The sequence below is a fragment of the Macaca mulatta genome, chromosome 9 (assembly GCF_049350105.2).
Source record: "Macaca mulatta isolate MMU2019108-1 chromosome 9, T2T-MMU8v2.0, whole genome shotgun sequence".
NCBI lineage: Eukaryota > Metazoa > Chordata > Mammalia > Primates > Cercopithecidae > Macaca > Macaca mulatta.
Window position 1 is genome coordinate 74805411 of NC_133414.1, and position 1117871 is coordinate 75923281.

The 1117871-nt window shown below is 41.6% G+C and overlaps 12 protein-coding genes, 2 long non-coding RNA genes and 5 pseudogenes across 97 annotated transcripts; 9 read left to right on the forward strand and 10 right to left on the reverse strand.

Moving 5' to 3' along the window:
• Positions 1-103430: 103430 nt before the first annotated feature.
• Positions 103431-667995, reverse strand: ADK (adenosine kinase). 6 transcript variants are annotated; one of them, XM_028853391.2, is made up of 11 exons: positions 667829-667995; positions 619554-619628; positions 605085-605138; positions 511310-511388; positions 424344-424516; positions 420027-420135; positions 281922-282092; positions 227769-227804; positions 216577-216691; positions 139582-139668; positions 103431-104136 (listed from the first exon to the last, which is right to left on the reverse strand). In XM_028853391.2, the coding sequence occupies exons 1-11, from the start codon at positions 667891-667893 to the stop codon at positions 104012-104014; spliced, it is 1089 nt and encodes a 362-aa protein (XP_028709224.1). In that variant the 5' UTR covers positions 667894-667995; the 3' UTR covers positions 103431-104011.
• LOC107000149 (DNA-directed RNA polymerase III subunit RPC4 pseudogene) lies at positions 153936-157105 on the reverse strand (annotated as a pseudogene).
• LOC705494 (large ribosomal subunit protein bL35m pseudogene) lies at positions 279139-279923 on the reverse strand (annotated as a pseudogene).
• On the forward strand, positions 392593-393188 carry LOC107000150 (ras-related protein Rab-5C pseudogene; annotated as a pseudogene).
• On the reverse strand, positions 446796-448554 carry LOC107000151 (small ribosomal subunit protein uS2 pseudogene; annotated as a pseudogene). The gene has a single exon (XR_013398073.1). The product of XR_013398073.1 is annotated as a small ribosomal subunit protein uS2 pseudogene (transcript).
• LOC114669970 (mitochondrial import inner membrane translocase subunit Tim9 pseudogene) lies at positions 476895-477347 on the forward strand (annotated as a pseudogene).
• A 63-nt stretch (positions 667996-668058) lies between the features above and the next one.
• Positions 668059-698265, forward strand: AP3M1 (adaptor related protein complex 3 subunit mu 1). 7 transcript variants are annotated; one of them, XR_013398071.1, is made up of 10 exons: positions 668325-668421; positions 676510-676603; positions 681687-681962; positions 683259-683430; positions 685900-686037; positions 689721-689806; positions 690477-690610; positions 693348-693577; positions 695172-695316; positions 696105-698265. XR_013398071.1 is itself a non-coding variant. In XM_077946543.1 (10 exons), the coding sequence occupies exons 3-10, from the start codon at positions 681690-681692 to the stop codon at positions 696203-696205; spliced, it is 1257 nt and encodes a 418-aa protein (XP_077802669.1). In that variant the 5' UTR covers positions 668325-668421; positions 676510-676603; positions 681687-681689; the 3' UTR covers positions 696206-698265. The 7 variants fall into 7 exon arrangements, 4 of the variants coding, with proteins under 4 accessions (XP_015002759.1, XP_077802669.1, XP_028682285.1 ...); XM_077946543.1 differs by having other exon boundaries at positions 693348-693555; XM_015147273.3 differs by lacking the exons at positions 668325-668421; positions 676510-676603 and adding an exon at positions 668059-668159 and having other exon boundaries at positions 693348-693555.
• A 1637-nt stretch (positions 698266-699902) lies between these two features.
• On the reverse strand, positions 699903-826409 carry VCL (vinculin). 2 transcript variants are annotated; one of them, XM_015147270.3, is made up of 22 exons: positions 826148-826409; positions 777692-777762; positions 750257-750407; positions 749994-750102; positions 748203-748325; positions 746148-746308; positions 738070-738160; positions 737087-737234; positions 731186-731339; positions 730302-730477; positions 725490-725680; positions 724078-724277; positions 722622-722750; positions 718875-719024; positions 716268-716376; positions 714826-715128; positions 712874-712998; positions 711069-711254; positions 708116-708319; positions 705702-705905; positions 705132-705236; positions 699903-702034 (listed from the first exon to the last, which is right to left on the reverse strand). In XM_015147270.3, exons 1-22 carry the CDS (start codon positions 826313-826315, stop codon positions 701888-701890), a joined length of 3405 nt encoding a protein of 1134 aa, XP_015002756.1. In that variant the 5' UTR covers positions 826316-826409; the 3' UTR covers positions 699903-701887. The 2 variants fall into 2 exon arrangements, with proteins under 2 accessions (XP_015002756.1, XP_015002758.1); XM_015147272.3 differs by lacking the exon at positions 708116-708319.
• An 80134-nt stretch (positions 826410-906543) lies between these two features.
• Positions 906544-913018, reverse strand: PLAU (plasminogen activator, urokinase). Of its 3 annotated transcripts, none has more exons than XM_015147276.3 (11): positions 912824-913018; positions 912432-912519; positions 911981-912005; positions 911728-911832; positions 910948-911122; positions 910665-910756; positions 910288-910507; positions 909916-910064; positions 909125-909265; positions 908642-908790; positions 906544-907652 (listed from the first exon to the last, which is right to left on the reverse strand). In XM_015147276.3, the coding sequence occupies exons 2-11, from the start codon at positions 912486-912488 to the stop codon at positions 907476-907478; spliced, it is 1290 nt and encodes a 429-aa protein (XP_015002762.1). In that variant the 5' UTR covers positions 912489-912519; positions 912824-913018; the 3' UTR covers positions 906544-907475. The 3 variants fall into 3 exon arrangements, with proteins under 3 accessions (XP_015002762.1, XP_015002761.1, XP_077802670.1); XM_015147275.3 differs by having other exon boundaries at positions 911728-911835; XM_077946544.1 differs by having other exon boundaries at positions 911728-911835; positions 912119-912519; positions 912824-912905.
• A 39802-nt stretch (positions 913019-952820) lies between these two features.
• Positions 952821-1015734, forward strand: CAMK2G (calcium/calmodulin dependent protein kinase II gamma). Of its 45 annotated transcripts, none has more exons than XR_001447137.3 (23): positions 952827-953012; positions 954321-954415; positions 966457-966516; positions 974052-974106; positions 974972-975037; positions 977960-978032; positions 978178-978280; positions 979030-979113; positions 979567-979661; positions 980305-980427; positions 985127-985210; positions 985457-985499; positions 988070-988132; positions 990159-990202; positions 999216-999248; positions 1001985-1002053; positions 1003237-1003281; positions 1005572-1005620; positions 1007965-1008078; positions 1010053-1010128; positions 1010493-1010595; positions 1012985-1013229; positions 1013725-1015734. XR_001447137.3 is itself a non-coding variant. In XM_015147247.3 (23 exons), the coding sequence occupies exons 1-22, from the start codon at positions 952948-952950 to the stop codon at positions 1013215-1013217; spliced, it is 1767 nt and encodes a 588-aa protein (XP_015002733.1). In that variant the 5' UTR covers positions 952827-952947; the 3' UTR covers positions 1013218-1013229; positions 1013725-1015734.
• A 702-nt stretch (positions 1015735-1016436) lies between these two features.
• Positions 1016437-1032382, forward strand: NDST2 (N-deacetylase and N-sulfotransferase 2). Of its 5 annotated transcripts, none has more exons than XM_015147292.3 (15): positions 1016437-1016736; positions 1017293-1017448; positions 1019457-1020803; positions 1020992-1021079; positions 1021394-1021548; positions 1021731-1021916; positions 1022496-1022624; positions 1022754-1022936; positions 1023636-1023732; positions 1024803-1024926; positions 1025071-1025245; positions 1025467-1025637; positions 1025745-1025854; positions 1026048-1026150; positions 1030810-1032382. In XM_015147292.3, exons 3-15 carry the CDS (start codon positions 1019799-1019801, stop codon positions 1030846-1030848), a joined length of 2565 nt encoding a protein of 854 aa, XP_015002778.1. In that variant the 5' UTR covers positions 1016437-1016736; positions 1017293-1017448; positions 1019457-1019798; the 3' UTR covers positions 1030849-1032382. The 5 variants fall into 5 exon arrangements, with proteins under 5 accessions (XP_015002778.1, XP_077802683.1, XP_077802682.1 ...); XM_077946557.1 differs by having other exon boundaries at positions 1017293-1017396; positions 1019461-1020803; XM_077946556.1 differs by lacking the exon at positions 1030810-1032382 and adding an exon at positions 1026259-1026910.
• ZSWIM8 (zinc finger SWIM-type containing 8) lies at positions 1027021-1043282 on the reverse strand. Of its 18 annotated transcripts, none has more exons than XM_077946548.1 (26): positions 1042802-1043282; positions 1040074-1040227; positions 1039722-1039816; positions 1039373-1039545; positions 1039088-1039195; positions 1038875-1038956; positions 1038620-1038740; positions 1037733-1037934; positions 1037410-1037585; positions 1036059-1037052; positions 1035214-1035324; positions 1034867-1035046; positions 1034581-1034764; positions 1034271-1034354; positions 1033244-1033368; positions 1031885-1032125; positions 1031628-1031786; positions 1031294-1031522; positions 1030829-1031118; positions 1030444-1030667; positions 1029417-1029905; positions 1028709-1028868; positions 1028409-1028585; positions 1028126-1028245; positions 1027691-1027801; positions 1027021-1027498 (listed from the first exon to the last, which is right to left on the reverse strand). In XM_077946548.1, the coding sequence occupies exons 1-26, from the start codon at positions 1043007-1043009 to the stop codon at positions 1027038-1027040; spliced, it is 5658 nt and encodes a 1885-aa protein (XP_077802674.1). In that variant the 5' UTR covers positions 1043010-1043282; the 3' UTR covers positions 1027021-1027037. The 18 variants fall into 18 exon arrangements, with proteins under 18 accessions (XP_077802674.1, XP_077802677.1, XP_077802672.1 ...); XM_077946551.1 differs by having other exon boundaries at positions 1027691-1027869; XM_077946546.1 differs by having other exon boundaries at positions 1028685-1028868.
• Positions 1043283-1045669: 2387 nt separating this feature from the next.
• On the reverse strand, positions 1045670-1047076 carry CHCHD1 (coiled-coil-helix-coiled-coil-helix domain containing 1). Its single transcript, NM_001258084.1, has 3 exons — positions 1046937-1047076; positions 1046695-1046813; positions 1045670-1046063 (listed from the first exon to the last, which is right to left on the reverse strand). Exons 1-3 carry the CDS (start codon positions 1047058-1047060, stop codon positions 1045962-1045964), a joined length of 345 nt encoding a protein of 114 aa, NP_001245013.1. The 5' UTR covers positions 1047061-1047076; the 3' UTR covers positions 1045670-1045961.
• A 49-nt stretch (positions 1047077-1047125) lies between these two features.
• On the forward strand, positions 1047126-1048386 carry LOC107000155 (uncharacterized). The gene is made up of 2 exons (XR_001447140.3): positions 1047126-1047359; positions 1047531-1048386. It is a non-coding gene; the product is annotated as an uncharacterized LOC107000155 (long non-coding RNA).
• An 805-nt stretch (positions 1048387-1049191) lies between these two features.
• FUT11 (fucosyltransferase 11) lies at positions 1049192-1057398 on the reverse strand. 2 transcript variants are annotated; one of them, XM_015147295.3, is made up of 3 exons: positions 1056682-1057398; positions 1055937-1056562; positions 1049192-1050606 (listed from the first exon to the last, which is right to left on the reverse strand). In XM_015147295.3, the coding sequence occupies exons 1-3, from the start codon at positions 1057387-1057389 to the stop codon at positions 1050567-1050569; spliced, it is 1374 nt and encodes a 457-aa protein (XP_015002781.1). In that variant the 5' UTR covers positions 1057390-1057398; the 3' UTR covers positions 1049192-1050566. The 2 variants fall into 2 exon arrangements, with proteins under 2 accessions (XP_015002781.1, XP_001100876.1); XM_001100876.4 differs by lacking the exon at positions 1049192-1050606 and adding an exon at positions 1053635-1054244.
• A 162-nt stretch (positions 1057399-1057560) lies between these two features.
• SEC24C (SEC24 homolog C, COPII coat complex component) lies at positions 1057561-1085093 on the reverse strand. 2 transcript variants are annotated; one of them, XM_015147286.3, is made up of 24 exons: positions 1085028-1085093; positions 1082452-1082651; positions 1078879-1079014; positions 1069884-1070056; positions 1069288-1069659; positions 1068834-1068967; positions 1067515-1067583; positions 1066077-1066188; positions 1065732-1065859; positions 1064129-1064267; positions 1063805-1063920; positions 1063510-1063634; positions 1063179-1063370; positions 1062867-1062960; positions 1062553-1062669; positions 1061722-1061892; positions 1060829-1060925; positions 1060580-1060725; positions 1060247-1060385; positions 1059999-1060117; positions 1059717-1059896; positions 1059264-1059455; positions 1058937-1059026; positions 1057561-1058780 (listed from the first exon to the last, which is right to left on the reverse strand). In XM_015147286.3, exons 2-24 carry the CDS (start codon positions 1082621-1082623, stop codon positions 1058640-1058642), a joined length of 3354 nt encoding a protein of 1117 aa, XP_015002772.1. In that variant the 5' UTR covers positions 1082624-1082651; positions 1085028-1085093; the 3' UTR covers positions 1057561-1058639. The 2 variants fall into 2 exon arrangements, with proteins under 2 accessions (XP_015002772.1, XP_015002773.1); XM_015147287.3 differs by lacking the exon at positions 1067515-1067583.
• A 100-nt stretch (positions 1085094-1085193) lies between these two features.
• Positions 1085194-1086507, forward strand: LOC114669971 (uncharacterized). The gene is made up of 2 exons (XR_003719354.2): positions 1085194-1085241; positions 1086260-1086507. It is a non-coding gene; the product is annotated as an uncharacterized LOC114669971 (long non-coding RNA).
• Positions 1086508-1092062: 5555 nt separating this feature from the next.
• On the forward strand, positions 1092063-1102973 carry SYNPO2L (synaptopodin 2 like). 2 transcript variants are annotated; one of them, XM_015147288.3, is made up of 4 exons: positions 1092063-1092413; positions 1093941-1094092; positions 1094547-1095061; positions 1099294-1102973. In XM_015147288.3, the coding sequence occupies exons 1-4, from the start codon at positions 1092309-1092311 to the stop codon at positions 1101459-1101461; spliced, it is 2940 nt and encodes a 979-aa protein (XP_015002774.1). In that variant the 5' UTR covers positions 1092063-1092308; the 3' UTR covers positions 1101462-1102973. The 2 variants fall into 2 exon arrangements, with proteins under 2 accessions (XP_015002774.1, XP_001104641.2); XM_001104641.5 differs by lacking the exons at positions 1092063-1092413; positions 1093941-1094092; positions 1094547-1095061 and adding an exon at positions 1097030-1097291.
• A 3060-nt stretch (positions 1102974-1106033) lies between these two features.
• On the forward strand, positions 1106034-1116297 carry MYOZ1 (myozenin 1). The gene is made up of 6 exons (XM_001100978.4): positions 1106034-1106392; positions 1107836-1107926; positions 1109916-1110094; positions 1113100-1113349; positions 1113764-1113929; positions 1115790-1116297. The coding sequence occupies exons 2-6, from the start codon at positions 1107854-1107856 to the stop codon at positions 1116019-1116021; spliced, it is 900 nt and encodes a 299-aa protein (XP_001100978.1). The 5' UTR covers positions 1106034-1106392; positions 1107836-1107853; the 3' UTR covers positions 1116022-1116297.
• The last annotated feature ends 1574 nt before the right edge of the window (positions 1116298-1117871 follow it).

Consider the following 1117871-nt stretch of genomic DNA (forward strand, 5'->3'; position numbering starts at 1 on the left):
ATATGTTCTCATATGTTGCTTGCTGTTTAGGGGCAAATTTGGGACAAAGTATAAGGTGAACCCTTGTCCCCCAAACTGATTTCATTTTGGAGCCCAGCCATTGGTATCATCTATTTTTTTTTTTTTTTTTTTGAGACAGAGTTTCGATCTTGTTGCCCAGGCTGGAGTGCAATAGAGATCTTGGTTCACTACAGCCTCCCGCTCCTGGGTTCAAGCCATTCTGTCTCAGCCTCCCGAGTAGCTGGGACTACAGGTGTGCACCACCATGCCCAGCTAATTTTGTATTTTTAGTAGAAACAAGGTTTCTCCAAGTTGGTCAGGCTGGTCTTGAACTCCCGACCTCAGGTGATCCGCCTGCCTCAGCCTCCCAAAATGCTGGGATTACAGGAGGGAGCCACTGCGCCTGGTCCAGTATCATCTTCGAAAGAGGCCCTTTCTAGGAGTGAGGGACATCAGTGTGGCACTGGAGGGACATCAGTGTGGCTGTGTTCTGGCATACAGTAACACTCTACCGGCATGGTTAGTCCTCGATGGAGCCCCTTTCAACAATCACCCTTACCCTTCCTTTACATATCTTAACGGGCTTTCTTAATTTTAAATTTTTATTTTGAAAAACACGTCAAATTTACAGAAAAGTTGCAAAAACAGCTTAAGGAACTCCCATACGCGCCTCACCTAGGTTCACCATTTCATATTTTTGCTGCATTTACTTTAGCATTCTGTATACAATATATATCGCTATTATCTTTTTTTTTTATCAACCTGCTTACCAAATTATTTTTTATTTTTTACTCTTTTTTTGAAACGGAGTTTCACTCTTGTTGCCCAGGCTAGAATGCAATGGCACGATCTCTGCTCACTGCAACCTCCACCTCCTGGGTTCAAGCAATTCTCCTGCCTCAGCCTCCTGAGTAGCTGGGATTACAGGTGCCTGTCACCATGCTCGGGTAATTTTTGGGTTTTTTTTTTTTTTTTTTTTTGAGACAGAGTCTTACTGTCTCCCAGGCTGGAGTGCAGTGGCGGGATCTCGGCTCTCTGCAACCTCTGCCTCCCGGGTTCAAGCTATTCTCCTACCTCAGCCTCCCAAGTAGCTGGGATTACAGGCGCGTGCCACTACACCCGGCTAATTTTTGTATTTTTAGTAGAGACATGGTTTCACCATGTTGGCCAGGCTGGTCTCGAACTCCTTACCCCATGATCCACCCGCCTCAGCCTCCCAAAGTGCTGGGATTACAGGTGTGAGCCACTGCACCTGGCCAATTTTTGTAGTTTTTAGTAGAGACAGGGTTTCACCATGTTGGCTAGGCTGGTCTCAAACTCCTGATCTCAGGTGATCTGCCCACCTCGGCCTCCCAAAGTGTTGGGATTGCAGGCATGAACCACTGTGCCCAGCCTAAAATTATAGTTTAAATGAACATTTGAGAGCAAATCATAGATTTTTACCCTTAAATATTTCCATCTTCACTGCTAAAATGAAGGACATCCTCTTAAATAATCACTGTACAATTATCAAATGCAGAAAATTTAACATTGTTAAATTGCTGTTATCTAAGCTGAAATTCATATTCAAATTTCGCTAATTGTCCAATTAAAGTCCTTTATAGCTTTCTCTTTTCCAGACCAGGAGCTGGTCCAGGATCACATGGTGCATTTATTTGTCCTGTTTGCTTATTTTCCTTCTTAATCTGGAAGAATTCCTCAGCCTTTCCTAGTCTTTATGAACTTGATGTTTTTAAAGATTTCAGGCGAGTCATTTTGTAGAATTCCCTTTAGTTTGGGTTTGTCCGATGTTTTCTTATGATTTGATTTAGGTTATGCAATTTTTTTTTTTTTTTTGAGACAGGGTCTCCCTCTATCACCCAGCACCCAGGCTGGAGTGTAGTGGCGTGATCTCAGCTCACTGCACCCTCTGACTCCCAGATTCAAGTGATTCTGGTGCCTCAGCCTCCCAAGTAGCTGGGATTACAGGCATACACCACAATGCCTGGCTAATTTTTGTATTTTTAGTAGAGACGGGGTTTTGCCACGTTGGCCAGGGTGGTCTCAAACTCCTGGCCTCAAGTGATCTGCCTGTCTCATCTTCCCAAAGTGCTAGGATTACAGGCTCACGTGAGCCACTATACCTGGTCATGCTTTTGTGTTTTTTTTGGAGATAGAGTCTCGCCCTGTTGCCCAGGCTGGAGTGCAGTGGTGTGATTTCGGCTCACTACAACTTCCGCTTCCCAGGTTCAAGCAGTTCTCGTGCCTCAGCCTCCCGAATAGCTGGGATTACAGGTGAACGCCATCCCGCCTAGCTAATTTTTGCGTTTTAGTAGAGACAGGGTTTCACCATGTTAGCCAGGCTGGTCTTGAACTCCTGGCCTCAGGTGATCACCCTGCCTCGGCTTCCCAAAGTGCTGGGATTACAGGCGTGAGCAACAGCGCCCAGCCACATTTTTGATAAAATACTTTTTTTTGAGACAGGATCTCCCTCTGTTGCCCAGGCTGGAGTGCAGTGGTGCAGTCATGGCTCACTGCAGCCTCAACCTCCCAGGTTCAGGTGATCCTCCCACCTCAGCCTCCTGAGTAGCTGGGACTACAGACATGCGCCACTATGCCCAGCTAATTTTTTGAAAGTGAAACTCTGTATCTACAAAAAAAATCCAAAAACTAGGCAGGTGTGGTGTTGCACACCTGTATGCATGAATACACCTGTATGACTGAATGAATATAGCAGCCAAAAACACCCTGAATTTTCTGAATTGAGGTCTTATTCATGGAATAATTTAGGTTAATATTACTGTACATACTGAGAAGTACAGGAATTCAGGTATTACTTTTTTTTCTTTTTTTTGAGATGGTCTCACCCTGTTGCCCAGGATGGAGTGCAGTGGCGTGATCTTGGCTCACTGCAACCTCCTCCTCCTGGGTTTAAGCCATTCTCCTGCCTCAGCCTCCTGAGTAGCTGGGATTACAGGCGCGCGCCACCATGCCCGGCTAATTTTTGTATTTTTAGTAGAGACGGAGTTTCACCGTGTTGGTCAGACTGGTCTCGAACTGCTGACCTCATGATCTGCCCGCCTCGGCCTCCCGAAGTGCTGGGATTACAGGTGTGAGCCTCTGCACCAGGCCACGTTATTTATTTATTTATTTATTTATTTATTTATTTATTTATTCATTCATTCATTTTTTGAGATGGAGTTTCACTTTCATTGCCCAGGCTGGAATACAATAGTGCAATCTCGGCTCACCGCAACCTCCACCTCCCTGGTTCAAGTGATTCTCCCGTCTCAGCCTCCCGAGTAAACTGGGATTACAGGGATATGCCACCACACCTGTCTAAATTTTATATTTTTAGTAGAGACGGGGTTTCTCCATGTTGGTCAGGCTGATCTTGAACTCCGGACCTTAGGTGATCCCTCTGCCTCTGCCTCCCAAAGTGCTGGGATTACAGGCGTGAGCCACTGCGCCTGGCCATTTTTTATTTATTTTTTTGAGACAGAGTCTCACTCTGTCAGTCAGGCTGGAGAGCAGTGGTGTGATCTCGGCTCACTGCAACCTCTGCTTACTGCAACCTCTGCCACCCGGGTTCAAGTGATTCTCCTACTCCAGCCTCCCAAGTACCTGGGATTACAGACACCCGCCACCACGCCCGGCTAAGTTTTGTATTTTTAGTACAGAGGGGGTTTCACCATGTTGGCCAGGCTGGTCTCAAACTCCTGGCCTTAAGTGATCTGCCCACCTTGGCCTCCCAAAGTGCTGGGATTACAGACGTGAATCACTGTGCCCGGCCCAGGTATTACATTTTTACAAAAAGAAAATTTTTTTTTTTTTTTTTTTTTTTTTTTTTTTTTTTTTTAGGCAGGGTTTCGCGTTATCACTCGGGCTGGAGTGCTGGAGTGCAGTGGCATGATCACAGCTCGTGGCAGCCTCAACCTCCCTGCCTCAAGTGATCCTCCCACCTCAGCCTCCCAAGTATGTGAGACCACAGGCACGCGCCACTACACCCAGCTAATTTTATTTTTTTTTTTTGAGACGGATTCTCGCTCTGTCGCCCAGGCTGGAGTGCAGTGGCCGGATCTCAGCTCACTGCAAGCTCCGCCTCCCGGGTTCGGGCCATTCTCCTATCTCAGCCTCCTGAGTAGCTGGGACTACAGGCGCCCGCCACCTCGCCCGGCTAGTTTTTTTTGTATTTTTTAGTAGAGACGGGGTTTCACCGTGTTAGCCAGGATGGTCTCGATTTCCTGACCTTGTGATCCGCCCGTCTCGGCCTCCCAAAGTGCTGGGATTACAGGCTTGAGCCACCGCGCCCGGCCCACCCAGCTAATTTTTATTCTTTTTTTTTCAAGTTTTTCTTTTAAAAAAAAAATATATAAGGCCAGGCGCGGTGGCTCAAGCCTGTAATCCCAGCACTTTGGGAGGCCGAGACGGGCGGATCACAAGGTCAGGAGATCGAGACCATCCTGGCTAACACGGCGAAACCCCGTCTCTACTAAAAACACAAAAAATTAGCCGGGCGAGGTGGCGGCGCCTGTGGTCCCAGCTACTCGGGAGGCTGAGGCAGGAGAATGGCGGGAACCCGGGAGGCGGAGCTTGCAGTGAGCTGAGATCTGGCCACTGCACTCCAGCCTGGGCGACAGAGCGAGACTCCGTCTCAAAAAAAAAAAAAAAAAAATATATATATATATATATACACACACACACATATATATACACATATATATACATATATATACACACACATATATACATATATATACATATATATACACATATATATATTTATTTATTTATAGATTTTTAAATTGAGACAGGGCCTGGCCCTGTTGCCCAGGCTGGTCTTGAACTCTTGGTCTCAAGCGATTCTCCTGCATCTGCAGGAGAGCCACCACGCCCAGCCCTGTTTTTATTTTTTTGATTGTAACCATCCAAATGGGGATGCTGTGGTAGGATCGTTTTAAAATACAAAAGTTACAACTAATATTGCTCAGTTTGAATTGACTTTCAATTTCAAAGGTTCCCCCCATCTGAAACAGAAAGCATCCGGAAGAACCAGGGTTTGAATTACCTTCTTCCCAGGGGTCTTGTTCCACCATCCTGAATGTAACACACCCAGAGGGTTCAGTTCACACAGTCCAGGGCTGTTCCTCATCTCAGTTCTTCATCTGTAAAATGATAATAATAATAGTGTCTACCTCGTAGAGTTGTTATGAAGATTAAATGAGTTAATATAAAGCACTTACAGTAGGGCCTGACCTACTGTAAGCCCAGTATAAACACCTGTTAAATAAAATGATCAAAAATATTTTTCCAGTTTTGTAGGTTCTTTGGAGACACTGATGGATTATGAAAATTGTGTCCTGCAATGGAAAGAACATGGATTTACCAAACCTTTACAGAATGTCCAATACTGTTCTAGGCATTGGGAAGAAACATGGGAGATGCCCCAGGAATCTTTCAGATTCTCCAGAATTAAAAACACAACTGCTCAGCTTCCACAGTCTCTTGTAGTGATACTGCATTCTGGTACTGTCCTGGGCATTTATATGCCACTTCAATCCTTACAACAACCTTGTAATGCAATGACTATTGTTTTTTTGTTTGTTTGTTTTGCGACAGGGTCTCACTCTGTCACCTAGGCTGGACTGCAGTGGCGCAGTCATGGCTCATTGCAGCCTTGACCTCCTGGGTTCAAGTGATCCTTCCACTTCACCCTCTGTGGTGGCTGGGACTACAGATGTGCACCACCACACTTTCTAATTTTTTTAAAGTTTTTTGTAGAGATAGCATCTCACTGTGTTGCCCAGGCTGGTCTCAAACCCCTGGGCTCAAGCAATCCTCCAGCCTCAGCCTCCCAAAGTGCTGGGATTATAGATGTGAGCCACTGTGCCCAGCCAGCAAATTAATGAGTTTACAGATGATGACACTGAGGCTGTGAGGGGTTATGGGACTTGCCCAAGTTCAGGGCACAGTGAGAGACGGTCTAGGAGGGAGGCAGGGCTGGCTCAACCCAGAGCTTGGGACCTCAGGGGTTAAGGAAGGTCCACCATTTACTGAGTGCCTGACGCATGCAAGGCAGGCTAAACTTTTACATGTGAGAGTCATCCCACTCATCATGGGACTCCCCATTTCCCAGGAGGGACTTTGGCCATCCACTTTTACCAAAGAGGAACCAAGGCAGAGCGAGGCTCAATCACCAGCCAACAAAGAGTAGGTTCATTTCCACGTTGCCGGACACCTGAGAAGATGGCTTCAGCACTATCAATAATTTAAAAGGAAACTTCTTTCACCTGGGTTTCAAATAAAGCCGCAAGTGCTTGGGTCCTACCACAGGTCCATTAAATAAAAATCTGCCTAGGATTTGGACATTTCAATAAAGCTTTCCTTGCAACCTGTAAATAAGGAGAATAGGACTATCTACAGAGTTAAGCCATGAAGTCAACACCAAAGAATCCCAGTAAGATATGCAAAGCCACCTCTAAAGGGACAGATCAGACTTCCCCTTCCCTCTCGACATAATCCAGATTGATCGTATTAACAAATTTAAAGGAAGAATGAATATGAGAAAATGTTATGACCTTGGTGTAGAGGAACATTTCTTAAACAAAACGCAAAAATCACAAGCCTTGAAAGAAAAAGATTCAGATATTCAACGGCATAAAAAAATGGAAGGGTTCTGTGCAATAAAATATGTCAGTTTTAAAAAATGAAGACGGCCAGGCACGGTGGCTCACGCTTGCAATCCCAGCGCTTTGGGAGACCAAGGCAGGTGGATCATTTGAGGCCAGGAGTTGAAGACCAGCCTGGCCAACATGGTGAAACCCCATACCTGTTAAAAATACAAAAATTAGCCAGGCGTGGTGATGCACGCCTGTAGTCCCAGCCACTCGGGAGGCTGAGACAGAATTGCTTGAACCCGGGAAGCAGAGGTTGCAGTGAACCGAGATCGTGCCATTGCACTCGAGCCTGGGCAATAGGGCGAGATTCAGTCTCAAAAAAAAAAAAAAGAGAGACAAGCCAGAGAAGGGGAGAAGATGTTTGTATTACGTATAATTAACAACAGATTATTGTATAATTAACAAAATATCAGTATCTAGAATATATACAGAACATCTAAAAATCAACTTTTAGGCTGAGTGAGGTGGCTCATGCCTGAAATCCCAGCACTTTGGGAGGCCGAGGGGAGTGGATCACTTGAGGCCAGCAGTTCAAGTCTAGCCTGGCCAACTTGGTGAAACCCTGCCTCTACTAAAAATACAAAAATTAGTCAGGCGTGGTGGTGCACACTTGTAATCCCAGCTACTCAAGAGGCTAAGGTGGGAGGATCGCTTGAACCAGGGAAGGGGAGGTTGCAGTGAGCTGAGATCGTGCCATTGCACTCCAGCCTGGGCAACAGAGTGCCCATTTAAAAAAAAAATTTTTTTTTTAAAGTGAGAAATAGTTCAAGACCAGCTTGGCCAACATGACAAAACCCTGTCTCTACTAAAAATACAAAAATTAGCCAGGCTTAGTCAGGCGTGGTAGCACAGGCTTGTAATCCCAACTACTAGGGAGGATGAGACATTAGAACTGCTTGAACCTGGGAGACGGAGGTTGCCGTGAGCAGAGATTACACCATTGCACTCTAGCCTGTGAGACAGAGGGGGACTCTGTCTCAAAAAAAAGAGGGATGGTGGAGAAATAGCTCCATAGAATAATGATAAAGAACATCAAGAGGCAATCAGAGAAGAAAAGACCAAACCACAAATACACATGAAAAAGGTGCTCAACTTTACCAGGGATGGGGAAATGCAAATTAAAACCACAAAGAGCTATTTCAAGGTCTGGTGAGGGGCCGGCCGGTGGCTGAAGCCTGTAATCCCAGCACTTTGGTTTGTTTTATTTATTTATTTATTTATTTTGAGACGGAATCTCGCTCTGTCGGCCAGGCTGGAGTGCAGTGGCGCGATCTCCGCTCACTGCAAGCTCCGCCTCTCGGCTTCACGCCATTCTCCTGCCTCAGCTTCCCGAGTAGCTGGGACTACAGGTGCCTGCCAACACGCCCAGCTAATTTTTTGTATTTTCAGTAGAGACAGGGTTTCACCGTGTTAGCCAGGATGGTCTCGATCTCCTGACCTCGTGATCCACCTGCGTCGGCCTCCCAAAGTGCTGGGATTATAGGCGTAAGCCACCACGCCCGGCCTTTTGTTTGTTTTTTATTGAGAAGGAGCCTCCATGCCCTATCACCTAGGCTGGAGTGCAGTGACACGATCTTGGCTCACTGCAACTTCTGCCTCCTGGTTCAAGCAATTCTCCTGCCTCAGCCTCCCGAGCAGTTGGAATTACAGGTGCCTGCCACAACACGTAATTTTTTTGTTGTTGTTGTTGTTGGATTTTTAGTAGAGATAGGGTTTCACCATGTTGGTCAGGCTGATCTTGAACTCTTGACCGCAAGTGATCTGCCCACCTTGGCCTCCCAAAGTGCTGGGATTGGAATCACTTGAGGTCATGAGTTCGAGACCAGCCTGGCCAACATGGCAAAACCCCGTTTCTACTAAAAATATAAAAATTAGCCGGGCATGGTGGTGCGAGCCTGTAATTCCAGCTACTTGGGAGATTGAGACAGGAGAATTACTTGAACCTGGGAGGTGGAGGTTGCAGTGAGCTGAGATCATGCCACTACACTCCAGCCTGGGTGACAGAACGAGACCCTGTCTCAAAAAAAAAAAAAAGAGCTGGTGAGGCTAGGCAGCAAATGAAACTTCTATAAATGCTGGTGCCAGTGCAAAGTGGGACATCCTCTTTCTAGAGCAGTTTGGCAATTATCAGTTATTACTAATAATATTATTAACAATTAGTAATAATAGTCATTACAAATAATATTAAAAAGGCACATACCCTCCAATCCAAAGATTCCCTTCTTAAGAAAATTCTCCCACAAGTGCCCTAAAGGACAAATACAAAAGTGTCCACTGCAGCATTATATATAATGAATATGGAAATAATTGACCACTAATAGGAGAATGAATCAATACTTCAATGTATGATCCTACAATAGAACACTAAGCAAAAGTTAAAATTAATGAACCAGAGCTACATGTATCAGCATTTCAAAAATGTAAGTCAGGTCATATCTCTACTCTGCTCAAAACTCTGCATTTGATTTCAGTGAGAGCAAAATCCTCACAATGGCCTACAACCCTCTCTGTGGTCAACATCCCCCAACCCACCCCGACCAACCCAATTATTTTTCTGACATTTCCTGACACACACTTTGATTACAGTTGCGAAGGCTCCTTCTCTTGACGGTCACTAGCTCACCTACCCGGTCCTATTTTTCTTTTTTCTAGCCTGATCTCCTTTCAATGAAGGTAGGGATCTTTGTCAGCTTTGTTTATTGTTGCATTCCAGATGCTCAGAGTGAACAAACATGATTAAATCTCAAAATCATAATGTTAACCAGATAAATAATGTTGCAGAAGGATGTTTATGGCATGATATCATCTATGTAAAGTTTTAAGATGTAAAACAATAATATATGTATGTATATAACCATTCCCTTATTTTTATTTATTTATTTACTTATTTATTTTTGAAATGGAGTCTTAGTCTGTTGTCCAAGCTGGAGTGCAGTGGTACCTTCTCAGCTCACTGCAACCTCCACCTCCTGGGTTCAAGCTATTCTCCTGCCTCAGCCTCCCAAGTAGCTGGGACTACAGGCGCCCGCCACCACGCCCAGCTTATTTTTTGTATTTTTTAGTAGAGACGGGGTTTCACCATGTTAGCCAGGATGGTCTCGATCTCCTGACCTCATGATCCACCCGTCTCGGCCTCCCAAAGTGCTGGGATTACAGACTTGAGCCACCGTGCCTGGCACTTTTGTAGTTTTAGTAGAGACAGGGTTTCACCATGTTGACCAGGCTGGTCTCGAACTCTTAACCTCAGGTAATCCACCCACCTTGGCCTCGCAAAGTGCTGGGATTACAGGTGTGAGCCATTGTGCCCGGCACCCTTATGTTTCTATACTTTTACTACATATAAAGTATAAAAAACTTTTACAATATGTAAGATATATATACTATATATTTTATATAGTATAATTACAAATATTTAATATATATATATGTATTTTTCTTGAGATGGAGTCTCACTTTGTCTTCCAGGCTGGAGTACAGTGGTGCGATCTCGGCTCACTGCAACCTCTGCCTCCCAGGTCCAAGCAATTCTCTGCCTCAGCCTCCCAAGTAGCTGGAACTACGGGCACCTGCTACCACATCCAGCTAATTTTTGTATTTTTAGTAGAGACAGAGTTTCACCATGTTGGCCAGGCTGGTCTTAAACTCCTGACCTCGTGATACACCCGCCTTGGCCTTCCAAAGTCTGGGATTACAGGCGTGAGCCACCGCATCCGGCCCACAAATATAATATATTTTATAATATAATATATAATATAAAGTATAATTACAAATACAATATATAGTATTATATATTATATATAGTAAAAAATATATATTATATATATAGTAAAAGTATAAAAACATAAGGGAATGGCCAACACCAAATTATCTCTGGCTATTGGGAGTGAGTGGGATAGATTACGATAAATTTTTCATGTTTCGTTTTAAAAAACTGATCTGAGACAAATGAAAAAATCATGAGACTTGGCAAAGCTGAAAGGTTCAATTCTATTGTCTTCAATTCTTTTTTTTTTTAGAGATGGAATCTCGCTCTGTCACCCAGACTGGAGTGCAGTGATGTAATCAGAGCTCACTGCAGCCTCCAACTCCTGGGCTCAATCAATCCTCCTGCCTCAGCCTCTTGAGTAGCTAAGACTACAGGCGCACACCATCTTGCCTGTCCAATTTTTGTATTTTTTGTAGAGACAGGGTTTCATCATGTTGCCCAGGCTGGTCTTGAACTCCTGGGCTCAAACAACCTGCCTGTCTTGGCCTCCCAAAGTGCTGGGATTACAGGTATGAACCACCACACCTGGACCATCTCTAGTCTTTTAACTCTATTTGTGTCTTTGAATCTGAATTTTGTCTCTTGTAAATAGCATGTAGTTTTATTTTTTAAAATCCATTCTGGCCAGGTGCGGTGGCTCATGCCTGTAATCCCAGCACTCTGGGAGGCTGAGGCGGGCGGATCATGAGGTCAGGAGATCGAGACCATCCTGGCTAACACAGTGAAACCCCGTCTCTACTAAAAAATACAAAAAATTAGCTGGGCGTGGTGGTGGGCACCTGTAGTCCCAGCTAATCGGGAGGCTGAGGCAGGAGAATGGTGTGAACTCGGGAGGTGGAGCTTGCAGTGAGCCGAGATCGCGCCACTGCACTCCAGCCTGGGCGACAGAGAGAGACTCTGTCTCAAAAAAAAAAAAAAAAAAAAATCCATTCTGAAAATCTCTGCCTATTGGTTGAAGTGCTTAGTCCATTTATGTTTAATTACTGATAACATAGGATATATTCTGCCATTTTGCTATTTTAAAATATATTTTAAGTCTTATTTAATACTCCATTACTGCCTTCTTTTCTGTTAAGTAGATATTTTCTAGCATACTATAGTTATTGCCTTGTCATTCTTTTACTATATATTTTTAGTTATTTTCTTAGTGGTTCCCTGGGGATTGCAATTACCATCTTAACTTAAAACAACAGTTTGGAACCATGCCAATTTAGTTTCAATAGTGTACAAAACTTGCTCCTATAAAGGACCATTCCCTCAACCTTCCTTTGTACTATTATTGACAAGTAAATGCAGGTTTATAGAATATATGACCCTCAATATATATTTCGTGTTTTATATTAGTGCTTTATGCAGTTGTCTGAAGTAAGACAGGAAAAAAGAGTCACAAACAAAACATACATGTATACCATCTTTTATATTTGCCTTTATTTAGTTACCTTTTCCAATGCTCTTCACTTCATGTGGATTTGAGTTAGTGTCACCTGTTCTTTCATTTCAGCCTGAAAGATGGATGTACTAGAGATAAATTATCTTCAGTTGCTGTTTTTATTTAACATTTTATCTTTTCTTGTTGTGGTAAAATATACATAATAGAACGTTTACCATTTTAACCTTTAAAAATGTCTTTTTTTTTTTTTTTGAGCAGAGTCTCACTGTGTCATTCAGGCTGGAGTACAGTGACATGATCTTGGCTCACTGCAACCTCTGCCTCCCAGGTTCAAGCAATTCTTGTGCCTTAGCCTCCTAAGTAGCTGGGACTACAGGTGCATGCCACCATACTTGGCTAATTTTTTGTATTTTTAGTAGAGATGGGGTTTCGCCATGTTGGCTAAGCTGGTATTGAACTAGCCTCAAGTGATTCACCTGCCTTGGCTTCTCAAAGTGCTGGGATTACAAGCATGAGCCACCGTGCCTGGCCTATCTACTTCTTTATTGATACGTATTACATGTACATATTTTGGGGGTATATATGATAATTTGATACATTTATGTAATCAGATCAGGGTAATTGAGATATCCATTGCATTAACTACTTATTTTTATTTATTTATTTATTTATTTTTTGAGATGGAGTCTTACTCTGTTTCCCAGGCTGGAGTGCAGTGTCATGATCTTGGCTCACCACAACCTCTGCCTCAAACGATTGTCCTGCCTCAGCCTCCGAAGTAATTGGGACTAGAGGCATGCACCACTATGCCTGGCTAATTTTTGTATTTTTAGTAGAGATGGGGTTTCACTATGTTGGCCAGGCTGGTCTTGAACTCCTGACCTCATGATCTGCCCGCCTTGGCCTCCCAAAGTGGTGGGATTACAGGTGTGAGCCACGGTGCCTGGCCTTTTTTTTTTTTTTTTGAGACCGAGTTTTGCTCTTATTGCCCAGGGTGGAGCGCAATGGTTTGATCTTGGCGTACCACAACTTCCGCCTCCCAGGTTCAAGCGATTCTCCTGCCTCAGCCTCCCAAGTAAATGGGATTACAGGCATGCGCCACCACGCCCTGCTAATTATGTATTTTTAGTAGAGACCGGGTTTCTCCATGTTGGTCAGGCTGGTCTCGAACTCCTTCAAGTGATCCACCCGCCTCCACCTCCTAAAGTGCTGGAATTACAGGCATTGGTCATCATGCCCAGTAGTCTTGTGTCTTCGTGTGTGTGTGTGTGTGTGTGTGTGTGTGTGTGTGTGTGTGTGTGTGTGTTTTAGTAGAGACAGGGTTTCACCATGTTGGCCAGGCTGATCTTGAACTTCATGATCTGCTGGCCTCTGCCTCCCAAAGTGCTGGGATAACAGGCGTGAGCCACCAGGCCCGGCCAGGTCTTATGTCTTCTCTAAGTGCATATTTGTATGACTCATTTCAACCAGTTTTAAATGTACAGGCATTGAGTACATTCACATTGTTGTGCTATCATCACTACCTTCCATCCGTAGAAATTTTTCATCTTCTCTAATCAAAAACCCCATACCCATCAAAGATTAGCTTCCTAGTTCTCTCTCCCCTGAGCCCTGGCAATCCCATTCTACTTTCTATCTCTATGAATTTAACTACTCTAGGTACCCCATATAAGTGGACAGTATTTGTCTTTTTGTGACAGGCTTATTTCACTTAGCATAATGTTCTCAAGGTTCGTTCGTGTTGTAGCATGTCTCAGAATTTCATTCATTTTTACAGCTGAATAATATTCCAGTATATTAATATATCACATTTTGTTTGTCCATTCGTCTGTGGATAGACACTCTGGTTGTTTCCACCTTTTGGCTATTGTAAATAATGCTGCTATGAATATTGGTGTGCAAATATGTTTAGTTCTCGTGATCATGGTTCGCTGCAGCCCCAACCTCTTGGGTTCAAATATCTTCCCACCTCAGCCTACCATGATGCTGGGACTACAGATACATGCCACCATGCCCAGCTAATTTTTAAGCTGTTTGTAGAGATAGGGTCTCATCTATGTTAACCAGACTAGTCTTGAACTCCTGGGCTTAAACAAACCTCCTGCCTTGGCCTTCCAAAGTGCTGGGATTACAGGTGTCAGCCACCACATCTAACCCTTATTTATTTATTTTTTTAAATAAAATAAGATGGGGCTTCACCCATGTTGCCCAGGCTGGTCTCAAACTCCTGAGCTCAAGAAATCTGCCCACCTCAGCCTCCCAAAGTGCTTGGTTTACAGGCCTGAGCCATCATGCCTGGCTCCTGCCCTTAATTTTTAAAGAATTGCTTTGCTGGATGTAGAAATTTTGGTCGTCAGTTTTTGCCCCACTGCCTTTTGAGCCTCTATAATTTCTTTTCTTTCTTTCTTTTTTTTTTTTTTTTTTTTGAGATAGAGTCTCACTCTGTCACCTAGGCTGGAGTGCAGTGGCATAATCTCGGCTCACTGCAACCGCTGCCTCCCAGGTTCAAGCGATTCTCCTACCTCAGCCTCCCAAGTAGCCGGGATTACAGGCATGCACCACCATGCCCCGCTAATCTTTGTATGTTTAGTAGAGACGGGGTTTCACCATGTTGGCCAGGCTGGTCTCAAACTCCTGACCTCAGGTGATCTGTAAGTCTCAGCCTCCCAAAGTGCTGGGATTACAGGCATGAGCCACCATGCCGGCCTGTTTTTTGTTTTGTTTTGTTTTGTTTTGTTTTTGTTTTGCTTTCCTTTTGAGACAGAGTCTCACTGTGTCATCCAAGCTGGAGTGCAGTGGTGTAATCTCAGTTCACTGGAGCCTTGACCTCCCAGGCTCAAGCAATCCTCCCAGCTCAGCCTCCTGAGTAGCTGGGACTACAGGTGCATGCTAATTTTTAAAAATTATTTTTTGTAGAGACAAGGTCTCACTATGTTGCCCAGGCTGGTCTCGAACCCCTGGACTCAGGCAATCCTCCTGCCTTGGCCTCCCAAAGTGCTGGGATTACCAGCATGAGGCACTGTGCCTGGCTGCCTCTGTGATTTCTGATAAATTAGCTGTTAATTTTATTGAGGATCTCTTGCATGTGATGAGTTGCTTCTGTCTTACTGCTTTCCAGTTTTTCTTTTCTTTTTTCTTTCTTTCTTTTTTTTGAAGCGTAGTTTCGCTCTTGTTGCCCTGGCTGTAATGCAATGACACGATCTTGGCTCACCACAACCTCCGTCTCCCGGGTTCAAGCGATTCTCCTGCCTCAGCCTCCTGAGTAGCTGGGATTACAGGTATGTACCACCACGCCTGGCTAATTTTGCATTTTTAGTAGAGACGGAGGTTTCTCCATGTTGATCAGGCTGGTCTCGAACTCCTGACCTCAGGTGATCTGCCCACCTTGGCCTCCCAAAGTGCTGGGATTACAGGTGTTAGCCACCACGCCCGGCCCAGATTTTCTTTTTGTCTTTGACTTCCAGCAGTTTGATTATGATATGTTTACATTTTGGATCCTTTTGAATTTACCTTACTGTTAGTTTTCAAGCTTCCTGGATATGTAGATTGGTTTCTCTTCCAAATTTTGGAAACTTTTGGCCATTATGGATTCAAATTTCTTTCTCTATTTTTCTCTCTCCTCTCCTTCTTGTTTTGCATCGTTGGTATGTTTGAAGGTTTCCCACAGGTCTCTGAGATTCTGTTCCTTATTTTCACCTTTTTTCTTTTTGTTCTGGAAAGAGAGATTGGATAATCTCAATTGACCTATCTTCAAATTCAGTGATTAAAAAAAAATTTTTTTTTTTTTTTTGGCTGGGTGCCGTGGCTGGGACTACAGACACATGCCACCATGCCCAGCTAATTTTTAAATTTTTTGTAGAGATAGGGTCTCGCTATGTTGCCCAACTAGTCTTGGCATACATAGATTGCAGGCATGCAATCCCAGCACTTTGGGAGGCCAGGGCAGGTGGATCACTTGAGGCCAAGAGTTCAAGACCAACCTGGCCAACATGGCAAAACCTTGTCTCTACTAAAAATACAGAACAATTAGCCAGCTGTAGCACTCCAGCCTGGGTAACACAGTAAGACTCTGTCTCAAAAAAAAAAAAAAATTTATATTGACACATAATGATTGTAATATGTATGGGGTGCACAGTGATGTTACAACACATAGAACGTATAGTGAGCAAATTAGGTAATTAGTATATTCATCATCTGAAACATTTATCATTTCTTTGTATTGGAAACAATCAATATCCCCTTGGTTTTTAAATTAACAACTTTATTAAGATATAATTTACATATGTACAATTAATCCACTCCAATTATGCAATTCAGTGGTTTTTAGTATATTCACAAAGTTGTGGAACACTTACATTTGATTATAAAATATTTTCATCACTGAAAAATAAACCCTGTACCCATTAGCAGTCACTACACATTTACTTCTAAATCCCCAGTTGTGGACAATCACAAATCTATTCCCTTTCTTGCTATATTTTTCTATTGTTAACACTCCATGTTTTCTTTATTTTTTTAGACAGGGTCTTGCTCTGTCACTCAGGCTGGAGTGCAGTGGTGTAATCATAGCTCACTGCAGCCTCAGCCTCCTGGGTTCAAGTTATTCTCCTGCCTCAGCCTCCAGAGTAGCCAGAACTACAGGCGCACACCATCATGCCCAGCTAAATATTTACATTTTTTAACAGAAATGGGATTGCACTATGTTGCCCAGGCTGGTCTGGAACTCCTGGCCTCAAGTGATCCTTCCACCATAGCTTTCGAAAGTGCTGGGATTACAGGTGTGAGCCACCATGCTCAACCCCATGTTTTCAATTTAAGGGTTTCTAAGGAATAGATTTATCCTAATCACCAAACCCAGATCATCTGCTGCTCAAACAGAACCAGTTAGCCCACTTTGTGACACTATCTGAAAGACACAGGCTTCTTTTCCCTTCCTTGTTCTCCTTCCTCACCTGCTTCCCTATTAATCTTATCTGTCCCCTCACTTTTTCCTCCTCTCTCTCCCTTCTCTTCACACTTTGCTCCACTTCTCTTTTCTCCCCTTCTCTTCCCGCATCTGCTTCAGTGACACATACTCAGGCCTTGGCACCAGGAGATCTCAGTTTGAATCCCAGAACTGTTATGTGCAGTTGAGCATGTCTTTATGTTTGCTCACCTGTAAAATGGATTTAATAACAATTAGCTTTAGTATTGTAGTGAGGATTAAATGAAATAATATACACAGGCCAGGTATGGTGGCTCACACCTGTAATCCCAGCACTTTGGGAGGCCAAGGCTGGTGGATCACTTGAGGTCAGGAGTTTGAGACCAGCCTGGCCAACATGGAGAAACCCTGTCTCTACTAAAAACACAAAAATAATTAGACGGGCATGGTGGCACCCGCCTGTAATCCAAGTTACTCAGGAGGCTGAGGCAGGAGAATTGCTGGAACCCGGGAGATGGAGGATGCAATGAGCCGAGATCATGCCACTGTACTCCAGCCTGGGCGACAGAGCAAGACTCTGCCTCAAAAAAAAAAAAAAAAAGAAAGAAAGAAACAAGAAAAGAAACAAGAAATAACATAAGCAAAGATCAACACATGGTAAATGCTTGATCATTGAAAATTATTATTAATAAAGATATTATACAACATTATTTCTGCAGACTATGTTGTTAGATTTTGTTTGTTTTAAAAATATGTGTATAATTTGCTATCCTGTGGGGGGGCAGTGGGGGAGGGGGTGTGTTTTGTTTGTTTGTTCGTTGAGACAGAGTCTCGCTCTGTCCCCCAGGCTGGAGTGCAGTGGCATAATCTTGGCTCACTGCAACCTCCACCTTCCAGGCTCAAGCCATCCTTTCATATCAGCCTCCCGCGTAGCTGGAACTACATGCATGTGCCACCATGCCCTAATTTTTGTATTTTTAGTAGAGATGGGGTTTCACTGTGTTGGCCAGGCTGGTCTCGAACTCCTGACCTCATGTGATCTGCTCGCCTCGGCCTCCCAAAGTGTTGGGATTACATGCATGAGCCACTGCACCCAACCCATCTATTGTTTTTAGCCATCTATTTCTTCTGTTGCTTCATGTCTTCGTTTACCATGGTATACTTTTCTTCGTTTACCATGGTATATTGCCTTGTTTCTTGAGTTGTCTGCATCCCTAGGGCCTTGGACAGTGTCTTGCATAAGACAGGGACCCAATTGAACAGTGGCTAAAAATCAAATAAATGAATGGTTAAATTAAGTTTAGCTTAAAGATGCCTCCTTAGATATTTTAAGTTCAGCCTAAAGGTTTCTTCGTACATAGTGATCTGTAACCTAACTGGTTGTGTAAACAGGCTGTAACTTACTCTTCTACCAAGCATTCAGTTCCAGCCAATCAAAGGTGGCCACTGTTCAAACTGTGTTTAAATAAGGCAAACACTCAGCTGTAACCAATCCAGCTATTTCTGCACCTTTCTTCCTTCCATTTTCTATACATCACTCAGCTTTTTCTGTTCCTAAATCTCTGGCCACGTGGCAGCACCAGAGTCTCTCTGAACCTATTCTTGTTTCAGGGGCTGTCCAATTTGTGAACTGCTCTTTGGTTAACTAAACTCTTTAAATTCAATTTGTCTAAGGTTTTACCACTAACAGAATGAACTTCTTCGCATCCTGGGACAGAAGGAAGCGCCCAGAAGGTTTAGAACACCCACCACTGTTTATTCTTTCCTCAACTTCACGGCAAAGCATCAGCTTCACTATGTTACCATTAGCTGAAGTTCAACAGTGCTAGTAGCAGTAGTAGTAGTAGTAGTAGTAGTAGTAGTAGTAGTAGTAGCAGCAGCAGCAGCAGTAGTAGTAGCAGTAGCAGTAATAGTAGTAGTAGTAGCAGTAGTAGTAGTAGTAGTAGTAGTAGTAGTAGTAGTAGTAGTGTTTTGAGATGGCATCTCACTCTGTCACCTAGGCTGAAGTGCAGTGACGCTATCTCAGCACATCACAACCTCTGCCTCCTGGGTTCAAGCGATTCTCCCGCCTCAGCTTCCTGAGTAGCTGGGATTACAGGCGTGCGTCACTACACCCGGCTAATTTTTTTGTATTTTTAGTAGAGACGGGGTTTCACCATGTTGGCCCGGCTGGTCACAAACTCTCCACCTCAGGTGATCTGCCTGCCTCCGTCTCCAAAAGTCCTGGGATTGCAGGAGTGAGCCACTGCACCTGGCCTGTGCTATTATTTTTTAAAAATATGTGGTTAGGTAGGATGAATAAGTGTAGAAATGTAAAGTATAGCGTGAGGACTATAGTTAATAATGTTGTATACTAAATATTTGCAAAGATAGGAGATTTTAGATGCTGTTATCACATGCACACATATACACAAAAAGTAACTATGGAAGGTGATTGTTTGGAAGAACTCGAGCTATGCTTTCCCTCTGCTCTCACACGACCATGAGAACAACAAACATCAACACGAAAGAAGACTTTTGTGACCAAATGTGTATGGGGGGGTCTCCCCACCACCAAGTGAGCAATTAGTTCTGCAGGGAACACCAGTGGAATGTCCTCCAATTCGATTCTGACATCATGTACCTGGAGATAGTGTCAGATCCCACAGGCTGGGGGCTCAGTCTTCAAAATTGCCCCCCTTCAGACACTAGTGGCAAGTCCAGGCCTCTGCAATTTCTGACTTACTGGCTTCGAGTTGGGGCTCCCATGACCCCATCTTTGGGTTCAATTAATTTGCTAAAGTGGCTGACAGAACTCAGGGAAACACATTTACTGGTTTATTATATAGTATATTACAAATAATGCAGATGAAGACATGTGTACATTGAGGTGTGAGGGAAGGAGCTTGGAGCCTCCATGCCCTGTCCAGGAACCTCCATGTGTTCAGCTATCCAGAAGTTCTCTGAAACCTGTCCTCTTGGGGTTTTACGGAGGCTTCATTACATAGGCATGACTGATTAAACCATTGGCCATTGATGATTAACTTGAGCTTCAGCCCCTCTCCTCTTCCTGGGGCTGAGGGTAGAGCTGAAAGTCCCACCTCTCTAATTATGCTTTGGTCTTCCATCCTGAAACTATCAGTCAACATTAGCATACAGAAAGACAGCACTTCATAGCTGAGCATGGTGGCTGCCACTTGCAGTCCCAGCTATCAGGGAGGCTAAGGCAGGAGGATCCCTTGAGCCCAGGAATTGGAGGCTGCAGTGAGCTATAATCACACCCCTGCACTCTAGCCTGGGCAACAGACTAAGAGCCCATCTTTAAAAAAAAAAAAAAAAAAAAAAAGCACTTTGGGGATTTCTTTTTTTTTCTGAGACGGAGTTTCACTCTTGTTGCCCAGGCTGGAGTGCAATGGCGTGATCTCGGCTCACTGCAACCTCCGCCTCCCGGGTTCAAGCAATTCTCCTGCCTCAGCCTCTCCTGCCTCAGCCTCCCAAGTAGCTGGGATTACAGGCAAGCACCACCATGCCCGGCTGATTTTGTATTTTTAGTAGAGACGGGGTTTCAGCATGTTGGTCAGGCTGGTCTCAAACTCCTGACCTCATGTGATTCGCCCTCCTCAGGCTCCCAAAGTGCTGGGATTACAGGTGTGAGCCACTGCGCCCAGCCCACTCACTTTGGGGATTTCAAGGATTGTAAGAGTTGTATGCCAGGAAATGGGGATGAAGACTGTGAAAGGAAAATAAATCGTAGGGCCCCCAAATTACTAAACTAAAGAGAAAAGTCAAACTGGGAACTGCTTAAGGCCAACCTGCCTCCCATTCTATTCAAAGTCACCCCTCTGCTCATGGAGAGAAATGCATATCTCATTGCTTCCTTTGGAGAGGCTAATCAGAAACTCAAAAGAATGCAGCCATTTGTCACTTATCTACCTACGGCTTGGAAGCCCCTCCTCTCCTTACTTTACATCTTCCCACCTTTGCTTCTAGTTGCCCTGCCTTTCCAGATCAAACCAATGTTCATCTTACATATATTTGACTGATGTCTCAGGTCTCCCTAAAATGTGTAAAACCAAACTGTGTTCTAACCACCTTGGGCACATGTCATCAGAACCTCCTGAGGCTGTGTCATGGGCACACATCTTCCACGCTGGGAAAATAACCTTTCTAAATTAACCGAGACCTGTCTCAGATTTTCAGGGTTCACATTTTGGTAATCACAAAGGTATTCTGAGTGGAGATGTCCCTGACGTTTGACAAATCTCCTATCGGTGCTTGATACCAGCACAAGCTAATTTTATGACTCAAACCGATAGGACAATTTGCTGAGGTGTGGGAGCATTCCCTCCAGATAATTCCCTTATATCCCAAAATTTGGTCAAGATCTAAAGTTTATTTTGCTATACAACTCCTCTTTTTTTTCTTTTTTTTCAGTTTTACTTGCTTCCAACAAGAAAGGCAAGATTTCCTGTTTCCATGACGATGGAAGGCTGGTAACTTCTTTATGGAGTTTGAGCTCGCTCCCAGCAGGGAAGACGAGTTCGGGTTTTGTTTTTTTTTTCCTGCTTCTAGGATGGCAGAGTGCAGTCTTCAGCCTGACACCCATCCCTAAGTAAATATGTGAATTGGGGTTTTGTCTTGGCTAAAGTTTAACAATCAGCTGATCTTAATTTCTCCTTACATTGGAGCGCTCAGTAATCATGTAAGTTACGCAACTAGTTTCTTTTGCTTAACTGTTTTTTTGTTGTTGTTTCTGTTTTTGTTGTTGTTTCTGTCTCTTTTTTTGAGACAGAGTCTCGTTCTGTCTCCCAGGCTAGAGTGCAATTGTAGCGGGACGAGCGGCAGACAAAACTCCTCAGACACCGAGTTAAAGAAGGAAGGGGTTAATTTGGCCGGGGGCATTGGCAAGACTCCTGTCTCAAGAGCTGAGCTCCCCAAGTGAGCAATTCCTGTCCCTTTTTAAGGGCTCACAACGCTAAGGGATGCGTGTGAGAGGGCCCTGATTGATTGAGCAAGCAGAGGGTACGTGACTGGGGGCTGCATGCACCGGTAATTAGATCGGAACAAAACAAGATAGGGATTTTCACAGTGCGTTTCTATACAATGTCTGTAATCTATAGATAAGATAACTGATTAGATTAGGGGTCAGTCTTTAACTACCAGGCCCAGGGTGCGGCGCCGGGCTGTCTGCCTGTGGATTTCATTTCTGCCTTTTAGTTTTTACTTCTTTCTTTGGAGGCAGAAATTGGGCATAAGATGATATGAGGGTTGGTCTCCTCCCTTACAATGTGCGATCTTGGCTCACTGCAACCTCTGCTTCCCGAAGTCAAGCAGTTTTCCTGCCTCGGCCTCCCAAGTAGCTGGTATTATAGGTGCCCACCACCACACCCAGCTAATTTTTGTATTTTTAGTAGAGACGGGGTTTCACCGTGTTGGCCAGACTGGTCTTGAACTCCTGACCTCAGGCGATCCACCTGCCTCGGCCTCCCAAAGTGCTGGGATTACAGGCATAAGCCACCTCGCCCGGCTGTTTGGGTCTTTTTCCCACTGGGTTTAACCAACTCTATCCAACTTGATCAAATCAGAAGGAAAGTTCCAAATTATTGTTACAGGAAGTGGGTCCCAATCCAGATCCCAAGAGGGGGTTCTTGGATCTCGCGCAAGAAAAAATTCAGGGCGAGTCCACAGTGCAAAGCAAAAGCAAGTTTATTAAGAAAGTGGGCCGGGCGCGGTGGCTCATGCCTGTAATCCCAGCACTTTGGGAGGCCCAGGTGGGTGGATCACAGGTCAGGAGATCAAGACCATCCTGGCTAATATGGTGAAACCCCATCTCTACTTAAAATACAAAAAATTAGCCGAGCGTGCTGGCAGGCGCCTGTAGTCCCAGCTGCTCGGGAGGCTGAGGCAGGAGAATGGCGTGAACCTGGGAGGTGGAGCTTGCAGTGAGCCGAGATCACACCACTGTACTCCAGCCTGGGCCACGGAGGGAGACTCTGTCTCAAAAAAAAAAAAAAAAAAAAGAAAGTTAAGTGGTGAAAGGACAGTTACTCCATAGACAGAGCAGGACGTTCTGAAAGTAAGAGAAGGAACGCATCCACCCCAGGTGCAAAGCCTGTATATGTGGGGAGATGTGCTCTGCTACAAGGGTTTGTGATAAAGGATTACTTTTCTTAATTACTAGATTTTGCAAGAATCAATATTATGATCCTTAAATCAAAATTAGGAATGCCTTTGTTTTCCAGATATTGGGTATCTGGACATCTCCAAGTCTGGGTCTGTTTAGTAAACATTATTAATTTGTTCCCTTAACCGTAAACATCTAGAGGCTAGGAAGGCCTAATTTTCTGGGAATGCAGCCCAGCAAGTCTCAGCCTTATTTTCTTAGCCCTCACTCAAAATGGAGTCACTCTGGTTCAAATGCCTCCGACATATCTCCCCCTCCCTTTACAAGAGGACCCTTAATCCTAAGGGTTGCACAGCGATGAAGATCCATTTTCTGTAACTTCTTCAGGTTGAATGGGGTGATGTCACTCCTAACTATTAGGATCTCTTGCATTCAGGGTAGAGCGAAGCTCAGGCAGAGAACATTGGTATGGTGAAGGTTGTTTATAACTCCGAGTTCTGACAAAAGGTGATATCTATCCCTTTCATTTCTTCTGAACAGGAGTCGGAGGTCACTGATTGGCTCACAGGAATAAATGGGATCAGTCTCTTGTGTTCCATCGGCCTGTTTAATTTGAGATAAGTGGACCCAGCTGTTTATTCCCAGCAGTTTAACTGCAGTTGGGGTACTAAGGAGAACTTGATAGGGTCCCTTCCATTTGGGGGAAAGTTGATCTGCTGGGGACCCTTCCTTCCAAGTTTTTGTTTTTTTTTTTTTTGAGACGGAGTCTCGCTCTGTCGCCCAGGCTGGAGTGCAGTGGCCGGATCTCAGCTCACTGCAAGCTCCGTTCCAAGTTTTTAATAGGACCCAGTCTCCTGCTGGGTTGTAACAAGATTCTCTTCCTTAAAAGGGGAAGGGAGTCTTAGATTTCCATATTCAAGGAGTGTGTTTTGCATTTGTCCTAAGTTAATCACATAATTCTTTTTTTTTTTTAGATGGAGTGTCACTCTTTTTTTTTTTTTTTTTTTGAGACAGAGTCTCGCTCTGTCACCCAGGCTGGAGTGCGGTGGCCGGATCTCTGCTCACTGCAAGCTCCGCCTCCCGGGTTTACGCCATTCTCCTGGCTCAGCCTCCCGAGTAGCTGGGACTACAGGCGCTCGCCACCTCGCCCGGCTAGTTTTTTGTACTTTTTAGTAGAGACGGGGTTTCACCGTGTTAGCCAGGATGGTCTCGATCTCCTGACCTCGTGATCCGCCCATCTCGGCCTCCCAAAGTGCTGGGATTACAGGCTTGAGCCACCGCTCCCGGCCCTGGAGTGTCACTCTTATTGTCCAGGCTGGAGTGCAATGATGCGATCTTGGCTCACTGCAACCTCCACCTCCTGGGTTCAAGGGATTTTCCTGCCTCATCCTCCCAAGTAGCTGGGGTTACAGGTGCCCACCACCACGCCTGGCTAATTTTTGTATTTTTAGTAGAGAAGGGGTTTCGCCATGTTGGCCAGGCTGGTCTCGAACTCCTGACCTTAGGCGATCCACCTGCCTCAGCCTCCCAAAGTGCTGGGATTACGGGTGTGAACCACTGCGTCCAGCCTGATTACGTAATTCTGTAGGTTGAGAGTATCTATCTCTATTAGGAGGTCTGTAGTTAAGAAAGGCCTTCCACACATTATTTCAAAAGGGCTGAGCTGCACATTTCTCTCAGGGGCCACTTGAACCCGTAATAAGGCTACAGGTAATAAAGGCAGCCAGGTTTCTGAAGTCTCTTGGTATAGTTCAGCAAGGGTCCTCTTTAGAATTTGATTAACTCTTTCTATTTTCCCTGAAGACTGTGGCCTCCATGCCAAGTTCAGCGGTACTGAATTCCTAGGTTGAAGATGCGTTTTGGTTTGGTCATTGTCGCTGTGGAAGATGGGCCATTATTGCTCTGTAAACTCTTAGGCAACCCAAATCTAGGAGTTATTTCCTTTAGTAGGAGTTTAGAAACTTCAGTCGCCTTTTCAGACTGGGTAGGAAAAGCCTCAATCCAACCCGTAAAGGTGTCAACGAATACTAATAAATATTTAAACCCTTTACATGGGGGGGGCATCTGAGTATAATCTATTAACCAGGGTACGTTCCCCTACGCTGAACAGGCCTTACTAGAGGAGGAGATAAAGATTGGTTATTTGGGTTATTCCGGGCACGTAGTTCACAGGCTCGAGTTACCTGGTTTACTGTTTTAAGTAAGCCGTTTCCATTAAAAAAGCCAAGACTAATTGAAACAGGGAATCTCTTCCCCAGTGAGTAGAGTCATGCAAATGCTTAACTATTTCCCACTGATTAGCACCTGGTAGTAACAGTTTGTTGTCCTGCTTCCCTGGTGCACAAAGCTACTTCCATCTGTAATTCATAGACCTCAGGATTATCTAGAGGCTCATCCTTTAAATCTAGATGGTTGGAGTAAACTCGCTCCATAACTTGGATACAAGAATAATCTGGGTTGCCTGTGGGTTCAGGCAAATGGGTTGCTGGATTCCAAGTCTGGAATACTTTAAGTATTTTTTATTTCAATTAATTAATTAATTAATTGAGACTGAGTTTCACTCTTGTATCCCAGGCTGCAGTGCAATGGCATGATCTCGGCTCACCACAACCTCTGCCTCCTGGGTTCAAGTAATTCTTCTGCCTCAGCCTCCCAAGTAGCTGGGATTACAGGTGCCCACTACCACATCCAGCTAATTATTGTATTTTTAGTAGAGATGGGGTTTCACCATGTTGGCCAGGCTGGTTTTGAACTCCCGATATCAGGTGATCCACCTGCCTCAGCCTCCCAAAGTACTGGGATTATAGGCGTGAGCCACCGTGCCCAGCCATACTTTAAGTATTATATCAGGATGTTTAGCAACAAAGCCTGATAGTGATTCACAGGAGAAGGAGCAATTTCTGTCTGCCTTGTGATTTCCAAAAGATACTACTGTTTGCAGCTGAGTTAACAAATCCCTTCCCAACAGGAGTGGGGCATTCAGGAGAAAACCAAAGTCCCTGAAGAGCTCTTAGAGGATAGGTAAAATGTCTATGGGCTTGTCCATCTGTCCCTTTGAGCATACATTTTTGGGGTGACAGAAGCCCATTATAATGAGCCAAAACAGAGCATTCAAGAAAGAAGTTTATATATATATATATATATATATATATATATATTTTTTTTTTTTTGAGACAGAGTCTTTCTCTGTCGCCAGTCTGGAGTGCAGTGGCATGATCTCAGCTCACTGCAACCTCTGCCTCCAGGGTTCAAGCGATTCTACTGCCTCAGCCTTCCGAGTAGCTGGGATTATAGGCATGCGCCACCTCGCCCAGCTAATTTTTTTGTATTTTTGGTAGAGATGGGGTTTCACCATGTTGGCCAGGATGATCTCGATCTCTTGACCTTGTGATCCGCCCACCTCGGCCACCCAAAGAATTGGGATTACAGGCGTGAGCCATTGCACCCGGCCCAGAAGTTAATATTCTTACCTGCCACGTCATGTTTAGCCGAGGCTTCCCTGGAGATACAACTAGTTGTTTGATGGGAGTGTGGTAGAAGGTCTTGAGCCCTGTCACTCTTGGGCTCACCTGGCTATTTTGGCCATCGTTGGTTCAGGTGCTGGTGGACCCCTTTGGAACACTGGACAATCCCTCTTCCAATGGCCAGTTTTCTTACAGTGTTCACACTGATTGATGCCCAAGGCATATTGACTCAGATGCCCAGCTTTGGGCTTCCCACCTTTCAGCTTCCCTTGTTCAGGTCAAGAGCCAGGAGGGCAGCCCCACGTGGGAGGTGAGCTTAAGGCTGCAGCCAAGAGCTGCACCTTGTGGGAGGTCCTTCTTGCTCTTTTTGCTTCCTCTGCTTTGTCCCTGTTATTAAAACCTAAAAATGCCATATCCAAAAGCTGTTCCTTAGGAGTCTGGGGACCCATAGCTGCTATTTGTAGTTTGCTGCAGATATCAGGGGCAGACTGGGTTACAAAATGTACTCCCAAAAGGGTTCGTCCTTCCCTTGAGGCAGAATCAGTGTTAGTATACTTCCTGATTGCCTCAACAAAAGCTGGATTCTCATCTCTTTGCCCTGAGAAACTTCCTTAACCTTTTCATAGTTAACCGGCTTTTTCATACATGTCTTCATCCCTTCCAACAAACAAGTGACCATATGATCTCTCCTTCCCAAGTCCTCACTACCCCTTTGATCATTGTTAGGTTCACGACAATGCCAAATGTCATGTCCAGGGCCAGGTTCCAGACCCATCTGAGGTCTGAGGGGAGTGAGTGGACAGGGGATAGAGAGCTGAAAGAACATTTGAAGGGCCATAAGCAGGTAAAATGTAGTTTTATTCAGCAACTCTCTCATGAGCAGCTTTCTCAGACTAGCTCTCACACTGTTCTCTCATCAGCAGCTTACTTACACTGTCCGCCCTGTCTCGGCTGCTTTAGCTGGCCGCTCCCCCAAACAGCTGTGTGGCCAGCCCTCCCTTGCCTTCAGGGTCAGCAGCTTAACTCTTTCTCTCTTTGGGCATGAGCATGAGCCGTGGTGTGCCATGCCGAGCTGTGCCCTGGCTCCCCTCTGTCTTCAAGATGGACAGCTCCGGTTCTTTCTCTGTCTCTCTGGGTGCCAGCACGCCTGCATGACAGCCATGTCAAGTCATGCCCAAGAGTGCCTGTACAGTGTTAACAGGGCAGTTACAACTTTCACAGACAATAGTGGCTCCAAGGCAAGTATGAATTTACACAAACAGGTTATATAACAAGTGGAGTATGCGCCTGCACCCTAAACTTGCTGAGTTACTTTGACCCGGATGTCTGCCTCAGCCTATTGCTGACCAAAGCACATCCAGGTACCTTACAGTAGTTCCACTCTGGATCTTGATCTGGAACTGCTATACCTCCTGCCTGATATATATATTATGGTTTGGGTTGCGAGCCAATACCACATCTCCATGGGTCCTAGCTGTCCCTAGAATGCGTTGTTTCTCTTCCACTGTACAACACAGAGACAACAAAACATGAAGATCCTGCCAAGTTAAACTATTGGTCAGAGTTAACTTCTCAAACTCATCTGTGAATTTTCCTGGATCTTCAGAGAAATGACCAAACTTCTCTTTACATAGAACCAAATCAGACATAGAAAAGGGGACATGTACTCTCACAGTGCCTTCTTCCCCATTTGCCACCTCTCTAAGTGGACAAAGATTTCCCTTTGGAAGTTGATGGGAGGCTCCACTGTGAGTAGTCCTCACTGGGCTAAGTTCCTCAGGGAGTGGTGGGTATAGAATGGGACTAGACTGGTAAGGAGGAGGGGACAAAGGGTTCTCAATAGATCTTTCAGGTGGACTGAAGGGAGAAAGGACTGACACATCTGAACCTTCAGAGCTGATTGAAGGAGGTTCTGCTCCACCCAAAACTCCCCGCTGAACCGGGGCGGGGAGGGGGGGGTCTTGCATTAAAGGATCATCTAGTGTGACTAGCTCTTTTTCCTCTTTTCCTCTCATCAAACATGCACATGCCTGCTGCAGGGTTTTATCCTGACTAAGCTGCAAAAATGCTTGAACATGTGGTATTTCATACCATTTTCCTCCCGTTTACAAAAAAAATAAATTGAAGTATAGTATTAAAGGCCGTAGTTCCAGTAGGAGGCAACTTCTCTTCTTTTTCCAAACAGTACTGAGGCTAAACAGTATTCCATAGAAACAACAGTTTTCACTGGGCGTGGTGGCTCACGCCTGTAATCCCAGCACTTTGGGAGGCCGAGGCAGGCAGACCACCTGAGGTCAGGAGTTTGAGACCAGCCTGACTAACATGGTGAAACCCCATCTCTACTAAAAATACAAAAATTAGCTGGGTGTGGTGGTGCATGCCTATAATCCCAGCTATTCAGGAGACTGAGGCAGGAGAATTGTTTGAATCTGGAAGTTGGAGTTTGCGGTGAGCCGAGATTGCGCCATTGTACTCCAGCCTCGGCAACAAGAACAAAACTCCGTCTCAAAACAAACAAACAAACAAACAAAACCCACCAGTTTTCTCTTCTTAAGCCCATTCAATTTAAACTGGTCCCAGTGTTCAAGAATACATCCTAGTGGTAAGTTCTTTGGAATCAATGCCATGGTTCCCAAGAAGGAGGCAGGTGATGTTGAAAGAAAAGTTCCAAGCCTGCGAGATTGTATTGCCACTGGCAGAGTTCCACTAAAAAGAGGTTATTAAGGCCAGCTGCATTAATGAGGGGATCCCTGCCGAAAATTGAATTCTCTTATTCACATTTTCCAAATAACATATGTGAGCCGAGCCATGAATCTTAGATAAACCACAACATGGACTTAGGCAAAAGTGTCAAATAAGGAAAAGGAAATGAAGAAGATTTAGATGGGAATGACCAGAGCAAACAGGTTCTGGGCAATAGCAGCAGTGTGGATTGGACAAGCAAAGCCAGTTTGCCCAAATCCAAGAAAGGAAAGAAGATTTTTTAGTGTGAAATGAAACAGCAAGGATAAAATTCCCTTGATTTTCATCCTAGTGCTTCTCAATCACAAGCAGACGGATGGAAATTGGGAGGCACTTAGGAAAAGAGTAAGTTAAAATCCCTAAGACTAGTTAAATAAAGTCTGCTGAAAATGACAGTGAAACAGAGACAGCAATTAAGGAATTGATTTATGCAGCAAAGAGGACAAGGCAGATTGATACAAAGAGCATAGCCTGTGGTGCCAAACACATTTTTAGCCAAGAGGGACTTTACTGAGTGGGGCCTCTAACCCCCAAATCATAGAAGGGACTCTAACCCTCCTAAGTCAGGCCTCTAACTTGAGGTTGGTCAAGCATCCTTGCCTTTTATTAAGAAGGGTTTCTAACCCACTCTTACGAGAGACTCTAACTCCCCTAAGTTGGGCCTCTAACCCAATCCCATTCTTTACCCAGGTACTCCACCACTTACTCAAAGTCCCCCAATCAGTCTATTCCTTTGGATTGGAGGGTTTCTTCAGTATCGTCCCTTCAGGGTTCACCAGAAAGATGTTACAGGACCCCAACACTTACCCAAAGGTAGCCACTGGGTCAGGGTTTCTGCACTACAGTCCCTTCTGTGGTCGCCAGAAATATGTTACAGGAAAGGGGTCCCAATCCAGACCCCAAGAGAGGGTTATTGGATCTCATGCAAGAAAAAATTCAGGGCAAGCCTGCTGTACAAAGCAAAAGCAAGTTTATTAAGAAAGTGAAGTGGTGAAAGAACAGCTACTCTATAGCTATAGTTACTTGAGGACATTCCTGAAAGTAAGAGGAGGAATGCACCCACCCTAGGTACAATGCTGGTATATGTGGGGAGATGTGCTCTGCTACAAGTGTTTGTGATAAAAGATTATTTTCTGTTTTCTTTTTTGAGATGGAGTCTCACTCTGTCACCCAGGTTCGAGTGCAGTGACGTGATCTTGGCTCACTGCAACCTCTGCCTCCTGGGTTCAAGTGGTTCCATTGCCTCAGCTTCCTGAGTAGCTGAGATTACAGGCATATGCCACCATACCTGGCTAATTTTTTTGTATTTTTAGTAGAGACAGGATTTCTCCATGTTGGTCAGACTGGTCTCGAACTCCTCACCTTGTGATCCACCCGCCTTGGCCTCCCAAAGTGCTGGGATTACAGGCGTGAGCCACTATGCCCAGCCAATTTTCTTAATTACTGTATTTTGCAAGAATCAATATTATTATCTTTAAAACTTTTGTCATCCATGGACAATTGTTGTTTTGGTCCTCTTTAGATGGTGGTTTTATAATCAGCTATGAAACTAACAGGTGCTCTTGAATGCAGGTTTCTGATAACTCTGGAGATTGTGACATCAGAATAGAGGAAAAACTGTAGGACTCATGGAGAGCTGAAATGTTCATGAATATCAAGCAGAATAGGAATTAACTGTATGGACTGAGGTAATAGAAAACTGAAGTAATTTTTTGACTTTTTGCTTAAAATGTTGCTAATCCTTATTTTTTTCAGAGTCAAGAAAACTGCTTTGGAGCCATTGATGGCTTTTAACAATTTAGTATACTCCTATAAACAAAATTTGGAGCATATTTTTTTTTCTCTCTACCTGATTTCGACAGAATTTCTAAACTATTTGTGAGTATTCTTAACTTACAGCAATGCAGCTATTTGCATAAGTGCCGTAAGAATCTGTTTTCATTTGTAACAGGACACAACTGAAGAAACTGGTTATTTTACCAAAGCTTTGATCGGAATGGTGTGCTTGCCTTTAAGGAACCAAACTTGACTTATGGAGCCAATAAAAGCCCCTTGAGAAAACTGGCCTCATACCTTGTCTCCACAGTCCCTGTACAGGGTTCCTGACCTGTGCTAAGTAAAGAATGTCACTTTCTGACAGGCCCAGGAGCCCCAAGTTTGTCTTAGAACCTCTAGAGGAGAGGAATTCACCCAACTCATAGGTATTTGATGATACAAATCCATCGCTGGGCTCGGCTTTAAAAGTCTTATCTAAGATTCTTTCTATGGAACAAAGTTCCACTAAAGCCCATTTAAAAGCCTACATAAAAGAAAACAATTATTCTCGCTGCACTGTTATACAAATAATCAGACCAAGTACAATAAAGCAAGTTAGTCCTAGCATGATTTATCTTTAGTAAAAATGAGAAACTGGAGAAAGAAAAATTATGTTTAAAAAACTATAGTATACTTGTTAGATTCTGGTCTTGCCTAATGTTTTTCAATTTTTATTATTTTCTACAGTTTGGACCAAATTCTAATTTTTTTTCTTGGCTACAAGTCTGCAAAATAATGCTTTCAATTTTTTTTCCTTCTTTTTTTTCCATTTTTCCTAATTTGGAGTCACCGAAAACTAAGCTCTGCTTTTGTAAAGCCCTGTGAACCAAAGCCGGATAACTTAAACTTCAGAAGAAAATAACAGCAACAAATTTTATATATATACATAAGCCACTTTCATACCTGCCTACTGATGTATGGACTTCAGAGTAATGTGGCCTATATTGATTTTCCAGGATTGTTCTTTTGTTTGTTGTTGTTTTTCTCTCTTCCTCCCCCTATTTTCTCTTCATAGGACGTGAGACTTCACAACCTGCTGAAAAATGAGCTTTCTTAACCCATTTAACTGGGGACCTACCCATCTAGGAATAAACCATCCTAGCCATGAGAAATCAGACAAAACCTGAGATCAGAGACTCATTTTCTTCTAAAATGCTTCAAAAGAGTTTTGAAAAGAAAAGGGGGGAAATGTGAAAGGAAAATAAATATTGGGGCTTCTAAATCACTAAGCTAAAGGGAAAAGTCAAGCTGGGAACTGCCTAGGGCCAACCTGCCTCCCATTTTATACAAAGTCACCCTTCTGCTCACTGAGATAAATGCATATCTGATTACCCACCTTGGAGAGGCTAATCAGAAACTCAAAAGAATGCAACCATTTGTTTCTTATGTACCTATGACCTGGAAGCCCTCTCTCTCACCTTTGCTGTAAGTTGTGCTGCCTTTCCAGACTGAACCAATGTTCATTTTACATATGTTGATTGATGTCTCATGTCTCCCTAAAATGTATAAAACCAAACTGTGCTCTAACCACCTTGGGCACATGTCATCAGAACCTCCTGAGGCTGTGTTATGGGTGCGTGTCCTCAATCTTGGCAAAATAAACTTTCTAAATTAACTGCGACCTGTCTCAGATTTCTGGGGTTCACAAGACAAAATATATATGTTTTTCACAGCATCACAGTGATGGATATGTTAACTTTTTTGACTGTAGTAGCCATTTCACTATGTCTATGTATATCAAAATGTAATTGCCCAATGAGTTCTTCCTGCCTGCTGCACAGACAAAAATCAATACACTGAGACCATGGCCTTGCAGTAAAGAAAGAGTTTAATTGAAGCAAGGCCAACCACACTACATTACTCAAGGCAATCTCTTCAAAAATTTGAAGGCTAGGGTTTTTGAAGGATAGCAGGTAAGGGGGCTACGGAGTAGGGGCATGCTGACTGGTTGGGGATGCAGTCATACGGGTGTGGACAATGTTCCTTCTGTGCTGAGCCTGCTTCTAAGTGGGAGCCACCAAAGAGGCCGCTGGTCCTGGTCATGCAGTCTGGTGGGGCCATCTAATCATCAGAAATGCAAAAGACATCTCAAAAGATTCTACAATAGCAATGTTAATTACAAGAGTCATTGGGGAAGTTGATCTCTGGAACAATAAAAAGTAATCTGGCCGGGTGCAGTGGATCACGCCTGTAATCCCAGCACTTTGCAAGGCTGAGGAACGTAGATCACTTGAGGTCAGGAGTTTGAGACCAGCCTGGCCAACATGGCAAAACCCTGTTTCTACCAAAAATATGAAAACTAGCCGGGTGTGTTGGTGGACCTGTAATCCCAGCTACTCAGGAGGCTGAGGCAGGAGAACCGCTTGAACTTGGGAGGCAGAGATTGCAGTGAGCTGAGATTGTGCCACTGCAGTCCAGCCTGGGCAACAGAGCAAGACTCTGTCTCAAAAAAAAAATAAAATAAAATCATTTGGCCTGGCTCAGTGTCTCACACCTGTAATGCCACCACTTTGGGAAGCTGAGGGGGTGGGCAGATGGCTTATCTCAGGAGTTCAAGACCAGCTTGGGCAACATAAGAAGACCCTATCTCTACTAAAAGTACAAAGGTTAGCCAGGTGTGGTGGCATGTGTCTGTAGTCCCTCTTCTCAGGAGGCTGTGGTGGGAGAATTGCTTGAGCCTGGGGAGCTCAAGGCTGCAGTGAGCCATGATTAAGCCACTGCACTCCAGCCTGGGCAGCAGAGTGAGATCCCGACTTAAAAAAAAAAAAAAAAAATTCAGCCAGGCTTGGTGGCTCACACCTGTAATCCCAGCAGTTTCGGAGGCCGAGGTGGGTGGATCATGAGGTCAGGAGTTCAAGACCAGCCTGGTCAATGGAGTGAAACCACATCTCTACTAAAAATACAAAAAATAGCCAGGTGTGGTGGCAGGCGCCTGTAGTCCCAGCTACTTGGAAGGCTGAGGCAGGAGAATTGCTTGAACCCAGAAGGCAGAGGTTGCAGTGAGCCGAGATCATGCCACTGCACTCCAGCCTGGGTGACACAGAAAGATTCTGTCTCAAAAAAAAAAAAAAAAAAAAATTATTTATGCCTACATCTTAGCAGAATTCAGGCCCCTCTTACTCTCCTAACCTGGTGGCCTTTCATTAGTTTTATGAAGGCAGCCTAGTTTTTGGGAAGGGTTATTAATTATCATTAAACTAGAAACTAAATTTCAAGGCCTGGCAAGGTGGCTCATGCCTGTAATCCCAACGCATTTGGTTGGCAGGCTGAGGTGGGTGTATCACATGAGGCCAGGAGTTCGAGACCAGCTTGGGAAACATGGTGAAACCCCATCTCTATAAAACAGACAGAAATTAACTGAATGTGGTGACGGTGCATGCCTGTAGTCCCAGTTACTCAGGAGGCTGAAGTGGGAAGATGGCTTGAGCCCCAGAGACAGAGGCTGTAGTGAGCCACAGTCAAACCACTGCAATCCAGCCTGGGCAACTAAGCCAGACCCAGTCTCAAAAAACAAAACAAAACAAAACAAAACAAAAAATGGCCAGGCATGGTGGCTCATGTCTGTAATCCAAGGCATGGGGCAGGTGGATCACTTCAGCCTTGGGAGGCTGGGGCAGGTGGGTCACTTGAGCTCAGGTGTTCGAGACCAACCTAGCCAACAAGGTCAGATGTCTACTGAAAATACAAAAATTAGCCAGGACTGGTGGCATGTGCCTGTGGTCCCAGCTACTCAGCAGGCTGAGGTGGGAAGATCACCTGGGCCTGGGGAGGTCAAGGCCACAGTGAACCACGATCACACCACTGCATTCTAGCCTGGGTGACAGAGTGAGACCTCCTTCTCAAAAAAAAAAAAAAAAAAGGCTGGGTGCAGTGGCCCATGCTTGTAATCCCAGCATTTTTTGATTGCTTGTGTCCAGGAGTTCAAGACCAGCCTGGGCAACATAGCAAGACTCTCATCACTCCACAAAAGAAAATTAGCTGGGTGTGGTGGAACATGACTGTAGTTCCAGCTACTCAGGGAGCAGAGGTGAGAGGATCTCTTGAGCTTGCCAGTAGAGGCTTCAGTGAGTCATAATTGCACTAATGCACTCTGCCTAGGCAACAGAGAAAGACCCTATCTCATTTTAAAAAATAAAAAATAAAAATAAATAAATAATATATATATAGTTTTTAAAATGGCTGGATGCAGTGGTTCACACCTATAATCCCAACACTTTGGGAGGATCACTTGATCCCAGCAGTTCAGGACCAGCCTGGGTAAAATAGCGAGGCCCTGTCTTGAAATTGCCTTTGCAAAAGAATTATAACTGAGGAAGTTATGACAGTGAAAGGGATCTGACCTAACCAACTCCACCTTGTCTCTGGCCTCACTGGTTGGCTGGCTGCTCATTCCTGGGCATGGGCCAAGCTCACTTTGGGAGAAATTTAGTTTATAGTTTAAATAATAGCCCTTTCCTAAAACTAAACTGTTCTGGTAAAACTAATGAAAGGCCACCAAATTAGGATGAGAAAGGCTTGAATTCTAAATAATTACCAGCCATTATTCCAGATGTCATAAGATTTGCAACTTCTCCAATTACTCTTGAAGATAACATGGTAGAACCTAGGATTGGCCTTTTAAAATGTCTCTTTACGTTTTTGCATTTCTGACAGCCTGATGGCCCCACCTGGACCTGCCAATCAGTCCTGTGACCCCCACTCAGGAACTGACTCAGCGTAAGAGGACAGCTTCGACTCCCTGTGATTTCATCTGTGAGCCAACCAGTCAGTGCTCCCAACTCACTGGTCCCCTACCCACCAAATTATTAAAAATTTGAATCCCCGAATTCTCGGGGACACTTATTTGAGTAATAATAAAACTCCAGTCTTTCATACAGCTGGCTCTGCGTGAATTAAACTCTTTCTCTGTTGCAATTAACCTGTCTTAATAAATTGGCTCTGTCTAGGCAGTGGGCAAGGAGAATTTGATGGACAGTTACAGTCTCTACAAATTTTTTTTTTTTAAATTAGCCGGGTATGGTGGCATGTGGCTGTAGTCCCAGGTCCTCAGGAAGGTAAGGTGGGAGGATCACTTGGGCCCAGGAGTTCTAGGCTGCAGTGAGTTATGATGGTGCTATTGGACTCTAGCCTAGGACAGAGCAAGACTCTATCTCTAAAAAAATATGTTTTACTTAAATTTAATTTAAAAAATTAAAAATTTTATTTAGGCTGGACATGGTGGTTTACCCCTGTAATCCCAGCACTTTGGAAGGCTGAGGCAGGCAGATTGCCTGAGGTCAGGAGTTCGAGACCAGTCTGACCAACATGGAGAAACCCCGTCTTTACTAAAAATACAAAAAAAAAAAAAAAAGTTAGCCAGGCATGGTGGCGGCGCATGCCTGTAATCCCATCTACTTGGGAGGCTGAGGCAGGAGAATCACTTGAACCCAGTAGGAGGAGGTTGCGGTGAGTCAAGATTGTGCCATTGTACTCCTGCCTGGGCAACAAGAGTGAAACTCCGTCTCAAAAAAAAAAAAAAAAAAATTAAAGAAACTTGCTGTTTTACTTAAATGTAATCAAAAGGGAAATTTTTATTATTTATTTATTTATTTATTTTTTGAGATGGAATTTCACTCTTGTTGCGCAGGCTGGAGTACAATGGCTCCATCTCAGTTCACAGCAACTTCCGCCTCCCAGGTTCAAGAAATTCTCCTGCCTCAGCCTCCCACATAGCTGGGATTACAGGCATGTGCCACTATGCCCAGTTGATTTTGTATTTTTAGTAGAGACAGGGTTTCTCCATGTTGGTCAAGCTGGTCTCCAACTCCTGACCTCAGTTGATCGGTCTGCCTCAGCCTCCAAAAGTGCTGGGATTACAGGCGTGAGCCACTATGCCTGGCCCAAAAGGGAAATTTTATATCCATATTATAAATAGAAAAACCATTGTCACTTGCCTTTATTGACTGAACTAAGCATATTAATATTCCAAACACAAAATATTGTTTTGTGTATCCTTTAGTATGATCTTGGGAACCATATTTTGGGAAACATTACTTCTCATTCAGTACTTTCTTCACCTAATACACTGGCCATTTGCTTGGCATACAAGAATTTCTGATTCTCCCTGTCCTTCCCTTTCTCAAGGGCTGAGATGCTGTGTCCTGTGGAAAATGAAATTCCTCCAGTTCTGTTTTTTTTTTTTTTTTTTGGACTGTGTCTCGCTCTGTCGCCCAGGCTGGAGTGCAGTGGCGCGATCTCGGCTCACTGCAAGCTCCACCTCCTGGGTTCACACCATTCTCCTGCCTCAGCCTCCCCAGCGGCTGGGACCACAGGCGCCCGCCACCACGCCCGGCTAATTTTTTTTTTTGTATTTTTAGTAGAGGACGGGGTTTCACCATATTAGGCAGGATGGTCTCAATCTCCTGACTTCGTGATCCGCCTGCTTTGGCCTCCCAAAGTGCTGGGATTATAGGTGTGAGCCACCGCGCCCGGCCCCTTCAGTTCTGTTAAAGCAAATGAAATATGGCCTGAGAAGGACTCCATACTTCTATATGTAAGTCCTTGTGGATGAACGGCAACCTAATAGGTAGACAAGATTGAAAACCTAACTTAGGAGTATGCCCCTGTAACAATCACTGAATCTTGTCCAGTCCCAGTGGCCATACTTTAACCAGTCATACACTGATGACTGCTCAAACTGTGTTCAAATAAGGCAAACGCTGAGCTGTAACCAATCCAGCTGTTTCTGCACCTCACTTCCGATTTCTGTCTGTCTCTTTACTTTTTCTATCTGTAAATTTGTTCTGACCATGAGGCACCCCTAGAGTCACCCTGAATCTGCTGTGATTCTGGGGGCTGCCCAATACACCAGTCGTTCATTGTTCAATTAAACTCCTTTAATTCTGCTGAAGTTTTTCTTTTAACAGTCCTGGTTAATGTGAATTCACCTTGGGTCAGCTCAGAACGCTCCAGCAGAGCCCATCAGGTTTGGGTGCCCAGGTGTGCCCTGGGCTGCTCTTGGGGTGGGGCCTGTGATGGTTCTTATTCCATTGCATTGCTTGGGTGCCCACCCCAGGGCGAGTCCATCATAACCTACCTCTGAGCACAGGCATTCAATTGTTTTCTTTTTTCTTTTAAGATGGAGTCTCGCTCTGTCACACAGGCTGGAGTGCAATGGCTTGATCTTGGCTCACTGCAACCTCTGCCTCCCAGATTCAAGTGATTCTCCCACTTCAGCTTCCTGAGTAGCTGGGACTACAGGTGTTCACCACCATGCCTGGCTAATTTTTGTATTTTTTGGTAGAGACAGGGTTTCACCGTGCTGGCCAGGCTGGTCTCAAACTCCTGACCGCTAGTGATTTGCCCACCTCGGCCTCCCAAAGTGCTAGGATTACAGATGTGAGCCATTGCAACCGGCCAGCATTCAATTTTTATGATTTGTAAATTTAACTACCCAGAATACCAGGATAATGACTCAGGTGAATACTCAGACCCATCGGTAAAATAAAAACACACTGAAACATTTTGTTATTATATACCATGCAATTGTTTCCAATTAGTCCAGGATTCATGTTGCATGTTATAGAACACAAAGTATCTCTAAACAGTCTAGAAAGACTTTTCGTACAATATACTGCATAATTACATCATTGCTGCTGATTTGTAATTTTCATTATAAACAAGTTTGCTGAGAGGTTCACAACTCTGCTTTAGCTTCCATAAAGCGTCTTTTTGGCAGGTACGAGTGGAATTGGATGCAAATCCTCACTCTAAATTAAGTGAGAACTTGTTAAGTCACTTTATTTAGATCAAGGAGGGATTTTGATGAGTTTTTGGAGAGAGTACAGACGCTTTTTGGTCCTGCCACTTCCCATAACTATAGACAGCTATTTTATCAGGAGAAACTGGTTCCCAGGGGTAAGCCCTGTTGAAAACTGGAGGGTGCCTCTCCTCTGGGATGCTGAGGGCAGAGCTGCCAGGTGACTGGGAACCTGCTATTCTGCACTCTGCCTGGGGAGAGCTGAAGCCAAGATGTGCCTCTGGCTCTTCCCTGCTCCCTGGCGAGCTCACTGCCGTTCGGCGCTAACATGGGGTGGTCTGAAATGTCAGCAGGCCTGGGTCTCTTGGCCACACACCCTCCAGACTTCCACATCTTTTGTCCTTGACTCCTGCAGAGTTTGGCTAGAAGGATTTTAGGGGCTCTTGTGAGAGGGACACAACATCCTGTCCTGGATCCCCCGCAAGGGGCTGAGTTTATCATTTGTGAATTAAACCAAATTGCATCCACTTTTGCTTACTTATTGTTTCCCCATTTGAACCTTCATTTTGATCGTCACCACTCTGGACTTTCTATTCATTCATTTCTTCATTCATGAAACATGTATTGAATGCTTTCCAAGGGTCAGGCACCGGTCTAGGCACTGGGGAGTTTCCAGTGAACGAAACTCCCAGGTGCCAAGCAGACCCCAGTGCAAGGGGAGCGCCAGGCAGGAGTACAGGGCCCACTGTGGGAGGGGCTGCAGACCCACTGGGAGAGGGCGGGAGGCTTTCCAGGGCGGGCAGTGTCCATGCCGGGACTCCTGGAAGCTGGAGTCTGGTCCCCGAGAGGTCCTGTGCCCTCCTGCTCTCCTCTCTCACCCTCCTGCTCTTCTTGGTCTTTTTCAGTGTCAATGACATTGGCAAGGTTTTGTCCTGGACCTTGTCTTCCTCCCCAGCTGGACTCTCACCTCGACGCAGGTGACTTCTCGCTGTGTCTCTAAGCCCCAGGCTTCTCCTGTAAGGGCCAGGGGTACATTCTAACAGCAGGCTGGATCCAGCCGCCTCCAGACGTTCTGCTGTTTCCTCAGAATTCAGCACATCTGAAACAGACTGTGGCATTTCTCTTCTGAGTTCTTGCTCCTGAGACATTCAGGTAACCGTGGTTACGTTCTGGAGCCTGGGTCTGGAATCAGGTAGAAGGCACTGCCACTGGCTTCTGTCTTTTTACACAACCCAGTACAAAGTCTACCTGAGCCATATTCTCTCTATTCACAGACATTCCTTGGTAATAAACATAACCATAGTGTTTGATTATTTGTCTCTGTTTTTCTTGTTTGTTTGTTTTGTTTTTAGGGACAGGGTCTTGCTCTGTCACCCAAGCTGGAGTACAGTGGCGCCACTGTAGCTCACTGTATCCTCCAACCCATGAGCTCAAGCCATTCTCCCATCTCAGCCTCCTGAGCAGCTGGGATCACAGGTGCATGCCACTACACCTGGCTAACATTTTAATTTTTTGTGGAGGTGAGAATCTCACTATGTTGCCCAGGCTGGTCTCAAACTCCTGGTGTCAGGTAATCCTCCCGCCTCGTCATCCCAAAGTGCTGGGATTATAGGCTGAGCCACCACACCTGGCCTATTTGTCTCTGTTCTTAGGTAACGGTTTCCATCACGTTATATCAAGAAGTAACCTACTTCTCAGAGATGGTCTGACAACTGCATGGGGGTGCTGTGGCTGAGCCCTGTTGTCTGGACACCAGTTGCCTATGGCAGTTTAGGAGAGTTGTTCAGATTATTTACCAAGTACTTCCAGCCCCCCGCATCTCCTGGGACATGGTAGAATTGCATTTTCGACCCTCTTATGGTTGGGTGGGGCGCGTCACTTGTTCTGGCCAATGAGTCCCGCGTGGAAGGAAGTACTGTGTGTCCCTGGGCTGTGGCATTTAATTTGCATGCAAGAGCTTTCCAAGACTCCCTTTTCCATGGCGACTGGCAGTGTTTGAGATGACAGCTGCTTCCCCAGCCTGGGTCCCAGAATGAGGAGACGTGACACCGTGGCCCCAGCCAACCAGGATACACACAGAGCTCGAGTGAGAAGCAAACCTTTGTTGTTACAAACCACTGAGGCTGGGGCTGTTCGCACCTGACTCCTGCGAAGTGAAGCTCTATTTAGCACCTTTTATATTTCAAGTAGGCGTGAGTTTTTATAAGTAAATAGCTGACATACCCATTTCCATAAACATTGTAAATGAAATGCCTGAAAGCAATAGGTTTCTCTTCAAACAATGGTTGAAAATATATGCACATCGATAGCATATTTTACACAAACCTAACCTGGGTGAAAGCAATGTGTGTTCCATACTTAATGAGTAAATAAGTTAGGTTTATTTAAGGGACCACACTGATTGTTCAGTTCGCCTTAAGCCCAAGCTGCCTCTGCTGAGACACTGCACTGACTTGACCTACTGAGCCAGCGGGGGGTGGCTGCCCCCAGCCCCATCGTCCCATGGTCACTCACTCTGATAATTCAGCAGCCTGTTTCAACTGGTGTCACCTCTCTGATCTTTCATCTTTCTCTTCCCCGTGCCAATGTGCCACTGGAGTTTCCAGTTAGAAGGGCCCCTTGCTGTCACACACCCAGAACAGAGGAAGGGAAACTTGTGTGGCCATCATTTAGGGGCAGAGGACAGATGCCTGGAATCGGGGCAAGGAGAGTCTTTGCAGATATTAACATGGACCAGGCCTCATCCCCTCAGCCTGGAGTGTGGCCCCGGCTGCCTGGGCTTCCCCCACCCTCGGGGCTTTGCTCAAATGCAGCCCTTTCTCCCAGCGAGGCCTCCCCTGACCCCCAGATTTAAAACTGCAACTGCTCCCTCACACTGCTTAACGCTCTGCATCCCCTGCTTTGTGTCTCCTACACAGCACTGTCTCCTGAGCACACACCGTCTCATTTCCTAATTTATTATGATTATTGTTTCTTTCCCTCCCTCCTAGAACATGAGCACTACAAAAGCAAAAGGAAATTTTGTGGTTTTGTGTCTTGGACCCCAACAGCCTGTGCAGGCTGTTGTCCAAAACAGTGCCTGACACAAAAGAGACACTTAACAAATATTTGTTGAGGCCGGGCACAGTGGCTCATGCCTGTAATCCCAGCATTTTGGGAGGCTGAGGCAGGTGGATCACCTGAAGTCAGGAGTTCAAGACCAGCTTGGCCAACATGGTGAAACCTCATCTCTACTAAAAATACAAAAATTAGCCAGGTATTGTGGCAGGTGCCTGTAATCCCAGCTACTTGGGAGGCTGAGGCAGAAAAAGTGCTTGAACCTGGGAGGCAGAGGTTGTGGTGAGCCAAGATCGCGCCATTGCACTCTAACCTGGGTAATGAGAGCGAAACTCCATCCCAAAAATAAATAAATAAATAAATACATACATAAATAAATAATAAATATTTATTGAATGAATAAATAGGGTGGAGCCCAGGCACTGGTGATTTTGATGGGCTCCCCAGGTGGTTCCAGGCAGAGCAGGGTGGAGAGCCACTGCCCCACAGTCCCTTGTTCACCTGCAGTGTGCGGAGTGCTTGCTCTTTTCTCGATTTGATCTAAGTGGCCAAGCATTTTCTGGTTTATTCCTGCCAAGCAGGGACAATATCCCTGCCACAGCCTTAGTAGAGCAAGAAGATGGAGTCTTTGGGAGGCCCTGAGGGCTTCTGTCTATGTGCTCATACTTTAAATGGACATACACCAAAAAGAAACACAAATTGTGGTGATACGAAACAATTTTTAGTGACTATTATTTGGCATTGGAAGTGGAGGACACTTTTCTTTCTTTTTTCTTTTCTTTTCTTTTTTTTTTTTTTTTTTTGTGGCCCAGGCTGGAGTGCAGTGGTGCGATCTTGGCTCACTGCAACCTCAGCCTCCTGGGTTCAAGTGATTCTCCTGCCTCAGCCTCCCAAGTAGCTGGGACTACAGGCACGTGCCACCATGCCCGGCTAATTTTTGTATTTTTAGTAGAGATGGGGTTTCACCATATTGGCCAGTCTGGTTTCAATCTCCTGACATCCTGATCCACCCACTTCACCTCCCAAAGTGCTGGGATTATAGGTGTGAGCCACCGTGCTCAGCTGTGGACACATTTTTTCTCTATTATTGCATCTCCAGAGTAGAGGTCTCCCTGGCTGCCCATGGTTGTCAGGACAGCATCGGATGCCTGGTCTTGTTCTGAACCTTGGAGTAGCAACAGGGAGACAGCGTCATGACACAGTTTGTCCTTTGCAAGAAAGAACAAACACATCACTCTTGGCAATCACACAGACTCTTTGCTAAATTTTTATTTTAAAATTTCTTTTATTTAAAGAGTACCATTTACTGCAGGGCACAGTGGCTCACACCTGTAATCTCAGTACTTTGGGAGGCTGAGGCAAGCAGATCACCTGAGGTCAGGAGTTCGAGACCAGCCTGATCAACATGGTGAACCCTCATCTCTACTAAAAATACAGAATTAGCCAGGCGTGTTGGTGGAAGCTGTAATCCCAGCTACCTGGGAGGCTGAGGCAGGAGAATTACTTGAACCCAGGAGGCAGAGGTTGCAGTGAGCCGAGATCGCACCACTGCACTCCAGCCTGAATAACAGAGTGAGACTCTGTCTCTAAATAAATAAATAAATAAATAGTACCATTTGCTAATAATTTTTTGCCTGATTATGTCACAGTGTTTTATACATATATATATATATATGATTTTTTTGTTTTTGGTTTTTTTTAGACAGAGTCTTGCTCTGTCACCCAGGCTGGAATTTAGTGGTGTGATCTCAGATCACCTGCAACCTCCGGCTCCTGGGTTCAAGCAATTCTCGTGCCTCAGCCTCCCTGAGTATCTGGGATTACAGGTGTTAGCCACCATGCCCAGGCTGAATCTCATTACTTTCTAAGTAATGTATTTGATTAGTGGATGGCTTGGTAATAATAATAATAACAATAGTAACCACTATATTTTGAGCCCTTATATTGTGGTAAGATATATCATCTTCTCCTGACTCTTAACAACTATCAGAGGGAGTCATTGTTACTCTATTTTGCAGAGAAGCACAGATAAGTTTTTTGCTGAAATTCACACAGTTATTTTAACCATGGGATCTAGGTTCAAACTACGTCTTCTGACTTCAAAATCTGTGTTACTAATTGCTATACACTTTCCAGAGATGCTGTTGTCAATAGAGAACAGATTTGGGGCCGGGTGCGGTGACTCATGCCTGTAATCCAAGCACTTTGGGAGGCCAAGGCTGGCAGATCACCTGAAGTCAGGAGTTCAAGAGCAGCCTGACCATCATGGAAAAACCCCATCTCTACTAAATACAAAATTAGCCGGGCGTGGTGGCACATGCCTGTAATCCCAGCTACTTGGGAGGCTGAGGTAGGAGAATTGCTTGAACCTGGCAGGCAGAGGTTGCGGTGAGCCAAGATCGCACCATTGCACTCTAGCCTGGGCAACAAGAGTGAAACTCCATACTCAAAACCAAACCAAACCAAACCAAACAAAAAAACAAACAAACAAAAAACAGATTTCGTTCTCTTTTTTTTCCTGGTCACAGAGGAGGAACTGCCCTTGTGGGACTATGTTACTATTTCTGGGACTATGTTACCATTTGTAACCAATGGGCTGTGAGTAGAACTTCCAGGCTGAGGCATTTAAAAGCAAGTATGAGTTCTCTACTCTCTTTTTCCCTGTTGTAGTAGTTTGGAAGCAGTGAACAGAGATGGTGAAGTTATAAGATGAAAGGTGAATTGGGTGCGGTGGCTCACGCCTGTAATCCCAGCACTTTGGGAGGCTGAGGTGGGCTGATCACCTGAGGTCAGGAGTTCAAGACCAGCCTGGCCAACATGGTGAAACCCCGTCTCTACCAAAAATACAAAAAAATTAGTTGGGCGTGGTGGTGGGCACCTGTAATCCCAGCTACTTGGGAGGCTGAGGCAGGAGAATCACTTGAACCTAGGAAGCAGAGGTTGCAGTGAACTGAGATCCCGCCATTGCACTTCAGCCTGGGTGACAGAGTGAGACTCCGTCTCAAAAAAAAAAAAAAAAAAAAAAAAAAAAAAAAAAGATGAAAGGTGCCTGAATCCCTGAGTCACCATATGGCAAATAGCTGTCCTGGCCTGCATTGAAATTTGAATGAACAAGATACACACTTTTATGTGTTAAGCTGCTGAGAGTTTAAGCTCTGTTTGTTCTTGTGGTGTAGACTACCCCATCCTATGAAAGCTGAATATCAGTGCTTCCCCATTTATTATTACTATTTTTTTCATGTTTATATAGTTTTATTTATTTATTTTTTCTTTAACTTTTAAGTTCAGGGGTATGTGTGCAGGATATGCAGGGTTGTTACCTAGGTAAATGTGCGCCATGGTGGTTTGCTGCACAGATCAACCCATCACCTAGGTATTAAGCCCAGCCTCCATTAGCTATTCTTCCTGATGCTCTCCCTCTTCCCAGCCCCCATAGGTGCCCAGTGTGTGTCGTTCCCCCCATGTGTCCATGTGTTCTCATCATTCAGCTCCCACTTATAAGTGAGAACATGCGGTGTTTGGTTTTCTTCTTCCTGTGTTAGTTTGCTGCAGATAATGTCTTCCAACTCCATCCATGTCCCTGCAAAGGACATTATCTCATTCCTTTTTATGGCTGCAGTGCCTTCATTTATTTTCCTCTGGATTGGAGTTCTGCCCTCTAGGGCTATGCATAAGGATATGCCACATTGTCTTACTGTCAGACCCTTGCCAGATTGTTTTATTTGCTGTTATCTTCCATGTGTTAGTCTTGTGGCATCGATTAGTTATGATCTCCTTAGCTAGTCAGATATTTCCTTCCTTCCTTCCTTCGTTCCTTCCTTCCTTCCTTCCTTCCTTCCTTCCTTCCTTCCTTTCTTTCTTTCCTTTCTTTCTTGATAGAGTTTTGCTCTTGTTGCCCAGACTGGAGTACAATGGCGTGATCTCGGCTCTCTGCAACCTCCACCTCCTGAGTTCAAGAAATTCTCCTGCCTCAGCCTCCTGAATAGCTGTGATTACAGGCATTCCCCACCACACCCAGCTAATTTTGTATTTTTAGTAGAGACAGGGTTTCTCCATGTTGGTCAGGCTGGTCTTGAACTCCCGACCTCAGGTGATCCGCCTGCCTCAGCCTCCCAAAGTGCTGGGATTACAGGCATGAGCCACTGCACCTGGCTGTGTTTTATATTTCTTTGTTGTTGTTGTATTTACTTACTTACTTATTTATTTATTTTGAGACAGAGTCTCATCTGCCGCCCAGTCTGGAGTGCAGTGGTGTGATCTTAGCTCACTTCAATCTCTGTCTCCCAGGCTCAAGAGATCCTCCCACTTCAGCCTTTAGAGTAGCTGGGACTAGACTGCAGAGGCACGCCACCACACTTGGCTAATTTTTTTTTAGAGATGGGGTCTCACTATGTTGCCCAGGCTGGTCGTTAGCCCCTGGCCTCAAGCAATCCTCCTGCCTCAGCCTCTCAAAAATCTGGGATTATAGGCATGAGCCACCATGCCTGGCCTATATTTGTTCTTTATCCTAGAAGCTCTAAGCACAAAGTTAGTGCTATAGCAGTACTGGTGAATTATTGAATCTATATTATCCAGAAAAAAACTCCAGCCTGGTGCAGTGGCTTATGCCTGTAATTCCAGCACTTTGGGAGGCCGAGGTGGGTGGATCACCTGCGGTCAGGAATTTGAGACTATCCTGGCCAAAATTATGAAACCCTGTCTCTGCTAAAATAAAAAAAATTAGCTGGGCATGGTGGCATGTGCCTGTAATCCCAGCTACTCAGGAGGCTGAGGCAGGAGAATCACTTGAACCCGGGAGGCTGGGGTTGCAGTGAGCCCAGATCGCGCCACTGCACCTTGGTCTGGGCAACAAGAGCAAAACCCCGTCTCAAAAAAACAAAACAAAACAAAAAAACAAAAAACCCCACAAAACTATTTGCACTTACTCTGGTTTTAAAATGTTAATATTCAGTAGACTTTTAGGTTCAGTTGAAAACCATACTCTATTTATAAGTCTAGGTAATTTTAGCAATTACTTTTAAAATAATAATTTTATCCCATTTACACATTCAGTTAAATGCCTTCAATCATTTAAAACTTCATTTATAAATGTAATATATTCTATTTCCTTTTACAAGTACATACTTCAATACAAAAATTAGCCAGGTGTGGTGGCGCATGTCTGTAATCCCAGCTACTCAGGAGGCTGAGGCAGGAGAATCACTTGAACCAGCGAATCAGAGGTTGCAGTGAGCCGAGATTGCACCACTGCACTCCAGCCTGGGCGACAGAGCGAGACTCTGTCTTAAAAAAAATAAAATAAAAGGACAAACTTCAGTTGTCTAACTGACAAATGCTCCCAAGTACCTAATTTTTATAAATCCAATAAATTAAACATATAGCAGTGTGGTGAACCTAATTTCCCTGAAATGTTTCACTACTGTATATGAATTTAGTAAGGTTTTTACTTAAAAACTACAAATCAATTACTTGGTGACATGTTTTTGTTAAAAACACAAACTCATAGAAAAGTTGAAAGTACAGTACAAATAACTTTTTTTTTTTGAGACAGAATCTCGCTTTGGGCAGTGCATCTTGGCCCATTGCAGCCTCTACTTCCCGAGTTCAAGCAATTCTCCTGCCTCAGCCTCCTGAGTAGCTATGATTACAGGTGCCCGCCATCACACTCAGCTCATTTTTGTATTTTTAGTAGAGATGGGGGTTTCACCATGTTGCCTGGGCTGGTCTCGGACTCCTGGATTCAAGTGATCCTCCCACCTCGGCCTCCCAAAATGCTGGGATTACAGGTATGAGCCACCACGCCCAACCTAGAAAGAACTTTTTATCTGAACCATTTGAGAGGATTGCTTACCTAATACTCCATCACCTGTGAATATATAGTGTGTGTTTTCCTGGAAACAAGGACATTCTCCTGTATAACCACAACACAACCATTAAAATCAGGAGATTAACATGATACGTTACTATCATTAGATCCTAATACCACATCCAAGTTTTACCAGTAGTCCTAACAACGCCCTGTATAGCAGGCAGGTCCAGCTCAGAATCCTGTGTAGCATTTAGTTGTCACGTCTCTCTCTTCTCTTTCAGTCTGGAATAGTTCCTCAGCCTCCTGTCCTTGATATTTTTGAAAGTTACAGGCCAATTATTTTGCAGAATATTTCTCGCTTTGGGTATGTCTGATCCTCATGATCAGATTCAGGTTATTCATCGGGCAGAAAAATGACAGAAATGATGCTGTATTCTTTATTGCATCTTATCAACTGGTGCATGATTTCAGTTTTTCTCATTATTAATGATGTTGACTTAGATCATTTAAGATGGTGTCTGTCAGTTCTTTCTGCTGTAAACTTAGCTTTTTATTCTCTTTGTAACTAATCAGTATTTTGCAAAGATGTATTTTGAAGTCATGCAAATATCCCATTTTTACTAAAAATTCGAATGAAACTTTCAATTAATTAATCTATGTTTGAGTTATAATCTGCTACTATCATTATTTTGAATCTCATATTGTCTCTCATCAAGCTGGCTTGTTCCTTTTTTCTGAGACGAAGTCTTGCTCTCTCATCCGGGGTGAAGTGCGCTGACGTGATCTCGGCTCACTGCAACCTCCGCCTCCCGGTTCCAGCGATTCTTGTGCTTCAGCTTCCTGAGTAGCTGGGATTACAGATGCATGCCACTAAGCCCGGCTAGTTTTTGTATTTTCAGTAGAGACCATGTTGGCCAGGCTGGTCTTCAACTCCTGACCTCAAGTGATTTACCCGCCTCGGCCTCTCAAAGTGCTGGGATTACAGGTGTGAGCCACCAAACCCAGCTTAGATTGTTCCTTTTGACATGCCCCCATAATTTTTTCTTTTTTAGTAATTGTGTGCTTTCTGGAAAAATAAGATATTTCAGGTTTATATTGCACTTTGCCTGCCTTAACCCTGGAAGCATCAATTTCTCCAAGGAGCTGTGGAAAATAGTATTTAAAGCCAAGACCTGTGCTCTACCGGGGCCTATTGTTGTTGGAGTGACAGAAACAGAGAGCACCCTGGCTTCCATTGCCCTCAATATGTTTACTTATTTCTTTTTTTCTTTCCTTTTCTTTTTTCTTTTCTTTGCAGGGGATGGAGTTTTGCCATTGTTGCCCAGGCTGAAGTGCAATGGCATGATCTCGGCTTACCACAACCTCTGCCTCCCGGGTTCAAGCGATTCTCCTGCCTTAGCCTCCTGAGTAGCTGGGATTACAGGCACACCCCACCATGCCCAGCTAATTTTTGTATTTTTAGTAGAGATGGGGTTTCACCATGTTGGCCAGGCTGGTCTCGAACTCCTGACCTCAGGTGATCCGCCAGCCTTGACTTCCCAAAGTGCTGGAGTTACAGGCGTGAGCCACCGTGCTGGGCCATGTTTACTACTTATTTCATCACCACCTATGCCTGTGATGAATCTCCCACCTGGGCTGCCACTGGCTTTTCCCTGTGTGCACTCTGACTCCGTACTCTGAACCACTGCTGCATGGATTCCGTCCTCCGCTCTTTACCCTGCTTGGGTCCTGACACTCTGGGCTGGGCCGTGGCAGTTCCTCACTCCCCTTCTGCAGATACAATAGATTTCCATTACTCATAGCAACTGCATTTGATAAGGTCACCATGGACACTGAATTAGTGAATACTGAACCATTGCGCCTAGGGGAGATACAGGGCTAGTTTCCCGAGAGCCTCTGGTCACAAGAGTTTTGTCAACTGATTAATATATAACTTTATTTTATGTGTATTTATGATTTTTTTTGGTTTTGTTTTACTTTGTGTTTTATTTTTGGAGAAGCGGGGTCTTGCTCTGCCCAGGCTAGAATGCAGTGGTGGCACAATTATGTTCCACTGCCACCTCAACCGCCCACCTCAAATGATTCTCCCACCTCAGCCTCCTGAGTCACTGGGACCACAGGTGTGCACCACCATACTCAGCTAATTTTTTTATTTTTTATTTTGTAGTGATGGGGACTTTATGTTGCCCAGGCTGGTCCCAAACTCCTGGGCTCAAGTAATCCTCTTGCCTTGGCCTCCTAAAGTGCTGGCATTACCGGCATAAGCCATTGCTCCCAGCTGTGTATTTCTGTTTAAAGATGCCTTTGAATAAATATTGTGGATTCATTAACATTGAATTAAGTCAACCGCACGATAGCTCTTGCCGAACAAAGTTCATCTAACACATGAATTTTCTCCAGAAGGTACATCACAGTCTTTCTGCACTTAAGATCACTAGACAGCACTTCAGCTGTGTGTGTGGGGACCATTTTAAACAGCACGATCACCAAGAAAAAGGACAAAAATATGAAAAACCTGGCACTAAATGGACTGTGAAAAGGACATTTCTTCATCAAATGACAGTCGAAACAGGAAGTCAGCGTGTTGCCTTGTTCAGCCTTTGCTGGAAATGTGCTTGTTGGTTGACTCAAATTTTTTGCCACTCTGTGCATGTTGGTGAACATCAGCAAAAGCAGTGTGGGTCGGGCGCAGTGATTCATGCCTATAATCTCAGTACTCGGAGAGGCTGAGGCGAGAGGATTGATTGAGGCCAGGAGTTCAAGACCAGCCTGGTCAACATAGTAAGATTACATCTCTACAAAAAATAAAAAGCTAGCTGGGCATGTTGGCATGAGCCTGTAATCCCTGCTTCCCGGGAGGCTGATGAGGTAGAAACGCTTGAGCCCAGGAGTTTGAGGCTGCAGTGAGCTATGACTGCACCACTGCACTCCAGCCTGGGACAGAGCAAGACCCTGTCTCAAAAAATTAAAATAAATAAATAAATAGGGCATGGTGGCTTATGCCTGTAATCCCAACACCGTGGGAGGCTGAGGCAGGAGGATTGTTTAAGCCCGGGAGTCTGAGACCAGCTTGGATAATGTAGTGAGACCTGTTCTCTATAAAACATAAAAATAAAAAATAAAATAAATAGTAGCAAGTTTGAAAAATGCTTACCCAGTAAGGGAATTATTATATTATCTCACACCATTTTTGGGGTTATTGTCTCATATTATCTTTGAGGTTGCCTCATTGACTTGCACTGCTTGAGGTTGCAAAACTACCAAAGAAGTGGGCTACTGGTAGGATTCTTGCTGGTGACGCTGACAGGCTGCTGGGAATCAGCGTGTACGGGAGCTGGCTTGCCCAGGCTCACAAGAGCTGACTGTGCTATCTCTTCCCAGCTCTACATTCTGGGCCTACCTTCTGGGTAGTTTGAAATTGGCCATGGTGGGTGTATTTACACCACAGAAATGTGCACATGCCGCAAGACAGGGCTTTTTCTTGGAAGAACTGGTGGTTAAACCATAACCAGCACGCCATTGCCGTGAACTCTAGTATAGATGCTGCACCAGTGACTTCGAAACCCAAGAAGGGAACGCTCATATAGCCAGAGACCCTTCCAGCCTCTCCTCACACGAGTCTTCACGCCTTATATCACTTGTTTGGATACTGCATTTCTTTGGCTCTTAAGATATGTAACCCCAGCTCTAAAAGCTTAAATTTGATGGCTTCCTGCATGCTTCCTAGGACCACACAACTCTTACAGCTATAGAAATAAAATCTGACTGAATCTAGGCCCTCTAAGCTTTGTTCAGTTGAATCATGACCCTGAAGGTCACTCTATGTTCCACAGCCCCTACCCCCAACCTCCAAGCCGGCACGCATCCCCCTGCAGCACCCAGCGCCGGATCCTCATGCTATAAACTTTCATCACCTCTTTTTTTTCTGTTTAGGGTCCAGACAAGGGCTTCTTTTCCAGACAAGTCCCCTGGCCTCCCAGCCTGGGGTGCAGGCACCCCTCTCCCCTGCCTGCAGGTCTCCTTGAGCCGGGTAAGTCACTGTAGCCCGTTCCTTCAACACCTGGCAGCAGCGTGCGGACAGAGAACTCACGCTGTTGTGCTGAGCCTGGTGATTCAGGCTGTAAAACTGCAGGCCAAGTTGTTAAACCCAGATTCAGGTAGACGGCCAAGCAGGGCCAAGGCTGTCTTGCATCTGGGTTTTGGCAGACAGAGCAGTTTCCCCATCTGTGGGGGCCTTGGTGTGGCCTTTCCCTCCAGGAGGCAATGTCGGTATAATTTATTGGGCCATAATTGTTGAAAGGAGCAGTCCTTCAGGCCATTCATTCAGGCCAAAAATATTTCTTTATTGAGCGTTCCCAGTGTTCTCAGCCTTGTGCTATGCGGTGGGGGTGGGGTGGGTGTGTGTTGGGGAAGTCACGAAAGAGACCAAGTCCCACTCATTCTGCAGCAACAGAGTGGCAATGGCAGGCAGCGCTTGCTACATGCCCCATGCAGAGGTGGCAAGTCCTGCTGGAGAGTCTCAAAGGAAGAGCTCCTCCAGTGGCCTTGAATTTCGCCAGGTTTTGCAGGATGAGTGGGATTTAGTCAGTGAAGAGTCCGGCAAGGGCGCCTCCCCTGGGGAATCAAAGCACGGGATGGGTGGGGAAGGGCCCAGGCTGGCCCAGGGAATGGTGAGTCCTATGTGTGGACAGGCAGGGCCCTGGAGAGGGTCTCCTGAGAGACAAGCTGGAGATGTGGCACGGCCACCTGGGAGAGGACTCTTCAATGACAGGAGAGAGTTTGGACTTCGTTCTGTAAGATACAAGGGACCTCACTGAACGTTTTTGAGGAGAGGAGTGGCGTGACACGCTCCATGTCACGCGAAGGCAGGCTGGTGTTTCCACTCTCAGCGCGGGAGGAGTGTTCTCCAAGAGGATCGCAGCGATGTGCTGACGATATCAGGCTGGGGGCCGTGAATGAAGGAAGAGGGTGGGGTGTGTGTTCAGGAGCACATCTTTTGTACTCACTGGGCTGTTTCCATTGTCCTGCTGCCACCATCTGTAGATGTCAGAGATAACAGTGTGATTCCTAATAATCACTGTAGCAATGTAATAGTAACCACAAAAACCATCAGTATAGGTGAATTGTATTAAGTAATCCCTATGTGCTAGGCCCTGAGCTAAACACACTACATGAATGATTTTGTAAAATACTTACATTAACCCTATGAAGTAGACATTATTGTTTTCCCCATTTTACAGATGAGAAAAACCAGAAAACAGAGAAGTAAATGCACTTGTGCAATGTCACACAGCCAGGGAATGGAAAAGAGAGAACCCAGCACTGTCTGACTCCAGAGCCTGAGCTCTGTTCCCCTCCACTATAGCCCTTTCTGAGATGTAGCCCTTCCTCTAGAAAGCACTCCCCAGTGTATCTGGGCAGGATGGGCAGTGAGAGGCTGGAGGTCAACCCGGGGAGGTGGTTTAGTAAGGAGTTGGAGGACTGTGTCCAGAGGGTGCTGGAGAAGCCCTCGGGCTTGTCCACCCAGCCCTGGGGGTCTACTTATGTTACTTCCATGGTTTCTACAGGTATTTGATTTTGAGACCCCATCAACACCTGCTTCCCTGGCTGGGCGTGGTGGCTCACACCTGTAATCCCAGCACTTTGGGAGGCCAAAGTGGGCGGATCACCTGAGGTCAGAAGTTCGAGACCAGCCTGGCCAAAATGGTGAAACCCTTATCTCTACTAAAACTATAAAAATTAGCCGGGCGTGGTTCCGGGTGCCTGTAATCCCAGCTACTTGGGAGGCTGTGGTGGGAGAATTGCTTGAGCCTGGAGATGGAGGTTGCAGTGAGCTGAGATTGCACCATTGCACTCCACCTGGGTGACAGAGCGAGACTCTGTCTCGAAACAAAAATAAAGTAAAACACATGCTTCCCTGACTACTCACAGGTAAAGTGAAGGTGGGAGGGATAAAGCAGATGGATCACAGCAACAAGATCTAGGAAGATCCAGTCAACTGATGAGCATCTAGTGGAAGTTTAATAGGAATAATGTGAAATCTTGTAATGGTCCATGAAATCACCACACTATAGTAGTGTGGACACAGGGGTATGGCTTAATACTAATGTGACACCAAAAAAAAAAAAAAAAAAGAAAAGAAAAGGAAACAAACTCTTAAGTTTTGGTTGATGAAAATCTCAATATGAATCAACAGTGTTATATGAGTATCAAAAAAAAGCTGTGATTGGCACTTTGGGAGGCCGAGGCGGGCAGACACATGAGGTCAGGAGTTTGAGGCCAGCCTGGCCAACATGGTGAAACCTCATCTCTATTAAAAATACAAAAATTAGCCAGGTGTGGTGGCACGTGCCTGTAATCCCAGCTACTCAGGAGGCCAAGGCAGGAGAATCACTTGAACCCAGGAGGTGGAGGTTGCCGTGAGCCAAGATGGCACCACTGTACTCCAGCCTGGGCAACAGAGCAAGACTCCATTTAAAAAAAAAAAAAAAAAAAAGCTGTGACTGCAGGCTATATTAATAGAATTATAAAGCAATTGTTTGGCTTCCACACAGAAGGTATTCGAGGTGTGCTATGCAGCCTCCCACTGTACTCACACGACTCTCACAGAGTAGAGGCGAAGGGAAGACAGACTTTGGCACAGGGCAGAGAAGCTGCTCGGAGCTGCCCAGATGAAATAGCAGAAAGAATAGCTGGTGGGAGCCGGTGTGTTCCCTGGAAACTGGAGTGTTCAGGCTCGAACAGGATGGCTCTTGGCAGAAAGATGGAGTAGTGAGGGAACCATCGGAAGACGACTGGGCTCAAAGAACTTCACGTCCATTTTGACCGTCACGTTCCATGATTCCATGTACTAGGAGTCTTTTTGGGGAAAGGAAAGTGATAACCTCTGTGTGTCGTTTCAGGTGTGAGAGCTACACCTCCAGTGCTAGTGGAGAAGGGAAGCCTCTGGAGAGAAAGCATTGGTTGATGGTGAAAGCACACGGGGGTATCTCTGAAAGCTGTGGAGCCCCACCTCGGTCTCACCGTCTGAGTGCCCACCGTGGCATTTCAGACATGGAGAGGGCTGAGGGTGAGGCAGCGAGCCACCCCCTAGGTTTGTGGTTCCACCAAACTTGTAACAGAGACATGGAGATGTAGGCTTTACCGAATTAAGTGACAGCCACTCTGTATAAACAAATTGCCAGCTATGGGGAGTCCCCATGCAGCCACAAACCAAGGCTGGTAGTCTGCTCCCAGACAGGGCTCTGTAAGCTGGGTTAGCAACGGTTCCGTGGTACTGGATGCACATCTTCATGATGCACAGGGGCGATGCTCTGCCATGGAAAGAATACAGGCTCCAGAATCAGGCAGCCTGGGTTCAAATCTCAATTCACCTTTTTTTTTTTTTTTTTTTTTTTTGAGACAGGTTCTCTCTCACTTTGTCCCCCAGGCTGGAGTGCAGTGGCATGATCTGGGCTCACTGCAGACTCAACCTCCTGGGCTCAAGCAATCCTCCTGCTTCAGTTCCCAAAGTAGCTGGGGCGATTCACAGCTTCTTAGCACCATGTGGCCTAGAGCCATTTGCCTCCTCTCTTTGAGGCTCAGGTGACTCCTGTGTAAAGTGAGGATAATCACATCTACATAAAAGCTAATATACATGAAGTGTTCATGATGGTAGGTGATCGACACAGAAAGCAATCAAAGACCTATTTTTCTTCACAAATATTTTAAAGACCAGACCTTTATATATATATAAAAAATTTTACATTGCCCAGGCTGGCCTTGAACTCCAGGCTCAAGTGATCCTCCCTCCTCAGCTTCCTGAGTAGCTGGGACTACAGGTGCGCACTGCTGTGCCTGGCTCAGACATTTATTTATTTTTTTTTTTTTGAGACGGAGTTTTGCTCTTGCTGCCCAGGCTGCAGTGCAATGGCGCGATCTCGGCTCACCACAACCTCCGCTTCCCAGGTTCAAGTGATTCTCCTGCCTCAGCCTCCCGACTAGCTGGGATTACAGGCATGTGCCACCACGCTCGGCTAGTTCTGTATTTTAATAGAGATGGGGTTTCTCCATGTTGGTCAGGCTGGTCTCGAACTCCTGACCTCAGGTGATCTGCCTGCCTCAGCCTCCCAAAGTGCTGGGATTACAGGCGTGAGCCGCCGCGCCGGGCCCATTTCTTCCTTTCATCCTGTTGTGGCTTTGCCTGTGGGGCTGCTTAGATTTCAGCAGCTTTGGCCTCTAAGAAAACGCATGTGAGCAGGCCCCGGGGGAGGGCTTAGAAGACACGAGCTCTAATTATGGGCAGGATCAACAAGTTGTTCACATGGAATGATCATCCCTGGCAGGTTTGTTTTGTTTTGTGTGTTTGTTTTTGGAGACAGGGTTTCATTCTGTTGTCCAGGCTGGAGTGCGGTGGTAGGATCACAGCTCACTGCAATCTTGAACTCCTGGGCTGAAGCGATCCTCCTGGTTGGCCTCCCAAAGTACTGGGATTACAGGCATGAGCCACCATGTGTGGCCTTCACTAGCAGTTTTACTAGAAAAGCCTCTCATTTGCCATCTCACTCAGTGTCTCCTGGAAGAGGCTCCCTGGGAGGAATTGCTGTCACCAGCTCCTTAAAATGCCACCTGGAGGTCCTTCAAGATGCCAGGCACACCCCAAACCAGGGCCTTTGCATTGCTGTTTCTCCTGCCTGAAGCCCTCCTGCCTCAGGTATTTGTGGGACTCAATCTCTTTCTTCATTCAAATATGGCCTCATCGGAGGAACTGTCCTGAGCGGCCCGTCTAGAACAGCATCTCTCCCTGCCCTGATCACTTCTTCCTCCTTGCCACCTGACATTCCAGGTATTTATCTGCGTGTTATCATCATGCCTCGGGGACAGCGAGCTCCAGGAGAGCAGGGACTTGGCTATAAGCAGAGCTCTTTCCTCAGGGCCTAGAATATGCCGGCGCGTGGTGGGTCTCAATAAACCTTTTTAGATCATGTGGTTCACAATGCCTTCCTGGATGGCTCTACTGCTTCCCAGGAAAACTATATCCCAAACATCCCAAGTTCATTCTGAGGAATGGGTCTGTGGCCAGTGGACAACTTCTAGAGAGGTAACGCCACCCCACCAGGCACTGAGATGGGCAGGTTTTGTGGCTGACTCCCTCTGCCTCTGGCTTCTCTCCTGCCAATAAGGTTAAACAATAACAGCAAGAGACTGAGAGCAGGAATGGGGGCTCCTAGAATAAAAAGACATTTACTCACACAAAGGGGAAGCAGGACAAAGCACCCTACTTCTACTGAGACACAGAGAATAATCCCTGGAAGTGGGGAGCACTTACCAGTCCTGTCTTTCAATGGTGCAATTGTCTGGCACCACAGAGCTGTGAAAGCTGTTTATAGATGGGCTTTCACACTTGAGCAAGGAAAGAGTCTGCTATTGACTGGTGCTGCCCAAGGTAAACCTTTCATACGTCTCCTCTCTGCACAACCATTGCATTTTACTCACATGGAAGATCATGTTTACTCCTTGGGCCCTTAAAGGGCTGATGCTGTTGAAGCAATTATTCACTGTCTCATGCTGTCTAAACCTGTATTTCAAAGCTGTGTCTGGCGTTAGAAATAAACTCCATTGGCTTGTGGGGTTTTTTTCGTGTTGGCATTTGGCCTTGTTGGGCAGTGGGAATTTTCGAGCTGACAATTCAAACAGTATCTTGTGATGGAAAGTGACCAAATGGATATGGCCATGGATCTGAAATGAGGAATTGGAATACTAGGAATATAATTATGTTTTGCATGACATCAATTTTTAAAAATTTAACTGATAAAATTAAACAACTCACAGGGGTGGAGAGCGAGGGCTGAAAAACATTTAGACTTGAGTAAGATAATTAACACAGCAGTTAGCTATATTTTGTATTCTGCATTTGTCCTTTGTCACATGCACTGTTTGGCCCTATTGCCAGAGCTTGCCCTATGCAGAGTCTGGCCACGTAGGATGACCAGACACTCCCCCTTGAAACGAATCCCTTAGGGTTGGGGTGGAAATATGGTGGAAATACGTGTTTGATGATACCTAGTATATTCATTGCCCATTTAAAGTCTACAAAAATGGCGTAGGCCCAAATGAGAGCCAGGTGGAGATCATGGCCTCAGTAAAGGGTCTTCAGGCACGTCCAGCTCTGGAACAAGCCCACACATACCCATCTCCATCTCTGTGCGTCCCGTGCTGGCTCACTCAGTAAGATGGCGGGTCCTTCAATGGTGGGGTCTGTGAGTCATTCCCCTTTGCAGCCCCTGGGCCTAGAAAGTGCCTGGCACACGTGCTCAATATAGGACCATTGAATGGAATGGAATGATTATAAAACAGAATTTTAGCAATGGAGGGACTTCAGAGATCATTAGGCCAGAAGCCTGACATTACAGCAAAGGGCCTACAGAGGTGATGCAATTTGCCTGAGATCCCGTAAGCCTGGCAGCCACCAACAACCAGGGCCTTTGCTTCCTCATCAGACCTTTTTCCACTAGAAAAACAGGTGTTTCAGGCCGGGCGCAGTGGCTCACCCCTGTCATCCCAGCACTTTGGGAGGCCAGTGCAGGAGCATCACTTGAGCCCAGGAGTTTGAGAGCAGCCTGGGCAACATGGTAGACCTTGTCTCTACTTAAAAGAAATCAAAAGTTAGCTGAGAGCATAGCGTCCTGTGCCTGTGGTCCCAGCTATTTGGGAGGCTGAGGTGGGAGAACTCTTGATCCTAGGAGATCAAGGTTGCAGTGAGCTGTGATTGAGCCACTGCACTCCAGCCTGGGTGACAGAGCAAGAATTTGTCTCAAAAAAAAAAAAAAAAAGACAAAACAACCAAAATCTCCCACGTGTTTCGGAGTGGGAGTGGCCTTGGCATTCGTGAGCAAGTTTTCCAGTTGTGTCCATGTGCGTGTGTTCGTGTGTGTGTGTGTGTGTTTGGTCACAGTGAATTTCTTTCTGGTCACAGGATTAAAAAAAACAAAACCCTGAAGTCATCTGTGTAATGCTCTCATTTCGTAGACGAAGAGTTGAGGCCCAGAACCTCAGCGTAGCTGCCCAGGCTTCACAATTGGGTATGCAGTAGGCAGAGCCCGAAGATGCCTCCTTTTCTGGGAGCTGAACTCAGGGCTGTCCTGGGTGTTTCAGACCATTAGAAACCTCCCGAGTCGTCCACAGTAGGTGAGACTGCATCACTGTCCCCCATCACAGCCCAGCACAGTCCACAGCGGCAGCTCCGTGGAAGTGCTTAGCCCACCCTAGGGGCTCAGAGAGCCTTTGCTGAATAAAGGAAAGGCTGCTCCCAGGGCTGTTTTGAAGTGGGCCACGTAGAGAATGGCTATAAAGTTACCACATAGAAAACAACATACATTTTGGCTGGGCACGGTGGCTCACACCTGTAATCCCAGCACTTTGGGAGGCTGAGGCGGGTGGATCACCTGAGGTCAGGAGTTCAAGACCAGCCTGGCCAACCTGGTGAAACCCCATCTCTACTAAAAATAAAAAAATAAAAAAAATAGCTGGGCGTGGTGGTGGGTGCTTGTAACCCCAGCTACTCGGGAGGCTGAGGCAGGAGAATCACTTGAACTCAGGAGGCAGAGGTTGCAGTGAGACGAGATTGTGCCATTGCACTCCAGCCTGGGTGACAGAGTGAGACTCCATCTAAAAAAAAGAAAAAAGAAAGAAAGAAAAAAAGAAAACAACATACATACTAATAGAACAATTACATCTATATGCATTTTGTCTTCCAAAGAATTCACCTTGTGAGGCTATGTATGTTTATTTCAGTTTGCTGCTACTGTTCAAAACACTTTTAAAAGATATCCTTTGGCATTCCCTCCTGAGTTCATTAATCAGTCATAGAAAACCAAAGTCTCTTTACTTAATGGTCAAATTTTCTTTTTGACCTAAACACAATTTTCTCAGTGTAATCTCCTATCATATTCATCGTATATTTTTTTATTAAAAGATGTTTATTAAATGTCTTTTGCATGCCAGCATCACTGACTTTGAGATTTAGTATTCAATCATTATATATATATATGCAGTGAATATTTATTGAATGCCAGGCACTGTGTTTATAAGCACACCATAGAAACTGATTTATTTAATCCCACAACTTTAAAAGGTAGCTGGGCAAGGTGGTGCGAGCTGGTGGTCCCCGCCACTCAGAAGGCTGAGGTGGAGAACCGTCAAGGGCAATGTAGCAAACCTTGCCTCTGAAAAAAATAAATAAATAAAGTAGGTAGGTATGGAAACTGAGGCTTAGAGGGTTAAACGGATTGTTTCACAATACACAGCTAAGAAGAGATGGGTTTAAATCCAGCTCTGACTTCATAGCCTAATAGCTTAAATATTCTAATATTTACCAAGTTAGAACACACTTTTTTTTTTCTTTAGAGACAAGGTCTTGGCATGTTACCCAGGCTGGAGTGCAGTGGCACAATCATGGCTCACTGTGGCCTCAACCTTGTGGGCTCCAGTAATCCTCCCACCTCAGCCTCCCGAGTAGGTGGGACTACAAGTGCATACCATCATTCCTTGCTAATTTTCGAATTTTCCATTTTTTGTAGAGATGGGATCTCATTATATTGCCCAGGCTGGTCTTGAACTCCTGGGCTCAAGCGATCCTCCCAACCTCGGCCTCCAAAAGTGCTGGGATGACATATGGACTATAACCTACCAAAGTGGTCTTCTATTGCCAAACATTTATATATATGTATGCATTGTTTTGAGACAGAGTCTTGCTCTGTCACCCAGCCTTGAGCTCAGTGGTGCAATCTGGACTCACAGCAACCTCTGCCTTCAGGGTTAAAGTGATTCTCATGCCTCAGCCTCCCAAGTAGTTAGGATTACAGGCATATGCCACCATGCCCGCTAATTTTAGCATTTTTAGGAGAGATGGGGTTTCGCCATGTTGGATAACATTTAAGTATTTCCATTAAAAATATTTCAAGTAAAAAAAATAAAAAATAAAAAACAATCAGCAGATACATGTAATAAAAAACATAAAAATTTAAAAATGTATTTTAAGGGACAGGTGCTGTGGCTCATGCCTGTAATTCCAGAGTTTTGGGAGGTCAAAGCAGGATGATTGCTTGAGGCCAGGAGTTTGAGATCAGCCTGGCTAACATAGTAAGGCCTCATCTCTCTACAAAAAAATTAAAAACTTAGCCGGGGATGGTAGTACACACCTATACTCTCAGCTACTTAGGAGGCTGAAGCACGAGAATTGCTTGAGCCCAGGAGTTTGGGCCTGCACTCCAGCCTGGGCAACATAGTGGGATTCTGCCTCTCTCTCTCTCTCTCTCTCTCTCTCTCTATATATATATATATATATATTTTTTTTTTTTTCAGGAATTCTATGATGCACATCCTTGGACATAAATCTTCACATACGTTGCTTGATCTTTTCTCCAGAAAAAATTCTGCTGCCTACCGAACTGCAGGCTAGTGACCTGGGGGCCCACAAGCAGGTCCAGAAGGGACCCCTGAAGCCAAAGGGCATCGCAGAGCTTGGAGTGACCAAGCAGAAGAAGAAAAAGAAGCACAAAGACAAGGCACAACTCAGGAAGCGATGGGAACAAGCAAAAAGAATGAGGAGGAGAAGTGGTGCGACCTGGACAGGCTGACCCCAGCCCAGGAGAAAGTGCAGGAGAAGCGACAAATGGAAAGGATCCTGAAGAAACATCCCAGACCCACCAGCAGAGAGAGGAAGACCTCAGCAGACGCCTGGACGCACACACGGAGCATCGCGACACCCCCAGAGTCAGCTGGACCCCGCAACCACCCACCGCTGGGACAGAGCAGCATCCAGGGGACGCAAAGGCCAAGTCGGGTCGTGTCTGTTTCCTCTGGTGTATTCTAGAAACTTTGCTTTACACACACCCCTGCATCTTCTGCTACAAAGTGCTTTTCAAAGCCATGCACCCCATTCTGGAACTTGATTAAAGTAAGCCTGTTCTTTTACTTTGTTTAGGTTTCCTGGTAACACCTCGAAGATACATCCTTTTGGTTTGGATTGAAAGTTTCTGAAAGTCTCTCCAGAGGTACCGCCCATTTCTGCGTCCGGGCCATGTAAAAATATTTTACCTGCTAGTGGCACCTATAATAACGCTCTGAGGCCAACCAGCTGTCTTTGCCTGGATGAGACGGACCCCAAAGGATTGGAGCTAATGCCAGCGTGGCCTGCAGTGTGCAGACCCCCACGGGGCCTAGCGTGGGCACCTTTCCAAGCTCCATCCAGCTTGGGGCTTATGCTGTTCCCTGCAGGCCACAGGGAAGCCACTTGCAACTTTGTCGCCTTGACTTCCTCCTCAGCCACCTGGCCGGTGGGACGGCACAATCTGGGTAGCAGAACAACCACCTAAGGCAAGGATGGGTCACACACCTTGTCCCTTTCTGAGCCCATTCCCCCCAAACGCCACACCCTTCCAGGCGCCTCTAATGCGTATTGTCAAGGCAGGCATCACTGCATCACTCATGGGTCACGGCATTCTTTGCATTGGAAGCCAGACGCAGACTGTCTCTGAATCCTCAGCCCGGGGCTCCAGGCAGCCTCTTGTATTTACCCAGAGTTGGTACATCACATGGAGCCCGTTTGGCATTCCTGCCCTAAGGACACCTCAGGGTGACAGGACCAGGGCAGAGCCCCAGCACAAACAGGCATGGGTGTGGCCACCTGGGAGGCCCAGGTGGCAGTGCTAGAGGGCTAGGATCTTTGAGGGCCTGTGTGTCCTGGATGAGGCTGCATATGCTATTGGGAGAAACGGTCTCTGTTGACATAGATATTGAAAAAAATAACAAAGACAGAAGAGAAAAACCAAGTGTGGAATTTGGGGTTGTCCTATGTGAACTACAGAATAAAGCAAAAACCAGTTATTGAAAAGAAAAAAAAAAGACAAAAGAAAAAAAGAAAAAATTATACACACAGTATTTCCAGGTCATATTTTTAAAGCCTTGACTGTCTTCTACATATATGAAGTCCTTGTTTACAGTGCTTATGTTACCATTATTTAAAGTGCTGATAATCTGACCAGGCACAGTGGCTCTCGCCTGTAATCCCAGCACTTAGGGAGGCAGAGGCAGGAGGCTACTTTGAGTCCAGGAGTTTGAGACCTGCCTGGGCAACATGGCGAGACCCCATTCTCCACAAAAAGGAAAAAAAAAGACACACAAAAAAGTAAATTGTTGGTAACCCAGGAGATATTAAAAGGTATTTAATTTTTTTCTTATTTTATCTGCATCTCTAGGTTTATTATTGAAAGTAAACCTTTCGGCCAGGCGTGGTGGCTCATGCCTGTAATCCCAGCAGTTTGGGAGGCCAAGACAGGTGGATCACCGGAGGTCAGGGGTTCAAAACCAGCCTGGCCAACATGGTGAAACCCAGTCTCTACTAAAAATACAAAAATTAGCCAGGTGTGATGGCACATGCCTGTAATCCCAGCTACTCGGGAGGCCGAGGCAGGAGAATCGCTTGAACTCAGGAGGCAGAAGTTGCAGTAAGCTGAGATCATGCCACTGCACTCTAGCCTGGGCAACAGGAAAAAGATTCCATCTCAAAAAAATAAAAAATAAAAAATAAAATTAAGGCTATTAATCTTTTGTCAGGCATTTACACTGCCAACATCTTGTCCCTGTTTGTGGTTCGCCTTGTTATTTTTAAAAAAATCAAATTTAAGTTACTATGCATCTCTTATAATTTTTCTTTAGGTATTATGCTTTGAAAAATCTTTACCACTCAAGATTATAGAAACACTTTCTATATTTTCTCGTTATTTTGTTTATAGTATTTCTAAAAAATAACTGATCTATTTGGAACTTTACCTTGATGATTGGCATGCAGTGGGGACTCCAGCTTAATTTTCCCCAACAGAGACCAATATTCCAGCACGATTTGCTTGCATAATATTTCCCCTCTCTGATTTTAAATTCTAACTTTATCATATGCAAAATACTGGTGTATATGTGAGTCTGCTTCCAGGTTTTAAATTTTATTTTACTGATCTGTCTATTCTATGCCAAATCTGTTTTAATTACTGTGGTTTTATAACAGATTTTAATAATTAGGCAAAATCCCCTCATATTTATTTTCTTTCCCAACAATTTACTGACTCGTCTCTCCCAAAATCGCTTCAAGATTTTAATGGACACTGCACTTCATTTATTAATTAGTTTGAAAAGAACTGACATCTTTTATTATTGCCTTTTCTCACACGGGTATGTGACATGTTTCCCATTTATTTATCTTCTTTTATGTACCTTGGCAAAGTTTTGCTCTATTCTTCATTCAGATCTTATATACATTTTTAGAAGTTTATTCCTGGGTGAAATATGTGTGTGCATGCATACATACACATATAAACATATGTGTGCATACATGTATATATGTATATGTACGCACACATGTGTGCACACACATATGCATATGTACATATATGCACCTATGTATGCATGAACACATTTATATGCACACATGTGTATATGCACATATGTATGCATATACACATGCATATACGTATTTATGTATATGTGCATGCATGTGCATATATACATATATACATGAATACATATGTGTATATGTATGGAATATATATGATGTGTGTATATATACATAGCACACAAACACGTGTATATTTGCTATAATTTCTACTTGCATCAGATCTTTTTCTTCCTATTTTCTTTTTTTTTTTTATTTTTTTTTTATTTTTTTTTTGAGACGGAGTCTCGCTCTGTCGCCCAGGCCGGAGTGCAGTGGCCAGATCTCAGCTCACTGCAAGCTCCGCCTCCCGGGTTCACGCCATTCTCCTGCCTCAGCCTCCCAAGTAGCTGGGACTACAGGCGCCCGCCACCTCGCCCGGCTAGTTTTTTGTACTTTTCAGTAGAGACGGGGTTTCACCGTATTAACCAGGATGGTCTCGATCTCCTGACCTCCTGATTCGCCCGTCTCGGCCTCCCAAAGTGCTGGGATTACAGGCTTGAGCCACCGCGCCCGGCCTTTCTTCCTATTTTCAAACTGATTATTAACAGTAATATTCAGTCACTCAACAAATACTTACATGCTACTGTGTGCCAGGCACTGTGCCAGACACAAGGACCATGCTAGTGTACAAAACAGAGACGGTCTATATATAGTATTGATCATTTATAAAATATTGATCATCTTTGCATTTCTGGAACAGGATCTGCTTGGGTATAAAATATTATTTTAATATATTGTACTAATGAATTAAATTTGCTAGTATTCCATTTAGGACGTGTGTTTATAAATTCCATATAAATAGCCTAAGTGAGACTAACATGTTCTAGCTTGAGTGTGTGTGTGTGTATGTGTGCGTGTGTGCGTGCGTGTGTGCACGCATGTGGTTGGTTTTGGTAGAAGGGTTATGTTAGCTTGTGAAATAAACTGGAAACTTGCCGTTATTTCTGTATTTTATGTAGCATTGGAATTGTTTCATTCTTACTCCTTAACAATCACATTAAATTATAATGTTCAAACTAGAAGACTCAAACTGAGAAAAGGCCCCAATTGTCCTACATCTCAAACCTTTGAAAGAATTTACGGAAATGGGATAGAATGGAGGTTTACACAACAAGACACCAGATGACAAGACATGTCTTTCTTGTTTTGGTCCTGTCCCCTCAAAGGGGACCAGCGGCCTTCTATGTTCACTTCTTGAAAGGACTGACTTTTTTCCCAGGGAGGAAAAGTGTGCCCTTGTCTTCCAGCTGTTTGATACTCCTGGCGAATGCAGGACGGGACTGATGCTGCGAGACAGGGGATAACGGATTGGCTTTGTACAAGGTAGGTAGGAAACTCCAGTGACAGCAAGCTGAGGGCAAAACACAGCACCATTACTGTTCCCGTCTCATAGAACCTGCAGATAGCTGACACAAATGAGAGTCCCATATCTCCCACTTGTCTTCAGCCTTTGAGTCTTTCTGAATTTCTGTAACTACAGCTGAATCCGTCAGGCCAGTTCCATGTCCACGGCAAGGTGCAACGTCAGGGCCAACGTGTGAGCCCCAAAGTCCTGATTCTGTGATCTAATATAATACCTCCCATAATGTTTTTATTTATGTCCCTAAATGTGTCTTCCAATTTTTTTTTTTTTTTTTTCCAAAACCAGTTCTTACTCTGTCGCCCAGGCTGGAGTGCAGTGGTGCAATCTCGGCTCACTGCGACCTCTGCCTCTGGGGTTCAAGCAATCCTCTTGTCTCAGCCCCCAGAGTAGCTGAGGTTACAGGTGTACACACCACCAATCCTGGCTAATTTTTGTATTTTTTGCAGAGATGGGGTTTAGCCATGTTGGCCAGGCTGGTCTTGAACCCCTGGGCTCAAGTGATCTGTCTGCCTCAGCCTTCCAAAGTGCTGGGATTACAGATGTGAGCCACTGTGCCCAGCCCTAATTTTAAAATTTAAGAACCATCCCTCTTACTTCTCTAAGAACCTTTTAAGTATATGGGGTTCCTAGATCTCTACTTGCAAGCAGCTCATATATTAGTTTTCTACTGCTGTGTAACAGATTGCCACAAACTTAGTAGCTTAAAACAGCACCCATTATTATCTCACAATTCTACACGCAAAAATGATTTTTATAAATAGAGACAGGTTGTCCAAGCTGGTTTCAAACCCCTGACCTCAAGTGATTCCCCCACTTTGTCCTCCGAAAATGCGGGGGTTACAGGCGTGAGCCACCGCGACTGGCCTCTCACATTTCTGTAGTCAGAAGTCTAGTGGGTGGGCTTGGCAAGGTACTGCCTTAGGGTCTCTAAATGCTGAAATCAAGGTGGCAGCAGGGCTTTGTTACTTCCTGGAGGCTCTGGGAAGGAAGCTTATTCAGGCTGTTGGTCAAATTCAGCTCCTTGTGGTGCTAGGGCTGAGGTCCCGTTTCCTTTCTGTTGGCCTCGAGCCTCTTGAGGTTTCCTGTGCGCCTCGTCACATTGCCCCTGCACCTTCAAAGCCAGCAATGGCTCGCTGACTCCTCAAGCGTCGAATCTCTCTGACTTCGCCTCCTGCAGGAGAAAGTTCTCTGCTTTTAAAGGCTCATGTGATTAGACTGGACTCACCAGATCACCCAGAACAATATCTGTATTTTAAGAACTGTCACCTTAATTACATCTGCAATGGCCCTTTTGCATGTTACATAATGTACTTACAGGTTGCAGGGATTGGGACATGGATATCTTTGTGGGACCATCATGCCTATCAGACCTTTTATTTCTTTGTTTTCCATATAGAATATTTTAGGATAATTTTTTTCCCTTTATGTTTTTATTTTATTTTTGAAACAGGATTTCCCTCTGTCACCCATCTGGAGTGCAGTGGTGCAATCACGGCTCACTGTAACCTCTTCCTTCCAGGCTCAAGAGACCCTCCCACCTCAGCCTCCCAAGTAGCTAGGACTAATACAGGTACATGACACCATGCCTGGCTAATTTTTGTATTTTTTGTAGAGACGGGGTCTCCCTACGTTGCCCAGGCTAGTCTTGAACTCCTGGGCTCAAGGAATCTGCCAGCCGAAGTGTTGGGATTACTGGCATGAGCCATCGTGCCTGGCCAATTTTTTCCGTTTAAGAGGAAGTAGGGCCGGGCGCGGTGGCTCAAGCCTGTAATCCCAGCACTTTGGGAGGCCGAGACGGGCGGATCACGAGGTCAGGAGATCGAGATCATCCTGGCTAACATGGTGAAACCCCGTCTCTACTAAAAATACAAAAAACTAGCCGGGTGTGGTGGTGGGCGCCTGTAGTCCCAGCTACTCGGAGGCTGAGGCGGGAGAATGGCGTGAACCCGGGAGGTGGAGCTTGCAGTGAGCCGAGATGGCGCCACTGCACTCCAGCCTGGGCGACACAGCGAGACTCCGTCTCAAAAAAAAAAAAAAAAAAAAAAAGAGGAAGTAGAAGACAGCTCCATCCTTTTGGGAAAAATGAACTGCCAGACACCATCAGGCCCCAAATTCACACAGCCATCATGCATTCAGCTTACGACCGTAAGTCCTTGATTCTGGCCTCAAACTCAGTAAAATTCATTTGTGCATTTAAGACTTGAGGCAGCCAAATTTTGACACACCATTAGGTGGCACTTGATTAGAAAGCTTGATGCTGTCTGAACTTTCTCAAGGCAGCAATCCGACAAGAGGGCAAGGAAACTGTGAGGTCAAGGGGCAGAGTAGGGCTGGGGTTCTTAGTGATTATGGGGAAGTCCTCACAGGCAAAAACTGTCCAAGACTTGAAAGTAATTTGTACTTTCAAGTTAACTTTAGAGAACTTAAATATTACTTAGCAACTGTAAATAGAGCATTTAAAAGCTTTTACACATGATAGTTTAAGAAAGCATGGCATCAGCCTGGTGTGGTGGCTCACACCTGTAATCCCAGGACTTTGGGAGGCTGAGGTGGGTTGATTGCCCGAGGTCAGGAGTTCAAGACCAGCTTGGCCAACATGGTGAAACCCCATCTGTACTAAAAACACAAAAAATTAGCTGGGCATGGTGGTGGGCACCTGTAATCCCAGCTACTAGGGAGGCTGAGGCAGGACAATCACTTGAACCTAGGAGGCAGGGGTTGCAGTGAGCTGAGGTCTCCAGCCTGGGCAACAAGAGCGAAACTCCGTCTCAAAAAATAAAATAATAAAAGCATGGCATAAAAATATCACCATATATATATGTGTGTGTGTTTGTGTGCGTGTGTGTGTGTATTTTTTTTTTTTTTTTTTGAGACAGAGTCTTGATCTGTTGCCCAGTCTGGAGGGCACTGGTGTAATCACAGTTCACTGCAGCCTCAACCTCCTGGGCTCAGGTGATCCTCCCACTTCAGTCTCCTCAGTAGCTGGGACTACAGGCACACACCACCACATCTGGCTAATTTTTGTATTTTTTGTAGAGACGGTGTTTCACCATGTTGCCTGGGCTAGTTTTGAACTCCTGTGCTCAAGTAATTTACCTGTCTCAGCCTCCCACAGTGCTGTGATTACAGGTGTGAGCCACCATGCCAAGCCACAGCATTTCTCCTGTGTTTAAAATGAGCAAATATTCAGGCTGGACGCGGTGGGTCATGCCTGTAATCCCAGCACTTTGGGAGGCCGAAGCGGGCAGATTACCTGAGGTCGGAAGTTTGAGACCAGCCTGGCCAACATAGAGAAACCCTGTCTCTACTAAGAATACAAAATTAGCCTGGTGTGGTGGCTCATGCCTGTAATCTCAGTTACTCAGGAGGCTGAGGCAGGAGAATTGCTTGAACCTGGGAGACAGAGATGGAGACAGAGGTTGCAATGAGCTGAGATCGCAACACTGTACTCCAGCCTGGGTGACAGAGCGAGACTCCGTCTCAAAAAAAAAAAAAAAAAAAAAAAAGCTGTTATGGAGATTCATGCATGAGTTTATTTCTGTGTGTGCACATATGTTTTTATTTCTTCTGAGCCAATATGGAAAGGTGGAATTTCTGGGTTAGATGGCAACTCCACATTTAGCTTTTTGAGGAACCGCTCAACCGTTTGCCAAAGTGGCTGCACCATTTTACATGATCAACACATGTGTAATTTTAAAAATGGCTTCATTAGCTTGTAATTGACATACAATAAAATGCATATATACTCAGTATATGATTTGGTAAGTTTTGGTTTATGAATACACCCATAAAACCATCACCACAATCACTTCAAAGTCATCTATCACTCCAAAATTTTCCTTGTACTGATACAAGTTCCTTGTATTGATACAAGTTTTTAAATCAAATATGTGCTTTGCAAAAATGTTCTCCTATTCTGTGGCTTACATTTTCATATTCTTAACAGTTTCTTTTGAATAGCAGAGATTTTTAATTTTTATGAAGTCCAAAATATCAATTCATCCTTTTTAGGATTGCATTTTGGTGTCATATCTAAATTTTTTTTTTTTTTTTTTTTGCCTAATAGACGACCAAAATTTTCTCCTGTTTTTGTTTTTGTAGTTTTATAGTTTTAGATTTTTAACAATCAATTGCCACATAATTAAAATTTCAGAAATAAACCCATATATTTACGATCAATTGTTTTTCAAACAGGTGCCAGGAAATAACCTTTTCAACAAATAATGATGAAAACTTGGATATTCACATATGAAAGGAATGTGGACCTCTAACTCATACCATACACAAAAACGAACTCAAAATTACTTATAGATCTAAATTTAAGAGCTAAAACTATAAAACACTTAGAAGAAAATGCAGAATATTTGCAACCTTGGGCTAGGCAAGGTTTCTTAGATATGACAAAAGCACAAATAACAAAAGAAAATAAAGTTTATAGCTAAATTAGAAACTTTTGTGCTACAAATGACACCATCAAAAAACTGAAAAGGCAACTTACAGAACTGGAGAAAACATTTGCAGATCATATGAAGGAATTGCATCTAGAACGTACAAAAATACAATTCAACAATTAAAAGACAAAAAACCCAATTTAAAAATGAGCAAAGGATTTGAAAGTACCTCTGAAGAAGTTATATTAATGGTGAATAACACATGAAATGATGCTCAACACCATTAGTCATTAGGGAAATGCAAATTATAACCACAATGAGTTACCACTTCATATCCACTATGATGGCTATAGTAATTTTTAAAACACAGAAAATTACAAGTGTTTGTTAATGAGGATGTGGAGAAACTGGAAACTTCGTACATTGCCGGGAATGTAAAATGGTGCAGCCATTGTGGAAAACCATTTGGTAGTTTCTCAAAAAGTTACACATAAAATTATAAGATGACTCTTCAACTCTACTCCTAGACATGTAATCAAAAGAATTGAAAAGAGACTCAAGCAGATATTTATATGCTAACAGTCACTGTAGCACTGTTCACAATAGCCAAACAGTGGAAACAACCCAGTGTCCATCAGCTGATAAATAAACAAAATATAGTGCATGCATACAGTGGAATAGTATTCAGCCATAAAAAAGGAGTGGCATTCTGATACATGCTACACCATGGGTGAATCTTGAAAACATTATGCTAAGTGAAATAAGCTAGACAATATTGTATTATTCCACTTATAATATCTATAATAGGCAATTATAGCAACAGAGAGTAAATAATAGGTTATCAGGGGTTGGGAGTGAGGACAGATGGGTAGTTAACAGGCACAGAGTTTCTGTTTGGGGTGTTGGAAAAGTCTTGGAAATAGAAATAGTGATGATGATTGCAAAACATTGTGAATGTAATTAGTGCCACTGAGTTGTGCTCTTAAAATGGTTAAAATGATGGCCGGGCACAGTAGCTCACGCCTGTAATCCCAGCACTTTGGGAGGCTGAGGTGGGCAGATCACGAGGTCAGGAGATCGAGACCATCCTGACTAACACGGTGAAATCCCATCTATACTAAAAATACAAAAATTTAGCCGGGTGGCTGAGGCAGGAAAATGGCGTGAACCCAGGAAGTGGAGCTTGCAGTGAGCCAAGATGGCTCCACTAGATTGCGCCCAGGCACTCTAGCCTGGGCGACAGAGTGAGACTCCATCTCACAAAAAAAAAAAAAAAAAAAGAAAAAAGAAAAAAGAGGTTAAAATGATATATTTTATGTAACATTTATTTTACCACAATAAGCAAATTGACAAATGCATGATGAGATACCATTTCATGTTCACTAGCATGGCTATAATAAAAAAGATAGGCAATAATGAGTGTTGGCAAGGATTTGGAGAAATTGAAACCTTAGTGCACTTCTGGCGGGAATGTAGCCTTTGTAGCTGTTTTGAAAAACAGTTTTGCAGTTTCTTAAAAAGTTAAACATGTCATTTTCATACAATCCAGCAATTCCACTCCTACTTATTAACCCAAGAGAAATGAAAACCTGTGCTCACACAAAAACTTGTACACAAATGTCCCTAGCAGCATTATTGTAATAGACCCAAAGTGGAAATAACCCCAGTATTTATCGACCAATGAATGAATAAACAAAATGTGATATATCCTTACAAAGGAATATTATTTGGCAAGTGAAAGGAATGAAGCACTGATGCACACTACAACATAGATGAACCTTGAACAAATTATGCTAAGAGAAAGAAGCCAGATACAGAAGACTAAATATTGGATGCTTTCATTTTATAAAATATCCATAAGAACCAAATCTGTAAAGACAGAAAGATTGGCTGTTGCTCAGGGCTGAGGAGGAGATAGTAGGGGAAATGAGGAGTTATTGTTAATAAGTATAAGGTTTCTTTCTGGGTGGACAAAAATTTTCTATAGATTGTGGTGATGTTTGTCCAACCCAGGGAACTTATTTAAAAAATTTGACTTAGGTTGGGCGAGGTGGCTCATGCTACCTGTATTCCCAGCACTATGGGAGGCGGAGGAGGGAGAATCACTACAAGTCAAGAGTTGGAGACCAGCCTGGCCAACATAGTGAGACCCTGTCTCTATTGAAAAATTCAAAAACTAGCTGGGCATGATGGTGCACATGTGTAGTCCTAGCTATGTGGGAGGCTGAAGCAAGAGGATCCCTTAAGCCCAGGAGTTTGAGGTTGCAGCAAACTATGATCATGCCACTGCACTCCATTCTGGGCAACAGAGTAAGACCCTGTCTCTAAGAAAAAAAATAAATTAAATTAAATTAAAAATGTAAAAAGTGTACATTTTAAATGGGTGAATAGTTTGGTTTGTAAATTATATCTCATAAAGCTCTTGAAGAGTCACTTGTGCATATTTATGTGGGTCTATTTCTGAACTCTCTATTCTGTTCCACTTCTCTGTTTCTAACTTTATGCTAATGCCACACTGTTTTGATTACTGTGGCTTTATATGTCTTGAATCAAGTAATGTAAATCCTCTGACTTTGCTCTTCTTTTTCAAAGCTGTTTTGGTTATTCTAGGTCCTATGTATTTTCATATGAATTTGAGAATCAGTAGCTTGTCAGTTTTCACAAAAATGCCAGCTAGAATTTTAATTGTGATTGCATAGCATCTGTATTAGTCCATTTTGTGTTGCTACAAAGGAATATTCAAGGCTGGGTAATTTACAGACAGAAGAGGTTTATTTGGCTCACAGTTCTGCAGGCTGTCCAAGCATGGCACCAGCATCCACTTGGCTTCTGGTGAGACCTCAGGAAGCTTTCATTCATGGTGGAAGGTGAAGGGGGAGCAGGTGTGTTACACAGCAGAAAAAAGGAAGCAAATGAGAGAGGCCAGACTCCTATAAACAACCAGCTCTCACATGAACGAGAACTCACTCATTACCATAGGAGGACGCCAAGCCATTCATGCAGGGTCTGCCCCATGACCCAAACACCTCCCACCAGGCCCCACCTCCAACAGTGGAAATCACATTTCAACACATGATATGGAGGGACAGATATCCAAACCGGATAATTCCACCCCTGGCCCCCCAGATCTCATGTTCGTCTCATACTGCAAAATATATCACTCCTCCTTAATAGTCCCCCAAAGTCTTAAGTCATTCTAGCATCAACTCAAAAGTCCAAAGTCCAAAGTCTTATCTGAGACTCAAGACAAGTCCCTTCCACCTATGAGCCTGTAAGACCAATAACACACTATTTACTTCCAAGGTACAATGATAGGCATCAGGCAAACATTCCCATTCCAAAAGGGAGAAATCGGCCAAAAGAAGTGGGCAACAGGCCACATGTGGGTCTGAAACCCAGCAGGGCAAACGTTAAATGTTAAAGCTCCAAAATAATCTCCTTTGGCTCCATGTCTCACATTCTGGGCACACTGGTGTGAAGAATGAACTCCCAAGGCCTCGGGTGGCCCTGGCCCTGGCCCTGGCCCTGTGGCTTTGCTGGGCACAGCCCAAGTGGCTGCTCTCACAGGCTTGAGTTGAGTGCCTGCAGCTTTTCCAGGCTGAGGGTGCAAGCTGCAAGTGACTCTACCATTCTTGGGCCTGGAGGGTGGTAGTTCCATTCCCACAGCTCTACTGTGCAGTGCCTCACTGGGGACTCTCCATGGGGGCTCCAACCCCACATTTTCCCTCAGCACTGCCCTAGTTGTGGCTCTCTGTGGGGGGCTCTGCCCCTGTGGCAGGCTTCCGTCTGGGCACCCAGGCTTTCCCATACATCTTCTGAAATCTGGGTGGAAGCTGCCAAGCCTGCTTCACTCTTGCATTCTGTGTGCCTACAGACTTAACACCATGTGGAAGTTGCCAAGGTTTACAGCTTGTGCCCTCTGGAGCTGCAGCCCAAGCTGTCCCTGAACCCCTCTGAACCAAGGCTAGAGCTGGAGTGGCCAGAATTAGGGGAGCAGTGTCTTGAGGCCGTACAGGGCAGCAGCGCCCTAGCCTGATCTCTAAAACCAGTTTGCCTGTCTAGGCCTCCAGGGCTGTGATGGGAGAAGTGTCCTGGAAGATTTCCGAAATGCCTTCTGAGCCTTTTTCCCATTGTCTTGAATATTAGCACCTGGCTCCCTTTTAGACGTGCTAATTGCTTTAGCAAGCAGCCTGCTTGGATTCCCCTCCTGGAAACTCCCTTTCCTCCTCTACCTCATGGCCAGGCTGTGGATTATCCAAACTTTTATGCTCTGCTTCCCTTTTAATTGTAAGTTGCAACCTTAGGTCATTCCTCTGCTCCCATATCTGATTACAGGCTGTTAAAAGCAGCCATGGCACTTCTTGAATGCTTAGAAATTTCTTCTGCCAGTTACCCTAAGTCATCACTCTCAAGTTCAGCCCTCCACAAAGCTCTAGGACATGGACACAATGCAGCCAAGTTCTTTGCTAAGGTGTAACAAGGGTGACTTTTACTCCAGTTCCCACTAAGTTCTTCATTTCTTTTCTTTTTTTGAGACGGAGTCTCACCCTGTTGCCCAGGCTGGAGTGCAGTGGCGCCATCTCAGCTCACGACAACCTCCGCCTCTCAGGTTCAAGCAATTCTCCTGCCTCAGCCTCCCAGGTAGCTGGGGTTACAGGCACCCGCCACCGTGCCTGGCTAATTTTTGTATTTTTAGTAGAGGCGGGGTTTCACCATGTTGGTCAGGCTGGTCTTGAGCTCCTGACCTCAGGTGATCTGCCCATCTTGGCCTCCCAAAGTGCTGGGATTACAGGCGTGAGCCTGTTATGCCCAGACCGTTTGTTCCCCAAAGAAGACCACCAGAGTCCAGAGTCAAAGCCAAGCGGCAAAGATCTTTACTACAAGTTCGAACTTGGTCCCTCCATTCCACAGCATACAGGAGGGCCTTGAACAATGCGAGTGCTTGCTTTTTATAGCCCGATGTAAACAGGATATGTAAAGTTATAGGGAACAAGGTAATCCTCTCGGTTACTGCATTACAATTGGTTAACATTCTACATTTAGCATTCCTTATCGGAGATCTCCCAGGTGATGTTTTTCTGAAGTTTGAAAGAAATATGGAGGAATGTGTTTGTGCTGGGCTCAGGAAGTTGGGAGATATATGGGGGATGTGCCTCATTCCTTTCATTCCCCCCTTCTTTTCAGGTAACTCTAGAGCCAATCTTGGGTCTTATAAGTCTGACTCTGTTTCAGCGTCTACAGGTTGGTATTGGGCTCTGAGGACCATGAGCTGAACAGTGTCAAGCCTTTTTCTGACAAACTGCAAAATTCTGTTAACAACACAAGGTCCTACGGTTAGCAGAAATAGTAGACTTAGCAGGGGTCCAAGGAAGGGGGCCGACAGAGAAAACATAGAGGAATTCCACCATTGGTCTGCAGCTGAAGCAAACTGCCGTGTTTTTACTTCAGTGCTTAACTTGCGTAACTGTTGGACCCGGTCTTCTACAAGCCCTGATTCATTTATGTAGAAATAACAGTCTTCTTTTAGAAACATACATGTACCACCTTTTTCAGCAGTGAGTAGGTCTAGGGCCCTCCGGTTCTGCAAGGTTACCTGGGCTAGGGACGTGAGCTGCCCCTGAAGGGGGGCAAGGGACTCAGCCGACTCCTCCATAGCAACGGCAAATTGTTGGTACAACTTGTTGCTTTCTATGAGGGTGTGACTTAGGGCTTCCCCTGCCATCCCGGCCGCAATGAGGGATGCGGTGAGGGAGATTCCTGCAATGAGGGGGAGAAATATGGCTCGTGCAGGTCTCGGTCTAGGGACTGGGTGAATAGCAGTACTAGTCCAGTTACCGGTGTACCCTAGGAACTCGCCAGCAGTTAGTAGAGTCAACCAGGGAACTAATGTGACAGGAAGACACAGTAGGTTGGTAACAGAGGGACTAGATAGGTCCTTAGATAACGTCCCATTACACCAGAAGAATATGCCTGGCGGAGCCCTTAGGGTGATATTAGGGGGCATTGCAGTGATGCTGCAGAGGCTGGAATTGGTTCCTGAGAAACAGTAGGGAAACTTTTCCTGACTGGGGTTTAGGTGCTGGTTTGGTGTTTTCCCCAGCGGCCACTAGGGCGGCTAATGTTAGGGCTAGACTACCTAACTGCATGTTTGCAGTGAGCTATATTGCCAGCGCAGGGTGAGTTTTAAGGGGTTGTTCTTAGCTCTGTCCACAGTCCATGTGGCCGGTGCTTTAGCCTCTGCCATGATTGGTCCTAGAAGGTCGGAGGTTGGGTCCACTGGCTTGATGTGGGTGTAGTGGATCCACGACGTGATGCCTTTTACCTTCAGGGCGGTGGGTGTGGTCAGGAGTACCTGGAGTGGTCCCTTTCACCTGGGTTCTAGGGTCTCTTGTCGGTGTCGCTTAACCAGGACCTAGTCTCCCGGGTGGTACGGGTGGGGTGTCGGTGGGGGACCGGTCTCATATAGTTCCTTCAGCTTGGGCCAGATTTCTTGATGAATTTTCTGCAAGGCTTGTAGGGAAAATGAGTTCAGAGACATTTTCTGTTTCAGATTTGAGCAGATCATCTTTTAGACTGGGAACCAGGGGTGGGGGTCTGCCATACATGATTTCGTAAGGGGTAAGGCCCAGTCTGTAAGGGGTATTATGGGCCCGGAACAGAGCGTAGGGGAGAAGGACCACCCAATTAGCGCCAGTCTCCATAGTCAATTTAGTTAAGGTCTCTTTTAAGGTCCGATTCATTCTCTCTACCTATCCTGAACTCTGGGGCCTGTAAGCGCAATGTAGTTTCCAATTTGCCCCAAGGATGGAAGCCAAATCCTGACTTACCTTAGCGACGAAGGCCGGCCCATTATCTGACCCTATCTGGATGGGGAAGCCATACCTGGGGAGGATATCTTCCAGAATTTTCTTTGCTACAACCTGAGCAGTTTCTCTTTTGGTTGGAAATGCTTCAGTCCACCCTGAAAAAGTATCTACAAAGACAAGTAAGTACTGATACTCGTACTTTCCTGGCTTTATTTCAGTAAAATCTACTTCCCAGTAGATACCAGGCCTGGTTCCTCTAAGCCTTGTTCCCGCTGCAGCCTGGGACTGGGAGTAGGCGTTGTTAAGCTGGCAGACTTTGCAACTTGCCACGATGCTGCTGGCCATCTCGGCTGTATGTCTGAATTTGAGCTTAGAGCGTCTGATCAGGTCTATTATCTGCCGAGCACCCAGGTGGGTGGTTCGGTGGATGTGTTCTAACACTTGTTGTCCTAATTTTTCTGGTAGGATGGTTTGGTCATTAGTATCAGTCCACCACCTATTCTGGATCTGTTTTAGGGGAAGCTTGTCAATCCACTGGAGATCTTGTTCTGAATAATCAGGGAAATGTGGCAAGTCCCCGGTGGCCCGGGTCAGGGAGCTGGAGTGCAAGGAGTTGGCTGGGAGCCTTTGCCACATTTCTTGCAGTTTGGTCTGCCAGAAAGTTGCCTTGAGCAGTTGGAGTGGTTGGTTTCTGGTGCCCTGGGCGATGCACAATGGCTAACTTTTCTGGCTTCCATAGCGCTGTTAACAGGGCTAGGATTTTTTGCTTGTTTTTTTATCTCTTTTCCTTCAGCCGTTAGTAACCCTTGCTCCCTGTAGATGGCCCCGTGTATGTGCGCCGTAGCAAAAGCATATCAGCTGTCTGTATATACTGTCAGCTTTTTTCCTGCCCCTAAGGTAAGAGCTTGGGTGAGCGCTATCAGTTCGGCCTTCTGGGCCGATGTCCTCGGGGGCAGGGGTCCCGCCCAGATTACCTCAGTCTCTGAAGTCACTGCCGCTCCAGTGTACCTCTGGCCTTGATGCATGAAGCTGCTCCCATCAGTGAACCAGACGAGGTTAGCGTCAGGGAGTGGGCGGTCCTGCAGGTCCTCTCCAACTCCGTGCACCTGAGCTAGTATCTTGGTGCAATCATGGAGCGGCGTGTCCAGGTCCGGGTTGGGCAGCAGTGAGGCAGGGTTTAAGGTCGTTGGGGGCAGGAAGGTTATCCTGATAGGATTTAGTAGTAGTCCTTGGCAGTGGGTGAACCAGGCGTTACTTATCCATCGATTAGGTGGCTGTTTGAGTACACCTTCGATGGCATGTGGGGTAACGACCCGCAATTATTGACCCATGACAAGTTTATCAGCATCTTGTACCATCAGAGCCGTGGCCGCAATCATTCGGAGACAAGGGGGCCACCTGGCAGCCACTGGGTCTAACTTCTTTGACAGGTAGGCAACTGGCCTCCGCCAGGGGCCTAAATTCTGAGTTATTACCGCCTTGGCGACACCTTTATTCTCGTCCATGTATAAGTGGAAGGGCTTGGTGACATCAGGTAGTCCCAGTGCAGGCGCAGAGAGTAGGGCGGTTTTGATCTGTTGGAAAGCCGACTCGGCTTCGTCTGTCCAATTAAATGGCTGCTGCCCCCATGTTGCCTGATACAAGGGTTTAGCCAGTTCTGCGAACCCAGGTATCCATAGTCTATAAAATCCCACCGACCCCAGGAATTCCCTCACTTGTTGGGTGGATTGTGGCCTGGGAATCTGCAGAACAGTCTGCTTCCAGGCGTCTGTTAACCAGCGCTGCCCTCTTTTTAGCAGGTACCCCAGATATGTTACTTCTGGCTTACAGATTTGAGCTTTCTTTGCCGAGGCTTGGTAGCCTAGATTTCCCAGAGCTTGTAAGAGACTCTTGGTCCCTTGAATACAAGCTTCTTGGGTCTCAGCAGCAATCAGGAGGTCATCAACATTTTGTAGTAAAGTTACCTCAGGGTGTTTACGTCGGTACTCACCCAGGTCTTCATGGAGGGCCTCATCGAACAGGGTAGGAGACTTTTTGAATCCCTGCGGCAGTCTGGTCCATGTCAGTTGGCCACTTATGCCCCTTCCAGGGTCATTTCACTCAAAGGCGAAGAGCTTTTGGCTCTGAGGGGCTAAAGGCAAACTGAAGAAAGCATCTTTCAAATCTAAAACAGTGTACCATTGATGTTTAGGGTTTGGGGTACTCAGGAGGGTATACGGGTTTGGCACAGTTGGGTATATGTCCACAATCCTCTAAGTCTTCTAATTTCTGGAGTTTCCTTTTAATGTCTGGGGCTGCCTGATTTCCGAAAGACATTACAACAGCTGCCTGACTTCCTGGAGCCTCCGGGTCTATGGGGGTGTACTGTCTAAAAGCTTCCATTAACCTTTCTAAGTAGGTAGCTGGGCTCTCTGTCTTTCCCTGCAGAACAGAGTATACTTTAGCCAAATTAGTGGGCTTGCGAGCAGCTGCCCAGAGACCCGCCATTAGAGTCTGGCGATAAAGGCGTAGCCATCCCCTACCTTCTGCCGTGTTGTAGTCCCACGCCGGCCTGTATTCTTTCTCGCTCTTCCGTTGTGAACAAGATTCGGAGGAGCTGCTAACAATCATCCCAAATGGGCTGGTGGGTGAACATGACACTATCCAGTAAAGCCATTAAATCTTTGGGGTTGTCTGAAAACCGAGCACTCTGGGTCTTCCAGTTATACAGATCACTGGTAGAGAATGGCCAGTACTGGAGCCTGGGGATTCCCGTGTCATCTGGGGGTCCTATTTCCCGAAGGGGTAGAGCCACTGTGGAGTCAGGCAGCTGGAGGGGGCTAGCCCGCGAAGTGCGCCCTTGCGTCCGCTCCGCCGGCCCTTCAAAGTTACTTTTACTCTTAGCGGGTCCTTGTGTGCTGGCTGCCTCCCATCTGCCTGCTCTTTCCCCCGGCTTAGCCCGGGGGGCTGGGGCCTGGGGCCCGGAGGGGTACGGAGGGGGGTTCTGTGAACAGTGGGTCCCCGCTGTCAGGTAGAACAGGATGGGGTTTCCCCGCACAGGTAGAACAGGATGGGGAGGGGCAGTTGGTTGCTTGGATTTTAGTGGTCGAGCAACCAGTGCCTTACAGGGTTCAGAGTCTAATTGGAAAGGGGACAGCCAAGAAGGCGGGTTCTCAACAAGGTCCTGCCATATGAGGATATATGGGATTTGATCTAAGTGGCCCGCACGCCCAGGTAGGAAAATCTTGGACTTTACCCTAGTGATGACAGCAAGTCGGAAGGTCCCTTCGGGTGGCCACTCCACATTAAAGGCAGGCCATTCAGAGCGGCATAGGGTAATGAGCTTTCCCCTCCTGATTTCCAAACTAAGATCATGGCCCCTTGCTCTTACATCTTTGAAATTACTTGTAAGGAGAGATAGGGGAGCGCTCTGGGTATTACCCATCCTGTACTAATTTGTAGTCTTTTCCTGTAAAGGAATATGGGTTAGAATCCCTTTAACGGAAATCTGGCTTATTAATAATATTTAGTCGCAAGCGCGCCCCTGCAGTCCGGGGTCAGAGACAGCTGCTGCCCAATCGCAAACGCGCTCCGGCAGCTCAGATCGCGAGCGCCCCCGGCAGTCTGGGTCTCCGGCAGCTCAGATCACGAGCGCGCCCCGGCAGTCCGGGTCAGAGTTAGCCGCTCGGATCACGATTGCGCTCCGGCAGCTCGGATGGCAAGCGCGCACCGGAAGCCTGGGTCAGAGTTAGCCGCTCGGATCGCAATTGTGCTCTGGCAGCTCAGATCGCAATCTAGATCAGACGAGAGCCAGGGGACGTCTCCCACCGGTCTCCGCTGGCCGTCCTATAGCGCGTCCACCAGGACTGAGCCAGCTCCAGTTTCAGACCTCGCGAGTCACAGATTCAGATTCAGAACAGACACAGACAGACAAACGGAGACGAGCCGGCTCACCTATCAGTAGATCGATCCTAGTAGATCCCTTGACCAGGGGTCTGGTGGGCTTGGGGAATCCCAGACGAGCCCCCAGATGTTATGCCCAGACCGTTTGTTCCCCAAAGAAGACCACCAGAGTCCAGAGTCAAAGCCAAGCGGCAAGGATCTTTACTACAAGTTCGAACTTGGTCCCTCCATTCCACAGCATACAGGAGGGCCTCGAACAATGCGAGTGCTTGCTTTTTATAGCCCGATGTAAACAGGATATGTAAAGTTATAGGGAACAAGGTAATCCTCTCGGTTACAGCATTACAATTGGTTAACATTCTACATTTAGCATTCCTTATCGGAGATCTCCCAGGTGATGTTTTTCTGAAGTTTGAAAGAAATATGGAGGAATGTGTTTGTGCTGGGCTCAGGAAGTTGGGAGATATATGGGGGATGTGCCTCATTCCTTTCAAGCCACTGCTCCCAGACAAGTTCTTCATTTCTATCTGATACCTCCTCAGCCTGGCCTTCACAGTCTGCATTTCTGTCAGCATTTTGGACACAATCATTTCACCAATCTCTAATAAGTTCCAAACTTTCCCTTGTCTTCCTGTCTTCTTCTGAGCCCTCTAAATTCTTCCAACTTCTGCTCATTACCCAGTTCTAAAGCCACTTCCACATCTTCAGGTATCTTTATAGCAACATCCCACTCCTGGTATCAATGTTCTGTGTTAGTCTGTTTTGCATTGCTAGGGAGGAAATGCCTTCAGAGTCTTTTCCCTATTATCTTGAATATTAGCACTGGGCTCCCTTTATTATAAATTTATAAAGACTGGGTAATTTGGCCAGGTGTGGTGGCTCACGCCTGTAATCCCAGCACTTTGGGAGGCTGAGGTGGGTGGATCACTTGAGGTCAGGAGTTCGAGGCCACCCTGGCCAATATGGCGAAACTCCTTCTCTACTAAAAATACAAAAATTAGCCAGGCATGGTGGCTCACACCTGTAGCCCCAACTACTCAAGAGGTTGAGAGGCAGGAGAATTGCTTGAACCCACTGGGTGCAGTGGTGCTGAGATCACGCAGAATGGTGAGATGGCTCACAGTTCTGTAGGCTGTACAAACATGGCACCATCATCTGCTCAGCTTGTGGTGAAGCCTCTGGAAAGTTTTTTTTTTTTTTTTTTTTTTTGAAACAGAGTCTCACTGTGTCACCCAGGCTGGAGTGCAGTGGCACAATCTTGGCTCACTGCAACCTCTGCCTCCTGGATTCAAGCAATTCTCCTGCCTCAGCTTCCCAAGTAGCTGATACTACCCATGCATGCCACAATGCCTAGCTAATTTTCGTACGGGTCTCACCATGTTGGCCAGGCTGGTCTCAAACTCCTGACCTCAAGTGATCTGCCCACTGTGGCTTCCCAAAGTGCTGGGATTAAAGGTGTGAACCACCATGCCTGGCCACCCTCAGGAAGATTTTACTCATGGCAGAAGGCAAAGAGGGAGTAGGTGGTTCACGTAGTGACACAGAGAGCAAGAGAGAGATGGCAAGCTCTTTTAAACAACCAGCTCTTGTGTGACCTAATACAGCAAAAACTCACTCATTACTGCAGAAGGGCGCCAAACCACTCAGGAGGGATCCACCCCTGTGACCCAAACACCTTTCACTAGGCCCCACCTCCAACACTGGGGATCACATTTCAACATGAGACTGAGAGGGAATAAATATCCAAACCATATCAGCATCTACAGATCAATTCAGGGACAACTGATATCTTAACATTGCTGAGTCTTCTGACCCATGAACAAGGAGTATCTATTTTTTTTTTTTTTAATACCGGATTTCACTCTGTCACCCAAGCTGGAGTGCAGTGGCATCATCATGGCTCACTGCAGTCTCGACCTCCCACACGCCTGTAGTCCCAGCTACTTGGGAGGCTGAGATGGGCTCAGGTGATCCTCCCATCTCAGTAGCTGGGGCTACAGGTGTGTGTCACTGTCAGGCCTCTGAGCCCAAGCCAAGCCATCTCATCCCCTGTGACTTGCAAGTATAGGCCCAGATGGCCTGAAGTAACTGGAGAATCACAAAAGAAGTGCAAATGTCCTGCCCCGCCTTAACTGATGACATTCCACCACAAAAGAAGTGAAAATGGCTGGTCCTTGCCTTAAGCGATGACATTATCTTGTGCCTGGCTTATCCCGGCTCAAAAAGCTCCCCCACTGAGCACCTTGTGACCCTCACTCCTGCCCGCCAGAGAACAACCCCCCTTTGACTGTAATTTTCCTTTACCTACCCAAATCCTATAAAACGGTCCCACCCTTATCTCCCTTCGCTGACCCTCTTTTTGGACTCAGCCCGCCTGCCCCCAGGTGAAATGAACAGCCATGTTGCTCACACAAAGCCTGTTTGGTGGTCTCTTCACACGGATGCGCATGACAGTCACCATACCTGGCTAATTAAAAAAATTTTTTTTTCTGTAGAGACGGGGTTTGCCATGTTGCCCAGGCTGGTCTTGAACTCCTGAGCTCAAGAGATCTGCCCACCTCAGCCTCCTAAGGTGTGGGATTATAGGCATGAGCCACTGTGCCCAGACTATTTATTTATTTAGATATTATTTAATTTCTTTTAGCAATATTCTATAGTTTCCAGTTACAGGACTTTACGTATTTTGTCAGATTTATTCCTAAGTATTTTATATTTTTGATGCTATTACAAATGGGATTTTACTAATTGATAAGTGAGTAAATTTTTGACTTTTCACTGTTAGCATATAGAAATACAATTAATTTTTGTGTATTATCTTGTATCCTTCAACCTTGCTAAACTTGCCTATTAGTTCTAGTTGCTTTTTTCTGGGTTCCATTAGATTTCTACATAGACAGTCATGTTGTCTGAAAATTGAGACAATTTTACTTCTTCAATTTGGCTGGTTTTTTTTTTTTCCCTTTCTTTTCCTGCCTGATTGAGTGGCCAGGACTTCCAGCACAATGTTGAATAGAAAAGGGGAGAGAAGGTGTCTTGTTCCTGATCTTAGGGGAAACTATTCAATCTTTCACCACTAAGTGTGATGGTAGCTGTGGGGCTTTTGTAGATGTCCATGATTATGTTGAGGATATCCCTTTCTATTCCAGATTTATTTAGTTTTTATCAGGAATGAATATTGGATTTTGTCAAATGCTTTTCTGTGTTTATCAAGATAATCATATGGTTTTCTTTTTTTACTTTGTTAATATGGTAAATTATAATGAACGATTTTTCCTTTAGAGATGGTATCTTGTGTTGTTGCCCAGGCTGGCCTTAGACTCCTGGGCTCAAATGATCCTCCCACCTTAGCCTCCTGAGTAGCTTGGACTACAGGCATAAATGACTGCAACTTGCTCAATTATTGATTTTGAATATTTTATTTATTTAGAAATGGGATCTTGCTACATTGCTTAGGCTGGTCTTAAACTCTCAGCCTCAAGAGATCCTCCCAGCTCGGCCTCCCAGTGTTGGGATTACAAGTGAGAGCTGCCACATCTGGCCTGATTTTGAAGATTAAACTAGCCCTGTATTCCTGGGATAAACTCCACTTGATCATGATATATTAACTTCTTTTTTTTGAAACAGGGTCTTGCTCTGTTGTTCAGGCTGGAGTGCAGTAGCACGATCATGGATCACTGCAGCCTTGACCTCCTGGGCTCAAGTGATCTTCCCATCTCAGCCTCCTAAGTAGCCATGACTACAGGCACGCACTACCATGCCCGGTTATTTTTCATATATATTTAATTTAATATTTTTTTTGAGATGGAGTCTCATTCTGTCACCCAGGCTGGAGTGCAGTGGAGCAATCTTTGCTCACTGCAACCTCCACATCCTGGGCTCAAGCAATTCTTGTGCCTCAGATTCCCGAGTAGCTGGGATTACAGGCGCCTGCCATCACAGCCAGCCAATTCTTGTATTTGCAATAAAGATGGGATTTCACCACGTTGGCCAGGCTGTTCTCAAACTCCTGACCTCAGATGATCCACCTACCTTGGCCTCCCAAAGTGCTGGAATTACAGGTGTGAATCACAGTGCTTAGCCAACTTTTTAATATATTGTTGGATTTGATTTGCTGAGAATTATTTTGAATTTTTAATCTATGTTTGCGAGAGATAATGATTTATTTTCTTCTAATTTTTTTTTTTTTTTTTTTTTTGAGACAGTCTGCTTTGTAACCCAAGCTGGAGTGCAGTGGTGAGATCTCCACTCATTACAAACTCCGCCTCCTGGGTTCAAGCAATTCTCCTGCCTCAGCCTCCTGAGTAGCTGGGATTACAGGTGTGTGCCACCATACCTGGCTAATTTTTGTATTTTTAGTAGAGACAGGGTTTTGCCATGTTGGCCAGGCTGGTCTGGAACTCCTGACCTCAGGTGATCCACCCGCCTCGACTCCCAAAGTGCTGGGATTCCAGGGTATTTTCTCCTAATGTTTTAATCCGGTTTTGGTTCTAGCCTCAAGTAATGAGTTGGAAAGATTTATGTTTTCTTTAATTTATTTTGGAAGAGTGTATGTAGAATTGGATTCTTTCTTCTTTAAATGTTTGGTAGACTTCATGACTACAGCCATATGGGCCTGAAGGTGTTTTTGTAGGAATGTTTTCAACTTTACAAATTCAATTTCTTTAATACATACAGGGCAACTCCTGCCATCTTTTTATTTGTTTCAAAGTAATTGTTATTGAGATATAATTCACATACCATAAAACTCAACTTTTAAAGTGTACAGTTTAGTTGTTTTTAATATATTCAGGTTGTACAACCACCACCACTAATTCCAGAATATTTCACTACTATCAACTTACCAAGAAGAAACTCCATAACCATTAATAGTCCTCATTTCTCCCATTCTCCCAGTTCCTGGTAATCACTCTTCTGCACTTTCTCTGTGATTCAGATTAATACCAATGTAGTTCCAATAGTATATAAAATATTTGCTCCTATATTGCTTCACCTCCCTCTTTATGCTTTTATTGTCACAAATTATATATTTATAGGTTATATGCAAATATTTATAATTATTGCTTTATGCAGTTGCCTTTTAAACCAGATAAGAAGAATTACAATAATAATATGTTAACATTGTCTTCTATATTTACTTATGTAGTTACCCTGACTAGTGTTCTTTTCTATTTTTTTTTTTTTGAGACAGAGTTTCGTTCTTTCGCCCAGGCTGGAGTGCAGTGGTGTGATCTCAGCTCGCTGCAACCTCGCCGCCCCCGCAACCTCCGCTCCGCGGGTTCAAGCGATTCTCCTGCCTCCGCCTCCTGAGTAGCTGGGATTACAGGCCTGCACCACCACGTCCAGCTGATTTTTGTATTTTTAGTAGAGATGGGGTTTCGCCATGTTGGCCAGGCTCCTCTCAAACTCGTGGCCTCAGGTATCTGCCTGCCTCGGCCTCCCAAAGTGCTAGGATTACAGGTGTGAGCCATCGCGCCCCACCTGACTAGTGTTCTTTATTTCTCTGTGTGGATTTGAATTAGTGTCTAACGTCCTTTCCTTTCAGCCCAGAGGATGCCACTTAGCATATCTTTTAGAGAAGTTTCTTCAGTAAACTTCCTCGGCTTTTATTTATCTAGGAATATCTCAATTTCTTCATTTTTGAAGGATATTTTAGTTGGAATCTTGGTTAACTTTTTTTCTGTCAGAGCTTTAAATATGACACCCCACAGCCTTCTTTTAAAATAGACTTGATTTTTTAGAGCAGTTTTACAATTTTTTTTTTTTTCACACGGAGTCTTGCTCTGTCGCCCGGGCTGGAGTGCAGTGGCCGGATCTCAGCTCACTGCAAGCTCTGCCTCCCGGGTTTACGCCATTCTCCTGCCTCAGCCTCCCGAGTAGCTGGGACTGCAGGCACCCGCCACCTCGCCCGGCTAGTTTTTTTGTATTTTTTAGTAGAGACGGGGTTTCACTGTGTTAGCCAGGATGGTCTCGAGCTCCTGACCTTGTGATCTGCTCGTCTCGGCCTCCCAAAGTGCTGGGATTACAGGCTTGAGCCACCGTGCCCGGCCCAGTTTTACAATTTTCACAGCAAAATTGAGCAGAACATTTCAGGAGTTCCCATATACCTCTGGACTCCCAAAGGGCACAGCCTCCTCCACTACCAACGTCCTACACAAAAGTGGAATATTTGTTACAGTCAATGAACCTACAATGACACATCATTATTCCTCCGAATCTATTGTTTACATTAGGGTCCACTTGGTATTTTATATTCTACAGGTTTTGACTAATGTGTAATGACATGTATCTACAACATAACATCAACAGGGAAGTGTCACTGCCGTAAGTATCCTCTGTGCTCTACCTCATCATCCCTCCCTCTCCCCAGTCCCTGGCAACCACTGATATTTTTACTGTCTCTATATATAGTTTTGCATTTTCTGGAATGTCAAAGAGTTGAAATCGTATAGTATGTAGCCTTTTCAGATTGGGTTCTTTTGCTTCACAATATGCATTTAAGATCCCTGCATGTCTTTTCATAGCTTGATAGCTTCTTTTTTTTTTTTTTTTTTTTTTGAGACGGAGTTTCCCTGTGTCTCCCAGGCTGGAGTGCAGTGGCGCGATCTCGGCTCACTGCAAGCTCCGCCCCGGGTTCACGCCATTCTCCTGCCTCAGCCTCCCCAGTAGCTGGGACTACAGGCACCCGCCACCACGCCTGGCTAATTTTTTGTATTTTTAATAGAGACTGGGTTTCACCGTGTTGGCCAGGATAGTCTCGATCTCCTGACCTCGTGATCTGCCCGCCTCGGCCTCCCAAAGTGCTGGGATTACAGTCGTGAGCCACCACGCCCGGCCTCTTTTTTTTTTTTTTTTCTTATTTTAAAAAATAGAGATGAGGTTTCACCATGTTGCCCAGGCTGTCTCAAACTTCTGGCCTCAAGCAATCTTCCTGCCTCAGCCTCCCAAAGTGCTGGGATTACAGGCGTGAGTCACTGTGCCTCACCAGTAGTATATTTCTTTTTAGTGTTGAATAATATTCCATTATCTGATGTACCACAGTTTACTTATCCATTAACTTACTGAAGGACAAGTTTTGGCAATTATGAATAAAGCAGCTAAGCTGCAGTACTCCTCCATGTGCAGGTTTTTGTGTGAATGTAAGTTTCAACTCCTTTGGATAAATACCAAAGAATATAAATATGGTAGGAGTATGTTTAGTTTTGTAAGAAACCACCAAACTGTCTTTCAGAATGGCTGTACCATTTTGGATTCCCACCAGCAATGAATGAGAGTTCCTGTCATTCTGGTATTTGATGTTTGTTAGTATTCTAAATTTTGGCCATTCTAATAAGTGTGTAATGGTATCTCATTGTCTTTTTATTTTTTATCTCATTGTTTTAATTTGCAGTTCCCTAATGACATATGAGATTGAGCATCTTTCCATATGCTTTTTTTTTTTTTTTTTTTTTTTTTTTTGAGACAGAGTCTCGCTCTGTTGCCCAGGCTGGAGTGCAGTGGTACAATCTTGGCTCATTGCAACCTCCATGTCCTGGGTTCAAATGATTCTTATGCCTCAGTCTCTAAAGTAGCTGGGACTACAGGTGCACGCTGGCATGCCTGGCTAATTTTTGTATTTTTAGTAGAAATGGAGTTTCACCATGTTGACCAGGCTGGTCTCGAACTCCTGGCCTCATGTGATTCACCTGCCTCAGCCTCCCAGAGTGGTGGAATTACAGGCGTGAGCCACCATGCTCGGCCTCATATGCTTGTCATTTGTATAATTTCTTCGGTGATGTGTCTGTTCAGCTCTTTGGCCCATTTTTAAGTCAGGTTGTTCCTTTTCTTATTGTTGAGTTTTAGGAGTTCTTTGTATATTAAGGATAACAGTCCTTTGTCAAATACATCTTTTGCAAATATTTTCTCCCAGTCTGTGGCTTGTTCTCTCACTCTCTTGATCACACTTCCTGTTGGCTTCCATGATCTCTAATCAGAAGTCAACTGTTAATCTTATTGTGGGTCTCTTGTTTATGATGAGTTGCTTCTCTTGCTACTTTCAGGATTCTTTGTTTTTGGCAGTTTGATTTAATGTGCTTCAATGTAGATCTCTTTAAGTTTATCCTACTTGGAATTTGTTATCTTTTTTATTTTTATTTTTATTTTTTTGAGACGGAGTCTCGCTCTGTCGCCCAGGCTGGAGTGCAGTGGCCGGATCTCAGCTCACTGCAAGCTCCACCTCCCGGGTTCACGCCATTCTCCTGCCTCAGCCTCCCAAGTAGCTGCGACTACAGGCGCCCGCCACCTCGCTCAGCTAGTTTTTTGTATTTTTTAGTAGAGACGGGGTTTCACCGTGTTAGCCAGGATGGTCTCGATCTACTGACCTCGTGATCCACCCGTCTTGGCCTCCCAAAGTGCTGGGATTACAGGCTTGAGCCGCCGCGCCCGGCGGAATTTGTTATCTTATGGAATGTGTCAAATTAATATTTGCCATCAAGTTTCGGGAGTTTTCAGCCATTATTTCTTCAAATATTCTTTTGCCCCTTTCTCTCTCTTCTCTCCTTCTGGGATTTTCATTGTGTGTAATAAGTGTTATGTTGGTTATATGTTGGTCTGCCCATTTGTCTCCATTCTTATTTTTTTTCTTCCTCAGATTGGATAATCTCAATCTTCAAGGCCACCGATTCTTTCTTTTTCTTGTTCAAATCTGCTGTTAAGCCCCTCTTGTGAAATTTTCACTTGAGCTATTATAATTTTGTTTTTTTGAGTTAGAGTCTCACTCTGTGCCCAGGCTGGAATGCAGTGGTGTGATCTCAGCTTCCTGGGTTCAAGAGATTCTCGAGCCTCAGCCTGCCAAGTAGCTGGGATTACAGGTGCTGGCCACCACACCCTGCTAATTTTTATATTTTTGTAGAGATGGGGTTTCACCTCCCCAAGTTGGTCTTGAACTTCTGACCTCAAGTTATCCGCCCACCTCAGCCTCCCAAAGTGTCGGGATTATAGTCATGAGCCACTGTACCTGGCCTGAGTATAATTTTAAACTGCAGAATTTCTATTTGGTTCCTTTTTAATATTTTCTATCTCCTCATTAATATTCTCTCTTTGGTGAGACATTAAGCTTTTTTAGTTGTTGTTGTTCTTTATTTTATTTTATTTTTTTGAGATGGAGTCTCGCTCTGTTGCCCAGGCTGGAGTGCAATGGCACCATCTTTGCTCACTGCAATCTCTGTCTCCCGGGTTTAAGCAATTCTCCTGCCTCAGCCTCCCAAGCAGCTGGTACTACAGGTGTGCACCACCATGCCTGGCTAATTTTTGCATATTTAGTAGAGATGGGGTTTCACCATGTTGGTCAGGCTGGTCTTGACCTCCTGACCTCAGGTGATCTGCCCACCTCAGCCTCTCAAAGTGCTGGGATTACAGGCATGAGCCATCGCACCCGGCCTTTTAGTTGTTGTTCTTTAGACATGTTTTATTTAGCTGTTTAAACATACTTAAAATAGCTGATTTAACGTCTTTGTCTAGTAAGTCTAATGTCTGAGCTACCCCAGGGACAATTTTTTTGTTGATTTTTTCCCCCCACATATAGGCCATACTTTCTTGTTTCTTGCATTTCTTGGAAAGTGAGGCATGAAACTAGGGCAGGTTAAAATGCCACAATGCCACTGCACCTGGCTAAGGGACAGACTTCTAAGAATGAAGCAAAATTGAGAAGAAGGAAGAGTTTCAGTGCAGAGGATGTGAGCAGAAGTAAAGCAAGATAATACAAAGAGCTAGTTTTTCTGACAGCCAAAATCCCTGGTGACTCTGCCTTTCTTAAGTCTCTAACTCACTACAGAAATCTGGAGAAGTGAGAAAGGTCTTCATTGAGCAAACATTTATTTAGCATTTACTATGTGACAGCAGACAGTTCTGCCTTAGAAGAAGACATATACATTAACAAAAATTATATGATACAATACAATTGCATAAACTATGATAAGGAAATATGCAATGTACTATGAGAGAAAAACAGATGAAGCAGCAACTAACTGCCTGGGTATTATAGAATAAAACATTACAGACGACCTGACTTTTGAACAGCATCTTTAAATATGAGTAGTTGTAGAGGAAAAATGGTAATCCAGTTAGAAGTATGAGTGTAGTTATAAGGTATGTTTAGGCTGAAGGAGGGATGGCTGTAGGAAAGCTGTTAAAGTGGTTAAGGGGTGGATGGTCAAGGGATTTCAACAGATCAGTGGATGTGACTGAGTTTCCTCTTTAACAAGGCATCCCCATGGTGAGGGAGGACTTACTGGTGATGGGGAAGAACGAGAGTTGGGGAAATATATATGATAATGCTCTAAATTACACCAAAGGAGATGGAGACATGAGGAAGACATTTAAGAGAGGTATTGTTGACCGAACTTGGTGATCAATTAGATATATAGGAATGAATGATGTCAGCAACATGGTGGAATAGGAATTTCCAGACTCTCCTCCACTCACAGATACACGAAATCAACATCTATTTACAGATCAATTCCCTTTGAGAGAAAGTCAGGGACCAGTTGAGAGACACCCACTGGGCAACTGAGAAAACATCCACATTGAGTGGGTAGGAGAAGCCAAGCCATACTCAGGCACGGATACCATTCTGGGCACTGTGCTATAAAACTGGGAAGGGAATCTCCAACATGTATCTTCTCCATGGTTGGTTTCTTAATCCACCAACTCTGAGAGTAGAGGGAATCAGGCATACACAAGTCTCTCTAGACCACAGGAGAAAAGTGGCAGTTTTATAGATGCACAAGCACTTCTAGAGGCTGCATCTCCCCGGAAGAACACAGAGAAGGGGCTTAAAAAATGCATCCCTCTTTCTCCCCAGAAGGGGTTTATGACACAGTCTTTCAGTGGCTACTTGAGCCTTACTTTTAACTAACTTGCATCAGGGAGTTAAAGAGGCAGACAAAATAGAAGCCTGCTGGCAGCCTGATAAGCAGATTGGCACTTCCCAAGCCTTCTTTCCTGGTTCACTCCAGCAATAACTCCAGGTCTATTAATCCTTTCTGGAAGGAGACTGTCCACACAAGCACCCCAGCGTTTAGTTTCCATCTGAGGAATTGCATCCTAAATCTTCTAGCTCTAGTAACAGAGGGGATCTAAGCATATTTGAATCTCTCTAGTCCACAGAAAAAAGTAGTGGTTTCATAAGCAAGCATTACCAGGGGCTTTATCCCCTGGAAGCCGTGCAGAGAAGGGGCTATAGAAATGCAGCTACCTGTTTCTCCCCAGAAGAGGCTTATGCCAAGCATCAAGTGCTCCAGTTTTTTACAGTTATCTCCCAAAGGATTCCATCCTAAACCTCTTAGACCTGGGAGCAGAAGGGACTAGGCATATGTGAGTCTCTGTAGATCACAGAACAAAGAGATGGTTTTAAACAGGTGCACAAACACTTCCAGGGGTTAGACCTGCTTTCGGTAGTGCACAAAATGGGTTGGAATGTACAGCTTCCATTTTCTTTCCAGAGGAGGTTTATGGCACACACTTCCTGTGGCTAATTGATGGCCTGGCTTCTAATGAACTTGACTGGAGAGTTAACGGGGCAGAGAAACAGTAGCTCTACAGCAACCTGAGCCAGAGCTTGGCACTTCCTGAGCCTTTCTTTTTTTTTTTTTTTTTGAGACAGAGTCTCGCTCTGTCGCCCAGGCTGGAGTGCAGTGGCCGGATCTCAGCTCACTGCAAGCTCCGCCTCCCAGGTTTACGCCATTCTCCTGCCTCAGCCTCCCGAGTAGCTGGGACTACAGGCGCCCGCCACCTCGCCCGGCTAGTTTTTTGTATTTTTTAGTAGAGACGGGGTTTCACTGGGTTAGCCAGGATGGTCTCGATCTGCTGACCTCGTGATCCGCCCGTCTCGGCCTCCCAAAGTGCTGGGATTACAGGCTTGAGCCTTCCTGAGCCTTTCTTTTGGCTCACCCCAGTGATAAATCCAGGCCTATCCATTCTTCTTGGGAAGGAGTTTTTACATGCACTGAGTGTCACAAATTCTACATCTCCTACCAAAGGGACTATCTCCTTAAGAACCTCACTCTAGGCTGGGCACAGTGGCTCGTGGCTGTAATCCCAGCACTTTGGGAGGTTGAGGCGGGTGAATCACCTGAGGTTACGAATTCAAGACCTGGCCAATATGGTGAAAACCTGTCTCTACTAAAAATCCAAAAATTAGCCAGGCATGGTGGCAGGTGCCTGTAATCCCAGCTACTCAGAAGGTTGAGGCAGGAGAATCACTTGAACCTGGGAGGTGGAGGTTGCAGTGAGCTGAGATGGCACCATTGCACTTCAGCCTGGGCAGCAAGAGCGAAACTGTCTCTGAAAAAACAAAACAACAACAACAACAACAACAACAACAACAACAAATCCTTACTCTAGGAATTGATGGGACTTTGCATTCCTGAGTGGCCTAGACCACAAAAAACAAAGAGGCAGATATACAACGGGCCCACTTCCAGCAGCTATTTCCCTAGGAACAGAAGGGTGCTGCCTGAATGTGAAGACAGACATTTACCACAGATTCTCTCCCCAGTTTTGTGCAGAGAGGGTAGGAGAAAATGCTTGCACTAAGCTTCACTGTGAAGAGAGAAGGAACTGGAACACATATGCAACACCTCAACCTTTCCAGGTATATCAAGAGAGTCTGCTTCTACCTTACCAATCCTGGGGTATGGAGAGGACATAGCATATTCTTTTTTTCTCTCTTTATTTTTATGTAATATATTAATATAGAGATAGAGCCTTATTATGTTGTCCAGGCTGGTCTCAAACTCTTGGGCTCAAGCGATCCTCCTGTCTTGGCCTCCTAAAGTACTGGGATTACAGGCTTAAGCTACTGTGCCTGGCCAGGACATGGCACATTCTAATCTCCAAGGGGCCACCAAAACCAGAAAGAGCCATTTGGATGAACATAAAGATTTCAGAGAAAATTTAAAGTCTCTGGCCAGATGGATTGGTGAGATTCTCTATATGAGGCCAGTCTGACAAGACTAGGAAAGGCTGTTCCTATCTAATGTACAGAAAAAAAGGCAAGGTAAATGGAAAAAATAGGAAAGTATATTTCCAAAAAAAGAACAAGATAAATCTCTAGAATTGATGTGAAGTGGAGATGCAATTTACCCAACAGGGAATAGAAAATAATGGTTATAAAGATGCTCACTGAGGTCAGGAGAGCAATGTAAGAACTGAGAATTTCAACAAAGAGACAGTATTAAAAAGTACCAATCAGGGTGTGGGAGCAGTGGCTCATGCCTGTAATCCCAGCACTTTTGGAGGCTAAGGTGGCAGGATTGCTTGAGCCCAGGAGTTTGAGACCAGCCTGGGCAACACAGGGAGATGTATCTCCATAAAAACTTTTATTAAAAAATTAGCTAGGTGTGGTGGTGCATGCCTTTGTTTCCAGCTACTCAAGGGGCTGAGGTGGGAAGATTGCTTGAACTTAAGAGGTCAAAGCTCCAGTGAGCCATGATTGTGCCACTACACTTCAGCCTGGGCAAAAGAGCAAGAGCCTATCTCAAAAACAAAACAAAACAAAAACCAAAAGAAAACAAAGTACCAAACAGAAATCATAGAGCTGAATAATACTATGACTGAACTGAAAAATTAAATAGAGGGATTCAACAGCCATCTAGATAAAGCAGAAGAAAGGATATTTAACTTAAAGACGGATCATTAGAAATCATCCAATCTGAGGAACAAAAACAAAAAGAGCTTAAAAGAGTAATGATAGCTTAAAAGACTTACGGAACACCACCAAATGTAACAACATAAACATTATTGGTATACCTGAAGGAGAAGGGAGAGAGAAAAGGACAGAAAACATTTTCAAAGTAATAATGGCAGAAAACTTCCTAAGCCTGGGTGAAAAACATAGAAATCCAGATTCAGGAAGCCCAAAAGAAACCAAATAGGATGTATCAAAAGAGAGCCATGTTGAGACATATCATAATCAAATTGGTAAAAGTTAAAACAAAGACAGAGTTTGGGAAGCAGCAAAGGCAGGCTAGAAGGAAGCAGTATGACACATTCAAAAACCTCAAAGAAAAAAAACTGTCAACCCATGATACTATACCCAGCAATCTTGTCTTTCAATAAAGAAGGAGTTATAAAGATGTTTTCAGACAAATAAAAGCTGAGAGAGTTTATCACCACTAGACCTGGCTTACAAGAAATGCTAAAGGAACTTCTTCAAGCTGAAGGAAAAGGATGTATTTAGTAACATTAAAACATATAAAAGCATAAAAGTCATTGGTTAAAGTAAGTATGTTGTGAAATCCAAAACACTCTAATATGGTAAGGGCAGTGAGTAAATCAACTATATCTGTAGTATAAAAGTTAAGAAGCAAAAGTATGAACAACTACATACATATGAAGAGCTACAATAATTTGTTAAGATTCAAATAATAAAAGATGTAAATTTTGACAAAAACATAAAACATGGGAGGGGGGAGTACAAGTATAGAGTTTGTATAAATAATCAAAGTTAAATAGTCAGTAGCTTAAAGTAGCCAGTTATAAGATGTTTTATGTAAGCTTCAGGGTAACTACACAGCAAAAACTTAGATAGAAAAGAGATAAAAGGAAAAGACTCAGCATACCACTACAGAAAGCCATCAAACCAAAAAGGAAGAAAGCAACAGAGGAAGAAAGGAACAAAGCATCTACAAAGCAATAAGAAAAAAATGATCAAGATGGTGCTGGTAAATTCCTACCTAGTAATAGTTATGTTGAATATAAATGGATTAAATTATCCAATCAAAGGTACAGAGTGGCTGAATGGATTTTAAAAAACAAAAAACCAAGACCCAACTATATGCAGCCTGTGAGAGATTCATATCACCTTAAAGGACACTCACAGATGAAAAGTGAAGATATGGGAAAAATATTCTATGCACATGGAAACCAAAAGAAAGCAGGGGTAGCTACACTTATTTCAGATAAAATATGCTTTTTTTTTTTTTTTTTTTTGAGATGGAGTCTTGCTCTGTCATTCAGGCTGGAGTGTACTGGCATGATCTTGGCTCACTACAACCTCCACCTCCCAAGTTCAGGCAATTCTCCCGCCTCAGCCTCCTGAGTAGCTGGGACTACAGGCATACACCACCATGCCTGGCTAATTTTTGTATTTTAGTAGAGCTGGGGTTTTACTATGTTGGCCAGGTTGGTCTCGAATTCCTGACTCAGATGATTCGCCTGCCTTGGCCTCCCAAAGTGCTGGGATTATAGACGTGAGCCACCATGCTCAGCCCTGATAAAACAGACTTCAGATAAAAAACTGTAAATAGAGACAAAGAAGGTCATTATATGGTAATAAGGGGTCAATTAATCAAGAGAATATTACAATTGTAAATACATATACACCCAACATCATAGCATCTAAATATATAAAGCAAACATTAAGAGATCTGAAGGAACACATAGACTGGAGGAACGCCATAATAGTAGGGGATTTTAATATCTCAATTCCAACAACAGACAGATCATTCAGACAGATAATCAATAAGGAAGCATTGTACTTGAACTATACTTCAGACCAAATAAACCTAACTGACACAAAAAGAACATTCTACATATTCTTTAAGTCAAATAATAAATTAGAGGGGAAATTTTAAAAAGTCTTGAGACAAAAATGAAAACAAAACATACCAAATTTGTGCAATACAGTTCTAAGAGTAAAGTTTATAGCAAAAAATGCCTACCTTCAAAATGAGAAAAGTTATCAAATAAACAAATGTAACACCTCAAGGAACTAGAAGAAGAACAAACTAAGCCCAAAGTTAGCAGAAGGAAGGAAGAAATAAATGATTAGAGACTAGACAATCAATAGAAAAGATCAACAAAATTGGTTTTTGAAAAGCTAAATGAAATGGACTCTTTTTTTTTTCTTTTGAGATGGATTCTCGCTCTGTCACCCAGGCTGGAGTGCAATGGCACGATCTCAGCTCACTGCAACCTCTGCCTCCCAGGCTCAAGCCATTCTCCTTCCTCAGCCCAAGTAGCTGGGATTACAGTGTCCGCCACCACACCTGGCTAATTTTTGTATTTTTAGTAGAGATGGGGTTTCACCATGTTGGCCAGGCTGGTCTCAAACTCCTAACCTCAGTTGATCCACCCATCTTGGCCTCCCAGAGTGCTGGGATTATAGGCGTGAGCCACCATGCCCAGCCATGAAAGGGACTCTTGGCTAGAATAAGAAATAAAAGAGAAAAGACTCAAATAAATAAAATGGGACCAGGCATGGTGGCTCATACCTGTTATTACAGCACTTTGGGAGGTCAAGGTGGGAAGATGACTTTGAGCTCAGCCTGGGAAACATAGCAGGACCCTGCCTCTTAAAAAAAAAAAAAAAGTTAGAAAAAAAAGTTAGCTGGGTGTGGTAGTGAACACCTGTAGTCCTAGCTGACTGGGAAGCTAATGAAGGGCAGAGGATCACTTGAGCCTAGGAGTTTGAGGTTACAGTGAGTTGTGTCACATCACTCCACTCCAGTCTGGGTGACAAAAAGGAAAATAAAAGTGGAAGAGGAGGCATTACAACTGATAACACACACAGAAATACGAAAGATCATAAAAGAGTACTACGAAACCAAAAAAACTGAACAACCTGGAAGAAATGGTACATTCCTGGAAACATATAACCTGCCAAGACCGAATCATGAAGAAATTGGAAATCTGAACAGACCAATAATGAGTAAGTAGATTAAGTCTGTAATTAAAAGTCTCCCATAAAAAAAAGCCCAGGATCAGAAGACTTCGTGGCTGAATTCTACCATTTACAGAAGAACTAATACCAATCCTTCTCAAATTCTTCCACCAAATTGAAGAGGAGGGAATACTTCTAAACAAGGTCATTATTAACCTAATACCAATGCCAGTCAAAGACACTACAAGTAAATAAAACTACCAGCCAATATCAATGATGAATATAAATGTAAAAAATCCTCAACAAAATACTAGCAAAGCCTATTCAATAGTATATTCAAGGATTATTTACCATGATCAAATGGGATTTATCCCTGGGATGTAAGGCTGATTAAACATATTCAAATCAATAAATGTGATTCATCATATTAATAGAATGAAAGATAAAAATCATGTGATCATCTCAATAGATGCAGAAAAAACATTTGACAAAATTCAAGATCTATTTATGATAAAAACTCTCAGCAAGTTAGGTATAGAAAGAATGTTCCTCAATACAATTAAGGCCATATATGACAGGGCCACAGCTAATATTATACTCAGTGACGAAAAGTTGAAGGATCTTTCTCTAAGATCAAGAATAAGACAAAGATGCCCATTCCCACCACTTTGGCTCAAAATATTACTAGAAGTGTCAGCCAGAGTAATTAGGCAAGAAAAGAAAATAAAAGGCATCCAAATAGGAAAAGAAAAAGTGAAATTGTCTGTGTGGATGATAGAATTTTATATACACAAAATCCAAAAGATTCCACCAAAAAAATATTAGAACTGACAAATGAATGAACTACAGTTGCAGGATACAAAATCAACATACAAAAGAGTAGTGCTTTCATACACTAACAATGATCTATCTGGAAAAAAAAAAAAAAAAGAAAACAATCCCATTTACAATAGCAGCAAAAGAACAAATTATTTAGGAGTAAATTTAACCAAGGAAGTAAAAGATTTGTATACTAAAAACTATAAACATTGATGAAAGAAATTTAAGAATCAGTTGGATACATTAAATATATTAAAAAAGAAACTAAAGAGGACAAAATAAGTGGAAAGATATCCTTTGTTCATGCATTGAAGAATTAATATTTTAAAAATGTCCAACTACCCAAAGTGATGCAACCCCTATCAAAAGTCCAAAAGTCCAGTGGCATTCTTTTTTTTTTTTGGAGACAGGGTCTGGCTCTGTTGCCCAGGCAGGAGTGCTCACTGCAATTTCTCCCTCCCAAGCTCAAGCCATTCTCCCACCTCCACCTCCTGACTAGCTGGGACTACAGGTACATGCCACTATATCTGGCTAATTTTTGTATGTTTTATAGACACGGGGTCTTACTTTGTTGCCCAGGCTGGTCTCAAACTCCTGAGCTCAAGTAATCTGCCTGCCTCAGCTTCCCAAAGTGCTGAGATTACAGGTGTGAATCACTACACCTGGCCTCAAATACCATTCTTCACAGAGAGAGAAAAAAAAAGTCCTAAAATTTATATAGAAGCACTTAAGACTTGAATAACCAAAGCAATCTTGACTACCAAGAACAAAGGAGGAGGCATCACACTACTGGATTTCAAAATCTATTAGAAAGCTATAGTAACCAAACTGTATGGTACTGGCATTAAAAACAGACATATTGACCAATGGAATAGGATAGATTCCAGAAGTAAATCCATATATCTATGGTCAATTGATTTATGACAAAGGTGCCAAGAACACACAAAGGGGAAAGGACAGTCTTTTCAATAAATGGTGCTGAAAAAAATTCCATTCTTCCACATGTGGATATCCATAAATGGAAGAATGAAAATAGCTCCTTATCTCACCTCATACAATAAACAACTTTGCCAGGTGCTGTGTAATGCCAGCACTTTGGGGGGCTGAGGTGGGAGGATCACTTGAGCCAGGAGTTTGAGACCAGCCTGGGAAACATAGGGCGACCCTATCTATACAAAAAAAAAAAAGTAAATTAGCTGGATGTGGTAGTGCATGCCTGCGGTCTCAGCTACTTGGGAGGCTAAGGTGGGAGGATTGTTTGAGCTTGGGAGGTTGGGGTTGCAGTGAGCCGTGATTGCACTATTGCCCTTCAATCTAGGCAACAGAGTGTAAAGAGTTAAATGTAACATCTGAAACTATAAAACTACTAGAAGAAAACAGGAGAAAAACTTCATGACATTGATCTGGACAACAGTTTCCTGAATATGACTCCAAAAGCACAGGCAATGAAAACAAAAATAGGATTACATCGAACTAAAAAGCTTCTGCATAGTAAAGAATTAATAAATGAAAATACATCCCACGGATTGGAAGAAAATATTTGTAAATCATACATTGCATAAGGGGCTAATATTCAAAATATATAAGGAGCTCAAACTACTCGGTAATAAGAAAACAAATAACCCTATTTAAAATGTGAAAAAGACATGAATAGACATTTCACAAAAGAAGACATATGAATGGCCAACAAATATGGGAAAAAATGCTCAAGATCTCTAGTCATCAGAGAAGTGCAAATTAAAACCACAATGAGGTATCACCTCTCACCTGTTGGATTGGCTATTATCAAAAACACGAAAGATAAGAAATGCTGGTGAGGATGTGGAGAAAAGGGAACCCTTGCATACTGTTGGTGATATTGTAAATTAGTACAGTCATTTTGGAAAACAGCATGGAGGTTCCTCAAAAAACTAAAAATATAATTACCACATGATCCAACAATCCCACTTCTTGGGCATATACCCAAAGGAAATGGAATTGGTATGTCACAGACATGTCTGTTCTCTCATGCTCCCAGCAGCATTATTCACAATAGCCAAGATATGGAAACAACCAAAGTGCCCATCAATGGATAAATGCATTTTTAGAATGTGATCTATATACACAATCAAATACTATTCAGCCCTTTAAAAAATAGGAAATTGGCTCTTATCTTTAATCCCGGCACTTTGGGAGGCTGAGGCAGGAGGATCGCTTGAGGCCAGGAGTGAGACCAGCCTGGCCAGCATGGCAAAACCCCATCTCTACTAAAAATACAAAAATTAGCCAGGCGTGGTGACACATGCCTATAATTCCAGCTACTAGGGTGGCTGAGGCATGAGAATTGCTTGAGCCCAGGAGGTGGAAGTTGTGTAGTGAGCTGAGATGGTGCCATTGCACTCCAGCCTGGGCAACAGAGTAAGCCCCCATCTCAAAAAAATTTTTGTTATATTTACCTTATCTTTCATCTACTCATCTCCCTCTTTATGTTTCTTATTTCTTGATGCACTTTAGCATAGGTTGAAAACCTCAGTACACTTTATCTCTATCAGTATGTATTTTATTTAACTAGAATTCATTATTTGCATATAATTCTTTTTTTTTTTTTTGAGGCAGACTTTCCCTCAGGCTGGAATACAGTTGTGCAATCAAGGCTCACTGCATCCTCAGCCTCCGGGGATCAAGTGATCCTCCCATCTCAGCCTCCTGAGTAGCTGGGATCATAGGCATGCACAACCATGCCCAGTTAATTTTTGTATTTTTTTTTTGTAGAGATGGGGTTCCACCATGTTGCCCGAAGTGATCCACCCACCTTGGCCTCCCAAAGTGCTGGGGTAACAGGTGTGAGTCACCACGGCCAGCCTATAATTCTTTCTGTGTGTGTGAGGTAAAACCTAAATATAATGAAATCACAACTTAAGTGGGCTATTTCCTGAGCATTGACAAATGTATATACCTGTGTAATCCTATTATGATGCAGCACATCAGCAGCAGTTCACAAAGTCCCCTCATGACCCTTTCTAGTCAGTTTCCACTTTCCTTCTCCCCTGCAAAAGCAACCACTGCTCTTTTTCACTATAGGTTGGTTTTGGTTGTTCTAGACTTTCAAATACATGGAATCTCAGTTTGTATGCTTTTGTATCTGGTTTCCTCAGTAAGGGTTTTTTTAAATTTATTTTATTTTATTGTTGAACTGATTCATGTTGTTTTATCAGCAGTTAATTTCTTCCTTTTGCTATTTTTTCTTTTTGAGAGAGGGTCTCCCTCTGTCACCCAGGTTAGAGTGCAGTGACCCAATCATGGCTCACTGCAGTCTTGACCTTCTGGGCTCAAGCAACTCCTACCTCAGCCTCCTGGGTAGCAAATACAGGTGTGCACCACCATACCCAGCTAATTTTGCTTTTCTCTGTAGAGATGGGGGCCTCACTATATTGTCCAGGCTGGTCTTAACTCCTGGGTTCAGGTGATCCTCCCACATCAGCCTCCCAAATTGCTGGGATTATAGGCATGGGCCACCACACTCAGTCCTCTTTTGCTAAGTATTATTCCACTGTTTGAATGTATCAGTTTATCTGCTCTCCTGCTGATGGACAACTATCCCTTTCCAGTTTTTGGGAATGATGAATAAAACTGCTACAATTCCTTTGGTGGACATATACTTTCACTTCTGTAGGTAAATACCCAGAAGTGAAACAACTGGATGAAAGAATAGGTGTATGTTTACTTTTTTATAAAAAACTTAAGGGCCTTTTCCCAAAGTGGTGGTTCAAGTTTACTTCGGCAATGTTCAGTGGTTGTTCAGTCCATCAGCAATGTTGCTGCATGTCCTCTCCAACATTTGGTGTTGTCATTTTAATTTTAGTCATTCTAGTGTAGTAGTATTCTCAATGAGGTCTTAAAATTCATTTCTCCCATGATAACAATGTTGACACTTTATCATGTACTTATTAGTGACTCATATATCTTCTTTTGTAAAGTATCTGTATTTTTGAGTATAAGAGTATTAAGATACATTCTGCATATAAATTCAGATATATGTGTTGTGATTATTGTATCCTGGCCTGTGGGGTATCTTAAGGGTGTCTTTTGATGAACATAAAGTTTTAATTTTTTGAAATCTAATTTATTAATATTTTTGTTATATAGTTAGTGCTCTCATGCTCTCATGGTTCCTTCCAAGAACTTTTGCTTACCCCAACTTGTGAAAATATTCTCCTGTTTTCTTCTATAAGTCTAATAGTTTTAGCTTTTCTGTTGTGACCATGATTTATCTCTAATTTTTTGTATGGTATGAGGTCAGGGTCAAAGATTCATTTTTTTTCCTTATGCATATCAAGTTTTTATAGCATCATCTATTGAAAAGATTTTCCTTTCCCCATTGGATCGCTTTGGCACCACTGTAAAATATCAAACTACTTTACATTTAAATTAATTGCACTATAGATAGTCCTCAACTTTCTATAGTTCAACATACAAGTTTTTGACTTTATATATTTATTTATTTGAGACAAGGTCTTGCTCTGTTGCCCAGGCTGTAGTACAGTGGTGTGATCATGGCTCACTATAGCCTCAGACTCCTGGGCTCAAGCGATCCTCCCAACTCAGCCTCCTGAGTAGCTGAGCCTACAGGTGCAAACCACCACAGCTAATTTTTTTTTTTTTTTTTTTTTGAGATGGAGTCTCACTCTGTTGCCCAGGCTGGAGTGCAGTGGTGTGATCTTGGCTCACTGCAACCTCCGCCTCCTGGGTTCAAGCAATTCTCCTGTGTCAGCCTCCCAAGTAGTTGGAATTACAGGCACCCACCACCATGCCTGGCTAATTTTTGTGTTTTTAATAGAGATAGAGTTTTACCAACATGGTGGCCGGGTTGGTCTTGAACTCTTGACCTCAAGTGATACCTGCCTCATCCCAAAGTGGTGGAATTACAGGTGTAAGCCACTGTGCCCAGCCTGTGGCTGGATAATTTAAAAACTTTTTGTAGAGGTGGGGCCTCACTTTGTTACCCAGGCTGGTCTTGAACTCCTGGGCTCAAGTGATTCTCCCACCTTGGCCTCCCAAAGTGTTGGAATTACAGGCGTGAGCCACAGCGCCTGGCCAAATCCTTTCCTATGATTTGAATTCAGTTTTACAAACATTATCTTTTTTTCTTAAAAAAGAAAAAATCATAATGATAATAAGAGCAGCTACTTATTAAGCATTTACAAGGCATTAAAACAAATATCTTATACTTGGTAATCTCTCTCAAATCATCTCAATGACCTGCTATGTAAGGGTTATTATCCCATTTTACAAAAAGGAAACTGAGGTCACATATAAAGGTAACTAAGTCTGACTCCAGAAGTCCAATTATACCATTTTGTCTTCCTTAAAAAAAGGATTTATTGGTCTCTGATACTAAGTTATTCTTCAGTGTATTTGTTGCTGTTCTTCATAATTCCATTAACAAACTGGGTAACATTTCAGGGCCCAGTATTAAATAATGATCTTTCTTCCTCAGTTTGCCGTATACAGGGAAAAGACAGAAAAAAATTCCTATATGACAAGTTTTTGTTTGTATCAAATTACAGAGTTCCAAAAGACTATGACTTGAATATTGTAATACAACTTAAATTTGGCACATTATTTAATTATCCAAAGTTTATTACATGTTTGAGTGCACATTAAAGAGATTATTTGGCATAATTTGACAAGATAAAATTTCTGTACCTTATTTGACTATCAGGTATATATGTGGTATATTTATGTATGTGTGTGTATAGACACACATATACTCCTAAATTAAATATATTTGTATAAAAAGCTAAAGATTACTATGTTAAGATTAATTCATTAAAAAATCTATTATATTAAATTGCATCTGCATTCAAAGCAGAAATGTAAAAAAAGAATCAGTGTACTAAATACACATGAATTTACAAAGTAATTGAAAATGAAATAAAAATTTATATTGAAATGTTATAGTTTTGTTTAATTGGCATTTAAGTGGCACTATCAAACTATGGAAATAAACATCATTTTTTAGATTGTTGAGATAATAAAGATTCTACAAGCATTACCGTACCCTTGTACCCTCTAAATTAAGATTCAGCATTATTATAGTAGGAAAAAATGGCAGATAATTTTCTTCTTTATTAATATGGGAATTCTCAGGAAGCAATCAGGGCAGTGTCTGCACTCCTGGGCTTGTGCTTTTGGCTCTTCCATCAGTGGAAATCTGGCTTCTCAGGAAAGGTGCAGCCAGTCCGTCTAATTATGACGCTTGCTGCATAGTGGCCAGCACGGATACATTCAGTCAGAGGCTTGTCAGAGACCAGTTGAGACAGAAAACCTAGAACACAGGCAAAAAAGAACGTGAGTGTTGTGTGACAGCAGCAGAAATGTTATACTGGGTCAGACCAATATATGATCTAAGCACCTATCTCATTCTTCAGCCTTGACAGTAAGAGAAAGTCTTGAGCGTTGCTATTAGGGAGGTCTTTTTTTTTTTTTTTTTTTTTTTTTCCCCCGAGATAGAATCTTGCTCTGTCACCCAGGCTGGAGTGCAGTGGTATCATCTTGGCCACTGCAACCTCCGCCTCCCAGGTTCAAGCAATTCTCCTGCCTCAGCCTCCTGAGTAGCTGGGACTACAGGCATATACCACCACTCCCAGCTAATTTTTGTAGTTTTAGTAGAGATGGGGTTTCACCATGCTGACCAGGCTTGTCTTAAACTCCTGACCTCGTGATCTGCCTGCCTTGGCCCGGGATTACAGGCGTGAGCCACTGTGCCTGGCCGCGAGGCCTCTTCCCAAACATCATAAGCGTCCCCTAATATTTATTCTAAAGAGCTCAAGTTGCGACACAACAACTTGCCATCAAGTCAATCTGGTCTTTTTTTTTTTTTTGAGATGGAGTTTCACTCTTGTTGCCCAGGCTAAAGTGCAATGGCATGACCTCGGCTCACTGCAATCTCTGCCTCCCAGGTTCAAGCGATTCTTCTGCCTCAGCCTCCCGAGTAGCTGGGATTACAGGTGCCTGCCACCACGCCCAGGTAATTTTTGTATTTTTAGTAGAGATGGGGGGTTTCACCATGTTGGTCAGGCTGGTCTCAAACTCCTGACCTCAGGTGATCCACCTGCCTTGGCCTCCCAAAGTGCTGGGATTACAGGCGTGAACCACTGCACCTGGACAGAGAAGCATGTGTTGACAGGGTCTCAAAATCAACACGGTGAAACCCCGTCTCCACTAAAAATACAAAAATAAATTATCTATACTAGTAATGTGTATATATAATTATACATACGAGCAATGAACAATTAGAAGTTACTAAGAATAAGCCAGGCATTGTGGCTCACGCCTATAATCCCAGCACTTTGAGAGGCCAAGACGGGTGAGTTGCTTGAGCTCAGGAGTTTGAGACCAATATGGGCAACATGGCGAAATCCTGTCTCTACAAAAAATACAAAAATTAGCCAGGTGTTGTGGTGCATGCCTGTAAACCTAGCTACTCAGGACGCTGAGGTGAGAGGATTGCTTAAGCCAGGAAGGTTGAGGCTGTGGTCAGCTATGATTACATCACTGCACCCCAACCTGGGCAACAGAGTAGGACCCTGTCTCAACAATGAAAAAATTAAAAATTAATATTAAGAATATTTATCCATATTTATTCTAAGGTACTTCACATACTTCAAATATTTGAAGTACCTTAAAATAAATCTGACAGAAGTTGTATAGGGCCTGCACATTGAAAATGACAATGCTGAGAAATATAAAAGAAGCCTAAATAAATAGAGAGACATAAAGTATTCAAAGGTCAGAAGATTCAATATTATCAGTTCTGCAGGATTTTTTCTATTAATTCATTGGAATACCAATAACAATTCTAGCAGGTTTTTCTTATAGAAACTGACCAGCTGCTTCTAAAATTTGTATGAAAATTCAAAGGACCTAGGTTAGTGAAAACTCAACTTTGAAAAAGAAGAATCAGGCCAGAGGATTTATACTATCTGATTTCAAAATTTATTATAGAATGATAATAACCAAGACACTATGGTATTAGCATATAGACAAATAGATCAATGGAACTGAACAGAGTCCAGAAATAAACCTACTTCTGTATGGCCAACTGATTTTTGACACAGGTGCCCAAACAATCCCATGGAGAAAGGATACTCTAACAAATTGTGTTAGAACAATGGATACCATGTGTGAAAAAAAAGCATTTCAACCTTTACCTTACACTATCTACAAAAATTCACCTGAAATGAATCACAGACATAAATGTAAGGAGTAACATTCTAAAACTCTTGAGGAGAAAACATAGGAAAAAATCTTAGTGATCTTGAGTTTGCTAAAGATCACTTAGTAAGATGTAAAAAGTACAAACTTTTCTTTTTTAAAAATTTATTTATTTTTGAGACTGTGTCTCACTATCATTCAGGCTGGAGTACAGTGGCACAGTCATGGCTCACTGTAGCCTCAACCTTCTGGGCTGAAAGCTCTTCTCCCACCTCAGCTTTCCCAGTAGCTGGGACTACAGGCGTGTGCCACCATGCCTGGCTAATTCTTGCATTTTTTGTAGAGATGGGGTTTTGCCTAGTTGCTCAGGCTGGTCTTGAACTCCTGGGCTCAAGTAATCTGCCTGCCTTGGCCTCCTAAAGCTCTGAGATTACAGGTGTGAGCTACCACACCTGGCTAAGAATACAACTTTTATAGAAGAAAAAATAATTTGAATTTTGTCACAATTAAATACTTGGTACCTCAATAACAAGAAACAACTCAATACAAAGTAGGCAAAAGTCTTTAACATTTTAGCAAAGAAGATAGATGCCAAATAAGCATATGAAATGTTCAATATCATTATTTCTTTAAAAATGCAAATTAAAATCACAATTAGATACCACTGCACACCCACAGAATGGCTAAAAGTGAAAAGACTGACTATAACAAGTGTTAGCAAGGGTGCGATCAACTCTCATACACTAATTGTGGGAATGTAGAATGGTGAGACCACTTTGCAAAACCACTTGTCAGTCTTAAAAAGCTAAACATACGCATATCATATGACCCATTCTATTTCTAGGTATTTACCCAAGGTAGATGAAAGTACACATCCACACAAAGACTTGTAAATGAATGTTCACAGCAGCTTTATTTGTAATAGCCCCAAACTGGAAACAATCCAAAAGGGGATGAGAAGGAGCAGGAAGGCATGATTAGAAAAGGCCATGGGAGCAGTGGATATGTCCATAGTGATGGTTTCATGGGTGTACACATATGTCCAAAGTTATACAATTGTACACTTTAGATATGCACAGTTTATTGTATGTCTATTATGCCACAATAAAACTGTGAAAGAAGAAAAAAAGGATAATTGCAAATAAGGCAGGTCAAGAGCAGAAGAATCTGGGCTACCTTCCCCTTAGGGGAAACCTGAGCTGTTGCAGTAACACTCAAATGCTCAGAAGAGCAGATGATAATGAGCAACTGTGCTGCAGCTAGGCTTCTGGGCCTTCCCTGAGGCCCTGGGCAGCCTGAGGGGAATGAAGGTTAATTGAGAAGCTGTGGTATAATGACCTGTAGAGAACATTATAAGTGATTTATGTCCTTCTTCTTCTACCATTCTGACCACACAGACTTTTCCCAGTCAGATTTAGGGAATGCTCTGTATTAGATGAAATAAATAAGTATTCCCAACCAAAGAATAAAATTAATATGGTTAATGGAATGATGTATTTTAAAGACATTTGCTGACACTGTAAAAATCACTCTCTCGAGAGGTTTAGTAAGAGTATTTTATCACTGAGTTTTCAGGTAACAGTCAAAAGTCAATATTAACTTTTCTGCCAAACTGTGAGGCTAAAATGCTCAGTCCACACAGTGAATGGAGCAGATGCCAAATTCAGAGTCAGATCAGCTTACAATGCAAACATGTCTATTAGACGCCTTATAAGCAACATCTGTTTTCTTCATTCCCCCTGGTATGATCATTGTGAGAAAAAGAAAAAGCTTATGTTTATGAAATATTTTTGTGAAGCAAAACCACCAGCATCCTTCTTCTAAGAAAACTAGATGATGAATGAAGTAAGTATTCTGAAGAGTGTTTTGCTTTGACAAGTGGAGAACCTGGATGCTGAAAAAAGCTAAGATCTTTGCCCAAGGTGAATGTCAGTTTTTCAATAATCTATTTTAAAAACCAACTAAAATGAAATACAGATACTACATAATCAGTTATAAGCAGAGTCTTCAAAAAGGAGCTGATGTGAATCTTGAAAGTTGTATAAAATTGTTTAAATAAACAAATGGAGCTTATATTTAAAGAATTGTAGGGAATCCTTTTATAATGTAAGTAAACATCCCCAAGATACTTTTATTGTGGAAAAGATACATAACATAAAATTTACTATTTTAACAAATTTTGAATGCACAATTCAGTGACATTAAGTACATTCACAATGTGCAACTATTACCTCTATGCATTTTTAGAACTTTTTCATCACCCCAAAAGAAACTCTGTACCCATTAAACAATAACTCCCCACTCCTCTTTACCTCCAACCCCTGGTAAGTGCTACTCTACTTTTTGTCTCTATAAATTTGCCTATTCTAACAATATTTGTCTTTTTGTGTCTAGCTTATTTCACTTAGCATAATGTTTCCCAATATAATTTTAGTTTAGATTTTTAATTATTAGCCTGCTTAAAGTGTATTTTATTTGAAAATAATTCCAAATTCAGAAAAAAGTTTGCAGGAATAAAAATAGTACAAAAAGCATCTGTACATCCTTTACCCAGGTGCACAATATTGTTAACATTTTGCATCATTTGCATGTACTCTTTCTCTTTATACAATTTTATTTCCCTGAACTATTTGAGAGCAAGTTACATTTATCATATCTTTTTACTTCTAAAAACTTCAGTGTATCTTTTCTGAGAATAAGGATATTCTCTTACATAGCTACAGTGTGGACATCAACATCAACGTCAGTAACACTGTTATCTAATCTACTGTCCATATTTCAATTTAGTCAATTACCCAATAATGTCCTATATAGAAATTTTCTCCTCTAGAACAGAATCTAGTTTAGGATTTAACTGATGTACCTTTATAGTTTTTAAAAATCTGAAACATTTCCTCAGATTTTGACTTTTGAGATATGGACACTTTTGAAGAATACAGTCATCCCCTACCTAATTTTTAATTTATTTGTTCATTTATTTGAGACAGGGTCTTACTCCAATTGCCTAGGCTGGAGTGCAGTGGCGTAATTTTTTTTTGGCTCACTGCAGCCTCAACCTCCCTAGGCTCAGGTGATTCTCCCACTTCTGCCTCCTGAGTAGCTGGGACCACAGGTGCACACCACAATGCCTGGCTAATTTTTTTTGTACTTTTAGTAGATGGAGTTTTGCCATGTTGCCCAGGCTGGTCTCGAACTCCTGGACTCAAGCAATCCACCTGCGTCAGTCTCCTAAAGTGCTGGGATTACAAGTGTGAGCCACTGTGTCCGACGCATTTATCCCATTATTTATTTATTTATTTTCCCATTTTTAATAGACTGATTCTGATTTTGGGTTTGTCTAACATTTTCTCATGATCATGCATTCCCAGGCAGACTACTACACATATTATGATGGATCCTTCTCAAAGTGTCCCATTTAGAGGTACATCATGTCCATCTGCTGTTCACTAGTGACAGGAATTTTGATCACCGGATCAAGGTGTTGTCCTACTTCTCCATTGTATAGTACCTATTTTTTCCCTTGCATCTAACAAGCAGTTTGTGAATAGACAATTTAAGATCACATAGGCCAGGCGCGGTGGCTCACACGTGTAATCCCAACACTTTGGGAGGCTGAGGCAGGCAGATCATGAGGTCAGGAGTTTGAGACCAGCCTGGCCAACATGGTGAAACCCTGTCTCTACTAAAAATATAAAAATTAGCCAGGTGTGATGTCACGTGCCTGCAATCCCAGCTACTTGGGAGGCTGAGGCAGGAGAATTGCTTGAACCCAGGAGGCGGAGGTCGCAGTGAGCCGAGATCATGTCACTGCACACCAGCCTGGGCAACAAATGTGAAACTCCATCTCAAAAAAGGAAGGGAGGGAGGGAGGGAGGCAGGGAGGGAGGAAGGAAGGAAGGAAGGAGGGAAGGAAGGAAGGAAGGAACCAGAGAGAGAAAGGAAGAAAGAAAGAAAGACTGAGCAAATCCTCAAATCAAATTTGGCTGGGCATGGTGGCTCATGCCTGTAATCCCAGCACTTTGGGAGGCCAAGTGTGGTGGATCACAAGGTCAGGAATTCGAGACCAGCCTGGCCAATATGGTGAAACCTCGTCTCTACTAAAAATACAAAAGTTAGCCAGGCGGCAGGCGCCTGTAGTCTCAGCTACTTGGGAGGCTGAGGCAGGAGAATCGCTTGAATCTGGGAGGCAGAGTTTGCAGTGAGCCAAGTATCACGCCACTGCACTCCAGCCTGGGCGACAGAGTGAGACTCCATCTCAAAAAAAAAAAACAAAAGTCACATAAATATTCTGTTCTTTATCAGAAGTTCCAACCCCCCTCCCACTCCAGGTGTGAAATGATTTTCACATTTACCAGTCAGCCCTCACCATTCTACCATAAACAAGAGCTTACCTCTTCTCCCATTTATTATTTTAAATCTATTTATTATCAGTAAGAATGCACAATTATTTTTATTTTATTTGTTTGGTGGAGTCTGGAGCTCCGTCACCAAGGCTAGAGTGCAGTGGTATGATCTCGGTTCACTGCAACCTCCACCTCCCAGGATCAAGCGACTCTCCTGCCTCAGTCTCCCAAGTAGCAGCTGGGACTACATGAGCCACCATGTCTGGCTAATTTTTGTATTTTGAGTAGAGATGGGGTTTCACCATGTTGGACAGGCTGGTCTCAAACTCTCAACCTAAGGTGGTCTGCCCACCTCAGCCTCCCAAAGTGCTGGGATTACAGGCGCAAGCCACCACGCTCGGTCCACAATTCTTTTTAAATTAATGGTTCAATTCTTTTTAAATCAATGGTTTATAATCCCTTACAGCCCTTAATTAATTTGGTCCTTAAAATATTCCAGTTTTTGCCAGTGGGAGCCATTCAGGCTGGTGGCTCCTGTGTCCTTGAATATGCCATCACATTATTTTTGATCACTTCTTTATGTTCTGCCATAATGTTCTGGGCTCCACTATGCCCTGGAATCAGTCATTTATCTGAGGATAACTGGTTCTTTTTAGCATAGAATGGTATTAGGGACTAAGATCTGCGAGGCAGGTGTGCTCTTTGCTTCTAGACTCTGTAAATGAACAGAGCTAGGAAGTATGCATGTACACATAGTCATGTACACACACACTTATATCCCTAACTGTATATATATATGTGTGTGTACAGAGACCTAGTTTAGAAATTGAGCTGACACCAGTACTCCCAATTCTAGTCCATCTCCACAGGGTTCTTTCTTGCCTTTCCTTATCCCATTATTTGTATGTTCCTTCTTCTATAGTGAGAACCTATTTCCCAACAATATCAACAAATTTATTTATTTACTGACTTTTGTAATACATCTCAAATAGTTTCAAAGTCACTTCATCCCTAACTTTAAAAGAAAAAAAATCCAAATCTACTAAAAAGAGTTTAGGGTTAATTTTCTGTTCTCTGATGTAGTCAAATACTGTGTTCAGCATGTTACTCAGATTGGTTCTCTTTTTTACCCCCTTTGGGGAGCTCATTTTACCTAAGAAAAGATGGGAAAAAGTTGGGTTCATGTTTTTCAGTTTGCTTTCAGTTTTAGTCCCATTTCTTACATTCTATCCTTATTGATTTAATATTTAAAAAATATGTAGAACATTAACATGTTTCTAAAAGTAAAAGTAAAAATTCTATAAAAGATATGCTCAAAGAAGTGTCACTTTCTTTACCATGTCCTCCTCCCCATCCTTTGTAAGTAACCACTTTCATTGTTTTCTGGTTTATCTTCCTGTATTCTTTTAGTAAAGGTAAGCAGATGTATGCATGTTTTCTTCCTTTTTTTCTTTTCTCTTTTTTTTTTAAACACAAAAGGAGGTAATACAGTTACCCTTTGCTTTTTTTTTTTCACTTAAAAGTATCTCTTGGAGGCTGGGTGCCATGGATCAAGCCTGTAATCCCAGCACTTTGGGAGGCTGAGGCGGGTGGATCACCTGAGGCTGGGAGTTTGAGACCTGCCTGGCCAACATGGTGAAACCCCATCTCTACTAAAAATACAAAAATTAGCTGGGTGTGGGGGCAGGTGCCTGTAATCCCAGCCACTTGGGAGGCTGAGGCAGAAGAATCGCCTGAATCCAGGAAGCAGAGGTTGCAGTGAGCTAAGATCGTGCCACTGCACTCCAGCCTGGGCGACAGAGCGAGACTCCATCTCAAATAAACAAACAAAGCAAAACAAAAACAAAATCTCCTGGAAATCATTCTACATCAATTGGTAGAGATTTTTTTTCATTCTTTTTTACTGCTACATAGTACCTCCATGTATAAATACACTGTAGTTTAATCTATCTCCTATGTGTGGACATTTACATGGTTTCCAATATCTTAAAAATATAAACAATGCTGCAATGAATAACCTTTCACATATGTATTTCTGTGTTGTTAGGGGCGTATCTTCAGGATAAATTTTAGAAGTAGAACTGCTAGGTTAATGAGTAACTATATGCATATATAGTTTTATTGGTGATTCTTCTTCATAGAGGTTTAAGGATTTTGTATTTCTACTAGTAATGTAAGAGTGCCCGTTTCCCCACAACTTCACCAATATAGTATACTGTCCAGCTTTTGAATTTTTGCCAGTCTGATGGGTTAGAAATAGTTCAGCATAATTTTAATCTGGATTTCTCTTATTAAGTGAAGCTGAACATCTTTTTATATATCTTTAAATAACAAATCTCTCTGTGAATTAATTTTTATCTTTTGCTTATTTTTCTATAGGATGTTTGGTCCTTCACCCTCTATTTTATTATTATTATTTTTGAGACAGAGTCTCCTCTGTCACCCAGGCTGGAGTACAGTGGTGTGATCTTGGCTCACTGCAACCTCCACCTCCAGCATTCAAGTGATTCTCCTGCTTCAGCCTCCTGAGTAGCTGGGATTACAGATGTGTGCCACTATACCTGGCTAGTTTTTGTATTTTCAGTAGAGACGGGTTTCACCATGTTGGCAAGGCTGGTCTTGAACTCCTGACTGCAGGTGATCCGCCTGCCTCGGCCTCCCAAAGTGCTGGGATTACAGGTGTGAGCCACCATGCCTGGCCTCAATCTCTATTTTTAAAAGTTCCCTGCATTTTAGGTATATTATTCAAATAAAGTGTTTTTCAAAAAAAAAAAAAAAAATACCAACAATAACAATATGCTATTAATAGATACAAATACTGTACTGTATCAGCAAGTAAAGAAAGTCCTTTTTCATATTTCATTCACTGAAACACAGCCTCAGGCCCCAGAGTGTGGTTGGTAAACACAATAGCAGATAAATGTGGCTTGCAGGTATTAAAAAAAAAAAAAAAAAAAGGCTAGGTGGGGTGGCTCATGCCTCACCTCTAATCTGAGCACTTTGGGAGGCTGAGATGGGAGAATCATCTGAGCTCAGGAAACCAGCCTGGGCAACATAGGGAGACTCATCTCTATAGAAAAAAAAAAAATTAGTTGGGTGTGGTGGCATGCACCTGTAATCCCAGCTACCTGAGCTTGAGCTGGGAGGTTGAGGCTGCAGTGAGCTGTGATTGAGCCTACTGTACTCTAGTTTGGGCAACAACAACAACAACAACAAAAACAAAAACAGGTCAAGCATGGTACTTAGTGGGGCTGAGGCACACACATCATTTGAGGCCAGGAGTTTGAGACCAGCCTGGGCAATGTGGCAAAATTCCATCTCTACAGAAAAATTCAAAAATTTAGCCAGGCATGGTGGTGCATGCCTGTAGTCTCAGCTACTTACTCAGGAGGCTGAGGTGGGAGGATCACCCAAGCCTGGGAGGTTGTGGCTGCAGTGAGCCGTATTGTACCACTGCACTCCAGCATGGGAGACAGAGTGAGACAGTATCTAAAACAAAACAAAACAAAACAAAAACAAAAATATCTGCTCTTTTTAGAACAAGATTTGGGCTTACCAAGAGTCCAAAAAGCAAAATCTTAAAAAACTGACTTTGAATGTGTGTTCAATATGAAAAAGTCTCCAACAACTCATATGCTGAGGCCGTTGTTGTTGACTTTTTACTTTGGTTCCTTCTCTCTATCCTTTTACAGATAGGCGTATCAAGCTGGACCTCTCAGGCTTTTCCAGCTTTAGGAGACATTATAGACTTCAGGTCCTCTAGCTGTTGAGGCATAAGGTGAGAATCTCTCATCGACAATAAATTGGGTTCTTAGGGTTATTGTTAGCCGGCTCTGAATCTTGGAACAATCTTTCCAAATAAACCTCTGTTCATTAACAATTGGTGCACCTATTATCTTCTGGTTGATTTTATTTAGACTTTTACTGATGTTACGAAGTGTGATCAATAAATTGACAAATTATATCTAGTATTTGACATGAGACCTGAAACATATGTTTAAGTTGTGCAAAAAGAGGAGATGCTACACTAGTTTCCTCAAAGCACACAGAGGTGGGATTGCTGGTGTGGTCAAAAGGCAATGTAACTTAAGCTGTCTATTCCATGTAGTTGCTGTAGAAGAGATATAACATCTAGAATTTTCTTAGTGTCGTTTATAGAGAACCGAGAAATATTGTTAGTGGGTATGGAGGCCTTAATGGAGACACTTAATAAGAGCTAGGGATATTTTAGAAGGAAATGAACAAAGTCTTTATGAGTCCATTTTCTCTTTTCCATCTATAGTTCCTTAACAGTTTTTCATGGTAGCTGGAACTTAAAACTCAGTAGACTGTGTACTGTTCATTCTACATTCAGCAGCTTGTCAACAAGTAAGCAAGCTGCACTTTATAAACTTGGAAGAATAAAGTTTTGTTTTTGTTTTTGTTTGTACTCCTGGGCTCAAGCAATCCTCCCACTTCAGCCTCCTGAGTAGCTAGAACTACAGGTGTGTGCCATTATGCCTGGCTAACTTTTCTATTTTTTGTAGAAATGGAGGAGTCTCACTATGTGGCCCAGGCTGGTCTGAACTCCTGGGCTCAAGCAATCCTTCTACTTCAGCCTCCCAAAGTGCTGGGATTACAGGTGTGAGCCTCTGTGCCTATTCAGAATACAGTTTTACTAATTCACTTTTTACAAGTATGTATTATGCTGAAATTGTTTTCCCAAAGATACAGTACAAATACATGTCAGTGGCTCTATCTTTATCTTCTTAAATAGTTCCCAGAAACCTTTTATATATAGTAGACCACCATATGCCTATGTAGAGTTTAAACATTTTAAAGTTTTTGGATATATATATATATATACACACACACACACACACACACATATATATAATTTGTTCTAAAAAAACTCATTTTACACTAAATTTAAGTTATTATACATCGAGGTAGTACACTGTTCACCTGGAAAAATATACAAATGTTTATGTGTTGAAAATATATTTTAAGCCACATAAATTTAAAGGTCAGAGAATACCGTGAATAGATAGCAATACCTCATATATATAAAGTCTGAAGCCATAGCAGTTCCATGGTCATCCATATTACACCTATAAGGACCCCTCAGGCCTTCACTAAGATATTATTTATTTTTAAGAAAGCAAGTAAAAAATTGTTTTTCTGATTATAAAAGTCATACCCAATAACTGTAGAAAATGTGGAAAAAGTGAAACAGTAAAATTAGGAATAAATAGAAAACATACACAATCCCATTAAAAATAATAATCAGGGCCGGGCGCAGTGGCTCACGTCTGTAATCCCAGCACTTTGGGAGGCCGAGGCAGGCAGATCACAAGGTCAGGAGATTGAGACCATCCTGGCTAACACGGTGAAACCCCATCTCTACTAAAAATACAAAACCAAAATTAGTCTGGTGTGGTGGCTGGCGCCTGTAGTCCCAACTACTTGGGAGGCTGAGGCAGGAGAATGGCGTGAACCCGGGAAGTGGAGCTTGCAGTGAGCTGAGATTGGCCACTGCACTCCAGCCTGGGCGACAGAGACTCTGTTTCAAAAAAAATAAATACATAATAAACAAAACATAAAATAATAATAATCAGGCCAGGCGTGATGGCTTGCACCTGTAATCCCAGCACTTTGGGAGGCCGAGATAGGTGGATCACTTGAGGTCAGGAGTTCCAGACCAGCCTGGCCAACATGGTGGAACCCCATCTCTACTAAAAATACAAAAATCAGCCAGGTATGGTGGTGTGCGCCCATAATCCTAGCTATTTGGTTGGCCGAGGGATGAGAATTGCTTGAACCTGGGAGGTGGAGGTTGTGTTGAGCTGAGATTGTGCCACTGTATTCCAGCCTGGATGACAGAGTGAGACTCTGTCTCAAAAATAAAATAAAATAAAAAATCAATACTATTTAACATAGTATTGGGGAAGTCCTAACAAGAGTAATAAGACTAAAATAATTTAAGAATTGTAAAGGGAGGCTGGGTGCAGTAGTTTGTGCCTGTAATTCCAGCACTTTGGGAGGCTGAGGTGGGCAGATCGCTTGAGCCCAAGAGTTCAAGACCAGCCTGGGTAAGAAGGTGAAACCTCGGCTCTAGAAAAAATACAGAAATTATCTGGGCGTGGTGGCACGTGACTGTAGTGCCAGTTACTTGGGAGGCTGAGGTGGGAGGATTGCTTGAGCCCAGAAGGTCGAGGCTATAGTGAGCTGTGAACATGCCATTACCTCACTCTAAAAAAAAGAATTCCAGATGTATCAATGAGTTAAATGTAAATGGCAAAACAGTAAGACTTTTAGAAGAAAATAAAAACTATCTTTATGTCCTAGAGGTAGAAAACATTTCTTAAATAAGTCACAAAAAAAGCAGAAAGCAGAAAGTGAAAGGTTGATTAAACTGTGCTAAAATGAAAACTTCTGGCCGGGCACAGCAGCTCATGCCTGTAATCCCAGCACTTTGTGAGGCTGAGGCAGGAGAATTGCCTGAGCCCAGGAGTTTGAGACCAACCCTGGCAATATAGCAAGACCCTGTCTCTACAAAAAATAGGAAAATTAGCTGGGCATGGTGGTGCAAAGCTTTAGTCCTAGCTACTTGGGAGGGTAAGGTAGCGGGGACTGCTTGCGCCCAGGAGTTTGAGGTTGCAATGAGCTATGACTGTGCCACTGTACTCTAACCTGGACTACAGAGTGAGAACCTGTCTCAAAAAAACAAACAAAAAACCCCAAACCCCCAAACCTTCTGCTTTGCATATGATACCTTTAAAGGGAGGAAATTTAAACAAGTAAGTTTCTTTTTTTTTGGTACAGATGGGGCCTCACTAGGTTGCCCAAGCTGGTCTCCAACTCCTGGTCTCAAGTGATTCTCCCACCTCAGCCTCCCAAGGTTTTTGAATTACAGGCATGAGCTACCACACTGGCCTGATCCTGATTTTATAATTTCTACTTGTGTTTCCTTCCATTTTTAGTCTTTAGTCAGATTCATGCAGTACATTTAGAAATATGTTTAGTCAAAATAGTAAAAAAAAAAAAAAAAAAAAAAAAAAAAAAGTGTGTTGAAAAAAGTTGTTTTCTAGAGTTGGGATGACTTTTTTCTTGTTTTCCTTATGTATTAAACATTATATAAAAAGCTACATTACACTTTTAAAATCAGATCTAAGTCAATACACCTTTAAAAAAAACCATGGGAACTTTATTCAGAAAAAATGGTTATTAAGAGCAACCATTCAAGAGTTTCAGCTAAATGATGTTTTATTTTAATAGTTTCCCACTCATGCCTTTGGATTTAGTTAGTAATTGCAGCCACTGGATGAGTTTTCCACAAGGTAAATCAGTACAAGTATCAGTATAAGTAGAATGAAATTGGTCACTCTTCTTAGGAGATTCCTCAAGCACATAAAAATCATCACTATTTCCTGTATTTTACTCTTAGGCTTAAGGAAACACAGGCAATTTTAGAGAAGGCAATTTAGAAAGTTTCTGAGGGAACCTTAGCACAATCTTTCTTTCCCAAATGAAACTTCCTCTTACAGAAGCTATATACCAAGTAAATCAGTACGCATCTTTTGAAACGGAAATTCAAGGACTAATACTTCCCTCACAGGGAATGCCGGGGGGATTTCTAACAGAATTAAGAAGGATAATCACACTTAGAATGGCTATCACATGATAGTAATGAAAACAAGTATTTTGGTAAAAACTGTGAGGTCACTGGCCATCGGACACATGTCTAAGCCATAGCACCTTAAGGCAGTGAAATTGATGACACTGGGAAACACAGACCACGCATACACACCCAAGATGTTGGTAGAATAAGATGGATGGAAGAAAGGTTTTTCCACCTGGGTTTTTTAAAAAAAAAATTATAGACTTTATATTTTTGGGCAGTTTTAGGTTTACAAAACAATTAAGCAGAAAATACAGAGAGTTCCCAAATCTTCCCTCATCCCCTTACTCCCCAGTTCCCCCTATGATTACAATTTTGCATTAGTTAGTGGGTATATTTGTTGCAACTGATGAGCCATTATTGACATATTATCATTAAATAATGTCTATAGTTTACATTAGGGCTTACTCTTTGTGTAGTATATTCTGTGGGATTTGACAAATATAATAATATACACCATTAGAGTATCACACAAAACAGTTTTGCTACTCTAAAAATCCTCAGTGCTCTCTACCTATTCTTCTCTCTCTCCTTGCACCACAGCTCCAGTCCACGGTAGCTACTTACTTTTTTACAGTCTCCATAGTTTTGCCTTTTCCAGAATGTGATATACAGTCATGAGTTGCTTAACAACGGGTATATGTTCTGAGAAATGGATCACTAGGTGATTCTGTCATTGTGCAAACATCAGAGTGTACTTACACAAACCTAGACGGTATAGCCTATTGTTCCTAGGTTACAATCCTGTATAGCCTGTTACTCTACTGAATACTGTAGGTAATTGTAACAAAATGTTAAGTACTTGCGTATCTATACATATCTAAACATAGAAAAGGTACAGTAAAAATAAGGTATTATAATCTTATGAGAGCACTGCCATACATGTGGTCTGTCAATGACCAAAATGTTATGTGGTGCATGACTGTAGTTAGAATCACACAGTATGTAGCCTTTCAGACTGCCTACTGCCTTCTTTCATTTAGCAACATGCATTTAAGGTTCCTTCATGTCTTTTCTTGGCTTAATAGCTCATTTCTTTCTTTCTTTCTTTCTTTCTTTTTTTTTTTTTGAGACATAGTTTTGCTCTTGTTGCCCAGGCTGGAGTACAATGGTACAATCTCAGCTCACTGCAACCTCCGCCTCCTGGGTTCAAGCAATTCTCCTGCCTCAGCCTGCTGAGTAGCTGGGACTATAGGCGCCTGCCACCACGCCCAGCTAATTTTTGTACTTTTAGTAGAGACAGGGTTTCACCATGTTGGCCAGGATGGTCTTGAACTCCTGGCCTCAAGTGATCTGCCTGCCTTGGCTGCCTAAAGTGCTGGTGATTACAGGTGTGAGCCACCATGCCCAGCTAATAGCTCATTACTTTTTGTTGGCTGAATCATATTTTATTGTATGGATAATGTTTATTCATTCACCTAGTGAAAGATATCTAGCTGCTTCCAAGTTTTGTCAATTATGAATAAAACTGCTATCAACATATGCGTGCAGGTTTTTGTGAAGACATAAGTTTTTAAATCATTTGGGCAACCAAGGAGCTGATTCCTAGATCATATGGTAAGAGTATGTTTAGTTTTGTAAGAGATTGCCAAATTGTCTTCCAAAGTGGTTGTTTACCATTTTGCTTTTTTTTTTTTTTTTTTTTTTTTACCAGCAATGAATGAGAGTTCCCGGTGCTACACATCCTCGCCACATAGGTTGCACAGATAACCTCAGGATGTTGGAAAATAAGATGAGTGAAATATTTTTCAATTAAAAATTTCTTAATATTTACTTAAAAGAAAAACCTCCCCAAATAAAAGGAACTGTTTAAAATTACATGCATTATATCCCAAACTCATTGATCTATTCCAGTGCTTTATCAACTTACTCACTTTGTTGTGTGTTTATGGTCTTCAGAAGGCACTGTGACAAGCCATGGAGAATTCACCTCAGACTTGTTTGGTATTCTCCATGGCTTTGGCTCAGATCCCTAAGGACTGGGTGCAATGATCTAATTAACCATTTGCATTCCTGATTGCAATAATCCTATGATTTCCCTGCTGCCTCTATCCCTCATCCCACCCTCGCTCATTCACTTAAATTACCAATGTTCTTTATCCATGAGTAATATCAAACTTCACACTGTATAGTAGTGACAAGCTAATTACACAGTTATTAAGAGATAATATGGGAGTAGTAACATAAGTTATCATGTAATTACCTTTGTTTTTAGAAGCATTACCGTGTAATTAAAGCAAACCTGATATATTTTAGAGCAACTAACAGTACTAAACTCAATTCTCCCTGCACAAACTTTGTTCTTAGTCATTTCTGGGTCAATCTGGTTTTTCAATTCTTTGTTTATTTTCCATCTTTCTTAGCTATCTGTCCTTTAGTGATGATTTATATGCTGTCTTAAACCGGCCTGTTCAACTTACTTCCTATACCAGTGATTACCAGATATATGCTGCCACATTATATACGAGGCAGTCAACTTAAAGGTGCTACATTCTTTTTAAAGGTTTTATTTTCATTATCTCTAGCTGATTTAGGAAAGGAAATAAGATACAAATTATAACTTTGACTAATTTGAATCCTCAATTTACTAGACTCATGCCATGACTGCTTCGATACTACGTTTTTATTATAAGAAACAAAAGAAAGTAAAAACCTGGAATCTATCAGAAGTACCTGGATTCATTCCATCAACCAACAGCTATTGAATGTCTAGGTACTGGGCTTTGGGTGCACCAGAGGAGTCAAAGATGGATAAAACACAGTGTTTGTCCTTGAGGGTTTTATAGCTTTAGGAGAGAAAGCCACATATGCACTTTAAAAATAACATAACACCTCAATTTGGGGACATTTACAAACGCATCTTGGAGAAGGTGACATGAGCTGGGTGTTGAAGGAATAACATTTTGCAGAGATAGACATTATAAGCAGAAAAAAAAAGCCGTGCTGTTGACAGGACAAAGTTTATTTTGCAATATAGTCAAAGGTCAGCTGAGTTGGGAAAGACAAAACCAGGAAAGACAAAATGGGGACATATTGTCAAGGATCTTGTATGATGTGATACGGACTTTTTTTGAGACGGGGTCTCATTCTATCACCCAGGTTGGAGAATAGTGGCGTGATCTCAGCTCACTGCAACCTCTGCCTTCCAGGCTCAAGCAATCCTCCCACCTCAGCCTCCTGAGTAGCTCGGACCACAGGTGTGTGCCACCATGCCTGGCTAATTTTTTGTATTCTTGGTAGAGATGGGGTTTTCCCATGTTGCCCAGGCTGGTCACAAACTCCTGAGTTCAAGCGATCCACCAATCTCAGCTTCCCAAAGTGCTGGGATTACAGGTGTGAGCCACCACACCCGGCCTGATTTGGATTTTATACTATAATAAATAGAGAGCCAACAAAACTCTGATACAGGGGAGGCATATTACATTGCTTTTGGGCAGCTAACCCTGGTAGAAGTGTGGAATATGAACTTACTAGGAAAGAGACTGCTTGCAGAGAGATCAAATGGGAATCTACTGCAAAATTCTTTCCAGAAATGGTTCTCAAAGTGTGTTCCCCGAACCAGCTGCTTCAGTATCACTTAAGTCCCATCACGGACCTACTAAATCAGAAACCCTGGGAGAGGGTCCAGCAATAGATCTTTTAACAAGTGTTCCAGATGATTCTGATGCACACTCAAGTTTGAGAACCACTATTCTGGGTGATAGATAGTAAGGGAAGAAGAAAAATAAGCAAGTTTGTTGATTTGATGTGGGTGTTGACAAAAGTTAAACAGCTAAGAACGATTGTGTGGCTTGAGGTAAACAAGCTGTGGAAAATGAAACATAGGTTATGTCCCAGGCTCAGTGCCTTCACTAGAGATTTTCACTGCCTCCTTTGTGGAGGAGCTACTTTTATCCCACTCACACCTATAAATGAAGGAATGGCAGCAAAGATCCTAGGTAGGACAGGGCAAGGTTCTATTATCTGCTGAATTAAACCCTTCCTACTGGACATTTTGGTGAACCAAATCCGTAAGTTTGAGAGTATGATGTGTGTATTAGGGGACTTGAGAGTGATGTCAGCCATCAACTTGGAGATCTACTAGATAACTTTAATATATCTTATGAAATCTTGACTGGAGCCTCTGACCTGTATGTTATTGCCTATTACAGCAGGAACCGTTGTTCAGGATTATGATCCTGAGAATAAATTTTTCATATCTGTACTATAACTACTTAGTGCAATTGTTATTAAATACCACCTTCTTTCCTAACACATGTATTCTCTCCATAGCATGCTTTATTTTAAGTGACACTAAATGTAGTATGATCAGTCTCTCTGTTTCTGGATTAGTCACGTACACACCCAGGCTGGAATGCAGTGGCACGATTGTGGCTCACTGTTGCCTTGACCTCCTGGGATCAACAGATCCTCCCATCTCACCATCCTGAGTAACTGGGACTATGGATGTTTGCCACCAGTCTGGCTAATTTTTAATTTTTGATAGAGATAGGGGTCTCACTATATTGCTCTGGTTGGTCTTGAACTCCTGGGCTCAAGTTATTGTCTCACCTCAGCCTCCCAAAGTGCTGGGATTATAGGCGTAAGCCACTGCACCTGGCCTAGCATGGGTTACTCTTAAACCAAGTTGACCTGATCCTCAAGTATGGCCTACTCTATTTCCTGACTCATTCTAACCCCTTCTTATAATATAACTCAATAACCAAATTCCTAGAAATATTGACTAAATGGTCTTTGCTTGATGGTAGGGGCAAATCGGTTTGCAGCTGTACATGTGATTGATATATTCATTTATTTAACTAATATTTGCTAAGTGCTCTATGCCAGGCACTGTGCTGGGTCCTGGGGATATGCTGGTGAATAAGACACATAAAGTTCCTGTTCTCCTGAAACATACATTGTAATGGGGGAGATAAACAAAAACAAGTAAACAAATAAATAAGACAATTCCAGAGTGTTAAGTGCTACTATGAAAAAGAACTGGGTAACAGGAGAGAATAATAGTCAAGGGACCCATTTTAGATAGGATGATTAGAGAAGAGTTGACTTTTAGTGAGTAGGGGAGGAACATTCTAGGCAAAGTAAACTCCACTGTACAAAGTGTCTAAGGCCTGAAAGAAGACTGACAGTATAGCTACAGCATGCAGGCAAAGGTGAAAATGGAATGAAATAAAGATACAAGCATAGCAGATCGTATAGATTCTTTTACATCACCATAGGAGCTTGGATTTTTAGGCTAAGTGTAGTGAGAAGCAACAGCAAGGTTGTAAGCAGGGGAGTGAAATAATTCAACTTATTCCTAAAGTGATTATTTTGGCTGCTGTATAGAAAATGGAATGAAGTTCCAGAAAGAGTGAAGGCACAGACATCAGTTAGGAAACTACTACAGTAAGTGGAAAACAGGCCTAAGCTAAAGTCATGACAAAGAAATACAAGTGGACAAATTTGAGATACATCCTTAAAATGGAATCAAAAGAACTCACTGATGGTTTGGAGAAAGGGAATGGAAGGACTCAGGAAGGACGTCTAGGTTTCTAGCTTGAGATACAAGCTGTTTGATGTTCCGTGTATTGTATGATAGATGGATCACGTTGTAGGGAACATTTTCAGAACTATAAATATGGGAAGAAGGTAGTAGACAAGGCATGCTAGCACAATGTTTACAGAGCCCATCCACGTATTACCCTTTTAAGAAAAATCACTTCCAGCACTGTGGAATGTTTTGTGCACATAAATTCAACCCTTACTATTAAATGGACCAAAGGGTAGGCATCTCGTTCAAGGGCAAACAACTTATGGTTCTCCTAGTGTCCTACTTATGACATTGTATAAAAAGTGAATTGAGTTAATAACCCCATGTTCTCTTTTAGGAGCCAGAATGGAAAACAAAGGCTGGGAAGCTGACTGTGACACAGGAAGATGCAGATACGTAATGCAGCTCAGTAGCATTAATTAGTGAAGCACTGGAGTGAAGATCCAGTATCCGCTGCTGAGGTCTCTAGAACTGACTTGAACCTACAATCACCATCTGGCTATACTCTCAGTGAAAACTTGTCATTCTGGCTCTTGCTTCAGACTTCTTTGAGACCCCTCTTATAATACGTAACACTTAATGAATCCTTATTATGTATCAGGTGTTGTGCTTTATATATATTACTTCATTTAACTTTCATAATAACCCAAATGAGATAGGTACTCATTATCTTCATTTTTATAAATGAGGAAACTGAGGCTTAGAGATACTAAGTAACGACCGGGCGGGGTGGCTGACGCTTGTAATCCCAGCACTTTGGGAGGATGATGCGGGAGGATCATGAGGTCAGGATATAGAGACCATCCTGGCCAACATGGCAAAACCCTGTCTCTACTAAAATACAAAAAATTAGTTGGGTGTGGTGTCCCATGCCTGTAGTCACCAGCTACTTGGGAGGCTGAGGCAGGGGAATCGCTTGAACCCAGGAGGTGGAGGTTGCAGTGAGCCAAGATCGTGCCACTGCACTCCAGCCTGGTGACAGAGCAAGAGTCCATCTAAAAAAACCCCCCAAAACCAAAAAAAATCAACAAACAAACAAAAAAGAGAAGTAACTTGTCCATAGTCTCTCTCATAGTCTGTGCTGCTATAACAGAATACTTGAGACTGGGTAATATATAAAGAGCAGAAATTTATTGTCTCACAATTATGGCAGCTTTGAAATTCAAGATCAAGCTGTTGGCATTTGGTAACTTGTGAGGGTGGAAGGGTAAACCAGAGTGGAAGAGCAAGCTAGCCAAATGCTGCATGAAGCCTCTTTTATAAGGGCCTTAATCCCATTAATGAGAGAGGAGCCATCATGGCCTAATCACCTCTTAAAGTCCCCACCTCTTAATGCTATTACATTGACAATGCTAGAATTTTACAGGGGACACATTCAAACCACACCAGTCCCACAACTAGTTAATGGTGTTACCAGACTTAAAACCACATCTTTTGATCCAATGTCTTAACCACTATGTTATAATATCTTCCTTACAAAAAAAAAATTCTTTAACCTGAACTAGGTGAAACGGGTTTATGCTCCTTTTGACTGAAGAAATCAGAGGAAACAGTGCCTTGAAGTTCAAATATGGCTGCCCTACTATATCCTGTCCCTCCCCATCCAACAAGCTGTCTCACATGCTGTCATTCTCAAGAAAATTGCAGAATAAAATAAATTATGGTACTATGGGCATTTTGAGATGCACATAAAAATGATATAATCAGAAATCCATATTCTTTATGTTTTCTATTTTTGAATACCTTAATATGGAAGAATGATCTAAATACAACTGTGAAAAGTCAATTTCTTCTACCTTTTGAAAAATTAGAAGAGCAAGTTCTAGAGGTGCCCTCTTATGGAACAATGTTTTACAACCTGCTACTTTGTGGCTTAAAGATTCAATTCAGGGTAGAATTTGGCTTAGAACTACATGCACAGATAAACATGTGACATAGCATTTCAAAGACAAATAAAACCCAACATCTTTTGCTGTTCTTTCAGACAGAGTCTGTTACCCTTAGGCTTTAGAACTGGTTATTCCAGAGGTATCATAATTTTTATTAGTCATTTAGACAGGCCAAGGCAGTAGTGCAAGAAGACATAAAAAGTTTACCATAAAGCACTAAATGAATTATTACAGATATGGGAAGATGTACTTCAAATATGATGGTCAAACTTATTTTTCATTTTTGTTTGACTGCAGCATCATGAGAGAAGGTCAAACTTATTTTTAATAAATTTCCAGTTTTCTGTTCATTATTCTAGGTGGGAGATTTTTTTCAATTGTGATTTGTTTTTCTAGACATTTGCAAGAGGTCAGGTAGTGTTCATATGAATGCTTTTCATGAAACTCAGTAGCTAATGCAGTTCCTACGGAAGGTAAGCAACTCCTTACTCTGATGTTTGCCTTTTGCACAATGTGCATCAACTTTTATTGTTAAGACAATGACTAACTTAAAGCAAGCTAGAATACTTTAGAATCTGCTTTAATCAAGGTATTTAGAAATAAGGGTGGCATTGACAGTTTTATGTGTTTAGATCACGTTGTGTTACAAAAACATTTAAGTGTAATAAAGATGCAAACTTGATTTTTCTACAAAGACATGTTTTATTTTTATTTTTTGAAATGGGGCTTCGTTTTGTCACTCAGACTGGAGTGCAGTGGTGTGATCACGGCTCACTGCAGCCTTGACCTCCTGAGCTCAAGCGATCCTCCCACTTTGGCCTCCTGAGTAGCTGGAACTACAGGTGTGCACAACCATGCCCGGCTAATTTTTTAATTTTTTTTTTTTTTTGAGGCGGAGTCTGGCTCTGTCACCCAGGCTGGAGTGCAGTGGCCGGATCTCAGCTCACTGCAAGCTCCACCTCCTGGGTTCACGCCATTCTCCTGCCTCAGCCTCCCGAGTACCTGGGACTACAGGCGCCCGCCACCTCGCCCAGCTAGTTTTTTGTATTTTTTAGTAGAGACGGGGTTTCACTATGTTGCCCAGGCTCATTTTGAACTCTTAGGCTCACGTGATCTTCCCGCCTTGGCCTCCCAAAGTGCTGAGCTTACAGGTATGAACCACTGCGCTTGGCTTAAATTATTTTATAATTGCCTTACTACTTCTTTTGATTTTTTAGAAAAAAACATCATGCATTTATTCTGCTGGTATAAGTATATATCACTGTATCTTTACATTGGTTTTGGTTCTAATTGTGTTCTAGTGGTAGCCTAATTATCAGAGTGAGAAAAAGTCTGAAAAACCCTTAGCCATTAAATTCATATATTTAACAAGTCACAACCTTGATATCTTGATCTACCTGGAAATACCATTAAAAGTGCTTGGCTATTAATACTAGGGAAAGTTTTAATAAAAGCTAATTAAGCTACAAAACTCCCAAGTGGTTAACTGATTTTAGGGGCTAAATTTCTGGTACTTCTAATTATCCTCTGATGGCTTTACTTAGTGTTTCACAACCATGACAGATGACAATGAAAAACTGCAGTGAAATTCATCCACCCTGACACTGTGCTAAGAACTGGCTTCTCCCTCTCCAAGTAAAATCAATACTCTGTTTGAGTAAACACGTTTACAGCTTTATTAGGATGTCTTGCTTGTTCTGTAACAGCTACTTGAAGCTGTGGTAACAAATCGACTCAACTCAGTTAAATCTAGAGAGCTGGGTAAGAGGCTCATCGATAAGGTTGTTATAAAAATAAACTGCAGGAGATCAGAAAGCTGGAGCAAACAGTCTGGTAAATGTCAATATTTTCCCTTACAGAGGACGACAAAACCAGTGAGATCATGTAGAAAGTCTTTTATCCCCCTTAAAAATGTTACTTGTTTCAATTGAATAATGCATTTCCACTTTTTGTGCACAGCTCTTCTGAACGAAATTTTCACTTCCTAATTCCCATGTGCATCTAGAACAGCAGGTTGATAGAAATACTTGGTCTTTTTCATGTCATTTCAGATTCTTTATTTCCCTCATATTTAGAGACATATTTTGGTCTACACTGACTTTACAAAACGACCCTATCCAAGTTATCTGGAATACCTGTGGTGGTTCAGTCTTACCTTCTTTCTATTAATGAAACAAAATTTTTGTCATCTACATTTGGGAGGACATTTCAATGCAATGTTCACCCTGGATATAATATCTGTAAGACTGATGTTGTACATTCAAAATGAGGCCTTCAATGTTTTTACATTGAACAAGAGCACATCGTATTGACTTCAAATAGGTTGCACAACCTCCTGACTGGTGGTGGTACATATAAAATGTCTGCTGCCTGTTAGGAGCAAGCCTTCAGAGTGGGTATAGCTCTACCAAACAAGGACTCATAACCCCTCACTTACTTAGATGTTCACAGGTTGCTCAAAGAACTTACATCTGGCAGGAAATTCCCACTTCAATTTGGCTAGCTTAAAATATCCAGATGTGACAAAGTAATGGTTTCCCCTTGCTGAAAAGTGCTCAGATGTAAACTTTTTGTATTTTCTACATAGTCTAGTTAGTAAAATTTTGTTTTGACTTCATATTGCCTACCAATTAGTCCTGAACTCAAACAACAACTTGTGACCCAAATTTTAGAAAACTGATTTTTCAGGGAAAATAATAAACATTAAATTTTGAAATAACTGAAAAAGCTACTGTGCCTGCCAGGGTAAGGTCTGACCTAGCAGATATTTGCATAATGAAAACCAGGCTGGGCGCAGTGGCTCATGCCTGTAATCTCAGCACTTTGGGAGGCCAAGGCGGGTGGATCATCTGAGGTCAGGAGTTCGAGACCATTCTGGCCAATATGACAAAACCCTGTCTCTACTAAAAATACAAAAATTGGCCAGGTATGGTGGTGCACACCTGTAGTCCCAGCTACTCGGGAGGCTGAGGCTGGAGAATCGCTCGAACCTGGGAGGCAGAGGTTGCAGTGAGCTGAGATTACACCACTACACTCCATCCTGGGCGACACAGCAAGACTCCGTCTCAAAAAAAAAAAAAGAAAACCAAAGCTTAAGTGGTGTCAGATGGTGTTAATTGTTGACATGTATAGGAAGTCAATTTAGAGCAAAGTTTCCTTTCGGATAGTTCAGCACAACACACCCTCCCACATAAAGTGAGCAACTGAAAAGCAATGTGTAATATACAGGCAAGTGGTCAGTACAGTAGCTATAAGAAAGAATAACTTTATTGTCCTATAGCTACAGCTATGAGAATAACTTCTTACTCCTTCTTTGTGGTGGCTAAAAATGGAAACTTACTGAGTGCTGTTAACATGGTATGGGACACTGTATTTGAATTAAAAACAAAACCAAAAGTCCTTCAATTAAAAAATGACCTTAATTTCGGAAGAAAGCTCTTGAAGAGTACTGCTAAAAGGTATTTTGTACTCATATAGGTAAGATGCCCTTTCACCCCAATCTCTTTCAAAACACTGCTTTAAAAGTCATTCTTCTTCATGGAACATAGATGTACAACACTGAGTCAGAATTTGATTTTAAAGCTAATGTGTGATCTTTTGACGTGGTTCCCAAAATAAAAGTTTAGCATATACTTCTGTTTAAAGTCAAACATCAAGACAAAAAAAGAAAACAAAACAAAAAACCCCTCCTTCTATGCATTTGGGATATTGACTCTTGACCTATGTATTTCCAAGAGGACTAAATAACAGACGGCTTAACTGACAACTTTTTTTTTTGAGATGGGAGTCTCACTCTGTTGCCCAGGCTGGAGTGCAGCGGCACGATCCTGGGTCACTGCAACCTCTGCCTCCCAGGTTCAAGCAATTCTCCCGTCTCAGCCTCTCGAGTAGCTGGGATTACAGGTGTCTACCATCATGCTCGGCTAATTTTTTTGTATTTTTAGTAGAGGTGGGGTTTCACCATGTTGTGTTGGCCGGGCTGGTCTCGAACTCCTGACCTCAAGTGATTTGCCCACCTCGGCCTCTTAAAGTGCTGGGATTACAGGCATGAGCCACTGTGTCTGGCCTACACTCGTCTTCTTTATATGAAGAAATGGGCCAGATATTAGAAGAACCCAACATGAACAGCATTCAAGTCATCACTAATCTTTTAGTGGCATAAAGAAAAAAAACTGGCCAAATAATTTTGTAGAATTTATGAAAAAATATGGTTGATCAGTGAATCCCAGACTTTGGGATTTCACAGAACATTGAAACTTGTCCAAAAGATTTTAGGGATAAACACAGAGCTGGCAGACTTTAATTCTGCTAGATAAGAACATTTTTTAAAAATCCAGGCCGGACACAGTGGCTCACGCCTGTAATCTCAGCACTTTGGGAGGCCAAGGTGGGTGGATCACGAGGTCAGGAGTCCAAGACCAGCCTGGCCTACATGGTGAAACCCTGTCTCTACTAAAAAAAAAAGCCGGGCGTGATGGCAGGCGCCTATAATCCCAGCTACTTGGGAGGCTGAGGCAGGAGAATTGCTTGAACCCGGGAGGTGGAGGTTGCAGTGAGCTGAGATTGCACCACTGCACTCCAGCCTGAGTGACACAGCAGAGACTCAGTCTCAAAAAAAATAAAAAATAAAAAAAAAAAAATAAATCCACTATTACCAACATTATTCATAAAAAAAGAAAATATAACTCCCTCAAAGTAGGAAGGGCAAGATTTAAAACTGAATATATTTAGCTTTACAGAAGTTTACTTTCTTGCCCCTGCCTTTTTACATTTTGATATTGACTGATGAAAACTCTTATGTCATAGGCTGGTACCAGTCTACAGACCAGTGTTTATAAACCCACTTTGGCTATTTCTCCTCCTTTAGAGAGGAAGGTAAGATGATGTAGTAATAAAAGGGAGTATAGCAAAATGGCTAGGGCTAAGAACTTTGAGGCCAAATTTTGAGTTTGAATCTTAGCTTTCAATATGACCTTGGGCAAATTACTTAATCTCTCAACACTCTAAGGCCAGAGGAACTGTCCAGGTAAGCACAGGCCCAGCTGTCAACCCACAGATTTGTGGAGCTAAATAAATGAGTTGTTATTTTAGGTAACTAGGTTTTGAAAGTTGTTAGTTATACAGTAAAAGCTAACTGATACATGTTGGATGTGTCAGACAGATATGAGAGGTAAAACTGACCAGATTCATGTAATAGCAGCTGAGAGAATTATACGATTCAAATTACTTCTAATTGGCTCACCAATATTCTAGGTCAGGGAACTAACACACATATATTTTGTTATGTCACAATTCTGTTTAAGAAAATGAATTTCAGAAATTTTACTTATGACATTTCCTGTGGACCTCTGCAACTAAATAAAAATTTCCATATCAACATCATTTTCTTAGAATAAATATTTCTCAAAAATCATCAAATATAAGAAACCTAAGGTTCACATCTGAGCTTTAGAGTCTGATAGCCTACATGGTTCAGACTGTTTGTGTCTTATCCACATTCCCAGAAGATAAAGTCCTTTCAATTCCATTATCTATTTACAATTGCTTCTAGATGGAAGTCATTCAGGATATTAGGTCTTTGAGGGAACATTTATGTTGATGAGAAATTACAGGCTTCACTCTAAAATCATCCTGTATTTCACATGAACTAAAGTGATTTCTCTCTCTCTTTTTTAAAATCATGGCTGGAGAGGATAATCTTTACATTTTTTAACTAACGAAGGCCCAAATAATCATAGACAGTGTTTATGAAATTTGGTGCTGGTCTAGCTTCAGCTTGACTAAGACTCTGGAGGTATAACACTAGTGTAGCATGTAATAAAGCATCCTATCACTGTGCAAGGGCATAGCTCTCTGTTCCTTTCTCTTGCATGAACTTGAACTACTATCTGTGGTGAATGTTTCATATCTTTTTTCTTTTTCTTTTTTTTTTGTAGAGACAGGGTCTCCCCCTGTTGCCCAGACTGTAGTGCAGTGGCGTGACCTCAGCTCACTGTAGCCTCAACTTTCTGGGCTCAAGTGATCCTCTCACCTCAGCCTCTTTTGAGTAGTTGGGACTACAGGCACATGCCACCCTGCTTGGCTATTTATTTATTTATTTATTTATTTATTTATTTATTTTTGTAGAGACTGGGGTCTCACTGTACTGTCCAGGCTGGTCTTGAAATCCTAGCCTCATGTGATCCTCCTGCTTTTGTCTCCCAAAGTGTTGGGATTACAGGTGTGAGCCACCACGCCTGGCCTGTTTCATATTCCTAATGACCAAGCCAATTCCACAGTTCATTTGATGGTTTTAAGAAAAATTTCTGCTCAAGAAATAAAACAGAGAAGATGTCCCATTAGAGCAGAAAGACAAGAAAAAGAGTTGTTGACATCGGGTTGTTTAGCAGTGGGGAGCTGTCATCTTGGTCACCATCAAGTAAATCCTCAGCAGACGTGGGTCATATGAAGGCTTTGGTTTTTGAGTGAAGAAGTGTGAGAAACGATATATTCAACAGTTACCAAGTTGTCTTCTAGTCTTGCTGAGATGGAGAGCAAAGGAAGCGTGTAGTGAAAAAAAAAAAAAAAAAATCCCAAGAATTCTGCACCACTTCTATGCATAACACAATGAAGCAGCAATTAAGAATGGGGGAGGAAGCTATAAATGTTTGGGACCAAAAAACAAGGTGAGGATAGAAAATATGAAGATAATTAGGGAGTCTTTATGGTCCTCAGAAGTATAGATAGGTGCCACATGAAGAGGAAGTGGCATCCTTGTTCTGAAAACAACTCTTTAAAAATTTTTTTAAACCAATGTTCTTTTCTAAACATGAATTAGAGAATGAAATTGTTTTTTGTTTGTTTTTGAGACAAGGTCTCACTCTGTCACCCAGTCTGGAGTGCAGGGGTGCAATCACAGTGCACTGCAGCCTCGACTTCCCAGGCTCCAGCAATCCTCCCACCTCAGCCTCCTGAGTAGCTGGAACCACAGGCTCATGCCACCATGCCCAGCTAATTTTTTTATTTTTGGTAGAAATGGGGTCTTGCCACGTTGTCCAGGCTCGTCTTGAACTGCTGAGCTCAAGCTATTCACCTGTCTTGGCCTCCCAAAATGCTGAAATTACAGGTGTGAGCCACTGCTCCCAGCCTAAAGAATATAATTAGTGTTCCTTTTTATTAGATGGGAAACAGGACAATTATTTGCATTGTGATTGCTAAGTGGTTTTCAGAGTCGTTTGCATATTATAGGTAATATTTTTAAGGGTAATACATTTTCCCTGCTGAAGCTGGTGTGAGGATTTTTAAAATAAAGAGTATTCTGGCTGGGGGTGGTGGCTCATGTCTGTAATCCCAAATGAACTGTCATTTTAATGAAATGTAATCCAGCACTTTGGGAGTCCTAGGCAGGAGGACTGCTTGAGGCCAAGAGTTCAACCAGACTAGGTAACAGAGTGAGACTCTGTCTCTACAAAAAATTAAAAAAAAAACCCTGTAGTCCCAGCTACTCGGGAGACTGAGGTGGGAGGATGGCTTGAGCCCAGGAGTTTGAGGCTGCAGTGAGCTATGATTGTGCTATTGCACTCCAGCCTAGGTGACAGAGTGAGACCCCATCTCCCCCACCAAAAAATGTATTATGAGGCAGCACAATTACTTTATTATCATTCCAAATAAAATATTCTGGCTAGGTGCAGTGGCTCATGCCTGTAAATCCCAGGACTTTGGGAGGCTGAGGCAGGTAGATCACCTTAGGTCAGGAGTTCGAGACCAGCCTGGTTAACATGGCAAAACTCCATCTTTACTAAACATACAAAAATTAGCCAAGTGTGGTGGCAGATGCCTGTAATTCTAGTTATTTGGGAGGATGAGGTAGGAGAATTGCTTGAACCTGGGAGGCAGAGGTTGCAGTGAGTCAAGATTGTGTCACTGCACTCCAGCCTGGGTGGCAGAGCAAGACTCCATCTCAAAACAAAAACAAAAACAAAACAAAAAACCCAACAAAATAAAGTTCTCTAATCTATATGTGGCTCTTAACCATATTTAATGAAGGTTTTTTTTTTTTTAAATTCTAAGAATGTTGGTTCTTGGGTGAAGTCTAGTCTTTTATCTGAGAGTTGTATGTAAGTGTCTACACATCATCTGTCAAAGGTGTACTCACTTTCAGTCTAAAGATGATTTGTAGGTCCTGTCCATATTCCTACAGCTGCCATAAAACATACGACTAAATCATATTAGATTAACACAGGCTGGTATTGACAGCCCAGTGGGAACATATTGATTAGGTCCTTTTTCATGTTATTTGTTATGATTTTTCTTCTCAGTTTCATTTACCGGGAAGGCACAGGGGAAGAGATTTCACTGGGAACAACGACAGTGCCTGTCACAAAATGTTCTCAATGTTTCCATTTGTTACTATGGCAGTGACAAAGAGGGTTCCAAATGAAAAGGCAGACCTGCTGTGACAAAGCACAGCAGGACAACAGGAAGAAATTTTCTCCTGACCTAGGAAATTAGGAAATCATCCTTAGAGATTATAGAATTGTCTCCATTTCCAAGAGTACAATCCTAGTACTTGGGCTTTTGAGGAAGAATGTGAAAAGATTAGTTCTATCAGGGCTGGCCGGTGACAAATAAAGAGCAAATATCACAAAGCGCTTAAGACCTCCAAATAGAACAAGGAGTGATGCTTGTAGAGGCTGGAGGGATTTGTTACTGTCACTAAACTCGTGAGATGGAACTATGAATTTAATTTAATTTAATTTATGTACATTTGGGTTACTCATTTTTAAATTATACATGAAAATCCATGATGTAGTCATATATCTTTTTAGCTGGCTAAAGGAACACATGGCACTCTGCTACTGATATAGATAATTAGCACATGGTAGCTGGAGTGATACTTTATCCAAAATCTGAAATTTATGCAAAGAAAATTATTGTCCTTCAGAGAGTTAAATTACCACAAAGTGGACTAAAATATAGATATGCAAAGTCACAAAAGACAGAAATACTCTTAGGCCAGCAAAACTTGAAAGTTACAGGATGAATATATTAACCATCCAAAGATAGAATGTGTCAATCAGAAAGAAGATATGTTAATTGGGCAACGAAGCAAAGAAAAATAAACTACATAGTAAATGTAAAAGTTGCCACTGCCTGAGATTCATTTCCAAGGTGGAAGTAGTCAGCGCCTATTATTTAATTAATTAATTAATTAATTTTTTTGAGACAAAGTCTCACTCTGTCACCCAGACTGGAGTGCAGTAGTAAGATCTTGGCTCACTGTAACCTCTGCCTCCTGGGTTCAAGTGATTCTCCTGCCTCAGCCACCCAAGTTGCTAGGACTTCAGGCATGCAACGCCAAGCCCGGCTAATTTTTCTATTTTTAGTAGAGATGGGGTTTCGCCGTGTTGGCCAGGCTGGTCTCAAACTCCTGGCCTCAAGTGATCCACCTGCTTCGGCCTCCCAAAGTGCTGGGATTACAGGCATGAGCCACCACACCTGGCTGATTTAGTACTTACATTTAAGTCTTTGATCTATTTTGTTAATTTTTCCATATGGGCAGGGCCTCAGCCTCCCAAGTAGCTGGGACTACAAGTGCATGTTACCTTGCCTGGCTAATTTTTTGTATTTTTAGTAGAGACAGAGTTTCGCCATGTTGGCCAGGCTGGCCTCAAATTCCTGGCCTCAAGTGACCCACCTGCCTTGGCCTCTCAAAGTGCTAGGATTTCAGGTGTGAGTCACTGTGTGGAGCCAACAGCTGTTGTTTCTAATCCCAGTAGAAAGGCTCTTGCTGATGTGAAGAGGGAGCAGGGAGTTTTAACCAATGGATCTTTTAGTATTTCCAACTAACAAGACCATTTCTGTTGTAAGATGGATGCATCAGGTTTTTGATGGGTGCTATTGATAGGGACAGGAGGCAGGCAAATTCTGGGCAGAAGAGGGTGGGTCTCTGGTGAGGGCCCCACCCTAAAGCCAAAAAGCCTAATACCACAGCCCAAAGTGAGAACTTACATCCTTGTTTTCCTGCTCAAATGTTGCCTTTTTCAAAACTACCCACGGCCACCCCACCCACAATCCTGTGCCCATAAAAAACCCAGGCTCAGCCGACAGAGAAAGGAGAAGAGGAGAAGCAGCTAGATGTTGGAGACCACGATTGGACACTGGAGAGAAGCGGCTTGACTTCAGAGGGACAGCTTGATGGCATAGCTTTGTAGAGGAGTCTGGCTGGGGACGACCGGACTCCAGGGGATTATCTTCCTACTCCATCCCCCTTTCAGCTCCCCTTCCTGCTGAGAGCCACTTTCATCGGCAATAAAATCCCCTGCATTTACCATCTCCAATTCGTTTGTGTGACCCCATTTATCCTGGACGCCAGACAAGAACTCAGGTGCCAAGAACTCAGCCCTTTGTGGGTGCAAAGGGCTGTCACACTGGTGACAAAGGAGGGTCACTCCACTGAGCTGTTAACGCTTAAGCTGTCTACGGACAGCAAAGCTAAAAGGGCACTGTAGCGCTTCCTCTGGGGAACCAGAGGTCAAGGGCACCTTCCCTTAGACGCTGCCACTGGGCTGGTATGGCGTTCGCTCTTACCAGTGCCCAGAAGTGCTTGGCCCAGCTCCTGCACCTGCTCACCTGTGCTCCCCCTCCTGTGAGGGGTGGAGCAGTGAGTGAGTGAAGTTCCCTCCTGCTGGCATCAAAGTGGCCAGCTAGTTCCAGTGCCCACACACCGCAGTTACTGCCTGAGAAGGGCTTAGGGAAATATCTTGCTTCACTATTAAACAGCTGATTCATATAACTCTCTTATTTGGAGTCCATGCTAACCAAGCAAGTTTATCATCTGGCTTTCTGTATCTCTGTAGCGCAATCGATGCTACAGCTTAGCAACAAGCTCTTGGTTCAAACTCACCAGGGACTACAGTTCTTGGATTCTCTTCCCTTTCAGTTTTTCTTTCTTTTCCTCAACAATCTTACCTTAGAGTCCTCAGAACCCTGTCAGATTACAAAAGATCCTCTTTAATAAGTGAAGTCATCTACTCAGATAACAGGAAGATTCTCTGGCAAAACCAGCTTTTGTCAGGAAGGCTGGTCTGCGATTCTCAGTTATAATGGTGAGATTTACATAAATGTTTAGAGAAGCAGTATTAGTGTGGTCAGTAAAAGCCCTGACTTTGGAGACAGACTTTCTGGGTTTGAATCCTGGCTCTGCTACTCTCTAGCCATGAGACTATGGGCACATTATCTCACCTTTCTTTGTCTCTGTTTTTTTTCATCAGTAAAATAGGGGTAAAAATAATCTACTCCAAGAAGCTTTTATGAACACTAAATTAGTTAATATATATAAAGTATTTAAGATATTGGTTGGTTAGTAGGTACTGTATAAAGGTTATCTATTGCTGTTACTTTGTAGCTTGACTCACATTTGACAGAATGTGCTAAAGATGGCAACATAAGTATTCCATTAATAAACTGACATTAGGATTTTCATCTCATTGCATGACCCAGTGTTTTGGGATCTGATTACCCTGGGAACTGAGTAGGTTCAAAGTGAGAAAATTGGCTATCTAATTGTATTACCAGTAAAGTCCTGCCTAGTTTCTACCTGCCTTCCACTTTCTCTATTCTGATTTCAACAATGTGTAGTGAAATCTAGTGTCTGGAGCTTTGAAATGCTAGAAATGAATAAAGTGAGGAAGCTGCCCATGAGTAAAAAAGGGTTTGGCAAACTATAGTCTGTAGGCCAACACTGGCCTATGGCATGGTTTTGTACAGCTAGAGAGCTAGGAAAGGTTTTTACATATTAAAAGTGCTATTAAAAAAAACAAAAAACAAAAAACAAAGCAAAACACAAGCAAGCAAACAAAGATATGCAATACAGCCTGTATATGACTTGCAAAGCCTAAAATAGTCACCATTTGGCCTTTTACAAAAAAAAAAAAAAAAAGATTGTGGATCCTTGTTCTATACTCTTTTTCTGTTTTATGTACCTAACTATACCCCAACAATAAATATAATGAAGTAGGATAAAAAGAGGCTGAAAAATCCTCTAACAAAAAATCCCAATTGCTTTGATGAAGTAGTTTATTTATCACTCTAACGACAATACAAATGGTAGCTAGCTGTTCCTACCTGAGTATCCTAAGAATGGCCTCTCCCTCCTCCAAAAAGTCTATATATTCTCACCTCGGTAGCATTACAGATAGGTGACTGTAACAGAATCTGCTGTTGTAGGGCTAGGAAGCCTAGTAACTCAAGGCCAGAGGTAGTGGCTATTTAGGTCACCATCAAATCTATGATGGCCTCATTATGTGTCCTACTGAATGTCAAAGAAATACAAGACTTCATGTTTTAAAGATTTTAAAGTACTTAAGTAATGTACATACAGTGTATAAGTTTAAAAGTTTCTAGACTAAGATTCCTGGTTTGACCAATTTCTAACCAAGAAATCACTAGGGTTTTCTTAATGTATTACAGCTGAATTACAGCTAAATTCAGAATAAAATATTTTTAGCCTACATACATCTATAGCTCTAAAGAGTAAAAAATAGGAAAATTGGCTGCTAAGTACTCTAATATTACCAATAATGAAGACTTTCCGAGCAAGAAAATAAAAAACACAATCATAACAGTGAAGTAGAATGTTGTCTGTGGTACAGCCTCTTTCCAAAGAATACAGGGCATAGGGCATCCTAATGGTTAATAGTTCATTTAAGACTGGGCATGACCAGCCTGCCCAACATGGCAAAACCCCATCTCCACTAAAAGTACAAAAATTAGCCAGGTGTGGTGGCGTGCGCCTGTGGTCCCAGCTGCTCAGGAGGCTGAGGCAGGAGAATCATTTGAACCGGGAGGCAGAGGTTGCAGTGAGCTGAGATTGCAACACTGCACACCAGCCTGGGAGACAGAGTGAGACTCCGTATCAAAAACAAACAAAAAACTGGGCATGAATAGTTTTAGAGAAAGAAAAAAAAAATTTATGTTGGTAAAAGACCATTAAAATAAAATATTAAGTTAAAACCATCACACAAACTTAAATAGAGAAAAAGGGACAATGATCAGCTCCACTTGCTTGCTTTTTTTTTTTTTTAAATTAACCTGGTCTGACTGGGAAAGACCCCTTTGGGGTATCTTTGAGGAAGCTAAAGCTTTCTAGAGACTATAAACTAGCCTAATTAACTACACTTAACTAGAAGGAATTTAGACTTATCAAAAGAATTTTTGAATCAGATTTTAGATCAATCTAAGTCACTGAGCCAAAAATCTTCTATTGTCTTGATTTTATTTTTGAGTATTCATTACCAAAATCATTAGTTCATATAAAATTTGCCAGTTCTTACAGAGTCTAAAATAGGCAAAAATTGAACCCTTCCTAGTATAACAAACAACCACTATTGTGTTTGAAACAGATGTTTTAACCAAAGGATATCATCCAAAGACATCATCCTTAGTTATTAGCATACTGTTTAATATTCATCACAACTTGTTTTAAAGAACAAAAATGTGTTAACATTTAAGCCTGAAGGGCTACGAATATACTATATACTGTACTTGATGCAGCTTGTTTATGCAATTTTCTGACAGATACAATTAATCTTGTGAAAATGACTAGGGTATAGCACAGTAGCAAATTATCTTTTCCAAACACAATTTTTCCTGTGGTAAAACCCCTCTATAATACTGACAATGATAGAAGTATATAGAAAGAACTTCATAAGTGAATTACTTAAAAGAAGAAATTAAAAGTTATTAAATGAATAAATCGGCCGGGCGCGGTGGCTCATGCCTGTAATCCCAGCACTTTGGGAGGCCAAGACGGGTGGATCACGAGGTCAGGAGATCGAGACCATCCTGGCTAACACGGTGAAACCCCGTCTCTACTAAAAATACCAAAAATTAGCCGGGCGCAGTGGCGGGCGCCTGTAGTCCCAACTACTCGGGAGGCTGAGGCAGGAGAATGGCGTGAACCCGGGAGGCGGAGCTTGCAGTGAGCTGAGATCCGGCCACTGCACTCCAGCCTGGGCGACAGAGCGAGGCTTCGTCTTAAAAAAAAAAAAAAAAAATAATAATAATAATAAATAAATAAATCTTGGTTATATGGTAGAAACAAGGGTTAAAATGTTTAACTTGTAAGTAAATGAAATAAATTAGTCTGTACCTCCAACAAATGCATCTCCAGCTCCATTGGTATCAATAATTTCTTTCTGGTCTTGATCCAAGACAGCAAAAGCAGTGACTTCACTTTCTGCAATTAGAGTCAAAGAAAGGCAGACTGACTTCTCTTTGTAACACTCAATACAAGCTTGCCCAGTAATGTCTGAAGCTCTTTCATCACTCATCATTCAAAGAGAGACAGGACATAAGCTCCATATTCTGTACAGGGGCACTTGGGAACTACGGTGTAAAATCATATGCAAGTAACACTTTTTTTGGTAACTTTCAGCATACAGATGCTGCTGTATATGTCTTATGACAGTTATACCTAGGTAGTTCACATTTTTTTTTTTTTTTGGAATGACTACAAACAGTAGCAGTACATTTTTGGACAGTGCAAATGAACAGAAGCCATAAACTAAAAGAAGTGTTGGTATGGATTGGATCATGCGTTTCTAATAAAGCTTCAAGCCTGACTATATTCCTAGCAGTGAAATGTTGGGTACAGTTAAAGAGTTGTAAATTAAAAAAAAAAAAAATGAATATTGGGTGTTTCTTTACAGAAAATCACAATGGCACAATAAAAACATTACTATTATTCTGTTAAAATACTTCATCCCAATGTCAATAATTTTTTTATCTTAGTTGGTTTATTAAAAACAACCTAATCTGGTTATGTTTTGTAAAGAAGTCACTATCTGTCAACTGGCAAAAGGGAAAGCTACTACCGAATGCATGGGCAGAACAAAAGGGACAGTGCAATGGGGTCTTGTCCTAGAGCAGTCTGGACCAGGGCTTGTTTTGACTACAGAGTAACCTAATTTAGTACTTTAAATGTGGCACATGACAGTGGAATGAACTTATCTGTGATGAAATCTGGCTTACAAGACACATCTGCACATGATTGGACAGTGCTTCTTACTGGGGACTGGAACTTCTGAAATCATAAATTTGCATCCCTATGGGGACAGACATGGCTAAAGACTTGTAAACTTCAGTCTCATTTAAGACCAAGAGGGAGGCAAAAGGAGATCTTGAGAAACTTAAGAAAGGTATTAATAAAGAACATAGAGAATCTTCAAAAGCATATTCTGTCTAGCTTTTGCTACCTGCTCTTAATGGAAACTTTCAACAAGAGACATAAATATGTTAATGAAAAAACTCTCCTGGAAAGATTGATATTCAAGAAGAGGACTCATTTACTTAGTCAATCTTTTTAAAAATCTTTTTTTTTTTAGGTCTTGCTCTGTCATCCAGGCTGGAGTGCAGTTGTGTAATCATAACACACTCCAGCCTTGCCCTCAAGGGATCAAGGCATCCTCCTGTCTCAGCCTCCCGTGTAGTTGGGACCACAGACACACAGCGCCACAGCTGGTTAACTTTTTGCTTTTTTGTGGGGTGGGGGGGGGCAGGGGGGTGGGTGGGTAGATACATGGTCTCGCTTTGCTGCCCAGGCTAGTTTCAAACTCCTGGGCTCAAGCAATCCCCTGCCTTGGTCTCCCAAAGTGCTAGGATTACAGGCATGAGCCACTGCATCTCGCTTAAACTTTTTTTTCTTTTGAGACAGAGTCTCATTCTGTTGTCCCGGCTGGAGTGCAGTGGCGTGATCTCAGCTCATTGCAACCTCCGCCTCCTGGTTCAAGTTATTCTCATGATTTAAGCCTCCCAAGTAGCTGGGATTATAGTCGTGCGCCACCACGCCTGGCTAATTTTTGTATTTTTAGTAGAGACAGGATTTCGCCATATTGGCCAGGCTGGTCTCGAACCCCTGACCTCAAGTGATCTGACTGCCTCAGCCTCCCAAAGTGCTGGGATTAGGCGTGAGCCACCACGCCCAGCCAAACTCTTTAAGTAACTGAACTTTCCACTTTTTGTAACATGAGGGCCTACATGGCAGTTGACAAGATTTTGATTAATTGAAAGTTATGGCACAAATATCCAGACTTACATTTTCTAGAGAGTATATATAGTACATACTACTACACAGGCCAAAAAAAAAGTAAGCAGATTTTATTAGAAATACTTGGGAAAGGTCTGCAGTCTGATTTAGGAAAAGGTCTGTACCATAAATACTTACAAAGAAATCTGGTTTTACTACTTCCAAGTACAAGCTACACTATACAGGGAAATAACAACTATAAACTAAAACCAAACAGGTACTAAAATAAGTAAAATGAGTAAGTTAATGACACCATTACTATTTATAATACATTTACATTATGTAATAATCTAACATGTCTATAAAACATTTTAGGTAATATAAGAATTAATTACTAGATTTATAGGTTGGAAAATAATTATATATAAATGGTAAGTAAACCAAAATTATACAGAATTCCTTGAGCTCCTTGTTTGAAAACAATTATTTATTTTTGACTGCATAAATCTTTATTTATGAACAGAATCTAATCGACAATGGAAGAGATTATTTTGAATTTTATTCTTAAGAATGATGACTTCTGGCCGGGCATGGTGGCTCACACCTGTAATCCCAGCACTTTGGGAGGTGGAGGTGGATGGATCATGAGGTCAGGAGTTCAACCAGCCTGGGCAACATGGTAAAATCCCGGCTCCACTAAAAATACAAAAAAAAAATTAGCTGGGCATGGTGGTATGTGCCTGAAATCCCAGCTACTCTGGAGGCTGAGGCAGGAGAATTGCTTAAACCCAGGAAGTGGAGGTTGCAGTGAGCCGAGATTGCACCACTGCACTCCTGCCTGGGGACAGAGTGAGACTCCCTCTCGGGAAAAAAGAAAAAAAAAAAAAAAAGAATCATGACTTCTTGATCTAAATTGCTGAAAATTCTACATAAATACAGCTTTATAATGCTTTTTCTAGATATATATATATACACACACACACATCATTGAGATACTTTATCCTTAGTTATCATATGAAGTTCAATTTCCTGAAATACAAAGTATAATCATTTTCTACCTTTTTATACTTATCAGTATAGATAAGTATATGAGAATATCACATATGCAAAAGATGTGTCATAAACTCAGTTTTCATTATTTTCTATTATCTAAAGAACTACAAGAACTCCTTTCAAAATGATGACACTGAAAAATCTTTAAGATCCCAAAATGTGCTCCTTGTCATAGAAGACTAAAAAATATTTAATAATATTTATGTTTTATTACATTTTTAGTATGCTCTGATTTTCAAATGACTTAAGCTGGTTTACAGAGCTATTATGAAAAGTCATGGCCAGGCACAGTGGCTCACGCCTGTAATCCCAGCACTTTGGGAGGCGGAGGCGGGTGGATCACTTGAGGTCAGGAATTCAAGACCAGCCTCAGCAACATGGTAAAACCGTGTGTCTATTAAAAATACAAAAATTAGTCGGGCATGGTGGCATGTGCCTGTAATTCTAGCTACTTGGGAGGCTGAGGCACGAGAATCGCTGGAATCTGGGAGGCGGAGGTTGCAGTGAGCAGAGATCATGCCACTGCACTCCAGCCTGGGCGACAGTGAAACTCAGTCTCAAAAAAAAAAAAAGTCACAAAACTAACAATTTTCACCAGCATGACCTATTCCATGGCTATTCTAGGAAATTTATTATATGAACACAGAAGTACATTCACTAAATCTAAATATACACTTACAGGTATGGATGTTATTCAACCAATGAAGCCTAAGACATTTACATGACTCTCACTGGGACCTAGTTTTCTTAGGCATGAAATGAGCCTGGAGTAGCTGTTGGAACAATTAGCAAAAACTAACTTTCTGCCCTAATTGTAAAAAAAACGACCCGGTTAGTTTTGATCAAGTACTTCTACCTAAGAGCTTAAGATTACTCATAGCATTTATTTCTCAATTCTTCACAAACTTTTTGTAAAGTGAGAAGGAAAAGGGTTGGGAATAATTATTATTCCTACTTTCTGGATTTCTAAAAAACCACTAAATCATAAGCTTCCCCAAGCAGACAGGAAACAAACACTAACAATTCAGTTGATAATAGATTTGTTTTGTGTCATTTATTAGATAAGACTGCAGCATGCCTTCATTCAAAACAATAAAATTTAGCTTACCTAGAACACAAAATAATCAATTTTAGGCATTCTCTAGACACTTCATACAAATAATTTATTCTTCACTTAAATATGAGACAAGCTTCACTATCCAATCACTTAAGAGGCCAATCTAGTTAGAATAAAAACATCTTCATGCATCTATACTGAAAGTCAACTATAGTAGAGATGGTTAAGTTTCTAAAAATGCCACAATATCTAACTGAACAATAATAAAAATCCAGTCATTCAAGTCCAAACAATTAAATGTTTCTTCAGGTTTACCTCCACCAAATTAACTATATATTTCACACAACCTCACAATATCCTTAGAAAATTTTGTTCAAAGTATTTTTAAAATGCCACATTGTTACTGTTTTGTTAATGTCCTAAACTGTTGAGAAGATACAACTGAAGCTGATCCAGCAGGTTGAAAGGCAGGTAGGCAGGTGTTTTTCTTTCTTTTCTCTCTCTCTTGCTTTTCCTTCCTTTCTTCATTTTTTTTTTCTCTCTCTCTCTCTCTCCCTCACTCCCTCCCTCTCTCTCTCTCTCTCTCTCTCTCTCTCTCTCTCTCTCTCTTTTCTCCAGTTTTTCAAGAGCTAAGGTCTTGCTCTGCCTCCCAGGCTGGAGTGCAGTGGTGTGATCATGGCTCACTGCAGCCTCAAACTCCTGGGCTACAAGGATCCTCCTGTCTCAGCCTCCTGAGCAGCTAGGACTACAAGTGCAAGCCAACATGCCTGGCTAATTAAAAATTTTTTTTTGGTAGAGATGGGGTCTTGCTTTGCTCTCCGGGCTGGTCTTGAGCCCTTGGCTTCAAGTGATCCTCCTGCCTCAGCCTCCTGAACACCAGACATGAGTCACCACACTTGGCCTGGTGTTTTTCAACCTCAAGGTAAAATGCAGTCACTACCCCTGCCACTGCCTCTGACCCAGCATCAATAGGCATGGAAGAAACAGAAAACTGATGGTAAAAACTTCTCCAGAAAGTGAAAAGTATGACTATGTAAAAACCAGAACACTTCACATTCTTTTAAGAGGCTCCTGTATCTTGGCCATTGTTTATAATAAGGTAATCTCCATAGTATTAAAATGTTTTTGTTTGCTTGTTTTTAAAAACTATTTAGAAATAATTTTACATTAACAGAAAAGTTCCCAGAAAAATACAGACAACATCTATGCAACATTTATCCAGATTTACCGTTTTTTAACATTTTGCCACATTTAGTTGATCATTCCTCCCATATATATACACATATATATAACATTATTTATTCTTTCAAACTTTTTTAGCATTTGTGGTATATATTATGCCTTTTACCCCTTAATACTTCAGTGTGTATTTCCTAAGAGTAATGATATTCTGTTAGCCAGGTTATAGTTGATAAACACAGAAAACAACATTTTAATCTATAGTCCAGTCCAATTTTCTTAATTGTCCTAATGTATTTTATAGCAATATTTTTAATCTGGTAGAGAATTCAGTACAGAATCACATATTACTTTTTTTTTTTGAGATGGAGTTTTGCTGTGTTGCCCAGGCTGGAGTGCAGTGGCGCGACCCTGGCTCACTGCAACCTTCACCTCCCAGGTTCGAGTGATATCTTTCCTCAGACTCCTGAGTAGCTGGGACTACAGGTGCGTGCCACCATGCCCGGCTAATTTTTGTATTTTTAGTAGAGACTGGGTTTCACCAAGTTGGCCAGGCTGGTCTCGAACTCCTGACCTCAAGTGATCTGCCCATCTTGGCCTCCCAAAGTGCTGGGATTACAGGGCTGAGGTACCACACCTGGCCACATATTACTTTTAGTTGTACTTGTTTTTAATTTAACTTTTTGAGTAGGTAATGCATTCATATGATTCAAAAATATAAAACGTATGAAAAGCTATGCTATAAAATCTCTCTCTGCTCATCTCTCCCATTCAGCTGGTTTCTGCTCCTCTACTTCCCAATCTGTTTATCACTGTTATTGCTTTCTTATATATCCTTCCAGAATTTTTCTATGCATATACAATCAACTACATTCTTATTTTTTTCCTCCCCTCACCTACACACAAAAAGGTATCATACTATCCAGGCTACTCTGGATTATATTTTAAAATACTGGATATCTTTCAATTTTGGTAAACAGAGAATGTCCTCATTATTTTTTATTGCTGCATAATAGTCCACTACATGGATATACTATAATTTATTTAACCAATCCTTTACTAATGGACTTTTAGGCTATTTTCAATCTTCTGTTATCATAAACAATGTCACAAAACATTAATGCTTTTAAACAGACCTTAAATTTAATTATTTTGCTTACTAGCCAGGTCAATAATATCATTCCAGCTTTATATAGAGAACGGATAGAAGGAAACTAAATTGTTATACTAACAGCATGAATTATGCCTATATCAAGGAATAGGGAAAAAATGAGAATCCGGAAATGCTTTTCTTTTCACTAGGACACACATATCAGGATATGAGCAAAGACACCCTGCTCAGGCTGCCCTAATAAACAGGGCAATAAAACAGATGATGAACTCTGCTAATAATAGAGATTTATAGAACAATCCTAATTAACAAGGACTTTTGGGGAATAAAGAGCTCTGAGTTAATTTAATTTTCTAGTTAACTAAAGAAAAAGCAGAAAGTCTTTTTATTTGGAAATCTTTCTAAATGTATTAATATAATAATATGCCATGATATCCCTGCTTTAATTAGTTTAGCTTTTTGAACTGAATAAAATTTTTCTTTGATAATAGAGAATCCTCCTGCACATCTTAATGTCATTGTTCTGAACATCAATTCTTACTGTAGTTCCAAACGTATAAGTACTTTCACAAAAAGTAGGAAAAATTAAATGTTCATGGGAAGTACACTGGATTAGGAACAAAAAAGCCATAGTTTTAGTCTAGTTTGGGTTTAGCTATTTTATTTAATAAATATTTATTAAGACTACCATGTGTCAGGTACTTTATTAGGGACTGGGAATACAGATGTGAATAGGATAAAAACTCTGGTTGTATGAGGCCAACATTCTACTGGGGATAGACAATACACAAGTAACAAATATATAAACAAGCTAATTTGATATATATATATATATTTTTTGAGATAGAATCTTGCTCTGTTGCACAGGCTGGGGTACAGTGGTGCGATCTTGGCTCACTTCAAACTCCGCCTCCTGGGTTCAAGCTATTCTTGTGCCTCAGCCTCCAAAGTAGCTGGGATTACAGGCGTGCACCACTACGCCCAGCTAACTTTTTGTTCTTTTAGCAGAGATAGTGTTTCATCATGTTGGCCAGGCTTACCTTAAAATTGTGAGCTCAAGTGATCCATGATCCACCCGCCTTGGCCTCCCAAAGTGCTGGGATTACAGGCATGCGCTACCATAGTCCGGCCTAACTTGAGATATTAATAGGTGCCAAAGAAAAAATAAAGCAGGATGATATGATGAAGTGTGACAAGGGAGGAGAGTTAATTTACATAGGTGTTACTTTCTCACTGAGGAGGTGATATTTGAGTTGAGATTTCAAGGGCAAGACGGAGCAAGCCATGTAAAGTTCCAGGGGTAGAACATTCAAGTGCAGAGGCCCCAGACTAGCAACAAGCTTGGCAAACTAAGACTGCTGAAGCTAAAGAAGGCCACTGTACCTGGAGTATAGTGAATGTGGGGGTTTTGCAGGATTTCATTCTATGTAAAATGGGAAAGTGTTGGAAGGTTTTAAAAAAGGGAGTGATGCAATCTCATCTTTGATTTGAAAATATTACTGGCACACTGGCTCATGTCTGTAATTCCAGCACTTTGGGAGGCTGAGGCGGGAGGACTGGTTGAGCCCAGGAGTTTGAGACCAGACTGGGAACATGGCGAAACTTCGTCTCTACTCAAAATGTAAAAATTAGCTGGGTGTGGTGGTGCATATCTATATTCCTAGCTACTCAGTAGGCTGAGGTGGGCTTGAGCCCAGGTGGTCGAGGCTGCAGTGAGCTATGATTGTGCCACTGCTCTACAGCCTGCGTGACAGAGCAACGCCCTGTCTCAAAAGGAAAAAAAAATATTTTGGCAGCCTGATAGAGAATGCACAATGGACTGGAATGGCAGGGGTTGGGGGTGGGGTCAATAATGCTGCTTATCAAGAATCCTTGGGCAAGCCACAATGTAATTTAAACTCAGTGTTATTACCTAAAAAATGAAGATAATATCTGTTCTACCTATTTTCTGTGACTATTATATGGATTAAGTATTAACAGTGTTATAAAAACACACTGACAATATGAAGACCTATATAATATTATAAGGTATTTTTAGGAGCTTATTTTCTTCAATCAGGTAATAAGTATTTGTTGAACAATAGCTATGAGCTCATTAGATCTCATAGAACAATAGTTATGATACTCTGTTAGATCCTCTGGGGGAGATACAGAAAAATATTAAGACATGATCTGTCTTCTCAAGGAGCTTAGAATCTAGATGGAAAGAGAAACCTAGCATATATCAAAGAATCTGTGAAATGTCACACAATGTAATATCTATTATAACTTCAACAGGAGTTCAAAAAAGGGAAGAAACAATATGAGTTTAACTGGAGATGCTTTCACGGAGAAGACTGAACTTAAACTAGGTCTTAAAGATGTGGATAATGAAGAAGAGAGGAAAAGAAAGGTGTGTATGTCCCAAGAGGAACAGAGACAGAAGAAAGTTTATATATCAAGTAAGGCAAGAAATAAATCAAGATGAGTGGGATCTAGCCATTTCTAGGGAGAATTTGAAAGCTAGGCAAAAGTTTGGATTTGATACATCAGGCAATGGAATGCAACAGTAGTTATCTGAGTGAAAAAGCACTGCACCAAATGCTTTGTATACTTTATCTCATCTAATTCTCAAATGAGTAAGGTATCACTAATCTTATTTTATAAATGATGACACTGAGGCTCACAGAGTTTGTCAACTGCCTAGGGTCCCATGGCAAAGGCAGGAATTTGGGACAAATGAATGAAAGAGAAGTAGTAAAATGTGATCCCAAAGTTGTCATTCAAGTAATGTTACAACTACTTTTCTGAAAAAAAGGTGATCATGGAATAAATAGATTTTGATTCATCGTTATACAGCAGTTAACTGACATTTAAATTCCCGTAAGCCTGGTACTGATAACCAAATTTGACTAAATTAAGTTGATAAATTCTCCATAGAGAATAGAGGGAGTATAATCGTGGTTAAGAATATAAGTCAGAATGCTTGGGTTCACATTCCAGATTTGCCATTTACAATCTGGTAATCAAATTAAATTCTCCTTTTTTTTGCTTTTATTTTTTTCTTTGAGATGGAGTCTCACTCTGTCACCCAGGCTGGAGTGCAGTGGCACGATCTCGGCTCACTGCAACCTCTGCCTCCTGAGTTGAAGCGATTCTTCTGCCTTAGCCTCTTGAGCAGCTGGGATTATAGGTGTGCACCACCACACCTGGCTAATTTTTGTATTTTTAGTAGGGATGGGGTTTCACCATAGTGGCCAGGCTGGTCTCGAACTTCTGACCTCATGATCCACCCGCCTCGGCCTCCCAAAGTGCTGGGATTACAGGCATGAGCCACCGTGCCCGGCCCCCTTTTTTTTTTGAGACAGGGTCTCACTTTGTCACTCTGGCTGGAGTGCAGTGGTGCGATCTCGGCTCACCACTACAGCCTCAACTTCCCTGGCTCAAGTGATCCTCCTACCTCAGCCTCCCAGGTAGTTGGGATTACAGGTGCATGCCACCATGCCCAGCTAATTTTTTGTAGAGATGAGTTTTCGCCATGTTGCCCAGGCTGGTCTCAAACTCCTAAGCTCAAGTAATCTTCCTACCTCGGCCTCCCAAAGTGTTGGGATTACAGGCACGAGCCACTGTGCCAGGCCAATTTTCTCATATTTAAAATAGGAGGCTAGACATGGTGGCACATGTCTGTAATCCCAGCATTCTGGGAGGCTGAGATGGGCGGATCGTTTGAGCTAACAAGTTCGAGACCAGCCTGGGTAGCATGGCAAAACCCCATTTCTACAAAAAATACAAAAACACTAGCCGGATGTGGTAGTGCATTCCTGTAGTCCCAGCTACTCGGGAGGCTGAGGTGGGAGGATGGTTAGAGTCCAGGAGCAGGAAATTGCAGTGAGTCAAGATCATGCCGCTGTACTCCGGCCTGGGTGACAGAGCCAGACGTTGTCTCAGAAAGAAAGAAAAAAGGAACAATAATAGCATTTATAGGTACTTATAGGATTTTTGTGAGGAGTAAATTAGTTAATACATATAAAGCACTTAGAGTAAAAGTTGACAGATAATAAGCATTCTTTTTAATGGTTAAATGGACAAGGATATTATTAATCTTGAAATGAAACTTGTGATGGTTAATACTGAGTATCAACTTGATTGGATTGAAGGATGCAAAATATTGATCCTGGGTGTGTCTGTGAGGGTGTTGCCAAAGGAGATTAACATTTGAGTCAGTGGGCTGGGGAAGGCAGACCCACCCTTAATCTTGGTGGGCACCATCTAATCAGCTGCCAGAGAGTATAAAGAAGGCAGAAAAACATGAGAAGTCCAGACTGGCTTAGCCTCCCAGCCTGTATTTTTCTCCTGTGCTGGATGCTTCCTGCCCTCGAACATTGGACTCCAAGTTCTTCAGCTTTGAGACTCGGACTGGCTTCCTTGCTCCTAGCTTGTAGATGGTCTATTGTGGGACCTTGCGATCGTGTGAGTTAACACTAGTTAATAAACTCATATATATATATATGTATGTATGTGTGTGTGTATATGTATGTATGTATATGTGTATATATGTATGTATATGTATATATACTATTAGTTCTATCCCTCTAGAGAATGCTGACTAATGCGAGACCTTTGAGTATAGGAGATTCAGGTCTCACTTAAAATTGCTGCTTCTGAAGGCATGGTTCTGACCTTGCAGACTACCTGCCTCTACATCATTATTTGTGGTAAAATCTCTTAGTTTGTTCATGTTTGCATCTAATTTTCCATAAATGTTTCAAGTTAATTCCAGTTAAGGTCTTCACTTTTGAATGTAAATATATAAGTGAATGAGTGTTGACTTTGAATACAAAAATAGTTTTCCATGGAAAAATGACCAAGAAAACCATGATAGATGGAATTACTGCTCTAAAACCTTATTTCCCCTTGGGTTAGTGTATGTGAGTGCATTTAAGAAATTTTTTAGAGACAGGATCTCTCTCTGTCACCCAGGCTCCGGTGCAGTGGTGCCATCACAGCTCACAGCAGCCTTGAGCTCCGGGTTCAAATGATCTTCCTGCCTCAACTTCCTACGTAGCTGGGACCACAGGCATGCGCCACCATGCCCAGTTAATCTTTTTTTTTTTTAATAGAGATAGGGCCTCCCTATGTTGCCTAGGCTGGTTTCAAACTCCTAGACTCAAGTGATCCTCCCACCTTGGCTTCCTGAAGTACTGGGATTATAGGTGTGGGCCACTGCACCTGACTCTCTCTTTCTCTGTCTCTCTCTAGCTTAGTTTAGTAAACCATGTAAGTAAATAAACTCAAGTTTCTAGTTGTCAATGATCCTGCCATTGGGATTTAATAATTTAGCATTTCAGATGCTCTCTCTCTTTCTCTCTCTATATATACACACACACACAATATGAATTAATGAGGTTTCTGTTATCTTTAATAAGTTCACTAAATGAAGCATATCACTTTAATCTTACTATAAAGCTGTTCATTTCAACCTGGTCTCTACTTCTTTAAATGTTATCTGCTGCACTCTCTTATCTGAAGAACTGGTTTCCAGTCAGGCATGGTGGTTCATGCCTGTAATCCCAGAGCCTTGGGAGGCTGAAATAGGAGAATCACTTGAGCCCAGGAGTTTGAGACCAGCCTGCACAACAGGCTGTATCTACAAAAAAAAAAAAGTCAGCTGGGCATGGTGGTGCGTGCCTATAGTCCCAGTTACTTGGGAGGCTAACTAAGGTGGGTGGATTGCTTTAACCCAGGAGGTTGGGGCTGTAGTGAGCCATGATAGCACCACTGTACTCCAGCCTGGGTGACAGAGGGAGATCCTATCTCAAAAACAGACAAACAAAAAACTAGTTTCCTCTGCTGTATTAGCTCATAGTTCACTGATCATCTATGGACTGTCTACCTTTGGTGAGGTTTCTAACCCTGATTCACTCAGTTGAGCACAGGAAAGGAGCTAGGGCTCAGGGCACAAAACTTGGCTGCCTAGGTAAGAGGAGTTATAGAAAAGGCAGTATTTTTTTCTGATGATCGCTAGCATCCAGAACTATGCCTGGTATATTATAGGGGCTCAATAAATATATGATGAATAAATGGAGTAATTTTTCATGAATACAAATCTGATGTTATTCCCCTGTTAAAAACTCTTCAATGGTTCTATATTGAATGAACTCTTAACTCTAGGATATGAATCCAGCCTTTGTTCAAACTTAACCTTTCCCTGACCAAAAGAGTAACTTTAGTCAAACAGTTACTCTTTGGTCATACTCATGATTTCCCAAATGTGCCATGATCTTTTATTCTTATGTATATATCAAGTCTACATTTCAAATTGTTTTTCACTCTTAGTTCCAAATAAGGCATGTCTTCTTGGCTATAGTCCTTGGCCTCCAAGCAGAACTGATCATTCTCTTTTATGCCATCACTTATAACCTTCACATACTTTCAGGAAAGTATCTATCATAGTTATAATTACTTCTTTACAAATGTCTTCTCAACTAAACTTTGAGCTCCTTATGGGTAGGAATTATGACTTAATCTTATTCCCAGCTCTTAGTACTGTATCTGGTAGAGAGTAGGTGCTCAATTAACATTTATTGTTAAATATAATGATTCTTCCTACTAGATTTTAAGTTCCTTGAGACTGGTGTATGTTTTACATTTGATTCTCTCCCAGAATCTAGTATAGTATGAACTCACTATACATTTTCTGGCTGATATTAAGTAGTAAATAACTGTACTATGTTTCTCTAGCTTAGTTTAGTAAACCACGTAAGCAAATAAACTCAAGTTTCTAGTTGTCAATGATCCTGCCACTGGGATTTAATAATTTAGCATTTCAGATGCTTATATAAAAGTAAATCATACAATTGCTTGAAATTTAGAAGGAATGAATAAATTCAACCTTGCACAACCTTTCCCAAAAACCTTTCCAGACCTAACTGTGCTGAACACATTCTGGAAATAATGAAAATATTATTTGATTGGTGCTTTCACTTTCTATCATTCCATCATTTTAAAATGAGGACATATTTATGAGTTGATGAATCTAGATTCAGATCCTGTTTAAAGATAGAAGGCTGACTAGGTGCAGTGGCTCACACCTGTCGTCTCAGCCAAGGTGGGAGGAACACTTTAGGCCAGGAACTCAAGACCAGCCTGGGCAACAAAGCATGATCCCGTTTTGACAAAAAATTTAAAAAACTGTCCACAGAGGCAGTCTACAGATTAAAAAAAGTTAGCTAGGTATGGTAGCACATGCTCATAGTTCCAGCTACTCAGGAAGCTGAGGCAGGAGGATCCTTTTGAGTCCAGGAATTCGAGGATGCAGTGAGTTGTGATTGTGCCACTGCACTTCAGCCTAGGTGAAATAATGAGACCCTGTCTCTAAAACAAAACAAAACGAAAACCCCAAAACATAGAATGCTCTCGTGGGACTTTGAATTAACACTTGATTATTTATTTATTTACTTAAAAGGAAATTAACATTTATTGAGTGGCTACTGGTTCTGGCCTTGTGCAAGGAGTTTTCATCTATAATATCCCATGTAATCCTCACGTCAACCCTGCGAAGTAGGTATCATCCCCATTTTTGTTAGATGAGGAACAGGAGGCTCAGAAAAGTTAGGTAGTTTTTTTCATCAGCCAGGAACTGATGAGCTGGGACCCCATGCTTAAGTCTCAGACTCAATCCTTGCTCTCTCTCCTACGCTGCCTCTGGGAGGAAGAAGGGAGCACCTGCAAAAGCTGCAGTCCTCACACTTCCTGCCTGATGCCCCAACAGCCACCAAAAGCCTGCACCTTCCCACAGATCCTCCCCCCTCCCTTGGGAGGATGCAGTCAGTTGAAGAGATTAAGACACAAATACAAAAATAAATAGCATGGACAAGTCCCCAGCAGCAAGGATGTGCCATCTCCACACTGTGGGAAAGTCACTGTGCCATTCACAGTTGCTGTGGAGGAAGCCCCGTGGGCTCTGGGGGAAACTGGGACAATGGCTGCCAAAGGTTGGAGTGGGTGGGCTCAACTGGCCTCTCCTGGGTTGCAGAGATCCGAGAACAATATGTCTGGAGCAGACAGCAGCTGCCCGCCATCCTCCTCCATCTGATCATTTTACCAGTGTTTGTGATCTAAGAGGGATTCAAAATTGGGGGAACACACAAGTTTGTGCTTCACATGTCTCCCTGGTCCTACCTCCAAGGCCCACAGACACCCTCTCCTGCAGGAAAGAGCAGGCGGTTCCCATGGTCACATCCAGAGTAACCTTGCCCAGGAGGGGTTGCACCCTTTTGGATTTGTGGATGGGCAGCTTGCCAACCTGACCCTCTGTCAGGTCAGCTAGGATAGAAGCATTCTCTGCCAGCCTGGCTTCCTGGTCTTTCTCCTGCTTGATGAGTACCACCTGTCTATCCTCGCCCTGCACCTCTGCCTTGATGAGCTGGGTGGTGGGTGGCCAGGGAGAGTTGTCTGGCAGCTGGAGGAACAGCAGTTCCTCCTTGGTGAGGCTCAGCTCCCTGAGCAGCTCTGCCACAGGTATGTCCTTCGGGAGGCCAGGGAGCCTTCCTGGCTGCTCTGGGAGGAGCCTTCATCTTGGCCTCCTCCTCCTCATCTTGTGGCTCCTCTTTCAATTTCACAGTAGGTACACCTACCTCTTCCTTGGGGCCAGCCAGCCAAGGTTTAACAACTGGTTCATCATTTTCTTCCTTAAAAAGCCACCCTGAGTGAGCCAATGACAGCTGCACAGGCATGTTTCGAGTGTCATTCCTCAGCCTGGGGTCATCGATGAAATCGTCCTTTTCCAGCATGGTGAGATGTTTCGTGTCTTCATCCATCTCTTTCTTCTCTTTTTTGATGTTGATGATGAGAAGGTCCCATGTCTGACACATCCACTATCTTATCCCAGTTCCCTTTTTTCTTCATTATTTCAGCTGGGCCTGCTCAAAGATGGAGTGGGACTGGATCACTTCTGGGCGGCCTCATCCCTGTCCATGAACCTCTCTCTGTCCATCTCTCTCCCTTTCACGTTTCTCCTTCTTGACAGCTACTTCTTCCTTGGGTTCTTCTGACTGATGATATTTGGGGTGAAGGTTTTCTTCTTGACTCCCAACTGTAACCCCCAGAGTAAGGTTCCCAGAGTTGATGAAGGGAAGGCGGCCCAGGGTGAAGGGGTTGCCGGTCACTGCCTGTTGAGCTCCTGGGCCCCAGTCAGGAGGGGTCAGGGCCCTCGCAGAGTGCTGGGTTCGCTCACCCCATTTTCTTCACCTGTGACTAACCTGCCGCCAGCCCTTGGTCTCCACAACAAGCAGAAGTCTGAATGGCAGGCCCTGGGCCCATATTGGCCCCCCGCCTTTTTTTTTTCTATTGAGACAGGGTCTCGCTCTTGTCACCCAGGCTGGAGTGCAGTGGTGCAATCTTGGCTTACTCACTGCAACCTCTGCCTCCTGGGTTCCAGTAATCCTCCTGCCTCGGCCTCCCAAGTTGCTGGAAATACAGGTGCCTGCCATCACACCTGGCTAATTTTTGTATTTTTAGTAGAGATGGGGGTTTCCCCATGTTGGCTAGGCTGGCCTCAAACTCCTGAACTCAGGTGATCCACCCACCTCAGCCTCCCAAAGTGCTGGGATTATAGGCATGTGCCATTGCACCTGGCCTGAATTAATATTTGAATTGGATCAAACCAGGGCAAGCAAATGAATCCTAGTGACATATGCGGGATTCACCTCATGAGGATGCCATATAAATTCAGGTAATATCTGTATGTATATGATTCTTCTTTATAAAGAGACCATGGACTCTTAGGGCTGGGAGAATAGGAAGAAGCATTTATTAAATAATTTGGACCAAGGCATTATAGTTATAGAAAATACTGAAAGGCCAAACATCAGTTGCTGTCTTTTTAGTGGCCTGGTTCCAATTATTGCAGGAGTAGGACATTATTGGTATTCTAAATGTGACCCTTCTTAAAATCATGTATCTTCTTCTGACAATGGTCAAGATTTTCAAAATGGATATGTACATACAAAGTTCTTTATTTTTGAAGAAGCAGCTATTTCTAATCATGGACTTTCCCTCAGTAAGATTGTTATTTGAATTGTTGATGGTGGCAATGGAAAATATTTAGAGTTTACAAAAAACAAAACAAAACAAAACAAAAAAACCCAAAACTGCATTAGATAGGAGGGAACCAAAAGTTCCTTTTTTCTCTATGGCATAGAAGAAATCTTAGAGCAAGAAAGCATTTCAGGGATAATAATGCCACAAGGCAATGTCATAGGTTTATACTGAAAGACAAAGATTTTTTTTTTAACAGTGTATACTGTACAATAAAATTAAAGTTCCCTAAAGTATGAAGTCAATTTCAATGGGCACCCTGACAATCAAACACTGATAAAAGTTTTGAGTACTATTTATTGTCCAATAAACTAAACTAGATTCACAGATTACTTGTCTACTTGGAATACAGCAATAAACACCAGTAAACAACCATTTTATCCAATTTAAGCAGAAGTCTTTTCTTTATTGAGTCATTTGCCAATCTCTCTTGCACTTAAAAGCAGATTAAAATGTGTAACATATGGTTAATTACCTGTAAAAACAACAACAACAAAACCTCTCAAGTACACTGATTTTAAAGCTTGGTTGTATTCCTCACCATTCTTTATGAATAGAAGCTGCAGCACCAGGGGGAAAAAAAAGTTGCAGAAATACTTGAAGGATAATACTCATGTTATTCCTTTTCTTTTTTTTGGAGACAGAGTCTAGATCTGTTACTCAGGCTGGAGAGCAGTGGCATAATCTCGGCTCACTACAACCTCTGCCTCCTGGGTTCAAGCAATTCTCCTGCCTTACCCTCCCATGTAGCTGGGATTACAGGTGCCCACCACCATGCCCAACTAATTTTTGTATTTTTAGTAGAGATAGGGTTTCATCCTGTGGTCCAGGCTGGTCTTGAACTCCTGACCTCAAGTGATCTGCCAACCTCAGCCTCCCAAAGTGCTAGGATTACAGGCGTGAGCCACTGCACTCAGGTCCTCATGTTCTTCCTTCTGTTAAAGGATCTAAAGTTGAGTTACAGCTTAGTCAGACATCTGAGGTTCAATAAAGTCTCTGGGCAAAGACACAGCTCTGGGAAAGATTGAATAATCTAAAGAATTAAACTAAAACCAAGAAAATTTAGTCCCTCAATAATAGTGATCGGTAGAAGCAGTTCAGAAATTGAGTTCACACCGGCTTACGAATTGATTGTACATTTCTCTTCCCAACTCACCATTCAATGCCTTCATCTTGGTAGTTTGAACGGTGAGTCATGGTGGGAGTATTTACACCATGGAAATTAGAAAACACAACAAACTAGGGCTTGGTTTGCTATGAACTGACTGTTAAAAATATATACTAGCATACTGGGTTCCATCTTACAATTAGGCTTTTTTTTTTTTTTTGAGACTAAGTCTCACTCTATCACCCAAGCTGCAGTGCAGTGGCGTTGATCTCAGCTCACTGCAACCTCTGCCACCCAGGTTCAAGTGATTCTCCTGCCTCAGCCTCCCAAGTAGCCTAGGTTGTAAGCGCCTGCCACTACAGCTGGCTAATTTTTGTATTTTTAATAGAGATGGGGTTTCACCATGCTGGCCAGGCTGGTCTCGAACTCCTGACCTCAAGTGATCTGCCTGCCTCGGCCTCCCAAAATGCTAGGATTACAGGTGTGAGCCACCACACCTAGCCTACTAGGCTATCTTTAAATTGCTGTTTGGTTTTTTATTTTTCCCAAGCAAGGACTGAAAATACAATTGTTACGCTGATAGTTCTGTAGAAAGTTCTATTGGGTAATGCTGCTATGAATATTTTTATCTAAGAAAGTTCGCAGCCAGGTGCGCCGTCTCATACCTGTTATCTCAGCACCTTGGGAGGCCAAGGTGGGTGGATCATCTGAGGTCCTGAGTTCGAGACCAGCCTGGCCAACATGGTGAAACCCTGTCTCCATTAAAAATACAAAAAGATTAGTTGGGCGTGGTGGTGGGCACCTGTAATCCCAGGTACTTGGGAGGCTAAGGCAGGAGAATTGCTTGAACCCGGAGGCAGAGGTTGCAGTGAGCCGAGATGGCACTATTGCACTCCAGCCTGGGTGACAAGACCGAGACTCTGTCTCAAAAAAAAAAAAAAAAAAAAAGAAGAAAGTTCCTTCATATCCCTTCATAGCCAAATTCTTTCTCAATAAAACAAAAACCAAAAAGCTACTGATCCGATTTCTATCACTGTAAATTAATATTGCCTGTTCTAAATTCAAATAAATGTAAACATACAGTATATGTTCTTTTATATCTGGCTTCTTATCTCAGCACTTTTTTTTAGCATAATGTTTTTGACATTCATTCACGTGGTTGCTCACATCAGTCATCCACCTCTTTTAACTGTCAGTGGTGTGCTGGAGCCAGAGTAGCTAATGAGAATTAATTCTGCATATAAAAAGCTCTTCTCAAATCTGCATTCAGTGACCTCACATTGATGGTGGGAGTATTTAAAGCATGACACAATTGCTACTAATCTACGTTACTTTTTCCTGAAAGCCAGTCATAAAACATTTGCTACCATACCACTGATTCTCTTTTAAATAACCTGCATCAACAGTGATAAAAACAGAAAGAAATGTTGGTTTGCAGCATCAGGATCTGTTTAGGCAGGAAAGGACAGGGAAGGCTAACTGTTATCAGTTAAAAAATGTAGCTGCATAATAAAATCCCTTAAGTTTTCTCCTTTGGCTTACAACTAGCTGAAAGGGACAATTTTCCAAACAAGAGAGCAGAATGTCCTTTCTGAAATTTTTCATCTGGGATTTCTTCATTTGACTCAAGTGTCTATCAAAAAATTTTAAAGAAGGAAACATTCTTCCTATAACATACGGGATGTCACTAGACAAACCAGTTCTCCATAATTCAGGATAGGCAATGCCTATTAGATTAAGAAGAATGTCACAAGCCTATAAAAAAAATTCAAGATCCTGTGTCAAAATAGGCCATATTTTCTAATACTATACCTAATTTTGGCAATTCCATTCAGAACTGGTTCTAAACTATCCCTAGCTGATGCCTCCATTTCCCCTTCACTGCCCCAAACATCATTCTAAATGCCTACAGCTCTTCTTAAGCTACATACTAATTCTAACTCTCAGAGAAAAAAGAAGTCATTAGGTGTCAAGTCTTTATACTTTGCTAGTTATGTTGAACAATTAATAGTTTTCCATCAAACAATACAAGAATCAGTATTTTTGTTTCTGAGAATGAAAGAAGATGGGAGATAATTCATTTTAGGGACATTACATCATATAGCTTTAGAGGATACTATTTATACTCTAGTCTATGCAAATGGCACCTGCTAGACTTGGCCTGTTCACAGATCACAATACTATTTTTACTTCCTCAGATGACCCAGACACCATATACAAACTGGGCATAATATCGCTGTCAGTACTACAAGGTTGGTGTCTTTAATTGTGCGTGGTATGTGAAGTCTCAACACTGGTTATACCTAGGCACAAGAAATTTGTGCTGTGCTAGTTAATCTTGTAAAAAACAAAGTAATGCCAAAAAGTCTCTATTTTTAATGTACTGACAAGCTGTGCTAGTGGTACCCCAAAGAAATAAAAGAAGGAACAACTCCCTCCCAGCCCAGATATCAGTTTGTTCATCTATTTTAATACCTCATTTTAGATAATACAAAATGTTCTATGTGAGCTGTAAGGTGCAACATTAGGCATTAGCAATTACTTTTTTTCTTTTTTTTGAGACAGAGTCTCATTCTGTCGCCCAGACGGGAGTGCAGTGGCGAGATCTTGGCAGCCTCCACCTCCTGGGTTCAAGTGATTCTCCTGTCTCAGCTTCCTGAGTAGCTGGGACCATAGATGCCGGCCACCACACCCGGCTAGTTTTTGTATTTTTAGTAGAAGCAGGGTTTCACCATGTTGGCCAGGGTGGTCTCGAACTCCTCACCTCAAACGATCTGCCCGCCTCAGCCTCCCAAAGTGTTGGGACTACAGGCATGAGCCACTGTGCCTGGCCAACAATTACTTTCTATAATATTTTACCACAGTGGCCTCTGATAAGGAAGGGGGAAAGCCTAAATTCTGATTCGCTCAATCTGAAAATCTAGGATTTGAGGGGCAAGTTCACATTTCTGATAGCAATGGCAATACTCTAAACATGCTTTGAGATTGAAGACAACATACTCTGGACCATATAGGAGTTTTCTCCTCCTCACAATCAGGTATCTTGGTTTTGAAGGGATGGAGACAGAAATATCTTTTAGACCGTCAGGAAAGTCACGGGGACAAGTTTTCACATTTTTTGAGTTTAAATGTGGCTGGGGAATCTGAAAATGTGAACATTTTATCCAGCATTTCCCAACACTAGAATGTCACTCTAGACTTCAGATAGCTCTTCTTTCTTGACTATACATTAAAAAATTTAGTGGGAAGAAATGGAGACAATTGTTGAAACTTAGCAGGAAGTCTACCATATTAAATATTTAAGTATTAGCTGATTGACTGACAGATTTTTTTTCTTTTTCTTTTAATAGAATCTCACTCTGTCGCCCAGGTTGGAGTACAGTGGTGTAATCAGGACTCACTGCAGCCTCAATCTTTCAGTCTCAAGCGGTCTTCCCACCTCAGCCTCCTGAGTACCTAGGACAATAGGTGAATGCCATCATACCTGGATAATTGTTTTAATTTTTTCTAGACAAGGTCTCCCTATGTTACAGAGGCTGGTCTTGAACTCCAGGGCCCAAGTGATCCTCCTGCCTTGTGCTTCCAAAGTGTTGGAAATATAGGTGTGAGACACTGCGCCCAGCAGACAGTAGAATTTAAAAGACTTCTAAGCTAGCAATTAAGTATATTTTCTAATAATCTAATTTTTATATACTACTTTAACAAAAATAGAGAAAACTTTATTATTTCTTATTTTCTTTCTTTTTTTTTTATTTTTTGAGACGGAGTCTCGGTCTGTCACCCAGGCTGGAGTGCAGTAGTGCGATCTTGACTCACTGCAACCTCTGCCTCCTGGGTTCAAGTGATTCTCTTGCCTCAGCCTCCCAAGTAGCTGGGACTACAGGCAGCGCGCCACCATGCCCAGCTAATTTTTGTATTCTTAGTAGAGATGGGGTTTCACCATGTTGGCCAGGATGGTCTTGATCTCCTGACCTTGTGATCTGCCTGCCTTGGCCTCCCAAAGTGCTGGGATTATAGGCGTGAGCCACCGTGCCTGACCTATTTCTTATTTTCTTAGTGGTTACTATGGGAATTACAATTAAAATCCTAAATTCATAACAATCTAGTTTGAATTAATACCAACTTAGCCTGGAGAGTATTAAAAGCCTTGCTCTTATACAGCTCTGTTCCCCTCTTTATGTTGTTGTCATAAATTACATATTTTACATGTCTTTCCATTAACATATAATTTGTTTTTAGGCATTTTTCTTCTTTTTTTTTGAGATGGAGTCTTGCTTTGTCACCAGGCTGGAGTGCAGTGGTGCCATCTCGGCTCACTGCAACCTCCACCTCCCAGGTTCAAGTGATTCTCCCGCCTCAGCCTCCCAAGTAGCTGGGACTACAGGCGCGTGCCACCATGCCCAGCTAATTTTTGTATTTTTAGTAGAGATAGGGTTTCACCATGTTGGCCAGGATGGTTTTGATCTCTTGACCTCATGATCTGCCTGCCTCGGCCTCCCAAAGTGCTGGGATTACAAGAGTGAACCACTGCGCCCGGCCTAGGCATTTTCCTTTCATGAATGAAAGAAGAGTTACAAACCAGCAATACTGGTTTTTATATTTACTTATGTAGATACCTTTACAGGAGTTCTTTATTTCTTCATATGGCTTTGAGTTACTGTCTAGCATTCTTTCATTTAATCCTGAAACATTCCCTTTTAGCATTTCTTGTAGGACAGGTCTATTAGCAATAAACCTCTTTATCTTTTATCTGGAAATGTCTTAATTTCTCCTTCACTTCTTAAGGACAGTTTTGCCAGATTATAGAATTTCTGTATTCTTAAGCCTGTTTTTTCACATGGCAAGACACATACATACATACATACATATATGTATGTGTATATATACATATATGTATTTTTTAAACAAAGAAGCTAACTTACCTAGTAGATTCTCCACAATTCACAATGCATTTTAATCTACTGAAGATGCAAGAAGATAAATTGTAGTGTGGGCTGAGATCAGTGTTGAACTGAAGATAGGAAAGCTTTTCAAGAAATTAGTTGCTGATTGTACCTTGATAATTAAATACACAAACCTATGATCCTTTTAGGCTTACTTAATTAGTATCAAATGAGCTTACTTAATTACAGCTGTAAATTAAATGCACAGCGTTTGCCTCATCTCAAAATAATTATATGTGCATTATAATGTGAATTATAGAACATTAATTTGTAGTTTATCGATTACTCCCTAAACAGAGACTGAAACTCATTAGGACAAAGTTATTATCATAGCAGTTTTGATAAATAGCTCCTAGAAGAGGTTCCTGAATAACGTTTGCATACAAGTTCTTTAAAGGAGAACTATACATGTGTCAGAGTTAGTAGTACACACATTTATTGCAAAGCCCTGGTTCAGAAAAGTGTGCTCCCTGAGGTATTCAGATAAGAGGCATATATGCTTATATGTATGTATACAGTAATATCTCCCCGCTCATTCTGCACAGAGTTAGAACAACTTTTTCAAGTTTATAGTAGAGGCTACAATTACCTTTTAAAAAAATCTTTTAACATAAATAACTACAGATCAAACTATTACCTCTAGTAAACCAGTTCTTAGCATCCCCCAATAGAAAAAATAATAGATTATCATATTAAGAAAGCTTCTGTTATGTCTATTATACTCAAGAACCACACAAAGAGGGACATAACTCTATATCATCTGTGGATAGTATACTGTGGGTAGCTATCTTTTTTTTTCTTCCTTCTGCAATTTAATCTGAGAACAAATATTTGCTGCTAGAAAATGAACAGATAATTATTAAAGGCATAAATACAGACTAATTAGGGAGAGAAAACATTCTAACTCTAGAGGTTTGTTGTTTTTTTTTTTTTTAAAGGAAATGACTATGTTTATCAATTGGGAAGAGCTGAGTACAAATGGAGCTCACTCAAAATGCAATTTAATACCTTTTAATTTGGGAAGGAGATTCTAACTGTAAATTAAAATATTTCAAGTGCAATTTCATGAACAGGCCTTAGATTTTTCCTTAAACATAATGGATTTAAGTCAAAATGTGAGATTTTCATGATTAAAATAGACAAACTTTTCAGACTAGCCGGCCCTTGTCTTACATGCTTTAAATGTACCCATTGTTTTTCACATTTTCCTTTTCCTGCTCTCTTGTGAGACAACTCCCACTGACCACACCAATAACCGTGGCTGAGCTTATATTGTTTTCCTTCGTTTTTTCTTCAATATTTTGCACTGTGAAACTGCTGCCACAAAGCCTGAAGACTGCACTTGATTGCTTACTGTAATACTAACATTTGCTAATTAGGAGTAGCGGCATTATCAGGCTTAAAAAGCAACAGCAGTGAAGGCTGAGCAGCTATGTCAAGGCTTTCCTCAGCATGTGGTATTTTTAACTTTGGCCACCATAGCTTTTTCCTCACTATATTTGTAGTTTTCTGCCATTTTCTCTTTAACTACAGAGACTGAAGGGAAGACCTAAGCATAATAATCCTGTTTTAATTCAGCTCAATTTGGGCCTAAAGCAAACATTGAATTACTCATGATTAATTCTAAGGAACATAACCTACTCTCATGTTCAATGGGTCTATGTTTGAATCTAACTAGTGGCTTCCCCTCATCTTTCACTGCCTTTCAGTCTTTCATTTCCCTGTGTTAATCCCCAAAGTAAAAGAAAAATCATAACTTGTCATTCTCCTACTACACAAAATTTTTGTATTCTGCAACTCACATTTCAAGGAACTTATATTATTATCCTTGTATCATGTGTTCAAATTCAAATTAAATTCAGACCACTCTATAATAAGTGACAAGATGCATGAGGGCACTGTGATCTAGGCAACCATAATTATACAATTATTGATAAAGTTGCTGTTGATAAACAATGCAAAAATTAGGAAATACTATTTTGCAATTAAGTGATGAAGAAAGCTGTTTACTGCCTTCCATTCTATCCTCTGTTAATAAGATTGAAGTTGCAGATGTTCATGTATGCTGCATTGATGTTAAATGGTGCATGATGCTCTAGGTGGTTCCCATAACCTTGCTTTGTCTACTCTGAACTGACTCAATTGATATGATAATATAGAAAAATGCGGGGCTGAACTGGCACAGTTTCCATAGCCTTGAAATCTGCCATTGGACAGCCAACTGCTTCTAAAAGTTCTTGTTCAGTTGTCACTGACAACAATGTATTAGACAAACAATATTTTGAAATTAACCACACAGGTGGTGATATCACTTACTGAAGCTTTTATCTCATCAAACAAAGTACACATCAATGTATTTACAAAGCTAGCAATTGGGGACTTTGTGATCTTTTTGGGAGTTCAATTACTATTAGAGTAAGTATTAACATAAAGAAAGCAGAAATCATTCAGGGGTCATAAACAGTGGTAGTAGCACTTGCAGCTTTTCGACACAGGTATAATATTTAGAGAAACACCTTTCTCCCTTTCACAAAACCTGTATTTTCATCTCATTATTAAATAAATGTTTTAGATTAATAAATAAAATCTTCAATGTTGCTCAATATTGCACTTTACTCATAAAAAAATCATCATGTAAGAGACTCCATATAAGACTGGTAGGAATCACTCTGATGCATGAAAATGAAATGACACACTAGAGAACCTTGAACACTGAAGAAAACTGAAACACTTGCAAAAATATACTGAACAGAGAAGAAGTAGAAAAATACCATAAATATAAGGGACAACCAGAAATCTTTGAGTTTAGAATTTATGGGCACATATGGATTAAAGACAGTACATTTGCCTTGGTGCAGGGGGTAGGGGATGGACAATTAAACAATTAGAAGAGAAAGAGAAAAACTGCAAATAAACTAGAGGAATACAATTTTGAAACAAAAATTCTAGAAAAGCTGATATTGAAAACTTAGTGCTAATGAAGGTAGAATACAAAAGTGAAACACACTGGGCTGCTCTGTACTACCTAGAAGTTAACATTCAATATTTAACTCCCCAAAGAGCAAATTCCCACATGACTAGTTAGATAAGACATGGGCTAAAGGAATTTAGAGAAGCACCAGATAAAAAAAAATGTGCATACATATAATTAATGTTTTAAAGAAGGGCAGCACAAGTGTTTTTTAAAATAAAACCAGGCTAGGTATGGTGGCCCATGCCTGCAATTCCAGCACTTTTGGGAGGCCAAGGCAAGAGGATCATTTGAGGCCAGAAGGTGAGACCAGCTTGGGCAACATACAAAGCCCCATCTCTACAAAAATTTTTAAAAATTAGCTGGGTATGGTGGCGCTTGTTCTCCTAGCTACTCAGCAGCCTTAGGTGGGAGCATTGCTCGAGCCCAGGAGTTCGAGGTTACAGTGATCTATGATTGCACCCCTACACTCCAGCCTGAGCGGCAGAGCAAGACCCTATCCCAAAAATAAACACATAAAAAAACCAATTCTTTCACTTAAGTCAAAGTTGGAACAGTAAGCTTGTTTTAACTTTTTGTTTATACTTGGCTTAAATCCTAAATTGAGACCTTTCATTCTGAGCATTAGTTTTATTACAAGACTAGAATATAAACATAAAGGAAAATGGGGCCACTGTACACTGTATCCATCGCCCCTCTGAACTGCACTCATCTCTGTGGGAAGACTGAATCTGTTCATAAGGACTGTACTTCCTATCTGATTAATATCAGATTAAACCTTCAAGAGGAGCTCTTAAAGAACATCTGGTTGAATGTGGTACAGATGCCCCAGTCAGGGTTATCCCTGCTCTCTAACAGTTTCCCAAGCAATCCAGAAGGACAGAAAAATATTAATATGGATTTAAGTAGGTTGCAGGGACTAATGGCAGCCTAGGTAATTCAGACCAAGTGTCTTATCAAGAATTAGAACATCTGGACATATTTAAAAAAAATTTGTTTGAAGGCATTGAAGTCCTAACAAAAGAATGAAGAATTACCAGGCTATAATACAGAGGACGACAGAAACCTAGAGAAGTGAGTCTGGTGTTTGATACTATGAAGACAAAGTCTGGAACCCAGAGTCTGTCAAGAGAAATGGACCTAGTTAAAATCTCCTTATCTCAGGGTGGGAATCAAAAGGATTAAGGGTGTGTGAACAGGCAGTAGAAAGACCTAGACAAGGGATTGTAGCTTAGCCTCTAATAATCTAAATCCTTAAACTTAAGATTAAGATAAATACAGTGTGCCAATGTCCCCATGCCTGCCAAAAGCAAACATGAATCATCCTATACCTCAAATTATTTCTATAAGCAATTTAGCAAATATAACATATCACCCACAATAAAAAATAAACAGTAATATAAAGAGGCAAGCAGGAAGTTAAAACCAGCAGAAATTACAGCTTAATAAAGCAGTTCCAGATATTGAACTTAACAAACAGAAACTTTGAAATAACTATGCTTACTGATCAAGAGTTAAAGATAAAATCGAGAATTTTAACAGAGTACTGGAATACAACAGACAGGTTTAAATGGAAATTGAAAATAAAAATTTTTAGTGGATAGTTTTAATAGAAGCTTAGACGCAACTTAAAAAAGAAGTAGTGAACTGGAAGACAGAACAGAAGAAAATACCAACAATGAAGCCCAGTGAAGACAGATAAGATGCATTCTATATAGTTTCCCAAAGTAGAACTACAACCTGTGGGTAAAAGTGATCAAGAAGGCAAATTTATATCCAAGAGAAGGAAAAAGTTTCTAACAATTTAGGGTTTATAAAACCAAATGAAATGGACCTCTCTGGTTATGAATGTTTTAGAGAGGGTTTCTGACTTGAGTTGGGAATGGGATAAGATGATCCCTCTGTCCCTTTCAATTTTAAGACCTTAGGATTTAGGTTAAGCATGGTGACTCATGCCTGTAATCCCAGCACCTTAGGAGGCTGAGGTGGGTGGATTGCTTGAGGCTAGGAATTTGAGACCAGCCTGAGCAACACAGTGACATAGTGAGACGCCTGTCTCTACTAAAAATAAAAAAATTAGCCAGGTATGGTGGCACATACGTGTAGTCCTAGCTACTTAGGAGGCTGAGGTGAGAGGATCCTTTGAACCCAGGAGTTTGAGGCTGCAGTGAGCTATGATCATGCTACTGTACTACAGCCTGGGTGATAGTGACAGAGTGAGACCCTGTCTTTTTTAAAAAAAAAAAAAAAGAACTTAAGATTTTATAAGAATTCAGAGAGTGATCAGGTAGAAAAATTAAACTCAGGAGAATAAGTTTTTAAAGACCATAGTATGATCCAATGAATGTAAAATTATATAATATGTGTGAATGTAAGCACTCAGTAGAGATGTCCAGAAGTAATCACTAAATTGTTAACAAGTATTATCTCTGGGGAGAATTTTAGTAAATATTTTATAAGAGGGAATATGGTGAAGATGATAGCAGTAACCATGAGATCAGAATATTGCAACTAAGGGTATTACATTAGAGGAGGGGTTCTCAAACTTTTTCTCTTAAAAAATTATTGAGGCCAAGTGCCGTGGCTCACACCTGTAATACCAGTACTTTGGAAGGCCAAGGCAGGAGGATTGCTTGAACCCAGAAGTTTGAAACCAGCCTGGGCAACATAGTGAGACCCTGTCTCTTTTTAAGTTAAAAAAAAAAAAAAAATTGAGTCCATCAAAAAATGTAAGCCAGGAAAAAAAAAAAGAAAAAAAAAAAGAAAAAAAAATTGAAGACTCCAAATAGATTTTGTGTGAGTCAGGTTTATTAATATTTACTTTATTAGAAATTAAAATGATCTTAAAAAATTTCTGAATAAACCTACATTTTACATATTTTAATAATTATATATTCCAAACAAAAATGTTAGTAAAAAGTATGGCATTTAAGTTTTTGCTTATCTCTTTAATATCCAGTTAACAGAAGTCAGCTAGATTCCTATGTCTTTTTCAGCATTCAATCTGTTGTGATATCATACATTATGTAGTCTCTGGAAAACTCTACTGCCATTGAGAGTCAAAAAGGCAAATAATATATTTGAATTACTGTGAAGTAGTTTTGACTTCATAGAAGAGATTCTGTGAAAAAGCCTCAGAGAGGGCACCCCCAATGAGTCTATACTTTGAGAATCACTGCATTAGATTAAGGGCTGTAGTTGTCACTATGCTGGGAAGGTGGCCTTGTTCACTCTAGATAAGGTATAATTACTAGGAATGTGTCGGTTCTGTTGTGCTCACAGCTGTGGCTAGTGGGATAGGCCAATAAGGAATTCACGTTCTGCAACTTAGAAAAGATCCCAAACAGGCCGGGCATGGTGGCTCACACCTGTAATCCCAGCACTTTGGGAGGCTGAGGTGGGCGGATCACGAGGTCAGGAGATCAAGACCATCCTGGCTAACACAGTAAAACCCTGTTTCTACTAAAAAAAAAAAAAATACAAAAAATTAGCTGGGCGTGGTGGTGGGTGCCTGTAGTCCCAGCTACTTGGGAGGCTGAGGCAGGAGAATGGCGTGAACCTGGGAGGTGGAGCTTGCAGTGAGCTGAGATAGTGCCACTGCAGTCCAGCCTGGGCGAAAGAGCGAGACTCCGTCTCGGGGAAAAAAAAAAGTGAAAGCAAGCTGGCCAACAAAGAATATTTTAGACTTCCCTACTCAGATAAAGTACCACTGTGCTGATCCTTTTATGTAATAATGGGCCTGAATTACATACATATCCCAACCTGTAATTTCTTTTTCATTGTTAGAAACAAGTTTTATGTAAATGCATTAGACAAACTATACTAGCTGAAGCCTGACATAGAAGAACCAACAAAGGTCTCCAAAGTGAAGACAGACTTATCTCCATATTAGAATACTAATAACTTAAGACCAAGATAGAAACCCAACCCAAGATAGATGGGGATCTGAAACCTGCAGAGCATGGCAGCTGCCCCTTTCTGGACCACCAAAAAATTATTTATTTTTAATTTTTTAAAAAGTTATTTTTTTAAGTAGAGATGGAGTCTTGCTATGTTGCCCAGTGTGGTCTCAAACTCCTGGGCTCAAGGGATCCTTCTGCCTCAGCCTGGGATTTTAGGCATGGGCCATTACGCCTAGCCAACAGAAATTTAAAAAAATAAAATAGTAAAGGGTCCACAGCCTACCTTCTACTATGAAAGGCATGATTTAGCCCATTTGATCAGAAAGAAAATTAACAGGCCCTTGAGACTCTCTCCCTAACTTTTGAAGACTTAAAAGAACCCAGTCACAGGTGTTGCAGACACCATTTTCTTCCTTAATTGGGAAGTCAAAGGCTCTATTTCAGATAATTTACTACAACAGTTTGGTGCCAGAGTATTTTTAATCTTTTTCCCATGGTATTACATCCTAGCAGTGAAATAATATTTTATATTTGCCTAGTCTTTAAAAATAAAAAGTCTGAGAGAATGGTCTCTATGAAATAAGAATTATATCCTATTCATCCAATAATTCTTTTAATACGACATTCCTATTACATTAACATCTAGACCTGGGCTTGTTAAAATATGGCCTGTGGGCTACATCTGGCTAGCTGCCTATTTTTATAAATAGAGTTTTATTGGAATACAGCCACACCCATTTGTTTACATAGGGCTGTTTTCACGCTACAGAGGGAGAGTTGAGCACTTGCAACAGAGGTAGTATGCCCTGCAAAGCAGACAATAATTACTATTTGACCCTTTACAAAAAGTTTGCCGATTCTTGATTTAAACATGTAGTCTATTAGAACTGAAAGATACATTAGAGATTTTTTAGCTACTCCTTTCACTTTACAGTTGAATAAAATGAGGCCCAGAGAATTGAAAAACGGAGCACACAGAAGACAAGTGGAAGCTTCCTAGCACATGGGATTCCCTCTTTGTTATTTTCCAGCTTACTCATTCCACACGAGGAATGCTCTGCCTAAAGCAAGAGTCCTGCCGAGTCTCTTAAAAGCCACATATGGTGTTGGCACAGAAATTGTTTTTTCAACACCTGGGTAACCAGGCTGTGTGGGTCCCAGGAGTGCACCAGTGCCCTCAGCTTCAGCTTTAGCCAGTCCCTGAGGAGTTAGATCTGAGAGAGAGCCACTTTCAAGGCCCTGCCTCATTAGTTCCTGCTGCTACCGATCTAACTCAGAGAAAACTGGTCCTTCCCTCATGCCTACTGCACCAAGGCCAGTCTTGGGTAAAGAGGCTTTGTTCATAGAGGATTTGTTAATTAAGTCATCACTGTACTAATAAACCCCCAGAGCTTCAGCCAGTAGTAGTCTATGCTACTTAAGGGTTGCTGAATTTGTATGTTTGTAACTAAAAGGAATATATTATTTTAGAAACAACTGATACGTTTTTTAAAGTATGAAAATAAGATATGGAAAATACAAGAGTATCTAATACCTTACCCCCAGCACACTGGCATACCCACTCTTGCTACTTTGTTTTTTTTGTTTGTTTGTTTCTCCTTGCTTGCTTGCTCGCTTGCTCGCTCTGTGGCACAGGCTGGAGTGTAGTAGCAAGATCTCGGCTCACTGCAACCTCTGCCTCCCAGGTTCAAGCTATTGTCCTGCCTCAGTCTCCCATGTAGCTGGGATTACAGGCACATGCCACTACGCCTGGCTAATTTTTGTAATTTTAGTGGAGATGGGTTTTACTGTGTTGGCCAGGCTGGTCTTGAACTCCTGACCCCTCAAGTGATCCGCCCACCTTGGCCTCCCAAAGTGTTGGATTACAGGTGTGAGCCACCGTGCCCAGACTCTCTTGCTACTTTGTAATAGCAGGTAATTTTATATTCTGATTTGTTTATACTTAAAGTCCTCAAATCCTAAGTGATGAAGTTTCACAAAGTGAATGAACCCACCGTGTTGGTTTATTTTTCATGTAACGTAATATATACAGTTTCAAGTTGCTACATTATTTTTAATGATGGCTTGAGTAAACAACACACTTTACCTATTATTTTTAGTTTGCTTTCATTTTTTTCACTATTGTACATAAAAGTGACATGAATGTCTTCATATGTAGATGCTCCTAGATTTTTGATTATTTAGATTAAATTCCAAGAGCTGAAACTGCTGTATAAAAGGATATGAAAAGTTTTACCAATTTATACTGTAGCAATATTAAGAGTATATGTCTATACCCTAAGCATCAAATAACAATTCTTTTAAAAGATTCTCCTATCTCACATATTCCAATTTGAACTTCTTTATGAAAGTCCCCTATGTCTTCTAACATATCCAGGTTCAACCTATAGAGTAATCTTCAGTATCTAGAGCTCTGCTGAGCGTGGTGGTTCACGCCTATAATCCCAGCACTTTGGGAGGCTGAGGTGAGTGGATCACTTGAGTCCAGTAGTTCAAGACCAGCTTGGGCAACACGGTGAAACCCTGTTGCTACAAAAAAATAAAAAAATTAGCCAGGTGTGGTGGCATGCAACTGTAGTCCCAGCTACTCAGAAGGCTGAGGTGGGAGGATCGCTTGAGTCTGGGAGGAAGAAGGGGTTGCAGTGAGCCGTGACTGTGCCACTGTACTCCAGCCTTGGCAACAGAGAGAGACCCTGTCTCAAAAAAACAAACAAAAACAATAACAAAAAAACACAAACTAGAGCTCATATTAGTCTCACCCACAAGCAGGATGACACTGCCAGAAAGCCATTAAAAGTCTGATTTTAAAAGAAAAGCTCATTAATAAAAGCAAAAATGTACAAAGGTTCAAATAAGTTTGATTGATTGAGACATGGTTTCACTCTATTGCCCAGGCTACAGTGCAAGTGGTATGATCATAGCTCACTGTAACCTCGAGCTCCTCGCCTCATGTGATCAACTGCCTCAGCCTCCTGGGTAGCCAAGACTACAGGCGTGTGCTACCATGCCTGGCTAATTCCCATATTTTTTTTTTTGCAGGGTCTCACTATGTTCCCAGGCTGGTCTTGAACTCCTGGTCTCAAGTGATTCTCCAGCCTCAGCCTCTCAAAGTGTTGAGGTTACAGGTGTGAGTCACCCTACCAGGCCAAAAAAGCTTTATTGAAAGTATTTATTAATGATATGGAGCATGTAAGATATTGATCTTTCTGCATCTCTCGCAAAAAAAAAAAAAAAATCAAGCTTACGTGGTATTGATACATTATATAAAACCTGCTTAAAACCCACTTTAACATTCAGTCCATAGAAATCAACTCAAGAAAAAAAAATCATTCAGAATTAGCATAAATTTACAAATCTATATCTTAATACAGTGTTTAACGTCAAGACTCTACTTTAAACATCATGACACTCAATTTATTATACCTCAGGTAACCTACATTGCTTCAAGTCCTGTATACATATTTTTAAATGGCCATCTCTTCTTTATATGAATAATGGTGTAGGACTTAAAATAGTATATCTGACCATTCCAAGATGAAAGTCATCTCTTTTGCTAACATCTTTATTGAAGCATGATTGACATAAAATAAACTGTACTATTTAAATGTACAATTGGAAAAGTTTGAATAGGTATTACTCATGAAGCCATCACCACAATCAAAATAACAAACATACACATCAATTCTAAAAGTTTCTTCATGTGTCTTTGTAGGGTCTCAGCCCTTCCTGCCCTCTATCCCTAGGCAGTCACTCATCTAGATTCAGCAGTCTCAAGGTTTGATTTGGATTTCGAATCAATTATCCTTTAGTGATTCAGGTAACACTGCCTATACCCAGTGGGTTTTGTCTTCACAAATGACCATCTAATTTGAACAAGAGAGGCTACTTTCTAGGAAAATTTCTGAGCTACAGATTTCCTAAACCAAAAGCAGCCTCAACTATTCTGCTAAGCACTGCACCAGTCTTCTGTAGAGACTGACAGCCTTCTCATATATCAATGCATAATTATAGACTTCCAGCATAGCTGATGGTTGGTGGTTCTTGGATCAACAATATTTTAAAACAAATGAAAGAGGAATTAACTTGATTATTTAGAACCAGGTCTTTAGAACATTCACAGCAATTCTGTTTCTTCTTCAGTTATGCTATACATATTTAAAGATTTTTCTTTTCTTCTGAGTTAAGAAAAACATTCGTTCAAGTAATTTTTTTTCTTTTAAAGTTTGTCATTTTTGAAAAAAACTGTGCCAATGGTCAGTATCAATTCTTGGTTGTTGACTGGCTTTAAGAAGCTATCATGATTATTTTATATTCAGAATTTCATTGATGAAACACATCTAGTGCTATTCTTCACACACATACAAAAAGACCTCCTAGGTATTTTATGTCCACTCAGATGAAAAGTGTCTATAAGTTATATAATTCTTAATATTGGGTTTATCATTATTCTTCTAGTCACTTAAATTCAAAATATTAAGGTCATCCTTGTCTTCTTATAAAGTCACTAAATCCTGTTTCATCTCATATAGTCACCATATCTTTCATGTCTTTTGCCCTTAATGATGTGATCCTTATCTTTCTAACTTCTGTACCTATGCTTATCTTGCACATACAGACATACTGAACTATGTCCCCCAACTCACCATGCTCTACTCTTCTCTGCCTATGACTTTATATGTGCTGTTTCTTCTGGCTAGAATGTTGCTCTTTCCCTTCTTTGTTTGGTAAACTGTAATTACTCATGTAAGATTAAATCTTATCTAAAGCATGTCTTAGACTCCTCTATATTATTGGCTGCTTCCACTTCTTGTGTCCTTAACACCCTAAACATTCATCTATTATAGTTCTTATTACAACAAATAGTCATTATTTTTTCACACTTCTATATTTCATATATTGTGAGTTCCTTGAATACAAAGACAAAAATGTATAGTCCTTTACTAAGTACATAGAACACAGTAGGCCCTCAATATCTGTTGATGTAGAATCAACAAATTTTATTACCTTTTTTTTTCCATGAGCTTGCTATCATTTGAATTCAATTCCTATTGGTGCTTATCTAAATTGTTTCCAAATTGATCCATTTGATAACAGTCTCTACCTCCTCTAGTCTAATTTGTACACTAGCATGGGATGATATTCCTAAACCACTGTGTTGAATATATCATTTCTCTGCTCAAAACCTTTCAATAGTTTCCCACTTCCCTTCAAATAAGACCCAGCTCTGTAGCCAAGCACTCAAATCTCACTGTAATCTAACCCTAAGTTATCTTTTTTACTTTAGAAATACTTACTTTTCTGGAACATTTTATAGTTTCTATTATTATTATTCTATTTTTGTTGGATTTTAACTAAAAAATAATTATCTATTGCCCTTTGAAAGTAGACTTTTCTTTTTTTTTTGAAACACGGTCTCACTCTGTTGCCCAGGCTGGAGTGTAATGGTGTGATCATGGTTGACTGTTGCTGCGTTGAACTCCTGGACTCCACAAACCCCCTTGCCTCAGCCTTCTGAGTAGCTAGGACCACAGGCATGTGCCACTGTGCCCAGCATTTTTTTTTTTTTTTGTAGAGATGGGGTCTTGCTGTGTTGCCCAGGTTGGTCTCAAACCCCTGGCCTCATACAGTTCTTCTGCCTTGGCCACCCAAAGTATTGGGATTACAGGTGTGAACCACTGCACCTGGTCTGAAAGCAGACTTTTAATTGAGGTATGACATATACAGAGAAAAGTACAAATTGGAAGTCTGACCCTGGAAGTGTTGGCCTTTAGACTAAATAGAGAGTTCTAGACATCCCTAATGAGTCTAGCTTGCAGCCAACTTACTACCTTAATGTAGCCAAAAAGTGACCACTGTCAAGACCAGTAGAACTACTCAGCTGAGCCTAGCCTTGATTGGAGAATCATGAGAAAATAAACTGCTGTTTTTTATGTTACAAATTTATGGAGTGGTTCGTTATGGTGAAAAAGGCCCTCCTTGCAATTACTAATCACCATCAAAAGTCACTTGAGGCCTATTTCCATTGACTTTATACAAATGGAATCACATAGTACATACTCTTATGTTTATATAAAATGTTTTAATGTCACCTTCATCACTGAAGGAAAATATTGCTGGAGATAGAATTCTGGGTTGGCAGTTTCCTTTCAGCACTTCAAAGATGTTCCACTTTCTTTTGATCTCCACTGTTACTGATAAGGAATCTGTAGTTGCTCATATAATTTCCCATTCTATGCAATGTGCTATTTTGCTCTTCAATATCTTCTCTTTATCTTTTGGTTTCAGTAGTAGTCTAACTATATGTTTAGGTGTGGTTCTCTTTGTATTTATTCTGCCTGTGGTTCACAGGGCTTCCCAAATCTGTAAGTTCATGTCTTTCACCAGAAGAGGGAAACCTTACAGCCATTATTTATCAAATATTTATCTTGCCTCATTCTCTAGCTCCTTTCCTTTTGAGACTCCAATTACGGACATGTTAGGCCCTTTGTTACTGTCCTAAAGGTTACAGAAGCTCTGTTCACTGTTTTTTTTTTTCTTTTTTTTTCTTTTTTTTTCTGAGATGGAGTCTTGCTCTGTTGTTTAGTCTGGAGTGCAGTGGCACTATCTCGGCTCACTGCAACCTCAGCCTGCCAGGTTCAAGTGATTTTCCTGCCTCAGCGTACCAAGTAGCTGGGACTACAGGCATGTGCCACCATGCCCAGCTAATTTTTGTATTTTTAGTAGAGACGGCATTTCACCATGTTGGCCAAACTGGTCTTGAACTCCTGACTTCAGGAGATCCACCCACCCTGACCTCCAAAAGTGCTGGGATTACAGGTGTGAGCCACTGCATCCCGCCATGTTCATTGTTTTTTCCTCTTCATTTTCCACACTTGATAATTTCTACATACCTTTATTCAAGTTTGCTCCTTGTCATATTTAAATTACTGAAAGAGTACCTAGTTAATCTTTTATTTCAAAAATACTTTCAGTTCTACAATTTTCATTTTTTAAAGTTTCTATTTGTCTGATGAGATTTTTCTAATTGTTTATCCATTATGAGCATACTTTCCTCTACATCTCGGAGTATAGTTAAAATAACTATACAGAATTGCTTTAAAGTCCTTGTCTGCTAATTCATACATGAGCATCATTTCGGAGTTAATCTCTATTGATTGCTTTTGTTCTTCAGTATGTATATTTGTTTGTCTCATAATTTTTTATTGTACCTTAGATACTGTAATTGAGATGCTATAGAGCAGGAACTGTCAAACTATAGCCTGTGGGCTAATCACTTGTTTTTCTAAATAAAGTTTTAATGCTATGCAGCTAACCCCATTTGTTTACATATTGCCTGTGGATGTTTTTACACTACAACTGCATTGTTGAGTAGTTAGAACAGAGACCACATGCCCTGTGAACCTAAACTATTTATTCTCTGGTCCTTTAAGAAAAAAATGCCGGCCGGGCACGGTGGCTCACGCCTGTAATCCCAGCATTTTGGGAGGCCGAGGCGGGCGGATCACGAGGTCAGGAAATGGAGACCATCCTGGCTAACACGGTGAAACCCTGCCTCTACTAAAAATACAAAACCAAAATTAGTCTGGCGTGGTGGCGGGTGCCTGTAGTCCCAGCTACTCGGGAGGCTGAGGCGGGAGAATGGCGTGAACCCGGGAGGCAGAGCTTGCAGTGAACCGAGATCGCGTCACTGCACTCCAACCTGGGCCACAGAGGGAGACTCGGTCTCAAAAAACAAAACAAACAAAAAAACAAACAAAAAATGCTGACTCTGTTGTAGAGTCTAGTCAAATATGTTTCTAAAGAGAGATTATTATTTTTTTAAGTAGACAAGTGAACTTGGCTAGAATTAAATTGCAAACTCTGCACCCCAGCAATGGACAATGAGACATCTTTACTAAGTTCTTTAAGTCTTAGCTGGGCTGCTAGGAATCCACTCTGCATATGCATAATTCAGGGGTCATCCAGAGATTTGGACAAGGTCTGTATGTAGAATTTAGGGCTACCTCTGTATGGTTTTTCTCCTTTCTGAAATTTCCTTACTCACTTTTTACCTAAACTCTTCCTCTGGATCTTCAAGTCAGTAAGACCGCATATTTTCTACCAAATTTTAGGCATGCTACTTGGTGCCAACTTGGGCTGTCCCTAGAGAAAGAGTCATAAAAATAGGAAATCTACTCAAAGCCATTCACCTCCAAGTATAGACTCTCCTTCAGTTTCTGCCCGATTTTCATTCTTCTCCAGTGTCTCCAGGTAGTTGGTTTTGTAATATTTTGTTAAGAGTTATAATTGCTACCTGAAGAAGGACTGGTCTGACATGAGCTATTCCTACCTTATTTAGTTTGGAATTCTGTATATACTCTTTTGGGTCTGACTTTGTTCCACATTATGTTTGTTATATTCATTCATATTGTTGAGTTGAGTGGTAATCCATTCATTCTCTCTTCATTATGAATGCTATCACATAAATATATAATATATTCAGTTTACTCTTTATGGACCTTTGGAGTTGTTTCCAATTATTTTGGTCATTGCAAATAGTGCTGATATATTTGTTGTAACAAAAGACTAGAAATACCAAGATGTATATCAAAAGAAGGTTAGTAAAATAAAGTATGATATGACAAGAAAATGAAATACTATGCAGCTATAAAAAATGGAACCATCTCTAAGATATATTAAGCAAAAAGGCAAGGCATGGAACAATATGTATAGCTGACATTCAGTGGAAGCATTGGTTCACTCTGGGAAAGGGCTGATTAGATGGGGAACATCTAGAAGGAGGAATTTCATACTGTGTGAATATAATGCCTTGAAAACATAGATTAAAAAACCTATAGACGAAAACATTCCCAATATATTGTGTACATCATTCCATGTTCATAAAAATTAAAATACTAAATCAATTTCCATCTTATGTATATATTAATAAATTCTCTATCACTGAACATTTAGATTAGAATGAACTAGAGCTCTGTGAAGTGATATGAAAAAACTTCCAGAATATATTATAAAGTGAAAAAAGGAAAAAACATATCAACAGTATGTCACTTTTCAAATAAAAAGGAAGGAGAAATAAGAAAATGCTCATGTATCTACTCATTTGGGCATAAATAAATACAGGAATGAAATTCCATTAACTGAAGAATAGGTAAATAAAATGTTATATGTCTATATGTAGAGAGCTGAATAGTGTTGCCCCTGAATTCATGTCCATCTGGAACCTCAGAATGTGACCTTATTTGGAAATAAAGCCTTTGCAGATTAATTAGTTAAGATGAGGTCACACTGGATTAGATTAGGCCCTATATCCAATTATTGGTGTCTTTAAAATAAAAGGAGTTGGCACAGAAAGATACACACGGGGAAGAAGGCCATGTGAAGACAGAGGCAAATACTGAAGTGATACAGCTACAAGCCAAGGAATGCCAAGGATTGATTGCCAGGAGCCCAGTAGCTAGTAAGAGACAAGGAACAATTTCCTAGAGTTTTCAGAGGGTGCAAGGCCCTGCTGATACCTTTTATTTTGAACTTCTAGCCTTCAGAACTGTGACATAATACATTTCTGTTCTTTTAAGCCACTTACTTTGTGGTAATTTGTTATGGCAGCCCTAGGAAATGAATAAACATGCAATAGAATGTTATATGGCAATAGAAGGAAGTAAAAAACTGACACATGCTATAATATGGATAAACCTTGAAAACATTATGGTAAGTGAAAGAAGCCTAACACAGAAAACCGTATATTGTAAGAGTCCATTTATATGCAATTTCCAGAAAAGGCAAATGCATAGAGGCAGAAAGTAGATTAATGGTTGCTTAAGGTTGGGAGAAAAGATGGGTGAAGCTGGAGAGAGACAGTTTCTGGGATGATGAAAATGTTCTAAAATTGATTGTGGTGATGGTTGCACAACCTATGAATATACAAAAAAAATGAACTGTATACTTTAAATAAGGAAATTATATGGTGTCTGAATTGTATCTCAGTGAAGCTGTTAGGAAAAAAAAAAAAAAAGAAGAAGAAATACAGAAAAGCCAAAAACTGAGATTGGTTACCTATAAGAGGTAGGTGGGAACAGGGTGGGAAGAACATTAAAACAAGAACGGCGAAAAAGTAATGTCAGGGAAGTGACACTTCCTTTACTGTATCTTTGTGGATAGTTCTTGACTTTTAGAACCATGGTAATTTTCTATATACTTAAAAAACTTAATTAAAATTAACCATGATGTGTGGTTGTGTGAGTTCCTCATTTTGCTCTGCTTGTATCTTTCCCTGGTCTTGATGGTTCAGACTGCACATACAGAGTTGGGGTAACAGTTCTAAGCCAGTCCTGAACTCTGTGGTGTTGGATTGCAATAGGTGATACTACTGTGTACTCATGTTTTAAAAATATATACACAGGGCCAGGTGCAGTGGCTCACACCTGTAATCCCAGCACTTTGGGAGGCCGAGACAGGTGGATCACCTGAGGTCAGGAGTTTGAGACCAGCCTGATCAACATGGAGAAACCCTGTCTCTACCAAAAAAAAAAAAAAAAAAAAAAAGAAAAAAGAAAAAAAAAATTAGCCAGGCATGGGTGGCTGAGGCATGACAATCACTTGAACCTGGGAGGCAGAGGTTGCAGTGAGCTGAGGTTGCGCCATTGCACTCCAGCCTGGGCAACAAGAGTGAAACTCCTAAAAAAAAAAAAAAAAAATTATACATATACACACACACACACACACACACACACACGTTAAATATAGACATAGATATAGATAGATATAGATATATGTATAAATTCTTAGTATACAATAAAAGAAACCAGGGCTTCTTGGAGAAATTCCTATTTCATAGCTGGGGCAAGGAAAACACAATATGAACCTGGAGATCTTATGGTGTCAGAATGTAAGGAAGTCAGAAAATAACTGTAGTACATTGGAAGTTCATAAGAACCAATTTGAAGGCACTTCCAATGGTCAAATCTAGGACAATCTGAGGAACACAATAAATAGTTATAGTAATATATTTTAAATAATAGAATAAAATATTCATGAGTCCATATGATATAAATAAGTAAATGAATAAACAAAAAAATGGGGAAGAAAAAGCTCTTCTCTATTAATAAGTGTATAATTTTGAATTAAGAAGTTTATAAGGAATGATAAAAGTAACATAATTCTTTGGCTAATAGCACAGGAATAATTATTTCAGGCAAGATTAATCAATATATGTATGGAAGACATATCTTGAAGTACCTCCTCGTGAGGTATTTATTCATTAAGAAGGGAAAAATACTAACTTTACAATGGAGAAAACGGGCAGGCATCACTTTAACCAAGTAAAGTGAGTCAATGTCAACATCACTACTATCGAGGCTAATTGGTAATCACGTATCTTTGAATATGATTCACTGAGAAGAGCATTATTTCTATTATTTCTGTGGTATTCTTGTCAAAAATGCATAATGTGAATTTTATCACAGGAAAACATTAGTCAAACAAAAATTGAGAGACATTCTATAAAATAACTGGCCAGTACCCTTCAAAAGTGTTAATGTTAAGGAGGAGAAAAAAGGACTGAAGAATTATGCCAGATAGCAACAGAATAAAAGAATATGATTACCTACTAAGCACAGAGTAGAATCCTAGACTGTATCCTGGACCAAAAAAAAAAAAAAAAAAAAAGTGGGATAATTGGGAACATCTGAAAAAGGTCTGTAGCTTCAATAACAGTATCACATCTATAGTAGTTTGCTGGTTTAAAAATTTTATTATTTATTTATTTGAAAAAAATTCTACCTATTTATTAACTCCTTGGTTTTGATAAATGTACTCTGGTTATATAAAATGCTAATGTTTGGGAAAGCTGGATGAAGGATATATGGAAAATATCTACTATTTTTACAACTTTTTTTTTTGCTGCAAAATGAGAAGTTAAAAAAATTAAAAAATTTAAGACCAATGCTATGAAGAACATTCTTGCATGTAAATCTTTGTGCATATGTTAAATTATTCCATAGGATTAATTTGTAAGTAAAGTTACTGAGTCAAAGGATATGCATATTTTAAGGCTTTTGATATGTATTCTCAAGCTGTCACCAAGAAAAACTGTACACCAACATTTATCCCACTAGTAGTGGGTCTTAATGTTTCTCAAATTTCTAAGATGTACCAGCTGATATCTAAGGTCATTTCTAGTTATATTTTGCATCAAAATCTCATTTGTGTTTCACAAACCAGTTTACATGTCACTTTTAAAATATATTGTTTCTCTGATCACCAGTGTGATGTGAAGTCATGCATTATTTCTATAGTACATTTTTTGGTAAAATTCACATAATCCTTTCTACATACTGTCTTCTAGTGTACACTTCACAAGTATCAGCTCTTTGAAGTAAGGGCCATATATCTTTGTATCCAATTATTACTTCAAATATGGTATGCATAGCAGTGGTTTAATTTAGCACTGCAGTAGTTAAGTTGCAACTGGTTTCCTATCATAGACATGTTCAGATACCTTATCTGCTGACATTTCAAGTCTTAATTTTGCTTGCGTGAGCTCCTTATTTTGCTTTGCTCATATCTTTCTTGGGTCTTGATAGTTAAGGCTGCACTTACTTACAGAATTGGGGTAACAGCTCTAAGCTAGTCCTGACAAGGGAAGAATACAAATCAAGCAGAGGGTGCCCTGTAATCCCAGTGACTCAGGAGGTCAAAGCAGGAGAATCACTTGAGGTCAGGAGTTTGAGACCAGTCTGGACAACACAGCAAGACCTTGTCTCTAAAAGAATTTTTAAAAATTAGACAATATGGTGGCATGTGCCTGTAGTCCTAGCTATATGGGAGGCTGAGGCAGGAGCATTGTTTCAGCCCAAGTGTTCCAGGGTGAAGTGAGCTAAGATCACTCCACTCTACTCCAGCCTGGGAGACAGAGTCTCTTTAACTTAAAAACAAAACAAAACAAAAAAAAGTGTAGGGTGCAGAATTATTTCTGACATCCAGATGTAAGTTGTGATGATCCAATTGTGACTGCAAAGCTTCTGTTCTAGCTTAATAAATTGTATTCTGCATTAATCCTAGGAACTGGGATGAGCTTTGGTCTAGATTCCCTGTCTTTAGCTATGATTGATTATCTCTCCTAGTGTCTGCCTTCTAAAACTAGACTGCTCTAACTCCGAGGTGTTGGTTAGGCATTTTAATGCTTGCCAGTTCCTGACAACCTTTCTTCTCAGAAGACCAATATAACTCCTTTTATATAAGAATAGACTTCTCCAAGTGACACTGGTTGTCTAAGAAAGAGCTTTTTCTAGTTTTCTTCTGCCACTCTCAGCTCACACAATATCTTGGTTGTATTCATACTAGAAGTGATGAGGTTGTTGTATGCCTTTGGAGTTAGATTAGTGCTCCAAAAAGGATGCATAGTGGTTTGGTTGAATAGCAAAGTCAGCAAAGTGGAGCCAGCAGGACCTGATAAAAACTTAATCTAGGTGAGACGGGTGAGATACAGAACATCTGCCTCACCTGGATTAAGTTTTTTTCGGGTCCTACTGGCTCCACTTTACAGACTTTCCTATTCAACCAAAGCACTATGCCTCATTCCTGGACCATTAATCTAATTTCCATAATCCTATTTAGTGCAGCTTTGGCTTGTGAACTACTAAAACAGCACAAGAGGTCAACATCCAAGAACCATGACTGGCATGACTCATCTGAAGAGAAATGATCACCTCAATAGAAAACAGGTATTTCTATTTTCCCTTGTTAGGTAAAATCTAGAAAAACTAGAAGAAAAAAGCTGATGCTTTGAGCCTGAATTGAGACTATCAAATACATAGTAACACATGGAAAGCTGAGTTGCAAATAGATCCCAGATTAAATGTCAGAACTGTCAATGGTGACAAATGTCTCTATGTATAGACAGTTTACAAGTGGTATGCTGGGTTGGGTTCTTAATATCACCTGTCAAAGAAACCTAATGATCCCCATTATGATCCACCTCATATGCTCAAATACCAACACGTAGGCTTCTAAAAGCTTACTGCAGCCAACTGTTCAGTTAAAAAACATTGTGGTAGGCTGGGTGTGGTGGCTTACGCCTGTAATCTGAGCACTTTGGGAGGCTGAGGCAGGGTGGATCACTTGAAGTCAGGAGTTTGGGACCAGCCTGGCCAACATGGTGAAACCCCACCTCTGCTAACAATAGAAAAAAAAATTAGCCAGGTGAGGTGGTGTATGCCTGTAATCCTAGCTTCTTGGGAGGCTGAGGTGGGAAGACTGCTTGAACCCGGCAGGGCAGAGGTTGCAGTGAGATGAGATTGCGCCACTGCACACTCCAGCCTGGGTGACAGAGCAAGACTCCGCCTCAAAAAACAAAACACAACAAAAAAAAAATTGTGAATTTCTTTCCCCTGCCGAAAACACTCTGTACTTAAAAAAAAAAAAAAAAAAAAAAGTCAACAAAATAAATCTGAATATGTAGAGCAATGTTAAAGTAAAAATCGATAAACCTGAGGCCATTTCAAAAGAAAGCTTTTTTTCTTTAGATAGGGTCTCACTCTATCACCCAGGCTGGAGTGCAGTGGCACAATCATAGCTCACTGCAGCCTCAAACTCCCTGGCTCAAGTGATCCTCCCACCTCAGCCTCCTGAGTAGCTGGGACTACAGGTGCGCATCACTATGCTGGGCTAATTTTTTACTATTAGTACAGATGAGGTCTCGCTATGTTGCTCAGGCTGGTCTCGAACGCCTGAGCTCAAGGGATCCTTCTGCCTTAGCCTCCCAAAATGCTGGGATTACAGGCATGAGCCAAGAAAGCTTTTTTTTGATTACCCTGTGTGCCAAATTCTCAAAGTAGTGAGAGCCAAGTCTCCAAAAAGCTTATATATATATATGCTATAACGGCCTAAGGTCTAAATGCTTTAACAGATCCCTGAATAGTCAACTGCAAAAATACTGTTTATTTGATCATAACAAATAGCAATGTTGATCCTTCATAGTAATCATGTAATGATCTCTAATTTATGGTAGAAATAAAATGATAAATCTTACTACAAGACACAGAAAATCGAGGCCATGGATTATGTTCCACAATTTATGGGAATATTCAGATTAACCAGCAGTACAGACAGAAATATGAACCTCGCTAGGGATCCATATAACTGTTGCAGGAAACTACCCTTGTTCTCTAGGCCTCCACTCATTTTCCACATGCAATCTTCCTTAAGCCCTATATACCCTCTAGATATTTAAACAACATCCAGAGGGAATAAGATAATTTTAAAATAATTCCTTCATTAAAATGCAAGCCACTGAAGCAAAAATGTTCCATAGAAAATTCAATCACAAAGATTTATTTAAATGTTCACAGAAGTCACTTTCAATCATATACATCCTATAAATTTAGACTCTTGGGCCAGGCGCAGTGGCTCATGCTTATAATCCCAGCACTTTGGGAGGCTGAGGCAGGTGGATCACTTGAGGTTAAGAGTGAAGACCAGCTTGGTAAACATGGTAAAACCCCATCTCTACTAAAAATACAAAAAATTAGCCAGACGTGGTGGCACACACCTGTAGTCCCAGCTACTTGGAAGAGATTGAGACAGGAGAATTGCTTGAACCCAGGAGGTGGAGGTTGCAGTGGGCCGAGATTGTGCCACTGCATTCCAAACTGGGCACAGAGCAAGACTCCTCCAAAAAAAAAAAAAAAAAAAAATTTAGACTCTTTAGTGAAGACATATTTCTACTGCTTTAAATTTCAGGTGATTCTACCATTGATTTCTGAACCCTTAAACCATGACTACCTCCTGGAAGAGGACACAAGTTTTTAATGTTAACTGCTGCTTCTATGTGGATTTAAAATGGGGTGAATATGATTTTCTTTAAAATATTATTTTAAACATCTATTTCAAACATCTATTTCTAGAGTCTATTATCAGAATTTCTAGAATGTAGTATCAGCTACAGTATCTCCTAATTTAGAATCAACTACACATTTTATTAATGAGTTACCCTTTTTCGTTAAATAAAAAAATGCTTAATAAAAATCCCATCTAGTAGTAATTCTTTTAGCAAACACTATAGTATAAACTTTCTCCATGACTGAATTCATTAGCCTTTTGCATTAGTCTTTATTTACCATCTTTAAACCAAGCCAATCTTTATTAATTTTCTAAGACATCTCCCTAGTGCTTTTATCATAATTTTTCTCTACAATTTTTCTAACCCTATCACATTTGTCTCACTATAACCCCATGGGATTGTTCATCACTAATACTTTTTAGAGGGATTATTGCAGCTTTTATTCTTTAGCATTTAATTAAAAAAAGGATTTTCATCTTTAGTATTTGTTGATCCCTTGAAATAGGACTTTATAAACAAATAGAAGTGTGATTCCTTTCTTTTTATGGGATTATGGTAAACTGACCACAAAATGTTTCTCAGTCCAAAGGATGTCTTCTCTCTCTATATATATTTTAAGCACTTAATAATGTATTGCCCAGCATAGCATTTAAATCCCATCACAATTACCATTTCAGAGATGCTTGCCCCATATCTCCCTTCTGCCATTCCTTGTAACAAATCATAGGAAAGACTCTGCCTTTTGCTCTTATTACCTCATTAACTTTGAATACCTTTGTAATCTCAACTTGCCAAAATTGTAAGGATTCCTCAAGGCCTAGTTCACACATCACTTGCTTTGAAAATCTTTCCCCAACTTCTTGTTCCTTTTGTTCTATAAAAGTTAGTTCATGAAAGTAATACCATTTTTTCACATCATATTATTTAAGTATATGTCTCTTCTTCTAGATTTCAAGAAATGGAGTTTTTGTTTTGTTCGTCTTTATAACCACAATTCTTGACATACAGTAGCACTCGATAAAACCGTAATGAATTGAATTTATTTGTGCTGTTACATTACTGCATTATCTATAAGTGTCTTGCCTCTCCAACTTGTCCTGCTTGAGATTAGAGATTCTCACTTTTTTTTAAGTTCTATATTACCTGGTATATACTTAGCACATGATCACGAATCTTTTCACTGGAAGAAATGTTAGAAATAAACACAGCCCAAAACCTCAACCAATACACAAATTCATTTTACCAAATATTTTTGTTTAAATATCTGTAATGATTAGTGTGACCATATGGGCTGGTTTGCCCAGAACTGTCCTAGTATTATTAATAGCACCCCTGTCTTTCACTCTCAAAAGCATCTGAGTTTTTCTAATAAGTTATATGGTCATTCCAGTAACGAAAAAATTGCTTACTTCCTCACAAGTACTGACAGCTGAACAGCTCTGATAATTGTACTTTTTGCATACTAAACCACGTGAATTACTTACAAAACACCTGTTTTTTAAACTGCCCCTTCATTATGGTAAGGGGTGGAGTTCTAGGACTAGAGGAAATAATTGAGTATAAGCAAAATTTACCATGATAAATAAATTGAGTAGATGGCTAAGTGCCAAATTATTAACAAAAGAATTTGGATATTTTCTTGAGATTTTAGAATTGTTTATTAAACCAGAAAGGCTTTAAAAACACAGAAAGGTTTAAAAACACAAAAATTTAAAATTCAAAATACCTTAACAACAGCAGAGAAAAGCTAAACAAATCTTCTGGGCCAAGACTCAGCAAAGTTGGGGTGGAACCTTAGAAATGATGGCTTCTATTGGGATACTTAAAAAAAAAATAAGTGAATCAAAAATGATATGAGTTCTATCTAAAGCAGTTGAAATAGGATAAGCCAGCTTGGTTAAGACTTAAAAGAAATAAGGCAATAGTTAACTATCCTTTTAAATACAGTTTTTAATATTTCACGTGTAACCAGTTTATTCCTATTAAACAAGGAAAATTTTAGCCATTCAGTTATCTGAATCAGAGTTTTCGGCTATATTTCCACAGATTTTTATCTGAGCCAAAAGCTTGCACGCAGTGTTTCAGCCAAAAGAAAATTTTGCCGCCAAGTTGTAATGCTTTGAAAAACGAATTTTAGAGTCTAATTGAATTTCTGAAAGAAATACTCACTGGTACAAACAACAATTATTCTGAAAAACATTTGGTAATATACCTCTTTAATTAAATATCTATTTGTATTATATTTTCAAGAGCTTTTGATTATAGAAATTGATCAGAGTTAGAAACCAAAATGAATACATTTCTCTAAGAACCATTAAGACTAACGTGCATATATATACACATACATATACATGCCTAGAATACATATATATTATGTATATGTGTATATATATAAATAAAATCTATAAATGTGTAGGTAAATGTCACTATCATCTAGATATCCATTCATGCATACAAAATGCATTTATAAGATATGCATGCACAATTCTATACCAGAAAGTTTTCCAGCTCTAACAAATTCTAACTAAAGAGAAGTCTTAGAATTGGAGCTTATTTGGCAAAAGTTTTGAGAAACACAGTTAACCAAGTATGGACTAGATCATATATGGACATTTTCTTGGGTCAAAGGGCCTCTGGATGTATTTCTGCAAGAAGCTTTATCCTACTAAAGCCTATTGGTGTTGACCTTATGATTAAGTGTAAAGAGGAATCAGCCAGTGATCCTGTAAATATATACATTTTGAGAGATACTGTAAGACAGGGCTTTTCTAACCTTGATGCAAAATTAATAATTTGGGCCAGATAATTCTTTGTTGTTAATTGGCTGTCTTGTGCATTATAGGATATATAGCAGAATCCCTGGCTTTTACCCACAAAATGCCACTGGAAGACCCAACTCTTCCACACCAGCCAGTTGTCATAACTGAAAGGAAGGGGGAAAGTTGTTTCTGGTTGGAAACCACAGATGTAAGCAAATGAGTTAACATGGTATAGAACAGATTGGACTAGTCTGAGATTAAGAAGCTGGGTTCTTTTTTTTTTTTTTATAGATGGAGTTTCACTCTTGTTGTCCAGGCTTGGCACGATCTCGGCTCACCGCAACCTCTGCCTCCCGGGTTCAAGCGATTCTCCTGCCTCAGCCTCCTGAGTAGCTGGGATTACAGGCATATGACACCACACCCAGGTTATTTTGTATTTTTAGTAGAGACAGGGTTTCTCCATGTTGGTCAGGCTGGTCTCGAATTCCTGACCTCAGGTGATCCTCCTGCCTTGGTCTCCCAAAGTGCTGGGATTACAGGCATGAGCCACTGCACCCGGCCAAGGCTGGGTTGTAATCTAGCTGCTTTTGTTTCTAATTTTGAGACCTTGGGAAAGTGACCTAATCCAGCAGTTCCCAAAGTGTAGTATGAAGAACAGTATTCCTAAATCACCTAAGTACCTTACATAATACACATATAAGCCCACTTAACTTTCTCGGGCTATGTATCCATTTAATTAAAAAAAAAATGTATTCAATAGGGAATTTTTGGTTAGGCTCTAATGACATAGCTTGTAGTAAACCAATTCCCAGACCATAAAAAGGCAAAAAAGCTTAATTTTTTTTTTTTTTTTAAAGAAGGGATAAGAGAGTTGACAACGTAGTCAAAATTTGACAGGAGAAGGTCTCAGAGAGAAGAGAATCTTAAAGAGCTAAACTGACATTCAAAAAGTCGTTTTCCCCCTAGGGCATTTACAAATTCCTGTGTTGGGTAAGAGGCTGAGAATCTGGGCAATGGACTACTACTAAGAGGCAGAGAAGCCAACATAACTTTTTGTAATCTCTAGTGGGTGGTGAGACAAAAATTCGAGTTTGGGACTGTCAAGACAGACAGAACTGAGGGTTATGTTCCTGAAGAGGAGGGGAAAACAATAAAGTAGGCCTGAAACTCAGGAAATACTCTACTCAAGGTATTTGCAAAATTTGTCAGGAAGCAGGACAAGAGGCAAAGACACCAAGTATAAGGCATCCATAAGGCAGAGTGGTGATTTTACTAGTTGTATGGTACACAAAACAGATAAAATTTGGAATTCAGAACCCAATAATGAGTAGGGATCTCGTACACACATTAGGATTTCAGTTGAGATTCCAGGAGGGCCACGGTATAGAAGTGGAAGCAAATGAGAGGTAGACTGGGTCTACCAAAAATTATAACCCAACCTTGAGTTAGCTTAGTCCTAGATCTAATTTTACTCTACACTAACAGAAGCTCTATAATTTATTATGGACAATGTTTAACATTTGATAAAAAATTATCAGGCAAACCAAGAAAGAAGCCCCAAAAGGAAACACAAATCAAACGAAACAAAAACAAAAAAACAGACCTATATACTACACAAAGTGATGTGCCAATTCAGTACAATCCTTATCAAAATATAAAAGACATTCTTCACAGAAATAGAAAAAAAAAATCCTAAAATTTGTATGGAATCAGAAAAGATCCTAAATGGTATCATACTATCAGACTTCAAAATATATGACAAAGCTATAGTAACCAAAACTGCACATTACTGGTATAAAAACAGACACAAAGACCAATGGAACAGAATAGAGAACCCAGAAATTAATCCATATATCTACAGTCAACTGATTTTTGACAAAAGCGCCAAGAATAGTCACTGGAGAAAGCACAGTTTCTTCAATAAATGGTGCTGGGAAAACTAAATATGCATCTAGCCATATGCATAAGAATGGAACTAGGCTCCTAGCTCTAACCCTCTGCAAAAATCAACTCAAAATCGATTAAATGTAAGACCCAAAACAATAAAACTACTTGAAGAAAACATAAGGGAAATGTTTCGAAACATTGGTCTGGGAAAATGTTTTACGAGTACAACCTTTAGGAGTACAACCTTTAGGAGCACAGGAAACAAAAGCAAAAGTAAACAAATGGGATTATGTTAAACTGAAAAGCTTCTGCATAGCAAAGGAAACAATCAACAGAGTGAAAAGACAACCTATGGAATAGAAAAAAAAAATTTACAACCTACTCATCTAATCAGACAGGGAATTAATATCCATAATATACAAGGAACTTAAACATCTCAACAGTAAAAACAAACAAACAAACAAAAACAAACAAAAAACTACTCTGTTTAAAAAATGGGCAAATGACCTGAACAGGCATTTCTCAAAAGAAGATATACAAATGGCCAAAAAAATGGGGAAAAAAGCTCATTATCACTAATCATCAGGAAAATGCAAATCAAAACCAGTGAGGTATCATCTCACCCCAATAAGAATGGCTATCATTTAAAAAAAAAAAAAAAAGCAAATGCTGGTGAGGATGCAGAGAAAAGAAACAAACAGAACTACCATATGATCCAGCAATCCCACTACTGGGTATTTCTCCAAAGGAAAGGAAATAAGTATATTAAAGAGACATTTGCACCCCCATGTTTACTGCAGCATTATTCACTATAGTCAAGACATGAAATCAATCCAAATGTCCAACAACAGATAAATGGATAAAGAAAATATGGTATATATACATGATCGAATACTACCTATCCATAAAGAAGAATGAAATCCTGTCATTCACCATAACATAGGTGGAACTGTAAGACACTATGTTACACGAAATAAGCCAGGAACAGAAAGTTAAACACAATGTGTTCTCACTCGAATTTGGAAGCTAAAAAAAGTTGATCTCACAGAAGTGAAAAGGAGAACAGAGGATATTAGAGGCTGGGAAGGGTAAGAAGAAGGAGAAATTAGGGAGAGATTTTTAAAAGTATTCAAAATTAGAGCTAGATAGGAGGAATAAATTCTAGTGTTCTACAGCACTGCGGGATAACTACAGTTAACAATAATACATTACATAGTTTCAAATAGTGAGAAGGAGGATATTGAATGTTCCCAATACAAAGAAATGATAAATGTTTGAGATGATGGATATGCTAATCGCTCTGCTCTGATCACCATACATTATATATATCAAAACATCATGAGGGGCAGGGTGTGGGGGTTCATGCCCTAATCCCAGCAATTTGGGAGGCCAAGGTGAGAAGACCGTTTAAGCTCAGGAGTTTGAGACCAGCCTGGGCAACACAGCGAGACCTCACCTTTAATAAAAATAAAAAAAATTACCCGGGTGTGGTGGCACATGCCTGTAGTCCCAGCTACTTAGGAGGCTGAGGTGGGAAAATCGCCTGAGCCTGGAAGATACAGGTTGCAGTGAGCTGTGATCATGACACTGGACTCTGGCCCTCTGGCCTGGGTGACAGAGCAAGACCCTATCTCTTAAAACACCAAACCCATCACTATGTACCCCATAAATATTTGCAATTATTATGTGGAAATTAAAAAAGTCTTTAAAAGCCAGATCTACAAATGACTGAGATATTGTAGTTTTCAGACACAGAATTTATTACTACCATGATTAATATGCTAGATAAAAACAGATGACAAAGTAGAGGATTATACTATAGAACTAGGATGAATAAGAAATAATCAGATACTTTAGAAAATAAACAAAGGGACTATTGAAATAAAGTATCCACTAGATTTTTTTTTTTTTTTTTTTTTTTTTTTGAGACAGACTTGCTCTGTCTCCCAGACCGGAGTGCAGTGGCGCGATCCTGGCTCACTGCAACCTCTGCCTCCTGGGCTCAAGCAAATCCTGCCTCAGCCTCCCAAGTAGCTGGGAGTACAGGCACCTGCCACCATGCCCAGGTAATTTTTCTACTTTTGGTAGAGACAGGATTTCACCACGTTGGCCAGGCTGGTCTTGAACTCCTGGCCTCAAGTGATCTGCCCACCTTGGCCTCCCAAAGTGCTGGGATTACAGGCATGAGCCACTGCACCCAGCCACACTGGATGTTTTGAAACGCAGATGGGACAAAGCAGAAGAGAGAATCAGGGAACTAAATGCTAGGTCAGTGCAAAATATACAGCCTGAAGCTTGGAGAGGAAAAGGGGTAAAAATACAAAAAAAAAAAAAAAAAAAAAAAAAGAGCATAAAAGGCATACGAGATACAATGAAAAGACCTAGTATATATATAACTTATAACTAGATCCCCAAGTATAAACAATTCTAGTATCTAAAGAGATAATGGCTGAGCATTTTTCAAATCTGATTAAAGTCATCAATCACAGATTCAAGAAGCACTAAAAATCCTAGCAGGATAAATAAAAGGAAAACCAGAACTAAGGATAAAGTTAAAGTTTGACAAATTCTAAAAAGCAGCTAGAGCAAATACAAATATTATATACAAAAGAGCAGGTTAGGAGTAATAGATAACTTCTCAACAAAAATAAGAGAATCCAAAAGATAATGGAAGGCCATTTATAAAGAGCTCAAAAAAAATAACTCCCAACATAGAGAATTATACTCATTGAAAGGCAAAAGGAAACATTTTCAGACAAACAAAAACTGAGAATTCAGGATGGGCACAGTGGCTCGCACCTGTAATCCCAGTACTTTGGGAGGCCGAGGTGGGCAGATCACTTGAAGCTGGGAGTTAGTGACCAGCCTGGCCAACATAGCAAAAATGTCTCTACTAAAAACACAAAAACTAGCTGGGTGTGATGGCGCATGCCTGTAATCCCAGCTACTCAGGAGGCTGAGGCATGAGAATTACTTGAAACTGGAAGGTGGAGGCTGCAGTGAGCTGAGATCACACCACTGCACTCCAGCCTGGGCAACAGGGAGAGACAGACAAGCTAAAAGAGAAGAAAAAGAAAAAAATACTTGATTAATCCAAAAACAGCAGGAAAGGAGAGAAAAAAGAAGGTACGCATGTGAGACAGAACAAAAAGAGTAAGATGTAAGATATGAACACAAATACAATAGTAACTTATATTAAGTATAAACAGGCCAATTAAAATATGAAGATTGTCAGAATGAATTAAAAAACACAGAAAGGATGAAAATAAAGGAATGAAAAAAGATACATCATGTAAACACTAACCAACAGAAAGCTGGCATAAGATATTAAAGCAAGATGCATCATTAGAGATTAAGAAGGACATTTCATAAGGTAAAAGGTTCAATGCATCAGGAAGACATGAGAATTCTAAATTGATATACACTTAGTAAGATAGCTTTAAAATACATAAAGCGAGGCTGGCATGGTGGCTCACGCCTGTAATCCCAGCACTATGGGAGCCCAAGGTGGGTGAATTGTTTGAGCCCAGGAGTTTGAGACCAGTCTGGGCAAGACAGTGAGACCTCATCTCTTCAAAAAATTTTAAAAATTAGTGTGGTGGTAATCCTAGCTACTTGGGAGGCTGAAGTGGGAGGATTGCTTGAGCCCAGGAGGTGGAGGCTACAGTGAGCCTGGATAGTACCTCTGCAATCCAGCCTGGGTGACAGGACGAGACACTCTCTCTCAAAAAAAAAAAAAAAAAAAAAAAAAAACAAAAAACCAGAAAACAAAATAGCATCAGATCAAATACAGTAAGACATTAAAAAGATATGTCAATGTGGGCATTATTCCAAGAATGCAAAGGTGAATTATCTTTCCATAATCAATCTGTAAGTCACGCATTAAAAGAAAAAAGGGAAAAAATCATATAGTAATTTTACATGCAAAAACATCTGATGAATTCAACAACAATTCATGATTTTAAAAAAATCTCTTAACAAAACAAAAACTCTTAGCAAACTATTAATGGAAAGAAATTTCCTTCATCTGATAGAGTATCTACAAAGAGACTATAGCAAACATTATCCTTTTTGATAAAATACTGAAGGTTTTTCAACTGATATTGGGAATAAGACAAAGGTGCTCACTATAACCATTTCAATTTACTTGTATTCTACATGTCTTACTGTGCTAACTAGTGTAGCAAGAAAAAAAAGTGCTGTACGAGAATTGGAAAAGTAGAAATGCAACTATCTTTACTCACAGATGGTGTAATTCTATGTATAGAAAATCCAAAATAATTATCTGATATGTTATTACAGTTAATATGTGAAAAAAGGTCATTATTTAAAAATCTATATACCAGTAAAAAACAAATAGAAACCTAAAAGGATGCCATTTAAAAATAGATAGCATTGAAAACCTAAGAATCTTACAAAAGATATACAAGACCTGGGGGGCGGAGCAAGATGGCCAAATAGGAACAGCTCCCAGAGCGAGCAACACAGAAGACGGGTGATTTCTGCATTTTCAACTGAGGTAACGGGTTCATCTCACTAGGGAGTGCTGGACAATCGGTGCTGGTCAACTGCTGCAGCCCGACGAGAGCTGAAGCAGGGTGAGGCACCGCCTCACCCGGGGAGCACAAGGGGCAAGGGGCAAGGGAATCCCTTTTCCTAGCCAAGGGAACTGAGACACACAACACCTGGAAAATCGGGTAACTCCCACTCCAATACTGTGCTTTACCAAGGGTCTTAGCAAACGGCACACCAGGAGATTATATCCCACACCTGGCTGGGAGGGTCCCACGCCCATGGAGCCTCCCTCATTGCTAGCACAGCAGTCTGAGATCTAACTGTAAGGCAGCAGCAAGGCTGGGGGAGGGGCGCCTGCCATTGCTGAGGCTTAAGTAGGTAAACAAAGCTGCTGGGAAGCTCGAACTGGGTGGAGCCCACAGCAGCTCAAGACTGTCTCTGTAGATTCCACCTCTGGGGACAGGGCACAGCTAAACAACAACAACAAAAAGCAGCAGAAACCTCTGCAGACGCAGACGACCCTGTCTGACAGCTTTGAAGAGAGCAGTGGATCTCCCAACACAGAGGTTGAGATCTGAGAATGGACAGACTGCCTGCTCAAGTGGGTCCCTGACCTCTGAGTAGCCTAACTGGGAGACATCCCCCACTAGGGGCAGACCGACACCTCACACCTCACATGGCGGGGTACACCCCTGAGACGAAGCTTCCAAAGAAAGAATCAAACAGGTACACTTGCTGTTCAGCAATATTCTATCTTCTGCAGCCTCTGCTGCTGATACCCAGGCAAAAAGGGTCTGGAGTGGACCTCAAGCAATCTCCAATAGACCTACAGCTGAGGGTCCTGACTGTTAGAAGGAAAACTAACAAACAGGAAGGACACCCACACCAAAACCCCATCAGTACATCACCATCATCAAAGACCAAAGGCAGATAAAACCACAAAGATGGGGAAAAAGCAGGGCAGAAAAGCTGGAAATTAAAAAAATAAGAGCGCATCTCCCCCTCCAAAGGAACGTAGCTCATCACCAGCAACGGATCAAAGCTGGATGGAGAATGACTTTGACGAGTTGAGAGAAGAAGGCTTCAGTCCATCAAACTTCTCAGAGCTAAAGGAGGAATTACGTACCCAGAGCAAAGAAACTAAAAATCTTGAAAAAATAATGGAAGAAAGAATGGATAACTAGAATAATCAATGCAGAGAAGGCCATAAACGAACGGACAGAGATAAAAACCATGACATGAGAAATACGTGACAAATGCACAAGCTTCAGTAACTGACTTGATCGACTGGAAGAAAGAGTATTAGCGATTGAGGATCAAATGAATGAAATGAAGCAAGAAGAGAAGTCTAAAGAAAAAAGAGGAAAAAGAAATGAACAAAGCCTTCAAGAAGTATGGGATTATGTGAAAAGATCAAATATACGTCTGATTGGGGTGCTTGAAAGTGAGGGGGAAAATGGAACCAAGTTGGAAAACACTCTTCAGGGTATCATCCAGGAGAACTTCCCTAAATTAGTAAGGCAGGCCAACATTCAAATTCAGGAAATACAGAGAACGCCACAAAGACACTCCACAGAAGAGCGACTCCAAGACACATAATTGTCAGATTCACCAAAGTTGAAATGAAGGAAAAACTGTTAAGGGCAGCCAGAGAGAAAGGTCGGGTTACCCACAAAGAAGCCCATCAAACTAACAGCAGATCTCTCAGCAGAAACTCTACAAGCCAGAAGAGAGTGGGGGCCAATATTTAACATTCTTAAAGAAAAGAATTTTAAACCCAGAATTTCATATCCAGCCAAATTAAGTTTCATAAGTGAAGGAGAAATAAAATCCTTTACAGATAAGCAAATGCTTAGAGATTTTGTCACCACCAGGCCTGCCTTACAAGAGACCCTGAAGGAAGCACTAAACATGGAAAGGAACAACCAGTACCAGCCATTGCAAAAACATGCCAAAATGTAAAGACCATTTAGGCTAGGAAGAAACTGCATCAACTAACGAGCAAAATAATCAGTTAATATCATAATGACAGGATCAAGTTCACACATAACAATATTAACCTTAAATGTAAATGGACTAAATGGTCCAATTAAAAGACACAGACTGGCAAATTGGATAAAGAGTCAAGACCCATCAGTCTGCTGTATTCAGGAGACCCATCTCACATGCAGAGACACACATAGGCTCAAAATAAAGGGATGGAGGAAGATCTACCAAGCAAATGGAGAACAAAAAAAAGCAGGGGTTGCAATCCTAGTCTCTGATAAAACAGACTTTAAACCATCAAAGATCAAAAGAGACAAAGAAGGCCATTACATAATGGTAAAGGGATCAATTCAACAGGAAGAGCTAACTATCCTAAACATATATGCACCCAATACAGGAGCACCCAGATTCATAAAGCAAGTCCTTAGAGACTTACAAAGGGACTTAGACTCCCATACAATAATAACGGGAGACTTCAACACCCCACTGTCAACATTAGATAGATCAACGAGACAGAAAGTTAACAAGGATATCCAGGAATTGAACTCACCTCTGCACCAAGCAGACCTAATAGACATCTACAGAACTCTCCACCCCAAATCAACAGAATATACATTCTTCTCAGCACCACATCGCACTTATTCCAAAATTGACCACATAATTGGAAGTAAAGCACTCCTCAGCAAATGTAAAAGAACAGAAATTACAACAAACTGTCTCTCAGACCACAGTGCAATCAAACTAGAACTCAGGACTAAGAAACTCAATCAAAACCACTCAACTATATGGAAACTGAACAACCTGCTCCTGAATGACTACTGGGTACATAACGAAATGAAGGCAGAAATAAAGATGTTCTTTGAAACCAATGAGAACAAAGATATAACATACCAAAATCTCTGGGACACATTTAAAGCAGTGTGTAGAGGGAAATTTATAGCACTAAATGCCCACAAGAGAAAGCTGGAAAGATCTAAAATTGACACTCTAACATCGCAATTAAAAGAACTAGAGAAGCAAGAGCAAACACATTCAAAAGCTAGCAGAAGGCAAGAAATTACAAGATCAGAGCAGAACTGAAGGAGATAGAGACACAAAAAACCCTCTAAAAAAATCAATGAATCCAGGAGTTGGTTTTTTGAAAAAATCAACAAAATTGATAGACCGCTAGCAAGACTAATAAAGAAGAAAAGAGAAAAGAATCAAATAGATGCAATAAAAAATGATAAAGGGGATATCATCACTGACCCCACAGAAATACACACTACCATCAGAGAATACTATAAACACCTCTATGCAAATAAACTAGAAAATCTAGAGGAAATGGATAATTTCCTGGACACTTACACTCTCCCAAGACTAAACTAGGAAGAAGCTGAATCCCTGAATAGACCAATACCAGGCTCTGAAATTGAGGCAATAATTAATAGCCTACCAACCAAAAAAAGTCCAAGACCAGATGGATTCACAGCTCAATTCTACCAGAGGTACAAGGAGGAGCTGGTACCATTCCTTCTGAAACTATTCCAATCAACAGAAAAAGAGGGAATCCTCCCTAACTCATTTTATGAGGCCAACATCATCCCAATACCAAAAGCCTGGCAGAGACGCAACAAAAAAAGAGAATTTTAGACCAATATCCCTGATGAACATCGATGCAAAAATCCTCAATAAAATACTGGCAAACTGAATCCAGCAGCACATCAAAGAGCTTATCCACCATGATCAAGTGGGCTTCATCCCTTGATGCAGGCTGGTTCAACATACACAAATCAATAAACGTAATCCAGCATATAAACAGAACCAAAGACAAAAACCACATGATTATCTCAATAAATGCAGAAAAGGCCTTTGACAAAATTCAACAGCCCTTCATGCTAAAAACTCTCAATAAATTCGGTATTGATGGAACATATCTCAAAATAATAAGAGCTATTTATGACAAACCCACAGCCAATATCATATTGAATGGGCAAAAGCTGGAAGCATTCCCTTTGAAAACTGGCACAAGACAGGGATGCCCTCTCTCACCACTCCTATTCAACATAGTGTTGGAAGTTCTGGCTAGGGCAATCAGGCAAGAGAAAGAAATCAAGGGTATTCAGTTAGGAAAAGAAGTCAAATTGTCCCTGTTTGTAGATGACATGATTGTATATTTAGAAAACCCCATTGTCTCAGCCCAAAATCTCCTTAAGCTGATAAGCAACTTCAGCAAAGACTCAGGATACAAAATTAATGTGCAAAAATCACAAGCATTCTTATACATCAGTAACAAACAGAGAGCCAAATCATGAATGAACTTCCATTCACAATTGCTTCAAAGAGAATAAAATACCTAGGAATCCAACTTACAAGGGATGTAAAGGACCTCTTCAAGGAGAACTACAAACCACTGCTCAGTGAAATAAAAGAGGACACAAACAAATGGAAGAACATACCATGCTCATGGATAGGAAAAATCAATATCATGAAAATGGCCATACTGCCCAAGGTAATTTATAGATTCAGTGCTATCCCCATCAAGCTACCAATGAGTTTCTTCACAGAATTGGAAAAAACTGCTTTAAAGTTCATATGGAACCAAAAAAGACCCCACATTGCCAAGACAATCCTTAGTCAAAAGAACAAAGCTGGAGGCATCATGCTACCTGACTTCAAACTATACTACAAGGCTACAGTAACCAAAACAGCATGATACTGTTACCAAAACAGATATATAGACCAATGGAACAGAACAGAGTCCTCAGAAATAATATCACACATCTACAGCCATCTGATCTTTGACAAACCTGAGAGAAACAAGAAATGGGGAAAGGATTCCCTATTTAATAAATGGTGCTGGGAAAAGTGGCTAGCCATAAGTAGAAAGCTGAAACTGGGTCCTTTCCTTACTCCTTATACAAAAATTAATTCAAGATGGATTAGAGACTTAAATGTTAGACCTAATACCATAAAAACCCTAGAAGAAAACCTAGGCAATACCATTCAGGACATGGGCATGGGCAAGGACTTCATGTCTAAAACACCAAAAGCAAAGCCAAAATTGACAAATGGGATCTAATTAAACTACAGAGCTTCTGCACAGCAAAAGAAACTACCATCAGAGTGAACAGGCAACCTACAGAATGGGAGAACATTTTTGCAATCTACTCATCTGACAAAGGGCTAATATCCAGAACCTACAAAGAACTCAAACAAATTTACAAGAAAAAAACAAACAACCCCATCAAAAAGTGGGCAAAGGATATGAACAGACATTTCTCAAAAGAAGACATGCATACAGCCAACAGATACATGAAAAAATGCTCGTCATCACTGGCCATCAGAGAAATGCAAATCAAAACCACAATGAGATACCATCTCACACCAGTTAGAATGGCAATCGTTAAAAAGTCAGGAAACAACAGGTGCTGGAGAGGATGTGGAGAAATAGGAACACTTTTACACTGTTGGTGAGATTGTAAACTAGTTCAACCATTATGGAAAACAGTATGGCGATTCCTCAAGTATCTAGAACTAGAAGTATCATATGACCCAGCCATCCCATTACTGGATATATATCCAAAAGATTATAAATCATGCTGCTATAAAGACACATGCACACGTATGCCCATTGCGGCACTATTCCCAATAGCAAAGACTTGGAATCAACCCAAATGTCCATCAGTGACAGACTGGATTAAGAAAATGTGGCACATATACACCATGGAATACTATGCAGCCATAAAAAAGGATGAGTTCGTGTCCTTTGTAGGGACATGGATGCAGCTGGAAACCATCATTCTCAGCAAACTATCGCTAGAACAGAAAACCAAACACCGCATGTTCTCACTCATAGGTGGGAACTGAACAGTGAGATCACTTGGACTCGGGAAGGGGAACATCACACACTGGGGCCTATTATGGGGAGGGGGGAGGGGGAAGGGATTGCATTGGGAGTTATACCTGATGTAAATGATGAGTTGATGGGTGCTGAAGAGTTGATGGGTGCAGCACACCAACATGGCACAAGTATACTTATGTAACAAACCTGCACGTTATGCACATGTACCCTAGAACTTAAAGTATAATAATAATAAATAAATAAATAAATAAAGGTATGATGATAAAAAAAAGATATACAAGACCTTTACACTGAAAAGAAAAAAAAATCCTGAGAAAAATTAAAGACTGCATAAATAGAGGAAAATATGGATTGGAAGACAAAATACTGTAAAGAAATAAGTTCTCTCCAAATTGACTTGGAAAAATTCTAGAAAGGAATTTAAAAAAAAATTTCTTTGGTGACAATTAACAGGCCAGTTCTAGAATTTAAGTAGAAATGCAAAGAGCCAAGAAAAGCCAGGATAATCTTGAATAATAAAAAACTCAGAAGACTGACATTGCCAGATAAAAAGACTGATTATAAACCTAAGCTATCAGGAGAGTGTGCAATTGGTAAAGGATAGAGAATGAGGACAATGAAATAGCCTAGAAAAAGACTCACTGATATAAGGTCATCTGAAACACGACAAAGGTGTCAATGTAATGCAGTTAGGGAAAGGATATTCCTGTCCATGAATGATGTTGGGTCAATCGGTTATTCATATGGGCAAAATAAATGAATCATTCTCCCTATCCTATACCTTATATATATATAAATTAATCTTAGTTGAATTGTGCTAGTTGAAAAAAGTAAAAGAAAAGAAGTTTTAGAAAAAAAACAACAGAAGAATATCTTCACAAGTTTGAGATATGCTATGATTTTCTTTAAAGGGATATGAGAAGCACTAATCATAAGGGGAAAACATTATGAATTGTACTATATTAAAATCAAGAACTTTTGTTTATCAGAAGATACCATGAAGAGTGAAAAGGCAAGTCACAGAGTAGCAGGATATATCTACAATACATTTATCTAACAAAAGACTTGCATACAGGCTGTAAAAAGAATTCTAAATCAATAAGACAACTCAATATGGGCAAAAGACTCCAACAGCAATACCATCAAAGAAGATATCCAAATGCCAGTAAGCAAGTCCGGGCACAGTGGCTCATGCCTGTTATCCCAGCACTTTGGGAGGCCGAGGCGGGTGGATCACTTGCGGTCAGGGGTTCAAGACTAGTGTGGCCAACATGGTGGAACCCCTGTCTCTACTAAAAATAAAAAAAAAGAGCCGGGCGTGATGGCAGGTGCCTGTAGTCCCAACTACTCGGGAGGCCGAGGCAAGGGAATCGCTTGAACCCAGGAGGTGGAGATTGCAGTGAGCCAAGATCGTGCCACTGCATTCCAGCCTGGGTGACAGAGTGAGGCTCCATCTCAAAAAACAAAACAACACAAAACAAAACTACCCACAAAAAACCAAATGCCAGTAAGCAAATGAAAAGGAGCTCCATCTCACTACAAATCAGAAAAATTCCAATCAAAATCATTATGAGGTCTATTATATACTCATCAGAATGGCTAAAATTAAAAAGATGGATAGTAGCAAATACTGGTAGAGATGTGGAACAATTAGCGCTGTCTCATAAAATTGGGGGAGTGTATATTGGTACCAACCTTGCAAATCTGGAACTAAAAAATGTAACTCTTTGGTATCATGACTATGGTGGTGGTACATGATCTTCTGCATTTGTCAAAACCCACAGAACTTGACACTACAAAAAGTGAATTTTATTTATTGAGAAAATAAAACCCCAATCAGGATGTGAAAAGAAACCAAAATGGAATACTCTTAACAAATGACCCTACCTCTATTACAAATGAATAATGTAACCACAATGAGTGGATGAAGTAAAAGAGCTAATTTATTTTGGATAACTATATATTGACTGGACACTACTGGGCTACAGAAAAAAAGAACTGTAAGCAAATACTATATTCTAAAGGGTAAATCTCTTTCTCATACAAGGGTATGGGTGAGCAATTCAAAACTGCTTTAGGATAAAACAAATAAGTAAATACATTTTAGATAATGAGAGCCAGAATTTTCAATGTCAAAGGAAGAAGTAAAAAAGGAAGAATGAAGGCTAGAATGAACCTTGTGTTGCTGGACTGAAATAAAATTTATCAGTATGACTCCACGTTTTAAAAATATATAAATATACAGATATAGACATAAATATAGATGAGTGAGTATACATAGGTTATTGCCAAGTTTTGTTTGCTAAGAGGGCCTAGAAGGAAAGACACTCAGGGAACAAAGAGCATATCTAGAGCACAGTTACAGGTTTCTAAAAACCATTCTTCAATAAAGGGAATCAGGGTTCTGTGGAGAAATCGTTGATTATAGGACTGAAGTGGAGAAAATACAACATGAGCCTGGGGGATCTTATGTTGTCAAAAAGTAAGAAGGTGCACAAAAATGGATGGAGACAGAGCAGATAAAGTCTACATACTGCGTGGTTCCATTTCAAAAACAGGCAAAGCTAATTGTCAGTAGTAGAAGCTAAGACAATGGTTACCTTCGGTGGGGATAATGATTAGGAGGGGGCACAAGGAGAAGCTTCTAAAGTGCTATAAGTATTGTATTTCCTGATGTGGTTATAGCTACACAGGTCCATCCACTTAATGAAAAGTTGTATCAATTTTGTATGCATATTATACTTCAATACAAACTGTACAAGGTGGTCTACAGTCTGTGGTGGTTGTTATGTGTTACTTAGTAACATATTTGTGGATTTTACTATATGTAATCTGTATCTCAACAAATCTGACTTAAACATCCCTCCCGAAATCAGTGCTATAATAGGGTTTTTATCTGTTTAGGATAGGCTGCCTCTTATTTTGCCTTCTAGCAGGGTCCTTTTCAATAAAAAGGTGGGAGTTGAAAGAAGTCTCATTTCTTCAGGCCTGAGATCACTGAACAAAATGAACCACATCTCAAAGATACTACTTTGTGAAAAATGTGACAGTTCCACATGTTATTCTAAATTATTTTTAATCTATTAATTAAAGAAATTTATCTTTTGTGATTACAATAATCTAAAAATGGAACATGAGCTAATAACTTAGTAACTTACATTCATAGGTAAGAAATATATTTTCTCTATTAAGTCTTACCTGGTAAGAACTTTTTTCTATGAATGCCATACAAGACATTTTAAAAGAATGCCACTTCATTTATTCTATCCTTACCATCACCAACCTATGCCAACAAGATTATCATTTAAAATTGATTTGGCTGTAGTAGAGACATTTCAAAAATGATTTATACTAATATTTTGAGTTGGGATCATGTGCTGACATTATTCTTCTGTGCTGAGATTGTTTTCCTTTAGAGTTTGCATTTTCTAATGCACATTTTCTGAACTTTATGTCTACCAGAATTGCAAATCACACTGACCTTTTCTTGCAGAGTAATGGGCAGCATACAGTGTTTTCATAGAACATGAAAACTTAACTAGCAGATGAGGTAACACGTTTCTTTAAGGACTCAGGAACAGGAAGACAAGTAACATCAATACCCCCATTTACTTAAAATAAAATGACAAAGAGCATTGGGATATAACTATGTTAAATTATAAGCACCTCAAAGGTAGGAGACTATTTAAAGTAAACTGTATATTGCCTGTAAGTGTAGATAGATTTTGAGGGATCGAAAAAAGAAGCATTTCCCAAGGCCTGAGTTATTGAAGAACTAGACTCTTAGCTGTTAAAAGGTTCTGTTTTCGTTATTCCACCAGATCACGGAACTTGCAGCATTATTAAATCATCTAATCCAGTGATTCTCAAAGTGACAGGTGGAGGATAGACAGCATTGCTGTATCACCGAAGGGAACATTTTCAACCATACACAATCCTACACTCCCCTTGCCCCAGACTGTACTGCCCGCATTCTCAAACATCTCCTTGAAGATGTATTTTCTAATACTCCTCACAGGGTTGCATCAGATTGAGGGAAAGGTGCTTTTAAGAAGGCAGGGCAGCTGAATAGCCAAAGCCATCCTAAGCAAAAAACGAAGCCAGAGGCATCACATTACCTGACTTCAAAGTATACTACTAGGGTATAGTAACCAAAATAGCATGGTATTGGCACAAAAATAGACACATAGATCAATGGAACAAAATAGAGAACCAACCCAGAAATAAAGCCACATACCTACAACCAACTGATCTTAAACAAAGTCAACAAAAATAAACAGTGAGGAAAGGACACTCAATTCAATAAATGATGTTGGGAAAACTGGCTAGCCATATGCAGAATAATGAAACTGGACTCCTACACCTCTCACCATATACAAAAATTAACTCAAGATAGATTAAAGAACTTACACATAAAACCTCAAACTATAAAAATCCTAGAAAGAACCTAGGAGAAACTATTCTGCACATAGGCCTAGGCAAATAATTTACGACTAAGATCTCAAAAGCAAATGCAACAAAAATAAAATTGACGATTGTAACTTAAGAGTTTCTGCACAACAAAAGAAACTATCAACAAAGTAAACAGACAACCTACAGAATGGGAGAAAATATTTGCAAACTATGCAACCAACAAAGGACTAATATCCAGAATCTATAAGGAACCTAAACAAATTAACAAGAAAAACCCAAATAACTCCATTTAAAAAGTAAGCAAGGGGCCGGGCGCGGTGGCTCAAGCCTGTAATCCCAGCACTTTGGGAGGCCGAGACGGGCGGATCCCGAGGTCAGGAGATCGAGACCATCCTGGCTAACCCAGTGAAACCCCGTCTCTACTAAAAAATACAAAAAACTAGCTGGGCGAGGTGGCGGGCGCCTGTAGTCCCAGCTACTCGGGAGGCTGAGGCAGGAGAATGGCATGAACCCGGGAGGCGAAGCTTGCAGTGAGCCGAGATCGCACCACTGCACTCCAGCCCGGGCCACAGAGTGAGACTCCGTCTCAAAAAAAAAAAAAAAAAAAAAGGTAAGCAAGGGACATGAACAAACACTTCTCAAAGTAAGACATACAGCTGGGCATGGTGGCTCACGTCTGTAATCTCAGCACTTTGGATGGCTGAGGCAGGAGGAAGAAGTATGAGATCAGCCTGAGCAATATAGCAAGACCCTTTCTCTATAAAACACAAATAAATAAATAAAAATTTTAAAAATGGGACATACAAGCAGCCAACAAACATATGAAAAATGTTCCACATCACTAATAATCAGAGAAATGCAAATTAAAACCACAATGAGATATCATCACATTAGTTAGCACAGCTATTATTAAAAAGTTAAAAAATTACATGTTGGCGAGGATACAGAGAAAAGGAAACACATACTGTTGGTGGGAATGTAAGTTAGTTCGGCCCCTGTGGAAAGCAGTTTGGAACTTCCTTAAAGAACTAAAAACAGGATTACCATTCAATCCAACAACCCCACTACTGGGTATCTACCCAAAGGAAAAGAAATTGTTCTGCCAAAAAGATACCGGCACTCTTATGTTTATTACATCACTACTCATAATGCCAAAGTCATGGAATCAACCTAAGTGTCCATCAACAGTGGACTGGATAAAGAAAGTGTGGTACATATACATCATGGGATACTATGCAGCCATAACAAAGAAGGAAATAATGTCCTCTGCAGCAGCATGGATGCAGCCAGAGGACATTATCCAAAGTGAATTAACACAGAAACAGAAAACCAAATGCTCCACACTCTCACGTATAAGTGGGAGGTAAACAATGGGTATACATGGACATAAAGGGGGAGGCAGGAAGTGGGTGGGGGTGAGTTGAAAAACTACCTATTGGGTACTGTATTCACTATTTGGGTGATGGGTTCAGTAGAAGCCCAAACCCCAGCCTTATGTAATATATCCATGTAACAACCCTGAAAAAGTATCGCACCCTCCCCTAATTCTAAAATTAAAAAAAAAAAAAAAAAAAAGAAGAAGAAGGTAGGACTGTATTTACCAAAAACTCACTAGGTGATTTTGATGTGATAGCACCAGTCTTCCAGTTGAAAATATCTGACTTAGTACATTTTCTCCCTTTGTGAAAAATTACAATTCAAACAAGAATTCTGAGTGTTCAGAAAAGTCTACAATTTAGGTCGGGTGTGGTGGCTCACGCCTATAATCCTAGCATTTTAGGAGGGAGGCCTAGGAAGGCAGATTACTTGAGCTCAAGAGTTTGAGACTAGCCTGGGCAACATGGCAAAACCCATTCTCCACCAAAGAAAAAATACAAAAAAAATTAGCTGGGCAGGGTGGTATGCGCCTGTAGACCCGGCTACTTAGGAGGTTGGGAAGAGAGGATTGCTTGAGCCTGGCTGAGGTTGTAGTGAGCCATGATTGTACTCCAGCTTGGGCGACAGAGCGAGGCCCTGTCTTAAAACAAACAAACAAAATAGAAAAATCTACAATTTATTTTTCAGAGAACCTATTTAATTGGAAACACATTATTTCCAGTTCAGAACAAAAGTCGTATTGCTTTCTCCAATTTTTGGTGATTTATTTAGTATAGAAACTTGGGGAAGTTTAAACTTTCTGTAAAGCACTATCTATGTATTTACATGCGTATAAATATATATTTACTTTTTTACTACAATGCTTAATATAATAAGGTGTTATTGTATGAAGATCTCATTAGTAGTTGCTCTCCGACAGATAAAGAACATTGTTAGTTTTTCCAGTTTATAAATGCAGAAATGATTTCCTTCACCTGACCGCCATGTAATTCAACAAATTCATTCAACATTTATAAAGAGGATCAAAATGAACAGTCATCTTTTCTACCTTCATCACCAGCATCTTACTCTTTAGGTTATGTTTAATTTTGTAAAATTGAAAAATAAGCTTAAAAAATAAAAATATACATAAAATTTACCATTTTAAGCATTGTTGAATATACAGCTCAGTGCCATTGTACGTTCATATTATTGTGCAATTATCACTACCCATCTTTACAACTTTTTCATCCTGCAAAACTGAAACTTTTTATCCATTAAACAATAACTTCCCATTCACCCCTCCCTAAGCCCCTGGCTACCATTATTCTACTTTGTCTATAAAGCTAACTACTCTAGGTATGTCACATAAATGGAATCACACAGTAATTATGCCATTGTGTCTGGCTTATTTCACTTAGCGTAAGGTCTTCAAGGTTCATTCATGTTGCAGTACATGTTAGGATTTCCTTCTTTTTTTAAAGCTGAATAATATTCCTTTGTATGTATATATCAATTTTTATTTATCTGTTCATCTGTTGATGGATACTTGGATTGCTTCTACGTTTTGGTTATTGTGAATAATGCTGCTATGAAGATGGGTGGACATATATCTGTTTAGGTTCCTGCTTCAATTATTTTGGACATATACTCAGCTGTGGAATTGCCCAGCCTGTTACTCTTAATATTCTTCAGTGTCCAGCACTCCCTTGAAAATTTTTTTGGAACTCAATTAACCTGCAAGGACTGAAACAATGATTGGTATGTGACAGAACCTCTAGGGTAGATGGAAACTCAATCTGAAAGAGGTATGACCCATAAAACAGGTGAGTGGAAAATACTTTAGATTCACTGGCAATTTAAAGAATTAAATTTATAAAATAAGAGAAAGTAGTTTATAGATATCATATCTCAAAAGGAGATAGGTCTGTAGAATAAAATTCCAAGGAAATATTTTGATACATTATCGCTAAGTACTGCAAACTTAACAGTGTGATCATTTAAAAATAGGTTTGGGTAGCTGGCAAGATGGCTGAATAGGAACAGCTTTGGTCTGCACCTCCCAGCAAGATCAACGTAGAAGGCGTGTAATTTCTACATTTCCAACTGAGAGACTTGGCTCATCTCATTGGGACTGATTAGACAGTGGATGCAGCCCATGGAGGGCGAGCGGAAGCAGGGTGGGGCGTCACCTTACCAGGGAAGTGCAAGGGGTCGGGGATCTCCCTCCCCTAGTCAAGGGAAGCCATGAGGGACTGTGCCGTGAGAAATGGTGCACTCCGGCCCACATACTATGCTTTTCCCATGTTCTTCACAACTCACAGACCAGGAGATTCCCTCTGGTGCCTACACCACCAGGGCCCTGGGTTTCAAGCACAAAACTGGGCGGCTCTTTGGGCAGACACCGAGCTAGCTGCAGGAGAGCTTGTTCATACCATAGTGGCGCGTGGAACGCCAGTGAGACGCAACTGTTCACTGCCCTGGAAAGGGGGCTAAAGCCAGGGAGCCAAGTGGTCTAGATCAGCAGAGCCCACTCCCACGAGCCCAGCAAGCTAAGATCCACTGGCTTGAAATTCTTGCTGCCAGTACAGCAGCCTGAAGTTGACCTGGGACACTCAAGCTTGGTGGTGGTGGGGAGCGACCACCATTACTGAGGCTTGAGTAGGTGGTTTTCCCCTCACAGTGTAAACAAAGACACAAAAGCTGCTGTAGCCAGACTGCCTCTCTAGATTCCTCCTCTCTGGGCAGGGCATCTCTGAAAGAAAGGCAGCAGCCCCAGTCAGGGGCTTACAGATAAAACTCCCATCTCCCTGGGACAGAGCACCTGGGGGAAGGGGCGGCTGTGGGCGCAGCTTCAGCAGACTTAAACTTTCCTGCCTACCGGCTCTGAAGAGAGCAGCGAATCTCCCAGCACAGTGCTCGAGCTCTGATAAGCGATAGACTGTCTCCTCAAGTGTGTCCCTGACCCTAATGCCTCCTGACTGGGAGATACCTCCTAACAAGGGTCGACAGACCCTTCATAATGGAGAGCTCTGGTTGGCATCTGGCAGGTGCCTCTCTGGGACGAAGCTTCCAGAGGAAGGAACAGGCAGCAATCTTTGCTGTTCTGCAGCCTCTGCTGGTGATACCCAGGCAAACAGGATCTGGAGTGGACATCCAGCAAACTCCAGCAGAGCTGCAGCAGAGGGGCCTGACCGTTAGAAGGAAAACTAACAAACGGAAAGGAATAGCACCAACAAGAACAAAAAGGATGTCCACACAAAAACCCATCCGAAGGTCACCAGTATCAAAGACCAAAGGTAGATAAATCCACGAAGATGAGGAAAAACTAGTGCAAAAAGGCTGAAAATCCCAAAAGCCAGGATGACTTTTCTCCTCCAAAGGATCACAACTCCTCGCCAGCAAGGGAACAAAACTGGACAGAGAATGAGTTTGAAAAATTGACAAAAGTAGACTTCAGAAGGTGGGTAATAACAAACTCCGCCGAGCTAAAGGAGCATGTTCTAACCCAATGCAAGGAAGCTAAGAACCTTGATAGAAGGTTAGAGAAATTGCTAACTAGAATAACCAGTTTAGAGAAGAACATAAATGACCTGATGGAGCTGAAAAACACAGCACGAACACTTTGTGAAGCATACACAAGTATCAATAGCCAAAGCGATCAAGCAGAAGAAAGAATATCAGAGATTGAAGATCAACTAAACGAAATAAAGCATGAAGACAAGATTAGAGAAAAAAGAATGGAAAGGAATGAACAAACCTCCAAGAAATATGGGACTACATGAAAAGACCAAACCTACATTTGATTGGTGTACCTGAAAGTGATGGGGAGAATGGAACCAAGTTGGAAAACACTCTTCAGAATATTATCCAAGAGAGCTTCCCCAACCTAGCAAGACAGGCCAACATTCACATTCAGGAAATACACAGAACACCACAAAGATACTCCTTGAGAAGAACGACCCCAAAACACATAATCCTCAGATTCACCAATATTGAAATGAAAGAAAAAACGTTAAGGGCAGCCAGAGAGAAAGGTCGGGTTACCCACAAAGGGAAGCCCATCAGACTAACAGTGGATCCCTCTGCAGAAACCCTATGAGCCAGAAGAGAGTGGGGGCCAATATTTAACATTCTTAAAGAAAAGAATTTTCAACCCAGAATTTAATATCCAGCCAAAGAAACTATATAAGCAAAGGAGAAATAAAATCCTTTACAGACAAGCAAATGCTGAGATTTTGTTACCACCAGGCCTGCCTTACAAGAGCTCCTGAATGAAGCACTAAATATGGAAAGGAAAAACTGGTACCAGCCACTGCAAAAACATACCAAATTGTAAAGACCATCAAGACTATGAAGAAACTGCATCAACTAATGGGCAAAATAACCAGCTAGCATCATAATGACAGGATCAAATTCACAAATAATATAGTCACCTTAAATGTAAATGGGCTAAATGCCCCAATTAAAAGACACAGACTGGCAAATTGGATAGAGTCAAGACCCATTGGTGTGCTGTATTCAGGAGCGCCATCTCACGTGCAAAGACGCACATAGGCTCAAAATAAAGGGATGGAGGAATATTAACAAAGCAAGTGGAAAGCAAAAAAAAAGCAGGGGTTGTAATCTTAGTCTCTGATAAAACAGACTTTAAACCAACAAAGATCAAAAAAGACAAAGAAGGGCATTACATAAGGGTGAAGGGATCAATGCAACAAGAAGAGCGAACTATCCTAAATACATATGCACCCAATACAGGAGCACCCAGATTCATAAAGCAAGTTCTTAGAGATCTACAAAGAGACCTAGACTTCCACACAATAATAGTGGGAGATTTTAACACCCCACTGTCAATATTAGATCAATGAGACTGAAAATTAACAATGATATTCAGGACTTGAACTCAGCTCTGGCCAAGCAGACCTAACAGACATCTACAGAACTCTCCACCCCAAATCAACAGAATATACATTCTTCTCAGCACCACATCACACTTATTCTAAAATTGACCACATAATTGGAAGTAAACACTCCTCAGCACATGCAAAATAATGGAAATCATAACAAACAGTCTCTCAGACCACAGTGCAATCATATTAGAACTCAGGACTAAGAAATTCACTCAAAACCACACAACTGCATGGAAACTGAACAATCTGCCCCTGAATGACTACTGGGTAAATAATGAAATTAAGGCAGAAATAAATACGTTCTTTAAAACCAATGAGAACAGAGACACAATGTACCAGAATCTCTGGGACACAGCTAAAGCAGTGTTAAGAGGGACATTTATAGCACTAAATGTCCACAGGAGAAAGCAGGAAAGATCTAAAATCAACATCCTAATATCACAATTAAAAGAACTAGAGAAGCAAGAGCAAACAAATTCAAAACCTAGCAGAAGGCAAGAAATAACTAAGATCAGAGCAGAACTGAAGGAGATAGACACAAAAAACCCTTCCAAAACTCAATGAGTCCAGGAGTTGGTTTTTTGAAAAGGTTAACAAAATAGATAGACTGCTAGCCAGACTAATAAAGAAGAAAAGAGAGAAGAATCAAATAGACATAATAAAAAGTGATAAAGTGAGATCACCACTGATCCCACAGAAATATAAACTACCATCAGAGGATACTATAAATATCTCTACACAAATAAACTAGAAAATCTAGAAGAAATGGATAAATTCCTGGACACATACACTCTCCCAAGACTAAACCAGGAAGGAGTTGAATCCCTGAATAGACCAATAACAGGCTCTGAAATAATAAAAAGCCCAGGAGCAGATGGATTCACAGCTGAATTCTACCAGAGGTACAAAGAGGAGCTGGTACCATTCCTTCTGAAACTATTCCAAACAATAGAAAAAGAGGGACTCATCTCTAACTTATTTTATGAGGCCAGCATCATCCTGATACCAAAACCTGGCAGAGACAACAAAAAAAGAAAATTTCAGGCCAATATCCCTGATGAACATTGACGGAAAAGTCTTCAATAAAATTCTGGCAAACTGAATCCAGCAGCACATCAAAAAGCTTATCCATCACGATCAAGTCGGCTTCATCCCTGGGATGCAAGGCTGGTTCAACATACACAAATTAACAAACGCAATCCATCATATAAACAGAACCAATGACAAAAGCCACATGAGTATCTCAATAGATGCAGAAAAGGGCTTCGATAAAATTCAACATTCCCTCACGCTAAAAACTCTCAAAAAAATAGGTATTGATGGAACATATCTCAAAATAATAAGAACTATTTATGACAAACCCACAGCCAATATCACGCTGAATGGGCAAAAGCTGGAAGGATTGCCTCTGAAAACCAGCACAAGACAAGGGTGCCTTATCTCACCACTCCTATTCAAGACAGTATTGGAAGTTCTGACCAGGGCAATCAGGCAAGAGAAAGAAATCAAGGGTATTCAAATAAGAAGAGAGGAAGTCAAATTGTCTCTGTCTGCAGATGACATGACTGCATATTTAGAAAACCCCATCGTCTCAGCCCAAAATCTCCTTAAGCTGATAAGCAACTTCAGCAAAGTCTCAGGACACAAAATCAATGTGCGAAAATCACAAGCATTCCTATACACCAGTAATAGACAGAGAGCCAAATCATGAGTGAACTCCCATTCACAATTGCTTCAAAGAGAATAAAATAACTAAGCATACAACTTACAAGGGATGTGAAGGACCTCTTCAAGGAGAACTACAAACCACTGCTCAAGGAAATAAGAGAGGACACAAACAAATGGAAAAACATTCCATGCTCACGGATAGGAAGAATCAATATTGTGAAAATAGCCATAATACCCAAAGTAATTTACGGATTCAATGCTATCCCCATCAACCTACCGCTGACTTTCTTCACAGGATTAGAAAAAAATAAATTTCATATGGAACCAAAAAAGAGCCTGTATAGCCAAGACAATCCTAAGCAAAAAGAACAAAGCTGGAGGCATCATGCTTCCTGACTTCAAACTATACTACAAAGCAACAGTAACCAAAAGAGCATGGTACTGGTACAAAAACAGACATATAGATCAATGGAACAGAACAGAGGCCTCAGAAATAATGCCGCACATTTACAACCATCTGATCTTTGAGAAACCTGACAAAAACAAACAATGGGGAAAGGACTCCCTATTTAATAAATGGTTTTGGGAAGACTGACTAGCCATAGGCAGAAAACTGAAACTGGACCCCTTCTTTACACCTTATACAAAAATTAACTCAAGATGGATTAAAGACTTAAATGTAAGACCAACAATCATAAAAACCCTAGAAGAAAACCTAGGAAATACCATTCAGGACATAGGCATGGGCAAAGACTTCATGACTAAAACACCAAAAGCAATGGCAACAAAAACCAATACTGACAAGTGCGATCTAATTAAACTAAAGAGCTTCTACACAGCAAATGAAACTATCATCAGAGTGAACAGGCAACCTACAGAATGGGAGAAAATTTTTGCAATCTATCCATCTGACAAATGGCTAATATCCAGAATCTACAAAGAACTTAAACAAACTTACAAGAAACAACCCCATCAAAAAGTCGGCAAAGGATATGAACAGACACTTCTCAAAAGAAGATATTTATGCAGCCAACAAACATGAAAAAAAGCTCATCATCCCTGGTCATTAGAGAAATGAAAATCAAAACCACAATGAGATACCATCTCACGTCAGTTAGAATGGCGATCATTAAAAAGTCAGGAAACAACAGATGCTGGCGAGGATGTGGAGAAACAGGAATGCTTTTACACTGTTGGTGGGATGTAAATTAGTTCAACCATTGTGGAAAACATTGTGGCGATTCCTCAAGGATCTAGAACCAGAAATACCATTTGACCCAGCAATCCCATTACTGGGTATATACCCAAAGGATTATAAATCATTCTGCTATAAAGACACATACACACGTATATTCACAATAGCAAAGACTTGGAAACAACCCAAATGCCCATCAATGATAGACTGGATAAAGAAAATGTGGCACATATACACCATGGAATACTACGCAGGCATAAAAAGGATGAGTTCATGTCCTTTGCAGGGACATGGATGAAGCTGGAAACCATCATTCTCAGCAAACTAATACAGGAACAGAAAACCAAACACCGCATGTTCTCACTCATAAGTAGGAGTTGAACAATGAGAACACACGGACACAGGGAGGGCAACATCACACACCAGGGCCTGTCGGGAGGTGGGGGGTGGTGGTTGGGGAGGGATAGCATTAGGAGAAATAGCTAATGTGGATGATGGGTTGATAGATGCAGGAAATCACCATGGCACGTGTATACCTATGTAACAAACATGCACATTCTGCACATGTATCCCAGAACTTAAAATATAATTAAAAAAATAGGTTTAAGGCACAATGATTCCTAATTAGTCTTTTAATATGTGTGTTAGCACTGCCTTGTGCCATTCTGGAATGTCACTTATGGTAAATTAAAGGACACTTTCCCTCTCTATCTTCCATTAGTATTTTAATGCTAGGAGGTGGGAAAAAGCTGATCCATATTCAAGAGGAAAGGAGGGAAAACAATAACAAATTGGCATCTCTTTTGTGAATTGCCCCACAGGCCAAGCATTTTTATGTTCTTAATCATTATTAAATGGCTTAACATGACACCCAGAGCCTGGCGAATGATTGCATCCTGACATGAGAACGAATTACAAATGAAATGAAAGATCAAGCCGTATTAGAGGACTGCCTCTGGGAAATGAAAATCTTTAATTCTCTTTTATTATTGACATTTATTTGGCTGCAATGAATAACAACATAGCAAAGAGATTCAGCTACGCTTGTGCACTGAATAGCTTATCCCAGGGCTCAAAACTGCATTAACATTTATCATGTTTGCTTTTGTAGCTGACACCACTGAACAGATTCTCTATCCATCTTGTATTTATCATGCATTGCAGATATAGTGCATCCTCTAATTTAAGTTCATTTTCATATGGTAGGAACAGCAAAGATTAGCCAGTGTCTTTCCTCAAATAAATTCCAGCTTGCAAGCATTCCTAAGAATGGCTTAATAGATTTAATAAAGAATAAAATGAGTTCACAAGGAAATACAGTCACAAGATGGGGAGGTTAATTTTCAATTTTGGGAGAACTGCAAATTCACAATGAGGAAGACACTTGTACAGTATGTATATCTAGAATATACAAAGACTTAAAATGAATGTCTCCACAGAGAGCAACCAAAGAATATTTTGTAAATCTGAAGGTAGTACTACAATTCCCACAAGAAGCCTGCATGTTTTTCACTTTTCTAAACTGTTTACTGCTAAGACAGGAATAATCCTTATACTATAGGAAGAAAGCAATTCAGATAGTTTGTATCAATGCAGGGATACCTTTTCATGGTTTCTTTTCTCTCTTGTACAAATTAACAACCTGGTTCTTTCTGCCACCACAATAAAATATTGCTAGTACTTGTGCCTTTGCTTACTTGATCCTCTTTGACTCCATTGCTCTCCGTCCTTTTTTTTTTTTTTTTTTTTGGAGACAGGGTCTTGATCTGTCACCCATGCCGGGGTGCAGTGGAGAGACCATAGCTCAACACAGCCTCGAACTTCTGGGCTCAAGTGATCTTCTTACATCAGCCTCCCAAGTAGCCAGGACTATGGTATGTGTCACTACTCCCTCAGCTAATTTTTTTTAAAATTATTTTTTCTAGAGATTAGGTCTTGCTGTTACCAAGGCTGCTCTCCAACTCCTGGGATCAAGCAATCCTCCCACCTTGACTTCCAAAAGTGCTAGGGTTACAGGTGTGAACCACTGTGCCCACTTTCTTTAAATCCTCCTTTCTTTAAATCCTTCCTAGAATTTAAGGATTAGCAAGGATATCAATGTATCTTGGGAAAGCCATTCAACATTTCTGAATCTTGTTTGAAATTTTTTTAAAAAAACTTTTCTTTCTTTTTTTAAAGTTTTAATTATGGATAATTTAAAACATATCCACAAGTGGAGATAATAGCATAATGATGCCCCCATATATCCACTGTCTAGCTTCAACAATTCATTCATTACCAGTCTCATTTCATTTATACCCTCACTTTAACACTCACTGAATTACTTTGAAGCAAGTATTTTTTGAAACAAATCTCTGAATCTTGCTTTTGACTATTCTGAAATAAGAAAGTTGATCTATATGTATCTATTTATCCTATAACATCATGTTATAAACCTCAAATATAAACAATAAAATTTATTTTAAAAAAGAGAGAAAATATCTTTGACCTGTTTCAGGCTTTATATTTAATTCAACACAAATGTACTTCATATTCACTATAACATCTTTTTTCAAGATTTACTGATCTCCTGAGTCAATACAATCCATATAGTTTGCACCAATAGATAAGAACTATAATTATATTTTACTTTGTACTTATATTTTATGAATATTATTTTAATTCCCAATTAGGTCTTTAAGATTCCTATTTTATATTTCAGTGTTCAGCAGAGTACTGAACAAACACATAGGTAATACTAAATTGCTCTGGTTTACAATAATAACTAATCAACTGATTGGTTTTAATCTGAATGGTACAGACAGAATTAAAACATTTATATTTTGGTTTTAATAGTGAGTAGCTCCACATTAACACTATTAATCATTTTAATCAATAACATGTTTGCTTACTAAATGAAATTCCTGTTTTACGAGTGCTATAAAATAGATGGTAAAATAAAACAAAAAATGAGATTTTCTTCTTGAAGGAAAAATGGAAAATGTAACTTAGTTCTGGATTGTTTTTGTTCATAATTGAGTAAATTTATTTTACTCTAGTGCAGGTATTTTATAAATGAAATGTATCCTTTTTTTTAGGAAAGATATTTCTTGATTGACAAAATCCCCAAAATAACTAAGTAAATTATATCCAAGTGGTTTATTTAACTAAATTTTAATAAATTATCTTCTTGAACATGAAATCTTTTCTACTGAGATACAGGGTAGAAATATTTATTAAAGTAAAATATTTTATTTTATATATATTGTACATGTATATTGTATATATTATAATAGAAAGAAAACAGAATTCTTTTGTAAATGATTAATCTCTGTAATACTAGATTCATCACAAATTTCCCACATGTACCTGTAGCCATTATAGTGTCATCTCTCCCTTGGGTGAAGATCACGATTCGCTGCCTCTTTGAGTTCATCTTTGGCAGGGCTTGTGTCTTTTTGGCTATCTCTTTAATGTCTTTAGTCTATTAACAGAAGGAAGGAAAAAATTCTCATGACCAATAAAATAAAACAAAACTTTATTAGTAGTTTAACAATTTAGCTTCTGTTGATCAAAATAAGAGATCTGCATATCTATTAAGAGACATTAAATTTTTTTTAAGCCATATACAAAAGTAAATAGAATAGCACAGTGACTTCCAAGGAACCCATCAATGATCTACACAAATTTAACATGTATGATGAATCTTATTTCACCTATATCCTTATCCACTTGCTTTTCAGAGTATTCTAAAGTAAACCCCAAGAACTATATATAATTTCATCTATAAATGTTTTAGTATATATCTTTGAAAGGTAATGATAAACATAACCATAAAACTATTACCATACTTCAAAAATTATTAATAATGACTAAATATCAGCAAATATCCAGGCAGTTTTCAAATTCCCAATTAAAGAGAGGTTTTTATAAAGAGGAAAATTTAATAATTTTAGAGGGTTAAAGAACAAAATTATGCTGACTTTGGAAAAAATACAGTTCTTATAATGCCAATTTTTCAAAGGACTGATTTGAGAGAAAGAAATGCTAATCCTTTCCTACAAAGACTTAATTTTCTTTAAAAAATATAAAGTTTAAAAAATGACAAACTAATTGTCAAACCCTGATGCTGTTTTTCACGCCACACAGGCCATAAAGTTTTACTAAAATCTTTATTGAAGTTTTCTGAAATCTTGAAACCTAACTCTTGAGCTAAAGGCAGAAGTTTTAGAATCATCTTTTCAACCATTTTGGATAATTTGAAAATCCATGTCTGTATTCAGTGGGCTTCTAAAACGGTCCATATTTTTGGGCTTTGCTAACAAAACTAATTTATTCTATCACTATGCAAAGTTTCAAATAGTTACAGAGAAAGAAACACCTATCAGAGGGGAAATACAGCTGAGTGGCATAAATGAAGGCTATATAAGAGAACAAATAGAATATATGAGAGAGAAACATTTAGGCAAGCAAAGCAGACAGGTCACAATGGTTTGCAATGGTTACAAACATCACCAGAAACTGGTATTTTTAAAGGGATGACAATCTGTAGTGAAATATTTTTATATTGTTTGTTCACTCAATATTTAATAAATTCTAGATAATACATGAAGCTAAGCTTCTAATATACATAACAGGATGACTTCTAGAGGACAGTTGTTTCTGAAAAGAATAGCCATTTGTAGTAGGACAGTGCTGCTGACTTTTCAAACATGCTGACTATTTCGCTTTCGGTTGCTTATTTTAGAACAGAACTAAGCCTGAACTCTGATAAGATGAGAAGAAATTCCCTCAGTTTCAGGAGACAGACTTTTAGAAATGACTAGTGACAGCTGAAAGGACTGAAAAATGCCATGTAATATCTTCACTCACCTAAATAAATGTACGCATATAATTAAAACAACTCATGTATATTTTGGCAATTTCCTCAGCACAAATATATTTTACTACTATGGTATTTTTGCTTGTGATTAAGTACAGCTCATATTTAATAAAGATAAGAGACAAACACATTCACTTTATCATCCTGAAAGCAGAATCTTATGAATGTACTAGATGTTCTTTAAAAGAAAGTCTTTCTTCAAGCTGGTATAAGGAATACATTAAGAATAAGATTCCGGCCGGATGTAGTGGTAATCCCAGCACTTTGGGAGGCCGAGGCGGGCAGATCATGAGGTCAACAGATCAAGACCATCCTGGCCAACATGGTGAAACTCTGTCTCTACTAAAAATACAAAAATTAGTAGGGCGTGGTGGCATGTGCCTGTAGTCCCAGCTACTCCGGAGGGCTGAGGCAGGGGAATTGCTTGAACCCAGGAGGGAGAGGTTGCAGTGTGCAGAGATTGTGCCACTGCACTCCAGCCTGGTGACAGAGCGAGACATCATCTCAAAAAAAAAAAAAAAAAAAAGGTTCCATGGTTGCTTTCTACCAAACTTTTGAGAAGATATATTTTGTTGAGAGCTTTGGTAATTTAATCAAAGAAATGTTTCTTATGTCTCAAATTAAACCTCATAAAATGGCAATTAAAGGACAAAATAAACTTTCCAAGTACAAAACATAATTCTTCCCAGATGTATGTAAAACTTTATTTCTCTTTCTACAGTAATTCCTCTCCTTTGTCCCCAATAGGTTCTTCTCCCTTACAATTAAGCTCACACATCTTAACAAACAATGAAATTACAAGGACTTTTAGAATATGACAGGCTTGGATTTACTATTTGTGTGATTTGGGCCAGGTTAATAAACCTCTCGAAGCTCCATTTCTTCATCTACAAAACTAAGAAAATGTTCACATTAAAAGATTTTGGGGGATAAGTATGCTAAGTTTAGTGGGCAAAAGGTTAAAGAAAACAGGATATTTAGTCTCAAAGCATGTCCCCCTAAGATATTCATTACAAAAGAAAAAATCAAAATGTTATAGTAGAGAAAATTGACAGACATCACCTTAACCCAGATAGATCAGTTTAGTAACGCTAAAATTAGTGGATAAAACAGAATGCTTCCATAGTCCCAAAGTAGTATCTCCTCCAAGATATTTATTAAATACAATGGGAAAACAGTAACTTTACAGAGGATAAACTAGCAAACACCACCTAAACCTAGTGATCAAAGTTTAGCATCACCAACAATAAGAAACTGTGACACTGTGTACCTCCTTGATATGATGCACCAAGAAAGGAATATCACTTCTGTGGTTTTCCTGCCAAAAATGCCTAATCTCAATGTAATCATGAGAAAACATCAGACAAACTCAAATGGAAGGACATTCTACAAAAGTGATTGACCAGTACTTTTCGAAAGCATAAAGTTCATGAACAACAAGAATGAGGAACTGTCACAGATTAGAAGAGACAAAGGAGACATGACAAATATGCAAATTGGGATTCGATTCTGAAACAGAAAAAGGAAATTAGAGAAAAAACAGTTGAAACCAGAATAAAGCCTGTATATAGTTCAGTTATTGTAGTTCAATGTTAATTTTCTGTTATTCTTTATACTTTGGTTATGTAAGATGTTAATATTAGGGGAAACTGGGTGAAGGGTATGTGGGAATTCTGTACTATTTTTGTATTTTTTCTAAGACTTAAGTTATTTTAAAATAAAAAGTTAAAAATTGTTGTGAGGATGAAAGAAGATGAGGTAAGTGAAATAGCTTAATGCAATATTCAGCATATACTAAGAACTTAAATACTAATTTCTTTCCTCTAATTACTCTCATTTTAATACTCTTTAAAATCGTTACATCTTTAGGTTGCCCCAAAATCTCTAGAAAAGGCTTCAAGAGTTTTGAGTATGGAAAATTCAATTATAGTAGCTATAAGGGAGAAGACAAAGACAGGGAGGAGTAAGAAGTATGAGTTGAAAGCTCATAAAATTGAGATATGAGCTATGTATATAGCTTTAAAGTGCTCATTAAATCTTAACTTCTCTAGTCAGTAGGTACTATTATTATCCCTATTTTATAGATGAAGAACTAAAAGCCATGTATAAAGCTCTAAAGTATTCATTAAGGTAAGGCGTGGTGGCTCATGCCTGTAATCCCAGCACTCTGGAAGGTGGAGGTGGGTGAATCGCTTGAGCCTAGGAATTTGAGACTAGCCTGGGCAACATAGTAAAACTTCATCTCTACAAAAAAATACAAAAATTTGCTGGGTGTGGTGGCATGCGCCTATAGTCCTAGCTACTTAGGAGGCTGAGGTGGGAGGATGGCTTGAGCCTGGGAGACAGAGGTTTCAGGGAGCTGAGATCACACCACTGCACTCCAGCGTGGGCGACAAAGCCAGATCCTGTCTCAAAAAAAAAAAAAAAAAAAAAAAAAAAAAAAAAAAAAAAGAGAGAGAGAGAGAGAGAGAAAAAAAATGACACTGGAATTTTGATAGGGATTGCATTGAATCTACAGATTGCTTGAGCCCAGGAGGCAGAGGGTGCAGTGAGCTCAGATCGTACCATTGCATTCCAGCCAGGGCAACAGAGTGAGGCTGTATCAAAACAATCAATCAATCAATCAATAAAATAAAGTACTCATTAAATCTGAACTACTCTAGGCAGTAGGTACTCATACATATCCCTTTTTGTGAATGAAGAAACTGAGTCACAGATGCTAAGTAATGTGCCTAAGGTCATAAATATAAGCAGTGGAGAACAGACTAGCACCCAGAGTCTGACTCCAAGGATAATACACTTAACCATTATTACAGTGCTTCTATAAATGCTAGCAATGTGTTTTTGTTGTTTTTATCACAAAACTATAGCATGTTCATCCTAAACCATTTTCCTACCACATTCACAAATCATTTCTCATCTTGTGTTTAAGTCTGCTATTTTTTCTTAATTAATTTGGCTGATATTTTTACTCCAGAGAATTTCAGTGCTTTTTTTTTTTTTTTTTTTGAGATGGAGTTTCGCTCTTGTTGCCCAGGCTGGAGTGCAATGGTATGATCTTGGCTCACTGCAACCTCCGCCTCCTGGGTTCAATCAATTCTCCTGCCTCAGCCTCCCAAGTAACTGGGATTACAGGTGCCCACCACCCCACCCAGCTAATCTTTTTATTTTTAGTAGAGACAGGGTCTCACCATATTGGCCAGGCTGGTCTCGAACTCCTGACCTCAGGTGATTAGCCTGCCTTGGCCTCTCAAAGTGCTGGGATTACAGGCATAAGCCACCGTGCCTGGCTGAATTTTAGTTTTTTGAATTTGAGTTTCAAGGTATTTTTCATTTCTCTCCGGGAGCGGTGGCTCATGCCTGTAATCCCAGCACTTTTGGAGGCTGAGGCAGGCAGATCACGAGGTCAGGAGATCGAGACCATCCTGGCTAACACGGTGAAACCCCATCTCTACTAAAAATACAAAAAATTAGCTGGGCATGTTGGCGGGCGCCTGTAGTCCCAGCTACTCGGGAGGCTGAGGCAGAAGAATGGCTGAACCCGGGAGGTGGAGCTTGCAGTGAGCTGAGATCGCATTACTGCACTCCAGCCTGGGCGACAGAGCAAGACTCCGTGTCAAAAAAAAAAAAAAATAATAATAATAATAATAAAATAAAAAAAGATATTTTTCATTTCTCAAAGTCATTTTGAAATCTAATCTCCTCTTCCAACATGTTACAATGTGTGAGAGAAAGCTGTGTGGTTTATAGTAAAGAGCACTAGACATAAGAGAACTGAGTTCTGGTTCTGGCTACATAATATATTAGCTATGTGACTCTGAACAAGTCATAGAGCCTTTTTTTTGGGGGAGGTTGGAGTTTCGCTCTTGTTGCCCAGGCTGGTGTGCAATGGCGCGATTTCAGCTCACTGCAACCTCCACATCCTGGTACAAGCAATTCTCCTGCCTCAGCCTCCCAAGTAGCTGGGATTATAGGCATTCGCCACCACACCTGGCTAATTTTTTGTATTTTAAGTAGAGATGGGGTTTCACCATGTTGGCCAGGCTGGTCTCGAACTCCTGACCTCAGGTGATCCACCCACCTTGGCCTCCCAAAGTGCTGGGGTTACAGGCGTGGGAGCCACCACGCCCGGCCATATAGCCTATTTTTTAAAATCTGTTGTTATCTATCTCTCAAGGTTTGTGCAAGTATGAATGTATTAATGATATGTTGGGAAAGGTTTTATAAACTGTGAAGCATTTTATAAATGTAGAATTATGCTTTTATTGTCATTGGTGATCACATTGTATTCCAAGTCAAAGAACATACTCTCTTCATTCTTTTTTTTTTTTTAACCTACTTGTATCTTTGAATTGAAGATACATCCCTTTTAGACAGCATATAGTTAGACCTTAGTTTTTTTATCCAGTCTGAGAATGTCTGCCTTTTTATCATATTATTTACTCCAGATTAACATTATTATTAATATAGTTGAATTAATATCTGCCATTAGCTATTTGTTTTCCATATGTCATATTTTAAAAAATATGTTCTATCCCTTCTTTACTGCCTTGTTTTATATGAAATAGGTATTTTCCAACGTAGCATTTTAATTTCTTTTTTTTAAATTTTTTCTGTTACACACAACTTTATTATTTTGGTAAAACTACATTTCATTTTAATTACTAGTAGTGTTACTATTACTAGAAATTTTTTTTTAAAATCATACTTTAATTTCTGGGACACATGTACAGAACGTGCAGGTTTGTTACAGAGGTATACACGTGCCATGGTGGTTTGCTGCAGCCATCAACCTGTCATCTACATTAGTTATTTCTCCTAATGATATCCCTCTTCTAACCCTCCACCCCCCGACAGACCCCAGTGTATGACGCTGCCCTCCCTGTGTCCATGTGTTCTCATTGTTCAATTCCCACTTATGAGTGAGAACATGTGGTGTTTGGTTTTCTGTTCCTGTGTTAGTTTGCTGAGAATGATGGTTTCTAGCTTCATCCATGTCCGTGCAAAGAGCATGAACTGGATTCCTCAAGGATCTAGAACAAGAAATACCATTTGATTCAGCAATCCCATTACTGGGTATATACCCATAGGATTATAAATCATTCTAATATAAAGACACATGCCCACATATGTTTATTGCAGCACTATTCACAATAGCAAAGACTTGGAACCAACCCAAATGCCCATCAATGATAGGCTGGATAAAGAAAAATCTTCATTCTATTTTTAACCAGCTGATTATACAAAGGTTAAGCAATCCTGTCACAGTCTACCTAGTTCTGTAGAAAACCAGTTGTAGTGTTTCCACACATTGAGTCATCTAGCCGTACCATTTTGTTTTGTTTTCCAAATAGAAACTCCTTTAATAGTTATGCTGTTTATATGATGTGTCAGTGCCAGCTTGATCTCATATTCCCTCCCCACTCACTCCATTCCAGTCACACTGGCCTTCTGTCAGTTCCTGGAGTACTTAGTACATTAAGTACTCTCTCGTTCAGAGGCTTTTATAGTCCTGTTCTTTCTGTTTGAAATTTGTTTTGCTGTTTGTCTTGCTTTTTTTTTTTTTTTTTTGTCATTGCTAGATATTCATATTTTTAGGGTCATTCCATAGCCATCATACCTAAAATAGGAACCCTTCCTGCATTCTCTTTCATGGTACACTCTCTGGTCACTTCCACCTTGTCTTGGGGTCTATCAAAGTGGTATGGTACTAGCTTATCGCTTTCCCTTAACTGAACTGCTAAAATTGTCCTCTTTTCGGGTTCAGGCACCTACAAAAAAACACTACACTCTCTTAGCCAGCAGCGCCTGATTTAGGCTCTTATTTTCAGAAACTCTGAAACTCTGGGTGATCATTCATTGCATTATTTATATTTGTGAAGAACACAGGAACCTAAAAATCACCTAAGGTAATTCTTTGGTAATCAACACCGCCTGAATACATTCTCTGTAGACTTTCTACCCATGCTAATCAATGAAACTTTCTGTGATGATGTATATGTTCTATCCTGCATTAACCAATAAAGTAGTCACTAGCTACATAGTCTATAGAGTACTCAATATGTGCCTAGTATGACTGAAGGACTGAATTTAAAATTTTACACTTGATCTTAGCCAAAAGGCCGAAAAGCGATGAATTTTAAATTTTATTTAATTTTAATTAATCCTAATTTAAATAGCCACATGTGGCTAGTAGATCCTATATTGGATAGCACAATTCCATACTTTTCTCTTTCAGCAGTGTGAGATGAAAGAATCCTCATTGGTCAGAGAAAAACTACAAGTCTAGGATCTTCTGGGTAGTCAGGGGTTATGGAAGAAGTGAAAAAAGGGAAAAGGATTGCATTGTTTCCCCTGTGGGCAGAAGTATTATTCTTAGAGATCTAAAATAAAAAAAAAAAAGAAAATTTGTTACTTGGGGTAAAATGAAATAAATAATCCAATAGAGAAGGTATGAATTCTCATCATTTGGCATTTACTCAGTTGCAGACACAATGAAAATACAGAGAACATATATATATATTTAGGTTTTGAGGTGTTTTCTTTTTTTTAATCAATTTTCAATAGTTTAAAAAAGGTTTTATAATGAAACATGCTTTTGAGCACCTTATTTTTATTTATGTTCTAAAAATACGAACATTAATCAGTTCAGTTCAGCTCAAGAAAAGCTAGATTTAAAAACACACTCCAGTCTGAACTGATTTTCTAGAATAATAAAAGGCCTTATAAAACTTTTTACCCCAAGAATTGTCATTTTAAATTCTTAGCAGGTCTGTCATTTAAATCAGGCACTATGCAATTTTCCATCACCTATATATATATATATATAAAATCCTCTCTCTTCTGCTTTGTGTTCTGCCCAGCTCCAGTTTTTATCTCATTCTCTAGTGCCCTCCTAAGCTGCTGCTTCTAACTGAAAATTACCCACTTCAGTTTAAAGATTTTTTTAAAAATAAAGATTATTTAAAATTTGCAGAGAAGCTAACCAGAATAATAATAAATAAATAAAAAAAAACAATGCCAGTGAGAATATTTCCTGATGAATAAACACTGGTTATTTTAAGATGCGCTTGGATTGGTCTGTCAGCAGCCAGATCACTAGTGGCAATACTCAGTGGCTTTTGGAACTGATTGGGATTTATAGTAGAAAATGAGGGTAGGACAACGGCACTGATGGAAGGAAAAAACACTCACCTTTCCTTTCTTTTAATCTTTTCACTTCTTTCTTCTCATTCATGCTCCAAATTTAGAGTCAAAATTAAAGTTAGGAGGGATAAACTGTAGATTTTTGTCTAGTTTGTCATACTAGCCAAGAGTATTAATGCATTTTCACACAGAAAACTATTAAGATAAAGTGATTTACTTTTGTTTTATTCCTTAAGAATACCACGTTTCAAACCTATGCTTTCCCATTTCTGTCTAATGGCCTGGGAAACTTTAGTGACATTATAAAATCATTGAATTTCTCTAGATAGTGTTCCATACATGGATTACATTTGATTAAAAATACCTATTTGAGGGTACCCTGCTCATGGTTCAAATATATTCTGCAATGCTTGTGATGGTTTTGGGAATCTATGAAGAGACACATCAAGACACTATGTGCTTTATTTAATCTAACATATCACTGTCAATATCACTGACAGAGCAGTTTTGCTATGTCAGGAGGTAATAAGGTATGTGATTATAATCATTATCATTTTGCTTATATGCTGTAATCAATTATGGCAGATTTATGGCAAAAACAATTCTAGAATCAGTAAGTAAGAACTAATGGAAAGGTTAATACAGTGCTAGTTAGTAGAAAATAGAAAAAGTAGTTTGTTTCTATGACTGAATGTAAACCAGGCATATGAAAAGCAAGTAGCTCAAGGGGGAAATAAAAGTATTAATCAGGCTTAATAAACTATTTTTTAAAAACTGCTATGTAGACACTACAGGATCATGATTATTTGTTACACAAGTTATATTTCTAAGTATCTACAAAATTGGTTATTTTATAGAACCAAAAATACATTTTTTATGGTAATACAGTAAACTGACAGGATACAAATGTATATTCTGAAAGTTTTTTCTATGGGGAATTCTGATGTATCAACATATAATATAATTTTTTAAATATTAAAACTTAAAATAAATAAAACTTTAAAAAACTCCTGAAAAGTTTTATTTATATTCTTATGATCAAAACATTTGACTTTTTAATTGAATATTCCCGTGATTACATTTTGTTCTACATATAATTACCATTTTGGGAAATTAAAACGTGAAACTTAAATTAGAAAAAAACCCACCACTTGGAAATCCTTTTTCTGTATGTGACTTAACCCTAGATTTACTATAATATGGTAAAGCACAAAAGAGCAAACTTGTAAGAAACTATCGCAGTTCCTAATAATTGAATACTGAGAAGCAAAGTTTTCCTATTCTGGAGTAGTTCTTTTATAGGGTCTTTCAAATGGAGTGTCTGTATCACATGTTCCTTGCCTTCCTCTATGAAGGGGAAGCTCTATGTCTGGTTTGTCAAGTCTGATGACATGAATAACATGCACATGTATTACTTTGTTGCTTGATAATCTGCCTTTACTACATTTAAACAAGAGTTTCACAAACTCACATAATATCTTTCTCTAGAGTTCAAAGTGAGCTTACTAGTCCTTACCAATACTATCCAATCACCACTCACCTCTTCCCTACTTGATAGACAATACTGAATAAGCAAATAAAAAGAAAGTTCCTACATTTCGGCTGTGGTTAGATTAAATTTTTAAAAATTACTACCCTGAAACATTTTAAGTTGCTGTAAGAACACAGCATTCTACATAGTTCACTCAATAAATATCATACTCATAAAAGACTCCAACTTAGTTAATTCTCTGTCAGTTAACCTGGGTTCATATTAGTCAGTGTTTTCTAACAATCAGTTGGAAGAGGGGTATTATACAGATAAAAAACATGGTTATCTCAATTTTGCCAACAACGACCACATGGAGTTTTGAATCTTGACAGGATAATACTTGTATCAGGAAAACAGAATTAGGACCTAGACATTAAATCCAATTATTGATATTTTATTTCAGAAAATGTGTGTATATTTTATGCTACCTCCCTCTCCCCAGAAAAAAAGAGGGAGAGAGAAGAAAAGATAGGTTCAAACAGTAAGTTTATAAAAGCAGGATTTAAATTAATCAGTTCCTAACAACTGTTAAGTACAACCTTTTAGAAATTAATTTGCATAATGATAATCTACATGTGATGGGGCTGAAATTATTTAAATGACATTATATTTCATTATTTGGTCTTGTTCCACCACTGCTTTAGCAGTGAATCCTTATGAAATGTAATGCAGCTAATGAGGTAGCTTTTTAACTGAACAAACTGACAGGCCCCGTATCTGCAGAGGCAGCTTGAAACCGTGCCCAACCTCTTGGCTTCCCAAGAGGCTTTTCAAAATTCAATAAATAACATCTGTAGGCGATGTTGGGTGCAGACCTAGCAGAGTGCGTCATAACACTGTGCTGGCAGAACAAAGAAACCATGACGACTGCCAAGTTTCCATGGCAACTGCTGCGAGGCTCTGAGAGTATAATAGCACATCAATCACTGTCCAAAAGAACTTCATTATCAGCTAGAAAAAACCTTTAGGATCTGTTTAGTGTGCAATTGTGGGTTAACTCACCTCAAAGCCTTGCTCTCTAGCAAAAGTGGCAGCTTCCTGAAATAAAAAAAAAAAGAACAGTTAATTATAAAGTGCTCGGTAATGAAGAAATAATCCATTTTTTGAAACTCATTCAGTCTTCTTTTTTATACAATTATCTCAATATACCCACATAGTTCAATTTTTATTCTTACAGCAATAAAGATTTCTTTTTTCCCTTGGAATAATAATAATAATAAAAAGGCAGCCTAATGTCAACACACTTCACAAGTTGGAATAAAGAAGATGTAGTACATGTTTTTACTGTAGCTGCCACAGTGAGTTCAGGTGTTCTGACCTCAGCAAAGAAAGACAATCCAAGGAATACGCTGGTGGTTGTGTTTTTAATTAAAACAATACCTCTCAAAAAGCTCTTATGTAGAGAAGAATGCCTGCTAATAAATGTATAAATTCAGAAAAATCATCTTTTTGCAATCCTCATAATGAAACTTACGCAGGCAAGGATCCTCAGTAGATGTTAAATTCATTGGGTAAAAAGGATGATAGAAAACTGGGTATTTCCATGGAATCAAAGTATCTCAGATTTTATGCTGGTCACGGGAGCAAAGCATAACTTTATAATGGAAGGATCAAGCTGTCATCACTTTAACCCAGTGATCGATGCTATCACTTATCATCACTAATAGTGGGATCACCAAATATTCTTTGCCTTCTGTTATGATGCGGTGTGAAGTTCACAGCATCACCTATAAAGTATTCTGACTTAAATACTTAAACATGAATTAATCAAAACCTTAGTCCAGTAACTTGCAGCCTATAAGAAATACAGAGGATAGGGGAACAAGTTAAAGTATATACAGAAAAAGCAATTGAAAAAATTTCTAGGGTAGGATATTCTGCAGGACAACTAGCTTAATGTTTTTAACAAGTCAATGTAATGATAAAGGAGAAAAGGGAAAATGACCAAGAACAATGTATAAACCTTAATTGGTTTATACAAACTAGCTACAAATGATATTTTTGGGACAAGGGGAGAAATCTGAATCTGAAATGGAAATTAGATAATATTAGGAATTATCAGGTTGATTTTAAAAGTCCTTAATTCTTAAGATGAATCCTGAGGTATTTAGGAATGAAATGTCATGATATATGTAATTTATTTTAGAATACTGCAGACAAAAATTAAAGTGAAGCAAAAGTGACAAAATGTTAACAAGTGTTAAATCTAGGTGTATGTGCTATGTAGGGGTTCAATGTCTCCTTTTTTGTTAGAATTTTTTTATAATAAACAGTCCAAAAATCCTCTTTAATATAAGATGACAGGGTAACAATAGTTGAGCATTAAAAATTCATATGGTTAAAAAATTTTAGTACACGAAGTTCTTCTAGATTTTAAATATCTCAAGGACACCATCTGATGATTATTATATACCCTAAGGCTCTTATAACAGGTTACTGAATGACAAAAATACATATGTGTAATGAAATCCTTTCCTTTTCTTTACTCTTTGTGCATATACTTTAATTTTGGGACTGATAGAAAGGGAGGCAATATTACTTTTCAACTCTACTTCCCTCTTGAAAAAAAAAAAAACTGCAGACAACTGTCAAGAGTCTCTACATCTTAACTTACATTCTTCCAAAATTATCTTTGCCAAGAGATATTAATAGAAGGATGGGATTTGAGCCTGAGTAGTGAGCAGATCCAACTCAACTAAAACGACTGCAGCATCAAGCCATGTAAGGCAGAAAGTATAGTCAGTGTCTTCAGCAGAAATTTGGGAAGACATTGGGAAAAAAATACATGTATGCACCTATGGTCCAATGTACTGATAACCTATAGGTTAGAGAACCATTTTGAGGATTTAGAAAGGTCAAAATGTATGATTACAGCTAAACACTGAAGTCAACAGAAAGTGTTAAGCTGAAAGTACAACTCCTTACGCTATTTACTAGAGAAACATAAGCCTGACCAAGTTAGCCTTAGTTCATGTAGACAAAAATAAGCAAATAAATATTGATCTTGACAACTGGTCAATTTGTGCAAGCAAGGTTAGAGCTTTGTACATCACATAGTCAATAACATTTGCTGGCTGCGATATCAAGGAATAGGATAAGGTTCAGAAGCTATTGATGTAGTGCTTCCCAAGCTGTCACTCTGAACCAAGCAAATTCTTACATGAAAAAGACAACAAAAAAGCTATACTAGAACCACTTATTTATATTCATCAGAGACATGAGAGAACCCCTGGGGACTGTAAGACAAAGTTCAAAGGAAGAATCTGTAGGACTAAAATTGCACTAAGCCATAAACACTCAAAATTCACATATAGTAAAATTTTTTTAATGTCCAGTTTTGCTCATACAAATAAATTAACTGTAAAAAATTATGTGTGTGTGTGTGTGTGTATATATATATATATATATATATATTTTTTTTTTTTTTTTTGAGACGGACTTTTGCTCTGGTAGCCCTGGCTGTAGTGCAGTGGTACGATCTTGGCTCACTGCAACCTCCGTCTCCTGGGTTAAAGCGATTCTCCTGCCTCAGCCTCCCGAGTAGCTGGGACTACCCACCATGCCTAGCTAATTTTGTAATTTTAGCAGAGACAGGGTTTCACCATGTTGGTCAGGCTGGTCTCGAACTCCTGACCTCAGGTGATCCGCCTGCCTTGGCCTCCCAAAGTGCTGGGATTACAGGTGTGAGTTACTGTGCCCAGCCCAAAAAAATTATTTTTAAAAATTAACTGTGATCTGTTATGGTATGGAGCTAATTGCAAGAAGACACATATATAAATGTCAAATTATTATCTTTTAAGGAAACCAGGCCCTAGGACACTTCCATGTCTGTAAACTATTTCAAGCAGCAACATATTTCTGACTGAGGAAAGATGTACTTAAGAAAAGTCAACTCAATTTTCTGTCTTAGTGCCCCCTCACACAGGTTTGCTGAGCTGTACCCTATCACCAGAAAAGCTAAGCTTGTTGTTCTGTGGCTTAAAATGATCTTATCTTCTGACTTCCTCCCACCTTCCTTTGATCTTGGACTGGTGCCCCAAGTCACTCCATTAGAGAAGACAGCTGGCTCATATCACTGCAGACTTTCCCACAGCTAACCTCTGATCTGAAGGTGTTTGTAGATACAATGATGGAACAACATTTATTTTTCCCTGTCAGCAAAACAAACAAAACAACACGAGGGAACAGTTTGACCCAGTAAGAATTTTAAGCAGAATTTTAGTTGTCAGATTCATGACATGCAGAGGCAGAAAGAAAAGGCATGAGGTCAGAAAGTAAGCAAGAAAGAATAGGCATAGATGGTGGGCAGAAGAGTAAGACAGGTTCCAAATATCAGAGGTAATTCCAAGTGAACTGATGGCACTAAATTGAAAAGGACTTTTTAGTGTGCCTTGGCAGTAAAAGTGAGAAAAGAAAACAAGCAAGTCCCCATCTGTACTGCCCCAGGGCGCCTTGTACTGAGTTTCACAAATCTAATGAAGCAGTCAGGTTAAAATCCAACCACAGAGTGGATGTGACATGTGGAGAACAGCTCGGGTTAGAATAGAAAAGCAGGGCGGTTCCTAATGCAGGTGATTATCCATGTGATAATCATTATATTTACAGGCTTTCCATTTTAGATCTGACATCAAAAATCACAAAGGAGGAGGGATTAAGGAAATAAACAACCGACACAGAGGCTTTCCTGCTCCCCTGAGAGTATAGCACTTTCATTCATGCATGACAAGCAACAAAAGCAAAACTAAACAGGCCAGGAAAGAGTATTTCTAAGAAGGATGGATTTCACATTAACACTTTTTTTCCATTTTGATAACTTTCACTATTATTCAGTTTCTCAGTCAGGTCACATTTTCAGAATCAGTTCTCATTGTTGTCTATGCTATAATACAGTATCATTTTTGGTTTACAATGAATGATACTCACATAATATGTCCTTTACAACAACAGAGCCATTTCTTCCTTCCTGGAATTGAGTGTTGTGAATAAAATGACATATAATTAAAGTCTTAGACTCTCATCTATACCACACCACTTAGGTTTTGCAGTAGGCTTGCTTTTTCAGCAACCAGGGTAAAAGGGTGCTGGTAAAACAACAACCAAATATAGTTTTTGAATGGAGGTTAGGGAAAAACTATGTTAATCAGGTTAATGAAAACTATGGAATACTTACATTAAGAGCTAAAGGGATTAGCAAGCCACTATTAAAAAGCACAATCCTGAGATTACACAGGAAAGGAAAGAAACTCAAGTGCATGTTTGTGTATATGAAAGACAACTATGGAGGAGAAAACTTTCTCTGCATTTCGTCTGATAACACAAGTTCTTACTTATAAAGTAGAATTATCTATAATCAGTATTAAACTAAAACCATAACTTGCCCATACTCACTGCAATTCCAATTGTTGAAACACAAACAATATAGAAACACAATGATTTCTGTATATTGACAAGCCAAGGGGAAATGGAGCCACCAGACCAGGTCTGTTTTTTTACTTTGCTTGTTCATCTCTCCATGCAACAAACATTTACCTCCTAAGTGTAGTTTTAGGCTGCCAGCATCTGTGTACAGTTGTGTCATTGCTACAGCTGTTGCAGGCCTTATGATATTAGACTTTGACTCAGTAATACTATAACTCCTAAATGGAGTGGTATAGGTGAGAGTTTAAGACAGGGGGGTGTCTGTCTCTCTTTCTCTCTCTCTCTCTGTAAAAAAATCTCTGTATAATAAAAATTCATATAATTGTATATAAATTTAGAGGTATAATATTCTCTTTGAATGGCTTTAAGCGCAACATAGTACTGGTCAGGAGGCAATCATAGCCAATGGAAAGAGTACAGGATCTAGAATCAAAAGGCTTACACTAAGGTCCCAGTTTTACAGATTATTTGCTATGTAATCTTGAGCTAGTCATTCAGTATATCAATTTCTTCATCAATAAAATTGGGGTTAACAATACCTATTTCGTTGCATTGTTGTTAGGAATAAATGAAATACTTTATGTGAAACTGAAATCATTTTGCCTATTGAATTCAAGTACTTGTTAAGATCTCAGGATAAATAAGAGAGTGTCAGAGCACCTAGAGTACATTTAATGATCTGTCCTATCTGTGGATTATATGTGTAGAAGGCAGTCTTCAAAATGGTTGCCAATGATCCTTGAACCTGGTATTCAAATCCTTCTACATTCTCCTCCCCTTGAATGTGCTCTAGACCTAATGACTTGCTTTAACAAATATATGACAAAAGTGATGGTATGTTTTGCTCATCTTCTTGATAACATGCCTTCTCTCTCTGAGCCCTCACTCTAGGAGAAATAAATTGCAGTGTTGTAAGGACTATGGAGAGGTACATGATCAATAATCAGTGAGGATCTGAAGTCTGTGATCAGATACGAGTGGGCTTGGAAGAAGATCCTCCCCTAGCTGAACAGCGAGATGACTACAAACCTGGTTGACACCTTTATTAAAAGTCTTATGAGAGCCAGAGGCACCAAGCTAAGTGAGCAGTGCCTGGATTCCCTATCCCACATTTTATATATGAGGTTAACAAGAAAAATTCAGATAATTTCACATTCAAATTACATTAATAAAATCTTCAAAGTGGCCAGGTGCAGGGGCTCATGCCTGTAATCCCAACATTTTGGAAGGCTGAGGTGGGAGGATTGCTTGTGTCCAGGAATTTGAGACATGCCTGGGCAACATAGCAAGACCCCATCTCTTCAAAACAACAAAAACCGAAACTTCAAAGCAAGTGTGGTTGGCAGATCAGAGGGTAAGCAAATTCTGGAAAGAAAATTTAGATATATGCTATCTCAATGGCTTTGTATACCTGATTGTGGTCAACCATTTCTTCAACACAGATTAACCAGGAGATATCATCTTTGCATGAAATTTAAGTTTCAATTCACGATGTCTTCTGTTATTCTGAAGCAATGATTGTGTTTCTGACACTAAAATATGAGTATTAAGTAGTGCTAGAATCCTCAGGTGAGAAAAACAATACTGAGTCAAAGTCTCCTACCACTAGAATGTCTGCAACAGCTGTAGCAGTGACATAACTCTAAGTCATGCTGAAATTTAACAATAAAGAACTATCCACTGTGTATTTCTTTTCATACAATATATCATAACATAAAGATTTATATTGCTAAAGCCTCTAAATATTTTCTCATGCTGTCCTTCAAACTATGAGTTACCTTTACTTTATGTTATCTATCAAATCATTTATATACTTTCTTATGATACCACATTAGTATTATACTATTTTAACTTATGCATTATTTCTGATAAGGAAAAATTTTAATTTGTAAATAAAGTAACTGAAGGTTGGAGAAAATTGTTGCATAAAATGTGAGTCTGGGAACCCCTTTTAAAAGAAATTTCATTCACAAAAGTATCTCTACTAGCTTTTCCAAGGAATATATCATATAACTTTTTGGAGATTTTCAACCTGTGCTCTGACATTTATTACCATATGCTTCCCGTCTACAGAATGCTGAATAAAAATATTATTTAACATTTTATTGAGTGCCAAAAACTCTATGGGGCAATGTATAACTATAAAGACACTCCTGCCTCTATCCAATAGGTTTATAATAAAAATTAGATAGACAGTATATAAATTATACCTCAATAAACATAACTGAAAAAAACATTAAGCAGCCAAAACACAGGCAAAAAAAAAAAAGTTTAGTTTACAAGAAACTTAACTGTTTCACAAAGTGATTTATTAACTGACTTGTCTATTCTAGCAAGGAGAGTTGTTCATTCCCACTTTTAAGCATACTTTATCTGGTAACTAAAGAACAAATTAAGTTACGAAAAAGTGCTTCATCAAAATGTAAGACAGATGAGTTACTTAGACTAACTTCTTTCAGAACAACCCAAGTTTTTGGTATTAAAGAACAAGAAGAAAGAGGCTAGGATAAGAAAAATGTTAGGATAGTAGCCCTATTATTGGGAATTTTATTTCCATTTTTATTTTTATTTTTTGAGATTGGGTCTCACTCTGTTGCCCAGGCTGGAATACAGTGGCAGGATCATGGCTTATTCCAGCCTCAACCTCCCAGGCTCAGGTGTTCCTCACACCTCAGCCTCCCAAATAGTTGGCACTACAGGTATGCACCATCATGCTCAGCTAATTTTTGTATTTTTTTTGTAGAGACAGGGTTTTGCCATGTTGCCCAGACAGGTTATTTCCATTTTTAATGAGATAATACGTAGTTCGCATAAATAAGACATTCAACAAATGTCAATTCTTTTCCTTTCTATTATTTGACTCTCACAAAACCCCTAAAAATTAGCATTACTTTTATCTTACAGATGAAAATTTGAAGGTTCAGAGAGATTCAAGTATGTCCAAGACCATACAGCAGGTAATTGTTATAGGCAGCATTTAGATCTGAGGCTTTCTGAATGGTCTCCTGCTGATGAACTCTTTCAGGTTTTGCACATCTGAAAAAGTATTCTGCTTTTGTTTTTGAAAGGTATTTTCACTGGATCTAGAATTCTGGGTTAATAATCTCTTTCCTTCTGTGTTCCAAGATCTAGCTTGCATTGTTTCTGTTGAGGAAACTGCTGCTATTCTTATCTTTGTTTCTCTGTATGTAATGTTTGTTGTTGTTGTTGTTGTTGTTGTTTTAGAAACCTAGCTACTTTAAGGTTTTTTTCTTTATTACTGATCTTAAGCAATTTGATTATGTGCCTTGGTGTAGCTTTTCGGTGTTTCTTCTGCTTTTGGTTTGTTGAGCTTTTTGGATCTGTGGGTTTACAGTTACTATCAAATTTGGGAAAATTTCAGCCCTTATGTCTTCAAATATTTTTTCTGTCACCTGCCCCATCCCTAGTCTCTATATATTTGATCACCTAAAGTTGTCCCACAGCTCACAGCTACACTGCTTGTTTTTCTAGTCTTTTTTTCCCTCTAGGTGTTTCATTTTGAATAGTTTCTACTGCTGTCTTCAAGATCCTTAATCTTTTCTTCTGCAGTGCCACATCTTATCCAGTGTACTTTTCACCTCAGACATGGTATTTTTATTTCTAGAAATTAGGTCTTTTTTACATTTCCCACATCACTCTTTAATAGGATCATGTTTTTATTTACCTTCTTGAAATACAGAATATATTTAGAAATGCTGTTTTGATATCTTTGTCAACAAATCCTAATATCTGTATCATCTCTGAATCCATTTCTATTAATATTTCTCATTATGGGTTGTATTTTCCTGCTTCTTTGCATGAATGGTTATATATACATACATGTGTATGTGTGTATTTATTATTGATTGACTGAGACATGGTCTTGCTATGTTGCACAGGCTGGCCTCAAAATCCTGGGCTCAAGCTATCCTCTTGTTTCCGCCTCTTAAGTAGCTAGAAACTACAAGCATTTGTCATTGTGCTTGGCTTACTTATTTACTTTTTAACAATGCCTTTCTCAGGGAATGAAAGGTAATTTTTGATTGGATGACAGATATTATGAATTTTGTGTTTTGGATGCTGAATATTCTATTAGTCCATTTTCATGCTGCTGATAAAGACATATCCAACACTGGGTAATTTACAACAGAAAGAGGTTTATTTGGACTTACAGTTCCACGTGGCTGGGGAAGCCTCACAGTGATGGTGGAAGGCAAAGAGGAGCACGTCACATCTTTCGTGGATGGCAGCAGGCAAAGAGAGAGAGCTTGTGCACTCCTTTTTTTTTTTTTAGATGGAGTTTTGCTCTTGTTGCCCAGGCTGAAGTACAATGGCGTGATCTCAGCCCACTGCAATCTCTGCAGTGTTCAAACAATTCTCTCTGTCTCAGCCTCTCAAGTAGCTGGGATTACAGGCGTGCACCACCATGCCTGGCCAATTTTGTATTTTTAATAGAGATGGGGTTTCACCATGTTGGTCAGGCTGGTTTTGAATTCCTGACCTCAAGTGATCCACCTGCCTCGGACTCCCAAAGTGCTGGGATTACAGGTGTGAGCCACCGTGCCTGGCCAGGAACTCCTCTTTTCAAAACCATCAGATCTCATGAGACTTATACACTATCATGAGAACAGCACGGGAAAGACTTGTCCCCATGATTCAATTACCTCCCACTGGGTCCCTCCCACAACATGTGGGAATTCAAGGTGAGATGTGGATGGGGACACAGCCAAACCATCTCAAATAATTTGTTTCTCATTATATATTTTTGAGGTTTATTCTGAAATTCAGTTGGTTACTCAAAAACAACTTGATTCTTTACAAGCTTATTTATAAGCTTTGCTAGGTGAGATGAGAGCAGCTCTTAATCTAGAGCTAATCTTGTCTCCAACTGATGTAATATTCTTTTGAGTACTAAAAAAGATGTCCAATTTATTAGAGGCTTTTCCACTGTGATTACTGGGGCTGTAAACTATTATTAATCTTATCTGAGTTCAGGAAATGTTCTGCTTATTCCTTTCCAGTGGTTTTATCCCTGTCCCTGAGTAGTTTCCTAGCATACTTATGCGGGTCAGTACTCGGCTTAAAAATCAAGGGGGAGCCCTCTGCAGATATCCAGTGTGTGTGCTCTATCTCTGTGAAGCTCTGTCTTCTCTGGCACTGTCTTATGCACATTCTAGCCACCTTGACTTTGTCTCCACTCAGTTGGGCCACTAGGTTCTGCTTTGGATCTCCTTCCTGCAGACTGCAGACTGGAAGCTATCTAGGCAGAATGCTATGGAAATTGTAGGGATGCCTCACTCATTTTCTCACAGGGATCACTGCCCAGTATTGTCTAATGTCTAAAAACTCTTGTGTTATATACCTTGTCTGGTTTTTGCATTGTTTGAGAAGGGAGGATAAATCTGGCCACTCTTACTCCATTACATCCCACAGAAGTTCAGTGTGGATCCATTTTAAAGTATAGATGCTGAAAGATCCTGGCATATTCAATGAGTCTGTAATAATTTATTAGTTTAAAAAAATGTATCAGGCCAAAGACAAGACCAATTGATCAGATATATTAAATGTGTCTTACCTTGTTCTTTACATATTTTTTTTTTTTTAGACAGGGTCTCACTCTGTTGCCCAGGCTGGAGTGCAGTGACATGCTCTCAGCTCACTGCAACCTCTGTCTCCCCGGTTCAAGTGATTCTCATGCCCCAGTCTCCCTAGAAGGTGGGACTGCAGACACGTGCCACCACACCCGGCTAATTTTTTTTTTTTTTTTTTTTTTTTTGAGACGGAGTCTCGCTCTGTCGCCCAGGCTGGAGTGCAGTGGCGCGATCTCGGCTCACTGCAAGCTCCGCCTCCCGGGTTCACGCCATTCTCCTGCCTCAGCCTCCCGAGTAGCTGGGACTACAGGCGCCCTCAACCGCGCCCGGCTAATTTTTTGTATTTTTAGTAGAGACGGGGTTTCACCGTGGTCTCGATCTCCTGACCTTGTGATCCGCCCGCCTCGGCCTCCCAAAGTGCTGGGATTACAGGCGTGAGCCACCGCGCCCGGCCACCCGGCTAATTTTTGTATTTTCAGTAGAGATGGGGTTTCGCCATGTTGGCCAGGCTGGTCTTTAACTCCTGATCTCAGGTGATCCACTTGCCTCGGCCTCCCAAAATATTGGATTTACATGCCACCATGAGCCTGTACCAAACATGTACATGTAAAACTATGGTGGCTAAGATGTAGCCACTATGTCCAGCTACATTTTATTTTATGAAGGATATAGTTCTTGATGTACTAAACCATGAGCATTCTACTTTACCATAATCTACATTTGACACCCTCTGAAGGAATTACCTACTCAGTTCTGAATCCTCCTTTATTTTACATATTCTATATTACTGTAATTTTCTTGCTTTTTATCTTACCAACTAGAAAGTTCTGCATAGTTAATACATCTTTACTTTTTTTTCCCTCATCCTCTCTTTCCAACCAACAGAGGGCCCTACCATAATGTATAATCAATATATTATGCTAGGATCAGCAACCTACAGCCTATAGGACAAATTCATCCTGCCACCTGTTTTTATAAATAAAGTCTTATTGGAACACAGCAAATGCTATTTGTTTCCATATTATCTAAGGTTGTTTTTATGCTACCACAGACAGAGTTGAAGTAGAGTAGCTTAACAGAGACCATACTACTTGGACTTTCATTAAAAAAAAATGTTTGCTAGGCTGGACGTGGTGGCTGTTAGCCTTAAGATAAGTAAAATGTGTATCTTTTGATAGGACTTCCTTCATTCATTGGCAAAACAATTTAAAAACCAAATAACTTATATTAATAAAAAGGCACTAAAAGACAAGATAACCAATTTTTATAAGTTTAGATACCTGTTTATGTAGAATAATGAGAAATAATTCACGGATCAGTGCTTAAAATTAGATGAAAGGAAGAAAGAAGACCTCAGATGGGGAGAGATCAGCACCCTTGTTAAGTGTTTTTCTAATAATTCCTTCTACTCTGTTCAAATGTGAACCAATGTCCTTTATATTTTCCACATCCCATGGTCCTTCCCAAGTTGTCAAGGTATGATAATCATTGCCACTGTAAGTCTCATTCTCCAGGGCTACTCTAATGGCCCTAACTTACTCTACTCTGGAAGTTTTACAAAATTCACTCTCGAAAAAAAAGTAAAAACAAAATGAAAATGATACATAAAACACAAAAATGAACAAATATACACAGTTTTATTTTTTAAACTATTGTGGGTAAAGTGGTAAGAGTAAGGTGTGAGATGGGCTAGATGAATATGAACTTTAAAGAGAGAGCACTAGTTTTTAGCTATTTTGACTAGACCGTATCACAAAAGGTCTACTACTCTTTGGCTCTTTTGATTTTCAGAGGGAGAAGAGGGAATAGAAATAGAAATCCCAGTAATAGTCACAGTCTAAAATAGTACTGGATAAAATAAAAAAAGAAACTTATAGGACTACATTGAAATTTTTTTTAATGTAACAAAATATAGTAAAACAGAGCAGCATCTACTTTCCTACATCTAGTGAAAAATAAAGGTAATTTCCCCCAGGTCAGAATTTTTACCTATCGATAGCACAACCCATCTAAATACTACCAAAAGCCTCTTCAGAGGTAGCAATAGTAGAAAGAAAATAAGAGAAAAAAAAATCTTTAAAAAAGCTAACATATAAAATCAACAGATATTACCAATAACCAATATTATTTTCTTATTTTTTGCCAGCTGATTCATAGTAATTATGTACAGAGTGCATTGTAATGTGGCTGTCTTAGAAACAAGTATAGCATAGACAAGATTTTTCACAATGGCCAGTGGGCATTAGCAAGGACAACCATAGAAATAATCAATACAGGTCTCTTAAGTAAAAAACAAAACTACCCCACAACCACAAAGAAGTCAGAGAGAAAAATCTAACATGCATGAAAAAGAAATTGGTCAAATGTACAAGTTAGACTATTCACTCACACACACACACACACACACACACACACACACACACACACACACAGAGAGAGAGAAATAATACAAAACACTCAGTAGAGCATGTAGTAGATGGTGAATAGATACTAAATTGAAAGTAGATACCACTGCTATATGGAAAAGAAATAGGTTTTAGGAGATACTGAATACTTCTGCAAAGTTCATACTGCATTTAATAATGAAATAGGAACCAATTATCCTAGAAGTCAATTATCCCAAAACAGAATCAAGAAATGTATCTACCACATAGACCCTCCTTTCAGAATGTGAGATAACACATTATCCAACCTCAGTGCTTGCTTATGGTATTCTGTAGTCTCCATGACAAATAATGAGTACTGCTTAGGTATCAACAACACAATGGGAATTGAAGGTAATACACCATGTAGGTAGTTACAAAGTAGTGGCACTTCTACTGTACCGAACATTATACAGCAACTGGGCTGACAGATGAGATGTAAAATTAACTTTTGTTAACAGCCATTTGACTTATGATAAATAACACTACAAATTCCACCTACACTTATCTCAGAAACTGTTTTCTCATGGGTCACCTATCTCAGTCTTTCTTCTTGACCTTTTTGAATAGGACTTGATCTCTTTTTTTCCAGGGAAGAAGGATTTCTGCATAGTGTAACATTTAGAAATATTTATTTAAGATATAAATTGAGTATTCATTCCCTTTTATTCTTTCAGAGATTTAATTTCAACTCCCACCCAAATTTCTTGGCATCTCCAATTACTTTTCATTTTGTGGCTAAATATTTTCTTTCTTTCAAGTCTTTGGTCAATTTTCCCCATGCACTGTTGCACATTTAAATTCTCTCTTTTGGAACTTCCAACTCCACTGGATAATTTAACACATGAAAAATGAGACTTTATCAATATTTTAGGACTTGAATTTCCCTACCCTTTCCTAGGAACTCTCTTCCCTTCTTTTCTGTTGAATATCTTTATTCCCATTATCTCACTTTTCTGTTGCTTATCTTATTTGCTACACTCCCTAAATGCAGTCTTTTTCTAAAAATTGTTTTTAACTTTCCAATCTTTTCTCTTTACTTTTTTTTCTCTGGGATAGGGGGTAATTTCTATTATTTCTTTCCTTTAACATCATAAGATATCCTGCCTCACTTCCTGCATCCTTTTGACACTTTGTCTGTCTTCAAGTTCTGCAAGTCCATTTTATATGCATAAGACCTATAATACCTAAACTCTTGCTTCCAATCCTACTCACTCAAAACTAGGTCAGGCCTGTATTAATTCTTATACAGATTATCGTTGTAGTCTCTTAACCAGTCTCCAGTACCAGTCTAACTCAATTTGAAGGCATGCTTGCACACAACTGTTAGATTCATCTTCCTAAATATCAATTCTGATTAGCCTTTGCTTGAAAAAACTAACTACTGTTTCCCGATAAAAGTTCCAGTTCCACAGTCTGACTTTCAGAGGTCCTTCATAACCTGCCTCTTCTTTTCCTTTCTAGCCAGATCTTTTACTATTCCCTTATACATGTACCAGGTGCCACTCAAACTAGAACACTTGCTGTTCTCTGAACGTGCCCCAGGCTTTTTTGCCTTCATGCTGCCTCGCACATGTAGGCACTAAATGAATTAGAATATCTTCAACCACTCTTGTCAAAATCCTAGCCATCCCTCCAGGGTTAGTTCAGCCATCTTTTGCATAACGGAAGCCTTCCTGAATTGTTCATGTTTTCTCCTTTCTCTACCTCCAGGAGTGGCTTTCTGCATTGTACAAGAATTTGACTCAAGTTGTAAAGGCTTCTTTTATAACAATTATGTGCAGACTGCAGACATAGTTATTTGTGTAGATAGCTTATCTCCTCTACTAGATTATACATTCTTGGTGCAGAAACTCATTTAGTATCCTCAAAGCATCTAACATACTACTCTGCACAGAATAGATAATAAATCCTTGCTGATTTACCAAATAGTAAGGATAAAGCACTCACCTACATTAAGCAAAGAAGAAAAGAGAAGCCCTCAAATAAATCTGCATTAGATTGACACTGACTTGATTTTTTGTGGTTCATACTTAATTTTGGGGATCAGAGTTGACTGACTTTACTGGTCTGAATATTCTTCTATTATGCTATTTCTTATGTTGCATTATAATTTATTTATAGTCTGTTTCCCACCCCCACCTAGTTTATCAGCTTCTTGAAAACAAAGTTTTCTATCACATCCTAAAACTGCCTCACATATAGTATGAATTAAGTACATGTGCATTAGAATAAGTTAATTTGATTATTCTAGTAGTAGAATCTTTGTGTACAAAGGCAAAAAATTTTTCTACTCATACGCACTAAGATTTTCAGGAATGGTAGCAAAGATTTGGCTAAAAACTTCGGAAAGTGCTGGTCTGATGTGTTCTATAAGAGTATTTATGCAATCCATATTTTGTGCCATACCTGCAGTTGTCCTGCTGTGGGAAGTTATCCTCAAGGATTATGGTATTGTTTCATTTCCAATATCAAACAAAATCAGGGAAAGAGATTTTCCCAAAAGAGTATTTTATTTAAATCTTTAATTACAGTTGTATTTTCAAAGATGTATACAGTCCAGACATTACTGATAAATACTGGATATCAAAGAGTACAATAAAGCAGAATAGCAAAGCCAAAGCCAAATGTTTTGCTATGAAAGTAGCAAGAATGGCCAGGTGCGGTGGCTCATGCCTGTAATCCCAGCACTTTGGGAGGCCGAGGCACGCGGATCACGAGGTCAAGAGAGCGAGACCATCCTGGCCAACATGGTGAAACCCCGTCTCTACTAAAAATACAAAAATTAGCAGGGCATGGTAGTGCACGCCGGTAGTCCCAGCTACTCGAGAGGCCGAGGCAGGAGAATCGTTTGAATGCGGGAAGTGGAGGTTGCAGTGAGCTGAGATCACACCACTGTTCTCCAGCCTGGTGACAGAGCGAGAATCTGTCTCAAAAGAAAAAAAAAAGAAAGTAGCAAAATAGCAAAAACTAAACAAAACCAAAAATAACTAAACAAAAATTATAAAACACCCTATGTACAAACAAAATAATGAAATAATGGGTAAATAATTAAGTCCTGACTCAGTTTGAGCACTTGGTAAATTATCAACAGAGAGCAATTTTATGACAAGCTACTGTTCTACTGTACTGACATGCAATATAATTAGAAAATCTACAGCATGTGGGATAGAAACATAAATCTAAATAAGCTTATGATCAGCAATAACCTGCTACAATACACTTTCACAGCTTTAAAATGACTCCTTTTTTTCCATCTAGTAAATAAATGCTAGTATGTATCCAGTGTAATCTATGTCATTTTTAAATGCCAGTATACACATCATTATAGACACCACCACAGGTGTAGCTCAAGATGGCACTGCTAAATTTTCTTACTTCAGAAGAAGAGATTACACACAATACATTGATCTTACTGGTTAGGTGTTCAAAGGACTCAACCTCGTTCACATAGTAAGCCCCTCGGAAACAGAAGCTAGCAGTTTTTATGGTAATAATCCTAAACATCTTGTGAAAGGAATGATCTGAGTTACATTTCTAATGAACATGACTTAATCTTACAAACAAGGAAAATCTATTCTTGATTAGCTAGAGCAGATTAATGATGGTTTAGACACAATGGTGGGGACTGAGATGTGCTCACTATCCCAGTAAATTCTGGTAATTAGGCAGTATTGGGTTAGCAGTAACAGGACTGAAGGAAAGGAGTCTGGATTTAGGACTGGGTTGTTGGAGGGAAGGGCTCCATGTCCCCCATCATCACTTCTAATGGAAAATAGTTAACCTTCACCTGGACAACCAACACTTAAAAGTGGTTTTGTCATTATAGAGATTTTGATTTGTCAGAAACTTCTCTTTCTCCTCTGCTACCTTCACATTATCTTTTGCTAATCAATAGGTGACAGTAACCTATATAATCTACATTTCTTATCTTGGGAAGAAAACAATAAACCATGCATGTGAGAGAATGCCAACAGTCTCAAGGTCTGTTCTAGCCAAGGTTTTCAGAAGCACCGGGAATCTCCAAATGCTAAAAAATATGGCATAGCTTTCTGTGTAATTACCTAAGAAAATATGTACTGTCATTAGTATGTCAAAGCAAAATGTATACACTGTATATTCTGCAGGTAATGCCTAAATGGTGAGATTTGGTAACTGTGCTAGACCCAAGGTAGGTGTTTAATAGTTAATGGATATCTCCAGTCTCCATGAGACCACTGTAACAATATTATTGAGACACTACTCAGTGCTGGATAGGCATGGGAGTACAGGATTTCTCTTGGTTGTGATCACCTGGACAGATTTTTGATTATTTGATGTAGGAAGAAAAGAGGGTAGCAATAATTATCTTTTACCTGCTTCAAGAATCTTAATAACCAATGATCATATCAGACACTATTTCTTCAGTTATGTTACACTCTTTTTTTTTTTGAGACAGAGTTTCGCTCTCGTTGCCCAGGCTGGAGCACAATGGCGCGATCTTGGCTCACCGCAACCTCTGCATCCTAGGTTCAAGTGATTCTCGTGCCTCAGCCTGCTAAGTAGCTGGAATTACAGGCATGCACCACCACGACCAGCTAATTTTGTATTTTTAGTAGAGATGGGGTTTCTCCATATTGGTCAGGGTGGTCGTGAACTCCCAACCTCAGGTGATCCGCCTCCCTCGGCCTTCCAAAGTGCTGGATTACAGGCGTGAGCCACCGTGTCTGGCCTATGTTGCAGTCTTTTAGGCTCATTTGATTAAACAAAAATAAGGTAAAAAAATTAAGGGGAAAGCAAAATTTAAAGTCAGAATATAGTACATCAAGGATGTCCAATCTTTTGGCTTCCCTGGGTCACAACGAAAGAAAAAGAATTGTCTTGGGCCACACATAAAATGTACAAACACTAACAACAGCTGATGAGCTAAACACACACACACACACACACACACACACACACACACACACACACCAACACCCACCTCATAATGTTTTAACAAAGTTTATGAATTTGTGTTAGGCTGCATTCAAAGCCATCCAGGGCTGCATGTGGCCCATGGGTTATAGTTTGGACAAGCTGGTAGTACGCTGTAATTGGAATTAAAAAGAGAGAGAATAGGGCCGGGCGCAGTGGCTCACACCTGTAATCCCAGCACTTTGGGAGGCTGAGGCAGGCAGATCATGAGGTCAGGAGATCAAGAACATCCTGGCTAACATGGTGAAACTCTGTCTATACTAAAAATACAGAAAAATTAGCCGGGTGTGGTGGTGGGTGCCTGTGTCCTAGCTACTTGGGAGGCTGAGGCAGGAGAATGGCGTGAACCCGGGAAGCGGAGGTTGCAGAGAGCTGAGATCGTGCCACTGCACTCCAGCCTGGGTGACAGAGCGAGACTCCATCTCAAAAAAAAAAAAAAAAAAAGAGAGAGAGAACAAAAGAAATGGGAAATGTGAAATTTGATCTAAGTCTCAAAAGATGGGCACAATTTTAGGCAAAGTTGTTATGTAAAGAAGGATAGAGTGGTATGAAAAATGAGACGTGTGTCCTGAGAATAGCAAGTAAGTAGTCCATTTGGCTGGCCCACAAAAGATGAGCAGAGGAGTGGAAAGTACTAAGATTTGAAAGGTATATTTGGTCTGTAATGGGTTAAATGATTGGATTTAATTTATTTAACAATGTGGCTGATAGACAGAAGGGGTGAGACGTATTATGATTTTTGAGTGACATAATTAGGACTATACTGTAGAAAGATTATTTAGCAGCAGTATGCAGACTCAATGTTAAAGGGAAGACAATAAGTGAAAATTCTTAGATGGTAGATCAAAACACAGGTGATAAACATAAAATATTTTAATTTAAATAGTGAAGTACAGAAATGACAAATTCCAAGATACAATGTAATGAACTTCAGATGAACAATCAGCTTGCTCTCCATGTTTCATAAAATAATGAGATAAAAAGAAAGAATCCTGGATTTGGAATCTAGAAACCTGAATTCCAGTTCTTCCTTTGCCTCTTACTTCACCCCTAATGTGACTCTGGGCAAGATAGAAATTCTTTTTCAAAAATGAGAGGCTAATAACATTTTCTAAAGTGTTTTCTAACTCTAAAATTCAATGACCATGAAAATGATTTTTTAGGAGGTCTCCTTAAGCAAAACAGAGATTCACAGAAGCAGAGATTCCATTACAAAATAATTGGCCCAAGTCAGTGAGCATACTTAAATACCTGTTATTTTCTACAGCTATCTTTCTATAAAAAGTAGAGCATCTTTTTAAAAGGTAACAGGAAAAGATTAATTACTTCTTTCTAGAAGCCAAAATTAAGCCAAAATTCAAGTAACCTTTCTCCTCATTCATAGATACTTAAACTCTCATCAAGAACAACAAATTGTAAAAGCACAAATAAGAATTTCTGATTTTATAACTGGCATTTAAATGTATTCAGAAATAGAAACAAAAACCATCAGTAGATAAGTGATTATTATTAGAATGAAAAGAAAGAGAAAACAGGCCCAGGTATGGTGGCTCACGCCTGTAATTTCAGCACTTTGGAAGACTGAGGAGGAAGGACTGCTTGAGCCCAGGAGTGCAAGACCAGCCTCTCACATAGTGAGACCCTGTCTCTACAAGACATCAAAAACGTAGCCAGGCATGGTGGTGCCTATGTGTGGTCCCAGCTACTCAGGAGGCTGAGGTGGGAGGATCACTTGAGCCCAGGAGTTGGAGGCTGCAGTAAGCTGTGATGGTGCCACCGCACTCTAGCCTGGGTGACAGAATGAGACTCTGTTTCCAAAAAAAAAAAAAAAAAAAAAAGAGAAAGAGAAAATAAAAACATGAAGAGGCCAGATGTGAAGTAGAGAAAGAACATAGAAACAAGTTGAAAGTGAACGTACTATGATAATGATTCTGTGGTTAAATCGGGAGGCAAATGCTTATAAATTTATCTTTTGTATCATGCATTGTCTTATTTGATGGGATTTAGAATTAATACCACAATAAAAGATAAGGCATCTGTCACTTAAGAGTCAGAAATTATTTCAGCAGCACTTGTACCAAGTTCCTAAGGAATTTTAGAACATATGGAAAGATGCAACATGTGTCTCAAAATAACAATTTGGTCTTCATTATACAACCAATTTGTATTTTATTTAATTGTCTTAATTTTTATTCCATCTTAATTTTAATCATATTCATTAATCTGAAAAATAAAATTGCAAGTGGGGTTATAATACATTGCTCTACTTCCTAAAGGAAGGTTTATTTTTTTATTTTTTTGAGATGGAGTTTTGCTCTTGTTGCCCAGGCTGGAGTGCAATGGCACAATCTTGGCTCACTGCAACCTCCGCTTCCCAGGTTCAAGCGATTCTCCTGCCTCAGCCTCCCCAGTAGCTGGGATTACAGGCATATGCCACCATGCCCAGCTCATTTTGTAGTTTTAGTAGAGACGGAGTTTCTCCATGTTGGTCTGGCTGGTCTCGAACTCCTGACCTCAGGTGATCTGCCTGCCTTAGCCTCCCAAAGTGCTGGAATTACAGGCGTGAGCCACCGTGCCCAGCTAGGTTTATTTATTTTATTGATATGACAACTTGTTTAAAAATCATAAGTATCATAGGCAGCAATCTTGAGTTGTTAAAAGCTTTAACTTTCTCATTAACTTGTTAAGGGAACAGTTATGCCAAAATTGTTTCATGAACTAAAAAAGGACATGTTAAAGATATAGTAGTAATGTTTCAGGAGTGCTACTAGAGTTCAGCTGAATTTGAAGATTTGTGACTTAACTAGGCTCCAACTCCTCCTTCTCCTCCTTTCTGAACACATTTTTAACTTTCACCCAACTTTCCCAGAGCTTTAAAACTATGCTTTATATAATTTAGAGTCCCACAAACTCTATATCCTTTTTTTCTCCATGTTACTAATACTTAGCAATTTTCTTGGGGCCCTTGGGCACAGAATAGGGAAAGAAAAGACTAAAAAGTCTATCTGGAGATGCCAGGAGAAAATATCCAACACAGAAAGCTATTGAAGCCTTGGCCAAGATGCTCATGTTGCATCAAGAAGCAACAGAGCCACTGAACTTCAAGGGATTATGTGGTTTAACAGTGGACAACTCAGGCGAGCCAACATAGACAGAAGATTAGGGTGGGGTGGGGCAGGGACGATTAATTATCTGAATGTTTTACTTTGTGTGAGATTCTGGGGGAGGTGAAGGAAAGCACCCCCAAAATGACTTACATTTAATTCCCCAGGAAAGGGATTTAAAATTGGATTATTTCATTTAAGAAAAATAAGATTAAAGTGACTTTTTGCACATGTAAAATGAGGAAGAATGCAAACACACAAAAAACCTACTTCTAACACAAAATAAAGTTATACATGACTGACTGTAATATAGTATTGTATACAAACGTTGAAAAATACTAAAAACTTTAGAAAATTCAAAGAATTTAAAAAAAGGAAATAGGGTTAGTCAGGAGAGATTTGTTGAGAAAAAGGATTTCTGTGTTGGACCTTGAAAGAGAATTCTAGGAAGAAAAACAGAGTAAAAGGATGCTAAGAAAATCATAGGAATTATGGGCCATCAAAGAGAATAGATGGAAATACCATTAGTTTTCCTGGGTTTGAGGTTTTCAGGTTTTGAAAATTAAAAGTAGAATGTAATATAGTGCTTTTCTTTTTTTAAGCAGCCTTCCTCCAAACTTTGATGGGTGCATTTAACTTAAATAGTCTTTCTGGGGGATTTCTGAGATTCTGGCTCTTGACTCTCAGCAAAGAACTCTTAGAAGCCAAAGATGCAGTCAGCAGGGAGATGTCTGGGGAAACTGGTAAGTAAAACAGGTTGTTTTCTAGACGTGCTTATTTAGAGATTATTATACAACAGTATCCACTAACACAGTGGCTTTCAAGGTTTATGACAGCAATCATGGTATTCATGTTACTTTGCAACTTGCCATATTCAGACATATGTATACATGCATGTATATAATGTACATGCCTATATTTTTAATTCTATTTCATTAAAAAAATGCTGATTTTTTCCCTAAAGTAAAATTAAGAATATTATTAACAAAACAACATGGTCCTTTGGAACTCAGATTTAAGAAAGTTCCTTGAGGACATTTTATAATGTCTAGAATATAGTATGTGCTCAATATGTCAATCCATCCTTTCACTTGCCACACATCCACTATATGCTAGGAACTAGTAATACAGAAGAGATTTTTAAGGGAGATCTAACTGAGATATGGAGGCATGGATGTCGAAAGAATCTCTGAGAAAATATTTGCAACTTAATAAATTAGTAAGAGTAAGTTGGGTGAGTAACACTGAACGTGGTGTAAAAATAGGTGAAGGCAGAGGATAGAGCATGTACAAAGAGTTTGAGGGGACAGGTGAAAAAGCTCAATTGTCATAAAAACAGAAAGAAGTCAGGTGTGGAGGTGCAAGCCTGTAGTCCCAGCGACTTGGGAGGCTGAGGCAGGAGGATCTCTTTAGCCCAGGAATTCAAGGCTGTAGTTGTGCTATGATCATGCCTAAGAATAGCCACTGCACTCCAGCCTGGACAACACAGTGGGATGCCATCTTTAAAAAAAAAATAAAAACAAAAAATTCCCAAACTGAAAGCAGGCCAGTGTGGCTAGGGAATATTTAGTAGATTTTGAATTTTGTTCTAAGTGAAAACCAAACCAAAACCAAACCAAAATAAAACAAATACCCACAAGACAACACAACACAAAGAAAAAACGGTACTTGTTGAATGTAAAACTAAATACAAAAACCAAATTTAATTTTACCCTTGACCTTGTTCACAAGGACAGTTTAAAAGTTACAGAGTACAACAGCTGGTACTTGACACAGAAAACACTCGTTTTATTTTTTGACAAAGGAGGCATTTATTGAAAGCACATATACTATATTAAAAAAGATCCTAAATATTTTTGTGCCAGATTGGATAAGGTATCTAATTTATATTCTGGCATTTAGCTGGAAGCCTGAATTAGTGATTCAGCAACATAGTAAAGACTTGATTTTCCCTGTTCTTCTATATGTATATCATATTCACTTGGTCACTGGCAATTCCACTTAGTACAAACTGCTGAACTAATCTGAAGCAAAGGTTAAAAGTTAGGACAAGGAGAGTAAGACTATCCTTAAAGGAAATATGCAAACTGCTGATCAGTGAAAGTGTGTCTGTACCCATCCCAATATACTCTTGAATCCATCCCCAAATCAGAAAATTCTTTGCTTTTCTACCAGCTCCAGTTACCCTAGTTCTGTAGCAAGACTCAGACTCTAGTCTTCTCATCGTCTCTTTCCTTCCCCATATATACATATTTTTAAAGAGGTCCTTACTCCTTTAAAAATGCCATGTGGTCTTATTTATTAAAAAGGCATTTATTAGGCATCGACTCATGTCCTTCTCCTTCCCCTGTAACTATGTTTTCCACAGTAATGTTGGTGTTTCCCTGTCTCACTTTTCTACTAGATTGTCTTGGTCACCACTCTATCAAGAGAAGTGCTTGGTACATAGCAGGCATTTAAATATTTTTTGAATTAAGAAATGATTTTTAGGGACCTAGAGAAGGCGAGAAGGTTGTGTATGTGCTCAAGAGCACCAGATGTAAACAGTTAAGAATATAATCTCCCAACCAAATTTCACTTAAATGTAACTCTAGACCATCATATCAGTGGGTAAACTCTAGGAATCCATTATAGAAAATTATAAGGCAAAGTTAGGTGAGCCCTTTGAAAGGCAGCTTAGGCTTTCCCTGAGTTGAGGGACTCTAAATAGCTTATGCCCATGGGTTTCTAGCCTGCTTTCCTCTTGACTGGGCTTTGGACTTGCTGAGCCAGCCTCCATACTTCCATCAGCCAATTCCTTGTAACAAATCTCTAAATCTATATTTTCTACTGGTTCTGCTTCTCTGGTTTAACATGAACTCATATAATGATGTTATAAACAGTGAACATCTTAAAATATTGTAACCGTTCGTATTGAAAGTACTTATCAGTTTCAATGAATCGAACAGATTCGGGGATTAGGAACACATACATTAGACAGATAAAGTCTACATTTAAATAAATGTAGGTTATCTTGATGCCTGATCAAGACCGATAAAGTCTACATTTAAATAAATGAAAGGTTATCTTGATGCCTGATCCCTTGATTCATATTCTTCATCATCTTCTCTCACCTCAGACTCCTAGTCTTTTCATTGTCTCCTTCCTTCCCTATCCAAAACAAATGAACAAAGAATTTTAGCCTATCACACTGTGCTATCAGGTTTGACAACATCTAGCAGGCTAAAATTTCCAGGAGTTACCTCTCTTTAATAATGGTGAAAGCTTTAACAAGAAGGAGTAACTGCTGGAATAAGCAAGAAAATAAATATATTCTGGCAGATAAATTCACAAACCCATAGATGGCCACTTGTTCCATTCGACTAGTAAAACTGGCCACTCTCAGTTTTTTGGATGATTTCATTTTACATTCTAGGAATGACTGCAGCCAAAGCTCTTCGACCAGTAACATGTCCTTAGCAGATAATACTGCTCACAGAAGAGACTGACACTTTTGTTGTTCTGTTTTGTTTTGGTTTGGAGAGGGGGGTCTTTACACATTGTTGAGCAATTATCATTTGTTTTATTATTTACCTTTGGATGTACTTATGCCAAATATTCCAAACTAGATTATGAGCTCTTTAAAAATAGGATGATAGTGCACACCTTAAAAAAAATCCCACCACTCTCTCTTTCTCTTGCAAGAGCTTAGCAATAAAACAGGCACCCAATAAACATTTACCGATTTTGTAATTTGTAGAACAGTATGTAGAATGAGGCTAATTGTGATTTGGCTTTTATCTAAAGGAATTTTTTCTGTTGGGTGAAATGCCACTAGCTATGTTTCTCACAATACTATAACTTGGAAAGATGTACACATTTTAGCCACAAAACTAATATTTATAAATATAAGGACATATAAAAGACTAAATTAATAAAATTTTAGGAAGGAACAAACTGTTACATGTGTTTACTATTGCTGTACATATTACATGCTACTATGACTCTACAGCAATATTCAGGAGTAGCTGCTAATCATCCTAGAGAATCTGGTCTGTTGCGAGGCTAAAGCATCATTGTTGCAAATAAGATTCTTCTTAGATTGTACAGTCAGCAATGACCCATCATCTAAGATACTTGGTACACCAGGACTCAAATGATTAGCTTCCGTAAGTAAGTGAATGAATGCATAAATTAGACCCATACGAAACACATCATCTGATATTATCAAATAAGGTAAAGGCTAGAAGGCGTAAAGGACAAGACTAACAAATATGACTAAACACTAATAGAAAAAGTTCCATGTACACAAAAAGCACCAAAAATAAAATCAACAGACAGGCAACAGACAGAAAATAAAATCATCAGAAGTCCAGCCCGGGCTCACCAGGGTAAAATCAAGGTATATGGAGGGTTGATTCCTTTTGAAGCTCCAGGGGATAATCTTTTCTTGTCTTTCCAGCTTCTAGAAGTGCCTGCATCCTTTGGCTCATGGCCCATCCCCACTTCAAAGCCAGTCAAATTACTTTTCAGAAACCAGGTGGATTAGCCTGTTTTCACACTGCTATAAATAACTACCGGAGACTGGGCAACTTAAAAAGAAAAGGGTTTTAGTTGACTCATAGTTCCACATGACTGGGGAGGCCTGAGGAAACTTATAATCATGGCAGAAGGTGAAGGAGAAGCAAGGTACATCTTACATAGTGGCAAGAGAGAGACAGCATGAGTAGGAAACTGCCACACACTTTTAAACTATCAGATCTTGTGAGAATTCACTCTTATCATCACAACAGCATGGGGAAAACTGCCTCCATGATCCAATCACCTCTCACCAGGTCCTCCCCTCAACATGCCAGGACACCCACCAGATAGAAAATGATAAGCTGGGCACAGTGGCATGTGCCTGTAGTCCTAGCTACTCAGGAGGTTGAGGCAGGAGGATTGCTTGAGGCCAGGAGTTTGAGATTGCAGTGAGCTATGAATGTACCACTGCACTCCAGCCTGGGCAATAGAATGAGACACTTCTTTAAACAAATACATTACAAAAAAAAAAAAAAAAAGAAAGAAAATGTCAACTGCTGTCACATAGACCTTTGATAAGGGGAAACTGAAGACCGAACTGACTGCTGCTCTTTGTTCTAAATTGGTTCCTGAGGGGCCTCGAGAGAGTCACACCTGTGGACTTTCAATTTCCTAAACTGGTCACTCTGACCCAGTGCATCATGGCTTGCTCTCATACCTTGACCCTGACATAGCACCCCATAATGATTAGCAGGTTTCCTTATCCTAACTAACCTACGTTAAGGCCAAACCTTAACACTCCTTTCTGCTGACCCCAAGTTTTTAGACAAAGCCTTTCTTCCTTAACCAACTGCAAATCAAAGAATCTCCTAATCCATCGATGACCTGTAAGCCCCCACTTCAAGATTTTCCTCCTTTTTGAGCCAACCCATGTATAACCTCCATGTATTGATTAATAATTTTGCCTGTGACTTCTACTTTCCTGAAATGTACTCCTGCCTTTAAAAACCCATGCTTGTAAGCCAGCGGGGAGGCTGGGTCTTAAGCATCAGCTGCCCATCCTCCTTGCTTGGTGCCCTACAATAAATGCCCTTCTCTCTGTTGCTACAATAAAATAAAGTGAGTATTTTAAATACTGTTTACAATAAAATATGTCTAGAAGGACATATTTTAAAACTAATAACAAAGATTGAGATTATGAAAGAATTTTCTTTCTGCATTATCTATTTCTATAATGTCCAGATTTTAAATAATGACCAAGAAAAAAGGAACAACATTCAAGCATAAGAGTACAATAACATTTCTGGCCATTTAATCTACTTTGTTGCAAATTATATAGAGATAGAAGTATCCAATATTACATAGTTTATGTAGTATATAAATGGTTTTTAAATTATAACTGAGATGAAAGGGTAGATAAAAATATTACACAATCAACGTAATTGCCCCCATCAGTAGTTAAATATATATGACTTTTTAGTTTCCTAAATTTACTAATTTGTGTTTGAAGACCTATGAATCACCTCTTACAAGTTTCAGTCAAGAATATACAGCAATAAGAGAATAAAGCGCTGGTTTCCTCTACTATATATGAAACAGTTGTTCCTAGTAGTTTCAAGAAAGAATATTTAAAATTTTGAATTTGTAGTGCCACTTGACAATAGGTGTAGTATAGCCAAAAGCTCAAATTGAAATTTATTTTGCTTATTAATGGTTAGAAAGGGTTACATAGTAGCACCACTCCCTAATATGCCATAGTGCTTAGAATGTTTCAAATAAATATCAGGTAAGAGTCACAGTAAGAGGGGTATGTTGCTACTTTATTTGTGGAGGTCTGACAGCCTACAACATACTGTAAATGTGACAGTAAGGCATAAATAGGGCCTGATATCACCAGGCACAGAAATCTGAAGTCCTTTTCTACAGATAAACTGCTATATAACCCATGCATTTTAAAATCTTACATGACAATAATGGACCTAAAAGGAACTAATAGCATGCCTCCAGTTGTTCCTGGCATCTTCCTTTCCTCAAATTCTAAAACAGACTCCTATATTTTTAAAAACTTGAAACATTAAGGGAGACAGTAGGAGAAAAGCTAAGATTGGTTAAGAATTGCTCAATAAGACTTACAAAATGTGTCCATGAATGCTATATATGCCTCTCCCACCAATTGTCTAAGTGGCACTGCTATTCCATAGACGATCTATGGGTAAATATACAACAGCAGAGTCCCTGCTGGTCAAAGCTAGTGAAACTGTTCTTTTAGCTCAGTGGCAAAGAACAGTACAAGAGAAGCTAGAGACCTGAAATATACTACTGCTTATTGCTTTTTACTTTGAAAGCTTTCTAAATCAATGATAAGCTATCTGCATTGAGAAGGTTATGGAATAGCCTCAAGTTGTATATGCAGTCCTTACGTAGAAAATAAGCAGAGCTCATATGGCATATTGCTGTTCTCTGTTTTAGAACTAGCACAGGAACCATGTGATGTGTTCATTGCTATGGTAACAACATTTCAATAGTGAACAGGAGAGCAAATGGGCATGTAAAACATTTATAAGTTGTCAATATATAAGTAATTGCTGTCCCAGAGCTGCAATAACAAATTTCATTGATGTATCACTTATTAGAATAAAAATCTACTATTTATATCTTTAAAAGTGGCATTAATAAACCTTCACTCCCTTTAATGCTTTCCCCATTTAAGAAAATAAGTGAATAGTGTCTTTCATCCCAGTTTGCTTCTTAGAGAACTGCTATTATTAGAGACCTAAAAAGTATATGCTATGTCTTATGTGACACAAGAATGAATGGAGTCTCAGATGTAGTCAATAGGAAAATTGCTCTGCTCTGCCTAGTCTTTTCTAAGGGATTGAGTCTACTGTTAGGACCAACTCAAGTTTTGAGGTTGTTTACATGGGGGGAAATCTCTGATTTTGCATCAAATTATCTCAACCTTCTAGGTGCCTTCTGCCCAAAGCAACTGAGAAACAGGATACTCTCAAGACATGATCATCCCTGATTACTTTTAGATCAGCCTCTGATTATCCTGCATTTTAATAAGATATTTATAACAGTATACATTTAATTTTAAACTTTCTGTATGATGCCACTTAGTTTTTTTTTTTTGTTTTTTTGTTTTTTGGTTTTTTTTTTTGAGACAAGGTCTTGCTCTGTATCCCAGGCTGGAGTGCAATGGGATGATCATAGATCACTGCAGCCTCAAACTCCTGGGTTCCAGGGATCCTTCCACCTTGGCCTTCCAAAATGCTGGAATTACAGGTATAAGCCACCGCACCTTGCCAGGATAGAAATCTTAATAAGTTTTTCTGACAATTCTCTCTCTCCCCCACTTCCATCTATAATTCTGACTTATAGGACTGCTAGCTGGATCTGACACCTATGACATAAAAAACCAGCAAACAGTTAATCAGTTTAATCAGTTAAATATAGAAAAAGAAAGATCAGCCCTTAACATAAGTTATTATTATTATTGTTATTATTATTGAGACAAGGTCTTGCTCTGTTGCCCAGGCGGGAGGGAGCACAGTGGCATGATGATGGCTCACTGCAGCCTCAACCTCTGGAGAGCTGAGACTACAGGCATGGCCCATGCAGGGCTAATTTTCTTTTTTTGTAAAGACGGGGTCTCCTTATGTTGCCCAGGCTGGTCTTGAACTCCTGGGCTCAAGTGATCCTCCTGCCTTGGACTCCCAAAGTGATGGGATTACAGGCATGAGTCACCGTGCCTAGCCTAACATAAACTATTTTTTAAAAGTTAAAATCTACTCCAAATTTCACATTATTATATCTGAAACCTGTAGTCACATTAACTAAATTGCTTACCACAAAGACTTATTACAGTATGGTTATATGTAAAATAAGCTACATTTGCATGTATACCAAATTGTATTTTTATAAATAAATACTTTGGGGTTCTTTTATGAAGAACCATATTCTGTGGGAAATAAAACACTGCTGCACTAAGACGATTTTTTTTTTTTAAATAGAGACAAGGTCTTGCCATGTTGCCCAGGCTGGTCTTGAATTCCTGAGCTCAAGAGATCCATCTGTCTTGGCTTCCCAAAGTGCTAGGATTTCTGGCCACAACAAGAAATATTAATATCAAAATGGACTAGTGAAAAAAGAAACCAACAATAGAATTGCAGCTATTATTTATAGTGAATGACAATGTTCTAAGCGTTACCATTCTTGTAATTTGGTATTCATTTTGTCCTGGAACATTTTTTAAAATTGTAATAACTTTCTAATTTAGAAAATATTTTATTGGAACTTAAAGAAATATAACCCATTAAATAAACAGGATATATTTGCAATTATTATATATACAACTATTCATGATATACATATGCATACACCTACTAGGGCTACATATATAAGGGATATATGAAAGGAAATGAAAACCCCAAAGTCAGAATAAGCATTAGCTCTGCAGAGGATTGGCAGGATCTTCAAATGAGGAGGGAGGTAGAGGATATACTTTGTAATATACATATGTTAGACATTCTTTGATATATGAAATATTTCATAATAAAAAAAGGACAGGAGAGAAAAAGAGTACATTAATATATAATTACCCTTTCATGGGAAGAGCATCAGTTTCCATTTTACCACAAGAAAGAATAAGAGAATAGAGTGTAAGAAGCTACCATGGGAAATCACTTTGGTTTTACTCAATATAAAAGCATATGCAATAAGGCAAAAGATTCACCTTCTTCATGAAGTTTCTTTAGCCAATTTGTTTAAAAGATCTTTTCACAATTTATATGTCATATATAAGCATATGTTAAATAGCATTAAATAAAATTATTTTTTCTCAAAATAGAGATGTAGGATTTACTATTCTTTTAAAAATGGTAAGATTTATTAGTAGAGATGTTGAGTTGACTTACAATTGGCTTTTGTAGCATTTTTCATTCGTATTACTGGGGTATGATCACATAAAATATGATGCACAGATCTTAAATGGTTATCCAAAACAAAACATAGAACATTTCTATTATCCCAGAAAGTTTTCTACTTCTCTTACAGGTAAATCCCTACATTCCCCAACAAAAAGGAAACTATTTTCTGATTTCTATTATAGATTGTTTTTGTTTGTTTGAATGGTATAATGCAGAACACAAATACTGTTTTGCATCTGACTCTTCTTGTTCAACATAATGTTCCTCAGATTTATCCATGTAGTTGGGGGTAGTAGCAGTTCATTTATTTTTATTGCCTAGTAGCATACTATTAAATGAATACACAGGCCAGGCGTGGTGGCTCATGCCTGTAATCCCAGCACTTTGGGAGGCTGAGGCGGGCAGATCATGAGGTCAAGAAATCAAGACCATCCTGGCCAACATGGTGAAACCCCATCTCTACTACAAATACAAAAATTAGCTGGGCATGGTGGCACGTGCCTGTAGTCCTAGCTACTTGGGAGGCTGAGGCAGGAGAATTGCTTGAACCTGGGAGGTGGAGGTTGCAGTGAGCAGAGATCATGCCACTACACTCCAGCCTGGTGACAGAGTGAGACACTGTCTCAAAAAAAAAAAGAAAAAGAAAAAGAAAAAGAAAAAAAGAATACACAATGTGCTGAAAATCTGTCTTTTTAATGAACATCTCTGTTTGTTGCTATGAATCTTCTCGTACAGCTCTTTCTGTGGATATTATGCTTTTGTTCTTCTTAGGTAAATGACTTGCTGGATCATAGGGTAGATGTACAGTTAATTTTTATTGGGAAAAAAATAAAAAACTACCATACAGTTTTTCAAACGTGTGGTCCCACTGCATGGTCTCACCAGCAAAGAATGAGAGTTCCAGTTGTTTTGCATCCCTGTCAACAATTAGTAGTCCTTTTGATTTTAACTATTCAAGTGGATGAGTGATGGGTCAGTATCTCACTGTGATGTTAATTTGTTTCCTAATGATTACTAATGTTCAGCCTCTTTTAGTGCGCTTATTTGGCCATTAGATTATTTCCCTCTATGAAGTGTCCAAGTCTTTTGCCCAATTTTTAAAAATTATGCTATTTGTCTTACTATTGATTTGTCTCATTATTGATTTCTGGATACAATCCTTTGTCAGATACATGAATTGTAAATGTTTTCTCCTAATCTATGGCTGCACGATTCATTATCTTAATGGTATCCTTAAAAAAAAAAACTTTATTAAGGCATTCATTTACATACTACAAAATTGATATGCTTTCAGTGTATAGTTCAATGCTTTTGTGCAAAGTTTGTGCAAACATCACCACAATCAAGTTTTAGAACATTTACATCACCCCCAAAATATACCTTTAGGCCTATTTACAGTCAATCCCTCTTCTACCCTCAGTCTACTATTTGAACTGCCCTTAACCGTAGGGGACCTTTTGAATTAACAAACCCTTTTAAATGTAAGGTCGTTTAAAAATAAAGAACTACAAAATGTTTTAAAATCTCAAATAAGTGCTGACAGCAGTGGCTTATGAAAACTTTTTTTTTTTTTTTTGTTAGGTTTATCCACCACTTTTTAATCTTTTCTATCAGTATAATCAGTGGGAAGGACTAAGACATTTCACTAATCAGGACAAATGTGGCATATTTCATAGTTGGCTGTGAATTAACAGAAACAGTTGGGGAAAACCAAGTTTTACTACCTACTAAAAAGATCCCCAAATATGTATACAGTTGGCCCACTGTATCTGCGTCCACATGCAACCAACTGTGAACTGAAAATATGAAAAAAAAATCCAACAATAAAAAATAACAGTAATACAAAATAATACAAAAAACTATGGTATAACAACTATTTACATAGCATTTACATTGTATCAGGTATTATAAAGAATCTAGAGATTATTTAGAGTACATGTGAGTATATGCATAGGTTATATGCAAATACTTTGCCATTTTATGCAAGGGACTTGAGTACTGGTATCCTGTGTATGTGTGAGAGGGGTCCTAAAACCAATCCCCTGAAGATACCAAGGGAGGACTGTATATTATATGCATGAATCTATAAGTCTAAGGTATGTATATTTACTAAGTAAATGGCATAAAATGAGAACAAATATGGCCTCAAAATATTTTCTGCCTTTAGTTAAATACAGGGTTTTCTATTCTTAGTACTGGTTATAGGGCAAAAATTTTGAACAAACATATTTCCTTCCACTAGTCCTCCGTGCTGAACTTCTCATAATTCTCAAGCTCACTTTATATTTTGCCTTTTCACTTTCACAATGTCTTCTGGTGAAAGGTTCTCAATTTTGACATGTCCAATTTATTTTTCCTTAAAAATTGTTTTTTCCTAAGGCTAGTCAAGTAAAGCAGTGGAAGTGGAGAAGGAACAAAGAAATCTGTAACTGGTTGTGATCAATTAGTTGTAAATACCACTGCATTTGGACCAGACTATATTTTCTTTATTGTTAGCATTTTAAAATTCTTTGTAAGAAAAGTTTTGCCTACCCAAGACCATGATATTTTCCTACGATTTCTTTGAGAGGTGTTATTATTCTATTTTACATTTATGTACAATCATATAGAATTAATTTTGGTGTGTGGTATAAGGTAGTAGTAAATTTTTTCCATATGAATATCCACTGACCCCAATACTATCCTTTCTCCTCTATATCACAGTGGCATCTTTGCTGTAACTGTATGACTGTATGTGTGTGGGTCTGTTTTCTATCCTTTGTCTATTAGTACATCCTTGAGTCAGTACCACACTGTCTTAACTACTCTTGTGTACAAGCTTGTCTTCATCTAAAAAAAATTTTACTTAAAAAATAGTTCGGAACTGGGTATGATGGTGCATGCCATGCCTGTAGATCCAACTGCTTGGGAGGCTGAAACAGGAGGATTGCTTGAGCCCAGGAGTTCAAGATCACCCTGGACAACATGGCGAAACCTGCAACATAGCGAGACCTTGTCTCTAAAAATTAACTCAATTATATTTGAGTATAGCATATGATTATAGCATATTATAAACTAAGATTCAAATTAATAAGTAAATTGATATAAATCAAATAAAATTAAAATTACAAGTAGTGGTAGGCCTATATTCTTTACCAACAAAATGAAATGTCTTTAAGAATTGATTGTTGGACTGTCTTGACTACCTACTATATCATGTAAACCCACATTTACTATGCCTCTATTCCAATCTACCAAACACTACATAGCTAGATGTGTCAAAGAACAGATCCAACGAGACTATCATGCTTACTTAAAAACTTCCAATATTTCCTATTACTGTTGTGGGGAATGGTCAAAACCAGAGGCAGGGAGAGCAATTATGAGATTACTGTAATAATCTGGGCAAGTGATAATGGCATCATGAACTAGAAGGGAAGAAGTAGAGGAAGTAGAAGAAGGGAACAAGTAGTTAGATTTTCAATATATACAGAAGGCAGACTCAAAAGTGATTGGGTTCTTGGCTAGACGTGGTGGCTCACACCTGCAATCCCAGCACTTTGGGAGGCTGAGGCAGGAGGATTGCCTGAGGTCAGAAGTTCAAGACCAGCCTGGCCAACATAGTGAAACCCTGTCTCTACTAAAAATACAAACATTAGCTGGGCTTGGTAGTGGGTGCCTGTGATCCCAGCTACTTGGGAGGCTTAGGCAGGAGAATCTCTTGAACCCGGGAGGTGGAGGTGGCAGTGAGCCAAGATCACGCCACTGCACTCCAGCCTGGGTGACAGAACGAGACTCCATCTCCAAAAAAAAAGTGATTGAGTTCTGATTTATGCTAATACGTGACAGCAGTTATCAAAGCTCCCTGACTGCAAATCATTAGACATCTATCCCCGACCTAATATTGCCACACAAGGTCTAAGGACCCAAGAATAACAACATATAGGCATCATAAACTTCTTTAAGAAGGTCAAAGAATCCAGAAATCGTCTTTTATGTGCTCATGGCATATATATAGCTATTAAAAGCCTCATTATAATTTCAATGAATCAACATGCAAGTAATTAACACCTGTGCATATTTTACATACATGAAACAATAGAGGCCAAAAGTAAACTGAAATACCCCCTGGATCACTAAAGAACTTACAATCTAGGCTAGGTGCAGGACTCAGGCCTGTAATCCCAGGATCTTGGGAGGCCGAGGCAGGTGAATCACTTGAGCCCAGGAGCTCGAAACCAGCCTGGGCAACATGGCGAAACCCCATCTCTACAAAAGATACGAAAAATAAGACAGGAGTGGTGATGTGCACCTGAAGTCCAAGCTACTCAGGAGGTTAAGGTGGGAGGATCACCTGAGCCTGGGAAGTTGAGACTGCCACTGAGTGGTGATTGTGCCATTGTACTCAAGCCTGGGTGATGTGAGTGAGACTCTGTTTCTAAATAAATAAACAAACAATCTAGTAAGTAAACTAAATTGCCCATATAAAAAGATTTTTTTAAATGTATAAGAATAAGTGTCATAGTCCAAAGAGTGTTCTATAAATTCAGAGGAAAAATTAGTGAAAGAATGAAGATTTCAAAGGAAAGACTGGATCTATCCCCAAGACACACCACCATTCACATTTAGCTTGATCAGGTTCTTTCAAGAATACTCCCTCACTGTGTGTGATTTTAAAATATAAGTATTATATACTTTTCCCTCACAGTATTCATATTTCTAATTATAAATTGAATGATTAAAAATTCAATTTTATAAGTTGCTAAGTTATAATTGAATTGAAATTTATTGAATATTAAATGAATAATTGAATTATAAATTGAATGTCTGCCTCTAATACAGACTATAAAATCCATGAGGGTAGAAGCCATGTCTGTTCTTGTTCTCCAAAATATCCTGTGCATGTGACATATAACAGTCACTTAATGAATCATTATAAAATAAATAAGGGAAGGCAGGAAGTCCAAATTCTTCTGCCAAGTTTTCCAAGTTCATGGAAATTTTATCTTTATCTACTTAGTTACAACAGGTAATCTTTGTCCCAAGTTGCCTGGTTTTATTTATAGTGCAAATTCATTTACTTGTTCAACAAATATTTATTGAGTGACTACAGTGTACAGATTGTTTAAGGGATTGGGGATACAGCAGTGAATGAGACACAAAGTCTTTATCTTTATGGAGACTATTTCACATAAGCTATGTTCACTCTTGTTTTGGAGATAATCTCAACCATTCCTTTTGTGTAAAACATCTTCTTTACTCCCTTCTCTACCATGAAGTCTTCCTGAATGCTCAAACAACTGGTAGGTAGAGCTGCCAGATAAAATACATGATGCTCAGTCATATTTAAGTTTCAGATATGCAATGAATAATTTTTTAGTATAAGTATGTCCCAGATATCATGTGTCCCATCTGAAATTCAAATTTAAATGGACATCTTGTATTTTTATTTGCTAAATCTGGCAAACTCTTTATCTGGCAATTTTCCCCTTTTCCAAATTTCCATTCTAATTGTATTCAAAATCAAAAAGATTAACATTTGATTATTCTCTTCTGTAGGATTTTTGTTTTGTTGCTCTATGTTTTAACAAATACTTGATAGATTCAGAAATTAAAATTACAACAAAGATTTACAAAGTTTTTTTCCCAATTGTACTTGCAATACTGAAAAAAAAAAACAAATGGTAAAAATTTCCAACACTAGAAGACTAATGAAAATAAATTATATTATACAGCACTCCAAAATTATAACTGACATAATTAAAGACATTGGAAAATGTTGAAAATATATTAAGTGGCTGGGTGTGGTGACTCACGCCTGTAATCCCAGCACTTTGGGAGGCCAAAGGCAAGCAGATCACGAGGTCAGGACATGGAGACCATCCTGGCCAACATGGTGAAACCCTGTCTCTGCTAAAAATACAAAAATTAGGTCAGGCGTGGTGGATCATGCCTGTAATCCCAGCACTTTGGGAGGCCAAGGTGGGGAGACCACCTGAGGTTGGGAGTTCGAGACCAGCCTGACCAACAGGGAGAAACCCTGTCTCTACTAAAAATACAAAATTAGCCAGATGTGGTGGCATGTACCTGTAATCCCAGCTACTCAGGAGGCTGAGGCAGGAGAATTGCTTGAACCCGGGAGGCGGAGGTTGTGGTGAGCCGGGATGGCACCATTGCACTCCAGCCTGGGAAACAAGAGCAAAACTCCGTCTCTAAAAAGCAAAAAAAAAACAAAACGAAACAAAACAAAACATTAGCTGGGCATGGTGGTGCGCATCTGTAGTCCCAGCTACTCGGGAGGCTGAGGCAGAAGAATCACTTGAATCCAGGAGGTGGGAGTTGCAGTGAGCCAAGATTGTGCCACTGCACTCCAGCCTGGTGACAGAGCAAGGCCTTGTCTAAAAAAAAAAAAAAAAAAAAAAATATATATATATATATATATATATATATATATTTTTTTTTTTTTTAAATACATATATATATTTTAAAAAATATATAAATATATTTATATATATATAAAGTGGGAAAAATGATATAAAATCTATTTCAATTGGTTAAGAATTTACATACACAGAACGGTTGACCATACTCCTTATAAATGCAATGGCATGAAGGAGAAAGACCAAGGAACTCCAGATTAAGGAAACCAAAGAAACATGCCAAGTTAAGGCAATGCATGATCCATGATCCTGGAAAACAAAATCACTAGAAAGAATATTCTTGGGACAACTAGACAAATCTGCATATGTACTATGTTTAGGCACATATATTTAGAGAGACAGGGAGAAAAAGCAAGAATGCTCAAAAGTGTAGTAGCAGAGAACTCTGTACTCTTCTTACAGTTTTTTCCTAGATTGTCAATCATATCAAAATAAAAAGTGTGTGGAATAAAAATAAATATGATAAAAACAAATAAAAATTTGTGGGAAAAACCCTACAAGGAAACACAGGAAAAATTATAGAGTAGTTAATGCTGGGTGATATGATAAATGTTAATTTAAATTTTTTCTTTTGCATGTTTTTGTATTTTTAACGCTCCACAATGAGCATGCATTGTTACGGTTGGAATTTTTTAAAAAAAAATCACTTAAAGGTACCTTGATGAAACATATAACCCATGAATTTTTGTCAATTTTGATGTCTACAGACCTCCAGAATAAGGAATAATTTTTAATGTTTTACTAAATAATCATTATATAAAATATACTCTTCTCAATATTTTTTCCAACTGAATACATTCCCAATTATTTTCCTGAGAGGTACCAAAAATGAATATCAAAGAAGTTTTTCCATCTGCCCTACTGTATAAGACACTCAATAGACTTATAAGTAATTTTTAAATGATCTAACTTAAAATTTAGATACAAACAACCTTTTCAGATATATTTCCTGTACTCACATTACCTATTATACACAGAAATAAAGCAAATCTGATAACTAAATCAGTGACATCGTGAAGTATTTTTCTCGTTGTTTAAAATAAAAAGAAATGAAAATCTGGAGCTGAGTTAATATAAATCTACGTGAGAGCAACTAAAAAAACAGATGAGAATATTTCTAGAAAAGGCCTATCTCTTACCGTGCCCATGCCACACAGTAATTACTGCATTGAAATCACATTAGGTCAGTCTGGTCTTACAAATCTTCCATTTGTTATTTGAAAAATACTAAGTCCCAGTGAGCTGTGACAACATTCTTTGGTAAGTTTATATTACTGTCACCCATTTTGCAGTCAACTAAAAATTCTCAGCATCAAGCAAAATTTCCGCTAGTTTATTTTTCAGTATTCCTGGTGGTATATTTCTAGGTTCCACATAACAAGAAAGATTAACTCTGACTTCAGCATAACAGATGTGAAGTTTGATTGTAGAGTAAATTGAATTTACCTCCTAACCAGCATTTCCCTTCTGGAAGGTGGCAGGAAATTAAGAGGTCATTTTTGCATTAATACCTTGCTAAGAGAAAGAAAACCTGTCTTTCCTCATGTAAGAAATTATCTTTCTATGAACAATCAATCCAATTGGACTGATGCTGTAATATAAGAATTCTATTTATCAAATTAAGAATTCTATCTTAACTTGAACAAATTAGTAATAATACCCACTGTATTAACTTAACAACTCCCATGTTTAACATTTACTTTTATTCAGGTCAATTACTGAAAACATATATTGCCTCTCAGAATGAATTATTCATTACAGCTCAAAAGGAATAATAGTTTAACAATAAAACAGAAATGGGAACATCATATCCAACTGGCCCTGAAAATATCTAACACAAACCCTATGAGAAGTCATATTTCCAAATGAAAACTAGAATGCCCTTCAAGGACAAGAAGTTAAAGATAGGAGAAACCAATCAACTCTGGAATAAAAGACAAAATGATAGATTTAAATCTTCTGTTTCTTAAGTAGCAAAATTTGACAATTTGGGGCTGAAGTTCCTTAGTTTTCTTTCTGTACACTATGGACTGAAACCAGAGAGGATGAGAACAAAATATTTTTGGTGGAAACTGGAGTCCATGGCTTGTTAAATTTGTAAAAGGGTACCACAAATTGAGGCCCTTAAAACTATTCACATTGTCAGGGACCCCTAGCCTGACCTGAACTCCATATGTGAAAACATACTACAGATTCCTATTTTGAAAACAGTTGAGAGGAAAAGAATGTGATAAGTAACTGACTATGTAACAGCAATGTTAACATTCTTCTTAGAAATCCCTGAATATCTAGGGCAGAGTGCAGTGTCTGACACAGAATATGCTCTCAATAAATTGTAGTCAAATTTAAGTACATAAATCTCCAAGAGAATACCTTAAACAAAAAGGAAAAAGTAGAATCTGTATGACCCTGAACACAGACATAAGTATGGAAGAATAAATATCCTTCACAATTTTGGTGAAACCCCAATTGTTTGCTTTAGCAAAGTGATCAATATGAAAAAAGCATTGTTGGGTGATAGATATTCAAGAGAAGAGAATTGAAAGTTTATTTTAACCTGGCAACAGAGCAAGACTCTGTCGCAAAAAAAAGAAAAAAAAATTCCTCAGTTTTCATTCTTTTTTGAGACAGAGTCTCGCTCTGTCCCCAGGCTGGAGTGCGGTGGCACAATCTCAGCTCACTGCAACCTCCACCTCCTGGGTTCAAGCGATTCTCCTGCCTCAGCCTCCCGAGTAGCATTCACCACCATGCCCAGCTAATTTTTGTATTTTTAGTGGAGAAGGGGTTTCACCATGTTGGCCAGGATGGTCTCGATCTCTTGACCTTGTGATCTGCCCGCTTCAGCCTCCCAAAATGCTGGGATTACAAGCGTGAGCCACCGTGGCCGGCCGTCATTCTGATTGCTCCCTTATGATTTCAAATTTTGTTTATCTGTGCTTTCTTTCATTTTTAATAGATTATATCACATGATTCTGTACCACCTCCCACCACATTTATCAAGTTTCTATAAATAGTAATCTACTAATAAAGTTGTTACACGGTATCATTACACCCTTAAAGTGGTATAGTAAAAAATATGTTGAGTCCTTGTCTGGATTCCTAGCACAGAGCTTCAAAAACCCTAGGAATTTCCTGATTGTTAAAAGTGTCTTTGTTATGCTGATGGAGCGACTCACTGTCAGCCCCAGGATGGGAAGTGGTCACCAGAAAGTCTAACCTTGTGATTACATAATTGGAACTTTCAGTCAGAAAATGACCACCTATCAAGTGGGCAGAATACAGTGAAGAATGAAAGTCACTGCTGTGAAGGAACACGTTCTAGTGTAAGAGAAACCATGTCAGCATTATAATTATATACACAAGATCACAGAATCACATTTATAAAATAACCAAATGAATGGGAGTGGAGAAGGGAGGGAAAGGAGGGGAGAATGTGAGGTAGGGAATATATGAAATGAGTATTGATGATAAGAAAACATGAATAGTTAGGCAGTACAGGAGAAAGGAAGAGATGCTTGTAGGAGAGAAGTATAAGATGAAAATACAGGGCCAGAAAATGAAACTAAAGAGTGTATAATGGGGATTAATTCATATTCCTCTAATGTGTCTGATAAAATAAAATAAAAAAAAAAGATAAAAGAAACTTTAAAGTCTGTACCTTAAAGAATGATCACTTTTTAGTTCTTGGATTACTTTTACTGTGCTAAAATGAGTTGGCTGGTGCAACTAAGTATTTGAAATAAAGCTAGAATTTTACACTCTTAGAATTCCATTTGATAGCAATGCTTCATAAATAATTGATAACCAAATATTAAAATAACCCCATTAAAAACAGGCATTTACCTACACTGCTGCTGAGAATGAAAACATTTCTAATTATTTTGGAGAGGAATTTAGCAACATCTAACAAAATGCTATATGCACTTATCCTTTGACCCAACGATTCCACTTCTAGGAATTTACTCTGAAGAAATACCTCTAGCAACACAAGAAATATGTATGAACAAGATTATTCATTGAAAGATTGTTTTTAAGTGTGAGACTCAAAACAGTCTTAATGTCCATACATAAGAGAGTGATTGGATAAAATATGGTACATTCACACAATGGGGAAAATCCAACTATAAAAAATGAGGATGATTGTGGCTGGATGTCTGTAATCCCAGCACTTCGGGAGGCCAAGGCAGAAGGATTGCAGGAGGATTGCTTGAGCCCAGGAGTTCAAGACCAGCCTGGGCAACACAGTGAGACCCTGTCTCAGTTTTTTAAAAAAATGAAATAGGCCAGGCGCGGTGGCTCACGCCCGTAATCCCAGAACTTTGGGAGACCAAGGCAGGCAGATCATGAGGTCAGGAGATCAAGACCAGCTTGGCTAACACAGTGAAACCCCGACTTTACTAAAAATACAAAAACTTAGTTGGGTGTGGCGGCGGGCACCCGTAGTCCCAGCTACTCAGGAGGCTGAGGCAGGAGAATCCCTTGAACCTGGGAGGTGGAAGTTGCAGTGAGCCAAGATCGCACCACTGCACTCCAGCCTGGGTGACACAGCGAGACTCCGTCTCATTAAAAAAAAAAAAAAAAAAGAAAGAAATAAAAATGAGGAAGATCTCTGTGAGCTTTTATGGAACGATTTATAAGATATACTTGATTGAAAAAAAGCTAAGTTCAAAGAGGATCTATCTATAGTGTGCTACCTTTCATGTAACAAAGATGCAATAAAATATGCATTTAGCTGCTAATTTGTGCTAAAAGAAATTTAGAAATGTGAGCCAGAAACTAAAGAGATTATTTATAAAGGGTAGGTAGGAATAAACAGGGTAGGAATAGAGAGAGAATGGGGAATGAAGAAGATGAGGGATAAGGGAGGAGCGACACTTCTGAGTAAACCTTTTCATATAGTTCTGATGTTAAGAACCACAAAAATGTTTCACATACTTAAAAAAAATTAAAATACTTGGAGGGGAAAGGAACTAACTTTAACTAAAAATTCGTGTTTTGATAACATACACAAAGGCTAAAGACAAAAAGAATTGTACACAGATATTAAGCTCTACTTAGTAAATTTGTTTTTCACAGCATATTAGTTATTACTGCATAACAAGTTGCTCCAAAACTTCGTGACTTAAAATGAGAAACACTTATTATCTCCATAGTTTCTGTGGATAAGGAATCCAGGCATGGCTTAGCTGAGTGCCTCTGACTTAGTATCTCACAAGACTGCAATTGAGATGTAGACCAGGGCTGCAGTCATCTCGTGTTTGAGGGAGTTATTTGCTTCCAAGGTCACTCATGTGACCTTCTGGGCTCAAGTGATCCTCTTACCTAACCTCCCAAGTAGCTGGGACTACAGGTGCATGCCACTATACCAAGCTAATTTTTATATGTTTAGTAGAGATAGGGTTACACCAAGTTGCCCAGGCTGGTCTTGAATTCCTAAGCCCAAGGGATCTGTCCTCCTTGGCTCCCCAGAGTGCTGGGATTATAGGCGTGAGCTACTATGCCTGACCAGAAACAGTAACTTTGAAGTGAATAAACTGGGCCAACATTTTCTTAACCATGTGATCAAAGTCAGTATTACCAGTAATGAAACGTACTAAAATCTTAATATAATGCATGAAAAAAGACACAATAGCATTTCTGTGTTGTGTGTGGTTTTTTTTGGGGGGGGGGTGGGGCGGTCTTGCTCTGTAACCCAGGCTGGAGTCCAGGGTTGCAATTACGGCTCACTGCAGCCTCAAACTCCTGGGCTCAAGCGATCCTCCTGCCTCAGCCTCCCAAGTAGTTGGGACTACAGGAATGTGCCATCATGCCTGGTTAATTTTACTTTTTGTAGAGACAGCATCTTGCTCTGCTGCCCAGGCTGTTTCTATGGTATTCCTATCAAAAATGTATTGATAATGAGGAAACTCCACACTGAAGGGCATTCTACAAAAAAACCAGTCAGTACTCTTCAAAATTGTCATGGTCATAAAGACAAACAATGACTGAAGAACTGTTCTAGATTAAAGAGACTAAGGAAATGTGATAACTAAATGTGATGTGAGCATCCTGGACTGGATCTGGATTAGTCAAAAAGGATATTAGGATTGAACCTTCTAACTAAATGTGAACTAAATGTGAACCTTCTATATAGCCATATTAAAATTACCAAAACTAAAAAATTAATGTTAAGCTGGGTGCAGTGACTCATGCCTGTAATCCCAGCACTTTGTAGGCCAACGCAGGTAAATCACCTGAGGCCAGGAATTCAAGATCAGCCTGGCCAACATGGCGAAACCCCGTCTCTACTAGTAATACAAAAATTAGCCAGGCATGGTGGCAGGCGCTTGTAATCCCAGCTACTCAGGAGGCTGAGGCAGGAGAATCGCTTGAACCCGGGAGGTGGAGGTTTCAGTGAGCTGAGATAATGCCACTGCATTCCAGTCTGGGCGACAGAGTAACATTCCATATCAAAATAAATAAATAAATAAAATAAAAATTAATGTTGATAAAATACCATGGACTAATAGATGGCACCTATTTAAATTTTGCTAATTATTTCCCTCATGTCAGAATTTTGGCTTCTTGGCTTCTGTTTTCTCTGTGAAATACTCAAGAGCTAGGTCAAAAGACAGGTTTTCTAAATTTAGGTCTAGCACTTTTTCTACTGTGATATCAATTTACAGTTTTTATTTATAAGGATAAGTCAATGTAATTAAATGATTTTTAATAAACAATAATTTTTGGCTGGGTGAGGTGTCTCATGCCTGTAACCCCAGCACTTGGGAGGCCAAGGTTGGCAGATCACTTGAGGCCTGGAGTTCAAGATCAGCCTGGCCAACATGGCAAAACCCCATCTCTACTAAAAATACAAACATTAGCCGAATGTGATGGCGCATTCCTGTAATCCCAGCTATGCGGAAAGCTGAGACTTGAGAATCGCTTGAACCTGGGGGAGGCGGAGTTTGCAGTGAGCCGAGATTGCATCACTGCACTCCAGCCTGGGTGACAGAGTGAGACCTTGTCTTGAGAAAAAAAAAAAAAAAAAAAATAAAGGCATTAAATAAGAACATTAAATATGTATTTAATATTTTTCATTTTTTTATATTATGGCATACTATACAAATAATACCAAAATCATCACTTACAAATTTATAGTACAGTAACTGAAACAAATAAAGATTAATAGAAATAGTGAATAAAATAGAAAGGCATTACTGCATAAAATATGATTATCTCCACAGTAATTCAAACTATTTCAAATTACACAGTGTTTTTCTTGAGTGTATTTATTTTCTCCTTGCAATTAAAAACATTTAAATACTCTTCTTGATTTTCTTATAATTTTTTTTTTAGTTTTTAAAAATCAACACACAATAATTAGACGGCTTTTTACCAGTGATGGATGTTAGGTTGGGGATGATTTAAAAGCATTTCATCTTCAGAGAGGCAATATAGTTGACATAAAGAGGGAGAATAAGGAGTAAGAAAGAAAGGAGAGAGCTATGTAGAAAGGCAGGGAGATGCAGAGCACATAGTTAAATAGCCTTTGCATTCTCTGAATCTTTCCCATAGCACATCTTTACAACATGCCACTGACATTAGAAGTCTCCCTTAAGCCGGGCGCGGTGGCTCACGCCTGTAATCCCAGCACTTTGGGAGGCCGAGGCGGGCGGATCACAAGGTCAGGAGATCGAGACCACGGTGAAACCCCGTTTCTACTAAAAATACAAAAAATTAGCCGGGCGCGGTTGTGGGCGCCTGTAGTCCCAGCTACTCGGGAGGCTGAGGCAGGAGAATGGCGTGAACCCGGGAGGCGGAGCTTGCAGTGAGCCGAGATCGCGCCACTGCACTCCAGCCTGGGCGACAGAGCGAGACTCCGTCTCAAAAAAAAAAAAAAAAAAAAAAGTCTCCCTTGTGCTACAGTCAATCTCACTTTTTCAGATGAGTAAATATATCAGAAAAACCCTAGGGAGAAAGTTAAATCTAGGAGTGAGCAGCAATTTTACAAAGTTACAATCCTGTGTTAACTGAAATTTCATTATCCTCCTCAGAAAATACAACTATGTCAGAATTTCTTCCAAAAAGCACCATAAGTTTTTGTTTCTTTCTGAAGGGTTATGTATATGCTCCGAAAAAGTTTCTTTCCCAATTCCTTGAGGATTTTATAACCACTTTATATTTTGTCTATATAGCTCCTCTTACTGCTTACAGCAGAAAAAGGGGAATAAAGAGATCTATATGCAGTCTCAGAAAGGTGTTTTCCATCTCTCTTAGGAAGAAACAGGGCATTTCTGTATAGTTTAAAGGGCAGAATTACCAATTTAGATACAGACCCATTCCCTCCATTCATGGGGGAAATATTCTGATATGAAGAAAGGAAAGATCATCTCTTTTGTCAGAATACAGATCTAGGTAACAGTCTTGAATCCCTGGAAATACTTGGAAATCACATCCTTTAAAGAATTAGACTTGGCCAGGCTTGGTCGCTCATGCCTGTAATCCCAGAACCTTAGGGAGGCCAAGGCGGGAAGACTGCTTGAGCCCAGGAGTTTGAGAACAGCCTGGACAACACAGTGAGACCCTGTATCTAACTAATTGATAATAAATAAATTAAATAAAAATTAGACTTGACAAAATTTTTTTAAAATTCCAACAAGAATTTTCTGTGTATATGGACTTGACAGAAAGTTTCTTTTTTTCCTCCCAAACATGTGCTCCAGTGCACAGAAAAATAGTTCTAAAAATTAAAATAATACCTTTACAAAGAAAAAGAAGTGTCTTAACCAAAAGGAGAATATCTGAAATAAATTGTATGCATGTATAGCACTATTTGGTGTACATAATTACATATAGATTCACACAGATTTTTTATCTTAAAATAGCAAATGACTTCTATTTTACAGAAGTATGGAAACTGAAAAATTACTTAAGATACCTGTATCAAAGTTATTTACAGTTTAAAGAATTGATGGTTTCAAATTATTAATTCACTATTAGAAACATTAAAATGGATTTAACAGTGTAAACAAAGTATCAATAAAGTCTCCTCCTATCCACATGGCAGTAAAATATATAACAGAAGAAAAAGCCAATGTATCCCATCTGGTTTAGTAAAAAGATGATGATAGTTTACTTATAAAGAGATACAAGCATCACTCAGGCTTAGAAGACATGGACAACAAACCTAAAGACATTTTTATATTTTCTTTCAAAATGTCCTGATCTATCTAGTAGTATTTCTGTTTTTGGCACATCCTGTCCAAATATGAGTAAAGCTACTCAACAACAAAAACAACCACAACAAACTGCAGAATTTTGTTCACTGTTTTGTAATTCACTTGTTGATAAACTAGATTTTTAAGCTAAATCAACACTCTGTAAATAAAGTAATTTCAATTTTCTTGGTGTATATTAGAGATTTTTAATATATTGAATCCTCTGTGAGATTAATAGACAAAATGGCTTTCCCTATAAGAAACTTTGCAATGTGGGAACATTGCCAGCAAATGGACTAATGAAGCAGAGCAATATATTCTCTCTCTCTCTTTTTTTTTTTTTTTTGACAGAGTCTTGCTCTGTTGCGAGGCTGGAGTGCAGTGGCATGATTTTGGCTTACGGAAACCTCCACCTCCAGGGTTCTCAGGATTCTCCTGCCTCAGCCTCCCGAGTAGCTGGGACTACAGGCGCATGCCACCATGCCCAGCTAATTTTTATATTTTTACTAGAGACGGGGTTTCACCATGCTGGCGAGGCTGGTCTGGAACTCCTGACCTCAGGTGATCTGCCCACCTTGGCGTCCCAAAGTGCTGGGATTACAGGTGTGAGCCACTGCACCCGGCCTATATATCTTTATAAATTGAAATCATTTGTGAGATTCAAAATACTAGATATGAGGGGGAGCTTTGTCTAAAGCATATCATTCTTATCCCTATGAAAAAATTCAACTGAATTCTTCTACCCCATTTCAAACTGCTGTTTTATTATTGCAACTATCTTAAAGTGCATGGTATGGGTGATTTGACTTTTCACTGTGGAATTAAGCGGTAACTCTTGACAAAGCAGTTATTATCATGAGATAATTGACCGTATTTGAGAGTTAAGCATCCTGAGGCAAAGTTGAGTGTACTTAATCCTGGCAGGTTAATTATCTAGTGATTATGGAGCCTTGAAAGGTATTACTCCTAAGAACCATTTGCAAAATGACATAATTTTAAAAAACTTCTTAATTTAATAAAAATGAAAAACAAGAATAATCAAGTTCTTTAGTCATCTACTGATAGATAATGACTACAAAGCAGCTTGCATTAAGGGGCATCAATGGATTATAATTACCTTTGTGTAGAATGTCCTTTATTAAGCTGATTTCGTGTGAGTGTAGCTAACAAATGGTTGTTGCTGAAGGGAAAATTTCAAACTTCGAAGATGTCAGAAACAAATTAAAACTACAACGTAATATTAAAGAGTTTTTATACTGCAGTAATTTTGGAACTACTTTAACAAGGATAACCAATCAATTCAGATGTGTAATCTAAAAGTACAAAATGCAATGTAACAGCTTACCCAAGATTTTAAATTAAAGAAACAGAAATTTGTCACTATGTATTTCTGAACCTTGGCTGAAAGTAAACCACACAAATCAAAACCAAAGTGAGATGCCACCTCATGCCCAGCAGGATGGCTATTACTTTTTAAATGCAAAATAAGCATTGGTGAGGAGGTGGAGAAATTGGAACCCTTGTGTATTGATGGTAGGAATGTAAAATGGTGTACCTGTTGTGGATCCGACAGTTCCACATCTAGGTATATATCCAAAAGAGTTAAAAGCAGGAACTCAAACAGATACTTGTACGTTAACATTCACAGTAGCACTGTTCATAATAATCAAAGATGGAAACAAATTAAATGTCTATCAACAGATGAAGCAATAAAACAAAATTTCACACATACAATGAAATATTATTCAGCCTTATACAAGACAAAATTCTGATAACACACTATAACATGAATGAAGTTTAAAAAGATTATGCTAAGTGAAATTAAGTCAGACAACTTTTGTATGATCCTATTTGTATGAGGTACCTAAAACAGGCACTTTTATAGACAGACAGTAAAACAGTTACGAAGGGTGAGGGGGGAGGAGGAAATAGGAAATAGCGAGTTATTATTTAATGGGTACAGAGCTTCTGCTTGGGTTGATTTAAAAAAAAAAGTTCTGGGGAGGAATAGTGGCAATGGCTACACAACATTGCAAATGTACTTAATGCCACTGATTTGTACACTTAAAAATAGTTAAAATGGTATAAATTTTATATTGTGTATGTTTTTTACCAGAATTTTAAAAAAGTAAATTGTATCATTTAGTAATTATAATTTGGTTATGTCACAAGAATATAGCAATGGTATTACTGTGGATACTTCACTTTTTGTCCCAGCATGTGTCTAACCAAATATTTTCAGATATTTTTCAGAGAGAAATATCATTTCCCCTGGGTTCACTAACAAATAAGGCATACTGGGGTCACATATGGGGAGAATTCAGCTTAAAAGGCACTACAGTTAAGGGTACACTCAATAAAAAAGAAGAACTACCTAAAAGAAATGTCAGGCATTATTTTAGATTTCAAGAGGAACTTTACTAATTTATAATAAAATCTAACAGTATTAATCTTAGAATGTGGGAAAAAATGAATCAATTTCATAACACGTTTAAGCTACGAGAAAAAATTTACAAGATTATCTAGTATTTCTATGCAAATCCCCTCAATTTACAGATGAGGAAACGGAAGAAAAAGTAGTTGATAAGTAAGTCAGAGAGATGATTTAAATTAAGGGAACAAAAAATAGCTTTAATAATCTAAACATTTTATTTTAATATATAAAGATACATCATTTGCTAATATTTAAAATAGGGTCAGCTGGGTGCAGTGGCTCACACCTGTAACCTCAGCACGTTGGGAGGCAGAGGCGGGCAGTTCAAAATCACTTGAGGCCAGGAGTTCAAAATCAGCCTGGCCAATATGGCAAAAACCCATCTCCTCTAAAAATACAAAAATTAGCCGGGCATGATTGTGCATGCCTGTAGTCTCAGCTACTCAGGAGGCTGAGGCACGAGAATTGCTTGAACCTGGGAAGTGGAGGCAGCAGTGAGCTGAGACTGCACCACTGCACTCCAGCCAAGGCAACAAGAGCAAGACTCTATCTCAAAAAAAAAAAAAAAAAAAAAATAGGGTCAAAACCTTTGAACATGCCTACATACTGACATTCTAGAGATTTTCTTGTAGAACCACATCTAGAATTCATAGTTCATGAATTTTCATTTTGCTTTCTTAAAAATTTTATTTTTAGACAGGGTCTTACTCTGTTACCCAGACCAGAGTGCAGTTGCATGACTGTGGCTCACTGCAGCCTCAACCTCCCAGGTGCAAATGATCCTCCCACCTCAGCTTCCTGAGTAGCTGGGAATACAGGTGTGTGCCACCATGCCTGGTTAATTAAAAAAAATATAGTTGTAGAGATGTGGTCCAACTATGCTGCCCAGGCTGGTTTCCAACACCTGTGCTCAAGCGATCCTCCCACTTCAACTTCCCAAAGTGCTAGGATTACAGGTGTGAGCTATGGTGCCCGGCCTAGTTTCAACCTTTTTAAAGCATAGAGAAAACATAAAGACACCTATGAAGCACTCCTGAATACAGATGTCTACAGCTTTTTACTGCCTTTAATCTTTTACACTAAAAATAACTCATATGTATTTAGTTTTAGACCCAAATTTAACTAATTAAACTAATTCTCATTCTACTTGCATTCATATTTCATCAGAATATATAATGTTAAATAAATAATGAACACAAATTTCACAAAGTTTAGGAAAAACAAAATTAACTTTTTGTAAGCAAATAACTTTGTTGGAACAGAAGTAAGGTGATATAGCAGAAAGCAGCCCAATAGCCATGAGTTTTCCCTCATGTACTTCGTACTATTCATTATGTTTTAACAGGGATGAACGGAGAGTGTGAGTTATCAAAGCAAGTTAAAGTGAAGTGAAACTCTATAGATAACATGATCAACACTCCTAACACTACTAACAACATTACCTAACAAAAATTGTGTATATATTCTATGAGCCAAGCTGAAACTTTACATGCATTAGAAAAACGACATGGAATTGCCTTGTAGATTACATGATGGTTTTTATGAACACCCTTTTTAACTTTAAAGCATTATTCAATAGTAGGGTATGATAATTTTTAGTTGTCTGTCATGATTAGAACCCAGGACTATCAAAACCCTCTTCCTCTGGCTTGACGTTGCTACTTAAACATAAGGGGATCTTCCATGGAAATAAAAGATGTTTAATATATGGTGATCAAAAAATAAGAAATTGGCCCTTCTTTATTTTAGCAATGTATTTTTGGAACTTAATGGCTCTAGAATAATGTTTCCTACTTTTAAGCATATAAATGGAATCATAAAGTTTACATTCATTTTAATAGCTTTACTGAGGTATAACTGACATACAATTATCTGCACAAATTAAAAGTGTATAATTAGATAAAACTTGACATATGTATAAAGTTCTGCAACCACAACCTCAATCGGAACACATCTATTGCTCCTAAAAGTTTCTTCGTGTCCGTTTGTGATCACTGCCTCATAGCATATCCCTGTCCCCAGACAACAATGGATCTGCCAACACTATAAATTTGTTTGCATTTTCTAGAATATAAATAGAATCATATAGAATGTACTTTATAGTATCTTTCACTCAGCATAGGTATTCTAAAATTCTTCTATGCTGTTGGTTCATTTCTTACCAATAGTACAATTCTTTTATAGGTGAGTAGTATTTTATTCTATGGAAATATCACAATTTGTTTATCTAGTTACTAGTTGGTGGATGTTTGGTTTATTTTCCAGACTTTGGCTATTACAAATAAAGCTGCTATAAACACCTGTGTATGTCTTTACATGGACAGATGCTTTCATCTGTCCTGGGTGAATATCTAAGAGTGGGATAGCCAGGTTAGGTCATTTGGAGGATGTATATTTAACTTTGTAAGAAACAAGAACACCATTCTCCAAAGTAGTTGTACCATTTTACATTCTAGCAGCTCCATATATCCTTACCAATATTTAGTATGGTCACACTTTTACACCTTCTAATAGCTGTGCAGTTGTTTGTTATATGGGTTGAAGTTTGCGTTTTTGGATATGGATATTTAATTGCTCCAGAACGACTTGTCAAAAAGACTGCTTTCAGTTATTTTGAGTAATATACCTAGAAGTAGAACTGCTAGATCATATGGTAATAATTCTATGTTTAACATCTTGAGGAACCACCAAATTGTCTTCTACGTTCCCATTTTACATTCCCACCAGCAATACACAAGTGTTTCCAATTTCTCCACATCTTCACCAATACTTGTTAGTTTCCATGTTTTAAAACAATTGTCATTCTGATGGGTGTGAAGTGGTATCTAATTTTGGTTTTGATTTGCACTTCTTGACTGGTTATGTTGAGCATCTTTTCACGTGTTTACTGGCCATCTGCATATCTTCTTCAAATAAATGTTTATTAAATTCCTTTGATCATTATTGAATTATGTTGTTAGTTTGCTTATTGTTGAGTTGTTACTGTGTTAAATATTCTGAATATGAATCCTTTATCAGATATATTATTTGCAAATATTAACTCCCATTCTACTAGTTGTTTTTTTACATTCTTGATAGTGTCCTTTGATGCACAAGAGTTGCTAATTTTGATGATGTTTAACTTATCTATTTTTTCCATTTGTTGCTTGTACTTTGGAGTCTTTTTTTTTTTTTTTAAAGTGAAGATTGTTTTGATATCATCAGCATCTGCTGCAAACTTAAACCACTTTTAGGACTATTCTTTTCTCTTTTGTGTCTACCAAACTTTTAGCATCGTTCCCTGGTTCTAAATACATTTTCCACCTTCTTTTTACATGTCTTTTACAGATTTGAGCTTTTTTTTTTTAAGTTTTAAAACTTTTATAAGTTTAATGTTGTCACTGTATGTTTACATATTCATTGGTACAATTTACATCGAGTTTTTTACTTATCCATTTTTGCAAAGATATGTACACAAAGATACATATTCAATAACTGAGAAATAAGTGAAACTTATCTATACTTTCAGGTTTGTTCGATCATGATACTTCTGATAAGGATCATGGGCATATCAGTTTCGCCTCTTCCAGAAGGACGTCGTCATTTTATCTTAAGAGTTTACTCTGGGTTTTATTGCAGAATATAAATTCCCTCAATCGCTTTTTTCTTGCAGGTGCCTTTTTCCATAATTTTTTCTTATAACCAGCCCTTCTCTTCCAAAGGCCACAATGAAGTCTAAGAAACCTATAGATGACAGCTTTCACAATCTTTCTCTTGCCTTTTCGTATACTGAGGTATGTTAGAGATCTGACTGGCAGCTTCAAGATACTTGGAAGCAAGGGGACCACTCTATTAAAGATCGCTGAAGTATGCTCACATGTCAGGTTTCTCTCAGATGTGGTAAGTCTGGGAGTGGAGAAAACAACTGGTGTCTGAATATGACTAAAACGTCCAGTGGACAATGCAGAAATAAGAGGCATTTTTGACACAGTTTCGGTAGGCTGAAGATGCCAAAATATTCAGAGGCCATAAGATTACTGAAGCTACTCTCACTGCACGGGCAAAGGCAGAGGCAGCCATCTTGTCATCCTCCAAATTTGAGCTCTTATTAAAGAGTTTTCTGTGTGCTCTGCAATTTTTTTAAAAAGATCCCTCCACATTCTCTCCTTAATTAAGATCATTTGTGACTATAAAATCCAAATAGCATTTTTTTATGGCATTCAATTTCCCTAAGCTTTCTTTACTTCCAAAGTCTCATTCTTTGGAATCATATTTTATTTATTTATTTATTTATTTATTTAAGAGGGAGTCTCGCTCTGTCGCCCAGGCTGGAGTGCAGTGGCGCAATCTTGGCTCACTGCAAGCTCCGTCTCCCGGGTTCATGCCATTCTCCTGCCTCAGTCTCCCAAGTAACTGGGACTACAGGCACCTGCCACCGTGCCCGGCTAATTTTTTGTATTTTAAGTAGAGACAGGGTTTCACCGTGTTAGCCAGGATGGTCTCAATCTCCTGACTTTGTGATCCACCTGCCTCTGCCTCCCAAAGTGCTGGGATTACAGACGTGAACCACCGTGCCCGGCCCTTTGGAATCATATTTATCTTTTTAAAAAGTTTTAAGATTTGTCTCTTAAACTCTGGAGAACTTATTTAAGTGCTGCCAGTCTGATCTTTCATGACTAAGAACTCTAGACCAAGTGTTAACTTCTCCCAGTGATTCTCAAGACTACTGACACCAATGCTTTAATATTATTCAAAGGGCTTGAGTAGCACTTTTCCCAATTACTTCTTTTACCCTTTGGAAAATAAAACTGTTAATAAGGAAAAAACTAAATGGTAGATTTAGACAAATTAGGCTTCTAGCAGCTATCTGGCACTTCATTATTACCACTATTTCTTGCCGGTATTTCAATTTGTGAATTATCAAGAATATAGCATTTCCTTCCAATGTCACCATTTGTTACCAATGTAACCATTACCTTTGCAGATATATTATGATATTATTTCTATGGATCATCTTTTAATCTTTACCCAGGTGATCTCATAAATTTCCAGGTCAATTTTTATGTTATTCTAGGCAGACAGCAGTTATTAGATATAAAATTAATGAATATATTCAAACTATGTTAGAACTATGGAATTAGAATCAGAATGAACTTCTGGGATGATTAAGACAGTACCTTCATTGTATACATTAAACCATCAAGTGACATGGCCAAGGCACAGGAAGACACACTGAAGGCTTTTTTCCTCTTTCATGGATTTTTCAAAGAGGTATAAACAGTAAATAAGCAATCAAAGTAAATAAGCATTTAAGTAAATAAGCATTTCCATAATTTAGAATGGAAGAAAATACATTCTCGCTAGAAAGAAAAAACTGTAATTGTTGAGATGAAATTCCATTTTATCACCTTCCACTATAACAAACAATATTTAAAAAATGATATTGTTAATAAAGAAATATAAATGCAATATATCAAAATTTACTCATAATTTATTAAACAAACATCAAATGGACTTAGACTCTGAAGAGACTTAAAAAAGTGATGAATGTGCTTTTTATCCTGATTGTGGTCATAGCAACAGGTCAGGTATCCATTTGTAAAAACTCACAGAAATTAGAGTAAAAAGGATAACTCTTACTATAGGTAAATTAAATCTCAAACACCTAAACTTTAAAAAATAAATGTTGGGCCAGGCACAGTGGCTCATGCCTGTAATCCTAGCACTTTGGGAGGCTGAGGCGACCAGATCACCTGAGGTCAGGAGTTTGTGACCAGCCTGGCCAACACGGTGAAACCCTGTCTCTACTAAAAATAGTAGAGGGCATGGTGGCAGGCACCTATAACCCCAGCTACTTGGGAGGCTGAGGCAGGAGAATTGCTTGAACCCGGGAAGGAGAGGTTGCAGTGAACCGAGATCATGCCATTACACTCCAGCCTGGGCGAAGAGAGGGAAACTCCATCTCAAAAAAATATAAATAAATAAATACATATTTCACTAAGAAAGAAGTTAGTATATACTGAAGGAAATATTGAAAATATTGAGAGCAGTCAATTGACATTGAGGCAATTTTGTTGCACAATTCTCAAGGATATTTACACAAAAATTTAGGATTTAATTTATATATTTCTAAACATATATACACAGATCAGAAATAAACAAACAAAAAACCCCCAGGTTCTTTTGAAAAAGGAAAGGTAACTCACTGTCTCATTTCCAAAAAGTATGTCAACATAAGGCATAACTTTCATCAATGATTCCTTGTAGAACTGGCTAATAAATGGTGCAGACAGATTCAAAGTGAAAATCCTGTTGTTTTCAGAAGCATGGTGAGCCACTTTTAATACTGACTCTGGAGAAACTGTAAGAAAAAAGCCCTGAATGAAGAAAAAAGGAGGGAAAATTAGAAATGCCATCTCCACAGTCACTCCTAGAATAAAAGAAACCTAAACAAAATACAAAAGTATATAAAATACAATTATAAAATGCAAGGCAGAAAATAGCAACATTTGACTGGAAGGGTATTTGATTATATGAGTACCATATGCTTGATACATGCCATTACTTCAGAGAATAAAGCATTACTTATTTCATACTAGGTTTATATGCTCAATACTAAAGAATTCTGGAAATTCATGAAAGAAAAAATATTTGAAAGGTCTCATTCAAGAAAATAATTACATTTGAATTAGGGAAACTGTACTACGAAGGCAAACTGAATCCTTTTAGCTTCTTACAAACAGTTCAGAATATATATTTTTTGAGACAAGGTTTCACTATATTGTCCAGGCTGGTTCTGAACTCTTGGGATAAAGCAATCCTCCTACCACAGTTCAGAATATATATTTTTTGAGATAAGGTTTCACTATATTGTCCAGGCTGGTTCTGAACTCTTGGGATAAAGCAATCCTCCTACCTCAGCCCTCCAAGTAGCTGGGATTACAGGTGCGTACCACTAAGCCTGGCTGTTTATATTCTTATAAGTGACTTAAAAATAATCTGTTTATTAAGATCATAACTTCTGGCCAGGCACAATGAATCACACCTGGAATTCTAGTGCTTTGGGAGGTCAACGTGGGCTGATCACTTGGGTCCAGGAGTTCCAAACCAGCCTGGGCAACATGGCGGAACTCCATTTCTACAAAAATTTCAAAAATTAGCTGAGTGTGTTGGTGTGTGCCTGTGGTCCCAACTACTCATGAGACTGAGATGGGAGGACTGCTATAGCCCAGGAAGTGGAGGTTGAAGTGAGCCGAGATCATACCACTGCACTCCAGACTGGGAGACACAAGGAGACCTTGTCTCAAAATAAATCAATAAATCATAACTTGTTACGTTAAGAAATATTTAAGTTGATTTTTGAGGAAGATTCTGAATTAGAATTTTCAAATAATGAGAAAAGGATTCAGTAATGCAAAATAAAAATATTTAATTAAAATTTCATGTCAGGAAAGCTGCATTTTTTTTTTTTTTTGAGACGGAGTCTTGCTCTGTCACCCAGGCCAGATCTCAGCTCACTGCAAGCTCCGCCTCCCGGGTTCACGCCATTCTCCTGCCTCAGCCTCCCGAGTAGCTGGGACTACAGGCGCCCGCCACCTCGCCCGGCTAGTTTTTTGTATTTTTTAGTAGAGACGGGGTTTCACCGTGTTAGCCAGGATGGTCTCGATCTCCTGACCTCGTGATCCACCCGTCTCGGCCTCCCAAAGTGCTGGGATTACAGGCTTGAGCCACCGCGCCCGGCCTGGAAAGCTGCATTTAAAATGCTATTTATCTACAGCTTTAATATTAATGAAAGTCTTATTAAAACACATTTATGCGGCCGGGCGCGGTGGCTCAAGCCTGTAATCCCAGCACTTTGGGAGGCCGAGACGGGCGGATCACGAGGTCAGGAGATCGTGCTAGCCATCCTGGCTAACACGGTGAAACCCCGTCTCTACTAAAAAATACAAAAAAAAAAACTAGCCGGGCGAGGTGGCGGGTGCCTGTAGTCCCAGCTACTCGGGAGGCTGAGGCAGGAGAATGGCGTGAACCCGGGAGGCGGAGCTTGCAGTGAGCCGAGATCTGGCCATTGCACTCCAGCCTGGGTGACACAGCAAGACTCCGTCTCAAAAAAAAAAAAAAAAAAACAAAAAAAACCACATTTATGCTTTCTAGATGAAAGCATAAGCAAAGACATACATGTATATATAGGAAATTAGTTTGGATGGTGCACAAACAAGTAAAGGAATACACAAAGGGCAATAATAAAAGACTTGAAAAGGTCGGCAAAGTTAAGAATACAAAGGGCCTTGGGTGGCAGGGTAGGAATCTATTTGGTAGGCAATGTGTGAGACGGGTAGGGATGGATCATGAGTAATGAATATTTCCTTGAAAGGAAGGAATAACAAGCTTATGGGAAAATATAAAGCAAAGTTTACCTGGGCAGCAACAATTCAGCAATGGTTAATAAATGTCTACATTTGGCTGTGTAAAAGAAAACCACACTAGGAGTACTACATACAGGACTTGGTGATTGTTTAAGATGTGGAAGGCAAAGAAGAAAAGAGTAAACAGATGATTGAGATTTTTGAATTTGGTTCTACCATTAATAAAAGTAGAAAATTCCAGAATAAGATCTGGCTTAGATGGTAAAGAGTGTTTAGTTGTGGTCATACTGCAGTTGAGGTTCTAAGGGATCTCTAAGTATCTACCAGAAAGTTGGACTTAGAGTAAAGGCCATGAAAAAGGAGAGGTCAAAGAGGTATTGTGATTCCCAAGGCAGAGAACACAGAACAAAAGAGGACGAAGGAAAGAATGCAGAATAAAAATTAGAGGAAATAAAAAAGGAAAAGGAGAAAACAAGAGGAGGCCAAATGAGGAGAGTAGAAGTGATGGTGGAGAAACTGAGCAAGGGAAATTTTAAGAAGGTGCTATGGGGAAGTAGAGAAAGAAAGGAATGAGTAAAAGTCGTAAGATTTGATGATTAACAGAAAGCACTTAGTATGATGGTAAAAGTAGTTGTTAAAAAAAGGAATGGTGAGAAAGTAAGGTAAGAATAATTATTTTCAAAGCTTCATCAGTAATGATAATAAAACCATTTGAAATGTAATGAGTAATTATTTGTGTCCCAGGCACTATACTACATAGCAATTCAGTTATTGTTTTTTCCTTACATCAAACCTATGAGGTGGACACTTATTAGTTTCTTTTGATAAATAAAGCAAGATAGAGAAGTTAAGAGATGTTTCCTAGGACACACAGCTTACAAGTGATGAAGCCTGGATTCATATGACTCCAGATATGTTGCTAGTTTGAGCAGATAATAAGAGGAAGAAAAGGAACAAACGCTTTTTTTGCGGGGTAGGGTGGGCAGGGAAAGGAGGGAATAAGAGATTTGCTTTTAACGGCAGGGAAAGTTGGAAAGATTTTGCTTTTCAAAGAAAAGGATCTATTGGAGAAACAGAAGAATGAAGAGGCAAGGGAGGGAGGATAATTGGAGCTAAGAACTAGAGTAAGTGGGAGCACTGGAAAGTAGAAGAGGAGAAGAACTGGCTTGTAAATGGAAGAAATAACCTTGAAAATATAAAATAAACTTCTTCTAAAAGTTACAAAAATGCTGAGATATTCACTTATAACTGAGGGACTAACGATTTCCATAATGCAAACTTTGAAAAGTTTAAAAAGAAAAAAAAAAACTCTTTTAAAATAGCAAAGACTTGGAATCAACCCAAATGTCCATCAGTGACAGACTGGATTAAGAAAATGTGGCACATATACACCATGGAATACTATGCAGCCATAAAAAAGGATGAGTTTGTGTCCTTTGTAGGGACATGGATGCAGCTGGAAACCATCATTCTCAGCAAACTATTGCAAGAACAGAAAACCAAACACCGCATGTTCTCACTCATAGGTGGGAACTGAACAATGAGATCACTTGGACTCGGGAAGGGGACCATCACACACCGGGGCCTATCACGGGGAGGGGGGAGGGAGGAGGGATTGCATTGGGAGTTATACCTGATGTAAATGACGAGTTGATGGGTGCTGACGAGTTGATGGGTGCAGCATGCCAACATGGCACAGGTATACATATGTAACAAACCTGCACGTTATGCACATGTACCCTAGAACTTAAAGTATAATAATAATAAAAAAAAAAATGCTCAGGTTTAACCACTTCTTCAGGTCTTCATTTCCTTATGAAGGCTCCCATGTCATGTAAGGCTTCTATTAAATAAATTGTATGTTTTTATCTTGTTTAAAAATAAAATAAAATAAAATATTACTTTCAAATTTCAAATAGACTATAATAAGACAAAAAAAATTAATTTTGTAGCAGGAGCCATGTGTATTGGGATCCATCTTTGAAGGAAGGGTTTATTGCCCTCATATATTCTGAGACATTAAGAGAGAATCGTCTACTATAATTGTGTCAGGGCCTAGAATACAATACTCCAAAATATGGCCCCCTAGCAATTGAGAAAACCGCAGAAGCAAGGTCACTCTGACCTTCTCCCACCTTTCTGTGTGAAAGCTAGCCATAAAACCCTATTCCAAAGGGGTCCTGCCCTATACCTGGCAGCCAAGAATAATCTAACAGATGGGACTTGCTGGCTTCTATCTCCTCCAACCCTAAGTTTGTTACGAATAGATCATATCACTTTTGTCTAATCATGTTTCTCTACAACTATCCATGTCTTTCATCAGACTTCGCATAAAAATACAGTTTTTGCTGGTCTTTGGGTCTTAATTTCTGAAGGCTCCTGTGTCATGTAAAACTTCGTTAAATAAATTTATTATGCTTTTCTCTTGTTAATCTCTTTCGTTACAGAGGGTTCAGTCATGACCCTTGCGATGGATGAGGAAAATATGTTACTTTTTCTCCCCTACAGCTGCCTCTTATCACTTTAAAGTACTGCTAGTGAAATTCTAAATGTTTTAGTATGTTTAGTGAAATACAAAATGTTTTTGTATAATAACAATATTTTCTCATCATTTAAAAATTCAATTAATTCTTTATCAATATTCAAGTGTTCTAAGAGGCAACAAATCTTAGTCTATTATTTTTAAATGTTTTTATCTTTCTTTTTTAACCAAGTATCCTATCACTTGCAAACTATGAGCATCCAAGCTGCTGCTGTGCTATTTCTGTCACTTGGAGAATTAAAACGAATAGTTTATACAGCATCTTGTCTCCATAGTAATATGGATGTACTGCCTTGCTTTTTAGTCTTTCATTTAATGAGAAGATTTTAAAACTTTCCCCCTCTATTTCTCCCCTAACTGTTCCAGCATGAAATAAAAACCTCCCATAGCTAGCATTCTGCCAGCTGTGGATTAACCACAGCCAGCCACAGAATGGTCTACATAAATAGTAACCTGGTCAAATAATTAGGCTTCTCACCAACTTCAGACTGAAAATTTGATCTGTGCTAAAATACATCTGATTGTAATTTAAGGTACAGAACACTGTGCCCCTGGAGTCTAAATCTGGCCCCAATCCAAATGTATGTATGCTCTGTGTGTGTGTGTTTTCCTTTAAAATACAACACAAGAGTCTTGTGATATGGATAGTATGATGTCAATTTTGTTCATTTTATAAATATACAAAACCATCAACTTTTAAATAAAAGGCAAATTCACTATTTAAATTAATTCTATTTTTGAATGATCTCTTGTTTTTAAGTAAATATTTAGTATTTAAACAATTTGGGGTTTGTGCTCTGTTAGATTGCAAAAGACTGTTAAAATTGATGCCATCCATAATTTTTCTTGCTAGATTTATAACCTTTGCTAGGCCACATGTTCCAGACTATAGTATCACCAAAAATAAAAACAGTGCCATTACAATCTTTATCTACATGTAAGGTTTGCAATAAAATCAAGTCTATAGTTTAGAAAAATATATAACCACTAAAATCCTGTGCTTTACTAATTAGGGATTTCAGTCTGCACAACAGTTAACCAAAAGCAAAGTAGATGCTAACACTTAGAGGCTGGATAACATTAATTAGAACTGAGAATGAAGTGGGACTGTTGTGTTCATTACAGCAGAAAACAACACAACACAAAATGGTAGCAGTAGGATAGATAGGGAAAGACTAAAGTAGAACCAAAGAACCATTTTAGCAGAGCCAGACTTAAGGCTTGGAAATCTAAAAAACTTAAATACATTACACAACCACTCTAAGGATTTTTCAGAGTAGTTTAAAAGTGAGGGAATGTTAGAAGCAACATTGTTTAATATACTGAAGGAAAAAATTGCCCTTTTTGCTTTTTTTTTTTTTTTTTAAACCAGTGTTTACCTTAATTCAAGGTAATCATTTGGGGTTCTTTAAAATTGTCCTTGCCTAAGAGCACCTCTTTTCATTATTTTTATTGACAATTATGTGAGGAATAGGGGTATGTATATGTGTGTGTGTGCATGCACATCTATATACATTTCAGGGATTCATAACTCTTAGAAGTATACATCTACATTAATTCAAAATGAAATAAACCTATGTAAAATAACCATGACTATAATTAATCAACTGTGGATACATGGTGATAAAGACAAAAAGAGCTTTTGTTTTTATTGATATATATGGTATATATCTATATATATGATATATATGGTATATGGATATATGTAGTATTATTTTGAAATATTTGAAACAGTGGATTTTAGTCTATTTGGGTCCATCTACTTCCTGATTATCATTATTATTACTGAGACGGAGTCTCGCTCTGTCGCCCAGGCTGGAGTGCAGTGGCGCGATCTCCGCTCACTGCAAGCTCCACCTCCCGGGTTCACGCCATTCTCCTGCCTCAGCCTCCCCCAGTAGCTGGGACTACAGGCGCCAGTCACCACGCCTGGTTAATTTTTTGTATTTTTAGTAAAGACGGGGTTTCACCGTGGTCTCGATCTCCTGACCTCGTGATCTGCCCGCCTCGGCCTCCCAAAGTTCTGGGATTACAAGCGCGAGCCACCGCGCCCCGCCATTTACTTCCTGATTAAATACACATATGCATAAAACTATGCAGTGGCGGTCAGCAACTATACATAATGAGGCTTTACCTAAAAATAATGGGTAAGCACTGGATTCAACTGAAGGTTAAGAACTTGTAATTTAGTTTCTTTTCTCACAATTACATAATCATATATTCCAGTTTGATAAAAACATCTTTTAAAAATACATAAAAAATTTATGATAGAAGAAAATATCAAACTTCTAGAGTGGGAATAACTTTCAAGCTTACAGAGGAAGCATTATCTAAAGATTTGCTATGGGAAAAGTAAAGGGTTCAGTTGGTACTCCCAGAAGGAAAAAAGCAAACAAATAAACAAAAGATGAGGAGAAACATGACAAAGGGTTAGTATCTTTAGTCCACAAAGAAATTTAAAAGTAGACTAAAAATTAAACAAACATTAGGACACCAACAGATAAACAAACCATAACATAAAGAAGTATTCCATTGAAAGAGAAATACATAGTAAATAAATATGTAGAGAAATAATCCTCTCTAGTAACTAAGGAAACAACATGGTAACAATGATGAAGAAAGGTTGATGAAACAAATATTAATACTGCTGATGGTACTGCAACTGACAACAGTCTTTCAGGAAATAATTTAAAAATACACAAGATGAACCATAAACAAATTCATACTCTTTGACCCAATAATTATACTTCTGAGAGTCTACCTTAAGAAAGTAATCCAACACATGGGAAAATATACATTCAAAAACTTATCAGTGTATTTATTTCATTGAAATCAATGTAAAAAATGACAGAGGAACAGTCAAGAATTGGCTATATACTCTAAAGCTCACTACTGATCACTTAAAATGTGACTAGTGCAAAGAGAGACTTGAATTTTAAATTTAATTTAAATTTAAATGAAGAAGCTACATGTAGATGATAAGCATACTGTGGCTAGTATGATTGTGAAGCTAAATTTTTAATTTCATTAAATGTAAAAATTTAAGTATTTCAAAGTATTTTTCTGCTGGAGCTTTATTGTCTTGGTATTTTGACATTGAAAGTTTAGTGACAGAATTCAATGGTATATATGTAAAATAGGTACATTTCAAAGATGTAGTATGAAAAGAAGAATGTTAAAATCTAATAATTTTTACATCTAATACAGTATATAATTTTTACATGTTGAAACAATAAATATTTTAGAAATATGAGGTTAAATAAAATACATTATTAATCTTTTTCTTTTTACATTTTTCATGTGGGTCCTGGAAAATTTTAAATTATATTTCTGTTGAACAGCACCACTCCAGAGAATATTTTAAAGACATTACAAATGATGATGATGATGAAAACTGAGTAGTAAAGTAGAAAATGTTTATGGCACATAAATACTCAATTAAATAGAAGGCATACAAATAGTGGGTACACAGTATTATTATAACCTACATTAAATCAATAGTAAAAAAGATTAGAAGGGAATAACCAAAAGTAAAACTGGTTAAGTTTAGGTACAAAAATTGTGGATAATTCTAATATTTTCTTTGCTTTTCAAAATTTGGTAATATGGTTAGATGGCTCTTCTGATAAAAAAGTATTGATTACTCATATCTCTTAAACAACTTTTATCAGGAGAGCCATCTAACCACATCACTAAATTTTGAAAAATAAATTGTAAGAAATATCCATAAATTTTCACCCCAATTTAACCATTTTTAGTTTTGGTGTATTTGTGTCTACACAAACAAGAGATGTTTACAAATAGTAAGAAGCTTAACTCAATAAACAGGAGTAAGAGTAGATCATACACAGCTGGGAGTAAGTCTATATTACTTCTTTGAGTAGACAGAAGGCTCAAAAAGGAACAAACTAAATATGAGACTAGTGGCTTTAGAAAGCATAAACCACTATTTATAGAAGAAAAAGAAAATAAAGAAGGATGTGTGGTAACAGAAAAATATTTGGACAACCAGAGAGCCCAACCAAGCCTAGACTAGCACTGATGAGGAAAGGGCTAAGAGTACCAGATGCTTGTGTCTCAAGATGTACCACTGTCATCTGTTCTAAAGAACATAATTAGCTTGTTCTCCATGCCATAACTTAGGTGCCATAGTAACACTAGTCAGAGAACAGGGCTGAGAGAATGAATAAATTACAAGTCAAAAATAAATATAACAACCATATAGCATGCTTTCTTCCTGTTAATGGGTGCTACAGGTTTTGTGAATCTCCCAGAAAGTACAAAATATATTTTGTTCTCAGAGTCGATCAAATATGAGTTATGACAAAGCATAGTTCCTATCTGCCTGTAAGAAAAACGCTGGCCCTGACAACGATTAAGATAATGTATAAATCATTTATAATTACAATGTTATAATATGCAGTATTTCATACAAATGACAGCAACAGAATTACTAAAAGAAGAAAGCTAGAACAAATATACTTGTGAATGCCATAAAGGTTATGTTACCAATGACAGAGGCAATGTAAGAGAATTCACCTGGATCTTCTTCCTGCCTATGTGGTTCCTTTTAGAAGCATAAAATCACCAAGTCTACCTATCATTTAATCTTTTTTTTTTTTTTTTTTTTTTTGAGACAGAGCCTGGCCCTGTTGCCTAGAGTAGAGTGCAGTATTGCAATCACAGCTCAGTGCACCCTTAACCTCCTGGGCTCAGGTGATCCTCCCACCTCTGCCTCCTAAGTAGCTGGGACTACAGGCATGCGCCACCATGCCCAGCTAGTTTTTGTATTTTTAGTAGAAACAGGATTTTGCCATGTTGCCCAGTCTGGTTTCCAACTCCTGAGCTTAAGCCATCCGCCTGCCTTGGCCTCCCAAAGCACTGGGGTTACAGGCGTGAGCCACCACATCCAGCTCATTTTAATCTGTTTAAGGGTTAAAATACTCCCAACTTCAGGTATGTTATGAATGAAGAAGTCCATTTTCTTCCATCCCACGTAACTCCCTCAAAAAAGGAAGTAAAATGAGGAAAAAGATACAGTAGAAAGAAGATGGGCTTTAAGGGAATACATAGGAGCATATTTATTATAGCTCTGTTGAACATAAAACAGTGTGAGGAATCCTAGAAGTCTATTTCTAGGGGAAAAGATGAGAATGTGGTGAATGCACACCGATACGGTTTGGCTCTGTGTTTCTGCCCAAATCTCATCTTTAATTGTGCTCCCATAATTCCCATATGTTGTGGGAGAGACCGGTGGGAGATAATTTGAATCATGGGGGTGGTTTCCCTCATACTGTTCTCGTGGTAGTGAATAAGTCTCACGAGATCTCATGGTTTTATCAGGGGTTTCTGCTTTTGCCTCCCACCATGATTCTGAGACCTCCCCAGCCACGTGGACCTGTAAGTCCAACTAAACCTCTTTTGCTTCCCACTCTCGGGTATGCCTTTATCAGCAATGTGAAAACTGACTAATACACATATTATAATGCAGAGATTAAAAGCAATAAAGGAGTTGGGCACGGTGGCTCAAGCCTGTAATCCCAGAACTTTGGGAGGCTAAGGCAGGCGGATCACTTGAGATCAGAAGTTCAAAACTAGCCTGGCCAACGTGGTGAGACCCCATCTCTACCAAAAATATACAAATTAGTTGGGTGTGGTGGTGGGTGCCTATAGTCCCAGCCACTTGGGAGGCTGACACAGGGGAATCGCTTGAACCAAGGAGGTGGAGGTTGCAGTGAGCTGAGATCACCATTGCACTCCAGCCTGGGCAACAGAGTGAGACTCCATCTCAAAAAAAAAAAAAAAAAAGGCAATAATGGCTGAATAGCAATACCTGGTGCTTGTCTAACCCACAAAAAAAGGATCAAGGCAACAAACAAACAGCTAAGATTTGATTGGAGTGTAAAGGAAGAGTAGAGGGGTGCAGTGATGGAGTGAAGATGCACCTGTGGTGATTGGAAGTCTAGGAAGGCAGCATAGAGGCACTAAAACTCATGGTTTCATCTCCCCCACCTAGATCAGATCTGTCTGGATACAGGAGGGAATTGCTATTGCAGGGGAAAAAGTCAGCAGAAGATCCCTACCAGCCCCTTGGACACCACAAACACATGAAGTCCTTACTACACTAGAATCCCGTAGTCCTCACAAGCCCTGAGCCCATTTTGGAGAGCTGCCACAAATTCATTTAGCTGCACTGCCCTGGATTAAGGGCACAAAGTATGTACTCCCCATCCCACCACTGTGAGCCAAACTGCTGTAACATGGCGCCATCTTGAGACTAGAGCCACCTGTGTAGTATGCCCTCTTCTTGGGGGTCAGTGGCCATTGCACCTCTCCAGAACTGGGTCTCCATCTTCATTATGTCAACCCCAAACAAGTTTCTGAACACAATGATGCCAGCTGGTGAATGTTGGACCCAGGGCTGGCTGCGATTCTGGTCTGGCACAGCAAGAAAACCAAGCCCCATGGCCATACCACCAACAGAGAAACCCGTCTACCAGTCCTACCCACAGCAAGCCTGCTCTTAAGCTGGCCAAACTGCTGGGCTCCCTCCTCTAAGCAGGAAAGTTCCCTGAGCCTCTGAGAAGGTGATATGGCCACGGCCAGCAGAGTAGGGCTACCTGCAAGCAATCAGAACCTGAGAAACAGACACACACCTCCCCCATAGGCACACCTTTGGCCTGCCCAACAGTCCTGTACCCCCAATAAGGAAGGGCCTGAAAGATACTTCCACAGACTGTCCCTGTGCCACAGGGAATATCTCCAAGCCAGCCAAGTGGCCAAAAGCCCATGTCCCAGACCTGAAAGCTGCTCCTGGCAGGCATGTCCCCAGGTTGCCCAAACAACCTTATACTTGTATTTCTGGTCAGAGTAACAGCCTTGTGGACCCAAACTCAGCAAGCCAATCTCACCAACCAAGTTGGCTGACCTACTATGTGCACATACATACCCCAGACCTGAGAAACAGTCCAGTGAGCCCACCCCTGGCAAAGTGGCATCACCATTGCCACAAACTCAGCCCATACCACTGAGAAACTCACAAATGCCACTCGAGTGGATTACAGCTGAAGAAATTACTCAGAGACCACACAACTGCATGCATCTAGAAATAAGGCTAATGTACCCCACCAAACCAACACTGCAAGACTCATTCATATGAATAAGTCTTTCTCTATGAAATCTACTCCATAAAATTAAAAGAGGTGACTTTTCCACCAGATGCATAGAAATCAACATAGTGACACATCAACCATGAAAAAGCAAGAAAAAGCCTGGGCAACATGGTAAAACCCTGTCTCTACTAAAACCCACAAAAATTAGCAGGGCATATTGGTGAGTGTCTGTATTGGGGAGCTGAGGTGGGAGGATCGCTTGAGCATACGAGGTAGAGGCTGCAGTGAGCCGAGATTGTGCCTCTGCACTTCAGCCTGGGCAACAGAATGAGAACTTGTATTAAAAGAAGAAAAAAAAAAAGCAAGAAAACATGTAATGTCAAAAAGAAAACAATAATTATCTAGTAACATACTCCAAACTATAAGGAAATATATGAAATGTGAGAAAAAAATCAAAATAATAATCTTAAAGAAATTCAATGAGATACAAGAGAATACTGATAGATAATTCAACGAAGTCAGGAAAACAGTTTATGATCTGAAAATTTGGCCGGGCACGGCGGCTCACGCCTGTAATTCCAGCACTTTGGGAGGCCGAGACGGGCGGATCACGAGGTCAGGAGATCGAGACCATCCTGGCTAACACAGTGAAACCCCGTCTCTACTAAAAATACAAAAAATTAGCCGGGCGTGGTGGTGGGTACCTGTAGTCCCAGCTACTCGGGAGGCTGAGGCAGGAGAATGGCGTGAACCTGGGAGGCAGAGCTTGCAGTGAGCCGAGATTGTGCCACTGCACTCCAGCCTGGATGACAGAGCGAGACTCCGTCTCAAAAAAAAAAAAAAAAAAAAAAGAAAGAGAAATTCAACAGAGATAGATATCATAAAAAAGAATGAAGCAGAAATCCTAGAGCTGAAGAATTCAATGAATGAAACAAAAAATACAATAAAGAGCTCAACAACAGACTAGACCAAGAAGAATTTCTGAACTTAAAGAATGATCTTTTGAAATAACACAGGCAGAATAACTTTAAAAAAATAAAAGAGAATGAAAAAGCCTAAAGGATTTATGGGATACCATTAAGCACACAAATAACTCCAGAAGGTGAAGGGAAAGGTGAGAAAAACAAATTTAATGAAATAATAATAATAGAGAGAGAGAGAGAGAGAGAGGGGGGGGGAGAGGGAGAGAGAGACATACAAGTCCAGAAAGCTCAAATGTATTCACCTCAAACAGGACCTCTGCAAGGCACATTGAAGTTAAATTGTCAAGAGTCAAAGACAAAGAAATAATTCTAAAAGCAGCAAGATAAAAGCACCAAGTCATATAAGGGAATCCTCATTAGACCAACAGTGAATTTCTCAGGAGAAACCCTATAGTCCAGGAGAGGACAGGATAATACAGTCAAAAGTACTAGAAGAAAAAAATTATTACCCCAAGAATATGCTAGCAAAGCTAACCTTAAGACATAAAAGACAAATGAAATATTTCACAGACAAGCAAAACTAAGGGAATTCATCACCACAAGTCTGGCCTTGCAAGAAATGCTCAAGGGGGTCTTACAGGTGGAAATGAAAAAATAATAATCACCATCATGAAAATATGTGAAACTATAAAACACACTGATAGAACTGCTGTACAAAGGAGAAAGAGAAAGGAATCAAACCTTTTCACTAGAGAAAACCATTCAACTGCAAAAATAACATTGAGAGAAAGTAATGAACAAAGGATATAAAAACCACCAGAAAACAGTCAACAAAACGACAGGAGTAAGTCCTCACTTATCAATAATAACCCTGATTGTAAATAGATTAAGTTCCACATTTAAAAGATACAGACTAGCTTAATGGATTAAAAAAAAAAAAAGACCTAATTATATGCTATCTATAAGAAATTCATGTCACCTGTATACACATACAGACTGAAAGTGGATGGAAAAAATATTCAATGGAAATGGAAACCAAAAGCAAGCAGGAGCAGCTATACTTATATGAGGTAAAACACTCTTCAAGTCAAAAGCTGTAAAAGAAGACAGAGGGATATTATATAATTATAAAGGGATTGATCCAACAAGATAATATAACAACTGTAAATATATATGTACCCAATACTAAAGCACCCAGATATGTAAAGCAAATATTATTAGATCTAAAGTGAAATAATAGATGGGGACTTCAACATCCCACTCTCAACACTGGACAGATCATGTAGACAAAAAGTCAACAAAGAAACATCAGAGTTAAACTGCACCACAGACTAAATATAACAGATATTTACAGAACATTTCAGTCAACAATGGCAGAATACACATTCTTTTCATCAGCCCATTCAACAGTCTCAGGATCAATCATATGTAAGGACACAATAGAAGTCTCAAAATAGCCGGGCGCGGTGGCTCACGCCTGTAATCCCAGCACTTTGGGAGGCTCACGCCTGTAATCCCAGCACTTTGGGAGGCCGAGGCGGGCGGATCACAAGGTCAGGAGATCGAGACCACGGTGAAACCCCGTCTCTACTAAAAATACAAAAAATTAGCCGGGCGCGGTTGTGGGCGCCTGTAGTCCCAGCTACTCGGGAGGCTGAGGCAGGAGAATGGCGTGAACCCGGGAGGCGGAGCTTGCAGTGAGCCGAGATCGCGCCACTGCACTCCAGCCTGGGCGACAGAGCGAGACTCCGTCTCAAAAAAAAAAAAAAAAAAAAAAAAAAGAAGTCTCAAAATATTCTTAAAGAACCAAAATAATATCAAGTACTTATCTGAACACAATGGGCATAAACTTAGATATCTATAACAAGAGAATCATTTAGAAAGATACAATTACATGAAAATTAAACAATATGTTCCTGAATGACCAATGGATGAAGAAATAAATTAAGAATAAAATTTAAAAATTCCTTGACACAAAGAAAAACAGAAACAACATATCAAAACCTATGGGACACAGCAAAAACAGCATTCAGAGTCAAGTTTATAGCAATAAATGCTTATATTAAAAAACAAGGAAGATTTCAAGTAAACAACTTAATGATAAACCTCAAAGAACTAGAAAAGAATAAACTAAACCCAAAATTAAAGGAAGGAAAGAAATAATGATCAGTGCAGAAATAAACAAAATTAAGACAAAAAAATACAAAAGATCAACAAAACAAAAAGCTGGCTTTTAAACAAAATTGACAAACCATTAGCTAGAATAAGAAAAAAAGAGAAGATCTAAAATAGGAAACAAAAAAGGAGACATCACAAAAGATACCACAGAAATACAAAGGATCACTAGAGACTACTATGAACAACTATATGCCAAAAAATTTGAAAACCTAGAGGAAATGGGCACATTCCTGGAATCATAAAACCTACCAAGACTGAAACAAGAAAAAACAGAAAGCCTAAACAGACCAATTACAAGAAACAAGACTGATTTAATAACAGAAAGTCTTCCAACACCAAAAACAAAGTCCAGAACTGGATGGCTTCACTGTTGAATTAAAACCAATTTGTCCCAAATTATTCCAAAAATGAAGCAGAGGAAATTCTTCCTAATTGATCCTATGAAGCCAACATAACTGTGATACCAAAAACAGATAAGGACAAAACAAAAAAAGAAAATGATAGGCCAATATCCCTGATGAACATAGATGCAAAAGTCCACAACAAAATACTAGCAAACTGAACCCAACAGCACCTCAAAAAGATTATGAGCAAGTGAGATTATCCCAAGAATGCAAAGATGGTCCAACATATGTCACTCAATGAATATCTTACATCATATCAATAGAATGAAGGACAAAAACCATATGATCATCTCAATGAAAAGCAGAAAATGCTTTTGATAAAATTTAATATTCCTTCATAAAAACTCTTAATAAATTAGGTATAGAAGGAAAGTACCTCAACACAATAACATGATGAAATCACCTCAACATGACAAACCCACAGCTAACATCTTACTGAGAGCTGAAAGTTCTTACTGTTCCTCTAAGAACTGGAACAGACAATGATGCTCTCTCTCACCACTCTTATTCAACATAGTACTGGAAGTACTAGCCCAGCAATTAGGCAAGAGAAAGAAATAAACCATATCCAAATTGAGAAGGAGGAAGTTAAATTGTCCCTGTTTGCATATGTAATGATTCCACATATTGAAAAGCCTAAAGACTCTACCAAAAAACTCTTACAACTGATAAATGAATTCCATAAAGTTGCAGGATACAAAATCAATTCACAAAAATCAGTAGTGTTTCTGTACACAAACAACAAACTAGTTGAACAAGAATTCAAAAAAGCAACCTCATTTACAACAGTGAGAAAAGAAAACAGAACCTTGGGAATAAACTGAACTAAGGCGATAAAAGACCTCTACAAGGGAGATTACAAAACACTGATGAAAGAAATTAAAGTGCATACAAATAAATGGAAAGACATCTATAGATTCAATGCAATCCCTATCAAAATACCAAAGATACTTTTCACAGAAATGGAAAAAAATTCTAAAATTTGTATGGAAACATGGAATAGCTGAAGCAATCCTGAGTAAAAAGAACAAAGCTGGAGGTACCACACTACCAGAACTCAAAATATACCACAAAGCTATAATAACACAAACAGCATGGCACCAGCATAAAAACAGACATATAGATGAATGGAAAGGCATAGAAGGCCAGAAATTTATCCACATTATCTACAGCAAAATGATTTTTGACAAAAGTGCCAAGAATTATCACTGGGGAATGAATAGTCTGTTCAATAAACGGTCCTGAGCAAACTGGATAGCCATATGCAGAAGAATGAAACTAGACTTCCACCTCTCACTGCATGTAAAAATCAACTCAAAGTGGATCAAAGAGGATGGGCATGGTAGCTCACACCTGTGATCCCAACATCTTGGGAGGTCAAGGCAGGTGGATCTCTTGAGCCCAGGAGTTTGAGATCAGCCTGGACAACATGGTGAAACCCTATCTCTACAAAAAAATACAAAAATTAGCCGGGCATGGTGGCATGTGCCTGTAGTGCCAGCTACTCAGCTGGCCGAGGCAGGAGAACTGCCTGAGCCTAGGAGGTCAAGGCTGCAGTGAGTCATGATTGCACCACTGCACTGCAGCCTGGGTGACAGAGCAAGACCCTGTCTCAAAAAAAGGATCAAAGAACTAAATATAATGACCCAAAAGGATAACCCTCCTAGAAGAAAACACAAGCGAAATGCTTCAGAACACTGATATAGAAAAATATTTTATGAATACAACTTCAAAAGCACAAGCAACAAAAGTAAAAATAAACAAATGAGATTATATCAAACTGAAAAGTTTTAGCACAGCAAAGGAAACAATCAATCGAGTGAAAACACAACCTACAGAATGGGAAAAAATATTTGCAAACTATTCATCCCATCAGATAGGGGATTAATACGAGAATATACAAGGAACTCAAACATCTCAGCAACAAAAAACCGATCTGATTAAAAAATGGGTAAATGATCTGAACAGACATTTCTCAAAAGACATACAAATGGCCAACGAATATATGAAAAAATGCTCAACATCACTAATCATCAGAGAAATGCGGATCAAAACCACAATGAGGTATCATCTCACCCCAGTTAGGATGGCTATTATCAAAAAGAAAAAAACATGTTGGTGAGGATGGAGAAAAGGGAACAAGAAATACATTGTTGGTGGAAATAGCCACTATGGAGAACAGTTGGAGTTTCCTAAAAACCACAAGTAGAACTACTACTTGATCCAGCAATCCTACTACTAGAAATTTATCCAAAGGAATGAAAATCATTATATTTAAGGGACATGTGTACCCCTATGTTTATTGCAGCACTATCCACAATAGCCAAGATATGGAACAAACCTAGGGGTCCAGCAACAAATGAATGGATAAAGAAAATGTGTAATATATACACAAAGGAAAACTATTCAGCCATAAAAAAGCATAAAATCCTGTGGTTCACAGCAACATAGATAAAACTGGAGGACATTATGTTAAGTGAAATGTTAGGAACAGAAAGTTAAACATGGTATGTTTTCACTCATAAGTAGAAGATTAAAAAAAGTTGATCTTATAGAAGCAAAAGGTAGAATAGAGGATATTGGAGCCTGGGAAAAGTAGGGGGAAGGGAGGGATAGGGAAAAATTTGTTAAAGGATACAAAATTACAGTTAGATAAGACAAGTAAGTTATAGAATTCTATACCTCGCAGGATGACTATTTAGTTAACAATAATATATTAAATAGTTTAAATAGGTAGATAGAGGATATTAAGTGTTCTTAACACAAAGAAATGATAGATGTTTGAGATGATGGATATGCTATTTATCCCTGTCTGATTACTATACATTACAGGTATCAAAACATCACTATGGGCCAGGGACAGTGGCTTACACCTGTAATCCCAGCACTTTGGGAGGCTGAGGCAGGAGGATCAAGAGGTCAAGAGATCGAGAACATCCTGGCCAACATGGTGAAACCCCGTCTCTACTAAAAATACAAAACTAGCTGGGTATGGTGGTGCACACCTATAGTCCCAGCTGCTCAGGAGGCTGAGGCAGGAGAATCGCTTGAACCCAGGAGGGGGAGGTTGAGTGCGGCGAGATCGCACCACTGCACTCCAACCTGGTGACAGAGACTCCGTCTCAAAAAAACAAAAACAAAAACAAAAACAAAAACAAAAACAAAAACAAAAAAAACCTCACAATGTACTCCATGAATATGTACAATTATTATTTGTCAATTATTTTTTAAAAAGCAGTAAACTAAGCCAGGCCCAGTGGCGTGCACCTGTAGTTCCAGCTATTTAGGAGGCTCAACTGGGAGGATAGGTGAAGCCAGGAGTTCAAGGCTATCTGCACAATGATCACACCTGTGAATAACTACTGCATTCCGGTCTTGGTAACATATTAATAGCAAGACCTTGTTTCTTTAAAAGAAAAATGTTTGTGTGTGTATAAAAGCAATAAAGTAGAAACATATATATCAAATCAGACAAGCTATAATTTACCCTTTTATATATCATATATAATTTAAACACATATGCATGCATCTAAAATAACACAATACAGTCTTCAAGGACACATCCAAATGTAAAAGCACATACCAAACACATTAAGAGTACCCATGGTGGGAAGAGATCAGGAGTGATATGACAAATAAAAAAACAGAGGAACTATGCCTAAGTCACATGAAGACAATTTGACAAGACCCAAGGAGAATTAACTCTTCTCCTTAGTTTACACCAACTAGTAAACTTATTTTTAAAAATTTTGCTAATCTGTCTACTTATTAACTATGTGACTCTGGACAACACAACTTTACTAGGCTTTACTGTTCTCACCTGTAAAATGGGAATAATAATGTCTCTCAAGGGTTGTGAGAATTAAATAAATGCTTAATATAGTTCCTGGCCTGTAGTATGCATTCCATACATATTTACATTGTATTAATATTATTCTTGTAGAAATAACAAGAAAGTTAGAAAGTCTTCTGCCTCCCCTCAGAAAAGTGAGTTTTATGTTACAGCTGTTAGTTACAGTGCTGAACAAAAGTATGCTCTTTAAAGATCAACAGTTTGGTATTTCCTTTGAAATACAAATACATAAAGCAAAATCCGTCATTCCCTTTTAAAAAGCTATCCCTGCCTCCTTTCTCTTCTTGATTTAATCATCCTATATCTTGCTGACAGATTAATCACTCTTCTTTTCCTAGTAAATTAAATCCAAATGCTTCACACCCCGGCATTCAAAGTGCTCCACAATAGTACTTTAACTTACAGTAAACCAGCTGTAATCTACCTTACTTCATAACATATGTCCTTGCTTCAGTCATATAGAATAATTTGCTTTTCCCAATTTTGACTTTTTATGTTTTTCCTTCTATCTGAAATGTCCACTACCTCTACATGTTAGAACTTACCAACATGTCAATGCCCATTTAAAAGCTAACAAATTCTTTCTTCATTCCCACTAACAGATGTACACATTCTTCTTTGAATGTCCATAATATGTGATATTATGAAATAAATGAGGGTAATTATTTTATTTTACTTAATGATATAAGCAACTTGTATTTGTCTTACCACTCTTACCTGACCATAACCTTAAGGGGAAGAGCACTTCTTACTTTTTTTTGTTTGATACAGCAAAAAGCACAGAAAATTTTTAAATATGTGATTAAATTTTTGTTAAGATGTTACACAAAATCCTATGTCACTAGAATGTGTTTTTAAATTTTTTTTTTTTGCTTTTTTGAGAGAGGATTTCACTGTCACCCAGGCTGGAGTGGAGTGGCACGATCTCGGCTCACTGCGACCTCTGCCTTCTGGGCTCCCACATCACAGCCGCCACAGAAGCTGAGACTATAGGTGTGCACCACCACATCTGGTTAATTTTTGGGTGTTTTGTAGAGATAGGGTTTCACCATATTGCCCAGGCTGGTCTCAAATTCCTGGACTCAAGCGATCCATCCACCTCAGCCTCCCAAAACGGTGGGATTACAAGTGTGAGCCACTGTGCCCAGTCTAGAAAGCTATCTTGAAAAAAAGAGAAAAAAGAAAGACTGCTGCCTTTTCACATGCTTATATGGAAGAATGTAATCATTTTAGAGTTGAACAACTCTCTCAAATTCAGAGGTTCTGAAACTTTCTCAGTTTATAGTGTTTTTAGTGTTTTTGTTATTTTTTTCATTTTTCCATGGTATGCTAACAAATGCCTAACAGTTCTGTTTAATGTGAAATCCAAACAATTTAATAAGTACTATCTTCAGAATGTAATACTCAGTTAAGAAAAATATATATAGATTGAAAAAAGTTTTAAAAATCTCATTAAAAAAATAACTACAACACAGTTGACCCTTGTACAACATGGGTTTGAACTGCATGGATCCACTTGTGTGTACATTTTTTCAATACATGTATCAGAAAATTTTTTGGAAATTTGTGATAGTTTGAAATACTCTACAGAAAAACTCTGTAGCCTAGAAATAGATAAAAATTGTTAAGTACATCAGGAATGCATAAAATATATGTAGATACTATTTTATCACTTACTATCATAAAACTACAAAAATCTATTACAAAAAGTAAATATCTATCAAAACTTACGCAGGCAAACACTTACAGACCATACATGGCACCATTTGAGTCAAGAGAAATGTAAACAAATGTAAAAATTCACTATTAAATCCTAACTGCATAAAATGAACCGTAGTAAATACTGTACTATTGTAACAATTTTGTAACTACCACCTGTTGCTTTTGCAGTCAAGTGTTGTATCCATTTAAAATGCCATGTGATGCTAACCATCTCTGAGTGAACCCTACATCTTACAGTAAGTTGCATATTCCAATAAAAAGTGACCTCTCATGACTCTTGCATTATTTTTCACCGTGTTTAGTGCAATACTGTAAACCTTGAACATCACCATGGGACCCATATGAAGTGTCACTAGTAATATTGGAAGTGCTCCCAAGAAGCAGAGAAAAATCATTACAAGAAAAAGCTGAATTGCTTGATATGTACCGCAGAATGAGGTACATATCAGCTGTGGTTGCCCACCATTTCAAGATAAATGAATCCAGCCTAAGGCCCATGGTGGTGGGGGGAGGACTTTGTGGAGCCATCACTGCAGGTACGACAGCAGGCATGAAAACCTTGAAATTTCTGTAAAATATCTTTTTGTCTTATATTTAAAATACAATGTGAGTACAGAATTGTTATAAGAAAGGCATACTCTAGTAAGACTTGAAGTCATTATACGACAACTTAAAGCAAAAGCAAGGTGAAGAATTTAAAGCTGGAGAATTTAATGTCAGCAAAGGATGGCTTGATATTTTTAGAAAGAGGTTTGGCTTCAAAAAATGGATAACAGGAGAAGTAACTTCTGCTGACAAACAAGTACCTTGTCAGTAAGGGACTGTCTTTTAAAGTTCTTTAGATATTGAACAATACCTGGGGTCACCCAGGCTGGGAGTTCAACAACAAAGGTGTCAAAGTAGTCTACTTGCCCTCAAACACAATATTTCTAATTCAGATCTAGATTAGGGGGTCATAAGGACCTTAAAAGATCATTACACATGGTGATCTATGGAAAAGATTGTCAATGCTATGGAAGTGGACCCCAACTCAGAGAACGCCAAGGATATCTGAAAGAGCCAAATCACGGAAAATGCCATTGTTACAAAAATAGCCATGAAAGCCATCAAGCCCAAAAAAATAAATTGATGCTAGAGAAAAACTGTGTCCAATGGTGTATATAACTTCATAGGATTTACAACAGAGTCAATCAAGGATATCACAAAAGAGACTGTGGATACGGCAAAAAAAAAAAAAAAAAAAAAAGGCCGGGGGGGAAAGTTGAAGAGTTTCAAGATACAGATCTTGGAGAAATTCAAGAGCTAACAGACACCATATCACAGGAATTAACAGAAGATGACTTGATGGAGATGAGTGCTTCCAAACCAGTGCCAGATGATGAGAAAGAAGATGTAGAATAAGTAGTGCCAGAAACAAGCTGATATTAGACAACAGAAGGATTCCAGTTATTAAAAAGACTGCTTTTAACTTCTTTTACAACATGGACCCTTCATTGATATGGGCACCGAAATAAAAGCAAAAGGTGGAAGGATAGGTACCATATAGAAACATTTTTAGAGTAACATTTTTAGGGAAATGAAAAGACAGAAATTACAATGTATTTCTATAAAGTTACACTGAGTATGCCTACCTCTTCTGCCATCCTTTCCACCTCCTTCATCATTTCCATCCCTGCTACCCTGAGACAGGAAGACCAACTCTTCCCCATCCTCCTCCTCCTCTTTCTCCTCTTCAGTCTGCTCAATGTGAAGACTGCTAGGATGAAGATGTTTATGATGATCCACTTCCACTTAATGAATAATAAATGTATTAGTCTATTTTCACACTCCTATAAAGAACTGCCCGAGACTGGCTAATTTATAAAGAAAAGAGGTTTAATTGGCTCACAGTTCTGCATGGCTGGGGAGGCCTCAGGAAACTTACAATCATGGCAGAAGGGGAAATAGGCATGTCATACATGGCAGCAGGCGAGAGAGGGCACATGACGGAGGAACTGTCAAACACTTATAAAACTAATAGGTCCCACGAGAACTCACTCACTATCACAAGAACAGCATGGGGGAAACGGCCCCCATGATCTAATGACCTCCTGACAAGTCCCTCCCTTAACATGTGGATATTATGGGGATTAAAATTCGAGATGAGATTTGAGTGGGGATGCAGAGCCAAACTGTATCAATAAATATATTTTCCTTAGGGTTTTCTTTTCTCTAGCTTACTGTGTTACAAAAATACACTGTATAATACATATAATATACAAAATACATGTTCATCAACTATTAATGTTACAGGTAAGGCTTCTGGTCAACAGTAGGCTCTTAGTAAAGTTTTTGGGGAGTCAAAAGTTATACATGGAATTTTAACTACCCGGGGAAGGGGAGTACCTCTAACCCTTGCACTGTTCAAGGGTTAACTGTATTTACTAAAGGAATAGGTATGCTTATGGGATATTGCACACTCTTCAAGCCTTGTATTCCAAGTGGATACTGCTACCTTCATTTCCCGTTCCGCATTGATTTTTCAGGATTTCCGCATTGTTTAAAAAAAAAAAAAAAAAAAAAAAACAATAATTCTTTAAAAAATGACATCATCCAAAAGGAGTGTATCAAAATGTAATTTTGAAACTGATATAAAATATCCTGTCAGACTCTTGTGAGTCTGCTGCAGTACCCTGGGGTGTCAGTGCACAGTTTGGGAACTATGGCTCTACTTGAATTAAACACCTTGAGATAAGTCTTTTTATTTGAGAGAGCTAAAGCCCTTCTTAAGCATGGTTCAGATGACTTGGAAAATGGAAGTACTTTATTCTGCATGAGGTAGCATAAGTAAATCTGTGTATGAGGGTGGGATTCTGGAGAGCAAAGTAAGAGGATTTTATAAAGAGATGGACCCTGACAAGATGATGGCAGCTGGGTGCCCTGGAGATAAAATATGAAGAGTAAAAAATTGTCTTTGCCTGGGATGAGTGAACAACTTCAGCAATGGTGATAACTAGTAATCAGTTTTGTTTCTTATCCTATGTAGTGTTATAATCCTTCTCCATCAACTTAAACCTTCCATAAAAATTAGCTCTTTACTTTCCTAATATGTATACAAATAATTTTTCTGCCCAATGAAGTTTTAATCTTAGAACTATTATCTCTTTGTCTCAAAATTCAGTGTCTAATGTCCTACCAATTTTAATTATACAGCAACTCCTGGAACTATGTCATCCTTCCTATTAATGTAATTTTAGTTGATAACTCCCATTACTTTGTAAACACTACTGCAACACTTTCCTGTTCTGGCAAAGTTCCTTTGTTCAAAAAACCTTAAATGACTCATTTCCTAAACAACAGTAGCTCAAGTTCCTGAAGTGGCAATAAAAATCCTCTAAATCTGACAGTAATCTATCTTTCCTATATAATCTCTGATGACTGACATCCACAAAACTTTTACTTTGACCATATGGAGTTTCCAGCTAGCCTAAGTATAAATCCTATACCTTTCTGTATCCTTTCCTTTGCTGGTGATATTTATTCACTCTACAGAATCTGCTCTTTCTTTTCTACTTGGTCAACTAAAGAAAGGACTGACAAGTGATTTCTGTAAAATGCCCCAATAAATATTTTAGGATTGCAGGCCACCTGATATCTGTTGCAACCACTCAACTCTGCTATTGTAGCATGTGGCTCACAGGCCATACTTCGTTGACCTCTAAACTAAAAGGAAAGAAGGAGATACACACTACCTTAAGTAGAAATGAAAACAACAACCCAGATAAAAATAACATTGGAGATAAATATTAATAGAAAATCCATTTAGTGTGGTAATGAGAGTGTAGCTTCCTCTTAGTAACGAAGTACATAAAGAAATTAAAAATTAAAGTGGATTTAGAGAGAAAGAAATATATAATTACATTTCCTAAAGTTTTCCCTTAAAATGAGGACATCTGACTATTTTCTGAGGCTAGCACTAAATCAATACAAGTCCTTTACATTTGAGTACCCAATTTCCAGGGGGTACTACGTTATCTTGCTTTAGTTGCGCTGCTTTCTATCTCTAACTTCCAACCTGACTCAAATGTTTCTCCCTAGATGCCTCTGAGGATAGTTTTGTTGAAAACAGATCTTCTAGCTTCACCAACAAGACAAGGTCATTTATATAATTTTTTTACAATCTGAGTGCTTTTGTGTATTGAAAGAAACAAAAATTATCAACTGGTAGAATGTGCTAATAATTACGCAAAAATTATTTTGAAGTTTTTTTAATTTTAAAAAAGTGAATGGTAATCATAGAAGTTTGCAGTTCATAAGCCAGGCAAATGTAGACTACATTTAAGATGCCTTCTGTGATTGTGAAAGTACTGCAGGGAATGAACCTCTTCTAATTTAAGCTCTGGCTTGCTTTTTGGCAAATTACTGCAGTAAACACTCTCTCTGTCTACCTTTCTTATATGTGGCACAAAGGAAGCTATGCTTCTTTTTGTCTTTACTTTTATGTTAGTTTACTTTTAAACTAACACTTGTAGTATGTTCCCATAAAAAATTAAAAAAAATAGCAGTTGATAATAAAGCAGCATGCAATAGTTTAAAAAGAAATCACTGGACTAAAAATCCAGATACTCAAATTCTGGCCTGGGTTTGGACTAGCTACTAGGCAATCTGAGTGATATATAGTATTTAATCTTGATGAGTTTTACTTTTTTCATTTGTGCAAAATAGACAGGAGACTGGGTTGGATGACCCTGAGAGATACCTTCATTTCAAAAATTCTAGAATTCAGTTAAGTCTTTTTTTTTTTTTTTTTTTTTTTGAGATGGAGTCTCGCTGTGTCGCCCAGGCTGGAGTGCAGTGGCCGGATCTCAGCTCACTGCAAGCTCCGCCTCCTGGGTTCATGCCATTCTCCTGCCTCAGCCTCCCGAGTAGCTGGGACTACAGGCGCCCGCCACCTCGCCCGGCTAGTTTTTTGTATTTTTTTAGTAGAGACGGGGTTTCACCGTGTTAGCCAGGATGGTCTCGATCTCCTGACCTCGTGATCCGCCCGTCTCGGCCTCCCAAAGTGCTGGGATTACAGGCTTGAGCCACAGCGCCCGGCCCAGTTAAGTCTTAAATTAACTGATTTCTTTAAAGAATTGAGGTGAAATTCACATAAAAGTATATACACAGTGTTGTGCAACCATTACCTTTACCTATTTCTAAACATTTTCAGCAACCCAAGAAGAAACCCTACCTTCCCATTAAAAAGTTATTCCCCATTTCTCACTACCCACAAGCCCCTGGCAACCACCAGTCTGCTTTTGTTTCTATGGATTTACCTATTATGGATATTTCATATAAATGGAATCATACAATATGTGATATTTTATGGCTGGCTTCTTCCATTTTCTTGATATTGAGGTTCATTCACATTATATAATGTATCAGTACTTCATTCTTTTTTATGAACGAATGATATTCCATTGTATGGATCTATCACAATGTATCTTCCTGCTTGTGGACATTTGGGTTGTTTCCATAATGATTTTTTTCATAATATTTTCAGAAGCCATAAATAACATAAAAACATGTACACATCAAAGGTGCACTTTTAAAAAAGATTTAAAGGGATATTCTGAATAGGGAGTCCCTTTTATCCAGAAATTGGTGAGCCAGAAATGAAACTAATTGTAACTTCTGATTCATGAAACTAATAATTGAGGTTTCAGTGGAAATTTTATAAATACAAAATTTTATATATTATGAAGAAGTTTAAGAAATACATGGATCAGGCTCTGAAAGAGCAGCAGAGAACACAAGTGATCTTGAAGTACCTAGTTGAAGATGATTGTTCTTTTTGGTCATATTTTATCATAAAGTGATCTTAACTAGTTTCAACTTAACAGAACACAAAACAGTGATTTCTCTCCAGTTACTCCAGACACAGTTGTTTCAAATCTGAGTTAAAAATGGCAAAAATGCAATGATTTTTTTCTGGGTAATTGTTTTGGCTCTCTGAAGTTTGTATTGTTTATTTCTACGAAAGTATTACTTTATAAGTGGAAAATGACTAAGCTGAAAGCTATTGTTTATATCATTCAAAGTGGTCAGTGTTCCTGTTTTTGATAAAAGCTAAATTTGAAATCATTTTCTGTAACATAGGAAAGAGCCCAACTGTCAGTAAATGCATTTCTATTGACCCTGACATTTTCTTCTTAGGTACTGCCAACATGTCAAATGGAAAGGATTGCTTTCAGACATCAATAATTTCTCTATTGCTGAAGGAAATCCTGATTGCTGCAGGATTAATATCTATCCATTTGCACCAGTGGCACAAGAAGTCAAAAAGGGATAGACAGCTCTTGACACTAGATAGCAAACCTTTCAAACCTGTTTTTCACTTGCTCCATGACATTGGAAGCTTCGTATGTCATTTAAATATTATTTTTCAAAAACCATATATTACTGAGACATTAATTGTTTTCTGGGCATTATGAAGTTATATGATTTGATATAATTTTTAAAATAAGAAAAGTGACTAAAATACATTTTTAATAATAACATAGGATAGTAGTTCTCAAAGTATAATTTCTGAATCACTCGGAAAGTTGCTCAAAATGCAAATTCCTGGTCACACCCCAGACTTGCTGAATCAGAAACCTGTGTGGGTAGGACACAGCAACCTGTGTTTTCCCAAGCCCTCCAGGTGGTTTTGCAAACCACCATTAAAAAACCACTGAAATATCCATTTATTATCCTTACGATTTTTATCCATCCAGGAAAATTCAGAATCTTCACAAAGATGGCAAAAAGGAGGCCTACTACAAAATGTAAAACTTGGCTGGAGTGGGGGAAAAAGTAGAGTAATCAAGGCTGTAATACAGAACACTGTATTGCAGAAACACAAGAGGTAGTGTTTCTTTGTTCCAAGAGGCAGTTCTAATATGATCTGGATAAAAAATGAGGCTTAGTTTCCCTGCCACTATGGCACTGGCCTGACCACAACAGTTCTGCTACTACTTGTCTTATATTTCAGGCTTCCAAATTATTTCCCATGAAAACAGAGTTCTGCAGCTAAAAATATTTGATCTATTAATCCTCTCATTTTGCAGATGAAAGTAACAGCACAGAAAGGTTGCCTAACTCACCCAAGCTCATACAATTAATGATTTGAGGAGGCAACAGCATTCGTCTATTGACTTATCTACCTGCTCACTCTTTCATACACATCCCTGCCATCGTTCCATAATTAGTTAGACAACCTAAAAAAAAAAAGATCAGAGAAAACCAAACAGTATAAGATTGGGGAGAAAAAGAAACCCATGGCAGAGGCATCTTGAATTAGCTCTGAATTTGTTTCTAATTTCTTGACAGTGAAAGCAAAAAGTAAGACACGCCTAGTTTTCCAGTTTTCACTCTTGAAGAAAATGTCACTTGCTTATAAGAAACACATGATTCTAAAATAAACTTTTCATAGGGTACTTAATATGTTAAACATTAATACAGGAGACAATGTTGTCCTCAACAACTTCTCAACATCAAGTTCAGTCTGTTTATTGTAGTATTCCTCAATGAAAGATTAAGGCTTCAATATAAAAAAAAAACGCAGAAATTAGCCAGGTGTGGTGGCATGTGCCTGCAGACCCAATTACTAGGGAGGCTAAGGTGGGAGGATTGCTTGAGCCCCAGAGTTTGAGGTTGCAGTGAGCTATGATCATACCACTGCAATTCAGTCTGGGTGACAGAGTGGGACCCTATCTCGAACAACAGAAAGCAGCAAACCAATACACACTGGGGTAAAGAGTTTTTCTGTAAACTGTTTTCAAGTAAACAGTTTTTCTGATGGTCTAAGCATAAAATGTAGACTTATTAGAGAAAAGGATAGATTACATGTTCCTCAAATAATCTTCTATCAATATCAGTTCTCTAAAGCAGAATGAGAAGAGTTGAATAGTAGACAGCTTGAGGTTTTACTTTCTGTAAAATTCTTATTTGGTATGAATTCCGTAACACCACATGCCCATTCTACTACAGAAGTTTTAAAACTAAAAAACTTATCATGGAAACCTGATCAGTGGTAAAACCTTAATGATTTACATAAGGTAAATACTAACATAAAAAGATGTACTTACTATCCTATAACAAAACAAAATTTGCTAATGTAACACTTTTTTCAAAGAGGTTTTCCTTGGCCAGGCGTGGTGGCTCACACCTGTAATCTCAGCACTTTGGGAGGCCGAGGCGGGTGGATCACGAGGTCAGGAGATAGAGACCATCGTGGCTAACACTGTGAAACCCCATCTCTCCTAAAAATACAAAAAATTAGCCGGGCGTGGTGGTGGGCGCCTGTAGTCCCAGCTACTCAGGAGGCTGAGGCAGCAGAATGGCATGGACCCAGAAGGTGGAGGTTGGAGTGAGCCAAGACTGCGCCATTGCACTCCAGCCTGGGCGACAGAACGAGACTCCGTCTCAAAAAAAAAAAAACAAAAGATCTTCCTCAACTCTTGTAGGTAGCACTAGAACTTCCCCAAGTTCTTGATTAATATATCTATACTTTTAGAGACAAAGTCTTGTTTTGTTGCTCAGGCTGAAGTGCAGTGGCTATTAAAACTCCTAGGCTCAAGTGACCATCTGTCTCTGCCTCCCAAGCAGCTGGGGACTACAGGAGTGTACCACTGCACACATCTTGTTTATTTTTTTAAACATAGCATTAATCACTACCTAACATAGTATATATTCACTTTTTTGTTTTACTCTTTGTCTCTACCACTGGAATATAATATTTATGAGGGCAAAGACATTTGTTTTGTTCCTTACTATATCCCTGGAACCATGCCTGGCACATAGCACTCACTAAACATACTGTGAATGAATAGGTCTGCTCATAATGAAGAGAGTGGTGGGAGAAAAGATGGTGTATAAAGTTAAAATAAATTGAGGAATTCCAAATAGCTGAAGCAATGGTTGCCACTTAAGCCCTGTCTCCCTCCAAAAGAATACAGAAAAAGGACAGAAAAATAAATCTACAAAAACACCATGCCTTCAGCATAATTTGAAGACAGAAAGAATGCCCAAATTTCAAAACAGCTGTAAGTGAAAAAAGGAAAAGCACTACATCCCAGTGTAAAACTTCTTACACTCAAGCATCATTCCTACTCCACCATAAAGCCATGTGGAGACTAACATACAAATGTTCTTTTGTGGGACAAAGCAGAAGTAATTTAACTAGGGTAAAGAAGATAAGAGAGAGGCGGAGCTAGGCAAGGTGGCGCGCGTAGTCCCTGTAGTCCCTGCTACTTGGGAGGCTGAGCAGGGAGGATCAATTGAGCCCAAGCATTTGAGTCCAACCTGGGCAACATAGTAAGACTCTGTCTCTTAAAAAAAAAAAGAAAATGAGAGAGGAGGAGAAAGAAAACAGAATAGGCTCTGTTTGGACTGCTGTAAAGGCAATAAATGAGACTGAAATGATACCAACCAAAACAAATAAACTACACAGTAAAAGGTTAAACAAAGTAACAGAGGACTTAGCTATTTTTAAGTACTGACACATTTTAATGATGGGTCAATGAATGATGTAGAGTTGATTTTAAGATAGTATTTCTGGCTGGGCATGGTGGTTCATGCCTATAATCCCAGCACTACGGGAGGCTGAAGCAAGAGGATCACTTGAGTCAAGGAGTTTGAGACCAGCCTGGGCAACACAGCAAGATTCTGTATCTACAAAAAAAATTTAAAACATAGTGCAGCATGGTGGCTGTATCTGTCCATTCTTACACTGCTATGAAGGAATATCTGAGATTGGGTAATTTATAAAGTCAATTAATTATTGGGTAATTAATTGACTCATGGTTCCACATGGCTGGAAGCCTCAGGAAACTTACAATCATGGCGGAAGGCACCTCTTCACAGGGTGGCGGAGAGAGAATGAATGCAAGTAGCAGAAATGCCAGATGCTTATTAAACCATCAGATCTTGTGAGATTCATTATCAAGAGAACAGCATGGAGGAAACCACCCCCATGATTCAATTACCTCCAACTGGTCCTGCCCTTGACACGTGGGGATTATTACAATTCAAGGTAAGATTTGGGTGGGGGCACAGAGCCGAACCATATCAGGCGCACATGCCTGTAGTCCAAGTTACTTGAAAGGCTGAAGGTGGGAGGATTGCTTGAGCCCAGAAGGTAGAGGCTGAAGTGAGCTGTGATTGCATTACTGCACTCCAGCCTGGGTAAGACCCCCTCGCCCCCTCCAAAGGTGATATTTCTGATGCCAAAATATAAACATTTCTGCACATTCTCCTCTCAAAAATCATCTCAAGACAATAATGAAAAATTAAAACTAACCATATTAGTAAACAAACTAGAAGATGTTGATAATCCTGGATTCCAATTTCTGAGGTCAGACAGTATATGGAGAAAAGGTAATTAGATTAGCAGGGGGAAGAAAGCTAAAGTATAAAAGCCTACTAAGAGGAGATTCCAACAAAAATCAAGCTGATTCACCCCCCAAACCTTGGAAAATTCAGAAAATGGTGGTACCAGGTAACTAGTAGGGCTGAAAATAGGGAGATAATTAACAGTAGAACTTTCAGACCCCATTCCCACCTCATATAGCCTGACAAGTATCCTTTTCCTAACTCTGCAGAATAATGGAGGGAAGGTAGGCTAGGAAAGAACTGGAAAGGCTTCAGACTCAGGAACTCCAAGCACAAAGGAAGACAGGGTGAAGTGCTGAACCAAGAACAGGCTGGGCAGGTTATGTGAACACTTACATACCAAACAGCCCTTCTGAACCTATTTCTGACCAGTACTCAGGCTTAAGTTCACCCAAAAAGAAAATTAGAGAATCTAATTTTCCTTGGAGAAATTAAATAGCCCTGGAGAAGGCACATGTAAATTACTTCCTCTATGAAAAAGCTGTCTTTTACTCAAATACCCTAAGAAAGTTGAAAGGTCTCATTTTGTACAGAGTCTAGTGCATCACTCTTAAATATAAATGCACAACCAGCATTACCAGACACTTGAGAAGAGTATCCAAAAAGCTGATTTCCAATGAAAGAGAAAAAAAAGGAAAAAAAAAATCAAAAAGAAAGAAAAAAAGAAAAATAGAGGATCAATCCAGGAAGTCAAATTTCATTTAAAAATTCTCAGAACTGACTTACTGTCTAAATTTGTAGGGAATAATGTATTAACATAATGAATTAATGAAAAGACCTACATCATTATTATTTATCATGACACTTTAGAAAACCAGAGAGAGATCATAAATGCTTCTAGAGAAAAGGCAGATCATATATAAAGGCTTAGGAAAAAAAAGAATCAGACCTCTCAAAAAGAATAAATTTAGAATATAATAGAGCAATGGTTTCAAGAGTCTAAAGAAAATCAATTTTCTCCGGCTAGCCATAAGTAGAAAGCTGAAACTGGATCCTTTCCTTACTCCTTATACGAAAATTAATTCAAGATAGATTAGAGACTTAAATGTTAGACCTAATACCATAAAAATCCTAGAGGAAAACCTAGGTAGTACCATTCAGGACATAGGCATGGGCAAAGACTTCATGTCTAAAACACCAAAAGCAACGGCAGCAAAAGCCAAAATTGACAAATGGGATCTAATTAAACTAAAGAGCTTCTGCACAGCAAAAGAAACTACCATCAGAGTGAACAGGCAACCTACAGAATGAGAAAATTTTTGCAATCTACACATCTGACAAAGGGCTAATATCCAGAACCTACAAAGAACTCAAACAAATTTACAAGAAAAAAACAAACAACCCCATCAAAAAGTGGGCAAAGGATATGAACAGACATTTCTCAAAAGAAGACATTCATACAGCCAACAGACACATGAAAAAATGCTCATCATCACTGGCCATCAGAGAAATGCAAATCAAAACCACAATGAGATACCATCTCACACCAGTTAGAATGGCGATCATTAAAAAGTCAGGAAACAACAGGTGCTGGAGAGGATGTGGAGAAATAGGAACGCTTTTACACTGTTGGTGGGATTGTAAACTAGTTCAACCATTATGGAAAACAGTATGGCGATTCCTTAAGGATCTAGAACTAGATGTACCATATGACCCAGCCATCCCATTACTGGGTATATACCCAAAGGATTATAAATTATGCTGCTATAAAGACACATGCACACGTATGTTTATTGCAGCACTATTCACAATAGCAAAGACTTGGAATCAACCCAAATGTCCATCAGTGACAGATTGGATTAAGAAAATGTGGCACATATACACCATGGAATACTATGCAGCCATAAAAAAGGATGAGTTTGTGTCCTTTGTAGGGACATGGATGCAGCTGGAAACCATCATTCTTTTTTTTTTTTTTTTTTTTTTTTTTTGAGATGGAGTCTCGCTCTGCCGCCCAGGCTGGGGTGCAGTGGCCGGATCTCAGCTCACTGCAAGCTCCGCCTCCCGGGTTCACACCATTCTCCTGCCTCAGCCTCCCGAGTAGTTGGGACTACAGGCGCCCGCCACCGCGCCCTGCTAGTTTTTTGTATTTTTTAGTAGAGACGGGGTTTCACCATGTTAGCCAGGATGGTCTCGATCTCCTGACCTCGTGATCCGCCCGTCTCGGCCTCCCAAAGTGCTGGGATTACAGGCTTGAGCCACCGCGCCCGGCCGGAAACCATCATTCTTAGCAAACTATCACAAGAACAGAAAACCAAACACCGCATGTTCTCACTCATAGGTGGGAACTGAACAATGAGATCACTTGGACTCAGGAAGGGGAACATCACACACCGGGGCCTATCATGGGGAGGGGGGAGGGGGGAGGGATTGCATTGGGAGTTATACCTGATGTAAATGACGAGTTGATGGGTGCAGCACACCAACATGGCACAAGTATACATATGTAACAAACCTGCACGTTATGCACATGTACCCTACAACTTAAAGTATAATAATAATAAATAAATTAAAAAAAAAAAAAAGAAAATCAATTTTCTCACTGGAATTCCACATGGAGCCTAATTATTAATCTAGCGTGAGTAAACAGAGATACTTGGAGACACTTTGGTTCTCAAAATATTTATCTCCCTTGTATTCTTTCTCAGAAAGTTAATGAAGGATGTGAGCCATCAGAAGAACCTGGCCGGGCATGGTGGCTCACGCCTGTACTCCCAGCTACTTGAGAGGCTGAGGCAAGAGAACTGCTTGATCCTGGGAGGCAGAGGTTGCAGTGAGCTGAGATCGTGCTGCTGCACTCCAGCCTGGGCAACAGAGGGACACTATGTTTCAAAAAAAGAAAAAAAAAAAAAAAGAGGGAGAGAAAGAAAAAAATAAGAAAAACAAAGTTTTCAGAGGCACATGGTTTATAATTACCTATACAAATTAAAGCTCATGGCCATTTTAAAAAAATTGTTCAAGAACACACAACCAAATGGTAAAAGCTAGGAGGAGACTCCATCTCAAAAATAAATAAATAAATAATAATAAACTAAGGAAGAATATATGGAACTTCAGGAAATGAGGATTTAACATAGGTCAGAGGTGAAGGGAATTTCAGGATGATGGTGAAGGGACGTCCCAGGTAAAAGCTTAGAGTAGAAAAACAAAAAGCTTCAGAAGCAAGGTCTTCAGGACAAACCAACAAAAAATGCTAGTGATAGGTTTAACTGATAACTCACACTTTTAACTATGCACAAAATAAATGTGAGAAGCGATTGGAAGGTATGTGTAGGGAAGTCACCACAGGAATAAAGAAACCTAAGGAAATAAAAAGATGAGGGAATTCTAAACTCCAGGAGAAACTACAAGTTGTAAAACACCATAGAATATAATTTGTCTCAGAAATGAATAACACATACATCTGTATAATATTATTTATGCTGAAAACCAATTTATCAAAAACTCTACTGGAGAATTAGAGGGGAGGAGAAGACAGAATCTATGTGTATAAGAGAGATAAATGTTTATTTTATCATAGTAGGAAGTTGGTAAGTACATAATATCTAACCTGGATGGATTAGGTGATAAAAATACAGAGGTAGATAAGAAATAGCTAAAAGGGTTGTCAAAATACAGGCAGGTTATTGCTCTTTTCCACAGTATACCCTTAAGGACAAAATCAGTAAACTATGTACATATATTATTTTAAAATACTAATTTAAAAAATTTTAAAGAATTAAAATAACCATAAATAATTATATTTCATCATTCAGTATGCTAAATCAAAACTTAATTTACCATGTCTCTATGTTTCTCTCCTATTAAATGACTATATTACAACAAGTATTTAAAGTACTGCATATCATATGAAGTACATTACAAATGCATTTTCTGCATTAAATAACCAAAAACTGTCTCGGGTAAATAAAAAAAATACACATACATATGATGGCTGTTACATCATCTCACTTCTGACCCTACCAAAGATGAGGTAAACCATTCATGGTAAGTACCCATAAAATATTTGATATTTTTAACATTTCCTATGACCTTTCAAAGATCTTTAAAATGATCTATTTCTTTAACTGTAAAGTAGATACTAGCATAATAAAAATTATAATATCTACTATTTTAAAGAGCTATGTGCTAAGAATTGTCCCAAATCAATGTATTATTTGGGAGGCTAAGGTGGGTGGATCACTTGAGCCCAGGATTTTGAGACCAACCTGGGCAACATAGGGAGACCTCATCTTTACATATATATATGTGCTGGGTGTGTTGGTGCACACCTGTCGTCTCAGCTACTAGGGAGGCCTGAGGTGGGAGGATCACTTGATCCCAGGAGTTCCAGGCTGCAAAGATCCATATCACGTCACTCACTGCACTCTGGCCTGGGTGACAGACTGAGACTCTGTCTCAGTAAAGTAAAATAAAATAAAATACATTATCTTATACCCTACATGATTTGGGTGTTATTAACCAATTTTACATTAATTAGGTTCATTTTACAGATGTAAAAATTGAGGCTGAAAGCCAACTAACAAATGCAGAAAAAATGATGGAATGAAAAAAAAATCATTATTTGGCAACCTCCGTAGTAATAACTGTCTCTAGGAAGAATGGAAGTCAAAACTAGCATGTGAACATGTAATGAGAAATAAGATAGTTAGGTACTCTCACAAGAGATCCATTACAAAAGGAAAATGGTAACTTTATGGTAGAGAAATTTGAAAATATAATCTTAAGATCAAAGGGTAACATCATCAGCAATAGGATAAAACAGGTATCATGTACCTCATAATATGATACATGAAGGATAGGTCATATCCATAGTATTTTATGAAAAGGCATAACCTAAATCTAATCATAAGGAAACAAACAAACAAAAAAATTAAGGTACAGTCTACAGAATAAACAGCCTATACTTTTCAAAAATATCAAAGTCATGGAAGATAAAGTCAGATGTGTTAACATCACATCATTCCTTGACCGATCATGAAAATTTGTCAGTACTTACGAATAGCTAAGTCCTCTGTTATTTAACCTTTTACTATTTATCTGTTTTGGTTAGCATCCTTTACGTCACATTTATTACCTTTATAACAGTCCCCGAGCTTATTCTGTTTTCTTCTTCTTCTCTCTCTTTTCTTTTCTTTCTTTTTTTTAAGAGACAGAGTCTTATTATGTTGCCCAGGTCAGACTCGAACTCTAGGGCTCAAGTGATCCTCCCTCCTCAGCCTCCCAAATAGCTAGGACTACCAGCAGTTTCTAGAGATATGACAACTAAACGTAACATGTGATCTTGGATTCAACCTAAGAATAAAATAATTTTTCTTTTGCCATGAAGGGTATTAGTGGCATAACTGAAAATATTTGAATAAGATATCTAGATAAGACAGTAATACTTTATCAATGTTAATTTCCTGTTTTGATAAATATACTGTGGTTATGAAACAAAAAGTGAATTTTCACTAACTGCACCTCAAGTATTTAGAGGTTAAAAGGCATTATTTTTGCAGCTTACTCTCAAACAGTTCGGGAAAAAAACTATACATACATACATATGATAGCTGTGATAAACATTAACATATGGGAATTCATTAAACTATTTTTGTTATTTTTCTACAATTATTTCTAAGTTAAAATTTAAAAAACTAAAACAACTCTGAGACTTGTCTTGCCCACATTCAAAAGGTAAAGTAGTAGAACTGAGATTCATACACATTTTCCCCAACTCCATAGCCCCATATTCCTAACCACAGTAACACTACCATTTATAGTTTCTATGGGGGGAAAAAGCAACACACACACACAAATTTAAAGAATTCAAATAAGTAAACCTACATACACTCCTACTTATCTATTAGTTACCAAAGATAAGTTGAAAATGGAAGGTCATTCATCAAATTTTTGGTAAGACAAACCAAAACATAGTCAATTGCTATAAAGATCTAACAAAATTTAGCTCGTTGTCTATTGGTTTATGTCACAAATTACTAAAGCTTTCTTTAAAATACAGAGTAAAAGGCCAAGAGGTCAAGTATTTTAAAGTAAATCATTCAGTGGAGAAATTTCTTTAAAGACTAAAGCAAGCGTGGCAAAATCTTAGTAATTATTGAATCTCAGTAATGGGTAGATGGGGTTCATTACATCGCTTTTGCTACTTGAAAACTTTCATAATAAAATAAAAATTAAAGCCATGCATAGTGACATATCCCTGTAGTCCCAGCTGCTTGAAAGGCTGAGGCAGGAGGATTGCTTGGATCTAAAAGTTCAAGTCCAGCCTGGGGAACATAGTGAGATCCCGACTCAAAATAAAGTAAAATAAAAAATAATAAAGTGTAAGGAAATGGGATGCAGCAAGTGAAGATATTTTATTCACTCAACAAACACTCATTAAGTATCTTCCACCTACAAGGCACTGTGAAAAAGGGCACTGCATAGCTTATGTGGTAGTGTTTTTTTGTGTGTCCATTTTAAGCTGATCCAGTATTTGATATTTAATCGACATATGGCTGTATATAAAATCTAACTATTAAAATTCTGTAGGGCTAGTATTTCAGGTGGCTGATCAATGTACTACATTTTTTGAGAATAAAAAGACATTAAACCCCAGAGAGAAGTACATAATTATTTTTATAAATAACAAGATAAAGTTAAAATAATCACAGATCTGTGAGTACAAATCTGATCTAACACATGGTACCTAAATGTGTACACCATTACTTCCAACCTTAGAAGTCATCTGTGAGTTACTATGGGGGAAAAAAAATCAATACAATTTTCAAACTAGAGGAAACTTTTGCAAATATCTTATTCAATCCTACCAGGAACAAATTAAGACAAAGATCAACTGACTGGCTCATCCAAGGGTAAAAACAAAAACAAAACACTTTGTTATCAGGCAGAGACGAATGGTATTGAAGTATCTGAACTTTGGGCCACTTTCCTTTAGGAGACCTACACTGAGACATGGGCTCAAAAAGTTTTTTCTCTTATTTACTAGCACCATGGAAATAACCATAACTACTAAAGTTTAAAGTAGGCTCCTAAACTCTGTTCTAATTGCATCAACATATTCTGAGAGAACATATACTGCATAGTGATACAGTATCTCTGGTACCCTCTAGATATAAAGAATGTAAAAAGACATAAGACTGCATTTGTAACTATACTTATCTTCTATACAATTAAATTTGTGGTTGTTGGTAAATCCCTGGCAATATTTTGTGGGTTTAACATCGTTCTCCATTATCATTAATTGCATAACACATACCATATGTTGAACCTATTCAAAGTTAGTATATAGGTATTTTTATAAAAAGACATTGATAAAAATCAGTATCACAATGAATACATAAAGAAGCTTTTATTTCCTCAAACATTTTAATCTAATTTTGAAAATATTTTCTAAAACATTTTAAAAACATGCTTATTTTCTTCCTTATTGAAATTCAGATGTCATGGATTTGGGAAGAAAGAATAAAGGGAAGGAATTTTAAAGCATATAGACTTATGACTAGAACCACGGTTCATTTTCAGAAATACTGGTTAAATGCTCCAATGCTTTCAAAATGATGGGCTCAAACATTATTAAAGATAAAACTGATAGATGCTATTTGTGATTTTTTAAAAATCATAGAAACTCTATTTCACATTATTTTAAACAATCTCTTAAGAGAGCATTCCAAATCCCATTATATTATTCCTACTTACATAAGAATTTTATTTCTTCCCCATGGACATTTAGTGATTTCAGAAACTAGATATAATAATGTGTTCTATGTCTTAAAAAATCTGTGCATTCTATTTTAACTGGAGAAAATAGAAATTGGTTTAATTTTGTGAGTTATCATTAAGTAGTTTTGTACAGAACTTAGGTTGACCCATATTATTCCAGTTGGAATAGTAAAAAAAAAAAAAAAAAATTATGACATCCTGCTTTGTATCTGGAACAGTAACAGCAGCATTTTCAGGGCTAGGTATACGCCTGTTTGAAAGAATGCCTTAGGAAACAGAATGCTAGCAAATATATAGGATACAGGGGGAAAATAAATTCTTAAAATCAGAATTTAATTGAAATGCAAACATTTCAATGACTTTTTTCACATATGTACATACACACACAAATGGTCTAGTCCACTGTGTATACTACATGCATCTGTATCCTTGTTCAAGTCACTGAGCTATTATTCTAGCTGGGAATGTCTCCTTTTCTCACTTCTCTATATTCTGTCCAAAATACATGACATTCCTTTATTTATCCAAATGTCCTGAATTTCTCTAGATAGTATTATTTTGACACTTATATAATCTCTGACAAGTATATTTTTAAGTGTCAGGCTGACATTTCCCTTCCACACTGGAGAACTTATTATCTGATTGAAAAGAAGATGAAGCATATAAGCAAAGTGTTCCATATGAACTTTCTTTTAATATAAAAGGCATAATTACCTTGCCTGTGAGTAAAACATCTTCATTACTCAATGGCTGTCCAGTCTTGTATGCTTACTCATATTTCCTCAGCAAAGATCCACATAATAAGTAGGTATAATTTTTAGAAAATTACTGTGTACTTGGCTCTTTCCTAAGTGCTCCAAATATATTAACTCATTTAAGCATTACTAAAATCCTAAGAAACTGGTATGTACTATTATCCTGTTGAATATTTGAGGAGAATGAGGCACAGATATCTCAAATTACTTGTCCAAGATCACAAAGGTGGTAAGTGATGGGATCAGGACAACCTCAATAGAGAGCCTATAAGATTAGTTACTCAATCTCATCACCTAAATCTTCAATATATAGCTGTTGAACAAAGCTAAACATGAAATCCCACATAGATCAATTAAATGTCTTTAATGTCATAAAAGTCCAGTTTTCATTAGCATTTAGAGATGAAATGGAAAAACAATTTAGATGTCTCCATTTCTGACATCTGAAATTTATGAAAGTTTTATTTAAGAGGAGAAGAATCCTGCTATCTACATAAATATGATTTTCTGAGGAAAGAACTCACAAAAGCTATAAAAAGTTTATCTAGTGTGCTAATTTGTTATTATTATCATACTTTAAACATATTTTCCCTGAAGGTTTTTCAAATTTTCATTTTGAAACCAAGCCTATAGAAAAAATTGAGAGTAGTACAAATGAACACTCCTATACTATTACCTATATGTATCAATTAGAACATGTTCTTTACACACACACACACACACACACACACACACAGACACACACACGTCTTTTTTCCCCTTAAACCACTAGAAAATAAGTTGCAGACATTATGACCCTATTATGATACATTCAGTATGTATCTTCTAAGACCAAGGACATTTTCCTATATAAGCACAAAATGTGGCAGTGATGTAGTATTATCTAACATATAGTCAAAGATCTAGTATTACATTTGCTTAAGTCTCTTTAGTCTCCTTTAATCTGAAATAGTCTCTATTCTCTTTCCTGTCTTTCATGACAGTGGCATTTTTGAAGAGTCCAGGCCATTGTCTTATAGAAACGTTCCACAGTGAAGATATGTCTGAACTTGCTTTATGATTAGATTCAGTTAAGTATCTTAGGCAAGAAAGTATACAATGTTCCATACTTCTCATTGTATGCCATTTGGACACATTAAGTCACTATTAGTTAGGATGCCACACTAAATCACTTGGTGAGGGTGGATTATGTCTCCTTAAAACATTAAATGAATGATTATAAGTACTGATGGGCTGAAAACATATGATTTTTAGATAAGCCAAATAATGCAGGCTTCAATATGCTGTTTTTAACGGTTCTAACATTTTTTCCTAATTTTCGATTGGCATTTCCCTTATTTTCAATATTTAAAGCCTGATACTTTGCATCTTAGGACACAGTACAATACTGTGAGGTCTTTCCCAAAAGCTCTGATGGAAAGCTAAATACAATATTCTGTTGTGATAAGCAAGCTTTGTGACTTATTTATCCTATATTAAATGTGGTATTTAAGAATAAGGTTAAAAAGACAGTGGGAAGCTTCTATAGGTTACACAATTTCAGGATGTTGAGAAAAATATTACTAAATTTGTTTTCAAAATAAGATAGGTTAAAAAAAAATAGCCAAAAAATAAACTGGCAAATTCTACCATCCTCATCTCAATTTTAAAGTGCCCAGAAAAAAACCAAAACGAAATATTTCATAAAATAAATACTAACGATTTTAAGACTATAACTCATAAAGCTTTTTCTGTATAATAAAAAATTAATGTAAGTGCTGTATTTCTTGGAGTTGTTCCCTATCAATCATTCATTCTGAACTCAAGCAACAATCCACACACGATTAACAAAATTCTTAATAGCAATTATTAGCAAGTACAAAAATTAGGTTCTACTCACTTAGATGAATGACAATAGGGTTAACTACAAAATATCTATGGCTAATCCTTTTCTATATTTAACTGCATTATTTTTAAAAATATTAATGATTTTGGAGGCTTTTAATTTTTCAAAACACTATCATAATCAGTGTTTACAAGACTGCTTTATGAATACAGGGCAGCAATATGGCTCTTCCAAAACTACAAAAACTAATCATGATTAGAAAGCCACTCTGAATAAGGAGTTGTACATATTCCAAAAAAGATCCACTGGCAACCATTACCAAGGATACAATTTGATAACCTTAAATATAACACATAGTACACAGAGATCTGGGAAACATGAATTCTCACCAAGAATAAACAGAAGTTTTGTGTTCCTAAGAAACATAATAACAAATTCCCCTCATCAAGGGAACAGCATGTGCCAGCAGGATTAAACTTGTTATGTCAAATTCTCACCATAATCCTGAGAGGTAATTTTATTATCTTGTGTTATTGATAAAGAAACTAAGAACCACAGACCAGTTGAATAACGATGCTCAAATATCTAGTAAGTACAGGACAGAACTGGGACTGGAACTCATATTTGGATCATTATTTGGGTCAAACTCACATTATAGCCTCAGAGGCCATAATCCACAACATCACTTTGCTTCTCAAGTAAATAAATTTTGACTAAAAGTACATATTCATTATAAATTTTTAAACATCTAATGAAAGTAACACGTTTTAAACATTAGCTCCAACACACAATCAAAATGGAAAACTATCTGTTGGTGTGTTTTTGGGTTTTCTATTCTGTTCCATTATTTATCACTGCACCAATGTCACAATATCTTATTATTTTAACTTTATAAGATGACTCAATATCCAGTTGTATTAGTCTGTTCTCACACAGTTATAAAGTACTGCCCAAGACTGGGTATTTTCTAAAGAAAAAAGGGTTAATTGATTCACAATTCCACATGGTTGGGGAGACCTCAGGAAACTTACAATCATGGCAGAAGGGGAAGACACACATATTACGTGATGGCAGGTGAGAGAGAGAGAGCAAGCATGTAAAAGAAAACTGTCAGACACTTATAATATCAGATCTCATGAGAACTCACTCACTATCATGAGAACAGTCTGAAGGATACCACCCTCATGATCCAATCACCTCCCACCAGGTCTCTCCTTTGACACGTGGGGATTATAGGGATTACAATTCAAGACGAGATTTGGGTGGGAGGAAAAGCCTAAGCATATCACCAGTAAATTAAATTCTGCCATCTTATCTGTCTTGAAGATGGTCTTGGCTATTAATATCCTTTGACTTTCCAAAAACATGTAAAAATTAGTTTGTCAATTTATACTCATATATACCCCTACTTGTTAGGATTTTAATTATAATTGCATTGAAATCACAGACTAAAATGGACAATAGTAAGTCTTTACAGTATTGAGTCTTCTAATAAACATCTTTAAAACACACCTCCATTTACATTTTAAGTTGTCATAATTATGTTTTAAATGTTCTTGGTAGAAGCCTTGTTCATAGTTTATTAGACTACGTTCTAGATATTGGATATAATTAGTGTCCAAAAGCAATAAAATTTTGTGGGGAAAGTAGGGAATTTGTATCTTCAAGTGTGTAAGAATCAGTAATTCTAATTTTATGCAGCATTTGAAATTGTTAGACTTCAAATTTTTTATCAGCTGGTATAAAATGATACCTCATTGTGGATTACATTTGAATTTCCCTTATTTTTCAAAGGATTATTTATTTATTTATTTATTTATTTATTTATTTATTCTGAGACAGAGTCTCACTCTGTCACCCAGGCTGGAGTGCAGTGGTAAGATCATACCACACTGCAACCTTGACATCCTGGGCTCAAGCAATACTCCCGTCTCAGCCTCCTGAATTGCTGGAAATACAGGCATGTACCACCATGCCTGGCTAATGCATTTCCCTAATTAATGATGAGGTAGAACAGTTTTTCATTCCTTCTTTTTTTTTTTTTTTTTTTTTGAGACAGATTTTGGCTTTTGTTGCCCAGGCTGGAGTGCAATAGCACGATTTCGGTTCACTGCAAACTCCGCCTCCCAGGTTCAAGCAATTCTCCTCTGGAGGAGCTGGGATTACAGGCGCACACCACCACACCTGGCTAATATTTTGTATTTTTTTGTAGAGACGAGGTTTCACCATATTAGTCAGGCTGGTCTCGAACTCCTGACCTCAGGTGATCCCACTGTCTTGGCCTTCCAAAGTGCTGGGAGTATAGGTGTGAGCCACCACACCCGGCCAATTTTTCATTCCTTCAATACACATGTGATTTTCTTCTAAGGTAAATTTCCTGTTGGTATCTTTTGACTATTTTTCTTCTGTGTTGTCTTTTCTATATTGATTACTAAAATTTTAAAAATATATTATGGATATTAATTCTTTCTTGGTTATGTGTGTCACATATGTCTTCTCCTACTCAGTGGCTTGCCTTTTAGTCTTTTAAAGGTATCTATTGATAAACAAAGGCTCTTAATTTTAATGTAGTACAACTTAGTAGTCTTTGCCTTTATGCTTTTGTGTTTTGCTCAAGAAATTTTTCCACACCTGAGATCATACAGATATTCTCAAAAGTTACCTTCCAAAAGTTCTGTCATTTTACCTTCATATTTAGATCTATAATCCACCTGAAATTGATTTTTGTGTATAGTATAACACAGAAATTTGATTTCATTTTTTTGTTATGAAAAAATAATTATCTCAGCACCATTTATTGAATAATCAACCACTTCCTTATGGAAACGAAGGCATCTGTCTCTGTCCTCTCTGTCCCATTACACTGGTTTACCACTGTCTTAATAGCGAACTGCTACATTACAAAAATCACAGAATGTTCGGATATATGGTAGGCTACATCTCACTTCTCTTTGTTGTCCCTCCTCAGTAGTAGTTTGATTATTCTTGCCTTTTTGCTTTTCCATAGAAATGTATGGTAAAGTTTCACAAAAATCTTGTTTTTTGGTTGGAAAGGCATTGATTCTATGGGTCCCTGCAGGGAGAACTGACATTTTAAATAATATCAAAAATTTCAATTTATAAGCAGAGTATATTAGAAAGCTGAGCTTTGTAATAAAATAATAAAAATAAAAAATGTAAACACTGATATGGTTTAGATGAGTGTTTATTTTAATCCCCAATGTTAGAAGAGGGGCCTAGTGGGGCAGATATCCCTCTTGCTGTTCTTGTGATAATGAGTGAGTTCTCAATGAGATCTAGTTGTTTAACAGTGTGTAGCACCTCCCTCTTGTCTCTCTTCCTTCTGCTCCAGCCATTTAAGATGTGCCTGCTTCCTCTTCTGCCATGGTTGTAAGTTTCCTGAGGCCTCCCCAGCCATATGTCCTGTAGAGCCTGTGGAACTATGAGCCAATTAAACCTCTTTTCTTTCTAAGGTACCCAGTCTCAGGTAGTTCTTTATAGCAGTACAAGAACAAACTAATATGGAAAATTGGTACCTATGACTTGGGCATGGCTATAAAGAGACCTGAAAATGTGGAAGCAATGTTGGAACACGGTAACACACGGAGGTTGAAACAGTTTGGAGGGCTCATAAGAATACAGGAAGATAAGCGTAAGTCTGGAACTTCCTAGAGACTTGTTAAGTGGTTGTAACCTAAATGCTGATAGTGCTGTGGACAGTGAAGTCCAGACTGAGGAGGTCTCAGATGGAGATGAGGAACTTCTTGGGAACTGAAGTAAAGGTCACTCTTGCTATGCTTTAGCAAAAAGACTAGCAGCATTGTGCTCTTCTCTAGGGAAATGTGGAACTTTGAACTTGAGAGAGATGATTTATGGTATCTGGGAGAAGAAATATCTAAGCAGCAAAGCATTCAAGAGGTATCCTGTCTGCTTCTAACAGCATATGCTTATATATGTGAGCAAAGAGATGATCTGAAATTGGAACTTATATTTAAAAGGGAAACAGAATTTGGAAAGTTAGGAAAATGTACAGCCTGACCATGTGGCAGAAAAGAGAAATTTTCTGGGCAGGAATTTAAGTTGGCTGTAGAAAATTGCATAAGTAAAGAGGAGCCAAATGTTAATAGCCGAGACAGTGGGGAAAATGCTGCTAAGGTATTTCAGAGATGATTGCAGCAGCCCCTCCCATCACCAGCCTAGAATCATAAAAGTGAAGAGTGCTTTCCTAGGCCAGGTTCAGGGACCAGCTGCCCTGTGCAACCTTGATACTGCTCCCTGTGTCTCAGTCACTCCAGCCATGGAAAAAGGGGCCCCAGATACATCTCAGGTCACTGCTCCAGAGGGTGCAAGCTGTAAGCCTTGGCAGCTTCTACCTAGTGTTCAGCCTGTGCGTATGCAGAGGGCAAGAGTTGAGGCTTGGGGGCCTCTGCCTACGTTTCGGGGGATGTATGGAAACACCTGATGTCCAGGTAGAAGTTTGCTACAGGGATGAACCTTCATGGAGAACCTCTATTAGGGCAATGCAAAGGAGAAATGTAGGGTTGGAGCCCTCATAGAGCGTCCCCACTGGGAAACTGCCTATTGGAGCTATGAGAAGAGGGCCACTATCCTCCAGACCTCAAAATGGTAGGTCCACCAACAGCTTGCATCATGTACCTGGAAAAGCTGCAGGCATTCAACGCCAGCCCTTGAGAGCTGACATGGGAGCTGAGTCTTGCAGAGCAACAGATGCAGGACTGCCCAAGACCTTGGGAGCCTACTCGTTGCATCAGTGTGGTCTGAATGTGAGACATAGAGTCAAAGATTATTTTGGAGCTTTAAGATTTAATGACTGCCCTGCTGGGTTTCGGACTTGCATGGGGCCTGTAACCCCTCTCTTTTGGTTGATTTATCCCTTTTGGAACAGGAGTATTTACCCAATGCCTGTATCTCCATTGTATCATGGAAGTAACTAACTGTATTTTACAAGCTCAGAGGCAGAAGAGATTGCCTTGTCTCTGATTAGACTTCAGATTGTGGACTTTTGAGTTAATGCTGAGATGAGTTAAGACTTTGGGGGCTGTTGAGAAGGGAAGATTCTATTTTGCACTGTAGGAAGGACATGAGATTTGGGAGAAGCCAGGGGCAGAATGATATGGTTTGGTTCAGTGTCCCTACCTAAGCTGCATGTCAAATTGCAATCCCCAATGTTGGAAGAGAGGCCTGGTGGGAGATGATTGGATCGTGAGGGTAGATTTTTCCCATTGCTGTTCTTGTGACAGTGCATGAGTTCCCAATGAGCTATATAGTTGTTTAACAGTGTGTAGCATCTCCCCCTTGTCTTACTTCCTTCTGCTCCAGCCATGTAAGATGTGCCTGCTTCCCCTTCTGCCATGATTGAAAGTTTCCTGAGGCCTCCCCAGCCACACTTCCTGCAGAGCCTGCAGAACTATAAACCAATTAAACTTCTTTTCTTTATAAATTACCCAGTTGCAGGTATTTCTTCAAAGTAGTGCAAGAAAGGACTAATACAAATACAGTTTAAGACTGACATTTTTAACAACAGACTTAAAATTTGTTTAAATAACCAAAAGCAGGGCAATTTTCTTAATAGCTGAAAGTGTCTAAAAACTACGATGAATCTTCCCTAGATGTCTCCAAGGGTTAAGGAAAAGAAAATCCAATATAAGGTGCCTAGGGATGGTGGTAGGAAACAATAGTTACTATTTGTATTGTCCTGAGTTAAGACCATTAATTGAACTAGTATATGTGTATCATATGGACAGTTCTTCATAGTATGAAATACATGTGTAACCCCTTCCTTAATTAAACCTCATGTAAAATAGCTAGTGTAGGAAAACACCATATTCAAAGATGGGAAATGAAAAAGGAACCAGAACAGAATTTGTATGAGGATAGAAGAAAAAAAAAGTAGCAAAGTAAATGACATATACAAGACATTTAACAGAAATATATAGTAATGGAACACACATCAATTATAAGCAAATGCATGGACAAAATTCATTAAGCAATTATCCCTATTAAGCAGAGACACCAAAGTATAGAGAAGTTATAATTAAGCATATTAACAGATGGTGAAACACAAACTGGCTGGGCTGAAGAGAGTGTGAAAGAAAAATATGACCATCAAAGAAATGGAGAAAAGACATGATAAAAATATAGTAAATAAAATGGAGGTCAGGACTGTGTAAAGCAAGCAAAATGAAATAGGAACTAACAAAGGTAATATAATAAATTACTAAGAAAAGGATAGAACAAGAGGAAAAGTAAATCTAAGATAATATAAATGACATTCCTAAATTACAGTACTAAAGTAGTAGCACAGAAAAACAGTTCAGAATCTATTTCAGGATAATAGCAATAATCTGAAACCACATTTATCTTCATATTCTGTCAATAAGTCATAAGAAGTACAAATAAAACAATATATGACATGTCTTCAACATTACTAGGACAAAGTAATCAGGAAAGAAATGCAACAAAAGGAAAAAAAAAATCCCAGAAATAAATTACAAAGTGCACAATGCAGAATACACTGATAAAGTGAAAATGTAAAAAGGTACACTGAATAAGTGAAGACAACCAACCAAAAGAATGAAAATGAGATAAGAAAGACATAACAAAGAGAGAAAGCAGATGAAATGGAAGACAGGCAAAGAAGATCCAACATAAACACAGAATCCTTGAGGAAAAAATAACATAATGGAATAGTATATTTAAAATATAGTCTAAGAAAACTTTCCAGAAATAGAAGAAAATTTAAATCTACACATTTAAAAGATGTGCTGCTGGTGTAAAAGCATGTGCAGGCATGAGCTACCATATTACTATATAAGCTAGAAACTATATTTCCAGCTTATTATTGCATACCTGGAAAAACTGACCCCAAACAAGAAAGGTCTAAGACACATTCTGGTAAAATTATTAGACCTTAATGATGAAAAAATTTTTTCAGGCCTACAGGCAAATAGATAAAATTACTAATAAGAGTAAGAAAATTAGGCTAGGGACTGGGTGTGGTGACTAATGCCTATAATCCTAACACTTTGGGAGGCTGAGGTGGGAGGATCATTTGAGGCTAGGAGTTTGAGACTAGCCTGGGCAACATAGCAGGATCCCTGTCTCTACAAAAAAACAAAAACAAAACAAAACAAACAAAACCCAAAAAATTAGCCAGGTATGGTGGCACATGCCTGTAGTCCCAGCGACTCAGGAGGCTGTGGTTGGATGATTGTTTCAGCTGAGGAGATTGAGGTTGCAGTAAAGTATGATCATACCACACCGCACTCCAGCCTGGGTGACAGAGTGAGACTCTGTCTCTTAAAAAAAAAAAAAAAAGAAAGAAAGAAAGTTAGGCTGCCTTAGACTTCAAGAGCAATACACAAAGCAAGACAATACTAGAACATTATTTCCAAGAAATAAAGTCAAGGATTTTACCTACAGCCAAGCTGTCTTTGTGTAGTACAAAGTATAAAGTAATAGAAAAAAGAGAACACAGAGGATACTTACTGTACACATACATATGCCTTTCCTGAGAAATGTATTAGAAGATAAGCTTCATCCAAGCATGATTGGGGAAAAACTCAAACACAGGACTATTGTTGGTAAACCTCATTACATTTAATAAGATAATTATAATTATAAATTAAAAGGATGGAAAGAAGATAGTTTTTAAGCACTGCATATTCTGACAAAGCAGAAGTAACACGATTTTAAAACAAAGAAGTGAGAGAAAAATGCAGAATAAAATCACTGTTGTATAGATAATAGGTGAGAATCAAAGGATATCATTTAAAACTGATGGGAGAGTAGAACATTATAAGAAAAAAGGGGATTGAGGCCACCATAAAAAGCACACTTAAAAGAAAAGCTAATGACTAGAAAAGAAATATAAACCTTTCCAAAATGCCAGAATAAAAAATTTAAAAACAGCAAAGAGAATAAACCACACAGAAAAACAGTATACACGTATATTTAGTAATTATAGAATAACATGACAGGTTTGAGGCCAAATATACCAGCAGCTTATTGACATGTAAGTATATTCAGATTGCCTCAGGAAGCAAAAGAAAATTCTCTGCTGTATGGCAAAAAGACACTAAAACAAACCAATTCAAAGTGGCTACGAGAGGGGTGGGGAGAAAAAAAACGAAAAAAAAAAAAAAACCCACAAAAAACCAAGTGACTAACAGAGATAGAGAATGATAAATCAGGCCAGTGGGAATAGTAGGAAACAGAAGCTGCAATCCTAATATAAAGATATGTGAAATATAAAGATGTGAAACCACGTCTTTACAAAAAACACAAAAACTAGCGAGGCATTGTGGTATGTGCCTGCGGTTCCAGCTACTTGGGAAGCTGAGGCGGGAGAAGTGCTTGAGACCCGGAGTGGGAGGTTGCAGTGGGCAGAGATCACACCACTGCACTCCAGCCTGGGAGACAGAATAAGACCCTGTCTCAAAAAAATATTTTTTTAAAAAAGATACATGTGGAAGAACTTTCTAGAAATAGCACATAAAAATACAGTTGGAAAGAGCACAATATTGACACACAGTAGTGAAGACCAAGACACATCTGAGTAAAAGCACAGGAATTCAAAATTTAAAACGAATCCTTTTGTGAGCAATCAAAACGATCAAAGTATTTATAAGGATGGAGAATTGGGCAGAATCATGAATTCTGACCTCAATAATTCAATAAATGTTTATTAGCTATATGCTAAGTATTAAACACTAACTTAAGCTATTTGGAATTCAACACAGAACAAATCAGACCAAATCCCTTTATTATTGATAGTTATATTCTATAGATGCAGATGACAGTAAACAAATAATCCAAGGAATATATACACCAGGTGACAGAAAAATAAAGCTAGATAAGGAACTGAGAGTTACTAACAAAGAGGGAAGAAATATATGTGCGTGCTCAGGTTTTCAAAGTATCATTTAAAGAACTGCTGGGTGCGGTCACTCATGTCTTTAATCCCAGCATTGTGGGAGGCCAAGGTGGGAGGACTGCTTGGGGCAAGGAGTTCGAGACCAGCCTGGGCAACAGAACAACACTCCATCTCTACGAAATTTTTTTTTTTTTTAAATTAGCTGGGTGTGGTGGCACATGCCTGGAGTCCCTGACACTCAGGAGGCTTTAATACTAGGAGGTCGAGGCTGCAACGAGCTATGATGGTTCCATTGCACTCTAGCCTGGGAGTGATAGTGAAACACTGTCTCTAGAAATAAATAAATACAGTTCTAAGATAGGCTAAGTATAGTGGCTAATGCCTATAATCCCAGTGCTTTGGGAGGCTGAGGCAGTAGAATTGGTTGAAGCCAGGAGTTGGAGATCAGCATAGACAACAAAGTGAGACCCTATCTCATTAAAGCAAACAAACCAAAAAACCCTACAATAAAAGAGCAATGTCTATTACCTCCTCAAGGAAAGATAGCCTAGTTAATTTTGTATCTCGTCAAACTACCACGTAAGTATAAAAGAAGAGACAAAATTTAGAACATAAAATAATTTGGGAAATATAGTTTCTATGTGACTCTCTGAAGAAACCACCAGAACAAACCTCACAAACCAAGAGATAAAATGACTATTATGAAAGGCTTAGCTATAAACATTGATTCTGTTTATTGCCTTTTAACTGTTATGAATAAGATCAAAAATTTGCAGGAGGGAGGATGATAATAGGTATGGTTACAGAACAGAATACAAATGTTATAAATCTCGGGAATAAATATATAAAATAGAGTAGTTGGGAGAGGGAAGGTGTGAGACTATGAGGGTAAGAAAGAGTTCCTCATCTTTTATAGTCCGAGGTCAAGGAGATCCTAAAAAGCTGATAAATCATGTAATTGAGGTACAAGTATTCTTAAAAACACTAAGGTAAAGAAAAATTTTCTAGGAAAACAGAATGAAGAATTCCCCAAAAAAGAATACTTAATATCTTTTTAAAAATCTTGGCTGGGTGCAGTGGGTGCACTACAGTAATCTCCGTACTTTGGGAGGCTAAGGCAGGTAGATTACATGAGCCTAGGAGTTTGAGACCAGCCTGGGCAACATGGAAAAACCCTATCTCTAAAAACATGTTTTAAAACAATAGCCAGGCCTAGTGGCGTGCACCTGTAAACCCAGCTACTTGGGAGGCTGAGGTGGAAGGATTACTTGCACCTGGGAAGTCATAGCTGCAGTAAGCTGAGATTGTGCCACTGTACTCCAGCCTAGGTGACAAGGTGAGACCATGTCTCAAAAAAACTTTTTTTAAATAAAAAATCTTAATCATGTTACATGAAGTTACAGATCTAAAGGTGGTCACTTGAATAAAAATACAAGTCTCACAAATTATTGGAAGAAAAACATACACACAAACCAAAGTCGGGGAATATGGCAAAAGACAGAAACAAATTAAAAAATCCTCATAGAACAGAAAGCATACCATACAATAACATAAATCAGTCCCAAAATATCTGGTTTAAACTATATATTTTACATAATAAACACAAACTTGATTCATACCGTAAGAATGAATATTAAATGAATTTTGCTAAGTAAAAAAAAAAGCCAGAACTACTAGTCTACATATTTTATAATTTCATGTATGTGACATTCTAGAAAATACAAAACTACAGAGATGAAAAACAGATTAACTTTTCCCATGGTTGGCAGGTAGAAAGGACCAACTACCATAAAGGAGCAGTATTTTAAATTACTTTTAGTGAATACTAATTTTAAAATACCAATTAGTATGTTGAGGGAACCCAAGATGGAATGCAAACTGTGACAAATTAGTCTAAGTGTATTAAATATGTACGATATAACCTTACTGAAAGTGGTGGGAATAAAAAGACCCTAAATAACTGTAGCCAACAGTATTTTGTATACACACTATAGGGCTAAAGACAAAAAGAACTATATATGAGCACAGTACTCTGGTAAATTGGTTTATCACAGAGGTATGATTTAGCAATTTTTTTTTTTTTTTTAATACGGAGTTTCTCTCTTGTTGCCCAGGCTGGAGTGCAATGGCGTGATCTTGACTTACCGCAACCTCTGCCTCTCAGGTTCAAGCAATTCTCCTGCCTCAGCCTCCCAAGTAGCTGGGATTACAGGCATGTGTCACTACACCCGGCTAATTTTGTATTTTTGTTAGAGACGGGGTTTCTCCATGTTGGTAAGGCTGGTCTCAAACTCCTGACTTCAGGTGATCTGCCTGCCTCAGCCTCCCAAAGTGCTGAGATTACAGGTGTGAGCCACTGTGCCCAGCCAGCAATTTTTACACTACTTTATATGTACACTAGGCTTGCACAAATAAGTAAATACATGTCAAATAATGAGAGGCAGCTTTCTCACTATCAGAGAAGGAAGTTACAATAAGTCAAAGGGAAATGCTAGCATGAAGTCTGTGGTACTGAATTAGAGTCAGAGATATCATTATAAACTCATGATTTTATATATATATTATAAACACACATAGGTAACAAGATTAAATACAATGTGTGTCTATGTATACATGAGTTAGCAGACATGAGTATATTTCCTAATTCTATCTGCTGAGGGAACCTACAAGCAATTACTGCCAGTAGCTTACGAGCAAACAGTGCTCAGATGCTGGTTTTGAAACACCTTCTCACCTCCCTCCCTCCCTCCCTCCCTCTCCCTCCTTTCTCTCTCTCTTCTCTTCTCTCTTTTTTCTTTCTTCCTTTCTTTCCTTTCTCTCTCTCTCTTTCTCCTCTTTTTCTTTCTCTCTCTTTCTTTCTCTCTGTCTTTCCTGCTTCTTCTTTTATTTCTCTCTTTCTCTCTTCTCTCCTCGTTCTCTGTTCCTCTCTCTCTTTTTCTCTGTTTAGAGACAGGGCCTTGCTCTGTCACCTAGGCTGGAGTGCAGTGACATGATCATGGCTCACACAAGCTCAGCCTCCTGGGCTCATGCAATTCTCCTGCCTAAACCTCCCAAGTAGCTAGGTCTCAGACACATGTCACCATGCCTGGCTAATTTTTTTTTTTTTTTTTTTTAGAGATGGGGGTCTCACTACATTGTCCAGGCTGGTCTCAGACTCCTGGCCTCATGTGATTCTTCTGTCTCAGCCTCCCAAAGTGTTAGGATTAGAGAATTGAGTCACAATGCCTGGCCCTTTTCTTTGATAAAAATGAACCAGTGATCCTTGGAGAAACAAGCTGGGGTCTAGAAAGTCTAGATGATCTTGTAGTGCCAGAAAGTAAGAAAGTAATAAAAAGATGAGAGGTCTGTCACAACGATACAGAAGCCAATGTGACAAAGCTCTCAATAGTTAAATCTGGAATTTGAGTAGTAAAAGTGACACAGTTTTAGATTATAACCCAAAGAACTAAATAAATATCCATGAGCCCTATTGATATAAATGACAATTGAGGTTTTTTTTTTTTTTTTTTTTTTGATGGAGTCTCACTCTGTCACCAGGCTGGGGTGCAGTGGTGTGATCTCAGCTCACTGCAACCTCTGTATCCCGGGTTCAAGCGATTCTCCTGCCTTAGCCTCCCAAGTAGCTGGGATTACAGGCGCACGCGACCATGCCCAGTTAATTTTGTATTTTCAGTAGAGACGGGGTTTCACCATGCTGGCCAGAATGATCTCGATCTCCCGACCTCGTGATCTGCCTGCCTCAGCATCCCAAAGTGCTGGGATTACAACAGGCGTGAGCCACCACGCCAGGCAGAATTTACGAAAAATGGAAACAAATCAGGTGTAGTGGCTCATGCCTGTAATTCCAGCACGTTGGGAGGCTGAGGTGGGAGGATTGCTCGAGCCTAGAAGGTGCAAGAACAGCCTGGGCAACACAGTGAAATTCCATACACACACACACACACACACACATACATATATACACACACACACGGGAGGCTAAGGTGGGAGATCAATTAAGCCCAGGATGCCGAGGTTTCAGTGAGCCATGATGTCGCCACTGCACTCCAGCCTGGATGACACAGAGAGAATGCGGGGGGGAGGGGGAGAAAGGGAAGGGAAAGGAGGGGAAGGGAAGGGGAAGGGGAAGGGGAAACGAAGGGGATGGGGAAGGGGAGGGGGAGGGGGAGAAAAAGAAAGAAAATAAAGGAAAAGGAAAGAAAGAAAAGACAAGACTACTGAATTTGTAAACAACGAATACAGACTGGGTGTGGTGGGTCACACATGTGATCTCAGCACTTTGGAAGCTGAGGAGGGAAGATCACTTGAGTTCAGGCATTTGAGACTAGCCTGGGTAACACAGTGAGGCCCTGCCTCTTTTTTTTTTTTTGAGACAGTCTCCCTCTGTCACCAAGGCTGGAGCGCAGTGGCGAGATCTCGGCTCACTGCAAGCTCCGCCTCCCGGGTTCCCGAGTAGCTGGGACTACAGCCACCTGCCATTATGCCCGGCTAATTTTTTGCATATTTAGTAGCGACGGGGTTTTACCATGTTAGCCAGGATGGTCTCGATCTCCTGACCTTGTGATCCACCCCCCTCGGCCTCCCAAAGTGCTGGGATTACAGGCGTGAGCCACCGCGCCCGCCAGGCCCTGCCTCTTTAAAAAAAAAAAAAAAAAAAATTAGTTAATTGGGTGTGGTGGCACAAGCCTATTGTCCTAGCTACTCGGGTGGATCACTTGAGCCCAGAAGGTTGAGGCAGCAGTGAGCCATGCACTCCAACCTGAGCTATATAGAGTGAGAACCCATCTCAAAAAAAAAAAAAAAAAAAAAAATTAAAAATGGAAGCAAAGAGACAAATCTTCCTTAAAGAATTTGAATTATTAAATATGAATATAAGAATAAATGAGGGAAATAGAAAATCAACATTAGAACACCATAGTTGCAATTGGTATGGGCAAGATCCACTAATAAATGCTATAAATCAGTGGGTAAAACTTTAAAATATTAGAATATTTGCATAGTTTCACAATATCTCTCCACTAATATTTATTAATTACTCTGGTGGCTATATCCTTCCTCTATGAGGTTTCTAAACACCATTCATTTTGTATTTACCCCCCACCCCCAAGTGTGGGGTGGGTTTAGTGATTCATTTCTAATGAACTGTATATGGAAAGGAAAAAATAGACAATGGAGAAACCCAATGGACACCACCTTAACTTGATGTTCAAGGTTCACACTAACAATAACAGACTGATACTATGTACACCTTGATGTGATACACTGAGAAAGCAAAATCACCTCAATGGTGGTATTCTCAAAAACCCATAATTTCAGTCTAATTACAAGGAAACAACAAATAAACTCAAATTGAAAGATATCCTACAAACTATCTGACCTCTACTCTTCATAAGTGTCAAGGTCACAAAAGATAGGGCAAGACAGAGCAACATGACAAAGAAATCACAAGTAGTATCCTCCAACAGATCCTGGAAGAGAAAAAGAATATTACTTAAGAAACTGGGAAAATAAACCTGTAGTTTAGTTAATGGTATTGTACCAATGTTAATTTAGCTTTGATGAAGATCCTACAGTTATTTAAGGTGTTAATATTAGGAGAAGCTAGGTGAAGAGTACATGGAACTTCTTTTTACTATCTTAGAACACTTCTATAAATCTAAAATTATTTCAAAATAAAACTATTTGGGCCAGGCGCAGAGCCGCGTGCATGCTCTCTCTCTCTCTCTCTCTCTATATATATATATATATATGTATATATATGTGTGTGTGTGTCTGTGTGTGTAGATATATATATTTTTATATATATATCCAAAAGATCTGAATATCTATCTATCTATTTATCTATCTAACTACCTATCTATCTATCTATATATTAGGCATGGTGGTGCACACCTGTAGTCCCAGCTACTCAGGAGGTTGAAGTGGGAGAATCACCTGAGCCCAGTAGTTCGAGGTTGCTGTAAGCCATGATCACATCACTGTCCTCCAGCCTGGGCAGCAGAGTGAGACCCTATCTCAAAAAAATGAAAACAAACAAACAAAATCCACCCCCCAAAACAAACAAAAAACTATTGATGAAAAAACAGTCACAATGAGATATCAATAAGTACCCATTAGTATTGGCTAAAATTATGACATCTGAAAATAGCCCCAAATGGTGTTGAGATAGCTGGCATGTGGAAAAAGACAAAATTGAGTATGGAGAAAACACTGTCCTATCAGTTCTTTATATCAGACCACTTTCTGCAATGATGGAAATGTTCCTTTTCACTATCTAATATGGTAGCCACTACCCATACTTGGCTACTGAGCACTTGATAGGTGACTACAATGGCTGAAAATTTTAAACTTTAATTTTTAAAAATGTATAGGTAAAGAGCCACATGTAGCTAGTAGCTACCAGACAACAATGCATTTCTAGGTCTTATTAGGAAATTAAGTGATAGAGGAACAACGCTACAAAAGGAAGCACTGAACCTTGTAGAACATTATGTGAGATAAATGTAAGATCTGGCTTCTCTGACAAACCAACAGAAAGCTAAAAAATGGAGGGGAGGGGTGGAAAAAGACTTACAGAAAGAAGAATCTTATCAGACATTACAACTAGATGACATCTCTATTGATGTAGAAAAACTATTTGGCAAAATTCAATACCTTTTTATAATTAAATTTTTAAAAGGCATAGAGGAAATCACCTCAACCCAATAAAGACCATATATGAAAAGCCGATGGGTAATATAATACTCAATGGTAAAAAACGGAAAGCTTTCCCTCGAAGACAATGAATAAAGCAAGGATGCCCCTTCTTGCCACTTTTTTTAACAGACAGGGTCTTGCTCTATCACCCAGACTGGAGTGCAATGGTGCGACCACAGCTCACTGTAACCTTGAACTCCTGAACTCGATTCTCCTGCCTTAGCCTTCCAAGTATCTAGGACTACAGGAGCATACCACCATGCCCAACACAGTAGTGCTGAAAGTTGTAGCCAGAGCAGTCAGTCAAAGAAAGAAAGAAAAGAAAAGAAGTGAAAGAGGAAAGAGGAGGCATACAAATTGGAAATAAAGAAGTAGAATTATTTCTTTAGATAACAAATCTTGTATGTATAAAAAGCCTAGAGACTGCACATACAAAAAAATCTGTTAGGAGGAATAAATAAATTCAGCAAAGTTGCAGGACACAAAATAAACATAAAACAACCAATTGTGTTTGAAAATACTAACAATGAACAACCCAAAAAGAAAATTAAGAACACAAGTATATTAACAATAGCATTAAAAATGAATAAAATACTTATGAATAGCCAAGAAGGCACAAGATTTATACACTTAAAACCATAAAACATTGCTGAAAGAAATTAGACACCAATAAATGAAAAGACATCCTGTGTTCATGCACTGGAAGACTTAATATTGTTAAAATATTCATACTACTGAAAGGAATGTACAGATTCTTTGTAAATGCAATTCCTATACAAATCCCAATGACATTTTTTTGCAGATATAGAAAAAAATTCTAAAATCTATACAAACTGCAAAGGCCCCCAAATAACCATAACAATCTCAAGAAAGAAAAACAAATATAGAGGCCTCAGAGTTCCTGATTTCAAAACATATTACAAAGCAACAGCAATCAAAACAGTATAGTACTGATAGGCCAAGCACGGTGGCTCAAGCCTGTAATCCCAGTACTTTGGGAGGCTGAGGAGGGTGGATCACGAGGTCAGGAGATCAAGACCATCCTGGCTAACAGGGTGAAACCCAGTCTCTACTATAATTGAAAAAATTAGCTGGGCATGGTGGCAGAAACCTGTAGTCCCAGCTACTTGGGAGGCTGAGGCAGGAGAATGGCATGAACCCGGGAGGTGGAGCTTGCAGTGAGCAGAGATCGCACCACTGCATTCCAGCCTGGACGACAGAGCGAGAATCCATCTCAGACAACAACAACAACAACAACAACAACACAACAACAACAACAACAACAGTATAGTACCAATAATGCATACAGGATAGTTTCTTTGAGAAATGGTGGTGGGAAAAACAGGATATCCACATGCAAAAGAACAAAGTTAGACCCTTACCTTATTGCATATACAAAAATAAAATGAATGAAACAATTAAATTTAAAATGTAAAACTACACAACTCCGAGAAGAAAACACTGGAGAAAAAAGTTTCATAGCAATGAATTTGGTAATAATTTCTTAGATAAGACACCAAAAGCATGGGCAACAAAAGGAAAATAAGATAAATGGGACTACCAAACTTACAAACTACTGTACAGCAAAGGAAACAACAGAGTAAAGAGGCAACTCATGAAGTGAGAGAAAATAGTTACAAACCACATATCCAATAAGGGGTCAATATCCAGAATATATAAGGAACTCCACAACACAGCACCCCTGAAAGAATCCAACTAAAAAAATTGGCAAAGGACTTGAATAGATATTTTTCAAAGAAGATACAGAATGGCCAACAGGTATATGAAAAGATGCTCAACATCACTAATCATTAGGGAAATGAAAATCAAATCCACAATGAGGTATCATTGCATACTCATTAGGATGACCACTATTTAAAAAAAAAAAAACAACAACAGAAAAATAACAAGTGCTAGTGAGGATGTGAAGAAATTGAAATCCTTGTGCACTGTTGCTGACAATGTTAGATGACACAGCCACTATGAAAACACTATAAAGTATCCTCAAAAAATTAAAAATGCCAGCAATCTCATTTCTGGAAATATATCCAAAAGATCTGAAAACAAGATATTGATGAGATATTTGCACACCCATATTCATCGCAGAATTATTCAAAATAGCAAAGAGGTGGAAGCAATCTAAATGTCCATCAGCAGATGTATGTATAAAGATGAATGTATAAAGAATGAATGTATAAAGAAAGATGAATGTATAAAGATGAATGTATAAAGAAAGATGAATGTATAAAGATGAATGTATAAAGAAAATGTGGCTGGGCGCAGTGGCTCACGCCTGTAATCCTACCACTTTGGGAGGCCAAGGCAGGCAGATCACCTGAGGTCAGGAGTTCGAGACCAGCCTGGCCAATGTGGTAAAACTCTGTCTCCACTAAAAATATAAAAATTAGTCAGTTGTGGTAGCATGCACCTTTAGTCCCAGCTACTTGGGAGGCTGAGGCAGGAGAATTGCTCAAACCCAGGAGGTGGAGGTTGCAGTGAGCCGAGATTGTGCCACTGCACTCCAGCCTGGGTGACAGAGCAAGACTCCATCTCAAAAAAAAAAAAAAAAAGTGCTATATATACAAAATGGAATATTACTTGGCCTAAAAAAAAAAAGAGACAAGGAAATCCTGTCATATGCTATAAGAAGGATGAACCTTGAGGACCTTATGGTAAGGAAGTGAAATAAGCCAGCCATAAACCATGATTCTACTTACATGAAATATCTAAAATAGTCAAATTCACAGAATCAGAGTGGAATGGTGGTTGCCCGGGGCTGTATGAAGGGGGCAAAGGGGAGTTACTGCTCAATGGCTACAGAGTTTTTGTTTTGCAAGGTGTTTGTACAAGAAATCTATTGTACACAATGTGCATACAATTAACATTACTGTACTTTACACTTTAAAATGGTTAAGATGGACTGGGCACAGTGGCATATGCCTATAATCCCAGCATTTCGGGAGGCTAAGATAGGAGGATCACTTGAGGCTACGAGTTTGAGAACAGTCTGGGCAACATGGCAAAACCCCAGCTCTACAAAAAATTTTAAAAATGAGCTGGGCGTGGTGGTGTGTACCTGTAGTCCTAGCTACTCTGGAGGCTGAAGTAGGAGGATCACTTGAGCTCCAGGAGTTCAAGATTACAGTGAGCTATGCTGTGCACTACTACACTCCAGTTCTGGGTGACACAGCAAGACCCTATCTCTAAAAAATAAATTAAAAGGTTAAAAAATATTTTTCTTTTGAGACAAGGGCTCACTCTATCACCCAGGCTGGAGTGCAGTGGTGCAATCACAGTTCACTGCAGCATCAAACTCCTGGGCTCAGGTGATTTTCTCACCTTAGCCTCCCGAGTAGCTCCGACTACAAGTGCGCACTATCACACCCAGCTAATTTTCATATTTTTTTTGTAGAGACGGGGTTTTGCAACATTGCTCAGGCTGTTCTCAAACTCCTGGGCTCAAGCAGTGCTCCTGCCTTGGTGTCCCAGAGTGCTGGGATTACAGGTGTGAGCCATGCACAGCCTAAAGTGAGAAACTTTATGGTATGTATTTTTGACCGTAAGTCTTAAAAACACAACTAGATCTCTCTCTATCTCTCTCTCTCTCTTACACACACGCACACCCACACATGGCCACATACACACACCCCTTGTCTAGATTACAATTTGAACAAAACAAAGCAACTGGAAACTATTATTACTGAGATGATATTTTAATATGGACTAGATACTTTAATTGAAATTTTAATATGAACTAGGTATTAGAAGATACTAAGGGGTTACTATTGATAACATATGAGGACAGGTAATGAGTACACAGGGATTCATTATGCTATTTATTTTTATTCTATTTTTGTGTGTATGAATAAAAGTTTTCTATAATAAAATAGATCTTTAGATCTGGATAGACCTTAGAGAGAATCCTATTCATCTTTCCATTTCAGAAGAGGAGAACTTTAGTCCCAGAAAGGTTATTAAACTTGCACATTATATAAATTAGTGGCAAAACTATGCCTAATAATATTTGAGACCCAATTTGCCATCTAATACTCTATCCAGTGTATCATACTGACTCCTTTATAAGAGGCTCTATTGATGAGCACAGAATATATATAATAAATTTTACTGATTCTAACTAGGTAAAATATTAAAGATCATGCCATTAACAATTATTTAAAACTGGCATGACAGCATGCTATATCTGAAAGGATCACTAGACATTACTTTATGAAGGTTTGGAGAGCACAAACTTATTAAAACTATAAAAGTCAAAGAGGTTTTGGCTTCACTGAATACTTCATCTCAACAACATCAAAAACAATCCCTAATGGGTAGTCTCAAAAATAAGAATGGCGAAAAAGTTAAGGCACAGCCTTTGTCTTTATGAAAACAGTGAGAAGAAAGAGACAAAATTATACATCTATCTACATTCCTAAGGGCCTTTTAACACTACTTGCTACAACACCATCTTCTCCCTCTTCCCTAGTCAGAATCATTGCTCACCCGGGACCCTTACCGAATAGAAAAGGGCACTTGAGAAGAGAAGTACAGTTGTGCTTTAACAGTGTAATAAAATACAAAAAGTTAAGAGGAGGAAATAGCCATACAGTGTATTGAGAACTAATGAGGAAATGTGGTATACAGGAAAAGACCTGGGTTTGAGAATTGGCTGTCAGTGACTAACGAGATTTGTGACCTCTACCTAGTTTCACAAAAATGTTCATTAAAATATTCAATAGAAATGAATTGAAATTGCAAAATCAACTATAATAAAAAAATAACATTTATATTCATTGTGATTCCAAGGCATAAAAAGATCACTTAACGTTTAATATAGAGATTTAAATGAAAATTAATATTTTCCTTATGAATTTTTTTGGGAAAATTAAACAGAGAAAAACAGGGACAAGTCTCCCATAATCTGACTTCTTAGAGATAAACTGAATAGCTTTACTATTAATTATCAACTACCATAAAAAAGAAAATATTTCATTTCATATATTATTCTACTATGAAATTATCTGGATAATTTCCACAACAACTTTTTATTGTATTGCAGCAATGAATGTATTAAGTCAAATTTTTTTTGTCTTATTCTTTAGAATTCTAAGTATTAATAACTGGGCAATCTGAACTATGAAATCAAAGACACAAAGAAAGCCCTGGAGATATAAATAATCTATAACTTCACATTAACACATGTGGTGGCTTTCTGTACTATCAACTCAGGATAGAGATGTCCAGAAATGGCAGTTCATTGTTCTTCACTGCATCAAGTCTGGAGTACCCTAGTAACTCACAGTTTCTTAGATATAGGCTTGCACCAGTAACAATGTGTTAAAAGGTTGTCCAAAAGGTAAAGAGACCACTAAAAGCATCCATGAATTTTGTTGTAATGCTATTACATGCCACCATCTTTTCTTTGAGGTCATTTATCTTCATTGTAATAGTTTAATATAAGAAATAATTTTTAAAAAAGATGGTGATAATTACACTGCTGGATCAATAACCTATACTTTAAAACTACAAAACTTTTATTTTTATCTTTTCCTTCTATATTATACAAAAATATCTAAAATATGTCATTTAGAATACATATATACATGGCAATACATGTATGATAAATTAATTTATCATCATGCTGTTCCCAGAAAGATCTGCAATTTCATAAATTTATCTAGATTTGTTAAAGTGGATTGAGATTTTTGTTTATTATATATAAATACCACTAAATCACTAAATGTCTGAGGTAACAGATATTAAATGAAGACATGACATTTCAGCTAATGAAGCAAAGCCATTTATCTTGAAATTTTCTTGCTACAGAAAGAGAAACCTTTAAAAATGGCCTTAAGTTTGCAAAAATCAGCAACTTTAATCTACCCACTTTCTTTTGACCTTTACACTCAACCTCAAAAAAATGTTCAGCAACATAAATTTGATCTCAAAAGGCTGCTGCAGATCTCATTTTCTGCTGTTTTTCCATTAGGTATTTATGGGACTTGTGAGTGCTACAAGGGACTAGTAAAACACCAGAGTAATCCTGCAGTTCCTGTGTATGAATTCAACTTTTCCCTTTGAGATGATAACTTTTTCCCGACTCTTGCCAAGGCCTTTTCAGATCCAAATTTAAAACTAAGACTATAGGTGTAATGTTCTTTTCAAGAGGTAGGATAGGTAAGTAGGGACTGAAGGCAGACGGAAAGAAAATTAAACAGATTTAGTAGTTCAACTATTGAAACAATAATTTTTTAAGCTATTAAGGTAACTTGTTATATATTTGTACTAATTGAAATCACAGCATGCTTATACAAGATAGAAACTGAATCCAATGAGTTCTGAAGTTTGAAGAGCTCAGCTGTATGCATGCCTTCTCTTAACTGCATAGGAAACCAGCTGCTTCCATTTATGACACGTATTGAACACACATGCTCCAGTACATCCATGACATAACACGCAACAGTATACTTTCAGACAAGTTTGCCAAGAAGGGGGAAGAGGGATACGAATACATTAGTGAGACAAAAAAAAACATTATACAGTGTATGTTCATTTTTTCGAATGTTAGGAAGGTAAGAAAATAAATTTTAAGTTGTGTTTTCACTAATATGCTTTAAAATACATTATAAAATACAAATAATAAAATCAATTTAAAAATCCATCTATCATAAACAGAAGTTTATCAAAGTCTAAGTCACAAGTTTGAGACAAAAAAATTATTAAATTAGTCAGTAAAATCTATCACTTATACACTACAGAGAAGGTACTACATTAGCCATGGAATACTCAACTATGAGACCAAGACTTTCCCCACAATTTATACAAAACTAGACCAAATTATCCCCATTTACCCTCTCTTGGTTAATGAAGTTTCCACCCTTGACTCATTTCCTCATAAACTATTCTTTAATCCAACAGCAATTTCTATTAAATCTACCTACACACTATATCCAGAGCCTGATTGTATCTTAACACCTCCATTGTTAATTCTCTAGTCCAAGTCATCATATCTCTCACCGGATTATTGCAATGACCTCCAAAGTGATTTCCCTATTTCTATTTTTGCCCCATTCAGTTTTGTCCATATAACAGTGAGAATAACCCTACTAAAATATAAGTCATGTTATGTTTCTCCTCCACACAAAACCCTCTAAAAGCTTTTGATCTTGTTCGGAGTCAAAACAAAACAAAAACAGTGAAGTCTTTATAATGACCTACAAAGTCTTATTTAATATGCCCCTAGACTCTTTCCCAGTGTAATTATATCTCCTACTTACTTTTCCCATTGCTCATTTTACTCTAGCCATATTAATCTCCTGGCTATTCCTTAACCATGCTATATTTATTCATTGATTGTTTTTCTCCCTAATATGTGCACAACTTGCTTCTTGAAATATTTTTAAACATCACTGGCTTGGGTGAGACTTTCCCTAATGATCAGATTTGAAAGTGTAACCTTTCATGCTACACCTGAACACTCTTTTCTGTTTTATTTTTCTCCAAGGTTCTTGTTACCATCTAATATACTAGATATTTTGTTTAAAGCATTACCCACTAAAAAGTAAGCACCCTGAGGACAGCAGTATTTACTTGGTCGCTGCTATATATATATTCACCACCTAGAAAAGTGGCAGGAATGTAGTACTCCTTTAATAGGAATAAAATAACCATGCAAAACAACCTTTACATTAAGTGCGTTTCAAAAAGTATCCTTTGAATTTCTGCTTCTATCTCTCTCTCTCTTTCTCTCTCTTTTTTTCATAAATAGTTGCCAAGGCTGTAGTGCAGTGACACGATCATAGCTCACTGTAGCAACAAACTGTTGAGCTCAAGTAAGCCACCCACCTTGGCTTCCAAAAGTGTTGGGATTACAGGCATCAGCCACTGTGCCTGCCCTGCTTCTGCGTGTCTTGAATAAAAATAATTAAAGTTTTTGAGTATTTGAAACAAATATACAGTAAAACTATAAAACAATATCATTCCATGAGTTGTGTACAGATTCTTATTTTATTTTTTTAAAGACATGGTCTTGCTATATCACCAAGGCTGGAGTGGAGAGCCACAATTGTGGCTCCCTGCAACCGCGACCTTTAAGGCTCAAGTGATCCTCCTGCCTTAGTCTCCCAAGTAGCTGGGACCAAAGATGCATGCCACCATGCCCAGGAAATTTTTTTTTTTTTTTACTTAATAGAGATGAGGTCTCCCTATGTTGCCCAGGCTGGTCTTGAATTCCTGGGCTCAAATGTTCCTTCTGCCTCAGCCTCTCAAATTATTGTAACAACAGGCATGAGCCACTGTGCTCAGCCAGATTCTTAGAACAAACCTTGAGCACACTCACATGATATCCTTACAAAGATGAAAATTTCTAGAAACTTGAACACAAAGGATATAGAAAAAGTTGAGTATCATGTATAAGATATGTCTTATGTGTACTGCTGAAATTTTTCTTGGTGGTCACTATTTATTTGTACAAAGACTTTACATATACGTATATAGTTTTGGAAAAATACAAGTAACATGTGTACAGGAATCTCTGAGTGTCTACAAGAATACCTCGATTCAAATTAGTCATAAAATCAAGAGTACTTTCCAATTCAGTAAATTTCCTGTTAAGAAGTTTTGCTTATGACATTTCTCTTATACTTAGGCTCTGTATGTTTTCAAATAACAATCTAATTTCTTTCTAAGAACATTTCCTTGCATCTTATTAATTATATTTACACCTTGCCTACTCCCTTACAAGGATTAAGGCAGTTTAGAAAGATGTAAAAAAAGGACAAGATACCATGACAAAAATTTGGTGGTAAAGAAGAAGAATCTGCACAAGGCAGGTTGTTTTTAGCCTCCTAACAATGAGAAAAAAGAAATTCAATGATACAATTAGAATTGTATGAAACAAGGGTCCCCAACCACTCGGACATGGACCAATATGAATCCATGGCCTGTTAGGAACTGGGCCACACAGCAGGAAGTGCAAGTGAAGCTTCATCTGTATTTACAGCCACTCCCCATCGCTCACATTACTGCCTGAGCTCCACCTCCTGTCAGATAAGTGGCGGCATTAGATTCTCATTAGAGTGCGAACCCTATTGTGAATTCTGCATGTGAGGGATCTAGGATGCACAATCCTTATGAGAATCTAGTGCCTGATGATCTGTCACTGACTCGCATCACCCCCAGATGGGACTGTCTAGTTGCAGGAAAACAAGCTCAGAGCTCCCACCGATTCTACATTATGGTGAGTTGTATAATTATTTCATTATATATTATAATGTAATAGTAATAGAAATAAAGTGTACAACAAATGCAATGCACTTGAATCATTCTGAAACCACCCCTCACCCACCACACCCTGTGGAAAAATGATCTTTCACGAAACTGGTCCTTGGTGCCAAAAAGGTTGGGAACCCCCCGTATAAAACACTGGTGAATCTAATAAATAGTAGATAAAGATTTTTTGTTTTAAAACTAGAAAAACAAAATAACCACTTATTAGATGGCAATTTCTCAAGAATTTTAGTTTATTTTTCCATATTTACTGATGAAATTTGAGTCATCACAATGTTGGAATTCCAGGAGACAGGTTTGAGATCTTCATAAAGCCTAAATCCCTAAAGGCTGGACATGCTGAAACGTTCATGTTTATTCTAAATTTTATATGAGAGTCATCTTTATGTGTATCTCTAAATTTAATCAATAGTGTATCATTAATATAGATTTCTGTCCTCATTTAGAGTTTATTTTTCATAAAAAGCCCAAGTTCTTATCATTCCAGAGGGTAACTGTTTATTTGGTACGTTGTAGGTAACAACAAATGCATGTCACATTGGATGCTAGACAGTTAACAAGAATAATTCACTACCTAACATCACAGCAAACATGAGTTAAAGTATGCTAAATTTTTGAATGCCAAGAGACTATCTTGTTCTTTCATTTTGAAGCTGATGATTCCACTGTGACTAAACTGTAAGACTCTACCTGATGGTCAAAACACAAAAATTATATGGATTTTAAAAACTAGATATGAAATATATATCTTATTGAATCACTTTCAGAAACTTCAGTAGTGAGTTCTAGGAGAAAATGTGGCTTGTGTACACATACACACATATATATAAATATTTGAAAATACTTTTTATACTTTTTTTCTCTGTAGGTTGATTTACAAAATTTTAGAAAAATTTCTTAAAATATACTCTTAGAGGTTTTAGATTTCCTGGGAGTACCAAATCAAAAAGTTTTTTCTTAATACTCCGTATAACTTCTAATTTTTCTAATTTTTTTCCATGTTCCCTATAATAGGTCAAAAAATCAGAGAAACTATCTAATATAAAGATCTATTAATGATATTATAAAACTATCCTAAGCAATGTTTTAAATTTACTGCTGCTTAGGACATGGTGCTCTGGTATAAAAACAAAACAACAAACAAGAAAGACATATAAAAAGACTATTCTCAAAACCTGCAAGGAATTTGTATAAGATTTAAAACAGACATATGCCTTTAAAGAACTTCTGAATGCAACAGTTAATCCACATAATAATTCAACAACCAACATAGATTCAAAGCTCTAACAGATACCATATGCAACCTGTAATAAAACCTGAGTCAAGATATTTCAGGCAACAGGATAATTTCATTTTCCATTTTAAATACCCACTTATTTTTAGTTAACTGGCCATAACAGCACATGAAAATGCTGTCATTATTGTATAATAAACTCTAGTACAGATAAGATATTTTATTACTAGTCAAGAAACTAAAATTTGGGGAGCATTATTACAAAAATGTTTTTCTATGTTTACTATAGAAGATATGCATACTGAATTTACCATTAATTCTATAAAGTCTAGTACCTGTAAAGATAAATCTAGCTTAGGAAGTAGATGAAATAGTAGGAGAGTTATACTTAGCCTACAAAATATTATGAATTCCAAACCATCAATTATATTAAATACCTACTATGTGGAAAGCTCTATGTCAGTTATAAAGGAAATAAATGTCTATAAGATGTAATGCTATTGTAGCAGAAATACAACATATTAATATTAGTATTGAGATAGGGAAGGGTCAGAGATATATCTAACATAAGTCACATTTCAAATCAGAATGAAATAATTAACTGAAATGCAAATACTATGACCAGGCTTTTTTCCTTGCCAAAATATTCAAACCCTTTGTTCTGACAATTATAACAATACTGGGCTACATAAGCCATTCAGACTAGTAAGGTAAGAAAGTTTTAAAATTGAAGCAATGTGCAGATAAAATCAGATGTTAGCTGAGTAAAGCAAGAAGTATATTTATTGCTTTCTGCTAACGTTTTTGAGACAAAGGAACAAATGTCTAGCAGCTGAACCAAGACAAGTTATGGACTTAAATGGCATTGTTTTTTAAAAAAAGTTCTATTTCTGGTTTCTTAAGTTTATAGTTGGTTTACCCTAAGGACTTGCTCTAAGTATTCCTTACGTTAATCACAGAAGATGTCCTGTAAATTTAAGGACAGAAAACTGGCAACCTCCATTAGCAGTATTTCAATATTACAATAGTGTCTTTTATTAGAAAACTCAGTACTCCTTATTCATTCATCTGCTAGACAGAACTTCCTGGCTAACAGTCCACAGTGACGACATAATTTCTGACAGAGACATTCTGAATAAAATGGAGACTACCAGGACTAATCATTACAGTTTTACTTTAAACATTTTCTTAAGCTATTTGTAATTCATGAATAAAAGAAACACTTTACTAGAACATACCTATTGTATGCTGTCATCTTAAAGGGAAAACTTAAGAGGAGAGGACACAAACAAAAAAAAAACCTTGCAAGTCTCATACTTGTTAGGGACAATCTTGCATATACTACAGTTAAATGCAGTATTTAAATTGTCATGGTGGGGGGTCAAGGTAAATAGGAGAATCTGGCCCCAGAAAGACAAAACCATTTACATTGAATATAAAATCATAACTGAACTATTAGAAAACTAAGTGTCCTTTAATAGGAATCGCTCCATCATTTGCATTATAAAAAATTAATGAAGTTAATAAACACCTTTTTATTCATATAAGGTATTAAAAGCAATAATACTACACGTGTGTGTAATAAAAAATAAAATCCACAAATTGAACATGTCTGAAATTTCACAGTTGCAGAATAGCAGGCTCATAAGCACAAGAAATGACCCCCAATCTCTGCAACCCAAATGAAGGTAATTTGTGTTTGTCTGTGTCATTAGGATAACACAGTTTACATCAAGAGGACGTTTTGGTACACAGAGAAATCACAACAAGAAGTTTTTGTTTATTTTTGATTTCAAAAATGTCTTATCTAGGGTACGACTAGGAGAATGACGCTCAGAGCACGCTCAATAGCAGGTGTTCTTTCACGTTAGGGTGAAGAAACAGTTTCCCATCTTGGGCCCGAGAAACAGTTGGATAGCCAGAGACAGAAACAAGCTTCCAAACCCAAATAACTTTCTAATTTGAAATTTGAAAATAAAGTACAGTGGTTCCTACTTCTTAAAGTGTGAGTATAATTACAGGGAGAAATACCCTTAGAGGAAAGCAATAAAACAAAGAAGTGATCACAGGTTTGGGTTGGGAACACATTTGGATACTTTTTTCTTTTTTAACTCATTGGGAGATAGGAAAGAACCAATAAAAGTTGGCATGGCAATTAAGCAAGAAAAAAAATGCCTTATTTTAGCAGTAAAAATGTTTGACTTTTGACTACAGAGAGCCTGATTTTTTTTCTTTTTTCTTTTCTTTTCTTTTCTTTTTTTTTTTTGAGATGGAGTCTTGCTCAATTGCCAGGCTGGAGTGCGTGGCGCCATCTCGGCTCACTGCAACCTCTGCCCCCTGGTTCAAGCGATTTTCCTGCCTCAGCCTCCCAAGTAGGTGGGACTACAGGTGTGCACTACCACGCCCAGGTAATTTTTGTATTTTTAGTAGAGACGGGGTTTCACCATGTTGGCCAGGATGGTCTCGATCTCTTGACCTTGTGATCTGCCCACCTCAGCCTCCCAAAGTGCTGGGATTACCGACGTGAGCCACCACACCTGGCTGAGCCTAATTTTTTATTCTAGTATTTACCAAACTGTGTCCTGCTGAACTCTAATGTCCTCTGAAATGTAAAAAGGTGTTCTAGGAAAAACCCACATTAAAGAAATCTGTTAAATTTTTGCATATTCTTACATTTTCCAACTGATTGGAAATAAAACTTTTTTTTTTTTTTTGACATGGAGTCTCGCTCTGTTGCCCAGGCTGGAGTGCAATGGTGTGATCTTGGCTCACTGCAACCCTCTGCCTCCTGGGTTCAAGCGATTCTCCCTGACTCAGCCTCCCAAGTAGCTAGGATTACAGGCACCCACCCCCGTACGCAGCAAATATTTTGTATTTTTAGTAGAGACGGGGTTTTGCCATGTTGGCCAGGCTGGTCTCATGCTCCTGACATCAGGTGATCCACCCACCTCAGCCTCCAAAGTGCTGGGATTATAGGCATCAGTCACCGTGCCCAGCCAAAACTTTTTTTCATAGAATGTATTTTAGGAAAAATTGCTTTTCACCATATGTTAAGGCAGAGTATATATGTGTATGTTTTAAAAATATTTTGGTAAAGTTTTAGCTAATTATTTCTTTTTATTTTCCATATTAAACCTTATCTGATCAAAAGAACTCTCTTGTAAGGGAAGAACTACTAAGTGAGTCTGTGGGCTAGTATTAAAGGTAAGGCAGATTAGTACTATTTCAGAAAGAAACAGCATAGAAAAGAAAGCTATTTTCTTTTATTTATTTCTTTCAGGAGCTGTGAAAAGTGAAAGCTGATAGTACAGGTATAGTGTATGGAATGGTCTGTATCAAACTAGATCTACATTACTTTATGAGAACTATAGGGCAATAATAAAATTTCCAAAGCCAAACTGAACGATAATATATATTTCTTTGGAAAAAGTCTCAGAAAATCCATTCATGAATGACAAAACAGAGAGATAACTTCCAACTAGGTGATGGTGGTAGTGATCTGAGGGATAAATCTGAAGTTAAATTTTCTTGGTTATCTATTTCAAAAATTCACAACTATTCTGCACTAAAATGTGTCACTGGGTCAGGCGCAGTGGCTCATGCCTGTAATCCCAACACGTTGGCAAGCTGAGGCAAGAGGATTGTTTGAGGCTGGGAGTTAGAAACCAGACTGGGTAACACAGAAAACCCCCGTCTCTGCAAAAAATAAATAAATAAAAATAAGCCTGGAGTGGTGATGCATGCCTGTGAGTCCAGATATTTGGGAGCCTGAAGTGAGAGGATCGCTTGGGCCTACTCAAGGCCGAGGACGCAGTGAGCCATGATCATACCCCTGCACTCCAGCCAGGGTGACACAGTGAGACCTTCTTTCAAAAAACGAAAAACAAACAAACAAAATTTAATGCACATTAAAAAATATTACTTTTCCCCAGTTTTACATTCAAGGAGATGTGAAATACCCAATCTTTTTCTTTTTCAAATTTTATTATTATTTTTTAATTGTACTTTAAGTTCTGGGATACATGTGCAGAACACACAGGTTTGTTACATAGGTATACACGTACCATGGTGGTTTGCTGCACCCATCAACCCGTCTGCATTTGGTATTCTCCTAATACTATCCCTCACCTAGTCCCCTACCCCTGACAGGCCCCGGCGTGCAATGCTCCCCTCCCTGTGTCCATGTGTTCTCATTGTTCAACTCCCACTTACGAGTGAGAACATGCGGTGTTCGGTTTTCTGTTCTTGTGTTAGTTTGCTGAGAATGATGGTTTCCAGATTCATCCATGTCCCTGCAAAGGACATGAATTCATCCTTTTTAATGGCTGCATAGTATTCCATGGTGATTATGTGCCACACTTTCTTTATCCAGTCTATCATTGATGGGCATCTGGGTTGGTTCCAAGTCTTTGCTATTGTGAATAGTGCTGTAATAAACATACATGTGCATATGCCTTCATAGTACCATGATTTATAATCCTTTGGGTATATACCCAGTAATGGGATTGCTGGGTCAAATGGTAGTTCTGGTTCTAGTTCCTTGAGGAATTGCCACACTGTCTTCCACAATGATTGAACTAATTTACACTCCCACCAACAGCTGCTCTCTGTACCTGTGGTAGAATTCGGCTGTAAATTCATCTGGTCCTGAGCTTTTTTTTTTGTTGGTAGGTTATTAATTACTGTCTCAATTTCAGAACTTGTTATTGGTCTATTCAGGGATTTACTTCCTCCTGGTTTAGTCTTGGGAGGGGGTATGTGTCCAGCAATGTATCCATTTCTTCCAGATTTTCTAGTTTATTTGTGTAGAGGTGTTTATAGTATTCTCAGATGGTAGTTTGTATTTCTGTGGGATCAGTGGTGATATCCCCTTTATCATTTTTTATTGTGTGTATTTGAGTCTTCTCTAATAGTCTAGCTAGCGGTCTATCTATTTGCTTAATCTTTTCAAAAAACAACCTCCTGGATTCAGTGATTTTTTTCAAGGGTTTTTCGTTTCTCTGCCTCCTTCAGTTCTGCTATGATCTTAGTTATTTCTTGTCTTATGCTAGCTTTTGAATTTGTTTGCTCTTGCTTCTCCAGATCTTTTAATTGTGATATTAGTGTGGCGATTTTAGATCTTTCCTGCTTTCTCCTGTGGGCATTTAGTGCTACAAATTTCCTTCTCAACACTGCTTTAGCTGTGTCCAAGAGATTCTGGTATGTTGTGTCTTTGTTCTCTATGGTACCAAAGAACTGCTTTATTTCTGTCTTAATTTCATTATTCACCCAATATTCATTCAGGAGTAGTAGTTGGGTGGTTTTCGGTGAAATTTTTTTTCTTTTTTCTTTTTTGAGACGGAGTCTTGCTCTGTCACCCAGGCTGGAGTGCAATGGTGTGATCTCGGCTCACTGCAGGCTCCGCCTCCCAGGTTCAAGCAATTCTCCTGCCTCAGCCTCTCCAGTAGCTGGGACTAGAGGCGCCTGACATCACACCCGACTAATTTTTCTATTTTTAGTAGAGACAGGGTTTCACCGTGTTAGCCAGGATGGTCTCAATCTCCTGACCTTGTGATGTGCTCACCTCAACCTCCCAAAGTGCTGGGATTACAGACATGAGCCACTGCGCCCAGTCTTTTTTTTTTTTTTTTTTTGAGACGGAGTCTCACTCTGTCGCCCAGGCTGGAGTGCAGTGGCCGGATCTCAGCTCACTGCAAGCTCCGCCTCCCGGGTTTACGCCATTCTCCTGCCTCAGCCTCCTGAGTAGCTGGGACTACAGGCACCTGCCACCTCCCCTGGCTAGTTTTTTGTATTTTTTAGTAGAGACGGAGTTTCACCGGGTTAGCCAGGATGGTTTCGATCTCCTGACCTCGTGATCCGCCCGTCTCGGCCTCCCGAAGTGCTAGGATTACAGGCTTGAGCCACCGCACCCGGCCTCACTGCGCCCAGCCTTGAGTGAATTTTTTAATCCTGAGTTCTAATTTGATTGCACTGTGGTCTGAGAGAGTGTTTTTTATGATTTCCATTATTTTGCTTGTGCTGAGGAGTGATTTACTTCCAATTATGCGGTCAATTTTAGAGTAAGTGTGATGTGGTGCTGAAAAGACTGTATATTCTGTTGATTTGGGATGGAGAGTTCTGTAGATGTCTGTTAGATCTGCTTGGTCCAGAGCTGAGTTCAAGTCCTCAATATCCTTGTTAATTTTCTCTCTCATTGATCTGTCTAATATTGACAGTGGGGTGTTAAAGTCTTCCACTATTATTGTGTGGGAGTCTAAGACTCTTTGTAGGTCTCTAAGAACTTGCTTTATGAATCTGAGTGCTCCTGTATTGGGTGCATAGATATCGAGAAGAGCAACCCCCAGACACATAATCGTCAGATTCACAAAGGTTGAAATGAAGGAAAAAATGTTAAGTGCAGTCAGAGAGAAAGGTCGGGTTACCCACAAAATGAAGTCCGTCAGACTAAAAGCAGATCTCTCTGCAGAAACCCTATAAGCCAGAAGACAGTAGGGGCCAATATTCAACATTCTTAAACAAAAGAATATTCATGCCTGTAATCCCAGCACTTTGGGAGGCCGAGGCGGGCGGATCACGAGGTCAAGAGATCGAGACAATCCTGGCCAACATAGTGAAACCCTGTCTCTAATAAAAATACAAAAATTAGCTGGGCGTGGTGGTGCACCCCTGTAGTCCCAGCTACTCAGGAAGCTGAGGCAGGAGAATTGCTTGAACCTGGGAGGCGGAGGTTGCAGTGAGCTGAGATCATGACACTGCACTCCAGCCTGGTGACAGAGTGAGACTCTGTCTCAAAAAAAAAGAAAAAGAAAAAGAAAAAGAAAAAGAAAAGAATTTTCAACCCAGAATTTTATATCCAGTCAAACTAAACTTCATAAGTGAAGGAGAAATAAAATCCTTTACAGACAAGCATGATCTTCCTGAGGATCAATCATGATCCTCCTGCCTCGGCCTCCCAACTAGTTAGGACTATAGGCACGTGTAATTTTTTAATTTTTTTTTTTTTTAAGAGATGGGGTCTTGCTATGTTGCCTAAGCTGGTCTTGATCTCCTGGCTCCAAGTGATCCTCCCACCTCAGACTCGCAAAGTGTTGAGATTATAGGCATGAACCACCATGCAAGGTCGAAAACATCTTTATAGCAAACATTTTGTTACTATTTCTTGTGGTTCATGCACTGTTCCATATAATTTACACACATTGTCTCATTTTATCCTTATACGGCAGATATTATTATCATTATTCCTATAGGCATGGTTCAGGATATAATACCCTAAAATATAGCACCTTGACAAATTGAAAATTTTAAGGTGAAGGAATGTTAGAAAATGGCAGAAGCAGGAAGGTCTCTCTGACCCCTGCCCTTTTCTCTAGAAAGAGATAATAAAACCTGGTAACCATTTTTTGACCTTTCCCCGAAGTAGGTCACAAGACCCTTATGTGAGTGGTACCCTCCCTATAAAGAAGCGTCTTTTCTCCAAAGACAAAGAGATAGAGGGGAATCCAAACAAAAAGGCTTTGCCAAGTTTCACCCAGTTTACTCCATTTACTTCATACCCTATCGTTTCACCATTAAACCTAATATAAAAAACACTCAGATTTAGCTGTTTCTTTGGGTCTTCATTTCCTTATGAAGGCTCCCATGTCATGTAAAACTTACACTTAAATTACATGTGTATACTTTTCTCTTGTTAATCTGTTTTTGTTATAGAAGCCCCAGTCATGTATATATAAGGAGGGAACGATATTTTTCCTCTCCTATACCTTTTTGCACATAAAGAGAGATTCAGAAGTTAACTGCTTAAGAAGTTAACTAGTAAGCAGTGAAACTTGGATTTATACCCTGCCTTCGGGGTATATCCTCTTATTCAATATACTATTCTTGCCTTAGTACGGCATAAAGTTACATTCCTACTAAATATTTGCTATTATTGTTATACATTTTTTAAAATAAAAAGTATAAAAAACACCAATATTTTTTGCATAAATGAGTAAGACATTCCATATACTCACTGCAATACTTCGAAATTTTTGCTAGTTATTTTGAATCCTCTCCAGTGATCATTTCTTCAAATCAAGCACACCAATGAAACAAACTGGATCAAGTACTGTAACAAAATATGCCACCAACAAACAGTAGGAAAACCACTGAAACAATTTTTTAAATGGGGAAAGAAAAAAGATATGTCAATGAAGCCAAAATATTTTAATCTAATCAATGTTGTCATATTCCTTAAGATTTAGGTGGCCTTTATTTAACATTCTTACTTATGACCTGCTGGAGAATGGTCCACTGACTGTAAAAGTTAAGGAAGCAAAAATATCATGGACATATGTTAGCTATGAGAAAAATTTAAGATATTAATGAAACTGTAATTTAGAAAAAGTTCTGTCTCATATACACAAAAAAGTTTACACTATACACTTTTTGAATTTTTTAGCAATTACTAATAATTTTTAGATTCAATTCTTATTGTTCTCCAAATTATGGCTTCTAGCATGAATGTTTATATACTTAAAGCAGCTCTTGAAAACACAAAACCAAAAGTTTCATTAGTCCTTTAAAAATTGTGGTAATTAAAATATTAAGTTATTGAATTACAAGTTTATATATTATTACTTTTAATGAAATCAATGAAATAATTGTTTCAATCCTTTCTTGTAGAATTTTATAGGATGGGGAGGGTAGAGAAAAGAGAGGGAAAGGAAATAATCATAAAATGATGAAGTAATTTTTAAAAGTAAAATCACTGAAATGCCACTGATAACTTCAAGTGAAATGCCATATAAAAGCTTTTAATTGCCTTAAATTTGTGAAAACCTACCTAGGAGATCAACAAATTCACATCAATGAACTGCATTATACTAATAAGAGACCCCTGGCCTCAAGCCAGGGAGAACAAACAAAATGAACCATTCTCACATGGCTGCAAATTATCTGAAAAGAAGAGAAAGATACAAAGTCAAAGTAACATGTTTGCATGGTGGGAAAAAGATCAAATATTGATCAGTCCAAGTTGAGGTAATTAGAGCCATTGTCAAGGAGATAGGATGCATGTTCTTAGCAACACAGAAATACATCTTTGTCTTAAGTGTTGAGTAAATTAACTATTCATTTGGTGGACTTTTATTTTAGAAATTCAATAAAACATCTGGATGGCACCAGGTATATATACATTTTAAATTTAGTATATTCTTAACTGTTTTAAAAAAAAATCTCATTTGTGAGATTTTTCAGAAAGATTTAAAAGAATTTGCTTGATTTTCTGTTAAATATTTTACTATCACCATGGTTTGCACAAATGAGCAAAATGTAAAATTACTGCAAAATGAGGATAATTTAAAAATTAGTACATTTAATTGTTTATCATTACAAATCTATAAAGTGTGGAGCTTATATAAGTTGTTCTTATTTTTATTATAGTAAAGCCTACACATTTCCTTTTTTGAGTATACTGCCACTAATCATTGTTGAATATTTCAGAGATTAAAGTAACATTTAAAAAGTGGAAAAGTCTTAATACTCTATGGCAGAAAGCAAACCAGAAATGTGTTTTACTACTTGTTCACAAAAAATCCTGGAGTTATTCTACTTATAACCGCTAAGTACATCTGGTAGTCCAATAGGGAAATGTTCACCCACAATTAACTTGCCATGAGAAATTCTTAAAAACACCTGAATATTACAGATGACTTCAACCTTTGGTAAAAATAAGAAAGAAAAATTAAAAAACAACAAAAACCAAAGGAAAAAATCACCTGAACATATTTCTAATTATCACATTTCTGGAGCAAAATGAAGCTCCCATTTATAAATTTACTAATACATATCCAAATGATTGTGTTTTTATATCAGTTTACAAATTCATGGCTTCAATGATGTTTAAATGAAAAAGAAAGCTTGTATGCTTAATCTCATTTCTTCCCACTACATTCATGTGTGTCAATCAGAGACAGACTTCCAAAATTCAGAAAAAGCAAATCATTGAGCTCTGAAGGCAGCACCACAAAGCCTCATTCCATAAATTTGGTACTACAGAAGCTGTAGGTGAGTAGAATAAATGCCTATTTTCATGTTCTAGCTAATGAAATAATCCAAATTTAGATAAAATTCTAGGTTACTCTAAAAATTCAAAATTCATTTATTTAAAAGATCTTTCATATTTTTGTTAATCAAGCCTGTTTTCTCTGTTGCAAATTTACTAAAATAACTGTTATTTGTTCAAGGGAGGCATATCTTTTAGTCATGCATTATTATACATGGCTTAATTTCTGTGTAATTTTGTGCACATCATATCTATACACTGAGAAGTTATAGTTTGTCTAACAGGAGCAAATACAACAGGCAACTGAAATGTTTCATCAATGTATCCGTTGTTTTTCAAGCCCACTTTCCCAAAATACCAAATACAGGAAAAAGTGAGCAAATAATTATTAATGTAATCATTATTTTTACACTGAGTTCTGCTACTATTCTATCAAAAAATACAAATTTTGTTTTCTTTCACTTTCTGGTATTTTGTTCCTTCATTTTAGGATGATTTTGTTCTATCATTCACTTCTTTGTAAAAAGAGAATGAATTACATCCATTTATGCCAAATTCTTTATCCCACTGGATCTTTCGACAGATGGAATGAAATACTCAAATAGTCATTTTAGTAGCTTAGCTACATATATGCTTTCCCACCTCCACCTTTCTTTCTGAAGTGCTGGCAGAAGTGGATCAGGTGTGATGAAAATGAACCACAAATGTGGATGTCACCTCAGAAAGATAGGCTTCATTTCCAACTTTTTAGTCACATTTCAAAGAATATAAATTATACTCATCTTTCATCATTAGCATTTTCCAAAATATAATCACCTAATACATGCTACCAGTGCTCCTAGGAAAGAACTCAGCAAATTGTTCCACTGGAACCCTGCTTTAATCATACCTTTGGGAAAAAGTGGAAAAGTAAATACACTGCTTTGCCTTTTGTTACCTACTTTGCAGACAATTTTACTGGCTAAAATAACAAGGCAATGTTTATCTTTCTAGTAATAAAATCACTAAAAAGCAATCAGGGCAGAATACTTTTTGCTCTCTCCCTCTCCTCACAACAAAATCTCTGCATGTCATTACTTGACTAGATATTATAAAATCAGAACCTGAAAAAAAATCATGAAATAAAAACTATTATTTTTTTCATAAAATCTCAGGCCAAATTCATCTAACTACTACAACAACAACAACAACAACAACAAAAAATAGGCAGCAGTCACAATTTTTATAAATTTTAAAAGCATGAAAACCAGAAAGGAAGCTCAGTTGTATTGTTTTTCCTTGGGCATTTTTCTAATATTTAATTAAGAAATGGAAAGATAGTGGGAAATATAGCAATTTCTATATATTAACAGACCAATGGCCTACAGATAAGATAGGAAGGTAAAAAGAGAGCATAGTTAATTAATCTTTAAGCCATTTATCTAATAAATCTTTAATTCCCCAACAAATATTTGTACTCAGTAGGATAAAACTACAGTTGCTTTCTTTCATATTCAACAGAAAAGCTATTAATACGCCTTGTTCTACAGAAAAGCTATTAATATGTCTTGTTCACTGGAAGATAACAAAGCAGAGGATTTTTATAAAGATTTTGAAACAAAATAAACATTAACTTCAAATACATAAAAACAGGAACATTAAAAAATCAGTGTACTGTTCCTTATTCAATCAAATGATGTATTTGAAATATTCTGGTTTTCTTATTCTCGGAGGTGATGTATTACAAAATTAAATTTGGATCTCTTCTGTATGCTGTTTTTAATTAATTCATCAAGCAGTATTTATTATCTTTTTAATGCAAGGCAATAAAACACCGAAGAGCAGACAAAACTGCATAATTCTTACCCTCAAAGAGTTTACAATCTAGTGGAGGAACAGAGGGAGATGAAATAGAAAAATGACTTTCTCCAATTTAGAAATTGGGACTGTATTGCTGTATTGATTCTTTATTTATTTATTTGAGAAAAAGTCTCGCTCTGTCACACAGGCTGAAGTGCAGAGGTACGATCACAGATCACTGCAGCTTCCACCTCTAGATTCAAGCAATCCTCTACCTGAGCCTCCCAAGTAGCTAGGACTACAGGCACATGCCACCATTTCTGGCAAATTTTTATTTTTTAATTTTTTGTGGAGACAGAGTTTTTCACTATGTTGCCCAAGCTGGTCTCAAACTCCTGGCCTCAAGTGACCTCCTACCTCAGCCTCCCAAAGTGCTGGCATTACAGATGTCAGACAATGTACCTGGCCCTGAGTCTTAATATTAATTTAGATACGTTGCTTTTGACTCTAAGTATAATCAGATCTGAATGCATACAACAAATCACACTTCAATACAGATAGCTTTTAAGTTATGTTTTTGCTCATTCCTCAATCTACCTAAACAACAAACCATTGTTGAACTTTTTCAATTACTGTGCCAGGCCATGGCAACACAAGGATAAATAACACACAATACCAGCTTTTAGAAAGTTCACAGTCTAGTGTTCTTGAGATCATCATTTCTTATCCTCTTAGTCACCACACATACTTCTGCCTCAATCTAAAGCATATGCATCATCCATGTTCCACCTCTTCAAAAAATACTTAATCAATGAATTCAGGGAAAATGCTTGAGACAACTTTAAGATGTTAAGATTTGAAAAAAAAATCAACATACCTTTGTTTCCTTTATAATTCTTGGCAAAATACTAGGCACTAAACAGATTCTCAAAAATAAAAAAATAAAAAAGATATAATTGGCCGGGCGCGGTGGCTCAAGCCTGTAATCCCAGCACTTTGGGAGGCCGAGACGGGCGGATCACGAGGTCAGGAGATCGAGACCATCCTGGCTGACACGGTGAAACCCCGTCTCTACTTTAAAAATACAAAAAACTAGCCGGGCGAGGTGGCGGCGCCTGTAGTCCCAGCTACTCGGGAGGCTGAGGCAGGAGAATGGCGTGAACCCGGGAGGCGGAGCTTACAGTGAGCTGAGATCCGGCCACTGCACTCCAGCCTGGGCGGCAGAGCGAGACTCCATCTCAAAAAAAAATAAAAATAAAAATAAAAATAAAAATAGGCCGGGCGCGGTGGCTCAAGCCTGTAATCCCAGCACTTTGGGAGGCCGAGGCGGGCGGATCACAAGGTCAGGAGATCGAGACCACAGTGAAACCCCGTCTCTACTAAAAATACAAAAAAAAAATTAGCCGGGCGCGGTGGCGGGCGCCTGTAGTCCCAGCTACTCAGGAGGCTGAGGCAGGAGAATGGCGGGAACCCGGGAGGCGGAGCTTGCAGTGAGCCGAGATCGCGCCACTGCACTCCAGCCTGGGCGACAGAGCGAGACTCCGTCTCAAAAAAAAAACAAAAAAAAAAAACAAAAAAAAAATAAATAAATAAAAATAAAAATAATAAAAAAGATATAATAGGCACAATACACAAAAATAAAGACCAAAATGCCCTGAACTTTCTATTTCTTTTTTCAAAAAGTATTTATCCTGAGATGGCTTTTTTGAGGTGACAACTTGACTAGGCTACAGACTCTAGTTATTCAATCAAATTCCAATCTAGGTGTTGCTATACAGGTATTTTTCAGATGTAATTAAAACTCCCAGTCAGTTGACTTCTAGTACTGGAGTATCCTGGACAATCTGGAGGGGCCTGATTGAATCAGTTGAAAGGCCTTAAAAGCATGGCTTAAGTTTCCTTGACAGAGAGAATAAATTCCACCTATGAATGACAGCTTCTGCCCATGCCCAGGAAGTTCAACGCTTTCTCCCCTTTCTGGTTGCCCGCCCTGTGGTTTTTGGACTGCTTAGCCAGTCTCCACAATGACATAGGCCAATTCCTCGAAATCGATCAAGCAACAAATAAATCTTATTCTCACTCTATCTTCCCTAATGAGTCTGTTTCTGTGGCGGAATTCTATTAATACAACCTCATTATTTCAAATTATATAATTATTATACTAATACATTTTGAAAGAATGTGTGCCTCTGCTTTTTAATTTGAAAAGTGGGCATTTTTTTTTTTTTAAAAAAGGCAGTATACAATCTGTTATGGGATGAGAGGGAAATAAAAAAAGCCAGCATATATTATTGTATGTGTATATATAACATATATACACAAGTATACATCTTGTATATAAGCGAGAACTGGTATAAACCTAAATAGGAATTCCTAAGGATTCTTGGCCTAAACGTCAGTTTTTAATTAAAGGAGCCCAGATGTAGAAAAAAGCAGTCTGTCAACATTATACTTTAGTTTTTTGTGTAACCAGAGCTCTTCATTAAGCATTGAGGAGTGTCATAAAGGAAAAAGAGAACATGGCTTAATGTAAAAGTCACTTATCTTCCTGGGGCAAGGTGAGAGTCTAGAAAGTCTGCATAAAAGATGAAGTTGCATGTAATAAACACTTATATAAAAGACACTATATGTATATACGCATTTATATGTACATACATACATACACACACACACACACACACACACACACACATATACAGGCTGCGTCGTTTAATCCTCATAACAATCTAATGAGGTAAAAATGATTCTTATTTCATAGATAGGAAAATTGAGGCTTACAGTTGTCCAAGGTCATACAGCTAATAGGTGGCATAATCAGCACTGGGAACAATCCCATCCTTTTTTTTTTAAGAGATGGAGTGGAGGGAAGTGCTCACTAGGTTGCCCCGGCTAGACTTGAACTCCTGGGCTCAAGAGATCCTCCCACTTCACCCTCCCAAATAGCTGGGTTTACAGGTGCACACCACTGCATGTGGTTTTAAACCTAACTCTTTTGTCTATGTTTTTGAGACAGAGTTTCGCTCTCTTGCCCAGGCTGGAGTGCAGTGGCGCGATCTCAGCTCACCGCAGCCTCCGCCTCCAAGGTTCAAGCAATTCTCCTGCCTCAACCTTCCAAATAGCTGAGGTTACAGGCACGCACCACCACGCCTGGCTAATTTTTTGAATTTTTAGTAGAGACGGGTTTCACCATGTTGGCTGACTTGTCTCCAACTCCTGACCTCAGGTGATCCACCCGCCTCGGCCTCCCAAAGTGCTGGGATTACAGGCGTGATACACTACACCCAGCCAAGTCTAAATCTTAAGCTCCAACTTTTTCTTTTGCACTATGTACTCTCAGAGGGAAATGACTTCTTAACGGTATATACATTATTCATTGAGAATTTACTATGTATCAGACCACTTTATTAAGCATTTTTTGGTGTTTTTTAAATTGACTTATCATTTTTTGAGGTAAGTGCTGTCTATCATGATCTCCATTTTACAGATGAGAAAACTAAGATAGGAAATTGACAAAGAGTAGTAGATTATTAGCCAAGCCTTCAGAATTATTTTAACTCAGTACCCTGGTATTAGAGAGTAGTCTATAATGAAGGGGATCAGAGTATGACACCCCCAAATATGCCACTTCAGCATAAGGATTATTTTGAACTACAGGCAATTAAAACAGCAAACATAGGAGGAGCTCTCTGTCCTCCCCTTTACTTCCTAAAAACAGGGCATGAATTTCCCTTCTGTAAAGGAAATTCATATTTGTAATGGCGTCCTCCTCTACAGTACCAGGAAGAGAATGAGCAGACTCTTCTCACTTGAGTCTGTATAATAAACCTTACTAAACAACCCTTACTTACCACTCATTTCTTAGTCACCTATCGTTAATGCCCACCCTCACCCCACCAGAAGTCCAAACCCCCATTTTGTCTAATCTCTTCTCCATACTTTATCACTCTTTGTTAAAATGGTATGTAAGCCCCTTGGTCTCACTGGCTTTTGGGGGTTTTCAATTCTTTTCTGTGAGGCTTCTCACATGCATACAAAATAAACCTTTTATCCTCCTAATTTTTTGTCAGTTTAATTTGCAGGCACCAACTACTGAACATAAGAGGGTAGAGGAAAAGTTTTTCCTCCTACAGTACCTGCTCTACCCCTCTTATGGAGGGATGAGGTAGTGGAGAGATGTTTAAGTAAATATAGCAAATAGTACAGCAGATATCAAAATATATTTGACAGAAATTATTACTGGAGAGTAGAAGATTTAAAATACTTTGGGTAAAGCATTATAAAAACAAAACAACTCCCAAAGCTTCCTAAGTGAAAATCAATGAACGAGAACCACGCAGTGATTTATAGACTAATAATATATTTTGGATTTTAAAATCAATGTTAACAGTTTGCTCAAAATCACTGTACTATCTAAATAAGAGCAAATACAATTGATGGAACTAGTTCACATGTCTTTTTAACATATTTCCAAGCTCTAAAACCAATAAGAAATGAGAACACTTGAAGATATTTGTCTCCTATATTTCATTCACTGTATGTACATGGGAATCATTAGCATAAAGGAATAAAATCAAATGTACAATTAATCACCCTCTCACTATTCTTTCAAATTAGTCTTATATCACAATACTTCTTAAAAGGATTTTATGGCTCCTAGCTGCTTACTGTATACAGTTTATACTCCTAAGCATGGAATGTAAGGTTCTTCTGACCCCATCCTATTTCTTTCCTATCATCGTCTCTCACTATTATTCCACAGGCAACCTAGTTTAGTATTTCACAATTTGATCCATAGGAGAGGTTCATAAGCTCTCTTTGAAAAATGGCTTGACTGGCAAATAGATTTTTTAAAGTTGCATATCATATCTCCCTCTTGGAAATCCAAAACGAACATCAGCGTATTAAGGTGGACAGGGGGCAGGTTGGAAGGGTTCCTGAGAGAGTAAATTAAATAAGGGTTACACAATTAGTGACAAGATTGCCCCCTCTCCTTCAACAAAAAGGGTCAAATAATTAGAATAAGAGATAAATTATCAGTCTTAAATAAGTATAAAAGAAAAAACTAAAGCCCTTTAAAGTATAGACTATTGATTTCAGCATTCAACTAGCAGAATCTATTCCCAATTTATTTATTGGGTTTTGGCTAACCAACTGTTTATTTGTTCCCAACTATTTATATGTAATAAAAATATGTTTAAGCTGTATGCTTCAATTAATTTTGAATCACTACTGAAATAATTAAAATCAAAATATTATAACATCCATTTATGTATTTAAGTTTAAATAGCTCGTTTAAAAAGAGTTAGATTCATGATAGAAATTCAATGTGTGAACAGCAATTCTTTTCAAAGAGGAAAACAGTTATAACTGTTTCATTTATACTTGATGTTTTCCATTAGCCTTTCTTAGATTTCTCGGTAAACAATTACTTGCACTCACTTTATGATTTAGGTAAGGCTCAATAGCCACTTCCTTTAAGTAAGGAAGCCAAGGTTAAGAGAGGTTAAATGCCTCAGCGCAGATCAGAGGTTGAACTACCTATGTAACTGTGGGGTTTTCAGGAAATACTTTACTCTTTCCTTCAAGCAGGTATAAATACACTAACACATTTGTTATTACAGACATTCCAGTAGCTTCTTTTATATTTCAACCACTTCTCTTCACTTAAAGGCACTTAAAAAGTATTATATAACAGTAAAGGAATATATAAAAGAATGAGTATAAAAGTATGTTATAAGGAATAGGAATTACTATTAATAACATCAGATACAATTTATTGCTTCATTAAATAAAATTGATATAATAATTGCCACTTAGTTATAAATGGAAAAATCCTTCATTTGAGGAATGAATAATAAGAAACATAAGGTGTTAATACTGAAATTAATTATAGGCACATTAATGACATTCACACTTGTTATTAACATGTTAATCACTAAGAACTCAAGATATGTCAAGCTAAGGGCAGCTGATTTTAACAGAAGGTCTTTTCAACAGAGGCTGTATATAACGTCTATAAATTTTGTTTGAGAATAGGGGGAGAAAAATTTTTTCGGTAAGAAATCTGGGCAAGTATGTAAAAATAAGTGTGCATATAATGAATTAATTCTTTATTAAAATATTGAATAATCTAATTACAAACCACTGTTTATATTTGTTTTTCTAAATTAGTTATTATGACATTAAAGAAATAAATTCTACCATGTTTTTATTCTTAATGCCTTCTTACTGCTTCTTTTCTAACCTACACCTTTAATCTTCTGCATGTATGTGCCACTAAAATCAGATGTTGTGAAATTATACTGTCACAGGAAAAACGGATTTTGTGATTTCTGGTGGGAAATAAAGCAGTAAGACAAATGAGTCATTATGGGAAAAAAAAATCTTATCTTTTAGGAAAAGTAATGGATCAAGATATTAATGACCATCACCCCTGAACTCACTGCTAGATGCTAAAGAAAAAGAATTTAAACTCCTTAATTCTGAAATAAAAAGAAATGGCTTTATTAAAAGACCAAACCCTCTTTTCCCACATTATAAATTACATGTTTACACTATACTCATAAGAAAGAGAAGCTGTCAGAGAGAAGCTGCCTTAGAGTATACTCCCCCAACCCCTTGCTACAAAATAGTGTCTATCCATGTTTACTTATTTAAATAAACACTTCAAAATACTCTAGAGAAGTAGGAACATTTAACTTGTAACAGGGAAGGCTACAGAAAAATTTAAAGGTATTTACTCTTTAAAGAAAAAGATTCACATTAGTTAAAAGATCAGTATCAAACAGGAGATGGGCAAGTCTACTTACTCCCAAGTATGTGTTTAACATAAAACGGACAACTCTGCCCCATTAAAATTCAAAACCTTGGGTTAGGATCTAGCTCTAGGAAAGACTTTTCTTCTTCTCTCGCTGCAGGTACTGGGTTTCCTACCTAATTAAGCCTTTATGAAAGAGTAATAATCAATTAGCCAGCATTTGTACAGGATATTAATTTCTGTAGGGAAATGCATTTTGCAAATAGACTTTGGACTATTGCTCATTTGGGCATAGCGGATGGTCTGACTGATGAAGCACCATAGAGTTAATCCTCCGAACAGGTAGGTCAGTTGCATATACCTGAAATGGAGGGACAGGAGATAGAACTGGTGATCTATAAAGCTCTGGTATGATTCTTTCTCACTGGCTTACCAACACATGAGCTTTATTCTAAATACTATAATGTATTTATCCAATAGGGGTTACAGTGGAGTGAATAATACTATCTTTATTTTGATTAAAATAAGAAATAAAATAGCAATAATAACACTTCTACATTATATATTTCTTCAAGAGGTTACATGCCCCTATCTAAATTCATGCCTTTCATACTATAAATTAATGTACATTTAAATATTAATCTCTTTGGATGCTTTGTAGTTAGGTGTGCCAAGTGGTCACAGTAGTCTAAAAGTTTTGTTAATACCATCTATTTTTTTTAAAAAAGCTTTATTGAGATCTAATTCACATATAAAATGCATCTATTTAAAGCATACAATTCAGTGATTTTTAGTATATTGACAGAGACGTGTAACCATCACGACAGTCAATTTTAGAATAGTTGTCGAACTCCCAAAGAAATTCTGTATCTATTAGGAGTGTAGCATTGTCCCACATTTTCAGCCTAAGACAACCACCAATATACCTTCTGTCTTTATGGATTTACCTATTCAAGACTTCTCATGAATGAGATCATACAACAGACAGCTATTTATAAATGGTTTCTTTCACTTAGCACAATGTTTTAAAGGTTTATCCATGTTGCAGCATGGATGAAAGTACTTCATCTTGCTTACTACTAAATAATATTTCACTGTGTGGATATAATACATTTTTCATTCAATTTTCTCAACTTATAACTGACAAAAATTACATTTATTCACAGCATAAAATGTGATATTTTGATATATGTATACATTGTGAAATGATACCACAATCAAGACAATTAACATATCCGTGAACTTACAAATTTATTTTTTGTATGTGGTAGAAGACTTAAGAGCTACTTTCTTAACAAATTTCAAGCATACAATACATAATTATAAACTATAGTTATCATGTTATACATTAGGTCTCCAGAACGTATTCATCCTATAACTAAAAGTTTATACCCCACAACCAAAATCTCCCCATCACTCCACCCACCCTTCTTCCCTCCCCAAACCACACTATCTACCCTGTTTCTATGAGGTTGACTTTTTTAGATTTCATATATAAGTGAGATCACACAGTATTTACATTTTTGTATCTGGCCTATTTCACTTAGCATAATGTCCTGCAGGTTCACCTGTGTTGTTGCAAATGGCAGGATTTCCTTCTTTTTTAAGGTTGAATAGTACTCCATTGTTTATATATACATATACTTTCATTATCCATTCACCTGTTGACAGACCCCTAGGGTATCTCCCTATTTTGACTATTGTGAATAATGCAGCAATGAACACGGGAGTACAAATATCTCTTCAACGTACTGATTTCACTTCCATTTATTTAATTAATTATTTATTTATTTAGAGACAGAATCTCGCTCTGTCACCCAGGCTGGAGTGCAGTGGTACGATCTCGGCTTACTGCAACCTCCACCTCCTGGGTTTGAGCGATTCTCCTGCCTCAGCCTCCCAAGTAGCTGGGATTATAGGCATATGCCACCATGCCCGGCTAATTTTTATATTTTTAGTAGAGATGGGGTTTCATCATGTTGGCCAGGCCAGTCTCCAACTCCTGGCCTCAAGTGATCTGCCCACTTCGGCCTTCCACAGTGCTGGGATTACGGGTGTGAGCCACCATGCCTGGCCGATTTCCTTTAGATTTATATCCAAAAATGAGATTGCTGGATTATATAGTAGTTCTGTTTTTAAATGAACTTTCATATTGTTTTTCATAATCTCTGTGCCAATTTACATTCCCACTAACAAGGGATCCCTTTTCTCCACATGATTTTGACTTTTTGATAACAGTCACAAGTTTAAGGTGGTATCTCATTGTGAGGAAGAGAAAAGTAGGGGGGTAATTTTTTTTTCTTTTTTTAAAGAGACAGGGTCTTCCTATGTTGCCCAGGCTGGCCTTGAACTCCTGGGCTCAACTGATCCTCCTATCTTAGTCTCCTAAGTAGCTAGCACTATAGGCATGTACCACCACCACTGGACCTAGCTTCACTGTGGTCTTTTGATTTGTATTTCTTTGATGATTAATGACATTGAACATGTTTTCATATACCTGGGTCATTTGCATATCTTCCATGGAAAATATCTATTCAGGTCCTGGGCTCATTTTTTAATTGGTTTGTTTTTCTGCTATTGAGTTGTATAAGTTCCTTACATATTTTGGATAATTAACCTTTTATCATATATGGGGTTTACAAATATTTTCTCCCATTCTGTGAGTTGCCTTTTCTTTTGTTGTCTCTTTTGCTGTACAGAAACTTCTTAGTTTGATATAGATACACTTGTTAATTCTGCTTTTGCTGCCTGTGCTTTTAGTGTCATACATAAAAAATCATTGCAAGACTAATGTCACAAAGCTTTTCTAATATGTTTTCTTCTGAGTTTTAAGGTCTCAGGTTTTATGTTTAAATATTTAATCCACTGTGAGTTAATTTTTGTGTCTCATGTAAAATAATGATCTAATTTTATTTATCCATTCAACAGTTGATAAACATTTCAGTCATTTCTACCTTTTGACTATTATAAATAATGCTGCCATAAACATTCATATACACACTTTTGTGTAAACACAGGTTTTCATTTTTCTTTAGTATAAATCTAAAAGTGGAATTGCTGGGTCATATGGTAACTCTGTGTTTAGCCTTTTGAAGAACTGCCAATATTTCCACCAGTGGTACATGAGGGTTCCAAGTTCTCCACATCCTTGTCAACACTTGGTATTATCTGTCTTCTTGATTATAGACATCGTGGTGGGTGTTAAGACGAAGCTCACTGTGGTTATGCCACTGTCTGATGGCTAACATTAGCATCTTTTCAGGTGCTTATTAAAACTCCTTGCTTTGTGTATATGTGTTTTCACAAAGTAGAGGTAAGGTCCTGAGTTTGTAAAAACTAAAATTAATACTAAAGTGGTGAAATTACAGTTAGCTTGTTACTTTTTGGAACTTAGCTGAGGAGACCTTCACATATACTAAGCACTTATCATTCTTGTTTATATTACAATAGATCTTATTCTTCCTAGAAGATGGGTGGTTCAGTAAAGATAGCACCCATGTTTTCTTCATCTTTGAATCGGTCACATTGCTTCACAGGATACGTATAGTAGGCAGACTCAATGAATGATGGTTAAATGAATAAGTTTAACATCTGATGTTATATTAACTTTATAATGCCTCCCTAAGATATACAATGGAAGAATACTATTTAACCTTCTTTGGAAAAATGAGGAACATATACAATTATGCGCTGAATTGGTACGGCCATTTGAAAACTCCAAATTTTGGCCGGGCGCGGTGGCTCAAGCCTGTAATCCCAGCACTCTGGGAGGCCGAGACGGGCGGATCACGAGGTCAGGAGATCAAGACCATCCTGGCTAATACGGTGAAACCCCGTCTCTACTAAAAAAATACAAAAAACTAGCCGGGCGAGGTGGCGGGCGCCTGTAGTCCCAGCTACTCAGGAGGCTGAGGCAGGAGAATGGCGTAAACCCGGGAGGCGGAGCTTGCAGTGAGCTGAGATCCGGCCACTGCACTCCAACTCGGGCGACAGAGCGAGACTCCATCTCAAAAAAAAAAAAAAAAAAAGAAAACTCCAAATTTTTTAATCCCAAATTTAGTTCTCAGTGTGCCTTTGACTAGGCCAGAGATTTTTCATGTTTAGATGATCTAAGTTTTAAAATATTAACATCTATAATAAAACAATATCTTTATTCTTATTCATGAACATAATGGTAGATCACTTATTTTAAACAAATAATGAGATATCATCTCATTAGGATATGCTAAAGCCTAACTTAATGTATTAATTGTAAAATAAGCATTCGGTGGAATCTTTTGTTCTTTTCAAGTATAAAAGGCAGAACTGGGAATAACTTTATTTCTATAATCCTACAGTATGGGCTATGAATATAGGCTGCAGTATTAGAGGACCTGAGTTCCAGCCTAAATCTGTCACTTATCAGCTGGGTGAATGTTAGCCAATTATTTAACCTCTCTAACCTTGAGTTCCTGCATTTTTCAAATGGATAACAGAATTTAACTCAGAAGGCTACTGAGAGAACTAAATATGTAATGTATTACTATGTGGTAAGCTATTATTATTCAAGGAAATATTGTAAATATGTCCAATGTGGAATCCATTTTCAAATAAAAAATTCTTTAAACAATACTAAGCCACTAGGATTAGTCTAAATGCCTTAGCTTAGAGAGGAATTAGGAAATAGGGATAGGAAAAATATATTATAGCTTTTGAATTTTATATTATTTGTATGTACCATATATTTAAAATAATCAACTAAGTTTAATTATTAACTATTAAGAGAAATACTTTATTATAAGAAAACTATTTCTACATTATAAGTTGTAAGGAGAAATTACATAACCTAATAACAGGGGCTTCTAAAATGAAGCATATATGCCTATTAGAAATTATGCTAGTCTATATGTTAAAATTAAATCAAGTTGGTTTGTAAGGAAAATCTGTGATTATTTCAAATTGAGACAATAATTTAAACATTAAAATAACATAAAATGATTTACATTAGAGATTTAATTATATGTGATATCCCTAGAATGTTTGCTTGATTTATCATATATTATAAAATGTATATTCAGGAAAATATTTGCTGATTTAACTAATCATTTTCAATATAAAGGTGAACTTTCCTTTGGAAGCCAAGACAGATTATAATCCATTAATATATCTTTCAGCGAAAAGGATGAAATCTTCCACTGGGTAGGCTGATAAACTCTTTCGTGTCAAAACTAAGCCTCTTTATCATGATAACCCAGAATAATAGTCGGCTGCTCTAGGCACTTTATCTACTTTACAGATGAAAAATCAGTTCTACTTTCATGGAATTAGATTAATGCCATAACAGGAAATACTTCTGGGGCTGAACTTGCTTCATGTCTTCAAAGCTGCCTGTAAATTTGAAGTACTTCCTGAACTCAAAAGATAAGACAGGAGAAGGAAAAAGAAAAACAGTACAGTGACCCTTTTACTGAAGGAAAATATTGCTTCCTGAAAAAGATGTTGAAAGCTACTTGCTAAGGGCATTATGCTCTAGAAAGCCTAGGGCAAGTCTGTTTTAGTGGAACATAAGGATTCTGGTCATATATCAGACAGTTGCTATAAATCTGTTCTTTCTATAATCCTTTTTGATAAACTTTAAGTCTTTCCAGTGAAAGCTAAAGTAATAACTTTCTCACCTTTTAGTACATACAGAATTGTTTACTCTTTTACATATGACATTTTACAAAGGATTACAGTTTTACACATTTGGAAAAATGCTGACTACAAACTCTAGAATTAAATTTTGGATCAGAATGCAGATCAAAGGCAGCGAATTCAGTTGACAATGTATCAGGTAGTCTGACATAAAAAATAGGCCACATTATCTAGAACATATAAAAGAGTTTTTTGAATGGTGATGATACTGAAGATGATATATATAGTAGATAATTAGGAGGAAAAGAATATTAGCTGTATGTATGCATTGAAACATGACCATATAAAATCAGAGATGAAAATAAAACTAATGATACAACCTAAAAAGAGGGGGTAAAGGAGGAAATGAACCCACCATGAAAACAACAAAGAAAATTTAGAGAGAGAACACCATCTATCAATTTATGCATATTGGGTTGCTCACAACATGCTCATCACTATAGAGTATACAAAATAATGATATTCAACAGATGCATACTAAGCACAATAAATACCAGGCACTATGCTGATTGCTAGAGGTAATATGGTTATTAAGAGAGGCAAGGCCAGGCGCAGTGGCTCATGCCCATAATCCCAGTACTTTGGGAGGCTGAGGCGGGTGGATCACGAGGTCAGGAGTTCAAAACCACTCTGGCTGGCTAACATGGTAATGCCCCATTTCTACTAAAGACACACACACACACACACACACACACACACACACACAATTACCCGGGTGTGGTGGCGGGCACCTGTAATCCTAGTTACTAAGGAGGCTGAGGCAGGAGGATCGCTTGAACTCGGGAGGTGGAGGTTGCAGTGAGCCAAGATGGCACCATTGCACTCCAGCCTGGGTGACAGGGGAGATTCTGTCTCAAAAAAAAGAGAGAGGCAAGGACCTTACCTTTGTATTAGCCAGCATTCTAGGAGGGTTTAAACAAGTTAATTACCAAATGGAGATAACTGCAACAAAGGAGATAAGCATGGTTATATAAGGTGGGGGTTGGGGGTTGGAGGGATATTACGACAATAGCTTATGGAGGAACAGGGAAAGCTATTTTAGATAGCTAACCAGAAAATGACTCTCTAAGAGGATGGCATTTGAGTTGAATGTTGAAGGTTATAAATGAGTCAGCCCTTAGAAAACAGTGAAGAGCATTCCAGGAAGAAGAAATAAGAGTGTAGGACTTTTGAGGGAAAAAAGTTTGGTTGTTAAAGGAATAATCAATGAGAAAGGAACTAGAATAAGATGATATTAGATAGGTAGGTAGGAGGAAAGCCATGTAAGACATGTAGGGCTTTATACACCATGGCAGAAAGTTTGGAGTTTATTCCATGAGCAATCATTGGCAGCCATGAGAGGGATTTAAACATCAAAGTGTTTTATGCTGGTTTGCATTTTTAAAGGGCCACTCCAGCTATTCTGTGGAGAATGGTTTGAAAAAAAGTAAAAGGAGATCAGTCAGGAGGCTATAGCAGTAGGGTAGGAGAAAAATACTAATGGTCTGTAATAGAATGGTAATTGCTGATAAAAGAAGAGTAAATGGGTTCCAGATATAAAGATAGGGACTTCTTGAAGGAAAAGAAAAAATCAGGATGATTCCTAGGGTTTGGCTAGGGCACATGAGTCAAACCCTACAGTGGTACCATATACAGAGATGTATTAAACATAAGAGAAACAGGAATGATACTTTATATTAAGATGTCTATTTGCACATAATAATCAAAATAACCAGTTGGACATTAAGCTAAAAATATACATTTGGAAATAGTTTTTTGGATGGTACTTTTGGCCATGAATCTAACTAAGAAACCTATGACAATGAATACATAAATACCAAAAATATATAAACAAATTACAGAATGTCAAACTTTTATTGGTTCAAATTTCTTCTTAGAATTGTTTACTGATAAACATTGTTTTTCACTTATAATATTGCTTCTATCTTGTCTTTTTTCACTTGCTTAGTGTTATCACCACTTTGACTATTTTGTTAATTTTATTTAAAAAGGCTTTAGATTTAATTCTATTTTCTTGTTTTCTATTTCATTACTTTCTGTTTTTGCATTTATCACTACCTGTCCTCCTTTATTTTTCTTAGTAGATTCCTTAAGATTTTCCATATGCAAAATGTCATCTACAAACAGGAGTAGTTTCACTTCTTCCCAATCTTAATGCCATTTCTATTTATTGCTTATTTGCTGTGGCTACTACAATTTTCAGTAGAAATTTGATTACCCCTATATCCTGAGATTGTCTCCTATGTTTTTCATAAGAGTTTTATCGTTTTATGTTTAAGTCTGTGATCCATTTACTTGTATCAGGTCAAGGGTCACTTTTTGGTCTTTTGACCACTTTTCACTTTTGATGTCAAGTTGCCACGGCAACATTTTGAAAAGGCTATCTTTTCACCAATTAGTTGGCTTTATACCTTTGTCAAAAATCAATTAAGCATATTTATATGGGCCTTTGAATAATTTTTAACTAGAATTTTTTGTTATTTTCTCACTAGTTGCCCTAAGGGTTACAATACACATCTTAATTTATAATAATCTACTTAAGAGTCATGGAAACTGGTTTTTTTTTTTTTTTTTTGAGATGGTAAATGAAGATTAAGAGGATGAAGACATTTATGATGATTCACTTCCACTTAATGAATAGTAAATATATTTTCTATTCCTTATGATTTCCAGGCTGGAGCGCAGTGGCATGATCTTGGCTCACTGAAACCTCCGCCTCCCAGGTTCAAGTGATTCTCCTGCCTCAGCCCCCCAAGTAGCTGGGACTACAAGCATTTAAAGAGTTTATTATATTAATCTTCTTATTTACCATTCTGGTTTTCTTCATTTCATCTTGTGAATTTAGTTTACCATCTGGTGTCCTTTTCTTACTCCAATAGAGCTTTGTTGCCATGCACCTCCTTTCTGCTGTTATCATCATATATATTACATTCTAATAAGTCATAGGGCCAAAATACAATTATATACAAATTGTTGTATGCATTTGCTTTTAAATAAGTTGAGAGAATAGTGAAGAAATATGTCATTATACTGTCTTTTGTAATTACTTACGTAATTACCTTTATTGATGCTCTTTGTTTTTTTGTGTATAGATTTAAATTGCTATCTGTTGTCATTTAATTTCAGCTTAAATAATTTTCTTTAGTATTTGTTGGTAATGCAGATGTTCCAGCAATGAATACTCTTAGATTTGCTTATCCAGGAAAATACTTCATTTTATTTTTGAAGTATTTTTGCTGGACATAAGGTTATTTGCTGATAATTTTTTTCTTTCAGCACTTTAAATATGTTATCTCATTACCTTCTGGCTTCATTGTTACTGGTGAGAAGTCAGCTGTTAATTTTGTGTTCCCCTGTTGTGATTTGCTGAGTTTAAGATTTTCCTTTTGTCCTTGTCAAATAGTCAAGATTTTGACTATTATGAGTCCAGGTGTGCATCTCTTTGCATTTATCCTACTTGGTATTCAAAGAGCTTCCTAGATATATAAACAAATGTTTTTCTATAAATTTGGGCTTTTTTTTGCCATTTTTCTTCAAGTATTTTTTTCTGCCTTTATTTTCAGACATAATAGTAGTTATAGCATAGAACTGGGCATGAAAATATCTCCCCATTTACTAACCACATGACTGTGGATAAGACACAACATTTTTTTGTGTCTCAATTTTCTTACATGTAAAGGGGGATGAATTATACCAACCATATGTCACTTAATTCATTGGATTCCTGTGAGGCTCAAGTTACATAATATATAATTTAAAAACTAAACATTAAATGAATTTAAAAGTATTTTTCCAAGGATTAAATGAATGTAAATGTATTTTCCCAAAGTGTTCATCTATAAACCTTTGATCTCAGTTCCATCTAGTAGTTATCACTCTTCCACATTGCATTATCAGTCTTCTGTTCTATCATATCTTCCTTAAACAATATACAAACTCAAACCTCTTATATCTTTAAGCAAATCTTCCCTCTCACCCAACACTCTTCATTTGATGTAATCTGCCTACTACTTCCATCTTTCTGGTGCTATAGTGATTCTTAAACTCTCTGAGGTGAAGGCCAAGTTAGTTTTTATCCCCCAGTTCAACACAGGCCCATATATGGTGCTACTGTGCATAACTAGTTTACAGATTATATATAAGCAACTTACCACAGGTGCTTTCCAACATTCAAAGTTGTCCATTCCATGTTCAATGAGAAATCTGATGATCGTGCACCAGGATGTTGGCAGTGTTAAATAAGATGTATAGGATCCCATTAATTTGGACTGAGCTCCTGCACTAGGCCCACCAGACTAAACCAAAATGGAGTCACTCCAGCTGAAGTTCCACATCACCAAGCTAAAACATAGTTGTTTATCTTACTTTCCAAGAAATCAGGAGAAACAGATAATAGCCAGATCCGTAAACAGACCAGTTTTAGCTGGTATAAGGAAGTCCCCTCTGCTTTAACCTTTATAAGAAAAGTAACTTTGGAAATGCCAATCCACGTTTTGTTTTCTGCTTTTGCTTTCCTCAGCCCTTTTCTGTCTATAAAGTCAACTTCTTCTGCTCAGTTTACAGGAATATTCATTCTATTTAATAGAATGAGGTTGTTGTCCAATTCTAGAATTGCAAATAAAAACCGATTAACATCTTTAAATTTGTTGTAATTTTGTAATTGCTGGAAGGGGGTGTAAACTTATTAAACAGTTTCCAAATAGTCTCAAATTTTATATTTCATTCATTGCAGACTAAGATCAAATAGTTCTCAGACTACACTTTTCTCTGATAATTTTTTTTCTATCACCAGTGGTGTAATCAAAATCCATTAGTCATTTTAGATAGTGATGACCTCCTATCTTTCATACCCATCCTTTTCTGTCTCCTCTGTTGATACTAATTTCTTTATTCACTATTTAGGAAGCATTCCTTAAGTTATTATTGGCATTCTTCCTGTATTGCAAACTCATTATGTATACAGACAATCATTTCTTCCTCAGGATTTACTAAAGGAGCCATGATTCTCTCAAGTCATGTAAAAGGGTAACCTCTACCTCATTTCACTCCACCACACACAAATATTCAATTCCAAGGGTCTTTGCATCCTTTTCTACTTTCTTACTTATATCAGCCTCAACCTAGACTAATATAACACCTTTCTAATTAATGTATCTGTAACTAATCTTCCTCACCTCCAATTTAAAGACACATGGTCAAATTAATGTATCGGGCATAGTTTTGATCATAGTAATTCCCTGCCTATTCAAAGTACTTCATTGTTTTAGCAATCCATACCAATTTCAAATTTTACCACTGTTACTCTCATATGAATCAACTTTGACAAGTCAACGATTCCTTTAATATAGCTGCAACTGTAAACATTGGTAAGTAGTTACTGAATGAATGGCTGACTTAAATGATTACTGGATACAAATAATTTTAAAAATAAAAAATCACTCTATAGTGTTTATATCATAACTATATACTTTTATATTACTATTCTTACTTTACGAAAATTATCCCATAACCAATGCTATTTTCACGTCTAATAATACTGCTGCTGGTTTTACTGTTGGATGAACTACATGCTAACCTCCTGCTGCTACTGAGAAATGCATTAAAGTAGGTCACGTGGTTTTCTTCATGTCAACAAATGATGGCTCAATTAGGCAGATAAGTATCTACAGCCCTCAGCAGAATCTTCAGTCCATTCTTAGCAGTTTAGAAAAGCACTTTAGTTAGCATTAGAGCCAAGGAAAGGAACACTTGTAATTCTCTAAGCATTCAATTAAATTTTTTTAATTCAAGACTGGCTATTGAATGTTTCCAAACAAACAGTGTGGAAGTAGACATTCATCATGAATGAGCACTCTAAAATCTGGTGTGTATGTAAATTTCTTAATGAATGAGATTATGACATTTCTGATACACTGTTTGCAGTATAAACACTTATGGATGATCCATTTTGGTAATTCTGTCATCAACAGACGATTCTATGTTGGTTTGCTAATTAATGGGCAGTGTTTGCTTGCATAGAGCCAAAGGCATTTCCAACTAAAAGATACACAGAGCTACTGCTGAGTCACTTTGTAAAGTAAAACCTTCCAGTTCATGAAAGGAAATCTCAGGAATGCAAAGTAAAAAAGAAAAATCATGAAGCAAAAAAGATTCCAGAATAGACAAATACCTGAATATTTAGACATCAGTTTATCTGCTCTTTTCTAAAAATTCAATCTACCGAATTAGATATTTCCCACCCTAAGAAATTAGAAGTAATTTTAAAAGGGAGGTTGTTTGAAGATGACACACTACCAGCTCCAGAGCTGGTAAAATTATTAAAATGTATATATAAGTACTCAAAATACATAACAATTTGAGTAACTTAAAAGCAAATAAATGTATACACTAGAAGAGACTCCCAGAATAGTCCTATAACTAACAGATATTATAGATGATGATCTTGTGTCATGAAGAAAACTGAATTGTATTCATGGAACTGATGAAGAAAGAAAGAATTACATCAATATTTGAAAGAGGAAAATTTAAAGAAGGGTTCACTTCGGCAATAAATGATTACAGATAAATGATACATTCCTAAACTAAGTTTCAATAATACTAACAGCAGTGCTAAATTTATCTCAACAACAAAAAAATACTACAATCATTTATCTCTATTGCCATTACAAGGATGATCAATGTGAGATATCCCTCAATAACATGGAAATAACAGATATTAATACTGCCTTTTAGCCAACCATCAAACCACTAAGTAGGATCAGATATGGAATATGGCCTGTCTGAATATATTAACAAATCTACAAAAGGATTATGTTGGGGGTTAGGGTAGTGTTGGTGCATTAAGAAAGAGAAACAAAAGCAAATGTTAGTGCTACTATTTTTTTTATTTTAAATAAAAATAAAAATTCTGTTGCTCAGGCTGGAGTGCAGTGGTGCAACCATGGATCACAGTAGGCTTGACCTCCTGGGCTCAAGGGATCCTCCCAGCTCAGCCTCTCGAGTAGCTGGGACCTCAGGCACAAGCCACCATGTCTAAATATTATTATTATTGTTATTTTGGTAGAGACAGGGACTTGTTATGTTAACCAGGCTGGTCTTAAATTCTTGGCCTCAGGGATCCTCCCGCCTTGGCCTCCTCAAGTGCTGGAATTATAAGCATGAGCCACTGTGTCCGGCCAACACTAGTTATTAAAGAAGAGCTCAGGAAGCCTTTTGTCTATGGACTTTAATTTTTTCAGGTCCCTACTAAGGAGATAAATATATCTTATTGATTGATTGATTAATTGAGACACAGTCTTGCTCTGTTGCCCAGGCTGGAGTGCAGTGGCACAATCTAGGCTCACTGCAACCTCCGCCTCCTGGGTTCAAGCAATTATAGTGCCTCAGCCTCCTGAGCAACTGGGATTGCAGGTGCCAGCCACCACACTTGGCTAATTTTCATATTTTTAGTGGAAATGGGATTTCACCATGTTGGCCACACTGGTCTCAAACCCCTGACCTCAAGTGATCCGCCCACCTCAGCCTCCCAAAGTGTTGGGATTACAGGCGTGAGCTACTATGCCCGGCCTCAGACACATTTAAAGACTGATTCATTCAAGTCCCCTTATCCTGATTCTGCAGTCGCCATTACATTCCAATGCAAGTTTGCCTAAAGGAAGAGATATGTGGATTAAGCAAAGACAAACATTTGGGCCCATGTGATAACTATATTTCCTACTACAAATAAATAAGGCAATCTATTGGTTTCTGTAATCATTCTCTTGGAAACTGGTAAACGGAATCATTCTTGCCTCCTTTCCTTTTCTCATATCCAACTGTCAGGCCATCAGAAAAATTTTTGTGAGCTCTTCTTCAAAATATATCTAGAATCTGAACCATCTTTAACACTTCCACCATAAATCTAAGCTACCATCATCTCTCACATGGACAGCCTCTTAATAGTTCCCTGTGATTCAACTCTTGCCCAACCACCATCTATTTTCTATATAGCAGCCACATCTTAGAGACCTTGGCTCATAGCTGCCTTGTAGAATTCATCTCCTTCCACCCGCCTTGCTCTGTCTCAAACACTCCAGGCATATTCCCTTCCCAAGGCCTCTGTGCTTGTCCCCTCTGCTTGAAATGTGCTTTCCCCAAACAGCTGTATGGCTGTTTTCTTCACTTCCTTCAGGCTTCTTCTAAATGTCAACTTAACCATCAAGTCGTTCTCTACTATTTATTCCCTACTATATAATGAGAGGTGGTAGAATGTAAGAATTAAAAGCTTAGAGGCAGCCTAAAGAAATGAAAATTGATGTTCCTCTTAAAAAATAATTTTTTATTTTTATAAAATGAGATGGGGTCTTGCTGTGTTGACCAGGCTGGTCCTGAACTCCTGGCCTCAAGCAATTCTCCCATTTCGGCCTCCTAAAGTGGTGGGATTACAGGTGCGAGCCATTGCGCCCAGTCAAAAATTGGTGTTCATACAAAAACTTATGTGCAAATATTCACAGCAGCTTTATCTGTAATAGCTCCAAACTGGAAATAACCAAGATGTATTTCAATAAGTGAACAGAGGGAAGTGGGTGGGCAACATGAAGGATCATTGTGGTGACAGATATATTCGGAGCCTTGACTATATCAGTATCAATATGATGGTTATGATATGGTTCTATAGTTTTACAAGGAGTTACCTCAAGGGAAACTGAGTAAAAAGTACATGAGCTCTCTCTGTATTATATTACTATTGCATGTGAACCTACAAATTATCTCAAAATTTAAAAAAAAAAAAATTAAAAAAAGCTTAGACCCAAGCCAGTCTGATGGATTCAAAATCGTGGGTCTGCTACTTATTAGCTGTGAAACCTGGAGAAAGTTAACACCTCTGTGCCTCTATTTCTTCATCAATAAAATAGAGGTAATAATAGTACCAATCTAATAAGGTTGTTTGAGGTAAAGGAATTACTATATGTAAAGATCTTAGAATGGTATGTGGCCCCGGAGTAAGTATCATATGAGTATTACCTACTATTGTTAATAATTTTAGAGAATAGTGTCTGCTATATTGTCCATTTTAACATATGCTCCCAACCGACAGTATAACAGTATAATAGGCACTGGATAAATATTTGTTGAATGAAAACATGAAAGCTCCTGACAGATGAATTTACTTTTAGTGTACTGATAGAATCACTCTTCTGGATATCCAAGTTTGAGAGTATCACTAGTCAAACATTTTTTCTTTTTATATTTGTATAACTGATTATGGCATACCATAAAATTTTCTATATTAGACAGTTCCTGCTCCTCTTCTGGTCATGAAAACTTTCTTAGCTCAAAGTCTATTAAAATTATACTGAACTTGATTGAAAGAACTGGTAGATATTTTTAAAATCTCTTCCTTCCCTACTCCCATGACAGATATGAATTATGATAATAAGACCACTTGACTAAAGAATATGCAAGTGTCTGCAAATAATTCTAACCATCTTTTTCATGCATACAAAAATTGCTCAGAATTAATTCTTAAAATTGGGATAGTTTGTTGCAAGTTATAACATCACTATATTAAACTACTATCATGTGTTGAATCTCAAATTGATTCTAGGGAACATAATTTAATGTTGTAAGAGACATAAAGTCAATGCAATAATGCATTTCATAATTAGCACAAAATCAGTTTCCTAACTGAATAGTTTGAATAATATTCAACTAAGAAGATTTGCTAAGTGTCTTTTATGACTCTCCACTATTAGTCTACTTTAAGACATTTTCCCCCCAAGTTCTCTGCAACTTTAGGACAATTTATCTAAACTTTTCCATTGGCAATCATTTCAATGTACAAAAAGTTCCAAAAATAAAAACACAGAAAATACCTTTATCCATTTTCATCTGTTGTCACATTTTTACCTCATTTTATTTATCATCTATGTTCAGTTGTATTCTTTCTTTTTCTGTATGTATGCATAATATTCTCTTGTGATTGAGTTGAGATACATTCTGGGCCAGAAACTGCATAGATGATGCTGTGTACTTCTCAGGGACAGATAAACCCATAAGGAGGCAAACAATGTTCATGAGACTCTCACTGGAGGTGATAATTGTGATTGCCCTGTCAACGTGTTGTCTTATTTCTCCACTGCATTGTGGCTGCTTTTCTCTTCTCCCGTACAACATTTCAAGATCATGTAAATATTCTGTTCTTCATCAACATGTCTGTCCTCTTAGATGTTACAACAATTTATGATTTTTGCCTGATCTAATCTTTAACATGATGATTGCAAAATGAGGTTTTCTTGTTTCATTTTTTCCCAACTCTAGCACAACCTCCACATTTGCTGGTCAACTTTGGACATGCCACTGTAAGCAAAATATCTTCATTTTCTATCCATCCACCCATCAGTGATTGGAATGGTCTTATAAAGTCCTTTATTTCCAACAGCCTATAATTCGTTACTGTATTTAATTATTTGATGCTCAAATTATCCTAGATTTGACCAGTGGGGAACTCTTCAAGCTAGATTCTGTATACTTAACAAACAACTCATCTTACTTTTTAGCATTTCCTTACTTTTTGGCATTACAACATGTTCTAGGTTCATCTTGTACCTACTCTGCCCTGGAGAGAAGCCAGCCATTTGAGTGAAGACCTTTGGTTTTAGTAGGCATTAGGGACTGAACTGTGCTCCTCAAAAGGTCATAATTAGGTACTAACCCTGTGAATGTGAGCTTATTTAGAAACAGGGTCTTTGGAAGTTAAGCTAAGGTCAGTGAATTAGTGGGCCCTAATGAGTGGATTACTCTGATAAAAAGAGTAAAATTTGGACAGATAAACATAGGGTGAATGTCATATGGCAATGAAGGCAGGAATTGAAGTTATACTGTCACAAACCAGTAAGTTCCAAGGATTAAGCACAACCACCAGAAGCTAGGAGAGAGGCATGGACAGATTCTCCCTCTGCCTCCCCAAGAAGGAACCAACCCTGCAAACACCTTCAGTTTGGAGCTCTGGCCTCCTGAACTATGAAAGAATAAATTTCTCTTAAGTTTGTGGTAATTTGTTATAGCAGCCTTAGGAAACTAACGGTGGGAAATAACGCTAGGTGCGTCACTACTACTTTTGTGACATTGATCCTTTGCTCTTTCAGCAACAGAGCCAAGAAATATATGAATGTCTCTTCACACACACACATATATATACATACACATATATAAAAATACATGCACACACATCAACAGATACATATCTACACAGAAATGTCCATATTTACACAGGCACCTCCAATGCAATTCATCTACACAGAGTTCTTACCTGTCTTCCTCCTGTCTATATGTTTGTCCCTTCTTCCATAGTGAGAACCCAGGCTCACTCATTAGTTCAAAGTCGTCTCTGATTTAGTTTGCCCTATCATTAAAATAAACCTATAAAACTGAGTTCAGGATGTGTTTGCAATTCTTCATTTCTCTCCCAGCCACCCCAAGCTAAGGACATATAGTTGAATCTGGTGTGCATAAATTAGTCCTCCCTTCTTCCTTCATTTCTTTCCCCTTTATCCCCCCTTGGTATGGACATAGTATTTATTTTACTTTAAAATTAAGTTTATCATCTGCAAACAGGGACAATTTGACTTCTTCTTTTCCTAACTGAATACCCTTTATTTCTTTCTCTTGCCTGATTGCCCTAGCCAGAACTTCCAACACCATGCTGAATAGGAGTGGTGAGAGAGGGTAGCCCTGTCTTCTGCCAGTTTTCAAAGGGAATGCTTCCAGTTTTTGCCCATTCAGTATGATATTGGCTGTGGGTTTGTCATAAATAGCTCTTATGATTTTGAGATACGTTCCATCAATACCGAATTTATTGAGAGTTTTTAGCATGAAGGGCTGTTGAATTTTGTCAAAGGCCTTTTCTGCATTTATTGAGATAATCATGTGGTTTTTGTCTTTGGTTCTGTTTATATGCTGGATTACGTTCATTGATTTGTGTATATTGAACCAGCCTTGCATCCCAGGGATGAAGCCAACCTGATCTTGGTGGATAAGCTTTTTGATGTGCTGCTGGATTCAGTTTGCCAGTATTTTATTGAGGACTTTTGTATCGATGTTCGTCAGGGATATTGGTCTAAAATTCTCTTTTTTTGTTGTGTCTCTGCCAGGCTTTGGTATCAGGATGATGTTGGCCTCGTAAAATGAGTTAGGGAGGATTCCCTCTTTTTCTATTGATTGGAACAGTTTCAGAAGGAATGGTAGCAGCTTCTCCTTATACCTCTGGTAGAATTCGGCTGTGAATCCGTCTGGTCCTGGACTTTTTTTGGTTAGTAGGCTATTAATTATTGCCTCAATTTCAGAGCCTGCTATTGGTCTATTCAGGGATTTAACTTCTTCCTGGTTTAGTCTTGGGAGAGTGTAAGTGTCCAGGAAATTATCCATTTCTTCTAGGTTTTCTAGTTTATTTGCGTGGAGGTGTTTATAGTATTCTCTGATGGTAGTTTGTGTTTCTGTGGGGTCGGTGGTGATATCCCCTTTATCAATTTTTATTGCATCTATTTGGTTCTTCTCTCTTTTCTTCTTTATTAGTCTTGCTAGCGGTCTATCAATTTTGTTGATCTTCAAAAAACCAACTCCTGGATTCATTGATTTTTTGGAGGTTTTTTGTGTCTCTATCTCCTTCGGTTCTGCTCCGATCTTAGTAATTTCTTGCCTTCTGCTAGCTTTTGAATGTGTTTGCTCTTGCTTCTCTAGTTCTTTTAATTGTGATGTTAGGGTGTCAATTTTAGATCTTTCCAGCTTTCTCTTCTCAGCATTTAGTGCTATAAATTTCTCTCTACACACTGCTTTAAGTGTGTCCCAGAGATTCTGGTATGTTGTATCTTTGTTCTCATTGGTTTCAAAGAACATCTTTATTTCTGCCTTCATTTCGTTATGTACCCAGCAGTCATTCAGGAGGAGGTTGTTCAGTTTCCATGTAGTTGAGTGGTTTGATTGATTTTCTTAGTCCTGAGTTCTAGTTTGATTGCACTGTGGTCTGAGACAGTTTGTTATAATTTCTGTTCTTTTACATTTTCATGTCCCTGTTTGCAGATGACATGATTGTATATTTAGAAAACCCCATCACCTCAGCCCAAAATCTCCTTAAGCTGATAAGCAACTTCAGCAAAGTCTCAGGATACAAAATTAATGTGCAAAAATCACAAGCATTCTTATACACCAGTAACAGACAAACAGAGAGCCAAATCATGAATGAACTTCCATTCACAATTGCTTCAAAGAGAATAAAATACCTAGGAATCCAACTTACAAGGGATGTAAAGGACCTCTTCAAGGAGAACTACAAACCACTGCTCAGTGAAATAAAAGATGACACAAACAAATGGAAGAACATACCATGCTCATGGATAGGAAGAATCAATATCGTGAAAATGGCCATACTGCCCAAAGTAATTTATAGATTCAATGCCATTCCCATCAAGCTACCAATAAGTTTCTTCACAGAATTGGAAAACACTGCTTTAAAGTTCATATGGAACCAAAAAAGACCCTGCATTGCCAAGACAATCCTAAGTTAAAAGAACAAAGCTGGAGGCATCACGCTACCTGACATCAAACTATACTACAAGGCTACAGTAACCGAAACAGCATGGTACTGGTACCAAAACAGGGATATAGACCAATGGAACAGAACAGAGCCCTCAGAAATAATATCACACATCTACAGTCATCTGATCTTTGACAAACCTAACAAAAAAAAAGAAATGGGGAAAGGATTCCCTATTTAATAAATGGTGCTGGGAAAATTGGCTAGTCATAAGTAGAAAGCTGAAACTGGATCCTTTCCTTACTCCTTATACAAAAATTAATTCAAGATGAATTAGAGACTTAAATGTTAGACCTAAAACCATAAAAACCCTAGAAGAAAACCTAGGTAATACCATTCAGGACATGGGCATGGGCAAGGACTTCATGTCTAAAACACCAAAAGCAACGGCAACAAAAGCCAAAATTGACAAATGGGATCTAATTAAACTACAGAGCTTCTGCACAGCAAAAGAAACCACCATCAGAGTGAACAGGTAACCTACAGAATGGGAGAACATTTTTGCAATCTACACATCTGACAAAGGGCTAATATCCAGAACCTACAAAGAACTCAAACAAATTTTCGAGAAAAAACAAACAACCCCATCAAAAAGTGGGCAAAGGATATGAACAGACATTTCTCAAAAGAAGACATGCATACAGCCAACAGACACATGAAAAAATGCTCGTCATCATTGGCCATCAGAGAAATGCAAATCAAAACCACAATGAGATACCATCTCACACCAGTTAGAATGGCAATCATTAAAGTCAGGAAACAACAGGTGCTGGAGAGGATGTGGAGAAATAGGAAAACTTGTACACTGTTGGTGGGGTTGTAAACTGGTTCAACCATTGTGGAAAACAGTATGGCAATTCCTCAAGGATCTAGAACTAGAAATACCATATGATCCAGCCATCCCATTACTGGGTATATACCCAAAGGATTATAAATCATACTGCTATAAAGACACATGCACACGTATGTTTATTGCAGCACTATTCACAATAGCAAAGACTTAGAATCAACCCAAATGTCCATCAGTGACAGACTAGATTAAGAAAATGTGGCACATATACCCCATGGGATACTATGCAGCCATAAAAAAGGATGAGTTTGTGTCCTTTGTAGGGACATGGATGCAGCTGGAAACCATCATTCTCAGCAAACTATCACAAGAACAGAAAACCAAACACCACATGTTCTCACTCATAGGTGGGAATTGAACAATGACATCACTTGGACTCTGGAAGGGGAACATCACACACCGGGGCCTATTACGGGGAGGGGCGGGGGGATGGCATTGGGAGTTATACCTGATGTAAATGACGAGTTGATGGGTGCTGATGAGCTGTTGGGCGCAGCACACCAACATGGCACAAGTATACATATGTAACAAACCTGCACGTTATGCACATGTACCCTAGAACTTAAAGTATAATAAAAAAATAAATAAATAAAATAAAATTAAGTTTATCAATGAGAACACAAGGATACAGGGAAGGGAACATAATACACAGGGGCCTGTTGAGGGTTGGGGGGCTAGGGGAGGGATAGCATTAGGTGAAATACCTAATGCAGATGATGGGTTGATGGGTGCAGCAAACCACCATGGCACATGTATACCTATGTAACAAACCTGTGCGTTCTGCCCATGCATCCCAGAACTTAAAGTATAATAAAAAATAAAATAAAATAAATAAATAGAAAAAATGAAAAAAAAAAACAAAAACGAATTAAGGGCCGGGCGCGGTGGCTCAAGCCTGTAATCCCAGCACTCTGGGAGGCCGAGACGGGCGGATCATGAGGTCAGGAGATCAAGACCATCCTGACTAACACGGTGAAACCCCGTCTCTATTAAAAAATACAAAAAACCAGCTGGGCGAGGTGGCGGGCGCCTGTAGTCCCAGCTAATGTAGTCCCAGGTACTCGGGAGGCTGAGGCAGGAGAATGGCGTGAACCCGGGAGGCGGAGCTTGCAGTGAGCTGAGATCCGGCCACTGCACTCCAGCCTGGGTGACACAGCGAGACTCCGTCTCAAAAACAAACAAACAAACAAACAAAAATGAATTAAGTTCATTTGTTTGTTTGTTTGTTAATAATTTTAGGTCCCTGTCCCAGTGATATCATTTTTATTTAACTGTTTGAATATGTTGGACATTAACATGCTTTCAAAAGTTGAAACTATGCCAAGAAAGTATACCCCAATATCCAAGTCTCACTCCCTCCCACATCCCTTCCACTTCACTTTCCCTTCTACCTCTTGTAACTAATTTTATTGTTTTCTGCTTTATCCTTCCTGAACATACACATTCTTTAATTCTCCCTTTTTCTTGTATGACAAGTAGCACTATGAGTATTTGTTTCTGCTTTTTGTTTCATGTGATATTTCCTGGAAATTACTCCATATAGTTATAAAAACAGATATCTTTTATCAACATAGTAGTCTATTGTATGTTCCAGATTATATTCAACCAATCTTCTAGAATGGGTCATTTATATGGTTTCTGATATTTTGCAATTATTAATAATGCGGCATGAATAACTTTGACAAAATTATTTCCAAATGCAATACAGACTGAATTTCTGAATTATACTAATCCCTATGTGTGCAGCATTTTATGTTTACTCTCATACATAATGGGGGCTGTTTTAAAGGAATAGTTAACGGCATGAGCAAACATTCATTATGTATTAACAAAAATCATATTATGAAATAGATATAATGCAAATTATATAAAAAAGTATGGAGACATACATGCACATAAAATGAACATATATGATAGGATTATGGATAATTTTATTTTATTTTATTTTATTTTTTTTTTTTTTTGAGACGGAGTCTTGCTCTGTCACCCAGGCTGGAGTGCATTGGCCGGATCTCAGCTCACTGCAAGCTCCGCCTCCCGGGTTCACGCCATTCTCCTGCCTCAGCCTCCCGAGTAGCTGGGACTACAGGCGCCGCCACCTCGCCCGGCTAATTTTTTTTTTGTATTTTTAGTAGAGACGGGGTTTCATTGTGTTAGCCAGGATGGTCTTGATCTCCTGACCTCGTGATCCGCCCGTCTCGGCCTCCCAAAGTGCTGGGATTACAGGCTTGAGCCACCGCGCCCGGCCAGGATTATGGATAATTTTAACATTCTCTGTACCTTTCTCTATTTCTCAAAAAAGAAAAATACATTAAATTTACAAACAAGAACAGAGACATCTATTTCTTTCTATATTTCCCCAAAAATAAAAATAATACATTATATTTACAAACAAGAACAGAGACTTCTATTTCTGACTAAACAGGTACCCTAACACAGGCCTTTTGCTAAAAATAACAACAAATGCTGGGTTAAAATAAAAAGAAAACAAAAGAATCTTTTTTTGAAGTATATTGCTGAGTTGACACAGAATACTCAAAAGGTTAAAACAAAGTAAAAATGGAAATCCAGGGGGATAGGCAAACACTTAGATGTCTTTCATTCTGAGGGATATGCCAAGCCCTGTGCATTGAGCTTCAGTTTTCACAGCCATGTACAGAACTGGCAGTGATACACTGGAGCCGGCTCGAGAAAGCTAACTGTACATATCTTTTCCCAACTCCACGTTCAATGACTTCAGGTTGGTATCGTGAAATCAGTCATAGTGTGAAATAGAAAAATGTGAGAAATTAGGATTTTTTTTTTTTTTGCCCTGGAGAGCCAGTTTTAAAATATTTACCAGGACACTACTGAACCCAAGGTTTAGGGGATAAATTCTAGGGTATATTAAAGATAGGAAGTCTAATTAGACTCTCCACATAAAGTTGGGATCCTAAAGAGCTACACACATGTTTAGTGTAAGAGCTGAATAGAATGATGTCTACCCTATAGAAAGAATAAGCAAGGAAATTAACCTCTTTCAAACTTGATGCTAGGTGGAGGTAAATACATCTTTTTTGAAAATTTAACCACAAGCCCACCCTCATGAAGGTTTATGGATCTGGAACTCATGTTACCTATGCAGCCCACAAAACTTTAAGCCCAACAGTTATTTGAATGTGTTCCCAGGTTGACAGTATCCCCGGCTTTTGGCAGATTCAAATGTAAATACTCTCTTTGGAAACATATCTTAATCTCAGTCTCAGAGATCACCACAAATAACGAATACAAGCTAACACACAGGAAAATAAGGCAGTTTGAGTAACAGCCAGAGGAAACAGAGACAGAAAAATCAGAACTGCATAAGCTTTAAATATTAGGCTAGGCACAAAATAGAAAATAAGTTTAATTTATTTAAATAAATAAGAGGATTGTATACATGAGAATGAAGTGAGTTTATCAAAATGATAAAGTAAACTGATTTCAGGGGAAGAAATGAAAATGGAAGTAATGATTATTATATAAAATTCAATGTCAGGTAAAACAGAATATGAGACACTGCTGAAGACACAATTAGCAATATCAGAAGATAGATCTGAAGAAATTATCCAGAACATAGCAAACATGACAAAAAAGGGAAACTATGTAAGAGGTTATGAGATATGATAGAACAGTTAGTGATACACATATGGTTAAGCTATAAAGAAAAGCATGGGAATCATAACCATAAAATGTAGGATAATAGTTACCCTCTGGGGGGTAACTGGAGAGAGGCAGGGGAATTATTTTTTTAATTTTTAAATTTTTTTTGAGACAGAGTTTTGCTCTTGTTGCCCAGGTTGGAGTGCAGTGGCAGGGATCTCGGCTCACCGCAACCTCCGCCTCCTGGGTTCAAGCAATTCTCTTGCCTTAGCCTCCCAAGCAGCTGGGAGTACAGGCATGTGCTGCCATGCCCGGCTAACTTTATATTTTTAGTAGAGGCAGGATTTCTCCATGTTGGTCAGGCTGGTCATGAACTCCCGACCTCAGGTGATCCACCTGCCTCGGCCTCCCAAAGTGCTGGGATTATAGGCATGAGCTACCATGCCCAGCCATATTTTATTTCTTTAGATAGGTGTTTAAGTACATACATGGTCTTTGCGTTTAAGTAAAATTTTTATTTGGAGATATCGCTGGGGGTCGGGGGAGAGAAGTGGAGCCTGTTTGAGCCCTAGCCCCAAGTAATGCTACTGCCCTTGAGTCGTCTTGGAGACACCCTCCCCAACTAAGTGCCTCTTTGCATAGCAATGGCTCCCGTCCCCATGCTCTCTGGTACCATGACAACTGGATGGGTAGTGGCGGGTCGGGCGAGGCACAGCACACAACCTAGTGGACCAGCCACTGGGAACAATGAGTCTGTGGTGGCCAAATCCAGCCTTGTTCTCCACTTTGTCAAGGGACAATTTCAAGAGTACCAGGACAGCATAATCAGAGCAGCGTTCCTTACACAGACTGTCTGCTTAGACAACACAATAGTGAAGTTTGAGACCTGGGGCAGCGCTGGACAGGAACAGTATGGTAGCCCGGCCCCCCTGTACTATGAAATCACCAAAAAAGATACATTTGCACCAGCCAAGAAACAGGTGAAGGAGCTAGAAAGGCACGCCAGCACCAGCATCGTCACTGTACTTGTGGGTAACAAGGCAGACCTGGCCAGCAAGAAAGCCCTGGAATTCCAGGAAGCACAGGACTATGCAGACGACAACAGTTGACTGTGGAGACATCAGCAAAGACTGCAATGAATGTAAATGAAATTTTCATGGTGATAGCTAAGAAGATTCCTAAAATTAAGCCCCAGAATGCATCTGGTGCTCCAGGCTGAAACCTCCAGGAGAACCACCCAGCAAGCAAGAGCCACTGCTGCAGCAACTGAGCCTCTCTTGCCTGCCCACTGCAACTACTTTCTCTGCCTGAACGACTAGACTGGAATCCATTCTAACCAATCGCACTCAGCAACTGGGGCCACCACTGGGGACAGGGGAAGGGGCCCACCATGATTTCTCCACATAATTTTGATCATGGGCCACAGTGAGTTATTCTACCTGCACCTTTCTGTACAAATACTAATTCAATTTTAAGTCTTAGATCACTTTTTAAATAATATTGATTTTCTGCTCTTCCCACTTCCTCCCCTTTCTATTGCTCTCCTACTTTTCCTTTGCTAGTAGCAGCCACATGCTCCTGTTCCCCTCACCCTTGTATATGAGGAAGGTGGGGTTGGAGCAACTACCCTTTCTTTGCCTCTTGCAGAATAGACTCAACAAAAGCATCCTCATCCATACCTTATTTGGCGTGGTCCTGGGTTCAGGTGATGGAGTAGCTAGGGAAGAGAGAAGCAGCTCTTCCTTCAGCTGGCTGTCATCAGGCTGCAGCCCTCCCCAACTCCTAACTCCCAGCTGGGAAACCACAGAATTGCCACAGCATTATTGTGACAGCCATGAACCCACTGCCCACAACTCCTCCACCCTCAGTCATCCTGACCTCTGGCACTAAGCCCTGTTCTGACCAAATCACAATGATGAGTATTGGGAAGTAGGCAGGTAAAGGGGGAGTAGGAAGGGATGGAACTGACTTTTTCTCTATCTTATATTGGATGTTTTTTTTCAACACGTAAACTATCAGTATCTTGTCAATATAGTCAGCCCATTGATCGACCTCAAATAATTTTTTTTTTAATTTGGGAATTTAGATATACAGAAAAATTACAAGTATAATATACAGACTTCCTGTGTACCCCTCATTCAATTTGTTCTAATGTCACTATCTTAGCGTCTTACATTACTGTGGCACATTTGTCCAAACCAAGAAACCAATGTTGGTGGATCATTGACTAAAGTTAAGACTTTATTTAGATTTCACCAGTTTTTACACTAATATCCTATTTCTATTCTGGACCTGATCCAGGAAACCATGTAACATTTAGTTGTCATGACTCTGTAGTCTCTTCTTGTCAGTGAGATGTTTATAGTCTTTCTTCGTTGTTCACAACCTTGACAGTTTTCAGGAACGCTCAACTTGTGTGGTAGAATGTCCATCAGCTGGGATTTGTCTGATGTTTTCCTAATGATTAGATTGAGGCTACAGGTTTAGGGAAAGAATATCAGAGAGATGAAGTTTCCACCTTTTCACACCAACATGACTTCCCATTTGTGATGTTAACCTTAATCACTTAGTTAACATAACTGTTTACCAGCTTTCTCCTATGGAAACAGTCAAGTCAGTATTTCGCTGTCTTCCAACTCAATTTTTGGATCTGACTCACTCAATCCAGCTCATACTCTCAAGGAGAAGGGAAGTAGGATCCACCTTCTGGAGGGGGCAATATGTTATTTGGAATTCTTCTGTCAGGGAGATTTATCTGTTCTCCTCCATTTATTTATTTATGCAATTTATACATAACACCGTGAACTCATGTATATTTATTTAATAATTTATCCTTAATCCAATGCTACATGTTTTATTTTGTTGCTCTAATTATTCCAGCTATGGCCATTGGGAGTTCTTTCACGTTGGCTCATGTGTCCCTTTTGGCATGCTTAATCTTTATTATTTTTAAGAAATCTCTTGCCTTCTGGCACTGCAAGATATTCCATGCTTATGTTGTATTTTCCCATCACCAGCCCCAGAATCAGTCATATTTAAAAGGAGTCCCGGATCCTTTTATTGGAGAATAGGATTTACAAACCGGGATGTGAGCGTTGGATGTGTTTGTGGCTACTGGGATATCACTGCTTCTAGGCCTTCTCAGTGAACACAGCTAGGAAACATATGCATGTATACTAATCCACATATACACATGTATCTATAATTATTTCTGCATCTATCCATCTACATATATTAAGCTAAACATGGGTAAATACTTATATCTCCAACTCTAATTCAGTACCACAGGTTTCATTCTGGCTCTCCCCTCTTGTTTATTTATCTATAACATCCCTTCCTGATAGTGAGAAATCTAGCTTCCACCATTCATCATCCATTTACTTATTTGTTCAACCCCAGGATACATGTAAAGGGGTTCAGAACTGTTAACCCATATCGTTATGAGAAACAAATTTACCAACTAGAATATAGTGTTTCTATAGTGTTCCTTAGTCATTAGCTTTACATTGTCCAGTCAAAATACCATTTTCCAAAGTTACTGAGGTCAGCTCCTTTTCCCCCCACCTACTCAGTGAAGTTATGCCATACATTTGTGATACAAGTAGATTCATTTGTTACAGCTTGCATTCCATCCTGAAATCCCTAACATTTAAAAGACCTGCATACATTAAAATTAACCCTTTGTGATTTACAGTTCTTTGGGCTTTAACAAATGCATAGAATCACATATCCACCACCATAGTACCATACGGAACAGTACATCACCCTAAAACTTGCCTTTTGTATCCCCTTTGTAGTCAACCACTTTTCTTTTCCATCATTTGTAATTTCAATACCTGAAACAACTGAAAAATTAGGATGCAAAAATTAAAAATCATGAGTCTTCACAGAATAAAACCTAAAACTGTCAGAAGAGTTAAACTGCTTAACAGTTAAACTGTAGGGAGAGTTACTACTTAAAAGTTATTGAGTTCTAGACAGGAGAACAAACATCTAAATTCTTTAATTAACTTTTTCGTGGTATTATTCCACAACATGCAAGATTATGAGATCAACTTTGAAGTTGTTCATGGTCAACAGAGTTGGATTCCAATCCTAAGCAACTATTTTCTGTATTTATAAAATATTTTTTCCAAGGATAGAACTTATAAGCTTTGATCATAAAAATGTTTTGAATTTTTAATTGTTTAAAATAAAGCCAAAACTATTTATTAAAAACAAAACCACAGTATAGTAACAAAAAAAAAAAAAAACCTACCTTACAGTCTATTCATTTGCTATATTAATTATGTGATTATTAGGTCTTAATAGATGTGGTATGACAGCTGCCCAGTTTCATAGATCTAAAGCACTCACTTTCAAGGACAGCTCTTCATGTAGACTAACAGATAAGAAAAAAACAATAAAAATGTCCAGGTAGCTTATTTGTACTGCCTCTTTCCCCTTCCCGACCCCAATCACCAGAGTACAAAAGTTTCCATTTTATTTACAATTAATAGTGTGCTAAGTCTACAGGTTTCACATACTACAGGTTTTGAGAATCATGTCCCAAAAGGCAGTATTATCTGGGGGTAAGTAGTTAACTATGTAGGGCTAAGCAATATAATCTACCTACTGGCAGTATCATCATCAGTTAAGAACTTTAAGATTTTAGCTTCCTTCCCCTGGTGGCAGTGTCTAGGGTGATAACTTTTAAAAAATATTCAGATAGCATCTTAAGGTTTATAGCTGCTATAGTCAATTATAGGTAAGTAATTTGGGGATAGAAGTAGATTTAAATGAAACAGAAGCAGATTTAAAAACTCTTCTAATGGAAGCACTTGGCTCCTATAGTTCTCTCTTTTTCTAAAATGCAATTACAACCATTACATCATTGTAAATTACATGCTGGGGTTATCTCAGTAGGTATCTGCCAAATGTAAAACTTACAGAAGGTCTTCAATGTAATAACGATGTTTTATCATTTTAATTACAAACTCTTTAAAAAACTCCCTAAAGTGTACCAATTGGGGTGGTCTAAATTAACAGTATCTTGGTAGCCCAAGGGTAGCAAAAATAGATTGAACTACAAAATTTCATCATACTTATAGCAGCTGTCTTCCTGCCTCTAGGAAGCTAAGTATTTAACAAAGCAGACAGCTTGGCATTGGCATCTGATTAGCAGTGTGTGCATTGTCAGATAGAATGTGCTTGGCTCTTTTGTTCCAGGGTTTGATTAGAAATCTGGAGAGCAGAGGCATCATGTAACTTCATTTTTAAAGCTTTTGAGAAAGGTAAATACACTGTGATGGTTCCTCTGGTATTGTACCTGAAAGACCAATTGATGCTTTTCTAGTAACATGCTTTATCACACCCTAAAAAATTTAAATAAGGGATTTTTTTGGGGGGAAAAATACTTCAAAGATTGAAATAGGCCAATCTTAAAATCACTTTAAATATTGTACATACCAAAAATATTTTTGCAACAGAGTGCTTTGCATATTGAGTCTTGCACTAAAATACTGTTGTTGGGGAGGAAGAATGGTCATTTTAGAGTGTGTAAATACAAGACTCTATTCCTAAATATATGAACAGTCTAAATGAAGATTCAGAATGTTTTTCTAAAACCACGTGAAAAGCTTACTGGAAAAATAACACTGTCTTATAAGAATTATATTATTTTGATGGAGGTGTCCAAACATTAAACTATAAAAGGGTGACTCTCATTACCTTTTCCTCACAAATTTCTTTGAAAATTTATTACAAACAATTGTGCTTACTGGCAGAGTTCAAAATCAGTAGAGTCCATGCAAACAATCTACTTCAATGAGAAGTACATTCTTTTACTCTATCAAATCCATCGGAGGTAATCAGACTGGATGTTTTATTCAACAGGGCTGAAGAAAATTGTTCTACAATAGGTTAATTCAAAATGGCAGCATAGAAAATGCATCTGTCAGTGGGGATCAAATTACAGGGCAAGCTCCTCTCAATGCTTAGAAAAACAAGTCTGCAGTTCTACAGATTATGTGCCTGTGTGTGTTTAAAGGGGTGGGAAAGGAGCTAAATATCTGAGCTAACCTCCAATTAAAGTCAATCATAAAAACAGCCAATTTAATGAGTGCGGATTTCTTTGGGTAATTATAACACCAACCACTTTTTTCTCTTTTAAATCTGTAATTCTGCCTTCTTGTTATTGCTTGCTTTGTCATTAATCGCCTCAGGACCTTGATTTCCTAGCAACAGACTGCCACCAAACATTTGGCTCCTGTTCAACATTTTCTTTGTGAAAAATGGCACTGCTGTTGCCGCCTGGGCTGCTGCAGCTAGACTGGCTGTGTAAGTGCTCTAATAATGTATTCCACTGGAAAAAAAATCACATGATACAGGGTGCAATGACTGAGCTCAGTTAATTACTGAGCTGGGAAGTTTATCTACAATCTAAAAGCTGTGTTGGGGGAAAGGGGACTAAGGATTGAAAAAGTGTTCCTTCCATTATCAATAACTTGCAGGTAACAATATACAAAGAAACATTTTATTTTGGGGAGTACAAGTTTAAGCTTATTTGGGAAAGAGTACAAAACACCAATGTTTCCAAAATGTTGCTTGATGAAATTTTCCTCTACAAACAGTCCCAAACACACAGAAGATTCAAAGAATAGTTTGCTAAAATTTTAAAAAGCAAAATAGCCTATGTATCTTTCAGCTGTTTCTTTCCTACTTAAGGCAAAAATTATTTGTATATATAAATATGCTATGAAGTAACAGAATGAGGTTTTCATTCACAACATGAACACCCAACACTAAGAATACAGAATTCAAAATGTTCTGATATATTGTGCACGTGAGTAAATATTTAACAATCTATAAGAGAAAAATATGCTTATGACTATTTTTGAAATTATTTAAGTGGGACTGAAGCAGTCAGGTCTCGTGATTGGAAACCCAAGAATAAAATAGATATTTTGCTTTTTTTTTTTTTTTTAAGTAGATTTACTGAGATTCTCCATGCCTTAGAAATCCTACCACCTCCCAGAAATGATAGTTATGGAAATTAACATGGCATGTCAGATATGGTTCGCTGATGCCTTGCTTTAGTTCTCAGAAATAAGGCTTTATAAGACTGGCATGTTTCAGGATTGCTGTCAGGATATGATAATTTAATATACCCAAGAGTACACTAAGAATTATGGAAGCATCTGTGAAACTAACAAGCCAGTGGACATACTGATTTTTACCAATGTGTCTACATACTATACAAAAAAACTTCCTACAAAGTATTTTCCCAAATCAGTTCATCTGAGGATGTGAAAACACTACAGTTTACCTTAAAACATCACAATCACAACCCTGACAGACTGAAATAAAAATGAAATTAGGGAATATCTATAAAGGAAAACTAAGCCTTAAAAAGTCTTCAGTTATATTAATGTGGTTAAAATGTACTGTTTTTGAAAAAGACAACAAAGGAATAAAAGATATTGGAATGATTTTAAGTAATTCTGCTTATTGCTGGCACTAAGTCTACAGCGTTTCACCTTGACTCTGATTCCCCACTTCATTTTCATAAAAACAAATTTTCAGTCAATATAAGAAAGGAAATACATATTTACAATGACAAAAGTTTTAGAAATGGGCTCAAAACTTGCAAATGATTAAAAACTACCACAAGAAGCCTATCAATCTACCAGGAAAACATCAGTTGACTTTAGTAAGTAAAATATTTTTAAAATTTAACTTAGTTTATTGTAGTTTTCACATTTAAAAAGTTAAACTTACAAGAAGCAACATATCTGTGAAAAAATATTATTAAGGATAAATAATAAAACATATAATGCTCATTTACTTTACTATATGTGTACTTCTCTGGAAAAGATGAAATAAAATATTTTTGGTGGACTATTCTACATTTGATATTTTATTTGATTTTTACTATTTCTGTAATACAAAATAATCTTAAATAATCTTGTCATTTATAGAATGAAGACAGAAACAAATACTTTGAAAGATGAATACAAAAAATGATTAGTTAGGACAGCAGAACTGGAAAGAGTTGAGAGACTGGACTGAAATTAGATGTTTGCAGTGAAGGTGTGATAAGGGAAAATGGGAAAGTTATAGAGAAAAGCATCCATGGACTTACTACAATTGAAAAAAAAAAAAAAAAAAACCTTGTGCCAGAAATCTGCATAGAGAACAAGATAAATAAGATTTTAAAAAGCAGCAATATATCTTTCAGAACATCTTCAACTATTTAGGATTTACTAAGATCCCTAACTAGTAAACCAGGACAACGTTAGTTAATACGAATGTGCTCTAGAAGTCTGGGGCTTCAAGAAGCTATTTCCAAGGTGAAGAAAGAAAACACACGATAGATTTAAGAGGTTAGAGTCAAAAGATCCCTATTATATAGATGAGAAACCAATACTGGTCTGAAAATGGGTAACAGGAAATATGGGTTCATACAAGAACTTGCCTTCCTGCTATGTACCAGAAAGGAAAAAGGTTGTTCTCTCATTTTTTCATACCAATTTACCAAATAGTTTTTTTAAGCTTGATGTACCATGTCATCCAGCCAAATCAGAAAAAAACTGGTATTTCAAAGAACTGACCCTCATGACCCTCAAACATGGTAGCACTACATATACATATGTGTGTGTGTATATATATATATTTATATTTATGAACAAAAGCTTAAAAGACTCTTTATAACACTTGCAATAGAGAAATAGGTAAGAGCAAGAGATCAAAGTAGACTTATTATGTCTTCCATTACATGCCAACAATAAAGACATAAATACATTATTTGTGTAATCAGGAACAATTGTATTGTTTGTAGTCATAATAACCAGATATCATTGAAACTATTACAAGAAATGTGGACATAAGATTAAATCCAGGGGGTATGGAGCATTACTGCTGATGGGTATAATGTTTCCTTTTGTGGTGATGTGAATGTTCAAAAATTAGATTACAGTGATGGTAGCAGAACTCTTTAAATACACTAACAGCCACTGAATGATATTTTTTAAATGAGTGAACTCAATGGTACATAAATACTTCAATAAAAGCTGTTAAGAAAGATTAAATTCAACTTTATCTGAAAAGACAGCAACAACAGAACATGTGGGGTAAATCATATTAAACTATAAAGATTCTATAATATGTTCAGTAAATATGTTGGAAGACAGATACCCTTCTGCAGACACTCAATTGTTTATGTCCAGTTTACACACAATTTCAAAGATATGACAACTAACACATAAAAATGTACACTGCCATCCGAATGTTTATAAGTTTTTCCGCTCTTAAACATGTTTATTAAAGAGATTTAGTAAACATTTCATTTTCTCAAGCAACTGCTGATTGGTCTAAAATACATAAAGAAAACAGAAGTGAAAATATTTCAGTGATTTGTTAATCCATTTGGGGCTCTGCATAAGTGCCTACTGTCTTAACAACTAAATGCTATACATATGCTTATTTTCTTACCATTCAGAGGCAATTAGCACATAGTGTGGTTTCCAATCTCACATAAAATTCCCAGACTTTGTTATAGTGCCACAAGTCCATAACACAAAATCTACCAATCTTTATCTTTAGGGCTCTAAGCTTCTATAACCAATACTATCCCAATTCTTCATAGTAAAAAGGTTAATCCGTGTAATGAAAAATTACATTACTTTAATATTCCTAAAGATTTCTTCTCAATCTTGGTAGGGAGTTTTACTTTTGGTAGCTGCCAAAAGTAAGACTTAAGAAAAATTATAGGAATAGAGGAGTACATTCTCCAATTTGGAGGAAGTCTTTCTGTATAAAAATCACAGTGTTACCCTAAAAAAAACTGGTATTAGAATTTTACTTATTGAAGAAAACAAATTCTAGAGAAATTAAAAATAAACACAAATAGGATTTCTATAATCACGCTCCTTTTTTTTTTTTTTTTTGAGATGGAGACTCTCACTGTCACCTAGGCAAGAGTGCAACCTCTGCCTCCCAAGTTCAAGCCATTCTCCTGCCTCAACTTCTCAAGTAGCTGGGATTACAGGCATGCGCCACCACAGCTGGCTAATTTCTATATTTTTGTAGAATGGAGTTACACCATATTGGCCAGGCTGGTCTGGAACTCCTTACCTCAAATGATCTGCCCGCCTTAGCCTTCCAAAGTGCTGGGATTACAGGCATGAGCCACCACGCCAAGCCTATAATCACACTCTTGTTGGAAAATTTATCCAGCAAAAATCAAAGATTCTCCCTACTAAGGTGGAAGTAACAACAGTAAATAATTTGTGTAACTTAATGAACATCAATAACATATGGAAAATGGAAAACATTAGAAACTGAACTCTAATACTAATGGTAAGAAATAGCAATAATTAAGTCTGTTTTGGTATGAGCATACCTTATTTTATTGCACTTCACAGATATCGTAGGGTTTTTTTGTTGTTGTTTTTATTTTTTTAATTTATTTTTATTTTTTTAACAAATCGAAGGTTTATGGCAAGCCTGCCTTGAGTAAGTCTATGGTGTCATTATTTTCCAACAGAATGTGCTCACTTGGATCTCTGTTATATTGCGGTAATTCTTTCAATATTTCAAACTTCTATTATATCTTTTATAGTGATCACTGATCTATGATATTATTATTGTAACTGTTTTGGGATGCCACAAACCACACCCATAGAAGATGGTGAACTTAACTGATAAATGTTGTGTTTTCACTGCCCTACCAGCTGGCCATTACCCCATCTCTCTATCTCTCCTAAGGCCTCCCTATTTCTTGAGACACAACAACAGTGACATTAGGCCAATTAATAATCCTACAATGGTCTCTAAGTCTTCAAGTGAAAGGAGGAGTTGCATGTCTCTCACTTTAAATCAAAAGCTAGAAATGATTGAGTTTAGTGAGGAAGGCATATGGAAAGGTGAGACAGGCTGAAAGCTTGACCTCTCACAACAAACAGGTAAGTTATCAATGCAAAGAAAAAGTTCTTGAAGAAAATTAAAAGTGAACACAGGAATAAAAGAGTGAAATAAGCTTATTGCTGACATGGAGAAAGTTTTAGTGGTCTGTATAGAAGATCAAACCAGGACAGCATTCTCTTAAGTCAAAACTTAATCCTGAGCACAGCCTTAACTCTTTTCAATTCTATTAAGGCTGAGAGGTGAGGATGCTATGCAAGAAAAGTCTGAAGCTAAGAGAGGCTGATTTATGAGGTTGAAAGAAGCCATCTCCATATCATAAAAGTGCAAGGTAAAATAGCAGGTGCTAATGAGTTACCCAGCTCTTGCTAGCATCATTGATGAAGGTGGCTGCACTGAACAACAGATTGTCAACATAGACAAAAGAGTCTTCTACTGGCAGAAGATGCCATCGAAGACTTTTACAGCTAAAAAGAAGTAAATGCTTGGCTTCAAAGCTTCAATCAAAGGATAGGACGATTCTTCTGTTAGGGGCTCATGCAGCTGGTGACTTTCAGTTGAAGTCAATGCTCATTTACCATTCTAAAAATCCTAGAGCCCTTAAGAATTATGCTAAATCTGCTCTGCCTGTGTTCTATCAGTGAAATAACAAAGCCTGGATGAATGCACACCTGTTTGAGTACGGTATGCTGAATTTATTTTTTATTTTTTATTTTTTGAGACAGTGTTTCACTCTTGTCACCCAGGCTGGAGTGCAATGGCGTGATCTTGGCTCACTGCAACCTCCACCTCCTGGTTCAAGCAATTCTCCTGCTTCAGCCTCCCGAGTAGCTGGGATTACAGGCATGCACCACCATGCCCAGCTAATTTTTGTATTATTAGTAGAGATGGGGTTTCACCATGTCAGCCAGGCTGGTCTCAAATTCCTGACCTCAGGTGATCCTCCTGCCTTGGCCTCCCAAAGTGCTGGGATTACAGGCATAAGCCACCACACCTGGCCAGTATCCTGAATATTTTAAGCCCACTGTTGAGATCTACTGCTCAGAAAAAAAGATTCCCTTTAAAATATTACTGCTCATTGGCAATGCATCCAAGGACTCTGATGGAGACATACAAGGAGATGAATGTTGTTTTCATGGCTGCTAAAACAACATTCATTCTGCAGCCCATGAATCAATGAGTAATTTTTGACTTTCAAATCTTATTTAAGTAATATATTTCATAAGGCTATAGCTGCCATAGTGACTCCTCTGATGGGTTCGGGCAAGGTAATTGAAAACCTTCTGAAAATAATTCATCATTCTAGTTGTCATTAAGAACATTCATGGGCTGGGCATGGTGGCTCACACCTATAATCCCAGCACTTTGGGAGGTCGCAGTGGGAGGATCACTTAAGCACAGGAGTTCGAGACCAGCCTGAGCAATATGGTGAAACCCTCATCTCTACAAAAATAAAATAAATGATGAGATGGGAGGATTGCTTGAGCCGGCCTGGGAGGTTGAGACTACAATGTGCAGTGATTGTGCCACTGCATTTCTCTGCTTGGGTGACAGGAGTAAAACCCTGTCTAAAAAAAATAAAGAGGCCAGACGCAGTGGCTCACGCCTGTAATCCCAGCACTTTGGGAGGCCGAGGTGAGTGGATCATGAGGTCAGGAGATTGAGACCATCCTGGCTAACACAGTGAAACCCCATTTCTACCAAAAATACAAAAAGTTAGCCGGGCGTGGGGACACGTGCCTGTAGTCCCAGCTACTCAGGAGGCTGAGGCAGGAGAATGGCATGAACCCAGGAGGCGGAGCTTGCAGTGAGTCAAGATCACGCCACTGCACTCCAGCCTGGGCAACAGAGCCAGACTCTGTCTTAAAAAAAAAAAAAAAAGAACATTCATGATTCATGCGAGGTGGTCAAAATATTAACATTAATAGGAGTTTGGAAGAAGTGGATTCCAACCCTCATGGATGACTTTGAGGGCTTCAAAACTTCAGTGGAAGAAGTCACTGCACATGTGATGGAAATAGCCAAGAGAACTAGTATTAGAAGTGAAGCCTGAAGACAGGACTGAATTGCTGCAAATAATACATAATAAAACTTGAATGGATGAGAAATTGCTTCTTATAGATGAACACAGAGAGTGGTTTCTTGACATGGAATCTACTCCTGGTGAACACGCTATGAACACTGTTGAAATGACAATGAAAAATTCAGAATACTGCATAAACATAATTGTTAAAGCAACAACAGGGTTAGAGAGGGCTGACTCCAATTTCAAAGAAGTTTTACTATAAGTAAAATGCTATCAAACAGCATTGTATGCTACAGAGAAATCTTTTATGAAGGAAGAGTCAATTGATGTGGCAAACTTCATTGTTGTCTTATTTTAAGAAATTATCACAGCTATCCCAACCTTCAGAAGCCACCACCCTGAGCAGTCAGCTGCCATCAACACTAGTGCAAGACCCTCCAATAGCAAAAAGATTATTACTCCCTGAAGGCTCAGATGATCATTAGCATTTTTTAGCAACAAACTATTTTTAATTAAAGTATGTAATTTTTAAAGGTGTAATGCTACTGCACACTTGAGAGTACCGTATAGTGTAAATATAACTTTTATATTAATTCAAAAATCAAAATATTCATGTGACTTTCTTCACTATGATATTTGCTTTATTGTGGCGGTCTGGAACTGAATCCACAGTATCTCCAAGGCATGCCTGTGTGCACCTCTACATGTTACATTTAAGCAAAGATGTCTTTGCTTAACTCAAATGTTAACACAGTTTGGGCTTTACTTGAAGTGACTGTCAAATAAAATTACTAAACATGAGTGAAAAAGATTCATATGTGTTAAGTGTCAGGAATTTTACACCAACATGAAAAGCTCCAAATAGAACAAACAACTCTACAGATTTTTTTTCATTTTATTCTCTGTATTTATAAATGAAATAGTTAAGGTCACCTGCAAGGACATTGTAAAATAAAGGCTTAAATATTCATAGTTAATCCCTAAAGAAGTTAATTAAGCAGTCCAGAATAGGATAGTTAAAAATTTGAGGCAAAAATGCAGGAATAAAGTCATATGGTGATCATATGGTGATCATCGATTTGACCAATATAATGGGAGTTCTAACACATAAGAGTTCAAAACTGCACTTGGAACAGTGATAAAAGGCGAGACACAGTTCAGCTATCCCACTTCTTTAATAATCTTAGAAGAATATTATAAATTAATAAATTCCAAAAATACTTTGAACTCTATTTAAATGCTATATATAAAGAGCTGTGACATTATTTAATCAACTGTCATTCACAGACTAGCTTAAATTATAAAAAAATCATTAGTTCACTTACTCTGCCCAAGTGTACTTATTGTAACAGCATAAATTATGTTACAAAGTCTTGTTCCATCGTCTAATAAGGTTTAAAGCTATCACTTTAAGTAAGTTTTTTGTTTGTTTGTTTGTTTTCAGACAGAGTCTCGCTCTGTTAGCCAGGCTGGAGTGTAGTGGCATGATCTTGGCTCGCTGCAACCTCTGCCTCCTGGGTTCGAGTGAATCTCCTGCCTCAGCCTCCCTAGCAGCTGGAACTAAGGCGTGCACCACCATGCTTGGCTAATTTTTGTATTTTTAGTAGAGATGGGCTGGTCTCTACTAAAAATTTTGGCCAGACTGGTCTCAAACTCTTGATCTCAGGTGATCCACCCACTTCGGCCTCCCAAAGGGCTGGAATTTCAGGCATGAGCCACTGCACCTGGCCTAAGTAAGTAATACTTGCCTTTTTAAAAAATATATTACTTCAATTTCTATTAGGTGACCATTACAAAACAACTTAATTCACTTTCACTGAAACTTTCTCAAATCTTTTCATGACAGAGCAAAGAATACTAGATGACATGTTCTAAATTCTGAGCATGAAATTTTGAGCAATCTTTTTAAATTTCTAGTCACATTTTAGTTTAACCATATCTTTTGGTAAATACTGCCAAAAGATAACCAAATCCTAAAAAATAGATATTATTTATTTAATTATAAATTCATTCTAACTTGTTAATTCGATGGACACAGACTACATTACTGACATGTAAAATTTCAAATATAGGATTTCTTAGATGAGATTTCTTATAATTTATCACACTGCCTCATTTTAAGGGCTTTATTGCTTTTAGATTACTGACAAAGATATTTAATTGTAAAAGAGTATAAATGAAAGTTTTACTAAGAAAAATTGTTACTCATGGAATAGGTATGAAAAACCCATAGGGCAAACAAAGCAGGAGATGTAAAACGTAAACATTTGGTAGTGATTCTTACTTGCCTTTAATATACATATATTTCTGTTTCTTTGTAAGTATGAATTCTATTATTTACCGCCAAGGCTGTACATTTCTTCATACCATGTTTCCTCTACTGACCCACAATCATACTTCCCTTACTCCAGAAGCAAACATTAGTGACATCTGAAAACTGCACCCTCACAAAAAACACATTCTCCAAAGCAGTAAAATTCTAGGCTGAAAACAGATAGAAGTGGTCAAGAGAGAGTTATAAATAAATGAAGAGAGGAAAAGAGAAGACCTGTAATAAGACATAGGAACTGAAAAAAATAATTTAAAAAAGAAAACAGGCATGAATGCTAAAGGAAAACTCACCACAAGTCTCATATTCTCACAAAGTTACTGACAAGATATGACATATTATTCTTTCACTTATAGTGTTTAATTTCTAATCCATGAAACAGGGTACAAATTTGGCTGACTTTGTTTATGCAGGGTAAGTCACAAGGTACTGAACGTTTGTTAAAATCTATTTCTTAAATATATTTTTAATACCTAAAGTTTAAAATTTTTCCCATTCATAAGCCTAAACTTGCAAGGTGATTAGTTCTTTACAGTGTTATTTGAAACTGGGAACCTTTTTTCCTATCCTAAAGAGATGTTATTTGAAGTAATGAATAGATTTCTAAACAAAATCCCACTGGACTCACAATGTAATTCAAACACTATGCAGAGATGACTAAGAAATTACAAAAAATTACAATACTAGTAATTACACAAAGACGAACAACTATATCTTAGCTGAGAGCTTTCACATTTATTTTTAAGTGATAAAATGGTATCTACAACATTTTATAGAGTCTAGAATAATATTTGAGGGAATTTTGACATTAAATCAACCTGAAGATGAATTTAAGATTACAACTGATACTATAACAATATGAATTTGAACTGTGCAGGTCAACCTATACATAGATTTTCTTCTTCCTCTGCAAACCTCTGAGACATGAAGGCCAACCCCTCCTCTTCTTCCCCTCCTCAGCCCACTCAACGTGAAGATGACTGAGATAAAGACCTTTATGATGATCCATTTCCACTTAATGAATAATAAATATATTTTCATTCCATATGATATTATAACATTACCTTTTCTTTAGCTTAATTTATTGTAAGAATACAGAATATAATACGTATACAAAATACGTGTTAATCAACTATTTACATTATCAGTAAGGCTTCCAATTAACTACTATTAGTAGTTAAGTTTTTGAGGAGGTAAAAGTTGAATGTGGATTTTCGAAAGGGTCAGTGACCAGAACCCCCACACCGTTCAAGGGTCTACTGTACTTTCTTACCACAACTTGCAATTTCCGCTTTTACTCAAATATTCCCCATAACACATTTATCAGTGAAGGTTATGGTCATTTTCTGACACTCCAATAGGTCAAGTAAAGGAGAAACAATATTCGGGGACAAGAAAGTTAACTGGGAATGAAATATACAGTTTAAAATGAATACAATGTTCCAGGAAAACAGTACAGAATTCCCATAGAGATAAATCATAGTTATTATCAAATTCAAATTCAGGCTGGGGGCGGTGGCTCATGCCTGTAATCCCAGCACTTTGGGAGTCCGAGGTGGGTGGATCACTAGAGGTCAGGAGTTCAAGACCAGCCTGGCCAAAATGGTGAAACCCCATCTCAACTAAAAAAAAAAAACAAATACAAAACTCAGCCAGGCATGGTGGTGGGTGCCTGTAATCTCCGCTACTGGGTAGGCTGACACAGGAGAATCATTCAAACCCAGGAGGTGGAGGTTGCAGTGAGCCGAGATTATGTCACTGCACTCCAGCCTGGGCAACAGACCAAGACTCAAATTTGAATAATAAAAATTAGGCAATCTTGAAAAAAAAAGCGAGTTACCTGAAAAAGGGAAAAACCAAAATCAACATAGAGATTTACACTTCCAATCACTATGAAGGACCAGGGAGTAGATTTATATTCCCATCTTAAACAACTAACAATGAACAAAATATATGAAAACACAATTTTCAGGCATTGGATAATAAACAAAGAAGGGGCACAATAAGGTAAGTGCTACAATTACTCAAACTTACACCTTGAATAGAGTTCCCAGGCTGCAGAAGGAAGGAAGAACCTAAATAGAGTCAAGTAGTTTCCATTCAGGGAGGCCAAGCTGGCTACCACATGCTGGGGCAGAGTACTGGAGAGGAGAGAGCTGCTTGAAGAAGAAAGAGGTGGAAAGTGAGAACTCAAGATATGCAAGGGATTCCTCTGGAGTCTTCAGTACACATGTATGAGGAAAGAACCAATACCCAGGTAATCAGAAAAAACCAGTAACGAGGTAATCAGATTAAAAAAAAGTGATAGAATTAGTAGACATGGATATTAAAACAATTGTTATAACAACATTCCGTAAGCACATGACAACATGTAGAGCCATAGCATGAGTAAAAGAGGCCCAAATCAAGGTTCAAGAGATGAAAACTATAATGTCAGACATAAAATGTCAACTGGATGAGATTAATGGCAGATTAAACATTGTAGATGAAATAATTAGTAAACTTCAGAGTAATAGAAATTATTCAAGGCCGGACGTGGCAGCTCATGCCTGCAATCCCAGCAATTTGAGAGGTCAAGACAGGCAGATCGCTTGAGTTCAGGAGTTTGAGACCAGCCTGAGCAACACAGAAAAACCTGTCTCTAGAAAAAATACAAAAACTAGCCAGGCATGGTGGTGCACTCACTCCTGTAGTTCCAGCTACTTGGAAGGCTAAGGCGGGGGTTTCATTGACCCAATATTGCGCCACTGCACTCCAGCTTGGGAAACAGAATGAGAATTTGACTGAAAAAAAAAAAAAAGAGCGAGCCCGGGCGCAGTGGCCCATACCTGTAATCCCAGCACTTTGGGAGGTTGAGGCAAGAGGATCATGAGGTTAGGAGTTCAGGACCAGCCTAAATGATATGATGAAAAACCATCTCTACTAAAAATACAAAGATTAGCCGGGCATGGTGGCACGTGCCTGCAGTCCCAGCTATTAGGAAGGCTGAGGCAGGAGAATCGCTTGAACCTGGGAGGCGGGGGTTGCAGTGAGCCAAGATTGCACCACTGCACTCCACCCTGGGTGACAGAAAAGACTCCATCTCAAAAAATAAAAATAAAAATAAAAAAAGAAAAAATAGGGGAGAGAGTAATTATTCAAAACAAAGAACAGATAGAAAAACAAAAATATTGAAAACAGAATCACTGAGACATGGGTCAACTACAAGTGGCTTCTTCTTCTTCTTCTTGTTATTATTATTATTATTATTATTATTATTATTTTAATTGGAGTCCCAAAGGTAGACAGAGATGGAAAGAGAAAATATGACTACAAGAGTTTCCAGAATATGGCATAAGGAGGAGAACTGTAGTAGATTCCAGTGAGTTGAGGAAATAGAACTGAGAGTCTGGGAATTTCAGAGCAGTTAAGAGCTGAAAGATCACAATATCAGAGAACAGAAAGATTTACAGAGAAACCTGGAATTCTGTAGAGGGTCTTTTCTTAAATATATACCAGGTCAGTACCTGGGAAAGAAACATCCAAAAGTATTAAGAGAAAAAAAAAAAAAAAAAGAGGGAACAGTACCTGAGGCACATACACATTTGGAAATAGTGACTATTTCCAAGACCTAGAGCAGGAAATCTCACTATTTTTCTCATTAAAGTCTCCAACGTTTTTGGCACCAGGGACTACTTTTGGAAGACAATTTTTCCATGGAAAGGGTAGGAGGCATGGTTTCAGGATGAAACTGTTGCACCTCAGATCATCAGGCATTAGTTAGATTCTCATAAGACACATACAATCTAGATCCCTCGCTTGTGCAGTTCAAAATAGAGTTTGTGCTCCTATGAGAATTCTCTGCTGATCTGACAGAAGGTGGAGCTCAGGTAGTAATGTTTGCTGGCCCACCACTCACCTCTTGCTGTGTGGCCTGGTTCTTAACAGGAACTGATACAGTTGCAGTACCTGGGATTACAGACTCCTTAGTGCTCTATGCCATGGAATACTAAGAAAAGTCTTGCCCTAGCAGTAGGAAATATTTAGCTTTATTTATTTGATGAGATTAATAGCAGTTCAGGTATTATAGAAGAAAATATTAGTAAAATGGAAGGCACAGCAAAGGAGGTATGCAAAATAAAACACAGAGAAAGAGACAAAATAAAAAAAAGGGTATCAATGAGTTATGAGACAACTTCAAGTGGCCTGAAAGGGTCAGAAAACCAATTTGAAGATATATAATGGCTGCAAATATTCCAAAACTTCATAATAAAAACTAAAAACTCATAGCTCTAAGAAGGTAAACAAAACCTACACATAAGAAACATGAAGAAGAATACACTAAGGCCCATCATAACTAAACTGATCAAAATCAATAATTTTCTGTGTGTGTGTATTTTTTGTAGGGATGAGTTCTCACTATGTTACCTAGGCTATTCTTGAAATTCAAGCCTCAAAAGCTATCCTCCCATCTTGACCTCCCAAAGCACTGGGATTACAGGTGTGAGCCACTGCACATGGCCTCATACAGAAAATCTTAAAAGCAGCAAAATTTGGGGAATTGGGGACGTGAAATATTGAAGAACAAAAGAATGTCAGATTTCTTATCAAGAATTATGCAAGTAAGATGGCAATGGGGTAACATTTTTCATGTACTGAAAAACTGTCAAACTAGAACTGTATATCTGGCACATAAAGATATTTTCAAACATACAAAAGCTGAAAGAATTTATTACCAACAGATCCAAATACAAGAGATGTTAAAGAATGCCCTTTAGGCAGAAGGAAAATGATACCAGATGGAAATCTAATTCTAACCAAAAGGAATGAAGAGAACTAGAAATGATAAATACATGAGTAAAAATATGCTTTTTCTTATTAAGTCTTTAAAAAATATATATTTGACGATTTAAACAAAAATAGCAGCAAGGTTATGATGTTTATAATATACATGTAGAAGTAAAATGTATGTATTATAAGTTGTGAGACATATATTAACATAGCTGATTAAAAAAAACAACAACAACAATTAGGCTGGGTGCGGTGGCTCATGCCTGTAATCCCAGCACTTTCGGAGACCGAGGCGGGCAGATCACAAGGTCAGGAGATCGAGACCATCCTGGTTACATGGTGAAACCCCATCTCTACTAAAAACACAAAAAATTAGCCTGGCGTGCTAGTGGGCGTGTATAGTCCCAGCTACTCGAGAGGCTGAGGCAGAAGAATGGTGTGAACCCGGGAGGTGGAGGATGCATTTAACCTTAAATGTAAATGGACTAAATCCCCAATTAAAAGAAAAAGACTAGCAAATTGGATAAAGAGTCAAGACCCATCAGTGTGCTGTATTCAGGAGACCCATCTCACGTGCAGAGACACACATAGGCTCAAAATAAAGGGATGGAGGAAGATCTACCGAGCAAAGGAAAACAAAAAAAAAGCAGGGTTTGCAATCCTAGTCTCTGATAAAACAGACTTTAAAACAACAAAGATCAAAAGAGACAAAGAAGACCATTATATAATGGTAAAGGGATCAATTCAACAAAAAGAGCTAACTATCTTAAATATATACGCACCCAATACAGGAGCAATCAGATTCATAAAGCAAGTCCTTAGAGACCTACAAACAGACTTAGACTCCCACACTATAATAATGGGAGACTTTAACACCCCACTGTCAACAGTAGACAGATCAACAACACAGAAAGGTAATGAGGATACCCAAGACTTGAACTCAGCTCTGCACCAAGCAGACCTAATAGACATCTACAGAACTCTCCAACCCAAATCAACAGAATATACAGTCTTCTCAGCACCACATTGCACTTATTCCAAAACTGACCAAACAGTTGGAAGCAAAGCACTCCTCAGCAAATGTAAAAGAACAGAAATTACAACAAACTGTCTCTCAGACCACACTGCAATCAAATTAGAACTCAGGATTAAGAAACTCACTGAAAACCACACAACTACATGGAAAGCTAACAACCTGCTCCTGAATGACTACTGGGTACATAACGAAATGAAGGCAGAAATAAAGATGTTCTTTGAAACCAATGAGAACAAAGACACAACGTATCAGAATCTCTGGGACACATTTAAAGCAGTGTGTGAGGGAAATTTATAGCACTAATGCCCACAAGAGAAAGCAAGAAAGATCTAAAACCAACACCCTAACATCACAATTAAAAGAACTAGAGAAGCAAGAGCAAACACATTCAAAAGCTAGCAGAAGGAAAGAAATAACTAAGATCAGAGCAGAACTGAAGCAGATAGGGACACAAAAAGCCCTTCAAAAAATCAATGAATCCAGGAGTTGGTTTTTTGAAAAAATCAACAAAATTGATAGACTGCTAGCAAGACTAATAAAGAAGAAAAGAGAGAAGAATCAAATAGACGCAATAAAAAATGATAAAGGGGATATCACCACCAATCCCACAGAAATACAAACTACCATCAGAGAATACTATAAACACCTCTACGCAAATAAACTAGAAAATCTAGAGGAAATGGATAAATTCCAGGACACATACACCCTCCCAAGACTAAACCAGGAAGAAGTTGAATCCCTGAATAGACCAAAAACAAGCTCTGAAATTGAGGCAATAATTAATAGCCTACCAACAAAAAAATGTACAGGACCAGACGGATTCACAACCGAATTCTACCAGAGGTACGAAGAGGAGCTGGTACCATTCCTTCTGAAACTATTCCAATCAACAGAAAAAGAGGGAATCCGCCCTATCTTATTTTATGAGGTCAGCATCATCCTGACACCAAAGCCTGGCAGGGACACAACAAAAAGATAATTTTAGACCAATATCCGTGATGAACATTGATGCAAAAATCCTCAATAAAATACTGGCAAACTGAACCCAGCAGCACATCAAAAAGCTTATCCACCACAATCAAGTGGGCTTCATCCCTGGGATGCAAGGCTGGTTCAACATATGCAAATCAATAAACGTAACCCATCATATAAACAGAACCAAAGACAAAACCACATGAGTATCTCAATAGATGCAGAAAAGGCCTTTCACAAAATTCAACAGCCCTTCATGCTAAAAACTCTCAATAAACTAGGTATTGATGGGACATATCTCAAAATAACAAGAGCTATTTATGACAAACCCACAGCCAAAATCATACTGAATGGGCAAAAATTGGAAGCATTCCCTTTAAAAACTGGCACAAGACAGGGATGCCCTCTCTCACCACTCCTATTCAACATAGTATTGGAAATTTTGGCCAGGGCAATCAGGCAGGAGAAATAAATAAAAGGTATTCAATTAGGAAAAAAGGAAGTCAAATTGTCCCTGTTTGCAGATGACATGACTGCATATTTAGAAAATCCCATTGTCTCAGCCCAAAATCTCTTTAAGCTGATAAGCAACTTCAGCAAAGTCTCAGGATACAAAATCAATGTGCAAAAATCACAAGAATTCCTATACACCAATAACAGACAAACAGAGAGCCAAATCATAAGTGAACTCTCATTCACAATTGCTTCAAAAAGAATACCTAGGAATCCAACTTACAAGGGATGTGAACGACCTCTTCAAGGAGAACTACAAATCACTGCTCAACGAAATAAAAGAGGACACAAACAAATGGAAGAACGTTCCATGCTCATGGATAGTAGGAATCAATATCGTGAAAATGGCCATACTGCCCAAGGTAATTTATAGATTCAATGTCATCCTCATCAAGCTACCAATGACTTTCTTCACAGAATTGGAAAAAACTACTTTAAAGTTCATGTGAAACTCAAAAAGAGCCTGCATTGCCAAGACAATCCTAAGCCAAAAGAACAAAGCTGGAGGCATCACGCTACCTGACTTCAAACTACACTACAAGGCTACAGTAACCAAAACAGCATGGTACTGGTACCAAAACAGAGATATAGACCAATGGTACAGAACAGAGCCCTCAGAAATAATACCACACATCTACAACCATCTGATCTTTGACAAACCTGACAAAAACAAGCAATGGGGAAAGGATTCCATATTTAATAAATGGTGTTGGGAAAACTGGGTAGCCATATGTAGAAAGCTGAAACTGGATCCCTTCCTTACACCTTATATAAAAAAAATTCAAGATGGATTAAAGACTTAAATGTTAGACCTAAAACCATAAAAAACCCTAGAAGAAAACCTAGGCAATACCATTCAGGACATAGGCATGGGTAAGGACTTCATGACTAAAACACCAAAAGCAATGGCAACAAAAGCCAAAACAGACAAATGGGATCTAATTAAACTAAAGAGCTTCTGCACAGCAAAAGAAACTACCATCAGAGTGAACAGGCAACCTACAGAATGGGAGAAAATTTTTGCAATCTACCCATTTGACAAAGGGCTAATATCCAGAATCTACAAAGAACTTAAACGAATTTACAAGAAAAAATCAAACAACCCCATCAAAAAGTGGGTGAAGGATATGAACAGACACTTCTCGAAAGAAGGCATCTATGCAGCCAGCAGACACATGAGAAAATGCTCATCACCACTGGTCTTCAGAGAAATGCAAATGAAAACCACAATGAGAGACCATCTCACACCAGTAAGAATGGTGATCATTCAAAAGTCAGGAAACAACAGGTGCTGGAGAGGATGTGGAGAAATAGGAATGCTTTTACACTGTTGGTGGGACTATAAACTAGTTCAACCATTGTGGAAGATAGTGTGGCGATTCCTCAAGGATCTGGAACTATAAATACCATTTGACCCAGCCATCCCATTACTGGGTACATACCCAAAGGATTATAAATCATGCTGCTATAAAGACATATGTACATGTATGTTTATTGTGGTACTATTCACAATAGCAAAGACTTGGAAACAACTGAAATGTCCATCAATGATAGACTGGATTAAGAAAATGTGGCACATATACACCATGGAATACTATGCAGCCATAAAAAAGGATAAGTTCATGTCCTTTGTAGGAACATGGATGAAGCTGGAAACTTCTGAGCAAACTATCACAAGGACAGAAAATCAAACACTGCATGTTCTCACTTATAGGTGGGAAGTGAACAATGAGAACACTTGGACACAGGTTGGGGAACATCACACACTGGGGCCTGTCATGGGGTGGTGGGAGCGGGGAGGGATAGCATTAGGAGAAATACCTAATGTAAATGACGAGTTAATGGCTGCAGCACACCAACATGGCAAAGGTATACATATGTAACAAACCTGCATGTGGTGCACATGTACCCTAGAACTTGAAGTATTAAAAAAAAAATTAAAAAGTAAAAAAAAAAAAAAAAAAAAAAAAGTCAGGCACAGTGGTATGCACCTGTAGTTCCAGCACCTCAGGAGGCTGATGTGGGAGTATTGCTTGATCCCAGGTAGTCAAGGCTGCAGTGAACCATGAGTGTACCACTGCACTGCAGCCTAGACCACAGGGCAAGATGCTGCCTCAAAAAAAAAAAAAAATTAAGGCCGGGTACAATGGCTCATGCCTATAATCCTAGCACTTTGGGAGGCCAAGGTGGGTGGATCACTTGAGGCCAGGAGTTCGAGACCAGCCTGGCCAACATAGAGAAACCCATCTCTACTAAAAAAACCCACAAAAAACTAGCAGGATGTGGTGGTGCATGCCTGTAGTCCCAGTTGCTTGGGAGCCTGAGGCACAAGAATTGCTTATACCTGGGAGGCGCAGGTTGCAGCATGCTGCGATTGCACCACTGCACTCCAGCCTGGGCAACACAGCAAGGTTCAGTCGCAAAAAAATCAAAAGTAAAAATATAAGTTAAGAATATAAAAGAAGGAAATACATAATGTAGAAAAATTAATGGCTCCAATGTACTATTCTTTTTCGTAAGCCTTTCCTGAATAAGTCTTACAGGTCTAATTTAAGAAATATTATTTTTCCTTTTCTTTTCTTTTTTTTTGAGACAGGATTTTGCTCTGTCGCCTAGGCTGGAGTATAGTGGCACAATTATAGCTCAATGTAACTTCTAATTCCTAGGCTCAAGTAATCCTCCTGCCTCAGTCTCCCAAGTAGCTAGATCTACAGGTGAGTGCCACTATGCATTGCTAATTTAAAAGAATTTTTTTTTGGCACAGATGGGGTCTCACTATGTTGCCCAAGCTGGACTCAATCTCCTGGCCAAAAGCAATCCACTGGCTTTGGCCTCCCAAAGCACTGGAACTATAGGCATAAACCACCATGCCTCGTCAGGAAATATTATTTAAGTGAGGAAAAACAGACATATCCCTTAGATAATTCTAAGGTGAAGAGAACCTGAGACTTATGTTTTCAAAAACATAATTACCTAGTCACCATAACCAGTAGTCAATAATTACTTGCTAACAAAGAATCTGAGAAGTTGGTTTAAACATGGAAAAACTGAGTTTACATGGCATAAAATGAAACATTTATTATGAAAGATAAAAAATAAATTTTAAAAGATCTTGACACTGTATTTAAACCCAAAGAGGATGCTGGTGTATCCATATTCAATTTTAGCTTTTCAATCGGAAAGGTTTCCAGTGTGAACTTACTCAGTGAATTATATGGTGAAGAAAATGAAGAAGAAGGTTTGCAATTTTCTTAATATTCATTAAACACTGCTAGTTTAGAGACTAGTGTGAAGAAGTAGAGCTGAGTACGTAGATCTGGTTTAGCTTATGTGATGCAGACAGATGTTTTAGTTACAGAAATTTGTTTAATAGATAAATTGAGTTGCTTCCTTAGATCAAAAACATTTTAGAATTAAAGAGCCCCCAAAACTTTAACTTCTTAAACCTCATTAGTTTATGATGATAATGTAATGAGACTGCTGACCTCATAGAACCAGAAAGTATGGGGCAGCCCATTTAATTTATGGTTTGACCATATGCTAAGAAAAAACTAGACTAGACTACATCTCATTTCAGGATGCTCTGAAATCAAAGGGAATTACAGATTTGTAAAACCTGCAGTGTCTTTGTGGAAATAACATTATATTTCAAAAGGAAGTTCACAGATTTCAATGAATACGAATTATGCTCTTAGTTAATCACCAAGAAAATATTTGTTAAATGTTCACTAAGAATATACAGCATCCCAAGCATCCAGTATGAGTCTACTATTTTCAGAACTATTTTGGAATAAGCCAAGCTATGAGAAGAGTATAGATTTATCTGGCAACATAAGAGATCATTCTTTTTATGAAACTGCTGAAACAGAAGCTACAAGCTAACACCTGCATCACAGATAACAACTGAAATCCATTTTGTTATTTCTTCTAGCTGAATACACCACCCAAATGTCAAAAATAATCCCATTTGCCTTATTAATTTGACCAAAGCTGATCACTTTACGCTGTACAAAATTGCACATTAGGTATAAATATTTAACACTACTATAAAACTCTATTCACCCAAATATGGCTAGATACAATATAGTGCATAAATGCTAAAACTATAAGTTGTCTGCAAGTTGAATCTATACTTTCATAAAAGTTCCATTCACCCAAAGTTGACCAGACATGTTATACTGTATAATCATTATAACTATGAGTTGTTTGCAAGTTGGCTCACAATTCAGGATTGAACAAATATATACTGAAACATAGAAGACTGTAATTGTCAAGTTAAATATACTTTTTCATCAGAATACACTGTCTTAGTTCATAGTCAACAAATATAAATAAATTATGCCAAACTCTAAACATGGTGCTTTTTGAAAATCAGACTTTCACGTGTAAGATGGTTTGAAATAGTACATAAATCCCCCCTAAAGAATCACGCTACAAAAAATATAGTAACAAGATTTGAAAAATGGAATGAACATGAGACCAATTTGAGAAATAAAATGAAATGGAAATGATAAAGGGGAAAAAATATTTAATCCTTGAAATGTTTTTCTCACATACTGGCAGAAAAGATAGTATAACTTTCCGTTATATAATCTTCTCAATGTAAGCATTTATTTGACAGTTATAAAGGGGTAGGATTTGGTATACAGAGGAATCAATAACAATGTTGTAAAGCCTAGAACAGTGCACATAAACATGCTGTAGGAGACATTAACATTAGACTCAAAGAAATAATTATATTTTCAATAAACATGTTCCTACTAGTAGGATAATCAATTTTTATGCATCTTACCAGCTATTTCACACAGCTCAGGTAGTGAAATGGCAGCAGCTGTTATACCAAATCCATATATTACATGCATATGAGATGCTTTTAATTTTTCATAGGTATCTACTTATTTGTGTATAGCCACATTTAACACATATTAAATAAAAACAAGGTAATCATGGGGTGATTAATTCAGAAGAATTTTTGGTACAGTCCTATTTTAGAAATAAATTCTTAACCAATTATTTTTATGTCAGAAGACTTAATAATTCAAATAACACCCTGCCCTTATTCCCAGATTTAAGAGATTTGTCACGATCAATGTTTTTGAAATATTAAATTAAGAGGTGTCATGGTAATTACTATGGAATAAATAGCAATTAAGTTTTTTAGGCAAATCAGCTCAAACTATTTGCAGTGAATATATATACTACTAATATTTTTCTGCACAATGCAAGTTGCCTACAAATGTAAGATGTAAGTTTGTAGAATTATTTTAAAATATATTAGGAAATTGATTTAACATAGAATTCTGCACTTGGTTGGGAAGCACCTATGCATAATGTATCCAAAAATAGGTAGACATGAAGATAAATAATACAAATTATGTTACCCATAGAAAGATAATTATTTCTGTTCTATATTCACAATAGTGAATCTAACATATGCTTTGAGATAGGTAAATAATTTGCACGGTAAATAAAAGATAATTACTTTAAAATATATATCAGACAACAACTATAATCCATCATGTAAATATGTACCAGAGATTTGAATTAGGTAAGTACTTACTGCTATATAACAAACTCTTGCTTTTTCTACCAACATCCAATTTTTCTCCAGATCAAGATGTTTTTCCTTTTTATAACAATTGGCAGCAGCAAGATTAGCTACGAGGGACCTAAAACAACCAAAGAATAAGCAAGTAATATTATAGCCAAACTTAGCATATATTTCTATAGATAGTTACCAATATTTTTTGCAAATTTTACAATTTACAGTTTAATTCTTCAAAACTGATGTTATTGATTTTTAAATAAATATAAATACTAATTTTGTTTTGAGAACTTTCTGAGGCATCTATGATAATTTTTGTTCTAAACAACACCTGGTATTCTGAGAAAGAAATTGGCATTTAAGTTGCCTTTTGATAGTAAAATAGGACCTACTTTTTACACCTTAATAGTTCAAAATGCAGTTAAGAAATAAAGCTAACTCATTATATAAAAAGAAATCTATGCAACTAAAAACATTTTTTATAGTAGAAAAATATCTTGATAAAAATAAATATCAACATACTATAATTGTCTATTTAATCGAAGGCTTTAAAAGCCAAGTATGGAATTAATTTCACAAAAGACGCTTACAAATGTAGACCATATTCACTAAGAGGAATTAATTTGTAAACCATTATATTCTAAGGACTGAAATCAATTAGAATTGTTTTCTACAGTTGAAAAGTCCCTTGACTGATCCAGTTTTAGAAATAGAATATCTAAGCAGGATACTGCATTTAAAATCTTGCTACAGGTTGGGTGCAGTAGCTCAAAGTTGAAATCCCAGCTCTTTCAGAGGCCAAGGCGGGAGGATTGCTTGATACCAGGAATTTCAGGTCAGCCTGGGCAACACAGCCAGATCCCATCTCTACAAAATAATTTTCAAAATTAACTGGGGGTAGTGGTGCAACACTTAATAGTCCTAGGGACTCAGGAAGCTGAGGTGGGAGGATTGCTTGAGTCCAGGAGTTTGAGGCTGCAATGAGCTATGATCATGCCACCTGCACTCCAGCCTGGGCAAAAAGGCAAAACCACATCTCTTTAAAAAAAAAAAAAAAAAAAAAAAAAAGAATAAATAAAAAATAAAATCCTGCTACAAGTGTCACTTGGTTTGTTTAATTAAAAATAAATACAATAATTATTTACATTATGAAATAATACAAATACTTTCCTTCCTCATACTGCTTCAGAATTTAAAAAATTACTTGCCAATTTTTCTCTTTTTCTTATTAAATTGTAACAGTTATAGCTTATAAAAAAATCTTATCATTTCAGACTTTGGTAAAATGTTCGATTACACTGTTAAAAAAAAAAAAAAAATCTCAATTCTCTTCCAAAACGTCTTTCCACTCATCCATCTGCCAATTTACTACTAAAGGATACATCTGTTTATGTTCAAGTAAACAAAGGAAAGAAAGAGTAATATGCATCAACATATCCAAATACAAAATAACTATATTACAAACTTAAGAAAATTTAGACCTAATTTATAAAAATATTTTAGTAATTGTGACTTTAGGAAAATTTTGACAAAATGGCTACTAAATAAAAGCAAACACTTCTGGTACCAGATACTAAACTCTATTTTGATAATACAATGACTTTTTGATGGGAAACTACAGTTTCTCCAAAAGAAAAATAAAAGTATCCTTTTTTATTTTTTTGAGATGGAGTTTCGTTCTTCTCGCCTAGGCTAGAGAGCAATAGCTCCGTCTTGGCTCACTGCAACCTCTGCCTCCGGGTTCAAGAAATTTTCTTGCCTCAGTCTCCCAAGTAGCTGGGATTACAAGTGCCCGCCACAACACTTGGCTAGTTTTTTTGTATTTTTAGTAGAGGTGGGGTTTCATCATGTTGGCCAGGCTGGTCTCGAACTCCTGGCCTCAAATGATCCACCTGCCTTGGCCTCCCAAAGTGCTGGGATTACAGGCATGAGCCGCCCTGCCTGACCAGAAAAATATGAGTGTTCTTATTATCCCAATGTATTTGATTCTGACTTTGAAGAGGAAGAACCTGGATCAAGAAAGATACTGAATTACCCAAACACTTCGATTTCTGAAATTTTTTGTTTTGTTTTTTGTTTTTGAGACAGGGGCTCACTCTTTTGCCCAGACTGAAGTACAGTGGGTGGCAAACCCCAGTCCACCGCAGCCTCAACCTCCGGGACTCAAGCGATCCTTCCACCTCAGCCTCTCGAGCAGCTGGGACCACAGGTACATGCCACCATCCCCAACTAATTTTTGTATTTTTTGTAGAGATGGAGTTTCGCCATGTTGCCCAGGCTGGTCTTAAACTCCTGAGCTCAAGTGATCAGCCTGCTTTGGCCCCCTAAAGTGTTAGGATTACAAGGTGTGACCACCATGCCTGGCCAATTTCTGAGTTTTTGATAGTGGCAGCAAAGGTTACCGGACCTATCCAAAAAAATTGATCCAACTGTATTAGCTTCCAGAATTTAGATAATGATTTAGATACTGAAGATTTCCCCCCAATTTTTGATTCCCATATCATCTGAACAATATCACTATAACTATCAAATTAGTATAAAAGTTAAGTTTTTGACATCTAGGAGATCTTACATTATCATAACTGTTCTCTCTCTCTCTTTGTTGTTGCTTTGTTTTGTTTTGAGACAGAATCTTGCTCTGTTGCCCAGGGTGGAGTGCAGTAGCGCAATCTTGGCTCACTCCACCCCCCAGGTTCAAGCAATTCTCCTACCTTAGTCTCCTGAGTAGCTGGGATTACAGGTGCACGCCTGGCTAATTTTTGTATTTTTAGTAGAGACAGAGTTTCACCATGTTGGCCAGGCTGGTCTCGAACTCCTGACCTCAGGTGATCCACCCGACTCGGCCTCCCAAAGTGCTGGGATTACAGGCATGAGCCACTGCACCCAGCCATAACTGTTCTTTAAGACAGCAATTTAGCATACCAAAACAATTTAGTAATATTACTGTAGCCTAAGTGATCTCAGAAGAAAATTTGACCTACTTCTCATGAATGGTAAAACTTTGCACCTACAGATTAAGGCTGGCCTTGGGAAAACTAAGGGCAAAGGTCTAAACAAGCATATTTCAACACTTCTAGTTTTTTTTTTTTAATCTTTGAATCCCATATTTCAATGTTTACTGAAACCTTAAAATCATGAAGTTCTCCTGCATATAAAAAACAAAATTAAAGGAAAAGTCTGAAAATGCCTTTCATACCCTAATAATTTTTGAATACTGTATTTTGGTTATTCAGTAAATACTGTGCTTATTGATCCCCAGTCTCCAGAATAGTCCATTCCTTAATATACCTCTGCTGAAGGTCAAGTAGTGAGCAATAAAATGGCTAAATAGAAGAAATGGAGCAAGATGGTGGTGGAGAGGAGGAAGGAAATAAAGGAGGATGAAGAGAGAAAAAAGGAAGGGAAGATGGGAAAAGAAAGGAGATAGGGAATGGAAGAGGACAGACCACATATTTCCAACTATAAGTAATGCAAAATTTCTAGTGAATCACTATTTAAAAAGAGGTCATCTTTGATTATTCCAACAATATAATAATTGGTAGGGCAGTTATTTTGTTTTTCCCTTGCAAAGGGGAAAAAAGCCTGTGCTAATATGGTAATAACGTTAGCAAATCATGAATACATTGAAGGATTATCTCCATTTGGGAACAAAGGAACAATCAACCAACACATGGAGGGGCCTGACAGAGATATTTCAATTTCATATAAAGAATACTTTTCTAATAAGTAAGGGTGTATAGAACTATACTTGGTTGCTTCGTTAGTGGTATATTACCCATGACTGAGTTTATTTAATATGAATGAATTACTATTTGCCAGAAATGGTTTAGATGATCATTCAGATGACTAAGTCATATGAGCCTGAATGGAATGTTGTATTTTATATACATAAAATACATACACACACACACACACACACACACACACACACACACATACACACACTCTCTCTCTCTCTCTCTCTCTCTCTCTCTCATTCTAATATTCCAACCTCAGGATATGGTGAAAAGAATATTCTTTCTAATTCAAGTTTTGCAACAAATTAGCTACAAGGCATTGAGCAAGCTATCTGCCTTTTCTGATTCTAATTATAAAAAGTAGAGGCTAGACTAAATAATCTCAAACTTTTATTCCACATGCCTCATGATTTCAACTGCATGTTTAACAAAAGTAAATTTAAAAACAACACAGGAAAACTGATATAAGGAATAAGCATTTATCAAACATTAAAAGGAATTATAAAGTCAAAATTCCAAATTTACATTGGAATTCAGATTTTACCAGTGTTAAAATAGCCAATTAGTATAGTGCTTCCCTTGGAATTACACCGACCTGTTGTCACCAGTGATGCATGCAGCACAAGTTCCTGTGGGCTGCTCATTCTGCTCATAGTAATGAGCATCTACATGGGCTTCAGCAGCTTTTCTCTTCAGGATTTCCCCAAATTTATCTATCCCAATGCATCCAAAAAATGTTGCTGCTTTGTGTGGCTGTTGAATCATCCACTGTAAAACAGGAACATAAATAATTTAATGGGTCAAAAAAATGGTACACATAGTTCAGCATTCTGCCACGGATAGTGATGTGAAAAGAATGCTTTGTGAGAAACTGTGGCTGTTATGAATGGAATTTCAATTCTGTGCTATCACGATTAAAAAAAAAACTTGATATAACAACCATGTAATATCTTATACTGCATTGGGGAGAGAAATTAAGTACATAGAGTGGTTAAGGACTCAGCAGCTAAAATCATACAGACCTTAAGACAAATGCTGGCCTGATATAGGAAAATAATAGTGGGTCCCAATATAAGAAGTCTAGCATTGTCATAAAAAGAGCAGAATCCATCTTGATTGCAGACTGTCTGGGTTCAAATCTTACTTCTGCCACTTACTAACTGCATGAGTTAGAGTATGTTAGAGCATATCACTTAACATTTCTCACTTCACTCATGTTTAAAGTGGAGATATAATTACAAATACATCTCATAAGGTCGTTGAGGATTAATTGAAATGATGTAAATTAATGTACATGCATTGCTGAGCAGGTACCCAGCACATAGTAAACAACATATATTAGCTGTGGCTGTTACTATGATTGTCATACTTATTGTAGTAATTCATACATAAATTAAGCTAAAACATGCTCGTATCTAAAAAATTCTTCTAAAAATTCAGAAATAGTGTTATAGTTCTAATTACAAATATCTCATTTTTTCATTAAAGTAATTATTATAAATTTTAATGACAATGGACTTCTTGTAAGAAGCATACATTTCACAGATTTGAACATTTGACCTTTCATAATTAGCTCAAATCCCTGAGGGTTCTAATATTCTTTAGTGATTCCATAGCTAACACCTATTTGGTTTTGAACACTTAGAGGTAGCAAAATAACCTACAAATAATCTATATACAAAGTCAAAAGACATCAAGATAAAGTTTTATAAAATCTGTTCTTGAATATTTGGAATAGAAAAGAAATACATGCATATTTGAGAGGTAAAAGGATGAGGAGAGGAAAAAAGTGACAAAGATAAAACTGTAGGAATGAGATATAGTAACAGCTTGATGATCAGCAATCCCAATTCTAGAGACTCATCCACAATATAAAACAACACATATATAAGTATTGAGATGTTATTTGTAATGCAAAATGTTGGAAACAAACTAGAAGTCCACCCGTAGAAGATCAGTCGATTAAACTACGGTATATCCATGTAACGGAATACCACACAGCCATTCAAAAACCCCAACAAAACAATGGAAAACAAGGAAAAGCTCTGTGGAACACTCCATCTATATAATTTCCAGGATATTTTGTTAACTTTAAAAAAAAGTCAAGTCTCAAAGGTATAAAAGCTTTGTTTAAAAAAGAATAAAACTTAATATATATTATTTTCAAATATGGGGGATAGCTTCAGGACATTGGATTTAGCAATGATTTCATAAATATCACACAAAAGCACAGACAACAAAAACAAAAATAGATAAATGTGATTATATCAAGCTTAACTTCTGCATGGCAAAGGAGACAACCAACAGAGTGAAAAGACAACTTATTTCCAAACCATATATCCAATGAAAGGTTAATATCCAGAATATATAACAAACTTCTAAATGAACAATAAAAATACAAATAACATGATCTTAAAATGGGCAAAGGATTTGAATAGACATTTCTCCAAAAATGGTATACAAATGGCCAATTTGTATATAAAAAATGTTCAACATCAGTAATCATCAGGGAAATCAAAACCAAAATGAGATATCACTTCATACTGATCAGGACGGTCACTACCGAAAACACAGAAAACAAAAAATGCTGGCAAAATATGGAGAAGTGAATGAACCCTTGTGCAGCGTTGGTGGAAATGTAACATGGTGCAGCCACTACGAACACAGTATGGAGCTTCCTAAAAGAAATATTAAAAATTAAATTAACAAACAATCAAGCAACCTCAATTCTGGGTATACAGTCAAAAGAATTCAAAGCAGGATCTCAAAGAGATATTTGCATGTCCATGTTCACTGCAGCAATATTCATAAATGCCAAGAGGTACAAGCAATCCACACGTCCATCAACAATTAAAGGATAAAGAGACAAAAGAAGGAAATCCCGTCACATGCTACAACATACATGAACATCAAGGACTTGCTAAGTTAAATAAGATCTGTCACAAAAAAGACACATATTGTATGATTCCATTCATAGGAAGTAGCTGAAGTAGTCAAAATCACAGAAACGTAAGTAGAAAGTTGGTTACCAAGGACTTGAGGGAGGGAAGTCGGAGAATTAGAGTTTAGCGGGTAGAGTTTCAGTGTTGCAAGATGAAAAAGTTCTAGAAGTCAACTATGTAACAACATACATATACTAATTGGTACATTTAAAAATGGTTAAGATGGTAAAGTTAATGTTATGGTTTTTATTACATAAAAGAGAATGTATGTGTATGTATATACGTGTGTGTGTGTGTGTGTGTGTGTGTGAGTGTGTGTGTATATATATATTTTCTTGCCTCGAACTCCTGAATTCAACAGATCCTACCAGCTCAGTCTTCTGAGTAGTCGGGACTACAGGTGAAAGCCACCTCACTCAGCCATATATATTCTTTTAGTATAGATACTATACTATATACATACATTAGAATGTATATATAATTTTGTGTTTGCCAATTTTATAAAAAGAAACACAGAAAGAATAAACTAGAAATGAAAAATGATTTTCTATGAGAGTGACTGGGAAAGGAGTAGAGGAATAGGAATAGAAGAGTTCTCTGAATATAGCATTACATTCAAATTTGACTTCTGAAACATGAAAATTTTGCATTTTCAAATAATAAAATTTAATTTGAATTTCAAATTCCATTAGAAGAAAAACAAATTATGAAGTTGAATATAACAAGAATGAAAAATCAAAGAAGGTATCAAATTGTAACATAAGTACATAGAAAAAATAATGTAAATAATTTTTCAGTATGCTCTTATGACAATACAGTCTTGATGGAATATATTATAAGGAACAAAAACAACAAATAAACTTTATTTAGTAGGTTTATTATTGGTTATGTTATTGGTTAAACTATTTTGTGTGTACTGTAGGATAGAGCAAATGAATATAAAGTTGATGCTGTTGGGAACTAGGTTTGCTGAACAGGATAAGGAAAATACAAATATGAAATGGGGAAAGGGAAGAAGGTTCTATGCAAGAAACCTGAGGGATGCTATCTTAACCATTATCAATTAGCATTATCAATAAACCCATAAACCTTATGATGTGATGCAATGGGATATACACAGTGTCACTTACGTACTATTATTGCCTAAAATAATGAGAATAAGTCCACAAGGTGGCACATATTACAATCAACTGGGTTGGACTCTTAAAAGAAGAAAATGCCTTGACCAAAAAGATGAGAGGAAAGTATATTAAAGAAATAGTACTAATACATGTAATGTGTGATTCTTATTGGATCCTTGACTGAGAATAAAATTAAACAGCTATCAAGGACACTATCAGAATAACTGCTACATCTGGAATCTTGATCATACATCAGAAAACAGTACCAATGCTTAATTTTTTGAATAAGGAATAAATACTTCAAAATGATTCTGAGGAAAATACACACACATATATTTATTTAAAGAGAGAACACAAATGTATTGAAATGTTAACAATTGGTGGATCAATGTGAAGGGTACAGAAAAGTTCATTTTACTATTCTGTAAGTTAGAAAATGTTCAAAATTAAAAGGTGGGACAAACATACTATAGCTAAATCATTCCTTTAAGGAATAACAATAATTTAAACTTAATTTATTCCATTTTGGATATTATCACTCCATTTATCAAAATGAGTAAATAACATGAAGTAGTTAATATTATAAAATGTCTCAGTATAAATGCCTAACTTAAAATACTTTATTCTACAATTAATGAAAGTATAAATTTAACAGAGAATTTCTAGGTGTTATTAAACTTAGTGAAGAAAGTATAAATTTAGAAAATTTCTGTGTTATTCTATAATTTACTTTTATTTATCTATAAGGTATGATTAAATGATCAATCATGTCTATAATATATAGCAAAATAAATAAAACCAGAGCCAATAGCAACTTTTACTACGATTACTTAAATAATTTGTCATCAAAATAATAGCAAACTTTGTTCAGTGAAAAGAAAGTCATTATTATATAATTTAGCCTAGTTATAATCAGAGAGTCTACATGTTCAAACTACAGTCTGAAATAAGGGCTATATCTTTTTTATTTATTTATTTATTTATATTATACTTTAAGTTCTAGGGTACATGTGGATAACGTGCAGGTTTGTTACATATGTATACCTGTGCCATGTTGGCGTGCTGCAACTCATGGTCAGGCTTAAACCTGATTTACTAACTACTCCATAATCAGGATTTAAATGAATTGAAATATTTCCATTACAAATAAATATTATTTGAACCTGCGAGGCAAAAATTCATAAATAGTAGAAATATTCAGCAGCTTTGCTATCCTTTTAGTATCGAATATTTCAACATGGGAAACTGCCTGACATTCTATTTCTGGTATTCAGATATTGACAAAATGTGAGAACTTTGCTTTTGATCACTGATTTCCACTCAAAAGTCATTCTAAAACCAGAGTTTAACCAGCCTAAAAACACAGGTTTTTAACAGCCATTTAAAAAAAAAAGAAGCCATGTTAACTGCTTCAAAGCATTTAATAATCTGAGTAAAGATGTTATAACTGAGAATGAAATAGATTTTTAAAAATCACTTTAGGAAAATTTAATAAGTAATTTGCAAAGATTTCTGTTAAAATTTTAGTACATCTGTAAACATCTAAAACACAATGTTTCACCAACATGTAACTAATCTATTTCTTACCATTTTGATACTCAATCAACACACATTTAATGCATGTCTGCCAGGGAATAAAAAGATAAAAATGATGATATTCCTAATACAAAGTCACAACTACTAGATTTTGATTCTCCAGGATGGAGATTCAACCTTGTTTATAACCTTTGATTATGTTCCTTCTTTTAGCTAAAATAAACTGCCCACCTTCCCTTGGTTCATAAATGTACAGTACACCTTAAAAACTTTAACTTCTGCTCTGGCCATAAGTGATTAGCAGGGTCTAGAATTACTATTGCACTCTAAACTAGAAAACCAAAAGGAAACACCTACAGAATTTTCAGACATTGAATAACAGGCATGGTAGGACTATGATCTCTGATAGGAAAGAAACAAGGTGTGCCCTGACATCATGCAGGCTCTCTGCCAGGAGGTAAGTTCCACACCATGGAGAGGGAGAAAGAAGGCAAACAGAGCCTGGCATTCTCACTAAAATGAGGGGACAGAGATAAGTATTCAAGGAGAGCCAGAAGACTAGAAATTGTAAAAAAGATTTTCAGAGAAGAATGAGTTGAAATCTACAGAGTAACCCTTGAGGCTATGGCTGGATACCAACCTGTGTATGTTTAAGGAATATATGTAAAATCATAAGGAATCCACATGAATGCTCTAGAATTAAAAGTAAGTTAATCAAGGTCTCAGACCTTAAAATGAATATACAAAAATCTAATGTAGTTCTATAAATTTTCAAAGAAGAGTTGAAAATTAAAATTAAGAAAACAATATTTATAATACCACCAAAATTGAAATACGTAGAAACACATCTAACCAAATATGTGCAAGACATATACGCGGAATACTACGAAAGATTGCTGAGGAAAAAAAAACAATTTATATAAACAAAGAGCTATATTACATACATAGGTTTGAAAACTCAATATTCTTAAGACATTAATTCTCCCCAAATTGATTCATAAGTTCAATGAAATCCCAACCAAACTCTCAATGGATTTTTGAGGATATCAAAAAGTTGATTCTATAATCAATATTAAAGTCAAAGGAACTAGAATAGCTAAAGACTAGGAGGTATGTGGGTGTGAGAAAAACTAACACTGCTAAAAGTCAATTTCTTCAAATATAAAATGTGGGTAACATCACCTATGATCTTTTAAGGATGTAGTAAGAATTAGAAATTTACAAACAAGGCAGGTAGCAGTGGCTCACGCCTGTAATCCCAACACTTTGGGAGGCCGAGGCAGGCAGATCACCTGAGGTCAGGAGTTCAAGACCAGCCTGATCAAAATGGAGAAACTCCGTCTCTAAAAATACAAAAAATTAGCCAAGCGTGGTGGCGCATGCCTGTAATCCCAGCTACTCAGAAAGCTGAGGTAAGAAGAATCACTCGAACCTGGGAGGCAGAGGTTGCGGTGAGCCGAGATTGCGCCATTGCACTTCAGCCTGGGCAATAAGAGTGAAACTCCCTTCAAAAAATAAAAATAAAAAAAAAGAAAGAAAGAAAACTAAATAAATAAAAAATAAATAAAAAGAAATTGAGTAATAACCCATGCATTGTAGTAGAGTATGGGGTTTCTATTATTATATTTGCATCACTTTTATACAAAGACGGAAAGGGCTCTCATTATACTTTAATAATTATACCTAACTGGAGGAATAGGAAAACCACAGCCATTATTGGTAACTTCAAATAAATACTTCAATTAGTTTAACTTAAACAGCAATAGTAAAAAAGCATATTACTAGAAAATACCATGAGAGAGATTAATTGCAGTGGAGGGGAGGGGATGAGGAAAGGCCTCCAAAGACAGGTAGCAGCATCAACTGGTCTTTGAAGGACAAGTATGATCTTCCAAAATGGTTACAAACTAGAAAGAAAAAAGAGTTGTACAGCATACAGTACATGCCTCCTTTCCTATGTTAGAAATTTTATCATGGTGCCCCTAGGATGACAGAAAATCCACTTATTAAATAATTAGTTTCAGCCAAAAGTGTTTATTTCCTAACAATTTTGTACCTGTTAGGCACTGCAAAATTCTCAAACCTTGGAATCAGACTGGTAACCATCACCCTCATTTGTTTCACACTGATTTGGGGGCAGTATTTGTTTTTTATCACAGAAATCGTCAAAGATCCAGTTTTGCAGAGTATAATGCCACCAAAAGGAATGTAGTAATCTAATGTTAAAACTGAAATACCAAGCTGGGTGCAGTGGCTCACACCTGTAATCCCAGCACTTTGGAAGGCCAAGGTGGGTGGATCATGAGGTCAGGAGTTCAAGACCAGCCTGACCAACATGGTGAAACCCCATCTCTACTAAAAATACGATAATTACCTGGGCATGGTGGCATGCACCTGTAATCCCAGCTACTCAGGAGGCTGAAGCAGGAGAATTGCTTGAACTCGGGAGGCGGAGGTTGCAGTGAGCCAGGATCATGCCACTGCACTCCAGCCTGGGTGACACAGCGAGACTCTATCTCAAACAAAACAAAACAAAAACTGAAATATCTAGAGCTAGTGGTTCATGCTGTGTCTGATAGATGTCACTGTGTTTACCTTGAAATTCTGAAATACCCTGAAGACTCTCTGTGTGTTTGCTACAGCACCCTAAGGGGACTTAGTGCACAGATTGGGAAACAAGAATATAGTATTAACAAAAACAATGAAAAATAGAAATAAAAGACTATTAGGAGTATAGTGACAGAGCAACTATATGGGAGAGAAGAGACAATTGGGAAAGGTAGATGTAGGTCAGATCATTAAATACCACTTCAAGAAATTTAGGCAACATTCTGAGGGTAGAAAGCAACACATGAAGGTTTTCGAGCAAAGAGTACGATGAGAAGAGATGATGGTTCATTAAGGTAAGGAACCAGAAGGAAAAAATTTACAATTGAATTTAAATAAGGCCTAAATAAATGATATATTAAACTTCATAACAAGAGTCTTTAACAACATATGGAAAGATTTCTATTAATATTAACTTTACCTTCAGGGCAGATTTCCCTTTTATTACCTAAATGCAATATTTAGGACAATATAACTGACAATGATGCCCAAGAGGCAGTCACTTCTGAGATAATGCCATATGCTTTAATTCAATTCATAATAGAATGATGAAGAAGGACACCTAGATACTAAAAGAGTTGCAAGAAAAGACAAAGACATGAAATTTTATACAGAAAACTCCATGAGGCATCTCAGAAAAACTGTAAAGCACAACTAAAAGAAATTAAACGTCAAAACTGAGAAATAGCAACAAGCAGACTGCAAAGGATGATGAGGAAATCAAAACTGAAATAGATTGATTAGGAAAATATCAAATATCACATAACTTACAGGATAAATTCTCAGATGATTACAATACCACCAAGTGAGACAGGGTAAAACACAAGATTTTCATAAATATTAATAATTCATTCTCACTGAATAACTAGTATGTTATGCTTCTTTCCTTAAAAAACTGCTCCATTGCCCCTGCTGGCAAGTATCCTATGAATAAAAATCAATTTCTAATAATCCTGTTCTTTCCCCTAAATAGTTCTATTGTTATTTTTGTTAGTAAATATCTGTTAACATTCTCAGAACAGATTTGGGGAATATTAGGCCTAGCAGAAAAAAATAAACGTTAGACTCAGATATATAAGTTCATCCAGCCATGTGCTGGTAAACAAGCTACTCTTTCAGAGATTATGTTTCTTGTGGAATTATTGTGAGGACTGAATAGGATAATGTAAGCAAAGTGTTCAAGGCACTGCCTATTGCAGAATACAGATGACGATGACAACAGTGCCCTGATACTATGATAAAATGAAGAATTTTTAGTGTATATTCATTCAATTCATTCCACCAATATTTGTTGCTCACCTATTATTTGTTGGACATTATTGTAATTAATAATGGATAAAGAAGTCTTCTCTATCTCTTTTGTAGGCTTCTTTCCTTCTTCCCATCCCTTAGCATTTCTCAGGCCTGGATTCCCAGGTTACCTACAATTCTTACCCTATATACTTTCTCTGGATATGATCTAATCTACTCTCATGGTTTCAATTATCATCTATATGCTGAGACCCCCTCATTTTTAGCTTATACTTGTCTTCATATGACTGATCTGAATATCCAAATACCTACTCAACCCTATTTTGCCTATTGACACATTTTTACTCCTGCCTCTATTAACACCACTTTAGTACAGGCCACCATCTGCTCTCAATTAGACTACTATAAAAGTCTATTTTAAAAAAATTTATTGAGATATATTCATATAACCATACAATTTGCCACTTTAAAATGTACAATTCAGTTGTTTCCTGTTTATTCACATAGCTGTGCAACCATCAGCACTAACTCCAGAACATTTTCATTATCTCAAAAAGAAACCTCTACCCAATGGATATCATTTCCCATTCTGTCACTTCATCCTCCCAACCATGCAACCATTTGCAAAAGCTTCTTAAATCATCTCCCTGCTTTTAGTTCTCTTTTTCTCCAATCCACTGCATTTTGAGTGCTCTTCGTAAGATGTCCTTCAATCGTTACCTAAGTATCTTAAGCAAGGTTCAACATAAACAACTTTATGATTGAACCATTAACTTCCTCTCCAAGTTCATCCTAAGCATTAACACTCTTGAATGCAATGTTCCAGTACACTGAATACTTCCTTCTGTTTCTGTTTGTTCTTTCTAGCTTCCTACTTAGGTTTCAGGTTTCACTTACTTAGACAAGGTTGTCCTAAACTCTGTTCTGTATGCCCATTGTCATTTATTTTTTATTTTTTTGAGACAGAGTCTTGCTCTGTCACCCAGGCTGGAGAGCAGTGGTGCGATCTCGACTCACCGCAAACCTCTGCCTTCCAGGTTCAAGCAATTCTCCTACCCCAGCCTCCCGAGTAGCTGGGATTACAGGCACACGCCATCATGCCCAGAATATTTGCATTTTTAATAGAGATGGGGTTCCACCACGTTGGCCAGGCTGGTCTCGAACTCCTGACCTCAAGTGATCCATTCGCCTTGGCCTCCCAAAGTGCTGGGATTACAGGTGTGAACAACTGTGCCCAGTCTATATGCCTGTGTTTTATGTTGCCTCAACAAACTGTATCATTCCTATCATAGAATTAATTCCACTTAAAGGTAATTTGCTGTTCAAGACTGTTTTCTTGGCTTCTTTAAAAGAGTTGTAGGGTGTGTTTCCAAATCTAGAAGAGTGTCTGCTACATTCTATGCAATTAAATAATTGTCAAATAAGTGAACAGGAAAGCCAGGATTCTATCTTCTTAAAACTTACAATTTAAGGGTACATAAAGCTTACATACAAGATATGTTACTATTTATTACAAGAGATTATATATATAATAGGAATTACTGCAGCACATGCAAGTAGCACCTAACTCAGTCTTTGCAGAGTGGCCAAAGAAGACTTCCTAAGATAAATATGAGAAACTTTATCCAAGCTGACACTTAACTACAACGGAGATCTGGACACACTACCCCAAAATATGGCACTTGATATACTGAAAATTTTAAGCTGAAGGAATTTGAGAACAGCAGGTGCAGGAAGGACTTTCTGATTTCCTCTGAAGCAAATCATAAGACCATGCATGTGAGAGGATGTTTACTATATGCAGAAAAAAAGAACATCCTTATCTCAGAAGATGGAAGGACATGAGATGAATCTAAGCAAACAGGTCTTGCTAAGGTCCCCTCGGTTTACTACTCTTATTTCATATCCCTTTCTCTCCTATTGCCTTTCCCTTCCACTCTTCATAAAACCTAATATAAAAATGCCCAGGTTTAACTGTTTCTTCAAGTCTTCATTTCCCTCCATGTTACATAAAACTTAGAATATAAATTAGTGTATTTAATTTTTGTTAATTTGTCTTTTGTTACAAGGGTCTTACAGCAGAGAACTTAGAAGGAAAATATTTTTCCTCCCTCACAACTACAAATAGGAATTAGGGGATATATGAGGCTTATGAGGGATAGCTAATTTTCAGAGGAAGAATAATGGCAGAGAGGCTGAGAAAGAGAGAAAGAAAGAAAGAGAGAGAGAGAGACTGACTATTGGAATTAGAAAACTAAAAGTTCAGTATTCCAAAACGTCTTAGAACCAAAATGCATATAATCTCTTACTCAAATCTGTATTCTAAAGATACAGTATTTCCTAAAGTACAGAAGAAAAGTATGCTGAATATACTCTATCTGGAGGTATCATTAACAATATAACCAGTAATAAAGGTTAAAGGTTCAGCATAGAATCTGGCATAAGGTTGGCAGAGAGTAAATTTTATTTATTATTATTACTGTTGTAATTATTGTAGCAGTATCACTAACACTGTTATTGTTACTTCTATGTCAAACTGTTAGATATCTAGAACACTAAGGAGTATGAATCTTATTTTCTAAGCTTTGTTAGTCTGCTTGAAGTCCAAGGGCCCCTATCATTGCAGGGTATATGCGGCGGGGTGGGCGGGGGGGAATCCAATGAACATCCTGAAATTTTAAGGAAACTTTGATGTGTTTTTCAAGAGAGGATTCACAGATTTCATTAGATGACTAACAGGGTCTAGGCCACTACACCAAGGGGAGGTGAGGGAAGAGTGTAGGCAGAACCCAGATATAGCCAGTGAGGGAGCCTTTTTCTTTTCAAGAAAAAGAGCAAAAAGATTATAGAACTGCATCAAATTAAACAAGAAACTCATTTAATCCAAAGCTATTTACCAAAATTTTAAAATCCTATTATCTTATAATTTTAAAAAAATTATATTACTGAAACTTTCACTCAATTTCTTAAGATTAACAGAAATGGGTTACAAAATAGCATGGACTTATTCCAAAGGTCTCCAAAACTAGGGATAAAAAAAATAACACAGCACCTGGTATGGTGTTACAATAGGTGTCAAATTTTTATTCAATGTGACTTTCATCAAAACAAAAGAATAGGCTGTACATAAAATAAGAAAGAAAAATCACCAAGGAAGTTTATTGTGGTAACTTAAAACCAGGACAGAACGGTGAGAAAGGGCCAGGTGCGGTGGCTCACACCTGCAATCCCAGCATTTTGGGAGGCTGAGGCAGGCAGATGGCTTGAGCTCACAAGTTCAAGACCAGCCTGGGCAACGTGGTAAAACCACATCTCTAGAAAAAATAAAACATTAGCCAGGCATGGTGGTGTGTACCTGTAGTTCCAGCTACTCAGGAGGCTGAGGTGAGAGGATTGCTTGAGCCTAGGAGGTAGAGGTTGCAATGAGCTGAGATTGCATCACTTGCACTCCAGCCTGGGTGACAGAGTGAGACTGTGTCTCAAAAAAAAAAAAAAAAAAAAAAAGAGAGAGAGAGAGAGAAAAAAAAGAAAAAGAAAAAGAAAGGTGAGGAAACGAAGAAACCTTTAGAGAAACAGTGATCTTTAGACATAAGAATCTTTAGACATAAGTGATCTTTAGACATAAGAATGTCATGGCCGGGCGCGGTGGCTCAAGCCTGTAATCCCAGCACTTTGGGAGGCCGAGGCGGGCGGATCACGAGGTCAGGAGATTGAGACCATCCTGGCTGACACGGTGAAACCCCGTCTCTACTAAAAAATACAAAAAACTAGCCGGGCGAGGTGGCGGGCGCCTGTAGTCCCAGCTACTGGGGAGGCTGAGGCAGGAGAATGGCGTGAACCCGGGAGGCGGAGCTTGCAGTGAGCTGAGATCCGGCCACTGCACTCCAGCCTGGGCGGCAGAGCGAGACTCCGTCTCAAAAAAAAAAAAAAAAAAAAAAAAAAAAAGAATGTCACTCAAATGCATCTGCCCAGAAATTCTACAAAATCCACAGAGAAGCATGCCAACTAATAACCAAAGAATAAGAAAAGAATTGAGAAAATCCTTCTCCTTTACTATTTCTAGTACACACTTTATAAAAAGCAAAATCCCTCAAGGCAGTAAACATCTGCCCATCAACACTTATCAGCAGCAACATCAAAAACATAAGGCAAAGGTCAAGTCAAAGTTTATTGACGATGATGAACTATGACAGCCTCTATTAAATTACCCCTTCCTTCAAGGTGTGTGTGATCAAAGCAGCAAAGATATTTTCACTCAGTCACATAACAAGCCATTTGTTGAGATTGAAACATCTGGTCAATATCTCCTAACACTGCAATTTCATGCACAGTTAGCATTAGGGCACATTTCTTCTACTCTTCTTCCAGGGTCCATAAGGGTGGCACATATGGCTGATCATTTCATTCAAAAAAGATTCAATTCAAGGCATTACACACAATCGTCTGTGCTTTATGGTGTTTTAAGTCTACCTGCCATAGTATTCCATCATCATTGCTGACTGCTGTTCTCTTCCACTATAAAAGCCTGCAAATATGACAGAGCACTTAAAGCTTAACAGCTTTCCTCTACCGGAGTTAGCAAGCATTTAAGGCAAAGGAATCTATAAAGCGGCAGGTCGTTTTCTATTGTCAAGAACTCCCATTACATGAAACTATTTACCATTTTATTTACCATTTAGCAAAAATATAGTACAGATTAGAAAAGTAATTTTTAATGTCAAATCAAATACTTAACTTTCTGCTTGACAGATCTATCAAAGTACACTCTTTTGGCTATAATTTTAAGTTATAATAAACAATTTGAAAACAATATCATAAAACATTTAAAAATTTAATATTAACATATATTAACAGATTTTTTTTAACTTGACAAAGAACGATTCTATACCAGAGAAAATCAGAATGTTACAATTTTATCAGTCCCATACACTGAAAATTTTCCACTTGAAATTCATGCATTTGTTGTCATGGTAACAGAGCCCTTTCTTAAACACTTACAGTAGTAAACTTGAACTCACACCATAGATTTCTCTTTTTCCCTTTCTTCCTTTAGTATGATACCTTCAAAAGAAAAACAGGGTGAGGGTGTGGGACAACTTTAAAGCTATTGCTTCATATTTCCTTTGACACGTATCCCTGACAGGTAGTATGACTATCTGAGTATAATTATTTTCTGAAATTTAAGATTTTGCCTAGAAGCTAATAGCTAAATGAAGAATTTTTTTTTTTTTTTTTGAGACAGAGTCTCACTCTGTCACCTAGGCTGGAGTGCGGTCGCGCGATCTCGGCTCACTGCAACCTTTGCCTTCTGGGTTCAAGCGATTCTCCTGCCTCAGCCTCCCGAGTAGCTGGGACTACAGGCACGTGTCACCACGCCTGGCTAATTTTTTGCATTTTTAGTAGAGACAGGGTTTCACCATGTTAACCAGGATGGTCTCAATCTCCTGACCTTGTGATCCACCCGTCTCAGCCTCCCAAAGTGCTGGGGTTACAGGTGTGAGCCACCGCTCCCGCAGAAGAACTATTCTTTTTGTGATAAAGAAACACAACCACCTTACAATAAGGAACATGCAATGACTGATTAAGGAAAGCGAGTATCAAAATACCAAGGTTAAATTAAAATCTAAATTAGGTACAATGTCCAGGACTGCTACTTCAGCATATAATATAAATATTTTGTTTGTTCATTTGTTCATTAATTGAGTCAGTCAATCCAATCTAATGATATTTATAAAGATAGTTCTAAGGGTCAGGTACCATCCTGTTACTTAACCACAAACTTGAACAAGTCAGACTGGTCCTTATTTTCATGGAGATTCCACACAAAATAAAATGCAAAGCAAAGCAAACAAAAACATTACGCAGAAATAAAATGTATAATTGTAAGAAATGCTATGAAGAAAAAAATGTTTGAGAAAGATAATGAGTGGGAGTGGGGCAAAGAAGTAACCAATTATTTTTTTAGAGATGGAATCTCACTCTGTCACTCAGAATGGAGTGCAGTGGTACAATCATAGCTCACTGTAACCTTGAACTCCTGGGCTCAAGTGATCCTCCCTGCCTCAGCCTCCTGTGTAGCTAGGACTACATGTGCAAGCCATCACACTCAGCTAATTCTTCAATTTTTCAGAGATCAGGTCTCGCTATGTTGCCAAGGCTGGTCTCTATCTCCTGGCCTCAAGTGATCCTCCTGCCTCAGCCTCCCAAGTAGCTGGGATTAAAGGCACTCAGCTAAAATCTATTTTAAATAGACAAAAGGACATTTAAACTGAGACATGAAATATGCAAACGAGCTGACTGGGTAAAGAGTGACCTTAGGGTTAGGGGAAGTTTCCAGAGGGAGGAGCAATGCAAACCATCTGAGGCAGGAAAAACTTTGGCATATTAAAACAATTTAACACCAGTATGGCTAGAGCTCAGGGAGATGAAAATCGTTAGCAAAATATGCAGGTTCTAGATTGTGCGGGCCTTGTTGGTTATATTAAGAAGGATGAATTTTATTCAGTATACCACTGAAGGATTTTAATCAAGAAGGTGAAATTATCAAACATAAAGTAAGATCACTTTTGCTACTGTGTATAACTGGATTGGAGAGGCAACAAGACCAGTTAGAATAGTGTTATTCACATACCACATCCAGTCCATTTGAAAAGCCTGTCCTCAAACTATTTCCAGATTTCAACCACTTTTCATTAACTCCACTGCTACCACCCATCCAAGTTACCATAACTGCTTGCCTAGACTTTTGCAATGATTTCCTAACCTCTCTGCTTCCATCCTTGACTCCATGCACATAGAGCTGTCCTTTTTAAATGCAAGCCGGAGTATGTCATTCCTTTGTTCAAAACCCTACAATGCTTCCAACAGCACTCACTAAAAAGCAAAAATCTTTATAATAGTCTATGAGGCCCTACAAGTTCAAGCCACTTCCCTTTACCTTTTATTGCCTAACTTCATTGTCTACTATTCTCCATTACTCTGCTCCAACCACTGTGAACTCTCTACAGGATTTTAAACAATTTTTAAAATTTTTATTTTATTTTAGAGATGGGATCTTGCTATGTTGTCCAGGCTACATTTGAACTCCTGGGCTCAAGCAATCCTTGCATCTTAGCCTCCTAAGCAGCTAGGACTACAGAAGCACACCACCGCACCCAGTCCCTACTGGATTTTGAAACACACCAAACATGCTCTCCTTTAGCAAATGCCAACCCCTTTACTGAACTGGATTTCCCCCAGAAAGCCATATGGATCCTCACTCATCTTGAAAGTCTTTACCCAAATCTCACCTTCTCAATAAAACTATTTAACATTGTAAAGTGTTCCTTCTGTTCCAACATTCCCTATGTCACAAACACTCTTCTAATGCATCCCGGAATCTGGCATCATAAGTATTGGATAAACTGTATCTTAAAAGATCAATGGAAAGAAATTATAGTATTATTTCAATAGATACCAAAAATTTATGCTGGTGATATTCAAAACATACCACTAAAACAACATAATTATACAAGAAGAAAATTATACTAAAATAAATATTAGCTATTTGTGTTATTGTAGGATACATATTATCACTGCTATTTTTAAACTGTTATGGCCTATATAATTACATCCTAAAATTAAATAAAGGCCTAAAATATGAAAAAAGGTAAAGCACAATATCACAATCTGCAAAAGATATGGAAAAATTAAAAAATAAACATCTGCTTTCTTTTTTTGAAGCAGAATCTCACTCGAGTGCATTGGCATGGTCATAGCTCACTGTAACCTCAAACTCCTGGGCTCAAGGGATCCTCCCACCTCAGTCTCTCATAGTGCTGGGATTACAGGTGTGAGCCACTGCTCCCAGCCCAAATATGTAGTTTCTGATTATTATGGGAAGTGATTCAATCTTCATTATAAACCTATGAGGTAGATACATGATCTCCATTTCATAGATTGAAAAAAAACAAAAACAAAAACTGAGGCACAGAAAGACTAAATAACCATCCTGGGGTTTGATTTGAGACACTTCAACCCCAAAGCTCAAGTGTGACTATTCTATACTAGTCACTGAAGAGGATCAGTAAAAAAATTATTAGAAACAGTTGTGAGATAAAGTAAACTCCTAAGTGCCCCAACCTACTGAATAGACGTCTATGGGCTAAGGAGGTCCCAGAAAAACTTTAAAAATGAAGTTTCCTGGCCTTGATGAGATAGGAGGTTCGTCACGTCTTCCTCTTCCTCACTACCTGTCATTAGACTTTTTTTTCCTACGAGTTAAACAAAAACCAGCCCTGGAAAAGAAAGAATGGAAAATTCTTCCACTGACCAACTGCCTGATGTTGTGGCCAGATTTCCCTCCCTTTTCATGGTTTCGACATGACTGCTGACCAACTTACAAAGCAATCCTTCCTGATAAGTGACAATTGACCATGGACTGGTCAGTTTACAGAGAATGTGCACCAAGTACCTTTGAGTCCTAAGTCTCACCTTTGATGTATAGAGTCTGATTTTACTGCATTTTTAATGTTAAGTCTCCATTCCAAAGCGAACATGGGACACACGTAACATGTTATGTTTGCTCATCATGCATACATGTGACCCCTTTCATGAATATTCATAGCTCCTCCTATAACCTGTTAAACATGTATGCAGCTAACCCAGTTAGTATAAAACTCCTCTCTCACCCATCCTCTTTGAAATGCCTACTTTTGATCTAATCCAGAGGCTGCGCTTCCCAGCCTACAGGTTGTAACCCTTCTCAGAAATAAAGTTCTCTTTTCCAGATTTACAGATCTCATGATTTTTAAGTTGACGCAGTAAGGAGAGTTTGGTCAGATGTCCAGTTACTAAAACATATGCTTTAAAAATCTTCTCAGATACCAACAATAACGTATTAGAAAAACAGTAAGGAAAATGTTCTATATACAATAGCAGAAAGAAAACCAAACAAACAAAAAACCTACACCTGAACATAGTGATTAATCTCAGCATCATTAAAAGCGGAACAACCAGATGTGATGGCTCACAGATGAGATAAAATGGAAATGATGGAGCATCATTTTAAGAAGATTCTTGCCTAAAGAAATGAAACCTGAGTTTAACCAAATCTCTAGCTCTAACTCTCAGCAAATACTAAATATGAAGCAACTAACCAAATTCAGAAAGTGAGATATTCTCCTGGAAAAATAACCCAATTTCTCTTTTTAAAAAAGGCAAATGACAGTAAAGAAAAAAAGAAAGAAAGAAAGAAAGAAAGAAAGAAAGAAAGAAAGAAAGAAAGAAAGAGAGACAGACAGAAAGACAAGAGAGAGAGAAAAGCAGTAATAATAAAAGACACAAGGTACAAATACAGTGTTTGAATTCTTCTTTAGATGTTGATTCAAATAAACTTACTGTAAAAGGCTATTTTTGAAACAATTATGAAATGCGAATCTAAATTGGATATTAATAACATTAAGAAATTACCACTGTGAATAATATGATGGTGGGTTTTTTGAGACAATTCTCAGGCAATCTGGAGAATTTGAGGATGAAATAAGACATCTGGGACTTGTTTTATAGGAGAGGTACTTAAATCAAGTTTGGCAACTGTAAATAATTACTGAAGCTAGATAGCTGGATAACAGGAACATGGAGTTCATTATACCTATTATTCTTTCTCTGTGTATGTTTGAAATTTTTGATAATAAAAAGCTATGAAATAAAAAATTAAAATGAAAATCTTGATATATGATAAAAAAACAAAAATTTACCCTAAAAATGTTGTTTCTTCCCAAAGAACCTACAAAGTCCAGTGTGATATTTTGAAAATATCAATATGATTTTTAAATTCACGTGGAAGAATAATAAGAAAGTACCTACCTTCTGAAATAGATGAGTAATAATGATGGGATTAAGGGAGCAGTTTACTACGAGGTATTAAAATGTATTATTTGTTAATTGCTTTTGAAACAATTTGGTACTAATACAGAGCTCAACAGAAAAATACAGAGTTCAAACATAGACCAAGTACCTATGGCAATATAGTATTAAAATAAAGGTGATTTTTTTTTTTTAGATGGAAATGAGGGAATTAGTACATTAAGCTGGCATAAAGATAGAACCATTTTCAGGGAAAAAAAGAAAAGTTTCTCCTGTCACACTTTAACCAAAAAATCTTTAACCAAAAGTGTAAAAACAACAACAGCAGCAGCAACAAAAACCCCATACAAATGAAAAAACAAACCAAAACAAAACAGAGCTCATAAAGGTATTAGAAAATTCAACCACTTATTTTAATAACAGACAGAGAAAGATTTCCTAACTATGGCACATACACTGAATACTACAAAGAAAAATACTGATAGCTTAGACTTTGACATAAAGTAAAGATACCATAAAATCTTTGAAGAAGCCCCCTTTGCCACTCTCCTGGTGCTGCTGAGGTAGCACCAGCAGTTAAAAAAAAAAAATGGCTCTTGCCATTCCGGCCTCCCTTGTCTGACTCTAATAAGATACTACAGCTTTGAGCCTGCCTATCGGCCAAGTGTAAATAGGTACTAACAACTGTATCATGGTCCAAAATGCTCATTGTGAAGACAGGTGAATCAAATGACAATTTCCCAGGCATATCCACATTTCTGGAGAGTCCATATTTTAGCCTGCCTACATCCATTCTTGCATAACTACAATTTTTTTAAAAGAGCAATGATATAAACACTAACAAACAAGAAACATATATATTCTCTAGAAGAACGGCAAATGAAAATAATGAGAAACCATTTTTTATAATTTGACAGGCAAAGTTGTCATTTTTATATGAAAAAAAGCAAAAGGCAATATCATTTATGGGGATGGTAATGCATCTTTTTTTAAAAAATCTGGCAACAGACATCTACAAACAATATTGGTAATTAAGTTTTCATAGGATAATTAAAATGAATAGAGTTCTTTCACAAAAAAGATTTATATGCAGAAAGTGTAAGGGGAGTCTGATTCATACCTCAATTATAACATCATCAAAATAAAAGTATTACTGAGCACCCACAATAAAATTAGGCACTTGTTAATCCAAGAGACTCTTATTATATCTAAAAGTACTCTGTGAGGCAATACAAGCACAAATAAAGTCATCAGAAGTTCATAGCTCTAGTGGAGGAGTAAGCATGAAAACAAAATACAAGCAGTGTTATAACAAAGGTACGAACAAAATACTTGGAAAGCACCAAAGAATATGGGGCATAATGAAAAGGTCAAAGAGTAAATGACAGATACGCTGGTTCTTGAAGTTTGAAGATTTTACCAGGCTGAAAACAAGAAAAATAAACTAAAGTGAATTATAAATAAACTCATACGCACAAAAATACAGAGACATGGGCAGGCTTTCTCTGAATTTAGTAAAAGATGGGGCCCATAATAGCATATTTTATGAAGGACTAACTGTGCATGACAATGACAAGCAGGCTGGGATCAGAGAGTTACATGATAAATCTGTATTTCAGAAAGACAATTAGGCAACAGTGTACGGAAAACTAACCAAAAAATGGGAGATAATTCTCCCTGGGTCTCTGAAAATTATGATCATGTAAAACTCATATCCACCAGCGAGGTTCCCAATGCTTACAGACTATTTTCTTGTTTAATAGTGATATTGACAAATGAGACATTTTACATTTGTAGGATATGCATAATTTAAGGAACAAAAACTCTGCAAATGATCAATGTATCATGGTAAAAAATATCACATATGGGTAAAATCCATTTGAAGGGTAAAACAGCCCAATAAATATATATTCTTTATTTATCAGCTTCTTAAGACATAATTCACATACTACACAATTCATCCCTTTGAAGTGTACAGTTCAATGGTGTTTAGTATATTTCGAGTTGTACAGGCATCACCACATCAATTTTAGAACATTTCTCAACACCCCCCAAAAAAACCAGTTCACTCTTGAGTCACCACTTGCAAAAATCTCATCCTCACAAGTCCTAGGCAAACACTAATTTATTTTCTGTCTCTAAAAATATGCATGTTCAGGCCACTTCTCAGACACGGAATCATAAAACATGTGTGCTTTTATGACTGGCTTCTTTCATTTAGCATGATATTTTCAAAATTTGCCCATGTTGTAACATGTATCAGTACTGCATTTCTTTTTTGTCAAATGATATTCTATTGTATGGATATTCCAAATTTTGTTTATTCACTTATCAGTTAGTAACACACTTGGGGTGTTTCCATGTTTAGGCTATTATACATAATGCTGCTATAAACATTTGTGCAAACATTTTCATTTGTCTTGTGTATACACCTAGGAGCAGAATTGCTGTGTGTGGCAACTCTATGTTCAAATATTTAAGGAACTGCAAGATTCTTTTCCAAAAAGGCTACACCATTTAACATTCCCACCAGCAATGGCTTAGGGTTCTCCAAATCCTTGCCAAAACTTCTGTTCTTCTGATTATACCCATCATCCTAGCAGGAGTGAAATGGTATCTCATTGTAGTTTTGATTTTAATATACCTGACAGCTAATTATGTTGAGAATCTTTTCATGTGCTCCTTAGTCATTTGTATATCTTCTTTTGGGAAACTGCCTATTCAGATATTCTGCCCATTTTTAAAAGTGAGTTATTTGTCTTTTCATCATTATTGAGTCTAAATAATTCTTTATATATTCAAGATAAAATAGATATGTGAGTGCAATTTTCTCCCATTCTGTTGGTTGTCTTTTCACTTTCTTGATGGTGTCCTTTAAAGCACAAAAGTTTCAAAACTTGACAAAATCTAATTTATGTATTCTTTTCTCTTATTGCTCATGCACGTGACCTATCTAAGAATCATTTGCCAGCCCATATCCTATGCCCGGTCATAAACATGTATCCCTATGTCTTCTTCTAATGGTTGCAGTTTTAATTCTTACAGCTAAGTCTTTAATTCATTTTGAGTTAATTTTTACATATGAGATAGGGGTCCAGCTTTTTTTTTCCATATGGATGGGCAGGTGTTCTAGTACCCTTCATTGAAAAGACTATTCTTTATGCCATGGCACACTTATAGAAAGACAGGTTACCATAAATGTGAAGGTTTATTTCTGTTCTCAATTCTATACCATTAATAGATATGTCTATCATTATGCCAGAACTACATATTGGTATGGCTTCATCATACGTTTTTTAATTGGGAAGTGAGAAACACAATTTTGGTCTTTTTCAAGATTGTTTTGGCTATACTGGGTCCCTTGAATTTCCATATTAATTTTAAGAGCAGCTTGTCAAATTGTGCAAAGAATTTAGCTGTGATTTTAGTAGGAAATTTAAATTTATTTTAGATCAATTTGGGGGAGAACTGCCATCCTAAAAATATTAAATCTTTTCAAAATATCAACATTTAATGTCTTTCCATTTAGTTTCCTTTAATGTCTTTCAATGTTATGTAGTTTTTAGAGTATAAGTTTCACACTTCTGTTGTTATATTTATACTTAAGTACATTATTTCTTTTTAAGATATTTAAATGAAATTGTTTCATAACTTCATTTTCAGTTTGTCCACTAATACTGTGCAAAAATCCAATAGATTTTTCTATCTTGGTATTTTATCTGTCAACCTAGCTGAATGCATTACTTTTTTTTTTTTTTTTTAAGAAATTGATGTTTATTTTCCATCAACCTTATTTCCATGTTGCTTAAGAGTGTGTGCAAGAACAGCTTAAGATCTTCCAGTGGTTGCTCCTACCCATTCAATGGCCTGAGCACTGGGAGCTGCGGACCAGCCTTCTGTGGCAGGCTGAGCGCTCCAGTCTTCAGTAGGGAACTGATGAATAGGTGCAGAGGGTACCTGCACACCTTCAGACCAGTCTGCAACCTCAGGCTGAGTAGCAGTTAACTCAGGAGCTGGAGCAGTCCATTCACCCTGATATTCCTCCTTGGTCACAGCCTTTTCAGCAGCAGTCTGCTCTGCTTTTTCAATCTCTTCAGGATCTCTGTAGAGATCAGGCATGAACTTCCATGGGTATTCATGGGAAATGGTGCCACACACACGCAAAACTTCCTGGGCCGGCATCCACCACAGCAAACCCACTGAGTGAGCTCCCTTTTTGTTGCATGGAATGGCAATGTCCACATAGTGCAGAGAAGAATCTGTGTTACACAAATCAGTGGTAGATAGGTTAACATAACATGCCTCTGTGACAGGTTGGTTGTCAGCCCTGGGGTTAGTAACCACAAGAAGCCGTGGCTCCTGGAAGGCTGCCTGGATGTGGTTAGTGAAGATTCCAGGACTGAAGTGGCCAGCAACTGGAGTGGCTCCAGTGGCAGCAGCAAACTTCAGCACAGCCCTCTGGCCAATATTCCTGGAGGATAATCTAACACTGACATCAGCAGGGTTTTCATTGGCAACAATGGCACAAGCTGCCAGCAAAAGCTTCTCCCAGGTCCTCTTCAGATTTATGTGGATGCCATCACTTTTCCTCATAGAGATGTACTGTTCCATCTGGAAGCCAAGATTGGTACCATCTAAGCGGGTTCCTGCTGCAAGGAACTTAAGGACATCCTCCTCCTTCATTTGCAGGACATCCTCCTCCTTCATTTGCAGGACATCCTCCTCCTTCATTTGCAGGACATCAAGGGCTACGGACATGGTGAAAAGTTTCGCTTTAAGCTATGATGGGAATCCAGAACGCCATATGGACCCCTATGTGGGTAGTGTGAAAAGTCATTTATTACCTCTAATAGATTTTTAGGGGACTCCTTAAGATTTTTGTTTTGTATATAAGATCATGTTATCTACAAACAGATACAGTTTTACTATTTCCTTTCCAATATAAAAGCCTTTTATTTATCCAGTTAAAGTGTATGATTCAATGATTTTAGGTATAATCATACTTGTGTAACCATCACCACAAATAATTTTAGAACATTTTCTCACCCTAAGAAGAAACCTTGTACCCATTAACAATTACTCCTAAATCTTCCCATCTTTTTCCAATCCTAGACTGATTTCTCCAACATGTTTCCAACATGTAAACATAGCGCACTTTAATTTTTCCTTTCCAAACCCCGAAGTTGCAGTAGCTAGTACATACTTATAAATGATTTCATTGAAAACTGATCTTTCATCATAATGTGTTGTTTGAAAAGGAAACATCATGATTAAAAACACAGGAGATGATAAGTAAAGATATCCTGAAACTAACAGTATAAATACATGTCCACAATAAAAACTGCAAAAGCCTACTTTGAACTCACCGTAAAATTATTCTACGTAATCAAAAATATTTATCAAAAGTATACTCTAGCCTGGGTGCAGTGGCTCACATCAGTAATCCCAGCACTTTTGGAGGCCAAGGCAGAAGGATCACTTGAGCCCAGGAGTTCAAGACCTGGGCAACATAATGTGACCCCATCTCTAAATTTTATTTTTTTAAAGAAAAAAATTTATATGATAAAAATATTGATCAAATATTTATAATATTTAAAATACTCTGCATCAAATCACACATATTTCAAACTGCCAACAATGATCTAGAGGGCCAGCTATATATCAGAAAGCCTGTAGAAATCAGGCAAAAAGGTAAAAAAGATGCTGCTTTCTCAAATTTTAGAGGGCTAACTGAAAACATTAAGTTAGTAGTCAAATGTATTTAACAAGGAAAGCAGATGGTCAATGTTATGACTATTTAAGCTAGTTCTGATTTCCTGATAACAATAATTGATACATAGGAGGTTATGGGAGAACATCTATACCACATTCATAACTTTTCAGAGATGTTCAGTACTTTTTAGAGATGGATTCATCCTAGGATTAAAAATGTAAATGACGAGTTAATGGGTGCAGCACACCAACATGGCACACGTATACATATGTAACAAACCTGCACGTTGTGCATATGTACCCTAGAACTTAAAGTATAATAAAAAAAAAATTGAGGTGAGTTCAGACAACTCATTTACTGTCATATGAACATAAATTCCTTTAGTTTGTTTTCTAATATGTTTTAACAGTAGTATGGGGATTTGAATTAACAAAATTAACTGTACATATTTAAGGTGTACAACTGTTTAAATTTTGGCTTATGTATATAGCTGATATACAATTAATCAATTTTAAATGGATCATTCTATTAGTATCATACGTAAGGAAACTGTTCACTTATTTTCATTTAGTAATGTTTTTACAGTTTTCAGAGTAAAGGTCTTCCAGATCTTTTGTCAGATTTGTCCCCAAGTATACTGTATTATTTATGTGATAGAAAATATTTCTTTTATTAAATTTCAATTTCAAATTTTTTTTCCTAGTACAGAAAACTACACGAGTTTTAAGTACTGATCTTATATTCTGCAAGTGTGCTAAACTCAATTATTCATTCTAGTACCTTTTTGTAGATTCTACAGAATAACATACATAGATGATCATATCACTGAAGTATAATGATTGATTTACTTCTGTTTTTTAATCTAGAAGCACTTCTTTTTATTGACTAATTGCACTGGCTAGAACCTCCAGTACAATATCGAACAGAAGCAGTGAAAGCAGACATCCTTATCTTATTCCTGATCTTAGTGAGAAAGCATTCAGACTTTCACCAGTAAATATAATGTTACCATCGGTTCTTTATAGATGCTAATTATCAGGTTGAGGAAGTTCCTCTCTATCACCAGTTTCAGGAGTGATTTTATGAGGAATGGATGTTGGATTTTATCAAATGCTTGCTCTGTGTCTTAAGAGATAAACACACAAATTTTCTTTAATCATCATTTTAGATGGAGGATAAGTACAGTACTTGTTACTTCATGTTATCAAAAGCAGAGAGCTCCAACTTCCTTTAGATTTAATGAATAAAAAATACTTTGACTTCATGAATGCAATCAACTATGCAAATATACAACTTATATTTGTTAGATAAAGAAATCTTCTAATTTTTTTTGTGGTACTGCTCTGTCTCTGAGGCTGGAGCACAGCGGCATGATCATGGCTCATTGCAGCCTCTACCTCCCAGTCTGAAATAATCCTCCCACCTCAGCCTCCTGAGTAGCTGGGACTACAGGCATGCACCACCACACTTGGCTAATATTTGTAATTTTTGTAGAGATAGAATTTGCCATGTTGTCTTGGCTGGTCTTGAGCTCCTAGACTCAAGCGATCCGCCTGCCTCGGCCTCCCAAAGTGCTGGGATTACAGGCATGCTCCACCATGCCAAACTAGTAACTCTTTACCTACAATGAATTAGTAGACTCTTAAGTAAAATGGCTAAACTCAGCATAAATGGTTATCAACACCCTGGAGCAAAATACAGTACTATAGCCCAATATACTGTATGATGAACAATACGAATATTTCAGACAGAGGCCGGGTGCAGTGGCTCATGCCTGTTAATCCTAGCACTTTGGGAAGCTAAGGCAGGCAGATCATCTGGCCAACATGGTGAAACTCCGTCTTTACTAAAAATATAAAAATTAGCTGGGTGTGGTGGTGTGCACCTATTGTCCCAGCTACTCGGGAGGCTGAGGCAGGAGAATCACTTGAACATGGGAGGCAGAGTTTGCAGTGATCTGAGATGGGGCCACTGCACTACAGCCTGGGCAACAGAGTGAGACTCTGTATAAAAAAAAAAGAAAAGAAAAGAAAAAAGAGAGTATTTCAGACAGAAACCTGAAGTAGATTAGTGAATTCTGGTAGAGCTGGAGTGTAAATAAGACCATGAAACCACTAACATTTATCATGGTTATGTCAGAAGTATCTGATGTGTGATACTATGAAGTGATAAATGACCGAGTCTCTATGTATTAGCCTAGAAGAAATTTCTATGTTTACCCTAGAAGGAATTTAGAAACATTAAGTTAAAAAAAACAAAAACAAAAAAACACTGCAAAAGGTTAACTAGAGCTGGGCATGGAGGCTCACATCTCTAATCTCAGCACTTTGCAGGTCCAAGATGGGAGGACTGTTTGAGCCCAGAAATTCAAGACCAGTCTGAGCAAGAGAAACCCTGTCTCTACAAAAAATACAAAAATTACCAGGCATGGTGACATGTGCCTGTAGTCCGAACTACTTTGGAAGCTGGGGCAGAAGAAGCACAGGAGGTCAAAACTGCAGTGAGCCATGTTCATGCCACTGTATTCCAACCTGGAAAACAGGTTCTGCCTCCTGCAGAATTATTGTTCCTGGGAAAAAGACAGGGTTAGTTTCCTGCAAACCTCTCCAAACAACATCTTTGTCAACCAATGCCAATACATAATTTCTAAAATGTATGTTTCTGTTTAAAGATTCTGTATTTTAATGATTTATATTTATATCTATATAAAATTATATTTAACTATTTATACAGACATTGATACTTCATATTTGAGTTATTAACAATGAACTCACAGTCAACAGTAATGTAACTCATGCCTGAACCAAGTTTGTCTATTACAGACTTTTATTCTCTAAGGTGTGTCACAGCCTTCTTATGCTTAGAAACACTAGACAGCATATCTGCACTATGCTCGGGATTTTTTTAAACAGAAAAATCAACAACAAAAAAATGTGATTAATATGTCACTATATATGCATTGAAAAGGACACTTGTTTACAGTATGACAGTTGAAACAACAAGGCAAACCATTACCTTCTTTGACCTCAGAGAGGAATGAACACATAAGGTGACTCAAATTTTTTGCTTCTCCACATATGTCTACAAATGACTATAAAAGCACCCTGAGTACTGGTTTTGGATTTACAAGTACATTTTAGTGAGCAGGTAAACTCACACATGCAAAGCTTCTGAAGAATGAGAATCAATGTATAATGTGATCCACCATGGCCTTTATCAACATTTTATATCAGTGGCTCTTAATCATTTTTTGAGTTTTAGATTCTTTTGAGAATATGATAAAAATTATGTATCCTCAGAAAAATTCACACGTTAAAAAACTGTAATTTCATGGACTTACGGACCTCCTGAAGTCCATTCCAACTGACAATCCATGAAACATAGTTTTAAAGTGCCAGCTTTAAAGACTCTAGGCAAAGACATTTTTTAAAGTATTCTTCAATAACCATTTTAGATATAAGCCATTGCTGAATGTGCTGAATATGAACTCTTCATATTTACAAAATAGTCACTGCTATACATTTTCTGAATGTATAGTGCAACAATGATCAGGGTTTATCAACTAAATTAAAAGTGGTTTCATAGAGGATATAACGCATTTGCAGTTTTCATGATTTCTAGAGCAAATTTTTCTTATGGAGTACTAAAGAATCTACAGAACATAAGGAGAAAAGCAAGATATAAACTATTTTAGAGCACTCTTCTTGCTTCTTAAAATGCTCCAATTTGGGGGAATGAACACATACAATATGAGGTCTCATAGCACATTGATATTTGGGTGTTTTTGTTTTGCTTTCTGAGACAGGGTCTCGCTCTGTTACCTAGGCTGGAGTGCAGAGACACAATCTCGGCTCGCTGCAACCTCTGCCTACCGAGCTTAAATGATCCACCCACCTCAGCCTCCCAAACGGCTGGGACTACAGTGTGTACCACCACACTTGGCTAATTTTTGTATTTTTTATAGAGATGGGGTTTCACCATGTTGCCCAGGCTAATCTTGAACTCCTAGACTCAAGTGATCCACCTGCCTCGGCCTCCCAAAATGCTGAGATTACAGGCATGAGCCATGTCCATATGGCACACTGATAATTATATCAGATTTATAATTTTTTTTGGTTCTCTATATATGACATATCTACAAATGTTGATTGTAATCCAGTATCTCTTCAGTCTCAACGAAAATTTTATTTGAAAGACTGCTAAAGAAAATTTTATTTCACATTTGCAACTGACAAATTAACCTAGCAATTGTTTGGAAGTATCAACAAGAAAGCAAAAAATATTTTTTTAAAAAAGTAAACATGACAGAAACAAGTATCAGCAATTTGTTCAATATCAACCAATGAAGGCTACTTAATTGGCAGAGGAAATGACACCCTTTTTATAATTGCATTTTAGGATATAAAGAAATGCAAAGTAGAGTGTTCTATATTAAAACTTTCAAGACGTACTGAATATTTCAATATAAAGATTTAAAATACTATGTTTTAAGTACAAAGGGTCCAGAGATGCTGATAATATTCAAGTAATTATGAAAAACAAGACTATAATAATAGATAACTTCAAAAGTCAAAATATGGCTCTGCTTTGATAATCATTAAACCTGGCAAGGTTCCAGGTCTGATCACTTAAAAGGTATTTCTTGGTTAAAAATAAAAATCATATAAAAAAACGGGAAAATAAGTTGAATATACACTTCTCTCAAAAAGATGTATGCATGGACAACAAGCACATAAAACATTTACAATATCATTAGTCATTAGGAAAAGGCAAATCATAAATACAACGAGATATAACTTTATACCCACTGAGTTAGATATTAGTAGTATTTAAAACTGGAAAATAAAATAACAAGGATTAGTGAGGATGTACACAAACTCGAACCCTCATAAGTTGCTGGAGAAAATTTATCTTGTTGCAGATGTTGTGGTAGACAATTTTTTAAAAAAGTTAAATATAGAATTACCATATGACCCAGCAATTAAACACTCTTCACAGGTATTTGCCCAGAATAAATCAGCCAAAGCGTTTAGGTAAGACAAAGAAATAAAGGGCATCCAAATTGAAAGAGAGGAAATTAAATTAGCCTTGTTCCCAGATGAAATGATCTTATACTTAGGAAAACCTAAGGACTCTACAAAAATGAATCAAAATCAGGCATTCAAAAGGCAGAAACAATTCAAATGTCCATCAGTTGATGAATGAATAACAAATGTGGTATAGCTATACAATGGAACATTATTCAATCAAAAAAAAAAACGAAGTGCTAATATATGCAACAAAATGGGATGCACCTCCAAGACATTATTCTAAGTAAAAGAACAGACAGAAAATGTCACATATAGTGATAATTTCATGCATATGAAACCTCCAGAATAGGTAAATCCATGGACACAGAAAGTTGATGAATGGATGAAAGGGGCTAGCCGGAGGGGATAATGACAAATGACTGCTTGATGCATACGGAGTTTCCCTTTGGGGTGATGAAAACTTAGAACTACTTAGAAATTATGGTTGCAGAGCACTGTGAATGCAGTAAATGCCACTGAATTGTATACTTTAACATGATTTATTTCACATTATATAAATTTTAAATCAGTTTTAAAATTTTCTTAAAGATAAGGCTGTTTTTAACCTAAACGTTAACATTAATTACTGAAGCATTGTAAGGAAATGATACTACAAAATTTGTTTCTTAGTAGGGTTTTCAGTAGCTCCGTGGAACAGAGACTGGAGGAGAGCCAGACTGGATGTAGAGAGAACAGAGGAAAATTGTTCTGTAATCTAAAAGAGAAGTGAATAAACTGGAGAAAGGGAGAAAAAAAAGTGTCAGGAAAAGACTGTGAGAAGTAGTGATGGCTAGCGTAGATTCTGTAAAACTCCCAGGAAGCTAAAAGAGAAGAAATCACAAGTAGTACCTGACACTCCAGCTTAGTGTTAGAATCCATTGGAATTCATTTGAAAGAGGCTGCTAGAACACACACACACACACACACACACACACACACACACATATGCCATAGCCTTTGCCTAAAGATAAAGGAAAGGAAAGGAAAACATTAGAAGAGCTGTAAGAGTAGGAATTGCCAGCTGTGGAAAAGGAAGAAGAGGAGCCAGAAAAGAAGAAAAACCTGAGGGAAAAGGTATCATATAAGCTAAGCAAGACAGAGGAAAAGTTTCAGAGTTATGGTAAGGTCAACACTGATAAATGCCAGAAATAAGTCAAATAGACAAGAACTGAAAAGTGTTCACTGGATTTGGCAACTAAAAGTTCATGGGTGACTCCTGCCCACTGGATTTTAAAAACGTGGTGAGAGCAGCTGAATACATCAAAGATAAAGAAGTGTGAACTACACTGTCAAGAAATTCAGCTGAAATGAGGAGAAGGCAAATGTTGGAAAGTTTGCCCATTTGTTTCAATATTGGAATAGGAGCACATTTACAACAAAGTTAGCGAAGATCAAGAAGAGAATAAGGTTTGAGATTAGACACAAGGCATGAGAAGAAAATATAGATAAAAGGTTTTAAATATAGAAGGAAAGAAGGGAAAGACCTATTCCTCAAATATAGGTAGCAATAAGAAAGTACAGGTGTGAATGTAATTAAGTGTGGTTATGTATAATGCACCAAAAATACTTAATGATTCAAATGATTGCTTACTAGAAGAAGTTGAAAAGTTATCTCCTATGGGTGTGTCTCTGAGTCATGAGACAAGGGTCTCCAGACTCCATGCCACAGATCCCAAGGGAGGCCCCAGACTTAGCTCCAGCTCCTCCTGCTGCAATAGGGGATGCATCCTGTCTGTGCAGAAACAGGAGCCTGCTGGGAGATGGGTGCCATTTGAGCTAATGAGACAGGCACACCAACCTCCATCCCACAGCAGATCCTCAGGTGGTCCATTCTCAGCTCTGACCCTTCTTGCTGCGGTCTGAAAATAATTCTGTGCAGAGATCTGCCAGAAGAGGGGCATCTGTCTGGGTAAACAAGACGGGCTCTCCAGATTCTGCAACACAGGAGATCCTGAGGGAGCCCAGTCTCAGCTCCAGCCTTTCCTGCTGCAACCAGGAAACTATCTTGTTTACAGGGTCTACCGGCCAGATGCATGCTCAGATCAGGTTCTCCAGCCCCCATCCCACAGCAGATCCTGAGAGGGTCCAGTCTCAGATCCAAACCCTCCTCCTGCTGTTAGGGAACTCTCCTGTCTATGCAGGGACCTGCTGGGAGACATACACCCATCTGAGCCAACATGACAAGCACATAAACCTCCATCCAACAGTAGATCCCAGGGTGGTGCAGTTTCAGCTTTGGCTCCTCTCACTGCAGTTGGAGAAGTATGTGCAGGAACATTCAGGGCGATGCACACCCCTCTGAGCCAAGACCAGGTTCTCAATCCTCTGTCCCATAGCAAATCCTAAGGGGGCACAGTCTCACCTCTAGCCTCTCCTGCTGTAGTCAGGGAATAATTCTATCTATGGAGGGACTTGCTGGGAGACACAGGCCCAACTGGGCCCATGTGACAGGCACATCCATATGAAGGGGCCAGTCGTGGCTCCAATCCCTCTTGCTGCAGTCAAGAAACTGCCCAGATTATACTGGGACCTGTCGGGTGATGCATGCCAATCTGAGCCAATGAGGTGAGCCAATCAGCCTCCTTCCCACATTACATTCCAAAGAGGCAGTGTCTCAACTCCAGCCACTCTCTTTGTAGTTGGGAACCTATCCCATCTGTGCAGAGATTTGTTGGGAGGCATACCCATCTGGACCACTAGGAGAGTCTTCTGGCCTCAGGTGTCTGGATGGCATTCCCACACAGCCCAAATACCTTCCTTGGGTCTTTCTGAGGTCCATCTGGGCCAGAAAGCTGTGTCAACCTTGGAGCCCTTGCAGGACTCAGCAAACCTGGGCCTAAAGCATCCTCTAGTACTGAGATGGCTGTAATTGGTCAGAAGCTCAGGGAATGCAATAATCAGTCAGCTTTAGAATTCCTGGAAGGCCTCTTGAAGAAGGACAGACACAAACAAAGTCAGGCTGGGAAGACTAAAATAAATTACAAATCCTTCAATGCACAGACATCATCACACTTTTAAAGCACTAAGAACATTGAGGGAAATACGATCACACCAAAAGAACAAAACAAGGTACTACAGACTAATCCCAAAGTGACAGAGATTTGTGATCGCTCCAAAAATTTAAAATACCTCTTTGAAGGAAGCCCAAATAACTTAGAGAAAACATGAAGAATCAATTCAGAAATTTATGAGAGAAATATAACAGAGACTGAAATAACTTTTTTAAAAAACCAAAAATTCTGCAACTAAAACAAAAATTAATGAAGTGAAAATCGCAATAGAGAGCAACAGAAGCAGAATTAATCAAATAAACAAAAGAATCAGTGAGCTCAAAGAAAAATGATTAAAAATATGGGGAAAAGAAAAATAAATAAAAGCAAGAAAGCTTACAAAATCTATGAGAAGTCAAAGAAGAACTGAGAAAGACAAAGGGGTAGAAAACTTACACGAGGAAATGATAACAGAAAACTTTCCATATCTGAAAAAAGATATAAATATTCAGGTAAAGTAAGGTCAAAGATCACTAATTAGATTGAACACAAAGAAGATGACTCTAGGACACATTATAATCAAACTCACAAAGATCAAAGACACAAAGAAAAAATTCTGAAATCACGGAAAGAAAAGAAGTAAATAACATGTAAGGAAGATCCAATATGCCTGGTAGCAGACTTATCAGCAGAAACCTTATAAACCAGGAGAATGTGGAACAATATATTTGGAGTGCTGGTGGGGAAGAAACTGTCAACCAAGATTACTGTGCTCAGCACAATTATCCTTCAAAACTGAAGGAGAAATAAAGACTTTCTTAGACAAACAAAAGCTGAGGGAATTTATCATAATGAGACTTGTCTAATAAGAAATACTTTAAAAACTTCTTCAAACTGGAAGAAAGGAACACTAAAATGAGTGTTACATTAATACTGTATTTGCAGTGTTTAAAACACTAATATCTGTAGTAAGATGACTAAAAGACAAAACTATTAAAAATAATAACTACTAAATAATAACTAATAATAATTTATAATAAATAAATAATAATTTTAATAATAAACTTAAATGAATAATAAATTTAACATTTAATAATGACTATTAAAAATAATATCAAAGTTAAGTTGGTTATCAGTTTTAGATACTTGCTATAACTACAGGATGTTTATTTATAAGCCTCATGGTAACCACAATGCAAAAATGGATAAAAAGCAATAAATTAAAATGTACTCTTAAGAGAAAATCACCTAACCACAAAGAAAGACAGTAAGAAAAGAAGCAGAAGAAAAGTTAAAAACAACTAGAAAACAAGTAACAAAATAAGAGTAGTAAAACCTTATCTATCAATAATACTGAATATAAATGAACAAAACGCTCCAATTAAGACATAGCATAGAAAAGGCATGGTGGCTCACACCTGCAATCCCAGCACTGGGGAAGGCCGAGGCGGATGGATGATGAGGTCAGGAGTTTGAGACCAGCCTGGCCAACATAGTGAAACCCTGTCTCTACTAAAAATACAAAAATTAGCCAGGCATGGTGGTGCATGCCTGTAGTCCCAGCTACTTGGGAGGCTGAGGCAGGAGAATTGCTTGAACGAGGGAGCTGGAGGTTGTAGTGAGCCGAGATCACACCACTGCACTCCAGCGTGGGGGACAGAGTGAGGCTCCATCTCAAAAAAAAAACCAAAATAAAGACACAGGGTGGGTGAACACATTTTAAAAACAAGACCCAAATACATGCTGCCTACAAGAAACTCATTTCACCTATAAAGACACATAGATACTGAAAGTGAAGAGATGCAGAAAGATATTCTATTCAAATAAAAACCAGAAAAGGGCAGGAATACCTATAATTGTATTAGGCAAAATAGACTTTAAGTCAAAAACTGTAAAAGGGACAAAGGAGATCATTATATAATGATAAAGGGGTCAAGTCAACAAAAGAATAACAATAATAAATATATATGCACCCAACAACAGTGTATCCAAATATATAAAGCAAATATTATTAGATATAAAGGGAAAGAGAGAGAGAGCATGAGAGAGAGCGAGTGTGAGTACACAGGAGCAAGAGCAAGAGATAAATACAGTAATAGTAGGGGATTTCAATTTCCTACTTTCAGCTATGGACAGATCATCCCAACAGAAAATCAATAAACACTGAAGTAAAAAACTATACTCTAGATCAAATAAACCTAAGACATTTACAGAACATTTCATCCAACTGCCTCAGAATACACATTCTTTTCATCAGGACATGAACATTCTCCAGGAGAAATCTTATACATTATTAAACTAGAAATATACATTATTAGACTAGAAATATAAGAACATCAGTGTTCTTATACAAAAGAAACATAAGGTGTTCTTATAAGAAATATAAGAACATCAGTGCTTAACTTCAAACAGTGAAGTTAAACTATACGCTAGAGCAAATAAACCTAATAGACCTTTACAGAACATTTCATCCAACTGCCACAGAATACACATTCCTCTCATCAGTACATGGAACATTCTCCAGGAGAGATCTTATACTTCTAGTCTAATACATTAATTAGACTATATTATATTAGAACTGATAAATGAATTTAGTAAAGTTGTCAGATACAAAATTAACATACAAAAGTCAGTAGAATTTCTATACACTAAGAGCAACCAACCTGAAAAAGAAATCAAGAAAGCAAACCACTTACAATAGCTACAAAAAAATAAAATAACTAGGAAAGAAATTTAACCAAGCAGATGAAAGATCTATACAAGGAAAATTATAAGACACTGATAAAAGAAACTGAAGAGAAAAGGAAAAAAAAGACATCCCATGTTCAGGAATTGAAAGACTATTGTTAAAATGTTTTTTTCTATTAATTACAATTTTTTTTTCTTTTACTCAGAGATAAGATCTCTCTCTGTTGCTCAGACTGGAGTGCAGTGGCATGATTATAGCATACTGCAGCCTTGACCACCTGGGCCCAAAGGATCCTCCTGCTTCAGCCTCCCAAGTAGATGGAACTACAAGTGTATGCCTAGCTAATTAAAAAAAATTTTTTTTTGTAGAGACGGTCTCATCATGTTGCCTAGGCTGGTCTTGAATCCCTGGCCTCAAGCAATTCTCCCGCTTCAGCCTCCCAAAGAGCTAGATTACAGGCATGAGCCACCATGCTCGGCTTTGTTAAAGTATCTTTACTAACCAAAGTGAGCTACAGATTCAATGCAATCCCTATGAAAATAACAAAGGCATTCTTCACAGAAATAGAAAAAACAAATCCTGAAATTCACATGGAACCACAGAAGACCCCAAATAGCTAAAATAATCCTGAGCAAAAAGAGAAAGCTGGAGGCATCACACTACACAAATTCAAATTATATTACCAAGCTACAGTAACCAAAACAGCATGGTACTGTCATATAAATAAATATACAGACCAAAGATATCCATATGGAGAAGAATAAAACTAGATCCTCATGTTATACCATGTATAAAAATGAACTCAAAACGGATGAAAGACTTAAATGTAAGACCTGAGACTACAAAAGGGAGGCAGAGACAGGAGGATTGCTTGAAGCCAGGAGTCAAGGTTACAGCAAGCTATGATTGCACCAATGCACTCCAGACTGGGTATCATAGACTCCCTAATCTCTTTAAAAAAACATGATTTTAGTCACTGTAACTTATTCTGCTATTATCCTAGTCTCTTTTAGCATTATGTACAATTTGAAATAATTATGACTCAGAGTATCATTTAAAAATTATTCAATATTTACAAATTCTGTATGCTACTAAAATTTTTCTTAATTAACTATGTTTGATTCATCTGCACTTCCAAAATGTTGCTATATTTATGAATGGATCTGGAGAGATGTAGTATTTGTTGATGATAGCTTTTTTAAAAAATTTATTTATTTATTTATTTATTTATTTTATTATACTTTAAGTTCTAGGGTACATGTGCATAACATGCAGGTTTGTTACATATGTACACTTGTGCCATGTTGGTGTGCTGCACCCATCAACTCGTCAGCACCCATCAATTCATCATTTACATCAGGTATAACTCCCAATGCAATCCCTCCCCCTTCCCCCCTCCCCATGATAGGCCCTGGTGTGTGATGTTCCCCTTCCCGAGTCCAAGTGATCTCACTGTTCAGTTCCCACCTATGAGTGAGAACATGTGGTGTTTGGTTTTCTGTTCTTGTGATAGTTTGCTGAGAATGATGGTTTCCAGCTGCATCCATGTCCCTACAAAGGACACAAACTCATCCTTTTTTATGGCTGTATAGTATTCCATGGTGTATATGTGCCACATTTTCTTAATCCAGTCTATCACTGATGGACATTTGGGTTGATTCCAAGTCTTTGCTATTGTGAATAGTGCCGCAGTAAACATACGTGTGCATGTGTCTTTATAGCAGCATGATTTATAATCCTTTGGGTATATACCCAGTAATGGGATGGCTGGGTCATATGGTACTTCTAGTTCTAGATCCTTGAGGAATCGCCATACTGTTTTCCATAATGGTTGAACTAGTTTACAATCCCACCAACAGTGTAAAAGTGTTCCTATTTCTCCACATCCTCTCCAGCACCTGTTGTTTCCTGACTTTTTAATGATCGCCATTCTAACTGGTGTGAGATGGTATCTCATTGTGGTTTTGATTTGCATTTCTCTGATGGCCAGTGATGATGAGCATTTTTTCATGTGTCTGTTGGCTGTATGAATGTCTTCTTTTGAGAAATGTCTGTTCATATCCTTTGCCCACTTTTTGATGGGGTTGTTTTTTTCTTGAATTTGTTTGAGTTCTTTGTAGGTTCTGGATATTAGCCCTTTGTCTGATAAATAGATTGCAAAAATGTTCTCCCATTCTGTAGGTTGCCTGTTCACTCTGATGGTAGTTTATTTTGCTGTGCAGAAGCTCTGTAGTTTAATTAGATCCCATTTGTCAATTTTGGCTTTTGTTGCCGTTGCTTTTGGTGTTTTAGACATGAAGTCCTTGCCCATGCCCATGTCCTGAATGGTATTACCTAGGTTTTCTTCTAGGGTTTTTATGGTTTTAGGTCTAACATTTAAGTCTCTAATCCATCTTGAATTAATTTTCGTATAAGGAGTAAGGAAAGGACCCAGTTTCAGCTTTCTACTTATGGCTAGCCACTTTTCCCAGCACCATTTATTTAATAGGGAATCCTTTCCCCATTTCTTGTTTTTCTCAGGTTTGTCAAAGATCAGATGGCTGTAGATGTGTGGTATTATTTCTGAGGACTCTGTTCTGTTCCATCGATCTATATCTCTGTTTTGGTACCAGTATCATGCTGTTTTGGTTACTGTAGCCTTGTAGTATAGTTTGAAGTCAGGTAGCGTGATGCCTCCAGCTTTGTTCTTTTGACTTAGGATTGTCTTGGAAATGCAGGCTCTTTTTTTGGTTCCATATGAACTTTAAAGCAGTTTTTTCCAATTCTGTGAAGAAACTCATTGGTAGCTTGATGGGGATGGCATTGAATCGTAAATTACCTTGGGCAGTATGGCAATTTTCATGATATTGATTCTTCCTATCCATGAGCATGGTATGTTCTTCCATTTGTTTGTGTCCTCTTTTATTTCACTGAGCAGTGGTTTGTAGTTCTCCTTGAAGAGGTCCTTTACATCCCTTGTAAGTTGGATTCCTAGGTATTTTATTCTCTTTGAAGCAATTATGAATGGAAGTTCATTCATGATTTGGCTCTCTGTTTGTCTGTTACTGGTGTGTAAGAATGCTTGTGATTTTTGCACATTAATTTTGTTTCCTGAGTCTTTGCTGAAGTTGCTTATCAGCTTAAGGAGATTTTGGGCTGAGACGATGGGGTTTTCTAAATATAGAATCATGTCATCTGTAAACAGGGACAATTTGACTTCTTCTTTTCCTAACTGAATACGCTTTATTTCTTTCTCTTGCCTGATTGCCCTAGCCAGAACTTCCAACACTATGTTGAATAGGAGTGGTGAGAGAGGGCATCCCTGTCTTGTGCCAGTTTTCAAAGGGAATTTTTCCAGTTTTTGCCCATTCAGTATGATATTGGCTGTAGGTTTGTCATAAATAGCTCTTATTATTTTGAGATATGTTCCATCAATACCAAACTTATTGAGCATTATTAGCATGAAGGGCTGTTGAATTTTGTCAAAGGCCTTTTCTGCATTTATTGAGATAATCATGTGTTTTTTTTCTTTGGTTCTGTTTATATGCTGGATTACGTTTATCGATTTGCGAATGTTGAACCAGCCTTGCATCCCAGGGATGAAGCCCACTTGATCATGGTGGATAAGCTTTTTGATGTGCTGCTGGATCCGGTTTGCCAGTATTTTATTGAGGATTTTTGCATCGATGTTCATCAGGGATATTGGTCTAAAATTCTCTTTTTTTGTTGTGTCTCTGCCAGGCTTTGGTATCGGGATGACGTTGGCCTCATAAAATGAGTTAGGGAGGATTCCCTCTTTTTCTATTGATTGGAATAGTTTCAGAAGGAATGGTACCAGCTCCTCCTTGTACCTCTGGTAGAATTCAGCTGTGAATCCATCTGGTCCTGGACTTTTTTTGGTTGGTAGGCTATTAATTATTGCCTCAATTTCAGAGCCATGATAGCTTATTTAAAACTCTAATACCTTTGTCTTTCCCTTGTGGCCAAACACAAGAATTCCTAGCTCTGAGGACGAAAAGTTTTGTCAGCTTTCTACATCACTATGAGAATATATCTACTTATGTGGGTATGGAGGAGTTTCTAGTATAAAACTGTATTCATAAAGAAATAATCCATATGCTTTTACATAAACTTTATTCTAGATTTTCAAAACAGAATCAGCTATATTACTTTGGTCACAAACTTCTTCACACACAATCTAGTAGGTACCTTTGAGAATAAACTTTGAAATAAATAAGTGGACCACAGTTACTTTGTATTAGACACAGATAATATCAAATCAACTGTTCTACATCACAGTGAATTTTAGAAGTCTATATTAATGCTAAGTTAATGCATTTCCCTTAAAAGTTCCACAAGGTTAACTTACAAAACACAAGGTTAATAATATCAAAAATACAGCAAAAAGCCTGTCACTTGACATAAATATTTTTGGATATGAGGTAATTTCATAACAAGTATAAAGATATGAAATAATTTTGCATCTGTTGCAATTATGAGATAAATTTAGAATTTTTGAAATTTTATTATTGTGACTAAATTGTTCACTAAGTCCATTTCTTTAGTTTGCATGACAATCGAAAGTACTGAGAAAAATTATTAATTAAAAAATTCTAGAAGCATTTCTTTCCTGTGGGCATTATTAAATGGAGTTTTTAAGTCAATACTTCATTTTTATCAAGGTCATTACACTTTTATTTTTCAATATATTCTGAAATATATATATATATATATATATATATATATACACACACACACACAAACTCTGTTCATATAAATATAATTTCGCCACTAGATATCCCAGCCTCAATCTATCACTTTTTTTTAGTTTAACATATGAGGATTGAGGGAAAAATATTCAGACTGCTCATTGATCACAGATTATAGGCACATGCAAATGTGACATAAAACATTTATCTACTTATACTAAATACTAGTCATTAGCACCATATTTTCTACTTATATTTTATCTGTCTATGTAAGGAAGGAAGCATAGAAAGGGCTTTAGGTTTACAAACAGACCTACGGTTAAATTGTATGAGCCAGAGTTAAGTTAACAAACCACAAAGGGCTAGGCATGGTGACTTATGCCCGTAACCCCAGCACTTCGGGAGGCCGAAGTGGGTGGACTGCTTGAGCCCAAGAGCTTGAGACCAGCCTCGGCAACATGTAAAACCCTGTCCCTTAGAAAAGAAAAAAAAAAAAAATCACTGGGTATGGTGGGATGTGCCTTCAGTCCCAGCCGGGAGGATCACCTAAGCCCATGGAGTTTGAAAGTTTGAAGGCTCAAATGAGCCTTGATCGCACCACTGCACACCAGACTGGGTAACAAAGCAAAACTCCATCTCAAGACCACCACCACCACCACCACCACCCCACGAAGGTCTGATATTTAACTGTTTTTCAATCTGCTGCTTTCCCTCTGCATACACATACGCACGGACACACAATGACATAAGGACACAAGAACTGTGGATCAGAAACAAAGACAATTTATTGCTCGTAGCAAAAGCAGCAGCTAGAACAATATATTTAGGCCAGTTCCCTGAGCTCCAATCTCCATGAGGCAATGCAGTAAGGGATGAATGTTGCTAGTGCATACAGTAGAGAGCATCACAGGAGAGTAACCCCCAAATTAAGGAACTCTGATCTTACATTGGTTTGCTACTCTGCTCTGCCCCAGAAAGATTGCTCATTACACTCAAATATTAGCAAATCTCCTCTGGGAAGGGGAAGAGAAGTTATTTTATTTTTATTATCCTTGGATGTCTCCAGGGAGGGACATGTCAGTAGTTTTACGGTCTTGAAATTTCTCCTTATACAATTGGCACTGTAAATGCCTTTCCTTAGAAGACTCAGACTGTGCAGGAACATGAGAAATCCATGAGCTGTCTCCCAACACTCTGGTTCCCATTTGTAAATGGGATTAATAATGTATACATAGAAGTTATACTGAAGCACTGTAACGTTTAGATGTAAGGGTGACTAATGTACAGAAAAATTAATTATTTGAGACATTGGCTGTTGGAATAGACTTGCTAGAGATGTACTGAACAGGAGTGTTTTTGATTCTCTTGGTACAAAATGAAGAAAGGAAAAATCCTACTATCCATTTATAATATACCATCCAATTTATAAAATGGGTATTTTATAAAATAATCCAATAATATCTACTGTACAAACAGAATTTAAAAATAACCCTTCATTTATTCTAATTAATCTATTTCACAGTGATTTTAATGCTGCAGAGTGTGATCCACTAGTGGAAGATATGAGCTGTAATTGGTCACAATCATCATTTAAAAAGCTAACAGAATATCAAGGTGCAGTGGAGGTATTAACAATATGAATTCTTCAGTGAAATATTTCAGACACATACACACACATACACACACACAGAGGTATCCTTGGTAGCAACTTGTGTTTCTTACCATGGATTGATTGGTAAATATGCTCATTTGCTTGTATAAATAACATAGATAAGTAGCACTATGCCTGAGAATTGAAAACTTAAAAATAGCACCTAATGTTTACCAACAAACACTTAAGAGGAAATCTGAGTTTTTAAATATAATGAAAATTAGAAAAGATACAGACCAATTGTCCAAATTTCAACTGTAGACAAGATAATAGAAATAAATAACAACAGGAAAATAAAAGCAAATGGTCCTGAATGAAAAGGGCTAAATATCTTAATAAGAAAGTTAAACACTTTTAAAATTTTTCCAAATGACAATATGCTTTTCTGTTCAGTCTCGGAAAATGCTATCTGTAAATCTTCCTCAACTCATATTATCCCACAGAGTACATTTCTAGCAGATGCTAAGTATTAAAGAAGATAAAAGCCATGTGGAACAAACACTACCCCAAAAGGGCTTACAACAAAATTAAGTTAAATATTACTCCATACACATTATATCATTAGTTCTTCATTGCACAAAGTTAAGTATATACTTTATGTACTATCTGAAATATTTTGCTTCTATCCCTTTGGGTCATTCCATTATTCCTCCAGGCAGCAGAGAAGTTTTTAAAAAGTTAACTTAACTTATACACACATACATATTCTGTTAACAATTCCAAGTAATCTTGATTAGGAAGCAAGTGCTTTTACTAATAGTTGGTTTATCTTACAAGAATATTAGCAGAAAAACACTTCATGATACGTATCTTGCCATGTGAGTTTGGCCAAATGATAAACTCTTCAGATAGACATATAAAATCAGAAAAGAGCAGGTGCAGTGTCTCATGCCCGTAATTCTAGCACATTGGGAGACCAAGACAGGAGAAGACAGAGCAAGACCCTGTCTTTAAAAAGAAGGAAAAAAATACTGACCCCAGTACAGACAAATATATGGAATGAATACTTGTAATGAAGTTTTAGTGATATACCACACTCTGCTTAATGTATTATAAATGCATACAGCTCCAATAATCATTATCCCAAAGAGTGGAAGCAGTGAGTGTCAGTGAGAAAAAAATAAAATATCCAGCAACTCAAATTTAATTTAAGTGCTAATTGATCTTTCTGTTTAACTTTTTTAAGATAGATAATAGATTAAAGTGGAGTGATGCCATGAAATATTGGAGCTATAATAGACCTTAAGAATCATATAACAGATCAAGTAAGCTGAATCATTTGCCCAAAATGACTTAGTTGCTTGGTTGGCAGAACATGGAGTAGACCCTCCACATCATGAGTTTCCACCAAACCTGGTGGTCACTTGTTATGACTGTTTCTATCATCTAATATGTTGACAAAGTTTTCCTTAAGACTATAACAAATAGATGTATTCCTCTAAATAACCATAAAGGAGTTGGAGTTTATCATGGTTACCTTAAGCAGTATTCCAAAGCTGATATGTATTCAAAACCAATACTTGTTTTAACAATTATTTAAGGACTTCATGAATAATTATCAAAGAATGTTAAGGTTAAAGGAAAGGTTTCATGGGGGAAGTTTCTACTGTTTATGAAGGAATTGTGTAGGGGTAACAGAGACACAATTTTTCTATGAAAAAATGCAAAGAGTTACTGGAATACTTCTGTGAGTCATTGAGGCTGTGCAGGTGATTCTTATCAGGGCAGCATAGGATCTACTACACTGAAAATAAGATAAAAATTGCTATCTGACCTCAGACAAGAACTTATTCCACATGCTCAAGACAATGAGTTCACCTTCTCCGATTCTTACACACATCTTCCCTTCAACAGTAGTAATCAGTAGAGAGACTAATCAAAGTCAGTGATTTCGTTGCTTGTGTTACAATTCGTATACCAATTTGTTGAATACTTATTTTTAAAGGCAGTTTTAAACTGATGCTTTTTCTTAATTCAGAGTGATTTAGAGCATTTTAAAGCTATACTTCCAATCTATGACTTTCTGTAATTCAGAAAGGATTATTTAAATTCTCAAGGAACTCTATATGCAAAATCTGAACTGAACTTTTTTGTTTCTTTTTTTTCTTTGAAACAGAGTCTTGCTCTGTCACCCAGGCTGGAGCACAGTGGCGCAATCTCAGCTGACCGCAAGCTCCACCTCCTGGGTTCACGCCATTCTCCTGCCTCAGACTCCGGAGTAGCTGGGACTACAGGTGCCTGTCACCACGCCTGGCTAATTTTTTGTATTTTTAGTAGAAACGGGGGTTTCACCATGTTAGCCAGGACGGTCTCAATCTCCTGACCTCATGATCCACCTGCCTCGGCCTCCCAAAGTGCTGGGATTACAGGCGTGAGCCACCGCGCCCTGCTTTTTTTTTTTTTTTTTTTTTTGAGACGGAGTCTGGCAGTCTGGCTCTGTCGCCCAGGCTGGAGTGCAGTGGCCAGATCTCAGCTCACTGCAAGCCCCGCCCCCCGTCTGGGATACATGTGCAGAACGTGCAGGTTTGTTACATTGGTATACATGGGCCATGGTGGTTTGGTGCACGTATCAACCCATCATCTAAGTTTTAAGCCCTGCATGCAATAGGTATTTGTCCTAATCCTCTCCCTCCCCTTGCCCCCTACCCACCAACTGGCCAAGGTATGTTATGCTCCCCTCCCTGTGTCCATGTGTTCTCATTGTTCAACTCCCACTTATGAGTGAGAACAATGGGTGTTTAGTTTTCTGTTCCTATGTTACTTTGCTAAAAATGATGGTTTCCAGCTTCATCATGTCCCTGCAAAGGACATGACCTCATCATTTTTTATGGCTGCATAGTATTCCATGGTGTCTATGTGCAAGATTTTCTCTATCCAGTCTATCATTGATGGGCATCAGGTTGGTCCTAAGCTTTTGCTATTGTAAACAGTGCTACAATAAACATATGTGTGCATGTGTCTTTCTAGCAGAATGATTTGTAATCTCTTGGGTACATACCCAGTAATGGGATTGCTGGGTCAAATGGTATGTCTGGTTCTAGATCCTTGAGGAACTGCCACGCTGTCTTCTACAATGGTTGAAGTAATTACACTCCCACCAACAGTGTAAAAGCATTCCTATATCTCCACAACCTCACCAGCAACCGTTGTTTCTTGACTTTTTAATGATCACCATTCTAACTGGCCTGAGATGGTATCTCATTGTGGTTTTGATTTGCATTTCTCTAATGACCAATGATGATGAGCAATTTTTCATGTTTGTTGGTTGCATGTCTTCTTTTGAGAAGTGTCCATCCATATCCTGCACCCACTTTTTGATGGGGTTGTTATTTTCTTGTAAATTTGTTTAAGTTCCTATAGATTCTGGATATTAGACCTTTGTCAGATGGATAGATTGCAAAAATTTTCTCCCATTCTGTATGCTGCCTGCTCACTCTAATGATAGTTTCTTTCGCTGTGCAGAAGCTCTTTAGTTTAATTAGATCCCATTTGTCAATTTTGGCTTTTGTTGCTATTGCATTGGGTGTTTCAGTCATGAAGTCTTTGCCCATGGCTATGTCCTGAATGGTATTGCCCGGGTTTTTTTCTAGGGTTTTTATGGTTTTAGGTTTTACATTTAAGTCCTTAATCCATCTTGGTTACTTTTTGTATAATGTGTAAGGCAGTGATCCAGTTTCAGTTTTCTTCATATGGCTAGCCAGTTTTCCCAACACCATTTATTAAATAGGGAATCCTTTCCCCATTGCTTGTTTTTGTCAGGTTTGTCAAAGATCAGAGGGTTGTAGATGTGTGGTGTTATTTCTGAGGCCTCTGTTCTGTTTCATTGGTCTATACATCTGTTTTGGTACCAGTACCGCGCTGCTTTGTAGTACAGTTTGAAGTCAGGTAACATGATGCCTCTAGCTTTGCCCTTTTTGCTTAGGATTGTCTTAGCTATACAGGCTCCTTTCTGGTTCCATATGAAATTTAAAGTTGTTGGTGTTTTTTTTGTTTTTTTTTTTTTTAACTCTGCGAAGAAAGTCAACGGAAGCTTGAGGGGAACAGCATTGGATCTATACATTACTTTGGGCAATATGGCCATTTTCACAATATTGATTCTTCCTATCCATGAACATTGAATTTTTTTCCATTTGTTTGTGTCCTGTCTTACTTCCTTGGGCAGTGGCTTGTGGTTCTCCTTGAAGAGGTACTTCATGTCCCTTATAAGTTGTATTCCTAGGTATTTTATTCTCCTGTAGCAATTGTGAATGGGAGTTCACTCATGATTTGGCTCTCTGCTTGTCTATTATTGATGTACAGAAATGCTTGTGATTTTTGCACATTGATTTTGTATCCTGAGACTGCTGAAGCTGCTTATCAGCTTAAGGAGGCTTTGGGCTGAGACAATGGAGTTTTCTAAATACACAATCATGTCATCTGCAAACAGAGACAATCTGACTTCCTCTATTCCTATTTAAATACCCTTTATTTCTTTATCTTGCCAGATTGCTGTAGTCAGAACTTCCAATACTATGTTGAATAGGAGTGGTGAGAGAGGGCATCCTTGTCTTGTGCTGGTTTTCAAAGGGAATGCTTCCAGCTTTTGCCTGTTCAGTATGATATTGGCTATGGGTTAGTCATAAATAGCTCTTATATTTTGAGATATGATCCATCAATACCTAGTTTTTGAGAGTTTTTAGCATGAAGGGATGTTTAATTTTATCAAAGGACTTCTCTGTATCTATTGAGATAATCATATGGTTTCTGTCATTTGTTCTGTTTATGTGATAGATTACATTTATTGATTTGCTTAGGTTGAACCAGCCTTGCATCCCAAGCCGACTTGATTGTGGTGGATAAGCTTTTTGATGTGCCGCTGGATTTGTTTGCTAGTATTTTATTGAGGATTTTCACATGGATGTTCATCAGGGATATTGGCCTGAAATTTTCTTTTTCTGTTGTGTCTCTGTCAAGTTTTGGAATCAGGATGATGCTGGCTTCATAAAATGAGGTAGGGAGGAATCCCTCTTTTTCAATTGTTTGGAATAGTTTCAGAAGGAATGGTACCAGCTCCTCTTTGAACCTCTGGTGGAATTCAGCTGTGAATCTGTATGGTCCTGGGCTTTTTTTGGTTGGTAGACTATTAATTACTGCCTCAACTTCAGAACTTGTTATTGGTCTATTCAGGGATTCGACTTCTTCCTGGATTAGTCTTGGGAGGGTGTATGTGTCCAGGAATGTACCAATTTCTTCTAGATTTTCTAGTTCATTTGTATAGAGGTGTTTATAGTATTCTCTGTTGGTAGTTTGTATTTCTCTGAAAATAGTGGTGATATCCACTTTATAATTTTTTATTGTGTCTATTTGATTCTTCTCTCTTTTCTTCTTTAATAGTCTAGCTAGCAGTCTATCTATTTGGTTAATCTTTTCAAAAAACCACCTGCTGGATTCACTGATTTTTTTCAAGGGTTTTTCATGTCTCTACCTCCTTCAGTTCTGCTGCGATCTTAGTTATTTCTTGTCTTCTGCTAGCTTTTGAATTTGTGTGCTATTGCTTCTCCAGTTCTTTTAATTGTGATGTTGGGGTGTCGATTTCAGATCTTTCCAGCTGTCTGAAGTGGGCATTAGTGCTATAAACTTCCCTCTTGACACTGCTTTTTGTGTGTCCTAGATCCTGGTACGTTTTCTCTTTGTTCTCATTGGTTTCAAATAACTTCTTCATTTCTGCCTTAATTTCATTATTTACCCAATATTTATTCAGGAACAGGTTGTTCAATTTCCATGTAGTTGCGTGGTTCTGAGTGAGTTTCTTAATCCTAAGTTCTAATTTGATTGCACTGTGGTCTGAAGACTGTTACAATTTCCATTCTTTTGCATTTGTTGAGGAGTGTTTTACTTTGAATTATGTGGCCGATTTGAGAGTAAGTGCTATGTGGTGCTGAGAAGAATGTATATTCTGTTGATTTGGGGTAGACAGTTCTGTAGCAACCCCATGTCTATTAGGTCCACTTGGTCCAGAACTGAGTTCAAATCCTGAATAACCTTGTTAATTTTCTGTCTCATTGATCTAATATTGACAGTGGGGTGTTAAAGTCTCCCACTATTATTGTGTGGAAGTCTAAGTTTCTTTGCAGGTCGCTAAGAACTTGTTTTATGAATCTGGGTACTCCTGTATTGGGTGCACATATATATTTATGATAGTTAGCTCTTCTTGTTGCATTGATCCCTTTACCATTAAGTAATACCCTTGTCTTTTTTGATCTTTGTTAGTTTAAAGTCTGTTTTATCAGAGACTAGGATTGCAACCCCTGCTTTTTTTTTTTTTTTTTTTTTTTTGCTTTCCATTTGCTTGGTAAACATTCTTCCATCCCTTTATTTTGAACCTATGTGTGTCTTTGCAAGTGAGATGGGTCTCCTGAATACAGCACACCAATGGATCTTGACTCTTTATCCAATTTGCCAGTCTGTGTCTTTTAGTTGGGGCATTTAGGCCATGTACAGTTAAGGTTAATATTATTATATATGAATTTGATCCTGTCATCATGATGTTAGCAGGTTATTTTACACATTAGTTGAAGCAGTTTCTTCATAATGTCATTGGTCTTTATATTTTGGTGTGTTTGTGCAGTGGCTAGTACCACTTTTTCCTTTCCACATTTAGTGCTTCCTTCAGGAGCTCTTGTAAAGCAGGCCTGGTGGTGACAAAATCCCTCAGCATTTCCTTCTCTGAAAAGGATTTTATTTCTCCTTAGTTTATGAAGCTTAGTTTGGCTGGATATGAAATTCTGGGTTGAAAATTCTTTAAGAATGTTGAATAATGGCCCCCACTCTCTTCTGGCTTGTAGGGTTTCTGCAGAGAGATCTGCAATTGGTCTGATGGGTTTCCTTTTGTAGGTAACCTGACCTTTCTCTATGGCTGCCCTTCATTTCAACCTTGGAGAATCTGACAATTAGGTGTCTTGGGGTTGCTCTTCTTGAGGAGTATCTTAGTGGTGTTCTCCATATTTCCCGAATTTCAGTGTTGGCCTGTCTTGTTAGGTTGGGGAAGTTCTCCTGGATAATATCCTGAAGTGTGTTTTTCAACTTGGTTCTGTTCTCCCTTTCACTTTCAGGTACACCAATCAACCATAGGTTTGGTCTTTTCACATAGTCCCATATTTCTTGGAGTTTTTGTTTGTTCCATTTCATTTTTTTCTCTGATCTTCACTCCTTATTTCAGTAAGTTGATATTCAATCTCTGATATCCTTTCTTCTGCTCGATCAGTTTGGCTATTGATACTTGTGTATGCTTCATGAAGTGCTCGTGCTGTGTTTTTCAGCTCCGTCAGGTCATTTATGTTCCTCTCTAAACTGATTATTCTAGTTAGTAGTTCCTATAACCTTCTATCAAGGTTCTTAGCTTCCTTGAACTGGGTTAGAACATGCTTCTTCAGCTCAGAGGAGTTTGTTATTACCCACCTTCCAAAGCCTACTTCTGTCAATTCATCAATGTCATTCTCCGTCCAGTTTTGTGCCCTTGCTGGAGAGGAGCTGCAATTATTTGGAGGCAAAGAGGCATTCTGGTTTTTGGAATTTTCAGCGTTTTTGTGCTGGTTTTTCCTCATCATCATGGATTTATCTACCTTTGATCTCTGAGGCTGATGACCTTTGGATGGGGTTTTTGTGTGGGGGTCCTTTTCGTTGATGCTGAGGTTGTTGCTTTCTGTTTGCTAGTTTTTCTTCTAACAGTCAGGTCTCTCTTCTGCAGGTCTACTGCAGTTTGCTGTAAGTCCATTCCAGACCCTGTTTGCCTGGGTATCACCAATGGAGGCTGCAGAACAGTGAAGACTGCTGCCTGGTCCTTCCTCTGGAAGCTTCGTCCCCCACCAGCCTGATGCCAGCCAGAGCTCTCCTATTTGAGGTGTCTGTTGACCGCTGTTGGCAGTTCTCTCCCAGTGAGATGGCACAGGAGTCTTCCCAAGTGGGTCCCTGACTTGGGAAGGCAGTCTGTCCCTAAGCAGAGCTCAAGCACTGTGCTGGGAGAATCCTCCTTGTCAGTATTAGTTGTTCTCTTCAGAGCCACCAGGCAGGAAAGTTTATGTCTTCTGAGGCTGCGCCCACAGCCGCCTCTTCCCTCAGGTGCTCTGTCCCAGGGAGATGGGAGTTTTATCCATAAGTCCTTGAGTAGGTCTGCTGCCTTTCTTTCAGAAATGCCCTGTCCAATGAGGAAGAATCTAGAGAGGGAGTCTGGCCACAGCCGCTTTGCTTCATTGTGGTGAATTCCACCTGGTTCAAACCTCCCGGCTGTCTTAGTACTGTCAGGGAAAAACCACCTACTCAAGCCTCAGTAATTGCAGATGCCCCTCCCCCTACCAAGCCCAATGGTCCCAGGTCAATTTCAGACTGCTGTGCTGGCAGTGAGAATGTTAAGCCAGTGGTTCTTAGCTTGCTGGGCTCCGCGAGAGTGGGACCCTCTGAGCTTGGCTCCCTGGCTTCAGCCCCCTTTCCAGGGGAGTTAACAGTCTCGCTGGGGTTCCAGGCACCACTGGGGTATGAAATAAAAACTCCTGCAACTAGCTCAGTGTCTGCCTAAACAGCCGCCCAGTTTTGTGCTTGAAACCCAAGGCCCTGGTGGTATAGGTACACGAGGGAATCTCCTAATCTGCAGATTGCAAAAACCATAGGAAAAGCATAGTATCTGGGTCGGATAGCACAGTCCCTCATGGCTGCCCTCAGCTGGGGGAGGGAGGTCCCCCGACTCCTTGCACCTCCCAGGTGAGGTGATGCCCCACCCTGCTTCTGCTCACCCTCTGTGGGCTGCAACCACTGCCTAACTAGTCCCAATGAGATGAACTGGGTATCTTAGTTGGAAATGCAGAAAACACCCGCCTTCTGTGTTGGTCTTGCAGGGAGCTGCAGACCAGAGCTCTTCCTATTCAGCCATCTTTTTCTTTTTTTTTTTTTTTTTGATACAGAGTCTCACTCTGTCACCCAGGCTGGAGTGCAGTGGCATGATCTCAGCTCACTGCAAGCTCCTGCCTCAGCCTCCCGAGTAGCTGGGACTACAGGTGCCCACCACGCTCGGCTAATTTTTTGTATTTTTAGTAGAGGTGGGGTTTCACCGTGTTAGCCAGGATGGTCTCAATCTCCTGACCTCATGATCCACCTGCCTCGGCCTCCTATTACAGGCTCGGCCATCTTAAGTATTGAAAATAAATGGTTTTTCTCTTCACTGGTTGTCTTTACTTTGTGAGGCTCCTGACTCCACAGCTTCTCTTCTTCAGTTCACTCCTGTTATGGAAGTGTAGTGGCACTCTAAAGTCTGTGTCCTTAACTAGCCAGCTTCATGGCTAAAACAGCCTTTAAGTGCAAGGGGAAAAAACCTCAGGTATTTCCCAAATTGGTAGCTGCAGAGGGGCTCGATCCTTACTGTAAACTGAACATTTCAAAAACAAGATTGCTTTTTCACATTATGAAACCCTTTCAATCTTGCATTTAATTGATTCTACTGTTCTCTTTCCAGTTTTAAAATATTTTTATAGAAAAAATCAAAATATAAGAAATGTAACTCAAAAGTCCAACTGTTAAAACTGAAAATACGAAAATTTAGATTAGCTTACATTAATTACAAGCTAATTAATTAATTACAAAGGATGAGGCCTACATACATTGTAAGTATACTGTACGATAAGTGTAAAACCCTGATCGATATAGGCATTCTATCAATAATATTAAAATTCAGTGTTCACTGAAGCAAAATCACTACTCTTTTTGGTGATGATATGTACCATGGCATTGGGAAAAATATATATATATGAACTTTGGATTCATTAAAAAACAGAAATTTTGGACAGGCACTGTACTTCCAGCACTTTGGGAGGCTAAATCAGGTAGATCACCTGAGGTCAGGAGTTCGAGATCAGCTTGGCCAACAGGGCGAAACCCCATCTCTACTAAAAATACAAAATTAGCTAGGTCATGGCATGCACCTGTAGTCCCAGTTACTCCAGGGGCTGAGGCACAAGAATCGTTTGAACCTGGGAGGTGGAAGTTGCAGTGAGCCAAGATCACACCATTGCACTTCAGCCTGGGCAACAGAGAGAGACTATGTCTCCAAAAAAAAAAAAAAAAAAAAAAACAGAAATTTTAAATGCAATGAAATGTAAGCTCATTCAAATGTTTTTCTCAAAAGCCATAAAAAACAAACTATTCTAATATACAAACTAGAATACATTTTATGAAATAGTGAAATAGTCTACTGATTCCACTCAAATAAGATAATGGGACTATACTTTCACATTTTCTTATCAATAGTTCTAATAATTATACATAAAAGACAATTATGTGGGTCAACAGGGGACACACTGTAGATACAAAATTACTAACAGATTGAAAGTACAAGGGTGGAAAAATATATCATGCAGGGTGGATGTGGTGGCTCGCACCTGTAAACCCAACAATTTGAGAGGCCAAGGCAGGGGTTTCACTTTGAGCCAAGAGTTCAAGATCACCCTGGACAATATAATGAGACCTTGTCTCTGCAAAAATTTAAAAATTAGCCAAGCATGATGGTATGCACCTGTAATCCCAGCTACTCAAGAGACTGAGGTGGGAGGATCATTTAAGCCTGGGAATCAGAGGTTCCAGTGAGTGGCAACCTCTGCTTGCCAGTGCACTCTAGCCTGGGCAACAAAGCAAGACCCTATCTGGAAAAAAAAAAAAAGACATATTATGCAAACAACACTGACAAGAAAGACAAAGTGGTTTTATTAATGTCAGAAAGAATAGCCATTAAACAAATTAGATTATTTATTAGATGAAATAGACAAATACTTAGAAAGGCACAAATGACTAAAAAATTCAAGAAAAAATAGGTAACTTGAACAGACCTATATAACAAGAGATTAAATTAGTAATTAAGAAACTACCCACAAAGAAAAGCCTAGCCCCGAATGGCTTCACTGTTGAATTCTAATGAACGTTTAAAGAAGAATTAGATAAAGCGGCTGCAACACTTGCCCTGATCCTGATCCTCCATCCTCAGACTCGACTGGCAGTGTAGGCCTACAGCCTTGTACTGATGTCAGATGTGAGAGCCTGTGCTTAAGAAATCACATCTCACTGAAGACATTCAAACAAAGGTTGGAACACTACTTTACCAGAACAGAAAGGAAACTCATGCATCAGAAAAGGTGACTAATAAATGTACCAAAAGAATATGGGTGCACAAATACCAGAACCTGATCAGATTAAACAGTTTAAGGAATTTCTTGGGACTGACAATAAACTTACAGAAATCTGCTTTTTGGACTGTGTTAAGACTGCACAAGAGATGTAAAACCTGAAGAGACCAGCTGTTCAGAACACTTTATGGAAATATTTTTAAATGACAAAAAGAATATCCATGAGACTTCAGGAATATCATATTCAGCAGAATGAAGCTCTGGCAGCCAAAGCAGGACTCACTGGCCAACCATGATAGAGAAGTCCTAGATTGCCAACAGCTGCTGCACTGGAAATGAGTATGCATCTGATACAATCCCCAGAAAGCAGTAGCCACCTTGTTAAGCCATCTGTCATGAGTTTTTGGCAAATGGAAACCACTGGAGAAACCAGTGATTATTCCTATTTACCAGGAATAATCAGAATAGAAGGTCTTATTGTTCAATGAAATAAGATGCAACATTTGTTGATGCCTTAAGATTCAGCAGCATGATCACTTGATTAGAAAAATAAACAATTGCTGCTTGTTTTAAAAAAAAAATACCAATTCTCCACAAACTCTTCCAAAAATTAGAAGAGAGAAGACATCTTCCAATTCATATTATGAGGCCAGTATTACTATGATACTCTAAAATCAGACAAAGTCACAAGAAAATAAAACTACAGACCAATACTCATGAGAATGATGCAAAAATCCTCAACAAAATACTAGCAAAACAAATCCAGCAACATTTAAAAATTATATATAACATAACCAAGTGCAGTTTGTCTCAGGAATGCAAGGTTGATTTAAGATCCAAAAATCAATTAATTCAATGCATCATATCAATAGAATAGAAAACAAAATTACATGATCATCTCAACAGACATAGAAAAAGCATCTGGCAGCCAGGCATGGTGGCCCACGCCTGTAATCTCACACTTTGGGAGGCTGAGGCAGGTGGATCACAAAAGGTCAGGAGTTCGGGTGGATCACAAGAGGTAAGGAGTTCGAGACCAGCCTGGCCAACATGGTGAAACCCTGTCTCTACTAAAAATACAAAAATTAGTTAGGCGTGGTGCTGGACACCTGAAATCCCAGCTATTCGGGAGGCTGAGGCAGGAGAATTGCTTGAATCTGGGAGGCGGAAGTTGCAGTGAGCCAAGATCATGCCATTGCACTCTAACCTGGGCAACAAGAGCAAAACTCCATCTCAAAAAACAAGCAAACCAAAAGCATTTGGCAAAATCCACTACAATTGACTCTTGAACAACACTGGTTTGAACTTCACAAATCCACTTACACAAGTATTTTCTTCCACCTCTGCCACCATTGAGACAGCAAAACCATCTCCTCCTCTGCCTCCTCAGCCTACCCAACATGAAGACAATGATGACTTTTATCATTAAATATTTCCACTTAATAAAGAGTACATATATTTTCTCATGATTTTCTTAATAATGTATTCTTTATATGATACATATATAAAATATGTGGTAATTGACTTTATGTTACTGGTAAGGCTTCTGGTTAACAGTAGGCTATTAGTTGACAAGTTTTGGGAGACTCAAAAGTTATACATGGATTTTAGATTATGCAGTGGGTCAGCACCCACAATCCCCATATTGTGCAAGGGTCAACTGTACTGTTTCAAGATAAAAACACTAAAAAAACTAGAAATAGAAGGTAACTTCCTCAATCTGATAAAGGGCATCTAAGAAAACTGCAGAGAAACATCAAACTTAACAGTGAATGATTAGATATTTTCCCCCTCTATGCGAAACAAGACTAGGGACATCTCTTCTTGTCACTTCTGTTCACTCTTACACTACAAGTACTGGTCACAGCAATTAAAGAAAGGGAAAAAAAGTTAAACGCTTCCAAATTAGAAAGAAAGAAGGAAATAAAACTATATTCACAGATGACATGGTTTTGTACATAGAAAATCGTAAAGAACCTACTAAAAAATAGTACAGCTAAAAAAGTTCAGAAAGGCTGCAGGATACAAGATTAATATTAACACACACACACACACACACACACACACACACAACTGGGCCAGGCACAGTGGCTCATGCCTATAATCCTAAAACTTTGGGAGACTAAGGCCAGAGGATTGCTTGAGCCCAAGAGTTTGAGACCATCCTGGGCAACATGGCAAGACTCTGTCTCTAAGAAAAAAATTAAAAATTAGCCAGGCATTGTGGCACATGTCTGGTGGTCCCAGCTACTTGGGAGGCTGAGGCAGGAAAATCAGGTGAGCCCAGGAGGTCGTGGCTGCAGTGAGCCATGTTTGTGCCACTGCACTTCAGCCTGGGCAACAAAGCATGAGCCTGTCTCAAAAACAAAACAACAACACACACAATTGTATCTCTAAGCCATCTGCAACGAATAATCTGAACATAAAATTAAGAAAAGAATTCCACTTACAATAGCATCAAAAATAAAGTAATATTTGGGAATAAGTTTTCTTTACAGTGTAAAATTTATACTCTGAAAACTACAAAACATTGTTGCAACAAATTAAAGGTGATCTAAATAAATGGAAAAACGTCCCACATTCATGGAAAATTTTATTAAGATTGGCAATATTACCCATTATGGATGTAGAGATTCAACGCAATCCCTATCAGAATCCAAGCTATACTCATTGCGTAAACTGACAAACTGACTCTAAAATTCACTTGGAATTGCAATGGACCCAAAACAGTCAAGGAGGTAGAATTGAGTGGGTGATAGCTAATGTATATGGGGCTCTTTTTGAGGTGATGAAAATGCTCTAAATTTGATTTATCTCAATAAAGCTTTTAAGTAGCATGAAAACAAAGAACAATTTAATTTCCTTATGGGAAGAAAGACTCACAGAAAGGTGCCAAGAAGTGATATCATTTGTACTAAGTATATGTTTTACTATTCTCTAAGTCTTTAAAAATTTGAAAATACACACATAGCAATAATTAACCATAATAGTACAAATTTGAGCATGCTGGGTTTGAATTACATATTGCTATACTAAGGATGTTCGTAAATGAATTGTCAAGACAATTTTCAATACAATGGCAGCCGAATAAATAAATACACAAAATACCAAGAACAGGGATTTGTATTATACAAGCAAGTACATGAAATAGAAAACTACCATGAGAGCCAACATACAGTGGATTTAGGATTAAGGAGGTATAAACATATTAGAAATCTTTGAAGAAGTTAAGAAGGACAGCAAAAGAAAACAAAAACAGCAAGAAGTAAGTTAATGATTGCAAAAATCCTTTTTTTTTTTTTTTTCTGAGACGAAGTCTTGCTCTCGTTGCCCAGGCTGGAGTAGAGTGGCACAATCTCGGCTCTCTGCAACCTCCGCCTTCCCGGGTTCAAGCGATTGTCCTGTCTCAGCCTCCTGAGTAGCTGGGATTACAGGTGCCCACCACCACGCCCAGTTAATTTTTTTTTTTTTTTTTTTTTTGTATTTTTAGTAGAGACGGGGTTTCACCATGTTGGCCAGGCTGGTCTCAAATTCCTAACCTCGTGATCCACCCACCTGGGCCTCCTTAAGTGCTGGGATTACAGGGGTAAGCCACCACGCAGATATACTATGGCAAGTGTAAGAAACTTTAGTATAAACATTGTAAAAATGCAAGTCTAAATGTGAAGGAAACAAATCTAGAGCATCACTTTGAATATACTTGTTATAGTATACTATTAAGGAGAAGAAAAATAACTTTAACTTTGAATGTAACTGTAGCACAATGAAATGAGAACAAGTGTTCTTCAATCAAGCTAATAATAAAATTTCACTCTAAGTTTCTGACATAAAGGATAATGATAGATGTCTAATGAATAGTTAATATTGAAATCATTAAGAAGTATTTTCATATTTTATGAGGTTTTTAAAAAAGTATGTCAGAGTCAATGTTCCAATGCTCCAATAACATTCTACATATTGTACTATTCCTGATATAAATGTACTTGCAAATGGGCAATAAATTTGCCAGCCATTTTAATCTTTCAAAATTAAGTAAAGTTGGTAATACGCAGCATGCTATATAGATAATTAAAACAGTAAAAAAAAAAAAAAAAAAGTACACTGAATGAAAAACAAGTCTCTCACAAACAGCAATTCCTCAGTTTTCCTCCACTGGTTTCCAGTTTCACATGTGTTCTTACTGAATTTCTATTTATGTTATTTCTTGACTCTATTCTGATGCCCAGATCTGTCAATATATAAACACATAATATACACACACTGAAATATACACTGAATTTTCCAAAACAATCTAGGTTTCTATTCTTTTTAATCAAAGCAAATGCTATGTATGGCTTCATTTTAATTTCTACTTGCTTACAAGTTTGAACAGTAATATTCAGAGTTGTCAAGTTAGGAAGCAAGATATATCACCTGAAACTTGGTTTAGACAACATTTTAAAAATTAAAAGTCATCAGGTATATAAATCAAGATTGTCATACTACTCAAAAATTATATGGGAATGTAAGGAAACAACTGACTTTTTCTCATATAAACAATACTAAATGCAGACACACAATGAAACAATAAACACAGTTCTTTAGATTTGTAACTGGAATTTCACACCTTTTCCTTACCCTAATCAGAGTTGAATACTAAAATTAAATAAATGTAAATTAATAGGCTATTTTAAAATCAAACTAAAACCAATTTATAGTAACAGAATACATTAATATTAACTCAAACAGTTTAAATTCCCTCCTATGTACATGAAAAATGGCCCTTCAAAATGGAAGGGAATTTCATCATCTGGTTTAAAAATAACAATGAAATAAAGAGCAGCACAGACAAGACTACTTTTGGCCTCTGGCTTCTTTCAATATAGAAGTATTATAAAGAAAAGAGTAAGCCAGTGTTGATATAGTAAAGAAACCTCCACTTTAATAACTCATTTTTTTTTCAGGAAAAGAAGTCTGCAAAATCTGTGAAAGTGATTTATCTTCAGGTGAATAAAATGAACACCAATTGATCTTTACCTAGGGAATGACTCTTCTTCCACCAGTTACAAACATATCTCTGTTAAATATCACTAGAATAGGTTGGGTAATTTCATGTTTTGAATAATTTATTTGCACACTTAATATTTAGGATTGATTCTAAAGTTTTATGTCCAACACCACAGTTTCAATTGGGCCATTAACTTGTTCATTATTTCAACACTTTTTGCATCTGTAAAATGAGTCCACCTTTGTATGGGACCATCATAGAAATGACACCAAACACAGATTTGGTGGGTGAAAGAGGTATGTCAGAGGTAAGATGACCATGAAAAAGGGACATATAAGTTGAGATATGTGAAATGGGCACAAATTGGTAAAGTGAAGGAAAAGAATGTTATATGCAGAGGAATCTGTATGTTTATGTCAACAAGATATATGATCACCAAACATTTCACTTTATAGCAAAGAATTTTGAAGAAATCAAGACTGTCTTCTAACTTAGTGTATAAAGTGGATCATTTTGAAAATAAAATCTACTTTACTTATATTGGTTATCCTAGAAATTCTGTCAAGAGGCTAAAAAAGGAATTTAGGCCAGGGCAGTGGCTCACCCCTGTAATCCTAGCACTTCAGAAGGCCAAGGCAGAAGGACTGCTTGAAGCCAGGAGATTGAGACCAGCCTGGGCAACATGGCCAGACCCCCATCTCTACAAAAAATAAAAATAAAAAAATTAGTCAGGCATGGTGTCATGCATCTATAGTCCTAGCTACTTGGGAAGCTGAAGCAGGAGAATTCCTTGAGCCCAGGTGTTTGAGTCTACAGTGAGCTATGACTGTGCCACTGCACTCCAGCCTGGGAAATGGAACAAGACACTGTCTCTTAAAAGAAATTAAAAAAAAAAACTCCCCAAAGTAGACATTACATGCATTCTTCTTAGTGTGTGTATACTATTCTGTAAAATCTTATCAGCTGTAAAGATTCATGTACTCACCAGCACAATTAAGACACAGAACTATTCCACCAACACAAAGAAGCCCTCTCCTGCAACTCCCTTACAGTCATACCTATCCCCTTCTCCCACATTATCTCTAACTCCTGAAACAACAGGTCAATTTTCCAAAACTAATTTTTTTTATTTAAGTAATACTATATAATTGGAATCATACAGTATGTAACATTTTGAGTTTAGCTTTTTTTTACTTAGTGTGATGCCCTTAAGATCTATGGAAACTGCTGACTGTACCAGTAATTTATTCCTTTACAAAGCTTAGCATTCCATTGGATAGATCCCTCACAGTTTGTTTATTCACCTGTTGAAGGTTATCTGGATTGTTTCCAGTTTGAGGCAATTGCAAATTAAGTTGATATAAATATTTGTGTAGCAAGTTTTTACATATACATAAATTTCCATTTCTCTATGTTAAATACTCAGGAATATGATTGCTGAGTCATATGGAATATTTATCTTTAAATTTATAAAAAATGCCAAACTGTTTTCCAGAGTGGCTGTGTCATTTTCTTATCAGCAACAGATGAGAAATCCATTCATTCTGTATTCTCACCATTTTTTACTTTCGCTATCCACATATGTATGCAGCGGTATCTTGTAGTTTTAATTTGCACTTCTCTAATGGCTAAGAATATTGAAAATATTTTACATGGCTTACTTGCTATTACATATTCATTTTTATCATTTAAGTTTTCATTGTTGTTGTTGCTGTTGTTATCCTAGAAATTCTGTATAAAAGCTAGAAAAGGAATTTAGGCCAGGGGCAGTGGCTCATGCCTGTAATCCCAGCACTTTAGGAAGCTGAGGCAGGAGGACCCCTTGAAGCTAGGGTCTCGCTCTGTCACCCAGACTGGAGTGTAGTGGTGCAATCATGGCTCATTTAAGATTCTTAAATACATTTACAGCCCAGCGTGGTGGCAGGCACCTATAATCCCAGCTACTCGGGAGGCTGAGGCATGACAATCACTTGAACCCGGGAGGCGGAGGCTGTGGTGAGCAGAGATTGCATCATTGCACTCCAGCCTGGGCTACAAGACTCCGACTCAAAAAAAAAAAAAAAATCATCTGAAGAGGGAATACACAATAATATCTTCAAGTTCACAGTTAGTAAGCTCTTCTAGCTAATAGTAAGACAACACAGATTAATATACAAAAAGCTAATGAAGCCAGCTGTAGTAATAAAAAGTAGAGGAGTGTAAGTATAGAAAATTTAATTTACTTAGAAATGTCATTATAGAGATGATTTGATTAAAGCTATTCACTTTGATAACCCAGGAAAGGCACTGAAAATTCACAAGGCATGAGTCAGATAATGTCAGTGCCCCTGCAATATCCTTTGGACCTAACCCTTTCCCACCACTCCAAATTACTTCCAACAGCCAGTATCTTCCTCTGTATGCCTCAGGGCTTTCCTCTGAATGGCTGAATGCTACTATGCCCACCATAGCACCAGGTGGGTGCACTGTCCTCTGTATGGCAGTCCACAACCAGTAACAGGAAATATACTCACTCTCTCACACTTCAGGTGAGTTAATCCCGAAACTAAATTTGACACTGACTTTCCCAGAATTATCCCACAAGATAAAGCTCCAGCAACCTATTGTGGTAGTTTAGTTAGTAAGTCTTCATTAGCTGTCTTGCTTTCCTTGCATCAGTTCTTGCCTGTTACATACATCTCCAAAGTAGGCATTGTTCTAAAATCCTTGCTTCAGGTTCTGCTGCTGAGAAAACTTATGTATGTTAAACCACCCACCACAATAAAATAACTCTCATTAAAAATCAAAAATACTTGGAAGCAAAAGGTAGTGACAATAAATAAGACATATATATATATAGTAGGCCCACCATATCCACGGGTTCTGCATCTGCAGACCAACCAAGAGCAGATCAAAAATACTTGGAAGTGGGGGAAATGGATAGTTGCTGAGTCTGTACTGAACATGTACAGACTTTTTTCTTGTCATTATTCCCTAAACAATACAGTATAACAAGTATTTACTTAGCATTCACAGTGTATTAGGTATTATAAGTAATCTAGGGATTAAAGTATATGGGAGGATATGCATAGGTTATGTGCAAATATTATGCCATTTAAGGGACTTGAGTATCCATGGATTTGGTATCCACAGAGGGTCCTAGAACCAATCCCTCATGGGCACCAAGGGATGACTATACTTTCCTTTCTCTATTTACTTTTTCTATTTATTATTATTTCATAACTCTCTTCAATTATAAATTAAAAGCATTTCCCCTGCATATCGAAAACCTAATTTCTAATATGTCCATTACATTAAAATTAACAGTGCAAAATTACAGATGTCTACGACTACAAAAAATATCGACTTGTAAAATGCAATAATTTCAACTTCCATGATTAGACAGCAAAACAAAAAAACCAAACACATTAAGCTACAGTAATCAGAGAAGTATGATATTGGAGAAAGAAGAGATCTATCATATAGATCAATGAAACAGAATATGGAATATAGATACACAACCACATAATTGATTTTCAAAAAAGTACAAAGGCAATTAAAGAGATTTAAATAGACTTCGGGAAAGAGTAATGGATCAATTGGATATCCACATGCCAAAGCAAAAAACAATAACCAAAGACTCTGTTACAGACCTCACTCAATATACACAAAAATTAACTCAAAATGGATCACAGATCTACATGTAAAAAGTAAAACTATGAAATTTCTAGTAGAAAATATAGGAGAAAATCTTTCTGACCCTGGATTAGGCAAAGAGTTCTTACATGACACAAAAGCATAATCCATTTTTAAAGTACATAAATTTTTAAGAACTTCTGCTCACTGAAAGACATTGTTAGGAAAATGAAAACACAAGCCACTCACTAGGAGAAAATATTTGCAAATCACACATCTGATAAAAGTCTTGTCTGCAGAACAGATAAAGAATTCTCAAAACCCTGTAACAAAAATAAACACAATTTTTTTTTTAAAAAAACAGGTAAACAGTTTGAAGAGATACTTCTTCAAAGAACATATGCAGATAGCAAATAAGCATATAAAAACGTGCTTCACATAATTAGGGAAGTAGAAACAAACAATGAGATACTCCTCTCCCCCTTATAATTGATATAGTAATAAAAATTGACAATATCAAGTGCGGAAAGGATGTGGAACCACTAGACTTCTCATATATTACTAGTGGGAATGTGAAATGGCACAGCCACTTTGGAAAGGAGTTTAGCAATACATCTAATAAAATGAAAATTTATGTTAACACAAAAACATATAAATATTTTTAGCAGCTTTATTCATAATCACCAGAAACAACTCAAATATTCCTCTAGAGTGGACAGAGATACAAAGTGTAGTACATCACGATGATAGAAAACTACTCAGCCATTAAAATTTAAAAACTATTGACAAAGCAAAATGGATGAATCTAAGATGAACTTATGTCAAATAAAGTCAGATTCAAAGGCTATGCACAACATGATTCCATTTGTGTGTATCAGCACCTCAGGAGAGCTGGAGAAAGCTGGGCTGCTACGTTCTGGCACAGCCAATGGCAACGAGCCAAAAAAATAAATAAAATAAAATAAAGAACAGGTCTGTAATCACTTACTGTGATAGTATAAGAGGTTAAACTGGAGAAAGTGCCAGTTACCCCCCATTCCATTTTCCCCTGTGGCATGGCACACTGGTCCACAGGGCAGGCAGACCAGTACAGATGTGAGGGCTGCCTCACTGCCAAAGGGAACCCCCAACAAAAGACTCTGGTAGTTTTATAGACCCAGGAGTCGAGTGAAGGCTAGAGAAGGAAGGGTTAGAAACAGAAAAGTGCAAGTCATAGTAGAGAAAGAGTTGGTGTCTTGCCTCTTTTCCCCAATAAAGTCTTGACAGAGACACTTAAGGAAAGCCTCCCCAAAAGAACCACATAAAGAGGCCTCTGAATGATGGCACCTAGGCTAGGAATGCAGATATGTGTAAGAGGATGACTGGATCCTTGACTGCAATTCCCCTCAGAGACTATAAAAGTTTTGCACCAAGTCTGCTCTGGAGACCAGTCTTCCCCCTATGAAGCCTGCCAGAAAAACCTCTGTAAATGCTTTATGATTGGACCTAAAAAATCACTCATAGGTTGTTGACTAGAAGCAGGAACCCTCAATACAAGTCACTGGAAAAGGTAAAACTATACAAACAGAAAATTATGGAGAATGGGATTTGATTTTACCCTATTTAATAAAGCTAACACAAAAGGCTCTTAACTAATTCATGGATGCAGGCAGAAGACACAAGACTCCTCAAAGAAAAAAATACTTCATTACTTATGACAAAGCAGAAGAACATCAGCATATTTGCATCAGTTCTCCTCATTCCAAGTCCTTTGGGGATGCTCAGATGGATGCTATGCATGAAGTGAGTTTGCATCAGCAAATGAGAAGCACTGAACTTGGGGAATCACCAATTTTATAGCAAGCAGTAAATAAGCTTGCTCTTTGTCTGGGAAGAGATGTTATCACATGTCTCAAGTTTATCAGCTGCACATATAATCCTAAGAAATGTCCCAGGAAAAAAGGAAATCAGAGCCTCACAGTCTTCACAAGCAAGTGAGGAGAACTGTCTCTGTCAACAAAAACAGAGCAGGGATTGCTAAGGGCTGAAGTGGGGGAAAGGAAGACTACAAAGGAGACACAGGGAAAGTTTTGGGGTGATGAAACTATTCTCTATCTTACTTCTGATACTGGTTGCAAGACTGTGTGCATGTGTCATAACTTGCAGAAACATACACTACAAAGACCACTTTTTTATATATAAATTATAACTTAAAGAGGAAAAAATACTTTTTTTTGGAAAAAAAGTATTTTTTTTTATAAATAAGTTTTTTTAAAAGAATTTCTTCTCTAGAAAATAGTAAATCTTCCCTAAAAAAAAAAAAAACAAAAATATACCCAGGACCCTGTGGTACCATCCCTGGTGTCCCTTTCTGCATATGTCTACTTTCAGTTGCCAACTACTTAATGTTTACAGTATTCATTTAAAGTTAATTAATTATACTGTCAGATATGCTTCAACACCTATTCAAGCATTAAATCAGGACTTATCATTTCTAAATCTTTTCTTTCTTTTTTTTTTCTTTTTTTTGAGATGGAGTCTCGCTCTGTCGCCCAGGCTAGAGTGCAGTGGCGCGATCTAGGCTCACCGCAAGCTCCGCCTCCCGGGTTCATGCCATTCTCCTGCCTCAGCCTCCCAAGTAGCTGGGACTACAGGCACCCGCCACCACGCCGGGCTAATTTTTTTTTTTTTTTTTTTTTTTGTATTTTTGGTAGAGACGGGGTTTCATTGTGTTAGCCAGGATGGTCTCGATCTCCTGACCTCGTGATCCTCCCACCTTAGCCTCCCAAAGTGCTGGGATTACAGGCGCGAGCCACTGTGCCGGGACAATCTTTTGTTTCTTACAACAGTTTTTGAGAAAGAAAACAGATAAAATTTGCAAAACAACAGATTAAAAATTAGTATAGTTTACTGCTGCCTTTCAGCTCTCTAAATCAAGATATCAAAAATAAAACAACATTTGGCAGGCATCCCTTCACACTCCCCGCCATGGATATTAACCCACAAATAAGATAAACCCTCAAAATTATTAAATTGCCATTGTTCATGTTTCTCCTATTGACCGATGATCTAAACTCTCATTTTAGTAAGGTTCTAATAGAATGGAACATCTGTTTTATGTTACATGGGAGGCAGCAAAATTCTTCCTCTCTGACCGGATTATTAATGCTCATACCTTCTATGGTGTTAGACTTCTCATTCGTATCCCTGCACTAGCTCTCTAAAGTACAACATACCCCCTAATGTAAAACATTTTCCTTTTAACTGTGCAATACTGTAGATGCCATATTTTTAATGTGACATGCTGGTATTTCTTTTTTAAAACCACAAATGCATTTCTTATTCTCAATCACAAATTTAAATTTCCTGTGTATTCCCAGCCCACTAGGCATTTTTGTTTTAAAATAGCTGAAAAAATAGATGATTTCAATTTTTTGATTTGTCATCTCATTTTACATAGACCTCTTTCCAAGTAACTGTTAGAATGGAAAGTGAAAAGATATTTAGCTTTTAATCCTTTTTCTATAAAATCAATGTAAGCTTAAGAAAGACTGTAAAATATTTCTACTTCTTAAGACGAATAGTAGTAAGTCCATGCCACATCTAAAATGATCTAAAATAATACATTATATTCAATTTAAGCAAAATAACCTTAATAAGAAATTCTTCCAGTGTTCAAGCTTAAAATTATTTTAACATGAGTGTTTTCATTTTTAAAAGTCATCAAAATCTGACATATATTCCTTATTTCAAAGATTTACACAAATACTTAGCTGAAACCATCTTACATTTCATTGGTTAAATTACGATAAAGTAATACTCTTCAAATGGAGTTGTATTTCTAATACCTTCGGTTTTTCTTGTTGTGCAATATTTTGTTCATTATGAACAGATTCTGACAAAATTGAGACAAATTGCATCACTACTGATGACTCTCAATTAGGTCTTCAGTTCATTTCCCTTGCCTAACTCTAAAAAAGCTACATATGGTTTAAACCACTGGTACTTTTTACTTTCTGCCAATACACAAACCATGCTTTTTTGTGTTGAAAACATTCCCATGAATAATTATACTAGTCTCCAAAGAGACCAGATGGTAATAAATTCTACAGCAGATCTGGAAGCTTTCTCTAAATTTACCTTTTTATAGTCTCACTATCATAATACAGTTCTTTGTGCTATAGCTTAGAATAGCTATGGCTAGACATAGAAATGTGAGTAAACTTTGTACACAAATAAAAAAATACAATCATTTCAGGGTCTTTCATAACTACATACACCTCTCATCTAATATTATCATCAACAACTTTTAAGAGAGCATCACCTTGATAGAGTATGACATTACTAATCAAATTATAAAATTTTTACATTTGCAAAATGTTACTATGAAAGTAAAATTTGTCTGGGCACAGTGGCCCATGGCCGTAATCCCAGCACTTTGGGAGGCCTAGGTGGGTGGATCACTTTAGGTCAGGAGTTTAATACTAGCCTGGTCAATAGGGTGAAACTCTGTCTCTACAAAAAAATACAAAAAAAAAAAAATTAGTTGGGCACAGTGGCAGAAGCCTGTAATCCAGCTACTTAGGAGACTGAGGCAGGAGGATTGCTCAAACCCAGGAGGCAGAATTTGCAGTGAGCCAAGATCGCGACACTGAGCTTCAGCCTGGGCGACAGAGCATGACTCCATCTCAAAAATAAAACAAATAAAGTAAAATTTAAGAAATATGATCCAGCTAGCTACAGCAAATGGTATGAAGTTAAAGAAATAGAAACGTTGGCTGGGTGCAGTGACTCACGCCTATAATCCCTGCACTTTGGGAGGCCGAGGCAGGTGGATCACCTGAGGTCAGGAGTTTGAGACCAACCTGGCCAACATGATGAAACCCCGTCTCTACTGAAAATACAAAGAATTAGCCGGGTGTGGTGGTGGGCACCTGTAATCCCAGCTACTCGGGAGGCCTGAGACAGGAGAACCACTTGAACCTGGGAGGTGCAAGTTGCAGTGAGCTGAGATCGTACCACTGCACTCTAGCCTGGGTAACAAAGGCGAAACTCCATCTAAAAAAATAATAATAATAAATAAATAAATAGAAATGTAGACTAACGTTTACTAGTATTGCCACTGATTCTATTTTGTTATTCTTCTGGAAAACATGAATAAATTATTCTGGCCTTGCTATTTCAATGGAAGTAAAATAACTTGCACAATCTTCATTATTTATATTAATCATAGATCACTCCATTTTACTTAAGAGTATCGTGTTTGTGAGAAAAAAAAATCAAAAGAGGTTTTCAAAACCAGAAGCATTATTCGAAACTTTCAAAACACATTGTGGTATATAAAATTAAATTTTAGGCATTTCCTTCCATCTGTAAGAAGCAAAACACAGCCATAGTAGTTTATTTTCTACTTTTATACCAGTATACTGGTTGCAATACTGGTGTAAAATATTAGCTGAATAATTTTTGGCATAAAATATTCTTTTTTTTTTTTTTTTTTTTTGAGACGGAGTCTCGCGCTGTCACCCAGGCTGGAGTGCAGTGGCCGGATCTCAGCTCACTGCAAGCTCCGCCTCCCGGGTTCACGTCATTCTCCTGCCTCCGCCTCCCGAGTAGCTGGGACTACAGGCGTCCGCCACCTCGGCCGGCTAGTTTTTTTTTGTATTTTTTAGTAGAGACGGGGTTTCACCGTGTTAACCAGGATGGTCTCGATCTCCTGACCTCGTGATCCGCCCGTCTCGGCCTCCCAAAGTGCTGGGATTACAGGCTTGAGCCACTGCGCCCGGCATAAATTATTCTTATAGCTCAAAACAACTATGTATAAAAGAAATGAAAACAAAAAAGAAAAAAGTTCAAATAGAAACAGGAAATACAAATTGGGGTGGGAAGGTACAGGGACTACTGAAAACAGGGATTAAAAACAATGTCTAAAAGTTATTGTATTATTTTAATAGTCATTGTTGCTTCAAAACATGGTGACTATAAATAAGAAATACTATCTCACATAGTTTTGGTGGGTCAGGAATTTAGGAGCAGCTTAGTGAAACAGTTCTCTCTTGGGGTGTCTCATCAGGTTGTAGTCGGTTAAGTAAGGCAGGGCTCCAGTAATCTGATGATTTGACTGGGGCTGGCTCACTCATATGGCCAGCATATTGGCGTTGGTTGCCGCTGGAAGGCTTATGTTCCTGCCCATGTGGACCTCTTCATAGGTTGACTGCGTATCCTCAAGACATAGCAGTTGAATTCCCCATTATGGGTGTCCCAAGAAAAAATAATATGGAAGTATTTATGCCTTTAACGATCTAGCCTCAGAAATAGCACACCATCATTACATACATTCTACTTATTAGAAGCAAGTCGCTAAGTCTGGGCCATATTCAAGAGAGGGGAAATTAGGTTCTACCTTTTCAATAGGGACGTATTAAAGAACTTGTGAACATGCTTTTAAATAATTTTTTTTAACAGACAGGGTGCCACTGTGTTTCCCAGGCTAGAGTACAGCGGCTATTCACAGGAGCAATCATAGCATACTGCAGCCTCAAACTCCTGGCCTCAAGTGATCCTCCCATCTCAACCTCCTGAGTAGCAGGGACTACAGGTATGCACCACCATACCTGGCTTTCACTTTTCATATTAGAGTAGGTGACAACTGTTACATAAAGCAAAAACCCACATTAGATTAAAAAAATATATATATATAAATAATTATTATTTGGTTTTGAGACAATGTCTAGCTCTGTTGCCTAGGCTGGAGTGCAGTGGCAGAATCATGGCTCACTACAGCCTCAACCTCCTAGGCTCAAGCAATTCTTGCACCCCAGCTTCCTGACTAGCTGGGATGACAGGTATGCACCACTGTGCCCTGCTAATTTTTTTTATTATTATTTGTAGAGACAGGGTTTTGTCATGTTGCCCAGGCTGGTCTTGAACTCCTGAGCTCAACTGATCCTTTGGCCTTGGCTTCTCAAAGTGCTGGGATTATAAGCATGAGCCACCACACTTGGCCTATTATTCTTAAAAGAACAAAAAATTTATCTGATCCACTTAATGATACATATAATTGTTCATATATAGATAAATCATATACCATCTTCATAAAGGAAAGTCATTAGTACTGCTTTTATAAAATTAAATCTAAGTTTTTCTCTTATTTTGACAGAGCTCTAATTTCTAAAATGCTCATAAATTTTCAGTTTTCTGCTACATGTATTAAAATACATGCCACCTGCAACCCACTAGCTACTTGTTCTAAAACCATAGTTTCCCAGTGGTCACCTAACATCCATCCATCCAACCAATCTTCTTCCTTGTTTGAAAATTCCACTGCATACCTACTAATTTTTATGCAAAGATTTTTAAATGAAAATTCTGGTTAATAGGTGGGCAACAGTTACTACCAAGTGAAGTCTATAAGCCAAGGTGTATGGACCTCTACATAGTGGGTTGTAAATGCTTGATATGGGAAGAATTCAAGAAGGAGAAAAGAATGAGAAAGAGTTTCGTGATAGTCCCAAGTTCATACTTGCCCAGCTTGGCTTAATTCTACAGCACATCCTTCTTGCGGCAAATCACTGTGGTATGTTACAATCTAGACTATTGGGATAATAAAGTAAAAAACCAAAGTATCTCAGCAGCAAAAGTACCAAAGAACACAAATACTCTAAAAACATTTTTCTTTAAAAAACATGGCACAATGATGTTAGCAAAATGGAAGGGTAGGAATTTTTGTCTGGTTCTCTATACCCTATAGAGTTTCAATTAGTGACTTCTCAGTGGCAAGACGACTACCCTGGATCTCTTGGAACTCAGGATGATGTCTCATTGTACCACAGAGCTGAGAAAAATCTGGGAACAGTGTATTAGTCCATTTTCACACTGCTATAAAGAAATATACAAGACTGGGTAATTTATAAAGAAAAGAGGTTTAATTGACTCACAGCTCCATATGACTGGGGAGGCCTTGGAAAACTTACAATCACGCTGGAACACAAAGGGGAAGTAATGACCTTCTTCACATGGTAGCAGGAGAAAAAGACAGAGTGAAGGAGGACCTGCCAAATACTTATAAAACCATCAGATTCATAAGAACTTACTCACTATCATGAGAACAGCATGGGGGGAACCACCCCCATGATCCAATCACCTCCCACTAGGTCCCTCCCTCAACATGTGGGGATTATGGGGATTGCAACTGGAGATGAGGTTTGGGGCGAGGGACACAGAGCCAAACCATATCAGATAGTAAGGGAAATGGTGCTTTGACTGCAACACTCTTCCCCTAAGCCCGCATATGCATAAGTCCCCTGGATGCAAGTTTCTATGGTAGAAAAAATGATTGGGAAGTGGGTATTCGGCCTATTGTAAGCATAGTATATAAACCTTTTATATCTTTAATATGAAGATTAAAGACAAAACTATTAAAAATAATTATAACTACAACAATTGATAGTGGGATATGCAGTTTTAAAAGTTGTAAGTTGTAACATCAAAAATTCAAAATATGTGGCTGGACGAGTTGGCTCATGCCTGTAATCCCAGCACTTTGGGAGGCCGAGGCAGGCAGATCACTGGAGGTCAGGAGTTCAAGACCAGCCTGGGCAAGATGGTGAAACCCCGTCTCTACCAAAAATATAAAAATTGCCTGAGCAAGGTGGTACACCCCTGTAATCCCAGCTACCTGGGTGGCTGAGGCATGAGAATTGCTTGAAACCAGGAGGTGGAGGTTGCAGTGAGCTGAGATTGTGCCACTGCACTCCAGCCTGAGTGACAGAGTGAGACTATCTCAAAAAAAATTCAAAATACGAGAGAAAAAGAGGAGTTAAAGTACAAGGTGTTTATTAAACATTTTTAGCAATCAAAGTTAAGTTGTTACTAGTTTAAAATAACCTGATATAAGCAAATATCAATAAATCTAAAGGGAAAGATAGAGTATAAAATAATCATAGTAGACAACTTTTTTTTTTAACTTTTATTTTAGGTTCAGGGGTACATGTGCAGGTATGTTACATGTGCAGGTTGTGTCATGGGGGTTTGTTTACACATTATTTCATCACCCAGATACTAAGCCGAGTATGTAATTGTTACTTTTTCCGATCTTCTGTCTAGTAGGAAACTTCAGCTCCCCACTTAACAATAGAAACATTATTCAGACAGAAAACCAAAAAAGAAACATTAGGTTTAAACTGTATTCTCCACCAAATAGGCCTAACAGACATTTACAGAACATTCTATCCAGCGGCTGAAGATTACACATTCTTCTCAACTGAACATGAAACATGCTTCAGGATAGAGTGCATATTACGCCACAACGTAAGTCTTAACAAATTTCAGTTCAAAATCATAGATTATCTTTTCTGATCACAATGTCATAAAACTAGAAGTCAATAATAAGAGGAAAATCAGAAACTCTACAAGTACATGGAAATTAAACAACATGGTCAATGAAAATATTAAAGAGAAATAAAAAGATTTTTTGAAACAATGCCAATGGAAACAAAGCATAACCTATCTGATACAGCAAAAGCAGGTCTAAGAGGGATGTTTGTAGTAATTAACACATAAATCCCCAAAGAGGAAAGATACAAACCTAATGTTGCACCTCAAGGGACTAGAAAAACAAGAACAAGCCAAACCCCAAATTAGCAGAAAAAAATAAATAAAGAGAAGAAATAAATGAAATAGAGATCTAAAAACCACACAAAAGATAAATACAACAAATAATTAGGTTTTTGAAACGATAACCAAAAGCAACAAACCTTTAGCTAGACTAAGAAAAAAAGGAGAAGATACAAATAAAAAAGTGAGAAACAAAAAAGGAGACACTACAATTGGTCCCAGAGAAATACAAAGAATTATAAGAGACTCTCATTAACAATTATATACCAACAAACTAGAAAATCTAGAAGAAATAAATTTCTGAATACATATAATCTACTAAAATTTAATTATGAAGATATAAAAAATTAGAACAGACCAATAAGTAAAGAGATTAAATCGGTGATAAAAAGTCTCCCATCAAAAAAAAAAGAAAAAATGCCTAGGACCTGATGGCTTCACTGCTGTATTCTATCAAAATTTTCATTTTGTTTTTCTAAAGAGACAGAGTCTTGCTCTGTTGCCCAGGCTGCTGTACAGTGGCATGATCAGAGTTCACTGCCGCCTCCACCTCCTAAGCTCAAGCAATCTTCCTGCCTCAGCCTCCCAAGAGGCCTCCCAAGTAGCTGAGACTACAGGTGTGTACCAGCACACCAAGCTAATTTTTTTTTTTTTTTTTTTTGGTAGAAACAAGGTCTCACTATGTTGCCCAGGTTGACCTCGAATTCCTGGCCTCTTGCAGTTCTACCTCAGCCTCCCAAAGTGCTGGGGTACTGGTGTAAGCCAACACACACGCAGCCCTACCAAATATTCAAAGCAAAACTAATACCAATTCTTCTCAAATTATTTTTAAAAATTAAAGAGGAAGGAATTCTTCTAAACTCATTCTACAAAATCAGCAATACCCTGATACCAAAACCTAACAAGGACACAACAAAAATAAGAAAACTACAGGCCAATGTCTCTGATGAACCTCGATGGAAAAATCCTGAACAAAATACCAGCAAACCAAATTCAATAGCACATTAATTTTGGGAGGCCAAGTAAATAACTTGAAGTCAGGGGTTCAAGACCACCCTGGCCAACATGGTGAAACCCTTCTCTACTAAAAGCACTAAAAGCCAGGCATGGTGGTGGGCGCCTGTAATCCCAGCTACTCGGGAGGCTGAGGCAGGAGAATCGCTTGAATCCAGGAGGTGGAGCACCTCTGCACCCCAGCCTAGGTGACAGAGTGAGACTCCGTCTTAAAAAAGAAAAAAAAAAAGCCAGCACATTAACAAGATAATTCACCAGGATCAAGTGGATTCGTCCTATGGATATATGAATGGTTCAACATACACAAATCAATAACTGTGATATATCACATTAAATGCAGGAAAAAAACATATAATCATTTCAATAGATGCAGAAAAGCATTTGACAAAATTCAACATTCCTTCATGTTACAATTATCAACAAATTGGGAATAGAAGGAATGTAGCTCAGCACAATAAAGGCCATAGATGAAAAACCCAAAGCTATCATTCTGAATGGGGAAAAAGTGAAAGCTTTTCCTCTGAAATCTGGAACAAGACAAGGATGTATACTTTCACCTTTTCTATTCATCATAGTCTAGAAGACCCAGCCAGAACAATTAGGCAAGAGAAAGAAATAAAAGGCATCCAAATTGGAAAGGTGGAAATTAAATTGTTCTTGTTTGCAGACAACATGATCTCATATGCAGAAAACCCTAAAGAATGTACCAAAATACTGTCAGAACTAATAATCACATTCAGTAAAGTTGTAGGATACAAAACAAACATACAAAAGCATGTCTATACATCAACCACAAACTACCTGAAAAAACAAAAATCAAGTAAACAATTCCTCTTAAAATAGTTATAAAAATAGCTAAAATACCTAGGGATAAATTCAACAAAGGAGGTAAAAGATCTCTAAGATGAAAAGTATAAAACACTGATGAAAGAAATTAAAGAAGACACAAATAAATGAAAAGATAGCCTGCATTCATGTAATGAAAGAATTAATAATGCTAAAATGTTCATACTATCCAAAGTGATCTACAGATTCAAAGTAAACCCTCTCAAAATGCCAATGACAATCTTCACAGAAATAGAAAAAAAAATTCTAAAATTCATATAGAACCACAAAACATCCCAAACAGCAAAAGCAATCTTGAGCAAAAATGACAAAGACACATCATGCTATCTGACTTCAAAATGATCCAGCAATTCCACTTTTGGGTACACATTCAGTGGAAATGATTAAGATATATCTGCACTTCCATATTTATTGCTTTATTATTCACAACAGCCAAGATATGTAATCAACCTAAGAGTTCATCAGGCAATGAATGAATGCGGTATATATACACAATGCGGTATATATACACAATGGAATACCATTCATCCACAAAAAAAAAAGAAAAAAATCCTCTCATTCGTGGTAACATGGAGGAAGCTGGAGAATATCATGTTAAAAGAAATAAGCCAGGTACAAAAACAAATGCTACATAATCTCAACTCACATGTGAACTATAAAAAAGCTTATCTCATAGGAGAGTAAAATGCTGTTTTTCAGAGGCTTGGGTAATTAGAGGGGTAGAAGGATGGAGAGATATTGGTGAAAGAATCTAGAATCACAGATATGAATAGGTTTTTGATAATTGTTTAAAGGCTGTGCACAGTGGCTCACACCTGTAATCCCAGCACTTTGGGAGGGAGAGGCAGGAGGGTTGCTTGAGGTCAGGAACAACATCAGCCTGGGCAACAAAGCAAGATTCCATTTCCACAGAAAATTTACAAGTTAAAAATTAGCTGAGCATGCTGGCACAGGCCGGTGGACCCAGCTACTCGGGAGGCAGAGGTGGGAGGATCACTTATGCTTAGGAGTTGGAGGCTGCAGTGAGCCATGATTGTGCCACTGCACTCAAGCCTTGAAGACGGAGCAAGATGCCATCTCCAAAAACAAAAATAATTGTCTAGAATAGGCAAACATATAGAAACAAAACTAGATAAGTGACTGTCTGGGGCCCAGGGGTTGAATGGAAAGAAGATGAGGGGGTGAGAGAGAAATGGGGAATGACTACTAATAGTTATAGAGTTTCTTCATTTGATAATGAAAATATTGTGAAACTGACTGTGGTGATGGTTGCACAGCTAGCTAAATCTGTGAACTAAGAGCCACAGGGTCATACATTTTAAACAGGTGAATTGTATGTGAACTATATTCCAATAAAGTTATTTAAAGAAGAAGGAAATGTGTATTAATTGGAATGTAAGTTAGAAAATCAATACAATTAAATATTTTCTTTGCTTTCAAAAACGATGGCAGCTGACAGTACCACTGTATAATTTAAATGGCAAAGACCATCCTTGTGAACCAATTAACAAATGAGACTCTTTCAGAAAAATTTGAGTTCAATTTTCATTTCAAATAAACGAATATACCATCCATAGGACAAAAAAAAAGTTTCTGTTGTGTCTCTGCCAGGCTTTGGTATCAGGATGATGTTGGCCTCATAAAATGAGTTAGGGAGGATTCCCTCTTTTTCTATTCATTGGAATAGTTTCAGAAGGAATGGTACCAACTCCTCCTTGTACCTCTGGTAGAATTCAGCTGTGAATCCATCTGGTCCTGGACTTTTTTTTGGTTGGTAGGCTATTAATTATTGCCTCAATTTCAGAGCCTGCTATTGGTCTATTCAGGGATTCAACTTCTTCCTGGTTTAGTCTTGGAAGAGTGTAAGTGTCCAGGAAATTATCCATTTCTTCTAGATTTTCCAGTTTATTTGCGTAGAGGTGTTCATAGTATTCTCTGATGGTAGTTTGTATTTCTGTGGGGTCGGTGGTGATATCCCCTTTATCATTTTTAATTGCGTCGATTTGATTCTTCTCTCTTTTCTTCTTTATTAGTCTTGCTAGTGGTCTGTCAATTTTGTTGATCTTTTCAAAAAACCAACTCCTGGATTCATTGATTTTTTGGAGGGTTTTTTGTGTCTCTATCTCCTTCAGTTCTGCTCTGATCTTGGTTATTTCTTGCCTTCTGCTAGCTTTCGAATGTGTTTGCTCTTGCTTCTCTAGTTCTTTTAATTGCGATGTTAGAGTGTCAATTTTAGATCTTTCCTGCTTTCTCTTGTGGGCGTTTAGTGCTATAAATTTCCCTCTACACACTGCTTTAAATGTGTCCCAGAGATTCTGGTATGTTGTATCTTTGTTCTCATTGGTTTCAAAGAACATCTTTATTTCTGCCTTCATTTCGTTATGTACCCAGTAGTCATTCAGGAGCAGGTTGTTCAGTTTCCATGTAGTTGAGCGGTTTTGATTGAGTTTCTTAGTCCTGAGTTCTAGTTTGATTGCAGAATTTTAGACCAATATCCCTGATGAACATCGATGCAAAAATCCTCAATAAAATACTGGCAAACCGGATTCAGCAACACATCAAAAAGCTTATCCACCATGATCAAGTGGGCTTCATCCCTGGGATGCAAGGCTGGTTCAACATTCGCAAATCAATAAACATAATCCAGCATATAAACAGAACCAAAGACAAGAACCACATGATTATCTCAATAGATGCAAAAGGCTTTTGACAAAATTCAACAGCCCTTCATGCTAAAAACGCTCAATAAATTCGGTATTGATGGAACGTACCTCAAAATAATAAGAGCTATTTATGACAAACCTACAGCCAATATCATACTGAATGGGCAAAAACTGGAAAAATTCCCTTTGAAAACTGGCACAAGACAGGGATGCCCTCTCTCACCACTCCTATTCAACATAGTGTTGGAAGTTCTGGCTAAGGCAATTAGGCAAGAGAAAGAAATCAAGGGTATTCAGTTAGGAAAAGAAGAAGTCAAATTGTCCCTGTTTGCAGATGACATGATTGTATATTTAGAAAACCCCATTGTCTCAGCCCAAAATCTCCTTAAGCTGATAAGCAACTTCAGCAAAGTCTCAGGATACAATATTAATGTGCAAAAATCACAAGCATTCTTATACACCAGTAACAGACAAACAGAGAGCCAAATCAGGAATGAACTTCCATTCACAATTGCTTCAAAGAGAATAAAATACCTAGGAATCCAACTTACAAGGGATGTAAAGGACCTCTTCAAGGAGAACTACAAACCACTGCTCAGTGAAATAAAAGAGGACACAAACAAATGGAAGAACATACCATGCTCATGGATAGGAAGAATCAATATCGTGAAAATGGCCATACTGCCCAAGGTAATTTATAGATTCAATGCCATCCCCATCAAGCTACCAATGAGTTTCTTCACAGAATTGGAAAAAACTGCTTTAAAGTTCATATGGAACCAAAAAAGAGCCCGCATCTCCAAGACAATCCTAAGTCAAAAGAACAAAGCTGGAGGCATCACGCTACCTGACTTCAAACTATACTACAAGGCTACAGTAACCAAAACAGCATGGTACTGGTACCAAAACAGAGATATAGACCAATGGAACAGAACAGAGTCCTCAGAAATAATACCACACATCTACAGCCATCTGATCTTTGACAAACCTGAGAGAAACAAGAAATGGGGAAAGGATTCCCTATTTAATAAATGGTGCTGGGAAAAGTGGCTAGCCATAAGTAGAAAGCTGAAACTGGGTCCTTTCCTTACTCCTTATACGAAAATTAATTCAAGATGGATTAGAGACTTAAATGTTAGACCTAATACCATAAAAATCCTAGAGGAAAACCTAGGTAGTACCATTCAGGACATAGGCATGGGCAAAGACTTCATGTCTAAAACACCAAAAGCAACAGCAGCAAAAGCCAAAATTGACAAATGGGATCTAATTAAACTAAAGAGCTTCTGCACAGCAAAAGAAACTACCATCAGAGTGAACAGGCAACCTACAGAATGGGAGAAAATTTTTGCAATCTACACATCTGACAAAGGGCTAATATCCAGAACCTACAAAGAACTCAAACAAATTTACAAGAAAAAAACAAACAACCCCATCAAAAAGTGGGCAAAGGATATGAACAGACATTTCTCAAAAGAAGACATTCATACAGCCAACAGACACATGAAAAAATGCTCATCATCACTGGCCATCAGAGAAATGCAAATCAAAACCACAATGAGATACCATCTCACACCAGTTAGAATGGCGATCATTAAAAAGTCAGGAAACAACAGGTGCTGGAGAGGATGTGGAGAAATAGGAACGCTTTTACACTGTTGGTGGGATTGTAAACTAGTTCAACCATTATGGAAAACAGTATGGCGATTCCTCAAGGATCTAGAACTAGATGTACCATATGACCCAGCCATCCCATTACTGGGTATATACCCAAAGGATTATAAATTATGCTGCTATAAAGACACATGCACACATATGTTTATTGCAGCACTATTCACAATAGCAAAGACTTGGAATCAACCCAAATGTCCATCAGTGACAGATTGGATTAAGAAAATGTGGCACATATACACCATGGAATACTATGCAGCCATAAAAAAGGATGAGTTTGTGTCCTTTGTAGGGACATGGATGCAGCTGGAAACCATCATTCTTAGCAAACTATCACAAGAACAGAAAACCAAACACCACATGTTCTCACTCATAGGTGGGAACTGAACAATGAGATCACTTGGACTCTGGAAGGGGAACATCACACACCGGGGCCTATCATGGGCAGGGGGGAGGGGGGAGGAATTGCATTGGGAGTTATACCTGATGTAAATGACGAGTTGATGGGTGCAGCACACCAACATGGCACAAGTATACATATGTAACAAACCTGCACGTTATGCACATGTACCCTACAACTTAAAGTATAATAATAATAAATAAATTTTAAAAAAAAAAAGAAAAAAAGAAAAAAAAAAAAGTTTCTGAATTCCAATTCCAAAATAAAATAAAAAGGAATAGAGTTTCATCCCCTTGATGAAATTATGTCCCATTGCTTGTAGTATTTCTTACTGAAGGTTTATTTGTTTTGCTTTTAGACAGAAAAATACAATTTCAAATTGTACCCATGTTTAATATTATACCCAGGAACACTGCATGACATTAAGGTCCACAAGAGTAGAGATATGTCATTCTTTTATGAAGTGGGTAACTGTGATATGTATAGATTTATACTGGACAACTGCAGAGCACAACCATAACTGCTGAGACAGAACTAAAAGCATGTCATCACTAATAGTAGTAAAATAATTTCTTAATATAATACATAAAAAAATGTAGGAAGAAAGGAAGAAGAGGGGAGGGAGGAGGAAGGATAGGAAGAGAAGGGAAGAAGATGTAAGGAACGGAGGAGGAGGAAAAAGAAGGGAAGGGGAGAGGAGGGATGAAGGGAAAAAGAGAGAGAAAGGAAAGGAGAGAGACAAGGAAAGGAGAGAGGGAAAAAAAGGGAGGAAGGGAAAAGTGAAATACTGATTTTTCTTTACATTAAAGAATCTGATCTAAGTTAGAATAATTTCACAAACACATCAAAAGTATTATAATTGAGGACAGCAAGCCACTGCTTCCTTCATCTTATTTTAGCTACGAAAAGTTTACAACCTAATTTGAAAAGGGAGGAGCTCAGAAAGGCAAACAAAGAAGAGTATTAATTCATATTTAAACTTTAAAAATTATAAGGAGGTATCAAAATTTGAATAGTCAACCTTATTTGTAGGGCTTATGTTACTTAAAATTATTCATTAATCATAAAATTGACAGAATTAGTACTTACTACTTTCTTAAATGACAGAAAGAATTGATGAGACTGTGTTGCATCACCTTCTGCCACATCCTGCTATAATTATAAATACAGTTGTACTACTGACATTTCTACAACTGCTCCAGGTGAAAGCATTTGAACAGAGAATTCTCTTTGATCACTTCATTGTCATTTCTTCTTTTTAAATTTACATCTGGACTGTTCCAATGCACAGAAGTACATCTCATAAAAAACCTTTTAACCTCTAACTAGCTTTTCTAGGTAAAATAGGTCACAAAAGAGATAATCAGATTTTTTTAAATACAGACAAACTTTAGACTAACTTTTTTCAAAAAAGATCTCGAAATAGATAAACAACATGAGTCCTTCGATTTAAATCAGTTTTAATTTCTAAATACCATAACTCAATTAGTAATGTTACACCAATTGGTAGTTCTTGAAATATCAGCTTTACAATTTTGAGTTCAATGTTTCTATTTCATTCAAACATAATTCCTAAAACTTTTGTTTAGTGTTTTTAGAAACTCATTTTACATAGCATTTTGGAAAGCTTTAAAATACAATTATGAACACTAGTTTATTATGTGATGTTTTACATCAAGAAAATAATTAAAAGCATCCCCCTGAGATGTATAAAACATAAAACACACGACATTTAGGCAGTCCTCTCAAATTTTAATTAAAAATGAAACAACAACATGGTTAAAATTTTACTGGAAGTTAAATACAAATATGGAGGCTTATCTAACTGGAAGAGACATGAAAAACTGCAAGACTGAATGTAAGTCAATAATCATAAAAGCAGATTAGAAATTATAAGACAGAAATAAGGATCTGGTAATTTGAGAGGAGACCAAGCTAATGTCTTGAGGATCGTTTGAGCCCAGGAATGCAGGACTAGCCTGGTTAATATGGCAAAACCCCATCTGTACAAAAAAGTAAAATATAAGGCGGGTGTGGTGGTGTGCACCTATTGTCCCAACTACTCAAGAGGCTGAGGTAGGAGAATTCCTTGAGCCCAGGAGGTCAAGGATGTGGTGAGCTGTGATCGCACCACTGCACTCCAGCCTGAGTGACAGAGTGAGACTCTGTCTCAAAAAAATAAAAAACAAAATAAAATAAAATAAAAATCCATATAGCCTCAATATGATAATAATTACAGGAAAAAAGTGATTCAAATGATTACCTGCTTATATTCCAGTTAACAAAGGATAAGATGGTATTTAAAATTTCTGAGATGCCCAGAATATACCCCAAGATGGCATTTTAAAAATAAATTTTAAAATACTATAGATAAATTAAATTGAAGGAAGCTTAAAAACAACTGAACCTAGAACTTAAATAGAAATACCTCATGTAGCTCACCATCAGGCTTCTGAAAAATTCAATGAGTCACATAACACTATAAATCTCCAAGGAACAAAAAGGTATCTAGGCACCAAGGAAAACTGTCATCCCTGGGAAGCATGAATGAAAGAGTCCATTTACTGATAGCTGTATTTAAAATGATGCATATTCGACACTCTCTCTGACAACCTACAATTACTCCCAAATTGAAGAAGACAGTAAGAAGTGAAGAAAACAAGTGAAACACTACTCAAAATCTCTCACACTTAGAGAAGTAAAAATTGAAGTCTTCTCAGGATGACAGAAAAATCTCCAGTAACAACAGCAAGCTGAGGTTACTAGTTAGAACAGTAGGGTTCTATTTCTGCTTTGCTTATTCACCATGGTGTTTTTTTTCTATCTTATTTAGTCAGAATCCTTATCATTAAACAATCTTCGCAGACCAACATATTAATTATGAGAATGCCAGAAGGAAAACAGAGAAAAAATAAAAGAAAAAAATTTGAAGATATAATGGTCCAAAACTTCCCGACTTTAATAAAATGTATGAATCTACACATCCAAGCATGAACTTGAAGCATCAATTTAATAAGCTCTAAACATGATAAACACAAAAAGATTCACACCAAGACACATTATAGTCAACTGTTGAAAGACAAAGAAAAGGAAAGAATTTTGAAATAAGTGAGAGAAAAGCAACTGGTCCCAAGTCAGGATTCTCAATAAGATTAAGAACTAATTCTCATCAGAAACCATGTAGGCCAAAAAGCAGTGAGTTGACATATTTAATGTATTAAACGAAAGGCACTGTTAACCAAGAATTATATATCCAACAAAACTACCCTATAATAAAGGGGCTATTTAAGACATTCCCAGATAAACAAAAGCTAAGACAGTTTGTTAACAATAGACCAGCCCTACACAAAATGCTAAAGAGAGTCCTTCAGGCTGAAATGAAAGGACATAGTAAATATAAATGCCAGTATCACTGAACTTTTGGTTTGTAATTCCTTTTATTCTATATGATTTAAAAGGCAAATGAATAAAATAATAATTATAAATCTGTGTTAATGGGCATGCAATACACAAAGACATAATCAATGAGAGTAATAATATATAAGAAGAGGATGGAGATGTAAAGGAGTAGTGTTTGTATATTATTGAAACTACATTGGTATTATCCAAATCAGGTTGTTATGAGTTTACAATGTTAATTGTAATTTAAATGGTAAATAATAAAAGTAACTAAAACATATACAGGAAAGAAAAGGAAGATGGTATCAAAAAAGAACACTACCAAAAATTAACTTATTGATGTTTTATGACTTAGATACAAAAATTTAAAAACACATAGTTGTTATGGGCTGAACTATAAACATCCCTCCACGGACCCTCCTGCCACTATTCATATGTCGAAGCCCTAAACTCCAGTATCTCACAATGTGACTACATTTGAAGATAGGGTCTTTAACAAGGTAATTAAATTAATGGAGGGCAGTAAGGTAGGCCTTAATCCAATCTGACTGGTGTTCTTATAAGAAGACATTAGGACACGCAGACACACTCCAGGGGTACATATGTACACAGAAACCACCACGCAAAGAGGCAGAAAGAGGGTAGCCATCTGCAGGCCAAGAAGCAAGGCCTCTGAAGGAATCAAGGTGTCAACACTTTGATCTGGGACTCCAACACTGTGAGAAAATAAATCTTTGTTGTTTAAGCCATCTAGTCTCTGAAATTGTTAAGAATGCTCTAGCTAACTAATATTGAACTTATTCATAATCATATATTATTCTGCATTATTTATTTCTGTCACACTTTAAAAAAAAATAATGTAACTATAGTTGGATTAAACATTTTACCAATATTGAATTAAAAAGAACAATGGCATGCTTCTTTTTGCCTATGAAATAATAAAATATTTTTACTTTTATGTTTCCTTTCTATACTTCACTAGAGCCATTAGGTCAATCCTTCTTGTATGTGTGGTGAAACTTAACACACAGTCAAAGGTAAAATCCACTGTGACTTACACCTCTGATGCATCAAGCCCACATTCTTGGTATCAATCCAATGCAATGACATTAAGCTAAATATCCTCTCAACAAAAGCATGTAAACAGAATACTTAGGATTTTAATTACTATCAATAATAGGTGTTTAGATATAGGAATTAGTTTATGGTTCTATAAAAATTATATCCATCTATCTTTTAGCTAAATGCATGTTTTGGCATTCCAGCTCCTTATGAATCACATCCCTTGTGTTTACAGATTCATTATATAGGCTTATCAGTGTTCAAAATGTCCATCATTTTAAAACACTCTGAAAGACATTGGCTATCATCCTAAGTTAAATTTCTCTTTCTTGCAGAAATGGTTTTAAAACACCTGAATTTGAATTTGTGATGTCAAAACTGGATTTTTTAGTAAAGAAACTGAAAAAAAGTTTTATTTAACCTCATTGCTCTTTTCTGTGACTTTTTTACTTGAGTTCTGAAGCACTCTTAATATAAAAATGAGCCATTTGGGCCAGGTACAATGATTCACACCTATAATCCTAGCACTTTGGGAGACTAAAGCAGGGGGATCACTTGAAGCCAAAAATTCAAGACCAATCTGGGCAACATACAGAGACCCTGTCTCTACAACAAATAAATTAGCCAGGTATGGCACGGTATGACTGTAGTCCTAGCTACTCAGGAGATGGAGGAAGGAGGACTCTTTGAGCCCAGCAGTTCAAGGCTGGAGTGAGCTATGATCACACCACTACATTCCAGCCTAGGCAACAGAGCGAGAGAGAGTGTCTCAAAAAATATATATAATAATAAATAAATAAAATTATTTGTGTGGTTTTTTTTTTTTTTTTTTGGTATGTGTTTTTTCTAGCCTACTTGTGGCCTCTTCAAAAACAGAAACAAGCTGGGCACCGTGGCTCACGCCTGCAATTCCAGCACTTTGGGAGGCCGAGGTGGGTGGATCACAAAGTCAAGAGATCAAGACCGTCCTGTCCAACATGGTGAAACCCCGTCTCTACTAAAAACACAAAAATTATCTGGGCATGGTGGCACATGCCTATAGTCTCAGCTACTTGGGAAGCTGAGGCAGGAGAATCACTTGAACCCGGGAGGCAGAGGTTGCAGTGAGCAGAGATCGCACCACTGCACTCCAGCCTAGCAACAGAGTGAGACTCTGTCTCAAAACAAACAAACAAACAAAAGAAACAGAAACCCCAAAAAAATATCTTTTTCTATAATCTTGTTTTTCCATTCTCATTCTCAATGTGCTGCCAAATCAGAGAAGGGCATTCCTTTGGTCCCATATTTTGTTAATATTGTACTGCAAGGTATCTATGTCCAGCAACAAAAATAGCCATCTTTTAGGCACATATTCAAGGAGGTCATTTTCTTCCATTTATTTTTCTTTTTGTAGAGACAAGGTTTCAAACTACTGGAATCAAGCGATCCTCCTGACTTAGCCTCTCAAAATGCTGGGATTACAGGCATGAGTCACAATGCCAGCCTTTTTCCATTTCTTTCAAGTCAAAAATCACATTAAGCGCTTCCACAAATTTTTTAAAAACTGGCAACATAACCAAAAGTGTTCATTAAGAAAGCATCAATGATCAAACTTAAGCAAGTCACACCCCTTTTTAGCAGTGTTATATACATGCTGTGCAGGATATTGAGCAGATAAGAACTTTTCACTTTCATTAGTAAGCAGTTCAGACCAAACGAAATTTACCAAAATTTACATTTGTACTGTACATCAAATAAATCTAGAATTGTACTTGGACAAGATATCAACAATATTTGTTTTTGTTGCCTATGGTTTCATTAAAATCTTCAAGAACATGATTTGACATATCAAAATACCTAAGAGCTTTGGGGACATTTTCTTGTTGACATAATTTGTCATATAACTTGATATACGAAAGTATGATTACTAGTAAGATCTCACATAGTAAGTTACCCAAAACTTCAAATTCCTTTTATTACCTTGCAAAAGACAAGAACAAATAAACCATTACTAGAATACATTGTTAGAATGAATGTGAAATATTGTGGCCGGGCGCGGTGGCTCAAGCCTGTAATCCCAGCACTTTGGGAGGCCGAGACGGGCGGATCACGAGGTCAGGAGTTCGAGACCATCCTGGCTAACACGGTGAAACCCCATCTCTACTAAAAAATACAAAAAACTAGCCGGGCGAGGTGGCGGCGCCTGTAATCCCAGCTACTCGGGAGGCTAAGGCAGGAGAATGGCGGGAACCCGGGAGGCGGAGCTTGCAGTGAGCTGAGATCCGGCCACTGCGCTCCAGCCTGGGAGACAGAGCGAGACTCCGTCTCAAAAAAAAAAGAATGAATGTGAAATACTGTAAAAAGTGCAAAAGAATAAAAGTAGGCAATGACTGCTTTATTATGAGACCAATATCAGGGAGAAAGCTGAGGGAGAACTTAATTATATAATAATAAACTTTTAGAAGGCAGAAACTGATGAAGATCCTCAAGAAAGGAGACAATCAGTGAACAGCTAATAGCCTCCCTGTATTAGTTCATTTTCACACTATGGTAAAGAACTGCCTGAGACTGGGTTATTTATTTATTTATTTATTTTTATCTTTTTTTTTTTTTGAGACAGAGTCTCGCTCTGTCGCCCAGGCTGGAGTGCAGTGGCGCGATCTCCACTCACTGCAAGCTCCGCCCCCGGGTTCATGCCATTCTCCTGCCTCAGCCTCCCGAGTAGCTGGGACTACAGGCGCCCGCCACCGCGCCCGGCTAATTTTTCGTATTTTTAGTAGAGACGGGGTTTCACAGTGTGAGCCAGGATGGTCTCGATCTCCTGACCTCGTGATCCGCCCGTCTCAGCCTCCCAAAGTGTTGGGATTACAGGCGTGCGCCACCGCGCCCGGCCAGAGGCTGGGTAATTTATAAAGAAAAAAAGGCCACGGCGGGCGGATCACGAGGTCAGGAGATCCAGACCATACTGGCTAACACGGTGAAACTCCATCTCTACAAAACATAGAAAAAATTAGCCAGGCATGGTGGCGGGCGCCTGTAGTCCCAGCTACTCGGGAGGCTGAGGCAGGAGAATGGCGTGAACCCGGGAGGCAGAGCTTGCAGTGATCCAAGATCGTGCCACTGCACTCCAGCCTGGGATACAGAGTGAGACTTCGTCTCAAAAAAAAAAGAAAAAAGGTTTAATTGACTCACAGTTTAGCATGGCTGGAAAGGCCTCTGAAAACTTATAATCATGGCAGAAGGCAAAGAAGAAGAAAGGCACCTTCTTTACAAGGCAGCAAGAATGAGAAATGCTGAGCAAAGGGGTAAGAGCCCCTTATAAAGCCATCAGATCTTGTGAGAACTCACTCACTATCACGAGAACAACATGAAGGAAACTGCCCCCATGAGTCAATTACCTCCACCTGGTCTCTCCCTTGGCATGTGGGGATTATAGGTATTACAATTCAAGATGAGATTTGGGTGGGGACACAAAGCCTAACCATATCACCTCCAGTTCTAGTAGGAGAAGAGACTGAAAACTGCAAAATGCAAAACGTGCCTTTATAAATTAAGGCTTTAGTAAATTATCCTTTTTTTTTTTTTTTTTTTGAGATGGAGTCTCACTCTGTTGCCCAGGCTGGAGTGCAGTGGCATGATCTTGGCTCACTGCAACCTCTACTGCCCAGGTTCAAGCTATTCTCTGCCTCAGTCTCCCAAGTAGCTGGGATGACAGGCATATGCCACCACACCTGGCTAATTTTTGTACTTTTTTAGTAGAGACGGGTTTTCACCATGTTGGTCAGGCTGATCTGGATCTCCAGACCTCAAGTGATCTGTCCACCTCCAGCTTCCCAAAGTGCTGGGATTACAGGCGTGAGCCACCGCGCCTGGCCGTAAATCATCCTTTTTCTATTACTCTGGAAGTTCATAAAGTGACCACCTGGATGTTTTACCAAAAACAATACAAATCAATTGACCAACAGAAAGACTCAGGCCACTTCATATTAACGACCACCTTAAAGATTCATTTTTACAAAAGATTTGAAAACTATGATTAAATCTGAGCTTGGAAGTATGTGGAATAATCATACTATATGTCTAAATCAACTAAGAGTTACTTGAAAAGAAATCATTCTGGATTTTGTCAATTTTCCACTTTTCCAGTTCTTGAAGTTAATTAGAATTCAAAGGGAATGCATTAATCAATAAAAAAGAAAAAGAAATCTAGTATAGCAGAAATGACACATGATTGCAATGAGCAGAAATTTGAGCTAGCTTCAAACTGCAAAAGTAAGAACGAGTGGTATGTAAAACTTGTTCATATCTTTCAAAGCTGGAAGATTAAGAAGATCACTAACTCTCTCAATCAAGATTAGGTTAAACTGGTAACTCAAAGAGTATATGCCTAACGAGTTTATTCAATTACTCATTGGAAGATATGGGAATAGAGACAGATATACAGATATATTAAAGATATACCCCGGTATAGATATAACGATGTATATACATATCTACCAACATATCTGTCTATACATAGATATTCAGGTATGAACATATGCATATATATTTATGTATATAGATATCTATATATAATACAGAGCAATTTCTACTATCTTGTGGCAGAAACGTCCTTTCTAAGGAGGACATGCAGGAAATGAAGAAGCCATAAAGTTTAATTACATTAAAAACTTTGAAAGTTACATGAAGAACTAAGGCACCGTACAAGACACTGTAAGAGTTAATGTACACATGACAAAAAATAAATACTTTCAACTTATAAAAAGGAATACTATCTATAAAATATGAAGAATTTCTATAAATCTGTAACATATGAAAAATTATAAAATGATAGTGAAAGGAAACAAGTAATTTAAGAAGAAATGCAAATGAACAATAAACATATCAAAAGTTCAAGCTTACCAACAGCCAAAGAAATAGCAATTAAAGTAACTTTTGATTAGATGTGCAATGACTACTAAAATCCCAATTCAAATGAACAAAACTATATTCTACAGCAACACAATATAAATGGAAACAATTATGCAAAATAGACATGGGTCTAGAATCATTTTGAATCCTTTTAACTTTTAAAATAAGTAACCAACCTGAGCCACTTTAATTGAGTTCTGGGTAGAGCCACCAGCATGATACTCGACTTTGAATTTTTTCACGAGTTCATCAAACCTATAAGGAAATCACAGTAGAAAAGAGTAAGTTACCTTCTGTGAGTTGCCACAATGTAAACTTTTCTGAGCAGAAGAGTATTAAAACACAAATAGTAAAATGTTTTAATTGTTTAAGTATATTGAATAAATGAATTGAAGTATCTTATAACAAAAATACTGAATTTCCACATTTAAGAAATGTTTTCCATAAGTGTACAACTATAAGAACTTAAGAATTTAAAACACAGACTGTCCATAATTAGCCATTAAACTAAACAGAAAGTAAAAGTAATAATTAATAGATTGCCAAATGGAGGTCACATGTGGCAAATTGGTTAAGTCAAAATCAGAATCCCAGTCTCAGAACTACTTGTTACTACAAACATACAGAAATCAGTGTGTATTTCTCCTCATTCCAGACAACTAAGAGAGTTTTCTATAGAAACTAAACAAAATTTCACTTAATGTTACCCTTGGAATCAGTTCAAGAAGTATGAAAATTATAAGACCTTACACTTCAAAAGAGATGATGAAGCATATGTTCATTTCCTCTTCCACATCTTACTAAATGTCAAAAAATATATTTTATATATAAAAATAAACAAAAGTATAACAGCACTGCCTGTAAAGCAAGGAAAGAAAGATGCCACAAACAGACCTATCTAATTATATGAAAAGATGCAGCTAGAGAATGACACAGTTTCTATGCACTAACTTAACAATTATTGAAAAATTTTTGAAAAATAAATAGTTGGATGGATTACCTGAGCAATCAAAATATGCATGGGTAAAAACTAAGATAAAAATAGAGAAGTTGAAATTTTTAAAAATACCAAAAAAGTAGACAGAAAATATAAGAGATTAAAAATATGAGATAAAAATTAAAAGGTGCAGAGAATTTATTAGGTGGTCCGAGATCTATTTAACAGGAAATACAGAAAGGGAAAATAAACATTATGAAGAGTAAGAGAGAAATGTTGGGGGGAAAAAAGGTGAAACATAAATATGGTCAGATTTTTCCAAACATCAAACAGTTTTACAAGGGATTAGGGACTAGGACCCCATACTTGGACACATTTTGTGTAATCTCTCATATTAAGATAAAACCCTAAAAGCATATAAAATGAAAAATAATAATTACCTTAAAAGGAATAAAAATCAGACTAATACTAAACTTCTCAAAGAATACCAGATGCTAAAAATATAATGGAGTAACGAACGTATTCTATGCTGAGAAGGGAGGAAATTTTTGAAACTAGAAATTTTCAATATGCACTCAAATTATCAGGTTAATAAGGCAAAGCAATATTTAATAATCCTTTATCCTATGTGGAAAAAATTACTAAGGAGATGTGCCAAACTCTCCCCCCAAAAAAACAGAAGAAAGATGGAATGAGGTTAAAAGAAAAGGAGGGTGATATACGACTTTGAAAAAGAAAGCCATAAAAAAGTTAAAAGTGCCCATCATACATTATTGCAAGCAAAATTCTCCCTTTTATGGAGAAGACTCCATAAATATCTCAAATGTTAAAAATCAAGTTTTTAAAAAGGTTTTAAATATATTGTTGAAGTCATAAAGTCAATCAATAAAAAAATCAAACCAAAGCAAATATAAGGAAGAATAAAAAGGCAAAACAGTGTAAGTGCACTACATTCTTCATCTTCCAGTATAGAGTTCACAGACATTGTATAAACTTAATTAAAAATAAGCATAAATTCATTATTTAGATTTATAATGTTAAGCTAAAAACATTACCTTTTCTTTTTTTTTTTTGAGACAGAATCTTCCTTTGTCACCCAGGCTGGAGTGCAGTGGCGCAAACATAGCTCAATGCAGCCCCCATCTCCTGGGCTCAAAGGATCCTCCCACCTCAGTCCCCCAAATAGCTGGGAATACAGGTATGCGCCACCATACTTGGCTAATTTTTTTTGTATTTTATTTTGTAGAAACGGGCTTCACCATGTTGCCCGGGCAGATATCAAACTCCTGAGCTCAGGCGATCCTCCCACCTCAGCCTCCTAAAGTGCTAGGATTACAGGTGTGAGCCATGGAACCAGGGCCTAAAAACATTAACTTTTAACAGTATTTGCATCTCTATGGAGTTGATATAAAAGGATTTTTTTTTTTTTTACTGGTGTTTATAGTTTACTTTCGTTTTTTATAAATTTCTCTAGGATAATTTAAAAAAATGTGCAAAATTTAAGAAGTGTCTGTGTAACTACTACTCAGGTTAAGGAAAAAAAACACTGAACTGACTTAGAAAATTCAGTATCTTATATATATCTCTCATATATAATATATACATATATACACACACACACACACACAAACACACACACTCTGTCTCTCTACAAGTGTCCTTACCCTGTTGTTCTTCACGAGTACTTTGGCCGTTCTTGGTTCTTTGCACTTCATATAAATTTACAACTAGTTGTCAAACTCCAAAAACCAACTTGTTAGGGTTTTTTTTTTTTTGAGACTGAGTCTTGCTCTGTCGCCAGACTGGAGTGCACTGGCGCAATCTTGGCTCACTGCAACCTCCAACTCCCTCGTTCAAGCAATACTCCTGCCTCAGCCTCCCAAGTAGCTGGGACTACAGGCGCATCCCACCATGTCCATCTAATTTTTCTATTTTTAGTAGAGACGGGGTTTCACTATGTTGGCCAGGATGGTCTCCATCTCTTGACCTCATGATCCACCCACCTCAGCTTCCCAAAGTGCTGGGATTATAGGCGTAAGCCACCGTGCCCAAATTGTTAGAAAATTAGTGATTGCACTAATTTTCTATATCTATGCTGGGAAAAGTGATATATTTCCAATATTACATCATCTAATCAATGGTTACAGTATCTCTCAAAGTTTCATGTTTGCCACAAAGCCCCCACATGTTTTATTCTGATCACTACTTCATACTTCATATGTTTTAATACTATTATGATATTGTTTAAACTTAATTTTTATTTGTGGCTGATATTTATAAACATTCTTTATATCCATTTTTTCAGCCAAGTTTCTAATATTTAATTAACTCCAAAGATTTATGTGTTTTTAACAAATTAAACATAATTATCATTTGTGAATAAGGACAATTTTTTCCTTCCCTTTCTTGCGTTAGTACAAAGACTACAAGCTCTAGGATAATATAAATAGAGAATAAACAATAGTAGGTGGAAATGGGCAAATTTAGTCTTGTTCTGAATTTTGGCCTGAAAAATCCTGATGAATAGCAGAATTAGTCGATTTTCCAAAATTAGAAGTCTTCAAATAAGCATTTAATTTTCTACCTTGATGTAGTTTTAACTATGCGTATATGTTGCTTCTATTAAAGTATTAAGCATTTTTAAATGTTACAGATTTAAAATAGATTTATGTCTATGGTATTTTCCATGTTATTTCAAATGAGAAATGTTAATTTACAAAAACTTATGTGCAATATAATCCTTTTTTGTGTAAACAAAATTATCCAATATACATGTCTACTGAAAAGAACCTGGAAGAATACAACCAAAGTATTAACAGTAGTTATCGCCAAATTAGGAACAATTATGGCTCTTTTATACATCTGTTTAAATTGTGCAATAAGCATATAAACTGTTTTGTAATGAAAAATCAACTTCATTTTATAACAAAAGAACATAGCAATTTTCCATACAATTATTTTAAAAGAATTATATATAGAACAAAGCTGGATAAAAAGCAAGAGCAGAGAAAGAAGTGATTCTGAACAAAAAAGGCAGAGAAAGTTTAACATCTGAATTGAAATTTGACATTTAAGGGAAAAAAAAATATTCAGGGTTGAGGGTGAAACAATAAACATGGCGTATTCAGAAAAACCAGTTAAACACAAACAAAATGCAGGTCAAAATCAAAGTAGTAAAAATTGACAAAGAAAAGGTAGTAACTATCAGGCTAATAAGTGTAGACATTATTCTAAAGGCTACTAGAAATTATTAAACTCTATTTAGCAATAGTGCGGAAAGAGCACTTTTTAAAAATGGTAACACTACAGGACAGAGTAAAGAGAAGCAGACCACCTGCCTTTAGAATAGCTCATATGAAAGACCAGATAGAGAGACGAGACCAAACTAAGGAATCATTCTGAAGTTGAAGATATAGGATGTGATAAAGAAGTGTAACATGTGGAAGAGGGATGATAATTCTGAGGTTGCTAGTTTGGATAACGAGTTGGATGGTGTTAGAAAAGAAATACAGGAGAGCAGAAAATCTTAAGAAGGGAAAGGAACTCCTAAGTAGCCAACTAACAAACCAAGAAATATTTATCTTCAGGGAACTGATTGTACTGTGGCAAGACTAACAGGTGTTTAAGGATGAAAGAGTTTATGGTATCATTACATTTTATGGGAAACTTCTATATATTTTCCTTACAGGACTTTTTCCATAGGGAATAAAGTATGGGAATTTTAGGAATTTATAGATTCCTTCTTACTTTCTCCTTTTGGTTGACATTCTTTGCCTGAATGGGGTGGCCATATAAACACCTCAATCAAAAGCCTGACAGAATTGGAAGGACAGTACCTGATCCATTTTTCTACCACAAGCCTACTATAGTAATTATCATTGGAAGAAATTTAATAAACCTTGTAATATTATAATTATTTATACGTTACATTATTACAGGAAAAAATTATAACTTATAAAGATATGAATATAGTAATATTAAACAAATGTACAAAATAACACTAAAAATAAGAGAAGCAAATTAAGATAAAGTTGAAAGAACACAAAATGTAAGACATAAACATTTATAGTTTATAAAAGCTGAAATATAATATGGGATGTCCTTATAATTGTTCAACAAAATGATCCATAAATTCATTCAATGTAATTATTTTGTCTTTAAAAATTAATATACTGTCCTCCCACCTGTCTAAAACACAGGTCTAGGATGTCTGTTGGACTTTTTCTTTTCAAGAGTGATGGTGTTCGTTACCGATCCACACTTCATACACCCCTCTCCTTTTTTTCAGTCTCTTAAACCTCCCCGCTACCTCTGCTCTCCAAATGTACAGACAAAGCAGCAGAATGAATACTGGAATATCATGTTTATAACTCCGCTTATAAGAGACTTGAATTCTTACTATGTTCTGTCTCCTCGCAATTCTGAAGGTACATCTTATTTGTGACTTTAATTGTATCTGTTGTTTTGAGGAAGATGAGAAAGTTTAGATTCATTATCCTCTAAGTCCAGTTTAAATGGCTTTTGATGGTATAAGTGGCAGGCTAAAAACTGGAAGATCAACACAGTAATCAAGGATATATTAAGACCATGTAAAATAAAAATAGAAATATGTAGAATTAAATACCTTGTTGTTGGAAACTGAATTACTTTTAAATAAAAGGCAACTATTGTCAGTTATATTTAGGATGCATCTAGAAAATGTATCCTGAAAAGCTAGAAAAACAATAGAAAAAGTGAAGAGAACAATAAGGAATACAAAAGGGAGAGAAGAAATTTTAAAACACAAATAGCACTGTAATTTCTATTGTGTCTTTTTTCTCCTTACCTAACATGAAGAAATAAAAAAGATTCCATGATTATACCCTTCAACACAGCATCCTATATGAATAAAAGTACTTATAAATAAGAAATAAGAAGAATTATGAACAGGAAAATGTCCACAAAACCAACACTTTACAATTTCTAGTTCTATCTAAGGGCAATTGCTTTCCATTTTCACAGAAACTAAAGCGACTAAGTTATTTCAAACTCAGGGGGAAGGGGGAGTGGGAGGGAAGGAGAGAGAGGGAACAAGCATATGAGATTGTGCATGTGCTCAGCATATTATCAGGAGAAGAAGACCTCACGTTGTGTTAACATCAGCACAGCGTAAAAACATTAACAATTTTTGAACATTTCATAGATTGACATATGAAGAATAGGACATGTGATTAAAATCTTTACAATGAAATTCCAAAAATTTAACTTCCTTAAGAAAGCATTCATAACTGCCAAGTAGAATTCGAAGTTCTTCCTTAAACTTCTCATCTAAACAAATAATAAGTTAAAAACATAAGTAATTCTAAACAGGTTATACTTAAGATTAAATGTTAATAGAACAACACAGGCAAGGGAATCGACAGGCAAACTGTAAAATTCAAAGCTTTGAAATCTTTTACTGCAAATGTTTGGTGAGGTTTTAAAAAACTCAAATGTCAGTTTGTTAAAAGCCAAACTAACATTTTCCACATGTGTTTATATTTAAGCATATTTTTACAAGATGGAAAACGTAACAGTTATTCAAAACTAAGGTTAAGCTATTAGTTCATAAGGATTATAATTTGAAGACATTTCTTGAACCTCCAATTTTATTTTCTTTGATAAGAAAGCAATTTTAAGCATGTATTGCTTAGATAAGCCCTTATTCAACTCTAACATGTTTAAAGGTTTAATTATTCCCATTTATAACTCTGAACGTGAAGATCATTGTTCCTAAGATAATCAAATATACTGCTGAAAAGCACTTCGTATATAAGTATAGATTATTAAAATAAAATGAATTATTCCTAAATTTAGATGCATGATACGTGCATTAGGTTTCTACCCACTGTAAGAACACAACAAAATTTCACTAAACCAATTTATGATTTTCATTAAATAGTAACTGATTGACATTTAGTTTTAAATCACAAAAAGAAAAAGTTATATGTAAGAAAAAGAAAAATACTGCAGGACAGTGGTTCTCAAAATTAGATGGGTAATCTCATGGTAAACCTAGAGCATCACCCACACGTCCACAGACAGGTACTTCCAAAACACAAATTATATACTCCAACTCCCTTACTGGTTTGCTTTCAGCTGTTATTTCTACCAGAGTCCATGGTTTATAATGGGTCTGAGTTTCTCTGATCATAGAAATATTCCAGAAACATATGTAATAGATATGGAGAGAGAGTAGTTAAGCAATAACTAGCTAATCATTTCTCTCTACCAAACTTCAAAAATATCACTCATCAGAAATACTCAAACATCTAAAATCTCTTATCAAAACATAACATATGGAACTTCCGATTCTGGGTAGCATATACTGCATCACAGCCAACGTTCGTACTGATGACACCTAGGAAGGCCATATAAATCATAAGTCACATTGTTAATGGTACCAAAGAGCTCTGAAGCAACAAGCACAAAGTGGACAAATTTCCAGAGAGGTGAGACCTGTTCACAGGGGCAGGCCAGAACTAGCAGTTTTTTGTTTCACCTGCCAACATTTGCAGCCAGAAGCATGAAGACAGAGAAACAAAATTTGACATTTCCCAAACCTAAAACACAGAGCTAGTTTGCCCCAAAACACATTTGCTGAATTCTGAAGCTGAATGCTAAGTTAAAGAGGTTAACCAAAATAGTTCCAAAAGCAGAAAGTTCTCTGAGTCTAGCAGTGCTTACAAAAGACAGGACAAGAAAAGAGCAACTAAAAACATAATAGACAAGAAATTAAAGCCCTAAAAGGAGTGGAGAATAAAAATAAGGATCCATGGCACATTTCCACTGGGGTTTGGGGGGAAGGATATACTTATACTGGTTACATGTGAAACCTCAAAATTCACACTTTGTGCTTAGCAGAAGATAACGATAAGGAAGGGGGCAATAGGGGGAAAACAGCAGGGAATTTAGCAATTACATAAGGCTGAAGTAATAACATTGGAAACTGAAAACCTAAAACAAAAGATCATTTCCCCTTTGACATAATTGCCAAATTTTGAAGGCAGACAGAAATTAAGCTAGACACCTCTGAATTAAGCTGGAAACCTCTGAGGTCAGTTTGGTACCCTCATTCTGGTGGGCTGTTTCAGAGCTGAGACCACTGGTCTCAATTTAAAGTCCTAGAGGTTCAGGCTCTAGGAATAGAAGCAAACAGGCTTGACTGAACTATCAACACTGAAAAATCAACTTTGACCTAGCTTAACCCTTAATTTTTATTAAGGTAATATGCTCTCCCCTCACTCCGTATCAGCCTCATACAGAAAAGAGTGAACACTCTGGTAGAAGATACAATCTGAAGAATCTACAATTTGTATATACAGTATTGGTAAATAATAATAAACTGAAAGTTATAACAAGAGGTAAAATAATTTGACTAAAATGCAAGAAAGAAAAAAGCAAGAGAAGAGTATCTGCCTACTACTTAGACCCAGACATGGTTATAGTCACAGGAAGTATGTGCAGAGCTGGGAAAATAAAGCTCCAATTCTCTGGCTGGATTACCAAAGCAGAGAGCTGCAGGGAACCACAAACTACTAGGACTCTTCAGACAACTAGAAAAAGTGAAAAGACTCAGCAAAGAAACAGAAGATAAAGAAGATAAAATAAAAATATTAGAACTTTAAAATTCAATAACTAGAAATTTAAAAATAACCAGATGGGCTTAATAGTAAAATGAAGAAGACTGTTAAGAATCAGTATAGTTAAAAATAAATCAATAAAAGTTTTCCAATCTGCAGGACAGAAAAAGGATTTTTTTAAAAAAATGAAAAAAGACTCAGACCTATAAGACAATACTAAAAGATCTAAATTTGTGCATGAGAAACAGAAGAAAAAAAGTGCAGTGCAGAAAAAGAAAATTGAAAAAATAATGACTTGACCAGGCATGGTGGCTCACAACTATAATCTCAGCACTTTGAGAGGTCAAAGCAGGAGGACTGCTTGAACCCACGAGTTTGAAACCAGCCTGGGCAACATAATGAGATCCTACTTCTACAAAAAAATAAAAATAGCCAGGCATAGTGATGCATGCCTGTAGTCCCAGCTACTCAGGAGGTTGAGGCAGGAGGATCACTTCAGTCCAAGAATTTGAAGCTGTAGTGAACTAAGATTATGCCACTGCACCGCCTGAACCACAAAGCAAGACCCTGCTTCTAAAAAAGGAAAAGGAAAGAAAGAAAAAAAATGGCTTTAAAATTTCCAAATTTGATTAATGATATACTCTTAACAGATTCAAGCTCAGAAACTCCACACAGGATAAGCAAACACAAAATCCACACTCATACACAAGAGAAGAACACAGAGAGTGGAACCAAGGGATACACCAAAATTTAAGTGGAGAAGGTACCAGCAAAGAGGGATGGAAACAGCCCACCTGTCAGAAAAAAGAGCTAAGGGAGGGGAAAAGCTGTGGGGGTAAAGGAGGAAGAAAGGAGCAGAGGAAGGAGGGAAGGGGATAGATCCAACATGGCCAAATTCCTCACTACAGACATATAAGATCAATTTGATATCAATATATAATTTCCTATAGTGGAGTCATCAGGACAGGCAACATTCCTCAATGGTTAGAAGCAAAGGCTCTGGTGTCAGATAGACCTAGCTTTAATTCCATATTCATCTAATTGTATGACATGGGGCAAGTACGGCTGGCCCTCCATATCCATAAGTTCCACATCCATGGATTCAACCAACCATAAATTGAAAATATTTGGAAAATATGTACTGAATATGTAAATAGTGTTTTTTCCTTGACATTATTCCCTAAACAACAGAGTATAACAACTACTTACACAGCATTTACATTATATTAGGTATTATAAGTAATCTAGAAATGATTTAAAGTACATAGGAGGATATGCATATGTTATATACAAATACCACAGAATTTTATATCAAGTACTTGAGAATCCTTGGATTTTGGTATCTGAGGAAGTTCCTGGAACCAATCCCCCATGAATACCAAAGGACAACTGTACTTTAAGTTCTCTGAGATTAGGTTTCCTCATTTGTAAAACATAGCATTAAAGACTATTTCTTTTTGTGTTCCACAATATTTAAGCATAATGCCTGATGGATAATGGGTACACAGAAAAAAAATTGATGAATGAATGGTTGAATGAACAAACTAAAGAAGGATTAAATGAGAATTGCTGCTGCTATTGTTCTTGGATTTTTAAGAACATGTACACTACCAACCTATACAAATTTTAACAAAACTAGATTTTCCTTGAATATTTTAAAAATAATTAAATATTGATTTGGTTTGTGCTTGTATCCTGTTACAAGCACAATTTTATCGATTGTAAAAAAGAATTTCTATTCTCTGATGAAATTCTTTATCTTGTATCCCTGTTACCTACTGCTTTTGAGAGAAATCTCATTCTAAGACATAAATTTTCGATTAACACAGATATGATGTTACCCAGCAAGAAATAACAAAATCAAATTTCTAAACAAGTGAGATGAAATAAGGTGCCTGTACTTGCTTCCCTTGAGAGATTGTGTGTGTGTATAGCACACTATTCCACTCTTTCATTTCATTTACCTTGAACGTAGTAAGCCCTCAATAAATGCCATCAACTAAGTTTATAATTGTGGAAAAATAACTTAGTTACTGATTTGGCAGAAAATCAATTGGGCTACCACCTAAAAAAAAAAAGAAGTAAATGACCGACATCTTTAATATTTTTAATTAAAACTTCCCAACACTTGGAAGACACTTGATACAAAGCATTCTCAATCCCCACTGTGCTAAGTAATGAAGAACAGAATCTATTCAATAACCCACTAAACAATTAACCAAATGTTACAGCTATACAAAACAAATACGAATCACATAACAATGTAAATTCAAAAGTATATAGACATACAATATTATTTTTACATTACTGTTAATACAATTCTCATTTTGACAATACTTTCTTTTTTGAGACAGAGTTTCACTCTTGTTGCCCAGGCTGGAGTGCAATGGCGTGAACTCAGCTCACTGCAACCTCCGCCTCCCGGGTTCAAGCGATTCTCCTGCCTCAGCCTCCCTAGTAGCTGCGATTACAGCCACCAGCCACCACACCCAGCTAATTTTTTAAATATTTTTAGTAGAGACGGTGTTTCACTCTGTTGGCCAGGCGGGTCTCGAACTCCTGACCTCCAGCGATCCACCCGTCTCAGCCTCCCAAAGTGCTGGGATTACAGGCATGAGCCACAGCACCCAGCTTGATATTTTAAAAGTAAGGATTTTGAAAATTTATCAGTGTAGAAGGTTTATCTTATGCATGCCTTTCTAGAAAAAAAAATTAAAACCAAAGCGTTTAGATACTGGAGATATTTTCTTTCATCTTCCAAATACTACAAACAAAGATTCCAATAAAGAAAACCACAAGTTTGCTGAAGTTTAAAACATCTGGGCAATATCTTAAGATACTCATTTTTAAGAGCTCCATATTAAAGAATAGCCTGAAGGGTAGATGATAAATCTGCTCTAAAACTGAAAGTGTGTTTTTAATTCTATTGAATATAAACAGGTTTTTTTCTTTTTTTTCTTAAGTGGGGGAACTATAATCCAGATGCAAAGTGCTGAAAGACAAAATATTCCATAAAAGGAAACTTTAAAAATACAGACTAGCATTCAATTTTAAGATAATCACAAGAATATGTTTTTACTGAGATATTAACAACTGTAAGTGTCAATAATCCTTTTGTAACTGCTAACTGAAAAATATACAGGTGATTATCTCATTATTGTATTTCATATCTTCTGAACAGGTTATAAATATACTTTTGTAAAGATGTCCCCAGCTGTAAACTCTCATAAGCTAAACAAAAAACTGAAGATGCATCTTTATTATGCATAAAGTTAATACTAATGCAAAAGTATGTTTCATTAACAATATCATTTGCCAAAATATACATTATAGAGAAATGATATCAAGGCATGGTACATGAGATCCTTAAACTCATATTTTCCACAGAATTTAAAATAAAACTGCCTGTCATGCTTATGAATTTGAAGAAATTATTCCGGTTTGTTTTTTTTTTTTTTTTTTTTAAACAAAAACTCACACTAGACTCAGTAAAATGAGGAATACAAATTCCTTTCCTTTTTTTGAGACAGGGTCTCCCTTTGTAATGGAGGCTGGAGTGCAGTGGCATGATTTGGGCTCACTGCAACCTCCGCCTCCCAGGCTCAAGCCAACCTCCCACCTCAGTGCCATGAGTAGCTGGGACCATAGGCATGCAGCACTACGACCAGCTAATTTTAAAATATGTATTTTTGTTAGAGGCGAGGTTTTGCCATGTTGCTCAGGCTGGTTTTGAACTCCTGGACTCAAGTGAGCCACCCACCTTGGCCTCCCAAAGTGCTGAGATTATAGGCATAAGCCACTGTGCCCAGCCTGGAATATAAATTCGTTCCAGTACAAACTGGATTTCAAAAGTAAATCACTCTGAGAAAACCATCAACAGTCCATTTGAAAGCAAAAACAGGCCAGGGGTGGTGGCTCATGCCTATAATCCTAGCACTTTGGGAGGCGAAGGTGGGCTGATTGCCTGAGCTCAGGAGTTTGAAACCAGCCCAGGGAACATAGTGAAACCCCATCTCTACTAAAATACAAAAAATTAGCCAGGCATGGTGGTCCCACCTGTAATTACTCAGGAGGCTGAGGTGGAAGAATCGCTTGAACCCGGGAGGTAGAGGTTGCAGTGAGCCAAGATCATGCCACTGCACCCCAGCCTGGTCAACAGAACAAGACTTCAACTCAAAAAAAAAAAAAAAGCAAACAAAAAAAGAAAAGAAAAGAAAGCAAAAACAAGCAAACAAACAAGGTAAAAATGCAAAGCCCTGAATTCCAAAGTCATTCAGTTACTATAGGAGAAAAGTGTTGCAGGATAAGGGTATACGACACACTCTGCTGATGTTTAATTGCAGGTGAACCTCTTTTATAACACTTCAAACATTTACATTACATTATGAAGACAACTAACTTTTCTAAATTTGAGTATTTTTAGTATTTTCTAAATGCAAGAACTTTAAAATGCTAATAAAGGATAGTCAACCCAATGCATAACTGGTTTCTGATCAGACATCTATTATTCTTTTAGAAGAAGATGAGGGTCAGAAAGCTTTCTTTGTAAAAGGCCAGGTAGTAAACAGTTTGGGCTCCATGGGTAATGAGAAAAAAACCAAGGACATTATTTAGGTACTTATAAAACAAAAAGCTTTTACTGACAAATTTAGGAATATTAATAGTAATAATTTGTTTTGTTTATCAGGTTTAGTAATGAGAACAATGTAATTCTTTTAGGGGAAATAACATTTCATTTAATTGGTGTTTAAAGTTACTTTTTTTTTTTTTTTTTTTTTGAGATGGAGTCTCATTCTGTCACCCGGGCTGGAGTGCAGTGATGCAATCTCAGCTCACCACAACCTCCACCTCCCGGGTTCAAGCAATTCTTCTGCCTTAGCCTCCCGAGCAACTGGGACTACAGGCGCACGCCACCACACCCAGCTAACTTTTGTATTTTTAGTAGAGATGGTGATTAACCATATTGGCCAGACTGGTCTTGAACTCCTGCCCTCATGATCCACCCACGTCAGCCTCCTAAAGTGTTGGGATTACAGGTGTGAGACACTGTGCCCAGCCAAAGTTACTGTTATCTATCAAAATTGATCACAAATATCCATCTGTTAACACTGATCTATAATAATTTCGCATATTTCAACTTTGAGTGTCTCCACATACAAATGGATACTCCCAAATGCTGATATAAATCCAATAGCATATGATTTAAATTAAGCATATTTATCACTTAGAAAGCATTTATAGAATTCTGTCAGAGCTTTTTCTTGATATTTCCCGTTTAGCATGTAGACTGTAGATTAATCACTTCTACTGCAACATAAGGTAGAAGCTCCTCGATTGCAGTGTTAGATGGATTTTGAAATAAAGAAGTTATCTCTGCCCTGGCATCGATATTGCTAAAACTATAGTTTGAGCCCACAAACATCTGCTACAAATGTGTGTGGAAACAGAAGTATCACTTTTTGTTTTAACTTTTGACAGAATAGGACATTGTATATAAAGCAGCTTGACATTACTTGTGATTCCAACTAATTAGCTGCTGTAAAATAACTTTACCATAGTATAAGTTTTACATATAAGCACTGGTATGCCTCAAAATTAAGAAACCATATAAAGGCTGCTCACACCTGTAATCCCAGCACTATGTGAAGCGAAAGTGAGTGGATAGCTTGACATTAGGAGTTTGAGATCAGGCTGGCCAACATGGTGAAATCCTGTCTCTACTAAAAATACAAAAAGCTTAGCTGGGCATGATGGCATAAGGCTGTAGTCCCAGCTACTTGGGAGGCTGAGGTAGGAGAATTGCTTGAACCAGGGAGGTGGAGGTTGCAGCGAGCCAAGATAGCACCACTGCACTCCAGCCTGCGTGACAGAGTGAAACCCTGTTGAGAAAAGAGAAAAGAGAAAAAGAAGAAGAAAAAGAAGAAGGAGGAGGAGGAAGAGGAGGAGGAGGAGGAGGAAAGAAGGAAGAAAGAAGGAAGAAGGAAGAAGAAAGAAGAAGAAACAACAATAATATCAGTATCATTAGAAACAATGTAGTAGCCAGGGGCATGATGGCCCACACCTATAATCCCAATACTTTGGGAGTTTGAGGCAGGAGGATCACTTGAGGCCAGGAGTTCAAGACCAACCTGGAGAACATAGCAAGATCCTGTTTCTACAAAAAAAAAAAAAAAAAAAGAAGAAGAAGAAAGAAGAGAAACAATATAAAGTATTCAGTAAAAGCTAATTTTCAAAGCCATTTCATGTGCAATAACAGTAGCTGATAGAGCTTCTCCTTGTTTAGAAAAATTTGAATCTTGACCATGAGCTCAAACAACTGCAGCAATCAAACCGATGGGCAGTCAGGCAAGTCAAATATCCAGCTTAAATTTCTGATAAAAACTTACAGAACTATCTCTTCATACAGCAAATGAAGTTCACTGTTGATAATACTGGTTCAATAATAAATGATATTCAAATAATAAATAATAGATTCAAATATTGTCTACAAAATAGCTGCTAATAAATAATACAATGAATAGCCATAGGCTTTACAACCTTATATTTTCACAAACTTTGTAGATTTCTCCAATTAACCCTTTTTTCTGATCCATATACATATATATTTAAAATATATATGGAGCAAAAAAGTTAATTGGAGAAATCTACAAAGTTTATAAGTATATATAATACATATTTTAATATTTTATATATATATATATTTTTTTTTTTTTGGAGACAGAGTCTCGCTGTGTTGCCCAGGCTGGAGTGCAGTGGCATAATCTCTGCTCACTGTATCCTCTACCTCCCAGATTCAAGCAATTCTCCTGCCTCAGCCTCCTAAAGTAGCTGGAATTACAGGCATATGCCACCACACCCCGCTAATTTTTGTTCTGTTTTGTTTTTTGGTTTTTTTTTTAGTAGAGATGGGGTTTCACCATGTTGGTTAGCCTGGTCTCGAACTCCTGACTTCAAGTGATCTGCCCACCTCAGCCTCCCAAGTGCTGGGATTACAGGCATGAGCCACTGTGCCCAGCCTCCACATATATTTTTACTACTATCAGTAGCAACACATCTTAACAGATTCTACTTCAGATTATGCTGAATTAGTGTTTTCTGAAATTTTTTGAAAATATTCACGTCTGCAGATGTTTCATCGACTTTTCATGAAAGCTAATTTTTCAGTCACTTCAAACTCAGCATTGGCTCTTTGAATAAACAACCGATCAGTGTCAGTAACATCTGTTGGTTCATCAGAGCCAAGTAAAACCACTATCTTCTTTAATTGACTACTGATGTTACACCCAATGTCCTCAATTCACTTTTTTTTTTTAATTTTAGAGAAGGGGTCTTGCTGTGCTCCCCAGGCTGAACTCAAACTCCTGGGATCAAATGGATCCTCCCATCTCAGCCTCCCAAGAAGCTAGGACTACAAGTGCACACCACCATGCCTGGCTAATGTCCTCAATTCTGGTTTTTTTGTTTTGGGTGTTTTGTTTTGTTTTGTTTTGTTTTGTTTTGGTAGAGATGGGGTCTTGCCATCTTGTCCAGGCTGAATTTAAACTCCTGGGCTCAAGTGGATCCTCCCACCTTCACCTCTCAAAGTGCTGAGATTATAGGCATAAACCACCACACTTGGCCTAAAATCCTCAATACTCTTTTTATTTTTATTTTTGTAAAGATAGGGTCTCACTATGTTGCCCCGGCTAGTCTTGAACTCCTAGGCTCATGTGATCCTCTTGCTTCAGCCTCCCAAAATGCTGGGGTTACAGGTGTGAGCCACTGCAACTAGCCTAATGTCCTCAATTCTTAAAGCAATGATGTTCACCAAATGGCTAATGACATTTTTTTAAATTTTTTTTTCTGAAAATATTCTTTAGCTGCTACAATGAAACACAACTTAACTAACTTACCATTAGTAAATAGCTCTCCTTGCTTTGCTAAAAAATGGGCCACTTAAAACCTTACATTAAGTCCAGCCTCTTTTTCAGTATGACAGTGAGTGAGAGAAAAAGTGAGTGCATGAAAAATTCTGCTGTTATAACATATTATGTTTTAAATTTTTGAATTTTTATGAGAATTATGTTCCTATGAATTTGGAATACTGTAAGTGCTCAGCCCGGTAATGGCAATATATATTCTATTTCTTTAGTAGGGCATAATAAACCTAAAGCTTTACCATCTAATTGGATAAAATAATCCCCAGTCCACTGTGCTTTAAAACCATGAGATTTTCTCCTTTTCTTGTTTTGACATATAGGTATGCCCTAGTAACAAAAAAAAAAAAAAAAAAAAAAGTGTTACAGCACAGCAATACATATGGCACTTGAAACACTGTTGAATTATAACTGAATTACTGAGATGTGTAGAATGCCAAGCAGCAGTGTGAAGCAATGAAAATGCCAACTCCAATCTCTGTTGCAACGACTCAATTCTGCCATAGTGGTGGGAAGGCAGCCATAGACAATACATAAAGGAATATGCATCGGTGTCTTCTAATAAACTTTAATCATGAACACTAAACTTTGAATTTCACATAACATTCATGTGTCATAAAATATGTTTTCTTCTCCCAAACATTAAAACATATAAAAACCTTTCTTAACTTCCAGGCCATGAAGAACAAGAGGTGGGACAAATTTAGCCCACAGCTCATAGTTTGCCAACCCCTACTTTAAATAACTCACTTATTCACTTGGGCACAGTTCACCCTATGGTAACATGTGAATAAATTAATGATTATTATACCTATCTACTACAGAGAGCTACAATACAGCTCACCAAAGATAATGTGAACAGGTTCTGAAACTGGAAAACAAATAATTAGTGTTAAATTTGTTCTTAAATTGTTTTTCAAAAACCAAGTCTGTTTCACACTCAATATACTATGCTAGGCAGTGTGGAGAATATTATGAAGCAAAAAACACAGTCCATATCTTCCATTTTCTATGAGCTTACAATGCAAGTTAGAAAACAAAACATAACCTAAAGTGATACTGAATAGTAAATAGCAGATGTTGTAAATCCAACTCCATAAATATAATACAACACTCAACTTTTACCTAGTGCGATACACAAAGTTATGCACTTCAGAAACTTACTATGCCCACACAAAATACAAACACTTCACCCACAAACTCGTTTAATAAAATGTATATTTCTGCAAACAACCTTTCCTGGAGCTTGTTCTGTAACAATCAGTACCAACAGTCTATTGCCTTTTAGTGGCTACATAGCTTTCCATTGGGTAGCTACAACATAGTCTCTAGAATAAACATTTCGGTTATGTCTAGTTTTTTGGCTTTTATAGGTAATATGGAAATAAACATCTTTATACATATAGTTCGTGGATTAAAGAATACTTAAGGGCCGGGTGCGGTAGCTCACGCCTGTAATCTCAACACTTTGGGAGGCCGAGGCAGGCGGATCACGAGGTCAGGAGATCAAGATCATCCTGGCTAACACGGAGAAACCCCGTCTCTACTAAAAATACAAAAAAAATTAGCCCGGCGTGATGGTGGGTGCCTGTAGTTCCAGCTACTCGGGAGGCTGAGGCAGGAGAGTGGCGTGAACCTGGGAGGCAGAGCTTGCAGTGAGCCGAGATCGCGCCATTGCACTCCAGCCTGGGCGACAGAGCAAGACTCCATCTCAAAAAAAAAAAGGAAAAAAAAAAAAAAAAGAATACTTAAAATTTTGATAAATAATGTAAACGTCTCCTTCAAAGAGATTGTGGCAATTTATATCCTTACGATAGCTTATAAAAGTGCCTATTCTCTATAACTTTGCCCATACTACTTATTACTGATTTTTAAAATACTTGCCAATTTATTAGCAGGCTTATTTTGAATTCCTCATGAGAGGATGAACATCCTTTCATATGTTTTACTGCCATTAATATTAATTTTTCTAGCATCATCTGTTCACAAACATTGCTCATTTTTAATACATAATTATTTCCTTCTTATTGACTTTTAGAAACTCACTACATATTAAAGAAGTAGGCCTTGGACTTTGATGTAATTGGTATTAAATAATTTTTTAACAAGTTTGTAATTTGTCTTCTGATTTTATGCAAATTTCTTGCCATGCATAAAAAAAATTTTTTGTATGGTCCTCTATCCATCTGAAGAATCTTTTTTTAAAAACAACTGTAGGGTTAGGGTAAGGGAAAAACTGCAAATGAAACCCAAAGAAAGTGAAAAAAGGAGCTTAATATGTAGAAATAGAAAACATACATCATGATCTACATAGAAACAACAAAGCCAAAGTTAGTTCTTTGAAACGCTAATAAAGAACTCTTACAAAGAAGGCACAAATAATCACTAGCAGAAATGATAGGTCATATACATATTTAAAAATTACAGAAAGATCCTATAGGGAAAAAATTATGCTAACACATTTTAACACTTAGACAAAATGTACAAATACTTAGAAAAAAAATTTTAACAAAGCTGATTTAACAAGTGAAAGAAAATCTAAAAAGTCCTTTAACTATTTTTTTTAATGGAACATTCCTACGAAGAAAACTCCAGGCTTCCAGGGCATCACCAGTGAATTTCACCAAACATGTAAGAAATAAAACCAACAGAAGTAAAACCAATCACAGACAAAATCTTCTAAAAACTAAAAAAAGGGAGGAACACCAAAAAGAGGGTTCATATTAAAATGAAGAACATTGGTTCATCAAAGACACTATTTAAAGAATGAAAGAGCAAATCCAAAAAGGTATATACCAACCAAAAAGTGTCATAGCCCTCAGTACAGAGACTTTTCATTTTAAAAGAAAAAAATTTTTTTTGTTTTTTTTGAGACAGAGTCTTGCTCTTGTCACGCAGTCTGGAGTGCAATAAAGTGATCTTGGCTCACTGCCACCTCTGCTTCCCAGGTTCAAGCGATTCTCCCACCTCAGCCTCCCAAGAAGCTGGGATTACAGGCACATGCCACCACGCCTGGCTAATTTTTGTATTTTTAGTAGAAACGGGGTTTCACCATGTTGATCAGGCTGTTCTCAAACTCCTGACTTCAGGTGATCTGCCCGCGTTGGCCTCCCAAAGTGCTGGGATTACAGGTGTGAGCCACTACATCCAACCAAATTCATTAAAAATTCTTAAACAGGCCGGACGTGGTGGCTTGCACATGAATCCCAGAACTTTGGGAGGCCGAGGTGGGCAGATTACCTGAGGTCAGGGGTTCGCGATCAGCCTGGCCAACATGGTGAAACCCCAGTTCTTTCAAAAAATACAAAAATCAGCCGGGCATGATGGCATGCACCTGTAGCCCCAGCTGCTGGGGAGGCTGAGGTGGGAGAATCACTTGAACCCGGGAGGTGGAGGCTGCCGTGAGTCGAGATCATACCACTGCACTACAGCCTGAGCAACAGAGCAACACTCTGTCTCAAAAATAAATACATAAATAAATATAAAATAAAAAATTCTTAAACACCGAATAGAAAACTGGGTAACAAAACTTAAGTAATTCACAAAGAAGTATATCTAATTGATCAACATATGAATACATTTTTAAAAGCTTAACTTTATTAGTGGTCATGGTCAAGGAAATACAATTAAAATTACAATGATATACCACTGCCCACTTACCAGTATAACTAAACAGTTGTTTGAAGACGGAAAATAACAGTGGAAAAACTGGAACTCCCATTTCTGCTGTTCTAAAGATAACATTTTGGGCCGGGGGTGGTGGCTCACGCCTGTAATTCCAGCACTTTGGGAGGCCAAGGCAGGCAGATCACCTGAAGTCAGGAGTTCAAGACTAGCCTGGCCAACATGGTGAAACCCCATTTCTACCAGAAATACAAAAATTATCTGGACATGGTGGCGTGTGTCTATAATCCCAGCGGAGGTTGCAGTGAGCCAAGATTGTGCCATTGCACTCCAGCCTGGGCGACAAGAGCAAGACTCCATCTCAGAAAAAAAAAAAAAAAAGAAACAAAGAAAGAAAAGAAACATGTGTGCATGAGCACCAAAAGACGCACACAAGAATGTTCACATACCAACATTATTTGTAATATGGCCAAACTAGTAACAACCCAAATATTCAATATCAACAGTAGAATATAAAAATAAACTGAGATAAATTCATATAATGGAATAGGAAGGACGTGGAAAAGAAAATGAACAAAAGTACTGCTATGTTCAACAATGTGGATAAATCTCATAATGATGAGCCAAAGAAGCCAGAGACAAAAAGTACACACTACATGATTCCATGTATTTAAAGTTTAAAACAGCAAAGGTAATCTCCAGTGTTAGAAGTCAGAACAGAAGATACCTTTGGGGAAGAAGGAGGGGTGAGGGGTGCTCCTGGGCTGCTGGCCAAGTTCTATTTCTAGAACTAAATGGTATTAAGCAAGTATGTTTACTTTGCAGTAATTCTTTCAGTTGTACACTTTTGATTTGTATACTTTTCTATGTTATACTTTAATTCATAAAAAGTTAATGAAAGAATAAATGATGAATTTTGACAAATGCTCTTCTAGCGTCTATGAAAATAATATAAAAATTTATCCAAAAACCTACTAATATGATACATTAGTCTGTTCTAATCAAAAGTTATAAATCACAGAGTAAGGTAAACAGAAGAAGTTTAACATAAAGAAGTATTTTAACTCTAACAAAAGCGTAACTATAAGAAAGCTCCATATAGTACCCCAAGGCAGATTTTAAAAGAGTATGCGATGTAAGAGTCAGACCTCATTGGAGAAGGTGTAGTTCAGTAACAAGTTAGGAGAGAAGTTCATTAGTTCTAGTGGGTCTGGAGTCACTGAGTGAACAACAGAAACCCTCTGAGAAGCATCGTAAATTATGTTAATAGATACCCTAATTTTGAACAACTCAGCTTAGAATAAACCCCACTCATGTTTCATTCTTTTTATATTGCTGTTAACATAATTTGTAATTTGTGGCTTTTTTAAACATACAAAAGTATAAAAAATATATTTGTGTATATCAATTCTGTAACTACGCACCACATAAATGTTCTTGTTTCTAAAACAACTATTTCACCTGCAAATAATATTTCCTTTTTTTTTTTATTTTTTATTTTTTGAGACAGGCTCTTGCTCAGTCACTGGGGCTAGTGTGAAGTGATACAATCACAGATCACTGCAGCCTCAACCTCCCAAGTTCAATCAGTCTTCCTGCCTCAGCTCCTGAGTAGCTGACCACAAGCGTGGACCACCACACCCAGCTAGTTTTGTAGAGATGGTGTTTCACCATGTTACCCAGGCTTCCTATCTTTACTATTTTTATACCTTTCTGATTTTTATTAGAGTGTCATTATCTGACTTACGTTTTTAAAATGTCAACCAATCCATTGTGCTGACAATATATTGAAGGCAGCAAAGGTGGAAGGAAAGAAACTAAGAAGCTACTGCAAAAATCTAGGCAAAGGATGATGGTGGCACAAAAGGGAGGTGGGGGTACAGATGACTTTAGCGATGAAGATGGTATAAGTGATCAGATTTCAGGATATATTTCACAAGTGGTGCCAGTATAATTTCCTTAAGGATTAGATGTGGGATATAAGAGAAAGAGGAAAATCAAGAATGAGTCTCAGGTTTTTATCCTGAATAACTAGAAGGATAAAACTGCCATCAAGTGAAATAGAGAGGGCTGCAGGTGGAATAGGTTTTAGAGGAACGATTGGGAGTTCAGTGTTGGGACACATTAGGATATCAAAAATACAAGTGCATTCATTAAATAAATGCTGAAAGAACAAGTCACCTAATTTCTCAAACATGAATGACTCTCCAATCCTCCAATATTGCTATGACTAAGGACACAGAGTGCTATACTATAGGGCACACTCTACTCCGAGGAAATGATTCCTTGACATACAAAAAGGATAGAGACTTGACAAAAGATGTCATCTTCCCATCACAGAAACAGACCTGTACACTGACTACCACATGCAGGGAAAAACAAAATGGGCTCTTCTAAGACAGAACCAAAAGACCTAAATTCCCCTCCAGTATATTCCATATGATCTTTGTAATGCAAAAAACATGAGTAAAGGACTGGTATTCTTGGTGTAGTAGACAATACTGAGCTCCCAAAAGTTTCACGACAGAGGTAGGTAGGTAGATAGGTAGGTAAGTAGACAGAGAGAGAGAGAGAGATGTTAAATAAACACATTTGAGAAAAAGGAAAAAACAATCCCACGGCTCATGGTTCTAGTGATGCAGTCATTCTGTGCCCCAGGGAGACCTGACAAATTTACCTCAAAAATGACATCTTGGATTTAAAATCTGAACTCTAATTTCCTGTTTACAATATGATACACTTTTTTCTTTGTTCCATGCTACCTCCTTTCATTCCTGCAAGAAAACTCATGAAGAACAAAATATTGTACAGATGAGAAAACTGAAGCATGAAATCATTACGATACACATAATACAAAGGTAGTCAAAATTAGAATCAATATCACATTCTTTGCCAACTATCTACCCCTCATAGAATATCTAATATGGTAAAGCTATCATACTAAAGTAGATATAAAACAAGATTAAAAAGTTACCACATGTAATATAAAAATATTTGGAAAAAAACAATACTTCAATAATCACAATACTCTCCCCAGTTACTGACCATTATCATTAAGATTTGACTACTGCTGTACATCCTGCATATAAAATAATTTCACATGGTTTATGCTTGCTTTCCACTTACCTATAACTCATAACAATCTATATAATGTTTTGGTAGAAAATGCTTTCTTTTTGTTGTATGTGACATTAGGGTTTTTGTTGTTGTTGTTGTTGTTGTTGTTTTGGGACGGAGTCTCGCTCTGTTGCCCAGGCTGGAGTGCAGTGGCGCGATCTCTGCTCACTGCAAGCTCCACCTCCTGGGTTCATGCTATTCTTCTGCCTCAGCCTCCCGAGTAGCTGGGACTACAGGTGCCTGCCACCACATCCAGCTAATTTTTTGTATTTTTTAGTAGAGACAGGGTTTCACCGTGTTAGCCAGGATGGTCTCAATTTACTGACCTCGTGATCCACCCGCCTTGGCTTCTCAAAGTGCTGGGATTATAGGCGTAAGCCACCGCCCAGCCTCTTTTATTTTTATGAGCTAAAGATCATAATGAGCCAAAAACTTCTATATTCTTTAGTATGTATTTTACATACGGGCAATAAAATATATTACAAAACATTTTCCATTTTAAATTATTTGGCAGAAAATCTCCCATAGCGCTTAACTTATTATTATTATTTGCTACAGACTCTTCCTAAAAGCAAGAAGCAGCCCATTTTCTCCAGATGACTCATAAACTAAAGGCACAGTAGAATGAAGTGCTCCAACTTAAAATACCAATGGCTAAATATAACCTCCTCCACAAGATCAGAAAATTCAGTGTCTCTCTTTATTCTATAAGAGCCATCTTAAAGGGTCACCTTTAAAAAACATAATTAGCAAGCATGGGGAAGGGACAGGAAAAATTAAATTAAAAATATTTTTAAATAACACAATTAGTTGCTAGGGTGATAAGCAAGAAGAAAAACCTAAAACAACATAAACTTTTTTATTTAAGCACTCAGCAAAAAAGGAGAAAACCTCACAAAAAATAAAATTATGGTTTTTTTTCTCATTCTTTAGGTAAAACACTTGTTTCTTTCATAAAAGCATTTAACGCCTTACTAGATGAATACTGGTCACAAATAACAAAAGTTATCGATGGTTTGAAGTGTAATTGGAAGATTTCTTCAGTCATTAAACAAATGAGAATCTAGTTCCAGTTGTTTCATTTGAGATTACCCTTTAGAGAAAGACTAGGGAAATACTTAGTAAATATTTTTAAAATATTGTGGATACTTATTTTGCATACAAAATTAAAATACAAAAACATCTGAAATTACTGGTTAATCAGAAGTACTAATAGTTTTTCCAAATAAGCAACAAGAAAAACTAGCCCAAGATCATTACAAACACAGTAAGACAGAGTGAAAAACAGAGGAAGAGTATAAGGAGGCAGGCTGACAAAGTGAAGCTAACTCTCAGAGACAAAGAACTGAAGAAAAAAAAATCTGACAGCTTTTGAGACATTAGATTTAGTCATTCCTAAGGCCCAACTGAACCCCTATGTGAGTGTGTGTGTGAGTAGTTTAGTGACTTGAGTCACTGAATTCCTTTTTTAACCTAACGTAGCACTAGTTTGGTTTCCCATCACTTGTAACCAAGAATCCTAATTTACTGTAAAAATATTATCTTGAGAAAAGGTAAACTAATTGTTTATATGGCTACGAAAAGGTATGGATTTTCAGGTGTACTACAATACACATTCCATCCTCCCTCCTTTTTCTACAAAGGAGAATTTTCTTTCCTTTTTTTTTTTTTTTTTGGCCCACTAAAAAAGAAAAAATCATCAATTGGATTTACTACAGTAGTCAATGTCAGCGCCAACTCTTCAGAAAAGCACATGATTAAGAAAGTAAACTGAGAGCAATTTTCTTAAAGTAGTCAGCTTTTAAAAAACATAGTGTCACTTTTAAGAGAAAAATTAGTTGGAAGAGAATACACAATGATAAGAGGAGTATTAGATTCACAGTGAAATTACTGATCATCTCTATATTTTTCATTTTGGTTTTATGTAATTTCTAATTTTTCAACAAAAACGTAACACTCCAAATCAGAAAGAAACATGCTACTTTTTAAATAAGGGTACATTTTTTTTTTAAAGTGTTTTAACTTTCTTCATGGTCCCAGGCTATCTTTGCTTAAGCCAAATAGTCACATAGTTTTGAGAGGTGAAATGCTTATTTAGCCCAATTCAGCAAAGTACCTACTGCGTTTAAAGCAGAATACCAAATCAAAAATGTAGTTCCTTCAGCCAGGTACAGTGGCTCATGCCTGTAATCCCAGCACTTTCAGAGGCGGGCTGATCACTTGAGCCCAGAAGTTCGAGATCAGCCTGGGTAACAAAATCAGACCCTTTCTCTACAAAAAATATTAAAACAAACAAATAAATAAATTGTAGTTCCTAGAAGAAACTATAGACAGACTTCAGTGAATTTATTTGTTTATATAGTTTAAAACATTTTCTTTTTGGTGTGATGTTTGAATTGCAATAACGTTTAACCAGGCTTTATGCTACATTATGGCCCAATTCAACAATATTGAGAATATACTCTGAAGTGTGTGAGCTGCTTCATTCTGTTATTTTTATTTTCTATCTGCTGACAATTTTCAAAGTATCCACTCATTCTCCAAATCAGCTGCAATACAGTTTTCATATAATCTCTGAAAATAATTTCAGGCAAAATACCTTCCATGATTATTAAGAAAGCAAAGTGAAATAATGAAGTTACCCGGTTTAGATCCTATTTTCTACTACAATAAATAGTTATCAAAGTTCCATTCCAGAGGTATGTAAAGAGATACCTCTAATACAGCTCAACTTCACTGAAACATTTTAAAAGTTTATAAATTTTGGCCAAAAAACCCCAATAAGCTTTTTTATTCCGTAATGAAGTTTTAAAAGTTTATGTTCACTTTTCTTTTTGAGATGGAGTCTCGCTCTCGTCACCCAGGCTGCAGTGCAGTGGCGCGATCTCAGCTCACTATAATCTCCACCTCCCGGGTTCACGCCATTCCATTCTCCTGCCTCAGCCTCCTGAGTAGCCGGGATTATAGGTGCCCGCCACCACGCCCGGCTAATTTTTTGTATTTTTGGTAGAGACGGGCTTTCGCCATGTTGGCCAGGCTGGTCTCGAACTCCTGATCTCAGCTGATCCGCCTGCCTCAGCCTCCCAAAGTGATGAGATTACAGGCGTGAGCCACTGCGCCCAACCTATGTTCACTTTCTTTAACATCAACACAGATTTACATGATCTCTACTAAAAGTATCATTTAAGATTCCAATAGGCAACCATTTTGTCTCATCTTCCTACATTTTCTGAGTCATGATTCACTGTACTTCAGGTTGAATTTTATATGTTCCCTCCCCAAATAATGCAAGCCAAACCTTCTGCATTAATTTTATTGCCTGTTATTTACAAATATGCTTTACATTCATGTCTCCTAATTCTTTAAAAAAAAAAAAAAAAAAAAAGCCATACTGTCTTTGCCCAGGGTTTCTGCATATAAAAACACATAACATGGCATTTGAAAGGTTTTAAGTAAAAATGTACTTTAAAATATATTTCTTTTTTTTTTTTTTTTTTTTTTGAGACAGGGTCTCAGTACATCACCCCAGGCAGGAGTGTAGTGGCACCATTATGGCTCACTGCAGCCTCAACCTCCCAGGCTCAAGTGATCCTCCCACTATAGCTTCCTGAGTAGCTGGGATTACAGGCATGTGCCACCATGCCCAGCTAATTTTTTGTAGAGATGGAGTTTCATCATGTTGCCCAGGCTGGTCTCGGACTCCTGAGCTCTCCTACCTCGCCCTCCAAAATGCTGGGATTACAGGAAACATCAATGCAAACAACAATCTAGTACTCAAGTTTTATACAGAATATATTTTATAACAGATATATTTTTATATTTTCTTTTCCATGCAGTCAATAAGACTGATATGTTTGCCATTTATATTTCCACTTCCGGTAATAGGACATAACATTCCCCTCTCTCATGATTACTTCTTAATTTTCCTTTATGACTTGTTTTTCTGGCCAGTCCATTAACGTAGATTTCCTTAAATTCTAGGTGTAGTTTTCTCATCCAAGAGATTTATCTTTCTTTTTTTTTTTTTTTTTTTTCTGAGATAGAATCTCACTCTGTCACCCAGGCTGGAGTGCAGTGGCGCGATTTCGGCTCACTGAAACCTCTGCCTCCTGGGTTCCAATGATTCTCATGCCTCAGCCTCCTGAGTAGCTGGGATTACAGGTGTGCACCACCATGCCCCGCTAATTTTTTGTATTTTTAGTAGACAGGGGGTTTCACCATGTTAGCCAGGATGGTCTTGATCTCCTGACCTCATGATCTGCCCGCCTTAGTCTCCCAAAGTGCTGGGATTACAGGTGTGAGCCACTGCGCCCGGCCAAAAGATTTATCTTGAGTGATCATATCCACTCACTCCATTTTTATGTTCATAATTCTTATATTGCTATCTTGAACTTCAGGATAAATGAGACCAGCTAGATTCAAATCTCTTCTTTTCAATTCCTACTTATGTCACAGTAAGCAGGTCTCTGTGCCTCAGTTTTCTCATCTGTAAAACAGCAATAATAATGATAAAGACCACTCGCGGTGGCTCATGCTTATAATCCCAGCACTTTAAGAGGCTGAGGTGGGAGGATCACTTGAGCCCAGGGGTTCGAGACAAGCCTAGGCAACATAGTGAGACCCAGTCTCCATAAAAAATAAAAAAAAAATTGTTTTAAATAACTATTTCATGGTAGTATTCTCATGAGCATTAAGTGTAATAATACATGCAAATCATTTGCCACAATGCATAAATGATAGATCTGAGGTCTGGCATTGACCGGCCTTTTCCTACAATTATATAAGAACCATACTCCTGCCCTGGGGCAAGTTAACTTCAAATATCATTGTCTCTAAACCACAATGAACGATTCCTTCCTCAAGAGTCTGTTGTGTCTAGCAAGATTACCAGCTTGTTGTCAATACCAGAGAATGTGAAAACTGGAAGTTCAGAAACTGGCAAAAAATAAATTGTTACACAGTTGTAAAATGAGTAAATCTGTTTAAACTGAAGATATTTAACTAGATAGCTAAGTCCTAGAACTTCCACTGTGCTCCCTCTTCCAGGACTTAGAATGTGCCTGGGCCCTTGAGCACTCAGTAAAGTCTTGATAAATTGATGTCTCAATGCTCACAGTTGGTCAAGATGTTTTAAAAAACACTCCTCAGGCCAGGCATGGTGACTCACACCTGCAATTCCACTGCTTTGGGAGGCAGCGGCGGGAGGATTGCTTTAGGCCAGGAGTTTGAGGCCAGTTTGAACAACATAGCAAGAGTCTGTCTCTGCAAAAATTTAAAAATGCACCAGGTGTGCAGGCACACACCTGTAGTCCTAGCTACTTGGGAAGCTGAGGCAGGAAGATCACTTGAACCCAAGAGTGCGAGGTTACAGTGAGCTATGATCATGCCCCTGCACTCTAGCCTGGGCAACAAAGTGAGATTCAGTTTCTAAATAGATGTATAAAAACACCGGTAAATGAATGGGAAATCATTTAGGAAGCAGCTTATACAAATATGTGTTCAGAGACTGTTAAGACCTTAAGGATATGATTTAAGAATATTAAAGGGTATATGTCAATCTGAAATAAAAGATATTAACAATAATACATAGTACAGTAAATTAAAAAAATAAAGGATATTAATACATAGTACTATACTATGTATTATCATTAATATCCTTTATTTCAGGTTGACAAATACCTTCCCAACCTGACTATAACACCTCTCACTCACTTTTTAAACCACTAAGTCTGTTGACCGCACCTACCAGATAACCTTCAATTCCACCTCTCTCCTCTTTAATCTCACTAACATGTTTCAAGGCCTCCTGATTTCTCATTTGGACTATTCCAGCAGTCTAACCGGGTTTTCGTTTTGTTTTGTTTTGTTTTGAGACAGGTCTCTCTCTCTGTCACCCAGGCTGGAGTGCAATGGTGCAATCTCAGCTCAGTGGAGCCTTAATCTCACAGGCTCAGGTGATCCTCCCACCTCAGCCTCCTTAGTAGCTGGAACCACAGATGCATATATATATATAGTACAACCTGGTTTAATGTCTTTATATCTAAAACCACTCTAAATTCTCCAACTCACATACTATGCTTCCATCATATTGAGCTGTTCTCCAACTTCAGTATATGTGTTGCCTAAGTGAGTACCAGGTGTTCTCATAAAATGCTTTTCTCATGTCTCTGTATAAAGACTATTCACAAGTATAACCATGCCACACACTCATTTTCCAATCTATCATTGTGTCTAAGTTCCTACTTGTCTTTAAATACTCAGCTTAATGCATCATCTTCTCTGTGAAGCCTATTCTAGCTGTTAATCTTCCAACTCTAAACTAGATATCCCTCCTCTATGCTCTTAGAGGTCCCTTTCAAGTATTTATCGTAAAACTTACCACTTGCCTAATGAATTACTATGTGAGTCCTCAGAATTCTGAGAATGGCTGCTCATCTGTACAGCGACTAATAATATCTACACTGAAGGATTGTTATAAGGATAAATACATGAAGTACCTAGCACTTAAAAAAAGTTCCAGTAAATGATGGCTATATTGTATTATTAGCATTTTTCTCAAAAGTAAGCACCCTAATATTCTCTTTCCTAACTCCAGTAGCTATCCCAATACTTGGCAAAAAATAAGTTGTTACACAGTTGTAAAATGAGTAAATCTATGTTTCACAAAGATGATTCCTATAGCATTGTAAGAGATGAATTTGAGGAAGTCTTGCAAAAGACCCTTTAGGACCTCAGAAGAGAATCACTTTTAGAATTTTTTAAAAACAAAATACATATTCCATACAGACCCAGATTTGGCACCTCATTTGAGAATTACTACTAAAGGGAGTTTCTGTTAATTTATGTGGTAGTAGGAGTAGGGAGTTGGAGAGATGGAAGGGGACCCAATCCTTCATGTGCTGTTGGAATAGAAGAAACAGAGCCAGAGAGGTGAGTGCTATGGCACCTAATGTAAGAGATGAAGGGCTGGGCGCGGTGTAATCCCAGCACTTTGGGAGGGCTAGGCGGGCAGACCATTTGAGGTTGGGAGTTCCAGGCCAGCCTGACCAACATTGAGAAACCCCATCTCTACTAAAAATACAAAATTAGCTGGGCATGGTGACACATGCCTGTAATCCCAGCTACTTGGGAGGCTGAGGCAGGAGACTCGCTTGAACCCAGGAGGCAGAGGTTGCAGTGAGTGCAGTGAGCCGAGATCATGCCATTGCACAGCCTGGGCAACAAGAGCGAAACTCCGTCTCAAAAAAAAAAAAAAAAAAAAAGATTTTGCTGGGCGCGGTGGCTCACGCCTGTAATCCTAGCACTTTGGGAGGCCAAGGCGGGCAGATCACCTGAGTTTGGGATTTCGAGACCAGCCTGGCCAACATGGAGAAACCCCGTCTCTACTAAAAATACAAAAAATGAGCCGGGCACGGTGGCACGTGCCTGTAATCCCAACTACTCGGGAGGCTGAGGCAGGAGAATCACTTGAACCTAGGAGGCGGAGGTGGTGGTGAGCCGAGATTGAACCACTGCACTCCAGCCTGGGCAACAGGAAAACAAGAGCAAAACTCCATCTCAAAAAAAAAAAAAAAAAAAAAGAAGAAGAAGATGTGGGCAACAAACATAAAAGTAAAAAAGAGAGGTGAGATTTGAGAGCCATTTCAAATGGCAATAAGAGTTGGTGAGCAACCTGGGGAATCAAAGATGGCTAAAAACATCTAGTATGACAAAATAAGTTAATTGTAATATCAAGTCAAGAAGCAAGGCACACAAATTTTAGAAACCGGCAAGGTCAAAAGGGAGAGAGAACTGAGTAATGGTAAGATGTAGCTGAAATAACTGAGCATGCCACTCAGGCTGTATAGAGAGAGTAAAGTCAAACTAGGAGGAAGCTAAACAGGAAGCTAACATAGATTACTTTTTTTAAAGCAGTCCTGGGTAGGAAGTAGGTTCAGAACATAGTTATAAAAGATGATCAAATGGAATGGAGATAAAAGTCGTTATAAAAGAGGAGTCCAAGAAAGTGTGGTAATTAGTATTAGAAATGTCATCTACATGAGAACTAATGGGATAGCAGAAAACAAAATATCTGTAAAAAAGGAACCAAAGTTTTCAAAGAACTTGAAGAGATCTAAAACAGTGACACAGATGAGAACTCCAAAAGCTTTCCAACAATTTTTCCTTAGGCTAATCTAGTGTTTACCTATGACTAAAGTGGCTAACTGAAGCTTGCTTCTACTTCATAAATCAGAACCTACCATTGTCATCCAGAACAACTACTCTCGTGGTATTTTTTCAATAGATTCTTGACAGTTTCTTATGGCAGGAAAAATACATTCTACATCAGGTGATTTTCATATACTATAAGACAAAAATAACAGCAAAAGAAAAATCTGATTTTACATTAAACAATGCTCATTTGATAATCTTATCCTAGAAGATATAATTAAACCTTTCATTCTAAAGGTTCTGGTAAGGGAATGACTCAGATGGGAACAAGAAAAAACTTCATATATATATATGTCACAACGAAGAACATTTCTGCAGAAATACATGTTTTCTGGGAAGCTTCCACTGTTCTCATCATCATGGTTATTCTCATTACTATGCATAGTTCCAAAAGCAACAAAACAATTTCTTATTAAAGTAGTTAAATCCAACAAAGAAATAAAACTAAATCTTACCACTCTCAAAAGCTTAAGTGAATTATTATATTTTATGGCTATTTGTAATATTTTAGTATATTTTAAATGATCCAACTACAGTGTCTTTTCATAAGTACTTTGGTATCATCATGCAATTTTAATCCATATGCTTAAACCCCTTTCACAGTTTACAGGAACAAAGCAGTTTTGATTCACAACAATGCCCTGCAGTCAAATACGCTCATGAGGTATTAATTTACAGCTTCATCTGTGATCAGTTAAACTGCATATGAAATCTTAAACATCCTTAAAAAGTTCACCACAAATAGTTCAATAAGAGATTTTTTGGTAACATTACTTTAACAAAAAACATGTAAGATTAAATTCTATTGTAAAATAAAACCAAATGCCACTTGCTTTTAAGGATAACCCAGTAACAAAACAATCTTTTAAACTGTCACCTTTACACCTAAAATATTAATTAAAAATGTAACACTGCTATCAAAAACATGTGCTTTGTAAGCTTTTGCAAGAAAAGTCACAGATTAAAAAAAAAAAAAACCAATTTCATGAAAAAAATGTGCATATTTCAACAAACAAAATGTCTCTTTAATCAGTCCTAGGAGCCAGATTTATTAAAATGTCAGATCAACCTGAATCATACCAAAACAAAAGATTAAAATTATCAGTTTTTCCAAACAACTAAAATGTCAGGTCCATACAAGTTACGGACAAAGACAGCAATAATTTTTTTTAAATGAAATAAATTTCCAATGCAGCTCATATTAGTAAAAAACAATAATAACTAACTTCTCAGAAAACTAGCAGTTTTGATCTTTGTATTTATGTAATCTGAACCTTATGGTATTTACTCAGATTTTTTTCTTAGCTAGATAAAGTAATAGTTATTTTGATTGGTATTCTAAGTCAATCCAAGGAATCTCATATAACAAAAATTCCAGAGCTACAGCAGCTCCAGGGATAGGTAATTTATAATGTCTCATCAAGATCAGGGACCTAAGTTCTTTCCATGTTTTTCCTGTGTCATCTTTAGTGTGGTGACTTTTTGTCCCCTAATGGTTTCAAAGTAGCTACACTAGTTGCAAGTAACAATTTAATGTCTAAGATCGTAAGAGAGACTGCCTTCCCCTTGCTTATATTTCTTTACCAAAAAAGTGAGGGAAGTACTTGCTCTCAAGGCCACTCATTATTAAATCAACGGGAGATGGCATAAAATTACCATCCAAATTATTGATTTGGATTAATTCAGGCTCAGCCCATGAGCATAAGAAGAACCCAACTTCCCAAAAAGCACATGGGTATCTGATAAGTGATGAAAACCAGGGCATCAGATCAATAGTATCAAAAGTAAAGCATCAAATCAACACTATCTTCACATATTGTGTATAATACATAATAGCCATTATTTCCTTTACGTACTTCAAATGAATTATTATTCAAGTTGAGTATACCTTATTCAAAATTTCTTCTGAGTCTCTTGTCGGCTCACAAAAAATTTCAGACTTTGGAGCATTATAAATTTCAAATTTTCAAATTATGGGTATTTAACCTGTATATACACCAGTGGTAAACCTTTTTGTAACCCTTAATATCTCAACTTAACTGAGTATCTCACTAGAAAACTTAATTTTGCACCTAAATTAGAAAAGACAAAATAACTACAATTCAAAATATGTGTCAAACTTTCCGTAAAACCAAAGGACTCAATCAATACATGCAAGAACTTCTGATTCCTCCTGAAACCTCACTAAAACTCTGAAAGACAAGAAAAAACAAAAAAATAATGGTGACAAAATTTTGGACAGTGGAAAGCAGAGTGAGGTGCAGTGATCAACTCAATAGACCCAAGAAAGCTAAATTCTAAACAGCAGGGAGAAAATCAAATTTATACTGCCATAGCTCCAAAAGCATTACACTGGGTGGCATTAGGAATCTCTACAAATAGAAGTGACAGCATTAAAACTTATTTAGAGGTGGACATAGTGGTGAGCACCCATAATTCAAACTATCTGGGAGGCCGAGGTGGGAGAGAAGTACTTGAGGCCCGAAGTTAAGACACCCGCCTGGGCTACAAGGCAAGGTCCCAACTCTAAAACGTGTGTGTGTGTGTGTGTGTGTGTGTGTGTGTGTGTGTGTGTGTGTGTGTGTGTATGCGTGTGTCCCTGCGTGTGTGTGTCTGTGTATTTAAACTTGTTTAAGGCCGGGTTCAGTGGCTCATGCCTATAATCCCAGCACCTTGGGAGGCAGAGGCAGACGGATCACTTGAGGTCTGGAGTTCAAGACCAGCCTGGCCAACATGGCAAAATCTTGTCTCTACCAAAAATACAAAAATTAGCTGGGCACGATGGTAGGCGCCTATAATCCCAGCTACTCATGAGACTGAGGCACGAGAATCCCTTGAACCCGGGAGGCGGAGGTTGCAGTGGGCCAAGATCACACCATTGCACTCCAGCCTGGGCGACAGAGTGAGATTCTGTCTCAAAAAAAAAAAAATCTTGTTTAAAAAGTAGCTAGTTCTAAGATTCCCCTCTTGTACTCTGCACAAATGGGCAAATGCCCTTCTTTCCTCATCAAGGCAGAAAATGAAGGGCTACTTTTTAGCAAGAATAATTAGGGAACTGGAAGAATATATTGAAAACATAAGGACTAAAAGAAGACTGACATACTGTGGCAGGGGCTGGTGGCTCACACCTGTAATCCCAGCACTTTGGGAGGCCGAGGTGAGCAAATTACTTGAGTCCAGGAGTTCAAGACCAGCCTGGGCAATATAGTGTGACCCCATCTCTACTATAAATAAAAAATTAGCTGGGCATGGTGGTTCTTGCTTATAGTCTCAGCTACTTGGGAGACTAAGGAGGATTACTTGAGCCCAGGAGGTCTAGGCTGCAGTGAGCCATGATCATGCTGCTGCATTCCAGACTGGGCAACAGAGCAAGACCCTGTCTCAAAAAAGAAAGAAAAGAAAGAAACATAAAAAATAAAAATTAAAAAAAGTGAAAGAAGGAAAAGGACATCTTGGTTAAATGTTGACCAAAAGAAAGAAGTCTGACTACATGTAATTGTTATCAGATAAACTTTAAAATAAAAGATGATCAACTAGGAAAGAAAGGATCATAACAAAATTATTTAAGTTCACATTACCAGTAAGACAAGGTAATTTTAAAAGTATATGCATCTAATAAAATAGTCTCAAAATGCATCGAGCCAAAAGAAGAGAAAAAGAGAGAAAGAAAGAGAGGGAGAGAGAGAGGGGGAATGGGAGGGAGGGAGGAAGGGAAGAGGGAGGGAGGGAAGGAGGGAGGATGGAAGGAAGAGAGGAGGGAGGGAGGGAGGGAGGGAGGGAGGGAGGGAGGAAGGATACTAAACTTTGACACTTCTAATTTTATTCTCCTTCTTGACTCTCAGAAGGTAGGAACTTGGAAACAGCACATTCCTATAATCAATCTGGTCCAAGAAATGATCTAATGATACCATGAGCTAATGATACCAGCATCATGGAAGTCTGTTACAAAGTAGCCCATTCAGATCATATAATAGAGACTTAGACACTAGACAAGTCCTACCCAGACACAATTAATTGTCTTCCAATTTCCTACTCTTACAAATAAGCAGAGGCAAAGATCACCAGACATTTGAAAAAAACTACAAGTGTGAAAGAGAACAAAATAAACAGAAATTTTAAATGGCAACTTGGAGAAAAAAGAGACATGCAGGGGGGAAAAGAAAGCCTTGAGAACAAAACCCATCTACCATTAATATCCTCAGAGAAATGAGAGAAGATACTGCATTCGTGAGACAAGAACAGATGCTATTTTTTAAAATTATCAACAAATACTATTTTTAAAGTATCAGAGAATATGAATCCTTTGAATATTAAAAATGACAGCAAAAATTCTCAGAAAGTAGAATAAAATTAGAAGAGAAAATAAAATTTACATAACTAATCCAATATGTCCAATATCCATATAAACTGGAAGTTTTAAAAGAGAACAAATAGGAAGAAATCAAATAAATGAATAAAGAAAATTTCTAAGAACTGAAGGATATAATACTCCATATCAAAAGAATCCACCACCAATGTGCTGAGCAAAATGGATGAAGAGAAACCCATACCAATTTGTTACAACGACAAAGATAATCCTAAAAGCTTTTGAAGAAAAAAACGTTTCTAACAAAGGATCAAGAATCAGAATGACATCAGATTTTCCCACAGCAACAATGAAAGCTAGAAGATAATGGAATAGCACTTTGAAAATGGAAAGGCAATTATGACAAAAACCAAAAATGAAACATGCAACTGAGACAATAGTTTTGCACCAAAAAATGCCCACTTTAAGCTGCATTTACAATAACCGAAACACCAAAAAAGGGAGTAAGATCACTCAAATCTGAGCAACCATGTTATTTCAATTCTATATGGAGACCAAGAAAAACAGAGTTGTAGTTTTATTCAGAGTGCTTCCAACTCTCATTCTGAGACTTGACTAAAACTTATAATGTTCATGTGCTTTCTTCCTCGTGGTAGAAATCAAGCAAAATGAAGGGTAATGAAAATAGTAACAGTGTTTTATTTTCAGTAAAATTAGGAAACAATATAGCCACCAAATATTGCAAATTAATAGAGAATATATGGAATAATCAATTGTGATATAGAAAAATTATAAATGTAGGCTGTAATCTCTGTCAAAATCAGCTGTCTTGGAGGAGGAAGAAAACACAAAATCCAGTGGTGGAAAGAGAATCCAGTGGCGGAAATTCACTAACCAGAGCCTATAAAAAATACTTCTTCAAAGTGAGAAGAGTACCATCAAATGTATAACCATACCACTAATCTGCCAAGTTAGCAACAAGACAAAGATGCCCATCCCACTAATACTTAACATTATACTGGAATACTAGCCAATACCATCAAACAATATAAAGCAAATTAGAAGTATAAATATTTGGAATTAAAAGGTAAATCCTTTACTACTTGAAGCTGTTATTATTGTATAGTTTTAAAAATTGCAAAAATAAAAAAATTAAAAACTAGGTGGGCAAACAATGAATACATAAAAGTCAGAACCTTTCACTGACATAAACTTAAGCCAGCTAAAGAAGATCTTGATTCACAAAACCAATAAAAAAGATAGTAAGACATATAAGAAAATAAACTTTAAAAACTCTTAAAAGCATTAACAGAAGGCTTGAGACAGGAGCAGTGAAAAGACACGCCATGTTCTTGGTTAGGAAGATTCAATGTCAATTTACCTCAGGCTAATTTCTAACTTTAACATAATCCCCATATCAAAGCACAGGATTCAGAGCTTTTTTGTCTTTTGTGGGAAGGATGGTACAGATGAGACAACAAGATGAAATACTGAAAAATAAAAAGAATAAAGTGGGAAATTTTGAAAAACTGAAAAAATGAGACAGGGAATAGCCCAATTTGGAATAAAACTATTTTAATATGTCAAAAATAAAACTGGAACATGGACAAAAAGTCACAGCATGGAACATAAAAAGTCAGTCCAAAAATAAAACCAAAATAAGCACAGAAATTTACATATAGTCAAAGTGGCATCTCAAAATAATGAGAAAGAGATGCAATACCTAATAAACAGTATAGAGCAACTGGACGAATAGCTAGCTATGAAAAATAAAGTAGGCCAGGCACGGTGGCTCACACCTGTAATCCCAGCACTTTGGGAGACCGAGGTGAGCGGATCACAAAGTCAGGAGATCCATACCATCCTGGCTAACACAGTGAAACCCCATCTCTACTAAAAATACAAAAAATTAGCCAGGCTTGGTGGCACACGCCTGTAGTCCCAGCTACTTGGGAGGCTGAGGCAGGAGAATCGCTTGAAACCGGGAGGCAGAGGTTGCAGTGAGCTGAGATCACATCACTGCACTCAAGCCTGGGTGACAGAGCAAGACCTGGTCTCAAAAAAAAAAAAAAAAAAAAAAAACACAGATATCACCAAAAAGACACAATTCCACCAAAAAATAAGTGTGGTAGAGATGATATGAACAAATATTTTACAGAAAAGAGAAAAGTAAACTTTTTGTTTATTTTAAGAGATAGAGTCTAACTCTGTCACCCCCGCTGGGTGCAGAGGTACAATAATAACTCACTGCAGACCTAAACTCCTGGGCTCAAGTGATCCTCCTCCCTGAGCCTTCTGAATAGCTGGGACTACAAGCACATAACACCACACCAGTTTAATTTTTATTTTTGAGAGATGGGGTCTCCCAACATTGCCGGGGCTGATCTCAAATTCCTGCTTTCAAGCAATCCTTCTGCCTCAGCCTCCCAACTTGCTGGGATTACAGGCCTGAGCCACTTCACTTGGTCACAAACGGTTTTTAAACAAGATGCTGAACTTCACTCATGAAAAAAGAAATTGGGAGGTAAGATGAAACATCACTATTTAGTGATCAAACTGGCAAAAAAAGAAAAAAGCAAAAGTTTGGCAGATCTGTTGGTGAGGCTCTGGGTAAAAGCACTCAATTTTTTTTTTTTTTTTTTTTTTTTTTTTTTGAGATGAAGCCTCACTCTGTCACCCAAGCTGGAGTGCAGTGGTACAATCTCGGCTCACTCCAACCTCCAGGTTCAAGCAATTCTCTGGCCTTAGCCTCCCAAGTAGCTGGGACTACAGGCGTGAGCCACCACGCCCGGCTAATTGTTGTATTTTTAGTAGAGACGGGGTTTCACTATGTTGGCCAGGCTGGTCTCAAACTCCTAACCGTGATCCACCCGCCTTGGTCTTCCAAAGTGCTGGGATTACAGGCATGAGTCACCGTGCCCTGCCTCAATTTTTATTTTATTTTTTATTTTTTGTTTTTTTTAGATGGAGTCTCACTCTGTCACCCATGCTGGAATGCAGTGGCGCGATCTCGGCTCACTGCAACCTCGGCCTCCCAGATTCAAGCAATTCTTCCTGCCTCAGCCTCCCAAGTAGCTGGGATTCCAGGCGCCTGCCACCACGCCCAGCTAATTTTTGTATTTTTAGTAGAGATGAGGTTTCGCCATCTTGGCTCTGCTGGTCTTGAACTCCTGACCTCGTGATCCACCTGCCTTGGCCTCCCAAAATGCTGGGATTACAGGCATGAGCCACCGCGCCCAGCCAGCCTCAATTTTTTTTATAAAGCCAAGAACAAGAGGGACAAACAAAAATCAAAAATCATTATGTTAAAAAATAAGGATTATAAGATTAAAGAATCCAACTAATGGCTATTATAAAAGACATATAAAAAGCAAAAGGACTCCTAATGTATAAATGTGAAAGAAGCTGAGTGTGATGGCTCACATCGTTAGTCCCAGCTACTCAGGAGGCTAAGACAGGAAGATCGCTTGAGGCCACAAGTTAGAGGATGTAGTGTGCTATCATCATGCCTATAAACAGTCATTGTACTTCTGCCTGGGCAATATATCCAGACCCGAACTCTAAAAATAAAAATTTAAAAAGTGAAAGAAGGAAAAGGATATATTGGTTAAATGCTGACCAAAAGAAAATAACTACATGTAATTGTTATCAGATAAACTTTAAAATAAAAGATGATCAACTAGGAAAGAAAGGATCATAACAAAATTATTTAAGTTCACATTACCAGTAAGACAAGGTAATTTTAAAAGTATGTGCATCTAATAAAATACTCTTAAACTACATCAAGCCAAAAAAATCTGGAAAAAAATGGACAAACCTAACATCACAGTAGATTTGTTTTGTTTTGGATTTTTTTGTTGTTTTTTTTTTTGTTGTTTTTTTTTTTGAGATGGGGTCTCACTCTGTCACCCAGACTGGAGTGCAGTGGTGCAATCTCAGCTCACTGCAACTTTCACCTCTCAGGATCAAGCAATTCTCCTGCCTCAGCCTCCCGAATACCTGGGCTTACAGGTGCCTGCCACCACGCCTTGCTAATTTTTGTATTTTCAGTAGAGATGGGGTTTTGCCATGTTGCCCAGGCTGGTCTCAAACTCCGGAGCTCAAGCAGTCCACCCACCTCAGCCTCCCAAAGTGCTGGGATTACAGGGGTGAGCTACCACACCCACCCTCACAGTAGATTTTGACACAACATTTTTCTTTTACTGACCAGTCAAGTACATAAATAAACAAAGATTATATTCAGGAAATAATAATTAACAAGCTTGAATATGTATGGATCATATAATGATATATCAAATATATGAGTTTCTGTATCCAATAATTAGGTAATCTATATTTTTATCAAATATACATAAAACATTATGAAAGTAGTCATGTACTGGCAAAATATAAATCTCAAAAACTTCTAAGTTTTTGAGCATGGATCTCACATGGAACTTAGTCTCTGACCACAATGTACAATCAAAGAACAAATAGCTTTTTAAAAGCCCGTATTTCTAAACAATTCTCAAACAATCAACGGGTCAAAAAGAAATCATAAAAGAAATTTAAAACACTTCAAAATGAAAGACTAAAAAACTATCTCACACAGTCTAGGTCACACAGAAAAGGTATTCTGAGAAAAAATTATAGACTTAAGTGCTCATCTTAGAAATGAAAAAAGCCTGTAAATGAATGAGCTAAGTATTCTTATTAAGATATTTAAAGGCCAGGCGCAGTGGCTCATGCCTGTAATCCCAGCATTTTGGGAGGCTGAGGGCAGGCAGATCACCTGAGTTCAGGAGTTCGAGACCAGCCTGGCCAAACGGTGAAACCCTGTCTCTAACTAAAAATAGGAAAATTAGCTGGGCGTGATGGCAGGCGCCTGTAATCCCAACTACTTGGGAGGCTGAGGCAGGAGAATCGCTTGAACCGGGGAAGTGGAGGTTGCAATGAGTCGAGATCATGTCACTGTACTGCAGTCTGTGCAACAAAGTAAGACTCGTCTCAAAAAAAAAACAAAAAAAAACAAAAGAGAGAGCTATTTCACACAATCCCATATAACTACACATACCACTGAGATTAAACAGGTAAACACCACTTCCCAAAAAGCCAGCAAGTAAATGGAAACCTCAGTGCTACAACTGCAAGTAACTGAATTCAGCTAACAACCAGAAAGAGCTTGGAAACATTCACCCCTAGAGCCTCCAGAAAGGAGCACACACTATCCTCGCAGCATCTTGATTTCTGCCTTGTAAAACCTGGAGCTGAGAACCAGCTGAGTGAGACACACTGTATCAGATTTCTGGCCTACAGAACTATGAGATAAAAAAAATATATATTATTTTAAAGCTGCTAAATTTGTGTCAATTTGTTATCTGAAAAACAGAAAATTAATGCACCCTTCTCCTTGCTTACAATGGTTAAGTGCTACTTCCTAGTGTTGGGGCCCGGAAAGCAATACCCCTGTCATCCAAAAGATAACCAGAAGCTACGTAGTAGAAAGGAGAGCTTTACTGGGAATATGGGTTTGCAACCAGGGAAGAGAAAGTCTCCAGCGTGGAGCAAAGGTGCTCTGTCTTCAAACAGGGGAAGGATAGATTGGGTTTTATGCCTCACAGGGCCCATATTACACAACAGAATCATATATATTCAGCAGATTTAGGGGGAAAGGTATTCATATTTATGAGAAGATATGAGCGCATATGCAATAGGTAAACATATGTGTAATATACAACCTATGTTCACTTTGGGGTGGGGCTTTAGCATTAAAATAAGGTGGAATTTGGCTCTTTACATCAAAAGGTAAAAACTAGAGGATGCAAAGACAATTTGTGCCCAGGCTCTAAACCTGGTTGAAACTCAAGGTCTGTAAAGCTTATCAGAAAAGAATGTTTCTAAGGGCCGGGTACAGTGGCTCATGCCTGTAATCCCAGTACTTTGAGAGGCTGAGGTAGGCAGATCACCTGTGGTCAGGAGTTGAAGAACAGCCTGGCCAACATGGTGAAACCCCATCTCCACTAAAAATACAAAAATTACCCGGGCATGGTGGTCCACGCTGGAGGCTGAGGTCACAGAATTGCTTGAACATGGGAGGAGGAGGAGGTTGTAGTAAGCTGAGATCACACCACTGCACTCCAGCCTGGGTGACAGAGTAAGACTCTGTCTCAAAGAAGAGAAAAGAATGTTTCTAAGTTGGGAACTCTGTCCAGAGTTGTGGTGGTCTGGGTTGTAAATCAGAATTGTGATAATTTGTCTGATAGCTCCTATTGTTAGGAAGTGTAATAAGAGTGATTTTTCTTGTAGCCATAGGAATTTAGAAATTTGCCACACCAGCAGGGCCCGGAACTTTCTACCGATAGGTAACTTTGTTTCCTTAACCTTAAAATCTGTCCTAGTTGATAAAGGGGCATCTATTTTGGTCTCTCAAACTACCCCCTCAAAGACTGGCACTTGGACATGCTTAAAGGCCTTAGAAGCTGCCTCACAATCAAGATCCCTCTAACCTTGTCGTGTCCCCCACCCCAGCGCAGAGAGGGGCTCTCTCTAGTATTTCCTCATCAGCCCAAAGAAGCTTCTTTCCAAAAGAAATGCAATTGTCTTAAACCCCCTTCCTAGGGAATCTCATCAAATGATCAGGAAAGATCAACCACATGAGAAGAAGCTGCAAGTCATGATCATTACTGCCCGGAAAGACTTCATCTATTCTTCCGAGGACAGCTCCAACAGATTACCCAGGGGGCCTTCATCTGCATAGTAAGACAACCTGTGCTCCTATGCAGCTTGACCTCTCACCTTCCCATAAGGTCTGCCTCCCACCTAATGATTTACTGGCCCTCAAAAAAATTGTCTACATTCCGCATTTCCCCACTTCCCTATAAAAAAAAGGGTGTATAAGCTTCTGTACTGCACTGGGTTCTCTAAGCACCGTATCAAAAATGTAGTTCCTCCAGCCAGGTACAGTGTCTCATGCTGGTAATCCCAGCACTTTTAGGAGGCAGTCTGATCACTTGAGCCCAGGAGTTCGAGACCAGCCTGGGCAACAAAGTAAGACCCTGTCTCTACAAAAAATAATATTTAAATAAATAAATAAATAAATAAATAAATAAATAAATAAATCTGAGCTTCTCCCCTGCTATGCACATTAAAATAAAATTTTCTCCTACTAATCACCTCTGGAAAGCAACCCTCCTCCTCCTTAGCCTACAGAATATGAAGATGACAAGGATGAAGATCTTTATGATGATCCAGTTCCACTCAATGAATAGTAAACAAGTTTTCTCTTATGATTTTTTTTTTCTAAGATGGAGTCTTGATCTTGTCACCCAGGCTGGAGTGCAATGGCGCGATTTCAACTCACTGCAACCTCTGCCTCCCAGGTTCAAGCAATTCTCCTGCGTCAGCCTCCTGAGTAGCTGGGTTTCCAGGTGCCTGCCACCATGCCCAGCTAATTTTTTTATTTTTAGTAGAGACGGGGTTTCACCATGTTGGCCAGGCTGGCCTTGAACTCCTGACCTCAAGTGATCCACCCACCTTGGCCTCCCAAAGTGCTGGGATTACAGGCGTGAGCCACCACGCCCGGTCATGATTTTCTAAATAACACTTTGTTTTCTCTAGCTTTTGTAAAAATACAGTATATAATACATATACAAAATATGTGTTTATAGACTGTTTATGTTACTGGTAGGGCTTCTGGTCCACAGTAAATTATTAATAGTTAAGTTTTGGGAGAGTAAAAAGTCATATGTCAATTTTCAACTGTGCAAAGGGTCAGCACTACTAACCACCATATTGTTCAAGGGCCAAGTATATTTAGTTTGACCTTGAGTCAAAAAAAAAAAAAAAATTTAAGCCTTTCCTTCTTAAGTCCTTGATGAGAAAGACCTTTAATTTTCAAGTCTATCTTAAATAATATAATGGAAGCTATAGACCTCCTAAGAACAACGCAAATTCACAAAAAAAAAAATTGCATAGACCTTTACATAAGGTTTAGGACAACATGAAGCCCATATGCCTGCCTGTTGCAAGCTGGATTCTCTGAAAACGGACACTGAAGTAGTTTTGAGTATATGATGTTTATCAGCAGTCAATCCCTGTGAAAGAAATTCCGGGAGAGGCCAGGCGCAGTGCTTCACGCCTGTAATCCCAACACTTTGGGAGGCAGAGGTGGGTGGATCACTTGAGATCAGGAGTTCGAGACCAGCCTGGCCAACTTGGTGAAACTCCGTCTCTACTAAAAATACAAAAATTAGCCGGGTGTGGTGGCAGGCACCTGTAATCCCAGTTACTCAGGGGGCCAAGGCAGGAGAATTGCTTGAACTTGGGAGGCAGAGGTTGCAGTGAGCTGAGATCACGCCATCACACTCCAGCCTGGGGGACAAGAGCGAGACTTCACCTCAAAGAAAAAAAAAAAGAGAGAGAAAGAGAGATTTGGGGAGAAAGCATAATTGGGCAGAGGGAAAAATCAAATTGCAATTCAGGCCCAACAAAGCCTCAAGCAACCTGGCAGATCTCTGGTGGCATATCCCCTGTCAGAGTTGTCTCAGCCCTGAACAAAACAGCTGGGCCTTTAAACATGTCTTGCTTGGCTGCAGGATAAGAGCTGCCCTGGAAAGGATGTGACCTTAAGCAAGGAGGCTCTCCGCAACTGAGGTAGAGCCTGGAGGAGCTGACAGCTTAAGGTGAATTTTTTTTTTTTTTTTTTTTGGCTGTCCTCTGTAGGCCAGGACAACTGAAGGCTTTCTGATGACTGACCTCCCCACAACTGCGCTGCAATTCTTCCTTGAAGGAGGACCAGGGCTACACATCTCCACATCCAACATACTCAAACTTCACAACTCCTGTTTCGACCATTTTTAAATCCTCTCATCTCTCATTATTCACCTTTCTCTTCTTTCCCACTTCTAATTATACCAGTGTGCATAAGGAAAAAGCCCAAGCATCTGTAGCAGAGAGGATCTGCAGTATAAGGACCTTGTGACAGGTACACTATAGGCCATGGGCTGACTGTAGTTGAACAGGGGTAGAAGGAGCCCCCACTCAGAGCAACAGGAAGCTCTACTGACTGAAGTTTCTTTGTAAATTGCTGGCCAAAGCTATAAATGAAATAAGTTCATGTGAACAACTGAGAAATTAACAGCAAATTTCTGTAAGCAGACTTTCCACCAAATCAGCTAAACAAATATGTCTTATAATTTATCTATCACAATAAAGAGCAATACAATATCATTATTTGAAGGTTATAAAATTAAGCATTTATAATACGATCCTTTAAATTATAATCAGACATAGAAAATGAAGCATATTGGCTGTGATGGCTCATGCCTGTAATCCCAGCACTTTGGGAGGCTGAGGCAGGAGGATTGCTTGCATTCAGGAGTTTGAGACCAGCCTGGACAACATAGTGAGACCTCATCCCAGCATGGTGGTGCACACCTGTAGTCCCAAACACTCAGGAGGCTGAGGTGGGAGGACTGCTTGAGCCCAGGAGGTTGACATGCAGGGAGCCATGATTATGCCACTGCACTCAGCCTAGATGACATTGAGACCCTGTCTCAAAAAAAAAAAAAAAAAAGAGAGAGCAAGAACATATCTGTAATGTTTTCATCACATAGTATTTAAATAAATTAAATCTACATTTTCAAAGAAATAGATGAGAATAAACAAAAATGAGAAGTAAAAAAACTTCTCACATCCCTTACAAGGAAAATTAATTTTATATGTAACATTAAGTAATGCAAAATCTATTAGCAACACTTCCCCTTTATGCAAATAACTACACATATTTTTACTCAGTCACATTAAAGACAGTAAACAAATCATCTACACATCATAACATAAGTATATTCAGAATAATTAAGGTTTCCCTACATGTTAAATCCCTGCAATTAATTTACTATCAATGGGTTTGCAGTACAGTCGGTTCCTACTCAGAAAAAAACTATTTATTTGCTTGACATATCAATGGAAAGTTCAAGCTACTATGAAAATATCAAGCAGCTTTGTCATATCAAATAATTACAATTTTGATAAACACTATTAAAGAAAAAAGATATACTTAAAACAAAAACTGCCTTAAAATATACCTGACTATAAATGTGAAGTAGACATACTTTTAATCCCTAAGCATAAAAATGTAAATAACTTAAATGCTTAATCAACAAGGTTAGAGCAAAAATTTCCAACATTAGAAGTGACAATTATTGTCAAATATTAATCAAGGTCTGTCCTATCTCCAAGCTTCAGTTGAATAACTATCAATCTGGGGGTATCAAAAACCCCCCACAACTTGATACTAAGGTGAATATATGTTATACTAAGAAAAATTCTCAATACAGGAGCCTCTGTTTGTAAGTAGGTTAAGTTTTATTTGTTGTTTAATCTAAAGTGACCATCCCTATATATATTCCTGCCAAACAGAAGACTACATTACCGCTATATGTATTCTATTAAGACATTTTTCTCCAAAATATTTCAGTTTTATCTACACCAAAAATTGGTCATGAGAAATAATTCCCCTCTTCTTAATGATCTATGTACAAATGCCGTAAGAAACTTTTTAGCAGCTATGGAATCCACAATTGCTGCCTTGCCACTTACTTGGACATTATCTGGATTTAAAGGGCCTTAAGCCTACAGAACAATCTGGTTATGAAAAGTCTGATCAGCAGGACTTATAATGTTTTAGCCTTTAAATTCTCAAACTCTTAGTCTTTTAACAAAAGATCAATAGACATCTAATATTGATGCCCAGACTCTACTGTAAATTCAAAAGCTTTTCTACCAATGTCTCCTACTGTACTTTCAATTGCTAAGGCCAGCAGTTCTCAAAGCATAGTCTGGGGACGACAAGGGTCCAACAAAATCTTTTCAGGGAATCCACAAGGTTAAAACAATTTGCTTTGCTGGGTGCAGTGGCTCACACCTGTAATCCTAGCTCTTTGGGAGGCCAAGGTGGGAGGATGGCTTGAGACCAGGATTTCTGGATCAGTTCAACACATTACAACAGATTGCAGGCAGAAGCAGATGAAAATCCAGCTGTTTTCTACTAAGTCAGACATTAAAGAGATTTGCAAAAAGCAATGCCATTCTTTTAACAATTTTTTTCTGGCTTAGAAAATATCATTATTTTCCACAAAAATGTGTTTATGCTAGCAAATTATTATGGTTATCTTTAAATGTATTGAATATTTTCAACCGTTTTCATTTTAATTTCTAATAAGGTAAGTATCAGTAGATATAACCCACTAAGCAATAGCACTTTGGTGCACAGATACATTACTTTTTTTTTTTTTTTTTTTTTTTTTTGAGACGGAGTCTCGCTCTGTCGCCCAAGCTGGAGTGCAGTGGCGCGATCTCGGCTCACTGAAAGCTCCGCCTCCTGGGTTCACGCCATTCTCCTGCCTCAGCCTCCCGAGTAGCTGGGACTACAGGCGCCCGCTACCGCGCCCGGCTCATTTTTTTGTATTTTTAGTAGAGACGGGGTTTCACCGTGGTCTCGATCTCCTGACCTTGTGATCCGCCCGCCTCGGCCTCCCACAGTGCTGGGATTACAGGCGTGAGCCACTGCGCCCGGCAGATACATTACTTTTCACATGTTTAATTACTTGCTTTATTCTCAAAATAACTCCTATTGTTGAACAAACCAATTCTTCACCATTTAGTTTATTTAAAACTTTCTCTACTTTTAATTACCATCGGACTAATATCTCTCCCTATTAACATGTCACATTCTTATCACTTTTATTTATTTATTTACTTATTTATTTATATATATATATATATTTTGTTTTGTTTTGTTTTGAGACGGAGTCTCACTCTGTCGCCCAGGCTGGAGTGGAGTGGCATAATCTGGGCTCACTGCAACCTCCGCCTCCTGGGTTCAAGCGATTCTGCTGCCTCAGCCTCCCCAGTAACTGGGATTACAGGCGCATGCCACCACACCCAGCTAATTTTTTGTATTTTTAGTAGACACAGGATTTCCCCATGTTGGCCAGGTTGGTCTTGAACTCTTGAGCTCAAGTGATCCACCTGCCTTGGCCTCCCAAAGTGCTGGGATTACAAAAGATATACTTGAACTCCTGAGCTCAAGCGATCCACCTGCCTTGGCCTCCCAAAGGCTGGGATTACAGTGAGCCACGACACCCGGCACATTCTTATCACTTTTATACCTACATAACGCAATATTCTTAAAAATAAATAGCAACTAAAGCACAAATACAACAAACATAGTTCAGAATAATAAACACAATAACCAACCATAAAATGACCAGCCATGTCAGTTTACACTATTTTTGGTCTCATGTGGTTTGTGTCTATAAAATATGGTGAAAATTAGTAAAAATAAGGTCTTTGTATATTACACTGATACTTATCAAATCTGAATAAAAGATGCCAGTATAAAGCTGCTTGTAGCTAACCAAAGTTAAATATGCCATAAGTCAAATAATGATGTATCACTATAAGGAAATGATTAGTTCTATTCCATCACTATCAAGAGTTTCATATGTATTGTTAGTTATTGGAAATGTAGGCTACTAAATCTCTAATGTTCAAACAGTTTGAAAACAATTAAGGAAGCTCTTTTCTTGAGACTACACACACGTTAACCCAAATAGATTATAAGAGTGTTATAGTTGGTGAGAAAAAAATTATGATAAATACATGCAATATTTTCTAATAAAGATGAATGTTAATAGAAAAATTAATGTTACATTTAAAATATAATTTGAATATTGTGTACAACAATGAAGCACTTTAATTAAAAAACAAGTTTAAACCATACTTAATCATTCATCTTTCTCCCTTGCTGCCAACTTCCTTTTATTCTTCAAACACATGAAGCAGTTTATATTATTTCCCCAAACAATAAAACCATTTATCATAATTTCACTATACTTATTGCTACTCCTTAAAGATAATTTATATTTCCCAACATAGATTAATTGTAAAAATCTTACAAAAATTGTAAGAAGTTAAATCTGCACATTAAGTACTAGGATAAAAACACTGGCAAGTCATGAATAGGACAATATCTACCAACTGTCATTTTCAGCACTGAAAGTGGTAATCAATAAATTAAATTGATAATCTGAAAATTGATCATTCTACATTTACAACATTTGTGACACTTACAGATTATAGACGAATTTAAAACATATAGCAAAGACTGATAAAATCCAAACATGTCTGGGTAATAACCATGCTTATAAGTGGACTAACATGTCTGTAATATCTAATATATGCCAGGCACTAGGCTAGGTATTTTACACACATTCTCTTATTTTATCATCACAATAACTATATCAACAGTTGTATCAACAATTTTGCCAGTGAGGAAATGGACTCTGAGAAGTCACACAACTAGTAACTAGCACAGATGAAATTAAAGTAAAAACAAATTCTAGTGAAATAAAATCAATAGCATAAGAACAGACTAGCCAAAAACAAAACAAAACAAAAAAACAGTTTTTCATGTGTTGGGGTGTGTTGTTGTTTCTTAAAGATATGGTGACTTGCTCTGTTGCTTAGGCTGCAGTGCAGTGGCGCAATCATAGCTCACTGCAGTCTCGAACTCCTGGGCTCAAGCAATCCTCCTGCCTCAGCCTCCTGAGTAGCTGGAACTACAGGTTCATGCCACTATCTCTGGCTAACTTTTAAATATTTTGTAGAGATGGGATCTCATTATGTTGCCCAGGCTGGTCTCAAACTCCTGGCTTCAAGCAATCCTCCCACCACAGCCTCCCGAAGTGCTGGGATTACAGGTGTGAGCCACCATACCCGGCAAAGAAAAACAGCTTTAAGATGACTTTCTTAAAGAAATAAGTGCAATTTTACAAACATTCTTTATTTCCCTAATAAGATCCAAATTTTCTTTGGGGAATCATCCCTTCAACACTCTTAATCCATAATCCAGCAGTGTTAACTCCATCTCCAGTTGCAGAGTAGATATGGAACCCAAACAAGCCATATAGGCCTAACATGACATAATCCTACACCTGTGTTTAGAGCCACTAAAACACACACACACACACACACACACACACAAATAAGGATATAAGCCAACAGCTGATGGCAGTAGCCTACCTCTAGAAGATGAGGTGAAGAGGGTCCAAATAACATTATTTGAACCACTGCATCAAGCTTCACCTAAAATCAGTCATACAAACATCTTTTAAGATATGTGATCCAATAAATTTCCATTTACTTAAGCCAGTATGAGTTAGGGTTTCTGTCATCTGCACAATACACATATCAACAAAAATTTAATGGTGTAACTCATCTGCAGAAATCAAATAATGCACTTAATTGTTCCCAATCTGGAATCTTAAAAAAAAAAAAAGTAGCAGGAATCAAGGAATCATCTTCAATACAGTCATCCCTCAGTATCTTTAGGGGATCCAGGACCCATCTTGGATACCAAAATGCACACATACTAAAGTACCACAGTTGGCCCTCTTGAACCCATAGATCGGAAAAGTTGGCCCTTCTCTCCATATACATGACTTTCACATTCCTTGAATACTGTATTTTCCATCCATTTTTGCTTGTAGATGCCAACCCAACCCATATAGAGGGCCTACTGTATTTACTGGAAAAACACTACATATAAGTGGGTGCACACAGTTCAAACCTGTGGTGTTTGAGGGTCAATTGTATTTGTGTATAACCTGCATACATCCTCCCCATACTTTAAATCATCTCTAGATTACTTATAATACCTAATACATGGAAATGTATGTAAACTTTTGTCATATTATTTACGGAATATTGACAAGGAAAAAATTATACATGCTCTGTACACATGCAATTTCTTTTTCCCTAATATTTTCTTTCCACAGTTGAATCCACCAATGTGGAACCCATGGATATGTATTTCAAAAAAATTCAGTGGAATTGTACATTGACCTAGGAAAAGGCCACTAAAGCTTATTAAAACACCAAGTTCCTTCTGATTATATAATTTCAATATGAAAATTTCAATTACCTTATTTTAATGTGACTTTTAAATGAAAATATGTTTTTATATATAACCTTTAAAATTAGAAAGAAATGCACTATTACTTTTAAAACACAGTTTATTTGGTGGACAAACTTTTTCACAATGCAAATTCCAGAAAATTTTTCAAAATGATCACCGGAGAAGAAAATATCAAGAACTACAATATTACTATGGGTTATACTCAATAAGACAATTCACTCATTTAATATACAAGCAGTGCTTTTTTTTTTTTTTTTTTTTGGAGACGGAGTCCAGCTCTGTCACCCAGCCTAGAGTGCAGTGCTGCAATCTCTGCTCACAGCAACCTCTGCCTCCCAGGTTCAAGCAATTCTCTGCCTCAGCCTCCCGAGTAGCTGGGATTACAGGCGCTCACCAACACGCCAGGCTAATTTTTGTATTTTTAGTAGAGACGGGGTTTCATCATGTTGGCCCAGCTGGTCTTGAATTGCTGACCTCGTGATCCACCCACTGTGGCCTCCCAAGGTTCTGGGATTACAGGCGTGAGCCACTGCGCCCGGCCGCCTTTCTATCTTTCTATTCTGAGGCTACTGAGCCTCCAGAGACTTCAAATAAGCAGTCTAAGACTAATGGCACCACCTAGTGTCCTGTACTGGTCACTATCTGACTCACTGTCTTCTACTTCCTTTTGCTGCTGGACATAGGCTAGTCTTCTTCTATTGCTGTTTTTCTTTAGTAACCCTTCCAAAAGTCATTTCTGTCTCATTTATATATACATACACTTCAACACATCATCCTTAAGTCTCCTCCTCTCGTCCCTCTCCAGTAATTGTCCCATTACTTCAGGAACAACTATTTAGTATGCCCTTGATCTTTGCCAGGTACTTAGTCCTTAACCTATATTATCATCACAAGCACTCTATAAACCTAATAGAACCTCTACTCACACGTCCTAGATCCCCTAAATCTCAGATAATTGAACAGGCAGTGCAAATCTAAAACAAATTTGCCTAATTACTACCTATATGACCCATGTATTTTTTTAAAAATTATTTTCATACAATAGCCACACTACAAATCCAATTTATAAAACTTGGTGGTAAATGAATCAGTTATATCTCAAAAGAAAACAAATGGCATTAAAAGTGAAAATTAGATTTTTTAAAATAAGGCTCAATTCACCACTTGAAAGTGTATATAGAAGTTCTGACTTTGAAAAAGTGATTTTTTGCACTCTTTTGTAATTAAGTTGAGCTTTTCTCAAATATCATCACAGAAAAAAACGTTACTGTTCACATCTGCTGGTTATATCATTTTCTAGGCCAGGCGCGGTGGCTCACGCCTGTAATCCCAGCACTTTTGGAGGCCGAGGCAGGTGGATCACGAGGTTAGGAGATCGAGACCATCCTGGCCAACATGGTGAAACTCCACCTCTACTAAAATAAAAATAATTAGCTGGGCATGGTGGCACACACCTGTAGTCCTAGCTACTCAGGAGGCTGAGGCAGGGGAATCACCTGAACCTAGGAACCGGAGGTTGCAGTGAGCTGAGATCACGCCACTGCACTCCAGCCTGGTGACAAAACAAGACTCTGTCTCCAAAAAAAATTTTTTTTGTAGTATTTTATGTTATAAATCCCAATATTATAGCTTATCATCAGCTAAATCAATTTTGGGAAGAGGGCTTCGACCTAAATTATCACTGTTATTTTCATTTTAAGAAAATTTGGCCAGGTGTGGTTGCTCACAACTATAATCCCAGCACTTTGGGAGGCTGAGGCAGGAGAATCATTTGAAGTTCAAGACCAGTCTACTCAACAAAGCAAGATCCCGTCTCTACAAAAAATAAAGAAAAAAAATAGGTATTTTGTTAAAAAAGAAAATTCAACTGAAACATTGGTGTAGGGACAAACAGACCAATGGAACAGAATTAGAACCCAGAAATTGACCCACACGCAAACAAAAAACTATTAAGGCAATAAACTTTTCAGAAAATTATGCAAAGATAATTGGTTATCCATATGCAAAAAAACTCATTCTCAAACACTACCTCATACCATACACAAAAATTACATACTACCAGATGAAAGATCTACCTCTGCAAAGCACATATAGGAAACTCTGACCTTAGAGTAGGAAGTAATTTCTTAAATAAGGCATAAGAACATAAAGCATTTTTAAAAATTGATAAATTTGATTACATTTCATTTTAAAACTTGTGTGAGGCAAAAGACACCACAAAATGAAGTCACATACTAGACACAGACATATATGGCAAATATAATCAAAGAATTTGTATCCATAAAATACAAAAAAAAAAACTCATACACATCAGTAACTTAAAATATTTCAAAAGAAAAAAATGAGTAAAGGACACTAAGAGGAAATCACAAGATGGGAACTGTAAAAGGTAAATACATGTATAAGAAAAAAGGTTCAGCTTCACTACATATTTTTAAAATTCAATTAAAACCACAATGAGAAAATAGAAATTAGAACTTCTGTTTATACCAACTTTTAGCAAGACAATTGAGAAAGGGAATGCTCAGATACCACTGGAAAGAACAACTCAGCAACATCTAGTGAAGTGTACCATGTGCAAGCCCAATGACACAACAATTCCACACACAGGTATAAACCCCAAGGAGCACTAGCCTATAAAACTTTTTATGATAATAGAATTATTCTATATCTACAATATCCAATACATTAGTCACTAGTTACATGTGGCTATAAAACACTTTAAATGTTGCTAGTGCAACTGAGGTACTGAGTTAATTTTAATTAATTGAAATTTAAAGATCCACGTATTTAAAATACAGTCCTCAAGAGTCTTTCACATATGCATAAACGGATCAGTATAAGACCCTAAAATGCAGTAGTGTTTCTAATACTGAAAAACCTGTAATTCCTCAACCAAAGAATAAATTGTAATGTATTCATACAATTCTATACAGGTGAAAATTACATATAAATTATATGCATATAAATAACATGGAAAAATCTAAAAATTCAATGTTACACAAAAAAGCAAGCTGAAGGAAGACATTGTAAAATATATTTTAGAACATGCAAATCAATACTTCATATTGCTTATGAATATATACACATATATTTTAAGCACTAAGAAAAGCATTACAGCTAAAAACAAAACTGGAACACCAGTGAACTTTGAAATAAGACAGAAAATGGACTGAAGAAAGGTATACAGAGAGCCCCAGATGTACTTGTAATGTATTCCCCTCTTATCATTTGGGTGGAAGATTCTGCCCACCCAAATCTTCAACAAATCTTAAGTGTTGAGATATTGGGTGCATGGGTGTTTGTTTTAGTATTGCTAGTTTGTTCTACATAAAGTATTTCATAAGGAAAAACTAAAAGTAAGAAAATCCATGCTACAAACTGTAGAACATCACTAGCAAGTTTGAGAAGTTCCTGTTTATTCTTTAATTTCTCTCCATCTCACACAGTTTACTAACATCCATCACTAAGTACAATGAAATCAAATTTGTGAAGGCCTAAAACACCCAACTGTATTTTCATGATGAAGCATAGCCTGTCACTAAAAATGTTTTCTATTTCCTAGTAAAAGCGGTAAAAAGCAAAGTTTCTCTTTTTCTTATGGCTTTTGACATCGAATTTAATTCCTCTGTGCAGTCTATGTGGAAATCAAATATGTGGGGTGGGAGACGAGGCAGGAAGAAAACTTTGTTATTACCTGTGGGATAATTCATGGATTCCTAAACCAGGCCGTTTAGCCATGAGGTCAATATAACATATGTTTTAAATAACATTTAATCTACTCTGCTGAACTCTTTATTAAATGTTTATGTTGTGCAACAACTGAAGAACTCAGAGGATTACATATTAGGTCTTTCTGCCAAACAAGACACTCTGTTCCCTCCTAATATAAAAAATCAAAAGCTAATAAATGTATTCATGAAAATATAAACAAGAAAGCATCACATTCCATTCAAAGAATGCCCGTCTCCAAAAGTTTTCTTGAGTTAGTCAATATTACTATTGAAAACCTCAAATACATGTATTATCAATTACGCTCCTACTAAGCCCTAGAATTGTAAATTCCATGACAGCAAGTACAGTATCACTTTTGTATTCCCAAAGAGTATCACAACATGACTGAATGAATAAATGAATAATGAATGAATGAAACTACCTATTTATTCATCAGTATGAAATGGGTTCTATGTTGGTTTGTTGTGCTTCATGACTAAGACAAAAATAATACAAAAAACTGGAAATAAACATGCTTGATAAAGCCATTCTAATTCAATATTGAGGTATCACACCAGAATCTGAAGTTCAGGTAGGAGAATCTCAAAGCTTCTTCCTCTCCCTGCCTTCCCTGTCCCACCCTCTACCTCTCAGAGAAAGTAATAAAATAAAGCCATGTATATCTTACATAAGATCTGGCACAATTTTATAAAAGTACATGCAAAAAAGATAATAAATGCGAGTGGTTTTTTTGTTTTGTTTTTTGTTTTTTTTTTCTTGAGATGAAGTCTCGCTCTTGTCCAGGCTGGAATGCAGTGGCGTGATCTCAGCTCACTGCAACCTCCGCCTCCCAGGTTCAAGCGATTCTCCTGCCTCAGTCTCCCATGTAACTGGGATTTACAGGATTTACTGCCATCACACCCAGCTAATTTTTGTACTTTTAGTAGGGACGGGGTTTCGCTATGTTGGCCAGGCTGGTCTCAAACTCCTGACCTCAGGTGATCCACCCACCTCGGCCTCCCAAAGTACTGGGATTACAGGCGTGAGCCACTGCATCCAGCCTATGAGTGTTTTTTGTAGTGGAAAACTTGAAAAATCCAGTGTCTATTAATAGAAAACTGACTAATAAAAATAACTCATAGCTCTAGAGAAAATGGTAGAGAAGAAATTTCAAAAACCTGCATGAATGGCAGGAAAAACATTTAAGTCTCTGAACTGTAAGGGCCCACTGCATGCTCAGAACAATGAAAAAAAAAGAGCCATAATAAGAAAAATCAAATTGAGAAATGCCAGAATACCAGGAGGAAAGAGGAGATTCTAAGAATGTCCAAAGAGAAATCAATCTGCATTTCCACACTTAATTGAAATACCAACCTATGTAAAGGTAGAATAAAGACATTTTAGACTTACACGTACTGAAAAATTTTATTTCTCACATATTCGTTTCTCAGGAAGCTCTGGAGAATGTGCTTAAGCAAAACAAGGGCATAAACTAATAAGACTAAAAATAATCAAAAAGCAAATTGTCCCCCAAAAGAGCAACAAAGGGAAGTCCCAGGATCAGAGCTGAAAAGAATAAGACAACTCCTTATTAAAGTACAACAGCGGGCTGAAGGAGAGAAATTTCCAGGAAAAAAAATTATTGAGTTTTGAACCTATGGTAATCAAAGAAAAATTAATGGGAGGTGCTAGAGAGATCTGCTGAAACACTAAGTGGGGAGATTAGAAAATTAGCCAAAAGGAAACCAAGTAAATGAATAAACAAGGCTATAAATAATGTCGTGGGAAAGGGGGACCAAGTATTTGTTTAAGCAAATGAATGTAATATGCTATATTATAGCACTCAATACTTACATAGTCACTATAATATAAATAACGATTACAGACTGCTTATAGATTGAACCAAAATTATTATATAACTTTTCAGAACTGGGTGCACAGGTATATAGTATGATCTGTATCCCAGGCCCCCCAAAAAAGGTCAATAGATAACATCTAGAATTGGTTAATCAGAAAAGCTGTATTATTTAGGAATAAGCTAGTATCAGAAGGAACAAACTAACAGTATTATAAGTTGCCGCTTCTAGAGAATCCAGGGTAGGGTAGGAGACTGTTATATTTTATTGTAAACTTTTGGCACTAATCAGTTTTTATTCACATGTGAGAATCACCTTAATACAAACAAGTTCTTAGCATTATCAACTTTAATGATATTTAAATTAACAGAAGTCAAGAAACAATAAGCAGGGAACACAGTTAACAAAACATAAAATATAAATTTCCCTGAATTATTTGAAGTTTAAAAATAACCAATTTAGGAACTAAAACAGTGATCACAACTTGGAAGGATGGAGAAAAGGCAGAAGTGGTGTGAGATAAAGAGTCACCTAATCACAGAACACAGAAGAGCAAAAGCATCAATAAATAATTTATAAGGCTGGGCACAGTGGCTCACGCCTATAATCACAGCGGCTCACACCTATAATCACAGGCCAAGGCAGGAGGATCACTTGAGACCAGGCATTCAAGGGACAACATAGCGAAACCCTGTTTCTACAAAAAAATTTAAAAATTAGCTGGGCGGAGTGGTGCATGCCGGCAGTCCCAGCTGCTCAGGAAGCTGAGGCAGGAGGATCGCTTGAGCCCAGGAGTTCAAGGCTTCAGTGAGCTATGATCGCACCACTGTACTCCAACCTGGTGAGAGGGCAATACCTTGTCTGTAATTTAAAAAGAAAAAAAAAAAAAACAAACAAACAAACAAAAAATCTGTAATTCTACTACAGGTTGAGACAACCACAATAAGCATTGAAAATATCAGTTACAAGTGGCTGATTTTGGGGGAGTGGGAATAGAGAAACGTAGGGCAAGATTTTTCTTGTTTTTCATTATTAGACCATCTGTTCTACTTGATTGTTAACCATGTACATATATTACCTTTGAGAGTTGTTTTTTTTTTTTTTTAATGGCCTAAGTTATAATGGGTCAGAGTCCGAGGGGTTCCCTGAAACTTGTTACTAAAACTAACTCTCTCAAAAGGGTAAAATGCTCTTAAGATACATAGTCTTCAAATCTTAGAATATCCCTATCTGGAACATTCTTATAAAGGAATACAAGATGGGTGGGCAAAGAAATACTAATTTATTGGAAAGAAAGCTGAGCAGGACAAGAAGTGTTTCCAATAATATGAACATGTATAGAAAGAATGAGCAATGAAATTAAATCTGAGTCATTTAATTCAATGAGCAGATAATTGAGATAAATGATTACAACGAGTTTATAACTCATTCCCAAGAATTCTAAGGCAAATTTGTCACCACCTCAATCACAGAAAACAAAGATCATTTTGCTAAAGATTTTTGAGTTAATTATAGCTAATCATCTTATTTAACATAATTCTGAAAAAATATATACTTGTGTATATGCTTATACGTTCAAAACAAGCTACTAGTAAATATTCTATGGGCCAGGCACAGTGGCGCACGCCTGTAATCCCAACACTTTGGGAGGCTGAGGCAGGCAGATCAAATGAGGCCTGTAGTTCGAAATCAGCCTGGTCAACATGGCGAAACCTCTTCTCTGCTAAAAATACAAAACTCAGCTAGGCATGCTGGAGCATGCCTGTAATTCCAGCTACTTGGGAGGCCAAGGCACAAGAATCGCTTGAACCCAGGATGGAGAGGTTGCAGTGAGCCAAGATCATGCCACTGCACTCCAGCCTGAGAAACAGAACAAGACTGTGTCTCAAAAAAAAAAAAAAAAAAAAAAAAAAATCTATGTTTGCCGTGACAAAAACAAGGTTAAAAAGCAACGAACAAAGATACTCACTTAAGGGTCAGGCGCGGTGGCTCACGCCTGTAATCCCAGCACTTTGGGAGGCGGGCGGATCACGAGGTTGGGAGATGAGACCATCCTGGCTAACATCGTGAAACCCGGTCTCTACTAAAAATACAAAAAATTAGCCGGGCGTGGGGGCGGGCGCCTACAGTCCCAGCTACTCTGGAGGCTGAGGCAGGAGAATGGCGTGTACCCGGCAGGCGAAGCTTGCAGTGAGCCGAGATCACGCCACTGCACTCCAGACTGGGCGACAGGGCGAGACTCCGACTCAAAAAAAAAAAAAAAACACACAAAAACAACTACAAAAAAATATATATTCACTCAAGGAATTCTGATACTATGTATATGTTAAACAACCATGTTACAGTAAAACAATCCATTTAGTAACATGAATAACAATTTAAAGAAAAAGGTAGAGCACAAAACTATTATGATATTAACATCTAAAGATATTATATAATCACAACTTCAGCCTATGGCACGCAACAATAAACATAACAGCTACATTCCTTCATTTTTAACAAAGAATCTTGATTTTATCAGAATTGATATGTGAATTACTAGATATTATGACCCTTCATTTTTTCCCAGCTAAATAAAATGCTTCAATTTTGATTACTTCTAAATCTGTTGTATTAAGTCTAAAACTGATTAATGATGTACCGTATCCTGCTAAGTAGAATTAAATTAGTGTATAATTGATTAGTGTATAATTGAAGCAGTTGTAGATTTACCAACTTTAATTAAGGTGGCTTATTACAGATAATTTATACTATAAGAGAGAAAATAGAAGCAACAAGTTCATCAAAACCTTAAATTAAGATCAGAGATACAATATTAAAGATCAGAAAAAAGGCTATAGGCTAATACTGAGTACTTTGAAAGTAAATCATCTTAGTACAAGTCCTTTTAGAGGAGAAAACCAATTATTAATATTGACCTTTTAGGCTAGATTTTCTAAGAAATTACACAATTTGTCATAATTTACTATAATAAGTGATGTCAACTTATGTAAGCAAATAAAAGAATACATCTAATAATATTTTGTCTACTTACAACACTAAACTACACTAAAAAAACTTAAATATTTCTCATAACTCCTTTAAAAAGGTATTCAAGCAAGAGAAAAAGCTCATATTCTCACTACAAAAATAAATAAAAACTAATTTATTAAGAAGCAAGCAAGTGAGGAAAAAGAACATTTCTGAAACAAAACACAGAAGTAGTGTCTGCAGTTCTCTCAATACCCTTGTGGGTGGTAACTACAGCCCAGAAACTTCTACACATAAATTGCTAACTCCCCTGAGTTTAAAGCCATGGTAATTAGGCTAATTATCTTACATGTTAATGACACAGAGACAATAAGTTTGCAGTGAATAATTCATATACTATCAGCTCTCACTGTAATGTTCATTGCTAATAGTTTATTTACAGTACAAGTTACACTGCATTTTTTTCTATAGTTTAAATTCATTGCCTACATAAACAGAAATCATTTCATGTGAAAATCTAATTTACTATCAATAAATAATGATTTCAAGCATATATTGGCTTGTATATTTGTATAATTTTCACTCATTATTCATAATTAGTTATGATAATCAATAAACCACCATAAGAATGTCATGTAGAAAGATTAAAGTATCTCTAGATTATGTATAGATGATTATTCTAAATGAAATTTTAAAAACGATATGCTGAATTGATGTAAAATTATAAATTGCTTTAGTAACTCATATTTTTCATTTAAGTATTAACTTCACCACACTCACTTTAAAATGTACATATAGATTATTGTGAAACTTTGAATATCAAAGTACCACTTAGATTTCCTTATTATGCAAATACTGACTGTAAAATACAGTTGACCCTTGAATAAAATGGGTTTGAACTGCGCAAGTCCACCTACAGGCTGAAATTTTTCAACAAAATGTGGATTGAAAATACAGTATTCACAGCATACGAAACTTGCGCATACAGAGGGCCAACTTTTCCTTTATGTAGGTTTCACAGCGCCCACTGTAGGACTTAAGTATTTGTAGACTTGGGCCCTGGAACCACCCACCCTGTGTATACAAGGATGACTATAATATCATGTACAATATAAAATTCAGTAACCTATAAAATTGCAGTTGTCTTCAATTTTTACCCATTTTTGTAATGGATTTAATATCACACTTTTATTTAACAAATTAAAGATGTCAATTTTAATCTATTTCAAAATGACTCTTAGCTGCAGTAACTCATTTCAGTTTACACATTATGAGAACTTTTATGTTACTATGTTACCTAAGTGATTGTGACTTCAAAAATTTCTCTAAATCAGAGAGGTAAAAATGTTTCTATAAATCTCTGTACTTCTACAATGATTTCTTCAAAAATACTGTTTTGATATATGGTTGCATCAATAAAAACATGTTAGGTTCATGTACCATTTATCAGGTAAGAACTGTAAAATATCAGTGGCTTAAAACAATAAGGTCATTTTCTTGCTTACACTAGCTGTTCATCATAAGTCCTTTGAGGACCCCACCCCACATCTATTCATCTCAGTACCCAAGAAGATGGAGCAATCGCCATCTCACATTTTACCAGTTATGGTAAATGGAAAGAGTAGTCTGGACAGTCCTGCACTGGTAATTAAATGCTCTGGCCTGTAAAACCATTATTTTACTTCTGCTCGCAACTAAGCACAATTATCTGAGAAAGTTAGCCCTTCAAAAAGTTTAAATATTTGCAATTTCAAAAAAAACATTTTTACCTCACTAAGTAGGCCATGAAGATAGGTTACGTAATATTCACTAAAGACAAACAGCATTCCAGGTTCCTTTTTTTATTAAATAACTATCAAATCATAACAATCAGTTCTTGCCAAATCTTAACCAGGATAATGTTAAGTTCTCTTTCAAAACTGCAAATTTGACCACATCACTTGCTTAAAATCCTCTAATCTTCTCAGCATGGCGCTCCATGAAATGATCCCTGACTGCCTTTCTGTCAACTCTGAATACTCAATAAAATTTACAAAATGCTCCAAGGGAGACAAAACTAATAAATATGCTGCAAGCAGGCTTTCCGGCCTTTTCACATGTCAGAATGCTTTCTCTGCCACCTCCACTTGAAAGCTTCCTCTTCCTTCAACTAAGCTTAAGCATATCGCCACTATGAAGCTTTTCTTGACTCTGATTACAACACCCAAAGGATTTTGTACTCCCTCAACACTGATTCCAGATCTGTACTGTGACTGTTCACTGACTAACCACTAGTTATGAGCTTCTCAAAGGCAGACACTATTATTTACAATATGAGTCCCTGGCATGAGACATTTAGTGGCTAACAAACAAATGTCTAGAAAATGACTAAAGTTCCACAGTGCCAAAGAATGGTCTTAAAGAACAGCAGTATGTTTTAGAAATGAAGAATAGCTGTTCTGACTGTCCATGGAGATATAACTGCAAAAGTAAGTTTGCTTGACAAATTCCTTTTAGTATCTAAATGCTAGAGCTAATTTTGTTGGTGGCAATTCTAATAAATTAACTTAAAGTTATAGGACATTGAACTAATTTTCTTTCATTCATCCCCCAGACTTTTATTCATTCAACTCAGATGTACTAAATAAATGCCAGGATTTATGAGAAATTCTAAGAATAGCATTAATGTTAGTGGAGCTGTTGTCATCATTATACATATGGAACTGTCAAATTATGCCCCCAGTTAATAGACAAGACAGACTCCTTGTGGCTCAAAAGTAAAAGCAGACCCAAGAGGCAATGACAAGGTAATGGAGCAATTATACCCTGTGTCCTTAAAGTGTTGCAAAACCTGTTTTTCTGCCACCAAGTCAAAGAACAGTTCCTCGAAACAACTGCGGCTGTAAATTCCCCAAATGATCACCAAAAGACCACCTGGTGCCAACTGACCAACCACGTGGAAACAGCCAATTAAGAGACACTGGTGATTTGGGGATTAAAGGTCATCCAATCAAGACTTTATTCCTTATTTCCCTGATCCCCCTCCCCTGTCCTACGGTTTTTGCCTTTATAATTTCTAACTCTCCAAACCCCAACTAGGAGCTCGTTTTCATTTTACACCACAGGCTGCATACCCCCAATCTACAGATTGTTCTCTATAGAAAAATAAAGCTCTCCTTTTTTCTTCCATGGAACTCATGGTCTTTTGTTACATGACAAAAACATTTTACTCATCTACATTTTTAATATCTGATGTTCACTTTGACCATCAACAAAACAAGAAAATACTGTACAGTGTAATTTTATATTAACACAATTCACTGTTGTTATTAAAAAGTTTTAACAATGATTATCCACTAGCCATAAAACTGTCAATAGTTTAATAGCAAATAAACAAAGGAAGGTACCACACTTGGCAAATACAAAATGACTATTTGTCCATTGTGTCTGTGCAACTAAAACAGACTTAGGTTCCCCATTGGGACAAAAGGAAAAACACACAAAAAAGGGAAGGAGATTCCTTTTAAACACAGAGCTCCTTGCTCCAAACTTGCAACAATTTTTTTTCTTTTTACATTCACTACACAAACTCTGTGATTAGGTAAGAAAAGTAACAAAGGCTCTTCTTGACTTTTTTTTTTTAACTGTCAACTTTTTGAAGTATGTTATTGAATAATATTTTTCAGGTTTACAATTTTAACATGAAACATTTTCATCAAAAACAACCTGACATTAAAATAAAAAATTTTCTTTTTAGAAGAAAAAATGAGGAAATAAAAAAAAAGAGTCATATCTAGATCCAGCAACTGAACCTGAAAGGTAAATATTAAAAATACTGCATTGGTGTTTTTGGTGAGCTAATTCCTTTTTTACAATTTGGGGGACTCAATTTAAGGAAAGGAATACAAAATTAGGTGTGAAGTAAATATCCGGAATGAGAAAATAAATTACAACTAATCACTAAGTTTAAAAAGCTAATAAATGCCAAAAACATCATGAATTTCAAAAAGAAGAGCATACCTTTATTAATTGCCTAATCTATCTCTACAGTACTCTTATTTTCTTACATTTCTGGCTTCATTTCTTGATTTCCTCCTTATATAACAGTTTTGGAATATTAAGAGAACAGAAAGATAATTTTATCTTTTTACTACTGTGTTTGATCAATTTTTAGTATTGACAGTGTAGGCTGGGCACGGTGGCTCACACCTGTAATCCCAGCACTTTGGGAGGCTGAGGCAGGTGGATTACCTGAGGTCAGCAGTTCAAGACCAGCCTGGCCAACATGTTGAAATCCTGTCTCTACTAAAAATATAAAAATTCATCAGGCATGATGGCACGTGCCTGTAGTCCCAGCTGCTCAGGAGGCTGAGGCAGAAGAATCGCCTGAACCTGGGAGGCAGAGGTTGCAGTGAGCAGAGATCACACCACTGCACTCCAGACTGGGTGACAGAGGAGACTCCATCATAAAAAAAAAAAAAAAAAAGGCAATGTAGGGAGGTTTATATCAGCTTTATACTTCTTTATAACATATTACTGATAATGTCATATATATTCTTAGGAATATTATCAAACTCAGGAAAACCATAATCAAGTTCCAAGATTTAGAAAAATTTTCCAGACTAGTTTCTGACTCTAAACACCTAAATCATATTTTTCTTCCTCTGCCTCTACCACAAAGAACATATTTATAATGCTCCAAGACCCTTGGCCCTGCCGAGTTAGGAGGCAGGATTCGACTCCAGAGGTGGAGTTCAGACATCCAATTAAATTGAGGACTAGCTGAAAGATGGTTGGGCAGAAGAAGCTTTCCATCAGACACACCCACCAGTGTGCCATGTCAACACTGCCATGAGAACACCCAGGAGTTACCACCCCTTTCCATGGCAATGACCCAATGACCCAAAAGTTACTATCCCTTCCCTAGAAATTTCTGTGTAAACCACCCCTTAATCTGCATGCTATTAAAAATGGGTATTAATAACTTCCCTGAACTGCTACTCTCTGTCTACGGGGTAGCCCTGCTCTGCAGGAGCAGTCACGGAGCTATAACACCACCAGAGCTATAACATTGCCTGTTCAATAAATCTGTTTTCTTCTACCTCTGGCTTGACCTTGAATTCTTTCCTGGGCAAAGCCAAGAACCCTCACGGGCTGAGCCCCACTTTGGGGCTCACCTGCCCTGCAAAACTACATCTATGTATCACGAGGCCGGGGAAGTAGACACAGTGGATAGTAATAATATTCCTGGAAGTAATGCCTACAAAATAACTGGACATATAAACAACTGCAAACCATATACTCTCTCTAAATGTATCCTCTAATCAATTTCCCCTTAGTTCAGGCCACTCTAATGCTACCCAATATGAGTGTATGACACGGGGAAAGTCTAAGTGAAAAGGAATAGCAATTTTAATGGATTAAAATACCTAACTTTTGCAAATCTTACCCCGCCCCCACCCCAAAAATATTATGTTAACACATTGCTTGAGATTATTCCAGAGTCTTGGAAGGACTTGTGTAAGTTAGGGACCCTGGAATGTAGGTTAACTGTCTACAAAGTAAATCCATTTCTATTTCCTAACCTAATCTGAAGACTTACTTTCTATTCCTTTTACCTACAGAAACTGTCAGAATAATCACACTCATTTCCTCAATGACACTTTGCTACCTTTAACATATGTAAGATCTATTTTCTAGAGCATGATCATCTCCAACTTTAATACCAATTCAATTAGGTGCAGTGACACAAAAATTGTCTTCTATTCCTGTTTTAATTGTGTCTCAACAGTAATGCAAGCCCTACAATGCCTTTCTGTTTACTTCAGACAAAGATAAACACTGTAGATCCCAGTTAGGTTTCTTTCAGTGATAAGTATCGTTTAAAAGAAAAAAACTGTTAATAGCTAAAAGTGTCCTCGTTTCACATAGCCTAATAAATTCCCTCTAATTTCATGTAAGACCTAGTCCTGAGGCACAACAGCTTTAGGAATGGGTAATTTAGAAGTTCAACAAGATTATTAAGGATCCAAGTTCTCACCATCTTTTCACTGTGCCATCCAGTGTTTTGGTTTTATCCTGACTGGGCCCCAAATAATTACAAGATAGCTCCCACAATTCCAAGAACCCATCTAGATAGAAACATCCAGAAATGAGGGGAGAGGAGGTGTTACCTTTCCAAGAAGCCCCTCATCAAACCTCCCCTCATGTCTCATTGGCCACATATGAGTTATTGGTCAGATATCAGTCATATGCCCAGGTCTTAATTAATGACTAGCAAGAAAAATGGGATAATCATGAGTGGCCTAGCCTATGCAGAATTTACTCACATCACACGGTTAAGAGGTGAGTCGACAAAAAAAAAAAAAAAAAAATTATATGCCACAAGGACAACAGCAGTAATGAATGGCTGTGGAGTAAGCTTCTTATTAAGCAAATTGGAGAGCTAATTTTGACATTAATTACAGACCTTAGCTATGACATATATTTGATTACAGGGAAGGGCTAGATGATGTTTTAGATTCATTACAACTCTTATGTTCTACAAGACAGGCAAATAATATACTGGTTAAAAGCTTGGGTTTTAAAGTCAGATTGTCCTGGGTTTGAATACCCACCCACTACTTATTTGCTGTAACAATCTTGGTCAAGTTATCTTCCCTCTTCTGAAAATCCAGATAGTAATAATATTTAACTCATATTGCTAGGAGAATTAAATGCATGATGAATGCAAAATGCTTAGCATTTTACCTAAACTTCACAGGAAGTACTCAATAAATATTATCATCAGTCTACAACATATAAACTATAATTATAATTTTGTACTATTAATTTAGAATTTGTGATAACTAAAACACAGGTTATTTCAAAACCAGAAAAATTATTGATTCCACCTCCAATATATTATAAATAACAAACAGGATTTGAGATGTTTAATGACACGCTGAACAGCTACCTCTTCCCCCTACTCCTCCTCTTTTCTCTTGAATAGGCATCTCCTCCACTTACAATTTAAATGCCTCCAACATTCCCTTAGGTTTACTCCTGCCCTCAATATTACAAAACCAAATTCATTGCTTCCCTCAACCATATTGCTTTTCCTTTTGAAGTTAATAGTATCAGCATTTAACTATGCAGATGCCAAACACAAAACTTCAAAATCTTTCTCAATGCCCTCTCTCCACATCGATCACTCACTAAATCCTGTCAATTCTACCTCTGGTCCAGGCATGGTGGCTCATGCTTGTAATCCTAGCAATTTGGGAGACTGAGGTGGAAGAATCGCTTGAGCTCAGGAGTTTAAGACCAGCCTGGGCAACATAATGAGACCTTGTCTCTACTACAAATAAAAATAAAAAATTGGCCAGCCATGGTGGCACACATCTGTAGCCCTAGCTGCAGTGAGCCGTGATCATGTCACTGCACTCCAGCATGGGTGACAGAGCAAGACCCTGTCTCAAAAAAATGAAGCAAAACAAAAATACCTCTGAATTTGATTTTTAATCCATCCCTGTGTTCTAAAGTCACTACTACTACTACCACTACCATATAAGAGACCCTCATTATTTCATTAATATCTATTATGAAGTTTTCAAACTGGTATACCTGCCTTTCCACAGCCTCAACTTCTCACTACTTCATCCTGTATTCTATCAACTATCTTGGTAAATTGCAGACTAAGTATGTTTGCCTGCTGAAAAATCTTCCGCAGGTCCCCAACTAACTGTCAAATAAAAAGCCAACTTTAATCTTGTAGATAAAACTTTTCACAATTCAGCCTGAACCTTCATTGTAGCTTCTTCTTTTACTTCTCCCTCCATGACATACCCAGTGTTTTACCCAAACTACACAATATCTCACCATTCTCCTAACAGACCTTCCCTACTTCTCTGTGTTCATGAAGAACCCTCTATTTGGGGAATAGGAGTAACTTCTCCTTTGATCTCCCTATACCCAACTTTTTCTACTTATCCTCAAATATTAGTTCTCTATGATAGCTTCTTGCATACCTCACAGCTAGAGAAAATTACTGTTCTTACAGAATATTATTTGTAATTATATCATAGCCATCATCACACTATATAATAGCTAGTTACTGCCTGTCTATAACCCCAAATAGACTGAATTTTTTTCAGGGCAAGGTTGTATCTTACTCATCTCTGCATTTCTAGTACATATAGTAAACATTCAGTAACAACTGGTAAATGGATGAAGAGGGAGAGAGTAGCACAGTAAGTTATCAGAAGCTCTTGTACTTCACATATTACTAAAAATACTTATTGAATAGGAAATTTAAAGCTCAAGTCTACCTTCTCTATTAGAGTATAAACTATGAGTGAAGGAAAATTACTGTCTGGCACTGTATTCAGTGTCTAAAATAGGGCTTTACACATAGTATAAAACTAACAAATATTAGTTAAATGAATAAATACATGAATTGATCAATTGAAGAACTGAATGATCTGGTAATTTGCATATGACAGGATAACTGGAAAGCCCTTTCATTCATTTCTGGTTGAATTTCTCAGCTATTTAAATATCACACATATCTGTGTATCTAAGAGCAAGATTCTACAATGCCACATATCTTATTTGGAAGAAGGTGATAATCTATCAATCAGTATTTATTGCTTCAAGTTGGCTCATTTTACCATTCATTTCCTATTTAAGCCCTACAGTAATTTAACTTTGTAAGACCTGTGTCAGGTCTTAAATATATAATAAACAAATAAAACTCTATGTGTGTGTGTATGCATGTACATGCATATACAATAAAACAATAAAAATTCTCAAATTCTTTTTGAAAGTCTTAAGGATATAAACAATATAAAGAGAAAAACAGATGCATAGACACAGTGACACATGAATGCCCCACTCACAAATGAAAACAAAACCAAATATTTTGCAATAATCCATTTATTTCTAGTGTTTTGGGCCTTCAACTCAATAGTCATAAAAAATGTTCAAAACTAATAGTAAGAACACTATTTTCCTCTAGCATGCCTAAAAGAAAATTAAAGAAAATAAGAAAAGCTAGAGCCTTCCTCCCACTAAACACTCTGTTAAATTAAGAAGTAATATGTTTTAGTGCAGTCATCATTTCAGTAATTATATTCCAAAGAACCCTATAACTTATAAAACCAACAACAACCGAAGAGAATCTCACACAAATTTTGGTCATGGAATACTTTATTGGAAGACATGAAAAATAGATAGTGGCAAAAAGCAGCAGAAAATATTTATAATCATAAAGCAATGAGAAAATATACACCAAAATATCATCAATTCATTTATATCTTCCAAATGGCCTTTGTCCTCCTTTCTAATATTTATCATCCTTTTCTCTGCCAAATTTCTGCTACCAATCCATCATCTCTTCAAATGGCTTGCAATAAAATGAACAAAACACAGGCTCCTTCAAGGAGAGCTGGTATCAGTGATCACGGTAAGACCACAGATCCATAAAATCTTTAGGTTAATTGAGCAGCTGATATAAAAGTAGAATACATCTGCTAAACCAACTGCCTTTTTAAACTTATTTAAAAAGTTATTTTGAAGTATACCCAAACACTTAATAAAAGAATTTGAAGGCTGGGCGTGGTGGCTCACACCTGTAGTCCCAGCACTTTGGGAGGCCAAGGTGGGCAAATCACCAGGTCAGTAGATCAAAACCATCCTGGCCAACATGATGAAACCCCACCTCTACTAAAAATACAAAAAGTTAGGTGTGGTGGCACGTGCCTGTAATCCCAGCTACTCAGAAGGCTGAGGCACAAGAATCGCTTGAACCCAGGAGACGGAGGTGGCAGTGAGCCAAGATTGCACCACTGTACTCCAGCCTGGTGACAGAGCAAGACTCCATCTCAAAAAAAAAAAAAATCTGAAAGGTCATCTAACCCAATTAAGCCTCCATCTACTGATTCATTTGCTAATACTCCTACCAAGAGTCAATAATCTGGTCTATGCTTTAACACCTCATAACAAAAGGAACTCACTACTTCCAAAACAAGCTGATTCTATTTTTGTATTCTTTTACAATAGGAAGTTTTCCTTTATTCAGCAAAAATCATTCAGTCCATGTCTTCTACATGAAGGAAGCCCCTTAAAGGAAGAGGGATATTATGTATATCCTAATTCTCTTTCTTTGAATTAAAATTGTGCAGTTTCTTTATGACATGGTTTTAAATTCCTTCAACAATTAAAAGGAGGGGGTTAGAATCTACCAACCCCACCATGAGGCTCAACCTGAGAAATAATACATATCCATCAAAAAAGCAGCATATGTGTAATTATTATCCTCTTGATAAAGTTTTTAAGATTTTAAAACAGAACACTTGTTCTGTGGGTGGGCTGCCATAAATGCCCAGGGAAGCTTGTAACCAATGTTTTATTGTTGAGGAAGGGGGGGAAAAAAAGGAAATAAGAAAGTAAAAGAGTCTCTAAAACACAAGAACCTATTTCTTTGCCCTCAACATTACTCTTTTTGACGCTAAGATTACACCGTTTCATCTATCAATTCCCTTTTTCTACTAGAAAGTTCATACTTTAAAGCAAGGTTATACTAGACATTTTTTAAGTTTAAAAAAACACCATTTTATTGTTGTTGAAAAACTAGGTTAATATTCCTAATTTACTCATGTACTTAATAAAATTAGTTAAAATATCAAACGAAGAAAGTGTTAAAGGAGCTGATGTTGGTATTAGGTTGAAGAATATCTAAACACCAAAACAGCTAATAAAATATATCAGGCCAGGCAAGGTGGCTCATCTCAACATTTTGGGAGGCCAAGGTTAACTGATCACTTAAGCCCAGGAGTTCGAGACCAGCCTGGGCAACAAAAAATACCCGTCTCTACAAAAAAACATAAAAATTAGTCAGGCATGGTGGCACGTGCCTGTAGTCCCAGGTACTCAGGAGGCTGAGGTGGGAGGATCACTTGAGCCCAGGCAGTGAAGGCTGCAGTGAGCCATGACTGCACCACTGCACTCCAGCCCTCCAGCCTGGGTGACCAGCTTGGGTGACACAGCAAGACTCTGTCTCAAAAAAAAAAAAAAAAAAAAACTTAAAAAAAAAAAAAATCAAAAAAAGCCAGATGTCAGTGATCCAACAATCAGCTAAGCCAAAAACTGGATAAGTGTACTTAACTAAACTAACCTCTCTGGGCCTCAAGAGTATTCTCATCTGTGAAATGAGGATAAAGAATTAGAATCCTAAGTTCTCAGACACTTTCATCTCAGGACCCCTTTAAACTTTAAAAAGAATATCGAGTAGTTCAAGGAGCTTTAATATCTAGCCCTAGTTACAATATTAGAAGTTAAAATATAACTTTTAAAATATTTATTTTAAGAATAAATTCATTAAATGTTAATGTAAGTAACATTTTATGAAAATAACTATTTCCAAACAAAAAAAAAAAGTTAGTGACAAGAGAAGCACTGTTTTGTAATCTTTGCAAATCTCTTTAATGTCTGGCTTATGAAGCCAAAATTATAGGCCACTGTTTTGAACAAAACTCCTGCACTAGACTCCAAAAGAAGACCAGACTAAAAATCAAAATCCATGCTCACCAAACCCAAACTGCGTTGTTATCTTGACTTTCTAAAATATCAGGAGAGACAGATAACAGCCTAATTTCCCAAATAAGACAGTTTTCAATATTCAATGTATATGATAATGAAGTATTCAATGGGCATGATAATGAAGTTTCCTCTGTTTTAATCCCTAATCTGAAGTAACCTGATATTAACCAGTCTTTCTATTGTCCTGTCTCCCCATCCGGACCTTACAAGATAATTCACTTTGAAATGACCAATCTGCTTTCTTTAGCCCTTTCTGTCTATAAAACCAACCACCTGCTCAACTCATTGGAACACATACTCTACTTTATGGAATGAAGTATTGCCTGATTCTAGAATTGCAATAAAGCTGACTGAGATCTTTAAGCTAAATTTGTTGTAACTTTGTCTTTTGACAGAACTGCTAGAGTCTCATATAACTTGTGCATTCAATCAGTATGGCATGGTATGCAACCTCTAGAAAACTCCACCTACACTCATGAGAGAATGAGAATGAAAAGGGTAGACACAGTCTTAGTATTACTTTGAATACAGTTCTGCCCTCACAGAACTTCTGTCAAGGTCTTAAGGACCCCTGACCCCCGCTCCTACAAGAGGCCCTTGAACCACAATCTGAGAACTCCTGGACCAGACAATCTCTAATACTCATGCAGGCTGACAATAATATTTTGATTTTTTTTAACCTGAAAATACACTTATCCTCATCATGATAGAATCCATCATAACTACGATATGAGATTCCAATGAGATGATCCTTTTAAACCCAACTATAAAAAGTCATTTCAGAAAAGCATAAGATAAAAAACTGTAGAACAGAGGCTGGGTGGGGTGGCTTATGCCTGTAATCCCAGCACTTTGGGAGGTCGAGGTGAGTGGATCACCTGAGGTCAGGAGTTCAAGACCAGCCTGACCAATATGGTGAAACCCCGTCTCTACTAAAATTACAAAACTTAGCCGGGTGTGATGGTGCATGCCTGTAATCCCAGCTACTAAGAAGGCTGAGGCAGGAGAATTGCTTGAACCTGGGAGGCGGACATTGCAGTGAGCTGAGATTACGCCACTGCACTTCAGCCTGGGTGACAGAACAAGACTCTGTCTCAAAAAAAAAAAAAAAAAAAAAAAAAAGACTATGGAATAAGGAATACTCATCACTAAGGAAATTCCTTCAAGACAGAAAAGCTATCTAAATCATTTCCTTTGTACTATAATACTAATAACAACACTTGGCATGACAAAACCATCTATGTAAAAAATATATAGGGTCATCTACATGTAAAGTATTGTGATAAGTGGAATAAGAGAAAGCATGAAGAACTTTATGTTTTTGTAGGAGGGATCTGATATATATTCCAAAACTATAATCCAAAGTTAAAAAAAGACAAATGTTATGAAACAAGTTCAAATAAAGCATTACAGTAGGTCCTAATCTTAAGGGTATGTATAAGGATTATGTTAAAATAATTAGTAAAATATTATTCAAAAACAGTACAGGAATACAATAAAATCTACTATTTATATTTACTGGCCTATAGAGAGATGCTTCATTCTGTTATAAATAATTGAACATTAAATTGAAAGTTATACATGCACCTTTCCAGAAGAAAACTTCAAATGCAAGATTCAAAAGCAAGTTTAATCTCTAATTTCACAAATGCCAATAAAATCATTGACAACGATGACTTTGGCAAATACTTATAACAAGCATCTACATGCCTTTTATGGTTCAATCTCATGACCTGAGAAAAATACAGAGTGATAATAAAATCAGGGGGAAAAAGACTACATTAAAATCCTAGAAACACTTTTAAGAGCTGGCTAAATCTTTCCAAATTTACTGAAAAAGTATATTTCATTAGCTAACCATTTTGACTCTAATGGATCGTCATTCAATGGCTGCATCTAAATGAACACTGTACCACGGTTTGACCTCTTCCTAATACAAAAATAAATTTAGAAGAGTCATCTCTTTCCTTTGTAAAAATAGTGAATTTAAGCCTAAGTTTCTCTCTTTTATTTGAGTAATAATTACGAACACATAAATAATCAAAATGTTTCCCTTAATTTGTAAATCACAATGTAACTCAAATGAGATAGTAATACTGTTTACTTAACAATACAAAGAAATCTTGAAACAAATTTTGGTAACATATCTAATAAATAATTTCATTTTTCATGTGTGTACAGCTATGAAGTTAATAAAATTTGCATATAGGTCAACTTTTTAAAAATCTACTTAACATATTTAGACTAAATAAAAGGTTATCTGGCATATTAACTCTGGGAATTCATCTTTACCTTTATTAAGATAAACATACAGTACTGAACACAAGTTTAGAACATTTTAATGGTTCCTTCCACTGAGCTCATCTACACCCAAAATATAATGCGCACATATTCTAGATCTTCCATACACTTTTTTGAAGTTCTATATTCATTTTTCCTACGTATTGTCACAGATAAAACAGGAGAAATAGCACCATCTGGTGGGCATCACTTTCGTTTTAAAATAATTTTCTACATTTATCTTATGAATACTTCTTTGAAAAAACTGCATAACAATTCTAACTCATTTATAAAGTACTATAAATAGTGAAAAGTAACTTAGTTACCAAGAAAAATATATTTGAATATTGAACCAAGGTTGCAGCGTTGCTTTGGTTTTTAATTATTGAGAAGTTAAACATTATTGTAATACCATTAAGGCTGAAATCTCAGAGCTTAACCTGGTGGTGGTATTAGTTTTTTTATTTTAAGGTGTCAATTTTTAATACAAAAAAATTTACATTCCTTATACACAGGTAATACATCTATAGAGTTCAATGGAGAGAATGAAATGTGAACATAATCTTCAAAAAAGATAGTGTGGTCTGTTATTTATGTTTTAAAAAAATTTTTTTTGGCCGGGCGCGGTGGCTCACGCCTGTAATCCCAGCGCTTTGGGAGGCCGAGGCGGGCGGATCACAAGGTCAGGAGATTGAGACCACGGTGAAACCCCGTCTCTACTAAAAATACAAAAAAAAAAATTAGCCGGGCGCGGTTGTGGGCGCCTGTAGTCCCAGCTACTCGGGAGGCTGAGGCAGGAGAATGGCGTGAACCCGGGAGGCGGAGCTTGCAGTGAGCCGAGATCGCGCCACTGCACTCCAGCCTGGGCGACAGAGCGAGACTCCGTCTCAAAAAAAATAAATAAATAAATAAATAAATAAATAAAAAATAAAAAATTTTTTTTTTTGGAGACAGAATCTCACTCAGGCTGGAATGCAGTACCGTGTTCTCGGCTCACTGCAACCTCCGACTCCTGGGTTCAAGCGATTCTCGTGCCTCAAAGTCCCGAGTAGCTGGGACGACAAGTGCACATCACCATGCCCAGCTGACTTTTGTACTGTTAGTAGAGATGGTATTTCACCATGTTGCCCAGGCTGGTCTCGAACTCCTGGCCTCAACCTCCCAAAGTGCTGGGATTAGAGGCAGGAACCACTGCGCCTGGCCTTAAAATGTGATTTATTTCGATGAGTCTAAATAAGCAACTGAAATTACTACTGACTACTAACAGTGCTGAATAATGGTCAAAATATAAATTAGGCCAAAATTTTATTAACTAAAATAGACACATAATACCTATGGAAAGGAATATAAACAAACTGAAAACAAAATCTGAAGAAATAAGATGATGTTACTTAATTTGGTACATTTCATATCAGTAATGCAGGATTTTTCTCGGTCCCTTCATTGGACTCGCAACAAGGGCAACCGTTTACTCACGTCACAGAGCTCAATCCCTTGCAGGAGGGAGCATGTTAGCAAGAGAGTGAAGGACCTGGCCAGCTGCTCCAGGTGCCAGTGAAAGAAAGCTCCATGCAGGGCCCACAGTAGTGCCCAGTGAGAGTGCCCATGACCCCAAAACCCCAGAGAAAGTGTTACAGTGCTCTTTTTAGCTCTGCCGTCTGTCTGTGTGTGTGTTAACAGCTCAGTTGGTCCCTTACCACATCGCATGGGGCAGCTGCCCTCCGCCGGCGAGGGCAAAGGGCCAGTATGACAGTCTTTTTGGGTACCTGCACTCCGTGGGTCCTGAGTTCTTGTCCAGTATCCAAGAAGAAGGAAGTGATGTAGACACTTGAAGGATGGTAAAGGCAGAGAATTTTACTGAGAGGTAGAAATGGTTCTCAGTAGAGAGGGGAGCTGGAGAAGGGACGGAAAGGGTAGGTGGTCTTCCCCAAAGTCCAGCAGTCTCTTCCCCAAAGTCAAGCCATCTCTTTTCCCTAAAGTCTGGCAGAATCCTCTCTACCTACCGAGTCTGGGGCTTTACAGGCACAGGATGGGGGTGGGGCAGGCCATAGGTAGCTTTGGAAAAAGCCACATTCAATTGGTAAAAAGACATTATTCAGAAAGAACCAATCAGGAGAGTGCAGGCAAACGAATAGAAGTTCTCACTTTGGGGCGCTGGTTTCAAGTTTTTCAGCTTGGAGGTGGGGTTTCACCAGGGACCTACCCCTATTTGCCTATAATTTCTCTGCCTCCTGCTGCTATCATCAGCATTTTAAAGGTGAAATGAAGAAGGAGAGTAAGATCAAATTAATAAAGTCAAACAAAAACTTTGCATATTTCCTAAATGTACTTTTAATTACCTAAATTAACACGCTAAAATATATTTTTCCAATAACTGTTGGTTAATCACATACTGTGTTACCCCGTGCTAGGCACTGATTGTACAATGGAAAACAAACACAAATAAACAAACATATAAGCCCATTCCCTTATGGAACTTACAATGCAGCTGTTTTGGTTGTTTTTTTCCCCCCAACTGTCTGAATACCTTCCAGATAACAGCAATTCTCCCTTCTAATTATGATGCTTTTTCCTAAAGTAAAGGAATTAAACATCTCAACTTGTACAACTTTTATATTTAAAAAACATGCTTGCCATTAGCATGCTTCAACACAAAAGAGTAAAGCAAAGTTCATCTCTGCTTCTTGCCCTAAAATTACAAGGTACTCATAAAAACAATATATTTGGTGGAAAATGTTCATAATATGTTGAAGGCTTTAAAGCAACAGAAACAAGGATAGCTGAACCAGCATGTAAGAGAAAATCAAAAACCAAAGGCTGAGGGGGAAGGGAAGGCAGAAATAAGAAGCAAACATTTATTTGCAGAACCACCATAAAAACTCAGAAATTTCTAAAGGTATGATCTGTAAATCTATACTTTAAGAGAGACAGATTGAATAAGAGTCTTCTGGGAGCAGCAGCACAAGCCTATAGTCCCAACTACTCAGGAGGCTCAGGCAGGAGGATCGCTTGAGGCCAGGAGCTGTAGGCTGCTGTGAACTATAATTGCATCACTGCACTCCAGCCTGGGAGACAGAGCAAGGCCTTGTCTCAATCAACCTTGTTTTAAGAGTTTTATGGGCTGGGCGCAGTGTCTCATACCTGTCATCCCAGCACTTTGGGAGGCTGAGGCGGGTGGATCACTTGAGGTCGGGAGTTTGAAACCAGCCTGACCAATATGGTGAACCCCATCTCTACTAAACATACAAAAATTTGCCAGGTGTAGTGGCGTGTGCCTGTAGTCCCAGCTACTCAGGAGGCTGAGACAAGAGAATTGCTTGAACCCGGGAGGCGGAGGTTGCAGTGAGCTGAGATCACGCCACTGCACTCCAACCTGGGCAACAGAGAAAAACTCCATCTCCCCCCACCAAAAAAAGAGTTTTATTTGGATGTGTCAATATTGGTTCATCAACTGTATCAAATGTACCACTCTGTTGTGGGATGCTGAAAATGGGGGAGGCTATGTATGTATGAGGGCAGGAGGATTAAGGGAAATCTCTGTATCTTTGCTCAATTTTGCTGTGAATGAACCTAAAACAGCTCTAAAAAGTAAACTTTACTAAGAAAAAGTTTAAAATAAAATTCCCACAGATTGACATTACACCACATGCTAAATCATCTCAGGAATTAAACTTAAATAATGGCTTCTTTTATTCTGCTTTACAAATGCGGACAATAGATAATTATTGACAATGATAATGCTGTCAAACAATATGAATTCCAAATCAGTCTTACTGATAAGTTTTCTTTTATAGTATCAATAAAACATTCCAGATAAAACAAAGAAGATAGTTAACAGAGCCTCCACACTGGAGTTTCCTAGATAGTGAAACCTGCAATAAAAAGAAGTGCTTCATATCATATAATACTAATTTTTCTAAATAATTGACAATGGATTTTAAAGGTTAAAATGTTACAGTTTTAAACTAAATACTTTTCCCAGGCCCAGACAAAATATGAAAATGCATGTAATTTTCAAATATACTTTATAAGACCACAAGTATATAGTGGTCTAAGGTAAGAACAATTAAAAAGTCCCTCAATTATATAAGTTGACAGTAACAGTGACACATTATCATATACTACGTTCTCAGTCAAATCAGTCAGTCAACAAATACAACGGCCTACAAGTCTTAGGAATACAAATTACAGTTTCTACCTCTAAAAAACATTTGCTAATTTCCAAATATCTGATGAAGTTTCTTTTGAAAAACATAATTTTATACTATGTTAACTCCTGAGAGCATACTTAGGACCAAAAAAGAGAAAGAAATAAGACAGACATCATAATAACAGTTTAAAAGGAAAATTTCAGGATCTGGGAGAATGTACTAAAACACACACATACACAAAATAAAAGGAAAACATTGACAGGCTGACAAATTCCTACTTCCCAGGAACATTTTGATAGGATTATATATCATCTTTAAGAAATGACAGCATTATTACTATTATATTACAAGTCACACACGTCAACAACAAAATGCTGTGCACCAGTCTGGACAACATGGCGAAACCCTGTCTCTGCTAAAAATACAAAAACTAACCAGATATGGTGTTGCACACCTGTAATCCCAGCTACTTGGGAGGCTGATCGACAACAATCACTTGAACCTGGGAGGTGGAGGTTGCAGTGAGCTGAGATCACGCCACTATACTCCAGCCTGAGCAACAGAGTGAGACTCTTAGAAAAAAAAAAGCTGTGCAAACAAATGAAAAGCATAAATACATGCTCACATTCAGATTTATGAAAGTTAAGGCAGGACTTTCTATTTTAAAAGATTTTTACATACAAAGCAAATTGAATTTTTGTGGTTTGGTTATTACAAACTGGTTCAAAGATACCTAAATAGAATACTTTATTAATAATTATACCCACTAATATACTAAACATCCTTACATATTGAGAATTAGAATATGACAGCCTATTTTGTTTTCTCCAGAGATTATACAATTTTACTTTTAGTCTGTCTCTTTTTTTTTTTTTTTTTTTGAGACAAGGTCTCACTTCGTCACCCAGGCTGGAGTCCAGTGGCACAATCATGGCTCACTGCATGCAGACTCAACCTCCCCAAGTCAAGAGATCCTCCCACCTCAGCCTTCTGATAGCTAGTACCACAGGTACACACCACCACGCCTGGCTAATTTTTAAAATTTTGTAGAGGGGGGGCTCTCACTATGTTGCCAAGTCTGGTCTCGAACTGCTGGGCTCAAGTGATCCACTGGCTTCGGTCACCCCAAAGTGCTGGGATTACAGGCATGAGTCACTGTGCCTAGCCTATTCTTTCTACAAGGTTGACTGACCCCACAGCCATTGTCTTCATGCACAGCTAACCAATGTCTCTTTGCAAAAGAGATAATACTTTTCATCTAATGGAGATCTAATCTTACCTTTGCTGAGTGACTAAGTAAAACAACTCCAAACATCAAGTAATAATTTATAATACTCCATAACATGTGTTGATAGTTACAGTCGATTATAACTGAATCTAAAATTCTCAGAACTAGCAAGCTCTAAAGCAAAAAGAAAAAAAATAAGTAACTGCAGGAGAAAAAAGAAACAATATTATATTCAGAAGAAAGTAGAAGTATGACTACCGTCCCCACTGTGATTTCCTAAAACTTTACAGCATCTCTTCTCAGTTAAAAAGTACTCTCTACTAAAAATATGAAAAAATTAGCTGGGCATGGTGCCTGGCCCCTGTAATCCCAGCTACTCAGGAGGCTGAGGCATAAGAATCATTTGAACCTGGGAGGTGGAGATTGCAGTGAGCCGAGATCGTGCCACTACACTCCAGCCTGGGACAGAGTAAGAGTCCGAGAAAAAAAAAAAAAAAACACTAGCTAAAGTGGTAAAGTGGCAGTTTTCAATGTATACTATTCTCCTGAATATATTTTTCTATCTTCTTTGGTTTAGAGACAGTAATTTTGTTTGTTTCCTTTTAAAGATGCCCTGCTGGGTTGCTTACAATAAAACCAAAGAGCCTGAAAATTATGTCAAGGCAAAAATAAACAATATTTCCCATGAGACCATAACTTTGCAGGTCCCCTTTCAAGTCTGAGGGTAACACAAATCTTCCATGCTTTAAAATATATTCACTCAATTTTATACATTTTTATATCTTGGTTACTGTCAAGAAACGTGTTTAAAATTCTAAACTTAAAATTTTTTGGCCGGGCGCGGTGGCTCACGCCTGTAATCCCAGCACTTTGGGAGGCCGAGACGGGCGGATCACGAGGTCAGGAGATCGAGACCATCCTGGCCAACACGGTGAAACCCCGTCTCTACTAAAAAATACAAAAAACTAGCCGGGCGAGGTGGCGGGCGCCTGTAGTCCCAGCTACTTGGGAGGCTGAGGCAGGAGAATGGCGTGAACCCGGGAGGCGGAGCTTGCAGTGAGCTGAGATCCGGCCACCGCACTCCAGCCTGGGTGACAGAGCGAGACTCCGTCTCAAAAAAAAAAAAAAAATTTATTTTTTTTAGTGCACAAGGTAATTAGGAATAATTACGATACCAGAAAATAGTTTTAAAAAACCTCTTACTGAGGCTGTTTCTAAGTCTGGCCCTGGTTCCTGTGTTCCCAGGAAATCTGACAGGCCATTTCATTTAAACATTGTGAGCAATTCACTATTAATTGCCAAGTCAACACCCATTTCCCCATTGCCAGTGGAGCTCTAATTTTTGTTCAGTTATAAGGAAGCGTGTACTTCAGAATATGCTAATTAATCATGATAATTCTATTTTCTTTGCCAGTAACTGGTTTAGGAATGTGTGTGTGATGAGAGTCTACCAAAGTACTTCTGGGAAACCTTTTCTTGCTCTTAAAAAAGAAGACGGACAGACAGACAGGTGCAGTGGCTCACGCCTGTAATCCTGGCACTTTGGGAGGCTAGGCTTTTATTTTTTTGAGATGGAGTTTCCCTCCTGTTGCCCAAGCTGGAGTGCAATGGTGCGATCTCAGCTCACCACGACCTCCGCCTCCTGGGTTCAAGCAATTCTCCTGCCTCAGCCTTCCAAGTAGCTGGGATTACAGGCATGCACCACCACACCTGGCTAATTTTCTATTTTTAGTAGAGACGGGGTTTCTCCCTGTTGGTCGGGCTGGTCTCGAACTCCTGACCTCAGGTGATCCGCCCACCTCAGCCTCCCAAAGTCCTGGAATTACAAGTGTGAGCCACTACACCTGGCCCCTTTTAAAATATTTCTGCTCACTGACGATGCACCTGGTCACCCAAGAGCTCTGATAGAGATGTACAAGGAGATGAATGCTGTTTTCCTGGCTGCTAATACAACATTCATTCTGCAGCCCCCAAATCAAGGAGTAATTTTGACTTTCAAGTCTTATTATTTAAGAAATATATTTTGCAAGACTATAGCTGCCACAGACAGTGATTCTTCTGATGGATCAGACAAAGTAAAATGAAAACCTCCTGCAACGTATTCATCATTCTAGATGCCATTAAGAACATTTGTGATTCATGGGAGGAGGTCAAAACATCAACATTAACAGGAGTTTGGAAGAAGTGAATTCCAGCCCTCGTGGATGACTTTGAGGGCTTGAAGACTTCAGGGAAGGAAGTCACTGCAGATGTGGTAAAAATAGCAAGAGAACTAGAATTGGAAGTGGAGACTGAAGATGGATACTGAAATGCTGCAATCTCATGATAAAACTTGAATGGACAGGAAGTTGTTTCTTACAGACGAGAAAAAAAAAGGGTTTCCTGAGATGGAATTTACTCCTGGTGAAGATGCTGTGAACACTGCTGAAATGACAACAAAGGATTCTGAATATTCCATAAACTTTAGTTGATAAAGCAGCAGCATGGTTTGAGAGGACTGACTCCAGTTTTCCAAGTTCTACCATGGGTAATAGGCTATCAGACAGCACTGCATATTACAGATAAATTTTTCATGAAGGGAGGGCTCTGACACAGCAACCTTCATTATTGTCTTGTTTTAAGAAATTGCCACAGCCACTCCAACCTTCAGTAACCAACATCCTGATCAGTAAGTAGCTATCAACACTGAGGCAAGACCCTCCACCAGCAAAATGATTATAACTTGCTAAAGGCTCACATGATTGTTAGCATTTTTATCCATAAAGTATTTTTATAGATTAAGGAATATACATTTTTTATACACAATGTTATTGTATACAATAGATTACATTAAATTAAGGCATATACATGTTTTATACACAATGTTATTGCATACAATAGATTACAGTGTGATATCACCACAACTTTTATATGCACTAGGAAAATACAATCTTCATGTATTTCTCTTTACTGTGATATTCACTTTATTGTGATAGTCTGGAACCAAACCCCCAATATCTCCAAGGTGTGCCTGAATAGGAAAACCAGATTACTATTTCAGTGGTTTATGGATAATGAAGGGTAGATTTGTCATACCAATAAAATTGGTCTATCTATTTTTTAAAGCAAATATCTGACATCAAATTTAGTCAAGGCCAACAAACAAAAAGAATAACAATCATTCTTGAATTTCTTTGTGCCACAATACATAGCTACATCTGTTTGAATAAACTATATTATATTTTAACAGAATAAAGATATTTAGTACTAATGAAGGCTTCAAAGATAATTATCCACACAAAATTGTTTAAAAGCCTACTCAAGCATAATCCTAAGAACATCCTTCAATCTACTTAGAAGAAAATACAGTTAAATTTTTAGAAACTGAAAGAGTACATGTACTTCAGTTCTTTCTTATCCTCATTTGTATGTTTTAGTCCCTAGCTTTATGGTTGAAATCAGTTTGCTCATTTTTCTAAGTTCCATGTTGCAAGTCAATCATATTTCCTCTGCCTTCATGGAGCTTACATTTTATCTGAAAAAACATCTTTGAAGAGCTAATTATATGACTTACAATTTAATATAAAATGGTTTAGGGGATTGTCTTAGTTCGATTGCTATGGCTGTTAACAGAAACCTGAGATTGGGTAATTTATAAAGGAAAGAAGTATTAATATGTTTCTCAGTTCCAAAGGCTGGGAAGTCCTAGAGTATGGTGCCAGCTTCTGCTCAGCAACTTCTTGCTGCATTATCCCATGGCAGAAGGCAAACAGCAAGCAAGTGCTTGAGGGGCCAGACTCGCTTTATAATAACGCTCTAGAGATAACTAACCCACTCCTGCATTAATTCTCTCATGAAGGTAGAGCCCCATGATCTAATTACCTCTTAAAGCCCTCCACATCTTATTACTGTTACAATGGCAATTAAATCTCAACATGAGTTTTGGAGGGGACAAACATTCAAACCATAGCAGAAAGAAAGGAAAAAAAGTGAGTAAAAGAAGTAAGCTCACTCCCACACAGGAAAATTGGAAGTAGACTTTGATAACAAAGGATTTTCCAACAGCATAAACTCACAGAACTCATATATGTGAGCAGGGTGCAGTGGCTCACGCCTGTAATCCTAACACTTTGGGAGGCTGAGGTAGGCAGACCATTTGAGCCCAGAAGCTCAAGACCAGCCTGGGCAACATGGCAATACCCAATCTCTACTAAAAATACAAAAAGGAAGTACGCATGATGGCACATGCCTGTAGTCCCAGCTACTTACGAGGCTGAGGTGGGACGATCACCATGATCATGCCACTGACCTCCAGTGTGGCATGGAGTGCCACATCTCAAAATGTGATGACCACATCTCAGAGTGAGACCACATCTCAAGAAAAAAAAGAAAAAGGAAAAATTTTTTAAACCATATATATAAAGCATTTTTTCCTGCAATTCTTGGCTAAATTTCTGGATCTTGCTAAGATTTTCTCTTTGCTCTTTCTACCTATTGTAGAAGTTTGCTTTCCCCTTCTCTACAAAACAAACAAAAAGAAAATCCCTTATGAACATTTTCCCACCCAATTCAAACTGGAAAGTTTCAGGAAAAAAAAAAAAAGGATAATTTCAAGTATCCACCTAAACTTCAAAATTTATTTTTCCCCTAGGGCTTCCATCAGGCTTTACTCAACACAGACCTACAGACCTAGAAATCACACCTCTCTCTAGCCTTCCTAAATAAAAACGCATTAAAGTTATAGGAATGTTTGAAGAAGAAGGTTTTATTTTGTATACGTTATTAAAACTTTGTGTGTACATTTTTATAAAGGTTACATTTATACTTTTAAAAACCCACTTGCAATTGATTAGAATACAAAGTAAAATTTTACAGGGAAATTTTATACTTACAGATAATGTTTAGATCACTTTTCTAAATTACTGAAAAAGTCCAGTTGCAATCTTATTGAAGTTCTACAGAGGGAGCTAGTATCACAAAGAATAAAGTTAAAATACACCGAACATCAAAAAAAGACCTAGTCTGTTGGAAATATCAGATTACCATTCATCAATATGAGCTCACTTTATCCTCTAAAGTTTCACTTTAACAATTAGCCAACTCAAAATAAAACACGGTATTACCTACAAACTGTTGACATATTTCCAGTGAACCATACTAAAACTTATAAAATATAATTTCCATCAAAAATACCCTTAAATACTTTTGAAGTAGATATGTCCATAATGAACAATATCATTCCTCCAAAAAAATTTTTTTAAAAAGTTTCCTAAGTCACTGAACTTATACAAAATGGAAAGCAATCAAAAAGATCTAAACAGTTCTATCCTTTTCTTATATAAGCCAAGTTACGAAGTCTCTTCCTCATCTGTAAAATGGGAATGATTACAGTATCTACTTCACAGAGTTGCTGTGGGGATTAAATTAGATCATAAAATAATTAAAACAATGCCCTTCTTCCTTGTTCTTTAAAATGTATTATTTAATTGTTCAACACTTTCCAAAAAGAAATCAACATAGTAGAGTTTTCAAAGTTAGATTGGCTGCTAATAAATACTAAAAGTTCACTCAAGAACCCCAAGTCTATATCATTCCTGTTTGTTGTAGACCAAGAAGAAAGAGAATTCATCACACCAGCAGCTTCTCTCTCCATTCTGTTACCCTCAATAAAATTCATCCCATAAATATATCTTGTCAAGTAAATTGCAGTTAAGGATCAAAGAACTACACTTTGACTAAAAAGCTCTGAATAAAGTTTCTAGGAAACACCTTATCCTTTCCCCTAAAAATTGACAGGGGGATCATTATCCTTTTTTGTTATTGTTGAAGAGTTTTATGCTAGAAATTCAGAAGCTATACCCAGAGGGATCACTGAACAGACTAAAAGAGAAGCAGGTAATGAGAGAAATCATTTGTTTAATGGACAATGACAGAAAAGCACTAATCTAAACCCAAAATGATATTTGAGGAACTTAAGTTTGGAAAACTAAGTGACTAAACAAAGTTAAGGTCTTAAACTGTGTCAAGAAGAAGTACACTTCCCCTAATTTCCTCTCCTATATGGTTTCAGCTTAAGATATATCACGAATTGAAATTTGCATAAAGTTTAGGGGATGAAATTGAAGGAGTAGCCATTTAATTCCAAAGGCAGTCATTGGTTAGAGGCAGGGAAGGACAAACATAAAGGTATGGGCAGAACTGTAATCTGTCCTTACTCATCCCCACTCTACCTTACGTCCACAACTACCAGGACCAAGCCTATCACCAGATATTTCACTAAAAGCCCATAAAGGTGGTAGTTGCAAAGAACCTACAACACATGAACCTCCTTCACAATTTCCCTATAGCAGAAGAACACGCAATTGATTAACCTACACTTACTCCTGGAGATACAGTCTTGTAAGCACAAATGGTAACTCTTATTACAATCAACTATTTAACACTTACTCCTGGAGAGGCAGCCTTATAAGTACAAATGGTAACTCTTATTACAATGAACTATTTAAACCTTAGTTTAAAAAGCAATACAGTGAAAAGGTTACCTTACAAATATTATGACTACATACAAAAATAAACTTTAAAAAAAACGTTTCTTGGCCAGGCATGGTGGCTCACACCTGTAATCCCGCCCCTTTGGGAGGCCAAGGCAGACATATCACTTGAGCCCAGGAGTCCAAGACCAGCCTGGACAACATGGCAAGACCCCATCTCTACAAAAAATACAAAAATTAGCCAGCTATGGTGGTGCACACTGGTAGTCCCAGATACTCAGGAGGCTGATGGGAGGATTGCTTAAGCCCACAAGGTCAAGGCTGCAGTGAGTCATGATCATGCCACTGCACTCCAACCTGGGCAACAGAGTTAGACCTTATCTCAGAAGGAAAAAAACAAAACAAAACAAAACAAACTTTTCTTTCATGAGAGGCATTTATAGCTCAGGATAAAATTTCCAGCGAAAATATCATACACGGAAAGAGGCTGATGTGTCCTAGAGAAAAGGGATCCAATGATGACAAAGTTGCTAATGACGAAGATTCTGAATATGGCTCTTCAAAGAAATGGGAAGAAAAAAGAAAAAAGTAATTCTATTTAACATAATACGAGGCTGTAAAATGTATACATTTGACTTATTTCATGAGCATACCTAAAAGCTTTTGTATCAAGCTCACCAACAGCTTTGTGTTGCATCCTCTCCTTGGAAGAATGTAAAGTACCTTGTATTTGGAAGTAATTTTCTTCAACTCACTCAATATTGGTTATAGGTATGAAGTGGTTTCCAAAACAACAACACAATACTGTGAAACTGATTTAATTAACTACTGAGTTCTCTGTGATCAGTTACCAAGTCTTGCAACGGATATTAATCCCTTTAAAAAAAAAAAATTACTGGCGGCCAGGGGAGGTGGCTCACATCTGTAATCCCAGCATTTTGGGAGGCTGAGGCAGGCGGATCACCTGAGGTCAGGAGTTTGAGACCAGCCTGACCAATATGGTGAAACCCTGTCTCTACTAAAAATATAAAAATTAGCCAGCCGTGGTGGCAGGTGCCTGTAGTCCCAGCTACTCGGGAGGCTGAGGCAGGGGAAATACTTGAACCTGGGAGGCGGAGGTTGCAGTAAGCCAAGATCGCGCCACTGTACTCCAGCCTGGCAACAGAGTGAGACTCCATCTCAAAAAAAAAAAAAATTACTGGCTGGGTATGGTAGATCATGCCTATAATCACAACACTTTGGGAGCAGAGGCAGGAGGATTGCTTGAGCTCAGGAGTTTGAGACCAACCTGAGCAACATAAGGAGACCTCATCTCTAAAAACAAGACTGTAGTGAGCCATGATCACACAACTGTTTTCCAGCCTGGGTGACAAAGCAAGATCCTGTTCCAAAAAAAAAAAAAAAAAGACTATATACTTAGAGAACTGCTTGGTGTGACAGAAACAGCACTTACATGGGACTCAGGAGACTTGGTTTCTGGTCTAGCACTGTCCTTAAGTAGCAATGTAAACTATAGCAAGTCATTTTATCAATGTTACTCTCACCTTATTCATGATAAAATATGGATATTGGTTCAAGGGTTCATTTCTAGAACCAAAATACTATAATTTTAAAGATACAAAAAAAAGTGGGCCCTGAGAACAGGATCATAAAAATGTTTATGATATTTTTAAAACTGTACCTTATTTATGAACACTAAAAAAAAATTAAGCATTTAACCTTGCTGTCGGTCCTAACTTCTTTATTTCAATTTTGACTTTTTGCTTCACAGGATCATTTTTTCTATTAGCTTTACAGACATCCAGTTCTTAGATCATTCTTACCAAAAAAGATTCTTTTAACAGGGTCTCATCTGTCACCCAGGCTGGAGCACAGTGGCACAGACCATAGCTCACTGCAGCCTGAACCTCCTGGTCTCAAGCAATCCTCCCACCTCAGTCTCCCAAGCAGCTGGGACTACAGGCACACACCACCATATCCGGCTACTTTTTTTTAAACTTTTTGTAGGGACAAGAGTCTCACTATGTTGTCCACGCTGGCCTCTAACTTAGGCTCAAGTAATCCTCCTGCCTCAGTCTCCCAAAGTGCTGCGATTATAGGCACAAGCCCAGTCTATGATCTTGATGATTTCAAAGAACTGTTAAGGCACAGCATTAATAATTAATTTAAGAGCATACCAGGCCGGGCGCGGTGGCTCACACCTGTAATTCCAGGCCCAGGCGGGCGGATCATGAGGTCAGAAGATCGAGACCATCCTGGCAATACAGCGAAACCCCGTCTCTACTAAAAATACAAAAAAATTAGCCGGACGTGGTGGCGGGTGCCTGTAGTCCCAGCTACTCTGGAGGCTGAGGCAGGAGAATGGCGTGAACCCGGGAGGCAGAGCTTGCAGTGAGCCGAGATCACGCCACTGCACTCCAGCCTGGGCGACAGAGCAAGGCTTTGTCTCACACACACAAAAAAAGCATATCAGATGTTATTGTCTCTAACTTCCCTGACATATCGCTAAACATTCCACTTAAATACTTACAACTCTCCTGCTGGTTTGGAAATTGACACTATTCTCTAAGAAATTACGTTTTTACACTGCACCAAAGATCACAGCCTTAGCACGTCCTAATACCCTTAAAGGTTCATGCCTATTGCATAAGTTATTTATTTTCTTCCATCCCATCATAATCCTAAATTGCCAAACATTTTAAATACCATAATATAATTAACTTTTATAAGACAAAATTTAAAAATTTAAGGGGTTATTCTGACAAAATATTTTTTTTTTCTTTTCGAGACAGACCCTCTGCTCTCTCGCCCAGGCTGCAGTGCAGTGGCACGATCTCGGCTCACTGTAATCACTGCCTCCCGGGTTCACGCCATTCTCCTGACTCAGCCTCCCAAGTAGCTGGGACTACAGGTGCTCGCCGCCAGGCCCAGTTAATTTTTTGTATTTTTAGTACAGACGGGGTTTCACCATGGAAGTCAGGATGGTCTTGATCTCCTGACCTCGTGATCCACCCGCCTCGGCCTCCCAAAGTGCTGGGATTACAGGTGTGAGCCACCACGCCCGGCCTCTGACAAAATAATTTAATATTTGACATTAAAAAATCATAAATCGAATTCATTCACTATCAGAAGGGAAAATACACTTCATATTTAGAACAGTATACACTGCTTACAAAAGTTCACTGTTTACCTTGGTAGCTAAAACTATACTACAAGCCTACAGTAACCAAAACAGCATGGTACTGGTACCAAAACAGATATATAGACCAATGGAATAGAACAGAGCCCTCAGAAATAATACCATACATCTACAACCATCTGATCTTTGACAAACCTAGCAAAAACAAGAAATGGGGAAAGGATTCCCTATTTAATAAATGGTGCTGGGAAAACTGGGTAGCCATATGTAGAAAGCTGAAACTGGATCCCTTCCTTACACCTTATACAAAAATTAATTCAAGTTGGATTAGAGACTTAAATGTTAGACCTAAAACCATAAAAACCCTAGAAGAAAACCTAGGCAATATCATTCAGGATATAGGCATGGTCAATGACTTCATGACTAAAACACCAAAAGCAATGACAACAAAAGCCAAAATTGACAAATGGGATCTAATTAAACTACAGAGCTTCTGCACAGCAAAAGAAACTACCATCAGAGTGAACAGGCAACCTACAGAATGGGAGAACATTTTTGCAATCTACTCATCTGACAAAGGGCTAATATCCAGAACCTACAAAGAACTCAAACAAATTTACAAGAAAAAAAAACCCCATCAGAAAGTGGGCAAAGGATGTGAACAGATACTTCTCAAAAGAAGACATTTATGCAGCCAACAGACACATGAAAAAATGCTCATCATCACTAGCCATCAGAGAAATGCAAATCAAAACCACAATGAGATACCATCTCACACCAGTTAGAATGGCGATCATTAAAAAGTCAGGAAACAACAGATGCTGGAGAGGATGTGGAGAAATAGGAACACTTTTACACTATTGGTGGGACTGTAAACTAGTTCAACCACTGTAGAAGACAGTGTGATGATTCCTCAAGGATCTAGAACTAGAAATACCATTTGACCCAGCCATTCCATTATTGGGTATATACCCAAAGGATTATAAATCATGCTGCTATAAAGACACATGCACATGTATGTTTATTGTGGCACTATTCACAATAGCAAAGACTTGGAACCAACCCAAATGTCCATCAATGACAGACTGGATTAAGAAAATGTGGCACATATACACCATGGAATACTATGCAGTCATAAAAAAGGATGAGTTCATGTCCTTTGTAGGGACATGGATGCAGCTGGAAACCATCATTCTCAGCAAACTATCACAAGAACAAAAAACCAAATACCGCATGTTCTCACTCATAGGTGGGAATTGAACAATGAGAACACTTGGACACAGGAAGGGGAACGTCGCACACTGGGGCCTGTTGGGGGTGGTGGGAGTGGGGAGGGATAGCATTAGGAGATATACCTAATGTAAATGATGAGTTAATGGGTGCAGCATACCAACATGGCACATGTATTCATATGTAACAAACCTGCACGTTGTGCACATGTACCCTAGAACATAAAGTATAATAATAATAAAAAGTCATTAAAAAAAAGCCAAGTAAACAAATGTGAATCCCTGTTAAAGAGATTTTCCCCTTGCCTTATAGCAAACAAAAAAAAAAATCTTCCGATATCAGGTTACTCTGTGTTAAGTAGTATGGATACTTCTGAATTTATTTATATTTGCATTTGGAATTCACCCCAACTCCAGACACTTTTTAACCTTCCTTACCTAAATCTTTATCAGATCTCAAAATCCAAGGTAATACAAAATTTATATATTCATAAAATAGATATTCATGGAAACAAAATGGTTCTATTTTCGATAACTGCAGATGTGTCCATAGATTTTGAAAAGCCACTATTGGAGAGTAAGATTCCATTTATAATAAAATCAGTATCTTTTCCTTTTTCTTAAACCACTTTATTGAGGTATAATTGACATATAAAAAGGTGCACACGATCTTTTCTTCAATGCCTAACACAATGGAAAGTAGGTGAAAAAACATTTAGTAAAATAGTGATGTTTTCTTAATTTATTTTAAATTATTCCACTTACAAAACTAAAACTGAAAAAAACTAGAAAGCTGATGAGACTAGTTCATTACTGGATCATGTATAGAACAAAGTATAAATCCTACAGTTTTAGATAAATCACATCGCAACTTGAATTGCTCAACTTTCTCTACTTAAAATCATCCCCCAAGGTCTTCAGTATGTAGAATAATGAAAAACAGGAACTTGAGAAAAACCACTTTGCTTAGAAAAACAAGGGTCACTGCTGACCAATATTTCCCTGTTTTCCCATACCAATCTTCCTCAGACAGAGAAACAAGTATACTTGTGAAGCATCAGTGACTAAGTGTATATGAAATCTGAATCACAAAATTTCAGGAACTAAAAATGTTTTAATGAAAACATACTTAATATTTATTAATATCAAGATAATTAGAACTATCATTGTACTCTCTTATTGTTATTCTTATTTTTTTAAAGGCAAGGTCTCACTCTGTTGTCCAGTCCAGAACTCAGTGGAATGATCATGGTTCACCGCAGCCTTGATCTCCTAGACCCAAGAGATCTTCCTACCTCAGCTTCCTGAGCAGCTGGGACCACAGACACACACCACCTCATCAGGCTAAATTTTTTTTTTCTTTTTTTTGAGACAGAGTCCCGCTCTGTCACCCAGGCTGGAATGCAGTGGTGCGATCTCGGCTCACTGCAACCTTTGCCTCCCAGATTCAAGCAATTCTCCTGCCTCAGCCTCCCGAGTAGCTGGGATTACAGGCACCCACCACCATGCCTGGCTAATTTTTGTATTTTTAGTAGAGACGGTCTAGTAGATGTTTAGTAGAGACAGTTTAGTAGAGACTGTATTTTAGTAGAGATGTCACCATCTTGGCCAGGCTAATCTTGAACTCCTGACCTCAGGTGATCCACCCACCTCGGCCTCCCAAAGTGCTGGAATTAGAGGCGTAAGCCACCGCGCCTGGCCTTTTTAAAGTTTTTTTGTAGAGATGGGGTCTCACTACGTTTCTCAGGCTGGTCTTGTACTCCTGGCCTCAAGCAATCCTTCCACCTCAGCCTCTCAAAGCGTTGGGATTACACGTGTGAACCACCATGCCAGGCCACTCTTTATTTATTAATACCAAGATCATTAGAGCTATCACTGCATTCTCTTATTGATACTTTTAGAGAGTTAGGGTTAATTTTCAAAGAGCAGGTCAATGTGACGGTGCCAACACATTTTTTACAAGTTTTATAATGAATCAAGCTTTAACAGACTGAAATTAAGAAGCTGTAATAATGTTTTATGAGAATAAAGCATGGAATTACTGATTAGATAATAAAATTTTGTTTTATATCCATATCTCTTATATTTTTTAAAGCTTGGTCTTGAACACAAAAAGGATTTTTTTGTTTTTAATACAGCAGGTGAGTTGTTACACACTCCTTAGCAGACTCTGACTTCCATGACCACTACCCTACTAAGATTTTGGCTATTTGAGTTGCAAGACACAAATGAGATTATTTATAAACAGCTTTCATAATTCACGAAATTTATTAATTCAATAACTGTTGAATTTTTTTAAATTAATACTCTGCTTTTATGGTGCCGTATTCAACTGCAAGTTTTCTTTGGTATGTAGGTCAAAAACTACAAGGCAGACAGCCAGCAGCCAGAAATATCAAGACCATCAACTAATGACAAATCAAATGAGTGGCAATACTTAGCAATAATAGAACAAATAAACAACAGAATGCTAATCTGCAAAAATAAAAAGGAATTAACTGATACATGCAACAACACTGATGAATTTCAAAACCACAGTGGCAGAAGCCTTATACAAAATAGGACATATACATGACTCAGTTTATAAGAAATTTTAGAACAGGTGAAACCAAAAAAAAAAAAAACTTTGAAATATAAAACTCTAGTTAATGGTATATGTGTTGAAATATTTAGAGAGAAGCATATTGATGTCTACAATTTACTTTGAAATGCATCCAAAAAACAGATGAAGTAACACATGAACAGAAGAATAAGTAGATAAGTGAAGTAATATGTTAATGATAAAACCTTGGTGGTAAATATATGGGTGAACACATAACATATGTTTAAAACTTTTCATAATAAAATGTAGGGGCTGGGCACAGTGGCTCAAGCCTGTATTAATCCTAGCACTTTGGGAGGCTGAAGTGGGTGGATTGCTTGAGGTCAGGAATTCGAGATCAGCCTAGCCAACATGGCGAAAACCCGTCTCTACTAAAACACAAAAATTAGCTGGGCATGGTGGCAGGTGCCTGTACTTCCAGCTACTCAGGAGGCTGAGGCAGGAGAATCGCTTGAACCCAGGAGGCAGAGGTTGCAGAGAGCCAAGATCATGCCACAACACTCCAGCCTGGGCGACAGAGCAAGACTCCATCTCAAAAAAAAAAAAAAAAAAAAGTAAGAAAAAAGTGTCAGTTGGCCAAGTTATAGCCATAGAGATGAATTATATCTTGGACAGTTAAAAAACTTTCAAATGAATTAACACATTAAAATGGGTTACATATTAAATAACATATATTCTTTAAAAGCAGATTTCTGGCATTTTTAATACTGGTCATAGTCTAAGGACTAAAGGACCTTTTAAGGCTCACCAACTACTTAATTCCCAAAGCAAAAGAAGCTCTGTTACCAGACCTACAAATAATAACCAACCAATGCTACAGTAACAATCACCTACCCTCATTGACTATAGTAGGAAATAAAGAAACAGCAAAACATTTCTTGACAATAAATACATTTGAGAACCCACTATGGAGATTATACTCAAATAAGGATAGACCAAATATAAAAATACGGTTGAAAGGTTAGCATAATAATAGAATGTGTAAACAGTAAGAATGCACAAGGAAATCCTTTCCCTGAACATTGGTCCTGCCATTTTATAATTAACAATTTATATGTTATCTTAAACAGGAGAGAAGAAAATAATTTGCAAAAGGTTCAAGACAGTTTTTAAAAAGCAGTTTAAAAGTATTTGGAAAAAAAATTATTACTTAACCTCAAGAAGAAAATAATAGTCTTGAAGTCCTCCACAAAAAAAAATTACCGTCCCTATATATGAGTACAAGTGAAGGTTACATTAAACTAAACCAAGAGAGACCTGAGTTAGATGTGAAAATAAAGTATCTTCAGCTGGGCATAGTGGCTCATACCTGTAATCCCAGCACTTTGGGAGGCCAAGGCAGGCGGATCACCTGTGGTCAGGAGTTGGAGACCAGCCTAGCCAACATGGGAAAACCCCATCATCTCTACTTAAAATACAAAAATTAGCCAGGCGTGGTGGCGGGCACCTGTAATCCCAGCTACTTGGGAGGCTGAGGCAGGATAATTGCTTGAACCCAGGAATGAGAAGTTGCAATGAGCCAAGATTGCGCCTCCAGCCTGGGCAGCAGAACAAGACTCTGTCTCAAAAAAATAAAAATACAATAAAATTTAAAAAGTGTTTTACATTGTACCAAACAACTGACATTTACTTTTTCATAAACCAGTGACAGAAACAAAATTATATTTCTCCATCATTATCATGAAGGTGGGTGATCCACCGGAATAAGACCTAAAAATTAACAGTGACAATTTATTTTATTTTTTACTTTTTTCTGGTAGAGCAGTCAGAAAGAAAATAGGAACAATTTAATATTTTATCTGGAAAGAGAAAATGAAATGACATATTTCCCAATAAGACTTTAGTCTAGATGACAGAATACAACACTACATCTTTTAATGTGAATACAGGAGAAATTATGTCCTGTGTAAACTTTATGTAGTATAAATTATATAGTGTAGGTTATCATAATTCTGTTAGGATTAAGGTCATAGTGTTAATTACACTTTGTCATTATATAATTTTGAAAATCAGATTACATATACATATATCAACTTCATAGACAGAGTAAACTATTTACAACCAATTGTTTAATGCACTTACAGTTCCTTGTGTTTGTCTTCAGCCAAGATTTGGTCATTTGGTTTCAGAGAATACCTGCATAACAGAAATGAAAATTACACTCTTCATACAAACACAGTATCAACATAAGTTAGTTGACCTCTTCAAAACAAGCACTCCAACACTGTTATAGGTCTCTGACTTAACGGATAAAACACCAAGAATGCCCAAGTAGACGGTTTTTTGCTGTTCTATTAGTCATTTCCAGGAACACCACTCCAGGAACTGAAAGGAGATCACCTTAACCATGCTTTGAAGATCTTCAATATTCTTCTGTAGTGAATCATCTGTAATGTCACACTTATTCAGCAGTTCAAAACTGATGCAACAACTACAACGTTAAGTATTTTAGACTTCACAAACAATATGTAAATCATTCATTAACTATATAGTAATCATATACTGTGAACCAGGCTATGTACTAAGCAGCATGACACAGGAGGGAAAGAAAAGCTTTGGAGTTTTGTTTTTTGTTTGTTTTTTTTTTTTTTAAGATAGTCTCACTCTCTCACCAAGGCTGGAGTGCAGTGGCACAATCTTGACTCAGTGCAACTTGTTCAAGCGATTTTCCTGTCTCGGCCTCCCCAGAAGCTGGGATTACAGGCACGCACCACCATGCCCAGCTAATTTTTGTATTTTTAGTAGAGAAGGAGTTTCACCATGTTGGCCAGGCTGCTCTGGAACTCCTGACCACAAGTGATCCAACCACCTCAGCCTCCCAAAGTGCTGGGATTACTGGCATGAGCCACCATACCCAGCCTCAAGTTTTGGAGTTTTTGATTGACCATTTACTAGCTAAGTGATCATAGGCAAGTACTCTACATCTTTAAGTCTCAGTTTCTCTGGTCATAAAATACAGGTTGCTATAAATATTAGATCAGGGATCTTTCACAGTACCATGTATTTGTACTGCTGAAGGTAAACAGACTTTCTGAAGGGTACACAGAAACAGATAAACAACAATGGATAATTCCCAGGTCTTCAATTCCCATTCATACTCAACCTTTTCATAAAATTTAAAATTAATCTGCCTGAAAATGGATCATAAGTCCATTTGAAAGGTCATGTTGATTTTCCTCTCCAGTCTCCTCTTTCACAAGTGCCTTTAAACCCATTGCTATGGCATGAATATTTGATCCCCCTCAAATCTCATGTTGAAATTTAATCTCCAATGGGGCAATATTGAGAGGTGGGGCCTTTAAGAAGTAATTGAATCATGAGAGCTCTACCTTCATAAATGGATTAATCAATTCATGGATTAATGGGTTATCATGGGAGGGGAGCTGGTGGCTTTAAAAGAAGAGAAGAGACCTGAGCTACCATATTAACAGTTTCAGGCCCCTTGCCATGTGATACCCTGCACCACCTCAGGAATCTGTAGAGTCCCTATCAGCAAGAAGGTTCTCACCAAGTGCAGCCCTTTGACCTTGGACTTTTCAACCTCCATAACCGTAAGAAATAAATTCCTTTTCTTATAAAATACCCAGTTTCAGGTATTCCAAGTAACAGAAAATGGCCTAAAATTCACTTTTTATTAATACAAAAAGGATGACATACTCCTCACCTATTCTGAATGAAACTATACACTATTGTATTGCCTGAGTATAAAAACCTTTTAAGTGTTAAACAAGGAATGATTCATATTTTGTCTGCAAAACTTTTTTTATTTATTTAATTTTTTTTTTTTTTTTTTTGGAGACAGAGTTAGGCTGAAGTACAGTGGTGCGATCTTGGCTCACCGCAACCTCTGCCTGCTGGGTTCAAGCAATTCTCGTGCCTCAGCCCCCAAAGTAGCTGTAACTACAGGCACGCACCACCACGCCCAGCTAATTTTTGTACTTTAAGTAGAAATGAAGTTTCACCATGTTGGCCAGGCTGGTCACGAACTCCTCACCTCAAGTGATCATCCCACCTCATCCTCTCAAAGTAGTGGGATTACAGGTGTGAGCCACTGCACCCAGCCTATTTTCTTCTGTTTAATAATTTAGCAACATTTTGAAGGAAGAGAAGCAACATTTATGATGGCAGAGAAGGAGAAAAAAAATTTTTTTTAATAAATAAAAAATACTTTAGCAACATTTTAATACATTTGTTATTTTACTCTGTGCTAATTACAATTTAATGACTAAGAGATATTTTAAAATTCACATATTTTGGCTGGCTGTAAAGACATATAATAGGGTATTCAATATGCATGAAAGACTGTAATGCATAAAAATATACTACCTTCATAATGTATGCATGCTACATGCAAAATATAACTTATGCATAAAATACATCCTATAAGAATAGAATCTGGTGTGAACAGTGTAACAGAAATGCAAATTCAAGACAGAAAGGACTATAAAATTTTTAAACGTCAAAAAAGGAAGCTGTTTATATATTTTTGTAAATGAATAAAAGGGGTATCAAATCATGATGGTATTTAGAGTCCACTAAAAAGAGTGATTCATCAGTATTATATAAAGTTATTAAAAATCATTAGTTGGGCACAGTGGCTCATGCCTATAATCCCCACTTTGGGAGGCCAAGGCAGGCAGATCACTTGAGGTCAGGAGTTTAAGACCAGCCTGGCCAACATGGCGAAACCCCATCTCTATTAAAAACACAAAACTTAGCCAGGTGTGGTGGCGGGCACCTGTGGTCCCAGCTACTGGGGAGGCTGAGGCAGGAGAATCACTTGAACCTGGGAGACAGAGGTTGCAGTGAGCTGAGATTGTGCCACTGCACTCCAGCCTAGGCGACAGAGCCTACTTTCAACTTAGTAGAAAGCTATAACTCAACTTCCCACCATGTCTTTCATAGAATGATGCAAAGCACAGCCTATATATTTTGGATGAGTTTTGTTTCCTAATGGCACAGATAGGTATTCTTTTATAATCAATTCTTAGCATGAACACAGTTCCTAAAAATCAGAGACAACAAAATGGTACAGTGATAGTCCTCAACATTTTTTCTGCCCTAAATTACCGGAGAAAAATGACATACACTCCAAAGAACAGAAGACGGGGAAGCAAGAGGGAGCACAGGGGAGAGGCCTCTTTATTCTGCCTCTAGCCCCTACAAAGAGAACCACTGAGTGAAAAAATAACTAGATACAAATCAAAAAAACCTGCAGTATCATCCTGATTCTGCCATTAACTTGTTTTCTGAAATGGGCAAGCCACTTAATTTCTCTAATGAGGATAAAACTGCCTATGTCACAGGGTTGCTATCCAGATCAAATAACATTACACGAAAAGTGTCCAGTGCATTATTTAACAATTATAATAAATACTCATCCCTGCCCCCTCTTCTTGGAATCTTGCACCCCTGTAAAATGAAGAATTCAATTAGCTCAAAAAGGGAGGAAAGGGCACTTTTAAATGTTCATAACTTTTATAAAAGCCTTTTATTGAGACTGAAACAAACACTTTTTATTCAAATGTGCTCCTCCTCCAAAGACATGGCACAGAACTTAGTGCCTTGAAAGGCGCAGATACAGACTGTGAAGTTCCAAAATAGGACAGTCATAAGAGAGGTGCCCATGCCTAATGTTACACAGTTAACAGATGACAATAAAATATTCTATAAATACTTGGAACTAAAATTGCCTTCCAAGAATTAAATCACTAAAATTTCTATAAATCTACAAATATTGCCACATAGTCCAAAGAATCCCAACAGTATCAAGTAAAGTTTTACAGAATTGGCAAAACCAATCAGGTAGGCAGTGTGGATATGGCAAGATTTTAAACAAAATATTTAATTGGCTCTTCCAATAAAAAAAAAAAGTTGATTAAAATATATTAGAAAGGAAGAAAATGGGGGAGGGGCAAAACCATTAATCGCTACAACACTATTTAAGACTAAAGCTGGACTGAAATTTAAGAAGCTTATAAAGAAATAGATTAAATCACGGGGTTAGAATAAAAAAGCAAAAAGTTATAAAGTTTAAGAAAATAATATGTTTAAATCTCATTAGCAAAGTAAATGAAGATTAAAACTCAATTAGAGAAAGCTGAAAGAATTAAACTAGATTTAAACCTAAATACATAAAATAGAACTATACTCTTTGTATTCTTAATTTTTCCTATGCTTTTTATTTTAAAAAATTTATTGATAATTATTCAAAATGACTAACCACATCTTTTTATTAAAGGACATTTTTTAATTTGGTACTTGGAAGATACTACTATCACTGCTTAGCTCTTGGGTCACATCAACAAAATGGGCCCATGTTATATCAACCTCCCATTTATTTGCTAATACATTTTATTTCTGGCTTCTGTCTCCATATTTGCACTGTGATTTGCCTGGCAGAAGGCGCCACTGACATCCCATTCAAATACAGGGGACCCTTTTAGGCGTTACTTTACTAGATATCTCTGTTACAGCAGGTATTATTGGCTAGTCTTATATAAACTCATCATACTTCATCAGACCTTGTCTTAGTTCTGCTTTTTCTTAGTCTCATTCTATACTTATTCTTTATCTATCCATCTATTAAATGTTCTAGCTTCCAGCCCACTTCTCCTTTTACTTTTTACTCTTTTTTTAAGAAATTTTATCTACTGGTTGCTTTAAATACCACCTACATAATAATAAAAATAGTGCTGGTAATAGCTACCATTTATTGAATAATATTGCATCAAACTATGTAAAATTAAATACAATTAAAGAGTCCAGGCGAGGCACCGTAGCTCACACGTGTAATCCCAGCACTTTGAGAGAACGAGGTGAGAAGAGTCCAGGACCAGCCTGGGCAACACAGTGAGACCCATCTCTAAAAAATAAAATTTTTTAAATTAGCTGGGCACGGTAGGGCACATGCCTGCTGTCCCAGCTACTTAGGAGGCTGAGGTAAGAGAACTGTTTAAGCCCGGAAGGCTACAAGAATTAAACTAGATTTAAACAGCACCACTCACTGCACTCCAGACTGGGCAACACAGCAAGACCCTGTCTCCAAAAACAAACGGAGTCCAGCCATGACTCTTCTATCCACCAAGAAACATAAAACCAACTGTCTCCTGAATATGCCTACCTGGGTATCACAGTCATCTCAAGCTTGAACAAAACTCAATTCAATCTTTCAACCCTCTCTTCCACATCCTCCTCCTATACTCCCTAACTCAGTTGTAAATACCACCATCATTCAGTCACCAAAACTAAAAATTCAAATGTTATCTCTGACTCCTTTACCCTCTTCATTAAATCAATCAAGTCTTACCTTGATAACACAAAAGTATCATTGTACTCTCTCTCCCAACCATTGTATCATAACTAAAGTGATCAAGTCATCATCTCTCAACAGGTTTATCACTATAGCCACCTCAAATCTATTGATCCACAACAGACAAAGCAATTCACATAATCCTAAAATGTGAATCCCAACCATGTCATCTGCCTGCTTAAATCAACAAGTGCTCTCCATTGCCAATAATAGAGGCATGAGAGATTTCAAGCTCCTCAGTAGCCAATAATATTAGCTAACATAAGCCAAACATACAAATAATCTCATTCAATCCTCACAAGAACCCTAATATCCTTATTTGACTCACAAAGAAACTGAGTTTCCATAGATAACCAAGGTCACACAGCTCCAGAGCACACTCTTAACCTCTATTCTTAATGCCACTGTGAAGAAGTGATTTTCTTTCCACATCTGTCTCCTCAATTAGATTACAAGCTGTTTAAAGGCAAAATAGTTATTTAACATTGTATTCTCAGTATTTGGCAAAACAGTAACCACAAGACATGTGCTCCAAAAAGTGTGTGTTGAGCTGTGAAATGAACTGCTAAAAAAGAATCCATGTTTACGTATCCTTAGAAGTACCATTTCCTTCAATATTCAAAGTTAGGTTTGAACAGCAAAGAACACAAAGAACAGCATCTTACATCTAGGCAAAATGAAGGAAAGTAGTCTGTGTTCATTTAGTGTCCATAATTTAGGTTGTTTTTTGAGGAAGCCCCAGAGCAACTCAGGAGCAATCACTCAATATGTGAAATGACATAAAGATTCAAATAGCAGTTTATTTCAAATTCTAAGAATTTAGAATTTTGAAAGAGAGAAGCAGAATAACCAAAGACTATCTGTTAATGTGGGTCACAAGGTAGTCAAGAGAAAATATTCAAACTTAAGAAGCATTTCCGACCACCAATAATCTAGAATATGTTATAGAAAAATATATCATATACACAAGAGATACAACTTTTTTTGAAGATATCTTTTAAAAAATATAAACATATCAAAAGAAATGTAAAATTGTACAATAAACCTAAGCTGTACTGGTTAATACCATAAACGCTAATTAATATCTATTAAAATTTAATTAACATGAAATAAAATGTTGAAATTCATCAGTTGCACTAGCCACACTTGAAGTGATCAAAGCCAAATGTGACTAGTGGTTACCATGTTGGATAGCACAGATACACATTTCCATAATCATGGAACATTCTAGTGTACAGCACACACTGCTGCAAAGATACTGACCCCAGATTTCATTTCTACTTTATTGACTTCTATATGGTCTATTTTTCTAAAAAGCATTTACTTTTATAATTTTTGAATCTAACAAGATTTAGCAAATGATCACCGCCACAAGATGTATAAGTTTTTAAAAAACCAGCCTAACCATTTTGTAACCCATATTACATTATTTAAATTTTATGTGTTATTAAAAGATACAGAAGAATACCTAAAATAAAGAAAGAAATATTTGTAGGGATAAGAAAATTTGTTGGTAAAGATCTCTTTTTTCCAAATTAATCTATAAATACAATACTAAACAAAATCCCAGACAGAATATTTAGGTCAATTAAAGGCCTAAATATACAAAACATAATGTTGAAAGTTGTAGAAAAAAATATGGCAATAGCTTTATAAATAATTAACTAAAAGGCCAGGCACGGTAGCTCACACCTGTAATCCCAGCACTTTGGGAGGCCAAGGTGGGTGGATCACTTGAGGTCAGGAGTTCAAGACCAGCCTGGCTAACATGGTGAAACCCCATCTGTATTAAAAATACAAAAATTAGCCAGGCACAGTGGCACATGCCTGTAATCTCAGCTACTCAGGAGACTGATCCATGAGAATAGCTTAAACCCGGGAAGCGGAGGTTACAGTGAGCTGAAATCATGCCACTGCACTCCAGCCTGAGTGACAGTGAAACTTCGTCTGAAAAAAAAAAATTTAACTATAAAAGTGTCAGAGCAGTTTACAATTCATTTTAAAGCAAAACAATTAAATGTCTAACTTTAAACCTAACACATGCAGTCTCACTTGACACTCCAAATAATTTTTTCACTTTCAAAGCTAACATACACCCATTTGTAGAAGTAATACATTTTTATTTACAGAAATAATTCAGTTGTAAATTATTGGCAATGAATAATCAGCACTAAAATTTATGGCCAATTGCTTTGAGCATTTTCCTTTTTTCAAATTTTTAGAGACAGGGTCTCACACTATATTGCCCACGATAGAGTACAGTGGCTATTCACAGGCACAATCATAGGGCACTACAGTTAGAGTCTCCCAAGTAGCTGGCATTACAGGCAAGCACCACCACAGCCAGCTACTTTGGGTATTTTAGGTGTGAACATTAAGTAACATCTTTCATGCACACTTAGATTAATAAAAATTCACATAAGGTTTGTATGTTTATTTTATTAAAGGTTTAGATCTGTGAGAAAAACACATTTCCTCAAGTATTCTAGCTTCCCGTCATAAAATTGAGTATTTTCATTTCATTTTTTTTTTTTTTTTTTTTGAGATGGAGTCTCACTGTCTCACCCAGGCTGGAGTGCAGTGGCGCAATCTCGGTTCATTGCAACCTCTGCTCCTGGGTTCAAGCGATTCTCCTGCCTCAGCCTCCTGAGTAGCTGGGCCTGCTGACGCGCACCACCACGCCCAGCTAATTTTTTATTTTTAATAGAGACAGGGTTTCACCATCTTAGCCAGGCTGGTCTCTAACTCCTGACTTCAGGTGATCTTTCACCTCGGCCTCCCAAAGTGCTGGGATTACAGGTGTGAGCCACCACACCCAGCCAAAACTGAGTATTTTCATTTTTATTGATGGTTTTCTTTTCTCAATTACCATTTCATTACTTCTCTCAATCCTCTTACTTTCATGATATTTATCTAGTGTCAGGAAAAACCAAGGCAAACCTACCTTACACATTCCTTCCTTGCTTTTTTCATCCCTATTAATACATATCTCCATAATTACAGACCAGGGCTCATGTGGAGGTATTCATATGTTCCACATTTCCTATCCCCTCATGTCCACTGTGTCCCTACAGTTTACTAGAAAAGATTCTTTTCAATAATGTACTTTCTGCCACAGGCGTTCCCAATAATTTTCAATTCTTTCTTTGGTGGGAGGGACAGGAGTTTGAGGCTGCAGTGAGTAGGCTATGATTGTGCTACTGCACTCCAGACTGGGAAACAGAAACCTTGTCTCTAAAAAAAAAAAAAAAAAAAATCAGAATCAGAAAAATATTTTATCAAATGAATTTTGACAATTAGAACTCACTTTCATAGTGTAAGATACTAATCAGTATATATCTCATTCATTTGGTATATATCTTAGTCCCCTTGTGCTGCTATAACAAAAATACCAGACCAGGCTATTTATTTATTTATTTATTTTCTTATGTTTTGTTGTTGTTGTTTTATTTTTCTTATTTTGTTTGGGGTAATTTGTAAACAATAGAAATTTATTTCTCACATTCCTGGAGGCTGGGAAACCCGAGGTTAAGGCACCGGCAAGACTGGTGTCTGGTGAGGCTTTTCTCTGCTTCCAAGATGGCACCTTGTTGCTGCATCCTCCAGAGGGGAGGAACACTGTGTCCTCACATGGCAGAAGGAATGTAAAGGCAGGAGAGCTCTCGCTTCAGCCTTGAGTCCTTTCACAAGTGTGCTAATCCCATTCACAAGAGCAGAGCCTTCATAACTTGGTCAACCCCCAAGAGCCACACTTCTTATACTGCAGCACTGGGGATAAGTTTCAACATGAATTTTGGAGAGGATACCATCATTCACACCATAGCAATATACCACTTATCTAGGTTGGGTGCAGTAGCTCATGCCTATAATCCCAGCACTTTGGGAGGCCGAGGTGGGCAGATCACCAGAGGTCAGGAGTTCGAGAGCAGCCTGTCCAACATGGTAAAACCCTGTCTCTACTAAAAATGCAAAAATCAGCCAGGCATGGTGGCACACACCTATAGTCCCAGCTACTCAGGAACCTGAGGCACAAGGATCACTTGAACCCAGGAGGCAGAGGTTGTAGTGAGCTGAGATTGCGCCACTGCACTGCAGCTTGGGTGACAGAGCAAGACACCATCTCAAAAATAAAAAATTGAAAAAAAAAAATATATATATACACACACACACAGTACTTATCTAATGGTGGCTCAAAATGTAGGCTAAACACAATCGGTTTATATCATAAGGTAAATTTTTGAATATATTTGGAAGAAATGGCCAGGAGTAACAATAGAGAAGACTCTTTTATTGTTAGGGTCCAAATACTTGTTTTCTATCTTCAGGTACTTATTTGAAAATCAAGGTTAAAGATTAAAACCTTCCAAATATAAAATAAAACTTCAGCTAGCCACTTAGGATCAGCTGCTAGTAAAACATGTAAAACAAAGAGGTTACTCGAGCTTCCGGTAGTGTCACTGATGGCAGCAGCAGGCTGTCTAGAGCAGCTACTGCAAAGACACTGGCTCCAATAGGGGAGGTGCAGCCAGGGCTGCATGTTCCACAGAGCCCAAAGAAGTTGGGAACAGGTGGAAGCCACACCCACTTCCAAGCCGGCAGGGCTGGAGCCCCACCCTCCTGAGTGCAGCTGCAGCCACCCAGCCATGGCTGTGGACCTAGGTATCCCTGCACTCTCTGGGGCCCGGGAAGTCCCCTTTTCCCCTGCAGGCTCAGAAGTGCCTGCTCCCGTGCCTGGCCTCTCCTCAATCCCAGCACCTGCTCCGAGGTGATAATGTTAATGTGGGTAAGTCATTTTCAACTTTCACTATGAATTTGTATTCAAAGTTGGGAAAACAATTATAGATGACAGAATGAAAACATCAACCTTAAAAACACAGTTAATAGAAGTAAGGAGATAGAAAGATGGAAGAAGTAGCAGAGGAAAGACTAGTGGCACCAGTAATCTCATTCTCCATAATGAGAACCCATTGAAATTTGGGTTTATCTGTTTTGTTTTGGCTTGGTGTGTGTATATATATATGTGTGTGTGTGTGTGTGTGTGTGTGTGTGTGTGTGTGTGTGTGTGTGTGTGTGTATATATATATATGTGTGTGTGTGTATATATATATATGTTTTTTTTTTTTTTTTTTGAGACAGTCACCCAGGCTGGAGTGACCAGGCTTTTTTTTTTTTTCTCTGCCACCCAGGCTGGAGTGCAATGGTGCAATTTCAGCTCACTGCAACCTCTGCCTCCCAGGTTCAAGCAATTCTCCTGCCTCAGCCACCCGAGTAGCTGGGACTATGGGCGCATGCCAACACACCTGGCTAATTTTTGGTATTTTTAGTAGACACAGGGTTTCGCCATGTTGGCAAGGCTTGAACTCCTGACCTCAAGTGATCCACCTGCCTCAGTCTCCAAAAGTGCTGGAAATACAGGTGTAAGCCACCACGCCCAGCCTGAAATTTGACAGAACAAGAAATTTTAAGAAATGTAAGCATAGTATATTATTTAAAAGTACAAGGAACCAAAAGAACTAAAATCATTAATGTAACTGTATACAGTAGTATTTTCTGACTGGGAAAGTGTGTTTTAAAGTTTGTATCTTAATGTCTTAGGATAAAACACATCTCCCAGTTCATCCTAGGCCCCCAACACATTTCCTATTATATTACCATAAGTCAAATTTACACATTTATAAATTCTTGCCTTACCCTTTGACATTTGAGTTTATCCAAATATAGGGGTAATTCCCAGGATATAAAAAAAGTTTCAAAAAAATTATTGTCCCCATAATTACTTATATTTCTATATACTATCAATGAACAATAAGAAAAGGAAAGAAAATAATCCCAATTTACAATAGCATCAAAAATAATAAAATTAAATTTAACCAAAGAAGTGTAAGACTTACGCACTGAAAACCTACTAAACACTGCTAAAATTATTTTAAAAAGACCTAAGGCTGGGCGCAGTGGCTCACGCCTATAATCCCAGCACTTTGGGAGGCCAAGGCAGGCGGATCAGAAGGTCAGGAGTTCGAGATAAGCCTGACCAACATGGTGAAACCCCATCTCTACTAAAACTACAAAAATTAGCCAGGCATGATGGCGCATGCCTGTAATCCCAGCTACTCAGGAGGCTGAGGCAGGAGAATCATTTCAACCCAGGAAATGGAGGTTGCAGTGAGCTGAGATCGTGCCGCTACACTCCAGCCTGGGCGAGCAAGAGTCTGTCTCAAAAAAAAAAAAAAAAAAAGACCTAAATAAATGGAAAGACATTCTGTCTTCATAACTTGGAAGACTTAATAGTGTATTTATCTATATATTCAATGTAATTCCAAGCAAAATTCCAACTGCCTTTTTTACAGAAATGAAAAAGCTATCCCCAAAAATTCATATGGAATTATGAGGGATCTCAAATTAAATAATAATAATAATAATAATAATCTTGAAAAACGAAGTTGGAGGACTTACACTTCCTGACTTCAAAATCTACTACAAAGCTACAGTAATCAACACAGTGTCGTACAGGCCAGGCACAGTGGCTAATGCCTATAATCCCAGCACTTTGGAGGCCAAGGTGGGAAGACAACTTGGGCCTAGGATCAAGCCAGACTTGAGTCTGAGACCAGCCTGGGCAACATAAGGAGACCCCGTTTATATAAAAAAAAATTTTTAAATAGCTAGGGATGGTGGTACACGCATATAGTCTCAGTTACTTGGGAGGCTGAAATAGAAGGATCACTTGAACCCAGGAGTTCAAGGTTTCAGTGAGCTATGATTGCACCACTGCACCCCAGCCTGGGTGACAGAGCAAGACCCTATCTCCAAAAAAAAACAAAACACACATAGACAAAAACACCAATGTCATACTGGCATAAGGACAGACATATGTATCAACAGAATAGAATGGAGTCCAGAAATTTACCTATGGTCACCTGATTTTGTCAACAGTATCAAGATCACTCAATGGGGAAAAGAATAGTCTCTCCAATAAATGATATTGAGACAACTGGATTTCCGCACGCAAAAGAATAAAGTTGAACCCTTATTTCATACCTTATACAAAAATTAACTCAAAATTGATCAAATGCTTCAATCTAAGATCTTAAACTACAAAACTCCTAGAAGAAAACACAGGCATAAATCTTTGTGATCCTGGATTTAACAACAGATTCTTACATATGACAGCAAAAGCAAAGCATAAGCAACAAAAGAAAAATAAATTGGACATCATCAAAATTTAAAACTTTTGTGCATCAAAGGACACTATCAAAAAATTAAAGTTAATCCCCAGAATGGGAGAAAATGTTTGCAAATCATATGCTAGCTGATAAGGGTCTAGTATCCAGAATATAAAAAGAACTTTTACAACTTAACAAAAAGACGACAACCCAATTAAAAAATGGGCAGAGAGCTTCAACATTTTCCCAAAGATATACAAATGTCCAATAAGCATACGAAAAGATGCTAACATCAAAAGTTTTCATTAGAAAAACGCAAATCAAAATCACAAAGAGACATCATTTCACACCCACTCATAGTAAAAAATAAGCTTTGGCAGTAGAGAAACTGGAACCTTTATGCACTGCTGGTAGGAATGCAAAACAGTGCAGCTGCTTTGGAAAACAGTTTGGTGGTTTCTCTAGAAGTTAAACACAGAAATATCATGTGACCCAGCAGTTCCACTACTGTGTGTGTACCCAAGAGAAATGAAAACACATTCCAACACAAAAGCTTATACATAAATGTTCATAAGAAGCATTGTTCCTAATAGACAAAAAATGAAAACAACATAAGTGTCTATCAACCAATGAATGGATAAACAAAATGTGGTATATCCACACAATGGAATATTCCACTATTAAAAGGAATGAAGGACTGATACATGCTACAACATGGATGAACTCTGAAAGCATTACATAAGTAAAATAAGCCCAAACACAAAAGGTCATATATGTAAACACAAAAGATCATATATTATTATATGGTTCCATTTATATAAAATGCTCAGAATAGACAAATTCATAGAAAAACAAAGTATACTGGTAGTTCCCAGGATACTGGGCTAGCGGAGGGAATAGTGAATGACTACTTAATGGGTATGGGATTTCATTTTGGGGTGATGAAAATGTCCTGAATTAGATAGTGGTGATGGTTGTAAAACTTTGTGAATATACTGGCAGTCACTGAATTGTATACTTTATAATGGTTAAAATGATCAATTTTATGTGACATAAATTTTACCTCAATTTTTTAAAAAGTAATTATTCTTGGGTACAGAAATCGGGGTGTGTGAGGAGCGGGGGGATCTTGCTTTCTCATCATTAATCTTTTTTACTACTTAAATTTTCCAGATAGTAGTCCCCCCATTATCTGAGGTAGATGCATTGTAAGATGCCCCATGGGTATCTGAAACTGTGGATAGTACTGAACCATATGCATATACATACATATATACATACACACACACATACGTGCTATGTTTTTCCTACACATACATACCTACACATCATACTATGATAAAGTTCCATTTATAAATTAGGCATAATAACAGATTAACAACAACTAACTAAAAATAGAACAATTATTAAAATATACTGTAATAAACGTTATGTGGACGTGGTATGTATCTCTCTCTCAAAATGTCTTATTATACTGTCCTATGGGTAACTGAGACCTCAGAAAGTGCGAAAAAGGACACAAGAGGGGACTTTTGTACCAAATGGCCTCAAATAGGTAAATAAACAAACTGATTTCTCAGCTAAGTTGAAACATTGGAAGTTACTAACAAAGGGGAAACAACAGAGCTTCATGGCCTCTGAATTATATCCTGCATATTCTCTTGTCTTCTCTAATCATCTTTCTTCTCCCATTATAGCTTCTGAGAGGAAACAAGATTGGGCACATTCAGGGTAGAATGTCTGTAGATTATGATACTATTACGGATGTAGTTCACTGACAGTAGTTTAAAATTTGGGGAATTAAATAATTAGGTAAATTATATAAACTTTTCTCCTTCCAAATAATAAGCAAAAAAGTTTTAAGTAAAAATTTTGCAATGTATATAAGTTTTCCCAAGGAAAATTGTACTCAGTTACTCAATAGTTAATGATAGCACACTTGCTATTACCAGACTTAAATTTCCTGAGTTTTCCTTTAATTGAAGACGTTCGGTGATAAAGTCACTTCTAAAGTTTTCATCCATTTTTCTTCAAATATAAGTTCCACATAGCGCATATGAAGAGTTTAATACTTACTTATCAAGGAAATCTTTGTCCACTACAGCAGAGATGTCAAGCAGAGGATTTCCCATTCCAAAGAGAATATTTTCTCTAAAAAAACACAAAATACAAGTTAGAAATACTTCTAAAAGTAAGTTGATATGTAAAAGGTACACAAAATAAAAATAACTATCTTCATTTCAACCTGAAAATAAACCTAACATACCAGTTTATTAAACATTTGATTTGCCTATTATATGTAGGACATTTTAGAGGTAGCATAAAGACATTTAGAAAAAAAGATGATTATCAGAGAAAGATGCAAATCAAAACTACAATGAGACACCATCTCACACCAATCAGAATAACTATATATATATATTTTTTTTTTGACACGGAGTTTTGCTCTTAATGGCATGATCTCAGCTCACTGCAACCTCTGCCTCCCAGGTTCAAGTGATTCTCCTGCCTCAGCCTCCTGAGCAGCTGGGATTAAAGGTGCCTGCCACCATGCCCGGCTAATTTTTGTATTTTTAGTAGAGATGGGGTTTCACCATGTTGGCCAGGCTAGTCTCGAACTCCTGACCTCAGCTGATCCACCTGCCTTAGCCTCCCAAAATGCTGGGATTACAGGTGTGAGCCACCATGCCCAGCCCAGAATAACTACTATTGAAGAGTCAAAAAAAAAAAAAAACCCAGATGTTGTCGAGGTTGCAGAGAAAAGGTAATACTTACAAACTGTTGATGGGAATGCAAATTAGCTTAGCCCCTGTGAAAAGAAGTTTAAAGATCTCTCAAAAAACTTAAAATATAATTACCATCCGACCCAGCAATCTCATTATGGGTATATACCCAAAGAAAAATGAATCATTCTAGGCCGGGCACAGTGGCTCATGCCTGTAATCCTAGCACTTTGGGAGGCCGAGGTGGGTGGATCATGAGGTCAAGTGACGAAGACCATCCTGGCCAACATGGTGAAACCCTGTCTCTACTAAAAATACAAAAATTAGCCAGGCATGGTGGCGCACGCCTGTAGTCCCAGCTACTCAGGAGGCTGATGCAGGAGAATCGCTTGAACCCGGGAGGCAGAGGCTGCAGTGAGCCGAGATCGTGCCACTGCACTCCAGCCTGGGCGATGGAGCGAGACTGTGTCTTAAAAAAAAAAAAAAAAAAAGAAGAATCATTCTACCAAAAAGACATGTTTATTACAGCACTCTTCACAATAGCAAAGACATGGAATCAACCTAGGTGCCCATCAATGGTAGAATGGATAAAGAACATGCAAAACATATACACCATGGAATACTATGCAGCCATAAAAAAAGAACGAAATTATGTCCTTTGCAGCAATATGGATGCAGCTGAATTATCCTAAGTGAATTAACATAGAAACAGAAAACCAAATACCACATGTTTTCACTTATAAGTGGGAGCTAAACACTGGGTACACAGGGACACAAAGATGTCAGGACAATAGACACTGGAGATTCCAAAATCAGGGAAGAAGAGAGGAAAGTAAGAGCTGAAAAACTACCTATTGGGTACTATGTTCACTACTTAGATGATGGGGATCATTACAAACCCAAACTTCAGTATCACATGAAATACCCATGTAACAAACCTGCACATGTACCCCCCTGAATGTTATTAGAGAGCCCATGGCACATCCTGGAACAGTCCAAGCAAGAGCCCTATCTACCCTTGACAAAAAATGACTGTGGTAGGGTCTTCACAATGGACATCAGAACTGATACAATTCTTTTATTATGTATCCAAAAAATTTAAATATATGCTAACTTTTTAATGAATAATTTGTAACTTTTACAAATTTAACTGCACATCTTTTCATCTAAAAATGTCTAGCTAAAACTTTTATTCGTGTCTTATGTTTCCTATACTTCTTATATTCATGTCTTCTCATGCATATACTTGTATGTTAAATATATAAGGATTCATTTCAGATGCCTACAACATGAAATAAAGCAAAACAAAAACAAATCAACAAGAAATGATATAATTTTAAATTACATTTAACAGACTTGGAGGAAGTCTGTTTTCCAAAAGAGATCACAGTATGGTTCCAATCCAAATAAAAGAAAGAACTCCACCACAAGTGATGCCTTAAACGGAAGCTCATCTCACAGTAAGAAATGGGCCAGTGAATACTGTTGGATCAGTCTCAACAGGAGACATTCATCTAGTTTATCCAATAAGATTTGTCTCTGTGTAATTTTCTACTGGTCTCCAGTTTATTGATGATCCGCTTCTCTTTCAGTTGCCTCCAAACCAGTTACCATTCTCACCATTTGGCAACTATCAGTAATATCAATGGACTAGCACACCAGGATTTTTTTAAGAGAATGAGGCATAGCCTATAATTATAATCTGTAATGATTTTTAGAGGATAAAATTACAGTCTCTTATTAACACCATAGATTGAGCAACTATGGCTGAATATGCAGTAAAGAGACATTTGTCCCTTTTCTATTTAAAGAAAGCTGAGTGGAGGAGGGTAAGATAATACACTTACTTATTCACACTTAAACTGCATTTGTGATCAAAGCAAGCTAATAAAAAGAAAGTACTTTAAGTGCTTAGAAGGTGAAGGATCAATAGACAAATACAGTAAAACCTAACCATGATTTCACTGGGACTACTCTGCCTGATTTGTATATTCTTATCCAAACAATAAAAACTCCTAAAACTTGTTATTTAAAAAAAAAAAAAAAGGATGGGTACTCTTATTGGGGCTACTTGGCTTTTTATTTTCATTTGCCCTTTTTATCACCCCTTGCAAGCATCCAGTTCAATGTATAGAGTCATGTAACCACAAAACTATGGAACATTTCCATCACAGCAACAACAAAAAAGCATCCTTCTGCCCCCACATCAATCCCTCTACTCTCAATTTGTCCCCTCTCAGTTTTAAGGAATATAATTGTTATACCTCTTTCTAAGAAGTCAAACCTTTGAACATCTACTGCATTACTAAAATAGTTTATTATACTCCGTTTAAAAACTCAGTAAAGATAGTCTTACAGAAAGCCTAATAATTGATTCTAAGAATGAATTACAATTCAAGAGTCAAATAATTCACGTCTGAGTCTCAGTTCTTGAGGTAGCTTGTAGAGAGACTTAAGCAAGCCATCTACCATCTCTGGGCCTAAATGTTAATAATGTTTGACTTGTTCCCAAATAATATTACAATTCAGTTAAGGTCATTTGAAGTCATGCTTATAATAAACTGGAATTGTGTGTCATCTTTTCCTTGCTGTCCTCCTTCTTTTACCCCAAATTTCCTCACTCAAGAGTAGAATTTTGGTGGAATTGATCCCTCAGGCAAACCAAAACCGAAGTCAATCAGTCCAATATATTCCTCTAGCCTTAGTGATCAGTTCAGAGACTGGCATGTAACCTAAGCCAGGAAAATCAGAATGAACTCAAGATTTTTTTCTATGATGCTCAGATACAGAACATATTTTTCCCTAATAGATATAAATGAAGAAGGTGCTAGAAGCCGTAAAAACCTAATGGCCTCAAGGTGGCTGCCTTGGGATAAATTTGACACCACAGAAAGCAGAGTGCGAAAACTGAAAGAAACCAGGTCATTAATGAAGTTGTTGGACCACCTAATTAAGCTTTACCTGAAATCTATACTCCATCTGAACTTCTCTGTTTTTTGTTTTGCTTTGCTTTTTTAAGTACAGGGGTACAAGTGCAGGTCTGATACGTAGGCAAACTTGTGTTACGGGGGTTTGTTGTACAGGTTATTTCATCACCCAAGTATCTGGACTTTTCAATTACATATGTTGGTAGTTTTGTTTATTTCAATTTGAGGCTGGTTTTTAGTTACTTACAACTGAAAGTATAAGGACAGATGTAAATTGTCATTAGTTCATTTTGTGAATCTGTTTAATATGTAATGCATTTTTATTATAAAACTGTAATACAGACAAGATTATTGGTGCTCAATTTTTTTTTTTTTTTTTTTTTTTTTTTTTTGAGACAGAGTCTTGCTCTGTCACCAGGCTGGAATGCAACAGTGCAATCTCGGCTTACTGCAACCTCCGCCTCCCAGGTTCAACTGATTCTCCTGCCTCAGCATGCACCACTATGCCCAGCTAATTTTTGTATTTTTAGTAAAGATGGGGTTTCACCATGTTGGCCAGGATGGTCTCCATCTCTTGACCTCGTGATCTGCCCTCCTTGGCCTCCCAAAGTGCTGGGATTACAGGCATAAGCCACCACGCCCAGCCTAATCTTAACACTACAGTTCCCCAATGGAAAACGGATGCAACATAGAACCTGATGAGTGATGCTATTAGGCTGAATCTTAACACTACAATTCCCCAGTGGAGAACGTATGCAACACAGACCCTGATGCATGATGCTATTAGGCTGCAATTGTCCAAAGCCTGCATGAAACTGGTTGCAGAAGTTGTGGCTGGTATAAGCAGTGAGGAGAAAGGAATTTAAATTAGCACAGGCTGGACGTGGTGGCTCACACCTGTAATCCCAGCACTGTGGGAGGCTGAGGCAGGTAGATGGTTTGAGTCCAGGAGTTCAAGGCCAGCCAGGACAACATGCCAAAACCCCACCTTTACAAAAAATTGGCTGGGCACAGTGGCTCACACCTGTAATCTCAGCACTTTGGGAGGCTGAGGCGGATGCATTGTCTGTGCACAGGAGTTCAAGACCAGCCTGGGCAACATGGCAAGACTCTATCTCTACAAAACTACAAAAATTAGCCAGGCGTGATGGCGTGTGCCTATAGCCCCAGCTACTAGGGAGGCTGAGGTGGAAGAATCCTTGAGCCCAGGAGGTTGAGGCTACTGTGAGCCATGAGTATGCTACTACCTCAAAAAAAAAAAAAAAAAGAAAGAAAGAAAAAGAAAAATATAAAAAATCAAGCCAGGCATGGTGGTGCACACCCATAATCCCAGCTACCACGGAGACTGAGGTGAGAGGATCGCTTAAGCCTGGAAGGTCGAGGTTGTAGTAAGCTGTGATTACACCACTGCACTCCAGCCTTGGGTGACAGAGTAAGACGCTGTCTTAAAAATAAATTAACTAAATAAAGTGGCACATAAAAGATATCTTCAAATAGTAAGTTAAGTAAAAAAGATATCATTATTTTCAAAAGCAAATAAAACTTTGCTCATGTCACATTTCTCTCTCCTTCACTGCACATAACTGAGATTATAATGGCTAGTTTCTTACATACAAATACATATAAACTAGTGTCCAGGCCAGTAAATACTATGCCCTTCTTAAATGATGAACATACTATACGAATAAGCATTTATTTTTATCTTGTTCTACTAGAATGTGAACAAGATGAGGTTTAGTCTATAGCCAAAAACTATGACTAACCCATACTGGGATTACTTTTTGTTCCAAATGTTAGCAATATCTTTTTTTTGGAATGGATGCTAGGATGAGAGATACTGAACAATCTTTTTTTTTTTCTGGGGGGGAGTCAGCAATTTTATAAATGTCTCATAAGTTAGGTTTGCAGCGAACATAAACCTACACTATAATTATTATTTTGTTGGACAGTCAACAAATTTTATACTGACATATATATTAGAGTAAGAATTCCTGAGAGAATTTTTTCTTGGCTATTGATATATTAATGTTTGAATGTTGATTAGCCCTCTCACTAACAGAAACGTTTAGTTATGGTGCCAGAATAAACACTAACAATGACTGCCTTTAACTGTTTACACCAGTCATCTTCTCTTTCAATCCAGAAACCTCAGCTTTATATGTGACTCTTCTGTCTACATCAACTAGCCCTGTCTTATTAGTAAGGACATCATCTTGGTTTTATCAAACACTTCTTGTACCTGGATCTCCCACAATATACCCACTAGCACCAGGCCCTCTACAGACATTGCCTGAATTTCTACATTGTCAGCAATTTTTTTAGCCACAATAAATCCTGCACAGTATCACCAAAATCATATTATTTTAAACAATTCTAACCATAATATTTTTCCACTTAAAATCTACCTAGCTTCTGATTATTAATAGGATAAAATCCAAAAGCATAATATAAAGGACATTGAATCTAGCTCAAACTCACCATATTTCATCATATCTAAGATGCCATTTATTCATAAAATAATCCCAATTTCCGATGGTGATGTAAAACACAATCAGCTGTAAGATGTATGCCAATTTCAGAGTTGTTAAAATGGGAAGAAATGTGCACGTTAAGATCAAAATTCAGTAATTCTTTAGCCTTACCCCTCACCATTCTAATATATACAACCTATTTTAATCATAATGCCTTACTGTTATTTGAATAAGACTGCCTGTAAAGTCCTTCTCCTACTTCCTTTGCCTGGAAAACTCCCATTCATCTTTTTAAAATTCCCTATATGCTACCAGTCTTGGGAAATTTTTCCTGATCGACTCCTACCCAAGGGCTTCCACATAAGATATACAAGCTGCCCCCAACACCACTCAAGAGTGCTGTTAACAATGTAGAAAATGGCTCCTGGTACTGTATATCAAGGCACTGCATCCCTCCCTCCCAAAGATTTATTCATTCCCTCCTGCTCAGTTCTAAAAGTCCTTTGATGAACTTTTTAGTTGATTTTAGGGGTTGCTTTGAACTTTATCTTAATCAACTGATCTTAATCACCTACACAACAAAGGGTAAAGATTTTTTTGAAATCTTATTTACATTTGTATTCCCAATGGCTAGCATATGATAATTCCATGGGTTTTGAGTGATTCTGTGATTATAGGTTCTGATCTTTAGTTTCTTTCTCTTTTTGAGACAGGTTCCTGTTCTGTTGCCCAGGCTAGAGGGCAGTGGTGCAATCACGGCTCACTGCAGGCTCAACTTCCCAAGCTCCCCCACTTCAGCCTCTCAAGAAGTTGGGACTATAGCCACCATGCCCAGTTAATTTTTTTCTTTTCAGTAGAGACTGGGTCTCCCTCTGTTGCCCAGGCTCGTCTCAAACTCTTGGGCTTAAGCTATACTTCTGCCTCAGCCTCCCTAGGTTCTAGGATCACAGGTATGCAACCCAAGATACACCTTTATAAAGACATAGAAGTTTTGAAAATAAAAAGTTAGCAAAAAGACACACCATGAAAACACTAATCATAAATTACAGTGGCTATATTAATATCAGACAAGGTAAGCTTTAAAATAGAGAGTATCACCAGATAGAAAGGGATTTCATGAAAATAGGTCAAATCGTCAAGAAAACATAATACTACTAAAAATAACAATACAAAGTATGTACACACCAAATAAAATGGCTTCAAAATACTTTTTAAAATACTTAGAAACAAAAGAAATAGGCAAATACATAACCTTAGTTCAGCAACCTTCTTTCAGTAATTAGTAAAACAGGTAGACACACCAAAAATTAAAGAATCACACTACACATTATTTATCCTAGAGGAAGAAAAACTTAAGTGCACAGAGCAATCTCTACACAAATGTCTCTAACAGATTTATTTGTAAAGGGAAAACACTAGGCCAGCCACGGTGGCTCACACCTGTAATCCCAGCACTTTGGGAGGCTGAGGTGGAAGGATCACTTGAGGCCAGGAGTTCAAGACCAGCCTGGGCAACATAGTAAGACCTCATCTCTACAAAAAATAAAAATAATTAGCTGGGTGCAGTTGTGCATGTCTCTAGTCCTAGCTCCTCAGGAGGCTGAGATGGGAGAATTATTTAAGCCCAAGAGGACTGTAGTGTTCAACAATCATGCCAATACACTCTGGCCTGAGTGACAGAGAGAGCAAGATCATATCTCTTTAAAAAAAAAAAAAAAAAAAAAAAAAAAAAAAAAAAGGCCGGGCACGGTGCCTCACGCCTGTAATCCTAGCACTTTGGGAGGCCGAGGAGGGCAGATCATGAGGTCAGGAGTTCGAGACTAGCCTGACCTAGTGAAACTCTGCCTCTACCAAAAATAGAAAAATTAGCCGGGCATAGTAGTGTGCACCTGTAATCCCAGCTACTTGGGAGGCTGAGGCAGGAGAATCACTTGAACCCAGGAGGCGGAGGTTGTGGTGAGCCAAGATCACGCCACCGCACTCCAGCCTGAGCAACAGAGCAAGACTCCGTCTCAAAAACAGAACAAGAAAAAAAAAATGGTAAAAATCTGGAAACGTAATAAATGCCCTTCGACAGGTAAATAGGTAAACAAACTATGGTACACCCATAAAAGAGAAGCAATAAAAAGGAATGAACTATGACACACACAACAGCTTAAACGGATCTCAAAGGCATTGTGCTAAGTGAGAAAAAAGCCGTTATCTACGGGTTACATACTATATGATTCCATTTACATAACACTCTCAAAGTTACAAAATTACACTGATAGAAAACAGATCAGTAGTTGTCTGGGGTTAGGGTTCAGAGAAAAGCATAACCATAAAGAAATGATATGAAGAAATTTCTTTGTGGTAACAGAACAGTTTAATACCCTGAATGTGGTAATAGCTACATGAATCCGGACATGATAAAATTTTATAGAACTATACACCACCACCTCCTCAATTAAAAACAATATATACAAACTGGTGAAATTCTAATAAAGTCTATAGTCAACTTCCAACTATCGTATAACACTGAAATCAGCTTCCTGGTTTTGGTAACATACTATAGTTATGAAAGATATATCATTGGGGGAAGTTGAGTGAACAGGGCACAGGAACTTTCTCTACAATTTTTGCGATTTCTGTGAGTTGTATTTCAAAAGAAAAGGGAGGAAAAGGATATAAAACAGATATATTAAAAATGTTTAGGCCAGGTGTGGTGGCCCACACCTGTAATCTCAGCACTTTGGGAGGCTGAGGCAGGAGAATCACTTGAGCTCAGGAGTTCGAGACCAGTCTGGGCAAGACCCTGTCTTTGTATTTTACATAGTGAGACCCTGTCTTTATATTTTAAAATAATGTTTTTAATGCTTAAAAACAAATTAGGGTGACATCATTGGGAATGGCAGAGTAAGGACCTCCAAAAATCCTCTCTTCCATAAAAGCAACAAGAACACTGGAAAAAAAAAAAATGTCAAAACTTGGGCCGGGCATGGTGGCTCACACCTGTAATCCCAGCACTTTGGGAGGCCGAGGCAGGCAGATCACAAGGTCAGGAGTTCAAGACCAGCCTGGCCAACATGGTGAAACCCCATCACTACTAAAAATACAAAAATTAGCTGGGTGTGGTGGCAGGCGCCTGTAATTCCAGCTACTCTGGAGGCTGAAGCAGGGAAATCGTTTGAACCTGGGAGGTAGAGGTTGCAGTGAGCCAAAATTACACCATTGCACTTCAGCCTGGGCAATAATGCAAGACTATATCTCAAAAAAAAGTCAAAAATAGACTTTTTCAGAACTCTGAATAGTAACCAAAAAGTCTGCAACAATCCAAGGAGCATTTATTCAAAAAAGATGGCTGAATCTCAGAAAGAATAGCAAGCTTTGTGGCATTTTAACATGCCCTATTCCCATGCCCCTCTTCCCAGCTCCAGGCTAGCCCTGAAAAGCAGCAATCTACAAACCATAGAATCCTGGAGCCTAGCAGCCAGTGGAGGTGACAGAACAGGGCTAGAGCTCCTTCAAAGTCCCATTTTCAGAGCAAGTTATTATTTGAGCTGACTAGCAATTCCCTGAAAAACCCCACTCCCAAGACTTCCCAATATTTAACCTGATTCAGAGCTTGCCCATTGCTAACAGCCTTTTTCCCCAAGGTATTTATTTGTCAAAAACAATCAGCTACAATTGCTTAACATTTCAGCAACCTGAAGCAGCTGGGACAAACAAGCTAACCAAAAAACACAAAAGGAAAAGGAGAATGAGATGTCCATAGGGAGTTTTGAAAAGTTCTGAAATTCCTAAGACTCTGGAAGGCCACAAGAGTGTGCCCAGGTCTATGGGCATGCTCAAGAAAGACCTGAGAAGGCCCTAAGCAATCACCACTTACTGAGCATGAAGCTCAGCAAAAACAGGAAGTCAAGGCTATGGATGAACCAGAAGCCTGGTTGAGTGCTGAAAGGGCGCTCCAACAAGCACACAGAGCCTCTCAGCAAAGACTAGAACAGTAACAAGTATTGAAAAGAATGTGGAGAAACTAGCATCTTCATACATTGCTGTTGCAAATTATAAAGTGATTCAGCCGCTTTGGAAAATAATTTGGCAGTTTCTCAAAAAGTAAACATAAAATTACCACATGCCCCAGCAATTCTACCCTTAGGGGAAACAGAAACACAGAACAACACAAAAACTTGTACATGAATGTTTATAGCACCATTATTCATAATAGCCCAAAAGTGAAAATAACCCAAATATCTCTCAAGTGATAAATGGATAAATCGTGGCATATCTATACAATGAAATATTATTTCAGTCATAAGAAAGAATGAAATACTGATACATGCTGCAACATGGGTGAACTTTGAAAACATACTTGGTTAAAAAAAAAAAAAAAGCCAGCTACAATAAAGGCCGAATATTATATGATTCCACTTAGGAAATGTTCAGAATAGGCAAATTCCTAGGGACAAGGTAGATTAGTGGTTGCCAGGGGTTAGAGGGTAGGGAGACATGAAGAGTAACTGCTAACAGGTATGGATTTTCATTTTGGAGGACAAAAATGTTCCAGAATTAAATAGTGCCGATGGCCATACAACCTTGTGAATATACCAAACACTACTGAGCTGTGCAATTTTTAAGTGGTGCATTTTACAGTAACTGAATTATCTCTCAGTTAAATAGTAACAAATACATAAAACTATCTGACTTAATTGATAAATTATATAGAACACTAAATTCAATAACTGCAGTATACACTGTATTTAATAAGATACATAAAATATCTACACTGAAAACCTCAAAATATTGCACAGCGGAATTAAAGACACATGTTACATTCACCAAATCAGACCACAGGGTAGGCCTTAAAACTAAGCTCTGTAGCTATCAAAGAATTAAAATCATAAACAACTTATCATTTACAGATCTATGGTACAAATATGTACACAATATGTCAACAACACATCCCCTGAACACCACGTAAAATTTAAAATAGCTAGAACATCCCAAATATTAAGAAATTAAACAATAAACTTCTAAATGACCTGTGGACCAGAAAAATCACAATGGAAATAGAAATTTGAATTGCACATATCGAAATTGTATGCTGCAGTTAAAGGAGTACTTAGAAGAAAATGTTAATTATGTAAGGAATGTACATTAGAATGACTACTGGGGGTTAGCAAAGAAAAAATAATAATAATAAAAGAAATGTGGCTGGGCGCGGTGGCACTTCTGGCACTTCGGGAGGCCGAGGTGGGCAGATCATGAGGTCAGGAGTTAGAGACCAGCCTGACCGACATGGTGAAACCCCGTCTCTACTAAAAATACAAAAATTAGCCAGGCGTGGTGGCGGGCGCCTATAGTCCCAGCTACTCGGGAGGCTGAGGCAGGAGAATCGCTTGAACCTGGGAGGCGGAGGTTGCAGTAAACCATGACCATACCACTGCACTCCAGCCTGGGTGACAGAGCGAGACTCTGTCTGAATGAATGTATGAATGAATAAATGAAATGAAATGCACATTAGAAAACAAGGAAGGTTTAAAAACAATAATCTAAACTTCTAACTCGAAAAAGGAAAGCAAATCAAATCCAAAAGAGTAGAGCAAGGTGGCGGGGCGCAGTGACTCACGCCCGTAATCCCAACACTTTAGGAGGCCGAGGGGGGCAGATCACGAGGTCAGGAGATCCAGACCATCCTGGCTAACATGGTGAAACCCCGTCTTTACTAAAAACACACACAAAAAATTAGCCGGGTGTGGTGGCGGGCGCCTGTAGTCCCAGGTACTCGGGAGGCTGAGGCAGGAGAATGCTGTGAACCCGGGAGGCAGAGCTTACAGTGAGCCGAGATCGCATCACTGCACTCCAGCCTGGGCGACAGAGCAAGACTCCGTCTCAAGGGAAAAAAAAAAAAAAAAAAAAAAAAAAGTACAGCAAGGAAATTAAAAGAGCAGAAATACATTAAAATAAAAAATACATGACCAAAATAGAAATTCAACAAAACCAAATCTGGATTTTTGAAAGATTAATTGCTAAACCCCTAGCAAAGCTGATCCAAAAATTCAAAAGAAGTACCAACATCAAGAATGCAAATGGAGAAATACAGCAGTTCATACAGGCAATAGCAGAATATTAGGAAATTTTATGAACTTTATAACAACTCAACAATTGAGAATAAATTCATTTAAAAATGCAACTTCTCAAAACTGACACAGGAAAAAGTGAAGAACCTGAATGCTTATATATCAGCTAAAGTAATTAAACCTGTAAAAGTAATTAAACTAATTTAAAACCTTCTGCTCTTTTCTGCAAAAATACTCCAGGCCCACACGGCTTCACTGATGGATTCTATCAAAATTTAAAGTAACAATACCAATCTTATAAACCTACAGTAATTAAGACAGTGTGGCATTGGCATAAGTAGACACAAATATATCAACAGAATAAAACAAATCCAAGAAAAGACCCATAGCTATCTAATCAATTAATTGAGAATCCTTTTGAGAAACCTTTACATGATAGCAAAAGATTAGTAAGATAGATCATAGGCCTAAACACAAAAGACAAAAATATAAAGCTTCTAGAAAAAAACCATGAGAGAATAGTTTCACAAGCCTAGCAGAGGGTAAGGAAAGACTTCTTAGAACAGAAAAGGTAATACCATAAAATAAAATAAATCAACAAATTCAACTTGCTCAAAATTTAGAAGTTCTGCTCTCAAAAGACATTAAGAAAATGCAACAACATAGCTCAGACTAGGAGAAAATATTTAGAGAGAGAGAGAAAGTGTGTGTGTGTGTGTGTGTGTGTGTGTGTGTGTGTGTGTGTGTGTGTGTGTGTGTGTGTGTGTGTGTAAAATCTGAGAAACCTGGCAAATAACTTGCATTCAGATATAAAAAGAACTCCTACAAATCAGCAACAAAAAGACAACCCAATAAAATAGGGTTGTAAATAAAAGCTTAATAAAAACTTGTACATAAATGTTTATAGCACCATTATTCATAATAGCCCAAAAGTGAAAATAATCCATATATCTATCAAGTGATAAATGGATAAATTGTGGCATATCTATACAATGAAATATTATTCAGTGATAATATTTCAGAAATGAACTGACACTTCAAAATAAAAGATAAGCAAATGGCCAATAATCACATAACTATTAGCCATCAAGGAAATATAAACTAAAACCATGATGAAATACAACCACACACTCATGAGAATGCCTACATTTTAAAATGCCAAACATTGTGAAGAATGTGGAAAACTGAACTCTCATAAAACAACTGGTGGGAATGTAAAATGTGTTAAATTTTCTATTTTGGAAAAGTTTAGTGGTTTCTAAAGTTAAACATAAATCTACCCTAGTACACAGCAATTTCACTCCTAGATATTTACCCAAGTCCACATAAAAATATATACAAAAATGTTCATAGCAACTTTATTCATAGTAACCAAAAACTGGAAATAACCCAAAGCCCATCAATAGGAAACTTGTTGCTACACACATATAATGGAATATTACTTGGCAATAAAAGGGAAAAACTACTGATACACACATCAAAATAGGTAAATCTCAAAATATTATATTGAACAAAAGTAATCAGACACAAAATACTCCTTGCTGTATGATTCCATTTATGTGAAGTTCTAGAATAGGCAAAACTAATATCTATAGTAAAAGAAGTACAAAAGTGGTTGCCTGGGTGAGAAGGCGGACAGAATCAATTAAAAAGAGGCTGGGTCGGGCACAGTGGCTCACACCTGTAATCTGAGCATTTTGGGAGGCCGAGGTGGGTGGATCACTTGAGCTCAGGAGTTCAAGACCAGCCTGGGCAACACAGCAAAACCCCCCACCGCCACCCCACTCCCCCAGCATTGTTACCAAAAAATACAAAAAAAAAAAAAAAAAAAAAAGGCCAGGCATGGTGGTGCACATCTGTAGTCCCAGCTACTTCGGGGACTGAGGCAAGTAGATGGCTTGGGCTGGGAAGGTCAAGGTTGCAGTGAGATGTGTTTGCACCATTGCACTCAAGCCTGGGTGACAAAGTAAGACCCTAGGGAAAGAAAAGGAGAAGGGAAAGGGGAAAGGGGAAAGGGGGAAGGGGAAGGGAAGGAAGGGAAGGTTGATTTGACTTTATATAAATTATACTGAGAGAGCCAGGCACAGTGGCTCATGCCTGTAATCCCAGCACTTCGGGAGGCCAAGGTAGGCGGATCACTTGAGGTCAGGAATTCTAGAGCAGCCTGGCCAACATGGTGAAACTCCGTCTCTACCAAAAAATACAAAAATTAGCCTGGCACGGTGGCGCACACCTATAATCTCAGCTACTCAGGCAGCTGAGGCAGGAGTATCCCTTGACCCCGAGAGAGGTAGGTTGCAGTAAGCCGAGATCAGGCAGCTGCACTCCAGTCTGGGCAACAGAGAGAGACTCTGTTTATTTAAAAAAAAAAAAAAAATTATATTGTTGGCATTTTTTTTTAAGTGAACAGACTAGGGAAATGTGTCTCTTGGTTATGTAAAGCCAATCCTTCCATATGTATTCTAGATTCTATCCTTCTTTCCTACTCAACATTGATTTCTTCCTTCTGTCAAGCATTATCTATTTTTTCTGCTTTCTATTGGACCACTCTTTTCAGCACATAAATGTGAAAATCTCAAACCCTCCCCACAGAAAACCTCAGCCTAGCATATACTTCCAACTACTATTATTTCCCTGCTCTCCTTTACAGCAAAACACTACTAGTGCTCTATCAAATAGTAAGTTCCCCTAAACTAGGTAAAATTATTCATTTTAAATTCAATTGCAGAAAAGCACATGTGTGACATGACTAACACTTATATAACAATTTTCAACTTAAAATGCATTTTTTGATATGTCACTTCTTTAATATCTTCAAAACACCCATGTAGGATAGGTATTGCTATTATCTCTTTTTAACGGATGAGGAAACAAGAGGTTCCTCAAGGTTATGTAACTGCCCAAAAGTAAGATAAATAGTCCCTAATTTCAAATCATGTGCATTACTCTTCAATATATATTTGTATACTCAGAACTCTCCATACAATAAAAATGTCTGACCAATGAAAAACATCCAAATGTACCCAAAATAGGCCAAAATTCCATTTTCTTATGTTTCTAGTTCGAATAACATTTCAACAAACAAAACTTAGTACAACAAAATAATTATAATGCATATGTAGGTGACCAGATAATTTATTATCCAAATGGGACACTTTTGAGAGTAAATGAGACACATTTATGTGTCTATTAATAATTATGTCAGGATAGCCGGGGACAATGGCTCGTGCCTATAATCCCAGCACTTTAGGTGGCTGAGGCGGGAGGATCACTTGACCAAGAGTTTGAGGCCAGGAGGTTCAAGACCAGACGGGGCAACATGGTAAGATCCCATTTTTACCCACATCCCCCACCCCCACATACACACACAAAATATAGCCAGACACGGTGGTGTGTATTTATAGTCCCAGCCTCTCTGGAGGGCTGAGGTGGGAGGATCACTTGAGCCCAGGAGTTCAAGGTTACAGTGAGCCATGACTGCACTACTGCACTCCAGCTGGGCAGCATAGCAAGACCCTGTGTCTACAAAAGAAAAAAATAAAATAAATAATAATGTCAGGATAACAGGCATGATCCAGAATTGTCCTGGGCAAACTGGAACATATGGTCATCCTATTCATAACCTAGCTTTGCTATTTAAAAAATAAAAATCTCCGCCAGGCGCAGTGGCTCACACCTATAGTCCCAGCATTTTTGGAGGCCGAGGTGAGTGAATCACCTGAGGTCAGGAGTTCAAGACCAGCCTGGCCAATATGGTGAAACCCCATCTCTACTAAAAATACAAAAATTAGCTGGGCGTGGTGGTGGGCACCTGTAATCCCAGCTACTCAGGAGGCTGAGGCAGGGACAATCGCTTGAATCCAGGAGGTGGAGGTTGCAGTGAGCTGAGATTGTGCCACTGCACTCCAGCCTGGATGAAAGAGCGAGACTCCATCTCAAATAAAATAAAAATAAAATAAAATAATCTCAGACCAGAATGCCAGTTAAAAAAGTAAAAAGTAAAAAATAAAAATGTATATTTATGTTTTATTACAGTATTTTATTAATAGTATATTTCATGGCCAGGTGCAGTGGCTCATGCCTATAATCCCAGCACTTAGGGAGGGTGAGGTGGGTAGGTAACCTGAGGTCGGGTTCGAGACCAGCCTGACCAACATGGAGAAACCCCATTTCTACTAAAAATGCAAAATTAGCCGGGTGTGGTGGCACATGCTTGTATTCCCAGCTACTCGGGAGGCTGCGGCAGGTGAATCGCTTGAACCTGGGAGGCGGAGGTTGCAGTGAGCTGAGATGGTGCCATTGTACTCTAGCCTGGGCAGCAAGAGCAAAACTCCGTCTCAAAAAAAAAAAAAAAAAAGATAGTATATTTCATTACAGGATCAAGGGATCTTCCTGAGTCAGCTTCTCCAGTAGCTTGGACTATAGGCACATACCACACACCCTGCAAATTTTCTCATTTTTTTGTAGAGACAGGGTTTTACCATATTGCCCAGGCTGGCCTTGAACTCCTGGCCTCAAAGCGATCCTCCCACCTCGGCCTCCTGGAGTACTGAGATTACAGGCATGTGCCACCATGCCCATCAACAGTATTTTTTAAATAACAATTTAAAACCAAGGATGTGGATGGGCACCGTGGCTCATGCCTGTAATCCCAGCATTTTGGGAGGCCCAGCACTTTGAGAGGTCAAAGCAGGTGGATCACTTGAGCTCAGGAGTTCAAAACCAGCCTGGGCAATATGGTTAAACCCTGTCTCTACAAAAAATACAAACGTGGGACTACAGGACTACATGTGGGACTGTAGGGACTACAAGTGGGAATACTCCCAGCTGCTCAGGAGGCTTGAGGTGGGAGGATCACTTAAGCCCGGAGGTTGAGGTTGCAGTGAACTCTGTTCATACCACCACACTCCAGCAAGGGCAACAGGGCAAGACCCTGTCTCAAAAAATAAAAAATAAAATAAAACCAAGGAGGTATGAAGAAGTAGGGAGACGTGACTGTTAACCAATATTGCAGGAAAGGGTTAACATTCAAACAGTCGAGAAAATCACTTTGGTTCAAGTTTTATCTTTGACAATTCTGCTTAATGTAGCAATATTGTGGCTGCAAAGATTTGGAGTTAGAAAACCTTATATGCTTTTTTTCAAACAAAGATGACCTATTTATAAATGGGAGCATTAACAGCTGACAACTTTGCACATAAAAGAAAGATTCTTGGCCAGGCACGGTGGCTCACGTCTGTGATCCCAGCACTTTGGGAGGCTGAGGCAGGAGTTTGAGATCAGCCTGACCAACATGATGAAACCCTATCTCTGCTAAAAATATAAAAATTAGCCGGGCGTGGTGGCATGCGCCTGTAATTCCAGCTACTCAGGAGGCTGAGACAGGAGAATTGCTTGAACCCGGGAGGTGGAGGTTGCAGTGAGCAGAGATCGTGCCATTGCACTCCAGCCTGGGCAATAAGAGTATAACTGTGTCTCAAAAATAAATAAATAATAAAGATTCCTGTTTTAGTCCTTCAAAATATTCCATAAATGAAACAATTTCATTTTATTTTAAAAGCTCACTTACCTCTCTAAAAAAATCCCACCGCATAAAAAAAAATTGTCCAGTAATGTGAATTTACAATTCTTATTTTAAAAACACAGGTAAAAATGAGTTTGAAAACTCAGTTTTAAGGCTCTAAAGAAACCAACTCAACAAAGACAGTTTCAATCTTAGCCAGATTTTAGTCTCCATATGAATGTTCTGAGTGGCTTGGCAGATTCTATTGGACATACCTCAAAAAGTTTTGAGTGTTAGAAGGAAAATACCCCACGACCCCACCCACTGCCCACATAAATTTTCCAATGTAGGCTTTAACCCACAAAAGTGGGTTCCAGAATCATCATGTAAGGCACAGTAATGTCCAGAGTCCCAGAATAGTTGTAGACCAAACCTGACCTATCTGGGCAGACCAAAGAATAGTACTCCTTAGCTCTATAATAAATACTCCCCAACTCCATTTCCTAGTCTTCCCTGGCACAAACCCAAGCTGTAAGCAATGCCCAAAACCAGACTAGACACTGATGTTAGGAAAACAAGGCAATATTCAGAGGGGAATTTTGAAATAGTGTTGCTCAGTGAAAAATACATAAAGTAGGAGTCAGAAGATCTAAATTCTATCTTAGGCTCTACCACTAGGTCTAAGTAGGACATTTCACTTCACTTTGGATACAAGGTCCAGTATAGAAAAGGAAAAAAAGTAAAATGCTAAGATCCTCTTTGAATCCTGACATTCTACATCTTCCTCTGTCTCCTGAATTTAACTCAGGCACCAACTTCACTATTGTGCCAATTTAAAATGACAAAAGCATCAATTTATCAAATATGTTCTATCATTTCCCAAATGAAGACCAGTAGGAATCTGATCTATATAACAAAAGATATAAGTTGTTCTCCAAGGACACGTGGCTTCAGAGGCTGTAAATTTAGACTCTTAATCAGTAATTAAGTAGTAGAATAGAATACAAATGATGAAATACTATCTCCAGCCAAATTCAAAGATCTTAAGTTTTAAAAAAAAAAAAGTTTTCATTTAAAATCATTATTTAGGAATTCCTCAGAGTTGAATACTACACTAGAAAGGGAACTGAACAAGGTATCCAGAGATCTCATATCTAGTTCAAGATATGTAACTGTGTGAACTTAAACACGTCACACTATCTCTGGGCTTTAATTCAACTGTAAAATGATAAAATTAGGTAAGTTTGTTTCCTGTCTAAAAATTTAAGATTTAAACATTTTTTCTCACATGACACCATTCTCTAGAGGGCTCAAAGTGCTTTTATTCTATTTTTTAAATGCTTTAAAATTTAAAAGCACTTTTACACTTATCCAGCAACACTGGTAGGATGCACATTAGTGTCTCTACTGAGTTACTTCATCAAACAAATGTACAGAATAGAAAAAAGAAATGGGGCTGGGTGCAGTAGCTCACACCTGTAATCCCAGCACTTTGGAAGGCCGAGGTGGGTGGATCATGAGATCAGGAATTCAAGACCAGCATGGCCAACCGGGCACAGTGGCTCACGCCTGTAATCCCAGTACTTTGGGAGGCCAAGGCGGGCAGATCATGAGGTCAGGAGATCGAGACCATCCTGGCTAACAGGTGAAACCCTGTTTCTACTAAAAATACAAAAAAATTAGCCTGGCATGGTGGCGGGCACCTGTAGTCCCAGTTACTAGGGAGGCTGAGGCAGGAGAATGGTGTGAACCCGGCAGGCAGAGCTTCAAGTTAGCCGAGATCCCATCACTGCACTCCAGCGTGGGCGACAGAGTGAGACTCCGTCTCAAAAAAAAAAAAAAAAAAAAAAAAAAAGACTAGCCTGGCTAACATGATGAAACCTGTCTCTACTAAAAACACAAAAATTAGCTGGGCGTGGTGGTGGGCATCTGTAAACCCAGCTACTCAGGAGGCTGGGGCAGGTGAATCACTTTAATCCGGGAGGCGGAGGTTGCAGTGAGCCGAGATCCCACCACTGCACTCCACCCTGGGTGACAGAGCAAGACTCCCTCTCAAAAAATAACTAAAAAAAAAAGAAAGAAAGAAAGAAAAGAGAAATGGAAGATCAGTAACTCAAAAAAGGCTCTCAATTGGGCCCAAGATATTCTAACCATTAGTCCTCATTGATTTTCAATCCTATATTCTTTCATAGCCATTGCTATGAAAAGAGTCACATAGTACTATATTTAGCAACAATTAAGGGTGGTGTAAAAACAAGAACATTGGACACAAAGTCAGAGTTGGATATCTTGTAATCATTCAGCTTATCAGTAAAAGGGAGTCAATAATACCTACCTTTTAGGCTACTGTTAGACTGAGCACAAAATGGGAATGTTAACAGAAAGGGGTCCCGATCTAGACCCTAAGAGGGTTCTTAGACATCATGCAAGAAAGAATTCAGGGCAAGTCCATAGAGTGAAAGCAAGTCTATTAGAGAACTAAAGAAACAAAAAGATGACAATTCCAAAGACAGAGCAGGGGTATGGGCTGCTCAACTAAGTATAGTGTTATTTCTTGATTGTATGCTAAACAAGAGGTGGATTAATCACGAGTTTTCCAGGAAAGGGGTGATGATTTCTCAGAACTAAGGGTCTCTCACTTTTTTAGACTATATAGGGTAAGGTCTGAACGTTGCCATGGCATTTGTAAATTGTCATGGCACTGGTGGGAGAGTATTTTATCATGCTAATACATTATAATTAGTGTATAATAAGCAGTGAGTATGACCAGATGTCACTCTCATCACCATCTTGGTTTTGGTGAGTTTTTGCTGGCTTCTTTACTGCATCCTGTTGTAGGGTCTTTGTGACCTATGTCTTCTGCCAATCTCCTATCTCATCCTGTGACTAAGAATGCCTAACCTCCTAGGAATGCACCCCAGCAGGTCTCAGCCTTCTTTTACCCAGCCCCTATCAAGATGGAGTCGCTCTGGCTCAAATGCCTCTGACAGGAACATGTCTGATATCATAATTGCAAAAACTAAAGATATGACATAATTGCATTAAATGTAGTGTTCACCAGGAAATGGCTGGTATCTGTAGGATGACCAGCTCATTGAAAACTATCACCATATAGAGTCACTTCACTTTCAGTGGCCTCCCTGCTCTTCCCCCCAACACCTAGCAGTTGTGTTCTCTTGGTTAACCCTGCCTACTTCTGAACCCCAGTTACCAAGTTCATTGCAGGATAAGAAGAAAGTAAAAGAGTTACTATAGTTGTCTCTCATGATACTTCACAATTTCTGTCCACAGAAACAGCTTTTTCAGGAAATTTAAGTAGTATATTGTTTCTATAAAGGCACCATGCAGAGCACTAGATCATGGAAATCTAGATTCAATTCCTAACTTTGCCAATGATTTTGCACAAGGCACTCAACTTTTCTTTGTCTCAGTTTCCTCAGGTGTAAAATGTAATAGCTAGTTTAAATCACATCTAAAAGAGCTTTTTCGAGCCATGTTACTATAGTTCAAGATTATGTAAAATACAGACTGACATCTCAAGAAACAAGCATAAATAAATTTTATTATCAGTTATCCATCCTTTCAAAACATGTCAAGTAAGGATGGTGTCAACCTTTACATTAGTCTTTTAAAAACAACTACCAACCCCTACATTAAAAGATACATACTGCTGTCACTTATTAAACAGCAGAAGCTTTAGATTTGGATGTTTCTCCAATGAGACAGGGTCAGGAAGATGATAGTCAATTAAAACTGAATCCACATAACAACTGATTCTTAACACAGAAAGTATTTGATCCCTACACCTAATTAGTAGCATCCTGTGATGAGAAGGGGAATTAACTCTGGCTATAACAGCCTAATTCTAATTCATCCTAAAATACTGTTAGCTTTAAAAGCTAGATTTATATGCCCCAATATAATTTACTGTGAAATCTTTCCAAGGCGGGGGGAAGGGTCACCATGTTTCAGCACCTGAATCTCCTTCTGCATAATGAGATAAGTATGTTGTCTATGTTAGTACAGAATTAGGCAATTTAGGCCGGTGGCGGTAGCTCATGCCTGTAATCCCAACACTTTGGGAGGCCGAGGCGGGTGGGTCACTTGAGGTCAGGAGTTCAAGACCAGCCTGGCCAATATGATGAAACCCCATCTCTACTAAAACTACAAAATTAGCCTGGTGTGGTGGTGGACACCTGTAATTCCAGCTACTCGGGAGGCTGAGGCAGGAGAATCATTTGGAACAGGGAGGCGGAGGTTGCAGTGAGCAGAGATCGTGCCATTGCACTCCAGTCTGGGCAACAAGAGCAAAACTCTGTCTCAAAAAAAAAAAAAAAATATATATATATATATATATATATATATATATATATATAAATAAAATTATGCAATTTAAGAGACAGACTGTGTCCAAGTTCAGCACAGTTAGATCTTACTGATCCTACTGAGGGTTAGGTTCCCAAGCTATCTCTTAAACACAATGTAGTAAAAATTGCCATTGAGAAGCCCTTAAATCACCAGGACGGGTAGAGCCTGGAAAGCTCATAGACCAAAAATGAGCTTATTTTATTTCTCTTCACATTTTTGTGCTGGGGCCTCCCTTTCTCTGGGACAATAAAGCCCAAGTTCTGCTTTTAAGAAGGCCAGTCAGAACACTGGGTACCTAAGGCAATTTATCTCTTTTTATAAATAGTTGAACTAGCGTAAATTAAACAGTCAAGGCTACTGAGAGAAAGTGGACAAGCCCATTATCCTGTCCCCATTAACAAAAAAACCTTCCAAACTGGAAGGGCAATTGGGGGAAGTCTCCAGTTTCACGGCTTTCGCTACATGCCCAGTATCTCCCAACTCATTTTACTTGTGACTCTCAGATAAAAGGAGTAAAGAAACAAGATGGTACCTTCGGGAACCAGGGTCCTAATTCCAGTCTTGAGCAAACATTTTAGAGACACACAATTTCACAACTTGAGGGCAATATACCTGCATCAGAGAAGGGCCAACTTTGCAGGTCTGCTCCCGGCTAACAATGAAGTTCTGTCAGAGGGCATGACACGCAGACATGACACACACTGTGCACGCCACGCTCCCTCGGGCCCTGGGCCGCCCCTGGGGGCGCGGGTGGGGCACATTTTTCATGTGAAATCCACTACACACCCAAGAACGCTCGCAACCCTGGAATCTGGGCGAGGGTCACCTCAACCAAGCAGCGACACGCAGGACTCCCCAGTGTGCCACAGACCCGAAAACTTCTGAGGAAAGCAGAAATGGCCAAATGAAAAGTGCGGAGGGAACCCCCAACACGAGGGGGTCCAGCGGCGGAGGCAGGCTCCAGACCACCCGCGAGAAGGAGCGACAGTGCTCAGGCGCTCAGGAGGCTAACGCCCAGCCCGGAGCAGTCGAGGCAGCCGCCCGCACGTTACCTGACGGACGTCATGGCTTCGTTCTCCTGCCCCACGCCACGGCGCCCGCGTCCGATGCTCTACGTCCGCTCGGGCAGCAGCAGGTACCACAGCAACTGCTTCCCGGCTCAGGCACTCAGCGACTGGGAGCGCGTCCTCACACACCCCGCGCGCGGGCGGCCCCTGGCAAGCCGGCCGCGCGTGCTGATTGGAGGGAGGGCGGGCGCTCCGCCCCGGGCAAAGGGCTGGAGATCGTCCCCAGACGCCGCGGGCCACCGCGTGTCTCGTGCCAGCTCGCTGGCGCGCGGGCTAGCGAGCTGACTAGCGGGCGCAGTGGCCATCTTGAGTCCTGGTAACAGCGTCCCCGTCACCCCGCAGTTTACAAGGCGAGAGATTGGGTGCCCGCCCCAAAAATGGCCGCGCCTCTGGCAACCAGTTTAGCAGTCACATGGCCACGGTCTACCTCGGCAAGCTCAGGTCCCTTTAACAGCACTTAGGAAAGAGGCGATGTCAGGGCAGGTCTTCGGGAATGGCATTTAACAGCCAGCAAAATCCATCTGCAAAGGTGGGGGGGGAAAAAGCAACAGCCTGGGAAGCCTCAGCCTAGGAAAAAATAAAACGCCTGGCAACAGCAGCACGACGTGCTAATTCCTGTCCGCAGCCTTTGAGAGTCAATTGCTGGATCTGATGGTCCCAAACGTTCCTGAACTTCAGAAACACTTAGAGCAGTTTATTTAATATGGAAAGTGTCACTTTATGTATCAGAATCTAGAAAGGTAAGGCCTGGACATCGGTATTTTCAGCAAGTTGCCAGGTGAATCAGGTACAGACATAAAATTTTACAGCCTCTGGGCCCCACTCAAGACTATCCTATTTGACACACTTAATTACCTCACTTTCCAGAGAAGCATGCGGGCTATAAAAAAAAAGAATCTAAGACCATAGAGGGGAAAAGTGTATGGCTCCCTAACTCCTAACTCTAATCTTACAGGTTTAATGCAGTTGAAGGGTTAAGAAACTATGAACCAATAAAAGGAAAATTAACTCCAACTATGAAAAGGGGGGAATCAGTAAATGCTTTATGATCTAAATTGCTTTTCTTTATTGCTTTATTCTCTGTGCAATAATTTTTTTTCTTTTTTTCTTTTTTTAGAGACAGGATCTCACTACATTGCCCAGGCTGGTCTTGAATTCCTAGCCTCAAGCAACCCTCCCACCTTGGCCTCCCAAAGCACTGGAAATATAGGTGTGAATGACTGGGCCCTGTTATACAATGTTATTAATAGACTACAATATCCAGTGGCATTCACTTACTGACCATCTAGGATGGTGATCAATTTCATATGTCTGAAATCAGTTACATCAGCAGCAACCCAATACCATCAGATATTGAAATTGGCTGATGGGACTGAATAACTTAATTTTTAATTTATTTAATTTTAATTCATTTAAATTTTATAACTGAAACAATATATTTTTCCATTAAACACAATTGTATTGTTTTGGTTGGACTACATTTCACTTTTTTTTTTTTTTTTTTTGAGATGGAGTCTTGGAGTGCAGTGGCATGATCTTCAACCTCCGCCTCCTGGATTCAAGTGATTCTCGTGCCTCAGGCTCCTGAGTAGCTGGGACTACAGGCATGCGCCACCATGCCTGGCTAAATTTTTTTGTATTTTTGGTAGAGACGGAGTTTCACTGTGTTGGGCAGTCTGGTCTCAAACTCCTGGCCTCAAGTGATGTGCCCACCTTAGCCTTCCAGGTGTGAGTCAACGCTCCTGGGCTCTTTTTATCTTTTTTAATGTGGCTACTAGAAAATTTAAAATTACAGGAATCTTGCATTATATTTATACAGAACAGTGCTGCTCTACAGTCTAAGTTAGCCTTCCCTATCACTGTCCCTGTGATAGAATAATTAAGTTCACAAAATCAAATTAGTAAGGAAGCCAGTTTATACAAATCTGTTTCCTTGCTAGCCATAAAACACATCAAAATTCCAGAAGATTTCAAGTTTCCTTAGAAAATGCTATTTTTAGCATTGTTCTCTTTAATTTGGGAAATGCCTACCCAGAATGAAGCCATGGTCTATAAAACTAATGTGGTCAGTCCATGAGTAAAAGCTGTTAAAACACTGAGCTGTACTTGGTGTGGTTAAGACTTTGACCAAAGGTCCACAAGCAGAATTAGTCAGTTGTTCCTCTGGATTAAACAGGATCTGAAGCAAAGCAGCAGCTGGATTAGCAATTCAAAGTGTGGAGACACTGACTAGAGCTACCCACCTTCTCTTGTGGAAAATGTTGATAGATAATCCATATTTCAAACCATCAGTGCTTTTCAAACTTTTAACATGCATACAAATCTTGTGGATCTTGTTAAAATGCAGGTTTGGCACTGCAGGTATCAGTAACCAAAACTTTGCATTTCTTTATGTTCCCAGGTCTCACCAATTGTTTCTGGTCTGTGGGCCAGGCTGAGTAGCAAGGCTGTAGAGGTAGCAAGAGATACCTGGTTTGCAACTTCTGCTTGACTTCCTATTACCTGCATGACTTTAAGCTGTTTTTTTGTTTGTTTGTTTTTGTTTTGTTTTTGAGATGGAGTCTCACTCTATCACCCAGGCTGGAGTGCAGTACCATGATCTTGGCTCACTGCAACCTCCACCCCCACCCCCCCACCCCATCCCCGAGGTTCAAGCATTTCTCCCACCTCAGCCTCCCGAGTAGCTGGGACTAAAGGCATGCACCACTATGCCTAGCTAATTTTTTTTTTCGTGTCTTTAGTAGAGACAAGGTTTCACCTTGTTGGCCAGGTTGGGCTTGAACTCCTGACCTTAAGTGATCCGCCCACCTCGGCCTCCCAAAATGCTGGGAATACAGGCATAAGCCACCACGTCAGGCCTTTAAACTGGTTCTTAATCTGTCTGTCCCTCGGTTTACCCATTACATGCTGTTCAGGGCACTATGAAGATTAAAATTTAATTAACTATAGTAAAGAGTCTAATAGAATCCTTGGCACATGGCATAATTATTACTTTGTTATTATCATAATAGTTGAACTTACATCTCTGGAGGCATGATCCCAAAACTAACATGAACTTGGCCCTCTGAACAATCAAATGCACTTTTGCTCATGCTTAATATACTTTGGTAACACCCACCTTTAATTTGTAACATTAAAATTTTCAAATTAAAGCCACGCGCTGTGGCTTATGCCTGTAATCCCAGCACTTTGGGAGGCTGAGGTGGGAGGACCACAAGGTCAGGAGTTCGAGACCAGCCTGGCCAATACGATGAAACCCCATCTCTACTAAAAATACAAGAATTAGCTGGGCCTGGTGGCACACACCTATAGTCCTAGCTACCTGGAGGGCTGAGGCAGGGGAATCACTTGAACCCGGGAGGCGGAGGTTGCAGTGAGCTGAGGTTGCTCCACTGTACTCCAGCCTGGGCAACAAGAGCAAGCCTCAGTCTCAAAAAAAAAAAAAAAAAATTCAAATTAAAAAAAAACTAGCCGGGCGCAGTGGGTCACACCTGTAATCCCAGCACTTTGGGAGGCCAAGGCGGACGGATCACAAGGTCAGGAGATTGAGACCATCCTGGCTAACACAGTGTAACCCCATCTCTACTAAAAATACAAAAAAAATTAGCGAGGTGTAGTGGCGGGCGCCTGTAGTCCCAGCTACTTGGGAGACTGAGGCAGCAGAATGGCGTGAACCCAAGGTGGAGCTTGCAGTGAGTGGAGATTGCGCCACTGCACCCCAGCCTGGGCCACAGAGCGAGACTGCATCTCAAAAAAAAAAAAAAAACTATTTTTGATACCAAAACAGGTAGTCTTAAAACTTTATTTTTTAACAAATATACTAAATTCAGTATAATTTGTATAAGGGAAGATATGGGTCTGCAACATTAAAATAGTTAATAAAATTGAAGCCATACCAAAGATTTCTTAAACTCATTTTTGATATTTGCATCTAATTTTTTTTTTTGGAGATGGAGTCTCACTCTGTCACCAAGCTGGAGTGCAGTGGTACAATCTCGGCTCACGGCAACCTCTGCCTCCCGGGTTCAAGTGATCCCCTAGGCGTGCGCCACTAGGCCCAGCCAATTTTTTGTGTTTTAGTAGAGATGGGGTTTCACCATGTTGGCCAGGATGGTCTCAATCTCCTGACCTCGTGATCTGCTTTTTTTTTTTTTTTTTTTTTGAGACAGAGTTTCTCTCTTGTTGCCCAGGCTGGGGTGCAATGGCGCAATCTTGGCTCATTGCAACCTCTGCCTCCCAGGTTCAAGTGATTCTCCTGTCAACCTCCTGAATAGCTGGGATTATAGGCATGTGCCACCATACCCAGCTAATTTTGTATTTTTAATAGAGACGGGGTTTCTCCATGTTAGTCAGACTGGTCTCGAACTGCTGACCTCAGGTGATCCACCCGCCTTGGCCTCCCAAAGTGCTAGGATTACAGGTGAGCCACTGCGCCCGGCCAATCAGCTATCTGGCCAGGAGCAATTGTTCACACCTGTAATCCCAGCACTTAGGGAGACCAAGGCAGGAAGATCACTTGAGCCTAGGGGTTCAAAATCAGCCTGCGCAACATAGGGAGACCACTCACCTGTAGTCCCAGCTACCTGGGAGGCTCAGATGGAAGGATGGCTTGAGCCTAAGAGTTCAAGGCTACAGTGAGCTGTGTTTGCGCCACTGCAACCTAGCCTGAGCAACAGAGCAAGACCCTGTCTTAAAAAAAAAAAAAAAACAAAAAAAAATCCATGTAGTGTAGGAAATGAAAAAAAAGTTTTTCACTAATGGTCAACAAAACTTTCCAAAAGTTTATTCTCTCAAAATTTAAGTACCAGTCATTTCAGCAGTTACAAACACAAAAATATTATTTCAAGAAAGAGGACTCATGTGATCTTTCAGAGTCAATAATGTAGGAACAAAAGTAAAGATCTATTTTTCCAGGTAGAGGCAGAAGTTCTTTTATTCACAGCAACTTCCCTTCCCCAGACTTTCATGCTCTATTATTAATCTTTTCATGCCACCTAGTCTTATTCTAAATACACACACAGACACACATAGACACACACACACAGAGACAGAGAGAGAAAGAGAAAGTGAGCTGAGAGAAAATACTGAATAACTACTACTTTTGATCAATTTTCTAAACAATTTATTTCAACCCTATTCTTTTCCTAAAAGCCTAGCTTATCCTACTTTAGGAGAAAATAATCAATTTAAATTTTTAACCTTCAGTAGCCTTTTTACAATTAGAATAGTTGAATCAAGGTAAGTGGGTCTGAATAGTTTGCTCTTCGTAAGACTGGTATGTAAATATTCCATATATTTTATCTAATCTTGTGGTTAGTCTGGCCCTATAAAAGCACTCAGATACATAATCCAAAATAGCTAAGTGCCTCCAGACAGCATAACAAAAATGTGGACCCATCCACTAATCTCTTCAACAAATGCTTCAGGCCCCAAAATAATAGCAAAGTTCTCTTCAAACACAACCAGTTTGTTAAGGGTGTGATAAAACAAGCACTCTCATATAAAATTAACAGGAGTATACATTAGTACATTTCTACTACAAAGATTTTTGGCAATATGTGTCAGTAATTCCAATTTTTAGGCAACTATCATTAAAAGAGAGACCAATGTGTATAAAGATTTATATACCCAGTTACTCATTTCAGCCTCATTAACAATAGCAAAAATTTATTATATCCTAAGTAACCAGAAATACGGTAATAGTTAAATAAATTACAGAATGTTATGGAACTATTATAAAATGTTTCCATAGACTTTTTAAGGACATAAGAAAATACTCATGATAAAATGTTAAATGAAAAAAGCAAAACAAAAGGAAGTAGAGTATGAACTCAACTGTGTTTAAAAAAATACACACCATATATGCATATAGGCATAGAAAAAAAGGACTGGAAAGAAACACACCTAAATGTTATTATTAGTTATCTCTGGAAAATAGGATTATGCATAATTTTATTTACATTCATCTATCTTATTAATTTTCTAATACTGGTTTTATAGTCATAAATTTTATAATTATTAAATTTTAACTATCTTTTTTAAATGGCTTAAAAATACAAAACTTAATCCTGCCCTTTTTGAAAACTTGCATTTTTAAAATCATAACCTTGTTCCTGAGTTTTTTTAAAAAAATAAATTCACAACCATCAAAACTACCCTTATTTTTAGACAAATTGGGCTAATTTTATAAACGTTTCATTTTTTCATGTGTATTCTTTAAGACAGGAATAACAAAAACAAGATGTCCTTATGATTTTTTCGATTAATTTTAAATCACAACTTGACAAAAGTTAAAAGTGTATATCCTACTTTTAGAGCTTTGCAAAGCCTTGACGAGCCCAGCTGTCATAACATGAATGTGGAATGTTTTCCCTGCATGTTACTTAAAAATACATACCCTCATTTAATATGAATTTAAAAATCAGTAAAATAATATTATTTAAAGAATCTATTTCATATCCAAAAAGAGAAACTTCTTAAAACTTGTCCCCCTAAAATAGTGTGCAGCCATGTAAAGGTCAGGAGCCTGGGAATGAGAAGGGATTCGAATCCAGGACTTACCAATAACTTTATTACTTTTGACAAATCATTACCTCTTTGACCATCAGTTTCCTTTTCTGAAACACAAAGGAGTTTGTTATAGGTGACATCTCAGGTTCCTTTAAGTTCTTATTAGACAACGAAAGAAAATATTTGTGCCTACTTGTGTCTCAATACACATTGAATTTTTTTTAAGGAGTTGATAAATTTTAATGCGATTTTAGTTAGCTTTCATTATGGACAAATTTATTCAAAGAAACACTGCTAAATGTATTAATTCTCTCCTGCAAAAGACACTGTAAGAATGCTATTATGTTTATTTGCTTTTAATTATCATCTTTAGATTCTTATATGTCACATTTCACTTTAACATCACATATTCAAACAAAATACAATCTTTAAATGGAAGCTGACAATTTATTTCCCTGGAGAATTTGAAGAGTACAATAACATTTGACTGATTGAACTTTATTTAGTAAGAATTCTTAGCAAAACTCTCTCCCAGGCACACCCACACAGTACTTCTTTATTTTCTGTGAGCTACAAATCTTTGACTCTCAAAGACAACTCCAATCTAAAAGTACAAGACAACACTGCTTATCAATTATTTATGCTGCACAGAACATATTTTTAAACTATGGAAGTGAATATCACTATCATTTCACAACAGAAAAGGGATTTTAATACAAAAATATAGAAAGCACATCACAGAAATAAAGAATAGCCCTTCTCAAAAGCTTATTGCTAACCTTATGAAATATATTTTCTTTTTCCTTTTTTTTAAGACAGGGTCCCACTGTCACGCAGGCTGGAGTGTACTGGTGCAATCTTGATTCACTGCAACTTCTGCCTCCCAGGCTCAAGCAATCCTCCCACCCCAGCCTCCTGAGTAGCTGGGACCACAGATGCACGCCACCATGCCCAGCTAATTTTTTGTATTTTTGGTAGAGATGCGGTCTCATGATGTTGCCCAGGCTGGTCTCAAACTCCTGAGCTCAAGGGATCCACTTGCCTCAGTCTCCCAATGTGCTGGGATTACAGACATGAGCCACTGCACCGGTCCTATATTTTCTATCTAAAAGATTTTCCTTATTTTAGCCAGGCACGGTGGCTCACGTCTGTAATCACAGCACTTTGGAAGGTCAAGGCAGGCGGATCATGAGGTCAGGAGTTCGAGACCAGCCTGACCAACATGGAAAAATCCCCATCTCTACTAAAAATACAAAAATTAGCCAGATGTGGTGGCATGCGCCTGTAATTCCAGCTACTCAGGAGGCTGAGGCAGGAGAATCGCTTGAACCAGGGAGGCGGAGGTCGCAGTGGGCCGAGATCACACCACTGCACTACAGCCTGCATGACAGTGAGACTCTGTCTCAAAAAGAGATTTTCCTTATTTTTATCATATCAACATAGATCTAATCTATGATACTTCACAATCTTTTTTTTCTTTCTTTTTTTTTGAGACAGAGTCTCACTCTGTCGCCCAGGCTGGAGTGCAGTGGCGCGGCTCACTGCAAGCTCCGCCTCCCGAGTTCACACCATTCTTCTGCCTCAGCCTCCCGAGTAGCTGGGACTACAGGCGCCCGCCACCACGCCTGACTAATTTTTTTGTATTTTTAGTAGAGAGGGGGTTTAACTGTGTTAGACAGGATGGTCTTGATCTCCTGACCTCGTGATCCGCCCACCTCAGCCTCCCAAAGTGCCACAGGCGTGAGCCACCGCGCCCAGCTCACAATCTTTTAAATTATTCATTCATTAACTCAACAAATATTTATCGGGCATCTGTTCTACTACAGGAGACACTAGAAATTCAGCAAAGATCAAGAACATGTGCTGCCCTTTTAGAACTTACATTCTAAGGAGAGAAAGATGAATAATCGAGTAACAAACAAGGACAGCATCAAATGATCGTTAAGTGCTATTGAAAGAATTAAAACCGGCAGATCAATGTAGAGAAAGGCATTTTAAACTTTAAATCACTTCTTCAAAAGCATAAAACCCTCAGTATTCCATGGAAAAACAATATACATATTCAAATTGAACTACGAAAATTTACCAAAAGCAGACAAATTTCCCAATGGAGGAAAAAAACACTTTAATCATCTTTCAAAGGGTAATAACAGAATTAAAAGCTTGGATATGCAATTCAGTCATGTTTTTCTAAATTATTTTACATAATTGTGGCAGACTTAAAATGAGAACAATATCTTAGAGACAAGAAGTCTGTGTTCCCTTCTCTTAAATCTGGGCTAGCCTGGAACTCCTCTGACCAGTAGTGTATAGTGAAAGTGATGCTATGCCAGATTCTAAGCTAGCCTTTGAGAGGGCTGCCAGCTCCTGCTTTGGTCTCTTGGAGCTGCCACGTGAGAAGTCCAATTACCCAGCTGAAGAAACCACACAGAGGATCTCAAACTACACTAAGAGAAGCCCAGCTGAGCCAAGCCTCCAGTTACCTTAAGGCACAAGGTGAATGAACAAAGACAAGATGGACCCTCCAGACCAGACCTGTTATCAGCTAAACACCTCCAAGTGATCCTATTTACCATATGGAACAGAATCAACAGGCCAAGCTGTGTCTGAATTCCTAATCCAAAAATCATGACATCTAACAAAGTAGTTATTTTAAGCCACCAAATTTTGGAATAGAAAATCAAACTGTGTGAAAAATACAGTTTTTGGCCAGACGCAGTGGCTCACGCCTGTTATCCTAACATTTTGGGAGGCTGAAGCAGGAGGATCACTTGAGCTTAAGGGTTCAAGACCAGCCTGGGCAACATAGTGAGACCTCATCTCAATTATATTTTTCTATATTTATATATTTTTTAATTAAAAATACATTTTTTACATTGTAACCCAGTACCCTGTACATATAACTGAAACAATGATTCACAGAGCAATACTTACCTCTTATATACTCAATGCACAATATTTTTTATTCTATTTCTCATTTATAAAATACCACTTGTGCAATACTCAAAAAGGCTCATGAAGTAGTTTGGAAAACATTTTAGTCTATACAACTCACTTCACAGGTGCATTCACAATCCAGACAGAAACCTTAATAGGACCCAGGTGTCCTTATCCCTAATCCAAAGCTCTTTTCCTTACACCATGCTAAAAGCCAATAGGTATTATAGTTTGTAACCAGAAGTTCCTCACAGGCTCATATACACACCTCAGAACTGAGTGAAAGCTTAAAAAGCTTCATGGAAGTCATGTAGCAATCAGAAATAGCTAAGAGGAACTGAGACTTTTCCTATTTTAATTTTTTTTTTTTTTTGAGACGGAGTCTTGCTTTATCACCCAGGCTGGAGTGCAGTGGCGCAATCTCGGCTCACTGCAACTTCCACCTTCTGAGTTCAAGCGATTCTCCTGACTCAGCCTCCTAAGTAGCCAACGTGGGCAGAACACTTGAGGCCAGGAGTTCCAGACCAGCCTGGGTGACATGACAAAACCCCATCTCTACAAAAAATACAAAAATTAGTCAGGTGTGGTGACACAAGCCTGTGGTCTCAGCTACTTAGGAGCCTGCAGTGGGAAGATGTCTTGAGCCCAGAGGCAAATGTTACAGTGAGCTAAGATCATTCAACTGCACTACAGCCTCTGCAACCGAGTAAGACCCCATCTCAAAAAATAGTACTAATAAATTGTTCTTAACTAGAACATTTTAATTAAACAGGCAAAATTGGTTTGTCTAAAGTTTTGATTAGAAAATACAATCTACTGGCCGGGCGCGGTGGTTCATGCCTGTAATCTCAGCACTTTGGGAGGCCAAGGTGGGCAGATCACCTGAGGCTGAGAGTTCGAGACCAGCCTGGCCAACACAGTGAAACTCCGTCTCTACTAAAAATACAAAAATTCACTGGGTGTGGTGGCGCAGGCCTGTAATCCCAGCAACTTGGGAGGCTAAGTCAGGAGAATCACTTGAACCCAGGAGGTAGAGGTGTACCCAGGAGGCCACTGCACTCCCACCTGGAGCAACAGAGTGACTCTGTCTCAAAAAAAAAAACAAGAGAAAAGAAAATATAATCTACTAAAAATTCTAGTTCAATGAGTTAATCCATTTGCAAACCATACCACTAAGTAGATCCCACAAGAAAATAATTATTTTGGGGGGGGATAAAACTACATATGCATAAATAAGAAAACTTGAGAGACACAACTCTAGACAAGATTATAAAACACAATTGACAACTGCCACAGAATTTCTTTAAACAGTGTGCTTATCTAGCACATACAGAATTTACTTTGACAACTTCCCAATTTCTATCTTCATACATAACATAAACAGCAAGACGCATGAGTCAGAGGTCCTGAATGTGAGATGAATGTTTACTACTTAGGGACTCTTAACCTCTTTGGGTCTGTTTCCTCAGCTAAAAACAGATTGCCTGGTTGTCTTCTTGTGAAGATCAATAAGAAAATGTAAGTGAAAGTACTTGACATTTTCTTCAAATATGTTATTCTTATCTTAAAAAAAATTACATTAAAATTTTTTTTAAAAAAGCTCCCCAGTAAATTGATGCTTCATTTCTTGTTCCAGAGCCTAGAGCAATGGTAACTTATAAGACTCAGGATCAAATCTCACCTTGGATACTTAGTAGCTATAACTTACTGTGTTACCTTACTGGTACCACCTAGCCTCTCTGGGTTTTAATACCCTCAAATGTACAACCCAAATATTACACTCTGATTTTAAGTACCTCATCAAGCACTAATAATCGAAAAAGTCTAAAATATGTTCAGAGTTTTCAAAAATCACAAGAAACTGTGAACCACCATTTCAAAGCCACATCTGGCTGATACTGAAATCTGCTGCTGCTTTCACACCCCAACTCCATGTCTTGCAGGAAATCTCAGCTCTAGAAGGGAACATTTCCAAATCTACTTGTGAATTTGCACTCTTAGGCATCTCCTCCCTCCGCTGCTCCTATCCCAACTCCCACCAGCATTCCCAAGCAGTCTTTGGAAATAGTAGTTTCTCAAAGGGAAAGGTTGAGAGAGGCTGCTTTAACCTGTTCCATGAGAGTAAAGAATCAACATGTTGGCCAACAAAGAAAACATTTAAAGATCTCTGAGTTTGACTTGGTATCTACAAGAAACTAACATTTCTTCTCAGGAATGTAGTTTATTGAAACTTCACAGAGAACTGAGGTCAAAGGTCTCTGATGTGGTGTTTTTTCACATTGAAAAATGTAGGAATGCTGCACAAATATGGGGGAAACAGTGCTAAAGAAGAGATTCTTGTCTTCCAGAGGAAACTAGGCAAAGATAAGAATCTATGAGTGTAAGTCTAGAAATGTATATATTTCTCTACAGAACACGCTTAGGATATTCAAACACAGAGATGAATACACCTAAGGAAGTCAATGTATTATGTAGAGAAGAACATATACCCCCCTCTCAAAAAAAGGACAAATTTTTCCTTTTTTAAAAAAAAATGTTATTTTTTTTTAAGATGGAGTCTCACTCTGTCGCCCAGGCTTTGGTGCAGTGAAGCGATCTGGGCTCACTGCAACCTCTGCCTCCCAGGTTCAAGCAATTCTCCTACCTCGGCCTCCCGAGTAGCTGGGACTACAGGTGCCCACCACCATGCCCGGCTAATTTTTGTATTTTTAGTAGAGACAGGGTTTCACCATGTTGACCAGGCTGGTTTCGAACTCCTGACCTCAAGTGATCTGCCTGCCTCGGCCTCCCAAACTGCTGGGATTATAGGCATGAGCCAACATACCCAGCCTAAAATACTATTTTTAATAAACATTTTATACTATGTACTAAATTTAATAATGTAACCAAGTTTTATTATAATATCTCAAAGCTAAACAATCAAATTTAATACATTTGAAGGAACAAGCACTTAAGTAAAACAAGACAAAGTAGAATTTCATCACTATATTTTATATGCATCAACATGCTATCCCATGATAAAATGTAGTATAATCAATTCATCCTGAGTGGGTGAGAACAGATATAGCCAGCAGCATAAATCTGCATCACTTCTATGGCTTAATGGCTTCAGTCTTCAACAAAACTAAGAACTAAAAATGATAACTAAGGTCTCAGCTGGGCTGAGAAAAAACTATTTTAAAAAATTCTATTTTAGGAGAAGACTTCCTCAGTCAAGCCTATAAAACAACAAACTGTTTAAATCTCTATGTGGTTAAGCTCAAAGACAAACATGAGAACTGTTTATTTGTAAAGGAAATAATTTTCTTGTATTTCAATTTGTTTCCTCAAAAACTTAGATAGTTTTTCAGACTGCCGTTCTAGGACTGAGAAGGAAACACTTTCTTTTGCTATATCAAGATTAAAGGAATTTGAGAAAACCTAAGACATCTGAATTTGATTTTTTTGCCCTATTTTGTTTTCAAGTGACCCCCTCCTGGATGAGTCAATAGAGACAAACTTCTTTTAAAAAAATTTTGTGGTATTATGGATTCATTTCACAGTACGTTATGTTACACCGTACATTATGAAATTCTGAACAGTATTACTGATGTTCCATGCTTGTGCAGTTCTAATTACACTGCAAACAGCCTTACTAAGGGCTTGCTAACCCAGAGAAAAGAGATTCATCATTCTGACAGGTCACTGGGATCTTCTTTGTACATTCTCTCTTTCAGAAACTCTACTCCTCCCCCAAATAAGCAATTCTACCATATTAAAGAATGAGTGAAGACATCAACCACATGGCCTTAAGAAAATGTTACTGTTGGTCGGGCACAGTGGCTCATGCCTGTAATCCCAACACTTTGGGATGCCGAGGCGGGTGGATCATGAGGTCAGGAGATCGAGACTATCCTGGCTACCCCAGTGAAACCCCATCTCTACTAAATATACAAAAAATTAGCCGGGTGTGGTGGCAGGTGCTTGTAGTCCCACCTACTCAGAGGCTGAGGCAGGAGAATCGCTTAAACCCGGAAGGCAGAGGTTATTACTGTGAGCCAAGATCAAACCACTGCACTCCAGCCTGGGTGACAGAGCAAGACTCGTCTCAAAAAGAAAGAAAGAAAGAGAGAAAGAGAGAAAGAGAAAGAGAGAGAGAGAGAGAGAGAGAGAGAGAGAAAGAGAGAAAGAGAGAAAGAGAGAAAGAGAGAGAAAGAGAGAAAGAGAGAAAGAGAGAAAGAAAGAAAGAAAGAAAGAAAGAAAAGAAAGAAAGAAAGAAAATGTTTATGTAGGAGAAGTGTATTTATTCTGAGAGAATTTTCCCCATAGACAAATATAAGAAATGACTATTATAATTGAGCTGACTATGGTCACCAGAAAGAACAGAAACGCAATCTGGGGCCAGGCGTGGTGGCTCATGCCTGTAATCCCACAACTTTGGGAGGCCAAGGCAGGCAGATCACTTGAGGTCAGGAGTTCAAGACCAGGCTGGCCAACATGGTGAAACCTAAAAACACAAAAATACAAAAACAAGCTGGGCATGGTGGCGCATGACTGTAATCCCAGTTACTCAGGAGGCTGAGGAAGGAAAACAGTTTGAACCTGGGAGGTGGAGGTTGCAGTGAGGTGAGATCACAACCCTGCACTCCAGCCTGGGCGACTGAGCAAGACTCCGTCTCACAAAAAAAAAAAAAAAAAAGAAATGCAATCGGGAGTACATTTCTTATCCTTTAGTAGCAGGTTGATTTTGCATACAAGCTCACTCCATTTAACAAAAAAATGAAAGGCCAAAGAACCATGAAGTATTTTCAGGTAACAGTTCTCTCCATCAACTCCCATTATTGGTAAGAATTTACAGGCAATATATGAATCCATTTTGTAGCATTAAACGCTACAAGCAGTCGGGCACAGTGGCTCACACCTGTAATCCCAGCACTTTGGGAGGCCAAGGTGGGCGGATCACGAGGTCTGGAATTCGAGACTAGCCTGGCCAATATGGTGAAACCCCATGTCTACCAAAAATACAAAATTGAGCCGGGTGTGGTAGCGGGCACCTGTAATCCCAGGTACTCAGGAGGCTGAGGCAGGAGAATCGCTTGAAACCGTAAGGCGGAGGTTGCAGTGAGCCAAGATCACACCACTACACTCCAGCCTGGTCAACAAGAGTGAAACTCTGTCTAAAAAAACAAACAAAAAAAATATTTAAAAGGTTAAGAGGCTAGACATGTAGCTCATGCTTATAATCCTACCACTTTAGGAGGCCAAGGCAGTAGGGCTGCTTGAGTTCAGGAGTTCAAGACCAGTGTGGGCAATAGAGTGAGACCCTGTTTCTACAAAAAATAAAATTGTTTTTTTAATTAGTTGGGCACGGTGGTGCATCCCTGTAGTTCCAGGTACTCTGGAGGCTGAGATAGGAGGATCGCTTGAGCCTGGGAGGTCGAAGCTGCAGTGAGCCATGATTGTACTACTGCACTCCAGCCTAGGCGACAGAGCAAGACCCCCTCATCTCAAAAAAACAAAACAAAACAAAACAAAAAAACAAAAAACAAAAAAAGTTAAGAATTCCCTGATTCTGCCAGGCATGGTGGCTCACACCTATAATCCCAGCACTTTGGGAGGCTGAGGGGGAAGATCGCTTGAGGCCAGGAGTTCAAGACAGGCATGGACAAGACCAGCATGGGCAACATAGTGAAACCCTGTCTCTACAAAGAAAAAACAATTAATTAAAATTTTAAAATAAATAGGCCAGGCATGGTGGCTCACGCCTGTAATCCCAGCATTTTGGGAGGCTGAGGCAAGCAGATCACAAGGTCAGGAGATCGAGACCATACTGGCTAACATAGTGAAACCCCGTCTCTACTAAAAATACAAAAAAAAAAATTTTAGCCAGGTGTGGTGGTGTGCACTTGTAGTCCTGGCTACTCAGGAGGCTGAGGCAGGAGAATTGCTTGAACCCAGAAGGTGAAGGTTGCAGTGAACCAAGATCATGCCACTGAACTCCAGCCTGGACGGCAGAGCGAGACTTCATCTCAAAAAAAGAAATAAATAGGAATTCATTGATTCAACAGAAATTCAGAGCCTGTTATATTGCAATGAAGTGATCAATTATGAGGAACTAAGAGTTATTCAACTAGCTTCCCAACTTCAAGTAGCAATAGGTGAGATAAAACATGCACATACTGTACATTGCAATAATGCAAAGTATAAAGTACAGTCAGAGGAGAAGCCATTTCTAGGTTTGGTGAGTAGAAAAGGTTTATAGAGAAGAGATAATTTGGCTAGACCTTGAAGACTGAGGTTGTTGGGTTTCTTGGAAGGGTAGAAGAGGAAGATTGTTTTAATCAATAATGTACATGCTAAAATGGATTTTTCTCTTGCTGAGGGAATGACACTACCTCCCTCACTTTACAAGGTCCTGTCCGAGTTGTTGATTACAGTGTACCCCTCAACACCCATCCATTTCCCCCCCCCCCATATATGAACAATGCCTACACTCACTGGCTCCCCATATACACTAGTACTACCTACACACACACACACACACACCCGACCTGCATGCATGCACACAACATGGGCAGACAGTGAGAATGTATCCAAGGCCATCCCAAATCTCCACCTCTGATACAGTGATTGTAATGCAGGACAGGTAAGCCCCAGAACTGGGGCTTAGCCCAGGACGGTGCTTGGCTTCATCCAGGAAAAAATTCAAGGGTCAGCCGGTGGTGTGTTAGCAACTTTTATTGCAGCAGCAGCGTAAAGCATCGGCAAAGGTATTGCCCCTTGCAGAGCAGGGCTACCCCATAGGCAGTATGCCCAGAGTAGCAGCTCAGAAGCAGTTCTGTGGTCATATTTATACCCAATTTTAATTATATACAAGTTAAGAGGCAGATTATACAGAAATTTCTAGGAAAAGGGTGGTAACTTCCAGGACACTGTCATGGAAAGGGATGCTAACTTCCAGGTGTTGCCATGGCAATGGTAAACTGACATGGCACATTAGTGGGTGTGACTTACGGAAAGCTGCTTCCAATCTGTCCCTGTTTTAGCTAGCCCTCAATTTGGTCCAGTGTCTTGAGCCCCACCTCCAGAGTTGGGTCCCACCTCCTACCTCAACTGGTTCAAGGTAGTGTATAACACAGGCAGAACCAAATTTCTCTCAAAACTCATACAAGGATATAGAAAAACTCTCTTCCTTTGGACTCATGAGATTTTGGCTTGGAGTTAAGAACTGCCATCTTGTTACACTGAAATGGCCTATGTGAGAGATAAATTGAATCTAAAGGACAACAGAGACAAGCAGTGAACTCCTAGATTGAGTCATATTTAGATGGACTTTAGGCTGGGTGTGGTGGCTCACACCTGTAATCCCAGCACGTTGGGAGGCCAAGGCAGGCAGATCACCTGAGGTCAGGTGTTTGAGACCAGCCTGGCCACCATTGTGAAACCTAGTCTGTACTAAAAATACAAAAATTAGCTGGGCATGGTGGTGCATGCCTGTAATCCCAGCTACTCGGGAGGCTGAGGCAGGAGAATTGCTTGAACCCAGGAGGCGGAGGTTGCAGTGAGCTGAGATCGTGCCACTGCACTCCAGCCTGGGTGACAGAGCAAGACTCTAGTCAACTGAGTCTCTCAGAGACTTCGAAATGGTTCTAAGTATGAACCAAAGTCCAGTCTAAGCATGTAGAAGGCAAGTAGCCAAGTGACTACTTCAATATAATTTCTGATAATCCCTAATTCAGTGAGTGACCAACGATCACACAAGCTACCTTGACATCTGCAATCCTGTTTGCAGGTAACATAGCAAAATAGTAGGACTCACTACTAACCATGTGGCTTGCTGACAAAATGGTGAGACCGTGTTAATACAGTAACGAAACTGTTGTGCCTGCAGAAGGCAAGAATTTCTTACATAATTGCTATACATATATATCTTCTAAATTGTAAAGAAAATACTAAAGTCAGCACGCATGCAATGAAAGTAAAAATGCAAACAGAAATTCAGATGTTCTTATATCGAAGGCTAATCACATTGCTTCTGGATCTGAAGTTTATGAACTAAATTTTTAAAGAAATGGTATGAAGACAAAAGTACAAATGATATCAGAAATAATACACATAAATGAGAGCAACAACTCTAAATCTGCTTTGAAAAATCATCAGAATGTATCTTCTTCAAGCAGTATGTGAAACTTCAGTTTGTGAGACCATTTCGTAAAATAGCCTTCCAAATCTTCAAGTTCAAACGTTAAAGAGAAGTCTGTCTTTTCTGTTACTACTGGAGAGAAAGAAAAGCCCTAATAACTCAGTGATATCAACTGTACTGGTATTATGGTAGAGCTAGCCAAAAAGTATCTTCAAAATGAGCATCTACTTAGTATCATAGAAATGCAGAACAGTGCCTAGAGAAAAAAATCTAGGAACTGACTCTGATGAGAAATTATTGTTCCTGCATAGTAGCCAAATTTTAAAAGTAAAGTATAAATAAGTAACAAGAGTCCACAATCCCTTTCTTAAATCCTTGGGGCAGGGTATGTTTTGGAATTCAGAATTTTATGGATTTTAGGAAGGTAACACAGCACTATACATTTTGTAGAACACCCAGGAGGAATTCATGTGGCATGTCATTAACAGTCTAATAGTTCCATAGCAAAGCATATACATTTGTGTCAGACAAATAAATACTACTGACACCTTTACATCAGTTTAAATTTTGCTGCCAAATTAATTCATCTCAAACTTTTAAAAAAACTTCCAGCTTCCAGAGCTTTGGGATTTCAGAAATACAGATTAAAAGATTATAGCCTATAATAAAGTCATAACAATTATTTTACCAAGTTTCAGATGTATTTGGTATCCCAGAGGTCCATTCTGTAAAAGTGATACTTAGCCACTCAGCACTTTGCCACTTATATATTCAGCGTACTTCAAGTTTCTCCAGCTTAAAAGCAAGAGTCCTAATATGTTCAGTGTAGAAACATTGGAAAATACAAGATTCTTTTTTAGACCTCATAATTCTTCCACCTAAAGATGCTCACTATTAAATTTAGAGTGTCTAAATTTTCACATTCTTTCTATAATAGATACATTAATATAATTAGCACGAAAATCTCTGTAGTTTTAGTGTGTATTTTTGTTTCCATCTTACTAGATACATATAATGCCCTTTCAAGCTGAGAACTGGTCTTTCTGAAATTTTGGTAAATTCTCAGCCATCAGCTCTTCTAACCTGGCTTCTCCACCATTCACATTATTTCCTCTTTTTGGAACTCCCAGTTAGATGTAAGTTGGTGCCTCCCAAACTATGGAGTTGTGCTGTTGCCCAGGCTGAAGTGCAATGGCACGATCTCGGCTCACCCCAACCTCTGCTTCCCAGGTTCAAGAGATTCTCCTGCCTCAGCCTCCTGAGTAGCTGGGATTATAGGCATGGACCACCACATCCAGCTAATTTTGCATTTTTTTTTTTTTTTTTTTTTAGTAAAGATGGAGTTTCTCCATGTTGGTCAGGCTGGTCTCAAACTCCCAACCTCTCCGGTGATCCGCCCGCCTTGGCCTACCAAAGTGCTGGGATTATAGGCATGAGCCACCGCACCTAGCTCATATTTGTTAATTCCTATTTATTTCTGTGTGATACATCTGGGTACTTTCTTCCAATTCATTAATTTTCCCTTCAAATTTTTCTGGTCTAGAGTTTAACTGACCTATTTTTTTTATTTCAATAATTCCATTTTTTCTTTAATATAGCCATCTATTTCCTATCTACATATTTTTGATTCATGCTTTTTTATGGCCATTATTTCTTTTATCTTTTTTAAGGATCTTTAAAATACTTACAATTGTTTTGAAATTACCCATATTTCCATCAGATTTTTTGTGAATTTATCTCCTGGTAATTGTGTTAATTTTCTAAGTAATGGTCTTCCTCGTGTGTTTATAGGCTCAGACTTTCCCTCTTTTCCCAGGGGTTCTGTGATAGGCCACCCATCTTCCAGAGTCCACGACCTCCAAGCTCGGTGCTCTTGTACTAGGTGATGGTGGGGAAACCACAGTTCCTGACTCTGAGCCATCTGGCAGCTTAGCCACTTCTGTATCTTTACTCCAGGTCCACAGCTTTTTGAAGCAACAGCCAGGAGCAGATGTTTTCAGCCTTCTTTCATCCAGTCTCAGCCCAGCTTCAGTTTCATACAGAGTATCTGACCCCAGTTACCCTACATGTTATTTCTACCAGCTCCTGAACCCAGAGTCTAACTGCATGTTTCTTTTCTGTTCTTGGTCCCTGGAGATGTTTATCTTGTTCTTGAGTATATCTATATCTTTTCCTTTCCTTTTTAAATTTTTAATTGCTGCATTTGCCTCTCAATATCCTTATGAGGTTCGTACTATCACTATACCCATTTTACAGGTGAGAAAAGAGAGGTATGGGGCAAGTAGGCAGTCTTGCCAAGAGCACTAGCTAATAAGGATTAAGAGTCAAACCAGGCAGCTGATGCCAGAGACCATGCTCTTAACCACTGCTCTATTGGGTTCCATTCTGACCAGATGGCTCTTTAAAATTTTGATTCTTTTTCCCCCCACCTAACTGTAAACACTGTACACAGGCAAGATATTTTGTTTTCTTTTTTTGAGACAGGGTCTTGCTGTTACCCAGGCTGGAATGTAGTAGTGCCAGTGCCTCAGCTTCCAGAGTGGCTGGGACTACAGGAACCTGCTGCCATGCCTGGCTAAGTTTATTTTTGTAGAGACAGGGTCTCACTATGTTGCCCAGGCCAGTCTAGAACTCCTGGCCTCAAGCAATCCTCCCACTTGGCCTCCCAAAGTGCTGGGATTAAAGGCATGAGCCACCCCATGTGGCCAGGATTTTAAATGATGGAAATAAAGTGAAGACACATTCCAGGTAAAAAGCAGCACATCAGCCATGTTTTATTTGAGGCTGAATATTCAGTCTAGGCCTACACCCAAAATTAGAAACATAGTCTTCAATGCCCTCGTTTTCCTAAGGCCCTTCCCACTTTCCCTGAGTTTCAAGCACTTCCATGATTGTCCCTGGATACCCAGAACCATCCATGCAGGGCTTTCCTCTGGCGCTCTCTGCCACCCTCATGCTGCACTAGAATATATTGCCCAGGAAAGGATCTTATTGAGGCATTCATACTAAGTGTGTCAGGGGACTTTTGTTTTCCATTCCTCCATAGCCCAAAGCCTTAATCTTAAAGGATTAAATTTGTGAATATAAGTAAAAGGCATGCAATATCGTCCAAAAATAACCAAACTCTTTCAATAGTAGATTATCATGATGGAAAAAGAAAATAGTAGTCAAGCTCAATTTTAGGCTGCATTATTAAAAGTATAGGGTCTAGAAAAATGAAAGTTATCAGTGCCACTCTATGTAATAAAGATTAATTAAGGCCAGGCGTGGTGGCTCACGCCTGTAATCCCAGCACTTTGGGAAGCCAAGGAATCCTCCTGCCTCAGCTTCCACAGGGACCACAGGCATATGCCGCCATGTCCAGATGTCCAGCTAGTTTTTTTTTTTTTAAGATTCGAGGGTCTCATTTTGTTGCCCAGACTGGTCTTGAACTTCTGGATTCAAGTGAACCTCCCACCTAGGCCTCCCAAAGTGCTGCATTATAGGCATAAGCCACCACGCCCAGCCCCTAGGTTTAATTTTAAAACACAGAGTCCATAATGAGGTAGGAGATAGAGGAAAATAATAAAAGTGGTCCATGGAAGTGAAATAGTTAGGAAGCAATATTTGAGAAAAGCTCAATATTTGCTGATTACAGAACTGTAGTTTGTTTCCTTTTTAGTACTATTAAAAGTCATGATCCTTAATAATCCTTAATTGCTAATGTCAGATGGAGTAATAATGTGGGCTTTCAGGATTCAACGTTTCCTAACATCAACTTCAGAGCTTACAAATATTTGCTGTGATGAATAAGTAGAACTATGCCTAAAGAAAAGTAGGCAGAACTTGAGGCTGAAGGTAAGGACACTGCTTAGGAAGTCAAAACAAAATCTAAGCAAAAGATAAAGTCTAAACGTAAGTTGCGGCAGCAGGAATGGAAAAGGAAAGACATTATAATGTGGATGTAAAATGAATCAAATATCTAGGTCTCAGACTTTGGAGTAAAAGAGGTTACTGGTGCCATTAACAGATGCAGGAAATATGGGAAAATGCACAGATTCAGGACAACAGATAATTTAGTTTGGTATATATGACTTCGAAATGTCAGAAAGTCACTCAGAAGCACATATTCAGCAGACAGTTAAAATTAAGGTCTGGGAAAGCCGGGCGCAGTGGCTCACACCTGTAATCCCAATACTTTGGGAGGCTGAGACAGGCGGATCGCTTGAGGTCAGAAGTTCAAGACCAGCCTAGCCAACATGACGAAATCCCATCTTTACTAAAAATACAAAAATTAGCCAGGCATAGTGGTGCACGCCTGTAATCCCAGCTACTTGGGAGGCGGACGCAGTAGAATTGCTTGAATCCAGGAGTTGGGAGGTTGCAGTGAGCCGAGATGGTGCCACTGTACTCCAACCTGTGCACCAGAGTCAGACTCCGTCTCAAAAAAATATATTAAGAGCTGAGAACTGAGAGGCATAGAGATAGAAAGGACACATGTGAGAGTGTCTAATACAAAGCCTGGACCCCCTACATCTCTGCTTCAGTCAGACTATCTGCACTTCCCCAACAGAGGCAGCTCTCTCCCAGTTTTGCCACCAAACAAACTTTCCTATAAGGCAGATACCCTACTTCACAGATACCCTACAGTCACAGATGACTGGTTAACTCCTAGTCATCTTTAAGAATACTCAAGTGTCATTTTCACAAACCCCACTTATTTCCCACCAAGAGGATGGTACCTGTGCCTTACCTCTTTCTCTATACATATATCCAGTTTTTAACACCATGTCTAGAATAGCATGTACTTGAAAGACAAACTGAAGTTAAAGACTCGGCATGTGCTCAACAAGCCTTGGAAGGCACTGTATCCTCTTAAGAGGCGATCTCTAAAGAAACGAACTTGGATGAGATTTCCAAAGGAGAGTAAAGAAAACTAAGTTGTCTTAAATATAAGTGATCATCATGGAACACCTTCATCTAGGGAGCAGTTCCCAAAAATGTTTCTCCACTTCTTTCATCACAAAATACCTCGTCTGTAACACAGGAATCATTGCTCCTACCTCATGGGTCACTGGGAGGGTTAAAAGAGATAACATATATACAGCACATAATATAATGTCTAGCACTCAAGTAATGTTCCCTTCTTTCCCCTAATCCCACCTGAAAACATGTTAGAGCCTGATTCTTTGTAAGCAACTGTTATACGCTGAAAAGTAACCGAGCCTAGAAAAATAATAGATATTTGAGAAAGGCAGACTAGCCTTGTCAGATGCTCCCTCTAGAACAGATTTCTCAACCTCAACACCGTTGACATATTTGGCCAGATAATTCTTTGTTGTGGGGGTTGTCCTACATAGGATGTTTAGCGGCATCCCTGAATTCCATCCACTAGGTGCCAATAGCTCTCCCTACCAAAAATACCTTTCTAGACCATGCCAAATGTCCCCTGGAGGGCAAAATTTCCCCTGGTGGAGAACTACTGTCCCAGAGCTGACCAAATTCTCAGAAATCCCTAAATCTCCTAAATATTTTCCCTGACATCTACAAATATATCTCATTATCTGTTCCCACTGATGCTGAACATTAAATTATGCTTAGTCTTTATAACCCATTCTCCTTAACCAAAACTAGTAGCAATCCCCTGTCAAGCAAGTCATCATAAATTAATTCAGTGTAAATACTCAATGCATTCTCACACTTTGAGTCTGAAAGTCAAACTAATATAATAAAAGTAATAATAGCCAATCCTAAAATGTCTCCCGACAAAATTAGAGATTTGTCCCAGTACTCGAATGTCTAAGCTTTTAACTTCATGTCTACAGATGGCATTAAGTTCATATTGTATAAAGTGAATTTTGGTTGCCTAAGGAATGCTCTCACCCCAGCCTCACAAAGCACCAGGACTGCAGGTATAAGAAAGGATGCTCAGCCGGGCGCGGTGGCTCAAGCCTGTAATCCCAGCACTTTGGGAGGCCGAGGCGGGCGGATCACGAGGTCAGGAGATCGAGACCATCCTGGCTAATACGGTGAAACCCCGTCTCTACTAAAAATACAAAAAACTAGCCGGGCGCGGTGGCGGGCGCCTGTAGTCCCAGCTACTCGGGAGGCTGAGGCAGGAGAATGGCGTAAACCCGGGAGGCGGAGCTTGCAGTGAGCTGAGATCTGGCCACTGCACTCCAGCCTGGGTGACAGAGCAAGACTCCGTCTCAAAAAAAAAAAAAAAGAAAGGATGCTCAGCTAGTTCTTATTTCTGTCCCTGTACTAATTGTTTTATTTGGACTTCAATATCTTCAATTGTAAAATAGGCATAATTCTTGCCTTCCTTTGATCACAGAACTGTCCAACAAGATAATAGGAAAACACAGTGAAAATGGATCAGCATTATATATAATTATTTTTATTAAGGAAAAATCTAAGGAAATCTAAGGGTTGTATGTTTAGTAGGATGGTAGGGAAAAGTTGCATCTGTCTTCCAGTTTGGCGAAGGAGGTGCCTTATAAAGGAAATACTCTAATAAAGGGCAGAGTAGGGAAAGCACATGCCTTTAACTCAGGTAGGTCTGATTCAAAAGCCCTTGCTCTTTATTCTGCATATAGCTTGAATATTTAAAATAAAAATAGAATATCCAGAGAGTTTTTATTTTAAAGTTTATGTTCTTGGTATGAGGTAGACACGCTAACCCTTTGAGGGTAGTAGGAATACATTAAAGGCACTGGCATGGATTTGTTCACCCTCCAAAGCAGATGAACACGCCACCAGGCCCCTAAGTGTTCTTTTCTTTTCAATTGTGATTCCTTCTTTTGGAGGTGAAGAAAAGTGATACAGGAAGAAATGGGATACGTCTTGTATAATCAGGAGTGTCCCAATACTTTTCAATCAGTTTGATATGCCTATTTTAAGATGGAAAAAAAAAATCACTGCCTTTCAACGAACATTTCCAAATCATCAAAGACTGCCTGCTTCACTTTACACTTATTAGGAAGGGATATTTTAACAAATGACTCTGTAAGTAAAAGTTGCAACATCAATCACATGTGAGGCAGGTGTTAGGGGCAGCACTGTCTCCGTTGCTGCCAAAAAGTGCAAATAAAAAAGAAAAATCAACTTTTCCCAGCCATTCATCCAAATGCTGCCCCTGCAAAGCCTCGGAGGGGTCTGGGTCACTGGTAGAGGGTCCTCAAAGGTGCAGGCTTTCAGAATGTGTACGAAAAGGCAGGTCAACGTGGCCTTCCGCAACACTTTCCGAAAAATCCCCAAAAATTCTGACTTCGCCCCAGAGTAGAGCAGTTGCCGAGCCTCCTCCCCGCCATCCCCCAGGAAGAGAAGGCAGCCGCGTAAAGACGCAGCTCCGGTCCGGCCCTCCGGGGTCGCACCAGCCCAGCCTGGGCTTGCTCGCAGGTGGCGCAGGCAGCCGGCTCGCCCCCCCTCCGCCGGCCACGATTGGCCAAGGGCTGCTGGAGCCGGAGCTACACCAGACCGGCGGCGACTCGGCCAAACTGAGAGAACGTCCGGCAAGGGGTCGCGGCCAGACAGACAGCTCCCCGCGCGGCAGGTCTTGCGTGTTGGCCCCAAGCGGGCAATGAGAGACACCACCCAGCGCCGGAGCCGCGAAACCCCACGTGGGCCCGGGCTTGCTTGCAGCAGGCGCTGTCACCCTCCTCCCCAAGTCGGGCAGCGCTCACCTCAGCGCTTGCGGCGCCTCCACCTTCAGCTTTTTGGGCTTCGGCTCCTCCTCAGCAGCTGCCATCTTTGCGCTCCCACCCTACTTTGGTTCTACAGCCCACCTCTGCCATATACTCTCTGACCCCCCCCCCACCTCTTCGCATCACCGCCTTCTCTCCTCCAAATCCCGCCCCTCCAGACTCCGCCCATTCTGTGCCGCTGTCATCCACAATCATTGGCTCTATTCCTCACCACCGACAGCGAATGCCCCGCCCATTCCTGACCCCGCCTCCCCCGCCATATGGGACCCCAGACTGAGTTAGGCCGCGGATAACCGCCTGAATCTAGATGGTGAGAAACCTACCATTTTTCTAGGTCCTGGATGATGTAGAATATTTAGATACTAAACCTCAACAGACGTCTTTCCTCTCATTTACGGTCTTCCGGCATATTTAATCTTTCTAATATGGTAGACATAGTCGGTGTCTTTGAAGCTGTTAATCAGGCAATCTCCTGGGCACTCCGGCTGCGGGTCCTCGCGGCCTTCTCAGCTTCCTCAGCTTCGGTCTGGAGAGGACCCGGCGCCGAATCACTGACTGGCACAGGTGTCGGGGTGAGTGTGAGGGGCGGGAAATATGTGGATTGGGGACAGCTCCAAAACCCGGGAGTAGGCTGAATAGCTGGGGCCCCCGACTCCGATCTGGGCTCTAGGAGCGTCTTTGGTGCCGTGGGCCAGGGCCTGGCTTCCCCCCACTCCCGGCCTTCCGGGCTTTCTCGCCAGCAAGGCCGGAAGGGAGCGGTCCACCTGCAGCCTAGTGTTCTCAGGCGCCTGAGCCCCGGAGGTCGAGCTTCCTGGGTCCCCCCTCTGTACAGACGGCAGGAATCTCAGTCCCAGGTTTCTGCTCTGGAGGACAAAACCCCAAAAGGACCTGAGCGGACGTCCTGTTAATGGGTGGTGCCTGGAAGAGCCTGGGGTGAGGAATGCAGTGAGAAGGGTATTGCAGTTCTTCAGGAGAGAGGTAACGGGGTTCTAAGCTGAGCAGGTGGCAGTGAGTATGGAAAAGTGACGGGCGATGTGGCTGTTGGTATTTGGTAAATTTGAACCCGAAGCTTACAGCCTTATGTGATTAAGAAGATGGTGTCACTGACAGGAGGAGGAATTTTACGGAGTTTGAGTTTTACCGAATTTGAAAGTGGTTTACATGGAGATTGTAGAAAGACTTTTAAAAAAAAATTGTGAGAATTAAGCCCGAAAGACTTTCAAGGTGAAACCCAAAGCAGATGAAGTTTCATATAAAAGGGTAAGAAGTATTTTTGTTTAGGAGAAAGTTATCAATGACATAAAATGCTGCAATGGCCAGAGGAGGAAGCTGAAATCAGAATAGGTCGTTGGATTTTATAATTAGAAAGTCATTGAGCTATTTGAGAGAGATGCTTTAATAGTAACTGAGGAAAGACTGCAAGTGGAGACTAATCCTTCATCATTTGGTGCATGAAGCAAGATTATTGAGAGTGGCAAGGTGGGGGAAAGTTTGGGGTTTGTTTTAAAGAATACAAGATATCTATTTGGGGGCAGGAAACAAGCAACTATTTGAAGATTCAAGAAAAAGTCTTACCTCCCAGAAGAGAAGGAAAGGAATGGGATCAAGTTACAAGTGAAAGGATTAATTTGGGAAAGGCAGAGTGACAGTTTCTATTGACACTATAAGAGAAAAGAATTATGTTAAACTTACGTATCTTGGCCAGGCGCCTGTAATCTCAGCACTTTGGGAGGCTGAGGCGGGCAGATCACGATGTCAGGAGTTCGAGACCAGCCTGGCCAACATAGTGAAACCCTGTCTCTACAAAAAATACAAAAATTAGCCAGATGTGGTGGCACGCGCCTGTAGTCCCAGCTACTTGGGAGGCTGAGGCAGGAGAATCCCTTGAACCCGGGAGGCGGAAGTTGCAGTAAGCTGAGACCTCACCACTGCACTCTACCCTGAGCGACAGAGTGAGACTCTGCCTCGGAAAAAAAAAAAAAAGACCTGACGTATCTTTAGGAAAGCTCTCTTTGCAACAAGATTAGGTTTTCTTAATCTTATGATTTTTATTTCTAACCATTTAATATAATATATGGCCAGGCACAGTATGGCTCATGCCTATAATCCCAGCACTTTGGGAGGCTGAGGCAGGTGGATCACGAGGTCAAGAGATTGAGACCATCCTGGCAAACATGGAGAAACCCTGTCACTACTAAAAATACAAAAATTATATGGGCGTGGTGGCATGTGCCTGTAGTCCCAGCTACTCGGGAGGCTGAGGCAGGAGAATCGCTTGAACCCGGCAGGCGGAGGTTGTGGTAAGCTGAGATCGTGCCACTGCACTCCAGCCTGGCAACAGAGTGAGACTCCATCTCAAAACAACAAACAAACAAACAAAAAAAACCAACAATATACTGTTGGCAGACAGAGTGCAGTAGCTTACACCTGTAATCCTAGCACTTTGGGTGGGTGAGGCGGGAAAATCACTTGAGGCCAGGAGTTGGAGATCAGCCTGGGCAACATAGCGAGACTCCATCTCTACAAAAAATTTAAACATTAGCCAGGCTTAGTGGCGCATGGTTGTAGTCCTGACTACTCAGGAGGCGGAGGCAGAATGAGGCAGAAGGATCACTTGAGCCCAGGAGTTCAAAGTAATAGTGAGCTATGATTGGTCCACTGCACTTCAGCCTGGGCAGCAAAGTGAGACCCTAACTCTTAAAAAAATACATATACACATACTCTATTGGAGTTCTTTGCAGGCTAAATATTTTTAAGTAGCTCAGTACTATGTCAATTCACGAGTAGCACATGGTATTTACAGAGAAGAGGATTTCTCCCTCCCTTTGGAAATGACCTCTCTCCCATTACACAGAGAAGGAGAACCATCATCTGCCTGCAGTCAAGTATACAAACCTTCCCTTCAATCTGAAGAGTAGAAAGTGTTCCTTCTCCTTAGAGAAGGCAAACTCTTTCACCTAGTCTCCCAGTAGCATGCTATCCTGCTGTGTCAGGGTCCTCTTTCCGTTTTTCCCTCTCTCCTGTGTCAGCTTTTTCTCCTCTATTCACACCTTTCCTTTAGCATTTAAATGTATTCTTCCTTCACTTTATGAACTGCTGCATTTATTTTCCTATCTTTTTATCCTCTTCACAGCTAGACTTCTTGAATCTACTCTACATATCTCTATTTTTTTTTACACCTCTTGCTGTTTATTTCCCAGCCCACTTATTTCTAGCATTCCACTGAACTACCACCAAAACTACTTTTTTTTTTTTTTTTTTTTTTGAGACAGAGTCTTGCTCTTGTCACCCAGGCTGGAGTGCAGTGACATAATCTCAGCTCACTGCAACCTCCACCTCCTGAGTTCAAGTGATTCTTCTGCCTCAGCCCCCCGAGTAGCTGGGATTACAGGTGCCTGCCACCACACCCAGCTAACTTTTGTATTTTTAGTAGAGACAGGGTTTCGCCATGTTGGCCAGGCTGGTCTTGAACTCCTGACCTCGTGATCCACCCGCCTCAGCCTCCCAAAGTGCTGGGATTACAGGTGTGAGCCACCACACCTAGCCCACCAAAACCACTTTTACCAAGATCACCAATGTCCTCTGTGTGTTAAATCATGCAATCTCAAAGCAGATAAAAACCGCTTCTTGTGAGGTGAAAAAAATATATATACTCTTTTTATGTATAGAGCACAAATACATTACATAAACAGAGAATATTCTGTGGTATTAAAATTTTATGGTGATATTAATTAGCTTCAGTTAATTATTCCACATTTTATTCATCAGTCATAACATCTGGTACCCCTAAATATATACAACTATAATTTGTCAATTTACAATTAAAAAAGAAAGAATAATAGAAAGCTTTATGGGTGAGGAGTTTGATTGGCAGGGTGGTAAGAAGATGAAGTCTAAAAAGGCTTCTTAGCAGGCGTTAAGGAAAGAAAGTTAAAAAACACTCTTAAATCAACAGACATTTTCAATTCTTTTTTGTTGTTGAGATGGAGTCTCGCTCTGTCATCCAGGCTAGAGTGCAGTGGCACCATCTCGACTCACTGCAACCTCTGCCTCCTGGGTTCAAGCGAGCAGCTGGGATCATGGGTACCCACCACCACACCCAGCTAATTTTTTTGTATTTTTAGTAGAGATGGGATTTCACCATGTTGGCCAGGCTGGTCTCAAATTCCCGGGCTCAGGTGGTCCGCCCACCTCGGCCTCCCAAAGTGCTGGGATTACAGGTGTGAGCCACCGTGCCCAGCTGACATTTTTAATTCTCGTAGCTTAACCTATTTGTGCCATGTAACAGTATTTACCCCTCCATTCTTCTGGAAATACACTAATATACTATAGTTACTAAAAACTACCCTGCTTTTTTTTCTTTTGCCTCTTCAGTCACATCTCGGTCATTCTTTAGGTCCACTTCCTTGACCCACCTGCTACTCAAATGTTGGAATTCCTGCCATGATTATGCTCTCTTCATACTATACACATTCTTTCTTTTGTTTCAATTCTCCTTGTGGTTAATTCCCATTAATAAAAAATCCTGATTACTTACAATTCTGATTCCAATCAGGCTTCTCTAAAGCACCAGAAGTGTATATATAATAGTTTTTTGAATATATTTATTTGGGTCAGATATATCCAGAACTGGTCAGATTACACAGGACCAGGCTAAGTGACACATCTCTCTCATCTCCACATACCCCCTCGTCCAAGCCTAAATGTTTTTTAACACAAAACCTAAATGTTTATCTTATCTTTTCACTGTACCCCATCCCCATAGTCAAGACTCTAGTCCAGGCCATCACCACTCATCTCCCAACTGGTGTCACAGTGTTCAGTTACCAGCTATCCAGTTTCCACAGTGTAATTAGTATAATCTTTCTAAAAATGTAAATCAAATTGCATGATTACCAAAAAAAATTATAAAATGACTTTACATTGCACTAAGAATAAAGTCCAAACTCCTTAACAAGTTTAGCATGCTCCATGAACCAATCAGTCTCTGCTTCCCTCCTTCTCCAGTTTCATCTCCCCTCTTCCCTCCAGCTTCCGAATTTGCTAAATTTATACTGGATTTCTTTGTCTTGTGTTCTCTCTCATTTCTAAGCCTTGTAGATTCCCATAGCACACTATATTTCCTGTATCATCGTAGGAATTACATCCTACTGTATTAAGTTGTCTTCTCTGCTGACCTCTAAATGCTGTGAGTGTAGGAACTCTAATTTTGTTTGTTCTTGTATACCCAGTGCCTCAAAACTCTGTGTTGAATGAATATGTGGTCAAGATATTGGCTGAGAATCAGAAGAGTAGATGCTTTTCTGGTCTCATTCTCTCATATTCAGTATAGGCCCTTCTGTGCCTCCATCCTATTATATATAGAAGGAATACATTTTTGTTTGTAGACACTGACTTCCAAGAATATTTTGACTATTGTAAATGCATTGCTTGTGAATTACCCAGGGTGATTATAAAATGTTTAGTAAAAAGGATTTATGATGTATTTAAGCTGCAGTCAAAGCTCTGATGGGTCTGCCTCTGAACACAGTTTCTTCTAGTGTCTTTGAAATAAGCAGGGAGAATTCTGTTTTATGACTCAAAAGCCACTAGGAATGAAAAGATGGTTGTGGTGATAATGAGTGTGGAGTTTTCCCAGAAAGTTTATTAAAATAATAATTTAAAAATAACTGCAGCGACTAAAAGGATGATAAATAGTTAAAGAAACAGGCTAATTTACACTGCAACGTGTGGTATTATTTAATTGTTATATGCATTAGACCCTTGATCATAATATGGATAGAAGAAGTAAGCTCTCTTTTCCTATTATAGAAGGTTAAGATGGGTTTTAAAGCTAAGCATAGTCGAGAACTTACAAGTGTTATGCTTTCATCTCAGCACTAAGGATAACAACAATAAATCTAGAAGGCTGGTTTAACTTTCTGTATTCTGAGACCTGAACTACTGCCAATAAAAACAACTTCAGTGGAAACTTTCCTGGAAAGAATTTTTCACCAGCTTAAGAGGATGAGTAGAGATCTGGCCCTAAAATAAAGAAACTACAAAATCACTTGCTTCCAGAACAAGCAACTCTTTTAGAGTGTATTGTGGCAATGGAGCACTATAAATCCTTGTGAACTATACCTTCCATAGGATGAATGATTTTAGATAACCTGTGTCAGTGCTTTTAAATATAACTTCCACACTAAATAATTTATTAAACTTCCTCAGCATAAAAACTAGAATGTGTTTTGGCTCCTAACTAAACAAGAAATGTCCTTTATCTCCTCTTAAATCGTAAGCTAGGCTGGGTGCAGTGGCTCACGCCTGTAATCTCAGCACTTTGGGAGGCTGAGGCGGGTGGATCACGAGGTCAGGAGTTCGAGACCAGCCTGGCCAACATGGTGAAACCCCATTTCTACTAAAAATACAGAATATTAGCCGGGCATGGTGGCACATGCCTATAATCCTAGCTACTTGGGAAGCTGAGGCAGGAGAATCGCTTGAACCCAGCAGGCAGTGGTTGCGGTAAGCAGAGATCACACCATTGCACTCCAGCCTTGGCAACAGAGCGAAACTCCATCTCAAAAAATAAATAAATAAATCATAAGCTGAAGCAGCACACTCATGCACTGTTCAATATATTGACTACTAACCACATATGGTTATTTAAATTTAAATTAATTAAAATTAAAACTTCAGGCTAGGCTTGATGGCTCGCACCTGTAATCCCAGAACTTTGGGAGATCAAGGTGGGAAGATCACTTGAGCCCAAGAGTCCAAGACCAGCCTGGGCAATATAGGCAGACCTTGTCTCTACAAAACAAAACTTTGAAAATCATCTGAGTGTGGTAATGCACGTCTGTAAGCCCCGCTACTCAGGAGACTGAAGCGGGAGGATCACTTGAGCTCTGGAGGTGGGGATTGGAGTGAACCAAGATGACACAGTTGCACTCCAGCCTGGGCAATAGAGCAAGACCCTGTCTCAAAAAAAAAAAAAAATTAAAATTTCAGTATTGGGTGCATTAGCCACATTTCAAGTGCTCAATAGCCATGTATGTAGTGGCTACCATATTAGCACAGATAAAGGACATTTCTATCATTGCAGAAAGCCCTGTTGGACAGTGCTGTATTAGAATGTGTTCCTAATAATTAGTCTCTGCGAGGTAGATAAGAGCAGGAGCTCAGAATTCAGCTGGATTTAGGTTTGAATCCTAGCTTACTGCGTGATCTTAGGTAACTGACCTAACTTTTCTGAGATGACATTGTCTTGTCTGTAAAACGGGGATAAGAGTAGTATTTATAGCATAACATTGTGAAAATAGGATGAGATAAAGTGTCTAGAATGGTGTCTGGCCCATAATAAGTACTCAATACATTTTAGATAGTATTAATTCATTTATAGTATTATTCATTATCTTTAAGGAATAAAACACTTTGAATGGGGACTGAGTACAGTAGCTTCACTTTGGGAGGCCAAAGCAGGCGGATCACTTGAGGCCAACATGATGAAACCCCGTTTCTACTAAAAACAGAAAAATTAGCTGGGCGTGGTGGCCCACACCTGTAATCCCAGCTACTGAGGAGGCTGAGGCACGAGAAGTGCTTGACCCTGGGAGACGGAGGTTGCAGTAAACAGAGATCACACCACTGCATTCCAGCCTGGGTGACAGAGGAAGACTCTGCTCAAACAAACAAACAAAAAAAGCTTATTCCCGAGTAGCTGGGATTACAGGCGCACACCACCATTCCCGACTAATTTTTGTATTTTTAGTAGAGACAGGGTTTTGCCATGTTGGCCAGAATGGTCTTGAACTCCTGACCTCAGGTAATCCACTGGTCTTGGCCTCCCAAAGTGCTGGGATTACAGGCGTAAGCCACTGTGCCTGGCCAAAAATAACCACATTGAATGGAGCCGAAAGATTAATTTTTGCAAAGAATGCTGTGTTCCATATGTGACTCACCTGAAGTGCTCAAATCTGAGTCTCCTTGTGGATTACAGTGCTCCTCTTGAAGTCATATTTTATATTTCAGATGCTAATTTTATTCCAAGAAAAAGGTGTAATAATAAAAATTTAGTTGCATATCCTATGGTTGGATATTCTTGTTTCATTTAAAAAATGAAAGTGAAAATTTATCAGCTAAGATTATAGTTAAAATCAGCAGTTTCTATATAGCAAGTCTGAGTATTCTAATGGCACTTATATTAATACCCAGAGAGAAATATAAGACACCAAGCAAGCCTACTAAGCAAATCATCTGACTAGATAAAGTAGAAAAATATGGCAGGTTCCAAGCCTGAGGTGTCAGAGTTTATTGCTAATAACTCAAGTTGATTGCTTGGCTAAACGAGGGCTTTAAACAAAGAAACTTTTTTGTTTCTAATTAAACGGGAACCCTAAACGGTTAACAGTGTTCATACTTTATTGAGACAATAATTACTAAAACGTATCTTAGTAATTAGTATTATTTACTTGATAACTACTGAACATGTGTCCAATGGGAAGGGGAGATCATCACCACATATTCTTTAAATGTCAGCTGCTTTCATAAAGGGTTGATGTTGTTTTCTATGTCAACGGAATCAAATGAATCAATTTTGGAAAGTCTTCCTTTCCTCTTTGGAATTTATCTTCATTCATAGAAACTATATTCATAGGTTTTAAATTCTTTCTTCTTAGACTGCATTTATGATATAGTACTATTACTTGGAATGATTGAGCCACTAGACTAAAACCTGACACTGTGCTTATACACGTAAAAGATAGGAACAAGGTAAGATAATTAGATATTTTTCCATTGTCCTCTATATTGCAGGAACAATATACCTTTTATAAGAAGCATAACTAACACTCAGAAAAGTATTCAAATCATAATGTAAAGCCTAATGAGTTATCATAAACAGAACACAGCTTGTAAACATCATGCAGATCAAGACATAAAACATTGGCCGGGTGTGGTGTCTCACTCCTGTAATCCTAGCACTTTGGGAGGCCAAGGCAGGCAGATCTCGAGGTCAGGAGTTCGAGACCAGCCTGGCCAACATAGTGAAACCTCTCTAGTAAAAATACAAAAAAAAAAAAAAATTACCTGGGCGTGGCAGTGTGTGCCTGTAATCCCAGCTACTAGGGAGGCTGAGGCAGGAGAATCTCGTGAACCCGGGAGGCGGAGGTTTCAGTGAGCCGAGATAACGCCATTGCATTCCAGCCTGGGCCACAGTGCAAAACTCCATCCCAAAAAAAAAGGAAAAAAAAAAAGAAAACATTACCAGCACCCTTGAAGATCATCCCCATGGCCCTCCACTCTCCATAAAGGAAACCATTTGATTTAACATAGATTAGTTTTGCCTGTTCTACAACTTCATATAAATGAAATCATACTGGGTATATTCTTTTGCATCTGGCTTCATTTATTCAACATCATATTTGTAAGATTCATTTGTATGTATATATTCTTTGGATAAATTCTTTTCAAATCCTTTGCCCATTTTTTAAGTGGCTTGTTTATGTATATGTTTTAGAGGCAAGGTCTCCCTCTGTCACGCAGGCTGGAGTGCAGTGGTGGGATTATAGTTCACTGCAGCCTCAAACTCCTGGACTCAGGCAATCCTCCCCCTTCAGCCTCCCAAGTAGCAGGGACTACAGATGTGAGCCACTATGCCTGGCTAATTTTTAAATTTTTTTTGTAGAGACAGGGTCTGAAACTCCTGGTCTCAAGCAGTCCTCCCTCCTCAGCCTCTCAGAGTGCTAGGATTACAGTTGTGAGTCACCACACCTGCCCCTTCTTATTGTTGAGTAAAAGTTCTTTATATTTTCCAGATAGGGGTTCCTTTAAGATATATGGTTTCAAATATTTACTCTCATTTTGTGGATTTTTGTTTTCTTGATAATGTCCTTTGAAGCACTAAAGTTTTAATTTTGATGGACTCTAGGTTATCTATTTTTTATTTTTCTTGCCTGTACTTTTGGTATCATATCTTTAAAAACATTGTCTAATCCAGAGTCAAAATCTATGCATATTTTTTTCTAAGAGTTTTATCATTTTGGCTTTTCCAAGTAGGTCTTTGATACATTTTGTGTTGCTTTTTGTATCCAATTTCATTCTTTTGTATGTGGAAATCCAGTTGTTCCAGTACCATTTGTTGAAAAGGTTGTTCTCTCTCCAACTGGTCACCCAGGTCTTGGCACCCTTGTTGAAAATCAGTTGACCATAAATGTAAGGGTTAATGTTCTGTTGATCTGTATATCTGTCCTTGTGCCAATACCACACAGTAGTTTTGTAGTAAGTTTTGAAATCAGGAAGCACGAGTTATCCGTCTTTGTTGTTCCTTTTCTTTTTTAAAAAAATTCAAAAATATATTTTTTCAATCTTTTTACATTCTACATACTTTTGTAAGCATCCCCCCAATTCTTTTTTCATAGTAAATCAGACTATAGATGAAGCATTTCAGACCTTTTGTCAATCATGTCAAGTGTGAGGGGAAGTCTTTTGTAAGTCAGCCAAATATTTCAAAATAAAAAGCTTTTCCAAAAGTAAAGGCAGAAGACCCCGCTTTCAAGGCTCTGGTCAGCACAGAAAGGCTTGCAAAGGTGTGTAGGAAAGTCCACTGGTTACAGGTGTAAGGTGACTTTAACCTACGGCGACCAGCTAGCCAGGAGCGCCCCAAGGCAGACGAGGACGTGGGGCTTGAGCGCACGGTCTCGCCCCAGATCCCGGCTCAGGAAACGCAGGCTCCGACTGGGATGGATGTGTGCGGGAACCAAGGGCTCCTCCCAGGTCCCTGGAACAGCAGAGTGGCTCCACAGCAGAGTGGCCCCCAGGAAGGATGCTCAGCTGCAGGCGTGGGTCCCTACTCCCAAGCGCCCTGGCCGGGGAGGGAGGGCGCACCCCGCCCCCTTCGCCCCTGTTGTTCCTTTTCAAGATTGTTTTGGCTGTTGATCTTTTTCAATTCCATATGAATTTTAGGATTAGCCTGTCAAATTCCACAAAAAGGCAGCTGGGTTTGTTTTTTTGTGTTTTTGTTTTGTTTTGTTTTGTTTTTTGAAACGGAGTCTCGCTCTGTCACCCAGGCCGGAGTGCAGTGGTGCAATCTTGGGTGTCGGCTCACTGCAACCTCCACCTCCTGCGTTCAAGCGATTCTCCTGCCTCAGCCTCCCGAGTAGCTGGGACTACAGGCGCGTGCCACCACGGCCGGCTAATTTTAGTAGAGATGGGGTTTCACCATGTTAGCCAGGATGGTCTCGATCTCCTGACCTCGTGATCCACCCACCTCGGCCTCCCCAAGTGCTGGAATTACAACCGTGAGCCACCGCACCCAGCCAAGATTGTTTTGACTGTTGATCTTTTTCATTTCCGTATGAATTTGCGGATTAGCCTGTCCAATTCCACAAAAAGGCAGCTGGGATTTTAATAGGGATTGTATTGAAAGTGTAGGTAAGTTTGGGAAATGTTGCCATCTTAAAAATATCAAGTCTTCCAATCCATGAACATGGAATATCTTCCAATTTTTTAGGTCTTTTTCATTTATTTCACTGACGTTTTGTAATATTTGGTATACAAGTCTTGTATTTCTCTTGTTAAATTTGTTTTCTACATATTTAAATTTTTTGATGCTATTGTAAATGAATTTTTTTTTTTCTTCCTTTTTGTGGAGAACAGGGTCTCGCTATATTGCCCAGGCAGGTCTCAAACTCCTGGACTCAAGCTGTCCTCCCACCTCTGCCTCCCTGACAGCTGGGATTACAAGCATTTTCTTTTTTTTTTTTTCTTTCTTTCCTTTTTTTTTTTTTTTTTTTTTGAGACAGAGTTTCGCTCTTGTTGCCCAGGCTGCAGTACAATGGCGCCATCTCAGCTCACTGCAACCTCCACCTCCCAGGTTCAAGTGATTCTCCTACCTCAGCCTCCCTAGTAGCTGGGATTACAGGCATGCACCACCACACCCAGCTAATTTTGTTTTTTGTTTGTTTTGCTTTTGTTTTTGAGACGAAGTCTCGCTCTCTCGCCCAGGTTGGAGTGCAGTGGCGCAGTCTCGGTTCGCTGCAAGCTCCGCCTCTGGGTTCACGCCGTTCTCCTGCCTCAGTCTCCCAAGTGGCTGGGACTAGAGGCGCCCGCCACCACGCCTGGCTTTTTTTTTTTTTTTTTTTTTTTTTTTTTTTTGTATTTTTAGTAGAGACGGGGTTTCACCGTGTTAGGCAGGATGGTCTCGATCTCCTGACCTCACAATCCGCCCGCCTCGGCCTCACAAAGTGCTGGGATTACAGGCGTGAGCCACCGCGCCCGGCATTTTTTTTTTTAGTAGAGACGGAGTTTCTCCATGTTGGCCAGTGGTCTTGAACTGCCGACCTCAGGTGATCCGCCTGCCTCAGCCTCCCAAAGTGCTGGGATTATAGGCATGAGCCGCTGTGCCAGGCCTGAAATTGTTTTCTTAATTTCATTTTCAGTTTTTTGTTGTTGTTGTTGTTGTTGTTGTTGTTTTCAATAGAGATGAGGTCTCACTATGTTGCCCAGACTGGTCAAACTCCTGAGCTCAAGCAATCCTCCTTCCTCAGCCTCCCACAGTGCTGGGTTTACAGGCATGAGCTACAATGCCCGGCCCATTTTTAGTATTTTATAGCTATAGTGGATAGAAATATAATTGATTTGTATATTGACTTGTATCCTGCAAGCTTGCTGAACTAAATTTATTAACTCTAATAGGGGTGGGTGTGGGGGTGTGTGTGTGTGTGTGTGTGTGTGTGTGTGTGTGTGTGTGTGTGTGTGTGTGTTCCTTATGATTTTCTATATACAAGATTGTATCTTCTAATTTGGAAGCCTTTTGTTTTATTTTCTTGCTTAATTGCCATGGTTCAAACCTCCAGTACCATGTTGAATAGAAATGATGGGACTGGACATCCTTGTTTGGTTTTGTTATTAAGGAGGAAGTGTTCAGTCTTTCACCATTAAATATAGTATTAGCTTTGGGGTTTTCATCAGATGAAGGAATTTTTTTTTTTTTTTTTAAGATAGTGTCTCACGGCCGGGCGCGGTGGCTCAAACCTGTAATCCCAGCACTTTGGGAGGCCAAGACGGGCGGATCATGAGGTCAGGAGATCGAGACCATCCTGGCTAATACGGTGAAACCCCGTCTCTACTAAAAAATACAAAAAACTAGCCGGGCGAAGTGGCGGGTGCCTGTAGTCCCAGCTACTCGGGAGGCTGAGGCAGGAGAATGGCGTGAACCCGAGAGGAGGAGCTTGCAGTGAGCTGAGATCCGGCCACTGCACTCCAGCCTGGGTGACAGAGCAAGACTCCGTCTCAAAAAAAAAAAAAAAAAAAAAAAAAAAAAGATAGTGTCTCACTTGGTCACCCAGGCTGGAGTGCAGTGACACAATCTTAGCTCTCTACAGCCTCAACCTTCCTCCTGGGCTCAAGCAATTCTCCTGCTTCACCCTCCTGAGTATCTAGGACTACAGGCAAGCACCACCATGCTTAGCTAATTTTTGTATTTTTTGTAAAGATGGTGTTTTGCCCTGTTGCCCAGGCTGGTCTCAAACTCCTGAGCTCAAGCAATCCACCCACCTCAGCCTCCCAAAGTGCTGGGATTACAGACATGTGCCACCAAGCCTGGCTGAGGAGGTTTCTTTTTGTTCTTAAGTGGCTTGGGTTTTTTTTTTTTTTTTTTTTGTAAAATGATGTTGGATTTTGTCAAATGCAATTTCTGCACCTTTTGAAATGATTGTTTTAGTTCTAGTTGTATATCATATTGATTGATTTTTGCATTCTTGGAATAAGTCCCACTTGGTCAAAGTGTATAATCTTTTTGTATATGTTAAATGATATTTAATGTATAATAAATTTAAACCTATCTTTGCCCCAACAGAAAATGATCCACAGTCTATTTCTCATAAACTGTTCCGGTGACATATTTCTAGAGAAGCACTGGAAGAGCGTTGTGAGCCAGTCTGTCTGTGATTATTTCTTTGAAGCTCAAGAGAAAGCTGCTGATGTTGAAAATGTACCACCTGTCATTTCAACACCTCACCACTACCTCATCAGTATCTACCGGGATAAGCTCTTCTTTGTATCTGTCATACAGACTGAAGTGCCACCTCTCTTTGTAATTGAGTTCCTACATCGAGTTGCTGACACTTTTCAGGTTGGTTATCTATCATACCTTTCTAACTTAAATGACCCAAGTTAGCTGGAGGTGAGACATGATTATATTATTTAATTACCCAGGTTTTGATGTTTACTGTCTGTTTCTCTCTGTTTAAGCATAAATTCATAAATCCTTTTCTATGTGGTGTACAGTTGCACACATGGCTGCTGTATTTACTATTTTTTATATGTATTACAAATTACAGTTGGCTCTCCATATACATGGGTTCTGCATCCATGAATTCACCGAACCTTACATGGCAAATATTTGAACAAAAAAATTGAACTGAACATGTACAAACTTCTTCTCCTCATTATTACTTAAACAATGCAGTATAACAAATAGTTACATAGCATTTACATTGTGTTAGATATTACAAGTAATCTAGAGGTGATTTAAAGTATATAGGGCGATGTGTATAAGTGATGTGCAAATACTATGCCATTTTATGTCAGGGACTTGAGAATTGTGAGTTTTGGTATCCACAGGGGATCCTGGAACTAATTCCCCACAACTACCAAGGGATGACTGCATATCATCAGGAAACAATAATGCCCTCCACATACAGTTCTCTCAATGGTCTCAAGATTTTCATTGGTTATGAACTCTTCTGTATTTACGTTTTATTTTTTTCTCTTGTCTTGCTGAATATACCAAACAATTTAAGCTTATCTATGTGTATGTTGGAATAGTTAATCAGGGTGAATGAAGTTTATAGCTCAAATTCCAATTTAATGTCTCAATACTTTCTAGTATAATGTGTAATAGGAATTAAATTCAGGCTAGAAATATCAAGAAAATACTGAGGAATAATGTTAGGACTATAGAGGGGTTTTTTTGTTTGCTTGTTTTTTTTTGTTTGAGACAGAGTCTCACTCTGTCGCCTAGGCTGGAGTGCAGTGGCGTGCTCTTGGCTCACCGCAACCTCCGCCTCCCGGGTTCAAGCAATCCTCCCTCCTCAGCCTCCCAAGTAGCTGGGACCACAGGTGTGCACCATCACACTCAGCTAATTTTTGTATTTTTAGTAGAGACAGGGTTTCACCATGTTGGCCAGGCTGGTCTTGAACTCCTGACCTCAAGTGATCCACCCGCCTCAGCCTCCCAAATTGCTGGGATTGCAGGCATAAGCCACCGTGCCCGGCCTATGGAGGGTTTTTTCCCTGGCTCTGTTTTACATATGTTCAGCATCTTAAGCAATGAATAATGCTATTGTAAGTTTGTTCTTCAGAACAAAAAGTATTTAGCAAGCCTTTCTTTGTGCCTTCCATTGTGTGATATTGTGTATTTTGTCAGGACTACTTTGGTGAGTGTTCAGAGGCTGCGATTAAGGATAATGTGGTCATAGTATATGAACTCTTAGAAGAAATGTTAGACAATGGATTTCCACTGGCTACCGAATCTAACATTTTGAAAGAATTAATTAAACCGCCAACAATTCTACGGTCTGTTGTCAACTCTATTACAGGTAAGATGAAAACATACTTTACTGGTAACTGAGCAATTAAAACTTTGTAAACAACTCATTATTGTTCATGATCTGATGTATTATTAAGGTAGTACAATTCAGCCATAATTAAAGTTACTGGTAAAGTTAAAATGGATGTATTGTATATTTATTTTCATAGAAAAAGGCTAGACCTTAAGTGATAAAGAACTTTTGGTTATTACTCTTTTTTTTTTTCTAAAATACCACAACAATATTATTACCATTATTTAACACTAAATACTAAGACTGAATAAATTGTTCCAGTTAGTCCTAAAGAAGCCAGTATATGAGCCCACTTAGAAGAGAATTTAGTCCATTTACAGACTGGCATTTTAATGTTTAAAATAACATAACTGGTATGCTGCTACTCCACAATTACTAGAGAATAGAAAATTTAAGACTCTTAACCACACAGTACTACAATATCCTCCGAGTCTTTGTTTTTATGCATGCAGAAGATGTATTAAGAAAAAATAGAAAAATAGTTTACTCATGAGATCGCATGCATTGTGGGCCTGTACTTATATTGTAAGCTTCCAGTTGGGTTTAATTCTTGAGTGTAGCTAGAAATTAGGCACACCCAGATGCCAATGTTCTTTCGAAAGCTTTAAAGTCTTTTAGAGAAAGATTCCTATGAAATGTTATATGCCACTCCAACTCCACTGTCCACCACTGTAAACCCCTCTCCAGTGCCTTGACCTAAAAATGAGGTGAGAGAGGCCTGTAAGAAAAAGATCATTCAGCAGCTCTTTATTCATCCTCTGTGTAAGGGTGAATGTTGAGAGAAATTCAAAGAAAGATAAGATGGCATGTCTGTGCTCCTAAAACTTATACTCTGAATGGGACGTTGGAAAAAAAATTAAAATAAGTAAATAACTGTATAAGACTTTAAAAAGCAATTCCATACTTCACAGATAATGTAATAGCATTGGAAAATACACATGATATAATGTTAAATTGAAAAGTCAGCACAAAACTGAAAAAATTATTCTTATATATAAATATTCACTCAGACCAAAAAGTTCTAAATATTTACAATGATTATACCCAGCTAAAGAAATACAGATTATCTTTATTTTTGTTTTATACTTTTTAATTTTCCAAAATAAACATGTATTTTATAGTCAGAGAAAAGTTACTAAAATATAGAATGCAAAACATAACAGATTCATAAGGCAGTATATTACAAAGTTCAAGAGAATGGTTCCATTAATGAAGTATTCCCTCCTGAACTGTGGTGGGCGGCCACCTTGGAGAATCAGTAGAATTCAGGAAGTGAGGGAGGAGTAAGAGCATTCTCCATAGGTGGAACTGTATGAGAAAAAAACACACATGAAAGAGAAAAACCTAAAGTTTTATTAATGCAGAAGCAGAACTGTTTTTCAGTTGAGAAGTTAGAGATCAGATTAAAAAGTAGAGAAAGTCCTTCAAAGCTAGGCTAAATATTTAGCTTTTATCATAAAGTCAGTGATCAACCATTGAAGGTTTTTGAGCAGGAAGATAACATGATTGTAGGTTGCAGGTAGGAACACCAATCATAAGTAGACTGCAAAATTATAGATACAGTATGATTGCGACTGTATTTTAAAGTGCAATTAAAAACCAAAAATTATTACAATAGAAAAAAATGCAACCTTCTGGTGGTGGAAATGTTTAAAGAAATATACCAAAATGTTAATATTATATTAAAATGTTAATACCATAATATTAACAAAAATGTTAATGGTAAATGTATTTTGTTAGTAAGAAGTCTAGTGTTTTTCTTTAAACCACCTTTCTGAACTCCACCTTTTTGTTGTTGTTTTTAAGTATGTAGTACTTTCGAATTGGAAATATAAATTAACCAAAATGTTAAGTAAGTCACAGCTCAAAGATAGGTGTTTTGGACAACCACACTTATTTTTAGACATGTGTCAGTTTACCAGGAAATTAGCCGGATACTGAACACTAGCTATATTGCAGCCATATGGGTATGTCGACCTTAAAATAGGAAAAGCCCAGATTCCATTTATTCCACTGAGGCCTGCTTGGCAGCATCTCGTGTAAATTAAAGTTGAATACTGAAGGGCCTAGTTATAACTCTGGATTCTCAGTGGAGACATTTTATTGGCAGAAGATTTTGAAACAACCAGCCTCTTTTTTCATCAGTGGCAGAGAATCTGTTTTTGAGCCACTGGAATTAGATTAGGTTACTGTTAACACACAGGAAGCAAAAGATAAGTAAATAAATTTAACCTGGTTTGGCAGGTAAACAGAGGGCCACATGGCCTATTTTTCTCTTCTAGAAATTTGATCATGTTGGTATGGAAATGTCTGACAATTCTAGAGACCATCCACAAGTTCATTAAGAAAAATCCAAACATTAAAGAAGCAGCTTTCTTTTTCCCAGTAATACATTTTCTCATGACTGTTTTACACATCAACTTTGCCTTCTTTTTGGGTTTCTAGGCAGTAGTAATGTTGGGGACACACTCCCCACTGGGCAGCTGTCCAACATACCATGGCGTCGGGCAGGGGTAAAGTACACAAACAATGAAGCCTATTTTGATGTCGTTGAAGAAATAGACGCAATTATAGATAAATCAGGTAATTGTGTGCATGTCATCTTATTTGGGGAAAAACAATTCATCTGACACAGATGAATAGAAAACTGAAGTCCTGGCCAGGCACAGTGGCTCACGCCTGTAATCCCAGCACTTTGGGAGGCCAAGACAGGTGGAACACGAGGTCAGAGTTTGAGACCAGCCTAGCCAACATGGTGAAACTCTGTCTTTACTAAAGATACGAAAAATTAGCCAGGTGTGGTGGCACACACCTGTAATCCCAGCGACTCAGGAGGCTGAGGCAGAATTGCTTGAACCTGGGAGGCAGAGATTGCAATGAGACAAGATCACACCATTGCACTCCAGCCTGGCTGTGTCTCAACAAAAAAAAAAAAGAAAGAAAAGAAAATTGAAGTCCTTTGGCAGTATGGTTTCAGTAGAAAGGCATTCATTATCTGATGATTTTTAAATCTGTTTGTTAGTTTGTTTGTTTATTTATTTATTTGAGATGGGATCTCACTGTTGCCCAGGCTGGAGTGCAGTGACATGATCTCGGCTCACTGGAACCTTCACCTCCTGGGTTCAAGCGATCCTGCTGCCTCAGCTTCCCAAGTAGCTGGGATTACAGGCATGAGCCACCATACCTGGCTAATTTTTTTTTTCAGATGCAGTTTCGCTCTCATTGCCCAGGCTGGAATGCAATGGTGCAGTCTCGGCTCACCACAACCTCTGCCTCCCAGGTTCAAGCGATTCTTCTGCCTCAGCCTCCCATGTACCTGGGATTACAGGCATACACCACCACGCCCAGCTAATATTGTGTTTTTAATAGAGATAGCGTTTCTCCATGTTGCTCAGGGCTGGTCTCGAACTCCTGACCTCAGGTGATCCGCCTGTTTCAGTCTCCCAAAGTGCTAGAATTACAAGCGTGAGTCATTGCTCCTGGCCCTGGCTCATTTTTTGTATTTTTAGTAGAGACGCAGTTTCACAATGTTGGCCAGGCTGGTCTCGAGCTCCGGACCTCAAGTGATACCTGCCTTGGCCTCCCAAAGTGCTGGGATTACAGGCGTGAGCCACTGCACCTGGCCCATAAATCTGTTTATTTTGCCCATAGGTTCCATATAATTTTCATAACCACTAGTTGAGGTCTGCCAAACATGTAAATCAGAACTGATAATGCCTTACTTTAAGCTAATTATTACCCTATGTAACTCTACCTCTTGCTATTTATTCCTTCTAACATTTATTGAAAATCTACCATATACCATGCTTTTGCTACTACATTATGTGCAGTACTTCTGATAAAAGCCCCTATCTTTTCACTTTCTTTCTTTTTTTTTTAAATACAGGGTCTTGCTCTTTTGCCCAGACTAGAGTGCACTGGTGCAGTCCCTACTTACTGCAGCCTTGACCTCCAGCTCATGCGATCCTCCTACCTCAGACTCCTGAGTAGCCTATAGTCCCAGCCAATCAGGAGGTACACACCACATGCCACCATGCCTGGCTAGCTTTTATTTTTATTTTTTGTACAGACAGAGTCTCACCATGTTGCCCAGGCTGGTCTTGAACTCCTGGGCTCGAGCAGTTTACCTACCTCAATCTCCCAAAGTGCTGAGATTACAGGCATCAGCCACCACACCCAATCTAATTATCTTTTTAACCAGACAAAACAATGGTACTCTATAAGAATCATAAAATTTTATTATTAAAAATAGCAGCCGGACATGGTGGATCACTCCTGTAGTTCCAGCGCTTTGGGAGGCCATGGCAGGCAGATCACTTGAGGTCAGGAGTTCAAGACCAGCCTGGCCAACATGGTAAAACCTCGTCTCTACTATAAATACTAAAATTAACTGGGCATGGTGGCAGGCGCCTGTAATCCCAGCTACTCGGGAGGCCGAGGCAGGAGAATTGCTTGACCCCAGGAGGCAGAGGTTGCAGTGAGCCAAGACTGCACCACTGCACTCTAGCCTGGGTGACAGAGCGAGACTCCATCTCAAAAAAAAAAAAAAATTAGTCCTTCCCTTGCATTTATTTTATACATAAGGAAAGCCCAGAAGGGTTAAGTGAACTGTTCCAAGTCACACAACTTGTTAACATGTAGTGATGGTTTATTGTGAATTATAGTCAATATCTTCTCTTCCATGAGTGCCCTTTTCATTATAACATTCCATCTTATAGAATAACAGATTTTTGCCAGGCACGGTGGCTCACACCTGTAATCCCAGCACTTTGGGAGGCTTAGGCAGTAAGATCACTTGAGCCCAGGAGTTGAAGAGCAGCCTAGGCAACATAGCGAGACTCCGTATCTATCAAAAATTTAAAAGATTAGCTAGGCATGGGTTCCTTAATCCCACCTATTCAGGAGGCTAAGGCAGGAGAATTGCTCGAGCCCAGGAGTTCAATGCTGTAGTGAGCTATGTTCACACCACTGTACTCCAGCCTGGATGGCAGAGGGAGACCCTGTCTCTAAAAGAAAGAGAGATCTTTCTATTATGGATCCTATTTCTTAAAAGTTGACTTAGTCCATTTCATAATACCCTTGCCTCATTTTAAAATTCTATTGAAAATGTTTTTGGTTTGTTTTATTTTGTTTTTGAGACAGAGTCTCACATTGTCGCCCAGGCTGTAGTACAGTGTTGCGGTCTCGGCTCACTGCAACCTCCGCCTTCTGGGTTCAAGCAATTCTCCTGCCTCAGCCTCTCAAGTAGCTGGGACTACAAGCACACACCACCACGCCTGGCTAATTTTTTGTATTTTTAGTAGAGACGGGGTTTCGCCATGTTACCCAGGCTGGTCCCAAACTCCTGAGCTCAGATAATCTACCCACTTCGGCTTCCCTAAACGCTGGGATTACAGGCATGAGCCACTGTGCCTGGCCTCATATGTTTTAAACTCATATCCAGTCATCTTACAGGGTTGGCTCCATAAAGGAGACAGTTTAATTTTCCTTAGAATTAGCATATTCTGGCTGGGTATGGTAGTTCGCACCTGTAATCCCAGCACTTTGGGAGGCTGAGGTAGGCAGATTGCTTGAGCCCAGGAGTTCGAGACCAACCTGGGCAATGTAACAAGACCCTGTCTCTACAAAAAAATACAAAAATTAGCCAGGCATGGAGGTGCAAGCCTGTAGTACCAGCTGCTTGGGAGGCTGAGGTGGGAGGATTGCTTGAGCCCAGGAGGTTGAGGCTGCAGTGAGCCGTGATAGCACTACTACACTCCAACCTGGGTGACAGAGAAAGACCCTGTCTCAAAAAAAAAAAAAAAATTATATTCTACAGTGGCATACCTGTAGTCCCAGTTACTCTGGGGGCCAGCTGGGACTAGCTAGTAAGACCTCATCTCTTAAAAAAAAAGAAAAATTATCATATTCCAACCAGAGTTAGGTATGGACCTTGTTCCCTGACCTGTTAATAGAGATGTAAAGCTTCAGTAAGTCTGACACCCAGAGGGTATCTCCATTATTCTAAATATAGTGATTGTTGGGCTAGGTGTCATGGCACACGCCTATATTCCCAGCTATTCGGGAGGCTAGGGCGGGAGGATTACTTGAGCCCAGGAGTGAGGCTGCAGTGAGCTGTGATCGTGCCACTGCACTCCAACCTTGGCAACAGAGCAAGACTCTGTCTCTAAAAACAATAAATAAATAAAAATAAAAAGATATAGTGATAGCTCTAGTTAAGACTCATATTCCGTTGATGTTATCTTCCTTTTTCTTTCTTTCTTCAGGATCTACAGTCTTTGCAGAAATTCAGGGGGTCATTGATGCTTGCATTAAACTATCTGGAATGCCCGATCTCTCCCTTTCTTTCATGGTAAGTTTTATTCTCCTGTTTTATAGCCCCTTGAATGCCTAATACATGTGAAGTACTAAATGAAATGATAAATATTGAGATAAGTTTGCATCTTAGATTGCAAAGGATTGTCTCAGAAATATTCCTAGCAGAGTTTCCTAAGACAGGCACTTACATGATGAGCGTGGTCTTTATGGAAAGGCTAAGGGAGGTCTTTGCCTGAGTGTGCTAGAAAGGGCTTAAAATTGGCTGGCTGGCTTCTGCAAATATCCAGTATCATTTTTACTGAGTAATTATTTGCTTTGCTGATATGAAAGGACATTGGTCTTTTGTATCATTTTAGAGTCAGCATGACATACTGCTAGGAACAATTAAGAGAACTGACTTCTGGTGTTGTCACCAGTTTGTTCTGACCTTAAGTCCTCTGAACCTCAGTTTTTTAATCTGTTAAAGGGAAATAATACTACTTGCCTTTTCTCCTTTATGGTTATTGAAATTCAATAAAATAATGTACATAAAATATTTACAAACTTTAAAGCATTGTGAAACTATAAGGTTGTGTAGATGTGGTCATAAACTCTTCCATGACTGCTTTATCTTCAGGGAACATATTGATTTGTCAAGGTATCTAAGTACAGTTCCCATATTCATTATGCTCTATGAACACGGCTGTCTTCTGTTTTCTTGACAGAACCCTAGGCTTCTGGATGACGTCAGCTTCCACCCCTGCATCCGGTTCAAGCGTTGGGAATCTGAAAGAGTTTTGTCATTTATTCCTCCAGATGGAAATTTCCGACTCATATCATACCGTGTCAGCTCACAAAAGTATGTTGATGCATCAGCCAGAATCTGCCATCATACATATCAAGCAGAACTCACCTTTCCCTGTTCCTTTATGACAGTTGAGTACTTGAGGTCGTCATTGCTCACTTTAACCATAGCTCACCGGGAGACCCAGTGAGAACTGGTGAAAATACGCACCTAAAATATCAGTATACTTTGAATGTATGAGTGTAGAGTGGTACTAAGTGAGACTAGAGTAAAATCTATAGCCAAGGGCAAGCAAACCATGCATAACCTGGGCAAAAGGTTTTGGTACTGGTTCTTTGCAAGGTTACGCATTGTCAAATTATGGCGCTGGTTCTTTGCTCAGGTTATGCACGGTCCATTTTGCTCTGCTTCTGACAGCTGAGTACTTTGCAAGCAGAGCAAAATGGACTGTGCATAACCTGGGCAAAACCATGAACCACTGCCATAATCTTACCATAGTCTGTAGACTTTGTGGCTAACAAGGAGACAGACCTACCTGTAGTTCGTGAGGACATTCCCAAACTTACCTGCTTCAAGTCAGTCTTCTCTGCTTCGAGGTTTTAAGGAACTGTTTAGCATTGAGAGCCGGGTGCAGTGGTTCACTCCTGTAATCCCAACACTTTGGGAGGCCAGTGTGGGCAGATCACTTGAGGTCAGGAGTTCTAGACCAGTCTGGTCAACGTGGTGAAACCTTGTCTCTACTAAAAATACAAAATTAGCCAGGCGTGATAGCGTGTGCCTATAATCTCAACTACTTGGGAGGCTGAGGCATGAGAATCACTTGAACCTGGAAGGCAGAGGTTGCAGTGACAGATCATGCCACTGCACTCCAGCCTGGCCAAGAGGGTGAAATTGCATCTCAAAAAAATAAAAAAAAATTTAGCATTGGGGATCGTAGTTTTATAGCTAGTTTGTTTCTTGAAAATACCAGAAGTTATTTGAGTAACATTATGACAGGACTCAAAAGCAGACAAATTATTTCTTGGCTCTTTTTTTCTTTGAACCGGAGTTCGGCTCTTGTTGCTCAGACTGGAGTGCAGTGGTGAAATTTTGGCTTACCTCAACCTCCACCTCTAGGGTTCAAGTGATTCTCTGCCTCAGCCTCCCAAGTAGCTGGGATTACATGCATGTACCACCACGCCCGGCTAATTTTGTGTTTTTAGTAGAGACAGGGTTTCTCCATGTTGGTCAGGCTGGTCTCGAACTCCCGACCTTGGGTGATCCGCCCACCTCAGCCTCCCAAAGTCCTGGGATTACAGGCGTGAGCCACCGCACCCAGCCTGTTTCTTGACTCATCACATAGGAACTGTTTTCATTTATATAAAACATATTTTACATTATTTTTCAGTGGGATCGTAATTCATTTTTTTAAACTAGGGCCATTTGCCCCAATTGTTTTTTTTTTGTTTGTTTGTTTTATGTTTTTTTGGTTTTTTTGTTTGTTTGTTTTGAGACGGAGTTTCACTGTTGTCGCCCAGGCTGGAGTACAATTCTGTGATCTTGGCTTATGGCAACCTCTACCTCCTGGGTTCAAGTGATTCTTCTGCCTCAGCCTCCCAAGTAGCTGGGATTACAGGCGCCCGCCACCGCGCCCAGCTAATTTTTGTTTCTTGTTACTTTTTTTAGTAGAGAGGGGGTTTCACCATGTTGGCCAGGCTGATCTCAAACTCCTGACCTCCAGTGATCTGCCTGCCTTGGCCTCCCAAAGTGCCAGGATTACAGGCATGAGCCACTGCACCCAGCCACCCCCAATTGTTTATACTGTTATTAAACTTCAGATTTCTGTCTTGATTTGTATACAGTTCCCAGCACAGTGGTACCAGAACATTATGCTATACTCAGCTCCCCCTTGTGTAGATGCTGAATCTGCAGTTCTGGAGGTACCGCCATCTTGGTATCCTTGGAGGATTGGTTGCAAAAATCAGCAGATGCTCAAGTCCCTTATATAAAATGGTGTAGTATTTGCATATAACCTATGCACATCCTCCTGGGTACTTAAAATCATCTCCAAGTTACTTGTGATAGTACACTGTAAACACTGTGTAAATAATTGTTATACCAGGTTGACTTTTTATTTTTATTACATTTTGTAGTTGTATTGTTATTTTTTTTTTTTCTTTTTTTTTTTTGAGATGGAATCTCGCTCCGTTGCCCAGGCTGGAGTGCAGAGGCGCAATCTCAGCTCACTGCAATCTCCACTTCCCAGGTTCAAGTAATTCTCCTGCCTCAGCCTTCTGAGTAGCTGGGACTACAGGCACAAGCCACCACACCCAGCTAATTTTTGTATTTTTAGTAGAGACGAGGTTTCACCATGTTGGCCAGGCTGGTCTTGAACTCCTCACCTCAGCCTCCCAAAGTACTGGGATTACAAGTGTGAGCCACCACACCCAGCCTCAGCTAATTTTTGTATTTTTGTAGAGATGAGGTTTCACTATGTTGGCCAGGCTGGTCTCAAACTCCTGACCTCAGGTGATCCCCTCCCACCGCCGGTCTCGGCCTCCCAAAGTGCCGGGATTACAGGCATGAGCCACCACGCCTGGCCGATAGTGTTAAATAATATTTTCAGTCCTCAACTGGTCAAATTCAAGGATGCATAACTGTGGCTACAGAGAGCCAACTCTGTAGCACCTTATTGTGGAGTTAAAGGTACAGTAGGATACTCTGGACAGAGGTTTTCAGGATACCTCTGATGCTTTCCCCACACCATTAATTGTGTTTATGCTTTTGTATCTTTCTCTGTTTCTCTTTTTAGTCTAGTGGCAATACCAGTGTATGTGAAACATAGTATCAGCTTTAAAGAGAACAGTTCTTGTGGCAGATTTGATATAACAATTGGACCAAAGCAGAATATGGGGAAAACTATTGAAGGAATTACAGTGACAGTTCACATGCCAAAAGTTGTGCTGAACATGAACCTGACAACCACACAAGGCAGCTATACATTTGATCCAGTCACCAAGGTACAGCCACTTCAAATCAAGAGTGAGCAAGTGTTTCTGCAATCTATTTTGTGATTTGTGGGGAGGAATGGAGGGAAAGGTTTAGCACCTTGTTTAAAACTAAAGTTCGTATCAAAACCTAGAGAGTATACTGTGCTGTGCTTCTGCCACTGGCTGCCAAAGGAATCCTGCAGCTGCTACTGAGCAGATGAACAGAAAAGTGTGTCATTCTGTCCTTTTTCAGAATGTGCCTTCACTCATCCATTATTAATCCAGAGCCTCACTCTGCTATCTAATAAGAAAGAAGTAAAAGCTTTTTTAAAAAGAGAAAACATTATGTAGAAGAAGATATTATGATGGTATATGAATTATTAAGTTTTCTATATAAATTGATCATTAAGACCTTTTTCTTCCTTTTTAATTTAAAAGCATCATTTCATACTCTTTCACAGGGCTAGGAAAGCTGCTTCCTCACCCTACTTAAATTTTCCTGTAGCAGAGGGTTTTCAGAGAAACTGTAGCAGATGATTTTCTCTCAGCTTCCTGATTAGCTAGTAAATATGATTGTTTTCAATAGCAGAGTCATTGAGCTACCTGATAAATGAAAAGACATGTTTTTTGAATAACATCATAGGATGTTAAAGATTATTTAATGCAGTTGTAAGGATTCAAAGAACCTCCTGGAGACCACACAGGGCTGAGAAAGGGAGCTTCAGATTCCTGGCCCTTTACCACAGCTTCAACTATGACAGCTTTGCTTTCTTTCTCATCTGCTGCTGAGCCTCCACACCTAAGATTTCATTTGAACAATGAGTTTCACAGCTAAAAGTTTTAAAAACACCATCTTAAGTCAATCTAATTATTTTACAGAAAAATAAACAGAGGCCGTGCACAGTGGCTTATGCCTGTAATCCCAGCACTTTGGGAGGCCGAGGTGGGCGGATCACCTGAGGTCAGGAGTTCGAGACCAGCCTGACCAACATGGAGAAAGCCCATCTCTACTAAAGCTACAAAATTAGCTAGGCATGGTGGCGCATGCCTGTATCCCAGCTGCTTGGGATGCTGAGGTAGGAGTATCGCTTGAACCCGAGAGGCGGAGGTTGTGGTGAGCCAAGATTGCGCCATTGCACTCCATCCTGGGCGACAAGAGCGAAACTCTGTCTCAAAAAAAAAAAGAAAAAGAAACAGGCCCAGAGAAAAGTAGTGAAGATGGTATGATGGAGAACATTTGAAATCAGAGAGCCTTAGGTTCAAATCCCAGCCTTACCTCTGACTAGCTGTGTGACCTTGAGCAAGTCATTTGATCTCCGAGCCTTAATTTCCTCATTTGTAAATAGAAGACAAAAGCTACTTCACAGCCCTCAATGAGATAACATATGAATAGTGCTAAGCACGGTGCTAATACAAAAGAAAATGCTCAACAAATGTAGATTCTCTGTCCTCACTCCCCATTCAAAGTCACAGAGCTAGTCAGAGGTAAACTCACTGTAGATCCCAGATCTCTTGTTTTCAAGAGACTGCACTTCATTTTTACAGAAGTTTATGATACAGAAGTTTATGATGTCTTTGAACCTTGTTTTGGAGGGTTTGTCTTTAATAAATGGTTCTATTTGTTTTTCATTCTTTGTCTTTTTAAGGTACTAACATGGGATGTGGGAAAAATTACTCCACAAAAGCTCCCAAGTCTTAAAGGACTGGTAAATTTACAGTCTGGAGCCCCCAAACCAGAAGAGAATCCGAGCCTCAATATACAGTTTAAGATCCAGCAGCTTGCTATTTCAGGTAAGGATAAGGTTGACTTGTAGTTAAGGGTAATTGAGTTTTGCAAGCTCAATTATTAGGCACTTAGAAGAGTAACAAAAGTTTCCCTCTCTAGAAAGAGCAGTAGCCCTTTGGCCGGGCGCGGTGGCTCACGCCTGTAATCCCAGCACTTTGGGAGGCCGAGGCGGGAGGATCACGAGGTCAGGAGATCAAGACCATCCTGGTCAACACGGTGAAACCCCGTCTCTACTAAAACTACAAAAAATTAGCCAGGCGTAGTGGTGGGCGCCTGTAGTCCCAGCTACTCGGGAGGCTGAGGCAGGAGAATGGCGTGTACCCGGGAGGCGGAGCTTGCAGTGAGCCAAGATTGCACCACTGCACTCCAGCCTGGGCAACAGAGCGAGACTCCGTCTCAGAAAAAAAAAAAAAAAGAAAAGAAAGAGCAGTAGCCCATTTGCCTTTTACACTGTGCTTGGTGGGGCCATCTCCCAGGCATCAACCAAATGATTTTGGAGAACACCTTATTTCAAACAGCTTCTCCTCACCTCTGCCCTCATTCAAGCACCAAAAAGGGAGTTATTCATATTTATAGAAAGTAGAATTATACTTCACAGACATTCCCTGCCTGTGTGTGAATCTTAACCAAAACCATACCATCAAAGTGCAATAATTTGTAAATGATAGAAGAGACATTTCTTCCAAATGGTGGAAGGGACACTGGTTAATGTCAGATTTACCATATAGTGCTCATTGCTAACATATTGGTTGGGATGATGATAATTTATTCTTTTTCATTCTTTTTGACACAGGCTTAAAAGTGAACCGTTTGGACATGTATGGGGAGAAATATAAGCCATTTAAAGGAGTCAAATACGTCACGAAAGCTGGAAAGTTCCAAGTGAGGACATGAGAAGAGGCCAAAATTTCTCAAGACCAGTTTGTTTTCCAAGTGTCATTATGATGTATTACTATTAGGTACCAAGTGGGTGGGAATAGATATTCTAGTTAAAGCATTTGTGTCTAGCTACACACCGCTAACAAAGTTGCTTAGTTATCAATGTAGGATTCTTAAGGAGCTTTAAGCTAAGGAAACCTTTTAGTGACTTAGCTTATTTTGTATCTTTTCACTTAGGAAGATGTTGGAGGTGATTTTTTTTCCATAGGAGAATACCATCTGACGGCTGCACATTGTAACAGTAAAGGCAGAAAGCTATAGTGATAACCTCTCTCCTAAAAGGAGTTAACTGGTCTCATCCAGCAGAAGCTATCTTAAATCTCTGATGTGTCAGGTGCAGCCAAATATCACACGTGATCTTAGCCATCCCAAACCAGTATCTGTCCCAAGAGAGGAAATTCCCCCCACCCCCAGAAGTTTACAGAAAACTGCCTCTTCAAGTGTTTGCCTTATTCAGCTTTTCACTTGTGCCATTAAGCAAGCACTGTAGCAAAAGCCACTTCCACATGGCCCTGGCAGGGAGCACTGCTGCTCCATGCTCCATTCTCTCTGTACTTGGTATTGTATTTTTTATAAATAAGATTTTTATGTAAAGCTTATTTGATTTACAGGGACCTTGCTGCAGTAAATACCATCTCAATTTTGTGCCACTGGTTCAGCTGTTAGCACAGTAAAAAAATCATTTGTATCACAGGGGCAAATGCTTTATTAAGGTAGTAAAAGGGAACATTACTTCTGCTTTCAGGAAGTTACTGCAAGCACAAGCATTTGTGCTTTTAAGCAAATTAAAGTAGTAAAAGAAAAACTTAAGTGAAACCTTTGCCATCTTAATGTTTTATAATATAAAGCTTACCCAACACCAGTTAAGCCATGGTTAACCTAAATGTCTCATGCCCCAGTTCAGCAAAAGGAGGAAAATGTGCCTGCCTCACTGTCATCAGTCTTTCTAAATCTTTTACCTTTTTTGTTGTTGTTCTTAAGGGGTTGAATTTGCCTGCATTCCTTGTCTTTAGGGGAAATTCCCTTTTCATATTGTGTGCTTCCCAAAGCTATAGTCATAGATTTCTTCCAGAAACTATTGTCATAATTGTCACTGGAGTGCTTAAATATACTTACTATACTGACAAAATACATGGAAGTGAGTTATAATGAGGCAGAAACAAAATCCTCAGTAACACTGATGATACTGTACTGATCACCATGGTTTTGGAAAGTCAGTCAACAGTTGTATTATTGCACTCAACTTCATTGTGTCATTTTATGTAACTTCTTCATCTTGGTGGTCCTTGCCCAGTTATTTTTTGCCTCATTAGACATCAAGAAATGGAGAAAGACTGAAAGTTAAGATATTCTTCATGTTTCCTTCTTATTTATGCTATTTTCTTCTCTTTATAGCTCCATTCTTCTTTCAGTCTTCTCAGCTTATAACCGTCTTTTCCTTATGCTAAGGATAGCCCTTACACTCATGCCATCTGTGCTGTCAAGGGCTGCTGGTTGGTGCTGGTACAAGGAGCCCACGGAGCAGCTTTCTTACCTTTGTCTGCCCTGTCTTTCATGGCATAAGAAAGGCAACGTTTTGCAGCTTCCCTATTTCTGAAGAAACTAATCTCAGATTGGCAGTTATTTTACAGAACTGCCAAATAGTCAAAATGTTGCCAAATATTTATTCCTTTTGCCTAAGTTAAGCTACCCAGTTCAGTTGCTTTTTATTTTTAATGTCTTGACTCTTCAGGGTTTGTACCTCAAAAGAACAATCAGAACATTTGCTTCGCTTTCTGCTGAATCCCTAATCTCAACAGTCTATACCTGGACTGTCCAGTTCTCCTCCTGTGCTATCTTCTCTTCTATCCAAGTAGAATGTATGCCAGGAGCTCCTGCCTTCTAGCAATTTCTACTAAAATGTCCAAATAGAATGTTTTCTTTTACAATCAAATTACTGTATTTATTAATTTGCTAGAATCCCGTAAATCATTTCGGTAGCTCTGGCTATGCTATCAATAAAAAGATGAAAGCAACAAGTTGATTTTTTTTTAGGTCTACTATTGATTGAACAATCTCCAATGGGCAAGGCTCGTTGTCAAAGCAGGATGAACATGATCAGATTTTCTTCTGCATCATCACACAAGCTGTGAGTGTTGCTGCAAAGCACTTCTCAGCACTCCTTCCCTAACCTCGTTATGTTAATAGCCATTCATACTTGGCTTAAGCATCACCATTCTGGCCACAGTCTGAGAGATTAGTGATCAAAGCTCCCTTCTCTATCACTACCACCACCTACTGATAACAAAGATTCCTGAATACTTAGTAGTAGTAAAATATTTTTCAAGCAGAGTTACAGCTAATCCTGGATCCCTTAGTTCTAAATTCATAAGGAAGCATATCAAGAACAAATGAAGTAGATGATTATTTCCAGTGTGTGGGAGTCACATTATTTTATCCAAAGGGAGTTCCTGTGATAGGTTCATTTCTTAAGTGGTGCTACAGTAGAAAATCAGGAACAAATACAGAACAAGATCAAGAAAATGCTGATCTTGTCCTAAGCGGCAAGTGATTTGAGAAAATGATTATACTGCAGCAGGAAGGCAGCACCAGTGAACATATGGTAAATGGCAAAAACAAGACAGTTCTGCTAATTCAGTAGTAGCCTTGAACTTTGCTTTAACTCAAACAGGCTGGAATCTGTCTTTATATTTGGCAACTTTCCAAGATAAAGCAGTGATAACAGCAGTTGGCAACACTAAATATCAATATCATCACCCTTTAATTACATGTTACCCCTTTCAGATCTAGAAAATCAGGCAAAAACAGTGATGTCCCAACTCTAAAAACCTGCTCCTACTATTTTAGTCAGTGTTTCTTTAAGGAAGAAGAGGACTGTGTCCCCCAAAGCTATCTCTGCCTTATGGCCCATATAAGGGCTTTTTCCTGGTGGATCCCTGAAAACCCTATTTATTCTATACTAGGCTTTGGAATATGAAAAACGGACCTGTGTGGCCGGGCGTGGTGGATCACACCTGTAATCCCAGCACTTTGGGAGGTCAAGGTGGGTGGATCACTTGAGGTCAGGAGTTCAAGACCAGCCTGGCCAACATGGTGAAACCCCATCTCTACTAATAATACAAAAATTAGCCAGGCATGGTGGTGCACGCCTGTAATCCCAGCTACATGGGAGGCTGAAGCAGGAGAATTGCTTGAACCCAGGAGGCAGAGGTTGCAGTGAGCCAAGATTGCACCACTGCACTGCAGCCTGGGCAACAGAGCAAGACTCTGTCTTGCAGTGGAGGAAGGACCTGTGGTACTCCTACAAACTTAACAACTTTAGCTTTTCAGGGAACAGTGATGGTCTCCACAGATAGCTAGAATCTTCTAAGGTGAAAACAAACTGTTTCATCCAGCTGCTTTCTGCCTACTGTTAACCTTTGCCACTTCCATTCCTTTAAGTGTGTAATCCCCATAGTTGTCTTGTATCACACACATCCTTGTTAAGTAAATATACCACCGTTGATTTCTTCTTCCAGTACAACATTGGATTAAATAAAATCTTTAGTTTCCAGATCTTGAGGATTAGTTTCATTGGCTCTTCATCAAAACAAAGGAGAAACCTGACCTAAAAGTTCTTGCTAAAATAACATACCCATCATTGAAAGCATTATTTATACAAATGCATTTTATTGTTTTAAACAGAACAAAAGAAGAGGCAGAAAATATTTGCATATAACAAATCCTAGCTTATAAATGTAGTTTTTTAGCGGTGATTCTCTAATCATTCAGGGACTTTTTTTTTTTTTTTTTAAATTTGCTGCACTGTGTCTTGAGCACTGATATTGGAGAAAAGCACATCCGGCATAAAGTGTAAACCAGTGTCTCAAACCACTGGAAGAACCGGGAGAGCAAACATGATTTTTCTTATTTCCTCTAAGTAAATCTTTAGTAAAACAACAAGTGATCTTTGGCATAGATTCATACTTTAAAGGCATTAATATTGCATTTATATCAGGCAAGCAACTATACAAATATGCTGAGGGCCTTGAAAATAAACATCCTCATTTTAAAGGAAATAGTGAAAGCCTGAGTGTACAGGACCAACTTAAGTTTTACACATTCGATGTTGGGAACTAACACACAGTGATGGGTGAGCTGGAAGGATGTTCAGGCAAGGGTTCTTACTCCTTTACTCATCTGGTTCTGGCTTTGGGGAAAAATAAGGTTTCACGTGCTGGAAAATACTTAGCAGTAATAAGTACCAAAAAGGAAACATTGCCCTCTCATTTTGCCTAGTGGGAACTTACTGTGGTGATAAGAAATATGAAACCCATTACTCTCTTGAATCCCGTACGTGGGAGTAGATGCAGAGAGCTTGGTTGTAGTTGGTTGCAGGGAGGTAGGAATTACAGGAGTAGTATTTCCCATTGATTCATCTTCAGCAGCACTAGAATTCTAGTCTGCAAATACCACTCTCCTTTAGGCAGGAGGTGTCCTTCGGACAAGGCTGCCTTGCCATTAAACACTGTTAGGGGACAAGCACTCATTCTTAGGACTGAATTTTAAAAGGATAAAAAGGATCTTTTAGAGCTACAGATGAACAAACACCTACATGTCTTTAAAATCTTGTTTAGAAAGGGTGTGGAGGAACGCTACAAAAACCAGGATAGGAGACATGTTTTGGTTAAAATTAAAATGCAGCATTTCAGCTCAAAATGAACAATTAAGAGCTAAGAATGAATGATAAGGCCTCAGCACAGACCTCTGCAGGCAGTGACTAAGCATTGAGTGCCGGGAGTGGCCCTGCTGAGAAGATGGCAGGGCCACACCCTGGCTACTCTGCCCTTCCAGCGGGAGAGAGCACCAGGACACAGTGTGTTCATGGGATGGCTACCTTGGCGGGCTGAGGCAGGATATGGGATGGGAAGTTTCCCTAGCACAGACATTGCTCAGGGGCATGGTAAAGGCAAAATCATATGATTCTGTGATTTCTTCCTGACGGTGAAATACGGTTTTATATTGTGGGAAACTACAAGGATTAAACTGAGGAAGGGCGGGAAATGAATCCAGGCCCCATATGCTGGGGCTCCACAGAGGCCACCTTCCCCTGTAGCAGCGAAGCTCACTTCTGAAAAGGACCCAGGTAGCACAGCCCAGGGAAGGCAGGCATGGTTGGCAGCAACATGGAAAGCTCAAAACAATTTTTGGAGGCACAGCAATTTTCCTGTTAGTAACTGACTTGCCTGGGCCCTGGGTCTTGGGAGTCTGGAAGAGTGGATGGGAGCCAAGGAAAGAGAAACAGAGGGAAGTGTCCCCTAGGGAACAAGGGCAGAGCAGGGTGTCTGGCTAGTGTTCACTTGGATTCTGAGCTTATGTGAAGTCCATGGGCTAGAAACCCAGTCTGCCTATTGGGATAGAGGGTGTACAAGTATAACTGTGTTTGAGAATACAGGGTTTATACAGAAACACATTTCAAAGTGTCCATGAAAAAAGAGTATAAATGTTTTCTAATTTGAAGAGGCCCCCATTCCTTTCTGATGTGTCAGGCCAGGATGTGATTTTCAGCTCCCAGCAACTCAGGGCAGCTCCTGGGACTCAGATCATTTTCCTTCTTTTTAATAGAGGTTTCTGTGCCAGCCAGGCTCAGCCAGGTGCCTACTGGTACCAGGGAGTCTTTCTAACCCAGCGCAGTGTAAATCCAGCATCTGTTCGAATTTTGATTGAAGCAGCTTCTGCTTCCCGCACAGTCTCCTTCACAGACTGCATGAGGTTCTGGGCGTTGTGAACCAGCATCTCTGTGGCCTGCAAGGAAAGAGGTACCTTCTGTTACCCAGAGTCCCTGATGTAGGCCTGTCTCTAAAATAGGTTTCAGCCAGGAGTGGGATGCAGTTAACCCCACTGGTAGCTGGCATCCCCCATATTTGCTTGCATCACTAGGGGTTTTCCCAGATCACCAAAAAGAACCCAAAACTGGCCATCGCTAATTGTGTACTGTGGCTTCAGATAGCCTACAGCATGTCCTCTTTCTTGGTCTTCAAACATGCTTCTCCCTCAGGGCTTACTGTTTCCTCTATCAGGACTGCTTTTTCCTCAGGGATCCCCCTCATCTTCAGATCTTTGCTCACTTGTCACGTTGGTGAGGATTTCCCTGCTCATTCTTTTTTTGAGATGGGGTCTTTCTCTCATCCAGGCTGGAGTGCAGTGGTGTGATCTTGGCCACTGCAGCCTCTGCCTCCTGCGCTCAAGGATCCTCCTGCCTCAGCCTTTGAGCAGCTGGGACAATAGGTACATGCTGCCACATCTGGGTAATTTTTTTGTTTTTTGTAGAGACAATAGGTACATGCTGCCACATCTGGGTTCCGCCATGTTGCCCAGGTTGGACTCAAACTCCTGGGCTCAAGTGATCTGCCCACCTCAGCCTCCCAAAGTGCTAAGACTATAGGCATGAGCCACCGCACCTGGCCTCATTTTCTCCATTGAACCTATCATCACTAACTGATACACTACATATTTTACCTAGGTTGTTTGGGAGTTTTGAGGTTTTTTTCTGTCTTCACACTAAAATTTAAGTTATACAGAGTAGATTTTTGTCAGTGTTGTTCACTGTTATACCCCCAGTATTTAGGATGGTGCCTGGCACACAGGAGGTATTTCATAAATATTTAATTAACGAATTTTAAAAACAACCAAATGAACAAACCAAGCAGCCAACCACTTTAAACCCATGAAAATCTAAATACGTTAATCTTTCAAACACACAAACTTAGAGGACTGAAATCACATTGGTATTCTACCATAGAAAGTCAAGGATCTTGGCAATTCATCAGCCCAGTAATTCTAAGCTATTTTTGAGTCATGCATCATTTGAGGATTTAATGAAGGCGGGGAATTCTCCCCCAGAAAAAATGCACACATGCATAAAATTTGTACACTCAGTTTCACAGGCTCTGGTAAGTGTCATTGTGGACTGGAATTCCTCATCAGTTGTTCTTTTCACTTGGTCAGCAATGGGAGTCAGGCCCAGAGACATTCATAAAGTGAGGATTAGGACTCAAGATTTCTGACTTACGTCGTATGGGTTTTGGTTTTGGTTTTTGTTTTTGTTTTTTTTGAGATGAAGTTTCACTCTTGTTGCCCCGGCTGGAGTGCAATGGTGCAATCTCAGCTCACGGCAACTTCCGCCTCTCGGGTTCAAGCAATTCTCCTGCCTCAGCCTCCCGAATAGTCCTGTGTTTTTTCCATTCTATCATACTGTCAATTTCTACCCTTTTTAAAACTGGAATATTTAATGGAACATAATAGATGATTCTCAAGACATATTTTTAGTGGTTAATTGATTAAGTCTGTGATTAGGCCTGAATCTCAGTCTTATCCTTCTTTCCCCATTTTTTTACATCTTTCTTTGGACAGAAGCGATCACATGACGTAGAAACAGCCAAGTGTACAAACCCTATATAGAATATATGGAAGTTAGGTGTGAAGACACAGTTCCCATGGTTTGGGAGAAGAGAGGATTAGGGTGAGAGTTGTTGGATTAGAATATGGTAGCAGAAGCAACAATAATGGCACCAAGAAGAATGGCCACCTTATTTCTTCTTCTAAAGTGCCCCAGGGCCCTATCTCCTGGCCTAGAGATCAGAAACAGTTGTTCTTTCAAACTATTTTTGAGTTCCCCAAGGGGCGTGGGGGGGATTGTGTCTTTTAATTTTTTAAACTCCCTTAACACCTAATACAGTGATTCACCTTACACCATGTGTGACGAGCCCTGTGTGGCTAGTCCAACGAAACTGTGTACCTCATGTGTGATGAGCCCTGTGTAGGCAGTCCATCTGGGAATCTGGTTCAGAGCAGGGCCTCCCGGAGGGGAAATAAGGAGAGTAAGGGGTGCTCAAATGAGGGTTTCCTGAAAGACCTGGGCCAGGATTCTGGGAAGGAGGACAAACTTCAGGAGGTAATTGCCAAGGTATATGCAGGAAGCAGTGGTTAAGAGAACCTTCTCAGCACCCTTATTTCTATCTCTATCAGAGAAACCTAAAGAGAATATGAGAAGCACCTCCTTTGAGCTGTCATTTCAGTTTCAGCACAGGCCTAACTACCTCATGCCCCTGAAAAGCCTGCACTATTCATCCTCCCTGAGGCACTAACACCCAGAGAGCTGAAAAGCGGACATTCTCTCCAGCCAGAAACATACAGTGAGTTGAAAGGAACAGGCACTGGAGGCCTCAAAAGATCCAAACTTATTCCAAGGGTAAGGAACTGAGTGGAGTCCTAATTGCCACTGATCCACAGTATTATTTTAGACACTTAACCTCTCTAGACCTCAGTTTCCTATCTGTAAAATGACAATAGTTGCCCAAGAGCAATTCCAAATTCCTTTTATTTTATTTATTTATTTATTTATTTTTGAGATGGGCTATTGATTGCTATCTTGCCCAAGCTAGTCTTGAACTCCTGGTTTCAAATGATCCTACTGCCTGAGCCTCCTAAGTAGCTGGGACTACAGATGCACACCACCACACCTGGTTCCCAATTCCTGGTTTGTTGTGTTGTTTTGTTTTGTTTTGTTTTTTCAAGACAGGGTCTCACTCTGTCTCCCAGGCTGGAGTGCAGTGGTGCAATCACAGCTTACTGCAGCCTTGACCTCCTAGGCTTAAGCAATCCTCCTGCCTCAGCCTCCCAAAATGCTGGGATTACCTGCATGTGCCACTGCACCTGGCCCTAATTCCAAATTTCTGATGTATCTATCCAACACAGACTTTCCCCTCCTGAGAGAGTCTGAGTGCATCCCACGTACTGAATACTCAATACTTGATTCAGAAGTAAAAATTTCCCCGAAGTGGAATTACTGCAAAACAGCACAGAAGCTGCCAGCCAGAAACCAAAAACAGCTGCCACATACCTGCTCCGACTCCTCATCACTGATGTTGGTCCGGCCCAGCATGGTGGCCTTCACTGTGGACAGGATTTTGAGCTGGGTGCTTATGGTTGGGATTCGCTCACATACCTAAAGAGAAAGTTTAATTTGGTATCTTTCTCTGTTTGCCTCACCCAGGGTGGAATGCAGTGGTGCAATCACAGCTTACTGCAGCCTTGACCTCCTGGGCTTAAGCAATCCTCCCACAAGCTCCTTGAAGGCAAGACTTACCTACCTCTGTATTCCCAGTGGCTGGCACAGAGAAGGCACTCGATAAATAAGCAGCAGAATTCCACTTGTTTTTTTCCCTAGGGTCAGTACAATCCCTTTCTCCAGAAATGGAAGCATTCATTTGATTAGGAAGTAACCTTTCCTGAATCTGTCATTCCCAGTACATTTGTGTTTTTTCCTTTCTGCTATTTCTGTCCCCGGTGAAGTGCCTCTTTCTCCCTTACCTAGTTTTTCTCTCCTGCTTTTCTCCCTCTCATACCCTCCCACTCCAACACACACACACACACACATACATACACACACGCAGCCTCTTTCCCCGAGTACCTGTAAGAGGTTGGTTCTAATCCGTTTATCTGTGCACTGCTTGGCAACCTCCTTGGCCAACCGAGTCACCTCGTCTGAGGCCTTGGCGATGTCCTTGGCACACTGAATGAGCGCCCGCTTGGTACCACTGCCCCCTCTTACCAGCCGAGACATCTCAGCCATCAGCAGAGCCATGCGCTTGGCTGCTGCAATGATGTCATTGCCCTACAGGGAAGCAAAGATACAGTGTGAGCTCTGCCCACGCTCTGGCCATGTTAAGGAAGGAAGGAGAAACGCAGAGAAGAGGAGGGAGCTTGCCACCTTAGCATCCCTCCGGAAGGGTGAGAAGAGGAGAAAAGGGCCGTTCTTGAGTGATACGGACAGCACTGGAGGAAAAAAAAGAATGAGACAGGGCACGTGCCCAAGCACGCAGTGTGAGAAACAGAGAGGGGGAAGAGAGGAGAGAGGAGGGAGAAAGAAGGAGCGGGAGAGAGACATTTCCTGACTAAAAAAAAAAGAAGACCCAGATATTAGTCTGAAAGGGCAAGATGTGCACCCCAGGCACAGCACTGAACAAGCACTTTGGCATCTCCAGGTTAATCATATCAATAAACTAGGGACAGAGCCAACGAGCTGGTTAAATAGGCACTTTCATTTCTATAGGGAGAAAGCAGTAGAGCTGGCCTGAGGGGAAAAATACAGAGGAGCCTTTCCAAATGCTGAAATCACCCTCTTCATGCTTACCCTTGTTGCAAATAGCAGCCAAGGGCTCTTGCTAAAGAATGTCAAACCCCAAGTAACTATTCTCAGCCTGGCTGAGGGGAGGAAAAAAAAAAAAAAAAAAAAGATATTTTCTGATCTAACCTGCTCTGGCTAGCCCTCTGGTTTGTTTTTGTTTTGTTTTGTTTTTTCAAGACAGGGTCTCACTCTGTCACCCAGGCTGGAGTGCAGTGGTGCAATCACAGCTTACTGCAGCCTTGACCTCCTGGGCTTAAGCAATCCTCCCACCTTATTTGTCCCATCAACCTGAATGAACATGTTGCTTTAATTTTTCCCATGTAAAAGGGTAAAGAATCAATTCTTCAGTCCCCTCAGCTAAGGGAAGACTCCAGTTAAAGGAACCTTCAGCGAAGAGGATGCAAGGGAAGGCATCAGGAAAATAAAAGTCGTGATTCAGGCTGTAAATGGAACCCTCACTCCAAGGAATGGCAGTTTATCGTAGACTTGGCATTTTAGTTTACTAAAACCCTCATGGGTCATAAAAAAGAAAGATACAAGTTATTTATTCTGTGCCCATCTCATGAAAGCTCCTCTTTTGGCTGCTAACAACCCCAAGTCATAGCAACTGCAATGTTCAAAACTAGCTAAAAGGCCAGGCCCTCCTCATTTTTCCCCTCATGCCCTTCATTTCTCTACATTGCAGTGAGGCATACACAAACCATACCACTGCAGGGTGCTCTGCAAGAGGCCTCCACAGGCACCATGAAGCAGTTCATCGTTTATGCTGGGAGGGTGTAACATCTCAGGCAGTAATTGAGGCCGGAGAGAACGCAGGTATGGGAAGAAGTCAAGAAGCAAAGGGCATGTTAGACAAGGTCCTCTGGGTCTACCTCTTCTAGTGCAGACCTAGGATCATTCCAGGACCCCATGACCTTGGTTAGAAGATAGCATGGTGCCATGGTTAGTTACTACCCATCACTCTTCAAAGCCTTTCTTCTTGCAGCATGCCACCTTTAAAGGGAAAAGTGATCATCCCAATCGCCCTACTCTCCAAACTAGCTTTGGTTCATTCCTCAAGGCCAAAGTTCTATGGAGGCCTGTCTTGTGGCCTTGAGTACTCCGTTTCCCACTCCCACTCCCTCCCACTGAGACACCTGGACAGGCAGTCAGTGAGGCCCCATTCTCTGTGGACTCCCATCAAGGCCAGCATCTGCCACATAGCCAAGTGCAGGGCAGCATGCAGTCCTCCCCCAGAGACCCTGCCATATAAAGCTGCCTCTCACCCTCATCAGCTCTCCCTGAGCCATCAGTGAGGGGTCAGTCGGGAGCAGGCAAAGCTCAATGGTCAGGCCAGGTGTCCTCGTAATGGTCCACCATGGTTCCTGACCTGGAAGTCATTGAGAGATGCATCCACGGCTTCCCAAGCGGTTTAAAGTTCCAACGATGGCCACAAAGTCAGTAAGAAAAGGAATCCTTTCAAAAAGTGACCCCCCATCTCTCTTCATTCCCCAAACATAAATGCAGTCCAATTAATCTGGCATTAGCAGACCTATCAAACTTGTGAAGCCAGTCCTAACAACATGGTGCAGACAGACAGATGCCCGCCCTGCTCAGACTCACAGGACCAGCACAGATCATGAGTGATGCAATGTGTCAAGGCTGCACATGGCCGGATGCATATGGAGCAGCCCCCAACTGGGGGTGCTGATCAGTACCTTACTAGACCACTTGGTAGCTTCCCGATGCAAGGACTGAGCCGCGGCCAGAATGGGCTGGTTGACCGGCTGATTGGATGGCATTAACAGCAGCTCAGGTTCGTAATCGTCTTCCATGTCAGGGGGGACAGGGAACCCAGCAGCATCGGCCGCATCTGCCTCAGCTACAACACCTATACCCACCTCAGCGGCTGGGATGCCCGGCTTTGTCGATGGCGGGAAGGATGAGAAACAGGGATAGTGTTAGTAAGAGCAATAGGACTTGGGAAACTGGGCTTCAGCTGGTTTAGTGACCAAAGCCTGCCTAGGATGAGAAAGAAACATGTTCTCTAGGAGCCTTGTGTACCAAGCTTCATAGAAGGGGGAATTCTCAGCCTCCAGCGCTACTCAGCCCAAGCCACCGTATGGTCAGAGAAGAAAAGGGACTCACTCCAATGGCAAAGGGCTTCTGGAGAAATCTTTACACCAAGAAAGCAAGTGGCATCCATTTCTTTAATATACTTGATACTAAAGTTAAACCTCACAAGAGTGATTCTCACATCAGAATATTTCTGAGGAGCCAAACAACCAAACGATAGTAGCAAATTACCTTTAAAAGGAATCCAGAGAGAAAAAGTAAATGCAACCACACAAGTTACTTTGAACGGAACAAACTGAACACTGCTGGATCATATGGTCACTGTTGTACATTTTCCTGGGACACAGGAGGCAACTTGGGTCATCTCTGCAGCTGCCAGACACAGATTATTTCCTTCATGAGTTAAAAGTCCCAGAATTAAAAATGATACATCAGAGGTAGTGAATACCAAACTAGGAAAGAGGCAGGAAAAACAAACACAATGGTAAGTGAAGAGAACTTAAGTATCCCACCGTCACCCAGCTGTAAGAAGCCTCAAGAAGCCACCTCGTCAGCCACCCATCTCAGGGAACATCCACACATCAGACCAGCTCTCTATCCCCTCAAGGTCTTCCAAGGCAAAGCTTCTACCATCTCTTTTTGCATCCATTGCTAGTACCAACTCAGAAAGCTGCTCCTTGGGTACAACCTAAATTTCTTGCAAAATAGGTTCTCACTCACACCAAACTGCTTATCTAGTTCACAGATAGAATAATATGTGAACTTGCCAAGTGACTGCAGCTGAGCTCGCAGAATCCAAAATTGGTGCTCATTTAAGAATGAGAATCATGATGGAGAGAACATGAATTTAGAACCAGGGATGGGGATTATAAAAGCCAGATGCTGAAAATAGACTAACGTGGAAAGAAAATTAAAAACTGCCACAACGAAGCCAAACCATTTATACGAAGAATGGTGAACACAGGTTCTTTACATCAAACATCTATACTCAAGAGGAAGTAGTTTATATGGAATTTTCTCTGAGGTTGTTATCACTCCTAAAAGTCTTATCCTACACACAAAACCTGACTCCAAAGGGTGACGATGTTGGAGGATTCACGGCCAACAAGGGGTTCAGGTACCATCTGAACTCTTGCCTAAACTCAGCCAAGATCCACCTCTGCTGCTCAAAAGAAAAGCCAGCTCACTGCTGCTAAGGCTCAGAGTCCCACAGTGTACAGAGACAGATAGGTTGACAGACACACAAACAGATATTCCTCCCCAGCCCAGTACATACATGGTTCAAGTAGCTTCTGACTTCACACAACTCAAAGTCAGCAAACTCCTGATGTTCCACGCTTCAGGAGACAGACCTCAGGACTTCTGGCCACAAATGGCAGAGTGGGGCAAGTAATGTGGGCCAATGCTGTCTGCTTTTAAGTTTGTTTGTTTCAAATAATTCATGTATATTTTTTGTTCTGCATAGTGTATCTTGGTTCATTGTAATGAAATTTAAATTTCCTTTAAAATTTTCACTGTCACCTCCCCCACTCCCCATGCACAGTGGGACTCTGCCACATGCAGTTGGAGAGATACCATTATAAATAATTCTACAGGTCAGGTCGAACACCAGCAAAGTCTCCCTTCCGTCTTAGAACCTGGGCTCACAGCTAACAGTTCAGCAAAATACAGTGTTAAAAACCAATGTGAATTCCCCAGCCTGAAAAAAAAAATCCAAGATCAGCTGCAGGTGCAGGAGGTCCCTGAGGAAGTACAGTTGGCACAAGAGCTCGAAAGCTTTGAGGATGTGCAAAGAATAAAGGCAAATAGGTGGTGGGAATAAAGATCTAGGGTCATAAAAACATTAAAGAAAAAAGATCTAGGGTCATATTAGAAACAGTTTAGAACTAAGAGCTACCTTTCACTGCAAGGTTAGCAATAGTATTCCTCTTATCTAGAAAAGCTACTGCTCACTTTTCATCATTTAGGGGAAAATAGGCAAAAGTTATTCATAGGGCAAGACTGCTGTAGCATCCATATTTTTACCAACCACATTAATATTTATACCTTCAGATTTGCTGAGTAAGAGACAGCCTGGAGCTGTCTTAAGTTGAGAGATAAAATGATTCTGAGAAAGGACAAAAGCATATGGCTTCTAAGATACCAGTCTACTTGCTTCTGTGAAAAAAAAAACAAAATGCAAACATTTCATCTAGCTTTAGCACAGTCCACAGAATTCATATTTGGAGCTCTGATAATTAGCAATGTAGCATCTAAAAACATTTGCAGTTACAAGAAAGATAAGCAATTTCTAAAAGACCCCAAATGCCAAAGTCAAGGCAGCTGGCACTCTAATGGACAAAGAGGACAGGAACCCTCTTCTCAAATAACAGGCACCCTGGCTCTGGCTTTTGCAGCTTGAAGGAGAAATCATCAGGCGCCAGAAACATCTCACTAAACCACAGGTAAGAAGAGGAACATGCTATTGGCAACACAGGAACTAAAGGAGAGAGAAAGGGTGACTCCAAATAGACTCTTCTTTCTGGGCTGTGTGCATGGTCCTTCATCCTTTCTGAGAAGACATCCTCTCTCAACAAGAAAAGCTTCACTACTTACCTTGCTGGACCATTTGCGAGCTTCATCATGGAGCTGTCTGGCAGCCATCATCATTGGCTGGTTAATCACCTCCCCGGCCTTCTGCTCAGGGAACTCTTCATCCTTTTCCTCTGGTGGTGGGGGCCTAGGTGGAGGGACCTCACCTTCAGGCAGAGGTGGTTTGGGAGGAGCAAGCTCATCTGTTAGCTAAAAAAGAGAAAACAAGTTGTAAGTAAAGTCCTAAAAGAATTCCCCGCCCCCGGAATTCTTTCGTTTCTTCTAAAAAGTGTCCCTAGAAAATCCACCCACATTCACTCCATGTAAGACCACCCACACTGAGCCACAAGGACCACCTGCTTCAATCTCAACAGAAGCAGGTTTCTCTACAAAAAGCTAGCAGTGGCCGGGCGCAGTGGCTCACACCTGTAATCCCAGCACTTTGGGAGGCCGAGGCAGGTGGATTACCAGAGGTCAGGAGTTTGAGACCAGCCTGGCCAACATGGCAACACCCCATCTCTACTAAAAACACAAAAATAAGCCAGGCATGGTGGCATGTGCCTGTAATCCCAGCTACTCGAGAAGCGGAGGCAGGACAATCACTTGGACCCAGGAGGCAGAGGTTGCCATGGGCTAAGATCATGCCACTGTGCTCCAGCCTGGGCGACAGAGCAAGACTCTATCTCAAAAAAGGAAAAAAGAGAAAAAAAAAAAGGCTTGCAGCTGCTGTTTTGGTTGCAACTCAGGGAGATATACACAGTGCTACCAGATGAAGGATTCTCAAAAAATCCCTACAAAAGATGTAAGTTCTGGTCCCGGTTCTACCAAAAAGCAGCTACATAGGCAAGTAACTTCTCCCCTTGGCCTGAGGTTCCTCATCTGTCAGTGAGGGGTAACTAGACCAAATGACCTCTAAGATCCAGATTCTAAATGGCATGACTCTATTGCTCACATAAGAAGCCATTCCCCAGGAATAGCCCTCTCTCCCAGCTCTAAACACCCACCAAGAGCCCAGCTGGAAAGAATCTAAGAAGCGTTGAAGGCTGGGAAACACTGTTCCTTAGATGTGTGTGCAATGACCCAATTTTGTACTCAACCAACTTAGAAACTTAACATCTTTGAATGACATTAAATATGGGAAAGTAAATCAGATTATTGCCTTGATAGGTTATTTACAAAGTCAAGGTATTTCTAATACTGTTAGTTGGAATAAGTGTCTAAAAATAATCACTATTTCTGTTTCTGGAATTTGTATCTGCAACATATTGCCTAGCTAGCTTCTTCCTACACCATGTAAAAATATATTCACAGTACTTGCGGGGGGTAGTGGGGAAGGTATCTAAAGATCTTAAATTATAGTTGAGGAAAAAAATTTTAAAAGCATATATCTTGTTACTTAAGAAAAAGAAGTCAAAGGAAAGAACCACCACAAGATTTCAACCACCTTGGTTCTACCATTGTCAACTAAGAACACACCAAATCTCCTTACTACAAGCTGTGCAGATTATTTTACCACAATGCACTACCTCATCACTCATCACATCCACACTTACCAAAGCCAGCTCCTCTGCTCCAGCCACTCCCCATCACAGCAAGCCACTACCACACACACCAGTACTACACACACACACACAACCCATGCATTTAAGCACTAGGTTATAACTCCACTGGATTTAGAAATGAAAATCAAGATCTGCCTCCCACTAAGCTTCAAATGAAAGCTAAACGAAGCCACCTAGTGATGGAGGCTCTAAAACACAATCTACCTCTCTCTTGCTGCAGTCTCAACACCTTCCTGCTCAGTTCTCCGCATCTCTGAATTTACTTACTCGGAGTTGTTCAAGGTCTGGTGGAGGAGGCGGGAAGTCAGGCTCCTGAGGTTGGAAGGCTTCTCTGACCTTGGCCACAGCTCCCAGGATCCGATATCCCGAGTCCAGGAAGCTCTTTTGCAGTCCTAAACACAAGACACCCTCACTTTCAGCTGGGTGGATCAGTGCCCCAAAGCACTGTCTGTGCAGCAGCAGAACTGGTTCCATGAACAAAAGCTGGATGTGAAGCTGTCAGTAAACATCACGGGCAGTGATTGAAGAGGGAGGGAGGCAGGACAAGGCAGATGTTCTGAGGCCTGCAGAGCGTTGGAAGCATCACAAACCAGCTGTTCTTTTAGTGTTCAGGGTGCCTTCTTGGCTGTACAACTAACAAGTACGCAGGAGATCCCTGGGTGTGAACACTTTGGGCTCAGGTGGCATCCATCGCCTCTCTTATGATGAGGCAGTCAAGAGATAAGCCTGCCCAACTCAGAACATGGGAGATGTCAGTTTCAGATTGGACATACATTCCCTGAAGTACTTCTCACCTTTCTCTCTACTCTTTTGCTCTACTTGGCATTCAGTATGTTAACCCTTATGCTAAGCTGCGCTACTCTGTCCAGTTGCCTGGAATTCAAGAATCTACTCAAACTATTAGAAACTCCAGTTTTGGAAACCAAGCATGTCCTTAGTGATAATGGGTTGAGGATATTAGAAAGATTCTGCCTGAACCAGAGATGGATAGGGGAGCCCCTCCTTCCTACTCTCTTGCATTGACTATATTCTACTCATAGACAAGACTGAAAACATCAGATGTTCAAAACAGGAAGAAATTCAGATGATTTCAACCAAAGGAGCGGCTCCCATTATGATCTGCCATGGTAGTACCAAAAATATGATCCAAATTCACCTAAAGAAAACCCAGATTTTTTTTTAGGTGTAGGGCCTAGGAGACCCACAGATCACCTTAAGCCCTCCAGATTTGATAGAAATTGAGAATGCTTTACAGAGAAAAAATGCATTTTAAGAAAAGCCCAAGAGAAGTTAATGCCAGTTACATAAACTAAATGGACGGTAAATTGGTTATCGTGCATTTTTTGAAAATTTTCCAAAATAATGACTGAACAAGGCGAGGAGCTATTTAGCCAGACCATATTAAGAAAGCACAGGCTGGGTGCCTGTAATCCCAGCAGTTTGGGAGGCCGAGGCCAGTGGATCACCTGAGGTCTGGTGTTTGAGACCAGCCTGGCCAACATGGTGAAACTCTGTCTCTACTAAAACTACAAAAAATTAGCTGGGTGTGATGGTGGGAGCCTGTAATCCCAGCTACTCGGGAGGCTGCAGCAGGAGAATCACTTGAATCCGGGTGGGGGGGCGGAGGTTACAGTGAGGTGAGATTGCGCCATTTTACTCCAGCCTGGGCAACAAGAGTGAAACTCCGTCTAAAAAAAAAGCCCAGAGGCTGGGCACAGTGGCTCACACCTGTAATCCCAGCACTTTAACAGGCCAAGGCGAGTGGATCACATGAGGTCAGGAGTTCAAGACCAGCCTGGCCAATATGGCAAAACCTTGTCTCTACTAAAAACACAAAAATTAGCTGGGCATGGTGGCGCACACCTGTAATCTCAGCTACTCGGGAGGCTGAAGTAGGAGAATCGCTGGAACCCAGGAGGCAGAGGTTGCAGTGAGCTGATATCACACCACTGCCCTCCGTCCTGAGAAAGCAGAATTCAGTCTCAAAAAAAAAAACAGAAAGCACAGAGAAGTTGGTCCAGAAAAATTAACATACAACAATCCTGCTGATACTGCAGAGATTTGGATGGAAAAAGATTAATCTAGCATTCTCGAACTAAATGTCTATAGCTTTTGCCCCCAGACTTTGTATGTGGTGGTTGTGGGGTACATATTCCCTCACTATCTTTCCTGAGTTAACCTCTCAGCGGAGGTGAGCCATAGTGCCATGCATTGCTTACCAGGGTCAGAAATGTTTCCAGCCACAGCTTTTGCATCCATCACCATCGGGGAGATGGTTTTGCTCAACTCATCAGAGGCGGCTTTCACAGCCTCACGGAACTTGGGATCCTCGGAATTCTCCACCTCCCTCTTAGCCACCAGCAGGATCCGGTTGGCCCGACGAGCAATGCTGGTTGCCCCAGCAACCAGCATCTGAGGCTGAATGTTGGCCATAGCTACCTTGCACTTGTCCAGGTCTTTTTTAATTGCTTCTTCCGAAGCATCCAACAGAGATTTGGTATCAATGGCTTCGTCCACCAGCCCTGTTAGGAAAACAGAAATGGAATTTAGTTTCAATTTAGAAGAACAGAAACTCCAAAACACTGTTATCCACTCAAGTTTCTCATGAGAAAGTATAACATCCAGAATTCTCTTCTTCAGCTCAGAGTTCTTCCTACATAATCAAAAGCTTCCAGGTAAACACCACAGTATAAAAAAAAAAAAAAAAAAAAAAAAAGCAAGGACATAGTCCAAAAGCCCATCTGGATTTGCAGCATTTATACCAACCGTGGTTGCCAGCCTTCTTGTATCCACCCCAGACAACCAGAAATGCAACATCGGGAGGAAACAAGAAATACGTCTGAAACCATCACTGCATCACCACCACGTTATCTGTGAATAATATTTTCTCCCTGACCGTCTCACTCCCCAGCCATCTGTTGCTTGTTGGCAGCTTGTAGTGCTCAAGATGAGCCATGCGGAGGCTTCCAATAACCCTAACAGCCTGTTTCTTATTCCTATTACCTCTCTTCAGACACCTCAGGAGTTCCACTTTCATCTCGGGCTGCCATGGACCCCAGTCACAACAGGTTCTGCAGGGACAGCGAAAAGCCTACATTCCTCATTCCTTCTTTCCTATCTCTCCCTTTATAGAGAATGAAGACGATTCAGAGGTGCCACTTCAATTGCACAGACACAGGTTTGCTGGTGGTTGGTTTCTCCTTTTTAAAAAAAACTACGTAGTTGATAAGTTGGAGGAAACTCTGAGACAAGTTGTATTAAATGGTAGCTATTGTGGTTCCTTGAAATGTGAACCCACTGTAAATGACAGGGACACTTACTGTATCCACAAACACTGCCTCCCAGCCTCTGAAACCAAACTCGGGCTCAGACTGGGCAAAGACACTATTCAAAGAGAAGATAGGAGGAGTGACAATAAACATCACGCCAGGAGGGCAGCATTAAAATAAAAGAGACTCAAAGAGTCTCTCTTCTGACAAAGTTGCAAGGCTTGAATGAGAAGCCGCCACTGCTCAGCAGCCTTCACAGGGCCAAGTACACTGCTGAGCACATGACTGGCCCTTTATCCAATTGCAGCTGAGTAACAGAACCAGTCCCGCTCCAATTTCTCAGAACTCATTCTTCATGGATTAGACAACAAGAACTTAATAGAAAACTGTACCTGTCATTTTTTCAACATTATCAATCCACTGGTTCTTCATGGTCTCAAAATGTTCATAAGCAGCTTGATTTCCAGGGTTCCTAAGTAAGATACGAGCAGCCGAGACCACCTGACAATGACAAAACACCTTTAAACACCAGAGCACCCTCGCTCTCCAAATACAAACCTTCAGCCAAGCTTTCTCCTTTTTACCTACAGATGGCACTGTAAAGCCAGAAAGTGGCAAGTCTCTTTTTAGGCTGAACATAGGAGGTTTGGTCTCAATAGCTCCCCAGAATGGGCCCTTCACAGGAAGGTTTTACCATCACAGACTTATTTTAAGAAGGTAATAAAGTGACAAAGTAAATGAGTGTCCACTTGATACTTCAGAAGAACATACACAAAACTGGCATATGTTTAAACACTTGGTATCAACCCATCTTAAAAATCACCATTAAGAAAGATACCAAAAAGTACTCAAAACTGATTTATAAATAATATAAAGAAAAAATCCTCACAATAACCCCATGAGAGAGACAGGACAGTTAATATCTCTACTTTAGAGATGCAAAAACCAAGTCTCAGAAAATTTAAGTGACTTGCTCAAGAGGTCCTGGCCAGTCAGTTACAGCATTTGGGGAAAAAAAGGATTAACATTTGCTACGTATCAGGTAAGATACAGGCTATACATGCATATTCTTAATCCAAATAGAGTCCATTAGGAAGGAGTTAGCTCCATGTTACAGATGAGAGACGAAGCATCAAGAACACAGAGGACTCGGCTGGGCGCAGTGGCTCATACCTGTAATCCCAGCACTTTGGGAGGCCGAGGCAGGTGGATCACTTGAGGTCAGGAGTTTGAGACCAGCCTGGCCAACATGGTGAAACCCAGTCTCTACTAAAAATACAAAAAATTAGCCGAGTGTGGTGGCATATGCCTGTAACCCTAGCTACCGGGGAGGCTGAGGCAAGAGAATCGCTTGAACCCAGGAGGCGGAGGTTGCAGTGACCCGAGATCATGCAACTGCACTCCAGCCTGAGCAACAAAGCGAGACTCCATCTCAAAAAACAAAAGAAAAGATCACAGAGGACTCAAGTCCAGATCTGTCTCCAGAGTCCTCATTTTTTCTATAGTTGAAAAAAGCCTAGATTATAAGTCTAGATTCCTGTTTCTCTTTTTTTAGGAATCTCAGTTTCATGTTGAAATTGTGTTTTATGTTCCATGTTTTATGGGAGCTTTTAAAGAGTGTTAGACATGCTTGTAGCTTATAAAAAATTGTTTAAAAGTTGGACAAGTTAAAAAGCTGAACAAGAGGATCTAATTTATTAACACACCACATGGGCAAAAGTTTAATGATTAAGAGACATGCTCATTTCCCCCATATCTCCTCACAAGTTCACAGTATCACAAATTTGTAAAGTCTAGCATAGTTCTGAATATATCACAGGCACTTGATAAATGTCTGAATAAATAAATGAAAAAATAATGAATTTTCTATAATTTGAATAGAAGAAAAATTGTATAAACATTGCACTAATGTTGAGCTAATATTTTTAAGAAAACCTATCACATAGTAGACTTTTCATAACTGTCCAATTTGGTTTTTTCCCGATCTTCTTTTGCTCCCAAACTTACTAGCCATGCCTTGTTACACAATAAGTAGAAAAAAGAAAGTAAGTTGTAGAAACAGCTCAATATGAAAGAAATAAATTAATTAATTAAGAAAAAAAACTCTCACAAAGATGTGGAGAAAATATATAAACCCTAAATTAAAACAAAGTAGCCTCTTAAGATTATCCAAGCCAGCCGAGGTAGCTCATGCCTGTAATCTCAGCACTTGGGAGGCCGAGGTGGGCAGATCACGAGGGCAGGAGTTTGAGACCAGCCTGGCCAACATCTCAACAGGAGTTTGAGACCAGCCTGGCCCGTCTCTACTAAAAATGCAAAAATTAGCCAGGCATGGTGGTGCACACCTGTAATCCCAGCTACTCGGGAGGCTGAGTCAGGAGAATCACTTGAACCCAGGAAGTGGAGGTTGCAGTGAGCTGAGATTGCGCCATTGCACCCCAGCCTGGGCAACAAGAGCGAAACTCTGTCTCAAAAAAAAAAAAAAGATTATCCAAATATTTTCCTAGTTATGTATGTATGTGGCAAGGGGATTGCTTTACTAATTTTTTCTACTTTCAAAACGAATAAATAGTCTTTGTAAAAAGAAATTCAAATGTTATGAAAATGTATAAAGATAGTGACAGGGTCTTGCTCTGTCACCCCAGGCTGGAGTGCAGTGGGGCAGTTTGGCAGCCTCAACCTTGGGAGCTCAAATAATCCTCCCACCTCAGCCTCACAAGTAGCTGGGTTCACAGGCATGCACCACCACACCCAGTTAATTTTTTTTTTGGTAGAGTCGGGGTCTCGCTATATTGCCCAGGCTGGTCTCAAACTCCAAAGCTCAAGCAGTCCTCCTGCCTCACCGTCCCAAAGTGCCAGAATTATAAGTGTGAGCTACTGGCCTGGCCTGTATATGTTTTCTTATGCTGTCTTACATTAAGTATTCAAAAATGTATAGAAACTGTTCTGTAATTAACTTTCTTTACTGAACACTGTATGAGGAGTGAGCAAAACCCAACCTGGGGTGTGAGTTCTCGGGCCGTCTTCACTGAGGCCTGAATGCCTTCCACTGTTGATTTATTAGCAGTACCAACCGCAGCCGCCTTCTCAGCCGTAGCACCAAGCTTTCCTGAATGGTTTTCAAAGTTAGCTGCCCTCTCATCAAATACCTTGAAGAAAAAACAGACATTAAGAACATTCATTTCAATCAAATGGGTCAGGTAGCCTAAGAAAAAGTCTCTTCCTTTCAGTAGGGGCAGCAACTGCTCAAAGACTTTAGAGCTACATCAAACCCTAGTTAATAAAACAACAGTCAAACTCCAAATCCTGGCCTTGATGGATCTCCTCAGACGTTTAGCCATCACCATCATCTGCAAATACACACAAACACACTCACACACACACATGCACATACCCTTCATTTCCAGTTCAACCAGTGCTTACCAGGTACAAGCAAGAGCATTATATACTCTGCAGTAATTTGCTGAATGTGAAGACTAAACAGCCCCCTTCTCAAAAGCTTATCTTCTAGTTTGAAGAAGATAGTCAAACCCACTCCAGACTCTATTGTAGGTGGCTGGGTACGTTAAAAGCCAAGAACATCCACACCTTCCTAAACTAAGCTCCAACCTCCCCAGAGCAGCATCCTTCATATATCCCATTACCATTAATGTTGTAAAAACTCTGCCCTTGACCTCCAAGGGAAAAACGATAGCTCGTGCTCACGCTTAGGCCTCAGGGCAAGGATGACTGATTTTATTAACCCCAAATGCAAAACCATCTACTTAATTGTTCATTCAGTTCTCAAATTTTAAAAAAGTTAACGTTTCCTTTCACTGTGCAAGGTTGCATACCGTGGAGGGGACTATTTAACTTACCTAAAATAGCAAGAGATCTTTGGTCATTTGTTAGAATAGATTCTTGCAAAAGCTTATCTTCTTCAAACTAGAAGATAAGCTTTTGAGAATGGGGGTTATTTAGTCTTCACATTCAGTTAATTACTTACCGCACTATTAGAACTGATGCTTCTGAACAGCACTGGGTCAGGTTTATACATTACACGAACATGTCTGCAGCTGCCAGGTGGAATGCATCCTCTCTTTTGTCTCCTTCTGCCTAACTTGGAGACCACTTCTGGCTCTAGACAATCTCTAAAGTTCTCTTGGTTCAATAGCAAGTTCCAATATCATTGCCAGTGTTCTGTGTCTATCCTCTCAAGTCTCTTCCCCACGCCAGCCTCTTGTTTGGATTCAGCTACATGGGTTCCTGCCATTTAATGCTCAGAATCTGCCTAAAATCCCTCATCTCCTAGCCTCCTTCTTGTGGCCTCAGTTCTTTCACCCTAGCTGGTCTCCCACACTCTGGATCTCCTGGGCTTTTACCTACCTAATATCCTTGGTTGACCATCTCAATGCCAGACCATGACTGCTGCTCCTTCTGATTTAACTAACTGCTTAACTTGCTTTTCTCGTCACTCAACCAAAACTTACTGAGCACCTACTATGTGCCAGACCCTGAGACAGGTGCTGAGGATACAAAAATGAGTAAGACACAATATCCTCATCTCAAGGAACTCACAGCCCAGTGAGAAAAAAGCACTCGAAAACAGATTTACAATACAGTGTGCTATGTACAATAATAAAGCTAAGCACTGATATTACAGGAGCAAAGAAAAAGTACTTAACCTCTCTAGGAAGCAAAGGATTATAGGATGAAGGATAAAAAGTAATTCACCAAAAAAGAAGGGGAAGATAATTACACAGAAAAAACAAAGACATGGAAAAGACAGACTATGCAGGAAACCACAAGCAACTAGGTATAGCTAGGGCCAGAAATGAGAGGGAGCAGTTTGTAGGAAACAGGTATCGGAAGTGTCAGAGCTAGATCACAGAGCTCTGGCCTTACCCTCTGTGAAAGGGCAGGCACCACTGAAGGGTTTAAGCAGGAGAATGTCAGAGTTAGGTTGTATTTTTATTTGACTGATGGCCTAGTGAAAGAGTCAAAGAAGACCAGTTAGAGCTATACAATCATATAGGCAACGGGGGACTAGGAACAGAATTAGAGCTATGGCAACATGAACAGAAAACGGATGTGAGATTAAATGAGCATACCTTAGTTGTTTATTTGTATGAACGGGTGCGGGGAAGGGAAAAGTCAATGACAACTCACAAATTTCCAAGACAGAACAGAAGGACAACATATGCTGAGGTAACTACGAAGCCTATAGGTGTAGAGGCCCACCTAGATGTATCTACTAGCATGAAAGAGAAGTCTAGAATGAAAAAAATAGCAAATCATCTCAGCCTAAGGGAGCAATCAGCTGAAATGCCTAGTAAGTCAGGTTATAGAAAGAAAACTGGGGTAATCGTCACATAATAACAAAAACCTCCACCTACCAGTTCTACACTGTCTTGGGTACCTGACCCAAACCCCTTCTCCTTCACTGCCAATACTATAAAGGCTGGAAAACCAAATACTCGCTTTCCTGAACTCCTTTGCAGTTGGTGGTCATGAGACAGAGTTCAAGCCAATGAGGTATAGCAAAGCTCTCCTAGACAATTTCTAGGAAAGCCTCTATTTTCACTCATTCAGCACCAACAATGTGGCAGGCACTGTTCCAAGAAGTGGGAATAAGGTAATGACAGAATGAAGTCCCTACCTGTATGGAGTTTTCATGGTAATGGTAGGAAGACAGACAAACCAAAAATGAAAACTGGGTAAATACATTAAATGTTGATAAATGCTAAGGAAAAAAGTAGGATATGGAGATGAAGAAATCCATGGAGATAGTAGTTGGGGTGGGGTTGTTATCTTAGTGGTCACCCAAAAGTGATATTTCAGTAGAAAGCTGAAGAAAGACAGTAACTAATAGATATAGTTATCTGGAGAAGACTGGAACAAACAAGTGCAAAGGCCCCCAGGTTAGAACATATAAATACACACTAGGAATACGATTCAAGGAGGTATATACAGATGTAGCCTGAGGGGGAAGAGTGGTACCACACGAGGGCAAAGAAGTGGATGGGGACCAGATCCAGTGGTGTGCTGAAGCCACTTGTACAGACTCATGGCAGCTCACAGGAGCCAAACATGTCCATCTCTTCCCAACTCAGGTTTCAGTGACTTCATGTTGAAACAGCCACCGTGGGAATATTTACATAAGGGAAATCAGCAAACATTACAAATCAAGGTTTTTTGTTTTCCTGGAGAGTTGGCTTACCAGCACATCACTGGCAATTCTCTTCATTGTTAGCATTCTGGTTTTACTCTGGGATAGTGGGAAGTCATTGGAAGGGTTTGAGTATAAGAATGACATCAATTGATTTAAAAAGATCATCCTGACTCAAAAGGCACAGTTGTGACTGGAGTACCCCCATTCTTCATTTCTTCCTGCCTTTAACATGATGCCATCCCACACCCTGAGAAAATGACCTAGAAAATCACAGAAATGCCAGCTTTCATGATATTTAGTTGCTGAACCAATGCCAAAGCTACCAACTTCCATGTTTCTTGGTTTGTGATGAAAACAAACCCGGTTGTTTTAATCTCTGATGGTCAGGTCTTCTCTTGCTTGCAACTAAAGATATTCCCAACTGATACATGTGGAGACTAAAAGTAGAGATGGTAGGGCTTTCCCTGTTCGGCTCTTCCACCCCTCATCTACAGTTTCCCAACCACTGATCCTGATGTACACTGTAATCACATTTCAACTTTACATATACTTATAGCGCAGGCCAACAGAAAAATGGAAGACCTCAGATACCCACCTCTTCCCTATTAGGTGCGTCAGGAGGGGCCGTGGCTGCCACTGCCAACAGCTTGATGGGAGTTGTGGTATCACTGAAAACATCTGACACTTCCTGAGTCATGGCCTCCTGCATCCGAGCTTTTAGATCCTTAAAAACATTGTTTACATAAGAAAATGTCCAGATATATCCTCAAAGCATATCTACTAATGCCCTTACTTCACTGACATTCATTCATCTATTCAGTCTTTCATTCAATAAATATTTATTGTTAACTGTGTACAAAGCACTGAGCTATTACAGAACAGATGTAATTTATGAATCCTGCCCTCTAAGACATTAGTGGTGTAGAAGAAATAAGACATGACCCACATGTCCCTAGAGATTGTTCCACTCAATCAAGGAATCCTATTTCCTTTCTTGGTGGCCTCTAAGAAATGATACTGAGAATCATGAGGTTGAGCCCAAAGAAGGCCCAGAGATGAGCTAGAATTCCATACCATTGCCAGTGCTGGCAGGGCCTGATAATGATCACAGTAACTGTAAGGATTGTTTGGTGGATGTAGTGTCAAATTTCTAAGCAATTTATTATCTTAAGAAGAAAGAAATCAAGAATGGGAACTTTTTTAATCCAGGTTTTTTCAATTAAGTTTTCTAGAAAAACTCAATAACAAATATCTGTATCAATTTCTAAACATGGGTCTAAATAAGAGTATTCTTAGAAGCCATGAACAAGCTCTTTTCATAGTCATCACATTTAGTCCAATTTAAGTTTTCTGGATTTATATAAAGAAGTTTCTATCACCCTCATTGTTTCCCAAGGTGGGCGGCATAAACTAGCTGGTGATACCTGAGATAATTTTAGGTGTTACATGGGCAAATGTTTTTATTTTAATAATTATGTGTTTCTTTTAAAGGATAATAGGAAAAAATACAACTAGCTTACCAAACCCAAGATTTCAGGATTATTACAAAGTTTTATTTTACTTATTTATTTATTTATTTGAAACAGAGTCTCACTCTGTCACCCAGGCTGGAGTGCAATGACGTGATCTTCAACCTCTGCCTCCCAGGTTCAAGTGATTCTCCCACCTCAGCCTCCCAAGTAGCTGGGATTACAGGCATGCACCACCATGCCCAGGCCACAGAGTTTTCTCTTAAATAAATTTAAGTTTTAAAAAGAAGTCCATTTTAAGAAAAATATTGGCTAAATAAAAGTACAGATGATATGTGGATACAGCAAAAATCACAACAGGGCTCTTGACTGAGTGGAATTTGGAAAACAAATTTAGTTGCTACTATATACCAGCAACCTTTTTCCTAATAAGCTCTAGATTTCCTTGTATCTTTGGTCACACTATTTTCATTTTTCCTAGATGCCAGAAATTATGTATGTTTCAAACCTCTCTCTTCCTTCCCTCGTCTTTCAATAATAGGAAGCATAAAAAGTAAAATGATATGTGCTCCTGACTTCTACCTTTAAGGAGTCCTGGAGCTGAGATGCAAGTGCTCGCGCCTGAGGACTCTCCCCTTCCCCTCTGGCAGCCAGGTCAGCCAGCTGGGCTGTCAGCTGGTCCACTCGGTCACACTTGGCGAGAAGATCTTGCCGATAAGGCCCCATCATTACATTAGCCAGACGATGCCCTTCGGCCACAAGCCCCCGGATGGCAGCCTGACCTGGACCAAGAGAAAAACAATGAAACTTACAAGACCCAGAGGAGACAATTACAGTGCCATTCTGCAGTGTGGTGCAGTGTGGTGTCTTGCTCTATCACCCAGGCTGGAGTGCAGTGGCATAACAACAGCTCACTGCAGCCCTGACCTCCTGGCTCAAGCAATCCCTCCCACCACAGCCTCTTAAGTAGCTGGGACTACAAGTGTGCACCACCATACCTGGCTAATTGGTTTTTTTAGAGAGACAAGGTCTCACTATATTACCCAGGCTGGTCTCGAACCCCTGAGCTCAGGCGATCCACCCGCCTCGGCCTCCCAAAATGCTGGGGTTACAGGCATGAGCCACCACACCCAGCCAGTTCTTTTTAACACTTTATTTTTATTTCACTATATTTTAAAATCATGATCTAAAATCTATGTAATATTTTATCATATTAACCATAATTATTTCACAAGTCAGTTGTTATTAAACATTTATGCTGTATACAACTTAATATGTTTATTATTAAACATATATTCCTGTATGCAACTTCTTAGAAAGATCTCTATTTGTTAGAAAAAAAATCCCTTAATTTCCTGAGTCAATAGGTATGAACTTTGTTTAAAGCTCTTGACATCTAATACCAAATTTAGAAAGTTTGTACTAATTTATTTCTCCAGTAAATTATACATGTGCCCAATGCTCCAATTCCTCACAACACTGGGTGTAACCAACTTAGAATTTTGTCTTTTTTTTTTTTTAAAGAGACATGGTCTCTCTCTGTCACTGAGGTTAGAATGCAGTAGTATGATCATAGCTCACTACAGCCTGTAACTCCTGGTCTCAAGTGATCCTCCCGCCTCAGCCTCCCAAGTAGCTGGGAAGGTGTGACTACAGGTGAGCATCACTATGCCCAGCTAATTCTTTATCTTTTTATTTTTGAGGAGAGAGGGTCTTGCTGTGTTGCTCGATTGGTCTCAAACTCCTGGGCGCAAGTGATCTTCCCACCTTAGCCTCCCAAAGCACTGGGATTACAAACATGAGCCGCCATGCCTGGCCCACTTCTTGATTACATCACAGGAATTTTACTGGCTGCATTTGGAAATGTAATCACAGTAACTTATCAGCAGCTAAAGAACCCTTACCTAATTACAGATGTTACAGGACCCCTATCAACAACTTGCTTATTTGCACTGAGACCAATCTAATGGGGTTTAGTGCACTGCTGCCCTTACCGACTCCACGGTCATCCACTGTGGGATTATCAATCCACCGCTGTGCTTGCTCAATCTTGCCCTCAAGGTGTACAGCTGCTTTAGCGGGTCTGCTGTTGGCCACAGCCCGGTTGGTTTTGGTCTGCAGGTTCTGTAGGGCCGTGGCCACCTGTTTGGCCAAGGCTCGAGCCTCTGGGGAATCTCCTTTCCCCCTGCAGAGAAAAAGACAGCCATCCTGTCACACATAAACACTATTTACATTGAGATCACTTAGCTGTTAATGACAAATGCTAATAAGATGACAAATTGCTCATGATTACTATTAATTTGGTTTGAAAGGAGTGGTTTACTTATTTGGCCCTTACATAAAAAATTAATTTACATTTAGATGATTTTGTCCTAGTTAAGACATTAAATATGAGTTTGCATCAATGAAGCTCAAATCAATCATTTGGTTAGCTGAGCTCAATCAATCATCACTAGGTTAGCTGCACCCTCTGCCTGCCACCTCTGAAAGCACTAGTTCCTCTGGAACTGGGTGGGCCCAGGCAGCCATGTTTGTTGTAGGAGCAGCTGAAGTAGTTATAGTCGAACTAGTAGTAGTACTATCTATCTTTTGAGTCCTAATTCTGCCAAGTACCATTGCAAGTAATTTTTTGTTGTTGTTTGTTTTTTGTTTTGAGAGGGGTTTCGCTCCATCACCCCGGCTGGAATGCAGTGGTGAGATCATGGCTCACAGCAGGCTTGACCTCCCAGGGCTCACTGCAGCAATCCTTCTACCTCAGCCTTCCATGTAGCTGGGACTACAGGCATACACCACCACACCTGGCTAATTTAAAAAAAAAAACATTTCTTAGAGAAAGGAAACATTCTCCCGATGTTTCCCAAGCTGGTCTTGAACTCCTGGGCTTAAGTGATCCTACCACCTGGGCCTCCCAAAGTCCTGTGCTGGGATTACAGGCGTGACCTACCACACCCGGTCAAAAGCAGTTGTCTTATATTATTTAATCCTTACAACAACCCTATGATGTAAATAACAGTATTATCCTCATTACTAAAGAAACGAACGTACGAGGTTGGATAACTTGCCCAATGTCCCATTACTTACTTTGATAGAGTCAGGATTCAAACCCAGCACTGTGACTTCAGAGTCTCCGTCTGTTTTGTTTTGTTTTGTTTTGAGATGGAGTCTCGCTGTGTCACCCAGGCTGGAGTGCAATGGCACGACCTCAGCTCACTGCAACCTCTGCCTCTCGGATTCAAGCTATTCTCTTGTCTCAGCCTCCTGAGTAGCTAGGATTATAGGTGCCCACCACCACACTCAGCAATTTTTTTAATTTTTAGTAGAAATGGGATTTCACCATGTCGACTGGGCTGCTCTCGAACTCCTGACCTTGAGTGATCCGCCCACCTCAGCCTCCCAAAGCGCTAGAATTACAGGCATGAGCCACCACGCCCAGCCTTCATTCTTAAACTACTATACATTTGGTATCACATAATCCCCAGTCCTTGCCATAACTGATTAAACTGGGTGGTTATCTACCTCAAGGACAAGATATCCACAGTCAGGCAAGGCACTCAATTAGATTCTGGGGGTTCTCAAAGTCCAGTATGGATAAAAGTCACTGGAGATCTTATTTTTAAATACAGATTGTTAAACCCACCATCAAAAGAGATTTGGATTAAGTATGTCTGGGGTGGGGTCAAGGAGTATGCATTTTTAACAATCTTCTCAGATGATTCTTAGGCAGGTAACCCTGGGTCCATACTTCAAAAACACTGCATAGTCAACCAGTGATGGGATCTGGAGCTGGAAAGTGATTAAGCCTGGGCCATGGTAGCTCACAGCCGGAGACAAACCTCCAGATAAATAAACTAAGTCAACACACAGGGTGAAACAGACATAGAGGATCCCACACAGTGATTAAGAGGTGGAGGGAGGGGCTTCCCGTTGCCACAAGATCTGGCTATTGGGTTTCAAGCTATTGGGTTTTTTTTTTGGTTTTTTTTTTTTTTTGAGACGGAGTCTCGCTCTGTGGCCCAGCCCAGGCTGGAGTGCAGTGGCGCGATCTCGGCTCACTGCAAGCTCCGCCTCCCGGGTTCACGCCATTCTCCTGCCTCAGCCTCCCGAGTAGCTGGGACTACAGGCGCCCACAACCGCGCCCGGCTAATTTTTTGTATTTTTAGTAGAGACGGGGTTTCACCGTGGTCTCGATCTCCTGACCTTGTGATCCGCCCGCCTCGGCCTCCCAAAGTGCTGGGATTACAGGCGTGAGCCACCGCGCCCGGCCAAGCTATTGGGTTTGATGAGGTGCCTCTATTTTCAATAATCCTCTACTTTTTACTTGACCAGGTCCTTCCAACCAAAGAACCTCAACCAAGTACCAACACAGAAATAAAAAGACAACCACAATTATATCACAAAGAAAAAAACTGCCCCCAAAACCTTATTCCAAAGACTTCAAATTCTAACCATTATAAAAATACAAAGAATCTGACTCATTTTCCATCTCAGGTCCTCTCAGCCATAGAAAGGTAACTTTCTGGTTAACTTTATCTGTCTCATCTGTAAAAATAAAAATAATAGGCTGGGTGTGGTAGCTCACGCCTGTAATCCCAGGACTTTGGGAGGCCGAGGCAGGTAGATCATGAGGTTAAGAGATTAAGATCATCCTGGCCAACAGGGTGAAACCCCATCTCTACTAAAAATACAAAAATTTAGCTGGGCGTGGTGGTGCACGCCTGTGGTCCCAGCTACTCGAGAGGCTGAGGCAGGAGACTCACTTGACCTCAGCAGGCGGAGGATGCAGTGAGCCAAGATCGCACCACTGCACTCCAGCCTGGCAGCAGAGTGAGACTCCATCTCAAAATAAATAAATAAATAGAATAAATACATAAATAAAAATAATAGCCCATCTGCCAGAAGAGCTAATTTAGATTCTCTCTCTCTCTCTCTTTTTTTTTTCTGAGACAGAGTCTCGTTCTGTCACCCAGGCACAATCTCAGTTCAATGCAACCTCCACTTCCTGCGTTTAAGCTATTCTCTTGCCTCAGCCTCTGAGTAGCTGGGATTACAGGTACCCACCACCAGGCCTGGCTAATTTTTGTATTTTTTTAGTAGAGATGGGGTTTCACCATGTTGGCCAGGCTGGCAGACTGATCTTGAACTCCTGACCTCAAGTGATCCACACACCCTCAGCCTCCCCAAGTGCTGAGATTAGAGGCCTGAGCTACCTTGCCCAGCTTAGATACTCTCTTAAGAGTTCCTTGGCCGGGCGCGGTGGCTCAAGCCTGTAATCCCAGCACTTTGGGAGGCCGAGACGGGCGGATCACGAGGTCAGGAGTTCGAGACCATCCTGGCTAACACGGTGAAACCCCGTCTCTACTAAAAAATACAAAAAACTAGCCGGGCGAGGTGGCGGGCGCCTGTAGTCCCGGCTACTCGGGAGGCTAAGGCAGGAGAATGGCGTAAAAACCCGGGAGGCAGAGCTTGCAGTGAGCTGAGATCCGGCCACTGCACTCCAGCCTGGGCGACACAGCGAGACTCCGTCTCAAAAAAAAAAAAAAAAAAAAAAGAGTTCCTTTATGATTCTAAATTTTTGCAACATTCTCCTTTATAAAGTTGAACAAAGAGGGTCTTTAACATGACTCTGATCGTGGCTACTCCTGGCAAGAGGTTACATAGATGTATGTTTATGTGTGTGCTACAGTATTAAGTAATGATGGCATGAATGACCACACATGAAGGTCTGCTGTTAGCACCATTACCATTCATTACCTCTTCATCATTAAGAAACATTAAAGAGTACCTTGCATACATATGGACTTACATTAGGTCCTAAGAGTATAGACAGCAAATTTTACATTTGACATTAAACCCTTCCTTAGTGTTATTTTAGCATGTGCTGCAGGGGTTTTATTCTTAAGAGTGAAAAATATCTATTGAAAGAAGAAAGCAGTTAGGTGCAGTGGCTCATGCCTGTAATCCCAAAACTTTGGAAAGCTGAAGTGGGAGGATTGCTTGAGCCCTTGAGTTTGAGACTAGCCCTGACAACATAGTGACACCTCATCTCTACAAAAAATAAAAAAATTAGCCAGGCATGGTGGCACGTGCCTGTAGTCCCAGCTGCTCCAGAGGCTGAAGTGGAAGGATGGCTTGAGCCTGGGAGTTCAAAGCTGCAGTGAGGCATAGTCATGCCGCTGCACTCCAGCGTGGGTAGCAGAGTGAGACCATATCTCAAAAAAAAAAAAAAGGAAATATCCCTTTTCCATATCATCAAAGTAGGTGCCATGAGAGCCTTTAGGAGAGAAGGCTGTGGAGAGGCTGTTGTTATAAGAAAAATCATCCAGGAAATGTAATTTAAGTATCTTCTATACTTACTACTTACAAAATAACATTGCTGGGGAAGGAGGAAAGTACCTTCTTATGCTTCTTCCCTTCCACATACACATAGGAGTCTTTTCATAGCTAGCCACAAAAATTATTTTCCTCTTATGTATGAGAAACAGATAGGTCATAAACATGATGTATCAAAGCAAGCCCTAGCTTAGAAATTTAAAAAGCATCTCAAAAAAGGAGTTCTTATCTTCCTAAATTTATCAATTTATAACTATGTGACCAGCAATAAGTCATTAAACTTCAGTTACATCAGTGATACAACAAATTAACATCTGACCTAGAATCGATGAGAATATAGTGGAGGAGCATCGTAAGTGCATTTAACCTAGGGGAATTGAAATATGTATGAAGAAAGAAAGACAGGGAGAGGGAAGGGAGAGAGAAAGAGAGAGAAGAAAAGATATGAAAAGGCAATTTAAGGGTTAAATACATACTGTCTTCGTAGATCTGCTAATTTAGAAGTCAGAGCAGATATTTCTCCAAGGGAACGTAGAATGTCATCTCTTTCTTTAGGATCATCACATAATTCTGCTATTTTCCGAGCTTCAGCCAAAGCCCCTCGAATCTGCTCTTCTCCTTCCGGTCCACCATTTGGATCTGCAAGCCAGTTCTACACACAGAAACGGAGAAGCAGCACACTGTGATCTACTCACAAACTCCACTCTACTAAACTTAACCAGGCCAGAAGAAGGATTTCAAAAGTAATACACCAGTAATCATTTTTATAATGCTGGTCTTAATTATTGTACAGAGGTTCTTAGATAAGATGAACTCAATCTCTCATCTTTTTAAAATCAATTTTTTCATGCCCATTAGCATAAAATATCTTCCCAAGCTTTATCTCATCTCTGAATTAACCACACCTTATTAGTTCCTCAGTTCCTCAAACATGTGTGTTTGTGAAATGCTTGAAAATCATTTTACAGTAGAGCAGTATCAGAAAACTTTAACCCCTAAACATTACAATGACCAAAGAGTTGTGAATTCTGGGACAAGGAATAGTTTTAATGTACTGCAATCTGTATCAGGAACTAGGATTCCCTTGGTACTCTGAGTGCTTACTTTTAGCTAATTGAAGTGCTGTAAATTAAGATCTTTATTTCAAAATGCAAATAAATATTTGTCTAAACCTGTGGTGGTAAAGGAGGTGTTAACATTGGTAAGTGCCAGAAGTCACTCATCACTTAGAAACCATTATCCAACCACAGTAAATGTAAGAGACAGAGAAGAAAAATAGGATATTTATCATTTAGGATATTTATGAAACATTTCTCTTTCTCTTTTATTTCCCACCCCTCTTGAAAATCACCATCACTACCTGAGCAGCATCAATCTTCTTTGCAATGCTCTGCTTTGAGTTGGTCATGGCTTCCAGCTTGCGAGCTGCATTTTCCACTTTTGCTGTGAGCACATCAAGACCCTGAGATACCTGCTGAGCTTTCTGCATGGCCACCGGTGAGGATCCTTGTCCTCTGCTCAAAACAGACATATGCTGTCATTGTACACCCTCAAATACTTAATGACAAAATATTCCCAATAGCACAGTACATGTGGTTTTCGTGAACATGCTTGGCTTTTTCCTTTTCCCCAGTAAATCTGGGACAGCACAAGAAAATAGACATAAACAAAGCAAGATGCCCAAATCACGTACTTTTTCTTTTAAAAATGCACATTAGCTTCATGGAACTGCATAACCACTTTGAAGACCAGGCCAGCAAATTTTGATAATGATTCTCCTCTTGGTAGTGATTACATAATCAAATCTAAACTTCAGTGGGAAAATGTGCTGGTGATCTTATTGCTAAGGAGGGCTTTGTTACCATAGTAATGTGTGCTTCTGAAATAAATAGTCCATTAAATTGTCTTCTTATAGGCAAGTATACATTGAAAATGTTTCAGGAGGCAGCACGCATAGTGTTAATGAAAGTGTACCATAGTGGGAACAAGCAGATCTGTGTTCAAATCTTGATTCTTGGTACCTGTGGAAACTTGTTTATGATGTTTAACCTCCCTGGGTTTCTGTTTTCTAACTTATATAATGAAGGTAACATACAATGAAGGTAGGTAATACATTTTCCCCACTTATCTTATGGAGTGGCTTCAAGCATCAAAATAATATACTTGAAAACACTGGCAATAAAGCTATACAAATATACAACCTACTAATATTACTGAATTATCATCATTTTTATAATAAGCCTAATGATAATCTTAAATGCCTACCTTCCACTCCTAGGCAATCCATAAATATATAAATACCGAAACTAGCTAATATTGAGCACATGTTGATAGGAAACCACTGTTTCCCACCAAGTTCCTAAAGAACTGATTTCACTATTTTCCTCTCTCAGAAATGATACGCTATTCCTACCAAAAATGATATGAGTTCATGGAAACTTGTTTCTCTATTTACTTTCCCTATTTCTTTGTTTTGCCCTCATTTTACGATCCAGATTATTTTAATCCAAGCAGCCTGGTAATCCCAATGACAGGGGCGGTAACTTTACCATTTGGTAGAATGGCATGGCTGATTATCCTAATCAGAACTTCTAATTTTAGGATAAACTCCAAAATACCTTTGCTTCCCTTCATAATAGTATTGATCTGTCATTCATCTATCTGGCCTCTGTGGGTTTTTTTTTTTTTTTTGGTTTTTTGTTTGTTTATTTGTTTGTTTGTTTTTTGAGACAAAGTCTCACTGTTGTCCAGGCTGGAATGAAGTGGCGCGATCTTGGGAGGCAGTGGTTGCAATGAGCCAAGACGGTAATTCTCCTACCTCAGCCTCCCAAGTAGTTCAAGTAATTCTCCTGCCTCGGCCTCCCTAGTAGCTGAGATTACAGGCGTGTGCCACCATACCTGGCTAATTTTTGTATTTTTAGTAGAGACAGGGTTTCACAATGCTGGCCAAGTTGGTCTTGAACTCCCAACTTCAAGAGATCCACCTGCTTCAGCCTCCCAAAGTGCTGGGATTACAGGTGTGAGCCACTGTGCCCAGTCTATCTAGCCTCTTTTTAAAATTCTTCTGTTTTTCATCTATACCAAAACTTGAGGTAATGAATTCATTCATTTACTGCTCGGTATATAAAAGGTATATATACACCTTTTCCTTGAAGTTGAGGCCTTCCTTTTATGTGGCAGAAGAGGGAAGACTTTTAGGAAACATAGTCTTTAGGATTTAATTTGCTTTTTTTCTTCAAATCTACTACTTCATGATGAGAGATCTTTTTGGTAAGAGTCCAACTGTATATTACAAAGTAATAACTTCTCTGAGGCTGGAAATGCAGAAATTCCAATTGTGAAAAAGTAAAACTATTTATGGGCTACACAGTTTTTTCATTCAAAATATAAAGTTTTTATTGAGTCCTATGGGGGTAAAAATATATACTAGCAACCTAGAAACCTGTGTGACTTAACAGAATATCAAAAAGAAATTCTTACTGTATTTCAGCCACTAAAATATTAAATAGCTGGGTACACTTAAGAAAGGACTACAGGGAGATAACTTTCTAATCTTTCATCAGGAAAGGATACTGCAGGCTCCACTGTGAAGCAGGCCCATAGTTACCCTTCACTGTTCTAGCCTTTTCTCTTTACAGATTAACGGTGGAACCCCTACAATAGCTACCTCATTCTCCTGCTCATACTCATCTTTCTCTACACACATACAACTGTGTATTTGAGAATTCCAAGTGAAAACTGGCGACCACACTGGGAAAAGGCTGCAGACAAAAGACACAAAAGTGAGAAATCAGAAGAGCCAAGAATCCTGTCAAACTGCACTGGCGTTTCTCTGAATGAGAACAAAACTTCTTTTTGTCTTTTTGCTAAGTTTCTTGCCATGCTCATGACAGAGGAGACTGCTTCTCAGCAGGAGAAAAGATTGACTAAATTCAATGAGATCACATTTATTTAAGCTGTTTCTTTCCCCTTCAACATAGAGACTCAACCTGAAATACCTGGAGCTTCCAGGGCTACAGGGAATCCATGAACCTCTAGAAATTATATATAACATTGTATGGGCATGTTTATATACATCTTTTTAGGTTAAGGATGAATGTTTTCATCAGATGATAGAAGTGATCTTGGTCCAAAAAAGGTTAAGAACCACTCCTTTAAGATCTGCATTCTTGGCCAGGCACAGTGGCTCACACCTGTAATCCCAGCACTTTGGGAGGCTGAGGTAGGTGGGTCACTTGAGGTCAGGAGTTCAAGACCAGCCTGACCAACATGGTGAAACCCTGTCTCTACTAAAATACAAAAATTAGCCGGAGTTCAAGACCAGCCTGACCAACATGGTGAAACCATGTCTCTACTAAAATACAAAAATTAGGCAGGCATGGTGGCACATGCCTGTAATCCCAGGTACTCAGGAGGCTGAGGCAGCAGAATCGCTTGAACCCAGGAGGCGGAAGTTGCAGTGAGCTGAGATCGTGCCATTGCACTCCAGCCTGGGCAACAAGAGCGAAACTCCATCTCAAAGAAATAAAATAAAATAAAATAAAAATAAATAAGATCTGCACTTATGCCTATTGCACTAATATTGGAGACCAGGTATAACAGTGCACTGCATGTAGAGGAGTGTTTCTGGGCCCTGTTTGTATGCAGACCTTGTGTATCCCAATCATCTCATGATGTTTCATGAGTGTCTCATCCTATTCCAAGTTTTTGTAATGTCCATACCATAAAATTATATAAAAATGAGGATCTTTTAGAACTTCATTATCACTATGGATGAGTTCATTTGTATGAATTCCAAACAAATTTATATTATATTGAGTTTTCTCAATAGCAAACTATGTGTATTTAGTTTATGGGGAGAAAAGCTCTAAAGGCCAAGGCTTTAGGAGGGTAAAAGGAAGGTAAATAATTATGAAACCGAATAAATAATCATGAAAAGGAAACTCAAAAAAGCCCAGAAATTACCAACTTAGAGGATAACCGAGTTAAATGATGTTTTTATGAGGTGAAATAATTCCAGTGTTTTCACTCTATGTTTCTTTCTCCCCACCCTTCGTAAAATGTATTTACCCAAGCCAGACTTCACCACTGCCCCTTATTTTTCATAAGCCTATGGCTAGAAAATTAAAAACTAGATTTGTGTTTCAGTTTCAATTATGGAACAAGTTTCAACTTTGTTATTAGGCATTTGTATATTTTAAAAGCTCAAGCCAGGAGTGATGGCTCACGCCTTTAATCTCAACACTTTGGGAGGATCACTTGAGGCCAGGAGTTTGAGACCACAAAACATAGCAAGACCTTATCTCTACAAAATATTTAAAAACTAGCCAAGCATAGTGGCATATGCCTATAGTTCTATCTACTCAGGAGGCTGAAGAAGGAATATTTCTTCAGCCCAGGAGTTCAAAGTTACAGTGAACTATGATCATACCACTGCACTTCAGCCTGGGTGACAGAGCAAGACTATGTCATTAAAAATTAAAAATTTGGCCGGGCAAGGCCGGGCGCGGTGGCTCAAGCCTGTAATCCCAGCACTTTGGGAGGCCGAGGCGGGCGGATCACGAGGTCAGGAGATCGAGACCATCCTGGCTAACACGGTGAAACCCCGTCTCTACTAAAAATACAAAAAACTAGCCGGGCGCGGTGGCGGGCACCTGTAGTCCCAGCTACTCGGGAGGCTGAGGCAGGAGAATGGCGTAAACCCGGGAGGCGGAGCTTGCAGTGAGCTGAGATCCGGCCACTGCACTCCAGCCTGGGTGACAGGGCAAGACTCCGTCTCAAAAAAAAAAAAAAAAATTTGGCCGGACATGGTGGCTCACACCTATAATCCCAGCACTTTGGGAGGCCGAGGCAGGCAGATCACCTAAAGCCAGAAGTTCAAGACCAGCCTGACCAACATGGAGAAACCCCGTCTCTACTAAAAATGCAAACTTAGTCGGGCATGGTGGTGCATTCCTGAAATCCCAGCTACTCAGGAGGCTGAGGCAGGAGAATCGCTTGAACCCAGGAGGCGAAGGTTGCAGTGAGCCAAGATCTCACCATTGCACTCCAGCCTGGGCAACAAGAGCAAAACTCTCATATCAAAAAAATAAAAAATAAAAATAAAAAATTTGGCAGGTCATGGTGGCTCATGCCTGTAATCCCAACACTTCTGGAAGCCAAAGCAGGTGGATCACCTGAGAATTTCAGACCAGCCTGGCCAACACGGTAAAACCCTGTCTCTACTAAAATTACAAAAAATTAGTTGGGTGTGGCAGCACATGCCTGTGATCCCAGCTACTTGGGAGGTTAAGGCAGGAGAATTGCTTGAGCCTGGGAGGCAGGGGTTGCAGTGAGCCGAGATCGTACCACTGCACACCAGCCTGGGTGACAGAGTGAGACTCTATCTCAAAATAAATAAATAAATAAATAAATAAATAAATAAATAAATAATTTAAAGCATGTTTTAAATAAAGTCAGGCCAGGCATGCTGGCTCACACCTGTAATCCCAGCACTTTGGGAGGCCGAGGCGAATGGATCACCTGAGGCCGGGAGTTCAAGACCAGCCTGGCCAACCTGGCAAAACCCCATCTCTACTAAAAATACAAAAATTAGCCAGGCATGGCTGGGCACGGTGGCTCACTCCTGTAATCCCAGCACTTTGGGAGGCCGAGACAGGCAGATCACAAGGTCAGGAGTTCAAGACCAGCCTGGCCAAGATGGTGAAACCCCGTCTCTACTAAAAATACAAAAATTAGCTGGGCATGGTGGCGGGCATCTGTAATCCCAGCTACTCAGGAGGCTGAGGCAGCGAACTGCTTGAACCATGGAGTCAGAGGTTGCAGTCACCCAAGATCCTGCCACTGCACTCCAGCCTGAAGACAGAGTGAGACTGTCTCAAACAAACAAACAAAATTATCCGGGTGTGATGGCAGGCGCCTATAATCCCAGCTACCTGGGAGGCTAAGGCAGGAGAATCTCTTGAACCTGGGAGGTGGAGGATGCAGTGAGCCAAGAGCACACCACCGCACTCCAGTCTGGGTGACAGTGAGACTCTATCTCAAAAAATAATAAATAAATAAATAAATAAATAAATAAATAAATAAATAAAGTCAGCAAAGGGAAAGATCACCTCCATCTCAAAAGAATTTAATAGACTATATTATCTCTGTTATTTACTAGCCAAATAAATAACTCAAAACTGGCAGAGGCTTGTTTTCTGAATCACCCTGTTAGGAATGAGTTACCCACTACTGCTCTGTAAGGACAGAGGAACTTTACCTGGCACGGAGGTCAGCCACTTGATCAGTCATCTGCCCTAGCATTTTGCAAGTTCCCAGAATCTCCCTGCGTTCTTTGCCTGCACAGAGTTCACCAACTTTTCCAGCTTCATCTAAGATCTGTCTGATGGCCTGCTCACCAGCATCCCCTAAAATAAACAGATATTCAATATCTACACTGTTGACACATTCATTATTTAGAGAGGATACTTTACAAGTCATTTCATTCACCAAGGAATGGATGATTTTAAACAAGAGGAGTGAATAGAAGGCAACATATCTGATAGCTAACAGCCAAGCAGTGCCCTTAAACCATAGGGGGAGGTTTCAACCACAGACACTGCGAAAAAAGATACTTGGACCCATATCTATTTGGAGATACTAAGTAGCTTGTGGTAAGAATATGGATGATGAAAACAGACTCTAACAATTTAATAGTATTTAGGACCTCCAACCTTCTTTAGGTTTTTCACACTCATTCAAATATTAATCTAAAACAGAATAAATATTGTATTAGAAAATCAATAAAGCCTAGTGCAATAACCTATTTGGGTCTTATCTTTATACAGTCAACTTCACTTCCCAATTCTCATTGGCATCATGATTTGATCTGCTTAATTAAGTAGTCTATTGAGATAAATGGAAGTCTGCTCAATGGGAACTGGAAGAGAAGAACCTTTATTGAAAATAATTACCTTTTGGATTCAGGGAAGGGGAGGACGAATAATTTTGCAAAGAATGCCCAGCTTAGTGTGACTTACTCCTCCATGATTAGAGGTGATCGAATCTATTTCCTTCATCCTTTTAAGGCCTACTACTTGTTTCAGTTACTCAAAACTATCAAATAATGGGGTATTCCCCATAATGTTACAGTAGTTCTCTCAGATGATGAGATTATGGGAGATTTTCTTTCTTTCTTTCTTTCATTTGCTTGGTTTTTAGCTTATCATTGTATCTATCAGAAAAGCAGAACTAAAGGGTTACCTGGGAAGGCACTAGGGTCATGGAGCCAATCTTTGGCCTGGTTCAGTTTGGAGTCTATGGAGGCCAATGCTCTCTTCATGGCTTCAGTGTCCTTTTGGAAAGAAATCCCACAATTACTTTCTTTGCAAAAGTTGAGATACCATGATACAAAGTAAGACAGAGAAGAAGTTACAGCATTAACATACATAGCTAAGGTAGTCAGTCCTACAAAGGCCTTAAAAATATTGTCACCACACCACAATTCTCATTTCTGTCAAAATGCAGCATCTTGCATGCAAATCTTCAGTTAATTCTACTCTGTTGCTAAACAGAGTAGAATTGGGTTCCCTATTGCTAAAACTGTGAAAACTGGTAAAATTGCTCAAGCCAGAATATGTTTAATGTCTTCAGCAGGAAAAAGCCCTGTTGTCACATGCCTCATTATCAGCCTTTCCACTAGTCAACATTCATCTACTGCAGCCTTGCCAAAGCCCCTCCCACTTCAGGGAAGCCTCATTAGTATGTGGTGCCACAAATCACAGTTCTTTTACATCTTGTTTTGAAATGCACACGCTGGATGATGTTTCACTATATTCAATTAACCTGAAAAACTTGGAATTACTGGTTGGAAGAAACAATTGAAAATGTTAATCTAGCAATTTAATTTTAATTCCACAAATAAACCCCTCAAAGTAATATAATTTAAAAGTGTTTTCTGACCTTCCCTGCTATTCCTTATTCTTAGTTCCCTTACCATCCCTCACCTGGAAGAAGATGCAGGATAGAATAAATGGGTCTCAGCTTATTGTTTACGACCAGGATTTATGAGGACTATCAGGAAACTAGCATAAAATCTCCCAGGATACACCAGGAGAAGCTGAAACAACAGACTAATCACTTTAAATATATATAAGTATTTCAGTAAATGTTTTAAAATACATAAAAACACAGAGAACAGTATAACACCAGCCATCTCTTAAGTCTCTATTTAGCATCTTCAAAGACCATCTATCTTCCTTTTTGCTGTAGGAAACTGACTCTTACAGAGTTAAGCGATCAAAGCACAAAGTTAACCTCTAAAATTCTAGACAATGTTCTAGCTTCAGTTTCCAATCCTGCACAACTGGGGTTCTTAAAAGTGTTGCACCACTAGTTTTCCACACGGGAGCACCAGGAGCACCCCCACTTCCAATTCAAAAAAGACCCAGCACTATCACAAATAAGCATTGGCAGCACCCATAGTTAGGCTCAAGGTCCACAACTGTTCCAAAGCACCTATTCAAAAGATAGATCTCTCAACTGTAGGAATCCCTCCTTCCCCTTCTAAACAGACACAGATTATTCTCCTGTTGAATCCTTAGCTATTTGAGGCTCTAAATAGCAAATTCTCAGCTATAGCAATGAAAAAGAAGTGAACTAAATTACCGAAAAAATTGAAAATAAAATATTTTTATTATCAAGTTATATGTAACTATAGTAGCTGTCAATAAAAGGCACAGTCATAAGAAGATTCATTTCAAAATCCACTTGTAATTAGAAGAAGATATGTGGTATTTTTTAAGTGCTTTGATTCTCAAATGGCTTGAATATCAGCAAATCTCTCCTATCATGTCTTACATTAATTTGTACAGAAAACCTTGCCTTCAAAATTAATGCAAAGGTCAGCTTTAGCTTAATTCCAAATTAGCAAGACCTGAATCAATAACTTTTTAAAAGAATCTGAGGCCAGGCAACTCCTAACCTCAGAGAACTGGGTAGCCTTCAGGATCTAACACAGGTTATCTAGGCATAGGTTTTCTTTTAATCACAAACTCTTACTTAGGAAGTGTGTGCACATCCTGGAGAAAATTATGTCAGTGTAAAAATATTTCACTTAAAACCTGTTAAACCATTTTCCTAACACACTTTTATTTTCAGTGAGAAAAGCAATAGGTATTTATTACATTTCAAAAATCTAAATTCAAAGGGAAACGAAGGTCAGAAATTTTTATGTCTACTCTAGCATTAAGGGCTACTAGTTTGGAAACTAAATTCAACTGACATGCATTGAATGTAATATGCCTTCCCTGCATGTTAGGTTCTGTTTTAGCTACTTTCCCCCTCCTTACCTCACTGAATCTCAAATTTAAATGTCATTTAAATAATACTGTAAATTAAGTTTGTGGGAACTCACTCCTACAAACCTAATTTGATGTCAGGTTTGTTGACTCCAAACCTCATTGCTTATCAAATGAAACAAGATTTTTTTTTTCTTTTACCAAGGAGAGTTGCTAAAGATTCTACTAATCTCCTACAATAGTCAGCAAATCTCTGCCTTGTCAGTTTTGACTTTGGTTAATACTGCAGAGAAAATAAGCTCCAGAAATCAAATTCATAATCTACAGTAACAAAAATGACTGCTTTTATTCTCCAATGCCCAAAAATGATTTGAAACACAATGGAAAAAAATGGTTTTTGTCTATTCAGCATCCTCAAAAATCATTTCTTTTTTTCTCCTCAATAAAGCTCTAATGGCCAGTACTGCAAGGAAAGAATGTAATTCTCAGAAAGTGAGTAATTTACTGCTCAGTGGGAGGTGTGACACCATCAAGAAGTTAACATGAAGAGATGTTCATTTTCCCCTAAAAGAAACCAATAGCCAATTTTGAATGAAGCTGCATTTAATAACTGGGACTTTCAATAAGTTACCAAAGTTTTTTTTTTTTTTTTTTTTTTTTTTTTTTTTTTTTTTTTGAGACGGAGTCTCGCTCTGTCACCCGGGCTGGAGTGCAGTGGCCGGATCTCAGCTCACTGCAAGCTCCGCCTCCCGGGGTCACGCCATTCTCCTGCCTCAGCCTCCCAAGTAGCTGGGACTACAGGCGCCCGCCACCTCGCCCGGCTAGCTTTTTGTATTTTTTAGTAGAGACGGGGTTTCACCGTGTTAGCCAGGATGGTCTCGATCTCCTGACCTTGTGATCCGCCCGTCTCAGCCTCCCAAAGTGCTGGGATTACAGGCTTGAGCCACCGCGCCCGGCTCAAAGTTTTTAACAGCATTAATTTTAGACAATTTTAGAGATTTAAAACAATAACTGAAAGAGCCATCTTAAATTATTTCTGGAACACAGTAGGTTATAAGTAATCATTTTATTTTAGTCATATCTAGTAAAAACAAATGTGTTTAAGGTAATTTTTTTCCTCCTAAGACTTTCACATATATTTCTTTTGAAAGGCAGTCTTTATGATAGAATTGACAGAATTCTGTCATAAGCATATAAGTATACAAACAATGAATATGACATAAACAAATTCGCTGGACAACTAGGACAGAAGTCAATTTGGGGATATATGTATAAAGGGTGAAAATAATCGTAACCCTTGTGGTCAGCCATGCTATGTACCACAAAGCATTTTGCTAAACCTTGTCATGTAGGTCTGTAAGTATCCACAGTATAATTCAGATATGAAATAGAGGAGAGAAAAACTGCACCTTCATTTGAGTATTCTTCTCTATAAAAACTCAACTTTGGGAAAAAGAAAAGTCTCTACCAATTTCTTATCTGTTTTTGCTTTGTTTTTCAGGGGGGTTGTGGGTGTTGAAAGAGTGAAGTATAAAGAGACCAGGTCTAGTCATGTGGCTTCGGGGACAGCTGGCCTGAATCTATCTGGGTACTCCCCTCCATGTTATTCTCCTTCTTACCATAAAATTCTTATGAATTTATGTTTTAAATGGAAAAAATACAGTGCCTTGGCACTCTTCCCTACATATCAAAAGATGGAACGACAACCTAAACCATTTGTACATGCTTTCCTAGGAACTGAAACACTGCTAAAATTAAATAGTTTAGGCCTCAGAACACCTGTGAATAATAATGACCTCCTTCTATGAACAGTCAAGAGAAACTTCAGTTTAAAAAGTGAAGTCCTGCAATCCTAAGCTCTTGAAAATTTTAAATATGGGGAATAAGGACCCCTCTCCATGACTGCCCACCATACTCTCCCTTCTCCCTCCACTAACATCTCCCTTCCCACTCCATCCCCTTTCTGACCTCATTTCCACCCACAAGTCAATGTTTTAAACCAGATGTTTCTGGTTTAAGATGTTTCTGGAAAGTATAGGTTGGGCAGTAGAACAAAATCTTACAAACTACATTTAAACAAAAGAAAGCTGTCTGGTCCTGAGACTTCATGCAAGTTACCTTCTCTGGGTCTCAATTCCTCATCTCTAAGAATACCTTCCCAGCTCTAAAAATCTATGCTGCCTATGACTGCACGATCAGATGTACCAACCAAAGATAACTGAGATCAGAAGGGAAACATCAATTTATTTTGGGATTTTTCTCCTCATGGGAGCAGGGAGATAAAATATCATAAATGCCTGAATTAACTATTTATCTCAAGCTCTTAGAGATATTTCATTCTATTAGCTGCTAAAAACAAAACACTAGAACACTTGCTCATAGAAAGCCCACAAATGACCTCTTTATTTTTTTATTTTTATTTTTTTAACAAATCAACTCTTAAATCCCAATGGTCTGCAAGTAAGGGGTAGTATTACGCGATCACAAGTTCTAACCAACATTTCCTGCCTTTGTTAAGTTTGGTATTTTTATTTTTATTTTTTTAACAAATCAACTCTTAAATCCCAATGGTCTGCAAGTAAGGGGTAGTATTACGCGATCACAAGTTCTAACCAACATTTCCTGCCTTTGTTAAGTTTGGTATCTTCTGTATAAGGGATCTGAATCAGTCACTGCTTTTACCCACCACCAGCCCAGGACCACAGTGGGGAGAAACCCACCACAGGAACTAATTCTGAATAATAGAATTTAATGATTCAAGGTGCAAAGCTGCGGGAGTGCCTATGTAAGGTTCAAAGTCTTAGCAGCGAAAATTTTTTTTTAATTTTTTATCTCACTTCCTCTTAATTCTCAGCATGCATCAAGATACAAGTAATATAAATACCAAAAAAATTAAATGTAGAGCACTAAATTTACAAAGGGTAGAATCAGAATTGTGTTGAACTCAAATTCTTTTAATAAATAATGTATTCTCAGAAAAAATGCTAATTTGATTTTTAATGATCACTATAAAATGATTGTTGATTTAAGAAAAGGAAACTTTTTACTTTTAAAATAAGTGAAGTGTTTAAAGTCAAAGTTACTTTTAAATTTGTAAATGTGCAATTTGAATATAGGTATAAAAGGTAAAATAATCAGTTATTGCATTGCCTCTTTAAAATCTTAACTTATTCGGCAAGACGCACTTTTACCAAGAATTTTTTCCACTTACTTTCTTCCCCCACTTTTCTAGAGGAATCATCACTTTCCAGAAGAATACTGCACCAATGGGGAGGCATGAAACAAGTATGGTAAGACAAAGTTAATTATTTATTGGTAGGTGCGAGAAGAGGTGAAAGACACTGTATGCATTAAACAGAATGGGAACCCAGCCGTCACAGTCAGACAGAAGGTCTGATTAATTCACTGCTTACAGTGGAGCAATGAAAGATGCATAATGCTACAAAACTGAAAAAGAGTCAAAATCCTAATTACCAATTTCTATTTTCAGGGTAAATTTTTTTTCTATTTTTGTAACCAATAGAAATGATGACTTTTAGAGGGTGAGGAAAGGTAGAGTGGATGGGAACCAGGTTAGGAGGAAGACTTATCAAGTACATCTTTTTGCAGCACTTTGATTTTTGAACCACATAAATGTATAACAAAAGCAAAATTAGGTTAAAAATAAACCTCTTTTTTTTATTCTGATGTCATTAGGTTAAAAAATAAGCATCTCTTGTTCATTCTGATGGTCAGTAGATTAAAAAATAAACATCTCTTGTTCATTCTGATGTCATCATGTACTTGAGTTGAGCTAATTTAATTTACCTTCTTTCATTTCAGATGAAGTTAGTTTTGTAGCATCCTAACAAATTGGTTTTCCTCAGCATAAAACTAGGACCAGCTACAAGACTGTGCATGGTGAGTACCGGGTCTATTTCCCTTGTATCCCCAAGTGCCTAATCCTGGCCCTGAAAAACTCAACTGCCTACATTTTTTTAATGAAAGAAGCAGCTCTTGATGGTACTTGCACAAAATAAAGCTCAATAACATGTATTCACTAAATGATGGATAGCTTTTCCGTTCTGAAAATAGAGAAACATTAAGGTTAAAATGCCTGTTCCTCCTTATTACTTTTTCTCAGTTGCTAGAAGCAAAAGAAAGAGAATAAGCAAAGAGCTTGTGTTAGGGGAACATGAGGTCATGGAGAACTATAGCTAATTCAGTTTGGACAGCAGAACATGCAGTGAGCCATGGAATGAAGTTAGGAAGACCTTTAGACACACTTCACTTCTGTTTTCCTTTGGATTTTGAAGGCTAGGATTATTATGAAGGACAGGTGCCTCATCTAAGCTCTCTGGCCTACCCTTTTTCATTATGGCTTAAAACCTCAACGATGCATCTCCAAAAGCAAAATTTCAGAGCCCGCAAGGAAAACTGGTGGGAGAGGCAGATACAGAGATAGCATCAGCTGGAAGTCTCCTTTCCCACCAGCAGGGTCCACAGGTAACTCATTCACCCAGCCACCTGGGGAATCCTGCTCCTCAAATGAAGACCAGGCCAAAAAAGATCCCAGGAGCCTACTCAAAGAAATGAAAGTACCCACCAAATATAGGCAGCCTGATAGCCCATAGTAATGTCTTTCCTTTAGCTTTCCCCAAAGAAATCACTCAATATGAGCCAGAGTCAGTCTCCCCAGCACTGCCTAGAGTCCCATATTAAATCACATTCTGACGCACATTCAAGCACAGTGTTACACACAGAATAAGGCACGGCACACAGCACAAGAAAACCTCACAGACATGCTTTTTCTCTTTTTAAGCGAAAAAGAAACTAGAGGGCAAGAGAAAGCTTACCTTCTAAACGTGAGAAAAAGAATAAAACAAAAGAACAAAAAAAGATGCATAAAGAAGTCATAACAGGGAAGTGAAAGTTGTCAACTATGCAAAAGCAAAATTAAAGAAAATATCAGAGTTAAAATGATTTTACCACATAGATTTACAATACAGTCTTAGAATCTATTCAAGAACTTCATATCAATGAGAAAATGTCTCTGTGAATCCATAGTTAAAATAAGTTTATTTACTCTATATAATTAAATTAGCTTTCTGGGCAACAAGAGAGAGGGCTGGTGATTTCAGGCCCCAGCTTTTACATTTCCTTATAGAGGTCCTGGAGAACCTACTGCTGTACTGAGCACCCAATGGAAGTCATACTACAAAATCCCTTCTTTAGTTGACTACCAGCCTTCTGGGTGGCCCTGGAGACACTGGGGTCACACATGGGAAAGCTAGATCTTGGGGACATTGTGTTCCCCCCACTGCCTACACATCTTGGGCTCCCACAAGGAAAGTATAAACCTAAGTATCTCTGTTCCCCTAGACTAGAAAGCTTAGTTGACAGTCATTAAACAGGGAGCAGCAGACCAGAGCAGCAGCAGCAACACAAAACCACTGCTGACGAGCTCTAGAAGGAATCTGCTAGCCCCTCTGGGGTCCTAAAAGAGATTCCCGACAAAGGGTGAAGGGATCCCTCAAACTAACTGAGCAATGTGAAGACTAATAAAATTAAACCTTCCTTGGGAAAAATGGAATGATCAAGGGACATATTTAGAAATGCCAAGAGTTTCCTCTAGATTTCTCTGGATCAAAGATTGGTTAAAGAACAGTTTTCCATAAAGTTCAGAATTACTGACATATCTGTATCTTATTTAGTCAGCTGGGAACAACCACCCATATACAAGGCAGAGCTCCCATCCACAGGAATATACTCTTCCACCAGTCCAGCCAATGAGACTCCAGCCTGATGGAAAAGCTATAAATCTCAGCCTTAAACCAGTATTTACCCCACATGCCTATTTACTTGTTCTACCTTAGAACAAAGGAAATTAGCAAAGATAGCAAGTAACCTATGAAACAAAAATGAAGAAGAAATTACTTTCACAGTATCTGAGTACTCTTATGCTACAAAAATTACAAGATAAAGTATGAGACAGGTGCCAATCAAAACCCACAGTGGGGTAGAGTTAGGGATTTTGCTTATTTCTCCACTAAGAACACTTACCTTGCTGGCCCAGGCATCTTCATCCCAAGAGGTGAGTTGTAACACACGAATTATCTCATTAATTTCAGCACTCATTTTTTCTACAGTAAAATTGCGATTTTTTAAAGCTTCCTCTATGCCTTGGTTTTTTGAGTTTTTAGTTGTCACAAAAATCTTCATAGCTGTAAAAATAAAAGATCAGAAACTAGGCTTGGAATTTAATCTTGTTGTATAACAATATTCACAAAAGATGTTCTACACTTTGGATGTTTTCGGCTTTTAAGGTCCTAAAGTGAATATACAAAACAAACACTACAAGTCTGACAATAAAAGTTCCAACATTAGCAACCTTTATTGTAAAAATAAAAAAGAGAAAGAAAACTCAAGGTACAAAGACACCATCACAACATGATTAAGTAACTAATTTAACCTGCATATGCTGATGACCTGCAATCACAAAATATCTAATATCTTTCTAAATCAGTTATCATCCTGGTCCTCACCCTGGCTCCATCCACTACAAACCTAATGGGACAATATGAAAACTGTCAGTAATACTCTGAATGGCATATCCTGCTGCCCCTGATCCCAGCAAAAGATCCCAAAATGTCAAGTTTATCATCCAAGATTTTTCTCAACATGTAGCTTGGACTTGCTAACCCCCAAACATAAAGAAGAAAAAAAAAATGTCTGGGCGTGGTGGCTCACACCTGTAATCCCACCCCTTTTGGCGTGATCTTGGCTCACTGCAACCTCCGCCTCCTGGGTTCGAGCAATTCTCCTGCCTCAATCTCCTGAGTAGCTGGGATTATAGGCATCCACCACCATTCCTGACTAATTTTTGTTTTGTTTTGTTTTGTTTTTAGTAGAGACAGGGTTTTGCCATGCTGGCTAGGCTGGTCTTGAACTCCTGACCTCAGGTGATCCACCCGCCTCAGCCTCCCAAAGTGCTGAGATTACAGGAGTGAGCCGCCGCACCTGGCCTCCTGAACTCTTACACTTATGTCCTTTTTTAGCTACCACCCGAAACACCAAAGCAGGTAGTTGGAAGTCACAATGACATGAGTCACTAGATTTTTATAATAAAATTGCCTTCTGAGAATTAACTAATTAACCCACAACTTGACTAAGATAATTCATATAAACCATGAGATGTCTGGCATATACTAGACACTCAATAAGTGCAACTCCCTTTTGCTAGTCGAGACAGCAGCCACCATGTTTGCATTTCAGGGTGCTGCCCAATGGGAAGGTGGTCCCAGCTGGTGACTAAAGAACTGATCTACTCATGATGTAAAGAATAGTTAAATATCTTTTAGGAAAAACTGTATTAATACACACTAAAAAGGGCTCTGAGTTCATGTCTTTATCATATGGTGCTCTATAATATCCATTCCAGCTCCTAATTATTTTTCTATAACACAAATAAAGGTGTGAAAATTTAATATCCCAGACTAGAGTTTATAGAGGAGAGTCCACCTCCCAGGAAAGGGGCTTGTTAGAGCTTTAGGAGAACAGAATTAGGCCACAGGAAGGCAATTTCAAACAAAGAACAGGAGAAGGACAGTGTTAGAGAAGAAGACTGGTTCTCAGCCAATCAGCTACAGCCATCATGTGATAACCAATCAATCAGGCCTCATTTTTACCTAGGCTGAAGGATATGCAGTGAAGCCACAAAAGAAAATGAATCTCATGCCAGGAGCCATAGCTCACGCCTGTAATCCCAGCACTTTGGGAGGCCGAGGCAGGCAGATCACGAGGTCAAGAGATCAAGACCATCCTGGCTAACATGGTGAAACCCTGTCTCTACTGAAAATACAAAAATTAGCTAGGTGTGGTGGTGCACACCTATATCCCAGCTACTAGGGAGGCTGAGGCAGCAGAATCGCTTGAACCCAGGAGGCAGAGGTTGCAGTGAGCTGAGATAGCACCTCTACACTCCAGCCTGGCGACAGAGTGAGACTTCGTCTCAAAAAATAACTAAATAAATAAATAAATAAAAGAAAATGAACCTCAGAGTTTAGAACACACTAACATTTTTTTCCCCGTATATAATAATGTACAGGCAGGAAGTACCTGAAATGAGAACTGGCAGCAACTCTTTCACAGTGTTCATTGAGTTCACCAACATCACTCGGTGCTCCTGGTGAGTCAGCTCCTGCTGTCTCTCGTCAATCATCTTGGCCATCTTAGTCATTCCTGGGGCACAAAGAAGAAACTGTGCAGGGTGAGTAGTGAAACAATCCAGGGTCTGGCTTTCCCAGCCAGACCACTCTAAATCCATTATGAAATACTATGAAAATTCAAACCGATTGCTCACTTATTTAAACAACAGACACCATCACTGAACTCTAATATTTATGCAACATTACTCTTTTCAACGAAAGTAATGTATGAAATATAAACCCTAAATGTGATCAACATTTTCATATTTTGATATAAATACATTCACAAATATTAAACATCTAAATGAATAAATATATATTTATTAGAAAGAAATTCACAGGTCAGGGAAAAACGTTTTGCCAGGCTTCTATGCATACAGATTTCATGCCATGTCTCTGAACTCTCTACAATGTTATGTAAAAAATCTCACATGAGCCTAGTACTGAATCTAGTGGCTGAAAAAAGGCCTAAGAATGACAATGATATGTTTTGTTTTCATCTTTCTATTTTTCTGTACTTTCCAATTTGTCCAAAATAAGCATGTACTAGTTTTATAATTAGAAACAAATAGAAATATTATAAAAATAATTATAGGGATGACAGTGTTTGAAAGCATCTGGTGTTTTGGAATCAGTCTGCTAGCACTTTTTGTTTATGTTGGTTGTTACTCAAAGGCGCTATGTGATTCTCCAAAGCTTTGATTTTCAAATTGCTCTAGGATTTCTCAAGTTGTCTCATAGACCATCAAGACCAAAGAGAAGCAGAGGTGGGGCTGCTCCTGCTTCACCCAAAGTAGCTCCATTTTGTCTTTTATGTTTGGGGATTCTGCATAAGATTCCATTTGGGGAAATACATTTTTGCCAGTATGATGAGAAATTTTAAGAGGACTACTATAAAGCCACCAGAGAAACCTATTTCCAGGTGATCTTCAGTGATGGCTCAAATTCTTAACTGCCATTAAGTTTTATAGAACACCTACACTAGAACCTCATAAATATGTCGTTAATTAAAAATCAACATTTCACATAAAACAAATGAATTTTATAAAGTGGTAAAAATCAAGTTAAGCAGATTAAACATCTAACATATCTTGTCACTGGTCTAATTCATACTTTAAAGACCCTCAAGTTCATGTTATATCTGTAACATCAAAAGCTGGTATCCGTTTATATATTTTGAATATTTAATGCTCAGATGCCTAAATAATCATTTCAAAATAAAATTTAACCACAATAGTTCTTCTCTCCTTCTAGATCTGATTATATTATGCAGCCTTCGGTTAGGGCATGAATTCATAATAGTAGGCAGGCTAATTAGCAAGCTAAGAGGTCATAAAGAACTACAGGCCAGCTGGCAGACAGTGAAGGAATGCTGTGTAATGTGGAATGAAGAGATCAGGATACAGGATGGCCTTCAGCATTACAGTAATAGAAAACTATTTCCTACATTCTCCAGTAGCAGTATTTGCAATGTTTGGTTTAATTCATTTGACAAGGCCAGGATATATAGAAAGCAGATTCAGATACCAGAGACAATGACATCACTTCAAAGCACAGCATCAGCTCCATCAACAGAGCAGACACCTGAAAGTCCAATTCATCTTCACCTATCTTCTGTAAAAAGTAGGAAGAGGGTACCCTTTCCTTTGGCTCCAACATGAACAACCCTTAAAAAATGTTATAGAAATTGGATATAACTAACCTGGCCCAAGATTCTTTGTGTAAGTGACCAAATCTTCCATAGTCTCCACCACCTCTGCCACTGTAAGATATTCCAAAATTCCTTTGCAAACTCTAATAATTTTACGGACCTGAAAATATATTTCAGAGTATTCAATCACATGAGTGGACAACTAGCAAACACGATAACATAGATGTGCAGCATTCAACATATTTTCATTCTAAACAATCATCATTCTTCCATTATTATCTTTAAGAGTAGGCTTTTTGTCTCAGATTTCCTACCTCAGCCTCGTCGAAGGTAAGGAGCAGGTCTGATGTTCCAGAGAGGATGCCCCTTGACCCATCAATTAGATAGTCTCGAGCAGGCACTGAATAAGGGTCTGACTGAAGCATCTGAGCTGCCTGGACAAGCTTGGTGCAAGCATTCTCCACCCTATGGGGAAGAACACAGGTTAAGACACTGGCAGAACCACACAGAAGAACACTATATGCAAATACAAAGACAGAATATGCATGTAAATTCACACTTTTTTTCCCTACATGAAAAATAGCCAAGACTAATTGACAATAGGATCTAAGTTTTTAGATTTTACAATTTAGGCAGGGCGCAGTGGCTCATGCCTGTAATCCCAGCATTTTGAGAGACCCCATTTCAAATAGAAAATTACAAAATTACAGGTAAAAGCAGCACATTCATTCAGTGCACTGCCCTTATTCTTTATTTCCTGACAACAAAAAATGATGAGAAAACATCTGGGCTCTTTGACTTTAGGTTGCTCTAGCTCTGTAATGCCTTTGTTTCCTTGTTCCCCCCCACCCCACCCTACACACACTGTCATTAAAAGACACTGCACAAAGAACTGAAATCCTTGGCATCATTTTCAGATCTAACATCTGGAAATAAAATGCCAAAGTATGGTGTTAAGTGAAATTTAATAACTAAACAAAGCAAAGGAATAGGAAGAAACACAAACAAAAAGTATGAAGCAATGCATAAATTTCTCACTCATTCATCTAGCTAAATAAATTTGTTTGATAAATCCATTGGACCATTTGAAAATAGATTGTTAAAAGAAAATAAAAACAAAAAATTAAAATGAAAATATATTGTTAATTAAAGGTCACTAGTATTAGTAACTAAGTCAGTTATTAATAGTTTATTTAACATTCATATAAGCAACCAGGTCAGCCAAAGGTTGAGTGGCAGGAGGGGAACTGGGGAGGGATTCATTTAAAAGAGGAACCCAAAATGCATACACCAAGTATTCTCTTTGCCTTCCTTGTACTAATAAAATGTATTCATTCATTCAATTATTCATCCACACAGAGTTGAAAATAACCTAATAGATCATCTCCTCTAGTCTCATATTCAATATAGCCATTATGTTGTGACTGAGTAACTTATGAAGATAAGAAACAAACTGCTTAAAGTTAAAATGCTTAGCCAAAATTATACATTCTCATTTGAAAACACAGAAAATGTCACCTGCAAATAAAAGCCTACCTCACAGGGTTATTTTGAGGATAAATGAAGTAATACAGAAACTCCACAAGTATAAAGCAGTATTACATTGTTAACAAGTAGAATTAAACCAACTTATGAATTTCAACTACATAAGAAGCACTGGTCTGTGGACACTGTAGGTATGTATATAAGGATGTAAAAAGCACTATTCTAACTCTCAAGGAAAATACTTTACTAAGGCAAGACACAAACATTGGCAGAATAAGCCAATACATGGCAGGGCGCGGTGGCTCATGCCTGTAATCCCAGCACTTTGAGAGGCCAAGGTGGGCAGAGCACTTGAGGTCGGGAATTCGAGACCAGCCTGGCCAACATGGTGAAATCCCATCTCTAATAAAAATACAAAAATTAGCCAGGCATAGTGGTGGACATCTGGAATCCCAGCTACTTAGAAGGCTGAGGCAGGAGAATCAGAGGCAGAGGTCGTAGTGAGCCGAGATCATGCCACTGCACTTCAGCCTGGGTAACAGAGTAGGACTCTGTCTCCAAAATAAACAAACAACAACAAAAAAAATTAGGCAGTACATAATAAATATCAGTGAAGGGCAAGACCTGTTTCATGTGGCATTTGGTCGGGCTTAGAGGACTGGATATTTTGTTCTTTTTATTTTTAAAATTAAAATTTTAATTTGATTTTAAATATATAATATATATTCATACATATTACAGAAGTATATACACATACTTAAAACCAAAAGGGCATATATTGAAAAATCTCCTTCCCTTCACTATCTTCCATGCACTCATTCCATCCTACTTGCAACCAATATAGAGTTTCCTCCAATGTTGTATTTCCTCTGTATGTAAATGTCTTCATAAAGCATTTCAGGCCTAAATGAAGCAAAAATGTACATTTCCCCTTTTTACACAAATAGGATCATACTATGTACACTTGCTGTATTCTGCTTTTTTCACTTAGGTGTTGTTCTATTAAAAGTACATAAAAAGGGCCAGGTGTGGTGGCTCACACCTGTAATCTCAGCACTTTGGGAGGCCATGGCAGGTGGATTACTTTAGGTCGGGAGTTCGAGATCAGCCTGGCCAACATGGTGAAACCCCATCTCTACTAAAAGTACAAAAATTAGCTGGGCATGGTGGCAGGGACCTGTAATCCCAGCTACTGGGGAGGCTGAGGCAGGAGAATCACTTGAACCCATTAGCTGGGTGTGGTGGCAGGCACCTGTAATCCCAGCTACACAGGAGGCTGAGGCAAGAGAATCGGTAGAACCCAGGAGGCAGAGGTTGCAGTGAGTCAGGATCACGCCACTGCACTCCAGCCTGGGCAATAGACTGAGACTCAGTCTAAAAAGAAAAAAAAAGCATTTTATAAAATAGTACCAGGTACTTTATAACCCCACCTTAACCAAATCCTCCCTCCTATTCTCCAGAGATAATTATTACTCTGAATGTTGTTAATTATTTTCTTGATTTTCTTTATACTTTTACCACCTATATATGTATACACACCTAAGCAACTTTTTGTTGAGTTCTGCCTATATTGGAACTTAAGCAGAATCATACTGTTATGCATGCTTCTGTGACTGTTCTTTTTGTTCAACACTATAATGTTCAGTCCATCATGTTAACAACTGTAGGTACTGTGTTGTATTCCCTGTAAGAATATACCAAAGCTGGCCAGGCATGGTAGCTTATGCCTGTAATCTCACTCAGCACTTTGGGAGGCTGAGGCGGGCAGATCACCTGAGGTCGGAAGTTCAAGACCTGCCTGACCAACATGGAGAAACCCCGTCTCTATTAAAAATACAAAATGAGCTGGGCATGGTGGCACATGCCTGTAATCCCAACTACTCGGGAGGCTGAGGCAGGAGAATTACTTGAACCTGGGAGGCGGAGGTTGCGGTGAGCTGAGATCACGCCATTGCACTCCAGCTTGGGAAACAAGAGCGAAACTCCGCCTCAAAAAGTAAAAAAGAATATACCAAAATTGATTTACCCATTCTACCTCTGCTGGATGTTAGAGGTGTTCTAGGTTCTTGTTTCTGTTATTAGTGTTAATATGAATAATAGTGCTATGAAAATTTTTATTCTGGCTCCTGGTATACATGAACAGAGTTTAGATTATATATCTAGTAACGGAAATACTAAATTACAGAAAATATATATACTCAACTTTACCAGGGAATGACAATCTGCTTTCCAAAATGACTGTATCAATTGAATACTTCTACCAGCAGTATACAAACTTGATCCTCAATGTCTGAACTTTTAATATGCCATTTTAGTCAATGTGAAATGATAAATTATTGTGAATTTAATTTGCCTTTTTTTTTTTTTTTTTTTTTTTGAGACAGGGTCTGTCTGTTGCCCAGGCGGCAGGTGCAGTGGTGCAATCATGGCTCACTGCAGCCTCAACCTCCTGGTCACCTCCCACCTCAGCCTCTCAAGTAACTGGGACTATAGGCACACACCATCATGCCCAGCTAATTATGTTTATTTCTTTAGAGATGGAGTGTTGCCATGTTGCACAGGCTGGTCATGAACTTCTGGGCTCAAGCAATTCATCCATATCAGACTCCTAAAGTGCTGGGGGCCAGGCACAGTGGCTCACACCTGTAATTCCAGCACTTTGGGAGGCTGAGGTAGGTGGATCACTTGAGGTCAGGAGTTGGAGACCAGCCTGGCCATCATGGTGAAACACTGTCCCTACTAAAAATACAAAAATTAACCAGGCATGGTGGCAAGTGCCTGTAAATCCAAGCTACTTGGGAGGCTGAGGCAGGAGAATTGCTTGAACCTGGGAGGTGGAGGTTGCATTAAGTCAAGATCACGCCACTGCACTCCAGCCTGAGCGACAGAGTGAGATTCAGTCTGAAAAAAAAAAAAAAGTGCTGGGATTATAGATTTGAACCCACTGTGCCCAGCCCTGCATTTTTCTTTTATTAATAAAACTGAGGATTGTTTGCTTGTTTCACTGTTTACTGGCCCCATGAGTTTTGATAGGTAGTGTTTTTGTCATTCATTTCTAACTGTCACTGTGATTTATTTAACAATAAATTGTTCGAGAATTTTAAAATATACTTCTACATATAAAGGACTCTTCCACTTACCTTCTCATCATTGATTTATCATTCAAATGAGTTGTGTAGAAAATGTGGTCTTAAGACACTAAAATGTATTTAGGCTAGCTTCATGGCTTAACATATGATTCAGTTTTATAAATTTTCTATGTGTTCTTAAAAAGAATGAGTGATCCAAATTTTAGGAAAAACATTTTTCCTAAAAGTGTCTTTTGACACTTAAGAGTGTCTTTGTGGACAGGCACAGTGACTCATGCCTGTACTCCCAGTACTTTGGGAGCCCAAGGCAGGAGGATCACTTGAGCTCAGGAGTTCCAGACCAGTCTGGGTAAGAGAGCAAGACCCTCTACTAAAAATAAAAAATAAAAAAAAAATAGGCAGGCACAGTGGTTCACAACTGTAGTCCTAGCTACTCAGGAGGCTGAGGCAGGAGGATTGCTTGAGTCCAGGATATCAAGGCTATAGAGAGCTATGATCATGCCACTGCACTCCAGTGTGGGTGACAGAGCTGGACCCTGTCTCAAAAAAAAAAAAAGTGTCTTTTGTATGCTAATAAGATGACTAGTGGCTAGGGGAACCCTAGATAGCTTCAAAATGGAAGCTGGTTCCAGAAACATCAAGGCATGGTGAGAGAGTTTCTGGGTTGTTGAACACATCCGGGTGCTGGGAGGTGGTGCACCCAGACATCATGAAAGCTTCCTCATCATATCTTGCCCTATGCATCTTTTCCATTTGGCTGTTCCTGGGTTGTTTCCTTTATAATAAACTGGTAACTATTTGAGTAAAGTATTTCCATGAGTTACATGAGACATTCTAGCGAATTATCAAACCCGAAAGCTGGGAGTTGCAGGAACTCCCATTTTTGTAGTAAAGTCAGACAGAAGTGTGGGTACACCAGGCACCCAATACTTGTGACTGGTATCTGCAGTGAGGAAAGTTTTATGGGACTAAGCACTTAAACCTGTGGAGTCTGACAGTAACTCTGGATAGTTAGTGTCAGAATTGAATTGAGTTGCTGAATACCAAGTTGGTGTCTGAAGAGTTGGAAGACTGGTTGTTGGTGTGGAAAAAAAAAACCCATACATCTAGTATCAGAAACATTGAGTAAAAACATCCCATTATTATATATATCAACGCTTGTCTACATTTACCAACAAACTGTCCAGTATCTTGGCTCATCATTCCCTCTTGTATTTCAGGCTTACGTCTGGGATCAGCTGACTTGTCTGAAGTACATTCTTTAGGATTTCCTCTAGTAAAAGTCTGCTGGTGACAAAATGTATCCGTTTTTGTTTGATAATGTCTATTTTGTCCTCATTCTTCAAAGACTATTATAGTAGTACAGAATTCTAAGTTGACAGTTATTTTATCAGCAAACTGAGGGCATTAATTCACTGGCATGGTAATGAAAGCAGGAGAGAAGGAGGTATGATAATGAAAGCAGAGATTGGAGTAATGTGGGGCTACAAGCTGAGGAAAGCAGGCAGCCTCTAGAAGCTGGAAAAGGCAAAGAAACAGTCTTTTCTAGAGTTTCCAGAAAGAATGTGGCCCTGCTGACTCACTTTGGACTTCTGGCTTCCAGAACTGTAAGATAATAAACTTGTGTTGTTTTAAACCACAAATTTTGTGGTGACTTGTCACAGCAGTAAGAGGAAACTCTCATCCAATCAAAAATTATCAGGTATACAAAAAGGCATGAAAATACCACCAATAATGAAGAGGAAAGTCAATCATTCAAAACCAACCCAGGCCTGGTATCATGGCTCACGCCTGTAATTCCAACACTTTCGGAGGCTGAGGTGAGAGGAGGACTGCTTGAGGCCAGGAGTTCAAGACCAGCCTGGACAACACAGGGAGACCCTGTCTTCTTTTTTTAGACAAAGTCTGGCTGTGTTGCCCAGGCTGGAGTGCACTGGCGTGATAGCTCAATGCAACCTCCACCTGCTGGGTTCAAAGGATTCTTGTGCCTCAGCCTCCCAGGTAGCTGGGATTACAAGTTTGTGCTACCACACCGCAGCTGGCTAATTTTTATATTTTTAGTAGAGACGGGGTTTTACCATGATGGCCCAGCTGGTCTCAAACTCCTGGCCTCAAGTGATCCACCCACCTCAGCCTCCCAAAGTGTTGGGATTATAGTTGTGAGCCACTGCGCCCGGCCAAGGAAGACCTTGTCTCTACAAAAAATTTAAAAATTAGGCAGGCACAGTGGCAAGTGCCCGTGGTCCCAACTACTCGGGAGGCTAAGATGGGAGGATCACTTGAGTCCAAGAGGCCAAGGCTGCAGTGAGCCATTATTGCACCACCACACCCCATCTTGGATGACAGAATAAAATCCTATCTCAAAATAAAACCCACCTAGAAATGACAAAGATGACAAAATCAGTAGATAAGAACATTAAAATGGTTATAACTATATTCTACATGTTCAAAAAACAAAAGTAAAGATTGAGCTGGGCACAGTGCTATGGTCTGGGAGGCTGAAGCAGAAGGATTGCTTGAGGCCAGGAGTTCAAGGCCAGCCTGGGCAATATAGCAAGACTCCATCTCTACCAAAAAAAAAAAAAAATCAGGCCAGGCATGGTGGCTCACACCTGTAATCCTAGCACTTTGAGAGGCTGGGGCAGGAGGATCTGCTGAGCTCAGGAGTTCAAGACCAGCCTGGGCAGCATGGCAAAAAATCCCTGGGCACCCCATTTTTACAAAAAAATAAAAAATTAGCCACGTGTGGTGGTGCATGCCTATAGTCCCAGCTACTCAGGAGGCTGAGGTGGCTGGATCACCTAAGCCCAGGGAATTCGAGGATGCAGTAAGCCATGATTGTACTACTGCACTCCAGCCTGGGCAACAGAGTAAGATCCTATCTCAAAAAAATAAAAATAAAAAATGTAATGGCACAGTGTCGCGCGCCTGTAGCCCCAGCTACTCTTGAGGCTGAGGTGGGAGGATCACTTGGGCCCAGGAGGTTGAGGCTGCAGTGGGCCATGATTGCACTCCATCCTGGGTGACACAGCAAGATCCTGTCTCAAAAAAAAAAAAAAAAAAAAAAAAGTAGATTGGTTACACTAGTTACATAAATGCAAGATAGAGAAAAAGACCCAAATAGAACAACTAGATATGAAAGATATGTCTGGGATCTAAAAATACACTGTGAATTACTAGCAGATTAGATATTGCTGGGGAAAAAATAGTGAAATTGAAGTCATAGCAATAAAGACTATCCAAAATAAAACAGGGTGAAAAAAGATCTTAAAAAACAAACAGCATCAGTGAGCTGTGGGACAACTCCAAGCAACCTAATACATGTGTAATTAAAGTTTCCAAAGAAGAGAAGGTAGTGGGAGGGTAATATTTAAATTGTTTCCAGGGAACTTGAACATTTATGAAATTATAGCCAACAAACAAAAGCATCACCAACTACAAGTCTTGTGATATAGCTATTCATGAAATCCAGTTACTGTATAAGTTTTTCAAATTTGGAAAAAAGATGACAGGAATGACCATTATGGAGAAAGGAAACTGAAAAAGGAAAGATGAAATGGAAAAGGTTTACAGGAATAAAATTGATTATCACTAATGGTTCCCCTGTGTGGTAAAATGAAAGGTCCAAAACAGAGACTGCACCATTTTTTAATATAATAAGACATCTGATCTGCACATTAAAATTTAATGGCATTCATAAAAGCCAAACAAATCCCACTAAGACTAACCAGCAGTCAGAAACAGGAAGAAGTCTGTCTTGTGTACGGAAAATTGGATTTTATTTAAACATTCAAGCTCCCTAGCTTCTTAAAGTGATCTTGTATATTTTAATAGAAATCTGAATTTCTAAAAAGTATTTAAAGAATGAAAGTAGGGACAAAGTCAGTTTTCTAAATAATTGTATATCTTAACTATATACTAATAATATTTAATTAGATACTTTAAATCAATCAACTAGTACTTCTCTCTCCCTTTGAATCTTCAACCTAAATTGCTAGAAAAAAATCTTATGCTATATATCAAACGGACCAATGACAGCCTTATGGGATCCCTAAATATGCTTACTCATGACCCTCTAATACATTCTTCCCAGAATTACCACCTACTATAATTTGAGACAATTTAGGAGAAGACCTTGAGTATGAGTAATTATTTTTTAAGAAAAAAAGGGCACAAATTCCTCAGTTCCATGTGATTTCAATTATCACTAACCAAGAAGATTAAATGTATGCCGAGTAAGAGGAAAATACATTTAGAGATTATAAAAAGACTACCACAAGTCTTTTTTTCTTTGGAGACAGAGTCTCGCTCTGTCGCCCAGGCTGGGGTGTAGTGGCGCAATCTCAACTCACGGCAACCTCCATTTCCTGGGCTTAAGCAATCCTCCTGCCTCAGCCTCCCAAGTAGCTGGAACTACAGGAATGCACCACTATGCCCAGCTAATTTTTTTTTTTTGTATTTTGTGCAGATAAGAGGTTTAATCATATTGCCCAGGCTGGTCTCCAACTCCTGACCTCAAGTGACCAGCCCCCTTCGGCCTTCCAAAATGCTGGGATAACCACCACGCCCTGCCTACAAGTCCTTTTTAAGGGTTCTTTTAGACTGTATGCAGAAAAAGTGAGTTACTAAATTTTTTTTCTAGACAAGGTCTTGCTGTTACCCAGGGTGGAGTGCAGTGGTACTATCACAGCTCACTGTAGTCTCAACCTCCCAGACTCAAGTGATCCTCACACCTCAGCCTATCAAGTAACTGAGACCACAGGCACATGCCACCATGACCAGATAATTTTTTATTTTTTATATTTTTTTGTAGAGACAGGATCTCACTGTGTTGCCCAGAATGGTCTTGAACTCCTGGGCTCAAGTGATCCTCCCACCTCAGCCTCTCAAGTAGCTGAGACTATAGGCGCACATCACCACACCCAGCTAATTTTTTATGTTTTGTACAGACAAGGTCTCCTTATGTTGCCCAGACTCGTCTTGAACTCCTAGACTCAAGTGATCCTCCTGCCTTGGCCTCCCAAAGTGCCAGAATTATAGGCATGAGCCACTGTGCCTAGCAGAGTCACTAATCTTAAATTCCTTTAGTTAAATTATTTCATGTATTTATTCATCTAATATATTGAGGAACTATTATATGCTAGGATTCCTAGAAATGGGAATATTTTTTTAAAGTCCCTACCTAAGAGGAACCTTGGTAGGAGGAGACAAATACAAATCAGTCTTTAGAAGTATGTCCAGCAGGCTAGACGCGGTGGCTCACGCCTGTAATCCCAGCACTTTGGGAGGCCAAGGTGGGCAGATCACAAGGTCAGGAGTTCGAGACCAGCCTGACCAACATGGTGAAACTCCATCTCTACTAAAAAAAAAAAAATACAAAAATTAGCCGGGCATGGTGGCATGCACCTGTAATCCCAGCTACTCAGGAAGCTGAGGCAGGAAAATCACTTGAACCCAGGAGGTAGAGGTTGCAATAAGCCGAGATGGCACCACTGCACTCCAGCCTGGGCAACAGGGCAGGACTCTGTCTCAAAAAAAGAAAAAAGAAAAAGAAAGTATGGGTGCAAAAGCAGGAGGAGACTTTTTCTTTTTTTTTTTTTTGAAATGGAGTCTTGCTCTGTCACCCAGGCTGGAGTGCAGTGGTATAATCTCAGCCCACTGCAACCTCTGCCTCCCACATTCAGGTGATTCTCAAGCCTCAGTCTCCCAGCAGCTGGGATTATAGGCATGCGCCACCACACCCAACTAATTTTTGTATTTTTAGTAGAGATGGGGTTTCACCATGTTGGCCAGCTGGTCTCGAACTCCCAACCTCAGGTGATCCCAAAGTGCTGGGATTACAGGTGTGAGCCACCGTGCCTGGCCAGGAGGAGTCATTTTTACCTAAGAGGTTAGGAATGTTGTGATGGAGAAGGTAACAACTACACTGCTCCTGCCTTCAGAAGCTCAGCACTACTTATAAAGATGATTCTCTTTGCAGCATCTCTTTGAGCTCTCTTTCCAGTAGATCTCTCTCTCTCTTTCTCTCTCTCTCACGCATATGCACATGCACACACACGCACACACACACATCCTTTCTGTGAGAAATAACCTGCACTTGCAATAGGCCTAGTTGGACTAGGGAGGGCAGTCTACCATCACAAAGTACAGGTAGCTCCCTAAAGCCAAACAATCTCAATCTACTTCTGTAAAAAGCAGTCATCCTATGTCAACTCACTGGTTTAGCCGTGGAAGGAGAGCTTTAGACAAAATAATATAAAGGAAATGGTGTGATTAAGTCTATTTAGACATATGGTCCATAAGTTAAAACTGGAAAGCACTTGAAAACATTCAAGTTCAACTTTCACTCCCACCAAAAAAAAAAAGTTGGGGAGGAGTGGAAGTAACTCATATCACATTCACTGTTTTAATAAAAACAAAAAAACTAAAACTGATCTTAGACAGTATAGCCATTTAGGTTACAAATATTGTCAAAAAGATGCATTGTTTGCCTAAGAGTGAAGTACTATGGAACAGAACACCTGAAAATTTGATTTCATGGAGGTCGCAGTTCCTGGAGCACACCCAAGGAAACAGGTGTTTACATCCCACGATCCCTGTTTTAGAGAGAGAGCTTGTTGCAGAGCCCACAAACATATCTCATCAAACAAGGCTATGACGACACTTGGGAGATGGGAAGGAAACAGGTGGAGGGAAGGAAGTCAGAACATGAGAAGCTGGTCAGTGAGGTTTTCTCCATCTGGCCACTGCACCCAGCACCTCCCTCGCTGTCATCTCCAACCAGTTCGGCCCTGGTATAATTATGTGGCAGGCAAAATCAATTGTCAGGGCTTTTCTTCCTCTTTTCTTAGCCCTTGTTGAGATCTTCCCTTCCCTTCCCATCCTGTCAGGGTCTTTCAGACATCAAGAAAGGCCTAGATCGCTTCCCAGTCTGAGAAGCCCATCATATTCAAACATGAAGAAATGCCAAAACAGGTTCATAAAAATGGTGGTCTATTTAAGTGCTTACATTTAATATTTTAATTGCATGATCAACTTTTGTCTGGGCTGGAGTGCAGTGGCACAATCACGGCTCACCACAGTCTTGACCTCCTGGGCTCAAGTGATCCTCCTACCTTAGCCTCCCGAGTAACTGGGACTACAGGTGCATACCACCATGCCCAGCTAATTTTTTGTATTTTTAGTAGAGGTGGGGTTTTGCTATGTTGCCCAGGCTGGTCTTGAACTCCTGGGCTCAAGCAATCCGGCCATTTCAGCCTCCCAGAGTGCTGGGATTACAACGTGAGCCACCACACCTGGCCATGAACATCTTTTAAGACTTCTCTTTTTCCTGTGACTACGTACAGGGCCTTGTTTGAAGATAATATTAAAGTCCAGACCCTTCACAATATAAGGCCTGAGTGAGAAGACAGGGGTTTGGGGTACAGGCAGGCCCTCAAGCTCTCTCTGCCTTCCTGCATATTAAGAGCCTACCTTCAGCCAAAGCCCTAAGTGAAAATGACTGCTAAGGCCCCCCAAATCATCCCTTCATTAGATATTTAAGATTTAAATTGTTAACCTAAGGAATGAACTCCAATATAAAATTTCAGGCATCAGCAACTGAGAGTTCAGCCATTCTAGTATCCTTCAAATAGGAAGTACTGCCTCTATCAATTCATTCCCTCCTTGAAATGTGTATATACATATGATTTTTTTTTAAATAATAATAATAGAGCCAGGGATGGTGGCTCACACCTATAACCCCAGCACTTTGGGAGGCTGAGGTGGGAGGATTGCTTGAGCCCAGGAATTTGAGAACACCCTAGACTACATAGCAAGACCCCATCTCTACGAAAAATTTTTAAAAATCAGCCATGCATGATGGCATGTGCCTGTAGTTCTAGCTATTCAGGAGGCTGAGGGGAGAATTGTTTCAGCCCAGAAGTTTGAGGTTACCATGAGCTATGATCATGCCACTGTACTCCATCCAGCCTGGGAGACAGAGCAAGACTCCATCTTTAAGAAAATGTTAAATAATAATAATTTAGAAAATAATAGATGTGAAGATTTCAAAAGACTCAGGAGATAGGTGAAGAAAGTTTTCTTTTCTATATTAATATAAAGTATTTGTCACAGATTTTACTTTAAAACAGTAGAGATGAACGCATTCTGTGGCATACCAGTAATAGCCAATATGCTTTGCTCCTGGAGTTGCCATTTTGAGAAAGGTCAAGGATCCTCAGCTATTAGTCACCTAGAGACCTGACTGAAGACCACAAGCATAGTTACAGTTTTTAGGAGGGGGTCAGGAACACAGAGTACAATGACAAGCTTTAATCTAATTCAAGTAGCAAGTATGCAGCACCAACTCACCCAGGTGTACACTGTGTGATAATACTAAAACATGCTGCTCCAACCCTGTACTCCTACATTTAAAGATCCTACAGACCTCATCCACAAAGTATTCATTTCCCTGTCCCAGCTCTCTTAAAGTACAACATAATGCAAAGTGGCCTTCTTGTTCTTATCAAGGCCAAACAGTGATAGTACAGGACACTGCATGAGTACACCCAAAACTAAAAATAAAACCACAAGGATGCAGCTTAAATATATACAATTTCCATTTGTAAATTATATCTCAATAAAGCTAAGGGGAAAATGAATTTTAAAAAATAACCCACAATGAGTCATATTGAAAACATTCAAAACATTTCAAGGGAAACACCAAACCCTTTGCTAGAGGATGTATACTAGATAACAAAGCCTAAACATACACACACACACACACACACACACACACACACACCCCCGACACGAGCACACGCACACAAAAAACCCACAGGCTCACTAAATTCTCTTGTTTCAGATTATTGAGATTATAAGGGTATGCAGCCAGTTTTGACTTCACTTCAAATAAAACAGGACTCTGTCCAAGTCAAGAGATAATTGAAGGGGAAGCAGAATGTTGAGAATGAATGGGAGAGGAACAAACGTTACAGCTGCCCAAGCTATATGTTCCTCATGTCTTGGTAAGTAGTTTATTTGAAAGATAGTGGATAAGTCACAATCTTTAAATCCTTTAAAACCTGAATAACTAGTCCTGCTCTTTCTCCCCTCTTCCCTTAGTCTCTTGTCAAATCTAGCGTCAGTGCAGATTCTGAGTGTGCAGAGTTCAGTCAAGAACTCTGCTACCTCCTGGTCCATCAGCTCCACAGTCCTTCCTCCATCTCATACTAGGGTTACAGCAGAAATTGAGTATACAAGCAAGAGTGTCTTACAGATACCAGTAGTTTTCAAATGTATGTTGATTCTGTTATGATGAATAAAATTTTTAAATTATCTTAAAATATTACTAAATTGGCCAGGCATGGTGGCTAACCCCTATCATCCCAGTATTCTGGGAGGATTGACTGAACCCAGGAGTTCTAGACCCACCTGGACAACATAGTAAGATCCTATCTCTTAAAAAAAAAAAATTCTTTTAATTAGCCAGGTATGGTAGCATGCATGCCTATAGTCCCAGGTACTTGGGAGGCTGAAATGAGAGGATCACCTGAGCCCAGGAGGCTGTGGCTACAATGAGTTGTGATCACACCACTACCTACATTCCAGCCTAGGTGACATAGTAAGATCCTGTCTCAAAAAATTATATAAAATAAAATAAAACTTATGAAATTCACTGTATCATTTGTTTGTTTGTTTGATATACAGTCTCACTTTGTCACTCAGACTAGGGTGCAGTGATGTGATCTCCCCTCATTGCAGTCTCCGCCTCCTAGGTTCAAGCCATTCTCCCACCTCAGACTCCCAAGTAGCTGGGATTACAGGCACTTATCACCATGCCCAGCTAATTTCTGTATTTTTAGTAGAGAGGGGATTCCACCATGTTAGCCAGACTGGTCTCAAACTCCTGACCTCAAGTGATCCACCCACCTTAGCCTCCCAAAGTGCTGGGATTACAGGTGTGAGCCCGTATCTTTTCGTTTTTATGCATTTCTTAATCAACAAATAATTTAAAATCTCACCATTATTATTTTGTTGTTGGTTTTTTTGTTTTGTTTTGTTTCTTTGTTTTTTTTTTTTTTTTTTTTTGAGACATAGTCTCGCTCTGTCACCCAGGCTGGAGTGCAATGGCACGATCTCAGCTCACTGCAATCTCCCCTCCCAGGCTCAAGCAATTATTCTGCCTCAGTCACCCGAGTAGTTGGACCTACAGACGTGCACCATCATGCCCAGCTAATTTTTGTATTTTTAGTAGAGACGGGGTTTCACCATGTTGGCCACACTGGTCTTGAACTCCTGGCCTCAAGTAATCCACCTGCCTTGGCCTCCCGAAGTGCTGGGATTACAGGCGTGAGCCACTGCGCCCAGCCTAAAATCTCACTATTATTATTTAAAGGTCCTTATGCTGAAAAAAGTAGGCAATCACTGTTCTATAGTAGAATGTAATAAAAGAGTTACAGGCGTGGCTACCTAAACACAAAATGAAGTAGAATAGATACAATAAGAGGATATTTTCACTTATGAAGAACACTGGCAAAAACTAAGATGTAGATTTTTTTTTTTTTTTTTGGAGACGGAGTCTCACTCTGTTGCCCAGGCTGGAGTGCAGTGGCGCACAGTCTCTGCTCACTGCAAGCTCCGCCTCCTGGGTTCACGCCATTCTCCAGCCTCAGCCTCCTGAGTAGCTGGGACTACAGGTGCCCGCCACCACGCCCAGCTAATTTTTTTTTTTTTTTTAGTAGAGACGGGGTTTCACCATGTTAGCCAGGATGGTCTCCATCTCCTGACCTCGTGATCCGCCCACCTCGGCCTCCCAAAGTGCTGGGATTACAGGTGTGAACCACCATGCCCGACCAACTAGGATGTAGATTAAAAGAAGAACAAAATCTGGAGAAACAAGCCAACAGCAGGCTAAGGTCTATCAACAGTCATTCTAAAAAAAGATAATTAGCAACAAATAATTAACAGAATTCAGAACCTAGGAGAATCACAAACTTGTAACCACCTAACAATATTGCTTTGAAATATATAGAGCTAACACTGACAATTATAAGAAAAATAGATATATCAATCATAAGCTGATAGTTGAAACAGACAAATTAGGCTATAAAAAATTGGACCACTAATATTTATATAGTGACCTAATTAATATAAATAGAACTCTATACCCAAGCAAAAGAGAATGTACTTTCTTTTCAAGCACACATAAAAACTCACTAGAACTGAGCTCTATGTAACAAAAGAATTTCCAAGAATTGATATTATACCAACCATGTCTTTGGGTACAATACAATTATATTAGAAATATAACAAAAGATAATAAAAAGAACTTTGAAAACTTTAAAAAATTATTTTAAAGAATTTTTAAATTCTCTAATTTAAAAGAGAATTAGGAGGTCAGGAGTTCGAGACCAGCCTGACCAACATAGTGAAACCCCGTCTCTACTAAAAATACAAAAATTAGCCAGGCATGGTGGCGGGGACCTATAATCCCAGCTACTCGGGAGGCTGAGGCAGGAGAATCACTTGAACCCAGGAGGCAGAGGGTGCAGTGAGCTGAGATCATGCCATTGCACTCCAGCCTAGGTGACAGAGCAAGACTATCTTAAAAAAAAAACAAAAAGAAAAGAAAAGAAAGATTGAACATAAAGACTGAAATATTAAAAATAAGGTATTCTTGGCCGGGCGCGGTGGCTCAAGCCTGTAATCCCAGCACTTTGGGAGGCCGAGACGGGCGGATCACGAGGTCAGGAGATCGAGACCATCCTGGCTAACATGGTGAAACCCCGTCTCTACTAAAAATACAAAAAAAAATAAGCCGGGCGAGGTGGCGGGCGCCTGTAGTCCCAGCTGCTCGGGAGGCTGAGGCAGGAGAATTGCGCGAACCCAGGAGGCGGAGCTTGCAGTGAGCGGAGATCTGGCCACTGCACTCCAGCCTGGGCAACAGAGCCAGACTCTGTCTCAAAATAAATAAATAAATAAATAAAAATAAAAATAAAAATAAGGTATTCAAATAATAAACTTGAGAAAAGTAAATAATAAATATGAGAAAAGAATTTAATGAAATAGATCTTCGTGGGAAAAGCTAGTAAGACAGATAAATCTCTAACAAGAGCGCTAAGAAAAAAAGACGAGGGGGGAGGGATTGCATTGGGAGTTATACCTGATGTAAATGACGAGTTGATGGGTGCTGACGAGTTGATGGTTGCAGCACACCAACATGGCACAAGTATACATATGTAACAAACCTGCACGTTATGCACATGTACCCTAGAACTCAAAGTATAATAATAATAATAATAATAATAATAAAAGAAAAAAGACAAAAGGCAGAAATAAGCAATACTGAATAGGAAATGTCATATAACTAGATACAACAGAGATTTTTAAAAGAATAGATTATTATGAATTTTATGCTAATAAATTTGGAAGTTTGGATAAAATTGGCAATTTCTTAGAAAAGTATCAGATTACCAAAGTTGACTCACAATGAATTTAGAACCTGATTTAGATAATAAAACAAAACTGAGTTTCTTTTTAGTCATATCTCTTCCTCCCAAAGACACCACCAGATACAGAGTTTTAGATGCAAGTTTTGCCAAACTTTCAAGAGCAGATAATCTTTATCTTACATAACCTGTTTCAAAAACTAGAAAAGACCTTATTTTATGAAGCTAAAATAACCTTGATACCCAAACTAGATAAGAATATAAGAAGAAAAGAAAATTACAGATAAAGGTCCCTCATGAGCAAAAATGCAAAATCCTTTTAAAATATTAGCAAATTAAATTCAGCACTATATATATATGTTTTTCATCACAGCCAGGTAGGGTTTATCCTAGAAATACAAGAATGGTTCATTATCAACAAATCTATATTCATGTAGTAAACCACAGACTATCTCAACAGAGTAAAGGATAAAAAAATGTGTAATCCACTCAACAGATACAGAAAGAAAGGGCATTAAATAAAAACAAGCAATCATGGTCCAATTTAAAAAAAAAAAAAAAAAAAAAAAAGTCTTACTACAGAAGACTACAAATTAGATTTTAAAAATCTCTGAGAAAAGCTTAAAAAGTAACCGAAGGGCCAGGCACAATGGCTTATGCCTGGAATTTCAGCACTTTGGTAGGCCAAGGTGAGCAGATCACCTGAACTCAGGAGTTTGAGACCACCCTGGGCAAAATGGTGAAACCCCGTCTCTACTAAAATACAAAAAATCGGCTGGGAGTAGTGGCGCACACCTGTAGTCCCAGCTACTTGGGGGCCTGAGGCATGAGAATCGCTTGAGCCCTTGATGGGGAGGTTGCAGTGAGCCGAGATCATGCTACTGCACTCTAGCTGCGGTACAGAGACAGACGCCATCTCAAAATAAAAAGGAACTGAAGAATTGAATCATTTATTTGGAGAAAACTATTAAGAAACAAAAATTAAGAAGCTATAGAAGAAAAAAAGAAGCTATAGAAGGAAGCTAATATGTAATTGAAGCAGGAGTCAGTACTCAATTCCAAAGGCAGGGCTTGGACACTGGACCACATAGAGGACTAGCTAAAGCAGGTCCAGGGTAGAAGCACCTCCCCATAAGACATGCCCACCAGGGTGTCAGGTCAGTTTACCACTGTCATGGCAACACCCAGATGTTACTGCCCCTTTCCATGGCAACGACCCAACAACCTAGAAGCTACCACTTGCATTCTAGAAATTTCTGCATAAATCACCCCTTAATTGGAATATAATTAAAAGTGGGTATAAATATGAGTGTGCAGAACTGCCTCTGAGCTGCTACTCTGGGCACCCTGCCTCTAACGTAGCCCTGCTCCACCAGGAGCAGTGCCTCTGCTGCTGCTGCTATACGCCACTGCTTCAGTAAAAGTTGCTACCACCACCAGCTAGCTCTTGAATTCTTTCCTAGGAAAAGTCAAGAATCCTCTTGGGCTAAGCCTCAATTTTGGGGTTTGCCTGTCCTGCATCATAATCACCAAATGTTTCTTTTTGTTTGTTTTAGGTATTTTCACATATTTCATTTCACTCATTTAAATCTCACAATAACTATTATGTTAGAAGAAGAGACTTGTAAAGAAGAATGAGAAAGTACCTTAGCATACTGGAATGAGCATACTTGGAATCAAACAGTTCAGGGTTAGAATCCTACCTCTGCCATGTATGAACTGAGAAACTTTCAACACCTTACTGAGCTTCTCTTCATCTGAAAAATGAAGTAGATTAAATAACACAACTTAAAATACCCAGCTCATAGAAGGTATTGAAGAAATCGAGCAGAGTTCAAGACCAGGCTGGCCAACATGGTGAAACCCCGTCTCTACTAAAAATACAAAAATTAGCCAGGCGTGGTGGCACGTGCCTGTAGTCCCAGCTAATCAGGAGGCTGAGGCAGGAGAATTGCTTGAACCCGGGAGGCAGAAGTTGCAGTGAGCCAAGATCACGCCACTGCACTCCAGCCTGGACGACAGAGCGAGACTCTGTCTCAAAAAAAAAAAAAAAAAAAAAAAAAAAAACAGTAGTGCTAGGTCAGGCGCGGTAGCTCATGCCTGTAATCCCAGCACTTTGGGAGGCCAAGGCAGATGGATCACTTGAGGCCAGGAGTTCGAGACCAGCCTGGCCAACATGGTGAAACTCATCTCCACTAAAAATGCAAAAATTGACTAGTCATGGTGGCATATGCCTATAGTCCCAGCTACTCGGGAGGCTGAGTCAGGAGAATCTCTTGAACCTGGGAGGTGGAGGTTGCAGTGAGCCGAGATGGTGCCATTGCACTCCAGCCAAGGCAGCAGAGCGAAATTCTGTCTCTAAATAAATAAATAAATAAATAAATAAATAAATAAAAAACAGTAGTGCTAAATTATGTTTTACGTAGCAAGTCCAAAGGTGAACTATTTAAAGTTTGAGTGCTTGCTCTAGGTCAAAAATGCAGCAAGGCAGCTGGCAGAGGTCAATGATTACATCACAGAAACTTGGACATCCACATTAAGAGACAAAAATCTTCTAATACTGTAGCAACAGAAAGGACCACAAAACTCAGGACACACACACACACACAAATCACACATTAGCCCCAGGCAAACAAAGGGCATTAAGTGATATGATTAAATAATTAATTGTTAAAAAAAGATATTCTGGGCACTTTCACCCACAAGTGTGTTTAAAAATACAAATTTCATCACAAATTATTTTGAGTGTTCAAGATCACAAGCAAAGAAAAAGCTACAAGGCCTGATGACCTAAAAATGTGATATCATTACTTTAGGTCAAAAAAGATCTAAATTAAGTATAAAGCATATTTTAATCCTTCTCAAATTTCTTGTTTGTGCATGAATATAAATTATGGTAAATTTGTACAAGTAAATAACATAACTGTTCTTAACTAATAAAGTTTAAGGGTTAAAACAAAAAATTCCCAAGAAATGTGATTAATGGCAATCATGTAGCAGTAGTGCATCCTTTCACATGGTATTTTTTTTTTTTGAGACGGAGTCTCGCTTTGTCGCCCAGGCTGGAGTGCAGTGGCCGGATCTCAGCTCACTGCAAGCTCCGCCTCCCGGGTTTACGCCATTCTCCTGCCTCAGCCTCCCGAGTAGCTGGGACTACAGGCGCCCACCACCTCGCCCGGCTAGTTTTTTGTATTTTTAGTAGAGACGGGGTTTCACCATATTAGCCAGGATGGTCTCGATCTCCTGACCTCGTGATCCGCCCGTCTCGGCCTCCCAAAGTGCTGGGATTACAGGCTTGAGCCACCGCGCCCGGCCTTTCACATGGTATTTTGGGAACATTCTTTTATTCAGTCAGCCTAGACATTACAATATGCTTCAAAAATAGTCCAAGCTGGTGAACCAATCCAAGTTTTGACTCAAGCAGACTGTCAGAGCAGCACTGAGGCAGAAAGTGACAACAATGTCCATTCGAAATGAAGCTGTCATTTGCCTACCAAGAGATAATGCACACCATGCCCTTTTTCAAGTTCATATCACAAGACCCCCTCAGAAGTGAGGTTTTTTGATCCATTCAGTACTGAACATCCTTGGATCGGGTCCAAGAATTGCCTTCCTTATTCATTTCTGCTCCATTGCAGAAATAAGAATGAAATTCCATTGTATACAGCAATGACAATTTTTCCAAGGCAAATAAAATAGTTTGCTATAAACATTTCTCACCTATAAGAAGGAATCAATCTGAAGCAAATCTACATTAACAGAAAATAAATCTGGTCGGTTTGACATCCAGCTTATTCTGTTACAACACTAGCACCTACTATTCCTTCTGTATTTGGTTATGAATCTTCCTGAAGATGCTTTCATATTGTCATCTTACTGCTCTGCAGCTACAAAGCTTCCCTGCTGCCCAATTCTAAATTCCTTTGCCTGGCTTTCAAGGACCTTCACTATTGCCCAACCTACCTACCTAAGCTTAGTTCCTACCACCCCCACCATGTGCCCCCTCCCCACAGGCCCTCATGACTTGTCACGCCATTCATTGCACCTAAAGTATTTTCCTTCCTCCCTACATCTAACCATCCTCCCAAGCCCCACTTCCTACATAAACGCTCTTTCTACTATTCCTGCTTACAATGAGAGAGCTCTCTCTCTGAATTCCTATCAGAAAGTCAGTCTGTATTATAGCTCTTTAATTGGAAACTTCTTAAAATATTTCTTTTTTACAAAATTTCTCTGCAGTAGTGTTTCCACCTTTGCTCCACTATCATATATAGAAAAATAAAACTCATGTTTATGGCATAGCCCCATGGGTCTACTTGGGATTATGCACACTTTCCAGTCACAATAGCTGTAGTTCCACTAATTTCTCTCCCACTAAAGAAAACATAATAACAAGCATATTATACTTAAATTAAAGTTTTAAAAAAATAAACTCATAATGAGCAGAAATGAGAGGGATATTATTATACATGTGAACTTAAATATGTTCAATTCGGTTTTTTTTTTTTGAGATGTAGTCTCACTCTGTCACCCAGGCTGGAGTGCAGTGGTACAATCTTGGCTCACTGCAAACTCCACCTTCCGGGTTCACGCCATTCTCCTGCCTTAGCCTCCCGAGTAGCTGGGACTACAGGAGCCCATCACCGCGCCCGGCAAATTTTTTGTATTTTTAGTAGAGCCAGGATTTCACCGTGGTCTCGCTCTCCTGACCTCGTGATCCCCCAGCCTCGGCCTCCCAAAGTGCTGGGATTACAGGCGTGAGCCAGTGCGCCCGGCCTCTCAATTCAGTTTTTTTTAAAGCAAAGCATTAGTACCCTCTAGCACTTTATTACTGTTAACATATTATTTGCAATATATCTCACAAGTGACCATTCATTACACACTGGTAAGAACTACTATTCTATAAACAGCACTTAGCACACTAGGCACATAGAAGGCAATCAGTAAATAATTAACCAAGGAACATATCTAGCCCATTAATCAATTATACATAAAACATTACTGCCACAGCAGTCTGATGATGATGATGACAAAGAAGAAAATGACAACTGACAGTGATACAAAATGTAAACATGGAGTACAGTAGCTGACTCCCTTGCTGACAGTCTCAAAAGGAACAAATGATTTCTCTTTTTTTTTTTTTTTTTTTTGAGACAGAGTTTCGCTCTCGTCGCCCAGGCTGGAATGCATGGCATGATCTCGGCTCACTGCAACCTCTACCACCCAGGTTCAAGTGATTCTCCTACCTCAGCCTCCCAAGTAGCTGGGATTACAGGCATGTGCCATCACGCCCTGCTAATTTTGAATTTTTAGTAGAGACGGGTTTCACCATGTTGGCCAGGCTGGTTTTGAACTCTTGACCTCAAGTGATCCACTTGCCTCAGCCTCCCAAAGTGCTGGGATTACAGGCGTCAGCCACCGGACTCAGCCAGGAACAAATGATTTCTTACAGGGTTATAAGGTTAGTCTAACCAATATTTCAACAATACAGCATAGCTGCTGCACTCCTGAAGTTTATGACAGTCTGGGCAGTTTCTATGGCAATCGCCATGCAACCCTACACCTCTTATGCAACACCGTGGCTATTACTGCAATCTTGGGTAAAATTAGTAAATTGTGAGCTCTGTCTGCCAGTGCAGCCAGGGATCAAATAACTTTTGCTCCACCCAAGAGAAAGGCTGTGACCATGCAAATCTTGTTCTATATAAAATGGTTCTCACGTTTACAATAAGGAATTGCATGAGCACTGGAAGTTCCTCATCGACAATTACATCATTTTAAATGTATTAAACCCATTTTTCAATATGCCTTTAATTGTCAATCACACAAATAGACTATGATAGGATCTTGAGATCCCCAAATCCTAAAAGTATCATATCTTTCCCTGAAAAACCTTTAAATATATATCAGATAGCTTAGGTATAAATCTATCTATAGGCCAAGTATCTTGTTTTCTCTAGCCTTGACATCTTAACATTCTAGGAGTACAGACTGATCTAACAATAAATTTTTAAATATTTTAGCCTTTAGTGTTGCTTAAGCAGTCACTTGAGAAATCCTTGCAAAAGTAGACTACAGAGGAAGTTTCAGTCGGTCATGCCCTAGAAATTTCTAAACATCAACCAAGCAGCTCAAAAGAATGTCCTACTCAATAGTTCAGAGGATGTCATTAATTGCTTCCATCTGTTTCCCCCCTCTCTATCCCTGTCTTTTCCAAGTCAAGACCTACTATTTTCTGCTTCATTTTGCATCTATAGAAAAACAAGAAAAGAAAAGCATAAAAATCCATCACGGTTTATTTTGTTTTGTTTTAGACAGGGTCTCACTCCAGGCTGGAGTGCAGTGGCATGACGACAGTTCACTGCAGCCTTGACCTGCTGGGCTTAAGCAATCTTCCCACCTTGGCCTCCCAAAGTGCAGGAATTACAAGTGTGAGCCATCATGCCTAGTCCTCCACCATGTTTTCAATTATAGAATATTTATTTGCCCCCAAATTTGTTGGACAACCACAGCCATATTGTTGTTTGTACTCAAGGCTATTTTCAAGTAACGTTTCAGAGTGTGGCATACTAAATTATATACTTTTTTTTTTTTTTTTTTTTTTTCAGACGGAGTCTCGCTCTGCCACCCAGGCTGGAGTGCAGTGGCCGGATCTCAGCTCACTGCAAGCTCCACCTCCCGGGTTCACGCCATTCTCCTGCCTCAGCCTCCTGAGTAGCTGGGATTACAGGCATGCGCCACCATGCCTGGCTAATTTTGTATTTTTATAGAGATGGGGTTTCTCCATGTTGGTCAGGCTGGTCTTGAACTCCCGACCTCAGGTGATCCGCCTGCCTCGGCCTCCCGAAGTGCTGACATTACAGGTTTGAGCCACCGTGCCCAGTGATCAATGATTTTTAATTATGTCATGTCTTCCACATTTATTGGTTAGAATTCACCTTACAACTAGGGCTATTGGGCTACTGTAAAAATTTTGTACAGGAAAGGCAAGATAAATGCTTAATTTCCTTTAAATTACCAATTATTAGAGTAAGGGGTTGATGCCCTAGTTACCACACAGGGTGATAAATGAAGTTTTATTTTATTTTAAAGTGACCAAATTTTTTGAAATTTTTATCACAACTAGGGTGTGCTCATTTTTAATTTTTCTAAGTCCCCAAGGAAGCCTGTGAGAGCACATAGCATATTTCAGCATATATCTCTGGGGATTAGCAAAAATAAGTTTCCTGACAAAATCCATTTACCAATCAAATCATATTCATAGACTAGAATGTCATGGTTGGAAGCAACTGTTTGCAGGGTCTTCTAGTCGAACTACCTACCTGATAGTGAAATCCCTAATCACTCATTCCCCGTGCTCTGTACCTTCCAAGGTGTGAGGGGCAACCTGCTACAAGCTAGAGCTATGTTTTCAATGCAAGGTAAATGCAAGTTTAATTATAATATGTTTAGTTGACAGCATAAGATTCCTCTTAATATTAACAGCCTAAGACCGGGGCACAGTGGCTCATGCCGGTACTCCCAACACTTTGGGAGGCCAATGCAGGAAGATCGCTTGAGCCCAGGAGTTCAAGACCAGCCTCGGCAACAGGGAGACCTTGCCTCTACAAATGATTTAACAATTGTCTGGGCATGGTGGCACACACCAGCTACTCGGGAGGCTGGGGCAGGAGAATCACTTAAGCCTGGGCGATCGAGGCTGCAGTGAGGCATGATTGCACCATTGCACTTCAACCTGCGTGACAGAGTAACAGCCTGTCTCAAATTATATATATATATAACCAGGCTGATTGGATGGCATGTGAACAAAATAGGCTCCTGTTGGTCAGAGCTAGAAGAAACCTTGAGATCACCAAGTCCAATGAAGGTAGGACAAAAAAGATACTCCCACAAAATAGGCTCTACAAAAAAAACAGATGCTTTTAGCACCTTACTTCCTGACACATGAAGACATTTTGTGGAATTAACAGAAACACAGTTGCATAAAGCACCCACTCAAGTTAGTTAGAAATAAGAAGACTTCAATATGGGTGAAAATTTTACATCTGTTGAATGAAAATAATAGAACATAAGGAGGATAAAAATAAAGGAACACTTTTAGCTTTATTTAAAGTTGTGATATATAACATACATAGAGAAAATAAACATATGTATAATATAATGAATACATATAAAACAACCACCCACGTAACTCATCACTTAAATCAAAAATAGAACATTATTACCACTTTTAGATGCCCCTGTGTACCTCTCCCTAGTATAAACCTCTTCCTCCCTCCCAGAGATACTATCTACCCTGGCTGTAGTGACCATTATTCCTTACTCATCTTCATCTTTTTACTATATAAATAGGCATGTCTAAACAACATAGTTTATTTCTGCATGTTTTTGAGCTTTTTTTTCTTTTTTTTCCAGACAGAGTCTCACTCTGTCACCCAGACTGGAGTACAGTCGCTTGATCTCGGCTCACTGCAACCTCCACCTCCTGGGTTCAAGCAATTCTCCCATCTCAGCCTCCCAAGTAGCTGAGATTACAAGTGTGAGCCACCACACCCAGCTAATTTTCATATTTTTAGTATAGATGGGGTTTCACCATGTTGGCCAGGCTGGTCTTGAACTCCTGACCTCAAGTGATCCACCTGCCTTGGTCTCCCAAAATACTGGGATTACAGGTGTGAGTCACCACACCTGGCCATTTTTGAACTTTAAATAAGTGGAACCTACATATCTATCTATCTATCTATCTATCTATCTGACTTTCATTTCCTTCAATTATTTTTGAGATTCATTCATTCCTCTTTTTTTGTCTTTTTATTTATTTATTTATTTTTAGATACAGGGTTTCACTCTGTCACCCAAGCTGCAGTGCAGTGGTGCAGTCACAGCTCACTACAGCCTCAACTTCCCCAGCTCAGGTGATCCTCCCACTTCAGCCTCCTGGGTGGCTGGGACTACCGGCTCACACTCCCACATGCAGTTAATGTTTTGTAGAGATGAGTTTTCACCACATTGCCCAGGCTGGTCTCAAACTCCTAGGCTCAAGTGATCTTCCCTCCTCGGCCTCCCAAAGTGCTGAGATTACAGGTGTGAGCCACTGCACCCGGCCTCATTGTTTTTTCAATTGAAATGAAACTCATATAGCATAAAATTAACTATTTTTAAGTGAAAATTCCTCAGTCCTTTTCATTACTGATTAATATTACAATTTCTGACTATACCATGATTATTTTTACCCATTCTACTCTAGATAGACCAGTGGAGTCGTCATGAACAATGCTGATAGAAATGTTTTTTATATGGATGCTGGTGTGCATGTGGACAAGTATCTTTAGGGAACATAAAGATACTCCCAGTTCCACTGGGAGTGGAACTGCTTATCCTCTACTTTACTAATGTCAAATTGTTTTCCAAAGTGGCTGCACCAATTTACATTCCCAACAGCAGTGTAAGAACATTCCAGTTGCTCCATATCTTATCAACAACTGATATTATCAGGCTTCTTAATTTAGGGTGTATAATAGAATAATTTGCACTTCTCTGATGACTGAGATAAAATATTGGCCACTTACATTTCCTCTTTTGAGGTGCTATTCAAGTCCTTCACACACCTTCTTTTTGAAAAGTCTTATGCTATTCTTACTAACTTCTATGAGTTCTACTTTTTCTGTCCTATCCATCAGCTTTTACTTTTGCTTACAACTTGACTGCCATATAGAACAAAACCACTAATCAAAGACAATATAAGAGCCTAAAAAGTTTTAAGTATTCAAAAATTAGTATGTCTGCTTGTTTTATGTAGAATAGCCCAAAAAGCCTGGAAATTATTTTTAGGAGTAGTAGGAGATATATAAATATAACTTAAATTTAAAATGTAACTGAAAATATGAAACAATAATTTTTTTTTTTTTTTGAGACAGAGTCTCCCTCTGTCACCCAAGCTGGAGTGCAGTGGCGTGATCTCCACTCACTGCAAGCTCTGCCTTCCGAGTTCACACCATTCTCCTGCCTCAGCCTCCCAAGTAGCTGGGACTACAGGTGCCCGCCACCACATTTGACTAATTTTTTTTCTGTATTTTTAGTAGAGATGGGGTTTCACCATGTTAGCCAGGAAGGTCTCGATCTCCTGACCTTAGGTGACCCACCTGCCTCGGCCTCCCAAAGTGTTAGGATTACAGGCATGAGACACCCTGCCTGGCCGAAACAATAATTTTTTAAAGTTTCTATCTACCATTATTCCCTTATCTCCAAGCAAAGGTGCCCAGTATACAATGCAGATTCATGCATGCTATAGTCACAGTGGGTCTCTGAATACTTTTCATCCTAGAAAGAAAAACTCAAAAGTCATGATCTTATGTCTTATGTCAAAAATCGGCCAGGTACGGTTAGCCAGACATGGTAGCACATGCCTATAATCCAAGCTATTCCGGAGGCTGAGACAGGCAAATCATTTCAACCCAAGAGGCAGAGTTGCAGTGAGCTGACATCGCGCCATTGCACTCCAACCTGGGTGACGAGGGTGAAACTCCGTCTCAAAAAAAAGGAAAAAAAAATTATTATGTCAAAAATGCCTAATATCAAAGACTAAAATGAAGTTTTTTTAAAAAAGAAGACAAAAAAGTTGAAATTTCAATTGTAAACAAAAGTTTTATACCAAAAAAAAAAGTTGTTACTGAAATCAGCTACTTTTTCTTCCTAACAAGAGCACTATTTTGCTTAGCAACAGAAGAATATTTTAATTACTCACTTAATAAATGCTGGTGGCATATCTCTCTTCAAAATCTGATCCTCAGTGGTTTGAACAGTCTCTTTTCCAACCTACAAGAGGAAAAAAAATTCATAATTCAAATTCTCAGACCTTAAAAAACTATTACTTAAGCATATTTGAAACATATACTTAAACATAATCTATCATTAAAATTTCTAGATTTAAGGGAGATTTCTGGATTTAAAAAATTTTTTAGGATTACTGACATAATATGCTTTCACAATATACCAGAATAATATGGAATACAAACATAATGTTGTATTACTCCTTCTCCAGAGTAACTAATTTGAAAGCATTATTGAGCATAATAGGAGAAATTCATCATTGAGAATACCTGTGTGTGTTTAGCCAAAAAACTCTGCCACATCTCTAAAATGTTACCTGAAGTATATGAATCAAGTTAGACAGACAAAAAACATCTATATAGAAAATAAATAGTTATTGGAACTGGGGAAAATATTTGAAACTATTATGATTCTGACACTAGAAACCAAACATGAAAATATGCAACATTTACTAGTAATCAAAAAAACTGAAATTAAAACAACATGGTATTTTTCCCTAATTATAGCGCAAGTTAAAAAGAAAGAATACATAATGCTGAATGCAACAATGGAATAGATAGTTTTACACCCTGCAGGTGGTGATATAAACTGACATATTCTCTTTGGAAAATCATTTGTTAGAATGTGTTAGGAGACATAAAAAAAGTCATACCTAGAAATTCCACTTTTGAGAATATACCTTATAAGCTATAATACCAAACGTGGTAATAAAAACAATATTCACAAAAGTATTCACTATGATGATAGTTATAAAAGCTAAAACACTTCATAAATAACTCCTCCAACAAAGAGGAATAGTTAAGTAAATTAAGGTATATTGCTAGGTTGAGTACTATGGGGCCATTAAAACAATGGTTATAAAAACTTAGCATTATGGGAAAATGTTTATGACATTATATTTCACTTAAAAGAAGAAATATAAATAACAAGTACATTATGAGTACAACACCAAAAAAAAACCCGCATGTATAAATAAAGCAACAACACTGAAAGAATATTTTTAAAATATTCCAGTGGTTGTACTAATGCTTAGGAAATTGAGCGATTTTGTATTTGTATTTCCTATTTTCTAATTTCCTGAAATGTAAATTTTTTTTTTTTTTTTTTTTTTTTTTTTTTTTTTTTTTTTTTTGAGACGGAGTCTCTCTCTGTCGCCCAGGCTGGAGTGCAGTGGCGGGATCTCGGCTCACTGCAAGCTCCGCCTCCCGGGTTCACGCCATTCTCCTGCCTCAGCCTCCCGAGTAGCCGGGACCACAGGCGCCCGCCACCGCGCCCGGCTAATTTTTTGTATTTTTAGTAGAGAAGGGGTTTCACCGTGGTCTTGATCTCCTGACCTTGTGATCCGCCCACATCGGCCTCCCAAAGTGCTGGGATTACAGGCGTGAGCCACTGCGCCCGGCCCCTGAAATGTCAATTTTAAAGTAATTTTTGTAATTTAAAAACACAAAAATGTTTCTGTAAGCTGTTTTGTTATTTTTTGTTTGTTTGTGTTTTTGAAATAGAGTCTCACTTTATTACCCAGGCTGAAGCCCAGTGGTACAGTCTCGGCTCACTGAAACCTTGGCCTCCCAGGTTCAAGTGATTCTGGTGCCTCAGCATCCCAAGTAGTTGGGACTACAGGCATGTGCCACCACACCCAGCTAATTTTTTTTTAATTTTTTTTTTGGATTTTTAGTAGAGATGGGGTTTCACCACGTTGGCCAGGCTGGTCTCAAACTCCTGACCTCAAGTGATCCACTCACCTTGGCCTCCCAAAGTGCTGGGATTACAGGCATGAGCCACCACTCCCAGCCTGTTATTTAGTTGTAATTATTTTCTACCTAATAATCTTAGTACATAATTATCTGTCATTTTATATAAATCTTCCAAATAGTAATGGTCAGAAATTTTCTTAAATTATCAAAATATTAAATGTCACACAACAAATTACGTATGTATTATACCACTAATCATACACATATTCACTTTCTTCAAAATTATCTCTGTGCAGGTCTTGAATGTCAATTTTTCTTCCACTGTATTCATGTATTATAAAATATAAGAGTAAACTTTAATATAGTAAATGGCAAAATTCATCCATTTTAACAATATAAAGCCACCTAGGAGTACTAAATCATAATTATAAACCATATTTTAATGTAGAAATCTGTGAAATTAAAAAACCCCAGAATGCAAAATATGTCAGTCCTACTATTTAACCATGCAACTTTTGATTGAGTTTAAAGAAAAAAAAAAATGGAGTAAGAAAAATCCTGGCCGGCACAGTGGTGCACACTTATTCCCAGCACTTTGGAAGACCAAGGTGAGAGGATTACTTGAAACCAGGAGTTGGGGACCAGCCTGGGCAACACAGTGAGACCCTGTCTCTACAAAAAATTAGTCGGGTGTGGTGGCTCACACCTGTAGTCCCAGCTGCTTGGGAGACTGAGATGGGAGGATCACTTAAGCCCAGGGGGTTGAGGCTGTGGTGAGCAGTGTTTCACACCACTGCACTCCAGCCTGAACAGGGCAAGACCCTGTATCAAAAATTCTCTAAATGCACAGTAAATCAGCTAAAGAAAATAACACAATAAACTATTCTCAGAGAATATAAGTCATGCATAAATTATGAATACAAGTTTTTTCTCTCAAGTTAATAGCTAGAAAAAGCAACACATATCTACCACTGTGTAACAGCCAATGCTTCTGTAGACAATAGACTGTCTGTATCATAATAAAAGGCTTTTAAATCAGCCGCTGGTTCTCTAGAGTTTCTCAGCTCAAAACATGACAGAATATTTCCAGATGTATTGTTCACTATGTTTTCCAACTGAAACCAACCATTTAAAAAGCTGTGGCCATGATTTCATGAAGTAAAAGATGAAGTTCAGCCACAAAGTCACTGGTTCACATTCAGTATAAAGGGCCTAGAAAGATATTCACACTTATGACACAGAGAGATTCCTTTTATATATGTGGGGAGAAGGAGGGACACAGACACAGAGAGCAAGGGTGAGAGGGAGAACTAGGTGAGTTCCTCTTATATCTCCTTTAGAAAATAGTAAGTTATTCAGTGTTATTAAACATTGTTTTTAGCACAACAATATGTGCCAGGTACTGTTTAGGTAGTAGAGATAGAGAATAAAAATAAGTTTCCTGCCTTCATGGAACTTATAGTCTAGTAGGGAGAGACAGAGAGTCAAGTAAATAAACAAATATGATGCCAGATAATGGTAAAAATGATGCTATAAAGAGTACAGGCTGGAAACAGAGGAGCCTACTTTGGAAAGAGTAGATAAAGAAGCAACATTGGAGCTGAGACTTTGAAACTAAGAAGGAGCCACTCATGAAAGAGCTAGGCAAGAACAATCCAGGAGGAGTAGCCAGAAAAAGGCCCTAAGGTAAGAAAAGACTGCGTGTATTTTAGGAACTGGAAAGAGGCCAGAGTGGCTGAAGCTCAGGGAGGGAGGGAAGTGTGGTGTGGTGATGAGGCTGGGTAAGAAGGCAAGGGCCAGATCATAAAGAGCCGTTTAGCCCAGCTTGAAATATTTGGAATCGTTTATCAGTATAATAGGAGGCAGGAGTTCTAAACAAGAGATTAATCTGACTTTTTCTTTTTTTTTTTTTTTTTCTTTTTTTTAAGAGACATGATCTGGCTCCATAGCCCAGACTTGAGTGCAGTGGCGCAATCATAGCTCAAGCGATTCCGGGCTCAAGAGATCCTCTGTCCGGAGCAGCTAGGACTCCAGGCATGAGCCACCATACCTAGCTAATTTTTTGTTTTTTTTCTTTTGTAGAGATGGGGTCTCACACTGTGTTTCCCAGGCTGGTCTCAAACTCCCATGCTCCAGCGATCCTCCTGCCTTGGCCTCCCAAACTGCTGGGATTACAGTCATGAGCCACCATGCCTGGCCTGATTTTCTTTTTAAAAGGTCATTTTGCCTATTTTTAGGGGGCGAGGGGAAAGCAGGGTAACCAGTATCACTCTCCTAGATGATTGCAGGGAGGCTACTGCAGTCAGCCGGGAGAGTGATAGTAGTGACTTAAGTAACCTTAAGTTACTTACTCCATTTCTATTACTTACTCCATTTCTTACTTACTTACTTTCTTACTTACTCCAATACTTACTCCATTTCTATTTTCACTACTAACTGAATTATGTCAGTCCTACTATTTAACCACGTAACTTTTTTTTTTTTTTTTTTTTTTTTTTTGGAGACGGAGTCTCGCTCTGTCGCCCAGGCTGGAGTGCAGCGGCCGGATCTCAGCTCACTGCAAGCTCCGCCTCCCAGGTTCATGCCATTCTCCTGCCTCAGCCTCCCGAGTAGCTGGGATTACAGGCACCTGCCACCACGCCTAGCTAATTTTTGTATTTTTAGTAGAGACGGGGTTTCACCGTGTTGGCCAGGATGGTCTCGATCTCCTGACCTCGTGATCCGCCCGCTTCGGCCTCCCAAAGTGCTGGGATTACAGGTGTGAGCCACCGCGCCCGGCTAACCATGTAACTTTTGATTGAGTTTAAAGAGTAAAAAAATGGAGTAAGAAAAATCCTGGCCGGCACAGTGGTGCACACTTATTCCCAGCACTTTGGAAGACCGAGGTGAGAGAATTACTTGAAACCAGGAGTTTGGGACCAGCCTGGGCAACACAGTGAGATCCTGTCTCTACAAAAAATTAGTCGGGTGTGGTGGCTCACACCTGTGGTCCCAGCTGCTTGGGAGGCTGAGATGGGAGGATCACTTAAGTAGTGAAAATAGAAATGGAGAAAAGAACAGAATTGTGTTACCTTTTGAAGGAAGAACTATTATTAGGACTTGCTCTTGGACTGGGTGGGGTGGGGGATTAAGACTACACTGAGGTAAAGAAATAAAACCATGTGGCCAGGCATGGTGGCTTATGCCTATAAATGCCAGCACTTTGGGAGTCTGAGGCGGGCGGGTCACCTGAGGTCAGGAGTTCACCACCAAACCTGGCTAACATGGTGAAACCCTGTCTCTACTAAAAATACAAGAATTAGCTGGGCATGGTGGCAGATGCCTATAATCCCAGCTACTCTGGAGGCTGATGCAAGAGAATCGCTTCAACCTGGGAGGCGGAGGTTGCAGTGAGCCAAGATCGCACCACCGTACTCCAGCCTGGGCAACACCACCGTACTCCAGCCTGGGCAACAAGAGCAAAACGCCGCCTCAAAAAAAGGAAAAAAGAAAAAAAATCACTCCTAATTCAATGAAATAAAAAGCCTTCAAAGGCAGCAATGCTAGAAGGCTGATATATGACAAACAGTTACTATCCAAAGATAAAGTAATCATGGCTATACTAGATGAAAACATTAAAACAGTTTTGCAAATAGCAAATAATCTGACCCCAGTAGAGGTAATTACTAAAAACTGAATGGCATGTAATTAATTGACGCCTCTTTGTAAGAGTAGGAGTAGGTAAGCAAAGATAAATAATGAAAAATATATTCAAGGGCATTTATTTAAATGCTATTTTTGAATACTTAAGTGATAAACACTAAATTTGATTTTGTTATTCTAAGCTGCATTCATACTTGAAGCAATAGTATTCATAACTGCTCAATACACTCTGCCTAGAATTAGATTAGGGACAATGAATGGCACTGTTTTTAAGGTACAACACATAAAACATCACTATGTAGAATGAATGCCATTTTTTCTTGGGGAATTGATTTTTGGCAGTGCTGTCCAAAGAATTTTCTGTTATGATGGAAATATTTTATTTAATCTGTGCCGCCCAATACAGTACCCATTAGCCACATGTGAGTACTGACCACTTGAAATGTTCCCAGCATAGGTGGGGTGCAGTGGCTCATGCCTGTAATCCCAGCACTTTGGGAGGCCAAGGCGGGTGGATCACCTGACGTCAGGAATTCAAGACCACCCTGGTCAACATGGCGAAACCCCGTCTCTACTAAAAATACAAAAAGTAGCCGGGCGTGTGGCAGGCGCCTGTAATCCCAGCTACTCGAGAGGCTGAGGCAGGAGAATTGCTTCAACCTGGGAGGCGGAGGCTGCAGTAAGCTGAGATTGCACCACTGCACTCCAGCCTAGGTGACAGAGCAAAACTCCATCTCAAAAAAAAAGAAAGAAAGAAAAGAAAGAAAGAAATGTGGCCAGTATAACTGAAGAACTGAATTTTTACCTTTATTTCATTTTAATTGCCACATGCGGCTAGTGGCTACCATATCAGGCAGCACAGATCCATGAGACCTTCACTGTCTCCTAAAATTGGTCTTGTTGCTCCAGACTCTTCCTTCCAATTCATTCATCACACAGCTACTAAATTAACGTTCATTTATGCCTTTGCTATGTGGTCTTTTAGAAGAAAGGAGCCAGGCCTGGAAAGGAGAAGCTGCCCAGTAGAGAATAATCAGGCAGCCCAACCAAAAAGAGGATCACAGGCAAAGAAGGTCAGTCAGATATGCGAGTACAAGGAGGCCAGGACTAGAAAGACAGGCTGGTGTGGCTTCAACAGAGGAAATGAGGCTAGAAAGGAAAGCTCAGTTAGTTCAGGAAGGACTTTGTACGCTAAGTGAAGGCAGAGAGGATTGTTACCTTGACCTGCCCATTTATTCAAAGATTGTCATCCTCTTTTCTAGATCTTTACAATTCAGTGTTCTAACACCGAAGTAACAAGTCGAGAACTTCCAAAGAACCAGTTTCTAAAGATCTACAGAAGCAGAAAGGTATGTCCTGTTTGGGAACAACTGGCAAAACCTGTCTAGGAGAACCAAAGACAAATCTTTTACTTTTAAGCCATTAATCCATTGATGACAGAAAATGCATTTTCCTGTCCTCTCCTGTCACCATCAAAACAGAAAATTTCCATAGCACCCAACTTTTCCAAATAAAAATAGAGTAGACCGGCCAGGCGCAGTGGCTCACACACGCCTGTAATCCCAGCACTTTAGGAGGCCGAGGCGGGCGGATCACGAGGTCAGGAAATCGAGACCATCCTGGCTAACACAGTGAAAACCCGTCTCCACTAAAAATACAAAAAATTTGCCGTGTGTGGTGGCGGGTGCCTGTAGTCCCAGCTACTTGAGGGGCTGAGGCAGGAGAATGGTGTGAACCCGGGAGGCGGAGCTTGCAGTGAGCCAAGATCACACCACTGCACTCCAGCCTGGGCAACAGAGTGAGACTCTGTCTCAAAAAAAAAAAAAAAAAAAAAAATAGAGTAGAACAAACAAGAAAGGGATTAATTCACAAAATGTCTTTTGTTAACTAACAGGAATTTTCATGGCTGGTGGGAAAATGTTATTCTTGGAGGTCAGCTTAGTATGGGGAAACATGATTCCCAATATAGACTACAACTTTGCAAACAGGTCATAAGAATCAACAAATGCTTCTTTTTTAATTTTTTAAGATGGGGTCTTGCTATATTGCCCAGTTCCTTGAACTGCTGGGGTCAAGGAATCCTTCCACCTCAGCCTCCCAAGTAGCTGGGAGTACGGGTGCGTGCCACCACACCTGTCTGATGCCTGATTTTTTAATGCCTTAAAATAAACCTGATTCCTTCTGAAAAAAGCCCTGTGGATTAAAGGGCTAAAAAAACAAAAACAAAAAAACAAACAAAAAACAGAGCAGCTGGGCACAGTGACTCACGCCTGTAATCCAGCACTTTGGGAGGCCAAGGTGGGCAGATCACCTGAGATCAGAAGTTTGAGACCAGGCTGGCCAACATGGTGAAACCCTGTCTCTACTAAATATACAAAAATTGGTTGGGCGTGATGGCAGGCGCCTGGAATCCCAACTACTCGGGAGCCTGAGGCAGGAGTATCACTTGAACCCGGGAGACAGAGGTTGCAGTGAGCCGAGATTGTGCCATGGCACTCCAGCCTGGGTGACAAGAGCAAAACTCCATCTAAAAAAAACAAAAACAGAGAAAAGAACAAACAGATCTTAGTTGTAGTCTGAATAGGTTTCTCTGGGTCAGTATTTTAAAACAACCCTTTTGGAGTAATCTAACCTTATAAGAAATATAGTCATGTCTCTTGGTATCGATGGAGAATTGGTTCCATGACCCACTTCAAATACCAAAACCCACAGATGCTCGTCTCTTATATAAAACAGCATAGCGTTTGCATGTAGCTTACACACATCCTCCCACATACTTTAAATTATCTCTGGATTATTTGTAATACCTAATATAATATAAATGCTATGTAAATAGTTGTTATACTGTATTGTTTAGGGAATAAAGACAAGGAAAAAAAATCTGTACATGTTCAACACAGATGCAACCATCCTTGTTTTCTGAATATTTTCAGTCCACAGTTGGTTAAATGCACAAGTGTGGAACCCACAGATACAGAGAGCTAATTGTACGTGTTATCCCTTCCTAACTTTATTCCACTGCTGAGAGAAACTCAGACTTGTTAGTTCTATTCACTGACAAAATTATTTCTCTTTTATTTTCTTCTTCAGAGAATAGCCTTTAACTCTTGGGGCTTGATTCCATTCAATTCAATAAACAAGCAGTAAGTGCCAACTATGTGTCCACTAGGTGGTAGGAAGAGAATGAGATAAGAAATAAAACATCTTTAGACATAAACTGAAATAATGGTAGTGAATGAATAAGAGGCCTGGGGGCATTTCTAGGGGGCTTGGCAGGAAGCCCTGTTTCTTTTGAAGAGTTCTTACTTTGTTCAGTAGTTAATTTAAATATCTTTTGTTCAATATGTGACTTTAGTTCAAAATTCTATGTGAGAGGCCTTTTGTCTTCTGCTGTTGTTATTATTACTCCTTTCATCACAATGTACTCGATTTGGTTTAGTAATGTAGAGAGATTTGGTTTCTTTCCAGCAAAAAAAAAGAAAGAGAGAAAAAAAAAGGTTGGCTGGTTCAAGTCACTACCTAGACTGAAAAATATGTTAATGTAGATGTCTCCTCTAGCTAGACTAAGTACAAGAAAACAGAAAGACGAAACAAAGCTGGGAAGACTTTTGTTACTGATTTGTACAGTGTAAGTCATAACTAAAGAGCATTACATTAAAAAGGTGGTAGGAAGATGTTCTTAATTATTTAATTATTTAGACAATAGGTTGTGACCAACTGATTGTGACCAGTATTAAGAATGTGTACTCATTTGCCTGTATTTACTGTGGCTCAAATCAATGTCTTATGGCATAAGAGTTAGCCTAATCAATCCATTATACTGAACAACCATTCTGATTGCAGCTGTGTCCAGTACCAGCCCTCAGTCATACAAGGATAATAATAATGTATGTGACCCATCATCAGCAATGTTTTTGATTGTTTTTCTGGGGTGGTGATGGACTTGTGATCCATCCACCCCTCACTGATATCCTTTGTACATCATTCACAGATGGCCAGCCAGAGTTCAGTGTTGAAGAGGCCACATCCAGAAAAACTGAAACTCTCTAATCTACTCTGATTTCCAACTTATTCATTTAATCAAGCACTTAATGAGTACTTCCCATGTGGGAGGCACTATATCTGTCACCGTGTGATGGGGATACAAAAGTGAGACTCAGTCCTTGTTCATAGACAAATGCTTAAACAAATAATGTAATGCAATGTAATGCATGCTCTAGTAGAGTTACATCCAAGTTTCCGCTCTGCATAGGTGAGGTACAGGAAGTTTCACAGACGAAGATAAATTCTAGGAAGGCAGAATAAGAGTTATCCAGAAGTGATAGGATTCAAGGTAAAAAGGAGGGCTTTCCAGTTAATAGGGCAAGATATGGGAAAGAATGGCCAGTTCAGGAAACACAGCTGGAAAACGGGGTACTGTGTAGAGAGGAGGTATGAAAAGGACAGGAAATTGGAAAAGCAGAAAGGGGCCACATCATGAAGGGCCTTGTATGCAAAGCAATAGACTTATCCTCTAAGCAATGGGAAATTATTTAATTATTCTAAGTAAAAGACACTGTTAGGTCTGCATTTCAAACAGAAAAATTCAGCAGCAAGAATGGATCAGAACAAAGAAAACTAGGAAGACAAGTTCATTTGTGAATTCATTTATTCAATCAACAAATACTACTTATATAACATGCAATGTACCAAGCATTACAGACAGTGATGAAGAAAACACACATGGCCCCAGATCTCACGGAGCTTACTTACAGTCTTAGTGAAAGATAAACTACAGATTAACTGTAGCAGAAGCAGCAGCAGTGTGAATGGAGATGAGAGGGCAGGTGTAAAAAAGGCAGCTACATGACACTCCATGCAGAGGGTGAGAGAGAAATCTAGGATGGCTCCCAGCCCCTGGCTCAAGTGACTGGGTCAATTGGTAACATAGGAAGAAAACCAGATCTGAGAGGGAAACTAATTAGCACTGGGATATTCAGAGGGAGTTGTCCGATAAGCAACAGAAAAGATGGTTCCTCAGTTCACTTACCTGGACTAGAAAAATTGATTCACAAGTAACGGGCAAATCAGATGTTCTAAAAGCCATGGATAATGAATGAAATCACGACCCAACACCACCACTGGTGGAAGAACAAGCTGGTGAAAAGAGCTAGGAAGAAAATATCAGAGATAGGGGCAGGGGGGATCAGTAGAACTGTGTCATAAAAGCCAAAAGAGTTTTAGGAACAGTCAATAGTGTCAACTGCCATAGAGAGGTTAATGGTGTCATTAAGATATTCACAGAGTTGTGTGACCATCACAATTGATTTGTGAACATTTTCATCACTCCAAAAAGAGATCTAGTACCACTAGCAGTCAACACCACCCCCATTTAGCCCTAACCCTTCCTCACCACCACCTAGTCTTAGGTAATCACTAATCTACTTTTTCTCTACAGACTTACTTATTCTAAATATCTGATATAAATAAAATCACATAAGATGTGCTCTTTAGTGACTAGCTTCTTTCATGCTGTGCCATGAATCAGTACTTCATTTCTTTTTATTGCCAAATCATATTTCATTGTATGGTTACACCACATTTTGTCTGTCCATTCATCAGTTGATGGACACCTGAGTTGTTTTCATTTTTTGGCTATTATGAATAATGCTGCTATAAACATTAGTGTACAAGGTTTTATATGAACATGATTTCATTTCTCTTGGTTATAAACCTAGGTATTGAATTGCTGGGTCACATGGTATCTCTATGTTTGACCATTTGAGGAAATGCCAGCCTATTTTCCAAAGAGGCTAAACCATTTAACATTTGCAGCAGCTACGAGAGGGTTCCAACTTCTCAACATCCCTGGCAACACTTGTTATTATCTTTTTAATTACAGCCCTCCTAGTGAAGTGGTATCTCATTATGGTTTTGACCTGATGGCTAATGATGCTGAGCATCTTTTTATGTGTTTATTGACCAGTTATATATCTACTTTTAAGAAATGTCTATTCAAATCCCTTGCCAATTTTTATTTTTTATTTTATTTATTTATTTATTTATTTATTTTTGAGACCAAGCCTTACTCTGTCACCCAGGCCGGAGGTGCAGTGGTGCAATCTGGGCTCACTGCAACCTCCGCCTCCCGGGTTCAAGCGATTCTCCTGCTTCAGCCTCCCAAGTAGCTGGGACTACAGGCATGAGTCACCACACCTGGCTAATTTTTGTATTTTTTGGGTAGAGACCAAGTTTCATCATGTTGGCCAGGCAGGTTTCGAACTCCTGACCTCAGGTGATCTGCCTGCTTCGGCCTCCCAAAGTGCTGGGATTATAGGCATGAGCCACTGTGCCTGGCTCCTTGCCAATATTTTGAGTTATTTATCTTTTGCAAATATTTTTTTCAGTCTGTGGGTTGTCTTTCCCTTTCTTGATAGTGTCCTTTGCAGCACAAGCTTTTAATTTTGATAAAGGCCAATTTAAGACTAAAATATAGCTTGCCTTTTTCTTTTCTTTTTTTTATTCTGAGACAGAGTCTCTGTTGCCCAGACTAGACTGCACTGGCATGATCACAGCTCATGACAGCCTCTACCTCTTTGGGCCCAGGTGGTCCTCCCACCTCAGCCCCCTGAGTAGCTAGATGTACAGGTGTATACAACCACACCAGGCTTTTTTTTTTTTGAGACGGAGTTTCACTCTTGTTGCCCAGGTTGGAACGCAATGGCGTGATCTCGGCTCACTGCAACCTCTGCCTCCCAGGTTCAAGTGATTCTCCTGCCTCAGCACCCCGAGTAGCTGGGATTACAGGCATGTGCCACCACGCCCAGCTAATTTTGTATTTTTAGCAGAGACAGGGTTTCTCCATGTTGGTCAGGCTAGTCTGGAACTCTTGACAACAGGTGATCCGCTGGCCTCAGCCTTCCAAAGTGCTGGAATTACAGGCGTGAGCCACCGCACCCGGCCACACCCAGCTAATTTTTAGTATTTTTTGTAGAGATGGGGTCCACCATGGTGGCCAGGCTGGTCTCAAACTTCTGGGCTCAAGTAATCTACCCGTGGGGCCTCCCAAAATGCTGGGATTACAGCCTAGCTTGTCTTCTTTTGTTGCTCGTGATTTTGGTTGCTTGTGCTTTTTTCCTGTTGTTTTGTGTTATCTTTTGCTACTTGTGCGTTTGGTGTAACACCTAAGAAGGCTTCATCTAACCTGAGGTCATGAAGATTTACTCCCATGTTTTATTCTAAGAATTGTACAGTTTTAGTTCTTACAGTTAGGTCTGTGATCCATTTGGAGTCAATTTTTGTGTATGGTAAAAGAAAAGTTTATCATTTTTTTTAAACTGGAGAAAACCAAGCACACCGATGGCTACAGGAAAAGAGGCAGGAAACAGATTTCTTCTGAAGTCAGATCCCTGAAGAGACAGGGCAAGAATCTGGAGAGAGATACAGAGACTAACCTTTACCAGGAGAAAGGCCACCCTTACCCTAGACAAGGGGGTTGGTGGGGGAAGGAAGTGGAGATGGAGACCTAACTGTAACTATAGGGTAATGGGCTATATCTTCTTAGGAATTTACAAGGCACATTAGCATAATTGAGGATCTATGATAACCTTCAGTCAGGAAATGTGTTCAGTTTTGTTTAATCCTCTATTTTCCAAATTCATTTGACCAAGAATTCCTTATTTCTTACACCTATTAATATATGATGGAATTAGGATTTCTAGGACATATGTAGGAAACAGTGATCTAGGCCAGGAGCTGCAAATTAGTGGACTTTGTGTAAAATTTGGGACAAGGATGGTTTTTGTTTGATCCACACAGTATTTTTAACCCATTTATGCCAGAAGTTGCAAATTTTTTGTGTGAAAAATCAGACCTTGGCAATGACCTTGAGCAGTAGGATATAAATAACTCCCACAAGCCTAGTGTTCCAATAATGGAACAATGCATAAATGGGTTAAAAATCAAGAAATTTCACAAAGATCCAAATTTCTGACATCTCTTAAATATTAGAAGGTCTGGCAGCAATTTGGATCTGCATTCCATCAGGGAAAAACATTGCTGGAACCCAAATGTCCCAAACAGGGCATTTGCGCCATGTCCACACTCATAATCTTAATCCCAATTCATTTTACTCATTTATGTCACCACCTGATTCCTGTAACTGAGTTTATCATTTCTATACTAAGCAACCCTCTCAGAGGGAAAAGTTCCTGAAGTCATTCTCAGAAACTCCTTATCCAACATTTTCTTTAATTAATGTGCTCTTCTTGTGAGAGCTATGAGAAAGATTGAGAAGCATTTATGTCAGGAGTGACAAAAAATACCAGTGTATAGGCCAAGTGCAACACACAGACTATTTTGTTTCACCTGCATAGTATTTTTTAACATGGGAAATTTCACATTAAAAAGAAACAGACTTCTGGGACTTTCTTGACAATTAGGAAGATTTGGTAACATTAGCCCTTGTTTCCACGTGAGAACAGTAAGTTGAAGGTGGTAGTAACTTCTTTAGTTAGGGCCGGCATTTTCCAATTAACCACAGTTGCCATCACTCCCCAATGCTTATAACTGGCCTGATTCGCTCATTGCCTATTTATTTGGCTCCTAAGGCATCAGAGTTTGTACCACCTGATTAAACAAACAACCTTAATAGGCACAGTGCATTAGGCAAACATCTCAATACCATGAGTGTTAAGTGAAATTTTACTGAAGCCTCAGCTATTTCACTAATGAGGAAACATCCCACTCTCTCCCGAACATATATCCACATTGAGAAAATAACTGGAAGCAAATGCACCATGGGAAGTAGAATTTCAGGTGATTTTAATTTTCTCCTTAATCCTTTTCTATACTTTTTCCAGAGTTTTTTTTTTTAATCAACTATGTATTGCCTTCATAATCAGAAAAAAACACAGATTAAATTCTAAAACGCATCAACAATATTCTTTATAAATAATCTATAAAGTAATGAGAAACCTCTAGGGCCTAAAGGTTAAAATTTTAACCAATTGCCCAAAATATTAATTTAAATGTGCATCAATGAGAACACAATCACATAGGCTAGGCAGCAGATGAACCATGTCAGTGTCAAGTTCTGATGTCAAGCAAGCTTATCTGGTTCTACACAGTTTCCTTAGAACCAATGTTAAGCTTCCTTGGCAGCAGCTGTTTATTCTAACCCAACATGAGACTCAGTCTGTCAGTTAAGGCTACATAAATGTTAGCAGATCAGTCTTGCTCACCAGACCCCCATTTATGAAGATACCATGACTAAGCTTCCAATGTGCAAACACTTCATCCTCCCCCTCAACTCAAATTCTTCTGGCCGGGCACAGTGGCTCACAGCTGTAATCCCAGCACTTTGGGAGGCTGAGGCGGGCGGATCATGAGGTCAAGAGATCGAAACCATCCTGGCTAACAGAGTGAAATCCCGTCTCTACTAAAAATACAAAAAATTAGCGTGGTGGTGGGCACCTATAGTCCCAGCTACTTAGGAGGCTGAGGCAGGACAATGGCATGCACCCGGGAGGCGGAGCTTGCAGTGAGTCAAGATCGCACCACTGCACTCCAGCCTGGGTGATAGAGTGAGACTCCGTTTCAAAAAAAAAAAAAAAAGAGATTCTTCTGTATGGAGGCACGCCTGTAATCCCAGCACTTTGGGAGGCCAAGATGGGTGGATCACTTGAGACCAGGAGTTTGAGACCAGCCTAGCCAACATGGTAAAACCCCATTTCTACTCAAAATACAAAAATCAGCTGGGCGTGGTGGCACCTAGCTGTAGTCCCAACTACTCCAGAGGCCTCCCAAAGTGCTGGGATTACAGGCATGAGCCACTGTGCCTGGCCTAAAGTTTCCATTTTCATTGCAAACATACATAAGCAAATGCTACGTAACAAAACTCAAAGGTCCCACATCTCCCATCTTTTAGTCCTGACTAGTGACAGGAAATCAAGCAATAATCATGGGAAAATAAAATGAATACTTTTTACTAATAATCGCCTCTAGTTTTTCCAGTGTTCTTTGTTATTAAAAAGATTACATGGCAGGCGTGGTAGCTCACGCCTGTAATCCCAGCACTTTGGGAGGCCAAGGTGAGTGGATCATCTGAAGTCAGGAGTTCGAGACCAGCCTGGCCAACGTGGTAAAACCCCGTCTCTACTAAAAATACAAAAATTAGTTGGGCATGGTGGCAGATGCTTGTAATCCCAGCTACTTGGGAGGCTGAGGCAGGAGAACTGCTTGAACCCAGGAGGCAGAGGTTGCAGTGAGACAAGATCACGCCATTGCACTCCAATCTGGGTGACAAGAGCGAAACTCTGTCTCAAAAAAAAGAAAAAAAAAGATTACTTAAGGCTGGGAGCAGTGGCTCACACCTTTAATTCCAGCATTTTGGGAAGCCAAAGTGGAAGATCACTTGAAGCCATGAGTTTGAGACCAGCCTGGGCAACATAGCAAGACCCTATCTCTACAAAAAATTTTAAAAATTAAAAATTAGACCGGGCGCGGTGGCTCAAGCCTGTAATCCCAGCACTTTGGGAGGCCGAGACGGGCGGATCACGAGGTCAGGAGATCGAGACCATGCTAGCTAACACGGTGAAACCCCGTCTCTATTAAGAAATACAAAAAAAACTAGCCAGGCGAGGTGGCGGGCGCCTGTAGTCCCAGCTACTTGGGAGGCTGAGGCCGGAGAATGGCGTGAACCCGGGAGGCGGAGCTTGCAGTGAGCTGAGATCCGGCCACTGCACTCCAGCCTGGGTGACAGAGCAAGACTCCGTCTCAAAAAAAAAAAAAAAAATTAACTGGGTGTGGTGGCTCTTGCCTGTAGCCCTAGCTACTTGGGAGGCCTACGCAGGAGAATCACTTGAGCCTAGGAGATCAAGGCTGTAGTAAGCTATGATTGCACCACTGCACTCTGGCTTGGGCAACAGCGGGAGATCCTGCCTTAAAAAACAAAAACAAACAAAAAAAACCTCAGTCTTATTCCCACTAGTTATAATTAAGTAACCTTTACATATTCATAAATACTGATGAGGAGGAAAACATCAATGGATGATCTGAATATATAATCTCTAGTAGATGCTTCAAGTACAAAGCAAATTCTTTTGCAAATTTATGACTTAGGGTCTGTGACTGTTTTTTTCCCTCATAGCCACGACACATGGTGACTGGCACATAGCATATGCTCAGAAATTAAGTGCCAACTGAAGTAAAATGATGAAGATTTAAGATGAAATGAAAATTTAATTTTATCATTTTCATATCTGTGCACACATGCTCTTTAGCTCCTCAATTCCTTCAAATGCCTACATGATTTGCTCAGGAAAGCATTATTTTATCTTCATTCTTTCTTCAACACATCCATAAACTTTATTTATTTTTTATTTTTATTTTTTTGAGACAGTCTCACCCTGTCACCCAGGCTGGAGTACAGTGGCTGCAACCTCCGCCCCCTGGGTTCAAGCGATTCTCCTGCCTCAGCCTCCTGAGTAGCTGGGACTACAGGCACCTGCCACCATGCCTGGCTAATTTTTGTATTTTTAGTAGAGGTGGGGTTTCACCATGTTGGCCAGGCTGGTCTTGAACTCCTGACCTCAAATGATTCACCTACCTCGGCCTCCCAAAGTGCTGGGATTACATGTATTACATCTATAAACTGTAATACTCTATGACTGTATGAGGGTGACTAGCTGGGCTCTCACGTCATTACTAAAAAAAAAAATGAGTATATTTAAAAAGGAAAGCTAAATATTTCCAACAGAAATTAGGTCAACACTACCACCTGTCCTATCTCTCTCATACGTAATTATTTTTTAAAAGGAAATATGTGTGAATATCCCGTCCATGAAAGTATCCCAGAGCCCTACCAGAATCAAAACAGTCCCCATCTCCTCCCTCACTGCCCTCTAACCGAACGTACTCTTCTCATTCCACAGAATTTAAAATGCATTCTTATTTTTTCTTTTTCTGCTTATAGCTAGAACTGCAATGCATTTTTTTTCCTTAATAGTTTCAGTTCACAAATGTGCAGAATTTCAGTTACATTATAGCTTTTGCAGATAAGCCTGGGCATGTAACCATGTAACATTGTCTCCACAGAAAAGTAACTCCAAACAACCAACTTGTAAATGAATTTTTGAAATGCAACCCATTTTCATGTTAGGAAAACGACGTCCTACTTCTCATCTTGGAAGGTAACGGAATAGTGGAAAAAGAACTGGGGCTTTGGAATGCAGCAATCTGAATCTTACCTCACTCTGCTATTATCAGATCTGTGTCCTTTGGCAAGTAACTTAATCTCTTTGAACCTCAGTCTCCTTATCAGTAAAAAGGAAAAAGTAACATCTCTCTCAGAGCTAAATGATGTAATACATATGTAAATCACCTAGAATAGGGCCTGGTAGATAACAAGGGCTAAATAAACATTAGTCCCTTTTTCCTTTTCTCTGCCATTGCAATATTCATTTGTGATTTCAGTTTTCTCCTTCAAAAACAAAATTATTTTTCATTGAGCACATGCTGTAAGTCAGGAGCTCTTTATGATCTCATTAAATCTCTATAACTCCCCCGTGCGATAGGTTCCATTTACTGTCCCATGCCACAGATGAGGAACAGAGTCACAGAGAAGTTTGTCAATTTGCTTAATAGTGATGCAGAAGCTAGAAAGAAATTATTTAGGCAGTTAGTGAGGGTAAGAGAGTTCTCGGCAGGGTTTCCCTTTTAATAAAAAGCAGCCCCCAAATCATTTCTTTTCTAACAAAGACCACCCTGAAAAATCGAGCTGCAGACATAGAAAAGCATGCTAGAAGCTTGCATGGGTGAATGCCAGCAGCTATGCCAATAGGAAAAGGCTACATGGGGGCCAGGTATGTTCAACATGGAGGCTCCATCTTCCCTTTTCTTTGTCAATCATGTGTACAGTAAAGGAAAAGGCAACATGATGCAGGCCAGGTAGAGAACATCTGCATAATAAAAGATTAGGCTGGGGTGGCCAGCTTCTTTGCATGCTATGTAAATGGCACTCCTGGTCCAACCAATCTTTTGGGCCCTATGTAAATCAGACACTGCCTCCTCAAGCTCATTTATAAAACTCCGTGCATTTCATCATGGAACTGGCAACCCATTTTTCTCCAGGATCCCTCTCTGGGCTGAGAGCTCTTCTCTTTCTTTTGCCTATTAAACTTCTACTCTTAACCTCACTTTGGTGTGTTCACATCCTTGATTTCCAGCAGTGAACCTCGGGTATTACCCGAGATAAGTGACACTGCTTCAATTATCACTCCAATAGTGATGATGACCTCAGCACACCTATAATCTAATCCTAAACCACTGGACTGCACCCTTCCTCCCTCCCTCCCTCCCTTCTTTCTTTCTTTCCCCCTCCCTTTTTTTTTTTTTTTTTTTCTTTGACAGGGTTTTGCTCTGTCACCCAGGCTGAACTGCAGTGGGGCGATCTCAGCTCACTGCAACCTTGACCTTCCGAGCTCAATCAATCCTCCGACCTTAGCCTCCCAAGTAGCTGGAAGTGTAGACGCACACCACCACATTCGGTTAATTTTTGTATTTTCAGTAGAGGTGGGGTTTCATCATGTTGCCTAGGCTGGTCTCAAACTCCTGGCCTCAAGCAATCCTCCCACCTCCACCTCCCAAAGTGCTAAGATTACAGGCATGAGCCACCACACCCAGCCATACTGTGTCTTTTTAAAATAAGAGCTACGGGCACCATAGCTCACACCTGTATTCCCAGCATTTTGGGATGCTGAGGTGAGTGGATCACCTGTGGTCAGGAGTTTGAACCAGCCAGGCCAACATAGTGAAACCCCATCTCTACTAAAAATACAAAAAATTAGCCAGGCATGGTAGTGCACACCTGTAATCCCAGCCACTCAGGAGGCTGAGACAGGAGAATGGCTTGAACCCAGGAGGCAAAGATTGCAGTGAGCTGAGCTTGTGCCATGCCTGGGTGACAGAGCAAGACTTTGTCTCAAAAAATAAATAAAATAAAATAAGAGAGTGGGATTCAATGATGTCTAGTATTTTCGGCTGTTATATTGTGTGATTCTATAACTCTACAGCACTTTCAGATGGCAAGAAGGACAAGAAAAACTTCAAGTACACAATGGGGACATATAAACCATCAAGATGCAATCTAACCAACTGATGTCCCATTGTCCTGGTTCTTCCCAGAAGCTGGAAGGTTTCTACAGCCAAGATCAGTTAGGCTTAACTAGGGCTTCAGCTCCTTAACTGTTATTTGCTTAGGCATGATCAACTGAGTCAGCCTGGCCTTAAGTAACTCTTAAAATTGAACCAGTACTGACCAAGAATGTAGACCCCCCCCATTTTTTTTTAATTACAGGTGCAATGAAAACTTGAAATGGTAGCACAATGGCAAAAGTTTTTTTTTTTTTGAGACGGAGTGTCATGTTGCTCTTGTCGCCCAGGCTGGAGTGCAATGGCTCAATCTCAGCTCACTATAACCTGTGCCTCCCGAGTTCAAGCGGTTCTCCTGCCTCAGCCTCCCAAGTACCTCATATTACCGAGTACCAGGCGCCTGCCACCATACCCAGCTAATTTTTGTATTTTTAGTAGAGACAGGGTTTCACCACGTTGGCCAGGCTGGTCTCGAACTCCTGACCTCAGGTGATCTGCCCACCTCGGCCTCCCAAAATGCTGGGATTACAGGCGTGAGCCACTGCACCCAGCCGGCAAAAGTCTTTAAATGCATTTACTAACGCTGACCATCCTGCTTGCTAATTGGAGATTATTCAGTCACTTTTACAACATAGTAATTGAATTTGGCTCCAGGCCATAATAAACATTCTGACCCATTAAATTAGGGCTACAAGCAACATCACTCCTTTGCTCAAGCTACAAACACATTTCTCACAGGCAGCCACAGGCAGAATATTAAGTTTTACAATATTCATGTGTCAAATGGCAAGACCTCCAATTAAAATGCTCATAGAAAAGAATCTTTTAAGATATCTGTACTTCCAAAGTTATACCTTTAGGCTTTTTTTTTCTTAAGGTTTTTATCTTTCCTTTTCAACTGCTGCAAACACAATTTAGTGTGACTACATATGAGCTGGGCACAGACTCAGTTCTAAAGTTGCAGAAAAGTGAAAGAAGAGAACAGCTGCAGCACTTCCAGAGCATGCTGGCTGAGATGTATTGATAGAAAATAAGCTGTAAACCAGCTCCAGCAATACTATTTGTGTTTGTGCCTTTTGCAGATTGTATTTCATCACTGCTCTTCATAGAACATTAATAGATTAGACACAGCCTTTGGTCTAAAACAAGAAAAAGACTTTTATAGAAATGTTAACTTCATTTCCTTTTGTTTCACTTGCTTACCAATATAAAACATCAATACCACAGCCTAGATATTGAACAGCTGCCAAAAACAACCGAACTCATTAGTAAATTAGGCTATACCATCTCAGATAACTTATTCCCAGTTAGGCAAAAGGAATAATCAGAATTAGTCAGAATGGAGAGAATTACAGTATACTAGAGAGTTCACTGGTTTATCCAATTTGTTACTTGTTTTAAGTACAGTCATGCATTGCTTAATGACAGGGATATGCTCTGAGAAATGTGCTTTTAGACAATTTTGTCATTGTGTGAACGTCACAGAGTGTACTTACACAAACCTAGACGGTATAGCCTACTACATGCCGAGGCTTTATGGCATAGCCACTGCTCCTAGGCTACAAACCTATATAGCATGTTACTGTTTTGAATACTGTAGGCAACTGTAACATAATTGTAAGTATTGGTGTATCTAAACATAGAAAAGGTACAGTGAAAATATCGTATTTTTTTTATGGTACCATCATCACATATGCAGCCTTTTGCTGAAATTTCATCATGCATGACTGCATTAAAGACAGTGCTGGCAAAGCACCTACACACTAAGCTACAATCCTTTTATCTTCATTCCTCAATAAATATCAAGTTCACTTCTAACGATTCATTAAAGAACAACACAAGTCTATATTTGGTTCATAAATGAAAACCATCTGAAACTAAGAGTTTAGGTGGAAGATATATAACAGCAGAGAGTGCCTGGATATCTAGAGACAATGTAGGCCAGACACGGTGGCTCACATCTGTAATCCCAGCACTTTGGGAGGCCGAGGCAGGTGGATCACCTGGGGTCAGGAGTTTAAGACCAGCCTGGCCAACATGGCGAAACCCCGTCTCTACTAAAAATACAAAAAGAATTAGCTGGGTGTGGTGGCACGCACCTGTAATCCCAGCTACTCGGGAGGCTGAGGCAGGAGAATTGCTTGAACCTGGGAGGCGGAGGTTGCAGTGAGCTAAAATTGTGTCATTGCACTCTAGCCTGGGCAACAAGAACGAACTCCGTCTCAAAAAAAAAAAAAAAAAAAAAAAAAGACGTTATGGACACTGAAGTTTTATTTATTTATAAATTTATTTTTATTGTATTTAATTTTTTCTTGAGACGGAGTCTCGCTCTGTCACCCAAGCTGGAATGCAATGGTGCAACCTTGGCTCACTGCAACTGCTGCCTCCTGGGTGCAAGCAATCCTCCTGCCTTAGCCTCTGGAGTAGCTGGAACTATAGGCGTGTGCCACCATGCCCAACCAATTTTTGTATTTTTAGTAGAGATGGGGTTTCACCATATTGACCAGGCTGGTCTTGAACTCCTGACCCTAGGTGATCCACCCACTTCAGCCTCCCAAAGTGCTGGGATTACAGGCGTGAGCCACAGTGCCCGGCCTGAAGTTTTAATTTTGAATAACTTCTTATGTCTCAAAATATTGATCTGTTTTTTTCCCCAAATATTTTAAAATGCAAATACTATTCTTAGCTCCTGGACAGTAAAAACACAGGCTATAGTTTGCTGACTTCTGCTCTCCATCGAGAAATAATAAAATCAGAAAAGGGTTAGGGATGTGATAGCCCTGAAGAGCTAGAATAAGGAATTTAAATTAATCTGGAAGACAATGGGGACGAGGCATAGGTTTCTGAGCAAGAAACTTGCGATCAGAGCTATACTTAAGAAAGATTTACTTGGCAGTAATGGAAAGGAAGGAGAGATTAGAAGATAACAATCAGCCTAATCCAGACTGGTTGCTTTGAGAAAGAAAAGAAGAAAAAAGATATGAAAAGAAAGATCAACGGAACATTTGTTGGAGAAAAAAAAAAAAAAGAAGAGGAATGGTTTATTTATCTGGCAAGAATAAGTAAAAGGTTCCATTTCTAGACAAGAAGGAGAAAAAAGGAGATTTTTGCCTTCTCATTCTCTAGTGCCATCATTATAGTATGTAACTTCAGCAGACTAATTGAGGAATTTGCCTTTTTACGGAAGATTTAGAATAGCCCAAGTTGGAACTTCCAGTTCAGAGACAGAGTCTTCTGGTATATGTCAGTTGAAACGTAGCAATCATGTTTTGGTTTCACAGATGCAATAGGCATGGCAGTTTCAAGGATGGTTTATCTCTTTATGGCCCTTTTTACTCCAGAAACTTTCCAAATTAGGAAAGAGTATTCATCTGGCTTACATAGATATATCATTTGCCTTCGGAATTTTTAAGTCATTCTTCTATGACTCAGAATTTTTATCTATCTTTTCTTGTTCTGACAGGGGAAAAAAACTGCAGTGCTGAAAATGCAACCAATTCAAAATTAAAGTATGTAACTACTCTCATTCTATGGACTCAAATTTGGAAGCTGGGTAGGGGGGGTCAAGAGAAAGGAGGGGTGGAAACAGACACGAACACTATTAGTTCTAATTCATGATAACAACCATAGTCAAATATTTTAGGAACACAGGGAAGAGCTTCATGAAGAGAATGACATCTGTACTGGGCCCATTCTAATGAGAAAGGAAGGGCAACTCCAGGCAGTGGGAAGAGTACAAACAATAACAACAAAAAGATGGGGGGAAAATACAGAACTTATTTCTCTTGTTTCCAAAGTGGCACATGTTCATTGTAAGGGTAAAAGCATAAACTATGGTTAAAAAAAAAAAAGGTTTTCATTAAAACAATTTTTTTAGCCGGGCACGGTGGCTCACGCCTGTAATCCCAGCACTTTGGGAGGCCAAGGGGGGCGGATCACCTGAGGTTGGGAATTCAAGACCAGCCTGACCAACATGGAGAAACCCCGTCTCTACTAAAAATACAAAATTAGCTGGGATGGTGGTGCACGCCTGTAATCCCAGCTACTCGGGAGGCTGAGGCAGGAGAATCGCTTGAACCCGGGAGACAGAGTTTGTGGTGAGCCAAGATCACGCCATTGCACTTCAGCCTGGGCAACAAGAGCGAAACTCCATCTCAAAAAAAAATAAAAATAAAAATAAAAATAAAACCAATTTTTTAACCTGAAATCCTACCATTCAATCCCGCCACCATTTTAGTATGCACTCTTCCACACTTATATCATAAATAGATTATCCTACTGTTTTCTCTCTCTCTCTCTCTCTCTTTTTTTTTTCCTTTGAGACAAGGTCTTGCTCTGTTGCCCAGGCCAGAATGCAGTGGGGCAATCATGGTTCACTGCAGCCTCAACCTCCAGGGCTCAAGTGACCCTTCTGCCTCAGCCTCCTGAGCAGCTGGGACTACAGGTGTGCACCACCATGCCCAGCTAATTTTTATATTTTTTGTAGAGACAGGGTTTCGCCATGTTGCCCAAGCTGCTCTCAAACTCCTGAGCTCAAGTGATCCACCCACCTCAGTCTCCCAAGGTGTTGGGATTACAGGCATGAGCCACCAAGTGATTGACCCTGTTTTTTCTTTTTTTTTCTTTTTTTTTTTTTTTTTTTTTTGAGACGGAGTCTCGCTCTGTCGCCCAGGCTGGAGTGCAGTGGCCGGATCTCAGCTCACTGCAAGCTGCGCCTCCCGGGTTTACGCCATTCTCCTGCCTCAGCCTCCCGAGTAGCTGGGACTAAAGGCGCCCGCCACCTCGCCCGGCTAGCTTTTTGTATTTTTTGGTAGAGACGGGGTTTCACCGGGTTAGCCAGGATGATCTTGATCTCCTGACCTCGTGATCCGCCCGTCTCGGCCTCCCAAAGTGCTGGGATTACAGGCTTGAGCCACCGCGCCCGGCCTGACCCTGTTTTTTCTTAACGTCTTACCAGCATAGATATCTGTCCCTCCCAGCTTGGAATATATATCAGAGTCATTAAAAAACACTGGCATTCCTGAATTCAAGCCCTTTCCTTAAGCGCCATCCTTTGAGCTCTCACTTCAACTAGATTGTTTGTGTTTTCTTGCAGCATCTCTCTAGGTGGATCCATGCTACCAACTATTGTATTTAGTTTTTCTTTTTCCAAGTGAGATCAAAAAGGTTAAGGCATGACTTCTCTCATATTCAACTTCAATAAAATCATTGATGAAGTCTTTTAGATTTAATAAGAATTCTAGGTTTTCTGCCCTGCATCTCAAAGTAAGCTCATTTGCATAATTAAAATATTTGCACTCTGACATCACCAATTACTGGCTCTGGACAAGTTACTCAAATTCTTTGAGCCTTAGTTTCCTTACCTGTAAAATAGAGATAATAACCACATAGTGCTCCCCTGAAAATAAATTAGTAATTTTTTTCTTTTTTTTTTTGAGACGGAATGTCACTCTTGTTGCCCAGGTTGGAGTGCAATGTTGTGATCTCAGCTCACTGCAACCTCCACCTCCTGGGTTCAAGCGATTCTCCAGCCTCAGCCTCTCGAGTAGCTGGGATTACAGGCGCCCACCACCATGCCCGGCTAATTTTGTATTTTTAGTAGAGACGGGGTTTCACCATTTTGGCCAGGCTGGTCTCGAACTCCTGACCTCAGGTGATCTGACCATCTCAACCTCCTAAAGTGCGGGGATTACAGGCGTGAGCCACCATGCCGGGCCAATTAGTTATTTTTAAAACATTTACTTTACTGATTCATTCTCAAAATTGAGAACACTATGAATCCAAATATAAATTAAGTAATAACGAGTCTATCTCTAGAATTGATCTTTTTTTTTCTCCCTCTCCCTCTTGTATTCTACACATGCTGCAGATGTGTCTTTTCTCTATCTGCACTCCTACCACTGCTTGAAGGCAGCTCTTACTACCTCTTGCTTGAATGGATGGCTCTCCAACCCCAGTGTCTCACTGGTGCTCCAATCTTTCTTTCTCGCTGCTACCAGGATTATTTTACCAAAATTTTATACATCAGCTTAAACACCTCTGTTTCGGGAGGGGAACATCACACACCACGGCCTGTCGGGGGATGGGGGACAAGGGGAGTGAGAGCATTAGGACAAATACCTAATGCATGCAGGGCTTAAAACCTAGATAATGGGTTGACAGGTGCAGCAAACTACCATGGCACATGTATACCTATGTAACAAACCTGCACGTTCTGCACGTGCATCCCAGAACTTAAAGTAAAATAAAGTAAAAATAATAATAATAACAAAAGATTTCTGTTTTCTAACATCCAATGCTTAGTATGTTCCTCTTTTAGAAATTATCCTGTAAATGTACTTGCACACGCATAAAATGACATATTTGTGTCATTCTTTGCCATATTGTCTGAAACAGCAACAGATCACAAATAACCGAAGATCCTTCCATAAGGGTCTAGTTAAATAAATTATCTACAACCATCAAGGGACTGTTATTTAACTGTCAAAAGAAGAGAAAGTTCTGTAGGTACAAACAAGAAATGTTCCCCAAAACATGCAAAGGATGAAAAACAACAACAACAACAAGAAACAGAACAAGCCAGTATAACAGGTCTTCATTTGTATGAAAGGGGACTAGTTACTGCCAGATTATGCACAAACTATCTCTAGAAGCATATCCAAGACATTGGGTTTCCTAAGTGCATCGGTTTCCTATGAGGAGAGAAACTGGGTGGCTGGAGTTCAATGGGGAAAGGGAGACTTTTCACTGTATACCTTTACCTTTTAAATTTTGAACCAGGTGAATCCTATACCTATTCAAAAACTGGTTAGTTTTGTGTTTTTTTTAATGATTTATGTCATCTGAGTCCCTTCACAAGGGACACAATCCACCTTAACAGTCTTGTTACTAAAGCTTCCCCATTCCCTAACTGCACACTCACACCCTTGTATCTTTGTATTCACTCTGCACAGAAGGTATTCCCATTTTCTCTGGCTGGCAAACTTCCTCATGCTTCAAACACTGCCTCTCTAAAGTGGAATGAACTTCCCTTCCTGCCTTCCTGCCACATTATGCAAAAGAGCCTTTGGCCTGCTTTCATTCCATGTTTGCTCCTTGGCATCAGAGGCTAAGTTCACAGTCCCAGCACAAGTCCATCAGAAGTTTACATTCCAGCTGGGCACGGTGGCTTACACCTGTAATCCCAGCACTTTGGAAGGCCAAGGTGGATAGATCACATGAGCCCAGGAGTTTAAGACCAGCCTGAGCAACATGGTAAAACCCCATTCTATAAATTAGCCAGACATGGTGGCGTGCACCTGTAGTAGTCCCAGCTACTTGGGAGGCTGAGGTGGGAGGATGGCTTCAGCCTGGGAGGCTGAGGTTGTAGTGAGCTGAGATCACGCCACTGCACTCCAGCCTGGGCAAAAAAAACCAGACCCTGTCTCAAAAAAAAAAAAAAGAAAAAGCAGCAGCAGCTTACACCTGTTAGAGACAGAGTTCAGGCCTCTTAAGGTATTAAATGTATGATGAAATAGCAGCATTATAGCAGCATTATTCACGATAGCCAAAAGGTGGAAGCAATCCAAATGTCCATCAATGGATGAATGGGTAAACAAATGTAGTATGCACATACAATGGCATATAATTTAGCCTTAAAAAGGAAGGAAATTCTGACACATGCTACAACTTGGATGAACCTTGATGACATTATTCTAAGCAAAATAAATCAATCACAAAAGGACAAATACTATATGATTTCACGTATATAGAGCATATCATATACTGTATGTTATACAGTATATACAAACACTGTATAATTCCACTTACATAGAGTAGTCAAATTCAGAGACAGAAAGAATGGTGGTTGCTGGGCTAGGAGGAATGAGAAATGGGGAGTTTAGTTGGGGAAAATAAAAAGGTTCTGGAGATATGTGATGGTAATGGTTGCGCAACAATGTAAATGTACTTAATGCCACAGATCTATATACACTTAAAAATAGTTAAAATTGCAAAGCTAATATTACGTACATTTTACCAAAATTTAAAAATTAAGAGAGACTCCTGTAGTCTCAAAACAATAGGATTATCCTGACATTTTACCAGATTTTTTTCTCTTTTTGAGACAGAGTCTCGCTCTGTTGCCCAGGCTGGAGGGCAGTGGCACGATCTCCAGCTCAAGCAATCCTCTCCACCTCAGCCTCCCAAGTAGCTGGGACTACAGGTGTACACCACCATGCCTAGTTAATTTTTGTACTTTTTGTAGGGAAGGAGTTTCGTCATGTTGCCCAGGCTGGTCTCAGACTTCTACACTCAAGCAATCTGCCTGCCTCAGCCTCCCAAAATGCTGGGATTATAGGCATGAGCCACCTTACCCAGCCTTCACCAGATTTTAAAGAGGCCTTGCTATTCTCGCTCTGGTATTAAGCTCTTATAGTTTCTATACTCCAAGAAAAACAACAAGAACAACAAGAAATGACAATTTTAAGTACAATAAAAGAACAAGAGACTATCAAAACTGAAGCAGATTTTGAAAAAGATCCAAAGGGAATTATAGAAGGGAAAAGACTGTCATTTAGGCTGGATGTGGTGGCTCATGCCTGTAATCCTAAGACTTTGGGAGGCCCAGGCAGGAGGATCCCTTGAGCTCAGGAGTTCAAGACCAGCCTGGGAAACACAGGGATACCCCATTATTTACAAAAGCAAATAAATAAAAAGAAAAAAGGCCGAGCATAGTGGCTCATGCCTGTAATTCCAACACATTGGGAGGCTGAGATGGGCAGATCACTTGAGGTCAGGAGTTCATGATCAGCCTGACCAACCTGGTGAAACCCTGTCTCTACTAAAACTACAAAAATTAGCCTGATGTGGTGGTGGATGACTGTAATCCCAGATACTTGGGAGGCTGAGGCAGGAGAATTGCTTGAACCTGGAAGGCAGCGATTGCAGTGAGCCAAGATCGCACCACTGCACTCCAGCCTGGGCAACAGAGTGAGAAGAGTGAGACTCCCTCTCAAAAGAAAAAAGAAACAGAAAGAAAGAAAAAAAGGAAAAGACTGCCATTTAAATTAAAAATTCAGTGAGTGGATTAAATGGCATATTAGAAACTACTACACAAGAATTAGCAAACTGGAAGAACCGAAGAAATTACCAAGTGGGAAACAAACTTTTTTTTTTTGGAGATAGTTTCCCTCTGTCACCCAGGCTGGAGTGCAATGGTGCGATCTCGACTTGCTGCAATCTCCACCTCCTGGGCTCAAGCAAGTCTCCTGCCTCAGCCTCTGGAGTAGCTGGGATTACAGGCATGCACCACCACACCCAGCTAATTTTTTTTTTTTTTTTTTTTTTTTTTGGTATTTTTACTAGAAATGGGTTTTTGCCATGTTGGCCAGGTTAGTCTTGAACCGGACTCAAACAACCTCCCAAAGTGCTAGGATTACAGGCATGAGCCACCGCACCCAGCCAGTAAATATAAACTTTTAAGAGACATGGAGGACACAGTGAGAAAGGTCAACATATCTCTAATTAGAGTTCCAAAGGGACAGAATAAAATGAAGAAAGAGGCAAAAATTCCAAGAGACAATGGCTAAGAATTTTCCAGGAGTGACAAATCAGTCCTCAAAATCAGGGAAACCCAGCAGTCCAGGTGCAGTGGCTCACCCCTGTAATCCCAGCACTTTGGGAGGCCAAGGTGGGTGGATCACTTGAGGTCAGGAGTTCGAGAACAGCCTAGCCAACATGGTGAAACCCCATCTCTACTAAAAACACAAAAATTGACCCGGCGCAGTGGCTCACGCCTGTAATCCCAGCACTCTGGGAGGCTGAGGCGGGCAGATCACAAGGTCAAGAGATTGAGAACATCTTGGCCAACATGGTGAAACCCCGTCTCTACTAAAAATACAAAAATGAGCTGGGCATGGTGGCACGCATCTGTAGTCCCAGCTACTCTGGAGGCTGAGACATGAGAATCACTTGAACCCTGAAGGCAGAGGTTGCAGTGAGCCGAGATTGCACCACTGCACTACCAGCCTGGGTGACAAGAGCAAAACTCCATCTAAAAAGAAAAAAAAAAAAAAATTAGCTGGGTGTGGTGGTGAGCACCTGTAGTCCCAATTACTCTTGGGAGGCTGAGATAGGAGAATCACTTGAACCCAGGAGGCGAGGTGCAGTGAGCCAAGATCACGCCACTGTACTCCAGCCTGGGTGACACAGTGAGACAATGTCTCAAAAAAAAAAAAAAAGATAAAGAAAAAAAAAATCAGGAGCCCAAAATAATCCCAAGAAAGATAAGTAAGATATTAAAAACCCTGGGGAAGGCAGGACATGGTGGATCACGCCTGTAATCCCAGCACTTTTGGAAGCCGAGGTGAGTGGATCACCTGAGGTCAGGAGTGAGACCAGTTGGCCAACATGGTGAAACCCCATCACTACTAAAAATACAAAAAATTAGCTGGGCATGGTGCCAAGTGCCGGTAGTCCCAGCTACTCAGGAGGCTGAGGCATGAGAATCTCTTAAGCCCTGGAGATGGAGGTTGCAATGAGCCGAGATCACACCATTGCACTACAGCCTGGGCAAAAAGAGAGAAACTCCATCTCTAAATAAATAAATAAACCCCAGAGAAAAATGACATAACAAACAGAGAAATTACAATTAGACTGATGACTGATTTGAAGGCAGAAGACATTGGAATAATATCTTCCAGTGTCCGAAAATGCTGGGAAAAAAAATTACTATCAGCCTAGATTTGTATTATAGGCAATTAAATTATCTTTCAAAAAAGAAAGCAAAATAAGCGAGGGCAAAATAAGGATTTTTCTGAGAAATAAAGAGTGTTTTCTGCCCTAAGATCCCACTAAAGATATTAGTGAAGGATGGACCCCAAGAAGGGAAATGTACCAGAAAAAAAGGTTATTTATCATTTCCCTTACATCTCAAAGAAAGTTGTAAATGTGGGTAAATGGGGGGCAAAACTGTATAAGGCAACAATCATGTCTAATTTGTGGGTTGAAAAAAGTCAAGACAAATGAAATCTGAGGCAACAGTATATAAGAGGGCAATGGGATTAAAAGTGTTTTTTGTTTGTTTGTTTGTTTTTCGTGGTTTTTTTCTTGTTTTCTATTTTGAGATGGAGTCTCGCTCTGTCTCCCAGGCTGGAGTGCAGTGGCACAATCTTGGCTCACAGAACCTCCACCTCCCACGTTCCAGCAATTCTCCCACCTCAGCCTCCCAAGTAGCTGGGATTACAGGCACACACCACCATGCCCAGCTAATTTTTTGTATTTTTAGTAGAGATGGGGTTTCACCATGTTGGCCAGGCTAGTCTCAAACTCCTGACCTCAAGTGATCCACCTGCCTCAGCCCCCAAAGTGCTGGGATTACAGGCATGAGCCACAGGGCCTGGCCAAAAATTGTTTTAATATCCTTTTATTACTCAGGAGAATAGTAAAGATGCTAATTGATTTAAGACTTTGAAATTAAATACGCATGGCAAAAAAAAAAAATAGTCTTCTTGAAAGACTAGAAATACTGAGTATAACCTCTAAACTAGTAGTTAAGGTCTCCTAATCTCACTTTTCAACTCTATTACTCCTATATTTGACAGGAATCTGAAAGCTATTCTATCCCTTTTTTCAGGCAAGAGATATTAAGCTAGTCAAGTATCTGGCATAGAATGTACTCATTAAATATTTGATAAACTGCTGGGCACGGTGACATGCCTGTAATCCCAGCACTCTGGGAGGCTAAGGTGGGAGGATCGCTTAAGCCCAGGAGTTCAAGACCAGCCTGGGCAACATGGGAGAAACCCCATCTCTACAAAAAATACAAAAATTAGCCAGGTATGGTAGTGCATGCCTGTAGTCCCAGCTACTCAGGAGACTAATGCAGGCTTGAGCCTGGGAGGTGGAGATTGCGGTGGGCTGAGATCACACCACTGCACTTCAGCCTGAACAACAGAGTGAGACCCTGTCTCAAAACTAAATTGGCTGTTCCAGAATATAATGAATTGTATTTCACAAATGCATAATATTTCTCAACTCTACCTGGAAAGCTGGTTCTATCTTATTATTTCAGTGAATGGCCTGGGTACCTCTTTGGGATTTTTGTTTTGCTTTTTTAAAAAAACAAAAAAAAGAAAATAGGACACTGGCTGGGTATGGTGGCTCATGCCTGTAATCCCAGCACTTCGGGAGGCTGAGGCGGGTGGATTGCTTGAGTCCAGGAGTTCAAGACCAGCCTAGGCAACATGGCAAAACCCCGTCTCTGCTAAAAATACAAAATTAGCCAGGCACGGTTGCGCATGCCTGTAGTCCTGGCTACTGGGGAGGCTGATGTGGGAGAATCACCTGAACTCAGGAGACTGAGGCTGCAGTGAGCTGAGATCAAGCCACTGCACTCCAGCCTGGGTGACAGAGTGAGACCCTGTCTCCAAAAAAACAAGGAAAGGAAAAGAAAAAAAGAAATAAAAGAAAATAAGATAATGAATGTTTGAGTTAAAATCCTAAATCCTAAACCCTAATTCTTGCTTCAAATTGGAAAATATATATACTTTTTCCCTCACTACTGCTTCTAACAAAAGAAATATAAATTAAAAATTTGCATGTCTATCTTTAATCATGGGAAACTGGCAATCAAAGGTTCAAGCACCTAAAACTGTGAGTGATATTTTCCCCACAGTTGGTAAAACTGTATATTCCACAACATATGGAATTCTACTGAAAGCTTTCATTGGCATTTTGCCTTGTTGAATAAAAGTTAGAAGCTATCTTAGACATTTTTTTTTAAATCAACACTGCCTTTTCATTAGACTAACGTTTAAAATATGACTTAAAATCATGGGAAAATATAGTAATGATAAAATCTAACACTCATTGAGCTCTTAGCTCTGTGTCAGGAATAGTTCTAATCATTTTAATGAACTGATTTAACCCACACAACAACATTATGAGCTAGGTACTATCTTTAGCTTTGTTTTACACAGGAGGATCATGAGAAATGGAGATTAAATAGCTTCCCCAATGTTACCTATCTCAAAGGTGTCAACAGTGGGATTTAAAACTAAGGAGTTTAATGCTTAACCATTATACTACTCTACTGCTTCCCAAAATTTTTATCATGTGCTGATTATCACATGCTGATTTATCTAGTATCTATATCTAAAGTGTGACTTTGGTATTTGCTAACTCATACTACCTGCACTTTGCCAAAGATGGCTATTCTGCTCATTTGCAAAGGATCAAAACTAATAGAGAATTCTAAATCCATGTTTATTTTTTTACTTACATTTTACATATTCTGTATAATCTTGTGTTGGGCTGTGCAGGATTATCCCCATCTGCACCCCAGGACTCTGTGCCTAGATTTTTTTCACTCAAGAGAACATGAATTAGATGGTCCTTTTGCATGCAATGCCCTGTGTTAAGCAATGATTTACAGCCACTTTCCTAATTGGCAGTTAAATTTCACCGATTCAACCACAGCCTGATACATATTTCTCCAAAGAAGCTTAAAACAGTTTTTGGTCGGAGCAGAAAATGGCCTTCCTATTTGTTTATTCAACAAATATTTTACTCCACAAGGCAAGATCCTACTATACGCCAAGCACCATGATGGATACTAAAACTTCAGGGACAAACACAGCAGAGCCAATATTTGCCCCTGAAGCTCTGGTGGGGAGAGATGTTAAACAGTGAATAATCACACAAATAATCAATTACAGCTGTGATAAGCATAATAAGGAAAAAATATAGAAAGTACATGATAGAAGGACCTAACCTAGCTTAGAGGTAGTCAGGTAAAGTGTCCCTGAAAACTGGACATTTAATATGAAAACGAGGATTAGTAGAAATTATCCAAGTAAAGAAGTACAGAAAAGTACATCAGGCAGAAGGAAGGCCAACAAGAAGCACCGTGCTTTGGAGGAAACAAAATCCCAATGAGTTTGGGTAGCCACAAGCAGAAATCAGCTGAGGTCAATGCTCAAAGGTCTCTTCCTAACTAGGTGGCCTACCACCTCCTCACTCCTCTCATACCGTACCAGTCTCGATCCGCTGCTGGCCCACTGTGTGTGTGTCACTCTTCCCCAATGTCACTACTGCTTCACATTTTCTCTGTGACTCCAAAGAATAAAAACCACTGTATTTGTAGTAGTTAATACACAACTCTTCAAGAAGAATATAAATTCTGCAACAATTATGTTGGTGGAGAGAATGTGAATAAATCGTTTTTATAAGAGTATTGATTTCATCTGTGTTTTAGGCAACTTGAGGCCAGAGACCATATCTTACATATCCCAACACCTAGCATTGTGCATAGCTGGAGTTTGACAAGTAACTTTACTATTTGGGGAGAATTGTAGAATGAGAAATTTAAGTGTTGCTGATCTACATTTTTTCTTATACAAGATTTACTAGCCTATTCATATATCCTTACCTATTTTAATTGCAAGAATAAAAACATGTTGTCCGCCTGGTAGATAAAAGATGAGCCAGTTCTCCAGTGATAGAGAGAGGACAAAGAGAAGGCTGGAAACACAAGGAACAGAGGTCCCTCAACTCTCAACTTTAACAACTGTGCCATTTCTTTCTTCACAGAAAGCTTACTCATGGGAATAACTTAAGCTTATTTCAAAAGAGGAATGACTGACTTGGATTGTGGCCAGCTGTGGTAAGAAGTGCAGTGAAATTCAGCCACTTTCCCCTTAAAAGTCATTCAACCGGAAATTTTATCAGTGGGAAATTCTCTAAGGGCCAAAGACTCTATTTTCTGCAGCTTAACAACATTTGTAAAACATTTTGAGTTCTAAGATTCACCACCTCTCTCCTCTATATACACCCCACACTCATGCCAATCCAGTGTGCTAACTTCTGATAGAAGCGACATGGAATTTTTTGGAATCTAAAAGTTGAAAATATGTACCCAACACAATATAATATCATTTATGAATCTGTTTCCCTTTGAGATTGTGTAAATATTTGGTACATAGCAACACTTGAGGCCAGGAAAAGAGAAACACCATGCCTTCCAGTAGAGGCAAGAGATAATCAGCTATCCTTATTGTCATGAAATAACCTAAAATGACTAGCTGGTATATTAAATATCAGAACATACCACACTTAATTGAAGAACTATCATGAACAAGGGACTATGGTAAACACAGAACCAATAATATGAAGAATATAACCCAGTCCTTGCCCTCCAGAAACCAACAGTCTAAAGGGAGACACTCTAGGAGAGTAGGGAGGGGAGGGGAAGAAAATTTGATATGAAATCCGTCATCCAAGGACTGATGATCCAGTAGATGAGGATACAAAATCTACAGATTTACCAAGGGACTTGAAAGAAGGCAGTGAGTTCCCCATTTCCTATGTCTAATTATACAAGTTCCCTTTCACCTAACACTCTATCCCACTATACCTCTTTGCATACATGCAATGTACATACTTAATTTAATCAATGGTTATTTGACCCCAGGTTTTTTTTTTTTGGAGACACGAGTTTCACACTTATCACCCACGCTGGAGTAAAATGGCACGGCTAACTGCAACCTCTGCCTCCTGGGTTCAAACGATTCTCCTGCCTCAGCCTCCCAAGTAAGTAGCTAGGATTACAGGCACTGGCCACCATGCCCAGCTAATTTTTTGTATTTTTAGTAGAGACGGGGTTTCACCGTGTTAGCCAGGATGGTCTCGGTCTCCAGACCTCGTGATCCGCCTGCCTCGGCCTCCCAAAGTGCTGGGATTACAGGCGTGAGCCACCGTGCCCAGCCCCCATATCTTAATAAGTATGTTGAGACCAGAAGTTCTTTCAGGATGAGGTTCATTATCTTGAAGTTATTTCATTTCATACTTTCTGAAACAGCAGTTTCCTATCTAGAGCACAGCTCCCCAAATGGCAGAGAAAATCTTGGGGTATTTTAAGACAGTGGGTTTCCTCACCTTGCTCTGAAATTCACCAGCAGGAAAGTGAACTAGAGATGGGTTTTGTTTTTGTTTGTTTGTTTGTTTGTTTCAAACAGTGAAAAGGATAAAAGCTGGTGCATCTATATATAGTTAAATTTGTATTTATACCCAGAGAAACATAAATTGGTTTGGAGTAACAAGAAAAAATGATGTAAATCAAGTTCAAGTAGACAGAAATGAAAAAGGCTGAGAAACACTGAGAGAAGATTGCGAATAAAGATAGATTTTCTAAATTTTCAATAATAAAAATGTATTATTTTGTAAAAAGAAAAATTATTCTTTTAGACTATATGAAGACACAGCATGATAAAAAGTGATTACTAATAGTATACTGTTCAATAGTATTATTTTAGGCCGGGCGCGGTGGCTCAAGCCTGTAATCCCAGCACTTTGGGAGGCCGAGACGGGCGGATCACGAGGTCAGGAGATCCAGACCATCCTGGCTAACACGGTGAAACCCCGTCTCTACTAAAAAATACAAAAAACTAGCCGGGCGAGGTGGCGGGCGCCTGTAGTTCCAGCTACTCGGGAGGCTGAGGCAGGAGAATGGCGTAAACCCGAGAGGCGGAGCTTGCAGTGAGGTGAGATCCGGCCACTGCACTGCACTGCAGCCTGGGCCACAGAGCAAGACTCCGTGTGGGGAAAAAAAAAAAAAAAAGTATTATTTTTTAGTGCGATATGAAAACTAAAATACTTCAATTATGATAAAAATACAAAATAACAAAATTCCCTGCTTACATATTCTCAACTTCCTTCCCTAATAAATCTTTTTGTAACTTGTTAAGAAGAAAAAGGTAGGCTGGTGCAGTGGCTCACGGCCTGTAATCCCAACACTTTGGGAATCCGAGACGGATGGATCACTTGAAGTCAGGGGTTTGAGACCAGCCTGGCCAACATGGTGAAACTCTGTCTCTACAAAAAATACAAAAAAATTAGCCAGGTGTGTGGCATATGCTTATAATCTCGGCTACTTGGGAGGCTGAAGAGGGAGGATCACTTGAACCCGGGAGGCGGAGGTTGCAGTGAGTTGAGATCTCACCACTGCACTCCAGTCTGGGTAACAGAGCAAGACTCCATCTCAAAAAAGTAAAGAAAAAGAAAAAGGTGGCTGGGCGCGGTGGTTCATGCCTATAATTCCAACACTTTGGGAGGCCAAGGGGGGTGGTTCATCTGAGGTCAGGAGTTCAAAGCCAGCCTGGCCAATAGGTGAAACCCCGTCTCTTCTAAAAATACAAAATTTAGCCAGGTGTGATGCATGCCTGTAGTCCCAGCTACTTGGGAGGCTGAAACAGGAGAACTGCTTGAACCTGTGAGGCGGAGGTTGCAGTGAGTCAAGATCGTACCATTGCACTACAGTGTGGGCAACAAAGTGAAATTCCGTCTCAAAATAGTAATAATAATAATAAATAAGGTAAGACAGCTTTCCTTTCCATAACAATTCCCAATAGAAACAGACTTAAATACTAAAATGGCTAGGGAAAAAAAAAAAAACAGCAGCAGCCACCTAGAGAATTTGAAAATTATGTTACCTGAACTTATGTGGTTCAATATATTCAGACATATACTGCAAGACTTCTACAGATCCAAGGTACGAGGAAAAGAATGACAGATGAAAGCTTTAAATGGGAGGTCCTTCCTCCAATATATCAAATTTCTTCTCCATGTTTCAGTCTTATTACAGACTTGAATTTCCCCCCCAAAAGTTAACTCTGAAGGATTTACATTATATAGCACTGAAAGTTGTTGAAGCTTAAAAATGCCAAGGCAGAAGTTTGTTTTTTATTCTAGTCCTATCTATTTGGAAAGGTTTAAGGGCTGACCTGCCTGAGAGCAACAAGAACTGACTGAATGGACCTTCCTCATCAAGAATTCTGACCAAACAGCATATTCTAGAAAGAAACCTCTACAAAGAAAGCAGCTAATCTCTGATATTTGCTCATTAAGGACCGCTACTTCTTTTGATACTGCCCTAATGCTGGTTTATTATGTAAAAATACACCCCGCTGTCAGAACCATGACCTAAAGGTTTAATGAAAAGGCTGGGCCCAAATCAGCCAGGAAGCAAAAAAGCAGCAGATCAACTTTATGATATCTTTGTCTCTTGCCATATGGTGCAGGGAAATAAAGATCCTTTAATGAGGAATTCTGACTCATAGTATGAGACTGCATTGTAACCAGCAGGGCTCCAAATAATATATCAACATCTGATCTAAATCATTAAATTTTAAAAAGGCACTCCCAAGAAGAGAATGCAAAATCCCAATGCCACTTTCAGATAGAAGGCAACATACTCTCACGTTATGAATTTAGTAAGTGATCTGCATAGCTGAAATGACTCTGAAACAGAAAAACCACAACCCAAAATAGCCTGAACACTTTTGTTATCTCAAACAATGGGCAGTTAGCCATTCATTCCTTTCTCTTAGTATATATTTCACTTGTTTCAGTCAAAGCCCATTATAAATTCCATGAGATGGTTCAAATTTGGCTATACCAGATATTTGAAAGCTGGGGATGGGAAATATTCATTGTACAATAATTCCTAATGCTATATGTTATAAATAAAAATAAATGATATGCATATGTTCATTTAATTTAAAATTTTAGGCCGGGAGCGGTGCCTCATGCCTGTAATCCCAGCACTTTGGGAAGCCAAGGTGGGTAGATCACCTGAGGTCAGGAGTTCGAGACCAGACTGGCCAACATGGTGAAACCCCATCTCTACTAAAAATACAAAAAAGTAGCCTGCCATGGTGGTGGGTGCCTGTAATCCCAGCTACTTGGGAGACTGAGGCAGGAGAATCACTTGAACCCAGGAGGCAGAGGTTGTAGTGAGCGGAGATTATGCCACTGCACTCCAGCCTCGGCAATAAGAGTGAAACTCCATCTCAAAAAAAAAAAAAAAAAAATGTAGGCTGAGTGCAGTGGCTCATGCCTGTAATCCCAGCACTTTGGGAGGCCAAGACAGGTGGATCACTTGAGGTCAGGAGTTCGAGACCTACCTGACCAATATGGTAAAACCCTGTCTTTATTAAAAATACAAAAATTAGCTGGGCGTGGTGGAGCGTGCCTGTAATCCCAGGTACTCAGGAGGCTGAGGCAGGAGAATCGCTTGAACCCGGGAGGCGGAGGTTGCAGTAAGCCAAGATCGCCCCACTGCACTCCAGACTGAGCAACAGAACGAGACTCTATCTCAAAAAAAAAGAAAAAAAAGTATATTGCATACCTATAACCCAGACAGGCATATCGTCCCTGCCACTGAGGAACCTACAACTTAGTGAGATGACAAACACTGAACCAGTATGAGTGTAATAAAAGAGCATCTCCATGCTATGCTGAACTATAGGCTGTGGATAATGAGGATATTCCTATCCTACCCATTTCCTAAGGGTGCAGTGAAAGACTGGGAAGTTGTCAGAAGGCTCTTAAAATGACAATCCTGGCCAGGCACACTGGCTCACATCTGTAATCACAGCACTTTGGCAGGCCAAGGCAGGTGGATCACTTGAGCCCAGGAGTTCAAGAACAGCCTGGGCAACATGGCAAAACCCCAGTTGGATATTTGTTTAAATACTACTAAAAATACAGAAATAGTCAGGCATGAAGGTGTAAGCCTGTAGTCCCAACTACTCGGGAGGCTGCGGTGGTAGGATCAATGCCCAGTGGGTTGACACTACAGTGAGCCCAGATTGTGCCACTGCACTCCAGCGTGGGCAGCAGAGCGAGACCCTATCTCAAAATAAATAAATATAAATAAAAATAAAATGACTATATATAAAACATAAACACTTCATAACTATACAAATGATGAGTACTTAAATAAGTACAGGTTGAATATCCCTTATCCGAAATGCTTCAGATCAGAAGTGTCTCGTATTTCAGATTTTTTGGATTTGGGAATTTTTGCATATATATCATGAGCTATATTGGAGATAGGACTGAAGGTTAAACACAAAATTCATTTATGTTTCATATACACTTTATACACATAGCGTGAAGGTAATTTTATATAATAGTTGTAATAATTTGTGCATGAAACAAAGTTTTGACTTCTACCCATCACATGAGGTCAGATGTGGAATTTTCCACGAGTGGTGTCATGTCAATACTCAAAAAGTTAGATTTTGGAGCATTTCAGATTTCAGATTTTCAGATTAGAGATACTCAACCTGTGTATGAAATAACCAGGCTAGTCTGTTTTTAAACAAATATCCAAGAAATAGTAAAATTCAAATGAGTCCTATAAAAGTAGTTTGTCCTACTGTTGTCCTTACTCCAGGACTGTAACAGGAGGACCCAATCTAAGCTACTGTTGCTGATACCAGAAGACTTTTGCCCTCTTACTTTGTCCATTTAGAGTTACACGAGCTCTATTTATAGAAAAGCTTTAGAAAAGCCAAATTTTCCACTGTGTGGATGTAAACAAACATTTAAGTTGTAGTTCCATTAAAATTTAAACATAGTTGTAGAAACATATACAGTCAGCCCTGCATACCCTTGAGTTCCACATATATGGATTCAACCAACTGGAGATCAAAAATACTCAAATAAAAATAAAAATAGGCTGGGCATGGTGGCTCACACCTGTAATCCCGGCACTTTGGGAGGCCAAGGCCAGTGGATCACCTGAGGTCAGGAGCAGCCTGAGTAACAAGGTGAAACCCCATCTCTACTAAAAATACAAAAATTAGCCGGGCATTATGGTGGGTGCCTGTAATCCCAGCTACTCAGGAGGCTGAGGTGGGAGAATCTCTTGAACCTGGGAGGCAGAGGTTGCAATGAGCTGAGATCGTGCAATTGCACTCCAGCCTGGGTGACAGAGCGAGACTCCTTCTCAAAAAAATAAATAAAAATAAAAAACAATAAAACAATAAAAATAAAAATTTAAAACAATACAGTATAACTATTTATAACATTTACATTGTATTAGGTATTACAGTATAAGTAATCTAGAGATGAAAAAGTATACAGGAAGATGTGCATAGGTTATATGCAATTACCACACCACTTTATATAAGTAACTTGAGCATCTGCAGATTTTGGTATCCAAGGGGGGTCCTGCAACCAATCCCCCATGGATACTGATGGATAACTGCCCATCTCCAAAAATCTTCTGTTCTCTCAGTCACATGAGTAAATGTTAAAAATGATTGGAACAGGCTGGGCATGGTGGCTCACGCCTGTAATCCCAGCACTTTGGGAGGCTGAGGCAGGCGGATCACAAGGTCTGGAGATCGAGACCATCCTGGCTAACACGGTGAAACCCCGTCTCTACTAAAAATACAAAAAAAAAAAAAATTAGCCGGGCGTGGTGGCAAGTGCCTGTAGTCCCAGCTACTCGGGAGGCTGAGGCAGGAGAATGGCGTGAACCAGGGAGGCGGAGTTTGCAGTGAGCCGCAATCATGCCACTGCACTCCAGCCTGGGCAACAGAGCAAGACTCAGTCTCCAGAAAAAAAAAAAAAAAAAAAAAAAATTGGAACAAAATATATTTCTGTCTCTGGCAGGGTGCAGTGGCTCACACCTGTAATCCCAGCACTTTGGGAGGCCAAGGCGGGTGGATCACATGAGGTCAGGAGTTTGAGACCAGCCTGGCCAACACGGTGAAACCCCGTCTCTACTAAAAATACAAGAAATAAGCCAACTGTGGTGGCAGACGATTGTAATCCCAGCTACTCAGGAGGCTGAGACAGGAAAATCACTTGAACCCAGGAGGCGGAGTTTGCAGTGAGCCAAGATCGCACCACTGCACTCCAGCCTGGGCAACAGAGTGAGACTGTGTCTCAAAAAAGAAAAAAAATACATCTATATATAGATACAGATATCTGTCTCATTCTTACATGTCTTTTGATGTAGGGACAGTTTTATAAATGAAACTTCATGATTCCCCAAGGAATCTACAAAGTTATTTTAAATATGATTTCATTCTAATAGGCTTCAAGCTAAGCAGTCACATATACCACAAAAACTCTTTATCTGTTTTGCAGGCATATTTTTGTGCTGATCTGTGTCTACTCTAATTTCTCAAAAAAGAAATGCTATGGGTCAGGCACAGTGGCTCACGTCTGTAATCACAGCACTTTGGGAGGCCAAGGAGGGTGGATCACCTGAGGTCAGGAATTCAAGACCACCTTGGCCAATGTGGTGAAACCTAGTGTCCACTAAAAATACAAAAATTAGCCAGGCATGGTGGCGCACACCTGTAATCCCAGCTACTCAGGAGGCTGAGGCAGGAGAATCACTTGAACCCAGGAGGTGGAGGTTGCAGTGAGCCAAGATCACACCACTGCACTCCAGTCTGGGCAAGAGTGAGACTCCATCTCAAAAAAAAAAAGAAAAGAAAAGACATGCTGTGAAATTGGGTGTGGCTGTGAAACAAGCTTACCTTCACATCATTCTTCTCATATAGGCCATTCATGTAGGCCATGCTAAAGCCAGGGTCTAAACAGATACTGTTGCCAGGCCTAGGACAAATGGAACCTCTATGACTAACAGCATTCCTGTTGCTTCTGATTCTAGGTGGGAAACTTCCACTGATATTTAACAACTTTGCTCTAAGTAGATGTGGAATGGTGGTGTGAAAAAAAGCAGAGGCGCCGGGCGCGGTGGCTCAAGCCTGTAATCCCAGCACTTTGGGAGGCCGAGACGGGCGGATCACGACGTCAGGAGATCGATACCATCCTGGCTAACACGGTGAAACCCCGTCTCTACTAAAAAATACAAAAAGCTAGCCGGGCGAGGTGGCGGGCGCCTGCAGTCCCAGCTACTCGGGAGGCTGAGGCAGGAGAATGGCGTAAACCCGGGAGGCGGAGCTTGCAGTGAGCTGAGATCCGGCCACTGCACCCCAGCCTGGGCGACAGAGCGAGACACCGTCTCAAAAAAAAAAAAAGCAGAGGGGCTGGGCATGGTGGCTCACGCCTGTAATTCCAGCACTTTGGGAGGCCAAGGCGGGCAAATCACGAGGTCAGGAGTTGGAGACCAGTCTAACCAACATAGTGAAACCCCATCTCTACTAAAAATAGAAAAATTAGCTGGGCCTGGTGGCGGGCACCTGTAATCCCAGCTACTTGGGAGGCTGAGGCAGGAGAATTGCTTGAACCAAGGAGGCAGAGGTTGTGGTGAGCCGAGATCGTGCCACTGCACTCCAGCCTGGGTGACAGAGCGAGACGCCTTCTCAAAAAAAAAAAAAAAAAAAAAAAAAAAAGCAGAGGACCTGGAACAACTGACCACAGGTCAAGTCCAGGCTAACTAGCTGTGCCACTGTGGGCAGGTTACTTAATTTCTCTGAACTACAGTATCCTCCCTCATCTGTAAAACGGAGACCACCACTATACCTACCCACAGATTGCTATGAGATTATAAATATGAAAGTATTTTATGAGCTATAAATGATCATATAAATATTCTTTTTATTTACTGTATTTTTTTCCTTAGCATAGGAATTATATGTTAATTTTCAAAAATTGGAAAACACAGAAAAATATTAAGAAAAAAAATCACTCACCCAAACATTGTTATTTATTTAACTGAAATAAAGTCTAATATCAACTGAATTTTAAAGCAAAAATATTTTCAGATGTTAATACTAATAATTACAAATGATAAAATTAACTGCTGACCTCCTTTAAAGATTAGAGTAGGCTGGACACAGTGGCTCATGCCTATAATCCCAGCACTTTGGGAGGCTAAGGCCGGAGTATTGTTTGAGGCCAGGAGTTCAAGACCAGCCTTGGAAATATAGTGAAACTCCATCTCTACAAAAAAAATTTTTTAATTAGCCAGGCGTGGAGGTGCACCCCTGTAGTCCCAGGTACTAAGGAGGCTAAGGTGGGAGGATCTGTTGAACCCAGGAGTTTGAGGCTGCAGTGAGCTATGATCATACCACTGCACTCCAGCCTGGACAACAGAGCAAGACTCCATCTCTAAAAAAAACAACAAAAGAAGAGCAAAGCAGTCTTTCCCATTTATCAGTGTAAAGTGAAGATAATACTGCTATTTGTCCCAGACCTGGTCCCAAGAGCATATAATATACGGATGAGGCCCATAAAAGTCAAGGCCACAAAAACTCCCAAAATAAATATTTCATGAGCCCAAGGAGTACTTACAACACATGCTCTCAGATGCATTGGAGAAAGCAAAGTATCTGAAGCCCCATTAATAAAACTTGCATGATTTTAATGTCACATCACAGACTGACATATTTCAATGGGCCACTTTAATGAAAAAAAGAAAAATGTATATACCATATTACAAAGTACTCAGTCTAAGACTTGTGACTTTTTCACACTGCCTGCTGAATCTAAGCCTTCTTAGAATTTATTGTGCCCCTCCCTATTTTTCCTTTCCCACCCTTCCCTTGACTACCTCCTCTTCCTTGTTTCATTATTGAATCGGACTCACTCTCTGTGTTTAAAACTGCCTTAAATAGAGTTTTAAGTGGTACATGCCTGTAATCCCTGCTACTTGAGAGGCTGAGGCAGGAGAATCACTTGAACCCAGGAGGCAGAAGTTGCAGTGAGCTGAGGTCACGCCACTGCACTCCAGCTTGGGCTACAGAGACTCCATCTCAAGATAAATAAATAAATAAACACTCCCACCCTACCCCCTCCCTAAGTGTGGAGTAAAAGTGATGACCCAGTTGCTATATATATATATATATATATATATATATATATATATATATATCAGTGACCAGACTACTTTGCTTAACAAATACACATGAAATTACAAATCCTAATGAGTCCTGCCCCCATAAAATTAAGTAATATCTTTTTCTTTTTTTTTTTTGAGACAGAGTCTTGCTCTGTGGCCCAGGCTAGAATGCAGTGGCACGATCTCGGCTCAGTGCAACCTCTGCCTCCCGGGTTCAAGCCATTCTCCTGCCTCAGCCTCCCGAGTAGCTCGGACTACAGGCACAGGCCACCATGCCCAGCTAATTTTCGTATTTTTAGTAGAGACGGGGTTTCACCATGTTGGCCACGATGGTCTCAATCTCTTGACCTCGTGATCAGCCCACCTCAGCCTCCCAAAGTGCTGGGATTACAGGCATGAGCCACCAAGCCTGGCCAAGTAATGCCTTTCTTACCACATCTCTAAACATTCAAATCTCATCTGTCTTTAAGACCCAACTCAATGTTATATCCTCCATGAAGCCTCCCCTGATTCTCCAATCAAAAGTAATCTCGTCTTCCTCTGACTTTCCATCATACTCTGTTTCCTCAGTGCCACTTAAGATTTCCAATTCAGTATCATACTGATTGTGTCAGGCATCACACTTATTGCTTTGACATTTGAAGGGGTCTCAATAAAAACCTGCTTGATAAGTGAATGACTATGTACAACAATTGAGAATTTCATCTTCATCTAGTAAATTTTAATTATGGAAATATCCAAAAGTCATTTAGACTCAAGAACAGTAAATGAAGTAGTTGAGCTCAAGAATGCTTACTTCAGTCAAAATGTACATTTTATGACCAAAATAAGACTAATTTGGCATACGTATGTAAATAATCTGAAAGAAATTCCCAAAGAAAAGCACTGGAATAAGGATATAACCTCCCAAAATAACTCCAAATAAATACCCAGATTATATAAATTCCAGAAGATTTGTTCTAAAATCAGTTTCATTATTTTACAGTAATACAATGTTTCTTTCCTAGCAAATTCAGAGTTCAATTATCCAGTTCTATTATTTCTTCTTCTAATATATTTCTGATTAATTCCTTCTCTATTTTCCCTGCCACTCACAAGTCCAGACCTTCATTTTCTTCATAACCAACCAATTTTAAAAGCTTCTCAATTTGTCTCCCTTCCCATAGTTCCTTCAACAATATTTACTGAGTGATCCCATGTGCCAATTTTGAGGGCAGGAACTGAGGACCATATAAAGAAATATCAGGCCAGGCACACTAGCTCACAACTGTAATCCAGCACTTTGAGAGGCCAAGGCGGGAGAACTGCTTGAGCCCAGGGATTTGAGACCAGCCTGGGCAACATAGCAAGACCCTGTCTCTATTTAAAACCAAAATAAAATTTTTAAAAAAGAGATAAATATCAGACAAGGCCTGACCTCCAGGAACAATCTTGAAGCATGTACAGAATCCACATATTTAACGATCACAATTGGCACCAAGGATGTGAAGCAATGGGTAGGTCCTCTGGCCTCCCCAAAACACACTATACTATTCTCACACGCCATTCTCACGCAGTCTTTCTCACACACTATTCTCATCCTCCTCCCTCTCCTGCTCTCTTTGTTCATCCTATTGGATATGGCCTGTGTTACACTGCCCATATGTCACACACCAACTTCATCTCCAATTTCTCTCCAACTTGTCTCCTGAGCTGCAATGAAGACGATGTACTTGCTATAACCTGGAAGTGACTTACTCACAAGTACCTTTGTTCATGATTAACTATTTATCAGCACAATCCGCCCTACTTTGTCTCTGCTAACCCATAGCTACCACCAATCTCAAGTGCCCTCTTTTGTATGTGTTGGAAAGTATATAACTTAACTACATATCATTGTTTTCATCTTATAACCTTATGTCTTTTGTATTTGTCTCACAGTGTGTATTACAGTGTTTCCTAACTAAGGGCGTATATCACAATCACCTATGGAGCTTCTTAAAAAATACAAAGGCCTGGCCGGGCACAGTGACTCACGCCTGTAATCTCAGCACTTTGGGAGGCCGAGGCAGGCAAATCACAAGGTCAAGAGATGGAGACCATCCTGGCCAACATGATGAAACCCCGTCTCTACTAAAAATACAAAAATTAGCTGGGCACGGTGGTGCACACCTGTAGTCCCAGCTACTCCAGAGGCTGAGGCAGGAGAATCGCTTCAACCTGGGAGGAGGACGTTGCAGTGAGCCCAGATCATGTCACTGCACTCCAGCCTCATGACAGAGGAAGGCTCCATCTCAAAAACAAACAAACAAAGGCCTTTAGCTACTTGGGAGGCTGAGGTGGGAGGAATTTTCTCAGCCCAGGAGATGAAGGCTGCAGTGAGCTATGATCACGCCATTGCACTCCAGTGCCTGCATGACAGTGAGACCCAGTCTCAAAAAAAAAAAAAAAAAGAGCAAAATACAAAGGCCTTGACCCTTGGAAGCTGGACATCTTTATTTCTAAAAAGCCCCACTGATGATTTTCATGCACACTCTAAGCTGAGAACCACTGATTTATTGCAATGTTTTCCATATAGCAGACATTCAATGCTTATTAATTCATGGCATGGAAGTCCATAAATAACTTTTCTCTAAATAGCCTAACCAGATATCAACCCCTAGACTACACTAGCTCTGTTCCAAGTGCAACATGTGGTTTTAAGATTTCATTTCCTGAAGTACTACATGGAGAGACACTATTACCTTGTCTCTTTACATTGTTTCCTATTTGTTGAAAAATGGAGGCCTGGAATGCAGCCATGTTAGACAACACTACATAAGAATGTACTCTGGAGTATTCTGTTCAAATTAGTTATAAAAAGAAGAACAATGTACAAGTAGACATTGTGAATGAATACAGCATTCTTACTGAATGAATAGATTCTTACTAAAGCTATACAGAAGAAAGATCAGGAATTTGGACGGCGGTGTCACCCTGTCTTCCTAGCTGTCAGTCTCCTAAATTGCTTGAGACAGTCCAGGGACCCCTGAAGACCGAGGAAGACTTTCAGCTGCTAAAGAGCCTCTAAGTGCACTGAGGAGCTCAAATCAGATAAGTAACCCAAGCCCCACCCAGACAGACCCACAGTTGCCTCCCAACTGCCCTGAACACACTATTTACACAGCTCAGTGGGGGAGCAGTATGAACTTTTTCCAAAGTTGTTCCTCACATGCAGGACCAGTCTGAGTCACCCACCCAGGGTGAGAAAGAAAAGTGTGACATTAGCCAGGGGAGTGTTGGGAGACTGGTCTCAGCACCTCTTTTTTCCCATTTCAGACATGGGCTCCTCCTCCTCCAGGAATCACCTCGGTTATGAGTCACAGCTGTGGGTTACAGGGGTCTGCGGAGCCACCAGGAAAGTTGTGGATGGGGAGGGGATGCCCCAGCCTTCTCTCCGGCAGGGGCGGCAGATCCCAGATTCCACAGGCCTCTCCCAACAGCTCCATCTTGCTTCCTGCCAGGAGGAGGGGCCAAGGAGGGCCCCCGAGTCTAGAAAGGCCCCAGTGGGAGGAGGCCGTTTGACAGCAGGTAAAGCCAGGTGGAAATGTCCACAGGAGGGAATGAAAGGAAGGGCAGCAGGGCTGAGCGGAAGGAAAAACAGGGCTTGTGGTCACGAATAACTGCATAAAGGTGTGAGGGTGACAGAGGAGTGAGCGTAAGTAAAACGCCCAGGAGGGAGGAGGAGGCGACGGAGAGTGAGGCAAGTGAATAAAAGGGCGGAATATAGGGAGCTCTGGGGAGCGGGGGTGGGCGAGGCGGATCTCAGGGTGAGGGGCAGAAGTATTAGAAAGGAGGACAACGTGGCTCAAATAAGGATCCCTGGAAGAGAAGGCAAGGGATCCGTGGGAGGGCCCGCTCTCCCTCCCCCACAGCCAGATCGAGGAGGCCTAAAAAGGCGCTGAGAGCGAGGAAGTCAACGTGGGGGCGAAGCCTGCGCGGGGCAGGGACCCTCGGACATCCCAGCAACTCTCATTTATTGGGTGCCTGCTGTGGGCCACACGCCGCGCGAGGCACTCCACAAATAATACCTCGCCGGATCTTCACGACAAGCCCGCCAGGCAGCCTTTTCCATGACTGCTCCCATTTTATAGATGAGGACACTGAGGCCGAGAGAGGCTCAGGACTCGCTCAAGGTCACAGGGCGGAGAAGAGGCCATTCGAACTCTCGGCGCCTGGCTCCGGAACCCACGCGGAAAGTCACGGCCAGCTAGCCGGCCGCAGGCAGCCGCGACGCGGGCCGGGACCCGGGGGACACCTCCCGCGCCCGCTCCCGCGCCAGGCCCTGCGCGCTCACCCGGACGAGGTTGCTGACGGCCGCCTGCACGGCGGCCACGGGCGCGGTGAGGTCAGGAATGGCTTTGCCGTCCACCTCGCCCTCCTCGTGCATTATCACCAGGTGGGAGATCTGCTGTGCCACCGGCTCCAGGATGCTCTCGATCGTGCGCGTATGAAACACCGGCATCGCGGCGGCGAGCGGGGCGGCGAACCGCGGGCGACAGAGAAGTAGGATCCACGGGGCCGGGAACCGGCGAAGAGACAGACTCTGAGCAGCGACTACAGAGTCGGGGCTTCCCTCCGCGTAACCAGCCTCACGGACTCTCCGCCCCCTCTCGTCGCCGCGCCCAATGGCAGCACCGCTCAGACCTGGGCCGCCACTCCTACTGGTCCCTTTTCGAGATGCTCCACCCCAGCCACCGCGCCGCCAAACCCCGCCCTTCCCCCATTCCCAAGGGAGGGGCCTGGGATTGGGGCTGAGCCGCCGGGATTGCTACCGGATTCCCGAGCCCTAACGCCGGGCGCTCCTTATAAGGGCATGGTGGGAGCGGAGCGGACGGCTGGAGCCGGCTGGCCCCGCCCCCGGGCCGCCTCCCGCCTCGGATCTGGGGAGCTCCGCCCCTCTGCAGAATCACCTCAGCTGGGCGGGGTCTCCTCACCTCAGGCGGTGCTTGAGTCTCAGGAGACCAAGGGGTCGCCCACGTCCCCTCCTCAACTTTTCCCTTCACACGAAACCCTCAAAATACTCCTTCCATTCCCTCCCAGTAATGCATGGGAACGTTTTTAGTGAAAGATTCAAACAGCAGAGGTGCACTGAGAAACAGCAGCGTCCCATTCATGTAAACGCAGGCTCCGCCCCCTGCCCGCCTCAGAGATATTCTGTTTAATAGCTGAGTGTATAGCCTTCTAGACTTGTCTATAGATTCACCTCTACATATATATTTTCTAAGTAAATGAGATTAATAAACATTTTCCTGGAACTAGGTATGATTGCCCTTGATGAAAATGCCCTTATCTTTCACTGTTGGTAAAGGGCTACCTCATTCTTCTTAATGACTGCATGGTATTCCATTGCATGAAATAAAACTATTTACAGAACCAATATTCCTAGTCATGGACTTGGGTTGGGTACTGGTTTTCACTATTAAAAAACAATGCTGATCCTGGCCAACATGGTGAAACCCCGTCTCTACTAAAAAAGAAAAAAAAAATACAAAAAATTAGCCGGGCATGGTGGCGGGCGCCTGTAGTCCCAGCTACTCCGGAGGCTGAGGCAGGAGAACCGCGTGAACCCGGGAGGCGGGGCTTGCAGTGAGCGAGATCGCGCCACTGCACTCCAGCCTGGGCGGCGGAGCCAGACTCTGTCTAAAAAAAATTCTGCATTAATTGTACTTGCCCCTGTGCTGTGCATCTGTGTATTTAATCTAGGACAAATGCCTACCAGGGAAGTGAAAAATGCAAGTGTGTGCATTTTATATTTTGATAGGTAAGACCAAATTAACCAGTTCCCTCACGGTTTGTATATCTTCCAAATTCACTTTTGCCCAAGCTTTCCCATTCTGAGGCAAAACACTTTCAGTAATGCCTCCAACCAAAAGATCCTCATGTCAAATGAAAAGTTTTGTCTAGTCCTACCACAACCACCAGAGCTGTTTTCTCTGCCCATTGCTCTGTGTTAATAGTATAAATATTTGTGTGATGGGGCCAGGCACAGTGGCTCACGCCTGTAATCCCAGCACTTTGGGAGGCCGAGGCGGACAGATCACCTGATGTCAGGAGTTCAAGACCAGCCTGGCCAACCTGGGGAAACCCCCGTCTCTACTAAAAATACAAAAACTAGCCAGGTGTGGTGGCGGGCACCTGTAATCCCAGCTAATCGGGAGGCTGAGTCAGGAGACTTGCTTGAACCCAGGAGGTAGAGGTTGCAGTGAGCTGATACCACGCCACTGCACTCTAGCCTGAGCAACAGAGTGAGACTCCCTCTCCAAAAAAAAAAAAAAGAAAAATTGAGTGATGGAACTATATGATTTTTTTTGTTTTAAAAATTATTTTATTTTATTTTTATTTATTATTTATTTTTTGAGACAGGGTGTCACATCGATTGCTCAGGCTGGAGTGCAGTGGTGTGATTTCGGCTCACTGCAGCCTTGGCCTCCCCAGGCTCAGGTTATTCTCCCACCTCAGCATCCAAGTAGCCGGGCCCACAGGTGCATGCCACTACGCCTGGCTAATTTTTGTATTTTTGGTACAGACAAGGTTTTGCCATGTTGTCCAGGCTGATCTCAAACTGCTGGACTCAAGAAATCCACTTGCCTTGGCCTCCCAAAGTATATCTGGCCTCCCAAAAAGTATATGATTTTTTTAAATCCTCACCCTGTCCCCACTTTGCTGATTGTATATTTATGTGCAGTTTAACCTGTTCTTCTGTCCCATGTATTTCCTACAGATTGGCAGGAAGACTCAGAGGATTGATGATGTAATCGTCTTTAATGCCTGACTGGCCATATTAACCTCCCAAAAAGAATATCACTTTGCACATCCAGCCCATTGCTCCCCCACATCCAAAATCATACTCACTTCCATCCCCCTCATTTCCACATTCACTGGCTCCCTCTAAAATCTTTCTTGGTGCCCATTAGCATGTGTTAACACCAATGCCCTCCACAATCTGAATCCAGACCAACCTTATTGCCTTCAGCTTCCCCGCCTAGACCCACAGACAAGCAGGTTAAACAGTGCAAACAGCATAAATTCAGAACCATCCAGAGCTCAAGCCAGAACCCCAGCTTTACAACTTGATGGGGATATAACTCTGGCAAATGGCTTTTCTTCTCTCTGCTGGAACTTCTTTCTTTATAAAAGTGGGATAATAGCACCCTCATAGAGCTGATGTAAGGATTGGTGAATGAATTTGTAAAGCATCCAGGAGACCTTCAGTAAAAGAAACCATTATCATTATTAGCACAGTCACAAACTGACATATTCACAGTCTCCAGAAATTCCTGGTAGAGTTTCACTTTTGAGCTTTTCTCCACATTTTTTTCCCACCTAGAAAGCTATCTCTGCTTGTCTAACTCTAACCTAGCGCAGTAGACAGAATTCTAAGATGTCCCCCGGGATTTCTCACTCCACGTATACACACTCTCCGTAATCCCCAGGCTGTGACTATAACGAATTTTACTTTCATAATCAGATTACATTATATAGCTCAGTTGGTCTTAAAATAGGGAGATTATCAAAGTGGGCTTGACCTAATCACATGAGCTCTTTTAAAGCAGAGAGTTTTCTCCAGCCAGTTACAACAAATGAACTCAAAAGCACAAGAGGATTTGATGAGCTGTTGCTAGATTAAAAACGTGGGAGGCCATGGGTCAAGGAATGTGGGCAGCCTCTAGCAGCTGAGAGTGGCCCCTGACTGACAGCCAGCAAGGAAACAGGGAACTTGGTCCCACAGTTACAAGGAACTGAACTCTACCAACAAGAAGAATGATCTTGGAAACAGATTTTTCCTCCAGCTGAGAGCTCCAACCTCGATTTCAGTCCAGTAGACACCTTTATTTCAGCTTTGCGACACTGAGCAGAGAACCCAGTCACACCATGTAGGACTTCCGACCTACACAGTTGTGAGATAATAAATGAGTTGTGGCTAGGCACAGTGGCTCACGCCTGTAATTCCAGCACTTTGGGAGGCTAAGGCAGGCAGATCACGAGGTCAAAAGGTCGAAACCATCTGGCCAACATGATGAAACCCCATCTCTACTAAAAATACAAAAATTAGCTGGGCATGTTGGTGCGTGCCTGTAGTCCTAGCTACTCGGGAGGCTGAGGCAGAAGAATCGCTTGAACCCAGGAGGCAGAGATTGCAGTGAGCCGAGATCATGCCACTGCACTCCAACCTGGCAACAGAGCCAGAATCCGTCTCAAAAAAAAATAATAATAGAATAAATGAGTGTTGTTTTAAGCCTCTAGGTTTGTGGCGATTTGTTCATAACAATAGATCACTAATATACCTACCTTGAAGGTCCACTTTCAGTTCTTTTTTATGATTTCTCACACCAAGGCCCTGGCATGAGCTGTTTTGTAGTAACCCTTTTAATTGTCCTTTTCTGACATGATCAGTTTACATTTCTCTCCTATGACACAGGCTGCTAGATGTCCTCCAATATATCTGTTCTGCTCTTCCTCCACAGTAATAGAACCCCAGATGTATGTGAGCACTTAGCCATATGATTCTCATTTGACACTTGAAAAATTACAAATCTGGTTTCTAATGTCTAAAGTAGGGATAATAAAGTTTTCAGTCTCACTAAACATAGCACAGATTATTAAGGACTGAAATGTTACCATAGAAAGAGAGAGGTCAGTGCATTGCATGGGCTAGACTAAGGAATCATCATGAAACTAAGTTGCAAATATGTGGCAAAGAGTGTGTGATGCTCAGATTCCAAGCAGGAGGAGATCCCTATGGGCCTAAGGGTAAAAAAGAGTCTATGGGACAGTGGAACTAAATCTGCCCGCAAAGGAAGAATAATGTTTGGTTAGGCAGGCAAGAGGGCAGACATTTCAGAATGAACAAGGCAGGAGGTGGGCGAATGTTCCAGATCAGTGATTAGTCAGACTGAAGTGAATGTTCATGCAACTCAAAGATAAGGAAGAAAAGGGAAATTGCTACAGGATTATAAGCTACAGATGTAAAGGACTGTCTGACATTTGCTCTTGATTGTGGCTAGCTCGACATTACTCTTTACCGTGTAATTAGTTTGGAGACCACTAATGATAGGGAACATTGTAAGATATGTTAAAAAAAAAAATTCATGTTTCTTTTTTTCCTTTTTTTGAGACAAGGTCTAGCTCTGTCACCCAGGCTGGAGTAAACAATGGTGTGACCACAGCTCATTGCAGCCTTGACCTCCTGGGCTTAAGCAATCCTCCCACCTCAGCCTCCCGAGTAGCTGGGACTACAGGTGTGGGCTGCCATCACACTCAGCTAATTTTTTTTTTTTTTAATAGACACAAGGGTCCCCTATGTTGCCCAGGCTGGTCTCAAACTCCTGGGCTCAAGCAATGCTTCCATCTCAGCCTCCTAATGTGTTGGGATTATAGATGTGAGCCTCCAAATTTAGCATTTCTAAATTAGAAATCATTGGGGAAGGCCGGGCGCGGTGGCTCACACCTGTAATCCCAGCACTTTGGGAGGCCAAGGCGGGCGGATCAGGAGGTCAGGAGATTGAGACCATCCTGGCTAACACGGTGAAACCCTGTCTCTGCTAAAAAATACAAAAAATGGCCGGGCGCGGTGGCTCAAGCCTGTAATCCCAGCACTTTGGGAGGCCGAGACGGGCGGATCACGAGGTCAGGAGATCGAGACCATCCTGGGTAACACAGTGAAACCCCGTCTCTACTAAAAATACAAAAACTTAGCCGGGCGAGGTGGCAGGCGCCTGTAGTCCCAGCTACTCGGGAGGCTGAGGCAGGAGAATGGCGTGAACCCGGGAGGCGGAGCTTGCAGTGAGCTGAGATCTGGCCACTGCACTCCAGCCTGGGTGACAGAGTGAGACTCCGTCTCAAAAAAAAAAAAAAAAAAAAATACAAAAAATTAGCCGGGCGTGGTGGTGGGTGCCTGTAGTCCCAGCTACTCAGGAGGCTGAGGCAGGAGAATGGTGTGAACCCGGGAGGCAGAGCTTGCAGTGAGCCGAGACGGTGCCACTGCACTCCAGCCTGGGTGACAGAGCGAGACTCCGTCTCAAAAAAAAAAAAAAAAGAAATCATTGGGGAAGAATTTTTGATGGCAGCAACTCTATTACACATGGCTTCATGATGTGGGTAACTTTCTATTGTTTTAGTCTGTAGCAATTCTCTAAGGTAGGGAGAAAACAAGAAGTACAGCTCTTTCATATACAGATTAGGAAATTGAGACACAGTAGCCACTGTCAGTTGTAAGTACAATTTGTGAATTTTTTTTTCTTTGAAACAGAGTCTTGCTCTGTCACCCAGGCTGGAATACAATGACATGATCTCGGCTCACTGCAACCTCTGTCTCCCAGGTTCAAGAGATTCTCGTGACTCACCTCTCGAGTAGCTGGGATTACAGGCACCCACCATCATGTTGGCTAATTTTTGTATTTTTGTAGAGACAGGGTTTCACCATGTTGGCCAGGCTGGTCTTGAACTTCTGACCTCAGGTGATCCGCCCACCTCAGCCTCCCAAAGTGCTGGGATTACAGGCGTAAGCCACTGGGCCCAGTGCAATTTATGAAAATTTTAATCCAGGATAGAGCTGATTATAAAACCTGAGACTTCTATATTTAGTTACGATGCTCAGTGTCCCTCCAGGTTTTGGGGCTCTCCTCCTGCCTCGTTTTTGGACTGCTGAGTATCGGTTATATGGCTAAGATTTACTTACATCTTTCCATACACTCCAATACACTTTGTGCCCACACGAGTGAACCTGTAACATACACACACATACATACACTGCATTCTCCAGCTCATTATAGATGAACCTTCTCTATCTAGACCACTACGGCAGCCTCTTCCCCATGTGAACCACACAGTGGCTTCATTAGTAGCTCTTCCTTCCTTTCTCCAAATGCTGACGTGTACACCACGCCCCACCCTCCACCTCCACCCAAAACCACAACCATTTCCCCCATCACTTTGAATTGTGGTTCTTCTCTTTTCTTGACTAATTTTTAAAAATTCAGCGTGGATTAAGTAATGTTCAACTTCATACATTTTCCAATTTTTTTAATTATACACTTTTTTATTGTACTTTAATCTGTGTTGTGTGAGAAAGTTACAAACAAGACTATTATGTAAAATTCCAGCTCCTAAAGATGGCTACTATTAGCATTTTAATGTATTCTCTTTCAGCCTTTTTCCTATTCATCTGTATTTTGTGTGTGTGTTCAACTTTTTTCTCATGTGCTTTTTATTGAGATCATTCACACATCAAAAAATTCACCCCTTAGAAGTACAGTGCTCAATTTTTATTCTTGCTATTTTTACCTAAATATATGAAGAGTATATCCTGTAATTGCAGCTACTTGAGAGGTTGAGGCAGGAGGATTGCATGGTAGTCACGGTTCTCCAGAGAAATAGAACCAACTGGAAGTTACATCTATCCTATTGAATTGTGTGTGTGTGTGTCTGTGTGTCTGTGTGTGTGTGTGTGTGTGTGTGTGTGTGTATGTAAAATAAGGAATTGGTGCACACAATTATGGAGGAAGGCAAGCCCTAGACCTGCAAGTTGAGTTGGCAAGGTGGAGACCCAGTAGAACAGAGATTTAGCTCCAGTCTGAAGGCCAGCAGTGTCAAGAATAAAGGAAAGCTAGTGTTTCAGTTCAAGTCTGAAGGCAGAGAAAAATCCCAATTCAAACATACACAATCAGGCAGGAAAGAATTATCTTACTTGGAGGAAGTTCACTCTTTTCCTTATATTCAGGCTTTTTAAATTATTCAGTGAGGCCCAACCACACTAAGGAGCGAGGACCATCTTATTTACTCAGTCTATCAACCTAATCATTAGTCTTTTTCAAGAACACCCTTACAGAAACACCCAGAATAATGTTTGACCAAATATGTGGGCACCCCATAGCCCAGTTAACACAAAATTAACCAGCACGCTGAGCAAATAAATCCCCCTATTTTTTAGTCCAGTTTAGCTTGGGTTTTCCTTCACTTGCTGGCCAAAGAGGCATAATTATGTTGATAAAATTGTGTATGATATTTATGATAATACAATTATATGTTGATTATGTATGACAAAATAGAAATCAATATTTCCTGTTTTAGAAAAAAATGATAACTTTAAAACATATTGATTAAATTATTTGAAAATAATAAACTCATCACATTTTAACATAACATTTTCTTTTGAGATAGAGTTTCGCTCGTTGCCCAGGCTGGAGTGCAATGGCGCAATCTTGGCTCACCCGAACCTCCGCCTCTCAAGCGATTCTCCCGCCTCGGCCTCCCAGAGCCCTGGGATTACAGGCCTGAGCCACCATGCCCAGTTTTTGTTTGTTTGTTTGTTTGTTTGTTTTTTGAGACGGAGTTTCGCACTGCCGCCCAGGCACGATCTCAGCTCACTGCAAGCTCCACCTCCTGAGTTCCCACCATTCTCCTGCCTCAGCCTCCTGAGTAGATAGGACCACAGGCGCCCACCACCAGGCCCCGCTAATTTTTTGTATTTTTAGTAGAGAAGGGGTTTCACTGCGTTAGCCAGGATGGTCTCGATCTCGTGGCCTCGTGATACTCCCGCATCAGCCTCCCAAAGTGCTGGGATTACAGGCGTGATAACATAACATATTTTTATAAAAATAATGTGAACCCGGCTGGGCGCGGTGGCTCACGCCTGTAATCCCAGCACTTTGGGAGGCTGAGGCCGGCAGATCACCTGAGGTCAGGAGTTTGAGACCAGCCTGACCAACATGGAGAAACTCCGTCTCTACTGAAAATACAAAATTAGCCAGGCATAGTGGCGCATGCCTGTAATCCCAGCTACTTGGGAGGCTGAGGCAGGACAATCCCTAGAACACAGGAGGCGGAAGTTGCGGTGAGCCAAGATCGAACCATTGCACTCCAGCCTGGGCAACAAGAACAAAACTCCGTCTCAAAAAAAAAGAAAAAGAAAAAGAAAGAAAGAAAGAAAAAAGAAGATAATGTGAACCCTGTAAAACTGTCTCAGAGATCCTGAGTGTGGCCTAGACCCCACTTTGAAAGCCACAGTTAGATGCTGATGAGTTCCTTGCCCTTATCATACTTATCATTTTTAGCAATCATCTCTTATTTTTTGACTTCCCAGAATCACACCCATCTTTGTGTAGTGACAAAAGTCTTCTTTCTTAAAAAGAATCTATTTCAGATGGTTCAGATGAGGCTGACTACAACCCTTTTCCAACTCAGTAGTAAGCATGTGACCCATGATTGGCCAGTTTTTTCTGGAATTCTTATGCCGGGCTATTAGCAAATTCTCACTCAGGAGCACGTGCTCTTGCTCTTGCTCTCTGCCTCCCACCACCACCTAGCAGGGTTGTGAATCTTGGGCCAACAGTGGCTTTCTTGCCCACTAAGTAGAGAGAGAACCTTCTAAGAAACGGGAAGATCCAATCCTTAGAGACATAATTTGAATCACTAGAGCATGCCATGACTGAAAAGTCTCTCCTTCTTCTCAGTTGTGTGAGCCAGTTTGCTCAAGTTGGGTTTCTGTCACTAGCAACTGAATGAGCTCTGATTAATACACATCACTAACATTTGCACGCCATTTGTAACCTTCAAAACATTAAGAGTAACATGTGGCCGGGCACAGGGGCTCACACCTATAATCCCTCCACTTTGGGAGGCCGAAGCGGGTGGATCACCTCAGGTCAGGAGTTCAAGACCACCCTGGCCAACATGGTGAAACCCTGTCTCTACTAAAAAATATAAAACTTAGCCGGGCATGGTGGCAAACACCTGTAGTCCCAGCTACTCTGGAGGCTGAGGCAGGAGAATCACTTGAACCCAGTAGGCGGAGGTTGCAGTGAGCCGAGATTGTGCCACTGCACTCCAGTCTGGGTGACAGGTGGAGACTGTGTCTCAAAAAAAAAAAACAAAAACAACAACAAATTTTAGGCCTTTCCCGGAATAGTTTTATTTAAAGTGACCTTGGTGAAGACAAAGAATCTGTATTATTAATAAAGTTCCTTCATGAACCTGATGAAATCAATCCAAGATCTGGCATTTGATAAACACTAACTTAGGAAGTTACTAACTCCATCTCCAAGAACAATTCTTTTTATTCTTTTTTTTTTTTTTTTTTTTGAGACAGAGTCTCACTCTGTTGCCCAGACTGGAGTGCAATGGAGCAATGTTGGCTCATTGCAAGCTCCGCCTCCCGAGTTTACACCATTCTCCTGCCTCAGCCTCCCAAGTAACTGGGACTACAGGCGCCCCCTACCATGCCCAGCTACTTTTTTGTATTTTTGTGTATTTTTAGTAGAGATGGGCTTTCACCATGTTGGCCAGGATGGTCTCAATCTCCTGACCTCGTCATCCACCTGCCTCAGCCTCCCAAAGTGCTGGGATTACAGGCGTGAGCCACCGTGCTTGGCCGCAAGAACAATTCTTGATACTGTGTGGATTTCTATGCCTCTATTTTTAAAATACTCTTGTAATTCCAGGTACTCCGCAGGCTGAGGCACGGGAATTGCTTGACCCTGGGAGGCGGAGGTTTCAATGAGCTGAGATCTTACCACTACACTACAGCCTGGGCAACACAGCCAGACTCTGTCTAGAAAAAAAACCCAAAAAACAAAAAAACAATCCTCGGCTGGCACAGGAATTCCAAGGTTTTCCGAAATTTACTTGAGAGAAATCCTGAAGTTTGTAAATTTGGTAAAACGTTCCCACAAGGGATAGTACCCATTTATCTCCCATCAGCTTTCATCCTATAATATTTAGGAGTTTCTCACTATCATCTTCAACTTTCTATCTTGTCCACAGCTTTGCCAACCAAACCGTTAACTGTATATATCTCATAGTCTGACTCTTGACTCTACAGAGCATCTAGCAACTCAGCATTTCACCAGCCACAACAGACATCATTCAAAGGTGCTAACAACTACTAATGAGGGCATCAAGTTGAATATCACTATCTTGATCACCAAAGAAAAACCTATGGAAAAAATATTGGAAATCAAGTGGCAAAGTAAATGTGATTTTTCAGATTATATAATTGTATAACAAGAAAACTTAAGATACTCTACCAAAAATAAAACCTTATTTATAGTTAATAAGATAATTTATCTTATGGCAAATTTTACAATAGCTTTTCTTTAAATCAGAAATAACTTCCTGGAAAGGGGAATGGAAAAAATCCATTTCAGTTATCAATAAACTATGAATACCAACAAATAAATTTATTTTATTGTTATTTTTTGAGACAGGGTCTCACTCTGTCACTCAGGCTGGAGTGCAGAGGCACAGTAACGGCTCACTGCAGCCTCGCCCTCCTAGGCTCAGACAATCCTCCTGCCTCAGTCTCCCAAGTATCTAGGACCACAGGTGTGCACCACCATACCTGGCTAATTTTTTATTTTTATTTTTATAGAGACAGAGTCTTCCTATGCTACTGAGGTTAGTCTCAAACTCCTGGGCTCAAGCGATCCTTCCACCTCAGCCTCTCAAAGTGCTGGGATTGTAGGCATGAGCCACCATGCCTGGCCCAAATAAATTTAATAAGATAGGTACATATCGGCTGGGCACAGTGGTTCACGCCTGTAATCCCAGCACTTTGGGAGGCTGAGGTGAGCGGATCACCTGAAATCAGGAGTTCGAGACCAGCCTGGCTAACAAAGTGGAACCCCATCTCTACTAACAAAAAAATACAAAAATTAGCTGGGCATGGTGGCACACCCCTGTAATCCTAGCTACTTGGGAGACTGAGGCAAGATAATTGCTTGAGACCGAAAGGCAGAGGTTGCAGTGAGCCAAGAATGCACCACTACACTCCAGCCTAGGTAACAGAACGGGACTCTGTCTCCAAAAAAAAAAAAAAAAAAAAGGGCTGGGCGCGGTGGCTAACGCCTGTAATCTCAACACTTTGGGAAGCCAAGGCAGGAGGATTACCTGACGCCTGGCCAACTTGGTGAAACCCTGTCTCTACTAAAAATACAAAAATTTAGGCCAGGCGCAGTGGCTCACGCCTGTAATCCCAACACTTTGGGAGGCCGAGGCAGGTGGATCACAAGGTCAGGAGATCAAGACCATCCTAGCTAACACGGCGAAACCCCATCTCTACTAAAAATTAGCAGGGCGTGGTGGCAGGCGCCTGTAGTCCCAGCTTCTCGGGAGGCTGAGGCAGGAGAATGGTGTGAACCCGGGAGGCAGAGCTTGCAGTGAGTCGAGATAGCACCACTGTACTCCAGCCTGGGCGTCATAATTTGCCATAAGATAAATTATCTTATTAATTATAAATAAGGTTTTATTTTTGGTAGAGTACCTTAAGTTTTCTTGTTATACAATTATATAATCTGAAAAATCATATTTACTTTGCCACTTGATTTCCAATATTTTTTCATATGTTTTGTTTTCTTATTGCATTAACCACAACCTTTAATATCAAATACAGTGATGATTATAGTCATCTCCTTTTTTACAGATGATTTTATTTATTTATTTATTTTTTTTTTTTTGAGACGGAGTCTCGCTCTGTCGCCCAGGCTGGAGTACAGTGGCGCGATCTCGGCTCACTGCAAGCTCCACCTCCCAGGTTCACGCCATTCTCCTGCCTCAGCCTCCCAAGTAGCTGGGACTACAGGCACCCGCCACCATGTCCGGCTAATTTTTTGTATTTTTAGTAGAGACGGGGCTTCACTGTGGTCTCGATCTCCTGACCTCGTGATCCGCCCGCCTCGGCCTCCCAAAGTGCTGGGATTTCAGGCGTGAGACACCGGGCCCAGCCCTGCAGATGATTTTAGTATGTCACCATTTAAAATAATTTTATTCTTCATAAAGATTACATTTTAGTCAAAATACATGTGAGCTACCTCAATGATTGCAAAGATGGCATATATCCATTAAGAATGTTTTTAGCTGCAAGCCAGGTGTGGTGGCTCATGCCTGTAATCCCAGCACTTTGAGAGGCCAAGGCAGGCAGATTGCTTGAGGTCAGGAGTTCAAGATCAGCCTGGCCAACATGGCAAAACCCGTCTCTACTAAAAATATAAAAATTATCGGCTGGGCACGGTGGCTCAATTGGCCAGGCACAGTGGCTCACGCCTGTAATTTCAGCACTTTGGGAGGCCGAGGTGGGCAGATCACCTGAGGTCAGGAGTTCAAGACCAGCCTGACTAATATGATGAAACCCCGTCTCTACTAAAAATACAAAGATTAGCCGGGTGTGGTGGTGGGCACCTGCAACCCCAGCTACTGAGGAGGCTAAGATAGGAGAATCGCTTGAGCCCTGGAGGCAGAAGTTGTAGTGAGCCAAAGTTGCGCCATTGCACTCCAGCCTGGGCGACGGAGCAAAACTCTGTCTCAAAGAAAGAGAGAAAATAATAAAAGAAATCATTGGATAACATCAATTTGGCCAGGCGTGGTGGCTCATGCCTGTAATCCCAGCACTTTGGGGGGCCGAGGCGAGTGGATCATGAGGTCAAGAGTTCAAGACCAGCCTGGCCAAGATGGTGAAACTCCATCTCTACTAAAAATACAAACATTAGCCAGGCATGGTGGTGGATGCCTATAATCCCAGCTACTCGGAAGGCTGAGGCAGGGAATTGCTTGAACCCAGGAGGTGGAGGTTGCAGTGAGCCAAGATTGTGCCACTGCATGCCAGCCTGGATGACAGAGTGAGACTCTGTCTCAAAAAAAACAAAAAAAGGAAAAAAGAAAAAAAATTAGCTGGATGTGATGGTGCGCACCTGTAGTTTCAGCTCCTTGGAGGCTGAGGCAGGAAAATCACTGGAATCCAGGAGGTGGAGGTTACAGTGAACTGAGATCGCGTCATTGCACTCTAGCCTGGGTGACAGAGCAAGACTCTGTCTCAAAAAAAAGAATGTTTTTAGCTGCAAATAGCAGATAATCTAATTAAAACTGGCATAATCAAATAGGAATTTGACTTCCAATCTTGACCAAGACAGAGTAACAGAAACTAGATTTACCCTCTTGTCTAAAAACTTTTAAAAAGGCAAATATACCGACAAACATTGGTCAACAGGCAGTGCATGATGTTGATCCCTGAGGAGAGGAAAACTAGTGAAGCAAGCATTCAATTTGCCCTGACTTACTGTCAGCTCAGAGAAGAGGAACCCAGAGTCCACAGTCTTCCTGAGCTGACGAGCTGTTGCTAAAAGTACTAAGCATTCAACAAGAGCATAATTCACAGTAAAGAGTACCAGAAGGAGGGAGCGCTGCACATGAAGAGCGCTCTGAAGATTTTCAGAGGATCACACTGGGTTTTCAACTGACCACTCTTTAGAATATGCATGTGAGAAAACTACCCAAGACTAGGAAAAGAACCATCTGAAAGGGGCAGGTGGAATAACTCAGAGATCAGATGGCAGTGGAAATATTTCATGTTCTCTAGAGCTAGAATGGAAAAAACTTTTAATACATGGGGGATCAAGCAGCATATTTGTACCAGTGATAGTTCTCTAGAGAAGCAGAACAAATAGGAGATAGATAGATAGATAGATAGATAGATAGATAGATAGATAGATAGATAATTATTATATAGGTATGTATCTGTACACATATATAGAGAGAGGTTTATTATAAGAATTGGCTTACATAATTATAAAAGCCAAGAAGGTAAGAGTAACAGCAGACTTCTCATGGGAAACAATGAAACCAAGAAGTCAGTGGAGTGAAGTCTTTAAAGGACAGGCATGCATCACTTAACAATGGGGACATGTTTTGATAAATACTTTGTAAGGCAATTTCTTCATTGTGCAAACATTATAAAACATACTTACACAAATCTGGATGGTATAGCCTACTACACATCTAGGCCTTATGGTATGGCCATTGCTCCTAGGCTACAAACCTGTATAGCATGTTACTGTACTAAATACTGTAGGCAAGTATAAGACAATGATAAACATTTGTGTATCTAAGCATATCTAAACATAGAAAAGGTACAGTGAAAATACTGTATTGTAATCTTATGCGACCACCGTTGTATATGCGGTTCGTCATTGACTGAAATGTTGTCTTGCAGTGCATGACTGTACTCAAAGAAAAAACAAAAACAAAACAAAACAAAGTTGCTAACCTAGAATTCCATGCACATTTTACCTTTCAAAAATGAAGATATCAACATCTGTGAAAAAGAAGGGGAAAAAAATGAAGGCAAAGAAAACTTTTTCAGACGTAGAAAGCTGAAAAACTTTGTATCTAGTGTGCATGTATTATAAGTAATGTTAAAGGAAATCTTTCAGACAGAAGGAAAATGATATCTACACAAAGGAATGAACTGTACTGTAAATGGGAAATATGCATGAAAGTATAAACAAATAAGGATTTATTGTCCTCACATAGGAGAAAGGTTGGAGATTCACAATGGGTGACTTTAATTCAACTGATTGGTCTTCAAGGATTCTAGCTCTTTTTAATCTTCATTCTGCCCAATTGGGCTTTTCAATGGCATGTGTGTTGCTTCAAAGAGGCCTTATCTTAAAATTGTTCTATTTACGGGCCAGTGAGGTATATTTGCATAATATTTGCATAAATATTACTGAGCAAAGGGGTCTAGAAAGCAAGTTCAAATGCTGTGGAAAGAAAAAGCAAGAGGATATTATCATGAAATTTGTAGCTAAAGAAAAAATACTCAAAAACTTAAACAAATTATAGTTATTAGCCCAACAAACTGAGGCATAGAAAAGGCCAAAGGTAAACAATTCTAGATTGATGCCTTGCAAAGCCAAAGCAGGAGGATCATTTGAGGCCAGGAGTTCGAGAACAGCCTGGATAACATAGTGAGACCCCATCAGTACAAAACAATTTAAAAATTAGCCAGGTGTGGTGGTGCATGCCTGTAGTCCTAGCTACTAAGGAGGCTAAGGCAGTAGGACAGACATCCTCTTGTACTTCATATGACTTTGTAGGGCTCCTACTTACAGGTATCTCTTTTCTGTAACCACCTCCCCTGCAACATTATCAAAGTGGAATGAATATGACCCAGGATTAGCCAATCATAGTATCTTACCTCCTTGGTAACAGTCAACCATTCAAGAATAGACATGTAACTCTAGAAGAGCCCATCAGAATCCTTCCCTGAAATTAATATATGGGTATTAAGAAAGAATAATTCTCTATTGGAGTTACTAACCTCTGTTGGAGTTACTAACCTTGAAAGATGTGAAATTGGAACTGTTGGAGCCATTTTCCCCAGAAGTCTGGAGTAAGAAAAAAATGAGACCAAATGACTGTGAGAAGCAGGGCACAGAGATTGGGAGAGAGGGATAGATTTGAACCATTGTTTGAGTTCCTGAGTCCAATTATGCTCAAAGTCAGAGACTGCCCTGAACCACCCAAATATAGAAACCAATAAATTCCCTTTGGCTTTAATTAGGTTAAGTTAGGATTCCCCTATCTGCAGTCTAAAGAGCTCTGGTTAATGCATGTTGCTGTTTCCCAGTCTTGGCTATGTTCCTCTCCTGAGTATCTAGAACTGGGCATGGTGGCAGGTACCTGTTGTCCCAGCTACTTGGGAAGCTGAGGTGGGAGGATTGCTTGAGCCTAGGAGTTTGAAACCGTCCTGGGCAATATAGTGAGACCCTATCCCTAAAAATAAATAAATAAATAATAAATAAAAATTAGGAGGAGGAGGAAAAGGAAAAAAATTTAAATTTAATTTAATTTTTAAAAAGAAGAAGAAAAAGAAAACCCACAGTATACTAGATGGTTTGTACCAGCTTAGGAAGAAGAAAAAGGCATTAAAATCACCCAAGAAAGAGGGATATTGCTTCCTTTTACCCATCACACCAACACACCCCCTCTAGCATCAGGTACACATCTAGTATTTGTATTCGGGAACTCATTTTGAGGATAGCACAGCACTGTAATTTGGGATACTATGATAAATACATTACACAATTTTCTAATTTTCTAAATAACAGTGTACTTTTGATGTGTATCCAAATCTTCACTTCTTAGTAGGGAGGAACTGCTTGTAACTTCTAAATAACACTTCTTATTCTGCTTTTAAAATCTCAAGGTCCAGTGTCTATCAGAAACAATCCATTGTACATACACGGTCTCATTTTATCCTAAAAACAATTATGTCTTTCATTAATCTCCATTTTCCAAAAGGAAACTGTATTTCAGAGAAATTAGGGAATTTGCCCAAGGTTGCTGCCCTAAGTGTTAGACACAGAAATTAAAAACAGCTCAAAGGAGTTTTTGTTTTCCTTCCAGTATGTGATCTATATGAAACTTGCTTTTTTAAAAAAGCTTTTATTTTTATTTTATTACATCTTCTAAATACATTTCTAATTAGAGTGCTTTAGAACCCCATGATCTAATAATTTTTCATGGGAGTTAATGACAGACCATAAACCACCTAGCAATATTCCTAAAATGTGATTTATTCTTCTAAGTAAGGGGGACCTTTGCATTACACTATGTGTGCTCAGGAATGATTGCTCCAAAAATTAGAGTGGATTTATAAATAAAGTCACCCTGGAGCATGGTATTTTATGGAATGACAGAGAATCTTGAAAAGTGGGCGAGAAATAATTAGTGTTCCCTGTAGTCTCGCTGTGAAGCAAGTATTTTACCTGGGCAACCAAAATGCCTGGCTTCAGCCTAATACTGCGAATTTCAGTCATATTTTCATTAATACTAAAACAATAACTCAATACTCATTCGTCTAATTGCCAAAAGTCACCACTCAGTGTGACCTGCTGGGAGAGGCTGTCTATTGAGGGGTCAGGAATAAATTTGTAAGACTCTGCCACTCTGGCCTCCTCTCCTTGTGGACTCTCTCAGGGATCCTCATGAGATGACCACTGCAGGGGACCCCACTGTTTCCCACTGGTTCTCTCCATGGTTACCCACACTCTGGTGTCAGAAAATGGTGTGTTGCTCTCCCCGTAGCTACTCTATCCCACATGTGGCAGTCTTAGTCAGAAATAAGATGACTTTATTTGTGTTTTTTTGTTTTTTTGTTTTTTTTTTGTTGAGACGGAGTCTCGCTCTGTCGCCTGGGCTGGAGTGCAGTGGCCGGATCTCAGCTCACTGCAAGCTCCGCCTCCCGGGTTTACGCCATTCTCCTGCCTCAGCCTCCCATGTAGCTGGGACTACAGGCGCCCGCCACCTCGCCAGGCTAGTTTTTTGTATTTTTAGTAGAGAGGGGGTTTCACCGTGTTAGCCAGGATGGTCTCGATCTCCTGACCTCGTGATCCGCCCGTCTCGGCCTCCCAAAGTGCTGGGATTACAGGCTTGAGCCACCGCGCCCGGCCAATAAGATGACTTTAAACAAAAAACCATGTATTGCACAGAAAGAAGAGTATCTCACACCATTCAAAGAGTTGCAGCCCAGCCTCGTAAGAGTCAGAACAAAAAGAATTAGGAAGTGGTCAAGTGCTAAGGCAGATACCTTCTATTTCGGCATCTTCTGCTGGGGCCTCTTGCTCTCATGGGCACCTGCTTCATTCCCTGTCTCTATAGAGTCTAACTGTCTTTATTTTTTCATCCATAGCGTGAAAAATGACTAGCTTGGTGTGTCTTGGTTCCCTCCCCATTTTCTCTCACAGGCATATTCCTTAATACATTCCTTGCACTTTTAATACCATCTTGATTCTGTCTTTTAAGAGGACTCAGACTAACACATACAGCATCAATACATTCTGGATTATTTAGTCTTTAAAAAAAAAAAAAATACCACGCGAAGGGAATAGCCCAGAGCAGTCACTGTGTACAGCCTCCCTCCACCACGAAGTGAAATTCATGCCTGTGGCCCCTCTTACAGTCCTCAGGGTTCCTTCATAAATAATAGGGGAAAAAAAACTCTCCAAGAAGAAGCAACAATGTAGGGGCATCACACAGCCTAAATTCATCGAGGAAAGAACAGATTCCTCTTCAAAGTTGTGAAAAGATACACCCAATTTATATGATCAAACACGTAATTTCTTGACCTAAAACAACTGTATTTGAGTTATCTTATTGTATTCAATTTTCTCTCAGGAACAATGGGTAGACACTTCATGTATATTTGCATAATTTAAACACAAAGTGGTGGTTCTCCCAGAACAGAGAACAGTGGACTTTTGATGTGTATCCAAATCTTCACTTCTTAGTAGGGAGGAACTGCTTGTAACTTCTAAATAACACTTTTTATTCTGCTTTTAAAATCTCAAGTCCACTGTCTATCAAAAACAATCCATTGCACATACATGGTCTCATTTAATCCTAAAAACAATTATGTCTTTCATTAATCTCCATTTTCCAAAAGGAAACTATATTTCAGGGAAATGAGGCAATTTGCCCAAGGTTGCTACCCTAAGTGTTAGACACAGAAATTAAAACCAGCTCATTCCAACTCGCAATCACATCTTTCCACTGCTTTCAGAGATGCTGCTAGAAATCTAGTTTACTAAGCTTTTAGTAAACGATAATACACAGAGCATTTAAACAAACTTGCTTCTACTTTCTTTTTTCCTTTTTTTTTTTTTTTTTTTAGACGAAGTCTCGCTCTGTCGCCCAGGCTGGAGTGCAGTGGCATGATCGTGGCTCACTGCAAGTTCTGCCTTCCCCGGTTCACGCCGTTCTCCTGCCTCAGCCTCCCAAGTAGCTGGGACTACAGGTGCCCACCACCATGCCCAGTTAATTTTTTTGTATTTTTAGTAGAAATAGGGTTTCCCCATGTTGGCCAGGCTGGTCTTGAACTCCTGACCTCATGATCCACCTGCCTTGGCCTCCCAAAGTGCTGGGATTACAGACGTGAGCCACCGCGCCCGGCCTACTTTCTATTACTTAAGAATGAATGGGCCAGGTGTGGTGGCTCATGCCTGTAATCCCAGCACTTTCAGAGGCCAAGGCAGGTGGATCGTGAGGTCAGGAGTTCAAGACCAGCCTGGCCAACATGGGGAAACCCCGTCTCTACTAAAAATACAAAAATTAGCCAGGTGTGGTGGCAGATACTTGTAATCCCAGCTACTCGGGAGGCTGAGGCAGGAAAATTGCTTGAACCAGAGGCAGAGGTTGCAGTGAACCAAGATCATGCCGCTGCACTGCAGCCTGGGTGACAGAGCGAGACTCCATCTCAAAAAAAAAAAAAAAAGAATGAATGGTCTGCGAACAACTTGGTCAAAATAGTTGAATAAACATAAATGTTTGCCAACATATATACATATATTGCTTAAGTTTCTGACACATTGAAGTGGGGAAAAGCCCCTTTTTTCCCTCTTCCCCATCATTGGTGCCGAGCTTTCACTTGGTGCCCAGTGAGGGATGGCGGTCAGCATGTCCAGGATGAAGCAAATAAATGAATACACGTTTCTCACTGTCAAAGAAAGGAGGTACAAATATGGAAACTGGGAAGCCTAGAATATATCCTCTAGTGTTGCATAGGGATTAGAGGTATCAGTATCAGAGTCTGATTAGATAGACAACAAATACAGGTGTGTGTGTGTGTGTGTGTGTGTGTGTGTGTGTGTGCACATGCTAGCTCTGTCCACTGAGATGGCCTAGAAGCAATGACATTCTGATAACAACAAACATATTAAGATCTTGGTTTCTAAATACCATCATTATCTGCTACAAGGAACCAGGGCTCCTTAAAGAAATGGCTGACTCCAGGGCTGAAGTAAGGAGAATACAAGGATGGGCTTGGAACATTTTACGACACCAGAAAGTAAAGAAATGCTCAAGGAATGAAGGGCACACATCTATAAGACAGTAACCAGCTTAAAAGGACTCCCACTGGCCAAGTCTGGGGACAATTTCAATATCAAGATAAATAATGATAATAACAGATTGTAACTCTGTGAATAAAAAAGGATTCTTGAGTCCATACTGATATCAATAATTAATAGGAGAGAAAGGAAACTCTATCCCACCTAATAAATCTAGAAGGAATAAGATAGAAAATTCCCATTTGGTAATCATCAGAGTAATAATATTCAGGTTAGAATCATTAATCAATGCTAAAACTGGTGAACGTTTGATGAGAAACAAGATTTACACGATTGCACTCACAGATTCTTGCCACAAAATAATTACTAATTACTTAAAAATGGAGAACCTGGCAAACACCATCTTATCTAAATGATAAAAGTTAGCATCACCATTAGCAGAACAAGTCAACATGTGCCTTCTGGTATGCTGCACTGAGACTAGCACAGTATTATTCCTGTGATATTCCTGCCAAATGCATAAATTATAAACATTAAACAATCCCCATCCCCCAAATTGAAGGAAATTTTCAAAAGTAACTGGCCTGGGCTCTTCAAAACATCAAGGTCACGAAAGAGAACTCAGAAATGAGAAACGGCTGGGCACAGTGGCTCACACCTGTAATCACAGCACTTTGGGAGGCTGAGGTGGGTGGATCACCTGAGGTCAGGGGTTTGAGACCAGCCTGACCGACATGGTGAAACCCCGTCTCTACTAAAAATACAAAATTAGTTGGGCATGGTGGTGCATGCCTGTAATCCCAGCTACTTGGGAGGCTGAGGTAGGAGAATCGCTTGAACTCGGGAGGTGGAGGTTGCAGTTCACAAGAGTGAAACGCCATCTCCAAAAAAAAAAAAAGGGCCGAGCATGGTGGCTCATGCCTGTAATCCCAGCACTTTGGGAGGCCAAGGCGGGCAGATCACGAGGTCAGGAGATCGAGACCATCCTGGCTAACACGGTGAAACCCCCTCTCTACTAAAAATACAAAAAATCAGGCGGGCGTTGTGGGGGGCGCCTGTAGTCCCAGCTACTCGGGAGGCTGAGGCAAGAGAGTGGCATGAACTCGGGAGGTGGAGCTTGCAGTGAGCTGAGATCCGGCCTCTGCACTCCAGCCTGGGTGACAGAGCAAGACTCCGTCTCAAAAAAAAAAAAAAAAGAAAGAAAATGAGAAACAGTTCCAGACTGAGGAAGACTAAAGAGATGTGACAACTAAATGCAACGTGTGATCCTAGACTGGATCGGGGACCTGTAAGGGACTCTTTTGGTACAATGGGTGAGATTTAAATTGGGTCTGCAGATTAGATGGCATTATTAGATCAATGTTAATTTATCAATCTTAATTGTTGTACTATAGCCTTGCACTCAAGAAATGCAAATTGAAATATTAAAAGGTAATGGGGCATCATGTCTACAATTTATTTTCCAATGATTCAGAAAAAATAATAAGTGGAGGATCTAGGTGAAGGATGTATAGAAGGTCTGTGTTCTATTTTGCAACTTTTTTTGTAAGTTTGAAATTATTTCCAAATAAAAAGTTTTAAGGATAAAAATTTGTGACAGTTTCTTCATTGAAGAGCCCTAAGAACAGCAAAGCCCACAAACACCTGTGGATTAGGAGATTTAGAGAAAACAAAACAAAAATATACATTTCAGTTATTTATAGCTGCATAATAAACCACTCCAAAATTCAGTGGCTTCAAACAACACCATTGTATTGTCTCTCATGATTCTCTGGATTGACTGGGCTCAGCTGGGCAGTTCTGTTCCATGTGATGCCAGATGAGGCCGCAGTCATTTAGGAGAACATGCACAAAGGCACACTCCCACATCTGGTGTCTTGGTGAGGATGACTGGAAGGTTGGGCCTTTCTCCATGCAGTCTCAGGGCCTCTTCCATTTTGCATGGCTTCTCCAAGTCGCTTCTCCACATGATCTCTCCAGTAGGATAGCCAGACTTTTTTTTTTTTTTAGATGGAATCTCACTTTTGTTGTCTAGGCTGGAATGCAATGGCGCGATCTCTGCTCACTGCAACCTCAGCCTTCCAGGTTCAAGCGATTCTTCTGCCTCAGCCTACTGAATAGCTGGAATTACAGGTGTCTGCCACCACGTCTGGCTAATTTTTATTTTGCATTCTTAGTAGAGACGGGGTTTCACCATGTTGGCCAGGCTGGTCTTGAACTCTTGACCTCCTGATCCTCCTGCCTCAGCCTCCCAAAGTGCTGGGATTACAGGCATGAGCCACCGTGCCTGACAGTCAGACTTCTTACATGGCAGTTCAGGACTGTTTTCAAAAGTACAAAAGTGAAAATTATCAGGCAGTCTTAAAGCTTCGGTCCAGAACTGGTACTGTGTCATTTTCACTCTATTCTATTGGTTAAAACAAAACAAAAGCATACAGAAATGTTCAAACATACAAAAAGTGCATAAACCTTTTATATGTATCTAGCTCCAAATTTTGTGTGATATCTTAAATCTCATTACGACTCTTAGTAATTTTAAAAAATGAGTTACAGGATCAATCCAAAGTCTATATGGGAGAGGGTTACCTAAAGACATGAACAACAGGAAGTATATCAGGTACCAGGGCCATTTTCAAAGATTAGCTACCATACTGTCATAGCTAATTTGCTTGTCTCCTTGCCAGAAATGTTATATTCCAAAATCATGTTAAATAAGTAATATTTAAAAACCAAATATGGATCAAAGCAAAATAAAGATTTTTTTTAGAGGCATGCTATAGATTCTTGCTCACATTCTCTCTTCTACCCTCTATCTGACCAGCATGTACTTTTGTGGTTGTTTCTTGTGGTTTTTGAAAATCTGCTTTCTCTTCTCATTATAACCTGTCATTTCTGAGCAGCAAACTACCTACCTTGATTTATGAAGTTTTCTTGTTTATATGTGTATTATTTCTTCAGATTTCAAAGACTGGTTAAAATAATCAGATGTATTTTAATCATGTTCTTTCACTATCATGAATTGAAATGTTAACTTTATTGAGATATAATTTATATACTATAAAATGTATACATTTAAAGTATAAGGTTCAGTGATTTTTAGTATGTTTACAGAGATTTGCAACCATCACCACAATCAATTTGGGAATTTTTTTTTTTTTTTTTTGAGACAAGGTCTCACTCTGTTGCACAGGCTGGAGTGCAGTGGTGCAATCATGGCTAACTGTAGCTTCTGCCTCCTGGGCTCAAGCAATCCTCCTACCTAAGCCTCCTAAGTAGCTGGGACTACAGGATTGTGTCACCTTGCCACAGTAATTTTTCGTATTTTTTCTAGTGTCGAGGTTTCACCATGTTGTCCAGGCTGGCCTTGAACTCCTGGGCTCAAGCAATCTGCCCACCTCAGCCTCCCAAAGTGCTGGGATTACAGGCATGAGTCACCATGCCCAGCCAATTTTGGAATATTTTTATCACCCCAAAAGAAACCTCCTATTCATTTGCAATCCTCCTACTCATTTGCACCATCCCTACCCCTTGTCGTAGGTACCACTAATCTACTTTCTGTGACAATAGATTTGCATACTCTGGACATTTCATATAAATGGAATCATACACTATGTGGTCCTTTGTAACCAGCTTCTTTCACTTAGAAAATGTTTTCAAGGTTATTAATGTTGTAGCATGTATCAGTACTTCATTCTTTTTTATGGCCAAATAATATTCCATACCTGACTATATTGCATTTTGCTGATTCATCACCAGTTAATAGGGCATTTGGATGGTTTCTACTTTTTGGCTCTTACGAAAAATGTTACTATGAAAATTCATGGGTTTTTTTTGTTTGTTTGTTTGTTTGTTTGTTTTTTGAGACAGACTCTCACTCTGTGGCTCAGGCTGGAGTTCATGGCTCGATCTCGGCTCACTGTATCCTCCGCCTCCAGGGTTCAAGCGATTCTTGTGCCTCAGCCTCCTGACTAACTGGGATTACAGGCATGCACCACCACACCCAGCTAATTTTTGTATTTTTAGTGGAGATGGGGTTTCATCACGTTGGCCAGGATGGTCTCCATCTCCCAACCTCGTGATCTGCCCGCCTCGCCCTCCCAAAGTGCTGGGATTACAGGCGTGAGCCACCGCGCCCAGCCATTCATGTACACGTTTTTGTATGGACATGTGTTTTCATTCCTCTTAGTTATGTACATAGGTCCATGAATTGATTTTTTGTTTGTTTTTTGTTTGTTTGTTTGAGACGGAGTCTCGCTCTGTCGCCAGGCTGGAGTGCAGTGGCACAATCTCAGCTCACTGCAAGCTCTGCTCCGCCTCCCGGGTTCACGCCATTCTCCTGCCTCAGCTTCCCAAGTAGCTGGGACTACAGGCGCACGCCACCACGCCTGGCTAATTTTTTGTAATTTTAGTAGAGACGGGGTTTCACCATGTTAGCCAGGATGGTCTCGAACTCCTGACCTCATGATCCACCCGCCTCGGCCTCCCAAAGTGCTGGGATTACAGACGTGAGCCACCGCGCCCGGCCTTTTTTTTTTTTTTTTTGAGACGGAGTTTCCTTCTTGTTGCCCAGGCTGGAGTGCGATGGCGCGATCTCAGTTCACCACAACCTCCAACTCCCAGGTTCAAGTGATTCTCATGCCTCAGCCTCCCAAGTAGCTGGGATTACAGGCGTGTGCCACCACGCCCTGCTAACTTTATATTCTTAGTAGAGACAGGTTTCCTCCATATTGGACAGGCTGGTCTCCACCTCCTGACCTCAGGTGATCTGCCTGCCTAGGCCTCCCAAAGTGCTGGGATTACAGGCGTGAGCCACTGTGCCCAGCCGAATTGATATTTTTATGAGAAAGTCAATGATTATTTTCCAATCATTAAACTTTTATCTTTCTGATATACGGAGAACTGTAAGTAATAATGTGGGGGGAGGAAAGTGGAGAAGAAGTTAATAGGAGCTTTCACTCAACATATAAAGGAATTTAAGAGCTTAGATGGTGAAGTGAAACTGCATGTTTTAAAATCCTGATTCTACTTTGAGAGGCTGAGGCAGGTGGATCACGAGGTCAGGAGTTCAAGACCAGCCTGACCAATATGGTGAAACCCCCTCTCTACTAAAAATACAAAAATTTGCTGGTGTGGTGGCACGTACCTGTAGTCCCGGCTACTTGGGAGGCAGAGACGGGAGAATCGCTTGAACCCGGGAGGCAGAGGTTGCAGTGAGCTGAGATCGCGCCACTGCACTACAGCCTGGGTGACAGAGCGAGACTCTGTCTCAAACAAAACAAAACAAAACAAATCCTGATTCTACCTCTTACAAAATATTTGCCTTAGGCAATTTATTTAACTCTCTGAGCTTCAGTTTCCCTTGTCTATAAAATGGAGAAAAATATAACTACCTCATAAGATTGTTGTAAGGATTGAATCAGATAGCACCAAACCCAGTGTCCAGCACATTGTAATGTTCATTTAATAGTAATTATTGGCTAGCCACAGTGGCTCATGCCTGTAATCCCAACACTGAGAGGCTGAGGTGGGAGAACTGCTTGAGTCCAAGAGTTCAAGGCTGCTGTGAGCCATGATTGTACCAATGCACGTCAGCCTGGGCAACAGAGCAAGACCCTGTCTCTGGAAAAAAAAAAAAAAAGTAAGGATTATTAATAATTTACACACTGCTGCATTTTTATAATGAGCATGCATTGCTTTTGTAATTAAAAAAATAATTTTAAGATGCATGAAATCAACCTTAATTCTGTGTGTTTACTAATGTAAATGCAGTAAATGCAGTCTTACATTATCAAATCATGCTTTAAACTGGAAAATAGTGCTTTGACCCTATTTCCTTGCTGTCTGTGTTTTAGATTAACTGAGGAAATGGAGACTGCTTACTTAAAGCCTGTATCATGCTTTTGTTATTCTTTTCCATTTTACAAATCAGGAGGGAGAATTTCCTGGGCAAAAAATAGCTCGTGAAGTAGTGGTGCCATTTTTCACCAAAATTGATCCTGAGATGGATATTAATTGTGTAGTCTACAAAGAGTTAATTTTATTTTTCCATTAATAATTTGGACCTTTGAAGTGAAGCAATTCTAACCGAACTCCTTTCTGACCCTTAAACCTTTTTGTTTTCGTGCAAAAGAAATCTGTTAATCGGCCGGGCGCGGTGGCTCAAGCCTGTAATCCTAGCACTTTGGGAGGCCGAGACGGGCGGATCACGAGGTCAGGAGATCGAGACCATCCTGGCTAACATGGTGAAACCCCGTCTCTACTAAAAATACAAAAAATTAGCCGGGCGAGGTGGCGGGCGCCTGTAGTCCCAGCTACACGGGAGGCTGAGGCAGGAGAATGGCGTAAACCCGGGAGGCGGAGCTTGCAGTGAGCTGAGATCCGGCCACTGCACTCCAGCCCGGGCGACAGAGCGAGACTCCGTCTCAACAAAAGAAAAAAAAAAAAAGAAATCTGTTAATCATCTAGCATCTTGCCAAAGATTCTGTCTCATTTCTCTATAGCTGATTTGAGTATTCCATTTTAATTAACTGCCTGTGGAATTAGTAATTATATGATTTCTCTAGTGACTCCAGTCTTAAATAATGAGATCCTTCTAATAAGGCTTGTTCTATTTATAGGGCTTAAAGAGAAATTAGATTGTTAGGAAGAAACAGCAGAAACACTAGAAATAACTATTAAAATATACTCAAATCTATTTTCTGGCCTGTTTTCTCATGCTTTATTTATATTTCTGGCCAAAAGAACAGGAGTACAAATGATGAGCATGTGAGGCCCTTGCCCTGGCTCCTCTCATCCATGCTTGGCCCCAACAGTGAGCTCCATGCCATTCACCAGGAGCTCCAAACGGGGTACCAGGGCCATTTTCCATTCCTAGGGATGGGAGACCTGCAGCCTTGTAACCAATCAACTTGTAAGTACCTACAAGGTAATAAGTACTGTGTTCCAGATTATCTTTGTGTGTTATATGTGTGTGTAACAGCTTTATTGACATATAGTTTATATGCCCTACAATTCACTCATTTAAAGTATACAATATAATGATTTTTAGTATATTCACAGAGTTGTGCAACGAACACCACAATTTTAAAATATTTTCACTACCAGCAACAGAAATTTCATACCCATTAGCAATAATTCCCCTTTTCTTCCCAGCCCCTACAGCCACTAATCTATTTTCTGTGTCTATGAATTTACTTATTCTGGACATTTCATATAAATGGCATTATATGCTAAGTGGCTTTTTGTGCCAGACTTCTTTCACTTAGCATGAAGTTTTCAAGGATTGTCCATGTTGTAGCATGCAATCAGTACTTCATCCCTCTTAAGACTGAATAAAGCCCGGGCGTGGTGGCTCACGCCTGTAATCCCAGCACTTTGGGGAGGCCAAGGTGGGCAGATCACGAGATCAGGAGTTTGAGATCAGCCTAACCAACATGGTGAAACCCCATCTCTACTAAAAATACAAAAATTAGCCGGGCATGGTGGCGCATGCCTGTAATCCCTGCTACTCAGGAGTCTCAGGCAGGAGAATCACTTGAACCTGGGAGGCGGAGGTTGCAGTGAGCCAAGATTGCACCATTGCATCTGGGCAACAGAACGAGACTCCGTCTCAAAAAAAAAAAAAAAAAAAAAGACTGAATAACATTCCGTTGTATGGATGGATCACATTTTGTTTATTCATTCATCAGTTGATGGGCATTTGGATGTTTCCATTTTTTGGCTATTGTGAATAATGCTGGCATGAACATTTGTGTGAAAGTTTTTGTGTGGACATGTTTTCATTTCTTTTGGGTATATATGTAGGAGTAGAATTGTTGAGTTACATGGTAACTCTACATTTAACGTTTTGAAGAACTGTCAGACTGTTTTCAAAAATGGCTGCACCATTTTACATCAAGGCTACTTATAAGATTTACTTGGTCTGGGGTTAATTGATGTTACATTTGGCTATGGACTTGGGAACAGGCTTTTGCTGTTCAGGTAAGAAACTTCTGTCAAAGTCAAAGTTTCTCTCTATATCACGATCCAAATTTAGCAGTCTAAAAGAGTATGTGTTTTTCCACAGTTTTAAAAAATAAGACCATTATTATTCTGTCTAGAAAGAAGAAGAGTAATTCTGCTTAACAAGTTTCCAGATTTCCTTAGCCTTTTATAGAACATTTGTCTCTTCTCACCCTAAGAGACTGCGTAGGCCTCAGGGGTAGATGGAGTTAGGCACAGTGGTATAAATGAAAGGGGATTGCAATATGTCCCCCCGTCATAGACCTATGCAGTCCCTGGCTGCCTGCCATAACACAATACCAAAGACTGGGTGGCTTAAGCAATAGGGACTTATTTATCACACTTCTAGAGGTGGGGAAGTCCACCATCAAGGTGTTGGCTAATTTAGTTCCCTAGTGAGGGCTCTCTTCCTCACCTCTTACAGATGTCCACCTTCTCAATGTATCCTCACATGTTGTGGGCTGGAGGGGAGCAGTTGCCAGGGAGCAAGTTCTGTTCTCTCTTCCTCTTCTTTTTTTTTTTTTTTTTTTTGAGACGGAGTCTTGCTCTGTCACCCAGGCTGGAGTGCAGTGGCTGGATCTCAGCTCACTGCAAGCTCCGCCTCCCGGGTTTACGCCATTCTCCTGCCTCAGCCTCCCAAGTAGCTGGGACTACAGGCGCCCGCCACCTCGCCCGGCTATTTTTTTGTATTTTTTAGTAGAGACGGGGTTTCACCGTGTTAGCCGGGATCGTCTCTCGATCTCCTGACCTCGTGATCCGCCCGTCTCGGCCTCCCAAACTGCTGGGATTACAGGCTTGAGCCACCGCGCCCGGCCATCTCTCTTCCTCTTCTTATAAAGGACACTAATCTCATCATGGGAGCCCTATCTTCATGACCTCATCTAAACCTAATTACCATCAAAAAGCCTCACCTCCAACCAAATAACATCACATTGGGGGTTAGGGCTTTGACATATGAATTTTGAGGAAATATAAACATTTAGTCCATAACCCCTCCATGTTGCAACAAAGTTTTCCATTTCACTTACAATAGCATCCTTGTTCACAGCAGTTAGAAGTGCACATGGGCTAATAAATGGCTTATTTTAGTCACTCACACCTAAGCATAAATTAGTTTTCTTTTTTTTTTTTTTTCTTGTTTTTCATTTTTTTGAGATGGAGTTTCACTCTGTTGCCCAGGCTGGAGTGCAATGGCACGATCTTGGCTCACTGCAACCTCCGCCTCCCAGGTTCAAGTGATTCTCCTGCCTCAGCCTCCCACGTAGCTGGGATTACAGGCGCCCACCACCATGACCAGATAATTTTTTGTATTTTTAGTAAAGACAGGGTTTCACCATGTTGGCCAGGCTGGTATTGAACTCTTGACCTCAGGTGATCCACCCACCTCAGCCTCCCAAAGTGCTGGGATTACAGGCGTGAGCCACTGCACCTGGCCTCTGAGCATAAATTAATACAAGCTTTCCTTTTCCTCTTAATCTCTGTTTAAGTACAATCAGCTCAAACTAAGGTGTTCTGATTGTAAAGAAGGTACTAAAAAAGGATAGGAAAGGAGTAATTTTAGGGTCAATCTAGAATGTGGTACACGCATTACTTTGATTAGGTTATTTACTCATAACAACTACATGAGTTAAACACTATTATTTTTACTCAGAAAGAAAGGAAAAGGCCGGGCGCGGTGGCTCAAGCCTGTAATCCCAGCACTTTGGGAGGCCGAGATGGGCGGATCACGAGGTCAGGAGATCGAGACCATCCTGGCTAACACCATGAAACCCCGTCTCTACTAAAAATACAAAAAACTAGCCGGGCGAGGTGGCGGGCGCCTGTAGTCCCAGCTACTCCGGAGGCTGAGGCAGGAGAATGGCCTAAACCCGGGAGGCGGAGCTTGCAGTGAGCTGAGATCCGGCCACTGCACTCCAGCCCGGGCTACAGAGCAAGACTCCGTCTCAAAAAAAAAAAAAAAAAAAAGAAAGGAAAAGGCTCAGAAAGTAACTTACTGAAGGCCATTTAGCAGATTGTATGTGTAGTGTTGGGATTTTACCCTAAATTTACTTGATTCTAGAGAATCAGAACATCCTCCTTCTATCCTGAATTGAGAGCCGACTGGTGCTGGGAAGGAGGTGGAGAGGGTAGGGGTTTATGCAAAAGCCAAACTTTATCTTCTCTACACATTTTTTTTTTCATGTCCCTGGTTGTCACAACCACTTGTTGGCAGCACCCCCGCCCCTCAACGGTTTGGCTGTGCAGAAGTGCTAATGAGTCCCTAAATGCTTCCCAGCTTAGTGGAGCTACTGTACTCCCCTAAGTGAGGAAGGCGGCAACAGTTGCTAACTGGGCCACACACACTCCGGCAAAACTTCCTTATTTGGAAAAGTCTTTTCCATCCTATTTGGGCAGAAAGAACACAATCTCACATTTAAGATAAACAAAATGCCTTGACCTACATCAGAAGGGGCACTCAAAAACACAAAAACACAGCCGAACACCAAAAAGATCCAGTGTATTCCTAGCTACTTCCCTTCAGGTGGAAGGTGGTGGGGGCAGGGGAATGCTCAGAAAGATAAAAGAACATTCACGAATTCCTTTTTCTTAAACCCCAGAAGCTATTCTAGTTAGCAATTAGCTTTGAATCTCAGTTATATGGAATTTAGCACACTTTTTACTAGAGTTAAGAAAATACACATTTTTAGATTGTTCATATTGTTGAAGTTGGGAGAGGCCTGAGTGGCACGACAGTATACTTCCTCAAGTATGATTTAGCGTTGCTTTTAATACCCTGAGCAGAGGTTACATTTGAAAATACAAGACCAAGTAGGTATTCGCAGGGTGGGCCAGTGGAGTCGACCTGAGTGTCCACTCCTGTCATTTTTGGAAACTGTGCCCAGGAGCAGCTTGTTAGAAAGATGAAAAGAGAAAACTTAAGTCTCAACTCTCCCCTTGCAGGGTGAACTTGGGCAAATGACTTAACCTCTCTGGGCCTCAGTGTGCTGGTGTCTGAAGAGGAGTTGACTAAATGATCACCAAGGGGCCGGGCGCGGTGGCTCAAGCCTGTAATCCCAGCACTTTGGGAGGCCAAGACGGGTGGATCACGAGGTCAGGAGATTGAGACCATCCTGGCTAACACGGTGAAACCCCGTCTCTACTAAAAAATACAAAAAAAAAAACTAGCCGGGCGAGGTGGCGGGCGCCTGTAGTCCCACCTACTCGGGAGGCTGAGGCAGGAGAATGGCGTAAACCCGGGAGGCGGAGCTTGCAGTGAGCTGAGATCCGGCCACTGCACTCCAGCCTGGGCGACAGAGCAAGACTCCGTCTCAAAAAAAAAAAAAAAAAAAAAAAAAAAAAAAAAAAAAGATCACCAAGGGCCTTCCCTATATCAGGGCATTCTTTTTATTTTTGAAACGGGGTCTCGCCCAGGCTAGAGTGCAGTGGTGCAATCTCAGCTTACTCCAACCTCTGCCTCCTGGGTTCAAGTGATTCTTCTGTCTCAGCCTCCCGAGTAGCTGGAATTCAGGCATGTACCACCATACCTGGCTAATTTTTGTATTTTTTTTTTTAACAGAGATGGGGTTTCACCATGTTACCCAGGCTGGTCTCGAACCCTGATCTCAGGCAACCCGCCTGCCTCGGTCTCCCAACATGCTGGTATTACAGGTATGAGTCACCACGCCTGGCCTCTTCCCAGTATGGGCATTCTATTTTGTGATTTCCATGATTGTGGAAAGAGTTTGTCTAGGCTTGGGTGTGCAATAGAACACACGGGTTTCCAGTGCCCTCTAGACCCACCCTGACTTCCCTCTTGGTCCTTTTGCTCCCTCAGCACTTCCAGAGCTCAGCCCTTCCTGTGTCCTGGAGCAAACCCTTAAAAGCCCCATTGGTATGCAAAGCATAAGAAGCCTAATACCCTCCATACCTGAAGTCTGCTGTCACCACCTGGCCCCGGGTGATGATGATGAATTGAATCAGATAAAATAACTCTTATTGGTATTAGCTAACATGTAACCCCCTTCCCCACAAAAATACCTTAAGAATAATTTGAATATATGTGCTTCCCCATGAAAGGTCCTAAACTCTGCATTCTTCATTTCTTTTTTCTTGAGATGGGGTCTCCCTCTGTCGCCCAGGCTGAAGTGTAGTGGTGCCATCTCAGCTCACTGCAACATACACCTCCTGGGTTCAAATGATTCTCCCGCCTCAGCCTCCTGAGTACCTGAGATTACAGGCATGCACTACCACAGCCCAGATAATTTTTGTATTTTTAGTAGAGATGGGATTTCACTATATTGGTCAGGCTGGTCTTGAACTCCCGACCTCAGGTGATCCACCCACTTCGGCCTCCCAAAATGCTAGGATTAGAGGCGTGAGCTACTGTGCCCGGCCTGCATTCTTCATTTCTGTGGGAAGGAGAGTGTTGATTGAATGGTTTCCTGTGCCCCTCAAATTGCGTGAAGGTTAGGCTGCTTTCTCTGATCAGACAGACTTGGAAAAGTCGTGTTATCTTGGCAGGAATATTGCAAAGTCAAGATGGATATTTTGTTTTCCTCTGCATTAATCTGCAGCTAATGCCAGTGAACATTATCTGTGTTTAATTACATTCGCTAACCAACTGACACAACCTCCCCTGGGAAGAAGCTTATCCGACTCTGACTCATGCTTTACAGCATGTTGGATTTGAGGAAATGGATAATATACGCCCTGCTGGCTTTGGAATTTTAAACAGAAACCCACATGCCGCCGAGTCTCCGGCTTACTCCCAAATATGGGAGAATCTGTGCCCCAGCAAGGGTGCAGGAGGCATGCTCAGTGTGACAAAAGGCAAAACCTGTGGTGTGTGTGGGGCAGGCCAGAGCCAGCAGCCACTTAAAGGAGAAGGAACAACTGCAAGGAAGGGAAGGGAGGCCAACATCCCAAGGCCCTTTTCTAGAGTTAGCTTGATTATGTCATGGTGGTGAATGTCTTATTAAAAGTAAAACGTATCCCCAACATCAGGGGCCAAAGAGGGGCTGACCTTTAGAGGCATTTAGAGCAGTACTCACAGGCACAGCACGTCCGAACTGGACGAGATGATACAAGCCTTGTGCTGGGCTAGCTGGCTCACCCTGAGCCAGATGATGGTGAGAAACCTCTGGGTAGCCAGGGTGCCCCAGGATTCCCTAAGAAATGGAGCTGTCCCAGGGCACAGCGATTGGGGTCATTTTTCTTGTGTCTGAGCCAGGAGGGAGGGGGCAGTATCCCAGAGCAGAAGGAGGTAGTAGCGGCTCACATTCCACCTCCTGCTCCTGCTATGGCTGAGCCCCTCCACCCCCACAAACTCTCTTCCCTTCCGTGTGGTCCTTGCGCTTCTTCTCCTTAAAAAAACCTTTATTGGGGCTGGGCACAGTGGCTCACGTCTGTAATTCCAGCACTTTGGGAGGCTGAGGCAGGTGGATCACCTGAGGTCAGGAGTTCGAGAGCAGCCTGGCCAACATGGTAAAACCTCGTCTCTACTAAAAATAAAAAAATTAGCCAGGCATGGTGGTGCAGTTGCCTATAATCCCAGCTACTTGGGAGACTGGGGCAGGAGAATTGCTTGAACCCAGGAGGCGGAGGTTGCAGTGAATCAAGATTGTTCCACTGCACTCCAGCCTGGGCAACAGAGCAAAACTCTGTCTCAAAAAAAAAAAAAAAGCCAGGCTCAGTGGCTCATGCCTGTAATCCCAGCACTTTGGGAGGCCAAGGCAGGCGGATGACCTGAGTTTGGGAGTTCAAGATCAGCCTGACCAACAAGGAGAAACCCCATCCCTACTAAAAATACAAAATTAGCTGGGCATGATGGCGCATGGCTGTAATCCCAGCTACCTGGGAGGCTGAGGCAGGAGAATCGCTTGAACCCAGGAGGTGGGGGTTGTGTTGAGCTGAGATTGCTCCATTGCACTCCAGCCTGGGCAACAAGAACAAAACTCCATCTCAAAAAGAAAATAAAAGAAAAACAACCCAATGATAAAAAATATATAATAATAATCATTCCTATTTAGAGCATTTTCTTTGTATCAGACACCATACTAAAGCACTTAATGTGCATCATTTTGGCCAGGTGCCATGGCTTATGCCTATAATACCAAAGCTTTGGGAGGCCAAGGCAAGAGGATGGCTTGAGGCTAGGAGGTTCAGACCATCCTGGGCAACATAGTGAGACCCCATCTCTACAAAAAGCAGAAAAAATTAGCCAGGCTTGGTGGCACATGTCTATAATCCCAGCTACTCAAGAGGACGAAGCAGGAAGATGGCTTGAACCCAGGAATTCAAGACTGCAGTGAGTTATGACGGGGCACACCACTCAAGCCTGGGTGACAGAGCCAGACCCTGACTCTTAAAAAAAAAATGCATAATTTAATTCAAACTTCTCAATATCCCTATGAAGTAAGTATATTATCATCCCTATTTACAGGTAAGAACATTAAAATTCATACAGGTGAAGTAAGTTGCCCAAGGCCACACAGCTAGTACATGCAAAGCTGAGATTTAAACTCAGGTAATAGGCCAGGTGTGGTGGCTCATGCCTGTAATCCCAGCACTTTGGGAGGCCAAGGCGGGTGGATCACTCGAGGTCAGGAGTTCAAGACCAATCTGGCCAACATGGTGAAATCCCATCTCTACTAAAAATACAAAAACATTAACCAGGCATGGTGGTGGGGGCGCCTGTAATCCCCACTACTCAGAAGACTGAGGTGGGAAAATTGCTTGAACCAGGAGGCGGAGGTTGCAGTGAGCTGAAATCATGCCACTGTACTCCAGCCTGGGTGACAGAGCAAGATTGCATCTCAATATAAAATAAAAATAAATAAATAAGTAAAATAAACCCAGGTGGTTGCTCTCCAAAGGTTGTGTGTGTCAGCTACATGTGCTGCCTTGAGAGGTACAAGCAATAAAGAAATATCAACTGCAACCCATCACTTAAAGATAATCATTGTTATCATGCTTCCAGACCTCTCTTTATACACATATGACTGGTTTTATCCTGATTTCAGTAGAATAAAATCTAGGGTTGGTTGAACTTCCGGAAAGAGAGTGAAAGAATTGCCCAGTGCAATTTATCCAGATTTCTCTTCTCCTTTAAAAACTCTAGCTCAATGAACCTGCACCTGGGACTGAGTCCACTCTCCTGGTCTCCAGGAGGCTCAGGTGTCTTGCTGGGTGCATCATCCCAAGCACACAGTAAGCACTCAATAAATTCTCTCCAATTGTGTTGTCAGGGACAGGTTCTTCCGTCAGGGAGCAAAGCCTCTGCTCCCACAAGCATACTTAAGAGTTGTAAGGCTGGACACGATGGCTCACACTTGTATTCTCAGCACTCTGGGAGGCCGAGGTGGGCAGATCACCTGAGGTCAGGAATTCAAGACCAGCCTGGACAACATTGTGAAACCCTATCTCTACTAAAAATACAAAAATTGGCTGGGTGCGGTGGCTCACATCTGTAATCCCATCACTTTGGGAAGCCGAGGCAGGTGGATTGCCTGAGGTTGGGAGTTCCAGACCAGCCTGACCAACATGGGGAAACCCTGTCTCTACTAAAAATACAAAATTAGCAGGGTGTGGTGGTGCATGCCTGTAATCCCAGCTACTTGGGAGACTGAGGCAGGAGAATCGCTTGAACCCGGGAGGCGGAGGTTGCAGTGAGCCCAGATGGTGCCACTGCACTGTAGCCTGGGCAACAAAGTGAGACTCTGTCTCAAAAAAAAAAAAAAAAAAAAGAGTTGTGGGTTCTTTTGCCCCTCCAGATGGTGCTAGTGCTGGACCCAAGTAAAGAATCACTTGCCCCAGTGAGCCTAGAAGACACAGGCATGTCATCACTCCGAGAGCAAAACTGATCCTACTACTGTGGTCCCATTTAAAGCCCTTGGTGCATTTAGAATCCTGGCTTTCTCATGGCTGCTGATGAGGAGGGAAGCTTTGGGGACAAAGACGGACACAGGCCAGGTTGTATGTGTGTGTTCTGGGAGTTGGGGGAACGGAGTTACTGTAGCAAAACCTGGAATCAGTGGCACTTCTGGACCTCACAGGAGCACCTGTCATCTGGGCCAGCCTAGCTTCAGGGGGATGGAGAACCATCTGTAGCTAATGGAGGGGCTGACTTTAAGGGCAGTGGCATTTCCCTGCCTGGTCATGAAACCTTAACTGAGCAAGCAGAGTGAATGCTTGTCACATCATGGCAGGCCGTGACAGAAGCTAGTTAGGGACTCAGGGAAACCCATCTTTCCTTCCCACTTCCCACTAACTAACACTTCCCTGCCACACACACACAACCACATACTTCCTCTGGAAAAAAAAAAAAAGATATCACAAAATGGTAAATTTTGTTATGTATATTTTACTACAATTTTTAAAAACCAGGTTCAAGGTAGGCTGCAGTAGCTCAGGCCTGTAATCACAGCATTTTGGGAGGCCAAGGTGGGCAGATTACGAGGTCAGGAGTTCGAGACCAGCCTGGCCAATGTGGTGAAATCTCGTCTGTACTAAAAATACAAGAAAATTAGCCAGGCATGGTGGTGCATGCCTGTAGTCCCAGCTACTCAGGAGACTGAGGCAGGAGAATCGCTTGAACCCAGGTGGTGGAAGTTGCAGTGAGCTGAGATCATGCCATGGCACTCCAGCCTGGGCAACAGAGCGAGACTCTGTCTCAAAAAAAACAAAACAAAACAAAAAAACCAGGTTCAATACAAACCACGTTCACCATTCTATTCTCTTTCCTTATCCCTACATCTATGTATTCCCCAGTTGTTTTGCCAAACACTGTAATACACATTTTTGTATTTGACCCCCTCAACTTGTGGTATAATGAGTAGTTATTGTTAGTTACCAGAACCAGGGACTACTAATTTTTTCTTTTCATTAACTTTTTGTTGGTATAATATATATACAGAAAAGTGCACAAACCATATAAAAATTATATAAATATCTATAAATTTGCAAAAGGCAAAACACTCCCAAGTGACTAACACCTAAAGGAAGTAACAGAACATCACGAGTACCCCAAAAGCCCCCTGTTGACCCCTTCTAGTCACTAATCTCCCAAGGGTAATTCTTATCCATAGGTGAACAGCATAGATTAATTTTACCTATTTTTGAACTTGTCATAAATGGAATCATCAGTATATGCTCTTCTGTGTCTGGTATCTTCCACGTAATATTATGGTTGTGATAGTCATCCATGTGGTTGTGCTTAGTGATACATTAATTATTCCCATTGCTGTGTAGCACTCCATTGTGTGAATTCACCATGATTTATTTATCCATTCTATTGTTGGTGGACGTTTGAATTGTTTCTATTCTTAGCTTTTACAAACAGTGCCACTATGAACGTTGTTTTTTTATTATTATTATAATTTTGAGACGGAGTCTCGCTCTGTCGCCTAGGCTGGAGTGCAGTGGCTGCAATCTCCACTCACTGCAAGTTCTGCCTCCCAGGTCCACGCCATTCTCCTGCCTCAGCCTCCTGAGTAGCTGGGGCCACAGGCGCTCGCCACCACACCCAGCTAATTTTTTGTATTTTTTTTTTTTTTTTTTTTGAGACGGAGTCTTGCTCTGTCACCCAGGCTGGAGTGCAGTGGCCGGATCTCAGCTCACTGCAAGCTCCGCCTCCCGGGTTTACGCCGTTCTCTTGCCTCAGCCTCCCGAGTAGCTGGGACTACAGGCGCCCGCCACCCCGCCCGGCTAGTTTTTTTGTATTTTTTAGTAGAGACGGGGTTTCACCGTGTTAGCCGGGATCGTCTCTCGATCTCCTGGCCTCGTGATCCGCCCATCTCGGCCTCCCAAAGTGCTGGGATTACAGGCTTGAGCCACCGCGCCCGGCCAATTTTTTGTATTTTTTAGTAGAGACGGGGTTTCACCGTGTTAGCCAGGATGGTCTTGATCTCCTGAACTCGTGATCCGCCTGCCTCGGCCTCCCAAAGTGCTGGGATTACAGGCGTGAGCCACTGCGCCCAGCTGCACATTCTTATAGCTGTTTTTATGTATATGAACATGCATCTTTTTAGAAATGTAATTGCTTATCACACTTTTTGCATATGTTCCACTTTGACAGTTGTTGCCAAAAGGTTTTCTAAACTGGCAATTTACATTCTCACTAGCCACATGCAAAAGTTCCAGTTGCTCTATATCCTCACCAATACTCAGTGTTGTCTTTTTCATTTTAGCCATTCTGGTGAATGTGCAAGGATATCTTACTGTATTTTAATTTGCATTTTCTTGCAAATTAATGAATTGGTGTCTTTTTGTATGTTTATTAGCCATTTGGATATTTTGAGACGTTTTAAATGGTGTTCTTTCTCCTGGTTATGAAAATAATACATGCTGAGGCAGGCGAATCACTTGAGGTCAGGAGTTTGAGACAAGCCTGGCCCACATGGTGAAACCCCATCTCTACAAAAAAATACAAAAATTAGCTGGGTGTGGTGGCATGCACCTGTAATCCCACTACCTGGGAGGCTGAGGCAGGAGAATCACTTGAACCTGGGAGGTGGAGGTTGCAGGGAGCCCAGATAGTGCCGCTGCACTCCAGTCTGGGTGATAGAGTGAGATTCTGTCTCAAAAACAAAAACAAAAACAAAAACAAACAAACAAAACCATGCTAATTGAAGAAGGTTTGGCAAATACATAGTGGTTTTGTACTATGTCAGTTTAGCTAAACTGAAACCATGTTTTTCAGAATTTCTTTCTCTGTATGGCTCTGGGCTAGGGTTGGCCACAGAAAATCTGCACAAGATTGGAGGGCAGAGGTGAAGCAAACATGCTTATGCTTAGAAGGTCAGTGTAGAAGCAGGCGCTGTTCTAACTTATGGTGTTTCAGATCTGCTAGCTCACCCTGTGGCCATGGGATAGACTTGAGCCTACATCTCCTTCGGCCCCCATGACAGCTCTTCCTTCAGCATTTTCAGTCCCTGAGTCAGGTCTGTGTTCAGCTTTATGACAAAGAGTTCAGCAATTCCTGTGGGTCGCCCACATAGTTGAAGTAGGGTGTTTTAGAGGCAGTAAGACATTGATACAGGTTCCAATTCATCCTGTGGGTGCCCCTGGTTCTTTTGGACTTCCACTGGTCCTTACTCTCCCATACTTCATGTCTACCTGCTGTTTCTGACTTCAGTCCCAGCACCAGAAACAGAAGCAACAGTTGTATACAAACTGCTTAACAAGTTCCCACATTGCATAACATCAAAACCCCACAAGAAACATCTTAATCCATGCCATGCCTGGTAGTTCTGCTTCTCTAATTAAGCCTTGACCAATAATAGGCATTAAGAAGTAAACCATGGCCAGGCACAGTGACTCACAGCTGGAATCCCAGCACTTTGGGAGACCAAGGCACGTGGATCACCTGAGGTCAGGAGTTTTGAGACCAGCCTGACCAACATGGTGAAACCCCACCTCCACTAAACATACAAAAATTAGCCAGGTGTGGTGGTGCATGCCTGTAGTCCCAGCTACTCAAGAGGCTGAGGCAGGAGAATCACTTTAACCCGGGAGACAGAGGCTGCAGTGAGCTGAGATCACACCACTGCACTCCCGTCTGGGGTGAAAGAGCCAGACTCCGTCTCAAAAAAAAAGGAAACCAGGCCAGGCACAGTGGCTCACATCCGTAATCCCAGCACTCTGGGAGGCCGAGGAGGGAGGATCACCTGAGCCTATGAGTTCAAGACCAGCCTGGGCAATATAGCAAGACCCTATCTCTACAAAAAGTTAAAAAATTAGCCAGGCATAGCGGCATATGCCTATAGTCTCAGCTACTTGGAAGGCTGAGGTGGAAGGATCACTTGAGCCCAGAAGGTCAGGGCTGCAGTGAGCTGTGATCACACCACTGCACGCCAGCCTGGACAACAGAGCAAGACCCTGTCCCCCATTCCAAAAAAAAGTAAACCAAACTCACCCATAATTCTATACCCAGAGAGGACCACTATCGACATCTTAGTGTGTATTCTTCCTGCCTGAAGTATTTTAAGTGAATAGAATGAGCCTGAGACAGATTAGATGACTGCTCAGCTTTCAACTAGCTGGCAGCAGAGCTGTGCCTTCAGAAGTCTGGTTTCATCCTTGCTCAACTAGCGTCACTTCCACTGTGCCTCAGAATCCCTAAGTGACCCTTTACTCCTCTGACCTTCCTGGGAGGCCTTCTTGCTCTGAGTACAAGCTCTGGGGCATGTGAAAGCAGCCATCATCCATATCTTCCCAAGCTCTGCAGCCACCTGCTTTGACAGCTTCCCCATTTTGTTCTAACCAAACTGCAGGAGTTTCACCTTCCTGTTCCGCTTCAGGAAACAAACAAAACACTATCTTTTTTTATTTTTATTTTTTTGAAACAGAGTCTCACTCTGTCTCCCAGGCTGAAAGCGCCGTGGCACGATGGCTCACTGCAACCTCCGTGCCCCCCCTGGGTTCAAGCAATTCTCCTGCCTCAGCCTCCTGAGTAGCTGGGATTACAGGCACCCACTGCCACACTCAGCTAATTTTTTGTATTTTTAGTAGAGACGGGTTTTCACCATATTGGCCAGGCTGGTCTCGAACTCCTGACCTCAGTTGATCCACCCACCTTGGCCTCCCAAAGTGCTGGGATTACAGGTGTGAGCCACCGTGCCTGGCCTTGTTTAAAAAAAAAAAAAAAAAAAAGATCTTTACAAGATCTTTAGGTGGGCACAGTGGCTCACACCTGTAATCCTAGCATTTTGGGAGGCTGAGACAGGCAAATTGCTTGAGTCCAGGAGTTCAAGACCAGCCTGGGCAACATACTGAGACCCCGTCTCTACAAAACATACCAAAAAAAAAAAAAAAATCAGCCGGGTGTGGTGTGCGTGCCTGTAGTCCCAGCTACTTGGGAGGCTGAGGCAGGAGGATCACCTGAGCCCTGGAGGTTGAGGCCGCAGTGAGCCATGATGGTGCTACTGCACTCAAGCCTGGGCAACAGAGTAAGAGTGAGATCTTGTCTCAAAAAAAAAAAAAAAGAAAAAAAAAAAAGAAAAAAAAAAACTATGGCCAGGCATGATGGCTCATGCCTGTAATCCCAGCACTTTGGGAGGCCGAGGTGGGCAGATCACAAGGTCGGGAGTTCAGGACCAGCCTGGCCAACATGGAGAAACCTCGTCTCTACTAAAAATACAAAAATTAGCCAGGCGTGGTGGTGCACCTGTAGTCCCAGCTACTGGGGAGGCTGTGGCGGGAGAATCACTTGAACCTGGTAGGTGGAGGTTGCAGTGAGCCAAGATCACATCACTGCACTCTAACCTGGGCGACAGAGCGAGACTCCATCTCAAAAAAAAAAAAAAAAGAAAGAAAGAAAGAAAAAGAAAAGTCATGCCATGTCATCCACATATCTACATCTGGAGCAGTGGTGGCCACCAGGGGGCCAGAGAGAGCCCAAAGCCCTCTTCTCCCTACCAAACACAGTTAGAGACAGTCCTCTAAGTAAGCATTACTATCTCAAAGTTTCTCTTAAAGTATAAGTACTCCTGAGAGGGGGAACAGAAGAAATCCTGAATTCTTCAGAATGAATAATCCAGAAGATGCAGTGATAAGTGATACGCTGTCATCAAAGCTTTGGTAGACAACAGTGAGCAGGGGGTGGCCAGGGAACAGAAGGCAAAAACAAACTTTGCCTACTTTGCCCATTGGCTGGGAGCCTCTTGGACTCTGGGTTTTACAATAACAAGAATTCACAGGGCTTTTCTGCCAAACCTGTGTCCTGGGCCTGGGCTCAGCTCTTCATTTGGAGGTGGAGGAACCAGGAGGACAGATTTGTTTTCCTGAGAACAGAACCAGAGAGAAGCAATTGGGAATGGAGCGTAATTTAGAAACTAGTGATGGTGAGAAGCAGCTGGTGGCTCACTCATGGCATGTCAGTCCTGCCTGCCTGGTTTCTTGAAGAGGAACAAGAAGTGGATGCTGTATTTAAAGTTTCTTGCTTTTTCCCCCCCTCTTTCCAATGGCTGCAGATACGAGTGGCCTCTTTCCTGGTCTGCTCCTGTCACTGCCCACTGAGTGGAAGGGATGGTTGCCCCACAGGTTGGCTGAAGAACTGGAGCCTCAGGTTGGCAGGGAGGCCACAGCCCAAAGCACAGGGGCACCCAGGGGTAACATTATCCTGCCAAAACCAAACAAGGAACTGAGTGTTTAGAATAACTTCAAGAAAGTTGTGGGCGTTTCCTCTGCCAGGGAAACCAGAAACCACAGTGAGATAGTGGATAGCTATATTCAGGTCACAGATTATCAGCTGCCACTGCTGCTTCCTGTTCAAATTTGATGAAACTTCTTTCTAGTCACTGGAGCCTCCTGGATTCTGTGGGCATGACAGCATTTAGTGATGTGGGGCTCAGAGTTCCACCTAAGGATCTGACATAACCCGGGGGCAGAAACCGTTCTTTTGGGGTGAGGTTTCAGGGGCCAGCTCCTGGTGGAGGAGACAGTAGGTAAGGGGCCAACAGTAGGAATACATTTTCCTGAACTTTTACAGTGTTTCAGGCTCTTGGGCTAAGAGATTTTTGTGCATTATCTCATTTGACTCTCAAACAACCCTATGAGAGAGGTACTATTAGGATCCCTGTTTATTTGTTTTATTTTATTTTATTTTAGAGACAGGGACTTGCTCTGTTGCCCACACTGGAGTCCAGTGAGGCAATCAGGGCTCACTGCAGCCTTGACCTCCTGGGCTCAAGGGATCCTCCCACCCCAGCTTCCTGAGTAGCTAGGACTATAGGCTAATGCCACCACACCTGGCTAATTTTAAAAATTTTTTATTTTGTAGAGACAGGCCTCACTTTGTTGCCCAGGCTGGTCTCAAACTCCTGACTTCGAGCAATCCTCCCGCTTTGGCCTCCCAAATTATTGAGATTATAGGTGTGAGCCCCCTAGCCCAGCCTGTGATCCTCATTTTATGGGTGAGGAAAGGGGCTCAGAAATGTTGTCAATTGTCCAGGGGTCACAGGGGCAGAACTGGAAACCAAAATCAAAATCAGGATTTCTTTTACTTTCTTTCCCTCTCTTTCTTCCTGTCTTTCTCCTCTTCCTCCTCCTCCTTTCTCTCTCACATAGAGTACTATGAGAGTACTAAGTTATTGAGCTATAACTTACATATGCCTACTATGTAACATACTAGGCCATATCCACATAATTGTCCACATAATATGTGGTACACACTTATACCATATACATGCATGTAGCCACCACCCAGATCAAAATGAGACTATTTTCATCACACTCCAAAGTTCCTTCATCCCCCTTTCCAGCAAATACTCACTCCCCCTAACCTCCAGTGTAACCAATATTCTGACCTCTATTCTCATAGATTAATTTTACCTATTCTCGAACTTCGTATAAATAGAATCATATTGTCCAGGCGTGGTGGCTCACGCCTATAATCCTAACACGTTGGGAGGCTGAGGCAGGCAGATTGCCTGAGGTCAGGAGTTCGAGACCAGCCTGGCCAACATGGTGAAACCCCATGTCTACCAAAAATACAAAAAATTAGCTGGGCATGGTGGTGCACACCTGTAGTCCCAGCTACTCAGGAGGCTAAGGCATGAGAATCACTTGAACCTGGGAGACAGAGGTTGCAGTGAGCTGAGATTATACCACTGCACTCCAGCCTGGGCAACAGAGCTAGACTGTCTCCCCCAAAAAAAGAAAAAGAAAAAACAGAATCATATTCTTGCATGTGGTTTTTTCTGTTCTGTATAGTATGTCTGTGAATTTTCCCACATTGTTGTACCAGCAGTATGTTCCTTTTTTATGCTGAATTGTATTCCGTTTTATGAATCTACCACCCAATTTATTTATCCATCCTCCTGTTGATGAATACGTGGAATTTTTTTTCCCCCAGTTTTAGGCTATTTCGAATAACACTGCCATGAACATTCTTATTAGGGAGAAATATGTTTAACTTTATTAAGTACACCAAACAATTTTCCAAAGAGATTGGGCCATTTTATATTCCCAGCAGCCCTGTACGAGAGTTTCAGTTGTTCTACATCCTTGTCAACCCACGGAATTGTCAGTCTTTTCATTAGCCATTAGAGTGAGGGTGAGAAATCAGGTCTTTCCTATTCCAAAGTCTATGCAGCATCATAAAACACTCAATCTAGCTGGGCATGGTGGCTCATGCCCATAACCCCAGCACTTTGCAAGGCTAAAGGGGGTGGATTACCTGAGGTTAGGAGTTCGAGACCAGCCTGGCCAACATGGTGAAGCCCTGTCTCTACTAAAAATACCAAAAAAAAAAAAAAAAAAAAAAAATTAGCCAGGCATGGTGGCGCACACCTGTAATCCCTACTGAGGCAGAAGAATCACTTGAACCTGGGAGGTGAGGTTGCAGTAAGCCGATATTGTACCATTGCACTCCAGCCTGGGTGACAGAGTGAGACTCTGTCTCAAATAAATAAGGCTGGGTATAGTGGCTCATGCCTGTAATCCCAACACTTTGGGAGGCTGAAGTGCGTGGATCACCTGAAGTCAGGAGTGACCAGCCTGGTCAACATGGTGAAACCTCGTCTCTACTAAAAATATAAATATTAATCGGGCATGATGTCAGGTGCCTGTAATCCCAGCTACTCAGGAGACTGAGATAGGAGAATTGCTTGAACCCAGGAGGCGGAGGTTGCAGTGAGCCGAGATCAAGCCATGGCACTGCAGCCTGGGCTACAGAGCAAGACTCTGTTTCAATAAATAAATAAATAAATATAAAATAAAATAAAATAAAATAAAAAATAAATAAATCACTCAATCTGAGCTCCTACCACATCCATGACTCCCTGTTCTGGGGAATAAGAGGCCTAAGTGCCACTTAATCCTGGCAGCAAGGATGGGAAGCAGCTCCCCAGCAAGGCAGGATGCCAGGAAATCCACCTCCTTCATCATTTCTGAAGGTTACCCACCAATTTCAAGGTTGGATGTGTACATGCCATTTTCTGGGAAAGACTGTCAGAAAACGCTCTCTTGTGGCTGTAGGTACAAGGGTGCGCCAAGTGTGTGGCCAGTGTGGTCAGAGCCTAGTGGGGTAAGCCCTCTTCTTCTTTCCTAACAGCTTTGAAGTGGTTTAAGCCAGAACATCAGAGGGATCTCAAGGATGGGGCCTGGCCCAGCACTGTGGTTGGAAGCATAAAAACCCTCAAGTTACATTCCAGCTTGGTCTCATCTCCTAACATGACCTTAGGCAAGTCATTTAACCTGTGACTCAGTTTTCTCAACTCTTAAATGGGGCAACAATGCCTGCACTCCATTCCATACAAGGTCTCTCAAAGGTTCCTTACTGTTTCCAGGGTGTCTGTTTCTCAGCTCTTCTTCCCCTCATGTCCACTGTGCTTCTGCCTCATTGACCAACTGAATGTTCATGAAAAGGATGTCCTCTTTCACTCCTCTGTATTGTTATAAAAGGTACTTTATGCAAGATGGTCTCTTTTTTCTGCAATGCCCTTTCTCACCCAGTCCAACTGGCAAACTCCTCCTCATTCCTCAAGACTCAGCTTAAGCAGCACCTCCTCTGTGAAGCCTTCCCTGGTCATCCCTGGACCCTCCTGGCAGATGGATGACCCCATAGTATTTGGTATTATACATCCTCACAAACTACATTATTTTCTAGTGAGTCTTCCCACCAGACTATGAGCTTAAGAAAAAGCACCATGTCAGGCACATAGCAGATGCTCAATAAACATTTATTGAATACATGAGTGAATCTTAAATAAAAAGAAATATGGAAATAGTCAAAAAGGAAAATTAAGCCATCATTATTGTCTCTGATAGTTAAAGAAATATATACATATTGTAGGGCCAGGCATGATAGCTCACACTTGTAATCTCAGCATTTTGGGAGGCCAAGGTGGGTGGATCACTTGAGGCCAGGAGTTCAAGACCAGCCTGGCCAATACGGTGAAACACTATTTCTGCCAAAAACACAAAAATTAGCCAGGCATGATGTGGCGTGTCTGTAGTACCAGCTACTTGGGAGGCTGAGGCAGGTGAATTGTTTGATTACGGGAGGTGGAGGTTGCAGTGAGCCAAGCCAAGATCCTGCCACTGCACTCCAGCCTGGGCAATAGAGGGAAACTCCTTCTCAAAAAAAGAGTACCCATATATATATATATATATATATATATATACACACACACACACACACATATATATATGTATTTTTCACCAAAATATAAATATATATACATTTTTTCCCCATAACTGGGATTATACTGTTCTGAATCTATTTTTTTTATCATATCATAAACATCTTTTCAAAAATAAATTGAGGCCTGGCATGGTCAATTATTCCTATACTCCCAGTACTTTGGGAGGCCAAGGCAGGAAGATTGCTTGAGGTCAGGTATTCCAGACTAGCAACATAGCAAGACCCCATCTCTACAAAAATTTAAAAAATTAGCTGGGCATGGTGGTGCATGCCTGTAATTCTAACTACTTGGGAGGCTGAGAAAGGAGGATTGCTTGAGCCCAAGAATTCAAGGCTGCAGCGAGCTCTGATTGCATCACTGCACTCCAGCCTCGCTGACAGAGCAAGATCCTGTCATAAAATAAAATAAAATATGACCAGCCTGGGCAACATAGCAAAACCCCATCTTTATTAAAAATACAAAAATTAGCAGTGCGTAGTGGCATGTGCCTGTAGTCTCAGCTACTTGGGGGACTGAGGCAGGAAGATTGCTTGAACCTGGGAGGTAGAGGCTGCAGTGAGCCGAGATGGTGCCACTGCACTCCAGCCTGGGCAACAGAGTGAGACCCTGTCTCAAAAATAAAAATAAAATAAAAAGTTGAAAGTACAGGTCCAAAACTTGGTAAATACGTTGGAGAGAAAAACTTAAGGACTGAATTTTCTTCTCAATTCTGAGAAGAATTCTTCTCACTCCGAGAACCCTAAAAAAAAAAAATCCCTTATTTATTTATTAATTCAATCACTCGTTTATTCATTTTAATTACAGAGGTTATGCCTGTGTACTGTGACAAATTCAAATACCATAGAAATGTGTAAATAAAGAAGTAGACGTCTCTCATAGATGTGTGTGTGTGTGTGCGTATATTTTATATACATATATATATATACACACATACTTTTTTTTTTTTAGATGGAGTCTCGCCCTGTTCCCCAGGCTGGAGTTCAATGGTGCAATCTTGGCTCACTGCAACCTCTGCCTCCCAGGTCCAAGTGATTCTCCTGCCTAAGCCTCCCGAGTAGCTGGGATTACAGGCGCCCACCACCATGCCTGGCTAATTTTTTTGTATCTTTAGTAGAGACGGGGTTTCACCATGTTGGCCAGGCTGGTCTCGAACCCCCGACCTTGTAATCCGCCCACCTCAGCCTTCCAAAGTGTTGGGATTACAGGCGTGAGCCACCGCGCCCGGCCATATATATACTTTTTAAAAAGAAAAATAATACTGTACTATATATGTTCCATAACTTTCTCTTTTTACTTAACAGCTCATGGACATCTTTCTTTTTTAGAGTTGGAGTCTCACTCTGTCACCCAGGCTGGAGTGCAGTGGCATCATCATAGCTCATTGCATCCTCGAACTCTTGGGTTCAAACAATCCTCCCTCCTCAGCCTTCTGAGTATCTAGGACAACAGGCATGCACCATCATGCCTGGCTAATTTTTTTATTTTTTGTAGAGACAGAGTCTCACTATATTGCTCAGACTGGTCTCAAACTCCTGGGCTCAAGCAATCCTGTTTCAGCCTCCCGAAGTGCTGAGAGTACAGGCATGAGCCACCATGCCCGGCCCTCATGGGCATCTTTCTATATCTGCAAATATACGGCAATTATAATTATATATCGAATATATATGAAAAGAACAATATACATTGTTCTTTTTTATGGTTGCCTAGTATTTCATTGAATGATGTACTATAATTTAGATGTCGTCTAACCCTGTGCTAATACAATATATCCATTAAATAAGTACTTATTGAGCACCAGTAGGAGAAATCAAATGACAGTATGGGGCTGGCAATAACAGGTTTACCCCAGGATGCTATGGGAGCCCAGATGAGACACAGACTGGGGGACCTGTGTTTGGCAGCATCCGCAGCACTGCAGAGAGAACTGGGAAGCATGGCTGGAAAGACCATGTGCCCAGCCCAGTGCTCTGCCTCCCACCAGGACTTGCATTTTATTGGCCAGGACAAGGCAGGATCCAGGACCCCCAGAGGGAGCATCCAGGAACGCAAGCTGAATAGAGCAAGCACAATTTGCTTTACAAGAACAAACTAGTTTTGCAGAAACAGGAAATTTCTCTCATACTTTAGGTCCTAAAATAGAAGAAATATGCTGGGATGCACAGGGATCTGGGGAATTTGGTTAACATCGTAAAGTAAATTTGATGTGCATTTTGAATCTGATCATCTTAATGTGAGCTGTTACACTCTTCTCAAAAAGGCTTTCATCGAAAATCAAGGAGTGTTCACACAGTGATAAAATGGAACAAAGAAAGCACTTCTAAGTATTGCTGGTTCCAAAGGTGCAGGTTCCTTCGCGCACTGTTGGGGAAACTAAATCCGCAGCCTACGGAGCTTGGCCTGGCCCAGTCTTCCTCTTCAGTCTGGCTTCCCACATTCTCTCCCCGCACACTGGGCCCGATATTCCTCCGCCTCAGCACACTCTGTCCCACCTCAGGGCCTCCACACAGACCTACCCTTTGTCTGTAAGGCTCTTTCCCCTTCAGTCTTCCCCCCAGGGCCCCAGTCTTCCTTGTCTAGACCACGCATGGCTAATTTTTTTTTTTTTTTTAGTAGAGACGGGGTTTCACCATGTTGGTCAGGCTGGTCTCAAACTCCTGGCCTCAAATGATCCACTTGCCTACCAAAGTGTTGGGATTACAGACGTGAGCCGCCGCGCTGGGCACATTACTTTTGTAATTAAGAAATACTAGGATGGGGCTGGGCGCAGTGGCTCACGCCTGTAATCCCAACATTTTGGGAGGCCCAGGTGGGTGGATTACCTGAGGTCAGGAGTTCAAGACCAGCCTGGCCAACATGGCAAAACCCTGTCTCTACTAAAAATACAAAAATTCGCTGGGTTTGGTGGTATGTGCCTGTAGTCCCAGCTACTCCAGAGACTGAGGCAGAAGAATCTCTTGAACTCTGGAAGCAGAGATTGCAGTCAGCCCAGATGGCACCACTGGACTCCAGCCTGGGGGACAGAGTGAGACTCCGTCTCAAAAAGAAAAAAAAAAAGAAATACTAGGCTGGGTGCGGTGGCTTATACTGGTAAACTCAGCACTTTAGGAGACTGAGACAGGTGGATCACATGAGCCCAGGAATTCGAGACCAGCCTGGGCAACATGGTGAAACCTTGTCTCCACAAAAAATACAAAATATTAGCCAGGCATGGTGGTGCGCACCTGTAGTCTCAGCTGCCCAGAAGGCTAAAATGGAAGGATCACCTGAGCCTGGGAGTTTGAGGCTGTGGTGAGCCGTGATTATGCCATTGTACTTCAGCCTGGGTGACAGAATGAGACCCTGTCTTAAAATAAATAAATAAATAAATAAAAGGTGCAGCGCCTCACACCTATAATCCCAGCTATTCAAGAGGCTGAGGCGTGAGAATCGCTTGAACCCAGGAGGCAGAGGTTGCAGTGAGCTGAGATCGTGCCACTGCACTCCAGCAGCCTGGGCGACAGAGCAAGTCTGTCTCAAAAAAAAAAAAAAAAGCAAAAAAAACCAGAGAAATACTAAAGACCGAAAAGAAAGGAAGAATAAATAAGAATAAATACAAATGGTGTTGGACCACACATAAATTTCATACTGTACATCTGAATACATGCACAGTAACAGGTAGACATGTTCATAGCTCTCTGACCAACAATAAGAGTATACACTCTTTCCCCTGAACACCCCCAGAAGCCGACACTTTTTCTTTGACTTGTGGATCCTGCCGAAGGAGAAGAAAGTTGCTTGTCTCCAAGAGATTTACTCAAACCTGACCTTGGGAGAGGGTGAGCCTAGGACCCAGAGGGTGTCAGAATCTTTTCAAGAAATCCAGAGAAGTCTCTTCTGAGCATGACACTGTTCTTTCAGGCAGGCCCAAATGAATTCTTTCTTTCTTTCTTTCTTTCTTTCTTTCTTTCTTTCTTTCTTTCTTTCTTTCTTTCTTTCTTTCTTTCTTTCTTTCTCTCTTTCTCTCTCTCTCTCTCTCTCTCTCTCTCTTTCTTTCTTTCTTTCTTTCTTTCTTTCTTTTGGGTAAGTCTCCCTCTGTGGCCCAGGCTGGAGTGCAGTGGTGGGATCTTGGCTCACTGCAACCTCCGCCTCCTGAGTTCAGGCTGTTCTCCTGCCTCAGTCTCCCGAGTAGCTGGGATTACAGGCGTCTGACACCACACCCAGCTAATTTTTGTATTTTTAGTAGAGACAGGGTTCCACCATGTTGGCCAGGCTGGTCTTGAACTCCTGATCTCAAGTGATCCACCTGCCTCGGCCTCCCAAAATGCTGAGATTACAGGTGTGAGCCACTGTGCCGGGACAGTTTTTTTCTTCCAATTAAAAAAATTTACACGTTTTTGTTTTTGTTTTTGAGACGGAGTCTCGCTCTGTTGCCCAGGCTGGAGTGCAGTGGCGCAATCTTGGCTCACTGCAAGCTCTGCCTCCCGGGTTCATGCCATTCTCCTGCTTCAGCCTCCCAAGTAGCTGGGACTACAGGCGCCCACCGCCACGCCCAGCTAATTTTTTTTGTATTTTAGTAGAGACGGGGTTTCACCGTGTTAGCCAGGATGGTCTCGATCTCCTGACCTCGTGATCCGCCCATCTCGGCCTCCCAAAGTGCTGGGATTACAGGCGGGAGCCACCGCTCCTGGCCAAAAGTTACACATTTTTATAGTGAATATTCAAACAATACAGAAAAGCACAAAGTAGAGAATTAGTAACTTATAGTTCTACATCCTAGTAATAATATGATTTAGAGATAATAGTACTTTGGTATAAATTCTTTCAAACTTTAAAATTCACACACATATAAATACATATGTACACACACATCTTATGTTAATATATAAGATGCCTGACTGATATATTTGCCTATTTTATTTTATACACTTTTCAGCTTCAGCTTTTCCTTTTTTAAAAAATTTTTTCTTTGTTTTTTTATTTTTATTTTTATTTTTTCAGACAGAGTCTTGCTCTGTCTTCAGGCTTGAGTGCAGTGGCGTGATCTCAGCTCACTGCAATCTCCGCCTTCCAAGTTCAAGCGATTCCCCTGCCTCAGCCTCCTGAGTAGCCGGGACTACAGGCCGGCTAATTTGTTATATTTTAGTAGAGACAGGGTTTCACCATGTTGGCCAGTATGGTCTTGATCTCCTAAGCTCGTGATTCGCCCTCCTTGCCCTCCCAAAGTGCTGGGATTACAGGCATGAGCCACCATGCCTGGCCTTTTTTTTTTTTCCTTTTTCTTTTGGAATAAGTTTAAGTTTACAGAAAAGTTGCAGGGATAGTAGAGAGAGTTCTTGTATACCTTTCACTCAGCTTGCCTTATTATTAACACATGACATACTGTAGCACATTTGTCAAAACTAAGAAATTAACAGTGTTACAGTACGATTAACTAAACTATAGATATTATTCAGATTCTACCAGTTTTCCATGTATGTCCTGTTTCTTTTTCTTTTTCTTTCTTTCTTTTTTTTTTTTCTTTGAGATGGAGTCTCACTCTGTCACCCAGGCTGGAGTGCAGTGGCGTGATCTGGCGTCACTGCAACCTCCGCCTCCCAGGTTCAAGCAATTCTCCTGCCTCAGCCTCCCGGGTAGCTGGGATTACAGGCGCCCACCACCATGCCTGGCTAACTTTTTGTATTTTTAGTAGAGATGGGTTTTCACCATGTTGTCCAGGCTGGTCTCGAACTTCTGACCTCAGGTAATCCACCTGCCTTAGCCTCCCAAACTGCTGGGATTATAGGTGTAAGCCACTGCACCCGGCCTGTGTCCTGTTCCTGTTCCAGTATACTACACATTGTGTTTAGACACATACTTTTTTTGTTTTTGTTTTTTGAGACAGAGTCTTACTCTGTCACCCAGGCTGGAGTGTAGTGGCATGATCTTGGCTCACTGCAACCTCCACCTCCCTGGTTCAAGCAGTTCTCATGCCTCAGCCTCCTGACTAGCTGGGACTACAGGCATGCACCACCACACTCAGCTAATTTTTGAGATTTTCAGTAGAGACAGGATTTCACCATATTGGCCAGGCTGGTCTTGAACTCCTGACCTCAGACGATCCACCCAACTCAGCCTCCCAAAGTGCTGGGATTACAGCCATGAGCCACCGCGCCCAGCCTAGACACATAGGTTTCTACAAATTTCAACTATTTCTTTGTTTCTTTTCTTTCCCCACCATATGCATCAGAGTGCCTTCCTACATTTTTCCATCTCCTTGCCGTCTGGCCAAATGTTTGCTCTCCCTGCATGTTTCTCCATATACTGCTTTTGGGACTCACCAGTGTGAAGTCTCCCCAAAGACTCCTTTGATCAAACAAATCCTGCTCCTGGTCCCCTCTCCGAGTAGGGTCATTCTAGTCAGGAGGTCTGGCCATCATGGGACACTTTCCCCAGGACTGGACAGGATCCACTGCATTCTGCTTCCTTTCAGCGTGGGTCTGCCCTGTAGTTGCCACTGTAATTCCAGCCCCACAACGCCCCGACCTGTCCTCTGTGAGTCCAAGCCTTTACCTGTTATCTCATCCACATGATTTCCTGTGCCACCCTGGAATTCCCCTAAGTTGCCTGAAGCATCTTTGTGGTCCTTCCTTTGAAATAGCTACCCAAGTTTTATATAGCCACCAACTATTCCAGTCGTTAAGGAGACTCTCCTGATGTCCTTATGTTGACCATCTGTGTGAAACTTTTCAAGAGCAATTTTCCTTCCCTCCAGTAGAGAGTTGGAGAAATCTCTTCAGCTCAGGTAGACCATTTTTCATCTCTGGTAAGGAGGTATCCTCTTTTATTTTTTCCCCCATTCAAACCCTATTTATTCATCCTTCTCCCTATCCCATAAGAGACTCACTATAATGTGTTTAATGCATGTCCTTGGGTATATAGACATTCCTAAAAGATATACAGTGCTCTTTTATGGGTAGGTGTGACTTTAGCCTACATAAATGGTGTTATACCCTAGATCTTATTGTATTTCTTCTTTATGTGACACCCATTTTTAAGATTGTTGTGGGGGTCTAAGTACCTTTAGTTCACTGTGGCTGACTGCTGCACAGTACAGTAAAGCATGCATTTATACATTTTACTTCCCCATTTCTCTAGCGATGGCCCCCCTAGGTTGCCTCCATGTATAATCCTCTGATGAATGTGCCTGTTTACGTTCCTCTGGAGACATGAGATTGCTGGCTCATTGGCTATATGCATATTTGAATTCATGAAATAGAGTCAGATGGCTTCCAGAACGGCTCTACGAGTTTATACTCCTACCAACAATTGTCCCTTTTTCCCCACATCCTTTCCAACACTTGGAAGGCATTATCAGACTTGCCTAACTTTTGTTGATTGAGGTGACACCAAGTGATATCATGTTTTAATTTGCATTGCTCACAGTACTTCTAAGATTGAGCTTTCTTTTCTTGAGACAGGGTCTCACTCTGTCATCCAGGCTGGAGTGCATCCTTCACCTCCCAGGCTCAAGCAAGCCTCCCACCTCAGCCTTCTGAGTAGCTGAGACTGCAGGTGCACATCACCATGCCTGGCCTTTTGTTGTTGTTGTTGTTGTAGACATGGGGTCTCGTTATGTTGTTGAGGCTGGTCTGGATCTCCTGGGCTCAAGCAATCCTGCCTCAGCCTCCCAAAATGCTGGGATTACAGATGCGAGCCACTGTGCCCAGCCAAGTTTGGGCATCTCTTCACACACTTGCCAGCCATTCTAATTTCCCTTCTGTGATTTCTGACTTTATTATTTGCTCACTTTTCCATTGGATTTCTGGCCTTTTTTTCTTGTTGATCCACAGGAGTTTCTTGAGCATTCCAGATATTAATCTTGTGTAGTTTTAGACATTGCAAACCTCTTCTTCTATGTGGAGGAAGTCTGCTTGGAGGGGGTTTGAGCTCACTATCCGGGAATTAAAATAATTCATTTGCTGAGATCCAGCTTCTCTTGCTAAATCTCTTGAGTCCCAGTCACCCTCCCTAATCCAAGAACAATTAAACTATTCCCCATTTTTCTAACCCATTTATTGAAAGTAGTGTTTGTTGCCAGGTGCGGTGGCTCACACCTGTAATCCCAGCACTTTGGGAGGCTGAGGCAGGGGGATCTCCTGAGGTTAGGAATTCGATACCAGCCTGGACAACATGGTGAAACCCCATCTCTACTAAAAGTACAAAATTTAGCCAGGCGTGGGGACACACACCTGCAATCCCAGCTACTTTGGCAGACTGAGGCAGGAGAATTGCTTGAACCTGGGAGGCAGAGGTTGCAGTGAGCCGAGATTGTGCCACTGCATTCTAGTCTGGGCGACAGAATGAGACTCAGTCTAAAAAATAAAATGAAATAACAGTAGTTAGTTTGGGTTTATATGTCTAAGCTGTCCTCCAAAATATCCATCTTGATTGCTGTATTACTCAGGATAGTGATGGTCTGTGGGAGGAGGGAGGGCTGTGATTTGAACAGTGCACACAGAAGGTTTTCTGGGGAGGCTGGAAAAATTTTTTAATTTTTTTCTTCTTTGAGACAGGGTCTCTCACTCCAGTTGCCCAGGCTAGAGTGCAATGGCATAATCCCGGCTCACCACAGCCTCAAGCTCCTGAGCTCAGATGATTCTCCTACCTCAGCCTCCTGAGTAGCTGGGACTACAGGTGCACACCACCACGCCTGGCTAGTTTTTTATATTTTTAGTAGAGAGGGGGTTTCGCCATGTTGCCCAGGCTGGTCTCAAACTCCTGGACTCAAGTGATCCACCCGCCTCGGCCTCCCAAAGTGCTGGGATTAGAGCCATGAGCCACCTCGCCTGGCCTTATTTCTTAATCTGGGTGGTTTTACCTTATAATAATAAGTTATACATTTGATTTGTGTGGTTTTCTTTTCTATGCCATGTTTTACAATAAAAGATTAAAATATATGTCCTTCAGTTACCTTTCATTTTCCACTGCTCTTTTTTTTTTTTTTTTTTTTTTTTTTTTTTTTTTTTTTTTTTTGAGACGGAGTCTCGCTCTGTCGCCCAGGCTGGAGTGCAGTGGCGCGATCTCGGCTCACTGTAAGCTCCGCCTCCCGGGTTCACGCCATTCTCCTGCCTCAGCCTCCCGAGTAGCTGGGACTACAGGCGCCCACAACCGCGCCCGGCTAATTTTTTGTATTTTTAGTAGACACGGGGTTTCACCATGGTCTCGATCTCCTGACCTTGTGATCCGCCCGCCTCGGCCTCCCAAAGTGCTGGGATTACAGGCGTGAGCCACCGCGCCCGGCCATTTTCCACTGCTCTTTAGTTTGCAAGACTAAAATTCATTTTTCTTTTGAGACAGAGTCTCGCTCTGTCACCCAGGCTGGAGTGCAGTGGTGTGATCTCGGCTCACTGCAACCTCCGACTCCCGGGTTCAAGTGATTCTCCTGCCTCAGCCTCCCGAGTACCTGGGATTACAGGCGCGCACCACCACGCCCGCCTAAATTTTTGTATTTTTAGTAGAGATGGGGTTTCACCATGTTGGTCAGGCTGGTCTTGAACTCCTGACCTCGTGATCCACCCGCCTTAGTCTCCCAAAGTGCTGGGATTACAGGCGTGAGCCACCGCGCCCAGTCCTAAAATTCATTTTTCAAAACAATCTAGTTTCTCCCTGAGTCAAAGCAAACCTGATTCCCAGACATAGACTGCTCTGAAAATTGACTTTTTCAATTATTACAGATCGGATATTCCTCTTTATTGTCCACCGATAAAACTGACCACCCTCTGGTGGCTGAATCCACAGCCATGGCAAGGGTCTGTGCAGTCAACCTGTCAGGCCAATGCTGGGCCTGAAAGTGGAGAAGGGTAGGACTCAGGAACCTCTGAACCTGTTTCATGAGCCTAAGGGCTTAGCTTGACCAAGTTTCCCTATTAATAGGCTCTGGGTCTTGTACAAAACAAGAGAAAAATGACAGAATCTGAGAAGGCTGCTACCACTAGTGACCTAAGGACTCAAATCTTCACACAAAAATATGAAGAACCATATATAAAGAAGTGGCCGTGCTAGGTGTGGTAGCTCAAGCCTATAATCCCAGCACTTTGGGAGGCTGAGGTGGGCAGATCACTTGAGCACAGAAGTTCAAGATCAGCCTGGGCAACATGGCAAAACCCCACCTCTGCTAAAAATAGTAAATATTAGCCAGGCATGGTGGCGCACATCTGTAATTCCAGCTACTTGGGAGGCTGAGGTGGGAGGATCACCTGTGCCCAGGAGGCGGAGGTTGAAGTGAGCCGAGATGGTGCCAGGGCACTGCAGCCTGGGTGACAGAGGAAGACCCTATCTCAAAAAAGAATTATATATATATATAAAAAAAAAAAAAAAAAAAAGGCGGTGTCATATAAAGAAGCTGCTTTTTCCACAGTTTAAAGTTTTCATTTGCAATATTGGATGAGAATGGGTGAAGGGGCGCCAGCAAGCTGTGGTGGCATAAATTGCTTGACTCACAGTGACTAAAACCTCTGTCTATTTGAAGTGAGCCTCTGCCAGACCCAAAAGGCTCTATTTTCCCAATAACCTGATACCAGCTTTGGTCAAGGCACTAGCCATGGCAGCTGCACTAAGCCAGGAGCTCCCACAAGCTATTTTTGTCTCAAATACTCACTAGGATCCACTGGGTCACCAGTATGCTCAGGGAAAGGTTTGGGGCCCTGAATCCTACCTTCCACCCTACAGGGATAAAGACCATGAGGACGGTGAGGAAGCTTTTTTATTAAATGGTTGGTTGAGGCTCCTGCATGCCCTCAGAACAATTTCTTTCAGTAAAAGCAGGTGAGAGAACTTGACTTTGGCCAGGAGGTCTTAGCAAGAAATCCTGCTCCCTGTTTCTGAATCTGAGAGTTCATGACCCCAACCAGCTGCACAGAGGAGAATGGCTGCCCTGGTCAGAGAGGCCAGGCCCTTTACGGTCACCACGTGGAGCCGGCAAGGAGAAGAGAAGAAATGGGGCGATGACTTCCCACCCAGCAATCGGACACTTCCCTCCCTGGGCTCAGCAGTCTTGCTCTCAGACCTGGACTTGTCCCCTTCCTCAGCCGCACTTTCAGAACAATCCCTGAGCCCACAGCGTGGCATACACAACCGTGCGGTAAACAGAACTTGTCTTCTTTGAGTCCCCTCAACCCTACGCAGTCTCTCCTTCCCCAGCTCGAGCTCGGGGCACCGCCCCATCCCAGGTCGTCTTTCACCGCCAGCCCAGCAGGGGCCGCCAGAGCGATGCAGATGAAGCCAGAGCCGCGCCAGGGCCGCGGAAGCAAGGCTCCCATGGGCCGCGCCCGGTTCTTGACGCTCGGTCCAAGTGCCCAGCGAGGACAGGCGCTCTCAGGCTCTGGTTTGGAGCTGTCCTTACCCTTCTCAGAGGTGAAGGCTGAGCCAGACTCCTTCCGTTTTATTTAAAATTTTATTTTTATTTTGTATTTTTTGCAGAGACAAAGTCTCACTTTTTTGCCCAGGCTGGTCTCGAACTCCTGGGCTCAAGCGATCTTCCCGCGTCGGCCTCCCAAATTGTTGGGATTTCAGGCGTAAGCCACCGCCCCTGGCCCCGTTTTATTATTTTAAAAAAATGTTGGCCGGGCGCGGTGGCTCACGCCTGTGATCCCAACACTCTGGGAGGCTGAGGTAGGCGGATCACGAAGTCAGTTCAAGACCATCCTGGCTAACACGGTGAAACGCCGTCTCTAATCCCAGCACTTTGGGAGGCCGAGACGGGCGGATCACAAGGTGAGGAGATCGAGACCATCCTGGCTAACATGGTGAAACCCCGTCTCTACTGAAAATACAAAAAACTAGCCAGGCGAGGTGGCGGGCGCCTGTAGTCCCAGCTACTCGGGAGGCTGAGGCAGGAGAATGGCGTAAACCCGGGAGGCGGAGCTTGCAGTGAGCTGAGATCTGGCTACTGCACTCCAGCCTGGGCGACAGAGCGAGACTCCGTCTCTCAAAAAAAAAAAAAAAGTTTATTACTTCCCTTTAAAAGCTCCAGATATAGATAGATACAGATTTTTAATGCCAAAACAAAGTTACTGAAAGTGTGGTATATCTCAAATGTTTAAACTTAGCAAGTCAAAGTTGTGACCCCCACACCCAAATAAATAAATAAATGAGTAAAAGAAAGCCAGGAATGGTGGCTCATGCCTATAATCCCAGCACTTGGAGAGGCTGAGGCAGGAGGATCACTTGAGCTCAGGAGTTCGAGACCAACCTGGGCAACAAAATGAGACACCATCTCCACAAAAAATACAAAAATTAGCTGGGCATGGTGGCACATGCCTGTAGTCTCAGCTACTTGGGAGGCTGAGGTGGGAGGATCACTTCAGCCCAGTAGGTCCAGGCTGCAGTGAGTGGTGATGCCCCACTGCACTCCAGCCTGGGTGACAAAGCCAGGCCCTATCTCAAAAAAAAAAAAAAAAAAAAACCCAAATCTGTGACTCCTGCTGACACACACACACACACACACACACACACACACACCCAGAGAGAGAGAGACAGCGGACGAAAAGAGTCACATTGTGTAAAATATTTGAAGAGATTTATTGTGAGCCAAATGTGGGTGACCATAGCTTGTGACACAGCCCTCAGGAGACCCTGAGAACATGTGCCCAAGGTGATTGGGGCACAGCTTAGTTTTACACATTTTAGGGAGACATGAGACATCAATCAACACATTTAAGATGTACATTGGTTAGATCCAGAAAGGGGGGACAACTCAAAATGGGGAATGGGAGTACAGAGGGCTTCAAGGTTATAGGTAGATTAAAAATTTTTCTGGGCCAGGTGCAGTGGCTCATGCCTGTAATCCCAGCACTTTGGGAGGCTGAGGTGGGCAGATCACCTGAGATCAGGAGTTTGAGACCAGCCTGGCCAACATGGCAAAACCCTGTCTCTACTAAAAAATTAAAAAATTAGCCAGGCATAGTGGCAGGCACCTGTAATCCTAGCTACTCGGGAGGCTGAGGCAGGAGAATCATTTGAAGCTGGGAGGCGGGGGTTGCAGTGAGCCAAGATTGCACCACTGCACTCAAACCTGCACTCAGGACCCCGTCTCAAACAAAAAAAATTCTCACTGGTCATGGTTAATAGAGTTATCAATAGAATGAAATATCTAGGTTATGATAAGAGGTTATGAGACCAAAGTTTTATCATGCAAATGAAGTCTCCAGTTAGCAGTCTTCAGGAGAGAATAGATTGTAAAGGTTTTTTTTATCAGACTTAAGGTCTATGTTGATGCTAATGCTGGTCAGCTTTTCCTGAATTCCAAAAGGCAGGAGGGCATTATAAGGCAGGCCCAACACCCACTTCCCCTCATGGCCTGAAACAGTTGTTCAGGTTAACTTTGGAGTGCCCTGGCCAAGAGGATGGAGTCTATTCAGGTGGTGGGGAGTGCCTTAGATTTTTATTTTTGATTTACAGCAAACACACACACAGAGTCCCATACACACATGTGTATATATGCATATATAATGCAACGTAACAGAACAATTCACAAGCCATATGAAGATAATGAGTTTACAGCACACCATAGGGCTGGTAATGGGAGCAAGTTTAGGATGCGTATCTTCTGCTGATCCCACAGAGCGAGGCTGAGTGTTGCTCTGACAGGTATGTGACCCCACACATTTAAGGTCTGTATCTGAGGCCCTACATAATCTGAGGCCTTAGCCAAATGCGCCCCCCTCCAGGCCACTGCCTACTCTCCACCCCCATTCTCATGGTCCAGGCCACCAAGCAATATTATACTCAATGAAGAGTGGAGAAAAAGCCGGGGAGTCCAAAGTTACTGGGCCTCTTCCTCCGGTTCCCAACCTGCCACCGCAGTGGAGAAAGACTCTCGGCTGGCTTGGGGAACACAGCTGGACAGTGAGGAGGCAGCTTCTCTATTCCTGGGCTGCTCTCTGTATCAGCCTCCACCCCAAAAGTCTCCACCTTGGTCCATTATCCCCTCTCCTTAGGCCCCAGAGCCTTTTCCTGTGTTTGTGTTGTTTTTGTCAGGGCAGGAAGTCTTCCTGGAAATCCACCAGAAATCCAACATCCTCCTCCTTCCCCAGGGGACCCTGGCCTTAGGCGTACACCCCACCCCACCTCAGCTCTGGCTGAGGCACAAGGCCAGAATCACAAGAATCCATCTTCCCAGGAACCTGCCTTGCCCTCAGGCTCTGCGTCAGCCCCCGTCCTGCCTCCCCACACAGCAACACTAAGAGCAGCAACTCCCTGCAGTAGAAAACAGCAATAAGGGAGAACACGCTAATCATTTCTAGAGGAAATGTGAAAAACACAGCAGTGTACACAGAAGAAAACCACCATAACCTGGATGTCCACCATGCCGCTCTTTTTGGTGTCCCTTTTCCACCAGAAGCTGACGGTTGAACCAGGACTCCCAACCACATCTGCAGACATGCACAGGCTTTCCAGCTTCTCCTCCTTGTTTGGCTGTCAGAATCTAGTCAGTGTGGGAGAGGATAAGGCTAAAGCGAGAATGACCGACTGTGTTCACTCTTCTGTGTTATAGACTAACAGCTCAGGGTGTCCTTGGAGTCCGTGAAATACCTGTCCTGCTAGATGCTCCTGGAAGAGGGAGTTCTGAGATCATCTATGTTGGGAACACCATCTACACGGCCCCATCCCGTATCCACCAGGTTGAAGTCCAATAAGTGCTAAAAACTAAGTTTTAAAAAATAACAGTCTGGGTACAGTGGCTTATGCCTGTAATCCCAGTACTTTGGGAGGCCGAGGTGGATGGATCACTTGAGGTCAGAAGTTTGAGACCAGCCTGGCCAACGTGGTGAAACCCCATGTCTACTAAAAATACAAAAATTAGCTGGTTGTGGTGGGATGCGCCTATAATCCCAGTTACTCGGGAGGCTGAGACGGGAGAATCGCTTGAACCCAGGAGGCGAAGTTTGCAGTAAGCCGAGATCATGCCACTGCACTCCAGCCTGGGCGACAAAGCAAGACTCCGTCTAAAAAAACAAAACAAAATTTAGGGGTAAAACCTGACCTAAATTGATGTGGCTTTTCAGATTTTTTATTTAGCCTACTTAGTATGAAGATCAATACGTTTTGCTGCAGAAGTGTGGCTTGATTACAGGGCCTGCTGGCTCTTCTGGGTGCAATGGAATAATAGTGAAATAAATAGCATATTCACCATTAAACCTGAAATATTCTGAAATCCAAATACATCTGGTTCCAAGGGGTTTGGGTACTGGATTGTGAGCTGAATAAGTTCATTGTGTGGACGTTTAACCTGTTCAAAGCATATTAAGCCTTGTAGACAAGAAACTAACCTCACATAATATTCTCCAAATTTATTTGGCTACAAACCGCTTTGTTCCACTTACTATCTACTATTAACATATCACAAAATTGCCATGTGGACCCTTGGGAAACATGGAATGTTTCGAAGACTTTAACTCTCTAATAGTGAGTTTTCAGATGTAGAAAAAGGGTAGATCTTCCAGAGGGCTCTTAGATCCCAGGCCCTAAGACTGTGCAAGGTGAGAAGCTGGTATAGGGATGACTGAGGCAAGACTTTGATGGTTTACATGGGCCTGGGACAGGGCCATGACCTGCTGGAAAACCTAATTAAGACAGACACATATGTCAAACCAGAGAATCAAAGCAGAAAGTCAAACAAAAATCAGGAGGGAAACAGTTAAAAGTTGAGCTAAAGATCAGAAACTAGAACATTTTCAGGACTTAAAGCACTCAGGGCTCTACATTCTCAACAACAATGAATCTCTGAGACTAAGCCGACTTTTGCCCCATCCTGTGAGCTTTTATAAGCTTCCTGGAAACATCTGCACCCATTCTGTAGTTTACAGGTAGAAAGAAAGCAAGAGCTCCTGGTTAGTGTGTTAAATCCCTGAAGAGGCAGCTGGGACCCACCTAATGTCCTCTCTTGACGCAGGCGAAGGAATTATATTCAGGCACGATATTGAGGGACTTGTGAGAAGAGCAGATTCAGGCAACAAGCATTTGAATCCATTCTTTGGGTCTCCGGTTTCTCAGCTGCTGATGTTACAATTCTTTGAAATCAGGCATTGACCAAACCTGTTGGGCTTGGGTCCCATGACTCAGCATGATCAGAGCTGGGTGCCCTGGCCTGACAGAATATGCTGGTGAGGAGTTGGACATCTTGGCTGGTACCCCTTAACAGTCCTGGACTGAGAGGTGGCAGGAAACCCTTCAGCGTTAGTTCTGGGTAACTCTAGGGTAATTCATTAGCAGTTTCCTCCAAGCTCTTAAGGCTGATGCTTGGAAGCAGCACATCAGGAAAGGATGTGCTGTGTCCATCCCACACTTTGCTGGAACTAATTCCTGTCTCTTGCTGCTATAAGTACAGTATTTAAAAGGCCTTTAAAAAATGTCTCTTCCTGCCTGGGCATGGCAGCTCACACCCGTAATCCCAGCATTTTGGGAGGCTAAGGTGGGTAGACCACTTGAGCCTAGGAGTTTGAGATCAGCCTGGGCAACATAGTGAGACCCTGTCTCTATTAAAAATATAAAAATTAGCCAGGCATGGTGGTACACACCTGTGGTCCTAGCTACTTAAGAGGCTGACATGGGAGAATTGCTCCAGTCCAGGAGATCGAGGCTGCAGTGAGCTATGACTGCAGCACTGCACTCCAGCCTGGGCAACAAACAGTCAAGACCCCATCTCAAAAAAGAAAAAACTCCCTTCCAAAATTCTTACGCTCACCACTTGGCTACCTCTCTGTGCCTGCCCTCTACACTTATTCTCTAGGATTTCTCAGCTGTGACACTGTTGATATTTTGAGCATCCTACATTGTAGGATATTAGCTACCTATGAGATGCCAGTAGCAGCTTCCCAGTTGTGACAACCAAAAATGTTTCCAGACACTTTCAAATGTCTCCTGAGGGCAAAATCACCGCCCTCATTGACAACAACCACTGCCTTATCTGAATGGGGAGGTCACATGGCAGACAGTGCATATCTGGCTGAGATCTCCACTCTCCCTGGGCTAGCTGTGCCCCTAGACATTTATATTATTCCATTTGTGACCCTGTAAGATTTTCTGCTAAATTTAACCCCTTTGAGCCTCAGTTTCCTCACTTACAAAACATTAAATACAAAAAAATGATAGTAGGCCAGGTGCGGTGGCTCACGCCTGTAATCCCAACACTTTGGGAGGCTGAGGCGGGAGGATTACCTGAGGTCAGGAGTTCAAGACTAGCCTGGCCAACATGGTGAAACCCTGTCTCTACGAAATAAACAAAACATTAGCCAGGTGCAGTGGCACGCACCTGTAATCCCAGCTACTTGGGAGGCTGAGGCAGGAGAATCGCTTGAACCCAAGTGGCGGAGGCTGTGGTGAGCTGAGTTAACGCCACTGCATTCCAGCCTGGGCGACAGAGTAAGACTTCATCTAAACAAAAAAAAAGAAAGAAAAACATGGTAGTAAAAATCTCAGGCACTTTTTGGAAGTATTAAGTGAGCTAATGCATAAAAAGGTTACAGTGCTTGGCACAACAGAGCACTCCAATACGGGTGGATTATTAACCCCTGTCCCCCAGGGCTCCACACCTGTTCAAGGTGACCACTAACTGACCTTACAGTAGCTTATAAAATACTCCATGGTCTGACCTTACCTCTGTGGCTTCATTCTTCCACACACCCTCTCCAAACTCATCACTCCAGACATGTTGACTGCTTGCAGTTCCAAGGAGGCAGTCAAGTTTATATGACTCCTGCAGTCTTTGCGTATGTTGTGCTGTTCTCTGTGCCTGGAGCTCTCTTCCCCTCCGACTAACTCCTGGTCTCAGCTTAGATATCACTGGGTCCAGAAAGGTTTTGTCTCCCCAGGTCTAGGCAGAGGAGCCTCCTTTGCAATTCCCTGGCATCTGCACTTCTCATCATCACGCTTCTGACACTGCGTGGTCATTGCCTGCCTGTCTGTCTGAATTGCTCTCCCAACTGGGATCGCTGTGAGGCAAGGGATGCTATTTTGTGGATGCCGAGTCTCCAGAATTCAGCACAGCTCCTGACATCATCCTGTAGAGATTCCGCAATTCTTGTCCAGTTAATGACTAACTGTATGAAGTGCTTAGCACTAATATGGAAAAGGACTCTCTTTTTATCTTCCTTCCTAGGTAACCATGTTTTATTCTTTCCATTTGAGTAGATAGTACTTGCAAATGGAACACAATTTAAAAGTGATCAAAGGATATGTGGAAAACAGTAGTAGCAATTTTCCTTCCTGGAGGTCATTACATTTCTGGTTCTTCCGCAACCTTACAGAGATAGTCCAACTGTGCATTTTATTTTTATTTTTATGTATTTATTTGAGATAGAGTCTCACTCTGTCACCCAGGCTGGAGTGCAGTGGCGTGATCTCAGCTCGCTGCAAACTCTGCCTCTTAAGTTCAAGTGATTCTCGTGTCTCAATTTCCTGAGTAGCTGGGATTACAGGTGCACACCACCACGCCCAACTAATTTTTGTGTTTTTAGTAGAGATGGGTTTTGCCATGTTGGCCAGGCTGGTCTCTAACTCCTGGTCTCAAGGGATCCATCACCTAGGCCTCCCAGAATGCTGGGATTACAGATGTGAGCCACCACGCCTAGCCCCAACTGTGCATTTTATTTTATTTTTTATTTATTTTTTTTTTGAGACGGAGACGCTCTGCTGCCCAGGCTGGAGTGCAGTGGCTGGATCTCAGCTCACTGCACGCTCCGCCTCCTGGGTTTACGGCATTCTCCTGCCTCGGCCTCCCGAGTAGCTGGGACTACAGGCGCCGCCACCATGCCCGGCTAGTTTTTTGTATTTTTTAGTAGAGACGGGGTTTCACCATGTTAGCCAGGATGGTCTCGATCTCCTGACCTCGTGATCCGCCCGTCTCGGCCTCCCAAAGTGCTGGGATTACAGGCTGGAGCCACCGCGCCCGGCCCAACTGTGCATTTTAAATGGAGCTTTTGTGATCTAGCGACTGGACTCTCCTAAGCACTACACCACTGTCAGGTCTCCAGTCTGGGCAATCAGCAAAAGTCCTCCCTATTGCCCAAATCCCACCTTCCCTAGTCAAAAAGAAAAAAAAAAAAAAAAGAATTCACTGGGGCAAGAAATAAACTCTCAACTCTCCCTAAAGGGCAGCAGGGTAGCAAGTGGCAGGCAACAGGGGTGAAGGCCGGGGGAAGTCTTGTAGATTCCAGCATGCCCACCCTCAAGTGTCCTAGACTGTCTACACACACACACACACACACACACACACACACACACACACACACAGAGTGTAAAAGCAGAAGCTGTAGGAAGAAGATGCTCTAGCGGGAGACCCCACCCTGACTTTCTTTTTTTTGAGACGGAGTCTTGCTCTGTAGCCCAGACTGGAGTGGCGCAATGGCATGGTCTTGGCTGACTGCAACCTCCACCTCCTGGTTCAGGCGATTCTCCTGCCTCAGCCTCCCAAGTAGCTGGGACTGCAGGTGCCCACCACCACACCCAGCAAGTTTTTGTATTTTTAGTAGACACGGGGTTTCACCATGTTGGCCAGGCAAAACTCCCCTGCAAATCTCCCCTTCCCCCCTCATTACCTTGAGAAATCAAAGAGGAGCGTCAGGCCCAGCTTTGGACTTCCTGCTCCCTCCCCAATGAGGGGAAGAGAACTTCAATGCTGAGTCATTTCCCATCGGGTTGGGCTTTACCTGGGAGTTTGAGTCACCATGCAGGTGTCCGGGAGGGAGAGGTGCTGCCCAGCATGACACATCTGCCTGCTCAGGAAGGAGGTTAGCCACTGGGGGTAAGGCATTGAGGGTTCCAGGGACCACTCCATGTCTGACCCTGAGGCTAAGAACCCCTGCTACTCTGTGAGGGGTTTTATAGTCCCAGGCCAAAACCAAGGCCTTAGGCGTGAAAATCAAGAGCCCAGGGCTCCTTTGCTTGTCTAACACCTCTTCCTTTCGCTCTGCTTTCTCCCCTCCAAGCCACAGGCACCCAGCCATCCTGGGTTGCATCTCCCAGCATCTCAGCTGGTGAAACCACAACCCTCCTGACAGGTCTTGGGTAAAGGCCCCACAGCTCCAGACACAATAAACAATGTCACTTCCCTTCTTCTCTCTGAGTTGCGAAGAAAATCCCAGACCTGAGGAACACCAATGAGAGTCTGATCCCAAGGCAGCTTCAGGGGCTGCCCAAACCTTGTAGCCACATCAGGGGCTTCCTGGAGCTGACCAGCCCAGCCCCAGGAAGCCGAACACTAGACAGGGTATCTCCACCCAACTTTCTTTTTTTTAGAGACAGAGTCTCACTCTGTCACCCAGGCTGGAGTGGTGCAACGGCACAATCTCGGCTCACTGCAACCTCCACCTCCCGGTTCAAGCGATTCTCCTGCCTCCACCTCCCAAGTAGCTGGGACTACAGGTGCCCACCACCACGCCAAACAAATTTTTGTATTTTTAGTAGAGGTGGGGTTTCATCATGTTGATCTCAAACTCCTGACCTCAGGTGATCTGCCCACCTTTTCTGCCCAAAGTGCTGGGATTACAGGTGTGGGCGAAAGATTACCTAGGTGCCAAGGCAGGAGATTGAAGGCACAAACTGTTTCAGTATAATAAAGCAAATAGTTAGAATAAGAATAGTCATAATATAAATTAGATATAGAGATGATCATGGACAATTATCAATCATTATTATAAACATTATTAATAATTAGCTTTTAATGTTACTCTTTGTTGCATTACTTATATAACCTAGGAATAACCAGCGGGTATAGGGTCAGGTGCTGAAGAGACATTGTGAGAAGTGACCTAGAAAGCAAGAGGTGAGCCTTCTGCCACGCCCGCAAAAGGGCTGCTTGAGGGCTCCTTGGTCAAGTGCTAACGCCAGTGTCTGAGAAGGCACCCGTTACTTAGCAGACGGCGAAAGGGAGTCTCCTTTCCTTAGAGGAGTCAGGGAACACTCTGCTCCACCAGCTTCATGTGGAAGGCTGGATATTATCTAGGCCTGCCTGCAGTCATCTGGAGGCCTAAACCGCTCCCTATGGTGCTGTGCTTCAATGGTCACACTCCTTGTCCACTTTCATGCTCCTCCCGTACTCCTGGTTCCTCTTTGAAGTTCATAGTAGATAGCGGTAGAAGAAATAGTGAAAATCTTAAAGTCTTGATTTTTCTTACGAGTGCAGAGAAGAAAACGCTGACGTATGCTGCCTTCTCTCTCTGCTTCAGCTACCTAAAAGGGAAGGGCCCCATATCCTGTGATCATGTGACTTGCTTCACCTTGTCAATCACTTAGAAGATTCACCCTCCTCACCCTGTCCCCTTATCTTGTATGCAATAAATATCAGCGAGCCCAGCCATTCGGGGCCACTACCGGTCTCCACGTCTTGATGGTAGTGGTCCTCTGGGCCCAGCTGCTTTCTCTTTATCTCTTTTTCTTGCGTCTTTATTTATTACAATCTCTTGTCTCCGCACATGGGGAGAACACCCGCTAAGCCCCATAGGGCTGAACCCTACATACAGGCATGAGCCACCTGGCCTTGTAGCTTTATTTTTAATTGACAAAAAATAAATATATATATTTATGGGGTACAATGTCATATTTCAATAATGCATATGTTGTAGAATGATTATGTCAGCCTAATTAGCATACTATCACCTCACCTCAAATATTATTTCTTTACGGCGATAACGTTTAAAATCCTGTTTTAGCTATTTTGAAATATACAATACCTTCTTACAAACTCTAGTCACTGTGCTGTGCAGTAGAACACAAGAGCTTTTCTTCCTATCTAACTGTAACTTTGACCTATTGACTGCCTCCCTTTTACCCTTCCACCCCTACTGCTTGACTTTCATGGTCCCTCCACTTTCCATTCTCGTTAGTTAAACCATGCGAACTGTGGAAGGCTAAATAATATCCTCCCAAAGATGTCCACATCCTAATCCCTGGGGCCAATGATTCTGTTCCCTTACATGGCAAAGATGACTGCAGATGTGATTAAGGATTTTTTGTTTGTTTGTTAGTTTTAGAGACAGAGTCTCTGTCATCCAGGCTGGAGTGCAGTGGCATGATCTCAGCTGACTGTAATCTCCATCTCCCAGGTTCAAGCAATTCTCCTGCCTCAGCCTCTCGAGTAGTTGGGACTACAGGCGTGCGCCACCACACCCAGCTAATTTTTTTTTTTTTTTTTTTTTTTTTTTTTTAGTAGAGACAAGGTTTTACCTTGTTGTCCAGGCTGATTTCAAACTCCTGACCTCAGGCCCTCGCTGGCCTCCCAAAGCGCTGGGATTACAGGTTTAAGCCATCATACCTGGCCTAAGTTAAGGATATTGAGATGGGAAGATTATCCTGATGGACCCAATGCAATCCTCAGGTTCCTTCTAAGAGGGAAACAGAAGGACCAGAGTGGGTGAAGAGGATGTCATGATGGAAGCAGAGGTCAGAGTGATGTGGGGTCATGAGCCAAGAAATGCAGGCAGCCTCTAGGCTAGAAAAGGCAGGGAAATGGATTCTTCCCTGGAGCCTTCGGAAGGAACCCAGTCCTGCTGACCCATTTTGCATTTCTGACCCGGAGAATTGTAAAATAATACATATGTTATTTTAAGCCATTAAGTTTGCTACAGTAGCAGCAGGAAATTAATACATTAACCTGTTTATACAGTAAGCTTTACACCTTCCAAGCCACCCTGCCCACTCTCCCAGCTGAGGCCCCTTCCACCTTCCCAATCAATCTCCCCTGGATTTCCTACATGGAAACCATAATTAGCCTTGCCCTCAGGCTTCCACCAAATTGTTTCCTTGGCATTCCTTGCCTTCTCCTGTTTCCTGACCCTTCCCGGATCTGCATCTCCCTTTAACCTAATAGGTTTTTTGTTTTTTGTATCTTGTTTTGAGGCAGACAGAGTCTTGCTCTGTTGCCCAGGCTGGAGTGCAGTGGCGCGATTTCAGCACACTACAACCTGCACTTCCCATGTTCAAGTGAAGCTTGTGCCTCAATCTCCCGCGTAACTGAGACTACAGGTATGCACCACCACACCCAGTTAATTTTTGTATTTTTAGTAGAAACAGGGTTTCACCATGTTGGCCAGACTGGTTTCAAACTCCTGGCCTCAAGTGATCCGTCTGCCCTGGCCTCCCAAAGTGCCGGGATTACACGCATGAACCACCATGCCCAGCCTAACCTGATAGTTTTTTTGTTTCATTTTGTTTTTTAAGAGCTCTGGCTGGAGTGGTCATAGCTCACTGCAACCTTGACCTCCTGGCCTCAAGCAATCCTCCTACCTCAGCCTCCCAAGTAGCTGGGACTACTGGCATGTACCACCGTACTCAGCTAATTTTTAAAACAATTTTGTTTTGTAGAAATGGGGGTCTCATTCTGTTGCCAAAGCTGGTCTCAACCTCCTGGACTCAAGAGATCCTCCCACCTCAGCTTCCCAAAGCCATGGGATTAAGGCATGACCCCCACATCCAACCAAACCTGATAGTTTTTAACTCTACCTATTAAAATAATCCGGTGTGAGACATTTAAAAAACATTTTAAAAAAACGTCCCAGCCCAGACCAATTCAGTCAGACTCTATGGAGATGGAGCTCAGGTCATCACATAATTTTATAAATCTCCTCAGGTGATTCTAATGTGCATCCAGCATTGAGAACACCTGCCAACGTGTTGCTCTGTGGTATGTGCACTTTAGTATGCACAAGAATCACCTGGAAAACTCTGAATGTAGATGCCAGGACCCCACGCCCGGAGAGTCTGGGTCAATACCTCTGATGGGGGCTCAAGATCCTGCTTTTTCAACAAGCTCTCCAGAGGTTCAGATGCAGGTAACATTTGGAATGTTAAGAGACACTTCCATTGCCCTTCTGTCTGCTCCCTCTCCAGGAGACTCAGCTAATTAGAGAGTTCCTTAAATCAATGATCCTCAATCTTCGATGAATATCAGAATCGTCTAGGGAGCTTACTAAAAATACAGTTGCCCAGACACCAGTCCAATTTGTTTAACCAGATCCTATATAACCAGCTGCCCCAGGCGTTAGGATGCATCCTGAAGTTTGAGAATCAACGCCTAGAACAGTGGTCCTCAAACCTGAGCAGGCCACGTAATCCCCTGGAGAGCTTGTAAAAACACAGATTGCTAGGCCCCACCTCTAGAATTTCTGATTCAATCTATCTGGGGTGGGGCCTGAGAATTTGCACTTCTAACAATATGCCAGGTAATACAGAATTGCTGCTTTGGGGACCCTAATTGCTTTAGATTGATGTACTAGGCTGGGTGCGGTGACTCACACCTGTAATCCCAGCACTTTGGGAGGCCAAGGTGGGCGGATCACTTGAGGTCAGGAGTTCGAGACCAGCCTGGCCAACATGGTGAAACCCCGTCTGTACTAAAAATACAAAAATTTAGCTGGGCATGGTGATGCACACCTGTAATCCCAGCTACTTGGGAAGCTAAGGCAGGAGAACCACTTGAACTGGGAGACAGAAGTTGCAGTGAACAAAGATCACGCCACTACACTCCAGGCTGGGTGACAGAGCAAGACTCTGTCTCAAAAAAACAAAGATTGATGTTCTAAGCAGAGTGTTTATCCCACTGTTTCCAGTTCATCATTTTTCTTCATTCCCTCAGCCAGCACAGAATTCAGTTGAGGAGACAGAAAGGGCAGAGGGAAGTACTCAAAGAGGTCTTGACTTGAAGGGACTTTCAGAGGACTTCTGGTGAGCTCGCCACTAGGGAAACTGGCAAAATTCTAATAACTCTCTACAGCCAAAGATGGTGGCCAAATTCCAGTGGGAAATAGCTATTAACTTCACAGATATGTCCAGTTCCAATGGGACTCAAGAGCTTAGAGCTTCCCTGGCAGAATCTCTCAGCCTGTGGTGGTAAGGAGTGTGTAGGTATAGTGAGAAATCAGAGAAAGTTTGAGGCTGGGGGGCCAGGCATGGTGGCTTATGCCTGTAATCCTAGCACTTTGGGAGGCCGAGGCAGGCGGATCACAAGGTCAGGAGTTCGAGACCAGCCTGGCCAATATGGTGAAACCCCGTCTCTACTAAAAATACAAAAATTAGCTTGGTGTGGTGGCACGCACCTGTAGTCCCAGCTACTCGGAAGGCTGAGGCAGAAGAATCGCTTGAACTCGGGAGGCAGAGGTTGCAGTGAGCCAAGATCATGCCACTGCACTCCAGCCTGGGTGACACAGAGAGACTCCGTCTCAAAAAAGAAAAAAAAGAAAAGGAAAGGAAAAGAAAATTTGAGGCTGGGGCTGACACTTGTTACATTCATTCATTCATTCATTCATTTAGAAATAAGGTCTCACTGTGTTACCCAGGCTGGTTTTGAACTTCTGGCCTCAAGCAATCCTCATCCCTGAGCCTCCCAAGTAGGTGGGATTACAGGCGAGCACCACCATGGCTGGCTTCACCAAGACAATTAAATGGAAAAGCCAAGCTGGAGCTACAGAGTCCTCCCTCCAATGGCATTAACCCCAGCTTATACAGTGCCCTGGAGAGAGAGCTAAAAAGACAGTAGGGTGAGAATGGGAAGAGCCAGGTGAGGGAGAAAGTAATTTTCTTTCCTTTATATGAAAAGGGATTGAGAAATTAAGGGCAACTGAAGAACCACCAAAAAGAGGGAAGCAGAGACTGGGCTCGGAATCCCACCAGCTGGAGTCCTTACAAAATCTGCTCCATCACCACACCCTCGTGCCAGAACTTGGTGATGTGCTAAGGGCATGTGATCTGTTGAAACACCAGAAGTCACATTTTTAGGAAGTCAGAAGGCAGACAGCTAGATCCAGCATCTGCTGATTTCCTTACACATGCCATGAACCTATCCACTAACTCACTGCCAGTGTATCACATGACCAGGAGGTTCGGGAGAAATTCCAGGTGTTAGAACCATAGTCACGGGACTGAACGTGCCCGGGGTATTTAGGAAACAAGCATCAGCCTGTGCAGGCTTGGATATCAGCACTGCATGGTGATTATGGTGATAGGGAAGTTCTCCAGTTGGGTAGACAGAGTCAGGGAGGTCATTAGCAGGACTAGCTGCCCTGAGCTACTGATCCTCAAAGTTCTACAAGTGGTAACTCTAGCTTGGTCAGCTACCTACTCTAAATCTCTTATAGTGGAGCCTCAGTTTCTCACCTGTAAAATTATGCTGTTGCCTTATCTACCGGAAGGCAGGAGACTAAATCAAGTGATACCTCCTTTTCTTCCCACCCCCAGCCAGACACCAAGTCTATTCTATCCCCACCAATCTTCCACATCTATATCCTCTGCTCATATCCCACTGCCATAGCCCTGGCTCAGACACTCTTCAGCTCCTACCTCGCTGATTGCAATAGTCTCCAAACTGGTTTTTCCTGCTTGTAGTCTCACCCAGGCCCAAGAATCTTCTTTTGATCAATTTTTCACACTGCTCCAAAATCTTTAACCATTCCACATCACAAGAAAGTTCAAAGTCCTTCATGTGGCAGGCAGAGTCCTCTAGGCCTATAGGTTCCAGCTCTTGCCAGTCCTTCCGTTCAAATCACTTCATTGCCAGCCCCTACCCCAGCGGCTCGAACCACCTGCCGTCCCTCCAGTGCCCTGGGCTTCCTCCCTCCTCTTCATGTTTGCATGTGCTGTTTCCTCTGTTTAGAGAAGCCTTTCTTCCTCCTGTATTTGCCCTTCAAGATTCTCCCCAAGGTCACCTCCTCCACCTTGCTGTCTTAGCCCTCCCTGCCCATCTTGTAAATCTTCCTCACCTGTACTCTATTCATTTGCAATGTGTCTCTTCCCCAACTTGACCCTTATCTCACTGAAGTTGAGACTGGGGCTCTCATCTTTATACCTAATACACAGCACAATTCCAGGCCCATGGCCGACTCCCAATAAGTGTTTGTTATATTAATGAGTGAAGGATGAATCAGTGAATAAATGAACATTTTGGGCTCTCTTCTAGCCCTGAATCCTCACCAACCTGTGCTAAGAGTGCCCTTCTTAGGCCAGCCATGGTGGCCCATGCTTATAATCTCAGCACATTGGAAAGCCAAGGCAGGAGGATCACTTGAGCCCTGGAGTTTGAGACCAGCCAGCCTGGACAACATGGTAAGACCCTGTCTCTACAAAAGAATTAAAAAAAAAAAAATTAGCCAGGTGTGGTGGCGCATACCTGTAGTTCCAGTTACTTGGGAGGCTGAGGCAGGAGGATCATTTAAACCCAGGAGGTCAAGGCTGCAGTGAACTAGGATCATGCCACTGCACTCCAGCCTGGGCAACAGAGCAAGACTGTGTCTCAAAAAAGTGCTCTTCTTTTAGTGGTCCTTTGGTCCTTTTTTTTTTTTTTTTTTTTTTGAGACTGAGTTTTGCTCTTGTCGCCCAGGCTGTAGTGCAGTGGCATCAAACTGGGAAGCTATTGTAGGGTAGACTGGGTTCAACTAATGGTGATGGTGGGGAGGGAGAGAAATGGATGACTTCAAGAGATATCAGTCAAATCCCCGGGATTTGATGATGCAGGGGATGAAAGAAACCAGGAGAGAAGCATCAGGATGAAAGAAACCAGGAGAGAAGCATCAGGATGAAAGAAACCAGGAGAGAAGCATCAGGATGAAAGAAACCAGGAGAGAAAACCAGGAGAGAAGCATCAGGATGAAAGAAACCAGGAGAGAAGCATCAGGATGAAAGAAACCAGGAGAGAAGCATCAGAAACCCCCAGGTTTCTGGCTTTCATAACTGAATGGATGTGGTGCCATCATCTGAGACAGAACGTGATGGGAGATGTCTCCACACTGGGGCATGAAGACTGGGCCAGTTTGGGGCACGTTGACTTTGAGGTCCCCTGCAAGTGACAACCGAAAGTGGTGTCAAGTAGACAACAGAAAATGAGTCTGGAGTGCAGAAGAGAGGTCTGGCTAGAGATCAGCTTTGTAAGTCATCTGTTTATTGGTGGTCATTTAAGCCTGGGTGCTAACGAGATCCAAAGGGAGAAAGCTTAGGGTTGTAATAGGAGGTTTAAGATCAGGCTTTGGGAAACTTAACATTTAAGACCGAGTAAAAGAGGTCGAGATTACAAAGGAAACCCAAGAAGCCAGAGATGTTAACAATGGCTGTGGAATGCTATGAAAGTATTTTACATTTGTAGCTACTTTTACAATTGAATAAAAATGTTTAGTTTAAAAACCAAACTTTTTATGGCTTCTATAACTTAATTCACTTTCTGGATTTTGAAAAATAGTGCCTGAGGGCAAGAGGTGATAGATCTCAGAGGCCTTTGCTATGCCACAGGCATTAACCCTGTGGTTGCTGGATCATGAAGAAGTGGAGAGAGGCTGATGGCACGGGCCATGCAGAGAGGATCTCAGGACAGCATCTGTTTAGTCATTGAGGAGAACCGGTGCCTGCTGCTGAGAATCAGTCCTGGGGTCCTCACCAGGTGGATCCCACCAGATTCTTCCCCACCATCTCCACCTGCTCATTGTCCCCCAGAGTTCTCCACCACAATGGACTATTCCTCATTTCCTGAGGACACCTCACCTTTTCATGCCTCCATGAACTTCCCTATGCCTACAATGCCTTTCTTCTAGTTTGGCAAATTTCTGTGAATATTTGAAAGTCCAGGTAAAATATCACCTCTTCTGTAAAGTCGTCATTGACTTCCCCAGGCAGAATCAATTACTTCTTCATTATTGTTCCATGCATTTTATGCAGACTTAGTATAGCACTTCGCAAAGTGGTAAGCTCCTTGAGGACTAGAACTGCCTCATTTGTATCTAAAATAATGTCCTGTGTATGGGTACTTTTAAAAAATGACAAAGGACCAGGGGCGGTGGCTCATGCCTGTAATCCCAGCACTTTGGGAGGCTGAAGCAGGTGGATCACGAGGTCAGGAATTTAAGATCAGCCTGGCCAAGACGGTGAAACCCCATCTTATTGAAAATAGAAAAAAATCAGCAGGGCATGGTGGCAAGTGCCACCAATCCCAGCTACTTGGGAGGCTGAGGTGGAGAATTGCTTGAACCTGGGAGGTGAAGATTGCGGTGAGCCGAGATCGCGCCACTGCACTTCAACCTGGGCGACAGAGTGAGACTCCATCTCAAAAAAAAAAAAAAAAAAAGGAAGAAGGAAGGAAAGGAAGGAAGGAGGGAAGGAAGGAGGGAAGGAAGGAAGGAAGGAAGGAAGAAAGGAAGGAAGGAAGGAAGGAAGGAAGGAAGGAAGGAAGGAAGGAAGGAAGGAAGGAAGGAAGGAAGGAAGGGCAAAGATTGTTGAATGAATCTCAATGTGACTGCAACCTCAAAAAAGAGACCTAGAACTTTTTTGTTTTTGTTTTTGTTTTTTTTGAGATGTGGCCTCTCTGTTGCCCAAGCTGGTCTGGATCTTCTGAACTTAAGGGATCCTCCTGCTTTGGCCTCCCAAAGTGCTGGAATTTACAGATGTGAGCCGCTACACCTCACCTAGACCATCTTTTCCCTCAATTTGTTATTTAAAACTCAGCAACCTCATTGACACATGCTATGACATGGATAAAACTTGAAAACATCATGTTAAGTGAAAGAGGCCAGTCACAAAGAACCACATATTATAGGATTCTATTGATATGAAATGCCCAGAATTGGCAAACCCACAGAGAGGACAGAAAGTAAATTAGTGATTGCCTAGGGCTGAGGGGGTTAGGGAGAAAAAGGGAGTGATTGTTAGTGGGTACAGGATTTCTTTGTGAGGTGATGAAGTGTTCTAAAATTGGTTGTGATGTCTCACAATTCTGTGAATCTACTAAAAACCATTGCATTGTACACTTTAAATGGTGCCAGACATGGTGGTATGAGCCTGTAATCCCAGCTACTCAGGAGGCTGAGGTGGGAGGATCACTGTGGCCTAGGAGTTTACAATCAGCCTGGGGGAGAGAGCAAGACCCTGTCTCTAGAAAAGAGAAAGAATAAATGGGTAAGTTGTATGATATATGAATTATATCTCAATAGAATTGATTTTTTTTTTTCTTTAGAGACAGGGTCTTGCTCTGTCGCCCAGGCTGGAGTGCAGTAGTGCAATCATAGCTCACTGTAGCCTCGAGCTCCTGGGCTCAAGCAATCCTCCCGTCTAGGCCTCCCACAGTATTAGGATTACAGGTGTGAGTCACTGTACCTGGCCCAGAAATGATTTTTAAAAACACCTCAGCAACTCCTCTTACTTCATCTAATTCAAAGGGAGGGCTTAGTGTTTCCTGCTGGGAAGGATGGTGGACCCAATGGGAGTGAGTATGGAGGGGTATGTGCCGGGGTGCAGCTGCTGTCGACTTGGGAAAGATAGGGCATACGTGGAATGCAGGCTGAGTCCTGTTAATATAATGGGCTGAGAATACTTCAGAAAGAGGGGTTCTGGTGAAAACGGAAACCACTTCAATGAAACCAGGTTGCAGCAGAAATGCTGAGGTTACGGTGAGAACAGTGAAGTTTTACTTTGAAACCAGTGGCTGAGTGTGGTCTCCTCACCTGGTCTGGGAATCTTCTAGGAGGAAAGAATTGTTATCTAGGAGAGGGTTAAAATTCTGATAGACGAGGCTGGGTGCGGTGGCTCACGCCTGTAATCCCAGCACTTTGAGAGGCCAAGGTGGGCGAACCACGAGGTCAGGAGTTCGAGACCAGCCTGGCCAACATGGTGAGACCGCCCCCATCTCTACTAAAAATACAAAAATTATCCAGGTGTGGTGGTGCACGCCTGTAATCCCAGCTACTGAGGAGGCTGAGGCAGGAGAATCGCTTGAACCTGGGAGGCAGAGGTTGCAGTGAGCTGAGATTGAGCCACTGCACTCCAGCCTGGGCGACAGCGAGACTCTATCTCAAAGAAAAGAAAAGAAAAGAAAAAGCACAGTGCTTGATCATGGAGGCACTAATAAGAGGCAGTCTCTGGAGTGAGAATCTGGAGCTGTGAAACTGGTTGCTGGAGAAGCGGCTGATGCCTGCTCGCCTGGGGTGAGATCTAGTATTAGGCAAAGAGACAGCAGCTGACTGGGGGTCGGGGTGTTGGCTGGGAAATGGCCTGAAGATTGTTAACAGCCTCATTGCTTAACCCTGCCAGTAGGGCTCATACTTCCTGTTTTCAGTGTCTCTGAGCCCTGATGCTGGAGCTGCTCAAGTTTGAACAAGATCTTTCTTGGCCCCTTAGGGGAAGGCAGAAGCTGAGCGGCCACTCAGCCTGGGCAGCTTCCTAGCAAGTTTCCACTCCCACAAAATAGTGCAGTTCTGAGGTGGGAGAAGGGAGAGGGTTCCCATCTGATCTGATACTATAAGAATTTACTTAGCTTTGTAATAATAACCACCGTTTTTATGCTTTTTTTAGGTGCCAGTATTATGCTAAGGGACTTATGAACTCATGAATTCTTTTTGTTGTTGTTGTTGTTGAGACGGAGTCTTGCTCTGTTGCCCAGGCTAGATGGCAGTGGTGTGATCTCTGCTCACTGCAAATTCCACCTCCCAGGTTCAAGTAATTCTCGTGCCTCAAACTCTCGAGTAGCTCGGATTACAGGCATGTGCCGCCACGCCCAGCTAATTTTTTTTTTTTTTTCCCCAGTAGAGACAGGGTTTCACCTTGTTGGTCAGGCTGGTCTCAAAATCCTGACCTCAGGTGATCCGCCTGCCTCGGCCTCCCGAAGCACTGGGATTACAGGCCTGAGCCACTGCATCCAGCCTTCATGAATCCTTATAAAAACCCAGGGAGGTAGATTGTATCATCTCTTTTGTGCAGATGAGGAAATTGAGGTGCAGAGAGGCTAATAATTTTTCTCAAGTCACACAGCTGGTGTTAGATTCTAGTTCAGGCCACCGGACTCCAAAATCCATCCTCTGAACCACTGCATCAACCTGTGTAAAACAGCACACTAGATGATGGAGATCAAAAGTCGAATACTAATCCCAACACTTTGGGAGGCCGAGGCAGGCAGATCACCTGAGGTCAGGAGTTCGAGACCAGCCTGGCCAATATGGTGAAACCCTGTCTCTACCAAAAACACAAAAATGAGACAGGTAGTCGTGGTGCATGCTTGTAATCCCAGCTACTTGGGAGGCTGACGCAGGAGAATCGCTTGAACCTGGGAGGCAGAAGCTGCAGTGAGCTGATATTGCGCCATTGTACTCCAGCCTGGTGACAGAGAGAGACCCTGCCTCAAAAAAAAAGAAAAAGCCAATATTTGGAGTTCTTACCCTCTAAGGAAGCACGGTCCAGAAAGCCTCTAACCAGGGAATCCAGGAGACCTTGTGCCACCAAACCCCGCTCAGAAAACGGGCTGTTCATGCAGAAAACTCATGCTGACCATATCTGGAATTTTTCTGGGCCCTTCATATATTCTGACCAATTGTCCCCCAAGGCTGTCAATCAGTGGTGCATGTCAGTAACACCCAGGGAGCTTTTCTAAAACCACGAGACCTGGCACCAGCCCTGACCTGAATCACAATCTCTACAGGTGGAGTGTAGGTGTGCATATTTTAAAAGGTCCTCAGCTGACTCGATTAAGAAACGCTGCCCAAACCCATTAACACAGCTTGGAAATTATAATTTTTGATACCCAATTATCTCTCAACCTGCCTTCTATACCCCAGTTTTTCAGAACTTCATGTTTTGTTCAAAATATATGGTCACTCCCATTAGGACATCATCCTGCTTTGAGATTCTGGGCCCCCTAATCATAGCATAGCAATGGCTGGTCACAAGCTCTGTCAACACACTGGGAAAATTCCAGCATCAGCCCCACACACAGATGATGGGGAATTATGTTTTCTATTTCCTGAATGCCACAGACTCAAGCTGGTATTCTGGATAAGCAATTTTCTTTCTTCCTTCCTTCCTGCCTGCCTGCCTGCCTGCCTGCCTGCCTGCCTTCCTTCCTTCCTTCCTTCCTTCCTTCCTTCCTTCCTTCCTTCCTTCTGAATAAGCAATTTCCCCCTTTCCCTTTCCTTCCTTCCTTCCTTCCTTCCTTCCTCCCTCCCTCCCTTCTTTCTCTTTTCTTTTTTTTGAGGCAAAGTCTTCCCTCTGTCGCCCAGGCTGGAGTACAGTGGCGCGATCTCGGCTCACTGCAACCTCTGCCTCTGGGGGTTCAAATGATTCTCCTGCCTCAGCCTCAGCTCAGCCTGTAGCTGGGATTACAGGCGCCCACCACCACACCCGGCTAATTTTTTTGTATTTTTAGCAGAGATGGGGTTTCACCATATTGGTCAGGCTGGTCTCAAACTCCTGACCTCAGGTGATCCACACACCTCGGCTTCCCAAAGTGCTGGATTACAGGCGTGAGCCACCGAGCCCAGCCAGCAATTTTCACTTACAGGTCATCTTCTTCTTCTTCTTTTTTTTTTTTTTTTGAAACAGGGTCTTGCTCTGTCGCCTAGGCTGGAGTGCAGTGGCACAATCATAGCTGACTGTAAACTTGAACTCCTTGGCTTATGATCCTCCTGCCTCAGCCTCCCAAGTAGCTAGGACTACAGATGTGTGATACCACACCTGGCTAATTTTTTTTATTTTTTGCAGAGACAGGGTCTCACTAAGTTTCCCAGGCTGGTCTCAAACTCCTGGGCTCAAGCAATTCTCCCACCTCAGCCTCTCAAATGTTGGGATTACAGGCATTAGCCACTGCACCTGGCCATAGGTGTTCTCCTTGGTTGAGGTCAGCTCAAGGATTGTTGGGGGCAGAGTGAAGAGAATGTTGTGGAGTTAACCCTAAAGAAGACCACAATGTACAGCTGTACAAGATGTGCACTGCACAAAGGTATCAGGCTAAGGAGGCAATTGGGAGCTGACACTAAGCCTGCACACTACTTACACAGCCATGGGATTGTGGTTTGGGGAAACTTCGTATACCTTAAGTGCTGCGGTGGCCCTGCCCTACAGCTCTCCTAACTTGTACCTCCCAAAGCTCCATTAAGTCCAGAGATGAAGTCCCATAAGAAACTCTGGGGTGCAGTCCACTTTTGTTATTTTCTCCTTTTTATGTACTCCAACACCTTCCCATGCAAGCACCAGGGAGATTTGTCATCAGAAAAATCACATTTTATTGATCACTTTTATTTAAAATTACAAAAATATAAATAAAAATAGTGAAATATAAATATTCAGTGTACAGGAGTGGTCCTCACCCCACCCAGTGAGGATTGGATGAACGAGGCTAAAAGGAAGGGATAACTGGCCAAGAAAGGGACATCTATGTGAAAGTGAAACTGAGACAGTGCTGGTCACAGGTCATACTGCAGAATAATACATTCCCAGGCACTATCATGTGGGGGACACAAGAGGCCCCAGGAGTGACCTATAACCTCTCCAGACAGACCACTCTATGTGGCATCACAGTCCACACAATTTAAGGAAATATCTAGACTTGCAATCAGATACCAGCTCTTACTCACACTTACACTCACAGCGCACACACAAGTGTGCAAACATACACACACATATATATTTCCTGATACATTCATGGAATGTCAGAGCCCTGCCCTGAAATCATTAGTGTCTCTACTCCCCAAACTGCTGCTCCCATATTGGCTAAGCGCCCTCAAGAGGCCTCAGCTGTTACACTTCCTAATTGGGAAATTATTCATTTCTCAATCATGGGCCTTATGAATGCCCACCATCAGGGGAGCTGGCTCTCCCTTCACCCATGCACAGGAGATGCCCTGCCTTTTTTAACTCCTGCAGGCTTCAGTCCAGAAAAAGACAAGTTGCTGGTCAGTAACATCTTGAGTCAGGACCACCCGTCCATCCTGGCCAGAGGGGTCTGGGCGGCCAGCACCCAGGCCTATGCCTGAGGGTAAAGCTATTGTTCGCCCTGGTGGGTGGCACAGGAAAATCCATCTGTGCAGAGCCTGTCTTCCCAGCCTCTTCTTACAGCTGATGGAGATGACTCTACTGCAAAAATGACAGCCAGCAAGAAAGCGGCTCGTGCCCGTTTCCTCCCTGGGGACCCTCAGAGGGCTAGGCCATTCTCTTCCCTGGTGTGACTGTGAATCCAGGGCAAGAAGCGTGAGACTCTCGTGTAGACGCCTGGCTTGTCCTTTAGGGCACATCCACGGCCCCAGCTCACAATTCCAGTCAAAGTCATGTGGCCTTGGATGGAACAGACAAGGGGTCCCCCTGAGTCTCCCTGTGAAGCCAAAGACACAAAAGATGAGCCCTAGAGAAGTGAGGAGGGGGTTTCTGATCCCACCACCCAACCATACCTGAGAGAGGGAAGTTTCCCAAAGTCCTTAGTGACTTCCCATTTTCTTTCTTTTTTGGGGGGGCAGGGGGAACAATCTCCCTCTGTCGCCCAGGTTGGAGTGCAATGACACGATCTCGGCTCACTGCTAACTTGCCTCCTGTGCTCATGCAATTCCCATGTCTCAGCCTCCTGATTAGCTGGGATTACAGGCATGTACCACCACACCTGGCTAGTTTTTTTTTTTTTGTATTTTTAATAGAGACAGGGTTTCACCATGTTGGCCAGGCTGGTCTCAAACTCCTGGCCTCAAGTGATCCACCCACCTCAGCCTCCCAAAGTGCTGGGATTACAAGCATGAGCCACTGTGCCCGGCACAGCCCCATTTTCTACCACATCAAGTTTAAAATCCCCTGCTTGGTTTTAAAACCCCTGTCGTCTGCTGCTATTCCATCCATACTCCCAGACCCTACTTTTCCTCCCCACCCGGAATATGCCAGCCTCCTACTCAGTTTTGTATCTTTCAACTGAAACACCCTCCTTTCTTCCTTCTGCATCTTCAAATGCCTATCAAGTCACGTTTCCTTTAAAGCCTCCCCTCCCTGACCCTCAAGTTGACACTCACCTCCCTCTCCTGAACACCTGATCATTTATAGTTCACAACGCACCCTGGGCACTGAGTTACATTGTCTTTTACTGTTTCCTCTTTCTAGGATCTCGTGCCCCCAGTCTTAAGCGACCAGCACAGAGCTGGGATTTTTTTGGTAATGTTTGGTAAACACACAAGCATTGCTTTAAACCCTCAAAGACCTGAGCTCCTGATTCTGGCTACTTAGGGCTTTGGCTAGAGAGAGACACCCCAAAGCTGGCTGGGACAAGCCCAGGAGTTCTGGAGAGATATGGAAGAGATGGAGAGAGATGCTTAGAACTCTCACCTGGCAGGAATCTGTTTCCCACTGTGGGTCAGCAGCACACAGCATTTTGGTGGTGACTTCAGAGCCGTAGTAGTGGGGCTGCTGACACTTCTGGTGGGAAACCAGCTTCACAACAGTCATTTTCAGCCGCTCCGGATAGAGATAGTCGGCTAAGCGAAGAAAACAGGGAGGCGTTTGTGTCAAGATTTATCTGTCCACTGGGAGTCTGCCAGGGAGGGGAACCGTAAAGTGTCTCTACCAGGGAAGGCCCTTATTCTTTTCCATGCAAATCTGAGCCTTTACTCCACCTATAGCCCCTACCATCTATTTACCTTTGCAGCCCATCACTCCCTAAACAACAGTCCTCATCCATCCCTGGACCCATCTGCCACCTCCTCAGTGCTCCCATCTCTAACTCTGCAGTCTTCCCTTGATCATGCTGGGCTTGCTTTCAGGTCAAAACACTCCCCAGGACCTCCTAAGTCAGTCCCAATTTTCACTTACTAGAATTCTCTTTTCCAAAGCCAGTGATCTCACAGCTTGTGCCAAAAGGGGGATCGTTATACGTCGAGGGCAGGCAGATGGTCTGTATAGTCCGGGATGGCTGCGCACACCTGCCCTCCTTAGAACGGATCTTCAGCAAGGCTGGGGGAGGACAGAGGGTGAGAGGAGAAAGATCACTACTGGTTAGGTGGTCCCCATCTGTCCCCTTCAAGTACCAAGGAAGTAGCTATGTCTATCCCTAGGTCAGTCATCCAGGGAGGTCTGCTGGTCGCTTATCACCTGGAAACCTCCCCTGCCCCATGCCCCAAGGGCTTTGTTACAGGTGTTGAAAAAGTCTTGGATGGCCAGAGCCACTGCATACACCTTTATAGGTAGTTTCTGCAAAAAGTCCCAGGTGAGGTAGTTAGGCTGGAATCCAGCCCAAAGCTCCATTCTCCAAGTTCTACATCCCAACACAGACAGAGGCTACATCCCACAAAGGAAGGGGCGTCTTTTTCTAATTCGTATAAACAGGGCATTCCCAGCCCAAGCCATATACCCACAGGGCCATTTCCACTCGCAAGAGGCTACTTGTTGGGGAAATTCAGGGTCTCTCCACAGGAGCACCGGACCCCTCAGACTTTATGGAACTCTTCCCCGCCACCACTCCCTTTGTCATGTATATTGAGGCTTCAAGGTCCCCCACCCCACCCCTGCCCCACCAGCCAGCTTCAACCTCAGCTCCAGTCTCTCCCTGGGTCCCACTCTCCCCAAGCCATCATGGCCACAGCAGTCGCGGGGTTCCCCCTCACCAATGTCGTTGTGGTGAGCAAGCGTGTCAGCGCTGTAGTCCTCATGTAGGATGAGGTTTTCCACCTCAAACTTCATCTCCCCTTGCGTGTTGGAGTTAAGCCTTGAGCGACCCAGGTAGACGATGTAGTCCTCCTTCTTTGGGTAATTACTGTGGGAGAAGAAATCCATCAGACAGCCTAGTCCCATGAAATCCTGCCACTTCTTCCTTCCCTCCCTAGAGGCCTCAAAGCATGACTTGTCCCCAAGGCCATGGGCTGCAAGGAGAGGGGCAGACGAGGGAGAAATGAGGCGGAACCCTTTGCTGGGAAGGAGAAGGGGATGTGTTTGGGGTGGGGCAGAAGAGTCAAAGAGGAGAAACCCCAGGGTCGTACATGAAGCAGTGTGTGGCGCTGACCACCCAGCAAGGGCTGATGAGGCTGCCTCCACACACGTAGGTGACAGAGCCGCCCCGGTGCCTCCTGTAGATGGCTGCAAACCAGGGCTGGTTCTCAATGGTGGTGAATTCTCCCCCAACAATCTTAAAGCGGGGCCTCAGAGTCCTTTGGCCACACTGAAACTGTAATTCTTCTGGAGGAGAGGAGGGCTTTTTTCCTGGAGGACAAACAGAGGGATGTCTTGGGGAGGCGGTTAGGAGAAAGCATCCCTCTCGGGCGCCCCTCACCTCCTCAGCCCTCCTGTGATGGAATAAGGGGACATGCGAGTTTGTCCCCTTCTACCCCACTGTCATCAGCAGGTCAGTGATGCTCACCATCTGCACAGTTTTGCACCATGCACTCTTGGACAAGCTGCTTTAGGCCGACCTGCACATAGCACCAGGGTCGCCTCCGGTTGTCTGGGTTCCTGACAACACAGAAAGATAGGGGATGTCATTCCAACCCAGAGGGCCTTCCCTGCCTCCTCCCCTCAGGGAAGACTCAACCAGAGACTGCGCTTCTCTCATGCTATGGCCGGCCCTCCGGGAGAAGGGGATGGTAACAAGGTTTCTGGGAAGCTGTGGGGAGGACTCTTGGTCCTTGTTGTCCCCACCTCACCTGCAGTAATTGTGCTTCCCCAGGCCCAGCTGAAGAGCATCAGATCTGTGGGCATGGTATGTTTGCTGAAGGACGGTGGCAGAGTTCCAGGCCAGGCAGGACCGGCCCATGGTGTCAGTGCTGGCCTTTCCTCGGTAAAAGTGACCATTCCCCTCATAGCAGGTTTTTGACTTATCTACGAGGGGACAGGAGGATGAGAGAATGTGAGAAAGAGAAGGACGTTCCAACGAGCTTTTTTTTTTTTGAGACGAAGTCTTGCTCTGTCGCCCAGCTGGAGTGCAGTGGTGTGATCTCAGCTCACTGCAACCTCTGCCTCCCAGGTTCAAGCGATTCTCCTGCCTCAGCCTCCCAAGCAGCTGGGACTACAGACATCCACCACCATGCCGGGCTGATTTTTGTATTTTTAGTAGAGGCAGGGTTACACCATGTTGGCCAGGCTAGTCTTGAACTCGTGACCTCAAATGATCCACTCACCTTGGCCTCCCAAAATGCTGGGATTACAAGCGTGAGCCACCACGCCCAGCTGCCAACGGATATTTTAAAGATGATGTGGTTTCAGACCTGCCAGAAGACTGGACAGGGTCTCCTTCCAACCGCACCTCACATTTGTGTGGCCATTGCTTCACAGGAGTGTGTTTATGCTTGTCACATAGGGATGAAGATGTCACCCACCCCACCTCCAGCTCCTAACTCCTGCCTGCTCTTGCCTCCCACCCATCCCTCCCTGTCCCCAAATTTTTGGTGCCCCCTAACTCCCAGTTGCAGTGGAGATCCCCATACCTATCTCACAGTGCTGCCCTCCGAACTTCTTTGGGCAGTTGCACCAGTGAATGCTGGAGAAGTACTTGTTGGACATACATGTTCCTCCATTTAGACAGCCACAGTCTGCTGGAGAGAACAAAGGTGGGGTAAGCGAGGGGGAGTGGAAGCCCTAAGGGCTGGGGCAGCCCTGCAGCAGGGGTAGGGAGGGGATGTCCCCAGAAGCTTTCCCAAGATGTCTGTACAGTCAATTGTTGTAGGGGTGGATACTCACATGGAACCTGAAGTTCACGGCTGCCCTGGAAGAGATTCGGGAGGAGGCTTCATCAAAGGTCCCATGCTCCAGGGACTCCAGGGTGAGGGTAAACTGGACCCAGTCCCAAAACCCACTCTTCCTTCCCTCTCGCCTCACCCTGTTCGTATCTATTCTCACATGGAAGACCATGGGTTTCCAGCAAGGAGAAATGGATTGACCCAAGCAAGCTTCATCTACCAGATGCCCGCAGGCTGGGGCAGTCCCGGCGGCTTCTTCCTCCCTTGCCGGTCAGTGCCAACCCCCGTGGTTCTCAAGCCTCCGCTGCCACCCTGTCCCATATCCTGGGGAGAGCCTGGCCCTGCTATGGATGGAAGCCGGAGGACCCCCGCTCCCTGAGCAGCCCCCTCCTCTCCCCTGGTGCTGATCAGAGGTCCTCGGGCGGCATCGGTCAAAGCAAGGGAGCACTCACTTTGGAGTCGCTCACGACCAGGACGCAGAGAAGCAGGTGTGCCAGCAGGGCTCTCATGGTGGTGAGGTCGGGGCGCTAGACGGCGGTTCTGCAAAGGAAAGAGAAGTCAGGGCAAGAGGCGGAGGAGCGGGAAGGCGGGCCAGGCTGGCGACTGCAGCGCAAGGGAGGTGCCCGCGGTGACCAGGCTCCCCAGCCCCGGCTGTCTCTCTCCTCTCTGGGCTCCGGACTCCCGGGCAGCCTGGACCGGCACCCGCGGGGGACGCCCGGGAGCGGCCGCGGTGACTCCGTGTAGCCGCCAGGGAGCCGGGGCAGCCCGGAGCTGGAGAGGCAGATGCTCGGGAACTGGGGCCACCACGCATCCGGCCCGGGGATCTCGATACCGCGACACTCACCGCTGGCTGCGGCAGGAAGGCGCGAGCCGGCGCTGCGGGGACAGGTGGACCCTGAGCTGGGGTCCGGGGCTGCAGTCTCCGCGGCGTCCTGCGACCCGCGGCGCCTGCTCTATATCAGGGCCCGCCCCGGCGCCGCCCCGCCCTCTCCCGCCCAGCTCCCTCCCCTGCCCTGCAGCGCTCAGCGACCCGGACCCCGCGTGCTTCCGCAACGCTCACAAAGATTTGGGGGCAGCGCGATCTCCAGCGGAGGGGACCCAACAGCGTCTGTACTGAGGAATTGAGAGGATTGTAAATTCTCCGTGCTTCCTCCCATGAACCTGGCCCGGGGCCCGCCCCAGTGCACGGAGTCCCCGAATTGCAGAGAGGAGAGAAGGCGCACGGGAGACTCTCTACCTCGCCCAGCTCTGAAGCCTCCTGGGGTCCCCTAATCAGTTCTTCTCCAACCTCTCCCTGCTGGGCCCCAACTTGCCTAAGAGGGCCTCAGACCCCCTTGCCCGCAGCTGATGGAGCTGTGAAGTCTTCATCAACGCGACAAATGTAGGAGGCACACTCTCCCAGAAACACAGACACAAAAACCCCTGCCTGCCGGGGCTCCCTCTGCGCCTCTCTGTTCAGTGGCAGTCCCTAGATTAGATATCACCAACACAACCAGTGGATGGAACAAAGCCGGACTTACTGCTTTCGGCAGTAAGGGAGTTTGATGGTGCTATCAGAGAGGAGGAAAGGCAAGACCAGATTACTGAAAATTTGCAGTTTGATTTAAAGTCCGTTTTTGACAGGGCTTGATAAGGATTGGATTAGGTGTCCTGATATGATGTTACAGGATTGTGGGAACAAAGTCCTACGGCATAAACTGTTGGTGCTTCCTATTGAAGTGTTAATGGGTCTTTTGGGAAGTTTTCATAATGAACAGTTCATTTATTTGTGCGGGCAAGAATAAAAGTAAAGACAATGGAAACATGTAGACAGTTAACTGTGGAGATTCTGGAGGGTGTGGAAGTTCTGTTCTCACCTCTGAGTAGAGGAATTGGAAGACTGGAGGACAAAATAAGAGGAAGATTTATTTTTCACTGTATGTCCTTTTACACTCTTTACATTTTAAAAAACACATCCCTGTATAGCCCATTCCAAAGATAATTACACATTTTTAAATGCATGTGTATTTAGTGTTTTACTTCATCATAGAGCCTTGTTTATTCTATTTGGATAGAAACAATTGTTTATCAAATAAAATTGTCCTCCAGAAAAACAGACCATGTGTAAACGACTGCATACACCCCTCCTGCCTAAGGATAAGCAGACATTTGTGTATACTCACACACACGCATCTTTGGGCACACTTGGAGGAGTATAGTAGGGATTCTGTGATTCTGTCACCCCCATCTCTTTCCCCTAGTGTCAGGAACCAGGGCTTGGGGTCATTTTGAACCCAGTAGGACTTGCTCTCTTAGTGGGAGGGAGGAGGCTGAGTCCCAGCAATCCACTAGGGGCTCAAGCTTTGGTCCCTTTCCCAGCCTAGGCCTGCAGCATTTTCCTGCCTTGCAAATCTGGACCTTGGGTCTGGGTCCACTTGAGAATGACAGAAGGCAGGCAGGGAGAGTGCCAGGAGGGTAGGAAGGAGGAAGGCTCCTTTGCTCCGCTGCAGCAGAGGGCTCAGGATGCCAGCTGGTAGCTGGGGAAAGTACAAGTTAGCCTTTCAGCTTTTGGGAGGCAGGTGACCCACTGTCTTCTGGAGAGACTTCTGTGCTTGCTAAACTGCCAGCCTTCCAGGGGACACACTGAGTCAGAGATGCTATAGGTCTCAGAGCCAACCTTGCTACTTCCTCAAGAAGACTGTGGTCAGTTTTGTTTGGATTTGAGAACCCATTAATTGTAAATAAACGTGACCAGAATGTAAACAGAGATGTTGCAGCCTGAGGACTTACCCCGAAACTCCTAGGTTAGTTATCAGGAAATTCCCAGAGGCCGTCATGATTCATGCTGCTCCCCTAGCAGCTCTCATGACTCCGGATTACTTGGCTGGAGGCTGTCATGCTGATTGTTGAGAGCGGATGACTTCATTTCCTCCTGCACAAAGAGGTTTGGAGACCGTTATGAAGCCTGACACCCTTCCCCCTCACCACCCGCCCCCTCCTCCCCCCTACGCCTCCAACTCTTTATCCATGTGCTCTTCTTTTTTTTTTTTTTTTTTTTTTGAGACGGAGTCTCGCCAGGCTGGAGTGCAGGGGTGCCATCTGGGCTCTCTGCAAGCTCCGCCTCCCGGGTTCACGCCATTCTCCTGCCTCAGCCTCCCGAGTAGCTGGGCCTACAGGCGCCCGCCACCACGCCCAGCTAATTTTTTTGTATTTTTAGTAGAGACGGGGTTTCACCGTGTTAGCCAGGATGGTCTCCATCTTCTGACATTGTGATCCGCCCGCCTCGGCCTCCCAAAGTGCTGGGATTACCGGCGTGAGCCACCGCGCCCGACCAATGCGCTAATCTTTAGCACTCTCTGAAATATTTGTGCATAGCATGTGCTAGACTTTCAGTTCTTTTTTTTTTTTCTTTAAAGACAAGGTTTTGCTGGGCTTCTGGGTTCAAGGGGTCCTCCTACCTCATCCTTCCAAAGCGCTGAGATTACAGGCATGAGCCACCACACCCAGCCATATATTTTATATTGTATTTCTGTCTTGTGCTTAAAGGCACATTAATGTAAACCATTTCTCTTTAAACTCATAACTGCTTGTGATATAGACTGGTACTGTTGTTCCCATTTTGCAGATATGGAAAATGAAATGGAGAGAAGATACACAGTTGATGAGCAGCAAAGCCAGCACTAAAACCCAGCATCTTCTGATCCTTGTTCCTATGTGCTATACCTCACTGTCTTCATGAAAGACAGAACGCTGTGAAGGGAGGGGCCAGTGAGCTAAGATGATCCAGCTCGGAGGAGCCCTCCTCCTGACTTTGGAGACCTCCTTCCAGAAAGACTGCTCGGACTATGGACTCTGAGCTCTTAAGTTGCACCCGCTGTAATACAAGTTAGTTGCTTGCCTGAATTCCAAGAACTGCCTCTGTGGTCTAGGCTGTCTGAAATTTCTACTGAGGGTAAGAGAATAAGGAACTGAATGTGTATGAGTTCATTCTTTTCCTGACTCCTAGAGTGAAGCCACCAACCCCTGCCTCTGTGTCTCAAGGGTACCGAGCTCCTGAGTCAGATGTGGCAACAGAGACTGATGGAGAAGCCCTTTCCAGGAGATTCTCATAAAAGGGAAGGCAGATGCCAGATGCGCAGGGAGGGGCAGGGTATCCAAACCTGGCCCTGAGACTAAGTCCAGGAAACTCAGCCCCTAAGGACTTTCTGACCCAAAAGGAAGTTCCCATGGAGTCATAGGATGCAGTTCTGTGTTGTATAGAAAGAATGCTCAGCATGGCACTATAGAAAGACCACAGTGTCTAGCCTTGAGTCTGCTACGTCAGAGTTGAATGATCTTAGGCAAGTTGCTTAACTTTTTTTTTTTTTGACAAGGAGTCTAGCTCTTGTCACCCAGGCTGGAGTGCAATGGTACCATCTCAGCTCACTGCACCCTCCGCCTTCTGGGTTCAAGCAATTCTCCTGCCTTAGTCTCCCAAGTAGCTGGGATTACAGGTGTCTGCCACTATGCTTGGCTAATTTTGTATTTTTAGTAGAGATGGTGTTTCACCATGTTGGCCAGGCTGGTCTCGAACTCCTGACCTCAAGTGATCTGCCCACCTCAGCCTCCCAAAGTGCTGGGATTATGCTTAACTCTTTTATCTAGTTCTCCCATCTGCAAAATGAAGCAACACCTGTCCAGCCTGTGCCTCGCTCTGCAGATTGGCTGAGATCATGCTTGCATGTGAAAGTATTCATTCATTCCATATTCATCATGGACCTACTATGTGCTGGGCACAGTTCTGGATGCTAGAGATAGGAAGAAGAACTGTGTAAACTATAATTCCTACACCGAGTGCCTGCCTCCCCTTTTTGACTGCAGTTGGATTGACTCAGAAGACCAAGTCAGGCTGGAGTCCATTCCAGGATTCCAGGCCAATGGGGATGCTGTATCCTTGGCCAGCAGTTCCCAGCAACCAGGCAGCTGGGCCCACAGCTGCATGTGCTGTTCACTCCCACATTCCCTATGCTCACTCCCTCTCCCTCTTGTCTGTGTTCCTGTGTGGCTCAAAGCGCCTCTTTCCCTCCTACACATGGGGCAGACGGACTCTTCAACAGTTCTGGGAAGGAGACATGGAATGCTGGTCACATAGCTTCCTTGAGTCTAAGGACCCCTTCTTCTTGAGTGTCTAGTGTGAGGGGTGAAGCCGGCCGGCAACCTCAGGCACTGAAAGCCGCTTCTGGGCCTGTAACATGATAGGGGGATTGCTGGAGCTGCAGGCCCCCAGCAGGCTGTGGAAGGGGTGGAGGGAGGCAGCATTCTTGCTTCCTTACTCATGGAAAGCAAAGATCCCAGGGGTTGAACACTGAGGTTACACTGTCCTCAGTAGCACCATGAAAGGGGAACTAAAGCTGGTCCCTCCAGCATCAGGCTATGACCCCCCTAACCTTCCTCACTCTTTTTCTGCCTTACCAGCTCTGGCCTGCTTCCTAGGCCTACCTAGGCCAGTCAGCTCAGACTTCTGCATGTATGTCATGAGTCTTGGCCAAATTTTTCTTTGTCCTCCCTGACCCAAACCCAATTATTACCTAAGTCAGGAACTTAACTGCTCTAAAGGAGTTTGCCGGGCGCGGTGGCTCACGCCTGTAATCCCAGCACTTTGGGAGGCTGAGGCGGGTGGATCACTTGAGGTCAGGAGTTCAAGACTGGCCTGGCTAACGTGGTGAAACCCCATCTCTACTAAAAATACAAAACTTAGCCAGCGTGGTGTTGCGCGCCTGTAATCCCAGCTCCTCAGGAGACTGAGGTGGAAGAATCGCTTGAACCCGGGAGGCAGAGGGTGCAGTGAGCCGAGATCAGGCCACTGCTCTCCAGCCTGGGTGACTAAGCGAGACTCCATTAAAAAAAAAAAAAAAGGAGTGTTGGTCATGGCTTACCAGACCTTCTGGATTCTGAGCCCCTCACCAGGAACCAAAGTTAGGCCCTGGTCCTAAAACTTCTGCTCAGAGTTCCGGTTACCATGTTGGGTGGCAACAGATGCTTCGCTAGAAGCAAAGGGGCATGCCCAGGAACAAAGGACTGGGATGACTAACCAGCAATTGGTGGGCTTGCTGAAGACTGCCAAAACATCAATCATGTTTAGGGATATATGTTCAGCCAGAAGCTGAAATACTGAAAAAATCCTATTCAGAAGAAAACTAACATAATATTCATAACCCATATGATGTCTAATTCCACATGCTCATAGCTCTCCCAAGCTGGATTCTATATGCCGGATTCTATATGCATCTTTGTCTTCAAAGCAAGCACTTCCCCTTCCATTACACAGAGAGGAAAATAGAGGCTAATGAAGGGAAGTGAATCATCTGAGTTCATTCACTAAAAATGATGAGATTCAGGATTCACAGATTTTGAGGAACTTCATGACACATTTCCACCCTCTCCTTTCTTATTCCGAATCCTCAGCTCCTCCCTTTCCCCGATCACCATCCATCCCCATACTCAAATCTGTCTTGCCTACCCTTCTGCAGAAGGTGCCTCTTTTCTCTGGTTTGCTGAGCCTCTGAGGAGGGTTTGGAGGCAACCAAGTCCTACAGAGGGGACAGTCTCCTTTGAGAAGGCTGCTAGAGGACTAAATGTGTGAATATCTATGGGAAGAGGGAGCAGGGATCCTGGGAGGCAGGTATGTGTGCAGAGTGAGTGGGAGGAACAGTATGTGGATAATCTCCTGCATGGGCGTTCCTTGTTTACTCTGGAGACAGTGATGGTGGGGAATGTGGCAGGGACTAAAGGAAAGGAAGAGTACCAGATGCAGCGGCTCACACCTGTAATCCCAACATTTTGGGAGGCCAAGGCGGGAGGATGGCTTGAGCCCAGGAGTATCAGACCACTTTGGACAACATAGTGAGACCTTATCTCTATAAAATATTTTTTAAAAATTAGCCAGACATGGTGGCACACACCTGTGGTCCCAGCTACTCAGGAGGCTGAGGTGGGAGGACTGCTTGAGCTTGGGAGATTGAGGTGGCGATGAACCTTGATCACACCACTGCACTCCAGCCTGGGCAATGAGACCCTGTCTCAAAAAATAAAAATAAAAAAGACATCTGTTGTCTCCAAGGGAACAATACAATCTTACAATCTATCCCTTGTTAAAGATAGATAATAATAATAATAATAACCAACTTTTATTTGCATTACATTCATTTTCTTTTTACATCTTAACACTTTAAGGAAGGTACTATTAATGTCACCATTTTATGGATGAGAAAATGAAGGCTCACTGGGCTTAAGCAATTTCCACAAGGTTAAACTCCAGGGAAATGGAAGCACTGAGACTCACATGCAGACCTGGTTAACTACAGAGATAGTTGGAGAACTATCTCTGAGGCAGTATCAAACTCAATCAGGCAAGTGGAGGTGCTTATCCCTATAACTGGGAATCTTCCTACATCTAACCCATGGTGACTTCCCAGGATAGCTCTAGCTGTCCGTCCAAGTCATGTCTGCCTTGGTTCCTGCCTGCCCACCTTGAACCAGACTTTGATTAAAGTGTTCTTCCTTTTGTCTAATGTAGCCAGCCACAGTTGTGTCTGCTGGGTCTAGTCAGAGAAGTGATCACTGGGCCTTCTGGCTGTGCTTATATATCTGTGTGGACCCCTGGAACCACCCATAGCCAGTTTTTCTTTTCCACAATTATTCACCCATATTTATATGATGGAGATACTCTAGGGTTCTTCTATGGGGAAATAACAATAGCATCTATTTATTGGCCATGCCTTTTATTTAGCAGGCACTGGGCTAACAGTTCTGTATGCATTATCTCATTTGATCCTCACTGAAGGAGATGCAATATCATCCCCACTTTATGGATAAAGAAACTGAAGCACTGAGAGGATAAATAACTTGTCCAAGATCACACAGCCTGGCAGGTCAAACCCAGGTTTCCTGCTCCAAAGCCTGTGTTGATAATCATCACTAAGATGGCATTGTCTCTTTACCCTTCCCTAAAGGGGAGGGGGGGAAGGCCCTGTTGGGTAGATGCCCAGGTATCTGAAATAATAAATATTCACTAATGTTATCTTTGCCAAACTTGTCTGATGATAAGAGTCACCTAGCTTGAAGGTTGAAGAAGTACAGATTTTCAGGTTACCCCTTTGTAAATTCTGATTCTTTAGATGGGGCCTAGAAATCTGATTTTTTTTAAAGAGAGACAGGGTGTCAGTCTGTTACCCAGACTAGAGCACAGTGATGCAATCATGCCTTACTGTAGCCTTAAACCCCTAGGCTCAAGCAGTCCTCCTACCTCAGCCTCCCTAGTAGCTGGGACCACAGGTATGCACCATTATGCCCTGTTAATTTAATTTTTGTAGAGATGGGGGTTTCTCTATGTTGTCCAGGCTAGTCTTGAACTCCTGGCCTCAAGTGAAGGAATCTGATAGGAGGGAATCTGAAGGAATCTTAATAGGGCCCCAGAGGATTCTCATCACCAAACAAGTTTGGGGAAAATGTCAGCCAATGCATCATACATCTAGAGAGTGTTGTTTTATTTTTTTCACCCAACTAAACTACAAACTTTCTATCTACTGGGGCTTCTACTTCAACCCATCCTTTGAGATGGGGGCTGGAGGAGAACACAGGTGGGGAAGGCCTGGGACTACAAGGCAGGTCTTTGGGCAGCATTTCCCAGGCAGGGATGAATCAAGGAAAGGGATGTACACCTGAGAGCCTTGTGCCAACCAAGCCACCCTGAGGCGACTTTTCTAGAGAATCTGTTCTCAGAAAGTGAATTGCTTCAGCACTTTTGTACTTGTTCTTTTTTTAGGTTCCTAGTGATAGTTTTATTTTTTAAATGCCAAACAAATGGTTAAATGGAGGGACTTTTCCATATAGACTAAAAGAGCTTGGAGGCCAGGTGCAGTGGCTTAACTGTAATCCTAGCACTTTGGGAGGCCAAGGCAGAGGGATCGCCTGAGCTCAGGAGTTCAAGACTGCCTGGGCAACATGGTGAAACCCTGTCTCCACTAACTTAAAAAAAAAAAAAAATCAGCTGGGCATGGTGGTATGTGTCTGTGGTCCCAGCTACTCAGGAGGCTGAGGCACAAGAATTGCTTGAACCCGGGAGGCAGAGGTTGCAGTGAGCCAAGAGCACGCCACTGCACTCTAGCCTGGGTGACACAGACTGTGTCTCCAAAAAAAAGAAAAAAAAAAAGAGGAATTGGAAACTCAGAAGAGCCCTCAAAGTCATGTCAGTGAATAAAAAATTGGCTCCCCAAGACCATGGGAAAATGAAGGGAAATTAAGTAGCGGTTAGAACAAAGCAGAGTTGAGAATAGCTGTACCTACTAGTACCTGTCTCTCTGTGATGCTTCCTCTCAGTTCCTGTACTGGCCCTCTTCTCAGCTTCTCAAGGTCAGTTTTTGGTTTTGTTTTTATTTCTAAGGTCTTCGGTTCTACCTGCATAGAATTGGGTTTCCAGAGCATTATGCTTTGCAGGGAGAGTAGACCCAGTAGCTTGTGTGATGACCACGATATTGCATCTTCAGTCAAAGAGGAAGTGACAGTGACACTGTCCCCAAGCAGACTTCGCTCCACAGTGCAGCAGTGTCCTGAAGACTCGTTCAGTCTGTATCATAGCAGTCAGCTTGTTCTGTTTGTAAAGGGAATTCTACCCTAAGTTCTCAAAAGGATTAAGCTCAACTCAAACTGTTCATTTCATCCAATCAACCAGAAAGGACTTTCAGACACCTAAGGACATGCCTCACACTGTGCTAGGCACTGAGTGTACACAGGAGAACAGGACAAGATTCCTGCCCTGAAGACACCTGAAATCTGATAGGAAGACAAAATGAATTTACATGAAACAATGAAAAAGCCTTTAAACAGGATGGTAACTCTAAAGAAAAAAAATAATAGAAAATAACAAGTGTTGGTGATGATGTGGAGAGAGTGGAATCCTTGTGTACTGTTGGTGGGATTGTAAAATTGTGCAGCTGCTATATGGCAGTTCCTCAAAAAATCAGAACTACCAAATGATCCAGCAACTCCACTTCTCGATATAGAAGTAAAAGCAGGGTCTTGATGAAATATTTGCATACCCTTGTTCGTAGCAGCACTGTTCACAATAGCCAAGAGGGGGAAGCAACCCAAATGTCCATGCAGATAAATGGATAAACAAAATGCAGCATATATACACAATGGAATATTAGTCAGCCTTCAAAAGGAAGGAAATCCTATCACATGCTAAAACTTCAGTAAACCCTGAAGACAGCAGAGTAAGTGAAATAAGCCGGTCACGAAAAGGCAAATACTGTATGATTCCACTTAAATCTACTTATATTTTATATAATAGTCAAATTCATAGAAACAGAAAGTAGAATGGTGGTTGCCAGAGGCTGAGGAAGGGGGAAATGATGAGTTGTTGTTCAGTTTTGCAAAACATAAAAGTTCTGGACCAGACGCGGTGGCTCACGCCTGTAATCCTAGCACTTTGGGAGGCCGAGTGAGACCCCGTCTTAAAAAAAAGTTCTGGAGATTGGTTGCACAACAAGCGAAACGTACTAAACACTACTGAACTGCACACATAAAAAATTATAATAAAAAATTGTAAAGATGGTAAATATTATGTTATGTAATTTTTACCAAGATTTTTGTAAAAGTTGTTAATCATTAAGCAGCCTGACTATCAGTCATAAACACAGCAGAAGATTAGAGACTGGAGACACTAAAGTTAGAAATTTCCTGGACTAATCTTTTTTGTTGGGGAGGAGGACAGGGTCTCACACTGTCACCCAGGTTGGTGTGCAATGGCGCGATCTTGGCTCACTGCAACCTCTGCCTCCCAGGATCAAGCAATTCTCCTGCTCAGCCTCTTGAGTAGCTGGGACCACAGGCACCCACCACCACACCTGGCTAGTTTTTGTATTTTTGGTAGAGACCAAGGGGTTTCACCATGTTGCCCAGGCTGGTCTTGAACTCCTGAGCTCAAGCAATCTGCCCACCTTGGCCTCTCAAAGTGCTGGGATTACAGGCATGAGCCACCGTGCCTGGCCTCCTGAACAAATCTTTTTTTTTTTTTTTTGAGACAGAGTCTTGCTCTGTTCCCCAGGCTGCAGTGCTTGATCTCAGCTCACTGCAACCTCTGCCTCCCAGGTTCAAGCATTTATCCTGCCTCAGCCTCCCAACTAGCTGGAATTACAGACTCATATCACCACATTCAGCCAATTTTTGTATTTTTAGTAGAGACAGGGGTTTCACCATGTTGGCCAGGCTGGTCTCAAACTCCTGACCTCAAGTAACCCACCCACTTCATCCTCCCAAAGTGCTGGGATTACAGGCGTGAGCTATCGCACTCACCCATGAACAAATCTTAAAAGATGGGTGAGGTTGGGATTGGCAGAGGGCAGGAAACAAGAATTGCAGGTAAGACTCCTGGAAAGAGACAGGAGCTAGGAATAAATATTTTTACATGTTGTGGAGAATAAACCTGAATGTATTTAAGTGCGTGCGTGCGTGCGTGTGTGTGTGTGTGTGTGTGTGTAGATGTATGCACAAGCAGTGAGAAGTCTGGGTTGATTAGGGAAGGTTTACATTGCATGAGAGCTAAGTACAAATAGTTAGAGCGAGGTCAGATTATAAAAGGTCTTATTGCAGCTAGAAGTGTGCACTTGATTCCATAGACTCCAGAAAGGTACTGCAGGTTCTTGAGCAAGGGTATGCATAAGTTTAGTAAAGCTGAAAATCCCCATCAATCTCAGTTGAAATATAGGAAGCGAAAAACAGTGATTTGAAATTTGTCTGTGCTTGGGCTGTCAGGGGAATAAACCCCAGAAGCTTGGTGCAGTAGGCTGGGCGCGGTGGCTCAAGCCTGTAATCCCAGCACTTTGGGAGGCTGAGACAGGCAGATCATGAGGTCAGGAGATCGAGACCATCCTGGCTAACACGGTGAAACCCCGTCTCTACTAAAAAATATAAAAAACTAGCCGGGCGAGGTGGCGGGCGCCTGTAGTCCCAGCTACTTGGGAGGCTGAGGCAGGAGAATGGCGTGAACCCGGGAGGCGGAGCTTGCAGTGAGGTGAGATCTGGCCACTGCACTCCAGCCTGGGCGACAGAGCAAGACTCCGTCTCAAAAAAAAAAAAAAAAAGAAGCTTGGTGCAGTAATGGAATTGGGAATTGAAATGAGAGGACTCTGAGAGAGGAAGTGAGAGTGCAAGTCAAGGCATGAGGACTTGTACAGCTGTCATGTTTCGTATCTTTAGGGGCTTTGATTTTCCAAACTTGGAAAGTCATGTGCTCTGCTTTAGAAAGAGTCTTTGAGGCCAGGCGCGGTGGCTCACACCTATAATCCCAGCACTGTGGGAGGCCAAGGCGGGCAGATCACCTGAGGTCAGGAGCTCGAGACCAGCCTGACCAACACGGTGAAACCCTGTCTCTACTAAAAATACAAAAAATCAGCTGGCTGTGGTGGCGGGTTCCTGTAGTCCCAGCTACTCAGGAGGCTGAGGCATGAGAATCACTTGAAACGGGGAGGCAGAGGTTGCAGTGAGCTGAGATGGTACCACTGCACTCCAGCCTGGGAAACAGAGCAAGACTCTGTCTCAAAAAAAAAAGAAGAGTCTTAGAAAGTTCCTTTAATGGGTTGTACCATGAAATCCATATTTGAAGGCCAGAGTAGTCTCCTGGATTGGAGTGGGAAGAGCCGGGGGCAGAAAACCCCGTCCAATGCCAGCAGCACCTGTTGAGTCCAAAGGCCGTATCTTTGAGCATGAGCTGAAGCTTCCTCTTGAGGAAAGGAGTGACTGCTGTGGTGAAGGCTGTGGTTTCAGAGTCAGAGGACAGAGCCCCATTCCTGGCTTGGTAGCTGACTCCATCCATGAACCTGGCTGAGTCACTTCCCTCCATATGCCTGTTTTCCCTTCTGTGGAATGCAGCAGAACGTCTTTTCCACCTGCTTTCACAGAAGACAGAATCAGCTAAAAGAAAAAGAAATTTTCCTCAGGTACCTGTAAGCAAAGGGGTGAGGCCTGGGCTGAAGAAAAACCTGGGACGTCTGTAGCCCATGGGGGCCATGTTTGACGTGGACATGGGGGCCAGGTTTGACGTAGCCTGCTCTTGACATCAGAAGGCCATGGAGAGGATGTAACTATTAAACAACATAAACAAATGTTACCCCAGAGAGCCTGAGTTCTGGGAATATGAACAGGGACTCCTGACCAAAATTCCAGGTCTCCAAGTTCCCCTTGAGGAGTCATGAGGATCAGACAGGGTGAATCACCACACCCAGTGTCTGTCTTGGAGACCTAAACCCAGATATGAGCTTCAGCAAAGGATGGGGCTGATTCAAATAGCATGGGGATTGTAGCCAGAGCAATATAAGATGTTCCCCTGGGTCCTGATGGGACCAAGAAACAGTTTTGCCCAACACTTTGGATGTTGTTCTAGTTCTGAGGTCAGTGGCAGGTCAAAGCCATAGCCGGCCCCCATGGAGTCAGCACAGTTAGTTGCCTCTGGTCTGGAAGACTATGTGGAAAAAGAAGCTCAGAAGACTGTGGGCTCAGAAATAGAGTGAGTATTCTCCCTAGAGCCTGTATTATTTCTCAGTCCAACTCTACATAAATGAAAGGCAGAGAGATGGCCAGTTCTTCAGAGCTTGGAAGAAACCAGAGGGTGCAGGAGAAAGAAGCATGTTGGCTGTTCAGCTGCAAGGGTGGTTCTCCCACCACAGGGAAATGCCACGTCTCAGAGCTAGGAGAGGTGGGGTCTCAGGGGGAGGAGCAGACCCTGGAGCCTGAAACACTCAGACATCTGGAGTATTGTGTTCAAAAACTATCTCACATGTGATCTCACACCCATTAGGATGGCGATTATCAAAAGAAAAAAGAAAAGAAAAAGTGTTGGTGGTCAGGCTTAGTGGCTCACACCTGTAATCCCAGTACTTTATTTTATTTCTGAGACAGAGTCTCGCTCTGTCACCCAGGCTGGAGTGCAGTGGCACAATCTCAGCTAATCAGAACCTCCGCCTCCCAGGATCAAGTGATTCTCATGCCTCAGCCTCCGAAGTAGCTGGGATTACAGATGCGCACCACCACACCCAGCTAATTTTTTGATTTTTAGTAGAGACGGGGTTTCACCATGTTGGCCAGGCTGGTCTTGAGCTCCTGACCTCAGGTGATCTGCCCACCTTGACCTCCCAAAGTGCTGGGATTACAGGTGTGCGCCACTGCACCTGGCCCCAATCCCAGTACTTAAGGAGGCCAAGGTGGGAGGATCGCTTGAGCCTAGGAGTTTGAAGCTGCAGTGAACTATGAACGTGCCACTGCACTCCAACTTGGGTGACAGAGTGAGACCCCCATCTCAAAAAAAAAAAAAAAGAGCGCTGGTGAGGATGTGGAGAAATTGGAACTCTTGTGCATTGCTGGTTGGAATGTAAAATAATGCAGCCACTGTTGAAAACATTTTGGTTGTTTCTAAAAAAGTTAAACATAGAATTACCATATGATCAAGCAATTCTGCTTCTAGTTATCTACCCAAAAGAACTGAAAGCAGGAACCGAAAGAGATACTTGTATACCCATGTTCATAGCAGCATTATTCACAACAGCCATAAGGTGGAAGCAACCCAAGTGTCCATTGATGGATGAATGGATAAGTAAAATGTGACACATACATACAAGGAATATTATTTAGTCTTAAAAAGGAAGGAAATTCTGGGCTGGGCACAGTGGCTCATGCCTGTAATCCCAATACTTTGGGAAGCCAAGGCAGGCGGATCACTTGAGGTCAGGAGTTCAAGACCAGCCTGGCCAACATGGTAAAACCCCGTCTTTACTGAAAATACAAAAATTAGCCGGGCGTGGTGGTGCACACCTGTAATCCCAGCTATTCGGGAGGCAGAGGCAGGAGAACCACTTGAACCTGGGAGGCAGAGGTTGCAGTGACCCAAGATCACGCTACTGCACTTCAGTCTGGATGACAGAGCAAGACTCTGTCTCAAAAAACAAACAACAACAACAACAGAAAAAACAGGAAATTCTGATACCTGCTGATACCTGCTACAACATGGATTACCCTTGAAAACATTATGCTAAGTGCAATAAGCCAGACACAGAAGGCCACGTATTGTATAATTCCACTTACATGAGATAATTAACATAGGCAAATTTATAGAGACAGAAAATAAAATGGTAGTTAGAGGGGATGAGGATGAAGGGAATGGAAGTTATTATTTATAGGTAGAGGTTCTGTTTGGGATAATGAAAAAATTCTGGAAATGTATACCAGTGATTGTTACACAACAATGTGAATGTATTTAATGTCACTGAACTATACATTCAAAAATAGTTAAAAAGGCAATAGTTTAAAAGGTAAATTTTGGCTAGGTGTGGTGGCTTACATACATAATCCCAGCACTTTGGGAGGCTGAGATGGGAGGATTGCTTGAGGCCATGAGTTCAAAAGCAGCCTGGGCAACATAGTGAGCAAAACCCTGTCTTTACAAAAAATTTTAAAAATTAGCCAGATGTGGAGGATTGTTTGATCCCAGGAGTTTTTGTTTGTTTGGTTGGTTGGTTGGTGTTTGTTTTGTTTTGTTTTGTTTTTGAGACAGAGTCTCATTCTGTAGCCCAAGCTGGAGTGCAGTGGCACGATCTCGTCTCACTACAACCTCCACCTCCTGGGCTCAAGCAATTCTCGTGCCTCAGCCGCCTCCCGAGTAGCTGGGACTACAGGCACATGCCACCACGCCCAGCTAATTTTTTGTATTTTAGTAGAGAAATACATGTTTCACCCTGTTGCCCAGGGTGATCTCGAACTCCTGTGCTCAGGCGATCCACCCATCTTGGCCTCCCAAAGTGCTGGGATTACAGGTGTGAGCCACTGTGACAGCCAAGCCCAGGAGTTTGAGGCTTGATTGCACCACTGCACTCCAGCCTAGGCAACAGAGTGAGATCCTGTCTAAAAAATAATAATAATAATTAATAAATAAAAAGCAGGGCAGGGTGGGTGGCAGGCACAGTGGCTCATCCCTATAATCTCAGCACTTTGGGAGGCTGAGGTAGGTGGGTTGCTTGAGCCCAGGAGTTCGAGACCAGCCTGGGCAACATAGTGAAACCCCATTTCTACAAAAAATTAACCAGGCATGGTGCACATGCCTGTGGTCCCAGCTACCCAGGAGACTGAAGTGGGAGGATCACTTGACCTCTGGAGGTTGAGGCTTCAGTGAGCCATGATCGTGGCATCGCACTCCAGCCTGGATGACAGAGTGTGAGAACCTGTCTGAAAAAAAGTAAATTTTATGTTGTGTATAATTTACCACAATAAAATAAATAATAATTTTTAAAATGGTAAATTTTGGCTGGGCACAATGGCTCACACCTGTAATCCCAGCACTTTGGGAGGCCGAGGTGGGTGGATCACCTAAGGTCAGGAGTTCAAGACTAGCCTGGCCAACATGGTGAAACCCTGTCTCTACTAAAAATACAAAAATTAGCCAAGCGTGGTGGTGGATGCCTGTAATTCCAGCTACTTGGGAGGCTGAGGCAGGAGAATTGCTTGAGCCTGGGAGGCGGAGGTTGCAGTGAGTCAAGATGGTGTCACTGTGCTCCAGCCTGGGTGACAGTGCGTGAGACTTCATCTCAAAAAATAAAAATAAAATAAAACAAAATGGTAAATTTTATGTTGCATATATTTTGCTACAAAAAAAATGTTGCCCAAAACAAAAGGATCCCACAACAGAAGGATCTAGCAGACTCTGAGACTGAGACTCAGAGACATGAGAAGACAGCAGCAATGACATTCAGTGATGTGAACTGAGATGGGGGTGGGGACTGGGATGAAGATAAAGAACCTGCTGGCAAGGGACAAGGATCAAGTGTGAGTGTCAGAGATGAAAGAGAAGTTGACCCAGCTGGGCATGATGGCTCACACCTGTAATCCCAGCACTTTGGGAGGCCGAGATGGGCGGATCACGAGGTCAGGAGATCGAGACCATCCTGGCTAACACAGTGAAACCCTGTCTCTACTTAAAATACAAAAAATTAGCCAGGCATGGTGGCAGGCGCCTGTACAAGTCCCAGCTACTCAGAGGTTGAACCAGGAGAATGGCGTGAACCCCGGAGGCGGAGCTTGCAGTGAGCTGAGATTGCACCACTGCATTCCAGCCTGGAGGATGAAACAAGACTTCGTCTCAAAAAAAAAAAAAAAAGAAAGATGAGAAGTTGACTCCAATGGAGTTCTGCTGGGGATAGTGCTGACAATTTTAACCTTTTTTCATAATTGCATTCTCTCTCTCCTGCCCTCTCCACACAGGGTGGCCATGTGTATGCACCTAGTTTAAATTATTTTTTCCTTAACAATTTGAAAGCAAGACATTGAGACACTTCACCCCAAACACTTCAGTTTATATCTGTTAAGAACAAAAAATTTCACGTAAATAACACAAAACTATTACATCTAATACAATTTAACACTGAGTATGGAGAAAGAAATGGCGACTGGCAGGTCTAATTTTAAAAATGAACTTTGAGTCTGAGTCTTTTTTCTTTGGCAGGCACGTGGATTTCTGTGTTTATCGCCCACAGGGCTTGTGGTAGGATGCTTCTGAGACCTTCATCCACTGGCTACTGGTCAGCCCGCAGTTGCCCTCTGAGGCTTCCTGTCTCCTTTTAGAGCTGACAGACACCACAGTGAGTCAGTTCTGCCAAGGCTTGACTCATTTTTAACCCAGTTTTGGTGATCAAACACAATACCCTGGAATTTGGCACTACAGCTCAAAAGGTATGGCGGGCCCATGGTTAGAAGACCGGGCTCCAGCTGCTTCCTGTTGCCCCATCCCATTTCTTTATAAAGATTGGAGTGAACTGCAATTAAAGTCAGAGAAACTTGGGTTGAAGCTCTGGCTCAAACTCTTGTTAGCTGTGCTACCTTAAGCAAGTGATTTAACCTCCATAAGCCATGGTTTCCTCTGTGAGATGGTGCTTCCGAGCTCCATAGCATTGCTGTGGGGGATTAGATAGCTAGTGCATGAAGAGCTTCTTGGCACTCTGCTTGTCACAAAGGAATTCCCCAGTAAGCTAAGGTTATTGTTATCACCACTACTATTAGGATCCTGAGATCCTTGGTTTTGCTCACTCTGTTACCCATGCTGGTTTTGAACTCATGGCTTCACAAGGGCAATGGAGACCTATATGGGGAGCTTCAGCCACCCAGTCTCCTCTAGTGCTGGATTTAAAGCTAGAAGACCTGAATCTGATCTAGGTTCCCCCATTTACTAGCTGTGTGGCCTTGGGCATTTTTCACGAGTCTCAGTTTTCTCATGTATAAAATGGGATGATTATGTAAAGTCAAATGAAATAATGTGTGCTAAAGCTTTATAAATAGCCAAAATAGTAATTAAAAAAAGGCATAGATGCACAGATGTACAAGGTACTCAGGATCAGAAGAAAAGACATACCTGGGCCAAGGTTAGGGTCAAGATGGGAATCAAAGCCAGGCATGGTGGCACATCTGTAGTCCCAGCTACTCAGAAGGCTGAGGCAGGAGGATCACTTGAGGACAGGAGTTTGAGACTGGCCTGAGCAACATAGCAAGATCCAGTTTCTAAACATTTTTTGAAAATATGTATGTATAAGAATCAAGGTTGGGATTGCTGGGATTGGCACCAGGGCTGTAAAAGCAATTGTGATCAAGATCGGGGTTGGCACTGGGGTCAAACAAAGCTTTGGGTGAGGACAGGGAAAGTATAAGGAGCAAGGTCACAGCAGGGGGTTGGGTGGGGTTTTTGGGTCAGGATAGGAATCTAAGCTGGGAGGTGCACACTGTCTGAGCCCTGAGGGGGTACAGGAGTGCTGTGCAGTGACTCAGAGGCGGCTCCACTGCCTTGGTTAAGGCTCTAATCCAATGATCTTAGTTTGGGGGAAAGTAGAGCGTGGGATTTAAAAAATCCTTGGAGATCTGCAAAAGTACAGGCCTTTGGCAAGTCAGTTCCATTGGAGTAGTGCAACCATCTCATCTCCTTCATCCTCCTTCCCCACCCCCAGTAGTTAAGTTGGATTAAGTATTAGCCTATCTCCAGGGACATCCTGCACTGTGCTGGTCCTCATGGCTCTGACCATCCCTCTTCCATCCATCATCCATCATCCACCTAGCATCATTGATCCATCAACCCACGATGTACTGAGTACTTGCTATGTGTTCAGCACTGTGCTAGACCCTGGGGATCCAGCAATGATAGAGGCAAGCCCATAACCTGTCCTCGTGGAGCTTCAATCCAGAGGGGAGACAGATAATACAATGGATTTCCACCTTCTGCATTTATGGGAATAGTGGCAGATTCTAAAATCTGTCTGGGAGATAAAGATTGCCAACTTATTCTTGAAAATCCCTTACATTACCAGGACCTAGGCATTCAGAAGCACAAAAGCCGAGAAATAACATCTATTTCTCTTTGTACTTTGGTTGTGATGCTGGGGCAGTAGCTATCAAGATCTGGCTTTCATGGTGGCATGTGACTTTAAATAAAGGAATTTCTTTGTTTCGGGCTTTTTCAGCTGAGTGTGTGGTAGGGTTTGAGTAAGTGAACTGCATTCATGATGGAACCACAGTGTAAATACAAATTAAACCAATATGTAAGTAATGATTGTGAATACGTTAAGAAGGAATACAATGGCCTGTGTGAATGTACAGCACAGGGACATAACCTGGTGAGGGGCGGAGGAGTGGATGAAGTGGAAAACCCCACTGAGGAGATAACGTTGACACTGAATCCTGAAGAATGGCCATGAGGGAGCCTGTCGTAAAGGGAAAAAGAACTTCCCGGCCGGGCGCGGTGGCTCAAGCCTGTAATCCCAGCACTTTGGGAGGCCAAGACAGGCGGATCACGAGGTCAGGAGATCGAGACCATCCTGGCTAACACAGTGAAACCCCGTCTCTACTAAAAAATACAAAAAACTAGCCGGGCGAGGTGGCAGGCGCCTGTAGTCCCAGCTACTCGGGAGGCTGAGGCAGGAGAATGGCGTAAACCCGGGAGGCGGAGCTTGCAGTGAGCTGAGATCCGGCCACTGTACCCCAGCCTGGGCGACAGAGTGAGACTCTGTCTCAAAAAAAAAAAAAGAACTTCCCAGGCAAAGGAGTTGACATGAGGCAGAAAGGAACATAGAGCATCATAGGAACTGAAAGCCAGTCAGGTACAAGACATCAAAGAGATAATGAAGGGTCTCCCCTCATCAGTCACTCAAAGTGAGGATCTATTTCACATGCTCTGACACAGTGCACTTAACTGCATAGAGGGAAGGCAGTCTGATATTCAGGGAGTTAAATAATTCAGTTGCAGGGCTAGAGAAACAGAAATAATCAGTCAATATTTTTTCTTTTTTTTCATTTTTTTTTTTTTTTTTGGAGACAGGGTCTCACTGTGTCATCCAGGCTAGAGTGCAATCTAGCCTGTTGACCAACAGACCATCAGTTTGGGATTCTGACATAAACTAAGATTTCATCTGTCTTTCTCATAGTAACCACCCAGCAAAGGAACACACGTACTGCAGCCTCGACCTCCCAGGCAGGTGATCCTCCCACCTCAGCCTCCCGTGTAGCTGGGACTACAGGAACGCACCACTATGTCTGGCTAGTTTTGTATTTTTTTTCTTCTTCTTCTTTTTGTAGAGATGGTTTCACCACATTGCCCAGGCTGGTCTTGAACTCCTGGACTCAAGCAATCCTCCGAATTAGCCTCCCAAAGTACTGGGATTACAGGCATGAGCCACCGTGCCCAGCAAGTCAACATCTTTTGGAATCACTGGGCTAGCTATATCATGTAATGCATAGAAGAATAGGAAACAAACTATTGGAAACAGAGACAGTGGGATTCAGAGCTGTAATGGGGTAGACTACACACAGACATAAACATGAGCGTGGTGAACATGAGCACCCACGAAGCTATATAGGTAACATAAAGAGGAAAGCAGGCTGAGTGCAGTTTTTGCCTTTCCTAAAGGAGCAACTGCTGCTCAGCTCCCACTGATTATTGCCACGTGGGAACTGAAGACCAGTTTTGCTAGATCTTCTGTATTGTAGCGGATCCTGTCAGTGCCAGCTTCCTCTGACCTCTGGAGCCCACTCTTCCCTCCTACACAGTAGCCTGGAAGTCCCCCAGGAGCTACCACTGCCATTACCCTTCCTCCCCTACACCACATCAGCGCCCAACCAGTGACTGATGAGTTTGGTGGATAAATACCCTAATGCCCTTGCCTCTCAGGTGAGAAAACTTTGAGATACATGTTGGACACTTTTCCCAGAGTTCTCCAGGAGAATTAAGCTCCAGTTGCCCATATATATAGTACTTCCTTGAAACCTCACCCTTATTGACTGTCTCAATTCCTTTCTGTTTTGTTTTTTTTTTTTTCTTGAGATGGAGTCTTGCTCTGTCATCCAGACTGGAGTGCAGTGGTGTGATCTCAGCTTGCTGCCACCTCCATCTCCCTGATTCGAGCAATTAACCTGACTCAGCCTCCGAAGTAACTGGGATTACAGGTGCCCACCACCAGGCCTGGCTAACTCTTGTATTTTTTGTAGAGACAGTGTTTTGCCATGTTGGCCGGGCTGCTCTCAAACTCCTGACCTCAAATGATCTGCCCACCTTGGTCTCCCAAAGTGCTGGTATTACAGGAGTGAGCCACCGCACTTGGCCTTTTTTTTTTCTTTGAGGCACGTTCTCACTCTGTTGCCCAAGCTGGAGTGCAGTTGCGCAATCACAGCTCCCAGGCTCAAGCAATCCTCCTACCTCAGCCTCCTAAGTAGCTGGAACTACAAGCATGTGCTACCACGCCCAGCTAATTTTTAAATATTTTTGTAGAGACAGGGTCTCACTATGTTGCCCAGCTGGTCTCAAACTCCTGGGCTCAAGCGATCCTCCTGCCTTGGCCTCTCAAAGTGCTGAGATTATACGCATGAACCTCTGCGCCCAGCTCCTGCTTCCTTTCTCTGTCTCACTTCCCCACTTCCTTACTGCAGTTTCCTGGAATTAACTCCCAAATAAACTACTTGGTACTGAAGCCTTATAGCAGGGTCTGCTTCTGAGAAAAACCAACCTAAGGACACCAAATGTTAAGATATTTGAAATCTGAGTTTGTTTTGTTTTGGTTTTGGTTTTGTTAGAGACAGGGGCTCACTCTGTCACGAAGGCTGGAGTGTAGTGGCACAATCACAGCTTACTGTAGCCTTAACCTCCTGGATCAAGGGATGCTTCTCCCAAGTAGCTAGAATTATAGGCACACATTACTGTACTTGACTAATTTTGTTTTTTTGGTAGAGGTGGGGGTCTTGCTATGTTGCCCAGGCTGGTCTTGAACTCCTCACCTCAAGCAATATTTCTGCCTCGGCCTCCCAACGTGCTAGAAGTGCAGGCAGGAGCTGCCATGCCCAGCTGAAGCCTGGAGTTTTTAATGTTAAATTTTCCCAATTAAAATAGTACATGTTAACAAAATCAGGTCTGGGGACTACATTTGACCAACAGACCATCAATTTGGGATTCTGACATAAACTAAGACTTCATCTATCTTTCTTATAGTAACCACCCAACAAAGGAACACACATACTAAAGAAAGTGTTTTAGAAAGAGCTGGAGGAGGCCGGGTGCTGTGGCTCACGCCAGTAATCCCAACAATTTGGGGGCCCGAGGTGGATGGATCATCTGAGGTCAGGAGTTCGAGACCAGCCTGGCCAACATGGTGAAACCCTACTTCTACTAAAAAATACAAATATTAGCTGGGTGTGGTGGTGGGCGCCTGTAGTCCTAGCTACTCAAGAGGCTGAGGCATGAGAATCGCTTGAGCCTGGGAAGAGGAGGTTGCAGTGAGCCAAGATCACACCATTGCACTCCAGCCTAGGCAACAGAGTGAGACTGTCTCAAAAAAGAAAGAAGGAAGGAAGGAAGGAAGGAAGGAAGGAAGGAAGGAAGGAAGGAAGGAAGGAAGGAAGGAAGGAAGGAAGGAAGGGAGGGAAAAGAAAAGAAAAGAAGGAGGAAGGAAGGAAGGAAGGAAAGAATGGAGGGAGGGAGGGAGGGAGGGAGGAAGGGAAGGAGGGAATGAGAGAAAGAGAAAGAAAAAGAAAGAAAGAAAGAGAGAAAGAAAGAAAGAAAGAAAGAGAAAGAGCGTGCAAGCGAGCTGGATGAGGCCGGGTGTGGTGGCTCACACCTGTAATCCCAGCACTTTGGGAGGACAAAGCAGGAGGATCATTTGAGGTCAGGAGTTCAAGACCAGCCTGGCCAACATGGTGAAACCCTGTCTCTACTAAAAATACAAAAAATCAGCCAGGCATGGTGGCGCATGCCTGTAATCCCAGCTCCTTGGAAGGCTGAGAAAATCACAAGAATCGCATGAGCCTGGGAAGCAGAGGTTGCAGTTAGCCAAGATCGTACCACTGCATTCCAGTCTGGGCGACACAGTGAGATGATGAGATAAAGAAAAAGGAAGGGGAGGGGAGGGGAGGAAAGGAGAAGAAAAGAAAGGAAAAGAAAAAGAGAGAGAAAGAAAGAAGGAAAGAAAAGAAAAGAAAAAAGAAAAGAAAAGGAAAGGAAAAGAGTTGGACGAGAAAGTTCTTTTTTTTTTTTTTTTTTTGAGACGGAGTCTCGCTCTGTTGCCCAGGCTGGAGTGCAGTGGCCGGATCTCAGCTCACTGCAAGCTCCGCCTCCCAGGTTCACGTCATTCTCCTGCCTCAGCCTCCCGAGTAGCTGGGACTACAGGCGCCCGCCACCTCACCCGGCTAGTTTTTTTTTTGTGTTTTTTAGTAGAGACGGGGTTTCACTGTGTTAGCCAGGATGGTCTCGATCTCCTGACCTCGTGATCCGCCCGTCTCAGCCTCCCAAAGTGCTGGGATTACAGGCTTGAGCCACCGCGCCCGGCTGAGAAAGTTCTAAAGATAGAGACTCGTGCCACATGCAAATGGCGGCTTAACATCGGGTCAGTTAGAGAAGGGCTCAGCAATGATGAGTGTTCCTGCTAGAACAGCATTTCTTGCCCATGGCTCCCCGCTGCAAGCTTCCTCATTTGAATCAGGCCTTGGCAGCCACCACTCCCACCAGGGTAAGTCATATGAAGGCCCCATGGGAAATCCCAGAGCCTAGCCAGGCCCAGTGGCCCACAGGCAGGCACTCCAGCAGCTGCACACCAAACTGGTTCTATAGCTACAGTGACAAGCCAGGGCCTGCTGGCCACAGGGTCCTCAGAATCAGACTTTTCCAGTACCCAGTCCACAACTTTCCCTGGGGCCACAGTTGCAGCTGCTATTCCCTGTGATATTAGCTCAGCTCACCTGGCCTCTTGGCACGAGGGAAGTTCCCAAGAGCGCAGGGGTGAGGACCTGGTTGAGGGAGCAGTAAGCCCCCTCCTCTGGCACCTCTAGCCAAGCCAGCTTTCTAGGTAGTCATCCAATTCAGCCACCCAAAGTGCTGACAGGAGGAACTGTCATCCTGGGGCTGCATAAAGGAAGACAGTCCAGACCCTGGAGGGCAGAGGGCTGCACCTGGATGGGATGCCCAGACAGGCCCATGGGTGACAGACAGCACCTTATGCCCCAAGCCCAGTTTCTAGCGGTGTTTTCACAGCCTGTGCTATTTTAGGTTTCTTTGTCATCGCTGCAGGCAAACTGGGCTGGAGGAGGCTGATTAGAAGAGAAAGAACCGGTTTAACAGAGCTAGGGTGATGGGGGTTGCTTGCCGGAGCTGGCACCATAGCACCAGGCAGAAGAGCGGGTGTCAATGCTTCCGAGGCTCACAGCTGGGTTAAGATTACGGCACTGGGTTTCAGAGCAACTTGTCAGAATAAACGAGGAAAAGAGGAGGACTTTGAGCTTCAGGAGCCAGAGGCTATAATTTCTGTCTCAGGAATAATGATGACAACAATAATACCCTTATTATAAATGCGCTTTATAATATGCAAGATACCTTCATAGACATTATCTCATTTGATCCTTACTGCAGCCCTATGAGGCAGGCAGATATTCTTCACCGCACTTTAAATATAAGGAATCTAAATCTCACCCAGGTAAGTGACTTGTCCAAGGTCAGTCTTAAGAAAGTGGCAATGGCAGGGCCTGCGTCAACGTAGAAGGGGGTTTGGGGAACCTAGACCTGCATAGCTAGAGGTCTTTGCAGGAAGAAAGGAACTCAGAGAATGAATGGGGAGCCCTGGCCTTCTGCTGATGGCCCTGGGAAATATGGGGCTTCATGGCTCTGTGGCCTGAGAAGTGACCCCATACACAGAGCCTGCTGGTGGTCTGGGCATGCAGGGCCATCACAGCGGGCCCCTGGGCAGCTTCATCTCCTCTCTTGGCTGGCGGGTGGGAAGGGTTTTTCTGTTCCCCTTATGCCGCCCCCTGAGTCAGCTCTCTGGCATTGCCCTGGCATGTCCTGGGCCCCACGCCCAGGCAGTGAGGAGGCACTGGCAGATTGCCCAGGGAATGCTGCTGTCTTAACTTAAGCCAAATCCTAATTACGACCCCCTTCCCGGAGGCAACCCGATAATAGCTGCATTGGGGGCTGCAACTTGTAGGCACAAGGTGAGTCTCCCCTGCCCCTTGGGCTTTCTGGCACAGGTGTCACTGGGCACCCACCTTTACCTGACGGCTACAGCCCTGGAGGGAATGCAGGGAACAAATCCATTTTGTAGTCTTTGGCTGAGCCAGGCTCCCACCCCAGGGCCCTGCTTGGGTTTCTGGTCACATCCAAATAGCTACGAAGGGAGTTGCTTTTGGACAGAATGAAGGAAAACAGAGCCAAGACTCCAGCCTGAAGCCGCCTCAGCTGTTTCTGGGGCTCTGACTCAGAAGCTGCTTCTCAGGAATGTGGAGCACTGGGGCCTCTGAGACCCTTGTCCAGGCACAGTGGAATGAACAACTGGGTGGAGGGGATGTTTCACTCTTCTCTGTCTTTTCTGAAAACACCCACACACAGAAATCCACCACTGGGCAGGCTGAGAGCTCCTCCAGGAAGGAAGCCTTCCCAGACCCCCTCAGACCCCAGGGATCTATCCCTAGAAATGGCCACGGGCAGCCACAACTTGCACTTACAAAAATGCTGCACTGCATGGGAGTCTGTCTCTCTCTCTCTATATCTTATCTCCCCAGCTCTGTTGTGACTTCCTTGACCTCATGCTTCTGAGCGAAAAAGAGTGCCCTGAATATCAGTCATTTGACAAACATATTGACTGACAGATAATCTGAGAAAAAGGAAGAAATAAATAAACAAAAAGAGACAAAGAGAAATCAGTGAGAAAGCAAGCAGGCAGATCGCAACCCAAAGTCTGGGGAATCTGCTTCCCTTTCCAAGCAAAGCTCCCAGGCCACCTGGAGAAGGGAGAGCAGGAAGGCTGTGTTGAGGTGGCCTGGTGCTTCCTCGTCCCTAGTACCCACTCCAGCCCCAGATGCCCTCAGATCTACCAGAAGACATTGGAGATCCTTCTACCTCCAGAAAGGAGGGGTTCTGCAGTGATTCTCCAAATGTGGATGATTTTCTCTGCTTCTGGCCTTACTTCCTTGCCCTAAAGCAAATAGGTGTCCCATGGGATAATTCAGTGAAATGAGACATAGAGAGAACTAACCCTGGAGGAGAAATCATGTCAGCAGTTTATCACGCAATGCATTGATTTTAGGTTTGTCTGTGTACGTCATTAGATCATAAGAGCTGGGAGGGTAGGAAGGGAGCTCTTGTTCACCAAGCTAGTCCCAGAGTATAGTATCCTGCCTAGTACACAGAAGGTGCTCAGTTGGGTGCCCCATATATATTTGTTGATTTGGCTCATCAAGGGGCACCTGGAACCTGCCAGAACACTCCTGTTATCTAGCTGGCATCAGCAACTTTTATTCTGGAGCTCATTCCATGTCTGAGATGTAGTGATCTACTGGAAGAAACCAAAGCTGGAGGCACCAATAGACTGTGGGGCCTTGGGTGCTAAGACAGATTTGGTGCTGGAAATGATTCCTGGGGTGGAGTGGGCTGAGTAATCTGGCGGCTCGCTGGCTCTCTAAAACTGGGTCTAAGGCGGCCTCTAGTGGACAAGCAGAATCACTGCCCGTTTGGAGTGGAGGCCCAGCCTCCTCACTTCTTTTTCTTTTTTTTTTTTAATAACATTTCCTCCTTTTTTTTTTTTTTTTAATTATGCTTTATGTTCTAGGGTACATGTGCACAACGTGCAGGTTTGTTACATGTGCCATGTTGGTGTGCTGCACCCATTAACTCATCATTTACATTAGGTACATCTCCTAATGCTATCCCTCCCCCAGCCCCCCACCCCACAACAGGCCCCGGTGTGTGATGTTCCCCTTCCTGTGTCCAGGTGATCTCATTGTTCAATTCCCACCTATGAGTGAGAACATGTGGTGTTTGGTTTTCTGTTCTTGTGATAGTTTGCTGAGAATGATGGTTTCCAGCTGCATCCATGTCCCTACAAAGGACAGGAACTCATCATCCTTTTTTATGGTTGCATAGTATTCTACGGTGTATATGTGCCACATTTTCTTAATCCAGTCTGTCATTGATGGACATTTGGGTTGGTTCCAAGTCTTTGCTGTTGTGAATAGTGCTGCAATAAACATATGTGTGCATATGTCTTTATAGCAGCATGATTTATAATGCTTTGGGTTTATACCCAGTAATGGGATGGCTGGGTCGAATGGTATTTCTAGTTCTAGATCCTTGAGGAATCGCCACACTGTCTTCCACAGTGGTATACCATCTCACACCAGTTAGAATGGCGATCATTAAAAAGTTAGGAAACGCCAGGCACGGTGGCTCACGCCTGTAATCCCAGCACTTTGGGAGGCCGAGGTGGGCGGATCACGAGGTCAGGAGATCGAGACCATGGTAAAACCCTGTCTCTACTAAAAAAATACAAAAAATTAGCTGAACGTGGTGGTGGGCGCCTGTAGTCCCAGCTACTCAGGAGGATGAGGCAGGAGAATGGCGTGAACCTGGAAGGCGGAGTTTGCAGTGAGCCGAGATCATGCCACTGCACTCCAGCCTGGGCCACAGAGCAAGACTCCGTCTTGTTTGTTGTTGTTGTTTTTTGAGATGGAGTCTAGCTCTGTCACCCAGGCTGGAGTGCAGTGGCGCAATCTCAGCTCACTGCAGCTTCTGCCTCCAGGGTTCAAGCAATTCTCCTGCCTCAGCCTCCCAAGTAGCTGGGATTACAGGCACGTGCCACCATGCCCAGCAAACTTCTTTTCCTTTTTCTTTTCTTTTTTTTTTTTTTTTGAGACGGAGTCTGGCTGTGTCACCAGGCTGGAGTGCAGTGTTGCAATCTCGGCTCACTGTAACCTCCGCGTCCCAGGTTCAAGCTATTCTCCTGCCTCAGCCTCCCAAGTAACCGGGATTACAGGCATAAGCTACCATGCCTGGCTAATTTTTGTGTTTTTAGTAGAGACGAGGTTTCACCATGTTGGCCAGGATGGTGTCGATCTCTTGGCCTCGTGATCCACCCACCTTGGCCTCCCAAAGTGCTGATTACAGGTGTGAGCCACCACGCCCGGCTGCTAATTTTCGTATCTTTAGTAGAGATGGGGTTTCACCATGTTGGCAAGGCTGGTCTCAAACTCCTGACCTCAAGTGCTGGGACCTCAAGTGCCTCCCAAAGTGCTGGGATTACAGGCATGAGTCACCGCACCCGGACTCAACATAAGAAATTTAGAAAGCACATTTAAGGAAGAAAAAAAGTTCACATTGATACCACTATCAGAGATAGGAACTATTAACCTAATGATGCACATCCTTCAGCATGTGGAGCCTGTCCACAAAAGCAGGGCAGTGTGGGAGTGGAGCAAAACCACAAGACTGACCAGAACTATGCAGGTTCCGGAGAGTTCTACATGGGCATTCGTACTTAATGCTGAAGGAAACAGCATTTCAGCAAAGAAGTAGCCTATTGAAAGTGATCTTATTTTCTGCAGATCTCTGCCTATGTGTTCATTTCAGCAGAGAGGCTTTCCCTGACCACGTTATATCAAATAGCACCCCTCTGCCACTCTATCCCTTTCCCTGCTTTAATTTTTTGGTAAGACTTATCACCACCTGATGTATTAAATATTTCTTTGTTCATTTGTTTATTGTTTGTTCCTCTCACCAGAAGGTAGGCTTCCTGAGGGCAGATACATCATCTCTTTTTTTCACTCCTTTTTTTTTTTTTTTTTTTTTTGAGACAGAGTCTTGCTCTATCACCCAGGCTGGAGTGCACTGGTGTGATCTCTGCTCACTGCAACTTCCACCTCCTGGGTTCAAGCAATTCTCCTGTCTCAGCCTCCCAAGTAGCTGGGACTACAGGCGCGTGCCACCATACCCGGCTAATTTTTGTATTTTTAGTAGAGATGGGGTTTCACTATATTGGTCAGGGTGGTCTTAAACTCCTGACCCCAGGTGATCCACCTGACTCGGCCTCCTAAAGTGCTGGAATTACAGGGGTGAGCCACCGCGACCGGCCTTGTTCACTACTATATACCCAACACTGAGACAATGTCCCATTAATTTTTTTTTTTTTTTTTTTTTTTTTTGAGACAGGGTTTTGCTCTTCTTGCCCAAGCTGGAGTGCAATGGCGCAATCTCAGCTCACTGCAACCTCCACCTCCCGGGTTCAAGCGATTCTCCTGCCTCAGCCTTCTGAGTAACTGAGATTACAGGCATGCACTACCATGCCCGGCTAATTTTGTATTTTTAGTAGAGACTAAATATAAATATATAGACACATATAAATATAAATATAAATATAAAGACACATTAGTAGAGGGTTTCTCCATGTTGGTCAGGCTGGTCTTGAACTCCCGACCTCAGGTGATCCACCCACCTCGGCCTCCCAAAGTGCTGGGATTACAGGCATGAGCCACTGCGCTTGGCCAATATTTCTTAGAAAGAAAGAAAAAGAGATAGAGAAAGAAGGAAGGAAGGAAGGAAGGAAGGAAGGAAGGAAGGAAGGAAGGAAGGAAGGAAGGAAGGAAGGAAGGGGAAGGGAAGGAAGGAAAGGAGGGAAGGAGGGAGGGAGGGAGGGAGGAAGGAAAGAAAAAAAGGTAGAGAAAGAAAGAGAAAAAGAAAGAAAGAGGAAAATAAATAAAATGGGTCAGCAAAGTTAGAAGGAGGGCTACTGCAGAAACTCAGGAGGCTGAGGAAGGCCTAGTCCAGGATGATGGGAGGGAAATAAAAAAGAAGAGATGGATACAAGGACATGTAAAGGGAAAATATACGGGTGTCAGTTCCTAGTGATATACAGGATGATAATAATAACAAGTACCATTTATTTAGCATCAGGCATCGAGCCGTTCACCTACAAATACTATCATTAAATTATTATAACAACCCTACAGTGAAAGTTACAACATCTTTATTTTACCAATGAGGAACACGAAGCTCAGGGAGCTTAAGTACCTTGCCCAAGGTTGCACAAGTATTAATAGTAAGCAGCAATCCCAGAATTCAAACCCAGCTCTGTCCCCTAAGTGAGATAAGGGATGAATCAAGATTGACTCCAAGATTCTGAACCTAAGTCATTGGCAGACTAGTCATGTCACTGTCAGAGCCAAGGGATCCTGAGAAGAAAACTGGTCAAGGGTGGCAAGAGGTATATAGTTCTAATGGCTAATATTTATTGAGCCCTGACTATTCCAGGCACTGTTTTGCCCTTCACTTATACTGATAATTTATTCCTCATAAAATCCTATCAATAGCTAGGAGGAATAAGTTCAAGAGATCTATCAGGAGATATAGCACTGTGATTGGCCGGGTGCAGTGGCCTGTAATCCCAGCATTTTGGGAGGCTGGGGTGGGTAGATCACTTGAGATCAGGAGTTTGAGACCAGCCTGGCCAACATGGCAAAACCCTGTCTCCACTAAAATTACAAAAATAAATAAATAAATAAATAAAAATTAGCTAGGTCTGGTGGCACGTACCTGTAATACCAACTTGAACATGGGAGGCCGAGGTTGCAGTGAGCTGAGATCATGCCACTGCACCCCATCCTGGGCGACAGAGTGGGTCCTTGTCTCAAAAAAAAGAGTTAGCATGGTGACTATAGTTAATAACAATGTACTGTATTCTTGAAAATAACTAAGAAAGTTGATTTTAAAGTGTTCTCAACACAAAAAAACAGTATGTGAGATAATGCATATGTTAATCAGCTGGATTTAGCCATTCCATAATGTATACATATTTCAAAACAACATGTTGTATATGATAAATATATACATTTTTTTGGCCAGTGAAAATAAATAAGATGCTAATTTAAAAAAAAAAAGTCTATGAAGTGAGTACTATTATTATTCTTATTTTGCCAGTAAGAAAACTGAGGCACAGACAAGTCATAAAACACAGGCCACGCACGGTAGTTCACGCCTGTAATCCCAGCACTTTGGGAGGCCAAGGCGGACAGATCACTGAGGTCAGGAGTTTGAGACCAGCCTGGGCAACATGGTGAAACTCCATCTCTACAAAAAATACAAAAAGAAAATAGCTGGGCATGGTGGCGCACACCTGTAGAACCAGTTACTCAGGAGGCCGAGATAGGTGGATAGATTGAGCTTGGGAAGTCTAGGCTGCAGTGAGCTGTGATTGCACCACCACACTCCAGCCTGGGCAACAGAACGAGATAATGTCTCAAAAACAAAAAACAAAAGAAATGCTCACAGGCTCCCACAGCTAGTGTGTTCTCAACCATCATGTTATCCAGCCTCTCAGTGTGGTTAATTTGGAGAAGGATCATGTCGAATTTGGGTGGATAGTATGACATTCAAGTGGGAATGTCTGGAAGGGGATCATCTGTAGCTCAGGTCTAGGACCTAGCAGCCTCTGGACCCTGCCTGGAGTCCAGAGAGTTGGACATGGGTCTTTCCTTTTTTTTTTTTTTTTTTTTTTTTGACATGGAGTCTCACTCTGTCACCCAGGCTAAAGGGCACTGGCACGATCTTGGCCCACTGCAACCTCTGCCTTCCAGGTTCAAGTGATTCTCCTGTCTCAGCCTCCCAAGTAGCTGGGATTACAGGCGTGCACTTGCACACCTGGCTAATTTTTGTATTTTTGGTACAGACAGGGTTTCGCCATATTGGTCTCAAACTCCTGACCTCTCAGGTGATCCTCCTGCCTTGGCCTCCCAAAGTGTTGGGATTACAGGCGTGAGCCACCGTGCCCAGCCTGACATGGGTCCTTCCTGAGGCACATCCCTGCCTGGCCTGTTAGCCCACCCACAGCCAGGCATGATTTCCACGTGGCTGGTCCCAGCTTTATGGCCTGTTTCTCTCCTCTTCACACCCTCCCCTCCTTTTCTCCTGACCACCCTGTGTCCCAAACACCTGTCAAGCCCTCAGCACCTCAACACTGTGTTTTCCACTGGCATTGCCACCTCAATTCCACTTCTATCCACCAACATCCTTCCTCTCTTTCCTTTCTGTTAAGTCACTTCTGATGGTTCCAACTGATTTCATTACTCCCATTTACACCATGCTTTGCTTTTACTTTCTAAGCATTTGTTGAGTACCTACTACAGCCGAGTCACTTTAGATCCTGGGGATGCCAGGATGAACATAAACAGGCATAGATCCTACCCTCTTGAGGCCTGTAGTCACAGAAACACCTGTATACACTTGGGACGAGTGCTTTGAAGAAGTGGCAGATGGTACTTTTGGGGCTGTCAAGACACGAATTTGATCTGGTCAAGAGGCCAGGGAAAGTTACCCTGAGAAAATGCTGCTTGGGCAGAGAACGGGAGGACAGACAGGCAAAGAGGGGAGGGAAGAGTGAGTCAGGCAGCCACTTGTGCAAAGACCCAGAGGCTGCCTGTGGTGCTAATCTTGGGGTTTGTATCCTTGTTTTATTATCATGTTTATCTTCTTGTCCCCGGTGAGTAAAGCTCTTTAAGGCAGGGCCTATTTCTGGCCTCTTGCTGTCCTCTGCAGGGGTTAAGACTAAAGCTTGCCCAGGGCAGGGAGACAGTTGTTTGAATGGACTAAGTGGACACTGTCTGTTTCTGCAGAGACCCCCAGTGCACCACCCCCAGAACCCCTGGAGTGCAGACAGGTCATCCTGTGGCCATCTCTACCCCCCTTCTTTGTGGTGGCCAAGGGACAAGAAACAGTGTCACTTCTAGCTCCAGACCCAGATTTATGTCTGTCCTTGATTAAGGTGTCTTCTTGCACTGAACTGGGATTTCAGGTCTCCTTTGTTTGTGAGCATGGAGGTAGCCTGCCCCTGTGGGCTCCCTGCGAGTCATAGAGTTTGGGACCACAGAAGGAACGTCAGGGTGGTTGTACCAGGATGGTGGGGTTTATTAGGGCCTCTGGGCCCTATTCTCCCACTGCTGCCCCCTGGCCCACTCTGGCCACACCAGTCTTCTTTCCACCCCTCAAATACTCCATGACCTTTTTTTAAAATTTTATTTTATTTGAGACAGGGTCTCGCTTTGTTGTCCAGGCTGGAGTGCAGTGGCATGATCACGGCTCACTGCATCCTCTGCCTCCCAGGCTTAAGTGATCCTCAGGCCTCAGTCTTCCGAGTAGCTGGGACCATGACCGCTTTTTATCTCAGGACTTTGTCACTGCCCCTTCCACCAGGAATGCTCGTTTGGATCTTCAAACAACTACCTCCTTATCATCATTTCTAAATGTTATTCCTAAATGTCTCCCTTAAAAGTTGCGTTCAAACAGCACCCAGGTCTGAGTACCTCGGTTAAAGGCGCCCTCTATGTTCCTTACTCCATCACTCTCTATCCTCATTACTTGATTTTACTTTCTCTGTAGTAGGACCTAACTTCAGTCCAAAATGACCTCTTTCCAGGTACACTGCCTGCCTACAGGGATGTAAGCGCCAAGAGGCAGAGTTTTGCTGGATTCTTCTCTTCTGTTTCCTAAATGACTGGAACAGAGGAGCTACTCAATAAAATGAATGAATGAATGAATGAATGAATGAACGAACGAATGAACGAACGAACAAATGTCCCCTGTGGGTACATGCCTGGATTCAGGGGGCTGGGACTAGATTGAGATAAATCCACACTGAGTTTAAGATTCCAACCTAGGCCGGGCGCGGTGGCTCAAGCCTGTAATCCCAGCACTTTGGGAGGCCGAGACGGGCGGATCACGAGGTCAGGAGATCGAGACCATCCTGGCTTACCCGGTGAAACCCCGTCTCTAGTAAAAAATACAAAAAAATAGCCGGGCGAGGTGGCGGGTGCCTGTAGTCCCAGCTACTCGGGAGGCTGAGGCAGGAGAATGGCGTAAACCCGGGAGGCGGAGCTTGCAGTGAGCCGAGATCCGGCCACTGCACTCCAGTCTCGGCGACAGAGCAAGACTCTGTCTTAAAAAAAAAAAAAAAAAAAAAAAAAAAAGATTCCAACCTAGATGGTAGTAGTGGTGTGAGCCTGTCTGAATTGCCCCCCATTCAATTTACAGGCCCCCCCATCTCTTTCTATTCACTGCCCTTCAATCATATTCTCCCAGCTCCACCATAAACTGTGTTAGCTATTTGCCCTGGGGCATGCTACTTTACCTTTCTAAACTTCAGTTTCCTCCTCTAAACTTTCATACTTGCAGGGTGATGGTGAGAGTTAAATGGAGTAGATTATTTAGAGTGCTTAGTGCTTGAGCCTTGCAAGTAGCAAGCCTTCTCTAGACATTAGCTTCCCTGGTGAGTTTTGTCATCCTCACCACACCTCGCTTTGTCATTTTTTTTTTTTTTTTTTTTGACGCTCCCCTTCCCATCCCTCCCTGTGCGCCTCACGTTTGCCCACCAGGGGGCCCCACATGCCGCTCTTCCTGCCCAGGTCGTCCACACTGATGCATGCCGCCCGCCTGTCATGGCATCAGTACCTCGCTTGTGCCTCTGATGACAGCTCTGTCACTGTCTCTGATGACAGATTTGTCTACTGGTTCTGCCTCTTCATTCCAAGTATCTCAGTCCCTTGCACCCAATACTTCATTCATTCCTAATGACTGAGCACCTACTATGTGCCAGGCTTCAATGGTAGGTGTTGGGGATACAAGGAGAAAGATCAGCCATGCCCTCCCTTCAAGAAGCTCACAGTCGGCCGGGCGCGGTGGCTCAAGCCTGTAATCCCAGCACTTTGGGAGGCCGAGACGGGCGGATCACGAGGTCAGGAGATCGAGACCATCCTGGCTAACACGGTGAAACCCCGTCTCTAATAAAAAAATACAAAAAAAAAAACTAGCCGGGCAAGGTGGCAGGCGCCTGTAGTCCCAGCTACTCGGGAGGCTGAGGCAGGAGAATGGCGTGAACCCGGGAGGCGGAGCTTGCAGTGAGCCGAGATCTGGCCATTGCACTCCAGCCTGGGTAACACAGCAAGACTCCGTCTCAAAAAAAAAAAAAAAAAAAAAAAAAAAGAAGCTCACAGTCTATAGGAGGATGGCAGAGGGGTCAAGAGGCAGAGGGGGCCACGCCCTGGACTGGATGGATGAGAAGGCCAGGATCACATTGCTCTTTGGAACTAACCCGCTGGCTGGAAAACGTGCGGAAGCTCCCCGCCATCAGGCCCTCAGCTCCTCACGTTACATATTTCTACACTTACCTGAATTTCTCAGCTCAGCTCTTCATCCCTAGTGCCTCAAACCCTATTCCAGACACCTCAGTTCCTTACACCAGATGCTGCAGCCCTTGCCTCAAACACCTCAGCCTCTCATTCCAAAATCTCCTATGTCCCAAACTTTAGGAGCTCAGTCATTCACCTCAAATATCTCAGCCCCTCCTCTAAGAAATACTGCAGTCAGGCCAGGTGTGGTGGCTCATGCCTGTAACCCCAGCACTTAGGGAGGCTGAGGCAGGAGGGCTGCTTGGGTTCAGGAGTTCAAGACCAGCTCAGGCAACATAGCAAGACCTTGTCTCTACTAAACATTAAAAAAATTAGCTGGACATGGTGGCTCGTGCTTGTAGTCCCAGCTACTCAGGACACTGAAGTGGGAGGATGGCCTGAGCCCAGGAGATAGAAGCTGCAGTGAGCTGGGATCACTTCACTGCACTTCAGTCTAGGCGACATGGTGAGACGCTATCTTAAAAAAAAAAAAAAAAAAAAAAAAGAAGAAGAAGAAGAAAAACAAAATGCTGCAGTCATTGACATAATCTGTGGTTCTCAGTCCCTTTTTTTTTTTTTTTTTTTTTCAGCTTTTAGATTCAGGAGGGATGGGAAAAAGTAGTGATTTGGAGAAGCCCACTGGTAGGCTTTTTCTGATGTGTCTTCCAGGGCAGAGGGGGGCATCCTTCACTCCCTCCCAGTGTGAGGATTGCTTATTTAAATATTGTGTTTGCAGTGACTCATGCCTGTAATCACAGCACTTTGAGAGGCCAAAGCAGGAGGACAGCCTGAAATCAGGAGTTCAAGACCAGCTTGGGTAACATAGCAAGACCCTCATTTCTACCAAAAAAAAATTAAGCTGGGTATAGTGGCACGGACCTGTAGTCCCAGCCATTCCGGAGGCTGAGGCAGGAGAGCAGCTTGAGCGCAGGAGTTCAAGGCTGCAGTGAATTAGGATTACACCACTGCACCCCAGCCTGGGTGACAGAGTGAGACACTGTCTCAAAACAAATGTTGTATTTGCTTTCTCACTCTTTCCTATCTCCATGATCACATCTTCTCTCCAGTTTTAAATGCCTCACCATTAATAATTCTCTCAGAGTTCCTTGGAGAGAGGTCATGATCTCATCACTCCTAATTCTCCAAAACTAATCATAGAATCTCAGAGTTGGAAAGGACCCAGAAGTCCAATGGGTTCCAAACTTCTTTTTAGTTAGGGAGTCTTAACTGCAACCAAATCTTATGTGGAACATCAATATATATGTTGACTAGCTGTTGGAGCCTGGCCATGTAACCCAATGGATTCTGCTTAGAATATGGATTAAAAACCCCTCATGGACATGAGACTTTGCAGGCTTCAAAGAGAAAGATCTGAATGATGGAGGGTCCCACCCAGTGGGTGCCTCTGGTGATTATCAGGGTATTGACAACTTTGTCATTCCCTGTTCTCCGAGCTCTGAGCACAGCCTGAGTGCTGGTGCTGCCCAGGGGACTGACTGCAACCGGAGCAACCCAGCCCCAAGACCCCAGGAGGTTGCCATAGATACTGAGGTGAAGGGAGCTGGTGAGCTTGTTATTATTTGTGTGTATCTTCCCTCTAATTGCTGTGGGGTAGCTGGATGCTGTGTGGGCGCTACATCAGTGGGGATAGAGGAGGGTGTATGTGCGAGGGTGTGTGTTTGTGTGTGCACACAGAAGTATCTATAGGCTCCAAGCCACCACTATGGATGTGTCAGAGGCTGCGCTGTTGAGAGAAGTAGTGAGGGAGGAAGGGAGAAGTGAGGTAGAGGTACAAAGGAAAAAGGAGGCTGGACAAGGTGGCTCATGCCTGTAATCCCAGCACTTTCGGAGGCCAAGACAGGATGATTGCTTGAGTCTAGGAGTTTGAGACCAGCCTGGTCAAAATTGTGAGACCTCATCTCCACAAAAAAATTTAAAACTAGCTGAGTGTGGTGGCACATGCCTGTAGTCCTAACTACTTGGGAGGCTGAAGCTGCAGTGAGCCGTGACGGCACCACTGTACTCCAGCCTGGGCGACAGAGCGAGACCCTGTCTCAGGGGGAAAATTAAAAAAAAGACAATGGATTAAATTTTCTTCTAATTGTGTGAATTCTAATTTTCTACTTTATTTGGATGTTTCAAAAAGTAAAAGGCAGTGACAAACCTGTGGTAGGGAGTGATATTTGTTGAAAAGCAGCTAGCTCCACTTATATAGTACTGTGAGTCACCCCTGAGGCTTCACCCCAATATTTTTCTCATCACTTTACCTTTTAGAGATACAGTGCAAAATGCTTTATATGGTTACCCCGAAACACCTAGTGTTGAACCCTCCCCTTAGTCGGGATGATGTTCCTCTCCCAGCAGGCATGTGAGACTGGTCAGGGTTGTAGTCCTGTTTTACATTTGCCCGGGGATACTCCTAGGGGACCCCATGGCAGCCCTCTTCTGTGCTTGTTCTGACCTCTCTTCCTCTCCTCATTCCACCTTTCATTCATGAATAGAAAGTTTCAAGTATCAGCCTGGAGGTCAGGAAGCAAGTTGCCTTGAGCACTTGGGAAGGGCACATTGATGATCAACTGATATTCGTGGTTGCTTCTGCTTTGAAGATGGATGACAGAAACTCAACACTTACTGGCATCTCCATGTACGCAATCTCATTGCCCTACCCCACACTGAGACTTGGGACCTGGCTCTCACCCAGGTGCTTTGAGATAGGAAGTGGCCTTACTCTCCACTTTACTTCCTGTTGCCCTGGGGAGGGGTGGGGCATGGTGTTCTGGCACTGCTACCCTTTCCCTTGGCCCTCTCTACCCTTCTCCCTAGAGAACTGCTAATGCTTTTGCTTTAGGGCTTCACGCCCTCCCATTCCCTAATCACCCCTACTGGGTAGTCTGGTTCCCAAAGCAGCTCTCAGGGCTGTTGGGTCAGGACAGGAGGGGAGCACTCCTGGAGAGCTCTGCCCCACTCACCCCTCAGGGAGGCAGCTTGGGAGGCTGGGACACCTCTCAGCCCCCTACTCTGGCAGAGCGAGCCTGCTCCAGACGGAGGCCCAACTCCCAGTGGGTGTCCTGCTGTAATCAAGACTGTGCGGCAGCCTCTGGCTGAGCTCCACCCTGCCCAGTTAGGGCTGGCCTCAGCCTCAGGGGACAGCTGCCCAGGCTGGTCAGGAACCTGCCCAGCCAGTTTGTCCCCCATCGAGACGGTTATGTGCCTCTGTCCCACCAACTTGTGATAGTGGGGACAGGAGAAGGGGTGGTATCTCCCTCTGCCATCCCACAAATATTTACTGAGGGTCTGGGGCTGAGTGTACAATGGTGAACAAAAGGTGCAGAGGCCCCACCTTATTGGAGCCTACAATTCAGTGGGAAGGCAAATATTAAACAAATAATAACAGCAAACATAGTTCTTTCTTTTCTTTTCTTTTCTTTTTTTGAGATGAAGTCTCATCCTGCCGAGTGTAGGCTAGAGTGCAATGGTGCAATCTCGGCTCACTGCAACCTCCGCCTCCTGGGTTCAAGCGATTCTCCTGCCTCAGCCTCCCGAGTAGTTGGGATTATGGGCGCGCGCCTCCACGCCCAGCTAATTTTCATATTTTCAGTAGAGACGGGGCTTCACTATGTTGACCAGGCTGGTCTCAAACTCCTGACCTCGTGATCCACCCGCCTCAGCCTCCCAAAGTGCTGGGATTACAGGCATGAGCCACCGCACCCGGCCCAGCAAACATAGTTTTTTTGTTTGTTTGTTTGTTTGTTTGTTTGTTTTTGAGACGGAGTCTCGCTGTGTCTCCCAGGCTGGAGTGCATTGGCGTGATCTCGGCTCACTGCAAGCTCCGCCTCCCGGGTTCACGCCATTCTCCTGCCTCAGCCTCCCAAGTAGCTGAGACTACAGGCGCCCGCCACCACGCCCGGCTAGTTTTTTTTTTTGTATTTTTAGTAGAGACGGGGTTTCACCATTTTAGCCAGGATAGTCTCGATCTCCTGACCTCGTGATCCACCCGCCTCGGCCTCCCAAAGTGCTGGGATTACAGGCTTGAGCCACCGCGCCCGGCCACATAGTTCTAATTAGGTACCAAGTACTATTCTAAGTGCCTTAGCCCATTTAGTGCTCACAGGCCTATGAGGTAGGTAATATTATTATTCCCAGCCGGGCGAAGTGGCTCACGCCTGTAATCCCAGCACTTTGGGAGGCTGAGGCGGGTGGATCACGAGGTCAGGCGTTCAAGACCAGCCTGGTCAACATAGTGAAGCCCCATCTCTACTAAAAATACAAAAAAATTAGCCGAGCGTGGTGGCGGGCGCCCGTAATCCCAGCTACTCGGGAGGCTGAGGCAGGAGAATCACTTGAACCCAGGAAGTGGAGGCTGCAGTGAGCCAAGATTGCGCCACTGCACTTCAGCCCGGGCGACAGTGCAAGACTCTGTCTAAAAAAAAAAAAAAAGATTAAGTGACTTACCCAAGGTCACGGAGCTCATCAGTGAGTTGCCCAGAAATCCAAGCCAGGCAGTTTGATGCAAGTTCACTCTTAGACAGCTATGAGATAGCTCTACTGCCCCTCATACCAGTCAATGCCTCATTACAAAATGTGGTAGGTGCCAGAAAATAAAAGTACGAGGGTGCCTTGCAAGAAAATGGGGATTTCCCCTTTCTTCCACTTTCTCTTCTAGCCCCCACTGCACAAAGCAAAACTTTCTGAGTCTTCCCACTTCACCCCTTTCACTGCTGGCCGGATAGAGAATACTCTTTCATCTCTGCAGTTATGATGCAGGGACGCAGAGTCCTACCTGTATCCTTGTACCTGGCCTGGTCTCCCTGATCAACCCGCGCCTGAAGGGTTTCTTTCTAATAATGGCTCTGGTGGTTGCGCAAGTCTAGACTGTCAGCTCCCGGAGGGAAGGCGGCTGGCAGCTGGCTCTGCGCAGGTTGGGGGCGCCTCCCGGGCATGCAACCTGGCACAGGCTCCTTGACCTTGGCTCTCTCCCCACATGCTAGGAGCCCGGTTGGGGGCTCGGGACCCGCGTGTGGGTCCCGTCCAGAGAGCTCAGTGGTCCAGACCCCTACACTCCTAACACACGCACCCTCGCATGCACATTCCCGAGCCTGCGCGGGGTCCGTCCCGGGACAAGCCCGTAAGTCGCGAACCTTCCAGCTCGGTCTGCCCGGACGGGTGGACCGGATCAGGCACCCCCTCCCCTGGGCTGCCCAGGGCGCCTGGCCCAGCGCGGGCGGCTCCGGGGCGGGGCGGGGCCGGCGGCGGGAGGCCCCTCCCCGGGGGCGGGCCGGGGGCCGGCGGGGCTGGGGGCGGGGCGGGCGGGCGGGCGGCGCGGGGGTGTCCCTCCCTCCCTCGCTCTCCCCGGTAAAGTCTCGCGGTGCTGCCGGGCTCAGCCCCGTCTCCTCCTCTTGCTCCTTCGGCCGGGCGGCGGTGACTGTGCACCGACGTCGGCGCGGGCTGCACCGCCGCGTCCGCCCGCCCGCCAGCATGGCCACCACCGCCACCTGCACCCGCTTCACCGACGACTACCAGCTCTTCGAGGAGCTTGGCAAGTACGGCCAGCCCGCCGCGGTCCCCGCCTGCCCTGCTGCCCGGGCGCTATGCGGCTTCTCGCCCCGCCCCCCGGCCCTGCACCGGCCGCTGCGGCGCCCCCTCGGCCGCCCCACCCCCGCCTTTCCCGCCTGCTGCCTCTGGGCCCCGCGCCCCCCGCGCCCTGCCCTGCATCCCCCTTGGCGCCCTGCAGCAGCTGGCGGGGCCGCTGGTCCCCGCGCGCCGCCGCGGACACCGCAGCCCCCGGACCTTTCCCGGGTGCCCTCCAGCCCCGCCCCTCCGCACCCTTCATGCGCCCCGCTCCCGACCACCTCCCAACGCTGCCAGGTTGCTCACTCCGCACCCTGAACCCAGGTCCCACGCGCCTCGCACTCAGGACCCTCGCCGGCCCTGCAGCCCCAGCCCCGCTGCGGAGCCCGGGCGTGGGGGGGCTGTTTGGCGCCCGGCCCCGCCCCCCGCGAGTGCCGCTCCAGGCTCCCAGCCCCTCGGCTGGGCAGTGCTGCGGCACCCCCGTCCCCTCCCCCCATCCCTGCAGTGGTCCCGGGAGCCGCGCCGCAGCCGCAGCATCCCCCTCCCCTCCGCACTGAGCTGGCCGCTGCAGCAGCCCCGGCCCCCCACCCCCACCCGCGGCATCGAGCCCGGCCACTGCAGCCCCCGCCCCGCCCGCCCCCCTAGACGTTTCCAGAGCTGAGAGTGCGAGCTCCCATTGGGGGGGGACGTCAAGGAAAATAACATGGGAAGGGGAGTTCTTGATGTCTGACTGTGTCCTCTCTTCCCTTGCTGTCAGTTGAGCCGGGATGCAGTGAGATGAAGCCGGCTGTGGGAGAGGAAGGGGGGTTGAGCCTCACTTTGCCCCGTGGTTGAGGGAGATTTCTCTTTCAGGGGATGATACCCTCTTTTTAATCTCTCCTTCCCCAACCCTCAACTGTTCCTGGTGAGAGAAGGGCAGGGTCTGTCTGCTCCCTTCTGCCCTGGTTCTCTTGGCCGGGACCGCAGGGCTGTCTGAGATGCAGCAGGTGTGTGTTTTCAGCGTCGCCCACCCGCTCCTGATGTGCAGCCTGAGGTGGAGGCTGTTGCCTTGCCAGGGACTGGATGAGGGGGTGGGAGCGCGGCACACCACCCACATCTGTTCAGTGACCTGGGTGGCCGCGTCCTTCTGCCTCACCTTGGATAGTGGTGGTCGCAGCCCCGGTGTGTGTGCGTGTGACTAGAGGTCTGGTGGTGGGAGCATCATCGTCCCCAGACTTGAAGTGTGTCTGTGTCACTCTGCCCTGCTCCGTGTCCCAGTTCTTTCCCCCTTCTCCCTCCAGGGGTGCTTTCTCTGTGGTCCGCAGGTGTGTGAAGAAAACCTCCACGCAGGAGTATGCAGCAAAAATCATCAATACCAAGAAGTTGTCTGCCCGGGGTGAGTGTTCCCTGTCTTGACCTCTTCCTGAGGGTGCCTCCAGGGGCTATGGTTTCTTCTGAAGAAGCCCCAGAAATTGGGGGTTGTGCGTTTTAGCACTTGGAGAGGAGTTGGAATTTCAGACTGGTTGGACTTTGTGTCAGGCTGAAGCCAGAAAAGGAGTTGCATGGGGGACTGGAAGTGCCCAGGTACAAAAGAATGAAGGAAGAGATGCAGGTAGCTGCAGTGGCCCCCAAAGGCTCAAGGGAGTTCGGTCTTCAGGGAGGTGGAGGATATGGGGGTAGTGGGTGGTACGGAATGGGGAGCTCTTAATTTGGGGCATTTGGAGCCTCTCCCTTTGGGGCAGTGGTGGCTACTGCAGGCCTTTCCTGGTCCCTGTGCCCCAGTGGTGACTTAGGATGGAAATGCAGTAAGTGAGCAGCTCTGACAAAGCCAGCCTCCCCTGCCCACCAGGCGGCAGAACAGACTCCCAAGGGAAGGGAATCTGTAAACATCAGGGGAGGCTGCTACTGGCGAGGGCTTCTTAGGAACAAATTCTGCCAGATGAACTTGATTGCTTTTTTGATCAAATTACAAAGTTGATGGTGCAGCAGCAGATGTAGTCTGTCCTGGGTGGAGGGTGATGCCTCATGGTCTAGAAATCCCAAAGGCCTAGTTTGGGCAGGAACTGCACTGCCTCCAAGTCTGAGGAGCATAAAGGCCAAGGCTTTGGGGCCTCACTTGCGAGATCCTCCCAAGTACCTGAGGCTAGGAGGGTCAGGGCCTGTCTTTCACACCTTGAAACTACACTCTCTGAACCTCCTATTGGGTGCTTGCCAAACTCACCTCATCTGATAGGTGTAGACCCAGCATTGTGTGAAGTGCTCTGTGAACAGGTCTGGTGAGTACAGAGGTCAGATCTTGGAGGGCTGCAGGGTGCAGTTGGGGAACAAAGGTTGTGAGACTCAGAGAATGGAATTAGGGCTGGGCAGTAGGATGCCATAAATATATTAGGAGCCAGGACACATGCCCTGGGGAAGACATGGGCCTTGGCCAATAATGACCCGGGTTTCTCTGGGATAAGAGACGTAATAGATGTCCCAAATGCTCAGAGAAGCTCTACAATTTCACGGAGATGACATTGGGCTTCTATCATGTTGGCAGTTGTTCTGGGACCTGTTTAGCAGGGCCTTGTCCACCACCTGGCTGGGGACTCTCTCTCCATCCCCCTAGTAGGGCACTAATTTCTGACTCCCATCCAGCTCCACCTCTTGCTGTTCGTGTGTATTGCCTATAAAGTTGGACTTGTTTGTTTTCTTTTTCTCTGGGTACCTTGAGTCTGAGGATGGTTGCCATAGAGATATGTGGGCAGTCAGATGCCCTCCTTCCCTGGAGTAGGGGTGGGGGGGGACAACAGGGGCTGGGATCTCTGGCAGACATCCTCTGGCCAAGGATGGAAGGTGCAGGCAGGAACGATGGCTTGAGGCTGGATACCTCTCATGCCCACACAGCAGAACCCTGGTGCATCAGAAACGGGCCTGGTGTCTGGTGTCTCCAGTTGATGACGCAATGCTTTGCTATCCTCATCTCACCAGTGTCCTCTGACCCAGGGGTAAGGGAAGGAGAGACGGCTGGGAGCCGAATTCTGGGATGTGAGGAAAGGTGATGTGGTGACTTCCTGCAGCTGCCTGACTGGGACTTTCATTTCCTACTCCTTCCCTACCTGCCTGAACTTCCATGACCTGTGTGATAGCATCGCTTTCCCTTCCTCACCTCCTTTCAACCTTGTCCCATCTTTCCCAACGGTTATCTTTCCCTGGCCAAACTGGATGAGGTTTGATTTCTCTTTGATTTCCCCCCCCCTCAAGAAGAGGATTCTTGTGTAAAAGTATATGCTTCAGACAGAAACTCCCCCTCTCCCCAGATGGATATGCCAAGACTGGGCTCTGTTGTGTGGCTTCATGTGCCAGGTTGACTTTGGGACAGAGGCACAGATGATAGGCACAGATGCCAGCCAGAGGGGTCATAATGTGTAAATGCCAGCCAGTACTGTGTGGAGGTGGGAGAGTGGAAAGGGGCTGTCTTGGAGATGGAGGGAACAAGGTGGAGCTGGACTATAGGTGTGGGCATGGGGGATGTGAGCTCCTGGAGAGAACTGGGCCAGGGTAGCCATGGGCTGGTGCCCATGGGGTTAGGGAGTGAGGGCCATGGCTTCCCTGCAGACTCTCAGTTTACACTGTATATTTTATAAAGGTGCAGGCACTGGGGCTGGGTTTCACTCGTTGCTGTCTGTTTAGGGCTCCGCAGGTGTTGGATTTCTGTGTCTGGGAATGTCGTGGGCCCACCAGGGTCATCTATGAAGGTCTGAAGGGGCTTGCTGTGTTCACTGGGTCTTCCTGCCTGCTATCTTTCTTGTTTGTGATTCTCTGGGCTACAAACTGAAAAGATAGAGGGTATAGAGCTGTTTCTTCTTGGCATCCTTGGTGAGGTGGCTGGGAGGCAGGGAGAGGGATCACCTGGTCTTCTAGGGGGTCCAATTGAGACAGGAAGCCTTCTTTTGGGCCGTTGTGTCTTGTCCCTATGGTCTCAGAGGCCCACATTGGCGGCTAGGTTGTAGGGTGAGGAGTTCATGCGGATATGCATTGAGCACTGTCTTTGTCTGCGGGCCTGTCTACATAAAGTCACTGAAAGTCACATAACGTCACTCCGTTTGCTTCAGAACCGTGATAGGAGTGGAGCTGGGTTCTTAAGGGAGCCCATGGTTCCAAGCTTAGCTCCGCTAGGCCGAAGGAGGCATTTAAAATAGGCTTGGATGCAGGAGCTAGTGGGCCAGGTGATGGCAATGATAAGTCGTTATTTTAAGATTTAAGAGCACCCCCCTCAAGGAGCCTGAGCCCTTATGTCTTTTTTTATTTTTAAATCTTCATATTCCCTTCTTATCTTTATTCATATGCATACAGATTTTCACCTCGCGGAGCATAACATTTTATATCCTGCTCTCTTTGCTTATATCCAAAGTATTTCCCCCATATTGCTACAGTTGAAGGGCAAACGGTCCTTTCTTTTACGTCGTTTAGGATTTATCCCTAGAACAATCAGCATCAGAAGAAACTTCTGTGTATGTACCATTTATCTGGATTCCAGTTGCTTTCACTGAGATGGATACTGGGGTAATGCCCTTGGCCTTACTAAGAGATGCTATTGGAAATGGTGTTATGAAATCTGTTATAATACTTTAACATATTTATTTAATCTGTACATTCCATGTGAAGAAATTTCTTTTGAAGCTGAATGTAAGCAAAAGCTTTCCTCTTTGTGAGGACCTGGGAGGTGAGGGAAGGGTCCTTATGTGTTTCTTTACTTCTTCATGGACAGGCCCTAGCGAAGTGCCTGACTTATGCCGGCCACATACGCATTAAATGAATGGGTCAAGAGGACTATGTAACCAATCGTGGTTGCCTTTTGGCTTTGGCTCCCAGGAAACTCAGAGTCAAGTTGCCAGAGTCCTTGTACCCTGCTACAGGCTTGGGTCCTCCCTTTCTGATGCAGGGAGCCAGACTGCAGACCTGATACGGCTGCTGGAAGAGAGGACAGATGAGGATAAAGACCTGTACTTGGGGCATAAGGCAGAGTGGGAGATGTAGGCAGACATTTAGCTGATGATTCCTCCTTCCTTGTCACTAATGGCACTGTAGGGCCACTGTTGAGATCTCTTCCAAGTAGTGATTTTGAATTTATTGTGCATAAGGATCACCCTGAGTACTGGTTTTAAAAATGCAGATTTCTGAACTTTAGCCACAGAGATTCTGCTTTAGAAAGTCTAGGGTGGGGCTGCAGAATCTGCATTTTTAACACATGCTCCAGTGAATTTCATGCAGGTGAAGCATGAGCCACTCTTTAAGAGATGCCACCTAAAATCTGCAACAACAGTTGCTCTTGCCATGCCCTCTGGAATTCAATAGACACACCTTGGCCCAGCCTTCTCCAGATTGTGTGTCTGCTGCTATGTGGCCATCTGTGCACATGGGCTGTTCTGTGATTAGGGGCCTCGTTCTGGGCCTCCGGATTGGGGTGTCTGTGTCTGAGGCTGCGGCAAGCTGGGTTGTGGCATGTTGGCCACCAGAAGGGTAAAGGCTGTCCCTTTCTGGGTCCAGCTGGCCCTGGGGACTGAAATGGGATCCCCTGGATGGTGCCAGCTGAGAATCCCCACCCCCTTAGTGTTGGCCTGAGTAGCCCCCATGACATTTGTGTCCCCTGTGGTATCTCCAAGTGAGACTTTCCTGTTAAGGATCTGGGTGAAGTGAGGGGAAGAGAAGGGAGGAGGAAGCAGCAATGCAGGGAGTGGGAGAAGGAAGAGAAATCCACACAGCACTGGAACACCAGCCTCGAGGAAGCATTTAAGGAGGCTGTGTGCAAAACCATGCCTTCCTCCTGAGGGTAAAACAGGCCAATTTCTGTAAACAGAAAAATGGGCATCCTGCATATCGGTGATGGAACACCTCTACCTTCTCTCCTGAAGGGATGGAAGCCGACTGCACGTCCTTCTGTGCGAAGGCTTCTGCCGGGCGGCTTTTGTCACATGGTCACGTTGAGCTGGGGGCCTTAGCGCACACGACACTGGCCTTTCCCCCTCCCCTCCCACCTGCCTTCTCAGAGTGACTTGGGGTGCTGCATCACAGTGTGGGGATGGAGGTGGGAAGGTTACCCTGTCCCATCAGGGAGGCCCCTGCCTTCTTCCTGCTGCTTCCTCTGGTCCCTTGTCACCATACCCTTGTTAGAAGCTGTGCTGAAACCCTAGAGGTGAGTGGCTGACCCCATTCTCTGCTGAGGCTGGAGACAGGGAAGGGGAGGCTGTGTGTGACCATTCCTGCTCCCATCTCTATGCTTGCTGCTCTCTGAACAGCTTTGGCAGACCAACAAGGGCCTGATCCCATGGGTGCCAAAAGGGTGGTGACAGGAGGACATGGGCACTTTGCACCTCTTGAATGCCTCTCTGCAGAGCCCCTTTGTCATCTGCCTATGGCCAGACAGATCTGCCGCAGGACTGCTGGGGAAACCAAGGCGCAAAAGCTTTGTCTGGGGTCTTTTTTTTTTTTTTATTTTGCACTGCAGGTGCCTGTGACTTTGCCAGGGCTCAGACCCAGCATCCTCAGTCCGTGTGGCCTCCACCCACTCCTTGGCGCCTTTCTTTAAAACACAGGTTCTGGATACTTTGTTCCTGTGATGAATCTTGGCATATCACCTCACACCTCTCCATCTAAGCCCCAAGCTCCAAGCCTGGTGGAGCAAATCCCTCCTCGTTGCTGGCTGAGGCCCCATTCCCATCTGTACCCACCTCTCTGGGCTGTGCGGTGGGGAGATTTCCAGCCACTCCTCCCCAACACCATCTCCGCTTCCTGGGCCCTATCAGCAGCAGCCGCAGCTTCCCATCTGCTCCCCTCTTTTCTCCTCCCTTTCTTTCCCCTCCCCCCTGCTTGCTGCTGCCCTGGGAGGAGCTATTTTTAGGGGCTGCTTCCTGGGATGTTTTACTTGGGGCTGGTTACCATGAAGGAAATGTCACCAAAACAGTGGGCAAAGGCTGCAGGCACCAGGAGCCCTGCCGGGGGCCATGGAGAACACGACGGCTGACCCTTTTCTGGCCCTTGAGAGCAGCCAGAGTGTCCCCAGGCAGAGCCTTCCCTTCTTGGGGCTTGCTAGTGACCCCTTGGGGATTTTCTCCGTTAAAGCTGATTTAGGGCCTTTTCGCTGTAGGGCATTTTTTGGAGCCTCTCTCCCTCCTTAGAGCTTCCCTTGCCTTGAGATCCAGAGGCCAAAGTGGGGCTCAGGTCTTTGTGTCACCAAGTTAAAACTGCGTGAGTAAGGACTGAAGATAAGGGGAGGATGCTGGGTACATGCACAGAGCCTTGGGGGTTCACATGGGCACATTTCAGGCCCCGTCCCTCTGTATCACATCCCCCAGCTAGTCACCAGGTGTACACGGGTGAGGGCATTAGAAGCTGTGGTCCTGCTCTTGCGTGGCGGATGGACTTTGCTTTTAATTGGAGACTCTTTGCACCTTTAGAGTGAGATTCAAAGAGGGAGGGATGTGGCGTCGCAGTGTCAGGATGAAGTCGGTGGGATCGTGGCTTGGGAATCCCACTGGTCGGTGCCCCAGGCCCAGGGCTGTGCATAAGCAGCTGGGGAAGGTGGATTATGACACCAAATCCCTACCGTGTCCTTGTTTCTGCTCAGAGTGACCCCAAGGGGGCCAGACGGGAGCCTCTGTTGCTTGGAAAGAAGATGAGGGGCACTCAGGAGGGCAGCAAGTGAGGCTGCCTCCCATCAAGCCCTGAAATCAGTGGGGCTGCAGGAAGCTTCTCACATCCATGTTTGGGGTCACAGGCACAGACCTGCAAAATACCATTTGCAAAATTAAGAATGCCTTTGAGATTGGAACTTGGGAGAGCCCTCAGTCAGAGTAGGAATGTGCATCCTTTCCCACGTACAGAGGGTTGTATGTTTAGGTGGCAGCAGGATCTTAGTGCTGTCATTTGTGTGGTTTTTTTTTTTTTTTAGGAAAATGTCACTAAGTCAAGCAGGCCCGTCTCTGAGAGGGCCATGGAGAGTCTGTGGCCAACCCTCCCTGGTCCCCTGACCCGGCAGAGGAAGGAAAGGGCATTGGAGTAGGCTTCTGTCTTCAGGCCAGAGGGGGAGGTGGTTCAAGGGCAGGCTTGGTGCACCCCTTGGCTGCACGCTATCACCTCCCTATCTGCTTCCTCTTTTCTGCCTCCCTCGGTGCATCTGGTCACTTCTTGCTGCCCTTCCTGTGAATCGTGGAGCCTTGGACCAAGTCCTGAAGCACTTGGGCAGAAGGCGGGAGAGGCTGGGTTTCTAGGATCCTTGTTTCCCAGGGCCTAGCTCTGGCCTGGGCTCAGACCACTCTGGCCTAGGCAGGCTGCTGGGGAAGGGCTGGAGCCGCTTCTGCTTTCTGCTCCTGTTGCTACCTCTGCTCATGATGGGGAAAACCTGCAGAGGGCTGTGGTTGGAGCTGGGCTGAAGGCCGGCAGGGGTGGGTCTCTCCATGGCAGTAGCACACAGGCAGGCAGGAAGTGGCCCTGTGCAAAAGCGGGAAGTGGCTGTTGTCAAACAGGAAGGGGGGGCTGGGCTTTGGGAGGGGCGGGGATGAGCCTGGTAGAAAGGTGGGTGGAGGAGGGTCCACCTTGGAAGGTCTGAGCATCTCCCTAGTGGTCACTGGAAGGAGGGGTGTCTCAAGGGAGACCTTTGCAGCACCTTGGGATACTGAGCCAGGGCCCTCCCACTATAGACCAAGCCCATTCAGTGGCCTCGCCCTTTTTGGGGTTGGGGATGCTGCATCCAGCTGGGATGCCCTTGCCATTGGGAAAGATGATCTAGAAACCACTACTCCATCCTGGAACCCCTCTGCTGCCGCTGCTGCTGGGGTGGACCCTCTGCTTTTTTGCAGCTGTGGGGCAGCCCTGGAGGTGACTACAGGACAGGAAGTGTCAGGGAAAGAGACAGGAGACAACAGCTGGAGAGGCTGGGTGGTGGCCGGGCAGTGCATGGCGGCAGGAACGGGGAGAGCGTGGCAGGCAGAAACCTCTGTTCATTGAGGAGAGCTTGTGGATGGCAGGGTGCCACGGCTGCGAGGAAGAGGAGGGAAGCAGACAGTGGCACATCCTGTGGTGTTCCCCTCTCTCTGAGGAGCCCCTGTTGCTGCCTGTCACCTGCAGACTGTAGACACTGGTGGGCCCCGCCAAAACAGGGAGGGACACTCCACCCCTAGGACTGCAATGAAGGACCATGTGGGGAGCCCAGAAGCCAGGCAGGAGGGCTTAGTTGCTGTGTTGCAGACCCTGTATCTGCCTGGGACAGTGGGTCCCATTCACAGTGTCTCTGGTGATAGCTGTGGCCACAGGCCCAGCCCAGGAGACCCTGTCAGGCTTCTCATTGGGCCCTTAGAAAGGAGCTATATGCCAGACCTTATGCAAAACTCTTGACCTGTACCACCTCAGTTAAACCTCAGATCTTGCTGTCTCCATTTTAGAAGTGAGGAGCCTCTTGGCTGGACACAGTGGCTCATGCCTGTAATCCCAGCACTTTGGGAGGCTGAGGCGGGCAGATCACGAGGTCAGAAGATCGAGACCATCCTAGCTAACACGGTGAAACCCCGTCTCTACTAAAAAATACAAAAAAATTAGCCAGGCATAGTGGTGGGTGCCTGTAGTCCCAGCTACTCGGGAGGCTGAGGCAGGAGAATGGCATGAACCCGGGAGGCAGAGCTTGTAGTGAGCCGAGATCGTGCCACTGCACTCTAGTCTGGGCGACAGAGCGAGACTCAGTCTTAAAAAAAAAGAAGTGAGGAACCTCTTTTCCAAGATAAGGTGCCTGGCTCACTGTCTCACCTCCTTTGGGTCCTAATCAAATGTCACCTCCTTACTGAGGCTTTCCTGGACTGCCCTACTTAAATCTACACTCCCCGCTTTTTCTGCTTTTTCTACGCAGCACTTGCTGTGACATCTAATGTGCCATTGAGTTTTCTTATTGTCTGTCCCTCCCCCACATACAATCCACTAGAGTGTCAGCTCCATGAGGGCAGGGATTTTTGTCTGTTTTGTTCACCACTGTCTTCCTAGCATCTCGAATACTGCCTGTCATATAGTAGGCCTCAGTAAATATTTCTTTTTTTTTTTTTTGAGACAGAGTCTCGCTCTGTCACCCAAGCTGGAGTGCAGTGGCCCAATCTTGGCTCACTACAGCCTCCACCTCCTGGGTTCCAGTGAGGATGTCTGGCTAAATTTTGTATTTTTAGTAGAGATGGGGTTTTACCATGTTGGCCAGGCTGGTCTTGAACTCCTGACCTCAAGTGATCCACCCACCTCGGCCTCCCAAAGTACTGGGATTGACTCACCGTGACCAGCCACGATAAATATTTCTTGAAGGAATGAATGAAGCTCGGGTGGGTTTAATAGCTTGCCAGATGTGGCAGTGTTGAGCTCAGTCCAGGGCTGTCTGACTCCAAAACCGATGTGTTGTTAATTGCCATACTCCACAGCTTAGAATCAGAATGAGGATCAAGGTGCAGTCCTGGGGTTCAGAGAAGACCTGCGCCTTGCCGGGAACACAGGGCTCAGCTCCTTGCAGTTAAGGCTGAACTAAGAGGCCAACAAGGACCCTCTGGACGCTGGGCAGCTTCTTTGAGGAGTTGGGAGCCTGAGTCTGTGTGTCTCCTCTCCACTCGAAGTCACCGGTAAATCAGAGTGCCCTTATTTTTAGTGCTGTTGCTGTTGTGGGACTGTAACCATTAGCTAGTAAGAGACTTAAGGAAGGAGATAAACATTAATCTTCTGGGCCTTCCCTCAGCTGCCACCTCCGCATTGCAAGATGCTGTTCTCCTGCACCTGCCCAGGCAACCAAGCTCGAGAGTTATGGACTGGAGGGTGGTGAGATGTGTGCCCAGAGAGAGGGCTGTGGGTCTGTAGCTTTGGGGCTGGCTAGCTTGGTACCTCCATCTCAAGTCCAGGGATGGAAGGAAGGTGGGGTCATGTCAGCATCCTGCCAGATCTGGAAGAAGCAAGCCCCGCAGCCACCAGGCGAGGCTGTTACAGCCTCCTTGAGTGCCTGCTTCTGGAGGTCACTGGCCACATCCCTGTGCCTGGGACCAGGGGATGCCAGGTGATCTGGGAGTTGGGAGTTACTTGGGGTTCTCCTGGCTGCATCCTGGTCGGTGGTCATGCTGAACCCAGGGACAGGAAGGAAGGTCTGACCCAGATCTTTGGGCAGCTGGGACGGATTAGCTGGGCAGTAGGAACTAATCTCTGTCTGTCCCCACCTCCTTCCACAAAGTAGAGCTGTTGCTAGAGGGAAAGTTTAGGACAAAGCTGGGTTTGGTTAGTGAAACAATAAATGTGAATTTCTTCTAGTCCATAATCCCTACATTATCTCAAACTGACAGGCCTGGGTTTGAATCTCAGTTCTATCCCTTTCCTGCTGTGGGATCTTGGGCAAGTTACTTAACTTCCCTGGGCCTCCGTTTCTTTCATCATCTGGAAATGTGGACAATCATAGCATTCACCTGATGGGATCATTGTGAGGGCCATGGGAAGATTTACAGAGGCTGTTTGCTGTTTAGGGTAGAGGCAGGGAGACAGGAATAGCTTGGCAGCTATGGATGTGGAGGCGCGTGCCCGGGCCTGGATAATTCGGGGTGAACTGGACTCTCTTCCTTTTGGACCCCCTCCAAAGCCTGGAGTCTTAACTCAACTCTCACCATTCTTTATCTGGCCATAATAGCAGAGGGGTGGAGAAAGAGGGCTCTAGGCTCAGATCACCTGCATCACTGCCTGTCCGTGTTACCTTAGGCAGATTACTCTTTTTAAACCTGTTTCCTCAGTAATATAATAGAGCTAATCAGATCCCTACTTCACAGAGTTTCTGTAGGTATGAAATATGGTAATCCATGCCTCTGCCTGATATGTAGTCAATGCTCAGTAAGCGATTGTTACGGCTACTACTGTGGTTATTGGTAAACCCTTATTAAGCCCCTGTTTACAGAAAGAACTCTAGAAAGCACTACCCGGAAAGGTACCCCCGCCCTTCGAAGAGCTTGCAACTGAAAGATAACTGATGTAATATATGATGTGAGAATCGTGAGAAGTGCATTGGGAAATTGGGGGGGTGGAGTAGGAGGGAGAAGTCACAGTCTACCGAGAGGAGCAGGGAAGACTTCATGAAGGAGGTGACTTTTGGCAGGATTTCAGCAAGTAGAAAGAGGGAAGGACAGTGGGGGAGGGCTGTGAGGCCTCCGTGCTGTGAGTAGCATCCTCTCTTCCCACGTACTGGAGCTCTGCCTTCCTGTGGAAGGAATTGACCCACGCAGCTCACTTGGATCTGGGGACTTGTGGATTTCTGGTTATTCCACCAAAACCGAGTAATCCTGGCGTCTGAATGTGAAGAGGTCAAAGCTCACAGCAGTGGTGGCCAAAAGGACCCTGGGGAGAAGCAGGATTTGTGTCCTGGTTTCTCTTTCTATAAAATGGGCATCATACTAATGCCAACCTCCTAGAGTTGTTATGAGGATAAATTAAAAGAGGCAGCTGCCTAGTGTAGAAGTAAGCTCTCAATAAATGTTAGCTATTATTATTTTAAGTCATCATTATCTTGATCATCAACCTCTTTATTATCAGCATCATTATGTTTCAGGCTTGCCATCAGGACTATGTAGAGAATATATGCAAAACCCCTAGCCAGTGCCAAGTATATATTAGGTGCTCAGTATAACTTAGCTATTATTAGTATTCTTAACAAGAAAGAGATTCTGGGCTAGGTGCGGTGGCTCATGCCTGTAATCCCAACATTTTGGGAGGCCGAGGCGGGTAGATCACCTGAGGTCAGGAGTTCGAGACCAACCTGGCCAACATGGTGAAACCCCGTCTCTACTAAAAGTATAGAAATTATCCAGGCATGGTGGTGTGTGCCTGTAATCCCAACTACTTGGGAGGCTGAGGCAGGAGAATTGCTTGAACCCAGGGGGCGAAGGTTGCAGTGAGCTGAGATGGCATCACTGCACCCCAGCCTGGGCAACAGAATGAGAGTCTGTCTCAAAAAGAAAAAAATAAAAGAGATTCTGGACACCCTAGGCCACTGAAACCCTGTTGTGGTGGAAAGAGCGCCAGAGTTTTAGTTGAAGACCTGGATTCAAATCCCAGCTCTGCTGCTCACTGGCTCATTTCCTCATCTGGAAAAGGTGGTCACAACTATCTGGCCCAGGCCTGGTGGCTGTCACCTATAGTTCCAGCTATTCAGGAGCTGAGGTAGGAGGATCGCTTGAGCCCAGGAGTTTGAGGCTGCGATCATGCCACTACACTCCTGCCTGAGGGACAGAGTGAGACCTAAAATGAAAGGAAAAGAAGCTGTCTCCAGGATTGCCATGACTTGCTGCATTACTTCAGCAAATCATTACAAGTGTATAGTTAGTACCTAAGAACTGAGGGAATATGAGTAACAAGGTGACCACAGGAGAATGGATGGTTGATGGCTTTTATTTTTTTCTCTTCTGCTTTTAGATCACCAGAAACTAGAACGTGAGGCTCGGATATGTCGACTTCTGAAACATCCAAACATCGGTGAGTGCCTGGTCATGGAGCATTTTGTGGGTATTTTGTAGAAGCAGGGAGAACAGATATCCACTGCTTTTGTGTGTGGGATCACCTCTGTCTGTGGACCTTCACCTGGTGTCTGTTTTTACATGAGCAGGATAGCAACTGTGTCTCAGAATTCTGGGGCATTCTAGTTTAGAGACCTGAGTATCTGCATCACTGCGGCACCTTCTCAGGGCTGGGGTGTGAGGCATCAGAATAGGTTTCAGACGCTATTTCTTCCCTTTCTCCTTCTGTCTTTGGGCTGAGGTCCAGGGTCCTCAGCGTGTGAGGTTCCGGGCTCCTAGCCTGCCAGCATCCCTCACCAGGGGCCATCCACAGCCCTCATGAAAGGGTCAGGATTTTGTTTGTGGACCTGAAAGAGTTTTGTTCCTGCTGCAGTGTCCTGCACACTCTGGGGGTTTCCATGGTGCTCCCATTTGTATTCCCCAGAGCCAGGAAAGCAAGCTGCCCCCTCGCCTGGCTTCTCTGGAGAAGGGATGGCAGGAACCACTCAGATGGGGAAGGAGAAAAAAGAGGATTTCTCCCTGCTCCCACCCTGACTTGGGGGACAAGAGAACATTGTTGGTTGTGCTAAAGCCTGAGGATGTTTGCCTGCCTCAGCCCACTCTGGCTCAGTTTTACTTTGTTCAGCTGAAACCGTCTTTGCCAAAAGCGTTGGCCCTGATTTGGTGCTCCTTGCAGAAGGGACAGAAACTGGGCTGGCTGCAGTGTCTGAGCAGAAGCCCCAGTGTTGACTTGAGGCAGAGCAAGGAGCATCTCCTAGGTTTTCCCTAAAAGCCCTGAGTCATCACAAAAGACAACACGTGTTCTGTGCTCCTCAGGCATGGCCTAAATATCGGGGCTCCCACCGTGCCCCGGAGGCCGCCTGCTCTGCTCTGTTGGCGGCCAGGGCTGTGAGGTGACTTGCTGAAGCCTAATGCTTCCTTCAGAGCTACCCAGCCCCTGGCTTCCTAGGTCTCAGGCTAGAACACTCAAAGTGAGCTCTGTCAGGGAAAGGCTGAGGTCCTGCTCTAGCCCTCTGGGAGAGGAGCAGCTCTGAGGTAGTCAGAACGTCAGCTGTGCGGGGCTTTGTGGATGGCAATCAGCAGCTTGGATTACACCCGAAGCAGATTGGCGTGGCTGGTGGTGATCGGCTCTGCCTGATGCAGTGTGTTCTGCAGAGCCAGCACCTCTCAGCTGGTGGGTTCCTGGCCTCAGAACTACTGGAGCTCCTAGGTGGTCTCTGAGGTTAGGCCTTTACCTGAAAATAGCGCAATGGGGACTGACGTGTTGCCCTGGGTAGGAGAGGGCCCACAGAGGGAAACACCTAGAACAGCAGTCATGGATTCAGGCATGTTTTGCTTGGCTGGCTCAGTGGTCTAAAAATATTTTTATTATTTGCCAATATTTAAAAATGAGATTTCACATTTTGAAGAAAAAAAATCTATTCCCTTGCCTTTCCAGTCAGAAGGCTCAGCTCTGCTGAGTCCCCACCTTGCATGGCGAGAAGGAGCTGTGGGGAGCAGTGGCTGCCCCTGCAGCCCGCTGGCCACCGTCCTTGTCACCCACTATGAGCTCACATTTGCATTGCCCACCTGGGCCCCTGCAGGCCTTGCAAGCTTGTGACCTCTGACCTAGAAGTTCCAGAACAGGAAGAAAAAGCATGTGCGTGACTAAAGCCACCCATAAGCCCAGAAGCATTTTGATGTTCCAGACCTGGGTCTCAATATCTGAGGAAGGTAACTTCCTTTCTTTTATGCTCCTTGTGACCAACTGGTACAGCAGTGATAATCTGACCTCATGTAGGCAGGAGAACAGCAGCTAGGGGTCAGTGATGCGGGAGGCAGAACCACGTCCGCATCACCCGCGACGAAGGTGGGTTGACCACGGACGGGTCAGGGTATAATGAAGACAATTGAGAAATTAACAGGAAGGACAAAATAGAATTCTAGCAGAAAAAAGCCCTAGGTGTCTTTTTATTTATTTCTAGAATTAAATACATACTTTTTTACCTCTTAGACTTCACTTCATTTGGTAGCCGTTTCCTTTCACCATCTGCCCTGGGCTCAGAATGGAGGCAGGCGGAGACCATCTATCCTGGCCGTCTGCTCAGAGGCCAGGTCAGGCACAGTCACTATGTTGGCCTCTGATTTCCTAGAACTGTGCTTCCATTTCATGACTGCTCCCAGGTCCTAAGGAGGCTGGTCCGAGGACCGATTCTGGGGTTGAGGGTGGGCAGAGGGAAGTGGGAGTCAGGACTGTGTCCTGGGAGCTCCAGCATCCGGTGGGAACCAGGGCTCTTGGAGATGTGGCGGAGCTGCAGGTCCAGGAGGCTGCGGTTGCCACGGATCTGGACCTGGCTTGTGGCAGGAGAGGAGGTAATTTTGTGCTCCTAATTCACTATTCCTCTCCTCTCTCCACTGCGCTGCCCTTCAGAACTGTGACCCTTTTGGCTCTGGCCTCTTGAACTCCATCCCAAAGGGAAACAAACGGGCCAGCCCAAGAGCAGTGCACAGTCGAGGAAGCTAGAGCAGAGAGCACGTGGTCAGCCCCGGCTGCGGTCAGACTCGGAGGCACTGAATTCAGATGGGGCATTTGGTGCTAGGGGCCAGCCATGCTATTAAGGGGAAACCCTTAATAGCTAGATGTTCTGTCCCAGGAGTTAAAAGCCTGTTGGAAGAGTGGTGAACCCTGATGTAAACTCTGGACTTATAGGTGATGATGAGTCAATGTGGGTTCATAGATGGTAACAAATCTACCACTCCAGTGGGAGGTGTTGATGGTAGGGGAGGCTCTGTGTGGTGGGGGGACATGGGGTATTTGGGAACGCTCTCTCTTGGGTATTTGGGAACACCCTGTACTTTCCGCTCAATTTTGCTGTGAACCTAAAACTGCTTTGAAAATAAAGTTTATTAATTAAAAACAAACAAACAAACAAACAACAAAATGCCTGTTGGGTGGAAGGCACACTGCCGAACTCCAAACGGTGCTGGGAGTGTGGCCAGCAGTGGGGAGCTGAGTGGAGGAGACGCTGGTGTGAAGTCTGAAGTCTGAATGAAGTCTGTTCTACCTGTGATCTGCCTGCTCCCTGCTCTCAAGCCCTGTAATGAATAGACTCTGTCTTCCTTCATGCTGAGCTGCCCCAGCAGTTTTGATCATAGTCTAGCATCGTGGTTTAGAGCAGCACTTCTCAAACTTTTATGTGCTTATGACTCACCAGGGATCATGTTAAAATTCAGATTCCGATTCAGGGGGTTTGGGGTAGGACTTGAGTCTCCAGCTGATGCTCATGCTACTGGTCCGCATGCTGGCCTATACTTGGAGAAGCCAATGTTTGCAGCTTTGGAGTCGCATCCAGATTTGGGGGTTGAATCTGGGATTTGCTAATTAGTAGCTGTGACCTCTGGCAAGTTATTTAACTCCTCTGTGCCTGCCTCTGTTTTGTTATCTGGGTCCCTTCGTGGAGTTGTTATGAAAGGGTTCAGCCAGGAAAGGAGGCTAGGAGGGAGATGATGAAAACGGAGATTCCAGCCCCTAGAAGTGATCTCTTCAAGACCCCCAGCCTCGACTCAGTTCACAAGTTTTTCAAGCTTGACCGTTTACCCTTGAGCCTAGTACCCATTCAGCTAACAGTAAGTGTAGCAAAGAAACAGTTGCAAATAAAAAGAAAGAAACATTGAATCATGACTGTGCAGTTCCTACATCCCTGCCCCCAGGGTGGGGGTGGGGGGAGCCCTGCCACAGCAAACTCTTGGGGGGCAGCTCAGTCCCCCACAAGCCCCCATGGCAACAGGACCTCCTTCCCACTGTGTTATTGCTGCAGATATTTTTAACAGCAACACTTTTTCAGTGCTTTTTGGAGAAAGATTTGTTAGTTAAAATGTGGCATATTGTTGGGTGGTTTTTAAAGAATTGGAAATAGCCACAACATTTGGGTTGTGGCTATCTCAGTCCTTGAAGACATGAAATATCAAGTAAAGGTTTGTAGGTGTTTTGGCCTGTTCTGTCTTTTATGGTTTTTAAAGAACAGCAATTAGGTTTGTTGCTGAAATGCAGTAAATGCTTTTATACTCCTTTCCCCACGTCTTGTCGATGGACGTGGCCTGGCCCTTGTTGGCCTTCATGCTCTGTCTTTACTCTGGAACAGGCTGGGTGTCAGATTATTTTATTCCACGCATCCATAGTCCCTCTGCTCCTGCCTCACAGCATGACACAGTTGTGCTTAGTTACGCATTTGTGTAATTGCTGGTTTAAAGCCTGTCTTCCCTCTTCGCCTGGCAGCTCCAGGTGGCAGGGCCGGCTCCTCTTCTTCACAGCCACCTTCGTAGCATGTACAGCCTCGCCTGCTCCAGGGTAGCTGCCCAGTGGACATTGTCAAGCCAGTCAGAATGGCCAGGGGTAGGGGGGACAGATTAGAGTTCCTTTGCCTAAGAGTTTGAGAAGGTGACTCCCAAGCAACTCTGCAATATCAGGAATCTTGATGTTGGTTTGTCTTGGCTTCAAGTCCAGGTTCCGCCGCTTTGTGTGATTTTGGGCAGGTTTCTTATGGAGCCTCAGTTTCCTCTCCTGTCAGATGGGGTTATTTATATGTAAGTAGCTACCCTGCGCAGTTGATGTGAGGGTTCAATACAGTAATGCACGTGGAGCCCATGGAACAACACCGGCACACAGGGACAGCTCATCTGAGTGTCAGTTCTTAGATTTAGATTGTTATCATCAGAATCTAATGGGGTGCAGTAGTTCACAGCTGTAGTCCCAGCCTCTCAGGAGGCTGAGACAGGAGATGGCTCAAGACCAGGATCTCTAACCCAGCCTGGGCAACATAGTGAGACCCTGACTCTTAAAAAAAAAGAAAGAATGAATCTGCTGTTGCTAAGTAGGCATTTAGAATGGCACAGTCATTTCTCCTCTTGTCTTCAGTGCCCTGTTAATTTCTTTACAAATTAAAAAAATATCGATAGCAGTCTTATTCAGATACGGCTTCCTCCATCCCTCCTTGTCTTGGCGGGCGCCTTGCTCTGGGGCACACATCAAAGCTGTTCTCTCCGCTGGGTGGCCTGGAAGGATTAGTCTTCCTTTGCTGCTCCTCTCTTCTAATTCCCTTCCCCGGCTTCCTCCCACCTGGGCTCTGTGTGTGGCCTTCCTGGAGAAGGGCAGACGCCAATGACTCCATGTCTAGGCAGAGGCCTGGGTGCCTGCACTTCTTGCCCTGTTCTTGGCCTTGCTGTGCTGGGTGGGGGCAGGGTGGTGTGGGGCATGGGGTGATGCTGGGCATGGGGTGGGGCTCTGGCTGAGGGAGGGCTCAGCGCCAGGCCCAGGCAGAGCTGAGCGGCTCCACTTCTCTGAGATGATTGTCAGCATCACACCTGCTGTCCTGTTAGCTCCCCATGCTGCTGCTGTTAGTCACCTCCCTAATGGAGCTGGTCTGTAGCTTCTGGGACAGCTGATTTCCAGGAGATTATTTGTATTACACACTTTAATGCTTTTTAATAGCAAATTTTTAATTAAGTGGAAAGTCCTTTTGGAAGCGAGGGAGCAGCAGCTGCAGCGAGACTCAGCGTGAGGCACCGACTTAGACCAGAGGTGCGCAAGTGAGTGGGACGGAGGCAGTGGCAGGACTTCTAGAGCACTTGATGGAGTGTATATGGAGTGTGCCCAGGCTAGTTTTTATGGGAGGAAGGCAGGGGCCTGGTGCTGGCTCCTTCCTCCTGTCCTAAAAGCCCCCTCTGTCATCTACAGGCCTAGGGAAGCATCTTGTTTACCCAGGAGAGAATGTTTTAAGGAGGAAGAATATTGGAAGTATCACCTGCCTTTGATCCTGTTCGCAGAAATACTGAGATTGGGATGGGATTTTGGGGGTTGAGTCACTAGATCAGATCAGGTAGTGTAGGTAATGGGAGGCGGAAACAGTCTTGAGGCCCTGGCTCCAGCCCTGGCAGGCTTCGCAGTCCTCAGTCATCAAGGGAGGAGAACAAGAGGGCTATAGGTCAGTGCCTCGGGACTGCGCCGGCTGGGTTGTATATTTTGCTTTCTGAATGATCTTGCTTCATGGGGAGGGGACAAAGGGAAGCACCTCAGCCCTGAGGAAACGTATGACACTGGAAACGGAAGCAGCCAGGGCCCACCCAGGAAAAGACATGGCCATTTCTTTGTCTCCCAGCACTGAACCAGTTAGTTTGGTGTCAGGCCATTCCTGAAGTGCTCCATGAGGTACGCCTGTAACTGCCAAGGCTTGGAGCAAAGGTCAAACCAAGGGAGGCCTTTGGAACAGAGGTTCCCCATCAAGAGAGTTCAGGTGAGGGGAGGGACAGGACAGTCAGCCAAAGCGGAGTTGTGTCTGCATTACAATGATGCTCAGGGGTTGGCATTTAACCCAGAGGTGGCTTTGTGGGCAGAAACTTGAAGAGGAGCCCTCAGAAGACTTCAGGTTGGTTTTTTGCCCAAGAGCTTTGGAGGCGGGGAGCGGGGAGGGATTCCGCCTGCCAGCCTTTTCTCGCAGCTGGTGCGTCGCCCGAGTCTTCTTCCTGCGGCGCCCTCCCGGACCTGTCTGCGATGCTGCTTTAGGGACATTTGTAAGTGGTCTTTCTTTTGGATGCCAGGGCTTTGTTGCCTGGATATGGGGGCTGCCCCACGTTTCTTACGGGAAGCAGTGGTGTAGACCACAGTCTTTGGGGTCAGGTAGCACTGGATTCACATCTTGACCCACCACTTAGAAGCTCTTTGGCCTTTGTCAAGAGGCTTTATGTCCCTGAGCCTCTGGTGCCCTCATCTATAGAATGGGAATAACATTCATCTCAGCTGGTCGAAAGGAATAATAAAATCCTCAAAGGCAGGCACTGTGTCTGTTCCTCCTGAATCCCACTACCTAGCATGGGGTCCAGCACACAGTAGGCACTCAATAAATGCTTGCAGAATCAGTAATGTATGCAAGAGCCTAGCACAAGGCCTGGCATAGAAAGCACTTAATAAACCGTTATTGTCGTCATTGCCTGAATGTGTGCGTGGCCTTCCAGGCTCGCCATCCATTATCCTGCACCACGTGCCTTCCTGCTGAGCTCTGCCTTTCCACCTTCTTCCCCTCCCCTTAGTTCTGCTCCCATTTACTGCTCTGGAAGAGCTCTCTGGCTTTCCCATCTGGTCATTGTTGTCCCCTGCCGTCAACATTGCTAGGTGCTGCTCACGCTGCATCTCACCATCGTGCATCATATCCCAGGACCACCTTCTCGGAGACCAGCCCTCTGGGAAGGTTCCGGCTTCTCTCCATCTTGACTTCTTAGCCATGAAGCTTTTCTCTCTTGCCTGAGTCTGAGGTGGCAACCAGAGCGCCAGACTCTGGCTCCCAGGCTGTGTAGCTTTGCACTGGGGGGCACTGGGCACGTCGCCACTTCCCCACGCTGCTCCTTCTGGAGAGCCCCATGAGCCTGACAGGATGGGGCAGGGGCGGGGCTACTGAGGAGGAGGAGCCCAGGATTTCCGAGTTTTCTCTCTGTTAATCTCTGTCCCCATCTCCTCTCTTGCAGTGCGCCTCCATGACAGTATTTCTGAAGAAGGGTTTCACTACCTCGTGTTTGACCTGTAAGTGCCACTTTCTGAGGGTGTGGGGGCCTTTCCCTCCAGCTGGCTCAAAATGAAGGCTCAGGAAGAGGCCTAAACAGGCTCTCCAGCCTCTGCCCAGGGCCCCCTCCTTGGTCCGAGAGAAAGGATTTGACTGGGGCAGATTGCTGCCCCCACCAAGGGGGTCTCCATGTTCCCCCAGGGTCCCCCCAGGGCTCTGAATCCCAGGACAGCGTTCCTCTCGCACTTCTGTTCAGCAGCACACCTTGCGCAGATGCCTTTGTCTTGTTTCTGTGTGCTGTCCTCAGTGAAGAAATAAAATACAGCTCTTTGCATGACCTTAAAAATCCTGAGAAATCAGAGGTAGCTTTCATTAGTCGGAAACCAGGCTCCATTGGATTGGGTCTCTCCTCCATGCTGGTTGTGGTTTAATGTCTTAAAAGTGGCTCTTCACCTCCTGGACACTCCTCTCCAGGATTCTCAGGGTTGGGTCTGTGTCATTGGTCTCATTACTCTTCAACTTCAGTAGTAGCTCTGTCCTTCCTGGGCAGTGATATTTTAGTGTTTATGTTGGTCTCAAAGCTGTGACTTTTGGGGTAGGTTGACTGTTTTCTCTTAGATCCCTGTATCTTCATCTCTGCCTATTAGTGAATCTGTGGATTTTGGAAAAAGAAATGTCCAGAAGGGAGGGCGGGCCCATGATACCTCAAGGAGAATCCGGGTGTTACTGAAGGATCGAGTGTGTTCTGAGCTCTCACATGAAATGCATGGGGAGTTGGGATTTCTCTGAAAGCCATTCTACAGGGTGACCCTGTTTCTTCTTGGACATTGGGGTTGGTCAAGGGACCCTTTCCACCTCTGACCTTCTTCTTCCCATTGGTTGCAGTGTTACCGGCGGGGAGCTGTTTGAAGACATTGTGGCCAGAGAGTACTACAGTGAAGCAGATGCCAGGTAGGATGAGGGCCTGAGAGTTCAAGTGTAGCTCTGGAGTTTAGGACTGAAGTAAGTTTTGGCCACCTTTGGGGGCCAGCATTGTGCCTGTTTGAATAGTCTTTGGGGAAGATAAGAATAGCTCTTGTCTGGAGAAAGATTCTGTTGACCTGGGCTAGGGCTACATACTGTGGGTGATATTAGAAGTTAAAAATTCAACACTTCTTAACCAGGCGCAGTGGCTCATGCCTGTAATCCCAGCACTTTGGGAGGCCGAGGCAGTTGGATCACTTGAGGTCAGGAGTTCGAGACCAGCCTGGCCAACATAGTGAAACCCTGTCTCTACTAAAAATACAAAAAAATTAGCTGGGTGTGGTGGTGTGCGCCTGTAATCCCAGCTACTTGGGCAGGTGAGGCAGGAGAATCACTTGAACCTGCGAGGCGAAGGTTGCAGTGAGCTAAGATCATGCCATTGCACTCCAGCCTGCGTAACAGAGCGAGACTACATCCCCCTCCCCTCACACCCAAACAATCACTTCCAGATGAATGTTTTACAAAGCTTTTCCAAGTCTCCTTTACCCTGTGACCCCAGAAATACTTCTTTTTGCACTACTGTATGCTCGCCACCATGCCCAATGTCCCCCTCTGCCCTTTTCTTTCCTTTGACAAATTCTAGTGTTCTCAAATCACTGTGCTGAGGCTCTGGCATGATGCAGAGGTGCAGAAAACATGATTTCTATCCTGAGGGAGTGGAGAGTTCTAGGTAATAATCCAACCAGAGAGCCCTGGGAACTTTCAGCCTCTGTCACCTTGTCCCTAGACCACCATGACGGGCCTTGCCGTGGGGCTCCTGCAACTTGAGGACCATTCCCCGGCCACATGCCTCAGCCTCTGCCCTCCCTGGAATCCCTGGTGCCTCCCTCACCCACACTCTGAGGCGCCTGTTCAGCCTGCCTTTCCCGCCTTGGCTCTTCCCCCAGCCTCGCTTTTCTCGGACGGTGATGTCCCTACAACCTGGTTTTGATCATCCTGCCTGCAGCTTATCTGGCTTATGTGGCAGCTCTGGCTGCCTCTGTAGAGTGGGGGAGTGCAGCTTCCTCACGAATTTCTCAACCCTGAGAGGCCAATGTTTGCTGATCAACTTCAGATGCTTCAGCCTCGGGAAGAATTCTCAAGTGGGGAGATGAATTCCAGTGCCAGCAGGGGAGGACCAGGCTCTGAGACAGAGGAGGCAGTGATGGCTCAGGGAGCCTGCGGGGAGGAGGGAGAGCTGTAGGGAGGGGGCCCTGAGGGGGGTGACTGTACCAGTGGGCTTGGCCTGGCTCTGCTGGGACACTTCGCACTTTTGCCATTTTTGGCCAGAAGGCGCTCCCTGCTAGCCCGGCTCTGTTCTAATTATACATCTCTGTGGAGACTCGCCTCTATAGCTCAGTCTTAAAGTTTCTGTGGCCCACTCTTGGGCTGTGTCCTATGGAGAGGCCCGAGTTTCAGCCCCCAGGGACCCAGTACGACCTCTTGGTTCTTGTGGGATCCCCAGCATCAGATTTTAGGAATAGTAAGTCCAGGCCACCCAGCCCAATATACCGGGATGCTCTGCAGACATGCTCAGTATACCAGATAGTACCTGATGACAGGGGTCTATGCTCTAGGCCAAGTGCCTCAGCCTTGATGCTACTAACGTTGTAGGCCAGGTACTTCCTTGTTGTGAGGCCTCTCCTGTGCATTGTGGCAGACATTTAGAAGCATCCTCGGCCTCTGCCCACCAAATGCTGGGGGCATCCCTCCTCCAGTTGTGACAACCAGAAATTTCTCCAGGCATTGCCAAATGTCCCCTGGTGGGGGCGGGGGGGCAAAATCATTCCCAGTTGAAAACCATTGCTCTAGACTGCCCCCACTCCCTGCCAGGAGTTTGATGACAGGGATGGCAGGATGGTTTGCAATGTGGACAGTCTGATTTACGTGTGTGACTGTGGCTGGGCGCAGTGGCTCACACCTGTAATCCCAACACTAAGAGGCCAAGGTGAGTGGATCACTTGAGCTCGGGAGTTTGAGACCAGCCTGGGCAACATGGTGAGACCTTGTCTCTACAAAAAATACAAAAATTAGTAGCTGGGCACAGTGGTTCATGCTTGTGGTCCCAGCCTACTGGGGAGGCTGAAGTGGGAGGATTGCTTGAGCCCAGGAGGTCAAGGCTGCAGTGAGCTGTGTTCACGACATTGCACTCTAACCCAGGCAACAGAGTGAGACCCTGTCTCAAAAATAAAATAATAAATAAAATAATGTAACTTTGGGTTTTTTTCTCTACGCAAAATCATCAGAAGTGCTCCTCAAGCGCCCTGTTTGGAAGGTCTCAAGTAAATTGTTTCTTAAAGGCATCTAGATACTTGTTTTAGCTGCGTTACTGGGTGCCAAACCTCAGGGCAGCTGTAGGGTCTTGTCCATCTTCATATCCTAGGCACTCAGTAAACATTTAGGGGAATGAATGAGTGCACCCACCCTCAAAGTAGCTTAGATTGTTTAGTTGGGCTCTCCTTCCTAAGTTACCAGCACAAACCTTTTCTCCAAGAACAAAGTTACTATATGGAGAAAGAGAAAGAAGGAAGGAGTTGGATGGTCTCATCTTCCTCAGCATTCTGGGCTGTCTCCTGATCTCTTGGAAATGAATTGGTTGTGTTAGACCTTTCCAGTCAAAAGGGGGTGAGGTGAACCCATTCTAGTGGTGATCCTAGAGAAACCATTGAATCTTCCTGGGCCTTGGTTTCCTCTTTCTTTAAATAGGTTGACCAAGATGATGTGCAGAGTCTAAGGTTCCAGTGGCTGTTAAGTGATTCTCTGTGAATCCATGGCCCCTTGTCACATGCCTTAGTCTGCAGCGTGTGGTTGTGGATGTGGATGAGGTGGTTTAACCCTGCACTAACATTTGTTTTCCTTCTGCTTTTTTAGCCACTGTATACATCAGATTCTGGAGAGTGTTAACCACATCCACCAGCATGACATCGTCCACAGGGACCTGAAGGTACTACCCAGGCCCCCCTCCTTGCCTTTGCTTATGAAGTGTTGGCGCCACCTGGTGCCAGATAGTGGTACTGCGTAGGTCCCAACTAGGCTCCCTCTGGGCTGCAGGGTGGGTGCTCACAAGGTTCTCTCTGTTCCTTCTGCAGCCTGAGAACCTGCTGCTGGCGAGTAAATGCAAGGGTGCCGCTGTCAAGCTGGCTGATTTTGGCCTAGCCATCGAAGTACAGGGAGAGCAGCAGGCTTGGTTTGGTAAGGGTAACCCTGTCTTCCCAGAATGCAGCCCCCGCCCTTCCTCCTCTTCCTGATCGGCCTTCCTCTATTAGAACTAGAAGCCAAGGCTGGGCGCGGTGGCTCAAGCCTGTAATCCCAGCACTTTGGGAGGCCGAGATGGGCAGATCACGAGGTCAGGAGATCGAGACCATCCTGGCTAACACGGTGAAACCCGTCTCTACTAAAAAAATATAAAAAACTAGCCGGGCGAGGTGGCGGGCACCTGTAGTCCCAGCTACTCGGGAAGCTGAGGCAGGAGAATGGCGTAAACCCGGGAGGCGGAGCTTGCAGTGAGCTGAGATCTGGCCACTGCACTCCAGCCTGGGCGACAGAGCAAGACTCCGTCTCAAAAAAAAAAAAAAAAAAACGAACTAGAAGCCAGACCCTTAATGGTCCTGGCCTCCTCAGAGACTGGCAGAGGGTGGGAGGGTGCAGAGATCTCTCTTGGCCCTACATGACTCATTACAGCAAGTCTAGCTGTTGTCAGCACTGCTTTCTTGCTGCCTCTGGGAAGGAGCTGGAGTTCCTGGTAGGCATACGGCTTTGTCCTCTGGTTCAGACTCCAGGCATTACAAGAAGCCCAGCCTGTCAGCTCTTGCTGCCCATGTGCTGAGTGCTTATGTAGCAAAAGCAGCAGGAATGAGAAGGGACTTGGGGGAAATGATTGGTGTGGATTTAACGAGAGAGAAAGTGGGTTCAGTATGCCTCTGCCCTCTCTTCTGCTACAGGTTTTGCTGGAACCCCAGGTTACTTGTCCCCTGAGGTCTTGAGGAAAGATCCCTATGGAAAACCTGTGGATATCTGGGCCTGCGGTAAGCCCATTCCACGCTCTCAGCTTTTCGCTGTTAAGGGCCCTTAACTTCCGATGATGGCAAGAAAGAGGCATCGCTATTCCTTGCGGGTCACACATACATGCCTGGTGTATGTGAAGTTACAGTGTTTGCTCTAGTGCCCCTGGGATGGCCGTTCCCATCACACTGTCCTCCCTGAGTGCTTCTGGGATGACATTGTATCCTTCTTGGAGAGGGATTTGCCCACGCCCTACAGGATGGGTTGTGCCTAAAGAAATCCCTGGTGTGACTTGGTGACGTGAAGTGTGAGGCATAGCAGGAGGGGCTGGTAGCATAGCATTATTGGCTGGCATCCACTTCTGTCTCTGGTATGGCCCCTGCCTTTCTAGGTGGCTCTGAGCCCTGCATGGCTTTTCTTGGTTCCTCAGGGAAGTAGGCGACTGACCCCCATGACCTGTGTGTTCTGTCTCGTAGGGGTCATCCTGTATATCCTCCTGGTGGGCTATCCTCCCTTCTGGGATGAGGATCAGCACAAGCTGTATCAGCAGATCAAGGCTGGAGCCTATGATGTAAGGACCAGAGAGCCGGGCAGCCAGGCCAGGAAGGGCAGATGTCCTGCTCCTCGGGCTTTGTCCAAGGGAGCAGGCTTGTTTAGTGTGTCATGTGATACAGGGGGTGTCAGGGGACTTTGAGGACCCAGGGATGGGCATCCAGGGCCCAATTCTTGCCACCCTATGTCCCAGGGAGCAACTTTCTTTTGCACAGCCTTCTTTGTAACTAAAGCTGAGGAGCCCACTGAAGTCCTTTGATCTTTACTTGCAAAGAATGGAGCAGCCTCATTGGTGTGCTATGTAACACAGGGACAAAAGGCCTGGAGACTCCCTTCACTGCAGTGGCACCTTGGACACATCGCTGAGCCTCCATTCCCTCCTAAGTAGAGAGCTGGGCTTAAACCAGAGAATGTTGGAGTCCCCTTCCTGCTCTGATCTGATATTCTGGTGTTCTAACCATGAGTGTTCTGTCTGTCTTTCCCAGTCTTTAAGTTGACACGGGTTCTGGGATAGCCCCAGGGCTTCTCCAACTCTGCTGGTCACAGCTTTAGGTACCACAGAGTATCCCAATTACAGGAGTTGAGTTGAAGACAGAGCCAATGTTTCAGGGTGTGAAGCTCACCAATATCATATTCCTCTTCTCCCTGTTCCTGCTCTTTAGTTCCCATCACCAGAATGGGACACGGTAACTCCTGAAGCCAAGAACTTGATCAACCAGATGCTGACCATAAACCCAGCAAAGCGCATCACGGCTGACCAGGCTCTCAAGCACCCGTGGGTCTGTGTAAGTATCTTTGCCAGTGGCCAAGGAGCTCAGGGGTGTCAGCCCTCCATGTGCCCTCGGTACCACCTCCTCCCTCTTACCAGCAGAGATTCATTCTGGGCCCCAAGCAAGAACTGAGCAGGCGGGCAGAAGACTGTTGAGGGCCAGGGTCAATAAATGTCACCAGGGAGACTCGGGAGGCTGATGGGGGCTGGCGGGCCGCTACTCCTCTCTCCCCTACTCATGGCTGTCAGACTGGGATTGGTTCTGTTCTTAGATGAGGGATCAGGTTGACCCTTGCAGACTCCAGGTAGCTGGTGATAGAAAGCAGCTAGCAAAACCCAAAGTGAATTCCCAAGCTGGGGTTCATACTCAGATCTCAACTCCAATGGAACAGGGACCAAGACCCAACAAATCAACAGAAGGGGTCTCTGAGTCATTAAAAGCATAGAAGGTGAGGCATAAAGCTTCTGTGCTGAAGTCCTAGGAGAGTCGCCTAAGGCTATCAGTTTGGGGCGACATACTCTGTTTTCATACACAATTCTTTCAAGCTGAAATGTCTACTTTCAAAAAAGAGGATTTGGTAAGTTAGGCATCTTGACAACCACGAGGCATTATTTATCTGTCCATTCTGTGTTTATTGAATACCTCTTTGGTGCTGGTCACCGTCTGGGTGCTGGAGATACAAAGATGAATGAGGCATGGTCCCTGCCCCCAAAGATCATCTAGGGAGACAGGCACTCAAACAGGCAATCATGTTACAATGTGACAAGTAAGTACAAGAATCTAGTGAGGGGCCGGGCGCGGTGGCTCAAGCCTGTAATCCCAGCACTTTGGGAGGCCGAGACGGGTGGATCACAAGGTCAGGAGATCGAGACCATCCTGGCTAACACAGTGAAACCCCGTCTCTACTAAAAAATACAAAAAACTAGCCGGGCGAGCTGGCGGGCGCCTGTGGTCCCAGCTACTCGGGAGGCTGAGGCAGGAGAATGGCGTGAACCCGGGAGGCGGAGCTTGCAGTGAGCTGAGATCAGGCCACTGCACTCCAGCCTGGGCGACAGAGCGAGACTCCGTCTCAAAAAAAAAAAAAAAAAAAAAGAATCTAGTGAGAGTACAGGAGCTCCTACTGTTCCTAGTGGGTAGTGGGGTTACTGAAGGCTGCATGGAGGAGGTGACACCCCTGTCCTGGTTCTTGGCAAATTACGAGGTCCTCAGAACGTTAACCTGCAGGGTTTAGCACGGTAAGAGGTTATGGGAAACTGTGGTGAGTTAAAGGAATGTTGAGTTGTTTGGTTGTCGATGAGGCTGCAAATATCAGAATGCAAGAGAATGAGGCAAAAGATTCCCTGACATACAAGTTTCTGCTTAAGGAGTTTGGATTTTATTCTGGAAACATAGGGAATCATTTAAGGGTTTTAAAGAAGGAACAAAATTTGCATTTAAGAACACTTTGAAAGTTGTATAAAAAATGAATTGCCAGGCACGGTGGCACGTGCCTATAGTCTCAGCTACTGGGGAAGCTGAGGCAGGAGGATCATAAGCCCAGGAGTTTGAGGCTGCAATGAGCTATGATTGCACCTGTGAATAGTGTTTGTACTCCAGCCTGGGAAAGATGGTCAGACCCCACCTCTTTAAACAAAAACAAGGGAATTGAAAATTTTTGAAAGAAAAGGGCTGGAGACAGAGAGCTCAGGAGGCTTTTTCAATAGTCATAATAGTCTAAGCAAGACCAGGTGAGGTCCCAGCGGAGGGTAAGGATAGGGGAAGGTGCAGTGTGTTGAGATTCAAGAGATATTTGAGAGAACCTAAAGGATTTCATTCTCTCCAGTTGGATTTGGGGGAGCAAAGAAGAGAGAGGGATCTGTGGGAACGGCCAGGTTTCAAGTTGGTCCCTGAGCAGAGAGTTGTACCCTCATTGGCCCAGAAGATAACCAGAGGAGGAGCTTGTTTGTGAGACAAGATGATGGTTTTCATTTTGTGCCTACTGAGTATGGTGTCTGGCAACCTCCAGCCAGACACATCCAGTGGGTGGTTAGAAATATGGTCCTAGAGATTAGAAAAGAAGCTAAAAATTGGAAATCCAGGTTGTAGTCATTTCTGTGCAGTTGGTAGTGAGGCTGTAGAAATAGCCTCTTCCTATGCTATAGATGGGCCTGTGCCTATGCTGGTTGAGTTCTTAACGGTGAGCTTGTATTGCTGTAGTAGAGACGAGACGGCCACAACACACCAGCATTTAAATGACAGGGAGAGTTAGGGGGCCCAGCAAAGGACAATGAGAGTGAGACCTTCCAGAAGACCCAGAAACTAAGAAACAGGGGGTCTCAGTAAGGGAACGTCAGGAATCAGATGCAGAAGAGTCCCTGATTAAGTTGGGGAAGAATCCCCTGGCTCTGACCATTAGATGCCATTGTTTCATCATTTCACTGAGACAGTGGAGAGAAAGATGGAAGCCTGTTTTCAGTGAGACAAAGAGGGAGTGAAGGTGAGGAGGGGCATGGGGAGCTAGGCAGTGAGGTGGGAAATAAATGGTGCTACTTCGATTAGGATGGGCTGGGGGAGCTTTTAATGTAAGGCTCACACCTGTAATCCCAGCACTTTGGGAGGCCAAGACGGGCAGATCACTTGAGGCCAGGAGTTCGAGACCAGCCTGGCCAACATAGTGAAACCCCATCTCTATGAAAAATATAAAAAATTAGCTGGGTATGTTGGTACACACCTATAATCCCAGCTACTTGGGAGGCTGAGGCATGAGAATCACTAGAACCCAGGAGGTGGAGGTTGCAATGAGCCAAGATCATGACACTGCACTCCAGCCTGGGTGACAGAGGGAGACTCTGCCTCTTAAAAAAAAAATTCTTTTTAAAGATTATATTGGCAAGGCGTGGTGGCTCACACCTGTAGTCCCCGGCACTTTGGGAAGCCAAGGTGGGTAGATCACTTGAGCCCAGGAGTTTGAGACCAGCCTGGGCAACATGGCAAAACCCCATCTCTACAAAAAAATTTTTAAAATTAGCTACTTGGGAGGCTGAGATGAGAGAATCACCTGAGCCTAGAGAGTTGCAGGCTGCAATAAGCCATGACTGTGCTACCGCACCCTAGCCTGGGCAACAGAGTGAGATGCTGTTTCAAAAAAAAATTTTTTTTTTAATTTAAGGAGAGGCTTAACTATAATTTATAGAGAAGAATCTAGTCCAAAGGAAAAGAGTTGAAGATCCTGGCTAATTGGGGAAGCAAAGGTTTGGGTAGCAGAAAAAGAGAGGGAGCTCCTGAGCCAAGGGCAGGGGGTCCACCCCAGGCATGAGGCATGATCCCCCTGAGACTCCTGTTAGGGTGGAGGCAGGTGAAAATCACTTTCTGAGTGGGAGTCTGAGCTGAAAGGGGTTCTTGCTGATGATCTCTCATTTTGCTTTTGGAGAAATTTACACCAAGGAGGAGGCAAAATGAGAGACTTGGGGAAGGTAGAGAAGGTGGGGAGAGTTGCCTCCGGACCTGGAAAGAGTGGGCCAAGGGTGAGGGAAAGGATCACGAGGAGGCCCCGTGGTGGTGTGGGTACCTGGCTGCAGGTGCCAGGATTTGTTTTTCTGACAGGCTGGTGAAGACAGCAACAGCAAGGGGAGAGGGCAAGCAACCTGAAACAGGCACCCAAGAATGGGGGAAGTATTCTGTTCTGGGGTCATTTTTGCAGGCCCTACCCTCTACAGTCCTGTGTATCTTGAGCCCCTGAGGACATCACTATATTCTGAAATTACATAATAATTGATGCTGGTATTGACAACTGAGTCATCGAGGAAATGTAGACTATGTCCCATGGACTCTGTTTAAGGAGGCCAGGAAGTTAGCAGTAAATTCATTGAAGACAAATTTCCATCCAAAAAAGGCCGGGCACGGTGGCTTACACCTGTAATCCCAGCACTCTGGGAGGCCGAAGTGAGCGAGCGGATCACTTGAGGTCAGGAGTTCAAGACCACCAGCCTGGCCAACATGGCCAACCCCATCTCTACTAAAAATGCAAAAATTAGCTGGGTGTGGTAGGATGTGCCTGTAATCCCAGCTACTCAGAAGGCCAAGACAGGAGAACCTGGGAGGCGGAGGCTACGGCGAGCCGAGATCACATCACTGCACTCCAGCCTGAATGACAAAGTGAGACTCCGTTGGAAAAAAAAAAAAAAAAAAATTCCATCCAGAATGATGAAAAGAATTGATGCTTCAAGGTGACGATCCTTAGCTTCTGGGATCACGGCTTCATTCAGGACCTTGCTGGGTGTGTGTTGAGAGGGGCTCTTGGAAGGAAGGAACGTCCTCTGTAGAGAGCAGGAACCCTGCCGTTCTCTCGCTGCTGAGCATCTGGAACGCAGTAGGTGCTCAGTAAGCAGCTGCCTAAGGAGTAACTGAATGAGGATCACAGCCCCCAGGGTACTCTTCTGTTCCATAGCACTCTTCTGTTCCATAGCCTCCGTTTCCCAAGGAAGAATAGGACGTGCTCTCAGCAGCCCGTCTAGCATCAGTTACGGCGTTCTCACGTTCATGTTGTCCTTTGTAACCTTGAGTTTGGGGTAGTGCTTTTATTCTAAAAGTGTTATCTGTGACCCCATTTCATCTTCAGAGCAACTCTGGGGTGGCTGAGTGCATGACCCTGTCCTGGACATGGTGTTGGTACCAGGACTGTGGGAGGGGCAGAGGATCTGGGCTGGGGCTCACAGCCTGTCTGTTTGGTTTCTAGCAACGATCCACGGTGGCATCCATGATGCATCGTCAGGAGACTGTGGAGTGTTTGCGCAAGTTCAACGCCCGGAGAAAACTGAAGGTGAGTGTCATTTCTGGGCTGCCAGCCTCCTTGACATCATGCCTTGCACAAGTGTGGCTCCTGCCCCATTACAGAAGGAAGCTCCCCTCCTGGCTGGAGCTGGGCTCTGAAGGTTGTACATGTCACAGGGGAGGGGGCCCAGAGGCCTGATGTCTTCAGGCTCTATCCTGGACCTGCCTTTGCCTAAGACCAGCCTGCCCTTTTCTAGGGTCTCAGTGAATTCACAGGACCTTCCTCTTTCCCCAGGGTGCCATCCTCACAACCATGCTTGTCTCCAGGAACTTCTCAGGTATGTTTTCCCAGCTGTGCACTTTGATTATGCCGAGGTGAGTGGGTCAGGAATGGGCTGTTGCCATCCCAGGCACCGCTGGGTTTCCTCGGCGTCCTGGGCCACACCTTGACCAGGGCGAGTGAGGATCCTGTTTTGAGGGGCTGCTGCTGCTGCTGCTGCTGAGTCCTGCTCCTGAGATTCAGGGGCTGGACTCACATTTGTGAATTCTATTTTCTAGAACTTCCCAAGGAGTAGCCTGCCCACCTTGCTATGTACCTTGTTTCTCTGGATTCTTATTTAACTCTCTGAAGACTCTCAGCACTTTACAGATTGTAGCCACTCTAGGATCTTGGAGAATGTGCTGGGGGAAGAAAAGAGAGATGAGGTACAGCGAGTCTTCTCAACTGCCAAATTGCCACCATTCATTTGCCTGCTGGGACGATCTCTTACTTCATTTTGCCCAAGTGGAGATGACTAATAGAAATTATTCCAGATGTTTAAACCTTTTGCGGCGACTTGTGCTTAAAATATTCCCTATGATGCTAGCTATAAAAGTGAAGAAATAAAGACCAGCAGGAGAGAGGGAAGGGAACTTGCTTAAATTTGCATGAAGAATTGGGAGAGGTGGGACCAATAATTTGTAAATCACACTTGACATTTCTTTTTAAGATGCAAGACACTCCACTCCCCTCTTGCCCCCACCCTTACCCCAGCCCCTATTATTGTTTGCCTTCAATTGGGAAGCACAGTGGCTTTTTTGTGAGGAATAGATTAATGTCGAGACTGAAGACAGAGAGGGCTCTGCCCAGCTTGCCATCTCCCCCGGTCCTCCCTCCCTCTAATCCCTTGCCTCACTGTTTTGGTTCAAGACACCCCTTCTCCTTCCCATAATAAGACTCCCTCCCTTGCTTCCCCTCTGCACCACCATGGAAAGGGGGTTGTGTGGGAGCCTAAACCACCACTCAGTGGGAGCCGCTTCTGAGTATCCGTCCTGATGGGCTCACCTGCACTGGCTCCAGGTAACCCCAAGGGCCTTGGCTGTGAGGATGCTGCAGGCAGGGAGGCCTAGGGCTTGGTGGTGTAGCCTGAGAGCCATGGAGCTCTGGAAGGCCAGGGCTGGATAGTAAGCCCGGGCTGGTGGTACCCTGCCTCAGGCCTCCTTTGACACTGGTTTGGGGCTTGATCTTGTGTCGTGGGTATCCACGACGGGCATACTGTGGTCTGGATCCACCTCTCGCAGATGGGAACGGGGAAGCGTGGCTGGCTGCCTCCGGTGGAGTTGCAACTGTAGTCCCACGCCCTGCTTCTTGTGCTTTAATGACGCAGCTTCTACTTTTTGGGTCTACGAGCCTTTCCAGAGGACATTTAAAGGCATTTCTGTGCTGCCCCTAGAGCGAAGCTCTGTCCTCTCTCCCCTCTAAGTTGAAGAAATGTGAAGTCAGAATGCTGCTTTTCTTTTAGCCCGGCCAGTCAATAGCAAGGGCCCTGTCTTGTGGCCCCGGGCCTCCATGTCAGCCTCCCCCTCCATTTCAGGAAACTGGCATCCTGGTTTCAGGAAATCGAGTGTTAGGACAAAGCATTTTATTCATCCCTATAGCGCCTCGTGTTCTTATTGGCCAGACCTAGACTGGCCTTTGAGCTCACTTTGCCTTGGGTCAGAGGAGACAAACAATGCCGCAAGCATTCCAGGATGTCCTCTTCTGCCCTGACTCTGGGACAGGTGAGGACAGAGTCTGTCCGGAAGCTTCTGCAGAAAGAGGTGTCTATGGATGCAATCAAGAAGGAAGGGCACCGATATATTTCCCTAGGGCTGTTTTTTGAGTTGACCCCCAATAGGAGATGTGGCTCAGCCTGGACTCTAGCAGTTTGGCTAACAGCGAATCGGGGCCTCCAGAGTGTATTGCTTCAGCAGCCTTTGTTTTCTTTCTGGGGCTTATCTCTTGGGTACCTTCTCCCTCAGCACACTGCGACACACAGACTGAAAATGCTGCCTCTCCCGGTTACCTCCCTTAAGACAGGGACCTGTGTCTCTGAGGGGCTGGGGGGCATGGAGCTGGGGCCCGCCAGTAAACTTAGTTGCACAAGGGCCACAGACCCTCCCTGGGTCTCACACACCAGTCCCTCTAGTGTGTGGGATGTAGAGAGGGGAGAGGGCTGCTCTGCGCCCCCGGCTCACTCATTGTGGGCTCATTTAGCTTCTAAAGAGGGAAGGACTAAAAGGGAGGGCTTTTCATGACAGCCTTAAGCTAGGGCCGGGCTACCTGAGAAGGGGCACCTGCCTCTCACCGGCTCAAGCACTTCACCATGGACCCTCCCCTGAGGGGGTCATGAGACAGGCACTGCTGCCCTCTCCATCTGGTGGGGATGCAGTGTTCCCTATGCCCTGGCCCAGCCCGGTCCTCCCAGGCTCCCAGACTGCTGCAGGGCTGGCTGTGCCTGCCTCCTCGGCCTGCCCTCGGCGCTCTGCTCCCCCAGCTCGGCTGGCTTGGCCACGCCGCCTGGGCTGCACCTTGCGCTGGGGCATGCTCGCTGCTGACGGCCCTGTGGCTTTGCGGGGCTCTGTGCACTGAGAGACTGTATCCCCTCAGTTGGCAGGCAGAGCTCCGCCCCCGCCTCGCCTGCCGCGAGCGCCGCCGGCCTGGCCGGGCAAGGTACGTGGCATGAGTCCTCCCCGACCGCCTGCCTCGGCCCCCTGCCACCCCACCAGGAGGGCCAGCATGCCAGGCCCACTCACCAGGGAGGCGAGTCCCATGCTTGCGGGCTGAGATGGGCATGCCGGATGGACTACCTAACTTGGCATCTGCAAGCGCATTGTTGTTACGGAGCCCCCTAACCAGCCATGCATGCTGGGCGCTTGCCAATTCAGGGGGCAGTAGCCTGGGGGCGTGGAGCCGGGCAGCGGGAAACTTGCCAAGAGCCCGACGCCCTGGGAGGGTCGCAGCCGACAGTGGGCCCTCAGAGACAGTGCTGGGCATTGCCCTGAGCTGCCTGGTGCTAGGACTAGACTTCCACAGCACTGTTTAAGACCCCACGGAGGAGCTGCGCCCCTCAAAATTGTGAAGTCTGGCGCTTTCAGGCCTCCAGGTCTGAAAGGCTCCAGAGTGCAGAAGCCTCAGAGCCAGCTGTTCCTGGGTTCAGATCCTAGCCTTGCCACACCCTGAGTGAGTCACATCAGCTCTCCCAGCCTTAGTGTCCTCACCTCCCCAACGGGGATGATAAATTACATGGTGGTTCTTAAGATCACCCTGTCGAAGGCTCTCAGCCCTGCCTGTGCAGTACAGCTGTTACCTGGGAGCTCATAAGAAGTCTTAATGCCAGGAGCCCACCCCAGACAATAAAATCAGAGCCTTGGGGATAGGATAGGTTATATGCTTTTTTAAGCTCCCAGGTGATCCTAATGGGCAACCAGTGTTGAGAGCTGGCTGGTGAATGGAAAGCACTTAGACAGTGGTAGGTCAGGCACAGGAGTCAACACATTTAAAAAACAACATTCAAACCCAGCACAACATAAGATCAAAGACCTTTTTCTGGAGCCAGAATTCTTGTAATGGGAGGACCCCTAGTCTCACTGGAGAGAGACGGAACACAGCTTGGGGAGGAATGGCTACCCAAAGGGCAGGAGGGTGGCAGCAATAGTGACAACGATGGTGGACACTTACTGAGTACTTGCTATATGCCAGGTACTCTGCTAAGTGATTTTCATGCATAATCCCACTAGATTCCCACCACTGTTCTGTGATGTCGACCCTACTTTATCCCATTTTATAGATAAAGAAATTGAGGCTCAGAGAGGTTAAGTAACTCACCAAAGGTCACACAGCTGGCAAGTGGTGGAACCAAGATAAAAACCCAAGGCAGGCAGTGCAGGTGGATCAGACAGTTGGGCTGATTCCATCTCCCTGTGCCTCCCAGACTCTCCTTCCCACTGTCTGCTGCCTTCGTTTGGCCTTTTGTGGCCAGCTGGTATCACCAGCCTTCTGGCACAGAGCTCATCAGCCTGGAGCGTCACCCCATGCCTGGCTAGAATCTGTTTGACAGCTCATTATTCTGCCCAGTCCTTCCTGCTCACGGGTCCAGAGAATGGACACTGGGGAAAAGGGTGGCAGCTAGGACCCAGTGAACCTGGTGAGGACCTGCCCAGTGAAGGCTTCAACCCCCTGGCAAAACCCTCCTGTAGGTGGTCCTGGTTTCTGTATCTGTGTCTGTCTGTCCTCTGGTCTCCTGTGTGAACTGTGACACTCTGCTTCTTGAGAACACTCAGGAGATGTCTTGCATCCTTGCAGTTTGGCCATCCAGAGAACTGCCATGGCACCTAGGGATGGAGCCCTCACCCTTTCACCCTGGCACTCTGCTTCCAGGCCTGGGTGGAAGCTGTCTAAGGCAGAGTCCCCAGTGTCCCAGGCAGCTCCAGTACTGAGCATGGTTTCTCCTCTAAGTGCCGTGCATCCATGCCTTCTTTCCTGCAGAGAAGATCCTGAGGTGCCACCCTGAGGGCTCTGACGCCACTTGAGATCGCCTTCTTGCCAAGAGGCTACAGGAAGTGCCTCTTTCGGGGGTTTCGGGAGATCCTTGGCCCCCTTGTCAGACACAGCACTCTCTTGTGGATCTGGCTGCCGGACTTCAGGTGGGGGAGAGGGTACAGTGCAGGAGACTTGATTTTCCTCTTTGTTTTCACAGCTGCCAAAAGCCTATTGAACAAGAAGTCGGACGGCGGTGTCAAGGTAAGTGTCTCCAGCCTCTGAACAGACTGACCTCTTTATCCCCGCAGTCACTATGGGAATTCTTGGCACCTGGTTCCGCCTTTCCCAGGGAATCTTCCTATCCTTGCTAGTCTGCTTTAAACCAGATGCCTTTGTGCTCAGAACAGAAGGTTTCGCTGGCCTGAGAGGGAAGTAGGGAGGTATTTTTCCTGGCCCTAGCTGGATGGGAATGACTCAGGGGAAGTGATCCAAATCATAGTTTATACCAGAGCTGAATCCGGAACCTGACTTCCACACGGATGCTTCATCTCCAGGGCTTGACTCTGGGTTTTTTAGGTCATTTGGTTATCTTTCTTTTTTTCCTTTTTATCACAAACCCTTTTAATCAAGTGAAAGCCAAGTTTGACTGAGTGATTTAGGCAGGGTATGGGACTTGGAACCTGAAACCACTCTCCTTTTGGTCTTTTTCCTTCTCTCTACAACACTTTCAGATCCCACTGAGTGCCAGAGCCTCGAGCTTTCTTGATGCATAGGCTCCTCAGGAAAAGGCAAGGGCCATGGTGGATCACGGCTTGTTCCCACTGGGTGAGGGAGCTTTTCCCATGGGACTGGGGCAAGAGGAGGGACCTGGGACTCACCAGGAGCCCTGCTGGGAATGGCTGCTTGGCCAAGGTAGAGGAGAGGTGGCTGGGGCTACCCACAGGGCCCAAGACATTCTGTAGATGCTTTGGGGACAGAAAGGATCCTGGGGCTAGGGCATTGGGTAGGAGCTCATGCTGTCTTGAAGCCTCCCAACTTACACTCTAGACTAGATTTTCACTGGACCTTTTCCCAAGATCTTGCGTCCACAGCTGAGATACACACACGCGCCCCGTTCCCTCCCCACTCCCTCCTCTTTCCCTTATTCTCTGCATGCCTGCTTCTCTGTCCTTCCACTCCTTGCAGGAGAGCTTGGGCTCCGCGCACACCCTCTGACATGGAGCTGGGGGCATCGTGCAATCCCCAAGCTCTGCCCCTGAGCTAGATGGATGGAGCCAGGTGAGGAAAAGGGGCAGGTTTAGTTGGAGAGAGTGTTTAATAAGTACCTGTCCGTCAGAGGTCCATGCAGCATTCTGTTCTGAGGGGTACATAACAGAGGTGTAAGAGCGGGTGTGGCTTTCAGTCGCCATAGGAAGGGGGCCGTGCCCTGGAGTCAGCTGAGCGCTGCTAGTGGACCCACGTGAGATGGTTTAGTCCAGGAAGCTCATAGGAGAGAGCTTACTGGAGAAAGCTGCAGGGACATAGGTGAGACTCACTTTGCAGTTTTACTTTCTGCTATATGTTTTCTTTAAATTAAGAATATGTGCCAGGCTTCGTGGCTCACTCCGGTAATCCCAGCACTTTGGGAGGCCAAGGCAGGTGGATCACCTGAGGTCAAGAGTTCAAGACCAGCCTGGCCAACCTGGTGAAACTCCGTCTCTACAAAAATACAATAATTAGCCAGTCATAATGGCCAGTGCCTATAATCCCAGCTACTCGGGAGGCTGAGGCAGGAGAATGGCTTGAACCCGGGAGGCGGAGGTTGTAGTGAGCCAAGGTTGTGCCATTGCACTCCAGCCTGGGCAACAGAGCAAGACTCCATCTGAAAATAAAGAAAAGAGAAAAGAAAAGAACATGCCATTTCTGTAACTTAAAAACAACAAATTATATGTGTGTGGGTTCTCCTATACATATTGATGTTCTCTGCCCAATGAGAACACAGGGTGTGTGGTAGAGGGATGTCAAAAATATGGTTGGATCAGTCTTATCAGGCAGAATTGGAAGTTTCTGTGTCAGACCATGGGAAATACCGTAGGCTATGGAGGAGGGAAGCTATGGTGAGAGTGCTGATAGAAATGATTTGGCAAGCCGGGTGCGGTGGCTTCACTCCTGTAATCCCAGCATTTTGGGATGCTGAGGCAAGAGGATTGTTTGAGTCCAGGAGTTCGAGACCAGCCTAGGCCAAACCTTGTCTGTGGGGGAAAAAAAAAAATTAACTGGGCATAGTGATGTGTACCTGTAGTCACAGCTACTTGGGAGGCTGAGGTGAGAGAATTGCCTAAGCCCAGGGAATTTGAGCCTGCAGTGAGCCAAGATCAAGCTACTCCACTCTCCAGCCTGGGTGACAGAGTGAAACCCTGTCTCAAAAAATAAACAACCAAAAAAAAGATACCTGCCATGCCCCTGGGAGTTGGGAAGGCAAAACTTAATCTACCTTTTAAAGTGTTCACAGTGGGAGAGACACAAGGCAGCTACTGGTTCTCTGCAGTCTGCTAAGGTCTCAGGGAGGTGTGCACCCGGCAGGTGCTGGGGGAGCAGACAGATAAACATCCAAACCAGGACAGGAATCTTCCGGAAGGAGACAGCCCAGGAATTGAGCTTGAGGGAGTAGCTGGATTTTGCTGGGTTAAGGAGCAAACAGGAGGGGAGGGATAGTCCAGGCAGAGGGAAGAGTGCATGTGAAGATACACGAGGTTGAAACAGCATGATGATTCTGGGAACTTCAGTATCTTCTTTATGGCTGAAGGGAAGAGCAATTGCGTAAAATGAGACCTGAAATAAAGCAGTGACTGCTGAGGTGGAGGGGAGAGGATGGATACAGGCACCATTACAGAACAAGTTTCCAGCCAACCTTTCTAGATCACTACTGGTCTCAAAGATGAAGGTCATGTGCAGCCATGTAAGATTAGCCCAAGGAGCCAGCTCAAACCATGCACATCCAGGGCCCAGCTTGGAATTCATATTCTGGAGGCCTTGGCTGGGAGGCAGAATCTGTGAATTTTAACAACACTTTCATGCATCCAAAGCACATGAAGGTTTGAGAGTCTGGTAAAGGCAAAATTTCGGGGTTATGTCTTAAGAAAGGGCTGGAACAAGAGTCGGCAAAGAAACGGAGGCAGGACAGAGAGGTAGGGGAAAAACAGACGTGTAGCAGCAGCAGCAGCAGCTCTTCCAGGAACCATGAGGATGAGGGCTGGGCAGACACATCATTAGGTAAAGGCTCTAAATGAGGACATGTGTGGGGAACCTAGCCCTGCAATGTATTATGTGTCTGACCCTGATATGTGCTCAGTAAATAAGTTTTATGCCACATTCTTTTGAGAAAAGAGCTTCAATATTATGGTGGGAACCAGAGGCTAGTGACTACCCAAAATTAAAAGGCCAACCGCATATTCATAGCAGTTGTGATGGGAGGGGTTGATATTTTTATTGAAAGAGTTTCTGTAACAAATAATTCCTCTTAAAACCCAGTAGAGGCTGGGCACGGTGGCTCATACCTGTAATCCCAGAACTTTGGGAGGCCGAGGCGGGCCGATCACTCAAGGCCAGGAGTTCAAGACCAGCCTGGCCAACATAGTGAAACCCCGTCTCTACTAAAAATACAAAAATTAGCTGGGTGTGGTGGCACATGCCTATAGTCCCAGCTACTCAGGAGGCTGAGGTAGGAGAATCACTTGAACCTGGGAGGCAGAGGTTGCCGTGAGCCAAGATCACGCCACTGCACTCCAGATTGGGGGACAGAGCAAGACTCCATCTCAAAACAAACAAACAAAAAACAGTAGATAGATGATCAAAGAAAATAAACTGACAACCTGAAAACGAGAAAGTAGAACTGGATAACAAATGTGGAAAACTTTCTAGCCTCACTAGTATCAGAGAAATGCAAATTGAAACAAGGTGCCATTTTTGGACTCTTTAGCTAGTGATGGTAGTGAAAACCAGAATGGTCCTTTCTAAAACAGCCTGCATGTCAAAACCATAAAAATGCTTCTACCTCTTTTACCCTGTTAATTCTACTTCTGGGAGTTTTTCCTAAAGAAATAATTCAAAATAGGGAAAAGCTAAAAGCAGAAAAATGTTGAACATGACATTATTTATAACTGAAAAGATTGAAGGCTGGGCACAGTGGCTTATGCCTGTAATCCTAGCACTTTGTGAGGCCAAGTTGGGAGGATTGCTTGAACCCAGGAGTTGAGACCAGCCTGGGAAATGTAGTGAGACCCCATCTCTAAAAAAAAAAAAAAAAAAAAAAAAAAAAAGCCGAGCTTGGTGGAACGTGCCTGTAGTCCCAGCTACTTGGGAGACTGAGGTGGGAAGATTACTTGAGCCCAGGAGGTTGAGGTTACAGTGAGCCAGGATCACACCACTGCACTCCAGCCTGTGTTACAGAATGAGGCTCTGTTTAAAAAAAAAAAAAAAGAAGAAGAAGAAAAAAGAGATTGGAGACAATTTGAAAAGCCAGTAAGGAGCCAGCCACAGTGGTGCATACCTGTAGTCCCAGCTACTCAGGAGGCTGTGGCAGGAGAGAATTGCTTGAGCCCAGGAATTTGAGGCCAGCTGGGCATCATAGTGAGACCCCCAACTCTTAAAAATGTTTTTAAATTTAAAAATAAAAAGATCTTTTAAAAGCCAATAAATGACTAAATAATTATGGGAAATCTATGTAATAAACTATTAAAAAATATTAATTTTCATGACTATAGGGATGTTTAAGTGAAAAAGGGCAGAAATGTTTTATATTAAGTGAAGGAAGTGGCATATAAAGGAGTACAGACAAGCCAGGCACCGTGGCTCACACCTGTAATCCCAGCACTTTGGGAGCCCAAGGTGGGCGGATCACGAGGTCAGAAGATCAAGACCAGCCTGGCCAACATGGTGAAACCCTGTTTCTACTAAAAGTACAAAAATTAGCTAGGCATGGTGGCACTTGCCTGTAATCCCAGCTACTCAGAAGGCTGAGGCAGGAGAATCGCTTAAACTAGGGAGTTGGAGGTTGCAGTGAGCCAAGATCGTGCCACTGCACTCTAGCCTGGTGACAGAGCAAGATTCTGTCTCAAAAAATAAAATAAATAAAGGAGTACATACATTATCATCTAAATTTGGTTTGAAGAAACGTGTTTGTAGATATTTATTCAGTATATAATATGTGGATAAAAAAAGGACTGGAAGAAAGCCCACTGAAGTGTCAACAGTAACTTCACCAGGTGATGGGAATTTGAGAAACTTTTTTTCTTATACATTTTTCTGTATCCTACATTTTTCATCTAGATTGTGCACTACTGTTATCAGAATTTTTTAAAAAATACTATTTTTTTTAAAGTAAAGCATAATACCAGGTGTGACAGCTCATGCCTGTTAATCCCAGCTACTTGTGAGGCTGAGGTGGGAGAATTGCTTGAACCCAGGAGGTCTAGCCTAGGTAACATAAGCAAGACTCCATCTCAATTAAAAAAAAAAAAAAAAGAAAAGAGATAGGGCATATGCTTGTATTATTGTATGTTATAACGATATCTTTTTTTTTGTTGTTTTTTGAGACAGGGTCTCACTCTGTCCCCTAGGCTGGAGCATAGTGGTGTGATCTCGGCTCGCTTCTACCTCCACCTCCTGGACTCAAGTGATTCTCCCACCTCAGCCTCCTGAGTAGCTGGGAATATGGGCATGTGCCATCACGCCCAGCTGATTTTTGTGTTTTTAGTAGAGACGGGGTTTCACCATGTTGCCCAGGCTAGTCTTGAACTCCTGAGCTCAGGTGATCTGCCCGCCTCGACCTCCCAAAGTGCTGGGGTTATAAGCATGAGCCACCACGCCTGGCCTATAATGATATCTTAAAAGATTGCTTTCTTTTTGTTTTTTGTGGGTTTTTTTTTTTTTTTTGACGGAGTCTCACTCTCACCCAGGCTGGAGTGCAATGGTGCGGTCTTGGCTCACTGCAATCTCCGCCTCCCAGGTTCAAACAATTCTCCAACCTCAGCCTCCCAAGTAGCTGGGACTACAGGCACGTGCCACCATACCCGTCTAATTTTTGTATTTTTAGTAGAGACGGGGTTTTGCTATGTTGGCCAGGCTGGTCTCGGTCTCCTGACCTCGTGATCCACCTGCCTTGGCCTCCCAAAGTGCTGGGATTACAGGCGTGAACCACCACACCCGGCTGACTGCATTTTTTAAACAGACTGGAAGATTTTGCTAGGAGTATGAGTGGTTTTCCCATGCCCCTTCTGTTTTCCAAATTGCTTGTGTTGTGGCTGCAGTCCTTTTATAATATGAAACAGGTAAATAACAACTGATGTTGTGGCTGCATCAAAGGGGTGACAAATGAAAAGGAGAGGACAAAGCAAAAGAGTCTGACCTTTCCAGGCTCTCCTGAAAGTCAAGGTTTTGATCAATGTTATGAGGGAGGCCTGTGAAGTAGCTCAGACGGTCTTGAGCTTTCAGCATCATGGATTCTTCTTTTAGATCCCATCTTCCCTTCCCAGCTCCCCCTCCTCAATTCCTACCGCTTAAGTGTCCATAGAGCAATTTCTTTTTAACTGTTCAGAAGCTTTCTGCAAGATGTTCGAAATACTAGCGTTGGTTTGAGCAGCTAGTCTATCTTGTGCTCTTGATTTGGGGGACTTGGCTTCTATTTAGATTTCTTTGAAGGTGGATGCCAGTGCCCCAGGGTCTGTGGAAGAGTAAGAGCCACTTGTGAGGATAAGACTGAAGAGGCCACAAACTCTCAGATCCTGAGAGGGTAGGACAACTCGTGCCTTCTGCTAGTCCCAAGGCCAGAATGGCCATCCTATCTTTAAAAAAGAAAGTTATTTCCCTAAGTACTATTTGAATTATTTTGTTTAAATTAAGTATGGGAAAGAGGTTTGAACCCTTTTCCAGCTTAAAATTTTAAATAAATATACAGTTTTTAAGTAAAAGTGAGATATGATTCTTTAGAAATCATCTGGCATTTAGCCAGGCATGGTGGTGTGCACCTGTAGTCCTAGCTACTCAAGAGGCTGAAGCGGGAGGATCCCTTGAGCCCAGGAGGTTGAGACTACAGTGAGCCGTGATCATGCCAGTACTTCAGCCTGAGCAATAGAGCAAGACCTTATCTCTAAAAAAAATAATAAAAAGACTTCACATTTAGACAATGTGGTAGTGTGCTGGTTCAGAAGGAGCCCAGCTATGCATGGCTAAGGGCAAATCCCTGAAAGGATGGACAAGGAAATTGAAAAATGTTCACTAACCTGAGAAACAGTCTTTGGAAAAAGGTGATCTCAGGTTCTCATGCAGGACAATTTAGGAAAAAGAGAGCCAGCCAGGAGAAGGCTGAGAACTTATTCCCCATTAGTCAAAAATCTGCTTTAAGTCAAGATCCTGCAATGGCCTTTGACAACAGGGCCCTGAAAATCACCAGAACCAAGCCTGGGCCTGGTGAGTGAGTGCCTCCATAGAGTTCTTGCTGCTGTGATTCAGTGCAAGTTAGAAACCTATGCTCTTCTTTAGCCTGGGGAAAACCAACGTCCGCAAACCCAGCTTACTCAGCAAACGATCGATCGTGGCCTGTATGCTAACTATAAGGCATGTTGCTAGGTACTGTGGAAATTCTAAAGAGACATAAGATAAGAACCTTCCTGAAAGCAGTAACACTTTAGTTGGGTAAAGGGATAAGGAGATACACACACACACACACACACACACACACACAGAGCTACCTATGTTATATATATGAATATAAGGGAACTCTCTCTTTTTGAGGGATAATCTTAGAAGTAAAATCTCATATTTGAGCATATTTAAAAGGCCACTGTAAGGCCGGGCGCGGTGGCTCACGCCTGTAATCCCAGCACTTTGGGAGGCCGAGACGGGTGGATCACCTGAGGTCAGGAGTTTGAGACCAGCCTGGCCAACATGGCGAAACCCGGTCTCTACTAAAAATACAAAAAATTAGCGGGGCGTGGTGGTGGGCACCTGTAATCCCAGCTACTCAGGAGGCTAAGGCAGGAGAATTGCTTGAACCCAGGAGGCGGAGGTTGCAGTGAGCCGAGATCACGCCACCGCACTCCAACCTAGGCAACAGAGCGAGACTCCATTAAAAAATAAATAAATAAATAAATAAAAGGCCAGTGTAAAAGAGGCTTAACTATATTTAGGTTTTTCTTTTCCTTTAGATCTAATTCTAAATTATGGACCATTGTCAATATTTGTAGCCTCTTTCATTGATTATAATAATAATCCTTGAAAATGCCTTCTAAAGAATGCTGGCCCCTTGAGAGCAGGAGCAGTTTATCAGCTGTGTTTACTGTACCTGAAACAGCCCTCAGTGTTTGCTGGACATTGTTAAATGTATGTGCAAAAGTTGAAAGATAGACATATTCTGGGGGGACCTTGCCCCCAGTGAGCTAATGACGACATTCACAATTACCCTTCACCTTTTAGACGCAGTCTTCTGGGATATATTTTTAGCGTTCCGCGTGGTCTTCATCTTGATGCGTCTGTTTCACATGTGAACGTAAAGTTCGTGAGCATTGAGTTGAGGCTGAGGAATCACTGCTTTCAACATTCCTTGTGGCTTACATCCCTGCATTTTTATGATCACTGTAGTTTTAATCACTGGCACTCCTTTGTTTCCATTTCCCACGAATTGGAAAATGCTATAAAAAATTCAAATACTGTAAACAAGCGTGGCTATACCGACAAAGGAAGGCCAACATTTAACTGCTAGGTGATTTTCAAAGCTCAGCATCTTTATCTAAAAAGCATAGTAGAGGTGCAGCGAAGTCAGAAGTCAAATTTTATTAAAGCTGAGGACAGCCTATAGTAGCTTTTGCTTTTTCCCTGGTGGCTGCTCACTTGAATTTCAGACAGTTCTAGTAATAAGAGAAAATAAATAACATTACAGGGTGAGCTAACCCTATGAACCCAGACCTGTAAATTTGTAGCGAAATGATACTTCCTCTCACAGACTTGTGACTTAATCTCCTTAAGAGGCTTTTTCTGAGCAAGGCTGAGACATCTCAGAAGACTAAATCTGCGTATGAACCTGACTGCAAAAAGAGTTCTTCCCTCCCAGGGTCTGGAGGGTATGAGTGCCTGTCAGTCCATGTGCTGTTTAACCCTCTGGTGCTGGACTCCGGGTCTCCCTCCGCTCTTTTCTCCCCGATGCAGAGCCCATGCTGGTGCGCTAACCTGCAGCGTCTCTGTGCTTCTCTTCTTACCTCCTCTTTCCCCTTCTCTTTCCCTCTTGCTGTGGTGTGTCCAGAAAAGGAAGTCGAGTTCCAGCGTGCACCTAATGGTGAGCCTTGCCTGCCCACCCATCGCCCACTCCATGCTGCCTGTGCCCGCCTGCCAGCCACGCAAACCCGTTCTGCCACGTGCGTGTGCCTCACTCATCCTCACTGCATGTCTGTGCTGTGTGGGCAGGTGTGGCCTGTCCTGCCAGGCGGGGGCCATTGCCCAAGGTCACCCAGTGGCCTAAAAAGTGGGCATTGGAAGGGGTGGTATGGCACCCCCTGCTGTGGAGTTTGGACAGCCCCCAGCAGCCCAGGGTAGGATGTGAAGCTGGTAGGGACCTGGGGCAAGCAAGGGAGAGACCCTCACTCGCTGTCACCCAGAAGGAGAGGCCCTGCTTCCCAGGCATGAGCAGCTGCTTCCTACAGACTGGCAGCTGGAGGGCAACTGTGTGGTGGGCAGAAGAGCTGGTTGCAGGCTCCCACTTGTGAGTCTTGCTCTCCTGGCTCTGCCCCCATGCAAATCCCATTCTCCAGCTGTGCCCATTGGTTCATCCTGCCCACCCAACCCTCAGGGGAACAGCTAACTCATCTTTCTCACAGTACACTGGGCACCAAGGGCAACACAGCAGCCTGAGTCATTATGAAACCATCCATTAAAACCAGAGGTGGGGGCCGGGCGTGGTGGCTCACGCCTGTAATCCCAGCACTTTGGGAGGCCGAGGCAGGCGGATCACGAGGTCAGGAGATCGAGACCATCCTGGCTAACATGGTGAAACCTCGTCTCTACTAAAAGTACAAAAAATTAGCTGGGCATGGTGGCAGGCGCCTGTAGTCCCAGCTACTTGGGAGGCTGAGGCAGGAGAATGGTGTGAACCCAGGAGGCAGAGCTTGCAGTGAGCTGAGATCGTGTCACTGCACTCCAGCCTGGGCGACAGCAAGACCCCGTCTCAAAAAAAAAAAAAAAAACCAGAGGTGGGGCCACTTGGGTGACATTCCAGCCCTCTGCAGGTTTTATGGGCACCCTGGAGTCTTTGCCCCCTGTGAGGGTCTTGGCCTCAGCTGGGATTTACAGGTAGGGCAGCCCTCTCTAACCAACCCCAAACAGGTCAGCATCATTCACTGAGCTAGGTGGGCTTTGCTGCTTCTTGGTGGGAATGGAGACAGCAGAGCTCCTATGAGTTTAGAGCACCGTCTCACTACTCCTGGGACCCCTCTTCTCTAGCCTGCCACAGTCTGTGGAGTCTTGTTCAGGGAGTCACTTGGTGCCTGGCTTGAGGTTCCATGCCTAACCCTGGGTTTGGGGATGTCTGAGCCATTGATAGCAAGCTGGCAGTGGATGGCTTCAGGTCTGGTCCAAGAGGCCTCCAGGCAAGAAGTAGGATGCTTTCTGTGTATGTCCTAGAAGAGAAGACACACATTCTAGCTGTCAGTGTATCATCTGTGCCCTGTGCAGGGATGGTAGCCACACATTTGTCCCACCTCCTATTGAAGAATTTGCAGGCATCAGGCTGCTTCTCAGTGGCCCCCAACCCCACTGGAACTCAGTGAGATTGAGTATGCTGGTTAGGGAACTTATCAGAGGCAGAGAATATCACATGGATATGGCTCCCTGCCCTGGAGATCAGCCTCCTTCCTTCCTTCCATCTTCCCCTTGCCCCTCCCTTGTTGTGCCGCTCTGTGTAATGTTTTTGTTTGTTTGTTTTTGTTTTTTTAAGATGGAGTCTTGCTCTGTCGCCCAGGCTGGAGTGCAGTGGTGCAATTTGGCTCACTGCAGCCTCCGCCTCCTGGGTTCAAGCAATTCTCTTGCCTCAGCCTCCCGAGTAGCTGGGATTACAGGCATGCACCACCGCGCCTGGCTAATTTTTGTATTTTTAGTAGGGATGGGGTTTCATCATGTTGGCCAGGCTGGTCTTGAACTCCTGACCTCAGGTGATCCACCCGCCTTGGCCTCCCAAAGTGCTGGGATTACAGGTGTAAGCCAGCGTGCCCGGCCACCACCATGTAGTTTTGAAAGGCAAGGAGTATCCCTGGTGGTCATGGTGCTGTTGGGAATGTTGGCCTGTGTGTGGCCTACTCTGTGCTGGAAGCCAGATTCTGGGACTACAGCCACAGCCCCTCTGGGTTTCACCTGCCCCTCACCGGAATACTGCCCTTACTTCTAGCCGATCAGGCCTAAGATTTGTCAGGCAAAAAGGTGAACAGCACAGCCCTGACTCTGCTCCCTGAGGTCAGTGAATGCATTTTGGTCTGAAATGGACTTCCACCCCCATCCTCTGGATACCATCTCTTAGGCCAGGCATACTTTCTTTTCTCCTTTCTCTTTGTTTCAGGCTTCGAGCTGGTGTTGTAAGAAGGAAATAAAGGTGCTGGGTTGAAAGGGCAGCAGGAGACTGCCCACAGATAGGGGACCAGAGTTTCTGAATTTTGTTCTGCTTTCTTGTAAATTACCCCCCCCCTTTCCCTGTATGGTGGGAGGAAGATCTTGAACTTCTTTGGGTCAGGTGTGCATTGTGCAATGACATGGCACCTGGCATAAGCAGAGATTTCTGGAGAGATACTTTAAAACAAGGCTTTGGGCTTGTCCCGCCTTAAGGGTGCCCCAAGAGCTAGGTCTCTGGGTCCCACAAATACTTCCTCCGATCATCTCTCCAGCCATCGCTCCCATCTGCACAGCGTATGGAGGCCACCTCAGGCCTACCTCCTCCAGGCCAGGCCAGGGGGCAAGGGAGGTCTGGGAGTTGAACCTGAGTGGCCTTGGGGACTCTGGAGGAACTAAACCATCTGTTTTCTTGTCTCAGCCACAGAGCAACAACAAAAACAGTCTCGTAAGCCCAGCCCAAGAGCCCGCGCCCTTGCAGACGGCCATGGTACCTCCTGACTACAGCTTCTCTGCCTCTGCCCCCGGCTGCCTCCTGCCCCTTCCCTCTTCCTCCTCTTGTGCCCCCTCCCTGACCTCCTGGGCCTGTTCCTTTCTTGGTCCCCATAGAGCAGACTGCTTTGTGTGCAGCCCTGTATGCCCCTTCCCCTTCATTGTCCCGCCTGGCCGCACTCCGTCCCGCATGGCAGAACTGCTGCTCCTGCTCGTGCTCCTTTCGCTGGTTGGGGGAAGAGTGATCAGGGCTCTCAGCTGAACCTCCCAGGCCCAGCCCAGGACCCTCAGTGGGTCTGCTGTGGGGGCTGGGAAGGTGAGTTGCTTAGGAAAGGAGAGGGTAGGAGCTTTCTTGGGACCTGAACATCAGTTCTTGGAGGCCTCCTTGTAAAACCTGCCTCAGTCTCTCCTTTGCAAAGCCAGAAACAGGAAAGAGGGCTGGGGCCCCACCTCTGGATGGTGCTGAGGTCTCCAGGCTCCTGGAGTGCCTCGTGCTAGCTGAGTTCTCTCTGGGCTCCTCCAGGGGTTCTGTGTGCTCTTGGAGCTCCCTCTGCTAGTGGTGGCTAAATAGAGAGTCAGCAAGGGGTGACTGGGAAAGAGGGAGGAGTGATGGTGCCTGCTACTCCCCTCCTTCCTGCGGACCCTCGTGCCACCTGACGTGGCGGTGTGGGGCCAGGAACTAGGGAAGGCAGAAGGCGGGCGCAGCGGGCGGCTCTCTGGGCTCAGCTTGCCAAGGGGGATTCCTGTCCTGGCTCTTTCTGGGAGACCTCATTCTTCTCCCCAGTGTACACCCTGTGATGAACACTGTGGCAGGGCCCGGCCTGTGCCCTCAGTCCCACAGCTCCTCCAGTGTACCTGCCCCGTGGGAACCCCATGTGGAAAAAGCCCTCAGAACTGACAGGAATCAGGGACAGGGGCCCTTGCTGTCTCAGCCTCCTGGGCACCTGCACCTGCCAGGCCTCTCTTTCTTACCAGCCAGTGCTGCTGCCAAAATCCAGGGCTATCCCAGCTGCCTGGGACCCCAGCTGAGCCGGACATTTTGTCTTCTGGAGATAGCTGGTGGGCAGGCCTCAGTGGTCATCACAGGGTCTGTGGGGGTCCTGGGGTGCAGGTGGGGCTCCTCAGGGAAGAGCCATAGTCTGTTCCCAAGTTGGAAGGGTAATTTTCATCTTCTCTCACAGGAGCCACAAACCACTGTGGTACACAACGCTACAGATGGGATCAAGGTGAGTGGCTCCTGAGCCTGTCTCCTGCTTTCCAGGTCAGCAGGAGACAGGTGGGCTGGGTCCCAGGGGTCTACAGGCTGCACCCTGAGGCCAAGGCGTTTGCAGAGGCTCAGCTGAAGGTAGCCTGTGCTCATAGTTGCTCCATTCTGAGGAAGGGCGTTCTACCTTATGGAGCCCAGGCTTTGCAGTCAGACAGACCTGGTCTGAATCCTGCCCCTGCACCTTAGTATCCTGTATCTGCAAATTGGGGATGATAATAATAGAATCTTCCTCCATATGTTGGAAGTTTAAATGAGAGTAAACGTTCACTGAAAAACAGGCAAGAGCATCTCTAGACCCTGGAGCATTCTCCGTGGCCTGGCCCCTTTGTGCCCTTGGTGTTTTCACCGGCATTCCTGAACCAATCTGTTAAGCTTGGATACCATCCATGGCTCTGGTTTAGAGAGGTGACAAGACAAATTACCTGTTCAAACGGTGGGTGGGATGGGAGGCAGATAAAAAACCAATAAGCAAACAGATAAAATAGGCCGGGCACTGTGGCTCACACCTGTAATTCTCACACTTTGGGAGGCCAAGGTGTGGGCAGATCGCCTGAGCTCAGGAGTTCGAGACCACCCTGGGCAACATGGTGAAACCTCGTCTCTACTAAAATACAAAAAGGTAGCCAGGTGTGGTGGTGCGTGCCTGTAGTCCCAGCTACTTGGGAGGCTGAGGCACGATAATCGCTTGAGCCTGGGAGGCAGAGGTTGCAGTGAGCTGAGATCATGCCACTGCACTCCAGCCTGGGCTACGGAGTGAGACTTAGTCTCTCAAAGACATAAATAAGATAAAATCTAATGTCAATAGGTAGTCTGAAGAAAATGGCACAAAGTAGAGAGAAGGCCAGGTGCAGTGGCTCACACCTGTAATCCTAGCACTTTGAGAGGCCAAGGCGGGCGGATCACTTGAGGTCAGGAGTTCAGAACCAGCCTGGCCAACATGGGAAAACCCCATCTCTACTAAAGATACAAAAATTAGTTGGGGATGGTGGTACATCCCTGTAATCCCAGCTGCCTGGGAGGCTGAGGCAGGAGAATCGCTTGAACCTCGGAGGCGGAGGTTGCAGTGAGCTGAAATCGTGCCACTGCACTTCAGCCTGGGCAACAGAGCAAGACTCCATCTAAAAAATGAAAACAGAAAAACCCCACCAAAGTAGAGAGAGAGAGAGAACAGGGCCTTGAATTAAGTAGTCAGGAGGAGGCCTCTTTCAGGAGGTGATATCTGAGCGAAAAACTGAATGGTGGGTGGGGGAAGGAGGCAACCAGGCCAACTCTGAGGCTGAGTGCCCTAGGCAGAAGGAACTGAAGCTCAGGTGTGGCATGTGTAATCAAGCAGAGGGAAGAGGGAAGTGACACGGGGAGAACCTGGGAGAGTGATGAGGTTGGAGAAGCAGCAGGGCCTGCTACAGAGGCCCTTGTAGGAGTTTGCATTTTCTTCCAGCAGCAAGGAGAAGCTGTTGGGAGTAATAGAATCTATCTGACACTTTAACACATCACTCTGGCCACATCATGATCAAGAACTCTAGGGAGGGCCAGGCACGGTGGCTCACACCTGTAATCCCTGCACTTTGGAAGGCCGAGGCAGGTGGATCAGTGGAGGTCAGGAGCTCGAGACCAGCCTGGCCAATATGAAGAAACTCTGTCTCTAATAAAAATAAAAAAATTAGCCAGGCGTGGTGGCAGGCGCCTGTAATCCCAGCTACTCGGGAGGCTGAGACAGGAGAATCACTTGAACCCAGGAGGTAGAGGTTGCAGTGAGCCAAGATCATGCCACTGCACTCTGGCCTGGGCAACAAGAGCAAAACTCTGTTTCAAAAAAAAAAAAAAAAAATCTTGGGGAAGTTAAGGAGACCATGAAGCTGTTATCGTGGTTCAGGTGTGAGATGCTGGTGGCCTGGAGTCAGGTTGTAGCTGTGTATTGGAAGTGAAGAGGTAAGACATGGGATTTACTTTGGAGGCAGAACCAAAAGATTTTATTTTTAGATTGGGCAATCCGAATATAAGGGAAAAAGAAAAGGATTGAGGATGACACCAGGTTTTAGCCTGAATAACTGGTCTAATTAGGGGCATTTACCAAGTGGGGGAAGACTAGGGCGGAGATTTGGGAAGAGTCAGACAGCCAGGGTGGAAGCAGAACCTTCCATGGTCTCCTTGCACCTCTTGTAGGAGCACAAACTCTGCTTTCGTTCTGCTTTGCTCCTCTGGCTTCCAAGGGATGGAGCATATAGAAACATATTCTTTTTGGCCTACAGGGCTCCACAGAGAGCTGCAACACCACCACAGAAGATGAGGACCTCAAAGGTAGGTGCTGGCCCTTGGAGGGGGAAGGACTCCAGCAGTGACCCAGGTACCTGGGCTCCAATGGGGCACCCGCCTTTTCTGCTCCCAGAACTGGGAATGCTGGCTCCTATGCCCCTAGGAGAGGGCTTGGTATAAAAGCTACTTTCCACAAGCCAAGATATGAGGCCCCTGTGTGGTGTTGCTGAGCTGGGCAAGAGGCTTCTCTTCTTTGACCCCAAGTCTAAAATAGCTAAGCTAGAGATTCTCCAGGGGCCAGGGCTCAGAGAACTGTTCCTGTCGCTGATAATGATGTGCCATCCCAGAACAGGGGTACCCTAAGTCCCTGCCAAAGTAGCCCACAAGTGTCATGAGTCATAAATAGAGTGACCAATCATCCTGGTTTTCCCCGGACACAGAACTTTTGGTTTTAAGACTGTGATGGGCCAGGAGTGCTGGCTCACACCTGTAATCCCAGAACTTTGGGAGGGCCAGGGCAGGAGGATTGCTTGAGGCCAGGAGTTTGAGGCCAGCCTGGGCAACATAGCAAGACTTTGTCTCTATTAAAAGAAAAAAAAAGAAAAGAAAGGAAAAAAAAATTTTAGGAACAAATAAATAGGCCAGGTGAGGTGACTGATACCTGTAATCCCAGCACTTTGGGAGGCCGAGGCAAGCAGATCACTTGAGGTCAGGAGTTCGAAACCAGCCTGGCCAACATGCTGAAACCCCATCTCTACTAAAACTACAAAAAAAGGCCGGGCCTAGTGGCTCCCGCCTGTAATCCCAACACTTTGGGAGACCAAGATGGGTGGATCACCTGAAGGTCAGGAGTTCAAGACCAGCCTGGCCAACATGGTGAAACCCCATCTCTACTAAAAATATAAAAAATTAGCCAGGTGTGGTAGCAGGTACCTGTAATCCCAGGTACTTGGGAGGCTGAGGTGGGAGAATTCGCTTGAACCTGGGAGGTGGAGGGTGCAATGAGCTAAGATCGCCCCATTGCATTCCAGCCTAGGCAACAAGAGCAAAACTTCTCAAAAAAAAAAAAAAAAAAAAAAAAAGGCCGGTCATGGTGGCAGGGTCCTATAATCCCAGCTACTCGGGAGGCTGAGCCATGAAAATGCTTGAACCCGGGAGGTGGAGGTTGCAGTGAGCCAAGATCACACCACTGCACTCCAGTCTGGGTGACAGAATGAGACTCTGTCTCAAAAAGAAAAAAAAAAAAAAAAAAAGGCCGGGTGCGGTGGCTCACGCCTGTAATCCCAGCACTTTGGGAGGCCCAGGCGGGTGGATCGTGAGGTCAGGAGATCGAGACCATCCTGGCTAACACGGTGAAACTCCGTCTCTACTAAAAATGCAAAAAATTAGCCGGGTGTGGCGGCAGGCGCCTGTAGTCCCAGCTGCTTGGGAGGCTGAGGCAGGAGAATGGCATGAACCCGGGAGGCGGAGCTTGCCGTGAGCTGAGATCGCGCCACTGCACTCCAGCCTGGGGGACTGAGCAAGACTCCGTCTCAAAAAAAAAAAAAAAATATATATATATATATATAAATAAATATAAAACCCAGATAGTCCTGGGAACACTGGGATGAGTTGGTCACTCTAGTCCTAAGATCTTGGCCTGAATGATGGAGTTGGAACCAATCTGACAACTGTGAGGCCACATTTGGTCGTGTCCTGGTGGGCCTGTAAGGACCACTCGCCTAAGCGTGGGCCTGGCTAGAGTGCCAGGGGGGTGGGAGGGCATGGCAGGCCGGACCCCTGGGAATCTCTGTCCTGCTCTTTTGTTGGGCCTCCTGGAATTGCTCCCTTTGCCTGAATTCCATAAGTGGCTTTGGGCCAGGCCATCAGAAAAGACAGAGGAACACTGTAGGACAGAGCTGGGAGAGCATGCCCTGGGTGGCAAGGGGGCATCAAACGTTTTGGAACCAAAAAAATAGCAGAAAGCTACGAGGAAGTGAATCATAGTAGCTCCAGGCCCCTGTGAGTGAGGTCAGATCAGTTCGATTCCAGCACTGCTGGCAACATAGGAGGCGCCATCACTGCTGGGCTCTGGACCCTGTGGCCTGGCCCCTTGGAACATCTTCCCCGGGAGCAGGGGTCCTTGGACAGGCTGTTGTAAGGCTCGTCTGGAAGCCACGGCCCAGGTCTGGGCACCTGCCTGGTGCCCTCAGCTGGGAGGCCTCTCTGGCAGAGGCGGCGGCGTGGGATGTGGTCCAGTGTCCACAGCAGCCCGAGGCGAGGCGTCCCCTTGCCCCGGCTCTGCAGCGCCATGGGCTCGGGTCCTGTCCGGCTTGCTCGCTCACCTGCCTTGTTCTGTTTGTTTTGGCTGCTCTGCCTTGCCCTGCCCTGCCCTGCCCTGGCTGGTTAGCTGCCCCGCTCCGCACTGGGAATGGCAGCTTGGTGCCTGAAGGACGGAGCTCCCGGGACAGAACAGCCCCCTCTGCAGGCATGCAGCCCCAGCCTTCTCTCTGCTCCTCAGCCAGTAAGTGTGAGGGAGGCACATTCTGGCTTCCGTCTCCCTGGCTCGTCCTGAAGCCCCTCAGGGACCCCCACCACAGCTGTCAGCCCGGCCCAGCTGCCCATGGTAGTAAGCTCTGGGAGCATGGCCTCTGCTAGGGGTGGGGGGTCAATTGGAGGTGCTGTTGAGACCAGGCAGGGGCCCCTGAGTCTGGGGCCCAAAGAAATGAGAAGAGTGGGTGGAAGAACATGGCCTGGGGTGGGGGGAGTAGAAAGTCCCCAAGATGTGCAGTGGGCCTTGCCTCAGCGCCGAGCCAGGAAGAAGGGCAGAGTCGGAAGTCAGGTCTGTGAGGGTGGGAGTGGGGTGATGGGGAAATCGTGACAGCAAGGAACTGTGTTGGGGATGTAGTGCTTCCTGAGTCTCAGCATAACATATTAAGAGCATGGGGTCAGAGGCAAGACAGATCTGAGTTTAAATCCCAGATACACTGCCTTCAAGAGTGTGAAATTTAACCTCTCAGAGCTGCAGGTTCCTTATCTGTAACGTGGAAATAAAACGGCCTGCACCTCAGAGCCTTATTGGAAAAAAGACGAGGCAGTAAGAAGTCTTGATACGGTGCCTCACTGGGTTATCAGGGGCTCATCCTCATATTTCTAGTTACGTCTGTGCTGGAGGATGCCTGTGTCTGCTGCCTTTCCTCCCACCATCTATCCTTGCAGAGTTTCTAAGCACAACCCTCTTCACTCGTGGGGCCCCAGTCAGGTCATCCAGATGGGTCTGGTGGGTTGGAGAGGGTGTGTGTGTGGTGGGTGCACACCTGCCTGCTGCTTTAGGAAGCCCATCTAACTCCTTGCTTCCCTTAACCTGCTGCTTGCTCACCTGGAGCTGCAGCCTAGCAGGGCTGATGGCTGTGGGGCTCCCTCCTGGATGTGCCTTTGGCTGCGCTGCCCTGTCCCAGCTGTGCTGCTTGGCTGTGCTGGCCTGGCCAGGCCATGGTGGTGCTGTTCTAATGCTTGCAGTTGTCTTGCAGCCTTTCGCTCCTGTGAGGAAAGGGTTGTGGCCTGGGCCAACCCAGGGCTCGGGTTAAGATGAGCCCAAGCTCAACCCACGCTCTCCCTTACCCTGGCGGCAGCCTCTGCTGATAGTGGCATTCCCTATAAGAGAAGCCCAGGGCAGCAGGACATCACCAGCTGTCCCTTGGCTTGGGATGGGTTGGGGAGGAAGGCTCTGGAGGGCACCACCTCTGCCTGCCTGTCAGTCTGAGCCCTGTCTGGTTTTCCTGAGGAACACCTCCTGGCATGAGAGCTGGTGTGAAATGTACAGCTTTCCCAAGCCTTGAGAGGTAAACGGAGCAGCCTCTCTGGTACAGGCTGTCACAGGTTTTTACAATTCCGGGATCATTTCTCCCAGAAAAGCCCTGTGGAGTTGATGAGCAGTGGGAAGCATCCATCCTAGGGCTCTGATGGTCTTTTGGCACCCCAGCCCTAGCTGCATTCTGCTGTCAGGCTGCCTGTCGCCCAGGGCTGGATCCTGGCCACTGAATGAGGGCTAAGAGTGGGGGTGGTGATTGAGACCTGACTGAGCCCCTTCAGGTGAGAGAAGTAAATTGGGGGTGGAAGCAGCCTTATTGAGAGATGCTTGTGAGAGAGGCTGCTCATACAGGGAAGGGGCTCACAGCATTCACGATGTACCAGGCTCCTCACCTGTTAAAGGCAAGTGTGTTTTCTGCAACCTGGTTGTTGATAGAGCGGGAGGCCAAGGCCAAAGAACCATAACTAATGGCTGGGCTTCAGGAGGAAGTGGTCATTGTGTCTGCAGACTGCAGAGAGGGAGATGGAAGGGAAGGTGGGTTCGCTCTTCTGCCAACGGCCCTAGAGACAGAGAAGAGGGATGTCTTTGTCATAAGTGATCACAGGGGACTCCTGAGGACTGGGGAAGGCTCTCTGTCACTTAGGAGGTACCCCAGTAGGTAAATTGATGGATTTTTCTCCCCCACAGTGAGAAAACAGGAGATCATTAAGATTACAGAACAGCTGATTGAAGCCATCAACAATGGGGACTTTGAGGCCTACACGTAAGTAGAGACCCATTTTTTTTTTGTGACCTAAGTCATCTCCCAAGGCCTTCCCCGCTTCCAGACAACAATTAGGACCCTGGGGAAAGGGAATTTGGACCTTGGACAAAGTATCTGAGTTAAGCCTTCTCCTAAGCTGGGAGCCCTTTCAGGTAGATTCCCTGAGCTCACCCACGGTGTCCTGGTGGTGGGCCGAAAGCACAGGGCTGAGTGGCTCAGCAGGCAGGCCTGGAAGATTTCGCTGTCTTGTCTGGGATGGCCACAGCTAGCCTGCTGCTACTGGATAGACACTGCTGATAAGGAAGGAAGACAAATCGCTCCACAGAAGCCTGATAGGCTGCTTTTTTGTTTTTTCTCCCTGCAGGAAGATTTGTGATCCAGGCCTCACTTCCTTTGAGCCTGAGGCCCTTGGTAACCTCGTGGAGGGGATGGATTTCCATAAGTTTTACTTTGAGAATCGTGAGTGGGTTCGTGCTGCTGATATACTCCTGCCTGCCCCTTCACCCCTTTGCCTTTGTCTCCTGCTCACCTCCTCATCCCAGTTGCCCACTTTTCCCTTATTTGACCTTCGTGCTGCACTCCTACTCTGTATGCTTGCCCCTTTGTGCCCCGATGGTTGTAAACAGGCACCTTTGAAGGCCCTGCTCTGAGCCCCAAGTGCCCATTCATTCCACAACTGCCTTGTGGCAGTCCCAGTCACCACAATCAAGTTCACTTATTTCTTGCCGAGCACGGTGGCTCACGCCTGTAATCAAAGCACTTTTGGGAGGCTGAGGCTGGCGGATCATGAGGTCAGGAGATCGAGACCATCCTGGCTAACACGGTGAAACCCCATCTCTACTAAAAATACAAAAAATTAGCCAGGCGTGGTGGTGGCGCCTATAGTTCCAGCTACTTGGGAGGCTGAGGCAGGAGAATGGTGTGAACCTGGGAGGCGGAGCTTGTAGTGAGCCAAGATTGCGCCACTGCACTCCAGCCTGGGCAACACAGTGAGACTCCATCTCAAAAAAAAAAAAAAAAAAGTTCACTCATTGCTTTAAGCCTCACCTCTTTCCAAGATGGATTGGAAGGAAACCCTTTGAGATTAGATTGAGATGATCTCAGCACGTAAGAACTAAGCTCTGTGTCTGCAGGTTTCAAAATAGAGGAAATTAAAACCAGGATAAGAATGTGCAAACCGGCCGGGCGCGGTGGCTCAAGCCTGTAATCCCAGCACTTTGGGAGGCCGAGACGGGCAGATCACAAGGTCAGGAGATCGAGACCATCCTGGCTAACCCGGTGAAACCCCGTCTCTACTAAAAAATACAAAAAACTAGCCGGGCGAGGTGGCGGGCGCCTGTAGTCCCAGCTACTCCGGAGGCTGAGGCAGGAGAATGGCGTGAACCCGGGAGGCGGAGCTTGCAGTGAGCTGAAATCCGGCCACTGCACTCCAGCCTGGGTGACAGAGCGAGACTCCGTCTCAAAAAAAAAAAAAAAAAAAAGGCCGGGCGCGGTGGCTCAAGCCTGTAATCCCAGCACTTTGGGAGGCCGAGACGGGCGGATCACAAGGTCAGGAGATCGAGACCATCCTGGCTAACACGGTGAAACCTCGTCTCTATTAAGAAATACAAAAAACTAGCCGGGCGAGGTGGCAGGCGCCTGTAGTCCCAGCTACTCGGGAGGCTGAGGCAGGAGAATGGCGTGAACCCGGGAGGCGGAGCTTGCAGTGAGCTGAGATCCGGCCACTGCACTCCAGCCTGGGCGACAGAGCGAGACTCTGTCTCAAAAAAAAAAAAAAAAAAAAAAAAAAAAAGTGTGCAAACCAGGGCACTCTTGGTGATTTGTGAGATCGGAAGTTGTGGCTAGAATCTTCCTGACTATGGAGGAAGGCAGGCGTCCTGTATGGGGGGTGGGGTGTACATTCTGACCAGTTCGTGGAAGATAAGGGGATAAGAAGCTGAATCATCACCCCCTCCCATCTTTCTGTCTACTCTATGAGACCCTCCCCTTCCTTATTTTTATCTCTTCCCACTTTATGCTGGGCCTTCCCTATCCTGCCCTGAGTTATAGTTAGTCACTAACTTCTCTGCTGACTCCCACCCTTATCACATCTCAGCTGCATATATAAACTCTCAGTTATCTAAGTAATTCTATTAGCCAGAAGCAATTCCAGAGTTTATATTAATTCTAGGAAGGTGACATGTAGCCCCTGTCTAACATTTGAATTGAACTAAAATGTGAATCTCAATAAAAGCAACACAGTTTTCACAGCATATGCTGATAATGGCAATCCAACTTCTTTTGCCTTTTCCCCAGGGAATCCTGGGAATATCCTGAGCTTGGTGCTTTGGTGATTCTCTTTCAGCTTTGGTGCCTTAAAAAAAAAAATTACAAATCAATTTTGAATGGTTTAAGTTCATGATTTTGTTCTGCAGCCCTAGCTAGGGGCGAGCCAAGCCTTTTGAAATCTAAACTCAGCCTAACAAAACAGAAAATCTGTAGGCTTCAGTTAGAGTCACATGGTCCTGAGTTCAGGTGTGTGATTTGAGCAAATTATTCCTTGAACCTATTTCCTCATCTTATAATGAAGAAAATATTATCCAGCAAGAAATACAGCTCAGGCATGTAAAACCCCAGCACAATGCCTGATTAAAAGAGCAGCAGCTACTATCATTGTTGCCCATCTTTCTGTTCCTTTTGGATAAAGAAGACTAATGTAATGTGGTATCCTGGCCTCTGGAGGGCGTTTGAGGGGGGGAACTTGGAGATTCTGGGAATGGTTGCTCGGGAGTTGGTAAGACTTGGAAGTGCAGGCTGGGAGGAAAATGCAGGTGCCCAGGCCTGATGTCCTCTTACCTACCCCACCCTGCCCTGTAGTCCTGTCCAAGAACAGCAAGCCTATCCATACCACCATCCTAAACCCACACGTCCACGTGATTGGGGAGGACGCAGCGTGCATCGCCTACATCCGCCTCACCCAGTACATCGACGGGCAGGGTCGGCCTCGCACCAGCCAGTCAGAAGAGACCCGGGTCTGGCACCGTCGGGATGGCAAGTGGCTCAATGTCCACTATCACTGCTCAGGGGCCTCTGCCGCACCGCTGCAGTGAGCTCAGCCACAGGTGCACCTGGTTGAGGGGGGAGAGGGGCTGGGAGGGCCTGGGACAGGTGGGGTCAGAGGAAGAAGAGAAGGCTGGGAGGTGGCCCTGGGAGAGGAGGTGTGGGCCATCCCAGAGGATTGGCAAAGGCTGGTAGAATGCTTGTAATAAGTTGTGCTCGGAAATCAGACAGACTGGGGTCTGGCTCCGTGACTCCAAATTGGGTGACCTCAGGTTACTTCCCCTCCCTAAACTCAGTCTCCTTAGCTGTCAAAGAGAGGCAGAGAGTGGTGCCTACCTCATTTAATCATTGTGAGGATTAAGTAAGATACTATAAGTAAAGCACTTAGTAAGTGCTCAGCAAATGGGAGGCAGTTTTGTATTTAAGCATTAGCTTCACCCACTTTCCCCACCACCTCAGGCCTACTTGGCCACGTGTTTAGCGTGCTAAAGTCGCTGGAACTCATCTGTGTGCTCATTGTCCTCTGTTCTGTTACCACATTCTGTCCTGTTTGACAGGGGCATTAGGAGATTCCAGCCAGAGGTCGAACCTTCGCAGCCAGTGGCTCTGGAGGGCCTGAGTGACAGCGGCAGTCCTGTTTGTTTGAGGTTTAAAACAATTCAATTACAAAAGCGGCAGCAGCCAATGCACGCCCCTGCATGCAGCCCTCCCGCCCGCCCTTCGTGTCTGTCTCTGCTGTACCGAGGTGTTTTTTACATTTAAGAAAAAAAAAAAGAAAAAAAAAGATTGTTTAAAAAAAAAAAAAGGAATCCGTACCATGATGCATTTTAAAACCACCGACAGCCCTTGGGTTGGCAAGAAGGCAGGAGTGTGTATGAGGTCTATCCTGGCATGAGCAGCGGGCTGACCCACTGGCCTTGAAGAGGTGAGCTTGGCCTCTCTGGTCCCCATGGACTCGGGGACCAGGCAAGAACTCTGACAGAGCTTTGGGGGCCATGATGTGATTGGAGCTCCTGAGGTGGCCTGCTTACCCCAGGTCTAGGAACGGACTTCTTTGGAACTTGCATAGGCGCCTAGAATGGGGCTGATGAGAACATCGTGACCATCAGACCTACTTGGGAGAGAACACAGAGCTCCCAGCCTGCTGTGGAGGCAGCTGAGAAGTGGTGGCCTCAGGACTAAGGGCCCGGACGTTGATGTGTACTGTCTCATTTAGTGTAGAAGGGAAGAGAATTGGTGCTGCAGAAGTGTGCCCGCCATGAAGCTGATGAGAAACCTCGTGTTAATCTGACATGCACTCACTCATCCATTTCTATAGGATGCACAATGCATGTGGGCCCTGATATTGAGGCCTTATCCCTGCAGCTAGGAGGGGGAGGGGTTGTTGCTGCTTTGCTTCATGTTTTCTTCTAATTCAGCAAGGAGAGAGCCGGGCCCTGGTCAGGGCTCCCGTGCCGCCTTTGGCTGTTCTGTTTCTGTGCTAATCTGGACCATCTTTGTCTTGCCTTTTCACGGTAATGGTCCCCATGCTGACCCTCATCTGGGCCTGGGCCCTCTGCCAAGTGCCCCTGTGGGATGGGAGGAGTGAGGTAGTGGGAGAAGAGGTGGTGGTCGTTTCTATGCATTCAGGCTCTCTTCGAGGCTGCCTCCCTTTTTATTCTTCCTTGCTGCACGTCCATCTCTTTTCCTGTCTTTGAGATTGACCTGACTGCTCTGGCAAGAAGAAGAGGTGTCCTTACAGAGGCCTCTTTACTGACCAACTGAAGTATAGACTTACTGCTGGACAATCTGCATGGGCATCACCCCTCCCCGCATGTAACCCGAAAGAGGTGTCCAGAGCCAAGGCTTCTACCTTCATTGTCCCTCTCTGTGCTCAAGGAGTTCCATTCCAGGAGGAAGAGGTCTATACCCTAAGCAGATAGCAAAGAAGATAATGGAGGAGCGATTGGTGATGGCCTTGGTTTCCCTCAGAACAACGCTGCAGATTTATCTGCACAAACATCTCCACTTTTGGGGGAAAGGTGGGTAGATTCCAGTTCCCTGGACTACCTTCAGGAGGCACGAGAGCTAGGAGAAGAGGCAAAGCTACAGGTTTACTTGGGAGCCAGCTGAGAAGAGAGCAGACTCAAAGGTGCTGGTGCTTGGATTTAGCCAGGCTCCTCCGAGCAGCTCATGCATGTCCCAGCCCCTGGGCCCTAGCCCTTTCCTGCCCTGCAGTCTGCAGTGCCAGCACGCAGATCCCTTCACCACAGGGTTTCGTTTTGCTGGCTTGAAGACAAATGGTCTTAGAATTCATTGAGACCCATAGCTTCATATGGCTGCTCCAGCCCCACTTCTTAGCATTCTTACTCCTCTTCTGGGGCTAATGTCAGCATCTATAGACAATAGACTATTAAAAAATCACCTTTTAAACAAGAAATGGAAGGCATTTGATGCAGAATTTTTGCATGACAACATAGAAATAATTTAAAAATAGTGTTTGTTCTGAATGTTGGTAGACCCTTCATAGCTTTGTTACAATGAAACCTTGAACTGAAGATATTTAATAAAATAACCTTTAAACAGTCCATTGTGTTACTGCTGTTGGAGGTTTATGGCCAGAGGCATAGATTTTAGCAGCCTGGGTTACCAGGTTGGAGAGAGGTATCTCCTACTCCCATTGGGGCCTTTTGAGAATAAAACTTCCTCATGCCTGTAATCCCAGGCATTAGGAGGTCGAGGCAGGCGAATCACGAGGTCAGAAGTTCGAGACCAGCCTGGCCAACATGGTGAAACCCCTTCTCCACTAAAAAACACAAAAAATTTATCTGGGCGTAGTGGCGGGCGCCTGTAACCCCAGCTACTCGGAAGGCTGAGGCAGAAGAATCGCTCGAACCCGGGAGGGGGAGGTTGCAGTGAGCCGAGGTCGCGCCACTGCACTCCAGCCCAGGGGACAGAGTGAGATTCCGTAACAGAAAGAAAAAAAAAAAAAAAACTTCCTCATAACCTCCAACCAGCGCTCGGTGCTGCGGAGGCGAGGCGGGGCGGGGAGGGGAGGGAGGGTGAGTGCCCTGGGAGCCGGTTGAGGGCCTCGCCCCGCCCCTGGTCCCGCCTCCGGCTAGGCCGCTCCGCCTCGTCCCCTCCGAGTGGGCCGGCCCGGCTCCCCCTCCGCGGGGCTGAGTGGATGAGCCCAGGCCTGAGCCCGCCCCTGCTACAGAGTCGCGGTCCCCGACGCCCGGCCGGCGGTGCCATCGCGCGAGGAGGAGGGGGTGCGCTTCCGCGGGCGGGGCGTCCACCCGCCGTCTCGGAGGCCGCGGCTGGGCCCGGCACTGCGGAGGGCCGCTTGGTTTCCCGGCACCCAGGTCGCGCGGCTGCTAGGGCCGGAGTCGGTGGATCCGAGCGGGTGCCACCAGGGGCGGCGCGCCGCCTCCCCCGGTGGGAGCGGTGGTTGGGCCAGGCTGCGGCAGAGCGTTCGCTCGGAGATGGCGGAGCAGCCGCGACGCGGCCCGTGGCCCCGAGAGCAGGGAAGCCGGGCAGCCCCGGGACGCGGCGGAGCCCGGGGACAGCGGGGACGCCGCCCAGTCCTCCGGGTGAGCCGCCCCTGAGGAGACCCCCCGCCCATGGTCGCGCTCAGGCCCCGCAACAGACTCTCCTCGATGTTGCCACCATCGCCACCCTCAGGGTCGTCCCGGGGCGGCCCAGCGTGCGCCCCCCACCCCGATCCTTTCCTCCGGCCTCCCTCAGAACCGCCTCGCTCCCGTCCGGACCGGGCGGGCTCCCTTCTTCCCGCAAGGCTCTCCCAGCCCAGAGGCTGTTTTCGATGTCACCCCGGAGTCGCCGCCGCGCGCCCGTGGCCCCTTCCCCTTTGGTGTCCCACATCCGGTGCGCTCTTCGCATCCACCTGTACCCCCGTCTCCTCTCGGCGGGGCCCCTCCAGCCGCCAGCCTCGGGCCCCCTCGGCGCCCGCAGCCTCCGCGCCGCTGCTCCGGCAGTCCCGATCTCCCCTAGCCCAGGCCCGGCTCCCGTCTGGCTTCGCCGTTCTCAGAGACCTCCCGCACACACCCACCCCGCCCAGCCCTGCTGGCCCTCAGCGTTCACTGGCCCGGCCTGCGGCGCCCCTTCCCTAAACCTTGCTGCTTCTTCCAGGTATGAAGCTAAAATGCAGCGGCTAAGAACGCGGCTCTGGAGCTTGACAGGCCTGACGTCGAATCCCAGCCCTCCCATCAACTGAGCTGTGTGATCCTGGGCAAGTTTCTAAGCTTCTCTGAGTTACTCATATGTGAAATGGGGATAATGGAGCACGTACGTTTTCCCTACTTCTTAGGGCTGGTATGAAGATTAAATATATGTAAAGCTCTTAGAAGAATGGCTGGCAAGTTGTAAGTTCTCAAATACGGGATGATACACCCTGAGTATCAACTTCCCGTCAGTGACCTCCTCACTACGATGTTTTCTCTAAAGTTGCATCAAATTCTTAGCATTCACCCCTTCTCGTCACCATTTTGATCCTCTCCCCCAGCTCTCTTCTCATGTCGTTTTACCTAGGCCCAAGCTGGACTGTTTTTGTTTTTTTTATTTTTTATTTTTCTGAGCCGGAGTCTCGCTCTGTCACCCAGGCTGGAGTGCAGTGGCTCGATCTCACCTCCCGGGTTCAAGTGAACTGCCTCAGCCTTATGAGTAGCTGGGACTACAGGCGCCCACCACCACGCCCAGCTAATTTTTGTATTTTTAGTAGAGACAGGGTTTCACCATGTTGGCCAGGCTGGTCTTGAACTCCTGACCTCAGGCGATCCACCCGCCTTGGCCTTTCACAGTGCTGGGATTACAGGTGTGAGGCACCACGCCTGGCCTGAACTGTTTTTAAATCATCTCTGTCAATTCTGAAGGACCTCGGCTCTGCCTTATCACCCCTGAGATGTGTGTGTTTGGGGGTAGGTGGTAGAGAGGGATTGCCAGCCTTACAAGGAGGCTGAGGTGGGGATAGTGACAATAAAACTTAAAGAAGCAGTTGATTTAAGAAAAAGAACAGACTCAGGAGGCTGAGGCGGGAGGATTGTATGACCCCAGAAGTTCAAGACCAGCCTGGGCAACATAACAAGACCCCCATCTCTAAAAAAAATTAAAAATTAGTAGGGCGTGGTGGTGCACAGCTGTAGTCCCAGCTACATGGGAGGCTGAGGTGGGAGGGTCACTTGAGCCCAGGAGTTTGAAGCTGCAGTAGGCTATGATCACACCAGCACACTGTATCCTGGGTGACAGAACAAGACTCCATCTAAAAATAATAAAAGAGATCCCCAAAATTAGACCTCCTTAAAACTGTGTTTTTCTGATCACACTGTCCTCTTTCCTTCTGTCATTGGTTGGATGTAATTTAAGCTCCTGTTACTCTCTGTCATCCAGTCCTTACTCAAGTTGTTCTGTTTGTGTAACTGAACTCAATACCTCATGTCTCTCCAGGCTAGCTCAGGGACTCTTCTGAGCTGTTGAGGAATAGGGTTGGAGAACCACTTAGGCTAAGTTAGGAAGGAGAACTAGAGTGGACTCAGTTGTCTGGCTTTTCTCAGCACCCAGTGTGTGGCCTGCTCAGGAGTTACATTTTTATCTCCTGACTGGCAAAGTTGAGGTGAAGGTCAGGGGCAGATAATGTTTCACAAGCAACAGGTAAGGGAGTCCCTAAGTTCTGGGTTTGGAAACTGGTAGAATGATTACCTATCATGAGGATTGCTCTTTCCTTTTGAACTCCCCCACCATAGTGTCCACCTGACTGCAAGTTCGTTAATGCTGTTGGCTGTGATATTGGGTTTGATTGATGAGGACGATTAACAGACTCATGAGTTCCTTATCTGATATTTCGTTGGAGCATGGGACTTTTGAGGACTTCCGGGGCTTTCCGTCCCTTCCTCACAGAAAGATCAGAGCTGTTGCTGGCTGGCCAGCTACTCAGTCATGGGCTAGGAACTCCTTTCAGAGCAGGGCTGTTTTTAGCCTCCTAGGATATTTAGCCTCTTGTTGATGGGAGATTTGTTCCCCTCTATAATTTGCATATACTGCTCCATCTCTGAGCTTTGCTTAGAGTGAAGAATTTGGACATTCATTTGGGTATTCTAAGAAAGGGAAAGGGAACAAGCTGTGAAGCCAAGGTAAAGGACTTAGCTTGTAGATTCTCCTACAGGAGGCTTTTTTTCTTTTTTTTTTTTTGAGAACAGATTATCCAATAAGCAGGAGGTAAGAGAGATGGGATGGGGAGGAAAATGGATTAATGACACAGTTTCAGAAGGAGGAATAACCCACTGATTTCTCTGTCTTACAGGTAGGGGGGCAGAGATTGAACTTTGCTGACCTTTGATGTGAGGCACTCAGCCAGGGCCAAGGGGAGAGCCTGGCAAGATTTGCAGCCTGAAGCCATGGGCCAGGGGGCCATGGTGACCTGAGACTAGTGGACTCTGTATAGTTGCCCCCTGCTTCCCCTTCTGCCTCCCCTACCCTATACTAAGGGGACTCATCTCCACCTCTTAAGGAAACTCCCCCTGAGGGAATCCCTGTCCCATATTTTCCTATCCTTCTACCCTTCCAAGACAGTCCTAGCCTATAGAACTCCTACCTCCCATCCCCTGAGGTGGTCCCCATTCCTCCCTCCCTTCCTCCCCCCGCCATGCTCCAGTTGTGGAAGGTGGTACGCCCAGCTCGGCAGCTGGAACTGCACCGCCTCATACTGCTGCTGATTGCTTTCAGCCTGGGCTCCATGGGCTTCCTGGCTTACTATGTGTCCACCAGCCCTAAGGCCAAGGAGCCCCTGCCCCTGCCCTTGGGAGACTGCAGCAGCAGTGGGGCAGCTGGTCCTGGCCCTGCACGGCCTCCAGTTCCACCTCGGCCCCCCAGGCCTCCAGAGACAGTTCGAACTGAACCTGTGGTCCTTGTGTTTGTGGAGAGTGCATACTCACAGCTGGGGCAGGAAATTGTGGCCATCCTGGAATCTAGTCGTTTTCGTTATAGCACTGAGTTGGCACCTGGCCGAGGTGACATGCCCACATTGACTGATAATACCCATGGCCGCTATGTCTTGGTCATTTATGAGAACCTGCTCAAGTATGTCAACTTGGATGCCTGGAGTCGAGAACTGCTAGACCGGTACTGTGTGGAGTATGGTGTGGGCATCATTGGCTTTTTCCGAGCCCACGAGCACAGCCTACTGAGTGCCCAGCTTAAGGGCTTTCCCCTTTTTTTACACTCAAACTTGGGGCTCCGGGACTACCAAGTGAATCCTTCTGCCCCGCTACTGCATCTCACACGCCCCAGCCGCCTAGAACCAGGGCCACTCCCTGGTGATGACTGGACCATCTTCCAATCCAATCATAGTACATATGAACCAGTGCTTCTTGCCAGCCTTCGGCCAGCTGAGCCCCTGGTGCCAGGACCAGTTCTTCGTCGGGCCCGGCTTCCCACTGTGGTACAGGACCTGGGGCTTCATGATGGCATCCAGCGGGTGCTCTTTGGTCACGGCCTTTCCTTCTGGCTCCACAAACTTATCTTCGTTGATGCTGTTGCATACCTCACTGGCAAGCGCCTCTGCCTGGACCTCGACCGCTACATCTTGGTAGACATCGATGACATCTTTGTGGGCAAGGAAGGGACCCGCATGAAGGTGGCTGATGTTGAGGTCAGTCTTGTTACTTAAATTTTTTTCTTAGAAGCTATTCACACTCTGGCCTGTCATACTCCCTTCATTGATTCTGAGCTTGTCATAGGTACACTCCCTGCCTTTCCAGGCAGGAAGAATGCTACTTCTCATGTATTTCCTGTTCAGCCTGCGCTCCTGATTTCTCACGTTCCTGTTATTCTTCCCAGGCTCTGTTGATCACCCAGAACAAACTCAGGACCTTAGTCCCCAACTTCACCTTCAACTTGGGCTTCTCGGGCAAGTTCTATCATACTGGTGAGCTTATTCCTCTACTCCTTTAGCATATCATAGCTTGACCTGTCCCTTCACTGTCCACTTCCCTGGGCAGACAAGTTGGAGAAAAGGGTCAAGGTTTGGGGTCAGACTGCTCTGAGGAGCTAGTGGTGGGCATGAATTTAGGTTCGCACGGGTGGCTGGAGGGCAAGTTGGCAATGGGGCAAATAGAAAGTCTTACTTAGGCAAGGATCAGTAGGGTTGTCCCAGGGATGGAAGGTGGTCAGTGTTAATACAAAACAAAGGAGGGAACAGGGGCTGACTGGCTGTGGTCAGTGGTCAGCGTGTGGTCATAGGGACAGAGGAGGAGGATGCAGGGGACGACATGCTGCTGAAGCACCGCAAAGAGTTCTGGTGGTTCCCGCACATGTGGAGTCACATGCAACCACACCTGTTCCACAATCGCTCCGTGCTGGCTGACCAGATGAGGCTCAACAAACAGTTTGCTCTGGTAAGACCCTTGGATCTCTTCCCCATACTTTCTCCCAGCCATGCTTCCTTTTCTACCATCCCCTAATGGGCTACCCTTTTCCTACCCTTTGCATTTTTCTTTATTTGGAGGCTTCCCCACCCTCTTTACCCTCTACTCCCCAAACCTCACCAGGTCCTGGTGAGAGTCTATGCCATTCCCAGGAGCATGGGATTCCCACGGATCTGGGGTATGCTGTGGCCCCCCACCACTCGGGCGTGTACCCCATCCACACGCAGCTCTATGAGGCCTGGAAATCCGTGTGGGGCATCCAGGTGACCAGCACTGAGGAGTATCCCCATCTCCGCCCTGCCCGCTACCGTCGTGGCTTCATTCACAATGGCATTATGGTGAGAGACTCCCAATACAAGCTTGAATCAAACTCTCACATTTAGACAGCTTTCAACATGCATTGACCTATGTTCTCTATCAACTGCCAGTCCAAGTATGGGGGTACATAATTGGGGTAAAAAGGTGAAAAAATCTTAACACCCTCAGTAAGAGCTTTATTGCTATAACTTCAAACTGAGTCCTCTATAAATCCCAGTATCCTCCATCTACTTCTCATTCTGTCTTTCAAATCTTTTTTTTTTTTTTTTTTTTTTTTGAGACGGAGTCTCGCTCTGTCGCCCAGCCCAGGCTGGAGTGCAGTGGCGCGATCTCGGCTCACTGCAAGCTCCGCCTCCCGGGTTCACACCATTCTCCTGCCTCAGCCTCCCGAATAGCTGGGACTACAGGCGCCTGCCACCTCGTCCGGCTAGTTTTTTGTATTTTTTTTAGTAGAGACGGGGTTTCACCGTGTTAGCCAGGATGGTCTCGATCTCCTGACCTCGTGATCCGCCCACCTCGGCCTCCCAGAGTGCTGGGATTACAGGCTTGAGCCACCGCGCCTGGCCTCAAATCTTATCTGTTTTTTCTTTTCCCTCCAGGTGCTGCCCCGGCAGACATGTGGCCTCTTCACTCACACAATCTTCTATAATGAGTATCCTGGAGGCTCTCGTGAACTAGACCGGAGCATCCGAGGTGGAGAGCTCTTTCTGACAGTGCTGCTTAATCCGGTAAGGTGCTGAGAGGAAGGGCTAGAAGATTGGAGAGTCAAGGTGTTTGCAGGCTGGGACCTTTACTCCAAGGCTAATTCAGAGGTGGGGTAGGCTCTCCAAATCTGAAATGCAGGTACCCCCTTACAGATTAGCATCTTTATGACCCATCTGTCCAATTATGGAAATGATCGGCTGGGCCTGTACACCTTTGAGAGCTTGGTGCGCTTCCTCCAGTGCTGGACACGGCTGCGCCTACAGACCCTTCCTCCTGTCCCGCTTGCACAGAAGTACTTTGAACTTTTCCCTCAGGAGCGAAGCCCCCTTTGGCAGGTAAAGGTGGAGTTCAGTCTGATGAGAGACATGATAGGGGTGGGGTGTTTTTTTGTTGTTGTTGGTTTTTTTGATTTTTTTTGAGACAGAGTCTTGCTCTGTCACCCAGGCTAGAGTACAATGGCACAATCTCTGCTTATTGCAACCTCCACCTCCCGGGTTCAAGCGATTCTCCTGCCTCAGCCTCCCTAGTAGCTGGGAATATACGCACCCACCACCACGCCCGGCTAATTTTTTGTATTTTTAGTAGAGATGGGGTTTCACCATGTTGGCCAGGCTGGTCTTGAACTCCTGACTACAGGTGATCTGCCCACCTCAGCCTCCCAAAGTGCTGGGATTACATATGTGAGCCACTGCGCCCAGCTGGGATAGGGGTTTAAGAAAAGACTAGGCCAGGCCGGGTGCGGTGGCTCCTGCCTATAATCCCAGCACTTTGGCAGGCAGATTACCTGAGGTCAGGAATTTGAGACCAGCCTGACCAACTTGGAGAAACCCCGTCTTTACTAAAAACAAAATTAGCCGGACGTGGTGGCACATGCCTGTAATCCCAGCTAGCAGGAGAATTGCTTGAACCCAGGAGGCGGAGGTTGCAGTGAGCCGAGATCATGCCATTGCACTCCAGCCTGGGCAACAAGAGCAAAACTCCATCTCAAAAAAAAAAAAGACTAGGCCTTATCTGATTATTGGCCCTGGCTTCAGAATCCCTGTGATGACAAGAGGCACAAAGATATCTGGTCCAAGGAGAAAACCTGTGATCGTCTCCCGAAGTTCCTCATTGTGGGACCCCAGAAAACAGGTGAAGTATCCTTAGCTAACTTCTCTTGCCCTGCCTTAAACCCAAAGGATCCTTTTGTCAAGGAACTCTCCTCTCTCCAGGTAATCACAGGAATGAAAAAAGTGTTTTTAATTTTAATTTTTTTTCTTTTTTTTTTTTTTGAGATAGAGTCTCACTTCTTTGCCCAGGCTAGAGGGAAGTGGCACGATCTCAGCTCACTGCAACCCCACTTCCCGGGTTCAGGCAATTCTCCTGCCTCAGCCTCCCCGGTAGCTGGGATTACAGGCAGGTGCCACCACGCCTGGCTAATTTTTGTATTTTTAGTAAAGACGGGGTTTCACCATGTTGGCCAGGCTGGTCTCGAACTCCTGACCTCAAGTGATCCGCCTGCCTTGGCCTCCCAAAGTGCTGGGATTACAGGCATGAGCCACCGCGCCTGGCCTTAATTTGAATTTTTTTTTTTTTTTTTTTTTTTTTGAGACGGAGTCTCGCTCTGTCGCCCAGGCTGGAGTGCAGTGGCCGGATCTCAGCTCACTGCAAGCTCCGCCTCCCGGGTTCACGCCATTCTCCTGTCTCAGCCTCCCGAGTAGCTGGGACTACAGGCGCCCACCACCTCGCCCGGCTATTTTTTTGTATTTTTTTAGTAGAGACGGGGTTTCACCGGGTTAGCCAGGATGGTCTCGATCTCCTGACCTCGTGATCCACCCGTCTCGGCCTCCCAAAGTGCTGGGATTACAGGCTTGAGCCACCGCGCCCGGCCTTAATTTGAATTTTTAAGGGAGAAAAAAAGGAACTCCTTTTATACCCACCCCTCACTGATCCAGTGTCTTGAGGCAGTGATTCCTAACCCTGGTTGTATATCAGAATCATCTGTAGTGTTTTCACAAGCTCCACAAGTCATTCTGGTGCACAGTTAAAGCAGAGAACCACTGTTTTAGCCCTTCCCTTCTCTCTCAGACTTGCCTCCTATCATTGTCGTTTGGCCATGGGGGATTTTCCTACCCAGAGTGGTTATTTTTTCACTTCCTTCAAGCTTATGCTGTTGAGCGGGCTTCCCTCCCACAATGGCCGGTTCTTTCTCTCCCATTTAGGGACTACAGCTATTCACTTCTTCCTGAGCCTGCACCCAGCTGTAACTAGCAGCTTCCCTAGCCCCAGCACATTTGAGGAGATTCAGTTCTTCAACGGCCCTAATTACCACAAGGGTATTGACTGGTGAGACTGGGTCCCATTTGAATGTTTCTCAGAGGAACACTCTCTTCCCCCAAAATACCCCATTCCAGCTTCCCTCAGCACAGACTTCTGGTCACTTCACTCTGCATATTTTTCTACTTCTCTCTCTTCTGTGCTACTTCCTAGGTACATGGATTTCTTCCCTGTTCCTTCCAATGCCAGCACTGATTTCCTATTTGAAAAAAGTGCCACCTACTTTGATTCAGAGGTTGTACCACGGCGGGGGGCTGCCCTCCTGCCACGAGCCAAGATCATCACAGTGCTCACCAACCCTGCTGACAGGGCCTACTCCTGGTACCAGGTCTGCCTGAAGCTAGGGACACACAGGCTAAAGGTTGGGGGTAGCGGGTAGGGGGCAGTGACTGCTATGCTAGAGAGGGAGGAAGGAGTGAGGGTAGAGAAACTTACTAATGCCTTGGGGGTGGGTACCCATGCTGTACTGTCTGTCACCAGACCAAGCGTAAGGGCATAATAATACTGTCAAATCACTAGTCCTTCACCTTCCTTCTCTTCGTCCTTCAGCATCAGCGAGCCCATGGAGACCCAGTTGCTCTGAACTATACCTTCTATCAGGTGATTTCAGCCTCCTCCCAGACCCCTCTGGCACTACGCTCCCTGCAGAACCGCTGTCTTGTCCCTGGCTACTATTCTACCCATCTACAACGCTGGCTGACTTACTACCCCTCTGGACAGGTATAATCCCCGCAAGAGCCATCAGTGGGGTTCCCCTTCCCCTCTTCTTCCCTTCAGCCCAGAGGCTTCTTAGGAATATAGAGGGAACCACATCCCTGTCCCTTTAGTTGCTGATTGTGGATGGGCAAGAGCTGCGTACCAACCCAGCAGCCTCAATGGAGAGCATCCAGAAGTTCCTGGGTATCACACCCTTTCTGAACTACACACGGACCCTCAGGTGGGAGAGCATGACCCAGGGGAGGAGTACTCTATGGGAAATGGGGAAGCAGGTTGACCATGTCTGTTAGAGACATGGATTTACTGTCTCACAAGGAGAGACATGTCCCTGTGGGCAGGGAGGGGCATTGTGCATTTATGGAACTTGAGTTTCTCTTTTCCCTGCCACCTCATGGCCTCTTCCTGTTGAGCAGGTTTGATGACGATAAGGGATTTTGGTGCCAGGGACTTGAAGGTGGTAAGACTCGCTGCCTAGGACGGAGCAAAGGTCGGAGGTATCCAGATATGGATACTGAGGTAAGTAAAGCCAGGGGCTGGGGAATCCCTCTCCACTTCCAGGATCTGATTCTGTGTCCCACTAGTGTCCCACTTCTTACCATTTCTGCCTCCATTTTCTCCTGTCAGTCCCGTCTTTTCCTTACGGATTTTTTCCGGAACCATAATTTGGAGTTGTCGAAGCTGCTGAGCCGGCTTGGACAGCCAGTGCCCTCATGGCTTCGGGAAGAACTGCAGCATTCCAGTCTGGGCTGATGTCCCAGCCTCCCGTACCAGCAAAATGCCCTCTGCTTCCCTAAGGGGCAAGCCCAGAGCAGGGCCCACAAGGGGGATTAGAGTGGCCTGGCCCCTCCCCCTCTACCTCAGTAGCCCCCTGAGAAGGGAAGGGTATCCTTTTCCCATAGTTCTGGGGCGAATAAAGGGACTTCCTCTGGTACCCCACATCATGGTACTAGGTACCTTTGACCCATCATCTTGGGAGGTGGGGAGGAATGAGAGGGTTCAGGCAGGGTATAGGGGAATGTATTAGTCCAATGAGATTTCCCTTTTCATCCACAGCAGTGTATCTATCTATACCTGGCTATGGGAGAGACCCCTTGCTATGGGAGGGACCCCTTGCTATGGCCCCTTTAGTCAGGCAGTGGGATCTACCTGTGGCCCGGCCTCCCTAATGTCATTCACATTGAATGGGGATGAGGTCGGACAGTGGCTCATAGAGCTGAGTATGAGCCCTAGCTGTGGGCTAGAAATGTCCTTAATAAACATCCTTATTTTTCTGTTTTGTCTGCCTCCCTGGAGTGGGAAAAACTTAGACTAAAGCGTCAGTTTTCCCCCCAGTTCAAGGTTCATCTGCACATGGAGTTTGGAAAGAAGGGAAAGGCCCAGGTCGACTAGAGTAAAAAAGGAGTTTATATATTTATAAATGCCAAATAAATACCAGAGGCCACCCAACGCCCCCTCCCAGACAGGGCTGTCTCCCCCAGCCCTAGGCTTCTAGGGTCTGAGACATCTTGGCCCCAGGCTACAGCCCAAGAGCAGCTGTCAGTCTGGGCTACCAGGGAACTGAGTGAGGATGATCTGTCCAGCCAAGCTTCACTCCCCCTGTGTGAGGGGCCCCCATAGCCACAGGCCTGGGTCCCTGTATAGGACCCTACGGGTGAAAGACTCAGGGGGAGAAGGTGGCCATCTCGAGTGAGACCCGCTGCCACAGCTCCTTGGTCTGTTTGCTGCGCTTGAGGTTCTGTAGGATGTCGTTGAACTGCATCATGCCCATGGGCGTCAGGCAGAAGGCGCTGCGGGCGCTCCGGATCGCATTCACAAAGTCGTCGTAGTCCGCAGGAGTCAGGTGAATCAAGCGGTGGTGGATGTACTGGAGGAGGATGTGTGCAGGATGAGCACAGAACCAGGCCCTGCCTCCCTTCCCTCTGGTACAAAGCACAGAACCAGGCCCTGCCTCCCTTCCCTCTGGTACAAAGCACAGAACCAGGCCCTGCCTCCCTTCCCTCTGGTACAAGACCACCCAGGAAGTGCTCCACCCTGCTCCATAATTCTAGCTTGTCACCTGCATGTATGCCTGCTGGCAGCGCTGCACCAGTTGGTGGAAGGCCGGGGCACGCAGGTGGTTGTGGGCATGAGCGGGACTCAGCCGCTGCAGCGTCTCCATGACGATCTCCTGCAGCACAAACGGGCTCAGCACCCCCTTGGCTGCCCCCACACAGAACTGGTGCACGTAGTTCACTCCTGGGGGGCAGGGGGAGGGGCATGAGACGGGGGTGGCCACCTCTGCCCTAGGGACCCAACTTACATATCTCAGCTCTGGCCTGGCAGAGAGCCTCCCTCCACCCCAGGAGCTGAGGTAACCCTCCGCCCCCCGCGCACGCACACATACCCGACCAAGGCCTCAACTCTGAGCAAGAGCTAGGAAGGAGGTCTGGGATAAGGAAGGTGGGGGAGAGCAGGTGGGGGGGGAAATGGTCCTAGGGAGGGGAGGTGTTACCCAGCTTTGCTGCCAGCCCCAGCAACCATTTGACATCATCAGTGTAGGGGGGGGAGCGGGAGAAGTTGTTGGGGTGATCGTTGTGTGCCCGGCGACCCAGCATCTCCAGTGCCAGCATTCCTGGGAGATAAGAGTGGGTACATGGTAGGGAGTATCCTCTTCACCCTTTACCCCAACCTGCCACCTGACCCCACAGCAAACAAATGAAGAGCTAGAGGAAGGGTCCTCTGAGGAGCCACTGGCACAACTGCAGGTAGGAGCACAGAAAGGGATGTCCTCTCACCGACACGGTAGGCAGCATGCAGGTGGTGCAGGCTGTGGGGACTGACTGGCTGACTGTGCGTCTCCTCCTCGGGTGGTGGAAAACCTCCGCTCACCAGAGGGCTGGGCTGTGTGGTCAGGGCAGGCAGTGAGGCACCCTGGATGGCTGGAAATGTGGATGCTGGATGGACACTGCTCACTAAGTGGGATGAGAGCCATGTCAGGAACTCAGCCCAAAGAGAGGCAGAGAAGATTCCCTCCCCACCTCCCCTGCCCAGTGTGCCTCCCCTCCATTCACCTGTTCCCTGGCCCCACAACTCACAGGCCACACTGGTGGGCAGTGGAAGCCCTGGCTCTGTGTGGTAGGGATGTACTGTGATGGGTGCCATGGAAGGGACGGGGAAAGACACAGCAGTGGCAGCAAGTGAGGGAGGAGTCACTGAATAAGGGTACTGAGCCCCCAGGAATGCAGGATGCACACCCTAGGGGCAGGGAGAAGAACAGAGGGCAGATGCCAAGTTCGATTAGGATGTTGCTCTCCTGCTTCACCCCCACAAGCTACTATCCTGACAGTTCTTTTTTTTTTTTTTTTTTTTTTTTTTTTTTGAGATAGAGTCTTGCTCTGTTCTCCAGGCTGGAGAGCAGGGACACGGTATCGGCTCACTGCAACCTCTGCCTCCCAGGTTCAAGTGATTCCCATCTCAGCCTCCCAAGAAGCTGGGATTATAGGCATGCACCCAGCTAGTTTTTAGTAAAGATGGGGTTTCCGCATGTTGGCCAGGCTGGTCTCGAACTTCTGACCTCAAGTGATCCACCCACATCGGCCTCCCAAAGTGCTGGGATTAAAGGCGTGAGCCACCATGCCCGAACGTCATTTCTTATTTTAGTTGGGCTGGGTCCCCCAGACTCCCACCACCTCACCAGGACTTTTGGACAGCCCAATTATACTCCCAGAGTACCCCACCCCAACCCCCTATGAATTCCCAGTATTTTCCCACGTCTCACCCCCCCAGCAGAACACTGGTCTCACCTGTGGGTATGCAGAGCTGGGCACAGGGAAGACGGCAGGCCGGGGCATGTGAGGCATGGGGTGGGCAGGGTGAGCTGGGTGAGTGAGGTACTGAGGGCTACAGGGCAAGTGGGGCTGTAGAGCAGTGTAGGGGTGCAGGCCAGGGGAGTGGCCATGCCCCAGTCCTGGACCCGGGTACAAACTAGACCCCACCGAGATGACGGGCACCACTGTGGCTGCTGCTGTCACTGCTGCCGCCGCCACTGTAACCGGCTCAGTCCCTGGGCCCCCTCTACCCTCAGGCATACCCCGCCCAGCCTCCCCAGCTGCCCTGATCCCACTGGCACTACAGCTTGTAGCCCCTTCACGGGCTGTGGATGAGCCACCTGCAGTTTGCTCATATAGCCAGAACCACTGGTGAGCAACCTCAAACAACACTTCAGGGTACACTCCCCCACCCTTAGCTGCCTCTTCCACTGCCATGCAGGCCTTCTCCAACATCAGGTTGTCCTGGAAGAGAGGGGAACAGAGTGTTAAGCGGGAAAGGCCTTTACCACATGGATGGTGTTAGATGAGATTCCAATGTCTCCCTCAGAGCTATCTCATTCCCAGGGAGGCATCAGAGGTCAGTGTCAATGCTCAGAGTCCGTTATCAGAGCAGTGAGTGCTTCACACACTGAATAAATACTGATCAAAGTCAGTCAAGACCCAGGTTATAGTCCCAGTTCCAAACTAATTTAACAGCCCCCTCCCATTCAAGTCTTATATGTATGAGGCCTTCCCTAAGTTTTCTATCCTGAGTGATGATCTTGGTCCCTAAACTGTAGGCCTCCATTTCCTTATCTGTAAAATAGAAATAAACCTAACCTTTGAGTTGTAAAGATGGGTGCAAAAGCACATTAATAGGCAAAATGTCGCCATGAGAGGACCAACAGTCATCTGTAAACTCCAGAATATGGGAATCAAGAGCTGGGCCCTTAGCTTTCCCATGCCCAACCTCCCTGCCCAGATACCCCAGAAGAGGTTCCCAGATTGCCCATAGAAATACCTGTTCCTTGCACTGCACCAGGGCCCGCTGGATCTCATTAGGGTTCAATGCATGGGCATGAGGCAGGCAGCTCAGGGCCAGCTCTGCTGCTGCCCTCACCATATTGGAGTCTCTTGCCCGTGATGCCCTGTCAGCCAGGGATGCAACCTCAGGGGGTGTCAGGTGCCCATCCCAGCATTCTACCAGTATAGTCAGGGCTGCGCTGCCTATCTCCATGGCCTGGCCTTAGGGGAAAGAAGAGAAGGGCAGAGTTGGGTTAGTGTGGGCACCACTGGGGTGTGAGAATAATGTCTCTTTATCAGATCAGTAATCCCCCACAAAGATAAGGCTCTTATCCCCACCAATTAATCCCCCTCCCATACCCAGGTCAGGTCAAATGATTTACCTGTAATCCAGGAAACGTGAGAAGAATAAGTACGTGAGAGCCAGTTGGGAGAAACAAAGTTGTGCAGGCCAAGGGCATAAAGCCCAATCTCGAAGGCGCAAAGGTGCAGGTTGCGGTGAGGACCCTGGTGGCCCCCTGAGGAAGATGGATGTGTGAAAATGGAAGTGCTGCTGTTGCCCCCTGCCTTGATCAGCACTGTCTTCGCCAGCTCGAAGTAGAAGTGTGCAGCTGCCTCTGATGGCTGATTGGGTACATGGGGGGCATGACTCTCGGGGCGGCGGCCCTTGTACCTGAAGGGGCAATGGGGTAGGGACGGGGGTTGGGGTTTCTTTGAAATGGGTATCCCGGTAGGTTGGGAAGGACCAGGGAAAGTGAGGATGCTGGGAGACAATGGTTGGATGGCACTAGGGATATGGCTCTGAGGGTGGGCCAGATCAGGGAAGATGGGGAGTTCTTCCCACTGACCTGCCAACTTCAACAGTCTTTGCCCGGGCTCCTCCACTGGCACTGGCCCGGCGACTTCCACTGGAGGATGAGGAGCCCAGGGAGTCCGAAGAAGAGCTGCTAATGCTGTCACTGTCCTGACCTCGACCCCAGGAGGTGGGGGCCCAGCCCCCTCGAAGTGGTCTCCGGCTTAAGGTCGGGGAGCTATCCGATGTTGTTTCAGGGGCACTGCTGTCAATGCTGGCCATGCCTAACCCCCCAAAAGAAGTCAGTCTCAGAAGTCAGGAGTCCCAGATGTTAGACTCCAACCTTCAGGATTATCCTTCCCTCTATGCTAGCCCACAGGCTGTCCTACCTGTGTGCTTCTTCTTAGGCCGTCCTGGAGACCCCCATCCCCGTCCATTATAGCCTCCACGACTGCCAAGTGCCAACCGGCTAGGAACCTTCCCTTCTGGCCTGGGGGTCAAAGCTGCCTCAGATGGAAGACCCTCACAGGGGGAATGTGGGGAACTCTCTAGGTGAGGAAAACAGGACGCTGGGATGAGCCCAGGAAAGGGGATCTCAACATAGCTCCACACCATTCATCCCCCCTGCCCAGTGCCCCCACCTCACCAGGCACATTCTTCTCTGTGAAGCCCTCAGTGGGGCCTGGCCCAGCCCCTGCCACACTCCCTGGTTGAGCAGGCCCTGCAGAGCCTGAGGTCAGTGGTTGCAGGGCCCCTGGGGCAGATGGGCCCCCGTGCTTTGAAGGAGACCTCTGGCTGGCTGTGGTTGGGCGGCTAGATGAGTAGAAAGAACTCAGCGTCTGTGGCTTATGTGTCTGGCTCTCTCGGTCCAAGAGTTTGTCTAAGATCTGGAAGACAGAAGCAGTGACCTCCAGAGAAGCAGTGACAGGATGCCCTTTAGCTCCTGACTTCTGTTACCTTCCTGTCTCCTTGAAATGGCCAACTGCTACATCCTCAGGGAGCCTTCCCCAGTTACAACCACAGGATGACCTCCTGGCTTACATGTCTTTTGTTTGTAACTTATTCAACCCCAACATATCTTGGTATCCTCCATTAACACCCACAGGGCAGAATATACTGATAGTCAATAAATACTGAAATAAGCGAATGAATGACTTTATGCCCTCTGCTTCTCTTCTTCCACCCCCGGCCCTAGCACTCCTATAAGAACCATTGGTCTCCTCTTATTCTTTATGAGATGTCCCCAAGATTCCCTACTTACCTCCTACGGGCAGAAGAGCACTTTTCTTTTTTTCCTCTTCTTCTTTTTTTTTTTTTAAGAGACAGGGTCTCGCTCTGTTGCCCAGGCTGGAGTGCAGTGGTATGATTATAGCTCACTGTAGCCTCAAACTCCTGGGCTCAAGCAATTCTCCCACCTCAGCCTCCCGAGTAACTGGGACTACAGGCGCGCGCCACCATGCCCGGCTAATTTTCTAATTTTTTGTAGAGACAGGGTCTCACTATGTTGGCCAGGTTGGTCTCAAACGATCCTCCCGCCTCTGCTTCCCAAAGTGCTGAGATTACAGGCATGAGGCACTGCACCCAGCCTAAAATAGCACTTTTCTCATTGTACTGGAAACTCCCTGAGAAAGGTAGTAAAATGTGCTCTCTTTCTCTGCCTGTCAAAGGCCCCAGTACCTCAGTCCCTTACTTTTTTTTTTTTTTTTTGAGACAGGGTCTCGCTCTGTCACCCAGATTGGAGTGCAGTGGCGCAAACCCGGCTCATTGCACCTCTGCCTACTGGGTTCAAGCAATCCTCCCACCTCAGCCTCCCGAGTAGCTGGGACTACAGGCATGTGTCACCACGCCCAGCTGCTAATTTTTTGTATTTTTTGGTAGAGACGGGATTTTGCCATGTTGCCCAGGCTTGTATCAAACTCCTGGGCTCAAGCCATCCACCCGCCTCGGCCTCCCAAAGTGCTGGGATTACAGGCATGAGCCACCGCACCCGACCCCAGTCTCTTACCTTCTTAAGCTTGGCCTGGTCGTCCTTGTAAGTGATCATTAGTGCTAATGCCAGGTCACCCTTCTCCCGACGTGTACCTTCACATAAGAGGGGATGTTCTGCCTCGCTTACTGTTGTCTTCATGCCTGTGAGAAAGAGGACCTTATGGGGATTGACAGTAGTCATAATTCCCAAGGCAGCAAAGGCAAGAGGCCAGGGTTCCCAAGCCATCAGCATATGAGGTAAGGGGTTCCCTTGGTCCAACCCACGTCACCTATAGAAGTCCTCATTGACTACTGCATCCAACCTAAGCTCTGGTGTGCTTTTCAAAACCTTCATAACCAGGTCCAATTTGCTTACCCAGCATATACTTACCACTTTAGGGAAGCCGGGCTCCTCATTCTCATGAAAACTTAATTGCACTGTGTGTTTACTCACGGTGTTCGCTGGTCTAGGACCTACTGATTTTTTAACCCACATTCCATATTCTACCACTTCCCTTAGGCCTTTCCCTAGATTTCTGTTTTGCTGCCCTTACAATACCCAACACCCACAGCACACAATTTTTTTTTTCTTTTTTTGAGACAAGGTTTCACTCTGTTGCCCAGGCTGGAGGGCACTGGTACAATCATGGTTCACTGCAGCCTCAATCTCCAGGCTGAAGCAATTCTCCCACTTCAGACTCTGGAGTAGCTGGCAGCACAAGGCATGTGCCACCACACCTGGCTAATTTTTTTTTTTTTTTTTTAGTAGAGATGAGGTCTTGCTAGGTTGCCCAGGCTGGTCTTGAATTCTTGAGCTCAAACGATCCTCCTGTTTCAGCCTCCCAAAGTGCTGGGATTACAAGCATGGGCCACCACACCCGGCCATATAGCACACATTTTTGCCCTGAATTCCTGACTGTCTTACAGGCACTAGTTGGCTCACACACGTCACCCTGACCTTCCCATTACCATACAGCCCTTCAGAACAAGGCACAGGTCTCATGTCCTTTAAGACTTGAACCAGGCTTAGCTCATGGATGTGCTCAAGACGTTGACAGACTCACCCAAGGCAGCAACTGCTGCTTCAAATCCCAGCTCCTCATCCCCAGGTGTCTCACTGTTCCAGTTGCGACTTGGGGGCCGGGAACCTGTGGGAGAAACCACTGTATAAAAGTTGGGGTAAGTCAGGCAGACAGAAGTATCATGCACAGGAAAAAAATGCAAGGGAACCCAAAATCCTCATCATCACAGACCTACCCATGAAGCTGCCTGATGGGTCCTAAAGGTGATTCAGAACCTTGGGGCTCTTGGTTTTTCTTAGAGAAAGCTACCCCTACCCCAGTTCCCCACTTACTGTAGGGTCAGGCACCATACCTGGAGCACAGAGAACGTCAAAGATGAAACTGGCCAACATGAGAGGCAACACAGGCCGATAGTCACAGAGCGTCCCCTCCCGAAGCTCCTCTGCCCGGCACCGCATGGTACTCATCTCGCTCGGACCCAGAGGGATCTTCTTGAGCAAGGCAGCCACCTCAGACTCCTGGTATGCCAGCTTCACCTGAGGGCACAGGAAAGAGCTCAGACCTCCAGTGTGTCAACAGAGATCAAGGTATAAGGCTCTAAAGAGACTGAAGTACAAGGCTGAGATGGAGCCTCTGACCTCCAAGGCCTTGGTAGAAGCTGGAGGCCTCTGCAGCTCCAAGGCAAACATGCCAACTCGGAAGGCCAGGTTGTGGTGCTCTGGACGCTCACTTAGCACTGTCAACAGGAAAGCTGCCTTGCTCAGGGTGTTGGTAGCCACCCAGGTCTGACGGCTCGTGGATACCTTGTTCTTCTTGCCCTAGAAAAGGAAGAAACACAGGAGACAGGCAGATGATTCTGACTTACCCTGGTGGAGGTAGAAGGAGGCTCTCACTTGGGGTGGGGCATGGGAGCAGGTTGGGGTAAGTGGGGGAAGGGAAGGTAGAGGAAGGGGGTCTCTCTCACCTTGGCAGGGGGCGGCTCTACCTTGAGGTCGGGTGGGTTGGCTAGCAGATCCTGGGCAAGCTCCACGGTGAGACGGGAGGCCTCATTGCTGTAGCCATGTGCATGCAGGGCCTCAGCACAGGCAAACAGTACCTGGAAGGAGGACATGGGACCAGAAAGGTTGAAGTCCCAACTTCCAGGGGCAGGACATCATGGTCACTCATGCAGCCAACATTCCTTGAACACTTGCTACATGCCAGGCCCTGCGCTGCTCCACAGGAGCTCTGGTTAGAGACCCAGATACATAAACACACGCCACCGTGATGCCAGCTATTACAGGGAAAAGTCAATGGGAAGCAGGCGGGATATCTTGGGGCAGAGGGACAGTATCAGAGAGACTCGCTAGAAGAAATGATCTTTAAGATCCCTGAGACATGAAGAAGAAACACTGGCTAATGCAGAAGAACATTCCAGGCAGAAAGGTCAATCTGTCCAAAATCCTGGAGGCAAGAGAGAGCCTGGCAGATACAGGAGTGGTTCAGCTGACTGGAGTGCAAAGGACAGAACAGCCAAGTGAGGCTGGCAAAGCAGGCAAAGACCAGATCAAGTGGACCCTCATAGGTCATGCCAAGTACTTTCATTTTATCGTAAGGGCAACAGGAACCCATTGAAGGGTTTTAAGCAGGAGAGTGATACCATCACATTTTAGCAAAATCATGTGGAAGCAGCAGGAAAGAGAGTAGACTGAAAGCAGGGAGGCCAGTTCCACGCCTGCAACAGGATTCTCACAGTCCTGGTGATGGTCCTGACACTCCCAACTAGAGCTAGAAGGCCCCTCCCAGCTGTGGCTAAGGAGCACCCAGCCCTCCCTCCTTCCATCCCCTCACCTCCATGCGGCTCTCCTGTTCCAGCGGCTTCAGCCCAGCAAACAGATCGTGCTCCTCCCCAGCCCCGCCCTCGGCCTTCTCTTCCTCGCCCCCAGCCCCATCCTGGGCATTCAGATAGTACGCCTGGTAGTCGTCATCCTCCTCTCCAACTGCAGGGGCTGCCTCTTTGGTTTTGGGAAGCCCACTGCCACTCTCATCTGTAGAAGGGACGTCGTCCCGGGTACAGACATCCCCAGGCAGTAGGCCAGGGGGACCGGCAGAGGCTGTGGGAGGCTCAGGCCCTTCTGAGAAGTACACACCACCATCTTCTTCATAAGTATCTGGGGGCTCAGGAAGGAAAGCGGAAGGGCCTCGGGAGCCACCGTGGAGAGGACAGGGTGGAGGGCTCTCAGGGAATCCCCCGAAGGTGCTGGCCTCTGCGCCCAGGGCCAGGCTGCTGTCATCCAGGCTCATCTCGGCCAGGTCAGGCTCCAGGGAGCTGTCTTCACTGCTCAGCCGTCGCTTGCTCCCGCCACCTGCTGAGCCCTTGCTCCCACTGCCAGCCCCACCCAGTGCCTTGGCTTTGCCCCCACCTGGACCCATCTTATGCAGAGCTTTATCTCCCCCTTCAGCTGAGAGGCGGCGGGGACCCCGCTGTGATGAGGGGACCCCCTCACCCAAGCCCTTTCGCTTGGTCCCAGGCTCCTTGGGCCGCACAGCTGGTTCAGCAGGAAGGGGTCGGGGCCGGTCCCGGGATTCCTCCAGGCCCCCAGAGCGGGAGGCACCTGGCCGAGAGGGCAGGGCCCGGGCCCAGCACAGTGCCAGCTTCCTGTCAGTGCCGCTGTAGGTGACACCGGGAAGTGGGTAGGCCTCTTCCCAGTTGAAGTAGCAGGCCTCCACCGCTGGCCGGAAGCCAGGGAAGAGCCGCTCCAGCGTCTTCTTGTGTTGGCCCCGCTTGACGTTCTCAATCACCTTCAGTTGCCACTGCCGCAGCTGCGTACACAGTTCCCGGCGCCTGTGGGAACAAGGGGCAGGAGGCTGCTGAGGGGCTACTGGGAAAGGATGGGCATGGAGTAGGTGTACACCCCAAAGAGGGGCACGGGAAAAGGACACAGGAACTACTTCTTGACCCAGCCCCATAAGCATCACTGAAACACTGGGGAATTTTGAAAATGGGTGTTATTTAGGGGAGGGAAGGATGAAAGCCTCTCAGAAAAAGGACTCATAAATCACTGCTAACACCAGTGCTCAGCACCTCCCATTTCCCGAGGACTAAAATCATGGTATGTCTCTGCAAACAAGGAGATGAAGGCTCAGTCTGTCCTGAGCTGGCCCAGGCTCAGTTCTGTGGTGAGCCTCAGGGGAGACTCACCGCTGGGGGCTGAGTGCAGGGTCCAGCACGGCCAGCCTCCACAGTGTGACCATCTCGTCACACATGCTGGCACAGGCATGGGCTGCCACCTCTGACTGCCCGTTGCTACGGCCCGTGTGCCCACTGGCACTGCTGTGTGAGGCTGAGGTACGTACGCTATACCACCAACCTGTTATCTGGAGACAAAGAAGGCTGTGAGCTGCACCTGAGAGCTCAGAGAAAGGCAGAGTAGCCCTTCCAGAGTCCCTTTCAGCAAAAGGAGGATGAGGCGGGGGGAGGGAGAGAATGAGCCACCATGGGGCTCCCCAACGCTGGGTGATTACCTGCTCATAGGTGAGGCACTGGTCAGTGAGGATTTCCAACAAGGGGGCAGCATTGCTGTCCCTCCGCTTGAACATCTCCCGCACGATGCTTAGCAGGTTCCAGACGCCCTCCGGCTCACGGCCTCTCAGAGGGCGCAGCAGACATGCCCATTCAGCAGCGGCTGGCGGCTCCGTGGAAGACAGATACATGGAGTTCACATCACTATAAAAGCAGAGGAACAGAAAACCATGACAGTAAGATGGGGCTCAATGAAACCTAAAAGGGCTTCCGGCCCCAAAATACAGAAGACAGAGAGAAAAGGACATCTGTAACAATTTTTGTTTTTCCTTTTTTGAGGCAGAGACTTGCTCTGTAGCCCAGGCTTGAGTGCAATGGCACGATCTCAGCTCACTGCAACCTTCACCTCCAGGATTCAAGCAATTCTCCTGCCTGAGCCTCCCGAGTAGCTGGGATTCCAGGCGCCCGCCACCACGCCTGGCTAATTTTTGTATTTTTAGTAGAGATGGAGTTTCACCATGTTGGCCAGGCTGGTCTTGAACTCCTGACCTCTGGTGATCTGCCCACCTTGGCCTCCCAAAGTGCTGGGATTACAGGTATGAGCCACCGCCCCTGGCCACAAAAACTCTTTAAATCTTTCTCTGCCTCCGTTTCCTGATCTATCAAAGGAAGAAAAATAACTCTTGCTAGGTAAGAGCAGACCACTCTGTGACTGTACAAGGTCACCATCTTCCATCGATTCGTTAGTGACAACTGTGTGCCAGGCACTGTGCCAGTTCAGGGAATAAAAGTTAGGGGTCACAGGCAAGGATAGAAGAAAGGATCTGTCATCAGCCTGAGGGACGCTCCCCCTCCACCACAGACACAGGTATGCAGAGATCTGATTTACCTGAAGACCACAGGGGAGGGGCCACAGAACTTGTGCAGTGTCTTCTTGATGTTGTCAGTGAGTGTCGATTCATCTAGATACCAAGTACTCTGGTCCGATGCTGAGGGCCCTGCTGTGGGGTCTGAGGATGACAAGCAGTCAATCACCTAGAGATAGGGGCCTGGATTCGCCTGACAACAGCAAGCCTTGAATAAGTGGTGCTCTGCACTACAAGCTTGCTTTCTTCCTACTGCCCATCTTTCTCCCCACACTCACCCGGAGCTCCACACACTGTATTGATGGCTGTTGACTGGGAAGACAGGAGTTCGTCCAGGAGACGCTGAGCTGTGGGGAGGATCTGAGGGAGAAAGAGACAAAGGCAGGCAGAACACGGCCTAGGTGAACCCATGGAGGCCTGGGCCTAACAGGAAGGCCGCTATGCGGCCTGGCCCGGAGCTAATTGCAGGAGGGGGTGCCGACCTCACCCACCTGCTGAGGGAGCTCACTGATGAGGTACTGAGCAAACTTCTGCAGCTGGTCCCTCTGTAGCCGGGACAGGGACTCTGAGACTGGGGCTCGCAGGCAGACTGCAGAAGCCTGAAGGGGACACAGAGTAAAATGGAATAATCTGAGAACAGGCTTGCTGGAGCTGGAGCTGGGGGACAGAGAGGCAGAGTAGGGGAGGTGAGGGGGCTCACATTGTAGCCAGGCATGCAGCAGAGAAGGGGGGGATGGAGCGTAGGATAGGGCCGGGATAAATTGGGAGGGCCTCACGTTGTGGATGCGGAAGAGACAGAGTGCCACGACGTGGGTGCACCATTTGGCCCCAGCCCCACAGGTACAGCTGCAGGAAGTGACCCGGCAGCGGTCAAACATCACAGCCACGTTGTAGGCCCCTTTGGGAGGGACCATCTGAGGTGGCACCACTGTAGCACTCAGGTGGAACCCTGGGGAGAAATGGGGGCGTGGTCAGGGAGCACTGTCAAGACCTGGGTCTCTGCCCTTGACCCTGGCCCTGCAGTTATTCAGACAACATGCTCCAGCTTCTTGCGGTGTGTTCTTACTTCATAAGCCAGGGGATGGGAGGAGCAGGGTGTGCCACATGGCATGATGGCCCACTCACCTATCTGCAGTGGGTCCTTCACAGCCCTCATGCGGAAGAGCTGATCCCCTCGCTGAAACTCATCTGCACTGCCATTGGCCAGGCATGAATACAGCCTGGGGGTGAAGAGGAGGACACAGCCAAAACTCAGCAAATAACCTTTGGCAGACCCTGTCAGAGACCACAATGCCCTAGGCACTCTCTCTCCGGGCAGGGGGGAGTGGGCGGTGGGGGGGGGAATCCCAGGCAATCCCTCCCTTGTCTTCCTCTCACCACTGCCCCAAATACAATGTCTCCTTTGTTCAATGGGAAACCCAGCAGAGAGTGTGGAGTATCAGGAACCCACTTCCCACCATCAGTCCTTTGGCCTCACCGAATGTCCTCTTCATTCTCAGGGAAGCTCCAAAAAGCAATTCGGAGCTGTAGCTGCTCAGGCACCGGTGGGTAAACTTTCTCCACCACTTCAAATGGGATGTGAAATGCCACCTGCTTTGCTGACAGCTCCACCAATGGAATCACCAGTCCATCTTTCCAAACAATGGTTGGGATCAGGGGAAAGAGAATAGGAAATGAAAAGGGCCATGGTTTCTTGGCACTCATGCCGGTGCCACATCCTGGGCCTCACCTTCACTATGAAAGAAAGAGGAGACCTGGATGAAAGTCCTAGGGATCCCCCTACAGGATACACTAACCCTTAAGGCTCCATATGGGAAAGGGGAGCTGGACAATCCCCAGCCCACAGCCGGCTACACCTAAGGTCTAGAACAGAAGATACCAGAGATATCTTAAGAAACTCCTGGCCAGAGAGGTGCATTCCAGGACCCTAGCAAGTAACCCTGCTCACATGGCTCAGCATTGAATTTCCCATATTCCACGAACATTTTAAATTCAAATTACATGGTTAATGTCTCTCCTCTGGCATTCTTGCCTCCAATTGCTTTTTTTTTTTCCTTTTTTTTAACCATCTCTTTTACTCTAGATGACTGTAGGCCTCCAGCTAAGGAGAAAAGATAGACCAGAGCCTGGAAGGGATCTCAAGAAGCACGAGAGGCCGGACCACTTTTGGCATACCTAAATGATGACTTCCCACACTGGAAACCCTCAAGGGGAGAGAGTTATCACAGGGGACCTAGCTGCTGCTGCAACTGGAATCACCTGGACTAAGATAAAGGTTTTTACCACTCAAGGTTTTCCACAGTGTTTTAATCAAAAAGTAGGAAAAATAGGACAAACTGTACATCTTACAAAATTGCCAGTCACATTAAAAGATAGATCAGAAAATCATAGAATTAAAAAGAACCTTTTTAAAAAAGTTGACCCCTTTATTTTTTATTATTTTTTATTTATTTATTTATTTTGAGATGAAATCTTACTCTGTCACCCAGGCTGGAGTGCACTGGTGCCATCTTGGCTCACCACAACCTTCGCCTCCTGGATTCAAACTTTCCTCCCACCTCAGCCTCCCAAGTAGCTAAGATTACAAGCGGGTGCCACCACACCCAGCGAATCTTTTGTATATTTAGAAGAGATGGGGTTTCACCATGTTGGCCAAACTGGTCTCAAACTCCTGACCACAAGTGATCCACCCAACTCGGCCTCTCAAAGTACTGGGATTACAGGCATGAGCCATCGCACCTGGCCAACCCCTTTATTTTGCAAGTGAGTGACTGAAGTGGGGGGATTAGGGTAATATGGCACGTTTTCCCAGATTTTAACCTAAGCAGGAAGATACCAATATGTGAACAATCTTCATCACCATGACTTCAGTTACTTCCCTCAAAGTGTGGGAGCACTAAGCCCCAATACTACCCACATACTCAAACATGAAAGAAGCCGGAAGGCCACAGAAGACTCACGGTAAAACTGCCTATGATCTGTGTGTGTTTGTGTGTGTGTACACAGGACATATTCTCTCTCTAACTGAAGCTGAATGTCACCACTCCGCCACTCCTAAAAAGTGATATATGTGCCGGGCGCGGTGGCTCACGTCTGTAATCCCAGCACTTTGGGAGGCCGAGGCGGGCAGATCACCTAAGGTCGGGAGTTCAAGACCATCCTGACCAACATGGAGAAACCCCATCTCTACTAAAAATACAAAAATGAGCCGGGTGTGGTGGCGCATGCCTGTAATCCCAGCTACTCGGGAGGCTGAGGCAGGAGAATTGCTTGAACTGGGGAGGCGGAGGTTGTGGTGAGCCGAGATCGTGCCATTGCACTCCAGCCTGGGCAACAAGAGCAAAACTCCGTCTCAAAAAAAAAAAAAAGTGATGTATGTAAATTTCTTCGTGTCCCAAAAGAGCACCAGAAATCTCCACAAACCAGTTTGGAAAACGAGACTCTTGGAAAACCCTGAGTAGAATCACACAAATTAAACTCAACTGCTGAAAAAAGCCAGCTTCCACTGAGGACCAGGACAAAAACTGTGCCATGAGGAAGGCACAGCAGGCAAGTCCCAGCCTTGGCTTCTGACAGATGTTTGATATGGCCAGAAGCAAACAAAGCCTATGATCTAAACCTATGAACTATGGAATCTCTGGCAGGCCAGTTCACCTCTACTTTCCTCTGGGTGGGATCCCTTCTTGGTGCTTCTGGGATCAGAGATCATCACCCCGAAGCAAGAAGCTCCCAATGCATTTTGCAATGCGGTGACACGCCACAAGTGGTCACTTCTTCACAATCAGCCCCCTACCCACATTCTCTTCTGTCTACTTTCCGGTATGCCTTAGACTGAACTCAGTTAAGTATTCCCAAGTCAAAGACAAGATTCTTCTCCTTTATCCCATCTCTAAGGCAAAGGAGTGACGAACGATTTACTTTCTGTCCACAGGATCTCCCTGCCACAGAGCGCGCGCGCGCACACACACACACACACAGGTGTGGAGAAGCCAGCCCACCCCAGGAAAGCCGGAAAAGCGAGTTCTGAAGTCTGTTCTAAGCTTGGGACAGCTCCCAGTCGGGGACAGCTCCCGGCCGGGGACAGCTCCCCGCTCTTCCCCTGGCTGAAGGGAGCTCTCGGTCGGGGACAGCTCCTGGTCCCGGACAGCTCCCGAGCGAGGCCCAAGCAGGGCCTGCCGCTCCTCCTCCCCCCAGCTCACTCTCACCTCGCATTCTGGTACCGCCACTGCCACCTCCGCCACCGCCGCCAGTGGGGGAATTGGGCCCCGCTGACTGTTTGCGCCATCCCCGCCAGTTCTGGCAGAGGCTCTCGGCCTCGGAGATGAAGGAACAGAGCGAATCCTCCTCAAAACGGTCCGAATCCTCGAATGAGAAGCGCTCTCCGTCCTCCCACTCCGCAAACATCAGCTCCATGGGGCCCGCACCCCCCGGAGCCGGGTCCCCCCCCGCGGATCCGGGGCCTGGGCCGCCGGCCGGGGGTTGAGGGGAGGCCCGGGGCCTGAGGGGCGAGCCGGGGCTGGGGGTGGCCGGGGCGCTCAGGGCGGCCGTGCCGGGCGAGAATCTCAGGCCTGGGAAAGAGACGGAACCGGGCCTCGCCCAACAGCGAGGTGCAAGCGGTGATCTTGGCCAGTCTCCGAGACTTAAGGCCGGGACGAAGCGCTCGGCGGCCGGGGCCTCTAGGCGGCTGCGGAGCCGCCTCCCCCATCAGCTGATCTGGACTTCCGGCCGCGCGGGCCGCCACCACTTCCGCCCTCGCGCGCTCGGGATCCGGATCGGGTACGGGCGGATGTAAGGGACACGTTTATTTAATTGCTGCATTTGCTTTTTTTCCCTCGAGCCCACCCTCAGACACTATAAGAGGAAGCCAACCCCCAATGTTATACGAAGCAACTACAGATCCCAGCAATAACTCGGAGTCCATAATGTCCCCAAGGAATAAACAGCCGCTATGCATGTTGGGAATTGTAGGCTGTCAGGAGAGGACAGGAACTATTGGATGGAGTTATTGTCTTAACTCTGGATAGGCCCCAGGGCCGCACTACTTTCTGGGAATCGTAGTCCAGAAGTCTGCAATCCAGCCGACCTTTTTATAGGGTCTAATTGGGGAAACATCAGAAAAGAATGCATTTGATTTCAGGAAATGGTTGTACTGTTTGTCCATACGGCCTTTGGGTCTACTAACTCAACCTTTTTTTGTGCCATGGACCCTTTAGCAGTCTAGGCAGGTTTCTGGACCCGCTTCTCAGATTGTTTACAAATGCACGAAACACCAAGAATTACAAAGGAAACCAGTTGTTTAAATACAATTATTAAACTATTAATAGAACAAATCTGTAACGTAATAATGCTCCTTTATTTACACATTAAATGACAAGATCTAGGAGGCAGTGTAGTAACTATCATAATTTTGAAGCTGGTCATCAGTATAAATGCTTTTTGAGATATTTATAACCAACTGTAACATGATATGAAAATACCGTGATTTCATATAGGTTTTGATAATGTTACTGTGGTTTGTTTTCCATAGCCCTGACTGAAATGCTAAATTTCAGTTGTAGTTAAAAATACAAATTTTCCCCCAAGTTCACAGACGTCTTAAGTGGAGTCTATTGACCTAGGTTAAGAACTCCTAAGGCTGGGCGCGGTGGCTCACGCCTGTAATCCCAGCACTTTGGGAGGCTGAGGTCGGCGGATCACGAGGTCAGGAGATTGAGACCATCCTGGCTAACACGGTGAAACCCCGTCTCTATAAAACTACAAAGAATTAGCCGGGCATGGTGGTGGGCGCCTGTAGTCCCAGCTACTCGGGAGGCTGAAGCAGGAAAATGGTGTGAACCCTGGAGGCGGAGCTTGCAGTGATGCGAGATCCCACCACTGCATTCCAGCCTGGGCGACAGAGCGACACTCCGTCTCAAAAAAACAAAAACAAAAACAAACTCCTAAGCCTAGTCCAAAGTGCATAGGCACTGAGCTTCTTCCTATAGCTAAAAGGCTCATCCTGTAGAATTGGGCACTTGCCCAGGGCTCTACGCAGGGGATATGAAGAATGTGGGAAGAGACAACTGTCAGTGGATCAGGGAGGCAAGACCCCTTCTTACCTTAATAATTATCCCATTGCTGCATTAAAAGCACCACTGATGTTTGTCCCACATTTAATGCTGTAAAGTACATTAAAAAGCTAACTCAATTATGCCTGAAAGGGCAGAGTACACATAAAATGCTATGTAGTTTTTCCTAATATCAGGGGAATCACAACAGTGAATGCCTTCAGCAACTAGGCAGATAACTTGAGAGAAGTAAACAGGTAATAAAGTAGACAATTTTTAATTCTGTTTCACCATTTTGTAGAGTCCAGTAGTGAGGTCACTGGAGAATGCAGACAAATGATAATCAGCTCTACCTAATTATTGCCAGGTGGAAATAAGAAAATAGGGCTGCCAGAGCTTTTAATTTTTTTTTATTAAAAAAATAAGTGGCCGGGCACGATGACTCACGCCTGTAATCCCAGCACTTTGGGAGGCCAAGACGGGTGGTTCACTTGAGGTCAGGAGTTCAAGACCAGCCTGGCCAACATGGTGAAACTCTGTCTCTACTGAAAATACAAAAATTAGCCCGTCATGATGGCTGGTGCCTGTAATCCTAGCTACTCAGAGAGCTGAGGCAGGAGAATCACTTGAACCTGGGAGGCGGAGGTTGCGGTGAGCTGAGATAGCACCACTGCACTTCAGCTTGGGCAACAGAGCAAGACTCCGTCTTAAATAAACAAACAAATAAATAAAGCTAAAATGTGAAACTTTAATGACTTTTTTTCCTATTTTTGAACACGACCAGCTAATTTTAAAACTTTTTTTTTAACTGCATGGGTCACATAAAACACATCTGTAGAACCTCTAGGTCACCAGTTTGTTAACTTGATTATTTAGAGAGCACCTTGCAGGGACTATGCACAAAATAGGCAATCACTAAGTATTTACAGACGATAGCAAACTTCAACTTCCTTATTGCATCCAAAGGCAAGGGCACTAAATGGTGTAAAAGACTTCAAATGCAGGGAAAGACAAGACAACGGGATTTGTCCTGCTCCTAGGGCAAATCAGGAAGGAAATAATTTCCAGGGTCTAGGGGAGGAAACAGGGTTCAAGAATGAAGAGAGTACCTAATTCACAACAAAAGGCCAAGTTCTCTTCAGAGGATTTTATTTCAAGATATATCATAACTTCTACCCATACTATGATTTCAAAGGGTGAAAAAAGTGTTTTGTCTCTTCTACCCTCCAAAGAGGGCATGGCAATGCCAATGTCTCTAAAATGCCTCCGCATAGTTGTCAGAAGCTATATTTCAGTCATTGAAAATACTTGTCCATTTTCAGCTGAGGTGAGGTTTGTTAGGAAACCTCTGTAACAATTTATTCAATTTATTTGGAGGTAAACTCCCAGACTCTCGTATTGATCTCATCTTTCGGGCTTCCTGAAAACACAGAACAAATACAAGAATGACAGCTCTACAGTGTGTCTAGTGCAGACTTTTAAGATCTGACCCAAAAAATCAATCAATAAATCAAGTTTGTCCTGATCTAGGCCCATAGTTCTCACAATGCCCTAAAGCACATGAAGATGTTAACCAGCCTGGAGAGATCTATGTCAGCCGCTCTTCAACAAAAGGGCGTTGGGACCTACAAATGAGACTCTGCTCAGAAGCTACTATCTCTGCTAGCAATTAAGCCTAGGCTGGAAACCAAACAATTATCATTATTTAGTTTTAGTCTCTTTAGTTCTATTTCAGACAATAATGTCTACTTGAGCAGCGCTATACATTTTTCAAAATGGTTTTCCCATTCATTACTTCATCTGACAGTCACAACATTCTTCAAAGTGGTATTAGCCTCATTTTACGTATAGTAATGGTAAAGTTCAGAACAATGAATAAATCCGTCAAGATCACACAGCCTTCAAAACTGTAACCTTTCCCACTTTGGCGTGAATAATATACCTCCCAAATGAATGAAAGGGCCTTTCCTAGCAAAAGGCAGGGAGAATCATTACTTGTATCTCCCCCATTCTTTTCCTGAGAAAGCACCCCAGGAGCCATCATCGGTCACCTGAGCCTTCGCGGCACAATCGAGGAAGCCCTGGATCTCTTTTCTGCACACATCGTCGCGGAATTCATTCTGCTTCCAGCAAGCCATCATCACCGCCATCTCCGTGATGCAAGTCGCCTCTGGAGGGGCAGATCCGGGGGACCTTCAGTCACAAGAAGACCCACCTTCCTGCCCTCCTACCCACCCGCCTCTGCTCATGCTCCGGCTTCCGCTCCGGGGCCCTCCTGACACCGACTGCTCACCGCCCTTCTCCCGGCTACGCTCCGCGACGCGGTTAGCTAGAATGAGAGGTTTATTGGGCTTCAGCACAGGCTTCCGAGGGTTCCCAAACCGCGCCAGGCGACCCCGCAGGCTGGGTGTCGCCATCGCACACCCAGCTCCCGGCAGGCTTTGCGGTTCCGTGCGTGACCTCGCGAGATCCCTACGGGCTTGACGAATCACTGCGGAGCTCTGGGAAGGCTCAATGGCTTGCTGGCGGCCACCTCTGTCTTTTATTTGTCCGGGGCTGCGGCGATGCTGGGTTCGAACAGCGGCGGGTTCGTACTCATCAGCAGATTAGGAGGAGACTCTGGGTTCGTACGCCGACTGAGGCTTCTCCTTGATGGGCTCCGGGCCCCGAAGTCTGGGGGCAGTACGAGGCCGGGGACATGCAGGAAAGGGCCCTGGTAAGTGGACACTCTTCTGGTGGTAACCGGCTTGGTCTAGGGGCTATTGGCATAGGGCGGGGTGGGGGGGGGAGCGAATCAAAATTTGAGACTTTAAGATGTTGGGTTGGGAAAGATTATTGTTTTACTTTAATAAACCTTGCAAGAACTGTTGTTTTTCACTACCTATAGGACCACTACAAAGCCGCAAAGAAAAATTAGACGTTTCATTTTATAACAACTGCTGCTGCTACTACTAGATACCATTTGCTCATTTATAACAATCTCAGTTGATAGGATGAAGCTTAAACACTTGGCATTCATCGTCTTTTTTAATCCTTTCGCCAGTCTTACAGACTTGGACCTTCAGTTGTGATGCTTCATCAGACTTTTTTATGAGACAGGGCCTCTCTTGGTTGCCCAGACTGGAGTTCTAGTGGCACATTCGTAGCTCACTGCAGCTTCAAACTTCTGAACTCAAACGATCCTCCCGCCTCTGCCTCCTGGGTAGCTGAAACCACAGGTGCAAGACACCACGCCCAGCTAATTATTTTTTGTAGTGACGGGGTTCTGTCATATTGCCTGGACTGGTCTCCAACTCCTGGGCTCAAGCGATCCTCCTGCCTCGCCCTCCCAAAGTGCTTTACATGACTGAGCCTCTGCGCCCAGCCAGACTTGGTTCTCAAGTTACTTCTGGCTGTTTACAAAAACTCATTCCAAAGATGTGCAGCGTATTCTCATAGCATTTCCAAATAAGCTCCAAGAAATGTTTTTGGTAATGGAAGCAGAAACAAGCCTGTAGCTCATGACTGCTTTGGAGGAGCAACATTTATTTGGATTTGTAAATGTAGTGTGTTAAAAATGACTTATCACAGATATTTGGAATCTTCCCACTGATTTCTGCATGGCTGGTTGTTTTTCTTCCCTTAAGTCTCAGTTAATGTCAGAGGGCTTCTCTGACCTCTCCCACCCCACCACCATCAACCTGTTTTCTTCATAGCACCTATCACCGTCTGAAGTGTCTTATTATGGCCTGACCTATCCCTAACACCCATTTAAAAATGTAAGCATGGGCCGGGCGCGGTGGCTCAAGCCTGTAATCCCAGCACTTTGGGAGGCCGAGACGGGCGGATCACAAGGTCAGGAGATCGAGACCATCCTGGCTAACATGGTGAAACCCCGTCTCTACTAAAAATACAAAAAACTAGCCGGGCGAGGTGGCGGGCGCCTGTAGTCCCAGCTACTCGGGAGGCTGAGGCAGGAGAATGGCGTAAACCCGGGAAGCGGAGCTTGCAGTGAGCTGAGATCAGGCCACTGCACTCCAGCCTGGGCGACAGAGCGAGACTCCGTCTCAAAAAAAAAAAAAAAAAAAAAAAAAAAAAAAAATGTAAGCATGAAAGAAGGAACGTTGTCTATCTTGTTCATTGCTGAATCCCCAGTGCCTAGAATAGTACCAATAAATACTTGTTAAATGAACAAACGTTTTATTTATTTATTTTTGGATTTGGGGTCTTGTTCTGTCACCCAGGTTGGAGTGCAGTGGAATGATTAGCTTACTGCAGCCTTGGCCTCACTCCAGTGATCCTCCTGCTTCAGCTGCTGGAGTAGCTGCAACCACAGGCTCACACCACCAAACCCGGCTGGCTAGGTTTTTTTTTATTTTTTGTAGAGATGGGGTCTCAGTATGTTGCCCAGACTACTCTTGAACTCCTGGGCTCAAGTGCGCTTCCTGCCTTGGCCTCCCAAAGTGCTGGGATTACAGGCATGAGCCACCACACCCAACCTGAACCTTTTTTACAAATCTCCAACTTTATTACACCCACCCCCAAAAAATAATGAAGCAGAAGACATTATTTAACAAGAAGCAGTTTATTATACAAAACGAAACCTGAGGTAATAGAAAATAACACTTGCAGTAATAAAGGAAGCAGCCTTGCACTCCACCTCCACACTCCAGAGTATAATTAAAAGACTCCTAGCAGACATTTCTGTCACTAATAATGCCAACCTGCAGTGAGTGAGTCTGCTGCTGTATACAGAGCAGGCTGGGCCCCAAATCAGAAAATTCATATTGCTTGCTTTCTCTATAGGGAAAGTGAAGCTTTCAGTAAGTATCATGTGGCTATTCTTGATTCTACTTTCCCTTGTGGAAATGTAACACCTGGTTTACACTGCTCTTTTCTGAGTACTTATATGGTGATAGGAATAAAGGAGAAAGTCTGGAAAGCACCGAGCACAAAGCAGGCCTGAGGCTCCAGCAACAATCATTCAGAAACAACTGCCCACTTTATACGTCAAAGTACCAAAGGAATGCCAATGTGAGCTCGTGTCATTAGAAGGAGAGGTAAGGATAATTCTACACCTTGCTTAACTATCATTTAACCTTTTTATTGCACATAATGAAATTTAAGTCCTGACCTAGGTCTGTACTTATGTAATATGTATTATGCACTCTAAATTAGCATCTGCATTTAGATAGATTGCAAGCTTAGAAATCAGTCCTGCATTTGACCTCTTTTGTCAGTGCCTACTATATCAAATTTTAACAGAATTTTTTTTTTTTTGAGATAGAGTTTTACTCTTGTTGCCCAGGCTAGAGTGCAATGGCGTGATGTCGGTTCACCACTACCTCTGCCTCCTGGGTTCCAGCGATTCTTCTGCCTCAGCCTCCTGAGTAGCTGTGATTACAGTCATGTGCCAGCCACCACGCCCAGCTAATTTTATATTTTTACTAGAGATGAGGTTTCTCCATGTTGGTCAGGCTGGTCTTGAACTCCTGACCTCAGGTGATCTGCCCGCCTTGGCCTCCCAGAGTGCTGGAATTACAGGCGTGAGCCACCGCACCCAGCCCAACAGATTTTTTTTTTTTTTTTTTTAAAGACGGGTCTAGGTTGCCCAGTTGGTACTCATAGGTGCACTCACAGCATACTATAGCCTCAAACTCTTGGGCTCAAGCGATCTTCCTGAAGTTTTTTTTTGTTTTTTTTTTTTCAGTTTGTTTTTGAGACAGGGTGTCACTCTGTCACCCAGGCTGGAATGCAGTGGCGATCCTCCCACTTCAGCCTCCCAAGTAGCTGAATCTACAGGCACACACACCATGCCCAGCTAATTTTTTCTATTTTTTGTAGAGATGGGGTTTTGCCATGTTACCCAAGCTGGTCTTGAATCCCTAGGCTCAAGCGATCCTTCCACCTCGGCCTCCCAAAGTGCTGGGATCACAGGTATGAGTCACTGCACCCAGCCTGGAGGTCTTCCCTCTTGTTCTTTTCTGCAAAAGGTCAAACAGGGTAAGCAAACTTTCTGTAATTTATGAAGATCATCTTTTATCAAAGGATTAAATGAAAAAAGAACAACTTTGGCAATGAAATTCAGCCTAATTACAGCTTTTCTTGGCCACATCCTTAGATTTCAGTATATTAAGTGTAGACCCTAGTTGTTGAAGCATCTAACATATATCTATCTATATAGATATGTAGATAGAGGTATAGATAATATACTGATAAACTGTGGAACTTCTCTAGTGATAACTCATTAATACATTACAACTAGAGTAGCTCTAAGGTCCAAGGTATTCTTTCCTGTTCCACTGCCTCAGAAAGAGCTAATGGTTTCCCTGCTCATTAGACTGTATGTTCAAACCACAGCAATAGAAGGGTTTGGCTGCATCCCCAAATCTGACTAAGCATTTTTTTTTTTTTTTTTTTGAGACAGACTCTCGCTCTGTTGCCCAGGCTGGAGTGCAGTGGTGTGATCTCGGCTCACTGCAACCTCCGCCTCCCAGGTTCAAGCAATTCTCCTGCCTCAGCCTCCCAAGTAGCTGGGATTACAGGTGTGAGCCACCTGTTGGTACTGGGTGCGCCCAGCTCTAAGCTTTTATTTAGCCAGCCACTTGTGGCTTAAATATCTTGCCTTGCCTCCTCATCCCTTTGAGTGGGCTCCATCAAAAAATAGTCTCAGGCTGGGCACGGTGGCTCACTCCTATAATCCCAGCACTTTGGGAGGCCAAGACAAGTGGATCATTTGAGGTCAGGAGTCTGAGACCAGCCTGGCCAACATGGCGAAACCCCATTTCTACTAAAATACAAAAAAGTTAGCCAGGCATGGTGTTGCGCGCCTGTGATCCCACCACTCTGGAGGCTGAAGCATGAGAATTGCTTGAACATGGGAGGCAGAGGCTGCAGTGAGCCAAAATTGTGCCACTGCACTCTAGCCTTGGTGATGCAGTGAGACTCTACCTCAAAAAAAAAAAAAAGGCGGGGGGCCTGGGCACGGTGGCTCACGCCTGTAATCCCAGCACTTTGGGAGGCCAAGCCAAGTGAATCATCTGAGCTCAGGAGTTCGAGACCAGACTGGCTAACATGGTGAAACCCCATCTCTACTAAAAATACAAAAATTAGCTAGACATGGTGGCAGGCACCTGTAATCGCCACTACTCAGGAGGCTGAGGCAGAAGAATCACTTGAACTGGGGAGGCGGAGATTCTAGTGAGCTGAGATCGCACCATTGCACTCCAGCCTGGGCGACAAGGGCGAAACTCCATCTCAAAAAAAAAAAAAAGGTCATATGGAAGCCTATCCGTAATACAGTGAATGAAGCTGGACTATTCATTGCACTTAAAAGTGAAAAGTGCTACAGATTATAAAATAATTACTAAAACATACTGCTACACTGTTTCCATTACTGCAGAAGATGGGACTTTGTAGCATATAAAAACAATAAAATAGAGGGAACAGTTCATTAGGCAAACAAAAGAATTAGGAACTATAAAAATTTGCACTTTTTTCCCTGGGCTTCCTTTTCTTTTTTTTTTTTTTTGGTCAACATACCGAAAAATTTGCACTTTGACTCATATTGGCCTATTTTAACATTTCAAAATCATTTAAAGAAAAATATGACTTTTTCTGTCATAATTCCCAGTCTTAGTCTCCATCTTTGATCAAAAAGAGGACAGGGCAATACATTAAATTGACAAGGCATATAACAGCCACTGAATCTTTCTGTTCATGAGAAGGAATCCCAGATATACCATAAATAAGATGCAAACCAGCAGTAAGAATGATGGCAAGGTTTCTGTATTTCCATCAGAAATTGTGGGAAAGGGCCTAAAACCAGGAAAGACAAGGCCATTAAAAATATGTATTTGGGCCAGGCACGGTGGCTCAAGCCTGTAATCCCAGCACTTTGGGAGGCCGAGACGGGCGGATCACGAGGTCAGGAGATCGAGACCATCCTGGCTAACACAGTGAAACCCCGTCTCTACTAAAAAATACAAAAAACTAGCCGGGCGAGGTGGCGGGCACCTGTAGTCCCAGCTACTCGGGAGGCTGAGGCAGGAGAATGGCGTAGACCCGGGAGGCGGAGCTTGCAGTGAGCTGAGATCCGGCCACTGCACTCCAGCCTGGGCGACAGAGCGAGACTCCGTCTCCAAAAAAAAAAAAATGTATTTGAGGCCGGGTGTAGTGGCTCACGCCTGTAATCCCAGCACTTTGGGAGGCCAAGGCAGGCGGATCACGAGGTCAAAAGATCAAGACTATCCTTGCCAACATGGCGAAACCCCTTCTCTACTAAAAATACAAAAAATTAGCTGGGCGTGGTGGTGCATGCCTGTAGTCCCAGCTACTCAGGAAGCTGAGGCAGGAGAATCGCTTGAAACAGGGAGGTGGAGGTTGCAGTGAGCCGAGAACATGCCATTGCACTCCAGCCTGGTGACAGAGCGAGACTCTGTCTTAAAAAAAAAATATATATATATATATATAATTTCAGACGGTGTCTCGCTCTGTCACCCAGGCTGGAGTGCAGTGATCATGATCATAGCTCACTGCAGCCTTAAATTCCTGGACTCAAGTGATCCTCCTGCCTCAACCTCCCAAGTATCTAGGGCTACAGGTGTGCACCACCATGCCCTGCTAATTCTTTTATATTTTTTAGAAACAGGGTCTTGCTAGGATGGTCTTAAACTCCTGGCTTCAAGCAGTCGCCCCTCCTCAGCTTCCCAAAGTGTTGGGATTACAGGCATAAGCCACTACACCTGGACAGAAAAAGGCAAAAAAAAAAAAAAAAAAAAAAAAAAAAACCCTAGGGCTGGGTAAGGTGGCTGATGCCTGTAAACCCAGCACTCTGGGAGGCCAAGGCGGATGGATTGCTTGATCCAGGAGTTGGAGACCAACCTGGGCAACATGGCAAAACTTCATCTCTACAAAAAAATACAAAAAAAAAAAAGGAAAATAGAAGTTTGACATGAAAGCAAAGTACATAATATAAAAAATGCAAAAAAACAGAATACAACTCACCAGAAGTTTTGCTTCTCCACCAACATAACAATTTATAAAGCAAGAGATGAGAAGAAGAGATTATTGGGAAACGTACTGAATAATGAGGAGTTTGGGGAATAGAACAAAAGTTGTAAGTTGTAACCTGACCCATCTTACTTCATTGGTAGTCAAGTACAGCTCAAAGGATGAAACAGAGAATTGAGTAATTTAAAAACTCTTCAACCAGCACCTTGAATCAAATGGATGTTTTAGGGTTCTGTTTCTCACTGAACCAAGAATTGTATGCCTCCATCTCTCCTTGAGGAGAGGCCCTATGTTAGACCTTGGCTACTCATCATTAATATAAAATCTTAATAGATAAAACTGGAATGCCTTGAATCCATGAAAAGACAGTGTTCAGTAAGGGTTTGTGCAATGGATGCTCCTTATGTCCCATGGTAGAATAAAATCTCCTTAGCTCCGCCAAGTTAAAGGTTCTTGCAAGGGCACTTAGAGATGTTGCCTTTTCATGAAGATTTCATGTAGGTAATCCCAAAATTTCCTCTGCTCTGTTTCATTGTTGTGGATCATGGCAGTGAGAGCTTCCCCCTGGTCCAGACCTTGCCAATAATCTTGCAGCCACATCTCTTTCCAACTGAAATACCAAAATGGGGGTTGGATTATGGAACTGCAGCATAGTTATGAGTCCTGCCTTTTTCTGAGTGGGGCCAAAGAAATCTTAAGCAGATACAGTGGTCTCTAACTTGGACAAGACTGCTGCGATGGGAAGACAACATGAAGTAAATCCAATATTAGCCCAAGTGACAGGCTAAAAGCCACAAATACAAAGCCTACCCAATTGATTACAATTCCTGACTTGCCTGCTTCTGGCTCCCAAATGTGGAGGGGGTTCAGAGGCAGGCAAAGCAGAGGTCAGACTGGAAGTGGTAGTCTCCATAAGGAAAGCAAGGGGGCAGGGGTCTTTAGATGATTATCTTTTAAGTTTCACCTTTCTCCCAATAATCAAAATGAAGGTGCATCAAAATGAAGTAGCATCCAGCATCTAGAAAAGACATAACCTGAATATTTATTTTCTTAATGTTTCACATTTTTTTTGTACTTTTCCTCTAGTAAATCATATTATGTTCAGATACAAACAATTTGTAATTAGATACAAATTACTTGGTGAAGCATTCCAACCATCGGGACAAAACTGCCAGCAGCATCTATTAATAAATGGCCTTCTGCTGCCATTCACTGTCCAAGTCGGTCTCTGTAGGCCATTCTAGCAGTCTTACTTAAGCTTAATAATCTTATCACCTCTCCCCCAACAGGTGTGGCTTGCTACAAGTGCTTTCAACATTTCCCCCCCACACACCTCATGCTGGCCTTGTTTCCCAATACCACCACCTTTTGCCACCTACTGCAGTAGCCTATTCGCTTCCCTTCTGATGCACATTGCGCATTGTTGTGTGTGTGTGTGTGTGTGTGAGACACAGTCTTACTCCAACCCAGGCTGGAATGCAGTGGCACGATCCTAGCTCACTACAGCATTGAACTCCTGGGTTCAAGCAATCCACCTGCCACAGCCTCCCAAGTAGCCAGGACTACAGGTATGCATCACCACCCCAGGCTTTTAGCTTTTAAATTGTACAGAGAGGGTTTTGTTACATTGTCCAGGCTAGTCTGGAACCCCTGGCCTCAAGTGTTCCTCCCACCTTGGCCTCCCAAAGTGCTGGGATTACAGGCGTGAGCCACCATGCCCGGCCATGCCTAGTTTTTCTAGTTACACAGGCAGTGTGTCCCCACATGCACCAAGTACATGGGGCTCATCCTCAGCACAGCTGCTTAAAAAAAATTATGGCTGGTTAACAGGTGGAAGCCCTGACTACTGCAGAAAAGCCTCCCTCAAAATGCTCTCCTCTACTCCCCACCCCCATGTCCACTCTATAAAAGGTGCTCAAATAGTTGAGTTTTTAGTGCAGTCCAAACTCCTGAGCCTGGTATTAATGATATTTACAGCCTTGCCCCTATTTATTTGCCCCATTTTCTCTCTCCCCTGTCTGCACAGGCCCTGGGTTCTGGTTCAATCTTTTTGAACCACTACTGGAAACATTGTCCACATAAGCTGATTTTCATTTGTTGCCTTGAATTATATTTTACATCTATTCAGCTTTTTCAGCTTGTCTTATCCTAACCCCAATTAGACTGCTGACACCTTAAAGACAGAGTGAGCACATATCATAATTTCCTCCTGCACCTGCTCAGCACCTAGTGCTACTTAATTGTCCACAGTAAGCAAGTAAGTAAATGATTTGATGGCTGCAGGGGACCCCAGCATTCTTACCTGTCATTCTCAGGAATCTCTTCCACATTGCCAAAGCCAGGTGTGGGCATTGGGCAGTCCATGTGTGAGGGCTGGGCAATGTGGGGCTCAAGGACGGGGCTGTCCCCGGGAGAGGCCGCGTGGGCTTTCTCGACATCCAGCCGAGCCAGTTCGTGGTCACAGACGAAACACTCGAAGCCGTTGAGGTAGTTAGGCAGCAAAGGATCATTCACTCCCCACTCCCGATGCTTCAGACTATCCAGAAGGAATTGGTTGGTGATGCCCCCAGGTTGCTTGTATGCCAGGTATTTCATATATTCCTCATCATTCTTGTCCAGAAAGTCAATAAACTCTGCCAGCTTCTGAGGAGACTCAAAATCATCAATCAGGATGACGGAGTGATTGTTCGGCATCCAGTCCCTCACAGAGGGAGAGCCGCGGTACACGGGCACAGCGCCCAGATGCATGGGACGCCACAGTTTTTCTGTCATGTAGTCGTTACAGATGGCATTTTCCAGGGCCAAGTGGAACTTATAGCGGGACAAGAAAGCCAAGAGCTCTGGATCCTCGGTGGTGGCCGTGGCTGTGTCCTGTAGCCGCGCAGTGGGCAGCTCCCGATTCTGCAGGCATTTCCCGTAGGAGTCTACCTAGACCGGGTAGAAAAGGGACGTCATGAGGGTGCGGCCCGGAGGCCTGGACACCCAGAGTCCTGGCCTCAGCCCGCCCCCTCTTTTCCCTCCCCTCCCGCCCGCCCTCACTCACTCACCGGGATGTGGCGCATGAGCTCGCGCACGTAGCGGTCCCGGTCCGCAGGCACGTCGCAGTGGGACTGGAGATAGAGCAGCGGGGCGTAGCCGCGGCGGCGCCACTCTGCGCGTTCCCGGAGCGGAGGCACTGGGCGGCGCAGATAGGCGGTCCCGGGCAGCCACTGCAGCGACAGCGGGTAATCCGAGTGGCGACTGAATGTGGAGGTAAGATTGAAGAGGCGGATGCCCGGGCCGTGGCTCAGCAAGAAGTTGTTGAGGGGCGACTCCTCGTGGAGGAGCGCCCAGCTCTGGTGCGCCAGGCGCGGCAGCGGCGCGGCCGAAGCGCGGAAGTCGGTGCCGTAGAAGAGCAGCGCGCGCGTCCGCGAGTCCCTCAGCGCTCCGCGGTTCCGGGACGCCACGCACGCGCCGCGCGCACACTCGATGCGCTCCGAGTCTCCCGGGAAGTGGGGGAATAGCCCTGGGCTCCACCACAGCAGCACCGGCAAATCTCCGGCCTCCTCCCTCCCTGGTCTCGGCGTTCCGGAGCTGCGCGTCACCCCCACTGCGCCCAGCGCCGAGGGCGGCCGGAAAACCGCGCCATCCCACGGTTCCGCCCACTCCGCCTCACCGCCGGCCTCCCTCTCCGCCACGGACCCATAGGCGCTGGCTGCACAGACACTGAGCACCCCCAGGAGGGCCAGCACCGCCCCAGTGGGGCCGGCCGCCATGTCCACTCTGGCAGCCGGCGCCCTCGGCCGGCACGCACCCCGCCCAGTGGCTAGTTGTGACTGGACGAGGCTCTATGCCACGGGAGCACGCGGCGCATGCGCAGCTCCGCTCAGCCGACGGCCAGGGCTAAAAGCAAAGTGAGCTTTCGGGAGTAAACATGAGGCTAATGGTTACATCTTAATTTATTTTATTTCTTTACAAATTAAAGATGCATTGAAAAATAAACCAATGAGAAATGAGAGGTCCAGAGCAGGGGCATCCCAGGCGGGGAGCAGGCAAGCCTGGCCACCGTCAAGCCTAGCCCTTGTCCTGCCCCCAAGCCAGTTGGGGTTGGAAGATAACTGTCAGCCACTCTGTCAATACCAAAGCCCAAGCGGTGTCCCGGCAGGAGAGAATGGCGCTCCAGCTGCCTCTGCCTCTCTCCCCAACAACCCCGGGCCTGAAGAAGCAGTGTTTCTCATGGGAGCTCAGAGTGGGATGTGAACTGGCTCTGTGAGGTATTGCAAGTTGATGACCAGGCTCCCTAGGCTCCCTATAGAACCATCCAGTGTTGGGGCCTCTCCAGCTGGAAAGGAGACTGGTACCTCTCCCAGATCTTAATATACTTTGCAACTGAATTCCCAGGTCATCTCTGACAGTGTCTCTCTATCCACGGAGTGATCATCAATCATTGCAGGAGAGAGCGAGTGAGCAGTGAAAGCAGAGAAACTTGACTTCTAACCTCCAGGCCCAAGAAGGACTGACCACTTTTCTCTCCATCACCTATGGGCTATACCCCAGCTCTTGTGCACCTGTATGTTTTATCCCTAATATAGGAAGTTGTGGATGACACTGAGCTGAATTAGCCACCCCCTGTAGTAACCTTAGGATCCCCACTCTTTCCTGCCTGCCCCTCTCCTCTGGGGAGACTGGCCCAAAGGGACACATAATATTGCCAGGGTCTGGGTGCCTCCAGACCCCCAATACCGAATCATATACAGTGAACTGAGAAACTACATTCATTATGACAGGATTAGCAGGAAAAAGAGGGTAGAGTGAGGGAACAGGGGCACCTTCGATCAGCAGGACATGACAGAGTGGCAGGATAGTTGAGCCCAGAAAGAAGGTGTCTCCTTATATCTCCCCCTCCCCCCCAAAGAGACTGAGGTCAGCTTACATGACATAAGATATGGTACTGTCCCAATTTCTCTGACATCCTGGGGTGCTTTCTGGAAGCTGGCCTGGGCCCTGTGCCATTTACCCACTTGCTTTAGCTCAGTAGCTGCCGAATCTCCTTGTGCATATGACAGAGAAAGTCCACATAAGATGCTCCCCCACTCAGACTCTTATCTTCCACCAGGAAGTGCTTGAACAGCATCTCCAGCTTGTCCTCCTGTTTCACCACGATAAGCTATAGCCAGAATTCAGGGTTCATGAGGCAATGCCAAAGGAAATTAAACATGCCCAGAAATCCCATTTGGCAGTCACTTACTCATTCCCCACCCAACCCCCACTTCTAGGCGAGGACTTGACCCGGTAAGAAATCCAGGGTTCAGATCAGTGTTACCTTCATGTACCGGGATCTCTGTGCCCTTAAGCTATCAATGAGGCCTCGAACCTTCTTGGACAGTGGATTATCCAGAACTGGCAGAACACTCTAGAACACAAAATTCATTTATCCTTATGGTAAGGCACTCTGAGTTCAGTCAAGGTGGGGCAGCACACATCTATGCATCATCTGAAACAAGGAAGCCTGGGAAGAATGACAGCAACTGCCCTTGTCCCCAAGTGTTCCCTGATATTTAAGGGGACTAGCACACTAACTTTATTGGCTCCCAATCGTTTCACAAAGTATACTTCCACACCCATATTCTCCTTGACTCCTTGCCCTCACCAAGCCACTGGTGATCTGACTGAAGGAAGAGACGCTGAAAAGGCTCTGGACAACACCCTGTTGGACGCTTGCTCCCACCCAGAGGAAGAGGTTGAGGCCATTCTCCAGTAAATACATATCCCCATTGCTTAGACGCTCTTCAGAGGCTCGAACTGCTGGTGGTTCGGTGGTACTCTCGATGGGAGACTTTGTCTAGACAAAAGGAAGGGAGCAAAAGGTTACCAAGGACCATAAGACAAGTCTGTCCCCCACCACACACAAAATTCTGAAAGCTAAGTCCTCAGATACCACCCCTTCTGGGGTCTCAGTAACTCTCTCAGTGTGAAAATTGCATCAGCTAAAATACATAAAAACAAATTCCACTAGTGTCAGACTGATATTAGCCTATCCTTTCCTCCTCCTAAGAGGCCCTTTGCTCCATGCAAGATCTCAAACTCCAACCCTCAATCGCACCAAAGGTAAGAGCCGAGGGTAGAAGAAGACATTGGTCTCAGCCACATCCATGGAGGTAACTAGCTGTCGGACATAGGCACGGTCATCAGTAGTTATTTCAGCTCCAGGCTGCAGGACATCACTCTTCAACACACAGTTCAGGTAAACTGGGAGTAGCTTCATGCACTCAGGAAGGATCAACTGAGGGGATTATCAAAATAAAGTCGATGATCATGAGAAATCCCTCCCAAATGCAAACATTTGTCCCAACAACCCCACCTCCCACTAATATACTTGCCCCACCTGTCCTGCAGAGGAGGGGCTAGCACAGTTCTTTCTGTAACAGGCCAGGATCTGGGCACACTGGGTGATGAGAGTGTCACGAACAGCCTTCACAGGGCTATTCAGGACTCCCCGATATGCTGGATGGGAAAGCAAAGACAGTCACTGGTCAGCTGCCCATCATGTATGCATTCCCACCATCATAACTACCCGCTCACCATCCTGGACCTCTCAGCCCCAATCCCACCCTGCCCTGCCTCTACCCTCACCAAACTTGGCCATGTAGTTGATGAGCGTGTCAGTCTCACAGTTTCGATACAGATCAGCCAGCTGGGTGCAGCAGTTCAGGGCCAGGTTATGGATGCGGAGCCGACGCTGCCCTGCACAGCTGGTGTAAAGCAGGGCACACTAGGGGAAGGGAGAAAGGGGGAACTCACACTCCTCCCTCACAAAGGCCCTTTGCTACATTATTAAACTAGAAGAGAGAAATGAGCCACTCCCCTGCCCAGTCTCTTCTTCCAGTGCTCTCTACCCACTCCTCACCCTCTTCTATACCAAGCGAATGACACATTTCCTGCCCAGCCCCGCCTCCCGCCTGCCACCTGCAGGAGGGCTCCGCTCTCTTCATTGAGCCGATCATCATGCTTGAACTCCACAGTCACCGTTTTGTCCCCATCTAGCCCAGCCAGCTCCACGTCTGTTGTGTTGCTCATGTAGAAAGCTCCAAAGAAATCTACAGCACGGATACCTGAGGCCACATGGACAGAGTTAGGGCAAAAGGTATGACAAGTGCCACATGCCTCCCTTCCAGACTTAGGCCCCCCACCTGCTCTTCTCCAACCAGGACTGACCAGTGCTTGTCCGGACCCGCATCACAGCATCAAAGCCAACAACCTTCTGGACATCACGACGCAGGTCACTCAGGAACCGCTCCTGGTCGTTCTCCACCTGCAGGGCCCCAGACCCAGAGTCATATCACTGACTAGACATAGCTCATCCTGCAGACAATCTCCCTGTACCCCTTCCACTCTACAAGGCTGCCTAATTATCATCATTACAGTGACGATGATAATGATGATGACAACAATAGCTTTTAAACAGACTGCACACCAGGTACCACACAGAGTGCTTTACATATAATTATTTAATTTTGTAGACAAATCCTACTTAAGTATTTTAACCCCATTTTGCAGATGAAGGAACAAAAGAGGGAGTACTTAAGTAATTTATCCTAGGTCATGTAGCTAGTAAGTGGTGGGGCCAGAATATCAATGCAGGACTGATTCCAAGGCCCATGTTCCTAACTGCCACACTCTCGGGCTCACTTCTTTAGACTATGCAGTCTTCTCTTCCAACACTATTTCTCTTTTTTTGGAGACGGAGTCTTACTCTGTCGCCCTGCCTAGAGTGCAGTGGCGCAATCTTCACTCACTGCAACCTCCGCCTCCCGGGTTCAAGGGATTCTTAGCCTCCCGAGTAGCTGGGATTACAGGCACCCGCCACCACACCCGAGTAATTTTTGTATTTTTAGTAGAGATGGGGTTTTGCCATGTTGGCCAGGATGGTCTTGAACACCTGACCTCAGGTGATCCGCCTGCCTCACCCTCCCAAAGTGCTGGGATTACAGGCGTGAGGCACCATGCCCAGCCCCAATGCTATTTCTATTAATGAGTCAGCCACTCCATATATAAGCAGGTATTCCCAGCCCCGCTGCCATCTGCCACTGCAAATACTATTACCATACCTGAAAGCAAGCATATTTGTAGACAGAGCCACCGGTGAGCTGGGGCACAACAGAGAGCGTGGCCACATCCACATACTGGTTAGGGAAGAGAAAGAGATCTACACAGCAGCCTTGGGCCACACACTCTTTGGCCAGGGTCTGATAGGCACCTGTCTGAGGCTGGAACAGAGTCTAGGGGGAAGGGAAATGGGGAGAAGAAAATGTTCAAATATCCCAGCTCTGCCCTATTTGAGAACTGAATAGCTAGCATAGGATATTCAAATTCATGGGAGACTTCAGATCTACTTCCAAGGATTTTGCAATAGTAAAAAATTCTCTTTTATATTATTTTTATTTTTTTGAGACAGGGTCTCACTCTGTCGCCCACGCTGGCATAGAGTGGCGTGATCTCAGCTCACTGCAACCTCTGCCTCCCAGGTTCAAGCGATTCTCCTGCCTCAGCCTCCCAAGTAGTTGGGATTACAGGTGTGTGCCATCACGCCCGGCTAATTTTTGTATTTTTAGTAGAGACGGGGTTTTGCCATGTTAGTCAGGCTGGTCTCGAACTTCTGGCCTCAAAAATCCGCCCACCTTGGCCTCCCAAAGCACTCGGATTATAGGCATGAGCCACTGTGCCTGGCCAAAAGTTCTCCTTTAAAAAATAAACAGAAGTCTACCAACAGCTTTGGCATCAGATGGAGTAGAGAAGTATGGCAGCAGTGGAGGTTGGTAGTCACAGATACGGTATTTGAAAGGGTGGAGTGTCTGGTCCTAGCCCCCATCAAGAAAATAGAGTCCCCACTTCCTCTGTAATGAAAAATCCTTCCCCTCCCCCATTTTCCAGTCCCACACCTTCTCCTTGTCTGTGTTGATCAGCTTCCTGTCATCTCTGTTCTTCAGTTTCCCTGGGGCCTCTGCAATGGGCAGGGATGTATGGAATAGAAAGAGCTTCCCTGCACACTCAGCAGCCTAGGAAAAAAGAGAGGACTACTTGTTTATTCTTTATTCATCCACCCCTTCCACTGTCATTTATTAAGCACCAACTATGTCAGACAGTTTAACTTACTGGACAGTCATCCACTACTGAAGAAAGAGGTTGTATCCCAGGGGATAAGATGGTCAGAGGAAAATGAGTTAGAGGAAGTTGCCAGATACTCCAGCCTTACCTTCAGAGCCTCCATCCCAGCCTGGATAACTGGGACAAATACTGTCTCTGTTTCCCTTGTGTCTGCAAACATTTCTGGAATCTGATCCAATAAGCTAAAGAGATAGGTGACGGAAAACAACCAAAATTGCTATCCAGATTCCAGATACCTCAGTTCTCAACTCCCTGAAGAGTCATCAGGCCTCTAGAATCTGACAACTCCTGGGCCACAGCCCCTTTCCATCTACTGTCCAACACCTCTGCTCAACTCCATGACCTTCTATGGTGGTACCCATGCCACTCCCAACCTTTACCTCCACAATCTGGCTCTTACCTGGTGATAACTGCCCGAGACTCATTGACGTTGACCAGGAAGCCATCCAGCAGTGGCACAAACATGTCAGCCACATCGGACACAACCATCATCTGTGGCTGGGCCAATGAGCTCTTCACATTATAGAAGTGGAGCACCTTATTGTAGGTGACAAAGCCAACGCGGATTGCTGACTCTTCTGCCCCACCCTCCCTGTAGAAGGTGACATTGTTACCTAGACTTGCCACCTTTTCCACCACACACAACTTCATGACATCAGGCTTCATCTCTTCAGTAAACCCAGACACCCTATCATTAACCCCAGGAAACACCACAGTTCTGTAACTCTCACCTAGGTAGAAAGTCTAACAGTGACTTGAGCTCCTCACAGAGGAGCCTAACAAGACCAGTCCTGATGGCATTGTAGGAGACGTCAATCATGAAGATAAAGGCAGGAGGGCTGGGGAACTTACTGTTCTGCAAAGGAAGAAAATGTTGGGGAGACGGGTAATGCTAACCAGGCCAGCTGACTAGAGAGAAGTCAACATCAAAAAGGGACAAAAAAGGGGTGAGGGAAATGATAACAGCCATTCTTAGCTGTCTCATTATCCTCCACCCACTGCTCCTCCCATGCTACCTTCCCTCACCTTGCAGTAATCTACAGTGGCCAAGAATTCATAAGAGCCCAGGGATAGCTCAGGACGGTCATAAGCATCCACACGTTTGCCGGTATGATCCAGGTGCTGAAAATACTGGGGGGGAACTGTGGGGAGCATGGCAGTGTGTTACTTGAAGATCCAGTTTCAATCAGTGTATCTAGCCCTAGCTGAGCTCACTCCACTATCCCTCATTCCCATGTGCCCTACTTCCCCAGCTCCTGAAAAATGGACCCTCATCTCTCTAACTATTAATAGAGAACAAGGAAGATACAATCAAGACCTTTCCCCAAATCCCAGCTTCCATGAACATACCATCATTGATACAGCTGCAAAAACAGCACTGGAAGCGCCTCCCTCCTTCAATGAACTGCATAAAGGGACACATGTATGCTTTGCAGCGGTTGCAGCGCAAAGGGCCAGATTCCCCATGGTCCACGACATATGGTGAAGCCTAAGGCACAAAGGAGAGGGGATCAGACATAAAGGAAAAAACTACAGTAGGTTCAGCCAGGAGATGAGGAGGAACAACCGGAGGGAGAAGGCGCATGGTGTAGATATTCTGCCTACAGAGGAAGTAGGAAGCACAATGATGAAAGGGAGTAAGGACAAATCACAGGAAAATGTCCCTATGAGTAAAAATTATATAGTTCTCTCTTGCTACATCCCACCCCCAGAGCTGCATTTCTCACTGAAAGAGAAGAGGAACTGCAAAACCGGCCGTATCAGACCAGGGGCTGCCATGGCATATGAGGGAGAAAGCCAAGATTATCTAGGATTCTCCTTTCTGGTCCCATCTCTAATCCCCTTCACTCTTGCTCTAAGAATCTGGACTCAGCCGGGCGCGGTGGCTCAAGCCTGTAATCCCAGCACTTTGGGAGGCCAAGGCAGGCGGATCACGAGGTCAGGAGATCGAGACCATCCTGGCTAACACGGTGAAACCCCGTCTCTACTAAAAATACAAAAAACTAGCCAGGCGAGGTGGCAGGCACCTGTAGTCCCAGCTACTCGGGAGGCTGAGGCAGGAGAATGGCGTAAATCCAGGAGGCAGAGCTTGCAGTGAGCCAAGATCCGGCCACTGTACTCCAGCCTGGGCGGCAGAGCGAGACTCCATCTCAAAAAAAAAAAAAAAAGAATCTGGACTCTAGCTCCTTCCCTTACCAAATATCTATAACACCTCCTCTCCTATCCCTGGGATTCCGTGCCAGCTACTGATGCCCCAAATGTCACCCTACACATAAGAGATCAGTGCCCAACTATCCCCAATGGGACCCAGATGGAAATACACAAACACACAGAGGAAGACAGAGAGAGAAGCGGAATATAAACTGAGCCTTGGGCTTCTAGTAAGAGAGAACCCTATCGTAAGATAAGCAAGGCTGAATATGAGTATCCTAACAAGGCCTGGTGGAGCAGCTGCCTCACTCGCTCTCTACATCCTGGTATCAGGTACTGGGGTGACAGATCAGGCCACAAAACAGGTGAGAGAAGGATCACTGGATCCTAATCTCGTTTTTTGCTTATATGCTGTCCTAACAGCCCTAACCTGGGATAACAGGACAGTCAGGAAAACATGGAATAATGTCCTTCTCATCATCTGGAGATTACCATCATACAAGAGGTTCCTACATTCAGCTGTCTTCTCCCCTACAGTTTGATCCTACCTCTTTTCATACCGCTTGTTCCCCCTAGGGACCATCCATGTTCCTTCACAGCAATGTCTTGGGCTTTCACTCTCATCCCTACCATCCCCTCTCCAGGGATGGACCCTGGGATAGAAAGCCACTAAAGATAGTCTCCTCTCCTGCCTAACTAAAATATCTTCCATTGTGAAGCCGGAATCACATCCAGGAAGAAAGTTTAGTCCCCCCTCTACCTCCCTCCCTTTCATTACACTCTAGCACCTTCCCTGACTCACCTCCTCTGGGGGCAGCCTTGCCAGCGGTTTGATGACTGCTGCCAGGGGCACCTGAGCCTGCTTAGCCATGTCAGATGTGCAAGGGATATTATAGGATGTACATCGGATGTATCGGGGACTTGCATTCCCTGAAGAAGGAGGTAGAAGACCCAAGTCAGATCACAGAATCCTTCCAGACACCAGCTCTCCATCATCTCCACAAAGCTAGAGGTGATGGTGGCTTTTTCCCCAGAGGGACTAGAGGGAACTTGTCTCTGGTTAAAAACCAAAAAAAAAAAAAAAAGGCCCCAACCATAAGCTGATAATCTTGAAGAAAAAGCCCCTGTGGGAGGAGCTAATTCTCACCTTGGTCTTTCACCAGGAAGTTGGTAGTGACTAAGGGTGGCACCTGGCCCCGTACTCCAGTAACAAATGGCTCTGTACCCCGGTTGTTCCTGTCATCTTCAATGACCTGAATCTGCAGAGAAGTGAAATGAGTTAGGTGACAGAAGAAAAAGGAAGTGTCAGGTCCCAGAGTGCCAAGAGAAAAAAAGGCTAGAGCCGTAACACAAAAACTAAAAATTTGCCAGGGAACACCTCATGCACCAGGCCTGTTCTCCTTCTGGAGATCATATAAAATGCTGCAATGCCAATCTTTCACCCTACAGCAGCCAATCTTTCACTCCCAGCAGCCTGCTGGGCTGGCAACATGAGAATGGGCTTCTTTATGAATTGACCCCAACCCCCCATCAATCGTGAACACCCTCTCATTCCTCCCATTCCAGGAAAAGCCCCAGCTCTGATGACAAACCTTCAAACATGATTAGATTCCATTCCCCTCCCCCATCATGCCTTCCCCGATCCTCTCTCCAAGACACATTCTGAGTCAGAGCAGGAAAACAGACAACAGTAACCATGTAAAAATGAATCTACCTGGAATGACTCTACACTCAATGAAATTCAAGGGACAGGGTGAGGAGAGATTTAAACGACCAGAAATGATCAACTAAAGTGAGGAAGCAGATGCTGCCTTACTTTCAGGTAAGCATCAATGTGTATATATAGGAGGAGAGGATAAGTACCCAATCCTTATAGCTCAATCCTCAGTCCTCCACATTTTGACAGACTCAGCAAAGGAAAATAAAGGACCTGCAAAACTCATATTCAGACCTTTATGCAGGCTCATGACCTTTGGTCAGTTACTTCAAGATGGGTTTGGAAAACCAGAAAAAGCAAAGGGCAAATGAGACTCTCTATCCCATGGCAGAAAAGTTGAAGCTTAGAAATATATCAGAGTGAAAAAGACTCTTCAGATGAGAAAGTACTCACACTTTCCCAAACCAGCAGTCTCTTCTCCTGTAAGAAACTCCAGTTTGGGATACTATGAATCTGTACGTTCCTATACCGATATTTCTCCACAACAGGCTACAGACAAATCAAATCCAAAGTGGAATGATCTACTGTTCAACTTTGTCCTCTTCCATCACACATCACCTGCAGGCTCCTGGAGGAGCCAGAAGGACTAAAGCCAAAACTTAACATGCCACCTGACCCCACCCTTAGAGCCTGACCTTCCACCACCCCATACTCAAGGCAAACAGCTTGCTACCTCTTCATTTACCTGGTGACTTGAGGCATGCATATCCTTTTAGCTTGTATAAGTGAGTATCTATAAGGGCTAGGGCTAAAGGAAGAGAATGGAGAGGAATGGACATGGTAGATGAGGTGAAGATGAGGTCACAGGCATGCATGGATGGCACTAACACAGGAATGACATGCACAAACACCCACCCCCTGCACTTACTGGACTAGGAATGGCATCGGGGTCTATTCTGTGCCTGGTTTTCTGCTGAGGAGGCAGCTCACTGAGTTGCTTTTAGTGTTTTAATAATAAAGGCAGCAGGGGAATACAAGGAGGGAGACAAAAGAACAAGAGGCAGATGTTACTTCTCTCAACCCTGTTGAGTTAGACATGAACAGCTGGAGCCCAGCTCATACTGCTGAAATCAAGCCCCCTCTAGATACGAAATTCCAAGTCTTTCTGGCTCAACACAGAGGCTTTAATGGCTCAGACTATGATGTAGAAAGATAAGGAAAGGGACAAACAGGAGGCAAGCAGGAGTTATACAGGGAGGGGCTGAGGCTGAATGGAAGAAACCGTAAGGAAGAAGAACAGGAATGTTCCCCTAAAAGGCCAAACCTCCCATTCTAAGGACTATCTTATGCTACAAGAAGCCTCCCTTCACATCCAACCAGACTCTCCTTCTTACTGAAGGAGGGGGAAGGAAGGAGGGGCTGCTTAATTCTCCTGAGTTCTCCTTGGCCAACAGGCTCCCTCACTGTGGTGGTTACCCAAAGGAGGAAGAGGGAAGAGAACAGAATGGAATATGACAATGGCTAAGCATGGCAAGGTAACTGACATAGCAAATGTTACAGACAGAACTATAAAGTGGCCCCTACTTGTCAGTACAGTCCTAGTCTCTATTCTGAGTCTGATAAGCAGGGCCTGAGGATTCTGATGGCTCCCCAAGGGTGCAATTCACCCTCTTCCTGGGAAAAGCTCTCCAGTGGGACTTTACATACATACTGCCCTCATAAACTGTCGTTCACTCTTCCCCATCTACACAGCAGAAGCCTACCAGACAAAAGTACTGGGGACTTCCTCCTAAAACTGTCCAAGTAAGAGCAGAGAAACCAGTGAGGCTTTCCTTCTCTTAACATCTAACATAGAGAATTCCCACCTACTCTACCCATTAGGAAGAAGGCCATCCTTCTAGATCTAAGGGGACAAGACCCAGTCACTGCTCCACAGAAGGACAAAGGCTACCATACTATGTATGTACAGTAGTGACAGAGTACAGTCCTCAACTCACAGATCTACTGGTGCTGCTGCTCACTCTTGGTTTCCCTTCCTTCTCTGCCCATCTATAGAGTAAAACAGCCCCCCAAAAGACTCCTAGAACCTCAAGTTCCAGTTCAGAGTCAAATTATATGTAAGTTCTCCAAGAAGATGAACAAAAAGGGAAAATTATCAGAAAATGCTAGGCAAACATTTCATCTAGATTGACCTGCCTATCTGGCAGACACAAACCCTTCCTCAGGACCATGTAAGTTTCTACTTACAGGGCTTGGGATGGCATCAGGGTCCAGGCGCTTAGGAGGCAGTGGCTGAGGCCCAGACTGACTGCCAAAGGTGGGTGCTGCTGGGTAGGGGCTTCCATAATTAGGCTGAGGGCCCCGGGTTGGTCCGAAGGAACCTGAGACAAGGGCACAAGGTTGATGAACTCAAAATCCCATCCCTATCTCTTCTTAAGGCCTCAGGAAAATGACTAGACTCCTACAAACATAGAATTATGAGGTACACTAATGCCTGGCAAAGCCATTCAGAAAGACCATGTTATCTGAACTACAAGAAAAAATAATGTCTTATAAACCCCATATCCTAGGAATAATACCCTGAAGCTGCCCATCTAATTCACCACTTAGCAATACTAACAACAAACAAATTAAAAAACATCAAAAACCACCTGAGTAGCCGATGCCTCTAGATTCTAGACAGACCTTGGGCAAGACTCACCATTTTGTTGGGGCTGATAGCCTGGCTGCTGCGGGGAGTGCATAGGTGGCAGTGGTCCCAGGGGCCCAGTCATCTGGGTGCCAGGGGGCAGAGCTTGAGGAGGAGGTGAGGACACATGGTTGGGCTGGCTCACTGAGGGCCCTCCAAAACTCTGTCCAGGCAGGAGTGGACCAGTTATCGAAGGCAGCCGAGGACCCCCTGAAGCTGGGGGTGTGAAGCCAGAGGCCTGTGATGGGGCAGATCGCTGGGGAGTCTGGATCCCAGGATGACCTTGGGCCTGGCTAAGGGGAGGAGCCTGGCCCTGAGGATAGGAGCCATACAGACCAGAGTTAGGGAAACTTCCTGAGGCTGAAGCCAGCGATGTTGGTGGGCCTGAGAAGTAGAATAAAGGTAGAGTCAAAAGCCCAGTCATTCTGCCTCCTTGTTCGGTAAAGCGACTTTCCTTTCCACACAAGAGGGGCAGGTATGACTGTCCCATCTTCTGAGGCTCAGAGGCACAGGAAATACAAGGGAAATAATAGAGATTCAGGTATAACCCCAGAGTCTGATGCCTCTGAAAAGGAGACAGTAACACTCCTGTGTTCATAGCCACTCACCATAGCCCAGCCCTGAAGAGGGAGGGGCTGGGGCCACAGCACCGCTGATCTGCATTCCAGACAGCTGCGCTGTCACCTGTGCACTTGTCGGGGGAGGGCCATAGGGCTGAAGCACAGCTGGCTGGTTGCCCACAGGGGCCAATGGGGACCCAAATGGCTGAGACCCAGGCAGCCTGTGAAAAGAAAGAAAGCAGAGGTGACTAGTGGGGCTAGGACATCCTTTGAAGTCAGCAGAAGCTTCGCATCGTACAGGAAGCTACATTGTTTTGTGACATCTTACTCTCACCCTGAACTCTTTTATGGCTTCATACTTTTGTATATTTATGGGTAAATTATATTCCTGATTGTTTATACCATGATTATTCATGGAAAATCTTGTTTTCCATTAAGCTCACTCCACAAACATAAACCAAGCACCCTCAGGTCAAGTACTATTTACTCTGCTAACTAAATTATTGCTTCCTCTGCTTCAATTCTTTTTTTTTTTTTTTTTTTGAGACGGAGTTTCGCTCTGTCGCCCAGGCTGGAGTGCAGTGGCCGGATCTCAGCTCACTGCAAGCTCCGCCTCCCAGGTTCACGCCATTCTCCTGCCTCAGCCTCCCGAGTAGCTGGGATTACAGGCGCCCGCCACCACACCCAGCTAATTTTTTTTGTTGTATTTTTTATTAGAGGCGGGGTTTCACCATGTTAGCCAGGATGGTCTCGATCTCCTGACCTCGTGATCCGCCCACCTCAGCCTCCCAAAGTGCTGGGTCACAGGCGTGAGTCACCATGCCCAGTCGCTCGTTTTTGTATTTTTTATAGATAATGGAGTCTCGCCATGTTGCCTAGGCTGGTCTCAAACTCCTGAGCTCAACCAATTCACCCGCCTCAGTCTACCACAGTGTCTTTCCAATATACTTTCCATTCAGTGTCTCCCTCTCTGATTATTCCCATCAGCACAAAAACATACAAACATCTCTCAGACAAAAAAAAACCCAAAAACCAACTATAGTGGAAACATCCCAAATGTCCATCAACAGAAGAATGGATAAACAAAATGTAGTTGCCCGCCACCTCGCCCGGCTAGTTTTTTGTATTTTTTTTTTTTTTTTAGTAGAGACGGGGTTTCATCGTGTTAGCCAGGATGGTCTCGATCTCCTGACCTCGTGATCCGCCCGTCTCAGCCTCCCAAAGTGCTGGGATTACAGGCTTGAGCCACCGCACCCAGCTCAAAAACTTTTTAAAAAATCCAACCAAATTACCTCACAGCCTCCTCAAACTTTTGCTCCCCTTTTAGCTAAACATTACAAAAGAATAGGTCTATACTCTGTCTTTATTTCTTTTTTTTTTTTTTTTTTTTTTTGAGATGGAGTCTAGCTCTATCGTCCAGGCTGGAGTGCAGTGGTGCGATCTTGGCTCACAACCTCTGCCTCCTGGGTTCAGTTCAAGCAATTCTCCTGCCTCAGCCTCCCAAGTAGCTGGGACTATAGGCATCCACCATCATGCCTGGCTAATTTTTGTATTTTCAGTAGAGACAGGGTTTCACTATGTTGGCCGGGCTGGTCTCAGAACTCTGGACTTCATGATTCACCTGCCTCGGCCTCCCAAAGTTCTGGGATTACAGACGTGAGCCACCGTGCCCAGCCTTACTTTTTATTATTATTTTTTTTTGAGACAGGGTCTCACTCTGTAACCCAGGCTGGAGTACAATGGCACTTACTTATCTGTGGCTCACTGCAGCCTTGACTTCCTGGGCTCAAGCAATCCTCCCACCTAAGCCTCCCCTCCCAAGTATCTGAGACCACAGGCACACACCACCACACCTAGCTAATTTTTTTTATTTTTTGTAGAGAAAAAAAAATAAATTATTATTTTTATTTTTTGTAGAGAAACAAAAATAAATTATTTTTATTTTTATTTTTTTGTAGGGTCTTGCTATGCTGCCCAGGATAGTCTTGAACTCCTGCACTCAATCAGTCCTGTCGCCTTGGCTTCACAAAGTGCTGGGATCACAAACATGAGCACTGTGCCTGGCCCAACTCTAATCAAAATGCCTTCCTCTGATAATCCCTTCCAGCCCGGACTGAGGTGTGGTTGTTCCACATTTGTTTCCAGAAGGTACTCCAGTAATAATAGTGTCACCCTAGATCCATTTTTTGTTTGTTTGTTTTTTGTTGTTGTTTTTGGTTTTTGAGACAGGGTCTCACTCTGTCACCCAGGCTACAGTGCAGTGGAGCCATCATGGCTCACTGTAGCCTCAACCTCGAGGGCTCTATCAATCCTCCTGCCTCCACCTCTGCTTCCCAGGCACACCAACAATGCTCAGCTCTTTTTTTTTTTTTTTTTTTTTTTGATAGTGAAAGGATCTCCCTATGTTGCCCAGGCTGGTCTAAAACTTCTGGCCTCAAGTGATCCTCCTGTCTCAGCCTCCCAAGGTGTTGAGACTACAGGTGTGAGCCACTGCACCTGGCCTCAAATTAAAAAAAAAAAAAATTAGGCCAGGTGCTGTGGCTCATGCCTGTAATCCCAGAACTTTCGGAGGCTGAGGCAGATGGATCATTGAGGTCAGGAGTTTGAGACCAGACTGACCAACATGGTGAAACCCCATCTCTACTAAAAAAATACAAAAATTAGCCCAGGCATGGTGGTGCACGCCTATAATCCCAGCTACTCAAGAGGTTGAGATAGGAGATTCACTTCAACCTGGGAGGTGGAGGATGCAGTGAGCCAAGGTCTCACCACTTCACTCCAGCGTGGGCGACAGAGCAAGACTTCATCTCAAACAAAAAAATGGCCAGGAACAGTGATTCACATCTGTAATCCCAGCACTTTGGGAGGCCAACACAGGTGAATCACTTGAGGTCAGTTCAAGACCAGCCTGGCCAACATGGTGAAACCCCATCTCTACTAAAAATACAAAAAATTAGCCTGGCATGGTGGTCACGCCTGGAATCCCAACTACTTGGGAGGCTGAGGCAGGAGAATCACTTGAACCCAGGAGGCAGAGGCTGCAGTGCGCTGAGACCGTGCCATTGCACTCCAACCTGGGCAATAAGAGCAAAACCCTATCTCAAAAAAAAAAAAAACATTATTGAGATGTAATTTCCATATCATTAAATTAATTCCTTTTAAGTGAACAATTCAATGATTTTTAGTAAATTTATAGTTATGCAGCCATCACCAGAATCAAATTTTATAACATTTTCATCATTCCAAAAAGATCCGTCATGTCCATTTGCAGTCCCAAGAACTTTTTTTTTAACCCATCCACAGTCAGCCTGAGAGAAACAGGACTTCTTATCTCCCTCTTCCAGTGTGCAGACCTTTTTTCCCCTAGTTGGCTTGCTCACTGAAGGTGCAGCCCAGGTCCAGACGTTATAAACAATATCTCAGTTCCAAAACTCCTCTCAGGAAAGCCCAAGGACTCATCTGCCTTCCCCAGTACCTGCTTAAATTTAAGGCCCTGGCTTTTCAAGATGATGAATCCACCCAACCTACAGGCAGCCCCAGAATCAATTTACCACTCTGATTTTCAGTCCTTACTTGACGGCTGGGCACAGTGGCTCATGCCTGTAATCCCACCACTCTGGGAGGCCAAGGTGGGCGGTTCACCTGAGGCCAGGAGTTCAAGACCAGCCTGGCCAACATGGTGAAACCTCGTCTCTACTAAAGATACAAAAATTAGCTGGGCATGGTGGCCCACACCTGTAGTCCCAGCTACTTGGGAGCTGAGGCAGGGGAATCACTTGAACCTGGCAGGTGGAGGTTGCAGTGAGCCAAGATCGTGCCACTGCACTCTAGCCTGGGCGACAGAGCAGGACTCCGTATTAACAACAACAACAAAAAATTCACATTTTCTTTTAAGCTTAACTTTGCACTTAAAATTTTTTTTGTTTCTATTTTCTCTCTCCTTTCTAGATGTTGGTAGCAGAGGGTTTTCAGATTATGTCAATCTGCCACCCAGCTGAAATTCTTTGACTCACTCCAACTGGGTAGTTTTCTTTATGTCTACACTGAAACTGCCTTTATCGATGATGCCAACCTTGCCGAATCCAATGGTCAACTGTCAGTCTTCATCTTACCATTTGGCAGCATCTGACATAGCTGATTACTCTCTTACCTTCTTGAAATACCCTCTTCACCTGATTTCAGGACACCACACTCTCTTGGCTTATCTCCCACCTCACTACTGCTCTTTCTCATTGTCTTTTTTTTGTTTTTTGTTTGAGATGGGGTCTTATTCTGTCACTCAGGTTGGAGTGCAGCAGTGAGATTTTGGCTCACTGCAACCTCCACCTCTTGGTTTCAAGCCATCCTCCCACATCAGCCTCCCAAGTAGCTGGGACCACAGGCATATGCCACCATAGCCAGCTAATTTTAGTATTTTGGTAGAGAAAGGGTTTCACCATGTTGCCCAGGCTTGTCTCAAACTCCTGAACTCAAGCAATCCACCTGCCTCTGCCTCCCAAAGTGCTGGGATTACAGGCATGAGCCACCACGCCTGGCCCCTCATTATCTTTTGATAGCGGCTCCTCTTTACTTTTAAATGTTGGTAAGCTCCAAGTCCTCAATTCCATTCTTTACTCACTTTCTAAATGATTTCATCCATGGCTTTAGATATCTATAGACTGAGGACTTCCAAATTTCTATCTCCAGTTCTAACATCAGTCTTGAGCTGCAGATTTGTATATGCAAATGCCCACCTAACATCTCTACTTGCATACAGTTTGTATGAGGGACTTGAGCATTTGCAGATTTTGGTATCTGTTGGTCAGGGGAGGTCCTGGAACTATTCCCCCATGGATACTGAGGAATGACTGTAGTGAGATTTGATAAACATTTTGAAGGTGGAGTCAATAGAATTGGATGTGGGTTATATGGCATCATATTTGCATATATCCTCCTGTATACTTTTTTTTTTTTTTTTTTGAGACAAAGTCTCACTCTGTCGCCCAGGATGGAGTACAGTGGCACGATCTTGGCTCACTGCAACCTCCGCCTCCTGGGTTCAAGCGATTCTCCTGCCTCAGCCTCCCAAGTAGCTGAGATTATAGGTGCCCGCCACCACACCCAGCTAATTTTTGTATTTTTAGTAGAGATGGGGTTTCACTATGTTGGCCAGGCTGGTCTTGAACTCCTGACCTCAGGTGATCCACCCACCTTGGCCTCCCAAAGTGCTGGAATTACAGGTATGAGCCACCACACCTAGCCTCCTCCCATATACTTTAAATCATCTCTAGATTACTTATAATACCTAATACAACGTAAATCAGGGGTGTCCAATCTTTTGGCTTCCTTGGGCTACACTGGAAGAAGTGTCTTGGGCCACACGTAAAATACACTAACACTACACTAGTGACAGGTAATGAACTTTAAAAAAAAAACTCATTTTTTTTTTCTTGAGACGGAGTCTCGCTCTGTCCCCTAGGCTGGAGTGCAGTGGCGTGATCTCGGCTCACTGCAAGCTCCACCCCCCGGGTTCATGCCATTCTCCTGCCTCAGCCTCCCGAGTAGCTGGGACTATAGGCGCCCACTACCACGCCCGGCTAATTTTTTTGTATTTTTATAGAGACGGGGTTTCACCGTGTTAGCCAGGATGGTCTCGATCTCCTGACCCGGTGATGCGCCCACCTCGGCCTCCCAAAGTGCTGGGATTACAGGCGTGAGCCACCACGCCCGGCAACCTCGTATTTTTTTTTTTTTTTTTTTTTTTGAGACAGAGTCTGGCTCTGTCGCCTAGGCTGGAGTGCAGTGGCCGGATCTCAGCTCACTGCAAGCTCCGCCTCCCGGGTCTATGCCATTCTCCTGCCTCAGCCTCCCAAGTAGCTGGGACTACAGGCGCCCACCACTTTGCCCGGCTAGTTTTTTGTATTTTTTTTAGTAGAGACGGGGTTTCACCGTGTTAGCCAGGCTGGTCTCGATCTCCTGACCTCGTGATCCGCCCGTCTTGGCCTCCCAAAGTGCTGGGATTACAGGCTTGAGCCACCGTGCCCGGCCAAACCTCGTATGTTTTAAGAAAATTTATGAATTTGTGTTGGGCCACATTCAAAGCTGTCCTGAGGCATGCAGATTGTGAGCCACAGGTTGGACAAGTGTGAAGTAAATGTTATGTAAAAAGTCCAAACTGTGGGAAATTCTTTGGGTTAACTGTTTTGTTTTCTTCAACAGATAAATACTAAGAAAAAGAAGACAGAGGTGGAGCTTATAGACTTAAAAGACACACCAACTGTTTTTCCTGTGGGTAAAACTAAATTGTGGTATGTGTGGTTGTACATTTGAGTGTAAACTTTTTTTTTTTTGAGACAGTGTCACTCTGTTTCTCAAGCTCTGGAGTGCAGTGGCGAGATCACACTCAGTGTAGCCTCAACCTTCTGGGCCCAAACGAAACCTCCACTTCAGCCTCCCAAATTAGCTAGGACAACAGGCATGCCACCATGCCCAGCTAACATTTTATTTTTTGTAGAGATGGGGGTCTCCCTGTATTGTACAGGCTGCTCTCAAAATTCTGGGCTCAAGCAATCCTCTCACCTTGGCCTCCCAAAGTGCTGGGATTATAGGCATGAGCCACCTCACCCAGCCAAGTGTAAACTATTTTTTAAAAACCACAAGAAAGTCAGCTGGGTGTGTTGGCTCACACCTGTAATCCCAGCACTTTGGAAGGCCAAGGTGGGTGGATCACTTGAGGTCAGGAGTTCGAGACCAGCCTGGCCAACATGGCGAAACCCTGTCTCTACTAAAAATATTTAAAAATTAGCCATGCGTGATGGCAGGCACCTACAATCCCAGCTACTCGGGAGGCTGAGGCTGAAGAATCGCCTGAACCTGGGAGCTGGAGGTTGTAATGAACTGAAATCACACCACTGCACTCCAGCGTAGGCAACAGGGCAGGACTCTGTCTCAAAAAAAAAAAAACATGAAATTACTGTAAGAGTCAGGATAATGCAGGATAATTGTTATTTATGAGGGGAGGGAGAGAATAATGTTTCAATCGGGGCACACGGAAAAGCCTTCTGGGGTGAGTGGCAAAGTTATCTTTCCTCATCTGGGTTGTAGTTGCAGTTACAAAGGAGTTTGCTATATAATAATTTACTAAGGCATACATTTGTTCTTTTTGTTTTTTTTGGGTTTTTTTTGAGACAGGGTCTTGCTTTGTCACCTAGACTGGAGTGCAGCAGTACAATCATGACTCACTGCAGCCTTCAACTTGTAGGCTCAAGCAATCCTCCCACCTCAGCCTCCCCAAGTGCTGGTATTAAAGGAGTGAGCCACTGCACCCAGCACGGACCAATGTATTTAAAACAGTTCCCTACCCCCTCACTGTACTCTCACCCTGTTTTATAACTTTATGTACATTTGTGTACTTGTTATCTTCTATGTACCCCACTTGTTTGACTTATGCATACTTACATTCAATGCTAAAAATGTGTATTCTGGACACCCAGTTAAAGTGTCAGAAAGTGACTTTTCTATTATCATACCTCTTTCCCACAGTTACATTTTACTCTTTATTTACCAAAAACAAACAACACTCCTGGTCAGGTGCAGTGGCTCATGCCTGTAATCCCAGCACTTTGGGAGGCCAAGGTGGGCAGATCGCTTGAGCTCAGCAGTTTGAGACTAGCCTGGGCAACACAGCGAAACACCATCTCTACTAAAAATACAAAAAATTGGCCGGGCGCGGTGGCTCAAGCCTGTAATCCCAGCACTTTGGGAGGCCGAGGCGGGCGGATCACAAGGTCAGGAGATCGAGACCACAGTGAAACCCCGTCTCTACTAAAAATACAAAAAATTAGCCGGGCGCGGTGGCGGGCGCCTGTAGTCCCAGCTACTCAGGAGGCTGAGGCAGGAGAATGGCGTGAACCCGGGAGGCGGAGCTTGCAGTGAGCCGAGATCGCGCCACTGCACTCCAGCCTGGGCAACAGCGTGAGACTCCGTCTCAAAATAAATAAATAAATAAATAAAAATACAAAAAATTAGCTGGGTGTGGTTGCTCATGCCTGTAGTCCCAGTTACCTGGGAAACTGAGGTGGGAGGGTCACCTGAGCCTGAGACGTCCAGGCTCCAGGGAGTTGTGATCCTGCCACTGCACTCTAGCTTGGGCCACAGAGTGAGATCCTGTCTCAAAAAAATTTAAAAATTTTAAAAAGCACTCTAATAGAGATGACTGCCCTCCTTTAATGGACTTTCATGCTAAAATGGGTTTATTGGGTCATTGTACCACTGACGTTTTCACCATTTATGTGGTTTCCCTTTTAGTATCTTTCAGTTCCTAACTGGCCATACCCAAACTTAACCAATCAGTCTTACTAAGTGCCTGATCTAGAGGAAAGGGGCAAATCAAAAGAGATGTAAATAATCCTGAGGTTCTGTCTTCCCATTTCTCCCTTAGGGTAGGTTCAATAGGACTGCAACCATTATTGAAGACGTATGTCTAGTAAAGCAAGAAACTCAAGTTCACAGAAAAGGAAGAATATGCAAAGGAACCCAGGTACTAAGATGGGTCAATAATCCACAGGGCTGGACATCAGCAGTACCTATAAACTGGAAAAAAGAAGACAAAGTACAGAAGGGTAGAGGGAAGAGAAAAAGTGATCTACAAGAAAGGCAAAGGAGAGAAAAAAAAAAAAAAAACCCATAACTTCCTAACCTTTCTACTTTCATCAGAGTGATTTTATTTATTTATTTATTTATTTATTTATTTATTTATTTGACAGAGTCTCACTCTATTGCCCAGGCTGGAGTGCAATGGTGCGATCTTGGCTCACTGCAACCTCTGCCTCATGATTCTTCTGCCTCAGCCTCACAAGTAGCTGGGATTTCAGGCACACACCACCACACCCAGCTAATTTTTTATTTTAGTAAAGAGACAGGGTTTCTCCATGTTGGGCAGGCTGGTCTCGAACTCCTAACCTCAGGGATCCACCCACCTTGGCCTCCCAAAGTGCTGGGATTACAGGCATGAGCCACTGCACTCAGCCTCATGAGACCAATTTTAGATTGACCAAGTACCTACCTTTGCATCTGAACAGTGGAGCTTGGCCCATTCTGTACATCTCCTTGGCCAAACTGGCCATATGCAGCCTGGCCACAAGGAGCCTGTGCTGTTGAGGCTGGAGGTGCCCCTGAGGAAGGTGGGGCTCTTGACATACCTGAGGGTAAAGGACAGAAACTAAGTGACTGGGAAATAACTTTCTCCTCCACCCTGAGCCAGGAATGCAAAGCAAGGATCAATAAACTCAGACCTTCACTGGCCCAATACCACAGTTTAGGCAGCGAAAAGGACACTACCAGCATACAACTCTAGCTACAGCAGTATTCTAAACACAGATTCCCAACAGGGGGCCTATACTCTCCTAGACAAGCATACTAGGGGTGAAGCTGTAGCCAGAGACACAAGAATGTAGGGCCTTCCTTTGATCACCATACTCTCAGTCAATCCAAGACTGCCTAATATTCTTACCCTAGACAACAAGTCAACTCTTCTAAGGAAAAGATCTTACTCCAGAACTCAGAAACCTGGAGCATATATGAAAAAGGACACTCAGAAGATGACCAAGTAATATACTGAACTAGGCTACAAAGAAAGACACTTCTTGGGGAGATTATTCTGCCACCTTCTTCATTCATTCTGCTTATACTAACTATATCCTTTCATCCACTTCTAAGTGTGAAAACTTCAAACAGCACGTGATTCAGGAACGTGTTCCTATAGGTCGGAGACCTTGTTTCTGCCCAACAGTTCAATAAGGACAGCTGGCCTGTCCTCCCGTTAGCACTGCCACCTATGTCCTCACAAAAGCTGTACTCCATCCTTCCTATTCCTTAGAACCACCATCAAAGCTACTTTCACTACTCTTAGCCATTCTTCACACATGAAGTTCAGGGAGAAAGCAATTAGTTACTTGGCACATCACTTTTGAAATGTGGATGACCTCTGTTCAAAGAATTGTTTTTCTTTTGCTCTGCCCTCAGTAGAGACTAGACATTATAGAACCTGCCTACAGGAACATGATTAACCTAAACTTGCTCACCAACCATGACAGAATCAGATATGTTTTCCTCTAACAAAGCTTTCTCATGAGAGAATGCCAAACTCCAGGACTTGACAAAGCGGAGGTGGACTCTGTTCAGCCAAAGTCTCAGCTTAGAATTAAGGTTCTTCCAAAGATCTGAGGCCTAATCTCATCACAGTTTTTTTTTTCCCCACAGTTATAATTAAAATCGTCATACTTCATTATTTCCCAAATCTTACTCGTATCTCTTTGATGCCTTCTTTTTTCCATATCCCTTTATAAAAGCATAAAGAATTTGGCATACCCTAAATCATCAGCTAGCCTAAGCAAAGATTTACTGTTAACTACTTCCAAAAAGCCCCTGTGGAGAATCTGTAGAGTACTAGCTGCTCTTCTTGAAAAAGTAAGGTAAGGCCGGACGTGGTGGCTCATGCCTGTAATCCCGGCACTTAGGGAGGCCAAGCCGGGTGGATCACGAGGTCAGGAGTTCAAGACCAGCCTGGCCAACATGGTGAAACCCTGTCTCTACTAAAAATACAAAAATTAGCCAGGCTTGGTGGCATGTGCCTGTAATCCTGGCTACTCGGGAGGCTGAGGCAGGAGAACTGCTTGAACCCAGGAGGCGGAGGTTGCACTGAGCCAAGATCATGCCACTGCACTCCAGCCTGGGCGACAGAGTAAGACTGTCTCAAAAAAGAAAAAAAAAAAGAAAGAAAGAAAAAGTAAGGTAAAAACCAAACACTCAACCTAAAGCAGCATCGGATTAGTATTCTCTTATTACCATGATATTACAGAGCATCTAAGAAGCAAAGGAAACTCAAGCAAAGGAAAAGGACTGATATCAGAAGAAAGATATGAGAGGCACCAAAAGTCAGGCACACAAATATCACACTTTTCATCCCCATAAACTACACTGTCCCAGGCTAATTTATATATAAGAATCATCAGTCCAACAAAAGGCATTCAACATATATGAGGAATAAATGATTTCAAGGAGACTACAAGTCAACAGGAAATATTCGGTCCTGGTCACAGGATCTAGAGGGGCATGGACCACAACCCTTCCATTTAGCTCTGAACAATGTGACCAGGTGATACCCACAGTAAATGAGCTGTCAGTGAACCTGGGAGATGTGTTCCCACTAGATGGCTTAAGGCAAAAACACAGTACCTTACCTAAAAACACGGAAGACAGCTGGGCGCAGTGGCTTACGTTTGTAATCCTAGCACTTTGGGAGGCCAAGGCAGGTGGATCACCTGAGGTCAGGAGTTCAAGACCAGCCTGGCCAACATGGCAAAATCCCATCTCTACTAAAAATACAAACAATTAGCCGGGCGTGGTGGCACATGCCTGTAATTCCACTTGAGGTTGGGAGTTCAAGACCAGCCTGAACAACATGGAGAAACCCCATCTCTACTAAAGATACAAAATTAGCTGGGCGTGGTGGCGCATGCCTGTAATCCCAGCTACTCGGGAGGCTGAGGCAGGAGAATCACTTGAACCCAGGAGGCGGAGGTTGCAGTGAGCCATATCGTGCCACTGCACTCCAGACTGGGCAACAAGAGTGAAGCTCCGTCTCAAAAAAAAAAAAAAAAAAAAAAAAAAACAGGCCAGGCACGGTAGCTCAAGCCTGTAATCCCATCACTTTGGGAGGCTGAGGCGGGCAGATCACAAAGTCAGGAGTCCAAGACTAGCCTGGCCAAGATGGTGAAACCCCATCTCTACTAAAAATACAAAACAATTAGCTGGCGTGGTGGCGGACGCCTGTAATCCTAGCTACTCAGGAGGCGGAGGCAGAGAACTGCTTGAACCTGGGAGGCAGAGGTTGCAGTGAGCCAAGATGGTGCCACTGCACTCCAGACTGGGCGACAGAGTGAGACTCCATCTCAAAATAAATACATAAATAAAATACAAAAATTAGCTGGGCGTGGTGGCACATGCCTGTAATCCCAGCTACTGGGGAGGCTGAAGCAGGAGAATTGCTTAAGCCCGGGGGCAGAGCTTGCAGTGAGTTGAGATCGTGCCACTACACTCCAGCCTGGGTGACAGCAAGACTCTGTCTCAAAAAAAAAAATAATAGGCCGGGCGCGGTGGCTCAAGCCTGTAATCCCAGCACTTTGGGAGGCCGAGACGGGCGGATCACGAGGTCAGGAGATCGAAACCATCCTGGCTAACACGGTGAAACCCCGTCTCTATTAAGAAATACAAAAAACTAGCCAGGCGAGGTGGCGGGCGCCTGTAGTCCCAGCTACTCGGGAGGCTGAGGCCGGAGAATGGCGTGAACCCGGGAGGCGGAGCTTGCAGTGAGCTGAGATCCGGCCACTGCACTCCAGCCTGGGCGACAGAGCGAGACTCCGTCTCAAAAAAAAAAAAAAAAAAAAAAAAAAATAATAATAATAATAATAATAATAAAAGGGAAGGGCGCCCACAGGGCTCTCAGCTACACAGGGCCAGATTTATGTTCCTCAATCCCAGTCACCCAAACTCCTCAGGTAGCTTAGCTAGAGCAATACAACCCAACCTGAAGACTCTGCTGATTTCCCTCCCTAGCTCAAAAGAAACAGAAACATACCTTGGGGGGGTGTTTGCTGATAGCCTGGTACTGGGCCATTGTAGGCTCCATAGGGAATGGTGGGGGCTGTGGACCCTGACTGCCCACCGTAGCTGGACTGATGATACCCTGGGTAGACGGGCTGGGGCTGCCCAAATGATGGCACAGGTGGAACTGACTGATTGACGTTCATTATGAAAGCATTCCCGGTTTGGTCTCACCTATTAGAGAGACAGAAAAGAAATTAGTTAAAATGAACTTTCTAAAGAGAGCAACTATTCAGGGCAGGAAGTAGAGATAAAAAGAAATTGATCTTATCAGACAGTGATGAGTTTAATAATCCTCACACATCCACAGGATGTTAGTAATTTTCTGCCCCAGTCAGTATTCAGATTACCTTCTTAAAAGCAAGGATTTTGTTACTCTGACCACCCCCCCCCCTTGTCACTGTCTAAAGAATATAAATTTCAACTTCAGACAGACCCACTGAAATGGAGCAGCAGCCTCCATTCCCCAGTGGTATGATTTCTGGTGTCTAGTCACACAGAGTCTTGTGGCTGATGAACTACCTTGATGTTACAGGTAAAAGAAACAATGTTCCCACTTTCCATTCATTCACTCTAGCATCCATTCATTCAACAAACATCGAGTACCCTCTAGTGTGCCAAACAATTGATTTAAAATCAATCAGGCTAAAAGTCTAAAACAGATCCGCTAAAATCCTTCCCCCTCAATGACAAAATTTAGACTGATTTACAGAAATGACATTCTTTAGCTAAACTGCCATAATACAAATGATACTCCGACCCCAGTCTTTCCACCAAAAGAGTGTATGGACCTTAAAACTGAAGGGTTTTTTTGTTTTGTTTTGTTTTTGAAACAGAGTCTTGCTTTGTTGCCAGGCTGGAGTGTGTAGTGGTGGCGCCATCTCAGCTCACTGCAATCTCCGCCTCCCGGGTTCAAGCGATTCTCCTGCCTCAGCCTCCCGAGTAGCTGGGATTACAGGCACATGCCATCATGCCTGGCTAGTTTTTGTATTTTTAGTAGAGACTGCGTTTCACCCTGTTAGCCAAGCTGGTCTCGACCTCCTGACCTCGTGATCTGCCCACCTTGGCCTCCCAAAGTGCTGGGATTATAGGAGTGAGCCACCACACCCGGCCAAAACCGAAGCATTAAAATCAATAAATGTTGGCCGGGCGCAGTGGCTCACACCTATAATCCCAGCACTTTGGGAGGCCAAGGCAGGCAGATCACTTGAGGTCAGGAGTTCATGACCAGCCTGGCCAACATGGAGAAACCCAGTCTCTACTAAAAATACAAAAACTAGCCGGGCACGATGGCACGCGCCTGTAATCCGAGCTACTTGGGAGGCTGAGGCAGGAGAATCGCTTGAACCCGGGAGGCAGAGGTTGCAGTGAGCTGAGATCGTGCCACTGCACTCCAGCCTGAACAACACAGCAAGACTCCCTTTCAAAAAAAAGAATAATAATAAATAAATGTAAAGGACACCTGAAAACTCTAGCAAGGTAACAGATTAAAACCGAGTGCAGAACAGGCACCTTCTTCACATAATCTGAGGAAACAGTTCAAGAATCAGGGGCAAAGTTAGATTTCATGGAAAAAATCATTCATCTCATCCCTCAAGCAGAAGACTATAAATATTCTAAATTTCAATGCACTTCTCCAACTCTCCTGTTTCTGCTCCCCTTACGATTGTTACGAATCTCGGCCACCATCAAAATTATTACAATCTTGCTCACCAACACAGGGATGAATTAGAGGGCCTTTTCTAGATAAGGTCTTTCCAAGAAAACTATCTCATCACATCTACTTTCAACAGCTGTATCATTCCAATTATCCTATAGACAGAAGAGGCCCAGGAAGCAGAAGCACTCAGAGTTGCTGCAGAGGGAACAATGGGCCTCTCCCCCTTTGCTAGAAGGGCCACCTTGACTATAGAAAATGAGCTGATCCTCGTCCAAAACTCTTTAAACTCAAAGTTATCTCAGTAGCTGTTCGTCCAAATCCTAAACCTTACACAGATCACTAACACTAAGTTTAAAATATGTCCCCTCCCTATATCTTTCCAAAGTCGGGGGGAGGGGTAAAGAAAGGAGCTTCTTCTCCAGAAAATAATTCCCTCAAACACATTCAAGATCTTGGAGTCAGACTGAAGTCTCGACTCCATTCTGGTGGATAGTCGAGGGTGACAACCCAAAGGGGCGGGGCAAGCTTCCTAGAACTCTGAATGTAGTCAAGCTATGGAGCCTCGGAGAGCCGGGGATCAAGACCGAGAAGCCAAGTCAGCTTCTAAGGCCACGATAAGAGAGGCGGCTGCTCTATTGAGCACAGAGTCCAAGCGTCTTGCACCTTTTAACAGGCTCGGGGCAGGAAGCAGGAGCCGGAATCTGGGCCGAGAGACGAAGGGAGGGTCTAGGACCTGCTCCTGGATAGTGGATGCGTGAGGTGAGGGTCTCTTCCCAGGCCCCGCCCCCAGGCTCCTCCCTTCTTTCTGAAACCGGACCCCAATCTGGCCAGTAATACCCTGACCTCTCCTTCGCTTTCCTACCCACCAACCTCCCGATGCCACTCCTCACCCGGCTCCAGATCCAGGTTAGACTTCGTTCCTAACGTCAAGGCTCCCAGGCTTCACTTCCGGTTCCGAGGGGGGTCGTCGCTTCACCCCCGGAAGTTCCTCCTCCACGCTTTAGGGCCGGGCCACTCCTTCTGCCACGTCTGCATTTCGGGAACCGCGCATGCGCCACTTTCATCTTCCTATCATGGCCGCCGCCTGGGCGCCTCTGCTGAGTCGTATGTATTTCCCTCCTGACATTTTTTTTCAGATGTTCCGGTCACTTTATGGCCTCACCAACAGAGATGAGATTAAAAACAATTTGTCAAACTATCTTTAATAATGCCCCATCACTCTGCCTGTGACATATTAGTGACCTCTGAGCTTGTAGTCACTTCCTGCTGACCCCTGACCCCGTTGATTTCCGTCTGCTGGGTTGATCTCACCCGTGGCCTTTGCTGGTCATGAGATTTGCGGAACGTGTGGTGGTGGTAAAGGGCCACAACTGTTGTCAACGTGCATGTAGGGGTCTGAGGTCTGGCTCTACAGTTTGTAAAATGGAAATAATAATGCCCGTGTAAGAACTTGAGAGGATGAAATTAGGCCACGTACGCCGCTTGGCATCATAGTAAGCACTCAGTAAAGGCCAATTGTTATTAACCATTTTTATACAGCGCCTTCGTTTAGGTGCAGAGCTTTATCAGAGCCAAAAGGTCTCTGCTCTCTGTTGGAAGAGTTACAATTCTTGCAGTAATTATTATTACCTCGTTTAATGGCGAAGTAATTGTAGCTAACAATGGTAGGATTGCTTTTTCGTATATATGACCTCATTTGAACTTTTCAGTACTATTTATTGATTTAGTAATTTTTCAAGCACTGCTGTTGAAACTGCCTTTGCAAAATTACAACTGAGGAAATTATGATAGTGGAAGAAATCAGACCTAACCGACTCCATCTTGCTTCTAACCTTTAAGCTGTCCTTATTCATTCCTGGGTGTAGTGGAACTAACTTTGGGAGGAATTCAGTTTATGGTTTGACTCTGAAACAAATTGATAATAGCCCCTTCCCGAAAAGACCCCCTTCTTGCCTGGGGACCAGTCTGCCTTTACAGAACTAACAAATTAGCTACAAGATTACAAATTACAGTTTAGGGGTCATGCAGCCTCTGGCTCCAAGAGTCTGAACTTCCCCAAATTGCTCTTAGGAATAACATCACTATTGTAAAACCTAAGATTAGTGCTTGAGATATTTTGCAGACCCTGCACTCGTTGGATCAGCTGACACCACCTAGACCGGTAACCTGGCTCAATCAGTTCTGCCATCCCACCCAGGAACAGAAAACAGCAAGAAAACCTCACTTCGACTCCCTATGATTCCATCTTCATCCTGACCAATCAGCACGCCCCATTCACAAGCTCCTACTCACCAAATTATCTTTAAGAACTCTGATCCTCGAATGCCCAGGGAGACTAATTTGGTAATAATAAAACTCTGGTCTCCCACACAGCTGGCTCTGCGTGAATTACTCTTTGTCCACTGAAATTCCCTGGTCTTGATAAATCGGCTCTGTCGAGGCAGCAGGCAGGGTGAACCCACTGAGCGCTTACATTGTGTGCCACGCCATGTTCTTGGTTCTGGAAATACAGCAGTGAACAAAAGTGTTTGTTCTCATATTATTGACAGTAAATATCAGTTATTCTGAGGCACAGAGTGGTTTATTCACTGAAAAATTTGCACTTTAGGCTGTGCTAGAAACTATATATTAGGCAGTAAGCTACACTAAACAGGTAGATTGTTCTGTCCTCTGTTGTTTTGAGACAGAGTCTTGCTCTGTCTCCAGGCTGGAGTGAGTGCAGTGGCCCAATCTTGGCTCACTGCAACCTCCGCCTCCTAGGTTCAAGTGATTCTCATGCCTCAGCCTCCCGAGTAGCTGGGATTACAGACACGCACCACCACCCCAGCTAATTTTTGTATTTTTAGTATAGACAGGGTTTCACCATGTTGGCCAGGATAGTCTTGATCTCCTGACCTAGTGATCCACCCCCCTTGGCCTCCCAAAGTGCTGGGATTACAGGCATGAGCCACCACGCCTGGCCTGTTGGTTTGTTTTAGAGACGGTTTTGCTCTGTTGCTCAGGCTGGGCTCAAGTGGTCCTCCTACCTCAGCAGGAGTAGCTGGGTGGTTGAGTAGCTGGGGCTACAGGTATGTACCACCACATCTGGCTAATTTTTTGTAGAGATTAGGTCTCCCTGCCGGGCGCAGTGGCTCAAGCCTGTAATTCCAGCACTTTGGGAGGCCGAGGTGGGTGGATCACGAGGTCAGGAGATCGAGACCATCCTGGCTAACATGGTGAAACCCCGTCTCTACTAAAAATACAAAAAACTAGCCGGGCGTGGTGGCGGGTGCCTGTAGTCCCAGCTACTCGGAGGCTGAGGCAGGAGAATGGCGTGAACCCGGGAGGCGGAGCTTGCAGTGAGCCGAGATCGCGCCACTGCATTCCGGCCTGGGCGACACAGCGAGACTCCGTCTCAAAAAAAAAGAGATTAGGTCTCCCTGTGTTGCCCAGGATGGTCTCAAATTCCTCCCACCTTAGCCTTCCAAATTGCTGAGATTAGAGGTGTGAAGCCACCACACCTGACCTATCAGTTTTTAGTCAATGATTCTCAAAGTGTGATCCTCGGATCAGCAGTATCAGTATCACCTGGAAACTTGCTTGAAATGCAAATTTCAGACCCACTTTGCATAGATAAGAGCCAGAAATTCTGGAGGTGGGGCCCAGCAAGCTATGGTTTAAGGCCCTCCAGGTGATTCCATTGCTGATTGAGAACCACTAGTCTAGATGAATAATTTGCCAAATTCAACTAACATATGTTGAGCACCTGACCTAAACTGGGTCCTCTGCTAAGCATTTTCACATGATTCATCCCACTTGACTCATCAATATAGGAAAGTATCCTCTGTCTTGCTTAAGGTTGCACCCCTAGGACCGGGCATGGTGGCTCATGCCTGTAATCCCAGCACTTTGGGAGTCCGAGACAGACGGATCACCTGAAGTCAAGAGTTTGAGACCAGCCTGGCCAACCCTGTCTCTTCCAAAAATACAAAATAGCTGAATGTGGTGGCGCGTGCCTATAATCCCGACTACTCAGGAGGCTGAGGCAGGAGAACCACTTGAACCCCGGGGACGGAGGTTGCAGTGAACCAAGATTGCACCACTGCATTCCAGCTTGGGACACAGAGCAAGACTCCATCTTAAAAAAAGGTTGCACCGGCCGGGCGCGGTGGCTCAAGCCTGTAATCCCAGCACTTTGGGAGGCCGAGACGGGCGGTTCATGAGGTCAGGAGATCAAGACCATCCTGGCTAACACAGTGAAACCCCGTCTCTACTAAAAAATACAAAAAACTAGCCGGGCGAGGTGGCGGGCGCCTGTAGTCCCAGCTACTCGGGAGGCTGAGGCAGGAGAATGGCGCAAACCCGGGAGGCAGAGCTTGCAGTGAGCTGAGATCCGACCACTGCACTCCAGCCCGGGCGACAGTGCAAGACTCCGTCTCAAAAAAAAAAAAAAGGTTGCACCCCTAGTAAGTGGTAGATCCTAGCTTCAGTTTCTTTCTTCCCCCTCCCCCCACCTGTTTTTTTTCCATTTGAGACAGGGTCTCTGTCACCCAGGCTGGAGTGCAGTGGCACAATCTTCAACCTCTGCCTCCCAGGCTCAAGTGATCCTCCCTGTTCAGTGTCCCTAGTAGCTGGGACTACAGGCATGTGCCACCACACTTAGCTAGCTAAGTTTTGTATTTTTTGTAGAGACAGGGTGTCACCATGTTACCCAGGCTGGTCTCAAACTCCTGGGCTCAAGCGATCTGCCCGCGTCAGCCTTCCGAAGTGCTAGGATTGCAGGCATAAGCCACCATGCCCAGCTCGGTACCATAGTTTCTTGAGGATAGAGACTAATGTGTTGCAATTTATTGGTTTCTATATCTGCACTCAGTGGTTCTCAACCTTGGTTGCATATTAGAATCATCTGTGGTGCTTTTTATTTTTATTTTCATTTTTGAGACAGAGTTTCGCTCTTGTTGCCCAGGCTGGAGTGCAATGGTGTGATCTCAGCTCACTGCAACCTCTCCCTCGTGCATTCAAGCAATTCCCCAGCCTCCCAAGTATCTGGGATTACAGGCATGTGCCACCATTCCTGGCTAATTTTTGTATTTTGAGTAGAGATGGAGTTTCACTTGTTGGCCAGGTTGGTCTCAAACTCCTGACCTCAGGTGATCCACCTGCCTGAGCCTCCCAAAGTGCTAGGATTACAGACGTGAGCCACTGCACTCGGCCTTGTGGTGCTTTTTAAAATGCCACTACCGGGTACTAGACCAATAAAATCTGTCCCTAAGGATGTGTGTGTGTGTGTGTGTAAAACTTCATTGCATCATCATTTAATCCTATATGCTGATATGCTGTCTTTTCTTAGGGACTCAGTAGCTGTAAAAGTTTTCTAGGTGATTTTAATATGCACTGAAGGTTAATTGAAATCCATTGGTATAGCACAATGGCTGACATGTAGCTAACACTCAGTAAATGTGTGAATAGTGAATGAATAGAGAATGAATAGATATTTAAATCCTCTTTTTTTTTTTTTTTTTTTTGAGATGAGAGTTTCGCTCTTGTTGCTCAGGCTGGAGTGCAATGGCCCAATCTTGGCTCATCACAACCTCCGCCTCCCAGGTTCAAGCGATTTTCCTGCCTCAGCTTCCCAAGTAGCTGGGATAACAGGCATGTGCCACCATGCCTGGCTAATTTTTGTATTTTTAGTAGAGACGGGGTTTCTCCATGGTCATCAGGCTGGTCTCAAACTCCCAACCTCAGGTGATCCGCCCACCTTGGCCTCCCAACGTGCTGGGATTACAGGCATGAGCCACCGAGCCTGGCCTAGATCCTCTTTTTACTGATGAGGCCAAGTGACTGCCCTGCCTGAGATCACACAGGTACTAAGTGATGGAAGAAGAACCCAACTTCAAGCTGGGCGTGGTGGCTCATGCCTGTAATCCCAGCACTTTGGGATACCGAGGCGGGCAGATCACCTGAGGTCGGGAGTTCGAGACCAGCCTGATCAACATGGAGAAACCCCGTCTCTACTAAAAATACAAAAATTAGCCAGGCGTGGTGGCGGGTGCCTGTAGTGTCAACTACTTGGGAGGCTGAGACAGGAGAATCGCTTGAACCTGGGAGGTGGAGGTAGCAGTGAGCTGAGACCTTACCATTGCACTCCAGTGTGGGCAACAAGAGCGAAACTCTGTCTAAAAAATAAAAAAATAAAAAAAAAAAAGGCCAGGCACAGTGGCTTACACCTGTAATCCCAGCACTTTGGGAAGCCAAGGTGGGTGGATCACGAGATCAGGGGTTCGAGACCAGCCTGGCTAACATGGTGAAACCCCATCTCTACTAAAAATACAACAATTAGCTAGCTAAGTGTGGTGGCACATGCCTGTAGTCCCAGCTAGTCAGGAGGCTGAGGCAGGAGAATCATTTGAACCTGGGAAGTGGAGATTGCAGTGAGCCAAGATCTCCATTGCACTCCAGCCTGGGCGTCAGGGTGAGACTCCGTCTCAAAAAAAAAAAAAACCAAAAAACCCAAGTTCATTTCTTCTGACTCCAAAATCCCAAGTATTTTCTTCTTGGAGATCTCTTTTTTCTTTCTTCCTTTTTCTTTTTCTTTTTCTTTTTTTTTTTTTTTTTTTGGAGACAGGGTCTCATTCTGTCACCCAGGCTAGAGTGCTAGAGTGCAGTGGCAGGATCATGACTCACTGCAGCTTCAACCTCCAGGGCTCAAGCAACCCTCCCATGTCAATCTCCCAAGTAGCTGGGACTACAGGAGCATGTGACCAGGCAGGCCTGGCTAAATTTTTTTGTAGAAACAGGGTCTCACCATGTTACCCAGGCTGGTCTTGAACTCCTGTGCTCAAGCGATCCACCTGTCTCAGCCTCTCAAAGTGCTGGGATTACAGGCATGAGCTACTGCACCCAGCCCAAGTGTTTCTAGGACACAGAGGCATATACCAAGGCAAACAGTATTTAGCATACACTAGGTGGGCAGCTATTTTATGAAACTCTGTAGCCTTTGATAATCACAGTTATAGCACCATAATGTTGTGCCTTGTAACAGAGACATTCTTGTAATGGAAACCTAGAGACAAGTAGAGATTGTATTAACATGGTTTGGTATGTTTACGCACACCTACATACCTTTCCATGACCACGTATGTATTACAATAGGTAATTTTTTTTATAGTTTTTTAATTAATTAATTTTTTTTTTTGAGACGGAGTCTCGCTCTGTCACCCAGGAGTGCAGTGGCACGATATTGGCTCACCACAAGCTCCGCCTCCCAGGTTCACGCCATTCTCCTGCCTCTGCCTCCTGAGTAGCCAGGACTACAGGCACCTGCCACCACGCCCAGCTAATTTTTTGTATTTTTAGTAGAGACAGGGTTTCACCATGTTAGCCAGGATGGTCTTCATCTCCTGACCTCGTGATCCGCCCGCCTTGGCTCCCAAAGTGCTGGGATTACAGGCGTGAGCCACCACACCCGGCCTCTTGTTTTGTTTTGTTTTTAACATTTTTTAATAATAAAAAAATAGAGATAGGGCACGTCTCACCATGTTGTCCAGGCTGATCTCAAATTCCTGAACTCAAGAAATCCACCCACCTTGGCCTCCCAAAGTGCTAGGATTATAGGTGTGAGCCACCATGCCTGGCCCAACATTTTAATTAACAGATAAATTTATATAGCGAGGGTGCATTCTTTCCTGGGATCTTGGAGCAAGCCCAGCCATTCTTTGCCGGCTATGGAATTGAAGCCCCTGCTGCTGCCACTTTGAAATGGTCTTCGGAGGAAAGCAGTTGAGATTAGCCCATGGTCCTATTAGAGAAGGCACAGTTCCTGAAAGGGTGTACATTGGTTATAGAGCCTAGAGAGTTTGTATTAGTCCTGAATAAAAGGCCCATGCAGGAGTATGGGGAACATGGAGGGCAGAAGTTTGTACTATAATTAGCTCTAGGACTAGCACAGATGGGGGAGGGAGGGGAGTGCAAGCAGCATCTATTTTGAGCACATCTGCGATTGATGGGACACGTGTGCTGGACTGTAATGATCCCAGGGCCAAGTTGCCTGCCTGTGGTGTGTGGTGTGGGGGGGAGGCCTGGGGCAGCAGGAGCAGGACAGCCAGACAGGAAGGCCGGACGGGGTTCGAGCACTTCAACTTCTCTCCCTGAGACACTGTTCCAACTCCGGGGGCCATAGGCCAAGCTGAGTGATGGGTGCTGAGGAGGAGGTGCTGGTCACACTATCAGGGGGAGCCCCCTGGGGCTTCCGACTTCAGGGGGGGGCCGAGCAGAGGAAACCCTTACAGGTGTCTAAGGTAAGGGAGAGCCCCTGAAATGAGGCTTCAGGGAAATGGAACCCAAAGGTTCCTGGGAAGAGATGTGTGGTGGCATATGGTGGGGTTTGGGGGGGTGGGAGGCTGTGAAGATGGGGTGGGTAGTGGGAAGGGAAGCATGCTCAAGTCTCATAGTGGGAGTAGCGTCTGACCACAGGCTTCTTGTGGGGGGTCTATTAGAAAACAGAATTCTTGGTTTTCAGGGAGCAGAGGAAAAAGAAAGACTCTGTTTTAGTTCCCTGCAGCACTGTGGTATCAGAGGCCCAGCTCTGGTCATCCAGTGTTTGTTCTCTTGAGTATGTGCCTCTACTCCAAACTCCAGAAATACAGGGAAGGTTCTAATTTATCTCTGACTAAACTGATACGTGATGAACTGAAACTGCCTCGTACAGCCTAGCCCAGTCCAGTCCTACCCTGGCTCACCCTGCTCTGCCCATGCCTTCAGTGCTCTTTCCCTAGGTCAGATCCTTTCTCTCACTAGGCAAGACGTTTTTAGGTGCTAGGAGGGTTATGGCAAGATCTGGCTTCACAGACGAAGTCGTTACCCTTTTGGTTTCACCCCACAGGCTTAGTTTTCCGAACTGTAAAATGTGGGTAATAATAGTACTTGTACCTACTTCATGGAACCATTCTAAGGATTAAATGCAATAATACATGTAGCACAGTGCCCAACACTTAGTAAAAACTCAATAAATGGTAGCCACTACTACTATTATTACTTTGGCATACATACATTTGTGTGTACACATGGCACACATATACCCAAATAATCACAATCTCCCAGAATCCCACTGGACTCCCTCCAACCTGGAGTACTGTTCTAAAATCTTGACTGTGTAATGGCACCTGGGGTTCCAAGGCCTAGTAGAGAATTACCGGCCAATATAGATACTGCCTTTGAAGAAAAAGCTTATGGAGATAACCAACATTCCTTTTCGTTTTTTTTTTCTTTTTGCCACAGTCTTACTCTATTGCCCCGGCTGGAGTGCAGTGATGTGATCTTGGCTCACTGCAACTTCTGCTTCCTGGGTTCAAGTGATTCTTCTGCCTCAGCCTCCCAAGTATCTGGGACTACATGTGCCCGCCACCACGGCCGGCTGATTTTTGTATTTTTAGTAGAAACAGGGTTTCACCCGTTGGCCAGGCTGGTCTTGAACTCCTGACCTCAAGTGATCCACCCACCTAGGCCTCCCAAAGTGGCTTACAGGTGTGAGCCACTGCGCCCAGCTAGTAACCACCATTTCTAGTACCTACCCCATGTGGTTCTTCCCAAGCCTCTTTCATTCAGTGGTTACCCTATTTCCCACTATATGGTGTATTTCTTTCTCCAATCTGTATACTTTCTTCCCTCTAGACAGACCACTTCAACTGCAGCCACTTCCATGCATCTCCCCACCTTTCTTACCCTACAAAGTAAAATCCCTTCCTATGGGTCCTTCCTGTCTTTTCCTTTCATTCTATTCCCTTTGGAGCCCTCTCTTACCTACAATGTCTCCTTCAACATCTCAGATTCGAAGACGGAGCCAGGCTGGCAGAGCAGGACTCCGAGAGAAGGACCAGCTCTTGGCAATCAATGGGGTCTCTTGCACCAACCTCTCCCATGCCAGTGCCATGAGCCTCATCGATGCCTCAGGAAATCAGCTTGTCCTCACTGTGCAGCGGTATGGACCTCCCTCCTCTTCTCTTCCCCTAATCCAGGACTCCCATTGCCTGTCTCAGCTCTGTGTCTCACTGGCCTGGCTTTAGCAACTAACAGGTACCTATTTCTGCTCGTGCATTTCTGCTGGAGTGTAGATGGTTTGTGTCTGCCTCCCAGAGGGCTTGAATGTATCTGCAATTAAGGGATGGGGATGTCAGTGGGTATTTGACTGATGGGCCTACTTCAACCCCTGGCCTGTCTCCTCATTACATCTTCCTCTAAGCCTATTTCCACTTACAGCCCTTTAAGCACATTTGCCTCCCAGTTTGTCTTCATATCTTCACTCTTCCCGTCTCACCCATTCCAACTGTATGACAGCCTTCTCTCTCCCTTACCTCTTCCCTCTATCCCTTCCAGACCTCTCAAGCTGTCAGTACCTAGCCCATCTCTCAAGCTCTGTCATCTTTCCTATCCAGGGTAGCAGACGAGGGTCCTGTGCAATCTCCATCTCCCCATGAGCTTCAGGTGCTGTCACCCTTATCTCCACTGAGTCCTGAGCCCCCTGGTGCTCCAGTTCCTCAGCCTCTTCAGCCTGGGAGTCTTCGTTCACCTCCTGATAGTGAGGCTTACTACGGAGAGACTGACAGTGATGCTGATGGTCCTGCCACGCAGGAGAAGCCTCGCCGACCTCGCCGCCGAGGCCCCACAAGGCCCACCCCTCCGGGTGCCCCACCTGATGAGGTCTACCTGTCTGACAGCCCTGCAGAGCCAGTACCTACTATCCCTGGCCCTTCCAGCCAGGGTGACAGCCGTGTGAGCTCCCCGTCTTGGGAGGATGGGGCAGCCCTTCAGCCACCCCCAGCTGAGGCTCTGCTGTTACCCCATGGCCCTCTCCGGCCTGGTCCTCATCTCATCCCTATGGTGGGGCCTGTTCCCCACCCGGTGGCAGAAGATCTTACTACCACCTACACCCAGAAGGCCAAGCAAGCCAGTGAGTGCCTGAATCCCTTTTCCCCAGCCAGGATCCTTCAATCTGAGCCTTAAATCTACCCTTCTATAGCCATACATTCTCCCTACCTTGGGCCACTTGGATACAGTCTTGGGGGCAGGAGGAGAAGAGTATGAGTAGAAGGGGAGCATAATTACTCTCATGACCCCCATTATTTTTGCTGTTTGAACCAATGTGGCAAAAGGGTAAGGTGATTCAGTTCAACCAAGGAACAGGGTAAGCAGGAAAATTGGAAAGAGACACAAATAGATGAAGGGTTTGGTGGTGGTGATAACTGTTATTGTGTGTCATGATGGGGTGAAAGCAGAGTACAGACACAAGACAGGGGAGTATTTAAAAGCAGGTTGAAGGCTGGGCAAGGTGGCTCATACCTGTAATCCCAGCACTCTGGGAGGCTGAGGTAGGAGGATAGCATGAACCCAGGAGTTTGTTTTCTTTTTCTTTTTTTTTTTTTTTAGATGGGAGTATGGCTCTTGTGCCTAGGCTGGAATGCAATGGCATGATCTTGGCTCACTGCAACCTCCACCTCCCAGGTTCAAGCAATTCTCCTGCCTCAGCCTCCTGAGTAGCTGGGGTTACGGGCACCTGCTACCACACCTGGCTAATTTTTTGTATTTTTAGTAGAGACGGGGTTTTACCATATTGGTCAGGCTGGTCTCAAACTCCTGACCTCAGGTGATCTGCCTGCCTCGGCCTCCCAAAGTGCTGGGATTACAGGTGTGAGCCACTGCTCCTGGCAGAAGCCAGAAGTTTGAGACCAGTCTGGACAACATCATGAGTCTTTGTCTCCAATAAAAATTTAAAAATTAGCCAAGCACGGTGGCACATGTCTATGGTCCCAGGTACTTGGGAGGCTGAGGCCGGAGGATTGCTTGAGCCTGGGAGGTTTAGGCTGCAGTGAGCCATGTTTGCACCACTGCACTCCAGCATGAGCAACAGACCAAGACCCTGTCTTAAAAATAAATAATAAAAATTAATAAATAAAAGTGGGTCAAAGCTACAGGGGTTCTTTTTTTTTCTTCTTCTTTTTTTTTCTTTTTGAGGCAGAGTCTTGCACTGTCACCCAGACTGGAGTGCAATCTTGGCTCACTGCAACCTCTGCCTCCTGGGTTCAGGCGATTCTTCTGCCTCAGCCTCCTGAGTAGCTGGGATTAAAGGTGCCTGCCACCATGCCTGGCTAATTTTTTGTATTTTTAGTAGAGACGGGGTTTCACCATGTTGGCCAGGCTGGTCTTGAACTCCTGACCTTGTGATCCACCTGCCTCAGCCTCCCAAAGTGCTGGGATTACAGGCATGAGCCACTGCCCCGCCAAGGGGTTCTTTATAGTGTTAATTGCAGGTACCTTTGACATTTGCAAGTTCCGTTAGGATTCCTGGGGACTGAGAGGCTATGGGACGATCATGAGATCCCGGGGAAGTGGCAGAGGGAGGGAGCTTTGGCTTTGGCTCCTTATCTCAGGCAAGAATGTTGGCCTGGGCAGAAAAAGCCCATTCCACTTATCTCAGACTCTTTGCTATTTTTGATGTGAGCGACAGAACAAGGTCTAAGGGTAAACTTTCTCCCTACTCTATGCCTCCTGTGCCTTTCCCACAGAGACCGTTCTTGTTACCTTCGAAATCTCAGGATTCCCCCTCTAGTTATACTTCTTTCCTTTCCTCCACCATTTTGATTCCTGATCCTTAGAACTTTGTATCTCTCAGTTTGGAGTGGAGGCTAAGGACATGAGAGTTGAGAGTCTGACATCCCTGAGTGTCCAATATCCTAGGAATTCCAGATGTGTGCCTAGGATCCCATGCTTTCCTCAATTCTCCACTTATCTCCCCCTCCCTTCCCATAATGCTGGATGAGACTGTAGCTACTGGCTCAGAGGTATTTTTAGTCAAGCAGACCTCATTGTCTGCTGGGGTGGGGTTGGGGGAAGGGAAAGCAGGTGCCCACGTCCATCACACCGGCACTTGTGGGGCAGCCCAGAGAAGGGAGAGGGCCAGGTTCCAAAAATAGCACAGTGAGCTCATTCAGCTGCCAGCTCTGGGGACAAGACAAAGGGGCTTTAAAAGGCGTGGGGGGTGGCTCAAGCTGGTCCTGCTCCAGCCAACACAGCCTTTCTCAGCATGGAGACCTTTGAGCCCATCAGCCAAGAGCCCCTCAGCCAAGTCAGCTACGACAAAGCCCCAGACCCAGTTCCTGAGCTCCAAGACTCATTCTATGCAGGTACTACCCTCCCATATCTATGAGAGTCTGGGGTCTAGAATGGAGGGGAAGATGTCAACAGTTTAGGAAGGGCAGTCTTTGGGAAAGGTCTTACTCTCTTGTTCCTTCCTTTTTGCTGTTCTCTTCCTCCTTTTCTCAGGAGAGTTTCACTGACCCTTTCTCAGTGATGCTATGATCACATGTCAGAGGGGTTTGTGACCACAAGAGCTGTAGAAAACTCATGGGAACAGAGTGTGTATGAGTACATTATGAATACATGAAGGCATGTATGTGTGAGTCGTGGGACAAGATATGTGTGAACAAGAAAGTGTCCATATAAAGAAAGTATAGTGTCAAGAAGGCTTTAATAGTAATGGTTACAGTGGGCCTTCACACTGTGTTAAGTGCTAAATTTACTATATTATCTCAGTTAATCCTTATAGCAATCCTATGAGGTAGCCATTGTCTACCCTCGTTTACAGATGAGGAAACCGAACTTTAATGAGGTGAGGTAACTCTCCCAAGAACCAAAACCCTGAACTGAACTCTGACTCCAGGGCCTGTTGTCTCATCCACAGCACTATTCTGAGGTATAAACGCTGGGATGACAGGAATGACAAAAATGAAAAAAATTCCATCTACTTTCCACTCAAGGTACCACGCTCATTACAAAGGAGCTCATTACAAAGGAGCGTGGTACCTTGAGTGGAAAGTAGATGGAATTTCAATAATTTTTCAAGAGGAACTGGGGACCATGGACCAGAGAGTATCCATGTGCAAGGCGGGGTCCTCGCAGCAGGGCAGCCTCTCCCATTTCCTGGCCCCACCTACCCAGGCCCCACATGGCATGGAAAGCCCTGCCCTGGTTCCCTTTAGCACATTGTCCTTGTGTGCCTGGATGGCAGTGGCTGCCTGAGCTCTCTACGTAGAGACAGTTCTGACCCCCAAAGAAGCCCACCCCACTACCATCCCCAGCTTGGGGGAAATAATATATTTAGCTGGTGACCTTGAGGTATCCTAAAGATTTGGAGTGTTGCCTTGGAGAACATTACCCTGACTTCTCCTGCGTCTTGGATGGAGACTACCCCTGACTGTGAGTAGCAGAGGTGTGAAGCCCAGATGACTGCCTTGGCAGTTGGAAGGCCGAGATAAACTTTAGAATTCTGTCTACACTGTTAGTAACAGGGTTTCTGCAGGGAGGTCTCTGGGATGAAGGGCCACCTAGAGCATGTAGGTGTATGAATGTATTTGAGTGATGGTGTTTTTACATGGGCACGTGTATTTACATATATGTATGTGAATGGAGCTGTATGTAAGCTGGGGTATATGTGAATGAGAGAGAAAAGTAAATAGGAGAAAGTACGCCTACAGTTGACTTTCACTAGACGGCTATTCTTGTTGAAGTGTTGTGTGGTAGGAGTTATTTCTGTAAATGTGTATGATGTGGATTGCATGAGGGGGGTGGAATTGTGAATGAAGATCCTCATTGCTAAGGGTTCTTTGTGTCCATATCATAGGGGTAAGGGGTAGCGGAGAGGATGAGTCGTAAGCTTCATGAGAAGCCTCCTAACGTGGTCCCTATGGTGGGTGGAAAGTGTTCCTTCTCATCTTTCCTCTCCCTGGGACCTGCTTCTCTCCCTGTCTGCCATGGAGAGTGACACATCTTTCTCCTCCCCTTCCCATTGCCAGTCAGGAATGGGAGGTAGGTGAGGAATGTGTGTGGGGTGGATAAGAGCACATCTCTTGGAAGATAGGAGCAGAATAGCAGTAAGATGGGATGGAAGGGCTGTGGTCAGAGCAGTGTCAGGGCAGTCAACTGGACTTTGCCTTATCTTTAACTGTCCTTGGTTTCACCTTTCACCCTCCACTCTGCCCCTAAGTCAGAGGACTTTGTCACAGGGGACATTGTGGGTCGGGCCAGTGCAAGAGGGAGCTTGCTGGGATGGGAGGTGAAAGCCTTGGGGAACAGGACTAGAAGAGGCTGGGAAGACCCATTGACCATTTTACTTCTTGGCCTCCCCAGAACTGCAACGTGCAGAGAGCCTCCAAGAGAAAAGCATAAAAGAGGCCAAGACCAAATGCAGGACAATTGCATCCCTGCTCACTGCAGCCCCCAACCCCCACTCCAAAGGGGTGCTTATGTTTAAGAAACGGCGGCAGAGAGCCAAGAAGTACACTCTGGTGAGCTTCGGGGCTGCTGCTGGGACGGGCGCTGAGGAGGAGGAGGACGGCGTTCCCCCCACGAGTGAGTCGGAGCTGGACGAAGAAGCCTTCTCCGACGCCCGCAGCCTCACCAATCAATCTGACTGGGACAGTCCCTATCTGGACATGGAGCTTGCCAGGGCGGGCTCAAGAGCATCAGAGGGCCAGGGCTCTGGCCTGGGAGGGCAGCTGAGTGAGGTCTCTGGGCGAGGGGTACAGCTCTTTGAACAGCAGCGCCAGCGCGCAGACTCCAGCACCCAGGAACTGGTGCGGGCCGAACCAGCAGCCATGCTCAACGGGGAGGGCCTGCGGTCACCACCTCGGGCCCAGAGTGCTCCCCCAGAGGCGGCTGTGCTCCCACCCAGCCCCTTGCCGGCCCCTGTAGCCAGCCCCAGACCCTTCCAACCAGGTGGTGGAGCCCCGACCCCAACTCCAAACATCTTTAACCGGTCAGCTAGGCCCTTTACCCCGGGCCTACAAGGGCAGCGGCCAACTACCACCTCGGTTATTTTCCGGCCTTTAGCCCCCAGGAGGGCCAACGACAGCCTGGGGGGCCTCAGCCCCGCCCCACCCCCCTTCTTGTCTTCTCCGCAGGGGCCCACCCCTCTGCCCAGCTTCACGTCAGGGGTTCCCAGTCACGCACCAGTCTCTGGTTCCCCCAGCGCCTCACGCACCTCGGGCCCTGTGACAGCCACCAGCTCCCTGTACATCCCAGCCCCCAGTCGGCCTGTCACTCCAGGCGGAACCCCAGAGCCCCCCGCTCCTCCTAGCGCAGCTGCCATGACCTCCACAGCTTCTATCTTCCTATCTGCGCCTTTGCGACCCTCTGTGCGCCCAGAGATGCCTGCCCCAGGCCCAGGGGCTCCTGAGCCCCCCAGCGCTCGGGAGCAGCGCATCTCTGTGCCAGCTGCCCGCACGGGTATCCTGCAGGAGGCCCGGCGCCGGGGGACCCGGAAGCAGATGTTCCGGCCGGGAAAAGAGGAGACGAAGAACTCGCCCAACCCCGAGCTGCTATCGCTGGTACAGAACCTGGATGAAAAGCCCCGGGCCGGGGGTGCAGAATCTGGTCCTGAGGAGGATGCTCTGAGCCTCGGGGCTGAAGCCTGCAACTTCATGCAGCCAGTAGGGGCCAAGAGTTACAAGACCCTGCCTCCCGTGACACCTAAGACCCCTCCTCCAATGGCTCCCAAGACCCCGCCCCCTATGACTCCTAAGACTCCACCCCCAGTGGCTCCTAAGCCCCCATCTCGAGGGCTCCTTGATGGGCTCGTGAATGGGGCAGTCTCTTCAGCTGTAATCCCTGAGCCACCAAGGCTGCAGGGCAGGGGTGGGGAGCTATTTGCTAAGCGGCAGAGCCGTGCGGACAGGTATGTGGTGGAAGGTACACCTGGTCCTGGTCTTGGCCCTCGGCCTAGAAGTCCTTCTCCTACCCCGTCTCTGCCCCCTTCCTGGAAATATTCACCCAACATCCGTGCCCCACCTCCTATTGCTTACAACCCACTGCTCTCTCCCTTTTTCCCGCAGGCGGCCCGAACTCTCCCTAAGGCCCAATCCCAGGGGCCTCGGGCAACACCCAAGCAGGGCATCAAGGCTCTAGATTTTATGCGGCATCAGCCCTATCAACTTAAAACTGCCATGTTCTGTTTTGATGAGGTTCCCCCGACTCCTGGCCCTACCGCCTCAGGGCCCCCCAAAACTGCCCGAGTCCAGGAGATTCGCCGGTTTTCCACTCCGGCGCCCCAGCCCACTGCAGAACCCCTGGTTCCCACTGTGCTTGCCCCGCGAGCAGCCACTACACTGGATGAGCCCATCTGGAGAACAGAGCTGGCCTCAGCCCCTGTTCCTAGCCCAGCCCCTCCTCCAGAGTCTCCCAGGGGCCTTGGGGCTTCTCCCAGCTCCTGTGGTTTCCAGGTAGCCAGGCCCCGATTCTCAGCCACCAGAACAGGATTGCAGGCTCATGTGTGGAGGCCTGGGGCAGGGCACCAGTGAGCAGGCACAGGTCCCAGGACCAAGGAGAGGTGGAACATCCAGTTCCTAAAGTTGCTTCTCCTACCCTATCCCACCCCCTGTCACTGGCATCTGGAAGCTAAATTGCCTCATGCCAGAGATAGTTTCCAAGTTGATGTCCCCGTCCCCCACCTTCCTCCTCACTCTCTACCTCCCTGCCGCTTTCCAACCAACTATGTCTGCTTTGGTATCTTTGCCTCTCTTTGTCTCTGCATTTCCTTGCCTGGATCTCTGTCTTTATTTCCAGGCTTCTCCACCCGTATTCCTCCACAGATCTCTCTTCCTTGACATTTGTGCTTTTCTCCGTGGGCCTCATTTTAATGTTCAGTGAGAAGTAAACAGAGCAGAAGTGACCACTGGGACCTTAAGCAAGAAGCTCACCACCAGGCACACAGCAAAGGGACTGAACTGACCGTTGTTTGCCCTAAGCCACCCTCACCCCCCACTCTGCTTTCCCAAGCTTGGCTGGCATATACCTAGGCCTGTGTGTGTGTGCGCGCACAGATGTGCTCTTCCGTCTGAGGCATGAGTAAGAGAGGAGGTCAAAATAAAGACCCAATCTGAGTCTTATTGTTGTACTGATAGAAGGGTCAGATATCCCCACATGGAGTTGAGTGGGAGAAAGAGATTTGCTAGAGAATAACTCCTTAGAGACCAATGTCTGTAGCAGGTGTCCAGCATCTTGTGAAAGTTATGGAGCATGAAAAGACTGAAGGGCCAGGAAAGTTTGCATGGGCTGAGTTATATCAGCTAGACCAGGAATAGAACAAATAATTCTATTCCTCAGGATTTCAGAAAGTTAGCAACTTGAGAGGCCAGTGCTGAGCAAACCAGTACCCAGGAAATGAAAAAAAAGAAAATTCCCTATGAGAATGAACAGATCATTGGCTTCATTGCCTCATGAGCTTGAGAGAAAGGAGAAGAGAGTCAGAGTGTGGAGAGTGAGGCTGAAACCAGAAGCATGGCAGAAATGAGTTTAAATGATTGAGCCACAGACAGAAGTATGGTGAGGGACAATGCCATATTGGGAAAAAGTAAAGTTGGGTAACAAAAAACCAACTGTGTGTGAGAAGGGAATTGGAAAAAAAATTTGAGGGAGAAGAATGTATTTGTTAGAATGGAAGGGGATAATGGCAGAAGGGAGGTGTGAGGGTGTGTGCTGAGTGTTGGAAGAACAGTTGGTGTCTGTGTGACTTTCCTTGAGTCTGTCCTTCAGTGTGTCTTCTACAGCTTGCCATGACTACCTGGGAAAGAGCAGAGAAACACCCAGAAACCTCTTTTCAGTACCACCCCATCCCTCAAAACCCCAGCTCTTGCTTCTTTTCAGCTTCCGGTCCTGATCTCTGATCCTTAGAGGAGTGTGGACTCCCTTCTCACCAAGACCACCATCAGCTACGTTTGCCGTTTAATCTGGAAAGTGATAATTTTCCTTTGCTTGTTGGGTGTGAGTCACAATACTTTGGTTTGTGCACAAGAATAAATTTATGCCCCATACCTTCTGTTGCTGTTATCTTCTAGTTTTATACCTAAATCCTGATCTCTCCTTGATCTTCTTTAACCCATTCCCCGATCTGATTTCTGATCTGTCTCTATTCCTGTCCTCCCATTTTTCACCCTTTTGCCCTTTGTTCCCAGTTCTTTTGCTCTTTTCTACCAATTCTGTCCTGCTCTGATTTAGCCACCTCCATCACTCTTCTTGGTTCCCTCTCCCCATAGTCTTCATCCAAGTTCTCCCCTTTCCTTCCCTTGCCTCATACTTTCTAGGCAAGGCCTCAGTTCACAAAACTCGGAGAAGTTGGAAAGGCCCTCTGAGCCCTTTGCCATCAATATTTCCTTGCTCCTTAGAGGAAGCAACCATATTACACAGTCTCTGGGAATTAAATGGAGAGAAAGCAACAGCTGGAGGGGAACACGGGATGGGAGAGGGAAGAAGAAAGGTGAATTGAGACTACTAAAGAAGGGAGGGCATTAGAGGTAGGTGAGAATTAAAGACTTCAGAGAAGGAAAGTGCCATTGCTCCTATTCTGCCAGCAGAGGGCATGTTTGTGCCAATAATCAGACCCAGGCTGCAGACTCTCCCAAGTGCACTGTCTCCTAATTCCAAAGAAAGATCTCAGAGACCATAGGCTAAATAGCCTGTCTTCACCCACTCAGTCGTTTAGGGTACTCAGTTGAAGGAGATCAAACTTTCAGTTTGTTTTTGGTTTTGAGGGTGAGGGTGGTTGTGATGATGAAGTCACCTTTCGCTATTTATATTTCTTCTTCTTCTTCTTCTTTTTTTTTTTTTTTGAGATGGAGTCTCCCTCTGTGGCCCAGGCTGGAGTGCAGTGGGTGCAATTTCAGCTCACTGCAACCTCTGCTTCCTGGGTTCAAATGATTCTCCTGCCTCAGCCTCCCGGGTAGCTGGGATTACAGGCACGCGCCACCATGCCTGGCAAATTTTTGTATTTTTTTTTTTTTTTTTTTTTTTGAGACGGAGTCTTGCTCTGTCACCCAGGCTGGAGTGCAGTGGCCGGATCTCAGCTCACTGCAAGCTCCTCCTCTCGGGTTCACGCCATTCTCCTGCCTCAGCCTCCGGAGTAGCTGGGACTACAGGCACCAGCCACCTCGCCCGGCTAGTTTTTTGTATTTTTTAGTAGAGACGGGGTTTCACCGTGTTAGCCAGGATGGTCTCGATCTCCTGACCTCGTGATCCGCCCGTCTCAGCCTCCCAAAGTGCTGGGATTACAGGCTTGAGCCACCGTGCCCGGCCTAATTTTTGTATTTTTAGTAGAGCTGGGGTTTCACTGTGTTGGCCAGGCTGGTCTTGAACTCCTGACCTCAAGTGATCCGCCCACCTCAGCCTCCTAAAGTGCTGGGATTACAGGCATGAGCCAACGTGCCCGGCCTATTTTTTCTTCTAATTTTTTTCCTTGGGTTGGGAGGGGATGGAGGAGGACAAAAGATGAGGGGTCTGGAGGCATAACTGGCCTGGGCAGAAGCCAACTGGGAGGGGATACCTTTTAGGGTCTCCACAGGATGGAAAAAGGACATGGTCAGGAAGAGTAAAGAGTGCAGAAAGGGACAAAGGAAGCTACAAAAGCCAGTTCCTGGTGTACCTGTAGTCCCAGCTACTCAGAGGCTGAGGTAGGAGGATCACTTGTGCCCAGGTGTTTGAGTCCAGCCTGGGCAACATAGTGAGACCCCATCTCTAAAATAAAGAAATAATTTTTTAAAAAGCCAGCTAGGCACAGTGGCTGATGTCTGTAATCCTAGCACTTTGGGAGTCTAAGACAGGAGGATTGCTTGAGCCCAGGAGTTTAAGACCAGCCTGGGCAACATAGCAAAACCCTGTCTCTACAAAACATATGAAAATTAGCTGGGTGTGGTGGCATGTACCAGCAGCCCTGGCTACCTGGGAGGCTGAGGTCGAAAGATTACCTGAGCCTGTGGAGGCTGAGGTTGCAGTGAGCCCAAATTGTGCCACTGCACTTCAGCACAGGCAACAGAGTGAGACCCTGTCTCAAATAAATAAACAAAGCCACTTCCTCAGGTAGCAGCAACAGGGTGGTAGTGGCTGCAGCAGAAGTGCTGCCACAGCTGGTTCCAGAATCTAAGCAGAAGGTGGAGGAAGATCATGCAGCTACTGAAGACGGAGCTGGGCAAATGATAGGCTTTCCCCAAGGGGGGGCTCTGAAGCTTGTGACCCTGCCCAGAAACTCTGCTGGAACAGTACAAATGGCACAGTCCAGATCCTATGTGGTATGTGCTCCCTTTGAAGGAAATATCACATAGAAACCTCAGAGAGCCTATATGTGCTTCTCATGGAGAAATCGATGTCTATCCCGCCCAGCAGGTTGAACTGAGCACCTCAACAGCAAATGGAGGTTAAAAGGCAGATCCTGGCTGGGCGTGGTGGCTAGAGAATAACTCCTTAGAGACTAGATCCTGGCGGTGGCTCACGCCTGTAATTCTAGCACTTTGCGAGGCCGAGGCGGGTGGATCACCTGAGGTCAGGAGTTTGAGACCAGCCTGGTCAACGTAGCGAAACCCCATCTCTACTAAAAATACAAATATTAGCTGCGCATGGTGGCAGACACCTATAATCCCAGCTACTCAGTAGGCTGAGGCAGGAGAATCGCTTGAACTAGGGAGGTGGAGGTTGCAGTAAGCCGAGATCGCACCATTGCACTCCAGCCTGGGCAACAAGAGTGAAACGCCATCTCAAAAAAAAAAAAAGGCAGATCCAAGTATTTGCCTTTTCTTAAAACTGCCAGAGCTCAAGAGGAAAGAATAGAGTGAGGCAGACAGAATAATTGTCAAGTATTCCCCACATAATTCCTTTGTAGGAGGTACTGGGTTTGCTATCCAGGAACTTTAAAAGAGCAGTTCCATTGTGAAGACTTCCCTTTTTGTCCCCAAACATAGAGCTTTAAGCCCTCCCTGCCCCAAATACACCCACAGGTCTCTCTACTCTGCCCTGGATTGGCTCTGTGTGGCCCTCAGGGCATGTTCCCCAGACTCTCTCTCTGACTGAATTCCTATCCAATACTTGCTGTCTACTTCCTGTCTCCCTCTCAGTCTTCAGTTTCTACCTAAGTGCTTGTTTGGATCTCAGGCTCTAGGTGCAATGTGAAGGGGAGTCCCTGGGCAGACTGATTCCTGGCTCAGACAGTTCAGTGGGGGAATCCCAAAGGCCTTTTCCCTCCTTCCTGAGCCTCTAGGCAAAGAGGGAGGGATCTTGGTTTCAGGGTCTCAGTACCCCCTGTGCCATTTGAGCTGCTTGCACTCATCATCTCTATTAATAACTAACTTCCCTCCCCCACTGCCAGTGCTGCCCCCACGCCTGCCCAGCTCGAGTTCTCCGGTCACAGCAGCTCAGTCCTCCAAAGCTGCTGGACCCCAGGGAGAGCTGACCACCGCCCGAGCAGCCGGTAAGTCTGCAGCTCTATCGTTAGAAAGGTTGGAGCCCACTCTGTTGACTTCTATTTCTGTGTCTACAATTGTGATTCTTGATCCTGGGGGAGTCTCCCCTCTCCTCATCTATGCTCAGCTCCCAGCTGTCCAGTTGGAAGGAGGGGGCCCAGGAGTTTGGGGGGAATGGAGATGTCGGGGGAGGCACTGGAAGAATGGGAAGGGAGACCCCACTAAGTCAGTAGAGTTGCAGATGTATTTTTGTGAGACAGGACTTAGAAGAGGACAGCATTTCACTGAGTGCCAACTTCTCTTAAGAAGGGACTGGAGTCTATCTTATCCCAGTTTGTCCCTTTCCATTGCCAGATCCTATTACTATGTTTCTGCCCCACCCCAATTCCCCACTGCTATGATATTGCTGAATTTACATGTGTCGGGATTTGGATGCTCCCTACCCTTCCCAATTCCACACCTGCCCCACTCTGGGGTCTGTGGCGGGAGTGATTGCAGGAGCAGGGCCATGACTTCCCAGGCCATGTTCCAGCTGGCCTGATGAAGGAGCAACAACCTCTCCTTCCTATGGAGAGTGTTTTTGGCTGAATCTCTTCAACCCTGGCAGAACATTTCTCTGTCCTCCTGGGGACTGGGGGAAGACTGAAGAGAGACCAGAGCCTGGAATCACAGTCCCAGTCTGATATCCCAATGCAAATAAAAACTTCAAATCATGCCAAGTTGATGAAACCTGGGTGCATTGCCCTGCCTGTATTATTGTTTGTTTGTTTGTTTGTTTTTTTTAAAACACTCCCTACCCCTAGCTATGTTCCTAATTCTTGCACTGACTCTATAAAAAACAGCTCACAACAAGTTGGTAGACAATAGGGGCTGGTGTGCATCTATACTTCCTGTCCTGCATCCCAGGAAAAGAGAAGCCCTAAAGCGCTAGTTTTCACCTTTTGGGGAAATACATACTTCTTTGAAAATCTGGATCAGGCGAAGTGGCTCGCCCCTGTAATCTCAGCACTTTGGGAGGCAGGAGGACTGCTTGAGCCCAGGAGTTTGAGGCCAGCCTGGGCAACGTGGCAAAACCTCATTTCTACAAAAAAAAAAAAAATTAGCCAGGCATGGTGATGCACACCTATAGTCCCAGCTACTCGGGAGGCTGAAGTTGGAAGATCACCTGAGCCCAGGGAGGTTGAGGCTGTAGTGAGGCATGATTGTGCCATTGTGCTCCAGCCTGGGCGACAGAGTACAATCCTGTCTCTAAAAAAGAAAAAAATATGTTTTTGTGCCATTGCACTCCAGCCTGGGCGACAGAGTGAGATCCTGTCTCTAAAAAAGAAAAAAATATATTTTTTTGTCCCCTCAAGCCCTTAAACCCAGGTTAAGAAGTAGTGCTCTCCTACAGACACTCACTCTTCCCAGTCCCTGTCCATCCTCCAAGTCCTCTTTCCCACCCTATCCAGGCTGAATCCACCTCCACAATGCCGCTCTCAGGAACCCCGGCCCCTAATAAGAAGAGGAAATCCAGCAAGTTGATCATGGAACTCACTGGAGGTAGGACACGTTTGCATCTACCTAGTGTGGGACTTCTTAAGAGCATCCCTAACCCAAGAGTCCCAGAAATATATATCTTAGGGTGAACAGACAAGAGAAATTAACTGGTGGGAAGGCGGGTGATGGAGAGTGGGAGAGGGAAGGGTAAGAAGGGTAGGGAGAAAGAGAGAAAAGATTCAACACCTTCTACCCTTTTTACTTCATAATCTGAGACAATACCCTGCCATGTTACCCTGCACAGGTCCAGGACCACAGGACCCATGAGTCAGTGAGGTATATTTGAGGAAGAAAATATAATGGAGACTGGCACAGACTCAGGTCTCAATAAGTGGTTAATTTCCCTTCTTTCCCCAGAGCTAGGGAGCTTATGTAAGTACTTAAAATGGAAAACTGCACAGGCATGTTTCCTGGGGAAGAGCAGGGGTGCATGCATGTGAAGAGCTCTTCAATACTTAGAGACTCTTTGGAGCCAGAGCTCACTGAGGGAAAGAAAAGGGAAAGTAGTTAAGACAGAAGTCTGGGCCAGGTGCAGTGGCTCACGCCTGTAATCACAGAACTTTGAGAGGTCAAGGCTGGTGGATCGCTTGAACTCAGAGATTTGAGACTGGCCTGGGCACATGGTGAAACCTCGTCTCTACAAAAGTACAAAAATTAGCCAGGTATAGTGGCATGCACCTAGAGTCCCAGCTATTCCAGAGGCTGAGGTGGGACGATTGCTTGAACCTGGGAGATGGAGGCTGCCGTGAGCTGTGATTGCGACACTACACTCCAGCCTGGGTGTCAGAGTGAGACTCTGTCTCAATATAAATAATACAAATAGGGCTGGAGCTGTGTCTCACACCTGTAATTCCAGCACTTTGGGAGGCTGAGGTGAGAGGATCACTTGAGCTCAGGAGTTCAAGACCAGCCTGGACAACATAATGAGACCTCATCTCCATTAAAAAAAAAAAAAGGCCGGACGTGGTGGCTCATGCCTGAAATCCCAGCACTTTGGGAGGCTGAGGTGGGCCGATCACCTAAAGTCAGAAGTTGAAGACCAGCCCGGCCAACATGGTGAAACCCTGTCTCTACAAAAATAGAAAAATTACCTGGGCATGGTGCCGAGTGCCTGTAATCCCGGCTACTTGGGAGACTGACGCAGGAGAATCACTTGAACCCAGGAAATGGAGGCTACAGTGAGCTGAGATCGCACCATTGCACTTCAGTCTGGGTGACAGAGCAAGTCTCTGACAAAAAACCAAACAAACAAACAAACTCTGTCTCAAAAGTAAAATAAAATAAATAAAAATGTAGGCTGGGCGTCGTGACTCACGCCTGTAATCCCAGCATTTTGGGAGGCCGTGGCTGGTAGGTCAGTTGAGCTCAGGAGTTTGAGAGCAGCCTGGCCAACATGGTGAAACCCCGTCTCTACCAAAAAATATAAAAATTAGCCAGGGATGGTGGTGCGGGCCTGCAATCCCAGCGACCCAAGAGGTTGAGGCAGGAGAATTGCTTGAACCTGGGAGACGGAGGCTGCAGTGAGCTGAGATCACGCTATTGCACTCTAGCCTGGGTGACAGAGCAAGACTCTGTCTCAAAACAATAAAAAATAATAATAATAAATAAAAAATATGTATATGTATGGCATCTGTATTTACACTCCACATAAGATTGGCCTCTGGGCTTTTCCTGATGCCATGCTTTCTCCAATGGCCTCCATCTATGATGTTCCTTTACTCCTTTTGCTCTGTACCCCATGCCCATGCCTCTTTTACCCCATTGGCCTCTCCACTCTAGTATTCCCATTATCTCCACAATGCACCCCAGTTCCCATGCATTCTCTCCAAGTCCCAGGAAATCAAAGTCCCTCACAAACTAGACAGCATTTGTTCCCCTAAATGATCTCTGCCAGGACACACATTCACACTTAGTTGTGGATGAGGTCTGCATTCTGAGCCCAGAAAACCCTACTTTCCTCTTTCCCTTGATTCTTCTTTGCCTCCCTGAAAGGTGGACAGGAGGGCTCAGGCTTGAACCTGGGCAAAAAGATCAGTGTCCCAAGGGATGTGATGTTGGAGGAACTGTCGCTGCTTACCAACCGGGGCTCCAAGATGTTCAAACTGCGGCAGATGAGGGTGGAGAAGTTTATTTATGAGAACCACCCTGATGTTTTCTCTGACAGCTCAATGGTAAGTCTGAAACTTTATCACCGTCTCAAAGCCTGGTGCCTGTTCTGACAGCTTGTTAGTAGGCCCTGAGCCTCCAAAATGCAGTCAACATCCCCTCCCTGGAAATTTATAAATTTGTTAAACTCCCAGATATATTGAGCCCTCAGCAGCTCCAGGGTGAGTTACAGCCCACCTCTGAAACCCAGTTTCCATCAAAGAGCCACTGAAGGATTGGAGAATACCACACCCTTAGGGAGAAAATTCCTTCCTAGTAAGGGTAAGTGTTAAAGATAGGTTGCCAGATAAAACACAGGATGCCCAGTGGGGCAGTCTTGTCTTGTATTTTGAAGTTGAGATACACAGTGAATAATTTTTTAGTAAAATATGCTCCATGCAATATTTGGGACATAAAGATAAAGTTTTAAAAATATTTTAGAAAGAACATAAGGCAGCCGGGCATGGTGGCTCTCACACCTGTAATCCCAGCACTTTGGGAGGCCAAGGCAGGTGGATCACCTGAGGTCTTTTGAGACCAGCCTGGCCAACATGGTGAAACCCCATCTCTACTAAAAATACAAAAAATTAGCTGGGCATGGTCGTGGGTGCCTGTGATCCCAGCTACTCAGGAGGCTGAGGTAGGAGAATCACTTGAACCCAGGAGGTGGAGTTGCAGTGAGCCCAGATTGTGCCATTGCACTCCAGCCTGGGCAACAAGAGTGAAACTCTGTCTCAAAAAAAAAAAAAAAAAAAGAAAGAAAAAAAAAAGAAGATAAGGCAAATAATTAAATTGAAATTTTAAAATACAGAATACCCAATTAAATTTGAGTTTCAAATGCACAATGAATTCTTTTTTAAATATGTCCCATGCAATATTTGGGACATTAAAATAAAAATACAGGATGTCCACTTAAATTTGAATTTCAGATGCAAATGAATAATTTTTTAGTATAAGTAAATCCCATGCAACATTTGGGGCATATCTATACTAAAAAAGTATTTGGGTCAAGTGTGATACCTCACACCTGTAATCCCAGCACTTTGGGATGCCAAGGCAGGAGGACTGCTTGAGTCCAGGAGTTGGAGACCAGCGTGGGCAACATGGCAAGACTCTGTCTCTACAAAAAATTAAAAAATTAAAAAGTTAGCTGGGTGTGGTGGCACACACCTGTAATCCAGCTACTCTGGAGGCTGAGGTGGGAGGATGGCTTGAGCCTGGGAGGTAGAGGCTGCATGAACATGAGCCATGTTCATGCCACTGCACTCCAGCCTGGGTGACAGAGACTCTGTCTCAAAAAAATATATATATTTGTTGTGCATCTGAAATTCAAATTTAATTGGTATCCTCTATATTATTTGCTAAATCTGGCAACCCTAGAAAGAGTTAATTGAGTTTCTACAGCCATCTCCCATTTAAGCCATTCTTTCATTTAAAGGGTCAGTCTATTCCCTAAGGAGCCCCAGGTGAGACTGAAACTGTCCTTCAAGATATATTCTAGTCAGGCTCCTTCTCCAAAGAAAGAGGAGACTGGAGAGAGGCCAGGCACAGGATGGTATAGCTGAGGAAGAGGGGCCTTCTCCATTTCCTTTCTTCCTTCTCCACTTTCTCTAAGTGTCTGGGGGAGAGTGGAATTAGATGCCTGCATGGGGCCGGGGGCAGAAGTGTCTGTCATTGGTCCTCATACAGGAGCAGAGTAAAAGTGCTGAGCTGCTCATATCTAACTTTAGGAAGCCAAAAGCCCTCTTCTCTGCCTGGGTCCGGTTACACTGGGTGGAGCATTGGGGTGTACATGGTGGGATGGCCAGGAGAGCCTCCTGAAGAAGTTGGTGGGGTTATTTTTAGGCTTTGGGTTTGAATCTAATGTTGCCCTTTTGGCCACCCTTCCCCCCACCTGCTACAGTTTCAGTCAGGAAGTCCTGGTCCAACAGGCACCAAGAGGAGAGAGGGAGAGAAAGAAGGAGAGAGAAGAGAGTTCTGACTGTTGGACAAGCTGAGGAAGGGAGGAGGCAGAAATTTCTCTAGTCCTTGTAATTAAGACTGGGTTCTCCATGGCAACCCCATCCTCCCAAATTCTAGTTGGGGCTGCGCACAGCTCATGCCTGTTATCTCAGCACTTTGGGAGGCTGAGGCAGATGGATCACTTGAGCCCAGGAGTTTGAGACCAGCCTGGGCACATGGCAAACCCTGTCTCTAGGAAAAAAAATTACAAAATTTAGCTGGGTATGGTGGCATGCTGGTAGTCCCAGCTACTTGGGAGGCTGAGGTGGGAGGATTGCCTGGTCCAGGGAGGTGGAGGTTGCAGTGGGCCAAGATTGTGCCACTGCACTCCAACCTGGGGTGACAGAGCCAGATTCTGTCTCAAAAAGCAAAATTTTTTTTTCATTTTTTTTTTTAAGTTGGGCAGGAATCTTGGTCTTTTTTGACTTGTTAAGGATGAGAAAGGGGAGCATGGAGAATGCCCTGCCCTTACCCTAGGTATAACTGGAGGAAACGAGCCAAGGGGGTCCTACCTCTTAAGAAGAGTTTAATTTAGGCCAGGTGAGGTGGCTCATGCCTGTAATCCCAGCACTTTGGGAGGCCGATGCAGGCGGATCCCCTGAGGTCGAGAGTTTGAGACCAGCCTGACCAACGTGGAGAAACCCTGTCTCTACTAAAAATACAAAATTAGCCAGGTGTGATGGTGCATGCCTGTAATCCCAGGTACTTGGGAGGCTGAGGCTGAGGCTGGGCACTGCTTGAACCCAGGAGGCGGAGGTTGCAGTGAGCCGAGATCATATCATTACACTCCAGCCTGGGCAACAGGGGTGAAACTCTGTCTCAAAAAAACAACAAAAAAATCAAACCAACAAAAAGAAGAGTTTAATTCTGTCAGTCAGCCCATGTACTACCCATCAAATGGAGGGGGAAATCTCAGAAAATTCAGGGTCTTCTTGTTAGACACTGTTTCTGCCTTTGCTAAACATACTTCTGTTTTTGTATATTTTCCATACCCATTGCTAACCTTCCCCTCACTTTGTCTTCTTTTCAGGATCACTTCCAGAAGTTCCTTCCGACAGTGGGGGGACAGCTGGGCACAGCTGCTCAGGGATTCTCCTACAGCAAGAGCAACGGCAGAGGCGGCGGCCAGGCAGGGGGCAGTGGCTCTGCAGGACAGTATGGATCTGATCAGCAGCACCATCTGGGCTCTGGGTCTGGAGCTGGGGGTACAGGTGGTCCTGCGGGCCAGGCTGGCAGAGGAGGAGCTGCTGGCACAGCAGGGGTTGGTGAGACAGGATCAGGCAAGTACACCTACCCAAGAGTAATGTGTTTAGTCCCTAGAGCAGAGTTGTCCCAGGAATGATGTCTACACTGGGTGTGGGGAGCAGAGGAGCCCAGTTTAAATATCTTAATATTAAATATAATAATATCAGTTTATCATAAATATCTTGGTGAATTCTCTGGGTCCAGGAGTATATAGAGATGTGTCTATTCTACCCAGAAGCCTTGTTTTTCCATTACCTTCCTGGCTTTTTGGATTCAGTCACAGATCTGCCCACAGACTATCATTATGCCACAAACCTTAAACAATTACCAGGATATTATATCTTTAGTCCCTGGCTCCTGAAATTTCCCTAGTGTAGGGACGTGGGATTAACTTTCATTGGCTACTAACTGCTATTATTTGACTGACTTTTCTCTCTCATGGCTACCAGGAGACCAGGCAGGCGGAGAAGGAAAACATATCACTGTGTTCAAGACCTATATTTCCCCATGGGAGCGAGCCATGGGGGTTGACCCCCAGCAAAAAGTGGAACTTGGCATTGACCTGCTGGCCTATGGGGCCAAAGCTGAACTTCCCAAATATAAGTCCTTCAACAGGTAGGGGTGGTGAGGAAGGAACCAGATGCATTCTAATGTGAGGCACTGTGTCTTTAGTTAGGATGGAGACTAATTCAAATGTTTCAGAAGGCAGTTAAGGAAAGATGGCAGGGATATGGGGGCGCTAATCAAAGGCCCTGCTCTTTTCACTCTATCTCAGCTTCATCATAGCAGTGTGATGAAGGAAAAATTTGCTGGGAGGTAGATTTGAATTCTAGTTCAGTGGTCATCTATTAGCTGTGTAGGCATGGGGAAATCACTCTACCTCTGAGCCTGGGTTGCTTTGAATGTTAAATGGGAATAATATTTTACATGTCTGAAGGCCTGTTGAGGCTGTCTTCCAGTCAAGGTTAGGATGCCATTATACTCCCTGTAATATGATTCTATTTCCTTATACCCTGCTTTATTTATTTACTTATTGAGATTCAGTTTTGCTCTTGTCGCCCAGGCTGGAGTGCAGTGGCATGATCTTGGCTCACTGCAACCTCTGCCTCCTGGGTTCAAGTGATTTTCCTGCCTCAGTCTCCCTAGCAGCTGGGATTACAGGCACATGCCACCACGCCCAGCTAATTTTTGTATTTTTAGTAGAGATGGGGTTTCACCATGTTGGCCAGGCTGGTCTCGAACTCCTGACCTCAGGTGATCTGCCTGCCTCGGGCTCCCAAAGTGCTGGGATTGCAGGCATGAGCCATCATGCCTGGCCACCCTGCTTTAGATGGCCCTAAGTATCTGTTCTTTTGGATTAGGCTTCTCTAGCCCATGGAGAGGAGGTCTGTGTGAAAGGATAGGGAAGAGCTAGAAAGGTGCTCTTGTATTTGGTCCTAAGGAACCTGGATTTTCCAGGCAACATTAATTGCTCTCAGCCAGGTCATCCACTATCCACTAGGGTTGGAGGGAGGGGGTCTCTACATTGTAATTTTTTTTTTTTTTTTTTTTTTTTGAGACAGAGTCTTGCTCTGTTACCCAGGCTGGAGTGCAGTGGTGCAATCTTGGCTCACTGCAACCTCCACCTCCTGGGTTCAAGCAATTCTTATACCTCAGCCACCTGAGTAGCTGGGATGACAGGTGTGCACCACCATGCCCAGCTAATTTTTTTTTTTTTTTTTTGTATTTTTAGTAGAGATGGTGTTTCACCATGCTGGCTAGGCTGGTCTCAAACTCCTGGTCTCAAGTGATCCGCCCACATTGGCCTCCCAAAATGCTGGGATTACAGGTGTGAGCCACCGCACCTGGCCTTTCTACATTGTCATGTAAGGTGACCTCAGACCCTTGGGTCTATAGTATTTGGGGTCACTTTCTCTGAAATGCTGGTCTGGGTCACAGCTATCCAAGAGTCTCTATTTAGTACACACTAGAGTCCTTTTCTCATTATTAGCTTTGGGGAAACAAGCTAACCAGGAAGGCAAAATGGGATGCTAAGGAAGAAGAAAGAGTACAGATGCAATCCCAAACTAGAATTCCCAGACTTCCCTATTCTCAAAGAGGGTAGCATCTCATGATAAGGCTCTGTTTCTTTTATTCTGATTCTTTTTTTTTTTTTTTTTTTTTTTTTGAGACGGAGTCTCGCTCTGTCGCCCAGGCTGGAGTGCAGTGGCGTGATCTCGGCTCACTGCAAGCTCCGCCTCCTGGGTTTACGCCATTCTCCTGCCTCAGCCTCCTGAGTAGCTGGGACTACAGGCGCCCGCCACGGCGCCTGGCTAATTTTTTGTATTTTTAGTAGAGACGGGGTTTCACCGTGGTCTCGATCTCCTGACCTTGTGATCCGCCCGCCTCGGCCTCCCAAAGTGCTGGGATTACAGGCGTGAGCCACCGCGCCCGGCCTATTCTGATTCTTAATTAAATAATGTGTTCCCTTCTCAGGACGGCAATGCCCTATGGTGGATATGAGAAGGCCTCCAAACGCATGACCTTCCAGATGCCCAAGTTTGACCTGGGGCCCTTGCTGAGTGAACCCCTAGTCCTCTACAACCAGAACCTCTCCAACAGGCCTTCTTTCAATCGAACCCCTATTCCCTGGCTGAGCTCTGGGGAGCCTGTAGACTACAACGTGGATATTGGCATCCCCTTGGATGGAGAAACAGAGGAGCTGTGAGGTGTTTCCTCCTCTGATTTGCATTGTTTCCCGTTTCTGGCTCCAATTTGGAGAGGGAATGCTGAGCAGATAGCCCCCATTGTTAATCCAATATCCTTATGGGAATGGAGGGAAAAAGGAGAGATCTACCTTTCCATCCTTTACTCCAAGTCCCCACTCCACACATCCTTCCTCACCAACTCAGAGCTCCCCTTCTACTTGCTCCATATGGAACCTGCTCATTTATGGAATTTGCTCTGCCACCAGTAACAGTCAATAAACTTCAAGGAAAATGAACTCATTCTTCCTCTGATATTTGAGGGCAAATGAAAGCTGAGGCTAACAAGGCACAGAGACTAATTTAAGCCAAATACTAAACATTCATTATGCAAACTTTAAGACAGACCTGAGCTCCAGTTGCTTACACACCTACACCCATACCCACAAAACCACATTCATATTTGTGTACAAAGACGTTTATTCAATAGTACATGAGACAAAAAATCATGCACAAACACATGTGCCGGCCCGAATGTTGGCAAAGCTAAAAAGCTGCTGTGCACTGTAGTTGGGAAATAGGTGTTGGTGACCCTGGTGTTCACCCTCTTTATGTAGTTGATTAGAAGCTGGTATAATCAGGGTTATCTTGATTGTCACAGACTAGAGCATGCCATAAAGTTTCCAGATGACACCCAAGTGGGCTTAGGAATATACGTGTCAAAGGTTACACATTCCCAAAAGGATGAAATAGAATAGGGGGCCATGTGGAATCCAGAAGGAAATGCGAGAAACCAGCTACAGTTATAGTATGCCAGGCTCTGTGTTGAACACAGCAAGAAAATATCTAAGGGTTACAAGGGCACTACAGTGGTACCCAGAAAGCAGTATGGTTGGGAATAAATCTTACGAGCCCAATAGGAATGCGCAATAATATTCTTTTTGCTGATTTCAAGGATGGGGACTCTTTAAGAGTCCCAGGCTTACTGCCATGTTCCACAAAGTAAGAATAATGCAGACCAGGAAGAATGAAAACATAGTAATCAGATCTGAGAAAATAACTTCTAAGGAGAGCTGGCTGAATTCAGTCAACTCCATCAGCTGCTAATGGTTAGATTAAGTTGCCAGAATCTGCATTAGATGGATCACATTTTAGTGCACCTTGGGTCAAATGGCATTTACCCTGGTCATCTTCACTTATAATCTAATGAGCAAATTCCAGGGAATTCATACCCCCTCTAAAGTATTTTTATTTTATTTTATTTTTTTTTGAGATAGGGTCTCACTCTGTCGCCAAGACTGGAGTGCAGTGGCACAATCTTAGCTCACTGCGGTCTGCACCTCTCAGGTGCAAGTGATTCTCTCACTTCACACCCCCAAGTAGCTGGCACTACAGGAACTTGCCAGCATGCCTGGCTAATTTTCTGTATTTTTTGTAGAGACAGGGTTTCGCCACGTTGCCCAGGCTGGTCTTGAACTCCTGAGCTCAAGCAATCTGCCTGCCTTGGCCTCTCAAAGTGCTAGGATTATAGGCACGAGCCACCACGCCTGGCCTACCTCCTCTAAACTTGTAATCAAAACTCTGTACCTTTCCTTTTTTTTTTTTTTTTAAGTCTCGCTCTGTCACCCAGGCTGGAGTGCAGTGGTGCATCTCAGCTCACTGAGATCTCCGCCTCCTGGGTTCAAGCGATTCTCCTGCTCCAGCCTCCCGAGTAGCTGGGGTTGCAGGTGCCCACCACCATGCCCGTCTAATTTTTTTGTATTTTTAGTAGAGATGGGGTTTCACCATGTTGGCCAGGCTGGTCTTGAACTCCTGACCTTGTGATCCACCCACCTTGGCCTCCTAAAGCGCTAGGATTATAGGCGTGAGCCAC

Bases quoted from the DNA above. Each gene is read 5' to 3' on its own strand.
- AP3M1 (XM_015147273.3), top strand. The intron at 686,038-689,720 runs GTAATTGTGTGC...TTCTTTCTTCAG, and splicing joins CGCAATTATAGATAAATCAG to GATCTACAGTCTTTGCAGAA. The intron at 693,556-695,171 runs GTACAGCCACTT...TGTCTTTTTAAG, and splicing joins CATTTGATCCAGTCACCAAG to GTACTAACATGGGATGTGGG.
- CAMK2G (XM_015147247.3), top strand. From the start codon at position 952,948: ATGGCCACCACCGCCACCTGCACCCGCTTCACCGACGACTACCAGCTC. The intron at 980,428-985,126 runs GTAAGTATCTTT...TTTGGTTTCTAG, and splicing joins TCAAGCACCCGTGGGTCTGT to CAACGATCCACGGTGGCATC. The intron at 1,002,054-1,003,236 runs GTACCTCCTGAC...CTTCTCTCACAG, and splicing joins CGCCCTTGCAGACGGCCATG to GAGCCACAAACCACTGTGGT.
- ADK (XM_028853391.2), bottom strand. From the start codon at position 667,893: ATGGCAGCTGCTGAGGAGGAGCCGAAGCCCAAAAAGCTGAAGGTGGAG. The intron at 511,389-605,084 runs GTAAGTGCATTA...ATTTCCTTATAG, and splicing joins GAAGACAAACACAAGGAACT to GTTTGATGAACTCGTGAAAA. The intron at 216,692-227,768 runs GTGAGTTAACCC...TTCTGTTAATAG, and splicing joins CTAGAGAGCAAGGCTTTGAG to ACTAAAGACATTAAAGAGAT.
- FUT11 (XM_001100876.4), bottom strand. From the start codon at position 1,057,389: ATGGCGGCCGGCCCCACTGGGGCGGTGCTGGCCCTCCTGGGGGTGCTC. The intron at 1,056,563-1,056,681 runs GTGAGTGAGTGA...TACCCGGTCTAG, and splicing joins AGCTCATGCGCCACATCCCG to GTAGACTCCTACGGGAAATG. The intron at 1,054,245-1,055,936 runs GTAAGAATGCTG...TTGGTATTTCAG, and splicing joins GAGATTCCTGAGAATGACAG to TTGGAAAGAGATGTGGCTGC.
- VCL (XM_015147270.3), bottom strand. From the start codon at position 826,315: ATGCCGGTGTTTCATACGCGCACGATCGAGAGCATCCTGGAGCCGGTG. The intron at 715,129-716,267 runs GTACAGTTTTCT...TTTTCCTAACAG, and splicing joins TAATGTTGAAAAAATGACAG to GGCTGGTGGACGAAGCCATT. The intron at 705,906-708,115 runs GTACTGATCAGC...GCTTCCCTGTAG, and splicing joins CTACCAAGTGGTCTAGTAAG to GGCAATGACATCATTGCAGC.
- ZSWIM8 (XM_015147278.3), bottom strand. From the start codon at position 1,043,009: ATGGAGCTGATGTTTGCGGAGTGGGAGGACGGAGAGCGCTTCTCATTC. The intron at 1,035,325-1,036,058 runs GTGAGGGGATGG...TCCTCCTTCCAG, and splicing joins AACAGGAGAGCCGCATGGAG to GTACTGTTTGCCTGTGCTGA. The intron at 1,032,126-1,033,243 runs GTAAGAGACTGG...TCTGTCTTCCAG, and splicing joins ACCAGGCCAAGCTTAAGAAG to ATCTTAGACAAACTCTTGGA.
- MYOZ1 (XM_001100978.4), top strand. From the start codon at position 1,107,854: ATGCCGCTCTCAGGAACCCCGGCCCCTAATAAGAAGAGGAAATCCAGC. The intron at 1,107,927-1,109,915 runs GTAGGACACGTT...CCTCCCTGAAAG, and splicing joins GATCATGGAACTCACTGGAG to GTGGACAGGAGGGCTCAGGC. The intron at 1,113,350-1,113,763 runs GCAAGTACACCT...CATGGCTACCAG, and splicing joins GGTTGGTGAGACAGGATCAG to GAGACCAGGCAGGCGGAGAA.
- SEC24C (XM_015147286.3), bottom strand. From the start codon at position 1,082,623: ATGAACGTCAATCAGTCAGTTCCACCTGTGCCATCATTTGGGCAGCCC. The intron at 1,064,268-1,065,731 runs GTGAGTCAGGGA...TTTGTGCCTTAG, and splicing joins CAAGGCTGCCCCCAGAGGAG to GCTTCACCATATGTCGTGGA. The intron at 1,058,781-1,058,936 runs GTAACACTGATC...TTCTGGCTATAG, and splicing joins AGAGATCCCGGTACATGAAG to CTTATCGTGGTGAAACAGGA.
- SYNPO2L (XM_015147288.3), top strand. From the start codon at position 1,092,309: ATGGGTGCTGAGGAGGAGGTGCTGGTCACACTATCAGGGGGAGCCCCC. The intron at 1,092,414-1,093,940 runs GTAAGGGAGAGC...TCAACATCTCAG, and splicing joins AACCCTTACAGGTGTCTAAG to ATTCGAAGACGGAGCCAGGC. The intron at 1,094,093-1,094,546 runs GTATGGACCTCC...TTTCCTATCCAG, and splicing joins CTTGTCCTCACTGTGCAGCG to GGTAGCAGACGAGGGTCCTG.
- NDST2 (XM_077946556.1), top strand. From the start codon at position 1,019,799: ATGCTCCAGTTGTGGAAGGTGGTACGCCCAGCTCGGCAGCTGGAACTG. The intron at 1,020,804-1,020,991 runs GTCAGTCTTGTT...TATTCTTCCCAG, and splicing joins TGAAGGTGGCTGATGTTGAG to GCTCTGTTGATCACCCAGAA. The intron at 1,021,917-1,022,495 runs GTGAGAGACTCC...TTTTCCCTCCAG, and splicing joins TCATTCACAATGGCATTATG to GTGCTGCCCCGGCAGACATG.
- PLAU (XM_015147275.3), bottom strand. From the start codon at position 912,488: ATGAGAGCCCTGCTGGCACACCTGCTTCTCTGCGTCCTGGTCGTGAGC. The intron at 910,757-910,947 runs GTGAGGTGGGGA...CTGTGTTGTCAG, and splicing joins GGGAAGCACAATTACTGCAG to GAACCCAGACAACCGGAGGC. The intron at 907,653-908,641 runs GTGAGAGTTCTA...TTGGCTTCACAG, and splicing joins GGGAAACAGATTCCTGCCAG to GGAGACTCAGGGGGACCCCT.
- CHCHD1 (NM_001258084.1), bottom strand. From the start codon at position 1,047,060: ATGGCGACACCCAGCCTGCGGGGTCGCCTGGCGCGGTTTGGGAACCCT. The intron at 1,046,814-1,046,936 runs GTGAGCAGTCGG...CTGCCCCTCCAG, and splicing joins GCGTAGCCGGGAGAAGGGCG to AGGCGACTTGCATCACGGAG. The intron at 1,046,064-1,046,694 runs GTGACCGATGAT...CTGTGTTTTCAG, and splicing joins ATTGTGCCGCGAAGGCTCAG to GAAGCCCGAAAGATGAGATC.